The 1,153,433-nt window shown below is 41.7% G+C and overlaps 2 protein-coding genes, 1 non-coding gene and 2 pseudogenes across 4 annotated transcripts in view; 2 read left to right on the plus strand and 3 right to left on the minus strand.

The window, feature by feature from the left end:
- Window positions 1-50,788: 50,788 nt before the first annotated feature.
- On the minus strand, window positions 50,789-802,818 carry LOC126471615 (relaxin receptor 1). The gene is made up of 21 exons (XM_050099855.1): window positions 802,730-802,818; window positions 597,942-598,061; window positions 430,578-430,691; window positions 430,399-430,507; window positions 421,240-421,308; window positions 394,364-394,435; window positions 385,404-385,547; window positions 321,842-321,910; window positions 299,269-299,340; window positions 290,232-290,303; window positions 285,593-285,664; window positions 245,870-245,941; window positions 205,745-205,816; window positions 187,980-188,047; window positions 167,709-167,876; window positions 155,440-155,585; window positions 136,202-136,352; window positions 118,170-118,299; window positions 115,282-115,475; window positions 72,365-72,576; window positions 50,789-50,895 (listed from the first exon to the last, which is right to left on the minus strand). Exons 1-21 carry the CDS (start codon window positions 802,815-802,817, stop codon window positions 50,872-50,874), a joined length of 2,238 nt encoding a protein of 745 aa, XP_049955812.1. The 5' UTR covers window position 802,818; the 3' UTR covers window positions 50,789-50,871.
- On the plus strand, window positions 435,405-435,478 carry Trnas-cga (transfer RNA serine (anticodon CGA)). Its single transcript has one exon. It is a non-coding gene; the product is annotated as a tRNA-Ser (tRNA).
- LOC126471667 (5S ribosomal RNA) lies at window positions 590,369-590,485 on the plus strand (annotated as a pseudogene).
- Window positions 802,819-922,617: 119,799 nt separating the features above from the next.
- LOC126470877 (alpha-ketoglutarate-dependent dioxygenase alkB homolog 4-like) lies at window positions 922,618-941,673 on the minus strand (annotated as a pseudogene).
- A 159,490-nt stretch (window positions 941,674-1,101,163) lies between these two features.
- The window catches only part of LOC126470205 (protein BCL9 homolog), a gene marked incomplete in the record, with an annotated part of 91,772 nt that continues 39,502 nt past the window's right edge, over window positions 1,101,164-1,153,433 (minus strand). For both annotated transcript variants that reach the window (XM_050097875.1, XM_050097874.1), the window contains 4 exon segments: window positions 1,101,164-1,104,410; window positions 1,110,930-1,111,164; window positions 1,118,136-1,118,858; window positions 1,134,371-1,134,809. In XM_050097875.1, coding sequence (XP_049953832.1) covers window positions 1,102,727-1,104,410; window positions 1,110,930-1,111,164; window positions 1,118,136-1,118,858; window positions 1,134,371-1,134,809 — 3,081 coding nt within the window.

Genomic DNA, 1,153,433 nt, shown 5'->3' on the forward strand with positions numbered 1-1,153,433 from the left:
CACAAGAACGACAGAAGGTCAACAAACATTTAAATGGAAAAAAGGGGAGAAGAAAACCACAGAAACTCAAGAAACAGGTAGAAGAGATTAGAACGACAAAAAAGATTACCATGGCTGGCTGATCATGAGAAAAAAGGAGAAGCCAGCTACTCTGCAACACATTAAAACATCCACACTAAAAGCACTAAGATGGAGAACAAAGAGGGACAAAGGACATGCACTAAAATTTATATCAAATGATAAAACCCACACTCACGAATAAAACGTAAAACTAAATCAGCCGATGAGGCGTTGTCAGATAAAATAGCGGCAACGAGTCCGGTAACCGAAGATTTCGTCGTGGGGCAGTGTACCAGAATATGGGCCACTGTCAACAGGGCGCCGCATCGACACTGAGGCGGGTCTTCACGGCGCAGGAGGTAGCCGTGGGTCGCCTAAGCGTGGCCAATGCGGAGCCGGCAGAGAACCCACAGTCCCTGCGAGAGGCCCGCATGGAGGACTGCCACACATTCGTAGTCTCCTTAATGGCACGCAGTTTGTTGTTCGCGCTGAGGCTATGCCATTTCGTCCCACAAAGCCGCAAAACCTTGCGGCGTAGTACTGAACGCAGGTCAGTTGCAGAGAAGCCAATCTCCATAAGAGGTTTCCATGAAGCCTGTTTGGCCAGCCTGTCAGCAAGTTCGTTGCCTGGGATTCCGACGTGTCCTGGGGTCCACACAAACACCACTGAACGACCGGACCGTTCCAGGGCATAGATGGACTCCTGGATGGTCGCTACCAAAGGATGACGAGGGTAGCACTGGTCGATAGCTTGTGGGCTGCTCAAGGAGTCAGTACACAGAAGAAACGACTCCCCAGGGCATGAACGGATGTGCTCAAGAGCACGAGATACAGCCACCAGCTCTGCAATGAAAACACTGCAGCCATCAGGCAGCGGAGGGCATTGAGGTGCTGCCAGCACTTCTGCTCAAGCTGACTAAGGTGAGGAAGCCAAGTCAATTTCTAAAAATCGATACGTCTCCACTACAGTGAGGGGATAGTCAGTAAGGGAAATTTCTGGTTCCGGATGAACGATACGACGCCGACAAAAGAGCATAAAACACGACTTTGCGGCGGAAAACTGAAAGCTGTGGGCTAGAGCCCATGACTGCACCTTGTGGATGGCTCCCTGTAGGCGCCGCGCAGCAACACCAGTACTGGTGGAGCAGTACGAAATGCAGAAATCGTCTGAATACAGAGGGTGAGACACACGGCCCTACAACTGCTGCTAGACCGTTAATGGCTACTAGAAATAGAGATACAATCTATACAGAGCCCTGCAGGGCCCCATTCTCATAGATATGGGGGGGGGAAGACTATGGGAGGCACCAACTTTGACACGGAAGTACGAAGCGACAGAAAATTCTGGATAAAAATCGGGAGTGGGCCTCGGATACCCCACTTTTATGATGTGCTAAGGCTACGATGTCGCCAAGTGGTGTCATCCGCTTTTCTTAAATCAAAAAAGACGGCAACAAGGTGTTGGCGTCTGGAAAAGGCTGTTCGGATGGCAGACTCGAGGGACACAAGATTATCGGTGGTAGAGCGACCCAGGCGGAAGCCGCCCTGGCACGGAGCCAGTAGGCCACGTGACTCCAGGACCCAACAACCGCCGACACATCATACGTTCCAGCAGCTTACAAAGAAAGTTAGTGCGGCTGATAGGCCGATAGCTATCCAAGTCAAGCGGTTTTTTGCCGGGTTTGAGCACTGGTATGGTGGTGCTCTCCCGCCAGTGCGATGGAAAGACGCCACCGCACCATATCCGCTTGTAGTCAGATGAGAGACGTTTAATCATCTGACTGTGCATTCGATCGGGCCCAGGAGCTGTGTCGGTGCAATGTGCAAGGGCGCTAAGGAGTTCCAACTCCGTAAATGTGGCGTTATAGGGTTCACTGGGCGTGTAGTGAACGAGAGGACTTTCCATCCGCTGTTTGATAGTGGGGGTAGTTCTGCTCAGCAAAGTGCTCGGCAATCGCGTTAGCGTCGGTAGATAACATGAGATTTGTGTTAACACCAGGAACACCTGTTGGGGTATGGTACGCAAAAACTCGTTTGACCTTTGCCCACACTTGAGAAGGTGAAGTATGGCACCCAATGGTCGACACGTACCTCTCCCAACACTACTGTTCCGCCTATTGATAAGCTGGCAAACGCGGGCACAGAGCCATTTAAAGGCTATGAGGTGCTCCAAGGAAGGGTGCCGCTTATGCCGGTGTACAGTTCGCCGACGCTCCTTAATTGCCTCAGTGACTTCCGGCGACCACCGAGGGACTGTCTTCCGCTGGGGGCACCCTAAAGAACGAGGGATCGCGTTTTCCGCCGCAGAAACGATCGTTTTAGTTATCTTCTCAACCACCACATCGATGTTCCCTTGTAGGGGAGATTCAGCGGTGACAGCAGAGGTGAACGTTTCCCATTCCACCTTGTTTAAAGCCCATCTGGGCAGGCGTCCGTGGGCCTGACGCCAGTCCAGTGACAGGAACATCAGTAAGTGGTCGCTACCACGCAGGCCTTCATGTGCTCTCTAGTGGATAGATAGGAGAATGCCAGGACTGCAAAACCGAGAGATCAATGGCCGAATATGTGCCATGTGCCACACTGAAATGTGTGGCGGCCCCAGTATTTAAGAGGCAGAGGTCGAGTTGCGACAGTAAATTTTTGACATCTCTGCCTCGGCCAGTAAAAACTGTGCCATGCCAAAGGGGTTATGAGCGTTAAAATCTTCCAAAAGTAGGAAAGATTTAGGGAGTTGATCAATCAGTGTAGCCAATGCGTTCAGGAGTACTGCACCATCCGGAGTAAGATATCTGTCGCAGACAGTTATTTCCTGAGTCGTCCTTATCCTGACAGCCACAGATTCAAGAGGGGTTTGAAGGGGCACAGGTTCACTGCATACTGAGTTCAGGACATAGACGCAAACTCCACCTGACCCTCTATTACAGTTGCTACAGTTCCTGTAATATCCCTTACAGCCACGGAGGGCAGGGGTCCGTACTGCTGGGAACCAGGTTTCCTGGAGGCCAATGCAGAAAGCAGATGTAAAGCTTAGTAGTTGCAGTAGCTCAGCCAGAAGGTGGAAAAAACTGCCGCAGTTCCACTGGAGGATGACGTTATCCTGAGGCTGGGAAGGCATAAAGCGCGCAAGGAGACAGGTTATGCCTCAGGGTCACCTGCTGTCTCTGAGTATTTGTAGCCTTTTCTATGGTGGATGTGGCATCAGTGAGATCCAGGTCAGCAGGGGATGCTAAGATCTGCACTGCATCCTCAGATGCAGAATTGATAGGAAGTGATGGTGTTGGGGCCACCAGTGGGTCCTGTTTCTTAGCAGACTACTTCTTAGTTTGCTTGCTCTCTCAATTCTCTTTAGGGACTTGCTGGGAAGATTTCTCCGAAGCAGCTTCAGGCACAGAGGAAGACCGTGAAGCTCTTTGTCCAGCAGCTTTTGTCTCCTTGAGCCACTGGCGAGCGTCTACCGTGGCATTAGTAGAGACCTTGGAAGAGAGGGCCCCAAGGGATCCCTTCTGCACGAGAGGAGCCAGAGGAGGCTGTTGCTTCTCTGGCAGGGGGGAGGGGACCGATGTCCCCTGCGTTTGGGGGCACCTTGCTCCCGAAGTAGGTGCTATGGGAGCGATGAAGGAAGATTTGCCCCCTACCATCAAGGAGGCAGATGTATTCTGGTGGCTCGGAGGGCCCACTGTTCTTGGCACAGAGTGAGGAACCACTGGCACTGGGGATGGCGATGGTGATGTAGGTGCAGCATGTGTCGACATTAACCGAATGGGGTGTAATCTTTCGAATTTACATTTAGCCTCTGTGTAATTCAACCAGTCCAGGGTCTTGTACTCCATAATTTTCCACTCCTTTTGGAGTACTGGACAGTCTGGCGAGCAGGGGACTGGTGCTCTCCACAGCTGATCCAAGTGTTAGGTGGCTGACATGGAGTATCTGGGTGCAGTGGATGTCCGCAGTCTCGACATGTGGCGCTGGAAGTGCAGCAGGAAGACATGTGCCCGAACTTCCAGCACATAAAGCACTGCATAGGGGAATGGACACATGGTTAACGCCACAGCGGTAAACCATCACCTTGACTTTTTTAGGCAATGAATCACCCTCAAAGGCCAAGATGAAGGCACTGGTAGCAACCCTGTTGTCTTTGGGTCCCCTGTAAACGAGTCTAATGAAATGAACGCCCCGCCGCTCTAGATTGGCGCGGAGCTCGTCGTCAGACTGCAAGAGGAGGTCACGATGGAAAATAATCCCCTTGACCATGTTGAGGCTTGACAGAAACAGGAATATCACCCAGCTTGTCACAGGAGAGTAACGCTCGGGATTGGGCTGGGGATGCTGTCTGAATCAAAGCTGCACCGTTTCGCATCTTGGACAACGCTGTCACTTCTCCAAATTTCTCCTCAAGGTGTCCAACGAAGAATTGAGGCATCGTCGGAGTGAATATGGCTCTCTCCGTTCTGTAGCTTTACGTTCCTCCCATGGTGTAACGAGGGTGGGAAACGATTTAGGATCTTACCTGTCGGCATTGTATTCTATCTATCCCTTCTTAGAGACTACTAGTGCCGTACAGTCACCAGCAAGAGATGACTTAGACCGCTTCATTGCGTGTCATCCGCCCTGATGCCTCCCACTCCGATCAGGGGCTCCCCCCCACGGGCGCCACCCAGCCACAGCAAATGCCAACTGGCATGATGGCCGTTACCGAGAGTCCTGATGCCCCAGGAAGACAGGCATCTACTCCTTGGTATACGTGGGGAGTTTACAGCTCAGGCATCAGCAGTGCAATCACTGTGTTGTCAGGGGGCTACCACCAAATGGGTACATGACGGACCCACCACAACGGATTGGCTACTGTGCTGGATATTGGGTGCAGAGAAATCCAATATTGTCGTGGGGGCGATAGAGGACAGGAGACAACGGAAGAGGATGACATACCCCGGAAAGTGTCCTCGCCCAAATAGTTGAATCATAGGTGGAGATGCAAAGCCATGACAAGAGTTTCAGGAGATCGAATCTAAGGGCACTCGTGCACCATGTAAGGCGTCCTTCCCCATATGGCCTGCACTTCTGTAGAATTTTGAAAGTGGCAGGTCAAACCGTAAAATGGGACCTAAACTCATAGGGCCGAAAAGTGTGAGACTCCTTTTAGTCGCCTCTTACGACAAGCAGGAAAACCTCGGGCCTATTCTAACCCCCAGATCCGCAGGGGCCGAAAGATTTGTGACATAAACAATTTAGCAATTCCCGTTATCGTATTTTCTGACAGCTTATTTACTGATTTACAATTACTTGGCACCACAGAATGTTCCGTAACACTACTGACCACTGGAATGAGAACTTATACAAATAATTGAGTACATAATTTAAAAAACGAGACAGGTAGAATGATGCGTCAAGCACTTACCTCGGCCCACGCTAGTACTATTGATCAGGCAGCGCAACCCGTCACCTCAGAATCCAGCTGCTGCATGCAGGTAGTTACTCAGCGGAAATCAAATATAGGCACTGCCCGGATAATCGAGACAATTCTGCGCATGACATTAGTAACTGCTAGTAATAATCAAATAGTAAATGATCTGTAACCACTCAATCATGGAACTGAACACAATATGACTACGAGCGTAATTACACACCCACATGCCAACAAAGAGGCAGAAGCCAAGCCTTCCAGGGTTAACAGCAAAAAAAAAAAAAAAAAAAAGGGGGGGGGATCCTTATTACGGAACACACACCAAAATCTCAACAAGGAGGTTAGAAGACTGGCCCGCCTACAGCAACTCAGTTTCAAAAGAATGACCAATGGTGTAACGGTAGCAAGGACTGCCATGTGGGAGTGATAATCAACAAGACTTGAATAAATGGCTGGGGTTGGCAAACGAACTTCGATTACATTAGCAGGCAGCACTTTAAATACCAAGCAATGGGAACATATGCTTTTCTTCCAGAAATAACAAGTAAGCCAGTAAGCATCAAGCACATTCACAGTAATTAGTGATATAACTAACCAAAGTCCGCAAAGCTGTCATATACAGGAACGTAAAAACTCGAATGTCTTGATTACAAAAAATCGCAAATTTACTCTGGTGTAAAAAACAGTTGGTACAAACACGTGCAGGTCTCGTGAACTCGTACTCAGCATACTTACGATTGATGCTTAGGCAAGCACGAAGTCTGAGCTGGTATTTTTAGTTTTCTAGTAGCCGTGAAGGTGGGAAAGACGCTTAAGCAGATGGCGCCATACTGGGAACGACAATAGAAGAACATTTTCGAGCCTCATTCTGTCCACATATTCACTCAACACAAGTACGAGTAAGGTACCTCATCATAAGTTTTAAGACGACACACTTCCAGCTTAACCAAGGAATGGCAACCACGGAGGAATAGTTTCAGCCACCTCGGGTACTCTGAAGAAACCAGGATGAAATCTTATTCTCGGACAAGCGGAATACCGAAGTCCAGTCGACCGACAGAGAAAGCGCACGGCTCAAATCACAAGCCATACCTGAAGAGCCCTTCCTGCTCCGCCGCCTGTCGCCGTCCGGCTCCCTCCTCACACTGCCACTTGCTTACATCAAAACAGCACACCCTCCTCTAGAGGCAGAAATGGCACTCAACGTACCCAGGATCGGGGCTGTCACCAAACTCAACATAAGTAAGGTACCTCACCATAGTTCTAAGACTGCACGCTTCTATCTTAATCAAGGCGTCGCAACCAAGGACTTCCGCAGGAGTAATAGCTTCTGCCGCTTTGTGTCTTCCGGAGCCGCCAGAATGAAAACTTATTTTCGGATACGCTGCCCCAAGCGGAACACCGAAGTCCAGTTGTCATACAGAGAAATCACACTGCTCGAATCACAAAACGCTGTGCCTGAAGAGCCTTTCCTGCTTCGCCGCCTGCGCCGTCCGCCTCACAGCTTACACTGCCACTTTCTTACGTCAAAACGGCACGCCCTCCGCTAAGACGTACTGCGACCTATCGACACGGTACGGCCCTCTATTAACACTGACGGGGAGAAAGTGTTTCCATGGAAGAAAGCTGCAATCTGCATTGAAACACTACATAGGCGCTTCCACTCATATAGGGATAATATTACTTCAACATCACTGTACTGTGGATTTTTGAACACCACCACTCCACTGGATTTAACTCAGGATACGACAGCATTCCCATGCAGACGAAGACGCGTTTAAAGGCGCTCTTGTTTAAGCTGTAACTGACTATAAACAACATTATTTGTGATGACATGGTTGGCCCTTGGAAGTTCTCACTTGACGGGTTGAGCGACTTGACGATAGTTGTTAAGATGTATTTTAGAAACATTTTTAAAACTTGTGTGTGAAATTACGGTTGCGGTGTTCCACCTTACTGAGGCGCTCCGCAGGTACCTGATGTCTTTATCCAGCGTTCTGCTTTATGTCGCACATTGCTTATCAGGACTGGCTATCGCCGGCCGCTGTGGCCGAGCGGTTCTAGGCGCTTCAGTCCGGAACCGCGCTGCTGCTACGGTCGCAGGTTCGAATGCTGCCTTGGGCATGGATGTGTGTGATGTCCTTAGGTTAGTTAGGTTTATGTAGTTCTAAGTCTAGGGGACTGATGAGCTCAGCTGTTAAGTCCCATAGTGCTTGGAGCTATTTGAACCATTAGGACTCCGAGTGGTCTACGGCGCTGCAGTCATGGACTGTGAGGCTGGTCCTGGCGGAGGTTCGAGTCCTCCCTCGGGCATGGGTGTGTGTATTTGTCCTTAGGATAATTTAGGTTAAGTAGTGTGTAAGCTTAGGGACTGATGACCTTAGCAGTTAAGTCCGATAAGATTTCACACACATTTGAACATTTGAATATTTGAACCATTAGGACTGGCTATTGTTGGCTGGTGCTCAGTGCACGTGCGTTTGGTCTCAGCTAGAATTATGAAGTATACAGATGTGCACGTAATTGTATCAGGAATGTTTGAATATACACCATCCGCGGATGTACTTATACATGTCATATGAATTTTACTGCAATAAATCTCGCTTACGCGAATATTGGAACTAGGGGCAAACATGAGTAGGCTCTAATATACACTCTAAGACAAAAAACCGAAGCACCACGAAGGAGCTATGGGAATTGGTCACAAATTGACATTGATACAGGTATCGACGGAAAATGCAAGATTGTCAACTTTGGCGGCAGATAGATGAATGTGAGGCAAATTCAACACGCAGCTAGCGAGGGTAGTAAACAAGGGACATGTCGATATCAGGACTTAAACTGTTTGCGAATTTCATTCCGTGTACCCAGTTGGACAGTAACTACGCCTCGCAGACAGATGCATGAGCAGTATACGCAGATGTCCGGATTTGATAGAGGACATGTAGTTCGGCTCAAAGAAGCCAGTTGGAGTAATCGGCGAATCGCTCGACATTTGAATAAGAGCGATGCGAGTAACCCACGATGTTGGCAGGAATTGTTGAACCAGGGCCAAAAACAGCCAGCATCAAGAACGAAGCAGTCGATCAAGAGAGACGACAGAACGCGAGGACCGAGCAGTCTTCAGAGACGCGCTCAGAGCCTCAGATTAATCATTATCATCGATCCGACTGCAACTGGTGCTTCACAAGGACCGTTATTAGGCGGCTCTCAGAAAGGGGGCTTCTCTCACGGTGCCCCTTGCGCCGATTACCACTGACCTCTGTACACCAGCAAGCCCGTTTGCAGTAGTGCCGGGCATATTCGGCCTTGAATCTCATTGGGTGGAGTAGAATTGTCTTCATTCGTGAGTCCCGCTTCGAAATGAGCCCCAAACGATCAGCGAAGACGTCTCTGGAAAAGCCCCAGACAGCAGTGGGACACCAGTCTCACTGTCATGTACCATAACATCCGACAGCCACGAGTGACGTTCTGGGGTGCTATTTCATTTCATAGCAGGAGCGCTTTGGTTGTCATCTGTGGCACGTCTACAGCACAGTGACACGTCGACGATATTCTACGTTCCGTTTTGTTGCCCTTCATGGCAAGTCGTCCTGGGCTTACAATTCCGCAAGATAAAGCCCGCCCGCTCACGGCGAGAGTTTCTACTGCTTCTCTCCGTGTTTGTCAAACCCTACCTTGGCCAACAAGGTCGCCTGACTTCTCCACAATTGAGAAAGTTTGGAGTAACATGGGCAGGGCCCTCCAACCAGCTCGGGATTTTGACAATCTAAATTTGGCACAATATCCCTCAGGAGAACATCCAACTACTCTGTCAGTTAATGCCAAGCCGAATAACTTCATAAGTTATTTCTCTTCAATAAATCATCCAATTTTTATGAAATTACAATAATTTGTTTGTGTATATGCATCGCATCTACCGATTTTCGCCCCATTCAGATAATTCCTTCATGGTTCGTTTCCTTTTTTCTTAGTGTATATATAAACAGTAGACAGAAATTTACGTGGAAGTACTGTGTACAACGTAAAGTGGCTGTCAGACTACGATCCTCTATATAATGGGTGCAAGCGGCGTCTTGAGCTCGCGCTAACGGCGTATGAAAGGAGCGCCATACGACATCTTATTTGCAAAAAAATCACAAAATTTGTGTGTTCCAAGGAGAGGGCGATTACGCACACAGTACAGCGCCTGTGTGTTAGCAAATTCACATACCAGCGTTGTGTGAAAGGAATGTTGTACGGCGCCGTCGTAACTGGCATCGCGTAACTGGAATAATTAGCTGTATCAATAAAAAATGGATCGAAGGGTCTCTACCCAGCACAGCACAGAACGTAGATGATTCCTGCTGGACGAGATCAAATTTGTGGGCGGGGAATGGTTGGCGGGAGCTCGATTACCATTGGACGACCTCCCCTCCTCTCTTCCCCTCTCCATCCCTTGGGTGGCTTTGTCATGTGTCACCGCTGCACAACTGAATCAGCTGTAAAATGACAGCAAAGGTCACTCGCAGATTGGCTCGCGTGCCCATTGACCCTCTACTAACATGAGGACATGTAAGGCTAGGCGCAAATTTAGACGCGTATAGCACGTGTGACGTGACACGACACTACAGCGCGACACGCACGTGCCGCAGGAGTCGCGCGGGTCCAGCGCATATTCCGACGCGTACACACTTCACGCGCGCCGACTAGCGATGCTCTGCGCTGACAGAAACGAAGTGCGCGCAACCTGTCATCTTTCTCAAACGATTTTACAGAAACTATTCACTGAAAATATTTGATTTTTGCCTTACTTGTAGCGTTATATGTGAGCTTCGTGGCGAAGTGCCCATCTCGCTAATGGCCATTCTTATTGTGATGTACACGTTTTAATAAGACACTACGCAAAACTCAAAAAGTTTGCAACGAAAATTAGGGGTCGCTACGATTTTGTGTTTGGTGCGTATTACACCATATGTTGCTGCGTATGAAATTTAGCTAAAATGTTGAATTTTTTATTAGACTTGGGAGGAGGTCTCTATCTGCTTCCGATCTCGAGGAAATGGATCCCATGTAGCGCGCTAATTTCCGATCTCACGCCCACGAGATTTAAATGCTCGCAACATCTCTCATACCTCCGGAACCGTCGAGATATCGAAACGAAAGTTTGGCGAATGGTAGCACACGAGGAGGAGAGTGTTTTGCCAGTTCTTAAACACACGGAACTTTCTTAACTATGGCAATATATCAGTACTTATACTTCTCTTTTTATTTATTTCACTCCAGTGACTATAATTTTTTAAGAGTTATCGACAGCTAGCGAAACAAGAGTTTCCTAGTATGAAAATAAACATGAAATTTCTTCTTTTATGTTATTGCAAACAGACACTATCATATTTTTCATACGCTATTGGGCTCTGTGATTGCCAATTACGTGCTTAATGAGGCACTCCGTTTCGGAATTCTGTCTCAATAGCTGCTGTGAGATGAGCTTGGCAAATTACACTGTGACAAAGGAAGTTACAATTAAACCTGTCAACAAGAGAAATGCAGCCTTTACTCATAAATGGTGATGCTTCTTCGAATAAGAAAAGGTTAACAACACACACAAAAATAGATTGCCAATTCTGTTGCAGTTTTGGTGGAATCCCCGTAACCCATCGTATTTTTAACACTGAGCGACTGGAATGGAAACTTATGAAAGAATTTTATTCCTTCTCTTGATCTGAGCAGTATTAAAATAATGACGAGCGTTCCTTCATGTGGAGTGATAGGTACATGCCAGATACTGGTTACTCACCTACGGCTTGCCAAACTGACAATGTGTGATCGCGAATAAAATAGTTGTTATTGAGAAAAATAAACAATTGTTCTGTCGCACAACACAATGGTCAGTGCGTTGTCAGCAGTGGAGGATAATGCGCGCGACAGGAATGCAGAAGCTAGCCATGTGTGCCTTGTGAGCTGGAGTTTGAAAAACTTTGTCATGAAAGTAGATCTGCCTTTGTCAGCAGTACATTTCAACAAATTAAATGTATCTAATCATAACACTCTTTTAGGATATTCCTATTTTCGTAATAATACTGACCATTTTCTTCATTTGTTTAGCCTGTTTATTAATGCTGATAATGTGCATGGAACAATTGAAATGCTTTTTCTCATCACGGCGAACCATTTAAAACATTATTTGTGACCGCTTTTCGACTGTTTCTAGCTTACAGTGGAAATGTGATGTTCACATGCATGTAGTAGAGTGTGTCAAATGGCTCTGAGCACTATGGGACTTAACATCTGTGGTCATCAGTCCCCTAGAACTTAGAACTACGTAAACCTAACTAACCTAAGGACATCGCACACATCCATGCCCGAGGCAGGATTCGAACCTGCGACCGTAGCAGTCGCGCGGTTCCAGACTGAGCGCCTAGAACCGCTAGACCACCGCGGCCGGCCAGTAGTAGTAGAGTGTGTCGTATTACATTATTACATCTATATCCAAGTAATCACAGTGAGACTTCTATACTTCAGATCGGACGATTTTTACCAGGAGCCCAAAGGGATCACACCTGTGGAGATTATCCCTTCCAAATTTTTGTAACAGATCGTACAGATACGCCAGTATACTAGGGAACGAGAAGATAACCTTGTTTTACTTTCCTGTCTTGCTTCTTAATCATATGATTTTATAATATTCCTTGCTTCCTTATTCACTACCCTTTGTCCCTTCTTGCGATCTGAAAACATCGCGGAGGCATATGATACAATTCCAGCGGCCAATGGCTCATCAGTTACTGAAGTATGCATTTTTCTTGACAGAAGAAAAACAAAACAAAGCTATACAGATATAAATAACAGAGAAGTATAATGTGCTAACGAAGAAAGCTGGATATTTAAATTGGGGAAAACGAAACACTACCCAAAGGCAATAAAATGTAGTACACAGTAAGGCAAAATTTATCGTATGGGCAATACCACCACTGCGCATATGCGCCGTTCCGATGTGAGTATATGGCCGGGCTACTTTTCCCCTCCCCACCTCAAATTTCCCACAGTGGTAAAAATAATAGCGAGGCACGCGCGACGCGTGGCGCGAGAAACTGTGCCACAACCACAACGCCGCGCGACCTGACGCAGGCGGGTGTCGCGTCGCAGTGCGCGTTTTTGTAACTTCACAGGTTCAAATGGGACCGCGCAAATTGCGACATGACGCGACTGGGACGTGAAACGCGCCTGCGCCCGGTCGCGCGGCGTTGAGGTGGCACAGTTTTTCGCGCCGCGCGTCACGCGTGGCTCGCTAGCACCGTGGGAAATTTGAGGCGGGGAGCGGAAAAGTAGCCCGGCCATATGCTCACACCGGAACGGCGCATATGCGCAGTGGTGGTATTGCCCATACGATAAATATTGTCTTATTGCATACTAAATTTTATTGCCTTTGTGTAGTGTTTCGTTTTTCGCCATTTTAACGCTCCAGCTTTTTTCGTTAGTACGCTATACTGAAACGTCCCTTTAGAAAAATTAGTGAATTACTGTGCTGGTAAACCCCTTACGTTATTTGATTTTCAAACAGCTGAGCAAAACTGAACGTACTCAGACATTTCTCTCTTTACTTATTCTGATCATCACTAAACTGACACACAATAGTTTTAGCGCAACGCAATCTGATTTTTAATAATCCCTACAAAAGAATAGCCCTGACTAACAATAACCTATACCTTTCAAGAATCACTTACCTCACAAAAATCTTCGTTACTCGAACTACTGCAATACAGCGAGCGCCAATACTGCCAGCTAAATAAAAGATTCTAACTACTGAAGGCACTAACTACTGATAGGCATAGTTAGCAAATTAAAGATTTTGATAAAGAACAAACAATGTATTTACCTTAACAGTGTTCAAAAGTCATAATATATATCAGTTCATGACATCCAGTTCTACAAATTTACTGTCTCTGATGGACACACGTACAGATGGTCCGCTCTCAAAATTCCGCCATCTCTCTCCCCACATCCACCACTGCTGGCGGCTCACCTCCAACTGCGCAACGCTACGCGCTGTTCACATCCAGCTGCCCAACACAATAGCCAACAGCAGTGCAAACCAGCCACAGACTGCACACAGCACAGCCAGTGATTTTCATACAGAGCGCTACGTGGCGTTACCAATTAAAAAACCTATACAGCCCACTTACAGTACTTTTCTGTTATTTGTATCTGTATAGTTTTGTTTTGTTTGTTTTCCTTCTGTCAAGAAAAATGCATACTTCAGTAACTGGTGAGCCACTGGCCGCTGGAATTTTATCATATGCCTCCGCGATGTTTTCAGATCGCAAGGAAAGACAGAGGCTAGAGAATAAGGAAGCAAGGGATATTATAAAATCATGTGATTAAGAAGCAAGGCAAGAAAGTAAAACAAGGTTATCTTCTCGCTCCCTAGTATACTGGCGTATCTCTACAAAAATTTGGAGAGGGATAATCTCCACAGGTGTGACCTCTTTGTGCTCCTGATAAGAGGCGTCCAAGATCTGAAGCATAGAAGTCTCACTGTGATTACTTGGATATGGATGTTATAATGTAGTACGACACACTGTACTACATGCATGTGAATATCACATTTCCACTGCAAGCTATAAACAGTGGAAAACGTCTCACAAATAACAATGTTTTAATTGGTTCGCTGTGATGAGAAAAAGCATTTCAATTATTCCATGCACATCATCAGCGTTAATAAACTAATTATACAACAGGCCACACAAATGAAGAAAATGGTCGATATTAATACGAAAGTAGGAATATCCTAAAAGAGTGTCATGATTAGACGTATTTAATTTGTTGAAATGTACTGCTGACAAAGGCAGATCGACTTTCATGATAATGTTTTTCAAACTCCAGCTCACAAGGCACACATGGCTAGCTTCTGCATTCCTGTCGCGCTCATTATCCTCCACTACTGACAACGCACTGACCATTGTGTTGTGCGACAGAACAATTGTTTATTTTTCTTAATAACAACTATTTTATTCGCGATCACACATTGTCAGTTTGGCAAGCCGTAGGTGAGTAACCAGTATCTGGCATGTACCTATCACTCCACATGAAGGAACGCTCGTCATTATTTTAATACTGCTCAGATCAAGAGAAGGAATAAAATTCTTTCATAAGTTTCCATTCCAGTCGCTCAGTGTTAAAAATACGATGGGTTACGGGGATTCCACCAAAACTGCAACAGAATTGGCAATCTATTTTTGTGTGTGTTGTTAACCTTTTCTTATTCGAAGAAGCATCACCATTTATGAGTAAAGGCTGCATTTCTCTTGTTGACAGGTTTAATTGTAACTTCCTTTGTCACAGTGTAATTTGCCAAGCTCATCTCACAGCAGCTATTGAGACAGAATTCCGAAACGGAGTGCCTCATTAAGCACGTAATTGGCAATCACAGAGCCCAATAGCGTATGAAAAATATGATAGTGTCTGTTTGCAATAACATAAAAGAAGAAATTTCATGTTTATTTTCATACTAGGAAACTCTTGTTTCGCTAGCTGTCGATAACTCTTAAATTACAGTCACTGGAGTGAAATAAATGAAAAGGGAATTACAAGTACTGATATATCGCCATAGATAAGAAAGTTCCGTGTGTTTAAGAATTGGCAAAACACTCTCCTCCTTGTGTGCTACCATTCGCCAAACTTTCGTTTCGATGTCTCGAGGGGTTCAGTTGACATAAGAGATGTTGCGAGTATTTCATTCTCGCGGGCGTGACATCGGAAGTGAGCGCACTACACAGGATCCATTTTCTCGTGATCGGAGGCAGATAGTGACCTCCTCCCAAGTCTAATAAAAAATTCAACATTTTAGCTAAATTTCATACGCAACAACATATGGTGTAATACGCACCAAACGCAAAATCGTAGCGACCCCTAATTTTCGTTGCAAACTTTTTGAGGTTTGCGTAGTGTCTTACCAAAATGTGTACATCACAATAAGAATGGCCACTAGCGAGATGATAGGCACTTCGCCACGAAGCTGACATATAACGCTACAAGTAAGGCAAAAATCAAATATTTTCAGTGTATAGTTTCTGTAATACACTAAACAGATTCAGAAGGATATAGGTTGCAGTAGGTACTGGGAGATGAAGCAGCTTGCACAGGATAGAGTAGCATGGAGAGCTGCATCAAACCAGTCTCAGGACTGATGTAGTCGAATTAAGTCGGGTGATGCTGAGGGAATTAGATTAGGAAATGAGACACTTAAAGTAGTAAAGGAGTTTTGCTATTTGGGGAGCAAAATAACTGATGATGGTCGAAGTAGAGAGGATATAAAATGTAGACTGGCAATGATAAGGAAAGCGTTTCTTAAGAAGAGAAATTTGTTAACATCGAGTATTGATTTAAGTGTCAGGAAGTCGTTTCTCAAAGTATTTGTATGGAGTGTAGCCATGTATGGAAGTGAAACGTGGACGATAAATAGCTTAGACAAGAAGAGAAGAGAAGCTTTAGAAATGTGGTGCTACAGAAGAATGCTGAAGATTAGATGGGTTGATCACATAACTAATGAGGAGGTATTGAATAGAATTGGGGAGAAGAGGAGCTTGTGGCACAATTTGACTAGAAGAAGGGATGGTTGGTAGGTCATGTTCAGAGATATCGAGGTATCACCAACTTAGTATTGGAGGACAGCGTGGAAGGTAAAAATCGTAGAGGGAGTCCAAGAGATGAATACACTAAACTGGTTCAGAAGGATGTAGGTTGGAGTAGGTACTGGGAGATGAAGCAGCTTGCACAGGATAGAGTAGCATGGAGAGCTGCATCAAACCAGTCTCAGGACTGATGACCACAACAACAGTTTCTGTAAAATCATTTGAGAAAGATAACAGGTTGCCCGCGCTTCGGTTCTGTCAGCGCAGAGCGTCGCCAATCGGCGCGTACGAAATATGGTGTCTCTGAACCTGGCGTGGCTGCCCGCTTGATAGCTCTTCGGAGTGGTCTCAAATAAGCTACAACTGGCGTAGCTGCCGGTGACGCTCTTCTGAGCGGCTCGAACCAGCGCAAGCCGCTTAAAGGCCGGTTCCCACTAGGGCTGCCGCTCGTCAAAACCGCGCGTCAGCGGCGTGGTTGCCATGGAAACGGCGTCAGCGGCACGGCGCGGCGGGCTCTGCGTCGCGGTTTGCCCATGTCGAACCGCTTCCGCTGCCGCGTGACGCGCTCCAGGTGCGCGCCGCCAATCACAGAACGCGCTGAGCGTGACGTCAGGTACGGCACCCCGGGCCACACGAACTTCCGCCGAAGCGCTGGCGCGGACGCGGCAGCAGCTATGAAAAACATATCATCCGATTCCAAGGAAACTATTTGGTAGAAAAATTTGATTCTTGGGCATGTTATAGCCTGATATCTTCTCTCGATAAAGGACCGAATTTCTTTTCGTTATTCGTCGTAGTTACTTGCTGTATCGCATTTACGTAAACCTTTACACGAAATTTTAATGAGTGTGCAGAGGTGAAAACGCATTGCGTGGACTTTGCGTACAGTTCATTTTAGGTTATACATTATTGCATATGAAATTTAGTCAACATATCGAAATTGTTTTTAAAGCTGAGAGCAGATCGATAGCTATCACCGTTCTCGAGATATTGAATGATAAGTCGGCGGACGGGCTGTGCCGTGACCGACCGCGGCTCGCTCGCGTCGCGACCGATACTTCGTCCTGCTCGTCGTAAACCATGTGGTTGTATCAACCGCAAATTTCGTAAACGTTTCAAGAAATCGAAACATGTGTTTTTGCAAACGATAACTTGTGAAAAGTCATGTATTTCGTCGCATGATAAATATCCTAAATCTGTTTATCTACCGAGATATGAAAGTAACTACAGTTTTTCAGAAGGGATAGATGAATTTTTTTAAACGGCATCAATAGCATGTCGAATGAGAAGTTAAACCGAAAATAATTTGCTGGTATGTCATAAGATGTAATTTACTAAATATGTAGAGCTATTGATTATTTCCTTTCTTTTTTCTTTATCCAGTGTACTTTACTGATTCAAGACGCGTTTCGCCTTTTACTTTAAGGCATCTTCGGTGGAATCTAGAATTATTCAGTTTTGTTTTGATATGTGATACTTGCAGATTATAAAACAGTTCACATCTTTTTTTACGTGAATGACTGATTACTTTCAGTGAATCGAGTTTTTGGCGGACATATGCGTTTCGCCTCACCTGGCCACATGCTGGAGGTTGAACTAAAACTTAGATTATGGAACATAAGCACATTTTCATGTTCGCTCTTTTTTTCTTCTGTCACTAGCTGTAGACGTTTTACCGAAAACTCTGATTTGAAGTCGTAACTACAGTGTGTTCACCTCATGTCCATTCCTGTCTGGTTTGTTTATGTACATGTTGCCAATCTGCAGAATTATATGCTGAAAACTAATGTTTGTTTATTTTTGTCTCTTTATATCTGTATGTATGTGTGGCTAGCCAGTGATAATTATAGAAAGTTGAAAGTAAATCCAGTAATTGTCAGACAGTGGTTGAAAGATTTGGTGTTCAGCTGATTTCAGTTTTGGTTTAAATGTTTTGTGGAGGAGTGCATGGAAGAGTAAATTCACTGCTTACAGTAATAGATAAAATAGTACAATAGCATTTCAACAGATGATTATTATCAGAATACTATCACCCAACCCCTTTGTCCTCACTCTTTGACGCCCCATAATACGTCCTGTCAACTAACCCCTATTGTTGTCAAGGTTGTGCCGTAATTTCCTCTTCCTCCTCTATTTAATTCCGTACTTCTTCTTTAGTCACACGATCCTCGTATCTAATCTTCAGCATTCTTATTGATCACCACGTTTCGAAAGCGTCCATTGTCTTGACAGAACTGTTTATTGTCCACATTTCACTTACATACAAGGCTGCACTCCACACAAATACCTTTGTAAAATAGTATCCAACCATTAGAATTTATATTCGATGTGAACAAATTTTCTTTTTCAGAACGCTTTTTTTGCTATTGACAGTCTTCTGTCAGGTTTGCGTCTGCACCAGGAAATACCTTACAATTTAAAATCTGGTTTCGAAAACTCTGTTCCAAATTTATATTATTCTTTCATGATTCTTAAGCAAGGTGCTGGCGATGATTACATTATGCTCTGTGGAAAATTCTATCAGGTGGCTTCCACTTTCATTCCTTCCACCTAGCCTTTGTGTTCTTACTGTTTTCGTGTACCTGCTACCGTATCACATTTTAAATTTTTGTCTTGCTTAACTATCTGAATAATTTCTTTTATCGTACATTGTTTCAATGTGTTAGGGGATAGGGAACAATCATGAACGGTAGTCATGACATCTGTTTATGTTGAAATGAGAAAACATGAATAATGAAATATGTGAAAGAGTACATTGTACAGAAAATGAAAAATTGGTATGTCTTCACCCAACTTCGTCTTTCCTTCATGTAGGTGTAAGATATCGTTATTCAAACACACCGGTCGTTTCGGTGGGTCCCAGCCCGTACCTCAGTGGCTGTCCGTCATTGGCTACCGCTAGCGTCTGCCGCTTCCAGGTGGGAACGCCAATTCCGCGAGCCGCCGCGTCAACGCGGAAAACGCTTGCCGCTGCCGTTGCCGCACGCCGCGCTGCCGCGCTCTAGTGGGAACCGGCCTTAAAGGCCGGTTCCCACTAGAGCGCGGCAGCGCGTCGTGCGGCAACGGCAGCGGCAAGCGTTTTCCGCTTTGACGCGGCGGCTCGCGGAATTGGCGTTCCCACCTGGAAGCGGCAGACGCTAGCGGTAGCCAATGACGGACAGCTACTGAGGTACGGGTCAGGACCCACTGAAACTCCCGGTGCGTTTGAAAAACTATATCTTACACCTACATGGAGGAAAGACGAAGTTGGGTGAAGACATACCAATTTTTCATTTTCTGTACAATGTACTCTTTCACATATTCCATTATGCATGTTTTCTCATTTCACCATAAACAGATTTCATGACTACCATTCATCATTCTTCACTATCTAGCACATTGCTTAAGAATCATGAAAGAATAATACATATTTGGAACAAAGTTTTCGAAACCAGATTTTAAATTATAAGACATTTCCCAGTGCAGACGCAAACCTACAATACTTTATTAGTTACGAACTGCAGTTTACAACTAAAGAGACAGTAAACGGTAGCAAACTAAGGAAATGGAACTTGAATAAGTCAAGACCCACAGTTTTTCGATAATCTTAAAGTTACCGTAATGCAACGACTGACTGAAACAGAGGAAGGAATCCGCTAGAATACGAATGGATATCTTTGAGAGAAGAAGTGGTCAGTGGAGCAGAGTATGTGAACGGGAAGAAGGTACAGTAGAAATCGTTAGATAAAACGTGATATATTAAATTTGATACAAGGGAAAAATATAAAAATGCAGCAAATAAAGTAGGCCATAGGAAATAGAAATGTCTAAACATGACGTTGACAGAAAGCCCAAAATTGCAACGTGATTTTGCACTTGGAAAACATAACGGAATGAAAATGAGAAAGAACAAAGAAATCTTTGCTCAAAGGAGAAGCAACTGTCAAGAACTCATTTGGCAAGCCAGAACTAAGCAAATAAGAGAAGGCTAGATAGTGGAAGGAATATGTAGACAGGAGAGGGGGAGGGGTTGTACAAACTAACATAAGTACAATGTTAGATTCCTGTGAGATGTCTGAACACGCAAGGCAATACTGATCCTACCACTTAACTAAGTAGACACACTGAAGAACAGCGAAACTGTGTTTATAGCATTTGCATGTTTAGAGAAAGGTTTTGACAATCTTAATTAAAACATTCTTTGAAGCTCTGGAGACGTCATCGATAAAACACAGGGACACAAGATTATCTACAACTTGTACAGAAACCAAACTGCATTTCTAAGACTTCAATGACTTGAAAGGGAAGCAGTAATTGAGAAGGCAGAAGTAGAGAGGATATAAAATGAAGACTGTGAATAGCAAGAAGAGCGTTCTGAAAAAGAAAATTTGTTCACATGGAATATAAATTGTAATGATTGGGTACTATTTTACGAAGGTATTTGTGTGGAGTGCAGCCTTGTAAGTGAAACGTGGGCGATGAACAGTTCTCTCAAGAAGACAATGGACACTTTCAAAACGTGCTGATCAATAAGAATGCTGAAGATTAGATATGAGGATCGTATAACTAAAGAAGAGGTACTGAATTGAACAGAGTAGGAAGAGGAAATTACGGCACAACTTTGACTACAAGAGGGGTAAGTTGACAGGACATATTATGAGGTGTCAAAGAGTGAGGACAAAGGGGTTGGGTGATAGTTTCCGATAATAATCATCTGTTGAAATGGTATTCTACTGTTTTATCTATTAATGTAAGCAGTGAATTTACTCTTCCATGCACTCCTCCACAAAACATTTAAACCAAAACTGAAATCAGCTGAACAACATATCTTTCAACCACTGTCTGACAACTACTGCATTCACTTTCAACTTTCTATAACTATCACCGGCTAGCCACACACACATACAGATATAAGGAGAACAGAAATAAACAAACATTAGTTTTCAGCATATAATTCTTTAGGTTGGCAACATGCACATAAACAAACCATACAGGAAGGGACATGAGGTGAACACACTGTAGTTAAGACTTCAAATCAGTGTTTTCGGTAAAATGTCTACAGCTAGTGACAAGAAAAAAGAGCGAACATGAAAATGTGCTTATGTTCCATAATCTAAGTTTTAGTTCAACCTCCAGCATGTGACCAGGTGAGGGGAAACGTATATGTCCGCCAAAAACTCGATTCACTGTAAGTAATCAGTTATGCATTTAAAACAAAACTGAATCATTCTAGATTCCACCGAAAATGCCTTAAAGTAAAAGGCGAAACGCGTCTTGAACAAATAAAGTACACTCGATAAAGAAAAAAAACGTTTGTTACTTACCAAAGGAAATAATCAATAGCTGTAGATACTTAGCAAATTACATCTTATGACATACCAGCAAATTAGTTTCTGTTTAACTTCTCATTCCACACGCTATTAAATGCTGTTTAAAAAAAATCATCTATCCCTTCTGAAAAACTGTAGTTTCTTTCACATCTCGGTAGATAAACAGATTTTGGATATTTATCATGCGACGAAATACATGACTTTTTACAAGTTATCGTTTGCAAAAAAACGCTTTTAGATTTCTTGAACTGTTTACGAAATTTGCAGTTGATTCAACCACATGGTTTACAACGAGCAGGACGAAGTATCGGTCGCGTCGCGAGCGATCCGCGCGGTCACCGCACAGCCCGTCTGCCGACATATCATTCAATATCTCGAGAACGGTGATAGCTATCGTTCTGCTCTCAGCTTTAAAAGCAATTTCGATATGTTGACTAAATTTCATACGCAATAATGTATTACCTAAAATGAACTGTACGCAAAGTCCACGCAATGCGTTTTTACCTCTGCACACTCATTAAAATTTCGTGTAAAGGTTTACGTAAATGCGATACAGCAAGTAACCACCACGAATATCGAAAAGAAATTCGGCCCTTTATCGAGAGAAGATATCGGGCTGTAACATGCCCAAGAATCAAATTTTTCTACCGAATAGTTTCCTTGGAATCGGATGAAAAGTATTTCATAGCTGCCGCCGCGTCCGCGCCAGCGGTTCGGCGAAAGTTCTTGTGGCCGGGGGTTGCGTACCTGACGTCACGCTCAGCGCGTTCTGTGATTGGCGGCGCGCACCTGGGGCGCGTCACGCGGCAGCGGAAGCGGTTCGACATGGTCAAACCGCGACGCAGAGCCCGCCGCGCCGTGCCGCTGACGCCGTTTCCATGGCAACCACGCCGCTGACGCGCGGTTTTGACGCGCGGCAGCCCTAGTGGGAACCGGCCTTAACGCTTCCAGGCGCTAAGCGGCAACAGTTTCGGCTCAACTTCCCGCAACTCCGATTGCAAACCTCCCCAGCGGGACTCTCCCCTTCTTTGGTAGGGTAATCTCAGTGTCAGCGGTCCGTTCACGTCGGATAACCCCGCGCACTGTAGGCCGCTCTCTTCTATCCGCGCTCTCTTGCGCCGCGCATTGCACATCGCGCAGATAGGTCGTAGGGACTCCCCTCTTCCGTAGGGACACAATACACTGCACTTTCGCTGGAAAAAGCAATAACTGTCGTTGCGTAAAAAGAGCAAAATTGTCGTACATCCTTCTCTATCCGAATAAAATTCCTCCAAGCAGCAAAGATGTCTGATCTTTCCTGTGCTTCCCCACCATTAACCCGCACCAAAACTTCAGCTCAAGAGGCGGGAATGCCGGCTACCCCGCCAGCATTTCCGTCCCACTGTCCACCTTCCGAGAGGCAGTCGGCTTGAAGGACAAGCAGATTGTAGATCAGCAAGAGCTGATCGCACTGCTGATGGGCAGTGAACACACACAAACAGCAACACTCACACCACACACATAAGTGCCTGCTGAAAACTCGAAAGATATGCCCCCTCTTTCACCTTGGGGGCCCAGGCACCGACGGAATTGGAGCCAGAGACGACGGAGGACACAACTAACACAGAAGACGGATCGTGGCAGCAGGTCGGTCCGCGACGCAGACAGCTGCCAAACACGCAAGCAAGTGAGACCACTAACTCACGTGTGTGGTGTACGCGTCTCATTTTGCGCCTAGCTCCAACCTCCAAGCTGTATGGTGAGGCATGGACATCCAACACTTTGTCACCTCCCCGTGTTCTCAGTGTCCTTCAATGACTTTCCTTAGATGTTCGCCGGCCGGGGTGGCCGAGCGGTTCTAGGCGCTTCAGTCTGGAACCGTGGGACCGCTACGATCGCAGGTTCGAATCCTGCCTCGGGCATGGATGTGTGTGATGTCTTTAGGTTAGTTAGGTTTAAGTAGTTCTAAGTTCTAAGGGACTGTTGGACTCAGATGTTAAGTCCCATAGTGCTCAGAGCCATTTGAACCATAGATGTTCACGACGACAGCACGCGAAGAGCCCATCAGATTGTCGTTTCCGAGATGCTCGCTCCCAGGCACAGACCAGAAACAGCGTGCCCTTTGTCACGCTCGTTTGTCAGTGGATTTTCCCTTTTTCGGTCCATATCGTCGCTAGAACGATTCTCGTTTGTATACTTTCTATGCTGCTTTACATGTCTGCAGTTCGACAATGATGCATTCAGTCTGGCGGTGGGCAGTGACCATAATGGTTTCGCTCATCGGTGTACCTCTTACCCTACATACTTCCATTACTAGCGTAGAACCTAAAGTTACTACGACACTTTTATTTGTTCTTTTACCTTTTCATTTCATAATAACGCAGCCAAATACCCGCGAGAGAAATAGAGAAGGTAGCCGTACTTATTGTTCGGCCAGCTTATACTAATGACACAAGACAGAACTTTAGTCAGGATATTTGTCACTGGTACATGCACTTAATGTGGTGAACTAATTTAAATGTAGGAGTGTTAAAGCGTAACAAAAAACTACATGTCGCCATTTGAGAAGTTATTAGTCTCGTTATTGTTCATTATGCCAAATAAGAATGGTATTAAATTTCTATGTGACACGTTTTCCAAGTAGAAGTAGAATAAAGTCAAGCGACTTACAGTCTGTCAAGTTAATCAGTGGAAAAATTTATTTGACAACAAACTAAAATATTATAGACATACATCATATATAAACAAAAGAAAAATGCAATTACGATTAATAATACGTCCAGTCACGCTCAGCGTCGATAATTGCTTGGTATTTCCGAGATATGCTTTATCCCGTTTTCCGCGTATTCACTTGGAGGAGGCCTCCACATGCGTCGAATCTGCGTTGAGAGGTGCTTCAAAGTGGAATTATTTTTTCCTTAAATCTTATTTTTGATGTAAGACCATACACTTTCAATAGGAGTAGCATCAGGGGACTGTGAGGGCAAATCCAGTACCTGCACATCTTCTCCTTTTTCCAGTCGCTGCATAGCCTGCTGCGGTTCTTCGGAACATTGTCCCCCTTCAGTGTCCAATCTTCATTTTTGTCGATGAACCAACGTTTGGCAGTCGGTATCAAAAACAAATTTGTAACATTTCCTGTGCATTTAAATTTTCGATAAACACGTGCAAATCCCAGACAAGAATTCAAAGTAAGCTAATGCTTTATGGGCATTGCATGAAGGACAAAGGTTCCCTCTAGTAGTTTGTGAAAGAACTAAGGCGATGTCTTTTACTGTCTGTGTGTAATGCCGACCACGCTCTTACTGAAGACTAAGCGTCTAGGGCACAGAGAAAGTTTATGATGTCTGTTTTCGCTGGCTAGTGGCTAGCCGTAGAATTAATGTGCAGCGTAAATAAAGTTCACGCTTCTTGTCACCAGGTACACATTCAGTAGAGCTGCCAAACGGGACCAGTTTTTGCAGATACTCGGCTAGTTACGGGTATTTTACTAGAGTAATATTTTACCAGCCTCAGTAGACCTGACGTTTGCAAGCACTTTTATATTCATTTAAAATGCTTATGAATCTCGACAGATTGTCGGCCCAGCGGCCATATCACATGACATTCATTGCCAATGCAAACATTTCTGCAAAGAATATTTCGTAGTATACACACTGGCACTAATAAAAAACAAAAATATTTGTCGGTTAATGTGGGTGACAAATATTTTTCAGGAGATAATTCAGGTAGATGAGGAGAACTAGTTTTTGTCGCATTCATTGTACAGGGTGTTTCATGTACGGCATACGGTGTTGTTATGTGAATCCGTACCTCCGTAGCCAGGTTGGCATCACCACATGATGCTCCGGCCCGTTGCTCGGACCTTCGGGATGTGGTGTATCCGTTGCAAACGATAACAATCTAGTCCAGTTAGGAGAGGTGTTAGAAATAAGTCAAAGAAAATCGTTCTACCAGTTAGCACTTTAGAGTGGCGTGTCAGCAGTATCTTCTCACAGTGCTGTGCACTAACTCAAACTGAGACGGTTCAGAGCATCTGTAGTGCACTGACGGACCAATTCAGATACTGCTGCTCAGCATCAGTACTACACCTCTTCATCACAGTCTATTCATGATGAAGAGGCTGATCGTGAAATGCTCTTTGTTTCCGATTAAGCATTCCTGTATTCATGCGGTTACTTGAAATCGCAGAAGAATTGACGTTCGAATTCTTAACAGCTTCATCAGTTGTATCAAGAGCTTCCGTGTGATGTGGAAAAGGAATATGATGTGCGATTAGTGCAACATTAATTACTGAACCTATATTTTTCTATCAAAACATCTACTAAGCCGATTGTTTGCGTACACCTTATCTTTTAGTATTCCTCAAGAATCGTATGGATTTAAAGGTGAGGAACGGGACCAGAAAACTATGTTACTACCAAAACCTTCTCGTGATATTATCATAGACGAATCAGCAGCGTGTAATCTTACATTGTCCCACATGAAATAACTGCCTTTCGTTAGTTGTTAATTCTCTGGCAACGAGTTTCAGTATATTGTTCACATACCTGTCAGAAAAAAATGCAGAGTATGATTTTGGGATTCCCGACAGCACAGTCACCAGCGCCCTTGCTGGGTGGAAGCTTGCCAACATCGTGAGGGGCAATATCTTTCCCCAAAGTCCATGTTTACGATGTAATGAAGTCCAATTTCCAAATGTAAAAACCGCCTTTATGATGTGCTGAACTGTGGCACTTAAAATCAATGGATAAAAATGAGCTGCGCTGTCGAGCTATCCATTCAGAGCTCGTTGACGTTCTCTCTTCAGCACTTAATGAGGCCGGACGTTACCTACAGATTCATAAAACGTATTACACTGGTGTCAGCATCAGAGAGGTTGGTGGACAGGTTTACAGCCATGCATAGGTTGCCATAAGTCCACATATCAAAAACTTGTAGTTGAAACATGCAGGACCGAAACTGGTATGCAACAAGCTTCACATATTGATGCATCTTCCCGCTGGAGGAGGAGACCATATGTCAATTGACAGTGTCCTGTTCTCAGTCTGGCGAGCAACACTTTCTTCCATCAGTGCGGTTGGCATGAGGTTCGCCATGCCTCGGTGGTCGATTTGATTGACTGCAGTTTGTTGTTTTCCACTTCCAACCATCCATTTTTCCATTGACGTATGACTCTTCTGTGAAACAATAAGATGACGAAGTGCTGGGGGACAGCTCATCGAATTATAACGTCTCTGCACGCTTCTTTGGCTGCTTTGTGGGCTGTTTTGTTTTCCTGTATCTCGACGTGGCCTGGTGCCCACACTTCCATGGTCACTTGCACCAACTTAGTGTAAGTTCCTGAGAGACTATTTCTTTCGGCGACAGCCGGCCTCAGTTGTCTTCCTTCCATCTGCGAAGTATGTTGTCTAGGTGGATGGCAGCATACTGACGTCTGGTTGAGTGAAGTCATTCTTGGCCTCCCTGGATACTGCTGCTGCAGTACACTCCAAAGTGCGCCAGGCCGACTCGCTCCTTAGTGCTGCTTTGGGATCTAACGCTCTTAATGCCTGATGGCCATTACCTGCCCGCATATTTCTAGAGCGCGCAGTCACACAATTTGTGTTCTCGTGTGCCCACCCTGCCGCAGGCTCAACTATCATTCATCTGTCTTTTGATTTTCAAAAAATGGTTCAGGTGGCTCTAGGCACTATGGGACTTAACATCTGAGGTCATCAGTCCCCTATACTTAGAACTACTTTAACCTAACTAACCTAAGGATAACACACACATCAATTCCCGAGGCAGGATTCGAACCTGCGACCGTAGCAGCCGCGCGCGGTTCCGGACAGAAGCGCCTAGAACCTCTCGGCCACAACGACCGGCTCTTTTGATTTTCATAGATACAAAGCGTATCGGCCATTGTCAGTCAGGTAATGTATCAATCCAATCGACGGGTTAAGAAATCTGATTTTTGGTCTCTCCCTGATGTTAGAGAGAAATATTTGTGTTCTCCTGCCTGTGCCTGAAGTGTCCCATTCATTTTGCCACAGCTGTAACCCGAGTTCTTTCGTTATCTTTTTCGTACTGACCTCAATTCCAAGCATCCTTATTACTTACATTTGATTGCCCTTTTTTAGCCAGTAATGGGCTCTTCTTTTTCTAGTTTTCAAGTCCAGTGGGCATATTCCTAGAATCACCAACAAAGCATCATTCGGGGTAGTGCAGTAATCTTACTAGCACCCCCTGTTGAACCCTTCTCATTAATGAGACTGACTTTGCTGGCTGCAATTCACGAGCCCAAACGCTCGCACTGTATCCTACAAACGACGCTAATATAGATTGGTAGTGTGGTACGATTGTTTTCAAGAGAAGTCGAAATTGCCTCTTTTCAATGGTTATAATTTTATTGATCACGTTTGTACCTTTTATATTTGATTCCTCTATATGACGCGCAAAGTTATGACTTACATCCAAAAATACTCTTAGATATCTCGTAACTGCGCGTCTTTCTAATCGTTATATCATTTAATTTTATTTTAGAGTTTCCTGCTAGGTTCCCTTTCAGCAGGAGATACGTAGCCTTGTGAGGTGTTAGCGACAATTTAACACTTCACCACCAGCCCTCAGGTTCGTGTAGTGCCGCATTACATTTGTCTTATGCAATTCTTCTAGAGTCACCACTTACAATGAATAGCACGTCATGTGCAATTGCTTCCAGTCAGCTTGTGTTACCGCTGTTAAAGGCTCCAGTACTACATCTCAAAACTCTGGACCACACACTGATCCTTGCAGACAGCCTTTCGTTATTGCCTTCGTTATTTTATTTCGTGGGCATATCAAAGAAACATGTTTCTCGTGGCAATAATCTCTCAGACAGTTGCAAAGCGCTTCTGGACGCTCGAGCCCCTTAGGCGACCAAGGAAAGACGGCCACCATAGTTTATCGTAAGCGCCAGCAATATCGATCATCATCGCGAGGGCGTGCGTAGAATGAATATCTGTCGCTAGCGAAATCGCCTTATTAATTGTGTCACCAGTTGACTTGCCTCTTCTAAACCCATTCTGGTATGGCATTCTGTGATCTTGTAATCTTTTGCATAACAGTTTTTCAGATATCCTGCTGAGAACGTTCAAAAAACAAATTTGGGTATTATTGGATCCTTTATTAATTATCAGCGTCTCAGCATTCTTCCACGGTGCAGGGACCCTTTCTTGCAAGAGAAATTCCTTGAACACTACGCGCAAGTAATTATCTAATACACTAGTTGTTGTTGTTGTTGTGGTCTTCAGTCCTGAGACTGGTTTGATGCAGCTCTCCATGCTACTCTATCCTGTGCAAGCTTTTTCATCTCCCAGTACCTACTGCAACCTACATCCTTCTGAATCTGCTTAGTGTATTCATCTCGTGGTCTCCCTCTACGATTTTTACCCTCCACGCTGCCCTCCAATACTAAATTGGTGATCCCTTGATGCCTCAGAACATGCCCTACCAACCGATCCCTTCTTCTGGTCAAGTTGTGCCACAAACTTCTCTTCTCCCCAATCCTATTCAATACTTCCTCATTAGTTACATGATCTACCCATCTAATCTTCAGCATTCTTCTGTAGCACCACATTTCGAAAGCTTCTATTCTCTTCTTGTCTAAACTATTTATCGTCCATGTTTCACTTCCATACATGGATACACTCCATACGGATACTTTCAGAAATGACTTCCTGACACTTAAATCAATACTGGATGTTAACAAATTTCTCTTCTTCAGAAACGCTTTCCTTGCCATTGCCAGTCTACATTTTATATCCTCTCTACTTCGACCATCATTAGTTATTTTGCTCCCCAAATAGCAAAACTCCTTTACTACTTTAAGTGCCTCATTTCCTAATCTAATTCCCTCAGCATCACCCGACTTAATTAGACTACATTCCATTATCCTTGTTTTGCTTTTGTTGATGTTCATCTTATATCCTCCTTTCAAGACACTGTCCATTCCATTCAACTGCTCTTCCAAGTCCTTTGCTGTCTCTGACAGAATTACAATGTCATCGGCGAACCTCAAAGTTTTTATTTCTTCTCCATGAATTTTAATACCTACTCCGAATTTTTCTTTTGTTTCCTTTACTGCTTGCTCAATATACAGATTGAACAACATCGGGGAGAGGCTACAACCCTGTCTTACTCCCTTCCCAACCACTGCTTCCCTTTCATGTCCCTCGACTCTTATAACTGCCATCTGGTTTCTGTACAAATTGTAAATAGCCTTTCGCTCCCTGTATTTTACCCCTGCCACCTTTAGAATTTGAAAGAGAGTATTCCAGTCAACATTGTCAAAAGCTTTCTCTAAGTCTACAAATGCTAGAAACATAGGTTTGCCTTTCCTTAATCTTTCTTCTAAGATAAGTCGTAAGGTCAGTATTGCCTCACGTGTTCCAGTGTTTCTACGGAATCCAAACTGATCTTCCCCGAGGTTGGCTTCTACTAGTTTTTCCATTCGTCTGTAAAGAATTCGTGTTAGTATTTTGCAGCTGTGACTTATTAAGCTGATAGTTCGGTAATTTTCACATCTGTCAACACCTGCTTTCTTTGGGATTGGAATTATTATGTTCTTCTTGAAGTCTGAGGGTATTTCGCCTGTTTCATACATCTTGCTCACCAGATGGTAGAGTTTTGTCAGGACTGGCTCTCCCACGGCCGTCAGTAGTTCCAATGGAATATTGTCTACTCCGGGGGCCTTGTTTCGACTCAGGTCTTTCAGTGCTCTGTCAAACTCTTCACGCAGTATCGTATCTCCCATTTCATCTTCATCTACATCCTCTTCCATTTCCATAATATTGTCCTCAAGTACATCGCCCTTGTATAGACCCTCTATATACTCCTTCCACCTTTCTGCTTTCCCTTCTTTGCTTAGCACTGGGTTTCCATCTGAGCTCTTGATATTCATACAAGTCGTTCTCTTATCTCCAAAGGTCTCTTTAATTTTCCTGTAGGCGGTATCTATCTTACCCCTAGTGAGATAGGCCTCTACATCCTTACATTTGTCCTCTAGCCATCCCTGCTTAGCCATTTTGCACTTCCTGTCGATCTCATTTTTGAGACGTTTGTATTCCTTTTTGCCTGTTTCACTTACTGAATTTTTATATTTTCTCCTTTCATCAATTAAATTCAATATTTCTTCTGTTACCCAAGGATTTCTACTAGCCCTCGTCTTTTTACCTACTTGATCCTCTGCTGCCTTCACTACTTCATCCCTCAAAGCTACCCATTCTTCTTCTACTGTATTTATTTCCCCCATTCCTGTCAATTGCTCCCTTATGCTCTCCCTGAATCTCTGTACAACCTCTGGTTCTTTTAGTTTATCCAGGTCCCATCTCCTTAAATTCCCACCTTTTTGCAGTTTCTTCAGTTTTAATCTACAGGTCATAACCAATAGATTGTGGTCAGAGTCCACATCTGCCCCTGGAAATGTCTTACAATTTAAAACCTGGTTCCTAAATCTCTGTCTTACCATTACACTACTAATACACTACTGACCATTAAAATTGCTACACCACGAAGATGACGTGCTACAGACGCGAAATTTAACCGACAGAAAGAAGATGCTGTGATATGCAAATGATTAGCTTTTCAGAGCATTCACACAAGGTTGGCGCCGGTGGTGACACCTACAACGTGCTGACATGAGGAAAGTTTCCAACCCATTTCTCATACACAAACAGCAGTTGACCGGCGTTGCCTGATGAAACTTTGTTGTGGTGCCTCGTGTAAGGAGGAGAAATGCGTACCATCACGTTTCCGACTTTGATAAAGGTCGGATTGTAGCCTATCGCGATTGCGGTTTATCGTATCGCGACATTGCTGCTCGCGTTGGTCGAGATCCAATGACTGTTAGCAGAATATGGAATGGGTGGCTTCAGGAGGGTAATACGGAACGCCGTGCTGGATCCCAACGGCCTCATATCACTAGCAGTCGAGATGACAGGCATCTTATCCGCATGGCTGTAACGGATCGTGCAGCCACGTGTCGATCCCTGAGTCAACAGATGGGGACGTTTGCAAGACAACAACCATCTGCACGAACAGATCGACGACGTTTTCAATAGCATGGACTATCAGCTCGGAGACCATGGCTGCAGTTACCCTTGACGCTGCTTCACAAACAGGAGCGCCTGCGATGGTGTACTCAACGACGAACCTGGGTGCCCGAATGGCAAAACGTCATTTTTTAGGATGAATCCGGGTACTGTTTACAGCATCATGATGGTCGCATCCGTGTTTGGCGACATCGCGGTGAACGCACATTGAAAGCGAGTATTCGTCATCGCCATACTGGCGTATCACCCGGCGTGATGGCATGGGGTGCCATTGGTTACACGTCTCGGTCACCTCTTGTTCGCACTGACGGCACTTTGAACAGTGAACGTTACATTTCAAATGTGTTACGGCCCGTGGCTCTACCCTTCATTCGATCCCTGCGAAACCCTACATTTCAGCAGGATAATGCACGACCGCTTGTTTCAGGTCCTGTACGGGCCTTTCTGGATACAGAAAATGTTCGACTGCTACCCTGGCCAGCACATTCTCCAGATCTCTCACCAATTGAAAACGTCCGGTCAATGGTGGCCGAGCAACTGGCTCGTTACAATTACGCCAGTCACTACTCTTGATGAACTGTGGTATCGTGTTGAAGCTGCCATCTAAGCTCTGTTTGACTCAATGCCCAGGCGTATCAAGACCGTTATTACGGCCAGAGGTGGTTGTTATGGGTACTGATTTCTCAGGATCTATGCACCCAAATTGCGTGAAAATGTAATAACATGTCAGTTCTAGTATAATATATTTGTCCAATGAATACCCGTTTATCATCTGCGTTTCTTCTTGGTGTAGCAATTTTAATGGCCAGTAGTGTAGTTCGCATTAGGGCTTGTATTGCTTAGGCAGGGATTCATTCTCGTCCGAGAGATTTTTCTTTTTCAGTCGTAAAATTATTTGCCTAATTTCTTCTTGTACGAAGGGCTACACAAGTTTATTGCTTCCATAATCTTCCCATAACATTTTGCGTAATCTACTCTGATCTGTCTCGCCTTCTTCTCCGTCACAGGAAGTAGTGCTTGCTTTAGCAAAGCAACTGACTGACTTTTTCCAGCTTTTTTTTTGCCTTGCCATAATTTCTTTTGAGCTTGGGTGAGGCTGTTGGTTATCGAATTTTTTCGCAGACTATTTTATATAGAATACCCCAGGGATGGGTTTCTAAATTATCCTCCACGAATTGCTTACATCGTTCGAATTTTGTTTTCCGTAACTCTTCCTTGAAATGTTGTTTAATATACCTGTATGTATGTAACCTTCGGATATGTTATCCTTGGGTCATACTGCTCTGGTATAGAATCATGGGTCTCCTTGTTTCACATCCTAATTTCTGCAGTGCCTCAGTCCAGATTCAAATTAATTCTCTAGAATCACCTAGCCTTCATTGCTCTATGTGTGGTCACTGAAGGTGCTTGCGCCTTAATATCTACACCATCATCCCATTATAGACTTCCCGGACACTGAAACACTCTTCTTAGTTCTTCCCAGTTACCCTTCTTGATGTTGCGTTTGGGCTTTACGCGCAAGTTTTCTGTAGCATCTTGGGTTTCCCTTCTGGTGGTGGTATAGTGTATGGTATTACGATCACTCGACGTTATTCCACTCTCAACATTCCAGCCTTTCACACTGTGTGCTCCTGCCGTATTTGCTGAAGTAACGTCAGTATTTGACGTTGTTCCGACCCTCCCTTCATAGGTTGTCGGATTGCGAGGTGCATTCAATACTTCTAGATTGAGTTCAATAATGGCCCCTTCTAGTTGTCTTCGACGGTCAGGAGGCTATACCACAATACTGACTTCGCATTTGCATCTCAATTCTTCCTAGACGACTAATAATCTTTACTCTTAGGAGATATTCGTCGATATCATCACTAAATTGAAAATACATATGGACTAGGATAAAACCCTCCCTCCCAGTTAACATTTCCACACAGATTAAGTGTTCCGAACAATATTGTGATATTTTTTCACGGTTATGGTTTTGTTAAATACTGTCACTGCTGCCACAGGACGTTGCCTTTGGGTGTCTATAGGGGCAGTTATTGCCATACTGGGAACCTCTCGTGTTTTAGTATACGGTTCTTGGAGTCGCAATACATCTGACGGTAACTCTTCTGCAGCTCTTGTAGCCCTATGCACTACGCTGACACTCCTCTGACAGTACGATGGCCTATTTTTATCTCCATTAGGGATGACGGGTACATGATTGGCAAAAACGTAAGAAAACAGACTTCTAAAAACATAATCTGGAGTATAAGATTTCTTGCATCCTCTCAAACTTAAAATCACTTTGGGTTTCCGAAGGCGGCAATTTGTTCAATCCCTGGCTGTTTGTTGTGAAGTCTGATACATCCAGATACATGAGACAGTATGTATACCAAAAGGCTTGTTGGCTTGGTCGCATGTGACCTATTCTTGAGCAGCCGCTCAAATATTGGCCGGTCCGCCACATTGAATGGCAATAACAGAGGCAATGCTAATATTTTCAGGACGCGTCTAGCCATAAGGAGGCACCGCCGTATTCATATTGATAATTCACCAACTTCTGCACACAGACTCTGAACTGTCTGCTTCCATAGGCACCAGTTAGCATCCGAATACCTTCACGGTGGACAGCGTCCAACATCTTGAGGCCATAAACACGCTGCTTTAATTTAATAAAGATATGTAAATGCTCTACAAAACTGCAGGAGTCGGAACAGCCGCAGTCACGAAGTTGGCAAAGGATGTTGTATCTCAAAGTGATGTACACTTTTTCAAGGTCAAAAATCATACTGATAAATATGGTTTCGTAGTAAGAAACGCTCTGACGTCAGCAACAGAATTAAGTTGCCAAGGATGGAACGATATCATCTGAAACTGCACTGGAAGTGGCACAGATGATTCTGGCATCCTAGAAGCCATAAGCGGTGGTAGTTTACCATTTGCTCGAGAGTCTTAGCCATGCATATGGAAAGAGCTAGACTCTAGTAACTGTTAGGATTTGTACGATCCTTGCATGGTTTCCATAAAGGAATTAATATTGCCTCCTTCCAAGTGTTGGGATGCTGTCCATAAAACCAATCTGTTCAAGTGGCTCTGAGCACTATGGGACTTAACTTCTGAGGTCATCAGCCCCCTAGAACTTAGAACTACTTAAACCTAACTAACCTAAGGACGTCACACACATTCATGCCCGAGGCAGGATTCGAACCTGCGACCGTAGCGGTCCCGCTGTTCCAGACTGTAGCGCCTAGAGCCGCTCGGCCACACCGGCCGACAAAACCAATCTGACTGACACAAGATGGGAGTCTGTCATTGGTTTTAGAACACATATGATGCGGCATGGCATATGAATCTAATCCGGTCCTGGAACAGTGTTCCTTGTTGTGAACAGAGCTGATTCCAGTTTCCTCATGGAGAATGGATGGCTGTAAATTTCCTCTTTCCAGGAGAAGAAGCTGCACCTTCACCTCCCCAAAGTTCTGTGGAATACCTGGTTAACGCAGTGACCTTAAAAAAGTGTTCACCTATCACTTGAGCGATGTTTCTGTGTGAACCCACTAAGACACCACTCCTCAATTTGGCTGTAATAGGAGTTGTACTATCCTTGCCTGAAATCCTCCTTATTGATACCCAAACTTGTGTATTTGACGTGGACCAATTAATAGAATTCAGGAATTCTCTCCAGAAGTTTATCTTTCTTTCACTTATCACTCACTGTGCCTTCACTTTCACAGTCCCGAAGCTACTAAGATTTTTCTGCAGTTGGATGGCAGTAGTATAACTATGTACATTCTAACAAACTACAACTTTGAAATGAGTTTCGAGTTGGTCACACTATCATTAATCTTAACGACCCTAATCTCATGACATCATCTCACTTATCAGTCATGTCACAAATCAATCAAATCAAGGAATCAGTCAAATAAATTAAAAAATCCAAGTATCTCAATTGCACTTTCTAACCCTCTGCCCCCTTAGCCGGTGTGGCCGAGCGATTCTAGGCGCTTCAGTCTGGAACCGCGCGACCGCTACGGTCGCAGGTTCGAATCCTGCCTCGGCCATGGATGTGTGTGATGTCCTTAGGTTAGTTAGGTTTAAGTAGCTCTAAGTTCTAGGGGACTGATGACCTCAGATGTTAAGTCCCATAGTGCTGAGAACCATTTTGAACCTCTGCCCCCTTCCTTCCCCAGACCCATCCATTCTCTCTGCTTATCCCCAGCCAGTCACAGAGGAGTATTGAAAATGAAACAAACAATCAAAAAAATCGATGATGGTGGTACAAGTCCAACTATTGATCTAATGGAATTACATTTTCCCTGCGACATGTGGTTCTCAACACTACCTTAGATAAGGATAGAAGCTGAAGTGATGAATTAAAATTCTGTGAAATCAAAGATATTAATTATTTCCTAAACATATTTGTGTATCTCCGTATTTAATTAAATTATTATTGTTATTAGTGTTATTATTATTATTACTGTTACTATGTATAAAAATAGTATAAACTTACATTAATTCTGTGGCCGTCAAAGATGAGTGTGTGCATAAACACAAATCTGGCATAATATTAAAATGACTCCAGTATCAAAGATATGCATTAGATATATAAACACACACACATACACACGCAAACACACACACACATACTCATCTGTATTCCATTCATCAAATTCTGTACTCCCTACAAACATCACGAGAAGGCTGATACATTAATTGGCAAACCGAATTTTCAGAGAAGTGTCATTTTTAACGAAAATCTAGTAGACATTAAACTGAGCAGACTTAATGCAGTCTTCCATAAACCCACTACACTAGGAATGGCGATTTTGCGTATTACCAAGACGCTCCTTTTCGACATCCACTGGACCTACATGTTCCAGACATCACTACCTCAACCAAATTGGTCCTTCTGCGCTGAAGCTAGTGACGCTATGTTCCAGACATCACTACCTCAACCAAATTGGTCCTTCTGCGCTGAAGCTAGTGACGCTATGTTCCAGACATCACTACCTCAACCAAATTGGTCCTTCTGCGCTGAAGCTAGTGACGCTATGTTCCAGACATCACTACCTCAACCAAATTGGTCCTTCTGCGCTGAAGCTAGTGACGCTATGTTCCAGACATCACTACCTCAACCAAATTGGTCCTTCTGCGCTGAAGCTAGTGACGCTAACCACTTGGCTACAGAGGTAACCAGTTTTATTGTGTATGTAAAAACATGATAATGACAAATAAAACCCCCTCTGAATGCTTACTGAAGTAAGGCAACAACGTTATAATATATTACAAAAAGACGGAAAGGCCATAATGTTCGCTTTAATGATTGAACAAGATATTAAAGTTTTTCACTCTGTAACAGCGGGAAATGACATTGATACTTCTTGTTGCGCTTTAGACCAGACCTTACATAAAGTGTCAGGCCCTACTGGATTTCTTGAGGAGGTTTTACCTACATTAGTAGCTTGAGAATCTAATGTACAAGAAATAATAATTCTAGATAATACTGCACATCATCTCTGGGTTTACATTATGGATGCTCTCTAATATTAATTATCTGCTTCTTGTGTGGGAGCCTAGAGCATGAAGGAGACAAAACATTACATCACATATCGCGGTTTTCATCTTCTATATCTTTGCGAAATGGGTAGATTCCATTTGGGATAACTCCCTGCACAGGACCACTCTTTGTATCTTGCAGCAGCAGTAACAACAGCAGAAGAGGAAATGAACCCATGCTCCTTAACATGTTCACTTAATATATGCCTGTGAGTTACTGACGAAAAAAGTTAGAGAGCTCGATTATATATACTTTTTCACAAAAAATGTTGTGAGAGATGACATAATGCCATTTAACCGTTTTAAGCACCTGGCTCTCTGTCAGGAACGATATCCAGACAGGCGACAGCCACGTAATTGATATAACTTCCCTTTCAGAGCTTTGAGCAACTGTTAACTTACGTAATCATACCGTAAAAAATACAAGTGAGAACTGGATATGAGCTGCACCGTATTTTTATACCAAGATATACTTTACTTTTGCCATATGTATCCAAGTGTCTTCTATCTTTCTTTGCGTAACTGGCGGTATAGTCATACAGGTTTTGGATGTCCCCGTAATCTTTTGCAAATGGTTCAGAAATACTGCCCCATACATTGTGTTTCGCCATTGGAAACAACGAAATTAACAGGAGATGTTAAAATAGGAAGTGTGGAAGTAACAAGTTTCTAGTATACGGGGTGTTACAAAAAGGACGGCCAAACTTTCAGGAAACATTCCTCACACACAAATAAAGAAAAGATGTTATGTGGACATGTGTCCGGAAACGCTTAATTTCCATGTTAGAGCTCATTTTAGTTTCGTCAGTATGTACGGACGAGGCTTCATTCCAACGTGATCAAATTGTAAATTTTCACAATTAACATGTGTGGGCTGACGAGAATCCGCACGCAACTGTGCAATCACGTCATCAACACAGATTTTCTGTGAACGTTTGGGCAGGCATTGTTGGTGATGTCTTGATTGGGCCCCATGTTCTTCCACTTACGCTCAATGGAACACGTTATCGTGATTTCATACGCGATACTCTACCTGTGCTGCTAGAACATGTGCCTTTACAAGTACGACACATCATGTGGTTCATGCACGATGGAGCTCCTGCACATTTCAGTCGAAGTGTTCGTACGCTTCTCAACAACAGATTCGGTGACCGATGGATTGGTAGAGGCGGCACAATTCCATGGCCTCCACGCTCTCCTGACCTCAACCCTCTTGACTTTCATTTATGGGGGCATTTGAAAGGTCTTGTCTACGCAACCTCGGTACCAAATATAGAGACTCTTCGTGCTCGTATTGTGGACGGCTGTGATACAATACGCCATTCTCCAGGGCTGCATCAGCGCATCAGGGATTCCATGCAACGGAGGGTGGTTGCATGTATCCTCGCTAACGGAGGACATTTTGAACATTTCCTGTAACAGAGTGTTTGGAGTCACGCTGGTGCGGTCTGTTGCTGTGTGTTTACATTCCATGATTAATGTGATTTGAAGAGAAGTAATAAAATGAGCTCTAACATGGAAAGTAAGCGTTTCCGGACACATGTCCACATAACATATTTTCTTTCTTTGTGTGTGAGGAATGTTTCCTGAAAGTTTGGCCGTACCTTTTTGTAACACCCTGTATAACCTTTGAACCATTTACGGAAGATCAAGTACCATAAAAGGAATAAACATCCAAAACCGCTATGACTACACCGCTAAATAGATATTGGTCCAAACGTACTCTTTAACTCATGGCCAATTCTCACGTGTAATTTTTACAGTAATATTCCGTATGATAACAGTCGCCCAAAGCTCTGAGAAGGAACTTGTATCTATTATGTGGCTGTCGCCTGTCTGGATACCATTTCTGCCGGCCGAGGTGGCCGAACGGTTCTAGGCGCTACGGTCTGGAACCGCGCGACCGCTACGGTCGCAGGTTCGAACTGAGCATGGACGTGTGTGATGTCCTTAGGTTAGTTAGGTTTAAGTAGTTCTAGGGGACTAATGACCTCAGAAGTTAAGTCCCATAGCGCTCAGAGCCATCTGAACCATTTTGATACCATTTCTGATAAAGACGTAGTGTGGCTTGCATAAATCTATTTGGTCGGGACAGCTGAGTCATCATATATTGGTTTCTGGCTCGGATAGAAGTTGGTGACGTGCTGCCAGGCAACATTCTTTGGTGTTTCGAGACACGTTTTACAATACACATTGCAGTGACTACTCAGAACTGCCGATTTATCGGTAGTGTTAAATCGTCTGTTGTGAACAAAGTGACCATATCGTGTAGATTCACAAGCGCCTTTGTTCTCAACCAATTCTTCTTGGATGGGAATACACCAAGAGGGCCTGTCAGGTGTACTGTGACGCCTTCACGATATCGAGACCTCCTTGTACAGTATGTGAATCCAGCTTTGGAAAAGCGCAACTGTGTGGAAACCACTGGTTCCGTGCAAGATGTGGAACACTTAAAGTCGCTCACCCAGTGAAAGATCTACTTACTGCAACCTTCCAAGAACGTGTTACCCCCAGACGTTGTTCTGATACATAGCCTGCAAGATTACCAGCTCTGAATCCATGTGACTTTTCGCTCTGGGGATATCTAAAAGAACACGTTTACCAGGGACACATTTGCTCACTTTCTGGTCTTAAGACAAGTATACAGGAACATGTTGCCCACATTCCATTGGAACAGCTGAGAGCGACTGTCGATCACGGCGTTTTATGAATACAGCCTCTTGTCGGCGTCTCAGGTGCTCATATTGGACAAACTGTGTAAGCGGTGGTTTGTAATAAAATCAGAATTATACCTTTCTCACTTGTTTCACCTTTTCTACCCACGTCCTGTTCCTAATCCATCATATATGGAAAAAATTTATTTACATGTATCTTGCATTCACAATGCTATATTTGCGTCTGGTGGCCAAAATTGGCACTAATCTTTTTTCCAGCGTAAATCGGCCCCATATTGACGAATTAGAGTACTTACAAGTTTCGCTGCCATGCAATAATTACAGTCCACACTGGACCTCTGTGAGCAGTTACACTTTAATTGTAACAACTCTGTATACAATGCATATCTTTCATCTTGGAATCATTTTAATATTGTTCCAGAGATATGTTTGTGTACTCATTCTTTGATCGCCACAGAAGTGATGTAAGTTGCCACCATTTTTAGACATAATAATAATAACCTTACGTTGATTAAGTACAGAAGTATGTAAATACCTTTAGGAAATTATGAATATCTTGACTGTCACAAAATAATGCATATCTTTGACTCTCAAGTTGAGGCTACAAAATTTTTTACTGTACATGTGGCGCAATTTTCAAACATCATTTTAATACTGCACTCTGTTGGATTTCTTAATTTATCTCATTATTTCACTGATTCTTTCGTGCTTACTAAATGAACCTGTAAAGAAACATGCTGCTCTTTTTTGGATCTTCTCTATTTCCTCTGTGAAATCTATCTGGTACCGATCTAAGAATGACAAACAATATGCACGTACTGGCCGAGCGAGTGTTTTGTACGCTAGCTCCTTTGTGAGTGAACTACATTTCCTGAATTTCGGTCTGGTATTTCCCTTTCTTGCAATTAGTTTTACGTGGTCGTTTCACTTTAAATCGCTCCTTACGCATACACCTAGATATTTTATACAAGTAACTGCTTTCAGTGATTGTTCTGCAACTGTGTCTTTCTGTCGATGTATACGCAATAAGGTACATTTGCTTTTGCTGATGGTCAACTGCCACTTCCTGCACCAAGTGGCGATTCTGTACGGGTCTTCCTGCATTCCGCTACAATTTTCGAGCGTTGCAAGTTCTCTGTATACAACAGTACCATGGATATTGTGACATTATGGGCTAGGTCACTTATATATTGAAGAGCGAAAGAAACTGGTACACCTGCCTAATTCATGTAGGGCCGCCGCGAGCACGCAGAAGTGCAGAAACACGACGTGACATGTACTCAATTAATGTCTGAAGTAGTGCTGGAGGGAACTGACACCATGGATCCTGCAGGGTTTTCTATAAATCCGTAAGAGTACGAGGGGGCAGAGATCTCTGAACAGCACGTTGCAAGGCATCCCAGATATGCTCAATAATGTTCATGCCTGGGGACTCTGGTGGCCAGCGGAAGTTCCCCGACGAGCCGTAATGTCGCAACATAGAAAAACCTGTTTCCCAGAGACCGTTCGTTCTGCCTCATCCGTACTCAGACGTTGATGGTGTGTCCTTTGATATCGGTGTGACGTACTGGTGCTTGGTATTATGTATCCATTTACTTTGACAGCTGCTTAGTGACAATTTGCGTAAAACTGGCACACTGTTCTACGCGTCCCCAAAGTTTCGACTCATTCGACCCTGTTTTGCAACACTCATAAAGCTAAAAACTGTTATTAAAGATGTTAATGTCACGCTGTTAATGTCGTAATCTGAGAATAGTGCGACGCAATATACAGTACGGTGCAGAAAGTCAGAGTAGGTTCTGTTGTTTCATAGCATCAATTACTGTTAAAAACTCGTTTTCTCTAAGTACACCGAGTACGTTACTGCATTAAACTCTACCGTTTCCCCTCTTAAGTACACTATGGCTAGTACTGGGGGTAGGTCACTATGTCGTGGCAATTTGGCGAATTGAGGCACGCCGACGAACTCATTTTTTGATTGTCAGGTAAAGACCGAGAAGGTTAATGAGTTTTCTAAGGAAGCCTGCGATTATCACTTCAGCAATACGAAAGAGAAAAAGAAAACATTGCTGTTGATTTTAAGAGGATAAGTGCAGTATACCGCAGAAATCTGAGATGAGGTTAATTAACGTTTCCAGTTTACGTGACAGCGAGTCGAGAGAAAGTGAGAACGAGCAAACCGTTCTTTTTCTTCTCGAGTGACGGAATAAAAGTTGTTAACTGATCGCAGTTTGCTTACCTAGTTACAGTTCCCGCACTTTACACTTCAGAAAATCTCACGCATTAGTTCATAAAAATTGTAAGCGCACTGCCAGCCTCTTGGCCAGAAGAAAACAGCAAACTATCCCAAATGGATAAAAATGAAATTTCTCGTGCACCCCATAAGAAATGTGATATCGCCATTATCGTCCATTCAATATTTGAATGATCAAGGGGATAGTATTAGTTTCAGTTTCAGACTTCACATCGGGAAGTATACCGTTATGCGTCAGGTATCGTTATCCGAAGAAAAGTGCCGTAGTATACAGTCAGATCATGACAACATGTCAGTTTGCTGCAAAGACGGACAACTAACTCTTAATGCTGAGAATTTTAAAGTTGTGCCCTTTTAGAAACATAAAACTATAGGGCGTTTGGCTACATGACTGAAACGCATCACCTGGAATTAGTCACGTCATAAAAACTTCTGGGTGTCACGATTCTCTCTGTTATGCAGTAAAGTGATTACATAGTGTGGAAGAGCCAAAGGTAAGCATCAATTCAACCATAGGATACTGAAAAACTAAACTTTCTCTGAGATAAGACTTGGTACGAAACACGTGTGAAACCTGTACTGAAATACAGTGCTGGGTCTAAATTCAGAACACCAGGAAGATTATTTGTTGAGCATACACAGTATTGTAGGAAGAATACATGATTAAATTTGTAGTCAATTTGGGCGTGTACTGGGTGCCACCTCGGACAGAAATAGTGGCTGAAGCCCAGATGGGCATCGTGTGAGAATGAGCTTGGACGACACACGTCCATTCTGCTTCATCTGCGTGCCAGACTTCATAAATAACAGTGGATAGCGAGTGGCGACGTGCCAGTCCCTAAGCAAACCATGACAAGAAATTTTTAATTGGTGAGAGATCTGGAGAACGGCCTGGTCCGGACAACAGTCGAACAACCTCTGTATCGAAGTATGTCAGGACAGTACGAGCATCATGTCGAATTGCGTTATCTCGTTGAAAGATAACATCACGGAAACCTCGACGATAGAGCACGGCCACCGGCATTAACAAGTCATAAATGTAACACATGCTATCCAAAATTGCCGACTATGCGAACCAGAGGTGATCATGTTGTGTATCTAGTCATACACCATTCAGTCACGCATGGTGCTGCCCCCGTATGATGCTGACAAACGCAATCTGGCAACACTCGTTCTCCCTGCAGTCTGTACACATGCATACGTCATCGCGATGCTGTATGCAGAACTGGGCTCGTTTGAGAAGACAACGTGGTGCCACTCCTATGTCAGTATTGTCGTTGGGACCACCACTATTGGCGACCCTCTCTGCTTTCGCGTCAATAGAAGCCGCAACAATGGTCGCCGCGCTGACAGTACGTGGAACTTCAGACATCGTCTTACTGTCCACGTGAGTACTTGTCTTGCTTACTACAAATCTATTTCCTGACTCATGTTACATTACGTGGGTGTACGGTCTTCGCCTCTCAGAAGGTAGTCACGTGAGAATTTACTATCCTGCGTGGTAATGAGTTTGTCCCTCCTGGGCCCATCCATTCCATATTCGCATGACCGTAGTGGGATTTCGACCAACGCGAACAACAACATCGTGAAATGATAAAACGCACTCTCGGTAGGCCGGGATCCTGCCAGTGTCTAATTCTAGAGCGTGTTGGTAGACATTTCTAATACTTACACGATGCCAACATGCTCTTCTGTTGTTTCAGAATGAGAAACATGCTGCAAAGTATTCCCGTATAAAAACTATTAGGAGTATAAGTGCAGATATTGTGAGCATTGGTACTTAACATGTACCCACTTCATTGTATTATTTGTTTTTTCTCTGCGTCTAATTCTCTTCCCGCAAACACGTCACATAATTTACTACCTGATGTTTTCTGCGTGGTCGTAAGTGCACCACGAAGTGAACTACGCCTGTCTGTATAGACTAATCGTTTTGCATCCATGCGTCCGCACTTCAACACCTGATTTGCTGTCCAGGAGAAAATAAGACTTAATGGCTTCCTCTTGCAACATGTACTTCGAGATACTAACGAACCTAAAAAGATACTACTCCTAATAGCTGTAATCATCAGTCTGAAAATAATGTAAATAGTGATGTAATGTCGTGCAGTACATTTTCTTCAGTGAGCATTAAAAACATCTGCATTTTGTACCCCTAACACCCTGTATACAGAACGTGGATGACGTTGCTCCTACCTACAGCGTGTGGTTGCGCCGAAATGCTAATCATTAGTATATCCAAGCATGCAGTATACAACATGCTTCTTTGGCGATTGTTGCATGCTGCCTTCTACTTTTTACAATTTTAATAACTAACCAGTGCAGTTATCAGGTTTGACTAAGGACTAATACCGTGGGCGTACTAAGTACGAGTGATCACAAAGAGTTTATCTATGTCGAGAGTGTAACAGAAATGCTGAGGGAAATCAGTCGTCATTCGTTCAAAGGAAGTCTCATAATTTCTTATGAAAACCTGCTTAGAGAATCCAGGAACTGTTTCATAGTGTGGGATCTGTGAATATTTTTCAGCCACCTACATTTAGGGGTTGGACAAATACTCTACTGGCCATTGAAATTGCTACACCACGAAGATGACGTGCTACAGACGCGAAATTTAACAGACAGGAAGAAGATGCTATGATATGCAAATAATTAGCTTTCCAGAGCATTCACACAAGGTTGGCGCTGGTGGCGACACCTACAACGTGCTGACATGAGGAAAGTTTCCAGCCCATTTCTCATACAAAAAAGACAGTTTGCCGGCGTTGTCTGGTGAAACGTTGTTGTGATGCCTCGTGTAAGGAGGAGAAATGCGTACCATCACGTTTCCGACTTTTCTGCATTTATACTCCGCAAGCCACCCAACGGTGTGTGGCGGAGTGCACTTTACGTGCCACTGTCATTACCTCCCTTTCCTGTTCCAGTCGCGTATGGTTCGCGGGAAGAACGACTGTCTGAAAGCGTCCGTGCGCGCTCTAATCTCTCTAATTTTACATTCGTGATCTCCTCGGGAGGTATAAGTAGGGGGAAGCAATATATTCGATACCTCATCCAGAAACGCACCCTCTCGAAACCTGGCGAGCAAGCTACACCGCGATGCAGAGCGCCTCTCTTGCAGAGTCTGCCACTTGAGTTTGCTAAACATCTCCGTAACGCTATCACGATTACCAAATAACCCTGTGACGAAACGCGCCGCTCTTCTTTGGATCTTCTCTATCTCCTCCGTCAGACCGATCTGGTACGGATCCCACACTGATGAGCAATACTCAAGTATAGGTCGAACGAGTGTTTTGTAAGCCACCTCCTTTGTTGATGGACTACATTTTCTAAGCACTCTCCCAATGAATCTCAACCTGGTACCCGCCTTACCAACAATTAATTTTATATGATCATTCCACTTCAAATCGTTCCGCACGCATACTCCCAGATATTTTACAGAAGTAACTGCTACCAGTGTTTGTTCCGCTATCATATAATCATACAATAAAGGATCCTTCTTTCTATGTATTCGCAATACATTACATTTGTCTATGTTAAGGGTCAGTTGCCACTCCCTGCACCAAGTGCCTATCCGCTGCAGATCTTCCTGCATTTCGCTACAATTTTCTAATGCTGCAACTTCTCTGTATACTACAGCATCATCCGCGAAAAGCCGCATGGAACTTTGATAAAGGTCGGATTGTAGCCTATCGCGATTGCGGTTTATCGTATCGCAGTATTGCTGCTCGCGTTGGTCGAGATCCAATGACTGTTAGCAGAATATGGAATGGGTGGGTTCAGGAGGGTAATACGGAACGCCGTGCTGGATCCCAACGGCCTCGTATCACTAGCAGTCGAGATGACAGGCATCTTATCCACATGGCTGTAACGGATCGTGCAGCCACGTGCCGATCCCTGAGTCAAGAGATGGGGACGTTTGCAAGACAACAACCATCTGCACGAACAGTTCGACGACGTTTTCAATAGCATGGACTATCAGCTCGGAGACCATGATTGCAGTTACCCTTGACGCTGCTTCACAGACAGGAGAGCCTGCGATGGTGTACTCAACGACGAACCTGGGTGCCCGAATGGCAAAACGTCATTTTTTCGGATGAATCCGGGTTCTGTTTACAGCATCATGATGGTCGCATCCGTGATTGGCGACATCGCGGTGAACGTACATTGGAAGCGTGTATTCGTCATCGCAATACTGGCGTATCACCTGGCGTGATGGTATGGGGTGCCATTGGTTACACGTCTCGGTCACCTCTTGTTGGCATTGACGGCAGTTTGAACACTGGACGTTACATTTCAAATGTGTTACGACCCGTGGCTCTACCCTTCATTCGATCCCTGCGAAACCCTACATTTCAGCAGGATAATGCTCGACCGCATGTTGCAGGTCCTGTACGGGCCTTTCTGGATACAGAGAGTGTTGGACTGCTACCCTGGCGTGCACATTCTCCAGATCTCTCACCAATTGAAAACGTCTGGTCAATGGTGGCCGAGCAACTGGCTCGTCACAATACGCTAGTCACTACTCTTGATGAACTGTAGTATCCTGTTGAAGCTGCATGGGCAGTTGTATCTGTACACGCGATCCAAGCTCTATTTGACTCAATGCCCAGGCGTATAGGCCGTTGTTACGGCCAGAAGTGGTTATTCTGGGTACTGATTTCTCAGGATCTATGCACTTAAATTGTGTGACAATGTAATCACATGTCAATTGTAGTATAATATATTTGTCCAATGAATACCCGTTTATCATCTGAATTTCTTCTTGGTGTAGCAATTTTTAATGGCTAGTAGTGTATTATTATTGATGGATGTATATATTTGTTTGTTTGTTTGTGTGTGTGTGTGTGTGTGTGTGTGTGTGTGTGTGTGTATGTGTGTGAGATACTTATCAGTCCTACCTTTTTAAAAAAAAAAATGGTTCAAATGGCTCTGAGCGTTATGGGACTTAACATCTGAGGTCATCAGTCCCCTAGAACTTAGAACTACTTAAACCTAACTAACCTAAGGACATCACACACATCCATACCCGAGGCAGGAGCCAAACCTGCGACCGTAGCAGCAGCACGGTTCCGGACTGAAGCGCCTAGAGCCGCTCGGCCACAACAGCCGGCTCTTGGTCGCTGATGAACAACAGTCAGCCTGGATGCATGATCCAGCCGCTGTTGCGGAGACCCATATGCAGCAACGTTCGTTGAACAGTTGTTGAGAAGACATTGTTGGTATCCCCTTGGTTCTTCTGGGCTGCCATTCGCTCAACAGTTGCACGTCTCTTCGCCCGTACACATCCCGGCAGCTGTCGTTCACTCCTGTCAGTTATGGCACAGTTGGCTCGGCGCTTGTTTTAGATAGCGCCATTTTGCCATGCACAGTATACCTTAATATTGGCGGCATGCTAATAGTTCACAGACTTAGCGGTCTGGAATATGCTTCCACCTATGCGGACAACTTGAGAACTGTCGTTCAAATTATGAAATACTAACATGTTTAATCGAACAGGATAGCTTCTGGTAGGACATGGTCCTGTCAGCTCCGTCGTACGAAGACAGTTTATGTAGTAATGTTATATATTGTGTAACTAACTATAATTGCTCGTCAGTAAGGATTCAGAAATCAATATCAAGTTTCAGTCTACCGTTCATTAACGATCATATTTAAGATTGTGAGTTGGTGGTGTACTATTACAAATGTTTGAACTTCATGGCTACTAGCACAGAATGTGATGATGATTGCAGTTCTCAGTAATCAGTTGGTATCATTCGTGCGATAGCTTCCCTAGTCAAAGCTACCTGCTTGTTATTATCAGCCTCGCCGTCAAGAGTAATAAAGTCGACGCTGATAGGTAAGTAGAAATGAACTTCTTTTGTAGCGATTCAATAAGAAAGAACTTGACAGCTCTCATTCAAACACAACTTTCCCTGTACCACTAAATCATCCGAAAAGGGAGTATGGTGGGGATGAGAAGAAGTCTCTAAAAAACTGGAATCGTCAATCACGCTTCGAGCAAGAGAGAGTCTTAAAACTTAGTAGGTTAGAGAACAACGATACCCTTCAGATGTTACTACGACTCGTATTAACGAGACTAACTCATCTTAACAGAGACGCGATTTGTTTCCGCACAACAGAATTAACTTAATCCTCCTTCGAATTGATAACATGCCTACAAATCACATGTAACTTGTTAAACTGCTTGGTTAGATCATATCCATGGCGGTCTGAAGACTGGATTACAACAAAATCCATAGGGACGTAGTTAGGGTCCACGGAAGGGTATACTTTGAACCCTTTCAAACTGCTGCAAAATGCTATGTATTCACGCGGAACCCCTAGCGTGAAACTGCTACAAGTATACGCATTGAGGAGCATACTTGTCGCTACCGAACTCAGAAAAGTGTTAGAGGAGCCAAGAGTGGACGCAATGTGACTTCAACAGCCCTAAGTTCGATTGACATGTGTTCTTCCTGACACTATGGTGATAATGGGGAATCGTAATGCCATGTAGTGGCCGAGCGGTTCTAGGCGCTACAGTCTGGAACCGGGCGAACGCTACGGTCGCAGGTTCGAATCCTGCCTCGGGCATGGATGTTTGTGATGTCCTTAGGTTAGTTAGGTTTAAGTTGTTCCAAGTTCTAGGGGACTGATGACCTCAGAAGTTAAGTCCCATAGCGCTCAGAGCCATAACGCCATGGCGACATTCACAGTGAGCAACCTAAACGGACTCCTCTGAAAGTATCCGAATTCCGCGCTAAACACACAGTCAAAGTGCAAGTAGTAGGGGATTACTGTACGTGGATACTGTATTATCATCATTGTATGCTCAGTATTTGCTCGAAATACACGGTTATCTAGAGGAGATTAGTAAGTTGTTGACTATGGAATGGGACGCAGTGTACTAATAATGGCTGACATAAGCGCACGATCACTCTGGCACCGTGATCACAGTGTTAAATGGGAAGGATCTGTACAGCATATATGAGGAAAATTACTGTACATTTCTGGACAAGTACCTGTCTAAATGGTTTGTATGATAACAGATGTTACAAGGACTCACTTCCAGTGATCATAATGACATATACAGACAAAGAAAGCAGGTCACTTGTATAGCAGCGGCTAACGCGAGGCAGCTTAAACAATTACGGAAATTATCCTTGTGTTATCTAATGAAGCAGCACTCAATGACAGCCGGGTGACAGCGTCGGAAGTTGCAGATATAGGCCTGGCGGATCACGAGAATGAACGGAACATTCTTTGGCTGCTTCGACGCTTACGGTGGCCGACGCGCTGTGCTGACACAATCGAGGCGCTAACACTCCAGCTGCCATGGAATCTTTCTCAAATGATATTATAGGAACTATTCGACAAAATATTTGATTCTATTACATCTTGTAGCTTCATTCATCAGCTTCACTTTGTAGTACCTCTCGGTTCATTAATGATCGTAGTTATAGTGCTATTTCGCAGTTTAGTAATGCACTGGATGAAATTCGAAGAGATTTCAAAGACAAATACCAGTCGTAATGAGTTTATGTTTGGTGCATGTAGTCCAGTCAACGAAGGAAAATTATTGTAAAAAATCATGTAGCCGCAAATTTTTGTACGGTGGTAGGAGGGAGTGTAATGAACAACAAAAAATGTTCAAATGTGTGTGAATTCTAAGGAACCAAACTGTTTAGGTCATCGGTCCCTAACTTAAACTAACTTATACTAAGAACAACACATACACGCATGCCCGAGGGAGGACTCGAACCTCCGGCAGGAGGGACCGCGCTGCCCGTGACATGGAGCTACAACCTAAAAGTCCTGGCCAGTGGGTTGTTTGAAATCCGGCTCTCTCTCTTGTCAAAAAACAGAGGGACAGAGTCAATGCTACCTCACCTGCGAATTCGTACTATCGATAGCTCTGGCTTTCGTCACCTTTGGTGGCAATAGTGTTCGGTGTGTGTATTATCTTTCCTGCATCAGTCCGAGAACCGAGGTTTTAAATTTGCGTGTACGTCACCTGCCCGTTGCAGTTGCCTTGACAATGGCAGTGTGTTCTCCCGCCAAAATATCGGCGGTCGCTCAAAGTGTTTCCTGGCTGAATTCCCGGAATTTATTTGAAATATATTTTCCTTCCACACATTTCTCGCATTTAGGTCATGATAGTAAAATTTGAGTAATTTGGCATCCTGGAAACTATTCTGACTGTGCACCATTCGCAAAAGGAACAGAAAGGGGGAAACGATATTTGTATGATGGCTTATAGGGTACAGATCTAAATGTCTGTTGTTAGATAATTTGGCTTTTCCTGGAATAATGTTTTATAGTTTTTTTGTGTTTTTACATGTTCCTCACTGTGGCTATTTTTATTTGCATTATTCACATACTTATTTGGCTAATGTTATCGTGTTTATTTTGCTGCTTGGTGTGTCGAAATAGGCATCTGTATAAATCTGATGCCGTTAACCGAGTATACGTGTGCATGATGAACACTTTTGAGATAATGAAAAGGTTTCAGTTGCAGTTTTTCTCTCCTATGACAAGACTTGCAAAGCTATGGAATTTTAGGCAGCAACTCTGGGTGGTAAACTGAATAAGTTACACAAAATTATTGCACGATTCCTTTCCTTTATTCTTATTTTGCAGTAGTTTTCTTGAAGATGAGAACAAGACTGAACAGTATCCTTTGAGATCAATTTACCTTAATCTAGTTTACAGTTGTGTGACAGTGACACTCTACATCTAATTCTAACATGTCATAATTACGAATAAACAATTGCCACAAACTCGGTACTTAGAGTTACTGACAAGCAATATTTTTCTGTAACAGTTCTTACACAAGAATATAAAAATAAAGAAAAAATAAATTAATAGAAAAAGTAAAATAAAATAAGTTTTTAACTAGAAAGGTGTGTTCTCGATATGAATAATCTGCGCTACAGTGATGTAACGAAGCGAGTATGATGAGAAATGCTTCAAGCTCCCTGCTAAGGACTTCAGCATTTCGCCTCGTGCATGACCTGGAACATAAATAATCGATATTAATCGGTTAATACATAACGTGGAAATAATCGAAAAACAATTTTGCATACATTGTCTCTAGCATAGGTACACACTGTTAACCTTCACTAAACAATGGTCTTAAGACTTCAGACTCCCGTTTGACTAGAGCGAGGTTCAGTTCACCAACCAGCCGTCGTAATTTAGATTTCTTTGCCATTAACTACACAACTTCATGTAATTGAAAAGAATGCAAGTGGCTGAACTCCAGTTTATCACATCAGTAGTTCAGGTAACACTGTTATTGAAAACGTCACTGACGTACGTTAGTAGTGGATAATGCATGATGCAACTCACGTGATGAACACTGTCAGAGTTGAAAAATTTACAGCATAGACAGGCTGCCTACATGAATCCCACTCTCAGCAGTCTTGAAGACATTCAGCAGGGTTTGCTTTCGTCCGGTGGGACCAATGGAAGACTTATGATGAACCAAGGCAAAATGGATGGCTAATATTCTTATGGAATTTCTAAAACAATTGTTGGGAAATGCAATTAGACAGTCATTCAAGATAATGTGTAGAATCTATGGGACCAGAGACGTACCACTGGATCTTCAGAGGAACATGATCTACAGAATCCTGAAGAGAACAAGGGCAAGTAAATGCGAAAATTAGCACTCATTAAGCTTGACTGGTCATGTGTGTAAGTTACTGACAAGAATTAGGTACAAAAGAATGGAAAATATAATTTAGGATATGCTAGAAAGCAATTAGTTAGGCTTTACGAAAGATAAATGTATCAGGGAGGCAGTTACGCCTCATTCTGTAGGAGAGGTATCCGTGAAATAAAGGCATTTTTATAGGATTTTCTGACCTAGGAAAAGCATTCAGTCATATAAAGTAGTGAAAGGTGTTTGAAGTCGTCAGAAAAATAATTGTACCTTGTACGAAAAGATAGGTGGTGATATACAATATGTACCAAAAACAATAGGAAACAATGGAAGATAAACACAAAAGTCCTCAAATTAAAAAGGGTGTAGGGGAGGGACACAGTCTCTTCCCTCAGTTGTTCACCCTGTGTATAGAAAAAGCAGTTGAAGAAATAAAAAGTTTCAGAACTGGGATTAAAATCAACGAGAAAAGGATATCAATTATGAGATTAACTAGTAAGATCGTTATTCTTTGTGAAAAGCAGGAAGAATTACAGGAACTATTGAATTTGACGAACAGACAGTAGAGCACAGAATACTGACTGTGAGTAATATGAGAAAAGGCGACTGCATTAAGAAGTCGAAGAAGTGATATAAGCGATACATAACATCAAAAATGGGATTATTCCAAAAAAATTCAGACGTTGTTAATTAGCTGGAAGACAAAAGCTAAAACTGTCATCTGATGTAAAGCAAAGCCCCCAAAACGCTTCGCAATGGACATATTAATGTTTAGTGTCTGGTTATGTTGCCTTTATTTATTATAGTCATTCAGTATCTTTCATAAGTCATGGACTACCAAGGGTAGCCATAAAATTTTATTTATCATCTCGAGAAAATAAAGTTGTGTAATTAATTTTTTCTAGAATGAAATTTTCACTCTACAGCGGAGTGTGCGCTGACATGAAACTTCCTGGCAGATTAAAACTGTGTGCCGGACCGAGACTCGAACTCGGGACCTTTGCCTTTTGCAGGCAAGTACTCTACCAACTGAACTACCCAAGCACGACTCACGCCCCGTCCTCACAGATTTAAATCCTCCAGTACCTCGTCTCCTACCTTCCAAACTTCACAGAAGCTCTCCTGCGAACCTTGCAGAACTAGTACTCCTGGAAGGAAGGATATTGCGGAGACATGGCTTAGCCACAGCCTGGGGGACGTTTCCAGAATGAGACTTTCACTCTGCAGCTAGTTCTGCAAGGTTCGCAGGAGAGCTTCTGTGAAGTTTGGAAGGTAGGAGACGAGGTACTGGCGGATTTAAAGCTGTAAGGACGGGGCGCACATTAGAGGTAGTGGTGGTGTTCTCGATAAGATTGCATTTACCAGAATACAACTACTGCGGACCTGCAACGAAGCTGAAAAAGAGTCTAGCTCATGGCGGTAAGGGAATGAATATACTAGGCAACACCTGCAAGAAGCATGATATTGCTTACATTACAAATGAAGATCGTCTAGTTGCAGACTGAATATTAGCAGATAAAGCTAGGGAAACATGTTGAAGAGAGGGAATAGGCATAGGACAGTGTGTTGCAGAATTCCTAGTTGATTAAGCAATGTGTGCCAAATCTAGAATGGGTGCTGGGCTAACAGTGAATAATGCGCAGATGCAGAGAAGCAGCTACAGGAAGCTAAAAGGTATAATAGGGCAATGGAGGGTATAGCTATCAATAAAGTATTGAGTTTAAAACCATAGAAGAAAGGACATGGACTGTTTATAAAAAAATCGTTCTAACGATAATACTGGAGAGACCACTTACCAATACAGATTTGCTTAAACTTGTCAGAAAATTCAAATCCCAAAATTTTATAGGATGTTCATGAGGAGTACATTACCAGATAAGACGTAGAACGGCAAGGAATGTGGTAATGTCAATTTAGACGTTTTAGGAGGATATGGCACTCACCGGATTGCATGTGTTTTTAAAAAAGAAATACCTTCTACTACTTTGACTCGCACAGTGTTTTGAGACAACCTGAAGAATTGGGCCGATACTTAACCGACAAGAACCATGTGTTCCACAATTTTAGACGCTTCCAAGACTTCAGTTCATGTCTCTGTGGTCATTATTGTTTAATGTTTCTCTTGATGGATGCATAAAAGAAGACAGTATGCTCATTATTATTTAGATGTAACATCATACACTCATACTTTGAAAGAGACTCATTAATATTAAGAGTGAACCTCATTCCTACAATAGATCTAAGCAAGGAGGAGTGGAGTTCTGCATTAATCAGCCCGGAAACATGTGACAGCATACCTAACATCACTCATAAGTACAATAAACTTCATCCAGAAGACGGCAAATTTCTGATTATACGTCCTGGCTCATATGATTTTGGTGATTTGATTGAGTATATAAGACGTTTTGTACAAGACTTTGAGTTATATGCTCCCATTAATGTGCTTAAATCAGAAATAAATACAGTACACTAATGAATACACTTTATGGGCGAAGATTCTATAGCGTCACAATTAGGTTTCCTGAGGAGCCTAGTGTTGGATGATAATATTGATAAGATTTACGAGTCGAATCAACAACTGGACATTCAACCTGTTAGCATGTCCATGTTGAGTGTAATATCACAACGAATTTATATCTTAATGATACACTATTTCACACCATCTACGAATTTCTTCCTGCAGTGGGTGCAAGCTACAATTTTGGAAGTGGTCGACAGTCCAATATATCACTCAATGACTGTTCACATATTAGATCATCTTGAGTTATATATCATAGATCAGAATAGGTATCTAGTCGACTTTCGAAGTGAAGAAATTACAGTACATCTTAATCTAAAGTAGCATCATGGGAACAAAGTATAAATGCAGCACACACAGTCATCAGAATACTACTTTGCAGTGGAAGAAGAAGGCAACCATACGCGAGAATTACGAGTTTCTTAACTCGATAGGACTGAAACCTCGCAATCACATCACTCGATATAACAACTCCAGTTCAGTATGATGATCTACATCTACATCTACATTTATACTCCGCAAGCCACCCAACGGTGTGTGGTGGAGGGCACTTTACGTGACACTGTCATTACCTCCCTTTCCTGTTACAGTGGCGTATGGTTCGCGGGAAGAACTACTGCCGGAAAGCCTCCGTGCGCGCTCGAATCTCTCTAATTTTACATTCATGATCTCCTCGGGAGGTATAAGTAGGGGGAAGCAATATATTCGATACCTCATCCAGAAACGCACCCTCTCGAAACCTGGACAGCAAGCTACACCGCGATGCAGAGCGCCTCTCTTGCAGAGTCTGCAACTTGAGTTTGCTAAACATCTCCGTAATGCTATCACGCTTACCAAATAACCCTGTGACGAAACGCGCCGCTCTTCTTTGGATCTTCTCTATCTCCTCTGTCAACCCGACCTGGTAAGGATCCCACACTGATGAGCAATACTCAAGTATAGGTCGAACCTACATCTACATTTATACTCCGCAAGCCACCCAACGGTGTGTCGCGGAGGGCACTTTACGTGCCATTGTCATTACGTCCCTTTCCTGTTACAGTACCGTATGGTTCGCGTATTCCTCTGGAATATTTTCCCTACAAACCTTTTGCTACAACGTCCTCTAACTATAACAATGAGATAATAATTCTTATTCTGTGTCAAGATGAGTTATTACATCCAAGCTTGCTATATATGGCAGGGAGATTTGTGACCATGAAGAAGGTTCAAATGGCTCTGAGCACTATGGGATTAACATCTGAGGTCATCAGTCCCCTAGAACTTAGAACTACTTAAACCTAACTAAGTTAAGGCCATCACACACATCCATGCCCGAGGCAGGATTTGAACCTGCGACCGTAATAGTCGCGCGGTTTCGGACTGAAGCGCCTAGAACCGCTCGGCCACAGCCGCCGGCCATGAAGAAGGATTGAAGCGCTCTCTCATCAGCAACATTCAGCTTACACATAATGCAATTATGTTTCAAGAAATAACATGTGAAATAACATGTGTACTTAATGGTACTGAGCCCGACTGCACAAGAAATGTTAGAATCACATAGTTCCTCAAGCCATATAACTCCGCATGAACTTCGAACCTGCATGCATTAGAAAATGCAGAGTGGTTCATAGATGGGTCAATAGATGCTTCAGTTAGGGCTTGAATGCTGCTCAAAATGTTAATGGACTCCTTTGAAGATAATAAATGTGATTCTAGTTCGAAGTGCTATGGATAATAATTCATACGAAGGGCGTTCAATAACTAATGCAATAATTTTTTTTTCTGGAAGCAGGTTGGTTTTATTTGGGATAACAAAAAAAATGGTTCAAATGGCTCTGAGCACTATGGGACTCAACTGCTGAGGTCATTAGTCCCCTAGAACTTAGAACTAGTTAAACCTAACTAACCTAAGGACATCACAAACATCCATGCCCGAGGCAGGATTCGAACCTGCGACCGTAGCGGTCTTGCGGTTCCAGACTGCAGCGCCTTTAACCGCACGGCCACTTCGGCCGGCTTGGGATAACAATGCATCATATTATGCCCCATTCTTTTGGTTACAAAACTCTGTTTTTCAACATAAATTTTGTTCAATGCGATGGCCTTATACCGCCTTACTGGGAGAGCCTGCACTCCCACATGGTACCGCTCCACTCGTCGACGTCGGAGCCAACGCCTTGCTGCATCAATAACCTCCCCATCATAGATGTACTGCTTCCCGCAGAGTGCATCCTTCACTGGGATAAACAGATGGAAGTCAGAAGATGTGAAGTGTGGTCTGTAGGGTAGATGAGGACAAACAGTCGCCACGCCGAGTGGCCGCGCGGTTTAAGATGCCATGTCACGGATTGCGCTGCCTCTCTCGCCGGAGGTTCGAGTCCTCGCTCGGGCATGGGTGTGTGTGTTGTTCTTAGCACAAATTAGTTTAAGTAGTGTGTAAGTCTACGGACCGATGACCTCAGCAGTTTGGTCTCTTAGGAATTCACACACATTTGAACATTTTGAAAAACAGTCCAGTGAAGTTTGGTGACCTCCTCTCGGCTGTGCAGACCTGTGCGGGGCCTTGCGTTGTCATGGAGAAGGAGAAGTTCGTTTGCATTTTTATGGTCATGAACACAGTGAAGTCGTTTCTTCAGTTTCCTGTAATTACACAATACACTTCAGAGGTGATCAATGCGCCATGAGGGAGGACATCAAACAGAATAACCCCATTAGTGCCCCACAAACCCTTACCGGCTAAGGGTGTGGCTTTGAACTTTTTCTTCCGAGGAAGGGTGGTGCGTCGCCACTCCATGGATTGCCGTTTAGTTTACGGTTCAAAGTGATGATGATGATGTTTGGTTTGTGGGGCGCTCGACTGCGCGCTCATCAGTGCCCATAAAAAGTCCCAGTTTTTACATATTCCAATCGAGCCACTGTCACGAATGTCTATGATGATGCTGAAATTATGAGGAGAACACAAACAGCAGTCCCCGGGAAGACAAAATCTCCAACCAGGCCGGGAATCGAAACCGAGACCCCGTGATCCAAAGGCAGCAACGCTAGCCACTAGACCACGAGCTGCGGACTGAACGTGATGAACGTATGTTTCATAGCCTGTGACGATGTTCAGAAAAAAATTGTCACCATCAGGCTTGGAAGACGCAAGCGGTTTCGCACATATAGTCCTTTGTTGTTCTGTATGGTCTTCTGCTGAGCGGCGAGGGATCTAGCGGGCAAACACTTTTGACTACCCCAACTGGTGGGCTATTGTGTCTGTACTGCCAACAGAGACGTCCAATTATGGGGTGAGGTGGTTGATTGTGATCCGTCGATCTTCTCGAATGAGGGTGTCAGCATATTCCAACTTTGCAGGGATAACAGCTGTGAGCAGCCAGCCGTCACGTGGGAGACCGCACAGGTTTGCGTGACCTTGCTGTGATGATGACAGGCGTCTAGATCATCGGCTCACTGTGCTTTTATTCATTGCCAGTTCTCCGTAGACGTTCTTCAGGCGTCTATGAATATCTGCGATGTTCGGGTTTTCCGTCAAAATAAATTCAATGACAACTCTCGCTCTGGAAGGCAGCTCCGTTACAAACGCCATTTTGAAGTCTATGTACAGAACCGTCACCAATCGGAACTTCATGAAACTATAGGGGCTGAAGCTGGAATATTCTACGATTTCCAACAACAAATTCCGCATTTTTTCAACCGAAATCGACTGAGAAAAAATTGTGCTGTACTACTTATTTATTGGATACCCTTCGCATGTTCAAAGAGGGCCAGAAGAGCAGAGTAAAATTATGCTGCATAAATTGTTGCGTAAAGCTCTCCATTTGTCTGTATCAGACTAAGAGCGCCTGAAACCATTGCGTATGTTGTTTGCAGGTGTCCAGCTATCGTTAACTTTCGTTAATAGGAACTTAGCGAGTGCCCAATCATTCCAGAGACATTGAAATAGTCATGGACAATTGAGTCATGTGTTCAACTAGAAATGCTTCGATTTATTATTCTAGAGGTGCAAATAGACAGGAGGGGGAATCTGAAAAAAGGATTCGAGCGTAGCTGACAACTTTAAACTAACCAATTCTAAAGTGTACCAAAATTAAGAATATTCTCCATTTGCATGATATGTATGCAAGATTTTTCTCTTCTTACTATGAGGGTGGTGAATTCGGTTATATGCTCAGTCCTAAGAAGTTTAAAAAATTAGGACATGTAGTGATATCTGACTGTTCTAAATGAAACTGGTTTTCAAATTGAAACTGTTGGCATACATACTCGACTTGAATAATTGCAAAACTTCCCTCCAAACACAGCTGCATATGCGTTATTACTACATGATTGCCTCGTAAACTACTCACCTCTCACAGGAGTTGTAAAACGTGTAGTATAAATGCAGAGGTACTGCATGACATGCAGCATATCTCTCAATAACTTCTCACGCTGCAATTGTCCTCGTGGATATACATGGGTTTTGTGAAGAGTATAGACATTTTGTTTAATGATGTTGCATTCACTGCATTCTGCATCAAACGACAGGTATTAACAAAGTATGCCATAATTGTTGCTTCATCCAAACCATTTAGTATAGTACAGTGTGCTAACATGCGTAGAATCATGAGTGACTCACCATCACCACAGAAAGTGGCGGGATGCTGAGGGAGTTTCATATGAAATATGGTGACATCACTCTGAACATATGATCATAACGAAAGCATAATTTACGTCAAAGGTCCGGAAAAATGTTTGTGGCTGTGTGGCATCTTCAGGAGTGCATCAATACGGAATCTTGAAGAGTAAAGTGGCCCATCAATTCGGAGACTCAAGCAAATGTATGGTGAAAACAACAACAGCATACATATATGGGCTTCAGAAAATTCACAGTTACTCGTAAGTTCACGTCACTTAATATATGGTCCTATGTACGCTCCTCAATTGGAAAATGAACTCTCTTCCCTTCCATCTCTGATCGCTCTGGCTTATTAATAAATGATATCGTGGATTTATTCATTCGGCTCTCATGTGGTTAATATTTCAGGTCATAGACATCCACCGCTCTGGCGAACACTCATATGACACAAACCAGCAGTGCGTGGTGACTCAATTTGAAAGAGCCGCCGTGCAGCTTGTGCACACCAAGACCAATGTAGTGTCCTGGTGCTGGAGAAATGTCGCAGTCACAATTGCGTACACACTAGGCAATACGTATCAAGTCGAGACATGCATGCACGTGCCATCTATGAACAACGAGCGTTGATCAGTTCCTATACCACTTACGTGCAAGCATTGACTACTGCATCAGTATGAAGTGACAGTTTGACTTTGGCAGCGGTGATGCTTTGGTAAGTGCTGTCGTTTGTTGAACGTTGACGACTTGGTTCCAAGCACAACGTCACCACTTTTTGATGAACAGACCATGGTTTACTCATAGCTGATTTAGGAGAAGGTAGTTGTGATCTAGTTTCATAATATATGATTGGGATTTGCAATTCTTAACCCAAATTTTCAGGGGTCTTGTGCCGGCTGAGACGAATGAGATACGTAACTAGTATTACTTCTACTTCTTATACATTTTTTTACACTGCAATGTAATATTTGTGATTTGTGTTTGTTCTAGAAGTGGTTGATGGAGACATAGAAAGAGATGTAAATGCCGAATTGGAGCATAAAATACCGGAATATGCATGCAGTGTACCAAATGATGAAGGTGACAAGTGGATAAAACAGTGAACCACAACATAAGAATCAGAAATTATTATTATTAATGATGGCTGTATGTCTGTGTGTGTGTGTGTGTGTGTGTGTGTGTGTGTGTGTGTGAGAGAGAGAGAGAGAGAGAGAGAGAGAGAGAGAGAGAGAGAGAGAGAGAGAGAGAGATACTTATCAGTCCAACTTTTTTTGCAGGATTATTTATACCTTATGGGAGAGGGCTTACAAAACTGTGGTTAGACCCCCGTATGATGTGTTCATTATCACCACAGTTTCTGAAGTATCAAACTAGCTGCCACCACCCTAGCTGCCCACCCCGGACAATCAAATTGGCGACTGCTGCTTGTGACCCTGTCCGCTGAGCTTGGAGCATCAAACTGATGGTCGATGCTTATGACCCCATTGCTTACACCATCTGCAGTGGCCGCATCGCCCTGGCCTGTAGCACGATGGCAATGTTCTGGATCTAGCAGTAGCAGTACTGCAGCCTGCCTTGTTAAAGGACAGCAGGTAAATCAAGAAGCGGCACTGAACTACTCCTTAGGGGTTGGTGTTTTCAGGGATAGGATCTTGCAATCTGGCTCCGATAACACCAATGTGGTGTATCGAGAACAGCTATTCTCCTTCATGCCTGTCGAGCGGTGTTGGAAATGGAACACCCTGAGGTAGTCCACCAACAGGTGCATGGCAGTTCCGTATTGTGAGCTGGTGCATCTTCACAAGGAAAGAGGGCGACATGTCATTGCACTGTATTTAGAAAATGGATGCTCCCGAAGGGATAGTACGAAGTATTCCAATGCAGAGCAGAAAGCTTATATACAGACTATAGAGTCGCTGTTCCTAATTCTCTGATGTCCTAGAGGACATTATATAAAAGTTACTTGTCAGTAATACAATGGTTGCAAACGCTTCGTTTTCTACACAAAAGCTAATGCTCAGCACTCAGATTTTAGAGGCCATTGTTTCAGTTGTTATTCTTGCCATGAAAAGAATGAACTAGAGTTATTACGTTGGTGCATAAGTTCATAGCGTTTTTGTTTTGCATGTTGGCATTCCAGTTGCTATGGGTTTATTTATCGATTGTCATTTTTTCTTTGTAGTTCACTGTTACGATTTATGTTTACATACTGTCGTTTTATCACTTGGAGATAGTAAGTGTGGCTGTGGAGGCTAGGAAATTGAGAACCAAGCGAAGAATTCGGAACATTTCCGACTTATTCTTCTGTTTGATTTCAGTAGATGGGTGACAGCAACGGAGGCAGCCAGAAATATTTACTCCGTGTATGGGGATAATGCCATTGGACAGAACATGGAAAGATAATGGATTCCTCGTCTTAAGGAAGCTCGTTTTGAGATTAGTGAATCTCCACGTTCAGGAAGACCTTCGAAGTTTAATGAAGATCGTTTAAGCTAATTAATCCACAACGATACACGTCAGTGTACTCGAGAACTGTAAACTGTGATGAACTGTGATCATTCCATCATCGTGCGACATTTGCATGCAGTGGGGAAGGTTCAATAATCGGGCGTGTGAGTACCGTATGCTCTAAGTGAAAATCACAAAAATGAGCGGGTGGCCATATGTGCATCTCTGCTTGCTCGAGATCAATTGGCTCGTGAACAATACAGACCATTCCTATCCTGTATCGTTCCTGGTGAGGAGAAATGGTGTCTTTATGCTAACATAAGGAAAAGAAAGGACTGGCTGAACCCAAACATAGCAGCAACTCCCCATAAAAGACCTGCGCGTATCCATAAAAGATAATGTTAAGAATATGATGGAACAGCGACGGCGTAGTGAACTACGCATTGCTTCCCAAGGTGTAACCATCATTGCTGATACGTCTTGCAAATGCAGTCCAAGAATAACGACCAGGAAGATTCCATGAAGTGATGCTACTCCACAAAAACGCCCGCCCGCGTTCTACTAAACCCACAAAATACACTGTACGTGAGTCAGGTTGGGAAGTCATCCCGCATTCGCCTTACTCATCTGATCTTGCACCCTTTAGATTTTCACATTTTCCACACTCTATCGAAGAACCTTCAAGGAATTTCATTTCCGGCTGAAAATGCACTCCGGACAAGGCTCGACGAGTTCTTCGCCTCAAAACCACGTGCTTTCTATAGTTGCGGGATCGAAGAGTTACACCAACCTTTCATTAGCAGACTGTTGTAAATAGTGAAGGAAAAGGTATTATTGATGACTAAAGTCTTCTTTATGTGTATCTGTTGTGTTTATTAAACTTACGGAAAAACCCTACAAACTTATGCTCCAATCCAATAGTTTATTATGTGAGTCACAGAATATATTCTGTGGAATTTGTTTACTTACTTTACGATATAAAAATACGTAATATTGTTCGTCTATGAAACTGGGAAAACACAGGCTTCCTAGTTACAGAACTGACACTGAAAATTAAATTTGCTACCTCCAGTTTTTACCGAGCTTACTTTCCGCTTTCTCATTTCTGATTTCCACACACGTTTTCAATCAGAATTAAAGTAGATTGCGGTAGCTACGGATTTAAATAACGTTTATAAATATATCTGCAATTTTCATTATATTTAGTTATAAAAGTTTCGTAGAAAAAAAAAAGTTGGCAGCACACCTACCTGATGTACCGTTCCTATCAATCTCCAAATTTCACACTCGTTTTGCAATGCAGTTGTAGAATTTTGGAACACATATTATGTTCGAGTATAATGAATTTTCTGGAAACTAGAAATCTACTCTGTAGGAATCAGCGTGGGTTTCGAAAAAGACGATCGTGTCAAACCCAGCTCGCGCTATTCGTCCACGAGACTCAGAGGGCCATAGACACGGGTTCCCAGGTAGATGCCGTCTTTCTTGACTTCCGCAAGGCGTTCGATACAGTTCCCCACAGTCGTTTAATGAACAAAGTAAGAGCATATGGACTATCAGACCAATTGTGTAATTGGATTGAAGAGCTCCTAGATTACAGAACGCAGCACGTCATTCTCAACGGAGAGAAGTCTTCCGAAGTAAGAGTGATTTCAGGTGTGCCGCAGGGGAGTGTCGTAGGACCGTTGCTATTCACAATATACATAAATGACCTTGTGGATGACATCGGAAGTTCACTGAGGCTTTTTGCGGATGATGCTGTGGTATATCGAGAGGTTGTAACAATGGAAAATTGTACTGAAATGCAGGAGGATCTGCAGCGAATTGACGCATGGTGCAGGGAATGGCAATTGAATCTCAATGTAGACAAGTGTAATATGCTGCGAATACATAGAAAGAAAGATCCCTTATCATATAGCTACAATATAGCAGATCAGTAACTGGAAGCAGTTAATTCCATAAATTTTCTGGGAGTACGCATTAGGAGTGATTTAAAATGGAATGATCATATAAAGTTGATGGTCGTTAAAGCAGATGCCAGACTGAGATTCATTGGAAGAATCCTAAGGAAATGCAATCCGAAAACAAAGGAAATAGGTTACAGTACGCTTGTTCGCCCACTGCTGGAATACTGCTCAGCAGTGTGGGATCCGTATCAGATAGGGTTGATAGAAGAGACAGAGACGATCCAACGGAGAGCAGTGCGCTTCGTTACAGGATCATTTAGTAATCGCGAAAGCGTTACGGAGATGATAGATAAACTCCAGTGGAAGACTCTGCAGGAGAGACGCTCAGTAGCTCGGTACGGGCTTTTATTGAAGTTTCGAGAACATACGTTCACTGAGGAGTCAAGCAGTATATTGCTCCCTCCTACGTATATCTCGCGAAGAGACCATGAGAATAAAATCAGAGAGATTGGAGCCCACACAGAGGCATACCGACAATCCTTTTTTCTACGAACAGTACGAGACTGGAATAGAAGGAAGAACCGATAGAGGTACACAAGGTACCCTCCGCCACACACCGTCATGTGGCTTGCGGAGTATGGATGTAGATGTAGATGCAGTCTTGCTACCACTTTTATTAGACCATAAGGCTTCCTTCGTCGTAGTGCAAGTTCAAAAAGACACATTACTGGACTTTGTGTTGTTAAGAAAAATGTTTAATTTCATGCCTTTGTTATTTCAGAAAACTAGTATTAGATATTGTATACCTTGTATAATGTAATATTACAATCAACATTATTTGGAATGTAGTAAAACAAAAAAATTGTAATGTATGTGTCCTGTTTTCCACTGCGGTTTTGAAGTAACTAACACGTGAAGCCCATGGATCATGGATGAATGTACGAAGTATAATATACCGAAAAAGAATTCCAACACTTTGATGCTTCCATGGAGTAGAAGACTGGAAGAATAGTAATAAGTTGGTTTGGAAAGTAGTTACGAACCGAACCAACGTGCTGTTATTCTTTTCTTGGCTGCCGAAGGACAAAAACCGTTAGACATATATCGGAGAAAGAAGAACGCGTATGGGCATTATGTTGTGGAATGCTTCTGTTTCATGACAACGCACTATCCCATACCGTAAATACCGAAACACAGAAGTTACGAAAAGTCAAGGAGACGATACTCGAGCACCCCCCCCCCCCCCCTCCCTATAGTTCTGATCTCTCTCCATGTGACTGTCACGTCTTTGTTCCCTCAAGAAAGGCCTTGAAGGGTCGATGACTCCTATCGGACGAGAATATGCATCAGGTAGCTACAGCTTTCTTCACACAGTAGGACACGGTGTTTTACAAAACGGGTATCTTCAACCTGATGCGCCGCCGGGATAATTGCCTCAATCCTCACGGCGATTTCGCTTGATTGACATACCGATTCTGGGATGTACGATCTTCGAACGGAAACTTTTTGATCGCTCCTAATGTATATCGTACAATTATACACTCCTGGAAATGGAAAAAAGAACACATTGACACCGGTGTGTCAGACCCACCATACTTGCTCCGGACACTGCGAGAGGGCTGTACAAGCAATGATCACACGCACGGCACAGCGGACACACCAGGAACCGCGGTGTTGGCCGTCGAATGGCGCTAGCTGCGCAGCATTTGTGCACCGCCGCCGTCAGTGTCAGCCAGTTTGCCGTGGCATACGGAGCTCCATCGCAGTCTTTAACACTGGTAGCATGCCGCGACAGCGTGGACGTGAACCGTATGTGCAGTTGACGGACTTTGAGCGAGGGCGTATAGTGGGCATGCGGGAGGTCGGGTGGACGTACCGCCGAATTGCTCAACACGTGGGGCGTGAGGTCTCCACAGTACATCGATGTTGTCGCCAGTGGTCGGCGTAAGGTGCACGTGCCCGTCGACCTGGGACCGGACCGCAGCGACGCACGGATGCACGCCAAGACCGTAGGATCCTACGCAGTGCCGTAGGGGACCGCACCGCCACTTCCCAGCAAATTAGGGACACTGTTGCTCCTGGGGTATCGGCGAGGACCATTCGCAACCGTCTCCATGAAGCTGGGCTACGGTCCCGCACACCGTTAGGCCGTCTTCCGCTCACGCCCCAACATCGTGCAGCCCGCCTCCAGTGGTGTCGCGACAGGCGTGAATGGAGGGACGAATGGAGACGTGTCGTCTTCAGCGATGAGAGTCGCTTTTGCCTTGGTGCCAATGATGGTCGTATGCGTGTTTGGCGCCGTGCAGGTGAGCGCCACAATCAGGACTGCATACGACCGAGGCACACAGGGCCAACACCCGGCATCATGGTGTGGGGAGCGATCTCCTACACTGGCCGTACACCACTGGTGATCGTCGAGGGGACACTGAATAGTGCACGGTACATCCAAACCGTCATCGAACCCATCGTTCTACCATTCCTAGACCGGCAAGGGAACTTGCTGTTCCAACAGGACAATGCACGTCCGCATGTATCCCGTGCCACCCAACGTGCTTTAGAAGGTGTACGTCAACTACCCTGGCCAGCAAGATCTCCGGATCTGTCCCCCATTGAGCATGTTTGGGACTGGATGAAGCGTCGTCTCACGCGGTCTGCACGTCCAGCACGAACGCTGGTCCAACTGAGGCGCCAGGTGGAAATGGCATGGCAAGCCGTTCCACAGGACTACATCCAGCATCTCTACGATCGTCTCCATGGGAGAATAGCAGCCTGCATTGCTGCGAAAGGTGGATCTACACTGTACTAGTGCCGACATTGTGCATGCTCTGTTGCCTGTGTCTATGTGCCTGTGGTTCTGTCAGTGTGATCATGTGATGTATCTGACCCCAGGAATGTGTCAATAAAGTTTCCCCTTCCTGGGACAATGAATTCACGGTGTTCTTATTTCAATTTCCAGGAGTGTATAATTTTGCAGATGCATTCACTGATATATGTGAATACAGTCTGCAGACTGTGTTGGCAATAGAGTTAGTAGTAAAAAATAAATAAATTAAGGCATCCTTTCTAATTCTGAAGCTTTCTTGCATGAGAACCGAAAATTTAGCTAGCGGCAAATGTTCTTCCTTTCACGATTTTTCATAAAGGCTTGAAACTGTGCGTAAAATTTGCAAAGGGTAAATGGAACCCTAGTACACTGAGCTGAAAAAGGCTGTGGAATAATTCCTAACATCGTGTCGGACCTCCTTTTGCATGACGTAGAGCAGCAACTCGACGTGTCATGGATTCAAAAAATCGTTGGAAGTTCCCTGCAGAAATATAGAGCCATGCTGCGTCTATAGCCGTCCACAATAGCAAAAGTATTGCTGTTGCAGGATTTTCTGCACGAACTGACCTCTCGATTATGTTCCATAAATTTTCGATGGGATTCCTGTCAGGCTATCTGTGTGGCCAAATCATTCGCTCGAATTTTCCAGAACGTTCCTCCAACCAATCGCTAACAATTCTGGCCCGATGACATTGTTGTTTGAGAAAATGAAGTTCATGAATGCAAATTGTCTCCAGGTAGCCGAACATAACCAGTGAATGGTTGGTTCATTTGAACCAGAGGGCCTAGTCCATTCAATATAAGCCAGCCGAAGTGACCGTGCGGTTCTAGGCACTACAGTCTGGAGCCGAGCGACCGCTACGGACGCAGGTTCGAATCCTGCCTCGGGCATATATGTGTGTGATGTCATTAGGTTAGTTAGGTTTAATTAGTTCTAAGTTCTAGGCGACTGATGACCTCAGAAGCTAAGTCGCATAGTGCTCGGAGCCATTTTGAACCATTCCATACAAACACAGGCCACGCCATTATGGAGCCACCACCGGCTTACATAGTGCCTTGTTGACAGCTTGGGTCCATAGCTTCCTGGGGTCTGCACCATAGCCGAACCCCGCCATCAGCTCATACCAACTGAAATCTGGGCTCATCTGGCCACACCACGGTTTTCCAGTCGTCTATGGAACAACTGATACTGTCACGGGCCATGAGAGGGGCTGCAGGCGATGTAATGCTGTTAGCAAAGGCACTCACGTCGGTCATCTGCTACCATAGCACATGAACGCCAGATGTCTCCGCACTGTCCTGACGAATACGTTCTTCGTATGTCCCACATTGATTTCTGAGGTTAATTTACGCAGTGTCACTTCACGCAGTATAATTTCATGCTGTGTTGTTAGCACTGAACTCTACGCACAAGTTACTGCTCTAGGTCGTTAAGTGAAGGCCGTCGACCACTGCGTCGACCGTGGTGAGAGGTAATACCTGCTATTAGATTTTCCAGGCACACTCTTGACACTGTGGACTGAATATTGAAGTCGCTAACGATTTTCGAAATGGAGTATCTAATGCCTCTAGCCCCAACCACTATTACGCGTTAAAAGTCTGTTAATTGCTGTCGTGCGGCCATAATCACGTCGGAAACCTCTTCACATGAATCACCTGAGTTCAAATGACAGCTCCGACAATGAGTTCCTCTTCTATATCTTTTGAATGCGATGCTATCTGCATTTGTATCAGTGCATATCGCTATTACATAACTTTTGACACCTCAGTGTATTTTATCACCACCAGTAATGCTACATCAAGAAAATTACACAGTTTCTAATTGTAGTACTCTTGTTATTGTGTTCAACTTTTAGCAAAAGATTGTTCCATTGAATAAGTAGATTATGACAGCATTTTAAAATTTTAATTCGGTCAGTATTTATACGAAATATGGAAAATCCACTTTCCGTTGTCCCTGGAAGACGTTAGATAGGCAACCTGCAACTGGTACTTGCTTCCCGGTTCCGGTATAGTCTCTTAGTAATATAGATGGCACCAAGCGACATCTTACTTTTTTCGAAGTGATAATTAAAACTTTATGACTACCCATTACGATAAAGCAATAGTTCTCAAACTGTGGGGCGCGAATCACAGTGGGGCGCGGTATATTAAAAAAATACTTTCTTATTAACAAATAAGACAGGGTTGTAGCCTATCCCCGATATTATTCAATCTGTATATTGAGCAAGCAGTGAGGGAAACAAAAGAAAAATTTGGAGTAGGAATTAAAATCCATGGAGAAGAAATAAAAACTTTGAGGTTCGCCGATGACATTGTAATTCTGTCAGAGTCAGCAGAGGACCTGGAAGAGCAGCTGAACGGAATGGACAGTGTCTTGAAAGGAGGATATAAGATGAACATCAACAAAAGCAAAAGGAGGATAATGGAATGTAGTCGAATTAAATCGGGTCATGCTGAGGGATTTAGATTAGGAAATGACACGCTTAAAGTAGTAAATAAGTTTTGCTATTTGAGGAGCAAAATAACTGATGATGGACGAGTAGAGAGTGTAAGTAGGCTGTTTAGGTTTTTATAATGGTAACGCCACGTAGCGCTGTATATGAAAATCACTGACTGTGCTGTGTGAAGTCTGTGGCTGGTTTGCATTGTTGGAATATTTGCTATTTTAGTGTTGGGCAGTTGGATGTGAACAGCGCGTAGCGTTGCGCAGTTAGAGGTGAGCCGCCAGCAGTGGTGGATGTGGGGAGAGAGATGGCAGAATTTTGAGAGCGGACGATCTGAACGTGTGTCCATCAGAAAGAGTAAATTTGTAATATTGGATATCATGAACTGATATATATATATATATATATATATATGACTTTTGAACATTATTAAGGTAAAGACATCGTTTGTTCTCTATGAAAATCTTTCATTTGCTAACTATGCCTATCAGTAGTTAGTGCCTTTAGTAGTTAGAATCTTTTATTCAGCTGGCAGTATTGGCGCACGCTGTATTGCAGTACTCTGAGTAACGAAGATTTTTGTGAGGTAAGAATTCATGAAAGGTATAGGTTATTGTTAGTCAGGGCCATTCTTTTGTAGGGATTATTGAAAGTGAGATTGCGTTGCGCTAAAAATATTGTGTGTCAGTTTAGTGTTGATCAGAATAAGTAAAGAGAGAAATGTCTGAGTACGTTCAGTTCTGCTCAGCTGTTTGAAAATCAGTTTTCCAGCACTGTCATTTATAAAAATTTTCTAAGGGGATGTTTCAATGTAGACTGGTAATGGCAAGGAAAGCGTTTCTGAAGAAGAGAGATTTGTTAACATCGAGTATAGATTTCAGCGTCAGGAAGTCGTTTCTGAAAGTATTTTTATGGAGTGTAGCCATGTATGGAAGTGAAACGTGGACAATAAATAGTTTGGAGGGCAGCGTGGAGGGTAAAAATCGTAGAGGGAGACCAAGAGATGAATACACTAAACAGATTCAGAAGGATGTAGGTTGCAGTAGGTACTGGGAGATGACGAAGCTTGCACAGGATAGAGTAGCGTGGAGAGCTGCATCAAACCAGTCTCTGGACTGAAGACCACAACAACAACAACAACATTAACAAATAATTACGTTGATCCTCTCCTTCGAACAAAGAAGATCTGGATCGAATTTCGCCCAACGTCGGTGTTACGCAGACGCGGTCGACGAAAATGAAAAAGCGGTCATACTTTTAGCATTATTTGAAGTTATCGGTCGGGCTGGGCGACTTCGGCCGTCGGCAGAATCGTCCATTGTCGGCTGCACTGCGACTGTGTCCTTAACCATCACGAGGAGTGCAAGTTTTGTCTCGTGTATCTCTACGCCACCTTAGAGTCTCCTAGAGTTCGAGAGGACTTGATTGCAGTACGATACGGGTCTTAGTGAATGACAGACATGAAGACACCAGTGGTCCATCAGCTGGCGGAGGGGATGGAGATACTCCAAAGGCGAAAACGATACTGTATGATGAGAACGTTTTATTGCTGCCCTTCACGAAAACTACAATCAATCGTCAAGACCGTCCGCAGTACGTAATTTGTCTCACCACTTTAGCTGCTGATAGCATGAAGCATAATACGGTAAAGAAACATCTTGAAACCAAACATCGAAAATTAACGGGAAAACCAATAGAATTTTGGGAACTAAATGTTTTGTTATATTCCCAGAAGAACTTCGCTAAAACGTCGAATGTGATTTGTAGCCTGTTACCAGATTTCACATAGGATTGCTGAATGAAACAAATCACACACGATTGCAGAAACTCTAGCTTTACTAGCAGCGACTAATATAGTATCAACAATTTTTGGTGACTCATTTGCTCAGTAGTCGAAAAGTATTCCTATCTCTAATGTCACTGTGCGTAGAGGAATTTTTAGACATTTCTGACGATTTACTCGAGCTATTAATCGATGCACTGCATAACACCTGTTTTGCACTTCAAGTGGACGAAGCGACTGATATTCATAAAGATGTCCATTTGACTGCTTATGTTCGTTTCTTTGATGAGAATAACGTTCGAGACTAATTGCTTTACTGTGAACCGATACTGAAAACAGCCACAGCTCAAAAGCCTTTTCTTAATCAAAACTGGATATCATGGATAAGTGCATTGTATTATGCACAGATGGGGCTCGCTGAACTTCAGGAATTCGTGATGGATTGCAGGCGAAAGTTAAAGGTGTAGTTCCTGATGCAGTATGGATTCACTTCATGATACTTCGGGAGGCTCTGGCTGTTAAAGAACTTAGCCCACCCCTTTATGAAGTGCTGCAAACGGATATAGAAACAGTTACACTTATTAAAGCAAGATCTATAAATTCAAGGCTTTTTAAACTGCTATGGGAGGAGGTGACTGCTGAACACGCTCAGCTGCTCTTTCCTAGTAATTCTCGATGGATTTCACGGGGTAAAGCAGTGGAAAGAATGTCTGAATTAAGGAATGAGGTATTCTGTTTCTTAAAGGAGAAAAGTCACTAAAATAAGGAATGACGCATTCTGTTCCGTTAAGGAGAAAAGTCACTCTGTGGCAGAATGTTTCGGCAACGCAGATTACCTATTGAAAATGGCTTACCTCACTGATATTTTTGAGAAACTAAATATTATTAACACTTCACGTCAAAGTAATTAGGCAACTGTACCCTCTTGGAATGAAAGGCGCTCATAAACGGATTAGAGCTGCGGCAAAACCGTGTGGAAAGTGGCATGCTAGATATGTTCCCTACTCTAGTCTCACCGTTAGAGGTCACAGATAATACGATACTTTCAGTGGAGATGATAGCTGCAGTCGGCCCCTGTGGCCGAGCGGTTCTAGGCGCTTCAGTCCGGAACCGCGCTACTGCTACGGGCGCAGGTTCTAATACTGCCTCGGACATGGATGTGTGTGATGTCCTTAGGTTAGTTAGGTTTAAGTAGTTCTAAGTCTAGGGGACTGATTACGTCAGATGTTAAGTCCCATAGTGCTTAGAGCCATTTGAACCATGAAAGCTGCCTCCTTCATCATCTTGCAACACTAAAAGTTCATTTCGAATAGTATTTCAGCCACGAGTTCGACAAACTTAACTGAATTAAAAATCCATTCAAAAATGCTCCTGCACTATCACGTCTAAATATAAAAGAGCAAGAACAACTTATTGATCTCACTTGACATACTTCACTGAACAGTAGATTTAATGAAGTGTCTTTGTTGGAGTTTTGGATGCATATTAGCGAGGAATGTCAACTCTGAGCCAAAATACAATGATGATCCAGATTCAGTTCCAACGACATACTTGTGCGAGACTACATGTAAGCAAAGAACTTCGAGTGGTTGTTTCTGCTATTACACCGCGCCTTGAGAAATTTTCTTCTCATAACCAAGCTCATTCATCACATTGAACTTTTTAATTTAAATTTAGGGACCGGTTGGTAGGGCATGTTCTGAGACATCAAGGGATCACAAATTTGGCATTGGAGGGCAGCGTGGAGGGTAAAAATCGTAGAGGGAGACCAAGAGATGAATACACTAAGCAGATTCAGAAGGATGTAGGTTGCAGTAAGTACTGGGAGATGAAGAAGCTTGCACAGGATAGAGTAGCATGGAGAGCTGCATCAAACCAGTCTCAGGACCGAAGACCACAATAACAACAATTTAAATTTTTGACACTCTTATAATTCTCGTTTGCTGAAATGTAAACTGTGTTAGTTTCATAGTTTTGAATGAATCAAACTGTGATAAAGATAAATAATTTGTTTCGTATTTTCTTTATAATAATTCGTTTAGTTTTGGTTTCTGTTGGGAAAAATCCTTCTACATTGAGTTTGATAAAACAGAGCACAAGCAAAGAAAATATTTTAAAAATGACTACTTTTATTAATGAAAATTGTTAGGGGCCAGAAACTGTTTTTCTCCAAGACGGGCGGGGGGGAGGGGGGGGCAGAGGAGGAAAATCTGAGAACCACTGCGATAAACAAAATGACATCGTTATGCTTCTGCAACAATATTACAAAAGGGGAAGAAGTTGTGTGGCGCTTACTTTGACGAACGGCAGCGACGTGAGATGCGAGCACTGAGCGTACTGCTGGCGACTGAGTCCCTGGGGCTCGCGGCTGCGGCGGCGGCTGCGACGGTCACACAGCAGCCCACAGAGGCGCGCCCAGTAGCGCGGCGTCGTGAACGTGTACAGCGCCGGGTTCACCGCAGAGTTCACCGGCAGCACCAACACCACCAGCCACGCGTACACCTCACCTGCGCACCACCACAAATACTTTGTGCCTTTATACTGACACACGAACACCAGACCGCAACCGCAAGGCTAAACATGTCATACATCAGTATTGCAATTGCACTCTACCTGGAGATGCCCAACGGTTCCGATCGGCCGGCCGCTGTAGCCGAGCGATTCTAGGCACTTTAGCCCGGAGCCGCGCTGGTGCTACTGTCGCAGGTTCGAATTCTGCCTCGGGCATGGATGTGTGTGATGCCTTTAGGTTAGTTAGGTTTAAGTAGTTCAAAGTCTAGTGGACTGATGACCTCAGATGTTAAGTACCATAGTGCTCAGAGCCATTTGAACCATTTGTTGTCATCTTATAACCGATAGGCGACAGTGGATGCGTATATGGAGGGCCATGTAGTCAACACAGCACTCTCGAGGCCGTTGTCAGTTTTCCTGACTGGAGTTGCTACTTCTCAATCGGGTAGCTCCTCAGTTGGCCTCACAAGGGCTGAGTGCAACCCGCCTGCTAACAGCGCTCGGCAGACCCTGACGGTCGTCCATCCAACTGCTACCCAAGCCTGTCAGCACTTAACTTCGGTGATCTGATGGGAACCAGTGTTATCACTGTAGCAAAGCCGCTGGCCATATATCTATACTGCCTGACAAAAAGAGTGAAGCACCCAGAAGGGGAGGAGGAAATCAAACGTCTTGAGCTGAGAGAATATGTGAATTATTGCACTGACTACAAAATCGAGTCAGATTTACAAAGAACTTGGCAGTAAGTACTCAGTTGTCAGTCCGACACTACATCTGCTCTAGCCCGGATGGATGTACTGAATTGATTGGGATGTGTGTCATAAATCCTTTGTATAATCTTCTGGGGAAAGTTGACCCACAACTGCCGTAAATGGTATTTTATGTACTGGATACTGGGACAGGCATAAATTTGACGAATGAGCTGGGCTCACACACATTCTCTCAGTGGCATAGTTGGGGTTCCTTCTTACCATGGAAGTATCTCATCATCACACAGATAGTTTGGAGAGATACATGCCGTGTGTGGAGGATGAGCATTGCCCTGTTGAAAAATGACCCTATGATATTGTTACATGAGAGATAACGCATGAGGGCGCAGGACGTTCGTAACGTACCGTTGTACATTCAGAGTTCCCTCAGTCACTACCAGAGGAGACCTGAAGCCATAACTGATAATTTCCCACCCAATGATGCCAAGAGTAACACTTCTGCGCCTCTTTAAAATATTGGAAGAATGGGATCTCTTCGCAAGTCGCCGTCGTACTCGCAGACGAAGGCCGTATGGAGTAATACAAAATCAGTTCATCGCTGAATACAATGTAACGCCATTCATCATCAGTCTGTACAGCCTGCAAACGGCACCAGTTCGAATGCAGACGTTGGTATGGACAGCAGCTGTTATGCCACAGAATGTTTCTGAGAGTCAATTACTTGTTTTCGGATGACAGGTGCAAATGTGAGGAGTACAATGTCCTTGGTATATAATACAGCTTTCCTCCCTTGTGGAGGTCAGATGTGGTCGACCAGAACATTGACGATGTATATGCCTACCCTCACATTCCCACACAAGCCAACATTGGGCCACTGTCACATCCGAATGCCCCACATATCTGGATATTTCATGTTTTGACCAGTCCTCCAAATGGTGGCCCACAATGAGACCCCTTTCAAACTCTGTCAGGTACAGATAACGCTGTTTCAAACGAGTATGCGGCATCTCCGTGTCCTTCTCAGTGATTACTCAACATCTGGCGCTGATCAATCCCCTCATATACCCTAACAGGCCCGGTAACAACACTAAACACGGAAAACATGAATATGCTTTGGTGGAGGTCTGTTACAAATAACTGCAACTCCAATCATTTACATATGCGCCGATGGTGCTACTTTCAATGAATCCATATCTGTCTCAACCTGTTTCCGTGCGGTCAATGCGAACAGAACTGCATGCAATGAACGTATAGTGTCTAGCACCTCGGAAAATGCCACTGGTCGTCTTCAGTGGACCAAACAATACAGAAACTGGACAATATCTAATCGGAAGCGTGTAGTGTGTTCCAGCGAGTAGCGATTTTTATTTCTTCATTTATTTATTTTTCAAATGATACAGGGCGTCGAGTGCACAGTCGACTGAATGAGGCCTTTAACGTATAGCGCATTGAGGGTTGGACTCAGGCCAGAGGTGGCTGAGGGGTGTTTTTCATACCAACACTTGCAGCCACTCATTGAGGCTGCCATGAACATCAACCACTATATTTATTTCAGTATTCTCGATGACCAAGTGTAGGCCTTTTTCCACATCCTCATAAAGAGTGTGCTGTGGTAACTCCAGTCTTCCACGATGAAAGGAACTGTGTTCACAAGACTGCACGTATACATTCATGGTCTGACAGGAGTGAGGCAGCCCACAGAAGCTCAAGCAGACCGCTCAATCATCCGACTTCATCCCATAGAGAATTCCTGAGATTGTTTGGAACAGAGGCTGTAATGTAGCAAACTACAACCCGGAAATAAATTTTGAATTAAATAGTAATCCTAAAAAATATTTCTTGTATGCCACTCTGATTTCTACAGCAAATACAGCCCATATTGTTCACTCGCATGTGGTGCTACAGACACTTCCATTGCTCAAGATCTGCCAGATGAGTTACACCTACTAAAACATGTGTAAATATATCTACATCAGTACTCTGCATGTCACCTGACAGTGTGTGGTGGAGGGTACTTCTTGTACCACTAACTGATTCCCCCTTCCCTGTTCCATTCGCTAATGGCGCGTGGGAGGAATGATTGTCGGTAAGCCTCTGCATTAGCTCTCATTTCTCGAATTTTCTCGTTGTGATCATTTCGTGACGCATATGTGGGAAGAAGTAATATGTTGTCCGACTCTTCCCGGAAAGTATACTCTCGAAATTTCAATAATAAAACTCTCCGTGATGCACAACACTTCTCTTGTAGCGTCTGCCAGTGGAGTTTGTTAAGCATCTCTGTAACGTTCTGTAGAAGGTTGAAAATCCTATGTTGAAACGCACCACTCTTCGTTGGATCTTCTCTATCTCTTCTGTGTGTCCTACTTGGTAAGGGTCCCAGATTGATGAAAAATACACAAGCATAGGTCGAACAAGCGCCTCGTCACCCTTAATGGATGAATTGTATTTCCTTGAGATTCTTCCTATGAATCCCAGTCTGGCATTTGCCTTTCTTACTAAATGTTTTATGTAGCCATTCCATCTAAAATCTCTCCAGATTAATACTCTAGAAACTTTATGGTAGTTACTGTTACCGGCAGTTTGTCGCCGAGAGTGTGGTTGTACAATAGGGGATTTATCTTCCTATGTATGCGCAACACGCTACATTTGTTTACTCTCAGGGTCAACTGCCAGGTACTGCACCATATATAAATGCTCTGTTGGTCCTTCTGCAAATCGTTACTGCTTTCTGGCGTTGCTATCTTCTTATAGACAACAGTCTGTGAACATCCTGAAAGTGCTTCCGACAGATCCTGCTAGATCATTTATGTCCATTGTAAACAATAACGGTCCTATCACTCTTCCTTTGGGGTACTCTCGAAATTACCTTTGCATTTGTCGATTTTGTTCGGTAAAGAGCGACGTGTTGAGTTCTACCTGCAAGAAAGTCGTGAATCCAGTCGCAAATCTGGTCCGATACTCGGTAAGCTCGTATTTTTTTCTATAGTGAGCAACAATAGTCTTGTCATACTTTGACGTATGCCTCATTCACAATTCGCTTCTGGCAACGTCCTGTAGAATTACTGTCAAATAATCTGAAAGCACGTGTTTAGACTGTGAAGTGGAGTGTCAGGAATTCATACACCTTTATAGAAACAGTGTACGTGGAAAGGATTCACAACACTTACTTTCCTTTAAGTGCACCAGATTCTTCCACGAAACGCACAGATCGGGGCAGGCACCGGATCTTTGACTTCCACTCCGAGGAAACTGCTCTGCTAGTGCTTTCTCCTTTATGAAATTAGCAGCAGCGACCGGTCCCGACCCCGCAGTGCCAGATCCAGATTCCTGCGAACGTCGGCGCTGCTGTCGTGTGAGCCTCGATGACGACTTTCTTTCCACGAGCTGGTTTGACTTTCGGGATTCTGCGGAACAGTCGACATCTGGATGGCTCTCAGCAAGTAAACTTGCACCGACCGGAATCCAAACGGGAAACGGAGATTAAAAGAGGGTCAAAATTATCAGCACCTATTAATGTTACAAATGGGCTGACACGAGGACATTTTATTTAATTTATTCGTAGAAAATGGAAGAACGGCTGAGGGGGACGGGAAACATTGTTAATTATATCCAGGTGTTTTCTTTAAGGTTTTCTAATGACCAAGCCATTCTAGCACAAATTGAAACCAATCCTGACTTCATGATTCGATCATTATATTGGGAATATGACAAATGGACACTGCAGATGAGTCTAAGGAAAACCGAATATGTGGTAGTTAATAGTGACACATTAGTGAACAAACAGTTAGGAGACAGACAGAAAAATTTAAATGCCTAGGAGTATATGTTGACAAAAATGAATTGGATAATACAGAAGTAAAATTCAGAATAAAACAAAGCAGAAAAGTAATAGAGTGTATGGATTCTTTTTGGTGGGACAGAGCTATTTCTAACAATAAGTAAAGAATTGGTACACTAATGGTTGAACCTGTCATATGCTGTGGATCAGAACAAAGAAATTAAATGAAGGCCTCAAAAGAAGGGAATAGCTGTAGAATGGATTATTTACGAAGCAGCGTCCGAATATCAAGAATTGAGAAAAACCTAATGATGAAGTAAGATCTAGAATGAGGGCAAATGAGACAGCGATAGAAAGATTTGAAAGAAAATCATTAAAGTCATATTGGCATTTGTTGAGAATGCCAGATCATAAGTGGTCAAATAAAATTTTTGAATGAAATCACTTGGAAGACGTGAACGTAGCGCAGTACGACGTTCTTGGAATGACCACATCAAGGAAATAATGGATCATCGCGGTGTATGCAAGGACGACGCTCTTAATAGAGAGGCTCCACAGCAGATATCAGGAGTAAAGCAAAATAATTTGTATTAATTAATCACGTAGTAATATAATAATAATAATTGTTTACACCAATGTTTTCGTTTTGAACCTTTAAAACATTAATAGCTACGTTCGTTGTATGGGGGGGTAGCCGTGCAGATTTAATTACGATATCGATAAAATAAAGTTACGGTTTGTTTGTTTGCAGGTACATGTTTGCACTCGTGATGCACACTGAAATCCCGGCATCACATTGTCGTCGCAAGCCCAACTCCATTTTATCAATGGGCTGCACCATTTTGGGGCACCTGGAAGAGACAGGAGTTGGAAACCTAGTCTGTTTGTGAATTTAATCTGCTAAGTTACGTAAAAATTCGAAGAAGTTTTATTTTAGTGCATTCATTGACATATTTGTTTTATGTGCGCCACAGATACAACAAGATTATACAAAATATACCTCGTAACATCAGAGCGAATGCCCCATAAAGTTTAATGAAATGTGTACTGTCAGTTTTGCCATTGATCGATATTCGCCTAAAATGTACGTCCTTTCGTCCTGTATATGAAATATATTCACAGTTCCGAATACGAACAACCTTCAGTTTGTTCCCTCTTTACGAGAGCGGTCGCCTTAACAGCTTTGCCTATCCGTGCACGACTCATAGCAGGATCCAAACATCCAAATGTCACAGTTCGTGCTTAACAACACATTGTGTAATTCCCGTACAGGTGATGACATTTTAATTGAAAGTCGCTGCCTGGTATTTGCGGATAAATACGATATTGCAGTGCCTGTGTTGTTAAGAAGAACGATGCAATGTTTCTTTGGACATGCATTCTTCTTAGCAACACAAGCACTGCAATATCAGATCACCTTCTATTCCGTATAGTGTATCACTGTCCTTCTTCGTATTGGAGCCAGTGTGCTCAGCAGCAACTCTAAAGTAATCACAGCGTACAAAATAAAATTTATAAAATCATGTAACTTAATCATCGGATTTTTAAGTGACAGCTCACAGATTTCCTCCAGTCAAGAGCGCCAAAAAAAAAAAAAAAAAAAAAAAAAAAGGTCAGACAGTTGTATCTCGTAGATAACGAACGCTAGGCAAAGTGTAGGACGAAAGACATGGTTTTATGAATTGTGACAGTTCAGGTCCAGACGAAGAGTCAGGGTTTAAACTTAATGACACGTTTTAAATACAAGAAAGGTATGTGTTAGTATGATGCAACAAAAGTAATTCCATGGCGAGTATCATTATTCCGGTAGGAATACAGCGAATATAACGACGCGTGAAGCTGTTAGTGGTGGTTTGAGAGCACGGGTGGAGAATGCAGTTGATTTTTCAAAACTACTCTTAGCGTAGCAAGGTTCTGGGAAACAGGATTGCTGGTCAGAACATACGCCCCGAAAACAGTCCCGAACAAGCTCTAAAGGAATCAAATCTTGAGGTCGAGTTACGCACTTAATGCCCCAAATTGTTTCCTATTAGAAATATTCCTTCAAAAGATGAGCAACATGTTATCGAAAATTCTCTTCTAGTGGGATGTACAAATCATCGGCCTAAGGCCATGGGAGAGCAGCAGGCACAGTTGCTCGTATAATTGTGGAGGTTTTTGGCTCTAGCTAAAGATATAACACTCCACACACGGAAACTGCTTTGTCCGAAGGCGTCCCTTTCACGGTTACTTACAATGAACTGCGAGCCCGCACTCATATATGTAGTCACCTGACACGTGCAGTCGAGATAAGAGGAATGTACCGCCGGTGGTAAGTCTGTAGCGGGTTTTTATAGCTTTCATTGAAACACACTTGTGTGTCAGACACTAATTTATTACTTCACTATTGGCTTTAGCCATTAAAATACCACATGTGGTTATTTTCTTTATGTTATCCATTGCTACTGCTGTATATGTCTGCTTTGTCTGTGACTTCTTGAAACCAATTATTAAATCGATTACACAATCGTATGCAACAGATGCTGATTATGGTATCTACGATCTGAATATAGAATTAAAGTCGAGTTCCTTACGCGATAATCGGTTTAAGATCCACTCGTATTGTATAATACAAAGGGGCATAGGGGAGATAGTTTGAGAAACTGCGAGGTGAGCTAGACCTGACGAACACCTCTATAGCACACTGCACGCTGTTCAAATTCAAATGGCTCCGAGCACTATGGGACTTAACATCTGAGCTCATCAGTCCCCTAGAACTCAGAACTACTTAAACCTAACTAACCTAAGGACATGACACACATCCATGCCCAAGGCAGGATTCGAACCTGAGGCCGTGGCGGTCGCGCGGTTCCAGACGAAGTGCCTACAACCGCCCGGCCACAACGGCCGGCACTACACTATGTAATTTGTAGCGGTTTCTCCACAGTAGTTTAGCAGAACGCCAGAATGGATCTTTATTTCCATCTTAGAAACAAACCAAAAAAACTGTTAAATACAGAATCACCTATTACAAAGTATGTATGACTAGTAACCTCCCTCCCCATGAACCATGGACCTTGCCGTTGGTGGGGAGGCTTGCGTGCCTCAGCGATACAGATAACCGTCCCGTAGGTGCAACCACAACGGAGGGGTATCTGTTGAGAGGCCAGACAAACGTGTGGTTCCTGAAGAGGGGCAGCAGCTTTTTCAGTAGTTGCAAGGGCAACAGTCTGGATGATTGACTGATCTGGCCTTGTAACAATAACCAAAACGCCTTGCTGTGCTGGTACTGCGATCGGCTGAAAGCAAGGGGAAACTACGGCCGTAATTTTTCCCGAGGGCATGCAGCTTTAGACACTTAAAGTAGTAAAGGAGTTTTGCTATTTGGGGAGCAAAATAATTGATGATGGTCGAAGTAGAGAGGATATAAAATGTAGACTGGCAATGGCAAGGAAAGCGTTTCTGAAGAAGAGAAATTTGTTAACATCGAGTATAGATTTAAGTGTCAGGAAGTCATTTCAGAAAGTATTTGTATGGAGTGTAGCCATGTATGGAAGTGAAACATGTACGATAAATAGTTTGGACAAGAAGAGAATAGAAGCTTTCGAAATGTGGTGCTACAGAAGAATGCTGAAGATTAGATGGGTAGATCACATAACTAATGAGGAAGTATTGAATAGGATTGGGGAGAAGAGAAGTTTATGGCACAACTTGACCAGAAGAAGGGATCGGTTGGTAGGACATGTTCTGAGGCATCAAGGGCTCACCGATTTAGTATTGGAGGGCAGCGTGGAGGGTAAAAATCGTAGAGGGAGACCAAGAGATGAATACACTAAGCAGATTCAGAAGGATGTAGGTTGCAGTAGGTACTGGGAGATGAAGAAGCTTGCACAGGATAGAGTAGCATGGAGAGCTGCATCAAACCAGTCTCAGGACTGTAGACCACAACAACAACAACAACACGACTAGTAAACAGTCTATGTAATGACGTTCTAGGCTTTAGAGAAAGATGACAGTGTCACGCCTGCAATGGTATCCAGCCGCAGAAATAAGTCACTTATTCTGGTTAACTGCATTTTTTACGGTAATTTAAAAAGTTTGCCAGATAAGCACAGCATGTGTGTGGTTTATTTAGTGAGAGACGAAACTTTCCTTAGTACTGACTATGCAGTATGTTGGAAGATTACTACTATAAACAACTGATAGTAAGATCAAGAGCTGAACAAGAGCTGAACTAAATGTTACATCTGTAGAGGAATCCTGACATCATAATTGCAATTTCACGCCAACCAACTTGTTAACCTCGTTTTGGTCTCGTTATAGTTCGGCACACAGTTTGGTAGTTCCTGCCTTACTAAACTGCAGAACATTATTTTATTTTTTGTGGTGAAGAACGTGAGAGCATATTGTACTTTTTTAAAAAATTCAATTGGTTTCCATAACAATTGCCTTATTTTATTTATTAACTATGTTTCAAAAACAGCCACCAACCACTAATTTACAGACTTTTTTTTCAACGTACTTTACTTTTCCGTGCCATTACCGGTTTTGAACTTTCGTTCATCCTCAGATGGCTGCATTACAAGTTGAGATGCTAATCAGGCGTTGGGTATTTTGTTTGCATTGTTGTCCATTCGTTAAAATACATTGACTGATAAATATTCATGAAGGAAATTCTTTTATGAAGATTTAAATATTCATAAAGGAAATTTCTTTATGAATATTTATCATTTAATACCAGGGGTGTTCACTACATACGCCAGCACTTTTGTTTCTCGACCAGTTTCGATTGAAAAAATGTGGAATCTTTTGTGGAGCATCGTGGAATAGCCCCGCTTCAGCCCCTATAGTTTCATGAAGTTAAAATTGGTGACTGTGCTATACGTAGCCTACAAAATGGCATCTGTAACGGAGTGCGTTCCAACCAGAGAGCTGTCATATAGTTTCATTTGGCGGAAAACCAGAGCATCTCAGGCAGCCGCTTGCAGAGTGTCTACGGAGACTTAGCACTGAACAAAAGCAAGGTAATTCGTTGGGTGAGGCGTCTGTCATCACCGCTTGCCGACCGGCCGCACACGGCTGTGACTCCTGGAGTGTTGGAAAGTGCGGACACACCCATTCGAAATGATCGACGGATCACAATGAAATACCTAGCTGCACAGCTGGCCGTCTCTGTTGGTAGTGCTGACACACTCCTGTGTGGTGCTCAAAGGTGTGTGGCCTCTGAGTTCCTCGCCACCTAACAGAAGACTATAAAAAGCAACAGAGGGCCATCTGTGCGGGATTGTTTGCACGTTACGAGGCTGATCCTGACAAGTTTTCTCGAACATCGAAACAGACGATGCAACATGGGTTCATCACTTCGAGCCGGAACCGAAAGAATCCATGGAGTTGTGCAACACGACCGCTCCTCCGAAGAAAAAGTTGAAAGCCGGACTCTCAGCCGGTAAAGTCATGGCGGCGGTCGTCGACTTCTAGAGTTGTACCAAGTGGGCATACAGGCCCTCCCCGTAATTTGGCGAAAAGACGTCGCATTGAACAGAGATTATGTTGAAAAATACGGTTTTGTAGCCAAAAGAGTGGGGAATAATATTGTGTGTTGGAATCCTGAATAAAGCCAGCCTGCTTTCAGAAAAAAAGGTGTTGCATTACTTATTGACCGGTCCTCGTATAATTTTACGATAGGGAATTCCTTTACGAATATTTATCGTTTATATATTTTCATGATGGGGCATTACGGCAAACGAAACAACTAACGTCTGATTAGCAGTTTATATTGCAATATAGACATCTGACTATGAACAGAAGTTCGAAACTTGTAATGGCATGTAAAATTAATTGTGTTGAAAGGAAAGGTCTTTAAATTAGTGGTTGGTAACTCTATTTATAAGATAGTTTAAAATACAACCGTGGAAACCTCACATTGTCAATCACTGACAGAGTAGATCCAGTCTATTTATTGCTTTTTGTGAATTTTTTGGCCACGAGTAAGAAATGGGGAAGCTGCTAGGGGTTTAAGAGCTCTTCTTTGAAAACTAGGAACGGTGTTCATTCTCTGAAAATTATTTCGAGCAATTGGTTCATGTGCCCACGCCAAAAGTAGGGCCTAAACGGTTATGAAAACACACTTGACCTCTTCGCAACAAACAATACCTGGGACAATAACCTGCATTAAAACGGATACAGGAATTAGTGAACGTAGAGTTGTCGTAGCGAGACTGAACTCACAAATCCACCAAAAATAAACGAAAAATGTATCTATTAAAAAAATCAGATAAAAATTCTCTTGACGCCTTCCGGAGCGACAATCTCTACTCCTTCCAAATTAACGATGTAAGTGTAGACTAGATGTGGCTAGAATTCAATGAAATATGATCGGCAGTAATTGAGAAATTAACCCAGATAAACTAACAAAAGACGCAGCTAATCCCTCATGGTACGCGATCAGGTGAGACCACTGTTGCACAAACAACGAGAAAAGCCTGCCAAATTTAAACTAACGCAAAATTCCCAAGATTGGCAAACTTTTACAGAAACTTGAAATTTAGCGCAGACTTCAATGCGAGATACTTATAAAAGTTTCCACAACGAAACTTTGTCTCGAAACATGGCAGAAAATCAAAAGGATTCTGGTAGTATCTAAAGTATGCTGTCGGCAAGAGACAATCAATGCCTTCTCTGCGCGATAGCAATGGAAATACTGTCGACGACAGGGCTGCTAAAGCAGACTTACTAAACACAGCCTTCCAAATGCCTTCACCAAAGAAGACGAAGTCAATATTCCAGAATTTGAAGCAAGAATCGCTGCAAATAACAGTAACTTGCAACTAGATATCCTCGAAGTAGTGAAGCAACTTAAATCACGTAATAAAACCAAGTTTTCCGGTACAGACTGTGTGCCAATTAGGTTCTTTCAGAGTTCCTGATGCAATAACTCCTTACTTAACTGCTTTCTCGACGAAAGATCCATATGCAAAGAATGGAAAGTTGGCACAGGCGACACAAATATTCAAGAAAGGTAATAGGAGTAATCCACTAAATTACAGCCCCATACCATTAATGTCGATGTGGATTTGCAGCATGATTTTGGAACATATATTGTGTTTTAACATTATGAATTACCTTGAAGAGAGCGGTCTATTGACATATAGTCAATACCTATTTAGCCGGCCGGAGTGGTCGAGAGGTTCTAGGCGCTTCAGTCTGGAACCGTCCGACCGCTACGGTCGCAGGTTCGAATCCTGCCTCGGGCATGTACGTGTGTCATGTTCTTAGGTTAGTTAGGTTTAACTAGTTCTACGTTCTAGGGGACTGGTGACCTCAGAAGTTAAGTCCCATAGTGCTCAGAGCCATTTGAACCATTTGAATACCTATTTAGAAAATATCGTTCTTGTGAAGCACAACTAGCTCTTTACTCAGGGGAAGTGTTGAGTGCTATCGACAAGGGATTTGAAATTGATGCCGTATTTCTAGATTTCCAAAAGACTTTTGACACCGTACCTCACAAGCAGCTTGTAATCAAATTGTGTGCTTATGGAATACTGTCTGAGTTATGCGACTGGAGGCGTGATTTCGTGTCGGAGACGTCACAGTTCGAGATAACTGACGAAAAGTATCGAATAAAACAGAAGTGATTTCTTTCGTTTCCCAAGATACTGGTATAGGCTATCTACTGTTTCTTATTGAAATAAACGATTTAGGAGACAGTCTGAACAGTCGTCTTAGGTTGTTTGCAGATGATGCTGTCGTTCATCGTCTAGTAAAGTCATCAGAAGATCAAAACCAATTGCCAAACGATTTAGATAAGATATATGTTTGGTGTGAAAATTGTCAGTTGACTTTAAATAATGAAAAGTATGAAGTCATCCATGTGAGTGCTAAAAGGAATGCGTTAACCTTTGGTTACACGATAAACCAAATCAAATCTAAATGTCGTTAATTCAACTGAATACCTAGGAATCAGAAGTATGGAACAACTGAAATTGGAAAGAACACCTAGAGAATGTTGTAGTGAAGGTGAACCAAAAAGCGCGTTTTATTGGCAGAACAATTAGAAGATGCCACAGATCTTCTAAAGAGACCACCTCCACTACGCTTGTCCGTTCTCTTTCCGAGTACTGCTGTGTGGTGTAGGATCCTTACCAGATAGGACTAATGGAGTACACCAAAGAATTTCAAAGAAGGACAGCACGTACTGTATTATTGAGGAATAGGAGAGTCACAGACATAACACACGATTTGGAGTGGAAATCATTAAAAAAACGTTTCTCTTTGCAGTGGAATCACCAACTTTCTCCCAAAAATACGAAAATATTTTCTTGACGCCGACCTACATAAAGAGAAACAATCATAATAATAAAATGAAGGAAATAAGATTGCGACCCAAAAGAGATAAATGTACGTTTATTCCTCACATTGTTCAAGAGTGGAATAATGGGGAATTGGTGTGAAAGTTGTTCAATGAGTTCTCTGCCAGTCGCTTAAGAGTGATTTTCAGAGTAGCCATGTAGGTGTAGATGCAGATACATTCTAATTACTCGTATTAGAAAAACATGCAGGTCAAGATAAACCTGGCCCAAAAAGTGTAAGGTGGCAGAATAAATGGTCGGGTTCACACCTTATATGTGACCTTTACAAATCGCAATGAGAAGGTGAAGATGACACCTAACGTAAATCGACAGTTATGAGAACATTTGCCTATCAATGTGTAATGCTAAAAGGGATGACAATCAATTGACGGTAATTAACACACCATTCCTATACAATGCATGTCTTTGAGCAGAAGGTAGGACAGGGAACGCGAGTCGAGTCGTTTTTAGTTTTGAAAAGCCAGCTCCACAACAGCGTAGCGAAACTGCTCTGTGGGAGTTACGCCAGCAACCACTTAAAGGGGTGGCAGGAAAGAGGACAGCGACCCCAGGCCAGGTGATTCAAGCTGGAGGGCCGCCTGTAGCGAGGGCATCGGTACAATAGCAGAGAAGAAGCTTTAGAAAACTGCATTTCGAAAGTCCAATGGGATACGAACAAAAGCAAGTGACACATTAGCGTCCAGCGAGTGTGACACATGGAAAGGTCAATGTACCGGGTGATCAAAAAGTCAGTATAAATTTGAAAACTTAATAAACCACGGAATTATGTAGATAGAGAAGTAAAAATTGACACACATGCTTGGAATGACATGAGGTTTTATTAGAACAAAAAAAAACCACCCCATATTGCTAGACGCATGAAAGATCTCTTGCGCGCATCGTTTGGTAATGATCGTGTGCTCAGCCACCACTTTCGTCATGCTTGGCCTCCCAGGTCCCCGGACCTCAGTCCGTGCGATTATTGGCTTTGGGGTTACCTGAAGTCGCAAGTGTATCATGATCAACCGACATATCTAGGGATGCTGAAAGACAACATCTGACGCCAACGCCTCACCATAACTCTGGACGTGCTTTACAGTGCTATTCACAATATTATTTCTCGACTAAAGCTATTGTTGAGGAATAATGGTGGACGTATTGAGCATTTCCTGTAAAGAACATCATCTTTGCTTTGTCTTACTTTGTTATGCTACTTATTGCTATTCTGATCAGATGAAGCACCATATGTCGGACATTTTTTGAACATTTGTATTTCTTTGGTTCTAATAAAACCCCATGCCATTCCAAGCATGTGTGTCAATTTGTACCTCTCTACCTACATTATTCCGTGATTTATTCAGTTTTCAAATTTATACTGACTTTTTGATCACCCGGTACTATAGGTGTCTAGAACGGGCACAAAACGTCAGATTGGTGAAAACTTACTAGGAAGGAGAAAACTACTGAAATTTCGACGCAGTTTGATAGAGGGGGCGTTGCGATTGGTAGAGGGTGTTTCTGCAAAATAAGAGAAATGCTCCTATTGGTCGAAAAAAGCTGTGACGTGACAAAGGAACCCAAGTGGAGAGAGGCAGTTCAGCCGTGAGAGGACAAGAGAGAAATTTTGGTGAGGACTCTTCTCTGAACTGGCGTCAAGTGCACAACAGAGAGCTTTATGCTCCGTACAACGCAGAGAAGAAATTGGCGTGGACACTGCATTCACAGCGGCTGCACTCCAGCTAAAATTAACTGTAGCAATGTTTAGCTCCAACTGTGGAGAAACGAATCAGCCAAATTTGTTAATTGTTCCTGCAGAACTGAGAGGGCACTATAATATGCACACTGCTCCTCGGACTGAGTACATGTTTTCGCGCATAACGAGAAACAGAGGGAAAGTTCTTGCTGGAAAGTTCAGAAAAGGCCAGATTAGTTTTGTAGGAGTTTCAGTAGGAGAGACCAGGCTTGCAGACAGGAGCACGTCGCAGCTTAAGGTAAATACCGTGTGCAGAGGCGTAAACTTTGTTGGTTCACCAGCTTGCGTCCACTGTAAACTCGAGCGGCCTTGGGTAATCTTGGGCTCAAATTTGTCACTTGACTAACCATCCACCGTAGACTTGATTGTCATCCTAAATAATACCGAACTTTGAAACGGAATCAGACGATTTTCGTAGTACTGACCAATACAATCAAGTATGTGTAGGAGCAATTTTGTAAAGAAACGTCCAATTAAACTTTCATATTATTGTGCTCAGGATTAATTTAAAGAAACCTCCAATTAAACTTTCATAATATTGTGCTTAAGATTAATGTTCTTTCAGAGAGTTAATATTTAACATTGTTTTGTATAAACTCATTTCACTTTTTGATGTCGGCAAGATGCGTTATCTATTGCGCTGTTTTTATGTTGGCGAGTTGAAAACTGTGTGAAAAGCTGTAATTTGGTGAGAAATATTGCGACATTAACTCGTCATTTCACCTCACACAATTCTTCTCAGTTCAAAACAAAACCCCCGCGACCATACAAAAGTATTTCCAGCATTTTGTGGCAACTAAATCTAAACAACAGAGAGATCAGTAGAAAACTGTACGAAACGAGTGCGAACGTTAGAATGCGTTGTTAAAGATCACCTGCAGGGAACTTCTACAAAATCGTAACTCCCGGAATTAAAATGTCGTCTTGTCAGAACGTTGTTAAAGAGAACCTGCAGTCATATTTTCACAGATTTTCTGTTTTGCAGCACGAGTTACAACTGACAGATTAATCTGCACTTGTTCAGTTTTTCAAGTAAATGAATGGCTGGCTCTGAGCACTATGGGACTCAACTGCTGTGGTCATCAGTCCCCTAGAACTTAGAACTACTTAAACCTAACTAACCTAAGGACATCACACACATCCATGCCCGAGGCAGGATTCGAACCTGCGACCGTAGCAGTCGCACGGTTCCGGACTGCGCGCCTAGAACCGCGAGACCACCGCGGCCGGCAAGTAAATGAATGGAAATTCTGAAAGTAGTTCTATCGGGATATTTGGATCCACAGTTTTTTCATTTCTATGGAGGAGGCCATGATAAGGATATACAAACATATGTACGAAATCTGACAGAAAATGGGTCATCAGTACGTCGAACAACCTTTGTATCATGTAACGGTTAATATTTCGTGTCTTATTTCTGGAATAGTTTTATTTTCAGTACCGGTACCCTATGTGTGGGGACTTCAGTACTGGCTTTACAGGGCAAAATTATACAGAGAAGAAGGGAGTAAAACATTTCCTATCTTAACTGAATTTACTTTCAACTATGAGTTTCAGTACTTCAGTATTGACTTTTCAGGGCGGAATTATAGAATTATACAGAGAAGAAAAAAGTAGAATATCTCCTGTCTTAACTGAACTTATATTCAACTATCACTTTCCCAACAGGAATAAAGGCAAGCAGCAGCATAACATTAGATGGTACATTTACTCATGTCTAACCAGCAGATAAATTTAATCTGGACTCTGTCACTCATTATCAGACAATGAGACACCTATCTTACTATTGTGAGCTATTGGGAAAGAAATGGCGAGTACTCGGGTACATGAGAAATTTAGAGTAACACTGTAACAGTGAGTACCTTTTTCTATGCTTGAGGAACCATCAGTAACAGGATGTGTACAGTTAACACCATTTTGATGATAAATTCGATGTGCCCTCACGATTTTTATTGTATTGTATGAAAGCATTTTTTCACTTCGAGTTGAATTCGAGCAGTAACATACAGTCATTTCGGGTAATACAGAGTATCGATATTTCGCGTGAAAGAAATGGGAACTGTATCGATGGTTATAGTACGATAAAGAAATAATATTAGAGAGGCAAAAATTATGGTTTCTGGAAATAGGATACATAAACAATAGAATTAAATCAAAACAGTTTGATACATAGATTTTCAGTACGTCACCTCTTGCAGCTCTCAGGCATTGAAGAACATACATTTCCAATTGTTTGCAATTGTGACAATAGACAAAATCCGCAACTAATCAGTCAAAAAATAAACAGCAGCTTTGGCACCAAAAATTAAAAATGTGCAACTTGTAGTGAGGACAGACATAAACAGAAAAATAAAGAAGTTACTGACGTTATTGAGATATGCGGAAACTCACTTATAGTTTCTAGTATTCTGCGAATTAAGTGAATCAAAACATCTTATACAACGCCAGGTAAAAAGCTTTTTTCGAGGATTTTTTTTTCAATTGTGCAAATAAACTGAATATTAAGGGGTTGCACTTTGACTATACAGTATTTCACAGAACACTAGTAAAAACTCTATTCTTTAGTGAACAATGCTGTCGCGCTCAACTTGGTGATTCTATCTATATCCAGTCACTTAAATAACATTGAAAGACATTCGAACTGCGTAGATTCAATCCGATCACCTACACGTCACCTCTGTTTACAGGCATCCAGTGGAGACAATTAGTGTGATATTCCAATACGAATAATGGGGAAGTCAACATAAGTTCAATCCTACGTAAAATTGTTCTCTACGCCATTGCAGTGACTCTTTCGTCCAGTGTTCATTGTGTGGATACAACAACACTAAACAATTCGGCAAAAATGTGAACCTCAAGTCGACCCATAGAAGAGTATGTATGATACAGAGTAATAACCGCTACTAGTCACAAAAGAAGGTGACTTTATTTAATGCAGGATCGGTTTCGGGCTTATGCCCATCTTCAGGAGGTTTTACATTCAATTACATGTTCCAGTGCTCAGTGTTTGAGATCAGTGTTTAAATAAAAAACAAATAAAGTGATGACGACTAAATAGAGTGAATTGAAACAGTTGAACGTTGTTAAGCGCAATGTGTTGTAAAATATTATAGTACTTTCATACAACTGGAATATCCATGTCGTTTTCACATTACATTCATCATATTTTTCACAAAAATAACGACATTTCTACACATTAACTCTATATCATACTTCATGGTATATACTGGTACTGCATTTGATACAGCAGGTGTTCATAACTTCAGAAACACGTACATTCACAATATCTAATGTGTTTTCATAGCGGAACATATGTTATGGCCTACGACCATTGAAATCTAACATCTTTGGCGATAACCTCTGTTTTTCTATGTAAACACGTTAGATGTTGTGAGTGTATGTACTTCTGAAGTTGCTAACACCTACGGTATCAAAGGCATAACATGTTGTTGTTGTTGTGGTCTTCACTCCTGAGACTGGTTTGATGCAGCCCTCCATGCTACTCTATCCTGTGCAATCCTCTTCATCTCCCAGTACCTACTGCAACCTACATCCTTCTGAATCTGCTTAGTGTATTCATCTCTTGGTCTCCCTCTACGACTTTTACCCTCCACGCTGCCCTCCAATACTAAATTGGTGATCCCTTGATGCCTCAGAACATGTCCTACCAACCGATCCCTTCTTCTGGTCAAGTTGTGCCACAAACTTCTCTTCTCCCCAATCCTATTCAATACTTCCTCATTAGTTATGTGATCTACCCATCTAATCTTCAGCATTCTTCTGTAGCACCACATTTCGAAAGCTTCTATTCTCTTCTTGTCCAAACTATGTATCGTCCATGTTTCACTTCCATACATGGCTACACTCCATACAAATACTTTCAGAAATGACTTCCTGACACTTAAATCTATACTCGATGTTAACAAATTTCTCTTCTTCAGAAACGCTTTTCTTGCCATTGCCAGTCTACATTTTATATCCTCTCTACTTCGACCATCATCAGTTATTTTGCTCCCCAAATAGCAAAACTCCTTTACTACTTTAAGTGTCTCATTTCCTAATCTAATTCCCTCAGCATCACCCGACTTAATTCGACTACATTCCATTATCATCGTTTTGCTTTTGTTGATGTTCATCTTATTTCCTCCTTTCCAGACACTGTCCATTCCATTCAACTGATCTTCCAAGTCCTTTGCTGTCTCTGACAGAATGACAATGTCATCGGCGAACCTTAAGGTTTTTATCTCTTCTCCATGGATTTTACTACCTACTCCGAATTTTTCTTTTGTTTCCTTTACTGCTTGCTCAATATACAGATTGAATAACATCGGGGAGAGGCTACAACCCTGTCTTACTCCCTTCCCAACCACTGCTTCCCTTTCATGTCCCTCGACTCTTATAACTGCCTTCTGGTTTCTGTACAAATTGTAAGTAGCCTTTCGCTCCCTATATTTTACCCCTGCCACCTTCAGAATTTGAAAGAGAGTATTCCAGTCAACATTGTCAAAAGCTTTCTCTAAGTCTACAAATGCTAGAAACATAGGTTTGCCTTTCCTTAATCTTTCTTCTAAGATAAGTTGTAAGGTCAGTATTGCCTCACGTGTTCCAGTGTTTCTACGGAATCCAAACTGATCTTCCCCGAAGTCGGCTTCTACTAGTTTTTCCATTCCTCTGTAAAGAATTCGTGTTAGTATTTTGCAGCTGTGGCTTATTAAACTGATTGTTCCGTAATTTTCACATCTGTCGACACCTGCTTTCTTTGGGATTGGAATTATTATATTCTTCTTGAAGTCTGAGGGTATTTCGCCTGTCTCATACATCTTGATCACCAGATGGTAGAGTTTTGTCATGACTGGCTCTCCCAAGGCCGTCAGTAGTTCTAATGGAATGTTGTCTACTCCCGGGGCCTTGTTTCGACTCAGGTCTTTCAGTGCTCTGTCAAACTCTTCACGCAGTATCGTATCTCCCATTTCATCTTCATCTACATCCTCTTCCATTTCCATAATATTGTCCTCAAGTACATCGCCCTTGTGTAGACCCTCTATATACTCCTTCCACCTTTCTGCTTTCCCTTCTTTGCTTAGAACTGTGTTTCCATCTGAGCTCTTGATATTCATACACGTCATTCTCTTGTCTCCAAAGGTCTCTTTAATTTTCCTGTAGGCAGTATCTATCTTACCCCTAGTGAGATAAGCCTCTACATCCTTACATTTGTCCTCTAGCCATCCCTTCTTAGCCATTCTGCACTTCCTGTCGATCTCATTTTTGAGACGTTTGTATTCCTTTTTGCCTGTTTCATTTACTGCATTTTTATATTTTCTCCTTTCATCAATTAAATTCAATATTTCTTCTGTTACCCACGGATTTCTACTAGCCCTCGTCTTTTTACCTACGTGATCCTATGCTGCCATCGCTACTTCGTCCCTCAAAGCTACCCATTCTTCTTCATCTGTATTTCTTTCCCCCATTCCTGTCAGTTGTTCCCTTATGCTCTCCCTGAAACTCTGTACAATCTCTGGTTCTTTCAGTTTATCCAGGTCCCATCTCCTTAAATTCCCACCTTCTTGCAGTTTCTTCAGTTTTAATCTACAGGTCATAACTAATAGTTTGTGGTCAGAGTCCACATCTGCCCCTGGAAATGTCTTACAATTTAAAACCTGGTTCCTAAATCTCTGTCTTACCGTTATATTATCTATCTGATACCTTTTAGTATCTCCAGGGTTCTTCCATGTATACAACCTTCTTTCATGATTCTTAAACCAAGTGTTATCTATGATTATGTTGTGCTCTGTGCAAAATTCTACCAGGCGGCTTCCTCTTTCATTTCTTAGCCCCAATCCATATTCACCTACTACGTTTCCTTCTCTCCCTTTTCCTACACTCGAATTCCAGTCACCCATGACTATTAAATTTTCGTCTCCCTTCACTATCTGAATAATTTCTTTTATTTCATCATACATTTCTTCAATTTCTTCGTCATCTGCAGAGCTAGTTGGCATATAAACTTGTGCTACTGTAGTAGGTGTGGGCTTCGTTTCTATCTTGGCCACAATAATGCGTTCACTATGCTGTTTGTAGTAGCTTACCCGCATTCCTATTTTCCTATTCATTATTAAACCTACTCCTGCATTACCCCTATTTGATTTTGTGTTTATAACCCTGTAGTCACGTGCCAGAAGTCTTGTTCCTCCTGCCACCGAACTTCACTAATTCCCACTATATCTAACTTTAACCTATCCATTTCCCTTTTTAAATTTTCTGACCTACCTGCCCGATTAAGGGATCTGACATTCCACGCTCCGATCCGTAGAACGCCAGTTTTCTCTCTCCTGATAACGACATCCTCTTGAGTAGTCCCCGCCCGGAGATCCGAATAGGGGACTATTTTACCTCCGGAATATTTTACCCAAAACGACGCCATCATCATGTAACGATACAGTAAAGCTGCATGCCCTCGGGAAAAATTACGGCTGTAGTTTCCCCTTGCTTTCAGCCTTTCGCAGTACCAGCACAGCAAGGCCGTTTTGGTTATTGTTACAAGGCCAGATCAGTCAATCATCCAGACTGTTGCTCTTGCAACTACTGAAAAGGCTGCTGCCCCTCTTCAGGAACCACACGTTTGTCTGGCCTCTCAACAGATACCCCTCCGTTGTGGTTATCTGTATCGCTGAGGCACGCAAGCCTCCCCACCAACGGCAAGGTCCATGGTTCACGGGGGGAGGCATAACATGGAAGTACCAATATTTACCATGATTATAATATACAGTTGATGTGTAAAAAATCGAGATATTTTTTTATAAAATGTGATGAGTATAATGTGGAGGCGACATGGAAACTCCAGCTGAATGTAAGTACTACATTACTTTACAACACATGTCGCTTAGCAACTTTCAGTTGTTTCAGTTGGATCTATTTAGTCACCATAACATGTAATTGAATCTGAAACCACCATGCAGAGGGAACTGGTCGTGCTTAAATAAAACCACCTTCTGTGGCTGGTAGCGATTATTATTCTACATCCTGTAAAGGAACAGTCACAGAGTTCAGCTGCATCCATTATGGATAAAATTCACTTGAAGACTAAGTACACTTTACGTGAGTTTGGTGAGAAAAGTCTGAAATCTATTTGACTCATTCCATTTATTTTCACTTTTTTTATGAATGTTAACAGGCAAAGCCCTTGTATTGTTTCGTAGGTTACGCAATATTCTTCGACAGGGGCCAGAGAAACCCGTGGTCGGCGCGTGTCCGGTCAAAAGTCATACGAAAGACTCTCTAACTCTGGAATAAAAGAAGGCTACGTTGGTAAGAGCTTGCGTCAGACTTGTGGTGTAAGCCATGGTATTACTGCTAGTTGAAGAGACGAGGTCGACAGATGTTTCAAAATTAGCGGCCTGACCTCAACTATCAACAGCGGCAGGTACGGCGCGACCTGTGCACATCCTGCAGCTAAACTTGGAGCGCCGTTGCTTTCACTCGAAGTTTTTGTAGCAGCTAAAAAAAGTCTGTGGTGTGCATCTGTGTGATGGATACTATTAAACACCCACTGAAATTATCTGTTTTTTCTTACCGAGTCCACGCCTTTTTCTTTAATTACAAAATGCCCCTCCCCATTAGCAATGGGAAAGGTCTCGAATTGTGTTTTAATTTGTTATACGTATCTTGCAGAATTCTAGTGAAGTTTTTTATATGTCTTTTGTTCTGCAGTGCTGTCTGTTGATTCTGAATGTTTTCTGGTTGTTTGACCAAATGTCCATGTACGGGATGGTCAGAAACAGTCTGGAAGCTTGTAAGTGTGTTACAGGTAGGTTTTTCTGAGAGATATTGTTAAGAAAAAGTTCGATACGATGCTCCGTTTCCGAGTTAATTAGTATTGAAGTTAGCCATTCACTTCGTTGCTCGAGCAAATTCTAGAGGCGTGCTAGAATCGGTGTCGCGAAACCGTTTCCTGAAGTGGAACAGGAGAGCGTTACAAAAATTGGACATGGGAGGGTAGTAATGATGGAACCCGATCCGAAGTCTGAGAAATCCATGCGCTATCGTCTATGCTATGAGAACAACTGAAACTAATTGTATATGACGGTCATAGCTGGGCACAAGCCTTTAATCCGTTAATCGTTAATTAACAAAATTCACTTTTCAAATAACGGATTAAATTTTAATTTAATTAAAAAATTAACGGATTATTTAACTACCGTTAAATTTCTTCGAGTCCGTTAATCGTTTATTTTTGCACCTACCACTTACGACAAAAATGACGCCACGCTGCCCGCGGAAGTCATGTTCGGATCACGCAGGTGTGCGGCTACTCCGGGGTGCGCGCGATTGATGTAAGCAATCGAGTGTGAGCGAAAATAATTATATAGGCGTAGGCTGTTTATTGTTGTTTGTTTACTGAGTCTGCGTTAAAAACTATTTTCTGTTCGTGTATTGACTGCGGAGACTAAAATATGGAACTGGATTCTAGCTCGATAACTGATGAAAATCGGTGGCAACATATACGTCATTACGTTAATTTTATATACAAATCGGGAGAACAAATACTTATCGATTGTAAACTGTTCTTGCCCGGAAAACATCAACAATTGGGGCTCACACTTCAGCCTTAACAATATGTAGCAACACATAAGGAGAACACATAAATCACTGTCTGTACAGTTTGAAGAAACATTGAAGGCAGGTTCATTTCACTACCTTGAAGAGTTAACAATTAACTTTAACTTCTGATAAATCTCCTGTAAAGTAACGCCTTGACGCGCAACTAAGTTAAGTTATTTAGTAACGGGTTTATGATTAGCGAAGTTAACTTTTTGATTAACGTTGCTCAGCAATGCTGGCGGGCCACTTGAATTTGCGCGTGCAACGGCCTGTTTGGCTAACTTCAATGCTAAATAAATCGGTAATCGCACAACTTATCGAATTTTTTTTGAACAATTATTTCTCAGCGCAACCTGTCTTACAACACCCTTACAAGCTTTTCAGACTGTTTCTGAACACCCAGTATATCCTTTTCGTCCTCTGTGAAGAATTTGAAGGTTAGTACTAATATCTACTGTGTAGTGTTTATTTTCTGTTAGATTCCTATCGAATGCATAAACGTAGTTTTCGCTTTTATTGTTGTTCATAATTTATGGTTGGTTTTTGTCAGTTGAGATCAATGAAAAAGCTTGTTAGAGTGGCTGTACTTAGTTTTATTATGTCACATGATCTTATTTTGCGTATTATTTATTTTGTGTATCATGTTTGTTACTACTGTATTATCTGCTCAAAATCTAATTTTGAGATTTGTGCCTTGGAATACATAGCCCATTTTATCACGGTTTTTACATAGCTAAGACAGTAGAATTAATCTCATAATGACCTTCTTTGTAGCCTACTATTATTTCTTCCATCTAGATGGTTTTTGTTTCTTTCTTTATTCAGTCAACTATTTATAGTTTGTAGCCATGATTAATGATTGCAGTATTAATCATGTTTAATGCAGTTTTCATAGTCTTATTGGATGGTTTGAAGTCTACTGGCACAATCTGCCATTGAGTGAAAATGTATTTGTGTGCTAATGGCTGATATTAGGACTTACGTATTATGCGGTCGATTGTGGTTCATTTGTACGTCCAGGACGTATACGCTCTTGACTGTGCCATGTTCAATACTGAAGCCAATGGTTTTCGATGAAATCAATTACTTTCGCCATTTTCTTTTTTTTTTTCATTATAGAGGATGAGGCGATCGTCTAGGTGACACCGATAATAGATTACCTTACCCATTCATTTATTTTGTCAGAATCATTTATTCTCCAAATGTTCTGTCAAAGTGTTTCTTAGGCTTCTTGCAAGATAGGTCGCCACAGACAGGTTACCTTTCCGCATGTAATTTCCTCCTGGAAGTAGCTACGTGTAGGGACAAGTTCTGAAAGCATGATAGTCTCGTATTAACAAAGAGCAGATAGCTGCAACTTCGATGGAATCACTATGCCTTTCAGGAAATTTATAATCAAATGGCTCTGAGCACTATGGGACTTAACATCTATGGTCATCAGTCCCCTAGAACTTAGAACTACTTAAACCTAACTAACCTAAGGACATCACACAACACCCAGTCATCACGAGGCAGAGAGAAATTTATAAAAGCTGCGGATAAGCATACCATATATAAAAAAATACCGATTTCATCCACTAAGAAAAAAACAGCGATACCAAGAGTAAACGTAGTACAAAGTTATTTTCTTATCAGAGCAGTGATTCATAAAACCGCCACTTGCATACCAACGCTGCTTTTAATCGGTAACTCCTGTATTGAGAAGTTACACGGTCCAATTACATTAATGTGATTACCGCCTGTGATCGATGTCAACGTGCAATAACTACTCATAGACGGCAGGTGGTAGCACTAATAGTGAAGCGTATATAAAGCGTGTCGGAGAGGTGCGAAAACAGGTAGAGTGTTGTTGTTATGCGGAAACGGAGCGTTTTGTCTGACGCCCAAAAGGGCGTGATCATTGGCTTGCGGACCAAGGGCGGAAGCATTCCCGAAATAGCTAAGATTGTAAACTGTTCGCGTGCCGATGTGATTAAAGTATGCCGTACATGCCAAAACTGTGCTATTCAAAATCGGCGCCGAGGCAACTGTGGTGTACCACGGACCATAGATGATACGGGTGAACGACGGCACCGGAGACGTGTACGGGCGAACAGACCTGCAAGTGTTGAGCAAATGACCGCCCATATGAACCTAGAGGCTACTAACAGTGTCTCCTCAACGACCGTTCAGCGAACGTTGCTGTATATGGACCTCCGGAGCAGGCACCTGGTACATGCACCCATGCTGAGTTCTGTTTATCGGTGACGAAAGCTCGAATTTGCACGCCAATACCGCAACTGAGTGGTGACAGGTAAATCACGTTTATAGTCAATCGGCCAGACGTGTACGGCCCTGGAACAATCAGGATCCAGGCCACAGGAGGGAGCGTTATGGTCTGGGGAATGTTTTCGTGTCATTCCCTGGGTGAACGCGTCATTCTGGAAGGTACAATTGATCAACACAAGTATCTATCTATCCTTGAGTATCACGTCCACCCCTAAATGCAGTTTGTTTTTTCCTCGGCACGATAGCATGTACCGGTAGGACAACGCAACGTATCAAACATCTGGCAGTGTACGTGGGTCGTTCAAAGAGCATCAGGATGAGTTTACCGTACTCCCCTGGCCACGAAACTCCGGATTTAATCCCAATCGACCACCTTGATAGGGCTGTTTGCGCCATGAGAAACCTAGTGCAGCTGGTCATGACACTGGGGCCGGCATGGTTCCACCTCCCTGTCGGTAGCTTCCAGAGCCTCACAGACTCTCTCCCTGCACGTCCACCCTGCAAAAGGTGTTTATTCAGGTTTTTGACAGGTGGTAGAATTAATGTGACTGGACCGTGTAATTACTAGGTTGAGAGTGAGATGGAGTTACTGCTGTGGAGACGGGATACCTGGATCACTGCCAGGCTGAAGGCACGTAAAGTCTGGCATTTGTGAAAAGGTGATCATGTGATTACCACTCTATTATATAAAGCACCTGACAACAATTTGTAACTATTGTTTCAGTATCTGGAAACATCAGACAACTGGTGTGAAATGCTACGACGCGCGCCGACCGATATGTGCAGTCATGCCCTAAATTAATTGGACCGCTATCGACGGTCATTTACGATCTGCCTTTGTTGCAACCACTGGAAATGTTAACGGAGGTAGATGAGGAATTAACACCCGTTGACAACGAAGTCGTTGTAGATGAAGCACACCCTCGGATTGGAGAAGGAAGGCGGTGGAAATCTGATGTATCCTCTTCACTGGGAACGTCCAGACATTTGAGTCTTACGGAAACAACGGAAAACCTGAATTTGAATGGCTGGGCGTAAATCTGAACCGCCGCCATCCCGAATGAGGGTCAATTGTGTTACCATTTCGCCATCTCTCTTGCTCATAGTTTAAGATATGCAGAAGGCTCCGTGAAGGTGGTATGCACACGAAGCGCCCACTCGCCACTCGTAGAAAGAGGACGCACTTGCAATATAAATGCCAACGTGGGCAATAGCCTACAGTTCAATGAAGGTCTGTTGACCTCACGGGAGACGGAAGAGCTACCTTGCAAAGTGACACCAGCCCCATTTTGATTTCTAGATAAAACGAAACTAATTTTTGTTCACATTAGAGAAATTAGCGCCTTCGGTCGAGGCTGCGTCAGTGGGGTGGCACACTTTTACAGACAGCTCTCCACATAGTTGCTCAACGAATAGTGTCTGCACAGTCCTAAGGAGATGGCATCCTGCCTGCTGACAGACGTTCTTATGCTGGTACTATGGCTGGTAGTTCTATACAACGTGACGACAAAGGTCGACCACAGTAGTATCTGTACAACGATCTGTTACGCACATTTAGAGGCTAGTTGCATCTCCAGACCTGAATCTCGTAAAGAAGGTTTGGATTTGTCTCAGGAGGAATACTGATGCTCAGAGTTATTATTTGTAGACGCTTTCCATCCTGAGAACAGCTTTAATAGCAACTGGGTCAGTGGCACTCGACTTAGATGTAACCGGTCTTTCGGTCACCACCAGTACTTGTCTGGTAGAAAAAGAGAAAATTTGGGAGTATAGGTCCTGATCGTCAGATGGAAGAGAAAATGGTAGAGTGAAACCGTAGACCATCACATTAACTGAGTGTCCGTTACTGTTGTTTAGGAGTGTTGTGCAATACACTAGCAATTGGTCTCCCACGCTCCTTTACTTTCATTCCATACTAATCCATAACAATTCAAATACGACTCTAAATTGCACAACACTCTTAGCAGTCATCCACGTGATACAAATACATACTTGATACTTCATAACAAGTTAGAGAAAGGCAAACGCAAACCCGTTCCTCTACAACCTGTCGCAAGACGGCAATATGCTATTCTCGAATCACTTCCAACGCTCGTTGCTTGAGTATGTAATCGACTTTGAAGAGGAAAAAGAAGAAGTTTATGATTATAATTCTTTTTAAAAGAATTTTACCTTATTTTTTTGTAGTAAATTCCAGTGATTTATATTCAATGACGAGGTGCTATAATAGTAGCTCAGAGGAGAGTGAGGACTTGTGTAGTGTAGGACTTGTTAGCATTCTGGAAAGAGATTTGTAATTTACAAAAATATAACCACTACGACTACATATCATTCGGCTATTTTTTAGAAGAATGTCACTCATTCCTCAAATATTAAAATAATCAGCCAATAACAAGATGGTACAAACAAACACACATAATAAAACTTATAGCTTAATTTGGTAGACAATCCAATGTAAAAAATTGCAAGGAAGATGATAAAGCATTCAAACATCGATATTTTTAGCCGAATTCACAAAAGACTTGTTTGATGCAACTTTCCAAGCTAATCTGTTCTGTTCAAGCCTCTTCATCTCTGCATAGTTACTGCAACCTAGATTCGTTTGAGCTTGCTTACTGTAGTCAAGCCAGCTGTAGTCAAGCCTCCATCACCAAACTGATGTTTCCTTGATGCTTCAGGATGTGTCCTATCAAACTATTCCTTCTTTTAGCCAAGTTGTCCCATAAATTTCTTCACTACCCATTTTGATTCAGCACTTATGCATTAGTTACCCACTCTGTCGATATGATCTTCAGCATTCTTTTGCAGTACCACATTTCAAAAAAGTCTATTTTCTTCTAGTTTCAGTTGTTAAACCTCCGCGTTTCAATTACCTATAATTCTACACTCCAGACAAATAACTTCAGAAAAACACTTTGCAACACTTTAACCTGTATTCGATGATAACAAATTTTGAGAAATACCTTTTTTGCTGTTGTACTGAAATAGTTTTTTGATAAGTTCTGTTAATTTGATTAATGATATTATTGGCGAAGGAGTGACGGGGAACTGGCTCAGTCGACACAATCACAGAAGGAAAGATCAGATGTAGGTCTCGTCGCAAAAAGAATATTTACGTGAAGCGACTGGGAATCGAACTGTGGTGTGTAGATATGATGGTAATTTCTCCGCCTCTAAGAGTTGAGCGCTGCAGCTGCTACAGTACTGTATTCCAGTATGTCCTCACGGAGAAACGTTTGCTTTTCGATGCTGTGCGGGTGACGCATTCCGTACATAGCGCTATTCTGCCGTCGTATCAACCAGAAAGTTTAAGAACGCTGAGTGGACGAGCTACTCGTCACTCATGTTAAATGGGTGAAACTTTTTGAGATTGGGACAGTTTAGTTTACTTTTCATTCAAAACAGCTGAAAGATGTGCACCAAATGTGGCTATATTTCATATTGGTGTGTTGCATTTCCAAGGCTTTCTTCTAACTCACAATTCTTATAGATGTATGGGCAATGAAAAATAATTAGAGATCCTTCCCTAGAAGAGTGTAGCCCTGAAAACGGGTCAACTCATTTTGGGGGAAAACATCGCATGCAAATTCCGTGATCATAAATACATCAATTTTCTGGCTGTGTTCTTATGGTTGCACACGTTTAGATTTTTGTGACTTTGTACTAAGAGTACTTTATTAGGATAGCCACTAACAAGAGAAATGTATTATTTTTTCTAGCACGCTTCGGAATTTCTAAAATCACCGGAGGAAGTGGCAACCAAACGAATGTTCAAGTTTCTATATCGAATGTATTAGACTGGAAACAAAACATCAAACTTAAGGAATAACGCCATCCTCACAATTCCGAAGATAGCAAGGGCGGGTAAGTGCGAGAACTGTAGCACAATCAGCGTAACAGCTAATGCATTCAAGTTGCTGACAGTAATGATATGTAGAAGAATGGAAAAGAAAATCTAGAATCTGTTTGACGGCAATCAGTTTGGCTTTCAAAAAGGTAAAGACACCAAAGAGACAATGCTGATACCACGCTTGATGGTGGAAATAAGACGTGGAGAAATGAAGACACATTCATATGATTTTTCATCCTAGAAAAAGCTTTCGAAAATGTAAAATGTTGCTGTTCGGCGAAAAACAGGAGTAAACTAGAGAGAAAACGGGTAATATACAATATGTACAAGAACCAAGAGGAAACAATAAGAATGGAAGATCAAGAACGAAGTGATCGGATTAGAAAGGGTGTAAGATATGGATGAAGTCTTTCGCCTCTACTACTGAGTCTACACATTGAAGAAGCAATGGCGGAAATAAAAGATGACATTGCTATCCTAAGTGAAAGTGAGGACGAATTGCAGGACCAGCTGAATGCAATGAACAGTCAAATGAATACAGAATATGGACTGAGAGTAAACCGAAGAAAGACGAAACTCATGAGGAGAAGGAGAAGTGAGATTAACAAAAAATTTTGCGTCAAAATTTGTGACCATAAAATAGGCGTAGTGAATAGATAGTACCATCTTGGAATCAAGATAACACATGATGCATAGGCAAGAAGGACATAAAGAGCACAATATCACAGGCAAAGAGGGCATTCCTGGGCAAAAGATGTCACCTAGTATCAATCATCAGTCTTAATTTGAGGAAGAAATTTCTGGGAATGTACGTACGTTTGGAGAACGGTATTGTACGGAAGTGAATCGTGGACTGATGTAAAACCGGAAAAGAAGAGTGCTATTGAAGAATGTTGAAAATAAAGTGGACTGTAAAGACAAGAATAGAGAAGTTTCTCCGCAGTATCGGTGAAGAATAGAACATATACACTGACAAGAAGAAGGGACAGGATGATAGGAAATTTGTTAATACTTTAAGGAATAACTTCCATGGTACGTTAGTGAGCTGAAGAGTGTAAAAACTGTAGGGGAAGACAGAGATAGGATTACATCCAGCAAATAATTGAGGACGATGGGTGCAAGTGCTGCTCTGAGGTGAAGAGGTTAACACAACAAAAGAATTCAAAGATGGCTGCATTAAAGCAGCAATAAATAAATAAAAAATCAAATAAAATCAAATATACCTGAACTTTTCGATTCAGGGAATTATTATGTACTACGTGAACCAACAGCAAATACGCATCTCTATGGAGGATGTTAGTGACTTATGACACAAACACAGAAAGTGGCTAAGTGCTAGGTAAGTTTGATTTATACTGCAGAAAATACTGATGGGTGGAAAGAATTCATCATATTCAATACTATTCTCAGAAAGTTTCTTCGAAAGTGGAGGGGAGTAGCATATAAAATTTAAACGAAGCCAGTGCCTAGCTGTCAAATAAAAGCTGATGGAAGACATAAAAAAGGAAAATGAAGGTTTATACGTCTAGTCGAGTACGAAGTCATTAGAAACGGAGCACAAATTCGGAGAGTGAAGTGATGTGTGGGATATCGGCTGTATTATCTTCAAAGAAATTGTCTCGACCTTTGCTTTAATCAGTATAGGGAGACTAGGGAAACTTCAATGAGGATGACGGAACGTGAATTGAGTTTTGCCTTCCTGAATTCGAGTTTAGTGTCTTAACCACTCCGTCGAGTAGTTCAGTCAGAGTGAAATCAAGCATGGACAGCTATGCGAGACGCGTCAAAGAATTGGAGAACAAGATCTTACTTTCCATTATTGCTTGAAAGTCTATCACGACTTCTTGATGCTGGCAACAGTCTCCAGAATCCAGGGTCGCCTTCCCTAAGTCCTTTTGTCCAAAAATCTTCCAGTTACTGCACTATGTTCACTGGGGACACAAAAGAGGAAGACTCTCACCTGGCGTCTTGTCTACTGGGCAGGCATCCGGGTGGAACCTGGCCAAGCAGTCCACATGTGACCACCACACGTAACAAATCAGTCCAACCTGGCACAGAAGTACTTCATTTGGCTAAAGCCGTTGGAACATGTTCATGAAGACTCAACGGATGCTTGGTTTGGATGTGATGTGATTCATGGACATTGATGCCCTTTCTAATTTTCTGTTTGTTATAACATGTGGTCCAGCATAGCCAGAACCACCGTTCTATAACTGGAAAAGAATTTTTTAGTAGAAAGCGCTCTTTGTACCACAGCATCTGGCAATGAGCCACAGTTTTTCAGCACAGTATGAAACGTTCTGCCACAGAAATTAAATTAAGCGCCTGATGACCACTCCTATTCGTCCGACATCCCATTCATACGTCCAGTCATTTGTCCATACATTCGGAATACAGACGAAGAAAGCAAGGAAAATTGTATCCGAAGAAGGTACCTTTATGAAGCTTTGGATAGCTTACCGCTCAACTCTGGTGCAAAACCGCACTGTGCCGAGATAGGACGTCACCACCAGTCCTTACTGGGCTTGATTTTCTGACCCTTGTGAGTAGTAGTACCAGTCCAGTGGCCACTATTCCACGGAGGCACCCACTTCTTATTACACAAGTTTGGTGGCCCTCAGAGATTGATTTATGCCTCGGTCTTTGGAGAATGTAACCGACAGACATTTTTAGTTTTAGGCAACGGCAGACGGTTGACCCATCACTAGACGCAGTGTCTATCAGAAGTCTGAGAAGTCAGTGCTTAACAAACACATTTGACAAGGTAGCTCATCCATTCGTGCTCTCACAGCCACAGTTCCTAGCAGACGTTCTTGATGATTACTGGAACTGGATTGAAATGGAAGCATCACCACTGCCTACATCACTCTTGGTCTTAACACCAGCAGATCCTGTATACCAGCTGAACCTCACTGGCTCCAAGGCCATCCTGTCCCACCATATGTCGCAGAGCCAAACCTGCCTAGTAGCTACACGCAGTCTCCAGTTCACAGCATGCAGTACACGCTGGTGGAAATCCTAAGGGCAGGCAGGCCCCTCCTTCGCCCCGGCATAGCACCACTTACACCCTTGTGGTTTGGTTAGAATGCCAATGGATTTAACATCTCTTTCAGACATTAGAGTGAACGAAGAAGTAGATGTGGTTGGGAAGATACGGAGCCATAAACCATTATTACACAACTTAGGCTACAATCACTGGGAATTTAGCCAAAGCCGTAGCTTCAAATACGCTTTGGATGAAAGTTGACTCGTTCGCTCATCTGCGACTGTGGCTACAGCTTTTTATTTGTTTCCTGTTTGACAGTGCTCATAGTTAGCTAGACAACGATCTTCGCTTATGTACACGGGTCACCTTGAACCTGCTGGAGTCAAATTTTGAAATAAGGTTTGCGTCGCCATCGACAAAAAAGTTTCAGTTTAAAATTATGGCTAAGATGATGTCTTTACAGAGAGAGCGCAAGTTGCATAGGACAGACATGGTGAAGGGAAACGGTTGTGTACTCTTCAAAGAAACCGTCTCGATATTCACCTTAATTGATCTATGGGGAATGCGGAAATCCTAAATTTTAAGAGTCAGATAGGGATTTGTGCCCACTAGTACAAAATATATGTCCTGTAGCTTGGCCAGTGCGCCACCTCACTCGGTTATAACTGCAGAGCGTGGGGAGCTAATCGAATCGGCCTTACTAATAAGTAGGAAGTGCTGTTCTTATGAAGGCTCAGTTTTGCTGTCAGTTCGACAAACTTCTGTTACTGAAGAGTTTTCAGTATTATTTATAATGGAAAAACTGAAGCAAAAGTGGTAATTCGAACGTAGGGAGAAAATGGTGCCCCTTGGGAAGTAATGGAAAGGAAAGTCATGTGCAGTCTGTGTGTAAGCCAGGAGGACGCATTCAACATGATAAACAGACAATCCCAACAGCAGTTCAAAGCACAGGGAAAAACCAGTTACAGTTTGTGGCCCTCGTTCTCGCAAATGATGTCTGTTTCCTGTCGTTTGGAACCTTTTCGATGTGTCATTGAGAAGATTATAACAGCCAGTCTTGTTCGTGCTGTTTTAACCGACGCTCATGCTATGCAGCATTGTTCCCAGAACTCAGTGAATCTGAGTGTTTTAGCGAATGGCAGGCGTCAAACAGAAAAAAGGAGGAAAATAGTGATACAACGTCCGATCTATGACGATGTCATTCCAGACGAAGGCCGAGCCCTTCCTCTGGCTTGACGAGAATTTGTGATTTTTCTTTCAGAATACTAAACCAGCGACTTACCGATCACGACACGACACTCGGTTTGTACGAGGGACGTCGGCAGTTCTGTGACAACCTAGACAAATACTTCCTGGAGATCAATCATAAGGCTTAAAGCTGTAGAGTCCCTCTATAAACGTTTCAAGGATGCATTACACACCGGATGTTGAGCTGACTGTGTGCGAAATACATGAAAGGATATTTTTAGATTAGACGTCCCTACGTCTAATGAGGATAATAACTGAGGCACACAGTTCCAAAATATTTATGCCAGGCCACACGAAACGCTGACAACAGACGAGAAGTTTGAGTCATTAGTGATGAAATGCTGAGACAGTCACAAAAATAGTTAGCGTTTTGAACAAGATAGAGGTGCTCTGAAGATAACATAATACTTAGTATGGAATATTGGCTAAAACCAGAAATTGATATTAGTAAGATTTTCTGTGAAAAGACAGTCTTACAGATGGATATTTTTAGAGATAATTCTGCTGCTTAAGATGTCTGAGAAAGCATAACACATTTTGTTTTATAATTTTAGTTTCATCTTTTAAATTGTTTGCTGTATTCAAAAAGGTTCCTGAAATTTAAAGTCATTTACTTGTCCAAACATTTAATTTTGGATTTGATAGTTATCATTAACTGAGGGAGTATGGCTGAGCACAAAATATTTTGTTTTGTTGACATTTAATTACAAACCAGTTCCTCTGACTATTTCGGTTGATTTCTGTGTGAGAGTAATTTTATCTTCTATTGTCTCCTCAAACAAATGTCATTAGTGTAAGGAAATAAACTTTAGTTTTTAATCTTGAGTCCCTTTTTGTCTATTACTAGCTTGAAGCGAGCTGGTGATAGAGTCTCACTGTCAAACACCAGTTTGGGCACTAAGAGCCATCTGTAATGAAATTGTTAATTTTGGTCGCCAAAGTGGCACATCCTGTACATACTTTAGTTAAGATGGATAAATTAAAAATTGGTGAATGGCGCACAACTAAAAGCTTTCTGTGAAACTGTTACAAACGCTTTATCAAAAACACACTTAAAACAGACAGTTCGAAACTCTGCCCGTGATGAGAATCTACACTCCTGGAAATTGAAATAAGAACACCGTGAATTCATTGTCCCAGGAAGGGGAAACTTTATTGACACATTCCTGGGGTCAGATACATCACATGATCACACTGACAGAACCACAGGCACATAGACACAGGCAACAGAGCATGCACAATGTCGGCACTAGTACAGTGTATATCCACCTTTCGCAGCAATGCAGGCTGCTATTCTCCCATGGAGACGATCGTAGAGATGCTGGATGTAGTCCTGTGGAACGGCTTGCCATGCCATTTCCACCTGGCGCCTCAGTTGGACCAGCGTTCGTGCTGGACGTGCAGACCGCGTGAGACGACGCTTCATCCAGTCCCAAACATGCTCAATGGGGGACAGATCCGGATATCTTGATGGCCAGGGTAGTTGACTTACACCTTCTAGAGCACGTTGGGTGGCACGGGATACATGCGGACGTGCATTGTCCTATTGGAACAGCAAGTTCCCTTGCCGGTCTAGGAATGGTAGAACGATGGGTTCGATGACGGTTTGGATGTACCGATCACCAGTGGTGTACGGCCAGTGTAGGAGATCGCACCCCACACCATGATGCCGGGTGTTGGCCCTGTGTACCTCGGTCGTATGCAGTCCTGATTGTGGCGCTCACCTGCACGGCGCCAAACACGCATACGACCATCATTGGCACCAAGGCAGAAGCGACTCTCATCGCTGAAGACGACACGTCTCCATTCGTCCCTCCATTCACGCCTGTCGCGACACCACTGGAGGCGGGCTGCACGATGTTGGGGCGTGAGCGGAAGACGGCTTAACGGTGTGCGGGACCGTAGCCCAGCTTCATGGAGACGGTTGCGAATGGTCCTCGCCGATACCCCAGGAGCAACAGTGTCCCTAATTTGCTGGGAAGTGGCGGTGCGGTCCCCTACGGCACTGTGTAGGATCCTACGGTCTTGGCGTGCATCCGTGCGTCGCTGCGGTCCGGTCCCAGGTCGACGGGCACGTGCACCTTCCGCCGACCACTGGCGACAACATCGATGTACTGTGGAGACCTCACGCCCCACGTGTTGAGCAATTCGGCGGTACGTCCACCCGGCCTCCCGCATGCCCACTATACGCCCTCGCTCAAAGTCCGTCAACTGCACATACGGTTCACGTCCACGCTGTCGCGGCATGCTACCAGTGTTAAAGACTGCGATGGAGCTCCGTATGCCACGGCAAACTGGCTGACACTGACGGCGGCGGTGCACAAATGCTGCGCAGCTAGCGCCATTCGACGGCCAACACCGCGGTTCCTGGTGTGTCCGCTGTGCCGTGCGTGTGATCATTGCTTGCACAGCCCTCTCGCAGTGTCCGGAGCAAGTATGGTGGGTCTGACACACCGGTGTCAACGTGTTCTTTTTTCCATTTCCAGGAGTGTATTGCGTTTCTTAGCAGTTAATATTTAATCTTTCTATTCAGCATTACTATGTTAAATAAAAGTGAAAAATGGCTACACAGTGTGGAAAAAAACTACGGACTGTTCAAATGATTAATATCAATTCGTGCAGAAAACTTCCCCCTTGAAAATTTGTGAGCACATTTCCACAGGAAGTGAAATTTTCATTTATTCAATCCGTCAGCACCTATTTTGAAACAGCTCAGGCAGTAAAAATGCTGAATGATTCTGGGAGGCCATGAACGATATTATCAGAATATATGTTTGATACAGCGCCTCATGTGCATAGTTAGTTAACTTAGAGGAACCCAACAAACGTCGTGTTAGGACATGCCTCATGTTCTTTGCTTACACGCCACTCACTACTTCGAATACATATAATCTCGTCATGACTTCAACAAAAGACCAAACTGTTTGGTGTCTGGAAACAACCGGTCTTCATTGTTTTGCTATATCTACCTCATCAGTGCCTCCATTAATGGTCCTAATGCAAGGCTATCTTTGGGATAACTATCTTCTACACAACAAATAAATGAACTCGCAGTGACGTTAAACACTATTCAATACTATTGAGAAAGCATCGTAATTGACGGTTTGTTTCTCTTATTGTCTGTTTTATTATCTGCTTGTATCGACGCAGTACAAATACAGTCATTTTGAAGTTGCCCACTAGCCGATGCCAGTGACAGGCAACTTTGGATCTGAAGATGATCTAGCTCGGAAAGGACCAGTCACTTCGACAAAAAGTGTAATTTAAACTGTACTCAGCTTAGAAAATGATAAAACAATATCAGTTTTTCTTCTGCCAACACACTGCCGCCTTTCTGAAAAGAAGAGTTGGTGGACAAAAGGTGGGCCACCTATACATTACATTCATAGAGATGTATTCCAGCAAGTCAACGCAGATACACATGCTACTATAAGGAATTAAGTTTTTTTTACCCTTGCTGTATGCTCTGGATCCAGTGACGAAGTCATGATTAGCATATGTTGCATTAGTAGAAGGGCAAACTAGGTTCCGATGCATTTTGTTAGGGCAGGTTGTCCACATCAGGGGAAATATGCACTCAGGGGCAAATATGTTGTTCTCATTTGATTGACAGGTACTTAACCTATTGTTCTGCTAAAAGGATCCTTCCTTTTGATTGACAGGTCTTTAACCTGTTCCCCCTCCCCTCCAACTCGCCTCCCCCCGCAGGAAACCTACAACCCACCCCTTCCCCATCACTGCCACAAGTACACTTTCAGGTCTGAGTTATTGGAATAGCCCCTTTCACTCTTATCAATTTCATTGACTACCTAATTAAATTAATCAATTAACTAACCTATCTCCCTCTGGTAAGCCCCTCTCCATTCCCACCATGCCTCCCAGAAATTGGGGGTGAGGGGTGGAAGACTCAGTTGATCGGTCACTTGGAGGGAATTCGATTGCAGTGTATGGAATATTGTTTAATCAATTTAGACAATGTGTGGCATGTTAGGGGATTGAAGGCAATCTATAGAATATATGGAAACTGGTAGCTCTGTGATGGAGAGGAAGGATCTCGAAACAGGATGTTCTAGGGAACGTTGTTTATTTATAAGACATTCAGTTTTCAGGGGTTGGAAATCTCTTGCTCATCGTTCTTAGCTGTTTGGAAAGATGTAGGTCTTGTAAGAAACATGGGCAAACATGTTGCATAACCTAATTTTCGGCACTGCGCTCTGGGTGTCTTAACCAAATTTTCGGCCCGTTGTTGGCACTTAACCTATTGTTCTGTTAAGTGGTTTTCCATGTCACTCCCATTACCTTAAACTATTGTATGGCCTTTGATACCAAATTAAGTAATTAGTTAAGTACTCTCACCATTTTCTGGTACACTCTTCGAATTTCACATGCTTTTGAACGCCATTTCTGGCGCATTCTTCTTTGTCACGCATCCCTCTAAACTATTGTACTGCATTTTACATAAAAATTATGCAAATTAACATAGTGTTTTGCATTTAATGTGCTGCTCTGCTACATGTTATCCACTCACACAAACCCTCTCTTTAACAATTGTACTGCTAACACTACGTTGATAAACAAAATTTATGCAAATTAATTAAATCGATATTCTTCACATGTATGTGCTTTTTTTTAAATTTGCAGCATGCTTTTTGTTGGTGAAATCGATGGAATATAGTTTAAACAAAAGATTGCTAATAAAAAACACATCCTGCCACCCGATGCCCGACACCTAAGCCGCCAACTCCGCACATGCCCCAGGAGTTGGGGTGCACCATCAGCCCACGCGAAATGGCGACGTGGCATCAGCTGCCGAACCACGTGGAGGCGTCAGTTCAGGTCCTGCGAGCACGTGGCGGCGGCATCCCCTTCATACTTGACACCTGAGAAATTCCTTTCGAAACATGTATCTACCTAGGCACCATTTCTAGTGCAATGACACGTCCTTTCTACCTATGGTCCAGCGAGATGTTTGCATAGCAGATCACCCTCAGCGAACTGTTCCAAAATGTGCATGTGCTGAAGCCACGAGCCACCAATGGACAGACGAATACAGTTGCAAGAGCTATTGCTGTCATGCCGCTGTCGACGGCAGCCAGCAGGTGAAAATTGCATCAACAGTTACATTTCTTCGAGTGTTATACTGACGTCACATGTCTATGCAAATAAGAGCAAAGTCACCCTCTGGGCCATGCATATGTGTTTACCATTGCTGGGGCGATACCTCTCTAACTGTGGGTGCTGATGTCACAGGCCACCCTACATAAATCTGTTCCAATCGTTCCGAGAATAGCACAGGGGCTGCTTGGAGTGGCTGCACAGTTTGAGGCACCATATCAAGGATTGTGCCGCCCCTCCCGCCGGAGGTTCGAGTCCTCCCTCAGGCATGTGTGAGTGTGTTGTTCTTAGTGTAAGTTAGTTAAAGGTAGTTCAAGTAACGTGTAAGTGTAGGGACAGATGACTTCAGCGGTTTCGTCCCTTAGTAATTCACACACATTTGAATATTTGAGCATTTTGAATAGCGATCCTAATGGGACATGCGAGATGCATCTAGCCATGCACGCATGTTTAACTACCCAGTGTGGCTGATGCAACGCTGTGAAATGTTTGCGTGACCACCCACCATCTAAAAGTTTCTTAGTGTTGTACAGACGTCACATGGCTATGTAAATAAGAAACAAGTCGACCTCTCGAAAATTGTAAAGACTCACAGAAATAGTTAATGCTCGCTTTTGTAGGAGCTTTCATGATGTCTCAGCTTGTCTGCATGCAAATTCTTGTCCTAACAGAACCTGTTTACGAAAGTAGTGCAGGATAACGCCGAATGAATTCCTCCTGACGGTCCTAACATGGCACCCCATTCATCATGTGTCACCCTTCCTGGAAATCGTTAAGTCCTGGTTTCAACAAACATCTCCAAAATGCAAACGTTCTCACCACTACGTAGAGACTCCTATGTCCCAGCACAAAGTATATCTTGTGAATGAATTGAGCATTATCATTGGCTCCTACTGAATTTACCCGCCAAATTACTGATGCCGCCGGTGGGTAAGCACTGTCCACCTTCTTTTTATTTCTGTAGACAAGACTTTCAGTGGCAAAAAACTATTTTGTACAGATTGCCATATTGCACCGACAATTAAACCTTGCAAAGTGACCTACAGATCGTCAAAGAAGGAAACACTCTTACTCAATTACACTGCTCTGCCATTGAGGACGGAAACCTGACTATTAGGGCGTGAAACCGATCTCCAACTCGACAATATATCACTGTGTACCGTGTCGATGTAGTAAACATACAATACTTATCCTGCGCCATACAAAATCGGCCCTTTTGCATCACGCATATAGCTATCGACTGCCAGACACTTGTACATATACCACGAAGACAGACAGTATAAGCACATTCACCGTAGGTATACTCCTCACTGCTCTAGATATTTCCTGCGAGGTCAGGCAGTCATCCACTCCCAATGTGTGACCAGACCGCCCTCAGTGGACTGAAGTCACTCTCAGAACTGTTGTACAAAGTCGGGGTCGGTTCCCCTCGACACAAAGGCGTCACTGTTTCTGGCTCTGACCTATTTGCTTGCTTGTTTACCTTCTTCACCCATCTCCAGATTCTAGGATTACAAGAACACATGTATTTTCACATGGTTTGCCAGAATATTAGCCAGCCGGTGTGGCTGAGCAGTTCTAGGCGTTTCAGTCTGGAACTGTGCGACCGCTACTGTCGCAGGTTCGAATCCAGCCTCGGGCATGGATGTGTGTGATGTCCTTAGGTTAGTTAGGTTTAAGTAGTTCTAAGTTCTAGGGGACTGATAACCTCCGATTTTAAGTCCCATATTGTTCAGAGCCATTTGAACCAGAATATTATACTATTCACATGATACTTCTTGATATCAAGCACATAGCAATATCGCTTGCATAGCAGTATCGCTCACGCAACATAATTCCGAAGATATTGACAGGGAATTATTTCTCTATAAACCCTAAACTTTAGCGAGTTGTAGGGTTCTGTAAACCATAGAGTAACTAGAAACTTATCCCGTCTGCAAAGACCTATACGTGAAAACTCGAAAACAGTAGAGGAAACTGATATTTCCACTCGTGAATACCGATGTCGATGATATAACAGATTCTAAATCATCCTTATAATTTACAAAGTCAACTAAGGTGTTCAGCTGCTAGATGCACTCAACATGCACCACAATCTTCTTTCAATAGAATGAAGGCGGGAAATGTGAAGAAGCAGTCAATCGGACAATTTACATGGGAGGGAATAATGGCCCAGCGCAAACACATGTCGATATTGAATTTTCTCAAATTTCCACATGATCACGAAACCTGTCCAACACATACTAAGTATCAGTCCGCTATTTGGCCGTCTAGAGGACGACATGGTTAAGTCAACTACATTACTGCATGCCAACAGGCATATTCATTTGGACGGCGCCTGTCGTTAGCGGGAAACCTGAATCACTCCCGCCACAGGCTACCGCCAACGCCGCGACAATCATGTAAAGACAGGATCGTCCTACGAAATCGGCCACATACATATTTGATCGCTATACTTACAATTAAATGCTACGATCTCGGTCTCAGTTGAACGACATTCGACAACGAGCGAAGTATCGGAAATACACCATGCTGATGACGGCTGTAGCTCTGGAAATAGAAATATCTGTACCATTCTTATGACTTGACATACCCTTCCCTTTGCTGTCACAGTATTCCACGTCAAATCCATACCTTCCTTACGACTGGACATAATCATTTGCTTTGCACATGTCAGAACTCAAATACATACTTTACAAGCCTGATGCTCAAGGCGAACCTATCATGCATCCCCTACTACTAAGTATAATACTACTTGCTAGCGATACGAAATAATACTGACCGAAAATCAACGATGGATGGACATGTCTCATAAGTTTTTCCTGCGAGTGGAGCCACTGTGTCTTAGAAAGAGAGGCCTAATCTTCTTACAGACCGCCAGATGTTAGAAAACACGATCGCAACAACTTCTGTATGTTACTGTCACAAGCGGTCTTGGCTCTACAGGTGTATATAAGTATCAATGTTAAAAGCTGTACTAGCTTTATAAATCGAGGTATGGCATTACCTCCAAATGAAGTGGTTTTTACAGACAAATACCGCGACACTGAATATAGACGGTGATCGCCAGAATGTATATTATCAGACCAACAGTGCGGTTACATGTCGCCGACGGGGCAATCTCGTAATAAAATTACCGAATTCAGGAAGTGATTCGGCTAAGGAGCGACGATGACGGCGTCGACACACTCCTCTTCCATTGCCCGCTACGGCTGGGGCCTTTGGAAGCTAGTAAGGCTCATGGACTCATGGGGCTCATACATGCATCCTCTGTTGTATGTTGGTGTTTGTTTGGTTTGATTTTCGTGCCGATATTATGCTTCTTGCCTGAAATCGTACCTATCACCACCTTGCTCTTTGCTGAACTCCACTTTGGCCTGTTCTGTATCTACCGGACTGTTCATGAATTCTACCCGTTGCCTGCTTTATGTATCTAAAATTTCCTCCGTTTACAGTGTTCTCCTGACGTTCATTCAGCAAACAATACAGCTGAATTTCAGACTTTAAGAAATGGTGTTTGGAATGTATTCCTTAGGAAAACAAACTGTGAACACGTCATTCCTGACACATGTTTAGACCTCCAACTACTGATTCTGGGAAAGTAAATTTTATTGTTCGATATACTTAAACATTTTTTGGAATAACTATAGATTCATTGTGGACTAGTCTTAATTTATTTCTGATGTATGTTTCATGGTGAGTTAATTTTTCACAAACATCTGTATATCATTGTCACCTCGGCTCTACATGATTCCAGAAGAGAGTGAGTAAGGAATTGAGGCTATCATTCGAAAGGCAGCTTCTCGTGTAGGGCCTTCACATTTATGTCTTCGGGGTTTTTCATTATACTAAAGTGTAACAGTAGGAAAGTAAAATTGTGCTCGTTGAAGAATTACTTAGTAAAGTGGAACAATATTTTTACTTACTATTAAACAATAACAAATTTATTGACACCAAAGTTTTGTGTATGTGGTTGGCTGTGGCTTCATGCTAGCGCGGAATTACTTGGAATTCTGTGCATCAATTTGCTTGAAGTTTTTTTTTAAGACAGACGTAGTGAGTACTAACTGGGAATGTGGAAGCTGAACATGGCGAGGGCTCGGAAAGTGATGAGTGGCGCCCAGCAGGCGGCGTCAGTGAGCACAATGAAGAAGAAGCGAGCTGCAAACTCCAGCTCACCCTGCATCGAGACGGGCGTTGCATGGCGCGTTCGTACGATGCTTATGAACATGCCTGTGTAAAGCGCTGCCATCACCACCAACCTACAACATAACAAACTCAGTTCTCACGAATATGCTCGTGTAGAGCGCCGTCACAGCCATCTACAGCACAACATAACACAAACAATGGTCACAATCATGCTCATGTACAGTGCCACCTGTCTGGAACATAAAATGTACGATGCTTACGAACATGTTTGTGTACAGCATTGCCATCAACACTGGTCTGGAACACATTACACATGATGTTCACGACCATACCTGTGTACCGTGCCACAATCACCACCTGTCCAGAACATAACATACATATAATGCTCACGAACTTATCCATGTAGAGCACCATCTCTTCCCCTCACTTCCTCCCCCCCCCCCCACACCACAGTCTAGAACACAACACATACAATGCTCATGAACACTTCCATATAACCATTTATCTAGAATATAGCACAACAAACCTCGCAAACATGTCCATGTACAGTACCACTGTCAGATTCAGCCTGACTCACTACATTTTTATTGTATTACATCATTATAAATGAGGTTTTGTGTAGTACCACTAGTGCTAACCAGCAAGAAAAGATGCTTGTTTGTCAGGAACTTAAGTGTGTGCATCACTGCCATCATCACTTACCTAAAACATCACAAATACATGAACAACGCACAGTGACGGCATCACTACTAACCTACAATGTAACACACTAATCTGATGCTTGTTTAGTGACACATTCATCAGTCTGCAACTCCAGAAGTACAATGTTCTTGAACGTGCCAGCTTATCAAATCAACACCAATCTTTTACAACTTAATGGCGTATAGTTTCCTAAAATTATTGTGTCAACCATTATAAGAAAATTTTTTCTCTAAATTATGATTGTCAATACGTGTCTTAAGATTTCTATTACAAATGAAAACTGGTCTTCAGCAGATTACTGATGTGTATGACCCAACTGACAGATTAGTTAGGCATTCATACTTCCGTTGTAATTTGTGCTAGGCAGGGTTAACTGTTAGAGGGTTGCAGGAAGACATTCCAACAGGTAAAATCCCCACTTTCCATAAGCAGTATCTTTGGTAACAAACTGCGGAAATCTCAACTACAGAGAAGCAACTAACGTCCTCAACGTCACGATTTTGGCAGCACTTCTATTAAACGTCAGGCGAGGTTGACGGAAGTTCAGCAGAATGTATAGATTTATCGTCTTCATAATGCAAGAATGAAAAAGCTCTGCGAGACAGATAATTGGTGTACTTATTAATAACCCTCTACTTTTTCTGCCTATGCTTCCTGGTCTTCCGATATTTCACACATTCGTATCGGCTGCTTGTAAACCAACTTCTGGATTTGTGACACAGGCCACTGTACATCGTGGATGCAATTTTGACCTTTCTTTGTGATTCATAGAGATATTCTTACAGTTATAGCAGAAGAGGTAAAATGAGATGAAACAGTAGGTAGGATTCAACATGCTATTCTCGTAAGTAAAGATGGTAATGGTAATAATATACTTTAGGTGCAGTTGAAACACTATCAGTGCATTTATAGGCTACCAGTGCTGATCCATTTGGCGTTATTCATTAATAAACAAGTAACTGCTTCTGATGTTGGCTTAGTACTTAAGAGTGGTCAACAGCAGCAGCATCACACCTTAAAAGAATAAACATAGACATGTACGTCGTAGACATTTTGTGTTGATACTTCGACAACTAAATTTGTATTTGAATCTAATACAGCTCATCCCATACCTTGCTACGTCGGTTGACCTCTAACAAACAGTATCACTGACGCTCTCACGGGCAGCTAAACACGGAAACAGATGGAAACAGGAAATGTGATGACATGATTCGTAATTTGTGTACTATCGTCGGTAAAGTGCGACTGTGGTAAGAAAAACCAAAGTGCACTGGTGCTCCTGTGGATGTTCTGGTGCCACATGAGAGATTTATTAATCAGATTTTAAATTTATATGTAAACATATGGATTATTCTTGGTATATATATTATTTATTTCGTAATCTTGCTGTAGCTGTCGTAAGATAAATAAGTAATATAAACGAATCATCATTATATCTAACATTTTAAAATAATACTAACGGAATATCTTTGGATAATTCAAGAAGCAATTTAGTTCATTCATTACTTTCTCGGGTCAATGTATTTTGACGAAAATGAGAAAGATATTTTTTCCCTCGTGCGTTCTTTCGCTGTAGCGAACTATGGAACCCAAGTAATGAAACAGAACAACTCCGTTAACACCCATTGCTAGTGGGTGAGTAAGTACACATAAAACCGTAAGACAATAAAAATTAATAGCTGATTACAGGTATTACGTGCATTATGATATATAAAAAAAGAGAAAAAACAAACTGTCAGATATTTAATGAAAATAATACACTCGAAAATTTGTTATTGGAACGAAAACTCATCAAATAAGTAGCTAAAATCAAGATGTAACAGAAGAAGCAATGAAATATAATAGTAACTGAATACAGTAATAAACAATAAAAAGTATTAAACAATGTTGTAAGCTATGATTACAATTGACAATTATTGTAGGTGAAACTACTAATTGGGAATTTAAAAAATGCGAAATTGTAAGTGAACACAGACAGAAGTTAGGTAAGAAGTCCGAGTCCGCGCAGCATTTACCACAAGAAAGTTGATTTCACTGGAAGTATGTGTCAACCACAAAAATATAACTTAGTTGTGTTAGCAGTTAAGAATAGAAATGATGCTCACCCTGTCATGTTGATCCCAAATAATATAAATGCAGAATACTGCCAGCCAAGGAAGAATGGGTCGTCAATATGCAGAGGAAAGCACATGCTGTTTATGCCATAGTATCTTGTCGATCCGCGATAGTGTATTGCTGGAACAGTGAAAGAAACATCTTCAGCGCAGTGTGACTTGTCTACAGCAGGAATACATATCTGATACAGTTTTGTAAGTTGGCATGAGGCTATATAGAAGGAACGCAACAATTTATATTCGACTTAAAATATGGCAGTCATACTTCTCTCTCTTGAAATCTGTAGCATTCAGTTTATTCCAATATAGACTCTTTTGAAGTATGGAAATAACACACCCGTTCCTTGATTTTCTTCCCGGGATTTTTCCTTCCAAGATTCTTCTTAAAAGTGACTATAGCACCTTATGGAGACATTATACCGAATTACATGTGCAATAAATTTAGCTTTTCTTAATTGTATGATGCCAATAAATTTCCTCTTTTCATTATGTACTTTTAGAACCTAATCACTGGGTTTTGTTTCTGTTCAAAATGTTTTTCTAAGTCTTCTACAAAATCAAATCTCTGTTGCTACTCAAGTTTTTATTTACTGTTGCAAGATTTCAGCCTTCACAACCATGTTTTAAAACATTTAAAATAAATGTCTTGACAATTTATTTCCTATTTTCCAGAATAAGGTGGCTGTTTTCTTAGGAAATTACTTCCAGAAATAAGTATTTTGAAGAAATCAATGCAATTGAGGATTTGTATTGTGATAGATCTTGTCGCAGCATTGTTTTGCTTTATTTTCTGTACTTATTTCAAGTAGCGATATTTCTTTTTGGTTGTAAAAAATCACATACAAATTGCTAAACCAATCAGGTTATCGTAGGCGCTCTCAAATAAGATGTTAGTTTCATTTTGTTGCACGTTACGTTCTGGCTGTTCACTCTTCACGTGATGTTTAACTCTTAAACTGGCACCAGGTACAAGCAGGGATTTAGGCATGAAGAAGCTTCTGGAGCAGTTCTTAATACCTACCTCCTCAAATGTGGACTGGTAGCATAGACATAAGTTATGATAAGAGTCGTTACCACATTCTATGTGTTGCGGCGTAAAGTCAGTACTAGCACGCCAGTAGGGAACGACAGAGAAGAGAAGGCTGTGAGAAGAGGTCAGCCAATCGCATGCTGACCGACGGCCCTCCAGGACAAAACACGACAGTAGCGGCCCCTAGGTGAAGACGACATAAGCGCCGCGCCTGACTGGTGGCAGCCCACTTCGATAGCAGCTTCAACATTAGCCTCTTCGTTAGCCGACGCATCGTAGTCTGTTCATTAGCAATCTTTACGTAGCACAAGTAGAGATCAGTAGTCACTGCAGTTCAGTTGACAGACTTTTGTTAGAATCGGTCGCTAGGACCAGAAGTGTTACTTGTGTTTGTTTGTTCTGAAGTAGATTGATTATTCTGTATGTCGCCCTTTGCTTGCAACATATCTGTGTAATTGCATTTGTGGATGATCATGTGTAAAGGACTATGAGAATTCTCAGATCAAAGTTAAGTCTTTGTATTTGTCTTGTTGTAATAAAACTCATTAATACGAGTTGTTCAATTGTTTGTCTAGCGAACTAAGTATGCAGGATTCTTAGACACAACACTATGGTGGGTAATTTCCTAGAAATGTGTCCAGGAACAGTGTGGATCACCAGTTAACACGTACAAAGTATATGCATTCAGTACGCAAAAGTAAAAACAAGAAAAAATCATAATTGATATGGTTACTGCAATGTACACTATATAAACTAATACTAAATATTAAAATTTCTTAATAACGATTAATTCAGAAGTATATGACTGCGGAATAGGACAGCGGTAATGACTGAAGTTGTCGAAGGCACCATACTACTTCAGAGCTCGTACTTCTTCAACCAGATCAAGTTTCATGATGTGGTCAGTAACCAACCGTGACTTAGGTATACAATGTTAAACGTGTTGAATTATTGGAAGCTTGCATTTTACAATGATATCAAGTACTTTAATCCAAGCGTGTAGTCACCAGTCAGTAGAAGTAATACCACTACTCTACATCTTTTTAATACTGTAAACATAACTATGGCCCCCTGCAGAAAGACATCGAAGTCGACCTATATAGCGGAACTTTTGTTACGTGTGACACACAACTGCAGCGGCCGACCGAGAAGACAGCGCAGCGTTGGATTCACATTCAGGATGAGTGTCTTATCAAGCCTCGTCCTGCTGCTCTGATTTAGGCTTTCCGCTGTTTCCATAAATCTGTTCAGGTGAACACTGGAATGAACTCTTTGACAAGAATGAGTGACAATTCCTTCTCCAGAATTGCACTATCCGAGCTGTTATCCACGTTCCAATAACGTTACCGTGGATTGGATACATAAGTGGCAAGCAAATGAAAACGAGATATATGGAGAAATCAAGTAAACAGTTTACTATTTCAAAAGTAATTACCATAACTGTTAATACATTTCTCCGACTGAAAGACAAGTCGGTCAGCGCCTTCATGGAAAATGTTTGCGGTTGCCTATGGAACCGTGATTGTACCCAGGCGAACATCTCTTCGATCGAAGCAAAACGACGACCTGGAATGCGTATCTTCAGGGCTCCAAAAATACGTAAATCGCATTGAGAGGGATCAGGACTGCATGGGCGATGTGTAAGCGCTTCGCAGTGAAACGTCTGCAGCGTAGTCCATACAATCTTAGCAACATGTGAGCGCGCATTATCCTGCAACAGAATGATACCGTCAGTCAACGCGCTGCTAATTGAATTTCTGGAACACCTTGCCACAATTAACGCACAGCGATACGTGGACACTTTGCAAAAAATGGCGTCCGCCATTAAGTCCAAAAGCCGAGGAATGTTGACAGACGGCATAATTCTTTTGTAGGATAATGTCCGCCCACATGTTGCCAAGGTTCTTTCGCCTATACTGCAGACGTTTCACTGGAAGTTGTATGCATCCTCCATACAGTCCCGATCTCTCCGCAAACGATTTTCATATTTTGGTGCCCTGAAGAAAGACATTCATGGATGCCGGTTTGCTTCTGACGCTGAAGGGCACTCCTGGGTACAATCATGGTTCTGTAGGCAGCCGCAAGCGTTTTCAGTAATGCCAGACATTTTGAGGGAAGGAGAAAGCGAGCTTACGTAGTTTGTTAACGTGTAAAAAATCTTTTTCAACGAACTTTTAGTTGTCTACGACGCCTACATATATAAAAAATAAAATATGATGACTAGACTAGAATCAGTCGTCACTCCAAACATCATCAGACCAGGCTCGTATTAGACGCAACTAGAACCAAACTGGATATTCTAGTAATAAACATACCATTCAGTAACTTGCACTTGTATCAGAAGCAGTTTAAATGAGAAATATAGTGATAACAGCAACAACCAAATAAGAGGTAGGTTCAGCTGTAGCAACTAAAAATTTTTTACATTGAAACTGCCTCTGACACAAGTGCAAGTTATTACATGATGTGGTTATTGCTGGAATAACAAGTTTTTGTTCCACGTGCTTCTAATACGAGCATGCAGTGAGGTTAGTTGCCCAACTGAAACTAGTCTAATCATCATTTTTAGGCAATTAAAAGGTTCTTGAAAAAAGATTTTTCATACTTTAGCAAACATTTTTCCATGAAGGCGTTGTACTAACAGTTATGGCGATTACATTTGAAATAATAAACAGTTTACTAATCTTTTTTCCACCTATCTAGTTTTCATTTTACTGCCTCCTGTAAAAACTATGACCTTTCTTCTTTTATTCGGGAACAGGCGGTAATGCTTGTTTTTCCAGCTGATGTAGTTGCGGCAGAATGTAACACAGAGCTTAAATGTGTGCATCATTTGTAATCTGCTGCAATAGGTGATTCTGTGGCAGTGTTGACTACCGACAGTAACTGTTAGTTAGCAAGTGGCTGCCATGCTTAAGCTCTGCATTTCGATACGCGTATCGTGTAAGAGGCGGGTCCTCCATCTTTCAGTTTGTGATAAAACCCATAGTAATGTTCTGAAGCGGAAACATTCCATAGCAAGAATTTACCAGGAACGTCCAGAATTAAACAGTCAATTAAATCTTAAGTAAGTGCTTCAATGCGTGATTGTTTGCGAAATACACAGATCAAAAATAAGTTTTGCATCACCCCGGTCTGGAGGCAACCCCGCCAGGCTGAACCCCTTAGACACACTGTCCAGCGAGTGCAGCAAGGTGGAGGTTCCCTGCTGTTATGGTGTGGCATTGTGTGGGGCCGACGTAAACCGTGGTGGTCATGGAACGTTCCGAAAAGGTTGTACGATACGTGAATGCCATCCGCCGAGCGATAGTGCAACCATTGGCGAGGAATTCGTCTTCATGGACGACAATTCTCGCCCCCATCGTGCACATCTTGTGGATGACTTCCTTCAGGATAACGACATCGCTCGGCTAGGGTAGCCAGAATGTTCTCCAGACATGAACCCTATCGAACATGCCTGGAACAGACTGAAAAGGGCTGTTTATGGACGATGTGACCCATCAACCACTCAGAGGAATCGACACCGTATCGCCGTTGAGGAGAGGGATAATTTGTACCAACAGTGCCTTGGTGAACTTGTGGATAGTATGCCACGACGAATACAGCCATGCATCAGTGCAAGAGGATGTGCTACAGGGTACTAGAGGTACCGGTGTGTACAGCAATCCGAACCACCACCTCTGAAGGTCTCGCTGTATGGTGGAGCAACATGCAATGTGTGGTTTTCATAAGCAATAAAAAGGGCTGAAATGATGTTCATATTGATCTCTATTCCAATTTTCTGTACAGGTTTCGGCGCTCTCGGAACGGAGGTGATGCAAAACTTTTTTTGATGTGTGTAGTTCACTGTTTCTAATGACCTCGACGTCAACGCAAGATAAAAGCATACGGGTCTTTTATTCTATTATATGAAAAGTTGTCGCTGCCTAATCTAACCCAGGATATTGGGGCAGTTTGGTGATTGGGGTAAGAAGCCATTCACCAGAACCTCTCGTTACACTACCGACAAACCAAGACATAAAATCTTTATTTCTTCAGGCTCATCAAAAGAGAATAATTCCCGCTTCACCTTAGCCTTTTCCCACCTCTCCATGACTTCATTCAACCGTCTCTCTCTCTCTCTCTCTTTTTCTCTCTTTTCATTCTCCTTCGAGACGAAGTTTCATTTCAAATAACGAATTTACGCACCTAGTCACTCCATATTCCGCCAGCATCACTTTAACATTAAGCTAGATGCTGTTTATGAACAATTCCAGTTTTCTCAGATAACTACAGATATTCTCTTGGGCGCTAAATTTGAAAATTTGTCATTTTTACACTAGAAATCGACACATAAGCGTGATACGGACGTGTCTAACGTAATTCAGAAACAGCGAGACCGTTGTAAAAAAAAATGGTTCAAATGGCTCTGAGCACTATGGGACTTGACATCTCTGGTCATCAGTCCCCTAGAACTTAGAACTACTTAAACCTAACTAACCTAAGGACATCACACACATCCATGCCCGAGGCAGGATTCGAACCTGCGACCGTAGCAGTCGCGCGGTTCCGGACTGAGCGCCTAGAACCGTTAGACCACCGCGGCCGGCGAGACCGTTGTATGTTGATAGCTCTCCCGACAGGTATTTTGCAGACAACAGCAAATCGTAGTGGCTGAACAGCCGCGATAAACAGGGTCAATCAAAAAGTAAGCCGTAGACAGCAGCATGCAGATAAATATTCAAGCGTTGGTCTAGAAAGGGAAATTTAATAGCTTTTGGAGGAAATTATAGTGCCCGACGAACGAGAGCAGTGTATACCTACTCTAAAATCAAGGCATGGAAACCTGTGCGACTGTAACAACTTTGCTTAACGGTTAAATGCGATTTCGAAAGCTTTTATTCCCGAGACTTATATCTGTCATATTTTTGTTTCTTGAGCCGTTTGAAACAAAGTGATTGTTGAGAACTCTCTCCCATTGTTGAAATATTTATAAATGATGGTTTTCAACGAATCAAAACTTGGTGCTTTTGAAACTAAGTAGGACTCTGATCCCACAACTCGATACTAGCGCTCATGTCTTATAGTCTATGTTCATTCCGAGCATCTTCTGGAATGGTAAACACCTCTACGAATATTGGCAGAAAACTACAGTAATAACTCGGAAGCGAAACAAAATGTCATCGTCGTTCACGTAAAATTTTCGGTCTGTCTTGGAGTCTCCTATGCTTTGATATCCAGTATAATAATGACGATGAGTTCATGGCTCTCTCTATTCCCTTGTCGTGTGAATTTTGCACCTTTCGGATTTTCGTCTAAGTATGAAGAATTCACCTCTTATCTTTAAGGCATTCAAGTATTTAAGTAAAACGTTAACAGAAATGGGCACAGCAGCCATATCTGCCAACATACTAGTTTCAACGTGTTGCAATGTAGAAACATTACCATTATTGCCTCCTACTCTGTTAGCAAGAGAACCGTTGACATTATTGAGCTTGCTCAAATGCACAGATTAGGCCTCCTAATACCTAATCTTATGATTTTTTTAAATGATTACGCTCCCTCGTACCAGAATTACAGGTCGCAAAGAAACCCGAACCAGACTCTAAGCAGTTTCCTCGATCACCGACCACATGTCTGATACCATTTGCAGTTACACCGCTGCTAATTTCTTCCAGCTAACAAACAGAACTACTAAATCAGACTTGCAGGACATCGCAGTGGCACCGGTATAGGAGAGTTGTACACATTAGTCAGTCCCCTTAACAGCAGCGCTACAGAGTACATGACAGTCCGCCAAAGCGCCCTGGATTCCTTCCCGCGATGCTGCTTTTCAATGGAACAAGCGAGAGCAAAAGCATGACAGTTTGCGAGACTCAGTGAAGGCTTTATGGTCGCTCATACAGGCTGGACCCGGCCCACGCCAACTTTCATTTTTTCCGCACGTAGCCGACATTTCGTGGCCCACGAAGAGAAAGCAGATTGTCCAGCATCGCAGAAACAGGGAGGACCGGAAATTTTGGCAGAGACCGGAAATTTTGCCAGACTGGACGCTCAAGGTACGCAAGAAATCGAATTAATGTGTATTACTTCCCGATAAATCTCACGTCTCTTTACTCCAGAAATGGAGCTACTTTCATCCACTTTCAGCTTTCTAAAACTAATTTCTAGTTTTTTATGCTGATTTTACCGTACACCATGAATTTCAAGTATTCAATATTATTATGTTTCATTTTACTGAAAGAAGCAAAAGTAAATGAAAATAAAAGTGGAAGTCAATAATTATAAATCTATTACTTGTAGCGCGACGCAGGTTTCACAGAAAAAAACTAAAAATATGTAACTACTTTGAAAGATGGAAGAAATTTTTATCATTGTCAGGTTGTGCTTCGAGTGAGTGAGTAGTTTGTATAGTTGTGTAGTAAAGGTAGCGTAGTTAATGATTCTGCAGGGATTGCGAATATTCAACGTAAATATCTTCAGTCCCAAGAATGTCACTCTGACAAGGCGTTATACTCTGACCGACACTGAAAGGCGTTTCATTTCTTAGGCTTGTTACATGATGGTGAACAATTTCTTTATTAATGACAAATGACGCTAGCCGGCCGCAGTATACTTCAGGTGTAGGTGGTTTAAGATTAAATGTTCATCTTTCACTGCTTCATACAATGTGGCCATAGTTTCTAACAGTTCAGTACTCATGAAGTTCAACCCAGCACGGAAAAAGCTTACGCTAAGCGCGTATTACCGGCTGTTGCCACTGCGCATTCGAATTTATATGGCCACGATCTCATTCCATGTGCGGTCTATCCTTACTGCTATTACCGGAGAGATGTTATAATCTCGTATTGCACGTGGAAAATTGTAACAGAGTGGTATGTGTACGAAACGCTGCGTGTGTTGACACCTGTAATTACTCTTAACAGGAAGGGAAATCTCTAGTAAATTTTGTAGTTAACAGGTTTTCCCGTTGTAATAGCTATCGCGGTTTTGGCTCCTGTCCTAAAATATTGCTGTTAATACATGTAGCATAATAGACCTATAGATTAATTTAAAAGAGAGCCAGCAAGCTTCGTTTAAAGTTACTTGTTCACTTTCCAGTAAAATTTTACACCAGGCACAATAAAGCTCGTCTGATAAGTTTTTCTCAGGGACGGGATGAGCTAGTTGGTGTTCGTAAGTAGATGGAAATCGCTCTGACTCCTGTCAAGCAACTGGAAGCCACTGAAAATGGAAGAGTGGATGTGTCGAGAGGGCTGCCGAGACTCATGTACCAAACTTACCAAAGTACCTCGGACACTATCCTCTTCTGTGGATACTATCTGTTCTTATGAGACGTCCCCTTTGAACAATTATACATGACTGTGCTTAACCTGACACACAATATTTTTAGCGCAACGCAATCTGACTTTCAAAATTCCCTACAAAAGAATTGCCCTGACTAACGTTAAACTATACCTTTCACAAATCACTTACCTCACAAAAATCTTCGCTACTCAAGCCACTGCAATACAGCGAGTGCCACTATTGCCAGCTAAATAAAAGATTCAAACTACTGATGGCACTAACTACTGATAGGGATAGTTAGCAAATGAAAGATATTAATAGAGAACAAACAATGTATTTACCTTGATATCATCATATATAAATATAGCAGTTCATGACAAATTTCAAAACTCCGCCATCTCTCTCCCCACATCCACCACTGCTGGCGGCTCACCTCCAACTGCGCAACGCTACGCGCTGTTCACATCCAGCTGCCGCTGCCCAACACTACAATGGCGAGTATTACAACAGTACAAAGCAGCCACAGACTGCACACAGCACAGCCAGTGATTTTCATACAGAGGTGGCGTTACCAATAAAAAAACCTAAACAGCCTACTTACAATGTACCAAACTTACCAAAGTACCTCGGACACTATCCTCTCCTGTGGATACTATCTGTTCTGCAGCAAATACAGTATCTGTCACTAATCGTCATCTTGGCTGTGAGCGGCGAGCCAGTGGCAGGTCTAGGTGTCCTGTATAAAGGAGACAGGGACCAAGGAGAACTCAGGCTTTTACACCTATCCCGCTAACCAACAAGCTCGAGATGTTGCTTTCCTAGAAATCGAAACTGAGCCAGTGAAACTCACATGACTCGTTGGGAATAGTACTGTGACTCGTGTAAAAGGAGGCATACACAAAAGGGGGGTCTATCAGTCATCAGCAGTTCAAATGTACGGTGAATAATGCTACTCCTTGGGGAAATAATAGTAAGGGATTGGAAGAAACACCATGTACACGTGGTGTGTAAGCCTGAGCGCTGAAGAGGCTGTTCCGACAGCCGTTGAGGGCACAACGAGGAACCAAAAGCAGATTGTGGCGCACGTTACAACAAACGGTACGCACGAGGTTTTTTTTTTTTTTAGATTAGGCGTCTCTTCATCCCCTCCAGATAACAGTAATTATAGGAAATCCAAAAGTATCAATTTAAGAACGAAAGAAAAGCCCCACTAAAAGCGAGAGCATTAAAATCCTAGCGGTTAACAGCCGAAGCACTCGGAAAGAAGTCCCAGAATTTGAAGCCCTCTTAAAAGACAATGAAGCTCACATAACATCAGGTACAGAAAGCTGGTTAAAGCTGGACGTTGACAGTAGTGAGACTTTTTGGGAAAACTTAAGCGTATACTGAAAGAATATGGAGGCGATGCATTTGTCCCAGTAGCAAGAAACTCAAATTCACCGAGATAATAATTGAAACTGCATGCGACATTGTTGTCGAAAGACTCAGAATCAAGTGCGGGCATAAAATTATAATTGGATCTTTGTGTCGAGCGCCAGACCCATTTCCTGATGTAACCGAAAGCTTTAGAGTAAACCTTATTTCGATTGTATGAAATTTCTCTAACCATACTGTAATCATAGGAGGAGACTTTAACCATAACCAATCCATTTGGATGACTACAGTTCTATTAGTGTTGGGCGTGACCAGATATCCTGTGAAATATTATTAATGCCATCTCTGAAAGCTACTTTGAACATATAGTTTGACACATCACTCATGATGGAAATACATCGTATCTAATGGCAACAAATAGACTTCACCTCTTTGATGATGTCCACATCGAAACTAGTATCAGTCACGGCATACCACCTATAGCAACAATGAATACCAAAGTACAAAGGGCAACTTAATCAAGTAGAGTATATATGTTCAGTAAAATAGACGAATACGCAGCTGTGTTATATCTGAATGCGAAACTTCAAACTCTTAACTCAGGGCCACAGCATATAGAGAGAAACTATGGCTCAAGGTTAAAAGAATAGTTGACGATGTACTGGATAGATATGCACCCAGGAGGACAGTTCATGATAGAGGTCTCTCCATGGTATACAGTCATCGTAAAGAAACTTCAAACAATGGTTCAAATGGCTCTGAGCACTATGGGACTTAACTGCTGAGGTCATCAGTCCCCTAGAACTTAGAAGTACTTAAACCTAACTAACCTAAGGACATCACACACATCCATGCCCGAAGCAGGATTCAAACCTGCGACCGTAGCGGTCGCGCGGTTCCAGACTGAAGCGCGTAGAACCGCTCTGCCACTCCGGCCGGCAAACTTCTAAAGAAAGAGGGCTACGTATAAAACAAAGCATAGCACTATAGACAGAAACATACTGAATGAAACGCATTCGGCTGTCAAGGCACCACTGTGTGAAGCTCTCAATGAGTACCGTAGCAGAATACTGTCAAATGACCTTTCACAATACCCAAAGACATTCTGGTCGTATGTAAATGCTTTTAGCTGCACCAAAGTTAGTGTCCAGACACTCAACGATGAGACAAAGGTTGAAATTGTGGATATAAAACGAAAGCAAAAATGCTTAATTTAGTTTTCAAATTTTCCCTTACAAGGGGAGACTCAGTAGTATTGCCCCAATTTAACTCTCGCACCATTAGAAAGACGAGTCAAGTACACATTTCTGTCTAGATGGAATCATTATCATGTAATTGCAGTTGAATTAGCCCCTCAATTAACTTTAACCTATCCTAGACCGCTTGAACATAAAATTATGCCCAGTTGCCCGGTAGCTGGAAGAAACCACAGGTCAAACATGTATACTAAAAGGATAGCAGAGATGACCCACAGAGCTGTCGACCAATATCCCTGACATCCATTTGTGGTGGAATCTTAGAAAATGTTCTGAGCTCAGAAATAATCAGGTATCTCGAACAGAATGGCTTCCTCCATGCCAGGCAGCAGGATTTCGAAAACATTGATCATGTGAAACCTAGTTCGCACTTTTCTCATATGACATACTGAAAGCCATGGATCAAGGCAGTCAGATAAATGCAGTATTTCTCGATTTTAGAAAAGCTTTTGACTCAGTACCAAACCTACGCTTGTTATCAAAAGTACAATGTGTGGAGTATCAAGGGAAATTTGTGAGTGGATTGACGATTTTTTGATAGGGACGCAGCAAGTTGTGTTGGATTGAGAGTCATTGACAGATGTAGAGGTAACTAAGTGTGTACCTCAGAGAAGTGTGTTGCTATTCATGTTTCATATTAATGACCTTGCGGATAATATTAATAGCAACTAAAACATTTTGCAGATATTGCAATTATCTATAATGAAGTACAATCTGAAAGAATGTGCGCAAATATTCAGTCAGATCTTCGGAAGATTTCAAAGTGTTGCAAAGTGTGTAAGTTGCTTTCAAATTTTCATAAATGTTAAACTGTGCATTTCACAAAATAAAATACCGTAGTATCATATGACTATAGTATCAGTGAGTCATATTTGCCATCGGTAAACTCACACAAATACATGCGTGTAGGACCTTGCAGGGACATGAGATGAAACGATCACATGGGCTCATTTCTGGGTGAAGCAGGTAGCAGACTTCGATTTATTGATAGAATACCAGGAAAATGCAGTCAGTATATAAAGGAGATTGCTTACAAATCACTCGTGCGACCCATCCTAGAACATTGCTCTAATGTTTGGGATCCGTACCAGATAGAACTTACAGGGGATACTACACGTGTATAGAGAAGGGCAACACGAATAGTCACAGGTTTGTCTGATCCGCGGAGAGTTTCACAGAGATGCTGAAAGAACTGACCTGGCAGTCTCTTGAAGATAGGAGTTATTTATCCCGACAAAGCCTTCTTACAAACTTTAGGAACCAGCTTTGAATGATGACTCTAGGAATATACTACAATCTCCTTCATATCGCTCCCATAAGGATTGTGAGGATTTGATCAAACTAATTACAGCACGCACAGAGCCATTTAAACACACATTCTTCCCGCGTCCCATACGTGAATGAAACGGGAAAAAGACCAAGTAACTGATACAGTGGGACGTACCCTCTGCCATGCACTTCAAAGTGGTTTGCAGAGTATGGACCTAGATGTAATGAGTATATATGTTCTTCACATTTTAGTTTGACTACTGGTTAATGGAAGCCAATAGTCTTTACATGTGACTCCTAGTTTATGTTTCAAGTGAAGGCAGAGAAGCCGGAAACCGCCACCTTCCATCAAATGTTTATGAAAGGGACGCCTTAGGTCCAGGCAGTGTCCGTCTGCGGGAGTATTTTCGGTTGGGTACACCGAATCTACGTCTTTCGATGTGGAACTTTGATTGGTTGGTATGCTGAATTGGGGGAGGGAACCAGACAGCGAGGTCATCGGTACCATCGGAATAGGGAAGGGTGGGGAAGGAAGTCGGCCGTGCTCTTTCAAATGAACCATCCCGTCATTTGCCTGAAGCGATTTTACGGAAATCACGGATAGTATAAATGAGGAGCACCGGACGCAGGTAGCCGGTCGGTGTGGCCGTGCGGTTCTAGGCGCTTCAGTCTGGAACCGCGTGATCGCTACGGTCGCAGCTTCGAATCCTGCCTCGGGCATGGATGTGTGTGATGTCCTTAGGTTAGTTAGGTTTAAGTAGTTCTAAGTTCTAGGGGACTGATGACCACAGATGTTAAGTCCCATAGTGCTCAGAGCCATTTCAACTATTTTTTAACCGGACGCGGGTTTGAACAGTCGTCCTCCCGAATGCGAGTCCTGTATGCTAATCACTGCTCCACCTCGCTCCGTGGAACTTTGACTGCACAAATTTGTAGAGACGATACACTTCATGAATATGTGTTTCTGTAGGTCGGTGAAATAGATGAGGTCATTCTATAAGACTACAACACTCGGCGACGCAAGAGTTGGTTTGTGGAAAAATATCTTCCAAACGAAATAATTCAGCGAATGAAAAGGCCAATTCAATCTTCCACTGGAATGGTACGGGGAGGCGTGTTCCTGCTCTAATTCTGTCTCGTCAGCCGGCTGCGGTGGCCGAGCGGTTCTAGGCAATTTAGTCCGGAACCGCGTGATTGCTGCAGTCGCAGGTTCGAATCCGACCTCCGGGCATGGATGTGTCTGAGGTTAGTTAGGTTTAAGTAGTTCTAAGTTTTAGGGGACTGATGACCTCAGATGTTAAGTCCCATAATGCTCAGAGTCATTTTCTGTCTCGTCAGACGCCTGACACGCTGGGAGCAGCTTTTCAAGAATAACTACATCTGCTTGCTAAGGAGTTCATCGACGTCATTACTAACATTGTCAGGTTCCTCTGCGTGCTACGCTGGTGGTCAGGGTATTCAAATATCGTACTGACGTTCCTTGCATCATACCAAAGTAATACATCAATTTTGTGTATTTTAAATATTTCTTAAACTTGAATACAAATGCTACGGCTTGGGTAGTGTTTTGAAAATTTTATTCACGCCGTATCATCAACTCCACATTTTGGCTATGTTTTATTACATTCAACACACAGCTTTTGGAGTTATTATTTTCTTTTCCTTACGGACACCAGTGCACTGGGAAGAAATGGGAGGAACGTTTCCTGACCTTTTGCACGCAGTAAGCATTACCAACTGCAGTGCATGACAGCACATCGCGTCATTCATCGGCAGTGACGATGGAATACACATAACACCTGATCGACACAGGGCAGTGGAAAGGCGTGTTGGTGATGCATAGTGGAATATAATAAAACGTGAATAACATTAATGTGGAGTCGCCTCCTCACCTCCATCACTGTATGAAATTACAATGAAATACAGACGATTAGCACCTTACAGGCGTTGATAAATATAACGGGGACAATTGAAAATGTGTCCCCCTACCGGGACTCGAACCCAGGATCTCCTGCTTACATGGCGTCGAAGACACACAGGACAGCGTGACTGCAGGAACTTATCTCTGGCACGCTCCCCCTCTGACCCACATTTCCAGCTTATTGTCCACACACTACATTTGTAGTGCCCCTGCCAACTACACTCATTACTCGCGGCAGTCAATCTACGCATTCCCCTAAGAGTTCGAGCAACGCCAGTGCATCTGCACTGAAGAAGATCATTGGCCAGTAAGCCTTATCTATATGATGATGGTATCTGTTCCTTCGGACATGTCTGAAAGAACAGATACCATTTGTGATCTTGCAGATCTCGAAGAATGAAATTGCAATGAAATCCAGACCATTAGCTGCTTACAGGCGTTGGTAAATACACACATCAAAAAACGTTTTGTATCAGCTCGGTTCCGAGAGTTCCGGAGCCTTTACAGAAAACTGGAATATAGATAAACATGAACATCATTTCGGTCCTTTTTACTGCTCGTGAAAACCACACATTGCATGTTGTACCACCATACTGCGAGACCTTCAGAGGTGGTGGTCCAGATTGCTGTACACATCGATACCTCTAATACCCAGTAGTACGTCCTCTTGCATTGATGCGTGCCTGTATTCGTCATGGCATACTATCCACAAGTTCGCCAAGGCACTGTTGGTCCAGATTACCCCACTCCTCAAAGGCGATTCGGTGTGGATCCCTCAGAGTGGTTGGTGGGTCACATCCTCCATAAACAGCCATTTTCAGTCTGTTCCAGGCATGTTCGATAGGGTTCATGTCTGGAGAACATGCTGGCTACTCTAGTCTAGAGATGTCGTTCTCCTGAAGGAAGTCATTCGCAAGATGTGCACGATGGGGGCGCGAATTGTCGTTCATGAAGACGAATGCCTCGCTAATATGCTGCCGATATGGTTGCACTATCGGCCGGAGCATGGAATTCACATATTGTACAGCCGTTACGGCGCCTTCCATGACCACCAACGACGTACGTCGGCCCCACACAGTGCCACCCCAAAACAACAGGGAACCTCCACCTTGCTGCACTTGCTGGACAGTGTGTCTAAGACGTTCAGACTGACAGGGTTGCCTCCAAACACTTCTCCGACGATTGTCTGGTTGAAGGCATATGCGACACTCATCGGGGAAGAGAACGTGATGCCAATCCTGAGCAGTCCATTCGGCATGTTGTTGGGCCCATCTGTACCGCGCTGCATGGTGTCGTGGTTGCAAAGACAAACCTCGTCATGGACATCGGGAGTGAAGCTGCGCAGCATGGAGGCTATTGCGCACAGTTTGAGTCGTAACAGGCGTCCTGTGGCTGCACGAAAAGCATTTTTCAACATGGTGGCGTTGTTGTTAGGGTTCCTCCGAGTCATAATCCGTATTTACCGGTCATCCACTGCAGTAGTAGCCCTTGGGCGGCCTGAGCGAGGCATGTCATCGAGAGTTCCTGTCTCTCTGTATCTCCTCTATATCCGAACAACGTCGCTTTGGTTCACCCCGAGACCCTGGACACATCCCTTGTCGGGAGCCCTTCCTGACACAAAGTGACAATGCGGACGCGATCGAACCGCGGTATTGACCATCTAGGCATGGTTGAACTACAGACAACTATAGCCATGAACCCCATTCGTAGTGGAATGACTGGGACTGATCGACTGTCGGACCCCTTCCGTCTAATAGGCGTCGCTCATGCATGGTTGTTTACATCTTTGGGCTGGTTTACTGACGTCTCTGAACAGCCAAAGGGGTTGTGTCTGTGATGCAATATCCACAGTCAACGTCTATCTTCAGGATTTCTGGGAACCGGGGTGATGCAAAACTTCTTTTGATGCGTGTATCAACGGAGACATTTCAAAATTTGCGCGCCGACTGGAACTCGTACTCAAGATCTCCTGCTTACATGGCAGACGCTCTATCCGCCCGAGCCATCGAGGACACAGAGGATAGTGCGACTTCAGGGACTTATCCCTGGCACGCTCCCCATGTGACCCACATTTCCCACTTACTGTCCACACACTACATTTGTAGTGCCCCTGCCCACTATGCTCATTACTCGCGGCAATCAAACTACCTATTCCCTTAAGACTTTGAGCAATGTGAGTGCATCTGAACTGAAGAAAATCATTGGCCGGTAAGCCTTATCTGTATGAAGATGGTATCTGTTCTTTCGGACATGTCCGACAGAACAGATACCATCTTCATATAACCGTCGCTGTAGGTCCGTTGTTGGGTGCAATTTTATTCGTACATCAGTTTTCTCGCTCTTGAACCTAGCGACATACTGGTATAAAGTACAGCTGTTAATAGTAAATACCAACATAAAGTGAAGTAATGTTCCAACCCAATTCTCTGGGACACGTTTTTCTACGACTTCACCTCTTCAGCATCAAGACAGCTAATTTAAGAATCAAATTACATACTACGAATACATTATGTAATACACTGAGATGACAAAAGGTAATGGGATAGCGATATGCACACGTGCAAATGGCGATAGCGTCGCGCGCACAAGGTACAAAAGGATAGTGCATTGGTGGAGCTGTCATTTGTACTCAGCTGATTCATGTGAACAGGTTTCCGACGTGATTATGGCCACACGACGGGAATCAATAGACTCTGAACGCGGAATGGTGATTGGAGCTAGACGCATGAGACATTCCATTTCGGAAATCTTTAGGAAATTCAATATTCTGAGATCCACAGGGCCAAGAGTGTGCCGAGAATACCAAATTTCAGGCATTATCTCTCACCACGGACAACACAGTGGCCTATGGCCTTCACTTAAATACCGAGTGCAGCGACATACGCTTATAGAGTTGTCAGTGCTAACAGACAAGCAAGACTGCTTGAAATAACCGCAGAAATCAATGTGGAACGTACGGCGAACGTATCGGTTAGTGTAATGCGGCGAAATTTGGCACTAATGGCCTATGGCAGCAGAAACCGTATCGAATGCCTTTGATAACAGCACGACATCGCTTAGAGAAGCTCTTGTGGGCTCGTCACCGTATCGGTTGAACCCTATACGACTGGACAACCGTGGCTTGGTCAGATGAGTCCCGATTTAAGTTCGTAAGAAGTGATGGTAGGGTTCGAGTGTTACGCAAACCCCACAAAACCACGGACCCAAGATGCCTACGAGCCACTGTTTAAGTTGGTGGTGGCTCCATAATGTTGTGGGCTGCATTTACATGGAATGGACTGGGTCCTCGGTTATGTTCGGATACATGGAAATCATTTGCAGCCATTCATAGACTTCAAGTTCCCAACAACGATGGAATTTTTATGGATGACAATGCTCCACGTCACCGGCCCACTATTGTTTGCGATTGGTTTGAAGAACATTCTCGATAATTCGAGCGAATGATTTGGCAACTGAGATCACCCGACATAACTCCCGTTGAACATTTATGGGACATAATCGACAGGTCAGTTCGTGCACAAAATCATGCACTGGGAACACTTTCGCAATTGTCGACGGCCATAGATACAACATGGCTCAATATTTCTGCAGGGGACTTCCGGTGACTTGTTAAGTCCATGCCACGTCTAGCAGCTGCACTCCGCCGGGTAAAAGGAGATCCGAGACGGAATTAAGAGGTATCTCATGACTTGTCACTTCAGAGTATATTAAAACATGGATATTAGTCACGGCGGGCGCTAGTTATTATGCTTCCCGTATTAGAGAGGATTGATTTAAACAGAATTTTCGTAAGAATGAGATCGTTGTTGCTTCACTACTAAACCGTTGATTTTGTTCTGTCATAATCTTTTAGATCCAGGAAGTCAGGGGCGTTTATAACAGTGACTAGGCTGATTTTTTACTGTACCTGGAATGATAGCCAAACTGATCCCTGCGATCCAGATGAGGGCCAGCGTGGCAGCGGCGCTCCTCACGGCTAAGCTGGTGCTGTGAGACAGCGGCAGCGCGATCAGAATGAACCGCTCCAGCGACATGAACACCATTATCAGCACTGAAACCTGCAATAGAATTTGTGGTTTTCTTTCCCTGACAAATGAGTTTTAAGAACCCCCAGTATTCAAGTGAATGCATGATAACAAACGCTTGAAATTAATTATATGGAAATAGTACGGTACTTCTAAATTAATTAGGTTCTTGATACGATGGTTTTTCTGTTTTATGGGATTGTTGATAAGCTTCTTTTTATTGAAGGTGGGAGCTACTGATTTTATCTCAGTTGATGAACAATTTATGACATTTGCTTAGCGTCCGTGCATGTTTTAAGGAAAAGATGGAGGCATGGGACGTACACTTTATAAAATATCTCAGGGTTTCCTGAGCATTAAGTGATTTTGAAATTTTTTCAGAATATCTGTTAGCCGTTTTATGAAACTCAAGCAACTAGAAGTACTTAATAGAGTTATAGGACTGGTAGGTGTAGCAAAGTGGTAAGCTTCCTGACAGCTGCCGTTATGTGGCTTTATGGCGGTATACTCTTAAAATGGGTGTGAACAAAACGAAAAACAATTTTCTTATATCTGAAGAACGAAGAAAAGCCCCAATTTAATTCTGTTGCACTGAAAATGTGAATGAAATGGATATTAGTGACCAAGGCGTTGAGAAATAGATGAAATTGTTAAAATTGAATAAAGCTCCAGGGGTCGATGGAATCCCTGTCAGAGGCTATACCAGATTTGCTGTTCAGATAGTCACTTTTTTATCCACGATATACCGTAGATTTCTCTAACAAAAAGCGTACCCAGCGTTTGGGAGGGAGCATAGGTCACACCTGTCAACACGAAGGGCATAAGATGTAATGTACAAGAAGGCTAGTAGAAGTGATAAACAAAACACGACCGTCCATTATCCTTGACAGTCATTTGCTGTAAAAATCAGAGAACGTAGTGTGATCTAATTCTATTCAACTCGCTGCACTTTCTATAACTACGAGATCGATTACGATTAATTGACCTATTCCAAATCGATTACTTCTGATGAAAACTGCTTTGTTCGTCATAACCTAAATTCTGAATTTCTGGTTGGTTCTGATGTAACATAAAAAATGTTCAAATGTGTGTGAATTCCTAAGGGACCGAACTGCTGAGGTCATCGGTCCATAGACTTACACATTACTTAAACTAACTTAAACTGACTTATGGTTAGAACAACACTAACATTCATGCCCAAGGGAGGACTCGAACCTTCGGCGGGAGTGGCCGCGCAATCCGTGACATGACGTCTCTAACCGCGCGGCCACTCCGTGCGTGTGATGTAATATAACAAACACTTTCATCCACTACACAAAATTGCTTGAAATTGTCCGTCACTTTCTATATCAGTGTCTTTACTTTATTTAGTTATCAGCTTCCTTTCGTATTAGGTTTCTCTTTTCAAAATTATCTCCAGTTTTACTAATATGAATTGGAAGTCTGAACCACCTGTTATTTGCGGTAACATAATACGTTTTGTGGGGGATGGCTTCTATCAACTAATCCTGACGTCTGACATGAAAACACTGCTCGTCTTATGTTTGATACTTTATTAGAAATGCCTTTTGAAGCGATTGATGTACTTCATTCGAAACTGCAAGTGAAAATACCACCATTCTGACAACTAGTTCACTTAAAAGACCATGTTTTGATTACTATTAATTAATTAAAGCCGGCCGGAGTGGCCGTGCGGTTCTAGGCGCTACAGTCTGGAACCGAGCGACGCTACGGTCGCGGGTTCGAATCCTGCCTCGGGCATGGATGTGTGTGATGTCCTTAGGTTAGTTAGGTTTAATTAGTTCTAAGTTCTAGGCGACTGATGGCCTCAGAAGTTAAGTCGCATAGTACTCAGAGCCATTTGAACCAAATTAATTAAAGCATCGATAAAGACGTATCAATAACATTCGGAACTCTTCGTCTAAATGAAATGTAATTAAAGTTTTGTAATCCCTTGATCAAACAGAGTCGTTTGTATGTATCACGATAGCCTTCTGTTTGAAGTTTATTTTGGAATTTTTCTAGTCATTTTTGTTTTTGTATGTTTTTTAGCCTCTCCACCCTTTCAGCCTGTTTGAATAGGTATATTATGAACACAATTTGCGTATGATTTCAACCGACAATTTGTGAGGGATTGCCGATGTCATTTGGATGACCTGAACTGTTTGCATTATTAGCTATCAGCATACCTTAAATTTCCACCGTACTTAATTTGAATAATTAGGCAGGTGGTAATTCTGATGTAGGGCTTTTCTGACCCCATGAGAACGACGTCACTAGCCACTAGAATAAAAGCGGCTGGGAGGGAGTGGGCTGTCATTTCTGGCGCCAGTACTTTGGGAGGCTGTCGTGGTGAGAGTACTGACAGACGGTTAGCCAATGACAGATGGCAGATTTGCATACGTTTCCGAGTTGGAGCTTCAATGTTTCTGCCTAGTGTGAGGGTGGCGACACTCAATCACTGAGGCAGCAAGATACTTCTGTTGTTCAGTGGCCGGCCGGAGTGGCCGAGCGGTTCTAGGCGCTACAGTCTGGAACCGTGCGAGCGCTACGGTCGTTGGTTCGAATCCTGCCTCGGGCATGGATGTTTGTGCTGTCCTTAGGTTAGTTAGGTTTTAGTAGTTCTAAGTTCTAGGGGACTGATGACCTCAGCAGTTAAGTCCCATAGTGCTCAGAGCCATTTGAACCATTTTATTGTTCAGTGCATTTGTCTCGTGTTGTTTGTGTACTGAACAATAATAAACCAAGACAACAAACGATTACAAGGTAAGTATATCCAGAAGAGTATTGAACTTAGGAATCTGTGTTAATGGTGGGACTCGAATTAATGATAATTAAAATAATCAATACGTAGCTCTAAAATGAGATCCCTACAGTCCGGGGTAGATAGATTAATTTATATATTGAAGTGATATATAGCATTTAAAATTTACTACAGAAGAAGAAAGAGCTTACAGTACATAAGCATTACGAAGTGTGTCTACTCAGAATGTTTACATGTTGATATGTGAAAGATGTTGTCAACGTTCTTCATCCATGACATAGCAACATAAGTAATGTTTGTTGTGGTTTTTTTTTTTTTTTTGAAAGTGAAGTTTTTATTCAGTGTAAAACAAAGGAAGACATCACAATTTGTTCTATTGCCACAAACATCGACCCAAAGAGTAGTGGGGAGCAGGAAGAGCTTGGTGAACAAAGTAATACTGTTCATGCAGCACCAGAAAACTTCTCTGACTTTTTAATTCAGATTATGGCATCCCTCACTCAATTAAAGACTAATAATGAATGTTTGCCAAATACATTAAATGGGGTGAACAATAGTATGATCGGAAAGATTCGTGCTGTTAATGTTTACATTGATTCTTCAATGGGCCGGCCGGAGTGGCCGAGCGGTTCTAGGCGCTACAGTCTGGAACCGCGTGGCCGCTACGGTCGCAGGTTCGAATCCTGCATCGGGCGTGGATGTGTGTGATGTCCTTAGGTTAGTTAGGTTAAAGTAGTTCTAAGTTCTAGGGGACTGATGACCACAGCAGTTAAGTCCTATAGTGCTCAGAGCCATTTTTTTGATTCTTCAAATGCAGATCTGAGGGCAGATAAAGTTGACACACTAGCAACTAAAGTCCAACAGTTAGAGAACAGGACTGATGAGCAGGAAAATTGTTTAACCACATCATAGTATTTTAACATTTGAGGGTTTCTGCATTACTTCATAGCACGTTTGTCCTTATTGGAAATGAAATGAGCGTTTGGCGTCATTGGCCGGGAGGCCCCTCGCGGGGCAGGTCCGGCCGCCATATCGCAGGTCTTATTACATTCGGCGCCACATTGGGCGACCTGCACGCCGGATGGGGATGAAATGATGATGAACACAACACAACACCCAGTCCCTGAGCGGAGAAAATCTCCGACCCAGCCGGGAATCGAACCCGGGCCCAGAGGACGGCAATCCGTCACGCTGACCACTCAGCTACTGGGGCGGACTGTCCTTATTTGGAACGATACATCACCGATTCTGCGTATCAGGGATCCGAGAATTTGTTGGTAGGTTTGCTGAGGTATGTGGCATTAGATTCTGCGCAAAGGTTATATAATTCGCGTAAATAACGGGCCGCTGATTTGTGCAAGAGGTGATTTCGCCCGATAGCGACCCAGATGGGTTCCATCGGATTTACACCAGGTGAATTTGGCTGGCAAGACATCAACGCGAGTTCACGATAATGCTCATCAAAACGCTATATAGCATAGTTCTGGCTGCGAGACATGGACAGTTATACCGCTGAAAGATGACATCGCCGTCCGGGAAGACATCAAGCATGAAGGGATGCAGGTAGTTCGCAGCTGTCAGTATGTCTTAGATTACTACCACAGGTCCCATGCAAGCGTATGAGAATGTCTCCCATAGCATAATACTGCTCCCGCCAGCCTGCGTCCGTGGCGCTCTACACGTTTCGAGCCGCCGTTCACCTCGATGACGGCGTTTGTGGAGACGATCATCGACTTAGTGTAGCAAAAATGTGATTCACTCGAAGAAGCGATCCGTTTCCATTGATCGACGGGCGAATCACGATGGCCCTGTGCCCACTGCAATCGTAATTGACGATGTCGTTGGGTCAAAAGGTGATTACGTAGCGGTGGTCTGCTACGGAGCTCCATGTTCAACAATGTACGGTGAACGGTGTGCTCTGAAACACTTGTGCGTGCAACATCATTGCCCTCTTTCGGCAGAGATGCCATATGTCACACCTATCCTACTTTAATGAGCAGACAAACCTCCGAACCCCAGGTTCTGTGAAGAGTCGTGAACGTCCAACCAATTGGTGAACATTGAACCAGCTTCGCCGTTCGAGATACTCGTTTACAGGCTCTGCGTAATAACAATCTGCCCTTTGTCAAAGTTGCTTATCTCAGCGGATTTCCCCATTTGCAGCCCATACCTTCTCTAGGGTAATCACCCCACTGTATCAGCTCAGCTTACAGCCTTTTGTTACCGCGTCACATGCCCGCAACACCACCAGGCGGCATCCAACGCTGCAGTGGTCATAATGTTTTGGCTCATCAGTGCATGTTTTGTGTTTTGAGGAGGGAGGCTTGCTAGGGTAGTGCATAAAGTTGTGCAAAGTCACTGTGACAGGGTGGCGTAGTGGTTAGCACATCTGCCTAGTGAGTAGGAGACCCAGGTTCAGATCCCGGCTTTCGTACAAATTTTCATTCGTCGCTTCAGTCTCACTACGTAGTCTAGATCTTTCTTCAGAGCTGAATACGAGAAATCTGCTTCTTCGGCTTTGAATAAAGAGTCTGAAAGATGCTTCTAGGCCACAAATGTTGTCCATTCGCTTTATGTGACAATATAATTATCTTTTTTTTTTCAAAAAAAATCTCTCTAAATATACTTTGGACAAACTACTGCATTAAGATGTGTATATGGAGATATTGACTTCATTACATTATTACCAAGGTAAATTAAGAACAACTGTTTTGAACACTTCTACTGTACTCTCAAGTCTCCTTTCTAATTTTCTGGCTGTTATTCACAAAGTCCCTATATCTAGTCCATTTGATTAAGTTCATACATCCCATTACACTACTGGCAATTAAAGTTGTAACACCAGGAGTGATACGAAGTAACGAACTTTTACTTATTGTGGGTATTTTATATGTGTATAGAATACATGATTAAATTTGCACGTGACTGAGAGCAAACATGTTGCGAAATATAGTACACAGTGCTGCCATGTCTGGTAGAAATAACGGCTGTAACGCACCACGGCATTGAGTCAAACTGAGTTCGGACGAAAGATACGGATGCATAATGCCATGCTGCTTCATCTCTGTGCTAGAGGTCATAAATCGTACTGGCTGGCGACTAGGGGCGTGTCAGTCTCTCGGAAGCCCATGATTAGACGTTTGCAGGGGAGAGAGATTTGTAAAATGTGCTGACCAGGGGAAATGTCAAACACCCTCTACGTCTAGGTACGTCAGGACAGTCTGCTGCCAAAATTACCGGCGCAAACCAGAGGTCATCGGGTTGCGTATGCAGTGGTATACTCTTTGACATAAAACTGATAATACTCAAAGTCCGGCTGTCTTTACAATCTGGCCACACTGTAGGCGGCGCAGCTCATAGAGGAAGTCTTGTCCTCTGTTCGAGTTGCTATACTACTTCTACGTCTCTGGTGTAGAGGTGAAGAACATATCGTCTGAATGCAACGTCTCGCTGGCGAAACCGCCCGTTACCTAAATTTTTACAGCGCCTTTCGTCCGAATGCAGATGTCTTGGATGTAATGATAGCACAGCTAACATATATTTTACTTTCTGACGCATCGCTAATAACAGTTCAGTCCACTAACATTTTTGCGAAAGAAATCCCGGCAGACTACCTTTGAAAGCCGCATGCATCAGACCTTTCCAGAACCCACTTGCTGGCACCCAGCAGCTGCTGCTGAGCGGAGGAATTTAAAATGTTTTACTGTTGTTGAGAGATGCTGCACAAATAATGTCTATGATTTGCATTTCAAACTCGAGAGTAACGAGACAGACGACCCGTTTTTATATGACGAGTATTGTATTACACTAATGTGCAAGACATGAGTGTGGCTCAGTATTAATTTTATAGTTTTTTATCTAATCAGAATACCTCACTATGTTGTTTAATGTTATTATTAATGTTTTATATCTCGTTTCTTATCATCTTAGAAGCGATTATTCACGGAATTTTTTCTTCAGGAATTCGTATGTTTTCATCAAGCCACAGTAACTGTACTATAACGAATTTTATTGTCATCGTTTGATTTCTTACGTTAAATTTATGTGATAAACTGTGTGAAAACCTTGCAGTGCATGCACTATAGCAACGGAAGCACTCTGCATATTTTCAAATGGTTCAAATGGCTCTAAGCACTATGGGACTTAATATCTGAGGTCATCAGTCCCCTAGACTTAGAACTACTTAAACCTAACTAACCTAAGGACATCACATACATCCATGCCCGAGGCAGGATTCGAACCTGCGATTGTAGCAGCAGCGCGGTTCCGGACTGAAGCGCCTAGAACCGTTCATCCACAGCGGCCGGCTGCATATTTTCAGGTCCACGTATGGATTCATGGATATCTTATTGCCGATGGGAAGTGATATTTAAGGTACTGAATAAGATTTAAACCAACAAAATTGGCCATATTTGAAGCTACCCAAGTGGAAGAAAGTTGCTAACACCGGTGTAAGCAAACGTGTACAGGGGTGTCTAATTGCTATTATACAGATCTGTCACAGAGGAACTATATTCACTTCTAAATATTTTTCTGACATAAGGGTCCTAGTTGACGAACGAAACTCAAATTCGTGTCGTTGACGGTCGAGTCGAATTTGTTCAGAGACGTTTGTACAGTGAATAAGCTTACTACTCACAAAGCTGACATACATGATCATTAACACAGCTTCTTTAGTCAAGCTTGTGAGAAGACTTAACGTGTCGAGGTCTTGTTCAGATTTTGTTAAACATTTCTTCTAACAATTTGCAGCCGTTAAAAACGAATCGGAAAATAAGAAGCTAGAGTAGACTGGTCTGCAACGAGGTTGTAAATCATAACAAATGCCGCCCTTGCTTCACAAGACTTGTGTAGAACTACTTGTTTCTTTTTTTTTTTGTCTCTTTTTCCGAGAAGTGGGTTTGACCCAGCTCAGGATCTCCTTCTGAGTCTCGGAAGTGACTCGTTGACGCACTTTTTTTTTTTTTTTTGTTAAACTGAAACTGCAGCAACCAACAGCTTAAGGACAACACATGTAAATAAAAGTGTACTTCCTTTGTACATATAGAACAAAGAAAACAATCTTCGAAACAGCTTGCCAAAGATAGAAACGAGAAATAATAGTGGCAATATACCGTGATAGCGCATCTCTATCAGATAAGGACCACAACCGCTGACCATCTTAACCAACGTGCTGTTGGTAAACGTGAGATTTAGCATGTTAGCAAAATTTAGCCCATAACGGGTCAATTTGGAGGCGTCCAAATATGCAGGAAGCATGTACTACTGAAACGTCAGAAAGTCATCCCCCACAAAACACAAACAACAAAATGTACAAAATCAGCAATTAACCATATCACGGAATTTAATCTTTGGGCGGCCGAAGTGGCCGTGCGGTTCTAGGCGCTACAGTATGGAGCCGAATGACCACTACGGTAACGGGTTCGAATCCTGCCTCGGGCATGGATGTGTGTGATGTCCTTAGGTTAGTTACTTTTAATTAGTTCTAAGTTCTAGGCGACTGGTGACCTCAGAAGTTAAGTCGCATAGTGTTCAGAGCCATCTGAACCAATTAGTCTTCGACTTCGGAAAGCAGGAAACCGACCGCAGGATAATGTCGATGGCGTAAGCAGTGGCGGAAGTCCTGGTGGGAAAGCAAGTTGACTCCGTAGCCAGAGTCGGTTCGCAGATGACAACTGTATGTAAATCTATGCGAAAGCGTGTCCAAGGAACCATATTGACAACATGTAGCCGTGTCACTAAGTCCAATTCGATGCAGTCATTCATTAGCTAAGTTATTAACGACTCTGTACCAAGAGGATGCCACTTCCATCGTGTGAATCTTGAGACAGATGTTGGTCCATACAACTTTCCAAACACCCCGTCCCTACGAGCAAGCGAGAAGTGTGTCGTCACCACTTGCTGCCTCAAGATGTCGTTCCTTAGGTAGTTCACCGGAATATAAAATTCTCGAACTTGACCCAGTTCTAAATGAATGAGACTTACGTCAACAGGTGAAGCAAGACTCACTTGCTGTAAGAGAGAAGAGCCGTGATAGTATGCAGTTCACGTATAACCGTCAGCATCATGCGTCGGAAATGCAATGAAGACGCCTTGTGTGTGATATGTGAGAGAGACAAGCCTCCATCCGTGGGCGGCTTCGTCAAAGCTTCGTAACTTAGTTGAAATGTATGACCTTTTCCATATAAATCGGCCAGACAGTTGTCGCAACTTTTTCACTACTATTCTGGGAAGGGGAAAGAGCTGCGTGATATACAGGGTGGGTCACCAACTATTGCCACCAAGAATAACTCCGAAATTATGGTAGGAGCTGAAAAATTTGTGGGACAAAAGTTGCATGAGACAACGGGGCCCATAATATGACCTTGGTTTTTTGTTGCTAGGTGGGGTCACTTCGATGATATGAAGGTCAACTTTTTTTTAATGGGATGCTATAGTTTGGTACTTATTTTATGATAGCGGTTATCGAGACGAATCCAATGATGTGTAGCAGTAAGGTCTTTGAAGGTCAACGAAGGTCACAAAGATGGCATGAACGTCCAGTTACAGGTGTTCGAAGTGATGACCATTGGTATCAATGCAGTGCTGCAGTCTTCTTATTATGGACTGAGTGGTATTCCTTATCACTTCGGCACTTATCGAAGCACATGATCTGACAATTCTCTCTCGCATATCTTCAGGTGTAGTTGGAACTCTTTATAAACAATGTCTTTTACGAATCCCCACTAGAAAAAATCCAGAAGCGTCACGTCTGGCAAACGAGCCGGCCACGACACATATCCTCCACGTCAAATCCATTGATTTGGGAATTGTCTCTGCAATTTCTAACCATCAGCGAAAAATGTGCCGAACACCCATCGTGTTGATACCACATTCTGTTCCTTGATCCTAAAGGTATTTCTTCCAATAACAGACCTAATGTTTGTTGTAGGAATGTGGTGTACTTCCTACCATTAAGATTTCCTTCGATGAAATAGGAGCCTATAATTCTGTCCTCCAGAAACCCACACCACACATTCATCGACCACGGTTTTTGGTGTGCAACTTGCCTTGAGCCAACATGGATTTTCAGTTGCCCAGTAATGCATGTTATGCAAATTAACATTTCCACGCTTCGTGAATGTAGTCTCGTCAGTAAATAAAATCAAATTAATAACTGAGTCATCCCTCTGAACCTGAACTAGAGGCCATCGGCAGAATTCAATGGGATGCATACCATCCGTACCAGTTAATTCTTCGTGGAGACTGATATAGTAAGGGTGATATTTATGCCGATGCCAGATTCCCTTGCGATTTGACGCGAACTAACTCAAGGATCTCGAACCACACAGGAAATTTCCGTTTCCTTGTTAGTAACTTTCCTTTGCCGGATATGTTTCCGATGCGTTAAAGATCTAATTGTTTTCAATTTATCGTACACGTATTTAAATGTACGACGTGTAGGATGAATACGTTGAGGATATCTTTCAGCGTATAAGTCTCCAGCTCTCAGTGAATTTCGTGGGCATTCTCCGTAAATAAGAGGCAAATCGACTTGTTTTTCGAAGGAATACATCATTCACATTCGCTTGATTCGACGATACTAGTCTTACCGTTCCCATTAGTATTGTATTGCGAAACCGTCGAATTGTGTTTACATGTCAATGGTACGTTAGATGGATACACGATATTCAGCGAATATATACTGTTTGCACAATATACGAGAGAGAATTGACAGAGAACGTGCTTCTATAAGTGGCGAAGTGATAAGGAATACCACTCAATCCATGTAAGAAGATTGTAGCACTGCATTGATATCAATGGTCATCACTTCGAACACCTTCTGTAACTGGACATTCATGCCACCTTTTTGACCTACGTTGACCTTCAAACACCTTACTGTTACACATAATTGGATTCGTCTCGATAGCCGCTATCAGAAAATAAGCACCAAACTATAACATCCCATAAAAAAAAACAAAGTTGACTTTCATATCTCCGAGGCGACCCCACCTAGCAACAAAAAACCAACGTCATATTATGACCCCCGTTGTCCCTTGCAACATCTATCCCACCAACTTATCAGCCACTATCATACTTTCTGAGTTATGCTAGGTGCCATTAGTTAGTGACTCATCCTGTATAATACGCCTTACACAAAATATGGGTATCCAGTATCCGTACTTTCTTCAAAATGGTACGCGTGCTTGGTTCATGTTCCAGTATGGCACCCTGAATTTCAGATTTTCAATTCAAAGCCGCAATATTCAGTGGACAATGGCCAACGACACCACCAAAGGTGTATGTCAGTCCACAAAACATGGCCAAGAAAGGACAGCGTCCTCGAAGCAGCGTAGGTTCTGAAATTTTCATTTGTCTTCCTTTAAGCCCGCGCCTGAAGTACGACAAAAACTATCAGTTATGAGCTTTAGCAACTGTTCTTCCTCACTTCGACAAAGGAGGACCACGACGTCATCAGCATACGCCCTAACTGTGAGGTTCCCCCTGAGAGTTTTAAATCTGACAGCCGATCAGCAACTTGCCGCAACAGCGGTTCAAGAAACAGGGCAAAGACATAGCGAACTGCCCTGAGGCACTCCCCTACAGAGAACAACCGGCGACGCCAGCCGTCCACTGACCACCACTGACGCTGCAAAGTTAACAAGTTGCAAAGAGCGACGCATGAGCGAGCTGTAAAGCCAAAATCTCCAATAGGCCATCGAGATACGCGCAACTAACTCGACGAAATGTCTTAGAAAAACCTAAGAAGGCAATAGCACAACGAGTAGATGTAACAGCCACCACCGATACCACATTCCTATACTGTGCCACCAGAGTCATAATTTAACAGCTAGGGAGGCAGTATTGACGTTTACCAATCACATGACCAAGCAATAATGACAATATGATGTTCACAGCCCATACAATAGGTTTGGAGACAAAGATGAGTGGCGTCAGGGGACGAAAATCAGCCGCTGTTAGACAGTCATGATACTTCGGAAAGAGATCATCCTTTCCCACCTTGAAGTTCGCAGGCACAGCTCTCCCCTGCAAAATCTAGCTTAAAATCTAAATAAAAGTAGAAAATTATTATAAGAAGGGAAAAACGTCGCTCTGGCTGCAGCAAGATTTCTCATAAAGCCACGACCGGTTTCACGCCAATTTAGGCGTATACCCAAGTGATATAAATTTTACTACATTATTTTACGCTGCCCTGAAGCATCTCCCCGTCCTTCACCTCACTGGTAAGTTAAAACCCGCTAGAGGCGTTTGTCAGTTTGATAACATCTACATCCACATCCACATCTACATCTACATCTACATCCATACTCCGCAAGCGGAGGGTACCTTGAGTACCTCTATCGGTTCTCCCTTCTATTCCAGTCTCGTTTTGTTCGTGGAAAGAAGGATTGTCGGTATGCCTCTGTGTGGGCTCTAATCTCTCTGATTTCATCCTCATGGTCTCTTCGCGAGATATACGTAGGAGGGAGCAATATACTGCTTGACTCCTCGGTGAAGGTATGTTCTCGAAACTTCAACAAAAGCCCGTACCGAGCTACTGAGCGTCTCACCTGCAGAGTCTTCCACTGGAGTTTATCTATCATCTCCGTAACGCTTTCGCGATTACTAAATCTACATCTACATCCATACTCCGCAAGCCACCTGACGGTGTGCAGCACACCTGAAATCACTCTTACTTCGGAAGACTTCCCTCCATTGAGAATGACATGCTGCGTTCTAAGGGTGATGTCCCATTTTGTAACGAAGCGCGCTGCTCTCCGTTGGATCTTCTCTATCTTTTCTATCAACCCTATGTGGTACGGATCCCACACTGCTGAGCAGTATTCAAGCAGTGGGTGAACAAGCGTACTGTAACCTATTTCCTTTGTTTTCGAATTGCATTTCCTTAGGATTCTTCCAACGAATCTCAGTCTGGCATCTGCTTTACCGACGATTAACTTAATATGATCATTCCATTTTAAATCACTCTTAATGCGTACTCCCAGATAATTTATGGAATTAACTGCTTCCAGTTGCTGACCTGCTATATTGTAGCTAAATGATAAGGGATCTTTCTTTCCATGTATTCGCAGCACATTACACTTGTCTACATTGAGATTCAATTGCCATTCCCTGCACCATGCGTCAATTCGCTGCAGATCCTCCTGCATTTCAGTACAATTTTCCATTGTTACAACCTCTCGGTATACCACAGCATCATCCGCAAAAAGCCTCAGTGAACTTCTGACGTCATCCACAAGGTCATTTATGTATATTGTGAATAGCAACGGTCCTACGACACTCCCCTGCGGCACACCTGAAATCACTCTTACTTCGGAAGACTTCCCTCCATTGAGAATGACATGCTGCGTTCTAAGGGGGATGTCCCATATTGTCAGCTGGAGGCGATGAGGGCGCGGCCGTAAGGAACACTGAGTTCAGATCAGACATGCCCGAACCCTGGAGCGACTCCGTTAAGATCCACGCCAGAGGTCTCACTAAAACCCGAATACGCCACCCCCACAACCTCCACAGGATGACAGGTGGGCACTACGCAATCTGTTTCACCAAGAGAGAGACTTGACGCAGGAGGGACTCCACGTTGGAAATATGTGCATCCTGGGTACGACGTGGGTCATACTACAGCACCTGAACATCGGCACGGGGAGCAGACAGCGCAGAATCCGTCTTCGGCTTTAACTGGGAAAATTTCTCGCGGATAAACTCAAATTGGTCTGTGGACTGATATTAGAATTAGCACCTTCCGTCAATTTATATCGCTGTCCAACAGAATGTTTGAAAAAAAAATTCATTTCGGACTATTGAATCGTTGGTGACGGAATGTTCTGTTTAATGTACATTTAAACGGAACGTATACCACTGTAGTACTGAAGGCGGTAGTGCTGACTCGACCGTATTTAAGAAAGTAGAAATAGATTCACACACCACCGTATTTAAGCAACACATCCTTAAGATATTGGTCATTTGCCTCCGCCGACAAGTTGAAAACCTGCACAATGGTATATTTAACATCATAACTGGCAAGCAGAACAGTAACTGATCCCTATGGCTGAAAGAAACCTGACTGCTGTGTCTAAGTAAGAACCTGTCTACTTGTAGGATGATCACGAATTTTACAAAGAAGACATAAAGCTCAGAGTCAAAATATGCTGTGTGAACCTGATCTGAAATAACACCAAACGTTGCCAATAACCAGTCGTGAATATCGAGGGAACTTCGCTGCACATTACAGATGGACTTATCAAACATGAAACTTAGAGTACTTTTACGTGGAATCTTCCTGGTCGCTAGGGACACGAAAAAAAACGAGCGATTCTGCCACAAAAAAAAAAAAAAAAAAAAAAAAAAAAAAAATTGAAAAACAGCACTAAAGGATAAACAAGGTCGACTGTGAAGCAAGTACACTCACAAATGAACACACAGCACGACAAGAGCTAACTGCTGCACTCGAAGCGCTACAGCGGAACTAAGGAGTAAACACGTCTGACCTCTGTCGCTTCTCAAGCGGAAATGAGCTACGCTACTGGTCTCCCTCGTCGCTATATTGGTCGCTGAGCCTCATAAAGCAAAGTTAAAGATGAGAACAGTTGTTACTTGTGTGATACACGGTATTCCTGGCGTCCAAAAATTAAATTTTTTGTCTTAATCTCTCATCTTACAAAACGATTATGTACCACAAAACATCGAAGTGGAAAGGGAATCCCAAGTGAATTTAGCGCAACAGTTCAGGACCATATGCGGAGGTAAACGCACTGTCACAGGGTTGCAAAATATTTGCACCCATATTGGCAAGTCTTAGCTGTTACCGAGCGAAGTGGCTCAGTGGTTAGACACTAGACTCGCATTCGGGAGGACGACGGTTCAATCCCGCGTCCGGCCATCCTGATTTAGGTTTTCCGTGATTTCCCTAAATCACTCCAGGCAAATGCCGGGATGGTTCCTCCGAAAGGGCACGGCCGACTTCCTTCCCCACCCTTCCCTAATCCGATGAGACCGATGACCACGCTGTCTGGTCTCCTTCCCGAAAACAACCCCCCCCCCCCCCCTCTTAGCTGTTGTTCAGGCAGCTGTGTAACGAAATAATTGTCGTGTTCGTCCTACGCGGGCTCTCACAAGTGAAACTTTCCATCGCACTCCACTCACATTGAGAGGTAAGTTGATCCATTGGAGAGACCGTCAAAAACTGAACACAGATCAAGCATGAACACAGGAAGAAAGTGTACTGCCCTGTGGAAAAGAGAAGCAAAGCAGAAGCAGTGAACGGTCCCATAATATGAGTCGTGTGTAAGAATATATTACAGTCGTAAGTAAATGTGATCACTAGTGAGAGCAGCCGAGATGCCGCATAGCCTTATCACAGAAAAGAAAACAACAAATAAACGGTTGTGAACTATGTTACAACGAAGGTACTCAAGAGACAAAACTTCCAAAACGGAACGCAAGAGGCACAACATGTGGTACCTGTATAGAACAAATGGGAGGTACGTACGTTTGCAGGTCCCTTCGTTACACGTCGCTGTTGTAAACAGACATTACACCACGACACGTACACAAATTTGAATTCAGCGAACAGACACATCAATGACCGGACGGACAGTTCGTAATTTTTTGAGAAAGAAATTTTGGGTATTATGAAAATTTGAACCCGTATCTCGCACTTCGGAGTCTAACAACGTAACCATATGACTACGTCACGAAACTCGTGAACATCGCTCGATATTGTACATATTACAGTGGGACCGTTCACAGCTTCTCTTTTGCTTCTTTTTTCCACAGTTCAGTGCACCTTCTTCCTGTTTTCATGCTTGACCTGTGTTCAGTTTATGACGGACCTTCCAAAGGGCCAACTTACCACTAAATCCGAGGGAGGTGCGATGTAGAGTTTCCCTTGTCAGAAGCGAGGCGCGAGAGCGTTTGGTTTTTATGCAGTGTTATCTCCTGATATTTTATAACTCTCCTTTGTGGATGTCTATACAGTGTGGACAGAAACAGTCCGAAAACCTTGTAAGGATGTTGCAGGTGTCGCGAATGGGTCGCAGATGTGAGTAGAACCGCATAAGATTGCATAAGATGAACATGTAGGAAAACAACCTAACGTCAGCCAGGGCGCTGGGAAGCAGGGGAGGTTGCGTTTTTGTGGCAAGGGACACTGGAGCTACATGGTCAGCTACGACAGAACGTTTTGGAAGGACGATAGGACACGGCAGACGCGCGTGATCGCGGGGGATTGCATCAGACGAGCCTATATAAGCAGGGCCGCTGGTGCTGCTAGAGATTCCTTCTGCAGTTGACTCCGACGCTGGACCTGAGTTACTCTGCCCTCGGGACGGGACATAGTTTCTCGTGGCACTTAGCTGCACAGGGTACATGCAGGATTGCCCAACTTACATTCACTGTGTTGGTGCCTTTTATGGTTCGACAGTGGTCTTATCCTACCTCGTGTTTCATCTCAGTTATTTCATCAGAAGTATACGTCCTTTATCCCAACGAGTTCCCTTTTCTGCAAAGAATTTCCAGCTTGTTTCCAGCACCAGGACTTCGAGTTGGACGAGCTACCTCATTACTGGATTTAGCGTCTAGCTCCCATCTTGATCCGCTCGCAGGAAACTACAGACGCGACACAAGGAAGACTGTGCTAAGAGATAACTGTTGAGAAGACAAATCGATAACTTGCGCCGTTTCTGAGTTAGTTAGCATTACAGTTAGCCAATCAGGCCGTTGTGCACCGGAATTCAAACGGCCCGCCAGACATAATTAGTATCAGTTTTTCTCATAGCGTAGTTGACAATGCACGAGACTGCTCAGCCCTTGGTTCGGGTTCGATCCTTACTACCACCCCATGTCCAATTTTTGTATCGCTGTCTTTTTCGGTTTTAGCAAACGATAGAAAGAACGCGTCTGGCGACGCCGTGACTGACAGGCCGCCTAAATTTGCACGCAACAGCCTGATACGTAACTTCCATGCTAATTAACTTGGAAACGGCGCAATATATCGAATATTTTTCTTAACATTTGTTTCCCAGCTCAACCTATCCTCAACGTCCTCACAAGCTTTTCGGACTGTTTCCGACCGCGCTGTATTTAAGGCTTTCAGTCAGATTGAAACTAGAATTCCTCATATTCGAAGTTTTCGAGTGTGTGTCAGGGTGGGTGGAGGTGTTGGGGGGGGGGGGGGGGACTCTTAGAGCCGGTGTTGTATAATTTCGGCGCAGGGACAGCTAGGCTAATGATATTAGTTTCCGCTCATGCGTCATACGGCATCTGAAATACTGAGGAATATAATTTCCCATCATGATTAAAATTCCACGAAAATACAATTCCTTGATAGTTTCCAACGAATACTTATTTCAGTGGCATAAAAAGTAATTAGAAATCAACCTACTCCCAAACGTCACGAAACAGTAAGATATAAAACACTTAGCACCTCGAAATCGACTATGTAGTCTTGTGCCGCATACAAATAGAATTTCACAACTATCATGAGAATGCAGAAGTACGCTGGTGGTAATGGAAGTAATTAACTAATTATATGGTGCCACGCAGTAATCAGTTCAAGTCTTCTGTTCCCAGCTTGCCTAGAGTGCGGACGTGGCGTTCATTACTCCGCTTGCCTGAGAAAGAGTGAGCATCTCTGCGGTTCAGGACTTAGCAAATGGAACGATTGAGCTCGGAGATAGAAAGTTTTGGTTCAGCTATGTACTGAGCAAGATAGCTAGGAGTGAATAGACGAGCGCAGCCTTGCAGCACCATGAGGCTGGTCGACATCCTCACAACGACGCCACCCCGCCTCGCTGAATTCGGTGATATTGCACCCGCTCCGGCTAATTAATTTTAGGATCACGTCGGCAAAGTTTCCATGAGAGTTTCATGGGCCGTGTATTGTAGAATTCCGGAAAAATTGATGTTTTGTGCAGGCGCTAACCTTAATGGGTGGCCTGGGAGGAGCTGAATAGCAGAAGTTGAGAGGAAGGAAAAACCACGATCTTCTCAAAAAAAACAACATTCAAATGAAATTTCCTTATGAAGTCCGCTGCTAAATCTTTTCTTACATAGGGTGGTCAGAAACAATGTGACTATCTTGTAAGGGTGCTACAGGGAAGTTTGTGCTGAAAAATAATTGTTGAGGAAAAAATTCGATACGTTGCCCCGTTTCCGAGTTCATTAGCAATGGCCGTGCGGAGTGGCCGCGCGGTTTGAGGTATCATGTGACGGATTGCACGGCCTCTCCCGCCGGACGTTCGAGTCCTCCCTCGGGCATGGGTGTGTGTGTGTGTGTTGTTCTTAGCATAAGTTACATTAAGTAGTGTGTAAGTCTAGGGACCGATGACCTCAGCAGTTTGGTCCCTTAGAAATTCACACACATTTGAACATTTATTTTCATTAGCAATGAAGTTAGCCAATTAGGTTGTTGCGCATGCTAATTCAAGTGGCCCGATAGAGAAGGTGTCACCAAACGTGTTCTTCGTTTGGTTTGTTTAAACCGAACGAGACAGCGATACAAAAATTGGACATGGGACGGTAGTAAGGATCGAACCCGAATCTAAAGCTGAGCAGTCTCGTGCGCTATCATCTACGCTATGGGAAAAACTGACAGTAATTGAATCTGGTGGGCCGCATGAATTTGCTGGCGCAACGGCCTAATTGGCTAACTTCAATGCTAATTAACTCGGAAACGACACAACTTATCAATTTTTTTTTCTTAGCAGTTATTTCTTGGCACAGTCTACCCTGCAACACTATTAAAAGCTTTTCAGACTATTTCTGTCCACCCTTTGTACAGAACGTAGACACGTTACAACCCACATACTTCGTGCTGTTGCAATAAAATTGTAATCGTTTGCCTACCCAGTATAGCTTATGTTAGTTTGATGTTTATTATATGTCGCCTTGATAGCACTGAAATTTTAATGGCCAGCAGTTAAAAAAATGGCTTCAAGCACTATGGGACTTAATATCTGAGGTCATCAGTCCCCTAGACTTAGAACTACTTGAACCTAACTAACCTAAGGACATCACATACATCCATGCCCGAGGCAGGATTCGAACCTGCGACCGTAGCAGCAGCGCGGTTCCGGACTGAAGCGCTTAGAACCGCTCGGCCACAGTGGCCGGAATGGCCAGCAGTGTGTTTAATTTTACACATGCGATTTAATATAATTATTTTTTCTTTGCATTTAATTACTATTCACTCACTGTAATGGTATGTTCCATAATCGTGTAACAATGTTACATTTGTCCCACAGAATGAATAACAATTAAAATAATGCTCTACTTCTGTGGTCCAGGTAATTCCGTTGCCCATAACTGCAAAGGCGAGACAGAGATGAGTGAATGTAGCGTGAGTGCATACTTGACCTCTGAGGACGTCATGGCGAGCATGCCGGAGAGAGTGCAGAGCCAGGAGGTGGTCCAGGAGTGCGCAGCGCGGTGGTAGACGCCCCGCAGCTGCACGTCCTGGCACCCAATCACCGCCAGGTAGACCGACATCAGCATGTCAGAAGCTGCCGGCACACAAGCGACACACAGCTCAGTTAACTCTCAACTTTAACCAGCAATACTGCCACGTCTGTAAAATGTTTGCAAACTGGGCTGTTGTTGCAAATGGAGCAGTACCATGTTCTGTATGTCTCTCCGTGTCTATTGCCAAACTGTGGCTGTCCCCCATGAGAGATTCACTTCGTACACTCTCTGTTTTTGAGCGAAGCCTTCTTGAATTTCTGTTACTATTTCTTCTGGAAATCTACATACTGAAGTTGAGTTCGTAGACCTGTTTACCTTAGAGAGTAGCTTATCGCATTTTGGCTTCACTATTCCTCGTAGAGTCATAGATAAGAGCGATTACTGGCATTCTTTCAGCGCCAACATAACCGTCTAAAATATATCTCGCTGTACTTGCAGCAGTGGAATGAGTCTGAATGAGTGAATTCACGGTACATTAGCATGATCATCTGTGGCTTTAACAGTCGCTACTATTGAAAAAAAGTTAGAACTAAATAAAAACTCCATTTTCTTCACAGAGATTTTTTTCTGGTCCGCGATGGTAATATGTTTGGAAATAACTGTTCCGCAGATGCTCTTCACTTTTTTGGCCACAACTAGTTTCAAGGCCGAAGTCCCGTCAACGGCCGCTTCTTCCTCCTTTTTTTCTGTCCTTTATTCCATATCTACACGGGGTCACATTTTAGCTACGGGATTTGGCACTGTTAGTGGTAGAGGGTGGATGGATGCCCTTCCTGTCGCGCAACTACTACCCCCCCCCCCTCACCCAAATCCCCTCCTCGTCCTGTAATGCACTCGGCACGAAAGTTGTGTACCCCATCTGTCTGAATATAGTTTCACCCCATGTGAAGGCGTGCGGACGTTTTTTAAATACACACATCAAAAAAGTTTTGCATCACCTCGGTTCCGAGAGTTTCGGAACCTGTACAGAAAATTGGACTAGAGATCAACATAAACATCATTTCCGTCCTTTTTATTGCTCACGAAAACCAATCATTGCATGTTGTACCACCATACTGCGAGACCTTGAGAGGTGGTGGTCTAGATTGCTGTACGCACCGGTACCTATAATACCCAGTAGCACATCCCCTTGCATTGATGCATGCCTGTATTCGTCGTGGCTTACTATCTACAAGTTTGCAAAGGCACTGTTGATCCAGATTTTCCCCCTCCTCAACGGCGATTCGGCGTAGATCCCTCAGAGTGGTTGGTGGGTCACATCGTCCATAAACAGTCCTTTTCAATCTGTTCCAGGCATGTTCGATAGGGTTCATGTTTGAAGAACATGCTGGACACTCTAGTCGAGCAATGTGATTATCCTGAAGGAAGTCATACACAAGATTTGCAGGATGGGGGGTGCGAATTGTCGTCCCTGAAGACAAATGCCTCGCTAGTATGCTGCCGATATGATTGCATATCGATTGGAGGATGGCATTCACTTATCGTACAGCCGTTACGGCGCCTTCCATGATCACCAGCGGCGTACATCGGCCCCACATAATGCCACCCCAAAACAGCAGGGAACCTGAACCTTGCTGAACTCGCTGGACAGTGTGTCTCACGCGTTCAGCCTGACCGGGTTGCCTCCAAACACGTCTCCGACGATTTTACGGTTGAAGGCATAAGCGACACTCATCGGTGAAGAGAACATGTAGCCGGCCGTTGTGGCCTAGCGGTTCTTGGCGCCTCAGTCTGGAAACGCGCGACCGCTACGGTCGCAGGTTCGCATCCTGCCTCGGGCATGGATGTTTGTGCTGTCCTAAGGTTAGTTAGGTTTAAGTAGTTCTAAGTTCTAGGGGACTGATGACCTCAGATGATAAGTCCCATAGTGCTCAGAGTCATTTGAACCATTCGAGCCGTGTACCTCCTTCCTGGTGGAATGACTGGAACTGATCGGCTGTCGGGCCCCCTCCGTCTAATAGGTGCTGCCCATGCATGGTTGTTTACATCTTTGGGCGGGTTTGGTGACATCTCTGAACATTCAACGGGACTGTGTCTGTGATACAATATCCACAGGCAACGTCTATCTTCAGGAGTTCTGGGAACTGGGATGATGTAAAACTTTTTTTGATGTGTGTAAATGCGAACCGCTAATTGAGGAGGAACGTGGTTACTATCCCGATATTCACCTAGCCGGACGTGGAAAACTGCCCAAGAACCACATCCAGTCTGGCCGGTACACCCGTTATCGTCGTTAACCATGTGGGGCTAGCGCGCTTTCCCGAATTCCGGAAGTGGCGTGGTAACGCGCACTGCCATCCAGGCGGGCCCCATTATCAACTGCTCCTGTTTAAATAATACACAAAGAGTGAGTACCAGTTACCACAAGTCTATAAAGTATTGAAAAAATGTAAGCACCTTTCTACTTCCAATATTTAAATTAGATGTACAGTCGCCAATCACGTTTGACATTTATTTCGAATTTTTCGTTCTAACTTTCTCTTATAATACGACGGAATAATCAGCAACCAGCTGCATAAAATAAATTTATTTCCTTAATCGATATCAGACACTTAGTGCTCGTCTCCACAATTTCCCCAATTATCCTCTCCACCCCACCCCCAACCACCAGATTTAACTGCATTGTCTAGGTGTAGATAGGTAATTATATGAACCTATTAAGTTTCATAGGTAAAATATTGTCATTTGATAAGTTACAGTCCCTACTACAAATACTTCTTTGCAAATCCATTCAGTAAGTTGCAGTCAGTATGTTGCGATCTGTACGCTAGTTTCAATGATTTGCATTGTTGGCTATATTCAGATGGTCACTAATTTGCTATTTATTGCCAGTAAATTTTTAGTAGTATTTTACAGACTATAGCTTGACTATACGCTGTTGAATTTAGATGATGTTAGTTAGCTATATACAGTTACATTCAAACAGCTGCTCACCGCTACAATTAGTCCACCTTTTACTGTTGGTACACCTGTTACATTTAGTAGGTTTTTTAACATCTTTGCACAGATTTTTAGTAAGCTGATCATCTATAGTTCTAAGTAGTGAAGCATTTTCAGTTCTAAGTGGTTAGTCACTTCCATTGGCAGGTAGTTAACAATTTATTAGTGCAGATACTAAACCATCTACAACCCACATGTGATGATATATTTTTGCTGCATGTGGTTATCTATATGTAAACCATGACATATACCGGGTGATCAAAAAGTCAGTATAAATTTGAAAACTTAATAAACCATGGAATAATGTAGATAGAGAGGTAAAAACTGACACACATGCTTGGAATGACATGGGGTTTTATTAGAACCAAAAAAAAAAAAAAATTGCTAGACGCGTGAAAGTTCTCTTGCGAGCGTCGTTTGGTGATGATCGTGTGCTCAGCCGCCACTTTCGTCATGCTTGGTCTCCCAGCTCCCCAGACCTCAGTCTGTGCGATTATTGTCTTTGGGGTTACCTGAAGTCGCAAGTGTATCGTGATCGACCGACATCTCTAGGGATGCTGAAAGACAACATCCGACGCCAATGCCTCACCATAACTCCGGACATGCTCTACAGTGCTGTTCACAACATTATTCCTCGACTACAGCTGTTGTTGAGGAATGATGGTGGACATATTGAGCATTTCCTGTAAAGAACATCATCTTTGCTTTGTCTTACTTTGTTATGCTAATTATTGCTATTCTGATCAGATGAAGCGCCATCTGTCGGACATTTTGTGAACTTTTGTATTTTTTTGGTTCTAATAAAACCTCATGTCATTCCAAGCATATGTGTCAATTTGTACCTCTCTATCTACATTATTCCGTGATTTATTCAGTTTTCAAATTTATACTGACTTTTTGATCACCCGGTAGATATTCTATTCTTGAAGTTACAGATGCGCTACTCTATAGTCACAAGTAGTGTTTACGGTTAATAAGCGTTTTAATCATTCGCGGTCAGATAGTCAAACTTATTTTGCTTACTTCATACAACTTAGGTGACTGTCGCTAGTTATATTTATTTCTCGAAGCGTATTTAGGAAAATGTATTTTCTGAACTAGTTACTGCGGTATAACAGAAGTATACAATGATGCTCACGTTTCCATCACCTATAATTGTTTTTGACTGTTCGTTTCAGCTACTGACTGGGAATTATTTCTCCATTTACTTCAGCTACTGCTCCTCGCCCCTTGGTGCGTCTCGCGCGCTGTTTGCGCTGTCGTATTTCCTGCTACCACTCTGCTGAAAACCCTTGCACAAGTTCATCAATGTGTTCTAAAACTTATAGTACCATTCACTTGGCATAAAACTTGAAACTTGCGTATATTCCAGTATTGGCTATTTCACTCTAATATAATTGTGTCCACGCTTCTTGTCCGCTATAGTCACTTTCCTGCACTTAACATTAGCCAGTGATTGAGAATTGTCCCTCCACTTAACTCCAGTCATGGGTTCCAGCCCCATGATACGCTTCGCACTTTGCTTTTGCTGACAGATTCCCTGCTAGCTTGCTACTAACTATACAACAGCTGTTTGGAGATAAGTTCCCAAATTTCCTATCCATAACGCCACTTGTCGTTGGTCTTAACTTAATTATTTATCGTTAGTTTTTTATGTATTACTTATTACGTTGCTTATATGCACTTACATTTTTGTTTATACCTTACGACAACTATGGCTTGTAGCGTTTGTTTTTACTATATTATCGTACTTTTACCCCCACCCTGATACCAACCTCAAGATACGCATGTCATAAGCTCATTATCTCCAGTTCTAGAGTGATCTCTGCACTTGTTTAGCTTCTTCATATCATTTTATCACAGGCACAATGAACCACGTGTAAGCATTTACGACCTCTTGTTGTATTAATGGATTCATTATTGTATTATTTATCACTCTTGTATTTCTTTAGGACCACGGAAATATGCTGCATGCAGATTATTGTTGGCACTCGCAAATAATGCGATAGTTATAAGTATGCACCATTTTTATCTTTAAATTTTTAAAAAATTTCAAGTTTTACGTCGTTAATGTTAATATACTTACCTAACTTCTAGTTATTTGTGGTACATTTTTCTGTATAGCCTTGTGGAAACCACACTAAGGCCTGAAGCCAGTTAAGGAAATTAAATCTCTTTCATGCAGCTGGTTGATGATAATTTCGATATATACAACTACAGTTGCTGAAAATGGTCACAATACTAAATTTTCTTACAGAGATCAAGTATAATTCCTTGTGGTCTACGTGACAAATAAGATCTTCGCTTCAGAAGAGGTTGCTTGTTCACGTGAAACGTGAACTGCTGACAATGTTCTTTCTATGCACTCGCTGTATGTAGTCAATAGCGATCGAAGGAGAGGAATTACGTATGGACTGTTAGTGCCTACCGGAGGGCGTTGGTTCGAAGTATCAAGCTCTCGCTGGCACCAGCGCCACCCAGCTAGGAGGTTTCACCATCCTAACTTCTTTGTGGACTTCACTTCTGTAACATATCTTAGCTCCTTGCAAACCAACCACGGCACTCCCTCCGCGTAACGAATTAACTTCCTTTTTATTCACACAAATTTACGTCTTGTGACAAGTTTGTTGCTGTGACCATTACCCGCAGCAAGTATATAAATATCCGTTTTATAAATTGAAACGTCTTTTTATTGCTGCAATATATATTTTTTTATGTGCCAGACAGTTTTCAGGTTTCCCTTAAGGCATCTATGGTGGATTTTATATGGAATACATAGTTTTGTTTTTATGTGCGCTTCTTATGGAACAGAAAACAGATCACGTCATAACCTTTTCATTACTGGATGTGTCAAAATTTATAAGTAAAGTGAACGTGCTACCTTTGATTTAGGACCAGATGAGAGGAAAACTAGATTTTGGTCCAAAAAGCAAAACCGATAACTGAAAGTAATGTTTTTTAAATGTAAAAATTATAACGTGAACTTCTTTCAAACCTAAAACATAAAAACAAAACTGTATTATTCCAGATAAAATTTTTGACAAAACCAGGGATACATTGGGAAAAAATAGGAGGGGGCTTTTAACCCTGACCTTAAACGTATTGTGAAAATAACAAAATATTGTGGGACTTTGAAGGTATTTATAGGAAGGAGGTATTTTTTCCCATTTTATTTCCGGTTTTGTTAAAGAAAAGTGTCGTATGATATGATTATTTCTCTGTATTTTAATTTTAGAATTGGGTATTGTTCTCCCTTTATAAATTTTTGTCTGTATGCTAGTTGGTCTTTTTTAAGATTTCTCGCGACAATATAGTACGTTGATTAAATATTTTTAACCAATGTGTTGAAGTGTAGATTCATACCATATCTCTATTAATTTTCGGCTCTATGATAATTGGAATTTTAATTTCATTTTGTGATTGTGTAGACTTTCGGATGACATATTTTTTTAACCAATGTGTAACAGTTTAGTTGTATACCATGTTTCTTCATAAAAATTTTTGGTTAGATTGTAACATATGCATAAAATTTTAGATGTTTTGCATCTACATATTTTAACATCCTTTTTATTTTTCTTCACTCCAAACAATTATATTTCCTTCGTATTAATTTCATTTAATGCGTATTTTCGTCAGATATGGATTGACTGATTTTAATATCATGGATTACTCTGTTGCTTGTGTTTTACATGCTTACATTTTTTCACTTGATTGTAAAAGATTGTATATTCTCACATTCATCAATCCTGTTTATCTTTTACGTCATATTTCATGTTATTGGTGTTTTTATGTAATAACAAGTGTACAACTCTTAATACTTCAGTTTTTTTAATCTGATTATCACAGAAGTATTTAATCGCAACTCCTTTGGATTCGGTCAGGATTGTCATCTTTGACTTTGAATTTCTTTGACTCGTATTGCTGTACATCACATTTTGTCCTTGTGTCAATATGCCATCATATTTTAATCTTATCACAATTTATGATCTTCCTTCGCAGTTACGGTTTTCTGTGGTAACTTACGTTTAAGCATGTATGACATGTGATAGATTTGTGATAATTTTTGTGAGTATTTTGATCGATTTAACGGTGTTTCTTGTTTTTTCTTAAATCGCATTGTCACATTGTCCGCTTTTTTATACTGTACAGCTGCCGTTGATGATGGTTCAGAACCGAAACCGGTAGCAAAATAAAAAATAGCATTATTACAGACAGTGCTGTGTTATGCATTTTTTAAAATTTGTACAAGCTGTTGACGATCGCCTAAGCAAGATGTTTGGTTTCTTATCCCTAATACTTCAGAATTATGATACTCACCAGGATAGTTGAGGGTGTTAAAGCACTCACTCCTAGCACACGGGGAGTCCCGCCGGCGAATTAACGACGGGGGCCGGTATGCCGGCTGGACTGGACGTGGGTTTTAGGCGGTTTCCCACATTCTGCTTCGTAAATACAGAACTAGTACCAACGTTACAGATACACGCTACGTCAACATTTACAAAACGTAGTCACACTTGAACATAAGAGTTCACCTAGACACAAACAGATTACGTACACAGATTCCGTCGCAGGGGAAGTGGTGCCATCAGGCAGAGCATCCGGCCGCCAATTACCACTAGCACTGCCAAAGCCGATATAACATTGCGATCAGGTAGAGATATGGGAAAAGGCGATAAAGAAGACCTTCAGTGAGTGTACGATATTGCAGTGCTTGTGTTATCCAGAAATACGATGCAAAGTTCCGGCGACTGCAGCCGTTATGAAATACATTAAATGTATTCGTAGTTACGAATATAGACAACCATTAACTCTACAGTGAAATGGCAACGGTGAAAATTTGTGCCGGACCAAGACTCGAACCAAGATTTCCCGAGTATCGCGAGAGGTCGCCTTACCTTTTGACTATCCGAGACCGATTCACGGCCAGACCCAAACTTCCATATGTCATCTGCTATGTATCTAAATCCTGTACTCGTACATCCATTATGCATATTGCTGTACAGGAGAAACAGTTTACTTGAAAGTAGCTTTCCCAGTGTCAGCGAATAAATACGATACTGCAGTGCTTGTGTTATTCAGAAACTGACAACATTTGGAAGCTTGGGTCTGGCCGTGAGTTTGCTCGGGTAGCCTAATTGAAAGGGGACCTCTCGCAATAAGTGGGAAATCCGGGTTTGCGTCCCGCCTCGACATTAATTTTCGCTATCGTTTAGTATAGCTAGTGGTTGTCCATATTCGCAACTGTGAATACATTTAGTCTATTTCAGTGAATGTATTCCACTCAACATTGTTAAAGGCCTGTTGCGTAGATAGAGTAGTGCAATCGGGTGAAAGGAATTTTTTTTATTTCCTCTTCGGTTCAAGCTCGAGAAAATCACGTAGATGAAATTTCTGGTTTCTGCAGTACTACAGGAAGACCGAATTTATATTTATTTATGAGGTAAGAATGTGATAAAACCCCAGATACTAAAATGGAAATGGAGGTGTTCAAATTGTAGTAACCGGAACCGGAAAAGGTAGGAGTTAGAAGAAAGTGTTGTGTGTCATTTCCAATAGGAAGGAATGGATAGTTAACAGGAAATATCCGAAAATGTTAACCGATGTTTCAAAGAAAATGAGCTACGATTTAGTTGTGATGAGGCATACGTTTCAGTACTTCTGTCCACTAGCTATAAAAATAGCCTGCTCGAATACTTAAACACAAGAAGATTAATTGGAAAATCCGCAGTCTATAATTAATAAGGCGCCTTAATATAGCTTCATTGGCAGTACGCATGATTACTGCTATAGGTGATTTAAAAATGACGAAAATCATGCAAATACTTCTCGGGTTTGCCGCAAGATAACATAGTATAAGTCTCACAGTTCTTAGCCACAGCAACGCGCGGCATCACAGTCATTGCCCACGACGCGCGCACGGAAGCCCTCTGTTCGGCTCCCGGCAGGGAGCACTGTTGAGCTGTATTTTCGTCCAACAGTAAGAGCTTTCCCGTGTATGTTCAACATTTTCAGGTGGTTCCAGTAGTTATTTCTGCAAGACGCGTTTCATGACATTCCTGAGGCGGCGTCCAGATTTATCAGAGCCACTAGCAGGTATCACAGATGCACGGGAAAGCTCTTACTGGTGGACGAAAATAGAGCTCAACAAAGGGCTTCTGCGCGCGCGTCGTAGCCAATGTCTGTGATCCTTCGCGTTGCTGTGGCTAAAAACTGAAGTAAATCTCTGCAACGCTCCGCGACGAAGTATAAGAGCTCTTCCGTGAATGTGTGATTCTTCTCGTGGTCCCAATAAATTCGGATGCCGCCGCTTGAGTATTGTTAGCTGCGCTTTACAGCAGCAACTTTCATAACCAACTGAAGATCCCCAAAACTTGTTTTGAAGAAATCTTACCAGGCGGCAAACCCCAGAAATTTATTTGCAACAGATCCGCCAGGTACGCTTGAAAAGCACAAGAAGGAACTAGTTTCCGAATATTGCCATTCACTAATGAGTTATGGAATCATTTTTTGCGGAAACTCAGCCTACAAGTATTTTCAAAGTAGAGATGCATCCTATAATCATTGTAACTGGTTTTAGTTCTACAATACCCTAGAAAGTGTACTGGTATTTTGGCAACTACTGAAGAAAATAATAATGTCTTTTGTCACTGCTGTATTTCACTTTCTCGGAAAATAGAGAAAACATGCATAGTAATTCTAGGACAGAAAATAACATCTAGAAAGATATCAAGGCTTATCACTAGTGCTGAAAGGGGACAGTTACACGAATATGGTGTACATGTATCCAAGGATACGTAAGGTGATGCGGTTTAAGATTGAATTAAATCTTTCTACTCAGTTGAAGAGTATCTTCACAGAACTTATTGAACTCAATGTCCTACATTATTTTACATCTAACATTACCATTGTAAAACAGGATGTTTCCAAAGACATTCATGCGATTTCACAAGACTATACCTTCTCGTGTATGCAGATAGAAAATTGGGTTAAATTTTAACTTATACATAGGACTACGAAATTTTTATTTTCAAAAGAACCATCCGCTTTTACAAGGACCTATCTTATGCAAACATTCAAGTAAAACGTTGAGTTACCTTTTCAAATAACGTTTAGGATCAAAGTTTACGTTTACCTTTCAGAAGTGTACAGTGTGCCCTCCAGTGCATGCACGATTAGCATCTAGACGATAGCTTAAGGCTGCAGAGTCTCCCGGCAGTCAAATTGAATAGAATGTTGGTCTTACAGACGCGTCAACATCCGACGCCAATGCCTCACCGTAACTCCGGACATGCTTTACAATGCTGTTCACAACATTATTCCTCGACTACAGTTATTGTTGAGGAATGATGGTGGACATATTGAGCATTTCCTGTAAAGAACATGATCTTTGCTTTGTCTTACTTTGTTATGCTAATTATTGCTATCTAATCAGATGAAGCGCCATCTGTCGGACATTTTTTGAAAAAAATGGTTCAAATGGATCTGAGCACTATGGGACTTAACATCTCAGGTCATCAGTCCCCTAGAACTTAGAACTACTTAAACCTAACTAACCTAAGGACATCACACACATCCATGTCCGAGGCAGGATTCGAACCTGCGACCGTAGCGGTGGCGCGGTTCCAGACTGAAGCGCCTAGAACCGCTCGGCCACCAGCGGCCGGCCATATTTTGAAGGTTTGTACTTTTTTGGTTCTAATAAACCCCCTTGTCATTCCAAGCAAGTGTGTCAATTTGTACCTCTTTATCTACATTATTCCGTGGTTTATTCAGTTTTCAAATTTATACTGACTTTTTGATCACCCGGTACAAATCATTGTACGTGGCTATCCTGTACACTGTGTGTTCTAAACTGCCGTTGATGTCGCGATTTACTAAGACTTCCAAAAAAGGGAGTTCGCCATTCTCTTCCACTTTCATAGTAAATTTGGCACTAACAAATGGTTCAAATGGCTCTGAGCACTATGGAACTTAACATCTGAGGTCATCAGTCCCCTAGAACTTAGAACTACTTAAACCTAACTAACCTAAGGACATCACACACATCCATGCCCGAGGCAGGATTCGAACCTGTGACCGTAGCGGTCGCGCGGTTCCGGACTGAAGCGCCTAGAACCGCTCGGCCACACCTGGCACTAACATGCAAAGAGTTCAGACGATGGAGGAATTCCTGAAGTCTTTCACTCCCATGTGGCCACACCACACCACAAATGTGTCATCAATATATCTGAAAAAAGCATGTAGGCTTAGAGATTATTCATTATCGGGTTGACTTTCTCAACATAACGGAATCAGAAAGCGGCACTCTGATGAAGAGACTGCTTACACCACGCTTGTCCGCCCTATTCCGGAGTATTGCTGTGCGGTGTGGGATCCGCATCACGTGGGACTGAAGGATGACATCGAAAAAGTACAAAGAAGGGGAGCTCGTTTTGTATTATTACGAGATGGGGGAGATAGTGTCACAGACATGATACGTGAATTGGAGTGGCAATCACTTAAACAAAGGTGTTTTTCGTTGCGACGGGATCTTCTAATGAAATTTCAATCACCAGTTTTCTCCTCCGATTGCGAAAACATTCTGTTGGCACCCACCTACATAGGGAGAAATGATCATCACGATAAAATAAGAGAAATCAGGGCTCCCATAGAAAAATTTAAGTGCTCGTTTTTCCCGCGTACCTTTCGAGAGTGGAACGGCAGAGAGACAGCATGAAGGTGGTTCATTGAACTCTCTGCCAGGCGCTTCATTGTGAATAGCAGAGTAATCACGTAGATGTAGATGTAGAGGTAGAAGTGGGATACCACATCAAAGCTTACTGTATGGTCCTAGTCACGGAAGCGAAGTTCCAGCACCTGTTGAATGAAATGTACAGTGTTCTTGATGTGGTGTTTATGACGGCAAGATACACTGTCGAAGTATCGCTTACAGTAAGGTCCTAGTCACGAAAGCGACGTTCGCGCACTTGTTGAATGAAATGTAGTGTTCCTGATGTGGTGCTTATGACGTCAAGATACACTGTCCAAGTATCGTGTTATGAAACCAAGTACACCTACTGGACACCCGACAACAGTACAAACATTCAGAGACCTCAGTGAATTTGGCTCCAGCAGATACGAGGCCCTCATAAAGGTGAAGAGTGGACGTCCCTGATAGTGATGTCCACCAATAGATGTCCGGATCCTGTTGGTCGGTTAGTGTAGAACATTCAGCTGTGACTGACCTGCGAGGTTGCGGACGACGAGGCTGACGACGCGGTTGTCGGCGGCGCTGGCGGCGTGTCCGCGGCCCAGCAGCACCAGCGCGTTGCCCACCGCCGTGCAGCCCGCCGTCGCCCACAGAGAGGCGCGCAGCTCCGGCCGCGACAGCAGGTGCTCCGCCGAAGACACGCCTACAACACGGCCCCTCCTCTTGCTCTCACCAAGTATATCAAATCCCTATTTATATAGCTTGTATGAAAAACGTTCGAAAAGTTCACACCTTTATGACAAGAAAGACAGAAACTACAGTTTTGTACATTTACTACCCATTCACTATGCACTAACAGACAAATTATTAGTCACGCCATTAAATGAGCACACAGGTCACATGGGTAACTGTAAATAGTGTACGAACTGATACTAAGCGATCGTATAGCTCTCGATCGCTTACATACATTCATCAGCCAGAATATTCTGACAACCTGTCTAATAGCCGGTATGAGCACTTTTGGCGATAACAGCAGCGACGCGTCGTGGCGTGGAAGCAATGAGGCCTTGGTAGGTCGCTGGAGGCGGATGGCACCACATCTGCACACTGAACGCGTAAGTCACCTAATTACCTTAAATTCCAGGGAGAGGGCCCAGATGTGTTCGATCGGGTTGAGATCTGGTGAGTTGGGGAACCAGCACATAAATTGGAAGTCGCCACTCTGTTCCTCGAACCACACCGTCCCACTCCTGGCCCTATGACATGGCGCATTATCTTGGTGCCGTCGTGAAAAATGATTGTCATGAAGGGGTGTACGTGGTTTGCAACCGATGTACGATACTCCTTGGTCGTCATGGAGCGTTGCACGAGCTCTACTGGACCCATGGATGCCACGGTGAATTTTCCCTAGAGCATGACAGAGCCCCCGCCAGCTTGTCTCCGCCCTGCAGTAAGGTGCCAAGGAACTGTTCCCCTGGAAGATAACGGATTCGGGTCCTCTCATCGACATGATGAGGAAGGTATTGGGATTCGCCAGACCATGCAACGCTCTGCCTCTGCTCCAACATCCAGTGGCGACGGTCACGTGCCCATTTCATTCGGAGTTGCCGATGTCGTGGTGTTAACATTGGCACATTATAACAATAGCCTGTCCTTATACGTCACTCTTCCCTAACAGCCTAACCTCAAGTTCTGTCCCGGGAAAAGCCACGTATAACACTAACCTGCTCTGACACAAGCTAATGTTACCCTCTGAGAGGATTTATAATTTTGACCGGGCGTGTATGTCTAACGGATAAAGACATCGGACAGTAATTTTGAATATATTGCAATTAATATAAAAACTATACAGGCTTTAAACTTTGGGGTTTAATAAAAAAAGTAAATTTCGTATACGAATGTAAAATCGGACGGTCACCAGCCCAATTAGGCACATTAATTTGAAACTATATGTTTTAGAAAATTGAATACTAGTTGTTGAAGTGACTTTCATTAAGATTTCCTTTGGATAGCACACTGGATACAAACGAACACAGGGTAGTTTAAGATGTGGATAGCAGTAGTTACCAATAATGCACAAACCATTAATCATAGAAAGCAAAATCGTACCAAACTCACACTAATAAGAGCTACACTCTATATTGTTACTTGGATCATTACTGAAATGTTCCTGCAAGAAGTGCATAACTAAAATTGGCCAGGAGGGGCTTCCGACTTAACTGACATATAAATACTGCAATTAAAATAAATAATACCACAATTACACTGTTTATACTCCCATTTATAGAAATGTATCAGATTTCCTTAGTAGTAGTAATATTCCAATTAGCTTTCTAATATGAGAAGAATGTGGTTTTGACCCATAAACTGATATTGTATCACTAGTCAAACTCTATGATTATTTCAATAGCAGAATTCTCTTCAACTAAATTTAATTCTTTACTTCACTTGGAAGAGTGCATGGTTTTACTCTTTCCAAGGCAAATTATTCAACACTGATGCTCAATTAACTTCAAAAATTCGTTCATGATAGTAATCAAGCTAAATTAAGTTTCAAATGAGTATAGCTTATTTGCCTTTTTTCATCACCTGTTAAGCAGGTGTTTTAGTAGCATTTACACAGTCTGGCTCTGAATTTTTGCAAACCGATACTTTGCAATAAACTGAGATCACTTTAGCAACATTCTAACTAACTTCAACTCTTGCTAATCCTTACACATTTAACAAACATAAATAAACCACATTTGCAACTGGATACTCGGTTTTCTAAACACTTAGGAGGGGATCCTACATTGGTTCATGATCAGGATAAAAGTTAGGGTTCTAAACATAGGTTTATAGCACTTGGATTATTGTTAAAATCACTCACGCAAATCAACTGGTCCATACTCTGATACATATTTGTATGCATGGAGTTGGTGGAGCAGTGGCAAAGTAGTGGTGGCAAGCGACGTGGTGGCTAATTGTACTCACGGTTCTTGACGTTTGAATGCTCTATACAGTTTCTCCTTGGCGACGGGTTTTTAATGTGTTAGAGCCATTCTTTATTGCCGAGAGTACCATGCAACAGCCAAATCCACATCCGAGGCAAAATTCCTTGCAAAGCGGCTTCCAATTGCCTCCCTTGGCACAGTCGATGTGTACCGTGCAATGGCTAGCCACTGACTCCGTATCTTTCCCACCAAGTATCCGTTCAGTTTGACCACCAAAACCACCTTTTACATCGCGCCGAGTCACTTCCGTTGTGGAGGGACTTCCCTACGCCTTTGCATATTACAAACACAAATGCCCTAAGCATGAACCAGCACCCAATATACAAAGTTTTTCTTCTAAACATACACATATTATAAAATTTCATTATTTTAAACATCATTTAGCTTTTTCCCTATATACTTCACAATACTTTAAATTTACTGTCACAAATCAATGACCTTAACTAACAAAGAACACACACTCCATAATCGTAGATTGTCCACCCCGATAGGTGAGTAGTCAGCGCGGCCGTCTGTCACGCCAAGGGGCCCGGGTTCGATTCCCGGCTGGGTCGGAGATTTCTCTGCTCAGGGACTGGGTGTTGTGTTACCTGACACGTTCCACATCATTACGAAGTGTCGTATTCATGATCTATGGAACAAGTACTAATCTAATCTAATCTAGATACACAGTCACCTAATATAAACCTGCCACTAATCGATATAAGTGTTACAACGTGTATGGATCGTCGGCTGTGGAGGCCCATCGTTAGGAGTGTTCGGTGCACTGTGTGTTCAGATACACTTGTACTCTGCCCAGCATTGAAGTCTGATATTAGTTTCGCCACAGTTCACTGCCTACCGATATCTGTAATAAGGGGTGGCAACCCAACCCCACAACGTCTGGACGTGGTTTCACCTTGGTTTCGCCACGTCTGGAAGACACTCGCCACATCACTCGTCGGACACTCGACAGGTGCGGTTTACGAAATGCCCGTGCTGAGCCTCCGGGCCATCACAATCTGCTCTCGATCAAACTCAGCTAGATCGCCACATGAATGAAGCTGCCTGACTGTCATCCGCTTTACCCTTACAGCACAGCAGTATGTTGACGATATTCTACGCCTGGCTTTGTTGCTTTTCATGGCAAGCCATCCTGACCTCAAAATTCAGTAAGATGACGCCCGCCCGCAGACGGCGAGAGTTTCTACTGCCTGTGTTCGTTATTTCCAAACCCTTCCTTGGCCAGCAAGATCGCCGAATCTCTCCCCAACTGAGAAAGTTTAGAGGATTATGAGCAGGGCACGCCAATCATCTTGGAATTTTGACGATCTCACACACCAAATGGATAGAATTTGGCACGATATCCCTCAGGGGGAGATACAACAACCCTTTCAATAGATGCCAAGTCGAATAACTATGGATGTGTGTGATGTCCTTATGTTAGTTAGGTTTAAGTAGTTCTAAGTTCTAGAGGACTTATGACCCCAGAAGGTAAGTCCCATAGTGCTCAGAGCCATTTGAACCATTTCGAATAACTGCTAGCATAGCGGTCAGAAGAGGATCGACGCGTTACTGACTTGCTCAGTTTGTGCAGCTCATTCTCTTGAATAAATCATTCAATTTTTCCGAAACTGTAATAATTGTTTTGCCTGTACATGTGCATTACATCTACTGATTTACGTCCCATTCGGATAATTTCTTTGTGGTGCGTTGGTTTTTTTGTGTTAGTGTGTATAAATTACATTTTCAACATATAAACTGTGATAGGCAGTGCACTTTTTCATGTTACATCAGCAATCTGCGTTAACTCTATGGACGGATGCATTGCATTCCACGATTATACAAGCTGTGTCGTATACTATGAAGAAGTAAATGTGATAGTCTGCATGTTAATCTAATAGCAACTTACGCTTGTTAAGCTTGTTACATTCGTGTTCACAGTTACAGAAATGGAAATGCCGTGTGGCTAGCGCCTCCCGTCGGATTGACCGTTCGCCTGGTGCAAGTCTTTCGAGTTGACGCCCATGCGGCCACTTGCGTATCGATGGGGATGAAATGATGATAAGGACAACACAACACCCAGTCTCTGAGCGGAGAAAATCTCCGACCCAGCAAGGAATCGAACCAGGGCCGTTAGGTATAACATTCCGTCACGCTGAACACTCAGCTACCAGAGGCGGACAGTTACAGAAATAAATGCATAAAAGTAACGACTTACACACACACACATAGACGCTAGTGTGAAACAAGATATACAGCCACATTCCACATGTATCCTGCTTCTGTCATACAGTACTTTTCAAGGAACAGACAGTACAGATATATAAAATGTGTGCCTAACCGAATAGTCATAATATATTACATGACTTATTTATTTATTGTTTAGCATAAACACATGGACATGCATGTTACATTTGACATTTAAATTTCTCCAGCTGAGGAGGTAAGAAAACAAGTACATCAAGCTTTATGTGCATTAGCTATAAAATTGATGTAAAATATGCAGTAAAACGACAGCACGATGTGTGATGCAATAGAGGTGTAAAAGACCGGTAAAAACAGACTGTGAGAGGAGCTAATGAGAGGACCAGTAAGTTGTACATTAAGATGAGCAGTTAAATGAACATTAAAATCAACTATAAAAAGAACACTGAAATGAAAAATAAGATAAGTAATAAAAAGGAGAATGAACTGAACACGAAATTTACACGAATAAAGTCAATTGGGTTAAGGAACATGGGCAGCAAGTATAATCATTATATATTAATGTCTAAGCCATTCAGCCAGGAAACTGCATCATCTTTCAATTCGTATAGATCTGTTATTGATCCTGCGTAAGCTATGACGTTGCTGTCACAATATGGTCAGTTATCTGACGTACAGCAACCCAGTCACAGTGAGCACTTGAGGATTTGCCCCATTCGTACAGAAGGAGCTGTTATATTCCATGTGATGTTCGAATCCCGTTAAGAGTCTTCCACTGTGGGTGAGAAGTTCTAACTCAGTTGGTAACACGTGCCATTCCACAGACAAATAGTTCGTTCAACATCCCATACAACAAACAAAAATGGCAGTTGCGTAATGTATTACCAATTAAAATTGTACACAGTAACAGAGGATTATGCTGAATTAAAACTATGAAGTGTGCAGCTATTGTAAGTTTACTAAATGTTCTATGCTATATCATATGTAATTTGAACAATTTCGGTTAGGCATACATGTTATGTATCTGTACCGCCTTTACCTTAAAAGTTACTGTACGACAGAAGCAGTGCACATGTGGAAGACAGCTGTAGCTTGTTGCGCGCTAGCCCTCTGTGTGTATTTATGTCGTTACTCTGGTACCGAGCGCCGCGTATTTCGAATCCCCGCCAGACGACATGGAACTCGATGACCACTAGAAGTCCCTGCAGCAGTCGCGCCATAAGCCGTGGCTGCGCGCTCTCCTGGTCCTGAGTCTAACGTGAGGGCGCCACGGAGGAGCACGTGGTCCCAGCGGCCAATAGCGACATACCCTGTCGTGTATTTAGGCGGCTGCCTCTTACTCAGCGAGCCCCTCCCGGATGATGCCCTCTCTCCCTCCATTTATCCTTCCTATCAACTCTGATCCTCCCTCCCCCTCCTTTCCTCTGTCCTTTCCCTGGGCTCCCTCTTCCCCCCCCCCCTTCCGTCCTGTTTCCTCCCCACTACGGCTCTCCCTACCTCCCTTCTCCCCCCCAGTCCTTTTGTATTCCCCTCCTCTACCTACCCCCCTCCCTGTCGCGTCTGCCCCCTACCCCTCTTATGGGTCCTCATCCTCCATCAGCTCCTTTCCCGGTTCCCCCCCCCCCCCCCCCTTCGCTTTTACTCTCCTTTCCCCCCTTTTGTTTTCCCATCTCCTGTCCAGTTTCCCCCCACCTGCTCTCGACTGTGGTGTCACCTTTGCCGACTTTTTCGTGCTGTGTTCTAGTGCCTATTCAGTGTTGTGTTGCGAACAGAAACCATGCTGTCGCTGGGTGTGAATTTTATATACTTTGCGAACAGAATCCAGACTGTCGCCGTGTTTTTTTTTTTTTTTTTAACTGTCTATTGTTTTCCCTGTCTGCTCCGTATGTATTTTTATTCGCTTCATCATCCCTCTGTTGCTTGTTTAATTTCCCCATTTTCTTTTCACCTTGTTACTCACTAAGTCCCCGATTTTATCGCCTGTTTTTTATTATTATTTATTCTCCTGCTCTTTGTCAGAAAATCTGCAGGCTGCAGAGCGGCGTCCTAAGCTGCTGCCAGCCCGCCCCCCTTTGGGGGGAATTGAAATTCAATAAAGAAAAAAAAAAAAAAAAAAAAAAAAAAACTCAGCGAGGGAGTCTGGTATTCGCGTTCAGTCGGTTGATATCTCGCTTACAGACATCGTGTTCAATTTTCGTGTGCGAAATTTGTTGCGAATAGAGTTAATAGAAAAGAAATTATAAACCGCGCTTCTGAGTGTTACGGTGTCGTATCTCCTGAACTAAGTGTCGTACAATGATATAAGTTTGCTGGTGCATTCAGTGGTAAATGTTAACATTTTCTGAAAAATGTGTCCCGATTACATTTAGTAGTAAAGAAGTAATAAGTCGAAAGCCGTGCTTCATGCGGCAGTTTTACTGCATGAAAAGCGAAAAGTGGTAAGTTATAAACTTTTTTATTTTATCGTTTTGGGGGGTCGTCAGTGTAAAAAAATTGTTAAAGGTTTCAAATTGTCTATAAAGCTTGTTGCAGGCCACTAGGTGCTCTCATTCTCATATACTGGATGACTAAAGTAAGGGTGTTCGGGCGTCTTGCGCTACTCTGATTTTTCACATCCACTCTCACCAGTTTGACAGGTAGGTGATTCTTACCATAAAGCGATTCTTTCCAAACAGTAAGTGACTTGAGTACCAAGTTTGGTTGAAATCGATCGACTGGTTTAGGAGGAGATGTGGAACATACACACATACATATTTATGGACATTCGTTTTTCTCATATGTGTGGATCAGGCGGGATTCACAAAAGGTGGCATTGTAAATTACCACAAATCGCTCGTCTGTGCAGGTGCAAAACCTCCAGGATCACTACAGTATCAACAGTATCAACATTTGGGCAGGAACTCTCAGTGACAGACTGGTTAATTGGCGCTATGTATCACCTGTGCGATGAATTACTAGCGCCATTTGGGAACGTTAACCTTGCAGTGTTCTGGCGTAACCACAAGCGCCAGAACGACGAAGACGAACGGAAGACCAGAGAAGGCAGTGAGGAAACGTCGGCCAATGGTGCGCGCAATTGGACCGCGCCGCGCCAGGAGCGACATCTGAAAGAAGTGAATATATGCGCCGCTCCTGCCAGCCTCGGGGCTCAGATCGCCTCAGTATACTCACATTAATGGAACATATTTGCGGAGCGTGCACAGAACAATGAATTGTGATTCTTAACAGTTACTTGTCTGGACTTTGCCTATAGCGAGAACTACAGGGTTATTACAAATGATTGAAGCGATTTCACAGCTCTACAATAACTTTATTATTTGAGATATTTTCACAATGCTTTGCACACACATACAAAAGAAATTTAAGAAATGCCGAACATCATGATGGAAGTGCGGTGGAGCACCATCCTGTTGAAAGATGAAGTCGGCGCTGTCGGTCTCCAGTTGTGGCATGAGCCAATTTTCCAGCATGTCCAGATACACGTGTCCTGTAACGTTTTTTTCGCAGAAGAAAAAGGGGCCGTAAACTTCAACTTTTGTGAGATTGCACAAAACACGTTAACTTTTGGTGAATTGCGAATTTGCTGCAGGAATGCGTGAGGATTCTCTACCGCCCAGATTCGCACATTGTGTCTGTTCACTTCACCGTTAAGAAAAAATGTTGTTTCATCACTGGAAACAAGTTTCGCACTGAACGCATCCTCTTCCATGAGCTGTTGCAATCGCGCCGAAAATTCAAAGCGTTTGACTTTGTCATCGGGTGTCAGGGCTTGTAGCAATTGTAAACGGCAAGGCTTCTGCTTTAGCCTTTTCCGTAAGATTTTCCAAACCGTCGGCTGTTGTACGTTTAGCTCCCTGCTTGCTTTATTCGTCGACTTCCGCGGGCTACGCGTGAAACTTGCCCGCACGCGTTCAACCGTTTCTTCGCTCACTGCAGGCCGACCCGTTGATTTCCCCTTACAGAGGCATCCAGAAGCTTTAAACTGCGCATACCATCGCCGAATAGAGTTAGCAGTTGGTGGATCTTTGTTGAACTTCGTCCTGAAGTGTCGTTGCACTGTTATGACTGATGTGAGTGCATTTCAGGCACGACATACGCTTTCTCGGCTCCTGTCGCCATTTTGTCTCACTGCGCTCTCGAGCGCTCTAGCGGCAAAAACCTGAAGTGCGGCTTCAGCCGAACAAAACTTTATGAGTTTTTCTACGTATCTGTAGTGTGTCGTGACCATATGTCAATGAATGGAGCTACAGTGAATTTATGAAATCGCTTCAATCATTTGTAATAGCCCTGTATTACTGTTTGCACGTTATTTGTGACACCGATGTATCTCCAAAGTTAAGTATTGTCAGTTGTTTAATACAAATAAAACTACTACTGTTATTTGTTTGAATTTTTGTATAGCATTCCGGGAACGCTGCATTCCTTAGGCACTCTATTAGCGATGAGTAGTCAAGACCCCACATGCAGAAAGACATCGACTATTGTTTATGCACGACGGGACATCACCCCATTTCTTCGGATCGTGCGACAGCACTTCACCACAACGTTTCCTGGGCTATGGATTATTCGAGAAGGCCCAGTAGCATGGCGTCTCCGTTCACTGGATGTGAATCGATTGGATTTCAGGCTATGGGGATATTTAAAGGCACTGGTGTATGCCTAACGCAACGAAAATGAGCAGACATTATAGGAAGTGTGACCAGTGCATGTGACGCAATCCGAATGGAGCCAGGAGGATTTGAGAGACTGCGAGGTCTTAAGGTTGTGTCAGGATGCAGCACTCCCTGTAACGTCTACATCTATGTAACAGACAGGTGGGATTGAGGTAAGAGATTGACCCCTATCACAACAGGTATTGGTTTCCAGACTATCATTGTAGAAGCTTTTTTTCTTAAATTAAAAGGACGGTCAGCGTTGGCCGTAATATTGATGTTTTATTGATAGCAGAATCGATTTTCTATCACGTCGTGATCGTCTTCAGTGCTGTACAAATTAAACTCAGACGCTGGTATCAAGTTATCAATAACCAAAACTGAGAAGCGATCACAATATTGTGATAACTTGATACCAGCGTCTGAGTTTAATTTGTACAGTACTGAAGATGATCACTACGTGATAGAAAATCGATTCTGCTATCAATAAAATATCAATATTACGGCCAACGCTGACCTTTCTTTTAATTTAACATATATGGTCGTTGTGCACACAGCACTCCATGGAGTAGCTAATCAATAAGCTTTTTTTCTAGTTTTTACCAATACTACCTCCTGTAAGAACGTGTAACACTTTTTTTTAACACAATCTATACCCCGCTAACCACTGTTCAGTACATGGCGGAGGGTACTCCACTAAAATGCGGTGGTTCTATTCTCGCACTAAGCAAGGGAAAACTGACTGTCTGTATTCACCTCTACGCGCCCTAGTCTCTCTTATCTTTTCCCCACGACCTCAACGTGAGTTATACACTATCTGATCAGCAGCATCCGAACACCCCCACGTAAAGCGGAATTGACCACCCGTCATGGTATTGTGTTGTCAGTACAGAAGAAGAAACAGCACAATGGTTCGGTCAGCAGAGCTCAATGACTTCGACCGTGGGCTAGCCTCTGGATGTCACCTGAATAGCAGATCCGTCAGGAACATTGCAACTCTTTTAAAGCTGCACAAGTCGACTGTTGGTGATGTGATTGAGAAGTGGAAAGGCGGAAGAACAACTACAGCCAAACAAGAAAAGGCAGACCTCATGATGTACTGGTGGACAGGAACCGCCGAGCTTTGCGCAGGGAGTGCGATAAAATCAGCGCAAGGAAACTAGTGAGTGCCATAGTGCTACCAGAAGTCCAGCTGGCAGAATGACTGTACATATGAAGTTAAAAAGAATGGGATATAATTCTCCTCATAATCTACACATTTCAGTAATCTGTACTATACGATTTTTGAGGTGGTGTAAAGAGCAACATCACTGGACAATGGATGACTGGTAACGAATGATGTGGAGTGATGAATCACACTATACCCAGTGGTAATCCGATGGGATGGTTTGGGTTTGTCGAATGTGTTTAGAACTTTACCTATCATCATGTGTATTGCCAAGAGTGAAGTACAGAGAAGTTGGTGTTACAGTAGAGGGTGTTATTCGTGGAAAAGGTGTTGCCTCCTTGCCGCGTTTAAGAAAACGCTAAATATGGAGAAAAGAATACTATATACAGCATTGTCTACTGCGTACAGTCGAGGCATAGTTCGGAGACCATGTTTGTTCACATCGGCATAGTAATGCACTCTGTCATAGAGCAGCGTCTATGATGCAATAGTTTGTCCACAATAACATTCCTGAAATGGCTTGGCCTGCCCACAATCTCGATACGAACTTAACGTAACACATTTATTTGGAATGAGTTAGAACTTTGACCTCATTCCAGGCCGCAGAGTCCAACATCAGTGCCCTCTCTGGTTTCGGTTGTTGAAAAAAACAATAGGCCACCATTCCACCACAGACATTCAGACACCTCATTGACAGTCCCTTCGTCAAAACTCAAGCTATAATAAAGTAGATGGAGAAATAACCCCATATTAAAGTCCAATAATTTGTGTCCGGATATCTTTAATCGGACAGTGTGTGATGGTGGCAACAAAATTGCGGTATGGTCTTCTTCTATTATTGCTTTTCTGAATTTACCCAGAGTGGAATAACTTCGGCGTTCTTCCACAGATTCCAGTTTATGTTCTCCGAACTTCTCCATTAGATTTTCGCGTGGTCGCTCCCCTGTCATTGCGATACTCGCAGAATGTCTCTGAAATCTCTGCATCTACCATTTACATGGTAAGACAGCGTTTGTGAAAGAGCAGAATATGTTTCACACTTTTCCTGAGTTCGAGCTGAAGTTTTTGAAATCAACTTATTTCGCTCCTGAACGTGATAAATTTCAAACTCAGAACATACTGTAGGAACGTGCTACAAAATGGAGTCAGGGATATTTATATATAGTTCTGAGCAATTGTTCCTTAACCCATCTTATAAACGAGATGACGTACACTCTTTTCCAGTGATCTGTGGTGCACTTGAAAGTACACTACTGGCCATTAAAATTGCTGCACCAAGAAGAAATGCAGACGAAAACGGGTATTCATTGGACATATATATTATACTAGAACTGACATGTGATTACATTTTCAGATACAGCTGCCCATGCAGCTTCAACACGATACCACAGTTCATCAAGAGTAGTGACTGGCGTATTGGCCGTGCGGTTCTAGGCGCTGCAGTCTGGAACCGCGAGATCGCTACGGTCGCAGGTTCGAATCCTGCCTCGGGCATGGATGTTTGTGATGTCCTTAGGTTAGTTAGGTTTAAGTAGTTCTAAATTCTAGGGGACTAATGACCTCAGCAGTTGAGTCCCATAGTGCTCAGAGCCATTTTTTTTGACTGGCGTATTGTGACGAGCCAGTTGCTCGGCCACCATTGACCAGACGTTTTCAGTTGGTGAGAGATCTGGAGAATATTCTGGCCACGCCAGCAGTCGAACATTTTCTGTATCCAGAAAGGCCCTTACAGGACCTGCAACATGCGGTCGTGCATTATCCTTATGAAATGTAGGGTTTCGCAGGGATCGAATGAAGGGTAGACCCACGGATCATAACACATCTGAAATGTAACGTCCACTGTTCAAAGTGCCGTCAGTGCGAACAAGAGGTGACCGAGACGTGTAACCAATGGCACCCCATACCATCACGTTGGGTGATACGCCAGTATGGCGATGACGAATACACGCTTCCAATGTTCGTTCACCGCGATGTCGCCAAACACGGATGCGACCATCATATTGCTGTAAACAGAACCTGGATTCATCCGAAAAAATGACGTTTTGCCATGCGTGCACCCAGGTTCATCGTTGAGTACACCATCGCAGGCGCTCCTGTCTGTGATGCAGCGACAAGGGTAACCGCAGCCATGGTCTCCGAGCTGATAGTCCATGCTGCTGCAAACGTCGTCGAACTGTCCGTGCAGATGGTTGTTGTCTTGCAAACGTCCCCATCTGTTGACTCAGGGATCGAGAAGTGGCTGCACGATCCGTTACAGCCATGCGGATAAGATGCCTGTCATCTCGACTGCTAGTGATACGAGGCCGTTGGGATCCAGCACGGCGTTCAGTATTACCCTTCTGAACCCTCTGACTCCATATTCTGCTAACAGTCATTGGATCTCAATCAACGCGAGCAACAATGTCGCGATACGATAAACCACAATCGCGATAGGCTACAATCTGACCTTTATCAAAGTCGGAAACGTGATGGTACGCATTTCTCCTCCTTACACGAGGCATCACAACAACGTTTCACCAGGCAACGCCGGTCAACTGCTGTTTGTGTATGATAAATCGGTTGGAAACTTTCGTCATGTCAGCACGTTGTAGGTGTCACCACCGGCGCCAACCTTGTGTGAATGCTCTGAAAAGCTAATCATTTGCATGTCACAGCATCTTCTTCCTGTCGTTTAAATTTCGCGTCTGTAGCACGTCATCTTCGTGGTGTAGCAATTTTAATGGCCAGTAGTGTAGTACGTGCACTCAGTTGTCATAATTCTCTCTCTCGTTATAATGTTTGAATTAAGGGAATCATCGCATTTAAAACTTGTGACGAAAATTCACGTATGGCAGAAAGCTACGTCCGATGTGTGTTTTAATGGACGTGGATGATAACATAAAGAATTTATTGATAGACCAGGAAAATTTGTGTTAGCCACTGAGAACACTTCCTAACGAACTTATAAAAAAATTGGCTTCTCAAGGAAAAAAACTTCGAGTTGCTAAATATTTTGTTTAGGAATGTAAACCGATGCTTCACGTATCTATATTTGGAGAACAAAACAGCAAGTATGCCATTTATATGAAAGTGTGAATTGCACGTATGTAAATTTCGTATTTACATTATTGTGTCCTCGCCAATGGACGCAGCCGGATGTGGCGCACTGAGACAGTTTCCGACTGGCCCTATGTGCGGCCTTTTAAGTTCGCTACCAACCGAAAACGCATTCAGCAATGTATGCGCCGCCCCCTATGAGCGGCGGCCACAGGCAGCAACGCGGTTCACGTTCGGCGTTGGCGCATGACAGTTTTAGTACGGGGTTCCAGGGCTGCAGTTCGTAGCTGCAGTTCGTAGTGGAGATCAGCCTTCGAGTCTTAGTCTACGACTGGAGTCCCCTATAGCCTTCAGGTAGGGACAAGTGTTCGACAGTGATTGACAGTGCGTCTCCCAGGCCGAAAATAGCCTTATTGACACTGTATTCAGTAACATACGCCTTGACAGGCCACTAGTTAGTTGTATCTGCCCGCAACCACATCCAACGAGTTGCAATACAACTTAAATTAAGTACCGCAGCGCAATAAAGTGTTCCGCCCACTTCGGAGCACCTAAACCAAAAAATCATCACACATACGTTGTCAAGATGCTGCGTTATAACAGTCCACAACCCCACCCTTCCTACGGTAATCTCTTTTTTAATTAGGCAGCTTTCAGCTTTATTGGCACAAAAGATGGATATTGATAAGTTGTGGCTATCTCTGCTGCTACGTACGCGTGCGAGTCGACTGGGTTAAGCAGTAGTTAGTGCAAGCTATCTACCATACTAGCGAACTCAACACACAGAAGACCAAACAACCCATTCTATGCTCAGCTAGAATCCAACACAGTTATACATCTATAAAGTAGGTACATATTCATACTGCTATGTACAAATGCAGCTGAAACTTCATTATGAACGAAATAAAATTTTAATTAAATTCATATAATTAAAAATGACTCAAGAGCAAAGGAAACATTTCTCTGGGTGGCACCTATGTAACATTGGAAACACCGTCACAATGAGGCTACAATTCTGTGAGCTCGACTCCATTGACGATAGTTTTTTGAGGGTTGCTTCATTTGAATGATGTGGGAGGAAATGATGGAGTGAGTAAAGTTATTTTCAAATATATTAATTTATTTGGTCTCAGTTGCAATGATTTAAGTTCACGTAGTACTGATTCACAATTGCTTTCATCAAAAACGTAAATAGCAATAAGCTAACAATTTCTAGGTTTCTAAATGGTTCAAATGGCTCTGAGCACTATGGGACTCAACTGCTGAGGTCATTAGACCCCTAGAACTTAGAACTAGTTAAACCTAACTAACCTAAGGACATCACAAACATCCATGCCCGAGGCAGGATTCGAACCGGCGACCGTAGCGGTCTTGCGGTTCCAGACTGCAGCGCCTTTAACCGCACGGCCACTTCGGCCGGCTTTTCTAGGTTTCTCTGGATCACAAACGTGATAATATTCAAATAATACAAACTGCATCTGTGCCGAAGGTAATGTTCTCTGAAAGACTGTAGGTTGATATGCACATCACCTTCCAAAGTCTAGAGAACTTATAAAATGCGCGTATACCGGATAGCATAACCTCTGGATCCCGGTATATTAAAGAAATAACGATAAACTTCTAGCCACAAGTTGCGAAACAGACTTTCGAATTGTGAGCTACGCAGTGCAAATACAAACGCAAAAGATAAACGGGACACTTCCACGAAAATGGCCAAAGGCACGCCAAGCTACAGCCGTGCACCGAACAGCAACTCTCCAACGAACGAGACACAAGCCCAGGAATCGCTATGTTACTCGACAGTGACACATCAGGCGAAAGCTACTTTCGTTGTTAAGTTTTGTAAATCAGTGTATATATTTAACTGCTTAAGTAAATCAGCTTAGATATTGTGACGACACTGGTCTGTCACATGCCACTAATCGACAATATGTACACTGACGGAAAAAAGAATTGCAACACCAAGGAGTTGTGCGACATACACGAAAGCTGGTAGACGTGTTTCTGCGTCTGAAAGATGATGCCAGTTCAAGTTTCTCGCCAGTCGCATGAGAGTGGTGCTGGTAGCGCCAGTATGGGAATGCAAATCAAATTTGCGTTAAATACACGCTGTAACGGTCGTGAGCGTTAATTAACTTTGTGATTGGACATGTTTTTAGTCAAGAATGCCCTTAAGGAGAAAAAAAAACGTCATTACCAACACCTCACTGAGATTGCAGAAAGACTTGGCGGGAATGTAACCACTGTACATGACCGAAGGTAGCGATGGCAACGGGAATGTATGGTCGCAAGAAGACCGGGCTCCGAACAGCCACTTGGCACTACCGGCGCATCGTACTGCATCTGCAGCAGCAATTCGAGCAGCAGATAGCGTCACAGAGACACAACGATCCGTTACAAATCGGTTAGTTAAAGAACAACTCCAAGTTAGATGTCCTGCAGCATGGATTCCACTGATTCCAAACTACCGCTATTTGCGAATTCAGTGGTGTCAAGCGAGGGTTCGTTGGAAGGCTGCGTGGAGGTCTGTTGTGTTTTCTGATGAAAGCTGGTTCTTCCTTGGTGACAGTGATGGCCGTGTGTTGCTGAGAAGAAGACCAATCTGTGGGCGTGCTAGGCATAGTGGCCAACACCTGGAGTTAAGGTCGAGGGTATGATTTCGTATGACAGCAGGAGCAGTCTCATGGATAATCCACGCATCCTGCCTGAAAATTTGTACGTCAGTGTGGTGATTCGACCTGTTGTGCTCCCATTCATGACCAGCATTCCAGGGGGTGTTCTGCAACAGGATGACATACCGCTGTTGTTGCCCAGCATGCTACACAGTGTGTCGACATGTCGCCTTGGCCTGCTCGATCACCAGATCTGTCTCGTATCCTCACATATGAGACATCATTAGACGACAATTCCAGCGTCACCCACAACCAGCATTAATCGTCTCTGTATTGACCGACCAAGTGTAAAAGGCATGGAACTCCATCCCATAAATTGACATCCAACACCTGTAGAACACAATGCATGCATGGTTGCATTCAACAATCTGGCGGTTACGCCGCTTATTATTGTACTGGCATTTTACATTCGCATCGGTTTGTCTCGCGCTTACATTAACCAGTGATCTTGCAATGTTAACCACTTAAATATGTTACCTAGACAAATGTATTCCCGAAATTTCATTAATCTACGTTGATAATTTTGGTGTTAAGATTTATTTCTGTCAGCGTATAATCACTTTATGTTGTATTCTCACACACTTTCTGAATAGAAAAGCAGGACCTGTGTATTCTGGCATATTAGCTCGTGTTTTTCTCAGTTAGTGCAACGTGGCTTGGCGCTGCATCTGCAAGTCTTTAGCAGTAGGCTGACAATAGAGGAATTTCGAAGAGCTTCCCAACAAAAGTTTTCATGGGCAGCAGTCGCGCGAATAAGCCGCTCTGAGTGTCTCTTGAGACAGAGTGCTACAAAAGCGCGTTTTGAAACTGTGCTAGCCACGAGAGGTCCGAGATTCGAACAAAACCCGCAGGTGGTCCAGAAGATGGGAGCAGGAAAGCAGGGCCACCGCTATGTTCCCTTTAACAGCGTGGAAAGCGAGTTGCCAATCATAAGGCTACGTCCAATATTCTGCCAACTTCAGTATGTGTAACAGAGAATAAAACATATGCTGCATGGAAAAATTCTGAAGGCTTTCTCTGGACGCAGGAAGAGAGAGGGAGAATTTTGGTTGTCAGTGCGGCAAACCTTGCAATTTCCTTATTTCGTATGTAATTCTGAGAAGTATGAGGGAGACAGTGTGGCAGGAGTTCGCTTGAGTGTAGAGGTATAGAAAGAACTGCTACAGTATAATACAGAAGGTAACTGAAAGAAATTCTCAATGGGACGACCATAAATGACACTTTCATTCAAAGACAGTAATGACACTGAATTCACCGCGATTTATGATGGTCCACTGGACATTACAAATGGCGGGACATGGTTCTTAATACGTATATTGTGCGATCACCACGGACGGCAGTGCATGCTCTGCAATGTGCTCCAATGCTGGCCACAAGATTGGTAATGAGTTCTTGTGATTGGGCATTCTACCCCTCCACTAGCGGGGTTGACAACTGCAGGATGGTCATTGGAGCATGTGGACGTGCTGCAAATACGTCTCTCTAGCGCGTCCCACACGTGCTCGGCGGGATCTGAGCCGGGGAACGGTCAGGACATTCCATTCGCCGAATATCCTCTCATTCCAAGAACCCCTCCACATGCGCTGTTCGATGCGGCTGCGCATTGTCATCCATGGAAACGATGTCAGAGCAGAATGCACCGCTGAAAAGACGCACATTGTGACGGGAAGCAGTATCACATTAACGCTGACCGTGAATGTGCCGTGTTCAAAAAATTGGAGGTCACGTGTTTCCACCTCTCCCCATAAGAGGGTACGAGAATCACTACTCAGCGAAAATCTGCCCTCATCCTAGAAGAGCACGAGATTCCACTCCTATTTGGTACAGTCCGCATGTTCTTGACACCATCATAAACGGTGCCTTCGATCTGTGAGTGTCGACGGAACGCAGCGTACTGGTCGTCGGACAAAAAGAACACTCCCATGCAGTCGCCGTTCCACTGTGGAGCGTGACACTGTGTGCCTTGCAGTCCTGTTAAATGTGGTTGCAAGTACACCAGCTGTTTGCCGTGGGTCCCTTCTGACCTGTTGCACCATGTAGCTGTCATCTGCTGTTGTAGTTTCCCACGGTCGACCACCTTCATCGCTTCGGGCAACAGTGCCTGTGGGTCGCTGAGCTCTCCTCGCATGTGAAACAACTGTGTGACCAATACCAAACGCCTGGGTTACACTCGTCACACTTCGTCCTTCATTCAGTTTCCCAATGACTCTTGCCCGTCTGAAGTCAGATGTCGCCGTCAGGCCATTTTGTAATTCAGAAGACCACCACAGTGCACAGTTAGTGCTCGTTGATTGACATATCCTTTCTATTCCCGTTCATTCAACCGAATCGTGTTGTAGGGACAGCCCCATTTGACGCCTTAGTCACGCTAATCTCACACTATGTGACGTTCAGCTCTTTGTGCACGACCAGGAGATCTGGCAACGTGCATCCGCAATTTCTTTTATTTCCACCTAGTTGTTAACATGTTATGATAATTTATTTATTTCGTTCTTAAGGCCGGCAATAATGTTGACCCAGTACCTATGCAACCACGACGGATGGATGATTTGCTAACCAACAGTGAATGTAACAATAATTTCGTCTGGGTCAATGGCCTGGTGCAAGCCATTAAATTGTAGGTCACTTCAGTTTCTTACATGTCTCTAATCTACCTCAGGTATCTAAGCGGAGAAAGGGCACCTACAGTTTAAAGTTTAATCCCAATTGCATGTCGTTCCTGAAGACTCCTCACATCGTTGTAATGTGAAGGTTAGATTAAAGACAGACTGAAAATTTCCATTGTCTGACCAGGATTGGATACCACCACCTCTCGGTTTCCACTGGATCAACAGGCTCGACAACACTGACATTAGTACATCGAGTGAGTTCGCCTCCATTTCCATGCGCGTATAACGCATTTCTAGATAAACACTCAAAAACTAGCTTTTTGAAGCATAAAATAGTTGCATAACTAAGAAGAGATGTTAATAAATACAGCCTAAGCGGATAAATATCACCTTTACTGAAAAAATGTATGGCTGTGGTGCCCACTATGAAGGAGATTCTGCATGATATTAGTTTTATTCTTGTGCATCTCTTATGGGGCCATGTTTCTTGACTGCTTTATTTCCTGCTATTGTAAGTTTTCTCTTGAAACGCAGTCTCTAGCCCAGTCTGATTTAGTAAATGCTTATTTAATCCAGCTGTGTAAGCGATTAACTAGGATATCTTTGACGGCATTGCTTCTAAGTGGCTGTCTGGCAGATTCACGATGATAAATACAACAGCAGTACGACGAAAGATAAAAGTTGACAATACTAATATTAATAACTGAGTGAAGGTGAAATTTGTATCCATACTCCGGTTTATAACAGTTCGAGCTCTATTTGTGATAATGATTGAATTGGATGTTTTAATGCACTGTAAATGTTTGTCAGAGTTTACTGACAATCAAGAACTCTATTCTTAAGGGATCACGGTGATGTTACTTATGTTACACTGTTTAACAGGTTTCACAGATACAAACTAAAATTAGAATATTGTGGGTGACTGTAATATGCAAAACGAAAGGATCGTGCAGTTGAGAGTTTAGAAAATTAGCAGTAACTTAATGATTGCAGATGAATAAGTGTATCTATTTCCTAGTACAGGATATAACGTTATTTTGATTTTGGGTGCTCGACAGCAAGGTACACGCTACAGGACACGCAATAGCTAAACACAATACCTTTATGTCGTACACCTAGTGTTCTGTGTCACCAATGGACAACAGCTTTAACATGTGTTTCCATCAGTCCTCCTGACAGTTAAATTTTTGTGTCTTGTTGAGAATTATTATCACATTGTCTAAGGCGTTCACAGATAAAACGTTTTAATAATCTTACCTGATGCTGTGCACATAGCAATTTCATACTGGGACATTTATAACGATGTTTCCCTCGTATTTATGGACTATGAGCTGTGACATAGCCAGTAGCTTGCTTTGTAGTACCTCTACCAAAGAGATTCTCGTGGGTGTCTTACACTGAAGTCGGGCCAGTAGAATACCAGGTGTGGCGAAAAGCAAGTTACGTTCAGAATGCCAAACCTAAACACAAGCAAGGTTTCAACACTTACCGTCTGTACTCGGCTTGCATTTTGGGACAGTCGGAGCATATTTACAGTAATTGAACGTCTTGAAATACCTGAAACACAAGCAGAACAAACATTAAACTAATTATCACTTACATAAAATATATCTATATTTCTGAAATGCCTATCTAATGGATATATATATATATATATATATATATATATATATATATGTGTGTGTGTGTGTTTGTGTGTGTGTTATAATTCTCCAGATATAATTTTTGCTCGAAAAATTGTTTGAAAATTACAGCGTTGAAACAAAATATAGTAATGTGTGGCTTGGTACTGAAGAAGACAGAGAAGGCTGACTCCTCGGTGAATTTTTGTATCGAGGACACGATAAAAATTAATTTTTACTTTGTGACGGTACAAAAGCCGTATTGGCAGCACATAACTCTTGCGTTCCTTCGGTAAGGTAATGTTGGTGCGTCCACCGGACAGCAAAGATCTCGCACCAAAACACTGCCTCTCGTTTCCAAAGTTGAAGGAGTAGTTACGTTCAAATGTCTCTGCAGAAGAATCTGATGTTCGACAGGGAAAGTAACTAAAGATATGTTATAGACATACCTGTAGTTAACACAAAAATGTAGGGTTTGACAATTATTTAGTGTGCTTTATATCTTTACTTTCAGTATAATACTCGTACATCAATTAATCAGAAAAATAGTAAAAAATACGACATTTTAATTCATTTATAACGTGGTGCCGTCATAACTTAGATTTCAGGACAATGAAAAATCTGAGAAATAAAGCAATCTCATTGTAAGGCAATGGTAAGTGCTTTACTAAACCAAATACTTAAAATTAGAAAAAAATGAATCAGTTGCTTGTTGTGTCGCCACAGGTAATCGTCTCTAGTAAATAAGGTAATAATAGGTGAAAGAGATTATTTTTAAGATTCTCTACAATATCGGGGAGAAGTGTACCTTTGTCCACAGTCGCTGGGTAGATGAGAGCAGCTTGTATTCACTGCAATTATGTTTTAGTAGCTTATAAAAGGTAGGCCGAAATAGAACTCTCATTTGGTGCTCTCTTCTGCTTGGACTCCTGTAGCGCGTTATTCATAACGCAACAAAAACGCTTCCCTTGTTACAAAGTGGAAAAATCTGCATCCGACTTACAGCAGTAAAACTCTCAGAGAAGGATCATGTACATGCGTGTAAAGCTGACAGAATCATATTGGACTTTACAGTGCGATGACGTTGGAAATATCTTTCCACAATGTTCTCATTTCGAATCTGACTAAGCCATATGTGAGTTAAATGGAACATAGAAGTAACTATCTAAAGCGCACCCGCATGAGCTGTTGTAATAATGAGGGACAAGTCAGTTTGCAGCATATACACGTAACGAAAATTTGGTTGTGCGCACCTGTTTGCTGTTTACTCATAACTGAATATATTAGTGAAACATACATTACCGGAAAAAAATGCAACAGACTCAAGGACTGTGTTCAGTAGCACCAGGGTATAATATATGCATACTGAGGGGTTGTAATGTTAGTGAGTCATTTGTCACGGTCATCGGCGATCATACAGCACTCATGAGGCCTGTCTTCTGCAAACTCTGCTTTGACTCCTCAGGCAGTAACTGTATTGAGTATAGAGTTGAACAGCGTTTGCAACATTCATTCTAGGGTACGACCATGCCCTACCGACGAGTTAGATGTCTCCATCTGTGTTGTGCAGTTGTGGGTAGTGAGTTGGTTTTTATGTAGCAGCTTGAGCTTTTCCTCTCAGAAGCGCCACAGTCGGGTAATTTGCTCCTTTGCGGCGGTCTGTTTGCACTATTTCAGTTACTCTTCACTGTTTTGTTTGTATTCTTGAGCTTTTATTGGCTTTTTTACACAGTACGATATGGATAGGGGCGGTGCTTGGTGTGAATCGGCACAAAGAGAATTGGCCTTTGTCTGTAAACAGCTGCGTTGGCCACAGTCGACAGTCTTTTGGCTGCTGCTCAAAGCTATGGCCACAGCAGGGCGCCGGTGACAAGACCCGTGACATCGTTGGTGCTGTTGGAATCACCTGGTGACCTGACTGCCACTGCGGCCGATTTTGCTGCCCAGTCCAGACAACCGAAGAGGGCTGGTATGCTACTCATTGGGAGGTCCAACGTTAAATGGGTAATGGAGTCCCTCAGGGAAACAGCATGCAGGGCGGGATGGAATGTCAGTGTTCACACGGTATGTTTCCCGGGGGATATCGTCCTCAAGGTGGAGAAGGCTCTGTCAGTGGCTATCGAGCGCACTTAGTGCAACCGGCCGAGCGGTTCTAGGCGCTACAGTCTGGAACCGCGCGACCGCTACGGTCGCAGGTTCGAATCTTGCCTCGGGCATGGATGTGTGTGATGTCCTTAGGTTAGTTAGGTTTAAGTAGTTCTACGTTCTAGGGGACTGATGACCTCAGAAGTTAAGTCCCATAGTGCTGAGAGCCATTTGAACCATTTGAACTTAGGCAACCGGCTACAAATAGTGGCACATACCCGCACTAATGACACCTGTCGCATTGGTTCTGATGCTATCCTCGGCTCCTTTCGGCGGATGGTTGTTCTGGTGAAGGCAACTAGCATCGCACACGGGGTGCAGGCTAAGCTGACTGTTTGCAGCATCCCACTGTGGGTCGATCGAGGTCTTCTGGTTTGGAGCAGAGTGGAAGATGTAAACCAGAGGCTCAGACGACTCTGCTACGGTATCGGATGCCAATTTCTCGACCAGCGCCATCGGATGAAGAGTTGTAGGGTTCCCCTTAATAGGTCAGGCATTCATTACTCACAGGAAGAGGCTAACAGGGTAGTGAAGTACGTATGAGGCGCACATGAGGTTTTTTAGGTTGGAGAAATCCCCCCGCCCCTTGGGATCAGACACGAATTGTCTGCCAAAATCGAAGTTACACCAGCCACAATGACCTCAGAGAATGCTGGTCCTCACAGATCGGATACAGAAAAGATTACTATGATATTAGTAAACAGCAGGAGCATCCAAGGAGAGGTCCTAGAATTATTATCGCTTATTGAAGATAATGCTCAGACAGAACTAGGAACAGAAAGTTGGTTGAAATCAGAAGTGAACAGCAACATAATCCTAGGTTCAGATTGGAATTTTTATCGTAAGGATAGGTCAGTCAGCAATGGTGGCGGCGTCTTTTTTGCAGTAAAAATTTCGATAATATCTAGCGAGGTTATCACGGATTCCAAATGTGAATTTATCTGGATGAAGTTAAGCATCAAAGGTAATTGTAATGAGATGGCTTTATAGACAGTCAACTTATCATGCTGTTGTAATAGAGGGTGACTTCAGTTGTCAGGTATAGATTGATAGATTCGTACTACCAAAACTGGTGCCAGAGACAGGAATTCGTGCGATATTATTCTGAATGTATTGTCTGAAAATTTCTTCGAGCAGATATTTAGAGCACTAGCGACAAACAGACCTGAACTTATCGAGTCAATTAACGTACAGGAAGGTATCAGTGATCAAAAGGCTGAGATAGCAACTATGACCACGGGTTTTACAAGGGATGTTAATAAAGGTAGAAGAATATTTTGCTTAGCAAGATTGACAGGATACAAACTGCACAGTTTCTGAATAGTCAGCATCAAATATTCGGTGCTAAGGGCCAAGGTATGGTGCACAAATGGGAAAAATTGAAACACATCTTTCCACATGCCTTACACAAATATGTTCCGAGCTAGATCATAAAGGATAGGATAGACCCGCCGTGGATCAATAGCAGTGTTGTAAAACTGCTACGTAAACAAAAAGAGCTTCAGCACGGATTCGAGAAAAGTCAAAACCTAGATGACAAGCGGAAGTTGAACAGAGCGAAAATGAGCATAAGGAAAGCAATGAATGAAGTGTTCAGTCACTCTGAACGTAACATTTTGTCAACCGATCTGAGTAAAAACCCTAAGAGGTTTTGATCTTACGTAAAATCAGTGAGTTCGAAATCCTCTATTGATTCACTCAGTGGCCATACTGGCACCGAAACTGAATATAATGGAGAGAAGGTCGAAATACTCAATTCGGTATCCCGAAATTGTTTCACATACCTATAATATTCTTCAAACATTACGCGAAAGAACTTGCTCCCCTTTTAGCAGCGGTTTCTCATAGATCGCTGGAGGAAAGAAGGGTACCTAGCGACTGGAAAAAAGCGCAGGTGATTTCCGTTTTCAAGAAGGGACTTGGGATAGATGCATAAAATTATAGGCTTACATCGTTGACGTAAATCTGTTGTAGAATTATAGAATATGTTTTATGTTCAAGAAGTATGACGTCTTTGGAGAACGAAAATTTCCTCTATAAAAAAATCAACGAGGGTTCCCCAAACAGAGATCTTGCAAAATTCAGCTCGCTCTGTTCCTCCATGAGATCCACAGCGCTGTATACAGGGTGTTACAAAAAGGTACGGCCAAACTTTCAGGAAACATTCCTCACACACAAATAAAGAAAAGATGTTATGTGGACATGTGTCCGGAAACGCTTAATTTCCATGTTAGAGCTCATTTTAGTTTCGTCACCTACGCTTCCACCTACGCTCAATGGAGCACGTTATCATGATTTCATACGGGATCCTCTACCTGTGCTGCTAGAACATGTGCCTTTACAAGTACGACACAACATGTGGTTCATGCACGATGGAGCTCCTGCACATTTCAGTCGAAGTGTTCGTAAGCTTCTCAACAACAGATTCGGTGACCGATGGATTGGTAGAGGCGGACCAATTCCATGGCCTCCACGCACTCCTGACCTCAACCCTCTTGACTTTCATTTATGGGGGCATTTGAAAGCTCTTGTCTACGCAACCCCGGTACCAAATGTAGAGACTCTTCGTGCTCGTATTCTGGACGGCTGTGATACAATATGCCATTCTCCAGGGCTGCATCAGCGCATCAGGGATTCCATGCGACGGAGGGTGGATGCATGTATCCTCGCTAACGGAGGACATTTTGAACATTTCCTGTAACAAAGTGTTTGAAGTCACGCTGGTACGTTCTGTTGATGTGTGTTTCCATTCCATGATTAATGTGATTTGAAGAGAAGTAATAAAATGAGCTCTAACATGGAAAGTAAGCGTTTCCGGACACATGTCCACATAACATATTTTCTTTCTTTGTATGTGAGGAATGTTTCCTGAAAGTTTGGCCGTACCTTTTTGTAACACCCTGTATAACGGCGCTAAAGTTGATCCACTAATGCTCAACTGACGACAGATTATTGGAAACAGTATCTACCGTGAAATATCTAGGAGTAACTACCAGGAGTGGCCTTAAGTGGAATGACTACATAAAACAAAACGTAGGAAAAGTGAAGGACAGAGATTCGTAAGAAGTAGCTTAATGAAATGTAACTCATCCACGAAGAAAATGGACTACAAGGCGCTTGTTCGATCGATTCTTGAGTATTTTTCATCAATCTGGGATCCTTAAGAGGTAGGACTAATAGAAGAGATAGAGAAGATCCAACGAAGGTAGGCGCGTTTCGTCACGGGATATTTTAGTCGGCACGAAAATGTTACCGAGATGCTCAACAAACGCCAATGGCAGACGCCACAACAGAGATATTGTGCATCACGGAGAGGTTTACTATTGAAATTTCTAGAGAGCATTTTGCGAGAAGAGTCAGAAAATATTTTACTTCTTCCCACATATATCTCGCGAAATGACCAAGATAAGAAAATTCGATAAATTAGAGGCATTACAGAGGCTTTGTATTGTATTGTGTTGTATGGAACTGGGGACCTAGAAACTATGGAGAGGCTTCGTCCCCGCCGTGGCCCGCAGTGGTACACAACCCCACAACAGGCTACAGCAGTCCACTCACCCCACCGCCGACACACACCGAACGCAGGGTTAATATTGCGTTTCGGCCCCCAGTGGACCCCCCCCCCCCCCCCCCCCAAGGAACGTCTCACACCAGACGGATGTAATCCCAATGTGTGGGTGGTAGAGTAATTATGGTGTACACGTACTTGGAGAAAGTGTTTGCGCAGCAATCACCGACGTAGTGTAACTGAGACGGAATAATGGTAACCACCCCGCATGCGCCGAGGCAGATGGAAAACCGCCTTAAATACCATCCACAGACTGGCTAGCATACCGTACGGGGACCGGCACGCCTTCCCACCCGGAAAGCAGTGCCTTAGTCCGCACGGCTAACCGGGCGGGCTTTATAGAGGCTTACAATAATTTTTCCCAATCGCCATTTGTGAATGGAACAGGGCAAGGGGGATCAGCTAGCGGTAACATAAGTACCCTCTGGCACACACCGTTAGGTGGCTTGCGTAGTATGATGTAGATGTAGATGTACTCCTGTTGAACAGCAGTAGCTATTTGAACAGGGTCGCATTGTGGAGCTGCAGTAAGCTCGATGGCTCCACATGTTGGACACCCTGCATTGGTGGTGTGTCACTGATTTCAGCAGTGCTCTGTGGAACATTCACTCGCCTGTAGACCAGGATCTGGACGTCCGCATAGTACAGACGCATGTCAAGATATGTGCATTGTGCGAGCAGTGGTGGACGACCGAACGTCATCCAAGGGAGACATCTGGGCATATGTTGCACCTGCTGTGTTATCGTGGACCATTGTGATGCGTCTGCCTGCAGCAGGATTAAGATCACACATGCCCCTGGCCAGGCTACCACTACCATCTGGACACCGCCAAGATTGGCTACTCTGGTGTAGTGAAAGAGTTGACTGGAGAGTGGAATGGCGCTCTGTTGTCTTCGGTGATTTGAGTAGATTCTGACTCTATCTGAGTGCCGGGCGTACACGTGTATGGCGTGGACATGATGAGCTGCATATTCCAGACTGTATTCGCCTTGGACACAGAGGTCCCATCCCAGGATCCATAATGTGGGAGGTAATCGGTTACAACTCGCTGTAAAATTTGGTGTTTCTACTGGGTAAAGTAATCAGTGCATACTACATTGCACAGGCTGTTGTTCTAGTGGTACCCCCATTCTTCGACGGGAAGTTGACGTGCTTTTTCAGCAGGCCATTACACGTCCATATACGGCTGTTGCGACACATTGTGCTCTTCGCAATGTACAAATGCCGTGGCCAGCAAGATGACCAGCCATCTCACCAATTGAACATGTATGTGGCGTGATGACATGGTACTTACTCGTCCTCCAGAGCCTGCAACAACCATTGTCGAATTGCAACAAAAGGCGCAGGATGCTTGGTATAATGTATCGCAGGATGCCATTCTGATCCTTTTCTGATCGTATGCATGCGAGAATACACGCCTGCGTTGCCGCCACAGGGGGATACAGAGTGTATCGATTCGATTGTTTGGGCACCCTATACTGTGACTTGTGTGTTTCACTCTGTCTGAATTTGTTATCATATATTCCTAGTATTATGAACTACTTATCACTTCACTTGGCAATAAAATGCCGTTGTCCCTGAAGGTGTTTCATTTTTTACCGGCAATGTATTTATGTTCAGCAAGCAGTAGAGGTAAACAGCATAGCGTAGTTTCACCTACTTTTGAAACGGCATCGTTATGGAACTCCCAGTCTTCATATTTAGAACTACAACCGTCCCTTTTTGCGAGATTATTCACAGCCAGTCGTAAGAAGTGTCATATCACCTTACTTCTGTTTTCACGGGGCCCAGTTGCAGTTACAGTACATTTATAATAGGTAAAATATATTTACTTCAGTATATTGGTAGACAGAACAGTTAAAAAGCATTACCCGCGTTGCACACATCAATTTCTGAAATCCTCTTCAACTACTGTGAAAATGCACTGCTGACCATAAAACTGCAATACCATGAAGGCGGTAAGCTACAAACATCAATAAAATCTTCAGGGGTTCTTTGCCGCACAAGATACCAATTTGAAAGCTCACAATGCCATCTCACGCGGCGAGAAACCAGTGACGATTTTACTGCACTGACACGCCTCGAAAATCTTTAGAACAAACATAAAATTGGCATTAAGTGTGCTACAATTTTGGATACGCAAATGATTATCATTTCAGCACAACCATACACAGTAGTTCGGAGTTACTTTATCTACATTCTGGAAGTAAGGAAAGATTACACAGGGGGTTTCTCAGTGACACGTTGTACTTCAATGTTTTTTGTTTGTTACAAGAACGTTTATGTCTCATTGAATAAGGAGAAACGTCTACCACCAAGAGTCGGAATTCGACAGCAGCAGACTCGTGGGTTATTGAGACTGCCGTTTATCGTTCCACAATACTGCTGCTGGCATTGATCGGGATCCCACAACTGTCAAGCGAATATGAAATCGATGGTTTCAGAAGGGCCATACCCTATGCCGTTCAGGATCTCAACCATCCCACACAACTGGCGGGAAGAACTGATGTATTATTCACTCGGCCGTGCAGGATCTTACAGCCACCTCACATTCCTTGCGTCAGGCAACTGACTTGCTTGTAGCAAGACAAATATGCACACGGGTATTGCGGCGACGTTTGGAGCACCACGGACTGTCAGCAGAGCGGCCATTGTTGTGGCTTCCCTTCACACGGTAGTAGAGAGACGCTCTCCTACAGTAGTGCTCTAACGACAACACGACACAGGAATGTTAACACACTGTCATTCCAGGTGTGCCCACTTCCGCGTACAGGATCCTATTGGACGATTACGTGTGACGATGTTCCGAGGAGAACTAACGTTGCCGGGTAACACTCATCGTCGTCATACGGGCCCAGCTCTTGGTGTGGTATTGGTTTTATAACTCTAGCTTGCACAGTCGGTAATTTGGACAACAGGCTTCACATTTCTGACATAGTATGGCCTGTGAATGCGTCTTATCTTGAGACCTCCGTGACGTCATCTTTCAACAATTTATTACAAGGCTGCATGTTGGTTGTGTTACGCTGACTTACTTCGAGAGCGTCAGTGTTTGACTGTTTCTTTGGTCAACACGTTCTCCTGACCTTTCACGCGTTGCAAATCTCTCACCATGGGTTGCAGGACACTAGAACGTCACTACTTGGCATCCACTGCTATTGATGTATTCTATCACGCAGCTGAAGTGGCATGCATTAATTGTAGTCCAAACTCAATTCGGCTTGATGTCCAACCGGATAAGAGACATTGTTGCTGTGAGATGTGACAGCTCTGTCTACTAAACTGTGCAGCCTGAATACCCGCAAACCACCGACTTAACTAATCATGTATTCTTTCTATTATGCTCTAACGCACAATATTTCAAATTTCCTTATTTGTTAGTTTTTCTGCAATTTCAATTTATATCAGATTAGCAGCTCAGTCAACTCAAAATTCCCGTGCGGAACGAAATGGATTATGGGGAGTAAATACTTCTAGTGAGTTTTCAAGCTAACTTTGGAATAAGTTATAAATTTTGCATTATTTCACAAGTGATAAAGAACTTTTGCCACTGCATGGTTATTTTCTTTTACTTCCAATGTCAACCCTAAACAAAATTAATTGAAGGCAGTTTTGTGCCTAGTGTCGTAATTATATGTTACTAGCGAACTCGGCAATGGTTGAAATGGCTCTGAGTACTATGGGACTTAACATATGAGGTCATCAGTCCCCTTGACTTAGAACTATTTAAACCTAACTTACCTAAGGCCATCAGACACATCCATGCCCGAGGCAGGATTCGAACCTGCGAGCGTAGCAGCTGCGTGGTTACGGACTGAAGCGCCTAGAACCGAAACCCGGCAATGTCTCGCAATTACTAAATATGTATGGGAATTGGATGTACATCCTAATCACCTTCTCCCCCTCTCTCCGTCCATTAAGTCCTACCCCTCACTCTGTCGGTCTCCTCCTCCTCCTCCATAACTCTGTCCGTCTCCTTCTTCCTCCTGTCTATGTTCACTTCCTCCCAACCCTTCTCTTTGTGCACATCTTCTGCCCCCTTCTCTCCGACCTAGAGCCATAAGTCCTACCCCTCACTCTGTCGATCTCCTCCTCCTCCTCCATAACTCTGTCCATCTCCTTCTTCCTCCTGTCTATGTTCACTTCCTCCCAACCCTTCTCTTTGTGCACCTCTTCTGCCCCCTTTTCTCCGACCTAGAGCCTTGCTTATTGTGTTATCATTTATGACAGTATTCTGCATAGTTTTAATCTGCGACTGGGGAACATTACAAAGTTTCGAACGTAAGTATAACTTTTCTGTTTTCTGTTAAAACCGACTGGGAGGAAGAATCCAGAACAGCACATTCTTGTGTATGAATTTTTGTCTAAAGTTATGTAGAAGGAGAAAGAATACTTATGGGAGAAACAATGTGTCTAATGGTTTAAATGTCATGATATTGTACTTACAACTGACATCAAGAAAAAAAACGCAACCGCATATTTTCACAGCACATAATTTTTCTCTCACATTCGGTTTTAACAAAAAACCTGTACATTCTTGTTTAAAAATTTATATAACCTATGTCCGTCTGAATCTGCGAGTAGGCCTACATTAGAGTATTGTGTAAAAATTTCAAGTAAATCGTCAAGAACAAATTAATAACACCTATAAGGTGCTTCCGTCCTAATCTATGTCTAATTACAATTAAAAACTCTTAAGATGGTATCTTACTCTTTAACTCCTAAAAATTAAGCATATTTATGAAAACTACTGTACCCAAGTGATGATGAGACGTAAATATATTGATTTTCCTCGAAATTAGGAAGATCCCATTTGCAGACAACAGACTATACATTCTGGATGAAAATCATATTGCCGTCTGTCATCATAGTCTATGCGCCATGCTCAACGAATCAGAAAGGATTATGTGGAAGCAACTAATATTATCCACTTACTCCACATCGATATCACTGTCCCATGGGAGTTCCAAAGTCTCCATATGAGTCTTGCTGCTTGGCTGGGATGTAGAATCAGGGGAGTTGACGAACTTGTTGGAGAACATATTGAGTAATCGAGAATTGTGCACACAAGCATTACCCTGCAGGAACAGCACTTTCCATGACATCGCAGGAAGAGACACAGAATGGACTGGATAATGCTCAGGATGTATCCTGTGTTGTTTGGTGTCCCTTCAACGAGCGAAAGAGCCATATGGTCATGAACTCCCATAGTTGTCGCTGATTGGCACTGTGCTTCCAAAAGACAACGTCTCATATCACGGCAGAATCTACTTTTTTAACTAAATACAATTTAGTGTCATTCATCTCTATAGTTGCAATCGTTGCTTCTCCAATGGAGGCCAGTTGCATAGTGTTGAAGGGTATAAGCCTGGCGAGCGGCAGATTTCTTCGTACTGCCATCTACTACTTATGGTCCTGTTAGAAACTCGAGGAGTAGCATTGGTCCTAATTTGGATTGTGGTGGCCAGTAGATTAGAAACGACTACTCGTATGTTTCGGCGATTCAGAAATGAATCCATATACCTCTGGCGCCTGTAACCAGGATGAGAAGCCTGTGTATTTCCACTAGAATCTGTGTAGTAAAATTTGTACACTGCCAACGTATTGGGAAATACTTCATAAGTGCCATTCAGCCTCTCTCAGGCTCATAATACGACGTCACTGAAATTCACTTACTTGGATAAATTGTTCTCGTCGACGCCGTCTTGGAATATCTGCAATCTTTACTAATCCAACTTGATGTTCAGAACATAATTGTCTCTGAGCAGCCACAATACAGTAGCTACGGGTCGTCGTTTCTTATACCATCTACAGAATAGTCCTTTTAATAATAATATTTAATACCATCTGCCAGCATTCTTTGGAAATGCGGTGTTTCTACATCCCGTCTTTAGAAGTTTCAGTACACATTTTTGAATAACACTAGAATGTATTAGCAATCCGTCAAACTCTTACAGATACAGTATGAACAGGCGCTCTTGTTAATATTTGCATTCCATAGATGATGTTAAATATTAGAACATCGAAGTACGAACGTCATTATAAACATCGAGTTTGTCACAATTTCATTACGGCTGATAGTACGTTTACGGAGTTTCTAATAAAGCATGCCTAGCACAAAACAGGTAGAATTTTTATGTAACGTGGAAGTAATAATAAGTCTAAGACGCAGTTAAGGTTTCACACTAATTGTATCTTTATTCCATGACATTTATGTACGTACTGAAACTTTATTAAAAACATTTACAATTCGCAGTATCGATAAAAAGAAGATCAGAGCAGTATTGATTCAAGACTACTCTTATGTTGTATTCAGGCGATATTAATCTGTGTACCCACCTGTCTGAGTCTAGAGTTAATCTATGTCCAAGTGTGACGACGGTTCTCTAAATGTTTGCGTAGCGTGTTTCTGAGGCCAGACGTGGGTACCGGCCTGGTATTTACCTAGCTGGATGTGAGAAACCGCCTAAAAACCACGTCCAGGCAGCCATCGTTGTTAACCTGAGAGGCGGATTGGATTAGGGGCAGGTTCACCTCCTCGTATCCCGCAAGCGGCGCTTTAACACGATAGACAATAGGGTGGTTACTTGTCTTGTACTGACTTCTTGATAATATTGATGGCTCAATTATTTTAAGTTTATTACACGTCTACGGAGCAGACTTCATTTTGATAGTAATCGTATTGCCTGTAGAATGGTGAATAATTGCCTATTTATGCCAATACTCGAGTTGGGCGCTGTATTGTTGGCATACTGTTCATATAGTGTGCTTAAAGACGTACGAGTCTTCGACTTAACAGCCCTTTGGCACAATGGACGCTGAGCCACATTTTACTCAGAATCTCCTTGACTGTGAGTGTCTCATTTGATCGCAGCGTCAACTGATTTGCTTGTGGATGGTGGCAAGGACCACTACACTGGATGACAGAGTGGACACTTACTCACCAGTCAAGTTTCCTTTATTTTTTTAATTTTCATTTGCCGCCCAACTAGAGGAGTTTAATTCTCAGTGACGGATTACTTAGCGCTCAACCTGTGGACTGGATTACGGTTCCGTTGCTTTAGTTGGCAATGCTGCAATCTTCAGGCTATGCATGTTCAATGCGCAACTCCTGCCTCCCACGCCAATGTTCCCGTCGATACCAATCTTTGCTGTCACTCCGCTTTAAGCTCAACGAAGCGTAGCATATGGAACTTGCTGTCCAGTTCCAGGTACACACTCAGATTCTTCACCTTTCAGAATAACGACACATGTAGTCCGTTTCTTTTCAGCACACACGTTAGTTTAAATCTGAAAATTTATCTGAAATATGTTCAACTGTGACTGCATTTATATGCTGTAAGGATATAAAATATGCAATGGACTAACACTGAATGATGCGCGGTTCTAATAATGTGCAAAACAAACAAACAAAAAGCGAAGAGAAGTCGCAGTTTCCCAGTTTCCCTCTTACACATTCATTTGCGCTTCTTTCCATACCAGTGCTACCAATACTAATGACCATCCTACCATTATCTACGTGATTTATCTAGTGCACAAGAACTACCGAGCTGTAGTTTTGGTACATCGCAACTCTTGTCAAGAGGAAGAGATTAATGCTTATTTTCCGTTAGGCAGCAGGTCGGATGCTTAATTGTGGAGGCAAAGTGGTTAATGTATACGGCCAGACGTCGTTGACTTCGCCGCCCAGGTACTGCCATGCAGATAACATCAGGACGCAAAGTTTGTGACGTGTTTGTGGGAAGACTGTTAGACACAGAGAAAAAACAACCTAAACACTGATGTGTGTACAATTAAGGTATTGTACTGTATGGAACTGGGGACCTAGAGACGTCGGAGAGGCTTCGTCCCCGCCGTAGCCCTCAGTGGATCACAGCCCCATAACAGGCTACAGCAGTCCACTCACCCCACCGCCGCCCCACACCGAACGCAGGGTTATTGTGCGGTTCGGCCCCCAGTGCCCCCCCCCTCCCCCCCTTCCTACCGCAAGCGTTGGTGCAGAAATCGCCGACATACTGTAACTGAGGCAGAATAAGGGGAACCAGCTCGCATTCGCAAAGGCAGCTGGAGAACCGCCTTAAAAACCATCCACAGATTGACCGGCACACCTGACCTCGACACGCCTTCCCACCCGGAAAGCAGTGCGTTAGACCGCACGGCTAGCCGGGCAGGCACATATTAAGGTACCACATATAAAAATATCTCCACTCAAAGCCGTTACACCCTGTATATGTAGGTGATTTGGGTGTGTACAGCGTGCGTGATTTAGTTCTAACTTGGCTGGGAGTCGAGTCGAACTTATCTTGGAAGACAGATATGTATACGTCATTCTTTGCTGATTTAGCTGCATGCCAGAATTCATCAATAGTAGTGGTTGACAAGCAGTGACTTTCTAGTGTCCCAGCAACCCATGACCAGATGTTTGCAGTGCGTGTGACATTTGGAGAATATGCCGGCCAGGGCAACAGTCGAACATCCACAGTCTCGGGTTAGATCAGGATAGCACGGGGATCTTGCGTTAAATTGTTGAATGATAACGACACGGAGACGTCGAAGACAAGACACAACCACAGTTCATGCTTTGTGACAAATGTAACGCCTGGTGTTCAAATTACCTTCTATATGAACCAGAGGCGATCGTTTTGTGTACCCAGTACCACACCAGGTGCTAAGCCCCTATCAGACGAGGAATGCAATCTGGCAACGTTGGTTCTCCTCAGAGCACCTTCACACGTAATCGTCAATCACGATGCTGTATGCAGAAGTGGGACACACCTGGAATGACGACGTATTGCCAATCCTGTGTCAAGTGCTCTCATTGGGGGCATCACTGTAGGCGCATCTCCCTCTGCTGCCGCGTCAACGGATGCCACAACAATGGCCGCCGTGCTGACAGCCTGTGGTGCCCCAGACGTTGTTGCACTGTCGTTGTTGATACTACTTGAGCGTGATGAAAAGTAATGCCTCCAGATATTTTATGTCACAACCCTTGAAGTTTTCTTAAATAAAACAAACATCATTAGCATTCTACATCTTTATTTTTCATATCTACGTATTTGCAGCCCTCTGCTGCTAGAGGGCCGCGAATTTTAGCGTATAACATGGAGGTATGTAACGTAACTATGTCTGCGCGTGAGTTTCGAATTCGAAGAGTTCGTCCACACATGGAGCACCCTCTCCTTCAGCGTGGCAATGCCAGAACACACACGAGCGCTGCGACGTCTGCAACAGTTCGACGTCTCGGGTTCACCGTCTTTGGTCACCCTCCATTGAGTCCCACTTGGCCCCATCCGATTTTCATCTGTTTCCAAAACTTTAAGAACATTCTCGAGGAATTCACTTTAACAGTGATGAAGCGGTCCAAGCAGAGGTGAGGTTGTGGCTCTGCCAACAAAGTGAAACAATCTACAGTGACTGTATCGACAAACTAGTCTCTCGTTGGGAGAAATTTGTTCGTCGCCAGGGTGACTACGCTGATAAATAAATATGTAGACATAGGGGAATAAAGACGTTTATTTAAAAAGCTTTATGGGCTTTCACATGGAAAACTGATAGGCATTACCTTTCAGCGCGCCCTCTTAGTATTGCTACAAAAAAGCCCATTTCTCGTCTCAAGTTATGTGACGTGGCTGCATCATCCTGCACGGCCGAGCGAACAATGTCTGTCCTTTCGGTCGATAATCGTGTGGGACAGCTGAGATAATATGTGGCGTTCGTATGCCATTTCAGAAACCATCGATTCCATATCGGTATGATATGTAGTACATTTAATGCCTTACTTTACTTCTCCCTTCAGGAAACCAAGCATAGTATTTCAGCCCATTATTGGAATACGTCCATGGCTTCTTTCTTTTTCAGCCAAAAATCGTCGAGGTTGCTCTGTAAGGGCAGTTTGGACTGCCTAGGAGGTGTTTCATGTCTTGCTTAGTATCACAGTCGCATTTGTCGCCCTCCACGTTACAGTGAACTCATCTGATCGTGTTTGTTTCCATCAGGGACACCCATTGTTCATATTCGGTTCAAGATCCTTCATGTTTTCCAGGTTGTTGTGGAGCCAGGCTCGCACTCAGCGCCAAAGAGGGGATGTCGATCATCGATGTTTTGTCTGAGCCTCTCCGCGAATTAGTGAGATGCTCTTTAGGAGCTGGGACTCGCAAGACCAGCAGTTCATACATCCTGTTGCTATTGGACATGTTTCATTAAGGCTGCGTACCGGTCAGGCATATTCAGCTGTAGAGAAGCACAGTGCATGTTCGGTGGTTCTCAGGATAGTACGTTTTGCTCCGCATTTACTGTTTACGACTTTGCGTAAAATAGTATTTCTGGATGCCATATATGACGGATCTTTTCACAGTCGTGTCTATATTTCAGAGTTCTATCGAATGTCACATTCAAATGTATTGGTTTATCCGTGTGTTCCAATGTGGACTTGAGTCTTCGAAGGATTTGGCTTAAGGTAGTTATTTTGATAATATCCTGACAAGACTGAGTGCTTTCTCCAGCCTTTGCTCTACATCTTCGAAAGGTCGGCACTGTGCTGCATCTGCATATAGGATAGTATTATTTGGTACTGTCTGGCCTTTAGTCTATAGGTTAAAAATGGAGGGGGCCAAAACGCTGACTGTATCGTATGCAGAACTGAGGTCGACCAGTGTTAGCCCTGTCATCTTTTTATTTTCGTTCTCATGTTCTATATGTTCTGCCAGGTACAGAATTTGGCTGGTGCATGATTTGCCAGGTCTACAACCAAGCTGTTGAAGGATAAGTTTCAGATCGATAGAGTCTGCCATGCGATTCAAAATGAGTCTCTTTTACAATTTGTATAGGTGACAAAGAAGGGATACAGCTCGATAGTTCTTCGAAGAGTCTGGTTCCTTCCCAGGCTTCAGCAGCGCCACTAGCCCTACCTTTCTTCAAATCTTGGGGCTGTATAAGTTTCGCGGCAATGGTTGAAGAGCTGTGGGATCCACGTTTTGGCGCCTGGGCCAAAATGTTTGATCTGCTCCATACACATACTATCCACTCCAGCCGCTTTACCGCTTTTCATAGTATTGAGGCCCTGTTTGAGTTCTTTCATTGTGAAAGGCATTGAGAACGTATGGGTTTTCGGTTGTAGGACCCTGCTGATTTTTACTTTTTGATGTTTTGCATTGGACTTTCCACTCAAGGGGAGTTGATCGACCACCGGGATGGGTGTTACTTCAACAGGCTCTCTGGTGCCTTTTGGATCACCGTTGGGCTTCCAGACTATTTTGCTGTTGTGTGTCATGTTCATCCTTTGTAAGGTCTTGATCCATCTATTGTGCCTCCCTTCACTGAGCATTTCCATTAGTGCTGTACTACATATTATGGTTTCTTAATTAAAAGGGTATTTCTGACAGTTTATCACATTTAGAGAGCAGTTTCTTAGATATATATGAGAGGCGTGGGATGAATTACTGTCTGCATCCTCGTGGTATGTGTTGCCTCGAGATTATTTGTAGTATTTTTGCAAATACTTGGTAATTTTGGGATGTATGAGTAAGGTCCACACTTTACTTGTAAAGGAGCAGGGAAATTTCGGATCATGAAGGATAGAGAGAACACTTGTGTCTGTTTCGTTGTAGCCTCAGTTAATGCTGTGGCTATTGAACTATCTTACTATGGATTTGGTATTCTCGTTGTTAAAATATTTTGGTGGTGAGAAAGTGAATTTTTCTCTTGCAGGTTTGTACAAGGATGCGACTGTGAAATCTCCACTTTCGATTGTTAGTATTTCAAAACCAATTTGGAGGTTGTTTCATATCAGTTTCGTGGTTTTCAATTGTAATGGTCAGCAGTGTAGGTAACGATATTTCTGATGATACTAATAATGTGTAGTGGTGCAGATAGTACAATACAGTGAATGTAATTGAAGTAACACTGAAAACAGTACTTACACAAAATCTAATTTCTTCAGTAACGTGAACATCGTGGTGTCTATGTTCTCTATGTTGATGGCCCGAAGGTCTCTGAAACAAGGAGATTAATGAGAACACAGTTTTATTTTTTTCAGGAAGCTAGTGGCAGATGACACATTGCTGGTACGAAAGCAGTGTTGACGGCGTACAACCTGTTATGTGGATGGTTTGCTGTGTGAATAAGCATCAGCAGTTACAAGCATTTTGAACATTGAAAAATTCCATTTTCCTCGAACACAATCCCTTGGATGCAGCTGATTTTTTATCTTCAGTGATAATTTAAGTATAGGCCTATGTATACCGAAAATATATTTAGAAACACCTGACAAAAGATAACGGCGGCCTGTCATTAGAGATGCCCGTTATAAGTAACGGCTATCTGTCATGAGAGTTGTGAGACATCCAGTGCACAGTGTTTCTGAAGAAATTTCCAATTTCGCTTTTGTGATCCGTAGGTCGAGTTAACCTAAACCAAAACTGTTCATGAAGAGTTACATGTAATGATCACTTTTAAAGGATATTGGTTCTCATTAAATACGAACTGTTGTAAAAAAAGTTAGGTCACCAGCTCAACAGAAGGAAGAGCCTAAAATCATGCAACACGACATTCTGTTCCACGACATTTATTGACGGTGACAGTAAAATACGAGGAGTAACTCAGTGTGTTCAGCGACTCTGTATGTCGCGTGTCGCACCCTGCAATCTTTAGTTCCATTGCAGATCATGTGTACACAAGAAAATTGGCTTGTAATCCAGTCTTAGGTCGTCTGCAATAAAACGTTGTGAAACAGGTGGAAGTGACGATTGCTATTAACGACCAAAAACCTGCTTTCAAGCAAATAAAGCTTATTTCTGTCAGGTGCATCCTTCTTGATGTGGCTATATTCACAAGTGTTAATGTGTTATTCATATCTTGGAATAAGTTATGTACAGGGTAAATAAAAATATACCGACAAACTTAGAGGTGTTGTAGAGGGCAGAGAATAGGCACTAACACTATCTGATAAGAAGTATCTGGGCACACGTATGTAATGTTGAACTGACGACTAGATGTCACGAGAGGAGGACCCGCCAGTATAAAAGGTGGCGGCGAGTGCTGTGTCGCCAGTAGAGATGCAGTAACAGGAGAATGTCGGTCGGGAAAACTCAGTGACTTCGAACGTGGATTAGTCGTTGAGTATCGCCTGAGTAACATATCCATCAGTGATATTTCAATCCCATTAAAACTGCCCAAGTCTACCGTTTATGATGCGATTATGAAGTGAAAACACGAAGGAACAGCAACAGCTAAACCAAGACCAGAGAAACCTCATATACAGATGGACAGAGGCCGTCGAGCAATGTGGTGGCTGGTTATAAAATATTGCATGAAAACAGCGGAAAATATGACTAGTGAGTTCCAAAGTGCTGCAAGCAGTCCAACTACCACAGTGACTGTACGTTGGAAATTAAAAAGAATACGGTACAGTGTTCGAGCAGCTCTTCATAAGCCATACATTTGTGTAGTCAGTTAGTGGACGCTTGAGGTGGCGCAAAGAGCATTGCCACTAAACGGTGAATGACTTGAAACGATTGATTTGGAGTAATGGATCACAATTGCAACAGTTAAGTACAGAGGCCATGGTGTTATGGTACGGGGGTGTTTTTGTGGTTAGGGTGTGGTATGCTTATTGCGCTCAGGAAAATGTTGAATGGGGAAGGGTATAACACACTGCAGGGGATTGTGTACTGCGTACAGTAGCTAGCAGCTCGGATGCTATGGATGTTTGTATCAGCATAGCAATGTACCCTGTCATAAGACAGCATCTACGAGGCAGTGATCTGTGAACAATAACAGTCATGAAATGGACTGGCCTGCGCAGAGTCACAACCAGAATCCGATGGAACAAGACTGGGATGAGTTAGAACATTGACTTAGTTCCAGACCTCAGCGTCCAAAATCACTACCTTCTCTGGTTCCGGTCTTGAAGAACAATGGGCTGCTATTCTTTCACAGATATTCAGACATCTCACTGAAAGTATGACCAACAGAGTTCAAGGCGTCATAAAGACGAATGGCAGACACATCCCATATTAATGTCCATTATCATCTAGAAATGGATGGGGATGCACAAACACCCCCCCCCCCCCACCACCACACACACACACCGGATTGTCACATACGCTGATGATCTGTTCGTTTTTGTGTCAGCAAACCTAAGAAGAGAACTGGAAGCCAAAGCCAGTGGCATTCTACACAAGATGGGCAGATGGTGCCCGAAAAACACGTTCGCTGTGGTTCCCGGACAAGACAGTGTACACATTACTGCAAGAAGAACACCAGAGAGACTCGATTATAAAACTGCACAAGCTAATATTCACAGAAAACACGCAATTAGATACTAGGACATACAGACTGACGATCGATTGACATTTAACCAACACATAAAAAAGGTAGCTGATAAAGCAGAAAAAAACTTGTACATAATGTCACGCGCTTCAGCACAGTCACTTAAATACTTACACTACAAGAATGTGTCAGCGTGCCTTGTTTGAATCAATAACATGTTTTGCGGTGAGCACAGCGGTATACACACAGTGTCACAAAACGATCAGAAGTGTAGTTACGCGCGGTCAAAGAAGTGCTCTGTTGAGACTATCAGTGGCTTTCGGCAGCACGTCAGTGGTAGCACTATGCGTAGTGCTCAGAATATATCCGATGGCACTAGCTATTAGTGAACGAGCTATGACATTACTGGCTGAAGAGGGACAGGCCAGATAAGTAATAGAAATCACGAGGGAAGATGTAAGGCAAAAGCGTCAACTAAGACTGTGGCGAGCGAATGCGTGGCAGCGAGATTTGACAAGTTGTCATAAAGGCCCTTGAGTTTATTCCTTTTGCCTAACATCTGGGAGTGGTCGAAAATGCGCCACATAGACTCCAGTCGAGGCACTGTGCACTTTTAACAAGACACGGCCCTGTCCAATACATCTTTATCGAATGCACCTCTGGCAGCGAAGAGAGTATTACCGTCGGAAACGAAGAGCCCTGAGCATATATATTTACAGTGCACACAACATATGCGGACCTGATAATTTAATTTCACACATGAATTTATAGAGGGACCCATATAGATGGGAAGACCTGAACAGAGCCGCTGACGTTATATCACGCGTACTACACGGTCCAGTCACGTTAATATGACGGCCGCCAATGTTCGACGTCAACGTATAATAACCACTCACACATGGCAGGTGGCACCACTAGCACTGGATGATATAAAAAGCGTGTCTGGGGGAAGCAGAAAACAGTGCAGTCGTTGTCCTACCAAGGAAATCGAGCGGCTTATCTGATATCCAGAGGGGCATGGTCGTTGGCTTTCAGACCAAGGGTACAACCACTTCCGGAACGGCCAAGTTTGTTAACTGTATACCTTACACGGCAAATGGCGGTATCCAAAATCGGCGACGAGGCAGCTCAGGTGCACGTGGAGATGTGTAAGGGTCCGATCGGAGGTGCAACTGTTGAGCAACTGACCCCCCCCCCCCTCCTCCGTACACCGATTAACCAAAGGGCAACCAACAGAGTTTTGTCAATAACTGCTCAGTGAACGTTGCTGCTTATAGGTATCTGCAGCAGGCACCTGGTTCATGCACTCATGTTGACTGCTGTTCATCTGTGACGAAGGCAGGAATTTGTACGCCAATACTGCAGCGGGACGTCCACTGAACGGGGACAGGTGGCCTTTTCAGATGAACCATTTTTTATTCATCATTGGACCGATGGCCGCCGTCGTTTACGGCGTAAAATGTGTGAAAGCTAACAGCCTTCAAAAAGCGTCAGAGCGTTATGGTCTGAGAAATGTTTTCGTGGCATTCTCTAAATGATCTTCTCTTTCTGGATAACCACATGTATCCATCCTTGGGTATCATGACCATCCCTACATGCAGATCGGTTTCTGGTTTCCCTCGGCATGACGGCACCAAGCAGCAGGACAATGCAACATGTCACACAGCTCCCTGTGTATCAGTGTGGTTCGAAGAGCACCAGTTTGAGTTTACCATCAAACTCTCAGGATTTAAACCCACTCGAGAGTCTGTGGGACCGTCTCGATTGGGCTGTCGCACCATCATCAACTGAGAAACCTAGCGCAGCTGACCACGGCACTGCAGTAGCCATGGCTGCATATACCTTCCAGAACGTCACTTACTCCTTCCTGCACGTATCGCAGAGGTACGTCTACAGAAGGTGATTATTCAGGTTTTTGGCTTGTGGTTACATTAATGTGACTGGACAGTGTATATACCGAATACATAGAAAGAAGACTGTATGGACGAACTAGATGGACAATTTCCCGATATGAACTTGACCCATGGGAAGCATCAAGACAGAGCAGAAGGGAAACACTAGCTATGACAATGACAGTTTATAGCTCATGAGGGAAACATTGGATGCAAAATGGGGCACACTACACTGACATATTGGCGAGTAACACCTTCTAAATCAGGGGGCACCAAGAAATAACATTTGTAGACTATAACTAGCTATAACCATGCCGGTTTGTGCCATGAATAGGCACGTTAAACCTGTAAGAGCTGTTGTGTAGAAGCAATACCACTAGGTAACTAGATCGTATGTACATGGAATAGACCAGCCAAACACAGAGCGATACAAGGACTTACATTAAATTAGAATAGAATAGCATAGAAGACAGGTTAAAGGCACAAGGTCCATGTTCATTCAGAGATGCTTCTCTATAATCAGTTAATAATTCGGACTATAAAACAGTATGCCACACGGAGGCAAGTGTCTCGAAGTATGCCACCAGGGTCCTCGCATTTGGAATGGCACTGGTGAAGGGAACTCACATATTATCTTATGTCTTCTTCTTTTTTCCCTCCTAATCAAACAATCTTTAATTAAATTGTTATAAATTTTCAGTCTAAAGCTATTTTTAAGTTTTAGTGTAATTGTAAGATCACATGTTACTAGGATACAATAAAAATGTCTTTTGAATACTTGCAAAAAATGTAAAAAGCGATCCATTCCGTTACCTAGGTGATGGACCATCAGTAGACACAAACGTTAAACTAAAAAGTCAGCACATTCTTTACTTTCGACTCTTGAGGAAGAATGGGCTGCCATTCCTCTGCAGATACCTCATGGAAAGTGTCCACAGCACAGTTCAAGTCGTCATAAAGGCAAAGGGTGGACACACCTCATATTAATGTACATTAACAGGTTTCGGGATACTTCTGATGAGATAATATATGTCCAGAAATGTTACAGAGCGTCGAAGTTACGCCTGCCACTACACAGCGCCTTTTGCAGCAAAGATAAGTTCGTACGCTGAAAGACAGCAGGCGAAACTTCTCGCAACGGGTATGTAGGGCGTTACATTCCTTCTAACAAGCCCATGTCTGCTACAGCAACACTACCAAAATCGGCGGGATTGTCGCTGATACGCTTCGCGTTTACTGCCGAATGAATTGCCTAGCAACAGAGTTTTTCCGCTGTTACTTAGGCGCTCTGTAGCTTCTTTCCATGACGTTTGCGTAAATAGGGTCCAGTCTCCACTGTGTTACTCATTACTCCCTCAACAACCTCTGAAATTTTGTTGATGGGGTTCGGGTTCGCAGTATATATGAAACGCATCTTTACCAAGACACGGATAATACTGTGCAACTTCATGGACGAATATGGATTAGCCGGCCGCGGTGGTCTCGCGGTTCTAGGCGCGCAGTCCGGAACCGTGCGACTGCTACGGTCGCTGGTTCGAATCCTGCCTCGGGCATGGATGTGTGTGATGTCCTTAGGTTGGTTAGGTTTAAGTAGTTCTAAGTTCTAGAGGACTGATGACCACAGCAGTTGAGTCCCATAGTGCTCAGAGCCATTTGAATATGGATTAGAGGGAGAGTTCTGCGGAAATGTAGTTCACCTACCAATGAGACCACATGCACAACCTGATCCATTCTTGAGTATTGCTGAGTAGGAGGACAACAGGCGTTGTGGACCAGATTTGATTTTTGACCTTTGACCTTGACCTCCTTCACCCTTCCCCTCCATTTTCTCTCAGATCTCTGCCGCAGATCTTCGCCCTCTCCTCCCCTACCTCCCCCTCCTAAACTTCTCTTTTCCAAATCCTCCTCTGTTAATCCTTTCCAAGCCATGCTCATTTCCCTCCCTTCCCCTCCCCAAAGATATGACCCTTTCTTGAAAATGAACCAGTCGGAGAGCTTCTAAGTTAACACACATAAACTGTCGAGTCACTTTAGCCTGTTGAAAGCCTGAATAACAACCTTTTGCAGTGCAGATCACTGTGAGATGTGCAGGAACTGAGCAAGTGAGGTTCTGGAAGGTATTCACGGGGATGTGGAGTCATGCTGACTCCAGTGCTGTGACCACCTGCGCTAGGACTCTCAGCTGATGATCCATGGCGTGTAGAGCCCGATCGATGTGGTCCCACAGATTGTCGATTGTGTTTAAATATGGGAGAAAATATAAACTGCATGTGAAAGTGGATATGGTCCCCAAGGATAGATGCATTCTTGTCTTGATCCACTGTGCTTTCAAGAATGACGAGATCACTCAGGGAGTGCCCTCCAACCTGGACCCAGCAGACGATTGATGCAGGGTGTTTGCTTTCAGATGCTTCATGCTGTTCGATGGAGCATAAAACTTGATTCGTCTAAAAAGGCCACCTGTCGCTATTCAGTGGTACAGTTGCGTGACTGCTACGCAAATTCCAATCTTCATCGCTGTAGAACAGCAGTGAGCCTAGGTGCGTGAAGCAAGCTCCTCCTGCAGAGGCCCATATGCAGTAACGTTCGCTAACAGTCATTGAGGAGACACTGTTGGTAGCCCCTTGGTTTATTTGGATGGTCATTTGCTCAACAGTTGCAAGTCTCTTCGTCTGTACACATCTCTGCTGCCATCATTTACCTGTGTCATCTATAGCCCTTGGTGCACCACAGTTGCTTCAGTACCGATCTTGGTTAGTGCTATTTTGCCATGCACAGTATAGTTTAACCATGGTGGCACATGAACATTATATCAAACTTAGCCATTTCAGAAATTCTTCCACCTTTGGCTTGAAAGCCAATGATCACGCCCTGCTAGATTTCAGATAAACCATTCCGTGTCCACATCCCTCAACATGCATTATATACCCTCCACAACTAGTTCTGCCACCTGATGTCTGTGTGTGATGATTGCATGTTGACATCGAACATATGCAGTGATCACATTATTGTGACTGGACCATGTATTCACAAAATCAAAGTGCTGTATTTTACAGCTGTATCAGTTCATTGAATGATATTTCTCAACTCCGTCTTAAGCCACACCCTTTTGTTGGAAATAGGCCTAACTGAGAGTTTCTTAGGTGACACAAATATCAGCACTCCCAATAACAGCTCAGTATTTCTCTGCTATACAAACGGAGCAGCCTGTCACATTTCTCAATTCGTTTATGAGCTATGCCCCTTTGTTGGAAATAGGAGAATCTGAGAGCTTCTAAGGCAGTTGAGTTACACCTAGTTAGATCTCCCAGTCACAGATCAGTATTAAAACCGCCATAAAAATTAAACAGCCAATAAGACAGCCTCGAATGTCAAGAGACTCTAGTCAACTGCTTTACACTTACATTTTGAAGCTGAAGATACGTATGCAAAATTTCTCAATGACCCATGCACTAAAGACAGGTGTCTGTGCCAGGAATACCATCAGTGACTTACAACTAGTGGCTACCTTGCTTTTAATATCTACCTCACAGATTATTCAGGAACTTGAAACGTGCTAACATCTGCAGAGGTGCATTCAAGAATTGTTGACTCAGTTTCCAAACATATCATATTTCACCAAGTCGACTTAAATACTGAACGAAATGCATGCTGGAAAGGCAAAAGGCACATTGTGATTGTTTATTGGAAATACATATTTTCTATTGAAATTTAAGAATTCGGAGTTTTTGCTGCCGTTAGAATTCAATTTGAAATCGTGTTTGAATGCATTAGCTCATGATTTGTGGCAGTAGGAGATCTCATTAAGACATTGGCTCTCATGAGGATGGCGGTGGCCACAGCAGAGTCTCACATCTGACACCGCGGCCTGGCTCAGTCTGACCCAGTGGTGACACGTCCATCACCATCCATCTGGCCATCAACATGTCAGAGATGGTGACGATAGGTATTGCTTTGATTGCAAGACGATATGTCATGTACAGTGTCGTATTTAAGGAAAACTATGTTATTACTGAATCAAGTAGGTACGAAATTATTTTTGACAAACCCATATCTCTAGGGATAAATAGTCCTGAGCCAAGAAATGTTAAAATGTGCTAGACATAGACTGATAGCTTATCAAGAAACGACCTCAAATATTTACGATTTTATTAAAAGTAATGTACATATGTGATCTGAAACTTTGCATTACCCATATAATAACATTTATAAAAATCCCATACATAAATAAAAAGATAGTGGCTTCAATGAATGATAAAAATGGGCGGGGAAAAAATGGCTCTGAGCACTATGGGACTTAACATCTACGGTCATCAGTCCCCTAAAACTTAGAACTACTTAAACCTAACTAACCTAAGGACATCACACAACACCCAGACATCACGAGGCAGAGAAAAAAGGGCGGGGACATTGTTACAGAAATCATTGGAATGAGAGAAAAAATGTGCGCTATCGAAACCAAAACACGAGACATAATGCGTAGAGTGAAAGGCGTGAAATAAATATCTGCTAAGGAATTAAGCATTGACAAATACCGAGAATGTGTATTATATAATGTTGATTAAATTAATTATTCAGTACATAATTCGATGCAACTTGCATACACCTTCCACTAGAATGTAGTGTAAAATGGGATTATCGACAGAAAACGATGAAGGCTTCATATTCAATGATAATGTGAACACCATTGGATGGGGTCATTTTCGAGACGACACACATTGTGAGCAGTTGTGGGAGCAGCAGGAGGCGATTTAAAGTTAGTAAGGTAAGGGTAAATTTCCGTGTTCTGGTACTTCATGGGCCAAAAGGGGCATGCCACACATACTCTGCCAATGGCGTCTTTCGATGTGGTGTAGAGGGCAATGTGGGCAGCACACTGTTCTCCCATTCGTCGCCAGGTATCTTGACCTAGGAACGCTACTAATACATGTAGTAGCTCATCATCTGGCCTCACAAGGCTGAGTGCACTCTGTACCAGTCATCCCAAGGAAAAAGCCCTGGCAGTATCAGGAACCGAACCCAGGTCCTCCAGATGACAGTCAGCTTCGCTGACCACTCAGCTATGGAGGGGGACGATTTAAAATTGATTTAACAGTGAAATACTGGTTCTGAATCTAATAAACTAAGATTGCATCATGTATGTAGATATAGATTGGATGTGATGGTTATAGTAACTGAAGTTAGAAACTATGTGTTATAGAAGAATTGTCATAACGAAAATGTAACACTGGTTGTACATATATCATCGAAATATAGTTGTCCTATTTCCAGCAAATATGTACGGCCTAGGAAATAGTGAAAAATACGATTGTCTGTTTCGTTTTCACGCCAGTGAAATACTGAACTGCTACTGAGAGGGCTAAATATGTGTAACATAATTGGCTTGGAAGCTCGGTGATTAGTCTGTTTCCAAGAAATGAATGTGACTTATGAAAGTAAGGGGAGGAGTACGGCATGGGATAGGAAGGGGGAGGGTGAAAGTGGAGGGGAAAGGGGGTAGGTGGAGGATGAGATGAGGGCAATTGAAGGGCGAGGGGGTGAGATGTGGAGTGGAGTCACGTCAAGCTCAAGGTCAAATGTCAAATGATAAACTTGGTCTATAAATGCTGTTGTCGTCCTACACGATTAGTTGGGATTCCCTCGAGGTCAGATTAAAGAAATACGTCGAAGCAGTTCAGTGGTGTGGTGATAGAGCCATTAGTAGTCGGGACCATTACGAGAGAGTTGTGGGAATGCTTGTGAGACTAGATGAGAATCCTTGGAAGGAAAATGATAATACACTCCTGGAAATGGAAATAAGAACACATTGACACCGGTGTGTCAGACCCACCATACTTGCTCCGGACACTGCGAGAGGGCTGTACAAGCAATGATCACACGCACGGCACAGCGGACACACCAGGAACCGCGGTGTTGGCCGTCGAATGGCGCTAGCTGCGCAGCATTTGTGCACCGCCGCCGTCAGTGTCAGCCAGTTTGCCGTGGCATACGGAACTCCATCGCAGTCTTTAACACTGGTAGCATGCCGCGACAGCGTGGACGTGAACCGTATGTGCAGTTGACGGACTTTGAGCGAGGGCGTATAGTGGGCATGCGGGAGGCCGGGTGGACGTACCGCCGAATTGCTCAACACGTGGGGCGTGAGGTCTCCACAGTACATCGATGTTGTCGCCAGTGGTCGGCGGAAGGTGCACGTGCCCGTCGACCTGGGACCGGACCGCAGCGACGCACGGATGCACGCCAAGACCGTAGGATCCTACGCAGTGCCGTAGGGGACCGCACCGCCACTTCCCAGCAAATTAGGGACACTGTTGCTCCTGGGGTATCGGCGAGGACCATTCGCAACCGTCTCCATGAAGCTGGGCTACGGTCCCGCACACCGTTAGGCCGTCTTCCGCTCACGCCCCAACATCGTGCAGCCCGCCTCCAGTGGTGTCGCGACAGGCGTGAATGGAGGGACGAATGGAGACGTGTCGTCTTCAGCGATGAGAGTCGCTTCTGCCTTGGTGCCAATGATGGTCGTATGCGTGTTTGGCGCCGTGCAGGTGAGCGCCACAATCAGGACTGCATACAACCGAGGCACACAGGGCCAACACCCGGCATATGGTGTGGGGAGCGATCTCCTACACTGGCCATACACCACTGGTGATCGTCGAGGGGACACTGAATAGTGCACGGTACATCCAAACCGTCATCGAACCCATCGTTCTACCATTCCTAGACCGGCAAGGGAACTTGCTGTTCCAACAGGACAATGCACGTCCGCATGTATCCCGTGCCACCCAACGTGCTCTAGAAGGTGTAAGTCGACTACCATGGCCAGCAAGATCTCCGGATCTGTCCCCCATTGAGCATGTTTGGAACTGGATGAAGCGTCGTCTCACGCGGTCTGCACGTCCAGCACGAACGCTGGTCCAACTGAGGCGCCAGGTGGAAATGGCATGGCAAGCCGTTCCACAGGACTACATCCAGCATCTCTACGATCGTCTCCATGGGAGAATAGCAGCCTGCATTGCTGCGAAAGGTGGATATACACTGTACTAGTGCCGACATTGTGCATGCTCTGTTGCCTGTGTCTATGTGCCTGTGGTTCTGTCAGTGTGATCATGTGATGTATCTGACCCCAGGAATGTGTCAATAAAGTTTCCCCTTCCTGGGACAATGAATTCACGGTGTTCTTATTTCAATTTCCAGGAGTGTATTTTCACGAAACGATATCGGGGAAGTTTAGAGAAACGGCATTTGCGCCAGACTGCTGAATGATCCTACTGTCAACAATGTTCGTCTTATGTAAGGGTTGTAGGGCAGAATAAGAGAAATTTCGGTTTAGACAGAGACATCCAGGCAACCATTGTTCCCTCTCTCCATTTGATAATTTATCAGGAAAGAAATTGACTCTGCAATGTTTTGTGAAACAGGCCAAAAAATTAGTCGAACCCTGAAGACATCGGTCTAATAACCTGTAAATCCGCCTGTAGACAGTATAACGGCTTCAATTCAGCGAGGAGGAGATGCTGCAAGTTTCTGCAGGTATGCTACATCCAGCTGAAACCGTTCATTGATGATAAGATCACATAGATTTACCGCACTTTGGGAATGGTGATTGTTAGGACTCCCTCGCTGCCCCAAAGAGTCTCAGATATTTTCTGTGATATTAAGATCGGATGAATTTGTGCGCTATTCGAGGTACGATCGAATGCCTGAATGTTCATCAAGCAAGTAACGTATACCGGGTGATCAAAAAGTCAGTATAAATTTGAAAACTTAATAAACCACGGAATAATGTGGATAGAGAGGTAAAAATTGACACACATGCTTCGAATGACATGGGGTTTTATTAGAACCAAAATGCAGGATGGCGCTCCACCCCATATTGCTAGACGCGTGAAAGATCTCTTGCGTGCGTCGTTTGGTGATGATCGTGTGCTCAGCCGCCACTTTCGTCATGCTTGGCCTCCCAGGTCCCCAGACCTCAGTCCGTGCGATTATTGGCTTTGGGGTTACCTGAAGTCGCAAGTGTATCGTGATCGACCGACATCTCTAGGGATGCTGAAAGACAACATCCGACGCCAATGCCTCACCATAACTCTGGACATGCTTTACAGTGCTGTTCGCAACATTATTCCTCGACTACAGCTATTGTTGAGGAATGATGGTGGACATATTGAGCATTTCCTGTAAAGAACATCATCTTTGCTTTGTCTTACTTTGTTATGCTAATTATTGCTATCTGATCAGATGAAGCGCCATCTGTCGGACATTTTTTCAACTTTTGTATTTTTTTCGTTCTAATAAAACCCCATGCCATTCGAAGCATGTGTGTCAATTTGTACCTCTCTATCTACATTATTCCGTGATTTATTCAGTTTTCAAATTTATACTGACTTTTTGATCTCCCGGTGTATGCAGCCCTGTGAACACCGCTGTTATTATCTTGGAAGACAGGAGTGTCCACAGTATCCTCACAATGAATATGTAGAATGATTGGCAACACTTGGTATCAGAAAATGTGGAAATGTGGAAATAAAACATGGCGTTCAGAGCAATGGCATTGTCTATGTCTATGTCTTTCGCCAAAAGTCCATTACATTCTGTTTCATTAGCAACAGTCACTCGGAAACTACTTGAGATGAACCTGCATTTATTAACAACAGAAATTTCTGTCGGCTTTGAAACCAATTATCATTGATAAATTATTACACTCCTACCCATTTCCTGTTATTTAGAAATTCTTACGACCACTGTTCTTACGCCGTGTTACAAGGCTGCTAATGGTGCACTATTCCTTGTAGACACATTGGACAGCCCGCGGTGATAACGCGACAAATCGAATAGCTTCAGCCACATTGCGTTCATGGGCAAATCCAAACACGATAACTCTATTCTGCCAATCTGCTTCGAGTCCATACGATCCACATTATCAAGCTGACTGCATAAAACCGACTGGTACACTCACACGACTTCACTGCCAAGACTTACATCAGCAATGGAGAGTAATATGGCTGCCTGGTACCAGTTATACAATATCTGAAGCACACATAGCCAACCAGAATGCTTTTTAATGGGACGACTCATATTTTGTTCTGTGTGCTTCTGTAAATGTGGATTTAATAAAGCTTCGGTTGGTTTCTTATTCAATCCCTGTTCAACGGAACAAAGAGCTCCACCTCTATGTCTTCGAAGTCAACGAGACGTGGAAGCATAACGATCCTTTTTTTTACAACGGTAAGACGAGATGTTATAACACTATTTGTTTATGGTTCATCAAAATTTTTTGTAATTTTTTGCTTTTAAAATTTTCGCATATTGGTACTATACTTTCTGTATATGTAAAGTAAAGAGTGCTATACTGAACGTTAAAGTTCTTTACATTGTACGTGAGTAATGAATGTAAAATATTATGTAAATTGTTTATTACGTTAAATAATTTTCTGATGACTTTCGTATTTAAAAATATTTGTGTGTATAAACTGTTCATGTTGATGTAAATTTGACAACTGTTAGAAATGTCACACTTAGGAACAATGTAAGAAATAGATGTTATGTAAAAACCAGTGTGCTTTTATTCGAAACGAAAGTCTCTGGGGAGTGGAAAAGGTGGCAAGGGCGAATTGGCGCGCTACTTAGAGCAAGCGCGGGAAGTAAGTCACACAGTCTGTAGGCAGCAGTGATTGAGGCAACACCCTTGTGGAGCAGAAGGAGCTTTGCTTGCAAATTTGCACAAAATTGCCTCAGATGAAGACTGCAAACGGTTTACGGCATAGCTGCGAGTTCTTGGGCTTCTGCATCTAAAATTGAACGACACCAAGAAGAGAAACTGAGCCCATACAGTAAGATACTTGCAGGCCGTACTGTGCGTAGTGCAGCCGTCAAAACTGTTCGCCACACCCAAGCCTACAGCCACCAGATAAGATTTTTTTGTTATTTTACTTTTGCACAGTGTGAAACACTAATTTAAATAGTGTTTTATTAGTGAAAAATCGTTCTTGAACTTTAAAGAAACTGGTTCATCCTTTTATTTCATCCTAATCATTCACCTATATAGCATTCCTTCTTGGTGTTTGATTAATTTGAGTAGCATGTTTTACAGACTTATGAAGTGCCAAGTTAACATAAAGAGGACCCATTTAAATTGTTTTTGTGTTAATAATGAGATACATGTGTGAGGGACTAAATCCTGTAGTAATGAAAATTTTCGTTAGAGTAATAACACGTCCATGCTTTGGTACATTACAGAGAAATAAAGTCAAACTATTTTTGTTTCAAAAGTTTTCTTAACTGTTGCAGAGTGTTATAGTAAAAGTTTTCTTACGTAAAATTCAGTCAGAGTGAAGTAAAGTTACTAGAATCTGTTAACTGACTATACAGAGTTAGTTCAAAGAGTAACAGCTTTGAAAGTAAATTCCACTAAGAAAGAGGTTTTTTTGAAGTGAAATGTTCAGTATAAAAAAAATTGTGCTTTAGTGTCTAAGTATTTTAGTATTTAAGTTTATTGGCTGTGGAAAGTGCTTTTCTAAAGGTCCCCCGTGGCCAAATCTTTTTTTTTAGCTTCCTTGAAGTTATCTAATGGGCTTTTTCTCTATTAAAAACGTAATGTACAAGGGTTTAGTAGTCAAATAATTCCAGTGTCTGCACCAACAATGTTTACGTGGAGTAATACGAGGGCTATCCACAAAGTACATTACGTTTTGGAATTAAAAATAAATAAAGTATTGGAATTTTTTTTTATTTTATACAGATGAAAGCCACACTTAAATACTACTTTTCTACATACTGTAGTTGCCATTTAAATTAAGGCACTTATCGTAGCGATGGACGAGCTTGGAAATTCCTTCGTCGTAAAATTCGGCCGCCTGCGCCTTCAACCACGTGGTTAATCAGTAACCCGGTAGAAATACGATTTTTGTGGATTTCCTGGAAAGGGGCACTACAATAAACTCTCAAAGGTATTGCCAAACTCTGCACAACCTCAGAAGAGCAATACAAAACAAGCGCAGGGGAAAGTTGGGCTCAAAGATCTTGCTGATTCACGACAACGCCCGGGCCCACACGGCAAATGCCACTCGTGAAGTTCTCGAATCTTTTAAGTGGGAGTTGTTTCCTCATCCGCCGTACAATCCCGATCTGGCACCGAGTGACTTCCACTTATTCCCAGCAATGAAGAAGTGGTTGGCTATGCAGCGTTTTGATGACGACGCACAGCTTGAAGAAGAGGTAACCACGTGGTTGAAGGTGCAGGCGGCCGAATTTTACGACGAAGGAATTTCCAAGCTCGTCATCGCTACGATAAGTGCCTTAATTTAAATGGCAACTATGTAGAAAAGTAGTATTGAAGTGTGGCTTTCATCTGTATATAATAAAAAAAATTTCCAATACTTTATTTATTTTTAATTCCGAAACGTAATGTACTTTGTGGATAGCCCTCGTATTTATCTGAAAAAGCAACTTAAACAGTGGCAAGAAAGTAGGCAAAATTAATACTTCTGCTTTTCCAATACTTCACTGTTTCATTGTCTGGATAGGCTGGCGATCGTTAGTACATATTTTAAACCACTAAATGGACTTGGAACTGATTGTCCTAGCTTCAATATAATACTATTCATATTGCGTTTCCTTCTAACCGCTGGGTAAGATCTTAGGAGATGAAGTGACTAGTCTGCTTTACTTGTCCATTAGACACAACACGCTATCAAATCCTGTAAAATCTTATCTTTTACTATGAACAGGACTATCGTCCCAGAGCGTATTTTACTTGGAAACTAACGTAATATTTAGTAAGAGGATTATACGTGGCTACATAGAGACAGGGTTTTCTGTTATTTAGTTAAAAGCATACTAAATTACAATAGTGGTGGTATGGTTATAATGTCACCATCATACGCTCCGGAGCGGTTACTAAACGCTACTGGAGAGGCATTTTTAATTCATTTGCTCTCGATTACACATCACATCAAATAAGCATTTAACAACAAATTGCTAAACCCTTGTAAAATTTACGATTGCAATTGGTACCAATTCGTAGTTCCCGCTAATCTGATATTGTCCTATGTGGAATAAAACAAGACATTTTGCACTTATTTTGTATGTGGCAGACTACTGGAGATCTTATAATTGTAGTTAACTAGTGCATAAACTATAAATTATGACTTCCTTTGAATAAAATATTGAGTAAGAAAACTTATGATGGTTTGGCAGCAATGCAACATTTTCCTCAGCTTAGTGTTCTAAGGCTAAGGACAACTAGAGCAGAACTGACAAGATTTATTTGGTGAGAATCGTTCGTCTAAGGAAACAGTTTTGTGATATGTGCATTACGTTTTCAGTGAGGATCAGCCCAAAATGTTTCCAGATTGGATTAATAAAAAATAGAGAACAGTTAAGATGGTTGTTTCAATGCCTCAAGTGTTCTACATAGTCTCCCTTCACTTCAGTACAAAGCCCAGAACGTTCACAAAAGCAAATGAGAATGTTAAAAATGTTCTACTTTCTTATGTTGTTCATCTCGCGCTTCACATTGGCTTGAATGTCGCTTATGTCGTCAAAGCGTTGACGTTTCATGTCAGTTTCTGAACTCTGGAGATTTTTGGTAGTTTCGCGTTAATAGCACCAAGTCTCGTCACCCATAATGATTTTTTCAAGAAAAGAATCACCCGTGTTTTGCATTTCAGGGAAATCGTGATAGTCGTCCATGAGTCGCTGGTTTTGTTCCGGAGTCAAGATGTGTGGGACAAACTTTGCACAAATTTTCTCTTCTTCAAAACAATAAGGAGAATGTCTTAAGCACTTGATTTACAGTTGTTGCTCCATTCTGATTTCTGATGCAACAACGTTGATACACTACAGGTACACGTCCACTACTTAACACCGCCCATTCACAACTGACTGGTCGAACGCACATCATTCTGTGTTTGTGGCTGTTAGTTCTAGCTGCCATCCTAATTACATCGACGGTGCCGCTTATACACATTCCAGTCACATTAATATGACTACTATCAGTGTTCAACTCACAGACGGCATTGGCAGCACTGACAGTGGAAGGAGTCTGGCTCAAATGGTTCAAATGGCTCTGAGCGCTATGGGACTTAACTTCTGAGGTCATCAGTCCCCTAGAACTTAGAGCTACTGAAACCTAACTAACCTAAGGACATCACACACATCAATGCCCGAGGCAGGATTCGAACCCGCGACCGTAGTGGTCGCGCGGTTCCAGACTGAAGCGCCTAGAACCGCTCGGCCACACCGGGAGGGAGTCTAAAGCATGTCGCCGGGACGCGGAAAACAGTGCATTCGTTGTGGTAATGCGGAGACGGAGCGATTTATTTGACGTCCAAGAGTTCGTGATCATTGGATTTCGTCCCAAAGGTATAAGCATTTCCGAAACGGCTATGTTTGTAAACTGTTCGCGTCCTACTGAGGTTAAAATATACCCTTGATGATAAAACGGCGCTACCCCAAGCGCAAGCCAAGACAACAGTGGTGCAGCAAGGGCCATAGACGACAGGATGAACGACGGCTGCGGAGATGTGTACGGGTGAACACACGTGCAACCGTTGAGCAACTGACCCCCAGGTGAACTAAGGGGCTACCAACAGTGTTTCACCAATGACCGTTCACAGAACTCTTGCTGCGGACAGGTATCTGCAGCAGGCGCCTGGTTCACGGACCCATTCTGACTGTTGTTCATCGACAACGAAGGTTAGAGTTTGCAGGACAACACTGGAATTGGACGTCCACCGAGTGTCGACAGGTACACTTTTCACATAAATCACATTTTATGCTCAACAGTACAGATGGCCGTTGGCTTTTACAGAGTCAAACGTCTGAAAGCAAAGGTCAAACCGGAGCGTTATGGTGTGTGGAATATATTCGTGATATTTCCTGGGTGATCTCGTCACTCTGGAAGGCACAGTGGATCAACATAAGCAAGCATCTATCCTTGTGGACAATATCCACTCCTTCATGCAGTTTGTTTTTCCTCGCCACAATGGCACCTGCCAGCAGGACAATGCAACATGTCATACAGTATACGTGCGTGGTTCGAAGAGCACCGGGATGACTTTACAATACTCCCATGGCGACCAAACTACATGGATTTAAAACCAGTCGAGAACCTGTGGGACTATTTCTATTAGGCTGTTCACGACTTGGTTCCTCAACCAATAAACCTAGCGCATCTGACCACAGCACTAGAGTCGGTATACCTTCACATCGCTGTCGGTATCTTCCGGAACCTCACTGACTCTGTTCCTGTGCGTCTCACAGCGGTGCACGCTGCGAAAGGTTGTTGTTCTGGGTTCCGACAGGTGGTCACATTAATGTGACTGGACATTGTGTGTAACATCTCGGGATTTTTTGTCGGACGATGGAGTTCACTTCTAATGAATTTGATGACAACAGAACGTCAAACTATATCTTCCTATGTATTGGAATCGTGATATCTCTGAGTATGCTGTAAATACGCTGAAGATCCAAAAAAACTAGTACACCTACCTAATATCGTGTAGGGCCCTGATGTGTGCACATCGACCTAGCGGTTATCGATCCCGTCTGGCGTAAAGTTTGCCTATATAGCACGCGCCTGAGGCGAGGCACGGAAGAGAGAGAGTGAACACGGAGCCGCTAGGAGGCGTGATCGCGAATGCACTGTGTTTGGAAGCACGCTGGGCAGCAGTATGAGCTGACAACGCATGGAACTGAGACATGGTACTGGCGTTGGTGATTCTGACGTTCATTGGTTGACGGGACTCCCTGCCAGTCCTGAACGATTTCCTTAGTAGTGAAATGCCCGTGTTTTGATCGTTTATCAAGTGTGGTTAAATTTTTTTTTAATTTTTTTTACTGGACCAATTGTTTGCTTGAAGTTTTCCAGGCCATAGTTTAAATTGTCATTATTGTCTGGCCTGTATTCCCTGAAGCACGTATGAACATGTTTTTGAGGCTTATTGAATTAACACCATCTGTTTGTGTGTTTTAGAAGCTTGGCTTGTTAATTTGTGCTCTCTCCCGTGTGTACAACTACCTGGCTGAGGAGACGGGCAAGCTGGGCCTGTTGATTGTTGGAGAGTAATAGGGCTCGCACCATGAGCGGTAGTTCATGTGTAATGAAAGGAAAGCTGTGTAATCCTGCTTTAAGTATACGCCTCTAATTATAACCATTATCTCTTGATGCATTTGTAGTTGCGTGAGTGGTGACTTAATTTTAAAACCACGAGTTTGTTTAATGTTGTTTAATGATCCCATGTTGAACTATTGCAGAAGTTAACTCTAAAGTCATTTCCTTGCCAGCTTGAATTGGTTTTTGAGATTTATATATTTAATTAGAATAATGTTTTTATGACATACTTTGTCTTAAAATTTTATGCTCTGTGCCTTTTTTTAATAAATACCAAGGAATGAAACTTGCTCAGAGAGTTATATTGTAATAAAGTAAATCATGTTTGAGAATTGTGGCCTAGTCCTTTCATTAACTGAACCTTTCCTGCGCTAGCGTAAAGTTGCGCTACAGGCCCCCATGAGCTGAAGTGCCGCAAAACGACGTGACATGGACTAAACTAATGTCTGAAGTAGTGCTGGAGGGAATTGACACCATGGGGTCAAGGCTGCCCGTAACTCCGTAAGAGTACGAGGTGGTGATCTCTCCAGAACAGCAAGGCATCTCACATATGCTCAATAATTTTCATGTGTGGGGAATTTGGCGGCCAGCAGAAGTGTTAAACTCAGAAGGGTGTTCCTTGAGCCACTATGTAGCAATTCGGGACGTGCGGGATGTCCCATTGTCCTACTAGAATTGCCCATGTCCGTCGGAATGCACAATGTACATGACTGGATCCAGGTGATCAGATAGGATGCTTACGTACGTGTCAGCTGCCACAGACGTATCTAGACTTAACAGGGATCCCATATCATTCCAACTGCACACGTCCCCCCATCATTACAGAGCCTCCATCAGCTTGACCAATCCTCTGCTGACGTGCAGGGTCCATGGATTCATGATGTCTCCATACCCGTACACGTCCACACGCTCGATACAATTTGAAACGAAACTCGTCCGACAAGGCAATATGTTTCCATTTATCTACAGTCCAATGTCGGCGTTGACTGGCCCATGCAAGGGGTAGAGCTTTGTGGCGCGCAGTCATCAACGGTACACGAGTGGACCTTCGGCTCCGAAAGCTCATATCGATGATGTTTCGTTGAATGGTTCACATGATGACACTTGTTGATGGCCTAGCACTGAAATCTGCAGCAATTTGCGGAAGGGTTGCACTACTGTCACGTTGAACGATTCTCTTCAGTCGTCGTTGTTCCCGTTTTTGAAGGATCTTTTTCCGGCCGCAGCGATGTCGGAGATTTTACGTTTTACCGGATTCCTGTTATTCACGGTACACTCGTGAAATGGTCGTACGGCAAAGTCCCCACTTCATCGCTCCCTCGGAGATGCTGTGTCCCATCGCTCATGCGCCGACTATAACGTCACGTTCAAACCCACTTAAATTTTGATAACCTCCCATTTTAACAGCAGTAACCGATCTAACAACTGCGCCAGACACTTGTTGTCTTATATAGGCGGTGCCGACCGCAGCACCATATTCCGCCTGTTTCCATATCTCTGATTCGAATACGCATGCCTATGCCAATTTCTTTGGCGCTTTAGTGTAGCAACGTGTGGATATCCTTCTCACATACTATGGAATGTATTTCATTACCAAAATAGGGAATCTTTTGTTAGTTTCCTTTATTAGCGTCTTTAACATGCTAGTGCCAATTAATTTGTCTCTAATGATTGAGTCGTTTTGAAGGATCTCTCATCATGATATTGAAAATAACACAGAGGTCACACGTCGTGTCGCTACGATGCATCAAATATTTTAAGAGGCGTAAAATGTAAAAGCGTAGTTGAAAATTCGACGCATAGTACAGAGATGACAATGATATCAATGTACTTTCACTTTTTATGGTGGTCTATTGTGCACAATAATGTGAAGTGCCAGCTCTATACGTAAAATGTTTTTTACAGGTATTTTGAAACTTGTCATGTCCTGTGTTTCGTTCAAATGAATAAACTGGAACACCGAGCCGTAATAAGTACTTTGTCTTCGATACTTCATCGCCACAAACGGAAATTCATCAAAACTTTATAATGAGTCTGTTTTTTCTTCATTTTTATCAGTTTACGGACGAGTAGTTGTGTTCTAAGGTAACCGTGTTTCTCTTGAAATGGTGCACATGGAGGACGCCCAAATCTGTAACCAAAGATGAAAAAATATGAGACGAATGGATCTACCTCGGCTATTTACTGCTCATGTAATATTGCGTGAAGTGCGAAATGTTTCATGCGTCATGCTCATTTTCAGGCAAATTCAACTGAGGAGGAGCGCGTACATAACGCCACAGTTAGAGCCAGTGTCTGTAATTTCACGTATTGTCAAACAATACATCATAATACGAGTTGCACAAAGTAGCAAGTCACCTCTCCGTTGAGTGCGGGCCGGTTATTGTTTTAATCTAATGTCACTGAATCATTAAATTTTATTCTTCCAAGTGTTTAAGCAAAGTAGCAGCCATTTCATCTTCACCAAATGAGATGGGTACTGCAACTAGTTAAACGACCAGTTTCCTGCAACACTGTACTATTGACGATATGCACACATTCAGGCCTCGCCAGATCGCTTAGCTAGCGGAAGCCTGTGCTCTCGGATGCCCTGATTGTACACAATCGCCAATAGTACTATGTTACAGGAAACTGGGCGTTTCACTAATGATAGTGCGGATCTTGGTGAAGCGGAATTGCAGCTACTTTGCGTAAACGCTTTTATGTTTAGGTGCCAGTGACTCTATGACGTTAGAGTAAGCCAATAACTGAAGCACGCTCCATATAGATATGACTGGCTACATTTTATATATTGTACACTGAGGTGGCAGAAGTCATGAGATACCTCCTAATACCTTGTCCGACCTCCTTTTGCCCGGCGTAGTGCACCAGCTCGACGTTGCATGGACTCAACAAACCGATGGAAGTCCTCTGCAGAAATACTGAGCCATGCTGCCTCTGCAGCAGTACATAATAGCGAAAGTATTTCGGGTGCAGGATGTTGTCCACGAACTGGCCTCTCGATTATGCCCGATAAGTGTTCGATTAGATTCGTGTTGGGTGATCTGGGCTGCCAAATCTTTCGTTCGAATTGTCCAGAATATTCTTAAAACCAATCGCGAACAGTTGTGGCCCGATGACACAACATCACTGAATGGCTGCAAATGGTCTCCATATAGCCTAACATAACCATTTACAGTCAGTGATCGGTTCAGTTGGACCAGAGGGCTCAGTCTATTCCATGTAAATACAGCCCACGCCATTGTGGAGTCACCAACATCTTGCACAGTGCCTTGTAGACCACTTGGGTCCACAGCTTCGTGAGGTCTGCACCACACTCGAACTCTACCATCAGCTCTTACAAAATGTAATGGGGACTCATCTGACCAGGCCACGGTTTTCCAGTCGTCTAGTGTCCAACCGATATGGTCACGAGCACTGGCGCAGCGCTGCAGGTAATGTCGTGCTGTCGTCTGCTGCCATAATTGATTGACGCCAAATTTCACCAGAGTGTCCTACAGGATATGTTATTCGTACGTCCCACATTGATTTCTACGGTTATTTTACGTAGTGTTGCTTGTATGTTAGTACTGACAACACTACGCAAATGCCGCTGCTCTCTATCGTTAAGTGAAGACCGTCAGACACTGCGTTGTCCATGGTGAGAGGTAGTGCATGAAATTTGGAATTAACGGCACACTCTTAACACTATGTATCTCGGAATATTGCCCGCATCTCGTGGTCGTGCGGTAGCGTTCTCGCGTCCCACGCCCGGGTTCCCGGGTTCGATTCCCGGCGGGGTCAGGGTTTTCTCTGCCTCGTGATGGCTGGGTGTTGTGTGCTGTCCTTAGGTTAGTTAGGTTTAAGTAGTTCTAAGTTCTAGGGGACTGATGACCATAGATGTTAAGTCCCATAGTGCTCAGAGCCATTTTTCTCGGAATATTGATTCCCTAAAGATTTCCGAAATGGAATATTCCATGTGTCTAGCTCAAACTACCATTCCGCGTTCAAAGTATGTTAATTCCCATTGCATGGCAGAGTACAAATGACGGCTCTGCCAATGGACTGCCCTTTTATACCTTGTGTATGCGATACGACTGTCATCTGTATATGTGCACATCGCTGTCCTATAACTTTTGTCACCCTGGTGTACTATAATTGATGTATTGTTTGAAAATACATGGAAGTACACGAACCAGTTCTAACTATCACTTCACGTACGCGTTCTCTTCTCGGGAAATTGCTTTAAAAGATTCAAAATGGGCGTTACGCCAGAAACAAGTCAGACATGCTAGAATATTAAAGAAGAATAAAGCAACGGAAGTGGATTCTTTTTCTTATAGAGACACTTAACGACACATTTGTGACATCATTAATAGACCCTAAGTACACAGACGAAAATACTGAATACGTTTGCAATGACGTACTGTGTTACTTGCGACTGAAACTATACAAAACAGGTTACAAAACACCATTTGAATATCAGAAGAAAGGGTTTGCTATAACTCTAACAACCACGCCGGCCACTGTGGCCGAGTGGTTCTAGGCGCTTCAGTCCGGTACCGTGCTGCTGCTACAGTCGCAGGTTCGAATCCTGCCTCTGGCATGGATGTGTGTGATGTCCTTAGGTTAATTAGGCTTAAGTAGTTCTACGTCTAGGGGACTGATGACCTCAGATGTTAAGTCACATAGTGCTTAGACCCATTTGAACCATTTTATCTAACAACCTTCTTGTAGAATTAACTACTAGAAGGTTTGTGTGTAAGGTGGCAGAATAAATGAAGGTCAAATTCGCACCTTACATAAGAGTTTTATACATCGTAACGGGAAGGTGAATATGATACCTAACTTACTTTGGTGCTAAAGAGCTGATTTGCCTATAAGTATGTAATGAAAAAGGGATGAGACTCAATCGACGATATTAACACACAACTCCTATATAATGCATGTCAATGAGCAGAAGGTGAAACAAGCAGCGACAGGAAACATTTTGTGTGGAAGCAGGCATGGGCAGAATCAGAGGCCACACCACGGGAGGCACCACGATAACCTCTTAGGGAGCATCCCGCGGCGGGAGTCAGTGACCGGACAGGTGACGTATACTGGAGAGCAAGTAACGGGCCACCAAAAGTAGGATAGAAAGAAGCTTTAGAATGCTGCGTTTCAGAATTGGAAGTGGATACGAACAAAACCAGTGACGCAGTTGATCACGTGAACAGTGAGTGGTACACATGTGATGTGTGCATGTAACTTTTAGGTGTCTGGAGCAGGCACAAAACGTCTGATTGGCGGAAACGAACTAGGAAGGGGTAATGTGCTGAGATTTCAATGCAGTTTAATGGTAGGGCCCTTGCGATTGGCAGAGAGTTTCCACAAAACAAGAGGAACGCTCCTATTGGTCGAAAAAAGCCGTGACATGGAGAACGAAAGAACCCAGGTGGGGAGACAGTTTGGCTACGAGAAAGACAAGAGTGACATTTTCAGGGACTCTTCTCTGAACTGGCATCAAGTGCAGAATGGAGCGCATAATACTCTGTACGACGCAGAGGAGAAATTTGTGTGAACACTGCGTTCACAGCGGCTGACATTCAGCTAGATATTAGATGTAGCATCATTGAGCTCCAACTGTGGAGAAATGAACCAGCCACTTCATTAATTGTTCTTGCAAGGACTGAGAGGACATTTCAATATGCATGCTGCTCCATCCATGCGCGAGCATATCGCCATATTTCACGACTAGGGATGAGTACATTTTTTTTTATGGGAATTTCAGCGGACGAGAGCAGCCATGCCGACAGCAGTTTATTGCAGCTAAGGCAAATACTGCGAGCAGAGGCGTAAACTTGTTGGCTCACCAGCTTGCATCCACTGTAAACTCGAGCGACCTTGCGTAATATTTTGTTCAACTTGTCACAAAACTAGCCATCCTCTGTAGACTTGATTGTCATCCTTAATAGTATTGAACTTTGAACTAGAATCGGATCATTTATCGTAGTACTGGCCAACATCATGACATAGTCGTAAGAATAATTTTGTAAAGAAACTTCTAGTTAAAATTTACTATTGTTGCGTTTAGCATTATTTCACTTTCTGAGGACGAGATGCGTTCTTTGACAAATTCCATAACATTGTCACATCTACATCTACATCTACATGACTACTCTGCAATTCACATTTAAGTGCTTGGCAGAGGGTTCATCGAACCACAATCATACTATCTCTCTACCATTCTACTCCCGAACAGCGCGCGGGAAAAACGAACACCTAAACCTTTCTGTTCGAGCTCTGATTTCTCTTATTTTATTTTGATGATCATTCCTACCTATGTAGGTTGGGCTCAACAAAATATTTCCGCATTCGGGAGAGACAGTTGGTGACTGAAATTTCGTAAATTGTAAACTGTGTAAATGCGTGTAGTGCTGTGATAAGATTGCAACATTAAACCAAAATATTTGCAGCTTACACAGCTTGTTCTGTCCTCAAAACCTTACATGTGGAAACTGAGTGCAATATTTCTCAGATGCTGGCACTAAACAGACGCGATAAAGGATTTCTCAGCAACGTTTGGACCCCATTCAAAATAATCGGTTTTCTTTGGTGTCACGATTTCTTGCTGTGGATGGGACACCAATTCGACTCTTCACGCGAAAAATAAAACAGCAATTAAAGTGTTGTGGCGTAACAAGACAGCTACGCCACACTGAAGCAGCCGAACGGCACGCATAATCTCACTTAGGCTAGATAGAGGTCTGAAACAGGATACGTAATAAGTGGTAACAAGAAAAGTACGTAGCTGTTTTAATACTTAACTTTTAATCGTCCTTGTTGTATACATCGTTCTTGATGAGACATTTCATACGATAACTATCAAACTATGTAAGGCTAATGGCGCCTTGCTAGGTCGTAGCCATGGACTTAGCTGAAGGCTATTCTAACTGTCTCTCGGCAATTGAGAGAAAGGCTTCGTCAGTGTAGTCGCTAGCAATGTCGTCCGTACAACTGGGGCGAGTGCTATTCCGTATCTCGAGACCTGCCTTGTGGTGGCGCTCGGTCTGCGATCACACAGTGGCGACACGCGGGTCCGACATGTACTGAATGGACCGCGGCCGATTTAAGCTACCACCTAGCAAGTGTGGTGTCTGGCGGTGACACCACATAAAGCGGTCGGCAGACGCCAGTAGTGCTGCACAACCAAGACCAGTCGACTTTCATCTAGAATGAAAGTGTGTTCTTTTTATTATTTACCTTCGAAAGAATAAAAGATCAACAGATGAATCAGGGCAATGCACCTGCTCACAAAGATGACTTGACGTTGCCACAATGAGGAAATAAGAATTTTTTGCACCCTCTGACTTCCACTTGTTTCAACATTAAATAAATATATGTCAGTCAAACATTTATAATGAAATGAAGAGATTATATCAGCCAAATATGGATATTTCACAGACCTCACAGAATCTACGAACTGTAAAACCTTGGACAAAGTGAAATGCTGTAACAGCGAACAACACTAAAATCAGATACATTTTTCATCAAAAGAATCAAGTTGTTTCATTACCAGGTGGAGGACTATTGACTACTGTCTCGTGACGTGACATCAGGTAGCTGATGATGCTGTTTACATGTGACCCCCAGATATATCTGTGTTGCGACACATATTTCAGCGTCAAATAACAGTCCGGGGCTTAGCAACACAAGTTTCAAAGTGAAATGATCCCTAGTAACACGATTAGCAATCCTTTGCTGCCGGAATTGATGGGTTTTGCATACTGTAACACGTCCCTGGCTTCGATCAGGAACGTGATACAGTGAATCACGCTGCAGCGGGGAGGATTTTAAATTCATCATTGTTTGTTTGTGCTTCCACACTTAGCTAATGGAAATTCCCCACCTTCCAACTGTATGACGCAAGGGAACTTTCAGTACATGGTACGTAATAGAGTTAATGTTGTCTCTGCAGCTGAAAAAGACCTTCTTCTTTGCCTGTCGGTTAGTTTCTCCCTCATTCAAAATTGTGCATAGAAGTCCCTGGAAACGTATTTTGTCATAATTTTTATTGAACTTGGCACCGCAGCTACGACAAATTGTTTAAATTATTTCTTGACGCTTTCAGCCATCATTTGTTAATTATTTGTTTTATTGTTGTATAATTTCGGTCTTAGACCACTTTCATGTACCCAGATATGCAGAAGGAACAGGAATTCACTGCATTAACAATCGTTTAAGGTTTTACATACTAAAAATTAGAACACAGAATGCACGAAAATTCAACCATGCATTAACACTCGTTTAAGGTTTTACATACTAAAAAATCAGAACACAAAATGCACGAAAATTCAGCCATGGTACATTTTGACACATTGTTCTCTGCATATGCTATATCTGAATGGCGACTATTGCATTGTGCTTGTGAGTGCAAATTCCGTAGTTGTCATAAAACCAGTGTCACTAGCACATTTAATACGGTGCACGATACAAGTTTTAACTTACATGTATTTCCACGTACAATCGCAGTTGATTCACACGATGTGACTGCACGATGGTTAATGTGGATATGGCACTACGGAAAATGCTACTACAAAGAGCTTATACTAAACTACACAGAGGACGTTCGGAGATGATGTAGTCGACAAACAGAGAAGAGGCACATAGTTGTCACCAATAATCTATGTCTATCAAGTTCATCCATATAGAATTAGGATCATGGGATTGGTTAAATAAAATGGCCAAGGTATATAAATTATCAGTTAAGTAAAAAAATGGAATATATGATACTCTTGTAAGTATACAGGGTGTTCAGAAAGTCCCGTTACATATTTCTAGGATTTTAAGAGGGGAGTTATTAGATAATATTTCGAACTGAAATCCACGTCCGGAAACGTACCGTTTCCGTGCTACAATTATTTGAAAACATGTTGGTAACGCGACCGCTTTTACAAGTAATTGATCAGGCGTGACCCAGTACGTCACTTGTATTACAGTTTCACTCATTAATAACCAAATAAATTGCCCACCTACTCGTTGACGGGTTCTTTTCAACGTTATGTAGTACAGCATCTTGCAATTCGGGTGTGCGGTGTCTCCTTGGAGCACCACAGTCACGCTTCCTGAAGGTGAAGGTACCCTTTTCTCGAAGCTGTTGCGTAACTGTGGAGAAAAGGCTATGGGATGGAGTCAGACGTTGTGGAGATCAATCTTGATAAAGGTGACGAGCAGCTCTTCCATTACCGTGAGATCCGCCATTCAGGAGGATCACGTCGGTGTATTCTGCAAAAGTGTACTCAGCCATGTTGCTCCAACACTCACAAACACGTGAATGAGGCTCGAACCACATTAGAGAGGTAAGATAGAGGACAATGGCATCAGACAATCCGACTTAATCACCCCCACCATGATTGCCCATTTGCATACCTACTAGCAAACATGTGCTCAAATGGCTGTAGTAAGGAAATGGTACGTTTTCGGACATGGATTTCTCTTCAAAATGTTGTTTACTCACTCCCTTCTACAACTCCTAGAATTTTGTAATGGGAATTTCCGAACACCTTGTATGATAAGATAATACTACAACAGCTTATGGTTACGTGGCTATATAGTATTCGTCTATTTCTACCTTGTATGTCTGTCGTCGAACCTTACCTGACAATCTAAGCAAAGCCAACCGCTTTGCATCCCATCTATCTGACACCTTCACCTTCACAATCATTGATGATCTCCACCTTCATTACTTCATACTCCCTATGCACCAATATCTCTGGCCTCCCTCTTACTGTCATGCTCAAGTACCTAGACAACATACTGCAGACAGAGCACTATACATTGAACAAGTACTGCATAAAAAACGCAATACCACTCCTAATCAAAATTGCATTACCTGCAGATACCCGAGAGAATACTTCCTCTCCTTTCTAGAAATCCTAGCAACGCATTGCGGTGTAAACTTCCACAAAGGTTTCTATCCTAAACCATCGACATCGTCTCGAATTCTTTCTTCAGACCCAACTAACCTGCTAGTGCCACCTTCTCAGCCAACGTGGCTTCCGTCCCTTCTCTTCCGATGACCAACCCCCCGGCTGACCCATCTCCTAACTCACTACATTAACAACTGCAGATCTACCATCTTTGTGCCCATGATCTCGAAAGAGCTTATGAGCGTGTAGAGCGTCCCTGTCTACACTTCAAGGCCCAGAACTATGCATCGCCAATTAAGTATTTCCACACTTGCGTAGCTTTTCTGTCTAACCGGCTTTCCTGTGACACCATTGACAACAACAACATCCGTTGTCTTCCATGCTATTGCAAGTGTACCCCCAATGATCTGTCCCCTCTCCATTCCTGTATGTTCTAAACATAGCGAAGATGCCTAAGACATCTCCTCATGTACATCTCCTCCAGTATGCTGATGACATTGCCTTCCTTGCCCAGTATACTACTCATCTGATTCCTCAACGGTCCCTCCAAATCCATCTCAAGCAGTTCACATGCTGGTGCATCCAGTGACTCCCAAAGTAAATCCTTCTAAAACCCAGCAATAATTATGGCACGAAATGCCCACAGTTTCCGCGCCCATAACTTTTACCTTGTAATTCCTAATAACTAGCACACTGAAGTAACTCGTACTAACGCTTGATAGCCAACTAACATGGAGATGCCATCTCATAACCATTCAACAGAATGCCGAATAGGAGGATTGCACCCTTCCAATGTACTCCTCACCTTTAAATCCCTGATTCAACACACCCTCTGCTACGTAAACGAAGTATGGACTTCCCTTCCTCCGAAATTCTACCAAGTACTATAGAGCCTAAAGCTCCATACTCTGACTAGCCTCTCAAAACTGCTTATGCTCCCCTACACGAATATACAAAATTACTCTCCTCTGTATTGAACACCTACGAATATGTAACTTGACCTGTAAAACTGACACCAATTAATGTGCAGTTTCCTCCTGTTCTCCGATCCTAGTACTCTGCCGCGTCTATACCAACACATTCCACAGCACTACACCTTCATACCCAACACATCCTGTCCAACGAAACTTTGATCATTTTGTAACGGAAGAGCGTCACATTTAAATTTCAGTGGTGTGTTGCAATTGCCATTTATTTCAATGTTGATAGGGGGGAGAGATGTTATAAATTGTTCAAATAATTTACAGGAATGCAGCCGGATGACGTAGTCGACAACGACCTATATTTCGAAAGCAGCATATCCTGCCACTTTCAAGGCATAAGTGGCAGGAAATAAAGTGGCAGGGTGTGCTCCTGCCGAAATATCAGCAGGTGCTAACGACGTCAATTGGCTGCATTCCCATAAGTTATTTTAACATTGTGTCCGCCTGGAGATACTCAGGTCTCACATGTTTTAAATTGATTGCAAAAGTATATTCTGATTAGTAACTGCACACTTTATTTCATTGTTATACACTTTTCACTTTAAAACAATCATACATATGAAGTGCGGTCTCTTCCTGGAGAAGTAATAACTTACTATACAGAAAGTTTGGTACTCAGCTAACGAAACTGGGAAGCTACTCTGAAGTGCCATAGAATATGGTATAGACATGCGTTTCAAATACAGATATGTGTAAACAGACAAAATACAGCCGGCCGGTGTGGACGAGCGGTTCTAGGCGCTTCAGTCTGGAACCGCGCGACCACTACGGTCGCAGGTTCGAATCCTGCCTCGGGCATGGACGTGTGTGATGTCCTTAGGTTAGTTAGGTTTAAGTGGTTCTAAATTCTGGGGGACTGATGACCTCAGATGTTAAGTCCTATAGTGCTCAGAGCCATCTGAACAAAATACAGGCAGGCAGAATACGAGCAACGGCAACGCCTATATAAGACCACAAGTGTCTGGCACAGTTGTTAGATCGATAACTGCTGCTAAAATGGCAGCTTATCAAGATTTAAGTGAGTTTGAACATGGTGTTATAGTCGGCGCATGAGCGATGTGACACATGATCTCCAAGGTAGTGATGAAGTGAGGATTTTCCTGTACGACCATTTCACGAGTGTACCGTGAATAACAGAAATCCGGTAAAACATCAAATCTCCTACATCGCTGCGGTCGGAGAAAAATCCTGCAAGAACGGGAACAACGACGATTGAAGGGTATCGTTCAAAGTGACAGAAGGGCCACTCTTCCTTCAAATTGCTGCAGATTTCAATACTGGGCCATCAACAAGTGTCCTCGTGCGAACTATTCAACGAAAGCAGTTCACATAATATGCAAAATGCTGGTGATGTCTTAAACTGGGGAACAATCAGGAATGGGGTGCCGCAAGGTTCGGCCTTGCGTTCTCTGCTGTTCTTAATATATATTAATGACTTGCCATTCTATAGTCACGAAAATGCAAAGCTGGAACTTTTTGCCGATGATACAAGTATAGCTGTCACACCCAACAGACAAGAATTAACTGGTGAAATTGTAAACGATGTTTTTCAGAAAATCATTAAGTGGTTCTCTGCAAATGGGCTCTCATTAAACTTTGACAAAATACAGTATATACAGTTCCACACAGTAAATGGAATGACACCATTCATAAATATAGACTTCCATCAGAAATCGGTTACTAAGCTAGACTATTCAAAATTTGTAGATGTATGCATTGATGAGAGGTTGAACTGGAAAAAACACACTGAGGATCTGCTGAAACGTTTGAGTTCAGCTACTTATGCTATTAGGGTCATTGCAAATTTTGGCGATATACATCTGAGTAAATTAGCTTACCACGCCTATTTTCATTCTCTACTTTCGTATGGCATCATATTCTGGGGTAACTCATCATTGAGTGAAAGAGTGTTCATTGCACAAAAGCGTGTAATCAGAATAATTGCTGGAGCTCATCCAAGATCATCCTGCAGACACTTATTTAAAGAGCCTGGACCCTGCACGCCAGCAGGGGACTTTTCAAGCTAGTGGAGGCTCTGTAATGGGGCGTGTGCAGTTGGAATGATATGGGGCCCCTGATACGTCTAGATACGACTCTGACAGGTGACAAGTACATAAGCATAGTATCTGATCACGTGTATCCATTCATGTCCATTGTGCATCTTCACTGTAGCCTCACAATATATATAGTCACTTTTGAAATTTGTTATTAACAGTCCGAACGAATTCAAAAGTAATAGCAGTGTACATGGCTACAACACTAGGAGAAAGGATAATCTTCACTATTCAAGGTTAAATCTAACTATGGCTCAGAAGGGGGTAAATTATGCTGCCACAAAAGTCACTTACCAAATAGTATCAAAAGTCTGACAGATAGCCATATAGCATTTAAAAGGAAATTAAAAGAATTTCTTAATGGCAACTCCTTCTACTCTTTAGATGAATTTTTGGATATAGTAAGTGGGTAATTTCCCCAACCCCCACAAAAAAAAGAAAATTAAAAATATTAAGTGTCATGTAATATTTTGTGTAATATAATATCTCGTATAGACATCTTTTTATTAACCTGACGCGTTCCACATCATTACGAAGTGTCGTATTCATGATCTATGGAACAAGTACTAATCTAATATAATCTCATCTAAACATCATCGATATGGGCTTTCGGAGCCGAAGGCACACTCGTGTAGCCTTGACAACTGCACGAAGCAAAGCGTTACTCCTCGCCTTGGCCCGTCACCACCGACATTGGACTCTTGGTGACTGGAAACATACTGCCTGGTCAGACGAGTCTCATTTCAGATTGTACCGAGCGGATGAACGTGTACGGGTATGGGGCAACATTTTGAATCCATGGACCCTGCACGTCAGCAGGGGACTTTTCAAGCTAGTGGAGGCTCTGTAATGGGGCGTTTGCAGTTGGAATGATATTGGACCCCTGATACGTCTAGATACGACTCTGACAGGTGACAAGTACATAAGCATCGTATCTGATCACGTGTATCCATTCATGTCCATTGTGCATTCCGACGGACTTGGGCAATTCCAGCAGGACAATGCGACACTCCACACGTTCAAAATTTCTACAGAGTGGCTCCACGAGCACTCTTCGGAGTTCAATCACTTCCACTGACCACCATACTCCCCAGACATGATCAATATAGAGAGAGAACAATAAACACACATTTGACATATTCAGAAATCCAACAGCCACAGACATAATCATACATGCTTCATCCAACCACCCGCAAAATAAAAAATTAGCGGCCCTACGACACATGTTACACAGGCTAAATAACATCCCACTCCGCAAAGAAAATTATGAAAAAGAGTTACCAACAATACAACTCACAGCCACTAACAATGGTTAGAGCACCCGTGAAGTACAAAACTCAATCAAAATATTAAAACATAAGTAAAGAAAAATCAAAACAAGCAGCGAGCACAGAACCCCACAGACACTACAGCACACAAGGGAACACAAACCAATAACACTCATGACGTGGATAAAAAAAAAAAAAAAAAAAAATGGTACACTCTTACATACAAACACACAGCAACACACAAGATAGCAAACATACTAAGGAAACAGGGATTACAAATAGCTTACAGAACAAGAAACAGCCTCCAGTCACATTTACAAACAACAGAAAAACCAAATAAACACCAAGGAGCAGGTATATACCAGCTAGAGTGCCAAGAATGTAAATCAGTAATCTGGGGATGACAAGCAAGAATTTTAAAACTAGATATAAAGAACATATAAGAAGTTGGAAATATGAAAACAGTCACTCTACCTTCGCCGAACACGTGATAAAACATGGACTTGAACCATCCAACATGGAATGTGACATGACACTTATTAGAGTTAATAATCACAACAAAAAGCTCCTGACGTTGCAATAAAACTTTCACATACAAATAGCCATTGCAACAATGGGGAAGAAGGTACTCAATGACCAAATCCATATAAACAATAACTCCCTGATCATGTTACCCACCAAAACAATAGCAAACCGAAATGTAACCACGATAGACAATTAGTGTATCTCCTTCTCCTCTTCTCTCTCTCTCTCTCTCTCTCTCTCTTCCGTTCCCCCCCCCCCCCCCCCCAAACACACACACACACACACACACACACACACACACACACACAACAAATGAAAAACATCAAATACAACAGAAACAAAAGATAGACAAACCAAACACACAACAGCAGTTGGCAACACTACACACTGAAAACACAAATATGTTGATCTCCAAATGGAAGTGAAAGTGAAACATGCAATGTGACAAATGTGTAAGAACAACGCCAGAAATATTCCAGCTGGAGTACGAAGACCAATAAATACAGCTCCAGAAACACATACATGTGCTAACAGCGCTGGAAATCGTAAGTAACACCGAACGATACATTCACAATACGGAACTACAAAAGATGCTTCTAACATAAAAAGCAAGAGAAACACACGCAAATTGTAATATATCAGCATATTATATCTATCACATAATACGTTTATTGTATGTATTTCAGGCCACTGATGAAACTTCCCAAATAAATGAAGCGAAACGAGTATGGCAACAAACAAACTGCCTTCATTTAGTTGCGTAGACAGTACATACCTCCACGAACCTCACTTTTCTCTGATTAATTTACGTAGTTCCAGAAAAACACTTCAGCCCACGTGAAGTGCTACCATTTTAAAACGGAATAAGGAATTAATTAATCTTCTGTTGAAGGCCAGCTACATGTGATAGTCAGAAAATGTTCCAAGTGATCTCCAGTAATTGTGCTGTAATAAGTCGTCTTGTGTAAATCGTTCCGTGGATGCAAGATATTTCCATGCAAAATTGTGGGCTGCAAGAATTGCACCATCTTGCTTCAAGAATGAATCCAAAAGGTAAACAATACGGCTTGTTTCGTTCGTCTAAATAAAATAAGACTTGAAGATACTGTGGAAGCTAATTTGCACCAGATTCTGTACGCACTGCTTCTGACAAAACAAGCGTGCTACTAACGATGTATTTCGTAATTTTTAAGGTAACAAAAAGTGACAGACCTTTGTTAATAGAAAATTTGGTGATTGTGTTTTAGGATTAATACAGTAATAGTTAATTGTTTTTTTCTTATTTCAAATACCTAATATGTACTTTGTTTAAACCTTATCCTTAAATTATTATTTGATAAGTGGAAAAACAATTGCACTTAATGCTATCTTTGTGTAGTTCATTTACGTAAGACGGTGGAAACGTGCACCTTTGCTGGGTCGCACTGTGACAGTACCTAATTAAATTCATTTGCTTTGTTACTAAAAATTAAAATAAATTCAGCCTGTAAATAATAGCTGACTTCATTCTTGTTTGAAAACTTCTGGTAAGTGACTGTTGGAAAAAGAAGTCGCTAAATATCTTGTGAGTTTCGTTCTGGTACTAAAAGCTAAAAGTAATTTTTTTCAAAGATAAGTTCATAAACTGTTTCAAGTTTGAGGAACAGTATTATTCCCAAATTTCGTCCCTTCGGGATTGGTGACTGCTATTAGAAGGCAGAATTAATTGTTTCCAGAAGGCAAGATGAGTTGGTATTGACTCCTGGCACAACTGTAAATACTGGCACTTTGTTTTAGTGGGAAACCATTATACCATTATCAAAGCGATAATTAAAGGTTAGGAGCGATTTAAAGTGTTAGCTTTTGTTTCTGGATAGAACGACCTGTTTCTGGATAGAACGACCTCCTAGTTTTTCACTAAACGCTACGGAATAAGTACGATGGCCTAAATAATATTCAAACAAAATTCGACGTAGTTAACAGTTGTAATAGAGTCCAACTGAAGCTTAAATAGTTCTCAAAATATAAATTTTATTGCTCTTCGCGAGTTCGTACTTAGACGCTACGGAAGCCATTCAAGATTGTGGCAAGGTAACGCAGTTTTGCAGGCCACTTGTAAGTGCACTATAATTAGAAACCGAACAGAGGAGTGCACGGTTGTTATACTCGTAACTTCCTCTTATCCGATCATGAAATCCGCTCAGATATACAGGCATCCTACCACGTTTAGCAGGATACACCTCTCCTTCCTTTGTTAGGGTTCTTGTGCTCACCATTCCCCTCCACCCTCATCCTAAGCCTTGGTTCGGAACCTCTCTGTCAGCATCTTCCCAGATTCCTTAAACAAACATCCATGCACATAATACCTCTATTACACACCACCCAAAACCATACATTTCCCATAAATCCCTTACCCACGGCAGTCTACATAATCTCATCATTTCATATGTGTAAATATTTCAAACAATCAGCAAATCGACCTTTTATCTTTTAACCAACACAACTCACCATTTGTCTTTTACTTTTGTGAAAAATTTCAATTTTTAACCCTATCAAAAAATTTACTGTTTTAAAATTTATGAAATTGTTTGACTGTAGCCACACCCAGCGTGGTGGGGCAAGGGGGAAATAATAATAAAGGCAAAGTAAGGCGACTGTGCGTCCAGTGTTCGTGTAACATTTTACTGATTGTTAACGGATTTAATTCCTGTTTTTCCATTTATTAGCATACTCGAAATTGGGCTAAGACTAAAATTTTGTACCAGTGCAAAAAAAAAATTCAGCTGCAGCGACTATCAAATCATTTAAGGTATGTTGTCAGTTCACCTGTTCGATTCAGACTTGAAAATGCAATGGTACAATTTCATTATCGCTCAAGGTTTCTCATAAGCAACCTCAAGCAAACTAAATTCTATGAGAAGATCAGGAAAGATTTTCCTGGTGACGCACACATTTTGAATGAGTGGGGTTCATTAGGTCGTTGGTCATAGTCACCAAGGATAGCTTGAAAGCACTACTTATAAAGGAAGTAATATTTTTCGATTCTTCTATGTTTCTGCTTGAAACAATTTCAAGCACGATGCTGAACAGAAGACTGAGATTTGCCGGGCACTTCATGAGGATGCAGGGTAACACGTTGACGAAAAAGACATAAAACGCAAAATGCTTAGCAGCGATTAATTGGAAGAGAGATGTCATAGGATATTGGAAAACAACTGGAATAAGCGAAGACATCCGTACCCAGGATAAGTTCAGCTATGGAATATACTGGAAGGTCGTAGGTGGACTGATACCAGAATCAAAATTAAGATCACGGAAGCAGAGAGAATCAGGAGCAGCGACATAATGAATAACTATTGGGAAGAAAGAAAACGTAATGGACAATTCACTCGTAATCCTAAAGGGACGAAATAAACCAAATAAATGAAAACAAACATGAAAAATTCCTACAACTCCAGTTTTTTAGTTAGTCTAAATGCGTTACATAATACTGAATACAGCATTCTCCTCTAAACCAAGCCATTTTCCTTGAAAATGATATATAATCTGACAATTTCAATGAAATTTTAACACCGTGCGCTAATATTATACATTTCCCATAAAATAACTTTAATATTAGGCCCTTCTATAGTCTTCTGAGTTACATGTTTGAGTCAATTTTATGTCAACATATTGCGAAAATTTCATGTTGTGATTTTAGATTCGTTTCATGAAAACAATTGAATGGAAAAATTTTAAATTTGGCAAAGGTAAGTCTCTAAATGTTGTGAACATAAAACTAAAATAAAATATACATTGATGGAACAAAAGTCGCAGAACCAAGAAATAATTAATTTAAAGTAATGAAATTTCATGAGTACATTTGTCTAACCAATATATTTCAGTGATTAACATTACAAGTTCACAGTTTAATATAAGCGCGACATATGCCATTGCAAATGCGAAATACTGGTACATTAATAACCGGTGTATCTGCCAAAATGTTTAATATAAGCGCGCAAACGTGTGGTGTACAGGTGCAGGATGCCAGTTTGTGGGATAGAGTTCCACGCCTAGTGCACTTGATCAGTCAGTACGGGGATGGTTAATGCTGTTTGTGAATTATCTGGAGTTGTCGTCCGATGATGTCCCATATGTGCTCGATTGGAGACAGATCTGGTGATCGAGGAGGCCAAGACAACATGTCGACAAACTGTAGAGCACGTTGGGTTACAAAAGCGGTACGTGGGCTAGTGTTATCCTGTTGGACAACAACCTCGGAAATGCTATTCATGAATGGGAGCACAACAGGTCGAATCACTAATTGACGTACAAAGTAGTAGTCAGGGTGGGTGTGACAACCGCGAGTGTGCTCCTGCTGTCCTACGAAATCGCACCTCAGACCGTAACTACAGGTGTAGGGCCAGTGTGTTTAGCACGCAGACAGGTTGGTTTCAGGCCCTCGACTAGCCTCCTTCTAACCAACATACAGCCACCACTGTCACTGGGGCAGAACCAGCTTTCATCAGGAAATGCAACAGACCTCAACCTTGCCCTCAAATGAGCTCTCTCTTGACACCACAGGTCGCAAATGGCGATGGTTTGGGGTTAGTGGAATGCACGCTACAGGACGTCTGGCTCGGAGCTGTCCTTGGAGTAACCGATTTGTAACAATTCTTTGTGTCACTGTGGTGCCAACTGCTGCACGAATTGCTACTGCAGATGCAGTACGAAGCAGCAGAGCCATACGCTGAACACAATGGTCTTCCCTCTCGCTAATGTCACGCGGCCTGGCCGTCCTGAGCCCCGTATTCTTGCGGCCGTACATTCTCATGACCACCGCTGCCAGCAATCATGTACAGTGGCTACATTCTTGCTAAGTCTTTCTGCAATATCGCAGAAGAAACATCCAGCTTCTCGTAGCCCTATTGCACGACCTCGTTCAAACTCAGTGAGATGCTGATAATGACGTCTTTGTCACCTTAAAGACGGTCTGCTGACTTCAACTCACCACGTCCAATCTCAAAGTTAACTAACGTTCACCGCCATTACCTACATTAAAGCAACCTCATTTGCATATTCATAGTGGCGCTTCTAGCGCCACTCTTATGTAACTGGCGCGAAATTTAAATAGACATCATCTTTCAGATGTAGAAACAAGCCTACCAGGTTTCTTTTACGTCGCACTACTGCTTCTTGATGTAGCGATTTTTCTTCCGTCAATATATGTCTTGTCATACAAACCAAAATTATCAGGAAACACTGTGCAATATATTGAAGTAACACGCTTGCTTCTATAGTTGGGGATTTCCCTATTGATGTCAGACAAAATGGTTCAAATGGCTCTGAGCACTATGGGACTCAACTGCTGTGGTCATCAGTCCCCTAGAACTTAGAACTACTTAAACCTAACTAACCTAAGGACATCACACAACTCCATGCCCGAGGCAGGATTCGAACCTGCCACCGTAGCAGTCGCACGGTTCCGGACTGCGCGCCTAGAACCGCGAGACCACCGCGGCCGGCATCAGACAAAATATTGATATTTTGTTTCTGTACTTGGCTCCGGCAATAGGCTCTTTCTCGCACAAGGCTACCAACCCAATTTGCCCCTTTCAATACGGAGGTGACAAACATCTATTATCTACGAGTAGAAACAGTTCCATATTCTTCACTGGTTCTCTGCTTGTTTATTTAATACCTCGTAATAGTAGCAGAATAAGGCACTGCTCATGCACTTGAAGTGGTTCTGGGAAACCTTAATAAGTAGAAAGGCACAGGATAAAATATGCTAACATTTGCAGCTCTTTCACGAATGCTTCTCATGTCTTGCTTGAAAGCTGGACTTGTCACCAATCAACTCATAAAGATTATAATCATTTTCTTACACTATCAAAGTGATTCAGCGATGAGCGTAATGTTATATGTTAACCGACTGTATCTCATTTTTATGAAACACAGAGGAATCTGATCTTCCTTTGAATACCACTTGATGAGAATTATCGGTGGATATAAGTTTTTATTTACGTGGAGGGCCATGCGTGCATAAAGTTACTAAAATTTTTTAAGTAATGTTACAGTCGTAATACTCACAATGACTGAAGATTTGTCAAGTTTTGGAATAAATCTCCTGGTATGAAGGCAACTGGATTATTTCCAAGGGACCTGCGAATAGAAAAAAAAAAAAACAGGTTTACTTACATATAATCTGTGACAGTTCTTCAAAATGTGTGATACCTTAATTTAGCTTCCAGAACTACTGTCGTAGTTTTCAGCATAAGAGGCGCGAAACAATTAGTATATCCTTTCCGAATTAAAATAATTATTAGTCACTTATCGATATTTATTTTCTATTTCCGAAATTTTCACTCACAGAAAGCACAGAGCTATGCACTGCACTTCTCAGTCTTCCTTACAAGGGAACCTCCCCATCGCACCCCCCTCAGATTTAGTTATAAGTTGGCACGGTGGATAGGCCTTGATAAACTGAACATAGATCAATTGAGAAAACAGAAAGAAGTTGTGCGGAACTGTGGAAAAATAAGCAAAATATACAAACTGAGTAGTCCATGTGTAAGATATGCAACATCATGGACAACGTGAGCTCAGGAGCGTCGTGGTCCCGTGGTAGCGTGAGCAGCTGCTGAACGAGAGGTCCTTGGTTCAAGTCTTACCTCGAGTGAAAATTTTACTTTCTATATTTTTGCATAGTTATTATCTGTCCGTTCGTTCATTGACGTCTCTGTTCACTGTAATAAGTTTAGTGTCTGTGTTTTGCGACCGCATCGCAAAACCGTGCGATTAGTAGACGAAAGGACGTGCCTCTCCAATGGGAACCGAAAACATTTGATCGCAAGGTCATAGGTCAACCGATTCCTCCACAGGAAAACACATCTGATATATTCTATACGACACTGGTGACGGCATGTGTGTCACATGACAGGAATATGTTGTCGACCCACCTAACTTGTACACTTGGCGAATGGGTAAAAAGATTCTTCTACCTTGCCCGATTTAGGTTTTCTTGTGGATGTGATAATCATTCCCAAAAAAGTGATGAGTTTGTCACATAAACTGAAAATAAAAAAATTAAACTTCTCACTCGATGGAAGATTTGAACCAAGGACCTTTCGTTCCGCAGCTGTTCACGTAACCACGAGACCACGGCGCTTCTGCTTTTCCAGCCTCCTTGACATTGCATATCTTCCCATGAAGTACTCAGTTTGTATACTTTGCTTATTTTTTCACAGTTCCACACAACTTCTTCCTGTTTTCTCAATTGATCTGTCTTCAGTTTTTCAAGGCCTATCCACTGTGCCAACTTATAACTAAATCTGAGGGGGGTGCGATGGGGAGGTTCCCTTGTTAGAAGAGCATTAGGACGCTGAGCAGTCACAGAGAATTGGTGACACTTTTTGAAATACTTGCAAATTCAAACCCTAGCACAGTAGTACAGGAGAGAGTTGTTGGATTATAATTATCTGGACCACCTGCGAGCTACTCGTACATATAAATCCTTATTTAATTCCACAAAGTAGTCAGTTTTCAAATATCATACTTCTTATCCGTCGTTATCGATGTCTTACAAGAGTAATGGAGGCCCATTCACAAGACGTATTAGTAGTATGTTCGTTAGTCCAATATTCTGTGCAATTAATAGTAAAAAAAGTTTCTAAATGTGTGGATTGTTGGCTTCGAGGCCTCAGTCTTTAGACAAAAGCCATCAGTACCCTAAGCACACAAGATTAACGCTGGTATAGTGCCTGACAAATGTGCAGAAAACATGTAAAAGTTACCATTACCCTACCACCAGGAATAGCCAATATAATTGTATAATTTTGTTCCTCATTTTGTTGTATACAACCTACTTAACCCCTATTTTTAATGCATTTTCCTCTCTTCTGCCTGTCTGATCTAATTTTTCTTCCTTTAGCATCAACACATATCTGGTGCAGAGAACGTAGGCCAAGATAATTTCAGTTTTAGTACTTGCGATAGTTTGTAAGCCTTTTCTATCCCTCCACCCCAATTACAGTGACAAATATACTTTGAATGACGAAATTTCCTGGTGGTATTAGCAATGGGCAAATAAAATATTACAAATCGTCCTCTTTTTGTCTTGCATATTCCTGCGTAATATTGATGCTCTACTTGTAAAATACACTGTCTGATCAAACGTATCCGGACCCGTATTAGTGGACATTAATTTGGTTTGTGCCCACCTCCGCCTTTATGATGGTCTGAATTCTGCTGGAGACACTTTCAGTGTGATGCCTGAAAGTCTGTGGAGGACTGGGCAGACCATTTTCCCTCAAGAGACAGAGAACGTACTGGCGGTTGACGTTGGGGTATGAAGCGAAGTCGACGTTCTACCTCATCCCACATGTGTTCCACTGGGATCGGGTTCGAACTCTGGGCAGGCCGGACATTTCAGGAATATTACTGTCGACAAGACATTGCTTAATAAATGCTGCTTTATAAGAAGGTGCATTCTCATGTTGATACAACCAATTCTCGTCTACAAACTGTTACTCTACAATACGCCGTACAGAATGCTGTTAGAGGTGTTCATATCTTTCCACATCAATTGGCTTTAGGCTTTCGGCAAACTCAAACCCTTCCATTGGATCGTCACAAGATATAGCTTGATTCATCACCGCAAATCACTCATTTTCAGCAGTGCACTGCCCACTGGTGGGCTTCTTTACAACAACTCAAGGTCTGCATGCCATTGAGTACAGAAATGTGTAGCTTATGAGGCACTGCTCGACCATTGTAGCCCATTCTTTTTAACTCTCTATTCGTACTCATTGTGTTAGGTAGACTGCTGGTAGCGATCTGGAGCTTACAAGTGGTCCCTTCTGCTGATTTCCTGCGATTTTTTGCAACCTGTCTCCTCAATGCTCAATAGTTGTCAATGCTCAATAGTTGTCAGTATATGAGGTATTTTCCTTCTTGTTTTAGCGGTGGTTGTTCCTCGGCGTTTCTACTTCGTAGTCAAATCACAAACGGTCGAAGTGAGCAGCTTTAGTAGGGTCGAAATGTCCTTAATGGATATTTTACTCAGGTGACATCCAATGACTAGCCAGTGTTCCAAGTCATTGTACTCTCCCGACCGACCCATTCCGCAACTATTGCTTCTCCACGGACCATACAATACCCCTAGCCTCCTTTTATACTGCCATGTCCGCGTCTCAAGACGTCTAGTGGTGAATAGCGTATTACACACGAGTGTCCCGACGCTTTTAACATATAGTGTATGTCCACATGAGCTAATTGTCGCATTCGATACGGCAACAGCTGAGGAGAAACGCTGACGTCTACACGGGGGACGCATGGATACAGGTGTGTCGTCTACCAGAATACAGTACGGTCTTCACACATGTAGTGACAGTCTGCAAACGTTAACTATGGTTCAAAATCGCAGTGGATCACGTGATGTGTTACGCACTTCTTTAAGCTCCACGGTTTGCTCACTCTGGAGCTGTTACACTAAGGGGATTCATGCTAACAAGGGAACGGGCAGACTTGCCATGTCGAAACTTGCAGTGATTTCCTTGGCACTCATAGCCGCAGTTAAAATCCACATGCTAAATTTCAGCTGCAGAAACGGGGTGGAAATTACCTAAAAAATCACGAAAATTGGTAATTCCTTCTTTGTCTCTTGCAACAAGGACTCGGGTACAGCCGCGCGGGATTAGCTGAGCGGTCTATGGCGCTGCAGTCATGGACTGTGCGGCTGATGCCGGCAGAGGTATGAATCCTCCCTCGGGCGTGGGTGTGTGTGTTTGTCCTTAAGATAATTTAGGTTAAGTAGTGTGTAAGCTTAGGGACTGATGACCTTAGCAGTTAAGTCCCATAAGATTAAAAAAAAAAAAAAAAGTCGGGTACTTCTGGTTTTCGATAGCTGTTGTTACAGCGAGCCGTTTGTTCACGATCGGGGAAGCTTGTTTATCTTGTTATTATGAATTTTTGCCGTGTTCATGACCGAGGAGAAGAAGATGCTACGATACAAGTTCCCAGGTAGCAAAGAACAATTGCAAGTTTATTAAGCCTCAGGAACAGAATACAGAACATGCAGGCCTATTACAGTTCCGAGGTAACTCTAAGGAAGAGTTCTTATGGCCGACTAGGTGCTAGTATTTTATTTGTGAGGGCACGAATTGCCATATACTACGTCAGTGGCAGTAACGTTTGAAAACTGTAGAATGTTTGCCTATGCAGCACGCCAGTGCAGTGAGTCCCACTGGACCATGATACGTAGCAAAGATTGGTATAGTTTTTTGCCTACTGATACTGTGTCGTTATGCTAGATTACCACTTATTCTGTAGTATAAATCGAAATGGAGGTTACACAACGACCAGAAACGCGAGAAGCAATTTAAAGTGAAGCTGTTGAAGTTCTGAAGCGCCAGGTAGCCGCGTTGCTCCAGGATAATGGAGAACAAAACCGGGGTAATGCGTAGTTGCAGACTGAACTGGAAGCGTTACAAGTCGCGACTGGGCTGACGCAATCTTAGTAAGGGGATTCCACGAAGTTAGTGAACGTTCCTGTCCCATACATTGGTCCTATGGTGGCTAGTCTCATTTCGCCTTTTTCTGAGAAACATCCGAAGATGTATTAGCATATCTGGATGTTATGAGAAAGCAGATCGATTAGGGAATTGGTTTGATGCTACATCTCTGCCTACGGTTAACGGGTGACGCTAAAACATATGTCACATATCAGGTAACCCTTAGTACAACACAGACATCTGACCAACTGGCCGATGGGCTTAGACAACGCTATCATAAGCAAAATATTGCCAAATTTTTAAGGGAAAGCTCATGGGATTTACACAGAAGCACACTGAGTCTAGAGGTATTCTCTGATAGAATTCGTAAGGTGAAATCGCAGATGCAAAAGTTGACGCACAGTGCAGAGGCAGATAGAAACCTCTTGAAGGCAGTAGTGAATAGGGTCTAGGATTTATTCGTAAGCGATATTTCGGCGGATATGTGACGACGCGTGAGGATGGAAAATCCTTGTGATCTGCCGTCAGTTATCACGATTTACATATAGCTGGCAGAAAAAAATGTTCAAATGTGTGTGAAATCTTATGGGACTTAACTGCTAAGATCATCAGTCCCTAAGCTTACACACTACTTAACCTAAATTATCCTAAGGACAAACACAAACACCCATGCCCCAGGGAGGACTCGAACCTCAGCCGGGACCAGCCGCACAATCCATGACTGCAGATAGCTGGAAGAGATAGATATTGCGACTCAGAAACGGAGTGTTCGTTTGTATTCTCCTCTGACGTCAAAATGCATCAGATGTGGACAAGTAGGCCTCTGAAGAAGCAGTGGTGCCAGTCTCAATGTTTTGAGGGTCGTGATGTTGGGCGTAAGGCACGTGATGGCAGAAGTAGGAAGCAGGATAAACACAATCGAAGGAAGCGTTAGTCAAACGCAATCGGAACTATCTTAATCCTCAGAGTTCATTCCCAATAAAACGGTACACTGCAAGGACATGTGCTCTCTTGACACAATAAATAATGAGGAGCATAAATTCTTGGTGGTCACGAGTGCACTCTTGTCGATTGTTAGTAGGACAGAACGGAACGACTGAGTTGACGATTTCATGAATGGGATGGTTAGGGTATTAAAAGATACTACTGACCATGGGCGTACCCAGCGAGGGACAGGGGGGGGGGGGGGGGGAGCTGCCCCCCCCCTAGAAGATATTCGCAGTTTTTCACTAGTTTACTGTTTTATTTAATAAGAAATGCTGCATGTTTTCTCGGATTGTACAAGTGCATTCTTGTATTTAAAATGTTAATTAAAAGCAATTTTTCACTGGTTTACTGTTTTATTTATTAAGGAGTTCTGTATGTTGACTCCAGTCCTTGTTTCCTGAGACTAGTATGACCTGCCCCCCCCCCCCCCCCCCCCCCCCCCCCCCAGTTAAGTTCCTGGGTACGCCCTTGCTACTGGCGTTCTGCAGACGCTTGTGAGTTGGTTTGATGCAGTTCAGAAAAGTAGTATAATCGTATCCACTTCGCTGTTTTCTGAAAACGTGGAGTCTGAAGAAGTTGTAGTGCCGACCGAAGTACATGTGGGATGTACTCAAGTAATTAAGTGTGTCAGTAGTAACATGACTCTACACCACTGGGTGATAATGGTTGTTATTTTGAGGCCGTGGAGCCTGGGATGGTTGTATAGGAAACTTCATGTGCTACTGATTTTTTTGTCGTTCGGAGTGGTGGCTTTAAAATACACTGAAGAGCCAAAGAAAGTGGTACACCTGCCTAATATCGTGTAGGGCCCTCGCGAGCACGCAGAAGTGCCGCAACACCACGTGGCATGGTCTCGACTAATGTCTGAAGTAGTGCTGGATGGAATTGACACTATGAATCCTGCTGGGCTGTCCATAAATCCGTAAGAGTACGAAGGGGTGGAGATCTCTTCTGAACAGCACGTTGCAGGGCATCCCAGATATGCTCAATAATGTTCATGTCTGAGGAGTTCGGTGGCCAGCCGAAGTGTTTAAACTCAGAAGAGTGCTCCTGGAGGCACTCTGTAGCAATTCTGAACATGTGGGGTGTCGCACTGTCCTGCTAGAATCGCCTAACTCCGTCGGAATGCACAATACACATTAATGGATGCAGGTGATCAGATAGGATGCTTATGTACATGTCACATGTCAGAGTCGTATCTAGACGTATCAAGGGTCCCATATCATTCCAACTGCACACACCCCACTCTATTACAGAGCGTCCACTAGCTTGAACAGCTCCCTGCTGACATACATGGTCCATGGATTCATGAGGTTGTGTCCATATCAGTAAACGTCCATCCTCTCGATAGAATTTGAAACGAGACTCATCCGACCAGACAACATGTTTCCAGTCATCAACTGTCAATGTCGGTGTTGATATGCCCAGGCGGTGCGCAAAGCTTTGTGTCGTGCAGTCATCAAGGGTACACGAGTGGGTCTTAGGCTCCGAAAGACTATGTCGATGATGTTTTATTGAATGGTTCGCACGCTGACACTTGTTAATGGCCCAGCACTGAAATCTGCAACAATTAGCGGAAGTGTTGCATTTGTCACGTTCAACGATTCTCGTCAGTCGTTGTTGGACCCGTTGTTGTAGGATGTTTTTGGGGTGCAACGATGCCGGAGATTTGATGTTTGGTAAAACAGATTCCTGATATTCACGGCACACTCGGGAAATGGTCGTACGGGATGATCCCCATTTCATCGCTGCCTCGGAGATGCTGTGTCGCTCGTACGCCGACTATAACATCACGTTCAAACTCACTTTAATGTTGATAACCTGCCATTGTAGCATCAGTAACCGATCTATCAACTGCGCCAGACACTTGTTGTCTTATATAGGCGTTGCCGACCCCAACGTCGTATTCTGCCTGTTGACTTATCTCTGTATTTGAATACGCACGCTTATACCAGTTTCTTTGTCGCTACAGTGTAGATACTATGGAGGATTCAGAGGAAGTTACTGATGATATTAGTTGTGTTGCGGGTGTTGTGGGTATTGGGGACGTACAGATTCATTTTTTCCCGAAGGATGCAAATTCGGTGCCATTTCGGATGACGCCACCTTCTCCAAAGGAGGAAGGGAAGAAGAGAAAAGGGGGAAAGATGCTTGTAAAGCTAATATGCTAGCTGACAAGACTGAATCCTTTCAGAAATGTGTGGCTGAGATTCAGGGTGAATTTGATGATACTTGCAATGTTATGGGTTCTGAGAATAGAGAAAACGTCGCGTAAATGTTAGTAAAAGCTGTCAAATTCGTGGAGACATCGTTTCATCCAAAGGAGACAGCTAGGAGTGAGACAACGTCGCAAGAGTCTATTATCATGAAAGTAGAACCACTTATACTGCGTACGGCGTCATTAAGGTCACTGCATATGGTAAAGTGCCGAAGATCACAAAGAAGTTGGTTTTGAATAGGGAAGGTATAAGGAAGCATGGCACTGCTATGCGTAGTTGATCGGTAAGTAATTGTAAGATTAGAGAGGTAATTGAAGCTACCGACCAGTGTGCTGTATGTGATAGTACCGCAAGTAGTTTGTGGGTAAACATAATTGCAAGGATGTGTGTTTTGAGGAAACGCTAGGGAAAATTGTTTCAAATACTATGTTCCAGATGATGTACTGAAACAGCAGGTTAAAAAACCACTTGACAGGCAAAAAAGTAAAGCCACAAGGTAAGACGAAGATGGAGCTAAGAGACAGTGGAACCCTAATAAATGATACTTTTTGTGTGAGAGCCGGAACAGCCTTCCGCCTACCATCCCCAATTACGAGTACGACAATGATCGAGTCGATACATTCTTTGCTGTTTTGGCCAGAGAAGTCGTTAGAGATATTGCCAGTCCAAAAGCTAACATTTCTAACTCATATAGGAGTACCAACCAGCAGCAATAAAGAAGCGGCAGATTTCCTCAGAATAGATGTTACAACACATCTAAAAGTACCACGAAATGCAGAGTAACCAGATTCTGAACATAAGCTTTCCAGCTACCAGTACTGAAACAATTCTCCTCGCCATTTGTGAAATTTAAGTTTATTATAACGGAAGAACTGTACAACACCCAGGATTACCTGTGGATCAGTTACTTGTTGCCAGGTTTAGCGATGTGACAGGAAGTACAACGGAGTAATCAAGTCGTATAGCAAAGATAAACACTAGAAAGTAAAAGTAAAGCACTGATTTCGAATTAGTGTAACAGTTTAAGTGAATCATGATTTATGAAATTACATTCCAGTTTCAAACTGAGATATCCCATGAAGGTCGAATTAATTGAAAGTGTATACTAGTTACATGAAATGTATTCGCAGTTGCGATTACGGCTAATTATCAGTTGTATATGGGATGACGATAACGAAAATTTGGGCTGGACTGGGACTCGAATCCGGGTTTCTCGCATTACGCGAGCTGTCGCCTTAACCGGTTTGGCTATCCGTCCACGACTCACGGCGGGATCCGAACTTCCATATGTCGTCGCTCCTGCGTCACAAACTGTACTATTACACAAATTATGTACTTCCCGTACAGGGAAGGACCTTTTAATTGATAGTCGCTACCTGGTATCGACGAATAAATACGATATTGCAGTGCCTATGTCGTTAAGACGAATAATGCTATGTTTCTTGGAACGTGCATGCATGTCCGAACGAAAAGGCACCGCGGAGACTGCAGCCGTTATGAAATACATGAAATGTATTCGCAGTTGCGAATACCAACAATCAGCAGCTGTTTAAGGAAACGACGATAATGAAAATTTGTGTCTTCTTTACGCGGGCGGTCACCTTAACCGCTTTGGCTATCCGTGGAGGTTGTGACTCAGGAACGGCAACATATAGAAGTTGGGATCTAGCCGTCAGTCGTGCTGAGAATGTCAATATGGTTAAGGAAACCGCTCGCATAAAGCAGAAAATCCGGGGTCGGGTCCCGATCCGGTACACATTTTCATTGTCGTCATTACTTTATGCAGCTGACGGTTGTTTGTATTCGCAATTGCGAATACGTTTCATGTATTTCATAACGGCTGTAGAGGCCGCAAAGCTTGATCGTTCGGACATGCATTCATATAAGAAGGAACAGTCCATCGTTCATCTCAGCAAACGGGCACTGCAGTATCGTATTGTGTGTATTCTAGCTAGTAGAGTGCAAAAATTTGGGACAAATTTTATATAGAATGGGGGGGGGGGGGGGGCGGTCGCATGCTGCGCAGCAGAATAGTAATGAAGCAAGGGATAAAACATTGTTGAAACGGACTGGGACGACGCTATGTGGAGCATGTTCATCGAGTATGAAACGATGGTGTAACCAACTTCAACTCTTGCAAGAAACAAAGTACAAACGAGGAAGGAGCTCATTGCCCCAGACTGCGAGAGAGAACGTCAGGAACGCCAGATTCAGCACCTAGACAACAGTGTAGCTCAGACATAATATCTTCTGTAACTGGACTACATGTAGTAACTTCACCTAGGAACAACGCAATAACGCCTTTCAGGTTGCACACTTTACGTAAAGGAATACTATGAACCTAAGAGAATTTAACATTATAGCCAAGAGCACTGACAGGCTCGACAAACGGGGCACATTCAGTCATCTGTACAGGGGCATCACGCCAGCGACTACTACACTACTGGCCATTAAAACTGCCACACCACGAAGATGACGTGCTACAGACGCGAAATTTAACCGACGGGTAGAAGATGCTGTGATACGCAAATAATTAGCTTTTCAGAGCATTCACACAAGGTTGGCACCGGTGGCGACACCTACAACGTTCTGACATGAGGAAAGTTTCCAACTGATTTCTCATACACAACCAGCAGTTGACCGGCGTTGCCTGGTGAAACGTTGTAAGGAGGAGAAATGCGTACCATCACATTTCCGACTTTGATAAAGGTCGGATTGTAGCCTATCGCGATTGCGGTTTATCGTGTCGCGACATTGCTGCTCGCGTTGGTCGAGATCCAATTACTGTTAGCAGAATATGGAATCGATGGGTTCAGGAGGGTAATACGGAACGCCGTGCTGGATCCCAACGGCCTCGTATCACTAGCAGTCGAGATGACAGGCATCTTATCCGCATGGCTGTAACGGATCGTGCAGCCACTTCTCGATCCCTGAGTCAACAGATGGGGACATTTACAAGACAATAACCATCTGCACGAACAGTACGACGACGTTTGCAGCAGGATGGACTATCAGCTCGGAGACCGTGGCTGCGGTTACCCTTGACGCTGCATCACAGACAGGAGCGCCTGCGATGGTGTACTCAACGACTAACCTGGGTACACGAATGGCAAAATATAATTTTTTCGGATGAATCCAGGTTCTGTTTACAGCATCATGATGGTCGCATCCGTGTTTGGTGACATCGCGGTGAACGCACATTGGAAGCGTGTAATCGTCATTGCCATACTGGCGTATCACCCAGCGTGATGGTATGGGGTGCCATTGGTTACACGTCGTGGTCACCTCTTGTTCGCATTGACGGCATTTTGAACAGTGAACGTTACATTTCAGATGTGTTACCACCCGTGGCTCTACCTTTCATTCAGTTCCTGCGAAACCGTACATTTCAGCAGGATAATGCAGGACCGCATGTTGCAGGTCCTGTTCTGGTCATTCTGGATACAGAAAATGTTCGACTCCTGCCCTGGCCAGCACATTCTCCAGATCTCTCACCAAGTGAAAACGTCCTGTCAATGGTGGCCGAGCAACTGGCTCGTCACAATACGCCAGTCACTACTCTTGATGAACTGTGGTATCGTGTTGAAGCTGCATGGGCAGCTGTACCTGTACACGACATCCAAGCTCTGTTTGACTCAATGGGCAGGCGTATCAAGGCCGTTATTACAGCCAGAGGTGGTTGTTCTGGGTATTGATTTCTCAGGATCTATGCACCCAAATTGCATGAAAATGTAATCACATGTCAGTTCTAGTATAATATATTTGTCCAATGAATACCCGTTTATCATCTGCATTTCTTCTTGGTGTAGGAATTTTAATGGCCAGTAGTGTATAAAACCCTTGCCTTCATTTCAATCGCTCTCAGTCAAGACACTCTATCAGCATCACTATTACGGGTGGAAGACCAGCTCTCCTTATTGCAGGATGATCTGATGAATACAACGATGTGTTACCAGCCACCATCAGTTTGGAGTCTACGGCTACGAGATCGCAGCCGTCCGGCTGTGGAGGGAACTTCATCTCTGTGAGCTGCCTTCCTGGCGGTCACACCTACGACTGTCCGAAGATGAGGGCCGTACTTATCTGCCATGGACGTGGACGAAGAACAGATCTGCCTATCTGCGGGCCATTCAACTTGAGAGCAGGGCAACTGTGCCGCTCCTTCTGGACAGTAAAAATACTACCTTACCGACTCTATGCTGGGACCGTCTCTTGGACTGTCCTTCGTATCACTGTTGGATATTTCGCTACATGTCATAACCACAACTGACAACAGGGGCATGTAGAATTCTGGGGCTGAGCCTAAGCGCAGCTTCGCTCAACGAGAGCGCTGTCGCTCCTACAGACGTCCACAGCTACGCCAGGCTGCCGAGACGCGCCGGCCACCGTACCCTCCTACGACGTGGCCGCTGCACTGACCGCAGACAACGCCACGGGCCGCTCCAGCGGATTCATCGCCGGGCGCTGGCGCACTACTCTGTGTCTCCGAGCAACGTGGGCACAGCACGGCCGCTACTAGGCCGTACTGGAGGGAAGACAGAATGATTGTAAAATTCCAGGAAATAAATTACTGTTAAGCAATGCTGAGGATATTCAGACCAGTTGTCAATCGTGTGGTTATTGCTGTAACATGTTTTGGGACAACATTATCCTATTTTTAAGTGCTGAAAAGAAGAAAAAATATAAAACAATCCTCCTTATACCGACAGACATATAAGCATACAGACGTCCTGAGTTATAACCTACCTTTAAAAAATTCTTATGCCATTAGGCCTCGTCACAACTTAAAAACAAGATGCACATGTGCATTATTAAATGGTTCAAATGGCTCTGAGCACTATGGGACTTAACATCTGTGGTCATCAGTCCCCTAGAACTTAGAACTACTTAAACCTAACGAACCTAAGGACATCACACACATCCATGCCCGAGGCAGGATTCGAACGTGCGACGTAGCGGTCACGCGGTTCCAGACTGCAGCGCCTAGAACCGCACGGCCACACCGGGCGGCTGTGTGCATTATTAACTCAAACAATAAAACCTAAAGCATCACAAGCTGGTGTATCCACCGTTCTCGAGGTGCAGTTGCAAACTGTAACTTGTGACGAGGCCTAATGACATAAAAATTGTTTTTGGTAGGTTATAACTCCTGACGTCTGTAATCATTACATGATCTGCCGGTATAAGTAGGATTCTTTTTATCTGGTTTCTTTGTTGTTAGCGCTTGAAAATGGGATAATGTTGTTCCGAAACATGTTGTGGCAATAATCACACGACCGAGCGAGGTGGCGCAGTGGTTAGACACTGGACTCGCATTCGGGAGGACGACGGTTCAATCCCGCGTCCGGCCATCCTGGTTTAGGTTTTCCGTGATTTCCCTAAATCGCTCCAGGCAAATTCCGGTATGGTTCCTTTCAAAGGGCACGGCCGACTTCCTTCCCCGTCCTTCCCTAATCCGATGAGACCGATGACCTCGCTGTCTGGTCTCCTTCCCCAAAAACAACAACCAATAATCACACGATTCCAAACTTGGCTGAATATCCTTAATATTGCTTGAATAATAGTTGTATGACGGCTTCACATCAGTTAAATGACTGTTAATTGAATGACGTCTCATAAGCGCCTCGTTGCACCACCGGACCACACATCCGTTCGACTACTCTACACTTACATAGGAGGCCGCATCTGGCGGGCTCCTACAGCACGAATAATGCCAATAATCAGTGTGGATAGTTCATTGTCATCTGTGGAACGTGTTCGTCTTCAAGAATCAACCGGAAATTTTGAACCTAGTATGAAACTATCAATGCCCTACATAGACAATTATCTGGTAGTCCATCGAAGTCTGAAAAAATAGGAACTGAAAGGCTTATACTTTTCATGCACCACGCAACTCTTCCGTTTTGTGAGAACAATATCGGTCTCCATTTAGATTCTTGATAGGGTCATAAAAATATCATCACTGGGGAACAAACATTGTACCATGGGATTGGCCAGATCATACAAAATGGCTCATGGAATACCTTAATTTGACTAACCAAATCATCATGGAAGCGCGCCATGTTTCATTCTTGGGACGTAAACTCGCCCAGATGTTGGAAACGGTGTGAAAAAAGAGCAAATAACTTTCTTCCATTGCTCCATAGTCAAAGTTTTACAGTTCCGGCACCATGTTTCCCTACTACGGACATCTGCATCATTGATATGTGGTGTTGGAATTCCAACTCGCCCTCCAATTCTTAGCGTATGGAGCTCCCTTCATGTTGCTTTGGTGGAGACAGGGTTCACGAGTGGGACATTCTGTAATACAGTAACTTTTGCAGCTATCGTCCTCTTATTTCTCGTCACAATGCTCTTCAGTGACTGTGAATATCACAATTTCGTCCACGTCTTGACTTAGAGGATGACGTTTTTTCCGCTTTTTCTGTAGACGGTATAAATCTTTGATATGGTGCCTCTTGAGACACCAAACACTTTGATTGTCATGGTTATGGAAGCACTCACTGCAAGAGCACCAATAATTGGAGCCGTTGGAATTCACTTAGCTCCGACGTAATGTACTCACAACTAAACATAACACTTTTCTGACCGCGGCTGACACTTTCAGCGTATTGAGAACATTGCACAGGTGCCATTCGTCATCAAATACAACAGCGTGACTTGCAGGTTTGGCTAACATCTGCATTTATGTTCAAGCATCCGTTACTGACGGTGCTTCCATATTTTTGTTCAACCCCTATCTGACACATATCGTACTTGTTTTTCGGTAACTCCCAGTTCATGTCGGCACCTGAAATTTAGCATGTGGAGTGGCAAAAACATCGGGGCAGGTTTCGGCGTGACTAGTCTGACCATTCCTTTGTAAGCCTTCCATCTGTGTGGTAAGCACCCTATGTGTATAACAACGCGTCACTCTTTCTTTTATGTCTCATTTCTAACTTCAAAACGTTAGGTGATAAACCAGTCGTAATATTCAAGTGTCTCTCTACTCATTGTCGTAAGCAATTGTGCGATGAATTGTTCTCCTATGCCAGTTACGATATATGTCCCTGTCACCCAAACTCAATATACAGCCTGCGTCTAAATCCTTCCTCTGTTTATGTGCAGTAACTGATTACTTTTTATGTAAAGTCCGTAAAGATTTTTGTGATAGAATCCACCATTTGTCAGTCAGAACATTGTAATGTGGTTTCAGTCATCTGCAATAAGGAACCGCCGGCCGCGGTGGTCTTGCGGTTCTAGGCGCTGCAGTCCGGAACCGCGGGACTGATACGGTCGCAGGTTCGAATCCTGCCTCGGGTATGGATGTGTATGATGTCCTTAGGTTAGTTAGGTTTAAGTAGTTCTAAGTTCTAGGGGACTGATGACCGAAGATGTTAAGTCCCATAGTGCTCAGAGCCATTTGAACCATTTGAATATGGAACCGATTAGTCACTCTACCAACTACAAGTACTAACGCAGTCCAGATAAGCTAAGTCCTTGTGATACGATAAGGACAGGCTATCTGAAAGACCCTATTTTTTTTTATAGTTGGTGCCCAGCGTGGGTTGCATGTACAATATCCATATATGATAATATTTATTCGCTGTTTGTGAAAATAACTCTAGGTGCAGCTAATTCATCAAGCTTTTAGTCATACATAGATTTTTCCTTTAATCACAGATACTGAGTCGAATAAAAGTAATCAGGATTATTTATGGCCTTTAAATAGCTTTAATCCCCGCATTTGATATACAAGAACTACGGCATGATGTGGATAAGGGACTAATTACACACACAACAAGGGATAAGGTCACAATGAAACTTTGCTCTGCGCATCATGTCTGTTATGTGCAGAACCCAAATTTACAACTTGAAAACAAAGCAGAATTGTATGGAGGAAGAATCTGACCTGAATCAACCATTACGTAAACAAAACTCTTCATAAAAGGAATCTTTGCGTTACAGTTAAGCGAAAAATTTGTAGCACACTGATGAATGCAAATTATGGCGTGAAGTGAATTTTGTCTAGTGACTTCTGCAACAGCAAGTGTACAAAGGCAACGTGTTAAAAACGAGGGTGAAGTATACTGTTCTAAGCAAGTTCAGAACGTGTAGACCTTGCCTGTGTAATGGACTGAATAACAGGTGAAAATCTGAATAATGATTATTCGATAAATAATTTATCAGCAACCCAATATAAATCTAAAGCGCATGAAACAAAAGCAGGTTAGGAGCATAATACCCAAATGTGGTGCAAATGTCGCCGACATAACTTGAGTAGTTTACTTCCTTGTATATAACTAAAGGGATGAAAAATATTATGTTCAGTAACTGAAGTGTAGAGAAATGTAATTTTATACACGTAGGGTGGGTATCTTAAAGACATTCATAAATTTTGGTCACAGAGTTTCTGTTCTTCTTTCTGCATATGTATAACCCTTCAGTTTATTAGAAAATGGTAGAATAATAGCGTACATTGTCGAGTCTTACGACAGTGTTACAGAATTCCAGTTGTGCAATCTCATGAGATTTTTATCAGAATGCTGGAGTCATTGAGGTGATAAAGACAAACAGTCGATGAAATGAAGCATAACGCAATTGGTGAAAGCTCGCGAAGTCATTAGTTTATTAAGTTACCTTTCCTTAAAACTCTTTTCTGAACGTGTAATGTGATTACATTTACGTTGTAATGTCTGCACAATTGCAGTGCGCTTAGAAATTTACAGGTTTTTGTACAATTCCTCTTACAACCTCCTAAGAAGTGTAAGGAGGACAGGGCAAAAATGATACAAGTAGAAGCCCATGTTCGTGTAAACCATTTCCGTGCTACATAAACAAACAAGTAAAACGATGTATTCGTCTCTCATTTGTCTCTAAATACCCCGACGCCGACGGCACGTTAAACGCTAATCCTCCTTCTTTTTTTTTTCAAAAATGGTTCAAATGGCTCTAAGCACTATGGGACTTAACATCTGGGGTCATCAGTCCCCTAGACTTAGAACTACTTAAACCTAACTAACCTAAGGACATCACACACATCCATGCCCGAGGCAGGATTCGAACCTGCGGCCGTAGCAGCCGCGCGGTTCCGGAGTGAAGCGCCTAGAACCGCTCGGGCACAGCGGCCGGCTTTTCTTTTTCCCCTGATAGTCCGTAGTCTCTGGAACTACCATAACGGTTAATTGTTATCATCCTTTCACACTGCGCATGTGGGAGAGTAAAACATACTTTCTTTACCTTTTCTCTGCGTTCAGTAATCACCGTGAATTTACAAGTGTTATATGTGTATCTAATGAAATCATTATCCACTCATTGCTTTCTATCTGTCCTATGACTTTGTAAGAAAAATTCTTAACGGTCTACATGTTTTTTTTTTAATCTGGATTGTTTAATGTGGATATATTATTGTTCGGAAATAATGTACTTTGTTATAAAATTACAATGTAAACCGTAAAACCGCGAATTGTGTGTGTGTGTGTGTGTGTGTGTGTGTGTGTGTGTGTGTGTGTGTGTGTATGTGTGTATGTGTGTGTGTGTGTGTGAGAGAGAGAGAGAGAGAGAGAGAGAGAGAGAGAGAGAGAGAGGACGCAAACGTGCAGCAGGGCACGGGATGCGCCAGCCTCGTATTACGGAAGAGGGAAAACAGCTGTGTGGGAAATCAGAGCATCGTCTGTCTTCAAAGGAGGCCAGTAGGATTGTGCAAGACGCGAGCACACGCAACACCAATAAAGCGCCATAGGTGCTTCGGACTTTCTCTCGAGTGACTCCAACAGGGAACTTCCTGACATAGTCATAGGACTTACCTTTACGTTCACGTGAATATCTCAATAAGGGTGCTGAGCACTGACATTCGGACATCTTTGAATATAACCAGTGATAACGCCCCGACTTAGAAAATTCCGCACCCATCCTTTAGGACTAACAGTACTGCGAAGTCAGAAAAAATCAGGAAGATATTTAGTCTATCTTACAGAACTGTTTTTTGTACTGTCGCATACGATTACATGAGGGATTACATCAGCTTGCTATGGTCATTCTTTAGAAAATGAAAGCTAAAGCATGCAATTTTCTATACGTATATACATTGTATTTACTGGGGCAGGTGTTTCGAAAACTGATCTCACGCTCTGCTCTAATATCTGTTGCCTGGCCTTTATTGCACCTCTGAGTCAGTTTATACTCTGCTTTCTATCCACTTATTCAGTATCATACCGAAAGGATCAACATTCAATGCTTCCAGTAAAATCTGAGGAATTGTTTTCCACAGGAAGTTGGTGGTACATTGATTGTAAATGAGATGTTAAAACTGTTTGCCGGACCGGAACTTAAATATCTACCTATCGCAGACAGACCGAGACCAATTCCACTATCCAAGCACGCCAGGCATACAGAGTCGAATCTTCAACATGATACAGGCTTCTCCCCATTTGTTTCAAACGCGTCATATGTAATAGCACGCTGTACGCTCCGCAAAAGTACCATATGAGTACCAGTTTCAAACAACGATGATCGACATCTACATCTACATAAATACTCCGCAAGCCACCCTACGGTACCCTGTTCCACTAGTTGCCACTTCCTTTAGTGTTCCACTCGCAAAAAGAACGAGGGAGGAACGACTGTCTGTATGCCTCCTTACGAGCCCTAATTTATCGTATCTTATCTTCGTGGTCCCTACGCACAATGTATGTTGGCGGCAATAGAATCATTCAGCAGTCAGCTTCGAATAGCGGTTCTCTAATTTTTCTCAATAGTGCTTCTCGAAAGGAACGTCGCCTTCCCTCCAGAGATTCCCATTTAAGTTCCCGAAGCATTTCCGTAACACTGACTGTTGTTCGAACCTATCGGTAACAAATCTAGCAGCCCGCCTCTGAATTGCTTCGATGTCTTCCTTCAATCCGACCCTGTATTGATCCCAAACACTCGAGCTGTACTCAAGAATAGGACGCACCACTTTTTCTTAAAATTCTCACAATAAAGCGAAGTCGACCATTCACCTTTCCTACCACAGATCTCACTTCCTCGTAACACCGCACATCTCTTTGCAACATTATGCCCAGATATTTAAACTATTTGACTGTGTCAAGCAGGACACTTGTAATACTATATCCGAAAGTTACATATTTGATCTTCCTACTCATCCGTATTAACTTCCATTTTTCCACATTTAGGGCTAGCTACCACTCATCACATCAACTGGAAATTTTGTCTAAGTCGTCTTGTATCTTCCTATAGTCACTCAACTCGGATACCCTACTGAACACCACGGCATCATCGGCAAACAACCGCAGATTGCTGTCCACCATGTCAGCCAAATCATTTTACATCACCACGCTATCGAATAATGAACAAGCTGATAAAACTGAAAAATATCCGCCGATTAGTCTGGAAAAAAATACCTCTACACAAGTAGAGTACACAAGAACAAATCTCGAACTCAAAGAGGTACTGGACGCAGATAAGTTTGACACTAAAATCTCTAAATGTCTAGAGCTGCAGTATGAATGTAGAAAAATAATTGCTTTCATAGGTCTCGTTATATAGAAATCCTTTGAGAACGTGAGGTGAAATAAGATGCCCAAAATTACAAAGAATTTGGGATTAAGCACACAGAAGGAACGAAATGCGAGTATAGAAAGTAGAAAACAAAAACAGGTTCGCATTAAGAAAGATATGAGGTGCGATTGCTGTATATCGTAGTTGTTATACAACTCATTCATCGACAAATCAGTTAAGAGAGAGGAAGAAACTTTCAGAACAAGAATTAAACAGTAAATTAAAAGAGAAAACATTGTTAAGCACACAGAAGGAACGAAATGCGAGTATAGAAAGTAGAAAACAAAAACAGGTTCGCATTAAGAAAGATATGAGGTGCGATTGCTGTATATCGTAGTTGTTATACAACTCATTCATCGACAAATCAGTTAAGAGAGAGGAAGAAACTTTCAGAACAAGAATTAAACAGTAAATTAAAAGAGAAAACATTGTTAAGGTCTGCAGATTCTATTGTCCTTCTGTAAGGAAAACTTAGAAAAGCTGTTGAGTTAAATGGATAGCAGCATTAGGAGGAAAACATTCCTTTTAAGGAGATCGGTGAATGACTCATTATCAAGTTCTGTTTATTTTTGACTCTATCACTTTTTATGACAAAGTCATAACTGGTTTCGGCCCACAATAGTCATCTTCAGATGCTACAATAGGAAAAAATAAAAAAAAAGTTATATTAATTTCTTGAAACAAGTAAATATATCTTTACTAGGTCTATTCGTAAGTTAAGTAATGCAGAGTTAAAATACGTGTGGATCATACCTGTGGGCGGAATTTGGTGAGAAATTTTCATGTGATGTCAAACTGAACAGGATACTAAAAATTACGCTGTTGGTGTTTCGCAGCGGACTGTTCAATGTGTCTAAAAGCAGTGGTGTAACACGGCGTCGTAATTATTGTAATCGCTAAAAAGATTCTGACTGAGAGGGAACGCAGACGCGTTTCATGGCTTCTGAATCAAAATCGCTCCCATATCGGACAGAAGTTGCTGCAGGCAGTGACTGAAGTACTATCCCTCGCAAGGGGCCACTGCTCACATAGGCACATAAAGCTGCACGTCTTCTATGGGCTAGAAACCATCTAAAGTGACTGGCGGAACGTAATGTGGTTTGACGAATCACATTCTGCCTATATTCAAATCACGCAGGTCATCTAGTGAACCGAAGGCCAACTGCAGCATTTCATTCTGAATGTGTGCAAGGTCAGGTTCAAGCCGCTGTGGTGTTTTGGAAGTGTTTTTGTTATCACGGGCCCGCTCACTGAGGTAACCACTAACATTAGCCAGCATATTTATTTTAACATTCTGAACGATCTGGTGTCGGCTTCAGTCAACGAGTCAGCTATTTTTCAAGACAATAACGTCAAGTTCATCGGTAAGAAACAAAATGTGACTGGTTTTCTGAACACTCCCGCACCCTACTGCATATCGATTGGCTTCCGAACTCACCTGACTTGAAACCCATAGAAAATTTGTGAGACACGTTGGAACAGCAGGAAAAACATCGACATCAGGTGGAACTGCGCGATCAAATCCTCAGCGAGTGGCTTAACGTGAATGAGACGTACCTACACAGCCTTATGGACTCACTTATTAACCGAATCCAGGTGGTTATCAATTCCAGGGGCTCAATTACACATTATTAAAGTATGACTGTAATGATTTCCGCCGTCCGCTGTGACCGAGCTGTTCTAGGCGCTTCAGTCCGGAACCGCGCTGCTGCTCCGGTCGCAGGTTCGAATCCTGCTTGGGGCATGGTTGTGTGTGATGTCCTTGGGTTAGTTAGGTCTAAGTAGTTGTAAGTGTAGGGGACTGATGGCGTCAGATGTTAAGTCCCAGAGTGCTTAGAGCCATTTGAACCATTGAACAGAAGATCGCCGAAGTGAGATGGAATTAGTAACAGATTGGTGAAAGAGGAAAGCTTTTTTTGAACTGGATGCAGTGTGTTTGTTCACGTAGTAACGACAAAATCCGGAAAAATAATGTTTCTCTGAAGGCGTTTGGACGAAATTTCAGGCCAATTTGTTGTGCAACTAAATAACATTAATGTGACGTGCATCTCTGAGAAGATGTGGTGGATTTAAATGTACTTATTTGTTTTCGTGTTCAATACATACAGTACGAGATACATGCTATAATCAAACATCAACGTAATATACTAACACTCCTGAAAGGAGACGAAATGGAATTATAGTAGTGGCTAAATCTTGAAACACCGTAAGCAAAGCTCACCTTCTACGGGTGGGAGTGTGGAATGTTGGATTCCCTAATGGGGCAGGCGTGTTAGAAAATTTAAAAAGGGAAATGGATGGGTTCAAGTTCCATATAATGGGAATTAGTGAAGTTCGTTTGCAGGAGGAACAGGACCTGTTGTTAGGTTAATAAAAAAAATAAAAAATAAAAAAAAAAACAGAAAATCAAATAGGGGTAATACACGAGGAAGCCTAATAATCGATAAGGAAATGATAATCGTGTAAGTTACTATGAACGGCATACTGAACGCACTATCTTAGTCACGATAGATAGCTCCGCCAGTGCACTGCCCTTTTATACTTGTGCACGCGATACTGCCGCCATTTGTGTATGTGCTTATCAGTATCCCATGACTCGTGTCACCTCAGTGTATTCCGGTTCATGTCCGTGTAGGCGACGGCTTTTACGTTGTCTAATTGGGGCCACAGTGATGCAGGTGTTTCGAAGTAGCCGTTATCTACACCAAACAATGCGACGTCGTTACCATACTGAAGTCCAAATCCGAAAGCAAGGCCGGCCGGAGTGGCCGAGCGGTTCTAGGCGCTACAGTCTGGAACCGCGCTACGGTCGCAGGTTCGAATCCTGCCTCGGGCATGGATGTGTGTGATGTTCTTAGGTTAGTTAGGTTTAAGTAGTTCTAAGTTCTAGGGGACTGATGACCTTAGCAGTTAAGTCCCATAGTGCTCAGAGCCATTTGAACCGAAAGCAGGATCGTCAGTGAAGCACAGCACCTAGTAATGAAAGCATGTTGATTATGGAAACCAACGTACAGCCAGAACTGAACTGCCTCCTGAACGAAGACTGCTGCTGTTTATACAAACTTCGAACATTCCTGAATATTGAACCTGTACAAATATTAGAAATTTCTAGAATTTTCTAGGAATGGTAAATACTATAAGGGGCGATTTAAATGTTTCCGTTTGAAAGATGTACTATCCAGAATTGGTACCCCAATCAGGCAAATTCGCCTAGAGAGTTGAGGCAATCATCCTACCGAGACACGGGGTTGAAGATATCCGTTTGGTAAAACTCCTTGCCCTGCTACGTGAAGAAGTCCGTAACTGCCTGCTGCACATCCTCGTCCAATAGGAATAATCGGTCTTTCAAGGCCATTTTTAAGGAACCGAAGACGTGATAATCGCATCGGTAGAGATGAGGACTAGAGGGCGGTTGCTCGAGTGTCTCACACTTGAGTTGGCGCTACTTCCGTTTTACGAGATTTACGATATGGCAATGTGAGTTATCATGAAGCAGCAGCACCACTCGTCGGTGGTTTTTGAAAGATACACTGCCTCACAGAAATTCTTCATTCTCCGAGAGAACTCTGCCAGTGCCAGTTCGATAGCAAAAAATAAATAAATAAATAAGAAAAAACAGCACGTTGGTCCTCTTTGAACGCATTCGGTAATAACGTTGCCATAGTTCACATTTCCGCATTTACCGTACACACGTCGAAAAGTCACAAATGCCACACTAATCCATTATCTACCTGTCGGTGCTTGTAATCCCGCGTAGGAGTCGCACTACGATACATATACGCTGTAGCAACGCTCTCAAACAAAAACTTTTTAATCGGCCCTTATAAAAAACAAATATGTATTATTTATTGGATTGGAACTGGAGACCCGCAGCCCGCCAACCAACAACGCTTACCGCTGCACCACAGTGCACGCAGCGTAGCTCACGGCAATATAGTGCAACAATGGCGGTCTCGTTACATACTGACAACACTATAACATTATTTAACATCGATAACGAAACGAACGTACCACAAGCACAATGGCCAAAAGATCTGGTACCTGTGAAGCATCACGCTAATATCGTGAAACACTACCTCTAGCCATGAAATGGCCTGAATTCGGCGATGAGGAGAGTCCACAAGCTCCTTCAGGTGTGGTAGATCGAACGGAAGCCACTCATTGCTGATCAGATCCTATTGTGCTATCACACTGCGCAGATGTTGAGAATTACTCAAACCAGGAACGTATTCGTGCAGCTCTGTGAACATGAGTACTGTGATCTTGGAAGACGGGAGTATCCGCATTATTCTGATTAGAAAGAGACAGAAGAAAGCCCAACTCTTATCCACCTCCAAATTTTAAATAAACTTTTAGGTTAACGTTCAGGGTAACCTGAATGAACGGATCAAAGTCCTGGTATGGAAAACACCCTCAAACCGCCACTTACCATCTCTGCCAGTAACTACACGCTCCGCACACAGCGGGGCTGTTCAGGCCGAACAACATGTATAGTGTTATTTCATGTCCAGTTTCTGAGTTATTAGCCCCAGTAAAGACGTGCAGAACCTTTCTATAATTCTGTCACGTCCCTTCAGCCCATTTTATTGGGCTGATTCCATACGGCCTCGACATTTCACTACCATCAGTTATGTCAACGGTGGTGGGTCACAGGACTACCTGGTACCAGCTTTATACTATCTGTAACGTTATAAAACGATCAATATGCTCTTTTAAAGGGGTGTGTAATATTGCTTCCGGTAACTTACATTGTGTGAAATGGCCGTATCCACAGATACTCCCCAACCAGACCGCAACTGTACGCACACCCGCGTCCCGCGGGTGGCCTAGATTCAGGCGTCGTCCGCTATCGGCTCAGTCGTCTGCAAGTCAGGTACAGCCATCAAATAAAAATATGGAAACAACGCGGAAAATGCATACTTGAATATAAATACTTATGCCAGCCAAGCTTGCGGGTTGTGATAATGTATTTCATCACGAACAGAATGTGCAGTGTCCTCATCATGGTCAGAACAGTGTTCGTGTAGCTGTGAGTGCATTATGTCGGAGCTAAGTGAATTCGAATGTGGAAAAATTGCGGGTGTTTCCTTAATCAAGGTAGCTGAAGTGCGTGGTGTTTCAAAAGGTACCGTATTGAATTTTTATACCGCACACACGGAAAGCGGAAGAAACATCATCCGCTACGTCACAACGCGAACGAAACTGTGAGTTGAATGATCGTGACGGACGGTCATTGAAGACGATTTTGACAAAAAATAAGAGAACGACAGTTGCAAAAGTCAGAGCAGAACTGAATGTGGCACTCGCGAACCTTGGCAACACCAAAATAACAGGAAGACAGCTCCACAAACAAAGAATTGCAAGAAGAGCTGGAATTTGAAAACTACTAATCAGTGATAAAAATGGCCGTAACAGGAAAACCTAGTGCCGAAAGCATAAAACTTGGAATATGAAGCAATAGAAGGAAGTCATTTGGTCGGATGGATGTTGTTTCACACTGTTCCCAACTTTTGGTCGAGTTTACGTCCCAAGAGTGGAACATTGTGGAGGTTCGCTGATGATTTGGGCAGCCATATGGTGGTATTCCCTCAGCCCCATGGTTACTGTGCAAGGTAGTATTACTCCTTAGTATTATGTGAACATTTTGGCTGATTAGGTCCATCCTATGATAAAATGTTTGTTCCCAAATGGTGATACTGTGTTCCAAGACGACAGAGCCTCTATTAACACAGCTCGCATAGTCCATGACTGGTTTTTGTGAGCACGAGGATGAATTATTCTATCTCCCTTGACCACCACAGTCTCTAGATCTCAATATTATTGAGTCTTTGTGGTCTACTTTGAAGAGAGGGGAGCATGTGCATGATCGCTGCACACCTCCATCATTATTATCTGAAATTGCATGAAGAATTTATAAGATTCCCTTGAAAACCACACAGGTATTGTATTTATCCATTACTAAACGACTGGAAGCAGTTTTGAATACCAAGCGTTTTCATACACCTTATTAGGCAGAGTAATGCGTTGTGTTTTTGGTGTTTCCATATTTTTGACCGTCCCCTGTACTACGACAACAGTGCCAGTTTGCAAGTCAGCACCACAACGCTACTGTTATGGCCGGGACTTACGATGCCACCACTTCAGGTGTGCCAAAACAAGCGCTGTGTTGTTTGAGAGATACAGAACCGAGTGAGTGTGCCCGGACTTACCCCAGTTCACTACTAGTAGCGCCACGTCACTATAACGCGTCTGCGCTTACACAAGCGTGTTGCACCATAATTAAGAATGAAATTAAAAGTTAAAGTTGCTTTTTCAAACTTTGTCAACATATGTTTTAGCGTAATAGTGTTTAATTTGTCAAGTCTCAAACACAATACTTCCGTGACCCCATTAAGCTACCTTTAATAGTTTTCGAATAATTTACTGAAAACTAAATTTGGAACAAAAACGTCTTTATTTGCAACAGATTAAGTATCTGTTATATTAAAGCTAGGAAGTTTTGGTTACAGCAGATGATAAAACCTATTAAATAATACAGTTATAACAAGTTTTAGGACCTTGATGTTAATAACAACCAATACAAGGTCTCTTAAAGTCGCAGGTCAGGTTGTCATGTTCTACTGTCAGTTCCGTTCTAAAAATGCTAGAAGGCAAAGTTTTAATGCAGGCGAGCTAATACTTTTTCTGTGATTTTAACCAATTTACCTACATGCATAGAAAAATTACGAAGATTTTAAATTGATTCATAATAATTTTGTTAATTGTTGTGTGTCCGAGAAAGCGGCAGTTTGGAGACTGCTACCGTTGGCAGAGGGCGGATGACAGCAGGTGTTCCCTTATCCGTGTACTGCGCCACGTATATAAATACAGCCCGAGAGGCAAGACTAGGCTTCACTTCGCACCCAACTACTGTAAAATCCGCGTCAATCAAACGCTGGAGTGCGCACTGCCTCGGATGACGTCAGAGACAGGCTGTTACAAAACGCTTATTTTCAGTAATAATAGAAAGTTAACTCGAGAGGACTGTACATCGCCCTGGAGCTCTTAGATTTCGCAAAAGTAACTGTTAGTGTGCTACCCGTAATGTTAACAAATCTGCGTGGCTAGTGGTGACAATTATTTTCCACTTTTGTGGCGAGAATTTATTTTGATTGTCAGTTCTCAGGGCGAAAGACATTTTAGTAGGAACTTACCGTAGAGTTCGCCCCTGAACTGCTCATAGTGCTGTTTAGGATAGACAGATTTACTGTCAGTTTGAACATAATGTGTGTTACAATGTTGTGTGTGTGAAACTTTACCAAATATATGTATCAATTAGAATTCAAAATTTTCATTTATAATCATTGTACTGTCCCGATGAGCAAAAAGAGAATAGAAACAATTCTTTCAGTGAGCTTGATAAGGATGTGGACTTGCAGACTGGGAACTATGGTCAGTATGTTCTCCATCGCTTTCTGGCTGACGACAGAAACAGTTGCCCGGCTCTCGTAAAAGACGGCGAACAATATTTACAATAATTCCAATTTCCTCCTATGACTAATTATTATTAATATGATAATCAACCCGCCGCCCCACACAGGCACTAATCTCTCCAACAAGTGGCGTTCCAATCGATGGCAGGAGGTGCAACCAGCGCGGGACTATTTCTGTCCGCAAGTCATGTGCCTGAAAATAGTGAGTGCCATACACCTTCGCTCCGGCAGTACTTAGGCTGCTGCATGCCGCACGGTCTCCGAGAAGCCAGTCATCGTCGGGGTGTCGTGATACTGTCATCACTTTCTGACTCACATCAGACCTGTACAGTAACCTGCGGCGTTATTGCTTCCTATAATTTTTCCTAAATAAATAAGTTTCTTGCTAACAGCAAGCGTTATATATATGTAAGGGGCAGTCAAATGAAAACCTAACACATGCCATAACACTCACTCTGCGCGGCATGGGGCCCCCGGTTGTTTCTTTCCGATACTGTCACTGCTGTGGTAGGGGAAAGACATTGTGCTGCATCACAGTTGCAGGCGGCTGTTGGTCTATTGTGGTCGTCCATCTGTCGTAGTATCGAACGGCCAGCGCCTATGATTCGACTACCCTTCAAACAGATGTGTAGCAGGCTTGGCCTACATTCCTCGCCCGTACGCTGCACGGACTCCGGCGATCACATGGAAACAAGATCCTTGGGCGGGGAACCACAATCGAACGAAGGCTGCGGTTTAACGATTTGGTTGGGAAACACTGCTACATCCTCCGTACAGCCTGGATCTTTCACCGTGTGATTTTCATATGTTTTGTGACCTGAAGAAAGACATGAGCGGACGTGGGTTGCAGAGTGCAAGAGTTGGTGCGGTTTTGGATCCGTCAGCGGCAGACCGTGTTCGACCAACAGGAATTAATCGTCTCGCTTTCCAGTGGGATGAATGTCTTAGCGGGGTTGGCGATGACTTTTGAATGGGACCATTCCATGGATCCGTCGTGGCGTGTGTTCGGTTTTCATTTGACTGCCCCCATGCATCTAAAACACGAATGTATAAGTACCTCTGCGTGACTGAACGTTATTCAAAAGTATTATATTTTCCATATTGTGTTTTTTTATGATAGTGTTTTGACTGAAACAAGGCGTATGATAAAGTATAAAGTAAACGTTAGCTGATCGTGTTGCATTATGTCATTTCCACAAAAGTTTTTATTACAGTAAGTGGAAACATTTATACAGTAATATGTTATGGGTATTTTGATACGGGTAAATAGACTTGTGCTATACAGCTATTCCAGAAAATAACACTGCATCGCAGTTCATTAAACGTTGAATGTAGTAAGACATATGGATGCACACTGATGCGCCAAAGGAACTGGTATAGGCATGCGTATTCAAATACAGAGATATGTAAACAGGCAGAATACGGCGCTGCGGTCGGCAATGACTATATAAGACAACAATTGTCTGGCGCAGTTTTTAGATTGATTACTGCTGCTACAATGGCAGGTTATCAAGGTTTAAGTGAGCTTGAGCGTGTTAAAGTCGGCACACGAGCGATGGGACACAGTATCTCCGAGGTAATGATGAAGTGGGGACTGTGCGCCGTGAATATCAGGAATCCGGTAAAACATCAAATCTCTGACATCACTGCGACCGGAGAAAATCCTGCGAGAACGGGAACCACGACGACTGAAGAGAATCGTTGAATGTGACAAATGCAACTCTTCCGCAGATTGTTGCAGATTTCAGTGCTGGGCCATTAACAAGTGTGAGCGTGCGAACCATTCATAGAAACATCATCGATATCGGCTTTCGGAGCCGAAGGCCCACTCGTGTACCCTTCTTAACTGTACGAAACAAAGTTTTACGCCTCGCCTGGGGCCGTTAACACCGACGTTGGACTATTGATGACTGACTACATGTTTCCTGGTCGGACGAGTGTCGTTTCAAATTGTATTGCGCGGATGGACGTGTACGGGTGTGGAGACAACCTAACGAGTCCATGGACTCTGCTGTCAGCAGAGGACTGTTGAAGCTGGTGGAGGCTCTGTAATGGTGTAGGATGTGTGTGATTGGAATGATATGGGATCCCTGATACATCTTGATACGGCTCCGACAGGTGACACGTACGTAAGCATCCTATCTGATCACTTGCGTCCATTCATGTCCATTGTGCATTCCGACGGACTTGGGTAGTTTCAGCAGGAGAATGCGACTCTCCACACGTCCAGAATTGCTACAGAGTGGTTCCAGGAATCCTATTCTGAGTTTAAACACTACCACTGGCCACCAAACTCCTGACATGAACATTATTGAGCATATCTGGGATGCCTCCCAACGTACTGTTCAGAAGAGACCTCCACCCCCTCGTACTCTTACGGATTTATGGACAGCCCAGCAGGATTCATGGTGTCAGTTCCCTCTAGCACTACTTCAGACATTAATCGATTCCATGCCACGTCGTGTTGCGGCACTTCTGCGTGCTCGTGGGGGCCCTACACGATATTAGGCAGGTGTACCAGTTTCTTTAGCTCTTCAGTGTATATACTGCCACATACAGAATAAAAATGTTTGTGTTCATTTTTTTGGCCTTTTCACTCAATTTCGGTGTGAGACCTGTTAGTACTTTGAACTATTTCAGCTTTATTGATGATTTCAGTCAATGTGCTGCAGATCACAGCCACAGTGATTAAGGGTACACAGCCCCAAATGTATGTCCAGCGTTTGTCTTGTTTGTACCAAGTCCTCAGTATGTTAGTCAGTTTCATGCTCCTTGGATTGTTTGTATGATTAATCGTGATGATGTGGAAAGAGTCGTTTTCAATTCACATTACACATCCTTATATAAATTGATTGATTGATATTGTCTCACATTAATAAATCCAATGAAATCTGGGTGGACTTGGAGGCTATGTTATTTTGACAAGAGTAGACTCGCATTCGACATAACTGCTGTTGAAATCCCCGTCAAGCCATCCAGATTTAGCTTTCAGTGCTTTCTCTGGAAGGATTAACGCAAACGCCTGATTGGTTCCTTTTAAACAGATAGCGCGGGGACTGAGGCACTAATCTCTCATTCTTTAGGATCTTGGTTCCAATCCCCGTCCTAGAATCCAGATTCATCTTTTCCGTAGGTCGTCTAAGTAGCTTAAGGCGAATGCCGCGGTTGTACCTTTATACAGACAAGGTCCGTTTTCTCCCCCATCATTGTCTAGTCCGAGCCTTGTGTTGCATCTCACATGACCTTGTCGATGAGATGCTAAGCTCTAAAATTTCTTCATCCTTACTCGTAAGTCGAAGGGCGGGATTTGGATCCCGCTGGGGAATGGATATCAGACTAAAATGTGCCGTCGCCTTCCACCTCTTCTGTATAGTAGATTGTCATTAGTAGAAATTTGTTAGACTCTAATTTGGTGTGCGGTGTATCATCCAAATAGGTTTTGTTTTTACAAAAGGTACCCCACCTCTATAAATACCGCAAAAGCGGTTATGTAACTAAGTTGTCAAGAAACACATCGCAAAAAGAAACAAAACGCAAGTTGTGTACCAATTCGTATTGTGCAACTGCAAAGTAACATTTGATTGTATTTATTGTCACTTGTTCATAGTATATCGTTTAACCATATCAAGGAAGCCATGCGCTGTGACAATAACCTCAATGAGAATGTGAAAAGACAAAGATCTAATATCATGGTTAATGGATAGACCTCACATCACATTTAACTTTCGTGTTTTACCTGACACCTCTAACACGAAATTCTGCTGTACTGTCCATTTATAATAACGAACAGAAAAGTAGGTTAATTCACTGTTGAAAGTGAAATGCTAAAGGAACAGTTCGTAATTATCCAGTATGATCACAACTACTATGATAAATACCATACGCTTTGGTTGTCACCTTATTTGTACGCATATGTAATTCGAGTTAATAAAAGAAATCATGTAAAACTTCCTGGCAGATTAAAACAGTGTGCCGGACCGAGACCCTAACTCGGGACCTTTGCTTTTCGCGGGCAAGTATTCTACCATCTGACCTACCCAAGCATGACTCACGATATCTCCTCACAGCTTTAATTCCGCCAGTACCTCGTCTTCTGACTTCCTTGGAAGGTACCTCCTTGGAGACGGGGTACTGGCGGAATTAAAGCTGTGAGGACGGGTCGTGAGTCGTGCATGGGTAGCTAAATCGCCGGCACGGTAGCTCAGACTGTTCGGTCAGATGGTTAACTGCCCACTGTAATAGAAAAAACTGCGTGAACGGATCAACGATGTACTTGAACAGGTGTCATAGGACGTCCGCCCCGAACAAATGCAACGAACAATTACGAGAAAATGAGATCGGCAAAAAAAGGGAAAGGTCCCGAGCTCCAGTCTCGGTCCAGCACACAGTTTTAATCTGCCAGGAAGTTTCATATCATCGCACACTCCGCTGCAGAGTGAAAATTTCATTCAGGAATCATGTAGTTTGACTTCTTGTAACATATGAATTTTTAATAGAATATCGTTAAACTTAACTGTCAATTTTTTCGCGATTGAGTTTGTAATGGGGTAATCATGACTAGGACGCAGAAAAGGCATCGTTGTGCATCAGGTCAATGGCTGCTCTACAGTCACTCGTCTTCAAGTAACGTTCCGAAAAGTTTCTCGTGCCAGTTTCTTGAAATGCTTCATTCAACGCTTTAGAGACATCCGTGTAGGCGGAACCTTTTCTCTGGCTCACTAATGTCAGCACTTGGCTCGAAGAGCGGGATTTTCTCAGTATGTATCGGAAGACATGAAGCTTGGGCTTCTTAAGGAACCCGCGGCTCCGACTTGCGCACATTCCAAGACCATAGTTTATTCAATGAGTGCTGCTAACACACGAAGAGAAATTACCGCACAAACAGGTTCTGATGCACAAGAGACCAGAGAGAACCAGAGACATATCCACTGGATAGCTCTTTACGTGCTAAAAAACGTGCAGACTTGTAAGGGAATCGGCAAGAGGAGGAAGCCGACTATTCAGCGTCCGACATCTAGTGCCAGGGCTGCTGTAGCACTTAGGATGCAGACTCATGAACTACCATTGGTAAATTGTTCTTCATCGTGTGCAGCTAATAATACAATAGGATCATGAACACTAATTATATCTAGAGTTATTGCATTCATTTCTTAATTTGTCATTATTATGCAAGCTTCTTTTTAAAAATTATAACCAATTTGGAACAGGATACTCCCTCATCTTTAACTCTATTACATCCGCCAGTCTCATTACTATTTTTTTGTCTTTTCCCTAAACTATTTTCTATTCTTATAGATCTCGGAAATTATTAAATACAGTAATGTGGTTTTGAGTTTCGGGTCTGTGCAGTAAACACTTTTTAAAATAACAAAAATGATAACTTATAATAATAATAATAATAATAATAATAATAATAATAATAATCATTGATATTAATAACCGTATAAAATGGAATGTAGTAGCTCAAGCGAGCTGGTTATATACAAATACAGCAACGAATGTATAAATAAGGCTGATCTTATTACTTTCTATTGAGTAACACAGCAACTCAGTAGCTGCTGAGTAAAGGAAGGACGCTTGTTTCTCGGGTGTGTTAGACCTAAGTTTCACGAAGCAGCGTCACTCTATAAATATAGACCCTTCTATATATATTTTTAGTATTTTACTGCGTTGGTTACTTACATCAAATATTTGACATTTCAGTTATAAAAAAAGAGGGCAATATCTCAGGAAAATATTGACGTTTCCTGGTTTCCTAGTGAAAACCTACATGCGGTACAGAGTACTGAAATTGGAACCCCAATTACTGTGACCCCTTTAATCACCACACTTTATGTACGTAATTTATAGTCGTGAAGTTCCCTTAAAAAGCATTTCACTTGTCAATAGTAATGAACGGATGGGAAACGACGAGAGGTGATAGACATTTATCTGCCTCAACACTAAAGATGTGCTATAGTAAGAAAGGGTGTTTTCCAATATAAATGTGAGGTGAGGTAAAATGGTCACACTAAAGGTGATTGGATGTTCACCAAATCATATTTACTGGTAGAACCCTTCTGCTTACATATACTGAATCTACATACCATCAGACTAAATATTTACAATTAAAAATATGTTGTTGTTGTTGTTGTGGTCTTCAGTCTTCTGAATCTGCTTAGTGTATTCATCTCTTGATCTCCCTCTACGATTTTTACGCTCCACGCTGCCCTGCAAAACTAAATTGGTAATCCATTGATGCCTCAGGACATGTCCTACCAACTGATCCCTTCCACTAGTCAAGTTGTGACACAAACTCCCCTTCTCCCCAGTTCTATTCAATACCTCCTCATTAGTTATGTGATCTACCCATCTAATCTTCAGCATTCTTCTGTAGCACCACATTTCGAAAGCTTCTATTCTCTTCTTGTCCAAACTATTTGTCGTCAATGTTTCACTTCCATATATGGCTACACTCCATACAAATACTTTCAGAAACGACTTCCTGACACTTAAATCTATACTCGATGTTAACAAATTTCTCTTCTTCAGAAACGCTTTCCGTGTCATTGCCAGTCTACATTTTATATCCTCTTTACTTCGACATCCCCAGTTATTTTGCTCCCCAAATAGCAAAACTCCTTTACTACTTTAAGTGTCTCATTTCCTAATCTAATTCCCTCAGCATCACCCGACTTAATTCGACTACATTGTATTATCCTCGCTTCACTTTTGTTGATGTTCATCTTCTTTCCTCCTTTCAAGACACTGTCCATTCCGTTCAACTGCTCTTCCAAGTCCTTTGCTGTCTCTGACAGAATTACAATGTCATCGGCGAACCTCAAAGTTTTTATTACTTCTCCATGGATTTTAATACCTACTCCGAATTTTTCTTTTGTTTCCTTTACTGCTTGCTCAATATACAGATTGAATAAAATAACTGCCATCTGGTTTCTGTACAAATTGTAAATAGCCTTTCGCTCCTTCTGTTTTACCCCTGCCACCTTTAGAATTTGAAAGAGAGTATTCCAGTTAACATTGTCAAAGGCTTTCACTAAGTCTACAAACGCTAGAAACACAGGTTTGCCTTTCCTTAACCTTTCTTCTAAGGTAAGTCGCAGGGTCAGTATTGCCTCACGTGTTCCAATATTACTACGGAATCCAAACTGATCTTCCCCGAGGTCGGTTTCTACCAGTTTTTCCACTCTTATGTAAAGAATTCGCGTTAGTATTTAGCAGCTGTGGCTTATTAAACTGATAGTTCGGTAATTTTCAGATCTGTCAACACCTGCTTTCTTTGGGATTGAAATTATTATATTATTCTTGAAGTCTGAGGGTATTTCGCCCGTCTCATACATCTTGCTCACCAGATGGTAGAGTTTTGTCAGGACTCGCTTTCCCAAGGCCGTCAGTAGTTCTAATGGAATGTTGTCTTCTCCCGGGGCCTTGTTTCGACTCAGGTCTTTCAGTGCTCTGTAAAACTCTTCACGCAGTATCGTATCTCCCATTTCATCTTCATCTACATTCTCTTCCATTTCCATAATATTGTCCTCAAGTACATCGCCCTTTTAGAGACCCTCTATATACTCCTTCCAACTTTCTGCTTTCCCTTCTTTGCTTAGAACTGGGTTTCCATCCGAGCTCTTGATATTCATACAAGCGATCCTCTTTTCTCCACAGATCTCTTTAAATTTCCTGTAGGCAGTATCGATCTTACCTCTAGTGAGATAAGCCTCTTCATCCTTACATTTGTCCTCTAGCCATCCCTGCTTAGCCACTTCGCACTTCCTGTCGATCTCATTTTTGAGACGTTTGTATTCCTTTTTGCCTGCTTCATTTACTGCATTTTTATATTTTCTCCTTTAATCAATTAAATTTAATATTTCTTCTGTTACCCAAGGATTTCTACTAGCCCTCGTCTTTTTACCTACTTAATCCTCTGCTGCCTTCAATACTTCATCCCTCAAAGCTACCCATTCTTCTTTTACTGTGTTTCTTTCTCCAATTCCTGTCAATTGTTCCCTTATGCTCTTACTGAAACTCTGTACAGCCTCTGGTTTAGCCAGTTTATCCAGGTCCCATCTCCTTAAATTCCCACCTTTTTGCAGTTTCTTCAGTTTTAATCTACAGTTCACAACCAATAGATTGTGGTCAGAGTCCACATCTGCCCCCGGAAATGTCTTACAATTTAAAACCTGGTTCCTAAATCTCTGTATTACCATTATATAATCTATCTGATACCTTCTAGTATCTCCAGGGTTCTTCCATGTATACAATCTTCTTTCATGAGTCTTGAACCAAGTGTTAAAAAAATATATATGGCGAGTAACACCTGCACCACCCAGTGAAAAGTATCCAGACAACGCATTGTAAGCGGAAATGACCACGAGATGTCACGAGAGCCAGATCCACCAGCATAAAAGGAAAGGGGGGGTATTGTGTTGTCAGTAAAGAAGGAGCAACAGAAAAGAAGGTTCGGTCACGAGAGTTCATTGACTCGAACGTGGACTAGCCATTGAAAGTTACCTCCATAACAAATCCATCAGGAACTTCCCAACCCTTCTAAAGTCCCCAAGTAGACTATTAGTGATGTAGCTATGAAGTGAAAAAGCGAAGGAACAACCGCAGCTAAACCATGATCCGGCAGACCTTATCGATAGAAAGGGGCCGTAGAGCATTGCGGTGGGTAGTTGTACAAAATCATGTGAAATCAGAGGAAGAAATCCCTTGTGAACTCCATAGTACTACCAACAGTCAATATAGCACAATTACTGTGCTTAGGGAGTTAGAAAAAGGAGGTACAATGGTCAAACAGCTCCTCATAAGCCACACATTTCTGTAGTCAGTGCATATCGATGCATGATATAGTGTAAAGCGCAAAGACCCTGGACACTGTACGACTGGAAATGAGTGATTTGGAGTAATGACTCAAATTATAATCTGTGGCAATACGAAGGAAAAGTTTGGGATCGGCGAATGCCTGGAGAACGTTAGCTGCCATCACGTGTAGTGCCAACAATGAAATACGGAGGAGGTGGTGTTACGGTATGGCGATGCTTTTCGTTGTTAGGTTGTGGGATCGTTATTGCATTCAAGAATTCGCTAAATGCGGAAGAATATGAACACATCTTACAGCATTGTGTATGACGTACAGTAGAAGACTAGTTTGGGACGATGATTGTTTGTACCAGTTTGACAATGCACTCTGTCATGAAACAGTATCTGCGAGGTAGTAGTTTGGGGCCAACAACATTCCTTTGCTGGAGTATCTTGCCCAGATGCCAGACTTGAACCCAGTGGAGCACCTGTGGGATTTAGAACTTCGAGTTCGCTCCAGACCCCAGTGTCCAACATCACTATCATCTCAGGATTCGGCTCTTGAGGAAGAATGGGCAGCCATTCCTCTATAGACGTTCAGACATCTCACTCTCAGTGTCCCCAGCAGAGAGCAGGCCGACGTAGAGGCGAACGAAGGACACACTCCATATTAATGTCCACTAATAGGTGTTCGGTTTCTTTTGATTAGATAGTGTATATGCATTTTTGTGAAGCCTTACATAGTGGCCATTATTCCCAAGATAGCAGCGTAATGTATACAGTGTGGACCTACATACTCCGAAAATGGTGAAGTAACATCACAGGCCAGGCCTTCGTTTTAGTGAAAACAATTTTCTGTTCGTGGACTGAACTAACAACAGTTTCATCCACGTTACAAATATGATGTGTAAGATGAAAATGTTTACCTTACAGTGTTTTAATGATGTTAGTAAAGTTATTCAACAAACATAATCAAGGTTTTCTCGTTCTTGTTCGTTACTGAATGTGCTCCATAAGATGGCCACAATATTTTTACCACCTACTGCATCCCTATTTTTTCCTAGAATTCTTCTTTCCAGCTTATTGCGTAACATGAGAATGCATCTTATCATTCTTTACCACCTTAAGAGGAATTTCCGTAGCAATAGGATCCCTTGTTTGTTGCTCTCATTTCCAGACATATTTTCTAAACATCTTCGTTCCATAGAACCTGAAACAATACCAGACGACTGCAGAAGACTGTTTTGGATCGGATTTTTGTATTAGGTCAGTTATAACAGTCCATAGACGGTTTCAATAGCAGTTTCTGAAGGTGGCAGGGGTAAAATACAGGGAGCGAAAGGCTATTTAAAATTTGTATAGAAACCAGATGGCAGTTATAAGAGTCAAGGGGCACGAAAGGGAAGCAGTGGTTGGGAAGGGAGTGAGACAGGGTTGTAGCCTCTCCCCGATGTTATTCAATCAGTATATTGAACAAACAGTAAAGGAAACAAAAGATAAATTCGGAATAGGTATTAAAATCCATGGAGAAGAAATAAAAACTTTGAGGTTCGCCGATGACATTGTAATTCTGTCAGAGACAGCAAAGGACTTGGAAGAGCAGTTGAACGGAATGAACAGTGTCTTGAAAGGAGGATATAAGATGAACATCAACAAAAGCAAAACGAGGATAATGGAATGTAGTCGAATTAAGTTGGGTGATAGTCAGGGAATTAGATTAGGAAATGAGAAACTTGAAGTAGTAAAGGAGTTTTGCTATTTGGGGAGCAAAATAACTGATGATGGTCGAAGTAGAGAAGATATAAAATGTAGACTGGTAATGGCAAGGAAAGCGTTTCTGAAGAAGAGAAATTTGTTAACATCGCGTATAGATTCAAGCGTCAGGAAGTCGTTTCTGAAAGTATTTGTATGGAGTGTAACCATGTATAGAAGTGAAGCATGGACAATAAATAGTTTGGACAAGAAGAGAATAGAAGCTTTCGAAATGTGGTGCTACAGAAGAATGCTGAAGATTAGATGGGTAGATCACATAACTAATGAGGAGGTATTGAATAGAATTGGAGAGAAGAGGAGTTTGTGGCACAACTTGACAAGAAGAAGGGACTGGTTGGTAGGACATGTTCTGAGGCATCAAGAGATCACAAATGTAGCATTGGAGGGCAGCGTGGAGGGTAAAAATCGTAGAGGGTGACCAAGAGATGAATACACTAAGCAGATTCAGAAGGATGTAGGTTGCAGTAAGTACTGGGAGATGAAGAAGCTTGCACAGGATAAGGTAGCATGGAGAGCTGCATCAAACCAGTCTCAGGGCTGAAGACCACAACAACAACAAATAATTAACTGAAACCCATCACAAATGGACAAAATAATGGATGATAGCTTTGTATATAAAATTATTTAGAAATCAGTCTGTACTATTAAGGGTGGTATATTGACGTAAATATCTCTTATCGGAGAAAGTAGATTAAAAATGAACTGTTGGGAAAAATGGTCACCTAGGCCGCATTTCCCGACGAGTAGTGTGGCCACCTTTCCCGAATGGATGCCATGTCGCCATTTGTGATTCACAGATGAAACTGTCACACCGAAAGAAACAAAAAGGAACTGAATTTGCAAGCCAAAAGACCTTGTTTGAACACTGATATTGTAAGAAAGTAATACGTTTAACTGAGGTAACAAGAATAATATAAATGTCTCGTCTTACATGTTAGAACCAACCTGACCACATCCGGGTAGTCAGCAGCGCTGTTGAGGGCAAAAAATTGCAACAGACACTATTCCGCCCTTGACACGTTATCCTACCTTTCTCTACTAATCGTTATACAAGAAACCAGAAATTCCCTAATTTCAAAAATATGCTCCCCTGGAATATTTATATTATTTCTGGGTCAAGCATTGTTGATCACTTATCTCGTGTTAAATCTGTGAGCCGGAGCAGGACCGCGAATCGAAACTGGATCCTTGCCTTTCTTATGCAGTGCGCAGCCATTTGTGCTCTCTGTGCAAGCCTAGAAGCTTCACCACGTTACTGGTATCTCATCACACAAGTAGAAATTCCGAGTTCCGGCCCAGTACACAGCTTTAACTTCTGACAAATGTTCATAACAGCTTATGCTTCACCCTACAAAGTACAAGGTAGTTATAATTAAACTTTCGCTACGTTAATCAGTGTAGGCGGAAAACTACTTACCATACGGGTTCCCAACTTTATAGAAATGATGTTCAGACTGCGCACTGCAGGATTTGCGTTGTTAGTAATGCTAGTGTCATGACTTGCAATTAGAGGCTGGTACTGGTACGGTGACGTAGGATGGAACCACAAACTTCACTGGTTCAAAAATGGTTCAAATGGCTCTGAGCACTATGGGACTCAACTGCTGAGGTCATTAGTCCCCTAGAACTTAGAACTAGTTAAACCTAACTAACCTAAGGACATCACAAACATCCATGCCCGAGGCAGGATTCGAACCTGCAACCGTAGCTGTCTTGCGGTTCCAGACTGCAGCGCCTTTAACCGCACGGCCACTTCGGCCGGCAAACATCACTGGTCATCACAGTTGCAGACAGTCAACATATGTCTGGACTAGATGAGCAGCGCATTACTCGTAAAGCTTTTTTTATCAAAACAGCAGAAATAGTGCAGTTGCTCTTCGCGAGCATCGACGCATTAAAGTAATACGGAGAGTTTCTCTTTCCGCACAGGGGTTGAAGAATATGATTGGGAAGTTTGGATTAACTGGCCATTTGGGAATTGCTCCTGAGAGAGGCCGATGATCATTTTCACCAGAAATTGTTGAAGAAGTTACTACTTCAATGGCTGAGACTGGTGGATGAAATCAGTGATCTTCAAATAGTGTACGAGCTGTGTAACGACAGCTGGACATTCCATGTTCCACTGTTCGAAAAGCGCTGAGAACTTTTGTGAAATGGTATCTTTAGTGCGTTTCTAGGTTGTCGTGGATGCGCATTACCATCACACTGAGCAACGTTTGTAAGCTAGAACGTAAATGTAGCACAGAATTAACAAATGTTACCCTATCATGTGGAAATTAGAATGTGTTTCTTTTAATGATTTCTATGTTATTTCTCTTCTGCATATCTTACAAATGTTTTCACAAAGTTTCATTGTCCTACGGTCACTAGTCTTTCATGAGGCCTGTCAAGCAGCGAAAGGTTAATTGTTACAGCCCAGAAGGCCTTTTTTAACAATGTAACAAGCGAGAACTAAGGAATAATTGTAAGATACAATTTAATTTAAAAAATGTTTGGAGTTTCGTGCGCAATACTTACAATCTGCTGAGGGTCGCGAGTGGTAAGAACACTCTGTTCTGTAGCGTCGTGAGCTGGTTCTCTGATATATCTCTGAAAACAAACGAGAGCCATCTGTTAACACAAATACATCTGCGTCTTACGATGCCTTGCGCCATTATGATATGAATAGTAATGTAGTTTTTCAAACGCATAAAAATTAAATGCAAATAGTACGAATAATACAAATGAAACTTGATTGTTCTACTCGTTCACTCGCCAGGTCGTGTATTGCTACGCTGCCCAGTCACATTAGTGTGACCAACTGTCATAAGCCGGATTAACCACCTTTTACAGCGCGGACTGCTGCGAGACGTGCAAAAAGAGTCAGTGGGGTCCTGAAAGGTACCGACAGGGATGTGTAGCCATGTCGACTTCAATACCGTGGTCACCTGAGCTAGGTTTCTCGGTTGCGGGTCCACGACGCGAATAGCTCGATCGAGGTGGCCCCACAGACTCTCGATTGTCGGGGAGGCTGCTGTCCAGGCGAGTAGGGTAAACTCATTCTGGTGATCTTCGAACCACGCACGTACTCTGTGAACTGTGGGACACGTTGCATTGTCCTGATGGTAAATGCCATCGTGCCGAGGAAAAATGAACTGCATGTGGGGGTGGATGTGATAGACGCGTATTTGTGTTGATCCACTGTGCCGTCCAGAATGACGAGATCACCCAGGGAATGCAAAGGAAACATCCCTAGGCCATCCTCCAGCCTGGACGCTTCTGACAATTGTTGCAGGATGTCAGTTTTCAGACGTTTCACACCATACACGTCAATGGCCATCTATCCGATGGAGCATAAAACGTGATTCATCTGAAAAGGCCACCTGTCGCCACTCAGTGGACCCACATCAGCGGTATAGGCTTTCAAATTCCAGCCTTCGTTGCTGCATAACAGCAGTCAGCGTGGGTGCATAGAACCAGGCGCCTGCTGCGGAGCCCATACACAGAAACGTTCGCTGAACGGTCGTTGAGGAGACACTGTTCGTAGCCGCTTGGTTCATACGGCCAGTCAGCTGGTCAAGAATTGCACGTGTACTCGTCCATACACGTATCCGCATCTTCCTTCACCCATGTCATCCACGGCCTGCGGTGCACCAAAGTTGCATCGGCGCCGTTTTTGGATAGCGCTATTTTGCCATGAACGGCACGAGAATAGTTTACAAACTTACCAGTTTCGGAAATGCTTCCACCCTTGGCCCGAAATCCAATGATCATACCTTTCTAGATGACAGATAAATCGCTCCGTTTACGCATTACGATAACGATTGCACTGCTTCCCGCATCGTCCGATACGCTTTATACAGGGTGCATGTTAATATAACCGACAAATGACGAATTCCCGACAGAAAGCGGAGAAAAAAAGTCCTAGGAACGTGTGTCCGGAAATGGACGGTGTGCGTGCAACGACAGCAGATCGTCCCGGAAAACAGTATAGAGCTGCATCGCATCCACGACCCAACAGATGTTCAAAGTGGCCTCCATGGGATGCAACGTACGCGTTCACGCTCCGCATCATAGATTGCCGCACTCTTTCGCACGTTCCGGCATGTGTCTGAACAGCCTCATAGGCGTCGTGAACACGCTGTTGAAGCGTAAGCGCATTAGGAACTGGTTCAGCATACACAGTGCTTTTCAGATGACCCCAGAGATAAAAATCCAGATGGTTTAAGTCCGGTGATCTAGCAGGCGATGTTACACGGCCTCCGCGTCCTATCCAACGTCCGGGTAAGATAATGTTGATATGTCTCAACATTCTGTATATCCTGGTCCTCCAAATCTCGTGTACGCATAGTCCGCCGCCTCCCTGAACGTTCTGAAAGAACCCATGGTCACAAAGACGCCCAAAAAGGGCTTGAAATGTTGTGTGATGTGGTTAGTGTATGTGAGGATAACGTTTCGGTATAGTCGTGCTGCCTCTCGGCCGTTTCCGTCTGCTTGGCCATACACAAACAGCATCTCAGCTTGTTCCCGACATGAATACCGGACCATTCTGCTGCTTACAGTACGCTGCATCAGTAACACAGCCTACAACACACAAGGAACACACGGCACGTGGTCAGAGGAACATCCATTCGTCAGAACAATCTACCGTGGGAACGATGCATTTCTGGACACATGTTCATAGGACATTTTTTCCTCCATTTCCAGTCAGGAATGCGCCCCCGCAGTTTTTCGGTTTTATGAACGTTCACTTTGTATACCCTACACTACTTTTGCTGCCGCCGGCCGTCTGTGAGTGGTTATTGCACGTTGGAGCCGAACATAGGCGGTGGCCACATGGATGTGACAGGACCGCGTATTATCTTGGTTGCGAGGCCGCTACACGGGTAGAAATTATGCTCAAACTTGACACCAATCTCGCTAAGAAAATGTCCAACCACGTACTGAAATGAGAGGAGTAATGTGAACTGTCTGAGAGGATGATATTGGACGGAGATATACACAAAGAAGGAAGGTGACTGTTTCTTTGCTGCACCTACTGGTTGTAAATTTTCATGGGTGGCGTGCTACAACACGCGGATCAAACATACACTATCGGTCAAATGATTTCGATTAGCCACGAAAAAAGTTTGAAACTTTATTTCGATACACAGACACTTCGTACAAACTAAATGGACCAACAAAATAAGTATTTTCTCTCTTTATCATTTATACAATACATTACGGTTCACATTTTAGCATCTTCAAAGTATCCACCATTTGCCCTCAGAACAGCTGCACGATCTCTTGGCATTCTGGAGATCAGATTTTGAAGTGATTTTGCAGGTATTGCAGTCCATCACGTCTGTAAATTATTCCATAGATCTTCAACATTAGATGCCCTAAGTTTTCTGACCTCTCTGTGAAATTCATCCCATAACAGTTCAATGTCATTTAAGTCAGGTTACTGACTTGGCCAGATCATACTATTCAGTTCCCTACGTTTTCCTTTTCTGTTGACATACCCTCTGCACAATTTAGAAGCATGATTTGGACCTTGCAGAACAAACCTATGACTAATAGAGCAATAATTTCCTTGCGAGGTGGAACTGCATTGATGATGAGTAAGCCATGGTATCCTTCCTTCTTTTATGTTCCATTAATTCTCACTTTATCAACCGAAAAACATCCTCACACCATGACAGACCCTCTACTACACATCACCATTGGCGTCAGACACTACTCTTCATACGTTCTCAACGAAGTCGACGATCAAACATCGATGGCTTCTAAAAACTTCAAACTTAGATTCTTCCGCGAATAACACCTTGGACCATTGCTGCACACTCAGGTTCTTATGTTTCTTTGCGTAATAAAGGGTTTTTGTCCGCTATACAGCCGTTTGTTCAGGGAGATGGCGTTGCACTGTTGGGACAGAGATTGGAGCTGCTCACGTACTATTTACTTTCTCGCAGATTTCAGGTGCCGTACGAGCCCTCTGACGTTTACTTTGTACACGTTTGAACCGATCCTCCGTGTATGATGTTAATCGGGACCTCTAGACCACGACACTCTTTCACTGGCAGCAGTTTGCTTCAACCACTGCAACGTATACACCAATGCAGATTGCTCTAAGCAAACGTTTGTTGCTACTGGCTTACTAGAATAGCCTTCCTGATGCAGAGCTACAATTACTACACGTTTTTCAATTCCAGGCTCTTGCTTCCGTTGATTAAGGGTTATATGGTTGAACCTGATCAGGTACACAAACACACTGCTAGAAGCACACAATGTCTTGTTAACTAACACCAAATAATCGTATACAGATAGCCGACTTAATGAGGCCCATTCGAATGGAACCGTCTTAGGTAACGGCACGTCAATGCTGTGGACACTCATCAGTGCCCCTCTAAGTCAAGTTCACAACAGAGGCCCATCATTACATGTTTGTACTTGCTTTATTATCAGAATGGGAATATTATAGAATACCCAAAACGAAATCCATCTTTTAACCACAAATTCGTAGTTGCGATAGGTGATTGAAAATTTTGACCGGTAATATAAGTGAAGCAAAAAGGAGCTTATCAGCAATTCACAGCACATAAATGAGCGACTAATCAATCCTCTTCTATATCAAAGGTAAGGCGATCCGTGATCGGCGTGCTTCACTAGGACTGGACGTATGCTCTTGCCTTCCTCAGATCTTTGAACTACGATTCCTCCAGAATTATACGATGGCCTACGGTTTAATGTGGTTTCCTTACCATGCTGCAACTTGATATTTTTCCCACACACAAACCGTTTCCAGGAAGAAAAGAGAGTGACTGTGGTTTTAAATTTGGACATTTGCTGTTCTAGGCGGATACAATTTAGCCACCGAGCAAAACAATAAAGAAATAATGTTGCCGTCATACTGTTAATAAGATATCAATTTCATGCAGTAAATTTCACATGAGCGATTCGTACATTCCTTGACCCACACCCACACACACACACACACACACACACATACACACACACATACACACACACACACGCGCGCGCGCGCGCTCGAGCGCGACGGAGACGTTATATGTAATATACAGACAGGTTAAACAACTAGATACAACTGATATAGGAAAGAGAATGAGCGTCCATTTGCATCACTGAGACAGGAGCTTCTCCCAAACAATACAACAAGCAAATTTTATTTACTTACAAGTGTTCCAGATGTTTCTGGTTCCTAAACGCATTAACATCTATTGATCGGATGGCATTTCTTCTCAGGTTCCTAAAAAAAAAAAAAAATTCAATGTTAACATATTTCTCGTAAAAAGTTTAAGTACACTGAATTTAAAATGTTGAATACGAACCACTAACATTTCACTGACATCTGGTTTATGTGTACCATGCGCTATGAAATAATGCTCATGAACAAGTAATATGGTATCACTGTTCTACACCAAATTTTCTCCAGTGCAGATTCTCGCCGTTTTATTGCAGCTCACATTTCATTTCTAGCTATGTAAATTCGTTAGAAAGAATTCTATCTGCGCTCTTCCAGGGGAACATTTTTAAACATTATTTCCGCCATTTTGCAGCTTTTTATGGCACTGCAGAATACCGAGAAATGAATGTAGCTGCAATAACACCGTAATAGAAGAACAGTAAAGATGATTACATCTACATCAGCGCCTACGAGCCACCGTAGCATGTGGAGTGAAGTGCACACAGTGTACAAGCGTCTTCATATTCCATTCGTGAATTTGACTCCGTATAGCTGCATAGTTTCAGGACCGTAACAGTTTTATGCTCTATATGCACCACTGACTCTTTTTTTTTAAATTATAGGCGTTCTCTCACTTCGTATAACGATTTATGAATCTTCGAAGCTATTTATTTTGCGGCTAACCGAATGGCCCAGGTTCATTTTCCGGCCACGTCGGACATTTTCTCTGTTTGAGGACTGGGTGTTGTGTTGCCCTCGCGTTCGTATCGTCATAATTTACATTCCATTATTGAGAGGGCTGTATGGGCAGATCCCTAAAACCAGTAAATAAAAGGAAAAATAATTTACAAAACCCTTTACGTCACTACATATTGTTGATTCCACTGAATGTACATTGTTTATGCTCTAAAATTGAAGCACCTGTATCTGTTACGCATCTCAAAGCCTTTCAAAAGCTCGCTTTATAGCGAATAATCATAAATGCAAAATTCCATGGGAAATTTAACAAAAGCTATGTTTCTACATGTCCCATGGAAGAACCTCTGGTAATATTACTTGGAAATCGTAGGTGAAGATATAAACGACAATAATGTTTCAATCAGCTCTGGAGCGTGCATGGGCGAGGAAGCAATTAAGTTAAGTACCAGATCGATTCCCACCATTACAGACTTGATTGCCATTCTCCAACGGCATTGGCACTTGTTCCCGCGCGCCGACCACCTGTTACGTACTTTGTACGTGGCTCATTTCGTTCACTACTCAATAAGCACAGCCATTCCAGACAGATAGGACTTTTAAACGTCTGTGTTGGAGCAACAAAACCATGGCAGAAAATGAGTGGAGCTGTTCCAAAAGTTTTTAGTAATCAATCTTAGCCTGCGTTAACGGGGAAAACAATAGAGAATTCGACAATGACCGACCGCTCTCCTGGCGTGCTAATTTCAATCCCCAAGAATGAAATTTTTGGATTTTTAAGCATGCAGAATTTTATTTTCAAATATCACATGTTTAACTTTGGAGAATGGAGAGACTTTACAAAAAAGAAGAATTGTATTTAGTTTTTATTTTGTTTTCAAGAGAGAAGGTGTTTATTTTTCCGAGGAAACAGTCATTGAAAGCAAGAATTGCAAGCCTATGAACCTATGCTTATGATGCTAATGATTTGTCAATCAGAAGGATGGGCTGAAGGTGTAGAAGGAGGCCCATTAAAAAAATTGCGAAGTCAACTACAAGAGATAATTAGGAAATCCGGATTCGAATCCCGGTCTGGCAAAAATTTCCAGTAGTCTCTAAATATTCATTACCTAACAGATTTATCATACCTGAGCGGTTTGATATCATCTCATGTTTTTGTATCATCATCCCCATCGATTCATCATTTCATGTCAGTACATTTAATTCATCTGAAATAAGTAAGAACTGGTATGCTGTATTCCTTTTGACGCTGATTAGAAATGAATAATAATTACCGGCGTGTAGTTCCCTAGCTAGTAAATAAGTGGGTGATGTTAACCCCTCACTTCTGTTTAAAAGGCGAAATAAAACGTAGAACAGTGGGAGAATGCGTTAGACTGTAGCGATAGCTGAAATTTCCGAAACGATGGAAACTTATAAACCACTCGAAGAATGAACGAAAGAAAGTTAGTGGAGACGACAGTACACGAAATGTGAACTTACGAAAAAAAATACACGAAATTAAGCCTCATAAAATTAAATAGATATGGACCATAGTGTTCCAGAGATTAGCATTATCAATAGGAAAGTACGTTGGCCGTGTAACAGCACAGTGAATGATATCCGACACGAATATCATCACAGGTGAAACTGACATTTTAATAACGCACGTTTGAATGCAAAGTTTACCTAGAGGGTCGAGTTTGATGCCTTGAACCTTTGTTGGAAAGAGATAGTAATTTACTTAAATGACGATACTCTTTTCTATTAAGTATTATTCTAATGAGCTCAGAAGGACAATAATCTAACTTTTGTTGTGATGTCCAGCAAACTTAAAATCCATTTCGAGTGAGCCAGTGCACGACGAGGATGATGAAAGTACCTTCTGTACAAACTTACTGTTGTCGAATGAGCATTCTTCCATTCTCTGCAAGAAGAGTTTGTATACTGCCAGCAGAGGGAATGTGATCCGTACGCTACCATGAATTAGGAAAAATCATAGCATCAGTAACAATTACTGAAATCATAAAGGTATTTGCATGAGAGTTGAGTACGTTGTTACCACAGTGGTGTCTAATGATATACGTCTGCAAAAGGATCTTTCTTCCTATTGTGGCCTATAATACTTCAGATGCCTGTTCCATCTCGACATGAGTCCAGCCATAACTTGTAAGACGCGTCCCATCAACAACACAGTTTTCCAGACCCGTCATTTCTCTTACGGAGAATGGAATTCTACGAAATTAGAGGCCAGGCCATGTTATTACGTAACTGTGGCCAATGCATAACGAGGGCCATATATCAGAACCATGCTGAGAATTTTTGAACCAGCAGGCGTCGAGGAACTGGACTTTAACATATTTCAACACCGACGCACAGTAACTAACTCGCGAGCACACAGCAATGCAGGTCAAAAACACTATTTACGGCAAGGTACAGGCTCTGCGGTCAGCATACACTCTACAAACTACCGTTTGCCGAAGGTAATGTCGCCGGTCGCGGTGGCCGAGCGGTTCTAGGCACTTCAGTCCGGAACCACGCGGCTGCTACGGTCGCATGTTCGAATCCTGCCTCGGGCATGGATGTGTGTGATGTCCTTAGGTTAATTAGGTTTACGTTGTTCTAAGCCTAGGGGACTGATGACCTCAGATGTTAAGTCCCATAGTCCTTAGAGCCATTTGAACCATTTGAAGGTAATGTCAATGATAACTGGCGAAATGTAAAATTTCCAATTGTGAACGATAGTCTGGTACGAGTATACAAACTGGAAATTATTGCCTGTACGCGAGTCATCTTGCTGTTGCCATGTGTACGAGACAGTGTGGGTATGAAGGCGATAGAGAATGTCATCGACAACGCCATAGAAAACTTATGGGCGGAGACGGAGCAGTTGCATGACCTCATCTAAGCACCAGAGACGACCTTTGGAACAAGGTTCTAACTGCGTCCTGCACGCACATGTTTTCTATAGTCGAAGAGCACCGGAGGACATGTCAAGTGCCGAAAGAAACCTTTCTAAGGGATGAAACAGTCTTACGTAGCACCTTTGAAGTGTTAGTTTCGGATTCTACACATGAAACAAATTAACATAGGTCCTCAACAAAGTGACTTGTAACATGGGATCCGAATCAAACACAGTAGTCGTGCCGTCACGTTCCAGTATGTCCACTATTCCAGTGAACTACTGATCTATAACAGTATCTACTACAACTTGTCACTTCTGCGTCCTAGACTCCAATTCCACATGAGCTTCCTTTTCCATACCTCTAATCCAAGGAAACCGATGGCACAGGTTTTTTTCAGGGAGCATACTTTGTGCTGAGTAACAGTCACACACATGTTTTGTACTTGTAAGCAATAATGTAATCCTTTTAAGGTGATTGTTCGTTTTGTAAATTTACGGGTAGCCCAAAGTTTAGCTCCAGCCAATTTTTGTACTGTGAATGAATCTCTAAATGGATGAAATTGGTCTGGCATAATATCTAAACGGAAGTCTAAAATAACAGCGCAGATATGAGTGAGTGGTTCAAATCTTAAACCATATGATGAAGTAGTTTCGTGAAATGCATTAAAATCTCAACTCCACAGGCTTGGAGAGCAGTAGTGATCCTTATAACTAGTGCTACATGCATAGCATTGCATTGTCATTTAATGCAAAGGGAATGACTCACAGTCAAAACATTAACTTATTAATGGAGTCAGAAGAATATTAAAGAAGACATTTGCCTGCGAAAAGGACTGCTGAGCTTAACATGCATCTAGGGAAGGAGAAGAAGCGAAACAGTGTGTTGCACACTACACAATGAAAACAATTGCGGTAAAGCTTCTGTTGGTAAACCTCTTATAACGCTGAGAAACACAAAGCAGAATCTTCAGTGATGCAAGGAGCAGAAGAAAAGGACTACCGACGAGTGAAAATATGTAATGTGTTCTAAGAGGCTATTTCTACACTGTCTTGCACTTTAGAATTTTTTACGTATAGTGTACAATTCCGACTATACTCCTTCAATTTTAAAATGCCTTGGAAGTTTTGTCATATTTTGGATAGTCATATTACTGTTTGCCCCCACCCCAGGTACTACTGTCATACTACTGCTATAACTTGGAAGGTCCTTTAAAACATTTAAAATGACCGTATTCATTCAAAGCCACAAACTGTTCACAACAGGGAATGATACATTCCAAGATGATAACGTCCCCTGTCAACTTGCCAGAATTGTCAAAGTTGCCCTTGGCCTTCAGACTTTGAAACAGAACGTCCTTCCTGGCCTGCTAAAAGTCATTTGAGTATTATCCATCATCTGTGTCCTCAAATAAAGATAAATGAAATTGAACTGTTTCTTTACAAAGAAAATTGTAGAATCCTGTTGATCGTTACCCAGTATGTGAATACATCAATCTCTAGAAAGATTCAAGCTGTTTTAAATTTCAAAGGTGGCCCTACACTATTAGGTGGCGTTTGTATAGCTTGAACCATTTATACAGTACCAGTTACGTCGATACTGGAAAGCCTACACGACAGGTAATTTGCCAAGTGTCATTCCTAACATGTCACTTAGACTGCTACTTGCAGTTGGCTACCTGGAATTTCCTATTACTCCTGCCGTGAACGCTTTACTTTATTTGTAATCTGTTTAGAAAATCTGCGCAGCATTAATTGCGCTCTGCTTGAGTACAATAACCGTTGTCGGGTGAACCGGTTGAAAGTTTGATCGTTTGCTGTAAGCTCTCAGTGACTTGCATGCTGCTGCACTTGGCGAGGGTGAAAGCGGAAGAGACGCCTGGTCAGTAATTAGCAACTGCAGAACAGTAATCACGTGTCTCATTGTTACAACTGCCAGCGAGGCACATCCTAGCTACTGTGTAATAGCTACTGTGTAATATCCAAGGAACGTTTATGGAGGACATTCTACGTCGCCAGCAAGTATAAGATGTGAGCATTGCAGTATGGTATGCACTATAACTGAGGTGTGTTCTTTTCAGGATGCAGGATGATACGAGTAGAATATGTGTAGCGTCAAGACTGTGTCGAAGCTACTTTGGAGGAAGAAAATTACATTACATTCATAAGGCTATAGATTTCGTGGTCGTTGTCACTGAAGGTAAAATCTCTCGGGTTATTATGCAGCGAGTGTTTAGCCACCCACGAACACCTGAAGATTTCTGAAGAAGGTCGAAACGTCAAATATCGAACAGGAAGTTTGAAGAGGAATACAACGTCGCCTGATAACAAAGAAGATTTTATCTTCAAATAAGGTAATAGTTTATCTGCCCACGAAGTTTGAGTCATTAGATACGGAATAATATTTAGGAAGGACAACAATTTACGAGTAAAAAAAATTACGAGTAAATCGGGAAACCCAAACCCGTGTTTGAATCCAAGTCCTAGCCTAACCTTAACTCGTATTGATACATCTAGGGCAGTGGTTCCCAACCCGGGGGTAATTACCCCATAAGGGGTAAAATGAAATTTTCTGCCGGCCCGTGTGGCCGAGCGGTTCTAGGCGCTTCAATCTGGAACCGCGCGACTGCTACGGTCGCAGGTTCGAATCCTGCCTCGGGCATGGATGTGTGTGATGTCCTTAGGTTAGTTAGGTTTAAGTAGTTCTAAGTTCTAGGGGACTGATGACCTCAGATGTTAAGTCCCATAGTGCTCAGAGCCATTTGAACCATTTTTTTGAAATTTTCTAAGGGGTAAAAACAAAAGAATTCGATTGGTATTATGGGTACGAAATTAAATCATTTTTCAAATATCGTTATTACTATCGCTATTTCGTAGGAATGTAATAATTATTACTAAGTTACCAGTCATTAACTTTTCTTCAACCACGAGCATTAACCCGTGACGCAATTTGATTGAGGTTAAAGCTTATGAAACGAACGTATGAAGATCTTCTACTCACATAGTTCACTCTTTAGACACAATTATTTTACTTTGCACCATTCATCTATGAGACCAAAATTAAGACGTATAGATCAGATATGCTTCGACATCTCATTCGGTAGTTCCTGCAACGGACCACAAATTGGCAGCAGATAATCCATCTAATTGACGGCACAACGCCGCAGTAACTACGTAATGGTTAATAAATTGTTGTGGTCCTTCACAATGTTATTATTATTATTAGTAGTAGTAGTTGTCAGACACATAGCTTTGGCAGCTAAGGTCTTCCCCTTTCAACCAGTTTAGAAGTAAGGAGTCAAACAAAGGAGTGATTTACAAACAGTAAGGGGTGCCCACGTATTTTAATTCGGTTGCTTTTAAATTGTGGTGAAGAATGTGGGTGAAGTAAGAGTCGCTAGGGAGAGGAGTGGTGCAGAGGAAGCATATTTTGTAACAAGATTCTGTCTCCATTACAGTCAGTTATCTTTCTTCTCTAAAGAGAAGTTATAGGTAGCACTCGCGGTGCACTGCTAAGTGCTTCACCATTCAATAAAAGAGGTTGTTAGGAATAAGCAAAACCATTAGTTCATAATATAACAAAATACCTACAGAAATCATATTTCGTCATTCTGAAAATAGAAGTGTTCGAACAGGATTGCTTTTCATTCTCAAATTTAGTTAGACACTGATGTTGACGTTAGTGGTGGTTGACGGTATTAGTAATATCTCACTGCACTCAGGGGTAATGGCTTCAGGAAAGCTGGGAAACAGTGATATAAGGAAACCATAACATTGTGTGCCGAATGTTATGCAAAATAGCAAAAAGTGTTGGACACACAAATCAGCACGAATAAAACGCGAAAACACAATGGAAAACAAAGAATTTACTTATGTATTTAGAATATTTCTGCTATGTACGGGATGGATGTTGCATATCAGTATAGTGGCGATAAGAAGTGTAATTACCACCTAGCAGTAATGCAGCACGTGTAATAATGTGCGATGCTGTTAATCTGCAGTGGAATAAGCAACCGCAGTTGCTGTACTCAGCATTTTATTTGCATGTGCTTCTCAGCTTCTGTCTGGAAGGCTCTGAGAGATTCTCTATCGAGCCTAGTTTCTTGGGGCAGGTTATAACAATGTCGTTGTAATGTGAAGGAGACTTCACAGGGGGGGGGGGGGGGGGCAGATAAGAAAGCTAAGGAGTGGCTTTCCTTCCAGCTGGTATCCCTCTGCCTAGGACTGGTGAAGGGCGCAAAAATTACTTTCAAGTCCCCATCTTGGATGGGTGTTCGCTCACCCTGCTCTGCCATCTAGACATTGGTAACTGAAGTACTAATGCGCTGAACGGATGGTCTCGACTTATGCCTACAAAATGGTTATCTTCACGAGGATTGATAAAATACTAATACATACGGGAATTGTGAGTTAACTATTTTCACAGATTTTACACAAAATACTCAATAAAAAAATTCCTCAATGAATGTTAGATTATGGAATGCAGAATCAGAAGTGTCTAGGTTTGGCCCAAATTCACGTCTGTTATTTCCGTTAGTTGCCATCTGTCCTGTCAAGTGAACAACCATAAGAAGTTATGTGAATAGACACTACAGTATCACAGGTGGCAACTTTTAATAAAGTTGACAATAAAAATTTAGTGTATTTTTCATATTTTACGCGTAATTATCTTATCACATATGTAAACTGGAGATTACGAGATCAATTTTGAACTCTAAGAACGCAGAGTTTATCATACTCATAACTTTCAACACCCAGTTAGTTGTTCACGGTTGAAGAATACTGCATAAATTATTGAAATCTGTCATTTCATCTTCATTATTTTACAAATTTCGTTCTTAATCAATTTAACTGTGGTATTTAGTCAGAGAAAAAGAAAACGAAATGACAGAAATGTCCGTCCATTTATTACTTGCACGACGTAAATAAATCTTGCTGTGGTTGTTGAATAATGTATTACTTTCTCCACCAACGTATCAGACAAAAATTAGCTTAACAACGCCAGATGGTGTAGTGGATCTGATTTCAAATAAAAGTAAAGTCTTGCCGTATGCGGCTGGGCTTAGCCGTATACTGAAGGAAAGCAACGAGATCGTGCTTTTAAAGTCTAACAGCATCTAGCGTTGAACAAACAATTCCACACTGGTGATGAAAAACGGAGAAATGTATCTGTTGCGTACCTTTCTACGTCACGGTGTGAAACAGAATGGCAAGTTATTGGAGAGAACTGGAAGTCGGTTCTATTTAATCTGTTATTTCTGGCTGCACATAACCTTTTTGTGCAAAAAATTTATTAAAAGACAAAATTTACATTTAGATTATGCGTTTTCCACGTCAAGAATTTTTACAACTTCAGTCCTCCAATGATGATTTAGAATATTATGTAATGAAATAACGGGTCAACAATGCACATTCAGTCATTAGAAGGTGCGAGAAGACTGTTCTACTTACAATTGTGTAAGGCCTCTTAATGCGGCAAGCAGATCCTCCCCAATCAGCTCTATGTTATTCTCCTGCAGCATTCTGAAACGAAACAAAAAGTCGGTTGAGTATAAGCACAAAAAGAAGATTTACATTGATAATACATAATAAGAGAAGAAGTCTCTCACTATAGTAATATAGCAATAAGTGAAATATACGGTGTTTTGTCAATTCTGAAGTAGACGGAGATTGTGGGGGAGTGACATGGTAAATGTTGTACGGGCCACTCAACTATAATAACTAAGAAAACATTATATATAAAATGTTATATAAATTGAAATGTTGCGGTGCCCATCTGGATAGCCGAGCGCGTTAACGCGCCACTTCCAGGACTTGGTGAAGTTAGCCGCCCCAGATCGAATCTGCCTCGCGGCTTAGCGGCGGCAGCTGGTGAGCCGGCCGATCTGGATGTGGTTTTTAGGCGGTTTCCCATGTCCCGCCTGAGATACACGCTACACAAACACTTACAAAACGCTATCACACTTGAGCGTGATATTTACTCAAGACGCAGACAGATGGGTTATACCGATTCCGTACCGTGAGTGTTGGTGGCATCAGGAAGGGCACCCGGCCACGAGCTATCGCTAACGTTGCCAAGTCCCATCTAACAATGCCACCCAGTAGAGAATGGGAGAAGGCAACGAAGAAGAAGTTGAAATATTGTGATAGTGTGCAATCACTAACGATGTCCTTAGGTTAGTTAGGTTGAAGTAGTTCTAAGTTCTAGGGGACTGATGACCTTAGAAGTTAAGTCCCATAGTGCTCAGAGCCATTTTTTTTTTTTTTTTTTTTTTTTGCAATCACTAACGAGGTCTGTCAAAACGTAGAAGTACTTAATCTAAAATAATACTTTTATTAAACCGAGAGGTATTTAGTCCTTGACTATTTCAAAGTACTCCCCTCCTCTATTGACACACTTTTTCCAGCGGTGACTGCACAGCTTTCAGTTCCTGTGACGAATTGTCCTTAATATCATCACAGTTCTAGATGGCTTGTTGGTTAACCACAGTTTTTCAGTTCTGGAAACTAAACAATATTACATGGAACGAGATCTACGAAGTTGTGTGGCAGGAGGAGGACGGTCGTTTGATTTGTGAAATGAGAAAATTAAGGGAACCGACGTCGTGTCATGGTGAGGGAATCATGAGTTGTCCTTCCGTAATTGTTGTTTTTTTGCTCATTTTATACCACAATCGCTACAGAAGTCTTGTATAATAATGATGGTCGGCTGCTTGACCTTTAGGCAAAAATTCTAAATCCACGATACCAATACAGTTGAAGAAAAGATTAGCGTCCTTATTTGGAGCATGGTGGTTGTTTGCCTGCCCCCTGTAATAACTGGACCTCAGTCTCAATGTCGCATCCATATTTGCGACACTATACTCTTTTGATGATTTTTTTGCACCCATGTTCCCTCATCGTGTAGTTATCATTTCGCGGAAATCTTGTAGATGTTTACTATATATTCCTTCTGAACTTCTGTCACGAACGAGTGTCTAGCATTGCTCATCTCGATGGATGTTCGGTTATACGGTTAAAATTTCATGACACTAACAAACTGTGATTCATATTTCTTTTATAAGTTCTCTGACTCACGACGGTTTTCGCGCAACAAATCTATGATATTCTGAATGATATCGAAGAACACCCTGGTTATAGCAGCTGACTGAGAATCACTTCGGAATCGGGAAAATCATTCGTAAAATCATATTTGACCTAGAGCATTATCTCCGTATGTTCGGAACATAACGTTTCTGTGAATATTATTCCCATTTTGACGCAAAATTTCACATTGTACAGTTGCTCCTTTAAATCAAAATCACCACGAACACAGTAATAGTTTTTACTCACATGGTAATAGCTCTGAAAGTAGAAGAGACATCAACGGTGACAAAAAATGAATTTACTCGAAGGAGTGTGACGATCAAAGTGCTATACGTCACTAGGACACTTCGTCGCCATCTACATCTTCATGGATACTCTGAAAATCACATTCAAGTGCCTGTCAGAGTGTTAATCGAACCACGGCACCTTCACAATTCTCTATTGTTCCAATCTCGTATAGCGCACGAAAAGAACGAACACCTACATCTTTCCGTGCGAGTTCTGATTTCCCTTATTGTATCGTGGTGATGGTTTCTCCCTATGTGTGTCGGTGTCAACAAAATATTTTCGCATTCGTAGGAGAAGGTTGGTGATTGGAATTTCGTGAGAAGATTCTGTTGCAACGAAAAAGGCCATTGCTTTGATGATGTCTAGTCCAAACCCTGTACCATTTCAGTGACTCTCTCTCACATATTTCGCGATAATATAAAACGAGCAGCCCTTCTTTGAACTTTATCGATTTACTCCGTCAATCCTATCCGGTAAGGATCCCACGCCCCTCAACAGTATTCTAAAAGAGGACGGACAAGCGTAGTGAGGGCAATCCTAGTTAACATCTACCACGTACAAAAACGTACGGTTAGTTTTTAAACAAACTGTGTACTTTGAATCTCTATGATTTATTTATTTTTGCTCAGAATTTACGCTATCCATTCATCTCTAAAATTTCCTGTTTGCGGAGTAGATTCATAATTTGACTATAGAAACTTTTGAAATAAAATTTCTAGGTGTTTTACTCTATCATGCTTTGATATGGTTGTTACGATTTTATCTGTGTTTGGATACACTAGAAATAAGGGAACAAAATATAATTACTTGATCACATATTACTTCTGTCGCATCATCCATTTTAGGCGCATATTTTTTAAATTTAAATCGTGTTTCGTTATTATCCATACCTGTTATAAGAATTTAAAGATGAATTACATTGACTCTGTAAATGCTGATCTACTATTTTCTCAGCATTTTTGCTCCTGGAAACGTAGCTCATCCTTGTATTCTGCGTAATATTCTTATAGTTAACCGGTATTGTACTTCTTCTTAGAAATGATGCAATTCGAAGGGGTTCAATTAGGCAGTGTGACTGCCAATAAATTTAAGGCGTAATTGAGTTTAAATGTGTATATTAAGGCAACATTCCCATAGGCATTTTTGCGTGCTCTTAATGAAATCGCACTAGAAGACAACGCGTAGTCTTCCCAGGCGCCTGTAGATCAGACAGCGTTTGCCCGAGTGAAAGGGACAACGACCCCGGGTTTGGCTTAAAAGCAAATTCCACTACATTGTGTGGGAGCGCCCAGCCTATACATTCTTTACAAACATAGCACGCAGTTTCAGAGGTTTCCACAGGGAGACAGCAAACGCCAATGCTACAGATTTCCGGATTGGTCGCCTTAAACGAAACGTCAGTCTCCCGTTTTAGAAGAGCAATGCTGATTGGCAGACGATATTCCTGACGCCTTGAGCTGAAGGAGTAATGGAAGACACCGAAAGAGAGGACCGTGGAGAGGGGCCGTTCCGTTGTCGCTCTTGGAGCGAGAACACCTAACGAGAGCGTGTGCGCTCGAACGTGTACTCAAAGAGTGAGGAACAAGTCTCTCCTCAGTATTTCACTGGGAGAGCACCTCTGTTGAGAGCAAATCGGAGTGTGAATCTATATTGAGTCCTTGCGATTAAGCATTGTTCAGTGTGTTGGCCGCCGCACTTATTGTGCGGTGTGAACGGACAGAGTTATAGTTACATGCCTGCAAGCGAATTTTTGAGTGGCATCGCAGTGGACTGGTTATCTCACCGGTGTACCACGCCAATAGTTAGACTAGGGGCGAATGGGAGTCCTTGACTTCATCAAGGCGTAGGGAGAGTTTGATTGGCGAAGGTCAATCCAGATAGAACGAGAGTTATCTTATTTGTCGGCAGCGAGCGGCGCAGACAACAGTCATCGCAGCTTACGGTATTGTGCGCTACAACTCTTGAGAGCCCCATATTTCCTCCGCAACAGTTCACTTCACTGCATTTCACATGCGACAGCCTCGACCGTACCTAGCAACATTCTAAAGGATAATTATTGAAGTTGAGTAGGCGCGGCTCTCAACCATTCTGCCAAGTCACTAACAATCTTAAACTTTGTATAGAAGTTTCATTAGCGAATCCTATCCTTAAAAGGTAACTTCACATTCCGAAAAGAAGCCGGAAATAACTTGTTCAGTTCATAACTGAAAGTGCCATTGTGATTTCCCAGAATTTTTGCAAAATAAATAATAATTTTGGTTAGTTTCATGTTTTTCTTACACTAACTAGCACTACTCCAGTACCCAGGTATCCCACTAGTTATGTAAGAAATTTTGTGAATTTTTGTGTCATTTCCTTACAGCGGACGACTCCAGGAGATATTTATTGTAAAAGTTTTACAGGCATTTCTCTTTAGAACGTTAGGAGCGTCTGTCTGACTTCTGTAGTAGTGTGGGGGTGGAAATTGCATCTTGCAGGAACCACAGGGTAAAGGGTACATCTCAGATTAATCCGTTGCGCAGAATGACAGAATAGCACCCATACGCTCACAAATGCATAGACTAGTTCATGACGACACACTTGTAAAATCAGGCCACATATTAATATTTCCAAAAAGCTTCTGTCTTAATTTTCTTTACACAATAAAATTTACAGAACGTTTTAAATGAACAGTTGTTCAGTTCTGAAACACACTTCGCGTAACTTGGCCAATCTGTGGCCGGTTTTCCCAACTTCTCAAAACACGTGACGCAACAACATTAACACAAGACGAAGAACGCTTCGGAGTAGGAAAAGGAGCTGTTTTTCTACGCAGCAGAAGAATCATTACAAACTGTCAACTCCGAAAGTCTAAGATCTGTACTTTACTATAACAGATAGATGAACATTAAACTATCCTCATAACTTTCTACGGCAGTAGCCGGGAAATCAAATCAATTCATGTTCGCTTATACCTTTGCTAATTTCAAGCCAGCTCACAAAAATAAGACACAGGGAGTTGGAAAAAATTTTCTACAAGGGAAAAGATACATGACTGAATCAAAAACCGCAAGACGTATCGAGAAGATTACTGAAAATGCATTTAACTAAAGTGTTTTGGAGAGTGAGGAGATGGTTGATATTTCAATGGAAAGGTTGGTTGGTTGGTTTGGGGAAGGAGACCAGACAGCGTGGTCATCGGTCTCATCGGATTAGGGAAGGATGGGGAAGGAAGTCGGCCGTGCCCTTTCAGAGGAACCATCCCGGCATTTGCCTGGAGTGATTTAGGGAAATCACGGAAAACCTAAATCAGGATGGGCGGACGCGGGATTGAACCGTCGTCCTTCCGAATGCGAGTCCAGTGTCTAACCACTGCGCCACCTCGCTCGGTACAATGGAAAGGTATCACTTCACTGTGTACCTAGAAACACTACGTCGATTTTGATCCAATGAAGGTATATGTTACCTGGAGGATAGTACATTTGCTGATAATGGTTTCAAAGTCGTCCGCCATCACATAGCGTAGTGGCATAGCTACCTGAGCGTCATCTTTGTCTACCCTTTAATAGGGAATCATTACAGACAGAAGGCTCAGTGTGGTGCAGATTTGTCAATCAAGCAGGCAACCATGCCAAGGAGACAAACTCGTCATTCCTACTGCCAACAGAGTGAGTTTGAAAATTGTGGTCTTCCGAGTGGAGGGATGGTCCTTTCGGAGAACTACCACATAAGTTGGACGTGCTGCATCAGTTGTGCAACGATGCTGGCACCAGCGGTCACGTGAACATTGTCACGTCCATAGACAGGGCTCTGGACGTCCACTCAGCACAAACGGCAGCCAGAATCGTCGTATTGTAAGGGCAGCAATGGCTGATCACACAGCTGCCACAGCGCTCAGATGTGTCAACACGAACTGTTGCGAATCGGTTATTAGCAGTGGGACAATGTGCACACACACTTAAGCCCGTCTTCGGTTCACGTCATACCATCACGGTGACGTGCACAGTTCGATGGTGCCGTCACAGGATCACTCGGAAGATGGGATGCCGCCCCGTAGTCTTCAGCGATGGAAACAGATTCTGCCTACACGCAAGCGATAGTTGTTTGTGCTTACGGCGTAGACCTCGTGAGCGCTGTCTCGTAGAGCGAATTCGTACAACATACACCAGTCCAGTTCCACCACAGAGCTTACGGTCTGCGGTGCGATAAGCTACAACCTCGTACACCTTCGGTGTTTCTAGAGGGGACGCTAACCAGCGCACGTTACCTGCAGAAAGTTGTGAGATCCGTTCTTTTGTCAGTCTTGCAACACGAAAGTGTTGTGTTGTTCCAACAGGATAATGGTCGCCCACACAGTCTGTGAAACTCAACGTCGCCGGCCGGAATGGCCGAGCGGTTCTAGGCGCTACAGTCTGGAACCGCGCGACCCCTGCGGTCGCAGGTTCGAATCCCGCCTCGGGCATGGATGTGTGTGATGTCCTTAGGTTAGTTAGGTTTAAGTAGTTCTAAGTTCCTGGGGACTGATGACCTCAGAAGTTAAGTCCCATTGTGCTCAGAGCCATTTGAACCAGCCAAACTCAACGTCCTCTGCAAGATATGCAGCAACTTCGCTGGTCGGGCGCTGATGACTGCGCAGTTGAGCGCCCAACAAATCAAAAATCATCATCATCACTTTCCCTGGCCAGCACGATCTCCTGACCTGTCAACAATCGAGCACGTCTGGGATATGATGGGGTGAGAAGTGACTCGTGCGACTCGTCAACCGACAACTCTTAGAGAAATACGAAAACAGGTTGAGCAGGAGTAGCAGAGCGTACCCCTCGACAGTGTTCGTCATCTGTACAATCGACTGAGTCAGCACCTGCATTGCCGCCCATGGATGCTACACCACGTATTAGTATGGCTTTTTCAGCATTGGTCGATACCTGGTTCCTCAGAACCGCTTGTGCTATTGATCTACAAATGGAATCATTTCATGGACTGAATATGGAACGTTACAACAATAAATCTTGAGAGAATTGGAAACCTCAAAAATTGTGTACTAATTTTTTACAGCTGTGTAATTAAGCTTTATAGTAATGCTACAGCAGCAGCAAAGCAAGCAACGCTCTGCATTCTGGCCCTCATAGGCCAGTCGGCACCATTAGGCCTATAGCATCATCGGATGCCTTAGAGAGGGGCTTGGCCTGAGCACACCACTCTCTGGCCGATGTCGGCTTTCTTAACTTTGAAGCTGCTACTTATCATTCAGTTAGCTCCTCAATTAGCCTCACGATGCTGCATGTACCCTAGTCCAGTCCTCTCACCGAGAAAAAATCCCCGGGAATACCGAGTATCGAACCCAGTTCCGCCGCTTAGCAGCCAGCATAGCTGATCAGTGGGCTAGGAAACGCTCCAGGAGTAGCTTTGTAATATGTATATAATTACTCTAGGAAGAATGTTTAGAGGCTCTGAAACATCCACGCAATCATCGTTTAAGTTAATTTGAATTCATAGACGTATTTAGCAATGCGTGGACGCGTTCTGCTCAACAGGAATTGATATCCGCGAAAGCTGATAAAAGTCTCTGTATTGCTGTTAATGTGATCTTTTTCATTTTCCTAAAGCATTGAAAAATTTGTGAGAAAAAATTATCAGCACACTGGTGGCCTTATCGTAGTTTAAAACTGTAATTTTTTTTAGGTGTCTCCTTGTGAAATTGCCGCATTGTTCACGGTTGTACATTACCTGCATACGTGTCATCCACTAACATGCTAAACTGAATTAATGGAGCATTATTGTTAAAGAAATTTTCAGTCTTAATTCAACTAATAAAATTACCAAAGAGTAAAGGGAGAAATGTTTTCGTGCCTTGTCACGATATATTTCAAGTACAACTCTTGGCATTATCACTGGCCAATTATAATTTTAAATAAATAATTTTAATACCTATGCGTAACAGGTGATTACAAAATAGAATTTAATCTGGAACACACTGTGTAACCCTATCACCTTCAACAATATATCTCTTTCTCTGCTGTGTATATTTGCCTAAAGACCTGCAGATTAAAGGGAAATCAGAAATATACAAGTATCTATAGCCTATGATGTAGTATGTTATTTGAAGTGTATTACTCACCTAATGACCTGCAGGTTGAAGGATCATTAAAAACTTATAAATGTCTGTAACCCATTATACGGTAAGTCATTTGAAAGGTGGATTAAAGAAATAGGAGACATTGCAGGTTGTCAAAAATGACGTCTATCTCTGAAGTTCACGAGCCTGAATGTCCGTATTTGGACAATAAAAGATTTGCTGCAAAGCAGTTCTTGCGGCACTCAGAGCTTTGCTTGCTCTGTATCTAGGAATAAATTCGGATATAACAATCTCAATTACAGCAAGTGCCACGGCCCCCGCGTCACTTCGCTTGCTAACGACGGAAGAAACAAGAGCTGCAGGATGGGAGTCGCTAGACGCCTCATTCAGCCTTTACTTGCCAGATAATTTTTCACTAAATGAGCAGCCTTTTCATGGAGAAGGAATTTCTGAACAGTCGTTCAGTTGTGCTCCGATAAAGAAAAGGACGCGAAAACAGTGCCCAAGAAATAGAAATGAAACCGACTGTTTTGCTGCAGCAAGAATTACAAGTAACTTATATGAGTAACTTGATCATTTACATGGTTGAATATCTACGGTCGTGTATTATAGAACAGCAAACTGCATGTTATTCGGGTTCGGATTGTGAGGCTTGCTGATTATACGTGTACAGTTCAGTGATTTTAGAAAATTAAAAACGAAAAAGAATTAGAACTAATATTATCGTTTACAATTTACTGTTTTGTATGTGAATCGTATTTTAACAACAGACTCCCAAGTCCACCGTTGGACGTTCCTGGAAATTTTTCTATTGTTTCCTATTTCATCTTCAGGTAAAAGCGGTGATTCAGCACTTTTAACATAACCACTGCCAATTTCCTATCCGTATAATTATGTAGTCCTTACCCTACGAGCTAAACTTCCAATATTTCCACCCCATCGCTTCAGTCGAGTAACGCGTAAGTAATGTAGTGAGCTTTCATATGTGACATGTAGCATTTCTTACAAACACACTAAATAGGAGTTTAGAGTAAAAAACATGTATTTTGGATAATCCATTTTTTCGGTTAGCCGTGTTGTCAATGGTCTGCAGTAATCCAGGCGCTTGCTGCATATCACAATAATGTAATATTTTCTCGAGGCCGGCCGGGGTGGCCGAGCGGTTCTAGGCGCTACAGTCTGGAACCGAGCGGCCGCTACGGTCGCAGGTTCGAATCCTGCCTCGGGCATGGATGTGTGTGATGTCCTTAGGTTAGTTAGGTTTAAGTAGTTCTAAGTTCTAGGGGACTGATGACCTCAGAAGTTAAGTCCCATAGTGCTCAGAGCCATTTGAACCATTTTTCTCGAGAGTAAGGTAAAAAGCTTCCGACCTGCCACAGAAATTGCGTTGATAACAATGAAGTGTCTCTTTAATAGTTCCTCGTTATCCAGTACCCTAAATCAAGTGAAGGAGAAAGTAAATTATGATTCTGTTTCTTGATTTACAGTAGAAATGGTTTGCTGAATTCAGACGTCGCCCTACCTCCGTTGAAACTAATGCACACGAAGAATGTCCCTGAACTTTAACAACAAATGAAATCACAACGAAAATGCATAGTATAGTACCGAATAATCCACGGTGGGAAATATGTGAAATAGCTGATACTATAGTGTAATAAAGAAAAAAATACGGTACTTCTTGTATCATAATTCAACCATGAGAGTTCCTTGGTAAAACAGGTGCTGCACTAATTACGCTGAGCAATATCAAATACGAAAACAAATTTTTCAGTAACGTTTAGACTTATATTTCAAAAGAATTTATCTTATTTTGTTTGCTTTTATCTTATTATTGATGGAACGCCGGTCAACAGTTCACACTAGATCTTGTGGACCGACTCTCTTGGCTCTTTCGTCAGATCAATGTACTTATCCACAAAGGGACTTTACTTTAAAAATGAGTAAACCGAGAGATCTGAATCACGTACTGTTAGAACATTCACTTCCTTCAGCAGATTTGGGGCCCTGTAACGGTCATCTACATTTTAGCTAAAGAAAAGTCTGTGCGAAGTAGTTTTGGGTCCAAAAAATACGATATGGCAGCCGTAAATTAGCATTTCGTAAATATTTCACAATGCATTTGAAGGACTGATCCTACTTGCAGGATTAACGTAGCATAAATTTCTTTGACCTAAAATGGAAAAAAATATCAAATACAATTTTAAACCCACGTTCAGGAAAAAGCAGAACGCTTTGTACGACTAGAGATAGGACGTTCATATTTACATGACGTGTACATTAGTGTGTTCTGTAGAAATGATTAACATTTCAGTCACCTCGGTTCAGCATGTGTCCTGTTGCCTTGTAGGCCCAGCGTCCGCTGTGGGCCCTCGTAACTTGTCCCATGCGTGATGGCATCGAACGCGTGACAATGTGCGAATGGTGTCCTGTGGCATAGTCATCCATGCTGCATTCACTTGGTTCATCTGTGGTGGTTGGCACTGGGTCACAGCGAGGCTCCCGTTGTTTCACAATATTCCACACATTTTCGATTGGAGACAAGTCTGGTTCTCTGGCGGACCAGAGCAAGAAGCTGACATCATGTGACACCAAGAAGACACGTTTTCGTGTAGCAACATGTGGTTGTGCATTGTCTTGCTGAAAAATGGCGTCTGTTGTGTTGTGCAGAAAGGGTATGGCTACGGGTTGCAGGATGTCATTCAATTAGCCCACACTCATCGCAGTGCAGCATCCCACACCACAAGGCCTTGAGTTGGCGCTGTACGTCTTGTGCGAATGCAATCACTGTGATGCCGCTCGCCCTGTCTGCGGCGAAACAAAATGCGGGCATCATTTTTAAACAAAGAGAACCTGGATTCGTCTGAGAACATTACCTGATGCTATTCCCGTCTCCAGTGACGTCGTTCCATACACCGTTGCCGTCTAGCATGTTTCTGCACATTCGTCAAAGGTAGGCGGATAAGTGTACGACGCGCACGTAACCCTTGCCGTAATAAACGGCGACGGACTGTCTCCCCCGATAGCGTACAATGTGTTCAACTGTTCCACTGTTGCGCCAGAGCCAAGTAGGATGCAGGTCTTTTTTGCAATCTCATTCAAACGAGGAGTCGATCTTCTCCCGGGGTGGCATGGGTAGTGGGACCTGACGCATCTCGTCGTGTTCTACGGACTTCCCTGAACGATTCGGCAAACACCCGTCGCACTGCCGAAACACTTCGCCCCACACGTGCAGCAATTTACCCGATGGTTCCATCACATTCTCTCATATCAATAACGCGCCCTCTTTCAAGCTCACTCATTTGACGGTACGGTGCTCGTATGCGTTTGCGAGGCATCCTACACGTCTACTCAAGTCGCAGTGATCCATTACCTTCGGTTTATAGCGACAACAAGAGCCGCAAACACATTTTACCGGTAGGTGGTGTTGCACCACGATATCGATGTTGACCTCGAAGCTACGGCCGACATGGTTCAAATGCTAATCATTTCTGCAGGACATACTAATGTACATGTCCTGTGAATATGAACATCCTATCTCTAGTCGTTCAAGGTTTTGTGTTTTTTTTCTGAGAATGAGTGTATTTTATATCAAACATAGTCTTTGAGCTGCAAATCCGAGAGCTGCTGATTTTGCCTTTGTTTATGGCCTGCACCGACGTGATTATGAAGCGACAAATCACCAGAATTTCACATCACTACAACGGCTTGTGGATGCTCATACGTGTGTCAGGTGTTTGATTAAAACAGCAGTAGAAATGCGTTGTTCCCAATGGCAGGAGAGCATTACCTTGTGGAGTTTCATCTACGGATGAAAGAGAGTGTCAAAATGTTAGGACGTCACATGTCTGAAGCAGCGGAAATGTTCAATTAAAAGCAGTACTGTTTGCTGTGAACGGCGTAACGATCGATTTCGGCAACTCATGACAGTTGCCTGCAACGAATAGTAATAATCGGCCGGAACAGTCACCAGGCTATAAAGGTGAACGTAATTCGAGTGCAATAAAAGGCTAACGTACATCCGAGCGTGCATATCTTCCTCTCCACATGCGGTCCGCTTCCCACGTTGGTCAAATCTCCGAAAGAATTTTATTTTTATAGTCTAAGCCGCTTCTCGTCTATTTCCTTTTACAAAATAGTTCCTTAATTTATTTTTATAATCTTCAAACATTATCGAGATTTTTGTTTCCACGTTTGCGTTTCATTTAAATTTAAGAATGCGACAGGCTTTTTGCACAAAACCTTCTCGTTGTTAAATCATGATTACAATCTACCGCACTCGGTCATCTGATGTATGTCCCGCGTCGACTATTTCATACACTTCAGCGTCTTCATTTATACTCTGCAGGTCACTGTACTGTGCGTGCCTGTAGATGTATCGTGTACCACTGTAATTTTCCCCTTTTCTTGATCCATTCTGAAATGGTCCTTGGCGAGAAGAACTGTCAGCAAAGCTCTGAACGAGCTCGAATTTTCTGATTTTCTCGTCTTTGCAGTTTCGTGAGATGTAACCACAGTGTTGCCGATCTCTTCTTAGCACTAATGCTCTCATAATTCCAACAAAAACTTCCTCATGATGCACAATTTCTCTTATGTAGCTCCTGCCACTGGGTTTTAATAAGACTCGCTTTGACGCTCTCGCGTTTACAAAACTATACTGTGACGAATCTCGACGCTCTCATATTGATTATTTCTGTCACCTATATTCATCCTACTTTATATGGCTCACAGACAGATGTTCCATAATGAGGAATTTGTTTGAGTAGTCCTTTCGTAAAATATCACTTTCGTGGCTCTGGTTCATTTGATACAGGACATCTTACTGAACGGCACGACCTTCAGAAGTATTTGTTTGCCGCCGGCCGCGGTGGTCTAGCGGTTCAGGCGCACAGTCCGGGACCGCACGACTGCTACGGTCGCAGGTTCGAATCCTGCCTCGGGCATGGATGTGTGTGATGTCCTTAGGTTAGTTAGGTTTAAGTAGTTCTAAGTTCTAGGGGACTGATGACCACAGATGTTAAGTCCCATAGTGCTCAGAGCCAGCCATTTGTTTGCCTGACAGGTATTCGGACATATAGCCAAATCATCAGTGGCATACACTGTGCACTTCTGCCTCAAACGACACTTTGTGATGGTTAAAAATGGTGCGGATCTCTGCGATACACAGATCGTCTTGTATACATGTTGTTGTTGTGGTTGTGGTCTTCAGTCCAAGGACTAGTTTGATGCAGCTCTCCATGCTATTCTATCCTCCGCAACCGTCTTCATCTCCGAATAAGAACTACAGCTTACATCCTTCCGAATCTGCTTACTCTACTCACTTCTTGGTCTCCCTCTACAACTTTTACCCCCACACTTCCTTCCAGTACTAAAGTGGAGATCTCTAGACGTCTCAGAATATTACTTATCAACCGATCCTATCTTTTAGTCAGGTTGTGCAACAAATTTGGACATGTTATAATTGTAAAAATGCTAAACGGTCATACTTCCCGGGCGTTTCACTTCCTAAGATTTTTTCAGTGAAACTATGCCTGACACCAGCTTTCCCTAGAGCTATTTTTTGGGTTTTTGTTACCTATTTGGAAGCTCCCGATGCTTATTACTGTATTTTTTTCGGTTGTTACTATATACATTGATTAATCGTCAATCGTGGAATCAAACAATAACGGTTTATTGTCCATTTATCAGCAATACGTTACAGCGCTTTATGTAAGATCAGCTTCCATTTCCAGAAGCAAGTATCGATCTTGTGCAGCTCTACCAAATTTACGCTTCAGTTAATTGGCGTTGCCTCTTAACTGTACAGTATACACAACGCCATCATCCTCATCACAACAACCTTTGGCGAAAAGCCTCACGGAACTTACGGAGTTACCCACCAGGTCGTTTATACACTGACCCAAAGAATCACAACACCAAAAAATAATTAATGTAGAGTAATAAAATTTTTGGAATACATTTGTTTAGGTAACATGTTTAAGTGATTAACATTGCAAGACAACAGGTTAATATAAGTGCGAGATAAGGCATTGCAAATGTGAAACGCTGGTACATTAATAACCGGTGTAGCCATGACAATATTGAACGCATGCACTCAAACGTACATGCATTGTGTTGTACAAGTGAAGGTGACAGTTCGTGGGTTGAAGTCCCATGCCTGTTCCACATGGTCGGTTAATACAGGGATGGTTAATGCTTTCTAACCAGCACAGGGCCAACACTGACACGCAGGCAGAACAGAATTTTATCAGAAAATACAACAGACCTACACCCTGCCATCTAATGTGTTCTCGCTCAACAGCACTGAAATGGAATCGCAAATTGCTGTGGTTTGGGGTCAGTGGATACCACGCTTTGGAGAGCCTGAGTCGGAGCTGTCTTTGAAGTAATCGGTTTTTAACAGTTCATTGAATCACTGTGGTGCCGACTGCTGCTCAGATTGCTGCTGTAGGTGCAGTACGGTACGCCAGGGCCATACGCCGAACACGATGGTCTTCCCTCTCGGTAGTGCCACGTGGCCGTAAGGAGGCCGGTCTTCTTGCGACCGTACAGTCTCGTGACCACCGCTGCCAGTAGTCATGTACAGTGGCTACGTTCCTGCCAAGTTTTTCTGCAGTATCGCAGAAGGAACATCCAGCTTCTCGTAGCCCTGTTACACGACCTCGTACAAACTCAGTGAGGTGTTGATAATGGCGTATTTGTTGCCTTAAAGGCATTCTTGACTAACATCAACTCACTACGTCCAGTCTCAAACGTACATAACGCTCACGAATAGTGCAGCGTGTATTTAAAGCAAACATGATGTGCATCCTCACACTGGCGCTACTAGTGCTATTCTTATGCGACTGGTGCGAAATTTGAATAAACATCATCTTTTCAAAAAGATTTCAGGCTTGCGGCCGGTCGTCGTAAACTTCATTGTAAGATATTTTGGCTGGACGACTGCCAGCCATCTTCAGGTGAGCCGAACGAGGACTGACGAAGACGTTCTCCGCTCCGTCTTACATAATGCGCTGATGGTTCTGCCGCGCATTCGTTGCAGTCGCTGAGGCAGAAGGGCCACACCGCCCAGCGACAGCGCCGTCGCTGGTGGAACTGCAGTACTCAGCTGCCGTCGATATTGTCGCTGGCCGCAGCTATCGAAGTCTTCTGGCGTCTTCATCTCGAGCAAATTTCGGAGATGACGGGATTTCATGCGTTATTCAATTTGTAACCACTGTCACTGTTCTTTATATTTCCCGAAATGTGTATTTCAACGGATTCTCTGATAATGGAGGTCCAAAAAGATGTTGCTGTGGCCAAAATCGAAGTTTTGTCGTACTCCATTGAATGTCCGTTAGAAATACAATGTTCCGCAACTGCGGACTTACTGGGCTGCAGTAGGCGAGTACGGCGTTCATATTCTGAACAACGCTCTTCCACTGTATTCGTTGCCTGTCCTATATAGGCCATACCACATTGACACGGTATTTTGTAAATTCCCGCCTTCCGCAGTAACAAATCCTTCACCGATCTCAGCAGACCCGAAATCTTAGAAGGCGGACGAAAAACCACTTTCACATGAAAAGTATTACTAATCCTCGCTATCTTGAAGGAGATATTTCCAACGAAGGAAGAAAAGCTAGGGACTTGGCTGGAGCGTTCTCCTCTTTATCCACTTCCCGGTTCCTGGCTCTAGTTGAGAAGGCCCTGTTAATTTGCTGGTTCGAGTATCCATTGTCTCTGAACACCGTCCTTAAACGTGCAAGTTCCTTAGGCAAATTCTCTGCATCCGAAACCGTACATCTTTCAGATGTAGAAACACGCCTACTAACTTCTGTTTATGTCGTACAACTCTTTCCCGGTGTTGCAATTTTTTCCGTCAGTATAGATATAGTAGCAGTTTCTTGCAGCATGCCTGAAGTTACTTTCATATCTGACGATTTCATCCCATTAAAAAAGACGTGCTGGAAACTATCTGTTAGCACACTCTTTGATCAAAAGTGTCCCGATAGCTATTAGTGGACATTAAGTCTTTCAGACCCTCTGGTTACAGCCGGCCGGTGTGGCCGTGCGGTTAAAGGCGCTTCAGTCTGGAACCGCGTGACCGTTACGGTCGCAGGTTCGAATCCTGCCTCGGGCATGGATGTGTGTGATGTCCTTAGGTTAGTTAGGTTTAATTAGTTCTAAGTTCTAGGCGACTGATGACCTCAGAAGTTAAGTCGCATAGTGCTCAGAGCCATTTTTGAGCCCTCTGGTTACAATTGTGTACATCAATCTTTACTTTGTTTTACCAGTAACAAAAGTATTTTTTCCTAATAGATACTTGACGTACACATTTCCAAATGATGAACCTTTACATCACACGGAAGTGCTGCCAACTGTTGCGCATCACTATGAAAATATGAGTAAGTCCATGTAGCACTGCGTAACAGCTCGTGGCCATAAGAATACACGGATATCGTTGGTTCGGTATATTCCACTGTATAATTGCATATTATTGTTGTCATTTGGCTTGGTAATTATTGAATGATCATCTTGCTACTGGTCACCATACAGAATACTTCGTAATTAGTTATTTTAGTCCATAAAATGATTCCAAGTGTACAAAGTATGTTCTTAAAACAGGTGCATATTTCAGTATAAATCTTACATCTAAAATCACCTAAGAGCATTGCCACATAAAAAAATATTCCTTCCTCCAAATAAAATTCTGGTCTGACGTATGCCAAAGGTGTCGCACTGGGTTCAAGTAGAGACTCTGGGCACACCAGTCCATTTCAGAAATGTTATTGTCCACAAACTTTTGTCTCACTATTGCTGCTTTATGACGGGGTTCATTGTAATGCCGATATTATCAGTCATCATCTTAGAAGTATTCCTCTACAATACGCAGTACACAACAGTCAAAAATGCGTTCATATCTTTCCACAATTAGCGTTTTCTTGAACGCAATACAGAGATCACGCCCTTACGATGAAAAATATCCTTATACCGTCATTCCGTCTCGCTATTGGTACTGCAGGAGATGACAGGCATTGTTCTCCAGACAATCACCAAACCCAAATCCTTACATCGGATTGCCACATGTCATGGAGTGATTCATCACTCGAAATCACTTATTCCCAGTCATCCACAGTCTGTACACCACCTCACGCATCGATTAGCATTGACTACAGAAATGTGTGGCATACAAGTTCGACCACTGTATCCCACTCTTCTTATCTCCCTTATCTCCCTGTGCACAGTCATTGTGCTAGTTGGACTTCTGGTAGCACTTTAGAATTCGCGAGTGATTCGTTCCGCTGATTTCATGCGATTTTTTTATAACGACCCTCGACAATGCTCGACTATCTCTGTCCCGACGGTACATCAGGTCTGCTCTGACTTGGCTTAGCTGTGGCTGTTCGCTCGCGTTTCCACATCATCAGGAGTCGACTTGGGCAGCTTTGGAAGGATTCTAATTTAACTGGCATCTAATGGCTAGTACCTGTTCTGAGCCACTGGCCGACCCTTTTTGTTGTTACTGCTTTTCTACTGACGACACAATACTCCCAGCCTCCCTTTATTCTCATATTGGCCGGTCCACCCCACGTGGTATCTATGGTTATTTCTGCATTGTATAAGGGTATACATTTGCCGCTCGGGATAGCCGTGCGGTCTAGGGGTCTTGTCATGGTTCGCGCAGCTTCCCCGTCGGAAGTTCGAGTCCTACCTCGGGCATGGGTGTGTGTGTTGTACTTAGGATAAGTTAGATTAAGTAGTGCGTAAGCCCAGGGACCGATGCCCTAAGGAGATTGGTCCCATAGTCCTTACCGCAAATTTCCAATTTCCGCATACTTTTGATAAGACACTGGACACTGGACATTATCCATCTAATCCCAAAGCTAGTTCGACATTTATTACGCACGTATTTTGTTCACTAGTGACAGTACAGAACTGTAACGAATATCTACAGAAATTAAAGAAACACTGCATGAATTTGGGAGCAGCTATCTGTTGTTTTCTGCATCGTGTGAGCGACTGCTGTTAACAAAATACATGTTCAGACCTACAGAAGAGATGTTACGTCTCCAAACGATCATAATGCCTAGCAAAATACGTATTTCATAGCCTTGTAATAGAGTAACATGTGTGATAGGCTCAGCTGTACGCATCTGCAGCATCGTTGACAGAACCGACTGCGGACCTTTGGTGCAGAGCCGGGTGGAGGGTCTGAATCAGAGGCTCAGACGGTTTTGCGACCGTGTTGGCTGCAGATTCCTTGACTTGCGCCATAGGGTGATGGGGTTTCGGGCTCAGCTGAATAGGTCAGGAGTTCACTACACTCAGCTGGCGGCTACACGGGTAGCGGAGGCTGTGTGGCGTGGACTGGGTGGTTTTTTTAGGTTAGAAGGCCTCGGGAAAGTACGGGGTGGGCTGCAATCTCAAAGAGTGCATGGCAAATACAGGACGTGCTTGGATCAAGGAACAGTCGGAATTGTAGTTGTAAATTGTTGTAGTTGTGCTGGGAAAGTCCCTGAGCTTCAAACGCTAATAGAAAGTACAGAAGCTGAAATCGTTATAGATACAGAAAGCTGGCTAAAGCCTGAAATAAGTTCTGCAGAAATTTTTACGAAGTCTCAGACGGTGTTCAGGATAGATAGATTAGGCAGAATTGGTGGTGGAGTGTTTGTGTCTGTCAGTAGTGGTTTATCTTGTAGTGAAGTCGAAGTAGATACTCCGTGCGAATTGGTATGGGTGAAGGTTATACTTAGCAGCCGAACTAAGTTAATAATTGGCTCCTTCTACCGACCCCCAGACTCCGATGATATAGTTGCTGAACAGTTCAGAGAAAATTTGAGTCTCGTAACAAATAAATACCCAACTCATAAGGTTATAGTTCGTGGGAACTTCAACCTTCCCTCGAAATGTTGGCAAAAATAGTTGTTCAAAACCGGTGGTAGGCAGAAAACGTCTTACGAGATTGTCCTAAATGCTTTCTCCGAAAATTATTTCGAGCAGTTAGTCCACGAACCCACGCGAATTGTAAATAGTTGCGAAAACACACTTGACCTCTTAGCTACAAACAATCCAGAGCTAATAGAGAGCATCATGACTGATACAGGGATTAGTGATCACAAGATCGTTGTAGCTAGGCTCAATACCGTTTCTTCCAAATCCACAGGAAACAAAAGCAAAATAATTTTATTTAAAAAAGCGGATAAAGTGTCACTAGAAGCCTTCCTAAGAGACAATCTCCATTCCTTCCGAACTGACTATGCAAATGTAAACGAGATGTGGCTCAAATTCAAAGATATAGTATCAACAGCAATTGAGAGATTCATACGTCATAAATTGGTAACAGATGGAACTGATCCCCCATGGTACACAGAAAAGGTCCGAACGCTGTTGCAGAGGCAACGGAAAAAGCATGCGAAGTTCAAAAGAACGCGAAATCCCGAAGATTGGCTAAAATTTACAGACGCTCGAAATTTGGCACGGACTTCAATGCGAGATGCCTTTAATAGGTTCCACAACGAAACATTGTTTCGAAATTTGGTAGAAAATCCGAAGAAACTCTGGTCGTATGTAAAGTACACAAGCGGCAAGACGCAGTCAATACCTTCGCTGCGCAGTGCCGATGGTACTGTTACCGACGACTGTGCCGCTAAAGCGGAGTTATTGAACGCAGTTTTCCGAAATTCCTTCACCAGGGAAGACGATGGAATATTACAGAATTTGAAACACGAACAGCTGCTAGCATGAGTTTCTTAGAAGTAGATACCTTAGGGATTGCGAAGCAACTCAAATCGCTTGATACGGGCAAGTCTTCAGGTCCAGATTGTATACCGATTAGGTTCCTTTCAGATTACGCTGATACAATAGCTCCCTACTTAGCAATCATATACAACCGCTCGCTCACCGATAGATCTGTACCTACAAATTGGAAAATTGCGCAGGTCGCACCAGTGTTTAAGAAGGGTAGTAGCAGTAATCCATCGAACTGCAGACCTATATCATTGACGTCGGTTTGCAGTAGGGTTTTGGAGCATATACTGTATTCAAACATTATGAATCACCTCGAAGGGAACGATCTATTGATACGTAATCAGCATGGTTTCAGAAAACATCTTTCTTGTTTAACGCAGCTAGCTCATTATTCGCACGAAGTAATGGCCGCTATCGACAGGGGATCTCAAGTTGATTCCGTATTTCTAGATTTCCGGAATGCTTTTGACACCGTTCCTCACAAGCGACTTCTAATCAAGCTGCTTGTCTATGGGGTATCGTCTCAGTTGTGCGACTGGATTCGTGATTTCCTGTGAGGAAGGTCGCAGTTCGTAGTAATAGACGGCAAATCATCGAGTAAAACTGAAGTGATATCAGGTGTTCCCCAGGGAAGCGTCCTGGGACCTCTGCTGTTCCTGATCTATGTAAATGACCTGGGTGACAATCTGAGCAGTTCTCTTAGGTTGTTCGCAGATGATGCTGTAATTTACCGTCTAGTAAGGTCATCCGAAGACCAGTATCAGTTGCAAAGCGATTTAGAAAAGATTGCTGTGTCGTGTGGCAGGCGGCAGTTGACGCTAAATAACGAAAAGTGTGACGGGATCCATATGAGTTCCAAAAGAAATCCGTTGGAATTCGATTGCTCGATAAATAGTACAATTCTCAAGGCTGTCAATTCAACTAAATACCTGGGTGTTAAAATTACGAACAACTTCAGTTGGAAAGACCACATAGATAATATTGTGGGGAAGGCGAGCCAAAGGTTGTGTTTCATTGGCAGGACACTTAGAAGATGCAACAAGTCCACTAAAGAGACAGCTTACACTACACTCGTTCGTCCTCTGTTAGAATATTGCTGCGCGGTGTGGGATCCGTACCAGGTGGGATTGACGGAGGACATCGAAAGGGTGCAAAAAAGGGCAGCTCGTTTTGTATTATCACGTAATAGGGGAGAGAGTGTGGCAGATATGATACGCGAGTTGGGATGGAAGTCATTAAAGCAAAGACGTTTTTCGTCGCGGCGAGATCTATTTACGAAATTTCAGTCACCAACTTTCTCTTCCGAATGCGAAAATATTTTGTTGAGCCCAACCTACATAGGTAGGAATGATCATAAAAATAAAATAAGAGAAATCAGAGCTCGAACAGAAAGGTTTAGGTGTTCGTTTTTCCCGCGCGCTGTTCGGGAGTGGAATGGTAGGGAGATAGTATGATTGAGGTTCGATGAACCCTCTGCCAAGCACTTAAACGTGAATTGCAGAGTAATCATGTAGATGTAGATGTAGATGTAGATGCTCGAAAAGTCTCCTTGGAAAAAAGAAAAACAATAAAGCACTCTTTTCAGTCTCTCGGAACGCTTCGTTGTTTCAGCGACTAACGATAAACTGCTGCTAGAAATGGCGCACATTCTGTGATATGATGCACATAGAATCGTACAGGTGCCACTTCAATACTAAACCTCTTGAAGGTGAACTGGGACCAGAAAATTCTTGCGAAATGAATGTTAAGGTAATAACAGAAGGGGTGAGTGGCTGAAGATCAAACGTGTAGTGTTCGCTATTTACATACACACCTAGCCAGCCGCAGATAGGCGAACAATATACTGTAGAGGGACACGAAAGCCACACAGAGTGTGGCGGAAAAAAACTCTGTCTTCTCTATATGCTTCACGCTGATAATGCAGTGGGGATTACGGCACCATACCACGTGTGTGTGCTTTCTGGTTGTCTACCACTGGGCACTCTTGCTACATCTTCGATAACCCTATACCGACTAGAAAAATATAATTATACGAACAAGCCGACAGCTGTTTTTAATACACCTGGAAACGCATTCTTCTTATAAACATTGTGAAAATGTTAGGGACGTTATAATGGAATAATGTAACTTGCTTAAATAAGAACAAACATAATGAAAGAGAAAATTTCTAACATACCTGACAAAATGACGCAAGTGGATCAATTGTACTTTTTGTGGCCTATTTCGTTTTTGAAGCGGATAAGTAATTTTTTGCTTTATCTGATGGAGACCTCCGTTATCTCTGGTACAAATCATTCAACAAAATTAACGACCGGCCTGATCCAATATCCAAGACTAGGAGAGAACCTTTGCTTCCTATATTTGTTTTAATACCTTCTCTTATCAGAAAATATTGAAACTCTGTCTTCTAGCCAAACCATACTTTTCCATTCAAAGTGGCAAGCTTTCTCAAATTATTCCCTCTATCATCGATTTTGAATGTAGAAGTCGCTTGAAGCTTCACCTATTTAAAACACACACACACACACACACACACACACACACGCACACACACACACACACACACACTCTAGTTTGTAGTGTTAGAAACAAAGCTGATCAAAAATACCAACTTATCCTTTGGTATACGTCCATGTCATTTGTCTGACAAGATCTCTTAATTCTGATTTGGAATTCCTGTAAGAAGCATAATTTACGGAAAGAGTGATTTAATTTATTGCATACTATAGTAGCACACAATTTGTTCTTGGGAGACCCATATGTCAATTGTAACGTAATATTTTTTATATTTGTGTCACGTTAAAGAGTTACTAACATAAAAACAAATAATTACTTGTCTGCATTGAATGTATTGATTTTTGTACTCACAGAAGTTTCAGTCGAGGTAGCTCGGGAAATTTCTCACCTTCCAACGTGAGCGCATTCCTTGACAAGTCCCTGAAATCATAGACATTAGCTATTTAGTGCGAGTCAATAAAATGTAAGATAAATAGAAATAATGGCTTCAGTAAAAGTTGTAGGGCACTAAATTAAAAGTTCTATTACCGTAATTCATTTTCGAAAATAATACAAGTTTCTAACAGTGACATTCTGTATATGTTCTTTCCACCCAAAGGTACATTTATTTGTATGTAGTTGTATAGTTAAACATTCCTTTTTGCTCGAACATACCATTGTCAGCTACGTCTTTAGCTACGGAATTTTAGCGTATGTTGCATGGCTTGAGCAAGGAATGAACCTTGGCATCATTATAGGAACCCTAAGTAAGACAAGTAGTCTCGATTAGATCCAGGTATCCCTCGAAGATTAGTGGCGCATCGTAGGCTCTTCATGAACTCCATTAGCTAGATATAAACTAAACTCTGTACAAAAAGGCCTCGGAAGGCCCAACGGTACCTTCCGACCACCGTGTCATCCTCAGCCGATGGGCGTCACTGGATGTGGATACGGAGGGGTATGTGGTCAGCACACCGCTCTCCCGTTCCCTTTTATCTTCAAAATGGTTGATAAAGTGGAAACTTATAAAGTTTTTTGTGTTGAAGTGATATGGAAATTTAATTCGTTTTAGAAGGCAAAACAGAATAGACATACGGCAATGTTATAAATGTCCATCGAATTTAACATGCTATATGTACTCTACAAGTATTTTGATCGATTACAAATAGTATTTGCACTTTCTTAAATAATAAAAATTGAAAAACTGATTATAGAATCGTTCTATGATTTATTAATGTCTTTATCTGTTTACCTGAAATATTCGAGGTTATCCTCTAGTACATAGAGGAACTGGGCCTTAATATTCCACGATACCTGCATATTTACTGGGAAACCAAGCGTCTACCTAGCCCATCAAAGAAGAATACCAGATTAACATCAGAAAATGTGTCTGTGATCAGCTACTGACCAAAATAGTGTCAGCTTTGAACGACATTCGATTTTTAGACCCGGAAAGTATTCTCGGTTAAAGGAAGAGTCGCCTTTTTTGAACTTAATAAACGTCAATTACTTTGTAAATTTATACACTGGCGATTCTGTTTGTGACAATAATGCTCATCAGATTTTCGTATAAAGCGATCTAGAACAAAAGTTTCAGACGTCATTAGTAAAACCAATTCGTTTAAGCCACACGAAAATACTTTCTGTACAAATACATGTCGTAATATGGCATACCAAGAGTGCAATAAAAATTAAAATATCACTTTGTACAACAGTAGAACGTACCCCAGACGGAAATGAGTTCTATCTTCACCAGTAAGGTAGTAAGTTGCAGCTATGGTTCATACTGTATTTTGTGGGAAGCGAAGAGGGGGGGAGGGGGGATGGTGGGAGGAGGCTGATAGTTATGCAGCACACAATACTGCCGTTCATGTCTTACGGACTGATATCCTGGCAGCCTGTCTCACTTACTGGCCTGGACACGTAGGCAACCAAAGAATTGGTTTGATTTTTGATCCAATTGCATGCAATCAATTTGTTGTTAGTGATATATGTGCGGAATATGTAAAAAATCGAGTTTCATAAATTTCTATTTTGTTTACTTTATCTTCTCATGAACCATGCACCTTTCCGAGGTGGGATGGCTTGCATGCCTAAACGATGTAAACAGCAGTACTGTAGGTGCAACCATAACAGCAGAGAAATGAGACTAACCTGTGGTTCCTGAAGGAGGACAGAAGCCTTTCTAGGAGTTGCAGGGCCAATGGTCTGGATGATTGACTGATCTGGCCTTTTAACATTGGAAAACATTGTTATGCTGGTACTGCAAACGGCTAAAAACAAGGGGAAACTCCAGTCGCTATTTTTTCCTCGAGGACAGCTCTACTGTATGCCTCTAGGATGACGTCATTCTCTTGGCTAAGATGTACTGGAGGTACATTAGTCCACCGTTTGGATCTCCAAGCGGAGGAGACAACTTAGGAGGAAGTAGTCATCACGGAAAGCAAACCGGAATTATATGCGTCGGAACGCGGAAACTTAGCTGTCTTAATCTGGTGGACAGCTTGGAGAATTTAACCAAAAGTTAGATATAGTGGTAATTAGTGAAGTGTGGTGGCAAGAAGAACAAGGCTTGCGGTCATGTCAGCATAAAGTTATCAACAAAAAATCAAACATCGATAATGTTGGGGGTATGCTTAATAATCAGGAATAGAAATGCGATCAAGATTCTATGAACAGCATCATAGAACGCATTATCGTAGCCAAGATAGACACGACGCCAATACAGTAATACAAGTTTATATGCCAACTAGCTCCTCAGATGACACAGACATTGAAAGAATGTATAAGATAAATGAAATTATTTAGATAGTTAAGGGAGGCGAAAGTTTAACTGGGATGGCTGACTGTAATTCAGTAGTGGAAAAAGGAAAAGAAGGAAAAATAGTAGGAGAACACAGACTGCGGAGACGAATGAAAGAGGGACGTGCCCGGTGGAATTTTGCACGGAGCACTATTTAATCTTCACTAACACTAGGTTTATGAATCATAAAAGAAGGCTGTACACGTGGAAGAGACGTGGGGAAGACGGTTTCAGATTGGTTATGTGATGATAAGGCACGGATTTAGAAATGAGATTTTAAGCTGTGAGACGCTTCCAGGGACGAATGTCGACTCGGACCATAGTTTATTGGTTTCAAACCGCAGATTAAATCTAAAGAAATTGCAAAAAGGTAGGATTTTCAGAAGGCAGGATCCGGCTAAATTAAAAGAACTAGAGGTTGTTGAGGGTTTCACTAGCAGCATTACGCGACGTTAGACTGAAAATGGGGAAAGGGGTACAATAGAAGGCAAATGGGTAACTTTGAGAAATGAACTAACGAAAACAGGAGAGGATCGCGTAGGTAAAACAACCACGCGTAGTAGGAATCCTTGTATAATACAAGACATTATGAATTTAATTGACGAAAATACAAAATGTAAAAATGTAGCTAACGAAGCATGTGGAAAGGAATACAGACGTCAAAAACTTATTGACAGAAGTTGCAAAATCTCTAAAAGACAACAGTAAGGCTGTAGAAACAAGCATGAATTGGTGAAAGATAAAATTCACCTATAGGAATATTCAAGAGGCTTTTGGAGATAAAAGAAGCGACTGTATGAATATCAAGAGCTCAAACGGTAAGCTAGTACTAAGCGAAGAAGGGAAAACTGAAAGAGGGAAGGAATGTATAGAGGGTCTACATAGGTAAGCAAAATTGAGGACAATATTACAGAAAGAGAAGAGGATGTAAGTGAAAATGGCATGGGAGATATGATACTACGAGAAGAGTTTGAGAGAGCACTGGAAGACCTTAGTGGAAACAATGCCCTTGGAGTAAACGACATTTCCTCGGAGTTACTGCGACCACTGGCAGAGCCAGTTATGACAAATCTGTTCCACCTTGTGAGCAAGATATAGATACAGGGAAAATATCTTCAGACCTGAAGAAGAATTTAATATTCCAATTTCAAAGAAGCGAGCTGCTGACAGGTGGTAGTATTACCGAATCATCATTTTAATAGGTCGCGTTTGCAAAGTATTGACACGAACAGTGAAAAAGCTGCTAGAATCCACACGTGAGAAGATCCATCAACGACTTGCAACCGATATATTACAAATTATTTCACCATACGTGAGTCGGTGACAGTCGGTCCCTTGTTTTTCAGTCCATTATACACCTAGTGAAGAACTGTCTGCTGTGTAAACTAACCAACACAGTTGAAACAAATAGCAAACGTAGCCGCCGTTTGATATGACAAAAATGTCAATGAAATGGGGTACTTGCTCATAATAAGCAAGGATACCAGATCACACGACACGCACGACGGCAGTGCCGGTTGCCTGTTTCCCAGGCGATCACCTATTTAGCATCCACATAAGAAATTTGATATTTGAATTATGGTTCAGCACTACCCATTACGAAGCAAGCAAACTTTTTATTTTGTTTCCTGCTTGCCGCTTCCCTATATGTATAGGTTATATAGTTTAAACAGTTGCGGTGTATGAAGAGTACTCACTAAGAGGTATAATTTTGTGTTAAAAATTTAATATAGCAAGACAAGTACACTGACGCAAAATAAAGCACATCACCAAGAAGGAGTTTTGCGACATAAACGAAAGTTGGTAGGCGTGTTTCTACTTCTGAAAGACCATGTCTATTCACATTTTGCGCCAGTCGCATAGGAGTGCTCTTGTAGCGCCACTATGAGGATGCAAATCAGATTTGCTTTAAATACACCCTGCAACGGTTGTGGGCATTAGTTACCTTTGAGACTGGACGTGGTGAGTTGATGTTAGTCAAGAATGCCTTTAAGGCGAGAAAGGCGCCATTACCAAAACCTCACCGAGTTTGAACGAGGTCGTGTAATAGAACTACAAGAAGCTGGATGTTCCTTCTGTGGTATGGCACAAAGACCTGGCAGGAATGTAGCCACTGTACGTGACTGCTGGTAGCGGTTGTCACGAGAATGTACGGTCGTAGAAGACCAGGCTCCTAACGACCGCGTGGCAATACCGAGAGGGAAGCCGTCGTGTTCGGCGTATGGCTCTTGCGGATCCTACTACATATGCAGCAGCAATATGAGCGGCAGTTTGCACCACAGTGACACAACAGAGTGTTACAAGTAGGTTACTTCAAGGACAGCTCCGAGCCAGAAGCCCTGTAACCTTCATTCCACTAACCCCAAACCACCGCCGCTTGCGCCTTTAGTGGTGTCAAACGAGAGCTCATTGGAGATCAGGGTGGAGGTCTGTCGTGTTTTCTGATGGAAGTTGTTATTGCCTTGGTGCCAATAATGATGGCTGTGCGTTAGTTAGGAAGAGGTCAGGTCAGGGCCTGCAACCAACCTGTTTGCGTTGTGCTGCCGTTTATGAAGAGCATTACAGGGGATGTTTTACACAAGGATAGTGCTTGCCCACATACCACTGTTGCAACCCAGCATGCTCTACAGAATGTCGACATGTTTTTTTGGCCTGTTAGATCGCCGTATCTGTCTCCAATCAAGCACATGTAGGACATCATCGTACGACTAACTCCAGCGTCATTCATAAACAGATTTATCCGTCCCTATATTGACCCAGTAAGTGCTCCAGGCATGGAACTCCATTCCGCAAACTGATGTCGGCATCTTTACAACACAATGCATGCATCCTTGCATGTTTTCATTCAACATTCTGGCATTTATACCGGATATTAATGTACCAGCGTCCCCCTTTTACAGTGGCTTACCTTGCGTTTACATTAACCTGTGATCTTGCAGTGTTAATCACTTAAATATGTCATGTAGACAAATGTATTCCCTAAATTTCATTACATTAATTATTTTTTTGGTGCTGCGATTTTTTCCGTCAATGCATTATAGTTAGGTAATGTGTATATCTCTTGAGGCAACTCACGACGCATTCGTTACCAAGACTATATTCATGCAGTATTTGAGAATGAGTGCACTTAGCGACTTACAGAAAACTTTTAAGGAACTTTTTCTCGCTGAAACCTCCCACAAAACGATAAAACGGAAAATGTAGATCGGCAATCATCAAAGTTTTCATTTCTTCTCTCTGAAATTAATTTTCCTTTCCAAATTTCTCTTTAGTTTCCTTCACTGCGAGCTCATAGTTCAGACTGAATAACATCGCGGATAAACTATAGCTCTGCCTTACTCCCTTCTCAAGTACTGCTTCCCTTTCGTGTCCTTCGACACTAATAACTGCAGTCTAGTTTTTGTAAAATTATAGATAATCATCTGTTCGTTCCTTAGTCCTTAAGAATTTCAAAGACTGTAGGCCATTCAGTATTTTCAAACCATTCTCTAAATTTGCAAACGCCATGAAACAAGGTTTGCTTTCTTCGGTTTGTTCCGTAGGATATGTTTTAGGATCAGTATTGCCTTGTGTGTTCCTACATTTCTGTGTAATCCAAATGTATCTTCAACGCGGCGGCCTCTGTCTGCTTTACATTCTTCTGCAAACTGTTTATATCAGTATTTTGTAACCATGAGTTATTACACTGATAGTTCGTTAACATTCGCTTCTGTTGGAACTCGCATTTTTTGAAAATGGGGCTATTATATTCTTCTTGAAGTCTGAAGGTATTTCTTTCATGCCAGATGGAATCATTTTTGTATGACCTATTACCCCAGTGGCTTCATAATTCTGAGGGTATAACTTCTGCTCCAGGTTTCCTTTTTTCTTCCGGTTTGTCTGAAGTGAAATGTTTACAGTCAGCGTGTAATATGGGTTTTGGGTCTCATCTCACGGCTGTGATAGATGCATTTTTAATGCGAAAATCGTTTTAAAATAGGCCAGACTGTCCGCAGAGTCACAAATAAATAAAATCGCCTAATTACATCGCATTGTTGATCAATGAAGGTGTGTCTACATTGGAAAATGAAATGTCTTCAACCGTTGATTGATGAAAACACCGTTGCTGGGTAATAGCTACTTCGAAGCCGTCGCCGGAAATTGTGTGCAGCCGACGCTACCTCAAATGATTGAGCAGTTCTTCGAACAACAATAAGTGCTCAATCTGTTTTCCTTAGTGCTATAGTGTGTATTTCGTGCTCATTTGTTAACAGTAACACTACGAATCGGATAAGATATTTGGTGTGTGATACACCACAAACCAGATATTTCAACCTACATAGTCGGCAATACTGTAATTAGACATAATCCTGCAGCTGGCAGGGTAGCGTAATCACTAGAAGATCTATGAGCATATACTTCATGAGTTGTTAGCGAAGTCATGTTGGGTTTTTAATAGCTTTTAATTTTTTTTAAAAATCTTAAAATAATGTTAAACACTTATCATATCAGTGGAATACCTCAGGGTTGTTATTCCTTTTGGTTTTATTGTTATGCAGATGTTCACTTGAAGCTGTAGCTTTTAGTGCCATGAAACCGGCATTGAGCAAATACAGCTGAACCCAACATGATTACTCATAGCTGTAGTTTCCCTACCTACAAAGTTCTCTGATAGTGAAGTATATCCTCCGCTAACGAGAATATCGCTGGAATTGATTAGCACGAAACAGTGATTCAAAAAGCCATAAAAAGAAAGCCAGCTGTATGACTCCAGAGGCAGTACTAACAAGGAATTAGTACGATATGTCACCTCAAAACCTAATCGACTGATGTGTCACTGGCAGTACTGTGTAAAAGAATTTTGCAAGAAAAAGTTCAACTGCCGATGTGAAATGAAATGCTATTTTGCACACGATTTCTCGTGTGAAATTGTGTAATGTACTCTGACGCTACAAGGTTCTGAGCTCTTTTGACATTGTGCAGTACTGAACACACCGATTAAGTACAATTGCAATACATCGAGCGGTTCATAGATCAATACAGAGTATCTTTTTATCTATAGCATTGCTACCAAATTGATATGTAGTACACAAATGTTTAGAAGATTTTCAACTCATCAGCATTTATTTATTGAAATGATTACAGAAATTTGGAACACTGCTAAAATTTTGTAAATATAAAGTTACATGTGTGATGAACATAGTATTAAGGAAAACGTTTAACAATCATGTGAGTTGCAGACCAACTCACAGTATACACTAAACTGGACCAGAGATGGCAATGAATACGGCCAAATGTTTTCACCTTTTGAAGAATGATAAGCATCTTTGATCAGATTCCTAAAGAGAAGATTTCGATAACTTGATGAACTTTTAATTATGCTATGATTCATATTCTTATTGGAATTGTATTGAATTAAACTGTATTGTGTTTATATTGTGACTGAATATCTGATTTTGCGAAAATATTGAAGTTTTGTATTCTATATGCCCTCAATGGACCATACGATAGAAAGTGTCCTAAGGAGTGCCACTAAGTACTTACTAAGATGGCAGACTTTAAACTGGTATGATCTGTGCACACTAATTTTCTCTGTTACTGTTCTTTTAAATGACATTCGCTGTTGGAACAGTTGACGAACATGTGTCGTTGTTATGGACCAGAGTTCGGTACGTACAGATGAATAGCGGTCAAGTAGACGAAACATTAATATGTTGATTCAGGATACAGTACCAGGAAGAAATGACACTATCAAGCAACTACTTAGTCTGTGTGGGGTACAGAAAGACATACCACTTAGCGAGTAACCATCTAGGAAATTACACGAGAAGATATCATTATGCTGGTAACTCCGTTGAAAGCGAGCGATGGAATCCTAACAGTGGGGCGTAGTCCAAGGCTTACGCCTGCGAGTCGGCGTCCTCCGACAGTAGGATTCGTCATATCAGCGGAGGTCAGACCTGGTTGGAAGCTACTCCGAATGAGGAACCGCAGATCGGTCGGCACAGTTGCCTTGCGCATCTCTCGACGATTACTGACTTGCGAATGCAGTGCAACAGGCAGAGGTATACAGCGCACAATAGTTTCGGGCACGTGACTTGCGCAGTGAAATACACTCCTGGAAATGGAAAAAAGAACACATTGACACCGGTGTGTCAGACCCACCATACTTGCTCCGGACACTGCGAGAGGGCTGTACAAGCAATGATCACACGCACGGCACAGCGGACACACCAGGAACCGCGGTGTTGGCCGTCGAATGGCGCTAGCTGCGCAGCATTTGTGCACCGCCGCCGTCAGTGTCAGCCAGTTTGCCGTGGCATACGGAGCTCCATCGCAGTCTTTAACACTGGTAGCATGCCGCGACAGCGTGGACGTGAACCGTATGTGCAGTTGACGGACTTTGAGCGAGGGCGTATAGTGGGCATGCGGGAGGCCGGGTGGACGTACCGCCGAATTGTTCAACACGTGGGGCGTGAGGTCTCCACAGTACATCGATGTTGTCGCCAGTGGTCGGCGGAAGGTGCACGTGCCCGTCGACCTGGGACCGGACCGCAGCGACGCACGGATGCACGCCAAGACCGTAGGATCCTACGCAGTGCCATAGGGGACCGCACCGCCACTTCCCAGCAAATTAGGGACACTGTTGCTCCTGGGGTATCGGCGAGGACCATTCGCAACCGTCTCCATGATGCTGGGCTACGGTCCCGCACACCGTTAGGCCGTCTTCCGCTCACGCCCCAACATCGTGCAGCCCGCCTCCAGTGGTGTCGCGACAGGCGTGAATGGAGGGACGAATGGAGACGTGTCGTCTTCAGCGATGAGAGTCGCTTCTGCCTTGGTGCCAATGATGGTCGTATGCGTGTTTGGCGCCGTGCAGGTGAGCGCCACAATCAGGACTGCATACGATCGAGGCACACAGGGCCAACACCCGGCATCATGGTGTGGGGAGCGATCTCCTACACTGGCTGTACACCACTGGTGATCGTCGAGGGGACACTGAATAGTGCACGGTACATCCAAACCGTCATCGAACCCATCGTTCTACCATTCCTAGACCGGCAAGGGAACTTGCTGTTCCAACAGGACAATGCACGTCCGCATGTATCCCGTGCCACCCAACGTGCTCTAGAAGGTGTAAGTCAACTACCCTGGCCAGCAAGATCTCCGGATCTGTCCCTCATTGAGCATGTTTGGGACTGGATGAAGCGTCGTCTCACGCGGTCTGTACGTCCAGCACGAACGCTGGTCCAACTGAGGCGCCAGGTGGAAATGGCATGGCAAGCCGTTCCACAGGACTACATCCAGCATCTCTACGATCGTCTCCATGGGAGAATAGCAGCCTGCATTGCTGCGAAAGGTGGATATACACTGTACTAGTGCCGACATTGTGCATGCTCTGTTGCCTGTGTCTATGTGCCTGTGGTTCTGTCAGTGTGATCATGTGATGTATCTGACCCCAGGAATGTGTCAATAAAGTTTCCCCTTCCTGGGACAATGAATTCACGGTGTTCTTATTTCAATTTCCAGGAGTGTAGTTCGATGCTGGCTGCGCCTCCTGTCGTCGACTGGAACACCACCTGTCGGCGGCACTAGTGCCTGCTGTGTTGGCGTTCTGACTTCCTGGAGTTAAAAAGACGCGTTGTCAAACAGTTGTTGTGCTAGGCTGCTTCCCGGGAACTGTTGTGGTCGTAGACCCCCTTCAGACACCTGTGCAGGACGCGTGTGTATGTGAAGTTGCCATCCGTCGGAGACTAGGTGCAGATACACTTCGGTATATCTATCGTAAGATTTTCTGCACAGGACATTGACCGTCGACCACATTCTCTGGAGTATCCAATAGGTCCTTGAAGGCTACAATATTATGTAATGAAAAATGAACCTCATCATTGACATATGTAATATAACGCCTACAACAAAGAGAAAGGAACCGACAGTATCTGATTGCAAAGTTAATGCTGAATATTGAGCACGTCAAATCGTGCAGATATACTCATGTTCAGAAAAAATAGAAGTTCTTAAACAATTAGAGATAGGACGTTCGTATTCACAGGGCATGTACGAGGGTCACTCAGTAATTAAAGAGACAAACTGGTCTGGGGAAAAAACTATTAGCAGCGCAGGTTTGGTACTTCTATGGCTTTAAGTTGGCATCACTGGGATGAGCCCTGATCCGCTGATGTATCAACATTGTTTTGTTTATACCCTCGAAAATACATTTCAAGATGGCGAGTCCGCTTGAAACGTCCACATTAGTTGAACAACGTTCTGTTATTCGTTTTTTGCCTGCTGAAGGCGAGAAACCAGGGAGTATATACTGTAGAATGTCTAAAGTTGCTCGCTCGGCTAACTGTGATGTCTAATGCGCTACTTCCCGAGAGGGAAGGCGTGCCGGTCCCCGGCACGAATCCGACCGGCGGATCAGTGTCGAGGTCCTGCTTGCCGGCCAGCCTGTGGATGGTTTAAGGCGGTTTTCCATCTTCCTAGGCGAATGCGGGCTGGTTCCCCTTATTCTCCCTCAGTTGCAGTATGTCGGCGATTGCTGCGCAAACACTGTCTCCACATACGCGTACACCATAATTTACCCTACCACGCAAACATTGAGGTTACACTCGTCTGGTATGAGAAGTTCCAGGGAGCGGGGGGGGGGGGGGGGGGGGAGTGGTCCATTGGGGCGCCCAACCGCATAACCCTACACAATGTCTAAAATGCATGGTGAAGGTTGTATGAATCGTGCAAATTTTTACAAGTGATTAGAGCAGTTCAAAAATGGTCGCAACTCAGTGACTGACGTTCGCCATGTAACTGTGGAAATAATAGTTAATAAGCTTCAAGTTAGAACTGGTACCATTCATATCATTATCTGTAACAAGCTGAAGTACTCCAAGATGGGTCTCAAAGGAGTTGACGCGGCTACACAAGGAAACAAGTTTGAGAGAATGCTCAGAGCTAAAGGAACGTTATGAAAGAGACGGTGAGTACTTCCTCAGCAAAATTTTAGCTTTTGATGAAAAACTATTATGAGGTAGAATCAAAAAGACAAAGCATGGAGTGGAAGCACACCAACTCACCTGTCAAGAAAAAATTCAAAACCAAAGCATCAGCAGGAAAAGTCATGTTGACGGTATTTTGGGATGCTGAAGGTCCAGCTTTTTGTGATTATCTCGAATAGCTGCGTACAATGAACAGCCAATACTACTCACATTTGTTTTTAAATAAAGTGAAGCTAGCCACGAGAGAGAGCCGTCGTAGATCTCAAAGTAGAGGCGTCGTTCTCCAGCAAGGCAACGCACGTCGTCATATTGCTCAACCAACCCGTGAAACGATCGACAAAATGGGTTAGGAAGTACTGCCTCATTCCCCTTAGAGTCCTGATTTAGCACCTAGTGGTTTCCATTTGCTTGGTGCAGTGAAGAAGAGGTTCCAGGACAACGATGACGTGAAAAAGTTTCTGGGAAATTGGTTCAAACAGCAAGATAAAGAGTTCTTTTCAGCCGGAATAAAAAAGCTTGTAGCCTGTTGGAACAAGCACATAAATGTCCAAGGGGATAATGTTGAAAAGTGGAACAAGTGTTGTTTTGTAAAAATAAACGCCTTTTTCTCCAGACCAATTTGTCTCTTTAATTATTGAATGACCCTCGTACACCGCTAAATTGTCGGTCCGCAGGTTGGAGGTCAACAACGATATCGTGGCGCAGCCCCACCTACCGGTAAAATGTGCTTGCTGCTCTCGCTGTCGCTATAAACCGAAGATAATGGTTCAGTGTGACTCGAGCAGACGCGCAGGATGCCTCGCAGACCGTACTATCAAATCAGTGATTTTGAAAGAGAGCGCATTATTGGCACGAGAGAATGTGATGCATCTATTCGGAAAATTGCTACTAGTGTGGAACGAAGTGTTTCGGCAGTGCAACACTGTGTGCAGAATGGCTCACGAAAGGCCGTAGAACACAACGAGATGGGCAGTTTACCACCCACACCACCCGAGAAGATCGACACCTCATTGCAGGACAGATCGGCATCCTCCTCGCTCTGGTGCAACAGTGGAGCAGTGTAACACATCGTACACTATCAGGGGTAACAGTCCGTCGCCGTTTATTACGGCATGGGTTACGAGCCGGTAGTACACTTCTCCGCCTACCTTTGACGAATGTGCAGTAACATGCAAGACGGCAATTGTGTATAGAACGACGGGAACGGCGTTAGATAGAGTTTTCGGACGAATCCAGGTTCCGTTAATTTGAAAACGATGGCCGCATTTTGGTTAGTTACAGACAGGGGTACCGGCATCACAGTGACTGCATTCGCGCAAGACGATATTGAGTACAACCACAACACACAGTTGGTGCGTATCCAGGGCACTGTGACAAGTGCGACCTACGTGAATGACATCCTACGACACGCAGCCATACTATTTCTGCACAACACTCCAGACGCTATATTTCAGCAGGACAATGCAGACCACATGTTGCTGCACGAACACGTGCCTTCTTGGTGTCACAGGATGTCAGCATTTTGCCCTGGCCCGCCAGACTACCGGAATTGTCGTCAATGGAAAATGTGTGGGATGTTGTGAAATGATGGGTGCAGCGCTGTGACCCAATGCCAACCACCACAGATGAACTTTGGAACCTGGTGAATGCAGCATGGATGGCTGTAACACAGGACGTCATTCCTGCTTTATAAGCGTTGTTGACATGACGCATGGAAGAAGTTATAAGGGCTCAAGGTGGAAGACTGCCTACTAGGCAACAGGACACATGCAGACCCGAGGTGACTGAAATGTTTATCATTTCTGCAGAACATACTAATGTACGTGTCCTGTGAATATGAACGTTCTATCTCTAGTCGTTCAAGGTGTTCTTTTTTTCTGAACATTCGCGTATTTAGCGGTAATACTAAGAAGCAATTTGATAAGAGACGATCATGTACAATCGATACTTGGGAAAGTGAATGGATATACTAGGATGAATATACTAGAAGCTCTTTTGGAAAGTGCGGTGCATCTTTAAAGGAAATCGTGTAGTGTGTACAATTCTAGAATACTCTTCCAGTGTTTGGAGACCTTAGCAAGAAGGCGCGACTACAGACATCGAATGAATTCAGAGATGCACTGTTAGGATCGTAACAGGTCGGTATAGCTCATACGAAAATATAACAGAAATGCTCGCGGAACGGAAATCGGAATCTCATTCTTCAGCTTCTACCGGCGTGCTTGAAATCGAAATACACTACTGGCCATTAAAATTGCTACACCACGAAGATGACGTGATACAGACGCGAAATTTAACCGACAGGAATAAGATGCTATGATATGCAAATGATTAGCTTTTCAGAGCATTCACACAAGGCTGCCGCCGGTGGCGACACCTACAACGTCCTGACATGAGGAGTTTCCAACCGATTTCTCATACACAAACAGCAGTTGACCGGCGTTGCCTGGTGAAACGTTGTTGTGATGCCTCGTCTAAGGAGGAGAAATGCGTACCATCATGTTTACGACTTTGATAAAGGTCGGATTGTAGCCTATCGTGATTGCGGTTTATCGTGTCGCGACATTGCTGCTCGCGTTGGTCGAGATCCAATGACTGTTAGCAGAATATGGAATCGGTGGGTTCAGGAGGGTAATACTGAACGTCGTGCTGGATCCCAACGGCCTCGTATCACTAGCAGTCGAGATGACAGGCATCTTATCCGCATGGCTGTAACGGATCGTGCAGCCACGTCTCGACCCCTCAGTCAACAGATGGGGACGTTTGCAAGACAACAACCATCTGCACGAACAGTTCGACGACGTTTGCACCAGCTCGGAGACCACGGCTGCGGTTACCCTTGACGCTGCATCACAGACAGGAGCGCCTGCGATGGTGTACTCAACGACGAACTTGGGTGCACGAATGGCAAAACGACATTTTTAGGGATGAATCCAGGTTCTGTTTACAGTATCATGATGGTTGCATCCGTGTATGGCTACATGGCGGTGAACGCACATTGGAAGCATGTATTCGTCATCGCCATACTGGCGTATGACCTGGCGTGATGGTATGGGGTGCCATTGGTTACACGTCTCGGTCACCTCTTGTTCGCATTGACGGCACTTTGAACAGTGGACGTTACATTTCAGATGTGTTATGATCCGTGGCTCTACCCTTCATTTGATTCATGCGAAGCCCTACATTTCAGCAGGATAATGCACGACCGCATGTTGCAGGTCCTGTACGGGCGTTTCTGGATACAGAAAATGTTCGACTGCTGCCCTGGCCAGCACATTCTCCGCATCTCTGACCAACTGAAAACGTCTGGTCAATGGTGGCCGAGCAACTGGCTCGTCACAATACGCCAGTCACTACTGTTGATGAACTGTGGTATCGTGTTGAAGCCGCATGGGTAGCTGTACCTGTACACGCCATCTAAGCTCTGTTTAACTCAATGTCGAGGCGTATCAGGGCCGTTATTATGGCCAGAGGTGGTTGTTGTCGGTACTAATTTCTCAGGATCTATGCACCCAAATTGCGTGAAAATGTAATCACATGCCAGTTCTAGTATAATATATTTGTCCAATGAATACCCGTTTATCATCTGCATTTCTTCTTGGTGTAGCAATTTTAATGGCCAGAAGTGTAGTTCACGTGAGAACTGTCAGTGTCGAACAGGTACAATATTTCGGCAAACGACCATGTTGCCATCGTTAGCTGCATTCGGCAGTTCACCCGTTAACTAAATGGGAATCCCAGGAAGAAAAACGACGCAGTGCTTGTACAATCTTTTTGGGTAAGTTTAGAGAACTTGTACTCGTATATCTCGTGTAGCGATCAAAGAGCTTAGGTCACGTACAGAGCCATTCGCTCAATACACGAATGGAATAGGAAAGAATATTGATATTATTGATACGACGTACCGTCCGTCATGTACTAAATATTAACTTGCGGAGTATTTATGTAAATCTAGCATCTCCAAACGTCGTCGTTACTGCCACTTGACTCTTATATCACTCTGATACTTCGTTTTTTCCAGTTAACAGGTTTACATTCAGAACGGTCAAAACTAAATCGTCTCAACACTGTAATGTCACGTTTCGTATCATCTTCCTTCAATTAACACTCGTTATTTTTTTTCAAGATTGTAATCGTTCCATATTACAAAAATGGCTCTGAGCACTATGGGACTTAACTTCTGAGGTCATCAGTCCCCTAGAACTTAGAACTACTTAAACCTAACTAACCTAAGGACATCACACACATCCATGCCCGAGGCAGGATTCGAACCTGCGACCGTAGAGGTCGATCGGTTCCAGACTGTAGCGCCTAGAACCGCTCGGCCACTCCGGCCGGCCCACATTACAGAATGTGTAACAAAAGCGATAACGTTTACTATGCTGTTCGGAAACGCATAGTTTCAGCGTTGTGGGGCATCCAAGTTTGAGAATGGTCGCGTCAAACATTCATCGGATTGTGTTTAGTTTCACAATTAATTATGCAACCCATTAGCCATCACTGTAAAATGGATCCATGAAATGCGTCTGCAGGAAATTTCTTTTATTGAGCAGTATTTATATAACAAAAATCCGCTTCAGTTGCTAGTGTCAATTCCCTGTCGTGCCGTTCAGGCAGACGCTGTGGTTGCCCGTCTCACGCTCCCATGCGTTTGTCTAACGTGGGTGTGATCCCCACTGAGTAACAGGCCCGACCACCACACATTCATATTTTCATAATTATTTGGCGGTACATGAAGATGAAGCTTTAGGCTTCGAAACCGGTCGTCAAATAAATTAACAAAATTACTAGCATCTGAAGCGGATTTTTACTCAATAAATATGTTTCTCAGTTGCGGATGTTCCCCTTATAAAACATTTTGTTTATTGAGCAGTATGATAAACTGATCAGATTTCAAGACGGAAACCATCTCCGAAAACTCATGGTTTGGGACCTGTGAGATGTCGAAATGCGCCCAACCCCCTTACAATGATGGCTGATGGGTTGCAGAAGTAAATAGGATACAAACACAGTCAGAAGACACACAATCGCCACTGACGTATTCAACGGTGAATTTGATGAATACTCTGATTTGTTCACACGCTGAATTAACAATCACAATACAACAAGAGAATTAGTTCGTAAAGTGTCCATATCAAATCAAACTCCGTTAGAGTCCGAAACGGAATACGAGAGTTTAACTAGAATATTCAGAGCTCAAAACCCAAATCGCCGTCCACCATATCAAAACCCGCAAATGTAGAATTCAGAACATATCCAAGTCCATAGACAACCGTATGTTTTCACTATCGCTTCGTGCGATGTCACTAGCTCCTCAAAGATCCAAAGCAGGGGGGCAAAACTTGTACAGGGATTTCCGATGAAACAATCACGATTCTCCTTCAAACCACTTGGAGCGCATAAAGTTTTATCACGTCGTTTTTTGTTTTGTGAAAAACAAAAGATGATTTCGTCGCATGGTGTTCTGTGGACTCACATATAGTGCCTATTTACGAATACATCTGTGTACTGCATAATTTAATTGCGTATCTTGCTCGTATTCCACTTTATATTTATATGGATCCGTTTTTCGTAATTTCTTGCTTTTAATGGAGGAATCCTTGAAGCAGCTTTTAACAGAATTGGTATTAAACTTTGTTACATCTTCTCACGAAATGTGTATGTAGTACTGCTTTGAATGTTGTTGCTTCTTGCCAATGAGTGTGCTTCGTAATTTTAGTGTTAGTACAATTATTGTATCAGGGCTATTACTCAGCAAAAATATTCTACATCAAAATCCACATTTGTACATGGGATGGTCTGGTATAGTGTAAGCACACTTCCATAGTACTAAAATTTGTTTGTAGTACTCTTCAATAACATCTGAACACTTTTGCGTAACTAATGTTGCGTTTTTAGCATTTCTAGTTTTTCTAGGTATTCTAGGTATTTGATGTTACACAGCACTTTAAAGTGGGAACTGAGCTGGACTCCACTGAAGCTGCTACTTGTTGCCTTGAGTTTATCTGTAACTGAGAAATCTTGAGTTGTTTTGTTCTTCCGATATTTTTTCTCTATTACAAGACCAAAAATTGGCATCTCACATGACTGGATTTCTAACTAAAATGTGTTTGTTATTGGCATATTCGTAACGGTTATATTCTCATGCAACAAGTCAGTAACACGTTATCCTCTGTTGTAGTCACACAAAGCAGATCGCTCAATTAGAATGATATTCACACACATTGCTGTGGCAATATTCAGTGCAGGAGAAATCTTTTCCCACTGAATGGGTTAATGGCTTAGTATAGAGTGGCTTAATATAAATTTACAGCACTAGGTCTAATGATTTATAATTATATGAAGGTGGATTTGGCCTTTATCACTATTTTTAGCGATATTTGCTTAAACTAGTGCTGAATTTACACAGGTGCAGTTAGCAGTGCTACAAATTGCATTGTGTCGGTAGAGCTATTCAATGCAGTTGATTTACAGATCCGTTCTGTAAGAATTTACAGTAATTATAAATGCAGTGAAACTAGCTTGCAGCCGGCCGAAGTGGCCGTGCGGTTAAAGGCGCTGCAGTCTGAAACCGCAAGACCGCTACGGTCGCAGGTTCGAATCCTGCCTCGGGAATGGATGTTTGTGATGTCCTTAGGTTAGTTAGGTTCAACTAGTTCTAAGTTCTAGGGGACTAATGACCTCAGCAGTTGAGTCCCATAGTGCTCAAAGCCAAACTAGCTTGCACTATATCCAGCAGTAAAATTTATAGAAATATAGCAATATTAGGAATATTTTTTTTACTCTATTACGCAGCAGTTCACTATTTTTCTGAGAGGGAGGCGTATTATAGCACTGTTCTCGATTGCATCCACTCGCCTCCACCCGCATATTCGACATTTGCAGTGTATTTGCTCTGTTTTCTGCATGTCTGTGTATGTGAATGTGTCAAGGATGGCTCCCTATGGGGTGGATGGAGGGAGGGAGGGAAGAGGGCCTCGATTTTCGGCAGTTTTTGATTGTACATCGACGAGAATGCAAGTTCAACTACCGTCTGATCTGCAGTCTTTTAAGACGACGATTTTCCCGAGTACATGAGCTGCATTATGACCTGTTCAATACGAATGCTTGTTTTTCACGACAGTTTCGAAGTGTATTTAGAACTGTGATGCATTTTTCCATCAGCTGTGATAGCATATATTGGCTTCGATTACCTGCGCTATAGGGTGATCCTTAGTAGGCGTCTGTAGCGAAATCTGATGATAGATACTGTATGCTTGCAGGTAATTCACCTTTTAAAATCCTCTCTGTCCAACAACAGCATCTAGTCAGTTGAACGCATTTCCCACCAAAAAGAATAAAGTTTGAGTGTTTCTGTCGCTGGTTTCGTGCGAAGTTTTTTCCCAGCAGGACAACACCAGTTGTATGGTATCGTCAGTTTTTACACTGTATTGTGATTTTATGCCGTTCTTGTGTAGCGCTATGCATATAGTTGTGTAATTAGGCCTGATCTTTGTGATTAATTATGTAATTTCCGACCAAAATAAATAAAGCACACTAACCCAACCTTCCTCTCCCACATCTAGAAAGTTCCCATGTGTTAGGGTGCACTTGGGCTTTCCGAAAAGGAGCACCAGGGTTCGAGTCCCGGAAAGAGCACCGCCACTTTCAATTTCCTGTGAATTCCAAGCGCGTCTGGCGGTTTAATTGTGTTAGGGGGTGCTCTTGACATTTCCACCCGGGACCAGGGATTGAGTCTCGGAAAGGGTACTGCTGATTTTAGTTTCCCACAAAATCACAGTTGGGGGGGGGGGGGGGGATGTCAGCACAGCCCAGGGACAAAGAAATTCCTGCCAAAGTTCGAAATTCCCACCAAAATTCGAAATTCCCACCAATATGGTAGGTTGTGGGGAGGGGTGGGTGTGAGTGAGGGGGGAGGCGGAGGATGGAGCTGGGGAACACGTGCAGCTGGGAAAATATGTGACTTCATCCAGGGTGGTGGGGGTGGGCGTGGTTGAGGGCGGGGGTGGGGGTGATTAATTTATCAATTTAATTAATCTGCATATGAATTTAATATCAAAATTGCGCTGATGCTCCCTTCTCCCTACTACTATCGCATTCTATGTTCAGTGCCAAGAAAATGGGAGTACTGCTGTCTTTCTCTACTTCTGTATCGTGACATGGGACTTGTATTTCTTATATCTTTGGTGTTCTGTGACCCAAACTACTCTTGCATGGTCGATGTAGGTCCCTCTATAATATCCACTTGCCACAGTCGTGCACACCTCCTAGTGCAGACCGCGCAGTCTGTCAGCAACTGCTCTGGTTCAATACCGATGTATGAGTCGGAGTAACAAGTCCCTGTTCACAAACTTTGATGCTGTCTTTTTATACATACTGTGTACTTGGATTATATGAATATACGTACAAAAATTTAACCATCGATTCGTACATCAGATGACGATACTGGCCATCTTATGTCAATGGCTTCAGGTAGCATCATTGTACTTGTACTGGGTGGGTATAATTAAACTTTCTCTATTTGACACGTTATAACACGGAAACTAATTACCATACGAGTACCAAACTTATTAGTATTAATGTCCAGAGTATGGGGTGCATGATTTCCATGCATCACAGCTCCACCGTCCATTTCCAACTATAGCCACCAGATGCCACGATCAGTTATCGTGATTCATAGTCTCGCACACCTGACCAGTCGCAATGCAGTTGCTGATGTGTCATTATGAGCTTGGAGAAAAGGAACAGGACATTATCTGTGGAACTCTATAATCAAAACAATAGTAATGCTGCAGCTGCACTTCGAGAATATCGCCGGATGAAAGGATTATGGAAGGGTCCTCTTTCTCCACCTACTATGCAGAGTATGATGAAGAAGCTCGAATCAACTGGAAAACTGGGCGTCGCTCAAGGAAGAGGCTGACGACCGGTTGCACCACAGGTAGTTGGAAAAAAAATCGCTGTTGCTGTGGCAGACTATACTGCACGCAATTCCCAATCGTTAGGCAGTGCGCATGCTGTTTCACAACAGTTGAACATTCCGTGGTCCACTGTATGGAAGGTTCTTTGAACCGTTCTCAAATGGTATCCGTGCAAGATCCATATCGTGCAGCAGCTTGCACCACAGGACGCAAAATGACGTGTTGACTTCGCTCTCCACTTCCTCGCAAGAATTGAAGTCGATAAGGGCTGGTCTTGTATCATGCTATGGACAGATGAAGCTCTTCCCCAGGGGGATAACGGTTCTTTTGTGAGTTAGAGATTAGTGCCCATGGGGCCCCGAGCTATTGTAGTCCATTCTTCTTTCCCTGGCTGCATTTCTTTCACTCTGCCATCCCTCTCTATCGTCGTTCCTTCCCCGTTGTCCCCCCCCCTTCCCCTCCCTCGGGGTTCTGATTTATATCGACCTAGCTGTCCACCTGGTTCCCTGTATTGCTTGCAATCTTGTTCCTTCTGCTTGTTCTTTAATCCTTTTTCGGTATTTATGTCCACGCTTGAGGCTTGACCTCCACTTCTAAATTTTCTGTTTTTAGTGTGCCTTATTTGGGGGAGAACTCTCTCCCTAACATCTACAATGAGGATACCTCTCCCCCCTTCCTTCCCCTCTCCCTTCCCTCCTATAACCCCCTTCCACCCTGCTAGGTCACCAGCACATGTAGCCAGTCCGTGTGATGGGGCTGTTATGTACCCATCTGACTGAGCCCCTAACAACACAGGGACCACGCTAATGATAACTGAGTTGTTCCCTCTCCATGTACGCCAAGGAGTGGTTGCTTGTCTTCTTGGAGCATCAGAACTTCCAGTAACAGCCACTGTGCCAGGCGGCCCTTGCTGTGCCTGGGTGGGGCCCATGGGGAGAGCCCCTGATTGAAGTGGCGCATGAAGCGTATCAAGCTGCAAAAATCTGGCAGTTCTCAAACGGCTGTCTTTTCAAATGATGAAGGATCACTGAATGCTGCTTTGTATGACCCAGCAGCCTTCTCTTTCCTGGCTACTCCATGGGAGGAAGGCCAGCCTCGCTGTCTTGGGGTGAAACACTGGCCCCACTACCTCTTCTGTACTAGGACAGATAGGGACATATTCACTGCTACAAAGCCATTGTTTTTTATGGAGCATATCAAGGACAAGTTTGGTGAAGTGGAGTCATTCACTAAGATGCGGTCAATCTCCCTATTGATCAAAGCATCTTTTGATGGACAGTGTGCAACTCTTAATGATTCTGATCGTCTTGGCAATTTCCCAGTCTCTATTACGTCTCATCAATCTCTGAATATGGTCCAGGGAGTGATTTCTTTACAGAGACCTCATCCTGCAAACTGATGAGGAACTCCAGGCTAATCTTGGGTGATGCTGCATTCATTTTTTTCAACGTGTGGAGAGGGGTCGCAAAGACAACCGCACCTATACCAGAGCCCTCATTCTGGCTTTCGAGGGGAATACCCGCCCAGAGAAGGTCAAGGTTATGTGCTATAGATGTGAAGTGAAGCTGTACATCCCATCACCCATGAGGTACTTTCGGTGTTTGTGTTTTTGGCATATATCTTCCCGCTGTACGGCAGATCCTCTGTGTGGTGATGTGGACACCCACTCCATGAGGGAAGCCCCTTTTTTCCGCCACCTACGTGTGTCAATTGTCATGACTGCCATGACTGCAGTATTATCCAGCTTACAAGAGAGCAAAAGAAGGTCCAAGAGTATAAGTCACTGGATCACCAGTCTTATGCTGAGGCTCGCCAAAAGTGTGAGAGACTCCATCAGTGTCACTACCTTCTACTTTTCCCTCTGTTACTTCCTTTCCTCATCCTACCTCTTCCTTACCCCAGCCTCATCACCCTCTCCCCTCCTCCTCTGGTGCAGTTCCGTCTGGGAGCCACTCCCCCTTCCTGGCCAAAGAAGTGCTCCCCTTCTTCGGCACCTGCCAGTGATGGGGCTCCCCCCTCCCCCCTCTGGGCCCCTCTCTACAATGTCTCTCAGGCCGCAAGCCTCCTACCACAACTCGGCCATGAGACGCACCATCTGTGCACCCAAAGGTCGCCTGCACTCTTTCCGTTCCGGATCTTGCAGACATCTGTACTCCACCTGTGCCCTGCCCTCCTCCACCTCCGAAAGAGAAGAAGAAGAAACATAAATACCAAGACTAGCCTCCAGAGGTGCCATCTCCCCCATCTCCCCTCTACAACCTGAGTCTGACATCTGATTTATGAATGTCACCACAAACTTTTCGGTGACGACCACTGACCGAGTGATATGACCTTCTCTTGCCTTCTTTATGTGTAACCTGGACTCTCACCACACGATCATCTACTGGAATTGCGACGGATACTATCATCACCTACGGAAAATACAACGTCTTGTCTCCTTCTATTCTTGCTCTTCAAGAAATGCACTTCCGTGATGGCCACTCTCCAACATTTCGTGGTTATCGGTCTTTCTGTCAGAACCGTGCTGGCCCCAGGTTAGTATCTGATGGGGTCTGCACTTTGGTTCACTCCGATGTCATTAATGACTGGATATCCCTACATACCAACCTGGAAGCAATAGTGGTTAGAGTGAAAATGACTCCAGCAATCACTATTTGCAATGTCTACTTCCCTCCAGGTAGGCCACTTCCATATGTTGAACTGTCCACCTTAATGCAGCAACTCCCGCACCCGTTTCTCCTCCTTGGGGGCTTCAGTGTCTACCACCCACTGTGGGGAGTGCCACTTCAACGGATAGGGGTCTGCTAATTGTCCAACTTATTACAGACTTCGATTTGTGTCTCCTCAATGATGCTTCCGCTATCCACTTCAGTGCCACTCATGGCACTTTTACTGTTATAGATCTTACGATCTCCTCCCCTGCCCTCGTGGCTTTCCTACATTGGTCATTCGACCTTTGTGACAGTGGCCACTTTCCGGTGAGTCCATCATTCCCCTATTGTCACCAGGCAGACAGGCCCCCATTTTGGGCATTCTGCAGGGCCAACTGGTCTTTATAAAAGTCTGCTGTGCACTTCGACACCTCCCTCTCGAATTGCATTGATGCGGTCGTACAAGGCGTCTCTGCCACTATTCTTCATGCTGCTGGCACTGCTGTCCCCCTATCTGGAGGTCCCCCTCGTCGTCGATGGGCACTATGGTGGACCAAGGATATAGCATTCGCTGTTTAAGACCGCCGACGGGCGCTGCAACGATGTAAACGACATCCTTCACAGACCAGCCTCATCGCTTTTAAGCGTCTTCAGGCCAAGGCTCGTTACCTTACTAAGCAGAGTAAAAATGTATGCTGCGAGCTCTACGTTTCCTCCCTGGGAACGTATGTCTCTTCATAGCAGGTTTGGTCCAAGTTCCATGGCCTTCTGCGCCGCCAGCAACAGTTAACTGTCCACAGTCTTAACCTCCAATGTGCTCTGTGCAGAATACCTCATGATACACTTTGCGATGGCATTGGCGTCCACTTCCTATCCTGCTACCTTTCTCTGGCAGAAACACCGAGCTGAACAGACCCCCTCTGTTTCAGTCCTCATCATGTTGTGCCCTATAAAGAACTCTTCACTGAATGAGAATTCTTGCATGCTCTTCACTCACCATGACACACGGCCCCAGGCCTGGATTCCATTCACAACCAGATGATTCAACCCTTGGACATTCCCCATGGGCAACGTCTCCTCAGGGTCTTCAACCACATTTGGCTCAAGGGTGCAGTACAGTTATCCTCGTCCTCAAGCCTGGGAAAAACCCAACCTCTCTCGCCAGCTACTGCCCTATTAGCCTGACGAATGTACGTTGTAAACTGCTCGAGAGGATGGTTAGCTTCAGATTACGTTGACCATTCGAATCTCAGGGCCTTTTGTCCCTGTATCAGTGTTGTTTCCAAGCAGGACGACCTCCAACCGACCATTTACTCAGATTGGAAACAGCAATCCGACAGGCTTTTACTAACCGCTGGCACCTTGTTGCGGTCTTCTTTGACCTATATCAGGCATACGACATGGCTTGGCACCATCACATTTTAGTTAACCTCCATGAGTTGGCCTTCCGTGGCCTCCTTTGTTTTTTATCCGTGAGTTTTTATCTCACCGGCTCTTCGGCGTTCGAGTTGGCACCTCACTCAGCACCCCTCGGATTCAGGAAAGTGGTATCCCACAGGGTTCTGTACTAAGTATCACACTCTTCCTCATAGCCATGAGTGGGCTAGTAACCTCTGTTGGGCCTGTGGCTACTCCAGCATTGTACGTCGACGAATTTTGTATCTGTTGCAGCTCTCACACGGTAGCATCTGCTGAGCCCCAGCTCCAAGCCGGTATCTGAATGGCCTCTGCGTGAGCCATCTACATCTACATCTACATTGATACTCCGCAAGCCACCCAACGGTGTGTGGCGGAGGGCACTTTACGTGCCACTGTCATTACCTCCCTTTCCTGTTCCAATCGCGTATGGTTCGCGGGAAGAACGACTGTCTGAAAGCCTCCGTGCGCGCTCTAATCTCTCTAATTTTACATTCGTGATCTCCTCGGGAAGTATAAGTAGGGGGAAGCAATATATTCGATACCTCATCCAGAAACGCACCCTCTCGAAACCTGGCGAGCAAGCTACACCGCGATGCAGAGCGCCTCTCTTGCAGAGTCTGCCACTTGAGTTTATTAAACATCTCCGTAACGCTATCACGGTTACCAAATAACCCGGTGACGAAACGCGCCGCTCTTCTTTGGATCTTCTCTATCTCCTCCGTCAACCCGACCTGGTACGGATCCCACACTGATGAGCAATACTCAAGTATAGGTCGAACGAGTGTTTTGTAAGCCACCTCCTTTGTTGATGGACTACATTTTCTAAGCACTCTCCCAATGAATCTCAACCTGGTACCCGCCTTACCAACAATTAATTTTATATGATCATTCCACTTCAAATCGTTCCGTACGCATACTCCCAGATATTTTACAGAAGTAACTGCTACCAGTGTTTGTTCCGCTATCATATAATCATACAATAAAGGATCCTTCTTTCTATGTATTCGCAATACATTACATTTGTCTATGTTAAGGGTCAGTTGCCACTCCCTGCACCAAGTGCCTATCCGCTGCAGATCTTCCTGTATTTCGCTACAATTTTCTAATGCAGCAACTTCTCTGTATACTACAGCATCATCCGCGAAAAGCCGCATGGAACTTCCGACACTATCTACTAAGTCATTTATATATATTGTGAAAAGCAATGGTCCCATAACACTCCCCTGTGGCACGCCAGAGGTTACTTTAACGTCTGTAGACGTCTCTCCATTGATAACAACATGCTGTGTTCTGTTTGCTAAAAACTCTTCAATCCAGCCACACAGCTGGTGTGATATTCCGTAGGCTCTTACTTTGTTTATCAGGCGACAGTGCGGAACTGGCTTCCAGTTTTCTCCCTCCAAAACGCGGCTTATGCATTTTTGGCGCCGACCCACGGTACACTCCAATCCAGAACTTTATTTAAACGACCAGCATCTCGATGTTATAGCAAAGTCCCGTTTCTTGGGCCTCATTTTTGATAAAAAGCTGACTTGAATGCCCCATATTCGCCACTTAAGGACTACATGCATGAGGAAGCTTAATGCTCTCCACCTCCTGGCCCACACGTCTTGGGGTGCAGACTGTACCACTCTTCTCCATCTTTACCATACTCTGCTGTTGTCCAGACTAAATTATGGTCGTCAGGTTTATGACTCAGCATCTCCTTCAACTCTGTAACTGCTTGACCATGTTCACCACTGTGAGGAGCCTCTGGCTATTGGTTCCTTTTGCACTAGTCCCGTTGACAGTCTCCTCACAGAAGCGGGGATTCCCTCTCTACAAACAGGATGGAACCAATTCGTAGTTTCTTACACAATCGCCATTCGTCAATTCCCTGACCATTCCATGTACCCTGTCCTTTTTGCAAATGAGGGATATCTCCCTCCTGACAACCGCCCATGAGTGGGATTACTGGTTGGCATGTGTCTCACTTTCACTCAATGGAATGCACCCTGTGTATTTCCGCCCACACCCCACCCTCTGGATGGTGCCTAGACCATGGATTAGGACCATCCTATTCCAGGGTCCTAAGGTCTCTGTCACCCCTGTGGTTTTCCAGCGTCTTTTATGTTCCTTCCTTGCAGAGTTCCAGGGTGCTTCCATGTCTCCTACTGGCTTAGAGCGCCATTTATTGCCGGGATCATGTAGTGTGTTCACAGCAGGGCTTCTAGCCATTCCTAGAGCCCTCCATTTTGTTTCTCAGGCCTCCCCCCCCCCCCCACAGTGTTTTAATTTGTACCAACTCAATGAGCAGCCTGCGTGCTATCGACCGATGCTATTCTCGTCACCCTTTGGTCTCTGCTATGCATGACCTTCCCTCTGCCCTTGGCCATGCCGCCTGTTCAATTGTCTTTCTCTGGATCCCAAGTAATATGGACATCCCAAGGAATAAACTGGCTGACCGTTTGGCTAGAGAAGCAGATACTGACCTCTCCCCCCCCCCCCCATTTCCTTTCATGATTCCAGCTGTGGATATGCGGATCTACGTCAAATCTCTCTTTGCCCAAAAGTGGTATGACATCTGGTGCGCTACTGCTCACAGTAATAAACTCCGCACAATCAAGGAGTCTACTGGAGTTTGACCACCTTCCTTCTATTCCTCTCGGAAAGAGTCCACTGTTTCATGCAGTCTACGCATTGGTCATACCAGGCTCACTCATTGTTTCCTCCTATGTAACGAGCCACCCCCACAATGTGGTTTTGGAGCCAGACTGACGGAAACACACATATTGGTGGAATGTCCCATTCTTTTGACTCCTTGTGCTAAGTATAGCCTTCCAGATGCCTTAATTTTAATATTTCCTCCATGAAAGTGGTTTTTATTTCCAGATATAAGATTTTGCTTTACTGCTGGAGCAGGGCAGGGTGATTGTGGTTGGGACCTCTCTTCATGTGTTCTCAGTCTGGGACCCAATGACGACTCTCCCATGGAAACACAGCTCTTTTTCCCAGTTTTTAGATTTGGTCTCACCTTTTATGTCTTTTACTGTGTGTGTTTTAACTTTATTATTCTATAATTTGACTACCCTGACTGGATCCGCCCACCCTCTTTCTTCTGTGAGTAACTTCGGAATCTCAGGACTGATGACCCGGCCGTTTGGTCCCATAAACCCTCTCAATTAATCAATCAATCAGTCAGATGAAGCTCATTTTTGTCTGACAGGTGAGTTGAACACACAGAATTGCCGAGTGTGGGGATCTCCGCCTTCAGTCACTGTGATTGAAGTTCTTCTGTATGGTGAACGTGCCACTGTGTGGTGTGGATTCACGGCTACGTTCATCATTGGCCCATTCTTTTTTGAACACGTTGGCGCTCAAGGACAAAAGATGTGCAGTGTGACTGGTCAGCGTTACTGCGATATGCTTCGCCAGCATGCCATACCCGTCCTGCAGGAGAGAAACGCATTGAACTCAACAGTGTTCTTGCAAGATGGGGCCCCACCGCACATCGCTCATGAAGTTCACCTACTTCTCCGAAACACATTTGCAAACGATCGAATTATCAGCCGATCATTTCCAAACGCTTGGCCAGCACGATCACCTGATCTGACTCTCTGTGATTTCTGGTTGTGAGGCTACCTGAAGGGCAGGGTTTACCAGGGGAACATTCACACATGTGTTGATCTGAAACGGAGCATATCAAGAGAGGTAGCCAGCATACCTACGAACATGCTTCGTTCTGCTGTGTAGAATGCAATCCTGCGCTTTCAGATCCTTCTGAACACTGATGGAGCCCCTTTTGTATTAGTAATGGTACCGGTATGTAACTGTATGATGTACCATAGTAGCACGTTAAAAGTGTTTCAGTTGAATCGATTCTGCATTATTTCTCTTCCTCATGTCCTTGACATTAATGCTACCAAGTTTGGTACTCGTAGAGTAATTAGTTTCCGTGTTATAACGTGTTAAATAGGGAAAGTTTAATTCCAACCACCCGGTACATATCAATAAGAAGGAGACACCATTCACAGCGATTCCTATTACCTGCACTGCGAGATTAAATCTTATATACTATACCTTAGAAGTTCAAAATTCAGTCAAAACGTTTCTTCTCACACAATTATCATAAATTAAGAAAATGAAAGTAAAAATGCCTAATGTTCGCTTGTATTTCTATTTATTTATTTTTATTTATTTATTTATTGTTACGTGGGACCACATTAAGGAGAAGTCTCCATGGTCATGGAACGAGTCAATACATAAAATAATAACACGATAGTCGAAACAGATAAAATGAAATATAAGAAACATATTCAGGCGACAATTCGTAAGTTTAAATAAAGAAAATCAACAATGTAACACTGGAATTTGCTTAATTTTTCAGCTCTTCCAGGAGCTCCTCGACAGAATAGAAGGAGTGAGCCATGAAGAAACTCTTCAGTTTAGACTTAAAAGCGTTTGGGCTACTGCTGAGATTTTTGAGTTCTTGTGGTAGCTTATTGAAAATGGATGCAGCAGAATACTGCACTCCTTTCTGCTCAAGAGTCAAGGAAGTGCATTCCACATGCAGATCTGATTTCTGCCTTGTATTAACTGAGTGAAAGCTGATAACTCTTGGGAATAAGCTAATATTGCTAACAACAAACGACACTAAAGGAAATATATACTGTGAGGGCAATGTCAGAATTCCCAGACTATTGAATAGGGGTCGACAAGAGGTTCTCGAACTTAACACCACACATAGCTCGAACAGCCCGTTTTTGAGATAAAAATACCCGTTTTGAATAAGAAGAATTACCCCAAAAAATAATACCATATGACATAAGCGTATGAAAATATGCAAAGTAGACTACTTTTCGTGTTGAAGTATCACTTATTTCAGATACTGTTCTAATGGTAAATAAAGCAGCATTTAGTTTCTGAACAAGATCCTGTACATGGGCTTTCCACAACAGCTTACTATCTATCCGAACGCCTAGGAACTTGAACTGATCCGTCTCTCTTACAATATGCCCATTCTGTCTGATCAAAATATCGGTTCTTGTGGAATTGTGAACTAGAAACTGTAAAAACTGAGTCTTACTGTGATTTAGCATCAAATTATTTTCCACAAGCCACGAACTTATTTCATGAACTACATTATTTGATACTGTTTCAATATTACACATAGGTTCCTTCACTACCAAGCTGGTGTCATCAGCAAACAGAAATATTTTTTAATCGTTATGATTCATCTTCAGACGGTTTACATGCTTTCCTTACAACATGTGGTGCGTTTTTTACGGACTAATTATCCTAAAATATAAGTAATACATAATTATACATATCCTTAAAGAATCAGTTTTATTCCAATGACTACTTCATTTATGCAATTTTGTCATATGATGATATGGTTGGAAACCGTGGCTGTTATTTGAAGACAAATGTTGATGGTGTTGGGACAAACATTCCAAACCGGCATTTCACGTAAGTCACATCCAATGAAAAATCTGGAACGCAACCATCTGTGTGGCGTGCTTATAATTATGTATTACTTATATTTTAGGACAACTAGTCCGTAAAAAACGCACCACATGTTGTAAGGAAAGCATGTAAACCGTCTGAAGATGAATCATAACGATTCGAAGCCGGTAACGGTACCCTCTGAATAAAGGAACTGAAAGTAAATATGTGGCTGGTTGCTGTCCCAACACCATCAACATTTGACTACTTCATTGATGTTACAATAGTGTTACTTTCTGGATCATGCAAGCAACAGCAATGAAACAACCCCTAGCTAGCAATATTCAGGGGTATCCACTTCTTCATTACGTGTGTCACACCGGTGAACAACGTTTCTCAGAACAGAAACTTGAGTAACTTTCAGTGTGTATCGGCAGTTAAAAATTAGCCTGTGAATTTTTCTATGATGTTAACAACGAGTAAGAAAAAACTACGAGGTTTCGACTTGCCACGTCAGACAATTTGCTTTTAAAACGACTTTGATTTATTTCTTCTTACGAATCTAAAAATACAAAGACTTTGCTGACGTACTGGTCTGTCAACGTGTGTGTGTTTGTGTGTGTGTGTGTGTGTGTGAGAGAGAGAGAGAGAGAGAGAGAGAGAGAGAGAGAGAGAGGGAGAGAGGGCAGGGAGAGAGAGGTCGAGAGAGAAGAAAGAGAGAGAAAAGGCTGAGAGAGAGGGGTGGGAGGCAATAGATGGTCCGTGGTCGAGTCTTCCGGCCAAGGCCCGCCTATTCCACCAGCGGACATGGAGACTGTCGGCTGAGAGATACTATATTAGCTGCGGCAAGTTCCTTCGGGCTAGTCGGTAAGGGTTCACGCTGCCTTATGAGTCCGCCTGTGAGTGCGCAACTCCAGATATATCAACCATGTCCAGCAGTTGCACGTTTATAACCAGGCTGACCTTTTCTGGCAGGAATCGTTTCGCTCGCACTTTACCATAATCTCGTCATTGCTCTCGTTCCTTTAGAATTACGAAATGGAACTTCGCGTCGGCTGTACATTTGTTACCTCCCAGGTATCCGAAAGAATACCACACCAACGGTTATTAATGAATTTATGCTCATGTGGGATATCAAACAGGATTATTGATTGCATTGAACATTTTTTGGTGAGGATGGCGCAGCATGTTTTTTGGATGAAGTGTTGTCTACAGCCGGCCGGAGTGGCCGTGCGGTTCTAGGCGCTACAGTCTGGAGCCGAGCGACCGCTACGGTCGCAGGTTCGAATTCTGCCTCGGGAATGGATGTGTGTGATGCCCTTAGGTTAGTTATGTTTAATTAGTTCTAAGCTCTAGGCGACTGATGACCTCAGAAGTTAAGTCGTATAGTGCTCAGAGCCATTTGAACCATTTTGTTGTCTACAGTTGCAGAAGTAACTCCAGGCGTACCCCCTGCAAGTGTGTTGGAATCCTTGCTGTTCTTGCTGTATATTAATCTCCTGGAAGACAACACAGTAACCTTAGACTCTTTATCGATAAATCAGTTATCTCTAATGAAGGACTAGCAGATATAAACTGCACAAATGTTCAGTCAGATCTTGATAAGAGCTTAAAGTGGTGCAAAAATTGGCAACGTGCTTTAAATGCCCAGAAGTGTAAAACAGAGCGCCACACAAAACGAATAAACGTAGTATATCAGTAACTCACAACTGGAAGCAGTCAACTCACACAAATATCTGGGAGTAACAATGTGAAGATATGTGAAATGGAATTATCACATAGACTCAGTCGTAGGTAAAGCAGATGACAGACTTCGATCCATTGGTAAGATAAGTAGGAAAACAATAAGTCTCCAAAGGAGATTGTTTGAAAAACACACGTGGGGACCATCCTAGAATATCGCTCAAATGTATGGGATCCGTACCAAATAGAACTAACAGGGGATACTGCACGTATACAAAGAACTGCTACACGAATCGTCATAGCTCTGTTTGACTCACAGAAGAGCGTTACAGAAATTCCGGAAAACCTTAACTGGTATATGCTTGGAGAGGGAAAAAAAAGTCAGCTATCCCATGAAAGCCTATTTACGAAATTTCAGGAAACGGTATTTGTGGTGTCACCGCCAGACACCACACTTGCTAGGTGGTAGCTTTTAAATCGGCCGCGGTCCATTAGTATACGACGGACCCGCGTGTCGCCACTATCAGTGATTGCAGACCGAGCGCCGCCACACGGCAGGTCTAGAGAGACTGACTAGCACTCGCCCAGTTGTACAGCCGACGTTGCTAGACATGGTTCACTGAGAATTACGCTCTCAATTGCCGAGACGAGAGTTAGCATGGCCTTCAGCTAAGTCTATTGCTACGACCTAGCAAGGCGCCATTTATCCTTTGCTATGTATCTAATGAAGCATGTACATCAACAAGACCAATGTTCACCAATTGTGGATTAAAGTTAAGTATTCCAGCAGCTACGTACTTTTCTTTATAGCATTCATTACGTATCCTGTTTCAGACCTCACGCCAGCCTGCGTGAGTTTAAGCGCGTGCCTTTCGGTTACCCGTCACTGTGGATTGGCTGTCTTGCCAGTCCACAACATTTTTGATTTAAAAGCTACCACCTAGCAATTGTGGCGTCTGGCGGTGACACCACAGTATTAAATGAAGAATCTAGGAATGTTCAGTAGCATCCCGCATACAGCCCCAGTAGATTCCTCGAAGAAATGATTGGACTAATAGCGGCACGGGCAGAGCCACTGAAGCAATCATACTTTCAGCGCTTCATACACGAATGGAATAGGAAGAATCCCTAATACTTCATAGTGATTTGCAGGCTATAAAATTAGTGCAGACGTATATGTAAATAATTGAGCCACCACAAACTTTTTTTTTTCCTATAATTGGTGGGTAATATTTATCCGTCCGGATAGCCGTGCGTGTTGAAGCTCCGCAGAAGGAGAATAACAGGATGGTATCCAAGTCCCTCCTCAGTTACGTGATTCACAAACATTTAGAAAACTTCCGCTCCATTTCACATTAATAGCACTACACACAGACAGTTGGGGCGCATATATCCCGACCCGGAGGATAACGAGCTGCCGACAGGAATGGCACTCTGCCACCCCTTAAATTGACAAGCCAAATCCGTTCATGTCAACTCTGCTCCACTGCGGGACAAAGGCACAAGGAAAAAACAGAAGAAGACGAGGAATGGTTAAATATCTTTTCTATCCTTCTATGTGAGGGAAGAACACAGTTTATGATAACCCACACTTGCGGTGACGTAGAGAACGGCAGAACGAAACGGGCAGCTCCGAAGGCAAATGACAGGGGATTTGACGAGGTGACCGAATAACCAAAGCGAATCCAGAGCGTAGCTAAGTCGTCTTAAGAGTTACAACAAACAGGGAAGCAGTCTAAGTCACAAACCTATATCAGGCAAGGTCAAAACCAAGACCCTACTATGCAATGGCGCGTAACTAAAGGCTTCAAAGACATTTATTTATTTATTTCATTAATAGTACAGAGTAACCAGCCGCCTTGAAATGTAAGGTGGGTCGGATGCTTCTATATCTAACAGCAAAGACTTATTATTACAATCTTATTGGTATACAGTTGTTAATACTTTTTAAATAATATGGAAATGAAGTCCCATGCTTCTTCACAGAGCGTAGGGGACCGATGCGGGAGACTCGCACCCACGCACCGCCGTACTAGGCGAGGTCCTAATGGAGGTGGGTTGCCTTTACCTTCCTCCGACCGTAATGGGTATGAATGATGATGATGAAGACGACACAACACCCAGTCATCTCGGCCAGGTGAAAATCCCTGACCCCGCCAGGAATCGAACCCGGGAACCGGTGCTCGGGAAGCGAGAATGCTACCGCGAGACCACGAGCTGCGGACTTAAATAATAGAAAGAACATGATATATAAAAGTTTTTCTAAGGTTACAGAGAACTGAGTGCTTAGCAGTTGTTAAAGTGGTCCTATAAAATTTGTTTCTGCCTAGTTGAGAAGAATGTAATTTATATAATGCAAATGTCAAAGAAAAGAGAAAAATGTAATACAATAATGGTACAGTAATGGTGAAAATAAGTTGCAATGTATAGAGGGAAGTGATATACTATATTTGGATGTGTAATATAGTCTAAGTATCTTGTTGGCTGATAATAGCTTATTTCTACCCATTTCAGGTACGAAGGTCTTGGTAGAACCTCGAGCTATTCTCATCTGAACGGTTTGCATTTATGTATGTTCATTACGTTTGTGTGTATTGATATATTGATTGGAGTGTTGCATGTCAGGACACTACATGATATTCAGTAGTTGCTCGTTTATCTTGCTGTTGGTAGTTGTGGTATATTCTGTGTGATACCTTACATACATACGCGGTGGTATGATACAGATCAAATACTGATTGAGGATTTGATACACGGAATACATTAATTTTAGCGTTACGTGACCAATGCACTTATGGTTGTGAATTTATTACTAGAAATAGAATGCGGTTCCTTGGTGCCTGAGTGCAGTATTCCTTAAATAACGTATTAAATTACATTTTTAGTTTTATACATAGTTTACACAGAAAATACATTTGATAAATAAAATTCATCGATTGTAGCTTTACATAAAAAAGAGAATATACTTCTGTCTACACATAAGACGAATAATACATTACTGTTTATGTACAGCATACTTCAAAACGATGTTCAATGTGTCGTTGGGGAGGAGGAGCCTCGTAAAAAGAGTTCTTCGAGCCTTCTCCTCCCAAGCGACGTTACCTTATTACTACAGTCTTAGTGTGTGGTGTCGATGTTTGTTTGTTTTATGATTGTTACTGCCTTCTGTGTTGTTTGTGACTATGTTATGGCACGCAGTGTCGAGTGCTGTTGGTTAGGATCCTTTTCACGTGTTGATCCTTTCTGAATCATGTACACTTAGTGTGTTGGTTCCTACCTCGGTTTCGGAATCAGTGGTCGTGCTTGTGTCCTTGTATGTGGTTTGTTGTGTTGTTTGTGCTTGTGTACGCTTCCTTCCATATGGGGTTTGGCTCTTACATTCTTCATTCAGTGTGTTCGATACAATGTCGGCTACGCTATTTATTGTGTGTTCCAATCATCGGGATTACGTATCATTCTGGCGATGTCATTGTCTTTCTTTATAGATCTCACGTGTACTAGAGTGTTACATAGCAGTGTGACATGTTCTGGTGTCCCAGATTCTCCGCAAATGCATATTTCATTATTAGTTAGTCCCATACAGTTTAAGTGTACCGGGTATGGCCCATGGCCTGTCAGGAAATGGACCATCTTCCGGCTTCGGCTGACATCTTCCAGTTGTAATCTTTCGCGTACGCCAGGAAAGAAAGAGCATACTCGGTGACCCTTGTCGGATGTCGCCCACACCCTCTGCCATGTCTGAATCCGCCATTGTTTCATTTCTGTTTTGTTTGTAACTTAGGTTCCTGTAATTTCTTTGACTTTATCGGACCTGTCCGTCTTAAGCTAGTAAAGTGCAGCTCTATAACAAATTGTTACGTCCTTGGGGTAGGTCCCCATTACAACGCAAAGTGCCTCTAGTGATGTGGTGTCGTAGGTTCCGCTAATTATCAGGAGTACATTGCGTTGACCTTGACTTGCAATTATCTCGTTAGTCTGTATTTTCGGTCTGTGAGTCCAAACTCTTGCGGCGAAGCATGTGATGGATTCGAATATCGCAATGAGGTAGGCCCTTATCGCCTTAATAGGTAATTTTTACCGAGTTGTGTTGAGTCTTGCTAGTTTGGACTTATTTTTGGAGGCTTTGTCAATAGTCAGTTGATATAATCGTTAAAAGTCTGTTTTTCGTCAAGATGCAGTCCTAGATATCGTGTGGCTTGCTTCCTCTGTATGCTAGTGTTGTCTAATTTTAGAACTAGGTTCCTCTGTAGTGTCCCTCTGAGCAGCAAATATACAGTTTTGTTGGGCGCTATTTTATTTTCTTTACACAAATTGTTCATTTTCTCAAGCAGCTGCGTGCCTTTTATCTCTAGAACTGCTCTCGACTTGGCTGACACCACTACGAGCAGATCATCTGCGTAAGCCACCACACCTCTCATCCTGTCGTCACCGTCCAGGCTGTCCAGCAAGGACTCGATTGCGATATCGCAAAATATTAGTTCGCAAATCGAGCTCTTTGGACATCTCTTTGTTATTCTCTTGACAACCTTGCGTGTACTAGCCCTCCACTCTGCCTCTGCAGTAGTCGAAGAGGCTATTTTAGAGGGAAGCCTGTAGCCGCATTTCTCTTAACCTGGCGAAAAGGGACGTCCACTAATGGTTGTCAAAAGCCCTGGCTATGTCTATTAATATGGCAGACACGTATTTGTCGCTGATGCTATTTGTTACTGTCAGTGCTTGTTTGACGGCGTCTTCTATTGATCTACCGTCCCTGAGTCTAATTGATGGGTTCTGTGCGATTGTAAGCGGTCACACAGCAGCCTTTCCTGTACCTTGGCGAGAGTGTTTAAGAGGCACATCGGTGGGTACGTTTTGGGATCTGTTGGCTCCGATTTCGAGTAATTTTAATTTTATCCATTGTTTTTCAGTGTTTCGTCCGCGACTGTTTTACTTTCGTAAAATGAAGAAGAAACCGCCTTCAGTCACAAGTTGCGTTTATTTACTGCACTATGCATTTCGAGCCCTGGTGGCTCATCTTCAGGTGCTTTCTAGTGATTTACATCAGGTTTTTTAGTTGTTTGCCTGTTGATATTACATTTTTGTGTTACAACATGGTATATTACAGACATAAGTTTAACAGCGTTAATAATATGAAAATAACTTACAGTTTAACATTGTATGATGTCTGCTTCTGTTGTGCAGTTGGTATACACAATATACATCTTTAATTTTGCAGTACATACTGGGATATATACATAGTCACACACTTTTTCGCACATTGTAATAGCAGAACGTAAACATGCCAAAGATTCTCGTTCATACAGATGTTCTACTTCTAAATATAATCGATTTTCTTGTTTCACAGAAGATAATATGATATAGTATTATTAGTACACAGATATTATTAAAATAATTATTTGCACCATGTTGTAGGTTGTCAGCTGTTTGTACTATTATAGATTTGATTCCGCAGGAAAAAATAAACTTTTAAAGGTGTAGAAAAAATTGTGGCTGTTAAACTCTGTTTGTTCATTCAACAAATTTCGGAATATTTTTCTTTGTGTAGCATTATTTCTAACTGTTCTAGTAGATAAAGTTTTTTACTGTTGGGTTCTGTGTGAAGTACAGTTAGGCTGTTGTGGATGTCGTCAAGTGGTTAGCTATTGTAGATTTTTCAAAATGGTTTAGTCGAAAGGCGTCGGTGTGTTCTTTATACCGTGTGTGGAAGGTTCTTCCAGTTTTTCCTATATAAAATGCAGGGCAACTGATACATTGTAATTTATATATTCCACTGTGTTGTGTTATTGGCTTGTTTGTGTTCACTGTGTGAGGTAAGTGGTATCCAAGTTTTCTGTTTATGGAGAAAGATATTTTAATATTGGTTTTTTGGAATAAGTTAGCTATTTTTTGATACTGTGCCTAAGTATGGAATGCTTGTGAAGATTTGTTTTGTGTCGGTAGTTTTCTTTTCAGTGTTTTTGTGAGTGATGTTGGTCTGAATTTTTCTAGACAGTTTATCAATTGATTTTACAGAGTAACCATTATTTACTGAAACTGTTTTGATAGTATTTATTTCTTGTGTTAGTGCTTTGGGTTTTAAAGGTAATGTATGTGCCCTGTTCAGCATTGATCTAAATGTCGCATACTTAAGTGTGTTCGGGTGGTATGAAGATTCATGTATTGTGATGTCAGTTTAGGCTGGTTTTCGGTAAATGTACAAGTTATGTTCTTGTTGTTCATTCACAATTGTGAGGTCTAAGAAATTTATGGAGTAATTTTGTAGCGTAGCATGTTTTCCCTGCTTTATGGTTTCTGGTAGTGTGGACTTTCATGCGTTTTCACTGAACATTTCCCCTGATAGTGTCTCCTTGCTTTTGTTAACTGTTGAATGTACGTTTCTGGGGTGATTGCGTCTGCTGTTGTGCCGGTGCAGGATGTGTCTTTCTGTTCAGCTACCTTAATGTTTCGTTTTTCATAGTGATTGTGAGTGCAACTACCGTAGACAAAACGAAGTGGTGTAATATAGGGTCTACATTTGGTTGTATCACGTTCTAATTGTTGAGCGGATAGTGTGCAATTGTCTTTGTGTTTGCCTGTGGTGTTGCATTTCTTGTGAACTCTGTGACATCTTCATTCTCAGGATGTTCAAGGATGTTGTTACATTTCTTGGTACCATCTCGTAATATTTTGTTTTCCACTTCGTCACCTCGTAAAAGGAGACCAGCCTGGAAGATGGCCCAATCAAACATGTGATGTTTCAGGTGCCACTTCATATTCAATTGCACGCTGCATGCACGTGTCATCTATATAGTCGGTAACGCTGAAGTACCTAAATTGTATTGTCTCCCAGAACTGAGGCATTAGATTAGTACTAATATATGCATTTGGGGGTTGTAATAACCCCATGTGTTGCCGCTCTCCACCAGACTCTCATCCTAGTCGAGGGCGATATGTACCTTTGCCTGTTCGCGTTATTACTTACGTCTGTTCCTGTGTGTTCTAGGGAAGTGGATTTCTGACAGTTGTGGTAGTACTTCTTATTAATGTTCGTTGTCCAGCACATCGTACTCGGTGACAGCAAGACAAGTGAGAAGTGAGAGACTGACTATCAAGAGCCGAGCCACGTTATTTTGCAGTAAACAATCGTTCTGGGGCGGTGCCACTGGATGAGATTGCCGCGGCTGTTGCGCCTCGCGTGGGTGCAAGCTACGTATGTAGTCTGGAGCCCAAGTACCTCTGACGTATCCTCCCGATCGATACTCGCGCTACTCGAGGAATCCGAATCACCGTCGAATGCTAAAATATCCCTACATTGTACATCGAATTACCTACTCAGTATTAGTCCCCGTAATAACGTCGCTAAATTAAAGTTTTCTTGTGGGATGGTATTCGCCTTCAAGATAGACGAACCTAAAATTGGTGATGGAAGACATATTCATCGCCGGTATTTGGAAAGAGGGGAGAAAGTGTTAAAGACATTTCTGATCATTACATTATGACATACACTACTGGCCATTAAAATTGCTACACCAAGAAGAAATGCAGATGATAAATGGGTATTCATTGGACAAATATATTATACTATAATTGACATGTGATTACATTTTCACACAATTTGGATGCATAGATCCTGAGAAATCAGTATCCAGACCAACCATCTCTGGCCGTAATAACGTCCTTGATACTCCTGGGCATTGAGTCAAACATGACTTGGATGGCGTGTACAGGTACCGCTGCACATATAGCTTCAACACGATACCACAGTTCATCAACAGTAGTGACTGGCGTATTGTGACGAGCCAGTTGCTCGGCCACCATTGACCAGACGTTTTCAATTGGTGAAAGATCTGGAGGATGTGCTGGCCGGGGCACCAGTCGAACATTTTCTGTATCCAGAAAGGCCCGTACAGGACCTGCAACATGCGGTCGTGCATTATCCTGCTGAAATGTAGGGTTTCGCAGGGATCGAATGAAGGGTAGAGCCACGGGTCGTAACACATCTGAAACGTAACGTCCACTGTTCAAAGTGCCGTCAAAGCGAACAAGAGGTGACCGAGATGTGTAACCAATGGCACCCCGTACCATCAGACCGGGTGATATGGGCAGTATGGCAATGACGAATACAAGCTTCCAATGTGCGTTCACAGCGATGTCGCCAAACACGGATGCGACCATCATGATGCTATAAACAGAATCTGGATTAATCCGAGAAAATGACGTTTTGCCATTCGTGTACCCAGGTTCGTCGTTGAGTACACCATCGCAGGCGCTCCTGTCTATGATGCAGCGTCAAGGGTAACCGCAGCCATGGTCTCCGAGCTGATAGTCCATGCTGCTGAAAATGTCGTCGAACTGTTCGTGCACATGGTTGTTGTCTTGCAAACGTCCCCATCTGTTGACTCAGGGATCGAGACGTGTCTGCACGATCCGTTACAGCCATGCGGATAAGATGCCTGTCATCTCGACTGCTAGTGATACGAGGCCGTTGGGATCCTGCACGGCGTTCCGTATTACCCTCCTGAGCCCACCTATTCCATATTCTGCTAACAGTCATTAGATCTCGACCAACGTGAGCAGCAATGTCGCGATACGATGCTCCGCAATCGAGATAGGCTACAATCCGACCTTTATCAAAGTCGTAAACGTGATGGTACGCATTTCTCCTCCTTACACACGGCATCACAACAACGTTTCACCAGGAAACGCCGGTCAACTGTTGTTTGCGTATGAGAAATCGGTTGCAAACTTTCTTCATGTCAGCACGTTGTAGGTGTCGCCACCGGTGCCAACCTTGTGTGAATGCTCTGAAAAGCTAATCATTTGCATATCACAGCATCTTCTTCCTGTCGGTTAAATTTCGCATCTGTAGCACGTCATCTTCGTGGTGTAGCAATTTTAATGGCCAGTAGTGTAATATCACAGTGAAAGCAACGCCACATAGTACTGTATATACTGACAACTGCAACGGTAATACGTCCGTCGGATGTTAACATGATGTTCAGCGATCCCATTGGTACGGGACGAGAGGAGCAGATGATACACTGTCACTGGGTTTCACTGTCTATCTCTGTTCAGACATGACTAACTGAGAATGTAGCACTTAGATCCCACCTACTGCAAAAAAAGTAGGTCAGCAGACATGCCTGGAGCTGTACAAACATCCTTTGTCTCTGACATCATTGTGACAGTATTTCAGAACTCTCATTCTGACGACATAAGGTACAGCCTGTCTCATTATTGCAAGACAGCCAGCATGACAAAGTGTCATCTTGAATTTCCCATCAGCTTATACTGAAGATAATAAATACCCTACTCCCACATAAAACACACTAGCACAACTGGGCTCCGTTCTTAAATTTCTCGCCAGAATTTTGAATTTCCCGCCAAAATTGCAATTCCCGCAATTTTATACATAATGCAACTGGGCTTTCTCAGAAGGGGGAGGTTGGATGTAGAAGGTGCGGAAATCCTATTACACATTGATGACATCACCAGTGACACATTTTGGGCCGGAAATGGCATTACTATTGTAACGGTATAAAACTACTACACTGGACTTCCTGCACTCTGCAGCATTACAGCAAGATACTCCTCACTTCCAAGCTTTTGGGATGGCATCAATAAAATATGCACGCAGATTTCCACAAGGCCGCGAGCAACACATAACTTATTTATGTACTCATACAACATGCTTCTGGATTCTGATTCTCTGATACGTGCAATAATTCTATAATATTCTAAGGCCACTGTGAACTGCAAAGATAACAGAGGTAACTGACAAGACAATATTTCAAGGTATGCGAATGATTTTGTAACGGAAGTATTGATTTATCTTTCTTTGCTAGAAATCGCATCCTGGCCTCTCGCGCTGTTGAATGGAAGGTTCACTTCAATTAATGCTCATTACAGGCTTCTATGAAACCTGAAAGCAGAAGCAAATTATGACAGAAACACTGAAATTATTCTTACGAGGTATGTGTTGGTAAGCAAAAAAAAAAAAAAAAAAAAAGTAGATACTACCCCGTTCAAATTTGCTTTCCTGAGAACTAATGCCACAAAATACTTTTAACATCGCTACGGCCGCAGGTTCGAATCCTGCCTCGGGCATGGATGTGTGTGATGTCCTTAGGTTAGTTAGGTTTAACTAGTTCTAAGTTCTAGGGGACTGATGACCTCAGAAGTTAAGTCCCATAGTGGTCAGAGCCATTTGACCCATTTTTGAACTTTTAACATATTCTTCAAAACAGCGTAATACACCAGGAAACAGAGTTTTGATCGTTCCTCGGAGCTATATAATTGTCCAAGCTGTCACACATGAAGATACTATGCGTAAGAATAAAATACATAAAGAATTTTTTTTCAATAAGGTACGCGAACCGTGGCAGAACTAAAATGTTGCCAGCTGGACCATGTTTCCACGACACAAACATGCTGCACCCTCATTAGCGCCATATGTGCCACAAAGTGTCTCTTTGAAGACCTCAGCGAAGGCTCTGTGACACAGATGTTCGTTGGGCCTGTATGGTGTCGCCCAATTGTAATCACTCCCAAACAAGACCGAAATCAAATCTTAGCCGCAGAACTATGTGTAAATCGAAGGATGTCTTCAAGACTATTTGCCTGCAGAGCATTCAGTCGTCACAGGAATTTCAGTTTCATAGAAAATCCCCAGAGCACTTGCTTTGTATGACAGACGCGTAGATAACGGCAGTGAACTGACCTGCTTTATTATTTTTGAGTCTGCAACATCCATCTGGATCATAAATGTATGGAGGAACGTGATCTTTACATATGAGTTCTACACTGATGTGCCAAAGAAACTGATATAGGCATGAGTATACAAATACAGAGAAATGTAAACAGGCAGAATACGGCGGTGCGGTCGGCATCGCCTATGTACGACAAGTGTCTGGCGCAGTTTTTAGATCGATTACTGCTGCTACAATGGCAGGTTATCAAGATTTAAGTGAGTTTGAACGTGGTGTTATAGTCGGCGCACGAGAGATGGGACACACCATCTCCGAGGTAGCGATGAAGGGGGGATATTCCCATACGTCCATATCACGACTATACCACGAATATCAGGAATCCGGTAAATCGTCAAATCTCCGACATCGCTGAGGCCGGAAAAATATCCTGTAAGAACAGGACCAACGACGACCGAAGAGAATCGTTCAACACGACAGAAGTGCAACCATTCCACAAATTGCTGCAGATTTCAATGCTGGGCCATCAGTCAACTAATCCTTAAATGAGCCCAGTAGCATATCGCTTAGAAGGAAAAGTGCAGTTACTTCTGTTTCCGTTATCTCTTTCACAGTGGTGGTTGCCGCGCCCATCGACAGACTGTGCAGCGGTCGCTTGTGGCTGGCTGAAGTAGATTTCTCACAGTGCGGTTCGTAAGACACATTTAGGATATTGTTGTTATGTTTATTTATCTTTCGTGTGATAAATAATTTTTTTATCAAAAAGTAACGGTAGACTAATGATTTCGTTAGTGTTTGTACACTTTTTGTGCAAAACTAATCCCGATAACCTTAGTGGCAGTGAAAACACGGAACTATTCGCAAAAGATGTGAATACCTTAATGTATCAGATACGCTCAACTCTAGAATACCGCGCCGGCCGCGGTGGCCGAGCGGTTCTAGGCGCTACAGTCTGGAACCGCGCGACCGCTACGGTCGCAGGTTTGAAATCTGCCTCGGGCATGGATGTGTGTGATGTCCTTAAGTTAGTTAGGTTTAAGTAGTTCTAAGTTCTAGGGGACTGGTGACCTCAGAAGTTAAGTGCAATACTGCTCAGAGCCATTTGAACCATTTCTAGAATACCAAAATACCACTCTACAAAGATTCCCCTTCATACAAAATATTAAATGACTTTTACGAAACCATTTGCTAAAAAAACAACACATTTTCTCAAACGGAACACTAGAATTTCTGTCGCGCTGAAGAGTGTATTGGAAGTTTCTCAGTATTTATGGTTCAAAGGTTTTAAGTACATAATGGCAGGAAAAGTCAACCAAAACCCTCCGGAACGTTATTTTGGAATTTTGAGGTCTATAAGTCGTGACAACCACCCATCAACTGTATATTTTCTGCAATTAGATATGTTATAGCGCGTGTATGTCCCCGTTAAGATGACTGTATCTGCATCCATGAACTGTGAACGGAATTCAGATGTGTATATATGCTAAAGAAATGGTGATAGGAAACAAACGCATTAACATTCCTGCTGAGGACAAAATTAAGGATAAAATGGTGATAACGGATTGGGAGAACGATCTTCCTATGTCAAAAAGCTTAATAAACAGAGCGGGTGTGTGCTCAAACCCTTATGAATAAAAAGCCGTTTGACACAAAAGTTGGAACCTTCACAGCCATTAAGGACTTCGGCTCAATAAATGCCCTTTCTTATTTGACTTACCGTCCGAAAGCGCTATCAACAATCTTTTACAGGTTGAAGTAGTTCTTGAAAGGAAACTGTCTTCCACCTCGAATCTATGGGGTGATATATTTTATGAGTGTGTAGACAGCACTGAAGAAATTGTTTTAGAAACATGTGATTTAGGATGTTGTTGGAACATAAACTGAACCTTGCCTGTAAATTAATTTTCCATTACATGAAGTGCCGCATTTTCTTTCGTACGAAAGAAATCAGCAACGATCTCTTCTCAGCGAAGAGTGCGAAGTCATCACACAAGCTCTCCAAGGTTTCCGATAACTAACAGCTACAAATTATATGGATGAGTTATCTTTTATCTCCTATGTTTTAGTCTATATTATTGATCGGTATGTGCCTCTATATATGATTTTTTGCATGTTAAGCTATATTTCGATTTCTCTCAGGATATTTTATTTCCTTATTATACGTGACCCGATGTTTCATAATTGCCTTAAAGGACGTCGCTGCTGTATATTTCAATGCAGATCGCATAGTTCACTTACCTTATCTTAATTTTGTCAAATGCAGCCTAACGGCAGGCCCGCGGAAACTTGACGAGTGCCTATACATTTTCTTCTAGACGCTGTGCTAGTAGTGTCAAGAAGAAATACTGATTTAACACTGTGTCGCTCCAAGATTCCGCCGACATCATGGTAGGACTTCCAACAAACGGGACACGCGCTAGTGACTTATGCCCTTCTTTTTCTGTCCAAACGCACGCTTCATCTACTTGCTCTGTATTCACTAAATTGGAATGTCGTCTCGAGGTGGGTCAGTTCAGTAAGAAGGCTGTCTTGATCGGAGATGCATCGCGCCCTGTGAATAAGTGTGCGTAAGACGCCTTCATGCTGCGAATTGTGGTATATACTGGAGGAAGGCAGATACAGGTTAGTGTGTGTAGGTTTTCTGTTCATGCTGTGTCCCAAATTCCATTTTGTTTCCGTTCCACCAGGACATCAAAAACACGAAGGAGACATTTTGTTCCACTTCCCCGGTACACTTTTGGGAGTGCACCAAGTTGAGGTTATGGAGAAATTCACTTAAGCTGCTCCGTCAATGTAGTCAAAAGACAGACGTGTCATCCATGTGTTCGAGGATCATCAGCGCTATACCACCGAAGAGCAATATTCCAAAGGCGAAAAGAGCGGACATCCGTGAGTTACGCGACGGTCCTGAATTCACCGTTCTGACTGCTGACAAAGGGAACGGTACGGTATTGCTCCTACGTTCAGAATACAAACAAATGTTGTATGGACTTCTCGATGACGCAGCGTACAAGACGATAGAAGGAGATCCGACAAGTCGCCTTCAGAGAAAAATCACCGAACCTCTTCCCAGTACCCTTGATGCGAAAACTCTTAAGAAACTTCGACCACTGTTGCTGCACCACACCGCCACGAATGTATGGGCTACCAGAGGTCCACAAAGAGGATATTCCACTGCCCTCCTTAGTTAGCAGTATAGGAGCAGCAAGATACGGATACGCCAAACAACTGACTGCCTTCCTGAGTCCTTCCGGGAAAGTCGAAATCACACCCGCTATTCCATTAATTTCGTACAATATATACAAGAATTTTGCCTCAGTGATAGTGACATCCTGGCGAATTTCGACGTAGTGCACGTTTCACCAGGGTAACACAGAAGGACTCCATGGAACGTCATAAGAAAGAAATTCAACACCAACCTGACGATATTGTTCGAGTTCGTGTTCACTTCAACATACATTCTGTTCGAAATGGAAATTATTACGAACAGATAGATGATGTAGTCATGGGATATCACCTGTCGCTAACTGTGGTGAATTTTTTCATGAAGGAATTATAGGTGAAGGCCATTAAAAACAAACACAGCTAAACCCGATCTGTTTGTACCATAATGTGGATCACACTTTTGTCCTTTGGCCATGCGGATGGAGCAGCTTTGATTCTCTGATGAAACGGAAACCAGAGGGCATGCTGGGACACAGTGTCTACAGAAAACCTACACACTCTGAGCTGTATCTGTCACCGCGTAAAAGAAGAGGTTGTCTTGGGGAAATGATTTTAGGTTAGATTTCAAACCGATTTTGCTACCAGTCAAACATTTTATGGTTCTGGGTAAATGATCAAAAATTTTTATTGCCTAATATTGAATTCCTTTCTGAGCCGCTGACGGCTCTATTAATGAGTAAAAAAATGGTTCAAATGGCTCTGAGCACTATGGGACCTAACTTCTGAGGTCATCAGTCCCCTAGAACTTAGAACTAGTTAATCCTAACTAACCTAAGGACATCACACACATCCATGCCCGAGGCAGGATTCGAACCTGCGACCGTAGCGATCGCGCGGTTCCAGACTGTAGCGCCTAGAACCTCTCGGTCACCTCGGCCGGCAATAATGAGTAATAAATATAGTTTTTTTCCCTAATATAGAAGGTATGGATATCACTATTCTTCTCAAATTGTGATGGATTATTTAAAAAGAATTTTCTTAGTGGATACATGTACCGTGACGACGCATTTAAAATCCCCTACTACTTGGGGACGTACTTATATGACGACCGAGGGTGAAAACTACACATTATTCTAACTACTCGTTTTTGCACAACCAATACTTTCTTTCTAAGTGAGGGGGTTGCTCTAGAAAATTATTCCATAAGATATGGAAACATGCAAAATGTGTCAGAAGTCTGAGTTGTTTGTTTCCAAGTCTATGAATGCCGTATATTCCAGGGGTCTTGTTTCGACATGGGTCTTTCTGTGCTCTGTCAAATTCTTCTCGCAGTATCATATGTCTCGTCATCTTTACCTACTGCCTGTTCTGTTTCTATGACATTGTCCTCAATTTTGCTTCCCCTATACATAACCTCGGCATACATGAGTGTAATATTGTCATAAATAAAATAAGGACACCAACAAAATGTCTCATACAGGCTAGGTTAAGCCAAGATATTACCCATAAATTCAGTATATCTGTTAGAGTTACGTCTGCGTCATTTCATTATTCTAGGAGAAAGTATTCACGTGTCATATTCCTTTGTCCACGTGTAGTCACAGTTTCATCAACAGAATAACAGAGAGAATAAGCCGTAGAAAAGCACCACGAAGAATGGTGCAGGTATCCCTTCGCCTGCGAAATGGCCAGCTCTCGAGAAAGAAATTAAACACTTCGTGGCGTGGAGCTTACTTGCGCGCTGCACAAACATTTTCTTCAGCGATGCGTCGTACGTTAATATTACCAAGAGGAGACGCGTCTTATGTGTGTCATCACTCAGAACTAACCCTTAAGGGTGCCTAACGCAATTCGGAGAAGCCTGAGCTGCGAGATCTCGTGAAAGAAATTACACTCGTTCCAAGCTAACCTTCTACGTGGAGCTAGCTTCTGTGTTACACAGACATTGCAATACGTGACATGTCATGTGTTCATATTACCAAGTTCTACATCTGCACTGATCAGCCAGAACATAATGGCAACCTACCTAATAGCCGGCAACTTTGGCACGGGTAACAGCGGCGACGCGTCGTGGCATGGAAGTAATGAGGCCTTCGTAGGTAGCTGGAGAGAGTTGGAACCACGTCTGCTCGCACAAGTCACCTAATTCCTGTAAAATGGCTCTGAGCATTATGGGACTTAACATCTGAGATCATAAGTCCCCTAGAACTTAGAACTACTTAAACCTAACTAACCTAAGGACATCCATGCCCGAGGCAGGATTCGAACCTGCGACCGTAGCGATCACGCGGTTCCAGACTGAAGCGCCTAGAACCGCACGGTCACACCGGCCGGCCATTCCCGTAAATTCCGAGGAGGAAGCGATGAGCTCTGACACCACGTTCCATCACATCCCAGATGTGTGCGATCAGGTTCAGATCTGGTGAGTTGACGGGCCAGCACATCAATTGGAACTTGCCATTGTGTTCCTCGAACCACTCCATCACACTATTGGCCTTTGGCATGGCACATTATCTTGTTGAAAAATGACACTGCCGTCTGGAAACATGATCGTCATGAAGAAGTGTACTTGGTCAGCAACCAGTGTATGATACTCCTTGGCCGTCATGGTACCTTGCACGAGCTCCAATTGACCATTTTCCCCGCGTAATGCAGCAGTTCGACGTGGCTTGGACTCAACAGATCGTTGGAAGTCCTCTGCAGAAATACTGAGCCATGATGCCTCTATAGCCGTCCATAGCTGCGGAAGTGTTACTATTGCAGGATTCTGTGCAGGAACGTACCTCTCGGTTATGTCCCATAAATGTTCGATGGGGTTCATGTCGGGTGATTTGGGTGGCTAGATCATTCACTCGAATTGTCCAGAAAGTTCTTCAAACCAATAGCGAACAATTGTGGTCCGGTGAAATGGTGCATTGTTATCCATAAAACTTCCACCGTTGTTTGGGAACGTGAACAAGTAGCCAGACATAGCCATTTCTACTCAATGATCCATGCAAACACAGCCCACACCATCACGGCGCCACCACGAGCTTGCACAGTGCCTTGTTGACAATTTAGTCCATGGCTTCATGCGTTCGGCGTCCCACTCGAACCCTACCATCAGCTCTTACGAACTGAAATCAAGACTCATCTGACCAGGCCACGGTTTTCCAGTCGTCTGGGGTACAATCGATATGGTCAAGAATCTAGGAGAGGCGCTGTAGGCGATGTCATGCTGTTAACAAAGACACTAGCGCGTCGGTCGTCTGCTGCCATAGCCCATTAACACCAAATTTCACCGCACTGTCCTAACGGATACGTTCGTCGTATTTCCCACATTAATTTCTGAGATTCTTTGACGAAGTGTTGCTTGTCTGTTAGCACTGACAAATCTCTGCAAACGTCGCTGCTCTCGGTCGGTAAGTGAATACCGTCGGATACTGCCTAAAATTTGGCAATATAGGCATACTCTTGACACTGCAGACCTCGGAATATTGAATTTCCTAATGATTTCCGAAATCGAATGTTCCATGTCTAGCTCCAACTACCATCCTGCGTTCAAAGTTGGTTAATTCCCGTCGTGCCGCCATAATTACGTCGGAAACCTCTTCAGATGAATCACCTGAGTACACATGACAACTGCCTTAATGTATTGCCGTTTTATACCTTGTGTACGCGATACTACCGCCATATGTATATGTGAATATCGCTATCCCATGACTTTTCAGCCACCTCCTTGTAATGCAACCTTGTGGGAATCCCAAACACTTGATCACTGCTCAAGAATGGGTCACACTAGTGATTCTATACGTGGTCTCCTTTAAATGTGAAGAACACTTCTGTAAAATGCTCCCATTCCATTTCATATCGCCTTTATACACTCCTGGAAATTGAAATAAGAACACCGTGAATTCATTGTCCCAGGAAGGGGAAACTTTATTGACACATTCCTGGGGTCAGATACATCACATGATCACACTGACAGAACCACAGGCACATAGACACAGGCAACAGAGCATGCACAATGTCGGCACTAGTACAGTGTATATCCACCTTTCGCAGCAATGCAGGCTGCTATTCTCCCATGGAGACGATCGTAGAGATGCTGGATGTAGTCCTGTGGAACGGCTTGCCATGCCATTTCCACCTGGCGCCTCAGTTGGACCAGCGTTCGTGCTGGACGTGCAGACCGCGTGAGACGACGCTTCATCCAGTCCCAAACATGCTCAATGGGGGACAGATCCGGAGATCTTGCTGGCCAGGGTAGTTGACTTACACCTTCTAGAGCACGTTGGGTGGCACGGGATACATGCGGACGTGCATTGTCCTGTTGGAACAGCAAGTTCCCTTGCCGGTCTAGGAATGGTAGAACGATGGGTTCGATGACGGTTTGGATGTACCGTGCACTATTCAGTGTCCCCTCGACGATCACCAGTGGTGTACGGCCAGTGTAGGAGATCGCTCCCCACACCATGATGCCGGGTGTTGGCCCTGTGTGCCTCGGTCGTATGCAGTCCTGATTGTGGCGCTCACCTGCACGGCGCCAAACACGCATACGACCATCATTGGCACCAAGGCAGAAGCGACTCTCATCGCTGAAGACGACACGTCTCCATTCGTCCCTCCATTCACGCCTGTCGCGACACCACTGGAGGCGGGCTGCACGATGTTGGGGCGTGAGCGGAAGACGGCCTAACGGTGTGCGGGACCGTAGCCCAGCTTCATGGAGACGGTTGCGAATGGTCCTCGCCGATACCCCAGGAGCAACAGTGTCCCTAATTTGCTGGGAAGTGGCGGTGCGGTCCCCTACGGCACTGCGTAGGATCCTACGGTCTTGGCGTGCATCCGTGCGTCGCTGCGGTCCGGTCCCAGGTCGACGGGCACGTGCACCTTCCGCCGACCACTGGCGACAACATCGATGTACTGTGGAGACCTCACGCCCCACGTGTTGAGCAATTCGGCGGTACGTCCACCCGGCCTCCCGCATGCCCACTATACGCCCTCGCTCAAAGTCCGTCAACTGCACATACGGTTCACGTCCACGCTGTCGCGGCATGCTACCAGTGTTAAAGACTGCGATGGAGCTCCGTATGCCACGGCAAACTGGCTGACACTGACGGCGGCGGTGCACAAATGCTGCGCAGCTAGCGCCATTCGACGGCCAACACCGCGGTTCCTGGTGTGTCCGCTGTGCCGTGCGTGTGATCATTGCTTGTACAGCCCTCTCGCAGTGTCCGGAGCAAGTATGGTGGGTCTGACACACCGGTGTCAATGTGTTCTTTTTTCCATTTCCAGGAGTGTATTTGACAGATGTGACGGTGTCAGGCAGTACACTACTAACGCTGTATTCGAACATTACAGGATTGTTTCCCTACTCATCTGAATTAACTTATATTTCTCTAAATTTAGTGGAAGCAACTATTCATCACACAAAGTAGAAAATTTGTCTAATTTATCTTGCATCCTCCTACTGTCTCTCATCGACGACACCTTCCCGTACACCTCAGAATCATCAGCAACCAGCCACAAATTGCTGCTCATCCCGTCCGTCGATCTCTTATGTATGTAGAGAACAGGAGCGTCATATCACACTTCCCTGGGGCACTTATGGCAATGCCTATATCTATGCTGATTACGCGCTGTCGAGGACAACGTACTGGATTCGATTACTTAAGAAGTCTGCGAGCCATTCACATATCTCGGAACCTACCCGTATGCTCGTAGCTTTACTTTTTCTTCCAGTGGATTGTTTACAACAATTTTTAAGAGGGAATAAATATTCTGCGCAGCGACAGCGAAAACGTCCAACTCCTTAAACGGATGTATAGAAGGGGATCGTGAGTAAGCACCAAGTATTTTTCTTACGGCATATTTTTGAACAATGTAGACTGTCTATCTTAAAGAAGAGTTACCCTAGAACATCACGCCATATGACGTTTATGAATTGAAATACGCAAAATATATCAACTTACTGATTTGTCTCTCGCCAAGATTTTCGATGATTCTGTGTGCAAATGTTCAGTACTTGCGGATGTGCAGAACTGAATATGTTGTGTCTTTCTAAAATTCCATGTGAGACCATTTGCCGATAACCATTCAATCATGCTTTTAAAAACATTCTTCACCATTTCTCCTGTTGCTGTATGTATGCTTGACTTAATTTTAATATCTTATAAATTACAGAGTGCAGCAATCAGTCGTCCTTTTTAGATTTTATTACGCAAATCCAGATTTCGGCTAGTAGCTAGCCATTCTCAATGCACTATTTTCTATTGTCAGTGCATGTGAGTCCCTGTTGTTCCGGCATCAGTCACAGTTCTTTGAGTATTCATAAAACTGTGATTGGCGCCCGGACAACAGGGACTTACATGCATTGTCAATTCAGATTTCTTTAGAAAATCGGCATTTAAATCACCACAAAGTATTAATTGGTTGCTGCTGTTTGACAAACCCTTAGTAAGGAATCAAAATTCCTTACAGACAGTTCAGTATTTTCCATCTGGGATCTATATGCAGTTATAGTTAAAAGTGAACTATTTTTCAGTATTAAACCACAAACACACACATTGTAAGTAGGCTGTTTAGGTTTTTATGTTGGTAACGTCACGTAGCGCTCTGTATGAAAATCACTGGCAGTGCTGCGGGCAGTCTGTGGCTGGTTGGCATTGTTAGAATATTCGCTATTGTAGGACTGGGTAGTTGGATGTGAACAGCGCGTAGCGTTACGCAGTTGGAGGTGAGCCGCCAGCAGTGGTGGATGTGGGAAGAGAGATGGAAGAGTTTTGAGAGCGGACGATCTGGACGTGTGTCCGTCAGAAAAACGAAATTTGTAAGACTGGATGTCATGAACTGATATATATATTATGACTTTTGATCACTATTAAGGTAAATACATTGTTTGTTCTCTATCAAAATCTTTCATTTGCTAACTATGCCTGTCAGTAGTTAGTGCCTTCAGTAGTTAGAATCTTTCATTTAGCTGGCAGTATTGGCGCTCGTTGTATTGCAGTAGTTCGAGTAACGAAGATTTTTGTGAGGTAAGTGTTTCATGAAAGGTGTAGGTTATCGTCAGTCACGGCCATTCTTTTGTAGGGGTTATTGAAAGTCAGATTGCGTTGCGCTAAAAATATTGTGTGTCAGTTTAGTGATGATAAGAATAAGTAAAGAGAGAAATGTCTGAGCACGTTCAGTTTTGCTCAGCTGTTTGAAAATCAAATAACGTAAGGAGTTTACCAGCACAGCAATTAATAAATTTTTCTAAGGGGAGGTTTAAACTTTTATGTGTTGATCACTATAAAATCTACTTGTCGCAATGTTTTTGAACTTGGGTTCTGTGTTAATATATGTAACATCTCATCGCTTTGCTATATTATTTCTACATGGGTACAATGCTAGAATGTAATCTTTTGTATTTAACTTCTCTATCCCTGTGGTACTCACATAGACACAGAATGTCTATCTTTTCATAGCTCTCTATATTTTCTAAACAGATGAGGAGCTCTTCTACCTTATTACTCAACCGTGTAATATTGTGAGTAAATAAGCTAATCTTCATTTTCTGTGCATTCGTAACTACACTACTGGCCATTAAAATTGCTACACCAAGAAGAAATGTAGATAATAAACGGGTATTCATAGACAAATATATTATACTAGAACTGACATGTGATCACATTTTCTCCGGCCGGTGTGACCAAGCGGTTCTAGGCGCTTCAGTCTGGAACCACGCGACCGCTACGGTCGCAGGTTCGAATCCTGCCTCGGCCATGGATGTGTGTGATGTCCTTAGGATAGTTAGGTTTAAGTAGTTCTAAGTTCTAGGGGACTGATGACCTCAGATGTTAAGTTCGATAGTGCTCAGATCCATTTGAACCATTTTTTCTATTACATTTTCACGCAGTTTGGATGCATAGATCCTGAGAAATCAGTACCCAGAACAACCACCTCTGGCCGTAATAACAGCCTTGATAAGCCTGGGCATTGAGTCAAACAGAGCTTGGACGGCGTGTACAGGTACAGCTACCCATGCAGCTTTAACACGATACCATAGTTCATCAAGAGTAGTGACTGGCGTATTGTGACGAGCCAGTTTCTCGGCCACCATTGACCAGACGTTTTCAGTTGGTGAGAGATCTGGAGAATGTGCTGGCCAGGGTAGAAGTCGAACATTTTCTGTATCCAGAAACGCCCATACAGGACCTGCAACATGCGGTCGTGTATTATCCTGCTGAAATGTAGAGTTTCGCAGGGATCGAATGAAGGGTAGAGCCACGGGTCGCAACACATCTGAAATGTAACGTCCACTGTTCAAAGTGCCGTCAATGCGAACAAGAGGTGACCGAGACGTGTAACCAATGGCACGCCATACCATCACGCCGGGTGATACGGCAGTATGGCGATGACGAATACACGCTTCCAATGTGCGTTCACAGCGATGTCGCCAAACACGGATGCTACCATCATGATGCTGTAAACAGAACCTGGATTCATCCGAAAAAATGACGTTTTGCCATTCGTGAACGCAGGTTCGTCGTTGAGTACACCATCGCAGGCGCTCCTGTCTGTGATGCAGCGTCAAGGGTAACCGCAGCCACGGTCTCCTTGCTGATAGTCCATGCTGCTGCAAACGTCGTCGAACTGTTCGTGCAGATGAATGTTGTCTTGCAAACGTCCCCATCTGTTGACTCAGGGATCGAGATGTGGCTGCACGACCCGTTACAGCCGTGCGGATAAGATGCCTGTCATCTCGACTGCTAGTGATACGAGGCCGTTGGGATCCTGCACGTCGTTCCGTATTACCCTTCTGAATCCACCTATTCCATATTCTGCTAACAGTCACTGGATCTAGACCAACGCGAGCAGTATTGTCGCGATACGATAAAGCGCAATCGCGATAGGCTTCAATCCGAACTTTATCAAAGTCGGAAACGTGATGGTACGCATTTCTCCTCCTTAAACGAGGCATTACAACAACGTTTCACCGGGCAACGCCGGTCAACTGCTGTTTGTGTTTGAGATATCGGTTGGAAACTTTCATCAGGTCAGCAAGTTGTAGGTGTCGCCACCGGCGCCAACCTTGTGTGAATGCTCTGAAAAGCTAATCATTTGCATGTCACAGCATCTTCTTCGTGTCGGTTAAATTTCGAGTCTGTAGCACGTCATCTTCGTGGTGTAGCAATTTTAATGGCCAGTAGTGTATTTTGTGGGGCTCGTCTGTTAATTTAGCTACTTTCATAACAGAGTGCTTGTATCCTGATTCTAATCTCTCTGACAGCGGAAATCAGAGGGATCTCTCTTTGTGTGATGGTAGCGCCGCATACAATTTCTGCAAGAAGCTCAGCCAAACTTTCTTTCTCCTCTCTTATCCAGATATAGGCCGTGCCTAGTATATCCTCGTCTTCCAGTTGTAGCATCAGTCACTGCGCTCGTGTGCGATTTCATTTCATTTACTAGCAGCTTGCTTCACACTGTGTTCACATGGCCCACAGCTGTGTTAACCTCCAGAAATTTTATACTTATGCATGTAGTTGCTACTCATATTACGTGTAGGTCATCCTTAATGCTGTAATTTCTGTCTTTAGTCATGTTCTTCCCTGCTGCACTTAAGATGGTGACCTGATCCTCTTTGTCAAAATCTCCACACAAATTCCCTATGTCCCTTGTTATCCGGCTAACTCCAGCACTTGGCTTCACATTATTTGTGACATGGTACCCTGTTCCTAATTTTCCCTATACCATCTGGTAACAAGTCAAACGTATTAGGTATTGTAAGCATAAACGGAGATGAAGCTTCACTGTTGGTCCCCTTTCGCCCATTACTTTTATCCTCACCCAGTTCCTACATTCTTTTTACCCCTTCAGCATACCTAGTTCAAATTTCGAAAAATTTAATTGAGCCTGAAGAGCACAAATCTTTCTCTCCTATTCAGCGTTTCTCCTCTCTTTTTTGTAGAGCCTACCGTTCCATGGGAGAGCCTCATTTAATTCCCTGTTCAGGTCCCCACTGCAAATGAAATCGTCCCAGTGGAATTATAGTCCACAATCTACACGTACCACTGACTACCCTAAGGCAACATCCATACTTATCATGCATTGCAACACTGGTTAAAAAAATTAAAAACAGAATTAAATCACTTAACACACTTTGCACCACACGAATTTTGGCAAATTATGAGCAGCAAACTTTGATCTACGGGTTAATGATTCAGGTTTATGGTATAAAGTAGAAAGTTAATTTTCTCCGCTTAAAACTTAACACTCACTTAACTGTTAATTAACATATTCGCAATAAAATGTAGCTTTTAATCACTATTTATACGAGTATTATTTGATTTTACACATACTATCGGCAGGATACTGCCGACTGCCTGTGATGCGATTTTGCTTGATAATTTAAGGAAAAAGAAAACCTTATATCACGAAATCTTCAAATGTCCGGAGACAAGAAAGAACGAATTTACGTATAGAGTATTCTTCACACAATTACTTTAGCCTACTAAAACTAATTATTTTTAACTAGTAACACAAGTGTGGCTTCAGTCGGGCACCAGTGCTGCCAACCAGGCGACTGGTGAGCATTCATCAGACAACCTTTAACCACCACCTAGCCCAAAAATACCCGTATGTGCACTCCGTAAGTACTCTGCTACCTGAGTGGCTACTTTCTTTGCGTAGCGAATCCCAGACCTACCAAGGAGAGTCCTAGAACTTTCCACTCCCCAATGCAGCTGAAGTGTAATCTGCGAAAAGTCTATGATTTTGGTATAACTCTCTTCAGCAGCCAATGGTCGATATCAAAACATGCAATCAATATACGAACGACCATACCCAACTGAAAACCCTTTCTTTGGTTAACTTTCACATATGGAAATCTGATTTTGTTGTATTGTAGTATATGGAACTGGGGACCTAGAAAGTACGAAGAGGCTTTGTCCACACCATAGCCCTCTGTGGTACACAACCCCACAATAGGTTACAGCAGTCCACTCACCCCACCGTCGCCACACACCGAACCCAGGATTATTGTGCGGTTCGACCCCCAGTGGAGCCCCCCAGGAACGTCTCACACCAGACGAGTGTAACCCCAATGTTCGCGTGGTAGAGTAATTATGGTGTACGCGTACGTGGAGAAAGTGTTTGCGCAGCAATCGCTGACACAGTGTAACTGAGGCTGAATAAGGGGAACCAGCCCGCATTCGCCGAGGCAGATGGAAAACCTCCTTAAAAACCATCCACAGACTGGTCGGCACACTGGACCTCGGCCAACCAGGCAGGCTGATTCTATTGTAGCAAATCATACACTTTCAGCTACAATGTAAAATGGCTTGAAATTGCATGTCTCTTTTCAAACCAATAATTTCACATATATTTGCCTTATTAGTTACCGTCGTGTGATCCATACGAGGGTCATTCCGTAAGTCATAGAAACTACGGTTTATCGCGCGAACATGTGGCATCACCGTAATCGCAGTAAATACACTGACGGAAAAATATCGCAACAGCACAAAGTGACTGATCTAGAGTAACGAAATTTCGGGAATACATTTGTCTAGGTAACATATTTAAGTGATTAACATTGCAACATTACAGGTTAACATAAGTACGAGATAAGCCGTTCCAAGTACGAAATTCTGGCACATTAATAACCGGCGTAACCGCCAGAGTGTTGAATGCAAGCACGCAAACGAGCATGCACTGTGTTGTACAGGTGCCAGACGTCAGCTTGTGGTATTGTATTCCATGCCTTTTGCACTTGGTTGGCCAGTATATGGATGGTTAATGTTGTTTGTGGGTGACGCTCGAATTGTCATCCGATGATATCTCATATGTGCTTGATGGGAGAGAGATCTGGTGACCGAGCAGGCCAAGGCAACATGTCAACATTCTGTGGATGATGTTGTGTAACAATAGTGAGTGGCATGTGGGCGAGCGTTATCTTGTTGGAAAACACCCACTGGAACGCTGTTCATGAATGGAAGCATAACAAGTCGAATCACCAGATGAAGTACAAATTTGCAGTTAGTGTGCGTAGGATAACCACGAGAGTGCTCTTGCTTTCATACTAAATCGCACCCCAGACCATAGTTCCAGGCGTAGGTCCAGAATGCAGACAGCTTGGTTGCAGGCCCTAAACTGGCCTAGTTCTAACCAACACGCAGGTGTTATTGGAACCAATGCAGAACCAGTTTTCATCAGAAAACACAACAGACTTCAATCCTGCCCTCCAGTGAGCTCTCGCATGAGACCACTGAAATCGCAAATGACAGTTGTTAGAGGTCAGTGGAACCCACGCTGCAGGGCGTCTGTCTCAGAGCTGAACTTGAAGTAACAGATTTTTAACTTTCCTTTGTGTCACTTTGGTGCCAACTGCTCCTAAAATTGCTGCTGTAGCAGCAGTACGATGCGCCAGAGCCATAAGCCGAACACAGTGGTCTTCCCTCTCGGTAGTGCCACGTGGCCGTCCGGACACGGTCTTCTTGCAACCGCACATTCTCGTGGCCACTCTGCTAGCAATCATGTGGCTACATTCCTGCCAAGTCTTTCTACAATATCGCAGAAGAAACATTCAGCTTCTCGTAGCCCTATTAAACGACCTCTTCCAAACTTAGTGAGGTGTTGATAAGGGCGTTTTTGTTCCCTTAGAGGCATTCTTCACTAATATTAACTCATCACGTTAAATCTCAAAGATAATTAACGCACACGACTGTTACAGCGTTTATTTAAAGTAAATCTGATTTACATCCTCATATTGACGTTACTAACGCCACATTTACGTTGCTGGCGAAAAAATTGGATAGACATCTACTTTCAGATGTAGAAACACGCCTACCATCTTCCAATTCCTTATAGGTGTTGCGATTTTTTTCTGTCAATGCACATTCGAAAGGCCGGCCGTTGTGGCCGAGTGGTTCTAGGCGCTACAGTCTGGAACCGCGCGACCGCTACGGTCGCAGGTTCGAATCCGGCCTCGGGCATGGGTGTGTGTGATGTGCTTAGGTTAGTTAGGTTTAAGTAGTTCTAAGTTCTAGGGGACTGATGACCTCAGAAGTTAAGTCCCATAGTGCTCAGAGCCATTTGAACCATTTGAACCACATTCTAAAGCCCGCGGTCAACATCGCCGAAATCAAACGACAGACTGCGACCGAATGCGAGGATGGCTCGGTACGAGCGCCTGAAACATTAAATGTTAGCTTGGCTGTGTTACAAGATGGATCCTTCCGCACCCATGCTACTCACCAGACCTCATTCCGTGCGACTTCGACCTCATTCCACAGCTGAAGAAACCACTGCATGGGAGGCGCTTTGCAGACAGGACGGATATCCTCACGGCATTTCAGTGATTGGTGGCACACATTAATGGCAATGCCTATGGCATTCAGTGCCTTCCCCATCTATGACGACGCTGTGTGGGTGCACTACGGGTAGTTTGAAGGACAGTAGTTGATTTTGATTCATTTTGTTCGTTTTCTATTCGTGCACAATAAATTTACACAGAGTTCCAATGCGTGTGTTTCACTTCAACCTTTGCATGACCTCCCGTAATCGAAACCTATTTTGTGTTTGCACTCACATGCATTCATTTACACGCTGCCTTACCGGTTCAATGCACATCGTGGAATTTCCATGATGTCGCATTATCGCAAGACATACCGTAGTAGCCATGACTTATGGAATGATCCTCGTATTTTCCTTTGGTTTCCTTTTTATGGGTCAAATGGCTCTGAGCACTATGGGACTTAACTTCTGAGGCTATCAGTCCCCTAGAATTTAGAACTACTTAAACCTAACTAACCTAAGGACATCACACACATCCATGCCCGAGGCAGGATTCGAACCTGCGACCGTAGCGGTCGCGCGGTTCCAGACTGTAGCGCCTAGAACCGCTGGGCCACCCAGACCAGCTCCTTTTTATGCATTAGGCCTAATGACACTAATATTTATTGAAAATCAGAACCATCTTTTATCCGCTATGAGATGCTTCTTTTATGTGTATCTCCCATGAGCTAACCCCATGAAGCCTGGCAGGAAAGCACTGCCTGATATTTTCTTTTTACGCTGTTTAAAACCAAAGTTTTTAAACAACTGAGCTATCTCATTCAAGTAAGAGGCCGAAATATCTCCAATGAGACAGCATCTTTCTGATGTGTAGCTATATTTCAATTAATGCGAATTAATTAAAATATGCCGCGCGGTATTAGCCGAGTGGTCTGGGGTGCTGCAGTCATGGACTATGCGGCTGATCCCGGCGGAGGTTCGAGTCCTCCCTCGGGCATGGGTGTGTGTGTGTGTGTGTGTGTGTGTGTGTGTGTGTGTGTGTGTTTGTTAAGTTAAGTAGTGTGTAAGCTTAGGGACTGATGACCTTAGCAGTTAAGTACCATAAGATTTCACACACATTTGAACACAATTAAAATATAAGGAGGAATATATCGATTAACTGAAAAAAATTTATTCAGTTTTAGTACTCCACAAATCAAACGGTATCGTTAAGTATATATAAAAATAACATTTCATACTATTTTTATACTTACAATTTTATGGCAATTTTAATGTCTTTAACACTCCTATCGTTATGTCAACTTTGTTGAATAAACTCTCCTTCCGAACAAGTCTTGAAGATCCAACAATGCCGACCAACTGGCGTGTCATCGTTAGCCCAGGGACGCCACAAGTTGCGGATGTGGCGGTGCATGTGGTCGGCACGCCGTTCTCCTGGCCATTATCAGTTTTTGTGAGCGGAGCCGCTGCTTCTCAATCAAGTACCTCCTTACTTGGCCTCACATGAGCTGAGCGCACCGCGCTTGCTGGCAGTTCTTGGCAGATCATGACGGACACCTATGTAAGTGCTAACCACGCCCGACAGCCCTTAATTTCAGTGATCAGGCGAGAACCGGTGTTACTACTGTGGCAAGGCCATTACCCGATTTAATAAGCATGTTATAAATCTAATTTTCTTTCGTACAGAACTACCACACTGTTAGGGACTCGAGTCTCTATTACGATGATCCACGTAGAAACTTGGCCTTCAGCTTAAATTAAGAAGATATAAAACATCCTGGCTGATCCAAACTGTGTACCGGACAGAGATGCGAACGTTCTGGAAAATATAAATAAAGATGCATATCGTCACGAATCACGTCTCAGCTGATGCTGTCACAGTAACGCCAAGAGCCATGTGCCATGACCAGCTGGTTGATCTGAACGTCGGGGTATGTGCAGCAGTGGGCGTCGAGTTGGTATTGACGTATACCAAATTGTTAGGTAAGTATATCCCTTCGAGATTATTTTATAGCGTAATTAATAATTTCAACCATGTTAAATTTTCGACAACTGTGTTATGGTGTTTATCCCGCAAGTGGAAAACAGACACATATTAAACAAAGTTTTATTTTTCAAATTATTAATTGGCAGTATGATATCGAAATGTTCAAAAATGGCTCAAATGGCTCTGAGCACTATGGGACTAAACTGCTGAGGTAATTAGTCCCCTAGAACTTAGAACTAGTTAAACCTAACTAACCTAAGGACATCACAAACATCCATGCCCGAGGCAGGATTCGAACCTGCGACCGTAGCGGTCTTGCGGTTCCAGACTGCAGCGCCTTTAACCGCACGGCCACTTCGGCCGGCTCGAAATGTGCTCAGGAAGTCAAGGGTAGTTATCGACCTGCATCTTAAGATAAAACAAAAATAACAGAGGTCACAGAGAATATTATAGACACGAATGTTGTGGATTTGCTGATCCACATATTACGAGAGCGTGCTGAAAAGCAATGCCTCCGAAATTTTTTGCGAAAACTCTTAATAGATTTTTCAACTAAAAGAAACGTCATTAACTTTCTACCTCATTAGTCTTCCTATTTATGCATTTGCAGCCCTCTGTCGCAAAAGGTCGAACTGTAACGTGTAACATGGGGTTGTGTAACGTGTCTACGAGGGCTATTCGGGAAGCGAGGTCCGATCGGTCGCGGAGCGGAAATCACTGTGAGAATCAAAAATTTTTTATTTGCCACAGTTATATCTTCCAGCTACTTCTCATGCTCCGACGTAGACACTTGCAGTAGCGTTGTACCAAATTTCCAATACCCTCGTCATAGAAGGCAGACGCCTGTGCTTTCCACCAATTCTCTACGTTGGTCTGCAGCTCGTTGTCTGTGTCAGAATGTTGTCTTGATAGCCAGTAGCTCACGTGAGCAGAGATGAAACTGCTCACTGTGCGCTCAGAACTGAAAACAGTGACCTGAAGCGATCGACGGGCATACTAAAGACACTACCCAACGCATTTGTGCAAAGCTTCATCGGATTTTTCACTGTGATCTCCATTTCACGCCTTAATTTCCGGATAGCCCTCGTGTGTTGGTGCGTGAGAAACAGCCGCTGTAATCTAGTTTCAAATTTGAAGAGTTTGTCCACACATGGAGCACCCTCTCCTTCAGCATTTTGTTTTTAATGTTTTAAACATTCCTATCCTTATGTCAGCTCGGCTTAATGAACTCTCCGTCCGAACAGGGATTGAAGGCCCAACGGTACCGACCGACTGCCGTGATAGCCTCAGCCCAGAGACATCACAGGTATTGATGTGGAGGGCCGTGTGGTCATCACATCGCTCTCCTGAGCGCTGCGACATCTGCAACAATGCGACGCCTTGCGTACACTGTCGTCGATCATCCTGCATTCAATCCCGACTTGGTTCAATTCGATTTTCTTCTGTTTCCAAACCCTGAAGAACACCTTCGAGGACTTCACTTTGATAGTGATTGAGCGGAGTAAGAAGAGAAGAGGTTGTGCATTCGTCACTAATGTAAAACATTATACAGCGATGGTATCAACGAACTAGCCTCTCGTTGGGAGAAACGTGTTCGTCTTCAGGGTCACTATGTTGATAAATACACTGAGGTGACAAAAGTCATAGGATACCGATATGCACATACACAGAATGCGATAGTATTGCTTACACAAGGTATAAAAGGACAGCGTACTGTCGGAGCTGTCATTAGTTCTCCAGTAATTCACGTGAAAAGGTTTCCGAAGGGAATTAACAGACTTAGAACGTGGAATGGTAGCTGGAGCTAGACGTATGGGCTATCCATTTCGTAAATCATTGGGGAATTCAGTATTCCGAGATTCATGGTGACAAGAGAGTGCCCAGAATACTAGATTTAAGGCATTACCTCTCACCACGGACAACGCAGTAACCGATGGTCTCCACTTAACGACCGAAAGCAGTGGCGTTTGCGTAGAGTTTTCAGTGCGAACAGACAAGCATCACATCGTCGAATAACCGCAGAAATCAATGTGGGACGTACCACGAACGTATTCGTTAGGACAGTGTGGCGACTGGAAAACCGTGGCCCGGTCAGATGAGTCCGACGTCAGTTCGTAAGAGCTGATGGTAGGGTTCGAGTGGGGCGCAGACCCCAGACCACACGAAGCCATGGACGCAAGACGTTATCAAGGCACTGTGTAAGCTATTGGTAGCTTCATGGTGGTGTGGGCTGTGTTTGCGTAGATCATTGACTGGGAATGGTTATGTTCGGCTACTTGGAGTCAATTTGCAGCCGTTCATGGACTTCATGTTCCCAAACAACGATGGGAGCTTTATGGATGACAATGCACCAGGCCACAAATGTTCGCTATTGGTTTGAAGAACATTATGGACAGTTAGAGCGAATGATTTGGCCACTCGGATCACCCAACATGAATCCAATCGATTATTTATGGGACATAATCGAAAGGTCAGTTCGTGCACAAAATCCTGCACCGGCAACACTTTCTGTATTATGGATTGCTACAGTATGGCTCAAGATAGCAGGGGGCTTTCAACGATTGGTCTGCATGCCACGTCGAGTTGCTGCACTAGGACGGGTTAAAGGAGGTCTACTTCTAATATATAACACACTTCCCAACGCATTTGTGCAAAGCCTCATCGGATTTTTCATTGTGGTCTCCATTTCACGCCAGACCGGACCTTAATTTCCGGATATTAGAAGCCGTCTCATGACTTTTGTAACCTCATTTTAAATATGTAGGCAAGGTGAATAAAGACGTAGAATGTTAATAACGTTTGTTCCATTTAAAAAGCCTTAAGAGTTTTCACATAAAAAATTCGGAGGTATTACTTCGTACCTTCATGGAGGGTTGAACACTTGCCACATAAACGTTCTATAGATCTGAACGTGCATCCATTTATCTCTTACTAGCATAGAATATTAGCTGTAGATGGATTACTTACAACCAGACGAGGCTGCGCAGGCCGGTCAAGTATTGCAGGCGAACGTGGTGCAGGCGGTTGCCGTCCAGGAAGAGCCACAGTAGCGAGGACAGCCGCGACAGCTGCGGCACGCTGTCGCCCCGCAGCGCGTTGTCCGACAGGTACCTCAACAAACACGTCTTCCCTCTCATTCAGCTCGCGACAAATGGAACAAGTTAAAGAAGTAAGATGTGGCCAACTACTGCAGGAAAATCTAGGTTCAGAGTACCAGGTTACAAACTTTTTCAAGCCTAGTGCAGATCTGGGTCAGGTAACAGAGGATGTAGGTTCTTTATACAAGGATTCCACAAAGGAGGATGCCGTGGTTATAGTGGGTGGTCCGGGAAATAGCATTGACAGAGACTCTGAATATTCCATAGAGAGTGACCTGGTGAATATAGCATCAGCAACGAAGCATACGAGTGTGGGATTTGTGTCTGTGTTGAGACGCCATGATCGGCCTCATTTGAACTCTTTCGTCGGGAGGCTGAACTTGGAGTTGGAATGGCTGCTTAGGACGGATATAGGGTCCCATATTGGTTTGATTCCAGTAGATGCTATCGATAGGTGGGACTACACTAGGCATGGCCTTCACCTCAATAGGAAAGGGAAGGGAAAACTGTTTGTGTTGATTGCAGAAAACTTAAGGGGGGACACTGTCACAAGTGGTAAAATACCAGTGGTCACAGATGTCAGAGGGATGCTTAGTTAGTTAGGTTTAAGTAGTTCTAAGTTCTAGGGGACTGATGACCAAAGCAGTTAAGTCCCATAGTGCTCAGAGCCATTTGAACCATTTTGCAGACACACTCAGTTTGAGAAGACAGATGAACAGAAGTCAGATTTTAGCATACAGCCTCCATTTAAATAGTGTTTAACAGAGAGTGATCAGAAGCTGCCAGTTCATCTTCGCCAAAGCAGTTATAATCCCATTAGCATGCAGTATCAGTTACCTTTATTACACCAGAACATTCCGGGACTCAGAAATAAAGTTGATGAACTACTCATTTGTATTGATGAAATGAATTCATCTAACCAAATTGACATAATCTGCCTCTCTGAACATCAAGTGACGACTGGTATAGATATGTTAGACATTTCAGCATTTGAGCTAGCTTCCTACTCCTGCAGAGTATATATGAATGGAGGAGGAGTTGCCACATTTATTAAAAACTGCCATAAATTCAAGAACATTGACATTAATAAATTCTGTTTGGAGCAGCATCTAGAAGCATGTGCAACAGAAGTAGAGTTCCATAACAGATCCTATATAATAGTAACTATTTATCGAGCACCTGCAGGAAATTATAATCTACTCATAAATCACTTAGAAACTCTTTTGGGTTATTTGACAGGAAGAAACAAAGAAATTGTGATTGCTGGTGACTTTAATACAGATTTTTTATGCAATCTTCCAGTAAACATTTACTGCAGTTAGTAATGTTGTCTTTCAATGTAACTCACACTGTAAACTTTCTAACTAGGATCACTAAATCCTCAACGACAGCCATTGATAACATTTTTATAAACAAATCAAAGGAACAAAATCATATCATAAAACCTGTAATAAAAGGACTATGAGATCATGATATGCAGCTCCTCGTTTTAGATGTAAATTCTAAGCAGATTATGAAGACTGCTAAATCTGAGTACGGGAGAGTAGTCAATCAACCAAAAATTGAGTGTTTTAGGAAACTGCTCAAAGATATGAACTGGAAATATGTTTATAGTGCTCATGATATGAATGAAAAATATAACACATTCATGAAAAATGTCAGTACCATGTTTGAAAACTGTTTTCCTCTATAAGTTACTCAAATTAAACAGAAGTCTATAATAAAACCATGGATTACACAAGGAATAAAGATTTCCTGTAAGACAAAAAGGAAAATGTATCTGTCGATCAAGGATAGCTCCAATGCTGATGATTTAGCTAAATACAAGGAATACTGTAAAATATTAAAAAAAGTAATTCAGACATCTAAACAAATGCACTACGAGAAGAAGATAGCAATGTCAGGGAACAAAATAAAAACAATATGGGATATAGTGAAAGAGGAAACAGGTAGAACCAGAAAGGAACAGGAACAGATAGCATTAAGAGTAGATGACACATTAGTAACCGATGAGCATAGTGTGAGAAATCTATTTAACAAGTACTTTATATCCGTTACTGATAGAATGGGATTGTCAGGATCAGTAAATAATGCCCTTGAATATCTGAAACTAGCCTTTAGAAATAGCTTCAGGTACATGAATATGTCACTCAATTCACGAAAAGAAATAACTTCCATAATCAAATCTTTAAAAACAAAGCATTCTAGTTGTTACGATGAAATATCAACCAAGTTAATTAAGGCATGTTCTTGTGAGTTTAGTACAATTCTAAGTTACTTGTGTAACCAGTCAATTATAACTGGGACATTTCCTGACTGGCTAAAATATGCAGATGTTAAGCCTCTATTCAAGAAGGGGGATAAAGAGATACCATCAAACTACAGACTGATTTCACTTTTGCCAGCATTCTCAAAAATTTTAGAAAAAGTAATGTACAGGCAGCTTCTCAACCATCTGACCACAAATAACATATTATCAAGAACACAGTTTGGATTTCTGAAGGGTTCTGATATCGAGAAGGCTATTTACACCTACAGTGAAAATGTACTTAATTCATTAAATAACAAATTACAAGCAGCGGGTATTTTCTGTGATTTGTCAAAAGCATTTGATTGTGTGAACCACAACATCCTCTTAAATAAATTACAATTCTATGGTGTCACGGGCAGTGCTGCTAAATGTTTCAAGTCATACCTCGCTAACAGGAAACAAAGGGTGTCAGTGCAAGGGACTTGTGAATTAAGTCATCAGTCATCACCAGAATGGGAAGAAATTACATGTGGCGTCCCACAAGGATCCATCTTAGGGCCATTACTTTTTCTTGTGTACATTAATGATCTCTCATCAGTTACACTGCCAGAAGCAGAGTTCGTTTTGTTTGCAGATGACACAAGCATTGCTATAAATAGTACGTCGAGTGTAGTTCTAGAAAGATCTGCTAATGATATTTTCATGGATATTAATAAATGGTTTAAAGCCAACTCACTGACATTAAACTTCGAAAAGACTCACTATATGCAATTCAGAACCTGTAAGAGGTTTCCACCAGCATGTGTATAAAGTATGAAGAAGAGCAGATAGAAGAGGTTGACATTCTTAAATTCCTGGGATTACAACTTGATAATAAATTCAGTTGGGAGGAGCACACCGTAGAACTGCAGAAACGCCTTAACACACCTGTATTTGAAATTCGAGTGGTTGCAGACATAGACGACATAAAAATGAAAAAGCTTGCATACTTTGCCTACTTTCATTCCATAATGTCATATGGTATAATATTTTGGGGTAATTCTTCAAGTCAAACGAAAGTTTTCGGAATCCATAAGCGTGTAATACGTATTATTTGTGGAGTCAATTCACGGACGTCCTGTAGAAACCTCTTCAAAGAACTGGGTGTACTAACTATTGCCTCTCAGTATATTTACTCCTTAATGAAATTTGTCCTAAATAATATATCTTTTTTTCCTACAAACAGCTCAGTTCATACATACAATACCAGGAACAAAAATGATCTGCACAAGAACTTAAAAACACTTACTTTAGTTCAAAAAGGGGTCCACTACTCAGGAACACTCATCTTCAATAATTTGCCAGCAAACATAAAAAAATTTAGTTACAAATATAGATCAGTTTAAAAGGAGCCTAAAAGACTTGCTAGTGGCCAATTCCTTCTACTCCATTGACGAATTTTTTAATAGAAACAAATGACGTATTGTATATACTCATACTATTAGTATTGTTATTTCAGCTTAAAAAAATTGACATGTTCCACATCCACGAAGATCTCCTCCGCACGGATCTATGGAACGAAAAACTAATCTAATCTAATCTAAGTTGGAGGATCTAGGAGAGACAGCTACGCAGTATATTTTCATTGATCAGTGAAACACGTACCCTGCCATTCCAAGAAGTTTCGAGACTGGCTTAATAGGAAATAGAGAAAAGTAAAGATGGTGGTTTTAATTATTGAAGTGTTCTACGTAGTTTCCTCATACTTAAGTACAACACACAAAGCGTTCATACAACCATGTGCAACTGTCAGAAAAGACCTCCTTTGGGATATTATTCAACGCGCGCGTCACATTGACTCAACTGTCGGTCATGTCGTAAGAGCGTTGACTATTCATGTAAATTTCTGCACCTTGTCATTTTGTGGTAGGTTCGTATTGACATAAGTAAGTCTCATCACCCGTACTGAGCCAGGCGGTGCAGTGGTTAGCACAGTGGACTCGCATTCGGGAGCATGACAGTTCAAACCCACCTCTGGCCACCCATATTTAGGTTTTCCGTAATTTCCCTAAATCGCTCCGGGCAAATGCCGGGAGGCTCCTTTCGAAGGGCACGGCCGCTTTCTTTTCCCATTCTTGGCACGAACTGAGCTTGTGCTCCGTCTCTACTGACCTCGATGTAGAAGGGACGTTAAATCCAATCTTCCCTTCTTTTCTTTTATCATCACCCGTGATCACTTTTCCCAGAAAAGTATTGTCCACATTTTGCATTTGAATCAAGTCGTGGCAGGTCTCCACGCGTTTCGGCGTCAAGGTATCCGGGAGGAACTTCGTACACGCTTATATCTTCTTCAAAACTTTCTGGAGAATGTCTTGAACACTTGACTTAGACATACTGCTCCATTGCGATTGGTGACACAACAATGTAGTCACGCTACGGTCACTTGTCCACTACGTAGCACTGCTTGCTGACAACTGGCTGGTCGAATGCTTATCTGTTGTTCATGCAGCCACCGTAGTTAATGGTCTGACGTCGCTTATAGGCAAGCAATAAAATCAGTCTCGAAACTTTCCGGAAAGGCGATGTACAATCAGGACCCTTTTCCCAATAGGTGACATTCATGGCATGTCTTAAGGGACAATTGTAGTTGGATGATTTAAAGAAGGAAATGTTTGCGATTATTCATTAAATTTTCAGGATACAGAGCCACTCGATTTTCACAGAATGGGTGTATCAAAATGCCTCTAGTGCAAAAATGTGATGGTAAAATGTAAGTTTCGTAGGAAAACTGCAGTGGTGTGACAAGTGAACCGTTATGATGAAGCTGCTGCTACTTTGCCATACTATGTCACAGTGTGTCCCAGTACCTTTAGGACTGTGCGTATGAAAAATAAAAATCATCGATTATGCCACGAATTCACTGTATTTAATCACAATAGTATCCACCAGAATTAATACACAGCTAAAATCGCTTTAAAAGTGTTTTGAAGTAGTCATTGTAGTCCTTTTTTGGGACTGCATTTATTGCTGCAGTACAATTTTCTTGGTTGTCCTTAACTGCATCGTAACGGTGCCCTTTCACTGCAAACTTCAATTTGGGGAACAACCAAAAGTCGGCTGGGGCCAAATCCAGCGAATACAGAGGGTTATCCAGGCCTGTGAACCATTTGCTGGCCAAAAACTCACACATGATCTTTGCTTTGTGGGCTGCTGTGAGCTGTTGTGGACTGTTGTGGTCTACTGTGGAGGAGTAACGAGGTACCTGCCTCTTGGTACTAGGGTCAGATTTGACGAATTCTCGCCCACAAACACGAAACTTAACACAAAACTTGATGTTGCCTAACTACTCCACCGCCATTTTCATAGGGTTAGACAAGTACTGTTACATTCGCGGTAAGGGCGCCTGCTGCAGCCATGCTAGCACTTGCATCTTTTATGCGGCTGTCGTTGCAACTTCAAGGATCGTAACACAATTGTACACTAGATAGCATTGCAGTTTGGCATTTCACACAAGCAGTCCTAACAGAACTGGCACACACTGTGTATTTAAGAAGCACTGAACTAATCAAGGAGTTGAATGGTCTTCTAGAAAATTAAGTCTACGTAGTAGTGCAGTCCAATACCACGTGTCAGTTATTCAATAAGGACACGTACACAACAAAAACAATGGCACAAATGACTTGAAAATACAGGGTTCGACAAAAATATTGAAACACGAAAAACACAACACATTACCATGCAAAGTACAGTGTAGGAAAACCGTCGGAATTCAAAACAGATTCCAGTCGTACTGGAACGGATAAATACAATGATAAGTCAAAACAGTATGACCACTGCCCATCGCGGCGTTCAATGGCGCCTGGTGACGTTGCGGGCACGTGACGTGGTAACGAAAGATATAAGCAGAACAGACACAGATGGAGGGTCACCCTAACGAAGATATGGACTGCAAATGGGGAAATCCACTGAGATAAGCGACTTTCACAAAGGGAATATTATTATAACGTAGAGACTGTGAACGAGTATCTCGAAAACGGTCGAATGTTCACGTGCTACTGTCGTGAGCATCTACGGAAAGAGGTCAGTGACACTACCACTAGGCGCTAAATGTTTGTAAACCCACGAGTCTTCACAGAAAATGGGGCTCGGAAGCTTGTCTGCTCTGTAAAGAAGGACTGATGGTGATCTGTGGCATCTCTGCCGAAAGAGCACAATGCTGGTGCACGCACAAGTGTTTCAGACCACGACGTACATCATACGTTGTTGAACATAGATCTCCGCAGCAGACCAGCCCTAGTGCTCACATGTTGACCCAACGACATCGACAATTACGATTGCAGTGGGCACGGGACCATCGGAATTCGACCGTCAATCAATTTAAACGCGTCGGTTCTTCAGCTGAATCACATTTTTGCTACACTAAGTCGACGGTCGTCTCCATAAACTCCTTCATCGAGGTGAACGGTGGCTCGAAACGTCCAGCGCATCACCACCTGCATCCCTTGAAGCCTGATGTCTCCCCCGACGGCGATGTCATCTTCCAATAGTATAATTGTCGGAGCTAGAACCGTGCTACAGTGGTATCAGGAGCATTATGGTAAACTCACGTTGATGTTTTGGCAACCAAATTCTCCTGATGTAAATCCTGTGGAACCCATCTGGATCGCTATCGGTCGCATCACAGCGTACCCAAATCAGTGGCTCGTTATTTACGCAAATTACGTAACCTGTACATAGACTCTAATGCCACATATCTCCACAAACCTAGCAACGAACTGTCGGATCCCTTATATCCAGCATCAGTGGTGTATTTCGTTCCAAAGACGAACAAGCAAGCTATTAAGGAGAGGGCCATAACTTTTTGGCTCATCAGTGTGTAAATCCTACATCTACATCAATATACATATTTCATAACCTACCGCATGTTGAGTGGCGGAGGGTACCCTTTACCACTATTAGATATTTCCTTTCCGGTTCCACTCGCAAAGAGAGCAAGGGAAATATGACTATCTATATGCTTCCGTATGAGCCCTAATTTATTCGTGGTCCTTACGCGAACTGTATGTTGGCGGCAATAGAATCGTTCTGCAGTCAACTTCAGATGCTGGTTCTCTAAATTTTCTCAATAGTGTTCCTCGAGAAAAACATCCCCTTCCCTCCAGGGATTCCCATTTGAGTTTCCGAAGCGTCGCCGCAACACTTGCATGTTTTTCGAATCTACCGGTAACAAATCTACCAACCCGCCTTTTCATTGCTTCGACATCTTCCTTTAATCCGATCTGTTAGGGATACCAAACACTTAAGCAGTACTCAAGAATAGGTCGTACTAGCGTCGTATATGCGGTCTCCTTTACAGATGAACCACACTTTCCCAAAATTCTCCCAATAAACCGAAATCCACCACTCGCTTTCCCAACCGCGATCCTTGCAAGGTCTTCTATGGTTTCAAGAGAATCTTATTCCATTATTCCCGCAAAATAACGACTAGTTCAGGCAACGATGATGAAGATGGACAGCGATTACGCGTTATGGCCGTGGCGGCCGGGGCAGATGCACCATTTCATCTTCGCGCTCACAAAACCTGTCCCCGACGATGCGAGCTGTCGTCTTGAAATACAGCGTCACCATTGGACAGCAAACTCTCTACCATTAGATGGACCTAATCAGCCAAAATGGTCACATCATCCTTGACAGTGAAGCGAACTTGTAAAGTAACCATGAGGGTCTATGGAATACTGTGTTATGGCTACCCAAATCATCACTGAACCCCCGCCATGTTTCACTCTTGGGGCGTAAACTTTGCAAGAGGTTGGAAAGAGTGTGAAAGAAGATTCATCATGCCAAATGACATTCTTCCATTGCTCCATGGCCCATGTTTTACGACTTCGGCACAATGTCTTCCTGTTAAGGACATTTGCATCACTGATTGGTAGTTCTGGAATTCTATATCTCCCTACACTTCCCTGCTTGTGGAGTTCTCTTCATGTTGTTTTAGTGCTGACAGAATTCGGAAGTGCAGCATTCAGTTCTGCAGTGATTTTTGCAGCTGTCGTCCTCTTATTTTTACTTACAATTCACTTCAATGATCATCAGTCACGCTCACGCAAAACAATTTGGTCCGGGTTGTCACTTAGCTGAAGATGTTTTTCCGCTTTCCCTGTATGCGGTACAGATCTTCGATACGGTGCCTTCTGAAACACCAAGCACTTCGGCTACATTGGTTACTGAAGCACACAACATTCGAGCGCCAACAATTTGCTCACGTTCCAATTCAATGAGCTCCGACATGTCCACTCACAGTTACCCAGAACACTGTTGTGACCACAACTGACACTTACAACGTACTGAAGACACTGCACAGGTGCCGTTCGTGGTCAAATACAACAGCACAGCCTGCAGGCTTGGTTAGCATCGGCATTTATGTTCAAGTATGCATTTCTCACGGTGCTTCCATATTTTTGCCTACCCCGTGTATGTGCGGAATGTAGGCAATAAGAATAATAAGCACACATGAAAGTAAAATTGTAGCTTACATGTTAATATAAAACTACAAAAGCTTTTCAGATAAAGGACAACAGTTGTGGAAATGATATACTAACAATCTTTCCAGTTGTGTCTGCCCGTCGAAGAGTCCAGGTGGAAGAAACCCAAGACCATTGTCATCCAGGTTCCTGAAAAAAGAGTAAAAAATTGTATTGCTTCAAAATCACAAAAAATTAGCATTTTATGTTATACACTGGATGATGGGACAGAACGATTAAAAGGAGAAAACTGCCCTGTTCTTTCTGCACTGATTAACTCTCTAAAATAGATCAATTATAGCGATAAACTGGTGACTCTCCTTCACGGGCCCTGCACGCTAGTATCAGAGAAGCTATCTGAGCATATTAAATACTGTGTCCCAATTTTGAGCGGATGTCATTAAGGTTTTCTTTTTTCCTACAGATATAGCCTTACACGTAGAGCGTTACAGACGGAATGGCGTGCCAGACTTAGATCGAACCGACACTCTCGATTAACGAGAGTTGATTTGGTACAGTGGCTAGCCCGAGTGTTCCATACCCTAGTTTAGGAAAATACCGGACGTGTTACTAATCTCTCTCTCACATAACATAATACAAAAATCCCATTACATACTTAACAAGATTCACATGGTTCACGCATAGGCGGTGCAAGCGACGTTCCTCGATTAGGTTTACTGACGACTGTTGCAGCAACATAAATAATTGCCAAATCATTACCCAAACCGAATCTCTTAACCAGGGGAGATTTCTAGAATGAAAAAAAAATAATTTCAACTTTTTCAAAGGTAAGGTCCATATGTACAGGAGTTTCCCTATTCCAGTTGTTCATTTCTAGTTGATCACTCATCCATCGGGTTGCAAGGTTGGTTCGACCGTCTGTTAACGAGGTCAGATTCGCCCTCCCTAGCAGTCATTGTTCCTTTCACCACTGGTGAGCGCTGTTTGAATGAGTGTTACACCTCAGCACGGAAAGACAGAGCGTTGAGAGCTCACCCCTCTGGATATCAACGATCTGAATTTTTCCATTACAGCACTGCAGCTACTAAGAAAGGACTCGCGTACGGAGACTAGCATATCCTGACCAGGCATCCACGGTAAAATCGACCACCCTGTCAGGACCTGCCCACAGAGTAATAAGTTCCAGAAAACACCTCCCTGTGCTTTATGCCATGTTGTAACATACCATTTACGAAGATAGTGAGACAAAGGCTCGAAAGAAAAACCATCCGAGTCAGACTGTAGCAGAAGTAGGTATGTTATTTCCTTTTTAGTCTGACCAGGTAGATGGTAGATGGCCGCGCCAGGGGGACGTCTCTTGGCTGTTAGCAACACAAGAGGCGACGTCTGTTACCCGGAGGAATTTGACTTTGTTCCCTATGACATCGGGTTTTCTTCTGCGTATTTTAAGTTGGAAATAAATGTGCAAGAGTTCCTGAAAAAATACCACTGTTTCCTGACAAGTGCTAACAGCGTGAGCAGCGGATTACAAATGAGAACATCTGCACTGTAGAATTTCTGAGACTATTTGGCTCAAAGGCCTGATTTTTGAGGTACTTTCTGGAGTCACTAGAAGCTCTGAACATCGGACAGTCTTTCTACGTGTAGAAGGCAAGTTGCGGACCCTGTGTTTAAATGTTTTGGCTATATCTAATCGGGAGTTGGTGATCCACAGTGTCCGCCAAAATATTTCTTCGAGTACAGAACATTTACAAGAATTTCCCGTGTGCGAGAATGGAGTCCTGAGCCGTTTTTCCGATTTTTTAGGCAAGTGTGTGGCTTAGCGTGTGTTTAAGTGGTTGGTAAGAAAAGGCCTGTATTAGATGATGAAGTTGTTAGGTATCTGGAAATGTTGTTCAAAGAAAAAAAAATAGCTTGACAACCGTGAATTCAACCTAATATAATGTATTAATTTCCATGGAAACCTGAAGTGTTCTATGTGATCCTTGAAATTCGTAATTTCGAACAGTTATCCTGCTTTTCACTTGCGAGGATGCTCTCTTAACGTGTGTCCGGCGGTCTACGTTCTGCCATCTAGTAATCGAATCTTGAGTATTTTTTAAAACACTTCGATGATTGAAGGGTATATAACACTGAAACTGACGTAGCGATTATTTTAACCCTGGCTTAATGAGGCTGGCGAGTCTTATCAAGACTGTTTCAGGGACGTAGCAGTGCCGAGAAGTGGCTCATGTCTGCCAATAAACTTTTCTTTATGAATAAGCAACACAATACATTGCGCATTTGTCTCGCACCCTGAGCTTCGTAATAATGGATGGATTACGGGCGCGTTGCGAGTGGGTAAACTCGTGACGTCACGCCGTCTTTGAGAACGAGACGACAGATGTTTCAGTGTGGCTTTTAAATTGTGGAGGCTCTCCCAAGTTTCCATAAATGCTGTCCATGCAGATCGCCGCCATTGTTGCTACTATAATAAGGACATTTGACTTCGGGAAGTCGATTCCCGCCAACGATGGTGTAAGGTCTATTTGTGACTAATGTCTGCCACAGCTCGTTTATCACTTGCGGACGCAATGTATGCTGGAGAATATACGTTCTTATGCCATCAGTAACCCAGTAACAAATATTCTCAAACATTCTCACTCTTTCACATGGAAGAACACTAGACGCAGTCAGCTGGGGTACAAAAATTCCGGCAGGGGAGGGGGGCGAAGGGGGAGGGGGGGGGGGAAATTTGACGACAGGGAGGACACCTGGTCACCCTCTGTCACTATTATTATCAAATCCAGTTTATCATGTCGAACACGTGAAGATACGGAATAAGGCCAGGCAAAAGGAGATATACTAGTTTAACAAGACATACATATCTGATGATAATATAGATCGAAAACAGTCATAAAATAAAAACAATACTTTTTGCTATCAAAGACTGTTTTGAATTCCACAAATTTTATACACTGCATCACTTTGCCCTCCACTGTGCTTGTGTCACATTTCATTAAACGTACTTATGCTCACATAGTAAATCTACAATGACAATTATGCCCATGCACAAAAATTTTTGCCGCTTACCAAACAAATATAATAGTTCTTTTCTGTTACGTTGCCCGAACCACATAAATTCTTAATTGCAACACTAGTCTCGCGGCACTAACGTCCTTGACGGCAGAAAATCAAACAGGTGTCCTCAACTTGATTTAAGTAGCAGTGTGAATGTGGGCAGGAACATTAAGTTGGAATCAAAGAAATAGAAGGTAGTTATTCACTGGAAAAATACATTTTATCTCTCAGCTTGCCAAAAGATTTATTGTTCTAAGTTTTCGCTGTTGGAGCCAGTTACCACATTATTCTCGGTTGTAGACTACGGTGTACTGTAAAATCATGAACAAATGTACCGGCCATACCCTCAGCTGACCTTCGTTAGGGTATGTAATACTACTGGAACTATGAAACTAGAATTATAAATACACTGAATTTACCCCAGTACATATAATCCTTCGAGAGGAGGTTAATAAATTTTGTAGTCTGGTCATGTGACAGAAATGAAGAGGAAGGAAGCTGAGATACTGTAAGCCCTCTTGGTCTGCGTATGTAACGTGGAGTTCTTCAGCTCTCCAACATGAACAGCAAAGATGATTACAAGCTTCCAGTGTCTTGGCTGCCAATACTAGACGGCATACAAACCGACAGCGGTTGCGAGGCAGGCCCATTACGTGCAGTGGTAAACACTTCCGCGGCATACACGCAACAAGTAAACCATCACCCGTCAATCGGAATTTTGTAATTTCTTATATTTATAATACGTGAAGTTCAAAAGTCAAATATGTAATATTAATAGCCGAAGTAGTTCGATGCAACTCCTAAAAGTTCTCGAGAAAATCTACATTGACGATTTCTGATACAACTTACTTCACTAAAGATAAGGCTGCTTTTTTTTTCTTTTATCGCTATGGTCTTTCCTTTCGTTTTATTTTTTTTTTCATTAAATTCGAATTCTTACATTTCTTATGAAAAATGTCTATAATTACATATTGGAGTGCTTAAATTAAAAACCACATTACAAATTTATTAACAATTTTTATGAAATATTGATAGTTAAGAATATATATTTGCAATGAAAAGTGGAATTTTGAACCCAGCGTGTAATTAGAAGATGTTGTGCATTTTTCATAAAAAGAATGATTAAACATTTGTTAATCGGCTTATACTGGATATGTGCTGACATAGGAGCTTGAATCAAACGAAAGAATAAAATTAAATTAAAAATGTGACCAAAGTGGGATTCGAACAAGCGATCAGTTATTGCTGTGGTCTGCTCTATGGGAGGGAGGTGCTTTGGACTTAACTGTTTTAATGCGCGATGAAGATGCACCTCAAGCTGCTGGTGAAATCGCTCCGTTACTCCGTAATATATTTGGAGAAAACCGAGCCATAGACCGATCGTTCCCTACTGCGAGGCCAGCAAGATATCTAGATTTGAACCCGTGCAATTTCTGGCTGTGGGGTTACCTGAATGAGGGGTTGATCAGCAGGACACTAACAAACTTTGGAGGTTAAGATGAGCATACCGAGGGAAGTAGCAATCTCTAGCAGTAGAGCAATCTCTAGTGCGGTTCTATGCTGTCGTGGATGCAGATGGTCGTCACATTGAGCAACTTTTTAACCTGGATCGTAAGCACGCTACGTAATCAACAAGTGTTTGCCTCTCATTTGGAAATTAAATGTGTTTCTTTCAGTGATTTATTTGTCATTTATCTCCCGCATGTCCTTACAAATGTTTCCACAAAGATTCATTATCCTACGAACACACGTTTTTCCTGGGGCTCTCTTAACTAGCGAAAGAGAAATTATAACCACAGAATGCCGGCCGCTGTGGCCGAGCGATTCTAGGCACTTCAGTCTGGAATCGCGCTGCTGCTATGGTCGCAGGTTCGAATCCTGCCTCGGGCATGGATGTGTGTGATGTCCTTAGTTTAGTTAGGTTTAAGTAGTTCTCGGTCTAGGGGACTGATGACCTCCGATGTTAAGTCCCATAGTGGCTAGAGCCATTTGAACTATTTGAACCACAGAATAAATACACCAAAAAAGTATTGTATCACCCCGGTTCCCAGAACTCCCGAAGATAGACGTTGACTGTGGATATTGTATCACAGACACAGTCCCTTTGACTGTTCAGAAAATGGTTCAAATGGCTCTGAGCACTATGGGACTCAACTGCTGAGATCATTAGTCCCCTAGAACTTAGAACTAGTTAAACCTAACTAACCTAAGGACATCACAAACATCCATGCCCGAGGCAGGATTCGAACCTGCAACCGTAGCGGTCTTGCGGTTCCAGACTGCAGCGCCTTTAACCGCACGGCCACTTCGGCCGGCTAGACTGTTCAGAGATGTCACTAAACCCGCCCAAAGATGTAAACAACATTGCATGAGCTGCGCTTATTAGACGGAGGGGGTCCGACAGACAATCAGTTGCAGTCATTTCACAAGGAAAGAGGTACACGGCTCCGGTTGTCTGTAGTTCAACCATGCCTAGACGGTCAATACCGCGGTTCGATCGCGTCTGCATTGTTACTTTATGTCAGGATGGGCTCTAGACAAGGGAAGTGTCCAGGCGTCTCGGAGTGAACCAAAGCGATGTTGTTCGGACATGGAGGAGATACAGAGAGACAGGAACTGTCTATGACATGCCTCGCTCATGCCGCCCAAGGGTTACTACTGCAGTGGATGACTGCTACCTACGGATTATGGCTCGGAGGAACGCTGACAGCGACACTACCATGTTGAATGATGCTTTTCGTGCACCCGCAGGACGTGATGCGCAACTTCACTCCCGACGTCATTGGCGAGGTCCATCTTTACAACTACGACACCACGCAACTCGGTACAGATGGGCCCAACGACATGCGGAATGGACCGCTCAGGATTGGAATCACGTTCCCTTCACCGATGAGTGTCCCATTTGCCCTCAACCAGACAATCGTCGGAGACGTGTTTGGAAACAACCCGGTCAGGCTGAAAGCCTTAAACACATTGTCCAGCGAGTGCAGCAAGGTTTAGGTTCCCTGCTGTTTTGGTGTGGCATTATGTGGGGCTGACGTACGCGCTGGTAGTTATGGAAGGCGTCGTAACGGCTGTACGATACTTGAATGTCATGCTCCGAGCGATAGTGCAACCGTATCAGCAGCATATTGGCGAGGAATTCGTCTTGTAAGGTGGCTTTAATTTCGCACCTTACAAGCACACATCTACATACTTTGCCGTGATTTACAACGGGAAATAGGTATCATTGGATAGGTTGCACATCGTATATATGAATATTTAAAGAAGACTGACATTGTCACGTACACCTTGTAAATAATAATTAACGTTTATTGCATGAAAGGTGACGGAGTGTCTCTATCATCAAAACGACGTAATGACTGATTGCCTGTACTAGTAGAGGTTGGAACGCCAATGGAAATGAAACGGCAGGCGTAGCTCAAGCCCTGTGTGGAAAATCCCGCACAGGTGTGTTAGTCCTGCTTCACACAGGAAGTGCCAGGTCGGACGGTCTGGGCGCCTGAGCGCGGAAGCACAATACAGCGGCGGCTGGCCGTTATTGCAGCAGGAGCCGCAAGGATAACCGGATAATACTTCGGAAACTCTTTAAATATTGGAAGCAGCAGAGAGGAATGAGGAAGCGTTACCTCGGAAATCGCCGGCTGGGTTATTTCCGAGGGTTTTTACTCTGAAAAGCGAACCATTGTGTGAGTATAGGTATTTCCTCGCAACCTTTCCGCGCTGGAAGACAAAAAATTAAAATATGGTTGGTCAGTGTTCGGAATAATCTGTATAGAGGGAGAATATTCCGTGATTTCGAGAATATGATTCGCCTTCTGAGTTACGAAGGAGGGGAAAGGAGCTTTGCTGGTAAACCAGTGGTGGAGAGAAGAAGTCTTCCATTTTGAGCGCCCATGTTGGACAGTCGCTCAGTATCAGCTTTTGTTGGTACAGACGGACTTGCTGTCTTTGCTCTCAGGAGATTTTATAGTTAGGACGGTTAGGCACTGTACTGTTGCCCACTTATACGATTCTGAACTTCGTCTCCAGGTAGGGAGTCGCCATTGAGTACGCAGCGTTCAGTGATTGAGAGCACTTCCTCTGTCTATACTTATGTAGAGACGTTATCTGAATTCCGTCCTTGTGGCTGGAAATGCGTTTTTTGTCTGTAGAACACAGAGAGGAGAAGACAATATAAGATCATAGTAGTCAGAGGACCGGCATCTGCCATCCTCGTGTTTGAAAGAGTTTTTATTTTGTGGCTAGAATTCTTCCAGCGTCGCAGACGTGTACGAGAACCATCACTCCGACGCACCGGACGCAGTACGTACGGTGATATTACTAATTGCTTCGGCTTATTAGGGCTACAAAGCTAAACAGCTGTGATCATGTAAATTTTATTTCGACTGAGGTTGCGCACAACTGTAGATCATCTTTGAAAGTAGTGTCTTCTAGTGTTTGGTACACAGGTAATGTCAGCCATTTCGCGTTATTTTTATTAGATAGCGTAGTTATATAAAGGCGCAGATTAGGGGCAATTTATCAATCATATTAGTTAGGAAATCCATTTTTATCTCTTCATATTCATTGGACATTGATATATAAATATTTGAAATATATAAAGGGGTTTTTAGTCCACAATAAATGTATAAGCAGCAACAGCATTTATCATTTGTAGTTACTAGTTCCCTTAATTATTCATTTATGTTTATGTCGTAATTTATATGTTAAAGAGCAAGAAGGAGGAGATAATATCACGATTAAGAGATCCTAAAATCTGCTTCAGGGGGTAGTCAGAGAGGGCCAAATCTTCATTTTTGCGTTCAATATTTTCCGTTGCGCACATTCATTTTACACCCGCCTGGAGTAGCATTTTGGAGTCTTCATGGACGACAATTTGCGCACCTATCGTGCACATCTTTCCTTCAGGATAACGACATCACTCAACGAGAGTGGCCAGCATGTTCTACAGACATGAATCCTATCGAACATGCCTAGGATACGTTGAAAAGGGCTGTTTATGGACGACGTGACCCACCAACCACTCTGAGGGATCTACGCCGAATCGCCGTTGAGGAGTGGGACAATCTTGACCAACAGTGCCATGATGAACTTGTGGATAGTATGCCACGACGAATAAAGGCATGTATAAATGCAAGAGGTCGTGCTACTGGGTATTAGAAGTACCGGTGTGTACAGAAATCTCGTCCAGTACCTCTGAAGATCTCGCTGTATGGTGGTACAACATGCAATGTGTGGTTTTCATGAGCAATAGAAAGGGCGGAACTGGTGTTTATGTTGATCTCTATTCCAATTTTCCGGAACTCTCGGAACCGAGGTGATGGAAAACCTTTTTTTGATGATTGTATTTTCTACTTCATTCTGCGAATACGAAGTACCAGAACTCATCAACTTCACTTCCTAAGCTTTGTTTCCTCCATCCATTTTTTCTTCACGTTTCAGATCTCGAGCTAGGAACTCAGCGCGATGGTGCAATGTAAGATACTGGGCTCGCGGTGATGATACCGCCGAATTCTTTCCCCAATTCGAACTTGTGCTGCGCCTCTAATGATCCCTTTGTCGACGGGACGTTAAACTCTTAATCTTCCTTCCCTCGAGCCAAACAGCTCTACCATTTCTTGTGGTTCCTAGTTATCAAGCGGTTTAACTATAAAAAATGGACAGTATGTCATGTGTCCATTTTTCGTGCGCCACATAAAAAAGATATCAATGCTTCATCAAAAAACTGGTCTAACTGAAAACCAGAAATAACAAGACCTACATGCATAACTTTCAGACCAAGTTTATTTTTCACGTAAGTAACCTCTGAAAGACGTTCAATAAACGTTCAAGAATAAATCCAAAGCTTCTAGTCGAATTCAAGTATAACTGCATAGTTTATACATGAATTACATATATAATGGTTTGATATATTCTTTAATTTAACGTGTATGCACCTGGAAACTATGAAAAACTCTACCTTTGTAAGTAGTCTGTTTAGGTTTTCTTATTGGTAACGCCACGTAGCGCTCTGTATGAAAATCACTGGCTGTGCTGTGTGCAGTCTGTGGCTAGTTTGCATTGTTGTCTGCCATTGTAGTGTTGGGCAGCTGGATGTTAACAGCGCATAGCGTTCGGCAGTTGGAGGTGAGCCGCCAGCAGTGGTGGATGTGGGGAGAGAAATGGCGGAGTTTTGAAATTTGTAAGACTGGATGTCATGAACTGCTATATATATTATGACTATTAAGATCCAGTCAATAAGAAATTTATGATCTACTTCCAAGAAAACGAGGGCACATAAATAGACATTTCCCTTCACAGGAATTGCATAAATAATTTTTTTTACGATTTGGTAACTTATCTGCTAGTGTACGTTCTCGTGATGCATCACTCTAGTGTTAAGATGTGACATAGGTATTAAACATGGCCATTTTTACTGTAATATTTTTTCTGCTTGAGCTTTGTCATGTTTAGATATAAGTTATTGCATTTGCTGCTGCTTGCTTTGCCAATTTCCATTCTTTTTTTTTTGTCATTGCTGTTTGTGTTAATTGTTCTGTGCTGCTGCATTGCCTCGTCCCTTAGTTTAGCATCTGAGCACAGTAGATTTAAGTTAGCTTGAGAGGGGTAGACTATATAAGAGAATGAGTTGCGATGAATTGGAAGAAATGCATTGAGAAGTCATACGAAAAAAGTACAGAAAGCAGGTATAGATAGGACTTTTTGGAAATAATGAAGAACGAAGGGAGATCTCCGAGAAGTAAAGAAAGTTTTGTTTGCAAAATACTGCAGTAAAAGAAACCCTATCCTTTTCTTCTGTTATCCCACTATGTGTTTGTGTTCCCTTGTGTATTTGTGTTTTTCCTGTCGTTATGTGTTTAGCTGATGTTGTTGTGTTGTAGAATTTTTCTAATACTATGTTATTTACTTTGTAAAGATACTTAAACATTATTTATTCTGTTTTGTTTTAATGCTCATGTGTGATGTTGATGTTTCGAAAGTTACTCTGATTTTTTGTGTATTTACTTATGTCATAATTCCTGTAACACTGATGTATATGTTTATTTCTATTCTTTTGTAAAGCCCCTATTACTACAAATGTTATCTGTATTATTATGTTTTTAATAATGTATTTTGTACCGTTGTTATTGTATTCTTATGTTATAAAATTGTAATTGATACCAGTTCATCATATTATTAACTTGTAAGTTACATTTCACTGCACACGTTTCTGTTGGTCATAGTATATGGACAATATGTGAGAAGTTGGGACTGTTAGTGTTTACACGTGTGTTAATAATTCAGCAAGAGACTGGATAACAGCATTGCTGGTTCTAAGGACAATTCCAAAAACTTTGTGAGAGCACAAGTGGTGGTTATGGACTTGCTATATTATCCGCAAGACTCTTCAATGGTGATTGTGCACCTGCACACTCACAACAGATGGCTGCTGGCCATCTCTACAAGGACTACAGTGGGTCTGCATCTTTGATGACCCACCAATACCATTATTTCTGCAAGGACTACAGTGGGTCTACACCTTTGGTGACTCACCAGTACCATTATTTCTACAAGGACTGCAGTGGGTCTGCACCTCTGGTGGCCCACCAATACCGTAATCTCTACCAGGACTACAGTGCGTCTGCTCTGTGATGACCTACCTACCTATACTCTTCAAAATTTCGACTGACTCTGCTGTGGGTTTGCTCTGTTGTGGACCAATACCTGTCTGCATGTCAAGAGTCAGCACTGTCTTTCCGTTGGAAGGACAACACTACTTCTTCAAGATTGCATGGAAATCCACTACCTCCGTGTGCATTTTCTTTTACTGCTCAGACTATGAGAAAAAAAAACACTACAATTTTACTGTGATGGATGATCAGGACTGTCTTTATGGACAGTGAGAAAATTTTAGCTTTTGACCAACATTGTATCAATAAGTGTGTGCATTTGATTTCTTTGTTATTGTAATTGTGAAAAAAATTTTAACAAATATGTGTTGGCCAGTGCCCAAAAAAATTTGTAAAATTTTTTGTGGGAAGCATGGGGGCTATGTAAGTAGGCTGTTTAGGTTTTCTTATTGGTAACGCCACGTAGCGCTCTGTATGAAAATCACTGGCTGTGCTGTGTGCAGTCTGTGGCTAGTCTGCATTGTTGTCTGCCATTGTAGTGTTGGGCAGCTGGATGTTAACAGCGCATAGCGTTCGGCAGTTGGAGGTGAGCCGCCAGCAGTGGTGGATGTGGGGAGATAAATGGCGGAGTTCTGAAATTTGTAAGACTGGATGTCATGAACTGCTATGTGTATTATGATTTTTCAACACTATTAAGGTAAATACATTGTTTGTTCTCTATTAAAATCTTTCATTTGCTAACTATTCCTATCAGTAGTTAGTGCCTTCCGTAGTTTGAATCTTTTATTTAGCTGGCAGTAGTGGCGCTCGCTGTATTGCAGTAGTTCGAGTAACGAAGATTTTTGTGAGGTAAGTGATTAGTGAAAGGTATAGGTTAATGTTAGTCAGGGCCACTCATTTGTAGGGATTATTGAAAGTCAGATTGCGTTGCGCTAAAAATATTGTGTGTCAGTTTAAGGACAGTCATGTATAATTGTTCAAAGGGGACGTTTCACCTTTTTTTCTGACATTACGGAAGTCTCAGTTAATAAACCAAGCAAATATCTAAAAAATTATGGAAATGGTATAATGACACCAACTAGTGCAACAATTGGGATCATCACATAGAAGTCAGTTCAGATGTCGACTCATCAAACACTTTGATAATTAAGTACAGTAATCTCTGCATTCACATGGGTTTCAATAAGCACAAATATGTATAATCTTATAAAGCGTTTACCGACTACAGGTAATTCAAATCAGGAGGGCGAGGGCCCGTATGGGGTGGATTGATTTAGGTTTCTCCAAGCCTTGTTCTATATCGCTGGAGTTCTGTTACTTCGATTGAACTACTAGTTAAGCAAGCCAATGGCAATGCTAGTCTTGACTGAATTCCAGTATCAGATATTGTCTCTGCAGGTGTTTATGTACTTTTACGTTACCGCTGCATTTGTTTTATAGACTACATTTTCTTTAGTAATAAGATACTGAAATTTAATTTGTTTGTCTTATTAAGATTGTGTTTTAACTTTATCTTTATGTAATATAACTGTGCACAAGCTAACAATAAGTTTGAAATCCCTCAAAATAGTAATTTATAACTTAATAAAATTTTGAAAAAGCAGGTTCTCTTGTTTAAAGTAATGCACATGTGGAATCAATGCATTGTCTTACATCTTTGACCACAATTTTGCTCGGTCACAGAGTCGGTGCAGGGTATGGACCTATCTGCGCCGGCGATTCCAAGTGGTGTGTTGATTATTAGACTGGTGCCACTCACGTCACTGCGTAATCTGGCCCGTAAATGAAGTCACAGGCGTGCTGTGTGGCTATATGTGGTGTCCTCGGCGGGTTCTGCTTCAATCTATGGTATTATAGTGATGGCCACATAGTATTAGTCGCTACTGCGGTAACAGCCAACGAGTTTAAATTTCATAGAGTTGCTATACGTCCGCCATGTCTGAAGCAAATTGAATACCCGTCCGCCATTTTATCTGTAGACAAGGGCGTTGTCTGCTGTGTTACCCCCCCCCTCCCTCCCCCCCCCCCCTCCCCGTATTGACTTTGACTAACTTCAAATAACTCATGCTAGCTTTATTCCTTCTCAGAAAACAGCAAACAGACGTGATTTCTATCTACAGTGGCAGCAACAAGCAAAGTTGTAGTCGAAATACCCATAAACTTTTCGATGTAGACAAAACTACAGGACGACTAAAATATTTTCGCCCAGCTACGATAACTTTTTGTTTCTCGCAAAATGAATGTATATCAACGCAAAATGAGCAGGTACCACCTGAGGATAATGGAGTAAACTTCGAAATGTGTTGTGGTTACATGATAGAAACTGTATTTTTGTGTATATGAAAATATGTAAAAGCAGTATAATTATTTAGTTACAGACTTACTATGTGCTAATGATGACTCATTGAGAGTATTGTTGCCCAAATTGTAGAAAGTAGCGAGATTTCACCTTTTTTTGTAAATGTTGTGGAAAATTAAAGACAGTTGGTACTGCCTTGGACAAAGGGCGTCTCTGGACATTTGCGTCGTACACATATTTCTCTACAAAGTGATCTGAGCAGATGTAGCCCATAGCGGTAGCGCGGTTCCAGACTGTAGCGCCTAGAAACGCTCGGCCACCCAGGCCGGCTAAATGTAAGTGTAAATAGCTAACTAGCAGCAACAAAGCGCAACACTACATGGTCAAGCTACAGTGTGTAAAATACTAACGATTTATTGGCTGTAAGTAGCGAATTAGTGGCAAGTTGAGTATTGCCACTGTCTGCAAATTATTGAAACTAGCGCACTGATTGTAATCTACTGAATGCAATTTACTGAATATAACAACTTATTGAATAACAAAGAAATAGTTGTAGCAGCTACTGCAACCTGACAATGTTCTGCCTGTGAGAATTAACAGATTCATATAATTAACCACCTGCAACTAGGGAATCCAGTTATATATAAGAGACTGATTGCAAACCACTGCAGTCGCAATAGACCAATAATGGTTCAAATGGTTCAAATGACTCTGAGCACTATGGGACTCAACTTCTGAGGTCATTAGTCCCCTAGAACTTAGAACTAGTTAAACCTAACTAGCCTAATGACATCACACACATCCATGCCCGAGGCAGGATTCGAACCTGCGGCCGCAGCGGCCTCGCGGTTCCAGACTGCAGCGCCTAGAACCGCACGGCCACAGCGGCCGGCGACCAATAATGAGAAAGACATGGGGGGAAGAGTGAATTTGGGTGAATTTAGGGAGAATTGGTTCTAATGACATGGAAAGGGAAGACAGAGAGAAACTAAACAATATACGAAAAACTGTATGATAAAAACGTAACATATATGGCTGGGGGGGAGGACGTCGGATGGGGGGGGGGGGGGGTAGGTGTGACAAGGTGGTGAACTACGTGGCAAGGAGTTAGTGGGATGGTGGAGGTTGGAGGGAAAGGAGGAGGTAGAAGTGATTAATAGGAACAAGTGAGGAAAATTGGTTTGTAACAGCTGGATTCTTACTATGGATAAGATGTAACTGTGAAGGTAATTAGCTGCTATCTGATTATATAGACTTCCAGCAAACTATTGAGGCTATTTTTTTGTTATTTTATTGTAATTTTAATCCCACCCTGAGACCAGCTTAAAGTTCCGCATGTGATTGGCTGATTGGCTTCAGTACTGGCATGATGTCTGCACTTGTTCTTTGGTTTTCTTATACGATGTTTGTACAGGCACTATGAACCACATGTAAGCATTTACGAGCTATTTTTGCTTTAAGGGATTCATTATTGTAATACATATTGTTCGTGTATTTTCTAGGACTATAGCAATATGCTGCATACATCACGCTTTTGACACTCACAAATAATGCGATAATTATAAGTACATACCATTTTTTGTCTTTAAATTGTTAAACTTTTCGTTCCTAAAATTTAATATTCTTACCTGACTTCTACTTGTTTGTGGCATATTTTTCTGTACAGCCGTCTGAACAAGGGCACTAGGTGCCTGGAATCGGTAAAGGAATAACATTTCCTTTGTGCAATTGTCTGCTGAGTATTTCAAAAAACAAAAATGCGGTTGCTGATGAGGAATAATATAAAAAATTCCCCTGTATGTTAGATCACTACGGCTCCGGAGACAGACCTCATTTTGGGGGATATGTGCTGAATGACTGAGACACAGAACTTTCGACAGCACTGCCTCTCTCTCTGTCTCTATCTCTCTGTTTCTTTCTTTCTGTGGTGTCACCGCCAGACACCACACTTGCTAGGTGGTAGCTTTAAATCGGCCGCGGTCCATTAGTACATGTCGGACCCGCGTGTCGCCACTGTCAGTGATCGCAGACCGAGCGCCACCACACGGCAGGTCTCGAGAGACGGACTAGCACTCGCCCCAGTTGTACGGACGACGTAGCTAGCGATGCACACTAACGAAGCCTCGCTCATTTGCAGAGCAGATAGTTAGAATAGCCTTCAGCTAAGTCAATGGCTACGACCTAGCAAGGCGCCATTAGTAGTTTATTGCCTGAATCTACAGAGTCTCACTTGTAACGTCAATAGCGATGTACAACAAGGATGGATTAAAGTTAAGAATTCCAGCAGCTACGTACTTTTCTTTATAGCATTTATTACGTATCCTGTTTCAGACCTCACGCCATCCTTCGTGTGTTTATAGCGTGCATTGCGGTCCCCTCAAATCACACTGTGTCGGCACTTCTGTCGACACATCACTTTCTTTCTCTGGTACAATATGCGTCGTCCAACCTACCGGGCTAGATTAATAAGACAGTTACCGCCTTTTCGGAAGGCACGTGTTTGAAATCCCTGTCCAGCGATACAGACTTAAAATGAAAGGCATTCGGAAGTCCGTGGCTAGCCTAACGAGTTCAAACATTGCACATTTGGATGTCACATTACTACCTGCCTTGTTTTCTTCCTATAGTTACGTTTAGCTCCGCTATCAGATCTTCGTCTCTACTGAAATATCCATTTGAATAAACTAAAAACTCCGCCCGAACAGACCATGAAGCCCCAAAGGTACCGACCGGCCGTCGTGTCATCCTCAGCCCACAGGCGTTACTGGATGCAGATATGGAGGGGCATGTGGCCTGCACACCTCTCTCCGGGCCGTATGTCAATTTACGAGACCGGAGCCGCTGCTTCTCGATCAAGTAGCTTTTCATTTTGCCTCACAAAGGCTGAGTGCACCCCGCTTGCCAACAGCGCTCGGCAGACCGGATGGTCACCCATCCAAGTGCTAGCCCAACCCGACAGCGCTTAACGTCGGTCATCTGATGGGAACAGGCGTTACCACTGCGACAAGGCCATTGGCTAGCTATCTGAATGCAGACATCAAAATATACTTTTTTCTTTCATTCTTTGCCGGCCAGTGTGGCTGAGCGGTTCTAGGCGCTTCTGTCTGGAACCGCGCGACCGCCACGGTCGCAGGTTCGAATCCTGCCTCGGGCATGGATGTGTGTGATGTCCTTAGGTTAGTTAGATTTAAGTAGTTCAAGTTCTAGGGGACTGATGACCTCAGATGTTAAGTCCCATAGAGCTCAGAGCCATTTGTACAATTTTTTCATTCTTAGCAACTTAATGATCTCCATCATTCGGATAAATTTTAAATTCAGTTTGCAGAAAATGCCAGCATTTTTTTTTTTCATTGTGTTGTCATTTACTGTCAGTGACATTACTAGCCAGTCAATCCTCATTTAATACTGTAGGTATGACAACGTTGTGATCACTTGTTAGAATGCGTGTAACATACCACCATATCATGACTGGAGTTTTCATTGGCGAAGAGAGAAAAGGACGTTGGTTAAAGTCCGAGCTATCGCTCACATCGCAGTCACTAGAGCGACAGAGAGAACACTAGTTTATCCCTACGGTTAAAGAACTGGCCATAGTTTCGTTAAAAGAAAGGTACCAGAATTTACCTGAAATCATTAAAAGACATGACAGGAACAAGACTGGGGTAGCTGAATTAGAGCTTGAACCCTCCTCCTGCCGAGTATGAGTCCAGCGCTTTACCACTTTATCACCTCTCTCTTTGACTGTGATGAGTAGGACTGTGTATGTCAGGATTTTAATCTTTGCAGGCCATCCATTCAGCGTAATTAACACTTACATTAGTAGCAATCTGCTGAACTGGTTACCATGCTCTGTAATGATAGCTGATGTTAATATTGCGTGTCACACGATTTCCGATAGAGCGTTCAAATGGTTCAAAAGGCTCTGAGCACTATGGGACTTAACATCTGAGGTCATCAGTCCCCTAGAACTTAGAACTAGTTAAACCTAACTAACCTAAGCACATCACACACATCTATGCCCGAGGCAGGGTTCGAACCAGCGACCGTAGAAGTCGCGCGTTTCCGGACTGAAGCGCCTAGAACCGCTCGGTCACCGCGGCCGGCGTTAGAGCGTTGCTAAATCTTCTAAATCAAAATATCACAATTTAAACGCGAAGCCCACCAATTTTCGGCGCTTTCCACGCTGATTTTACTCTTTGCAACCCGTCAGCACGATGAAGAAAGCGTGAAAAGCATTTGAAAATGACACACTCTTGATCATATTCACCAGTGAACTAGAAATGGAATTACTTATAGGCCAGCTGACGCTAGCCAATGCAGACTGTCTAGAGATCTCAAATGAGACTATAGGCAGGACTGTCGGAGGGGTCCTTCGAGGGGTCACAGAATGAGCTCGGTCACGGCAAGGACACTGTATAGCTCCGAGGAACCACCTGCAGTGAATAGCAAGTGCTAATCACTCTTAAACACTCACTAGACGAGTTGAAGGCAGATTCCACTAAGGAAGCTAGTCATTACGAAGCCAGATGATAGTGAGAGCCAGAGTTACGCCTTGAACGACTGTTGTGATTTCAATAATGGGCCTCTCTCGAATCCACCAATAACGTAATATTTAATTTTTAATTGTCTGATATGGAGGCGCACTTCTAGTCGACTATCACATTCTGAATATCCAAAGTTCCTGAGCCTGTTACCGCAGTATAGATGTAAGCCCGACTGAAGAAACTCTAAATAGCAGCTTGCTGTTCAGCCTCGTAATATGATGTCATCAACAAGTCACAATCCAGTATTCAGTCACGTAATGTAACATCAGTTTTCCTACAATCCGTGTGATCAAGGTGCGGTGAAAAAATTCAAATGCAAGGCGAATCTCTCCTTGTAATACCGTAACCGCTTCACTTGTCGGCAGTCACACAGGTGTAGAACTCTAGTTACACTACGGTCACAACACTGAGTTTTAATCTCCATGTTATTTCACCATGTAGCATCCTATATTGTTTTCTGGAGGCGGCTGTGATTGACATTAACCGTATCGACTTAATGTGCACCATAGTTTCAGTGTTTAGAGTCCTTGTCAATGAGCTATTGCACACTCCATGAAAAGAGGAAAAAGGGTGCAGACATTCTGTATGTAAACAGACAGTAATATAGAATTTCAGTTTCGAGGGAAAATAGTTTGAACGATTCCGAACAAAATTTGTCAAATGAAGTACGGTGACATCACATGGCTGCTTGAGGAAACATTGTGACTACCACAGACCGACCTACACACCAAATACAGTTCGAAGCAATATTGATATACACTATCACGTGGAGACAGTTTACGATGAATGGTGCACATGTGAGTTGTCCCACGAACATTGGCAGGGTGTTGCTAATTTTCTCAGAACAGCGACATGAAACTTGTAACGTTATTGAGGCAACCAGGGAGACTTTACAATTTATACAACACCGATGTAAATGACTATATGGTGGAACAAGTGTGCTTATTTGAGATGTTAACTCTGTAGGAGATCGTACAGAGCTTTGTTCACTCCCACGAAAACACGCAGTTGCTCACAGAGTGAGGAGTCACATCTTGGCACACTACAAAGAGGAGGAGAAAATCGTCTCCAGTGCTGCACTAAAGTTTGTGAAACTCACGGGTATATTAATGCAACAGATTAATAACGTGTCAATACCCAAAGTATAGGAATGCCAGAACTGTTGACTTTCCCTGATTTTGAGAAATGAGTATGAGGTGAAGCCATGGATGGATCATCTCGTAGCAATAACCTGTATGATGCGATCAAGTGGCGCATGATACTGGACTACTGAAGTGTGGATACACCGAAAATTATTTTGGCTGTGCACCTGTTGACCTTGTCAAGTATGCACACTGTTCCATTTCGCTGTTTTAATCACTTCATTGAAACGCCGCATTTGCTCTTCGGTTACAAAGAAATATGATTCTATAAGTACTCCATGTTTTCAAGAAATTTTTATATACTTGCTAAATACTGCCTCTTTCATGACTTTTGTCGTAATAGTCTGTTACACGGTATTATTTTTAGAGACTTGTGGATGCTTAGTCTTCACATTAGTTAAATTTCACACATCAGTAACATATAAATGCAGAGTTTTACAGAAAAATTATGTTGGTGGATTGTAGAAGGCACACATCTCCGTATCTTAAAATCGTTTTTGTTCGGTTTTAGCTTGTGTACATCTCTTGTTAGACTTCCATGTCTTTAACAGAAATATTGATGTTCTATGGGTGATCGAGTGGGCAACTGACCAATATTTTTATTATGAACACTGCAGTTCCTTTGAAGGTTAGCTGCAAACATACTTCTGAGCTTATTTATTCATTGAAACGCCGGACAGTGCTCATGTATCAAAGATGAACTGCACCTGCATAATGGGACATGCGTCACAGATCAAACACTGGCTTAACGACCCATGCGTCACACGTAAACCGACGCGCCATGACAGCCTGTATATGCAACGAAGATGAAATACAGCGACCGGGTAGAGTTAGCGCCGCATATTAACAAACATAGCGCCACATAGGCGGAAAACTGCAAGTCTCGCAAGGATTGTGGGTCGTCCGAGTTGCCTCTCAGACGTCGGGATATCAAATGCCAGACATTCACAATTCAAACTTTTCACAGTGCAAGAGAAGCCCATACTGTATTCATTGGAATATCTAAACGCAAATCCTCATCTCGGCTGATTGAGGTGTTTGTTAATTGTATTTACATTGTTACTTTGACTATAGAATCCCAAAAAGTTGAAGTTATGGCCAAAATCTGTCCGCTCTCATATTCCATGGAATGACACATAAGCGATCAGTGATAGATCCTGTTGAATGAATCTAAAGTGGCTGATCGTTACAGTTTCAGAATCCATTGACATCGCCTACGTCTACATGATTACTTTGCACTTCACAGTTAAGTGCCTGGCAGAGGGTTTATCGAACCTCCTTCAAGCTATTTCTCTACCGTTCCACTCTCGAACAACTTGCTGGAAAACGAGCACTTAAATCCCTTCAAGCGAGATCTGATTTCTCTTACTTTATTATGATCATCACTTCTACCTATGCAGATGGGTGCCAACAGTATATTTTCCCATTCGGAAGAGAAAGTTGATGGTTGAAATTTCATGAGAAGAGCCTGCCACAACGAGAAACGCCTTTATTTTAACGATTGCACCGTAATTCGCGTATCATATCCGTGGATCTCTCTCCCCTGTTTTGCTATAATGCAGAACGAGCTGCCCTTCTTTGAACATTTTTCATGTCCACCCCCAATACTGTCGGATGCAGATGCCACTCCGCGCAGAAATAATCCAGAAGAGGACGGACACTGTAGGCAGCCTCTGTAGTAATCCTGTTGCATGCGGTCTGCCAATAAGCCGCAATCTATGGTTCGCTTTCCCCACAGCATAATCTATGTTTTTATTTAAGCTATTCCTAATTCTAATTCCTAAGTATTTAAAGAAATTCACGGCCTATAGATTGTTGTCATCCACAGTCCGAAATCGTCAGATTCCTTTTACACTGAAGCGGCAAAGAAACTGGTATAGGCATGCGTATTCATTTACAGAGATATGTAAACATGCAGAATACGGCGCTGTGGTTGACAACGCCAATATAAGGCAACAAGAGTCTGGCGCAGTTGTTAGATCGGTTACTGCTGTTACAATGGGAAGTTATCAACATTTAAGTGAGTTTGAACATGGTGTTATAGTCGGCGCACAAGCGATGGGACACAGCATCTCCGAGGTAGCGGCAAAGTGGGGATATTCCCGTACGATCATTTCACGAATGTACCATGAATAACAGGAATTCTGTAAAACATCAAATCTCCGACATCGCTACTGCCGCACGGCACCAACGATGACTGAAGGGAATCGTTCAGCGTAACAGGAGTGCAACTATTCCATAAATTGCTGCAGATTTCAGTGCTGGATCATCAACAAGTTTCAGCGTGAGAACCATTCAATGAAACATCATCGATATGGGCTTTCGGAGCCGAGGGCCCACTCGTTTACCCTTCATGACTGCACCACACATAGCTTTACGCCTCGCCTGGGCCCGTCAACGCCGATATTGTACTGCTGATGACTGGAAACATGTTGCCTGGTCGGACGAGTCTCGTTTCAAATTGTGTCCAGCGAATGGACGTATACTGGTATGGAGACAACCTCATGAATCCATGGAACCTGCATGTCAGCAGGGGAATTTTCAAGCTGGTGGAGGCTCTGTAATGGTGTGGTGCGTGTGCAGTTGGAGTGATATGGGACCCCTAATACGTCTAGATACGACTGTGACAGGTGACACCTACGTAAGCATCCTATCTGATCCCCTGCATCCATTCATGTCCATTGTACATTCCGACGGTCTTGGTAAATTCCATCAAGACACCCCCACACGTCCGGAATTGCTACAGACTGGCTCCACGAACACTCTTCTCAGTTTAAACACTTCCGCTGTCCTCCAGACTCCCCAGACATGAACATTATTGTGCATATCTGGGATTCCTTGCAACGTGCTGTTCAGAAGAGATCGCCACCCTTCCGTACTCTTACGGGTTTACGGAGAGCCCTGTAGGATTCATGGTGTCAATTCCGTCCAACACTACTTCAGTCATTAGTCGAGTCCATGCCAAGTCGTGTTGATGCACTTCTGCGTGCTTGCGGGGGCCGTACAGGATGTTAGGCAGGTGTACCACTTTCTTTGGGTCTTCAGTGTATTACTTATGTGGATGACTTCTCACTTTTTATTGTTTAGAATCAATTACCACTTTTCGCAACATACAGATGTCCTGTTTAAATCATTTTGCAATTGTTTTTGATCATCTGATGACTTTATGAGACAGTAAATGGGAGCATCATCTACAAACAGTCTAAGAGATCTACTCAGAATGTCTCCTAAATTGTTTATATGCATCAGTATCAGCAGAGGGCGTATGAGACCTTCTTCGGGAATACCAGATATCACTTCTGTTTATCTCTATGACTTTAAGTCAATTACTACAAACTGTGGTCTTTCTGAAATGAACTCACGAATCCAGTTACACAATTGACACGATACTCCGTAGCCACATAATTTAATTAGAAGTCGTTGGTGAGGAACGGTGGCAAATGCCTTTCGGAAATCTAAAAATATGGAATCACTTTTACATGCCCTGTAGACAGAACTCATTACTTCGTGAGAATAAAAAGCTAGTTGTGTCTCACAAGAACGATATTTTCTTAATCCCTGTTGGCTATTTGTCAATAAATCGTTTTCTTTCAGGTAATTCATAAAGTTTTAACACAGCACATGTTCCAAAATCCTACTACATATCGACGTTAGTGATATGTGTCTGTATTTCAGCAGATCATGGTTATTTCCTTTCTTCATTATTGGTGCGACCTGTGCTGCTTTCCAGTCTTTAGGTTCTAAAGGTACTGAAGCCGCGTTCTTAATTGAAGCGTATAGCAGATTCGATGGTTTTGGTGTCTCAATTCTACTCGTTATCCTCATATTCCGTTGTCTTCTTAATTTACTTTTCACTCAACGCTTCTACTACTCTGGTGTCGCCGGCCGAAGTGGCCGTGCGGTTAAAGGCGCTGCAGTCTGGAACCGCAAGACCGCTACGGTCGCAGGTTCGAATCCTGCCGCGGGCATGGATGTTTGTGATGTCCTTAGGTTAGTTAGGTTTAACTAGTTCTAAGTTCTAGGGGACTAATGACCTCAGCAGTTGAGTCCCATAGTGCTCAGAGCCATTTGAACCAATACTATGGTGTCCCTCAAGAAAATTCAACTCTTCGTAGGCGCATTCCAATGTTTTGTGCCTCTTTATAACAGTATTTGACATTCACTGAACATTTTTCGGACAAAACTTTTCTATTGTGTTGAATTAATGCGTGGAACATTTTGTTCAGTGGTAATCTTGGTAGTAGATGTTTCTCCCTGTACTCCACTGTTTCAGGTTACATCTCTTATCGCGAAGAGCGTTGAATACCTCAGCTCAACTATTGTCGTATAACTTATCACGCAACTGCAGATTCGCTAGTTTCAAGAGTGCTGTAGCAGTGGACATGTCCCAGTGCCTTTCTACTGATGTTTTCCGGTGTGCTTCGGGAGACAAGGGGCAGCTCCTCTTTGGTCAAGTCAGAGGCGCGTACGGTGTTGAGAGAAAAATTTCTGGTTCATGCAAAAACAACAAATAAAAATTGTTTGCAAGATTTTGTATTTCTCGCGAGCTGATACTAACTGCAGAATCCAAGGTACGATAATCACTACTTACGCTTTCTTATTATGCTACTCTGTGGTGGACGTGTATACAATGTATGACACCGTACACCAAAAATTAAAAAAGGTTTTCTTCTTAAATTTTATGATCGGTTTCGATATCATCAGCTGTGTCTTTCTTGCTGAAATAGTATATCTCCTTTTTTTGGTATCGTCCTATATCTTCATGGGATCGGCATGATAATCAGCATTTGGCAATGTTTGTGGCAGATGGTGACCATATGCTTTTTCTGTCACCAACAAACCCTTCTCTGCCTCCCCACCCCTCCCTCACCTCCTCACCCCCACCGCCACCCTTCGCAGGGCGGAATTTTATACCCCAACTGTCAGCGTCTAGTGTTGCCCTATTGAAATTATGTGAATGTTTCGAAGTGCTTGTGAATCGTGTAACTGCAGCGAGACATGGGTACCTGCCTGGTATTCACCTAGTTGGATGTGGAAAACCGCCTGGCCGGTACACCAGCTCTTTCGTTAATCCGTCGGGCGTATTTGGTCAGGGGCACGCGGGTGGTCGCGAATACTGGAAGCGGCGTGCTAACCTGGTTGGCCTTGCTAAACTACTATATAAAACAGTTTCCTTCTGTTTCATGTACTGGTTCTGTAAGACAGAAGTACGTTTCTACTGTTGTGTAATTAATGTGAATATAACCTTAACAGAGGGGAAAGAGTCAGGAAAGTGTCTCTAGTATTCAGTCATTAAGCGTATCTTAATTATTCGCCATAATCCTTGGCTTCATTCACCACAACCTGATCCTTCACCTCGAATATACTCCTCTGCTCTCTAAATCCTTAGCACAGTTTGTGACTACTGAAACTTGGAGAACATTCATAACTCCCTTAAATCTTTGGACTTTTTCGTCCTACTGCTGCGGAAGATAATACACTACTGGCCATTAAAATTGCTACACCAAGAAGAAATGCAGGTGATAAACGGGTATTCATTGGACAAATGTATTATACTAGAACTGACATGTGATTACATTTTCACGCAATTTGGGTGCATAGAACCTTAGAAATCAGTACCCAGAACAACCACCACTGGTCGTAATAACGGCCTTGATACGCCCAGGCATTGAGTCAAACAGAGCTTGGATGGCGTGTATAGGTACAGCTGCCCATGCAGCTTCAACACGATACCACAGTTCATCAAGAGTAGTGACTGGCGTATTGTGACGAGCCAGTTGCTCGGCCACCGTTGACCAGACGTTTTGAATTGGTGAGAGATCTGGAGAATGTGCTGGCCAGGGCAGCAGTCGAACATTTTCTGTATCCACAAAGGCCCGTACAGGACCTGCAACATGCGTCGTGCATTATCCTGCTGAAATGTAGGGTTTCGCAGGGATCGAATGAAGGGTAGAGGCTGGCCGGGGTGGCCGAGCGGTTCTAGGCGCTACAGTCGTGAACCGCGCGACCGCTACGGTCGCAGTTTCGAATCCTGCCTCGGGCATGGATGTGTGCGATGTCCTTAGTTTAGTTAGGTTTAAGTAGTTCTAAGTTCTAAGGGACTGATGACCTCAGAAGTTAAGTCCCATAGTGCTCAGAGCCATTTGAACCATTTTTGAGGGGTAGAGCCACGGGTCGTAACACATCTGAAATTTAACGTCCACTGTTCAAAGTGCCGTCAATGCGAACAAGAGGTGACCGAGACGTGTAACCAATGGCACCCCATACCATCATGCCGGATGATACGCCAGTATGGCGATGACGAATACACGCTTCCAATGTACGTTCACCGCGATGTCGCCAATCACGGATGCGACCATCATGATGCTGTAAACAGAACATGGATTCGGCCGAAAAAATGACGTTTTGGCATTCGTGCATCCAGATTCGTCTTTGAGTACACCATCGCAGGCGCTCCTGTCTGTGATGCAGCGTCAAGGGTAACCGCAGCCATGGTCTCCGAGCTCATAGTCCATGCTGCTGCAAACGTCGTCGAACTGTTCGTGCAGATGGTTCTTGTCTTGCAAACGTCCCCGTCTGTTGACTCAGGGATCGAGACGTGGCTGCACGTTCCGTTACAGCCATGCGGATAAGATGCCTGTCATCTCGACTGCTAGTGATACGAGGCCGTTGGGATCCAACACGGCGTTACGTATTACACTCCTGAACCCACCGATTCCATATTCTGCTAACAGTCATTGGATCTCGACCAACGCGAGCAGCAGTGTCGCGATGCGATAAACCGCAATCGCGATAGGCTATAATCCGACCTTTATCAAAGTCGGAAACGTGATGGTACGCATTTCTTCTCCTTATTCGAGGTATCACAACAACGTTTCACCAGGCAACGCCGGTCAACTGCTGTTAGTGTGTGAGAAATCGGTTGGAAACTTTCCTCATGTCAGCACGTTGTAGGTGTTGCCACCGGCGCCTACCTTGTATGAATGCTCTGAAAAGTTAATCATTTGCATATCACAGCATCTTCTTCCTGTCGATTAAATTTCGCGTCTGTAGCACGTCATCTTCGTGGTGTAGCAATTTTAATGGCCAGTAGTGTATTTGAAATTGGTAACGTCTGATAAACTCATCCTAAAATATGCTATTCTGTGGCCAGTTGTCTCGAAATGTGACTCTACAAAAGTAAGGTTGTAAACAGGAATGACGTTTCAGCGCCACGTAGGGCACTTTAATGTTTCCCACGTAAAAACTGACGAAGTTGAATCGAAACTTCTCGGAGTCGTCAGTTTGGCCCAACAAGAAAGAGACAGATATTTTTACATTGTCGATGACTTTACCAGAATGTTTTTATAAGGTTCAGTAAAAAAGAAACGAGCTGGAGGCTGTAAAATGAAAGCTAGTGAAGGGATCGAAATCCAATTGCATACAAAAGAAGGTGTGTTCCCTATAAGAGGACGGAGGCGCCAAAGTCGCCGCTGGAGGTACATGGGCCCACATCCATGCGACGCCAGAGCAAGCACGTTCAAGCGACGATTATCAACTGCACTCAGTCGTGCTGAAAACAGTGAAATACAGGCTTTAAAAGAAGGGCAAAAGTGTGTAGTGCAACTCCTGACAGCAGAACAGGAAACAAAAATTCATCAAAAAATAGCACAAGTGCAGAGGGAACACTGCATGTCCATTGCAAGTGTCAAAGCATGTCACTGGCGATTAAAGGGCGGCCGGACGTCGACGCCATTGCCCAATGCTCTCATTATTGAAGGCCGGCAAGTTGCTGAGACAACCATTCCCTGAGAGATAGCTTGAGCTTCGTAATCGCAATGGATATGCAATGCTCTCCGAATACTAGCGCCATTCTTCGATGAATTCCTTTTCCCCGCATACTATCAGCCGTAACGAAACTCACTGTAGTCCTTTGATCATCTTGTGAAGCCTCCATTGCTCGGTATTCAGCACTGCTGTGTGCAGTGGACGATCGGCACGTGCTCTGTAGTCCCTCTAGCAGCGAGTTTGCCGTCTCAGCGCTCTTATAAGAACCACATCATCTTCAGTAGGTAGTGGCATTACGATCTCTTCAACGGCTTTCATTTTACAGCCTGCAGTCGTTTCTTTTTGAATGCCCCTCATGCATAAAGAAATTCACGTCTGTGTTACAAGTCACTGTGAATTAAATTAGTCAGAGTTCCATACAAACAGATTTTTTTCCCAAAGTTAATGCGTCTGATGACCAAGTAAAGTAGATTTACTAAGTTTATGACTGATGCACAGAGTGGTGCACTAAAATTACGTACAGGTTGTAATAAGTTGCTACACATAGAGGATCCATATAGCTACTTACAGGACGTTTAATGAATAATTACTGAAGGCGTCAGCAGCGATCACTTGGATTGAATTGTTGTTCAGCACCCTGAAACCACAAGGAAACGTTCGGTAAATAAAAAAAGTCGTAATATGCATAAATATTGAGGTATATACAAATATAGATGATATTCTACCGTCTAGATGATTACTCTGCAATTCACACTTAAGCGCCTGGCAGATCGAATCACTTCCACACTATTTTTTTTCTGTTCCACTCTCGAACACTTAAATCTTCCTGTGAGAGCTCTGATTTCTCTTATTTTATTACGACGATCATTTCTTCTATGTGCCTATCTATTTGGACATCACCAGAATATTTTCGCATTCGGAGGAAAGAGCTCGTGATTGAAATTTCGTGAAAAGATATCGCTGCTACGAAAAACGCCTATGTTTAAATGATTTCCACTCCAACTCGAATATGATATCCGTAACCTATTAGGCGATAGTACAAACGAGCTGCCACTGTTTGAACTTTTTCGATTTCCTCCGTCAAAAATTTAAGATGGCTGGTCAGACTGTCTGCAAAATGATTCATAAGGGGTGTCCCAGGAGGGATGGGCAATATACAGTGATACGACAGGAATGCTCAGCTGAAGCAAAAACTTTACATGGACATACTCCCTCTCGATTCTCATTTGATTTCGGAAGCACCTCCGTAACGGTATTCAACAATAGTTCGCAGTAGTGTCCCATGCGCTGCCTCCTTTACAGATGAACCACAATTCCTAAAATTCTCCCAATAAGCTGGAATCGACCATTCCCCTTCCCTACTACAACCCTTGCATGCTCATTCCGTCTCATAATGCTTTGTAACGTTACGCCTAGATATTTAATCGACTTGACTGTGTCGAGCAGCATACTACTAATGCTGTATTCTAGCATTATGGGTTTGATCTGCATTAACTTACATTCCTCCTCATTCTTTGTCATTCGTCACACCAAATAAAAATTTTGTCATCTTGTATCATGTGTCTTATCCAGCCAACCTTTTTTATTTTTTTTTTCCTAGCCCAACCTACCTCGTTGCTTTCATTGTCGTTGCTCGTGATGTTTTTCTGCTGAGTTCAAAAATGGTTCAAATGGCTCTGCGCACTATGGGACTTAACATCTGTGGTCATCAGTCCCCTAGAACTTAGAACTACTTAAACATAACTACCTAAGGACATCACACACATCCATGCCCGAGGCAGGATTCGAACCTGCGACCGTAGCGGTCACGCGGTTCCAGACAGAAGCGCCTAGAACCGCGCGGCCACACCGGCCGGCTCTGCTGAGTTAGTGCGAGGGACTGAGTGTTTGTCAGACAGAAGCATCGGTTAAGAGTGTTTATATACGTGATGGCTAAAATGCCACACATCTACACTAATCAAGAATATACACATATGCTTCTGCTGCTGTCGAAGAATACCGCCATTGCTTTCCGAAGCGTAGAATTCCTGATCATAGAGTGTTTACCAGAGTTTTCAGCACATTGCGTGAAACAGGTGTTCTTCCAAGTTCCCATATTTCTACTGAACGAGTAGTTCAAAGACATGTGCAGAAAGGGCAACACGCTGTTGAAACGGTGAAGCGTTGTCGTACTATCAACACACGGCCGATCTCTGCACGTATGAATGTCCCACGAAGACGTGTACGGCAAACCTTACATTGCAAAACCCATGTTACAATGTTTAATAACTGTTGGACATGTATAAACCAGACAATGAATGGAACAGTACCGAAAATAAATAACAATCTGCGTTAAATGTCTTCTATCGTGGACGTATGTTCATATTGAGTTTTTCTTTCTTTCTTCTTTTGCTTCAAATAATTGTTTTTGTCATAGTCATGAATATTGACCATACGTCCTGGGATACCCTACGCTGATAAGCAAAAACATTACGACCTCTGCCAGGTGGCGTTGCGGGCATATGATGCGCTAACAGAAGTGCACTATGTGATCAATACTATCCGGACACTCCCAAAAACATACGTTTTTTTATATTAGGTGCATTGTGCTGCCACCTACTGGCAGGTACACCATATCAACGACCTCAGTAGCCTTTAGACATTGTGAGAAAGCAGAATGGGGCGTTCCGCGGAACTCACGGACTTAAAACGAACATGGGCAGGTGATTGGTTGTCATTTATGTAATACGTCTGTAGGCGAGACTTCCACACTCCTAAATATCCCTAGGTCCACTGTTTCCGATGTGATAGTGAAGTGGAAACGTGAAAGGACACGTACGGCACAAAAGCGTACAGGCCGACCTCATCTGTTGACTGAAAGAGATCGCCGACAGTTGAAGAGGGTCGTAATGTGTAATAGGCAGACATCTATCTAGACCATCACACAGCAATTCCAAACTGCATCAGGATCCACTGCAAGTACTATGACTGTTAGGCGGGAGATGAGAAAACTTGAATTTCATGGTCGAGCGGCTGCTCATAAGTCACACATCACGCCGGTAAATGCCAAACGACGCCTTGCTTGGTGTAAGGAGCGTAAACATTGGACGATTGAACAGCGGAAAAATGTTGTGTGGAGTGACGAATCTCGGTACACGATGTGGTGATCCGATGGCAGGGTGTGGGTATAGCGAATGCCCGGTGAATGTCATTTGCCAGAGTGTGTAGTGCCGACAGTAAAATTCGGAGGCGGTGGTGTTATGTTGTGGTCGTGTTTTTCATGGAGGGGGCTTGCACCCCTTGTTGTTTTGCGTGGCACTATCACAGCACAGGCCTACATTGATGTTTTAAGCACCTTCTTGCTTCCCACTGTTGAAGAGCAATTCGGGGATAGCGATCGCATCTTTCAACACGATCCTGCACCTGTTCATAATGCACGGCCTGTGGCGGAGTGGTTACACGACAATAACATCCCTGTAATGGACTGGGCTGCAAAGATTCCTGACCTGAATCCTATAGTACACCTTTGGGATGTTTTGGAAAGCCGACTTCGTGCAAGGCCTCACCGATCGACATCGATGCTTCTCCTCAGTGCAGCACTCCGTGAAGCATGGGCTGCCACTCCCCAAGAAACTTTCCAACATCGCCGGCCGGTGTGGCCGTGCGGTTCTAGGCGCTTCAGTCTGGAACCGCGTGACCGCTACGGTCGCAGGTTCGAATCCTGCCTCGGGCATGGATGTGTGTGGTGTCCTTAGGTAGTTATGTTTAAGTAGCTCTAAGTTCTATGGGACTGATGACCACAGATGTTAAGTCCCATAGTGCTCAGAGCCATTTGAACCATTTTTTTTCCAACATCTGATTGAACGTATGCCTGCGAGAGTGGCACCTGTCATCAAGGCTAAGGATGGGCCAACACCATACTGAATCCAGCATTACCGATGGAGGGAGCCACGATCTTGTAAGTCATTTTCAGCCACGTGTCCGGATACTTTTGATCACATAGTGTAGGAAAGCGTAGCAGACACGGACGGGGGATCACCCTATTGAAGATATGGTCTGCAAACGGAGAAATCCATTGAGGTAAGTGACTCTGACAAAGTGCAGATTATTATAACGCAGAGCCTGTCAACGAGTACCTCGAAAAAGGCGATGTTGGTCAAATGTTAACGTGCTACTGTCTTAAGCAATTACGGAAAGAAGGACAAGGAGAGTGAAACTACCCTTGGCTCTAAATGGTTGGATTCTTCACAATACATGGGTTCCGGGGGCTTGTCTGTGTCTCGGAGCGCACCGCTAATAGTACATTGTTGAACATGGAGCTCCGCAGCAGATCACCCCTACGTGTTTACATGTTGACCCAACGATGCCGTCAATTACGATTGCAGCGGTCACGAGACCATCGGGATTTGACCGTCGATCAATGGAGACCTGTCGGCTCTTCGGGTGCGTCACATTTTTGCTACACTAGCTCGCTGGCCGTCTCCACAAATGGCATCATCCTGGTGAACAGCGGCTTGAAATGTGCAGCACGCCACGACGCGGGCTAGTGGGAGCAGCATTATGCTGTGGGAGACATTCTCCTGCGCTTTCACGCGACCTGTTGTAGTAATCGAAGACACACTGACAACTGCGAACCACCTGCATCCCTTCGTGCCTGATGTCATCTTTCAGTATTATAATTTTCGTGTCTCGGAGCCATAATTGTGCTACAGTGGTTTGAGCAGCTTTATAGTGAACTCGCGTTGATGTCTCGGCGAGCAGATTTGCTTGATGTAAATCCTATGGAACGCGTCTGTGTCGCCATCGGGCTCCATCAACGCGCACGCAAATCAGCGGCCCGTTATGTACGTTGATTACACGACCTGCCACATACCTCCACAAACCTCTCAACAAACTGTCAGATACTTGATGCGCATAATGAGTGATGTATTTCGTTCCAAAGACGGACAAACAAGCTATTATGCAGGTGGTCATAATGTTTTGGCTTATCAGTATATACAGATTAGGAACAACGGAGGGCTTGTAACACTTCCTTAGGGAAAGCCACTTCTGTTTCAGTCGATGATTTTCTGTGAATTACTACAACCTACGATTATTATGACAGGAAATCACGAATCCAGTAGCACATCTCGGGTGAGAGTATAAAGCATAGTAGCTTAGTTGTAAGATGATACTTTAAAGATGTAGTCCAGGACGATATCGAACAATCAACGGATTAGGGAAGGAATTAGATAGTCTTCAAATGGATGACCCCGCAGTTGCCTTAAGCGGTTTAGGGAAACATCGACATCCTAAATATGAATAGTGAGGCTGGAATTTGCGCCGCTTTGCTCACGAATACAAGTCCAGTGCCCTATGTACTGCGCCCCCTCTTTATTTCGCTTAGTTGTATGTGGAATTATGTAAAATTCGAAACTAACATGACGCTAAGATCAACCATAAGTTTCTCCATGCAGAGATCAAAACTATATCATGACAAGGTCAACTAAATATTAAACATTACACTCATTAATGATCTATATTTGCTAAAGTTCTTTATGACTGTGATCAGTTACTGTATGGACAATCTGGCTTCTAACTTAGTAGCTTAATACTCGCAGTCCCAGGAAGGGGAGGGGTGGGGGTACTTTATGCCTATCTTTTCAAAACATTTATATCTAGCCATGCAACTTAGGTATTAAAATTTTGAAAAAAAAAATTGTTACTGATTTTATGGGTCTGAGCACTATGGGACTTAACATCTATGGTCATCAGTCCCCTAGAACTTAGAACTACTTAAACCTAACTAACCTAAGGACAGCACACAACACCCAGTCATCACGAGGCAGAGCAAATCGCTGATCCCGCCGGGAATCGAACCCGGGAACCCGGGCGCGGGAAGCGAGAACGCTACCGCACGACCACGAGCTGCGGACTACTGATTTTAATGATATCTTCTGTCATATTCCGGAATTGTTTTAAGTTTTTCAGTAAAACTTGACCCAAAAATTTAGGTGTTCGTAGTGGATGTGACTTTTCACAACAAATTTCATATTCATCTTTTCACTTTCATGTTCCTTTTACGCAACAATATATCTTTAAAAAGTATGTTGTAAATACAGGTCAACGACAATAAAGGACACATGTAATTTTTTTAAAATTTTTGTGGCGGTCACAAAGTGTCGCGACTTGGTCATGGAAAATGTGTTCGTATTGCGAAGATTGTTTTAAAATAAATTTTTTAGGTTCATCAGTACCTATTCAAAAAGTGTGTTGTTGACAAAAGTTGACAGTTAACGGAATAAATCATGAAGTTAGCAGTATCTCAGATAGTGATACTCAACGGCTGAAATATATAATGTTTGATAAATTTAACAAGAAGCAGGGAACCATATGAATAATAAATGTTAAAGGAATTGAGTAATTCCAATAGTCCAAAAGTCGTACGGGCTGGAAGCCATACAGAGTACTCATTGCGTAATATACGGTAGTTACACGCTACTTTGAGAACAATTGTCCTAAGAAGAGTAACCTGTATCAGTAGATTAGATAATCCCAATTCCTGGGTTGTAAAGGGAATCAGAATATCGTGGAACACTAAGAGGTAACTTTACATTAAGGAGTAAGAGTTTAATCAAATAATAATTAGTGTCATATGTATATAAGCAAAATCGTGTGAACAGTGAAATGACACTATTACCAAATCAACAAGTGCCTCTGTTAACAAGATAAGACCTGTTTGAAACATATTACAAAATGAGCCTGAAAAGATAAATAAGGTAAATAAGTAAATTATTCTAAAAGTAAATAATGAGCAACTACGCAAATTGCAGACGCGTTTACATTTTCTTCTGCAAGTGGCATGTAATGTATGTTCGCACAGTTACTTAGTAGTTATTCTAGAGATTTTGAAAAGAACTACAGCTACAGCCTACGCAGCCGAAAAACAAATACTTTCATGTTTATGATGTGAACAGTAGCACGGTAATCAATTATTGCCTCAATTACTTAAGCTATAAATCTCTTTAAAGTGGTATTTTTCAAGACAGGCTTCAACATGCTTTTGTCAAGTCACTTCATGAAAAACAAAGTAAACTGTAACTAAAAAAACTACAGGCTTATAGCTTTGTTGTCACTATTTCCATTTAAATGCGAGAAGGTCAAACAACGCTTAGGACAGCAATATATTATCAGTGGTAAACATTTGGAATTTCGACAATGACTCTCAACTGAACAGGTTGTATTCCCTATTGTAGAAAGTATATTGCGCCACTAAATCAGAACTTTTTGGCACATGTGGTATTTTATGATGTAGCTAACACCTTCAAAGTAAACAAAGGTGATTTATTTCTTAATCATACCTGCATGGTAGAATTAGAGTGTATAACTTCTCTGTCCATTACACAACAATAAGACCTTTGAATTCGAGGCAATCAGACGTTATGTAGCACATGGTTCAATTTGAAACCTGTTGTTGTTACTAACATACGTTAATCACCTTCTACGTCCTGTATCATAAGAGGTAAATCTTACCCTTACCTTTCTGCAATATGACTTTTTGCAGAGGATAGACGTATAGAGGTAGTGAAATATTTAAGACCAGTAGTAGATGGTTCAAGACAAATGGGTTAATTTTGAATTTTCACGAGACTCAATATATACAGCTCAGTGCATTTATTAAGTGTAAAAAACCTATGATTACAATACATTAAAACAGTTAAATACCCAAAAAGAAAGTGTTTAGTTTATGGGGCAGCAAATAAACCATAACCTGAATTGGAAAAGTTACACGATAATATTAAGGAATTTATTTACATCAGGTATATTTAGAGTATACATGACTACAGTTATAGCTGATAACAGTGACGAAATGAACCGACCCCGCATATTTAAATTAACTGAAGTATATAAACTACTTGAGAAAAAAATCGACTTACAGGGATCAAATTTTCATAGCGCATATGCAAGTCATAAGAATTACTACGTAGGGACTTCAGAATGTATGTTACACATATCGTCCCACACTAAAACTATTGCGCAAAAAGAGAGCATTGTCAGAAGGGATCACATGTTCTGACTTTCCTGAAAACACAGTATTTTACGAAACGAATAACAGGTCCATTAAAGTTTGGGAGTGAAATGGCGCGTGCAACATCAAATACGTAAATAAACACGTTTTTTCCACAAATAACCATATACCTTTGTATAATTTCCACCACTGTAAATACAAGGTGGTGAATGTCCACATCCCTATAGTTACAGTTTGGAGGTGTGTCTGCTAATGTCGTACGGCAGTTATTGTGATTATCCCGCGTTGCCGGCCGGGGTGGCCGAGCGGTTCTAGGCGCTACAGTCCGGAACCACGCGACCGCTACGGTCGCAGGTTCGAATCCTGCCTCGGGCAAGGATGTGTGTGATGTCCTTAGATTAGTTAGGTTTAAGTAGTTCTAAGTTCTAGGGGACTGATGATCTCAGAAGTTAAGTCCCATAGTGTTTAGAGCCATTTGAACCATTTGGATTTGACGATGATGATTTACTATTCCAACACAATAACGCTGGGATTCACAAGTCTTCCAAGACAAAGTCGTGATTTCGAGATAAAGGAATTCCACTTCTGAGATGGCCATCGAGTGGCCTGGATTTAAATCCCTTGGAGAATTTATGGGGCATCCTAGCACAACGTGTTTATCACAAAGGGTGTCAGTCTGAGGCTGGACCGAGCTGGATCTCACTCTCGGAAGAAAAAATCACCGCCCTTATACAATCAATACTTAAGAGGATTTCGCAGATATTAAGAGCAATGGAGGTTCGACTAAATACTAGGTCATAGTTGCGATCTGTTCACTGTATACATTTGGTTATTCTGACAATAATTCATAAAAGCCTTTATATCAGTTTTCACCCCTAAGATTGTCTTGTTTCCCTAAATTTCTTAAGTACCAGTACTAATGGTAACATGAGGATATACGAGGGCTAGACGGAAAGTAAGGAACGATCGGTTGCGAAATGGAAACCAAAGTGAAAATCCGATGAAGTTTTGCACATGTGTATTGGGCAGTGTCTCTAGTATGCCCGACGACCGCGTTACGTCGTTCTTTTTAGTTCTGAGCACACAGGGAGGACATAAGGATACCTAGAACAATAGTGTCTCCCGCCAAGTACGAGGGCTTGGTGAGGAATTTCGCCTGAAGCTATACAGACAACATTACATAACTGTCGTGAATTTTCTTCTTCAAGGCAATTCTCAGCCGCATTCTGCAGGGGCAATGAAGATGCTCCGGCATCGTTTTCGATTGGAAATGTTTGATTACCCTCAATACAGCCCGTAATTGTATATCTCTGAGTTTCATCTCTGCTCATCTCTGCTGGCCATGAAGACAACATTTTGGCACAGACGACGAGCTGTAGGCCAGCGTCGAGTATTGGCGGAAAGCACTGGTGGGTACCTGGTTTAACGAAGGTGTTGGAAAGTTGGTACAACGCTACGTCAAACGTCTAAGTCGGATCGGCGACTATGGAGATAAGTAGCCGGCAGTTGTAGCTACCTGTTGCAAATAAAACAGTTTTGATTTTAGATGTGATTTCCATTTCGCGACCTATCGTTCCTTACTGTCCGAATAGCCCTCGTATATATGCATCTGTGTGTGTGTGTGTACTGGTATTTACTTTCATTATCACAGAAAAGCATGAATAAGTGTAAACTGTGGCATGAAGAACTGTAAACTGTGTGTAATAAAATCACATGGACTAGGTAGAAGAGGGTACTCACATGTGTGTGAGATCTGGTGACAAGCCGGTGGGCACGGCGGCCAGCCCGACGCCAGCGCAGCGCAGCGCTGAGCCGAGGCACCAGCAGGCGGCCCGTGCGCCTGTCACCGCTGCAACACACCACACATCCAGCTCTCGCTCCGCATACGCCGCAGGCGTGCGCGCTCTGCATACGCTTACCGCAAGATTCCTCCTTTTCCTCTTCCTCGTCCTCGCCTTCCGCCGCCAGAACAACCGCAGCACCACTCGCGTTGCCCACCATCTCGTTCACGAACGAGTAGCCGTTCAAATCAGCTGCGAAACACAACATTACCTTTAGCATTAATTTTCGTAACGTTTCGCACACAAAATATTTGACATTCGAGGACCAAGTGAAAAGGAATATACAAAACCTGGGCATAGTATCCATACACCCCCATATAATGCTGGTTTCACCACCAGATGTCACTAGAGGCGGACCTGCCAGTATAAAAGAAAGCGTTGAGTGTTGTGTTAGTAGAGGGATAGTAACAGCACAGCACTCGCTCGAGTTAGCTCAGTGACTTCGAACATCGACTAGTCATTAGGCATCTCTTCAGTAACAAACCAATCAAGGACAGTGCATCACTTCTAAGGCTCCCCAAGTCAATTGCTGGTGATGCGGCCGCAAGTGTAAAGGTGAAGGAACAACGACAACTAAACCAAGAGTAGATGGACAGGGGCCGTCGAGCATTGCAGGTGGTGAGTGTACAAAATCGAATGAAATCAACGGAAGGAATCACTCGGTGGTTGCAAAGTGCTGCCAGTAGTCCATATAGCACAATGGCTTCGCGTAGGGAAGCAAAATGAACGAGATACAGTGGTCGAGTGAGTATCTCTTAATAAGCGTCTCGTTCCCATAGCCAGTGTTAACTGACACCTCAGGTGGTGTAAAGAGCGGTGGCGCCGGACAATAGGTGACTGGAAATGAGTGATTTGGAGTGGAGAAGCACGCTATACTCTGTGGCAATCCGATGGAATGGTCTGGGTTTAGTGAATACCTGTAGAACGTTACCTGTCACCATGTTTAGTGCCAGCAGTGAAGCACGAAGGAGGGGGTGTTACGGTATGAAGGTGCTTTTCAAGGTTAGACTGTGGGCCCCTATTACGCAGAAGATAACGCTGAATGCGCAAGGATATGAACACGTTTTACAGAACTGTGTACTCGGTACACTACAGGAACAAATCAGAGACGATTATTGTATCAGCGTGACAACATACCCTGCCGTAAAGCAGAATACGTGAGGCAATGATGTGTGGACAATAACATTCCTGAAGTGTATTTGACCTGCCCAGAGACTCGGTCTGAACCCAATGGAACAGCTTTCGGATGAGTCAGAACGTCGACTTCACTCCAGACCGCAGGGTTCAACAGCACTACTGGTTTCGGCTCCTGAGGAAGAATGAGCGGCCATTTGTTCACTGACATTCAGACACCCAGCAGAGTTCAAGCCGACATAAAGGCGACGGGGGGACAAACCCCATATAAATGTCCACTAATAGGTGTCCAGATACTTTTGATGAGATAGTGTGTATTGTTCATGGCAGAGAAACGTGCAGTTCTGAACTATCAGACACATATTCCAGGAGCGAGCTACGGATGTATCTTAATCTTCAGGGAGGAAAAGAACGTGAAGCTCGTTAACGGCTAACAGCACAACTTCGCTGTACAGCCATCGTCAGAGGAACCAGTGTAAAGAAACCTAGAATGAAGTCAGAACTTGGCTAAAATGTATAGTGTTCCCAGGACGTACCGTGATTATTTGACTCTTGGGTTCCTGATGAGTACCAACAGTTTCGACCTGGTGTGTCCTCCAGAGGGGAAATGGAAGACAGAATGTCACGTTAGTGGGATCTGCAGTGCCGGAAAATAGAGAAGATCTCAGTCCAGTGGATGCCGCTCTACGTGCCAAAACACGCAAAACAGTGTGAAGATCAACCAGACAGAAGCAGGCCACAATATCCGAGTCCGACGCCGAGTATCGGGAATTCTGCAGCGCTCCGTATACGGAGTCTCAGACTGCGATTGGTGGAGTGCCTTTATCAAGAGCAAATAAAACAAAAACAGAATTACGACCAATTACGTTCTATGTCTAGTACTATCTTACTAACTTGATTACTTTTTTTAGTCTTTTTTCATAAGTTTTAACTTTACCTTGTAGTTTAAGAATAACTTGCTTTTCTCAATCTCATTCTCTCCTTTCTTATATCTTCCCTCCTTCTCTATGTTATTTTGCTTTCATAAAGTCTTCTTCTGCCTTTTCATTAAGTAGGAAATGTAGTGTTGGATTTTGGAGCTGTATGGATTAATATTTGTTAAAGAAGCAAACAATATTGTGGATTGTAGCAATACTAACGCCTGTGAAAAACAGCGTGCAGTTGCTTCTAGGGTGCAAGTCACATGTAAAAACAGCAACAAATCAATAAATAAAAAATGCAGTCTGAGATAGAATCGGCGTTGGAGGAAGGAGGAGGGTCTGGGTATAACGTCCTGGAGACGACGAGTTCATTAGAGGTGTGACACAACCAACGATTAACGAAGAAAAGTGGCCTTCTCAAATAATGGTTCAGATGACTATGAGCACTATGGAACTTAACTTCTGAGGTCATCAGTCCCCTAGAACGTAGAACTACTTAAACCTAACTAACCTAAGGACATCACACACATCCATGCCCGAGCAGGATTCGAACCTACTACCGTAGCGGTCACGCGGTTCCAGACTGTAGCGCCTAAAACCGCTCGGCCACTCCGGCCGGCTGGCCTTCTCAGTTTCCAAGAAAACGCCCGGGAATTTGCCTTATGCCATTTAGCGCAACCAAAATAAACATAAATCTGGACGGTCGGACGTAGATTTGGACAACCGTCCACGAGAATACGACACCAATATCTTACCAGTGCGCTACCTGGCTCGGTGAGATAATGTTGACATAAATCAAACTTTTTTTTGTTACATTAGCAGATGTGGTGCTATAACGTAAGTTAACTGTCAGCTTATTCGGTGGAATATCTGTGTTTGTACGACTTTCTAAAGTAGGTGAGTTATATGCTTATTTTGAAAGAATTTATAAAAATGCCAAGCCGTTATAAAATTATTTGTGTTGGACTGTAAATCTAACGAAAAATGCGGCTATTAAATCCAAACGTGGTCTTATTTCCCTTGAAGAGGACTGACAAAATTGCAACCACAGATGAAAACAAATAGAACGTGCAGAGTATGATACTGGACGGTGGGTGATTAAAGGTGTATGAAATAGCTAGAGTAAAAAAAAAAAAATCAGAAGAAAGAGTACGGCTCAATTTTACACGAAGAATTAAATACGGGACATCTTTGCGTAATACGGGTTACAATGAAATCAAGTTTCAATAATGCTTACATCATTTAAAACATAATCTAACTAATTTTTTGTGCCGTATTGTTAGTGAGCCGTGGGTCGGCCACATCATGCTGGAAACTATAAATTAGCCGAAGTAATGGTTAGAAGCCGCTGGCCCTGAAGCATATCGATTTCATGTACACACATGTGTCAATGTCGACCCCCACCCAGCCCCACTCCTCCCTCCATCACGCCACACCAGAGCAAAAGTTGTGTTTGCACTGCTCTCTAAACGGGTGCGATCACGTTCAGTGGGGTTGCTGACTTACCATGTCCTTATAGAAGGGGAGACTCGTCCGGGGTGTCAGCAGTGTCAAACGTTGTCAAGAACGTTGTCCTGTTGCTCTCCGCACTGCAAACTGTCGTTTTCAACAGCGAAACGCCTATGTAGCGGCGGAGGGGTGGCCACATTGACGCCCTTTATAGCACTCCCTGAGGCCTTTCCATGTCGATTCTGAGCTGCGGTGTGTCTGAAATATTTTCTTCGGCCCCCAATAAGTTAACCGCATTATTTCAACGCTAGACTTTGCTGTTGTGACTTCCATTGCAGAGGCGTCAAAAGAAGGGATGAAATGTGGGTAACAGGGGGTGTGACGACCAACGCATTGTGTGACACGTTCACGATGGTATTGAAAAGAATTGTGGTGAAATGTGGTGCCAATGTGATTTCGTTAAGCCCACCTTAAGCCTCACATTGTCTTGTGAGCTCTGGCCTTTATTTCGCATGTGCGACAACATGCTGTTTGAAGTTTCGTCAAGCCGGAGATCGCCTTTGCCGGGCGCCACGCTTTGGCACCGTTACAGAGGAAGATTGTAGTCACCTTTGAGCCAAATTTCAAACTTCTAAGTCGCACTGGAAGACAATTACCGAGGTTTTAAAAATATCCCTTTGCTTCTGTTGCAACGTGCAGTACATTATTCTTCATATCATATGCTGCCTGAGCAATGGTCGTAATGCTGTTGCCTACACAATTATACCAGACAAAATGCGGTTCAAAAAAGAAAAAAGATGATAAACACTCTATATCTCAGCTTTTCGATTACATTGCGCGGCGTTTACCATTAGACCACGAACACATAGAGTACGCGTAAAGTTCAAATGGAAAGGGACACTTTCTGTAGAAACTTTCGCTTCTTAGACTCTTGCCAGTTCGTGCAGATAGCAATTATGTTATTTTTATTTCAGTGATTATTAAATGCAGTTGACGATACGCACTGGGTAACCGAGGCAGCTGGTGAATGGCGATGCTGTAGAACAAGGAAGAGAATGTACTAAAGAGTCTGTGTGTATCGCCACGGGGTCAGAATTCTCATCCGTTATGACACATTCTTCTTTCCAGAATGAGAGTTTCACTCTGCAGCGGAGTTTGCGCTGATATGAAACTTCCTGGCAGATTAAAACTGTGTGCACCGACCGAGACTCGAACTCGGGACCTTTGCCTTTCGCGGGCAAGTGCTCTGCCATCTGAGCTACCGAAGCACGACTCACGCCCGGTCCTCACAGCCTCAGAAGTGCTACTTCTGCAAGGTTCGCAGGAGAGCTTCTGTAAAGTTTGGAAGGTAGGAGACGAGATACTGGCAGAAGTGAGGCTGTGAGGACCGGCCGTGAGTCGTGCTTCGGTAGCTCAGATGGTAGAGCACTTGCCCGCGAAAGGCAAAGGTCCCGAGTTCGAGTCTCGGTCGGTGCACACAGTTTTAATCTGCAAAGAAGTTTCACATTCTTCTTTACCGGCAAAATCATTAGGCAGCTACAGTTGTAGTTCGGCGTCTCTGTTGGATTGATTCTACTTTACTAAGCATAACGTCTAGTTTCCATTCGCACTTCGGGCAACCATTTTTAACAACCACGAACAGACTCTTTTCACCTGTTGTGACGAAAGTGAAGAACGTAGGTTTTCACTCTGTCGCCAAATCCACGTTAAATAGAATACCCTTACGCTGTCGATTGGAGGAGAGTCGATTTAGGTTGCACCATACCAGCTGCAGATGGCGTGGCGTGTAGAAACTATGTCACCAGTAATCACGTCTGAACTAGAAACTTTATTTTATTTAATAAACCAACTGTAATGAAAAGTTTTCACCTTTACGTTTACGTCTTATTGTATTTGCACTTGAGACGTTGATAATATTAGTTCTGGACTAGGATTCCAAATCTGATCTCCCTTTGGCGGAATCTGACCCCTTCATCATACAATCCCATCATTGCGTTGTTTCCCCAAGATTCCTAACTTCGCAAGCTCTCCACAAAAGATGTATGTCTGGGTTAGAATCCCGAAGCAGTTCAAAACTTTTCATCACGTCATTTAAAATTCAGGTATGCTGAAAAATTATTTTGATTTTTATTGTCTCTTCGAGTGTTGCCTGCAATGATGATAGGTGCCGGTTTCGTCGCACAGTCAGACACACAACTTTTCATCACATCATTTCACGTTCAAATATGCCACTCATACTTACTGGTGAAAAAGAACTCGATAGTTAAAGTCTCTTCGAGTGTGGTCAGCAACGACGGTATATGTCAGCACAGAATTATTGTCAGGTTATTTCTGGTTTATACATGCGCACATCTAATTACTGGTGAAAGAAACCGGTATTTAATGTCTATTCGTGGCTAGAAAACAACAGGGATAGGTGACAGGTTCAGATCCCAGTAAGGGAAAATATTTTATCTCTTCATTTCAGTTTCAAACATCTCCTTACTAGTGAAAAAAAGTTGATACCAAACGCTGGATAGTGCTTCGTTAAAAATTCACTTAGTTGTTGGATTCAAATCCCTGTCCAACACGGTAATTAACTTCATGTCATTTCAAGCTTAAATTTAACGCACTTTGCTACCTGTGAATGGAACCATATTTAAAATCTCTCGTGGTTACATAGCACGTCAGTGGTTGATGATAGAAGTCTCAGTCCAAGGAAAAAATTTCGTTACGTAATTTCAAGTAGAGACTTTCTAACTGATACTGGCCAAAAATAAGATACTTCCCACCTTTTTATGCCTACTTAATCATGACGATCGATGATATGTTCGACAATCGGTCAAGCAGAAAAACTTTGCTTACTTAGAATTGGCTATTTCTTGTGGATTTGAACCGACTCCAGCATAAGTCGTATAAAGTTCAAAAATGTGCACAACTAGGTGCTCAATGATACGTTAGATGTTTAATGCCTTGTGCAATAAATAAGAGGAATAGTGAAACATGGACTGTGGCGGAACCGTAAAATAAGAGAATCGAAGCGTTTGGGATGTGGTGGTATGGAAGAAAGTTGGAAATTAGGTAGACTGACAAGATAAGAACGAAGAGATTCCCTGCAGAACAGGCAAGGAGCGAAACATCTGGAAAACACTGGCAAAAAGGAGGGGAAGGTTGATAGCACATGTGTGAAGACATCAAGAGATAGCTTCCATGGCACTAGAGGGAACTGTAGAGGAAGATAGAAATTTGAATATATTTAATTGAGGATGCAGGATGCAAATGCTACTCTGAGATGGGGAGGTTAGCACAAGAGTGGAATTCGTGGCGGACTGCAGCAGACCAGCCAGAAGAATTATGACTCCAAAATTTTTTTTTCAACGTCATTTCCTTAGATAACAAGTTGACGCTAAATTTTCCTAACATATTTTTTTTTACCTTTAAATGAATTCTAAGAAGCACAAGCTGTAACGAATTAGTGTCAGTGTGTAGCACGGTTGCGTGTTATTGTAGGTATTGACAGTTATGAAAATCTGCGATAACTTCTAACATTCTCCGTGGTTTCTGTTTGTTTTAAGTCGTGTCTCCCTACCACTTTCGCGCAACGACGCTCTGAGCGTGTTTTTTAGGGAATTGACTAGTTTGAACCTGGGACCTGTTGCAGGTAAGGAGACGCCAGACCACACATGACATGTAGAGTTCAGTGAGACTAGCGACGATATAACCAAATACCTAATGATTTCAGCGTCAGCTCCACTACACCCCCTATAAAAGAATCTTAATACTAACTAAATTTAGTGTAAGGGGTTCAAGGTTTTCCTATTTTTAGTTAGCTGGTAAAATAACGTCGAAAAAGCAGTTAAGTTTACCTTTGGAAATTTTATTCTACTCACAAAACATTGTTTATAAATTGCACTATTGATAAAAGGAAATGTTTTGATACAGGATGATAAAAACCAACTGCGTTCAACAAAAATGTGAATGAATATTCCCTGAATGGGTTTCCAAGTTCTGCAATGGATCGAAGGATGACCTGTGCCATATCACATCTATAATCTAGGTTTAAATTAAGTTTCACAAAAGAGAAAACTCTCAAAATGGTCTACAGTGACGCTCAATTATCTTTAATTACTTATCTAACTTGTCGTAAATTACAATGGCTGATGTGGCTTCTCAATAATCATATAACACAAAAATCATCGCGTTTCAGATTTTAACTTACGTAGCAAATGTGAATACCATGAGCTTCAATTGACGATCGACACTAGTATTACGTAAAAAGGGGATCTAACAGATGAGACTTCTGCAGTTCTGAGTGAAGCCTTATGCGCTCAAAAATGCGGCATCGCGTGCGTTCATTACCTTGTCGGTGTTCGTCAGGGGGCGGCGGCCGGCGCAGCTCCATCCAGCTCGCCGTCTCCGAAGCAACTCCTTTCTAACTTCTCCTTACTACAATTTACCGAAGTTGGTTTAAAAAAAACTATCTGGCTGTGTTTTCATCTGACCAATGAGGGCCTCAATGTTAACCTTAAGCTCCGCCTACAAAAATTCTGTCTATCCAATGAGAAACGTTATATTTTTCGTGGTGGGGCAATGTTTTTAAAGTTTGCAACTTAAGAGAGACGCGAAAAAGTCTCACGCTAAAACTTGCAGCTGGTGTGGCCCTTTTAGTGTTATCGTAAGTTCTATGCTGTTCTTCTGGAGGGTTCTATCTTTTAACGTGGGCTGGGGGGTGGTCCTGTCGGTTACTTTTCGTGGTGGGGCAATGTTTTTAACGTTTGCACGTAACAGAGATGCGAAAAAGTCTCACGCTAAAACTTGCAGCTGGTGTGGCCCTTTTAGTGTTATCGTAAGATCTTGCTGTTCTTCTGGAGGGCTCTATCTTTTAACGTGGGCTGGGGGGTGGTCCTGTCGGTTACTTTTCGTGGTGGGGCAATGTTTTTAACGTTTGCACGTAACAGAGACGCGAAAAAGTCTCACGCTAAAACTTGCGGCTGGTGTGGCCCTTTTAGTGTTATCGTAAGATTTATACTGTTCTTCTGGAGGGCTCTAGCTTTTAACATGGTCCTGTCGGTTAGCTGGTGACGTGGGTGTCCGTCCCTTATCGTAGGGCCTTCTAGCTTAACATGGTTCTGCTCTCGGCTTCTGTTCTCGTTTCTCCCCTCGGAACTGCGTCTGTCTCACGGTGGGAAGGTATGACATGCATTTAGGCATTCTTGTGTTAGTCTGTGGTATTCCATTTGCTCACTCGTTACTCGTATTACTTTGGTTAATTTAATGTCACGATTTATTCGGAGCTATGTGACATACTACTGGATTTGCTTATCATGTCAGGGTTTTCATGGAAGGTGTTGATTTGCCTGATACCTTACAAACTCTCTGCCTTTAAATCATAACGCTACGATAAAAATTATCACAGGTGTTAAATTTCTGACACCTACATAACATAAACTCGAAATAATACTAAGACAGTTTCTTTGTTTGGCAGTTGATTACAGAAAATTGTTATAGTGATTACGATAGATATCTGTGAAAACCGACAGTTTTAGTCTACATCTACATCAACATTCCTCAAGCTATCTGACGGTGTGTGGCGGAGGGTACTTTTTGTACCACAAACTGATCCCACCTTCCCTGTTCCACTCCCGAATGGTGTGTCGAAAGAATGATTGTCGGTAAGCGTCTGTATTAGCTCTAATTACTAGAATTTTCTCGCTGTGATCATTTCGCGGGACGTATGTAGAGAAAGCAATATGTTGTCCGACTCGTCCCGGAAAGTACTCTCTCGAAATTTCAAGAGTAAACCTCGTCGTAACGTACAACGGCTCTCTTATAGCGTCTGCCACTAGAGTTTGTTGCGCATTTCTGTTCCTCCCACGCACCGATTAAATGGTCCTGGAAAGAAATGCTCCACACTTCGTTGAATTTTCTCCTACACATCTGTCAGTCCTAGCCGGTATTGATTCCAGACTAATGAACAATACTTAATAATCGGTCGCACAAGCACCTTGCGAGCCACTTCCTTCGTGGATGAGTTATATCACCTTAATATTCTTGTCATAACTCTGTCTGGCACCTTTTTTTCCTACTACTTGTTTTATGTAGTCATTATACTTAAGATCGGTCCGAATATACACTCCTAGATGTTTTACGATAGTTATTGTTTCCAGAAACTTGTTATCATTAGCTTAGTTACACAGTACGGGATTTCTTTTCTTATGTATTGGCAATATGTTATATTTATTTGCCTTCAAGCCCAAATGCTAGTCCCTGCAGCATTTCTCAACCCTCCGTAGGTCCTCCTGTATACCGTTACTGTCTTATGGCGTTGCTACCTTCTGATAAACAACAGCATCATCTACGAGCATCTTTAAAGAGTTCTTTTAAAAACGAGATATTGAGTTCTAGTTGCAAGGAAGTCTTTTACCCAGTCGTAAATATGGTTCTATACTCGGTAAGTTCGAATTTTTTTCTCTAAATGCATTTCAGGACAGTGTCAAACGCAATGGCATCAATCTCAGCACCAACGTCTTCAGTGATGTGGATCTCATGGAAGAACAGAGCGAGCTGAGTTTCGCAGAATCTCTGTTTGCGGAATCCGTGTTGATTTTTATGCAGTAGATTTTTGCTCTCCAAAAAAGTTACAATACGTGAGTATAAAACATGTTCCATAATTGTACATAGATTGTAGCCAAGGTTATAGATCTATAATTATATTCGTCTGTCCTACGACCCTTCCTGAAAACGGAAATGACGTGCGTTTCATTCCAGTCGCTAGGTACCCTTCCGTTGCTCCAGCGACGTACAATAACCTGCTGTTAGAAGAGGAGCAAGTTGTTTCGCATAATTTTTATAGAATCTTAAACGTATTTCGTCTGGTCCTTGTGCCTTTCCACTACAAAGCGAATGTCGTTGTTTTTCTATCCCGCGATCAGTTATCTCAATATCTGCAATTTCGAAGTGCTTACGATGACTCAGAGGAGGGTCCGTATTACGATCTTTTGTGGTGGAACAGTTTCAGAAGACCGAATTCAGAATTTCGGCATTCTCTCTGTCATTTTCTTTTTAAGTGCCACGGCAGTCACTTAGTGGCTGAATACATGATATCGAACGGCTTTCGGATTCTAAGTAAGACCAAAGCCTCTTAGCGCTTCTACTCATATCAGTTGACAAAATTTCACATTCGAAGTCTTTGAACGCTCCTCTCATTGCTCTCCTTACGCTAATTTTACTTCATGCAGCCTTCGTGGCAAAAAATAAAAATACCTACAGCTGTCCTTACGATTTTATTTTATTTTGTAAACGGCCGTCGTCCAGAGACGTCCTGCTAAAAGGATGGACATAAAAAAAGCTTCATGCAGCCTTTGTTTGTCAGCTAGGTTTTGACTTGTCTTGTATCCGTTATGTAGCAAATTTCTAACATAGATATTAAACCACGCTATGCCTTTTCCATCTCTCAAGACATAGGTTGGAACATATTTGTTTGATACATATTGAATGATGCTATTGATTTTTTCCATTTGTGCTGCACATCTTCATCCTCAGCCTAAATATTTGATGTTGAACACTTAGATGATCTGCAATTTGTATCCTACTACTTTTGTTAAGTAAAGATATTTTCCTACCTTTCTTAAAATCCTTTGTAATAGCCGTAGTCATAGATGCTATCACAGCCTTATGACCGCTGATACACTCCTCTACATTAACTAATTCTAGAAGTTTAGGTCTGTTTGTCACTAGCAGGTCTAAGCAGTTACCTGCCCGAGTTGGTTCTCTAACTATGTGCGTGAAGTAATTTTCGGACAAGACATTCAGAATGATGTTACAGCAGTCCACATCTCTGGCACCCGTTTTGATAGTCTGACTCCAAAATCTCTATTTGGCAAGTTAAAATCACCCCCTATTGCACAGCATGATCAGGAAGCCTATTCAGAAATTCTGCAAGTTCTCTCTGAAGCACTACAGCCACTGACGCAAGTACTCTATATCAACGCCCAATTCCCATTTTTGACCCACCATTGATACTTAATTGCTCCCAGATTAACTCATATTCCGAATCTATGATTACCACGTTAGATAGTATCGAAGTCTTTACCGCAATAAATACGTCGCAACCATTAGCGACTACTCTATCCGAACGATAAATATTCCAATCTTAATTTTGGATTTCGCTATTATTCACTTCCCGTTTCAACCATCTTTGTGTTCCTAATACCATCTCGTCTTTATAACCTTCAACAAGCGATACTACTTCTGGGGCCTTACCATGGACGCTCCTACAGTTTACTAGTATCATATTCACCTTTTTCCACGGGGAGGAGCGTTCTCTGAGTATAGTATGGCTGATGTATCTTCTGAATGGCAGGCTATTCATCACTAATCCGAAGGGTAGGAGGGTGGGCAGGGGGAGGGGTATGGTCCCTCTAACGTAAAAGAACAATTTCATGTACTGTTTATTCTTCCGTTAAGCCGTATTATATTCTCAGAATTTCCGCTTGGCGTACATAATCAACAGAAGCACCACGCTTGGTCGTTGAATGATTTGGCGTTAAGTGTATTTTCACACTACCTGCCTCTGATCGTTTGAAATTGCGTAGAACTGGGAGTCGAAAGCAGTAATTCTTCAAATACAATGATGGCTATCACCCGTTGTAGAGATTTTGGATAACTTCCAACTGCTAACATAGTATTGCTCATAACAGAACAGAAAAGAAATGTTGATGTTTTGTAGAGAAGAAAATATATGTAACCTCCTCAAACACTTGTATATCTCCTCATTTCAAGGAGTAATAAAACAACAGTAATTAAGAGGAAAGAATAACAGTGTTGCTCAGCACACCAGAGTCATACGTCGTATCCTGCAGTCCAAAAGCTGTATAATCACCAAGAGCATCGTTATGGCAGCATTTCGATAACATTAAGACCGCGATTAAGTGTGGAGCATCAGTTGAGGTCCCCTTAGCTTATAGTCTAAGCAAGTAGGACAATAGTGTGGAGATTAGTAAGACCTGAAAGCGGCCTTCTGTAAGTTTTCCTAAAGTGGCTCACGCAGCTACCGCACTGCGCCTACAAACTCTCCACACATATTGCACCCAGAAGCCATCGTCTTACAGTTTTGCCTACAGAAGACTTTCAGACCACGATACACATCGCAGTTGTTGAGAGGCTTCCGATCTTAAGGGGCGTATCTTAAAAATAGACATAGCCATATTCCCTATTTACTGCCAAGCGTGCCGGTGAACATGTAGTACCGTTTGATGCTTCGTCTTAATGCTAAATTATTCATCAATTGGAAATTACGAAATATTTCGCCATAACTGTGTGGCAGCTTATTGATTGGAGTGGGGTGCAATCCCGAAAACATTTATGTCATTTCATGCCCCCGGGAAACTTCCAAATGTAACTGAGATAATGAAAAAGTGCGTGCGTCAACGCCTAAACATTGCATCATCAAACATTGGCAACGTTCACAACTTCTTCCACTTACTACGTTTTACCAAAATAAATGAAGAATCACACAATCGTACCATTCAGTGGAGAGACGCCCCTTTTTTGGAATCAACAAGATCTATAGTGACCGATAAAAGTTTGGTGGGATCATGGTGTATCGAGACATCATGCTGAACAGGCTCACGGAACATAATAATGTCATTGCTGGTCGGAGAACAATGTTAATGCCCACATGTATACATATTATGTTTTTCAACCACGCGTGACTTTTCCAAAGTGATAATGCATTTCTCTTAGGTGACTGGCCAGTAAGATCTCCTGACTTCTATACTATATAACATTTTGCTACGTACTGGGGAAACGGACTGAAACCATAATTAAAGTGATTTATATTTTACAACATAATCACAATTATATTTTCAGATAACTGATTTCGCCCGTTTCAATCGGACATTCTCAGGTCTATGTTCTAGACAAGAGGACTAGGCGTTGGCAGTTGTAGCAATCACGGTCGAATACAGATGATAAAAATGTTGTACTTTATAAAAGAACTGCAACCCGTCAGATGGCATCAAGGACACTTCAAGACGTCCGCAAAGTTCTATTTCAGTAATGGAAGCAACTATCAATACATCTCTGAAACTACTTCATACAGAGCGTTCCATGCTACTCCCATCCGTCTCTTACAATTAGGGACAGCCATATACCCTACTTACTGTATTCCTCTAATGGAATAGATTTTTCCAATTGCATTTCGTACATATTTAGTTTCAGAAATGTCCTGTAACTATACTCTGGACACTTTAGTACGCCAAAAGTCTTCTAATTAAGCTTTGTGTCGTGGAGTAATCATTGCAGCATCCCCATAAGGAAATATTTTCTAACGTACTGAGTATGCTTTAGTTTTGGACGACAATATATACACAATAGTTTGCATGAGGAGGGGCCAGGTAGGAAACGACGAACGCTACGAATTGTGCATCGACAGTCTGGAGATCATACTGTTAGACATTGTTTTCTTGGAACAGTAACATACATGTCTCATAGAAAAGTGCGAACGTGATTATAATGATATCACAAAATACTAGTACCTATGGTGTGACAAAATATGAAGAAATTGCCCGGGATGTGACGCACCTAAACGACTATCGAATTCTAAGTAATCACAGGTTTGCAAAATATAGAGTAAAAATAGATATAAAAAGAATAGAAAGAAAGACTCATTGGGCTGAGAGTCAGAAATGTACACTCTTCGAATTTTGGAGGTCTACCAGGCTAAATTAAGTAATAAGCTTAGATTTAAAAAAAAATGTATATCGCACACACATGAACGAACGGGACAATTATGTAACAAAGTTACCGTGGGTCGATAGCATCAGCAGATGACAGAAACCCAGAGCGGCCAACTGCATTCAAGTTTTGAAATTATGTGACGACACATCCCTATGTGAGAGACCGATAAAACGAAAATTTATCGCAATCAGTAGCGAGTCAGAATGTGAGTCGAACCTTCATAGAAGTTACAACGCCCTTTTAACTTGTGCTCTGCAGACGTGGGACGATATGTTGGGTTTCTCCGAGACATTCGTTCGAAGACGGCACAGTAGTCTGGAATATTTTAATAAGCGTAAAAGTACTTACCAAAACAGCAGAAGACTTTGAGGGTACGAAGGAATCAAAAGAAAAGCAAATCTCATATGGAAAGAGACAGCCGTTAAAGAGAGAGTGAGAGTTGGACGCGAATGATAATAGCAACATGACAGAATATGTTGAATTAAACAAAAATTACAGTAGTTTTTCGACAGGATGTGTGAAGGTACAATGAAAACTTTGGGAGAGAAACAACTGGTAATAATAAAAGTCCGGAGGATTCAAAACAGAAACTTATACTGGATAGCCACCACATTTCTTTAGTGAAGATAGGACATAGAACATCAACTAAAATTGTACTGTTAACTGGGTGGGAGGGAAATAGTGTGTAATACAAAGGCTATCTTTTATATTACTATAGACAGGGAAGTTTCACATAGAAACATACAACTGGAAATAGGTTGCGTCCATGTTTCAAGGAAAATAAAACCATTTCGTACGAGCATTTCCTGTTACCTTGAGCGTTTAGACAATACGATCACAACAAGTCACTAAGTACTCTCTGTTCACAAACCACCTACTCTGCACGATCGTCACTTGGCACTGAATCGCTAACGAAGTAATTCACATGGTTGGACACCTGGACATCCGGAATTGACCCCTTTAGACTTTTTCGTAGAGCGAAATGGTGATTCTTGCTTACGAAACCGCTGTACAGTCAAAAGAAGACCATGTTAAACAGATTGTGGTGCAGAGGGATTTACTCATTGTAGACCGAGTATTTTTGGCCTAGTGCATGAGAACTTACTGCACGAGCAAAAGTTGTGTAACGAAGATGGTCTCAATTTTTTCAAATAGGTTCAAATGGCTCTGAGCACTATGGGACTCAACTGCTGAGGTCATTAGTCCCCTAGAACTTAGAACTAGTTAAACCTAACTAACCTAAGGACATCACAAACATCCATGCCCGAGGCAGGATTCGAACCTGCGACCGTAGCGGTCTTGCGGTTCCAGACTGCAGCGCCTTTAACCGCACGGCCACTTCGGCCGGCTTTTCAAATAGGCTTTCTATTAATTTACGTAAGAAACAGCAAAATTCACGCTAGAGCTAGAAGCGAAATACTATTTTGTTTTATTTATGTTGGCGAAATTGACTGTTTCTGTGAAACGTTATCAACTAAGTAGCATACTACAACGTAAATGAAATGTTATTACAAGAACCATATGTGAATGAGGAATGCTAAATTGACGACCTGACTGCGCCACCTACAGTCGTGCCATTGTCTTTCCCCTTTACTTCGTTAAAGGTTTAGACGACCAGTTGAGACGCGGCTTCCTTGCCTATGATGAGGTTCTAGGAGGAAGTCGATTGACGGCCCCCAGCGCAGCATGTAAACATTTAGCAGCTCTGGGTTTTGAACCAATGCCTGTATACGTCTACCTAGCGACGGGACTGTTGATTTTGTGGATACGTAGCGTGCCGGAAAACCGTGAGCACTGTTGTATATGAGGCGTGCCCATGTTGGGGCGACGCGCATTACGACCCGTGGGGTGACCGCCCGGTAATGCTATCGTAAACAGCGACACACACGCGACGAAAACCTGTTTGCAAACAGAGACTATCACACACTGCCTACTTTTTAGTCCTCTGTGCAACCTGTGCAGTTTGCGGCTAGTTAGGCTGGACCACTGAACAGCGCATCATAAATAATTTCTTTACCATTCTGTACTTTCTTAACGTTCGCATCTCTGTAGATAAAAACGGAACCCTTATAGGTTCGCTTTGTTATCTGTCTGACTGTCCATTTGTTAAGACTCCTGTTACTCAGGAACGGGTTGAGTTATCAAGTTCATATTTATGTCAAATACTAAGGTCCGTTGTTGATGTAATAACTTTAACCTTCTAACAAAATGTAATCAACAGAAATGACCATTTATACTACATATTTTGATACTCTCAAACTCACTACATCTACACGACTGCTCTGTAATTCACAATTAAGTGCCTGATAGACGAGTCATCGAACCACCTTCAAGCTATTTCTTTATCGTTCCACTCTTGAACAGTGCGGGAAAAAACCAACACTTAAATCTATCCGAGTAAGCTCTGATTTCTCTTATTTTTATTATGATGGTACTTTCTCCGTATGTAGGTGAGCCCCAACAACACGTTTTTGCGTTCGAAGGAAAAAGTTGGTGATTGAAATTTCATGAGAAGATCCTGCCGCAACGAAGAACGGCATTGTTTTTATTATTCGCGTATCGTATCCGTGGCACTCTCTCCCATATTTCGCGACAATACTAAACGAGCCACCCTTCTTGGAACTTTCAGTCCTATGTGGTAAAGCTCCAATACCGCGCAGCAACACTCTTGCTGAGATGGGACAGCGTAGCGTCGGCAGTCTCCTTAGTGGACCTGTCGCATCTTCTAAGTGTCCTGCCAATAAATCGCAGTCTTTGGTTCCATCTCCTCACAATATTATTTATGTATTCTGTTCAATTTACGTTATTCGAAACTGTAATCCCTAAGTGTTTAATTTAATTCATAGACTTTAAATGTTTGTGATTTATCCTGTAACCGAAATTTAAAGATGCCTTGTAAAAAAGGCGAAACGCGTCTGGGTGCATAAATAAAAATAAAAATATCGGTGTGCGGCATGCAAAAAAGGCATTTTCTTTGAAACAAATGCAATTTAACGGGTTCCTTTTATTAATCATGTAGATAACTTCGCATTTTTCATTCTTTAGAGTCAATTGGCACTTTTCACACTTTACAGATATCTTGATTAAATCATTTTGCAATTGGTTTTCATCATCTGATTCTACTAGACGATAAATTACAGCATCATCTACAAATATCCAAGATGACGGCTAAGAATGTCTCCTAAATCGTTTATATAGATGAGGTACAGAAGAGGGTCGTAATACTTCCTTGGGGAACGCCAGATATCACGTCAGTTTTGTTCGATGACTTTCCGTCAATTACTGCAAACTGTGACCTTCATAATAGGAAATCAAAAATCCAGTTGCACAACAGAAGCGATAGTTCGTAGGCCTGCAATGATTAGAAGTCGCTTGTGGGGAACGGTTTCAGAAGCCTTGAAAAATCTAAAACTTTGCAACTAATTTGAGGTCCCCTATCATTATCTCTCATTACTTTGTGTGAATTAAGAAGTAGCTGCGTTTCAAAAGAACGATATATTCTGAAAGCGTGTTGGTTATTTGTCAATAAATCGTTTTCTTCGAGGTAATTCATAATTTTCGAACACAATATATGTTAAAAATCCTACTGCAAATCGACATCAATGATATGAGTTTGTAGTTCAGTGGATTACTCTTGTTTCCTTTCTTGGGTATGGGTGTGACCTGCGCAACTTTTCAGTCCTTGGGTATGAATCTTTCGTCGAGCGAGCAGTTGTATATGACTGCAAAGTATCGAGCTATTGCATCAATATACTCTGAAAGGAAACTAACTGGTATACAATTGGGACCGGAGGCCGTGCCTTTACTATGTGATTGAAGCTCTTTTGCTTCATTTTATTTTATTTTAGTTTATTTTTATTTTATTTTATTTTTATTTTTAACTTTTTGAGTCTACAGTCTTGTGACTGGTTTGATGTTGCCCGCCACAAATTCCTCTCCTGTGCAAACCTCTTCATCTCAGAGTAGCACTTGTAATCCTGGATGTATTCGAATCTCTGCCCCCTACAGCTCGTTCTAGTACTATGGAAGTTGTTCCCTGGTGTCTTAACAAATTTCCTATCATCCAGTCTCTTCTCCTTGTCAGTGTTTTCCACTTATTCCTTTCCTCTCCGATTTTGCGGAGAATCTCCTTATTTCTTACCTTATCAGTCCACCTAATTTTAAACATTCGTCTGCAGCACCACATCCCAAATGCTTCGATTTCCTTCTGTTTCTGTTTTCCCACAGTCCATGTTTCACTACCAGATAATACTGTGCTCCAAACGTACATTCTCAGAAATTTCTTCTTCACATTAATGCCTACGTTTGATACTAACAGACTTCTCTTGGTCAGGAATGCCTTTTCTCCCAGTGCTAGTCTGCTTTTGACGTCCTCCTTGCTTCGTACGTCATTGGTTATTTTGCTGCCTAGGTAGCAGAATTGCTTAACTTCATGTTTTCGTAACCATCAACCCTGATGTTAACTTTCTCGCTGTTCTAATTTCTGCTACTACTTATTACTTTCGTCTTTCTTCGATTTATTCTCAATCCATATTCTGCACCCTCTAGACTGTTCACTCCATTCAGCAGATCATGTAATTATTCTTCAGTTTCACTCAGGATAGCAATGTCATCAGCGAATCGTATCATTGATATCCTTTCACCTTCAATTTTAATTCCGCTCTTGAACCTTTCTTTTATTTCCATTATTGCTTCTTCGATGTACAGATTGAAAAGTAAGGGTGAAAGACTACATCCCCGTCTTACACCCGTTTTAATCCGAGCACTTCGTTCTTGGTCGTCCACTTGTATTATTCCCTCTTGGCCCTCGTACATGTTGCATATTACCCGTCTCTACCTATAGCTTGCCCCTATTTTTCTCAGAATTTCGAACTTGTTACACCATTTTACATGGTCGAATGCTTTTTGCCGGTCGACAAATCCCATGAATATGTTTTGATTTTTCTTTAGTCTTCTTCCATCAAGTGGCTCTGAGCACTATGCGACTTAACTTCTGAGGTCATCAGTCGCCTAGAACTTAGAACTAATTAAACCTAACTAACCTAAGGACATCACACACATCCATGCCCGAGGCAGGATTCGAACCTGCGACCGTAGCGATCGCTCGGCTCCAGACTGTAGCGCCCAGAACCGCACGGCCACTCCGGCCGGCTCTTCTTCCATCACCAGCCGCAACGTCAAACTTGCATTTCTTGTGCCTTTACATTTTCTAAAGCCAAACTGATCTAACATGTCCTCAATTTTCTTTTTCATTCTTCTGTATATTATTTTTGTCAGTAACTTGGATGCATTCGCTGTTAAGCTGATTGTGCGATAATTTTCGCACTTGTCAGCTCTTGCAGTCTTCGGAATTGTGTGGATGATATTTTTCGGAAAGTCAGATAGTATGTCGCCAGACTCATACATTGTACACACCAACGTGAATAGTCGTTTTGTTGCCACTTCCTCCAATGATTTTAGAAATTTTGATGGAATGTTATTTCTCCCTTCTGCCTTATTTGCTCTTAAGTCCTTCAAAGCTCTCTTAAATTTTGATTCTAATACTGGATCCACTATCTCCTCTAAATCGACTCCTGTTTCTTTTTCTATCACATCAGACAAGTCTTCCCCTTCATCGAAGCCTTCAATGTATTCTTTCCACCTATCTGCTCTCTCCTCTGAATTTAACAGCGGAATTCCCGTTGCACTCTTAATGTTACCACTATTGCTTTTAATTTCACCGAAGGTTGTTTTGACTTTCCTACATGCTGAGTTCATACTTCCGACTATCATTTATTTTTCGATTTCTTCACATTTTTCATGTAGCCATTTCGTCTTAGATTCCCTGTACTTCCTATATATTTCATTTCTCAGCGACTTGTATTTCTGTTTTCCTGAACTTCTCTGAATATTTTTGTACTTCCTTCTTTCATATATCAAGTGAAGTATTTCCTCTGTTACCCAAGGTTTCTTCGCAGTTACCTTCTTTGTACATATGTATTTATTTCCATCATCTGTGATTGCCCTTTTTAGAGATGGCCACTCCTCTTCAACTGAACTGTCTACTGAGATATTCTATACCATTGTGTCTATAGCCTGAGAGGATTTAAAGCTAATCTCTTCATTCCTTAGTACTTCTGCATCCCACATATTTGGGCATTGATTCTTGGTAACTAGAGTCTTAAACTTCAACCTACTCTTCATCACAATTACATTGTGATCTGAGTCTGTACCTGCTCCAGAATACGCATTACAACCCAGTATCTGATTTCGTAATCTCTGTCTGACCATGAAGTAATCTAACTGAAAACTTCTCGTATCACCCTCTTCCAGGTATACCTCTTCCTCTGGTGATTCTTGAACAGAGTATTTACTACTATTAGCTGAAGTTTTTAACAGAACTCAATTTGTGTTTCTCCTCTCTCATTCCTTGTCCAAGCCCATATTATCCTATGGCCTTTTCTTCTACTCCTTCCCCTACAATGCGTCCGCCTGCTTAGCTGGGTGGTAACGTGCTTGCCTCTCATAAACTGGGCCCGGGTTCTATTCCCGGCCGGGTTGGAGATTTTCTCCGCTCGTGGAGTGGGTGCTGTGTTGTCCTCCTCATCGCCCACAAGTCGCCCAATGTGGCGCCGACTGAAATAAGGCCTGCAGCTGGCGGTCGAACCAGAATGGGACCTCCCGGCCAACAATGCCATACGACCATTTCATTTTATTCCCTACAATGCGTTCCAATCCCCCACGACTATTAGATTTTCATCTCCCTTTACGTACTGTATTACCGTTTCAGTGCCGGCCGAAGTGGCCGAGCGGTTCTAGGCGCTACAATCTGGAACCGCGCAGTGGCTACGGTCGCAGGTTCGAATCCTGCCTCGGGCATGGATGTGTGTGATCTCCTTAGGCTAGTTAGGTTTAAGTAGTTCTAAGTTCTAGGGGACTGATGACCTTAGAAGTTAAGTCCCATAGTGCTCAGAGCCATTTACCGTTCCAGTATCCCCATATACTTACTCTATCTCTTCATCTTCAGCTTGCGACGTCGCAAGTATCTGTGGACTATAGTTGTCGGTGTCGGTTTGCTGTCAAGTCTAATAAGAACAACCCTATCACTGAACTGTTCACAGTAACACACTCTCTGCCCTACCTTGCTATTCATAGCGAATCCTACTCCCGTGATACCATTTTCTGCTCTGCTGATATTACCCTATACTTATCTGACCGGAAGTCCTTGTCTTCTATCCATTTCACTTCACTCACCCCTCCTATTCCTAGACTGAGAATTTGCATTTCCCTTTTCAGATTTGGTAGCTTCCCTACCACGTTCAAGCTTCTGACAATCCACTCTCCGACTAGTATAACGTTATCCTTTCGTTGATTATTCAATCTTTTTCTCATGGTCTCCTCCCCTTTGGCAATCCCCTACCGGAGATCCGAATGGGGCACTGTTCCGGAATCTTTTGCCAATGGAGAGATCATCACGACACTTTTTTTTTTTTCAAATTACAGGCCACATGTCCTTTGGATACACGTTATGTGTCTTTAATGCAGTGGTTTCCATTGCCTACTGCATTCACTTGTCGTTGGTCATTGCTGATTCTTCTGCCTTTTAGGGGCGTATTCCCACCCTCAGGACAAGAGAGTTTCATGAAGTTCTGTCCACTGCACCGCCCTTCTTGACAAGGCCGTTGGCAGAATGAGTGTGACTTGTTATGCAGGAAGTCTTCGGCCACCAATGTTGATTATTAATCAAAATTTAAGTGGTGGCGGGTTTCGAACCCTGGACCGAGAACGTTTTGATAGCTGATCAAATACGCTACCCCCAGGTGTATGGTTATAAGTTACTAATGTAGGCAGTAGTTTTTGATTCGAATTCCGGACTATTTACTTGGTCTTCTTTGGTGAAAGAATATCGGAAATCGTGTTTAGCAAATCTACTCTAGTCGTACTGCCATCAGTAACATTAATGTTGCTATCGCGCGCTGAAGGTAACCATTGTGTCTTTCCGATGGTTTGCTTTACATACGACCTGAATCTCTTTGGATTTTCTGCATGACAGAGTTTCACTGTGGAAACTATTAAAAGTATCTCGCTGAAGGTAACCATTGTGTCTTTCCGATGGTTTGCTTTACATACGACCTGAATCTCTTTGGATTTTCTGCATGACAGAGTTTCACTGTGGAAACTATTAAAAGTATCTCGCATTGAAGTCCGCTCAAAGTGGAAACGGCGTTTGCGCAACCAATCTCCGACACAGTGTAACTGAGGCGGAATAAGGGGAAACAGCCCGCCGCCGAGGTAGATGGAAAGTCGCCTTCAAAACCATCAACAGGCTGGCCAGCACACCGGACCTCGACGCTAATCCGCCGGGCGGATTCGTGCCTGGGCTCGGCACGCCTTCCCGTTTGGGAAGCAGCGCATGAGACCGCGCTGCTAGCCGGGCGGGCCATCTTAACTAACAGGAACTACCTACTTTAATTTCACTGCACAGTTAACTACTTATGACTGCAATAGACACTCCACCACCAACTGTATTTAAGCTATTGCTTTTGTACACCATTATGTTCTCCGTAGAAATTTCATATGATCTTATCTCTAGCTTTAGCCAGCTTCAATACCTAAAACGATTCGAGCTTCAGTGCTTTCTATTAACCTTTGGAGCTTTGTTTCTTTCCCAACACAGCGAAAATTTAAAATTATTATACCGATTGTTGATTGGTCTACCCTCGTCCTGTGTTTGCTCTGCACCCTTTTATACTGACACCCTCGTTGTAATTTCCCGAGGCCCTCTAACCTAAAAAGCGGCCCAGTTCCCTCCCCACTTCCCCCTCTACCCGTGTAGCCGCTTCCTGTATGTGGCAGACCCTGACCTATTAAGCGAAACCCGAAAATCCACCACTCTATTGCGCAAGTCGAGGAGTCTGGAGCCTACACGGTCGCACAACCACCCGAGCCTCTGATTCAGACGCGCCGCTCGGCCCTGTATCCAAGGTCCACAGTCGGTCCTATCGACGATGATACAGATGGTGAGCTCCACCTTCACGTCGCAAGCAAGACTGTCAGTCTTTACCGCTTCAGCTAGCCGGCCGAAACGAGAAAGAATCTCTTCCGATCCAAAGCGACACACATATTAAGTACCAACACGAGGCACCACCTGCTGTTGGCCACACGCTGTGGTCTTCATATCATCCGGCAGTGCCATTTCCATGTCTGGGATGACTGGCCCAGTATGCACACCGAGTGCACATTGGACTTCCTCCCCCTCTTGACAGTCATATCCCTAAGGAGGTCCACTATGCCCCTCACGTTGGAGTTCCTAACTACCAGTAATCCCGTCGTGGTTGCGCTAGTGCAGCGATCGGGAAACACTTTGGATACGCTGGACGTCTCTTGGATCTCCATGTTTGGCCCCTTATAGTAGTGCCCATTAGCAACAGTCTCAAGCTGTGTGACCGAATCCAGCACTGTCTGGAGCTGTAAGCGAAGAGTCACCAACTCAACTCACGTCTCAACACAGCAGTCACAATCCCTATCCATACTAAAGACGTTGGAAATATGTTCTAAACATTATTTAAAACGCATAATTTTGACTGGTAAGTACATAAACACGCAAGCAACGTATGAGTGTAAATTAAAGAGCACACAGGATATTCCAAATAAGTCGCTTCTTGTTAGAATCTCTGTGAACTCTCAAGTGAGACAGTGTGCATTGATGCGATGATGCAGGGACGGAAGCTACCATTCAACTGAAGGATCTAACAGTTATATCAGGCTCTTCGAAACCGTTTTGGGCCAGGGTAGCTTGGAGCTTTCCCATCGTCCGTACTATGCTTTCGGATGTTCGCAGTCAAGTCTCCTTCTTTCCTGATTTTTGATGAAAATATAAATTTACAAGTCCTCATTCACCAAATACGCAGTGATGCTTCTATAAAACTGACGTAGATCTACACCCTGCAAGAATGTCATTTTGCTACCACGTAACTACTTTTCCTTTAACAACAAACTCAATAGTCAGAATGCTGGCCTAGCAATGGGAAGTAGTTTAGTTGGTCTGTTAGCTGACATCTACATTAATAATCTAAAAACCAAATTTTTCAAAAGCAAAAAAATTTAAAATGACAGGATCATTTATTATAAACGTTATATTGATGACATCTTGATACTGTACGATGGGACAGCTACTGAAATAGAAAGCTTAGCTGAGAAACTTAATAATATAAATCCCAAAATATAATTTATAGCTGAACACCAAACTCAAGAAGGAAGCAATACTCTGGACCTAAACATAACCTGTCATAACAACAAACATAAATTTCAAATTTATAGAAAATCTACCACATTATATGTCATTACAAATAACACACTATGCCACACAAATCAACACAAGTTAACTTTTTTTAGATCAGTATTCAACTGTGTACACAAAATTCATGCTGAACCTGATGTAAAAACTAAATAATTAAACATTTTAAAAACAACAGCCCACAGCAATGCTTATGACCTACCCATAGTTGACAAATTAGATGAAAAGAGAAAAAACAAACAAACAGCATCAACAACACAATCCTCAACAGCAGTTGAAACTAAATATATCTCCTTGTCATTCCTCATTAACGTCTCATACCAACTTGCAAAACTGTTTATACCACACAGAGTCAAAATAAGTTCCGACACAACCAAAAAAATACAAAAGAAAATAGTTCGTAACACCAAAATGGCCAAACCAACTTTCCATAAATCTGGAATATATAAATTAACCTGGGACAGCTGCTCCTGTTACTACATAGGGCAGCGGGACGAAACTTTGAAATTCGATAAAAGGAAGACACAGGTGCACTATGTTTAAAAAAATGCAAGCAAATGTAGTTTCACAGCCCATCTAGCACTAAACAGTCATTCAGTTACAAACATCGAAACACATTTCAGACAAAGGGATAAAAAAAGGATCTCCTAGAACGATTAGAAATTTTTGCTCATAAGAACAAGTCTCCCCACAATACATTAAATGACCAAACAGATTTAGCACATAGCTCCTTCTTAGAAATTTCAAAGAATCATGACACCTAAGAAACTAAACAACTCAAAAAAAAAACTAGCCTCCTTCCCTCTCTCTCTGTCTCTCTCTCTCTCCCATATTTGCACTGTTACTCAACACTCTGTTTCTCCTTCGTGTACACAAAGATACACACAAACACACACACACACACACACACACACACACACACAATTTACTCCTCCCACATATCACCCAGCTTAACAGTTCATCATTTAAGTAAAAAACAAGAGCAAAGCTGTGATGTTTATTGTTAATTTCATAAGTTACGACCAATGTTATTTCAACAAAAGAGAAATGAAATGTAAACCGAAATTGCAATGCTAGAATTGTAGTTGTCATTATCTTCCAAATTGATAGTTTAATAGATTTTATAAATAGCACATGTCAATTTTGCCATATTACGACATCATATTTTACAGTAGAGAAATAGATTCGTATTTACTGACGCCAGGGTGTATTACAAGAGCTAAAGAAAAAGAATCTCTGTCCTAACACCAACACTTTGACGTTACTTTAGCTATACTCTTTTATTTATTTACGTTTGTAAGGCACGTGGAACGTGTTACCTGTAGCTAAGCGTGTAAAGCGCAGTACATTTAACGTCACTGCTCTGAAAAACATTCAGTATATTTTCCAGTATCATGTGTACACTAACATCCAACCAACGAATAATATCAACACAATCTATCTCATAATGTGAATAATTCTCACCACACTCACTGCATACATGTATCGTTTATACATCTTGCCACAGCTGCATGACCCCCACACTGCTGCATACAATTAATATATGTTCCATCTGATAATGAATCGCTAGGAAGTTCGAAACCGATAGTGGAATAATTAAAAAATAATTGAAGAAAAAAACAAAGACGACTGTTTACAGAAATTTCAATAAACCCACAAGGATTTTGCGCTTCAGGGGACGATCCATGTTTGAGAAAAGGCAATGCGTTCATATGTATAAAGGGGATAACCATGAACCCAGCTCATGAATGGGTAATATAAACAGGTCATTGGCCAGCAAGGTTCTTGTAGCATATTTAGAAGGTAGAAAATGTTTGCTGTGAATTTGGCACATGTCGTTGATTTTCGGAATATTACACTAGGGCTATTTGGAAAGTAAAGAACGATCGGTCGCGAAATGCAAACCACACTGAAAAACAAAACTGTATCACTTGCAGCAGTTAGCTACAGTAGTGGATCAGAGCCAATATAAGGACGCTTTTGACATCAAATTGATATCAAATTAATGGACTCATTAATTAAAATGGTCAATTAATGGCCCCCCCTCCTCCAACCTCAGGGAATGTGAGGTAACGGGCGAGTCGTCGCGCCCTGAAAATATTCTCAGTTGGCGTGGCCGGCTGGACGCTCGTCAAAAATGGGGCAGCAAACAAGTGGTGGCAAACGTTAGCGTGACGAGAGGGGTAGCCCCAGCGCATGTTCCAGCCGCGTGGCTGGGAATTGCGCTGTGACGAGGACGGTGCTTTGTGACAATGAAGGAGACACGTCGGGAGTGCCAAAGATGGCGGACTTTGTGAAACCTGAATGGCAGACTTTTCACAGTTCGTATAGAAATTAATAGTAGCCAGATGAATCATGATACTTCAAAAAGAAACAAGCACATTACCATTAATTGCACGACGATTCTGATGGTGCAATCAGATTTTCAATATCTTTATTAGTTTAAAGTTTATTATCTGACGGTAAATTATACGAGGGCTATCCACAAAGTACATTACGTTTTCGTTTGTGTCCGTTAGGGGCGGGGCTAGCGCGGCCATCTTGGTGTCATGGCATTCCGCCGCTCAGTCGGCATTCTGCCGTGCTAGTGAGAGGTTCGTGCTGTACTCCGTTGAGTTACTGTGACAGTTTGAAATGTCAGCGTTACTTGAAAATGCCACAAAGTGCATGCTGTAATAAGGTTTCTGACTGCAAAAAGCTGTACACCGATAGAAATCTATCGGCAGCTTTGTGAAGTGTATGGGGACAACATAATCACTGAAGTTGGAGTGCATCAATGGGTCATAAAATTTAAAAATGGCCGAACTAACGTTCACGACGAAGAGCGAAGTTGAAGACCCAGCATAGTGACTGCCGAACTTGTCGAAAAAGTCGATGCCGCGGTCCGTGAAAACCGTAATTTCACAATAACGGAACTCCCTGAGTTTTCCACAAATTTCACGAAGTTTGTTGCACGAAATCATTACCGAAAAGCTTGGTTACCACAAGTTTTGTGCAAGATGGATACCAAAAATCTTGACAGAGATTCACAAAAATCAGCGAATGGCTGCAGTGTTAACGTTTTTGGACGCTTACGAGAAAGATGGCAACTCATTACTCGATCGCATCGTTACTGGTGACGAAACATGGGTTAAGCATGTGAACTGGGAGACAAAATTGCAGTCAATGCAGTGGGGGCACACAAATGCCCCCCAAAACCCAAGAAATGCATGCAGACAATGTCGGCAAGGAAGGTGATGGCGACTGTCTTTTGGGACAGAAAAGGTGTGATTTTTGTGGATTTCCTGGAAAGAGGCACTACAATAAACTCTCAAAGGTATTGCGAAACTCTGCACAACCTCAGAAGAGCAATACAAAACAAGCGCAGGGGAAAGTTGGGCTCAAAGATCTTGCTGATTCATGACAACGCCCGGGCCCACACGGAAAATGCCACTCGTGAAGTTCTCGAATCTTTTAAGTGGGAGTTGTTTCCTCATCCGCCGTACAGTCCCGACCTGGCACTGAGTGACTTCCACTTATTCGCAGCAATGAAGAAGTGGTTGGCTATGCAGCGTTTTGATGACAACGCACAGCTTCAAGAGTAGGTAACCACGTGGTAGAAGGCGCAGGCGGCCGAATTTTACGACGAAGGAATTTCCAAGCTCGTCCATCGCTACGATAAGTGCCTTAATTTAAATGGCAACTATGTAGAAAAGTAGTATTTAAGTGTGGCTTTCATCTGTATATAATTAAAAAATTTTCCAATACTTCATTTATTTTTAATTCCAAAACGTAATGTACTTTGTGGATAGCCCTCGTACAAGTAACACCCAGCAACGAATTTCGAAAATCTATACGGTTCTTCCGATTTCGGCGATCTAGGTGTCTTTAGAAAGCTGTTAGTGTAAATCTAAATTGGTATGAATTACAGGCATGTAACTTAAATAGTACATGAGTTATTGGAGGTCAAAGTGGTCGATTACTATCGATCGCGTTAAGCCATAAGTACTCCACAGTTACACGAATAAACGGTAGCAGCATGCTTATAAATATATTTATTCATCTATATCTTTGTATATATCCGACATATACTATTCATGAAGAAATTGCTTAAATATTGACTGTGCTTTAGAAACCAGAGACATTAGGCTCCTGGCCTACCTTTTGCTTCTTTTCGTTTGATATGTGTTTATTTAATTGTTTATGTATTTAATAATATATGTTAGAGCGTGTTTATGGTCAAGCCATAGGAATATTTATTTAATTTCTAGTATTTAAATGTAAACCCAGTATTTCGAATATGTTTTGTTATGTTTGTGACTGTGTGTTGGTTTGAAGACAAGGCGCGAGCGCTCTAGCCAATCACAGCGCTCGTGAATGGGGAGACTGGATGGGAGCATCTTTTCCAGAGAGGACACGAGGGGTTCGGAACGGTGCGGTGCGAGGGTCAGTCGCACAGGACACGGGAGTGTGTGCTGGACGCGGGCAGCACAGCGCGACAGTCGCGGAAAAGACTTGGAGTGGAGCAGTTTGTGCGTGGTCGCGGCAGATAGAAATACTTTGGAGTGCCGACTTGTGCACTTGTGGGATTTCCGTGGCTTCTACAGTGACGACGTAGTGTGCGTTTAGAAATGAATATCTCACGAGCTTTGTTGTTGTTCAGAACTAATTACGTGCAGTAAGAATCTATTGCTTCTTTGTTATGTTTTATTTAATTGCTGGACCATCGACACCAATAAGTGTTTTGCAGAAATATACCACCTTCTCAAAAGTACTTCTACTGCCGTACATACCATTTAAAGTCCTTAAGATAGTACCTGCAGATTTTATTTAATTGCAATCTTTCATTTAAAAATTTCTGTATTAAACCGCAATTGACTTCGACCATTCGATTCATGTGTGTATTCATATTGTATACTGTAGACTCAGCAGTATTTGGCTTGTAGTGCGGCTACTATGTATCCCAGCCCCTAGACAAGTCGGAGGGTGCTTAGTAATTTGAAAGCCCGCAGGGAAATACTTAGCCCTCCCCCTCGTCCTGGGAAATCTCCAGCCCTCATCCCTCCTGCCCCTCCACTCTCCTCCGATCCTCCCCTTCCTTCTCCTCACCCACCTGGGAATTGGCGGGATACGCCCAGTCTGTGCTGAGCTGCTGGTGTGGAAGGACATGTGGTGGGTGTTTTCTTTATTTGGGCAATTACAGTGATATCCTGTTGGAAGGATTTTCCAATACCACCCGAAATCAGCAGGAAAAGCCCAGTTACTCATGAGCCTCAGTGTTGTGCACAATGTGTTCAACTGATGAGATGTTGGTGTCAGACAGAGAGGACCTTAATAACTGTATTACCTGTAAGCATGAACCTATGTACTGTGTCCATAGTATTGTATATGGAGATTGGGAAGAAATGATAATGGAAGAGCATAAGATGAATACTTTTCGGCAGACAGTAGTGATGCAGCGGCATGGCTTGAAGATGCATTCTGCAACTCATACAACTGGTTGCTTGTGCTGGAACTGCCTACCATTTTCAAAAAGTCTAGTCTCTCTGCTTCTTACACAGTGCAAGAACTGACCCGCCCACTTCTGCAGCCCCAGACTGACTGACAAAGTTCACAACACCACAATCAGAAGACAGGAAATGCGATCTGGTAACACCATATACAGTCATGTGGTCGTGACATCAGTATTATAAGGCAAGTGGGGCAGCTCACCTGTCTCAGTTGCAGTCAGTCAGTAAAAGGAAGAACGATGGATAACAATCCTAATTTCATCACTCTTGTAAAATATGTATGAAGCATAAGGTTTATGTGAGAAGTTTTCCTGACGTATAATTCGTTCATCATATTGTACAAGGGCAGTTATACTGAGTGACGTCATTGTAGGGTTTATGGCCTACTAATTTAAGAAACTCGTAATTCGCACATTTTTTCACCTTGTGGTTTTGTTGCGAAGTGCCGTGCTGTTGGTTGTGTGTCCTGGTTTCATACCATATGCCCATCCGGTCTTTGATGTAGTGGTACAATGGTTTTCTCACCACAAAAGGCAACAAGTTGATTATTCTGGTCCACAATACATAGCTGCAGATAGTCTTGTGTCCGAACTGTTATTGAAAAGTATAGAGGTTTAGCAGAAGTTTCAACAATTTTATACACTGATCCAATTGAGGGGAAGAAGCCGTAAATTGTATGATCAATCTATTGTTGAGGTAGGAGTTTGTTGCAGTGCTACACTCAACACAGATTGTACTGACGAGCAGTATGTCCACAGTCTGTTCAGACTCTTAAAATTTATTAGGATCTTTCAAGACTTGGCTCTTTATCAAACCAATAGTCGTCCTACTGAATCTTTCAGGTTGAAGTTAATTGTTTCATTCGTATTATTTATTTCAGATTTAAGTGTGAAAGTAGGCTGTTTAGGTTTTTACATTGGTAACACCACTTAGCGCTCTGTATGAAAATCACTGGCTGTGCTGTGTGCAGTCTGAGGCTGGTCAGCATTGTTGCAATAGTCGCTATTGTAGTGTTGGGCAGTTGGCTGTTAACAGCACGTAGCGTTGCGCAGTTGGAGGTGAGCCGCCAGCAGTGGTGGATGTGGAAAGAGAAATGGCGGAATTTTGAGAGCGGATGATCTGGATGTGTGTGTCCATCAGAAAGAATAAATTTGTAATATTGGATATCATGGACTGATATATATATATTATGACTTTTGAACCGTATTAAGGTAAATACATTGTTTGTTCTCTATCAAAATCTTTCTTTTGCTAACTATGCCTATTAATAGTTAGTGCCTTCAGTAGTTTGAATCTTTTATTTTGCTGGCAGTAGTGGCGCTCGCTGTATTGCAGTAATTCGAGTAACGAATATTTTTGTGTGGTAAGTGATTTGTGAAAGGTATAGTTTAATGTTAGTCAGGGACATTCTTTTGTAGGGATTATTGAAAGTCAGATTGCGTTGCGCTAAAAAATATTGTGTGTCAGTTTAAGTACAGTCGTGTATAATTTTTCTAAGGGGACGTTTCATATGGCGACCCTGCCAGGATACCTCACTGGAATCTTCTGATTTTTTCTTGTAGTTTGTGTAATTAGTGTAGCTATTGTTTATTGCTAGCATGTAATTGTAGAGAGAATCTTCTTTGTAGTTGTAGTTTTTCATTGTTGTACAGTAAAACAGTTGTGGCATGCATGTAGATTTGCACCAAGTATTTCGCAGCTGTGCTTGCAATTAACTAGATCTTATTTTCAGTGCTATGCTGATGTTTCTTCTTATTTTGCTCTTCAAATTGTGATTTTCTGTGTTATCATGTGAAATATTGTGACAATAATGGGGTGTAAAACGTAATACTATGCTCCAAATTAAACTAAGAAATGACAGTGAAGACGAAAGCAGTGTGTTAGCGCCACCGTGTAATTAATTAACTAATGTTCAAACTAGTAATTTGGTAACTGTGCATAGGGAAACGGAGCGGGCTGCAAATAATGGTGTAGACAGTGAAACAATTAGTGAATAGGGAAGCATTATCGATCGATCGGTCGGCAACATCTCGCCTCAGGAATCCGAAATGACAGGACACAATCCTTCAAATACTGTAGATTCAGGTTTTGCATCCTCACCATTTTCTCAAATAAGCCAAGACACATTTTCTACTTTTCAAAATGCGAATATTGCCGGTTCAAATGCACTGCCGAATAGCACTGAGGAACATGTTTCAGACACCAGTGCATTGTTATTACAGTTAATGCAACAAATGGGACAAAGGCTGCAAAAGTTGACACAACGCTTGAACAAAATCAGAAACAAACGGGACAAAATCTCCAAAAGTTAGACACGATGGAACAAAATCAGAGACAAACACAACAACAGCTTCAAAAGTTAGACTCATTGGAACAAACGCTTGAACAAACACGTGAAGGTTTAATTGCTGAGTTACTTAAAGTCGAATCGAAATGTCAAAAAGTCTGTAATGACGTAAAAACACAAATTTGTGAGCATTTTCAACCTATTTTTTCACGTCATGAAAATGCATTACAGAATCACGAAGCAATGCTAAAAGAACTGCAAACTATTGTTCATGAAAATCACGACACCTTGCAAGCTAAAATTGACTCAGTTGCATCCACCGATTTGGTTACGCAACTTGCAAAAACTCAGGAAAACTTAAAGGACACAGTAGATGCGATTTCAACACAAATGGACACTCTGAAACTTGGTTCAGAAAAACACACTGAGGAAATCAGTTCACTATAGGAGAAAGTAGCCGAACTTTCGGATCAGTTCACTAACTTATCTACCAAGGTAGATGATGATCTGAATGACACAAGACCTGTAGCCTTCACTGACACAGAAGAGTATGAACAAATTAGAAAATTCGAACAAAATCAAAATCAAATCAATACGCAACACCAAAGAGAAATCCGGGAAGTACGAGATCAGTTAACACAGGTAATACAAGAATTACATATCTCAGAGGACACTCGCGCTCCAATACGGGAATAGGGACATAGAAATACGGAACAGCCACAAAATAATAACACGAGGCACTTCGGAAATTATGAAAGAAATTGGCAAGGTACACCGAATTTTGAGATGGAACCGTCGAAACGAAGTAACAATGACCGATATGCGACTTGCCGACATGATGATTTTGACTATAAGCTGTTTATTACTACACGTTAATTCAAACCATTTAAGAATTCTGGCAACGACATTCATCCACAAGAGTGGCTTCATCAATTCTCTCAATGTTTTCCTCCCATCTGGTCATTGGAGCACAGGTTAGAATTTATGTGTGGCTACTTAGAGAATGAACCAGCTGTAAGAATGTGATCGATCATTCACGATTGTCACAGTGAAGGAGAATTTTATCATGCCTTCCTCTCAGCATATTAGTCTCAAGCTACATAAGACCGAGTACAACACAGCATCATAATGATGAAACATTTCGAACAATCTGAATTTTCCCGTCTTGTCAAATATTTCGAAGAAATGTTACATAAGAATCAGTATCTTTCAAACCCATACAGCCCCTCAGAACTCATCCGCATTTGCTTAATCAAATTTGCCTGAACATTTACGACACATTATTTTGACAGGATATTCCAAAGACGACATTGAAGCTTTTCAGGGACTGTTACAAGAATTAGAAATTGACACTGACAATCGCGGGACGCGAAAACAGGAACACAACAAATACAGGTCACATCCGTTACAATTCCGCGATGAAAGAAATAATAACTGGACACGACAAAGCTACTCTTACAACGTAAAACGTGCCCAAAACAGACACCACCCGTTTGACAACCGTTGGCAGAGTAGTAATAATTACAGGGAAAGATCACATCTCTGCAGTAATGACTATCACAGAGACAATCAGAGAAACAGACAATATGGGAACCAAAATAATTATTATCAAGGGAGACAGAACAATTTCAGACGCAACAGTTCACCACGCAGTTACGATTCCAGGAGAAATTTTCCACCACATGACCGACTAGAAAGAAACTATGGAAACTACCGACATAACAACAGACCTGAATTTCATCGGAACTGGCGGGAGTCAAACAGGGCAGGGCTCTCTCGACAAGGTAAATTTGTAGAAGTTAGGTCTCCTAATCCCAATAATGACGCACTCCAACAAAGAGACAGACAATGACCAGCACCGCAGGCAGCCACGTGCGCCAGCTGGGCTTGAGAAAAATAACATAAGATAACCTCGAGAAAAATTCTAGTCTTATTTACCGATGTATACCGCATGATAATTGCGTTCAAGTTGAAACTCTTAGTACTAGGAAGAGTAAAGTTTTACACTACATTTCACATGTAAAACCATTAATTGATAGGCAATCTACTTTTTAACTTAGTCTTTGCTATAAAATTTTTCACTTCACGTTACTAGTACTCTGTCACACTTAGAAACTGTTATCATGCAAAAATGTTCTAAAGTTAACTATCCAGTCAACAACCTAGGGAACTTATTTAGACAAGTAATTGTAAATGCATTGTTATAGCGAACAGACGACACAGTGTTACTGTGTGTGTACATTCTTGATTGTTAGTTGCACGATTATGTAACAACTATAAGGCTTACATACTTAGAACATATATAGATACTGCTAATGAGATTTTAATGCAACATATTGGTTTACTTGAAAATACATTCTGTATTTGAAGTACTTTCTGTGGGATTAAAGATGACTTAGCATTTGGTTTCTTTGACAGCTACACGATTATATCACGACGCTACTAATGTGTGACACAATTTACATTGTTGCTTTTGCAGTGTATCTGTTTTTCTGAAATCTTCTGGAAAGTAAAACATGTTTTAGTAGTAACTTTTGTGGTATAGCTACAATGTGACAGCCTTTTTCGTAGCACAACAATACGTTACAGTATAGTACTTTCTTGATCACGGTAACGTACGTAATAACTACGATATCTATACGCATAGCATTTCACTTTTGTTTATCATGAGGTAAGTACATTGACTTCTGCAGAACTTAGCTTTCGGAGGACGATAACTACGACACTTCCACAGAATTATCTTATAGCAAGACGCACATTTAGCGCTGAAGGAAACGTATTTGTTATTTTTAAAGATTTTTGAATTACAATGATACAAAGGTTTTCTGTGATACATTTCATTTCATTGCTGTAATCTGTAACACCTGAGGTTATAATTACATTAATCCTCAGGGGGGTACACGCTTACTTTGTGTACCATGTGTTTGGCAAGCACAAGGAGCCCTAGCTAATATGGTATTTGCTTATACAGCTTTACACATCGGTACCATATTTCTGTAAGACAGAATTACACAGCTATCTGATCATTTAACAGAGAGAGAAACATTTTTTTTTACTACATCAGTGACAGGTGTTTTCGTAATTACACAGTTGGATAACTTCACACTTATGAAATTGAATTTTGTCTGTACATTGTGAACTGTTCATATTTTTTTCGGAACCATTGTGATACTATGAGAGCTTTGAATGACGTATTTGGTATGGGATCATGATTTTTAAAGTACATTTGAGGTAGATAACACTATTGAAATGAGCAGAGAATTTTTTTTAAGTTTTTAAATTATTGCAGAAAGCTACGACGTTTTTAAGATTTGACTGAGGTGTTACGATGTTATTATTACGATGACGATGTGTATTATGCTGTTGAGGTATGTTTATGATCAATAAGCTGGGGCTATATGAGGAATTTTATTATGCTACATATTTATTATGTTGAAATTTTGAAGAAGTGTGGACGAATATGTATATGTTTAATAAAGTAAGGAGTAATGAATAGTGGTTAGGGACTCTGATATGTGAAAAAATGATGTTGGAAACCAAGAATCGTACTTTAATAGTTATGAAATGTGTGTACACGCGTGAATGTATCACAATGCCGCCGAAAATTTTTTGGGCACTGTTATATTTATAGGATTTTGTTTCTACACATTTGTAACGCAAATATTTCGACCTGTGAAATTTTATATGTATCAAATTGCCACTGTAGCGGAAACTAATGTCGTAAATATTTCGGTAAGGAAGGTAGGTCACCTTGACGTAATGCACTGTAAGCACCCAGCTGCGCAACAGTCGCCTGGAAAAAAACCATTAGGTGGAGAAAAAAGGAGACCATTAACCTCGCTATTGACATTCCTTTGTAGAAAGCATCGCAGATACGATACGCTCATTACTTGGAAACGTATCATACTTTGTGCTACTTACTGAAATCTTTATGAATTGATGGGAAATATTCTTACATCTGCACACCTGATTATGACAAGTGTCTTTCTACGAGAATTGAGAGAATTTCTACTAACTTATGAAATGCCACATGACTACTGAATGATATTTTTATGCTTTGTACATAGTTGCTTATTTCATTTGATACCTGGTTTCCAGCTGAGTTGCAGCATTGGTTATATAAAATAAAATAAAATCCATTTGCTAATGTGAACACTTTCTGTGAACAGATCTATTAAATAATAATTTTATGATCCACATTCTTCAAAAAGGGAGCACTTGGAAAGGAAAGACCAATAAGAAGGGACTAATAACAGTAGCTGCATACATAATTTTCTTTTCAGCTACTCGGTAATTTTTTGGGAAGAATAACTTGTTGTGGTGCACCACTTTAATTACGTAGACATTAAGATATGATTAGACGTTTCCCTTACCTGCATTGTTGTCTTCAGTGTAATATTTTTTCTGCTTGAGCTTTGCCATGTTTAGATATAAGTTATTGCATTTGCTGCTGCTGTTTTCCAGGCATAGTGTTACTGAATTTCACTTTGTATTACTCTGTTGAGCCAGTTTTACTACTGATTTATTTTTCTTGTTGCTACACATTGGCTCATATTCGTTGTAATGTTGCATTTGCTTTGCTAATTTAGATATATTGCTGCTTGCTTTTCCAATTTCCATTTTTTTGTCATTGCTGTTTGTGTTAATTGAATTGTGCTGCTGCATTGCGTCGTCCCTTAGTTTAGCATCTGAGCTCAGTAGATTTATGTTAGCTTAAGATGGGGTAGGCTATATAAGAGAACGAGTTGTGATGAATTGGAAGAAATGCATTGAAAAGCTATAAGAAAATGGTTTGGCCAAAAAAGTATTTTGAAAGAGGATATGAACAAAAAAGTAGGGTTTAGGGACAACAGGTTTAGGTAGGATTTTCCTGGAAATAAGTGATGAGGTAAGATAATGGAAAATAAATAATGAGGTAAGAAATATGTGAACATATAAATACAGAAAGCATGTTTGGATAGGATTTTTTTTGGTGGAAACAAATGTTGAAATAAGACGAAAGATCTATGGAATGAAGTTTTGGGTTGGACTGCAGTACCAAATGTTATACTGAAAACGAACCGTGTCCTTTCCTTTTGTATTATTCCGCTAGATGTTTGTGTACCCTTGTGTATATGTGTTTTCCTGTCTTTATGTGTTTAGCTAATAAGATTTATGTTGTAGAATTTTTCTAGTACTAAGCTACATTCACTATTATGAGAAATACTGGTATCCTCAAACATAATTTGCATTTATAATATGTTATTTACTTTGTAAAGATGTTTAAACATTATTTATTCCGTTCTGTTTCAATGCTCATATGTGAAATTAATGTTTCGAAAACTATTCTCATTATTTTATATATTTACTTATGTCATAATTCCTGTAACACTGATGTATATGTTTATTTCTATTCTTTTTGTAAAGCCTGTGTAACTACAAATGTTATCTGTACTGTTATGTTCTTTAATAATTTACTTTGTACCTTTGTAACTGTATTCTTATGTTGTAACTTTATAATTGTATAGACATCAGTTCTTCAAATTAAGTATCATTTCACTGCACACGTTTCTGTTGGTCATAATATATGCACAGTATGTGAGAAGCTGGGACTGTTAGTGCTTGCACGTGTGTTAATAATTCAGCAAGGGACTGATTAACAGCATTTCTGGTTCTAAGAACAATTCCAAAAACTTTGTGAGTGCACAAGTGGTGGTTTATGGACTTGCTATATTGTCTTCAAGACTCTTCGATGGTGATTGTGCACCTTCACAGTAGCATCAGATGGCTGCTGGCCGTCTCTACAAGGACTACAGTGGGTCTGAATGTTTGATGGCCCACCAAAACCATTATTTCTACAAGGACTGCAGTCGGTCTGCACCTTTGGTGGCCCACCAATATCATAATCTCTACCAGGACTACAGTGGGTCTGTTCTGTGATGACCTACCTACCAATATTCTTCAAAACTTCGACTGACTCTGCTGTGGGTTTGCTCTGTTGTGGCCCATTACCTGTCTGCATGTCAAGAGTCATCACTGTCTTTCCGCTGGACGGACAACACTACTTCTTCAAGACAGCATGGAACTCCACTACTTCCGTGTGCATTTTCTTTTACTGCTCAATCTTTGAGAAAAAAAACACTGCAATGTTACTGTGATGAATGATCAGGACTGTCTTTATGGGCTGTGAGAAAATTTTAGCTTTTGACCAACATTGTATCGATAAGTGTGTGCATTTGATTTCTTTGTTATTGTATTTAAGAAAAATTTTAACAAATATATATTGGCCAGTGCGCAAAACAATTTGCAAAATTTGTTGTGGGGAGCATGGGGGCTATGAAAGTAGGCTGTTTAGGTTTTTATATTGGTAACGCCACGTAGCGCTCTGTATGAAAATCACTGGCTGTGCTGTGTGCAGTCTGAGGCTGGTCGGCATTGTTGCAATAGTCGCTATTGTAGTGTTGGGCAGTTGGCTGTTAACAGCACGTAGCGTTGCGCAGTTGGAGGTGAGCCGCCAGCAGTGGTGGATGTGGGGAGAGAAATGGCGGAATTTTGAGAGCGGACGATCTGGACGTGTGTCCATCAGAAAGAATAAATTTGTAATATTGGATATCATGGACTGATATATATATTATGACTTTTGAACAGTATTAAGGTAAATACATTGTTTGTTCTCTATCAAAATCTTTCTTTTGCTAACTATGCCTATTAATAGTTAGTGCCTTCAGTAGTTTGAATCTTTTATTTTGCTGGCAGTAGTGGCGCTCGCTGTATTGCAGTAGTTCGAGTAACAAAGATTTTTGTGTGGTAAGTGATTTGTGAAAGGTATTGTTTAATGTTAGTCAGGGCCATTCTTTTATAGGGATTATTGAAAGTCAGATTGCGTGGCGCTAAAAAATATTGTGTGTCAGTTACGCACAGTCATGTATAATTTTTCTAAGGGGACGTTTCAAGTGTATTGATGTTTACACATAGCTCAATCCTTTTTCATACTGTTTTAAAACATCGTTTAATCCGTCAGTACCGCATGCACCAGGTTCTGTTTTCACAATTTCCTTCCTACCATTAATTTCCAGGTGCAATTCATTGCCAGCCTCTGTAATATTTGGGATACTGTTGTATGTCTATAGCCCAATCAGCGCAATACTCCAATCTCCAGTGCTTAAATCACTCGGTGGGAAGTAATTCACACGTAATACTGATAAGCGTTCTTTTAAAGTCAGAGTAAACGACACTGCATCTGAACCTCAACTGGTGAATGGATGCTTAACGCACCTTCTCATATATCCTTGTTTGCAAACGCCAGGAGGAACATTATGTGCAGATGACCACACAGGTATGTATTAAAGTCTTGGTAGCGCTGAAACATGTCTTCTGCAGATGTACTATCGTTGTAATTCTTCCAGAAGCTGCAGGTTAGCAAATAAGTGGAAATGGTAGACGTTATTTGTATTTTTGTTTAGCATACCCCACTACTTTAGTTCCAGGTCCTCCAGCAACACCTAAATTCACAATTCCACATTCTCAGGATTTCCACATAGTCTTCGGTAGCGTATCCCACATAAACACACCGCGGAATCTTGGAATGTTGAATTTTTTTCTAACAAACCTAAGCAGACCTATATTCGTAAGCGCTCTGTCTGGTAGGAGGGCTAAGGGCTTTTTAATTTTTTATTTTATTTTTTATGAAGAGACCTACTTCTTTCTTGTATGGTTTCAAGTACAGTTCTTCTCTTATGGCGGCTGCTTCCATATGTGAAATTGTCTTCGTGCTTCCTCTAGTTGGTGCTGGAAGTTCTGTGCGTTCTTGTCTGTCCTCGCAATAGTCGCAGCACCACATGCCAATGAACCCACCGCAGAGAGACCTTCAAGGCCTGGGTTGAGGAAGAGAAGGAATCCACTCGATGTCTTGAGTTTTGGCAAAACCCTTGGTGCTCTAACCAGTCTTCTCACTCCTTTCTGCTTCATAGCGCTTTAGCTGCGTACATAGCTACCAGGATACAGTTTATTAAGAAACCCCAGCTCCATCGTCGTCGTCTTCTTCATCGTCATTATCTTCTTCTTCAGCGCACGATGTGCGCGTTCACAGCGTGATTGAAATTCACCCGTAAACGCAACTTACTTTTCCCACGCACGATTTTATCAACTGCAAATGCTGCAACGCGTTGACCTATACCAGTGTCCCTTCTCGAATGTACTGCCTTAGCTTTACCAACTAAAATTTGGTCTGTAGCGTGACGTCCTGGGAGATCTTTATTTGCAGTGTTCGCAGTGTCGTGTTCCATACCCACCTCGTCAAGCAAATTAAACCCTTTATCACGGTGTGCCAACTGTTTCTGAAGCTTTGTTCCAGATCGACAGTAATTATGTCTGGGAATGTGTAATTCGGCCGTAGTATGTTGAGAACCTACATCTACATAGGTACTCCGGAAGCCACCTTACGGTGCGTGACGGAGGATGCCCTATATCAATACTTGTCATTTACTTTCCTCCTGTTCCACTAGCAAATAAAGCGAGGGAAAAAAGTCTGTCTCTATACCTCCGTATAAGCACTAATTTCTCGAATCTTATCTTCATTGTGCCAACACGCATTGCATGTTGGCGGCAGTAGACTCCTTCGGCAGTCAGCTTCAATTGCTGGTTCTCTAAATTTTCTCAATAGTGCTTCGCGAAAAGGAAGTCACCTTCCCTCCACAGACTCAGATTTGAGTTCCCAAAGCACCTCCGTAACTCTTACGTGTTATTCGAACCTACTTGTAACAAATCTAACATCCTGCCTCTGAATTGCTTCGATGTCTTCCTTAAAACCGACCTGGTACCGATCTACATCTACATCTACATCCATACTCCGCAAGCCACCTGACGGTGTGTGGCGGTGGGTACCCTGCGTACCTTTATCGGTTCTCCCTTCTATTCCAGTCTCGTATTGTTCGTGGAAAGAAGGATTGTCGGTATGCTTCTGTGTGGGCTCTAATCTCTCTGATTTTATCCTCTTGGTCTCGTCGCGAGATATACTTAGGAGGGGGCAATATACTGCTTGACTCTTGGGTGAAGGTATGTTCTCGAAACAGCACACTCGAGCGGTACTCAAGAATAGGTTGCACCAGCGACCTATATGCGGTCTCCTTTATAGGTGAATCACTCTTTCCGAAAGTTCTCCCAATAAACCGAAGTCGAACAGTCGCCTTCGCTACCACAGTTCTCAAATTCTCATTCCATCTCATAAAGCTTTGCAACGTCAAGCCAAGATTTTAAACTATTTGGGTGTGTCAAGGAGGACACTAGTAATACTGTATCCAAACATTACAGGTTTGTTCGTTATACTCATCCGCATTAACTTACATTTGTGCACATTTAGAGCTATCTGCCATTCATTTCACCAACTATAAATTTTGCACAAGTCATCTTTCATCTTCCTACAGCCACTCAACTAAGACACCTTACCGTACACCACAGCATCATCGGCGGATTACTGCCCACCCTGTTCGCCAAATGATTTATGTGTATAGAGAACAACACTTCCCTGGGGCACTCCTGACGATATCCTTGTCTCTGATGAGCATTCGCCATCTAGGGCAACATACTGGGTTCAAAAACTTAAGAAGTCTTCGAGCCATTCACATATTTGTGAACGTATTCGATATGTTTGTACCTTCTTTAACAGCCGACAATGGTGCACCGTGTCAAATGCTTCCAGGAAATATAGAAATATGGAATCTGCCTATTGCCCTTCATCCATAGTTCACAGTATATCATGTGAGAAAAGAGCAAGCTGAGTTCCGCACAAGCGATGCTTTCCAAAACCATGCTGATTCGTGAACATACGCTTCTCAGTTTCAAGAAAGTTTATTATATATTCTATCTGACAATATGTTCATGGCTTCTGTAGTAAACTGAAGTTAGGTATATTGGTCTGTAATTTTGGGGGTCTATTCTTTTAACCCTTTCTATACCGGGTCGTCGGAAATTCCAGTTACAAACGTCTAGGACATGTAGAGGGCAGTGAGTACATAACATTTTGAATAGGAACCCATGTCCGAAAACGTATCGTTTCCGTTCTACGACAGTTTCAATGCAGATGATTATCTCATCAACACACACGTGAGGAATGTACTTACGCGTGACCCAGTACAAGTGTTGCAATCCATTTGAAAAGCAGTTGGACCACCACGGTCTATCCATCTTTCACCATACCGTCCGTTGAGATGTCTCCGGACAGCCAGTGAAAAGTAAGGATGAGCTCCATCACGCTGAAACCACATTTCCTGACGAACATTCAATGGCACAGCTTCCAAGAACGGGTCCATTACGTGTCGTACCAAGATTAAGTATGCGGGACCCGGAGCTTGGATGGAAGAAGGTATAGTCCACTCACATGACCGTCCAGAATACCTGCCCACACATTAATTCCAAACCTGTCTTGAAATCCCTGAACATGCGTGGCATGAGGGTTTTCGTCCGCCCAGACATGACTATTTCGAGAATTCAGAACACAATCCGTTGTGAACCTCATTCATCTGTGAAGAGAACTCGATGTGGTGTAAGACGTGCTATTTCTATTGTCTATTGTCAGACCACAATTTATGAAAGAAGTTTATATTTTATTAATAGGATTAAGTAAGAATAATTAATATTTGTCATGTTGGAAATAATTGTGGTAGCAGGGAATGTCTGCACCAAAGTATTGTTGGCAAGAGAGACCGCAAATTGATATAATTTGTAATGGTAGCAGGGATTGTCTACACCTAGAAGCATTGTTGGCAGGAGAGACCGCACTTTAGCGTTCGTAGGAAGTCAGTAGTAAGCGAGATGTGAAGTGAGTTGGTAGCAGGTCTGAAGAGAGAGGTTGAGAGGAGCAATGTGCCTGCCACCCACCAGCTATGATTTACAAGAGATTATACACGGATGTAAAGAGACATCAGCTAACTATTATCGTAAGAGGAACTAATATTATTGAATTATTTTCATTGCGAAACTCAAGACTACTGAAGGTATTGTAAGTAGGCTGTTTATGTTTTCTTATTGGCAACGTTACGTAGCGCTCTGTATGACAATCACTGGCTGTGCTGTGTGCAGTCTGTGGCCAGTTTTCATTGTTGTCTGCCATTGCAGTGTTGGGCAGCTGGATGTTAACAGCGCGTAGCGTTGCGCAGTTGGAGGTGATCCGCCAGCAGTGGTGGATGTGGGGAAAGAAATAACGGAGTTTTGAAATTTGTAAGACTGGATGTCATGAACTGCTATATATATTATGACTTTTGATGATATTAAGGTAAATACATTGTTTTTTCTCTATTAAAATCTTTCATTTGCTAACTATCCCTATCAGTAGTTAGTGCCTTCCGTAGTTTGAATCTTTTATTTAGCTGGCAGTTGTGGCGCTCGCTGTATTGCAGTAGTTGGAGTAACCAAGATTTTTGTGAGGTAAGCGATTTGTGAAACGTATAGGTTAATGTTAGTCAGGGCCATTTTTTTTGTAGGGATTTTTGAAAGTCAGATTGCGTTGCGCTAAAAATATTGTGTGTCAGTTTAAGTACAGTCGTGTATAGTTTTTCTAAGGGGACGTTTCATATGTCAACCCTTAGCCGAGGATACCTCACTGGAATCTTCTGATTTTTTCTTGTAGTTTGTGTAATTAGTGTAGTTTTTGTTTATTGCTAGCGCGTAATTGTAGAGAGAATCTCCTTTGTAGTTGCAGTCTTTCATTGTTGTACAGTAAAACAGTTGTGGCATGCATGTAGATTTGCACCAAGTACTTCGCAGCTGCGCTTGCAATTAACGAGATATTATTTTCAGTGCTATGTTAATGTGTTTTCTTATTTTTGCTCTTCAAATTGTGCTTTTCTGTGTTATCGTATGAAATATTGTGACAATAATGGCGTGTGAAAAACGTAATACTAGGCTCCAAAGTAAACTGAGAAACGACAGTGAAGACGAAAGCAGTGCGTTAGCGCCGCCGAGTAATGAATTAACTAATGTTTAAAGTAGTTGGTTGGTTGGGTGTTTTGGGGAAGGAGACCAGACAGCGTGGTCATCGGTCTCATCGGATTAGGGAAGGATGCGGAAGGAAGTCGGCCGTGCCCTTTCAGAGGAACCATCCCGGCATTTGCCTGGAGTGATTAAGGGAAATCACGGAAAACCTAAATCAGGATGGCCGGACGCGGGATTGAACCGTCGTCCTCCCAAATGCGAGTCCAGTGTCTAACCACTGCGCCACCTCGCTCGGTTCCAAAGTAGTAATTTGGTAATTGTGCATAGGGAAATGGTGCGGGCTGCAAATAATGGTGTAGGCAGTGGAACAATTAGTGAACAGGGAAGCATTATCGATCGATCGGTCGGCAACAGCTCGCCCCAGGAATCCGAAATGACAGGACACAATCTTGCAAATACTGCAGATTCAGATTTTGGGTCCTCACCGTTTCCTCAAATAAGTCAAGACACATTTTCTGCTTGTCAAAATGTGAATGTTGCCGGTGCAAATGCACTGCCGAAAAGCATAGAGGAACAGATTCCAGACACTAATACATTATTATTGCAATTAACGCAACAAATGAAACAAAATCAGAGACAAACACAGCAACAGTTAGACACAATGGAACAAAATCAGAGACAAACAAAGCTAAAGCTTCAAAAGTTAGACACAATGGAACAAAATCTTCGGAAGTTAGACACCACGCTTGAACAAACACGTGAAGATTTAACTACTGAGTTATATAACATTGAATCGAAATGTCAAAAGGTCTGTAATGACGTAAAAACACAAATTCGTGAGCATTTTCAACCTATTTTTTCGCGGCATAAAAATGCATTACAGAATCACGAAGCAGCCATAAAAGAACTGCAAACTATTGTTCATGAAAATCATGAGACCTTGCAAGTTAAAATTGACTCAGTTGCATCTACCGATTCGGCTACGCAACTTGCAAAAACTCAGGAAAACTTAAAGGACACAGTAGATACTCTGAAAATTGGTTCAGAAAGACACATGGAGGAAATTAGTTCATTATCAGAGAAAGTAGTTGAACTTTCGGATCAGCTAAATAATTTATCTACGAAGGTAGATGATAATCTGAATGACACAAAACCGGTAGTCTTTAACGACACAGAAGAGTGCGAACGAATTAGGAAATTCAAACAAAATCAGAATCAGATTAATACGCAACACCAAAGAGATATCCGGGAAGTACAAGATCAGTTGACACAGGTAACACAGGAATTACGTATTTTAGAGGCCACTCGTGCTCAAATACGGGAAGAGGGACATAGAAATACGGAACAGCCACAAAATAATAACACAACGCATTTCGGAAATAATGAAAGAAATTGGCAAGGTGCACCGAATTTTGAAATGGAACCGTCGAAAGGACGTAACAAGGACCGATATGCTGAAAGGTCTCTGTTTGATTCCTTTCATGTTAATTTCTGAAATATGTTGCCATTTACGGCATAAATTCCTCTTCTAAATTTACTGTGGCGTTTCTGACTATCTGGGAGCAGACTGAGTAGTGGAACGTGTTACTTTTACACATAAACAAGAACGATCTGTCACACTACTACACTTTAAAACACAGTTTATATGTAATTCATGTCACACAGTCTCATACGGAACCTACATCAGCTTTCTTTTATATACTGTATGTGATAAGATACTGCCATCCCCCTTCCCTTCTGTGTGAGAGGATGAATGAGCAAATGTATTTCTAGTTGCATGCTTGAGGGTAGCAGACAAGCCTGTCTGCTAGAGAACAGTAGGACCAACATCGGAACAGGTAGCTACGCTTTCTAAAAGCAGAGAGGTTTCTATCCTTACTATGGTCCTGTCCATCTCTTGTCATGTTGGTATAGGAAGCTGCCCCTCTGGCCACTTCCGTTTGTATTTGTGAGGCACCCTCAGAAAGGGACCAGGGAAATCGGTCTGCGGCGAGCGTCTGAAGTGGTAAGATCTCCGGCTAAGCGCGTGTCTGCTAAGTCCGTAGGACAATGGATTTCTTAAGTTCAGCCTAACTGAAAATTTAATCACCTTTATTTCAGGTTTAGCTCTAAAATATCTAATGTTATCTTAAATTGCAGCGCAGTGTAATTCTCGTGTGAAGTTCAGAATATATTCCGGTAGTTGCTTTGTCACTACTTTGTGAGTAAAGTGGAACCATGTGTTGATCAGTAACTCTAACTAAGTTCATCAATCTTAAGTGCGAATGTGCGTGAGATTATAACGTCTCGTCTTGACAGTATTTTTCAATATAGCAACGTTTCTTTATGTTCAACCCACGCGGGGTGTACTTTGTGAGACCACTATCACGTGCTTATATAATTGCTTGACCCATCAGGTTAATACACTCCCGGAAATTGAAATAAGAACACCGTGAATTCATTGTCCCAGGAAGGGGAAACTTTATTGACACATTCCTGGGGTCAGATACATCACATGATCACACTGACAGAACCACAGGCACGTAGACACAGGCATCAGAGCATGCACAATGTCGGCACTAGTACAGTGTATATCCACCTTTCGCAGCAATGCAGGCTGCTATTCTCCCATGGAGAAGATCGTAGAGATGCTGGATGTAGTCCTGTGGAATGGCTTGCCATGCCATTTCCACCTGGTGCCTCAGTTGGACCAGCGTTCGTGCTGGACGTGCAGACCGCGTGAGACGACGCTTCATCCAGTCCCAAACATGCTCAATGGGGGACAGATCCGGAGATCTTGCTGGCCAGGGTAGTTGACTTACACCTTCTAGAGCACGTTGGGTGGCACGGGATACATGCGGACGTGCATTGTCCTGTTGGAACAGCAAGTTCCCTTGCCGGTCTAGGAATGGTAGAACGATGGGTTCGATGACAGTTTGGATGTACCGTGCACTATTCAGTGTCCCCTCGACGATCCCTCGACGATTACCAGTGGTGTACGGCCAGTGTAGGAGATCGCTCCCCACACCATGATGCCGGGTGTTGGCCCTGTGTGCCTCGGTCGTATGCAGTCCTCATTGTGGCGCTCACCTGCATGGCGCCAAACACGCATACGACCATCATTGGCACCAAGGCAGAAACGACTCTCATCGCTGAAGACGACACGTCTCCATTCGTCCCTCCATTCACGCCTGTCGCGACACCACTGGAGGCGGGCTGCACGATGTTGGGGCGTGAGCGGAAGACGGCCTAACGGTGTGCGGGACCGCAGCCCAGCGTCATGGAGACGGTTGCGAATGGTCCTCGCCGATACCCCAGGAGCAACAGTGTCCCTAATTTGCTGGGAATTGGCGGTGCGGTCCCCTATGGCACTGCGTAGGATCCTACGGTCTTGGCTTGCATCCGTGCGTCGCTGCGGTCCGGTCCCAGGTCGACGGGCACGTGCACCTTCCGCCGACCACTGGCGACAACATCGATGTACTGTGGAGACCTCACGCCCCACGTGTTGAGCAATTCGGTGGCCTCCCGCATGCCCACTATACGCCCTCGCTCAAAGTCCGTCAACTGCACATACGGTTCACGTCCACGCTGTCGCGGCATGCTACCAGTGTTAAAGACTGCGATGGAGCTCCGTATGCCACGGCAAACTGGCTGACACTGACGGCGGCGGTGTACAAGTGCTGCGCAGCTAGCGCCATTCGACGGCCAACACCGCGGTTCCTGGTGTGTCCGCTGTACTGTGCGTATGATCATTGCTTGTACAGCCCTCTCGCAGTGTCCGGAGCAAGTATGGTGGGTCTTTTTTCCATTTCCAGGAGTGTAGTAAGACGATAGTAACCAGCTCGAGGTTTTTCTTTTGTAAATTGCTTTTCGATCTAATTTATTTTAATTATCAAAATTATTGTGGAGTTACACTCTTTGTGTAAACCAAGTTGACCACGTGAAGCATGTGGTGTAATCATCAAAGTAGCCCTCAGCTATTCTTTTCGGGAAGATTTCACAAAGAGTTAATATGAATTTAGTACACCAGTGTGTGGTAATTACATGACGGACAGGATTGTGCTACGAATATAACTTCTTTGGGTGAAAATTGAATCGGTTGGTAGTGGTTAACTTTCTCTTGCATATGTTTCAACGTTCTTTGTGTGTTGTTTTATGAATGCAGTGTTGTATGCAGTCTCCCAATCTTGGCTCCATATTTGATGTGTTCCGTAAGATTGCAATCTCACATTTTCACAGTCCTAAATAAGGCACCAGTTTAGTTAGGAATCAAGTTTAATATGCTGAAATTTCAATGATCAATGTTAAAATAAATTTCCAAATATAAATTGATTTATTTACTTTTATTTAAATTATCTTTTATATATATATATCACCGGTTGTCATATGACTATTAAAAGATTATAATTAATGTTAGTCTGGTTGGGAATTTGGTAAGCTAGACTGGATACCTGGTGAAACAGTTGGTCAGTAATGCAAGGTTAACTTCCCCAGACAGCTCACAGCTTTTAACCTGCTTTTATTGTCTATCAGCACCTCTTACACCAGAAATTAAAGCAACAACGTAACAATGCGACTCACCGACATGATGATTTTGACTATAAGCTGTTTATTACTACAAGTAAATTTAAAACATTTAAGAATTCCGGCAACGACATTAATCCACAAGCGTGGCTCCATAAATTGTCTCATTGTTTTCCTCCAAACTGGTCATTAGAGCACAGATTAGAATTTATGTGTGGCTATTTAGAGAATGAACCAGCTGTAAGAATGCGATCGGTCATTCACGATTGCCACAGTGAAGGACAATTTTATCATGCCTTCCTCTCAGCATATTCGTCTCAAGCTACCCAAGACCGAGTAAAACATAGCATCATAATGATGAAACATTTCAAACAATGTGAATTTTCCAGTCTTGTGAAATATTTTGAAGGCATGTTGCACAAGAATCAGTACCTGTCAAACCCATACAGCCCCTCAGAACTCATCCGCATTTGCATAATCAAACTACCTGAACATTTACGACATATTATTTTGGCAGGACGTTGCAAAGATGGCATTGAAGCTTTTCAGGGACTGTTACAAGAACTGGAAATTGACACTGACAATCGCGGAACGCGAAAACAGGAGCACAACAATTACAGGTCACATCTGTCACAATTCCGCGACGACAGAAATAATACATGACAAGGCTATTCTTACGTCGTAAATCGTGACCAAAACAGACACCACCCGTTTGATAACCGTTGGCAGAGTAGTAATAATTACAGGGTAAGATCACCTCTCCACGGGAATGACTATCACAGAGACAATCAGAGAAACAGACAATATGGGAACCAAAATAATTATTATCAAGGGAGACAGGATAACTTTAGATGCAACGGTCCAGTGCGCAGTTACGATTCAGAGAGAAATTCTCCACCACGTGACCGACAAGAAAGAAACTATGGAATCTACCGACATGATGACAGACGATATGATCGTAACGACAGACCTGAATTGCATCAGAACTGGCGGGATTTAAGCAGGGCGGGGCCATCTCGACAAGGTGAATTTGTAGAAGTTAAGTCTCCAAATCCCAATAACGACGTGCGCCAACAAAGAGACAATACGCAATGACTCATACCGCTGGCAGCCACAAAATGTACTTCTGAAACTGACGACGCAGCTGCTGTGGCTAGTAATTACGTAAAAATGGAAGACATTAGGGACATATTACTCCAGGAACACGACGTAAAACATAACAACATTGCTTATCCTGTGATTCACATTACAGTAAATGACTTAAGATTTACGGCAGTACTTGACTCTAGCAGTCCCAGTTCAGTAATTAGTGAAACAGCCTTTAGCAAATGCAACAAATCGAACGATTGCCCCACACTTCCGTTACGTAAGATTAAATTACAAGGTGCAATCTTTGCAAAAAGTGTAGATGTACGCCAACAAACCAACTTAGAATTCTTTTGCCAAAGCCACAGCTTCTCTATGAACTTTCTTATTGTTCCATTATTGTCGACGGAAATTATACTGGGAGTAGACTTTTTGAATGAATAGAAAGCAATCTTAAACTTTCACGATGCTGAAATAAGTTTAGAGAACGAAGGTAAGTCAATAGCTTTGAAATTTGAATATTGGCTCTCAAACCATGACGAAGAAATTAATCGGCTTCACCTCCTGTTAGACAACAATTCGGAATTTTCTACGGAACTTGACACTGAATTGTAATGACAGTGATAGGCAAGACCTTTTTGAGATTTTACAAGCACATTCCACAGTTTTTACTCACAAAACAGGAACAATCAAGGGATTTAAATACCAATTTCGTGTTCGTGAGCATACTAAATTTTGTGTTAGACCATACGTAATTCCAGCACATTATAGGGACCGTGTTAGAACAGAAATACAATCTATGCTTGACGAGGGCATTATTGAGCCTGCAGTAAGCTCATACAACAATCCATTACATGTTGTTGAGAAGAAAAATGGATCGATCAGGCTTGTCTTAGATTCGAGACAAATCAACACTATCATTTTTCCTGAAACATACAGGCCACAAACGTTGGAAGAGCTTCTTCAAAATTTCAATGGTGTAAAAGTGTTGTCTTCCATTGATCTCAGATCCAGCTTTTATCAGATCGAACTTCATCCAGAATGTAGAAAATACACAGCTTTCCTTTGTTTCGGCGTTTGTTATCAGTTTGGGAAACTTCCTTTTGGTTTGAACATTTCTTTGGCAGCATTCATTCGCGGGCTAAATTCCATATTACCTGAGTCCTTAAAACGTCACATCACCTTATATGTGGACGATATTCTGATAGCAGAAGCTTCATGGGAACAACACAATCGCATCCTCAACAGCGTGTTACATATTTTTGCAGAATCTGGAATTACAGTTAACTTGGAAAAGTCTGAATTCGGTAGGACAAAGGTGAAGTTTTTGGGACATATTATTTCTTCTGAAGGCATTCAGCCGGATCCTAAAAAGTTAGAAGCAATCAGAGCCATTCCAGTCCCATCCACAAAAAAAACAAGCCCGCAGTTTTCTAGGTCTCGTAAATTTTTACCGTCGTTTACTGAATATGCAAATTCTAATTACACCAAAACTTTGTTCTCTCACTGAAAAAAATACTATTTGGAACTGGGACGAACGAGCACAGTTGGAATTCAATTCTTTGAAAGAATCGCTACTTAACGCGCCAATACTAGCTCATCCAGATCTGTCACAAGGTTTCTGGCTTAGCACGGATTCTTCTAAAGTCGGTCTTGGTGCCCATTTATTTCAAGAAGCCGCAGAAAATGACACTACTGTTCAGAAAACCATTGGTTTTGCTAGCCGAGTGCTAACAAAATCTGAAAAAAATTATTCCGTTACTGAATTAGAAGCTTTAGCTATCGTTTGGGCATTTAATAAATTCCGTTTCTTTCTTTCTCGTAAGCACGTAAAAGTATACAGTGATCATCGTGCATTACAATTTCTTATGTCTTCAAAATTAAATCATGACAGGTTAAAACGTTGGGCATTGTTTCTGCAAGAATTCCACTTCACAATAGTCTACATTCCCGGCAAGGAGAACATTGTTGCGGACGCACTGTCACGCGCACCGGCTGGGCTTGAGAAAAGTAACACAGAAGGCAATCTCGAGAAAAATTTCAGTATTTTTTACATTCAGAAAGTCGCCTTTGAAAACTTCATCACCACATCTTTAAAGGACATTGCTCATGAACAAGATAAAGATCCAATTTGGAAAGACATCAAAAGTAAATGGCATGAAAAGACACACTCTCAGATTCGGCATTATTACCTGGTTAGAAACAACAAACTCTTCAAACGCTGCACTGTTGATGACAAGCTATGGGTACTTTGCATTCCAGACGATTTTGTTAATAAGCTCATTTGTTACATTCATTTCAGCTACGCACATTTTGGTCCACGAAAATGTTATCATATTCTTCGAACGACTTGTTATTTTAACAATATGGAAAAGAGAATTCGAAGAGTCTTGTCTATTTGTAAACTTTGTCAAAAGGCGAAACCATCTACTATCTCACATCGTGCTCCGTTGTTTCCTATTATTCCTTCTAAATTAAAAGAATTTTCTGCTGTTGACCTCTTGGGACCCCTTGTCAGAACATCGAATGGATTTTCGTACTTTCTAGTCGCTGTTGAACTTACTTCAAAATTAGTTTCTTTCACACCGTTACATAAAGCCACTGGACGGTCTGTATCCAACGCTTTTGTTAAAAATTTCTTACTTGAAGTTGGCCACGTTGCTAAAGTCATTTCAGATAACGGACCTCAATTCAGATCTGCCGTTTGGTCACGCATGCTTCGGAATCATAAAACCAAACCTGTTTTTATTTCATTGTACTTACCACATTGTAACCCATCTGAACGGATAATGAATGAAATCAATAAGCTTTGCAGACTTTATTGTCACAGAAAACATCAGCATTGGGACAGATATTTTCACTAATTTCAAAATGTGCTAAATGAAATGCCTCATGATTCCACTGCTTTACCACCTACTCTTGTACTGAAGAATGAAGAACCACCGAACAGAATCAGAGAGCTTGTACCTTTCCCGAATACACGTAAACTTCGACACAAAAACATAATTGATTTGGCTCTTAAAAATATAAAATCTGCAGCAGACAAAAGGAGAAAACTACACGGTAAAGCAAATGCAAAGAAATTATATATTGGTCAGAAAGTTCTCATTAAAGCTCATTCATTGTCACATAAGGAGAAACACTTGAGTCACAAATTCTTTCTAGTTTACAATGGACCTTACAGAATCCGACGTATACCACATGATAATTGCGTTGAAGTTGAAACTCTGCGGACTAGGAAGAGTAAAGGTTTACACCACATTTCACATGTAAAACCGTTTATTGAAAGATAATCTGCTTTTTAACTTGGTCTTTGCCATAAAACTTTTCACTTCACGCTACTAGTACAATTTGTCACACTGAGAAACTGTTAACATGCAACAATGTTTTAAAGTTAACTATCCAGTCAAGAACCTAGGAAACTTAGACAAGTAATTACGAATGCATTGTTATAGTGAACAGACAACACAGTGTTGTTATTTGCACATTCTTCCTTGTTAGTTGCACGATTACATAACGAATATACGGCTTACATACTTAGAACATATACTGTTAATGAGATTTTAATGCAACATTTTGGTTTAGTTGAAAAGACATTCTTTATTTGATGTACTTTCTGTGAGATTAAAGATGACTTAGTATTTGGTTTCTTTGACAGCTACACGATTATATCACGACGCTACTAATGAGTGACAATTTACAATGTTGCTTTTGCAGTGTTTCTGTTTTATATCTGCACAGTTTTTCTGTATTATTCTGGAAAGTAAAACACGTTTTAGTAGTAACTTTTGTGGTATAGCTACAATGAGACAGCCTTTTCTGTAGCACAACAATACGTTACAGCACAATACTTTGTTCATCACGGCAATAAGTGTAAGATGTAAGATATCTATACGCAAAGCATTTCACTTTTGTTTATCATGAGGTAAGTACATTGACTTCCACAGAACTTTGCTTACGGACGACGATAATTACGACACTTGGCACATTTTTTACCCTTAAGCAATGACAGAGATTATGTTACAACAAGACGCACAATTTAGCGCTACAGGACACGCATTTGAGTGATTAATTTTGTACTTAAAACATTTATATTAAAGATTTTTGAATTACAATGATAAAAAGGTTTTCCGTGATACATTTAATTCCATTGCTGTAATCTGTAACACCTGAGGGTATAATTACATTAATCCTCAGGGGGGTACAAGCTTACTTTGTGTACCATGTGTTTGGCAAGCACAAGGAGCCCTATCTAATATGGTATTTGCTTATACAACTTTACACATCGGTACCATATTTCTCTAACACACAAATTACACAGCTACCTGATCACTTAACTGAGAGATAAATTTTTTTTTTTTTACTACATCAGTGACACATGTTTACGCAATTACACAGTTGCGTAACTTCACACTTACAAAATGGTATTTTGTCTGTATGTTATGAACTGTTCATATTTTTTTGGAACCATTGTGATATTATGAGAGCTTTGAATGATATATTTGGTATGGGATCACGATTTTTAAAGTACGATTGAGGTAGATGACACTATTGAAATGAGCAGAGAATTTTTTTAGGTTTTGACATTATTGCTGAAAGCTACGACGTTTTTGAGATTTGGCTGAGTTTTTATGATGTTATTATTACGATGACAATGTGTATTATGCTGTTGAGGTATGTTTATAATCAATAAGATGATGCTACCATAAATGAGGAATTTGATTATGCTACGTATTTATTTTGATAAAATATTGAAGAAGGGTCGACGAATATGTATTTGTATAATAAGGTAAGGAATAATGAGTAGTGGTTAGGGACTCTGCTTTGTGGAAAAGGATGTTGGAAACCAAGAATTGTACTTTAAGAATTATGAAATGTGTACATATGCGTGAATGTATTACAATGCTGTCGAAAATTTTTTGGACACTGTTATATTTATAGGATTTTGTTTCTACACTTTTCTAGTGTAATTTCTCGACTTGTGAAATTTTATTTGTATATGAGACTGTCACTGTAGTGCAAATTGGTGTCGTAAATATTTCGGTATGAAAGTTAAGTGACCACCTGCACGTAATGCGTCATGGGCACCCAGCTGCGTGACAATCACCTGGAAAAAAGCCATTTGTGTGTGCCTTTCAGAGGCACAGGTGAAAAAAAGGGGGCCATTATCCTCTATATTGACATTCCTTTGTAGAAAGCATAGCAAATACGGCACGCTCAAACTTGAGAACATATGATAACACTGTGGAGCTCTTAATTTATTATATTTACTGAAATGTCTAATGAAATGACGAGAAATATTTCATGTCTATACACCTGATTATGACTACTGTCTTTCTAGTTGAGAGATTTTTTTTTACTACCTTATGAAATGCCATATGGCTACTGAATGATGTTTCATGCCTTCCTTTGTACATATTTGCTCATTTTCTTTAATATCTACAGGGCTATTACAAATGATTGAAGCGATTTCATAAATTCACTGTAGCTCCATTCATTGACATATGGTCACGACACACTACAGATACGTAGAAAAACTCATAAAGTTTTGTTCGGCTGAAGCCGCATTTCAGGTTTCTGCTGCCAGAGCGCTCGAGAGCGCAGTGAAACAAAATGGCGACAGGAGCCGAGAAAGCGTATGTCGTGCTTGAAATTCACTCACATGAGTCAGTCCTAACAGTGCAACGACACTTCAGGACGAAGTTCAACAAAGATCCACCAACTGCTAACTCCATTTGGCGATGGTATGCGCAGTTTAAAGCTTCTGGATGCCTCTGTAAGGGGAAATCAACGGGTCGGCCTGCAGTGAGCGATGAAATGGTTGAACGCGTGCGGGCAAGTTTCACGCGTAGCCTGCAGGGAGCTAAATGTACCACAGCCGACGGTTTGAAAAATCTTATGGAAAAGGCTAAAGCAGAAGCCTTACCATTTACAATTGATACAAGCCCTGACACCCGATGACAATGTCAAACGCTTTGAATTTTCGGCGCGGTTGCAGCAGCTCATGGAAGAGGATGCGTTCAGTGCGAAACTTGTTTTCAGTGATGAAGCAACATTTTTTCTTAATGGTGAAGTGAACAGACACAATGTGCGAATCTGGGCGGTAGAGAATCCTCACGCATTCGTGCAGCAAATTCGCAATTCACCAAAAGGTAACATCTTTTGTGCAATCTCACGGTTTAAAGTTTACGGCCCCTTTTTCTTCTGCGAAAAAAACGTTACAGGACACATGTATCTGGACATGCTAGAAAATTGGCTCGTGCCACAACTGGAGACCGACAGCACCGACTTCATCTTTCAACAGGATGGTGCTCCACCGCACTTCCATCATGCTGTTCGGCATTTCTTAAACAGGAGATTGGAAAACCGATCGATCGGTCGTGGTGGAGATCATGATCAGCAATTCATGTCATGGTCTCCACGCTCTCCTGACTTAGCCCCATGCGATTTCTTTCTGTGGGGTTATGTGAAAGATTCAGTGTTTAAACCTCCTCTACCAAGAAACATGCCAGAACTGCGAGCTCGCATCAACGATGCTTTCGACCTCATTGATGGGGACATGCTGCGCCGAGTGTGGGATTATCGGCTTGATGTCTGCCGAATCACTAAAGGGGCATATATCGAACATCTGTGAATGCCTAAAATAACTTTTTGAGTTTTTGTATGTGTGTGAAAGGCATTGTGAAAATATATCAAATAATAAAGTTATTGTAGAGCTGTGAAATCGCTTCAATCATTTGTAATAACCCTGTAGTTTCTAGCTGGACTGCAGCATTGGTTATTATAAAATTTAGTAGATGTACTAATATCACTATTTTCTGTCTACAGACCCAGTAAGAATACGTTTCTCATATACTTTCTTAGAAAAGAGAGCACAAATAGACATTTCCCTTCACAGGAATTGCATAAATGATTTTTTAATGACTTGATAACTTTCTTGCAGAGTAAGTTTTTGTGATGCATCGCTCTAGAGTTTAGATGTGACATAGGTATTAGACATGGCCATTTTTAGTGTAATATTTTTTCTGCTTGAGCTATGTCATGTTTAGATACAAGTTATTGCATTTTCTGCTGCTGTTTGCCAGGCATAGAGCTACTAAACTTCACTTTACATTACTCTGTTAAGCCAGTTTTACTACGAATTTATTTTTGTTGTTTGCTGCGCATTGCCTTATATTAGTTGTAATATTGCATTTGCTTTGCTAATTTATGCTGCTTGCTTTGCCATTTGTATTTTTTGGTCATTGCTGTTTGTGTTAATTGTTTTGTGCTGCTGCATTGCCTCGTCCCTTAGTTTAGCATCTGAGCTCAGTAGATTTAAGTTAACTTAAGATGGGGTAGACCATATAAGAGAACAAGTTGTGATGAATGGAAAGAAATGCACTGAGAAGCTATAAGAAAATTGTTTGGCCAAAAAAGTATTTTGAAAGAGGATATGAACCAAAAAAGTAGGGTTTAGGGACAACAGGTTTGGGTAGGATTTTCTTGGAAATAAATGATGAGGTAAGATAATGTAAAATAAATAATGAGGTAAGAAATATGTGAACCTATAAATACAGAAAGCATGGTTGGATAGAATTTTTTTGGTGGAAACAATTGTTGAAATAAGAGGAACGGTATATGGAATGAAGTTTTGGGATGGACTGCAGTACCAAATGTCACACTGAAAACAAACCCTGTCCTGCATTTTTGTGTTATTACACTATGTGAATTTGTGTTTTTCCTGTCTTTGTGTGTTTAGCTGATATGAGTTATGTTGTAGAATTTTTCTGATAATATGTAATTTTCTTTGTAAAGATATTTAGACATTATTTATTCTGTTTTGTTTTAATGCTCATGTGTGAAGTTGATGTTTCAAAAGTTATTCTGATCTTTATGTATGTACTTATGTCATAATTCCTGTAACACTGATGTATCTGTTTATTTCTATTCTTTTGTAAAGCCTGTACTACTACAGAGTTATCTGTATTGTTATTTCTTTAATGATGTATTTTGTACCTTTGTAATTGTATTCTTATGTTATAAAATTGTAATTGACACCAGTTCATCATATTATTAACTTTTAAGTTCCATTTCGCCGCACAAGTTTCTGTTGGTCATAGTATATGGACAATATGTGAGAAGTAGGGACTGTTAGTGTTTGCACGTGTGTTAATAATGCAGCAAGGGACTGGATAAGAGCATTGCTGGTTCTAAGGACAATTCCAAAAACTTTGTGAATGCACAAGTGATGGTTATGGACTTGCCATAATATCTGCAAGACTCTTCAATGGTGATTGTGCACCTGCACAGTCACAACAGATGGCTGCTGGCCATCTCTACAAGGACTACAGTGGGTCTGCATCTTTGATGACCCACCAATACCATTATTTCTACAAGGACTACAGTGGGTCTACACCTTTGCTGACTCACCAGTACCATTATTTCTACAAGGACTGCAGTGGGTCTGCACCTCTGGTGGCCCACCAATACAGTAATCTCTACCAGGACTACAGTGGGTCTGCTCTGTGATGACCTACCTACCAATATTCTTCAAAGCTTCGACTGACTCTGCGGTTTGTTTGCTCTGTTGTGGCCCATTACCTGTCTGCATGTCAAGAGTCAGCACTGTCTTTCCGTTGGAAGGACAACACTACTTCTTCAAGACTGCATGGAAATCCACTACTTCCGTGTGCATTTTCTTTTACTGCTCAGACTTTGAGAAAACACTGCAATTTTACTGTGGTGAACGATCAGGACTGTCTTTTTATGGACTGTGAGAAAATTTTAGCTTTTGACCAATATTGTATCAATAAGTGTGTGCATTTGATTTCTTTGTTATTGTAATTATGAAAAATTTTTTCAAATCTGTATTGGCCACTGCCCAAAACAATTTGTAAAATTTTTTGTGGGGAGCATGGGGGCTATGTAAGTAGGCTGTTTAAGTTTTCTTATTGGCAACGTTACGTAGCGCTCTGTATGAAAATCACTGGCTGTGCTGTGTGCAGTCTGTGGCCAGTTTGCATTGTCTGCCATTGCAGTGTTGGGCAGCTGGATGTTAACAGTGCGTAGCGTTGCGCAGTTGGAGGTGAGCCGCCAGCAGTGGTGGATGTGGGGAAAGAAATAGCGGAGTTTTGAAATTTGTAAGACTGGATGTCATGAACTGCTATATATATTATGACTTTTGATGATATTAAGGTAAATACATTGTTTGTTCTCTATTAAAATCTTTCATTTGCTAACTATCCCTATCAGTAGTTAGTGCCTTCCGTAGTTTGAATCTTTTATTTAGCTGGCAGTTGTGGCGCTCGCTGTATTGCAGTAGTTCGAGTAACCAAGATTTTTGTGAGGTAAGCGATTTGTGAAACGTATAGGTTAATGTTAGTCAGGGCCATTTTTTTGTAGTGATTTTTGAAAGTCAGATTGCGTTGCGCTAAAAATATTGTGTGTCAGTTTAAGCACAGTCGTGTATAGTTTTTCTAAGGGGACGTTTCATATGTCGACCCTTAGCCGAGGATACCTCACTGGAATCTTCTGATTTTTTCTTGTAGTTTGTGTAATTAGTGTAGTTTTTGTTTATTGCTAGCGCGTAATTGTGGAGAGAATCTCCTTTGTAGTTGCAGTCTTTCATTGTTGTACAGTAAAACAGTTGTGGCATGCATGTAGATTTGCACCAAGTACTTCGCAGCTGCGCTTGCAATTAACGAGATATTATTTTCAGTGCTATGTTAATGTGTTTTCTTATTTTTTCTCTTCAAATTGTGCTTTTCTGTGTTATCGTATGAAATATTGTGACAATAATGGCGTGTGAAAAACGTAATACTAGGCTCCAAAGTAAACTGAGAAACGACAGTGAAGACGAAAGCAATGTGTTAGCGCCGCCAGGTAATGAATTAACTAATGTTCAAAGTAGTTGGTTGGTTGGGTGTTTTGGGGAAGGAGACCAGACAGCGTGGTCATCGGTCTCATCGGATTAGGGAAGGATGAGGAAGGAAGTTGGCCGTGCCCTTTCAGAGGAACCATCCCGGCATTTGCCTGGAGTGATTAAGGGAAATCACGGAAAACCTAAATCAGGATGGGCGGACGCGGGATTGAACCGTCGTCCTCCCAAATGCGAGTCCAGTGTCTAACCACTGCGCCACCTCGCTCGGTTCCAAAGTAGTAATTTGGTAATTGTGCATAGGGAAATGGTGCGGGCTGCAAATAATGGTGTAGGCAGTGGAACAATTAGTGAACAGGGAAGCATTATCGATCGATCGGTCGGCAACAGCTCGCCCCAGGAATCCGAAATGACAGGACACAATCTTGCAAATACTGCAGATTCAGGTTTTGGGTCCTCACCGTTTCCTCAAATAAGTCAAGACACATTTTCTGCTTGTCAAAATGTGAATGTTGCCGGTGCAAATGCACTGCCGAAAAGCATAGCGGAACAGATTCCAGACACTAATACATTATTATTGCAATTAACGCAACAAATGAAACAAAATCAGAGACAAACACAGCAACAGTTAGACACAATGGAACAAAATCAGAGACAAACACAGCAAAAGCTTCAAAAGTTAGACACAATGGAACAAAATCTTCGGAAGTTAGACACCACGCTTGAACAAACACGTGAAGATTTAACTACTGAGTTATATAACATTGAATCGAAATGTCAAAAGGTCTGTAATGACGTAAAAACACAAATTTGTGAGCATTTTCAACCTATTTTTTCGCGACATAAAAATGCATTACAGAATCATGAAGCAGCCATAAAAGAACTGCAAACTATTGTTCATGAAAATCATGAGACCTTGCAAGTTAAAATTGACTCAGTTGCATCTACCGATTCGGTTACGCAACTTGCAAAAACTCAGGAAAACTTAAAGGACACAGTAGATACTCTGAAAATTAGTTCAGAAAGACACATGGAGGAAATTATTTCATTATCAGAGAAAGTAGTTGAACTTTTTGATCAGCTAAATAATTTATCTACGAAGGTAGATGATAATCTGAATGACACAAAACAGGTAGTCTTTAATGACACAGAAGAGTGCGAACAAATTAGGAAATTCAAAAAAAATCAGAATCAAATTAATATGCAACACCAAAGAGAAATCCGGGAAGTACAAGATCAGTTGACACAGGTAACACAGGAATTACATATTTTAGAAGCCACTCGTGCTCCAATACGGGAAGAGGGACATAGAAATACGGAACAACCACAAAATAATAACACAGCGCATTTGGGAAATAATGAAAGAAATTGCCAAGGTGCACCGAATTTTGAAATGGAACCGCCGAAACGACGTAACAAGGACCGATATGCGACTCGCCGACATGATGATTTTGACTATAAGCTGTCTACTACTACACGTAAATTTAAAACATTTATGAATTCCGGCAACGACAGTCTTCCACGAGCGTGGCTCCATAAATTCTCTCATTGTTTTCCTCCAAACTGGTCATTAAAGCACAGATTAGAATTTATGTGTGGCTATTTAAAGAATGAACCAGCTGTAAGAATGCGATCGGTCATTCACGATTGCCACAGTGAAGGAGAATTTTATCATGCCTTCCTCTCAACATATTGGTCTCAAGCTACACAAGACCGAGTAAAACATAGCATCATAATGATGAAACATTTCGAACAATCTGAATTTTCCAGTCTTGTGAAATATTTTGAAGACATGTTGCACAAGAATCAGTACCTGTCAAACCCATACAGCCCCTCAGAACTCATCCGCATTTGCTTAATCAAACTACCTGAACATTTACGACATATTATTTTGGCAGGACGTTGCAAAGATGACATTGAAGCTTTTCAGGGACTGTTACAAGAACTGGAAATTGACACTGACAATCGCGGAACGCGAAAACAGGAGCACAACAATTACAGGTCACATCTGTCACAATTCCGCGATGACAGAAATAATACATGACAAGGCTATTCTTACGTCGTAAATCGTGACCAAAACAGACACCACCCGTTTGACAACCATTGGCAGAGTAGTAAAAATTACAGGGAAAGATCACCTCTCCACGGGAATGACTATCACAGAGACAATCAGAGAAACAGACAATATGGGAACCAAAATAATTATTATCAAGGGAGACAGGATAACTTTAGATGCAACGGTCCAGTGCGCAGTTACGATTCAGAGAGAAATTCTCCACCACGTGACCGACAAGAAAGAAACTATGGAATCTACCGACATGACGACAGACGATATGATCGTAACGACAGACCTGAATTGCATCAGAACTGGCGCGATTTAAACAGGGCGGGGCCCTCTCGACAAGGTGAATTTGTAGAAGTTAGGTCTCCAAATCCCAATAACGACGCGCGCCAACAAAGAGACAATAGGCAATGACTCATACTGCTGGCACCCACAAAACGTACTTCTGAAACAGACGACGCAGCTGCCGTGGCTAGTAATTACGTAAAAATGGAAGACATTAGGGACATATTACTCCAGGAACACGATGTAAAACATAACAACTTTGTATATCCTGTGATTCACATTACAGTAAATGACGTAAAATTTATGGCAGTACTTGACTCTAGCAGTCCCAGTTCAGTAATTAGTGAAACAGCCTTTAGCAAATGCAACAAATCGAACGATTGCCCCACACTTCCGTTACGTAAGATTAAATTACAAGGTGCAATCTTTGCAAAAAGTGTAGATGTACGCCAACAAACCAACTTAGAATTCTTTTGCCAAAGCCACAGCTTCTCTATGAACTTTCTTATTGTTCCATTATTGTCGACGGAAATTATACTGGGAGTAGACTTTTTGAATGAATAGAAAGCAATCTTAAACTTTCACGATGCTGAAATAAGTTTAGAGAACGAAGGTAAGTCAATAGCTTTGAAATTTGAATATTGGCTCTCAAACCATGACGAAGAAATTAATCGGCTTCACCTCCTGTTAGACAACAATTCGGAATTTTCTACGGAACTTGACACTAACAATCACTCTCCAAGTACTGAAGGGGATGATATCGATGGCTCATTTGATACTAATGAGTTGATTCAGAATAAAATTCAAACAATTGAGAATTGTAATGACAGTGATAGGCAAGACCTTTTTGAGATTTTACAAGCACATTCCACAGTTTTTACTCACAAAACAGGAACAATCAAGGGATTTAAATACCAATTTCGTGTTCGTGAGCATACTAAATTTTGTGTTAGACCATACGTAATTCCAGCACATTATAGGGACCGTGTTAGAACAGAAATACAATCTATGCTTGACGAGGGCATTATTGAGCCTGCAGTAAGCTCATGCAACAATCCATTACATGTTGTTGAGAAGAAAAATGGATCGATCAGGCTTGTTTTACATTCGAGATAAATCAACACTATCATTATTCCTGAAACAGACAGGCTGCAAACGTTGGAAGAGCTTCTTCAAAATTTTAATGGTGTAAAAGTGTTGTCTTCCATTGATCTCACATCCAGCTTTTATCAGATCGAACTTCATCCAGAATGTAGAAAATACACAGCTTTCCTTTGTTTCGGCGTTTGTTATCAGTTTCGGAAACTTCCTTTTGGTTTGAACATTTCTTTGGCAGCATTCATTCGCAGGCTAAATTCCATATTACCTGAGTTCTTAAAACGTCACATCACCTTATATGTGGACGATATTCTGATAGCAGAAGCTTCATGGGAACAACACAATCGCATCCTCAACAGCGTGTTACATATTTTTGCAGAATCTGGAATTACAGTTAACTTGGAAAAGTCTGAATTCGGTAGGACAAAGGTGAAGTTTTTGGGACATATTATTTCTTCTGAAGGCATTCAGCCGGATCCTGAAAAGTTAGAAGCAATCAGAGCCATTCCAGTTCCATCCACAAAAAAACAAGTCCGCAGTTTTCTAGGTCTCGTAAATTTTTACCGTCGTTTTCTGAATATGCAAATTCTAATTACACCAAAACTTTGTTCTCTCACTGGAAAAAATACTATTTGGAACTGGGACGAACAAGCACAGTTGGAATCAAATTCTTTGAAAGAATCGCTACTTAATGCGCCAATACTAGCTCATCCAGGTCTGTCACAAGGTTTCTGCCTTAGCACGGATTCTTCTAAAGTCGGTCTTGGTGCCCATTTATTTCAAGAAGCCGCAGAAAATGACACTACTGTTCAGAAAACCATTGGTTTTGCTAGCCGAGTGCTAACAAAATCTGAAAAAAATTATTCCGTTACTGTATTAGAAGCTTTAGCTATCGTTTGGGCATTTAATAAATTCCGTTTCTTTCTTTCTCGTAAGCACGTAAAAGTATACAGTGATCATCGTGCATTACAATTTCTTATGTCTTCAAAATTAAATCATGACAGGTTAAAACGTTGGGCATTGTTTCTGCAAGAATTCCACTTCACAGTAGTCTACATTCCCGGCAAGGAGAACATTGTTGCGGACGCACTGTCACGCGCACCGGCTGGGCTTGAGAAAAGTAACACAGAAGGCAACCTCGAGAAAAATTTCAGTATTTTTTACATTCAGAAAGTCGCCTTTGAAAACTTCATCACCACATCTTTAAAGGACATTGCTCATGAACAAGATAAAGATCCAATTTGGAAAGACATCAAAAGTAAATGGCATGAAAAGACACACTCTCAGATTCAGCATTATTACCTGGTTAGAAACAACATACTCTTCAAACGCTGCACTGTTGATGACAAGCTATGGGTGCTTTGTATTCCGGACGATTTTGTTAATAAGCTCATTTGTTACATTCATTTCAGCTACGCGCATTTTGGTCCACGAAAATGTTATCATATTCTTCGAACGACTTGTTATTTTAACAATATGGAAAAGAGAATTCGAAGAGTCTTGTCTATTTGTAAACTTTGTCAAAAGGCGAAACCATCTACTATCTCACATCGTGCTCCGTTGTTTCCTATTATTCCTTCTAAATTAAAAGAATTTTCTGCTGTTGACCTCTTGGGACCCCTTGTCAGAACATCGAATGGATTTTCATACGTTCTAGTCGCTGTTGGACTTACTTCAAAATTTGTTTCTTTCACACCGTTACGTAAAGCCATTGGACGGTCTGTATCCAACGCTTTTGTTAAAAATTTCTTACTTGAAGTTGGCCACGTTGCTAAAGTCATTTCAGATAACAGACCTCAATTCAGATCTGCTGTTTGGTCATGCATGCTTTGGAATCATAAAATCAAACCTGTTTTTATTTCATTGTACTTACGAAATTGTAACCCGTCTGAACGAATTATGAATGAAATCAATAAGCTTTGCAGACTTTATTGTCACAGAAAGCATCAGCATTGGGACAGATATTTACACTAATTTCAAAATGTGCTGAATGAAATGCTTCATGATTCCACTGCTTTACCACTTACTCTTGTACTGAAGAATGAAGAACCACCGAACAGAATCAGAGAGCTTGTACCTTTCCCGAATACACGTAAACTTCGACACAAAAACATAATTGATTTGGCTCTTAAAAATATAAAATCTGCAGCAGACAAAAGGAGAAAACTACACGGTAAAGCAAATGCAAAGAAATTATATATTGGTCAGAAAGTTCTCATTAAAGCTCATTCATTGTCACATAAGAAGAAACACTTGAGTCACAAATTCTTTCTAGTTTACAATGGACCTTACAGAATCCGACGTATACCACATGATAATTGCGTTGAAGTTGAAACTCTGCGGACTAGGAAGAGTAAAGGTTTACACCACATTTCACATGTAAAACCGTTTATTGAAAGATAATCTGCTTTTTAACTTGGTCTTTGCCATAAAACTTTTCACTTCACGCTACTAGTACAATTTGTCACACTGAGAAACTGTTAACATGCAACAATGTTTTAAAGTTAACTATCCAGTCAAGAACCTAGGGAACTTAGACAAGTAATTACGAATGCATTGTTATAGTGAACAGACAACACAGTGTTGTTATTTGCACATTCTTCCTTGTTAGTTGCACGATTACATAACGAATATACGGCTTACATACTTAGAACATATACTGTTAATGAGATTTTAATGCAACATTTTGGTTTAGTTGAAAAGACATTCTTTATTTGAAGTACTTTCTGTGAGATTAAAGATGACTTAGTATTTGGTTTCTTTGACAGCTACACGATTATATCACGACGCTACTAATGAGTGACAATTTACAATGTTGCTTTTGCAGTGTTTCTGTTTTATATCTGCACAGTTTTTCTGTATTATTCTGGAAAGTAAAACACGTTTTAGTAGTAACTTTTGTGGTATAGCTACAATGAGACAGCCTTTTCTGTAGCACAACAATACGTTACAGCACAGTACTTTGTTCATCACGGCAATAAGTGTAAGAAGTAAGATATCTATACGCAAAGCATTTCACTTTTGTTTATCATGAGGTAAGTACATTGACTTCCACAGAACTTTGCTTACGGACGACGATAATTACGACACTTGGCACATTTTTTACCCTTAAGCAATGACAGAGATTATGTTACAACAAGACGCACAATTTAGCGCTACAGGACACGCATTTGAGTGATTAATTTTGTACTTAAAACATTTATATTAAAGATTTTTGAATTACAATGATAAAAAGGTTTTCCGTGATACATTTAATTCCATTGCTGTAATCTGTAACACCTGAGGGTATAATTACATTAATCCTCAGGGGGGTACAAGCTTACTTTGTGTACCATGTGTTTGGCAAGCACAAGGAGCCCTATCTAATATGGTATTTGCTTATACAACTTTACACATCGGTACCATATTTCTCTAACACACAAATTACACAGCTACCTGATCACTTAACTGAGAGATAATTTTTTTTTTTTACTACATCAGTGACACATGTTTACGCAATTACACAGTTGCGTAACTTCACACTTACAAAATGGTATTTTGTCTGTACGTTATGAACTGTTCATATTTTTTTGGAACCATTGTGATATTATGAGAGCTTTGAATGATATATTTGGTATGGGATCACGATTTTTAAAGCACGATTGAGGTAGATGACACTATTGAAATGAGCAGAGAATTTTTTTAGGTTTTGACATTATAGCTGAAAGCTACGACGTTTTTGAGATTTGGCTGAGTTTTTATGATGTTATTATTACGATGACAATGTGTATTATGCTGTTGAGGTATGTTTATAATCAATAAGATGATGCTACCGTAAATGAGGAATTTGATTATGCTACGTATTTATTTTGATAAAATATTGAAGAAGGGTCGACGAATATGTATTTGTATAATAAGGTAAGGAATAATGAGTAGTGGTTAGGGACTCTGCTTTGTGGAAAAGGATGTTGGAAACCAAGAATCGTACTTTAAGAATTATGAAATGTGTACATATGCGTGAATGTATTACAATGCTGTCGAAAATTTTTTGGACACTGTTATATTTATAGGATTTTGTTTCTACACTTTTCTAGTGTAATTTCTCGACCTGTGAAATTTTATTTGTATATGAGACTGTCACTGAAGTGCAAATTGGTGTCGTAAATATTTCGGTAAGAAAGTTAAGTGACCACCTGCACGTAATGCATCATGGGCACCCAGCTGCGTGACAATCGCCTGGAGAAAAGCCATTTGTGTGTGCCTTTCAGAGGCACAGGTGAAAAAAAGGGGGCCATTATCCTCGACATTGACATTCCTTTGTAGAAAGCATAGCAAATACGGCACGCTCAAACTTGAGAACATATGATAACACTGTGGAGCTCTTAATTTATTATATTTACTGAAATGTCTAATGAAATGACGAGAAATATTTTATGTCTATACACCTGATTATGACTACTGTCTTTCTAGTTGAGAGATTTTTTTACTACCTTATGAAATGCCATATGGCTAATGAATGATGTTTCATGCCTTCCTTTGTACATATTTGCTCATTTTCTTTAATATCTAGTTTGTAGCTGGATTGCAGCATTGGTTATTATAAAATTTAGTTGATGTACTAATATCACTATTTTCTGTCTACAGACCCAGTAAAGAATACGTTTCTCATATACTTTCTTAGAACAGAGAGCACAAATAGACATTTCCCTTCACAGGAATTGCATAAATAATTTTTTAATGACTTGATAACTTTCTTGCAGAGTAAGTTTTTGTGATGCATCACTCTAGTGTTTAGATGTGACATAGGTATTAGACATGACCATTTTTAGTGTAATATTTTTTCTGCTTGAGCTATGTCATGTTTAGATACAAGTTATTGCATTTTCTGCTGCTGTTTGCCAGGCATAGTGCTACTAAACTTCACTTTACATTACTCTGTTAAGCCAATTTTACCACGAATTTATTTTTCTTGTTTGCTGCGCATTGCCTTATATTAGTTGTAATATTGCATTTGCTTTGCTAATTTATGCTGCTTGCTTTACCATTTGTATTTTTTGGTCATTGCTGTTTGTGTTAATTGTTTTGTGCTGCTGCATTGCCTCGTCCCTTAGTTTGGTATCTGAGCTCAGTAGATTTAAGTTAACTTAAGATGGGGTAGGCCATATAAGAGAACAAGTTGTGATGAATGGAAAGAAATGCATTGAGAAGCTATAAGAAAATCGTTTGGCCAAAAAAGTATTTTGGAAGAGGATATGAACCAAAAAAGTAGGGTTTAGGGACAACAGGTTTGGGTAGGATTTTCTTGGAAATAAATGATGAGGTAAGATAATGGAAAATAAATAATGAGGTAAAAATATGTGAACATATAAATACAGAAAGCATGGTTGGATAGAATTTTTTTGGTGGAAACAAATGTTGAAATAAGAGGAACGGTATATGGAATGAAGTTTTGGGATGGACTGCAGTTCCAAATGTCACACTGAAAATAAACCCTGTCCTGTATTTTTGTGTTATTACACTATGTGAATTCGTGTTTTTCCTGTCTTTATGTGTTTAGCTGTTTTGAGTTATGTTGTAGAATTTTTCTGATAATATGTTATTTTCTTTGTAAAGATGTTTAGACATTATTTATTCTGTTTTGTTTTAATGCTCATGTGTGAAGTTGATGTTTCAAAAGTTATTCTGATCTTTATGTATGTACTTATGTCATAATTCCTGTAACACTGATGTATCTGTTTATTTCTATTCTTTTGTAAGGCCTGTACTACTACAGAGTTATCTGTATTGTTATTTTCTTTAATGATGTATTTTGTACCTTTGTAATTGTATTCTTATGTTATAAAATTGTAATTGACACCAGTTCATCATATTATTAACTTTTAAGTTCCATTTCACCGCACAAGTTTCTGTCGGTCATAGTATATTGACAATATGTGAGAAGTAGGGACTGTTAGTGTTTGCACGTGTGTTAATAATGCAGCAAGGGACTGGATAAGAGCATTGCTGGTTCTAAGGACAATTCCAAAAACTTTGTGAATGCACAAGTGATGGTTATGGACTTGCCATAATATCTGCAAGACTCTTCAATGGTGATTGTGCACCTGCACAGTCACAACAGATGGCTGCTGGCCATCTCTACAAGGACTACAGTGGGTCTGCATCTTTGATGACCCACCAATACCATTATTTCTACAAGGACTACAGTGGGTCTACACCTTTGCTGACTCACCAGTACCATTATTTCTACAAGGACTGCAGTGGGTCTGCACCTCTGGTGGCCCACCAATACAGTAATCTCTACCAGGACTACAGTGGGTCTGCTCTGTGATGACCTACCTACCAATATTCTTCAAAACTTCGACTGACTCTGCGGTTTGTTTGCTCTGTTGTGGCCCATTACCTGTCTGCATGTCAAGAGTCAGCACTGTCTTTCCGTTGGAAGGACAACACTACTTCTTCAAGACTGCATGGAAATCCACTACTTCCGTGTGCATTTTCTTTTACTGCTCAGACTTTGAGAAAACACTGCAATTTTACTGTGGTGAACGATCAGGACTGTCTTTTTATGGACTGTGAGAAAATTTTAGCTTTTGACCAATATTGTATCGATAAGTGTGTGCATTTGATTTCTTTGTTATTGTAATTATGAAAATTTTTTTCAAATCTGTATTGGCCACTGCCCAAAACAATTTGTAAATTTTTTTGTGGGGAGCATGGGGGCTATGTAAGTAGACTGTTTATGTTTTCTTATTGGCAACGTTACGTAGCGCTCTGTATGAAAATCACTGGCTGTGCTGTGTGCAGTCTGTGGCCAGTTTGCATTGTTGTCTGCCATTGTAGTGTTGGGCAGCTGGATGTTAACAGCGCGTAGCGTTGCGCAGTTGGAGGTGAACCGCCAGCAGTGGTGGATGTGAGGAAAGAAATAGCGGAGTTTTGAAATTTGTAAGACTGGATGTCATGAACTGCTGTATATATTATGACTTTTGATGATATTAAGGTAAATAAATTGTTTGTTCTCTATTAAAATCTTTCATTAGCTAACTATCCCTATCAGTAGTTAGTGCCTTCCGTAATTTGAATCTTTTATTTAGCTGGCAGTAGTGGCGCTCGCTATATTGCAGTAGTTCGAGTAACCAAGATTTTTGTGAGGTAAGCGATTTGTGAAACGTATAGGTTAATGTTAGTCAGGGCCATATTTTTTAGGGATTTTTGAAAGTCAGATTGCGTTGCTCTAAAAATATTGTGTGTCAGTTTAAGCACAGTCTTGTATAATTGTTCTAAGGGGACGTTTCAGTATGTTTGCGCAATGCTAGTTGTAAGATTATTGTAAAAAATAAGTCCCATTTGAACGTTTGTAAAATCATTTCATTACCAACAATAAATACTTGAAGCGTTTTCAGAATATAATTAATATTTGCCAGCAATGTTGCATTACTGATTATAATCCATCCCAAAAACCATCAACGTAAAAGTCTGCAAAAATTTTATTGTTGTCAAGAAAAAGTTTAACTATGAATTACGTAACTTCAGTCAAATTAATTAAAGAATAACGTCAGCTTTGCTATTAAAGAATAACGTCAGCTTTGGTAATAAATACAGCCACGTATTACGACCGCCCACCAGCAGCTAACAGAGTATAGTAAAACAGAGTAAGTATATTCATGTCGCAATTCGATGTAGCAGTCAGATGGCGATCCAGTAACAGTGAAAAAGGTAAGGAACAGTTTTGGTTTATTGGAGGTAACGACTGAGGGCCACGACGACGACACATTGTATGTTTCGTCGAAATAATCATAAAATCACTTTTAATAAGCAGCAATTAAATTTGTATGCGAATATTGAGAAAGAGAATAAATTTCAAAGGGAAGATTTCATTTGTTATTATTAAGCAAGAGATAGAAATCTAAAAGGGAAGGTTTCATAGCATATTGTAGAAGGGAAGGTTGCGTAAAAAAAAAAAAAAAAAAAAAAAAAAAAAGAGAGATATAGACGAAGACAGGAAGGTTTCACTTGGCGACATCAAATCAGTAAGACTCTTTAGTGAATCTACTGTAAAAATGAATATACTGACTCTGACAATTGTATGAATAAGCTAGTGTTAAGTGGCGCAACGCTTATACTGTTTGCTCTACCGATTCTGCGTTGAAAAGTGTTTGTTCAGTGTTGAATCCGCTTTAAACAGTGATATATTTTGTTGCGTGTGCTAATTATAGACAACGTCCCGCAGAATAATTATCCGTTCTCAAAGTGATAAAAGTGTAGAAAATACTGACGAGAAATTCTTTTCAGGAATAGACAGAAATAATACGTGTGAAAAACTCGATAGTGAAACGTTAGTTGAGCAGACATTCGAGAGTAGTAATAACATGGAATCTTTTGACGAACAATAAACTTCAGAAATTCCAACTGATAATGAGACATTAGTGTAAAATAATTTGTTTTGAAATACAACAGACGCTACACAGCCACAAATTACGCGTAGCAGACCTAATAGTTTCAGTAACGAAACCACTATAATGCAGTCAAACAGTGTGACTCCATTACGTGCCGAAACAGATTCAAACGGTACACAGCTACACAATCTGCGTAGCAGATACCACAGTTTTATTGACAAAAATTCCGAAACCACGGAAGAGGTGATACGATCACAATCGTCTGAGGATGTTCAAATGAACACAGATGTACAACCTTTAACAACGAATACAAATATACACAGAAGTCAATTCGAAACGGATCCAATAATGGTATTTTTGCTACAAATGAGACAAGACATGAATCAAAACTTTAATAGAAGTGCACGAGAATCAGCAGACCTAACAAACGAAATCAAAGTACTCGCTGAAAAATCAAACCAAGAATTACACGCGAAGGTTCAAGAAATAACAGATAAACAAGAAGCATTCGCGGTTAGCATACGAGAAACACTAACAGAGAGCTTTTCTAAACAAATCACTCACATTGATGAACGTTTTAACAATCACACAGAAAACTGTTTGATACGTCACCACAAACTGGTGCGATCGCAGGATAAAGAACGAAAATAACTATTACAAACAGTTAATAAACAGCGATAGGACGACAAAGAAACTGTTTGATCAGGGAAAAACTTACGTGGACAATCACATACACTCGATTTCGGAAGAAATCGAAACGGTTAAGTAGACAAATATTCAAATACAAGAGAGGCTCACGGAAATACAATCACACACAACTGGGGCGAAAATTTCTACAGACACTGAAATCCAGAATATTAGGGACAAATTAGCAGAAGACGTTCTGACACTAACTGACGAAATGAAACACATAGAAATCAATCAAGACTCAGAAAATTTGAAAGCAGATTTTAAGAAAGTAACCAAAAGTAATCGTAAATTACGAAACGAATTGACAGAAAAGATCAATGAACTCACTACAAGAATAGACCTGTTAGATACTACCAATGACAGTAAATCAGATGACACTCCACCAGTCTCAGTTCAACAGATTTCTAATAGTAAAGATACGCAAATTACAAATGTGCAACAAACAATCGCAGACCTAGAATCACGTAATAATTTGTTACATCCGAAAATCAAATCTTTACAGCAAAGGATAGCTGACACACGAGAAACAACTGCAAACAATCAATTCCAACAGAACACACTCCATTACGACATGCCTCAGATACACAATACATATAATGTTGGTAGACTTCAGAGAGTAAGAGATCTTAACCAGGCAGAAAGACACATAAATTCATATTCACAACATTACGAAAATAATTACACACAAAGACATGACGGTTTCGACCACAAGCATTTCCTTTCAGTGAGAAAGTTTAAAACATTAAAAACGACAGGACGCAAATACATCCACTGGACTGGATCCAACAATTCAATGCGGCACTCCCACCGTCTTGGCCAGTTCAACATAAACTAGAATTTATTATTAGTTTTCTTGAAGGGGAACCAGCGAGAAGAATGCGATCAATTGCTAGACAGTGTTTTTCAGTAGAAGCGTTCCAGGAAGCATTTCTAGCAGCATATTGGTCAGATACCACACAAAGTAGCATTACAGATCTGCTAATTAGTCTACCAAATTTCGAGAATTCTACTTTCCCAACAATCACACAATTTTTTGAGCATATGGTTGAACAAAACCAATACCTCAATGAGCCATACAGTCAATCCGCATTAATACAGCTGTGTATTTCAAAACTCCCCAGAGCATTAAAAGTGTCATTATTAACAGGCCATCAAAAGGACAGTGTGTATGTATCCAGAGACATCCTGCAATTGCTAGAGGTACACCAGGCAGATTATGCGTTTGTTAATAAAAACTTTTCACGACGTAACGCAAACCAGACAAACAATGCTAATTTTAAGTAAACACGATTAGGCAATAACAATCATAATAAACGCTTTCGCAGCGAAAATGAAAACTTTAATCCAGAATACACACAGGGATTTAATGAACAGCTGTATAACAACAATGTACATTACAGTTCAATACAGCAATAAAGTCATCCAAATAACATGACACATATACGACAGGAAATGCTGAACTGGTCAAACTTTCACATGACTTATCGCCTAAAAAATGCGTCAGGTGCAATCAATTACACGGGTCAGCCGCAAAATACACAAAACGAACAAAGACAGCCTTTTCACAGAAACACTCGTGCCTCGCCGTATAAGCACAGTTATAACGACAGAAGGAGAGAAAACGAACACCGACCGCAAAGGACATTCTACAGTGATAATTTTCATAGAAATTCAAACAGTGCTCAACAACCAAGTTATCGTATGAATGTACCAAACACGAGATTTCATCCGCCACCTACCGCTAATAATCGAAACGGTAGAACAGTACAGCTCATAGAAAAAACACAATACTCCCCAACAGAAAATGAAATGTCAGAACATTTATGACTAGAGAATGCCTGTGATGAATCTCTAGATGACGACATTATGAATAAGGACAGAGAAAAGATAACGACAGAGAATACCATTACATTCGACGACATGCGAGACACATTGTTACACGAAAAACCGATCATGCAGAAAACTATATGCCACCCAGTAATCCAGATAAATTTTAAGTCACAAAATATTTTAGCAATAATTGATTCAGGCCCACCAATGTGCGTAATTATCGAAAACACATTTAACAGATGCAACAGCAATAATGATTACCCAGTATTCCCATTACACAAAACTAAAATTAAGGGAGCATTTCCAGGAAAAAGCATTGAAGTCAAAAGACAGACACAATTAACGTTTGCTTTTGCAGGGCAAACTTTCCACAGCAATTGTTGGATAGTTCCACATTTAACAACTGATATAATATTAGGAATGAATTTTTTCGTACAGTACGACGCTAAGATTGACTTTAAATCGTCCTACCTAACATTACAGAAGGAAGACAGTGAAGTGGCTGTGAGATTTCAAAACACAGTATCCTCAGAAGAACAAAATATACACAGGATCGAGATTATTGCAGATTCTAAAGATAACGATTGTTATCTCACACTATATACGATTACACATAACGACATGGCAGAGGAATAGGAGTATAATGTATCAGAGACAATTACACGCAAGGTTGGAGACAGTATCGCAAAAGACGACACAGAACGCACAGAATTAGAAAATATTCTTGTGCAACATAAAACAGCTTTAACAATGTCCCAGGAACGATGACAGGATTTATGTACGAATTTCAGGTGAAACCACACGAGACTTTCAAAGCAAAACACTATCCAATCCCGCATATAAACACAGAAGCAGTTAAGAAAGAGTTACGAGCAATGATTGATCAGGGTATAATTGAACCAGCAGCAACCCAATATATAAATCCATTACACATCGTTGAAAAGGATAGATCACTCCGTTTAGTTTTAGATTCACGTGAGGTTAATAAAATAATCATTACAGAAACTGACCGACCACAGACGTTAGAAGAGTTACTGCAGAAGTTTCATGGCACCTCGGTCTCAAATCAGGATTTTGGCAAATCCAGTGGCATCCAAATTGCCGAAAGTATACGGCATTCCTTTGCTTTGGTGAATGTTACCAATTTTGTAAACTTCCGTTTGGACTAACGATTTCGTCTGCATCTTTTATACGAGGCATGAATACAATTCTCCCACAGGATCTTAAAAACAAAATTACTACATATGTAGATGACATTCTAATCGCAGCAGAAAACTGGGAACAGCACAACCACACCCTTCAACAATTACTGAAAACTTTCGAGCAGAACGGTGTAACTATAAACCTCCGTAAATCTGAGTTTGGAAAAGCCTCAATAAAATTTCTAGGTCATATAATTTCTCAAACAGGTATTGCACCAGACTCCGAAACGGACTTTTGAGTGCATTCACAGACAGTTTCCAGTGCTTTGACCATGGTATCCAATTCCTTTTTCTTTCCCCTTCCTTGATATGGTACTAATAGATACCAATTTTACCAGAAAAAAATTATAATGAAACATAAACTATGTTCTAATTTTTTGCCATCAATTACTATTAGAGATATAAATAACTTTTACTACCCGATGTACACGTCCAACTTACTGATTCATATTATTTGTATATTTTGATTTATACTCTTTTGAATATTCTCTTTGTTAGACTTAGGAAAACAAATTCTTATGACAGTATATGTATGTGCTATGTTGAAGAAAATATTTTATCATTAACTTACTTATTACTACACATATTTCTATTATCAAATTTTCTCCTTACGTCAAGTCCAAATGACTTAACGACATAGGAAAATTTTAAGGAAACCCAGTGGAGGGCTATGTAAGACGTGTATATTTCTATTGTCTATTGTCAGACCACAATTTATGAAACATGTCTATATTTTATTAATATAATTAAGTAGGAATAATTAATATTTGTCATGTTGGAAATAATAGTGGTAGCATGAAACGTCTGCACCAAAGTATTGTTGGCAAGAGAGACCGCAAATTAATATAATTTTAAAAAGGGCGGGAGAGACCACGTATGGATACATTTTAAGAAAAGAGTTGGAAAGACAACGCATTGATACATTTTGTAATGGTAGCAGGGATTGGCTGCACCAGAAAGCATTGTTGGCAGGAGAGACCGCGCTTTAGCGTTCGTAGGAAGTCAATAGTAAGCGAGATGTGAAGCGAGTTGGTAGCAGGTCTGAAGCGAGAGGTTGAGAGGAGCAATGTGCCTGCCTTCAACCAGCTATGATTTACAAGAGATTATAAACGGATGTACAGAGACATCAGCTAACTATTATCATCAGAGGAACTAATATTATTTAATTATTTTCTTTGCGAAACTCAAGATTACTGAAGGTATGTTTGCGCAATGCTAGTTGTAAGATTATTGTAAAAAGTAAGTCTCATTTGAACGTTTGTAAAATCATTTCATTACCAACAGTAAATATTTGAAGCGTTTTCAGAATATAATTAATTTTTGCCAGCAATGTTGCATTACTGATTATAATCCATCCCAAAAACCATCAACGTAAAACTCTACAAAAATTTTATTGTTGTCAAGAAAAAGTTTAACTATGAATTACGTAACTTCAGTCAAATTAATTAAAGAATAACGTCAGCTTTGCTATTAAAGAATAACGTCAGCTTTGTTATTAAAGAATAACGTCAGCTTTGGTAATAAATACAGCTACTTATTATGACAGCCCACCGGCAGCTAATAGAGTATAGTAAAACAGAGTAAGTATATTCATGTCGCAGTTCGATGTAGCAGTCAGATGGCGATCCAGTAACAGTAAAAAAGGTAAGGAACAGTTTTGGGTTATTGGAGGTGACGACTGAGGGCCACGACGACGAAACATTCTATGTTTCGTCGAAATAATCACAAAATCACTTTTAATACGCAGCAATTAAATTTGTATGCGAATATTGAGAAAGAGAATAAATTTCGAAGGGAAGATTTCATTTGTTATTATTAAGCAAGAGATAGAAATCCAAAGGGAAGGTTTCATAGCATATTGTAGAAGGGAAGGTTGCGTAAAAAAAAAGGAGATATAGAGGAGACGGGAAGGTTTCAGCGGAAACAGGGGCGCGTTGATGCAATGGTGCAGGAACCATGTGCAGAAGGCGACGCGTTGTGGAAAGTCTGCTGGACCCATAGCGTGTACCATTGCACGCGCAGTTGTTCACGAGCTCATTGACGGGCTATCCTTCATGTTACTCAGTACACCTTCTTCAAATTCGGGAGTGCGGCGACGCCGTGGAGCACCACAGTCCGGCCTCCTAACGGTGAAGGTACCCGTTTCTTGTAGCCGTTGTGTAACTTGGGCAAACAGTTTGTGCGATGGAGTGTGACGGTGTGGAAAACGTTCGTGATACAGCTGACTAGCATCTCTTCCGTTACGTCCAGCTTCGCCATACACAAGAAGCATGTCTGTGTATTCTGCAAACGTGTACTACACTATGTTTCCTCTATCGGTGATGCACAGGTATTGACTCGGTCTCACAGCAAAGCGGACAATAAGTGACATCTGGGGATCGTTTGGCGTAGTAGACGTCATCGTGTCTACCCTGTTGCATACCAGGACAGGGAACTCTGAGATGTTTCTCTTGCCCTAAGTAGACGTTGACGAGGTACACATCTGAATTGAAACTGTCGTAGAACGGAAACGATACGATTCCGGACATAGGTTCCTATTCAAAATGTTCAGTACTCATTACCCTCTACATCTCCTAGAAGTTTGTAACGGGAATTTCATACCACCCTGTATACTGGAGTCATCTGCAATTTTTCCAGTCGCTTGGAGCTTGACGCTGGGCGAGAGATCCACGACAAACGCAGGATACGTAAGGGGCCAATGCTGTAGAGTACTCTTTGTAAAACAGAACTGGGATTACATCCGGATCTGGTGATTTATTTGCTTTCAAGTCTTTCAGTGGTTTCTCTATACCATGGATACTTATTACTACATCGTCCATACGGGAGTCTGTTCAATGGCCAAATGATGGTACGTTTGTATAGTTCTCCTGTGTGAAGGACATCTTTAACGTGGAATTTAAAACTTGAGCTTTCGTTTTGTAATCCTCAACTGCCGCACCAGACCGGTCACCAAGGGACTGAATTCAAGCCTTAGACCGCCAACCCCTCTAATGTGTCTGCTATCACGTGTGTTATATTACTGTGGTGGTTGTGGCCTGTGCACCCTATTATATAGCAAATCGTTGGCGTCAATCCAACTTTTATGTGTTTCAGAAAAACCAAACCATTTAAAAGCTCTATTCACTTGACGTCATATGACCATCTCTATGTGAAACACTCATTGCTCTGAGCTCTTCTCCATTTCCTCTGTGTAAAAGCGTCCTTCAATTTCAGTACCACTGCTATCCTTTAAAATGTAGTCTCTGGGATTTGTTCTCATTACTTTAGAAACTGTAAATATCTCGATCTACCAGTTTGGTAGGTATGACTTCTCAAATACTGTGTGTTTTTAAATAAATACTAAATGACCCACATTAAAGTTCTGTTTGTGTGGATCCACCATTTTAATACGATTGTAAATTGCGTCTAGGGGTCTATTATCACAAACATCGATTGGTCTCATTTGTGTTGTGCGATGTTTGGTTTGATCATATTGCCGGATTATTTGTGAGAGGATATCTATCCATTTGTAAGAACCATAAAGATTAAAGCCCACTGCATTTGAGCTTTCACTGTTCTGTTCAGTGTTTCCACGGTACTTGCCTTGAGATGCGCGAATGTCGAGTATTGGTTATTCCGTACCACTCCATCACAGTCTTTAAATGTCTGTTGTAAAACTCCCCACTGTTGAGACTGAAAATTCGCATTTTTTCACAAACACAACTTTTATGTGTGTAAGTTTACGAGGTTGATGACTGGACAACAAAGTAAAGGTAACAATAACGATGCCAGTAAAAGTCTCCTAATTTAGGCAAAAAAAAGTTCACTTTTAATTTTCCATAAAGGTTTGTGGTAACACACACACTAGTAAAACTCCAGTTCAGAGTCGAAGATGTAATCTTCATCGGTCCAAGTCCACGAGGTCGGCATCCGAAGTGAACTGAACTTCGGAGCTGGTTCTAGTCTCTAAATAGCTGTCTCCAGCCAAGCAGGTTTTGGCGCAGTGATACTTTCTGCAGGACGTGACTCGAGCTCCCCCTGCAAGAAGTAGTGCTCGGAATGTCTGTTTCCATTATCTTGTATGTAAATAGCCGGTGTTTACCATGGTGCTTTTGGTACGTCTTGGACATAGGCAACCCCGTCCTGTGTGGTGTAATATGGGTTGCCGGCTCTCTGGGGCTATCTTGCCTCCGGCATAACACCCATTGTGATCGGTTTGAAGGTTTTCAGGGCATCGATTCATTCCCGTCTGCAGCAATCACTCAAACACTTGTCCAGCATATCCCTCCATTTTTTGTTTTTACCGGTAATGACCAGAGAAGTTTAGAATATATATCAGTAACCATAAATACATATCTGAAATCATTATTCACACATTAATATTCATTCATATGTACAAGATCCACTTGGCATAAGTCATCAAAACCTTTCATGTCTGTGAGGGTATGTTTTGTGTAATAGTTTGTGTGTAGTTCTTGACCTATCCTCCGCATGCTAACTCGATCATACCTCTCTCTCTGATCATGGAAATTACTGAAACAATCTCATTCGGACGAGCCGTATTACGAGTGGCAGCTGATGCCATGAGCAGTTGCAGACGATCTGTTAGCTCATCGGGATTGTCATAATATGCATACTGCAGGAACCGATTGTTCACTCTTTCATGCTGAATGTCTGTACCGTCACCTCTGTTACGTTCAGTATCTAATATAAGTTTTATAATGGATTTGTATTTCGAACTGCTTTGGATTTTTAGTCTACCGTCAACTTTCTTACGTACATCTGTCCAATGTAATATTTCACCATACATTTTCAGATCTTTTGATGAATAATTTACGATAATTAAAGATTTTAGGAAAATAAGGTTAAAGAGACCTGGTGCTTTCTAAAATTCTCTATCACCGATCTGTATTGTGTTACCTGTTAAATTTAGAGGCTTCATGCCCAGCATGTATGGTTTTACCATGCTGCCGCCGTATGTTCTGACTATTGCAGCATAGTTACTATGGTCAATGAAATCACCAATGGCACAGTCGTCATTGAGTAATTATGCTGAGAGATGCCTGAGAGATTCAGCAACTGGCTTAAAGGTTTCTCTTAGTGTTTGCTCCTGTTCCAAATGCACGGAAGGCTGTTCGAGAGACTTTGGGCTTAGTCGCCATCTTGTTATATACTAATCGGCGTTTTGTGCAGGGTACATCTTATATACATCCTTGCCCATCTTCTTTTCAATTACATCAGTCTTTAAAGTCAAGTCGTTTACTTTCTTTTCAGTTACATTAGGCCTGTCATTTAATGCGTTGGTCGATCTAGAAAAGCCCAATAATACATCCCTAGTTCCCTATGTACATCCCCAACTTTACATTCAAAAGTCTGAATTTTTGCATCCATGTACAAGCAAATGTTCCCTCTATATACACCCCTCCCATCATGCCGAGTGCCTGGCCTGCGTGTTAATTTGTCCATGATGTAATGTATACTGATACACTCACCTCTCTTAGCAGTTTCTTCTACACCTACCATCATTCAGTTTTCTGTTTAATCAGTAACAAGAAATGCTTACTGTGCGTGATTCCAGCAATATCCACATATTTTTACAAATTCATTAAATGAAATATCAGTTCCTATACATGCTTAGCAAGATTTGCTTTGAATTCAAATTGTCTTGTTTGGAGGTTATAGTGAAGTTTTAATTATCCCTCACGAATTGCTTTGGGATTCTGGAATATGTCTATCTCAAATAAAATATGTCAACACCCTTCTGGCGACCAAATAGAAATATTTTCAAATTTGATGGTGTTTTTCCACACCAATATCATCCAATATGTACATGGTGTTTGGCTTTACTTTCTCTGGTAGAGGGATATCAGTGATTTTACTGAATGTCAGGTATATCACATCATCGACATCCTGCAATATCACCTGTAGCAATTGGTATTTGGGCTGGTACAGCGCTCTTGAAAATATACATACATGCTCAAAGTGGACTGCATCTGGGTGTGTTGACAGTAAAGTGCGAAAATTTGCTTGCTGCAGTTGGATGGATCCACAGTTATTGCTCTCATATCATCAAGAAGGAGTATCGCATTCTTCTTCTTCTGGTCTTCTATGCCATCACATGACCAGTCGCTTACAACACAATCCTTGTGACAAGGGTGCGTCATCCACCATGCCATGATACCAAGTACATCAGGTATTGATGTGTAATGAGCTTTCATAGAAAAAAGAACACTTGTAATTATTATATGTGTAACTGCTGTAGCGAAATCAGTAACTAGTACCTTACTGACTGAGCTATAATAGCTAAACATCAGTCCATTACAATGAAAGGGTTATGAAGTATGAAAAACAAAATATTTATGGCAATATAGTATTATTTCTTTATTTACACATCAGCAATGATACAAAGATTACAACGCATCATAAAAATTCACTGGTTGATTTTTCACAATAGCACAGTATTTCCTGAATAAGTGTGTCCTTCATGCTCTAAATTCTGCCTGTATTTCCCTCAAACTGATAGGAGCATCACAAAACTTGTGTATTCCATCCATTAAATTAGCATGGCTGGACCCCATGCCTTTTGGGGCAATAGTAGCTGACTTTGGCACTGGGTTGATACATTAACGGAAGCACTATTCTAAATAATTCACGTATATACTACATACACAAAGATAGTTCATGATGTTATTGTATAGAAGTTGAATACATGGTATCCAGCGGTGCAGTATCTCTGACACAAGAGACAACACCATACTTAATCCAAATAGGTTCGTAACAGCAGAGTGCTGTAAATAGATGCATAGACCCCCAGATTTCACCCTGAGTGCTGCGTCACCGTACATTCATGTGAGTAAACCACACTTAGCAGCCTTCATCACATTCTCAAAGTTCATCACTACGTGCCAGTAACCATCTGCTTCTACACCTACATTCAGACACTTTGACCCACTAGCAGTTAAATTATATGTAGAAGTGAATAGTAGTAGCACACTGCGAGCAGCTGGTATCTTCTCATTCCCTACATCAACACTCTGTCCTTGCAGTATCGCTCGAATGTTCCATCTATTGAACATAGATGGTGCCGATGTTGAAGTCCAATACTGAGCTGCACCATACTATTTGGGACTCCTGGTGCACTTCTGCGAGTTGTGGGTAGGTGTATTCGTCCTCTGCTGTTGGGTGTCTTAATCACACAAATAGACGAGTGGCACAGACAATAGCAGATCTTTTTCCTGCTCCAACATGCTGACCAGTTCCACAACAGGTTCCCAGATGCTGGAGGTCGCCGTAGCTGCTGCATGTCTTGACAAGCTGTGCTGTTGTGATGGTGCAGGTCTCAACAAGCAGGAGAGCACCACCGCTACAGGTTGCAACATGCCTCAGGTCACCGCCACTGCCAAACACAGAAGAAGAAGAGGAATTGTTACATGCGATAATAATAATAACAACTGTTCTGCTGGGAGGTGCTAGACGATCTCGGCTGCTGTTGATGATGCTCCATGGTTCTTCCTTCCACTGACTGGCTGCAACTGAGACTGATGATATGCTGCACCCGCCTTATGCCCCTATCTTCTGATCATGTGATCGGATGCAGTGTTTCCAGATAGTGTTTCCTGCCCTCTGGTGGTGATATTGTGAACTATATCAGTCGATCTGGGGCTGCGGAAGAAGTGTCACTTCTTGCACTGTGGAAGACACAGATCGACAGACTTTTCAAAAGGATAGGCATTTCCAGCACAAGCAACCATCTGCATGTGTTGCGAAATGCATCTTCAAGCCATCCCAATGCGTCACCACTATCTGCCGAAAAGAATTCATCTTAGGTTCCTCCATTATCACTTCTTTCGAATCCCCATGTAGGATGCTATGGATGTAGTAATCAGCTGCATGCTTTGAGGTACTATAGTTATTAAGATTCTCTCTGTCTGAGACTAACATCACATCAGTTCAACACATTATGCACTCCACTGAGGCTGATGAGCGACTGATGTCCCCCCCCCCCCAATTTCAAGTGTTATTAGAAAATTCTTCCAACAGAATAACATCAGTAATTTCCCAAAAAAGGAATAAATCACCCTATGTCCTTCCACATCGGCAGCTCAGTATAGACTGAGCGTTTCCTGCCAATTTCTAGGGGAAAGGGTAGGGGAGGGAATGGGAGCAGTTGAGACAAATGAGGGCTGGGAATTTCCCAGGAGGAGGGGGGAGGCCTTGGTATTTTCCTGTGGATGGGTGATTCATTGATCAATTTAATTAATTAGTCAATTTGATACAAAAAGTGTCCTTGTATTGGCTCTGCTCCACTACTAGCTAAACCTTCCAGCTACTTCTCTACATTGTCCCTGCTCCGAATTAGAGATCTGTCGTAGCGTTGTACCAACTTTGCAATATCCTCTTCAAAAAAGGCAGCCTCTTATGCTTTCCGACGAGTTTCTGCGCTTTGCCGCAGCTCATTGTCTGTGCCAGAATATTGTATTCATAGCCAGCTGTTCATTTGAAAAGAGATAAAAATCAGAGGGAGGCAAATTCTGGCTGTATGGCGAATGATCAAGCACCTCTCATAGAAAAAACTGCAGAAACGTCCTCATTGCCCCTGTAATGCGCGGCCGAGAGCTGTCGTGAACAAGGAATTACATGACAAATACGTTCTACATCTGCATCTACATTTATACTCCGCAAGCCACCCAACGGTGTGTGGCGGAGGGCACTTTACGTGCCGCTGTCATTACCTCCCCTTTCTGTTCCAGTCGCGTATGGTTCGCGGGAAGAACGACTGCCGGAAAGCCTCCGTGCGCTCTCGAATCTCTCTAATTTTACATTCATGATCTCCTCGGGAGGTATAAGTAGGGGGAAGCAATATATTCGATACCTCATCCAGAAAAGCACGCTCTCGAAACTTGGACAGCAAGCTACACCGCGATGAAGAGCGCCTCTCTTGCAGAGTCTGCCACTTGAATTTGCTAAACATCTCCGTAACGCTATCACGCTTACCAAATAACCTTGTGACGAAACGCGCCGCTCTTCTATGGCTCTTCTCTATATCCTCCGTCAACCCGACCTGGTACGGATCTCACACTGATGAGCAATACTCAAGTATAGGTCGAACGAGTGTTTTGTAAACCACCTCCTTTGTTAATGGACTACATTTTCTAAGGATTCTCCCAATGAATCTCAACCTGGTACCCGCCTTACCAACAATTAATTTTATATGATCATTCCACTTCCAATCGTTCCGCACGCATACTCCCAGATATTTTACAGAAGTAACTGCTACCAGTGTTTGTTCTGCTATCATATAATCATACAATAAAGGATCCTTCTTTCTATGTAATCGCAATACATTACATTTGTCTATGTTAAGGGTCAGTTGCCACTCCCTGCACCAAGTGCCTATCCGCTGCAGATCTTCCTGCATTTCGCTACAATTTTCTAATGCTGCAACTTCTCTGTATACTACAGCATCATCCGCGAAAAGCCGCATGGAACTTCCGACACTATCTACTAGGTCATTTATATATATAGTGAAAAGCAATGGTCCCATAACACTCCCCTGTGGCACGCCAAAGGTTACTTTAACGTCTGTAGACGTCTCTCGATTGAGAACAACATGCTGTGTTCTGTTTGCTAAAAACTCTTCAATCCAGCCACACAGCTGGTCTGATATTCCGTAGGCGCTTACTTTGTTTATCAGGCGACAGTGCGGAACTGTATCGAACGCCTTCCGGAAGTCAAGGAAAATGGCATCTACCTGGGAGCCTGTATCTAATATTTTCTGGGTCTCATGAACAAATAAAGCGAGTTGGGTCTCACACGATCGCTGTTTCTGGAATCCATGTTGATTCCTACAGAGTAGATTCTGGGTTTCCAGAAACGACATGATACGCGAGCAAAAAACATGTTCTAAAATTCTACAACAGATCAATGTCAGAGCTATAGACCTATAGTTTTGCGCATCTGCTCGACGACTTTCTTGAAAACTGGAACTACCTGTGCTCTTTTCCAATCATTTGGAACCTTCTTCTGTTCCTCTAGAGACTTGCGGTACTTGGCTGTTAGAAGGGGGGCATGTTCTTTCGCGTACTCTGTATAGAATCGAATTGGTATCCCGTCAGGTCCAGTGGACTTTCCTCTGTTGAGTGATTCCAGTTGCTTTCCTATTCCTTGGACACTTATTTCGATGTCAGCCATTTTTTCGTTCGTGCGAGGATTTAGAGGAGGAACTGCAGTGCGGTCTTCCTGTGTGAAACAGTTTTGGAGAAAGGTGTTTAGTATTTCAGCTTTACGCGTGTCATCCTCTGTTTCAATGCCATCATCATCCCGGAGTGTCTGGACATGCTGTTTCGAGCCACTTACTGATTTAACATAAGACCAGAACTTCCTAGGATTTTCTGTCAAGTCGGTACATAGAATTTTACTTTCGAATTCACTGAACGCTTCACGCATAGCCTTCCTTACGCTAACTTTGACATCGTTATCTTCTGTTTGTCTGAGAGGTTTTGGCTGCGTTTAAACTTGCAGTGAAGCTCTCTTTGCTTTCGCAGTAGTTTCCTAACTTTGTTGTTGAACCACGGTGGGTTTTTCCCGTCCCTCACAGTTTCTCTCGGCACGTACCGGTCTAAAACTCATTTTACGATTGCCTTGAACTTTTTCCATAAACACTCAACATTGTCAGTGTCGGAACAGAAATTTTCGTTTTGATCTGGTAGGTAGTCTGAAATCTGCCTTCTATTACTCTTGCTAAACAGATAAACCTTTCTCCCTTTTTTTATATTCCTATTTACTTCCATATTCAGGGATGCTGCAACGGCCTTATGATCACTGATTCCCTGTTCTGCGCTTACAGAGTCAAAAAGTTCGGGTCTGTTTGTTATCAGTAGGTCCAAGATGTTATCTCCACGAGTCGGTTCTCTGTTTAATTGCTCGAGGTAATTTTCGGATAGTGCACTCAGTATGTCACTCGATGCTCGGGTAAATTGAAATCTCCACCTAAGACTATAATATGCTGAGAAATTTTATGTGAAATGTATTCCAGATTTTCTCTCAGTTGTTCTGCCACTAATGCTGCTGAATCGGGAGGTCGGTAAAAGGAGCCAATTATTACCCTAGCTCGGTTGTTGAGTGTAACCTCCACCCATAATAATTCACAGGAACTACCCACTTCTACTTCACTACAGGATAAACTACTACTAACAGCGACAAACACGCCACCACCGGTTGCATGCAATCTATCCTTTCTAAACACCGTCTGTGCCTTTGTAAAAATTTCGGCAGAATTTATCTCTGGCTTCAGCCAGCTTTCCATACCTATAACGATGTCAGCTTCGATGCTTTCTATCAGCGCTTGAAGTTCCGGTACTTTACCAATGGAGCTTCGACAGTTTACAATTACAATACCGATCGCTGCTTGGTCCCCGCATGTCCTGACTTTGCCCCGCATCTTTTGAGGCTGTTGCCCTTTCTGTACTTGCCCGAGGTCATCTAACCTAAAAAAACCGCCAAGTCCACGCCACACAACCCCTGCTACCCGTGTAGCCACCTGCTGCGTGTAGTGGACTCCTGACCTATCCAGCGGAACCCGAAACCCCACCACCCTATGGCGCAAGTCGAGAAATCTGCAGCTCACACGGTCGCAGAACCGTCTCAGCCTCTGATTCAGACCCTCCACTCGGCTCTGTACCAAAGGTCCGCAGTCAATCCTGTCTACGATGCTGCAGATGGTGAGCTCCGCTTTCATCCCGCTAGCGAGACTGGCAGTCTTCACCAAATCAGATAGCCACCGGAAGCCAGAGAGGATTTCCTCAGATCCATAGCGACACACATCATTGGTGCCGACATGAGCAACCACCTGCACATGGGTGCACCCTGTACCCTTCATGGCATCCGGAAGGACCCTTTCCACATCTGGAATGACTCCCCCCGGAATGCACACGTAGTGCACATTGGTTTTCTTCCCCTCTCTTGCTGCCACATCCCTAAGGGGCCCCATTACGCGCCTGACGTTGGAGCTCCCAACTACCAGTAAGCACACCCCTGCAACCGCCCGGATCTTGCAGACTAAGGGGCAACCTCTGGAACAGGACAAGCAGCCACGTCCGGCCGAAGATCAGTATCAGCGGGAGACAGAGCCTGAAACCGGTTCGTCAGACAAACTGGAGAGGCCTTCCGTTCAGCCCTGCAGGCGAAATCTCTCGGAAGGCACCCATATTTGGCGGGAGACACTATTTTCTAGACATGTTTCCGCGCTCATTGTGTGCTCAGAATTGACGCTATTTATGGGCACACTAGAGACACTGCCCAACACATCTGTGCAAAGCTTCATCGGGTTTTCGTTATGGTTTTCATTTCGAGACTGATTGTTCCTTACTTTCCGAATGGCCCTCGTTTTTTCGCTATTTGTGAAGGTTGTCATTCATATTCCTGAGTTTTGTTAGCTCTTGCGAAAGAATTTCTTAATTACGAGGGGAATTCAACGAGTAAGGCAACAATTTTTTTCTGTAAGCTGGTTGGTGTTACTCAGGTTTCCAATATAACATTTTATTCCCCACTATTTTGGCTACAAAATCCCATATTTCAATATAATCTCCATTCAATGCTACGGCTTTACGTAACCTTACTGGGAGCGCCTGAATGTCTGCATGGTACCAGTCTACTGGTTCACGTCCGAGCCCACGTCTTATTGCATCCCCATCATCCACGTACTGCTTCCCGCGGAGTGCGTCCTCACTGGCCAAACAGATGGAAGTCGGAAGATGCGAGATCCTGACTGTGCGCGGAGACTTGTGTGAGACCTTGCGTTGTTATGGAGAAGGAGGTGTTCGTTTGCTTTTCTGTGGCAACGAACATGCTGACGTCGTTTCTTCAGTTTCCTGAGGGTAGCACAATACACTTCAGAGCTGATCGTTGCACCGTGAAGGGGGACATCAAACGGAGCAACCCTTTCAGAGTCCCAGAAGCCCTTCGCCGTAGCTTTAGCAACTGAGGACGAGGATTTGAATTTCTCTTCGTAGGAGAGGTGGTGTGGCACCACTCCATGGATTGCCGTTTTGCTTCCGGTTTGAAGTGGTGAACCCATGTTCCATCACCTGTGACGATGTTCGACAAAAAATTTTTGCTTTCAACCTCGTAACGAGCAAGTAGTTCCGCACAAATGGTTCTTCGTTGGGCTTTATGGTCTTCTGTTAGACAGGGAGGAACCGAGCGGGCTCACACCTTTGGGTACTCCAACCGGTGGACGAGTATATCAGCACTACCAACAGCGACGCTCAGCTGTGCAGGGTGGTGTCTGATCGTGAACCGTAGGTCACCTCGAATGAGAATGTCCGCAAGTTCAAATATCGTAGGAGTCGCAGCTATGTGCGGCCGGTCGCCATGTGGAAAATCGGACAGGTTTGCGCGACCTTGTTCCGATGTTAACAGACGCCTCGCCCAACGACTCACCGTGCTTTTGTTCACTGCCAGGTCTCCGTAGACATTCTGCAAGCACCTATTAATATCTGAGACGCTCTGGTTTACCGCCAAAAGAAGCTCTCTGTTTGGAACGCACCTCCGTTACAGACGCCATTTAGAAGACTACGTTTGGCGCCGTCACCACTCAGAAATTCATGAAACTACAGAAGCTGAAGCGGGAATATTCCACGATGTCCTACAACATGTTCTGCATTTTTTTCAGCCTAAATTGGCAGAGAAAAAACTGTGATGCCTTACTTTTGAACGCCCCTCACAGGTTTGTTTAAATTTGACACCGTTTGATGCAGTATTTTGTTATATGTTATGTGATGATGTGTTTTGTTATTGTAATCAAATTTTGGAAATTTCGTAAGTACTACTGCTATATTTTCAGTCAGTCTTTTCTAACATGTTATTCTGATACGATATCCCTAATTTAAAGTAATCAGTTTGCTAGACACAGGTTAGCATCTGTAAGGTTTTATTATTTATATTTTAAGAATTTAGGTTTCTGAAACCTTACTGACTTTATATGGGGTAAATGTTGAGTTTTAGGGAAACGACTAAAACTGCTTTTGATGTGCCACTTGCGCTAAAGTAATTGAGACTGAAAAACACTCAAGATGATATGTAAAATTTTCGAACGGGATTATATTTAAAGAACCGAGCGAGGTGATGAAGTGAATAGCACACTGGACTCGTATTCAGGGGACGACGGTTGAAACTCGTGTCCGGCCATCCTGATTTAGGTTTTGCGTGATTTCCTTTAATCGCTCCAGGAAAATGCTGGAATGGTTCCTTTCAAAGGGCACGGCTGATTTTCTTCCTCAGCGCTCCCTAATCCGAGCTTGTGCTCTATCTCTAACAACCTCGTTCTCGACGGGACGTTAAACACTAGTCTCTTCCTCCTTCTCCTCTAACTCTAAAGAAAAATTAAATAATTTTCTTATGAATTTAAAAGTAAATGTCTGAAGCTTGTTTGTATACCTGCCCCTTTTCCCAGTTAGCCATTGCAAATGGAGCCAATTGCAGGTAATGCCACAAATAAAATAAATGTTTCTTTTTTTTCACCCTACTTTCATGTTGCAAAGTTTCGTCTGTGACAGAGCGCTATCTCTGGAACTTGTAATCTGTAAGCTGATGAGACGATTTTAGATAAAACTTTAAATTACGATATTTTTTCCGTGTTCCGATTTTGATGAAATAGTCCCTATACGTTCTCCCAAGTTACGCTCATGTTACCTGTGAAAACCTCGTGAAAATTAATCAAGTACTTTTACATATTAGCATGTTTAAAGAAAAAGACTTGTTTTAAGTATAATTGCAGGAGTAGGAATAATATGATAATGTGTTTATCGATGTTAACACTAATGATGTATACATATCCTGTAAACTGACTCGCTCTACATCATTTGGATAAAAGAATCGTTCAAATCATGTATGGAACATGTAACTAACTAAATAACTGACGTGACGGCTTCACATAAAACATTTAAATCTGGATATCTTTTCCTTCCGTGATCAGATTTTAATTAAGTAAACCCTCTACGCTGGCCCTAGCTAAGCTGAAGCTAACCGAGGAAATCGTACGAAAATTCGTATAGTAATTTTGGAAATTGTCTTGTTGAAACAGGCAGACACGACGGTTTTAGAGTTGTATTGTTGGTGTAGATATAGGGCACGCAGGACTAACGGGAGCATCGAGCGTATACGAAGTTGAGTGATGCTATAACACAGAACTTTTAACTGGCGAGGACTGTAACGGAAAATCGTAACTGGCAGGAACTCGAAGAAAGACACCGTACGCCTTAGGAAAATGTGGTTATTAAACGTCGAGAACCATCTTTCACGGCAGAAAATACGAATAATCTTCAGACCCCAAGATATCGATCTCGTGTAGGTCTTGCCGATAAAATTAGTCAAATGGCAGCTGGAACATAGGCGCACAGGCGGTCGTTCTTCGCACGCCAGTGGAGTGGGAAAAAACGTTCATATACGTTTCAGTAAAAAATACCTTCGAGCAGGCACCTCTCCGCATATATGTAGAATACAAGCTGGCTGCATTAGTAACGACGTTCGCCGGCCGGAGTGGCCGAGCGGTTCTAGGCGCTACAGTCTGGAACCGCGCGACCGCTACGGTTTCAGGTTCGAATCCTGCGTCGGGCATGGATGTGTGTGATCTCCTTAGGTTAGTTAGGTTTAAGTAGTTCTAAGTTCTAGGGGACTGATGACCTTAGAAGTTAAGTCCCATAGTGCTCAGAGACAGTAACGACGTTCAAAGAGCTTACTGAAATACCGAATGGCATGTTTTTTTCCCAGTTATCACTACAAACATGAAGCAGAACTGAGGCGTATATTGTCAGTGCTGTTTGCAGGTTGATGATGCTAATTTAAGTGATCTTTTCAAACAAGAAAAATAAGTAGCATACTAGTGTACACTGAAGCAAAAACTAGGTAGGCTATTACGGATACATGGTTTTTAGTGTATTTCACCACCATCATCTAAGATAATTTTTTATCATTTAAGACTACTTAGGTTTCTGAAATCGGATTTTCACCACACACTGACTTAGCGAGGCATTTGTTACGCAAAGAGATATCAGGAAAACCAGCGAGAAATATCATTGAAGCAACCAAGCAGATTAGCTGTTGGTGAGCAATTTCTGGTGCGTAAACATGAAGTTTGGTATGGTGAAATCATTATAGTGACATATCCTCAAATTTCCAGACCGTAGTAATTAAGTACGCTTGGTATGCTGAAAACAGGATGGTTCAAATGGTTCAAATGGCTCTGAGCACTATGGGATTAAACTTCTGTGGTCATCAGTCCTCTAGAACTTAGAACTACTTAAACCTAACTAACCTAAGTACATCACACACATCCATGCCCGAGGCAGGATTCGAACCTGCGACCGTAGCAGTCGCGCGGTTCAGGACTGAGCGCCTTAACCGCGAGACCACCGCGGCCGGCGAAAACAGGATGCCCAAATTCATATGATAATCAGCAAAGTCGGAGGTTTACAATTTTAGCTGATTTTTTGGATACATCATTCATTTTACTAAGAACCCGCACAACTACATGTGACAACAGGAGTCGTGAGACGTGGAGAAAGCAAGCGCTATTACGGGCCGCTGCCGTCAGCACCAGAAAACAAAAGCGCAGATACAAAGGGGGAGCAGCCACCAGCAGCATACCAACTCGGGTATAAAGGGCGCTGCATTGCTAACAATATCCCTCTTATCCCGCAGCCCTATTCATTGCGAGTAAACTCGTGAGTTACGAGAGACTTCTTTATATTCTGCAACTCTCTTGGAGATTCGTATATCATAAATCTCACGCTAGCTGGAATTACGTTGTTCGATCCAAAGCCCTTTCGTGTGAAAAGAGAGTGGCTGGACTGTGCAGTCTCTATCTTGGGATAACATCCTAAATGCTGTGGCGTTGCCCCGGGCAACCACAGGTAGCTCATACAAATCGCACGGAAAAAGCACAGAAAAAGCAATAAATATGTCACATAAGTAGAGCAGAAAAGCGCGTACAGGCACGGAGGACATATGGCTGAAGTCACTATGCCATAGCCTCAGCAGGAGAAGCAACAAAAACTCTGACAGCACACATCTGTGTGTAGTTCTGTAGGTGCTCCCTCATCATACAGACCAAGTACAGGGTCAGTCGTCAGAGCTTTTCGCATGACATCGAAAGAATCTTGTTGAACACCACCCCAGATAAATTTAGCATTGGCTTTTAACAACTCTTGGAGTGGCCTGGCTTTGATACTAAAGTCTTTGATAAAACGACGGTAATAAGAACATAATCCGAGGAAGCTTCTCACATCTCTAATACTTTTAGGAATAGAAAATTCCGTTACAGGTCTTACCTTTTATGGGTCTGGCCTCGCACCTTCGTTTGACACAAGATGTTTAAGTATTTTCATTTCTTTTGCTCCAGAGAGACACTTTCTTGGGTTAAGTTTCAGTCTGCCTTGTTGGAGACCCTTACGAACGGCCCTCAGTCTTTTTGCGTGTTCATCAAATGTCTCTGAGAACACTATAATGTCATCTAAATAACAAAGACACATCGTCGACTTCAGGTGACTTAGAAGATTATCCATCATCCGCTCAAAAGTTGCTGGTGCATTACACAAACCAAACGGCATTATCTTAAACTCACACAGGCCCTCAGAGGTGATGAATGCAGTTTGGTCAGGATCAGTCTTATCTACTTCGATTTGCCAGTATCCCAAGTACATGTCCATGGTTGAGAAAAACTTAGCCCCCTTCAGACAATCTAGTGTATTGTCAATTCGTGGAAGGGGGTAAACGTCCTTTTTAGTTACCTTATTAAGCTTCCTGTAATCAACACCCAAGCGCCAACTGCCATTCTTCTTCCTGACGAGAAGCTCTGGTGACGACCATGGGCTCTGTGAAGGCTGAATGATGTCGTTCTTCATCATTTTCTCTACCTCGTCGCGAATTATTCGACGTTCCGTTGCTGACACATGGTATGCTCTCTGACTTATTGGTTGATGGCTTCCAGTGTTAATCTGGTGATTTACCATCGATTTGTCTAATTTGCTCTTCACCTGTGGACTGAAGCATTCAGAGATCTCTTGATGAAGGGCAACTAGCTTCTTCTGTTGTTACTTAGTGAGATCTGGTGATAGTCGAGCTATAAGATCTTGTCTCGTAGTGGTAGCGCCAATTTTGCCCCCAGACTCGGCATGGGAGGTTTCTATGATGCTCAGCTGTTCAGCAATTAACGGCTCAGCGTTTGCTACGCACATGCGTCTTGGAAGGATCTGCGGTTCTTGGCGACAGTTAACTATCCACAATTCACCGAATCCGTTCTTAAACGAGATGACAGAGGCTGGGATGACCAAGTTATTCTTCGGTGGTATGCTTCCCTTACATTTCACTACAAGATCCCATGGCTAGATGCATGGCATGACACATGACAGTTACCTTTCTAGCGCTGACTTCAGGAATGATCACTTCATCCAGCACACATAGTCTCCGCACACTCGGATGCGCATCTTCCTGTCCACAGTATCTCATCTCGTCTAGCATAATCTTCGAGCGACCACAATCTGTAATTGCATGAGAAGCTTTCAAACAGTCCCATCCGAGAATGACGTCATGACTACACTCTTGTAAGACGATGAATTCTAGGGGCTGTGTATGGCCACTTATACCCACAAGAATTACACATCTTCCTGTAGATGCTCCAGAATCCACAAGAGCTTGGGCTGGTCGGCCATCCATGAGGATATCGACGTAGTTTCCTATCATTTTTGTAGTGATCGACGGCGGAGGATTTTTCTCTTCGGCGGCCTCACCTCCAAGGAAGGTCGCACCCCTTAGTTTTCCAGGTTGTGGCGGCTAGGTGATCGACTGGAGCTTCTAAACGGCGATGGAGGCCTTGATCGGCGTGTTGGGGAACGTCCTCTCCAGCAGCTAGCTTGCGGCGATGGTGACCTACGTCGTCCTGCACCCACATCTTCTTGTTCATCTTCGTCGTCCCGGAGTTGGCGTCGGCTAAGATTGGTCTGCTGTCTTCTGTCGCGGGCGTCATCAAATATCCGCCTCCTTTCTCGACAATAGTGCACCACATGTCCCGGTCGTCAGCAGTGGAAACATACTGGTTGGTTATCCTGGGTCCTCCAGACGTCAGTCTTCCTAGGTGCCCAAACAGGTTCCTCATGCGGCATTGTAGGAACGTAACTTCACCTGGGTCTCGACTTATTCACCATTTTGAAGGGAAATGAAGGACGAGAGATTGGGTTCAATATCTGTTCCACTTCCTCCCTTATGACCTCTTGAAGCGTCTCGGTTTTTTGCTCGCCGTGCAATTCAAGTGCCTTCTGAAGTTCCTCTCTCACTATTTGACGAAGAACACTTGTGAAATCAGTTCCTTCCTCCATCACAGACATCGATATGACGTTGGAAGCCGTTCAAACTTCTTGCGTGTAATTCTTTTTTGATGCATTGTCTCGATATACTGGCACCATTTTATGAAGTGGTCTGCTGTCATAACCTCCTTCAGAAGTAGGGCTTGATATATGTCCTTAGCAACACCCTTAATGAGATGTGCAACCTTATCTTCCTCCTTCATTCTAGGACCCACTATTTTACACAGCTCGAAGACGTCTTGAATGTAGGATGCTGTCGTTTCTCCTGGACGCTGTGCCCTGCACTTTAATTTATCTTCAGCCTTGCACTTCTGTCGTTGTGTGTCGCCGAAATACTTGCGCAGTTCCGCGTGGAATACTTCCCAGCTAGTGAACTTCTCCTCGTTGTTCTCATACCATTGCTTGGCAGTGCCATCCAAGTAGAGAAATACGTTAGCCAAACAGACGGTGTCATCCCATTTGTTAAATTTGGCTATACCCTCATATATCTTCAGCCACTTGTTTGGATCTTGGCCATCGTCACCAGAGAACCCGTAAGGATGTCTCATGTGGTGGTACACAGTTGCTATCATCGTAACGTCCTCTTCTTCTTCTTCTCTCTCCGATAGATTGCGATCTGCTGAATATGTCCCAAACTCGGGTTTCTTGCCACGTAAACGACGGCTCTGTCGTGGCCTGATGGGAGCCACTATGTCGTCGATAATCACTAGTGCCTATCACTAGTGCCAATATCCGGCGCCTCCACCAGAATAATGTCACGTAGAAGAAGGTGTAATTAGATGAATGACGAACACTAACTTCACTTATCGAAGGTTTATTCAGCACTTGCACATACAAGAGCGCTGAGCGAACAGACTCCGTCAGAACACATACAGTATATATACAGTTACAGAATATCCCAGTACAATGATTCTTGACATTTGTGGATACTTCTGGAATGTACTCGAACCGAACATAGAAACTAAAATTTTACAGTTCAGGTGAGTTTTGAACTCACGATCCTCCATGCATCAGTCTAGTATCCTAACCACTACATCGCGGTGACTGTGCTGCTCCCTTTTTTCTACGACAATATCGACACTTGACACAAAAAAGGCCAAAGCTGAAATTTGAATTATCCGCCACGTTACGCAGGAGCCAATCGTATAACGGCGTATACAGATCAACGCCGAGTCATTCGTAGCGTTGCAGACTTAGTAAAGGAGCTTCATGTCGTGACGTGGAGTTAAGAAGTTGCAACGTAATACGTTCGTTACTCAGTGGTACAGCAGACTGTCTAGTAGGCAACTACCTGGCGACTGGGTTCTTCTCCATATATCATCCCGTCCAAAGGCTTTTAACTTCAGTTACTTTCTGCAGTCTACAAGGAAGGGAATTTGTGAGGTGAGTAATGAAGCTCTCATTTTCTGCCATCTTCTCTCAGGCAGCTAGTGTGGTGATTCACCAAGGTACCCACGGGTTTTGGCAGGGGATCAGGCCAGTTTTCTCGCATGGCCATTTTCGTCTTTGCTATGCGTTGTCAGTAGGACTTAGGTCTGGTGCAGAAGGCGGTCAATCGAGAAGAGAAATCTCATTATGTTCTGCAAGCCACTCCTGCACCATAGATGACATGTGTATATGGTACTGCTTCTGCTGGAGGTAGTTTACTCCCTCGGGGTATAATCGTCGCGCCAATGGTACCACAATATTGCCCATAATATGGGTGGTCTGGGCGGCATCAATACAACCATCTACGCTGTGAAGCATTGCAAGTCCAGGTGGAAACATCAAGCCCAAATCAGTCCTAAGCAAAGAAGGGCAAGCAGAAAGGTGGAAGGAGTGTATAGCAGGTCTATACAAGTGCGATGTACTTGAGGCCAGGATTATCAAAATGGAAGAGGAAGTTGATGGGGGAACTACTGAACTACTGGTAGCCTTGGGAGAACCAGTCACGACAAAACTCTTCCATCTGGTGAGTAAGATGTATGAGACAGGCAAAATACACTCATACTTCAAGAAGGATATAATAATCTCAAACCCAAAGGAAAGACAGGTATGAAAATTACCGAACTATCAGTTTAATAAGTCACTGCTGCAAAATACTGACAGGAATTCTTTAGAGACGAGTGAAAAAACTGGTAGAAGACAACCTCGGGGAAGATCAGTTTGGATACCGTTGAAATGTTGGAGACAATACGACTAATCTTAGAGCATAGGTTAAGGAAAGGCAAACCTATGTTTCTAGCATTTATAGACTTAGAGAAAGCTGTTGACAATGTTGACTGAAATACTCTCTTTCAAATTCTGAAGGTGGCAGGGGTAAAATACAGGGAGCGAAAGGCTATTTACAATTTGTACAGAAACCAGATGGCAGTTATAACAGTCGAGGGGCATGAAAGGGAAGCAGTGGTTGGGAAGAGAGTGAGATAGGGTTGTAGCCTATCCCCGATGTTATTCACTCTGTATACTGAACAAACAGTAAAGGAAACAAAAGACAAATTTCGAGTAGGAATTAAAATCTTTTGTGGCAACCTGTACTTGATGTTTGTGGAATCTGCTCATATATCGTTTCAGTTAGCTTTCATTTTTACTTTGGGTTATGATTATTGAGGACCGCTTTTGGACCTAAATCTTACACTGTTAGCACTTTCCTACTTTTTTATAGCGTACAATTACCTAATTTTCAATCTATGTCTCCAGAAATTAAAATCTACGCATACCAGAGACAACATAGTTCCTGTTTCTAGTGCGTATTGTATTGTTTCGTTTATTAGGTCTGTATTTAATGTAGTTTCTTGTACAGTTTCCTAATTCATTTAGCAAAAATGAACAGATATATTTCCGCTACTGTGTTAGGAAGAGACAGTGTAGAAATAACAGTAACTAGTCAGTAATTAACTATGACATGGACATAACTATCCAGCTTCGGTGAGTTACTAAATTTCTTTTACATTTTTGCAACTCGTTGCTTGTAGAATGGATATGAACTGCGACGCATGTTGGTGCTACGGCTAAATCAGAGGAGTAAGTCACTACATTGTTGTTATTTTTTACAGTGGGGTAATGTTGGTTAATTCTTACAAGTATGTCTTGTGATCTTCAGTCAGAAGACTTGTTATATGCAGCTCTCCACGCTAGTCTATCCTGTGCACTTATGAGGTTCATAATTGTACTACAGCCACGTTTCTCAAAATGTCAGCTTTTGACAAGATAGCTTTATCCTGCGTAAGTCTTTTCGTCTCCACATAGCCCCTAGCCTACACCCACTGGAACCTGATTACTATAGTCAAGGCTTGGTTTCTCTCTACAATTTTTATCTGTTGCACTTCCCTCCACCACCAAGCTCAAGTTTCATGACGTGTCAGGATCCTATCAACAGATGCTGATTCAGTATCTCTCTGTTAGTTCTATGACTTATCCATCTAATTTTTAAAATTCTCCTGTAGCATTATGTTCCAAAGGCTTCTATTCTCTTCTTGCCTGAATCTATCGTCCACGTTTCACTTTTGTACAATGCTACACCCCAGACAAATACCTTAAAGAAAATCTGCCTAACACTCAAATTTTTATTCGTTGTTAACAGATCCTCTTTTTCAGAAGAGCATTTCTTGGTATTGTCAGGTTACATTTTATAGCTGCGTGACAAATTTCTTCTAGTTTTACTGTCTCATTTTATACTCTAGTTCAGGGGCGGCCAAGATTTTGGCTCACAGGCGCCAGAGCCCTCAACGTCGTTCCACATTTGCCCCACCGCAGCGCCACGCTGTCTGAGCGCGAGGAGGGGAACAGGCGAAAATTGCGAACGCGCCACATTTAAATGACAATGCAGCCGCACTGCATAGAGCTTGGTTTTATATTTCACATTTGTCAACAATATAGATCACAAACAAAATAAATTTTCAATATTATTTAATTATTTTGGTGCGCTGAAGATTTAGTATAACTTTAATCTGATACTGTCAGCATAAGGACGGACGCAGATAATTTCACAGAGGCTCGCACTTTAAGGTGTCACATAATCCAGACTTATTTATTTTCATAATCGAAAAAATGTCTTTCACATAAAAATGTCGATCGAAATACTGTAGCTCTTACGTAATCCCATAATGGGGACTTGGAAGTTCTACCTGAGGAAAGCAATGTAGACATCCTGGACAGTTTTAATGTAAAATGATTTGTCATTATAACCACAATTACACTGCAGGTCAGTCAGTTACATCAACACATGTACTACACATGCATAGGATTGCTTTCAACTAAAACGACAAACGGTATCGACAACAGCTCGAAAACAGATGTAAGATTTACAGTCTCCTCAAAACCTTTACAAAACTATTCTTGTAATTCCTTCAAGGCTACAATGAATGCATCAAACCTCGCCTTTCTTTAAGGCCAGTGAGCTTAGAAAAATATATTGTCTTCGTCAGAATGTGTCCCTTCTACAAGGCGATTTACTTTTTGAATGAATCCCCATCACATTCGAAAGAAGGTACTTTGCAGCATCTTACTGTGGACAGTGTGCAGCCAGGTCCACTTAAAATGCGAAGTCAACAGTATATTTCGGATGTTATAATTTTCGTTCCTACACTCCTTTTTTCCATCATAAATTCAACAATAACGAGTTTTAAATCGAAAAATCGTTCTCGGCGTGCCCCTTGACTTAACCATCGTACTTTGCAGTAATGTATGAAGTCTCCACACTCTTAATTCAGGTCCATTGAAAACTGCTGCAACTGACAATGGAATAATGCGTGCGACTTCAGAAACTTTACTATTTGTGCCACCAGTTTCTTCACGTGCTACTTGCTTGCAAATTTAGGACAAAGTGTTTCTTGATGTACAGAACAATGAATATCGTCCGTCAATCGTTGTACTGTTTTGGTCTTTCATTGTCAACTAAATCTTTAAATTCTTACTGCATGGCATTTTAATGTCGTTCCATTGCAAATATGCGGTACCTGTCGCTTACGTGAAATGAGAATTCTCATCCCTCTCGTCTGCCATTCCCATTCATTTTAAAGGATTCGGTAAATCGCTAGACTGCCTCTTTTTGTGTTAACAGCCACTGGACCTGTGAACGTCCTTCATACCACGAACAAGTAACGAGGAGTAAACAGCGCTGACGTCACGATTCTGCAGAACTCAGAGAGTTGTGCCGGCTGGAAATGCCACACTGAAATGCTGAATGAAATACTGTATCACGCTGTTCCGAGCACTTCCCAGAAGGATTGAGCAAAGTGGAGCGACAGGCCGGGCCTGGGCCAGCACGCCGTGGCCGGCCCTGCTCTAACTCCTTCAGCGTCGCCTGATATAATTCGAATACATTCCATTACTCACGTTTTATATCTGTTGGAATTCAGATAATATCTCCATTTCAAAACAATTCTTCAAATTCCTTTCCCATCTGTGACAGAATTAGAATTTGATCGGAAAACTTCGAGCCGGCCGGTATGGCCGCGCGGTTCTAGGCGCTTCAGTCTGGAACGGCGTGACCGCTACGGTCGCAGGTTCGAATCCTGCCTCGGGCATGGATGTGTGTGATGTCCTTAGGTTAGTTAGGTTTAAGTAGTTCTAAGTTCTAGGGGACTGATGACCACAGATGTTAAGTCCCATAGTTCTCAGAGCCATTTGAACCAATTTGAAAACTTCGAAACTTTTTATTTCATCTTCTTGAACTGTAATTCCGTTTCTACATTTATCCTTCATTTCCTTTACTGCTTGCTTAGTGTGATTATTGAATAACATGGAAGACAGGCTAGAATTCTGTCTTACTTCCTTCTTGACCACTAGTTCCCTTTCATGCCCTTCGACTCTTATAACTAGAGTCTGGTATCTGTAATAGTTGTAGATAACCTTTCACTCCCTGTATGTTAACCCTGCTACATTCAGTATTCCAAATAGTGTATTCTAGTCAACATTGTCAGTCTTTCTTTAAATCTAAAAATGCTATAAATGCAGGTTCACCTTTGTTCTGTCTATCTTCTAAGGTCATAGGCTACGTATTACATCGCATGTTCCTGCATTTCTGTGAAACTCGAACCGATCTTCCCTGAGGTCGGCTTCTACCAGTTCTTCCAATCTTCTGGGAATAATTTACGTTATCGTTCGGTAATTTACACACTTGTCAGCATCTGCTCTCTTTTCAACTCAAACTATTACATTGCTCTTGAACTCTGACGGTATTTCGATTGTGTTAGATATCTCGCATACCAGGTGGAATAATTTTGTCATGGTTGGTTCTCCCAAGGATCTCAATAATTCTGAGGCAATGTCTCCTCTCGAAGTGCCTTGTTTTGGCTTTGGTCTTTCAGTGCTCTGGCAAATTCTTCTCACAGTACCATGACCCCATGTCATATTCATCTAGCTGCTCTTATCTTTCCACAATATTGTCTTAAAGTTTGTCTCCCATGTATAACCTTCTACATGTTCCTTCCAGCTTTCGGCTTAATACTGACTAGTTATTTGACCTCTTAATATTCAACAGCTTATTCCGTTATCATCAAAATTTTCTTTAATTTTCATGTAGGTGACATATATCTTTCCCATAGTCTTGCGCGTTTCTAAAGCTTTACTTTTCTGTTCTAGCCATTCCCGTTTTGGCAGTTTGCACATTCAGTCAGTTTCGTTTTTAGACGTCTGATTAACTTTTGCCTACTTCATTAGCTACGTTTTTATATGTTCTCGTTTCATCACCTAAATTCAATATTTCGTGTGTTATCCAAGGATTTCTACTGGTCCTTGTCGTTTTGCCTATTTGATCCTATACTGCCTTTATTATTTCATCTTTCAAAAATACCCATTGGTCTTCTGTTGCACTCCTTTCCACCGTTTCAGTCAGTTGTAGCCTAACGCTCGCTTTGAAATTCTCAACAATCAGTAATTCCTTAAATGTATCCAGGACCCATCATCTTGTTCTGCAGTTTCTTTAGTTTTAATCTGCAATTGATTACCAATAAATTTGCCCTATAATTGTTTAGCAGTTTAAAATTCGGTTTTGAAACATCTGTCTTAAGAATATATAATGCATCCGCAATCTTTCTGTCTCTCTAGGTCTCTTCCACTTTTTTCGTGATTTCATGATTCTTAAACCAAGTGTTAGCAGTGATTAAATTGTGCACTGTGCAAAGCTCTTAACTGGCTGCTCTCCCTGTCGTTCATTTCCCCCAGTCCATTTGTCCTCCTACTTTTCTTTTTCTTCTCTTTTCTGCTATTGAAGTGCAGTCCCTCATCAAAATTAAATTTCCACCTCTCTTAACTATACGAATAATTTTATCTCGTCATATATTCTTTCAAACGCTTCGTCTGCAGAGCAAGTAAGCAATTTAACGTATACTACTATGGTAGGTGACGCCTTTGTGTCGATCTTCGGCTAGGATAATGCGTTCGCTGTGTTGTTCTTAGGAGCTTACCCGCATTCCTGTTTTCAGATTCATTATTAGACCTACTCCTCCTTAAAACATATTGCGCTCTGCTTTGACAACTAGTAATCACCTGACCGGATGTTCCGTTATTTCTGCCAATGCACTTCACTAATTCGCACCACACCGAACTACAATCTATCTGTAAATTTCCTACCTACCCACCCGATTGAGAGAACCAACATTCCACGCTCCAACTTGTAGAACATTTGATTTGTTTTCTTTGATTATAAACACTTTCCTGAGTGGTCTCACTTGGGGAATCCGAACGTGAGACAATTTTACCGTATGAATGTTTCACCCGAGAGGTTACCATCATCATTAAATTATACTACGGAATTCCATGTCCTCGGGGATTACGACAGCTGCAGTTTACCGTAGGCTTCAGCCAGTACCAGTATGGCAAAGTCTTTTTGCTAAATCAGTCAGTCATCCGTGCAGCTACTGAAAAGACTGCTGCCCTTCTTCAGGAATCATATGTTAATCTACCCTCTCTACTGATACCCATCAGATGTGCATGCAAGCTGCCTCAACTCGGTAAGTTTCATTGCTCATGGAGAAACTTACAAGTATATACACATCAAATATGAATCCTTGATACCAATGCAAACTTACATTCACACGTGTACTCCAGCGATTACATCACGTGTTGTTTATAAAAATTTGTGGGGTAGAAGTTGCATACAAAAAGAACAAGAATAACCGTAGACTCTCGCAGGAGCGTTTCGTTATTGCATCCTATTTTGTAATATGTATTCACAAACTATGTACGTATATATCAATATTGCGTGTTTCCAAGTAGGAAAAATGTTAAAAAAGAATCAGTGTAAGCCACTGGAGGTAGATGACATGTACAAATTCGGTGTGCCGATATTAAGACACTGTTAATTAGTTCGTTACTGACTGTCACCTACTCTTCATTTCGTGTACCAGTTACGAGTTTTATCAGGCGGTGTATGTTTCCGATCGACAACGCTGTGTTTTTGGTGCATCCAGGACCCTTATTTTGCACCGCCTGAAGGATTTAAGTTGGCAGTCATTAACTAGCTCTCCTGAGGAGATACCAAATTTTATTACAGACGGTATCTAAGTTCGTTTAATTTTAATTCCCTGCCTGGAAGGAACAGGCGAAAAGTTACTCACTATTCCTCTTGATTTTCCATGCAGGTCGTCTTTAAATGTTAATCTTTAGCCAGTGATCACTCGTAAGTATTTCACAACTTCATTGCGCTTAATCCCGTGACCGTTAAATAGTCTGATCCCTAATATTGGCCTATACATTGTTAAATGCATCATTCTTGTATTTTGTGGGTCTAAAACCACCCTGTTCCGTTCACACCATTTCTTTAGCCTTCAGAGGGCGCGCGCGCTTCCCTCCGGCTTAGAAAGCCCGACACGGTTCACCTCTTTTGCAGTTCCGTGGCCGAGGTCTTCTGTGCCACGGGGACCACCAGCCTCCTACACCACTCCGCTAGATTGGCAGCTCTGAGAGAGGCAGCGCGCTGGTAGACACACTGAACTCGTGCTCGAAAGGGGTGGGCTTCCAACTCTGTCCGCTACCTAGATTAAGATTTCCCGTGGGTTCCCTAAATCGCTTGAAGCGAATGCTTCAAGGTATTCTTTCAAAAGGACAAGAGACATTTTCTCACTCATCCGTGTTCCCTTCGAGATTGTGCTCCATTTCTAAGGACGTCATCGTCGACATGATGTTCAAGCGTAATCTTCCTTTCTTCTAATTTTAGGTTAGTAGCAAATTATACGAGCTCGTACGTGACACCAATCAGCCCACAGAAACTGAATCCAAACTCTGAGACCTACATCATTAGTCTATCACACTGAGAAAGAAATCACACTACACGGTCTTTAAAACTGAAATTTTACAGAACATCTTGGAATTATTTAGAAATAATATGACTACTATTTAGTCACAAATCACACGCAAGCAGATTAGTCTTCTGGCACGGCGGTAATGCCGTCGTTTTCCTTTCCGTCCTTGCAAACACATTGTCCTGCAGCTGGCGTCGGGATTAGTTAGTTTCAACACCTGATGCATTTGCAACTGTCTCTAACGACAGAATCCAGGATTTATGGCACGGCTGTTATCGTAAATAAGGCTCATGTACGCACTTCATACTCCTCTGTGAAGAGACCATTTCAGGGAAACCTCCAAACTGAAGACTTCGAAACATTTTCGATCCTCTGTGGGAAGTTCTCCTTAGAAGGGAACTTCATTGTCGGGAACATAACGTGGACAATGACAGTCGTCAGAGACAGTCGGTAACATGCAGCGTATTCAGAACATCTGCGGTATGTCCTCATTGTCAGCGTCATATATCTTTCTCACATTGCCTTAGTAACCTCCAGGAACGATTTGCACTAAAATAATTCTCCAGTTACGTATCAGCTCTGATTCATCAAGAGGCCGTCGGAGAACGCGCGCTGGATCTCCTGATCCAGCATCACGGAAAGCTAACCGGCGTTTCGCTGATTCCTAGCTCAATGTGTGTATGAACTGTCCTTCAGTTTGTATGTTGTCGGTGTCTGCCGAGTCATCACAACTCCGTACCTGTTTTATAGTTAATCCTATAAGCATGTTACTTATCTACAGTATATTACATTTAACAGTACGTTATAATGAAATCTCGAGATGTTGGGCTACTTGCTAAAACTACCAGCCATCTCAGCTCAATGCAGATTAAACATACCAACAGTAGACAGTAATGTGTGTATGTAAAACTAAATTACAGTTACCAGTTACATATGTTACTGTAGTTGGTACACGCGTCCGCCACCACGGGATGAAATTTAGGCAAGGGCGTCGGGGAGGGGGGGGGGGGTGGTTAATAGCGTTTAGTTTACACTGAGAAGCAGTGAGGGAGAGGCGTTTCAACCTTACCAAATCAACAAATGTAGAAGCAGACTACTGGCGAAACCTGAAAATCACCGTTCATACTGGAACTAACTGCCACTAGCCTGGCATAGATTGCGATGCATCATGTAGTGCATGCTTATCACTTGTGAAATGTTTCCAGGAAAGTTCTGTAGTAGTCGCCACGCAGTGCAACGCGTTAGGGAGGATACAATACCCCTAATTTTCCTGTTGTTAGAAATGGCACATAAACGAGTTGAAGATTAATTAAATGTTCATGACGTACAACTGAAGACAGCTACTATTGTCGATATGGGCGTTATCGTTTAAGAAGACGGCGGTTCAATCCCGCGTCCGGCCATCCTGATTTAGGTTTTCCGTGATTTCCCTAAATCACTCCAGGCAAATGCCGGGATGGTTCCTTTCCAAGGGCACGGCCGACTTCCTTCCCCGTCCTTCCCTAATCCGATGAGACCGATGACCTCGCTGTCTGGTCTCCTTCCCCAAAAAACCAACCAACCAACCGTTTAAGAAGACAACGTTATTGTTAGGAAATAGAATCTATATCCTACGCATTTTTATCACCTAACCTGGTGATATATTGTCAACTAGCCTTCGTCGTTAGAAAATAACAATAACTTCATCGGAATGCCATGAAACTGTGACACACACACACACACACACACACACACACACACACACACCATAAAACCGTACCCACATATAATAGTAAACGCAGACACAATGGCGTACAGTCAAAAGGATAACACAGATCCGACAAACACAGACTGCGTGAATCTCAACTCGCTCTATTCGTTCAATCGATAGAGATCTCATCCACCAAATGCAAAGATCCCATGTTCGAGTTCCGATCCGCCACTTTCAAAAGAGTACTTGCCTGACACGCGCAATTTACTTCGTTCATATCTGAAGCATCCTCAGTAGCGACTTTAAGTGGATCTGTTTTCAGATCCTTTCTACAATGGGACTGCATTTAGTTATACTATGCAGTCCAGTTGTATGGACATTTGAGAGCTTAATTCCAACATCCCGTTTTCACTGGCAGTGATCGCTGCGATGCGTCTTTCTGTCATATTTTTTTGTTGTGGTGGCTTCATGCAGTTCAGATTTCGTTTTATACTACAAAAGAACGTTATGCACTAATTAGATATCACTTGCCTCAAAGCAAATTCAGCTTCGTGACCATTACATTTCTTAAAAAGAGAGCAATATTTTTATCTATAGTTTGTACGTGTCGGATGAACTTTGTAACACAGTATAGAGGAGAGTGTAGCACCTGGAAACACATGATGTTTTTTCGCCAGTACTCCATTCTAGTGACTGATTGTAGAATCACATGAAGGAATACGCACTACAGACAGCCATAAGCAGTTTCCGTCATTTCCTACAGTTTTGTTCTTACTAGACATGAGATTGTGATTAGAGCAGCATTTATAAATACTTCGAGTTCTACACATTCAAGTGATGTGTAATATATCAAACTTTACTGGCGTGGTAATTGATGGTATTAATATCGGAATATATCGTCATCTTGACTCAAGACCGCCAAAATATTGTGTCAACATGACGTTATGTTCTGGCTGGAGACCCGATATGAATATATCAAAGCTACTTTGAATATATTGTTAATTCCTCAATTACAGAACTTTATGGCAAGTAATATCCTGTAATTATACACACATCAAAAAATGTTTTGCATCACCTCAATTCCGAGAGTTCCGGAACCTGTACAGAAAAGTGGAATAGAGATCAACATAAACATCATTTCCGCCCTTTTAATTGCTCATGAAAACCACACATTGCATGTTGTAACACCATACAGCGAGACCTTTAGAGGTGGTGGTCCAGATTGCTATACACACCGGTACCCCTAATGAGGTACCTCAATAGCACGTCCTCTTGCACTGATTCATGCCTGTATTCGTCGTGGCATATTATCCATAAGTTCATCAAGCCACCGTTGGTCCCGATTGTTCCACTCCTCAACCACGATTCGGCGTAGATCCCTTAGAATCGTTGGTGGGTCACGTCGTCTATAAACAGCCCTTTTCAATCTATCCCAGGCATGTTCGATAGGGTTCATGTCTGGAGAACATACTGGCCACTCTAGTCGAGCGATGTCGTTATCCTGAAGGAAGTCTTTCACAAAATGAGCGCGATGGGGGCGCGAATTGTCGTTCGTGAAGACGAATGCCTCGCCAATATGCTGCCGATATGGTTGCACTATCGGTCGGAGGATGGCATTCACGTATCGTGCAGCCGTTACGGCGCCTTCCATCACCACCGCCAGGGGCGTACGTCGGCCCCACGTAATGCCTTCCAAAAACAGCAGGGAACCTCCACCGTGCTGCACTAGCTGGACAGTGTGTCTAAGGCGTTCAGCTTGACCGGGTTGCCCCCAAACACGTCTCCGATGATTGTCTGGTTGAGGGCATTTGCGACACGCATCATTGAAGAGAACATGCTAATCCTGAGCGGTCCATCCGGCATGTTGTTGGGCCCGTGTGTACCGCGCTGCATAATGTCGTGGTTGCAAAGATAGACCTCACCATGGACGTCGGGAGCGAAGTTGCGCATCATGCAGCCTATTGCGCACAGTTTGAGTAATAACACGACGTCCTGTGGGTGCATGAAAAGCATTATTCATCATGGTGGCGTTGCTGTCAGGGTTCCTTCGAGCCATAATCCGTAGGTAGTGGTCATCCCTCGGGCGGCCTGAGCGAGGCATGTCATCTACAATTTCTGTCCCTCTGTATCTCCTTCATGTCAGAACAACATCGCTTTCATTCACTCTGAGACGCCTGGACACTTCCCTCGTTGAAAGCCCTTCCTGGCTCAAAGTAACAATGCGGACGCGATTGAATCGCAAAATTGACTGTCTAGGAATGGTTGAGCTACAGACAACACGAGCCGTGAACCTCCTTCCTGGTGGAATGACTGGAACTCATCGGCTGGCGGACTCCCTCCGTCTAATAGGCGCTGCTCATGCATGGTTGTTTAAATCTTTGGGAGAGTTTAGTGACATCTCTGAATAGTCAAAAGGACTGTGTCTGGGATGCAATATCCACAGTCAACGTCTATCTTCAGGAGTTCTGGGAACTGGGGTGATGCAAAACTTTTTTTGATGTGTGTATTTTTAAAGCTAGTTATACAACGTGTGGACGGTAAACCTACACATACTGGTGGTGCACCATCTGAAACCTCGAAACAGGACAACATCTTTTTCCATGGAATATGACGTATTTGCATTTTAACTGAGTTTCATTAATGTCTTAACAATTTAATCGGTCTTTAAAACGAACATTTCTGTTAGTTTCCAATAGCTTTAATTTCCAAACGTGGTTAACATGAGATTGATTTTTGACAATACCTCTGCTTAATTTGATTCCACTTACTGATTCTTGGTGTGTATTACGGTAATAATGTAACAGATAGACGACTAAATAAAGTACTGAAAAGTTTTTCTTTATTGCACCTTTCAATTTCAAGAGAATATTTGTTCACAGATACATGATACTTTGCACCTTGTAATATGTTTTTACTTTTGGAAAAACCTTAATTTTCCAGAGTAATTTTTGTAATGTCAGGAAATGCTACGGCACATAAATAGTGAATTCCATCATTCAGAAATGAAGTAAGAAATATATTAATCTGCTATCACAGAGCTGGCTAGAGGCGAAAGTATGTGTCCCGAGGTACAACACTCTCCCCTACTAAAGGAAGTTCACTATTCCTTTTCTTATATGGGGTGATAGGTGTATAAGTGCAGTTATTTTTGTTGCTGGCTGAAGACAATGTACTGAGCAACATTACGTCAGTATTTACTTCATTTACAGTTTAATAATTATTACTACTAGGAGCAAAATGTTTTTAGGTTGGTAATGGAAATGAGCGTTTGGTGTCATTGGCCGGGAGGCCCCTTACGGGGCAGGTCCGGCCGCCTTGAAAATTCCCGACCCAGCCGGGAATCGAACCCGGGCCCCTTAGGACAGCAGTCCGTCACGCTGTTTAAGTGGGTTAGTTCATCCAAGTACATGTGGCAACAGCAAGCCATTAATGCTTATCTTCCCCTGGGCAGCAGATAAGCTTTTGCAGTGTAGACGCATGGACGCAAAACGGTCAGGCTATACCGATGGGCACAGTCCCCTTAGTGATGCAGTTATGGCCGGGCAGAAACATCAGGTAGCAAATTATGTAACGTATTTGCAGGAACGCTATTAGACACACACAAAAAACAGCTAGCGCGTTGAAGTGGCTATATATTAATATAGCCATATCATAATATCTGCACTTATACCACCATACATATAGATTATTATCTCAAAGATAAGATTTGAGCGAAAATAGTGATTGTATTTCTATCAAACGTTTCATGGCTGTCTCCCCTGATTAGCTACGGTATACATTAATTTCTAAGTCTCGGATTGGTTCTATTACACTGCATTTTGGTAAAACGGAGTGTGTTACAGTCATAATCTATGCTTTGTAAAAGGTATAAAAAAGTGATAAGGAAAACACGGCAGATGCCGCAACCTGATTTCACAGAAATTGCACGCAGTGGAAGAGCGGTCAAAATAAGCGAATACTGTCTCGGCTTATTCGTAGGTATTCGACGGCTTCTGAGAAAACGACCGTCAAAGTTTACAAGGTACTTCATGTGCCACTGAGAAAATAAAAAGTCCAACGGAAGCGGCGGCAGAGGCTTGCGTCGCGGCTTCACAGTTTTGCGCCCCGTATTTGAAACCAGATTATTATTTTTATTTTTGTTTTTCGTTTATCTGTCTATGTCCATAAAAGATAGCTACACGAATGTTTCCCAATGTATACAGAAATAAGCTCGTCCTTATTCGTCTGGTATTAGTACGTCTGGTGAACGAATTAAAAAAAAAAAAAAAAACAATAAATGAATGCAAAAAGTATTTGTAATTGTTTTCGATGTATTTTCTATAGTGTGTATTGATTCGTAATCAATTGCAAGCGCCAGTTTTCGGGAAAGTTATCCGTTATGCGTGGTTTTTTTACATTTAATTATTTTTATAGGTATTTTTCTACAATTTCAGTTGCGGGCGTACTTCATTCTCGTAAAACGTACTGCTAAGCCGAGGCACTTAAGACTTTAGCGGTTGTCAGTGTGACAAGTGCCAGTTTGGAAGGCCACAGGGGCTGCAGGTCAGCTACATGCTACATTCCCGTTAACTTCCCAGCAACAGCGAATAACCGTGCTCGCGCATCCCAATGCAAAGTCCATCCCCTCTTTTGCTTTCGTTAGAGAAAGAGGGCTGCGAAGCTGATAAAAGCAGCTGATAATCGTGTAGCGGCTACGATTCTTTAGCTCTTCTAAAGAGGCGTGTGTTATTCTTTCGCGCTCTGAAGTGCTGATAGTGTTCATATATAAATCACAGTACATATTTTAGTGTTTCATAGAAATTTAATACGTCTTATTATTTGTTCGTTACAGATTTAGTGAACAGGTATATTTCAATCATATTAAATTAGTTTCTGTGTAAGTGTGAAGTTGGGTTGCTGAAGCCACATGGACGAATTAGCGGGTTCCTATGAAGATATAAACATGTCAGATTGTAAATCTGTGCTGGAAAGTCTGTGGACACTTCCATTTGGTGGAAGCAGTTTTGAGTGAAAATGTGACGCGATCAAACAGGGACAACCTACATCAAACAATGCCTTGGTATTAAATACGCGTAGATATATAGTTAAGCTGCCCAGTTAAGCTCACCTCATTGACCACAAGGTTCGCGTAAGGCCTTTCGGAATTATTTCAATCTCCAGAAATCTACCCAAGTGCAAAGGTAGCAAAAGGGCAAGAGCGTTACCAGTTGTGTATGTAACCCAAGATGACGGAGTACTTGATATCAAATGTTCAGAAGCATAACGAAGAAGTGAAGAAAAACAGACATATTGTGAGCTGTTGAACTGATGTTTTGTAGCAGCACAAGAACTTCAATTTGAGGACACGATGAAACAAAAAACAGTAATAAACGGAGCAATCATGATGAATTGTTACATTTAATGGCACAGTAAGATTAATGTTCGTCAAATCACTTGCCGACGTCAACTGTTTTTCAAGTTATCTCAAGTGACATACAGAATGACTTCATCGATTCTAGTGCTGAAGTACAGAAATTCTGAACGAACTAAAAGAAACGTTATTTGTTGCGATTATTATGGATGAAATGATAAATATTTCAAACAAGACCCAACTTTTTTGCGATATGTGTCATTCACTGGTGCAGCTGGGGAGAGATTTTTGTGATTTGTTTATGTCAGTGATATCCGAAATGTTGCTAGCTTAACGGATCATCCGTTTGGCTTCATAAGTGAATTTGACTGTTGTACAAAACTTGTAGCTCAGAAATGTGATGGCTGTGCCGTCATTGCTGGGCAACATAATGAGTTACAAAAACATGTGAGTGACAAATATCCTTCAGCTCTCTTCCTACATTGCTAAGCTTATAAATTGAATTTATTACTGAACAGTCTGTTGAACATATACGGGAGTGTGAAATAGTGCAAAATATTTCTTTCAGGCAATTTCTGGTTTTGCATCAACCGACATTTTCCTTCAATATCCAGCACCAGATGGTTATATAACAGCAGATTAATCGAGCTAGTGGTGAACTATAAGACTGAACTCTAAGAGCTTTTCAAGTCAATGAAAGATGATTCTAAGGAGTTGGATGACAACACACTAGCATGTGCCAAAGGCGTTTACATGACACTTGACCAATTTAGTTTCAATTTCTTGCTTAACGTGTTTCCGTATTACTTCCCAAGTCAGCAGATCTTTTCAAAATACTGCAAAACTATTTGATGTCGACTATTGATTGAAGGAAGTTGGCTAGTTTAAGACTGAGTCACAGGAACGTCCCTTTAAATGTGGAAAAGTATGATCTAAAACCGAGCCAGAAGAAAGCAATAGCTACTCTCCAAGAAAGAAGCAATGGAATAGCATGACTGACGGAGAAACATCTTACCGTACTTTGTTTTGTGTAACTGCTGATACTGTCTCAGGTCAGTTAACTGACAAGTATGCTGACTTGGATAATTTGGAATTTCTTTCACTTATAAATTACCAGCATGAACAGTATAGCCAATATACAGATAATTTCCCTGAGGCTGCATTTAATTCCTTGAAGGTTTCCTATCGTGGACATTTTAGTATCCCTCGACTATGGGTGTGATATATTCTTTAGACGAACTCCGGAACCTGCTGGTATTTAGACAAAGTCTCCTGTGTTCTCAGTGGAGCAGTACCTGAGGCATCAGAACTAATGAAATTAAGTTTAAACATTCCTGCAACTAGTTCTTCAGACAGAAATGTCATTTTGATTTAAGACGATCAAAACTTATCTTCGAGATACACAGTCACAAACTAGGCTTTCTCACCTTTCTCTGTTGTTCGTTGAAAGACGATTTGTCAAGTCCGTGAAACAACAAGAGCCACTCTAAGATTTAGTAATTGAAGCTTTCGACAAGAAGGATCGTAGAATTTACCTCAAATATAATTAAAATAGTGAGTACCGGAACTTTTAATATCATCCTTATTCGTGTAGAAACTGTAATAGGTATTACCCGAGTATCCTGTACCGCTCAGTAGCCATAATCTTCACGAGGTTGGACCTTGTCCTGTAGTAGATGGCATAAGACAGTATTCAGTGTAATACTAGCGCGTGATGTGACGCAATAATGGATAATTGTAAACAATAACATAATAATAATAATGTCAATAATAACAATAATTACAACAGTAGTACTGTTACTTAGATAATCGTAAACAATTACATAATAATAATAATAATAATAACAATAATTACAACAACAATAATGTTGTTTTTAAAAGGGATTAAAGTTATTAATACCTCATGCCTCATTACCATTTTGAATCTATAACAGATGGTATTGCCTCGTAAGTCACTCAGTAATTTGAATTTTATAGCCATCACGACTGAAGCCACTTGCGGCTGTCATGAATCCACGCAACAGCGCTCAAATGCTAACGACGTCGGCATTCACGATCGAATATCCAGCAGCCACAAGCACTTGCGCATAATAACCAGGCGATGCCTCTCAGAGATCTCTGATTGCCACACAACGAATCAGCATTCGCCGTCCCAGGTTTATCACCGGCGGTAAATTTGCTCGCTTCTCTGTACACTACTTGCAGAGGGCAAAGGGAGGTAGCTGTTATTTGTAAGTACCTGTCCTACATTCATACTGAAACTCCCATTCCGTGTTGCTTCTTTACATTCCCATGACAGTTAAATGTTAAGCAATCGGCTATATTACGAATGAGAATTGAAATATTCTTTCGTTTTACCTTTATCTGCTGTAAATTCGTTAATCTTGCATGCAGCTCAGTCTTCCCTATTCTTTGTCGCTAGACCGAGTACCTTATACAGGGGAGCCAAGTGCTGGCGCGTGACATTCGTTGCTACTAACTCAGAATTACTTTACATCAGCGGAAATTGAGTGTTTATTTCTTAAAGTAATGTAAATAATGTCTTAGCACAAATTTTTGTAAACAATTCCGTCTAGATATGTTAAAAATTCTGCATAAAATTTTGTACGCAATATTTATTACGAAGTGCTGTGTGTAGAGGTATTACTATATTAAAATCAAATAAGTGGAAGAGAGTGACCATGGGAGTATGACAGTTGCAGATGGAGGGCAGGGAAGTTAGGTGCTACATTGTCTTTCTTGTTGGCTATGCTGAACGCTGAGTGTATCAAAATGTGGATTTTACTGACAGTTAGTGATAACGTGTATAAAAATTGAGTATAGACTGTGTGATTTGAAGTGCTAAACGTTTATTATTATTTTGCTAAATACTGCTCATCGTAATGGCTCTGCTGAAAGAACCATAGAGGAAAGAGGGCAGTGCTTTTTGAGTGGAGTTTGTCAATTAATAACGTCGGGTGTATCTTATTTACTAAGCGAAACTTTTTTAAAGTCATACTATACTTAACGGAATTGTGTTTTGTGGTTTAATAAACGATCGACCTCCTACGCTTAGACATCGGACGTTGCGAGCAAAATGTGCTGAAAAGCAGCAGTTGTGGGCAAAGTGAAAGTATTGACTTCTCCTGGGTATTACTACATAGGAAGATGTGCTGAAAACTTGTGTCTCCGTATCTTCTGTGTAAAAACTCTCGAAGCATTTTAAATAAAACAAATTTATTCACATTCTACACCGTTGTTCTTCATGTCTACATATTTATTTCTCATCTTAGTCACCATAGATATGAACATATTTCTCGCAACGAGAGACTAGTTTGTTGAAACCGTCACTGTAGAAGGTTTAACTTTGTTGACGGAGCCACAACCTCACCTCTGCTTGCACCACTTCATCAATATCAAAGTCAGGTACTCGAAGGTGTTCTTCAGCCTTTGGAAACAGATGAAAATCTATGGGCCCAAGTCGAGAATGTATGCGGGATGATCGAAGATAGTAAACCCGACGTTTCGGATTGTTGCAGGTGTCGCAGAGCTCGTGTGTGGACTGGCATTGTCATGCTGAAGGAGATGGTGCCACATGTATTCGAATTCGAAATTTCTCACGCACCGATATAGTTCCGTTACACACCGCCATGTTACACGCTACAATTCGGAACCCTCTTACGGCAAAGGGTTGTAACTTGCGACTGCGAAGTGGGAAAGTCGACAGAATAATATGCAGGGCATGTAATATCTCGTTACCGATACTGAGAATAAAATAAAAATTCGTATATTGCTACATTTTTATTTACATTTCAGAAAATTTGTTTGACTAAAGTCCGTCTGCCTCTTAAGAGTACCAATAATAAATTTTGGCATACACTCAAATAAAATCGGGGAAGGTGCCTCGCCATCTTCGCAAAATAAGCGAGTGAGGCAAAGAGATACAGCAGCCGCGCCGTCCCGCTCAATACGAAGAGGAGCGCTATGCTCCGTACATCTTCGTAACGGAATACAACTAATAAAAAGCACTCCGTCTTCAGGCTACGAGTGGCCTACCGGGACCATCCGACCGCCGTGTCATCCGCAGTGGATGATGCGGATAGGAGGGGCGTGGGGTCAGCACACCGCTCTCCCGGAAGACAACTAATAACATTTGCAAAAATTGACATAATGTTCTGCAGGAAATCCACGATCACCGGTTGTATAACAATAGTTTACTTCCTGTCTTGATTGCATTACTATTTTTTAAAAATAACCAGTTTCGGTTCAACATGACCCATCTTCAGATCTGTAGACAACAGTAAAATAGCTAATCAACAAATACTCTGCGAAATACATGATCATACTATACCATCACCAAACATCAAATGTACCACAACGTACCTGATTATATCGGTTACAAATATGTCCCGTCCAACTAACAGCAAAATTTACATGCTAAATTACTGGAAAAAATACTGGTTCGATATAATCCACGTCATTAATATAGCCAACAAGGCTACTGCCAACATGTGGTGTCTGGTACATTTCTCACATTGGAATAAAACACACACACACACACACACACACTGAATTAGTAACATCATTTGTTTGTTGATTGTTTGTTTTTTTTTTTTTTTAAGAACACTGCTCCTGGAGAGATTTAATTAAAATTTTGGATTGTAAGGATTAAAAAACATTATAAAAACGTTATAAATATGTGCTTGCTTCCCCATGTGATCACAGTTTTGATGTCGTGTCGCGAGCTGATCAGTCGCCTGATGACCGCCGCCGTGAGCCGAGGGCCGCGCAGTCGGGCCCCTTCCACTGATGTCAGGCACAGCACACTATCTTGTTACAACTGTCCCACACCATATTCACTGCCGAAGTCGTTGCAATTAGGGACACCTTTCAATATGCGGCAAATCAGTTAAGCGATATACTTATTACCACGGATTCGAGGAGTGCACTTGAAAATCTGGAAAAACAGAAATGGGGTCCCAACACTAACCGTCATGTACTCGATGTAATTAAGTTACGCTACCAGTGTGAAAGTCAACATAAACGCGTCCAGTTACTATGGATCAAGGGAGATACTGGTACCTCATGTAATGAGATGGCGGAACGCCTGGCGGAACAAATTGTGACCTTACTACACCTACCTCCCACATACAGATTTTTTGTTGGCGTATAGAAAAGGGTTCATCAAGAATGATCACATACGTGAGAGATCTCAAAATAGTCCAAAGGTGCTGTGTCCTCTCCCTTGTGTGCCGACTACAACGCCGCGTTCAAACTCACTTAAATCTTGATAACCTGCCTTTGTAGTAACAGTAGCTGATCTACCAATAGCGCCAGACACTTATCTTCTATAGGCGCTGCCGTCCGCAGCGCCGTATTCTGCCTTTTTACATTCTCTGTTTTTGAATACGCATGCCTATACCAGTTTCTCTGGCGCTTCATTATATGTAGTAGTAATACTTCATAATCGGAGGTGTATCGTCAGTTGTATCTGGCATTCAAGTCACAGAATGTGCTTAATGAAAATAATAACGAGGACCATAAAGTATTTAAATAGGTCACAGTTTTGTGTGTTGTGCATTTAGTATCCGTTCTTTATGTTCTGATTCTGGTTTCATATTAAGTACAAACTTTACATCTGTCAAAATATGCTATTCTCATTAGCCTACATGCGGCAATTTTGTGAGTTAACATTAATAATAAGTATAATCTTAAATATTAATTAATATTTCATAACATAAACTGGATACACTACTTTTTCATAGGAAGTATGGGGTGTTGAGACTCGGTTAAATATCAGTTCAGAGCTATGGGAGCTTGTTTATAAGTTAGATTTTCATAAACATCTATTTTTCTCAAAATTTTTTTTCTCTGAATTGGGCCCTTATGGTCTTCAGTTCCTGAACAACTTACTTATTTGTTTAAGAATATTAGAAACTTGTTCATCATTTAGACGACACATGCCTATATCGCGTGTCTGTATCATTTGTTACTGAACTTATAAATAATTATAGAGTGAAATATTGATAACTGTGTCAATAATAATTTTATACATGTGGTAATGATTCTAGTGAACCCGTTTGAATATCGTAAATCAGATATTGTCTTTAGATTTTTCGTAGCATATATGTCAGCAGTTTTGGTATTTTTAGTGAATTTATTAGATGTCAGTTTTAACATAGTCAATTCCAAGGCCATTTTGCCTCGTCCCCTCAAGCACACAGCGGTGCACTATCTCCCTACCATTCGTGATTTCCAAGTAGCTGAGTCGCTGTAACCTACCAGGTCCCAATGTCCCAAGTTCGAGACCCGGTCCTGTAAACCGTTTTAATCTGCCAGTAACTTTCACAATAGCGCACACTCCGCTGCAGATTGAAAATTCGTTATGGAAACTATCCCTCAGACTGTGGCTAGCGAGGGAAAGAGCTCAGATATAGCCAACCGATTCGGTTCATATTTGGAAGGCTGCTTCGGTACGACCTATAATAAAAGACTCTAATATATTTTGCCTCGATAATCATCAATTTATGAGTAAGCCACCCCTAAAGTTAATTATGGGCAGTCAACTCAAAATTGACGGGGTCGGCAGATAATTGAAAACTGAGCATATTTCATCTGTGTGCATATCGCACGTCTAGCTTATCTACACGAGTAGTTAAGAAGTTTTTTTAAATTTTTTTACAAGTTGTCACTCTTAGAATGCTTCCTTTCACTATCATTTTTATATAATGAATATTGTTAACCTTTCATTTCCGATTTAACAGTTATCAGCTGTATGCTATTACGTAGTTAACTGTAGCCTTGATATCCAGCAATCAAAGCATTTGGAGCGCCTCTCTGAGCCTGTTCATTTGAAGAGTTGTTATGTATCGTATTCAAGTATGTATAGTTGTAAATAGACTTTAATTTGGTTTATAATTTAGGCTCCTACTATTATACTACCCTTTTCCTTTCTTTTTTAATCAGATCTTTTAAGGATTACTTGGTAATAAGTCGAAACTAGCAATTATACCATTTGTGTGACCTGATTCTGAAATATATAACAATAAAAGAGTAGAATATGACTGTGCATGATCAAAACTTCGCTATGTGTACCGTCGTCGACAGAAACAGTGTCATTTATTAAAAAACATTGCTGAAACAGTGTTTACGTAGAATTTATAAACTGAGAAGAGAATTACCATCGCAATTGCTCGTAGGATCGGAGGCAGTCTTTTATCTTTATTTTCAGTGGACATGTAATATCAGTTCATTATTTGTGTCACCAGTGTTTTAATGCTGTTTGGCGGTAAACCATAACATAATTTAATTAAAAGTTAAACAGTTGCCCCAAGCCATTAATATCTGATGCAAATAACTCTCTATAAACATTCAGTTAAAAGAAATATTCATTTCCAGTAAATTATGAAAAGACGGTAGACCAGATCTATTATTTGCTTCCCATGTGACTATATTTTTCATTGTCTATCATGACTTGTGGGTGTCTGTGTATGTTGCATATTCTCTTTTGAGACGAACGGTGACTCACAGCGCCTTATTACTGTCCAGAAGTTCAATGCTGTGGAAACAAATGTGAGGACGAAACTGGGGGAACTGTCCTACCGTATCGTTAACGAATGTAATTTTTTTTATGACGGGCGGAAATGCTGCGTTCTAAATCGTCATTACTCAAAACGAATTGTTTGACGTTCGGTTCCGTATTGAATATTTTCTGGGCTGAATGGAAACTTAACCGATGTGAAATCACATCTCCGTTCACAGAAGATACAGTAGCTGACATATAACCTCATAAGGTGGAGCCGCGCTGGAACGGCATATGGTGCCACATGGTTACACAAATCGTGAGAAATTGAGCTAACTGAATCAACTTGTGTTTTTATTGACTGATTTAGTAAAAGATGGAAGGATTATCCTCTGACCTATGTGCCAAATCTCTTGTTTTCGATCATTAATTATTACTGTATTAATATTCAGATTTTGTTGATAATAAAATGAGAGAACCTCTTAAAAAATGTTCAGATATGTGTGAAATGTTATGGGACTTAACTGCTAAGGTCATCAGTCCCTAAGCTTACGCACTACTTAACCTAAATTATCCTAAGGACAAACACACACACCCATGCCCGAGGGAGGACTCGAACCTCCGCCGGTACCAGCCGCACGGTCCATGACTGCAGCGCCTTGGACCGCTCGGCTAATCCCGCGCGGCAGAGAGAACCTCTTACTATTACGCTATCATTACGTCTCAAAACACCATTTTATTGTCAACTTTTAGTAGATATTCGAATAACAAGAAAGAGCCGAATCATTTCGTGTGTTATCGGCTTCGTACCAAATGCCTGGCTAGCGAAGTTTGCACCAAACAGGGCAGTTGCTAGTTATGCACCAAACAGTTCGGGTATTAAGTCGGAGGGAGTACAGTTCAATTGCTAATTTAGATGGAACACAGTGGACGTCTATCATCGCTAATTTGCGAACAATGAAGAGTGTTATTGACTTTAGGAAAGTGCAACTTGGCTTGTGATACGAAAATAACATGTTTTTACTCTGTTTGAAAGAGAGGAATAACTATTTTTTGATGATAAGTAACTTTGTGTGTGATTTCTGAACGCGTATGCGTTATTACACAACATTCTTCTTCAGTTTCGTATTTTATCCGAATAAATTTCCATAACAAGAAACACCTGGAATCCGTATAAACTAAAGAACTTATTATTACAATGAGACAGAGGCTTAGCCTGTTTCATTGTTGTTCCATGAAAGCACCTCAACAAAAGCAGCGGACTGAAGATCTACTTGCTATTTCTGCGCTGGGACGCATCACCACTTGAAGATGCCAGGTCGGTCGACTTATTAGAAATTCTAAGTTTTGCTCTGACGCGGTAAGATGCAACTTCGCCCCGTACACGTCCCGTTCCTCCGGTTCAAATGGAGACAGTTACGTGCCATTTAAGCTAACGCAGAGAAGGGAATCGTACTGATGAATCATATATTCGTTGCGATCGAGAACGCCTTAATGTATTATAGGATTCATGGTGTAGAAAACCTGTCAGAAAAAGATATTTTTCTTAATGCTTCGAAAGCGCGTGAGTTAATAAACTGTGTATAAAACTTAAGAATGAAAGTAACTTTCACGTGATGTGTCTCTGACAAGTATGTTAGCTCTATGAAACTTGGACCACCCATTGAAAGAGCTACTACAGTACAGTAGAGAAGGCAACTGGAAGAAATACGGAAGAGAAGAACAGAAATGATACTTCTATTCAGATACGATAATTGCACTGAAGTCTCCTCGATTTATGATGGTCCCTTGGCATTACGAAAAGCAGGCCCTGCTTCTTAATAGGGTGTGTGATCACCACGGACAACAGTGCATGTTCTGTAATGTGTTCCCTTGCTGGCCACAAGGTTGGTAAGGAGCTCTTGTGGTGTGACGTTCCATTCCTCCACCATCGCGGTTAAAAACTACTAGTCGGTCGTTGTGCTGCAAATACGTCTTCCCACCATACGTCACACCTGCTAGAAGGGATTTAAGTCGGGGGAACGGAGAGACCAGTCCATTCGCCGAACGTTTTCTTGTTACAAGAGCTCCTTGTAGTATAATGTCACAATAACGTTGACTGGTGAGTGTACCGTGTTCAAAGATCTGGAGGTCAGTAAGTCACGCAATATTATGGCTCTCCAAATCTTAATACGTGGACCACCAAATGATCTTGTTCCTGGCTACATTACGTGTTCACGCATCTCTTCGTGTGAGCGTACGTCCAGAAGTGTTGAACATAATCCTTTAGTGATCCAGGTACTATAGTGCGTAGAGGTATGATGTTGCGTGGGCTTACTGACCAGCCGCGCGGGAATAGCCGCGCGGCAATAGCCGCGCGGTCCAAGGCGCTGCAGTCATGGACTGTGCGGCTGGTCCCGGCGGAGGTTCGAGTCCTCCCTCGGGCATGGGTGTGTATGTTTGTCCTTAGGATAATTTAGGTTAAGCAGTGTGTAAGCTTAGGGACTGATGACCTTAGCAGTTAAGTCCCATAAGATTTCAACCACATTTGAACACATTTTCATACTGACCAACAAATCTTTGAACACCGTACACTCACCGGTCAAAGCCATTGTGATACTGTACTCCTTCCCCATCTGCATCTTTTCAGCGTTGCGTTGGGCCCTGGCATCATTTTTATGGATGGCAATGCGCGACCGTATCAAACAGCACAGGTGGAGAAGCTCTACGGTCGTGAGTATATTCCGAAAATGGACTGACCTGCCCCGTTCCTCCTCCTTCCTCCCTTCAGTAATGTGTGGGATGCGTCGGGGAGACGTATTTACGTACGTGTACATGCACCAAAGACCATCCAAAATTTGTCAACCGCGCTAGCGGAGGATTGGAAAGCCCTGCCACAAGAATTCCTTACGAAGCTGGTGGCCAGCACGGAAAAACATTGCAGAACATGCACTGCTGTCCATGGTGATCACAAACCATATTAACAACCATGACCCCCCTATTGTAATTTCCAGGGGTTCGTCAAAAATCGCGATGTTTTCAGTGCAATTATTGTCATTGAATAAAAGTGCCATTTCTCTTCATCTCATTGCCTTCTGTACTGTACTATACTATACTGTAGCAGTTCATTCTGCGTATGGTCCACGTATCATCGAGTTGTGATGCTTGACAGTGGTACACAGTACGAAAGTTACTTTCTTCCATAAGTTTTGCACATCAGTACACTTACATAATACATTTTAACAAGAACAAAGTAAATGCTTGTACAAAACGCACAATGAGATATTTTCCAGACTGCGTTAAGTTACTAAAAAATGAATGACACATACACCAAACAATAATACCGTCTTTAAAAATTGCCTTTCGGACTCCGTGCAGGACCTTGAAAAAATCCAGTTTATGAGATTGGGCCATATGTTGGAAGACAGGAAAGGATATAAACGTAATGAAATATACAAACAACCCTGTCGAGGGAACATTCGCAACTGAGCATTATACCAGAGGTTGAAAATACCGCTGCAGTTGTAAGGTTCTTTTATTTAGAACACGACCGCTTTCGGGCTCTTATACGCCCATCTTCAGGTGTCGTGACTTGCTGCTGTGACTCCAAGCGCCGCAGTGGACCAGTACAAGACGCGCGACACCTGAAGATGGACGTATAAGAGCCCGAAACCGGTCTTGTTCTAAATAAAAGAAGCTTACAACTGTAACGGTATTGTCAACGTCTGGTAATGAAATATACTATGGAGCAACTGAAACACAAGAAAGAACAGGGTTGTGGCAGTAACAAATAGTTGCTCCCTTGTTATTACATCCTGTGCTGGGTGTCAGAAGTAAATTTCTAGATCGTTAGGATTCTGGGTATCCAAAGGGAATGTTCCACAAAATTTCGGGCATGCATCCGCATAAATTTCACTTCTTCTTCTTCTTCTTCTTCTTCTTCTTCTTCTGATATTTCGGCTGTATACTGTCCAGCCATCTTCAGAGTGAGCCGAGGTGACTGATGCGTCAGATTTCTTTTCTCCTTTCTTGTAATTTCAACTCCTCATCCTGGGCAGGGTGGCAGCAGTATAGGCGCTGCTCTTCAGCCTACATATGTTACAGTGGTACAGGAGGACATTTAAAACAATAAAAAGGAGAAACATGGTTGAACACAGATATAAACAAGAGGGAACATAATGAGAGGAAGTATATAACAAAAGGTGTGACTGTAAAATGGAGATAGAAGTAAAAAATATTTTACACAAAAAATACACACCGTGAAAATTAAAACTCAGAGCCAGACACAAGTCCAAGTATGTCAGAGGCATAAAAAGTCTCATAACGATTAAAACAGCCATGTGATGGGCGGCGCAGCACTAAAAAACCACAGACGGCAAAACTATATAAAAGTCGAGCATATGATGAAAAACCACACCACACGACGACACTTTAAAACTGCACAGAACAGAACGCTGACGCAGCACACTCGACAATGAATAAAAACTGGGAGAATCTACCTGGGTTGGGGATACGAGAGACTAGGGAATAGGTGAGAGGGGCGGTGATAGAAGGGGGTAGAGAAGGGGATGCGGGATGGGGTGGGTGACACACCGAAGGGGCCAGGAAGGGAAAGGACGGGAGAGGAAAACAGCCAGGGAGGGAGTGCAGAGACTCAGGGGGGAGGAGAAAAAACTGGAAGGAGGGGATGGGAAAGGGGGGCCTGGGAAGGGGGTGAAAACAAGGCCCGGCAATAGTTGGTAAGAAGGGTAGACATCATGGCGAAGTTCATTGTCCGGGAAGGGGAAGTACTGGAAATTGTCCTGATGAAGGATATGGAGGGTGTGGAGGTGGAGAGAGGGTGGTATATAATTATAGAGGTGCGGCAATAGGTGGGGGGTGGAGAGGAAGGGGGAAACCGTGGGGTGGGGGTGAGGGTTCAAGCCTGCAGACAGTGTAAAGGCTTGAGATATGTTGTTGGAAAAGGAGGTGGGGGGGGGGGAGGTTGTACAAGATCCATGTGTGCGACAGAAGGGGGATATGGAAGGCAAGGTGCAGCACATGGCGTTCATGGATTTGGATGGGCTTATAAAAGTGGGGGGGGGGGGGGGCAGAGATCAATGCTTGCATAACAAAGGATAGGACGGATTAGGGATTTGTAGGTGTGGAGGATGGTGGAAGGATGCAATCCCTGTGTCCAGCTGGACAGGAGTTTCAGGAGGCAGAGGCGGGTTTGGGCTTTCTGCTGGATGGTCAGGAGATGAGGGGTCCATGAAAGTTGATGGTCGAGGGTGAGCCCAAGGTATCTCAGGGTTGGGGTGATCTGGATGGGACGACCATAAATGGTGAGGTAGAAATCATGGAAACGGAAGGAGCAGGTGGTGCAGCCTATGATGATTGCCTGGGTCTTGGAGGGGTTGATACGAAGGGACCACTGGTTGCACCAAGTGATGAATTGGTCAACGTGGCTTTTGAGGGTTCGTTGGGATCGTTGAAGGGTAGGATAGACAGCCATGAAGGCGGTGTCATCAGCATATTGAAGGAGGTGTACAGGCGGGGATGGCTTGGGCATATCAATGGTGTACAGGAAATAGAAGAGAGGGGAGAGGTTGAAGCCTTGGAGGACGCCAGCAGTGGGATAAAAGATGCGGGAGTTGGTATTGTGGAGGGTGACATAGGAAGGACGGCGTGAGAGGAAGGAAGCGATCAGACGGACAAAACTGATACGCAGGGCGAAGGTTTGGAGTTAAAGAGGACACCTGGATGCCATACACGAACGTAAGCATTTTGGAAGTCGAGAGAAGCAAAAATGGCGGAGCGACGGAGAGAGGGTGGATGAGGTTAAAGAGTTGGTGTTCGGCGGAGAAGGAGGGTCGGAAGCCACACTGGGTGAGGGGAAGGAGGTGGTGTTGATTAAGGTGGTGGTGAATACGACGGGAGAGGACGCCGCTTGGGTTCTGAGGCCATCCTTGGTTCCTTCCGGCGGCTGGCTGATTTGGTGAAGACAACCAGCATCACACGCGGAGTGCAAGCTGAGCTTAATATCTGCAGCATAGTGCCCAGAGTCGATCGCGGTCCTCTGGTTTGGAGCCGTGTGGAGGGTCTAAACCAGAGGCTCAGACGACTCTGCGACTATAATGGTTGCAAATTCATCGACCTCCGTTATTGGGTGGAGAAATGTAGGGCCCCCCTAGACAGGTCAGGCGTGCACTACACACCGGAAGCAGCTACTAGGGTAGCAGAGTACGTGTGGCGTGCACACGGGGGTTTTTTAGGTTAGAGGGACCCCCCCTTGGGCGAAACGATAAAATACCTGACGGCTTACCAGAGAGGACATTATCATCGTTGATAAAGAACGTCCGTCCTCAGAGACCAAAAACAGGAAAAGTTAACGTAATATTGGTAAACTGCAGGAGTATCCAGGGCAAGGTTCCTGAATTAGTATCTCTTATTGAAGGAAATAGTGCGCATATAGTATTAGGAACGGAAAGTTGGTTAAAATCGGAAGTGAACAGTAACGAAATCCTAGACACAGAATGGAATATATACCGCAAGGATAGGATAAACGCCAATGGTGGAGGAGTATTTATAGCAGTAAAGAATTCAATAATATCCAGTGAAGTTATTAGCGAATGCGAATGTGAAATAATCTGGGTTAAGTTAAGTATCAAAGGTGGGTCAGATATGATAGTCGGATGCTTCTATAGACCACCTGCATCAGCAACCGTAGTAGTTGAGCGCCTCAGAGAGAACCTGCAGAACGTCGTGAAGAAGTTTCGTGATCATACTATTGTAATAGGGGGAGACTTCAATCTACCAGGTATAGAATGGGATAGTCACACAATCAGAACTGGAGCCAGGGACAGAGACTCTTGTGACATTATCCTGACTGCCTTGTCCGAGAATTACTTCGAGCAGATAGTTAGAGAACCAACTCGTGAAGCTAACGTTTTAGACCTCATAGCAACAAATAGACCGGAACTTTTCGACTCCGTGAATGTAGAAGAGGGTATCAGTGATCATAAGTCAGTGGTTGCATCAATGACTACAAGTGTAATAAGAAATGCCAAGAAAGGAAGGAAAATATATTTGCTTAACAAGAGTGATAGGGCACAAATCGCAGAATATCTGAGTGACCACCATCAAACGTTCATTTCTGAGGAAGAGGATGTGGAACAAAAATGGAAAAAATTCAGAAACATCGTCCAGTACGCCTTAGATAAGTTCGTACCGACTAAGGTCCAAAGCGAGGGGAAAGATCCACCGTGGTATAACAATCATGTACGAAAGGTACTACGGAAACAAAGAAAGCTTCATCATAGGTTTAAGAGTAGTCGAATCATAGCTGATAAGGAAAAGCTGAACGAAGCGAAAAAGAGCGTAAAGAGAGCAATGAGAGAAGCATTCAACGAATTCGAACATAAAACATTGGCAAACAATCTAAACAAGAACCCTAAAAAGTTTTGGTCATATGTAAAATCGGTAAGCGGATCTAAATCCCCTATTCAGTCACTCGTTGACCACGATGGCACCGAAACAGAGGACGACCGAAGAAAGGCAGAAATACTGAATTCAGTGTTCCGAAACTGTTTCACTGCGGAAAATCGTAACACGGTCCCTGACTTCAGCCGTCGCACGGACGCCAAAATGGAAAATATTGAAATAAACGATATCGGAATTGAAAAAACAACTGCTATCACTTAGTAGCGGAAAAGCATCCGGACCAGACGAGATACCCTTAAGATTCTACAGTGATTATGCTAAAGAACTTGCCCCCTTTCTATCAGCAATTTATCGTAGATCGCTGGAAGAACGTAAAGTACCTAGCGACTGGAAGAAAGCGCAGATCGTTCCCATTTTCAAGAAGGGTCATAAATCAGATGCGAATAATTATAGGCCTATTTCGCTTACGTCAATCTGTTGTAGAATAATGGAACATGTTTTGTGTTCTCGTATTATGACGTTCTTAGATAATACAAATCTCCTTCATCATAACCAACATGGATTCCGCAAACAGAGATCATGTGAAACTCAGCTCGCCCTATTTGCCCAAGAAATTCACAGTGCCGTAGACACTGGCGAGCAGATTGATGCCGTATTCCTGGACTTCAGGAAGGCATTTGATACGGTTCCGCACTTACGTTTAGTGAAAAAAATACGAGCTTACGGAATATCGGACCAGGTTTGTGATTGGATTCAGGATTTCCTAGAAGAAAGAACACAACATGTCATTCTTAACGGTTCAAAATCTGCAGATATAGAGGTAATTTCGGGAGTACCGCAGGGAAGCGTGATAGGACCTTTATTGTTTACAATATACATAAATGACTTAGTTGACAACATCGGTAGCTCCGTGAGGCTATTTGCAGATGACACGGTTGTCTACAAGAAAGTAGCAACATCAGAAGACTCGTACGTACTCCAGGAGGACCTGCAGAGGATTAATGCATGGTGCGACAGCTGGCAGCTTTCCCTAAACGTAGATAAATGTAATATAATGCGCATACATAGGGGCAGAAATCCATTCCAGTACGATTATGCCATAGGTGGTAAATCATTGGAAGCGGTAACGACCGTAAAATACTTAGGAGTTACTATCCGGAGCGATCTGAAGTGGAATGATCACATAAAACAAATAGTGGGAAAAGCAGGCGCCAGGTTGAGATTCATAGGAAGAATTCTAAGAAAATGTGACTCATCGACGAAAGAAGTAGCTTACAAAACGCTTGTTCGTCCGATTCTTGAGTATTGCTCATCAGTATGGGACCCTTACCAGGTTGGATTAATAGAAGAGATAGACATGATCCAGCGAAAAGCAGCGCGATTCGTCATGGGGACATTTAGTCAGCGCGAGAGCGTTACGGAGATGCTGAACAAGCTCCAGTGGCGGACACTTCAAGAAAGGCGTTACGCAATACGGAGAGGTTTATTATCGAAATTACGAGAGAGCACATTCCGGGAAGAGATGGGCAACATATTACTACCGCCCACATATATCTCGCGTAATGATCACAACGAAAAGATCCGAGAAATTAGAGCAAATACGGAGACTTACAAGCAGTCGTTCTTCCCACGCACAATTCGTGAATGGAACAGGGAAGGGGGGATCAGATAGTGGTACAATAAGTACCCTCCGCCACACACCGTAAGGTGGCTCGCGGAGTATAGATGTAGATTCGAAGAGCTGACGCGTCAGCAATTGCTCCGTCCTTTTAAAGCCATGACTGCGCCACAGATACATAGGGCGCCAGAGAAGTTGATCGGCTGCAAAGAGGTACAACATATGCATGAAATTAGATCTATGGCTGCATGGTCGATCCACACGGTGTCATCGATGTATCACTGCGAGCTGCACCGTTGTGACGTCTTTGTTAGTTTATTAGAGAAAGTTCCGGATTTCTATTAATTAAATTCTTCGCCAACGGAACGGCTCAAATGGCTCTGAGCACTATGGGACTTAACAGCTATGGTCATCAGTCCCCTAGAACTTAGAACTACTTAAACCTAACCAACCTAAGGACATCACACAACTCCCAGTCATCACGAGACAGAGAAAATCCCTGACCCCGCCGGGAATCGAACCCGGGAACCCGGGCGCGGGAAGCGAGAACGCTACCACACTCGTCAACCGAATTTCAGTTGCTTCTTTCACTACTGAGTCTCAGAAAGATGACGTCGATGCTAAAATTTCGACGTTATCGTAAACCATAGAGTGCCCAATGTCAATACAGTGTCCTGCCATCGCTGATTTATTAGGTTGTAAGAGCCGGGTGTACCTGTGATGCTCTGTGCATCTCTCATGGACTGTACGTGCCGTCTGTCCGATGTATGAACGGCCACACTCACAAGGGGACTCGTAAAACCAAGGCTTCCGAAGCACCAAATCATGTTTAACGGAACCCTGTGCTGCTGTCTCTGGCGCACAGATGCTTCAGTCTCGAAGGGTGCTGGTTGGACATAGGAAGACCGCAGATACAGGAACCATCAATGTAACAATTGTAAATTGTCGTGGCTGTGTTGGGAAAGTACCAGAGCTCCAATTGCTAATAGAAAGCACTGATGTTCAAGTCGCTATAGATACTGAAAGCTGGCTAAAGCAGGAGATAAGTTCAACCGAAATTTTTGCGAAGGATCTAACGGTTTTCAGAAAGAATAGGCTAAGTACGGATGGCGGTGACGTATTTTTTGCTGTTGGAAGTAGGTTATTTTGTAGTGAAACTGAAGTAGATAGTTCCTGTGAATTAGTATGGGGAGAGGTCATTCTTGGTAACGGAAATAAAATAACAACTTGATCCTTTTACCGGCCTCCCAACGCAGATTATACAACTGCTGAAAGGTTCAAAGAAAACTTCAGTCTAATTTCAAACAAATATGTGACTCATACAATTATAGTTGATGCTGACTTTAAATTACCCTGTTTATATTGGCGAAAATACATGTTTCAACGAGGAGGTACGCATAAAACATCATCCGAAATCGTGCTAAACGCATTCTCTGGTAATTATTCCGAGCAACTAGTTTAAGAGCCCACTTGAATAGTAAACAGTTGTGAAAACAAACTTGACCTCTTAGCAACAAATAACAAATAATCCTGAGCTAAAAACGAGCATCCAAACGGATGCAGGAATTACTAAACACAGCATTGTCGTAGCAAGACTGAATATAATAACTCCCAAATACACAAAAAACGAAAAATATACATACTTGAAAAATCAAATAGAAATTCACTTGATGCCTTCCTGAGAGACAATCTCCACTCCTTCCTAATCACCAATGTAAGTATAGATCAGATGTGGCTTGAATTCAAAGAAATAGTACTTACAGAAAGTGAGAGATTTACACAAAGTAAATTAACAAACGGCGGAGCTGATCCCCTGGTACGCAAAACAGGTCTGAACACTGTTGCCGAAACAACGAAAAAAGCATTCCAAATTGAAACGCACGCAAAATCTCTAGATTGGCTATCTTTTATAGAAGTTCTAAATTTGGAGCGGACGTCACTGCGAGATGCTTACAATAGTTTCCACAACGAAGCTTTGTCTCGAAGCCTGGCAGAAAATCCAAAGAGATTCTGGTCGTATGTAAAGTATGCTAGCGGCAAGACACAGTCAGTGCCACGTCTGGGATATAGCAATGGAAATACTATCGACGACAGTACTGCGAAAGCAGAATTACTAAACACAGCCTTTCGAAATTCCTTCACCAATGAAGATGAAGTAGATATTCCAAAATTCGAATCAGTAACAGCTGCCAACATGAGTAATTTAGAAGTTGATGTCAGAGTAGTGAAGCAACTTAAACCACTTAATAAAATCGAGTATTCTTGTCTAGACTATATACCATTTAGGTTCCTTTCAGAATATGCTGATACAATATGTTCATACTTAAAATCATATATAACAGCTCCCTCGACGAAAGATCCGTACCCAAACATTACAAAATTGCATAGGTCACACTAATATTCAAGAAAGGTAGTAGGAGTAATCCATTAAATTACAGGCCATATCATTAATTGGAACATATACTTTGTTCGAACATCATGAATTACCTCGAAGAGAACGGTCTGTTGACAAATAGTCAACACGGATTTAGATAACATTGTTCCTGTGAAACACAACTTGCTGTTTATACACAAGAACTGCTGTATGCTATTGAAAAGAGATTTCAAATGATTCCATATTTCTAGATTTCCGGAAGGCTTTTGACACTGTACCACACAAGCGGCTTGTAGTGAAATTGCCTCCTTACGGAATACCGTCTCTGTTATGTGACTGGATTCGTGATTTCCTGTCAGAGAGGTCACAGTTCGTAGTAACTAACGAAACGTTATCGACTAAAACAGAAGTGATTTGTGGTGTTCTCCAAGGTAGTGTTATAGGCCCTCTGCTGTTCCTTATCTATATAAACGATTTAGGATATAAACTGAGCAGCCGTCTTAGGTTGTTAGCAGCTCATGCTGTCGTTTATGGTCTAGTAAAGTCATCAGAAGATCAAAACAAATTGCAGAACGATTTAGAAAAGATATCTGAACGGTGCGAAAATTGGCAATTGACCCTAAATGATAAAAATTATGTGGTCATCCACATGGGTGCTAAAAGGTATCAGTTAAACTTCGGTTACACGATAAATCACTCAAATCTAAAGGCCGTAAATTCAACTAAATATCTACGAATGACAATTACGAACGATTTAAGTTGGAAAGAACGCTTAGAAAAATGTTGTGGGGAAGGCAAACCGAAGACTGAATTTTTATTCGTAGAACACTTAGAAAAGGTGACAGATCTACTGAAGCGACTGGCTACACTACGTTAATCCTTTTGGAGTACTGCAGTGCGGTCTGAGATCCTTACCAGATAGGATTAATGGAGTACATCGATAAAGTTCAAAGAAAAGCAGCACGTTTCGTATTATCACAAAACAGGGGCGAGAGTGTCACTGCGCAGCGGTAATATGAAGATGCACATCCACAGGGAACATTCGAAATAAAAGAAGGAGTTTGAAAAACATTGCTAGATGTTGTCTTCTGGGTAGAAAAACTCACCATTAACTAGTCAGTGTGGACGTGGAAGTTGTTTTGGATCGTAAGAAAGTCGGAGATCACTTAGGACAGACAGGAGGGAATGTACGTCACGCTTAGCTGAAAGCCAGAGCCCGAAAGATTTTCTATATGTAACGCGACACTTAAGCAGAGACTTGCAGCCAAAATGTCATGATTCTTCTGCCACGCTCTTTCTTGACTGGTATAGTGGCGTGCTTGTCAATCAGCGTGTTTTACGAGAACAAACAGCTTCTGCAAATGTAAATACATAAAAGTGCAACCAGTCACTTTTTTTAATAGTTATTTATTATTCCATGAACCTGTTTTCGAACCTTTTCAGGTTCATCTTGAGGTGGTTTTCTGAAAGTTGCGTCACTATTTCTAGCATAATGCAGGGTGCTGGCTTGCGACAGTATGGGCGGGTTTTTATCGTTAGTGTCCACCTGTCTGGTTCCATTTTGATAGCTACTTGGTACATCAGTTCACAAACTTTTACAGAATCTATATTCATTTACACTGTGACAGCGAAACTTTTCCATCCTTAAACAACAAAAACGTTAGCCTAGCGTGAACTTAGCTATTGGCTTCGTTGATCTGCCTGCCAATATTTCTTTTTCTCTTTAGCGGGAGTCAGAAAATAAAACCTAGAACCAATGCATTACGTGTTCTGACTGCCTATGAAGATTTCCATTTGAAAGTCAATACAACAACTCTTTTGTCAGAAATTGTTTTGGATTTATTTGTGATACCAATTAATTTTTTTATTAGGTCTAGATGCAGGTATAGTTTGAAAGAAGAGTGGCTGTCAACTGAAAATTAAAACATAACAAAAATATACACTGCAGTTGGTGAAATGTTACTTATAGTAGAAGTATAATTATTGTTATTGTAGTTCAACAAACACACAGACATCCTGATATCTAAGGCAGAGATACTTAAAAATGGCTCGAGTGAAGCAGTGTGTCTTCTTATGACGGGAGGAATACAGGCAGCGATATTGCATGAAGGCATGAAGAAGTAATAGTAACACGATGGACGTAAAGATCTTGCAGAATACATCTTCATGGAGGGTACCACAGTCAAATATTTACTGAATTAATGCAGAATTTTTTTTTCACTTGAGCCGTTATTTATGCTTTTTCACCACTGTTTCCGCCTCATAAAGATGTTGTCTAGTGAATATCCGCACAGAAAATCATATTTATGTTACTGGTACAAAATAATAACACAGTGGAGTGAAGGTAGATTACTGGAAAAGTAGTTACCTTTTAAATTTGAGCAATATCTAAATTGGCAGCCTCTTCACAATCTGTGACTCAGTTAGTATAGGTTTACAAACTGTGATAGGTGTTTCGACAGTTTTCACATTTATTTTGTGCCGATAAAGTTCGAGATACGCAAAGATATTATGCTGACCAAAGAATAAAAGTGCAGATGTCTAATAATCTCATTTTACATGTAAATAGAGGAAATTATAAAATAAAGTAGGATAAAAATTATTAAAGGTGATACAAAACAGGGAGTTAAAAACTTAAATTTCCCTTAGTATGTACGGAAGATGAATAATTTTATTCGTTATGTGAAATTATGTATTTACAGATAAAGAAGTAGAGAATGCATGTTAAGGAACCTCAAAGTCCCAACATTGCGTACAAAACCATAAATACATAAATACCTATTGTGAACAGTATTGATAGTGCCTCATATATTTTGTGCAAAAATCTTATTTAATTACCCAGGAAGTTCTATACAAATTAGAAACAATAAGCAATACAAATAAACAGGAATCAACCAAATCAAAAATTCTAATATTTAAAATAAACTATAGACATAGTTGAAAGTAACGTACCCAAGCACAAGATAGTATGTTCAGGCGAAGTCTGTGAGCTCATTCAATTACTGCAAGTTACTCTTTCCTATAACTACTCTAGATTCTTCGTTTCACATATCAAAATGAAATTACTAACAACCAGACGCTTTAGCAATGGGAACTGCACAGCAGGAATCTTGGCTGACATATTCATCAATAACATGGAAGAAAACTTTTTGAGAAATTGAAGTAGAGAGCAGAAAAAGTTATTTACTATAACCGCTACGTCGATAACATATTATTTTTGTTAAATGGTACAGAAAACGACAATGCATGCATAAGCACACATAATAAGATGAAATTCACAGCTGAGTTACAAGTAAATAACTGTATTGACATTTGAGATATAAGAATAACAAAAGAGGATTCGATGCATAGGGTCGGAAATTTTTGGAAATCAACAGCTACAGACACATTAATCAATAATAAATCATACCACCCAGCAATCCACAAAAATGCATACTTCACACAGTGTTACAGAGAATAGTAAATTTTCAGCTTGATGAAAGTGAAACTAACAAAAAAATAACAAATCTTTAATGAATGACTTTGATCAAAAATGATTAAATAAATGTGCTAGTAAAAGGTGAAATTTGGTTGGAAGTCAACAACCAGTGGCATTACTCTGGAAAGAGAAATAACTAAATAAAAGAAAAAAATTTTATTTCTTCCATGTTATGGTAATATTTCAAACGAAATAGACAGAATTTTCAAAATAGGAAAATCAAAACCGGATTTCGCACGGAAAATCAAATTTAAAATACGCTGACAGAAAAAATCGCTGCATTAAAAAGAAATTAACGTAGAGTAATTAGATTTGGGGTATATGCCTGTCTAGGTAATATATTCAAGTTATTAACATCACAAGATCGCAAGTTAATATAACTGCGAGACACGCCATCGCAAATGTGAAATGGTGATACATTAATAATCCGTGTAACCGCCAGAATGTTGAATGCAAGCATGAAAACCTACATGCATTGTGTTGTACAGGCGCCGGATGTCAGTTTGTGAGGTAGAGTTCCATGCTTCTTGCACGTGGTATGTCAATACAAGGACATTTAATGGTGTTTGTAGATGACATTGGAGTTGTCGTAGGATAATGTCCCATACGTGCTCTATTGGAGAGAGAACTGGTGATCGAGCAGGTCAACGCATGTTCTGTAGAGCATGTTACAACAGCTTTATGTGGATGAGTGTTACCCTGTTGGAAAACACACCTGGAATGCTGTTAGTGAATAGCAGCACACCAGATCGAATCAACAGACTGACGCACAAATTTCCAGTTAGGGTGCATGGGATAACCACGAGAGTGCTCCTGCCTTCATATGAAATCACACCCCAGACCATAACTCCAGGCGTAGGCCTAGTATGTCTAGCACACAAACACGTTGGTTGCAGGCCCACAATTGGCCTCCTTCTAACCAGCACACGACCATCACTGGCACCGAGACAGAATCAACTTTCATCAGAGAACACAACAGACCCCCACCCTGCCTTCCAGTAAGCTCTCGCTTGACACCATTGGAGTCGGAAAAGGGCGGTGGTTTGTAGTCATCTGAATGCACGATACCGGGTGTGTGGCTCGGAGCTACCCTTGAATAAGTACTGCTCAAATTGCTGTTGCAGATGCAATACGATGCGCCAGAGCCATACGTCGAACACGACCTTCCCTCTCGGTAGTGTCATGCGGCCGTCAGGAGCCCGCTCTACTTGCGACCGTGCATTCTCGTAACCACCGCTGCCGACAATCATATACAGTGGCTACATTCCTGCCATGTCTTTTTGCAGTAGCGCTGAAGGAACAGCCAGCTTCTCGTAGCCCTATTATACGACCTCGCTCAAACTCAGTGAGGTTTTGATAATGGTGTCTTTGTCGCCTTAAAGGCATTCTTTACCAGCATCAATTCATCACGTCCAGTCTCAAAGGCAACTATGCTCACAACCGACATAGCGTGTATATAAAACAAACCTGATTTGCATCTTCATAGTGGCGCTTCTCGCGCCACTCTTCAGTGAATGACCCAATATTTGAATAGACATTTTTAAAAGAAACTTCCGCCATTTTACTGTTAACTGTTCATTTATTTTACGCAGTCACGATTTTGGCTTTATTGTCTTTGTAACCATCCTCAAGTGCGTATTGAAAAGTTAAAATATGTCTGTCCTGTCTGCGTAATAACATGGTCGAGAAAACGTATTTCTGGTCTTATACACCAGTTGTCGTATTACAGGACACGAGTACATATCGAAGATACATAAATAGCTGACATTGTATTAAACAGCTGCTATATTCCTGCATTCGTCACTTCTTATCAATTGAATCTACATACTAAGGGAAATTGAGATTTTCGAACCACTATAGGATATTGGATAGGTCAGGAGTCCACTACACGCAGCAGGCGGCTACATGGGTGGCTGGGGTTGTGTGGCGTGGACTGGGTGGTTTTTCAGGTTAGATGGCCTCGGGCAAGTACAGAAAGGGCAACAGCCTCAAAGGGTGCGGGGCAAAGTCAGGACATGCGGGGACCAAGCAGCAATCGATATTGTAATTGTAATCTGTCGAAGCTGCATTGGTAAAGTACCGGAGCTTCAAGCGCTGATAGAAAGCACCGAAGCTGAAATTGTTATAGGTATGGAAAGTTGGCTGAAGCCAGAGATAAATTCTGCCGAAATTTTTACAAAGGCACAGACGGTGTTTAGAAAGGATAGATTGCATGCAACCGGTGGTGGCTTGTTTGTCGCTGTTAGTAGTAGTTTATCCTGTAGTGAAATAGAAGTGGATAGTTCCTGTGAATTATTATGGGTGGAGGTTACACTCAACAACCGAGCTACGTTAATAATTGGCTCCTTTTACCGACCTCCCAACTCAGCAGCATTAGTAGCAGAATAACTGAGAGAAAATCTGGAATACATTTCACATAAACTTTCTCAGCATGTTATAGTCTTAGGTGGAGATTACAATTTACCAGATATAGACTGGGACACTCAGATGTTTAGGACGGGTGGTAGGGACAGAGCGCCGAGTGACATTATACTGAGTGCACTATCCGAAAATTACCTCGAGCAATTAAACAGAGAACCGACTCGTGGAGATAACATGTTGGACCTACTGATAACAAACAGACCCGAACTTTTTCACTCTGTAAGCGCAGAACAGGGAATCAGTAATCATAAGGCCGTTGCAGCATCCCTGAATATGGAAGTAAATAGGAATATAAAAAAAGGGAGGAAGATTTATCTGTTTAGGAAGAGTATTAGAAGGCACATTTCAGACTACCTAACAGATCAAAACGAAAATTTCTGTTCCGACACTGACAATGTTGAGTGTTTACGGAAAAAGTTCAAGGCAATCGTAAAATGCGTTTTAGACAGGTACGTGCCGAGTAAAACTGTGAGGGACGGGAAAAACCCACCGTGGTTCAACAACGAAGTTAGGAAACTAATGCGAAAGCAAAGAGAGCTTTACTGCAAGTTTAAACGCAGCCAAAACCTCTCAGACAAACAGAAGCTAAACGATGTAGAAGTTAGCGCAAGGAGGACTATGCGTGAAGCGTTCAGTGAATTCGAAAGTAAAATTCTATGTACGGCCTTGACAGAAAATCCTAGGAAGTTCTGGTCTTATGCTAAATCAGTAAGTGGCTCGAAACAGCATATCCAGACACTCTGGGATGATGATGGCATTGAAGCCAGAGGATGACACGCGAATGGTGAAATACTAAACACCTTTTTCCAAAGCTGTTTCACAGAGGAAGACCGCACTGCAGTTCCTTCTCTAAATCCGCGCACAAACGAAAAAAAGGCTGACATCGAAATAAGTGTCCAAAGAATAGAAAAGCATCTGAAATCACTCAACAGAGGAAAGTCCACTGGACCTGATGGGATACCAATTCGATTCTACACAGAGTACGCGAAAGAACTTGCCCCCTTCTAACAGCCGTGTACCGCAAGTACCTAGAGGAACGGAAGGTTCCAAATGATTGGAATAGAGCACAGGTAGTCCAAGTCTTCAAGAAGGGTCGTCGAGCAGATGCGCAACACTATTGACCTATATCTCTGACATCGATCTGTTGTAGAATTTTAGAACATATTTTTTACTCGCGTATCATGTCATTTCTGGAAACCCAGAATCTACTCTGTAGGAATCAACACGGATTCCGGAAACAGCGATCGTGTGAGACCCAACTCACTTTATTTGTTCATGATACCCAGAAAATATTAAATACAGGCTCCCAGGTAGATGCCATTTTCCTTGACTTTCGGAAGGCGTTCGATATAGTTCCGCACTGTCGCCTACGGAATATCAGACCAGCTGTGTGGTTGGATTGAAGAGTTTTTAGCAAACGGAACACAGCGTATTGTTCTCAATGGAGAGACGTCTACAGACGTTAAAGTAACCGCTGACGTGCCACAGGGGAGTTTTATGGGACCACTGCTTTTCACTATATATATAAATGACCTAGTAGATAGCGTCGGAAGTTCCATGGGGCTTTTCGCGGGTGATGCTGTAGTATACAGAGAAGTTGCAGCATTAGAAAATTGCATCGAAATGCAGGAAGATCTGCAGCGGACAGGCACTTGGTGCAGGGAGTAGCAACTGGCCCTTAACATAGACAAATGTAATGTATTGCGAATACATAGAAAGAAGGATCCTTTATTGTATGATTATATGATAGCGGAACAAACACTGGTAGCAGTTACTTCTGTAAAATATCTGGGAGTATGCGTGCGGAACGATTTGAAGTGGAATGATCATATAAAATTAATTGTTGGTAAGGCGGGTACCAGGTTGAGATTCATTGGGAGAGTCCTTAGAAAATGTAGCCCATCAACAAAGGAGGTGGCTTACGAAACACTCGTTCGACCTATACTTGAGTATTGCTCATCAGTGTGGGATCCGTACCAGGAGGGGTTGACAGAGGAGGTAGAGAATATCCAAAAAAGAGCGGCGCGTTTTGTCACAGGGTTATTTGGTAAGCGTGATAGCGGTACGGAGATATTTAGCAAACTCAAGTGGCAGACTTTGCAAGAGAGGCGCTCTGCATCGCGGTGTAGCTTGCTGTCCAGGTTTCGAGAGCGTGCGTTTCTGGATGAGGTATCGAATATATTGCTTCCCCCTACTTATACCTCCCAAGGAGATCACGAATGTAAAATTAGAGAGCTTCGAGCGCGCACGGAGGCTTTCCGGCAGTCGTTCTTCCTGCGAACCATACGCGACTGGAACAGGAAAGGGAGATAATGACAGTGGCACGAAAAGTGCCCTCCGCCATACACCGTTGGGTGGCTTGCGGAGTATAAATGTAGATGTAGATGTATTTCATAACACCTTTAAATATTTTTTGTCTTATTTTATTAGTTCCTATCTTTAGGCATACAGCAAGATTACTAAATAGCCACACTTTTATTCTTTGGTCGATTATATATCTGTGCACGTTTCTCGCCTTATAAGCAGAAAATAAATTTCAAAAATATCAAAACACTTAGAACAGTCCGTAAACCAATATGAATTGAGACACAGATTGCGAAGACGCTGCCAGTTTAGACACTAGGCAAATTTAAAATTTATTTACTTTTTTCAGTATTTTGCATTCACACCGTTGTGTTGTTATTTCGTATTGGTAACGTAAGTACCCTCTCTTGTACAGACATTCACTAGACAACGGCTTCATAAGCTGAAACCGATGGTGCATATAAATAAATAACAGCCTAATTGAAGAAAAATTCCGCATTCATTCTTGCAGAGTAGCCTGGAGGTGCGTGTCCTGTGGAACCAATATGAAGGATACTCCTTACCTTCAGGGCAACGTTTTGCAGCTGCTAGAGAATTTTAAACTAAGTGCATTGAGACAAGAAACTAATGATCCTTGCCTTCAGGGAAACGTTATGCAGCTGGTAGAGAAACGAAAACCAAGTGCTTTGAGACAAGAAACTAATGGTCGGAAAACATTAAGTGTTTTGACGTTAATAACTTACACTTTGCAGCGACGTATTAAGACCATAAAAACTGTTCTATGTGATGACTGCCAGTCTTTTAAAATTGACGGATGTTTATTGACTAACTTTCTCTTACACTACGCTTTCTGCGAAATATTCTACACTATTGGTAATTAAAATTGCTACACCACGAAGATGACATTCTACAGACGCGAAATTTAACCGACAGGAAGAAGATGCTGTGATATGCAAATGATTAGGTTTTCAGAGCATTCAAACAAGGTTGGAGCCGGTGGCGACACCTACAACGTGCTGACATGAGGAAAGTTTCCAACCGATTTCTCATACACAAACAGCAGTTGACCGGCGTTGCCTGGTGAAACGTTGTTGTGATGCTTCGTGTGAGGAGGAGAAATGCGCACCATCACGTTTACGACTTTGATAAAGGTCGGATTGTAGCCTATCGCGACTGCGATTTATCGTATCGCGACATTGCTGCTCACGTTGGTCGAGATCCAATGACTGTCAGCAGAATATGGAATCGGTGGGTTCAGGAGTGTAATACGGAACGCCATGCTGGATCCCAACGGCCTCGTATCACTAGCAGTCGAGATGACAGGCATCTTATCCGCATGGCTGTATCGGATCGTGCAGCCATGTCTCGATCCCTGAATCAACAGATGGGGACGTTTGCAAGACAACAGTTATCTACACGAACAGTTCGACGACGTTTGCAGCAGCATGGACTATCAGCTCGGATACCATGGCTGCGGTTACCCCTGACGCTGCATCACAGACAGGAGAGCCTGCGATGGTGTACTCAACGACGAACATGGGTGCACGAATGGCAAAACGTCATTTTTTCGGATGAATCCAGGTTCTGTTTACAACATCATGATGGTCGCATCCGTGTTTGGCGACATCGCTGCGAACGCACATTGGAAGCGTGTATACGTCATCGCCATACTGGCGTATCACCCGGCGTTATGGTATGGGGTGCCATTGGTTACACGTCTCGGTCACCTTTTGATCGCATTGACGGCACTTTGAACAGTGGACGTTACATTTCAGATGTGTTACGACCCGTGGCTCTACCCTTCATTCGATCCCTGCGAAAGCCTACATTTCAGCAGAATAATGCACTACCACATGTTGCAGGGCCTGTACGGGCCTTTCTGGATACAGAAAATGTTCGACTTCTGCCCTGGCCAGCACATTCTCCACATCTCTCACCAATTCAAAACGTCTGGTCAACGGTGGCCGAGCAACTGGCTCGTCACAATACGCCAGTCACTACTCTTGATGAACTGTGGTATCGTGTTGAAGCTGCATGGGCAGCTGTACCTATACACGCCATCCAAGCTCTGTTTGACTCAATGCCCAGGCGTATGAAGGCCGTTATTACGGCCAGAGGTGGTTGATCTGGGTACTTATTTCTCAGGATCTATGCACCCAAACTGCGTGAAAATGTAATCACATGTGAGTTCTAGTATAATATATTTATCCAATGAATACCCGTTATCATCTTCATTTCTTCTTGGTGTAGCAATTTTGAATGGCCAGTACTGTATTTTTAAATTTTTAGAAAAGTTTTCAGTGTTCCATCTGAAAATGGTCGATGGCTGAAAATGTAATAGTAGACTTATAAATAAATAATTTTAACAGTCGAAAGATTATTTTTGCTGATTGCAACCTCCAGCTTTTCAGGACAGTAGAAGATGTTGAGTTTGCTTTATTTAAGAAAAACCGAGATTTTTGCAAACTCTGAGTTACTAGAAATGAATGAACACACAACGTATCCAAATACACAGTGTCAGGAATGTTCACTAACATTTCTGAAAATTACAGCAGAGAAAATGATACATGTGACTGAAATAAACTTCATGCTTCATATTTGGTCCATGATAATTTGCAAATGATTCGCATTATATAGCTGAACATGTTAATCTCTAGCTCCTTACTGCTGTCACGGTATACTGAAATCAAAGGAATTGCAAGTCTTAGACTCAATCGTCCAAAAAGAATTTTATCTGGGCGCCGATTGCTTCTTTGTTGAACCCTGTCAACTAGTATTCTACGTCGTCTCAGATTTCGAGAGTTCAGTATGATGATACGAATCTCCCACGTGCTACAATCAGTCCTTTAAAACGTAATGTTATGGAACAGATGAGGACTGGATGTGTTCCTGGAGATTTCCTCTACATGCGGTTTGTGTGGAAATCTAAGCATCATCCGTGTACTCGGGAGGACTCAGCTATACTCGGTTTGTGATGGGTCATGTACGCTGTCTGATCAAAAGTAGCTCGAGGCGGGGAGAATTGTGTTGTCAGTAGAGAAGCAGTACCAACAGACTGGATCGGTCATGAGGGTACAGTGACCTCGATCGATGACCACTCACTCACCGGTTGTCACCTGAGTAACAAATACATCATGGACGTGTCAACCGTTCTAAAGCGCCCACGTTAGCTGTTGTTGACGTGACTGTGAAGTGGGAATGCGGTGGAACAACCACAGATAAACGAAGACCAGTCAGACGTTATGAACTGACGGACAGCTACCATCGACCATTGCGAACGATGGTTAGAAAAAATCGCATGAAATCCGCGAAAAGAATCACTCGTTAGTTCCAAAGTGCTACCAGCGGTCCAGCTAGCACAATGATTGCGCGAAGGGAATTACATAAAGTGATGTGTAATTAATCGAGCAACGCCTCAGAAGCCACACATTTCTACATATCAAAAAAAGTTTTGCATCACCTCGGTTCGGAGAGTTCCGGAACCTGTACAGAAAATTGGAATAGAGATCAACGTGAACATCATTTCCGCCCTTTTTATTGCTCATGAAAACCGCACATTGCATGTTATACCACCATACAGTGAGACCTTCAGAGGTGGTGGTCCAGATTGTTGTACACACTAGTACCTCTAATACCTAGTAGCACGTCCTCTTGCGTTGATTCATGCCTGTATTCGTCGTGGCATACTATCCACAAGTTCATCAAGGCACTGTTGTTCCAGATTGTCCCACTCCTCAACGGCGATTCGGCGTAGATCCCTCAGAGTGGTTGGTGGGTCAAGTCGTCGATAAACAGCCCTTTTCAATCTATCCCAGGCATGTGCGATAGGATTCATGTCCGGAGAACATACTGGCCACTGTTGTCGAGCGATGTCGTTATCCTGAAGGAAGTCCATCACGAGATGTACACGATGGGGGCACAAATTGGCGTCCATGAAGACGAATGCCTCGCCAATATGCTGCCGATATGGTTGCACTATCTGTCAGAAGATGGCATTCAAGTATCGTACAGCCGTTTCGGCGCCTTCCATGACCACCAACGGCGTACGTCGGTCCCACATAGTGCGACCCCAACCTCCACCTTGCTGCACTCGCTGGACGGTGTGTCTAAGGCGTTCAGCCTGACCGGGTTGCCTCCAAACACGTCTCTGAGGATTGTCTGGTTGAAGACATATGCGACACTCATCGGTGAAGAGAATGTGATGCCAATCCTGAACGGTCCATTGGCCATGCTGTTGGGCCCATGTGTACCACGCCGCATGGTGTCGTGGTTGCAAAGATGGACCTTGCCATGGACGTCGGGAGTGAAGTTGCGCATCATGCAGCCTATTGCGCACAGTTTGAGTCGTAACACGATGTTCTGTGGCTGCATGAAAAGCATTATTCAACGTGGTGGCGTTGCTGTCAGGGTTAAAATGGCTCTGAGCACTATGGGATTTAACATCTGAGGTCATCAGTCGCCTAGAACTTAGAACTACTTGAACCTAACTAACCCAAGGACATCACACACATCCATGCCCAAGGCAGGATTCGAACCTGCGGCCGAAGGGGTCGCGCGGTTCCAGACTTTAGCGCCCAGAACCGCTCTGCCACGACGGCCGGCTGTCATGGTTCCTCCGAGCAATAATCCGTAGGTAGCCGTCATCCACCGCTCTTGGGCGGCCTGAGCGAGGCGTGTCATCGACTGTTCCTGTCTCTCTCTGTCCGAACAAGATCGCTTTGTTTCCCTCCGTGACGCCTGGACACTTTCCTTGTTGAGAGCCCTTCCTGACACAAAGTAACAATGCGGACGCGATCGAACCGTGGTGTTGACCGTCTAGGCATGACTGAACTGCAGACAACATGAGCCGTACCTCCTTCCTGGTGGAATGACTGGAACTGATGGGCTATCGGACCCCCTCCATGTAATAGGCTCTGCTCATGCATGGTTGCTTACTTCTTTGGGCGGGTTTAGTGACATCTCTGAACAGTCAAAAGGACTGTGTCTGTGATACAATATCCACAGTCAACGTCTATTTTCAAGCGTTCTGGGAACCGGGGCGATGCAAACCTTTTTATGATGTATGTATAATCAATGCGAGGAGATCCTTGAAAGGTATAAAAAGTGACAGTGGGTGATTGGAAACAAATGATTTGGAGTGATGAATCATGCCATTCCCTTTTACAAGCCGATGAAAGGGTTGGGGTTTGGTTGTTTCGTGGTTAGGGTTTGGCCTCCTCATTGAACTTAAGAATACGCTAAATGCAGAAGGATATTAACACATTTCACATCACTGTGTGCTGCTTACAGTAGAGGAACAATTCGGAAACGACAGTTGTTTATATCAGCATGGCAATGCAGCCTGTCATAAAGCAACATCTGTGAGACAATGATTTGTGGACAATCATATTCCTTAAGTGGACTAGCTTCCCCAGAGACCCGACCCGAACAAAACTATACCCCTTTGGAATGAGTTACAACGTCGACTTCGCTCCAGACCCAGTGTTCGACATCACTAACTTCTATAGTTTCCAATCTTGAGGAGGAAGAGACGGTTGCCATTCCTGCAAAGACATTCACGCCTCAGTGACAGTGTCCCCAGCAGAGTTGTGAGGCGATGGGTCTACGCACCCGATATTAATATCCACTCATAAGTGTCCAGATACTTTTTATCAGTTAGTGCAATACGAGTTGCACGCGGTCTGTGATTGGCATGTCGGCTGTGAAGAGTGTAGTAACCATCTCCTTCGTCCGCCCCAGTAGCTGAGTGGTCAGCGTGACGGATTGCCGTCCTCTGGGCCCGGGTTCGATTCCCGGCTGGGTCGGAGATTTTCTCCGCTCAGGGACTGGGTGTTGTGTTGTGTTCATCATCATTTCATCCCCATCCGGCGTGCAGGTCGCCCAATGTGGCGCCGAATGTAATAAGACCTGCGATATGGCGGCCGGACCTGCCCCGCGAGGGGCCTCTCGGCCAATGACGCCAAACGCTCATTTCCATACCATCTCCTTCTACTCTACTGACGATTTGTAACTTTCGAGTTCTATACGTAAGTGCCACAGTATAATTATCAGATGTGAACATCATTTATGTATGTACTATGTCTCATGGATGCAACAGCGCTCCTTAGCCCACTATCGTCACAGGTGATATCCAGCAGTGCGCATTCCTGCTGGCATTCGCGGTACCAGACGTTTACTACCTTCTGCAACAACTTAACCCAAAAGTGGAACCCCACCCTCTGCTCTAAGACATGTTGAAGTCTAATTTGTTAGGATCATTTAACTCCCAGGTACATGTGGTGGCAGCCCGCCGAAAGTTTTTCAGCTGCCAGAAATATAACATATCGTCTTACTATCACTAGGTCGCCTGCCTCCAGGGTTTATCGAGTGACTGACGTTTCCCGTGTTGTAATCCTCAGTGTCATCAATCATATACAGCTTTCTTTGTCCAGGACATGAGTTTCGTGCATGATTCCAACGAAGGTCAATACTTGGCTATAAAAGCTCAAACATTACGTTATGCATATTAGCATGTCCTTCTTTTGGTGCCTATTACGACTCGTATTCTTCTGTAAGGAAAAGTTAATTATAATTTTTTTTCACTTGTTATTCATTATATACGTTCAGTCCACTATGTAAATGTAGAATGGACATTAAATATAGGCACATCAATTCTTGTGTACAAAATATACTCTTTATAACATATTTTTGATATATTCTGTATCTATGATAATACACTTCAGCTAATAACACTAACTTGCCGTGAAACAAGCTAATGTTACCCACTGAGAGGATTTCGAATTTTGACCGCGCGTATGTCTAATGGACAAAGGTATCGGACTATAATTTTGAATATGGTGAAATTGACAGAAAAACTAAACGTACCTTAATCCTGGGAGTTAATGAAAGTGGTAAAATCATAAGCGAATGAAAAAAAATGAACGGTCGCCAGCCCAATTAGGAACATTAATTTGGAAATGTATGTTTAAGAAAATTGAATATTGGTTTCTGAAGTTACTTTCGTTAATATTTCCCTTTGAATATCACACAGGATACAAACTGACACAGTGCACTCTGCACTGTGTGTAGCAGCAGTTACCAATAACGCACACACCAGTAACTACAGAAAGCAAATTTGTACCAAGCTCATATTAATGACAGTTACACTCAAGATCTTTACTTAATCAATTTTCTTTCTAATAAGTGGAGAACATGAAGGGGACCCATAAACTAGTATAGTTTCACTAGTCAACGCTCTCTGATTATTACAGTAGAAAAGACTAATTCATTCACTTCGCTTGGAATAGTTCATAGTTAACTCTGTAAGACAATAAAATACAACACAGGGCTTAATTAACTTCAAAAATAAGGAACCATTCATGATAGAAATGAAAACCACACTATTTTTAAAATGAGATTAACTCATTTGCCTTTTTATCACCTGTGAAGCAGGTATTTTAGACGATAATATATACATAATCTTGCACTGTATTCCTACAAAACTATACTTTGTAATAAATTAAGGATACTTTAGCAAAATCCTATCCAACTTAACTTTTGTGGTTTTAATTTAAACTTTTACTACTCCTTTCACATTAGGTAAAAAATCAATTTAAAGAATTGTTCTAATAGCACTTAGGTGAGGACCCTGCATAGGTTCGTGATCAGGATAGAAAAATATGGTTCTGGACACAAAATTGTTTTTGTGATTATTATTAAAAAAAATGGCTCTGAGCACTATGGGACTCAACTGCTGAGGTCATTAGTCCCCTAGAACTTAGAACTAGTTAAACCTAACTAACCTAAGGACATCACAAACATCCATGCCCGAGGCAGGATTCGAACCTGCGACCGTAGCGGTCTTGCGGTTCCAGACTGCAGCGCCTTTAACCGCACGGCCACTTCGGCCGGCGTGATTATTATTAAAACCACACACAAATTAACTGGTCCATGCTCATATACATTACTGAGTGTATGAAGTTAGTGAAGTAGTGGCGAAGATTGGTGGCAAGCGACATGGCGGCTGACTGTACACACCTATCTTGATGTTCGAATGCTCTATAAATCTCTTCTTGGCGTCGGATTTTCACCATGTTAGAGCCATTCCTTTTTGCCGAGAATACCAAATAATAGCCAGGTCCACATCCGAGGTAAATCCTTTACAAAGAAGCTTCTATTTGCCTCTCTTGGCACCGTCAAAGTATACCGTGCTACAGCTAGCCACATACTGCGTACCGTTCACACCAAGGAGCCGCTCAGTTCGACTGCCAAAACCACCTTTTACATCGCGCCGTGCCATTTCCGTTGCGGCGGGACTTCCCTACGTCTTTTATCTATTACCAATACATGTGCCCTAAGCATGAATCAGCTTTCAATAAACATTTTCTTTTTATGAACATACACATATTATAACAATTTATCATTTTAACAAATCATTTTGCTTTTCTCATATGTACATTACAAAACTCTAATTTTCCTGTCACAAATCAAGGATTTTAAATAACAAAGAATACACAATCCATAATTGAAAATACACAGTTACATAATATAAACCTACTTCTAATCGATATAAGTGTTACAAGCCGTCATATACCTACCTCTATGAACATTTGTTTTCACGACCAGACACACCATATTAATAGTGCGGATGAAACCGTTATAATTACTAGATTAAAAAAGGTTGTGCACATATCCAGTCAGGTGCTGATAATTTTTCAAAGTAGTGCCACGACTGACAGCTTGTCTTCGTATTTATTCAAAAAAAAAAGCATTTCACAAAACGGAAAATATGTAGTATCCTATGATTACAATATCAGTGAGTCACAATTCGAAACAGACAAATCGTACAAACACCTGGATGTAACAACAATGTTTGGAGACATGAAATGAGTGACCACGTAGGTTCTCTTGTAGGTATAACAGTGGCAGACATTAGTTCCGCTGTGTCGAGCCCTTGCACCTACTCAGCCACCAACCGAAAATACAGACAGGGCACGCGGGTGTTGACCACACAGGGAACAGCTCTTTAGATCACAGTCAAGGGATGGCTGCTGTCTGCTCAGCCATCAGGTGACAATCCAAGCACTGCCAGATGCCAGTGCTCATGTGGACCTCCTCTTCTGCACGAAACATGTGACCAAAAGTAGTACCTGCAGTATCCTGGTGCCTGGGCCGTATTTAGACTGGCCCCTGGGCTACGCTAAGGGTATTCACTCAGAATGAATTTTCTGGACAACGACACAATTGCAAAAGCATTCCCACCGTCAAGATCTCCCTCTAGAGCCGCCGCTACGTCGACGGCACCGTCCACGTTGACGTTCGCCTCCAGGAGCTGTCAATTATGCACCTACATCAATCATGGCCACTAAAGCAAAGAGATTTGCACTCCAACACCATGACAGGCAGTTGGACTTCATAATACTTGTCTTCGTTGCTCACCCGAAATACGGCAATTGTGTTCCTTCAGGAATTTAACTTTTGCTCATCCTCTCGGGACTTTAATTTTTTTACTTCCCTTCTGGACTTTGATTGTGGACTCTAATTGTGGCCTGCATAGCCTATGGACATTGAATTTTGGAGCATTCAATTTACTGCGACATCTTCAGGCATTGAGTGTACAAATATTACTGCTGTTCTTTCAATATTCAGGAAGTGACTTGTTTTCAATTACTGTGGTGCCAACTAACTCCCCTCGGAGAAGGCTGTTTACGTTTACTGTAATAAACTTCATATTAATTTTATAACCAGATATATTTGCTGCACTATCTTTGGCGGACGTATCAGTTGGCAAAAAGGTATATTTTTCGTGTCATTGTCTCAGGTGTGTGCTCCTGACCCACAGAGATAATGTTTCGGCGTGTCTTCTTGCTCTTTCAAACACACTTATTGTCATGTTGCTTTCAGCATGACAGAACCAGTGGTTATCTCTGCCCAGGTGTTGTTACTGCTCCAGCAGATGCAGTGTAATCATGAATTACTGATCGAGCAGCTGGTGGCATTCTCCATATAACCTTCTGAGATCTCCAAGCGCCTCTCCCGGATCGCCTCCACGGTCAAAAGCATTTTGACAGCACCCGCACTGTTCCAGCAGTGCCCGCATCTCGTGGCCGTGCGGTAGCGTTCTCGCTTCCCACGCCCGGGTTCCCGGGTTCGATTCCCGGCGGGGTCAGGGATTTTCTCTGCCTCGTGATGGCTGGGTGTTGTGTGCTGTCCTTAGGTTAGTTAGGTTTAAGTAGTTCTAAGTTCTAGGGGACTTATGACCACAGCAGTTGAGTCCCATAGTGCTCAGAGCCATTTTTTTTTGTTCCAGCAGTTTGACATGAAAATTGAGCCATGGGTGAACTATGTCACATGCATGGATCAGTTCTTCTTAGCCCATCGTGCTTTTTTCTGGCGTACGCAGGCCTAGACGTATACCACTTCCTGCAACAACTTAACCCAGAAGTGGAACCCCTTCCCTTCCCTATGACGCGTTGAAGTTTATTTTGTTGAAATACCTTGATTCCCTGGTACAAGTGGCAGCTCGCCACAAGTTTTTCAGCTGCCAAAAACTTAACAGACAGTCCTACAGTGACTGAATCTGCTGCCTCCAGGGTTTATCTCATGACTGCCGTTTCCAGTGTCGTAATCCTCAGCGTCATCAATCGTATGCAGTTTCCTTGGTCCAGGATGTGATTCTTGTGCATGATCCCAATAAAGGTCTATGCATGTATCTCCTTAAATTGAAGGACCCTTCCTTTTTGATACGTCTCCCCATTATCAGAGCGTTTGAACAGTCTCTCAGATTGTCAACCATCCTGCAGGACCAACCACAAGTGTTCTTCACCCGAACAACGTGCCGCCATCAGCTCCGGTCGCAACCCTAACTGGCTCAGATTCACACAGTGCAGGCAAAGATTCAGCGGCCAGACTCCGTCTTCAACAGCACCAATTCCCCTGCAGCCAGTGTTTTATTAGTCACAAGAGACGTCAGTGCGGTTAGCAGCAAAGTAGGTGCACCTCTTGTGGGAAATCCGGAAGTGCACCAAGCTGCACTCAAAACATATGTTGAATGTGCACAAATGGGCCCCACTTATGTGGGGCTGGCCGACAGGGCAGACCTGTTCCCTGACGTATCCTGCATCCAATCTGTCCTTTTTCACTCACTTCAATCTGTATCGATCATGGTATCCATCAACAACTTGCCAGTTGAGGTGTAGATAGACATATGGTCCACTGTGACCACCATAGATTGGCAATCTTATTGTTGCAATTGTTGCATGGGGTCCACTCCCCTAAAACCTTTTGACACTCCACTGCATTGTTACAGAAATGACATCAATTAAGTCGATGGCCAGTTTATAGTCCCCAAGTACAGTACTATTAGACCACCCTTACAGCCATGATTTTGGTCGTCGACGCTTCTGGTGCCATCTGCCTCTTGGGCCTGGATCTGTTCAACGTTCTTGGCTGAGAACTTCACAACCCCGCCACCACCAGCAAGCCACTACGCACCAACCCCTACCTAAAGGACCTCTTTTCCAAGTTTAGCTGAGTATTCATGCAATCCTCTTCAGGTGTCATGATTTATAGGCACATGTTGCTCTTCTCTGAGCAGCGATACCAAAGTTCTTCAAAGCCAGAAATGTTACCTTCACTCTCAGAGACAAACCTCGGCTAGACCTTCAGTAGTCGCAGCCAGGATATTCTCACTCCCTTTCACAACAGCCCACTGCCCCCCATAGGCATCATAGAAAATCCAAACGGCACATTGCGCATTTGTGGGGCTTCAAGACATTGGATGTCAAGCTCATGAAGCGTTACACCACTGAGGACCCACCTGGTGCAGCACAGTTGAACACAAAACCACAAGCAGTTGCAACATCCAGAGGCCCACGTCTAATGATATCACTGTAACTAGCTCTCTGCCTTCATTGATGTGCTTCTGCCTCAGAAGGACAACAGTCGCACCAGTGTCATGATACTGGTGGCCCTCCAGCAGCATGTCTTGCCTCTCTTGCACATCAGGCAGTTGGGAGTTGTGCTCACAATACGCCTGGTCCACGAATATGTCTATTGGTAGGACATGGATGTGGTGATCATCCACATTTTAACCTCTTGCCCCTTGACAGAGCAAGCAGACCACCCCTCCACGTCGTTTTTTTCCTTGGCCTGACCTCCTCAACGCCCATACTGGACACCACAGGCTTATCTCAGCTCCATCCTGTGGCTGGCCCCCTGGAGGAGCTTTTAGCTGCTCCACACGCCACACTAGTGCGAACGCCAGTGGAGGTGGATCCGAGTCCTCCCAGCTGCCATGGCTGCTACCCTAGAATACAGCCCCTTCCAGGGATGTCGACATATGCTATGACCCCTCCTTCCCTCTGTGTGAGGGGATGGTGTCAAATGTTGTGTCAATGTCTTGTGCCTACTTAGCCAGCAACCTACAACACAGACAGGCTAAGTGGGCATGGACTATGCAGGGGACAACTCTTCAGTCGATTGACAAGTGATGGCTACAGTACCCTCAGCCACCAAGCGCCTACCCAAGGGCTGCCAGGGGTCACTGGCCCCATGGACCATCTCTCACCCATGGTCCACATGACCGAAAGTAGTATCTACAGTATTCTGGCACGTGGCAGAACTTAGGCTGGTGCCTGAGCTATGTACAGGGAGTTCGTCCCAAGTAAGCTTCCTAGGCCAACCACTCTCACTCTCCAGCCGCCGCTACGACGGCATCGCTCTGCACGTTGACCTGCGACTCCAGGAGCTGCCAACTACTGACCTACACCATTTGTGACCTCTACATTGAAGAAACGTGGACTTCGACGCTGTTACCAGCAACTGGAATGTGTACTATTTGTCTTGTTTTCCCTGGCAATACACTGGACCTAAACTATTGTGCATCCATTCAGGACCATAGCTTTTGCTTGTCTTCTCGGGACTCTTTTTGATGTCCCTTATGGGCTTTGATTGTGGCCCACTTCATGTATGAACGTTGGATTTTGAAGCTTTCAGTTTACTGTGAGATTTTCAGGTCCTCAGTCTACAGATATTATCGTTGTTCTTCCAGTATTCAAAAAGTGACTTGTTCTTAATTATTGTGTTCCAGACTAACTCCCATCGGAGGAGGTTGTTTATGTGTGTTAGCAACAAACTTACTAATCATATAATAGCTGGGTATTTGTCCTGCGGCGCCTTCGGCGGACATATCATGTTTAATGCAAGATACTGGGAAAATGCAGTCAGTCTACAAAGGGAACTGCTTACAGAATATTTATCAGACCAATCCCAGAATATTGCTAACGTATGTTGGATCCATATGAAATAGGACTAAAAGGACATATTGAATGCATACAAACAAGAGCACCACGAATGTTCATAGGTTTTTTTGAGTCACAGACGCATTTAAACAGTGATTTTTCCAGCGCTCCAGAAGCTAGTTGAATAGGAAGAAACTCTAAGATATGGTAAAATAGAAGCACTATCTGCCACGCACTGCACTGTGGTTTGTAGATTATGGATGTACATGTAGATGTCGATTGTAGATCTGAAATGTAACTGAAGGAAGCTATACGAGGGCAAATCAAAAGTTTTTGGGCTGACATGCAGGTTACGATGATATGTATGAAATTTTGTTTTCGTACGTTAGTAAAAGTTGTAAAATAACGTAATTCAACTGAGTACTTTATCTGTGGAATGGTTTTGTGTAAACAATTTATTAAATTTTCGTATTTTGTTTGTTTTGTTAAAACATTCACTCATAACAGGTCTAGTTCTGTTCTATTTATCGTTAAAGGAAATTCACCTAAATTGATACAAAGAAAACCGGTTTCACAGCTAATCTGGGAACTTTTGTTTTTGCACTCGTACAAAATGCGGAAACTGTTGCCCACGGATACCTTCCCACAATGTACAACCAGTCATGCATTAAGATAACTATGCTGTAGCACAATTACCTTAGTTAATTTTTGTGCTTCCACTAGTTCTGATAAAGGCCTCATGTTTCCTGTGTCGGCTCTTTACTCGTTGGTACACTGTGCAATATGCCTTGAGAGATCTGAATGAACTGAAAAGGGTGAGGTACCTTCAATTTCCAGTGCTGGTATCGTTGAGATGATTAGTAGAAAAGATAGTGGAATAAACTACCTAATAAACGTAATCTATTAGTTTATATATTCTAACTATTTATTACATGTTAATTAAATTGTGCAAGATTATACAGTGTTGGTTTAAGGGCAGTCAAATGAAAATGAGACAGATGGAAGAAAGTAAGTAAATTTATTATTAATTCTAAAGTAAACGCCAAAACTGTTAATACACTTGTCCCATTATGAGGCAAGACGGTCAACGCTTTCGGGGAAAAAATGTTTGCTGTTGCCTGTCGGTGTACCCATGGGTGCACCTCGTCGACCGAAGCAAATCGACGGGCACGGCCTCAGTACTACAAATATATTAAAATCGCATGGAGAAAAATCAGGCCTGTACCAAGGGTGCCTAAGGGCTTCCCAGCGAAACTTCTGCAGCGTACTCGAAACAAGCTTGGCAACATGTGGGCGGGCATTACCCTGCTACAGGATGATACGATCCATCACATCCATCAATATTCTTGCGTGTTTAGACTCGAAGGCGTGCTTCAAAGTTTTCAGTGTCACAAGACTTGTACATATCGGCAGGACCAAAACAATTGCCTCGATCAGCACTAATATTGCTACATGTGTTAATCACACATGCAAAGGGAGCCAATACCACCCAGTGGGCATTGCATCAGCAGTTTTTTCGAAGTAAGCATACGGATGCGATCAGTTAAACTGTGGTCCATTTACGAACTCAGGGTGCAGAATTTCGTGAGTTTAGCTGAAGTTAAACTAACTAAAATACGCGTCTCAGGAGTGATGTCTCGGTAAGAACAAAAACGGAACCTATAAGAACTCTCACTTCACAAGGCGGCGGTTTCCCTGTGAAGAGTTGAAGCCACATCTCAAGTCTGCATCTGTCCTCTCCCCAATAGGGTACTCGAAATTTTCACATCTGCCTCCGCCCACTGTCATCACTGGAATGCTTCCCGGCTGCTTCCCTCCTTTCCTGACATGATTCTTCATGCACCTCGTTTCTCAGCACCACCTGGCTCTGCATACGAAGAAGCACAGTTACTTTTAGCCAGTCACGTTCTATCAGCAACTTAACCGCCAGTCAGGTAAGTGGCTGTTTGAAGGCCTATCCCATCTATGTGGAATTATGGGGTCTGGCCAGACAGAAGCTGATTTTCAGCCATCCCCTCCTAGTAAACTCAAATCGAAAATTACCACATTAGACTAGAGTGAACAAAACACTATGTGCGAATAAGACAGAATGTTTGCCGAACCAACTTCCTAGCGCCAGCTTCGCTGAGAATTTTAGAACCTTTTAGAAAATATCTCGTTATTATGCTTGCGTCGGAAGGTATAAATAACTCTTCCCCTTCCTCTGTTTGACCGGCGATAATTCCGAACGTCTACTGAGGAGAGTTATTCATTCTGCCACGCCTCTACAAGCACCAACGGACCACGTCGTGGCTGGCATGTCGCCACAACGACGCCAGCTAGGCAGTCAGCCGCTAAAGGATATCTTTTTCCAACTCACTTTAAACTTCCTAAAAAGAGCGCGCACCAGCTAGACAGTCAGCCACTAAAGGATTTCTTTTTCCAACTCGCTTCAGACTTCCTAGACAGGACTCTCTGTTATTGTCAGAGAGACGTCGCTTAAAGCGCCACAGCCAGAGCTGCTTACGTAAAGTTTTTTGTAGCTATGACCAAGTCATCTTTGACGAATAGATCCTCCCTACACCGAAGGCTCACCGCACGTTTCTTAACTCCTGGTTGATACCAAGACCTGAAATTACATTACGGTTTAAGAATTTAATCTCTTTTACCGGGTGATCAGAACTGCCATGCCCCTGGCTGTACTATAAGATGCAACTACCTTGTAATTGGAAGGTTGGATAACGGAGTTACTATTTATTGACCTTCTGCAGATGTTTTTGCAATAGGTTAATGCCTTGCTCACCCCCATCCTATTAGAAGGTGGGGACGAAAGTTAAGTAATAAGTGGAGATACACAATGATTTTAATAAAATGATCCAGCCAGCAATTGGCAGGGATCGTTTCAGCAGTACAACAGATAGAATAGTGTTTTGAAACGTTGAGAATTCCACATAACCGAGGGAGATATAGTAGCGATGAAGACATTATACTCGCATTCAGGAAGAAAATGGTTCACTGACCCATCTGGCAATCGTAAATAAAGTTTTTGAACACATCGGCATTCTACTTATCTTTTCTAATTAAATAATTGCGTTCGGAGCTCGCAAAAAAAATCGAGCAAGCACTGTTATTGTAATTTTAACGGCCAAGTGTACAAAATGGCTCTGAGTACTATGAGACTAAACATCTATGGTCATCAGTCCCCTAGAACTTAGAACTACTTAAACCTAACTAACCTAAGGACAGCACACAACACCCAGTCATCACGAGGCAGAGAAAATCCCTGACCTCGCCGGGAATCGAACCCGGGAACCCGGGCGTGGGAAGCGAGAACGCTACCGCACGACCACGAGCTGCGGACAAGTGTACAGGAAGCTTAACAATTCCGATTAGAGGCTTCTAAGAAATTTAGAGTGAACGTAACAGAGAAAGTTCTGGAAAGAACCCATGTATGGAAACATACCATTTCGATATAAAATAAGTTTGAAGATGGGATCACTTTTATATCTTCCGCTTCATTGTACGCACGCAAATTGAGACGAGGGAACCATCTTCATTCCCTGTTATAATTGTGACATCACATACCATTTTCGTCCAGCTACAACGACACCACGAGGAACAGGTACATTCACAACCTGGAGGACTGACTGGTACTCCACAGAGGCCCGACACTCTCTTCTTCGAAGATGATGTCCTTTGCCATGCAGAATGAAGAATGGAGGGAATATTGGGGTTTAACGTGCAGTCGACATCAAAGTGATTAGAGACGGAGCAAAATCTAGGATTGTTTCAAGGATGGAGAAAGAAATCGGCCGTGTCCTTTCAAAGGAACGATTCCATCATCTGTCTGGAGCGATTTAGGAAAATCACGGGTGATTTAAATTAGGAAGGCGGAGAACAGATTTGAATGCGAGACTAGTATGCTAACTACTGCGCCACCTCGATCAGCCACGCAGAAGAACGTTCGATCACATGTACTCGAAACATCGCCGATGTCATGGGCTCCTGTAACACCCACACGTCAGAGCTCATTGACTCTCCTGTGTACGGACCGGTAAGTGGAAGATTTGAAAGTAATTCGATCTTCAAATTTAAACTGCCTCACAAAAATAGTTAAGCACACAGAAAGGGGAAGAAATTAAGTGAAACTTCACAAACTGAGAATGTAAGTGATGCTATTTCAGTGATTACAAGAAGGAATCAAGTAAACAAATAACGTAGCTGTGTGAGTCCACTTACCAGTATGACCGTGCAACCCCTCTAGTCTGGATGCTTGCATTGATTCGATTGGGAAGGGTGTCATAAGGCCGTTGTATCCCCTCCCGAGGCAAGCTGGCCCAAAACTGTGGTCCTTCATACCCTGGGTAATGGCACTGAAATGGATTTGAGGTCCGACCTGATCCCACTATGTTCCATCAGATTAGATCTGGGGATCCTTTTGGCCACAGAAGTACGTTATTACCGCACAAACAAAATATAGATACAAAATATAGATACACGTACGATATGTGAAAGAGCACTGTCATGTTTCAGAATGGCACTAGACTACTGTCGCATGAGAAATAACACATGAAGAAATACGATGTCTGGCGCCAGAGTTCCCTCAGCCATTACCAGATGTGACCTAAAGTCATACCTTGTGGCTGCCCACGTCATTACTCGAGAAGTAACACCGTTGTGCCTCTCCAAAAAAACTGGGAGTAGGCGCCTCTCCAGAGGTTGCCGATATACTCGCCAACGACGCCCTTTCGAGGTACTGCAGAATCACGATTCATCGTCGTACACCATTCATCAGCAGTTCATGTTTCCTGGTTGCAGCACCACTCCAAACCCAGTCGTTTGCGTTTCAGTGTTAACAGAAGCCTGCACATAGGATGGTAGTTCCCTAGTTCGGCTGCTGCCAATCTCCGACCAAGGTTGTGGAATGACACAAATGTTACAGGCAGTCCGTTACTTGTTCCTGGATGTCAGGCACAGATATGAAGGGATTATGGTGTGACTGGTGCCCAATACAATGATCCTCCCTAGGGGTGGCAAGTCGTGGTAGACCGAAACCTTGAATAGCAGAATGGTTGCCCTCACGATACTACGCGGTCCGACATCTAGTCACTGTCACATTTGAATGCCCCATAAAACTGGATATTACACGATTCGACTAGATGGCCAAATGGAGACCAACAATGAGGTCCCTTTCAGTCTCTCAAAGGTGCTGATAGTGCTGTCACACATGGGTATGCGGTAGCTTCATGTGCTTCCCTGTGATCACTCAACATCTGATACTGTACACGTCCCTTATACACTTCTCCAGGACTTGTAACAACGTTAAACACAAACGACACTGCACTGAGGTGTCGAAAGTCGTGGGATAGCGACATGCAGTATCGCGTACACAAGGTATAAAAGGGCAGTGCATAGTAGCAGCTATCATTTGCACTCACGTGATTCATTTGAAAAGTTGTCCGACGTGATAATGGCCCCACTACGGAATCTGACAGACTTGAAACGCGGAACGGTAGTTGGAGCTAGACGCATGGGACACTCTATTTCGGAAATCGTTATGTAACTCAGTATTCCGCGCTTCAAAGTGTCAAGAGTGTGCCGATAATACCAAATTTCAGGCATAACCTCTCACTGCACACAACGCAGTGGCAGGACGGCCTTCACTTAACGACCGAGAGCAGCAGTTTTGCGTAGAACTACCAGTGCTGACAGCTAAGCAGCACTGCGCGAACTAACCGCAGAAATAAGTGTAGCAGCAGGCGACCGACGCGAGTGCCTTTGCTAACAGTAAGACGTAGTCTGCAGCGCCTCACCTGGGCTCATGACCATAATGGTTGAACCCCAGACGACTGGAAAACCTTGGTGTGGCCAGATGAATCACGATTTTGTTTGGTAGGGCTCGAGCTTGGCGCAGACCCCAGGAAGCTATGGACCCATCTAAACAACGCACTGTGCAAGCTAGTAGTGACTCCGTAATGGTATGGGCTGTGATTACATGGAATGGACTGAGCCCTCTGTTCCAGCTGAACCCACTATTGACTGGTAATGGTTATGTTCGGCTACTTGGAGACTATTTGCAGCCATTCATCGACTTCTTCTTCCTAAACAACGATAGAATTTTTATAGATGACAACACGCCATGTCAGCGGACCACAATTGTTCCCGATTGGTTTGAAGATCATTCTGGACAATTCAAGCCTATGATTTGGCCATTCATCGACCATTTATAGTTCATAATCGACAGGTCAGTTCCTGAACAAAATCCTTCACCGGCAACACTTTCTCAATTATGGACGGCTATAGAGGCAGCATAGGTCAATATTTCTGTAGGGACTTCCAACGACTTGTTGATTCCATGCCACGTCGAGCTGCTGCATTACACCGGGCAAAAGGAGGTTTTATCACCCTAGTTTAATGCTCTCTGGTAGTCGCTCTACCCGTCACAGAGAATTGCGAGTATAATCATTTACTAACCCACCGATGGTGTGTATGTGTATGAAGTTGCATTGACATTCGACTATGTCTTCTCGATGTTTCACGTTTTATAAAGGTTTTTTACATTAAAATGTTAAAGTTTCGGACATTGGTTCCATATCAAAACTTTATCTACTAAGTCCCCTCTTCAGCCTTTAGAAGCCTGTATTAGGAATAGCGGGGTAGTCTGATACAGTCTTGAAGTTGAAAGGTCTCTGTTGGATTCCTTTCATGTTAATTTCTTAAATATGTTGTCATTTACGGCATAAATTCCTCTTCTAAATTTACTGTGGTGTTTCTGACTATCTGGGAGGAGACTAAGCAGTGGAACGTGTTACTTTTACACCTAAACAAGAACGATCTGTCACACTACTACACTTTAAAACACAGTTTATATGTAATTCATGTCACACAGTCTCATAAGGAACCTACATCCGCTTTCTTTTATATACTGTATATGATAAGATACTGTCATCCCCCTTCCCTTCTGTGTGAAAGAATGAATGAGCAAATGTATTTCTAGTTGCATGCTTGATGGTAGCAGACAAGCCTGTCTGCTAGAGAACAGTAGGACCAACGTCGGAACAGGTAGCTACGCTTTCTTGAAGCAAAGAGGTTTCTATTCTTGGTATGGTCCTGTCCGTCCCTTGTCATGTTGGTATAGGAAGCTGCCTCTCTGGTCACTTCCGTTTATATTTGTGAGGCACCCCTCAGGAGGGACCCACGGCAGTCTTTCCCCGTCGAGCGCCTGAAGTGGTACGATCTCCGACTAGGCGCGTGTCTGCTAAGTCCGTAGGACAATGGATTTTTTAAGTTCAGCCTAACTGGAAATTTAATCACCTTTATTTCAGATTTAGTTCTAAAAGATCTAATGTTATCCTAAATTGCAACGCAGTGTAATTCGAGTGTGAAGTTCAGAATATCTTCCAGTAGTTGCTTTGTCACTACTTTGTGAGTAAAGTGGAACCACGTGTTGTTCAGTAACTCTAAGTAAGATCATCAATCTTAAATGCGAATGTGCGTGAGATTATAACGTCTCGTCTTGACAATATTTTTCAATATAGCAACTTTTCTTTATGTTCAACCCACATGGGGTGTACTTTCTGAGACCAGTACCACGTGGTTATACAATTGTTTGACCCATCAGGTTAATAGTAAGACGATAGTAATCAGTTCGAGGTTTTTCTTTAGTAAATTGCGTTTCGATGTAATTTATTTTAATTATCAAAATTATTGTGGAGTTACACTCTTTGGGTAAACCAAGTTGACCACGTGAAGCATGTGGTGTAAGCATCAAAGTAGCCCTCAGCTATTCTTTTCGGGAAGATTTCACAGAGAGTTAGTATGAATTTAGTATACCAGTGTGTGGTAATTTCATGATGGACAGGATTGCGCTAAAACGTAACTTCTTTGGGTGAAAATTAAATCGGTTGGTTGTGGTTAATTTCCTCTCGCATATGTTTCAACGTTCTTTGTGTGTTATTTTATGAATACAGTGTTGTATGCAGTCTCCCAATCTTGGCTCCATATTTGATGTGTTCCGTAAGATTACAAACTCACATTTTCACAATCCTAAATAAGGCACCAGTTTAGTTATGAATCAAGTTTAATACGCTGAAATTTTAACCGCACAATGATCAATGTTAAAATAAATGTCCAAATATAAACTGATTTATTTCTTTTTATTTAAATTGTCTTTATATATATATATATATATATCACCGGTTATTGTAAGATGAGTATTAAAGATTATAATTAATGTTAGTCTGGTTGGGAATTTGGTAAGCTAGACTGGATACCTGGTGAAACAGTTGCTCAGTAATACAAGGTTAACTTCCCCAGATAGCTCACAACTTTTAACCCGCTTTTATTGTCTTGAATATCAGCACCGCTTTCAGAACAAATTAAAGCAACAACATTACAAAGTTTTCTCAGTAGTGAAACAAGTATGTTTTGGGAAAGTAGTGACTGAGAATATCTGGGTAAAGTTTTGTCATCGTTTCTTTGGATTACCGGAACACGGCTTCATATAAAAGATGACTAACAGAAAATTAAAGAAACAAATCATTTCCAGTAAGTTTGAGATGGTACCCAGGTACAACACAGAGAGTGATTCTCAGCTTCAGTTTTTAAAGTAATTTCTTCCACTCTTCAAGATACCTTACATGCCATGCAGACTTACTAAATAAATAGCTAGAAAGCTATCTTCTTTGTATTTCTTTGTTCTGGATATACGCCATGACAGTGTGTTGTTAGTAGTTGTAACTATAGGAGTTGTATGTTTATTTTCAGTTGTAATTAATTTTATCATTGGTGTATTTGTTGGAAGGGGCAACGGCCTTGCCGCAGTGGATACACCGGTTCCCGTGAGATCACCGAAGTTAAGCGCTGTCGGGCGTGACCGGCACTTGGATGGGTGACCATCCAGCTGCCATGCGCTGTTGCCGTTTTTCGGGGTGCACTCAGCCTCGTGATGCCAATTGAGGAGCTACTCGACCGAATAGTAGCGGCTCTGGTCAAGAAAACCATCATAACGACCGGGAAAGCGGTGTGCTGACCACACGCCCCTCCTATCCGCATCCTCAACTGAGGATGACGCGGCAGTCTGATGGTCCCGATGGGCCACTTGTGGCCTGAAGACGGAGTGCTTTATTTGTTGGAAGACTGATACCTTGCACTAACTTTTTTGCGTATTTTATCTGCTTATTACAACCGAATTATTTCGGTAAGTAACTGGGTATGACTATGTCCAAGAGCACTTACGTAATTCCGATTCTTCTCATACTTTTTATCGTAGGTTCAAAATTAACAAAATTATTATTTCCATATTTTGGCTACTTGTGTTTATTTTTGAGATTTATGTTTTGTTCTGAGAGCATTTCATCGATTTCAGAAGGGGATAGTTTTCTCACTATTCCATAGAGCTTCTGACGTTCATTTTCTGAGTACATGTTGATGTCAGGGAATTTTTAAATATATGTAGCAGCATTTTGAGTGATTATTACGCAAACATGAAACAAATCATTATTGTATTGGTGACAGTCCTTAATAAAATATTTTCTCTCTCGTAATAAGGAAAAGATGGAATAATTGTGAAAAATAAATACAATCCAAGGCGAAGAGTTGAAAACATTGAGGTTTTCCAATGATATTTAATTGTATCATAGACAGTAAATAAGTTTGATCAGTTGAATGGGATCGATAGTGTCTAAAAGGTAGATTACCAAATGAATGTCAATAAAAGTATAACAAGGGTAATTGATACAGCCAAATGCTGACTGAATTAAAAAAGGCAATGACACACTAAAAGTAATACATGAATTTTGTTATTTTGGCATTAAAATAAAAGATAGTTACCAGAGTAAAAAAATATAAAATGCAGAATAAAAGTATTTCAGATAAAGATTAATTTTTTAACATGAGATACAAATGCAATTGTAACAAAATATTTTGTAAATGTATTTGTATGGAATGTAGCCCTCTATAGAAGTCAAATATGGAAGATAAGCAGGTCAGACAAAGTAAAATTGAAATTTTGAGATATGGTGCCACAGAAGAATGCTGGACCTTAGATGGGCGAGATTAAATAATTGATGAGGAGTTAGTGAATCTAATGGGAGGGAAAGAAATTTATGGCACAACTTGACTAAAAGAAGAGATTAGTTGATATAATAATCCTGAGGAGTCAAGGAATTCTCAAATCCTTGGTTAGAAATGTAGGGCCGTAACAATGGGAGAGGGAGACCACATTCCTGCCCACATATAATCATGTTTTATAATACTGCAGTCGAAGGTTCACGCTGATATACATTAGCCAGAAATCAAGATCTGTAAACCTACACATCCTGAAAAGTGACAGGTGATCATAAAGCATGGGAACGGTGGTGTGAGTAGAAGCTGGAGCGTATAGAGAGAGTATGGTGATTCACTTGCTAGACTTGCCACCTTCAATCAAAATATACGCAAAAATTAGTTAAAGATCCCAGTTAACACTGTAAATCGTAGACAGACTGAATCAACTAGTCACCAGTGTGCCCTGAGCAGGAATCATGGGAGAGCTAGGCTAGCTAACTAGGCAGTTTGTAAGTATGTTTCCCACTAGCAAAATTTTCATTATATGAGTAGATGTTATGTATTACTGAAATTAAGTGAAAGTCAACAGCAACCTAGGGAACCAATTGTATCCCAGTTTTCGATGAGTATTCCGGCTAGTAGTACATGAGCGAAGTGTATGGCTTTTACTGGCGCGTAAAAATGAACTACTGATTGAAACTGTCTCACAAATATCTATGTACGAACCCACACTGTCATCAATATCGCTAAGTGATAATTTGAATCCGTGATCTATAACAGAAACATTTAAATTAGATTGGCTCTAAGACTCATCTTTCTCATTTTTAGTATTTAGAGAGTAGAATGAGGTGACATAATCTTATTTTGAGACTTTTTTTGTAGTGGCATTGAGATTTTCCCACTCTCCATTCAATTATTTACTGTTCATTGCTCTCATGTTAGGATCTGCAGCTTGAGGAGGAGAGAGGCAATGGGAACACCGAGACAAATTTAGAAGAGGTGATGTAAGCAAACCTCGCATTGTTAGCCTAGGGAAGATTGTTAGACCTCTCAATCATTAATTGTTCAACGTAGTCCTCCAGAGCAACAATTCACAAAGAACAACTTGCACTGTTAGCGTGTCCAACACAGTAATGTGTCAAGGCACGAACAGTTTCATGTCTCATCCTAATTATATAATTAGGACTTGGTAAGAACCGATACACTTAGCATCCCTATGGAGAAACAGCTATTAAATAGCATGTAATTGACATAACTGAAATATTTTGAACAGTGAATATTATATCTGAACTTTGAAAACAGCCATTAAACAATGAATACATTGTATGGTACAAATTATTTTAATCAGTGACTATCACGTGTGAACTTGTTAACTGCGATAGGATTTGGGCAACTGCTATAGTAGACACTGTTTTGAATATTTAATATAATATGTGGCAAAGTTTACCACACAAAACATTGAATGCTCGGAGAGAACTTTGATTTTGAACAGTTATAGTGGATTATGCCTCGCAAACAGTGACTTTAAAAATTCCTATAGGATAATAGAGATTATGAGTGCAAGTTAAATGTGAACAATGAACTTTGGAAAAGAACTTTAGTTTTGGACTGTTCCTGTGGAACATCTTTTATTAATAGTAACTGTATAAATTGCTATGAACGATGCTATTTTGCAAGTGAAGTGGTATCTATAGTGAACTCAAGTGCTATACTGCATGAACATTTTATGAAATGATATATTAGCACTGTGAACAGTGGACATGTTCAGGCAATAGTTATGGGACAGTGAGGATTATTGCTAGCTGTGTGTGGATCGTAACTGTCAAGCTGTCAGTGTGATGAAAGCATGTAAATTATAACTGGACAAGTGAAGGAGGTTTTCGCATTGGACAGTGTGGAAGTGACTACAGATGTGATTAGGGCAGAGGCATGTTATTGGCAACTTACCCTCGCGAACGTGGTTTCAAACTCAACAGCGGGATGCATACGATGGACAGCGTGAGTGGTCATGACTCCAGCAGTTGCAGAGGTGCACTATCGGTCACTGGCTGATCTGCATGTGTAGCTTCAACTTCATGTCTGCATAGAGGCAGCGCCAGACTTTGCAGTGATTAATGTAAGTTGTACTTACAATATTATCAAGGAAAAATATTTTTTGTTGCAATTTTAGTGACATTCTCCTTACTATATTAGGACTCATAATTTTTGATATTTGTGAGTTACTGTTATTGTAGAGAAATCAAGATGAGTTCTGTTAAGAAAAATATGGGTGATGAGATTATCACACTCAAGGACATGTTGATAATAAGAGGAGCAATATTAATCAGTTAATTAGCAGTGAGAATGATAAATTATTTCATTGAGCTAACATCAAAATGTAGAATATCACGAGCTTGTTGGGACCAATAAGCGATACGATATTATTCAAAACTGGGATTTAAATTGTGGTTTAGTTATGATTCACTTTTTCATCTTAGGACTTGTGATTTACTTGATTAGTGGATTATAGTAATAGTATCTAAGGAAGATAAGTAATGTCAATGATATTATGTGCAATGAGCTACGAATGCAGAGAAATATTGTCAGTATGGATAGTGACCTTAATGTGTTGGTTAACAATAAATGTGATAAGACGCTTTACGTTAATAAATCTCAGAGATTGAAGGATGATGTCAAACTTAGGGCGATGGATAACAGAAAGTATACAATGGCTTGAGTAAAACAGTGTTAGTAGTTAATAAGAACAAATGTAATGCTAGTGAACTGGTCGAATATAAATAATTATTACCTGAAATAACACGAATTGAGAAGGATGTACCAAGTGCAATTAAGAAAGTGTATAAACAACTTGGGCACATTTGCCAAATACAGTTAAGGAGACTACTAACTACTTGTGTGAGATTTATCAGGTAAAACTGGACAAACTAAAGATAAGATTGAAAAAAATAACACTGTACCTATTGAGCAACTTGATCATCTGGTCCAATATTTTGATAAAACACATAAGGAAATTAAAACTCAATTAGTCGAATGAACTCTGAATTGATGGACTGGGAAAATTCGTAATTACTTGGAATGCAAGTACTGAAAATAATGAAATGAACAAGTGTTTAAAAATATTGAAAAGGAAACATTAGGAGGGATTATTTGTAAGAAAAGTAAAGTACAGGAATATGATGATGAAATGAGAAGAGTGAGGGTCAGAATTGTGAATTAAAGTTAGCCATAGATGATGTACACTGAAGTATGGGAATAAAGTTGAATAAAGGAGAAACAGAGGTTAAACATATGGAAGAAGTCATTTTAGTAGTAGGCAGAGTAATATTAATGCTGAAGTGACGAAGTATGAAGTTAATTGTTGCATAAATGGTAGTGGTAACAGAACAATTCCAAGTGTACATAACTCAGACGAAGAAAATGTAAATAAATCGATGTGTGAGTAAAATAATATTGATTATGAGGTAGCAAACCAGAATAATGATTTCAAGATTTGAATAACGAAGTGTAACTTTATTGGGTTAAATAAAAGTATTGATGATGTAATTAATCATCTACTATCTCAGATATCAAGCTATGATGAAATAGAAGCATCTGAGAAAGTGTAAAAAATATTTTCTGTAAGCTGTGTGATTCATGAGGACTATACTTAAAATTTGAGGTTAAAGAGCATAGCCCTTTCGAACTATGGCTTCTGGTCATGACATAGTGACACAGAAAGCCGTAGGTAATAACATTAAGTACAGGTTAAGATTATTAGATGTATACATATTAGTATTTCAGTGTATTGATAATGGTCTGTCGCGTTGGCCACGAATATTGTATACTTATGTTATTTATATGCGTAGCTTACAGAAGAAACAAAACAGAGTGCAGTCACAGAGAGATATGTTGATTCAGCTGAGCGTTTAATGACACCTATGTACGTGTGGCGCAGTTGTTAATAACTTGTACCGGCTGACACTATGGACTGACAGCCACCAGTTGTGCGGCCAAGAACGCAGCAGTGGCCTGGACGAAGCATCGCCAGCTAGCATTTGTCATAGTGACATAAAAAGTCAGGTCTCGTTTGTAAATGAACCAAGCAACTATTAACTCACTGAATAAGCACGTAAAATGTGTGCTTTATATTAAAGCCAGTTTGTTTATATTAACAAATATTAATGTGGAAAACATTATGGTAATTTCATTTTTCAAGAAGATTACATTATTCTACTTATCTAATGTGGGTCTTGTCGAATGTATGTTACATACATTATAGTGTTGGACAGGAATGGAGAAGGGATGCTACATACACCTGAACGCCAAGATCAGCCGGTGGATCGATAGCTAATGCCACAATTGCAACAACAAACATAAGCTTATGGACAAATGAAGTAACTGCGTCGTGAGTGCAACAAATGAAATTTGTTATATATTGCGTGTAGAGATCAGATAATTATTAACATTTAAGTATATTGTAACTGTAAAATGAAATAGAAGACCTGGATCATTAATACAGGTTATAATATACAGTAGTTATGATTGTTATCCGACAATAAGGACGTGCACCTTAGGAAAAAAAGTAAAAATGAAATTTGAAATATTAATAGACGAAAATATTAGGGGAAACGGTACCGTAGCTGTGTGGATAAGCCCCAGTAGTGCTGGAGTTTTCCTTATTTTTTTAAGTTTTCCACTTTTTGTTGAAAACAAAAAATCATAAAAAACATGTTGGTTGTGAGACATGTGGTGTTTATGCCAAATTTCAGGCCATGTTCTATCATGTTTTGTTATACGGCATACGAAGGCTCACGCCGCTACATGCTAGCCAGCCGCCAAAGGTCGGTAGACCAACCCAACCCACAAAGTGACAGATGGTCATGAAGCTTGAGAATGGTGTTGTGAGTAGAAGCCGTATCTTTCTGTAGCGTATAGCAAAAGGACGGTGATTCATCTAATTGGTTTGGCGCCAAGCGCATAACTTCTGTTCACAGCTTAAATGTTTATAGCCACCTATACATGTACTGACAACATTTAGCCACATTGACAACCCTCTATTTATAATTTCAATCAATATAAAGTTACGCACAAAGAATTATTAAAGATTTCATTTAATGCTGTAAATCATAGATGGGCTGAACCGACCAATCACAAGTAACTATATTTCACACCAGCAAGATATTCCTGATGCGGATTGAAATTAAGTCTCATTCAGATTAAGGTATACTCTAACGCAGCCTCGGAAGACGTTTGTACCCCAGTTTTGGACTAGTGCTCCGACAGTCAATACGTGTGTCTTGTGTGTGGTTCGCAGTGGCGCGTAATAGCGAACTATTGTTCGAAACAGCCCCGGACACGTTTACGTACGATCTCATACTGTCATCAATACCGTGTGGAAGTATTTTTGTGACTTTACATGGTGTTCGATAAACTATTATTAAAATCTGCGATTTTTGATGCAGACAGTGATATTAGATTAGATCTAAGACTTAGTTTCCTGATTCTTGAGGTTGAGAGAACTAAAGCCGGTGGCATCCTTTTATTTCGAGACTTCCATAGCAGTAACGTGGAAATACTGCAACTTGCCATTCTGTTACTCACTGCTGATCCCTCACGTGTTACGATCTGCAGACGGAGGAGAAGAAAGCCAATGGAGACATCGAGACAACTTTAGAAGGCAAGAGCTAAGTAAACCTCTCCTTTTTGGGCCGTGGAAAATTGCTAGGCCTCATAATTATCAACTGGTCAACGTAGATATCCAGATACAACAATTCGCTAAGAATCTCAATCCAAGCAAAAATCAGTTCTTCTGGGCGACTTCTGCTGCTCCATAGATGAATTTCTATTTTAAAAAGCAATAGGTTATAAAAAAGAACCCTAGTTTTAAGCGTAGTTGAAAAATACATCCATTAATGTTAAATTTAGGCCAGTGTGTCATTTAGGAACTTGTTAATGGTCGACATGTGGCCATCGACTGAAACTAATCGTGCTAACATATCTTGTAAACTAACTCGTTCCTCATCACTTCGGTAAAAATAAATTGCTGAAATCATATATGGAACATGCAACTAACTAGAGTGGAAAGGTGAAGCAAACTAGTAAAACTAGTATGTAACTAAAATGCAAAGTCGTAACATAATTCTCAAAACGAATATAAAACCAGAATGAAACCTTTAGAGTTGGAACTTCTGACTGGGTAATTGCCAAATACCATCCCCCTGTGACACAACGTTTCAGACACTTTGTAAGTTGTATCTTGCCTACACCGCAGTTCCATATGTCCTTTGCATTATTTTTTTTTAAATTTTTAGATAGTTACGTTCTAGAAGGAACGAAGTGTAAGAGAGTTACCACAAGCGTAGACGTCTTCATCGCTGGCATCTGGGCAGTCTGCGTGTCCGTTACACATGTAATGCTGCGGGATGCACAGCGAGGAGTTGCTGCAGGCGAAGCTGGCCCGGGAGCAGCTGCCTGAAACGATAGCACCACTGCTTAGTCGTCAGTCCTAGGCATGAGGTCAGCTGCGGCTCTGCTACGTCGGTCGTCCAAGAATTGTGCGCTCTGATGCAAACTGTCGCGGAGATTCCGGTGCCGTAAAGATAAGAGCGTGCTCCTTCGCTGCAACAAGAGAACGCGGGTTCATCGCCCAGTCCGAGTCGAGGTCATTTGGTACGAAGTACTGGCACTGCTGGACAAGAAATGGGAACGGAGTGCGAACCCTCAGGAAGTCATCTGTAGTCCTGCTACGCAGCTATCACAGTATCTGCCAGGAGGATTTAGGGAAACAGTGCTAAACTGGAATTAGGACGGTCGGGCAATGCTTCGGTTCCCCTACCCCCTCTCTTGCGAACACAATTCCATGATCTTAACCGTTGCACAAGCTCCCTCCAGCCTCCAGTCAACACTGTTGGCTTCGACAGCGATAAGAGGGAATTCTAGGGATATCAATTAGGGATGAAAATAAACAGCGGAGTTCCTGTTTAGTCAGCTCCTTTGTGGCAATCTGCCTACTGCAGATGAGCCACAAAATTGTAAACAAACGTATGTGACGACATTAACAGGATTAATTTAGAACGTGTCTCTTAAGAAACCGCCAGATTTATGAACATGTTGCTAATCAACGGGAAGGGCAGTGAGTAGAAATAGACTGCAAGAATCCAACTTCGGCTTATAGAAGAATTGTTTTATCGGCGTCACATTGTTACAGTCGTAAACATTAAATAGTCAATACGCTTAATTGATGTTAAAAATACATAGAAAAATCATAGCACACATAGACACAATAAACAGACACTTCTTTAAACTGAATCCTTACTAACTACTTCATTAATCCATTTCTATGAAAAACGCCCTTCTACATGAAAACGATGATAGGAATATGAAATGAACAAACGAAATCGATAATGGAGCAGTCGATTATCTTATACACTGAGGTGACAAAAGTAATTGGATGCCTCCTAATATCATGTCGGCCCTTCTTCTGACCGGCGCAGAGCACCAGCTCGATGTGTCACGAACTCAACAAGTCGCTAGAAGTCCCCTACAGAAATACGGAGTCATGCTGCCATTGTAGTTGTCCATAATGTCGAAAGCGTTGCCGGTGCAGGATGCTGTGCACGAACTGACCTCTCTATTATGTCCTATAAATGTTCTATAGAATTCATATTGGGCGAGCTGGGTGGCCAAGTCAATCGCTCGGTTTGTCGATAACGTTCTTCAAACATGTCGCGAACGGCTGGGGCCCAGTGACATGATATCGTTGTTTTCGAAAATGAAGTCCATAAATGGTTGCAAATGGTCTCCAAGTAGCCGAACTTAAACACTTCCATTCAATGATCGGTTCAATTGGACCAGAGGACCCAGTCCATTCCACATAAACACAGCCCACACCATCATGGAGCCACCACTAGCTTGCACAGTGCCGTGTAGGGTCGATAGTTCCATGAGGTCTGAGCCATACTCGAACGCTACCATCAGCTCTTACAAACTGAAATCGGGACTCATCTGACCACGACACGGTTTGCCAGTCATCTAGGGTCCATCCAATAGGATCACGAGCCTAGGAGAGGCGCTGGAGGCGATGTCGTGATATTAGCAAAGCCACTCGTGTCGGTCGTCTGCTGCCATAGTCTATTAACGCCAAATTTCGCTGCATTGTCCTAGCGGATGCGTTCATCGTGCGTCCCACATTAATTTCTGCGGTTATTTCACGCAGTATTCCTTGTCTGTATGCACTCATAATTCTACGCAAAAGCTGCTTATCTCGGTCGTTAAGTAAAGGCTGTCCGCCACTGCGTTGTCCGAGGTGAGAGGTAATTCCTGAAATTTGGTATTCTCGCTACACTCTTGACACTGTGGATCACGGAATACTGAATTCCCTAACCTACGTGTTTACGCGCGCCACTAGTCCTTCTACCTCATACTCTGGACGTGTGTACGCGTAGACACGTTCAGAGTACCAGGTAGAAGGACTGGTGGCTAGCGTAAACACGTTCAGAGCACACAGGGACAGGTACGAAGGCGCACGGCGTTAACACGTGCAGAGCAATTAAAGGCTTAAAAATTCATAGTAAGAGAACTGACACGCACGGTCTTGGCGACCCCATGTATGAAGTCTTGCAGTTGCAGTTACGTGGGAGAATTTACTATATTGTCATCCCTCAACTTCCCCCTGACTTCTCACGTCAGTGCTTCCGAATCGATAGGAAACGGATACTCCGAGGCCATAATGAATTTCGTGTTGGTTCTGTGAGTTTTTACTATCTGACGAACCAATACAGTATCAGCTGAAGCTCAAATGTTGAACGCTGTATTTCGTTAGCTTGAAGTTTATTAAATGTTTAGTATGGGACATGAACCCGTTAAAAAGTTTTTCATTGTAAACTGTAATTCTATTGCGTACTGTATCGTCATGCTGTATTGCATTCTTGTAAAGCAGATGTGTGGCTCAGTATCAGACTGCAAACCCAAAGGTCCAGAACTGAATGTTCGATAGCTTCTAGGACTTTCTTCTGCTTCTTATAGACTCTTTCACCTCTAGCTCTGGTTCGCCAAATTCCAAGCTGAACCGTGGTTCGGCGGTCCACGTTAAATTTCACTGATTCGGCAAGTCAGTTCAAATGCTAGAAGAAGGTAAGAGCATGTAGTCAAGCCAATATCAGGGTTGAAGACAGCTCATTTACATAGAGAAGGTGACTAAGAAGCATTGAGAGCTTAATCTGGCAACTCGCTTAATATTTATTACTCTCAAAAAACCAACTGATGTTGTTAAACGCTCTAAGTACTTACGGTATTTCCGAAAAGCTGAATTAAAATAATGTAACATTTTATGTTGAAGTGTACTAAGCAGGATGACGTAGTGGTTAAGATGTTGAACTTGTTTTCAGGAAGAACAGCGTTCAGATTCCTGACTGGCATTGCGATTTATCTCTCGTATACGAGCTTTACGAGCACCTCGTTCAGGTCCAGGAGGCTCAGGGGATAACGATGCGCCGCCGACACGCGGATGCGGTATGGAGGACCTTATGGTCAGCACACCGCTCTCCCGGTCTTTTGCCGACTTTCCAGACCGTAGAGCCGCTACATCTCATTTAATTATCTCCTCAGTTGGCATCACAAGGCTGAGTGCACCCCTTCCCACCAAGGAAAATTTCTTGATAGTATCGGGAATAGAACCAGGTTCTCCGTATGGGAGCCAGATACGCTGACCACTCAACTACGGAAATGGATTTACATCTCGTGTGGTTTCCATTCATCGCTTTAAGGAATATCAGAACAATTACTTCTCAAGGTGCGATGGCCGATTTCCTTCCCCATCATTTATCCAGTTGGCTAAGCTCTGCGTCCCTGATGATAATGGCGTCGACGAAACGTTGAACTCGAGCCCTCATATTTCACTTAGAATAATTATTTTATTACTTAAATAATTTCATATCACTTTTTAAGGTTTCACGTATCCTGTAACTGTGAGAGATTCAATATTGTTGCAACACTGACAGGAACAAAAGCAGTATCGTTACCGCGGCCCAACTGTTGTATCGTCCGCAGATGCCTTAGCTTTTTTTGCCTTCCATTCAATACGACGACCTTGTCTGACGCACGTAGATATGCTTACTGCAGTTTTATAACGTCTAATCCATTTCAAAATACCTGCTAGTCTGTTAGCTGCGTGAAGCTGCGGTCAGGCGAGACAGTCATAACTAGAGACCGGATTCTATGCATTTGCATATTTGGAACCTTTTCACCGGTTATTGCATATTTTAACTAAGAACTAGTGACGATAAATATTTTGGCTCTATGTTTACAATATTTTAAAAATTTAGACAGGCGGTCTCTAGCTCGATCTAGTTTTGATGTCTCACAGATTGACCGCGACCTCAACTGCGTGCAATCGCTAACCGAGAGTCCACTGTCTAGCGCTATCATCACAGAAGAGGAAATAGACACACAGCATGCCCCTGCGCCCCCCCCCCCCCCACGGTTCAAAATGGTTCAAATGGCTATGAGCACTATGGGACTCAACTGCTGAGGTCATTAGTCCCCTAGAACTTAGAACTAGTTAAACCTAACTAACCTAAGGACATCACAAACATCCATGCCCGAGGCAGGATTCGAACCTGCGACCGTAGCAGTCTTGCGGTTTCAGACTGCAGCGCCTGTAACCGCACGGCCACTTCGGCCCCCCCCCCCCCCCCCCCCTGGTTAATCCCCTCCGTTGTCATACCGTACGCGTCGGCAAAAATTAAACTACGCAAGCTTTTATTCGCACGTCCGTTGTTTCAGTTTAGCTTTGTATTTATTTGTACACAGCTGAACGTGTTTACGACGTGCAGTGTGTAATGTGTGTGCCCCATGCCGCCCGTAAAAAGAAACGTCGTTTCATGGATAGCTGACCAACCTGGAACATTTACGCTTGACGGAATTATTTTATATTGTCGAGTTTGCGAGAAAAACGTTTCGTGCCAAAAAAAAAAGTTTCAAATAGACCAGCATGTCAAGACAAGTCTTGATATCGCAGGAATGCAGAAGAACGGACCACGATAACTTCTGACAACAGCAAGTTGCAGTAGCAGGGATTTGTCCAAAGGTAACCAAAAAAGTCGGTTTAACGTGGATCTATGTGAAGCATTCATTGCAAGCAATATTCCTCTTCAAGAACTTACTAACCCTATCCTCAAAGGATTCCTTCGTAAATATTGCTTACATCAAAATATACCAGATGAATCAACATTGCGTAAATATTACATACCGACAATTTACGTAAATGTTGTGGAAGACATACGCAACGAACTCAAGGACAGCATTATCTGGTTTTCAGTTGACGAAACTACAGACACTTGTGGCCGTTACATTGCAAATTTAACTGATGGTGCTTTAAAAGAAGAGCCTTCTTCTTCCTATTTAGCGGCCTGCAAAGAACTTGAAAAAGTAAATCATACTACGATCGCCAGATTTGTGAATGACAGTATTAGAAAAATATTTCCAGAATCTTCTGCAGATGAAAGGGTGTTTGTGTTTATTTCAGATGCTGCTCCCTATACGATCAAAGCAGGAAAAGTCCTGCGAGTATTTTATCCCAATTTGATTCAAGTGACGTGCTTTGCTCATGGAGTACATCGCTTTGCTGAAGAAGTACGTTCCACGTTTGTGAATGTAAATAAACTAATTTCATCCACAAAGAAAGTGTTTCTAAAGTCTCCTGCTCGCATCAAGACCTACAAAGAAAAACTTACGAATGTGCGTTTACGTTCCGACCCAGTGGTAACTCATTGAGTACGTGGGTCGAAGCTGTGTTGTTTTACAATGAACATTTCGTGGCCATTAGAGGAGTAGTAAACGACTACGGTAGTGCAGACGCTTTGGCAGTTTGCCAGTGCAAGGAAGCTTTTAACGATTCCGGTATTAATAAAGACATTGCTGTGATTAGCACTCTTTTTTCCCATATACCTGCAAGTATTAAAAAGCTTGGAACTCAAGATTTAGCGTTGAATGTATATATTTAGTTAATTAATAAATTTATTCTAGTGAACTCCTCATTGCAGGAGATATTCACAAGAAAACATAAAGAAAATTCTGAAAACATTTTAAACAATAACACTGGCTCTGAACCCTTGAGCCAAATTGATAGTTTTATTAATGGGACGGGTGAACTTTTACCAAAACAATAAGTGCCAACATAGCACCCAAATTCAAACACTGCCCAATTAGCTCAGTTGATGTAGAATGGTCATTTTCTGCTTATAAAAATGTTTTGAGTGATCGAAGACACAATCTTACTACCGAAAATTTGGAACAGTTCTTGGTCGTTTGTGTTTACAATAGTAGGAAAATGTAAAATAAATTATAAATGATGCTTTGTTTCAATAGTATTAATTAAAAGTTAATGCTGTTCAAAAAATTCGTGACTGTATGTTGCTTTTTAAATAAAATATTACGGAGTTTTTGAGAGTGTTCCTCTGCGTGCGATATATCTCGAAGTTGGTCCTGTACACGTCGATTGTTTCGCTGCGACTCACTCGCATGGCATCCCCTTTTTACCGGCAACAATAACAAAGAAGGAATAATTCTTGAAACACTGTATGCGTCTCCATTTTGCAAATTTTCAGAAAGTAATCCTAGAAAGGCCCCTTTCTAACTCCTAGCAGAAAGTATTCACGAAAATATATCAGGGATCTAAATGTACCGATTTTTCGCGTGGCCGGCGCTCTTCCTCGTAATTGATATGCACAGGTTCGACCTGGAGATGTAATGCACGCAGTAACTACCATGTTTTTTTATTATTTGGTCTTGCGTATTTCGACACTTTTCATACATTTTTAAGAATTTGCATGCATATTTGTGTGGATATTTTCAGGTTTTTAGGATGTCTAAAATCCGGTCTCTAGTCCTAAAGAACAATTGCAAGTATGATCGATGTAACATGCAAATAACTAAACTCATCTAAACTGTCTATTATTTCATAAACCACCGCTTGAGACTGGGTTGTTTGATCTCCTAAAGAGAAAAACCTTAAATCCGGAAACTATAATTTCTCAGAAGCCACCAATTAAATTTGAGATGTGTATCGTATTATACCGAATTCACCTATTTGAAATCTGCAATGCTATGAGAAAAAAAAATCGTTATTATACTTGTCTAAGGGGCAATCATATGAAAACGAGACAGATGGAAAAATAGAAAAAAATTGTTCATTATTTTAAAAATAATCGCCAAAACTGTTAATTTATTTATCCCAATATGAGGCATGGAAAAATGTTTGCGGCTGCCCACGGAACCACGACTGTACCCAGGCGTCCACCTCTTCGTCCGAAGCAACTCGGTGGCCGCCAGTGTCTTTCTTCAGGACTCCAAAAGTATCGAAATTGCATTCGGAGGGACCAGGACTGTATGGAGGGTGAGTAAAGGCTTCCCAATGAAACTTCTGCCGCTTAATGCTTAGTCGGAACAATCTTCCTAACATATGGACCGCCATTATCCTGAAACAGAATCACGCCATCCGTCAACATTACTGGCCGTTTTGAATGGGGAGCGTGATTCAATTTTTGCAGTGTGTCCACTTGGACACACGTCCCCCATGCAGTCCCGATCTCTCTGCATCCAATTCCCATATTTTTGTAGCCCTGAAGAAAGACATTCGTGGCCGTCGAAGAACTGCGCACCTGGGGACAATCATGGTTGCGTAGGCAACCGCAAACAGTTATTCTTGCGGATATTGACCGTCTTGTCTCACAGTGGGATTAATATATTAGCAAGCTATGGCTATTTCTTTTGAAATAATAGACAGTTTACTTGTTTTTTACCATCCGTTTAGTTTGCGTATGACTGCTCCTTATATTCAAAAAGATGACGCACGTCTCTCTGTATTGATGTTTCTATGACACAAAACTACGCGTTGTTTAGTCAGAATTTTGTTGTGAATGATGTCAGTGAATCTAGAATAACGATATCTTCAACGATTTAGAAATATAGAAGATCATATGACTCAGTCTGTATACAACGGTCGAGAGACAATTCAAATGACATGTACTTGTTGTAACAGTGGAACATGTCCAACTTGTCTTGTTAGGTATTGGTAGCAGCATTGGAGGGAATCTGCTGCATCTGCCTCCAACATGCCTCGTGTTTACTGAAGTGCTCGACAGTTGTCCTTTCTGACATCGGAGCCGGCCGGAGTGGCCGAGCGGTTCTAAGCGCTTCAGTCTGGAACCGCGCGACCGCTACGGTCGCAGGTTCGAATCTTGCCTCGGGCATGGACGTATGATGTCCTTAGGTTAGTTAGGTTTAAGTAGTTCTAAGTTCTAGGGGACTGATGACCTCAGAAGTTAAGTCCCATAGTGCTCAGTCATTTGAACCTTTTTTTTTTTTTTTTTTTTTTTTTTTTTTTTTTTTTTTTTTTTTTTTTTTTGTCATCGGACAACAGAAAGTGCTCGGACAGTACGTGTGTCGTCATTCTGCTTTTGCTGCTTTCGCATTAATCAGTGATAATTCGTCTTATCGTTTGTCGCTCTCTTCTAACAAATGTTAATCGAGGCCCAGCATGTCACTGTCAAAGCGAGAAAAGAACAAGAAATAGTCGTCGAATGCCGTATTATTAACATGGCGCAGAATACAAATTCGTTTACTATCAAATTATATGAGAAATTATTGTTTGTATTGTTCGATGACATTATTGTAGCCGTTCTGATGAAATACAATGTATATGGTCTCTATAACGATATTGAGTACTCAATAAAATATTTTCAACTTACAGTTAAGTAAATAGGAGATTTTGATCAAATGAATTTGAATATCTCATCACAACGCTATTGATTCACTTAAATGAAAATTATATTGAAAACGAAGGCTGCAAGTATTTCGTTTGTTAGCCAAGGAATTAAATGAGTCCTGATTGATCGTTGCAACCAAAGTAAAAAGTCCGGAGACAGCCATTCGGCACGTACAGTAAATTGAGTATACTGGTTGTCGCACGAGAAGCCAAGTACCCTATAAGCCACATTATATTCTGTGTTTCTTGTTAAAATAGGGTTCAAAAATGGTTCAAATGGCTCTGAGCACTATGGGACTTAACATCTGTGGTCATCAGTCCCCTAGAACTTAGAACTCCTTAAACCTAACTAATCTAAGGACGTCACACACATCCATGCCCGAGGCAGGATTCGAACCTGCGACCGTAGCAGTCGCGCGGTTCCGGACTGAGCGCCTGAACCGCTAGACCACCGCGGCCGGCGTTAAAATAGGGGGTAGACTGATATTCTGCTGCTACAGTTTATTAAAAGAGTAGTTGTTGAGTTTCAGATATTAGAGAAATGGTGGAATCGATACGTGTACCAGTAAAAATATTCTTGAATTGCTGTGTGGTTTACAGAAATTGAAATATTTACAACTTTGCCCGTTATAAAAAAAGGTAACATTTAATGTAAACGATATACTTTATGGAAGCAATTTAGCTTTTTGTCACCCACAGGCCTAAGTATTTCTAAGTTCACGTTTGTAAGTGGTATAGGTGGAAACCTGCCCATCTCAAATGTGTTATTTGAATGGAAACCAGACAATCTGATTAGGCACTATGCTTACCGACATCAGACAGACGTCTGTCATGAAGGACAGAAATTGTCTGACGCGTGAAGATCGTGTGTGGAGGCGGTCAGTAGGCCTACTGACGCACGTCTTAGGCTTGCAGTCATACGCGTTGAGCCAGAAGGTGATTCAATCGCCTTTTGAGCCGGAATCATGTGTGGATGTCTGATGTCTCTCATAGATAACAAGGGTAATTTGAAGGCTTTGCAATATCAACACAGGAATCTCCTACCTCTTTTCCTCCCCTGTAATCAATATTTCAGCGACGCGTTTGTCTTTCAAGATGAAGATCCATGAGCGCTACCCTCAGCCGGCAAGGAATCAACCGAATGGAGTAGTGTGCAGGATCTGCTGGCATGAACCTTTCTGAGTCTCCTTCGGGTTAGCTGAAACTTGCAGCGCTTCGTCGCAGGAATCCCATTCACACAAATGATGACGCCAGGAGAACCGAGGCCTCAGCTGCAACCTCTCAGCCAACTTGAGGACAACATGCCAAGCGCATTAGGGCGTGAATCCACTAGCAACTAACCTTTCGCAAGTCACTTTCAGAAGATATTTCCGCAGGTTCTTTGACGTGGAAACACCCCAGCAAGCCGGCTTCCACAAGTTTCCTTAACTTCCAGAAGTTGTTTCCGCAAGTTAGAGTGAACAGTTTTTGAAGCACAAGTAATTTACGTTGTATACCATATTTTGCGAGTGCAAAAAAGTCTCATTTAGATCATACGCGTTTCGCTTTATTTTATAGCATCTTAAGTTGTCACTGTAACAATGCAACTATTCTGTTTGCCAAGATCGTAAACAGTTCTCATTTTTACATCACAAGTATTAAACAATTTTAAATTATCATTATTATCCACGAGTTTTTGTAACCTTCTTCATTCCTAATGTTCTTCCACACATAGGTACTCCATTTTTAGAACATCGCACACCGACACTAGATATACTTTCGTTTTCATGTTCTGTACCGAGCGAGGTAGCGCACTGGTCAGCACACGAGACTCGCATTCGGGAGGACGACGATTCAAACCTGCGTCCGGCCATCCTGATTTAGGTTTCCCGTGTTTTCCCTAAATCGCTGAAGGCAAATTCCGGGATAGTTCCTTTGAAAGAGAACGGCCGATTTCCTTCTCCACCCTTCCCTAATCCAAACTTGTGCTCCGCATCTAATTACCTCGTTGTCGACGGAACGTTAAACACTTCCTCTTCCATGTTTTGTGCATCCAGTGTCAGGAAAGTGCAATGCTCTAAAAGCCGAGCGTGTGGAAGAATAATACGAATGAAGTTGGAATCAAAAAGTCATGAGTAATACGAGAGGCATTCAATAAGTAATGCAACTCATTTTTTCTCGCCCAGTTTCGGTTGAAAAATGCGGAATTTGTTGCCGGGCACCGTGGAATATTCCCGCTTCAGCCCCTATAGTTTCATGAAGTTCCGATAGCTGGCGGTGCTATACGTAGCAGTCGAAATAATCTTTATAACGGAGGTGCGTTCCAAGCAGAGAGCTGTCACTGAGTTTCATTTAGAGGAAAAGCAGAGTATCGCAGATATTCATAGGCGCTGGCAGAATATCTACGGAGACCTGGCAGTGAACAAAAGCACGGTGGGTCTTTGGGCGAGATGTCTGTCATCATCGCAACAAGGTCCCACAAATCTTTCCGATTTCCCGCGCGCCGGCCGGCCGTAAACAGTTGGGCAGTTGTGACTCCTGCAATGTTGGAACGTGCGGATAGTCTCAGTCGAGGTGATCAACGAATCTCAAACACTTCGTTGCAAAACTGGAAGTCTCCGTTGGTAATGCCGACGCACTCGTCCACCTATAAGGGTAGTCAAAGATGTCTGCTCTCTGGGTTCCTCGCCGTCTAACAGAAGTCCGTAAAGAGCAACTAAGAACCATCTGTGCGGAATTGTACCGAGGCTGATCGTGACTCTTTTTTTGCAGAAAACACCGTCACAGGGGATGAAACATATGTTTATCACATCGAACCGGAAATAAACCTGCAATCCATGGAATGGCATCACACCACCACTCCTCCGAAGAAAAAGCTCAAAGCCGAACCCTCAGCCGGAAAAATTATGGCGACGGTCTTCTGGAACTCTATTTTTGTCCTCCCTCATGGTAGAACGATCAACTCTGAAGTTTACTGTGTTACCCACAGGATACTGACGAAACGACTTCATCTTGTTCGTCGCCAAAAAAAATGCAAACGAACTTTTCCTTCTCCTTGACAGTGCAAGACCTCTCATAAGTCCGTGCACCCAAGAAGAGCTCACAGAACTTCATTGCACTGTTCATTCTCATACACCTAACAACCTGGATTTCGCGCCTGCCGACTTTCATCTGTTTGGCCTAAAGAAGGATGCAGAAGGAAACAGTGCGTGGATGATTGGGGGGGGGGGGGGGAGGAGAGGGGGAGGGTTATTGATGCAGCAAGACGTTGGCTTCGACGTCGATCAGTAGAGTTGAATTGTCCGGCTATAAAGACACTCTAAGTAAAGCTGCCGCAAGGCCGTTGCGTTGAACGAAAACTGTGTTGAAAACTAAGGTTTTGTAGCCAAAAGAGTGGGGAATAATACCACATATATTGGAATCCTGAATAAAACCAATCTGCTTTCAGAAAAAATTGTGTTCCATTTCTTATTGAACGCCCCTCATAATTGTAATTTAATGTTATTTAATAGTACTAATATAAATGAAAACTGTTTACGATCTTGACGTACAGATTTGTAAGGAAAATCACATTGTTATAGTGAGCATTGAATATGCTTTGAAATTAAGCAAAACGCGTATGGTCTAAATAAGACTTTTATTGCAGTCGCAAAATACGGTATATAATTGATATTACTTGCGTAACTACGAATTCAAAAAAGCAGGCGTGGAAACAGAAATGTTTATTGAAGTTTGCTACAATTACTTGCTCAACTTACCAGTTGCTGGAAGTTTGTGCCAAACTTGATGAAGTTTTGTGTAAAGAATATGAGACTCCCCGTGCCTAAATGTGTGTGGACCAGTGCAAAAACTAATCTGTTAATTCAGAAAATGAATTACTTAGCCGGCCGGGGTGACCGAGCGGTTGAATTACGTTCCTGTACCTCGGGTAACAAAACTCGTCGGTTTTAAAAAAAAAACGATTACGAAGGAGGACGCACTTGAAAATATTGCAGCAGATTTTGAAACAACAGACGCGGAAATACGAAACAAAATAATCACAGTTTTCTGATGTAGCGTTGTTAGGAGGTTAATAAAGCCAAAAAATTGTAAAAGTGAACCTTATACAGATGATTTGTACAGAAGTAAATGGGAATATTCTCATTCCATGGAATTTATATTTCGGTCACATTTGATGTTTCGGCTAGATAAAGTAACGCGTGCCAGCTATAGTCCACAGGTTGCTATCCTCGTGTTCCTGCTAGTTCTTCGACAGAAAGGTGGTGTGGTTTTTCTGAAGGACAATGCACGATCACATACGGCTGCTGAGACGAAACGTGCCAGCAAGCTCATCAGATCTCTCGGCAACTGAACGCTAATGGGACATGGTGAGCCGGGAACTTGCTCGTTGTCTGGTGCCTGCAAGAAAGTTGCCGAACTGCAACAAGAGGTGCAATATGCTTGGAAAAATTTGCCAAGTTTTCCACGCGGCGCCTTTATGATCGTTTGAATGCAAGAAATCGCGCCTGAGTTGCCTCGAGAGGATCTTACACTGTGTATTGATGCGACTGTTTGGCTACATTTACTGTTACATGCGTGTTTGATTTGATCAGTATTTGTTACCATACACTCCTACAATGATGTCTTATCACGTTTCAATAAGATGACCTTGTCCTTGAGAGTGTTGCATTTATTTTTTCCGTTAGTGCATATGTTTATGGGTTCCAGTGTACATTTGTTTCGACTAGTGTCCCTCTGCGCCCTTCTTCTTGAGTTTGTAAATGGTGAGAATCAAATGTGCCAAGCAGCGCATAATGGGAATTGTTACTCTTCTCTGTTATGATAAATTTTTGGAGACCACAATTCATCTTGTCAGATGCCCTTGATTTTTAGGGTTTAGAAGAAATGGTGTTCATAACACTCGGAAACATGTGGATATAAGTTCAAAATATTATTCGGGCACATTTATTGCTTTACAGAGCCAATAATTAAACACCCGATTTTGCATTCGTTGACCTGTAAAAGGGTAGCATTTCATAACATAATTTTTTAGTGCAAATGAATAATTAGCAAGAATGACGTATGGTGTCTGTCCTGAGCTCTAAAGTTCAAAGTATTATGCTAAGGACATTCTGACAGTTTACAATTATTAAAAACTTAACCATCAGTTATTCTACCATCAGTGCCTACATCTAAGTATACAACTGTACATTCAACCCCAATCAGTGTTAATAGCACAATACTATGGGTGCCTTTATAATTGAATCTTTTAGTCTGTATGACTATACGTTTTATATCAATAATACAAATACGATTTGGAACATCCCAGCAATTTTCAAAACCGTTAGCGATTTGTAACTATTCTTGTTTCGTTGAGCCTGCCTAAAACTGTAGGAAACAACAACTATACCCGAAGTTTGTCTCTTGGAAGATACATACTACATTATATTTGTTTTGGGTTGTTGAAAGCGCAAGGAAGAGAGAGAAGTGTGAGACAAATTCTTTTCTTGATAAGACATTCACAGATTCATAAGACGCTAGAACTCCTATAAAACAAAAGAAAATCAACGAAACAAATACGAAGCTATTATACAGAGTGCAACTGTGGCTATGAAGAGTCTGTTGGTGGACATCAAGTGTTTGGGAATTATGGGGTGTCTGAGCTACTTTTACTGTCGCAACCATCAAGTAAGAAAAAAGTTAAAACGGATTGTATAACAAGTAATTCTGAAAGTTTCAGCAGAAGATGAAAATGTAACATGTTGCAATGCTTCGTTGGTGTCAGTTGATACAAATTTCACGTGCGCGCCGTTCTATGATGATTTTTCTGATACTGCCGATATGTATCATCCGCAAGGGAACTCTTTTGTAAATTTTCTGATACAGCGAATTATGTGAATGAGCTTATAGAATATTTAAACGCTAATGTTCAAGTATTCAATTTCCAAACAATCATATAAAGCAGTACAGGAGATAGCAGTCGGGAACGATACGAGATGTAGTGCACTCCGGGACTCGGAAGAGACACATGATCTAGTGGAAAACAGTTCCTAAAAAGAATACGGCTAAATATGTACAAAAGTAGTTACGGACAATAACTATAACCATTTCCTTTATTTGATATTTAAGTGTTTTATCCTCTTATCTGTGACTAAAAGTCGACGAGTAACTAAAAGGCGACCTCTTGGTGATATAGCTTACCGCATTTTTGTATCCTTCTTTCGAATACTTGAGTCTACAGTCAACAAGAGATGTTCAAAACCTGCATACGAAATTCACAGGAAGTACTTAATCTAAGCGAACTCCTGTTTGCAAAAACTCATTTCGCTAGTCAGAAATTACTTTCTTTGGATACAGACAGCTTCATCTACTGGGTGAAGAACTGCGATCCATAGAAAGTAATTAGGTACCACGGCGGTGAATTCGACACATCCTCATGCACACCAATGATCCTTATGGTATTTTTTTGCAGAATAAGAATGGTATCGCTCTAATGAAAGACGAGGCGAATGGAATGCTGATGGCGGAGCTTGTCAGCCTGCGAGCAAAAATGTATGCATATCACACGCTGGGAGGTGCCACCCAGAGGTAGGCTAAGGGTGTGCATCATGGTGTGTCAAGGGCCCTCATAGTTGAGGATTGCTCGGGATGCCTATACAGTGGTGTTCATGGCGCTCTACCACAACCATGGCGCATAGTGAAGCAAACTAGTATTCAATCACAAGGGCATGATGTGTGCACTGTGCTGCAGTGGAAATTTGGCCTGTCGCCTCATGGCGATAAGTGGGCCAGTTGTGATAACGGGACTGACACTCTCCCATACTCACACTATTCACTCCTCCATGACATGAGTGGAGAGACCTATAGGGAGTGAATCAGTGTGTATAATATGAATGAATGTGTATGGAATAGTATGACCTGCTCATCATACTGTTAACAGTAGTAGTAGATTGCACACAGTGTATGCTATAGTGTAAATAGTTTTTTCATGCATATCACACCATGTAAAATATTTTTTTTTCATGCATGCCGTGTGCGTCACACTTTGACTCCACACCATGTGTGCCATGTATATAGTTTTGGTGTGCTTGTGTAGAAAAAAATGATAAAACGATAATAAAAAATCATAAAAAATTCGTTTAAAAGAAATATGAATTGCAGTGTATTTTATTTTCAAATGTGTCTGACAGCATGTCATATAAAAATGTGTACCAAGCACAAATGTAATAGTCTAGTTTTTAACTTTTACCTGCTACTAGCCAACCTAGTCCGATTAGTTTTTTGGTATTTCTTTATCCCAGTAAAATGCCACTTGTCGATATTTCGGATACATCCACTGCTATTATTGCAGTATTTTCAATGCATACATAGTCCATTGTAAAAAAAAATTGTCAAGTTGTTCAAAATTCCTTACACTTTAGTCTATAGCTATTATTTGTAATAGTAATAGCTGAAGGGCAAAAAAGTGCCGCTACTTGATTGTTCAACCACATTGTAAAATACGAAAGTTTCTGTTTTCTAAGCGAACCAAATTGTAACTGTTTCGCAAAGTATCAAAAACGCATCTCTTTCTTAAAAAGGAACTAAACTGCATCACATGAAACAAATTCTATCTGTGAATTTTATCTCAGGAATCAGTGTGTAGAAGGAATAAATTTGTATCACTAAACACTGACATGCATCTGTATCTGTGTCTATAAGAACCGAATTGTATCTCAAGAACAAAACTGTATCTCATGAATCAAATTGTATTTGTAAGAACTGAATATACGAAAAAATTCGTTACTATAATTATGTCTTTCTTGTTGTTATTTACAGAAAACCTATTCCATCTGTATACATAAAAGATGTATAGGAGGCAATTGACATTAGTTTTGAACGTGAGTCCTATTAAGGAGGTGAAGTTTAAGTTGCAGAATAGCGAAATATATTTCATGGTTGCATGGGACTCTATGCCTGTCGTGCTGCACGTGTTTGGTTGTGGGTGCAGGTGGCACGCGACCGTGTTCGCTTCGAAAGTCATATAACACACATATCTAAAATTACATCTCTTGTGATTGAGGAGAACCACAGATGTGGTACCTGGGTAAATGTACATACTGACGGAATGGGAAAAAAATGAAGTACACAGAAATTATGGGGTAGAAATTCATTTATTTCTCATCCAACTTAAAAGTAATTTTACATTTTCATACGCAGACCCAACACTATTTTGACACGTCTTCTTCTTCTTGAGTCGACAGAGAAAAGGTCACCTGTAAAATTCCAAGTCTTGAATATCAGAAAACTTGAAGATGCGATGCATTCATATGACCTTCCCCTCCCCTTTGATGTACATGAGGGTATCTGTGTGGTCAAATAATCGAAGTGATGACACCATATCTTTATAGTGTATACCAGGTTCCTCCCAGTGAATTCCATGGTAGAAATGTGTTCGCCACTTGGCACTCCTCCATGTTTTACAACACTTCACATCCGTGAAAGACCTCAGTGACGTAATGCAAGCTGAGAATGTCTCTGTTATACCAGAATCTTCTGTGTACGCTACTAATGAAACATCTTTAAATATGAACTGTCCTTGCTCTTCATCACGGAAACCCTGAACGTCCGTACTGGTGTTCCCACCTTGAGATGTCATTGTGAAATGCTTCAGGTATGGCACAGCTTTTGTTCATTTATATAGCTCGTTACATAACACCGGTGAGCGGGCAATAGTTAATCACACAGTCATGTAGAGCTAGATCATACACTGCGGTGTGTTCAGGAAAATTTGTCGAAGAGTCAAATTTAATTCTCACATCTATAGGCTCTGATTTAACTATCTCCTTCTATTTTGAGCAATCTATTACGATGATTGGTTCCAGCTCCTTGAATTTCCATGGGCTAGTAAGAAGCATGGAACTGTGCATACATGTCAAATGCTAGACTGCATACTTTTTCATCCCACTGGAGATGTGAATTATCATACAGGTAGAATTTAAATGTCAGGTAGACTCTGCCATTATTTAACTTACAGTTATCATATTTGACGGAATCGTTTGTTTTATTCCCTCTTCTGTTAGTCTGCAACGCAAGTATGATGAATCTAGACGTGTACGATTGAGCAGAGGTCTTAATAGACCATGTCTGTCTACTTGCAGTCGATAGAACTGGGTATTTAAAACGCTCCCATGAACGGAAACATAGCGATGGAAATACACCTGCATTCAGAACTTTTAAAAGCTTTAAAGGCCGCTCATCCAATACAGTATGTGTGGCATTCTCCAAATTATTTTATTGACAGTGATCTTGATCTCCTCTTGTGCTCTTTGAATTTATGAATTGTTATCCGTTGCCCACCATACCAAAATGAGTTCCTGTTTGACTTTTAAAATAAGTTGTTGCGTGTCTTCAATGTATGCCATAACCAGTTTTAGAGGTATAAATGCAGTAAATCTGATGTACTGTACAGCTGTTCTACCCACTGGCTCTTCTGTGAACCATCCAGCATCGTCTAAATCGTTCAAGCAATCGTTCTCAACTCTGTTAAGTTCATAGTGTATCTCATGAAACAGGAAAGCTAAAACATTACGTGTAAGGTTCAAATGGTTCAAATGGCTCTGAGCACTATGGGACTCAACATCTTAGGTCATAAGTCCCCTAGAACTTAGAACTACTTAAACCTAACTAACCTAAGGACATCACACACACCCATGCCCAAGGCAGGATTCGAACCTGCGACCGTAGCAGTCCCGCGGTTCCGGACTGCAGCGCCAGAACCGCTAGACCACCGCGGCCGGCTTACGTGTAAGGTTCGATTCCACTGTAGCAGTACTGTCTCTTTTCGTAACTGATCCATCAAAATGTATGAAGCTCCTGTATGGTAGGATTAAAGCGTCTTGGTGTTGGATGACAATCCTAAGTTCATCATTGTTGTTAAATTTGGTTGAAGCATAAGGTTCATGCAAGAAGTATTCCTCACGTATAATACGCTCATCATATTCTACTGCTTTAGTTATATCGAACGACGTCATTGTGAAGTTTCAGACTTACTGATTTAGGAAACTCGTAGTTCACACATGTTATCACCTTGCGGTTCAGTTGTGAAGTGTCACGCTGTGCGCTGTTCAAATGGCTATAAGCACTATGGGGCTTAACATCTGAGGTCATCAGTCCTCTAGACCTAGAACTACTTAAACCTAACTAACCTAAGGACATCACACACATCCATGCCCGAGGCAGGATTCGAACCTGCAACCGTAGCAGCAGCGCGGTTCTGGATTGAAGCGCCTACAACCGCTTGGTCACAGTGGTCGGAGCTGTGAGCTGTGCACGTCGGTTTTATATCTGATCCCTATCGTTGCTTTCTGACCACTGGTACACCTCAAGTCTCAGTCTGTTGAACGTCGCCGCTGTCGCTTCTAGTCTTCCAGCAAAGTGGTGTCTTTGTTCTCACTGATAGGTAGGGGGTAGGTCCATTGTAAGTCCCGACTGGTTGAAGGTCATTGTTGGTCTCTGCCCATTCGCAGTCAGTGGTTGTTCCGCTTCAGATGTACCAGTAGTTCTACAATGATTTTCTCACCACGAAAGTCGACAAGTTGATTATCCCGGTCCACAATACACAGCTCCAAATAGTGCCACGTCTGGACTGTTACTGGGAGGTATACAGTGTTGGTAGAGGTCTCAGTAATTTTATATCCAGTTTCAACTGATGGGAAGAATCCCTAAATTGTATTCATCAATCTATTGTTGAGATAGGATTTTGTTGCAATGTTACACTCGACACGGATTGTACTGGCAGGAAGTATATATACTGACTGATCAGATCTGTAAAATTTATTAGGATTCTTCTTCAAAACCTGTCCTTTTATGAATTCAAGCAGTCGTCTTACTGAACCCTTCGGGTTGAAGTCAGTCATTGCACTGACTGTCTTTATTTCACATTTAAGTGTATTGATGATTGCGCATAGCAAAATCGCTTTTCCTAGCCGCTTTAAAATTTCGTTTCAATCATCTACATCGTACGCACCATATTCTGTTTCCACAATTTGTTGTCGACCATTAATTTTCAGATGAAATTTATGGTTATTCTCTGTGATATTCAGAATGCTGTTTTACGACACCAGTCCAATTAATGCAATACTCCACTCTTCACTGCTTAAATCTGTAGGGGGGGGGGGGGGGCGGGGGGGGGGAGTAATTTGCGAGTGACGCAGACGATCGTTCGTTTAAAGTCAAAGTATACAACACTGTATCTGAACCACAACTGACGAGTGGATGCTTAATGCACCTATTTATACATCCTTCTTCGTAAACGTTAGGATTAACATCACGTATACATGTCCTCACAGGTAAGTAATAAAGTCCTGATAGCTAAGAAAATTGTAGAACACACGTCTTCTGTTGGTGAAGTATCTTTGTAACTCTTCTGGTGGTTGCAGGTCTCAAAATTAGTCGAAATTGTAGACATTATTTGTATTTTTCGTAACGTGCGGTACCCAGTGCGTTACAGGTCCTCTAGCAACATGTAAATTGACAATTTCACATTCTCTGGATTTCCACATAGTCCTCGGTAAAGTGTCTAGCATAAACACTCCACGGAATATTGGAATGCTGAATTTATCCCAACAAACTCGAACAGATCCGTACTTGTAAGCCGTATATTCGGTAGGATGGGTAACGGGCTTTTTTCCCTTATTTATGAAGAGACCTAGTCCTTTCTTGAATGGTTTCCATTGCTCCTGCTTCCATCCCGCAGTTATGTCTCCTTGCCTCATGTAGCTGCTTCTGTTAGTTCTGAACGTTCTTGACTGTTCAGGCAATAGCCACAGCACCACCAGCCAGTGAACCCATCGCTGAAGGACCTGCAAGAGCGATTTTTGGGTGCTGCCAGAACCCAGGGTGCTTTAACCGATCCTTTATAGTCCAGGGCGATTTTAGCTTCATACATCGCTGTCAGGATACAGTTTTTGAAACCCCCTTTTTCTTCATCATTGTCTTCTTCAGTGCACGATGTGCAGCGCTCATAGCTTGCTTGAGAGTCATACTCAGGCCCAACTTAATTTTACGATGCATGGTTTTATCAACTAAAAATGCCGCAGTTTGCTGGCCTATACCAATATCCTTTCACATACGTATTGCCTAGAGTTTATCAGCTAAACTTCGATCTTCAACGTGACGTCATGGGAGATCTTTATGTTTTGCGTATACAATGTCGTGGTCCAAACACGCCTCATCAAGCACGTTAATCACCTCATCACCATAAGCTAAACGTTTTTGAAGCTATGTGCCAGGTCCATGGTAATTATACTCCAGAACGTGCTATTCAACTCCAATTTTGTAGATAATACGACCGCCACCCATAATGTGTTTCCCATAATGAGTCTTTCGCTACTGTGATGGTTGTGCTCTGTGCACTCCGTTATATAGCAAATCGTCAGCGTCAGTCCAGTTGTTTTGATTTGCGGGAAACTCAAGCCTCGATGTCTTATGACTCTCTCTATGAGAAACATGTGTGGTTCTGAGCTCTTCTGCATTCCCCCTGTCTGAAAGCACCCTGAAATTTCAGTGCCACTGCTATCTTTTAAGATGTAAGTTCTGGGGTTTGTTCTCTGCACTTTGGAAACTGTGACTATTTCACTTGACCAGTTTCAGAGATATAACTTCTCAAATGCTGTCTTGTGTTTTGAGATACATTCGAAATGACCCACATTAAATTTCTGTTTATGTGAATGTAGCATTTAAATAGGATAGTACACTGTATCCATGAGTCCATTATCATGAGCATCGATTTGTCTCATTTTTATTATGATATGTTTGGTTTGATTAAACTGTGCAATTATTTCTGAAAGGATATCTGCCCATTTGTATGGGCCGCCAAGATAAAAACGCACCCATATTTGACCTTTTATTGTTCTTTTCAGACATTCACGACACTCTCATTTAGGTGAATGTGGAGTAGCGGTGTATTCAATACTGCTGCATCACAGTCTTGAAATACCTATTGTAGAACACCCCACCATGACCAGTTTGAAGGCTGTGCGGACATCGATTCGTCCCTGTCTTCAGCAAACGCTTAAATACCCATGCAAGATCCCTCCCTGGTTTTGTTTTAACAGGTAACGCCCACGCGAATTTAGAGTATGTATCAATTACCATTAAAATATATTTGAATCCATTATTGGCATGTGGATATTCCCTCATATCTACGAAATCAGCCTGCCATAACTCCTCTAAACCTTTAATCATAACATGTCCGTGAGGATACTTTTTACGTGCTGGTTTGTGCATTTCTCGAACTACTGTCTCCTTTTTTATTCGATTATACCTCTCTCTCTAAGCTCAGCAATTACTGAAACAATTTCGTTCGAATGAGCAGTGTTTCCGGTAGCAGCTGATGCCATGAGCAGTCGTAGTCGATCTATTAGCTCATTGGGATCATTGTAGTATAAGTACTGCGGGAGTCGATTGCTGAGTATTTTATGCATGATGTCAATACCATCACCAGTGCTATATCGAGCATTTAATATAGGTCTAATAATGTGTTCCACACTGTGGCAGTTTCCTGCTTTCCTATGTACACCAATCATTTGCAGTAGTTCGCCATACATCTCCAGATATTTGGGTGAATAATTTACAGTTTTTACGAAATTTAGGAAAATGATGTTCATTAGACAAGTTGTTCTTTGAAATCTCTATTGTTTTTCTCTTTTAAACTTATAGGTTGCATGCCTAACTTTATGGTTTTTCACCACTGACACTAAATATTTAGTCTATCGTATTATCACTGTGGTGGTTAATGAAAACATCAACTTCATCGTCGATGTGTAATTTCGATGACAGTTCATTGAAAGATTCTGTAACTGGTTTTAAGGTTTCTCTCAGTGTATGCTCTCCATCCGATTGCCTTAGTCTTAGCAGTCGTAACTTCTCTCAAACTGCCTTCCATTCAAAGATGACCTTCTGTTTAGTCGACATCTTGTTATATACTAGTTGGACTACTTCATAGTTTTCACCTTATATACACTTCACCCAGTTCTATTAACGGTAACAAAGTTAAGTCATGTACTTTCTCTTCAGTTCCATCTACCTTCACAGTTACGTAGTTTACGTTCTTTTCAAGTGGAATAACCCTAGCATTTAAGTTGTTGATCAGCCTCAGAAGGGTCTGGCATACGTCTCTATGTCCTTAACTTTATGGTCCAGAGGATAAAATTTTTCATCTACTTATAGACGAATTCTCTGTCTATTTATACCCGTCCTCTAGCGTGGAGTCCCCGACAAGCGCGCCAACTTGTTCGTTGTGCGATACGTACTGATTCCTTGCTGTATACATAGAAACCGCTGGAAGTTACGTCTATGCCTACCATCATTCAGTTTCCATGTTTTGTCAATAACAAGAAACCTGTACTGTGAGCGATTCTAGCAATCTCCACATATCTTTTCAAATTCATTGAATGACATACCAGTTCCTACATGCACTTGGTAAATGTGCTTTAAATTTAAATTGTGTTGTTTAAATGATATAATGAGGTTTAAATAATGCCTCACCAACTGCTTTTGGTTTCTGGAATATATATAACTCAAATAAAGTACGTCAACAGCCATTTGATGACCAAAACAGAAATATCGTAGAATTTGATCTTGGTTTTCCACAGTAACATCATCAAATCTGAACACAGTATTTGGTTTCACCTCTTCTGGTAGAGGGCATTCACTGCTCTGACTAGATATCATGTATGTTACAGCATCTAAACCTTGTACTATCTTTTTCAGCAACTGGTACTTGATCTGAAACATTGTTTTTGAAAATACACATACATGCTCAAAGTGGACTCCATCCAGGTGTGTTAACAGCGATATGAGAACATTCGTCTCCCACAGCTGTTTGGACCTATATGATCGCTTGCATATTATCAGGGAGGAGTATCCCATCCTTCTTCTTCTTCTGCTTTTCTTCTTCTTATTGTCTTCTTCCACACAGGATCAGTCGCTTACAACAAAGTTCTGAGGCTTTACCCACGCTGCCATGATACTGATTACATCAGGTATTGGCATGCAATGTGTCTTTATAGCAAAAACACTTGTAATAATATAGGTAGCCATCTTACCAACTGAGCTACAATGGCTACCTTATAATGAGAAGGTTATGAAGCAAGAAAAACAAAATGTTTTGATAGTATATTTTATTTACACTTCAGTAATCGTACATAGTATGCAGTACATGAGCAAAATCCCCTGGTTCCTTCTTCACACCAGTACAGATTTTAGCAAACAACGTTATCTTGTATGCACAGTATTCAGCGTGTATTTTCCTCAAACTGGTGGGTATTCCTTTAGCTTCTTCTTTTGGTCTCATGTTGATATAAAGTTCTAAATTGTCTGCATGCACACTATGCATATGGAGATACTTCACGATTTCTTTATATGCTCTTTGAATATAAGATAATCATTTGTTCAGTCTTTCCAACACAATGGATAGCGCCATCCATAGATTGAACAAGTTAGTAATGGTAGATTGCCACAAATAAATGGACCGACCACCCGATCTTAGCATAAGTGCAGTGCCGTTGTACAGTGATGTTATATATAGCATCAGGCCGGCACAGCAAATCCCTGGGGGAGAGCGGGATGGTTCATATTCTGTGGTCATCTGTTGGTTGATGAAGGGTTCTGCATTACACAGTTCGTCCCATGCCGAATCCATAAACCTCACTTTAACACCTCTCGGTGCATTTTCAATCTCTAGCACAAGACGACAGTCACTAATCACTGATGCTTGTTTACCAATATTTAAGCGCTTTAATGCGCTGATTGTTACGTTATAACTTGAACTGAATAGCATTAGAGTACTGGGAGCAATTGGCAGTGTCTCATCCGCCATATCTACACTCCGTAAGGAGGTTTAACGTCTGCGTATCAGGATTCGACGGTGAAAGTATTGAGACGTATCGAGACTGTGATTTCACGATATTGTTGCTCGCTTTTGTCGGGGTCCCGCGACTGCCGTTCGAATGTGGAAGCGTTTATTTCAGGACAGCCATACTTAACCTGATGCAGGATCTCAGTTGCCCCACATCATTAGCGCATGTGAGGACAGTCATATTGTTCCCTTGGTGGTGCAGGATCGTATATCTACGTCACGTGCCTCGAGTCGGAAAATGGACTTGTTTGCAGCAAGACAAGTATCCTCACAAATAGTGAGGATCGATCCATACGGGCAATGAAGGTCTTATCCTCAAGGGCAGTGTAACTACGTCTCGAGAATTACGGACTGTCACCACGGCGACCATTTTTGCAGTTCCCGTTACGTCAGTAGTGAGAGGGCGGTCCGACAGGGTGTGCCCAGAGGCAACACTGGACACACGACTGCCACTGCTTTGGCTTTTCAAACGACTCTCAGTTCTATATCAGCACCACTATGGATGTACCCAATCTTGGATGATCCGAGGAGAGCAAATGTTGCCAGATTACATTTATCATCGTCATACGGCCACAGCATCAGGAGTGGTGGTATGGGATTCCATACGATAACACGATCGCCTCTGATTCACATAGCCGGTGAATTTGCGTTGTAAGTCCGGTCGCTGTGGCCTATCTTTGAGCTCTCCAGGTGATTTTCGTTCAAGAAGATACCACAGGAATGTATGTTCTCTATGGTATCCTGATACTAGAGTTTTTCGACTGCTGCCTGGCCAGCATGTCCTCTATATTTTTCATTCGATACTAGTTTGCAGAGACTGGCACTCCATCACTCGCCCACCACTAGCGTTAATGAAATCTGGCTTAGAGTTATAGCAGCACGGAATTTCGTACTCGTGCCTGTCATCCAGACTCAGTGCAACTTGATGCTCAGTCGGGTTAGAGCCATAGTTTCTGTCAGAAATGGCAGTTTTATGTTCTGTATACAGAATTCCGTATACTCTCATATCATCTACCAATATAATCATGTATTATTCTTATTTTTCTGTATACACATATTACTCAGAATTTAGTCATTTGGTATCCTTCCTGGTGTTGAAGTCTTAATGAGCAGCAGTGTATTTAGTCAGGCTTGTTTTCGTGATAGAAATATCAGTGGTTTCTTATCTGTTTCCTTCTTTGCTTCATTATGTGGTAATCACTTCACTACTTTTATCTACTGTATCTTCTTTCGATCTATAAACGTTGGGCAGTCCCTAATCCAGACTGCACGACTGCTAGAATAATTGGTCCAAAATTATGGCAAAGAACATATTACTGTTTCTTGCACAGCATTGTATTTTCAGCAAACTACTTGGCCATTACACGATGTGCTGGTATGTTCATAATGTTGAAATCGAAAGCACTTCATCGGATTTTCTGTACGTGGACTTACCTCGACGTTTGACAAATCCAGTAAATTTACGCATTCTCTGTCACCACTGATGAGATTGAACTTGATATAAATGTGGCTGGTTTCTGCGACTCATTCACTCTCTTCGTGTGTCACATTTCTGTAACGAGTTCTTTACGTTCCCATAGATCGATCGCTGTCGAAGATGCACCCAGAGATAGATAGAGCAAAGGGGCACCCGTTCTCCTCCGACACCCTACAAGAAACACAAACAAAACTCGCTTCCGACTGTCACAAGTCTACAGTAGTCATTGTCTGGCCAGGTTAATAATACACACACTACAATAGTATGGTGTTTTGTATACGACGGAAGTTCTGAGTCGTGTGTTTTTTGTCCTTCACAGATGTCAGTAGGTATCAGATTTGTTTTTCGTGGAGGTCTGTAGACTGACTTAATATTATGCCTCTTGAGAAGCCGGCTTATCTTTCCCGTAACCGCGCCACAGAACGGAAGGTTTACGACCGTCTTGCTATTTTTCTCGGCTGTGTGTTTCTTTTTAGTCCTTTCCGAGAAGGCGTGAGAGCTGAATGTTCTTCTCTACTGAAAAGAAGGAACTTGAGCAGCGCGCCATGTCTGGCATATAAAAACAGTAATTTACTCTCTCATTGTTAACTGATACTTAAAAATGTTTCTGGGAAATGACTACAAGCCGTGTCACTCTGCAGAGGCCGGTCATTGTTTTATCCTGGACTGTGAGCTTTCATTAACTTACGAACCGGGGAGCAGCACAGTGAGGTTTTATTGCTCCGTCAAACAACACCAGGCCGTAATCTCGGGCTCTTCTGGCGAGTAGCTTGTTCTACAAAGTGGCGTAGTAGTTAAAACAAGTCGTTGCCACAATGAATGACACGCTATAACGAATGCAATGAATGTTTGTGGTTCTATAATTACATAAAGGCAGAAGTTTCCTTTAGAGGGACTTTACGGACAGGACATACCGTTTGCTCTGTCAGCTTCTGTTCGCTGTAGCGTGGAACTGAGTGTTTCATAGTTACCAAACCAGACCATGAATTTTAGTGTATTTCACGAATTTCAGATAGTCATAGACTCCATTCCGCTGTGGAACATTTAGTGGATCACATTTTTTATGAAGAAGCATGCAGGAGCGAGAACCTTTCTTTTGACAAACCAAATAACGTTGTCAGAATTTTCACCGAGCCCGCCAAAGCAAATACGAAACCAATCCAACCTCGTGGCCAGCAAGGAGCACGTTCCGAGCATGCGTTACTGTCCGTGGTGATCACACACCCTGTTAACAATCACGTATCACTTTTTGTAATTTTCAGGTGACCATCGTAAATCGCGGTGACTTCATTTAACTATTTTCTTTGAATAAATGTGCCTTTTCTGTTCATCTCATTGCGTATTTCCTTTAGTTACCGTCTGTACTTTACTGTAGTAGGTCTTTCTGTGTATGGTCCAAGTTACATCGAGCTGTGTTACTTGGCAGTGACGCATCTTGCGAAGGTTACTTTCGTCCTTAAGTTTTGCACACAGGTGTACTTTGAATGGCACAATGTGGTGCTCTACTGTAGGATGATGAGAAGCAGCTCATCCATCTATATATATATAGGGCTGTTATCTGTAGCCGGAATGATATTGTCTAACATATTGGTATAGAATGAATCGGGGGAGGGGGCGCGTGAAGATGTCTGCTGTTGTTCGAAAAGTGTGGGTGTGTTAAAATTTAAACGGTAAAATAATCGCAGATATATTTAAAAGCAGTAATACTGATTTATGAACTTTTCAATAGCTCTGACGACATATTTATCACATACTCTGTGTCTTTAACTGTGTGTGCGTCCAGTTACGTCCCGATTTCTGCCCTGTATACATTTCAACTTGCATCTCACGCCGATACTTATGAAAGATGACATATTTTCTTTTGGATACTATGGACACTATTAAGATCTTTTTTGTATATTTATTTGTTTGGTGACGTTGCCTAAAAATTGCGGAGAAGCATCCTAATGGGACCAACACTCTTGGTGGATTTGGTAACTGAGGACCGAATTCTCTTAATGTATCCTTATGCGCAGAAATTGCATTTGACGCAAGTGTAGCAGTTAAATTAGCGACCTCTACCACATCTGAAAAGGTTGTACGGATACCAATTTTGGAAACACCAGAAAAAAGGAGGAGAAAACTGCGTAAGTGTTCACAGACCGGGAAATCCTACAGAGTTTGAAAGCAGCGTGACAGAAAAGCATTGACAGCAAAAAAAGTCTTTCCAACACCAAACGAGGTGGATATTAAAATGTACTGCTAAAGACGATGACTATTCTTTCAAACACCGAACGAGGCGGAAATCTAAAATCTACTGCTAAAGACAATGACTATGTTGTGTGTAAAAGGAACTACTACAATAAAAGGGACCATAAGTGGACTGGATTCATTGCATTCACTGTAAGAAGTGGTTTCGTAAAACATGCACAGATGAAGTAGATATGTGTAACGACTCTGCTGTAAAACAATAAATATCAACCGGAGAACGGGCGGTAATTGCAATACAAACTTTTATTTCGTATTTCTTGACAGTAAAATATGTAGTAAAATTGGTGATGGTATCAAATTTATTTTGCCATCCTACACCGATCATCGGAGTCAGGCGCCTAGTAGTTCAAACTGTAAAAATACTTACTATGGCCCATGAAAATTATAATTTTATCAGATACATCGATTTTTGTTTGAAGAAGCATTGCTTAACACGCGTGATATATTTCATTCCGGAAATCTCAATATTCTCGACATAATTTCATGTAGAAGCAAAATCGCGACGTACTATATGTAGACCTTGTGTAACCATAAACCGCACATCTATAAATATCCGCAGTTCATATAAATTTTATATACAACTGCAAGCCGTCCTTGCTTTAATCGTAAATATATGTTTGCTTGATGCTAAATGTTATTATTTTTACATAAAGAAAAGTATTATCTTCTCAATAACCTTCAAAATTGTGAACTACACCCTTCATTTCTATATATGAATTAGTGAATTTGCTCAAGGCACTTTTGTTGCCTTTGTCAGTGGTCACTTTCAGAACTCAAATTAATGATCAAATTAACTAGTTGAATAACACTGAACCTTAAATTGCTGGTGTACCCATGTGCCACCACAATAAAATAAAAACCATGAATAGTAGAGAGAGTATGAATGAGAACAGTAGCGTATTTAAGTTTACAAAATAATGATAAATTTTATTAATCCTTTTGTAACCCCAACTAGCTAATGAAACTTACACAAAAATGACAAACAAATCAGAAAAGGAATAGTGTTTGATTGTCAAAGCATACATTGGGGTGAAAGCTATACAAATTCTCCCTTTAATTAATCCCTTTAACAGCGCAAACTGACTTTGTTTACATGAGTCCACTGTGATGCCCAACTATATTCAAATGGAATAAACCACAAACTATGGCTCACCTGAGAACAGGGAGCTGTGAATATCGTTAAACAACCCTTTCACTTTTGTTCAGGCTGCAGCAGAAAACAGCGCACTGTGGACAAGGAGCGGTGCGCTGCGGCAGTTGTAATATTTTGGCTCGTTCACGAAAATTTGCAAACTACGCGGTCTGGCGTGCTGATTATCAGAACGCGGGAAAATTCCCTATCAGAACCTTGGAATCTCGGCAGATCTCTCTGTGAGGTGCACCCGTTCGCTGGTCTGACCAAAACAATTTTAATCACAGGTACGACAGTGCGTGCTGGAATTGTCAAACGTCAGATGGCCGACTCAGGACGATTAAGTTCACCCTCTTGACACACGATATGTCCGAGATGATAAGCAGTTCCACTGTCGGTACAGCTGGAAACTGCCACTGGCTCTTAGTCCACCACAAGATGCAAACCAGAAGTCTGGCGCACTAGGGAAAGAGCTGAAGTTCTCCATCAGGGGAAGACCAGAAGACGAAGAACACCAAGAATCACAACCACATTCCACCCACCCTCGGTATTGGAGCCGAATTAGCAAAATTAAACCACCCCCTCATTGCACAAACCAATCGAATTATACCCTACTCATTAAATCTCCCCTCTTGACTGTTCTGTCTGCCTGGTAGCCAACACAGACACAGCGCTGGGGTTCCCACGCTAGGGAGCAAGCCTCTACTTTGCGTATCCTGAGAAGACCCAAGCAGCGACTCCAAATCTCTCTTGCACGAAAAAAGGAGACTTTAGACAAGCGTCGTTCTCATGTTTTGGCAAAAAACATGTACCTAGATGGGACCACAGTCCCTCATTCACTGAGTGATCTTATTTTTTTCGGGACGACCATTTCCAATTTCAGAAAGAAGGTGCCCATGAAATGTATGTTTTTGCCTCTCACTAAAAGAGCCTAGCGACTTCTTGGCGTCAGGGGAGCTCACAGTCCTACCTCCACTAGACACATACACCATCTGCTCTGTATGTATCTCCCAGCTTCTAACATGAGAATGCACTGAGTTCTATGACTTTCCCACCATTTGCACAAAGGCTCGGTTTACAGCAATATCTCTTAAATGGCTTCCTTCAACCACTTTCCGCCATCTGGGCGCTTTCGCGATGGACTGCCGCCTGGCCGAGGTAAAATGTTTTGCTAACTGGCGCCCTTCTGTCCGACCCTAAGTGGAAGGAAGAGAGGGCATCGGCCAGAAGTCCCTGTGCACGTAAATTTCTCCCAGCGCTGCTTCTCAGAATTACTCACACAGCCAGATCGCCTCACTCAGCATTTATGGTCCCCAGTTCATTTCTGCCTGTTCACAATGGCCTCCAACAAGACTCCTCGGGTTCAAGTTCTCTACAGGTTACATCTGCAGTTATAAGAACATTCTCCCCGCACTTTTCCTATGTAAAAAGGTCATAAATCACACATACCAAATGTAGTACTGGGGAACACCGAGATCATGATCTAAAATATGAACGTAAATCTGACTGACAGCGTTGATAAAGAGAGAGAGTGACGTGCCACCTCTCACAACTGACTAAGGCCCTTTATGCTGAGTGCCTTCAAAACTACGGGCAACACGTCGTTTAGGATCAGCAAACACGTCATCTTTTAGTCTAAATTAATGTGGAGAACACTCATCGCACTTTTCTAGCTGCGAACAGTGTATCTCATTTGGAGCACAGACAGGTTAAAAAAACTGTTAGTGACAACACCCACTCCACAAAACGAACATTAGATAGGCCACCAAAACAGATTGCTTAAAACCAAAAATCTGTCCATATTCATCACAAGAAAAATTTGAAAACGTTTTCATAGCATCGAAACAGCGTGACAGATTGCAGTGTGTACCCCCCTCCATATAAAAAAAGACTTGTAAAGCTCTACCGCAAGTCTCAAGATAGTGAGAAAACTCAAAACCTGATTGTTATTTGTAGAAACATCAGTTTCTCTGCAGGTCACTTTACTACAAACAGCAAACTGGCTTGATGAGTGCTGTATAATCACAAAACACAATGAATTTTAGCAAATGAGTTCATTCTTATAGGGACTTCACAGTGATCATGAGTGTGCCCAGAATCTAAGCTGGGGAAAGTGGGGAGGGGAGGGGGTTCTTGATTACTCACGTAAGTTTTACGGTGTACGACAAGAAATAGTTTTCATATTTCACGACAAATGGCTCTGGTTATAGACATTAGTTAGTGGTCAGTAACTGGATTTCTTCAAAATTATTTGATACGTCAGTGCAGGATGCTGCAGGATGCGAGTTTCTTGCAGGGTACGGGAGAGCTACAGCTGCCCCTTTCCCCTGTCCCTCTCTGCGTAAGCCCTCAACAGCGATCAATATATGGGAACGTAAAGAAGTCGTTACAAAAACGTGGCATACGAAGAGGGTGAATGATGAGTCGGAGAAACCGACCACATTTATATTTAGTTCCATCTGATCAGTGGTGACGACTACAGGTTAGTGCAGACTGAAACCTACCCATCGCGGGACTGAAGTAGGCACAGTGGAGATGCATGGAAACTAACGTATTATACGCAAATGGATAAAGAACGATCTATAAAGATAGACAGACATCGTTACGGAACGCAATGTATTCACGCTAGCTGGGATGTCAGTTCATTTGATCCAGCACTAAACTGATACTGCCGGCCGCGGTGGTCTAGCGGTTCAGGCGCTCAGTCCGGAACCGCGCGACTGCTACGGTCGCAGTTTCGAATCCTGCCTCGGGCATGGATGTGTGTGATGCCCTTAGGTTAGTTAGGTTTAAGTAGTTCTAAGTTCTAGGGGACTGATGACCACAGATGTTAAGTCCCATAGTGCTCAGAACCATTTGAACCATTTTTTTAAACTGATACTAAGAAGCCGAATGTAGTATCACAATCAAGAAACTAGCAACTATGGGGTTTATTAATGGCCGAAGAAATACTCAGAACGATTGTTCTTGAAAAAGAGTGAATCATCAATTCTTCACACTGCTGAGAAGTGAAAGAACAGGGAAAGTGTCGTTCGAATATTTCAAAACGTCGCTATTTACTTTCTCAATATGATACAAATACATAAAACAATATTTAGAAGGCAATTCATAGGTCCTCTTTAACTTAAGCATTGTGTTTCGCTTTCCTTCTAAATACCAAGAAATTAAAAAACAACAGAATGTTTCTCTTTCAATGGAATTAAATTTTTCGCTCAAAACAAGGGGAGGGAGGGAGAGGGAGAGGGAGAGGGAGGGAGGGAGGGAGAGAGAGAGAGAGAGAGAGAGGTGGCGCAGTGGTTAGTGCACTGGACTCACATTCCGGAAGACTACGTTTCAAGTCCACGTCCTGTCATCCAGATTTAGGCTGTCTGTGATTTCCCTAAATCGCTCCAGGCAAATGGGATTGTCCCTTTGAAAGGACGCGGCTGATTTCCTTCCCCATCCTTGAAATAATCTGAGTTTATCCTCCGTCTCTTATGACCTCATTTTCGACAAGACTTTTTACTCTAATCCTCCTTCACTCTTTTCCACTTGAAAGAGATTTTCAATGAATATGTATCATTTATTTATCTTCTTACTAGATGAGTACCCGGCTTTGCCTGGGAATGTATTTATCACAGTCTTCTATTCGTCCAGCTCCTCTCCCTCCCACATTCTGTCTATCTCCTCTTCCACCTCCTTTCTGTCCACCTGCTCTATCCCCCTGTCCATCTCCTCCTGCCCCTCTCTCTGTCTCTCTCTTCCCCTTCCTCTCTCTGTCCATCTCCTCCTCTTCCCTCTCTCTTTTTATCTCCTCCTCCCCCTCTCTCTGTGCATCTCCTCCTCCTCCCTCGCTGTCTGTCTATCACCACCTCACCACTTCTGTCTCTCTCAACATTATCACCTCCACCTCAATTGTGGGCTCGTGATTCTCACTCCCGCAGTTTTTTGTTCCATATTATAACTAATATGTGTTTAGGATGAGCTTTTTACACATGACATTGCCCACGTAAACACATTGTAAATATATTTCACATATATTTTACATATTTTACACGTATTTGTACCAGATATCACATGAAACTGTAGCGAATTTCGCGTTGCAATTTCATTTCCACGCAACCCAATGTTTATGACATCGTGTCTTCTGAACTGTATGCTGCACAATGATATAATTATACAGATACATCCAGTGGTATATGTGACTACTGCCTGCGAAATGTGTTGTGGATAGAGTTACTAGAAAATGAGTAATAAATTAAAACGTCATACATGATGCAGCAGTTTTTCACGTATTTCAGTATTTCACGTCATCTCTCTTAAACTATGCGTGAAAGAAACTGGTATTGGCATGCGGATTCAAATTCAGAGATACGTAAACAGGCAGAGTACGGCGCTGCGGTCGCTAACGCCTATATAAGACAACGAGTGTCTGACGCAGTTGCTAAGTTGGTTACAGCTGCTACAATGGTAGGTTATCAAGATGTAAGTGACTTTGAACATGGTGTTACAATCAGCGCACGTAAGATAGGACACAGAATCTGCGAAGTAGCCATGAAGTAGGGATTTTCCCGTACGACCATTTCACGAGTGTACCGTGAATATCAGGAATCCGGCAAAACATTAAATCTCCGACTTCTCTGCGGTCGGAAAAAGATCTTGCAAAAACGGGACAAAAGATGACTGAAAACAATAGTCCAACTTGACAGAAGTGCATCCTTCCGCAAATTGCTGCAGATTTCAATGCTGGGCCTTCAACAAGTGCGAACCATTCAACGAAACATCATCGATATGGGTTTTCGGAGCCGAAGGCCCTGGCATGTACCCCTGATAACTCGTTGTCCAGAAGAGTCTGAAGGCACAGGATTGCATTCTGCACAACAGAATGAAGCATGTCCGTAGGTATGCTGCCTTCCTCTCTTGATATGCTGCGCTTCGGATCAGCACATTTGTGAATGTACCCCTGGTAAACCCTCTCCTTCAGGTAGCCCCACAATCAGAAATCACAGAGAGTGAGATCAGGTGAGCGTGCTGGCCAAGCATCTCGAAACGATCGGCTGATAATTCGATCGTTTCCAAATGTGTTTCGGAGAAGCAGCTGAACTTCACGAGCGATGTGCGGTGGGGCCGCATCTTGTATGAAAACTGTTGAGTTCAATGCGTCTCTCTCTCCTGTAGGACGCGTATGACATGCCGGCAAAGCGTATCACAGTACCGCTGGCCAGTCACACTGCACGTCTTTGGTTCCTGACAGCCAACCTGTTCAAAAAAGAATGGGCCAATGATGAACGTAGCCGTGAAGCCACACCATATGGTAACACGTCCACCATGCACAGGAACTTCATGCACAGTGACAGGAGGTGAAGATCTCCACACTCTTCAATTCTGTGTATTCACCTCACCCGTCAGAGAAAAATGGGCTTTTTCTGTCCGTAGGATGGTCCAGGGCCAGACCTCGTCAACTTCAGTCCTTGCGAGAAAGTGAAGAACGAAGTCAACACGTCGTTGTGCATCCTGTGGTGCAAGCTGCTGTGCGATAAGGATATGGTATGAATACCATTTAAGAATGATTCGAAGCACCTTCCGTACAGTCGACCACGGGATGCTCAACTGTCGTGACACAGCATGCGCATTACCTGACGATCGGGAATCGCGCGTAGCGTTGTCTGCCATAGCAACAGCGATTTCATCAACCACCTGTGGTGCAACCGGTCGTCGGCCTCTTGTCGGAACGACGCCCAGTTCTGCAGCTGATACGAACTTCTTCAGCATGCTCCGCACAGCAGGTGGAGAAAGAGGATCCTTCCGTAATCCTTTCAGCCGGTGGTGTTCTCGAAGTGCAGCTGCAGCATTACTGTTGTTTTGATAACAGAGCTTCACCAATAATGCCCTGCTCATTTTGTCCAAGCTCATGTTGACACGTCAACAAGTGCACTGCGACTGATCAGGTGTGTGAGACTATGCATCACGATAACTGATCACGTCACCTGGTGGCCATAGTTGAAACTGGACTGTGTGCTGCGATGCACCCCATACTCTGGACATTAATGATACCAAGTTTGGTACTCGTACAGTAATTAGTTTCCGTGTTGTAACGTGTTAAATAGGGAAAGTTTAATTATAACCAGCCAGTACATTTACATCCAATTTTATATGTATGGATTTATGCACAATGCAGGATTTCTCTATGCCCAAGTACTTTAAAAACTGAATCAGTTTTTGATTTAAGATACTTGGCCTCTATTGTAGAATAATACGTACATAAAAGATATCGAAGTTGTCATATAATCTTCGCAATGTGCCACGAAAGCAAAGCACAGTACGAAATAAATATTAAAAACACACAAAAGCTGAAAATCCCCTATCACAATGTGAGGGAGCGCGGAGAGGTCAGCTTAACTTCCGATATTGAAATACGATGTCCGTTTTCCCACCTACGTCAGTGTCCAAACTTTCTTTCAGAAAAACTTGACGTTGATGTTCTGTATGAATGCCTCCATTCGGAAGACATTGTGCAAGGTTATGAAGTTGTATTCCGTCACGTCCAGTCTCAATCGACTTTAACACGGTTGTAAAAGGACACTGACACCAAGCATACGGCATTTATGTCACGCTGTCCTCTTACAACCACGACACGACGTCTTACGTAGCAGCAACACCTCCTTCCAGGCCGCCTACTGCAAATCTTGCAACGACTAAACTGCCCGGGCTTCAAATTCAGCGCTAGGAAGAGACAGTTTCTGGTGGTCAGAGGCAACTCAATTTCTTAACGTTTCAGGCAGCCCGGTCCCATGGAATTACATAGCGCAGTATCATAGTGTTTTACTAAACAACAGGGCCATGTGACGTTAGCATATCTGATACGTGCGTACCTCAGCATGCTGTACAGCCCATCCTCATTTTTGGAGCAGCAGCTCGACGCCATTACTCACAAGGCGATGCAAAGCCCCGTGCTTCATTTTGTCACGGACGTTTATGGTTTGCTCGGTGCGACGCGTATACAGACACTAGATAAAGATCCGAGAAAGTTTTCCTCCGCACGGACACAGATCCAAGAGATATCAGAGCGACCACTTTACACTGACATCCTGTACTCTTTAAAATAAAACACGACTGTCGTAACAACACAAATAACTAGAACCTAGTCAGCGTCCGCACAAAATATCCAAAGCCGCTAGGCAGCCTCGGCAAAGAAGGAAGATAACAGAAAATAAAAAGAAACTGACGAGAACCACCGAATGATGAACCACAAAACGACATAGTGATCTTCGAAATCCCAAACGATCTGGTGACAGTAGACCTATTCTCTCTCTCTCTCTCTCTCTCTCTCTCTCTCTCTCTCTCTCTCTCTCTGAATATCAGTAAAAACGTATGACAGTCGGTAGTTTGTACTCCACAGTGACCAGGAAGTAACCGGCTAAATGTTCGTTGTGACTGAACCACTCCTGTCGCTGTAAGCTGAAGAAGATTGATTAAAATCTGTATTTAAAACCGTAGGTATTTCCTCATTTCTTAAGTTCTTTATAGAAGTCATGAACCGTAGAGTATCATATTCAGGGAATGAATGTTGGGGTGCAGATACAGGAATCCTGAATCGCCGTCCTCGGCAAGATTGTAATTCCGTCGTGTTGATGACAGTGATGAGTGCTCGTACAGTGTGGTATTGTGTTTGTGTTGCTGTGGAAGAATGGCAGGGAGAGGGTGAAACTTGGTGTTGGCACACAGCCTACTCCTCTCTAATAGCACATACAGGGCCGCCGAGCTGAACGATGTCATCTGACCGATGGATCCCCATCAACTGCGTTACGTACACTGAGGAGGGTTTGGATACTGGCTCGAAGGCTGGTGATCAGGAACTGTACGCCGCCATCTCTGCTCACCTTGTCGACTAAATGCTGGCAGTGGAAATTTTCCACCGCCAGGGTTCAAACAGGCTTACCTCCGAGTCGAGCGCTACGTCACAAACGTGCGTTAGTGACGTCAGTAACAGAAGTCATTATCACAACAAAAATTACTTAACATTAAGTTAAATTGCCGTTTTCAAATCTGAATGAATTAGCGTTCAAAAATAAATGTTTTTTTAAGAGAAAAGCGAAGGATGATTAACGTTATCTACCCGTCAATTACGAAGTCACTAGAGACAGAGTATAAGTTTGAAAAGGACAGAGATAGGGCTAATCCTTCTCATATGCTTGTCATAGCCTTAAGCGATTTAGGGAAACGTTAATCTCGGCGCTCGGGCGGGGATATGAACGTCGCTCCTGTCGAATGCGAGCCCGGTGACTTAATGCCTTAATCGCTGCTCTGTCTCTTTCAGCACAGGTTCCAATTATCATTGCAGTGGGTTTTATTTGCGTTTTTGTAGGTTTTACCGGCTCATTTAGAGGAACATCAACGTATTATCATACACTACTTCTCCTACGTCTTTATATAACACACACACAAAACTGTTACGTTAACGTTCAGTACATCTACATCTACATCTACATCTACATCTACATACATACTCCGCAATGCACCATACGGTGCGTGGCGGAGGGTACCTCGTAGCACAACTAGTATCTTCTCTTCCTGTTCCACTCTCAAACAGAACGAGGGAAAAATGACTGCCTTTATGCCCCTGTACGAGCTCTAATCTCTCTTATCTTATCTTTGTGGTCTTTCGGCCAAATGTAAGTTGGCGGCAGTAAAATTGTACTGCAGTCAGCCTCAGATGCTGGTTCTCTAAATTTCCTCAGTAGCGATTCACGAAAAGAACGCCTCCTTTCCTCTAGAGACTCCCACCCGAGTTCCTGAAGCATTTCCGTAACACTCGCATGATGATCAAACCTACCAGTAACAAATCTAGCAGCCCACCTCTGAATTGCTTCTATGTCCTCCCTCAATCCGACCTGATAGGGATCCCAAACGCTCGAGCAGTACTCAAGAATAGGTCGTATTAGTGTTTTATAAGCGGTCTCCTTTACAGATGAACCACATCTTCCCAAAATTCTACCAATGAATCGAAGACGAATATCCACCTTACCCACAACTGCCATTACATGCTTCTCCCACTTCATATCAATCTGCAATGTTACGCCCAAATATTTAATCGAAGTGACTGTGTCAAGCGCTGCACTACTAATGGAGTATTCAAACATTACGGGAGTCTTTTTCCTATTCATCTGCATTAATTTACATCATCAGCACACAGCCGCACATTGCTATCCACCCTATCCAAAAGATCATTTATGTAGATAGAAAACAACAGCAGGCCTACCACACTTACACAGTACTTCACAAACCAGTCACAAACATTATTTTGTCCCCTTATTGATGTTTCAGGATTAGAAGTGCGCAGGCCTAAGAGGTTTCAGATGTCCTAGTCATTTATAAGACGTGCAAAAGCTAAAATCGCAAATAAAACGAGGAATTCGAAAATTCAGCAGTATGTACATTATTTTGTTAATCTTTCTGCTGTCGTTTCCATCATTTATTCCCAAAGTGCGAATAAGCCAATTTGATTTTATTTGCACTTCAGAGTATCTTCTTTGGTACTTGTAGTATCCTCGTCGCCATTGTAGTCTTGTTCTGTAAGGAAGCAAGGAAGAGGATGTTGTTATGGTTGGGCAGTATCCTCATTCTACAACAGAAATGCCCATGTAGATTAACACGGTTCTTCATTTATATGAACAGATAGCTACTACTTGAATACAGTCCATATGTTGTGGTACAAGCTCTTTAGTAATAGCCCTCTTTCAGACAACATCGGTAATCCTGCTATTACAAACTTTAGTCCCATTGCTGTTAAGCCCAAGTCCCGCTATGTACTGACATAGCCTGTTGTTAACTACTTCCACGCTGTGATTGAACTGACACCCACCAAACTGGACTGTGAGTTAGCGAGTCAGTGAGGCCCTCCGGTCAGCGGCGGCGGCGGCCTAAATACATGCTGTCGACAGGGCGTTGGCGGATTGTTGCTTGTCGGTGTGTCTCTGGCCTCTCTCGTGATAGGCGCACTTGATCCAGCGCATACTATCGACCTTCGTGCTACAACTTTGCCGACCGGTGGGCTGGCGACAGCTTATGTCAGGGCAGTACTAACATGGCTTTGAATTGAAGTCTCAGTCATTTGAAAGAATTTTAATATCGTTATTTCTTTCCATGCCTACAATTTTTTGTTTGTGATGGTACACATCTAATAGTATTGAAGTAACTGATATTCACATTTAGGATTTCTGTCTGTAACACGTATTCTGTCGTATCGTTAACGCTTGATCTTAACCAAAGATGGGACAGACAGTTGCATAACTTCAGAATCTCATACTCTCTCTCTCTCTCTCTCTCTTTCTTTCACATAACCAAGTTAGTGTACAACTTAGGACTACTGAACAGATGAAGTCCGAACATTATCTAACAATAATAGTTTCTGAACAGCAATTCATTCTTGCTATCTATGGAGGAACTATAGTGGCTAGTCGTTAGCTTTTGCATTATTCTTCAGGTGGGCGTCAGATCAAAACCTGGCCCAGCCATTTAGACATACTCCTCCCACAATTTCCTTTGAAAAGGGACAACTGAGATCAATCCCCATCCTTTCCCAATTCCAGTTTGTAAACCGCCTCAAACGATTGCGTCGTCGACGAGACGTTAAACCTCAATCTTCCTCACCTCCATTCATATTGCCATAGCGGGCCCGTATGAACATGTTACCCGGGGTTGGTGAGACTGGCGTCAGATATACAGGGTATTTCTAATTTTCAGTGGGACCTCAAAAGAAGACCTCTAAATGTGTAATTTAAATTTAGGCGCGTCCTCTGGGATACGGAAAAAAACGATGAAAGAGAATATCTTCAGAACTGGTGCCGAAAGAAATACATTTCAGTAATTTTCAGTTAATTCCATATTCTCTTTTAATATTTAGATTGAGCAGATTACCGATAGGAGAATTCTCTTTCTTTCTCTGCCTGTTTTTTCCTAAGACTATCACGTTATTTTGTGAACTAGACAGTTTAAGAACTACTTACAAATACTCATGCAGAAGAACAGTGCGTAAAACACAAAAAGTGTTGGTTGATGACTAGTTTATAGCAACATGGCCTCATGAATCGTCTTTAATTTTTTTTTCGAAAATACTTTTTTCCGAATGAAGAACGTCCAAGGAAGCAATATCTAGTACTACCCACCACTCACATGATGTATGGCTGTGTCGTTGTTTGTCGGGCAAAAATACGGTTATTTATTATTTCATCATTTTTCGGTAGTCCATCCAGGATATTATTAACTCATGTACCGATATTTCGGCTGACAACCTTCCAGCCATTCTCAAGGTGAGTAACCTGCAAGAATTTTAACGCACTTTACCCTATGGAGTGAACACGCATATGTCGACCTGCCAGGAAAACTGCAAGAAATAAAGCGGGTGTCTATGCGTCCAGCTAAAATTGTTAAACGACTAATTACAAGTAAAAGTAGAAATCTGCGAACTCTTACGGCATATTTTTTTGTGTGTTTAGCCTTGTGATTGGAATTCTGAGGAGCTTCGGCCGTTCACTTATGTAATAAAATGAAACGCCTACAGCCATCCTTACGACGTCATCTTTTACTCGGCTACTAGTTTCGGTGCTTCAGTGCACCATCAAAATGGCTCTGAGCACTATGGGACTTAACATCTAAGGTAATCAGTCCCCTAGAACTTAGAACTACTTAAACCTGACTAACCTAAGGACATCACACACATCCATGCCCGAGGCAGGATTCGAACCTGCGACCGTAGCGGTCGCGTGGTTCCAGACTGAAGCGCCTAAACCCGCTCGGCCACACCGGCCGGCAGTGCACCATCTTCCGGCCTTAGGTGACGATGACGGGATTAACACCATCCGCATACACGATTCAACAGTAGTTAACATCTATAACTGGATTTCGCAGATTACCTGTTGCAGCGACTTTGTGAACCATCACTTATCAACTCAATAGTTGATGGTTGGAGGGACATAAGCGTCAGCTAAGGTCTGAACATGGCGCACTGAAGCACCGAAACCTATACCCGTACAATAAATGCCATCGTAAGGACGGCTGTAGGCGCCGCATTTTATTACGTACAGTATAATTTGTACGACTTGACAAGGATGCGGTTTTCGTAACAAAGTTCGCAGTCTGTGGCGTTGAGTTAGTGTAGGAGGATCCTCGTAATACATTTCAGTACCTCACAGCTAAAGTACTGAAATGACAAAACTGCATCCTACCCCACCTGTTTCACATTTTAGGGCCACCAGCAGATTTCATGCCTCGACGGAAAAAGCGTTCACTGCTCTTGGCAGCCTTACGGAGGAAGCCGGCCGGAGTGGCCGTGCGTTTCTAGGCGCTACATTCTGGAACCGAGCGACCGCTATGGTCGCAGGTTCGAATCCTGCCTCGGGCATGGATGTGTGTGATGTCCTTAGGTTAGTTAGGTTTAAGTAGTTCTAAGTTCTAGGCGACTGATGACCTCAGAAGTTAAGTCGCATAGTGCTCAGAGCCATTTGAACCATCTGAAGGAGGAATTCCGACATAAATTGCTAACAAAAGAGCTAAATTCCGGCATTTTTCTTTTTACAGGCAGTATATATATATATATATATATATATATATATACTCCTGGAAATTGAAAAAAGAACACATTGACACCGGTGTGTCAGACCCACCATACTTGCTCCGGACACTGCGAGAGGGCTGTACAAGCAATGATCACACGCACGGCACAGCGGACACACCAGGAACCGCGGTGTTGGCCGTCGAATGGCGCTAGCTGCGCAGCATTTGTGCACCGCCGCCGTCAGTGTCAGCCAGTTTGCCGTGGCATACGGAGCTCCATCGCAGTCTTTAACACTGGTAGCATGCCGCGACAGCGTGGACGTGAACCGTATGTGCAGTTGACGGACTTTGAGCGATGGCGTATAGTGGGCATGCGGGAGGCCGGGTGGACGTACCGCCGAATTGCTCAACACGTGGGGCGTGAGGTCTCCACAGTACATCGATGTTGTCGCCAGTGGTCGGCGGAAGGTGCACGTGCCCGTCGACCTGGGACCGGACCGCAGCGACGCACGGATGCACGCCAAGACCGTAGGATCCTACGCAGTGCCGTAGGGGACCGCACCGCCACTTCCCAGCAAATTAGGGACACTGTTGCTCCTGGGGTATCGGCGAGGACCATTTGCAACCGTCTCCATGAAGCTGGGCTACGGTCCCGCACACCGTTAGGCCGTCTTCCGCTCACGCCCCAACATCGTGCAGCCCGCCTCCAGTGGTGTCGCGACAGGCGTGAATGGAGGGACGAATGGAGACGTGTCGTCTTCAGCGATGAGAGTCGCTTCTGCCTTGGTGCCAATGATGGTCGTATGCGTGTTTGGCGCCGTGCAGGTGAGCGCCACAATCTGGACTGCATACGATTGAGGCACACAGGGCCAATACCCGGCATCATGGTGTGGGGAGCGATCTCCTACACTGGCCGTACACCACTGGTGATCGTCGAGGGGACACTGAATAGTGCACGGTACATCCAAACCGTCATCGAACCCATCGTTCTACCATTCCTAGACCGGCAAGGGAACTTGCTGTTCCAACAGGACAATGCACGTCCGCATGTATCCCGTGCCACCCAATGTGCTCTAGAAGGTGTAAGTCAACTACCCTGGCCAGCAAGATCTCCGGATCTGTCCCCCATTGAGCATGTTTGGGACTGGATGAAGCATCGTCTCACGCGGTCTGCACGTCCAGCACGAACGCTGGTCCAACTGAGGCGCCAGGTGGAAATGGCATGGCAAGCCGTTCCATAGGACTACATCCAGCATCTCTACGATCGTCTCCATGGGAGAATAGCAGCCTGCATTGCTGCGAAAGGTGGATATACACTGTACTAGTGCCGACATTGTGCATGCTCTGTTGCCTGTGTCTATGTGCCTGTGGTTCTGTCAGTGTGATCATGTGATGTATCTGACCCCAGGAATGTGTCAATAAAGTTTCCCCTTCCTGGGACAATGAATTCACGGTGTTCTTATTTCAATTTCCAGGAGTGTATATATATACATAATACATTTCAGTACCTCACAGCTAAAGTACTGAAATGACAAAACTGCATCCTACCCCGCCTGTTTCACATTTTAGGGCCACCAGCAGATTTCATGCCTCGGCAGAAAAAGCGTTCACTGCTCTTGGCATATATATATATATATATATATATATATATATATATATATATATATATATATATATATAAAATTGAAATAAATTTAATGCTGACGAAACTAGCAAAACAAGTTCAATATGACAGAGAGGAAAACTTCAGCCAGTCTGTTCACTTAACGTAGTCCGGAGTAACAAAGATGTCTCAAAAGCTGCAGCTGCAGGCTGCGCACTGCCACATACTAAAGCCACAAGAAAACCAAATAATCGCACAAGTAGTAAACGCCAGCCTTACAAGTCTGTTAGAAACAAACGGCGGCCTGTGTAGACAGAACCGCAGTATGTTTAGTTTTGCTTTTGTAAACAAACGCGGCAACAGTGAGCAGGTCTCGTCTTGCACTGCAGAAAGCCTCAAGTCATGTGCAGCGCAACTAGATACTGACGCACGAAGCGCAATTAATCCGCAAATGCTCTGCATGGCCATCGAAACACACTTTGGAACAGGTATTCCTTACCTCGCTTACACCTTTTGCTAAACACATGGGATTCCATCAATTTTATAAGTGCTACAGGATGAATTATAAGAATCTTTCCAAAAATGTCAATAAACGATATCTTCAAATATTGGTTAATAAAACTAACTGTACGCGTACATTTTGCCATTCATCGGGCACATCAGCATATTCAGAAAAAACAATAACACTGGAAGTTAATTTCACATTTAATACGTATGAATGTAAAAAAATCGGTAATCAACAAGATCTACATCTCTGTCACAAGTCCTCACGCCACCTTATGGTGTGTGACGGAGGATACTTCGTGTATCACTCTAGGTTACCCCGGTTCCTGTTGCAGTCGCGGCTGGACCGTTAGAAGAATCATTTTTGGTATGCCGGCGTGTGAGTTCGAATCTTTCTAATTTTACCTTCACGGTGTTTTTGCGAGATGCACGTAGGAGGAAACAATATGTTGGATGATTCTTCTAGGAACTCCCGCTCTCGGAACTTTAACAGTATACCACATTGTGATGCACAATACCTTTCTTGTAGAGTGTGCCACCGTACTTGGTGCTTACTAAATAAACCTGTAATGAGACGCGATACTCTTATTAGAGCCTTCTCTATTTCTCCTATCAAACCTATTTGGTACGTATCCCAGGTGGACGAGCAATACTCAAGTATTGATAAAACGAGGGTATTGTTAGTCATTTTCTTCGTGGGAGGACTACGCTTCTTGAGGAATCTTGCAATGAATCTGAGTCAAGCATCTGCCTTGTCTGCGACTAGTTTAATTAGTTTACGCAGACGTTCCACTTTCAATCGATCGGTACACTTAAATGGTTCAAATGGCTCTGAGCACTATGGGACTCAACTTCTGAGGTCATTAGTCCCCTAGAACTTAGAACTAGTTAAACCTAACTAACCTAAGGACATCAAAAACATCCATGCCAGAGGCAGGATTCGAACCTGCGACCGTAGCGGTCTTGCGGTTCCAGACTGCAGCGCCTTTAACCGCACGGCCACTTCGGCCGAGGGGTACACTTATGGCGATTATTTTTGAAGTAATAAACAGTTTATTTACTTTCTTTCCATCTGTCTTGTTTTTATTAAAAATGAAACTCCTCCAGCTGTACTTAATATTTCATATTTATTTGGCTAGTGACACTAGTTACTGGCCGCCATCCATGTGGGGCACGTATTGGCCGCACAGTGGACTTCTAGTACTCAGCCACACACAATTGATTTCATCAAAGTGTACGCCATGTTGATGCAACGTCGAAACTAGTAGCCAAATAAGTATGAAATTTAAGTACAGCTAGAGGAGTTTCATTTTTAATAAAAACAAGACAGATGGAAAGAAAGTAAGTAAACAGTTTATTACTTCAGAAATAATCGCCATAACTATTAATACTTGTACATTTATTCCACTGAGAGACAAGACGGTCACTGCCTTCGTGGAAAAAATGTTTGCGAACCATGATTGTACTCAGGCGTGCGCCTCTTCGTCCGAAGCAAATCGACGTCATGAATGTCTTTCTTCAAGGCTCCAAAAATACGAAAATCAAATGGGAAAAAATCGGGACAGTATCCATAAGATTGTTTCGAGAACTCTGTAGAAGTTTCGCTGGGAAATCCTTACACATCCTCCATACAATCTCGATCCCTCCCCACGCGATTTCCTCAGTTTTGGAGTCCTGAAGAAAGACATTTGTGGCGTCTATTTCTTTACGACCAAGAGGTGGACAAGTGGGTACTATCGTGGTTCCGCAGGCAACCGTAAACATTTTTCCATGAAGGCACCGACCGTCTTGTCCCACGATGGGATAAATACAATAGCAGTTATGATTATTACTACTGAAATAATGAGTAGTTTACTTACTTTTTTCCGTCTGTCTCCTTTTCATTTGACTGTCCCTCGTATTTTCTTTCTTTTCTTCAAATCTACATCGTCGTTGGAGCAAATGACAACTAAACCGCGCCAGAACAGGCCATGAAGGTCCAACGGTACCGACCGGCCACCGTGTCATCCTCAGCCCACAGGCGTCACTGGATACGGATATGGAGCGCAAATGGCTCTGAGCACTATGGGACATAACATCTGTGGTTATCAGTCCCCTAGAACTTAGAACTACTTAAATCTAACTAACCTAAGGACATCACACACATCCATGCCCGAGGCAGGATTCGAACCTGCGACCGTAGTAGTCGCGCGGCTCCGGACTGAGCGCCTAGAACCGCTAGACCACCGCGGCCGGCCGGATATGGAGCGGCATGTGGTCAGCACACCACTCTCCCGGCCGTATGTCAGGACCAAATGAAGCAACCACGAAATCTCAGATTAAAACAGCCTAAGCACAGATGAATCAGTCAGGAAACTAGCTGAATTCAGGTTAAGAACGACTAAACGGGAAGAGAGAACCAACTGCATCAGTAAACAGCGTTAATTATATTGAAAGTGAACTCCTCTGTGTTCCCTACACCTCTGGTTCACTGCGACACGCAGTATTTCCAATAGAAATCAGGAATTAAGTGCTGGAACACGGCAGTGTGTTAAAGAGTATGGGGAAGATGCAGCGATCCTCAAGAATTCTCTCGTCTGATTATCACCCGAAAATCTCTGATCACGGACCACAAGAAGACAGAGTGTTGAGTCCTATACATGGCATGGTGTGATGAGATATAAGTTACCTCTAAGAGTTAAACTACGATTCATCCATACTAATGACCTAATTTTTATTTCACTTGCTTACTTGAAACACTTTAGTTCATCGTTCTAGAGCAGCCATTATACTTACAAATCTTCAGTAAATCCACAAGGTTCTGTGGCCACCTAGTCTCAAGCCATCTGAGGTAGATAGTCATATTTTAGGTTATTAACTTATTATTACACTGTTGCATGTTTGTAACCGAAGGAGGCTAGACTCTTATGTGGGACGAGCGAATTTCAAACCCGCATTCAGCTTTTCCCATTTTCGTATACTGTGATTAACCTAAATGACTTCATGTGAGTGGTCAGATGGCTCCTTCGAAAACGTGCTGATCAATTTCTTCCCCGGTAGAGGTACTTATCTACTCCTAATTACCTCGATATCGATTGATCGTTAAATTCAAATTAAATCGAGTCAGTTGAACCCATTTTATGAATTCTAGTCATACTAGATGTCTAAGCACACTTACAGTGTTAATTTCACGTTATATTTTATTTGTTCTCAGGAAAATGAAGCCTCTAGAAAAGGGACAAGTCGATTTGTTTGTTTATTTACCGATGCAAATTCCCATTCTACCCCACAAATATCTGTGAATGGAAGGCTGCAAGATTGTTTCTTCCTCCTGAACGTCTAGAGTTAGTAATGCTGTGGGTTAGCGTTACTAACTTAAACTTGTAGTTGCGAATCACAGAGCGCAGGAAGTATGGGTCACTGACAGGGACATAGACTAGACCGGAACGACACGAAGGAGCAGTTGGTAGGTTGGTTTCTAACGGTAAATTGTCCCCACCACCTGAGGGAGAGGCACGGTCCGAGCAGCAATGCCAGTGGTCACTTTCCGGCTGGGTATCTGTGCGTATAGGTCGCTTTATGAGCAGTCCACTCATGATATGGACAAAGATAGTTGACCTACGTAAATTAATTCGAGGGTGCGATTCATTATTTTATTTTAATTTCGGTAAATATGGAAGTGATCGTGATGCCTTTTTCATTGCCTTTTTTGCTTAGGACGAGCTTGGTTCTATTTTTTAATAGTTTACGTACTAAGTCCTGAGTAGTATTTTTCCTGATGTCTTAACATAGTTGTAATTGTCTGGCAGTGTAGTCCTTGTATGTTAGTTCACCACATGTCCCAAACTTTACTGCTACTGTTGAACAGAGTGGTTCAAATGATGGATCGGGAAGTAACGAGCCTAGTGAATACCTATGTGTGTCAGAATTTCTATCCTTATTGTATTTTTGCATTTTCTAAAGATAGTGCAGCCTCAGTCCGACAGCTCACCACGTGTCCCAAACCTTGCTGCTACTGCTAAAAGGGCAATTCACATTGAAGAATGCATGGTTCTGAACTTACTAAATACTTGCTTGTGCAGGAAATTCAGTTTCGTTGCGGAATTAGATCTTTTCATAACTTTCAAATAATCGCCGTGGACAGTTGCTCCAGGCCTGATGCACATCCCTGCCATTATTGTTTACTCCCAAATCACAACAATGACAGCAAATTGTAGATGTGAACGTGGTTTGTTTTTCTTTTTCTCTTGTATACAAGTGCATTGATCCTGATCCCATCCATTGTGTTGCTCTATATATATATATATATATATATATATATATATATCGAGAAGTGGTGCTGGCTTTGCTTACGATTGTACCTGTGTTGCCCACATTTCCTTCTCCGAGTGTCTATTAAAGGACCATTTAAGTTATGTCTTGCCACTGAACGCATCTAAATGTCAAGTAGTCTACCCTCATTGATGTCATAAATGTCCTATGATATGCAGAGATGTTTTTTTTTTATTGTATATCAAAAACTGCTGCTTGTAGGGAATAATTTTTCGTGATTAATGAACCTTGTATCTCATTTAAACATACTCTCCTCTGCACAATTTCACTTCCAGTTCACTCTTATATAAATATCCGAAAGTAATAATATGAATGACATCAATGCGTGTACTTTTAAAAGAGGATGTCAAGTTGAATGATTGACTCAGTAAACTTTACGTCAACGTATCACAGATGACATCACTTTCTTTTTTCCCTCATGCCTGCGACAATACATAACACTCATCTTCGCTGTCAGTCGCGCAAGACCATAATTACTTCATCCATTAGGCCTGTTCAGTAGTTTGAACTTTCTTAACGAGATAGGCACGAAGGTTAATGAGTGTGACCAGAGTAAGAAAAATATATATGTTAAGACAATCAACTATGGAAGAGACGGTGAAAATAAACAACTCCCAGTCCAAGCACAACACCCCACCTTCAAAACCTCATGTTTCATTTCATGTTTTGTCTTAAATGACTTAAGTGGAAGTGAGCAGCCACTTCAGCATTTGTCCAAAGCCACTCATTCAGCGATAAACTTCCTGAAATTCAAATATTATATTAACACGTGTCTTCCACTTAATCCAAAATCTTGAAACAGTCGTCTCCCAGCTCATGTCGCCAACAGGATCTTTGTCCGTGAAGGGTGCGCATTTTCTGCAGCTTTCCATACATCACATCCAGCTCACTGGATTCGCTTTCTTATCACGATAAGTGTATGCAGTTTTAGGTTATCATAAATTACACATCTTTTCCAGTTATCTTTTCTATCCTCTAATCCTGACGAGTCCATCCGTTATCTTCTCTTTTCTTTAAAAGACTTGAAGTTTGTTTCCACTTAACTTCTAAGTAGAAAGGTGTAAAGTGCCGTTGGACCAATGATGCTGTTGTAGATCTTTATCTTTAGTCGGTACTATAGGACTTTTATAAGGTATGCGTAACAGAAAAGGAGACCTTCGTGTGGCGTGTTGTATGTAATCCCAGTTGCACAAGTAGAGTTAACGGCTTCACAGGAACTTCATCATTCTGGCGAGTCGTTTCCGCAGTTTGTTGTACGATTAATTCCCACAGATCAACACAAAGAGCATTTAATCAATTTATTAGTGCAGAATTGGAACATGCTTCATAAATTTATCGCAAGGTGATGTAGATGCACGGAGAGCAGTGTTTCGCACGGTGTACTCAATTCAAGTGGCGCCACAGTTATGAGGCCGCAAGTGTGGACCAGGCGACCCTTGAGCTGCTTTAAAAATTTCGATGGTAGTTCCTAGATCATCTTTCTTACAGTCCTGATACATCCCAATGTGACTCACATGTCTTCGGTCCCTTAAAAAGTATCTGAAACTTCAGAGGTTCACCTGTGCAGGACACCATAGAGATTTAAATCCATCAGCAACCCAGAAGTTTCTACACTGAAGCCATCCACTCATTTCCTACGCATTAGGATCAGTACATCAGTTATGTATAGTTGTACTGTTCCATACGAACTGTAATTATAATATTGTTATTAAAATTTCTTTTCACATAACTGTAGTCTCTTTTTCATTTGGATAAAACTTATATTTTCAGTATATTTCCCATACCAGAAAACAGCGGTTACCTGATTTATCTTCTCCCTTAAATCAATGTCTAATTCACTGCGCACCGGAACTTAAATTAGTCCACTCATTTTAATCTTATTACTCCACCTGCTGAAACTGAGACTTAACTGCTAAGGTCATCAGTCCCTAAGCTTACACACTACGTAACCTAAATTATCCTAAGGACAAACACACACACCCATGCCCGAGGGAGGAGTCGAACCTCCGCCGGGACCAGCCACACAGTCCATGACTGCAGCGCCCCAGACCGCTCGGCTAATCCCGCGCAGCGGGAATGTATCTATTTGTATCCTATAGTAATGGTATATTCCATCTTAATCTCACTGATTTGTAAGCCTACTTTTGTAGGCTATTGCACAACTCCTGCTAACATTCTATTCAGCTGGTCTGTCTTCACACATCACCACAATGTCATATTTGTTGGCTCACCGTGTCATTTATACACTATTCCACTGTCATTTATCTCACTGCCTGGTGACACATTCCGGCACTTGACAAAATAAGAGTTAAGACAGTGTATCACATTTCTGGAGTCTGAGTTACATTTTAAATATCTCAGATAACTGTCCTTCATACAGCACTGCTATCACCGTCCTTCCCACGTACATTCTCGTTAGGTTAATCAAATACTAGGGTGTATTTCGCTCGTTCGAGATACTACACGGACCAGTCACATTAACGTGGCCACCTATCAAAAGCCTGAAACATCGCGTTTTGCAGTGTAACGGTGCAGAAAGAGAGTCAGTGAGGCTCTGGAAGGCACTGACAGGGGTGTGGAGCCATTCCTATCCCAGTGCCCTGGCTAGCTGCACTAGGTTTCTGAGTTGAGAATCCATGGAGCGAACAGCCCGATCGAGGTGATCCCACAAACTCTCGGTTAGGTTAAAATCCAGGGCATTTGGTTCGCAGAGGAGTACGGAAACTCATCACGGCGCTCTTCGAACGTCGCTTGTACATTGCGACTGTATGACACATTGCATTGTCCTGCTGGTATACGTCACCGGGCCTGGGAAAATAAAACTACACGTAGGGATGGATGGACATGGTTCTCAAGGATGGAAGCATACTTGTGTTGATCCATTGCGCCTTCTAGATTGACGAAATGGCCCCGGTGTTAGATTACCTATGAATTGTCACCCATGGAGAGTGAAATGAGACCTAAGGACGACAGTAGATTTTTTAAAATTATCTTCTTTATTCCGGGCCTCGGCTGTAGTACATCAGGAACGGCTTGGTAGAGTCGTCCATTTGCCTCTCATGCAAAACAATGGACGTAAGGCATAGCTGACAGCGCAAAGAGCGGGGCCGAGCACGGTGTCACTCGAACGCCGCTGTCAGCGAAGTCTCCGGCTGCGACCGTGATAACAGTGTGGTAGCGCAGCTGACGTTATAACAGAGGCGGTGATGATCTCCGTCCAGCGGGTAGGTACACTTTTGCTCCGGCAACGGCTGCTTTCGTGACTCAGGGCAGGCTACCCCAGCCCGTGGTCGAATAGAGGACCCCATACTGCATTCCAGATTGGGTTATTTTGGGGGAAGAGACCATACTGCGAGATCATCAGTCTCATCGGATTAGGGAAGGACGGGGAAGGAAGCCGGCCGTGCCCTTCCAAAGGAACCATCCCGGCATTTGCCTGGAGCGATTTAGGGAAATCGCGGAAAACCTAAATCAGGATGGCCGGACGCGGGATTGAATCGTCGTCCTCCCGAATGCGAGTCAAGTGTGCTAACCACTGCGCCACCTCGCTCGGTTGCATTCCAGAATGTCGATCCAGGTGTTAAAGTCTCGTGGTGTAGGCTGTGACACTGACATGAGAATATTTTAGTACGTGAATGGATGAGTACTTATACACTCCAGACTATGTTCGTTTAGGGCTTATGGCACATACTCTAAACACATCCTTGGTGGCAAATGAGGAAAGGCTGCCATCCTTCCGCTAACATATTGCAGCGTCAGCTGTTGCTATACTGCGCCCAACTGGCTCTGCTTTGCAACGACTGTCAGCCGTGTTTGCTACGCAGTGCATAACGTACGTGCTGCTTGTGGCTGGCTCTGTTGCAACTCACTTCTGTTCTGGGGTACTTTCTGACCAAATACGGTCGATATACACAGGGAATGCCACAAAAACATTCCCCAGACCCTAATTCTATGAGCATAAAACGTGTTTCATCTAAGAAGGCCACTTCTCGCTACTCAGTAGACGTCCAGTTGCAAATTCTACGTTCGTATGCAGCAACGTTCGTTATACGGTCGTTGAGCAGACATTGTTGGAAGCACTTTGTTTCATCTTGGCGGTCAGCTGCTCAACAGCTGCCCGTCTGTTGGCCCACACATCTCCGCAGCTGTCGTTCAGCCCTGTCATCTATGACCGGTGGTGCACCATAGTGCCTCGGCGCTTGCTTTGGATAGCGCCATTTTGCCATACACAATCTATTTTAACCACGGCAGCATGTGAACAGTTTAAAATCTTAGTCTTTTGAGAAATGCTTCCATCTTTGGTCTGAAAGTCAATGATCATGTCCTTTTGGATGTCAGACAAATCGCTCTGTATCCTCACTATAACAACGACTGCACTGTTTTCTGCCCGCCCCCGATACGCTTTGTATACCCTCCACTGCTAGTACTGACATCTGCCGTCTGTGAGTTGCTATTATACGTTGACGTCGAACATAGGCGGTGGTCACATTAATGTAATTAGAATGTGTATGTAATCTGTCACGATGCGTGTTGTTCTATGCCAGTTCAAAGTCGATCAGAAGGTTTCAAGTATTCGTTTTGCGGCAATCTTCCTCCATTCCACATATTTATCTAAAAGCGCACTGATAAGCCAAAAATACGACCACTCTCCATTGCGACATTTACTGCCACCTAATGGAGCTGTACGCACATGACGCGGTAAATAAAGTATGTAAGCAAAGCAAAGACGAATGGGGAATCTACCCACAACATCATCTACCAGGAACAATTGCCGCCTTCCAGTGAAGAACTAAAGTTCCAGAAAATCGTTATCGAAAACTATGGCAAGAAAACAGAGGCCCCCGGCACCACAAGTATGTGCATCGACTCCGCCGGCCGAAGTGGCCGTGCGGTTAAAGGCGCTGCAGTCTGGAACCGCAAGACCGCTACGGTTGCAGGTTCGAATCCTGCCTCGGGCATGGATGTTTGTGATGTCCTTAGGTTAGTTAGGTTTAACTAGTTCTAAGTTCTATGGGACTAATGACCTCAGCAGTTGAGTCCCATAGTGCTCAGAGCCATTTGAACCATTTGCATCGACTCCAATGGGACTTAAGGAAAACTTTCAGTGAAACACTGAAGCATGGAAGGTCAAGATGTCCAGCTTCCTACTACAAACAGGAGATTAATGGTCACTGGTGAATAAGTTACGGAACGAAAGGACACGAAAACAGCCACTGCTCACACAACAAGGTCTGTCACGGACCCTCTGTGCGAAGCACAGTCCTTCGTGACAACATTCGAGGAAGAATCATCACTCATGCAGCAACCGCTGGACATTTTGTACAAGGTCTACGAATACATCACCAACCAAATGGCCGAGCGTATTTACAACGAGAAAACGTTAGCACCTCAACTTCTCTCTAAACCATCAGAAGTGAACTCGAAAAGCTGAACAAATGCCATGGCTCCAGGACCTGATAAAATATCAAACGCGCGCCTTAAGAGTCCCCCCAAAAAGCTCTTGGTACTACTAACTCGCATGAACAATGCCTGTTCCTAATCCAGTACTTTCCAGTCAAGTGGAAATGAACCAAGGAGATTCCTATATCACAGAGCGACAGAGATCTCAGGGAAGATGCAAACCACCGTCCTGTAAGTCTTCTTAGCAGCCTCAGCAAGATATTCAAGCGGGTAATCAAGAACAGCACCTCCCTCCCGTCCCACTCTATCTATCTATCTATCTTTCTTTCTTTCCTCTCTCTCTCTCTCTCTCTCTCTCTCTCTCTCTCTCTGCCAGCCGCTGTGGCCGAGCGGTTCCAGGCGCTTCAGTCCGGAACCGCGCTGCTGCTACAGTCGCAGGTTCGAATCCTGCCCCGGGCATGGATGTGTGTGATGTCCTTAGGTTAGTTAGGTTTACGTGGTTCTAAGTCTGAGGACTGATGACCTCAGATGTTAAGTCCCATAGTGCTTAGAGCCATTTGAACCATTTTTTTGATTATTTGAACCATCTCTCTCTCTCTCTCTCTCTCTCTCTCCCTCTCTCTCTCTCTCTCTCTCTCTCTCTCAGACACACACACACACACACACACATACACACACACACACACACACACACACACACACACACACACACACACACACACACACACACTAGACGAAGCGATACACCCAGACAATTTTGTTTCCTACCAAAGGTCTCTCCAGAGCTCCAACTGCTGCGACGAACTGCGCATATCACGAAGAACTATAATCGTACAAAGTAACAACTGCCGTTGTTCTGAAATTTGCTGTCTATGTGATAAAATTTGGAATGAGCACCTGTTCCAGAAGGTTCAGAAGTCCATACGTATACCGAACTGTTCTTCAAAACCCCAAATGTCGCTTACCCGAGGGATCAGTTTTGTCCCCTATTTTATTCACAATCTATATCAACGACAGCCCCAGCACTCCATATGCGCAAATCGCTTAGTTCGCGGATGATGCGGTGGCTTTCATGAACGAATGGAGACACGCGACTGACACTCGTCATCTTCAGCGCCAGGTAGCCCTTACTAGCGAAAGGTGCTGGAAGAATAAAATCGAATTGAGCGCAGAGAAGGCAACTGCTTCCTGTTTCAGCAAAAAACTCCTGTGTACTTCAGCAAGAATAGGTCTGTATTACGTCAAACATTACGACTACAAAATAGGAACATCTCATGGAACCCTGATATCCGTTTCCTGTGCGGAAATCTAGACCAACATTTGTTCTTTCACAAACGTGTGGAAGAACTGCGAACAAAACCGCTCGCGATGGCAAAGAAACTCATCGCCCTTTATCTGAGTAGTGAGATAAACTTAGACTGTACAAGAACACGGTACTATCAAAGATACACTATGGCAGCACTATCTGGAGCTTAATGAGAAACACCTGTCTCGTGCAAATGAAGATGGTCCTAAATAAATATATCAGATGGATTTTGAGAGGGAAAAGATACTCGAGAATCAGACATTTATGACGACTCCCACGTTGGTATGTTACAGACAGCAATTCAGAAGCGATCAACGTGGTAAGGTCGACCTTCTCCGCGAGGCCGTCAAACAGCCGGAGCACACAGGCACAACGAATCCACGTCGCTGGCACCGACTCAAAGTTCCTAAGACGTTGCTCCACGTGGTATAAAAGAAATAATTTTAGAACAGTATTACCGGAGGTCAGCTTATGGGCCCACATGACTCTAAAATCCCTGCTCCAAAGTGAAATAAAGTAAACATAACACTCATTTCTTACACGCAATGATGAAGTTTAAGTTCCCTGGAGGCGATAGGAGTTCAAACACACTCGGAAAAAAGGGAAATTATTCTAGTGACGATACGAACTGCAATAAGTGACTCTGATAAAGGGCAAATTGTAATGAACTGGTGCCTGGAAACGGTGGAGTTTGTTGGCTGTTTGTATGCTATTATCGCGAGCATCTATGAAATGGGTTTGAAAGACAGTAAAATCACTAGTAGGCGGTAAGGTGACGGGCGTCCACGCATCATATCATAACGTGGAGGCTGTAGGCTAGCCTGCTCTGTGAGGTAGGATAGGCGGCGATCGCTGGTAAGTCTGATTGAGTACAACGCTGATGCAGGCACAAACGTTTCAGAGTGCATCGTTCTGCGCACATTGTTGTACATGGGGCTCCGCAGCAGGCGATCTCTAAGACCTAAAATCTCACCTGGTGCGGGCGGGCATTATCTTGTTGAAATCTAAGTCTATCATGGCTTGCCATGAAGGGCAACAAAACGATGCGTAGAATACCGTCGACGGATTGCTGTGCTGCAAGGATACAGCGGATGACAAGAAATTGCATCCTAGACCACTACTCCTGGTTGTCGGGCTACATGACAAGTCAGTCCGGAGCGTCTCTAGACCCGTCTTCAGCCTGGAATCTCGTTGACTGGAGTAGAATTGTCTTCAGTGATGAGTCCCACTTCGAACTGAGAACCGACGAAGACCGAAAATCCTTGATACTATGTTACACATAATATTAAGGAGGAATATAGCTCGATAGTTCTGGCATGTCTCTTTATCTGAACTTGGCACATGAGGACTACTTTGAATCGTCTAACACTTTTAAAATTCTTCAGCTCTTTCCTTTAAGCAATTCAGCCACAATTTCGTCTTCGCAGTGCTCCAGATTCGTATTCGGGAGGAACAGGCTTCCAGGCCATGTCCATTCCAGCGATTAAGATGTTACCTAACTACCTCAGCCGAATGTCATAGCCTTAGAAATGTAACTGCTTCAACTACTTTTATCCAGGGGCAATAAATTGCGTGAAAAAGATGAAAAAACAGAATATTAATTACGGCTTGCATTTTATTACAGAGAAACTGAATGGGGATAAATTTCAATATGGGTTATAATCTGCTGCTCCTTTTCTTGTGTGTTTCTCCCTTATCGTCACCGGGTCGGCATGGTTATTTATGGATTTGGCATTGTGAATCATAAGAAGTGGCAGGATGCCCTTCCTGTCGCCACCCTGTTACCTCCCGGCACAGAATACGTGTACCGCAGCTGTCTGCGAGTAGTGTTATTCATGTGAAACTGAGCGCAAGTTTTCTAAATGTTTGCGAATAGTGTAACTGAGGCGGGACTTGGTTACCAGCCCAGTATTCACTTAGTGGGATCTGGGAAACCGCCTAAAAACTACATCCAGGTTGGCCGGCAGACATACCCTCGTCGTTAATCCGGCGGGCGGATTCTGTTTGGGGCCAGCGCAGCTCCCAGTGTGGGAAGCAGAGCTTTAACACGCACGGCTGTCCAGGCGGTTTTAAAGAGGGCTTTATTACTAACAAGAAATTGGAAAATTTTATATGTATATAATTCAGAAAGGGACGATCATGTGCGGCACAGATCTGGTGCTTAAAGACAATATTACAAATGAGGAAATGCAGAAACAAAGTAATTACATTCATCGACTTCAGGATGCATACGATTCAGTGGACCGTGAAACCCTGTTTAAAATCATGGAAGAATTTCGGATCGTCCGAAAGAAAAGAAAAATCACAGAACAGACACTTACAGGAACAACATCCAAAGTGAAATTCATGGGCGTAGTATCAGAACCCTTCGAAATAAAAATTGGAGTCCGACAGGGGGACGGACTATTCTCGATGCTTTTCAGCATTGTTCTAGAAAATTCTAGAAATGATCATCAGGGAATGGGAATCTCATGTAAAGAGCATCCAAATTGGTATCAAAAAAGAGAACCAAATTAAAGTCAAGTGCCTTGCTTTCGCTGACGATATTGCAATTATCATCAGTAACAGAACAGAAGCGTTTCACGCAATGGAAAAACTACATGAAATTTCGCAGAAAACCGGACTACAGATATCTTATGAAAAAACCAAATATATGGAAAGATAAATCCTCTTTAATCACAAAATATGGTAAAATTGCACAAGTCTGCCATTTTAAATACCTCGAAGAAACTATACAGTCCTCAGTATTAAATCTAATCGTCAATGAACAAAGAATCACCAAGCTCTGGAGGCCTACAAGCTAACATGGACGCATTACAACAAGAAGTGCATTCCGACAGACGCAAAATTAAGGCACTCCCAGAAGCAATCTACGCAGATGAAACAATGGTGATTGATGGTCATTCAAAAATTAGAGAAATACAAAAGCAGGAAATAAAAATTCTTAGGAAGATTTTCGGGGCAATTGACAAAAGCGGCATTTGGATGAAGAGACCACAAAACGAGCTCTATGTAAAGACCAACACAGTAACAGACGAAATCAGAAAACGCCGAGCCAAATTTTATACACATGTCTACAGGATGGACCACTCCAGAACGACAAGGAAACTTTTCAATATTATAACAAAGAGTAAATGCGACACAGAATGGCTGAGAGAAGTCCAGCAGATCAACATAAAAAATCTCGAATACCGCACAGAGTGCCGGAATAAAAACGCAAATGTAAGGTTTGAGGAAAGAACATCGCGTCAGCCTGGTAAAAAATGAACAGAAGAACGCTAGAAGGAGCATTCTGAGAGGATGAAGAGTTTTTGGGAAGCAAAGTAGAAAAGCATCCGGAGATGAAATTATGAATTCAAGTTCAATCGCTCTCCTAAAGGGGAATAATAATAATATAAATTGGAAACAGCCCTAATGATATCGAAGGATTATATGGAAAAATTTGCGGTTCTGCAAGAATGTACTCACATTCTGGCACGGGGTAAAATATCTCTTCAAAAAGATACAGAAACTGATAACAGACAGCAAGTACCAGTACAAGAAATTAACACAAGATTTAAATGAAAAACATATGTCAAAAACGAAAGAACGGTTATTTAGAAAGAAAGTTTGTAAGTGATATGAAGAATGATAGGAGCTGTACATTAATAAAATTTGCCAAGAATAACATGCTGGTCCTTAACATACTCTTTCGGAATAAAACAAACAGAAGATGGACTTTGTAAGGAAGGAAGAAGTAAGTTTAGATTTTAAGGTCCCGTCAGTGACAAGGTTATTAGAGATAGAGCTGAAGCTCAAAAATGGAGAAACGTATCAGCCGTGTCCTTTCGAAAGGAACGATGCCAGTATTTGCCTTAAGCGATATGCAATTTATGAAATACACCTAAAATCAGTATCTGAATGGCGCGAGCCCATTTGAACACCGATCGCCCCAAATGATCTTGCAAGAAGTAAACGTACTGTATACGAAATTAAATATATTTTATTTGACAAGTAGGAAAGTTTACTGGATGTAGTGATTCTTAACTTCCTTATAATTACAAGTTTCTTCGTAAAAATTGACAAAAAGCAAGAAACAAATTGCTAGGAAAGGTAACCAGAAATGTTAATCCTATTTTCACTATTTGTCTACTGCGATCCATCAATTTGCAGACAGATGTTTCTGATCAAATGCTCCATAATCCTGCAGTTACTTCCTTCTTCAGCGTGTGTTTTGAACGCCAAATGCTCACCATATCAAAGACACACACCAGTATCTGGGCATACATCACTCGCTAGCATTTCGTCTCTGAATACGTCAACAGTTTCAAAACCACCAGGAACGTGTTTTGACTTTGCTTCACTACACCGTTCGTTCCTATGTATTTGCGTCGTTTTTCTGTCAGTTTGCAGATTGCGCTAATGAGCTCGAATTTGAGCATTTTAAACGCAAACCCACTACCCTTAGTCTGCAGCTCACTGTCTCGCGGTCGCGTTCTGGCTTCTAGAGCACGAGGTCTCAGGTTCGATTCCCGCTGGAGTCAGTGATTTTCACCTGCCTCGAGATGACTGGGTGTTTGTGTTGTCCTCATCATTTCATCATTGTTCCTTAATGTGACGAGAGTGGACTGAGCAAAGGTTGGGAATTTGTACGGGCGCTGATAATCTCGCAGTTGAGCGCCCCACAAACCAAACATCATCATTATCACTACCCGTATTTAATGTCACATAGTATTCTTCGAATCTGTATTTTAGCCTTGTCTTTTAATCTGAGCACCGATCAGATGCTGTTTTGGACATATGTTCTATTTTATTCATCATCTTCTTTTGTCCTGTAATCGAAGTAGACGTCTGGATGTCTTGAAGTCTTGAGAAAATCTAATGAAATTCTTGAAAACTCCAAGATTTGATTTGACAGTCTTTGAATGTACGTAACACCGACAAGTAGGAGCAATATCTTGCTCTCTGAAGTTCTGTGTTAGTGAAACGGTACAATTATTAGTCGTTAGCAAAGAGAAACGATTCGCAACAGGTTTCATTCCTACAACTGAAATAGATTTTATGGCTGTGTAGGAACAGAGCGTGAAAATCTTGTATACTTGGTGCTCCGCAGCTTGTAAGCACTTGTTAAAAGACATGGACTCATGGTGTTAACAAGAGGTCTTCTAACAAAACAGTGCTTGTTACGTTGTTTTCTTCTGACTGCTCCAGCTGCAGAAACACATTTGTTTTGCAGGAGAGCACCACGTGGCATTTTCATATAGCACTACACTGGAATAGTCTACACAAACGTATTTTTACTTTAAATAACAAAGGTATTGCACGTTTTCAAAAAACTGCCATAATTTTTTTTAATATCTGAAATCGTTTACAATAGAGAAAATTGAAAAATGAAGGCCTATAAAGACATGACACAGAAATACCGTACATATAAACATGCTACGTAGCGAGCACTAGTTAACAGAGCCAGTAATATACCAATGGATAACTATGTAAAGCATGAATAACTGAACACGAGCAAACAAACAGCGGCAGCAGATGGATACGGTGAAACTATTAGTGACAAAAACATACAGAAAGGAAAAAACAATAACAGACAACAGATACACAGAAACAAAAATGAATTCCACTTCTTGCATACCACTCAAAAGTAAACGCTGGTACAACACAGCAAATATTTTCAACCCACACATCATTAACATAGGTTTCACAACTTATAACAAACTGCAACACATACATAAGACACAACATGAAACACAGCACAGGCTAAACACGTAGACCGATAAACACACACAATCAGGCAATTACAAAATTTTGTGTAGTTCTTTCATAATACTGCTTACGCTAAACTGAGAGAGACTACCAAAAAAGGTAGAATGAATTCATTAATGCTTCCCACATAAATGATTAGGCTGAATTAGAAATAGCCACCCACATTAACGACACTGGCCATGCATTCGAAGATATCGTGAATGGTCGATCATATATAAACATAAAATGGGTAAGGGACAACTAATGGACCTGCATACAGAACTAGAAAGTTTCGTCCATGGAACACTACAAAATAACTGGTAGCTACATGATAGGTAACAATATACATTTCTTCAAAAATATTTCCGGTGTGGAATATTCGTTTTATTAATATAAAGAGTTAACGGAAAGTATTTGTCTTAACATTTCTTAAAAACTAAGAAATGCCAAATAATAATAATATTTAATATGTGCCACGAGATATACAGGGTGTTACAAAAAGGTACGGCCAAACTTTCAGGAAACATTCCTCACACACAAAGAAAAAAAATATGTTATGTGGACATGTGTCCGGAAACGCTTACTTTCCATGTTAGAGCTCATTTTATTACTTCTCTTCAAATCACATTAATCATGGAATGGAAACACACAGCTACAGAGCGTACCAGCGTGACTTCAAACACTTTGTTACAGGAAATGTTCGAAATGTCCTCCGTTAGCGAGGATACATGCATCCACCCTCCGTCGCATGAAATCCCTGATGCGCTTATGCAGCCCTGGAGAATGGCGTATTGTATCACAGCCGTCCACAATACGAGCACGAAGAGTCTCTACATTTGGTACCGGGGTTGCGTAGACAAGAGCTTTCAAATGCCCCCATAAATGAAAGTCAAGAGGGTTGAAGTCAGGAGAGCGTGGAGGCCATGGAATTGGTCCGCCTCTACCAATCCATCGGTCACCGAATCTGTTGTTGAGAAGCGTACGAACACTTCGACTGAAATGTGCAGGAGCTCCTTCGTGCATGAACCACATGTTGTGTTGTACTTGTAAAGGCACATGTTCTAGCAGCACAGGTATAGTATCCCGTATGAAATCATGATAACGTGCTCCATTGAGCGTAGGTGGAAGAACATGGGGCATCACCAACAATGCCTGCCCAAACGTTCACAGAAAATCTGTGTTGATGACGTGATTGCACAATTGCGTGCGGATTCTCGTCAGCCCACACATGTTGATTGTTAAAATTTACAATTTGATCACGTTGGAATGAAGCTTCATCCGTAAAGAGAACATTTACACTGAAATGAAGATTGACACATTGTTGGATGAACCATTTGCAGAAGTGTACCCGTGGAGGCCAATCAGCTGCTGATAGTGCCTGCACACGCTGTACATGGTACGGAAACAACTGGTTCTCCCGTAGCACTCTCCATCCAGTGACGTGGTCAACGTTACCTTGTACAGCAGCAACTTCTCTGACGCTGACATTAGGGTTATCGTCAACTGCACGAAGAATTGCCTCGTCCATTGCAGGTGTCCTCGTCGTTCTAGGTCTTCCCCAGTCGCGAGTCATAGGCTGGAATGTTCCGTGCTCCCTAAGACGCCGATCAGTTGCTTCGAACGTCTTCCTGTCGGGACACCTTCGTTCTGGAAATCTGTCTCGATACAAACGTACCGCGCCATGGCTATTGCCCCGTGCTAATCCATACATTAAATGGGCATCTGCCAACTCCGCATTTGTAAACATTGCACTGACTGCAAAACCACGTTCGCGATGAACACTAACCTGTTGATGCTACATACTTGATGCTAGTACTGTGGAGCAATGAGTCGCATGTCAACACAAGCACCGAAGTCAACATTACCTTCCTTCAATTGGGCCAACTGGCGGTGAATCGAGGAAGTACAGTAAATACTGACGAAACTCAAATGGGCTCTAACATGGAAATTAAGCGTTTCCGGACACATGTCCACATAACATCTTTTCTTTATTTGTGTGTGAGGAATGTTTCCTGAAAGTTTGGCAGCACCTTTTTGTAACACCCTGCATACGCTCATATCAGAATAAATCAATTTTATTGTTTTTACTATCTTAGCAAGTGAAATATGTTTATCTTAGTAGTTAGGAGTCTCTGAACTGCAAAAATCTGAATGCCAGAGTATTAAATGGTTCAAATGGCTCTGAGCACTATGGGACTTAACTTCTGAGGTCATCAACCCTATAACTTAGAACTACTTAAACCTAACTAACCTAAGGACATCACACACATCCATGCCCGTGGCAGGATTCGAACCTGCGACCATAGCGGTCGCGCGGTTCCAGACTGTAGCGCCTAGAACCGCTCGGCCACCCCGGCCGGCGCCAGAGTGTTAAGCCATGACTTGTAATTAGTGGGCTCAGTGTACCAGGGAAATTAATTTCTAGTAATAATGTAAGCCCAGATATCAGCGAAATGATTTAAACCCACACACGGTAAGGCAAAAAAAAAAAAAAAAAAAAAAAAAAAAACGACGCACTACGAAGGAATTATGAGAATAGGACGGAAATTGGTATATGTGATGTACGACGTGTACAGACAAACAAATGATTACAATTTCAAAAAAAATTGAAAGTTTTAGTCAAGAGAACGAACTTCAAAAACTGAGCAAGTCAGTAACGCGTTGGTCCACCTCTGGCCCTTGCCCAAGCACTTACTCGGCTTGGTATTGATTGATAGAGTCCTCCTGAGGAATATCGTGCCAAATTCTGTCCAATCGACACCTTAGAGCGCCAAAATCCCGAGTTGATTGGGGGGCCCTGCCCGTATCGCTCCATACGTTCTGGATTGGCGAGACATCCATTGACCTTGGTGGACAAGATCCGGTTGGCAAGAACGAAAACAGGCAGCACCGTGTGCAGCCGGCCGTTATCTTGCTGAAATGTAAGTCTAGCGTGGCTTGCCATGAAGAGCAACAAAACGCGGTGTAAAATATCATCGTCATATCGCTGTGCTGTAAGGGTGCCACGGATGACGACCAAAGGAATACTGCTGTGAAAAGAAATGGCACCCCGGACCACCACTCCTTGTTGTCGGGCAGTATGGCGGGCGACACTCAGGGTGAGAACCCACCACTGTCCAGAGCGTGTCCAGACACGTGTTCAGCTTTGACTCTCTGGGTCTGAAGTAGAACTGCTTTCATTGATGAGAGCCGCTTTGAACTGAGCACCGATGATTCGCGGAGAGGTGTCTGGAGACGCTCCAGAGAGCAGTGAGGTACAACCCTATCTATTGCCATACGGCCCAATAACCAGGCGTGCCATTTTATTCCATAACAGAACCCCTTTGGCTGTTATTCGCGCTCCCTTACAGCCGAACGGTATGTCGTCGCTATTGTACTCCCCGTTTTGTTGCCCTTTTCGTTGAAGCGAGAGCTTCAACTGCTTGTCTTCATGTTTACATTGCATTTTGCTGCCGCCTACTGCCACGTACTCCATATCATCGACCTCAGTACTCATTAGAGATCGTGAGAGAGCAGAATGGGGCGCTCCGCAGAACTCATGGACTCCGAACGTGGTCTGGTGATTGGGTGTCACTTATGTCATACATCTATACCCGAGATTTCCACACACCTGAACATGCCTAGGTTCACTGTTTCCGATATCATAGTGAAGTGGAAACGTGAAGGGATACGTACAGCACAAAAGCGTACAGGCCGACTTCGTCTGTTGACTGACAGATACCGCCGACAGTTGAAAAGGGTTGTAATGTGTAATAGGCAGACATCTATCAACACCATCGCAAAGGAATTCCAAACTGCATCAGGATCCACTGCAAGTACTGTGACAGTTAGGCGGGAGGTGAGAAAACTTGTATTTCATGGTCTAGTGGCTGCTCATAAGCCACACATCACGCTGGTAAATGCCAAACGACGCCTTGCATGGCGTAAGGAGCGTAAACTTTGGACGATTGAACAGTGGAAAAACTTTGTGTGGAGTGACGAATCACGGTACACAATGGTGCGATCCGATGGCATGGTGTGGGTATGGCGAATGCCCGTGAACGTCATCTCTAAGCGTGTGTAGTGCCAACAGTAACATTCAGAGGCGTTGGTGTTACGGTGTGGTCGTGTTTTTCATGGCGGGGGCTTGCACCCCTTGTTGTTTTGTGTGGAATTATTACAGCACAGGCCTACATTAATGTTTTAAGCACCTTCTTGCTTACTACTATTGAAGAGCAGTTCGTGGACGGCGATTGCATCCTTCAACACGATCGAGCACCTGTTCATGATGGACGGCCTGTGGCGGAGTGGCTACATGACAATAACATCCCTGTAATGGCCTGACCTGCACAGAGTCCTGACCTGAATCCTATAGAACACCTTTGGGATGTTTTGGAACTGCGACTTCGTCCCAAGCCTCACCGACCGACCTCGATACCTCTCCTCAGTGCAACACTCGGTGAAGAATGGGCTGCCATTCCCCAAGAAACCTTCCAGCACCTGATTGCACATATGCCTGCAAGAGTGAAAGCTGTCATCAAGGCTAAGGGTAGGCCAACACCATATCGAATTCCAGATAATCTGAAACTTACGTGTCAGCACTCCAACCATCAACTGCGAATCCAGTAATGCTGGCAACTGATGGGTTATGCATGAGGATCGTATCAGCCTGTACCTCATCAAAACAGCCTGAAGATGACGCAATGAAGCGTTGAAACTGGTAGCGACAAAACAAAATAAAATCATAAGGACGGCTGTAGGTGTTTTTATTTTTTGTCACAAAATACACTGAGGTGACAGAAATCATGGGATAGCGATATGCACATACATAGATAGCGGTAGTATCGCGTACACAAGGTACAAAATGTCAGTCTACTGGAGGAGCGGCCTTCACGTAACAGCCGAGAGCAGCGGCGTTTGCATAGAATTGTCAGTGCTATCAGACAAGCAACACTGAGTGAAATAACCGCAGAAATCAATGTGGGATGTACTATGAATGTATTCGTTAGGACAGTGCGGTGAAATTTGGCGCTAATGGGGTATGGCAACAGAAGACTAACGCGAATGCCTTTGCTAACAGCGCGACGTCGCCTGCAGCGCCTCTCCGAGGCTTGTGACCACACCGGTTGTACCCTAGACGACTGGAAAACCATGGCTTTGTCAGATGGGTTCCGATTTCAGTTGGTAAGAGCTGATGGTAGGGACCGAGTGTGGCGCAGTCACCACGATGGACCCGTTGTCATTAAGGTACTGTGCAAGCTGGTAGTGGCTTCCACAATGGTGTGGGCTGTGTCTACGTGGAATGGACTGCGTCCTCTGATCCAACTGAACCGCTCATTGACTGGTAACGGTTTTGTTCGGCTACTTGAAGACCATTCATGGACGTCATGTTCCCAAACTACGATGGAATTTTTATGGATGACTATGTACTTTGCCATCAGACCACAGTTTCTTGCGATCGGTTTGAAGAACATTCTGGACAGTTCGAGGGAATCATTTGGCCAGCCAGATCGCACGACCTGGATCCCAACGAACATTTATGGGACGTAATAGATAGGTAAGTCGTGCACAAAATCCTCCATCAGCAACACTTTCTCAATCATGGGCGGCTATAGAAGCAGCGTGGCTCATTATTTTTACAGGGCACCTCCAACGACTTGCTGAGTCCATGTCTCGTCGACTTACTGCACTACGCCGCGCAAAAGGAGTTCCGACACAATATTATGACGTATTCCATGACTTTTGTCATCTCACGGTATTTACAAGATTGACACGGAAGTGACCCTTCCAGTGTTATGAGAAGCACAGTTAGTGGAAAATTTGTTCAGAACTGTTTGCTAACAATAGAGGTGTTTTGACAAAATTGCAACATAGTCTGTAATGCAAAACTTAGTACCAAACTGGTGCGAAAATGGCTCTGTAGTGATTTTCATTAAGAACGGACAATTCCGCGTCAGTTTCATTGTAAATATTTTTCGGGCCAGTTTTATTTTGTTCACTCTTGTATAGTGATGAGTCGTGGCTGTTACCTCGACCATCCATCTTGACTTCAATGTTCAATGATGTACCAAAATCGTGCTATGGAATAATTAATAATTATTTTATGTGAAAGCCACGGTGAGGCGAAACAAGAGCTCTATCATTGTAAGAGGTAGACAGGCGAGCGAATATGCCGGGGCGTAACCCAGTTCAGTGCCACGTCATCATAACGCGCCTGTGCTTGAAATACAAAGGACTGCATCATAATTTAAGAGTGAAATTAAAAATTAAAATAACTTTACCAATCTTCGTCAATGTATGCGCAAGTATTAATGTTATCATTGATCAGTCTCAGAATGGTCAAATGAATGTGTTAGGCAAATTATACGAGCTTAAGAAAAAAATGAGTGGCTCTGAATAATAAAACTAGAAAGCTAAAAACTGGTCAGAATACTCAAAGGTTACAAGTCTCAGCCTGATTAGATAAATATTTTGGTTAAAATCGGCATTTTTACAAAAAATTGAAGCCGCTACAGATTAGACACAGAACGCCGCAGTTTTATCTAAAATCATAAAATATATGACACCAGTAAGCTACCTCTGTTAGTTTTCAAGTTATTTACTAAAAACCAAATTTGGAACGAAAACGTCTTTATTCGTGATAGATTAAGTATCATTTGTATTTGTAATAGGAAGCTATAATTACAGCACTGTATCACTTTCATGATGAAATACAGTTGTACCAAATTTCAAGACTGCCCTGTAAATAACAATGCTTACAAGAAATCTTAAAGAGGCAGTTCAGAGGTCACATTCTACTGTCGGTTCCGTACTATAAATTCTAGACGGAAAAGTTTAAATGCAGTCGAGCAATAACTTTTTAAGTAAAGTAAATCAAACTAAACTATATTTACATAAAAGTTAAGAAGACTGTAAACTGTTAAACGACGGAGCTAATAATTAATACGCATCCGAAAATGGCGGTCCGCTGAGCCCCTGTACCATGTAAATACAGCCTGAGGGATAGTTGTACGACACACTTCGCACTGGGATGTCAAACTGTAAATGTCAGTGAAACGCCCGCGTGCATTGTGCTTCGGATGACGTCAGAGCTGGACAGAAGTGAATGCGTTTTCGGTAAAAGTGAGAAAGGAACTCGCAAGGACTGTATACCGTCCTGGATCGCTTAGATTTCACGGAAGTAGCTGTCCGTGTGCCGCCCGTAACGTTGACAAAACCACGAGGTAAATGACGAGATCATTTCCACACTTTCAAGGTGAGCAAATAACTTTTGGTGATCAGAAGTCACGGCTATAGACCACTTTACTTGTAACTTCTTGTAGAGGTCGCCTCTGAGCTGTTAACAGTGCTGTTTCCGACAGGGATATCAGTTACACTACTAAGACTTATATTTTGTGCGTGTGAAATTTTGCAGAATATGTCAATCAGTTAAAACTCAAAACCTTTATTTATAGTCATAGTTCCTGATCGGGCTGAGTAGATAGCAAGTAGGAACATTTTCTTTCAGTGGGCATAAAGAGTAACGTGAACTTGCAGACTGGAACTTATGGTCAGTATGTTCCCCATTGCTTTCTGGATGACCGCAAAAATAGTTTTCAGGCTCTCGTAGACGACCAAGGTAGGTGGAAAGCACACACAGACAATTTAATAGTCCTTTTATAATGACATAATGAAGTAACGACCATTTAATTAATACCAGATATCTATTCTCGTTGGCACGTTGAAGAACGTCTTAATTTTTTATTTACTCAACACATTTAGTCTTCAACTGTCTCCTGTAACACCGCATTACAAAGGCATCCAGTCATTTCATTTTGTCCTCTCCATTGTCCAAGTTTCACAACCACACGGTGTTGAGATCCAAACACAGATTTCATTAACATTTCTCTTATATGAAGAGGTATATTGTTGGATTTTAGAGGCTGTTTATTCTTATTACAAAGCGCCTTATAACTATGCAATCCTGAAAGCTTCCTTCTTTTTCTCTTCTATTTTCAAGATATCAAAATTCGTACGTCTCTTCAAGTACCTCATGTTCCAGTTCAACATTTAGCCTTCTACTATGTCCACCTGTCGTGCACAACAGTTTTTCTTTTTTGTGTACATACGTGTTTCAGTCATTCCCTAACACTCTTTACACTGCATTAAACGCTAGTTCCCCTTCCTATTTACTTTCTGTAATTACTACTATGTCTTCAGGGAACTGTATCATGTCGATATTCTATCAATGACAATTGAATTTCTTTTTAGTATTAGCGGTCGTTTCCAGGTGCAAGATACTTATAAGAATATCATGGTATGTATGAGAGCTGAACATGTTTTTTAGTTAATATTCAGCAGCTGATTTCGTTCTACAGTGGACCATCTTCAGGTAATATAAAACACGAACAACATAGACTGATATTGTTTACTGAATAATAAACTTAAAAAAAGTGCAGTTCTTATGCATACATTGAAATTCCTCATTTATTTAATTTCAACTAGCATTTCATCAGTACTGGGGTTTTATCACCATAAATTCCAGAATTTGCAAAATTTTTGAGGTGTGAAAATAGATTTCCGTACAGAGCGAAGTAGCACAGTGCTAAGTCACTGAACTTGTATTTGGGAGAACGGCGGGCAAATCTTATCCGTTCAGCTTGATTTATATTTTCCGTGATTTCTTTAAATGGCTTAATTGGAATCCTGGGATAGTTTCTTCGAAAGGACACAAGCGATTTTCTTCCTTACTTTTCCTCAGTCTGAGTTTGTACTCCGTCTCTAATGACCTCGCCATCTACAGGGCGTTAAATCATAATCATTCTGCTTTTTGATTTCCGAACTCTAGTCAATCTAATATCTTCTGTAGTTCCCCGACACATTCCATACATATTTTCATCTTAAGAAGTGTATTCGCATTGAGTAACCTGTGCTGAGCACGGAAATCTGTTAATCTTTTTCTCCAAATATTTCGCTTGCCGAGACCGAACTGTCTCGTTATATTCTGTTCCCCACCTTCATTGACGACTCCATTATGATAAAATTCTTATCCTCTTTGACCACATTATAGATTCATAAATATTATCTGATACTTATTCATCTTCACTATCATTTGAATCTGTAGGTGCAATTATACTTGTCTAATAATAAAATCAGATGGACATCCGTTCAATTTCACCATCAATGTTCTTTCTGTTTTCTGCATATAGCCCTTTACTGTGTAGCCAATTTTCCTATTCATTATTATTTCTACTTCAGTATAAATAATCCTATTACTATCCCCACTCCAAGAATCCCCTTACTCAGGCGCTGAATCTCCTGATTTCTAAAATATTTATCTGGGTGCTTTTATTTCTAACTTTACATTTTATAATTTATTATACTGCGTTAGTGTTCTACAGATTCACATGCCCTCTCTAACTACCACCTCTTTTTGTGCGAGAGCTCCTTCCATGTAGTGCTTGCCCAGATATCCGAGTGGGGGATTACCCGGCTGTAAATCATCACGACATTCTTAGCAGAGAACTACCTGTACTAGGAAAAGTTATTGTAGTGATTTCCCATTGCTGTCCACATAAAAATACTGCACCAGCTGAAGTGTTCTCTGGCCGAGCGGTTCTAGGCGCTACAATCTGGAACTGCGAGACCGCTACGGTCGCAGGTTCGAATCCTGCCTCGGGCATGGATGTGTGTGATGTCCTTAGGTTAGTTAGGTTTAAGTAGTTCTAAGTTCTAGGGGACTGATCACCACAGGAGTTAATTCCCATAGTGCTCAGAGCCATTTGAACCATTTTGAAGTGTTCCCCACCACAGCCACGGTAACTTCACAATTGCCGACGAAATCTCCTTAATTTTTCGCGAACTGTGGCTAGTGGAGAAACTATTACTTTCCTCCGGGATGGAGCTTCTCATTGTGCCAACCTAGCAGAGAGGGTTTCTGCTTACTCTACCGAGTCTCGTTAGTCCCTTAGTGCTGCCGTCTTCACCGTAGCTTTGACAAGAGGCCCTTACAAGGTACAAACAGCAGAATCAGATGAACTATGGTTTTTTTAAGGAGACGTCATTCCGCTAGCAATGCTAGCAATGCATGTCCAAACGAACTTTGCATCGTAATCAGAATAACGCAGGCACTGCAATATCATATTTATTTGCCGATATCCGGCAAGCGACTTTCAAGTACAACATCTGACCTGTACGGAAATGTACATATGGATGTACGAGTACAGGTTGTAGACGCATGGTTGACGACATTTGGAAGTTTGGGTCTGGTGGTGGGTCGTGCACGGATAGCCAAATGGTAAGGCAACCGCTAGCGGTAAGTCCTGGTCCGGCACAGATTTTCATTGTCGTCACAGCTGATGTTAATCCTTATTCGCAATTACGAATTCATTTGATGCGATATAGGAATGGATCATCTTCCGCGTCACGCCGCATTAAGTGCTGGAGAGACAACCCCATTCGCTTGGCTTTATTCTCGTGTGGGAGTCGCCGCAGTACCCAGCAAGTTTATGTCTTCCGGTAGCGCAACGTGCCTTGCATGATATCCACTACATTGTCAATGGAGGTGCTGAGTGCAGGTGCAATCTGATTCTCATGAATGCGATGGTCGGGTTGAATCAAATGTTCGATAGGGCACACGTTGTGATCTGAGGTGCGAGTGCTTGGCCACCCTATCTTTTGCTCGTCTCGTGTATCTATTCTACATTTTTCGTACGTTAGAGTCGCTCCGTAAACATCGGCTAGTTGGCAATGAATTCAGGCTGGGAATTTTTCTTCAAATCTCAAAGTATTTTTCGATTCGCACTAATTGCAGGCAGGAATTTTTCTTCAAAGCCAAAAATATTTTTCAGTTTCCTGTTCAATAGCCGACCATATATCCGTTATAGCCTCCACTCTGAAGCAGTATCGAAGAGTAACAGTATAGCTACCTTCACCAATCAGTGGCATTTTAAAGCTCTGATCGTCCATTCTATAAAAATATAATGTAATACGCATGGGGTATGTATGCAACCGTTAGGGTTCTTTTTGCCTCACTTATTGGACCACCCTCGCACTTAACTTCAACTGTTATTCTGTTATACCAGAAACATCCACAAAAGTAACTCAAATATAGCATTCATCAGTTCGAATGCTGGTCTGAATCATTTCCACAAGTTTACTCTCTATGGTCCTTAACAGATGCCATCTCTCCAAAATGCGAAGATTTACAGTTTAATCTCGAATGCGAACCACAACGCTGCATAGTGTGTTTCACTTACTAAAATCACTGCATAGGTGAAAATCTCGTTAAGTGCCATAGAAATTCTTAGACTCGACTGCAGATCGAATTTATAACTTTTGGTAGCACAGTCTGACGCTTTCCCACTGTGCCACCTAGCGACATACTCCAACTCTATAGGAAGTTTTAGACCTACTGCAATGCTGTTTTTTCTCGAAAAGGATACTACCGAACTTTATCTGGTGAAATGCATTTTAGGGAAACCCATGAGGGAGAAAACGAACCCCACTTCACGTTTTCAACTAGGGACGTGGTACAAAATTAGTACCGCTGGGCAAAGGTCTGAAACCTGATCATTTCTATTTGGAAACTGTGTTTCTTGCAGAGTCTATGATACGATTAAAACACTCTTCCAGACATCGTGCCATGCCACCCAAGCGCAATTGATGGCTATATCCTATGTGGTTGGTATTTTTTGTAGATTACTTGATGACTACAGAGTCGAAATTTGCCAATAGCAGATAAAATGGAAATTGTACAGCCCATAACAAACAGTGTTTTCTTTTGAAAAGTATATTGTTGCTGAGGACCCATGTGTAAACAAATTTATCAAATTACATGGTATTTGCCTCTGACATTCTCCGACGCACACTGGCAAAGACTAGTAACAAAGTTGTTAATATCTGGCAAATATTTCCATAGGTCAGGCCATAACTTAAATCGAATCCTTCCCGGTCGGTGGATCGCTAGTAGATGGTTGCCGTCACCAGATTTAGCTCCCGTTGATTATTTCTTCTGAGGACACATCAAAGACATTGTATGTCAACAGCAACCTACAAAGAAAGATGATATGAAAGACTGAGTTCGCGTCAGGGAGGTTGGTTCGCGTAGCTTGACCCCGCTATTAACTGCGGTGATACCTCTGGGTACTCAAAGTACTCAGGCTTTAACTAAAACAGTCTTACATAAAACAAGCTGGTAGGTATTTTAATATCCAATACTGTAAGATAAAAGAGAAAAATGTTTTTTCCTAGTAAATTTGTAAGTGGTAAAATCACAAAGTTTGTGCAAAGTTGAAGATATAAGAAAAACTTTCCTCCCGGTGCAGAATAATCGTACGAAATTACTTTTTCCTTCCTTAACAAATCGCCAGCTCCAGAAAAATGTTTTAGTAATAACAAACTGACGCAAAAGTTAAAATATATTTAGACAAATGGACAGTATTCAGAGCTCTGTTTTGTACCATGTTCCCACTGGAAATTCCGAGTTGAGTACGTTTTCTTCGGTTTCCAGCACCTTCCCGACAACGCACGGTTCGTTATTCAGTTAACCTTTATCGATTATCCTAAATTGCATTCTTACGAAAAAGACAGAGCATACAGTTTTAGAGAAAACTGAACGGGTAATGGGCCCTACGTGGCGTACGTATTACATTTCAGTAACACAGTTTACCTTGTATACCACAAATCTCTGAGTATATTTAATACGTGAGTCTCAAACGTTTCCCCGAAGGGTACCATACAAAAATAAAGTATATTTATTCACCTTCAAAGTCACTTCTTGAGAACAGTATCCATATATAAAGCTGCTTGAAACTATGAGCGAACGCATCTACTGAAATTTATCGAGCATTGGACGTCCACCGAAGTGTGATGCAAGTAGATTTACGCTCTAATCACGGCAACTGCCTACACAGCTCCGAATCTAATTCGTAGCATATGATACAATGTCAGTACCGTAAGTACTGACACACCCAAAAGCTAATTGTATGTACGAGTTCCATACGTGATTGAATTCTCAGACTGTAATATCTTAGGCTCCTATCGTAAATAGATTTTTTTTCATGATACAAAATATATGCTTTCGGTACCAACGTACAGTCCTCCATTAAAATTCTCAGTCGCCTGACACTAAACACGCTAAATACGTTTTCATATGTATGGTGCAGACTCTGGCATTTGCCCTGAAAGTAAATAAACGTAACATATTGGGCATACATAGGAAAAGAAATCCACTACTTTACAGCTACACTTTACAGCTACAGCTACAGCTACAGCTGGAGACAGCGAGCCGGCCGACGTGGCCGAGCGGTTCTAGGCACTTCAGTCTGGAACAGCGCGACCGCTACGGTCGCAGGCTCGAATCCTGCCTCCGGCATGGATGTGTGTGATGTCCTTAGGTTTGTTAGGTTTAAGTAGTTCTAAGTTCTAGGGGACTGATGACCTCAGATGTTAAGTCCCATTGTGCTCAGAGCCATTTAAACCATTTGAGCCATTTGAGATAAAAATGGTTTATATGGTTCTGAACACAATGGGACTTAACATCTGAGGTCATCAGTCCCCTAGAACTTAGAACTACTTAAACCTAACCAACCTAAGGAGATCACACACATCCATGCTCAAGTCGGGATTCGAACCCGCGACCGTAACAGTCGCGCCGTTTCGGACTGAAGCGCCTAGAACCGCTCGACCACAGCAGCCGGCCATTGGGGACAGCGTCTTCCGTAAAATATCTATGCGTAACTATCCAGAGCGGCCTTAAGTGGAATGACCATATAAAACAGATAGTGAGAAAAGCAGACACCAGACTCAGATTCATCCGAAGAATCTTAAGAAAATGTAACTCACCCACGAAAGAAGTGGCTTTTAAGGCGCTTGTTGGCCCGATTCTTGAGTATTGTTCATCTATCTGGAATCCCTATCAGGTAGGACTGATAGGGGAGATAGAGAAGATCCAACAAAGAGCGGCGTATTTCGTCACGGGATCATTTAGCTGATGAGAGAGCGTTATGGAGATGCTAAACAAACTCCACTGGTAGATGATACAAGAGATACGTTGTGCATCACGAAGAGATTTACGATTGAAATTTCGGGAGAGCACTTTTCTGGAGGAATTAGACAACATATTACTTCCTCACACATACATCTCGCGTATTGAATACGAGGAGAAAATTCGATAAATTAGAGCCAATACAGAAGCTTACCGACAGTCATTCTTCCCACGCATTATTCGCGAATGGAACAAGATTGGAGAGATAAGATAGTGGTACCGAAAGGTCCCTCCGCCACACACCATTAGGTGGCTTGCGGAGTATGATGTAGATGTATGGATATCAGTGAAAGAAACCCAATTACGTTTTCCGATGTCTGCTTTGTATTCAAGTTAAATTATCCTTCCAGCGACTGTAAAACGAAACAATGCAATAATCGCAATAGTATAATGGGTTTGTGCGAGATTGCTTCGTTAAGCACCTGAAATGCGACAAATGGTATATGACTCACTACGCGACTTTGATTACACCGCACACCTGAGTATGTATACTACTGCAGACGATGCACGATGCGAAAGTGCCTCACTATGCATTAGATTGCAGTCAAATAAGTAATTCAAGTAATCTAATCAAACTATAATTTATAGTACAGTACATCTAAATGGAACTACTTTAAATCAACAGCCATTTTTTCACACGTTATCGAAAATTTTACTTAAATTTGAATTTTTTGATAAAATTTAGTTAGTTCTGATGGAATGGAGGCTGTCTCTTGGTAAGGCGTCAAGAGAATTTTTATCTGCCTTTTTAAATAGATGTATTATGCATTTATTTTTGGTAGGTGTGGATTGTGGTCACTAATTTCCGTATCCACCATAATATTCCCTATTTTCTTGGGATTACTTGTTGCTAAGAGGTCGAGAATGTTTTCGCATCCAATTATACTACGAGTGGGCTCCTGATGTTTTCCCGTCCATTTACGCTTGGAGTGAGTTCCTGAACTAATTTTTCAAAATAATTTTCTGAGAACGCATTCAGAACGATTTCGGACGAAATTTTGTACCTATATATGACTTTATCACGTATTTTCGCTAACATATCGAGGGTAGATTGAAGTTACCACCAATTATTACTGTATGAGTGGAGGTACATATTTGAAATTAATCTCAAGTTTTCTTTGAACTGTTCAGCAAATATATCATGTGAGTCGGAGGGTCGATAAAGGGAAACAATTATTCATTTACTGCGGATGTCAAGTATAACTTCTACCCATACTATTCATAGGAGCTATCTATTTCAATTTCACTGCAAGATAAACTACTTCTGACAGCAATAAACACTCCACCACAAACTGTATTTAATCTATCCGTCCTGAACGCGATTAGGTCCTTTGTAAAAATTTCGGCTGATCTTATTTCCGGCTTCAGTCGTCTTTCAGTATCTATAGCGATTTGTGCTATTAGCGCCTGGAGTTCTGTTTCTTTCCCAACTGAGCTACGACAATTTACTACTATAGCACCTATGGTTCCTGGGTCAACCCTTGTCCTGTTTTTAATCTTCACCCTTTGGGACTGTAATCCTTTTAATTCTTTTCTCAGACCGTCCAACTTAAAAAATCACCCATTCCACTCCACACAGCCCCAGCTACGCGTGTAGCTACCTCCTGAGTGTAGTGAACCTGTGACCTATTAATTGCGCCAGATAACCCACATACTGTGGCGCAAGTTAAGGAAGCTGTAGCCTACACGGTCACAGAACCGTCTGAGCCTCTGATTCAGACCCTGCACTCACCCATGTAATAAAGGTCTGCAATCAGTCTCGCCGACGAAGCTCTGCCTTCCCGCAAGCAAGACTGGCAGTCTTTAGCTATCCACTTAGCCGATGAAAACCAGATGGAATCTCTTCCGATCCAAAGCGGCACATATCATTAGTACATTACAGGTACCCAAAAAAAGTAAAGCATAGTTTGCTGAGACCTGTCGGAACAGTCCAAGGTATTGCAGAAGGGAAAGGAAAAATTGTCCACCATAAAATTACGTATTGTCGGAGTTAGGTTGGTTCAAATGGCTCTGAGCACTATGGGACTTAACTGCTCAGGTCATCAGTTCCGTAGAACTTAGAACTACTTAAACCTAACTAACCTAAGGACATCACACGCATCCATGCCCGAGGCAGGATTCGAACCTGCGACCGTAGCTATCAGGGTTAGGAGAAATTATTTTACGTATCATTCTGAGAGTGTCCCCACTGGAGCCATAAAGTTAGGCCATTATATTATGAGAAACATTAATATTCCTCAAGCGGATTTTCTGTTTCACTGCAGCCTAGAAAGTTAAGCAGTGGGGCTGGCAAACCATTAATCAGAAAGAACGCTTCGGCTGCTGGAAGAGGTCGGTTGTGCGACGAATGGCAGATGCACCTCTGTGGCATAATAAGCTTTGTTTTTACTCATGTTGAGTTAGCAACGTCTAATAAAGAACAGTGAATTTGTGTGGCGTTGATAAAGCATATTTTAACATAAAAGTTTTCTGAGTATTGTACCGCGTCAGAATGTAAATAACTATACTATACGGCCACAGTAATGGGCATATTTTGATCTGTAACAATCTACCCAGACTTAGAAGATGACAGATAATCAGCAAAGCACATGCTGTGCGATAGCCATTACTTCAATACATGTCGATAAGCTGAACGATGTGTCCCATCTAGTTGCTTACTTCCTCAGTGTTGTGAGCATATTGGCGCCGATGACCTATTGCTGGTGACGATGGGTTTTGGTAATTTTTGTTTGTCTTGGAGGATATTGTGTTTTAATTGTCTTCCGACCCTATACTATCATGGCGTTGCGGTCCTATGTCCCGTTTGGCAGAGAGCATAAATCATACGCTGCACAGTAGACAAATACTGCTTAGAAGTGTAAATTCATATCTTAGTAATTGTTTCATTCGGGCCAGAAATGTCGTGTTATTCGTAAATAACTACGTTCGTGTAAGTTCCGTGAATTGTGATAAATGCACGTGTAACTTTGTACAACTGATGTACACCTACCAAACTGAAGGATACTGGACCTCAAGAAGATTGATTTTGAATTCATTGACGTATCACCTCCCCCAGGGTGTTGTTGTCTTAGAGTAATTCATCATCAGAGTTCATATGATGGAGTACAGGGTGCCAGTAATTGCACTACAGGTGAAGGCAAGGAAGTTGAACAGGTCGAGGATGTGCGATGGACTTGGAAGACGCAGTACTAACGGGTAGGTCTGCATTGGAAACTGACAAGGGTACCATCAGACCTGCTAATCACCGATTTTGACGAGTCTTAGGTATGTTGTAGAGAGACCTGTCCCGAGTACCTGCTTAGCGGCTTTGCAGGTGACGGCACCCAGTTTCCGAAAAATCGAGGTTCAAGTTCTTTGTGCACCTCCTATACCCGTAAAGTTAGAGGGCGTGCAGTATAATGTGGCCGGTAGATGCGCAGTCGGCAGGGTAATAAGGGTGAGGATAGTGGTAGTGTTGTGGGTTGTGGACAAGCGGTGAGCGCTCTGTAGGTAAAATGACGAGCGCTAGATGTGAAGTGCCGCTGTAAACTGAAGCCTAAGCTCATATTTTTTGGAAATAGTAAGTGGAGCCTCTCCACGCCCACACTTGCATGAGGACCATACAAAAAGCGCTACTATTACCACTATCACCTCTGCTTTGGTTAGTATCTAAAACCGCTAAAAATGTAACAAAAGCAGCCATTTATTTTCAGCTGACTTGTTAAAAATTCGTAGCTTTTAGAGAAGTGTCATGAGCGGTGAATTTGGAGTAAAACCTACATTTCTCTTGTAGCCATGTTAACATTTGTTTCTTTTGCCAAAGCAAAGCACAGTTTACACAATGTCACCTCGCTAACATGTCGTGCAGACGTTGTTGCGAGAGAATTCTGAAACAGTAGTTTATTAAGTGAGGAACTGAGGACAACTAAGGTCAATAGCTTATGAAAAAGCACATCTTCGACACTAAAATAAACGTGTATTGTTGTTCCAAAACCCATAGCATTTTTCGTTTCACCAGCTGTCGATGGCGCTTAAAAATTTCATTCTTTCATCGGAAAAGTGTGTAGTTAGTGGAATAACATGGTAGATAATGGAGTTCCGCATAATAACCATATGACAAAATACTCTGCCCTTTGCGTTCTATCATTTATCAGAACCTCATTTCGATATCTCAAATTGTTTATGTGATATGAGGAATGTTATGGATATTTAATTCGGGGTTTGACGCTGGCACCCGCGATCGCAAATGAGTGCACTACGTAATTTTCTCAAGAATGGTAACAGATAAGAGACCTCCAGCCATGTCTAAAGAAAAATTCAATATTAGCTAACTTTCATATTATGTAATATGCACCAAGCGCAAAGTTTTGGTGACCCCTATTGTTCTGTCGTTGCAACTACAAAAATGCGCAATTTTTTTCACCAGAGGCGTTTCGCTTTATTGAGGTAAAACATCGTCGGTCGTGATTTTCGGTTGATTTCTCGTATACATAGGGAAATGCCGTCTGCTAACACATCACTGTTTTTCTGAGTTAGCCACTGATAATTTTGGTCTAATTTTGGGTTGGGTTGTTTTTGGGGAAGGAGACCAGACAGCGAGGTCATCGGCCCCATCGGATTAGGGAAGGACGGGGAAGGAAGTCGGCCGTGCCCTTTGAAAGGAACCATCCCGGCATTTGCCTGGAGCGATTTAGGGAAATCACGGAAAACCTAAATCAGGATGGCCGGACGCGGGATTGAACCGTCGTCCTCCCGAATGCGAGTCCAGTGTGCTAGCCACTGCACCACCCCGCTCGGTCTATGCACAGTAGAATTCGATATTTATCAAAGATAAACATTGAAAAGCAAACTATATCTCCGACACATAAATCGATACTGTAACACCAATGTATAATTATAACAAAACAAAAGTACATAATAATTGAAAAACAACATTTAAAATCTTATAGCGCAAGTAAAGAAATTATAATTCAACCAAATATTACACATTTATATTTATGTGTATAGATATATGTATTGATAGTAGCTTGATTACATTTAGGTACAGCTTGAAAATGAGCCATGCCTGAAATCGGCAGCAATGCAGCTATAAAAGAGCAACTCTCGTGGACTACCATTACAACGCACTTTTTTAGTTAGAATTGAGACCATATTTAAGATTTTTTTGCCGTTAGCTAAAAGAAAAAATAGTTGCTGGATAGGATTCCCAGGTTCTGGTACAGTACAAAAAATTTCATCCCATACTTTCAAACTGAAACTTGCTTTTTGGAATGTCATTTATTGTAATAAATTTAAGGTGACAAGCGTTAAAGACTGTATCATCTACAATAATGTGTTTCTTGGTATTTGCATTACCGTGGTATAAATTTGCATCTGGATTTATAGCCATACAGGGCAGTTTGTATAGTACCGTAAAGAGATTAGAGGACCTGAATAGAAGTAACGCAATGTGGGTATCACACAAATCAGGCGAAACGCAATTAAGTTCATTTGGATACTTTTGAGGATGATAATACGTGCACGTTACTCTGCTACGATCAGTAATCATGGTGCTGGCAACGCGTGCGCCGTTTAATCGGCACCGTCATCAGGAAGAAATGTAGCGTCATACGCTGCTTATAGACACCTATAACTCATCTATTGATCAGCGTAACCTGATACAGTTGTTTCATGAAATTGTATGTTTTACAGCATTTGCTTATGGCTACAGTGTTACCCAGTTTGTGCTTTGTTGTACAAGTCCCGCGTGCGTTTTAACATTCGCAACTACACGTCCTGGCGTCCCATCGGATTAGGGAAGGACGGGGAAGGAAGTCGGCCGTGCCCTTTGAAAGGAACCATCCCGGCATTTGCCTGGAGCGATTTAGGGAAATCACGGAAAACCTAAATCAGGATGGCCGGACGCGGGATTGAACCGTCGTCCTCCCGAATGCGAGTCCAGTGTCTACGTCTAATTTTTAGATGTTCTGCAGCACTATGCATTTCTTGTGGTTTTCACAACACACTTTTGTTTTTGTACTTCAGGTATGTGTTGTGGTTTATGTTTTGTAGTGTTGCCAATACCCTCGAGAATTATAAAGCAACTACGGACACTATGGCCACACAAATGAAGAATTTAACGTCGCCAAATTTTTTATCCCTAACCTTTTCCAGTTTAGTGCAGTGCCTTATTCAAATGCAAATATTACATTAATTATGACAATTAACGAAATGATGGGCCCGTCATCAGGAAGCTGACATAGGAAGTTATAAGGAACATAGGAACTTATAAGGAACGCAAAAATAATTTTTTTTACGGAATAGTTTCTGTAAAAATCTTTTGAGAAAGATTGCAGGGTGTGCGGCTCGATTCTGCCAGCTTAGGGCATCGCTAACCAGCTGGAAGTGGACAATTTTGGCCTCCCCTTCCGAACAAACGAATGAATTTGTCCAGGCCTTCGGACGAAAATTGGTCACTGTGCACCGGCCACCGTATTGTGCGCGGACTCTACGGCTGGTTCGCGCAGGCCAGCATAGCACAGCAGCCAGCTTAATGGCTGCTATGCTGAAGGTACAGGTTAAGTTCCCGCCAGTGTTGATTTTTCACCATTATCACACAGAATAATGTCATTAAATTGTGTCATGCAAAATTATACGAAAGTAGCTATTTTCGCAGTAGTAATTTCATTAATAAATCAAATGCGTATTCCACTTGTTACAGAATAGATTACAGAATCGTCTTACTCGTTATCACTTGCATCGCTTGCTATGCTAGAACAGAATTTCGGATGATATTTGTCGCAGAAGGAACCGAAAAAATTTCGTAGAGCACCACGTGTATATAAGGAAAGCTACTGGCTTGTAGGCACAAGGATTTTTCTGAAGCGATACCGGCAAACATAGTTCGATTAACTTCAGTAAGGTTGTTCTCTCTTCGATCAACTTCGATGTGATTCTCGCGTATTTGGTCATTACTGTGAAATCAGGTACACTAAACTGATGCAAAATTAAAGAATTTTTTTAATGGAATCTAGCATCGAAGTGTTTCAAATATTAATTTTTAACAAGTCAGAAGATTTTGATATTTTTCGTAAAAATTAACTTCACAGCGTTGGTGAAGTGGAGCTAAAAAGGAGTAATTCTGGTGTAAGTGTCTGATCAGCCTGCACTGTCCACAAATCAATAAAGTACAGAAATTTTTGTCGCCCCACGTACAGAAGAATGACACATTTTAAAAAGTCTTCTTGGAGCGCTTTCGTTAAGTCCCCCAATTTCGTGCATGTCATCATTACACTTTTTAATTTATGAGTCAACTCTTCAACTCTTTTTTGAACAATACGACCAAATCTGCCGGATGGTTCTTAGAGTAAAAAAACCGCAAAGGCATATCTTTCCTGATACAGTTGTAGGTAATGTGCTCTAATGGAATAATTAGTTTTGTTCGCATTTTTTTTCTGTAAAGAGACGGTTATCACCCCTTGTACCACAGGGGTCTATTCCACGTCGATTGGTACTGGCAGCCGGTTTGATCGGTATCAATTACATAATCAAGATCAAAATTAGAAATGAGTTCTTTCGTCAGGATCTTGAATGATATATACGTTTTAACGTTATTCTGTACGACGAAATTGAAAAAAAAGTACACTGGCAGCATCTGAACCAGTACTGCCAATATGGTAGCCGTTAACCTCAGTCGCTAAGTTACTCTTGCTTGGGCGAAGTAATACTAGCGTTACGGGTACAGAGGTACGTACAAAATATCAACATCGGCTTTCTCAGAAAATAGGTTCAAAAAATGGTTCAAATGGCTCTGAGCACTATGGGACTTAACTGCTGTGGTCATCAGTCCCCGTAGCGGTCGCGCGGTTCCAGACTGTAGCGACTAGAACCGCTCGGTCACTTCGGCCGGCCAGAAAATAGGGACCGCCGCATGAAAAGCCGCTATACAGGTAGACAGGACAGGCCCTCTACAACATACCTAATACCCATCAAATGCCGCGCGGGATTAGCCGAGCGGTCTTAAGCGCTGGAGTCATGGACTGTGCGGCTGGTCCCGGCGGAGGCTCGAGTCCTCCCTCGGGCATGGGTGTGTGTGTTTGTCCTTACGATAATTTAGGTTAAGTAGTGTGTAAGCTTTGGGACTGATGACCTTAGCAGTTAAGTCCCATTAGATCTCACACACATTTGAACAACTCATCAAATGCGATTAACAGGTCTGATGATCCCCTTGTGAGTCACGCACCCCTGTTAGGTGTGCCTAGTGCTGGCAGTTTATTCCATAGTAAATTGTTGGTTAGGATAAACCGATCTGTTTTCTTCCAATTATCATCTAAATCCAATTAACTTCAAACACGAGAAGAATTAACTGGTATTCCAAACATTTAAAAAAAGGACGAAGGGTATAGTGATAATATTTGGCGGTTTGGCACTGATCCCCTAGAGCAACAAATTCTCACGAGTTAATATTAAAACTTCTCTGTGGATTCGTTTCATAAGACGCTTGTCTCACTGGATTCTGTGCATTGTATACTGTCCACCACCTGATTGCGGTTTGCTTTATTAACTTTCCCAGAAAGACTGAGCAATCAAACTAAAGCTGATGAAATGATATTATGTTTGATTTTTTTTGTGTTCCATAGGAAATCATGACCTGTATTTATTACGTTTTTCCCTTCACACTATCCTATGTGTGCGTGAATGTGACTGAATGAGTATTTTATGAGTGTTTCCACTGAGAGTTTTCATTGATCACCAGGCCCTACAATTTTTAATGAGCGCGAAAATTGGACAGGGAAGACTAGCCAGGTGGCCCCTTTTGCTGCAAGAGTATCAGTTCGCTATAGAATACATTCAGGGAGAAATGAATGTGATTGCGGACGCTCTGTTACGTGTTCCGATAGGGCTCAAACAAACAGAGGAAGGTGATTTAGGGGAGAATAATTTTAGTATCATGTACATCAAGGGAGTTGCATTTGAAAACTATATCAATGCCTCGCTGAGTGACATTAGTCACGAGTAGGATAAGAATGAATTGTTGTGTGACATTAAAACGAAATGGCATGATAGGAACGAATGCCGCACTGCGGCAGCATTACCTGGTGCGGAATGGTATTCTGTTTAAGAGGCGAGGAGTCAACGACGCCCAATGGCTATTATATAGCTATTCCTGACGAACTGGTGAACAAACTGCTATGGTATGTGCACTTGAGCTACGGTTAATTTGGTGCACGGAAGTACTTTGAAAAGCTGCGGGAGACCTGCTGCATCAATAACTTGCTGAAGCGAATTCACCGTGTCATTTGAGTTTGTAGGCCCTGTCAGCGAGCAAAACCGCCCACTGTATCATATGCCGCACCACTACATCCTACCTTTCCTAGCAGGCTCAGGGAACTCGCAGCTGTCGACCTCTTAGCGCCTATCATTCGTTCTCAGAGAGGCAATGCGTATGTGTTAGTGGCGGTCGAACTCACCTCCAAATTCGTGTGCCTGACACCATTGCGACGAGCCACGGGAAGAACGGTAGCGGCAGCCTTTGCTAACCACTTCCTAAAAGAAGTTGGTCCCGTGAAGCGCGTCATTCAGAGAACGGACCGCAGTTTGGATCAAGACTTTGGAAACGTTTGTTAAGGAGAAGGAAAATTAAGCCATTATTTATATCCTTATTTCACGCAGCCTCCAATACTAATGAGCGAACTATTAAGGAAATAAACAAATTGTGTCGTTTATATTGTAGTCGCAATCTTCGGTCGTGGGATACGCACCGAAGTACCTTCCAAGACCTTCTAAATGAGTTGCCCAATGCCTCGTCTAAGCTGCCATCACCGAGTAAGATTTAAGAGACTGTGCCTAGGCCAACAGAACCGTGGTTACGGCACAGAGCTGTGGTAAACCTCGCACTGGAGAACATTAAAAAGGCGGCTAATGCCAGCATATAAAAGGAGAACTAGAGAAATAAAATTCACACTGGGGCAGAAAGTGCTCATGAGGGCCCACAAGTTGTCGAATAAGCGGACAGATGTGTGCAAAAAGTTTTTCAATCTGTTCAATGGGCCTTACCTAGTGACGCGTATTCCACATCCAAATGTTGTGGAAATAGAAGGACAGCGCACCCGAAAATGAAAGGGGTTGCACCACATATCAAATGTGAAACCGTTTATGGAATAGTGGTATTCGAGAATGAGTTATTGTCACTTAATGAAGAGGTATTTTCTTTGAGGAGACGTAATAATGGATTTATGTTAAACAGTCTACCATTAGGATATTCGTATTTCAGTTGTGTTGTGTCAAGCAATGATGTATACGGAGGTATTGTGTACCAAATGTAACTGTATCTATATTTTGTTGTTTTGATTTGAAGTATATGTTCAAGGTAGCTCTCCAGCAAGCAGGTTGTGTGGCAGCAAATAATACTGCATGTACTAAGAAAAGAAGACAGGAGACTGCTGATCATGGTGACATGAAGTATCGAATTTAAACTTATTTTTTGCTAGTATGCTAATCAGCAGTTAATCGTAAATTAGTAAATGAATGAAATAGCTTTAGTGTAAAGAAAACATTAATGAGTTTAATATAATTGTATGTTGCAATAAGAATGATTTTTTAGAGATGAGGTTTTGTGTATGTAATCTTATCAGTGAAATAATGTATGACATTTATGATGTTCAAGGGAGTGCTAGTCAATGATTTCAGTCGATATCATGAACTACTGTTACCAACTCCAGAGAGAGAGAGACACCACACCACAAACCTAGATAGTGGTGATATTCTGTATCGAAAATATAGTGCAAACGCCTTAAATTAGCGGACGAGTTCCGTTGTGATAACAAGTAGATTTTCTATTTTATTCTATGTGGGATGTAGTTAAAAGTAGCTGACAGGTGTTGGAATGTCGCTAACCGATTTTCCTTGTGCTGTCTTTATTCCTACTCGAAAAAATGTGATCGCAATCCCTTTTCAAGGAGCTCGACTAATCTTTCTGGTATCATAATTTAAACTGATTTAAGTAATAGTTACCTTTAAAAGTGTAACTGAAGGAGTAAATCCACAAGATTCTCAGATAACAGTTATAATTTTCTTTATTATTCACGGATTATTGATTTCTTTTGAATGTTTTATATTTATTGAATTAGCCAAATAAGTTTTCTTTGACGTGTAAGTATAATGCTCCTATATAATTTACATTGAGTAATTTACTTTGTTTCTTGTGATGTAGTAGTGCTTAAACAGATCGGTGCATCAAACACTAGACAATTTTGCATAGTGATTACTGAGTACCTGTTTAAGAAAATTGTTCTAATATTAAATTTTTATACTTGTTCTAAAATGTTTTTTCTAAAATTTCTTGTCTTTGGTGCAAGTAAGCATTAAAGATTTAGCCAGTTAGAGTTCTATCTCATTCTATTTTATTTTCGATAAATTGCCAATTATGGGTCAAATTTTTAGTCCAATATTAATTAGATAAATGCCCTTTTTTATGAAATCTTAATGGACCAGTTAAGTTTTATCCTTTTAACCATGTTTTTTAAGAAACAATGCGAGATGGTGCAGTTTGAAATGGAAATCGTTTACCTTATGTTCAATTTGTCAGTGCAGAATTGTTTGGGTGGAGCACACTGATGAACTGCGCGGCCAGTTAACGGTGGAAGTCTGTGGACGGGAGACAGCGGTGCACGGAAAACATTTTCGCTCGAGCGAGCTGACGAGACACCGGCGCAGCATAAGGAAGGGTGGGCAGCTACCCCTACCTTCCCCTCCCTCACCACGCACAGGCCGATGGGTCTGCCAGACGCGGTCTCTATGTCCGCGACAGCTGCTAACAGGACCAACCAACCGGGTCGGAGGCCGCACGGAAACAACAGATGAGTGGCGCCGATGAAACTGGAGATAGAGAAGGTCTGGCCAGTTGTCAAGCAAAAATCACGTGGGCATCTGAACTGACTACATTTCTAACCTGGTGTGTCTGAGAAACTGACAGTTGCACGGGCACGCTGCGTTATTGAAGGACGGAGAAAATGTGAAATGGTCGATGTCCTCTGCTGCCTAGGATGGTGCGCAGAAGAGCCTATTCGCGCCATGCTTGATCGAGGACATCCTAACAACCACGAATAGTCGCTCAGCCACAATAACGAGCGTGAAAAGAAGAGCTGGATGCGCAGTTTCACGTGGCATTGTGGGACGCTGCTGAGGTGCCATCCCACCACGATGTCACCTGACATAGATTGCGAGGAGTTGCTGCTAGACAATTCTGGTGGCACTACATATTGGTCGATGCTCTGTGCTGCAGAGGGTGGCACACAGAAGAGCCAGTCAGTGTCGCTCTCGCGCCAGAGTATCCACATGACCAAAACAGCATCGAGTCACGAGGGTGGAAGAAAAGATTTAGGCTACTTTTTCTGGAATGGGCTGTTCCACGTCGCTGGGACGGCAGTAACCACAAGAAATTTGTTTGTCATTCTGAGTACTGACGACGATATAATCGTCGCAAGTGCAAGTTGCGTCGACAAATTGCCTCATGACGTTTCTCAGAGATTACAGTAGCTGGGCGAGTTCATGTAGCGTTGAGAGGAATCATTTTGTTGTTCACATGTTTCTTAGTGGCATTTTATGTCTGATGATTTGATCCATACTAGTTTTTTTGTGACATGTAAGAACCTTGTTTTCACGACTCTACTACGTTTATTACTATGATTTTCGTATGCTGTGTAACATTATGTCTATGTATTGTGTATGTTTATTAATATGATTTTCTATATGCTATGTAACACTATATATTCTTATGATGTTGTGCATTATCATTCTGTTGTAGTACTTTGCAAACAAATGAATGTCCCTTTTGCTGGCCAAATGAGGTCCATTTTTTTAAATTCAGTAAATTAGTACCACAAGTAACTTTCACTAGAAATTTTAAATTTCATTAATTAAATATTATTACTGATGAAATGTTTTATTGTGTATACTATTTTGGATCATACCAACACGTCATTTCTGTTGTGGTATTTTCTATATGACTGTTGTTCCATTACCGACCAAATGAGGTCAATATTAAATTCTTTAAATTAGTACCACACGTAAACTCATACTATAATGGTTTTAGTATAGCTTGTATTTTCCTTGAGTTTTGCAATTACTGGTTGCCTGAATTTATACGTTTTTTTCTGTGAAATTGGCAAGGTGAAAAGCCTGTTGGGTAACGTCATAGCATGGCAGTAACGTTCCCTGCACATTAGGGGGGTTCGGCCGGCCGTTGTGATCGAGCGGTTCTAGGTGCTTCAGTCCGGAACCACGCGGCTGCTACGATCGAAGGAATCCTGCCTCGGACATGTGTGTGTGATGTCCTTCCTTAGGTTAGTTAGGTTTAAGTAGTTCTAAGTCTAGGGGACTGATGACCTCAGATGTTAAGTTCCATAGTGCTCAGAGCCATTTCAACCATTCGGATAAACCTCTTTCCAAGCTATTGCATGAGCATAATGGTGATAGGTATCTCTCTGAACTATTTCTGTCGTGGGTATGTAGATGGAATGATTGAATTATTGTGTTCCACTTCCCTTTTGCGTGTTTTTTTCCTTTTTTAATTGCGCTATTCTACCATTTTTGGCGAACTATTCAGTTAATTTTTTTATTCACGCATCAGTCTTGTGTATTCATAGGATGTGCATCAAATTCAGTCATGAAAAGATAAATTCTGCGTCCTTTATCTTTCTCATTGATGCCACTTTTCAAATTAATATTCTATTCCCTGATTTTTTTAAAGTTAATCTGCTTGGTTGTGATGAACAAAAATGGGAAAAAAATCAAAGTGAACGGTGTACTGTCTCCAAATTAAGAAATTCACATTTAATTAAACAAGCTCATTGATGTACGACATACTATGCTGTTCATCTTGTTAGTTTCTTCGAAAAAATTGCATTCTTATAATTAAATTCTTAATTTAATTACACTGATAATTTACAGTTTGGTATTTTCTTAATTGTTAGGAAAGACATGGGCTGGTGGCGACCCTGTAATTTTTAAAGTTATAATTGTCCTTGTGAGGTGCCTCAACCAGAAATTGCGCACAGGGGTAACATCTCCATTATTCTTGGTACGTGACGTATGTCGAGCTTTTACTAGAATTCGTTTACAGTTCTCCATACATAATTTACAATATTTAGAGTAACACCGTTTAATGATAACTCTCAGTTTTTTCGCCGTGATTGATTGATGGTTGTATGAAAGCCAAATAAACTTGGATGGAGATATAACACTTCACAGTCAGGTCGGAGACAAGGTAGTTAGAACGAGTGACAACACTGCTCGAAGCCCCTGAAGAATTATGTCGGTTGTCAAACTATCGTGCAAAAAAATGGAACCAATAACTCGAACGAAAGTGCGAAAGCACTTCTTTCATATTTATTGCGCTATAGAGACAGACTGTGTTTCTTTATTGTTTCGGGCGTCTATGTTCACGAATTCTATCGGCCAGAAGTTCTGTCATAATGATTTAGAGCTCTCTAAAGGTCTCCTGCGATATTCTATTCCAAGCAGCTTGTATTTCCGAATGCACTACCTGAAGATTTATAGGCAGCCTTTAAGTCCTGCTGGCTTGCTCAGTAGCAAACACTTCACGAATACGCAATTGAGGATACTTCTGACAATGAAGGTGATTATGGCAGCTAACCAGATAATATGTGGAGATGGCTAAGTGACGAGGATACGCGTCGTCCTGTTGAAATAGATTTCTGCCTTGGGCGTTCAAATAGGAGTGAGTTTATGTCAGCTGCTCATTGGTCGCGCACCTGATGAAATACCATTCACATTAACATTAAATATCATTCACATTTTAGCGCATACTCGTTCCTCCCATACACGGACAGGTTCTGCGCCATCCCCACCACGAAAGTAGCGAGAATTATCACTAAAGGTGACCAGCCGTCATTTTGCGTAGCCCAATGGCTGCCGTTCAAAGTACCATTGGGGATCTGCGGTGGCGCTGTTGTTTTAACGACGCAGTGGCGTGCTGTTAGAGCTTTTTGTCTCGCAGTAATCAGCAGACACTGCTAGCACTGGCACGTTGCGGTTGGAGCTGTTAACGCTTGCCAAACAATCCGGCGGTCTTCTGGTCTGGTGGTTTGTAGCGGTCATTCAGACACTGACTGTTTTGTATGTGAGCCATATTTTATCCTTAGCGGGCGACTGTAACATCTGCACGACCGGTGTTGAGTGCATTACAGTTAAATGCCCACCCATTTTTGAGCAGCATTTCGGTGCAATTTCTCTCGAACGCTTTTACTCGTCGAATTGCTGTTTAACTCTGCTCCATTGCTTGCTATATTTTGAAATTATGCTACCGACATAATAATAAATGATACAATAGAAAGTAGGCTAAAAATCTTAAAATAAGCGATAAACCCAGTGATGAGCACTGTTTATCGGACGCTAAGTCCATAGCTTAGATTATAAATTTAATCTTTCAGGTCTGATAATTTGGAATTTACCGACAAAGTTTGTATCATTCCGAATAGTTTCTTCGGGCTGCAACCACATTCATGAGCAGCTGAATCACATTCCTACTTAGTAGTGCATAGCACTCCGTGGCACTCTGCGCCAACGCGTCATGGTACAACTCCAACGAAATCCCAAAGCGTCAGGAGGTTGTCCTGATGAAACTTCCTGGCATATTAAAACTGTGTGCCAGACCGAGAATCGAACTCGGGACCTATGCCTTTCGCGGGCAAGTGCTCTACCAACTGAGCTATCCAAGCACGACTCACGCCCCGTCCTCACAGCTTTACTTTTGCCAGTACCTCGTCTCCTGGTAGAGCACTTGCCCGCGAAAAGCAAAGGTCCCGAGTTCGAGTCTCGGTCTGGCACACGGTTTTAATATGCCAGAAAGTTTCATATCAGCGCACACTCCGCTGCAAAGTGAAAATCGCATTCTGGAGCTGTCCTGATCCGTGAACACTTCATTGCCACACACAAATAATGGGGTTTGGTTCCAAGGCGCACATATCTCACTCAATTGCGTCCAATGGCGCTGAATATTTATTTACTTATTGTTTATTTAGCCTGACCCTCTCTCTTATATCTAACCAGGAACAACACATACCAAAGGTATTACAAAAACGTTCACAGATATAATAATAACAATAATAATAATAACAATAATAATAATTGACACTAATAATAATAATAATAATAACAATAATAATAATAAAAAATAATATTAAAGAAAATAATAGCTGACACTAATCATAATAATGATAATAGTAAAGCGCATTAAGAATGGTATAGATTAGTATAGTATATTTGAATATATGTTTAGCATTATAGAAGTGGAAGGGGTACAGAAAAATGAGAAGACTGAAATGACAGCGACAGTGGCTCTTGGGAAAGAACAGAATTTAAATAAAAAACTCTGTCAACATGGAGGAGGGAAGCGTCGTAGGGGAGAGGGTATTGACGAGAGTGAGATGCAGACTAGTATATGGGGGAGATGGCTATTGTAATAGAAGGAATTTAATTTCCCTGATTTTTTTAGGAAGATTGTTCAAAGTCGGGTTCCTGATACAGAAAATTATTATAGAACAAGGACGTGTTATGTGATGGTATGGAGAAGATTTTGCTTTGTTGAGATCGAGTATTACCGCTGCGCTGTACAGATGGCAGTGTAAAAGCTGAAGTGAAATAAGAAGGAGTGTAATGATTGAGGAGACGACAGAGCAGACGTAGAGTATGATAGTCTCTACGTTCATCGTCAGGCAGCCATGATAATAGTTCGTAGGCAGGAGTGATATGGTCGAAGCAGCATACGTCAGAAATGCGTCGCATATAAGTATTCACCGGCAGTTCTAGACCGCGTGAACTTTCGTACAAAAGTTCTTGGAGAACAGAATTACCACAGAAAAGTACAAGGAGTATTAGTGACTCTATACGCTTCTGTTTATGTTCGAAAGGAAATAATTTTTATATTTCTGTTGTAAATAAAATGACGCCGACACCTTTTTACAGGTGGCAGTTGTGTTTTCAGTTCAGTCTAAGTGATGGCCCCGAATCAACCCCAAGTTCTTTGCAGAAGCGAAAAAGGTTAATTCTGTCCCGTTTAGGATTAAGCATGGAATATTTTAAGTTTTGTGAGGGATGCCTTCAATAAACTAATCTTTGAATGCCCTATATGAGAATAGCCTACTACTCACCTTAATTTTGACAGCTTTTTAAAGCCTTTAGAATCAGGAGATGTATCTCAGTCGAAGCTCAGGGTTAAAACAGCGTAATGGTTTCATTTAAAGGACGATGTTTTCATTACTGGTAATTAATTGAAACATCGATAAAGATACATCGATAACTTTTGCAAAACAGAAAGCAAACTAAATCCAGTCGCAAATCGTGATTTTTACTTCAATATACAATGCGTTTCGAGCCATGGCGGCTCAGATCAAGTACTTGATTAGTTTACATCATTTTTTTAAATTTATGTTACAGTTGGTTCTGTGAAAAGAACATAAGTATATTACAAGGTGGCACATTGTGACTACATTTTTAGAAAACTAAGAAAAATACGGAAAATTACTTACTTTTTCCAGCAGTGGTTGTGTAGTTTTTAAGCATAGTATGAGTAGATATATTTACATACATATACACACTTTTCGTGTCACAGCACATTTGTAAACAGAATTTGAATATGTCAACGAATAATCAAATATAAATATGTCACATTTCTGCCTATGCACAAGTGTTGCTATTTCTAAGATGAGACACGATACTGCATTATTATTTATACATGGATGTAATTTACGAAAGAATTTCTGCAAGATAGCAGATGTGACTTTACGTTGTAAAGCGGTTGCAGCTATTAAACATTTCTTTCTTTAGTAAAAATAAATTTCTGAAATTGCTGAAGAAACTTTTTAAACTCTGTTCCTTCGATCAACATATTTTCAAAAAATATTTCTGTGCGTAACAGTATTTCTAACTGTTGTAGCAAATAAAGTTGCCTAACATCGTCTTGTGTGTGGAGTAGACTTGGGCGGTTTTGGATGTCATTTAGTGCGGGTCTGTTCATGTACATGTGATTAGCTACTGATAATTATCAAAGAGGTTGAGCGTGGAGGCATCAGTGTGTTCTTTGTTGCATGTACGGAAGGTTCCTCCTGTTTTGCCTACATGGAACGGAGGGAAACTGTTACACTGTATATTTCACTGTATTCTGTTATGGGGGTGTTTATTTTCACTGTGTGCAGAAAGGTATAAATATACTGAAATTTTTAAATAAGTTAGCCACTTTTTGAGATGCTTGTCAAGATTTGTACTATGTCAGTTGCTTTTCCAGTGGTGTTTCTAAAAATTGATGTTGGCGTGTATTTTGTTGGAAATTTTATCAATTGTTTTTGCCAAGTACCCGCTATTCATTGCAATTGCTTTGATGGTATCCAGTTCCTATGTTGATACTTTAAGTTTTAAAGGTACTGTGTGTGCCCTATTCAAGACGGACCTACCTGCAGGATACTTACGTGTGTTTGGATGGTAGGATTATTTCTGTGTGGTGATATCAGTGTAAGTTGATTTCCTGTAAATGTAAAAACTGTGTTCCTCCTGTTCAGTAATAATTGTGCGCTCTAAGAAATTTTAGGAATGATTTATTAATTCTCTGTCGCAAACTTTATTTTATCCTGGAGTGAACTTCATCAAGTTCATCTTTTGTGTCACCGAATGAAGAACAGAGTGTTATCAACATATCTCTTCAAAAAAAGTTTTTTGAAGCAAGTTTATTACAATACAGGTGACGCTGAGGGATTTAGATTAGGAAACGGAACACTTAAAGCAGTTTGTGAGTTTTGTTATTTGGGCAGCAGAACAACTGATGATGGCCGAAGTAGAGGGGGTATAAAATGCAGACTGGCGATATCAAGAAAAGAGTTACTGAAGAAAAGAGAACTGTTAATATCGAATATAGATTTAAGTGTTAGGAAGTCGTTTCTGAAAGTATTTGTATGGAATGTAGCCGCGTATGGAAGTGAAACATGGATGATAAACAGTTTAGACAAGTAGAATGTAGAAATTCTTCAACTGTGGTGCTACAGAAGAATGCTGAAGGTTAGGTGGGCAGATCACGTAACTAATGAGGAGGTACAGAATAGAACTGAGGAGTAGAGAAATTTGTGGCACAACCTGACGAGAAGTAGGGATCAGCTGATAGGACAATTCTGAGACATCAACAGATCACCTGTTTAGTATTGGAGGGAAGTGGAGGGGGGTTAAATTTGTAGAGGGAAATTGAGAGCTGAATACAGCAAGCAGATTCAGAAGGACGCAATTTGCGCTAGTTTATCGGAGATGAAGAGGTTTGCAAAGGATAGAGTAGCAAACAGAGCTGCATCAAATCGGTCTTTGGGCAGAAGACCACAACATATTAGATTTATTAACCTGTACACCAGCGGACCCCCCCATGAACCATGGACCCTGCCGTTGGTGGGGAGGCTTGCGTGCCTCAGCGATACAGATAGCCGTACCGTAGGTGCAACCACAACGGAGGGGTATCTGTTGAGAGGCCAGACAAACGTGTGGTTCCTGAAGAGGGGCAGCAGCCTTTTCAGTAGTTGCAAGGGCAACAGTCTGGATGATTGACTGATCTGGCCTTGTAACAATAACCAAAACGGCCTTGCTGTGCTGGTACTGCGAACGGCTGAAAGCAAGGGGAAACTACAGCCGTAATTTTTCCCGAGGACATGCAGCTTTACTGTATGATTACATGATGATGGCGTCCTCTTGGGTAAAATATTCCGGAGGTAAAATAGTCCCCCATTCGGATCTCCGGGCGGGGACTACTCAAGAGGATGTCGTTATCAGGAGAAAGAAAACTGGCGTTCTACGGATCGGAGCGTGGAATGTCAGATCCCTTAATCGGGCAGGTAGGTTAGAAAATTTAAAAAGGGAAATGGATAGGTTGAAGTTAGATATAGTGGGAATTAGTGAAGTTCGGTGGCAGGAGGAACAAGACTTTTGGTCAGGTGACTACAGGGTTATAAACACAAAATCAGATAGGGGTAATGCAGGAGTAGGTTTAATAATGAATAGGAAATTAGGAATGCGGGTAAGCTACTACAAACAGCATAGTGAACGCATTATTGTGGCCAAGATAGATACGAAGCCCACACCTACTACAGGAGTACAAGTTTATATGCCAACTAGCTCTGCAGATGACGAAGAAATTGAAGAATTGTATGATGAAATAAAAGAAATCATTCAGATTGTGAAGGGAGACGAAAATTTAATAGTCATGGGTGACTGGAATTCGAGTGTAGGAAAAGGGAGAGAAGGAAACATAGTAGGTGAATATGGATTGGGGGACGGAAATGAAAGAGGAAGCCGCCTGGTAGAATTTTGCACAGAGCACAACATAATCATAACTAACATTTGGTTTAAGAATCATGAAAGAAGGTTGTATACATGGAAGAACCCTGGAGATACTAAAAGGTATCAGATAGATTATATAATGGTAAGACAGAGATTTAGGAACCAGGTTTTAAATTGTAAGACATTTCCAGGGGCAGATGTGGACTCTGACCACAATCTATTTGTTATGACCTGTAGATTAAAACTGAAGCAACTGCAAAAAGGTGGGAATTTAAGGAGATGGGACCTGGATAAACTAAAAGAACCAGAGGTTGTACAGAGATTCAGGGAGAGCATAAGGGAGCAATTGACAGGAATGGGGGAAATAAATACAGTAGAAGAAGAATGGGTAGTTCTGAGGGATGAAGTAGTGAAGGCAGCAGAGGATCAAGTAGGTAAAAAGACGAGGGCTAGTAGAAATCCTTGGGTAACAGAAGAAATATTGAATTTAATTGATGAAAGGAGAAAATATAAAAATGCCGTAAATGAAGCAGGCAAAAAGGAATACAAACGTCTCAAAAATGAGATCGACAGGAAGTGCAAAATGGCTAAGCAGGGATGGCTAGAGGACAAATGTAAGGATGTAGAGGCTTATCTCACTAGGGGTAAGATAGATACTGCCTACAGGAAAATTAAAGAGACCTTTGGAGAGAAGAGAACCACTTGTATGAATATCAAGAACTCAGATGGAAACCCAGTTCTAAGCAAAGAAGGAAAAGCAGAAAGGTGGAAGGAGTATATAGAGGGTCTATACAAGGGCGATGTACTTGAGGACAATATTATGGAAATGGAAGAGGATGTAGATGAAGATGAAATGGGAGATACGATACTGCGTGAAGAGTTTGACAGAGCACTGAAAGACCTGAGTCGAAACAAGGCCCCCGGAGTAGACAATATTCCATTGGAACTACTGACGGCCGTGGGAGAGCCAGTCCTGACAAAACTCTACCATCTGGTGAGCAAGATGTATGAAACAGGCGAAATACCCTCAGACTTCAAGAAGAATATAATAATTCCAATCCCAAAGAAAGCAGGTGTTGACAGATGTGAAAATTACCGAACTATCATCTTAATAAGTCACAGCTGCAAAATACTAACACGAATTCTTTACAGACGAATGGAAAAACTAGTAGAAGCCAACCTCGGGGAAGATCAGTTTAGATTCCGTAGAAACACTGGAACACGTGAGGCAATACTGACCTTACGACTTATCTTAGAAGAAAGATTAAGGAAAGGCAAACCTACGTTTCTAGCATTTGTAGACTTAGAGAAGGCTTTTAACAATGTTGACTGGAATACTCTCTTTCAAATTCTGAAGGTGGCAGGGGTAAAATACAGGGAGCGAAAGGCTATTTACAATTTGTACAGAAACCAGATGGCAGTCATAAGAGTCGAGGGACATGAAAGGGAAGCAGTGGTTGGGAAGGGAGTAAGACAGGGTTGTAGCCTCTCCCCGATGTTGTTCTATCTGTATATTGAGCAAGCAGTAAAGGAAACAAAAGAAAAATTCGGAGTAGGTATCAAAATCCATGGAGAAGAAATAAAAACTTTGAGGTTCGCCGATGACATTGTAATTCTGTCAGAGACAGTAAAGGACTTGGAAGAGCAGTTGAATGGAATGGACAGTGTCTTGAAAGGAGGATATAAGATGAACATCAACAAAAGCAAAACAAGGATAATGGAATGTAGTCTAATTAAGACGGGTGATGTTGAGGGAATTAGATTAGGAAATGAGGCACTTAAAGTAGTAAAGGAGTTTTGCTATTTGGGGAGCAAAATAACTGATGATGGTCGAAGTAGAGAGGATATAAAATGTAGGCTGGCAATGGCAAGGAAAGCGTTTCTGAAGAAGAGAAATTTGTTAACATCCAGTATTGATTTAAGTGTCAGAAAGTCATTTCTGAAAGTATTCGTATGGAGTGTAGCCATGTATGGAAGTGAAACATGGACGATAAATAGTTTGGACAAGAAGAGAATAGAAGCTTTCGAAATGTGGTGCTACAGAAGAATGCTGAAGATTAGATGGGTAGATCACATAACTAATGAGGAAGTATTGAATAGGATTGGGGAGAAGAGAAGTTTGTGGCACAACTTGACCAGAAGAAGGGATCGGTTGGTAGGACATGTTCTGAGGCATCAAGGGATCACCAATTTAGTATTGGAGGGCAGCGTGGAGGGTAAAAATCGTAGAGGGAGACCAAGAGATGAATACACTAAGCAGATTCAGAAGGATGTAGGTTGCAGTAGGTACTGGGAGATGAAAAAGCTTGCACAGGATAGAGTAGCATGGAGAGCTGCATCAAACCAGTCTCAGGACTGAAGACCACAAGAACAACTACACCAGCGGATCATCTGCAAATATAACCATGTATTCTTCCTACTATACTGTAAGTAAAATTTCGTTATTTACTGTACTTCCTGATGTACTTCCACTGTCCGGCTGTGTTGATCTAGCTACATACTCCGCAAATCATACACATCAAAAAAAGTTTTGCATCACCTTGGTTCCGAGAGTGCCGGAACCTGTACAGAAAATTGCAATAGAGATCAACATAAACATCGTTTCCACCCTTTTTATTGCTCATGAAAATCAAAAAAAAAATGGCTCTGAGCACTATGGGACTTAACATCTATGGTCATCAGTCCCCTAGAACTTAGAACTACTTAAACCTAACTAACCTAAGGACATCACACAACACCCAGCCATCACGAGGCAGAGAAAATCCCTGACCCTGCCGGGAATCGAACCCGGGAACCCGGGCGTGGGAAGCGAGAACGCTACCGCACGACCACGAGATGCGGGCTGAAAATCACACATTGCATGTTGTACCACCATACAGCGAGACCTTCATAGGTGGTGGTCCAAATTGCTGTACGCACCGGTATCTCTAATACCCAGTATCACGTCCTCTTGGACTGATGCATGCCTGTATTCGTCGTGGCATACTATCACAAGTTCATCAAGGCTCTGTTGGTCCAGATTGTCTCACTCCTCAACGGCGATTCGGCGTAGATCCCTCAATGTGGTTGGTGGGTCACGTCGTCCATAAACAGCCTTTATCAATCTATCCCAGGCATGTTCGATAGGGTTCATGTCTGGAGAGCATGCTGGCCACTAGTCGAGCGATGTCGTTGTCCTGAAGGAATTCATTCACAAGATGTGCACGATGCGGGCGCGCATTGCCGTCCATGAAGACGAATGCCTCGCCAATATGCTACCGATTTGGTTGCACTGTCGGTCGGAGGATGGCATTAACGTGTCGTACAACGCCTTCCATGACCACCAGCGGTGTACGTCGGCCCCACATAATGCCACCCCAAAACAGTAGGGAACCTCCACCGTGCTGCACTTGCTGGACAGTGTGTCTAAGGCGTGCAGCCTGACCGGGTTACCTCCAAACACGTCTCTGACGATTGTCCAGTTGAAGGCATATGCGACATTCATCGGTGAAGAGAACGTGATACCAATCATCAGCGGTCCATTTCCCATGTTGTTGGGCCCATCTGTACCGCTCTGCATGGTGTCGTGGTTGCAAAGACGGACCTAGGCGTGGACGTCAGGAGTGAAGCTGTGCATCATGCAGCCTATTGTACACAGTTTGTCATAACATGACGTCCTGTGGCTGCACGAAAATCATTATTCCACATCGTGGCGTTGAGGTCAGGGTTCCTCCGATCCATAATTCGTAGGTAGTGGTCATCCACTGCTGTAGTAGCCCTTGGGCAGCCTGAGCGAAGCATGTCATCGACAGTTACTGTCTCTCTGTATCTCCTACATGTTCGAACAACATCGCTTTGGTTCACTCCGAGACGCCTGGACACTTCGCTTGTTGTGAGCCCTTCCTGGCACAGAGTAACTATGCAGACGCGATCGAACTGCTGTATTGACTGTCCAGGCATGGCTGAACTACAGACAACACAAGCCGTGTACCTCCTCCATGGTGGAATGACTGGAACTGGTCTGTCGTCGGACCTCCTCCGTCTAATAGGCGCTGCTCATGCATGATTGTTTACATCTTTGGGCGGGTTTAGTGACATCTCTGAACAGGCAAAAGGACTGTGTCTGTGATACAATATCCACAGTCAACGTCTGTCTTCAGGAGCTCTGGGAACTGGGGTGATGCAAAACTTTTTTTGATGTGTGTATTATAGACTGCATGGCAGAACGTCATTTACTTTGCTTCCAGTCCTATACCATCTACTCGCTGTAATAGCTTTACCTATTGGGTGCCTTGTATGTTACTATTTAAATACGTTATATTTCAGGTTTACTTGAATAATTGCAATTAATTTTTCTGTTTCTTAGGCAGTCAGGATTGGCATCTGGTTGCCATCGAGAAAGTCACACCAACTCGTATTAAAAGTACCTAAATAGAAACTTACCGACAATCATTCTTCCCACGCACTATTCGCGAGTGGAACAGTGTTGGAGGGCTCAGATAGTGATACCGAAAGTACCCTCTGCCACACTCCATGAAGTGGCTTGCGGAGTATGATTTAGATGTTGAAAATATGGCCTGGATCATAAGATACTGCCTGTGGGTGCATTGCCTGAGGACATGAGTTGTAGGGGTTATCGGAATTGTGTTCGGTGATGTGGCATTAGTGGTTGGTATGATGTCCTCGTACAGTTGGCGTGAGAGGTTGTGTTGTCTAGAGTACGATGCGCCTCCAGATATTCGTAAGTAGAATCCCGCGGCAGCTGCCCAAGGCTGGTTGATACTACAACTGTCAGGCACTGCATTTGCTACATGTGAGAGCTTATGACTTACGCGTGAAAAGGAATCTCATCAGTCTTTGCTAAGACAGTAAATTAAGCTTGCCGCTGTACAGCAGCGCGTCTTAAATCAGAGTTCAGCGCTTACCTTACGCCTGAAGAGCGTATTTGAGCATGTGCAACTGGGATTCACTTGTGACTCGGCGTGACTGTAGTGACAGTTTTGCAAGTAAGTCACACAGTTTCGATAAGTCTTCCGATAGCCAAGCTACTTTTGGGTTACATCAAAATATGTCTAAGAAGAGCTGCAATAAGATGCTTCTGGTCCAGGTGCAGACTTCACCCCTATGGAAATCTGGGTCGCTATTGGACACTGTAAAACGAAAGTTGTTCTTCAAAGGTCGTTTATCTCCTCTTTCCATAACCTTTCTTTGTGATTTCCTCTCATATCGCAGGTAACCAACATGGACAAAGGTTGCCGCAGAATCACTAAATGGCCATAAAGACGCACAGAGTTTTCTGACAGTGTCTCCTAAACCATCGACGGATTCTGTCGAGTCTGTTAAGTAAGTCCGACATTTGTTGCTGGGGCTGTTTATGGTCTCCCATGGGGATCACCTGCTACAGCCGGGGGTCCTACCCATTAGAAACTGAATAGGGAAAATGGAATTGCACCCAAACCACAGTCCCGAAGAAGCGAATTCTTTACGTGCGTTTATGAGAATGTCACTCTCCATCAACGGATGATAATTATGATTTGGCGGTGGGTTACCGTGTCCTGAAGATAGACGTGTTGCATTAGGCCCTTCGATTTTGGTGTGATCATGAAGCTGTATGTTCAGCGATCGACAAATATTTATGTCTAATAGAAATACTGGTCGCTGAATGAGATACACTTTGTAATCAAAAGTATCCGAACACCTGGCTGAAAACGACTTACAAGTTCGTGGCGCCCTCCATCGGTAATGCTGGAATTCAAAATGGTGTTGGCCCACTCTTAGCCTTGATGACATCTTCCACTCTCACAGGCATACGTTCGATCAGGTGCTGGAAGGTTTCTTGGGGAGTGGCATCCTATTCTTCACGGAGTGCTACACTGAGGAGAGGTATCGATGCCAGTCTGTGAGGCCTGGCACGTAGTCGGCGTTCCAAAACATCCCAAAGGTGTTCTATAGGATTCAGGTCAGGACTCTAATTGCTCTTCAACTTTGGGAAGCTAGAAGGTGCTTAAAGCATCAATGTAGGCCTGTGCTGTGATAGTGCTATTCAAAATAAGGGGTGCAAGCCCCCCCCCCCCCCATGAAAAACACGACCACACCATAACACCACCGCCTCCGAATTTTACTGTTGGCGCTACACACGGTGGCAGATGACGTTCACCGGGCATTTGCGATACCCACATCCTGCCATCAAATCGTCGCATTGTGTACCGTTTTTCATTTTTTCACTCCACACAATATTTTTCCACTGTTCAATAGTCCGATGTTTACTCTCCTTACACCAAGCGAGGCGTCGTTTGGCATTTACCGGCGTGATGGGTGGCTTGTGAGCAGCCGCTCGACCATGAAATCCAAGTTTTCTCACCTCCCGCCTAACTGCAAAGTACTAGTAGTGGATCCTGGTGCAGTTTGAAATTACTGTGTGATGGTCTGGATAGATGTCTGCCTATTACACATTACGACCCTCTTCAACTGTCGGCGGTCTCTGTCAGTCAACAGACGAGGTCGGTCTGTACGCTTTTGTGCTGTACGTGCACCCTCACGTTTCCACTTCACTATCACATGGGAAACAGTGGACTTAGGGATGATTAGTAGTGTTCCATGGAACACCCCATTGTGCTTTCTCACGTTGTCCAATGACTACTGAGGTCGCTGATATGGATTACCTGGTTGTAGGTGGCAGCACAATCCACCTAATAAGAAAAACGTATGTTTTTAGGTTACCACATTATGGGGAAGGGAAAGATTATTGACATAAGCTTCCTTGAATTGAAGCTCCCACTGCGAAACATTCGATAGATATACTTTTCTTCCATCGATTCCCAAGTACTTTTTTTAAGCATCTCTGTTACTGACCTGTTACAGTCTCAATAACACGTATTGAAATTCATTCGACGTACTTCCTCAGGTCGATTAGATAATGGTCCCAAATGCTGAAGCAGTAATGTTGAATAGTTCGCAATATCGTCTTGTATGCAGTTTACTTAATAAATCATCTTCGTTTTGTACGATTTAGTCATCCATTAATCGTTCCAGTTATTGATCACAATCGTTCAAAAAAAAAAAATGGTTCAAATGGCTCTGAGCACTATGGGACTCAACTGCTGTGGTCACAAGTCCCCTAGAACTACTTAAACCTAACTAACCTAAGGACAGCACGCAACACCCAGCCATCACGAGGCAGAGAAAATCCCTGACCCCGCCGGGAATCGAACCCGGGAACCCGGGAAGCGAGAACGCTACCGCACGACCACGAGATGCGGGCCACAATCGTTCATTGCGCTTCATAAACAGCTGTGTTACCTCAGAGTGTATACAGGAAGTGACAGACTTTAGACTTTTACAAGTAATACTGTAAACAGATAAAGTATTTTTCTTCCATCTACGTATATCATCTTTTATTTTTCCATATTTAAGTGGAGACACCAATCTGTACACTATGTAGAAGAACTGTCTACATCGTTCTATAACTCCTTACAATTACTGAACGTCGATGGTTTCCTGTCATCAAAGACACCGTCAGCAAGCAATTCTAGTGTGGCGCTGCACGTTACAAAATAAGAATACACCACCCTCAGCAACAACCACAGACTTAGGAAATAGTAAATAATGTTTCCTTCAGCTTACTGGCTGGGCTACAGAAAGTCGAAAATAAGCCACATCACGCACACAACATGATGCTCCCAGCACTGTCTGGCACGTTGTAGATGACCAACGACTACATCCATACCACCTCCAACGCTCCATACTACCTCCAAGCCCTAGCAAATATGGTTTTCAAACGGCTGTAGCATGGAAATGGTACGTCTCTGGATATGGTTCCCTGTTCAAAATATTATATACTAACTCCCCTCTACAAGTCCTAGAAGTTTATAGCGGTAATTTTCGTACACCTTGTAGAAAGTACTGGTGAACTTGTATCTTAGAAGAAAGCAGCTTAAGAAACAGTGTGAAGCAAGCCCTCAAGGGCGTCTTTTATTCATTGCTTTCATTTTAATAAACACTAGTTTCAGCCTATAGTGACTTCAGTGAACAAGTATGTGGCAGTATTTGGCTGGTACTTGTCTGAATCTTGGTTTCATACTTCTGTTACTGTTGGCCATGCGTTGTGTTAAGAAGAATTTTTCCGGTCATGTACTAAAATTTCGTAATTTCTTGTATGAGAGCAAACCTATTTTGCACATACATTTTTCTGCAGAGCTTGTATTTTTCCTCGATAACGTGAGTATGCAGAGAAGGCGGACAAATGAGCTATCCTTCGTGCACGGGTCTCGTAAGCCTGCGCCAGCTATTCAGAGTTCGGTAAACGAAGGTAATTGATGGTGTGTCTGAAACGTATTTGACGGTGAATGTGTGACCAGTTATGAGCCATCTGCAGTGAGGAGGGTGATTGTGATTTAACGGCTCGTCGACAGCGAGAGCACTAGGTACGCAGCACTAAATCACATGCAGAGAGACATGCTAAGGCATCAGCTGTGCTTTCACCGGAAAATCGACTTTTGCATTCAGCTGAAGAGACGTTTGAAAAACTGTGTAAAACTTCATTCAGAATGGTCTGATGGGCATTTGTTTCTTCCCAAACGTGGACACTGCCTAATATATATATATATATATATATATATATATATATATGTGTGTGTGTGTGTGTGTGTGTGTGTGTATGTGTGCGTGTGTGTTTTTGAACGTACACTAAATTCACCAAGTGGTACATCGTCATGATGTACCCTTTATATTTACAATAAAAGTGCCATTGTGAAATCAAATAGAAGGAAATCGATCGTAAAATTTTCTTAAGGAACTATGCTGGTGTCCGCCTGAAGTAATTTGCTGAAATAACAGAAAACCTAAAACAGGATGTCTAGACAGAGATCGGCTAAATATGATTCATAAGCCAGATCTGGTCGACACATATTTTCACCTGCTCCGTCTATTCAACAATATTTTATGCCTAAAATTTTGGGGAATAAGAACACTCCAATTTCACATATGTTTAATAAGGAAAAAGAAGGGCTGCAAAGTATACTAGAATACTGCGTAATTTAATATACTTCTTACAGTTTAGTAGGCAACCAGCATCCAATACACCGAGCGAGGTAACGCAGCGGTTAGCACACTCGTTTGAACCACTTGCGCTAATCATTTATAACACAAATGAGATGGTAGCTATCCACCTCATAATGGTTCTTCCTCTGTTTCTAATTTTGGATAACTGCGCTATGACTCCATAGGATAATGGGGTGGGAGGGGAACAGGAGGGACACCCTCATGGCAGATACGATAAAAAGTGAAATAATATGTCGTACGCATTCTATGTAACAATATAACATCTGGTTATGTATGTGGTCAGAACCTGGTATCGTGTCACGGTATTGCGCCAAGGCACTCACGAGTTACCATTCGTTATATTCGTCACTGTATGTCACGTATAGTTGGCAATCGAAGGATGCATGAACACTCTCTGCTCGTATTTTATGAAGGTGGAAGACGGGAGGGTAACTTTCAAGCAATGCTCAGGCCAAGTGTGTTGCTAGTTGTTTAGCAACAATGCTGGAGTCATATTAAATGTCACCACCCTGATAGATGCCGAGGATACTGCAGTACGACCGGCGCTTACAAATACCGCATGCTTTGTCCCGTCCTTGACAGGAGGATATCTGGTTACATACATTTATCAAAACTGCTTGTGTTTTTTAATTGGAGAACTGGCCCGAACTCAGTCTTTCGAAGGTGATAAGTGCACCAGTCGATGGATGTTGTTTACGTTGCAGGAGCGCTGTCTACAGCTTGTAATGGCCACTGCTATTTCATGGTTACATCTCAGTACAGGTCTCCTGGGGAGAGAGGTGTTGTTGCTTCTGCGGCTTGTAATATCGCAGTAGTAGTATTTCGGCTGCTAAGGGCAGATAAGTATTTAAAGAAATGGTGAAGCTATGCTAACCAGAATTCTTAAAATTCCAGCGCGAAGGCAGTTCTAATATGTGACGTCGCGGCACAGAAAGAACGGCTAGAAAATGGTCAGTGTCGCTTAAATAATCATGCGCCTTCCAGTAACACAGGAGAAAGCTGGCGATACAGAGCTACAGATGAACAGTCGAGAAGGTACAGGGCTAAAATCAGTGGAAGACTTGCAGTTTAGAAAACAAAGATTAAAATTTAAAATACGCTTCTTCTAGTAGACTGCCTCATTGAGAGATTTTGGAACTGCTCCACAAAGGCTTGTCGGCAACAAACTACCCCAAGCTCGAGGGGTATGGAGGTACTTGAAGTTAGTGATCATCCTGTGCTTGACTTTCCCCTTTTGTAGGTCTATTAATATTACTGAGCGTAAAATCCATATCTGCCATATGTACAGAATCAGTGACCTTTGTCTTTCTCTTTGGTTTCTTTCCTTCCTTTTTCTTCTCTTCCTTACAGCATTTATTTCAAGTTAGGAAATGTCTGGATAATTTTTGGAGCTTGGAACGATGGTAGTTTGTGAGGTGGGTTTGAGTGTGGGTGGTTGCCCTCCCTAATAAGGGATCTGTAAGGGAGGGTACTGCTCTGTTTGGAGAAGGAAGGCTGTGGTACTCAGGGTAGATGAAGAAGAGGTAGTAGAGGAATGAGGCCTTCTTTTTCATGAAGGGGCATACTTGGGAGGCCATCGGTACCTAGTGTTGATGGAGGGCGGCAGGGGAGGGGGCAGGGGGACGGGTTGGATAGTGGACACACGTTTTGGCCGGAGATGGCACACTTGTTGCTACTTGTGCGAAATGTTTCGTCATTTGGACTACAAGTAAGTTTTCGTACTTGTTTCCAGCTTCAACGTTAATCGGTCAAAGGTTTTGTACTCTTTTATTTCGCGTTTATTTTTAAAGACCTGGCAATTCGTTACATGGGGAATGACCTTCCCACAATTAATACAAAGTGGTGATTATACGCATTGAGTATTCTCGTGTGACACTCAATCACAAACTTCACAGTTTGTGTCGATCGTACAGCGTGATGACATGTGACCAAACACAACGCATTTTAAACATTGCATAGGAAGCAGTACATAAGATTTTATGTCACAGCCATAGACCAACATTTTCACCTTTTCCGCGAAAGAGTCACATTCGAAGGCCATGGTTCAAATGGCTCTGAGCACTATGGGACTTAACTTCTGAGGTCATGAGTTCCCCAGAACTTAGAACTACTTAAACCTAACTAACCTAAGGACATCACCCACATCCATGCCCGGGGCAGGATTCGAACCTGCGACCGTAGCGGCCGCGCGGTTCCAGACTGTAGCGCCTAGAACCGCTCGGCCACTCCGGCCGGCGAAGGCCATGGTGCATGCTCCCGTATCAGTCATGTTATCTTTGGATTCTTTCTAAGTTTCCCCATAAATCACCTATTTATAGTGTAAGGTCACGATGAAACATCGTCATTTCCGTCATATTGAGGCTCATATAAGATTTAATTGGGACTGGGGTAGCATAAAGTTCGTTACATGAGAGTAGCGCCCGCTATTGTGCGGGTGATGACTGATTAATATAGCCACAGGATCACCCGAGGTGATTAACCGTTGCACGGAGTCTTTATCCTGTTAGCTATGACGAACACGTACTCCTGGGCATCGGAAACTCACCGCTCACGCACAAACAAACTCGTGCGGGTAAGCGATATTCCGACCTCCTAATCACAAAGGGTTAGCTACCATTCTGGATTTTTGGCACTTGTGCCTATAACATACTGACACATCAGATGTATACGCTGGGATCGCATTCGTGGTAGGGCGCGTACCACACTAGATAACTTTCCCAGCACAGTGCGGAGTATAGAGAAAAAACATGGGTAAAGGAGGGCTAAACCTGTTAACTGGGACTCCGCTTGATCATTCGAAAATGATGAAAGATGTAGGCTAAGGATGGAAGAATGACCAAAATCGGAGCCCATGGGCAGGTGTGGTCCGTATCAAACAAGCCGCCATTGGTTATCGGTTGGGGGAAGGATAGTCAGAGAGAGGGCGAGAGGGAGGGGTTGAGGCATGAGGTAGAAAGAAATGTCTCAATGGCTCCGTGCTCACGAAAGAGTAGCAGATCCCTGGTCGGTGAGATTAGGGAATACCAGCCAATAGCTATATATAAAAACAGCAAGGTACAGCATCCTACGTTTATGTAAAGATGCTTATTAAATAATGTGAATTGAGATTTAAAACGTTAGGCAGCAATCTGTTATAAACTACATAAAATCATCATTAAGAATTAGCAATTAAACTGTAAATCATTCATATTCTTGCACTGTCACTACAGAGTTCACACACTTCGTTTTTATTTTAGGCCCAACCATGGAATATTATTACAGTTAAACCAATTTCGGCACTCTTCATCTTCTACAATAGGAAAAATGTGACTGCACCTGTATTAAAGTCTTATAATAATTACATAAAAAAATACCAGTCCCTGTTGTTAGTGCACAGAACAAAAATAAAAACTGATAATAAAGTTTAACAGATTCTAAAACAAACTATACAGATTGCTTATCGACTTGCGCGGAGGAAGTGCTATGAGTCTTCTCTCTCTGCTTGCACGTCAAGGTCTGTCGGTAAGTGAACGCTTGCACTGTTTCCAGTCGCAGAAACGTAGACTGCTGCCCATCTCTTCGCGTAAGGCGTTGTCCAGTGCAACCATTGTTCTGAAATTCGCTCTACTCTTTTAATCCTAGGCTACTAAATCCTCGTAAAATTTATCACTGCAGCTAGTACCAACTCGCAGTTCCCGCCAGCTGGATATTGTAAGTATAGGGTCTAAAACAGGACATATTGTACTTATTCTGTATATGACGTACCACTGGAGACCTTGTAACTGTAATGAACTAGTGCATAAACTATAAATAATAACTCCCTTTGAATAAAAATTGTAGTAGTAAAATTTTAGATGATTTAGTAACAGTGTACAAAGTTTCAATATTTTTAAAAGACCTATCCACGACCGGAATATTAAGCAAGCAACCGCACGCATCTGACCCAATGAGTCAGAGAGTTTTTTATCAACGCTCACTCTTCTCTAGATCACGGATTTTTAGGTCGTAAAAAAGTGTGTTTTAGGCACCTAAAATAAGCTCCTTCAGTAGTTCATTTAGGCTATATAAAACCTAAAATAGCCTCTAATAAAAATGATGCGGAGAAAATAAAAATAAATCAAAATACACAGTGAAACTTCCTGGCAGATTAAAACTGTGTGCCCGACCGAGACTCGAACTCGGGACCTTTGCCTTTCGCGGGCAAGTGCTCTACCAACTGAGCTACCGAAGCATGGCTCACGCCCGCTACTCACAGCCTTACTTCTGACAGTACCTCGTCTCCTACCTTCCAAACTTTACAGAAGCTCTCCTGCGAACCTAGCAGAACTAGCACTCCTGAAAGGAAGGATATTGCGGAGACATGGCTTAGCCACAGCCTGGGGGATGTTTCCAGAATGAGATTTTCACTCTGCAGCGGAGTGTGCGCTGATATGTAAAGTTTGGAAGGTAGGAGACGAGGTACTGGCAGAAGTACAGCTGTGAGTACCGAGCGTGAGTCGTGCTTGGGTAGCTCAGTTGGTAGAGCACTTGCCCGCGAAAGGCAAAGGTCCCGAGTTCGAGTCTCGGTCGGGCACACAGTTTTAATCTGCCAGGAAGTTTCATATCAGCGCACACTCCGCTGCAGAGTGAAAATCTCATTTTGGAAAATACACAGTGTTGACAGTATGAACATCTTATTAGTCATTAAAACACGGAGAATGAATATTTACACAGTTACAGAGCACAGCAACCTACAACATTAATGTTGAACGTAACTCCAAACATTTTTGAGATCCTGCAAGATAAAGATCTCCGTAAAAAAGATGTGGTAATGGTTTAAATAATACATTCGTAGTTTCACATATTCTGACCATAGTTGGCTTCACAGTAAATAACCAAAATCTTTTCTACGTTTTCTAGTGAAAAACTGTGGCGCTTGTCAGTCAGAATCAATTTATACACTGAAAAAGAACGTTCTACATCAACAGATGTGACAGGGGCGTACTTCATTTTCGGCACATGTTGGACAGGAACGCTGCAGTCAGAAGTGCTGGATTTTCCACTAAGTATGTCGGCAGCTGCACACAACTCCTTCAGACCAGTGTTCTGCAAAACCGTTTGCATTTTTGCCCGTACTTTTTCTCCTGCTTCACCTGGCGCTTCATTAATTTTCATTTTGACTTCTTCAAGCAAAGAAATATTGTCGTAAATTGATCTCCCTGGGCCTTCTAATTGTGAAATTATTCTTGCCATAAATGTGTAGTGGGCCCTAATGTAAGATAAGTCCCATTTTAAAGAAGAATCTTTGAGTAACTCCATTGCTGCAGTTACGGATACAGCATCCTCTGGTATATTTTCAACCACCTTCTGGACAGCTGAGAGATGCGTACTATAGTATTCTGCTGCTATCAGCCACGTGCCCCAGCGGGTGACAACAGGCTCTGGCGGCAATGGGACATCTGGAAGCTGTTCTTTGAATGCCTGTGTTCTTGATGGTGCCTTAAAAAAAATTTTCTTCACCATAGATATTACTTTATTTACTTTAGGAAATTGTAGCCTTACTTGCTGTGCTATGCGGTTGATCCCATGCACTACACAAGTAACGTGCAGCATCAATGGGAAGAATACTTTTAATAGTTGAAACACTGCTATCATATATGCAGCAGCATAAGTGACGGCCAGAAGCACCTTATTCTCATTCACTCCGTTTGGGTATAGCACCTTAAGCCCATTGTTCACAAACTGTGCTATTGTTTGTTGGTTAGTTTCTGCAAGCTGTTTTGAGTATATCAAATGAGCCCTGGATGGAGCATCTGGATCTAGCTTGCCAATAATCAGGTTTGCAATGTAACGGCCAAGACTGTCAGTAGTTTCATCCACAGAAATCCATATACAAGATTCTCCAACATCTTCTCGGATTCTGTGCAGTGCAGCATTGTAAGCTGAATCCACATAATTCTTACATAAAGTTGACTCTGCAGGAATAGACTGATGGCAGTACTTCTCAAAAAACCTTTGAAAATAGGGTTTTCTAGTTTCCGAAAGGGGATGTTTGCTGCCACAAGTTCATGACACAAATCACTGCAGAACTTGTTTTTTTCGGAGGATTCACTGTAGTTTGATAGGACTGCCTGTAGACAGCAGCGAGAAAATGCACGAAGGGCAGTAATTTAGCTATAGAGGGCGTCTACGATTAACATTGTGATGTTTTAATCCGTGCTCAGCTTAAGGCCTATGAAACCGTTTCTTTGCGAAAATAAACAGCTGGCCAGAATCCTACGAACGAAATATTTTCAAATATAACATTTAGTACTCCCACGTTCGATTCTAATGTGTAACTCAAATCTTTGACCGGTTCCCATTCGCTCACCGAAGTTAAGCATTGTCGCGCTCGGCGCGTACTTGGATGGATGACCATTCAACCGTACCGAGTGCTGTTGGTAGTAACGTAAGCAAAGGAATTGTAAACAGTCTCTAACGACCTTCGCCTTCGACGAGACGTAAAGCCCTAAATTTACTTCCTATTTCTAATCTTTGAAAACACAAGAACTCTATGTCAGATTAACGAAAGAGGTACTTTTTAGGATTTTGATGCCGAAATAGGCTAAATTAGGCGTCAACGTCGAAATACGCAATTTTAGGTCCTATAGAACTAATGGTATTCAGTTTAGTTAGTCATGAAACCCATAAGTACCAACTTATATGCAAACTGGAGCTTAGGGAAAAAAATAGGTTTTAACCTAAAGATCCGTGATCTATTTTTTACACATGAATAATAAAACACCTATAAAGAGTATTTGGTATTAACAGGGATAGCTATATAAAAAAAGAAAAACAGACCGAAGTGTCAGGCAAATACGAAGCACGAGCCATATCAACTAGCCACCTTGCTGCACACTGGGCAGAAAATATTTTTTTCCATCTGTCGTATAGTGTGGAAAAACTTGGAGCCACTGTCTTATATGATGAAATAGGCACTTTTTAGGATATTAAAGCCGAAATAGGCAAAAATAGGCACTATCGTTGAAATAAGCTTTTTTAGGTCCTATAGAATTAACGCTATTAAGTGTAAATAGTCATGAAGCGCTTAAGAACAAATTCTTATGCAAATAGGAACTCAGGCACAAAATAGGTTTTTACCTAAAATCCGCGGTCTACTCATCACCATATACGCACTGTTATAAAAACTTCGATACTCCACACGAGGCAAACGTTCAAAATATCTGTACATAGTCTCCCCATTTATAAATAGTCAGTTCACCGTCCCATTCAACAAAGTTAGGGTGTTCAGCGTTCTTTCTATACCCTGGGGGTATAGTCAACAATATAGACCCTACCACGCTTCATTGTCGTGAATGATGCACTGAATTCTGCTTCCTAGAATGCCTGGCCTTTCCTAAGCAACAGTGTTAACCCATATCGAAGGCTTTCCAAAACTCAGAAAACCCAGCATTAGCCGGCGACCCGATATTTATTGGCTTCTGGCATCGTGGACGAGAAGCCAGGGCAAGGTACGCAAGATCGGTGCTTGTGAAATGCGTGTTGACTGTTACATAGGAGTTATTGCCATAACTCAAAAAGAAATAATGCCTGAGTACAACATATACTCCATAATTTGACAAACTTATATCAATAAAATGTGCAACGAATCTGTCCTCTGATACCCGCTAAGAACTGAATGGTCTGTACCTTCTTCCTAACATGAGGGATTCGTTGATGCTCCAGAGATTTGCGGTAAACGAGGGGCCAGTCTGTGCGTGTAATCGACAAAGTGGATGGTTGGGGTTTGAGGGATTAAACAGCGTGGTCATCAGTCCATCGATCAAGAAGTAATTTATGTGGAGTTAGTGACGTCAGCTAGCAATTTGATAGAATTACGAAAATAGGTAGCAGTGGTAAAATCGAAGCCCTGAAAACAATATTGATGAGAGAGCTGAGAAAAAAGTTGTAGAGAAGTAAAGTATATGAGCCGGGTCGATACTTAGGTTAGCATAGACGAGGGCCTCCCAAGGCTCGTCTGTGGAGAGAGGAACTCCACTCGCAACTTACCCCCCACCATACCGACTAAGGGCGAGGACAGTTACAGAGTAAAGAACACCTTCTACCTGAGAGGTTCGTAATAGTAAAAGTAAGGAGGCTAACACTGAATCTACATCGTGGTAATTGATCCATTGGGCGGTGACACGAAAGTGACAGCATCGCCGGGAAGCGGACGCTGTCACAAATATCGCAGTGCAACGACCATTGAAGTGAAACCACGAGATTGGGGAAAGAGATCTTAGGGTTGATGCCGAAAATATTCCATGGACGGCACTGAATTGAGTGGGAATGCCGTTGCTGAGAAGTCACAAATCAAGAAAGGAGGTACTTCCCTACAGGTAATGGTACTCATTGAAATTCCCAAGTAGGTGAAAAGTGGAGGGGGAGAGTTATTTGGATGAGGTGGTCGTCTCAAGTTTGCTCTCCATTGCTTCCAGAGCTGTAAGGGGAATCCACTCACTGACGACATCTGTGAGAACCAATGTACAGACCCCTCCAGATGATATTTATCGGAGCCAGTATGATTCCGGCGAAATGCAGGGTATCCTTGAAGAGTTGGACAACAGTCGTCAGTGAAATGTCTTTCTGGGACAGCAACAGAGATCGCGGAGCCAGAGGAAATTTGTTGTTGCATTTCTAAAAAAATGGTTCAAATGGCTCTGAGCACTATGGGACTTAACTTCTATGGTCATCAGTCCCCTAGAACTTAGAACTACTTAAACCTAACTAACCTAAGGACATCACACAACACCCAGTCATCACGAGGCAGAGAAAACCCCTGACCCCGCCGGTAATCGAACCCGGGCGCGGGAAGCGAGAACGCTACCGCACGATCACGAGCTGCGGACTGTTGCATTTCTAGCAAGTGATAATAATATCTACGGTAATTCCATTGAATTATCAAGTAAAGGATGTCCTGGTTAGGCGTGAAGGGGCCAGGAGGACAGGTCACGCCGCGAGATCACTGTCTGTCACCAGTGGGGGTGGAACACAATAAACAAACATGGGTTCAGAGTCTGGTTCCGTGAAGGAATATGGCGCCTCTGGGGTCACCAGAGTAGCCTTCTTCTGCGATTTCTACTTTTTCTGTATCACTGCTTTTGGTGATTCACAATCTTATGAGCATTTATCCGTTATAGACGTAGGAACTTTAGAGGAATGGGCTGCCTTGGGAACCGCGGTCTGTGTTTCCTTCACCCACTGACTTGTGTCAACTTGCTGGTCCGTAAATTTCTAGAGAGCCCTGTCACCAGTAGACGCCGGAGGAGGAATATCACTGAAGCAGCATTAAAAGATCGTATTTATCCGAGATCCAAAATATGAAAGACAAACCGAGGTCTTCAGTTTCTATATTTTACGTTCCTTAATTACGGTAGAACGCTTCGGAAATTGGGATAGTGGTCGTTTCTTCAACTGACATAGACATGTGGTAGCGCACATGATGAATTTTTGTGAAGTTCTCAAGCGACAGTCCACAAATTGGGTCGTATGTATTGTACAGCTGGTGACAGAATTCGCGAGACCCCTTCCCTCATCGTTATACTGAACTGCACACCTTTGCTGTCTGTCAGGACAGCATAATATACAAGAAGACGAAGTGCTACCGGCATGCCGGCCGGTGTGGCCGTGCTGTTGTAGGCGCTTCAGTCTGGAACCGCGTGACCGCTACGGTCGCAGGTTGGAATCCTGCCTCGGGCATGGATGTCTGTGATGTCCTTAGGTTAGTTAGGTTCAAGTAGTTCTAAGTTCTAGGGGACTGTTGACCTCAGTAGTTAAGTCCCATAGTGTTCGGAGCCATTTGAACCATTTTTTGCTACCGGCATATTGTCTACAGGTGTGAAGTCGAAAAACTATCCAAACATTGTTATCTTGTTTTAGATAATGTGGGAGACATTACTGCCACAGGTCGCTGTCTGCTGAAAGGAGGGTGAAAATTAGTGGACCCTTACTTTAAGTACCAATACTCAATAGTTTTCGTGAATATGAGAGCCAAAATTTTGACACTATATCATCGATTAGCTCATAGCATTAAACCAAGAGCGTCTGTATTATAATAGCTGAGAGCATCGTTTCGAATTTTTGAGGTTCGTGTTCAAATCCAATCTCTCTCTCTCTCTCTCTCTCTCTCTCTCTCTCTCTCTCTCGCTCTCTCTCTCTCTCTCTCTCTTTCTCTCTTTATCCGGAGAAGTATCTGAGATCAGTGACGTCAATATTTTTTGTGAAATCGAGAAATAGCAATAGAGTTATTGAGAAAAAACATAAGCATTTCAAATCTTATCAAAAACAGGTTTTGCCATCTAATATCTTATACAACCTTACACAAAAACTTACGAAGTCTAGTATTTCAATTTTTTGCCTTTTTATTTATACTTCAAGAGAACCAGTGCGTACCCTAGGGTGATATATAGCATAAAAACATTCAAAGCGTAGAAATTCAGAGCACCACGAGTGACGTACAAAGGCATATATGCCACGATCACATATTTTAGTGTGCTTATCATCAGGAAAAGCAACCTTGTTAACGTTGCTAAATACCTCGCGATCTAGAGACAATTTCGCGGCAAACCAATCATATCAAATCATTTTCTCGGCATCTGGAGCCTACAATTTATTACGGATCCAGGCGTGTATTTTATTCTTCTGTGAAAGAGCTACTAGCTGGTTGATTGATAATCAATAAAGAAATCCTAAGACAGCTCCTTCCCCATAAATTTTGTCGCTACCTTGATTTTGTACCATGAAGATCTAAAGGTGAAAAACTTGTTGGCCTGCCTACTGGTTAATGCCTACTTTTTCTACTTCTGTTAGTTCTATTGACTTGAATGACTGAATCGTTTGTTATTTAGATTTTCTTATGTATCTACCATTGTATTGTATTGTATTGTATTGTATTTAACTAGGAACCTAGAAACGATGGAGAGGCTTCGTACCCGCCGTAGCCCTCAGTGGTACACAACCCCACTGGACCCCCCTCTCCCCCTCGGAAACGTCTAACACCAGACGAGTGTAACCCCAACGTTTGTGTGATAGGGTAATTATGGTGTACGCGTACGTGGAGACAGCGTTGGCGCAGCAATCGCCGGCATAGTCTAACTGGGGCGTAATAAGGGGAACCAGCCCACAATCGCCGAGGCAGATGGAAAACCGCCTTAAAATCCATCCACAGACTGACCAGCACTGCGAACCTCGACACTAATCCGCCGATCGGATTCGTGCCAGGGACCGGCACGCCTTCCCACCTGGAAAATGTATCTACCCTACTGCTATATTTGCATACTTTCGTGGTAGTCTTGCAACGCTTCAACTGTGACTGTGGACTGAACATAGACACAGACCGTTTCGAAGCCGGAAGTGCGTATTATCGTTGTAATGCGTTTTGGCTAACCTGTTTGAATAAAAAAAATTACTTTTTCGAAACGTTATTATGATAACTTGGAGTTCATTTTTATTAGTACAGAGCATACTAAATATCGTTTTTTCGTTTATCTATTGAATACAGCAGATAAACATAAGAGATATATTAATCAGCAACAATATATTCTTCTTCCATATTGTCTAAAAAGTAATACAATGCTTGGACAGTTTTTCGAATTCACGTCTTTAGACAATATGTTGGTAGCACTTCGTCCGCTTGCATGTTATGCTGCATTAACAGCATTCAGCATAACATGACGGGGTGGGGGGGTGTTGGGATGATCTCGCGAATTCGGTCACCGAGTGTGCACATAGACGACATTTGCTCGAATATTACATATAAAAGCCGGCCTGAGTGGCCGAGCGGTTCTAGGCGCTACAGTCTGGAACCGCGCGGCCGCAACGGTCGCAGGTTCGAATCCTGCCTCGGGCATGGATGTGTGTGATGTCCTTAGGTTAGTTAGGTTTAAGTAGTTCTAAGTTCTAGGGGACTGATGACCTCAGAAGTTAAGTCCCATAGTGCTCAGAGCCATTACATATAAAGCACCACATCGAGGATGGGAAATACGGCTTCACATCACAGCAGTAAATCGCGACTTTGACCTTGTGTGGACGCGAATCCCACTCAGAAGCGAGGGTTAATGTTCCAGCGTCATCTTTGTTGTCTGGCGGGCACGACGCACGGGACGCATCAGATGGGTCCCATGCTTCTCGTAGTTTTCGAGTAGTTCTTCATCCGTCTGTAGCGTTAAGTCCCGATGAAAAAATATTCTCTGTACGATGATTAGTCGTTTATGGGGAGATACGGAAACAAGCACGTCACCAAAATTTTACCGGGAAAGTAACGTCCGTGACTGTGTAGGATTCGCCATTTTCATCAAGATAGAACCATTTCGTAATTTAGTAAGGGAAAATAATTCTCCAAATATATTTTCAACGTTCTCCATATAGGACTTTGGCTTAATGTAAAGAAAAGGCCCTCCATCTGTCAGAGCACAAACGCGGAACTGAGAGGAGTAAGCTTCTGCAAACAGCTTGGGTTTGCTCCGCCCCCTCCCCCCCCCCCCAACCCCCCGCCCACCAGGCGTAGCCAAGGAAGGGAAGTTCCTATGGATCTAACGATCCGCACAAGAGTTCTTCGGACTGAAGAGAATGCCGGAGTCTCGCGGCCACTGGCTGATAGTTCAGGTCTGCCGACGGTGCCAGATACCCGCCGTGATGCCACCTACTCAAAGAGAGAGCTGTCTCCACAGGCGCCTCCCAGTCGAGAAATGGCCATCTGCTCATCAGAAAGCAGTCTCTAATATGCTTTAATCAGTTAGCGGATAATTTTTATTATTATACGGCGACATTAACTAAAAATGATTAATTGTAGATCAGAATACTAGTTTCTGTCTTATGAAGATCCTCCTTCGAGCGTTACTTGTACACGATATAGTAGATCAAGATATATGTGCGGCTCGTGTCGCTCGGTAGAAAAAAAGACCACAGGATCTGATGGATAACCTCATAGATTCTCTATCGATTATAGCCCCCAGGGGGCTCGCAGCTCTTTTGTGAGTAAGCGGCGAGTATGGGACCCCAAGCCACTGCACTATCTACACTGTAGAGAGCATGAGGTTCCGTGTGAGCAAAGCCACGTCTTTGCTGATAAACACGAGAGACTGATAAACATGAATGTATCGGAGCACGAACGCTGTGTACGATTGCGGGAGCACAACAAATAGGCAACAGATAACAGTTATTAGAGAGAATTCACAGGCATTAGACAGGCATTTTTCCCTCGCTCAATACTAGAATGGAGTAGGCCAAAAATCGCTAATACTGCTACGAAGCACCCGCCACAAAGCACCGTATACTGTCTTGGGTGTATACAGTGTGATCAGAAACAGTTCGAAAAGTTTGTAAGGGTGTTGCATGGTATATTGTGCTGAGAAATAATTGTTAAGAAAAAAATTCAATATGCTGCACCGAATCCGAGTTAACTGCGATTGAATTTAGCCAGTCAGGCCGTTGCTCGCGCTTGAGAGGCGGTGGCGCCGAGCTTTTTCTTCGTTTGGTTTCCCCAAACCGAACAAGGGAGCGATACAAAACTGATTGGACATGGGACGATAGTAAGGATTGAAAAAGCAGAGTAGTCTCGTGTGCTAACACATACTCTATGAGAACAAATCACAGTATTTATATCTGGCGGGCCGCTTGAATTTGCGCGCACATCGCCCTGATTGGCTAGCTTCAATGCTAATTAACTCTAAAACGGCGCAACGTATCTAATTTTTTTCTTAATTATTTCTCAACAGAATCTACATTGCAACATCCTTACCAGTTTACAGGCTGCTTCTGACACCCATCTTATGTAGATGAACAGAATCTGAGCTACTGTCGCTTTAGAAGAGGTCGTCCGAGAATGGGAAAAGGAAGTAGCCGAAAAATCGTTACTGAATAAAGTTCAGACTGGAGGTAAGAATAACGGTGTTAGTTAACTGCCTTGCATACGTCTATGATCTAGAAATCCTGTCATGAACACAGACCTGCAAAAGAGAAAATTACATGAGACTACAGTGTAACTAGGCCTTGTTTTCTCGAGGAAAATGTGATTACAGGCACCAGTGTTTGCATTCCTATCGGCAGTAAGGCGTCGTCTCCTCCTTTTGAGTTTGATGATAGTCCGTTCGTAGAAAATAACTAAAGCGAGTTACCTGCCGTCTGATATCCATTTGCTGACATCGCAGCTACTGTTCTTCAAAGGAATTAACTTTTCTGAATGAGATTTTCACTCTGCAGCGGAGTGTGCGCTGATATGAAACTTCCTGGCAGATTAAAACTGTGTGCCCGACCGAGACTCGAACTCGGGACCTTTGCCTTTCGCGGGCAAGTGCTCTACCAACTGAGCTACCGAAGCACGACTCACGTCCGGTACTCACAGCTTTACTTCTGCCAGTACCTCGTCTCCCACCTTCCAAACTTTACAGAAGCTCTCCTGCGAACCTTGCAGAACTAGCACTCCTAAAAGAAAGGATATTTCGGAGACATGGCTTAGCCACAGTTGGTAGAGCACTTGCCCGCGAAAGGCAAAGGTCCCGAGTTCGAGTCTCGGTCGGGCACACAGTTTTAATCTGCCAGGAAGTTTCGAATTAACTTTTGTTTCAGTGACCAGAAAAGTAAATTCACTCACATCTGCATTATGGTGTCTAAGAGTCTTAATTCGCCTTAACTATATAACTTCTCCTTGTATTAATACCTAATTCTGTACTGAAACTGTTTATTACTGTCCAACAGAAACTTACACTGATGGAATAAACACAAAACTACGAAATTGCAGTACCTGAGGTGTGAAGAAGTACGATACAAAGTTCCTTCGGACATGCATGCTTATCCAAAGGAACAGGCATTGCGGCTACTACAGCTGCTATGAAATACATGAAATGTATTCGCAGTAGCTAATATGAACCTCCTCCAGCTGCATAATGGAATGTCGACATGTAAATTTGTGCTGGATCGGGACATGAACCCAGTTTTTCCGCTTTACGTGAGAGGTCGCCTTAATCGCTTTTCTTTCCTTTGCTTTATTTTTTTTTATAAGTTAGTGGACTCACATGATCCCAACAATAGTGAACATAACAAAATTAAAATACAAAAATACAAAATGAAACCTAATAGACTGCGTTGTATTTTATTAGTAAACAATATAAAGAAGTATACAACCAGACTGAGGACACACTTCTGGTAGTATAACATTAGAACGACGACCACTTTATCACATCATCAGAAGATCTGCCCGGTAACAACTCTTCACATCAGGGATTCGAGTGCGTCTTCTCGGAATACAGTATTGTTCAATGGTCCATTGCAAGACGCAGATCTGTGTCCACCAGAATCAACTTCTCTTACCTGGTACTGCTAAACTGTGTGGCGATCCTTGAATGCAATGTTTAAGTTCAAACGGTTCAAATGGCTCTGAGCACTATGGGACTTAACATCTGAAGTCATCAGTCCCCTACAACTTAGAACTACTTAAACCTAAATAACCTAAGGAAATCACACACATCTATGCCCGAGGCAGGATTCGAACCTGCGACCGTAGCGGTCGTGCGGTTCCAGACTGAAGCGCCTAGAACCGCTCGGCCACACCGGTCGGCACTGTTTAGGTAATTACCATAAGTCCGACGGTATCTGGAATAGTACTGCAACTGATACTTCGAAAGTTTGGGTACTGTAGGTCTCAACCAGGCGACGGAACATTCCGGACTCGATCGTGTGGAGCGGCACTCGAAGATAGAAGGCAAGCGTCTTCCGAACTAGAAACCACATGTCCGTGGAATGTCCACGTTTTAGGCGATTTTCATCCATGTCGGTGACATGATATCTCATGCACGTTGGGGAGTCAGCTAGAGTAATGTCGTACAGTCTACGTCTTGTCCGTAACTTTTCGTTGACTACGAGGTACAAGATGGTGAGGATCTCCGTCATGAAATATTTTTGGTGAATCGCTAGTTTCACCGCAAGCAACGCTAGTTCTGTGTGGCGAATTCCAGTCACATTCCGTGGTTGATTCGTCATCAGCAGGTCGTGCACATCATCCGTCATAGGTGCTCTGTTATAGGAGAAATTCGTGTGCACATACCCAGAATCGAGGAAGAATATTTTCACGTGGGAGAGCGCGGGCGCGATGTGCTGGATGCAAGAGGAGGCCATTACTGATGAAGTAGTCAAAGGCCGCCTGGATCCGCTGTGCAATCAGTGGAGTCATCATTAGGATCTGCGCTAAGTGAAGTGTCTGGGACGCCATGTGGGCGTTAATTAAGGAGAATCTTTGGACCACATCTAAAGCCCGGAGGAGGTGGCCTCGGAAACCCGTGTGTAGAGCTTGCAAAAGTCGTTTATACACTCCCGGAAATTGAAATAAGAACACCGTGAATTCATTGTCCCAGGAAGGGGAAACTTTATTGACACATTCCTGGGGTCAGATACATCACATGATCACACTGACAGAACCACAGGCACATAGACACAGGCAACAGAGCATGCACAATGTCGGCACTAGTACAGTGTATATCCACCTTTCGCAGCAATGCAGGCTGCTATTCTCCAATGGAGACGATCGTAGAGATGCTGGATGTAGTCCTGTGGAACGGCTTGCCATGCCATTTCCACCTGGCGCACTATTCAGTGTCCCCTCGACGATCACCAGTGGTGTACGGCCAGTGTAGGAGATCGCTCCCCACACCATGATGCCGGGTGTTGGCCCTGTGTGCCTCGGTCGTACGCAGTCCTGATTGTGGCGCTCACCTGCACGGCGCCAAACACGCATACGGCCATCATTGGCACCAAGGCAGAAGCGACTCTCATCGCTGAAGACGACACGTCTCCATTCGTCCCTCCATTCACGCCTGTCGCGACACCACTGGAGGCGGGCTGCACGATGTTGGGGCGTGAGCGGAAGACGGCCTAACGGTGTGCGGGACCGTAGCCCAGCCTCATGGAGACGGTTGCGAATGGTCCTCGCCGATACCCCAGGAGCAACAGTGTCCCTAATTTGCTGGGAAGTGGTGGTGCGGTCCCCTACGGCACTGCGTAGGATCCTACGGTCTTGGCGTGCATCCGTGCGTCGCTGCGGTCCGGTCCCAGGTCGACGGGCACGTGCACCTTCCGCCGACCACTGGCGACTACATCGATGTACTGTGGAGACCTCACGCCCCACGTGTTGAGCAATTCGGCGGTACGTCCACCCGGCCTCCCGCATGCCCACTATAAGCCCTCGCTCAAAGTCCGTCAACTGCACATACGGTTCACGTCCACGCTGTCGCGGCATGCTACCAGTGTTAAAGACTGCGATGGAGCTCCGTATGCCACGGCAAACTGGCTGACACTGACGGCGGCGGTGCACAAATGCTGCGCAGCTAGCGCCATTCGACGGCCAACGCCGCGGTTCCTGGTGTGTCCGCTGTGCCGTGCGTGCGATCATTGCTTGTACAGCCCTCTCGCAGTGTCCGGAGCAAGTATGGTGGGTCTGACACACCGGTGTCAATGTGTTCTTTTTTCCATTTCCAGGAGTGTATTTCAGTGCCATCGTACGGTGGACATCTCTCATAAATACGATTCCCAAACAACGAAGTGCATTCACGGTCTGCAGTGGGGCCACACAACCCTCCTGGTGACCTCTGCCGATTTCCATGGCGTGTTTTGACCACGTTGCTGTCTACTACATCCCCATAATGCTCGATCCATCCTAGTGCCATCCGCATCTCCTCTTCAGAAGGGACGAAAAAGACTAGATCATCTGCATAAGCATGGCACTGAAAATTGTGTTCTCTCAGCGTAATCCCCATAAGATGTTATTTCAGCCCACACGGAAGTGGTTCTGTCACTACAGCATAGAGAATCACTGAGAGGGGATAGCCCTGTCGCATCGGTCATAAGATGGGTTTGTGTCCTTCTACCCTGCTATTAATCATCACCCTCGACGAGGCACCATGCAGAGTGCAAATGATCATGCTAGAAAAGGTGGCAGGGACGGTCATACAAACTATCATGGCAGGAAAGAAAAGCTCCACTGTGTCAAAAGTGCTATCAAAGTCCACGTATACCAAGCCACTGTGCATCCTACAGGATGACACAAGGGCAATCACATCTCGATAGTCGCTACGGGCTATTTTGATATTACTGCCGCCGCCCCCCCCCCCTACCCCAAAAAATAGTTTTTTCGTTTGAAATAACTTGGCAAAATACACGCTTAATACGTATTGCCAAGATTCTGGTGAATATCTTGAAATTACAGTTGAGGAGGGTGATCGGGCAGTAATATGCAATGTGTGTGCCTCCAGCTGGTTTGGGCACCAGAATAACGAGACCTTCCATGAAAGCCAGTGGAAGAGGGACAGTAGTTCTTGGTACATCACCTTCCACCATGAGGCCATCGAATCGCTAAAGATCGGATAGAATTCCAATGAAGACCGTCTGGACCCAGTGGTTTATTAATTGCCCTCTTGTCAATGGCGTCTGCAACATAATCGCTCATGATCTCCCCCAAAAGGGATGCTGATGCCATATCATCAAGTGTGCCATCGATGGCTGGTAGACTGCTGCGAAGGTCGCATCATTGCCATGCGCCTCCTGATATATTCAGTCACAGCAGTTGATGACTGCATGTGTGATGTCTGCCAGGATCGTCACTCTTCCGCCATCTGGGAGATTCAGAGCGTGTACCAATGTTCGTCGTCTTTCTTGCCGTTCAGAGATAACGTGTGGACAAAGGGCAGTTCTTTCCCAGTCCTGTACTGGCGTATCACTTGCACCATAACACCTTCAAGTAACAAGTAAGGTTGAGAATCTTCACTTTGGCGTGATGGATCTCTGTCTGGCGATCAGGGGATAGTGGGAGCCCTGTAAGTTCTCGGAGAATTGCATAATAGATTTCCTTCGTTAGTCAGTGCCAGAGCGATCTTCCCCAACCATAACTAACCAGCACATCTGTAAAGCCAGTATGTTGTATTTGAGCCACCATCAAAGCCACAATGGATACGGCAGCAATCGACGTTCACATGAGGCCCATGTACTCGCCATGAGTTGTCTACATTCCTGATACCATAGGAGTGTCACATTCAGCTTCCATATTCACCGATTTCTCCACACTGTCTGTCTCCGGAAGTTGACTATGCAGATGTGTGCATTACGGTTCAAGAAAGCCATGGGCCAGCAGTCCGCTACTAGAGTCGCCGTCGCAAGGCCGCAGGAGATGTAGATGCGATCGAGTCTCCTGGCGGAATGACTGGTCACATAAGTAACGGCAGGGCGATCACCAAGAAATACCCCCGTTGTATCAACAAGTTGCAGGTGTTGTACCAAGAGACACAGTTTGGGACGTGGAGTGTAGTTTGGATGTTGTTGGTCTTTCTTAGACAGCACGCTATTAATGTCTCCACCAATAACAACGTGGTCATGGTGGCCCAAGAAGAGAGGCGTAATTTCTTCCGCATAAAATCGCGACCAGACTCGTCTTTTTACCTGTCCCAGAAAGAGTATAGACATTAATAACTCGTGTCCCCTGCATGTCGAACGCCTGTCCCAGTGTCAACAGCAAGTATATCACATTGGTTACCTCTACTCCATCTCACAAAAAAGCTGCCATTCCACTGTCTCTTATAGCAACAAGAGTGGTGTAAGTAGTAAACCTGTAGATGTCTGCTAAGGTCTCCAGTCGAACTTCCTGCAGTAGAGCAACATCCATGACAACACCCCTGAGCACATCGTGCAGTAGTTGAAGTTTGATACAAGTGACAATGACGTTCAGATTGATGGAGGCAATCTTGTAGGTTAGCAGTTTGTCTGCAGGCAGTGCGGAGTTCATAACAAAAAGGGGAGGAGGTGTAATTGCGTCAGCAGATCAACCACACTGAGCCGTCCCTTCACAGACAAAATGTTCTACCATTCCTGGCTCGCCGAGGCAACAGTCGGCTATGCATCCTCGGCCGGATATTTGGGAACAACATCATTCGCCCATGCCATCAGGTGAGTGGTAAAGTCTTCACACGCCTCTCCAATGGGACGTGGTGGCTTGGGGATACCTCGCATTACACAGGGCGTCGTTTGTCACATTGGCCAACAATCTGTGGTTACACGTCCAGCAAGAGAGAATAGGCAGCCAGCGTGGTGGAAGCACAAGCATCACAATCTGACATACACGCGTCCATTGGATGTTCATCATGGTGGTGAGAGACTACATCGGCTCGCGACTGTGTTGTGGGTGCGCCGGTGGAGGTCATCTTTCACTTCTTATGCCTGATTAGGCACCACTCTATCCGAGAGTGCTTCTCAGTGACAGATGACAGGAGTGAATCCCGACGTCCAGCCACAAAGACGGTCGTGGGTACAACCATCACATCAACTTCCTTACCACCATAGGGGTTCTGTTCACCTCCTTCTAGAGCTGGCGGAGCAGTAGAGGGATAGTGTTAGGCTTCGGCTGCCCCTCCTCGTCCTGTCTCGACATTGCCGGTTGTGAAATACTCTGCAGGTGATCAGGACCATGCATTTGACTAGGATCCCTCCAGAGTGCTGCTACGGAAGTGAGAGGTAAAGACGTCACGATGGTGGAAGACATCAAATTCGTAGATCGGAGCTGGGCAATCTGTCGCTGCAGGCACTCTGAGCAAATGCGGCCCTCTTTTGTGCACATGAGCAGGTCTTTGGCTGCCCATCATACGTGATGATCACTCTGCATCCTCCAATTTAAAAGTAGGATGGTACATGCCCACTGAGTTCAATGCATAACTGTTGCAATACATTCAATACAGAGTAGGTGGTGAATGGTACCTGCTTCTCCACGACATTGCTGTGAATCATTCCATAAGGTCTGAATGCAGCCATCACATCGTGCATCAGCACTTTAAATGGGAGTTCGAATATGCAGATCATCCTGAATCCGAGACATGCACGATTCACAGTCACCACAATGTTGCGATCCAAATTTCGGAACTTGAGCCCATCCTTCATCTTCTCTGCAATCACTTCGCATGCAGCATCAGTTACTAATTTGATGTAAGCCACCCTGCTGAAAACTGAGATATTGATTCCAACAAGATCAGTACAGGGGATCTTCACATCGCCTCGAAGAAACCATGTCGAACGCCTGTCCCAGTGTCAACAGCAAGTATATCACATTGGTTACCTCTACTCCATCTCACAAAAAAGCTTCCATTCCACTGCCTCTTATAGCAACAAGAGTGATGCAAGCATTTCGGAACATGCATATTCATTGGAGAAGATGAATTTCAGAGACGTTTCCCGATATGAACCGACCATTTACTCCAAAAGACACTAACTCACATAAAAGCCGCTGAAGCACACCTCTAAAGCACACACCGCAGTGAGGATGTAAACAGTTCCGTCTGCACTGCTTTGCTGTCGAAGGTAGACTGCCGCTTCGGCTATATGAGCACGATTCGCAACCAGGCCCAGACTTCCATATCTCGTCGTCCATATGTCATAACTGTACTCAAACATCCCATTAATTTTATTCTCATACAGGTAAAACCTTTTTCTTTATTTGTAAGCTGCAAGCGTGCTATTGACCGACAAATACTAAATTGCAGAGCCTGTGTTGTGAAGAAGTACAGTGCAATGTTCCTCCAGACTTGCAAGCAGTTTCGTATTTATCGGCTGATACCAGGACTGCGATTTTCAAATTAAAAAGAGTCTCATCTGTACGGGAATAAATCAGTGGAATGTATGAGTACAGGTATGACACATGGACGACGACAGAGAGAAGTTTGGTTCTGGTCATGAGTCGCGGTCAGACAGCTGAAGCATTTAAGGCTACCACTCGAGTAAAGCGGGAAATTTGGGCTCGGATCCTGGTCCGACAAGAATTTTCGTTGTCATCATTCCATTACACAGCTGGAGGTGGTTCATATTCGCAACTGCGACTACATTTCATGTCAAATTACATAAAGGTGGTCTCCAAATTTCTTTCAAGAATACAAAATACATAACCAACATCTGAACAGCGTCTAATCACCTAACAACAAAGTATGGCGAAACAGGAGTTGACAGTTTCAGATACAGTCGTGAAATAGTAGAGATGAAAACTAGTGAAAAAGAAGCCAACAACACTAGGAGAGAGGAGATGGTTGTTGCACTTTCGTTGGACACATGTCCTATACAAGGCAAGAGCAATCTCAATAAAAGCTGAACGCAGGATCTGTAGCACAGTGATCAAAACCGAAGGTCTGTACTGAAGTGAATGCGACAGAACGGCAGGAAAGGCTGGACTGAGAGAAGCCGAGATGTTTCAGCGCAATATCCTTGGCAAAATAATGGGTTCTAGGGTAACAGACAGATAGCAGAGACTTCGAGGAAAAAGTGCGCTACACAGAGATAATGAACAGCTGATGGGGTCAATAAAGAAAACCACAAGTGGAGTCCTGTGGCCATCTATTCAGGATGAATACAACCTGACTAACAAAGCTGTTTCTTAATGTACTGGACAACAGACCTAAAGTCTCTGAGAAATGGTTCAAGCAAGTACGGGAGTACCTCAAGAGCACTGAAATAAATTAAAAGGACAGCGGTAACCGATCAAAGTATAGACCACTGATCAAAAATCTTAAGGGCTTCCACGATGATCAAAAGGAGAACTGTGACTGGACAGAAGAGAGACGACAGGCAGCCAGAGAAAGAATGCAATGCTTTTGGGCTGCAAAAAAGGACTCCGTAAATTCCTTTTATGTTCTATAATGGCCGTAAACGAGAGAAAAAACTATACTGAAACCAGATCTGCAGATTCGGACAAAACTTTCCCCATATTTTTCCTACCAGCCCCTAGCACATATTGGAATTGAAAGGTTATGAAAGTTCCTCAGTTGCAGGCAATGAATCCGAAATTAACTGCAGGTTAGTTCAATATACGTTTGCTAGATATAAACTGAATAGTTCTGATAAAATTCTATTTGCCAGGCGGTATGTCACACAGGCAATACACAAGCGTCCAAAGTTACTGAAAACTGAAATGCAGTTAACTGAAAACATCCTCACAATTTCATATCCATATTTCACTCAGATTTTCAATCACTAAATTCTTGAAATGCGATGAAGATCTTTCCGCTATACGAGATGTTATTATTACAGTCATCGGAGGTGAGCAACACCTCTCACATACCGATTGTTCCAAGCGTGGACTATACCATTGAGACGGCTAACCGGACTGATCCACTGTGGCTTCTAACACTGAGTGTCCGCCTCTCTGCAACGATTCTAGAACAATGGGTGTATCTAGAGGAGGATGGCGTAGAAACTAAGAATGTCCTCTCTGAAGCTTGGTGTGACCCATGCTAGTGGCTACGAAATAGGTCATTCTAAATTCAGTTATAACTTTCCCGTTTAGGAGTTTACTAAACTGATATTTTATTTTTGAGAGAGGTTTATTTTCCAGTGAAGCTGGAAAATTACCACCCCACTAATACAATAAAACTAACTAATAAAAACTGAAAACAGTGCAGAGTATAGCCTGTCACCACCAATGCATTACTTTCGAAAGTCACTGTGACCTAAAATATTGTGGTTACAAGCGTTAAATTTGGTGCAGTTTTATGAGTTTCTAAGTTGAAATTGGTGCCGAAATTTCTGGACTGTATACCATTTCCAAAGGTTAGTCAATCTACCGCACTTCTATATTTTACAGAATATCAAATTTTTCTCAATAATTTGGAAAATAATAGAAATATTTTAGAAGGCCTTTATGACGTTGTCAGAGTTAAAATACACATCTTCTGAAAAATTCAAATTTGTAGTTATCGTTTGCAGCAGCCTTAAAATTTACGAAAAAATCTGGAATAATGATAACAAATAATAATAACAATTATGTCAAACTTGGAATTATATACTTTCACAAAGATGTGTCTTCAGTTTTCTAAAATTTTACATAGCTCACAAATACAGTATTTTTTGGTGATGCTTCACTGAGCATTAATTACTAGCAAGCGAAAATCACACGCCTAGCGCGGGCTGCTACATGCAGTAAGATAAAGTCCCGTACCGGCTGCAATCGTGATTCACTGGCACCTCTGATGGGGATAGGAAGGAGTACCCGCTTCCCCTAAATCATAACAGGTCTTAGAAACGTGGTGAATTTCTAGCTAAATTTGTAGACAGTGTCTATTAGACAGTGTTCATCATTAAAGAGTTGAAATGCAGAACCGCTCGGCCACAGCGGCCGACATCTGATACACATTATTATACTGATACTTCCACCTCAGGAGTAAGTTTGTCCGGGACACTGTCTATAGGTAATCTGATACAGAGTCAAAACGACCGTAAACCATAAGTCAACAAAAAGAACAGTGAAACAGAAGCATAAAAACAGACAGCTTACATGTGGCTCCCTTGTGACAGGACCATTTCACTCTTCAGATACCATCGCTTCAAGAAAGTGGAAGACGAGCCTTATATGCAAATTTATATGCATAAAAACTGAACTGAGACTCCGCAGGTGTAATAAGGGAAGAAAAAAAGATCAAAGAAAAAGAGAACTGCCCACGTGGCGAACACATCCTGGACGAGCAGATGCCACATAACACACATAGACAATAATACTACTATACTTGTGTGTATTGAAACTTTAGGTGAGAAAGTGTCTCCCATTTCGTGTATGGATAATATTTTCTAGATCAGTAATTGTACGTGTAGAATACCTCAATGGAGCCGAATATAGTGATTAGTGGCATTAAGCAGGAGAATATATTAAACTGGGAGAATTATCAAACAGGAAATCTAAGTATTACAGAATTTATGCAAACTGAGAGTAACAGGTACGAAAGCGCAGGAAATGTAACCACACCCCAAACGGTACGACAAGAAAACGTAGAAGCAAAGCAATATGGCAGCGAAATCAAATATGCAGAATCGGCAACGACAGCGTTAAGAAATACTCCAAATTTAATAAATACACTATGTGATCCAAAGCATGTGGTCACCTGGCTGAAAATGACTTACAAATTCGTGGCGCAATCCATCGTAATGCTGGAATTCAGTATGTGTTGGCCCACCCTTAGCCTTGATGACAGCTTACACTCTCGGAGACGTACGTTCAGGTGCTGGAAGGTTTATTGGGGAATGGCAGCCTATTCTTCACGGAGTGCTGCGCCGAGGAGAGGTATCGATGATGGTCGGTAAGGCCTGGTGCGAAGTCGGCGTTCCAAAACATCCAAAAGGTGTTCTGTAGGATTCAGGTCAGGACTCTGTGCAGGCCAAGGATGTTATTGTCGTGTAACCACTCCGTCATAGGCCGTGCATTATGAACAGGTGCTCGATCGTGTTGAAAGATACAATAGCCATCCCCGAATTGCTCTTCAACAGTGGGAAACAAGAAGGATCTTAAAACATCAATGTAGGCCTGTGCTGTGACAGTGCCACGCAAAACAACAAGGCGTGCAAGCCCCCTCCATGAAAAACACGACCACACCATAACAACACCGCCTCCGAATTTTACTGTTGACACTACACACGCTGCCAGACGACGTTCACCTGGCATTCGGCATACCCACACCCTGCCATCGGATCGCCTCGTTGTGCACCGTGATTCGTCACTCCACACAACGTTTTTTCACTGTTCAATCGTCCAAGGCCTGGCCGTAGCGAACGAGCGGTTCTAGGCGCTACAGTCTGGAACCGCGCGACCGCTACGGTCGCAGGTTCGAATCCTGCCTCGGGCATGGATGTGTGTGATGTCGTCCTTAGGTTAGTTAGATTTAAGTAGTTCTAAGTTCTAGGGGACTGATGACCTCGGCAGTTAAGTCCCATAGAGCTCAGAGCCAATCATCCAATGTTTACGCTCCTTACACCAAGCGAGGCGTCGTTTGGCATTTACCGGTGTGATGTGTGGCTTATGAGCAGCCGCTCAACCATTAAATCCACGTTTTCTCACCTTCCGCGTAACTGTCATAGTACTTGATACCGATGCAGTTTGGAATTCCTGTGTGATGGTCTGGATAGATGTCTGACTATTACACATTATGACCCTCTTCAACTGTCGGCGGTCTGTCAGTAAACAGACGAGCTCAGCCTACAAGCTTTTGTGCTGTACGTGTCCCTTCTCTTTTCCATTTCACTACCACATCGAAACAGCGGACCTAGGGATGTTTATAAGTGTGGAAATCTCGCGTACAGACGTATGACACAAGTGTCACCCAATCACTACTGAGGCCGCTGATATGGACTATATGGCAGCAGATGGCAGCACAATGCACCTAATATGAAAAATGTGTTTTTGGGGGTCTCCGAATACTTTTGATCGCATAGTGTATCATAGCAGAACTTATATAAAAGATGCCAAATGAATTCGGAAAGGACGCGAATGAATTCAGAGATAATTCAAAGGAAACCTAAGAAAAAATTGACGAGCAAAGAGAAACATCGAAGAATGAAGAGAAGCTATGAAAACTTAATTTCAAGCAGTAAGTGATAATGTGAAAAAGCAAAGGTGTGTTATGAGGAGTTGTTCATGACGTGGAAAACCGAAATTGGTGTGGAGGAGGCAGAAGAGATTAATTTGGAGATAATGAATGATACTGAAAATCATAACGAGAACACAGATACTCCGCCAGAAGTAAAGGGAGTACATAAAAATAGTGTGAACCTATAATTTCAGCCGGCCGAAGTGGCCGTGCGGTTAAAGGCGCTGCAGTCTGACCGCTACGGTCGCAGGTTCGAATCCTGCCTCGGGCATGGATGTTTGTGATGTCCTTAGGTTAGTTAGGTTTAAATAGTTCTAAGTTCTAGGGGGCTAATGACCTCAGCAGTTGAGTCCCATAGTGCTCAGAGCCATTTTTGAACCTATAATTGAAAAACAGTGTTGCACAATTCGAGAAGCGGGGGAAAGAAAGCAGATTGTTTTTGGTAAGAAGTGGAGATGATAACAGTGATAAAGTGCGAAAAGAAAAACATGACTAGAAAACAAAAAGAAATATTGGCGACTTAGCTGGGACCCTCAAAAAGTCAAAAGAGATCTACTCCTAAAATTCCAAATTTATCGACATATTTAAGGAGACGTACGAGGTGGCAGATAATCCGCATCCTAATTACTTTTACATATTATACCAAAAGTCGAAGAAAAATTTGGGAGTATGAGTACTGTTGACATGAAACCTTATAAAATGAGAAGTAGTTAGAATAAAACTATGTCTGCCGTAACAGTACAAAATGATGAAAATTAAGAGTGAGAGCCCGGAAACATAAAGTAAGTCTTGGACTGTGTGATCTTGTGAACATATGGAAGAACAACATTTTGCACAAAAGCGACGATCAGCTGAAAAAAGTGAAACAGGCATTGGCGACTAAGTGACTGTATATATACAACAGCAAGGAAGTGTTTTATTTTTGCCGGCCGCGGTGCCCGAGCGGTTCTAGGCGCTTCAGTCCGGAACCGCGCGACTGCTACGGTCGCAGATTCGAATCCTGCTTCGGGCATGGATGTGTGTGATGGCCTTAGGCTAGTTAGGTTTAAGTAGTTCTAAGTTCTGTGGGACTGTTGACCTCAGATGTTAAGTCAGTTAGTGCTCAGAGCCATTTGAACCATTTTGTTTTATTTTTATTGTTTGTATACTGGCTGTCTTTATTTTATGAACAGTATGATGTGTGAAGTGGTTTGTTGTATATTTTGAACAGTTTTCTTATTATAATGTTTCATTTGCACAAAGTAATTAAATACAGCAACGTCCGAGTGTACATAGTTAACGTTTACGTAACAGCTCAGCGAAGCATTTACGCCGCCTGGCATGTAGCATAGCAGTATTGTCAGCCATGTATCGTGTTCAACTGGTTGTTTGTTTCATGTTACGAGCCGGAGAACGGGCTGGTGCGGTAGCACAGCAGCTCGAGTAGCAACCGACACTGGCAGACACATGGAGGTTGCATTACATCACAGACTTGAAGCCGATGTCCGTCGTCTTAACTAGCCCAAGACGTTAAGTTCACCAGATTCATACCCCAATAGTTCGCCGCGGTGACAATTCCCCGTGAGGTCGCTCTGACTGTGTCGTATTACTAGAGCAAATACGCATTCAAGGACAGAAAAACGTTAGAAATTGCCTACCTGAAACTGTGTTATTTATGTAATCTCCATAATTTTTAGTATTTAAAACAGTTGTTGCGCGCACACGACATAAATAATGAAGCAGAAGCACTCCTAAACAGTAGTTTACTAATGTTTTGGGCCACTTAAAATGGCGGCAGGCACTGCCCACTTTGGCTTCAAAACAACGTACAGCGTAAGTCTGTAATGCAAACCCCCTTCTCTTTATACCTCCGTAGGCAGAGCGGCTGCAAGTAGTCGGTAGAGTGGGGAGTTTCAGAGACGCTTTCAGCGACCGCCGCATGACAACCTCCCCACCGGAACACTGAGCTCAGCAGCCAGACAGCTCACGTAGACGTCGCCTATGACACATGTGGCATCCTACGGAGGCAGTGCAGAAGAAAGCGGCTGGCTGCGCGTTATAACTTTCTAGCGAGCGCGTGTGCAGTACCCGGTTAAGTTATTTCATGTTCCTGTGTATTTTATTTTTTTCTTACTTGAAACGTGAGCGACAAGAGCGTGAAGCGAGGTGATTTCTTTACTTACTTCCAGTAAGCTGTATGGCAATAGGCAGCAACTTACTATGATTCAATAAAATTTTAAAACCGTCAAAGTCATACAGAAGTTTGTTTTTATTTAAATGTTCACAGGTCCAGGACCTTTGTAGTCCATTATGTGGATGTTTTGATAATGAGCTGTAAAGGTCAGAAACTGGTCACCATTCAAATAAATACAAACTACTGTGCAACTTTGGCGGTTTCGAAATTTTATGGAAGTGATTTCTGTTACAAAAAACCGTTCTCTTCGTTTTGTTGCTGTTTCTGCCACCTTTCTCCAGTGCACAAAATCCACACTACATAGAAGCTTTTTCTTAAATAAATGAACTGAAGCCTAAGCCAATTTTAGCAAAACCACATTAGTATTTGAAGAACAAAAGCACATTTTTTGTTTCAACTATTTAGTGTGAAGATGATTTCTTTACGCTTACACTACCGTTTTTCTTCTTAAATCGAGAATTTGAGAATATACACTGAAGCGCCAAAGAAACTGGTATAGGCAAGCGTATTCAAATACAGAGATATGTAAACAGGCAGAATATGGCGCTGCGGTCAGCAACGCCAATATAAGACAACAAGAGTCTGGCGCAGTTGTTAGATCGGTTACTACTGCTACAATGGAAGGTTATCAAGATTTAAATAAGTTAAAACATGGTGTTATAGTCGGCGCACGAGAGGTGGGACACAGAATTTCCGAGGTAGCGATGAAGTGGGGATTTTCCCGTACGACGATTTCACGAGTGTAGCGTGAAAATGTCTTGAAAGGAGGATATAAGATGAACATCAACAATAGCAAAACGAGGATAATGGAATGTAGTCGAATTAAATCGGGTGATGCAGAGGGAATTACATTAGGAAATGAGACACTTAAAGTAGTAAAGGAGTTTTGCTATTCGGGGAGCAAAATAACTGATGTTGGTCGAAGTAGAGAGGATAGGAAATGTAGACTGGCAATGGCAAGGAAAGCGTTTCGGAAGAAGTGAAATTTGTTAACATCGGGTATAGATTTAAGTGTCAGGAAGACGTTTCTGAAAGTATTTGTATGGAGTGTACCCATGTATGGAAATGAAACGTGGACGATAAATAGTTTAGACAAGAAGGGAATAGAAGCTTTCGAAATGTGCTGCTACAGAAGAATGCTGGAGATGAGATGGTAGATCACATAACTAATGAGGAGGTATTGAATATAACAGGGGAGAAGGGGAATTTGTGGCACAACTTGACCGGAAGAAGTGATCGGTTGGTAGGACATGTTCTGAGGCATCAAGGGATCACCAATTTAGTATTTGAGGGCATCGTGGAGGATAAAAATCGTAGAGGGAGACCAACAGATGAATCAATAAGCAGATTCAGAAGGATGTAAGTTGCAGTAGGTACTGGGAGATGAAGAAGCTTGCACAGGATAGAGTAGCATGGAGAGCTGCATCAAACCAGTCTCTGGACTGAAGACCACAACAACAACACCGTGAAAATCAGGAATCCGGTAAAACATCAAATCTTCGACATCGCTGCCGCCGGAAAAAGATTCTGCAAGATAGGGGCCAACAACGACTGAACAGAATCGTTCAGCGTGACAGAAGTGCAGCCCTTCCGTCAATTTCTGGAGACTTCAACGCTGGCCCAACAACAAGTGTCAGTGTGCGAACCATTCAACTAAAAATCATCGATACGAGTTTTCGGAGCCGAGGACCCACTCTTGTACCCTTGATGACTGCACCACACAAAAATTTACTCCTCCGTCAACACCGACACTGGACTGCCTATGACTGGAAACATGTTGCCTGTTGGGCGAGTCTCGTTTCAAATTGTATGGAGCGGATGGACGTGTACGGGTTTGGAGACAACCTCATGAATTCATGGACGCTGCATGTCATCAGGGGACTGTTCAAGCTGTTGGGGCTCGTAATGATGTGGGGCATGGGCAGCTGGAGTGATACTGGACCCCTGATACGTCTAGATACGATTGTGACCGGTGACACGTATGTAATCATCCTGTATGATCACCTGCATTCATTTATATCTATTGTGTATTCCGACGGACTTGGGCAATTCCAGCAGGACAATGCGACACCCCACACGTTCAGAACTGCTACAGAGTGGCTCCAGGAACACTCTTCTGAGTTCAAACACTTCTGCTGGTCACCAAACTCACCAGGAGTGAACATTATTAAGCATACCTGGGATGCCTTGCAACGTGCTGTTCAGAAAAGATCTCCATCCCCTCGTACTCTTACGGATTTGTGGACAGTCCTGCAGGATTCATGGTGTCAATTCCCTCCAGCACTTCTTGGGACATTAGTCGAGTCCATGCCACGTCATGTTGCGGCACTTCTGTGTGCTCGCGGGGGCCCTACACGATATTAGGCAGGTGATCCAGTTTCTTTGGCTCTTCAGTGTATGATAAGATTTGATTTTCGTTCATAATTTTGTGATGCACGATATTTATGGGAATCTTAAATTCATTCTGTATAATTGAAAAATACTAGTATTTTTTATATAATTTAAATTTCTAAAGTTATGATCGACAGAGATTTTAAAATGGAGAAGTAACAGTTTTTGGAATATCATTTGAAAGTGAATTTTGTGCTTTTTATAATAATAGGGGGAGAGTATCGGCCGACTTGCAGAACCGGCCACCACTGTGAATTCTCTTTCCGCCTGCAAATGACAGAAGTGAACAGTAAGCAGAAGCAAGCTTGTGTATCTATGCGCACTGGAGTCGTGTATCTTCTTCCTCTCTTCAGTGCTTTGTCGGCTCCGAGTGCTTGCTGGTGATGCTGTAGCTCTTAGCTCACGCAATTTAAGTATGTGGTAGCCGTTTTCGAGGTAAATGAATAATTTCGTTGCCATCTTTTGGTTATCTGTGTTATGTAAGGAATGGCATTTGACAAATGTTTCATGATAATTTCTGCAAAAGAATACAGTACACTAGATCCTACGGTGTGTGTGTCGTGCAGTACCGGACACCCAATTGTCTTTCAGTAATGGCCAGAAGTAATTTCTATTTTTAAATTATATTTTCTTCTTCTTTTTCTTTTCACATTTTAATTGAAGAAAATGAGAAAAAGTAAGAGGAAAATAGAATTAAAAGAGCATGATAATGGCTGTGAGCAAGGTTATGTGTAACTAAATGACCGCAAGGGAGGCTGCAGAAGCGTTTTCAGCAATTAGAAAAGAAAAAGATTGCCACCAAAGAGAAGAGACTAAAACCACAAGAAATAAAGTCTGAAAGAGAGCAGAAGAAAGCTGAACTTAAATCGGGTGTTCAAAAATTAAAATATACATGCAAAGCGTGGCCATGGAAAGCCACTTACAAAGCAGCGAAGAAGAGTGTAATTTACTGGAAGTAACGGTTCAACAGAAGAGACTGAAAACAGTACTATATGTTTGGAGTCATTTGTGTACCAAGTGTAGGGCTGGGCAGCTATTGGATGTATGGATCAGGAGAATACTTTTGAGCTGAAATAGTAACAACTGCTTATGTGTTCTATTATCATTCGATAAGTATCAGTGAAGTGTACTATTAACAGCCGATATTATCACAGAAAAGACAACGTCCGATACCTTAAGACACTTTCTACAAGCCTTGTAATTGTAGCTCTTTTACTTTCTATGGAATTAAGTACTGTAAATAAAAAATACAAATTATTACAGTCTGCTAATCATAGAACATGTCTCGAGGTAAGAGAATAGCAAATTAATATTCCGATTAACCAGCACAGTTACACAGCAAGATCAAGAAACTTAAGCTGGCCGATACTGCACGACTCTCCACTACTACATGTCACCTGCGTATATGCTCTCGTATCAGTGTTTTTGTTGTGATGAGTCATGGTTGGTAAGTGAGACAGTAATTTACAAATGCCCGTGTACGTAGTGATGTAGATATTTATGTGTGTATGTGTAAATGTGTGTATTGCCGATATACAGGCACATAATGAATGTGTTTCTACAATCTTGCAGTATGTCAAATCTGAATTCATGCATTATATTTTCTAATTACATTTTAAAGAAACGACCCAGTTCATACATTCGCACAGAATTAGAGTTTTTAGTGGGTTTCTCTGGATCACCTAGTAATGGAGTTAGGTTTTGGTACCAAAGCAACACATACCAACACTCTCTTCCTTCCATTACAGCACATTAGAGTGAGTTCATTTTTCATCCGTTCTGCCGAAGATGACTTATCTGTGATTAACACAATGAATTAATGGATCTTAGTGAAATTCAGCTCATTAAAAGACTCACGTTCTACATGGAAAGGCCCGATGTCTTTCTGTTTGTCGTACAGCCTTTAAACGACGCTGCTGTTTTGAGTCTTCAAGCGTCTCGGAAGCTATAAGACACGTGTGACGCTCAGCGCCTAAAAGGTGACTTGCTTGTGACTGTTTCATTGTCTCTGTAGCTGTTCAGGCCTCCTGACGCTCTGCATGTACTCACTTTGAGCTTTGCGCTAAGTCGGCGGTTCTCAGGCTTCTCGTCGGATATTATTATTCAATCTCCACAGTATTTCGCCGTAAAAACTATCCAGATGGCTTAGCAACTCTTTTTAAAATTTCAGAAATGGCATATATGAGTGAACATTGGATTCGCACCGTCACGGAATAAACACCAAGAGTTGCCGACGTCAGCACAACTATCGTCTGTATCCCCCTCATATTTTCCCTATTAGGGCTCTTTTTTTACTTTATGAAGTAGCCTAAGTTCTTCCTCGCGGTTCAAGCTCTCTCCATATCAAACTTCATCAAAATCGATTCATCAGTTTGGTCGTGAATAACATATATTCGAATTTATAATATTAATATGGATTCATTACTTTTGAATACATTATGGGAGTGAACAGTGATCAATGTGTTACAAATATTTGCTATCGAAAACAGTCTTGATCACAATTTATTTATCACGGTGACCGGTTTCGACCACTACTGTGATCATCTTCAGACCAATGAGTCACTAGTGATTCTCCAGCAGAAGGAGGTTCTTACTCATTGGTCTGAAGATTATCACAGTAGTGGTCGAAACCGGTTACCGTAATAAATAAATTGTGAGCGAGACTGTTTTTGATAGTAAATAGTATGGATTCGTTATGAAAATTTCATAAAAACTGTTTTAAAACTTTTACTTGCATGGATGGATGTGTTACAGAGCAATGTTGTGTGTTGTTCATAACAGATTCTCAATGCATGACTGAAAGAAGAGGGTAGCAGAGTTGTTTTCTCATTTTTATGGAGAATTTCCAGATTTTTGACTTCAGTTTCAGTTACGAACTTTCCATGGTTTCCACACAGATTTTTCTTTTATTTATTTTATCAAAAGTTTTATTTCAAGCAGTTTCGGAAAATTTTGAGTGAGGGGATGTAATGGCACAGATATCGATATTTCAACTACATATCGAATCGTAACCTTACACATCTCTACTGAAGCAAAGACCACAGGTGACATGGGGATGTAACGTCAGCTAAGGAATGAGGTGAGCTAATGGTCAATGAAAAAGGTGCGCATTAGGAAGTCTGCTTACTGAGCTCATGGCGTGAAAAGCACTGTTCTGTGCCTGCAAACTGTGGCGCGAATAGTATCGTGAATTTATTCTAATTAATTTATTCTAATCCATATTGTGCTACTCAAATTTGTATATTTTTTATAACGGTGGCAAATCAGGATTTAAAAGAAAAAGCTTATAGCTAACTCACAGTGCGTGTGTCGCTGAAGCTAAGTGAGTTTCTATATCGGTGTAGAGAGCATTTTTACTGACTGGAGATATAATAATCTCTGTATTACTTATAAACTGTTTAATTCCAGGAGCCATATTCATCATAGAGTATTTAGTGATAAAAGTATGTTCAAGAGAGATCTCAATTCGAGAGAACACGTGTCACATAGACATATGGTCAGGAACGTTGTTATAGTGATACGTGTACCTCAGCAGTAAGTTTGTCCAGTAACAGTAACCAATTGAGTGATTGGATTGAAAAGTTCCTAGATAACAGAATGCAGCATGTCATTCTCAATGGAGAGAAGTCTTCCGAAGTAAGAGTGATTTCAGGTGTGCCGCAGAGGAGTGTCGCAGGACCGTTGCTATTGACAATATATATAAATGACCTTTTGGATAACATCGCAAGATCAATGAGAATCTTTGCGGTTGATCCTGTAGTATATCGAGAGGTTGTAACAATGGAAAATTGTACTGAAATGCAGGAGGATCTGCAGCGAATTGACGCATGGTGCAGGGAATGGCAATTGAATCTCAGTGTAGACAAGTGTAATGTGCTGCGAATACATAGAAAGAAAGATCCTTTATCATTTAGCTACAATATAGCAGGTCAGCAACTGGAAGCAATTAATTACATAAATTATCTGGCAGTAGGCATTAGGAGTGATTTAAAATGGATTGACCATATAAAATTAATCGTCCGTAAAGCATATGCCAGACTGAGTTTCATTGGAAGAATCCTAAGGAAATGCAGTCCGAAAACAAAAGAAGTAGGTTACAGTACACTTGTTCGCCCACTGCTTCAATACTGCTCACCGGTGTGGGATCCGTACCAAATAGGGTTGATGGAAAAGATAGGGAAGATCCAACGCAGAGCAGCGCGCTTCGTTACAGGATCATTTAGTAATCGCGAAAGCGTTACGGAGATGTTAGATAAACTCCAGTGGAAGACTCTGTAAGAGAGACGCTCAGTAGCTCGGTACGTGCTTTTGTTGAAGTTTCGAGAACATACCTTCACCGAGGAGTCAAGCAGTGCATTGCTCCCTGCTACTTATATCTCGCGAAGAGACCATGAGGATAAAATCAGCGAGATTAGAGCCCACACAGAGGCATACCGACAATCTTTCTTTCCACGAACAATACGAGACTGGAATAGAAGGGAGAACCGATAGAGGTACTCAAGGTACCCTCCGCCACATACCGTCAGGTGGCTTACGGAGTATGGATGTAGATGTAACACAGTCTATAATCCGACGCTGAGTCATAATGAGAGCAGACCACAAGTCAAGCAATAGAACAGTGAAACAGAAGCGTCGAAACGGCTGGACATCTTACTGAATGAGCGAGATAACTTCTCAAAATATTTGATGAATCACGTAAGGCCTATTACGATATAATAAGTTTCCTCCAAGAAGCGAAAAACGCTAATAATTGTAGTAAGCAAAATGGCTCTGAGCACTATGCGACTTAACTTCTGAGTTCATCAGTCGCCTAGAACTTAGAACTAATTAAACCTAACTAACCTAAGGACATCACACACATCCATGCCCGAGGCAGGATTCGAACCTGCTACCGTAGCGGTCGCTCGGCTCCAGACTGTAGCGCCTAGAACCGCACGGCCACTTCGGCCGGCCTGTAGTAAGCTAACTAAGGCAGAAAGCGTCAGCATGAATCATATTCAATCCAGTCTGGTTAGACAGATATGAGAACTGAGAGGGGAAAGCGAAAGATTAAATCGCAAGAATTCTAAACAGAATCCGAGAGCGCTGAAAGCCAGTGTTGAACTGCATACATATCCTCACTCGTTTCTGTCGCAGTTCCACAAAAGCTTAAATTGACTGCAACAGCCAAGATATCGAAGTCACCGAGAGAAAGGATGCCAAAGAGGCTAAGGTGAAGTTCGCCGATGCAATAAGCTCAACGAAAGACAAGATGAAGGTCAAATCGATCATGATGGCCAACATCGTCGTCATAGCGAGAACGTAGAATGAGTATGACTGCAAAATCTTCCAGAGAAGCTAATCAGGTACATAACATTTAATTTGAACCACCGAAGTAGAAGTCGTCTCTGATAACTATCTGCAATGTACTCAAGGCGGACAACAAGAAACTTCAAATAACTTACGGGAATCCAGTCCGGTAACGTCTTCAACAACCGCCGATATTTCGACCGGTGAGCAATCTGACATTTTCATGCAAGCAAGTAAGCGCAATGCAAGCGAATTTAAAACCTCATTTTGCAGAGGAATTCCGCAAAGATAACATACATACACAATGTAAACACTAACGCCCCCACAAGAACCAAGGGAGACCGATGGCAGAAGTTATCGACAGTGAAAATTGATAAACAACGTGAGTTAGCATTAACTGTGCTCCTCTGTGTTTTGAGAAGGCAGATAGCAGGATTCCACATAGAATTTTAGGAAAAACCTTCATCTATCTCTATTTACAATTTTACTTGCTAATTTCAACTGCTTCCTTAATAGTACTAGCCCAATAGCTGGAAGTGCATACCAGAATCTCCGTGTTATTATATTTAGTAAGATGACCGATGCCAAGCAGCCGATTTGTTCGGCTGTGGTAATTGTGTGTGACTCTTACGCTCAGTACACCGTTCCTCCACGGTCCCGATAGTCTAAGCAATATATGACATACGACAGCTGCAAGCGATACGATAGACATCCGATTTACGCAAAGCAGGATCATTCTTTACGGAACCTGAAGGGACCCTATTCTTAGATGGTGGTAGGAAAACGCATTTCACATTATAGTTCCGCAAAATACGACGAGTGTTGTTGGAAATGCTCGCTGCATAAAGCAGAAAGGCCGAAAACCTTGGTGCCAACTCGGTATTATCATCACCCACCGACTGTACGGTTGGTCGACAGAGCAACGCACGTCTGATCTGTCTTTCACTGTATACATTCTGACAAAAGACTACCTCAAGATTGGTTAACTCAGCCTACAAACTCTCGGGGTCTGAAATGGCACGGGCGCTGTGAACAAAGGTACGAAGTATCCCTTTACGCTGAGCCGGATGATTACAACTACCAGCCTGTAGATACATGTAAGTGTGATTAGGCTTCCTACAAACAGCATGTCTCAATGTTCCATCAGACCTCCTCCCAACCGACACATCAAGGTTGGGAAGCCAGTTATACCGTTACACCTACATCGTGAAACGAATATTCGGGTGGACTGAATTTAGGTGTTCTAATAAGTCGTTCTTCTCACTGTTGTGAAGTCAAATAACGAAAGTATCATCTAAATATCTGAAAAAACACGCAGGTTTCAAAACCGCCGATTCAAAGACAAGTTCCTCGAAGTGTTCCATAAACAAATTTGTAATAATAGGTGACAACGAACAGCTGTCGCTGAACATTGTCGTGGCCGCGGTCAGCCTACAGAATTTAACAACACGGAGATTCTGGCGTGCACTTCCAGCTATTGAGATAGTGTTAATAATGAAGCAGTTGAAATTAAACTAGCAAGTAATCTTATAAATAGAGATGAAAGTTTTTCCTTAAATTCTGGATGGAATCCTGCTCTTTCCCTTGTCAAAAAGCGGAGGAACATAGTTAATGCTACCGCACCCATTGCTTAGTAATTTTCGCTATCGGTAACTTCTGGCATGTCGGTCATCATTGACTGTGTGGTGACTCTAGTGTTTACAGTGTGTGTGTGTGTGTGTGTGTGTGTGTGTGTGTGTGTGTGTGTGTGTTGTGTGTGTCTATGTGTGTGTATTATCTTTCCCGAATTGCTCTGCAAACCGAGGCTTAAATTCCCTTGCATACCGCTTACCTGTTGTGTTTTTGCCTTGAAAATGACGGGGTGGTCACTTGTTGAAATATCGATGGTTGCCGACGACGTCACCAGCTGCATTTCCGTAAGTTATCTGAACATTGTAAACGCCGAAAGAAACTCAGATCTCAAAATAGGAAACTTATCGAAGATGTTCAGCTGGCAGGATGGAACGGCTGGTTTGCTTTCCTCTTTGGATTCTCAAAGAAAGTTGTGGTTCGCTTCGTTCTCGGTACTTCAGCCGCTGAATTATTTATCTTATCACTGGAATCCACTGAGGACGCACACGTAGATTGCTTGTTCAGTTAAGTATAAGAGTTATAAATTACCAAAATCGGGAATATATATATAAAACGAAGATCAAGAAAATCAAGCTAAACTGAATCAAAGAATATCTAATAGACTAATCAGTTGTGCCATTAGGTTATTGTGTTTTGGGTTCATATGAGAAGTAAGTCCAAAAAAGTATATTTCTAACTACAGAAACTTCCGTTCCACAAGCGACTTTCATACGCAGTGGATCCATAATGGGAAGTTTTATAGGAAACAATTAGTGGTGGTGGTTGTTGGGATGTTTAAGGGGACCAAACAGCGAAGGTCATCAGTCCCCCAAAACAATTAGTAACCGCTCTCCTACAGCGGTACCTAAAGCTCAGGTTGAATATAACGGTCGTAAAGAATACGGAATGACCCTGAGAGGCGGTCTTTACCAAATTTTCTGCATGGATCAAATCAAATGTTTAACACTTAAACTCTCATTTATATAGGCTGACTCTTACACAGAAGATAATAGCAACTAGCCACATTTTATAATGCTATTCATTTATTTAAATAGTGCTGTTATCGGTTTCGAACCGAGAGGTTCATCGTCAGACGGCTAGTTCACGTTTTACATAAGCTTTCGCCTTTTGTTTCCCCAACTGACGAAGCAGTCTGCACTGGAACATAATGGCCCGAATTTTTCATCGTAAGTAACCGAAACATCTTCCCTTTAATAATTCGTTCACATCACTTAAAATAATTGTGAGGCACAATAACAGTTAAAAAGACAATGTCTCACATATTGTTTTGGTTGTAGGGCACTAACTCCCAAGGGAAATTTCGTCAGTTGGAGAAACAGAAGGCGAAAGCCAATGTAAAACGTGAACTAGCCGTCTGAAGATGAAGCTGTCAGTTGGAAACCGGTAACGTCGCTATTTAAATAAATAAATAGCGTTGTAAGTAGTGGCAGGTTGCTGTTATCTTCTGTGTATGAGTCAACCTATATTTTGTACACAGCCTCGGGTTCAAAATGTCAGTTTTTGACAAAATAGCACTCATTTATATTCTGTGTTTCATCTCTTTTTACGTCCGTAAGGTAGGAAATCATCTGGCAGGCATAAATTAACATTTGCGTTAATAGGGACTAGTACGTTTGTTCATCTACATTATCCTAAATGCCACTGTTAAATTACCGAAATATTCTGTATTTCAGTGACGCAAAGCCTAAGCCACGTGAATCAGCTGGATCCTCAAACTTGCGAGATGGGCGAATAAAGTACTTCGAGGAACAAGGCAGATTTCCTCAATAAATTAATTTGAAATTCACATGCAGTTCAGTTCCTTGGACTTTAACAATGTCTGCATGATGAAGGTATTCTCAGTTCCCGTGCTTATCACAAAAACCACGGGGCATACAACTGGACGGACAGTTCCTTCCGAATACGAGTACTGTGTATTAACGAATGCGACCACCTTAATCAATGGCCGCCCTTAAGCCGCTTTAAAGCTGCTTGCTTTCGCTGCTCCGTGTACCATAGTTGTGTTCAGTGCAAAATGAAGATATGAAACAAGATGACACTTCACAGGTAGTTTTCCACTCATGACTTGATAAACAAACAGAAAGAATATGTTTGAATCTTGTAAATTTATGTTCATGAGCAAATCAATTAGAGACAGGGTCAAGAGGAATGGCATTCACTTTCTTATCGTATACATCATGGTTAATGGCAGCATACATTTCTGCATATGCTGTATTTCTGCTCGGAATGAACACACTCTGCATTAAAATTTATGAAAAATACTGGTGATGCATTGTGGTATCTGTTCCACAAGTCACCGATGACATTTTGGAGCCATTTAATCCGTGCACACTCAGCCGAAGGCCACAATTTACGAAGAGCGGTCGGAGTTCTGTCCAAATCGAAGACATTTAGTAGGCTTGCGTCCCAGATGTGCCCAATAGGACTAATGTCAAGTGACCTTGGGGGTCACACAGCACCCTAAAGTTCCTGGAGAGTTGGTAAATCCTTCTGACACAGTTCGACGGCGACAAATAATGCATTACCGTTCTAGAGGTTCACGTCGCCTGTATGGTTCTAGAGGCGAACAAACAGAGGCACACGTTCCGACACTGAGTCGATGTATAGTCCAGCATGGACACATTCCATACCCCACATCAATAACATATCTTAGCGGTGTACACTGACAATAAGAATGCATTGCCTCGGGTGTTCTTAGACGTACCGACGCCCTGCCATCGCCGTGCAGCAACGTGTACCGTGACTCATAATTCCAGATGACCTTTCGTCATGCTCCGAGTCTGTAATATTTGTGTTTCTGTGCCTATGCTGTGCTCTGTGACATATGGTGTGATTTCAGTACCCTATAGCGAGAAATTGATACTCGATGAATGCTCACCAGTTGTCCTGTATGGAATTGAAGACTGACTTGTAGTGTCGGTTGTCTTACCCTTTATTGGATTCCTTGACGGTTTATGACGTTTTCCCCTCTGATTTTGAGTCTGGTGTTGAGCAAATCACAGGGTCCGGATGGAATCGCAGTTCGGTTTTTCAGAGAGTACACTTCCGAACTGGCGTCTTACTTAGCTTGCATTTATCGTGAATCTCTCGCCCCGCGTGAAGTTCCAAGCGACTGGAAAAAGCACAGGTGGCCCCTGCACGTAAGAAGAGTAAGAAGGACCCTCAAAATTGTACTTCAAGATCCTTGACATTTTTAGTAGAATTATTAGGCACATTCTGGGTCGCAATTAATAAATTTCCTTGAGACAGAAAAGCTTCCGTCCAGAAATAATCACTCACTTGGAAAATATCTCTCATGTGAAACTCGCCCTTCCCTTTCCTCGAGCAATTTCCCGCGAACCTTAGATGAAGAGCAACAGACAAATTCCATATTCCTACATGTCCGGAAAGCGTTTGACACACTGGCCGCTGCAGACTGTCCGAGCGTAAGCACAGGTCCTCAATTATGTTAGGGACTCAAGACTTCTTAAGTAACAGAACACAGTACGGTTTCCTGGACGGCGAGTGTTCATCAGACACAAGAGTATCGAGAGAAATGGCTCAGAGAACTGTCATAGGACCGCTGTTGTTGTCTATACACGTAAAATAATCTGACAGGGTGAGCAGCAATCTGCAACTCTTTGCTGATGACGCTGTAGTGCACGAGAAAGTATCGTTGTCTGCAGCAGGACACAGGATGGCCAAAAATTTCTGTTTGATGTGATGAATGGCAGCCTCTTATAAATGAAAAAATGTGAGTTAATGCAGATTAGGAACAAAAACAGTCTTTTTATGTTCGAATACAGTATTAGTGGTGTGCTGCTTGTCGGGTCGGATAAATACCTAGGCGTAACGTTGCAAAGCGATATGAAATGGCATGAACGCGTAAGGTCTGCAGTAAGGATGGCTAATAGTCGACTTCGATTGATTGGGAGAATTCTAGGACAGTATGGCTCGTCTATACAGAGACCGTGTATGAACACTTGTGCGACCCAGTCTTGAATACTGATTGAGTGTCAGGGGTTCACCAGTTTGGATGAAAAGAATACATCCAAATAATTCAGAGGCGTGCTGCTAGATTTATTACTAGTAAGTTCGATCAACGCTCGAGTATTACAGAAATGCAACTTGAACTTAAATGGATATCCCCGAAAGGAAGACGATGTAATTTTAGCGAAATACCGTTTCAAAATCTACAATTTGCACGAAAATGTTATGAGAAGAAGCGGCCGTTCGATTCATTCTTCAACCCAAAATAACCCAACTGCTCAGTAAGAAAGTGAGCAACATTTCTACTGAAATTATGGAAGAAGACGGGTATGTGTCATGGCAGTTGATATTTCAAGTTGCATGCATTGTCAGCTGCGCCACAGAACTTCCCCATTAGATTACAGTTCTCTCTGTGTGGAGTTTCCTATTTTCTATTCAACGGCAGCCCAAAAATATAACATGTAACTGCCTACTCATATAAGGCATCATTCCCCTGTGATTTGGTCGTAGGAATGCTTTTGCCATAAAGAGCATCAACGCACCACACAAGTATTTCAAGCTCAGAGAGCTTGTCTCCTAGGGTAATCTCAGATGTAGGATTCGAATTTGTTGAGATTGGAGTCATCTGAGAATACAACTTGAACACTGCCGCATTCGATACGTGTCGTTCTGCGAAAATGAATTGTGAGGCACTGGGATCACCTTCGAAATGCGCCACAGGAACTTGTAAGCACTCGAAATCAGCAAATACGACAAATGGACAGCGGTACTGGTGATAGTTGTTCTTTACATTAAGAGCTTTTCATCCTCAACAGTAGCAGTAAATCTAGATGTCTGGGATGATGACCAGCTATTTTGGAAAAGTAGAGGGGTCCCACTACTTTATGCTTTACATCTCATGGCCTGCTTTTTCTTTCACCTACAACCAAATTGTAAACGTTAGATGAATAATTGGGGCTCTTCCTTTCGAATTTTGGTAATTCATGAAATCTGAGAGTGAATGAGATGCCTTCAAAGTTATAATGACAACAGGCATTAGATGTCTTGTATGTACATGTACCATATGCATGTTTCAGGTAATTTCCATCACAAGTCATAAGCGACCACGTAAAGCAATATTCATCCTCCTGTTTGGTATTCTGGACATTAATACACGCTGTTTGAGCAGAAATATCTTTCGGGAGAGGGATGAAACTGAACCCCCCCCCTTAATTAACTGGCTCAAAAACATGAGAGTACACATTAAAGTGAAATACACAGCTGAGCACCATACAAGACACTCTTTCCTGCACAATCGAAAAATGGCTCAGTATGACGCTCTCAGAACATTTTTCCTTGAGAGCCCTGTTGTCTCTTACTTTATCGTGATGATCATTTCTTCCTATGTACGTGGGTGCCAACAGAATGTTTTCGCAGTCGGAGGAGAAAACTGGTGATTGAAATTTAATGAGACGACCCCGTCGCAACAAAAAACGCCTTTTTTTTAATGATTTCCACTCCAGTTCACGTATCATGTCTGTGGCACTATCTCCCCTACTTGGCGATAATACAAAACGAGTTGCCCATCTTTGAACGTTTTCTATGTCATCCGTCAGTCCCATCTGATGCGGATCCCACACCACATAGCAACGCAATACTCCCGGATAGGACGGACAAGCGTGGTGTAAGCAGTCTATTTAAAAGACCTGTTGCACCTTGTAAGTGCCCTGCCACACAGTCTTTGGTTTTCTCTACACATAACATAATCTACGAGTATGTGATCGTTCCAATTTAGGTTATTTGTAATTGTAGTCCCGAAGTATTTAATTGAACGTACAGCATTCAGATTTGTGTGACTTATCGCATAATCGAATGTAGCGGATTTCTTTTAGTAACTTCACATTTTTCTTTATTCAAGATCAGTTGCCACTTTTCGCACCATACAGATATGTAAATCACTTTACAATTCGTTTTGGTCATCTGATGATTTTACAAGACGGTAAATTACAGAATCATCTGCAAACAATCTAACAGGGCTAGTCAGATTGTCTCCTATGCCGTTAATATAGATCAGGAACAATAGAGCGCCTATAACACTTCCTTGGCGAACGCTGGATATTACTTTTGTTTTACTCGATGACTTTCCGTCTATTACTACGAACTGTGGTCCTTCTGACAGGAAATCACGAATCCAGTACCACAACTGAGGCGATATTCCATAGGCACACAGTTTGGTTAGAAGACGCTTGTGAGGAACGGTGTCGAAAGCCTCTGGAAATCTAAAAATATGGAATAAAAAAAATGGCTCTGAGGTCATCAGTCCCCTAGAACTTAGAAGTACTTAAACCTAACTAACCTAAGGACATCACACACATCCATGCCCGAGGCAGGATTCGAACCTGCGACCGTAGCGGTCGCGCGGTTCCAGACTGTAGCGCCTAGAACCGCTCGACCACTCCGGCCGGCAAATATGGAATCAATTTGACATCCCCTGTCGATAGCACTCATTACTTCATGAGTATAAGAAGATGTTTTCTTAATCCGTGCTGACTGTGTGTCAATAAATCGTTTTCTTTGAGGTAATTCGTAATGTTCGAACACAGTATATTTTGCAAAACCCTACTGCAAATCGACGTTAGTGATACGGGCCTGTAATTCAGCGAATTACTCCTGTTTCCCTGTTTGGGTATTGGTGTCTTTTGGTACGGATCTTTCTATGAGCTAGTGGTTGTAAATATGGAGCTATTGTATCAGCATACTCTGAAAGGAATCTGACTAGTATACAATCTGGACCGGAAGCCTTGCCTTTATTAAGTGATTTAATCGGCTTTGCTGGACCGAGGATATCTGCTTCTATGTTTCTCATCTTGGCAGTTGTTCTTGATTGGATTTCAGGAATATTTATTTCGTCTTCTTTGGTGAAGGAGTTTCGGAAAACCGTGTTTAATTACTCTGCTTTAGCGGCACTCTCATAAGTGACATCACCGTTGTTATCGCGCAGTGAAGGTATTGATTGCGTCTTGCCACTGGTATGCTTTATGTATGACCAGAATCTCTTTGAGTTTTCTGCCAGGTTCCGAGACATGAGTTTCGTTGTGGAAATTACTAAAAAGCCGACCAGTGTGGCCGAGCGGTTCTTGGCGCTTCAGTCTGGAACCGCGCGACCGCTACGGTCGCAGGATCGTATCCTGCCTCGGGCATGGATGTGTGTGATGTCCTTAAGTTAGTTAGGTTTAAGCAGTTCTAAGTTCTAGGGGACTGATGACTTCGGATGTTAAGTCTCATAGCGCTCACAGCCATTTGAACCCATTTAGTCAAATTACTAAAAACATCTCGCATTGAAGCACGCGCTATATTTCGAACTTCTACAAAACTTTGCCAATCATGGGGATTTTGCGTTCTTTTAAATTTGGCATGCTTTTTTCGTTGCTTCTGGAACAGCGTTCTGACCCGTTTTGTGTACCATGGGGGATCAGTACCATCATTTATTAATTTATGTGGTATATATCTCTCAATTGCCGTTAATACTATCTCTTGGAAAGCATTCCACGTCTTTTCTACGCTTACATGATCAGATCGGATGGAGTGGAGCATTTTTATCAGTATTTTTTAAATAGATGTACTAACCGGTATGTGTATCTGTTTGAAGGCTGTGGGTGTTACGGTATTCAGCCTAGCAGCAACTGCCTTGTGTTCGCTAATCTCTGTAATCGTCATGATACCCCCTATTTGTCCAGCATTATTTGTTGCTAAGAGGTCAAGTATGCTTTCGAAACCATTTACGCTTCGAGTGGGCTCATGAAGTAATTGTTCAAAATAATTTTCTGAGAAATCATTCAGAACAGTTTCGGATGACGTTTTATGCCTGCCGCCGGCTTTAGACGTATAATTGCTCCAGCATATCGAGGGTATACCGAAGTCACCACCGACTACAACTGTATGAATGGAGTACCTATTTGAAATGAGACTCAAGTTTTCTTTGAACTGTTCAGCAACTATATCTTCCAGGGTGGTGGTGGGGGGGAGGGGGGGGGCAAGGGGGGAGGGTGAGGGATGTGTCGGTAAAACGATCCAATTCATAGTTTAGTCCGATTGTCAAGTCAGTAAGGAAAAACCTTGCAATAAATACATTTTCTATCAACATCCTTACCTGAGTTTTTTACGTAAAATTCGGAAAAATAACAAAATACATTTTGCGATGTATGTTTTTCGCTTCTTCTGAAAGTTTTACTTTCTGTGACATTATGCGTTTTGGAATGTTGATCCTCTCTATTTGCGCTCCGTCGTCTTGAAAAAAAAAATGGTTCAAATGGCTCTGAGCACGATGGGACTTAACTTCTGAGGTCATCAGTCCCCTAGAACTTAGAACTACTTAAACCTAACTAACCTAAGGACATCACACACATCCATGCCCGAGACAGGATTCGAACCTGCGACCGTAGCGGTCGCGCGGTTCCAAACTGTAGCGCCTAGAACCGCTCGGCCACCCCGGCCGGCCCTTGAAAAAAAATATAGCTTTTTCAGTACGTTCTCGAGTTACGCACAGTGGTTAATGAGCGAGCGAGCAAGCTAGCTTCGCCAGGAACATCCCTACCAATAAACCAAAGGAACCAGCAATTAACAAATGACGCCAAGGTAAACTTTCTAAACACCCTTTATAAGAACCCCTGGAAACAGATGTGTTTGCTCCCAATTGCTTTGTTTTATTCAATTACCCGATTCGGTCATTATGATCATCGTTAGATTCATGAAAAAAAGGACGCGCATACTTATGAGTAAGAGCATTATGATAGGTTACAGCAGCATAAGTAGTAGGTTAATTCACGTGACTTCAGATGCAATTGACAAATAACACACCTGTGCCGGCCGCGGTGGTCTCGCGGTTCTAGGCGCGCAGTCTGGAACTGTCCGACTGCTACGGTCGCAGGTTCGAATCCTGCCTCGGGCATGGATGTGTGTGATGTCCTTAGGTTAGTTAGGTTTAAGTAGTTCTAAGTTCTAGGGGACTGATGACCACAGCTGCTAAGCCCCATAGTGCTCAGAGCCATTTTTTGAACACACTTGTCTCATGAAGCTTAGTGAAAGAGGCTGATGAAAATTTTACCTGGAAGTGGCATCGTCGCGAGATATAACAACATTACAATATTAGGACAGTGATAAACACGCATGATCCGTAAGATCCCGCATGGGACAAAACATGATGAGTTAAAAATCTAATTCAAATACAGCTGGAGCATAAAATTTGGACCGCAGTAAGGTATTACGTAAAACTACAAATGCCATCTCTCAAGTGTGTACTACATGCACAGCACTTTATGAAATGACTTGAAAGCAGCGTAGCGGGACAGCAAATAAACCACAAGTAGAACGAGATAACGAAAACAGAGCCAAGAAGACGCAAATCTAGAAAAGAAAGGACGTGCAAACTTGTGAGTAGTATGTGTGCGTCATGGGGCCAGGTACTGAAGTCAGAATGATAGGTTCAGAAAACCAGGCTATGTAAGGACTGCGACAGCCTGTCAAACAGTGAAAAATAGGAGTTCGTGTGAGTACTAAATATAAGGAGACAGATATACTATTTGTGAGATGATTCTGAAGTCGTATGAAACAACGGTACTATTTATACCCTTGTAACCTATTGTAATGCTCTTATTCATAAGTATGTACGTCCTTTCTTTATATGAATGTGATGATGATTGTAATGATCGAAACCGGTAATTGCATCCAATAAAGAAATTCGTGATCAAAGAATGCTTTAGTTTCTATGAATTATTAAACAATGGATCGCTGCAACCTTCACCTCTCACCACCCTGTGCAAGATCAGGTTCTTCAGTGTCCAGACTACCGCTGTAAAACAGTTCAGTGTCAGGTAGCCACCACAGCGGCGGTTTTTGCACAAGCGAAAGGCAAAGTTTCGCGGATAGGAGGTGGAAGTAACCTTATGACGAAGGGTGACGGAAGTAGGCTAATTAAACGACTAACTTGTGTGATAGCGAACGGGTGGTGAGAAAGAGAGAGACGAGAGGGGGAGGGGGTCTTCAGGGAATCGGTGGCTGCCTGTAATTAGATATCTATTTCAGTACTCTTCTGCAAAGGTTTCTTTTAGGTCAGCCGGAAACGCAGCTGTGCCGAAGGAAATTGTGTAACTTCCGGCGAACAAAATGACAAACAAAAATAATGTACTCAGCGATTGCTAAAGCCATAGTATTTCCCATCCCGATAGGCGACGAAATGCCGGCTGGATCTAAACCTGCGCTTACGCGGAATCGCAGACAATTTTACAACGAATAAAAATGTACAACTACAGTTGAACATGTGCTTTATTTTCGTCAAGAATGCTATGCCTGCACAATCAGATACTAAATTGAATCTTGGTGATTGATTTTGTTTGAACTTATTATAAATTTTAAATACGCTGCCTGGAAACTAATGGCGAATTAGTTACGTGGCCGTAGACAACGTGCTGAACAATTTTGAACCTCTCGACGTTAATTTTTGTTGCTGCAAGTGAGTAAACGGGAAACTCGCGAGTCGGTTCTTTCAAAACAGGAAACTAAAAATCAACTAACGAGAAAGAATCATCCATGAGGCAACTGCGGACATCCAGCTTTTACTTAAACAGTTCGTAAGATTTTTATCGGCTACCGATAAAGAGCAACGCGTGTTTCAGGATACAGTACAGGCGGCATGAGATGGAATGGTTGCGCGATCTAGAGTAGTGGCCATGTTTAGGATTCTGCAGCAACAGCAGAGGATCAGCGTACTGAAGGACTTTCTCGGTGAGTCCAAATTAGAATCATCAGTAAGACACAGCAGTAGAGGTGGTTGACCCAGAAGACTGCGCGGACAGGAGAAATGATATCTGCTTCAGAAAGTCTTTTATCCCCATCGACAGATATTGAAATTTTGTAAACCACGTTAACCTGTTCCGGACGCAGGTGGCGCAGTGCTTAGCACGCTGGAGTCGCATTCGGGAGGACGACGTTTCAATACCGCTTCCGGCCATCCTGATTTAGGTTTTCCGTAATTCACTGCAAACAAATGCCTGGATGGTTCGTTTGAAAGGGAACGGCCCATTTCCCTCCCCGTCCTTGACACTCTCCGAGCTCGTGCTACATCTCTAATGACCTCGATATCTACCCATCTTCCTTCCTTCCTTCCTTCCTTCCTCACGCCGGAGCTCTGGCCGTAGGCTTGCGCTGACGTGAGCCTCTCAATTCACATTACACTGACTAAGAAGGAAGAAGCCGATCGTGACCACATTTTAATATAACTTAATCAGTCACAAACATGGTACGTTGCGTAAATTACAACTTTTTGTCGTAATAACTGAAACGGGTTTTTCGAAATTTTCTTGGAAAATTCCGCACAATTGGAAAGTCAAATGAGGGCGTGTTGTAAATCGTTGTCTTCCGCACAGTTAAATGTTATTTCTATAGTCCGTTTATAAAACAAACGTTAATTTGCCGTACTGTAAAACTATTTCAAAAAGCAATATTTGTTAATGTCATAAGTTTTCCACCGATTTTATACCGAACATTGTTTATGCACATACAATGCAAAAAGAAGAAAACTGTAATGTTGATATTGTCCTTTAACATTTAACCATAAAGTAATTCTTATTACGTATATTCCTATGTAGACCCGCTGACGTCCACCAGGGCGCAGACTTTTATACGCAAAATAGTTACTACAGAAAATATTGGCAGATATGTCCTCAAATATCCGCATTCCCACTTACCGATAATGATAGGTTTTTTATAAGGGGTTCAAATGGTTCAAATTGCTCTGAGCATTATGGGACTTAACATCTTAGGTCATCAGTCCCCTAGAACTTAGAACTACTTAAACCTAACTAACCTAAGGACATCACACACATCCATGCCCGAGGCAGGATTCGAACCTGCGACCGTAGCAGTCCCGCGGTTCCGGACTGCAGCGCCTAGAACCGCAATGCCACCGCGGCCGGCTTTATAAGGGGCAGTCAAATGGAAACGAGTCAGAGGGAAAATGCAAGTAAGCCAAATAATTTGTACCTGAAACTAAAGTTAACGGTTGAAAAACTTGAACAACTTTACCGTAATCGTTTAATATGTATGTATTAAAAAATCGAACTTAAGCAATAATTAGCAATACATACAGAATCGGCATGTATGTATCAATCTATCTGTGAAAATTCGTGCCGTTCTTACCAGTATAAGAAGCCCATTTTCAGCTCCTCATTCGTAGAGTACTGAAGCACTCACGTGGATGAGTCCGAAATTAGAAGAGAGATCGATATTTTAAAGCTGGTTGCAAGGAGTACCGGCTGTATACCAGGTATCGTAGCCAAACTGTTCCCCATAATTAAAGATCAGTAACCAACTAAAAGTACAAACAGCACTTTAGGGGAAAAAAGCAGATAAAGTAAAAGGTAAACTCTACTTCTGGAAAAAAATCGGACGAATTCCGATGTACTCGTAATTAGTGTAGTAACAAAACATAACGAAGTATATGAAATGATTGCATTTACAAATAAATAGGTCAGTCGATTCTGGGATACCTGGTATGGAAGAACCAAAACCACAACACGTTACTGTGCCCAATATGATGCAGGAAAGCTGTTGTCATACAAAGCAGCTTCCAGTCACCTCGAAAAGGATGAATACAGATCGTACATGTTTTTCGAGGTAGTCTCATACCATATTCCTACAAAATAATAGCAAGATCAGGTAACGATGACGAAGGTGTATAGCGATCACACATCTTTCTCTCGGAAGTAGACCACAGCGGCTCAATAATACACACTGACGGAAAAAATCGCAACAGCAAGAAGGAGTTGTGAGACGTAAACAGAAGTTGATAGACGTGTTCGTAAATGTGAAAGACAATCTTTATTCAGATTTAGTGGCTGTTCCGAAAGAGTGGCGCTAGCAGCAAATCAAGTTTGTTTTAAAGGCACGCTGTGACGGTCGTGAGCATTAGTTGCTTCGAGATTGGACGTGGTGTGTTGATGTTAGTCAAGAAAGCCTTTAAGGCGGCAAAGACGCCATTATCAACACCTCCCTGAGTTTGAACAAGATCACGTAATAGGGCTGCGAGAAGCTGGGTGTTCCTTCTGCGGTACTGCAGAAAGACTTGGCAGGGATGTAGCCACTGTACATGATGGCCAGAAGTGATGGTCGCAAGAAGACCGGGCTCCGGACGGCCACGTGGCATCACTGAGAGCGACTACCGCCGTGTTCGGCGTGGAGCTCTGACGCATCGTACTGCATCTGCAGCAGCAGTTTGAGCAGCAGCTGCTACCACTAGAAACTGTTACAAATCGGTTACTTCAAGGACAGCTCCGAGCCAGACAGCCTGTAGTGTGTATTCCATTGACTCCAAACCACCGACATTTGTGACTTCAGTGGTGTCAACCGAGAGCTCATTGGAGGGCAGGGTGGAGGTCTGTTGTATTTTCTGATGAAAACTAATTCTGCCCGTGACGACCGTGTGTTGTTTAGGAGGAGGTCAATTGAGGACCAGCACCCAACTTGCCTGCGGTCTATACACACTGGACCTATTCCTGGAGCTATGGCCCAGGATGCGATTTCGTATGACAGCAGAAACGCTCTCGTGATTATCCCACGCACACTGACTGCAACACTATGCGTCAGTTTGATGATTCGACCTGTTGTGCTGCCATTCACGATCAGCGTTCCAGGGAGGGGTGTTTCTCAACACGATAACGCTCGTCCAAATACGGCTGTACATCAAATGAATTCGCAATTGCTAATAAGGACAACCATCAGCTGTAGAATGGAATGACGACAATGAAAATTTCTGCTGGACCGAGACTCGAAACCGGGTTTCCCGATTATTGCGAGCGGTCGCCTTACCATTTGGCTATCCGTGCAGGAGTCACGGCAATACCCAAACTTCCATATGCCGCCAGCCATGCGCCTGCATGCGTGTCCAAAGGAACTCTGTATCGTAATCAGAATGACAAAGCCTCTGCAATATCGTAGGCTCTACAGTGTACCGATATGTTACCTTGGTCTGCTCGATCACCAGATCTGTCTCAAATCGAGCACATGTGGGACGTCATCGGACAACAATTCCATCATCATCCGCAACTACACTACTGGCCATTAACATTGCTACACCACGAAGATGACGTGCTACAGATGCGAAATTTAACCTACAGGAAGAAGATTCTGTGATACGCAAATGATTAGCTTTTCAGAGCATTAACACAAGGCTGGCGCTAGTGGTGACACCTACAACGTGTTGACATGAGGAAAATCTCAAACCGATTTCTCATACACAAACAGCAGTTGACCGGCGTTGCCTGGTGAAACGTTGTTGTGATGCCTCGTGTAAGGAGGAGAAATGCGCATCATCACATTTCTGACTTTGATAAAGGTCGGATTGTAGCCTATCGCGATTGCGCTTTATCGTATCGCGACACTGCTGCTCGCGTTGGTCAAGATCCAATGACTGTTAGCAGAATATGGAATGGGTGGATTCATCAGGGTAATACGGAACGCCGTGCTGGATCCCAACGGCCTCGTATCACTAGTAGTCGAGATGACAGGCATCTTATCCGCATGGCTGTAACGGATCGTGCAGCCACGTCTCGATCCCTGAATCAACAGATGGGGACGTTTGCATGACAACAACAATCTGCACGAACAGTTCGACTACGTTTGCAGCAGCATGGACTATCAGCTCGGAGACCATGGCAGCGGCTACCCTTGACGCTGCATCACATACAGGAGCGCCAGCGATGGTGTACTCAACGACGAACCTGGGTGCACGCATGGCGAAACGTCATTTTTTCGGATGAATCCAGGTTCTGATTATAGCATCATGATGGTCGCATCCATGTTTGGTGGCATCGCGGTGAACGCACATTGGAAGCGTGTATTCGTCATCGCCATACTGGCGTACCACCCGGCGTGATGGTATGGGGTGCCATTGGTTACACGTCTCGGTCACCTCTTGTTCGCATTGACGACACTTTGAACAGTGAACGTTACATTTCAGATGTGTTACGACCCGTGGCTCTACCCTTCGTTCGATCCCTGCGAAACCTTACATTTCAGCAGGATAATGCACGACCGCATGTTGCAGGTCCTGTACGGGCCTTTCTGGATACAGAAAATGTTCGACTGCTGCCCTGGCCAGCACATTCTCCAGATCTCTCACCAATTAAAAACGTCTGGTCAATGTTGGCCGAGCAACTGCCTCGCAACAATACGCCAGTAACTACTCTTGATGAACTGTGGTATCGTGTTGAAGCTGCATTGGCAGCTGTACCTGTACACGCCATCCAAGCTCTGTTTTACTCAATGCCCAGGCGTATCAAGGCCGTTATTACGGCCAGAGGTGGTTGTTCTGGGTGCTGATTTCTCATGATCTATGCACCCAAATTGCGTGAAAATGTAATAAAATGTCAGTTCTAGTAACCGAGTGAGGTGGCGCAGTGGTTAGACACTGGACTCGCATTCGGGAAGACGGCGGTTCAATCTCGCGTCCGGCCATCCTGATTTAGGTTTTCCGTGATTTCCCTAAATCGCTCCAGGCAAATGCCGGGATGGTTTCTTTCAAAGGGCACGGTCGACTTCCTTCCCCATCCTTCCCTAATCCGATGAGACGGATGACCTCGCTGTCTGGTCTCCTTCCCCAAAAACAACAACAACAACAACAACAAGTTCTAGTATAATATATTTGCCCAATGAATACCCGTTTATCATCTGAATTTCTTCTTGGTGTATCAATTTTAATGGCCAGTAGTGTAGTACTAACCGTCCCTGTACTGGCAGGCCAACTGCAACAGATATGGAACTCCATGCCACTAACTGACATTTGGCAACTGTGCAACACAATGCATGCACGTTTGCACGCCTGCATTCAACATTCTGGCGGTTATTAATGTACCATTATTTCACATTTGCAGTGTCTTATGTTGCGTTCACGTTAACCTGTTAATCATTTAAATATGTTATCTGGACAAATATATTCCTGAAATTTCATTACTCTACATTAATTATTTTTTGGTGTTGCGTTTTTTTTTTCGTTAGTGTACACAGAGGCTTGGTGACTGTAGTGACCAGAGGAGATTCGATAATTAATCGTCCTTATCACATAACCAGTGCTGGACGATGCGAGCTGTGAGGAAAACTGCCCTATCGTCTTGGAACGCATAATCATCATTGGGGAAGAAACACTGTAGCATCGGCTGGACCTGATCAGCCAAAATGGTCACATAATCCTTGCAGTAATGCGACCTTAAAAAGTAACCATGGGGCCCATGGAATACCATGATATGGCTCCCCAAATCATCACCGATCCGCTCTCATGTTTCATTTGTGAGACGGAAACTCGGGCAGAAGCTACAAACAGGTTAAAGCAAAAGTCGTCCTACCAAATGACTTTTTTACATTGCTCCATATTTCATGCTTTATGGCTACAGTACCACCTTTCCCTGTTATAGATATTTTTCGTCACTGATGAGTTGTTTTAGAATTCCAGCTCGCCCCCCGTTCCCTGCTTATGGAGCCACCTTCGTATTTTTTGGTGCTCACAGGGTTCGCGAGTGCGACATTAAGTTCTGCAGTCACTTTTTCGACTGTCATCCTGTTGTTTTTCGTCACAATCTTCTTCTTCATTTACGTCTACATAGGCATTCGGCAAGCAACCATATGGTGCGTGGTGGAGAATACTCTGTACCACTACTTGTCATTTCCTTTCCTCTTCCACTCGCAAATAGAACGAAGGAAAAACGACTGTCTGCATGCCTCTGTGAGAGCCGTAATTTCTCGTATCTTATCTTCGTGGTCCTTACGCGCAATGTATGTTGGCCGCAATAGAATCGTTCAGCAGTCAGCTTCAAATTCTGGCCTTCCCTCCACGGATTCCCATTTGAGTTCCCGAAGCATCTCCGTAATACTTACGTACTGTTCGACCCTACCGCTAACAAATCTAGCAGCCCGCCTCTGAATTACTATGATATCCTTCTTCAATCCGACCGGGTACGGATCCCAAATATTCGAACAGTACTCCAGAACAAGTAGCATCAGCGTCCTATAACCGGTCTCCTTTACAGGTGAACCACCCTTTTCTAAAATTCTCCCAGTAAACCGAAGTCGACCATTCGCCTTCCCTACCACAGTTCTCACACACTCGTTCCACCTCATATCGCTTTGCAACGTTACGCACAGATATTTAAACGACTTCACTGTGCCGGCCGCGGTGGTCTAGCGGTTCTAGGCGCTCAGTCCGGAACCGCGGGACTGTTACGGTCGCAGGTTCGAATCCTTCCTCGGGCATGGATGTGTGTGCTGTCCTTAGGTTAGTTAGGTTTAATTAGTTCTAAGTTCTGGGCGACTGATGACCTCAGAAGTTAAGTCGCATAGTGCTCAGAGCCATTTGAACCGACTTCACTGTGTCAAGCATGACACTAGTAATACTGTATCCGAAAATTAAAGCTTTGATCTTCCTACTCATTCTCATTAACTTACATTTCTCCACATTTAGGTCTAGCTGCCATTAATCAAATCAACTGGACGTTTTGGCTAACTCGTATCTTCCTTTGTCAGTCAACTTCGACACCTTACCGTACACCACGGCATCGTCAGCAAACAACCGCGGATTGCTGCCCACACTGTCAGCCAAGCACTACTGACGACACCCTCGTCTCCGATGAGCAATCGCCGTCGAGGACAACATACTGGGTTCTATTATTTAAGAAATCTTCGAACCATTCACATATCTGTGAACTTACTCCATATGCTCGTACCTTCGTTAACAGTCTGCAGTGGGTCACCGTGTCAAATGCTTTCCGGAAATCTAGAAACATGGAATCTGCCTGTTGCCCTTCATCCATAATTCTCAGTATACCAAGTGAGGAAAGGGCAAGCTGAGTTTCGCTCGAACGATGCTTTCTAAAGCCATGCTCATTCGGGCATATAAGCTTCTCTCTGTCTCAAGAAAGTTTAATATATTCCAGATGAGAATATGTTCAAGGCTAGTGCAGCAGACAGAAGTTAGGGATATTGGTCTGTAATTTTGCGGGTTTGTTCTTTTACCTCTCCTATATACTAGAGTCACCTGCGCTTTTTTTTCAGTCGCTTGGGACTTTGCACTGGGCGATAGATTCATGATAAATGCAAGCTAGGTATGCGGTCAATGCCGCAGAGTACTGTTTGTAAAATTGAACTGACCGTCTGTCACGATTACTCTGCACACATTTTCAACCGCGTTGTGACTTAGCGAATGATATTTTTACACTTTCCCTGTAAGCGGTACGAATGTTCGATCGGTTCCTCTGTCACGATTACTCTGCACACATTTTCAACCGCGTTGTGACTTAGCGAATGATATTTTTACACTTTCCCTGTAAGCGGTACGAATGTTCGATCGGTTCCTTTTGAAACACCAAATATTTGGACTACTCTGGTAACGGAAGCACCCATCTTACTAGCCAAGTTCGAGTTCACTTAGCTCCAACATAATGCACTGACATACACAGAACACTGTTGTGACCACGACTGACACTTGCAACGTATTGAGGATGTTGCACAGGTACCGTTCATGGTCAAATACAACAGTGCGATCTGCAGGTTTGGCTAGCATCTACGCTTATGTTCAAGCATCCACTTCTCGCGGTGTTTCATACTTTTATCCAGTGCGTCCATATCCGTATTAGTACGCTGTGTAGCATCCACAAGTGGCGACGCAAACACTAAATCTCGCATGTAGTCGATAGTACAGGCGGCGAATACTGTCTTGGGATACATCATTCCACATCTGAGCGACCTCTTCGTGAATCTATGAAGAATTGTGCTTGAATGAGTCGCATGAGTCACTTGGCATCCCATTATGTCCCACAGGTGGGCTAATGGTAGCAAGTGCGATACGCACGCTGGCTAGGGGTACTGGTCCATGTCTTGTAGAGCACGTCGAGTTTCACCCTCTTGTTACAAGTACGTCAAACGAAATGGTCGAACAACATTCTGTAAATACATAACTCTGGTCAGCGTTCCTCCCACAAACAACAAACGTGGCCGAGAGTTGTCGATTATCGCACCACAGACTTAGAGACCTTGAGGAACGCTCCATTCGAAGAAGCGTCACTAGGTCTACGCCGTGCGAGCAAATGATCGTACAGGCAGAATCTGCTTTCATCGCTGCAGATCACGGAGCGCCAACATCCTCCAGGTGATCCTCTGACGGCACAAGTCGTGCCGTGCACATCGATGCGGCGGCGTGAATGGTAAGTGGACTTGTCGTGTACGTGACCGCTGTCAAAATGCAATAAATATAGTAACCAGTTTTCAACAGTTCGTTTTCTACACTTAAGGTGTACCGTTTGCTGATATCTGTGCTGTATGTGTACCATCTTCCACTGCCTTCCTTACAATATGGCGATCTTGGCTGGCGTCTGTATACGTGCGGCGTCCAGAAACACATCTGCTATGAGAGTGTTCACGTGTCAAATGTTACCAGCGTCGCGAGGAACTGACGTGGCTTATTCACTTTTAGGTCCATTTTCTGAAAAGGCCGTCTCAGCACTCAAAAGGCCACAATCTCGCCTCTGACTGGCTCAGTTGGCTCTGAGAAGTACTAGTGCGTCTCCGTGGCGTCGCGGCTCCTTGATCTAGTCGTTTTCATTACGACTAGTCTTATGTCCGTGTTTCATTTTCAAGGGTAGAAACAGAAAGCATTCTGGTAGCTATGCAACTACGCCATTTGCGAACTGACGTCGTCGCTGACACCATTATTAGGACATGAACTATCCTCTTGATGGGCTGTCGTCGGTTCAAGGCGACCTCTTGTTTCCAGGTGCTCTAAATCTTTTTCCGCCAGTGTGCGTAGAGATGACATATAAAGGAGGAGTCTCTGGACTACTGTTAGATGATTAATGAAAGGCATATTTATGCGCATCATCAGCTTCCGTATAACCTTTTATAAAATATGCTACTAGTTCTGGTCGATATGGACCATCTACTGGCACTGGTCAAAAATTCGTTGCATCATTTTCCTTTCTGGTATGTTAAACGTAGTAGTGTTACTACTGGCTTAAATAGACAAACTTCAGTATTTATATCACATGTCAAACACTTCTGATAACTGATACATATGAAATCTTGCCGAGAAAGCGACGTATAAACTTCTTGTGAGACTTGTCCGAATAACTCTTATCACGTTCACATAGCTACCAAATCGAAAATTTCTCAAGTGCATTGATGAAAAACGTATTCCGCTTGTCTGTGGGCTATTATTTTGTATATTTAGTGCTCTACGTCAGTTACAGCAGGGTCAATGACCACTAAGGCAATTATGTTTAATACGTCACAAATCAAAATGCTATAACAAATTTTAGACTAGTGCCAGGATATTGTGCTTATACAACGGAACTAGTCCGCAGCTCGTGGTCGTGCGGTAGCGTTCTCGCTTCCCACGCCCAGGTTCCCGGGTCCGATTCCCGGCGGGGTCAGGGATTTTCTCTGCCTCGTGATGACTGGGTGTTGTGTGATGTCCTTAGGTTAGTTAGGTTTAAGTAGTTCTACGTTCTAGGGGACTGATGACCATAGATGTGAAGTCCCATAGTGCTCAGAGCCATTTGAACCATTTAGTAGTACATTTAATAAATTTATAGAGCAGCTGATGGTGTGCATTAATGTGTTTTTCATTAACATATTACAGCTGTGAAGCATAACCTTGTAACAAGAATATAGGTTCTTCAGTAAAAAAAAAGTGAAGATAGATTTTCTTAATAATAATAATAATAATAATAATAATAATATGGCCCCTTACAACGTTAAACGTAATGTTAACATTTCTAAGTCCTAAATTGTGCCTTCAGGAGTATACAAAATGAATTGTAATTATCATCCGTAAACCGATAGAACACTGTAGGATAACAGTCGGTCGTGATGCCACAATAATGTGTTGATTGTCGGTTTTGACTCTCACAGAGAGTCATCTTCAGACTAATAAGATCTCTGCAAGCCGGCCGTAGTGGCCGAGCGGTACTAGGCGCTTCAGTCTGGAACCGTGAGGCCGCTACGGTTGCAGGTTCGAATCCTGCCTTGGACATGGATGTGTGTGTCGTCCTTAGATTAGTTAGGTTTAAGTAATTCTAAGTTCTAGGGGACTGATGACCTCAGATGTTAAGTCCCATAGTACTCAGAGCCATTTGAATGATTTGATTTGATCTCTGCAAAATGGAGTCCTTTCCAAAGCTTAAAATTAATACTCTAATGCTTCACATAGGTCTACGTACAAATACTTATGTCATATTTTTTAAAAAAAGTGTTTAGGGTAGATGGGCAGGATTTACAGAACACGTTTTACGAGGTGCATTCAAGTTCTAAGGCCTCCGATTTTTTTTCTCCGGACTGGAAAGAGATAGAAACATGCGCATTGTTTTAAAATGAGGCTGCGTTCATTGTCAATACGTCCCAGAGATGGCAGCACTGTACGGCAAATGGAATTTTACCGCCAGCGGCGAGAATGAGAACTGTTTTAAATACTTAAAATGGCGACGTTTTCCTTACTTGAACAGCGTGCAATCTTTCGTTTTCTGAATTTGCGTGGTGTGAAACCAATTGAAATTCATCGACAGTTGAAGGAGACATGTGGTGATGGAGTTATGGATGTGTCGAAAGTGCGTTTGTGGGTGCGACAGTTTAATGAAGGCAGAACATCGTGTGACAACAAACCGAAACAACCTCGGGCTCGCACAAGCCGGTCTGACGATATGATCGAGAAAGTGGAGAGAATTGTTTTGGGGGATCGCCGAATGACTGTTGAACAGATCGCCTCCAGAGTTGGCATTTCTGTGGGGTCTGTGCACACAATCCTGCATGACGACCTGAAAATGCGAAAAGTGTCATCCAGGTGGGTGCCACAAATGCTGACGGACGACCACATGGCTGCCCGTGTGGCATGTTGCCAAGCAATGTTGACGCGCAACGACAGCATGAATGGGACTTTCTTTTCGTCGGTTGTGACAATGGATGAGACGTGGATGCCATTTTTCAGTCCAGAAACAAAGCGCCAGTCAGCTCAATGGAAGCACACAGATTCACCGCCAGCAAAAAAATTTCGGGTAACCGCCAGTGCTGAAAAAATGGTGTCCATGTTCTGGGACAGCGAGGGCGTAATCCTTACCCATTGTGTTCCAAAGGGCATTACGGTAACAGGTGCATCCTACGAACATGTTTTGAAGAACAAATTCCTTCCTGCACTGCAACAAAAACGTCCGGGAAGGGCTGCGCGTGTGCTGTTTCACCAAGACAACGCACCCGCACATCGAGCTAACGTTACGCAACAGTTTCTTCGTGATAACAACTTTGAAGTGATTCCTCATGCTCCCTACTCGCCTGACCTGGCTCCTAGTGACTTTTCGCTTTTTCCAACAATGAAAGACACTATCCGTGGTCGCACATTCACTAGCCGTGCTGCTATTGCCTCAGCGATTTTCCAGTGGTCAAAACAGACTCCTAAAGAAGCCTTCGCCGCTGCCATGGAATCATGGCGTCAGCGTTATGAAAAATGTGTACGTCTGCAGGGCGATTACGTCGAGAAGTAACGCCAGTTTCATCGATTTCGGGTGAGTAGTTAATTAGAAAAAAAATCGGAGGCCTTAGAACTTGAATGCACCTCGTATTGAACGTACGGGGCTTGGGAGTAAAAAGACGACAATTGATTATGTTGCTCTTATTTGTGTCCACAAGCCTGCAGTATTTTTGAAAGGACAACATTTGATGAACATTTGAAAACTACTAAGCATTCAGCAGAGCCTGTTGATAATGACTTAAGCATGTTGCATAAAATTTCGACAAGAGCAGTTTTTGAGTGGACGAATTACGAAAACCCAGTCGCAAGATGCTAGAACCTCACAAGCTACTAAATCAACAGAGTGAATACAAACACTGTGCTTACTTTAGAAACTTCGGTGACCAGCCACGCAAAAGCAGACGTCGTCGCCGCTCCAGCTCCCGACCCCATCGAAACCGTGTCATGTTCGAAACTGCGCGTGAGCGACGCCGCCTCCTACTAGCTACTGCCGCAAGCACGCCTGACAACGCCATCTTGGTGGTCATCGCAGAACTGTTTATGATGTTTGTAGACAAAAGATTATTTAAGCAACAGAAAACTAATGAATTAATTTTTAAAACTGTTTTATAGTTGTATTATGATTACTTAACGTGTACAAGTATAAAATAAGTGCCGGCCTCTGTGGCCGAGCGGTTCTAGGCGCTTCAGTCCTGAACCGCGCTGCTGCTACGGTCGCAGGTTCGAATCCTGCCTCGGGCATGGCTGTGTGTGATGTCATTAGGTTAGTTACGTTTAAATAGTTCTAAGTCTCGGGGACTGATGACCTCAGATGTTAAGTCCCATAGTGCTTAGAGCCATTTGGACCATTTTGAACAAAATAAGTAGGAAATATAAGCTAAGCAATGACTGACTATGAATCATGCACTCCCTGTATCGCGAACGGGGATGAAAGTGAGCAACCAGCCTAACACTTACTGAAGCGTGTGTCGATAAGCACTGATTATTATTACCCGGTTTGGGCACGAGCTAGATAAAATATCGTTAGTCCAGCGCATAGTTTCACGCCGATATGGTTCACAACTACGCACGGAAGGCACCAGTCTTCGCACAGTACTTTACGAGCTGCCTGTTCCGTAGTCGTGAATTTAAATTTGTGTCTCTTACAGAAATAAACAGTCTGCCTCCACAGGTGTGTGGTCGATGAGGCTGACTACCATATGGGAAATCGGGTTTGATTCCCGGTACTGCCAAGGACTTTTCTTTGATGGAACGACTGGTACAGGGTGTACTCAGTCTCGTGAGGGAAACTGAAGAACTACCAGATAGATTAGAAGCGGTTCGAAGATCAAGAAACCCGAAAACAAACGGGAGTACGGTGTGCTGAACTCATGTATCTCCACACCGCATCCGATGACCCCATTGTCAGTGGATGATATGGCGGTCAGTTGGGCCCAATTGTTCCGTTGGAAACCACCTTTTACCTTACACAAATAAACAGATACGTGTTTAATATGAAATAGTTCTCTGGAGTGAGGAGTATAATTGCACACTTCACAATGACGCTATCTGAAGTAGCAAGTATTGGAACTATAAAATAAATTTCTGTAACAAGTATTTCTCCTTGGACTATGAAATGAGTTGATGAGATGCAAGTGTTGGCTGTACTTGTGAATCAGTGACTGGCAGCCGAGAATGGTCCAAGCTGCATGTGTAATCTCGCTGTGGCTCTCAAAACTGATAGCATCTTGCCTACGGTCTGGTCGAAGTGTATTCGCTCGCTGCCTGAGAGATTCAGCAGACAGCAGACCCCGAGAAACGCTCGATACTTCGCCGCACGGAAGCTTTATCCGGTCACTGCTCGAGAAACAGATTAATCATCGTGTTTCCTGGCACCGTGAATAAATGGCTGACTCTGAGCACTATGGGACTTAACATCTATGGTCATCAGTCCCCTAGAACTTAGAGCTACTTAAACCTAACTAACCTAAGGACATCACATAACACCCAGTCATCACGAGGCAGAGAAAATCCCTGACCCCGCCGGGAATAGAACTCGGGAACCCGGGCGCGGGAAGCGCGAACGCTACCGAACGACCACGAGCTGTGGACCGTGAATAAATGTCCTCGAACTGATTATTACATCAAACTAATTTGAGACAGCACAAAACATTTCACTGTATAAAAAAGATTTTACGCACTGCTGGCCTTTGAAATTGCGACACCTGGAATAAAAGCAAATAACGAAATTTTACTTATTGTGCATTTACAGTATAGTAGAAATAACACATTATTAAATTTATAAATGATTTGGGGGTAAACAGAGTGAGAAATTTGGTACAGGGAGTTTCCAGCTGTAGCAGCAACAACAGCACTAACGCTCCTAGACATCAAGTCGAACCGAGCTTGGATGAGACATAGCGATACGCCAATCCAGGCTGCTTCACGTTCATCAATGGTAGTGACATGCCAATGGTGGCGTCCTAATCTCTCGGTAGTCCATGACCAGATGTTTTCCGTGGGTAACAGACAGGAGAATGTGCTGGCCAGTACAGCAGTAGTGTCGAGGTAGGTCACAGATCGGAAATTCATCTCAAGTGTAAGGTGGGTTAATAGCGTCACACTGTCATCGAACTGCACCATAATTCTGCCCAGCGCCATCGTAGACGTGTAACACACTAGGAAGGTCGTCACATCCCTCTTACCCACATTTCATCCGTTTGACGCCTCTGAGGTGGTCAAAACCGAGGCGTCCAGCGCTGGAATCGCGGTTTTCTTATGGGAGGCCAAGGAAAACTATTAAGACGCACCACCGCTAAGAACTGATACGAAAACTCCTTATAGGGTGGTGTAACGGACGTCAATGGAACCACCGCTTTCCTTGGTGAGCTGATTCCCACACATTTCGCCGTCGACAACGACTGTTCGCAATGTGATGAGCAACAGGACGACATTCTTGACAACATTTAACATTGCTGACACCCCTGGGTGACTCAACCCTTCTCTAAGGACATCGTTGGCTTGCAACCAAATTGAACTGAACGTGCTTGCAGCCCTTTTGAGTGCAGTGTGAGCGCAATTTTTCCTCTAGTCCACGGGGTGGTATCACTACGGATCGTTCAAAATAATTCGACGAAATTCGAACGTGATCAGAAGCAGCAAAGATTGCTTATGCGCTTACAGCTCTCTTTTTTTCACCCTCCTTTGGGCTGATCATTGCGAAATTGATACATGCGCGAATAAAATGGCAAAGGATCCTCTAAGGCCGCCCAGTCTGGCAACACCACCTGTGTCAACAGCTCGCCTTTGTTCATATCTTCAAAAATGTATTGTCTCTGTACAGGTACATTTTTAAAGCGCTCAACAATGGTAAGTTGGTGGGTGGCAACGTTGGTGGTGCCGAACTGGGGGGTGTTAGAAGCGTGTTTTGCCATTTTATTCGCACATGTGGCATTGTCGCAACCAACAAGTGATTACATCACAGGAGGGCAACGAAGCGTGCGTGTGTTGTCAGCAGTGTCAAAGGTTCTCAAGAACTTCGTCCTGTTGCTCATCGCACTGCCGACTGTCGTTTTCGACAGTTAAATGTGTTGTAACAGACGTCCCAAGGAAAGGAATGGATCCATTGACGGCCTTTATGCCACCCCTTAAGGCCTTTTCTTGACAATGTTTTCCTCAGCCACCCGTAAGAAAATCGTGATTTCAACCCTGGGCGTCATGGCTCTGTCTTCTATCGCAGAGGCGTCAAAAGAAGGAGTAAAATGTGGTCAAGAGGGGTTGCAATGATGTTCCCATCGTGTGACACGTCCACCGCGGTGTTGGGCAGAATTTTGATGAAATCTAGTGCTAATGTGACATCATTAACGCACCTTACAGCCCACATTAACTTCTGGACTTTGGTCCTTTTTCACATGTATCGGCATCTTGCTTTTTGAAGCGTCACCGGCCCCGAGGGTGACGTCGCAAGGCGCCACGCGTTTGCGCTGTTACAGAGGAAGTATGTAGGTATGTTTGAGACAAATTTCAAATTGCTACATCGTAATAGGAGACAATTACTTCGTTTCGAGTAACTAATCCTTTAATTGTGTTGCGCAGTGTATATTCCAAATCGCCTCAGCAATATATGAGTAAATTTCTAGCATAAATATTTGAAAATTTAATGGATATTTAACACATTCTAGTGTTTAGGTTCTAACATTGCCTGACAAATCACTATCGCTTTCGATTTTTATTTTCGAGGCTAATGGTTGTTATAAGCAAGTTCTTATGAAATCGTGCTTTCGTATGGGACATCATTATGGAATAGACAGCTTTTATGTACGACAAACATATAGGAAAATTCCGAGACAATGCTAATATACTTATTCTTTTCAGACAAGACGAACGTAATTTCAGGTTCATATTCAGCGATCATGTTAATCGATATATGACTTTAATACAGTCCTCGAAATGTATAAACTGGCACTGAGTAAGAACCCATATAATTTTCTGGTTGTAAGCAAGCATGATGATTTAAATAACAGGCGATATCGTATTGATTTCAATCACTACATTTCTGTTTGAGATCAATCACTACACATGAGCAGTGGTATAAACTGAGACGTTTGCTTGTAACTGCTTCATTTGTGATTGAGGAGTGCAGTTGTTAACATGTCTCTCAATTCGACTGCGTGAGAGATTAGTCTTAAAAGTCAGGTGCTGAAATCTCGATGAAATATTCGCAAGAAACTCGCCTTGCTGCAAAAAATGCAAGCTGAAGCTGACTCTGTACTTTGAAGAGCATTAGACCTGTTTGTCGCTCGCTAGAGCTATTCTGACAGGAGAGTACGACATACCTAGACGAAAGAGATGGTTCTGAAGAAAACAGCGTGTTATTGAAAGAAGAAGATGAAGAAGAAGAAGATGATGATGATGATCATTACGGTGATGGAGATAAAGCAGAGACATGAAAGGAAGTTATTTCGGCAGCATGGGGTACACTGTCAACATTTTTTAGTAAATCAACAGACAGAACACATGATGCTGTATACGGTATCAGATTTGAACCAACAACAAAAGTGTGAATATTGGTAATTCGCAAGTAGGCTGTCAAAGGAGATGGTTCAGTAATTTACAATGTGAGATACCCAGAAACTAGAATGTTATATAATCAACTAATTAAATTAGACCTCCTAAAACGAGGCACACAGCTCGAGATCTTCAAAATTACGTTAAATTATCGGGACTCGCAATGCGCATAAGCAAAGCCATCTCCCTCACAAATCATTAAATTCAAATCTAGGCTATAAATAAACTCAAATCGTTAAGCCTGCATTAAGAAAAATTGATGCATGAACAGTGACAGATGATGAAATACAAATCAATTAAGAAAGGGAACGAAAATGTACTTGAACTTAGCGATTGGAAATATTCTCCATTTAGTAGCAAGTACTTATCGATTTTATTTACTAGAATACTGTGTAGAAATGAAGTGTTGAAGCGATTAGTATTATTGCTAGCTTCGAAAGCAGTCGGCCATAATTCACACGATAACGTCTATTTGCGAAGAATTGATTATCGCCTGAAAATTTATGACGTGACGAAAATACTAGAGTGAAAGACTTAATTAAGAAGCAGTCTACATAATTATTGCTTTCGATCCAAAAGCACGTACAGGATTATGGGCTTCTGCAGAAGAATTAGAAATATTAGTCAGTACTACTTCGAGAGTGTGGACTCAGGCAACCAAAGCACACTGCAGATGACAGCCTGCAATATACAAAGACGTACGTAATCATATCTGTCGCACGGATGCTGGCGCGCATACCGTTGCTTCTGAGACACAAACCGCTACATTTAAGCATTATCTGCACAGTAACAGGAATTCTCTCTCCATAAAACAAAGAGATATTGATGTATTAAAACTGGTTTGCTACGAATATTCTTTTTTTAAATTCAGAGCATCTCCTCTGCTTCTATAGAGGCATGCAGTCATGAGAAGAAGATAAGTTTGATTAGCATTAGCAAAACTGGAGGAGAAAGATTCAACTCATTTTTCTTGTGTCGCAGATAAAAATTTCTCAGCTTGTTTAAGTTGGTTGGTTGGTTCAGGTAAGGGAACAAAACAGTGAGGTCATCGGTAAAAATGTATTATAGAAGGAATGGGAAGGAAGTCGGCTGTGCCCTTTGAAAGGAACTATCCCAGCATTTGCCTGAAGCGATTTAGGGGAATCACGGAAAACTTAAATCTGGATGGCCGGACAAAGTTTTGAATCCTCGTCTTCCCGAATGCGAATTCAGTGTACTAACCACTGCGCCACCTCGTTCGGTACTTGTTTAGGTTTTATATGTTTCCTCAAACTTGGTTTTTGTGAGGAAGTGGCCTTTTTCCGGGAAGGTGATTGCCAAATCTTGTATTCAGCACATGAGAAGAAATTCCTGCTGACTGAGCAGGGAAGTTGGGGTATAAAAGCAAAAGACTCGCCAAGAAGTTTTTCAGTTGATGCTGAAACGTTGGAGAGTCAACATTACAGTTGCTGTCTTCGCAAAAATACACTGCTGGGGAAAAATCGCAACACCAAAAAATAATTACTGTAAGGTAATGAAATTTCGGGAATACTTTTGTCTGGGTAACATATTTAAGCGATTAACAATGCAAGATCACAGGTTAATGTAAGCGCAAGGTAAGCCACTGCAAATGTGAAATGCTGGTACATTAATAACCGGCGTAACCGCCAGAATGTTGAAAGAAAGCATGCAAACGTGCATGCATTGCAAGTACAGGTGACGGAGGTCAGTTTGTGGGATGGAGTTACGTGCCTGTTTCACTTGGTTGGTCAATACTGGGACGGTTAGTACTGGTTGTGGATGACGCTCGAGTTGTCGTCCGACTATGTCTCATAGGTACTCGACTGGAGGTATATCTGGTGAACGAGCAGGCCAAGGCAACATACCGACACTCTGTAGATCACGTTAGGTTACAATAGCCGTATATGGGCGAGCTCTATCGCGTTGGAAAACACCCTCTGGAATGCTGTTCGTGAATGGCAGCATAACAGGTGGAATCACCAGACTGACGTACAATTTTACAGTTAGTGTGCGTGGGATCATCACGAGAGTGCTTCTGCTGTCATGCGAAATCGCACCCTGACCATAGCTCCAGGAATAGGTCCAGTGTGTATAGCCCGCAGGCAAGTTGGGTGCTGGTCCTCGACTGGCCTCCTCCTAACCATCACACAGTCGTCACGGGCACCGAGGCAGAATTAGTTTTCATCAGAAAATACAACAGACCTCCACCCTGCGCTCCAATGAGCTCTCGATTGACGCCACTCAACTCACAAATGTAGGTGGTTTAAGGTCAGTAGAATACGCGCTACAGGGCGTCTGGCTCGGAGCTGTTCTTGAAGTACCTGACAGTTCGTTGTGTCTCTGTGGTGCTAACTGCAGCTCAAATTGCTGCTGCAGATGCAGTATACGTCGAACACAACGGTCCTCCTCTTGGTAACGTTACGTGGTCATAAGGAGGCCGATCATTTACCAACGGTACATTCTCGTGACCACAGCTGCCACGAGTCATGTACAGTGGCTGCATTGTTGCCAAGTCTTTCTACGAGACTGCAGAAGGAACATCCAGCTTTTCGTAGTCCTATTACATGACCTCGTTCAAACTGAGTGAGGTACTGAACATGGTGTCTTCGTCGACTTAAAGGCATTCTTGAGTAACATCAACTTACTACGTCCTATCTCAAAGGTAAATAACATTCACGACCGTTACAGCGTGTATTTAAAGCAAACCTGATTGGCATCCTCATAGTGGCGGTACTAGTTCCACTCTTATGCGACTAGCTCGAAATTTTAATAGATATCGGATGTAGAAACACGCCTACCAACTTCGTTTATGTCGCGCAGCTTCTTCTTGGTGTTGCAACTTTTTTTTCCGTCAGTGCATTTAAGTACAACAGGCACTGCTACTAATAAGAAATAAGCATATATTTTTTGCTTATCAATTACTTGCTGTAATGTATGTAGGAGTGATTCCTTGTTGCAGGACTTGGAGTGCAGGAGTCTGGAATACAATACAGATGGTAAGCCTGTCATCGTTGAAGAAAGAGCGGCACCATTCGACATTGAGCGCAAAATGTGTCACCACCAAATTTGAGACAACGATATTGGTTCATCCGAAAGACCGCAAGATGTATCTAGTATCAAGTTCTCGACCACCAGTCCTACCGAACTCCATTTCCTCAACAGCGGTACCTGTGCATAATCCACTAAGGTGACGAAAGTCATGGTATAGCGTTATATACATATACAACTGGCTGTAGTATCACGTACACAAGGTATGAAAGAGCAGTGCATTGGCGGAGCTGTCATTTATAGTCAAGTAATTCATATAAAAATGATTACGACGTGATTATGGCAGCACGACTGGAATTAAAAGACTGTGCGCGGAATGGTAGTTGGAGTTAGATTCGTGGGACGATCCATTTAGGAAATCGTTAGCCAATTCAATGTGCCTAGATCCACAGTGTCAAGAGAGTAAGAGAATAACAATTTTCAGGCATTAGCTCTCACCGCGGACAACGCAGTGGCCAACGGCCTTCACATAACGACCGAGAGCAGCAGCGTTTGCGTAGAGTTGTCAGTGCTAATACACTAGCAATACTGCACTTAATAACGGCAGAAATCTATGTACGACAGACGTATCCGTTGGCACCGTGTGGCGACATTTGGTTCAAAATGGTTCAGATGGCTCTAAGCACTATAGGACTTCCATCTGAGGTCATAAGTCCCCTAGACTTAGAACTACTTAAACCTAACTAACATAAGGACATCACACACATCCATGCCCGAGGCAGAATTCGAACCTGCGACCGTAGCAGCAGCGCGGTTCCGGACTGAAGCGCCTAGAACCGTTTCGGACACAAGCCCGGCCTACATTTGGTGTGAGTGGGCTATGGTACACACGACCGGTGCGATCGTGTTTGTTAACAGCACGAAAACGCTTACAGCGCATTTCCTGGGATCGTGACCATATAGTTTGGACGCAGACGACTGTAAAGCCGTGGCCTGGTTAGATAAGTCCCTGTTTTAGTTCGTGAGAGCTGATGATAGGATTTTAGTATGGCACAGACACCACGATTCATGGACCCAAGTTGTCAAAAAGACACTGTGGTGGCTCCATAATGATGTGGTCTGTGTTTACTTGGAATGGACAGGGTCTTCTGGTACATCTAAAGCGATCACGGAATCGAAATGGTTATATTCGGCTACCTGGAAACTATTTGCTTTCACAGACTTCATTTTTCCAGATAACGATGTCACCGGGCCACAGTTTTCACGATAGATTTGTAGAACATTCTGCACAGCTCTAATGAAAGATTTTGCTACCCAGATCTCCCGACGTGAATCCACTCAAAGGCTAATGGGACATAATCGAAAGGCCAGTTCATGCACAAAATCCTGCACCCAACACTTTCGCAATCATGGGCGGCTCTAGAGGAAGCATGGCTCATTATTTTTGCAGCAGACTTCCAACGACTTGTTGTGTCCCTGGCACGTCGAGTTGCTGCACTACGCCGAGCAAAAGCAGGTTCGACACTCATCAGGAGGTATTCCATGACTTGCGTCACCTCAGTGTATATTGTGGAAGAGACACTAACATAGCCATAGTCGTTTTTGAAAATATTGTTACGTAACTGTTTTATATACGAACATGCCACTTCCTCTCAGAAAGTATCATGCAGTCGAAGAACGAAAGATCTTACACTACTGGCCATTAAAATTGCTACACCACGAAGATGACGTGCTAAAGACACGAAAATTAGCCGACAGGAAGAAGATGCTGTGATATGCAAATGATTAGCTTTTCACAGCATTCATACAAGGTTGGCGCCGGTGGCGACACCTACAACGTGCTGACATGAGGAAAGTTTTCAACCGATTTCTCATACACAAACAGCAGTTGACCGGCGTTGCCTGGTGAAACGTTGTTGTGATGCCTCGTGTAAGGAGGAGAAATACGTACCATCACGTTTCCGACTTTGATAAAGGTCGGGTTGTAGCCTATCGCGATTGCGGTTTACCGTATCGCGACATTGCTGCTCACGTTGGTCGAGATCCAATGACTGTTAGCAGAATATGAAATCGGTGGATTCATGAGGGTAATACGGAACGCCGTGCTGGATCCCAACGGCCTCGTATCACTAGCAGTCGAGATGACAGGCATCTTATCCGCATGGCTGTAACGGATCGCGCAGCCACGTCTCAATCCCTGAGTCAACAGGGAATGCTTGCAAGACAACAACCATCTGCAGGAACAGTCTACATTTTATATCCTCTCTACTTTGATCATCATCAGTTATTTTGATCCCCAAATAGCAAAACTCATTTACTACTTTAAGCGTCTCATTTCCTAATCTAATACCCTCAGCATCACCCGATTTATTTCGACTACATTCCATTATCCTCGTTTTGCTTCTGTTGATGTTCATCTTATATCCTCCTTTCAAGACACTGTTCATTCCGTTCAGCTGCTCTTCCAGGTCCTTCGCTGTCTCTGACAGAATTACAATGTCATCGGCGAACCTCATTGTTTTTATTACTTCTCCATAGGTTTTAATTCCTACTCCGAATTTTTCTTTTGTTTCCTTTACTGCTTGCTCAAAATAACGTTTGCAGCAGCATGGACTGTCAGATCGGAGACCATGGCTGCGGTTACCCTTGACGCTGCATCACAGACAGGGGCGCCTGCAATGGTGTACTCAACGACGAACCTGGGTGCACCAATGGCAAAACGTCATTTTTTCGGATATATCCAGGTTCTGTTTACAGCATCATGATGGTCGCATCCGTGTTTGGCGACATCGCGGTGAACGCACATTGGAAGCGTGTATTCGTCATCGCCATACTAGCGTATCACCCGGCGTGATCGTATGGTGTGCCATTGGTTACACGTCTCGGTCACCTCTTGTTCGCATAGACGGTACTTTGAACAGTGGTTGTTACATTTCAGATGTGTTACGACCAGTGGCTCTACCCTTCAATCGATCTCTGCGAAACCCTACATTTCAGCAGGATAATGCACGACCGCATGTTGCAGGTCCTGTACGGGCCTTTCTGGATACAGAAAATGTTCGACTGCTGCCCTGGCCAACACATTCTCCAGATCTCTCACCAATTGAAAACGTCTGGTCAATGGTGGCTGAGCAACTGCCTCGCCACAATACGCCAGTCACTACTCTTGATGAACTGTGGTATCGTGTTGAAGCTGCATTGGCAGCAGTACCTGTACACGCCATCCAAGCTCTGTTTTACTCAATGCCCAGGCGTATCAGGGCCGTTATTATGGCCAGAGGTGGTTGTTCTGGGTACTGATTTCTCAGGATCTATGCACCCAAATTGCGTGAAAATGTAATCACATGTCAGTTCTAGTATAATATATTTGTCCAATGAATATCCGTTCATCATCTGCATTTCTTCTTGGTGTAGATTTTTTAATGGCAAGGAGTGTAATATTAGATCTCTACAAGAAGATTGTTGTGACTCTGTTTTATTCGCAAAGGTATTTAGTTCTCACATGCAAAGTCGTTGGTGATGTAAAAGCTTTTACAAAGGTGAACAAGAGAATAACATAATCTCTTCCGAGAGAGTGCTTTACCGAGACCTACAATATACTGATTTTGAAGTAAACGATATGAGTGTATTTACTACAGAGAACTTATTCTGCTCCAGTATAAGAAGATGGTCGATTGCTGCATTAAAGATATATTATTCAGAATGTATGTAGTTACTCGCCAAAATGCTGTTCAGTGGCGTTTCGATTTCATTAGGGCAGTTGTAGCAGCAAAAACGTGCTTTACTAATGGAGTTATTTCAAATATCGACTCAGATTTCAAGAAACTACTATTTGTAATAGATGATGCTGTAAAAACTGTGGAACATGATGAAGAAGGTGCTTTACATTCATGTATTTCCACTGTATGTGATAGTCAAAGTTCTCTATGGAAACATATATATGTAATATTTATTTTTCGATGTGTGTGTGTGAGAGAGAGAGAGAGAGAGTGAGAGAGAGAGAGAGACAGGAAGTTACTACAGGTCACATGTTACTAAGGAGTATTTGACATATGTAGATTAAAACTGAAGAAACTGCAAATAGATGGAAATTTAAGGAGATAGGATCTGGATAAACTGACAGAACCAGAGGTAGTAGAGAGTTTCAGGGAGAGCATTAGGGATCGATTGACAGGAATGGGGGAAAGAAATACATTAGAAGTAGAATGGGTAGCTTTGGGGGATGAAATAGTGAAGGCAGCAGAGGATCAAGTAGGTAAAAAGACGAGGGCTAGTAGAAATCCTTGGGTAACAGAAGATATATTGAATTTAATTGAGGAAAGGACAAAATATAAAAATGCAGTAAATCAAGCAGGCAAAAAGGAATACAAACGTCTCAAAAATGAGATCGACAGGAAGTGCAAAATGGCTAAGCAGGTATGGCTCGAGTACAAATGTAAGGATGTAGAGGCATATCTCACTAGGGGTAAGATAGATACCGCCTACAGGAAAATTAAAGAGACTTTTGGAGAGAGCCACTTGTATGAATATCAAGAGCTCAGATGGGAACCCAGTTCTAAGCACAGAAGAGAAAACAGAAAGGTGGAAGGAGTATATAGAGGGTCTGTACAAGGGTGATGAACTATCAGTTTAATAAGCCACGGCTGCAAAATACTAGCACGAATTCTTTATAGACGAATGGAAAAACTGGTAGAAACCGACCTCGGGAAAAATCAGTTTCGAGTCCGTAGAAATGTAGGAACACGCGAGGCAATATTGACTCTACGACTTATCTTAGAAAACAGATTAAAGAAAGGAAAACCTACGTTTCTAGCATTTGTAGACTTAGAGAAAGCTTTTGACAATGTTGACTGGAATACTCTGTTTCAAATTCTGAAGGTGGCAGGGGCAAAATACAGGTAGCGAAAGGCTACTTACAATTTGTACAGAAACCAGATGGCAGTTATAAGAGTCTAGGGGCATGAAAGGGAAGCAGTGGTTGGGAAGGGAGTGAGACGGGTTTGTAGCCTATCCACGATGTTATTTAATCTGTATATTGAGCAAGCAGTAAAGGAAACAAAAGAAAAATTCGGAGTAGGAATTAAAATCTATGGAGAAGCAATAAAGCAATGAGGTTCGCCGATGACATTGTAATTCTGTCAAAGACAGCGAAGAACCTGGAAGAGCAGCTGAACGGAATGGACAGTGTCTTGAAAGGAGGATATAAGATGAACATCAACAGAAGCAAAACGAGGATAATGGAATGTAGTCGAAATAAATCGGATGATGCTGAGGGTAATAGATTAGGAAATGAGACGCTTAAAGTAGTAAATGAGTTTTGCTATTTGGGGATCAAAATAACTGATGATGATCAAAGTAGAGAGGATATAAAATGTAGACTGGCAATAGCAAGGAAAGCGTTTCTGAAGAAGAGAAATTTATTAACATCGAGTATAGATTTAAGGGTCAGGAAGTCGTTTCTGAAAGTATGTGCATGGAGTGTAGCCATGTGTGGAAGTGAAATGTGAACGATAAATAGTTTGGACAAGAAGAGAATAGAAGTTTTCTAAATGTGGTGCTACTGAAGATTGCTGAAGATTAGGTGGGTAGATCACATTGCTAATGAAGAGGTATTGAATAGAATTAGCGAGAAGAGAAATTTGTGGCATACCTTGACTAGAGCAAAGGGTCGGTTGGTAGGACATGTTCTGAGGCATCAAGCGATCACCAATTTAGTATTGGAGAGCAGCGTGGAGGCTAAAATCGTAGAGGGAGACCAAGAGATGAATACACTAAGCAGATTCAGAAGGATGTAGCTTGCAGTAGGTACTGGATGAAGAAGCTTGCACAGGATAGAGTAGCATGGAGGGCTGCATCAAACCAGTCTCTGGACTGAAGAACACAACAGCAACATTTGACATATGAAATACATAGATGTATGTGTAGTTATGTGTGATTTATGTACGAATCTAGGCGTGTATTAGAGTGAGAGAGAGAAATCGAAAATGATTACTTTCCATGAGAGAAATCACAGGTGTGAACAATATTTTCGACACCTAAAATACAGAGAGTAAAGATTAGTTTGAGAAAGGCTTTTAAGATGTACAGTGTAGAATTTGACGTAAGAAAAACAAAGAGATCATATGTCTGTAAGGAGCACAGAATCTGACATACAGACACGATATTTTACGCATGTAATATACATCTTTGACCTTGGAGTAATTTTTAATATTGAGTCAGAGGTACGTATGTGTACATAATCCTCTTTGACTTTCACAGAAAATGTTGTAACTTCACATCATTTTTACTAACGATAATAATAACATCACACCAGAGGTATGTGAATATCTTTCAGAATTAATATCTTTCAAGGGAAATAATGCATACCTTTGACTTTCAAGTGGAGGTTACGTCATTTCTTTTTTTTTTCTTTTTTTTTTTTTTTACTATACAGGGTGGTCCATTGATAGTGACCGGGCCAAATACCTCACGAAATAAGCATCAAATGAAAAACTACAATGAACAAAACTCGTCTAGCTTGAAGGGGGAGCCGCGCGGGATTAGTCGAGCGGTCTCAGCGCTGCAGTCGTGGACTGTGCGGCTGGTCCCGGCGGAGGTTCGAGTCCTCCCTCGGGCATGGGTGTGTGCGTTTGTCCTAAGGATAATTTAGGTTAAGTAGTGTGTAATCTTAGGGACTGATGACCTTAGCAAGTAAGTCCCATAAGATTTCACACACATTTGAACAATTTTTGAAGGGGGAAACGAGATGGCGCTATGGTTGGCCCGCTAGGTGGCGTTTCCATTAGTCAAACGGATATCAACTGCATTTTTTAAATGGGAACCCCCATGGATGGAAAGAAGAGAGGGGAGGGGCTGTATAGCACCCAGTTTGTCTATATCCATCACCTTGGATTTTTAATGCTGTACAATTGGTAACTGAAAGTAAGGAGGGGGAGGGGGGGGAGAGGGAGAGGGAATGGGCGAGACTTGATGTGTACATCAGAAAAATTGTAATTTGACACTATTTTTATATTTACATTATACACTCTGATTGGTAGGAGGTAGGGAAGGGGGGACGTGGGATATAAAACTCAACTGGTTTGTTTCAGTCATCTAGGATTCTTAATACTGCGCTATGATTGGCTGAGGATAAAGAAGAGGAGTTCTGAAGGGGGGTAATGGGGAAAGGGGGAGAGGGTTTTCAATTTTTTGTTAACGCAATTAGGTCATTTCAGCCATCTTGGTTTTTTCATTTTCTCGTTTATTTTCAGTACTGTGCTATGATTGGCTGGAGATAATCATGGGGAGGGGAAAGGGGCCCCACTAATAAGATGATGACATCACTGATAAGGATGATGACCATATGAGTTCAAAGTCAACGATGACGTCATGTGTGATGACCTTGAAGGTCAATAACTGCATTCAGATTCCAGATGTGCCAAAAGGCCAAAGTGGTGTGACTCTAAGGATTCTAACTGTTCAGAATAGTTCATACGTACACTACTGATAACATTAAATTAAAAAGAAGAATGAAACAAAATGAAGTAATGAAACGATAAGCAAAACTCCAAATTTCTAGATTTACACTCTGATTTGTTTTTACAATACGATTAATTTCCATGTTTCCCTAATGACTGTGGGATTAATATTTAAGAGACAAGTGTAAGCATTGCACTGGTTGCTTAGCCTGCTACGTTACGTTGCCTAAGATGATAACAGAGATCAGTAAAAGAAAATTATTTTAATAGACATTTAAAAAATATCTGTTGAGCAATACATTCTATGTGCTGAAGGACTCAGAGCAGGGATTTGGTCAAAATAAATAAGACAGATTGAATAACAATAAATAACCACTGTCTTTTCACAACAAACGTTCCGACTATTTTTTTTCCAAACTTACACCAAAGCTCTGCAGCGCATATCGCCAACATCTTATCCCCATGCTAACAAAAAAATTGTTCAAATGGATCTGAGCACTATGGGACTTAACGTCTGAGGTCATCAGTCCCCTAGAACTTAGAACTACTTAAAGCTAACTAACCTAAGAACATCACACACATCCATGCCCGAAGCAGGATTCGAACCTGCGACCATAGTGGTCGCGCGGTTCCAGACTGTAGCGCCTAGGACCGCTCGGCCACACCGGCCGGCCCCATGCTAAGTACTGTGAGGATAGACTAAGAAAATTAGTTTGCAAGTAAGTAACATAGAATGCTCTAAAAACAAAAGTATGTCTTTTATATTATTTTTACCACACAATTTTAAATGCAGACAAATCTTACGTTACTATTTACATTTTTTATTTTTGTAATACAAATATGTAACCGACATCCCAATGTAACAAGAAGCTTATAGGCTGCATATTGTGAACATGTTATAAATATTATCAACAGCTGTCATTCTTAAAAAAACATTTAAACAAATACATATTCGCGAGAAAAATCTGTTGCACAATATAAAATCTGAAGTCACACTAGCACACCATCTGTCAAGTCGTCGAAATAAATACTCCACAAACGAATTCACGGTATCCAGATACTGATGGCTCCAGTATGCAAGTATCGATATATCAGATTGTCTGTACATGGATTGCTTAGGGCTCTGTAGATAGTATAATTGAGATGCCGAATCTGGTTGTTTCAGTAAAATAACTTCTCAAAACGTACAGCAGCTTGACGATTTTCCTTTGTAAAAAAATTTCCTTGAATGTTTTCGATTTCACGTGGCGTTATCCCCGCTATACTCATTGTACATATAGCTACGTACAGCGGTGTCTCTAATCTGCAGTATTAATTGGTTCTTTTTTTTAACAGTTTAGTCGGTTCTATGATACTGTCTTTTTTTTAGCTACTACGAACTGAACTGTTTTCGTGTGTAACCATATGGATTGTTATAGACATAAGTCGGCAATCAACCAAACAACCTCATCCACGTACTGCTAAGCTACGAATCAGATAGTTTCGGAATTACCCTCTTGCTTTTGTATGTTTCTTCTAAACAAAGAGTTTTTCTCGCTTTTTACTGCTACTGTCTAAGAGGAACAACCTTAACACTATGCTTTTTCTGGCAGACGCATTGAATAGCAATTCTTCTTTCAGATCATGCAACTGTGTCTACTTACGAGACCGCTAGAATGTGCCTTAGAGTTAGTCTCGTCGTTGAGTTAACGTATTTTGAATAGTTGAATGTTGTGGATATAGGACTTTAAACTCGTCAGTACTCCATTCTATCACGTTTCAAAGGGGTCTTTCTTTATAAGGTAAACGGGTAACCTTAAAGTATTCACGTGCTGCATTACACGGTCGGCGCCTCTTCTTCCACTGACGGTCGGTATCTCATTCCACTACTACAGCAGCGGTTAGCACAAGCTACTGTTACCACTTAGTTGATTAAAAATGTAATAATTACCGAGGTAACAGTAAATTACTCGCCTTCTTTCATTCGGCAGATGTATCCAAATTGGTCACCATGTTTTACATGTTTGCTTCAATAGCATGGAAACATTACGAGGACAAGGGTGGAAGTCCTCGGCCTGTCAGTCAAAGACTGTATTTTTTGGGTTGGAAATACTCTTATTTTACGGTGTAGTCTCGTTTAAGGCCAATGAACGTTATCCGAATCTTTTACACACTTTATTCCATCTCTAAAGTGAGATTCATCCGTATCTGTGAAACAGCTATCTACGGCTACTATAAACTCTTCATTGTGTTCGGAAGGTCGTCCTGTCAAATTTCTTTATGTGTGAGACTAAGTAGTCAGTGCAAAGTTTGATGAGTAAGGTGGATTTACAATTTTTGCTTCAAATGCTTAAGTTTTGCCTTAGCCAATGTACATTAGTTGGCAGGTACATTTTCCTGATGAAAGATCATTGCTTTCGTTTCTGTAATTCCGGTTTCTTCTCACATACTGCTTCATCAGCTTGTCCAGGAGACAAATCGTTACGAGTAGGCCTACTCTGAAACAGCGCTAGGTGTCTTTCCATACATCTTTTCTTGAATCAGTGTGGCCTTGAGCTGAGTGGTTTGGTTATTTTTTGGTGAGTATATTTCCTGGTCGTGTTTCCGTGAGTTTATGATTTTGTGATGGATGACCTGAAAGAGCAGCATGACTGTACAATTTTTTGCTTTAAACTCATAAAAGTGCAGTAGAAACGCAAAAAATGCTGAAGTAAACTCCTGGACATAACACTTTATGTCGGAAACAGATTTATGACTGATATAAGCGTTTCAAAAATGGGTGGGCGTCGACTGACGATGACAACCGTCCGGAACGGCCGCGATCGGACATCGCCCCAGGAAAGGTTCAGAAAGTCTTGGTTCTAACTCTGAAGGATAGTTGGCAAACTACCTGAGACCTCTACATCGCACTGGTAGTACGTTATAGTAGCTATGGCCATATTCTATCAGAAAAATTGAACTTGATAATGGTCAGGCGAAATTTAGGCCACTTCTGCTTCATGACGACCAGAAGCAACATCGCGTGGAAGCCTGCAGGGAACTTAAGCAACTGTTTCAGAATGATACAGACTTTCGTTCAGTGGTTGAGACGGGTGCCGAAAGTTGGGTTTATGGCTGTTACCCTGAAAATAAGCAGCAACTCTTGCAAGAGTTTTTCTTCACTTCTGCCTAAAAATCTCAAGTCAAGAGTAACATTAAGTCCTTGTCAACATGTTTTTTTTTTGTTCTTTCGTATTGCAGAAAGTATCATTACATCGTGACAAATGTAGACGGTATGTGTGTGGTGTCTTGTTTTGAAACAAGGTTTTTTACATTGATTCACGGTATTTGTTGTTGACAATAGAAATTCCCAATTTACTCTTCACCCTCAAGTTAGCATTTAGTATTGTTCTGTTATCTTTCGTATTTGTTTTTCCGGTAGTGTTAGTTGTACGACAAAAGTGATACACAGCAATATGGACAAGTTAACTGACGGAGAGTTGGCCGATATGCACCTCGTGTCTGGGTTCACTGTATGCTATGGAGGGAGACACAATGACGCTGTGTTGGCTGTTACCGCAGTGACGATAACCACACCACAGTACCTTTGCATCATATGAGGCTTGTTCCATTACTGAGTGTTTAGTGTTTTAAGTTTTGAAAGTATTTTAAAATACATAGAGTGAGCTAAAAACCGAATAAATCATCATTACATTAATAATCGTCAATGAAAAGTACAATATTGTGAATGTTCTATAGTACTTATTTATTTTGTTAACCGTTTCCGACTTATAAGGTCATCCTCAGACTTCAACTGAATGTCGTCGCTAAAGAGGGTACAATATTTAAGAAAAACATAGGTAAGTATGTTACACATCGGGAGTAAGGTACGAATACAGAGTAAATGTCATCTCTGATAGTGCAGTAGTAATACAGTTAAAAATGTTAAATTTAAACAGCAAATAAATATGAAGGAAACAAACAAGAAATATATCAAACACTAGACGCGAAAAAACAGCGACTATGAAATAAAATCAGTATGTGACAACAATACTGAAGAATAGCTTGAAAAGGTATTACACATGGAAGGTGATACAGAATCAGAGCAAACGATAGAAATGACATTGTAAAAACGTAAATATTAAGTACACAGATAATCACAATAAAATAAAAACATAAATTTGAGATAAATGAAGGAATAGAATGGAACAGGCAACGGAAAAACTTTGAGGTTTGGGTGCAGTTTGGGCGAGGAAGTATTGAGTAGTGTTTTGTCGTTTAATAGCAAATCATAACTATGAATCACATGTTTATTGATTTCCAGGACTTCCAACATATCACGTTTTTTGGCCTTTTTTTGCAAATTGGAGTACGTGGACTGAGGCTGGTAGCTGTTGGTTGTTTGGTTGGTTGTTTTGGGGAAGGAGACCAGACAGCGAGGTCATCGGTCTCATCGGATTAGGGAAGGACGGGGAAGGAAATCGGCCGTGCCCTTTGAAAGGAACCATCCCGGCATTTGCCTGGAGCGATTTAGGGAAATCACGGAAAACCCAAATCAGGATGGCCGGACGCGGGATTGAACCGTCGTCCTCCCGAATGCAAGTCCAGTGTCTAACCACTGCGCCACCTCGCTCGGTGCTGGTAGCTGTGGCTCTCACTTAGTACATGTGCAAAAAATGTTGAGTCATAATTCTGCAACCCCAGCTGCGTTCATGTTCCGGGAACCTAGCTGCTATGTCTCTGCCCGATTGACTCATATGAAACTTACCACAATCAAGACAAGTAATTTTATATAACCAGCTGTTGGCCAGTAATTGTGTCTATCTACATTATTGAAAATGCACTGAAGTGTGGTGTTCCTCACATAGTAGTAAATCCTGTAGTTGCAGGCTTCCACTGTTTCAGCTACGGGCTGAAGCTCGTACTGTGCCCGTAGTTGCAGTTTTTCTTTAAATTTTGACACAATATATTTGCGTACAGATGACAGTGGTTAGGTCTTGGAAGTTCGTGGATTTGTTACCAATCTCCTTTGCGATTTGAATGTTATTATGTTGACTGTGTAAATTACGAAAAGTTTGAGTTGTCTTGTAGTGCCTGTCCACATACACAGTACATCATTTACATATTGCACTCAAAGGTTCCTTCTTCAAGAAACATTGCTGAATACTGTGTATGATTATTTGACCTAAAAGTGGACTCAGATGGGACCTCATAACTAAGTCATTTAACTGTTTATACACAGTCCCTTAGAACTGGAAATAGCTGTGCTAAGCGTGTTTGATAACACGTTCTGCTACTGGTATGTTGGAAAATATAGGTATTTTATTTTACTTATAAGGTCCACAGAGTTTGAAATAGTACGTATGTGTTGGTTTGATTTTTTTTCTTATTTTTAATTGAAATTCCAAGGTTAGTTGCGAGCTAGTAAGATAGAGCTGTGTAGGAGGATACTGCTGGACGGGTGGTTACACCTTACTTAAATGTAGTTTTGGAAACCCACGAAACATAGGTTGGACTCGGTTCATATCACTTAATAATTTCGCTCCAAAATCAGAAAATATACTTTTGGAAGAATTAGGTTACATATTTTAACTCATGTTGGAAGTATACGGGAAATAGTAAAGCATTCACTTTCTCAAGTAATTACGCTTGTTCAAAAGCACAGTTGTGTTGCCTTTATTTGATTTTGTAGCAATGATATCTTGCTGATGTTATTTCTTTTTAAAGATACTGAAGGTGTGGAACTCTAGATACTGTTTGTGGAGTGTTACAGTCGAACGTTGTGTCTATTTTTAATACATGAACAACTAAATGTTTCAAATAACGTTTTTAGCTAAAGTGTATTTAGTATATACCCTCATGACATCTAGAAGTTTTCCTGATAGAGGATGGAAAGGAACGTTTTTAAAGCCTTTCTCAAATACATTTTGTTAATTTCTCCAAAGAACTAAGTGACATACTATTTTTATTTTATTGATATTGTTAATTTATTTAAGTTTTTTTACAGGCTTTGTTGTTTCAAGTTAAGCATTAACATATTTCTGATTTGTTCCCTTTATGTTTATTTACTGTTTGACTTTAACATTTTAGTTGCATTACCACAGCACTGCCAAAGATGACATTTAAGGTATTTGTACCTCGCTCTCGATGTGTAACTTTTTTTTGACGTTGTTCTTGGATATTGTACCCTCTTTGACCACAAAAGTCGGTTAATGTGTGATGATGGTCCTGCAAGCCAAAAACTGGTTGATTAAATAAATTAATACTGTAGAACAAATGCAACATTTTGCTTTTTGTTTACAGCTAGTGACCCATCCCAGCTTCGAAAGGGAAGCACTAAGTATCTGTGACCGAACACCTTCTATTCCATTTCTTATAATGCAGCCTGAAATTAGCCTTAACATATAGAGAGAAAAACATGGCGAATGACTTTAACTGATAATGTGTATAGCTGATTCTGAGGAGTTCTGCTATTCAAGGTAGATGGCAATGACCTTGCTGTTACAGCAGCGTGTAACTTTAACTCATCACGGTTCAGGCAATTTCCACGAAATATTTACTAACAAACACACAAACCTTTCTATTAGTCTATCTATTAGTGCAGAGCATATCAAAATTTCTGCAGTAGTTACTGAGTTTAGCCCAAAGATAAGAAAGGAATCGCAGAGGGGGGTTTTAACTTATATATGTATAGAATAAAAGATTGACGACCACCGTAGCTGAATGGTTCCCACACGATTGAGCCCGGAATGCTCCTTCTCCCTGTTGGGACATTCTGTTCCCAATCAAAGACACGCGCGATGAACTGGATCGAAGCACTTCCTGTGTACTCGCCATTTGTGGATCGTCTTAAAGATGTGATTGAATTCTGGACTTTCCTACAGAAACGACATGATGAATTGCAGTGCTCTTCCAGATATCATCAGATTTTTGTTAATTACTTAAGCAGTGTATTCAAGTATCCCCCCACCCCCCCGCAGCTCGGCTGTAGCGGGTAAGTGAAGTTTATTCTGATGGACACTGATTCGCATCTAGTAATGGATCTTTGAACAAGAATGTACTCTGAGAAGACATACCCAAGTCCCTGCTGTAAAGAGTTGGGACCAGACAGTGCTTATTTACTGATGTGCTAGTGGTCGTCGTTGTTGCACTACCGGAAGTGTGTCATCAGTTTTCTTGTATTCTGTTTTACACTGCTTTCTAATAAAATACAATGCTGTCCTGCAGGTTTCTTTTGTATTGTAATTATATGGTTTCGGGGGAAAATGGGTAGCTTCACTGCTTTCGCTGCGGAAGGACCCGGGTTCGATTCCCAGTACCTCCTCAGACTTTTTCTGAAATAGGGAGGTCGGGTATGGGGTTCAGTCACCCCTTGTGTAGCCAAATGGGGAGTTCTTAGAGTCAAGAAGCAGCGGCATTACCAGGATTCATATACTAGCAATAACGGATGGAAGGATTGGCGACAAAGTGATCACATGTCCCCATGACACACGACCACGGACGGCTGCTCGTACTGCCTTTTAGGTAGCAGTCTGACAGACGGAACAGGGTAAGGCCTTATCCATGACGGATGCTTACTTAGAACAGAACATAGATTATGAGGTTGTCCTACCAAGAAGTGACGGAAGAATCGGTTAACATGATAAAATGTACCACCACAGCACAATATCCTTCTCTTAAAGTAGACTATTGAAACAAAAACCAAAGTCAACACAACACATTTTGTTCCACAAACATTGCTTGCAACGCAAAATTACGCCTAAGTACATCATAAAGTCAAGAGGAACGGGCGCACATTTGTTACTCGTACTTTGCACAGAATTACAGCGTAGCACGCTGTTTCTCGATCTCTTCCGCTCTACAGTTACGACCATGAGGGAACAAGCGAGAGGGCCGACCGGCATAGCCTTTATAACTGTAATCGCATCTCTGGGACGCGTTGCAAACTTTACGTTCGCGCACGTGTCTCGTGTGCCACACTGTGAGTTCGCTGGGCGCTACACCGCATTTGCGTGCTCTACTGTAGCACATGCAACATTTTTTCCGAAGGGAAGACTGATCCTGCATCAGCGCAGTGTGGGACGTATCAGCATCTCATCACGCCTGGGAACAAATAGCTGTCACTATAAACAAGAAGCCTATACAGGATGTAATGTGTACAAGTGCACGTATTTTTATATGTGGTTCCTTAATATGCACACACATTAGTGTGTTGGTCGTTTTTCTCTGCATCGAACAGTCTTCCCACAAACTTTACGACCTGATGTTTTCTACTTGGCTATAATGCACCACTAAGTAAAGCCGCACTAAATGGACTACGCCTGTCAGTACAGACTGACCGTTTGCGTCCACGCGTCCACATTTCAACACCTGACCTGCCGGCCAAGGGAAAATAAGCATTAATGGTTTGCTCTTGCCATATGCACTTGGAGGCACTACCCAACCTAAAACCATACGACTTGTGATACCTATACAGTAGAACCTTGCTAATCTGTTTCCTACGGGACCGGGACCGTAGTCGGAAGGCAAAAAAGGGAGGATTATCAGAAGAACACTAATTGAGCTGTAACATCACAGTACAGTACTACTTATATTTTCAGCTACAAATACTGCCTGAAATATTGTTCCATGTTAAAACAATAACAAACCGAGAAGGAAACGTTGACATACTAAAATTCTTACACGGAAGTGTAGTGTACCGTAATGCCTGTACTGTAAAATACATCTGTATCGTACAGTAAGATATTGTTACTGTGAATGAAAGTTTAACATGTGTGCATATCTTATTACAGTACTGCATTGTCACACGCTTGATTTGCACTTGACCGTTTAAAACATGAAAAATCACACGGCAAAAAATGTTCTGTTCTTAAGCAGGACGTAAAAAGATTCTTTTGCTTAACAGGCGACAACTTTGATTTTGCCGCCATGTTCCGTCATTTCCTAATCCATAAAATGTCTATTATGGTAGACGTAGAGCTTTGTTCGATGTACTAAAGGACTTTAATGTTTTTCGTTGTCGTCATCATCTTTCTCGTTCTCATCAGTCGTTCAAGTTACAGTGTCAGTGATTTGGTCGTCAGTTAAACCTGCTTCCGTTTTGCAGTCAACGTACGCTGTACTGATACAGTCACGTCGCTGGGCTTAACTGCGGTTATAAAGACAGTTTAGTTGGTGCTATAAATCACTTGTACAGACTTTAATATGAAAAACTATACTGAAACTAATTTTTAAAACAAATGCGTGCACAATAACGCTTACTGATGGAATGAGAAACAAATTACTTCATACTAAAACTGATCGAACTATCGCACCTAGCAACGGACAACTGCCTGCTGATCCATATCGCAGACGATAAGTCATCGACGCGTACGTAAACATCGACGTGTAAGTAAAAAAAACACCAGAAATCGGATGGTCAGACTAAACGGTGAGTCGGACCATCCGAGGTCGGATTAGCGAGGTTCTACTGTAATTATTAAGACACAAAGAAGTTAAAAGACATTAGCTGCCAGTGGGCAGTGATTTATATCAAATGGGTAAGTTGAAAATTTATGCTGTTGAGGGATTCAAATTGATGATGATTAGGGCAACACAACACCCAATCCCTTAGCGTAGAAAATCTCCGACCCAGCCGAGAACCGAACCCGGGCCCCTAGCATGAGATTCTGTAGCTCTGGCCACTCAGCTACTTTTTTTTATATCATTTTGTTCGTTTTAGTTCGTTGCATCTGCTCGGGGCGGACATCACAAGACACCCGTTTCAGTTCGTCGTTTATCCATTAACTTAGTTTTGTTATTACAGAGGGCTGCTAACCCTCTCACCGGTTACTGGGGCGGACCATCTACACTTATACTCGTTACACCCTGTTTATTAGTCACAATTAACATGTAACAGATAAGCGGTGTCATACTACTTCTCGCAGTCCTTATTTTCTACATAAAAGTAACTTCGGGCAAACCTCGAAGTAGTGTTGTACTTGTGTATACCTTACGATGTACACTATGTGATCAAAAGTATCCGGACACTTGGCTGAAAATGACTTACAAGCTCGTGGCACCCTCCATCGGTAATGCTGGGATTCAATATGGTGTTGGCCCACCCTTAGCCTTGATGACAGCTCCCACTCTCGCAGGCATACGTTCAATCAGGTGCTGGAAGCTTTCTTGGGAAATGGCAGCCCATTCTTCATGGATTGCTGCACTGAGGAAAGGTATCGATGTCGGTCGGTGAGGCGTGGGACGAAATCGCCGTTCCAAAACATCCCAAAGGTGTTCTGTAGGATTCAGGTCAGGAATCTGTGCAGGCCAGTCCATTACAGGGATGTTATTGTCGTGTAACCATACCACCACAGGCCGTGCATTATGAACAGGTGCTCAATCGTGTTGAAAGATGCAGTCGCCATCCCCGAATTGCTCTTCAACAGTGGGAAGCAAGTAGGTGCTTCCAGGATCGATTATGGTTGAGTACGTTAAACAGAACAGGATGCCAAAGCGGAAATCCCCGAGCATAAGGAGGAGGGATGCCATACGGGCGAATAAGTTTAAAGAACTATTGAGGTCTCTTTCGAGCGACACGAAAATTGAGACAGTCGACAAAGGTGTTCAAACTGAGCTCCCAACGATGGACAAAGGCATTCAGACTGAGTCCACCCTCATGGTCACAACGCCCTCCTCTCATAGCCGGGGGATGAGACCGTTTAATGACCAGCAGCGGCAAGGACATCCTGTGGTAGTGGCAATCCCTAAAGATGAAATCAATCAAAAAGAGCAGAAAACAGTCCAAGAAAGTACAGTAACGAGTTCACAAGATACCCCTGTAGTAAGGCTACCACAAGTGGACCCGATCAGAGTATATCCTAACATTGAATATATAATGCAATTGGCGAGGTTGGAGCAGCCGGCTATCCTGACCACTGCCTTACGACATGTGGTTCGTGTGGGACACGAAAACGGCAGGAATGTCACCTTCTCGGTAATGAAGGCTGTAGACAGAATACAGCTAAAGTCAGTGAATCTCCCCACCGACTTCGGAGCCCTGCGCGACCTACTAAAGAAAGTTTTTGAAAGACGAGGCGAGAAATTCGACCTCAATGACATCTACGAACAATCTGTGTTGGCAAATGGACGAATTACGTTTGACTGGAGTAAGACGTGGCCTAACGATCACATACATACCTACTTTCCTTAATGAGCAAAATTACCATTGGCCAACTTAACACTCACAACAGCAGACTAGTGATGCAGGAGCTGCGTGAGGAGGTGGAGGAGAGGAGGCTGGATGTGCTCTGCCTGAGGGAGCCGTACTCCCAAGCTGGAAAAATAGCATTTGCAGCCGCGACCTGGCAGGTTGTCAGCCGATGGGAAGACCCGATAGCGGCGATGATAATCACAAACAAAGCCCTGAGACCTACGGTACTCTCACAATACACGACTAGTCACTGCAGTGTCGTGGAGTTGCAATCTCCCGTCGGAGTAATAACACTAATTAACATGTATTTTCAATACGGTGACAACATCGAAAGACATCTTGATCACCAGACCACAGTAACCACGGCATTGCACGGACGAAAAATGACAATTACTGCTGACATCAATGCAAAATCCCCCCTATGGTACAGCGGTACAAGGGACACAAACGGGGAAAAAGTTGAAGAATTCATAATGGCCTCGCAACTAGTGGTGGCAAACAAGCCCGGCAACCCTCCTACCTACGCTGCTGAAGGAGGACCAGGCACAAACAATGATGTGAACTTAGTAATACCAAACGCAGTTAACATCAACCAACAATGGAAGGTTGAAGGAAATTCCACTACTAGCGACCACAATCTCATAACTTTCATCCTAGGTGATAGATAATGCTGCTGGGCCATGGGGTAGGAGGTGCAATTAAATTATAAAAGAGCTGACTGGGAACGCCTAGCGAGGGAGTGCGACATTCCTGCCTTGTCAAAGGGTGACACACATCGGGACAAAGACATAAACGAGAGAGCTGAGGAAATGGTGAGTGCAATAACTAGAGCGGTGAAAGCAGCCGCACCAACTAGGAGGAAGGCCATGGCGGCCTCTCCGTCACCATGGTCGGCCGAACACGAGGACATGCGCCGGTCTGTCAGAAGGTTGAGGAGACACTACCAACGCAGTGTCGTCTGGCTGGAGCGGCAAAGGTGGCTACTGCAGTATCAGCAGGCCAAGCCAAGGTTCCAAAAGGAACTAAAAGCCGCAAGGACAAGAAGCTGGGAGAGCTCTGTTCAGAATCAATTAGCCTTAGACCCCTGGGGCACACCATATAAATTAGTTAGAGAAAAGATCCGCTCTCCTATGGAATTGTCAACAGTCAGGCATGGAGACAGGATGACGGAATCCTGGCAGCAGACTGCCGAGGTCCTCCTCCAGTCCCTGGTGCCTGAAGATAGCGCGGATGGGGAATCTGAAGGACAGCGGCAGCTACGACATGATGACCTCGAAGAATACAACAATAACACGGCAGTCTACCCTTTCTCAGAAGAGGATGTGGCTGCCCACATAATATCACTAAAGAGGGGTAAAGCTCCCGGGCCACACGGCATTGTGGCGGAGGTGGTGCAATTCTTATCTCCCCAGCTAATTGCACCTCTCACTCACCTGTATAACGAATGTCTCAGACAACGGAAGTTGCCGAAGATCTGGAAGGCAGCGAATGTTGAGATCATCAGAAAAGGACCTGATAAAGACCCAACAGAAACAAAATCATATAGACCTATATTTTTGCTGGACATACTTGGGAAGATATTAGAAAAACTACTGGCTGACAGACTGGCTGCACACCGAGAGCTGTGTGGGATGAGCAGCAGGCAGTTCGGCTTCAGGCCTGGGCGGTCGGCATCTGATACAATCGCCCTGGCGGCTGAGGTCTGTGGCTCTGCCCTGTATAAGTACGTAGTTGGCATCATGGTATACATCAGTGGTGCCTTCGACAACCTGTGGTGGCCTTCGCTCTTCTCCTGCTTGCAGGAGAAAGAGTGTCCATGGCCGGTATATGGCTGTCTGAGGAGCTATTGCGAGGATCGGGAGGTCTGGCTATCATCCCCTAGTGGGAGAGTTGGAAAATCAATAACATAGGTTCCGTATTAGGACCCCTGTTTTGGGACATCCACATGGAGCCGCTACTGGATACCTTACAACAAAGTGAAGAAGTGCTAGAGGTGATAGCCTACGCAGATGACCTCCTTCTGTTGGTTTGCGGCCGTAGTCGCGAGGACATAGAGCCCAAAATAGAAAGGGTCGTGAATAAATTGCAACCGTGGTGCCAAAACACCAAAATGAAAGTATCACCAAGTAAGCCAACATGCCTATTACTAAAAGGACAGCTAATTAGAAACCCAACTGTAAGAATTGAGCGCTCACCGGTTCTTCGACGACGTGAGACACGGTACCTGGGAATCATCATTGACGAAAGGTGTAACTTCAGGAAACACATTGACACCGTAACCCAGAAAGCCCTCTAAACACTAAACAATCTCATCTCCATCGGACATAAAAGATTTCATCTTCCCCCTCACTTCATAAAACTATATCACAACAGTATCCTAACATCAATAGTGGGTTATGATTCGGGAGTCTGGGCACACAGGCCCACGAGGTTTGTGCCCGCCATGACAGTGAGAAGGGTTCAGAGAAACATGATACTCAGATCTGTGGGGGCCTACAGAACATCCCCGGGGGGGGGGGGGGGGGGGGGGGGGAGGGGATATTAGTCATAATGGGGCTCTGCCCCCTGGACATCAAAATTCGAGAACAGGCTGCGTGGTTCTGGGCTAAAAAAGGGAACACCGAGGACATAGAAGATATATTAGGCATTGGGATTGAGGATAAGGGTGAGATAAGGCGGAGAGGCGAGCAATTGAGGCAAGAATTACAGGAAGCAGAAGAAACAGGTCGCAGAACATTTGAACTTCTTCCTAACGTCAGGGAACGACTGGGCATGAAATACTTTGAACCGAGGATTGATCCATTTTCTCACTGGTCATGGGCCATACCCGATATATTTATGTCGGTTCGGGAAAAGGGCCACACCCGCATGTGAATGTGGTGTATCAGAGGGTACTCTCGATCATGTGGTCTACGAGTGCCCCCTTTTCAATGATGTAGCATCCACATTACGTGACCAATTACCTGACCATGACACATACCACTTACTTAGACAAGAAGACACTTTTCAAACTCTTAGCCAATTGGCGGATGAGGTATCACGAAAAGTGTTAAAAGAATACCTGAGGGACATAAATTAACAATTTGAGACACACCAAACACTGAATCTAGCGCCCTATTCCCGTACCGCCTGTGCGTGGACAGGCTGACTTTCCTCATAGTCTGGAATCCGCCGCGTACAGGACTAAGGGAAGTGGGGTACGACACCCCCGATACAGGACAAAGCACCGGACTTGACTTAGATTAGAATTAGTTAGTAGGACTTAGATTAGGGAATTAGTTATTTAGGAACCTGTAGCTAATAACATCCTTGGCCTGCCCAGTGTCAGGGCACGCTCATCGGGATCAGCTCGATGAGCAAGGCTCTAAACAGTAGGTTTATGAACTACTGACACACCTGTGACGCTGCAGGCAGTAGAGTTTAGTTAAGCGTAGGTCATATAAAGTTAACATTAATAATAATAAATAAATTCGTTGCCCATTGTTATCTAGTTATAGCTGTAGCTCACTAATAAATTAAATTTGTATCTAGCTGCAATTAATGTTGGATAAAAGTACGATCCACTAATCTTTTAAGGAAGGGGGTTAAGACTGTATAATTATTATAAATTTGTAATAAAGATTTTAAAAAAAGAAGGTGCTTAAAACATCAATGCAGGCCTGTGCTGTGATAGTGCCACGCAAAACAACAAGGGGTGCAAGCCCCCTCCATGGAAAACATGACCACACCATAACACGACCGCCCCCGAATTTTACTGTTAGCACTACACACGCTGGCAGATGACATTCACCAGGTAGGCATTCACCATACCCACACCTCGCCATCGGATCGCCACATTGTGTACCGTGATTCGTCACTCCACACAACGTTTTCCCACTGTTCAAGCGTCCAATGTTTACGCTCCTTACACCAAGCGAGGCGTCGTTTGGCATTTACCGGCGTTATGTGTGGCTTATGAGCAGCCGCTCGACCATGAAATTCAAGTTTTCTCACCTCCTGCCTAGCTATCATAGTACTTGCAGTGGATCCTGATGCAGTTTGGAGTTCCTGTTTGATGGCCTGATAGATGTCTGCCTATTATACATTACGACCCTCTTCAACTGTCGGCCTGCAAGCGTTTGTGATGTACGTGATCCTTCACGTTTCCACTTCACTATCACATCGGAAACAGTGGACCTAGGGATTTTGAGGAGTGTGGAAATCTCGCGTACAGACGTATGACAGAAGTGACACCCAATCACCTGACCACGTTCGAAGTCCGTGAGTTACGCGGAGCGCCCCATTCTGCTCTCTCACGATCTGTAATGACTACTGAGGTCGCTGATATGGAGTACCTGGCAGTAGGTGGCAGCAAAATGCACCTAATACGAAAAATGTATGTATCTGGGAGTGTCAAGATACCTTTGATCACATGGTGTAGTTAGCACGGGGCACCACAAATATATCCAGAATGAGAATATACACTGAGCCAAAATATTGTAACCATCTGCTTAATAATATTTTGGTCCACATGCCGTGCAACAGTGATTCTGTCCTAGATAGGGTTTCTGAGGAAGGTGGCGCAAATCATGCAGTTCCCATCAATTAATGGCCACTTGTTAGAGGGCGTGGAGCTGACACCCAATCACGTCGCAATGTGCGCTGTCGGGTTCTGATCAGACGAATTTGCGGGCCAAGACATCAAAGTGGGTTCACTATCATCTACTCAAATCACTGTAGCACAATTGTGGCCTTCACACGGACATTTAAATGCCGAAAGTTGTGATAGACTTCCCGGAAGACATCTGGCATGAAGGGATGCAGGTAGTTTGCAATAGTGTTCAGGTAGTCCACAGCTGTTACAGCGTCTTAGATTATTACCACAGGTCCCATGGAAACCCTGCTGAATATCCACCGAATCATAATACTACTCCCACCGGTATGTTCAACAATGTGCGTTGAACAGTGTAGTCCACAACACATGTGTCTGCATCAGCATTGTTCTCCATCATCAGATCTGACACAGATCGCCACCTATTTTTCTTTATTGGGCGGGCAGTTCTCTGAGCTCCATGTTGCGTGTTGAGGTACAGATGTCCAACAGCTTGTCGCCTATTCCTGGCTTCACCGTCTTTCAATCAGTCACGACAGTAGCACGTGAACAGCCGACCACTTTCGCCGTTTCCGAGATGCTCGTTCCCAGGCGTCGGCCCTTGGTCAAATCCATAATGTCATTTGATTTCCCCATTTATAGTGCAAAACGTCACTACTATGATTCCCTATTCGTCCGCTTCCGTCCTTTCCTCATCAAGTGCCCGAAACGCTACCAGGGGACATTTAATCTCGCGTTGGTCAGTGGACATAATGAGATGGCTCATCAATGTACGTCCAGCGGACAATGTAGTAAATTTCCTGACGTAAGCAACTTTTTTTAACGTTTTTAGCTGCCGAGTAAAGTCACCTACATTGTTTTTTTAATGAAACTATATGCGTTTTCTGTGGCACTGGAAAGACCCTTGGAACTTGACCAAATACTATCAAATAACAAAACCGCAAACAACTGTCCCGCCGTCATGAGAAGAGGCACCACTAATGTTTACCCAACTGAACCAAATGCAGAATTTAATAAGAAGATGGTCCAATAACAAGCAGCAAATTAACAACCAGATCTTTCTCCTGAGGCAGAAACGATGGGATGGTGCCCAGACTGAGAGAAGCACATTTGGCTGTCTCCTAAACATAAAACAGTAAGGTACATGAAGCTCTCAAGAAGCATGAAATGCTTCTTTATGGGTCATGGCTTTTACAGCATCTACTGGCTTCCAATAGAGCGACGAAGTACCTCTGAATGTGCCTCTGGTGACGAAGGCAATCCGTAACATAAGAATGTCTAAGATTGTCCGCTGTATTGACGCTGATGCTGATCGGCAGCAACTGAATCGCCGCAAAAGAATATAGGGTTGTGCTCTACCAAAACTAGAGGTCGCCGGTTTTAGTACACTACGTCAGTGACGTAGTAAATGGTAGGGTTACTACCTCTGGTAGCATTGGTAGGGAAAGTAACATAAATGAATGTATGAGAGATAAACTTGCAGCCGACGAGCTCTCTTTGCTTGTTTTTCTTTGTTTCTTTTCCACATTATTATATCATTTAGTGTTAGTCCATTACGTTTTTTTTATCCTTACAAAATATAAACTGCATTTTATAAGTAATAGAAGTTAGTTGACAGCGTAACTTCTGCGCTTTTATGTAAGCAAAGCAATTATTTTTGATGCAAGTACAATTTACATACTCTAACATAAAAAGCTATATAATTACTGTTATATTGTACTCAATAAAACGTTCTTCATCGTGACCAAAGGCAGTAGTTTCCTGTTATTACTGATAAGTGCGAAAGCTGTTCACGAATAACAGGAACATGTTATAACCTCGACGATGTACTTAAACGATGTTCGATATGTTCTTGTTTTGCTGCACTTTTTATTTCACCTTTTTTGAGGAATTGCGTTTTCTAGCGCTACATAATAAATCCGAATTCATTTTTTTAATTTTTACTACAACATCCCTCTGTTTCAGGTTACAAATCAACAGTTTTCGCCGGCCGGGGTGGCCGAGCGGTTTTAGACGCTACATTCTGGAACCGCGTGACTGCTACGGACGCAGGTTCGAATCCTGCCTCGGGCATGGACGTGTATGATCTCCTTAGGTTAGTTAGGTTTAAGTAGTTCTAAGTTCTAGGGGACTGATGACCTCTCAGAAGTTAAGTTCCATAGTGCTCAGAGCCATTTGAACAGTTTTCGAATAAAACCTGAATTAAACATTGACAATTACAATTTAGCTATAAATACTGTTTATTTTTGAGTAACAGATAGGAGGATAGCTATGTACGAGGGTTGGAACTTAAATAGTGGCAAATATTTATTCACAACCGATACAAAAGAGTTACATGCTTGCACCTGTTACTGTACTTCAAAGTAGCCACTAGCGTTGTGTAGAACCCGTTGCCAGCGATGTGGAAGGCGTAGTATACCGAGAGCAGAGCCTGTTCCGTTGGTGGTGCAAATGGAGCAGTCTAAAGTTATGGTGATTCTCGTGTACGACTGTGATGGTGTTATCCTAACGCATTACGTTCCTCCACGGCAGACCGTCAATGCACAGAATTACTGTTCGTTTTTGGAGCGTCACGTGCGACCAGCTTTGCGAAAGAAGCGGCGATACTTTCTGCGCAACCCACCCATCATTTTGCACGGCAATGCGCGGGTGCATACAGCGTAAGCTGTGACTGCTCGTTCGGTCGATGAGACTGAGAAGCACAGTACCGTCCACCATACTCCCCGGACGTAGGTCCTTGTGACTTTAATTTGGTTCCGAAGATGAAGTAATCACTTCGTGGCATTCGCTTCAGAACTGTTCCAGAGATTCGACAGGCAGTAGACTGCTCCATTCGCACCATCAACAGAACAGGCTCTGCTAACGGTATATTACGCCTTCCACATCGCTGGCAACGGGTTCTACACAACGCTGGCGACTACTTTGAAGGACAATAACAGGTGCAAACATCTAACTCTTTTGTGTCGGTTGTGAATAAATAGTTGCCACTATTTAAGTTCAAACTCTTGTAGAACAAAAATATTCCGTAGGTTATGATGCCCTTCATACACCCTGATTCAGTTTCTAGACGGTTCATCGTTTCCGGTTTCTAGGGTAGTAACAGGACACTGATCTCATACGCATACAAACTGATTGAAATAAGGTAACGCCCGATAGGTATGCAACACACCTCATGTACAGGTAACGTGGTTACAATCTTAACTGACCGAGGCTACTAGGAAAACTACCGTAGTCTACGCATACTTATGATAGTCCACGGTAGCCTACTGTAGTTTTACGACTCTACAAGAACCCCCGCAGCTCAACTCTGGGGTGCGTTTCCAGTTGCCACTTAATTTCAGTCGCACACTCTGATGCACCTGTTATCTGTACAGTAGCAGAACTGTCCCTGCAGAAAATCCGGAACATGCACACTCTTTTGAAAATGTGTCACTCTTGTTAGCGTGAGGCAATGTGTGTAACTTACTTTCTGAAGTCACTACGCAAATACTAATATGAAATACAGAAATATGTGAAACAAGTGTCCATACTGGATCTATCATGATAAGCTCGACCACATGATATTTCAAAAGAACGTAACGCCAAGACAATGGGGACTTTAAAGAGCGTATACAGAAATTATATGACAAAATAACGAAGCATAATTTCGACCGTATGATACCTCCAGAATGTTGACACATCACATTCAGAACCGGCATAAAGAGTAAGATTACTAAGAGTTACAATAAACAGAAGCGTCACTAGCAAATTAATAGCAGATAACCTCCAAAAATTATTCGACGTTAATATGAGAGTAAACTAAAAACTACGACAGGCGCATAGAAGTTAGCAAATCACTGGAAGCTCTCGTGTGAACTTTTACATTTTTTTTTTAATATTTATTTTCACTCAGTTTACATTAGCTGTTCCCTAGTTGCTTGCATCAGATTACATAAACACATCCTTACGTAAATTACCTTGACATTATGTTTAGAAATATATGATCTTGATTCTTTCTATGAAATAATAATAATAATAATAATAATAATAATAATAGCACAAAAATATAGCAACGAAAAAGTGAAAAACGCGTAGTTAAAAATATAAAAAATACAGTAACTTCAAACCATCTAATTATGCCTGAAATATAACGTACTTAGAAGCTGGCATGAGTTTCCAATTAATTCTAAACTAAAGCTCTACTACTCGCGGATTTGTGCCGACCCAGTAAATTCGAGTCGCAGACTACTGCCTGTATGAGATTTCACTTCCTAAATGAAGCGTGATAGCTTTTTGGGAATCGATACAACTAGATTCGCTGTATCCTATGTGGTTTACCCGCATTTAAATTGTAGGTGAAACATATTATTCTTATACTAAGACTGAGTCGCATATAAATACAGTTACAAGTAATAACACAAGATACAAAAGAAAAATGGAAACAGTTGTTAAATGTACAGACTGAATCACGTAGAAATACTTCTCCTTTTTTCCTTTCCCGGTTTCTACGTGGCAGGCATTGTTATACGGGTTTTGGCAATGTTAGAGTGGCGTTATGGTCGCAAGTTCGAATCCTGCCTCGGGCATGGCTGTGTTATGATGTCCTTAGGTTAGTTAGGTTTACGTAGTTCTACGTTCTAGGGGACTGATGACCACAGCAGTGAAGTCCCATAGTGAACAGAGCCATTTGAACCATTTTTGGCAATGTTAGTGACAGTTGGTGGCCATATGACCTTCCTGACGCCTGCGTCTAGAGTAAATATCATGTTGAAGTGAGAGAACGTTTCTCCAAATATTTACGTAGCGTGTATCTGAGGAAGGGCATGGATGTGGGAAACCGTCTAAAAAGGCCCACCAGCCCTCATCGATAATCTGCGTAGAGCGTTCGATTCGAGCCTGGCTCGGCTCCCCGGATCCCGCAAACTGTCCTTTAACGCACTCGGCTATCCTAGCAGGTGATTACTTAAACCTTCCAACTCTTTTATATCGTGAATGGTTCAAATGGCTCTGAGCAATATGGGACCCAACTTCTGAGGTCATCAGTCCCCTAGAACTTAGAACTACTTAAACCTAACCAACCTAAGGACATCACACACATCCATGCCCGAGGCAGGACTCGAACCCGCGACCGTAGCGGTCGCGCGGTTCCAGACTGTAGCGCCTAGAACCGCTCGGCCACCCCTATCGTGAATGGTCCGAGATATGGTAACGGGGTTTTCGGCAAATGGTGATAGACTGAGTGGCATGTAATTTTGTTGCACGCGTAATACTTTCTAGTCTTCTATCAACCGAAATATGGAAAAGAATGTGTTTTCTTAATGAGACGATATAATTTCTAGAGCTCTTGAAAAACGCGAGTGTAGTTACATAACGCTCGTTAATGTTGGCGTTCAATCTTTTCGCAAAAGCATCCGAGAAATGTGCTATAACCGAAAGACTTAGCTGCCGGATACGGGTACTGCGGTGGAAACTCCGGCAAGTGTGGCTCTCATGCCACGTTCCGTTGTCATATGCAGCATAAGATAGGCGTACGCTACTAAGACAAAAGTTATTTACGCTTGACCTACTTTATACGATATAGATACAGTGTAAGTTATGAATGCTGTAAATGGAACAATGTGCTAACTTCTAGTGTATCAAAAGGTGCTTAGGTAAACTATTTCAAATACTTCTACATCCTTACACCATCCGTCCAAAAAATTCCGAGACTGATTTTATTCCTGGCGTATAACAGACGTAAGCGCAGAAGCTACGGTGCAGCTTGAATTAACAACTGTAAACAATCGATGCACCGTCGACCAGTCAGTTGTGATCATGCAGTGTACAACGGTGGACGTGCGGCCGTTGTGTTAAAAGTCGCAATGGAGCACGGACTGAAAATCTCTAAATCAAATGTTCAATGCATTCTCCACAATGTTTTCAAGAAGAGAAAAAATTGTGTGAAGTTTGTGCCTCATGCCTTGACTCCTCAACAAAGCAGCGACTAGTGTACCCTTGACGCAGCTTTATTGAAACGCAAAACACGCACAGTTATTTTCTGGAAAAAATCATTTCAGGTGACAAGACTATGTGTTATCAAAACGAACCTACCACAAAGTGCTGAATGGGTCACTGATGCTTAGTGGAGGCTGAAGAAAGTGCAAATGTGAAGCGCGAGTTAAATAACTTCCCAACGAAGGACTTTTCTGACTGTTTCGCAGGGTTTATGAACTATCTGTGCCTTGCACTCAAGCGGGGAAAGCTCGTGCATAATATCTGAAGCTCTAAAACCACCATTTTAGCTTTCCTCTGTTTTTGTACGGCAACTCAAAATACAGCCAAAGAGTATCCAGACGTTGCCCTCACCATGGACACTCTAACGAGGTATGGAGCAATACTTCCTTCACCTTGACCAAGGACAGAACAATAACTAAATACCCACTAACACACCTATACACACATGGATCCACGCACGCACACACACACACACACACACACACACACACATACACACACACACACACAGGCACTCGGCTCACGTACATACACACACGTACACGCATTAGACTTAAGCTAGCTATATAACAGAGAAAATGTAATCAACGCTGTAGGTGCCCCAGCACTGCTCCATCCCCAATGTGGCGGCGACCTAAGGTTCACAACCGCTTTTTGTAATAGTTTGTAGCGTTATTCGTAACTCCATTTTTAGATTGTAATAACTTGTTCTCACCTAATCGTACCATTACCTACTTTTTGTGTAATAATCACTGTGACAGCAACTTAAATTGTACCCTTGTACCACATTTGAGACTAGTAACTCTCAGCCAAGCACAGGTCCACTAATAATAGCAATAATTCTCTCTACATGTCTACTTCCTCTTTTATTTATACATTAAATTTTCTCTACATTTATTCCTACTGATTATTTTTCTATTTTAATTTTATTTTATACTAAAACTTTTGAATTTAAACACGTAATATCACGAACATACTAAGTCCTTACATACAGCCGGCCGCGGTGGCCGTGCGGTTCTAGGCGCTGCAGTCCGCAACCGCGAGACTGCTATGGTCGCAGGTTCGAATTCTGCCTCGGGCATGGATGTGTGTGATGTCCTTAGGTTAGTTAGGTTTAAGTAGTTCTAAGTTCTGATGACCTAAGATGTTAAGTTCCATAGTGCTCAGAGCCATTTGAACCACTTGAACCTTACATACAGAAACTGCAAACAGGACGCAAACGCCTAAAAGATATGAACCAGTTAAAATTTTCTCATACAATGGAATTCCTTCTCTTTATGAATATATATTTGTGTTATTCCTTTTTTATTAATATTTAAAAAACGGCCAATTGCACTTTTGTAATATATAGGTAATAAATGAAAAAAATAAATTATACTCGTATAACATGTGGCTAAAAATGGTGGATTGCAAACCTTTCAGCATCTCGCTTTACACAGTCAGAAAGGAGAACGAAGAGCGTAAAAGAAGGAAAAATATCCACCGTGCAGCCTGTTTTTCAAACTGTCCGAAAGAGACTTATTGTATTGTTCTACGTAGAATAAAAGTCCGTCCTCTATTGAAGTGGATAGAGAAAATGAAAATATAAAATTCCTATTATATATTAATTTAAAAACGGAACATTTTAATTGTGTAATTTTCTAATTATTTCATTTTCCATCGGAATAAGTGGGACAGAAATGCACATAACATCATCTGATTTTATGCGGACGTGTTAAACATAAGATGATATTTAACTGCGTAAGCTAAACGTTGTATCTAAAGGAAGCTCCTCAGACAATAGTCAGATTTCAAAAAAGTTGTCCTGAAGGTAGTTGAAAATTGATAAACACCGGCAAACTTTTATGTATGCAACTAAAAAGTACAATATAAAGTTCTGTGTGATACGAACGCGAAATGTTCTATAAATGAATCACGTGAATACGGCACTTGAAAGAGCTTTAACAGTTACAAGTGTGTAGTAAATTGTAACACGTAAAGGGCCGAAGTAGTATCGTATTTCTTGTTAAGGTACGCTTTAGGTGAAATCTGAGCTGAGTTATATGGGGACTTAATCGGAAAGTTTACATTTCAAACATATTTTTTCGAACTCATTCGTATTCATACTGAATTCATATTTCATGCTGAAGCCAGTGGAGGGGTTCGTAATTATATCGAGAGCGGACCCATGTTTGTGGATCGTTTTTTGTACTATTATGGTATACTTTCACCTCTGTTAGTATTACTAATCATTACTGTACAGAAATGTTGCACTTGGGAGCCCCTGGCGCCCCAAGCTGCAGATTGTGTCACTTGAGCCTCCGACTGACCCTGGGTACAGGGTTTTCTCCAACACCTTGTAAAGAGGAAGGGAGGAAAGGAGGAAGGAAGATCAGGGTTCAGCGTCCCGTCGACATCCAGGTCATTACAGACGGCTATGTAGAGAGGGTACATTGTGAAACGGATCGTGCCCCTAGTATCCTTCTGTTGTGAAATTTCTTTTTTTATTTCTTTGCAGCCTGTTATCTATATGAAAGAACAGACCGAATGTTGGACACGAATTGGCATGGCAAATAATAACTAAAAAAAGTCTACATACCGGGTGATCAAAAAGTCAGTATAAATTTGAAAACTGAATAAATCACGGAATAATGTAGATAGAGAGGTACAAATTGACACACATGCTTGGAATGACATCGGGTTTTATTAGAACCAAAAACAATACAAAAGTTTAAAAATGTCCGACAGATGGCGCTTCATCTGATCAGAATAGCAATAATTAGCATAACAAAGTCAGACAAAGCAAAGATGATGTTCTTTACAGGAAATGCTCAATATGTCCACCATCATTCCTCAACAATAGCTGTAGTCGAGGAATAATGTTGTGAATAGCACTGTAAAGCATGTCCGGAGTTATGGTGAGGCATTGGCGTCGGATACTGTCTTTCAGCATCCCTTGAGCTGTCGGTCGATCACGATACATTTGCGACTTCAGGTAACCCCAAAGCCAATAATCGCACAAACTGAGGTCTGGGGACCTGGGAGGCCAAGCATGACGAAAGTGGCGGCTGAGCACACGATCATCACCAAACGACGCGCGCAAGACATCTTTCACGCGTCTAGCAATATGGCGTGATTCTAACAAAACCCCATGTCATTTCAAGCATGTGTGTCAATTTCTACCTCTTTATCTACATTATTCCGTGGTTTATTAAGTTTTCAAATTTATACTGACTTTTTGATCCCCCGGTACTATCATTTGGCCACCTGACGCACAGATATCTGTTCATCCCGAAACCAGAATGTACACGCTTGCAGTCTATTATACTATTCTGGCCTGCACTACTACACAGCACTACACTACACAGCACTCCTGTTGCGAATGCAGGGTGAGAAGAGAGGAAGAAGGCTACCTTGCGCGAGGATCCAGAGCAGCGTGGCAAGCAGCAGCGCGCAGGCTGCGGCCGCCGCCCCGCACAGCGCGCCTCGGCCGCAGCGCATACCGGCTCCAGTGGACGCACGCCCTGCCCTGTGCTCTGCGCTCCGTGCTCCGTGCGCTGCCGAGCGCCAAGCCGGACTGCCCATCGCCGCCGCCGCCGCCCCCACTCCGGTATCGCGCGGTTGCGCAGCGCGACGCTTCGCCCACTCACGCTGCAAACCACCTTTCGTGAAACACAATGTTGTTTACCGCCGGCCTCACTCAGGAAACTCTATCGCTAGCATAGTCAGGAGCCTCCGTGGCTGATAGCGTCTCTTATTTCCTAACGTCAGTGCATCAGTTGTGTACCAGCGGAACAATGCTCCTATCAGAGCACTAAAAAAGTGATTATGCTGATGTTTCTTTAAAAGACTCTGACTGGAAACGGGGTATCAGCTGCCTCATTCTGCCTCCCTCAGCACCTTCAAAAAATTCCCCGAAATTTTTGCCATGCAAACATATTCTCGCTTTTTTAAACATGCAACTCACCTCAAACTTCCACAAGCTTCCCCCACCGTAACTCACTGCCGCTAGACCCACTGCCGTTTCTCACTCACTCATACTCATTATATCTTTGTGTCTCTCTGTCATAGCCCGCATCTCGTGGTCGTGCGGTAGCGTTCTCGCTTCCCACGCCCGGGTTCCCGGGTTCGATTCCCGGCGGGGTCAGGGATTTTCCCTGCCTCGTGATGGCTGGGTGTTGTGTGCTGTCCTTAGGTTAGTTAGGTTTAAGTAGTTCTAAGTTCTAGGGGACTGATGACCATAGATGTTAAGTCCCATAGTGCTCAGAGCCATTTGAGCTCTCTGTCATAGTCTCCTGTGTCACAGTCACAGTCCCCTTCGTTCTGTCCTACTACAGTCTCCTCTCACTGCCACTGTCCCCCCTCTTGCTCACTCTCACTGCTAAAAACGGTTCAAATGGATCTGAGCACTATGGGACTTTACATCTGAGGTCATCAGTCCCCTATAACTTAGAACTACTTAAACCTAACTAACCTAAGCAGATCACACACATCCATGCCCGAGGCAGGATTCGAACCTGCGACCGTAGCGGTCGCGCGGTTCCAGACTGAAGAGGCCAGCCGTTGTAGCCGAGCGGTTCTACGCGCTTCAGTCTGGAACCGCGCGACCGCTACGGTCGCAGGTTCGAATCCTGCCTCGGGCATGGATGTGTGTGATGTCCTTAGGTTAGTTAGGTTTAAGTAGTTCTAAGTTCTAGGGGACTGATGACCTCAGATGTTAAGTCCCATAGTGCACAGAGCCATTTGAACCAGACTGGAAACCCTAGGACCGCTCGGTCACAGCGGCCGGCCTCTCACTGCTAATATCTAATTCCTTCCATCCTACAGCTGCTGTCTCTTCTCATTGACTTTATCTCTCTCTTCCTCATTGTTACCCCCATAAACTCTATCTCTCATAAATGGCTTTCACTCACCTCCACTTCCTCTTTCTCTTTACTCCTCCGCCCCCTGGCACTGTCTCCTTCCCTTTTTTCCTAACGCTGCTCTGTCACTGTCAACTATGTTCCACTGCCACTCTGTCCCTCCCTTTCTCTCACACTACCATTGTCTCCTTTGCTCTTTCTATAACACAGTCAGTCTAGTGTCTTCCTGTATTTATCACTTTTCTGTCTCTTTACCACTGCCACTGTCTTCTTCTCTTTCAGCAAAGAAAAGAGCAAATGTGTTCGCATGCCAAAACTTTTGCAAAAAAATTTTAAAGCTAGAATGAGGCAGCAGGTAACCCACTTTTCAGTCAGGGTCTTTTAAATTAAATAGTCAAGAACATGTTCGCATTTTCGTGCTCCGATAGAAGCATTTTTCCTCCCATTCTCTTCTTTTCCCTGCTGCAGCAGGACATGTCGTTCATATAAAATAAACTTCATGGGTTAGTAAAATTTTGATAGCTTAATTACGTGAAATTAAAATAACACAAAACTAATTTTACACCTCAGACCGAATTTTAAGAATATTTTGCATGTGCTTCAGTACTACAACATGGAGTTCAGAGATAATGAAGACACTATGCAGCATATTTCTCCGTGTTACTTCATTTAGAACTACTTTTTCATCTCACACTGGATGTTATGTGCGTATTTTACTTGTAGAGTAACTTTGAACCTCTGCCTTGTACCACAGTCAATTCTCCCCTTTCTTGTTCTACTCTCAAATTGTTCAAGGCAAAAACGATTGTTGGTAAGTCTCCATGCTAGCTGAACTCACTCTAATTTTACCTACATGATTTTTTCATCTGATATACACAGGAAGAAGAAATGTGTTGGTTGGAGTAGTAGGACAAAGTTCGTTGTGCCCCACTCTCTATATTTGCCAAATTTATTCAAAATGGCAGATCCAAGATGGCAGCGATAGATATGGCAACGTCGCAATGACGTCATGGCGAGAAATTCAAGTTTTGGTTGGAAGATAGGTCAATTGGGCTAACATAACCCCCTCCCCTTCCCTGGAAAATGACAGTATGTTCAAATTCCAGCAGGACAATGCAACATGCCACAACTACCTCCACTAACCTAAGAAAATGGTGGGAAAATAGATCACTTGGGCTACCTCCACTAACCTAAGTCATGTGACTGCCACCTCTTCTTAGGAATTGGTGGGAAAAGATCACAGGCTGTGCTGGATAAGATGGATGTAAGACTTTATTTGAAAAGTCTTTATTCAAACAATTTGAGGCAGTAGCTGCATCCAGTGTGTCCACCATGAGGTCCGAGTCCAACTGATGTAGTACACAGTACTGCCAACAGAGGGTGCTGTCATCCAATGGCGGTCTGGGAGGGGAAAATGGCAGAAAAATGACTCAGCCCGTGCTAGGTTGCTCGATAGGAGAAGGAGTGTACTTTATTTATTTCGGAGCAATTGATTTAGGGGTGGATTTGACGTAGTATATTCATTACACTGATACAAAACACTGGCTCTGACATGATTGGGGTCACACTACATAGCCTACAGACCTGAAAAATACTCGTAAATCACCTAAATAATGCCATACACTGATGTACAGACACACAAACGAGTCGTAAATTACCGAAATAAAGCAGTACACAGCATACAGACCTGCAAACTACTCATAAATTACCGAAATAATGCAGTACACTGATGTACAGACACACAAACAATTCGAAAATTGTCAAAATAATGCGTGTATAACACTCTGAAAACAAACTCACTAATTCTAAACTGTCCAAATAATGTAGTACATAGCCTACAGACCTGCAAACTACTCGTAAATCACCTAAATATTGCATGTAAAACGCTCTGCAAACATGCACACAATGCTTACACAGTCGAAAACCATACAGTGCACAAACACTCATTGCATGTAAAAAAACGCTTTTGAACTATCATCAACTGTGACATATCAGCGAACTGTTCCAATGTGTGCACGCACTGACGCTGCGAGCCACTGCCAGACGGACAGATACAGGGGCATGAGCTATTGCTCTCAGGCCGCTGCTGACGACAGCCAGCAGGTGAAAGCCGCGTCTGCTTTTGGGTGTACAGTTAGAGTTCTTCGAGTGTTATACTGTCATCACATGTCTATTTAAATAAGAGCCAAGTCACCCTCTGTGCTGCACACGCATGTTTACCATTGCTGGCACGATACCTCTCTACCTGTGTGTACTGATGTCACAGGTTGCGCCATAGAAATCTGTTCTACCGCATCCCAGAATAGCACAGGGTGCATTGTTCCTAGCAATCCTAATGGGACATGCGAGCTGCGTCTAGCTGTGCACTCATGTTTGCCTGCCCAGCGTGGCTGACACATAGCTGCAAAATGTTCGGGTAGTGACTCACCATTGCAGGCGCACCTAAAGGTTCTCAGGGTTATACGGACGTCACATGGCTATGTAAATAAGAGCCAAGTCGACCTCTCGAAATAGTTAACGATCACTTTTGTAAGAGCTTTCGTGATTACTCAACTTGTCTGCATGAAAATTCTAGTCCTAACAGGACCTGTTAACAAAAATATCCCAGAATAACACTAAGTGTTTTCTCCCCCGCGACCCTAAGAGGACACCTCGTCCATTACTTGTCAGTCAATTCTAGGAAATAGTAACATGCTGCAGAAATAGTTAACCATTGCTTTTGTTGTAGCTTTCGTGACATCTCAGCTTGTCTGGATGGAAATTCTTGTCCTAACAGGACCTGTTCACGAAAATAGCCAGAATAACACTGACTGCTTTCCCCTTGCTACCCTAATGGGACAGCCCGTCCATTACTTTTCAGCCTCTTCTTGAAAATATTAAAGTGCTACAGAAATAGTTAACCATCGCTTTTGTTGTAGCTTTCGTGACGTCTCAGCTTGTCTGGATGGAAATTCCTGTCATAACAGGACCTGTTAACGAAAATAGCCCAGAATAACACCGATTCCATTCTTCCTGATGGTCCTAATGAGGCATCACGTGTTACTCTTCCCGGAAATCATAATATCCTGCATTCAACATACGTCTCAGAAACGGTAAACTTCTCACTACTAAAAGCCTTCATTATGTATGTGTATGCTTGTGAAAACACCATTAATCATTAAAGCATTCTTGTTACCTGGAAAGAGAGATAGATGATGGTTGTACCAAGCCCTTCCAGAAATAGTGATGTTCCATAAAAGTTTCTCATTGGCTGAACATTCAAATGAAGCTCTCTCGTTGGTCGCCTCAGTCTATATACACTCCTGGAAATTGAAATAAGAACACCATGAATTCATTGTCCCAGGAAGGGGAAACTTTATAGACACATTCCTGGGGTCAGATACATCACATGATCACACTGACAGAACCACAGGCACATAGACACAGGCAACAGAGCATGCACAATGTCGGCACTAGTACAGTGTATATCCACCTTTCGCAGCAATGCAGGCTGCTATTCTCCCATGGAGACGATCGTAGAGATGCTGGATGTAGTCCTGTGGAACGGCTTGCCATGCCATTTCCACCTGGCGCCTCAGTTGGACCAGCGTTCGTGCTGGACGTGCAGACCGCGTGAGACGACGCTTCATCCAGTCCCAAACATGCTCAATGGGGGACAGATCCGGAGATCTTGCTGGCCAGGGTAGTTGACTTACACCTTCTAGAGCACGTTGGGTGGCACGGGATACATGCGGACGTGCATTGTCCTGTTGGAACAGCAAGTTCCCTTGCCGGTCTAGGAATGGTAGAACGATGGGTTCGATGACGGTTTGGATGTACCGTGCACTATTCAGTGTCCCCTCGACGACCACCAGTGGTGTACGGCTAGTGTAGGAGATCGCTCCCCACACCATGATGCCGGGTGTTGGCCCTGTGTGCCTCGGTCGTATGCAGTCCTGATTGTGGCGCTCACCTGCACGGCGCCAAACACGCATACGACCATCATTGACACCAAGGCAGAAGCGACTCTCATCGCTGAAGACGACACGTCTCCATTCGTCCCTCCATTCACGCCTGTCGCGACACCACTGGAGGCGGGCTGCACGATGTTGGGACGTGAGCGGAAGACGGCCTAACGGTGTGCGGGACCGTAGCCCAGCTTCATGGAGACGGTTGCGAATGGTCCTCGCCGATACCCCAGGAGCAACAGTGTCCCTAATTTGCTGGGAAGTGGCGGTGCGGTCCCCTACGGCACTGCGTAGGATCCTACGGTCTTGGCGTGCATCCGTGCGTCGCTGCGGTCCGGTCCCAGGTCGACGGGCACGTGCACCTTCCGCCGACCACTGGCGACAACATCGATGTACTGTGGTGACCTCACGCCCCACGTGTTGAGCAATTCGGCGGTACGTCCACCCGGCCTCCCGCATGCCCACTATACGCCCTCGCTCAAAGTCCGTCAACTGCACATACGGTTCACGTCCACGCTGTCGCGGCATGCTACCAGTGTTAAAGACTGCGATGGAGCTCCGTATGCCACGGCAAACTGGCTGACACTGACGGCGGCGGTGCACAAATGCTGCGCAGCTAGCGCCATTCGACGGCAAATACCGCGGTTCCCGGTGTGTCCGCTGTGCCGTGCGTGTGATCATTGCTTGTACAGCCCTCTCGCAGTGTCCGGAGCAAGTATGGTGGGTCTGACACACCGGTGTCAATGTGTTCTTTTTTCCATTTCCAGGAGTGTATAAACCGACAACCAACCTCCATCGTCCTCAGTCCACTGCCGTCCGCCTTATTGGGCGTTCCATCGTTTCTGGGTGTACTTCTTGTTTTCTCTCTGCAAGATGAAGAGAGGTAGCTACAGCAATGCTTCAGAGTGTAGCGGCAAGAGGTCTAGAGGTCTGGAGACAGGATTACCATGGGAGTAAATAATTTCTATTTTCGGTGTGAATTTTAGTGAGTGTATGTTAAATTCACCTTATTAATTCCGTCTTCTTGTTATAGTACTACTTCAGGATTTTGTCATGGAGTGTGAAGAGAGACAGGAGCGGACTGGACCGCTGCTGACTCTGGGAGTCCAGTCTCCTGTGTTGAGTTCATAGCTAGAATTGCCATATGGGTATAATTTCCATTGTAATTTGTTCTTGTATAGTAGAGATTTAAAATTTTGTTACATCATACTTTTCTTTTTTCCCTCTAACTCACTTGATGCAAATGCAAACTGAGCTGGAGGCAAAGCTGGGGGCTGAAGAGAATTATCCACTGCAGCAGCAGCAACACTATGTGGAACAGCCTCCAGCTGTGGATAACCAACAACAACACTCACGTAAGTATAGAAAATGATATCCAATTGTGATCTTTCTGTGTAACTCGACATTGAAAATAAATAAAAATATGTCTCATCCTGTTACAGGAGCAGCTCTAGAGGAGTTCGATTTGTTGGACAGGCAATGCAGGAACAGCCTCCAGCAAATAATGAGATGCCTGAGCAGCATACATATAAGTTTAAAAAAAAAGATTACATTTGTACATTCCTCTAGTAGTAGTGGTAGAAGTAGTAGTAGTAGTAATAGTAGTAGTGGTATTACTATAAGAAGCTTTTTCTGTAACAAATCGGCTTATATATCTTGTTAGTTGTTGTTGTTGTTGTTGTAAGCGGGAAAGACCAATTGACAGATTCTGACGAGGATGATGACATACCTGAACGGGTCAGACAAAGGCGCTCTGCTCTGGCGCTATTAGATAATGACTTTTTTGAGTGTGCGGTGGAGCCACCCGATGAAGTGTTAATGTCCTGGAGCCAGAGTGAAAGAAATAATTACTCACTCTGCTTATAATCTTGCGATCGTTAGAATTCTTTCTTTCACCATGCCAGCAATGGCAAGCAATGTACTTAACTATTATTTATTTTCTCTCTTCTTCTACAGCGGTCGCGTCTCCGCAGCCTCAACATAGTGTGGCGCGCATACCGGTGGCCGCTAAACCGTCTTCCTCACCAAAGCGGCGCCTGGTAAGGCACGCATCGCCTATAAGGGCAGTGCTCCTCGCTGTGTGGGAAGCCGCCGCCGCCCTGGCACCGCCGCTCTGGCGTCCGTGGGCCGAGCAACGAACCACTACCCCCTACGTTACCGGGTCGCATCTACAGCAGCATAGGGAACCATCGCTGTAGCCTGGCTGTTCCCATCACTGTGACCCGTTAGCACCGCAACATCCTTCTCCGTCATCATCATCATCATCATCGTATGAGCTTCGTCAGAATAGGCGTAAACGCAAGATATGTGTGCCTCAGCGCATACCGACTTGCCCTCCCCAACACCATCATCAACAGGGTCGATTCAAAATAGTATTAATAGTAATATAGAAGATCCTGTGGGTAGTGGCAGTTCTCTCCCCCGTCCTTTTAGTGAAGGACATCAGGTCAGTGATACCATAACTGCAGTTAGAATACTCGGTGATTGCAGACGCTTTTGAGGAGAGAATCTCGTTCACCAGGATCGAGAACAAAGCACGAAGGTAACACACGACCATGTTAGTTTTCTAATGGTACGCCTTCCTGTCGTGGAAACAGTAGTCAATGATCTGCGGTATACCTCCATTAAATGCAGTGTGGTGCTCAGCATAGAATTATCGTAATCCACCCCCCCCCCCCAAGTTGATTCTGGTGCTGAAGAGACAACTCTTCAGTATCTTCCAGGGGAAAATGAAGTGATAATGTGGAACACGTCAATCGCCGAGTGGTTTCGTAAATCCACGTTGAGTGCTATACTGGCTCGGTTTTCCGGGGTGGAAGTCAGAGAGTGAGCTAAAGCACTCAGCCGAATACTACACCTGGACATCCACATGTCTATGATCCGGTAAATCGAGGGTCAAGCTATATCAAGCTCCCTAAGGATATAGCTAAGAAGAGGGCATGTATTAATGTCGAAAATAGAAACGATCAAGCTTGTTTTGCATCGTCAGTCCTGGCTTGCGAGAGAAATTACGATCGAAGGGATCATCCTGAACATCTCAGTACATACCATGTAGGTAATAATACTCGTGGGTTTTATAACTTTAATGGTACCGACTTCCCCATCAAGATCAAGGACATACCCAATTTTGAGGCGCATAATACCGGAATATCGGTTCATATTTATGGCCTGGAGAAGAAAAGCAAGTCAGATGAGTAAGACAAGCATACTATCATCGGTCCCCTCCATTTCTCAAAATTTGCCGGTGATCGTGAGTTGCATGTAAACATGCAGCTCTTCTCTGAAGATGATAACTATGTTTGGACCAAATACATGTCCCGACTCCTTTCCACCCACCATCAGCTAATCATTGTGTAAAACATATTTGCTTAATGATATTTTACTATAAAAATACAGCAACCAGCCACTTTTTAAAAAGTGGCTGGTTGCTGTATTTTTATAGTGAAATATCAGTATCCACGGCAACGGAGCTCAACAGTCCAAATAAAATGGACAAATTGTTATATTTGCTTAATGTTCATGAATTATTTCTCCTCAGACAAGTTATTTGCGGCCCATCTAGTAGACTGTGCTTCCGATGACTTGGTACGTGCCACCAGGAGTGCTGCCCGTTTGCAGTGTATGCCGACTTCGAATGCCTCCTCCCTCCTTTGACCAGCGGTGAAGGTGACCCTACGGCCTCACACACCACCTTTACAGAAAAACATGAACCATATGCGGCAGCATACCAAATTATATCGTCCTATGATTTAAGTCTTAAGTGCTACAAATCCTATGTCAGGGGTAATCCTGCGGTTTGTCTGCTCACTGAGCTCAAAAAATGTTCGTTGGGGATTGATAAGCTTTACCGCAACAACGTTCCCATGACCAAATCTAAGGAAAATGAAGATTTATGTAATAACGCGATTGAGTGTCATATTTGTGGGCTGCCGTTAGACAGAAAAGTGGAAACTCCTCGTAGGGACCACTGTCATCTTACGGGGAAGTTCCGTGGAGCAGCTCACAATGCGTACAGTCTGAAGTACCAGCTACCAAGACACATACCCGTTTTCTGCCACAATTTAAGCAGGTATAACGCTCACTTTCTAGTTGAGCACATGGCTAATTTCGGTTGGCAGCAAAATCAGGTCAGTGTCCTACCTGAAAGGGTTGAAAAATACATTTCATTCTCCAAACAAATGATGCCAAGAATTAAGATCCGATTCCTTGATAAGCTACGTTTTATGCAGGCGCCACTCCATAAACTCGTTGAAACTGTACCTGGGAGGACATGCATATCAGTCGAGCTGCATTTCCCAACAAGGAAAAGTTTCAACTTGTGACTAGGAAGGGGGTTTTTCCATATGAGTATGTGGATAGTATGGCGAAACTCAACGAAACCAGGCTACCAGACATAATTGCATTCTCCAGCAACCTTACAGGTGATGCCATAATGGATGCAGAGTATGAGCATGCCATGAATGTCTGGTGGGAATTCAATATTTCAACTTAAGGAGAGCACGCACAGTTTTACATAGGCACAGACATGCACTTGCTTACAGACGTTTTCGAGAAATTCCGGAGTCTATGCATGGCCACATATTCTCTGGATCCCACCTTTTATTACACGGCACCTGGGTTGTCTTGGGACGCAATGCTCAAGAAAATGAAGTGCAGCATTGAATTATTGAGCGATGTTGACATGCTTCTTTTCTTTGGGACTTTGCCAATGTGTCCATAGGCACGCGAAGGCAAATAATCTGCTGATGGGTGAAACATCAAAAATGTGTTCAAATGTGTGTGAATTCCTAAGGGACCAAACTGCTGAGGTCATCGGTCCCTAGACTTACACACTACTTATATTAACTTAACGCTAAGGACAACACTCACACTCATGCCCGAGGGAGGACTCGAACCTCCGGCGGTGGGTCGGGGGGGGGGGGGGGGGGGGGAGGGAAGAGGGGGAAGGGGGGGCGCAAGATTAGTTACACGGCTCCTCTAACCGCGCGGCCCTTCAGCGCATCCCTTGATTCGAGTTACGTAATGTGCCTAGACGTAAATAACTTATCCTGGCATGCCACGCAGCAATCACTGCCGGTTGGTGAGTTTCGATGGGTGGTCGAAGACGAATGCAGGGGATTAGGTGGAAAAATCGTGGGGGGTATGGCAGCTGATTCTGATGAAGGGTATGTCATGGAGGCAGAGCTCACATACGGTATTAATTGGCATGATGCACGCGCCGATTTGCCATTGTGTCCAGAGCAACTAGTTCAGTGAGGCATCTCCACGCCAAAACTGATGACAACGCAGGGGGATAAGTGGAGATACGTTATTCATTATCGTAATCTCCAGCTGTGTCTCAGCTTCGGTATGAAGCTGGTTAGAATCACCTGGGCTATCTCCTTCAAGCAGTCCCTCTGGTTGAAGAAGTATATTGATTTGAATACGAGACAGAGAGCTTCCATACATATGACTTTGAGAAAGATTTTTGTAAATTAATGAATAATTCAATTTTAGGTAAAACAATGAAGAATTTGAGGGAACGACCTGAAATTTTGATTGAAACCGAATGGGATGGGTGTTATGGCGTAATAAAATGCACTGCCAGACCAAATTTTAAGCGGGTCACCATATTCAATAAGAACTTTGTTGCTGTGGAGATGGCGAAGACTGCAGTAGAGTTTACGAAACCTATTTATGTGGGGACGTGCATACTAGACCTGTCCAAACACCACATGTACCACTTTCATTATGAGTTCGCTAAAACTCATTTCGCAGAAGCTAAATTACTTTATATGGATACAGAGAGCTTCATCTATTGGGTGAAGAACTGTGATCCATACGAAGTAATGAGGAGCCACAGTAATGTATTCGGCACATCCTCATACACAGCCAACAATCCTTATGGTATTATTCCACAGAACAAGAAGGTTATCGGTCTGATGAAGGACGAGACGAATGGATTGCCAAATGTGGAGTTTGTAGGTCTACGCTCAAAAATGTATGCATATCGCATATTGGAATGTGCCACCCAGAGGCGTTGTATGGCATCGAGAGCCCTCTCTATTGAAGACTACTCAGAGTGCCTGTACAGCGGTATAGTGCTACACCGCAGCAGCCGCATATGGTACGGCAGACCAGTACCTATTCGATCAAGAGGACATGAGGTGTACACTATGCTGCAGTTGATTGAGTGAGAGTGAGAGAGAATGAGAGAGAGGGGGAGAGAGAGTGTGTTTGTGTCTGCAGAGTAGTAGTATAAACCTTTTATCATAGTGTAAGTAATTTTGTGTGTGTGTGTGTATCATGTGAATACTTTTGTGTGCTACATGCATGTGTATAATACATACATAGAGAGAATGTGTGGGAAAGAAAGGATACATATATATTGTGTATGAACAAATAAATCAATATATAAATATTATTTTTCTATTTTTGTTTTTAAATATTTTTTGTTGATGCTTCGTTTTATATATATATATATATATATATATATATATATATATATATATGTATGAAAGAAAAATTTAAAAAGAAGCATCAACAAAAAATATTTAAAAACAAAAATAGAAAATAATATTTATATATTGATTTATTTGTTCATACACAATGTATGTTGCCTGCCAATATATACACTACTGGCCATTAAAATTGCTACACCAAGAAGAAATGCAGATGATAAACGGGTATTCATTGGACAAATATATTATACTAGAACTGACATGTGATTACATTTTCACGCAATTTGGGTGGATAGATCCTGAGAAATCAGTACCTAGGACAACCACCTCTGGCCATAATAACGGCCTTGATATGCATGGACATTGAGTCAAACAGAGCTTGTATGGCGTGTACAGATACAGCTGCCCATGCAGCTTCTACACGATAACACAGTTCATCGAGAGTAGTGACTGGCGTATTGTGATGAGCCAGTTGATCAGCCACCACCGACCAGACGTTCCAATTGGTGAGAGATCTGGCGTATTGTGATGAGCCAGTTGATCAGCCACCACCGACCAGACGTTCCAATTGGTGAGAGATCTGGAGAATGTGCTGGCCAGGGTAGCAGTCGAACATTTTCTGTATCTAGAAAGGCCCGTACAGAACCTGCAACATGCGGTCGTGCATTATCCTGCTGAAATGTAGGGTTTCGCAGGGATCAAATGAAGGGTAGAGCCACGGGCCGTAACACATCTTAAACGTAGCGTCCACTGTTCAAAGTGCCATCAATGCGAACAAGAGGTGACCGAGACGTGTAACCAATGGCACCCCATATCATCACGCCGGGTGATACGCCAGTATGGCGATGACGAATACATGCTTCCAATGTGCGTTCACCATGGTGTCGCCAAACACGGATGCGACCACCATGATACTGTAAACAGAACCTGGATTCATCCGAAAAAACGACGTTTTGCCATTCGTGCACCCAGGTTCGTCACTGAGTACACCATCGCAGGCGCTTCTGTCTGTGATGCAGCGTAAAGGATAACTGGAGCTATTGTCTCCGAGCTGATAGTCCATGCTGCTGCAAACGTCGTCGAACTGTTCGTGCAGATGGTTGTTGTCTTGCAAACGTCCCCATCTGTTGACTCAGGGATCGAGACGTGGCTGCACGATCCGTTACAGCCATGTGGATAAGATGCCTGTCACCTCGACTGCTAGTGATACGAGGCCGTTAGGATCCCGCACAGCGTTCCTTATTACCCTCCTGAACCCACCCGTTCCATATTCTGCTAACAGTCACTGGATCTCCACCAACGCGAGTAGCAATGTCGCGATACGATAAACCGCAATCGCGATAGGCTACAATCCGACCTTTATCAAAGTCGGAAATGTGATGGTACACATTTCTCCTCCTTACACGAGGCATCACAACAGCGTTTCACTAGGCAATGCCGGTCAACTGCTGTTTGTGTATGAGAAATCGGTTGGAAACATTCCTTATGTCAGCACGTTGTAGATGTTGCTGATGTAGCTCTGAAAAGCTAATAATTTGCATATCACAGCATCTTCTTCCTGTCTGTTAAATTTGGCGTCTGTATCACGTCATCTTCGTGGTGTAGCAATTTTAATGGCCAGTAGTGTGTATACACTCCATGTGTGTCTTGTAAGTAGAATAGCTTTTAAATTTTTCACCTGCCATTAGCCATCCAAGTCAGAACATTTTTTAAGTGTACATATATCTAGATAGCTCACAGTCCATCAGAATTTTTATTGGCAGCCAAGGTTGCTACAGGTGCGGACGCGGTAAAGATCGGCATGTTGGCGCTCGACCCTGCGGGCTTGGGGACGTGTCAAGAGCTGCTGCTGAATGAAGGCGAGGAAGCATTACCTATGGACCAAAATGCAAAAGCAACCAATAATCATAATAATAATGCCAACCACAAAGAAAGATATGGTATGAAACACTTACTTTTACACTTCTTCCTCGTTCTGCAGGCTGTGCTGGATTGCGACTGCTGCTGAGGCTTCATGGTTCTTCTGGTGGTGCTGGCTTACTGAGCAAGACTGAGGTCCCAGACCTGCTGAGCCTGCCCTATATCCCCTCCAATGACGTTACCAGATACCGCCATCCTACTGGCTGAACTCTAACATGTGACTGTATTAAGGGTTCGTATTGGTCCCTGCCATTTTTACCCCAGACCGCCATCTTGGATTATGTCACAGGAGGAATGACAGCGCCCTCTGGTGGCAGTACTGTGTACCATGTCAGTTGGGCTCCAGACCTCATGGTAAACGCTCTGGATGGAGCTACTGCCTCAAATTGTTTAAATAAATAATGTTTAAATAAAGACTTACGCCCATCCTATCCAGCACAGGCTGAGTCCTTTTCCCAACAATTCCTAGGAAGAGGTGGCGGTCGGATCACTCAGGTTTGTGCAGGTAGCCAAAGTGACCTATTTTCCTGCCATTTTCTTAGGCTAGTGGAGGTAGCTGTGGTGTGTTGTATTGTCCTGCTGGAATTTGAACTTCCCGCCATTCTGGGGGAGGGTAGCGAAAAGGGGAGGGGAGGAGGTTAGGTTAGTGGAGGTAGTCCAATTGATCTGTCTTCCCGCCAAAATTTGAACTTCCCACAATGACGTCATTGCGACGTTCGTATATCTATCGCTGCCATCTTGTATACACTATCTTGAATAAATTTGGCAACCATGGAGAGTGGGCAGAAAGAACTTTGTCCTACTACTGGTTGGGTCTTCTAGGGAAGTAAGCCAACGGAATTTCAGTAGTAAATCACATCATGCTGCATAACACCTCCCTTCTAGCATCTGCCAAATGGAGAACAAACTCGGAATATTTCAAGCATAGGAAAGGAAATCGACCATGTCGTTTCAAAGGAATTATTCCGGAATATACTTGGAGCGATTTAATGAAATCAGGGAAAAACTAAATCTGGCTGGCTGGACGCTCATTTGAACCGTCGTCGTCCCAAATGCGTTACTTCGTTCGATCTCTTCCACTGGAGATGGCTAGTTATCTTACTGACGCTTACTACATTTACCTATAACTAAACACGTTGCTCTTCTTTGGATCTTTGTCTCCTTTATCAGTATCATTTGGTATGGATCACAGACTGATGGGCAATATTTAAGTTTGGGTCAAAAGAGAGTTTTATAAGTTATCTCCTTCGAGGGGTGGACTACACTTTCTGAGAGCTCTTCCACTGAATATCAGCCTGATATCTGTTTTCCTGTAACTCGGTTTATATGGTCGTTCCATTTTAAATAGCTCCGTACGCACATCTAAAATATTTTTTGGGTGTGAACGCTTCCAATAGCTGTTTTTCAATCGTGTAATCATACAATGACGGATATTTCCACCTGTTTAACGCAATGTGTTAATTTGTTTGTATCGACTTCACTGTATACGACTACGCTGCATACTAGATACCTAGAGCAATGATTGAGTGCTCTCCCAGTCTGGACGACCAGCGCTCAAAACCCTCTTCATCTATCAAGACTTGGATTTTCTTAAATCCCGCGAAGACTTCTATGAAAAACAAAGTCTCAAGAGGAGAGCATACATCAAACGGCTCATCGATTTTCCTCATCTTTGGCACGGTGGCACATACACTACCTGACAAAAAATATCCGGACACATCCATGTGATACGGAATTCGTCATTAGATGTCACGAGAGGCTAATCTGTCAGTTTAAAAGGGGGCGGGAAAAATTTTGTTGTCAGCAGAGAAGCAGTAACATCGGAATGAGTCAGTCAGGAGAGCAAAGTGACTTCAAACAGGGACTAACCACGTGATATCACGTGAGTAACAATATGGGACATTTCAACCCATCTAAAACTGCCTAGATCAACTGCTGGTGATGTGGCTGTGAAGTGGAAACGCGAAGGAACAACCTACCATTGCGGAGGGTAGTTGTACAAAATAGCATAAATTCAACGAAAGGAATCACTTGTGAGTTACAAAGTGCTATCATTGTGTTTTGGTAGGGATTTAAGCAGAATGTGGTAGAGTGGTCGAGCAGCTCCTCATAAGCCATACATATCTGTAGTCCATGCTAAACGACGCTTGATGTGGCATCAGGAGCGACGCCACTGGACAGTGGATGACTGGATACGAGTGATCTGGAGTACTGAATTATGATATTCCCTGTGGCAATCCGATGGAAGTGTTTGGGTTTGGCGAATGCCTACAGAGCGTTACCTGCCAGCATCTGTAGTACCAACAGTGAAGTACGGAGGAGTGGTGTTACTGTATGGGGTTGTTTTTCGTAGTTAGGATGTGGTCGCCTTATTGTGCTAAGGAAACGCCAAATACGGAAGGATATTAACAGATTTACAGCATTGTGTGCTGCGTATAGTATAGGGAAAGCTCAGAGACGATGATTATTTGTATAAGCATAACGATACACCCTGTCATAAATCAATATCTTTGATACAGTGGTTTGTGGAGAATAACAATCCTGAAATAGACTGGCCTGCCTAGAGTCCCTACCTGAAGCCAATGGAACGAATTTGGGGTGAGTAAGAACGTCAACTTCGCTCCAGATCCCAGCATCCAGTATAATTACCTTCTCTGGTTTCGGATCTTGAGACAGAAGAGCCTACCATTCCTCCACAGACATTCAGTCAACTCATTGAAAATGTCACAAGCTCAGTTCACACTGTCATAAGAGGAAAGGGTGTACACACCCAATATTCATGTCCTCTATTAGGTATCCAGATACTTTTGATCACATAGTGTACTTACGCGTAACAAATGTTGCGAGGAGGCGTTGCGGTTCTCAAGCGTCTTCGAGAAACCTAGTTTCGAAGTTGTAGGATGCTATATGTGGTCAGCTCATCTGCCTAGTAAGCAGCAGACCCGGGTTCGAATCCTGGCCCGGCATAAATTTTCAACTTGTCCGATTGATATAAATGGATGCCCACTGGTAGTTAATGTCTTTAATTCCTCTGTGTTTTATGGATCCTGTTGAATATCACACGAAAGCGCCCCCAATCGACCAGTGGCGTTGACAGAATCGGTTTAGGAGGCAGATTAGGATTCTACTCGTACTGGGTCCAAGTCTTTTTTTTCTACTCCTCCATAAAGCACTTGCGTCAACATAACGAATCATGATTCTTCGAGAAGTAATTATAATAATGATAACTATAGTAGTACATTGATGGTGACGAATAAATGTCTTACAAAGATGAATCGTGATGAAATAAACATAAATTTATCGAAACATACTTATGCGTATGGTGGTGCAGTCATGCCAGACAATACCTGCGTCAAATAATGTGCATACATTGTGTTTGTGTTGCTTTCATAGCAGCTATGTCCTCTGTACGTGGAATGGTTGGGAGCTGACTCCTTTCCAACCTACGGCGTTGCAGACCACTTGATGCCGATGCCAGACTTGAGTCGTTAGTCAACAGTTCATGGTCGCCGAAGACGGATGTTCGTTGTTGTACATTGAGAAAATACATTTATTATATACGAAGCCAGTACCAAATCCTTCACCAGTGATTGAAGAATCATTATAATAGTGCTTAGCTGAACACTAGGGAAAAAGCAAGTTATGTGGCTCACTCAGTATGGGTAAAATGCGTGTTCCACCGCCTTAGCCGGTTGCGTTAACGCCACTGCTCGACTTCTGGCACTCTCATATCATATTCAATAGGCTCGTAAATCTTTGAACTTCGGTTTCTCAGAAACGCATGAGAAACTCATCGTTCTAGAGCATCATTTGTTTCATCTAATCATTTACGACAATCCAGTAAAAGATGAGTAAAATTGGTGACTCGTTGAGTGTATGCTTCTCTTGTGGATTCTTCCTCCAATCCGAGCTTGAGCTCGTCTCTAATGACTTCGCCGTCGACAGAACCTCTAACCCTACACTTCCTTACCGATTTCCTGACCAAGGACAAGGAAATTCAGTCTCACAATTCGAAACTGCACGCCTCCGATGCAACTCCCCTTCCCTTTCCAAACTCTGCTAACAAAAATTTACTGCACCGTCTGGATTGTGAGATAACAGTACTGCACCTGAAATTGTTTTAAGTAGGTGTAAGTCTCCAAAAGTTTAAAATCTAAGCGTTGCACTATGTTGTAGCGTTCTGTCGTAAAGTTTGGCCTGTGAGAGGATTTAACAGACTGAACACGTTGGTATGAGTATGCTGAGAAATTCCAATAAGGGAAGTGATGTTATCTCAGCGTCATTTACCTGTGAGCGCTCAGTATAGCTGTAAGGAGCTAGCGCGGTGAAGTGACTGTCATATAGGAACGGCTTAGGAACAGATCCCTGAGCATATGTGAATGGAAGCAGGAAGGTACTGACTTGGGGCTGAAAGTGCGTAGCGGCGCAAGTTTGCTGGCGCGGGTTTAAAAGTATACCTACCTTCAGCGCGGACTGCGTGTCATATAATTCTATTTAACTCACCGTACCTTCCATAAATCCGCGATAGATTGTGACCAATCGGTCAATTTGTAATCTATTGCTGCAACTGAAAATTGTTAGCTTCGTCATAATATTAATTCTAAGTAAGAAAAGTTGGTTCTGATGTAACGTAACGTACAATTACGGCCACAACACAAAACTGACAGAAATTATCCGTCGCTTTTTATGTCAGTCTTTAGATTTAGTTTATCACCTTTCGGTAAAAATGCAGCTATGGTGTATCTGTATCTTCCATTGCGTGCCGCAGTTACTAACTGCGCGATGCATGATGAGAAGCGATCACGATGGACCGTCGTATTTTTGTGTTGACATCCATTAGCTTCGCCAGCTCACAATAAAATTGTCACATTCCGACGTAACCTCAGCCTCCGGGTTCGTTACAAGTCAATATGCCATCAAAAATAGTATTCCTCCCGCTCTCCATATCGAATATGAATGCAGTCAGCCACTTCCCATCATACATGACGCAGTTACCAAATACACACAGTATACCGTAACTGCACCTGAGCCAGATTTCTACATGTGGTTAAGGTTTTTGTGTTAGTTTTTTTTATAAACTATTCCCAGCTTCATTAACATGTTTCTTGGGGGATGGCTTCGCTCAAATAATCCTACAACGCTTGCTATGAAAACTGTGCTCATTTTAATTTCGATACGTTTTTAGAAAATTCGTTTGAAGCAATTGACGTATTTCAGTCGAAGCAGCAGGTCAAAATACCTTGCTTCTGACAACTATTTTCACTTAAAAGACAATGTATTAATTCCTGTGAATTAATTCAGACATAGATAAAGACATATCAACAATTTTCATAATCCCTTGCCTAGACAAAATCCAATTACAGTTTTGTAATCCTCTAATCAAACGGAATCTTTTGATGTAGATCATGATACACGATCCAGTCACATTAATGTGACCACCTCCTATGTTCAACGTAAACGTGCAACAACCACAACAGATTGCAGGTAATGCTGCGCGGGGTAGCCGAACGGTCTCAGGCACCTTGTCACGGCCAGCGCGGCTGTTCCCGTCGGAGGTTCGATTCCTCACTCGGGCATGGGTATGTCTGTTGTCCTTATCATAAGTTAGTTTAAGTTAGATTAAGTAGTGCGTAAGCTTAGGGACCGATCAACTCAGCAGTTTGGTCCCGTAAGACCTTACCACTACCACGGCAGGTGGTAGCAGTAGACGCGGAGGGTATATGAAGGTGTGGGGGGACGCAGAAAACAGTGCATTCGTCAACTTTTATAGTACTGTTATCCTCAGTTGCGTATTATGTTACGGTATGTTGATAATTTTCACTTTGGGACAGTGTAGTCTATCAACATACCGTAAAAGCTCAGTCGTTGTCGTATTGCGGAAACAGAGCGATTTATCTGACTTACAAAAGGAATGATCATTAGCTTTTCGGCCAAGGGTGGAAGCATTTCCTAACCGGTTAAGTCTGTAAAATGTTCGCGTGCCGCCGTGGTTAAAGTATACCGTGCATGGTAAAATGGTCTATCCAAAACCAGCGCCAGGGCAACTGTGGTGCACCACGGACTATAGACGTCAGTGATTAACGACGACTGCGGGGACGTGTACAGACGAATAGACGTGTACCTGCTGAGCAACTGACCGACCATATGAACCAAGAGGTCTCCAACAGTGTCTCCTCAACGACCGTTCAGCCAACATTGCTACGTCTGGGCCTCCGCAGCAGGCGCCTGGATTGGGCACCCATGCTGACTGCTGTTCATCGGCGACGAAGCCTTGAATTTGCACTCCAGGACTTCAACTGTACGTCCACTGAATGGCGAAAGGTCGCCTTTTCAGATGAATCACGTTCTGTGTTCCATCGAACTGAAATTAATCATCCTGCAACAATCGCCAGGAGTGTCCAGGCCGGAGGAGGGAGGGTTATGGTCTGGGGAATTTTTTCGTGGCATTACTTGGGTGATCTCATCACTCTGGAAGTCACAGGGATCAACACAAGTATGCATCTATCCTTGGGGAGCTCGTCCACCACTACATGCAGTTTATTTTTCCTCAGCATGATAGCGTCTACCAGTAGGACAATGCAACGTGTCACACAGCTCGCAGTATACGTGCGTAGTTCGAAGACCACCAGGATGAGTTTATCGTACTCACCTGACAACCAAATTCCTCGGATTTAAATAGAAACGGAAATATGTGGGACCACCTAGATCGGGCTGTTCTCACGGTCACATTGATGTGACTGGACTGTGTAATAGTCTGTTGTATTCTTATTTTCGCATTTTTCTAGAAATTTTGATTTTGGATTTGCTTTCCATTCCTGTCAGTTCCATTCGATCAAAACATTATAAGCAAATTTTCCATGCAACCAGAACCGGCAGTTTGTGATGCATTCCCATCGTCATTTTGATGCATAAAACTGTATGTACTATTACCTATCAACATAGCTTAAATTTACACAATACTTCATTTGAATCATTACATACGCTGTGATTCTAACGTAAGGGTTGTCTGACGCCATGGAAATGGCGCCAACAGCATTTAGAACAAAAACTTGGTTGGTTGGTTGTTTTGGGGAAGGAGACCAGACAGCGTGGTCATCGGTCTCATCGGATTAGGGAAGGATGGGGAAGGAAGTCGGCCGTGCCCTTTCAGGGGAACTATCCCGGCATTTGCCTGGAGTGATTTAGGGAAATCACGGGAAACCTAAATCAGGATGGCCGGACGCGGGATTGAACCGTCGTCCTCCCGAATGCGAGTCCAGTGTCTAACCACTGCGCCACCTCGCTCGGTTAGAACAAAAGCAGCAGCCCCAGGTGAAGAGGGATCGTTTAGTCAGCAAAACATGCGCGAGAGGATGTCGTGTTCAGGCGACATGCGTACGTATAATTACAAGATGGCGCCGCATGGTTTTTGCCAAACTCCTAGCTTTCGCCTAGGATGAAGTTGGCAACACTGACGCTCTGAGAGAGCAAGATACATCAGTCGTTCAGTGCATCGATCTGTTGTTGTTTACACGTGGATCAGAGATAAACGCTTGTTTTGCATTTATGAAATATGAGAGTAGTTCAGATATTCATATGGAGCCGTAGACATGCACTCTGAACAGTACAAGAGAGAAAGTTAAGAATAATCACCGGAGTTGTGGATCTGAGATTCTATATTAGTAATCGGGGCTCGAATCAAAATAAACAATTGGGTGAAATTTTAGATTCCAGGGAAATGGAAATTGTGATCAAATACACTGAACAACATATGAAAATACACCACAGCACAAAAAATTTGGTGCTTCATTACCTTTATCCCACATCCATTACGTAAAAGTAAAACCAGCGCAAAATCATTGTTTATATGTTTAGCTGTAATTCTAAGTTAACGAAATGGTACAGACGGAATAAAGAATCAATGGTACTTTAAATTGTACTTTAGTAGTACGTTATAGCCACAATTTCTTGTAGTTTAATTTACTAGATGTGAAAAGAACTATTTTAGCGATGCTGCAGTCTATTCAATAAGAAATAATTTATTATTTGTAAATTGTATCACATCAAGTTAACGTGCGTTTTAGTTCAAAATGGCTCTGAGCACTATAGGACTTAACATCTGAGGTCATCAGTCCCCTAGAACTTAGAACTACTTAAACCTAACTAACCTAAGGACATCACACACATCCATGCCCGAGGCAGGATTCGAACCTGCGACCGTAGCGGTCGCGCGGTTCCTGACTGACGCGCCTAGAACCGCACGGCCACACTGGCCAGCTGCGTTTTAGTGTTCTACTTGTAAGATGTCATTTACGCAAATCGGTCAACATGCGCGAAATAGTAAATTTTATACAGTGTTAGAAAACGTCACTGGGGGCAGTGTGGCTGGAAGGGAGGCAGAAAAATCGACAGCCAATAGATTGCTGTAGCAGCGAGGAACACACAGGATGATGGGAATGTTGGACGAGACGTCCTGGAAGACAGTGAAGTGAACGGGTCGTGTTGGGAGGTGGCTGTGCGCTGATAAGATCGCCGTTGAGCGCCCATAAACTTCAAACACACACACACTCACGAGATGGTTGAGTGAAGATGTTGTATGATGACAGTATAAACAAGTTGTTATTCTTAGCTTCTGGATATACAGCCTCATATTGAAAATAATTTTCCGAGAGGAGTCAGTGTCAGACTTAGATGTTAACGTGAAGCATTTTACGTCGTGAAGTTTTCGTCAAATGTCGGAATAAAAGAAGTAATAGGTGTAGGAAATGAACTTTGTTCCTCAGATTAGTAAAGCACTGTGTGCATTGGGTGCCAACTTCTGTAGTTATTTAACAGCTTCAGCCGCAATAAGACTTGCCTTTTTCTTCAACAAACATTTTGATTTTACACTGTAAACTACAGTGTCATCTAATTTAGTCAATGAATAAACTCCACTTATTTACATTACTTTTATTCTGCGGTTAATAAGTCCTCCAAATAAATTTGGTAAACATTAACTTAAAGAATGAACTGCTTTGCTCTGGTTCGTGATCGGCCCGTAAGTAGTAATTTTTCTAAGAAAATACTTTATTTCAAATCCGATCTTAAGACCAAGCACCACTCTCAGGCTGTCAAATGAATTTATAATTTGGGTGTTTAAAAGGTCGCAGCATCCGAATAGCAATTTCCTGACTGAGTGCTACTGCACAATTACAAGTTAGCGACGCCAATTAGGGAAGCGCGTACACTTTATTATATGTAAATTTATGCCCAATCAAAACACTGTCGTGAAGTATAGTACCGGTATTCGCTTGAACGTATTTAAAGAAGCCACTGGGGAACGTAATTTGAAGTAGCCGTCTCTGATTCAAATTTTCTCTTCAAAAATTTCAAGTCCTATGCTATACCACTGTGTCATGTCACTCAGTAACTCTGTTTCAGGTCTCGCTGAAACAACGAGGTGTCCCACATGTCACGTACATATCTGTACTAGTTTTGTGTGAAATTCGTATATAAATTTGCAGTTTACGTTAGCCAACACACGAATAGCATTTCGATTTCGTTGGATTTCTATTAATGTTTTAATCACAAATTTTTAGTTGGCTTGTTTTTGCCAGTTTTTGTCCTTCATTCTATAGGACACATACTTGTATCCAAGCATTAGGTGAGAAACTTGTAGATAACAAAGTGGTAGCTCAGAAAAGCCGTAACAATTAACGCAATAATGAATGGTGGATGAAGTTGGGAGTTGATAAGTAATGGATTTTTATGTAAACGCAGTTCTTTTATTAAATTATTTACTTTTTCATATAGAGTCCGATCCCATTTTCTGTTGCTGCGTTTTTCATTCTTAAGACTGATGCAGCTCTCCACGCTCGTCTATACTGTGCAAGCCTCTTCTTATCTACATCACTACTGAAAGCGTCATCCATTTGCACTGTTTAATGTAGTCAAACCTAGGTCTCCCTACACAACTGTCTCCTCCCCCTCCCCCCCGACCCCTTTCCACGCCCCCCCCCCCCCCCCACACACACACACACACATCCTTCTCTCCTTTACCAAATTTACGATTCCTTGATGACTCAGGGTGTGTCATATCAACAGATCCCTTGTTTTAGTTAAGTTGCTGCTGTGCTAAGTTGCATCATAAATTTCTTTTCTCCCCAATTTGATTATACCTCTTAGTTAGCTACCCGATCCACTCATCCAATCTTCAGCATTCTTCTGCAGCACCGCATTTTAGAAACTTCCATCCTCTTCTTCACTGAGCTGTTTAACGTCCTCGTTCATTTTATTCCATTTACTCCATAGGACTACAATACACAAAGGGCCAGAGCCTCCAGTGTAACATTCCTCCATAAGTTTCTTTTCTCAGCTACCTGTCTCCATCTTTGGATATCCATTCGCCCAAAATCATCTCACTCACTTTGCCATACCTTGTCGTTATTCGGCTGCACGCAGTTCTATGTATGGCCTCTGGTAATCGCAGGATTGTAATTTTTTTGAGGTTGATTGTTATCCCAGTGCCGAACCCCAACACTGAGGATCAGATAATTTCTCATTGTGATTCTTTTCACTTAGCCTCTGAAGAACCAATATCAGACACTGAATTGTAGAAGTTGCTAGCTTTGGTAAATCCCAGAATTATTAGCTCTCTGGAAGCCTTCATATCTGGCGAGCTATATCCTGCCTGCCACCCATGGAGCCATGGAGGCAACTCCCTCCCCCCCCCCCCCCACCCTCTTTTACGAGCCCTCCAATTAGCCGTTCCTATTTTGGGAGCCAGACCCCTGGAATACTCACTGACAACAACTGTCAGATTCCCATAATCTTTTTTGGGGTAGAAGTATGTGACGTGACAAGCTACCCCGAGCGGCGGTGAGACAGAAGCGTCCGGCCATGAGCAAGCATTGTGCTCTCCGGAGTAGAGAGAGCGTGGCACGACCCCTGAAAGCCGTCAGTGCACAGCTGATGCGTCCTGCTCCGGCCAGGTACAAGCGAGATGCAGCCATGTGGTAACGTCAAATTTTGGCGGAACCGTCAAACATCGGGCCACTGCCACGTCAAAATGCCCCATAAATCTGGAAACTGCATTATTCGACTAGCCTGCGGAGGTCTGTTTAAACTCTATCAGATGCTGATAGCCCCTTGTATGCTCTACCAGGCCTGGTATCAACGCTAAACACGAACAACACGAATGCCCTTCTACCTGTCACAATTGCAACTCTAACCATTTACATACCCTCCAACTGTGTGTATGTTTATGAAATTACATTGTTATTCGTTGATGTCTTTTGAATGGTTGACTTCTTTGTCAGGCCGCACAAACAGTATGCAAACAGCGTAAGGACAAGTGAGGGAGAGCTGCCGAAATAGTTGGACGTGCTGTATTTTGCACTAAAATTTTGCAATGGGACTTTGCCTAAACAACGTTGGTAGCTGTGCCATGCCAATTCCGACTGTCATTGACGAACAACGATGCCGTAAGTAATGAACGTCACTACGTCACAAGAAAACTGACGGAAAGAAATCACAACACCAAAAAATAATGTAGAGTAATGAAATTTCGGGAATACATTTGTCTAGGTAACATATTTAAGTGTATAACATTCATCGGTCAATACAGGGATGGTTAATATTGGTTGTGGATGGAGCTGGAGTCGTCGTCCGATGATGTCTCATACGTGCTCTATTGGAGACATATCTGGCGATCGGGCAGGCGAAGGCAACATGTCGACACTCTTTAGAGCATGTTGGATTTAACAGCAGTATGTGGGCGATCGGCGTCCTGTTGGAAGACACCCCCTGCAATGCTGTTCGTGAATGGCAGCACAGCAGGTCGAATCACCAAGCTGACGTCTGCAGTAATGGTGCGTGGGATAACAACAATAGTACTACTGCTGTCATACAAAACCACACCACAGACTATAGCTCCAGGAGTATGTCTAGTGTGTCTAGCACGCAGACAGGTTGGATGCACGTCCTCAACCGGGCTCCTTCTAATCAACACACGGCCATCACTGGCACCGAGGCAGAACCAGCTTTCATCAGAAAACGCAACAGACTTCCACCCTGCCCTCCAATGAGCTCTCGCTTGACACCACTGAAGTCGCAAATGGCGGTGGTTTGGAGTCAGTGGAATGCACGCTACAGGGCGTCTGGCTCGGAGCTGTCCCTGGAGTAATCGGTTTGTAACAGTTCGTTGTGTCATTATGGTACCAACTACTGCTCAAACTGCTGCTTAAGATACAGTACGATGCGCCTGAGCCATACGCCGAACACAGTGGTCTTCCCTCTCGGTAATCCTACGTGGCCGTACCGACCCCGGTCATTTTCCAACCGTATATTCTCGTGACTACCGCTGTCAGCAATCAAGTACAGTGGCTGCATTCCTGCCAAGTCATTCTGCAATATCGCAGACGGAACATCCAGCTTTTCGTATTTTTATTACACGACCTCGTTCAAACTCAGTGAGGTGTTGATAATGGTGTTTTTGTCGCGTTAAAGATATTCTTGACTAAAACCAACTCATCACGGCCAATTTCAAAGGTAACTAACGCTCACGACCGTTACAGCGTGTATTTAAAGCAAACCTGATGTGCATCCTCATAGTGGCGCTATTTGCGCCTCTCTTATGCGATGGGCGCGAAATTGGAATAGACATCGTCTTTCGTATGTAGAATCACGTCTACCAACCTTCGTTTTTGTCGCACAATTCCTTCTTGGTGTTGCGATTTTTTTTCCATCGGTGTATCTTACCGACGGTGCGGAAGTGACACCTGTGGTTACGAGTGCGAAGCGTGCTTATAAGGTACGCGAAGCTCGCCTACGTCATCCGGTTCCAGCGAAGCATCACCTGGTCACTACTTTGCAGAGATGACGTAGCCACTCCGTACCATGCAGCTGTTTGACCTCCCCCCTTCCCAGGTCTGACCGCCTCTGCGGAACGTAGAGGTATACTGCAGCAGCAATATCTAATTGACACACCAATTAGAGCTTTCATAAGTCAACGTAGTGCATGTCCACTGCATCCATGTCTCTGTGCAGTAGTGTGGGCCGGAGGAGACAGTGGAAAGTTGATACTGTCGAGGACTTCTTCGGAGACATATATCAATTTATCCACGACGAGGTAATTAAAAATCCAAAGGAAAATGTGTATCTGTTCAGTGCATTAAAACAGAAACTTTCTCATGTGTTCACTAAATGCTGTTCCGTGTCAAACACGAATGTGGAAAAAACATTACAACCTACTATCGAAATTAAGAGAGGCTTCATACAGAATTCCAGTACGCCGTATTAATCCCCTCTGTATTGGCTACAGCACTCTGTCTTTCATCATGACTTGTGTACTATGCAACTTTCTTACGCCACATTACTCGGAGGGTCCTGTATGGCCACATGGTACCACTCTACTGGTTGACGTCGAAGCCAAAGGCCTTGCTGCATCAACAACCTCTCCACCATCCACGTACTGCTTCCCGTGGAGTGCATCCTTCATTGGGCCAGACGGATACAAGTCGGATGGTACGAGATTCGGGCTGTAGGGTGGATGAGGAAGAACAGTCCAATAAAGTTTTGTGGGCTCTTCTCGGATGCGCAGACTAGTGTGCGGCTTTGCGTTGTCATGGAAAAGGAGAAATTCGTTTGCATTTTTGTGGTGACGAACACGCTGAAGTCGTTCCTCTTTAACTTCCTGAGAATAGCACAGTACACTTCAGAGTTGGTCGTTGCAGCATGGGGGAGGACATCGAATAGAATAACCCCTTCAGAGTGCCAGAAGACCGTCGTCATTACTTTACCGACAGAGGGTGCAGCTTTCAATTTTATTCTTCGGAAGAGAGGTAGAGTGGCGCCACTCCATGGATTGCCGTTTTGTTTCTGGTTCGAACTTATGAACCCATGATTCATCGCCTGTGACTATGTTCGACAAATAATTGCAATGATCAGCCTCGTAGCGCTCAAGCAATTCCTCACCGGTAGTCCTTCTGTTAGGCGGTGAGGAACACACTTTTGAGTACCCCAACTGGTAGACGAATATGTCAGCATTACCAACAGAGATGTCCAGTTGAGCAGCGAGATGTTTGACAGTGATCTGTCGATCAATGAGGGTGTCCGCAAGTTCCAACATTGCTGAAGTAACATCTGTGTGTGGCTGGCGGACACGCGAGGGATTGGACAGATTTGTGAGACCTTGTTGCGATGACTATAGACGCCTCGCCTAAAGACTCACCGCACTTTTGTTAACCGCTATGTCTCCGCAGACATTCTGCAAGCGCCTGCGAACATCAGTGATGCTCCGGTTTTATCACCAAAACAAACTCAATGGCAGCTCTCCACCTCCATCATAGACGCCATTTTGAGGACAACATGTAGCGCGGCTACCTATCGGAATTTCACGAAACTATAGGAGCCGAAGCGGGTATATTCCACGAATTTCCACAACAAATTCCGCAATTTCCACGCTAAATTCGCCGAAAAGAAAAGTGTTGCATTACTTACTGAACGCCCCTCGTAGTTGCTGTTATGAGTTGGCATGCTTGCATGCAGAAACTACGCAGCCTCGTCACAGTGACAAATAGGGTTTGGCAACATCTATAGCAAAAATATGTGACAACACACAATAACATCAATTTGGAATTATTTATTAATAGAAATTTTAGATTAATTAAGTTTAGTATCAAGGAGTTGCGCGGCACTAGTTCAGTGTTCACTTGCACTGACCCGTTTTGGCTGGCCTAGTCCTGAATCCAGTGGACGATATCTACAGTCTTGTAGAATGTCCGATTGGTTCTTCTTAGCGGTGCCTATAGACACGGTCCTCATGCATTCTGGATGCACTGGTCATACTGTGCGATACTAACTGGTGGAGTCCTGTGTCCAATTATATCCGGATTTGGTGGAGGGATGTCCACTTGGGAACTATTTCAGTGAAGTATGGGGAATTCATAAGGTAGTCCTTGTCTCGTGCGCCCTCTGTTGGAAGCTAGCCTTAACTCAGTTGTACCTGAGTACTAGGCAGCTCTGCGTTCGTCTATGTTTATGGCTGTGTTCCATATCTTTCGGAGGACGGCACTTTCGATATGGATCATGTACACTGATAAGCCAAAACATTATGACCACTGCCCACCGCGACGTTGGATGCCTCCTGTTGGCATTGCGAGCACGTGATGAGGTAACAAAAGTATGTAAGTGGGACAGACACTGACGGGGGATCTAGCGAAGATGTAGGCTGAAAATGGGGAAATCCATTGAAATAAGCGACTTTGACATAGGGCAGATTATTATTGTACAGAGCCTGTGAACGAGTATTTCGAAAAAGGCGAAGCTGGACAACTGTTCACGTGCTACTGTCGTGAGCATCTACGGAGAGAGTTAGGACAGTGAAATTACCACTAGGCGCTAAATGGTTGGACATCCACGTCTCTTCACTGAACGTGGGGTTCGATGACTTGTCTGCTGTGTAAAATAGGATAGATGGTGATCTGTGACATCTCTGCTGAAAGAGCACAATGCTGGTAAACCGCTCGTCGTACATTGTTTAACATCGAGCTCGGCAGCAGACCACCCCTACCTATTCACATGTTGACCCAACAACTTTGTTAATTACGATTGCAGTGGGCACTGGACAATCGGGATTCGACAGTCGATCAATAGAAACATGTCAGCTCTTTGGCTGGATAACATGTTTGGTGCACTAAGTCGCTGGCCGTCTCCACAAACGCCGTCATCGAGGTGAACGACGGCTCGAAACGTGCAGCGCGCCACGGACGCAGGCTGGTGGGAGCAGTATTGTGCTAAAGGAGACATTCTCCCGCGCTTGCATGGGACCTGTGATAGTAATTTCAGACACGCTGACAGCTACGAACCGTCTGCATCCCTTCATGCTTGATGTCTTCACCGACGGCGATGTCATATTTAGCAGTATAACTGTCCGTGTCTCGGAGCCACAACCGTGCTACCGTGGTTTGAGAAACATTATAGTGAACTCACGTTGAAGTCTCGACGACCAAATTCGCCTGATGTAAATCCTTTGAAACCTATCTAGATCGCTATCGAGCGCCATCACTGCGTACGTAAATCAGTGGCCCGTTATTTATGCAAATTACATGACTTATGTGTAGACATGTAATGCCACATACTTCTACTAACCTGCCAACAAATTTTCAGAGTCCCGATACGCAGGATTAGTGATGTATTTCGTTCCAAAGACGGACGACGAGCTATTAAGCAGGTGGTCTTAATGTTTTGGCTCATCAGTGTATCTGACCAAACAGAAAATGAGAAACGCAGAAACCTGACACTTAATAAGCCAGACATAAAAAGCAAAAAACGCTAACATTTGTAAAATCAGTCTCGAGATAAGTAAATAATAAGTCAAAGTAACAGCCAACATAGACGCTAAATTATTATCAAAATATAACTGTTGCCAATTAATCAAAGAATTGACAAAAAATGGTTCAAATGGCTCTGAGCACTATGGGACTTAACATCTGAGGTCATCAGTCCCCTAGAACTTAGAACTACTTAAACCTAACTAACCTAAGGACATCACACACATCCATGGCCGAGGCAGGATTCGAACCTGCGACCGTAGCAGTCGCGCGGTTCCAAACTGAAGCGCCTAGAACCAGGGTCGGCAAAGAATTGACAGATATCAGTTGCAAATAATGTTTTAATTGTGGTAACTGCAAACAGAGTGCATGCGAGTTGGAGAAAAATCATCTGAAATACCGAATATGATGTGTGAGTCACCTAAAGTGAGGTCACATAAAACAGTGCATCAAAGAACGTATGGGATGAAGATTTCGCGGAATCCATCGTTGAGTACAAGCAGTGGAGAGAACTTATGGAAGAGATCTAATTGAGCTTTAGGACTAGCCCAGGAGACAAACACGCAGTACTTCATGTTCTGCAAATAACGGTGATTGTGTCAAATATGATAGTTTAGAAACAGGAATTATACTTCGACTTTAGGGCTCTTAATGTCAAAGGTTATCTTGTAGTTACACGGTTCTACATATATTAAGAACTGAGACACACTGCTCGAATTCTGGGGAAGTAAGACAGAAAAATGCATTTTACGTCATAACATGTGCTATCATTGTGCACATGAAAGCAAGGACTGCTGCGCCTATCGGATGCTAGCAGAACTGAGACAGCGACAATGATAAGTGCTACATAGCAACAGGTACAAATTGTGGAACACGCTGTTCTACACGCAAAACTATCCCTGTAGCAGTTAACATACAGATTGCTTTGTACGAAATATCATTATTAGTGCCGTGCGTGGCTATAAGAATTGATATTGCCACTGACTGCGATAACATGGTTTTCTTAGGTAATGGAAGCTGTGCCGTAAGGCAGATTTAGCATTTGCGTCTGCAGTATTGCGAATTTATGTCATGCTCATATGTTACGGCTGCCCTTACTTTCTTTAAGTATCGTACAGGGTGGTCCGGTAGATGCGCTGAGAAATGACTGCCGGCCAGGGTGGCCGAACGGTTCTAGGCGCTGCAGTCTGGAACCGCGTGACCGCTACGGTCGCAGGTTCGAATCCTGCCACGGGCATGGGTGTGTGTGATGTCCCTAGGTTAGTTAGGTTTAAGTAGTTCTAAGTTCTAAGGGACTGATGACCTCTGAAGTTAAGTCCCATAGTGCTCAGAGCCATTTGAACCTTTTTTTTTTTTTTTTTGAGAAATAACTGTTAAGAGAAAAGTACGATACTCTGCGTCGTTTCCGATTTAATTAGGATTGAAGTTAGCCAATCAAGTCACTGTGCACACAAATCCGTTGCAAATGTGAACTTCGTTTGGTTGGCTGAAACCAAACAAAAAAACACAGGAAACCACTGGACGGTATCGCGTTTGATCCTTGCTACAATCCAATGTCCAATTTTTGTATCGTTCTCTTGTTTAGTCTGAGCGAAGCAAACAAAGAACACGTTTGGTAACACCATCTCTCGCAGGCTGCTTGAATTTGCGCGTCCAATGACCTGATTGGCTACTTTCTATGTTAAGTAAATTGGAAATGGCGCAACGTATCGAATTTTTATTCTTAAAAATTTTTACTCAGCGCTAGCTACCCTGCAACGCCCTTACAAGCTTTTCAGACTGTTTCTGACCACCCTGTATATCTCATGTGAGTATTGAATACATGTACTAGCATAACAGGAAGACATATGACTAACTTTGTAGGTGATGTGGTGTATACATGGTACGAACGTGAGTGCACAAAGCTGCTCCCACCACCAGCAGTACCGACTTTAATCCGGATGGGCATCGAGTCGAACTGAGATGCGACGGCGCTTAAATCGCGGCCGGCCGTTCGGCGGCTATCGGAATCACGTGATCCTTCCTGAACCGACCTTGGAAGAGGTGACTCACCATTTTACATCAGCCATGTCTTCAATACCGGTGGTTGCTCCGGCTGCGTCCATAGCCGACGCTGATGTCGAAAGTGACACATCAGTCCACTCTCCGGTTGTTCCTACGGCGGCCTTCTGCCTGACCGTCGTCACACTCTCATTGCGAACACGGAAGAACGATTGCGTAAACAACGCTCCCATAAACAACGCAAAAGGAGGCGCCGTACGAAGTCGGAAAAGTATTCTTCTCCCTGTCCAGATGATACACTACCTATTGAGCAGATCAACGCTTCATCGTCTGAGATCGTGGACGACGGTGTCGTCAGTGATCTATCTCCTGAAAGAAATGATATGGGCTTCGGAACTAGACATTGCACTGTTACAGGAGGTGCATTTAGCAGCGCTACCACAAATAGCAGGATGTGGCTTCCATGCCTCTCATGGCGATCACCTTGGCCGTGGTGTGGCAGTGTATATACGAGGAGGCATACTGATTGACAACATCATGTACCTCCCGTTTGCCAGGGCCATGACGTTTACGATTCACTCCACGCGCGTCATTAATGCCTATGCGCCTTCTGGTCATTGTGAAAGCGCACAACTTTATACGGAGGAGATTGTCCCACTGTTCATAGGCTGACATGGAAATCTTCTCTTTGGAGAGGACTTTAACTGTGTATTCGGCGGAAAGCAATTTCCGATTTTACGCCGTGCCAGGAGCTCCGTCTCATTGTTTGCGATCCATCCCTACGGGATACCTGGGAGGTACTGGGTGCAGACGACTCAGAATTCACGATTCACACGAGCCATTCAGCAAGTCGGTTAGACGGTATTTATGTCTCCCGTGCGCTGGTTGATGCGGTGCTAGATGGAGAGCGCTGCCCTTGGTGTTCTCTGACCACTGCTCCTTTCCTGCGAGGAGGTTTGGAGGAGTGGGGCACCGTGGAAACTCATCACTCAGCATCTTCAGGATCCTTATTGTCGCCAACGTATCACTGAGACGTGGATAATGTGCGAACGGCGTCTCCGATCACCACCCATCATTGGTGGAATGGTGGCTGGAACGTGCCAAACCTATGCTCCGTCGCACATTCGTCACTTACGGTGGGGAGATGGCTGCTTGGCACAGGCAGAATACAGACTTCTACTTCTGTGACCTCCGAGACCTTGATGGCCTGTCACCTTCCCCTGAAGAGTAAACTTAATGCAGCGTGATTAAGGAGAAGTTACTAGCTATAATTTGCCGGAAACTACAGGTGGCTGTGGTGCGTGCTGCAGACATGACGTGGTGGGTGGGAGAAATCTTCCATGCATCATATTATGCACTATCTCAGACACTGCATACAAAACTTAGTCGCCGAACTCGTAGATCACCGTGCACAGCGGGTCAGCTGCCAAGTGGACATAGTCGACAGCTTTGTAGAACATTATCGCCGAGACTACCGTGCCGATGAGGTCGTCCTGGACTTCGATCCTATAGCCGTGGACGCTCCACGAGTTCTCTCGCTTGAGGAGGGGGTTACGTTAATGGAACCTTTCACCTCCGTGGAGGTCACTACCGCTGTCCTCAAGGGCGCGCTATACATGTCATCAGGCATTGACGGACTCCCTACTGAATGTTATCGTACGTTTTGTGGTCTCATGTCTACACGATTGACGGAAATGTAAAATGAACTGATCACGTCTGCAGCAGCCATTCCGCAAGCATTCATCGAGGGCATCATTATTCCCGTTCATAAAGCGACACCTGGAGTTACTGCAGGCCCTACCGCCCTATCACCTTATTAAATACTGATGATAAGATTCTTGCGCGGCTTTATATCCTGTCTTAGAATGGAATGGCTTCCCTGACTGGTTCATCAGCGTCCTTCGGTGGCTCTAGCAGCGCGTGTTCGTTGATCGAGGCCAATGGGAGTGTGGCGGGTACGTTACCAACTCAACGGTCGGTCCGCCAAGGCTGCCCCCTATCCATGTGCCTTTACGCAGTGGCAATGGAGCCTGCTGACGGCATTCGCAGGTGACCTCCTGCAGTTGGTTCGTTCTCGGGAGGAGACGCTCGACACCATTATGGCTCATGGAAGAGCAGCTGGAAATGTTATGATTGTGCGCGAGCTACCCCCGGAAGATCTTGCGCCCCCGTCCTGTGCCCAGTGTCTTCTCCATCTTGGGATCACTTCTCCATCTTGGGATCACCTTTACGTAGTCAACTCGCCGTACAGTCACGGTCAGCTTCGGTGAAGTTTTGAGAATAACCCGTATAATGATCAGTCAGACTCTCTACGCCGCCTTGATTCTTTGCAGCGTGTTGCCTACCTGAATGCCTATGTGGCATCCAGAATGATTCGCATTACTCAGGTTCTACCGATGCCGATTACGACAGGACGTAGTATTAAATGGGCATTCGAATATTTTCTGACGGCTGGGTCCATCCTCAAAGTACGCTGTGACATACTTCAACACCCCCTGTGTACAGGGGCCTTGTCTCACCAACGTACACTATCACGCGGCGGCACTTTACATGGCCACGGTGTATAAATGACGGTCCAGTGTTGCGGCCTCCATTACTCACTATTCACTTGTGGTCCTTTTTCCAGTGTCCCTATACCCGCCGGGCCCGGTTGCTAGTGTCATACCCACGTTTGCAAACATCGTGGCGTTCATTGTGCTTTTCAGTTATGCTCGCACCGAACTCCCAGGAACGCGCGGCCGCCGGAAAAGGATTTCTATGTCCTTTGCCTGGTTAATGTCACCCGTAATGTCGTAGAATGCAAGTTCCCATTGTTTCGGTGGACTGTGAAATGGCGACACGTTCATCAAAGTATTTTTCCGACTCAGTTCAACTTGGTATTATGCGACCTGTGGGAAGTTTCCAACTGACCGGCAAATCTATGCCATAGGAATGGCGGACTCTCCCCTCTCCGCCGTCTGTCGTGGTGACGACGATGATCATCATCGATTCAACTGTGCAGCCGTTGTGGATGTCTGATTGTTGGGGCGAAAAATGGTCGCCTGTTTTGTACGAGTATCGCAGATGGAGAGTCCTTTCTTTTACCAGCGGTGGAATATTTTCCTGCAACAAAGTCTCGGGCGATTCTCTGGATAAAAAAAATGGTTCAAATGGCTCTGAACGTTATGGGACTTAACATCTATGGTCATCATTCCCCTAGAACTTAGAACTACTTAAACCTAATTAACCTAAGGACATCACACAACACCCAGTCATCTCGAGGCAGAGAGATTCCCTAACCCCGCCGGGAATCTAACCCGGGAACCCGGGCGCGCGAAGCGAGAACGCTACCGCACGACCACGAGCTGCGGACTCTCTGGATAAAAGGTTGGACCTTAGCATATCTATATGGAGATGATCATCACTCGCCCCTTGATTTTTGGCAGTACTTGCAGACTGCACATGCGGAAGCTGCGCGCTGTTCCCGTCATCCAGCGTATTTTACCAATTATCTTAACAGTGTTTTTACCACTCCCCCATTAAGTTGGCGTGTTCCGGTGTGGCAGGCACCCGACCAATTTGGAACGAAACACGACGCGCCTCCACATTGCACTCGGTGCTCCTGCCATCCTTTATCACCTTGCGGGGTCTCGAGGGTTGCAGATGGCTGGACTAGTTTCCATTTGCCTTTCAACTGTCTATATGTGCGAAATAAATGAATAAATCAATAACTATGTAAAATAAAAATGAGCAGTGTGAGGGTGCAGCACAGCGGTGGAAGGGGTGGGGCATCATAGCCAGGCCTCGGGTTTCGACCTCTGGCCACCTTGTTACCTCCAACCTGTAACTGACTGTGACCCTAATACAAAAAAATAAAAAACAATACAAAAACCTAAAATATTAAAAAACAGTTAAAAAGACTGACGTTTTCTTTGTTTCAAAGTATTGAGAAATTGTAACTTTGTCACTTGAAATACCCCCCCGGATAGAAAGAAAATTTTTTAAATTAAAAAATAAGAAAATGGAAAGGTGATTGCTCGCGATAAGCCGTAAATCCGGGTTCGAGTCCCGTTCCGGCACAAATTTTCACTCTCGCCCTTCCATTATGCGGCTGTCAGTTGTCCATATTCGCAACTGGGAATATATTTCTTGCATTTCAAAACGACTGTAGTCGTCACAGTGCATGTCCGAAGGAACTTTGCATCGTAATTCGGAATAACACCGGCACTGGAATATCGTATCGTATATACCACTGTAAATGGTGTTCATTTATCTTTCTTCAACTTCTGTGGGTTTATACTAATTTCATTTTATTTTGTAGGACATATGTAGCGTTAAGCATTTTCGTTTGCTGAAAACAATTTTTCTGTTGTTGACTGTCACGCTGTATTTTTTATTGTCCTACCTTGTACATTAAATGGCCTGCAAAAACGACTCAGTTGGGCTCATCTTAATGAAAGCGTAATAAATGAATAAACATACTCAGCACCTATCAGACCACACTGATGAAAGGGCAATACACTGTCTGAGGAAAAATATTCGGACACTTATTAACAACAAACAAACAACTCCTCCCAAACAGGCCACGAAGGTCCCAAAGGTACCGACCGGCCTCTGTGTCATCCTCAGCCCACAGGCGTCAGTGGATGCGGATATGGAGGGGCATGTGGTCAGCACACCGCTCTCCCGGCCGTATGTCAGTTTCCGAGACCAGAGCCGCTACTTCTCAATCAAGTAGCTCCTCAGTTTGCCTCATAAGGGCTGAGTGCACCCCGCTTGCCAACAGCGCTCGGCAGACCGGATCGTCACCCATCCAAGTGCTAGCCCAGCCCGACAGCGCGTAACTGCGGTGATCTGACGGGAACTGGAGTTACCACTGCGGCAAGGCCGTTGGTTCGGCCACTTATTAGTGATCATTAATGTGAGGTGTTTCCTCCCTCTGGCTTTATAACCGCTTTAACTGTACTGGTGTTACTTTCAGTGAGGTTTATGAACGTCTGTGGAGGGACAGTATCCCATTCTTCCTCAAGATCCGAAACTAGAGAAGGTAAAGATGTTGCACGATGTGGTCTGGAGCGAAGTTCGCACTCAAACTCAACCCAAAGGCGCCCCATTGGATTCTGGTCGGGACTCTGGGCTGGCCAGTCCATTTCAGATGCAGCTTTATGACAAGGTGCAATGTCATGCCGATACAAAGAATCATCGTCTGAGAATGGTTCCTCTACAGTACACCGTACAAAATGTTGTAAAATGTGCTCATATCCTTAGATCCTTCCTAACCAGGAAAATCACCACAGTACCGTAACACTAACTATTCTCTACTTCACTGTTGGCACTATACATGGTGAATGTAGGGTATCAAATGCCAGTTCTGGTCAAAATCGAAGATATCAGTAGGAGCTATCTTTTCAAGAATCGAAATCTCTTTCCTTGGATTCCCTCCCACCTACCTCTCTCCAACCCCCCCCCCCTCCCCACACCCCTCACCACCCGCGGCCAGTGGCGTTACGTGTGTTGTTTGACGCCATCGTCCTGTCTGTTAGGCGCTGTGGGGCTCCAGGGCAGTGGATTAGCTATGGTTGCTACTTCACGATTCCACTTTGCAATCAATCACCAAAAGTCGATTTGGACACCTTTAGAAGAGTTGAACTGTCGCTGATGGATCTGTTACTCAGGTGACATTCAATTACTAGTCCATGTTCGAAGCCCTTGAGCTCTCCCGACCCATCCATTCTGCTGTTACTGCATCTCTAGTGACAACACAATACTCTTCGCCTCATTTTATACTGGCGAGTCTACCTCTCGTGACATATAATGGTCAATTCTCCATTACATAGGGCTATCCAGATACTTTCGATCAGATAGTGTATTGTCTACAGCTGGCAGGTGCCCATACTACATCATTCTTTTCGGACTGCCTCCTCCAGTTGTCCCTGACCATTACCACTCATGAAACATGGTATGGGCCCGTACATTGGATGGCGGCCCCTGTAGCGTCTCTCATCTCACTCCCCTTTCTCCGAATGGCCGTCACATATGTGTGTTACCAACAACATTGCATGTCCAAGTAATCTGCGCCACAACTGACAATATCCTCGATCAGCAGCCTGTCCTAAAGGCCACCCCCGAACTACGCCCTCTGCCATTCAAACATGCCGGCTCCATGCGAGAAGCCTAAGCACCCCATCAACGCCCGGTATAACCTTGAACCTTGAGAGTTCGTCGGCCTCATCTTCTGACGTCTTCTGTGAATCATACGAATGATTTATCATAGCAGGTGCATGTCCGGGTTAAAAGTTCTTTGGACTCACATACGCCATAATGGTTTTTGTTCATGTATGCAACGTAAGACCCCCTCCTCCCCCCTCCCTCCCGCCGCCCCATGAACCATGCACCTTGCCGTCGGCGGGGTGGCATGCGTGCCTCAGCGGTACAGATAGCTGTACCATAGGTACAGCCACAACGGAGAGGTATCTATTGAGAGGTCAGAAAGACGTGTGGTTCCTGAAGAGGGACAGCAATCTTTTCAATAGTTGCACGAGCAACAGTTTGAATGATTGACTGGTCTGGCCTTGTAACATCAACCAACAATGGTGCTGCGAACGGCTGAAGGCAAGGGGAAACTACAGCTGAAATTTTTCCCGAGCACGTGCAGTCCTGCTGTATGGTTCAATGATGATGGCATCACCGGCCAAGCGGTTCTAGGCGCTTCAGTCTGGAACCGCGCGACCGCTACGGTCGCAGGTTCGAATCCTGCCTCGGGCATAGATGTGTGTGATGTTCTTAGGTTCAAATGGTTCAAATGGCTGTGAGCACTATGGGACTCAACATCTTAGGTCATAAGTCCCCTAGAACTTAGAACTACTTAAACCTAACTAACCTACGGACATCACACACATCCATGCCCGAGGCAGGATTCGAACCTGCGACCGTAGCAGTCCCGCGGTTCATGACTGCAGCGCTGGAACCGCACGGCCACCGCGGCCGGCGATGTACTTAGGTTAGTTAGGTTTAAGTAGTTCTAAGTTCTAGGGGACTGATGACCTCAGATGTTAAGTCCCATAGTGCTCAGGGCCATTTGAACCATTTGATGATGGCAGCCTCTTGAGCGAAATATTCCGGAGGTAAAGTATTTCCCCATTTGGATCTCCGGGCGGGGACTACTCAGGAGGATGTCTTCATCTGGAGAAACGAAACTGGCATTCTACTAATAGGACCGTGGAATCTAAATCCCTTAATCGGGCAGATAGATAGGTTGAAGTTACATGTACTATGAATTAGTGAAGTTCGGTGGCAGGAGGAACAGGACTTCTGGTCAGGTGAATACAGGGTTATAAATACAAAGTCAAATAGGGGAAATGCAGGAGTGGGTTTAATAATGAATACGAAAATAGGAATGCGGGCAAGTTACTATGAACAGCATAGGTGAACGCATTAACATACCAAAGATAGACGCGAAGCCCACGCCTACCACAACAGTACAAGTTTATATGCCAACTAGCTCCGCAGATGATGAAGAGATTGACGAAACGTATGATGAGATAAAAGAAATGATTCAGCTAGTTAAAGGAGGCGAAAATTTAATTGCGATGGGGGATTGAAAGTGGATAGTAGATGGACTAGGTGAAAGGAATGAAACAGGAAGCTGGCTAGTAGAATTTTGCACAGAGCATAATTTAGTCATCGCTAACAGTTGATTTAAGAATCATAAGAGGAGGCTGTATACAAGGAAGGGACATGGAGATACCGGAAGTATTCAGATTCATTAGGTAATGGTAGGACTGAGATTTAGAAAATAGATTTTAAATTGTAAGACATTAGCTGGGGCAGACGTCGACTACGACCACAATTTATTGGTTTTGAACTGTAATTTAAAACTGAAGAAGTTGCAAAATGGTAAGAAAACAAGGAGATGGGGCCCGGGTAAGTTGAAAGGACCAGAGCTTGTTGAGAGTTTTAGAGGGAGCGTTAGGTAACGGTTAAATATAACGGGCGAAAGGAATACAGTAGAAGACGAATGGGTAGCTTTAAGAGAAGAAATAGTGAAGGCAGCAGGGGATCAAATAGTTAAAAAGACAAGGCCTAATGGATATCCTTGGATAACAGTAGAGATATTGAATTTAACTGACGAAAGTAGAAAATTCAAAAATGCAATAAATGAAGCAGGCGAAATGGGAACAGAAACGTTTAAAGCATGAGATTGACATGAAGTGCAGAACTGTTTAGCAGGAATGGCTAGAGGACAAATGTAAGGAAACCAAAGAAAAATTTGGAGTAGGAATTAAAGTTCAGGGAGAAGAAATAAAAACTTCAAGGTTTGCCGATGATATTGTAATACTGTAGGAGACAGCAAAGGACTGGGAAGAACAGTTGAACGGAATGGGCAGAGTGTTGAAAGGAGGATATAAGATGCAAATAAACAAAATCAAAACAAAGATAATGGAATGTAGTCAAATTAAATCAGGTGATGCTAAAGAAATGAGACTAGGAAACGAGACACATAAAGTAATAGATGAGGTTTGCTATTTGGGCATCAAAATAAGTAATGATGGCCGAAGTAGAGAGGATACAAAATGTAGACTGACAATGACAAGAAAATCAATTCTGAAGAAGAGAAATATGTTAACATCGAATATAGATTTGAGTTTCAGGAAGCCTTTTCTGAAGGTATTTGTCTGTAGTGTAGCATGCATGGAAGTGAAACACAGACGATAAACTGTTTATACAACAAGAGAATAGAAGCTTTCGAAATGTGGTGCTACAGAAGAATATTGAAGATTATATGGATCGATCACATTACTAATGTGTAAGTACTGAACAGAATTATGGAGACAAGAAATTTGCGACACAATTTGACCAAAAGATGGGATTGGTTGGTAGGATATATTCTGAGACACCAAGGGATCACCAATGTAGTATTGTAGGGAAGTGGACGGTTGGAGCAAAAATCGTAGAGGGAGACCTGAGATGAATATAGGAAGCAGATTCAGAAAAATGTAGGTTGTAGTAGTTATTCGGAGACGAAGAGGCTTGCACAGGATAGAGCAGCACGGAGAGCTGCATCAAATCAGTCTTCGGACTGAACACCACAGTCACATGCAACGTAAGACGAGAATAATAGCGAGCACACTTGGAACAGTGTGGTTTATTGCAGTCAAGAACATGCGAAACAATACAATGCCCGCACTGGTTTCGATTGGACAGCCAGGAGCCTCGCTTACCCAATAGATTGTTGATATATCATGGCAATGTCATAGGCCAAAATTCCCCGCGTGAGATAATAAAAAGGCGTGTTTCACGCGGTTACATATATTTCGTGCGTGAGCGTTATGGAGCTGAGCATCAAACTCTACTGCTGAACGTTATAATAGAAACGTTTAGAATCACGTAGAAGTTTCTTCTAAATTTCACAGAGTGTACGTTCCGAAAAGAGTCAGGTAACGTATTAGTTTCTCCCACATACATCGCATGAAAAGACCACAACGAGAAAATCATAGAAATTAGAGCCCATACAGAACTTCCTTACCTCTTCCATTCTATCTCTACACACACACACACACACACACACACACACACACACACACACACACATACACAAGAGCGCGCGCACACACACAACAACAGAGAGTTGATAATCCTCTCACAGGGAGCGTTGTGTGGTGTGAGAAACCGAAATGTGTCTTGGACATTGTCATGCAGGAACATCACATGCCCCATAATTTATACAAATGCCTGAAATGTTGAAGCTGTGTCATGCATTGTTCAGTGCGCCCACAACAAACACCAGAGCGTATCGCCAATTTTTTGCTATGGAATCCTTCTCTATGGCGCTCGGAGATGGTACGTACTTCACTGTCTGATGCAGAATGTTAGAAATCAGGTGTGGATCCAAAGGAGCCAAGGAGGGGGGGGGGGGGGGGGGGTGGACAGTGTAATGACCCCCATAAACACTTTTTAATAAAAGTGTTTAAAACTTTACATATTTAAATTTCTGAGTTTCTCTGCTACCTCTCGGAGAATAAAGTAGCATTAGAACTAACAACCTCGAAAATGCAAGGAGTTCTAGAAAATTACAGGCTGCTTTTCAGTTTCTTCATTACGTGGGTGAGCTTGTGGCTCGATCGTCTATGGAAACATTCCAACCAGGTAAAGGTGACCATTCTATAGGCTGTCTGTGCCTGCTATCGAGAACAAATCCGATACGGTTCCAGAGTGCACAACTAGGATAAGGAAGGAGCCACAGGAAGTTGAATAAGTTGATACAGAAATGGAAAGAAGCCCTGCCCCACTAAGAAAAATATTATACTAATACCTACTTACAGAATATAATCGCAAATGACTAAAATAAACAGCGTTCCTCTCATTTACTCGATGGCAGAGTCATATAGTGGTGAATGCACATGCTGATTTTACATTGTGCAGATTATGATGTCGTCAAAATTGTGACAGTCTGTTCATATTATAGTTATTAGACCAATTACATGACATATGTACTTCTCAAATTTCTGGATCAATGCTTTCCAAATACCACACGCCTCTGAAATGAAATACCTTGAAAGTTACGTTAAAGCGATGTTCGCACTAACATAAACAAATTAATATTATTTATTTCAAATATTTTATTTTTATTATTTGTATAGTCATATATATCTGTAGCATCTTATACGTGATGTTGACGGCTAGGTATATTTGGGAGGGGAGAGAGACTATAACAATCTGTAGCTCTTCCAGAACCGAACTCCAAATCCACGAGTGTTAGATACCGCTCTCATAGTCAACGCCTCGGTTACAAACATTTCTCTCTGCTCCCAAATCCAAATGCAACGAAGTCAAGTTCATCAAGAGTAGAACGCTGAATGTTAGCCAATAACGAGAATAAGAAAGCCCAGGTACAGTGCAGTAAGTACAATGGCGTGATTGATAGTAGCTCATGCAACGGACTGCCCAAGACTGAGTCACAGCTAACTGCTGGTCCACTGCTGCGAGCAGCTCAGCCCGCGTCACATACCGTGCAGAGACCTGGTGACCGGACTTTGGTGAGAATATTAAACAAACTATCTTGATTGATGCAGCGGCAGTATCACCTCCTACGACTGAAGTTTTTTTGCGTTTATTCCATCCGTTGAATTCTTCATCACAAATAGGAGGTGGACTCTATGTTGATGATATGTGGGAGGTAGCCTGGCGATCAGTAAGTGTGTTGGTAGATCAGTTTGAGGCATATGGCTCCTGGTGTTTCTAGCTGACACTCTGTGTATAAAACCGGTTCTTACTTCTACTGCGATCCCTGTTGTTCTGCTGTGATGCTCGAGGTGAGCAAATGTAAGCCACTGCCGTTGCAAACCAGGACGATGACCACGCATAGTACATCTTCCCTGCACAATGAACAGCGACACACTTGACGTCCAACGTGTTGGGCACTATTTCGGAAGTGCATTCCAACATCTCACATTCCTGCAACACGAATTCGCAGAAGTTCAATTAACTGCACCAACTGTGCTGGTCAACGCCGACCTAACATCTACAATGTTTATTTCTTCTTTCTTCTTAAGCGTTTCTGTCTTACGAAGGTATGAGGTGGACACTCTCCATTGCGTCCTTTTTCTAGCTTCTCCCTCCATCTGCTTATATGTTCATTCATTCCTAATGTCATTTATCATTCCAGTTCTCTTCCAACCTCTTCCTCTCATTCCTTCCACTTTTCCCTATATAAGTCTTCGTTGCAGACAATTTCTACACACTTTATGTCCCAGCTAAGATTTTCTTCTTCTTTCTGATCACTTCCAATATTCTTCTTCCCTCCTCTATTTTCTTTCTTACTTCCTCATTTTTAAGCCTGCAAGTCCACTTCACCTTAAGCATTCTTCTACACAGGCACATTTCGAAACTTTCTAAATATTTTTTCCTTCTTTTTAACTGTACATGATTCACTGCTGTATAACAATACACTCGAAACAGAACGTTTATCAGATCTTTTCATCAGTTGTATTGGAATTTTTCTAGTTGTTAATAACTGCTTCACATTTTCAAATGTTCTCTTTCTCATAAATAGCTTCCTGTTTATTTCTTCCGTAAAGTTTCCGTTCCTTATCATTAAACTTCCGAAGTACAGAAAGGATTTTGCTTGTTCTACCTTTTTCTCCGTCTAAGAACATGTTAAACGGCGCTTATTCTCATCACTTTTGTTTACTAACCCTGTCAAAATAATAAACCAGATTCTGTCTATAGAGCCGGCCGGCGTGGCCGAGCGGTTGTAGGCGCTTCAGTCTGGAACCGCGCGACCGCTAAGGTCGCAGGTTCGAATCCTGCCTCGGGCATGGATGTGTGTGATATCCTTAGTTTAGTTAGGTTTAAGTAGTGGTGGTGGTGGTGGTTAGTGTTTAACGTCCCGTCGACAACGAGGTCATTAGAGACGGAGCGCAAGCTCGGGTTAGGGAAGGATTGGGAAGGAAATCGGCCGTGCCCTTTCAAAGAAACCATCCCGGCATTTGCCTGAAACGATTTAGGGAAATCACGGAAAACCTAAATCAGGATGGCCGGAGACGGGATTGAACCGTCGTCCTCCCGAATGCGAGTCCAGTGTGCTAAGTTTAAGTAGTTCTAAGTTCTAGGGGACTGATGACCTCCGCTGTTAAGTCCCATAGTGCTCAGAGCCATTTGAACCGTTTCTGTCTATAGAGAAGGGTAATTGAAGTATTTATCTTCTTTTATTTTAGACACACTCACATAACATGATAATAATTATAACCAGTCTTCGTCTTCAGCTTCTGCAATCGGAAAAAAATCTACATTAAGAATTTAAACTCTAAAACTTTTGAAAGTTATATTTGTAATTAACGTAAAGTAAAAACTCAAAATTCATCCCAAAAGTCGTAGGCGGTGTTTGGTGAGAGAAACGTACTAAATCTAAGAACAAACACCAGGGGAGAGCCTTACAGTGGATACATTTTTGAAAACATTCTTTAGATTCTATTCTACTATGGTTACTCTGATTTTACGATGATGTGTTCAGCTGTAACAGTCGCTACGCTCTACATGGTTTCCTATGTTCCAGCTGATGTTGGCAGAGAGCTGCACTGTACCGTCTGGCCGTGTCGTCACTTCCACGCAGTTTTCCAGATAACATAAACACCTCGTAGCTGGAAGAAAAGTGTCATCAGTCTGCAGCGCAATGCTGTTGTGTACTGTGTTAGTCATGTCATCTCTTCTGAGCATATGGTGAATGATGCAAATACCGCACAACCAGAAGTAGAGCGTCATCAGTAGTTGGCAACATATGTAAATAACTATAGCATTCCTACTTTGATTTTTGTCCCAAACAAAGTTTTGTCAGTTCCGTTTATAATCATCGGAAAGTAAATCTCAAAATACATACAGGTCATAAATGTCAAACTTGGTGAGCCAAGTTTTGTCATACTAAATCTAAGACGAAACACCAGACAACCAAGCAAACTTACATGGGTTGGACAAAAAATTGAGAACACTGCGAGGAACCCATGCTTTATCGTAAATACAGACGCTACCTAAGCCGGCAAGTTTCGTTGTTATATCGAACACGAAAGGCGCCTATGCAATGTCCTCAACTCGTTCCAAGTGTCAGTCGTGGTCGCAACAGTATTTCGTATAGTTGTGAGTGCGTCATGTTGGAGCTAAGTAAGTTCGAACGTGGGCAGAATGTTGACGCTCGTATGGTTGGTGCTACCGTAACCAAGATAGTCGAATTGCTTGGTGGTTCAAGAGGCACCGTATCGAAAATTTTTACCGCATACAGATAAAGCGGAAGAACATCATCCACTAAGTCACAACGCGGTCGAAAGTGTGTGTTGAGTAATCGTGACAGACGGTAGTTGAAGAAGACTATGACGAAGAATAAGAGGACGACGGCTTCAAAAGTCAGTGCAGAACTGGACTATGGAGCAATGGCAGAAAGCCATTTGGTCGCATGAGCCTAGTGTTTCAAAGTTCTGGCCAACTTTACGTCACAGGAGTGAAACATAGCAGGGGTAGGGTGATGATTTGGGCAATGATATCCTTGTATTCCACAGGTCTCATTGTTACTATGCGAAGTCGCATTACTGCAATGGCTTATGTGAGCATTTTGACGGATCAGGCTCAAACTGTGGTACAATGCTTGTTTCCCAATGATGATGCTATGTCCGAAATTAATAGAGTTCCCATTCACACAATTCTCATCGTCAAAGACTGGTTTTATGAGCACAAGGATGAATTATTGTATTTTCCCTAGTCACCATAGTCACCAGATTTCAATGTCAGCCGTGCGGGATAGCCGTGCGGTCAAGGGCGCCTTGCCACGGTTCCCGCGGCTCCCCCGTAGGAGGTTTCAGTCCTCCCTGGGACATGGGTGTGTGTGTTGTCGTTAATGTACGTTAGTTTAAGTTAGATTAAGTAGTGTGTAAGCCTAGGGATCGATGACCTTAACAGTTTAGTCCCATAGGAACTAACCACAAATTTCCAAATTTATCAATGTCGTTGAGTTTTTATGGTCTGTTTTCGAAAGATAAGTGCGTGATCGCTATCAATCTCCATCATCGTTACCAGTATTTGCCACAATCTTCCAGGAACAACGGTATAAATTTTCATAAAAACTATACAGGACTTGCATTTACTCATCCCAAAACTACTGGATCTGTTTTCAATGCCAACGGTTTTCCTACACCGATTGGGCATGGTAATGTATTGTGCTTGTGATGTTTCTATATCTTCATCTGCCGGCTGCATATCTGGACGAGAATGGAAAGCCCACGTGATGACTGGGTGTTGTGTGCTGTCCTTCGGTTAGTTAGGTTAAGTAGTTCTAAGTTCTAGGGAACTGATGACCATAGATGTTAAGTCCCATAGTGCTCAGAGCCATTTTTTTGGAAAGCCCAGTTCGGTGCAGGAAGAACTGGTAGACAACACGAAAACCTTTAAAAAAAAAAAAAAAGGAAGGCAGCAGCCATAAATGGCATACAAAAGGAACATTTAAAGTTTGACGGTTTGTCGATACATTTGATTCTTGATTGTGAAACATGTGCTGGGAAAGAACAAGTAGAACCTAAAGCATGGCAATAGATGGAAGTAATCTCAATGTCCAAAAAGAGAAATACCTATAGTAGTAGGACAAAGTTCATATTTCCCCACTCTGCATTGTTGCCAAATTTATTCAAGATGGCAGATAAAAGATGGTGGCGATAGATAAGACTATGTTGCAATGACGTCATGGTGAGAAGTTCAAATTTTTGTGGGAAAATAGGTCAATTGGGTCACTCCCCTAACCGAAACCCTCCCCTCCCCCTACCCTTCCCCCCAGAAAATGGTGGGAAGTTTAAATTTTGGTGGAAAAAGGTCACTTGGGCTACTTCCACTAAGCTTAGAAAATGGCGGGAAAATTTGGGAGGAAAAATAGGTCACTTGGGCTACATCCACTAACCTAAGTCATCCGACCGCCACTTCTTCCTTGGAATTGGTGGGAAAAGGATTCAGCCTGTGCTGGGCTGCTGGATAGGACGGACATAAGTCTGTGTTTTGCATGCTGTTTTTATTTAAACAGTTTGAGTTGTCATAGGCAGTAGCTCCATCCAGTGTGTTCATCATGAGGTCCGCAGTCCTACTGAGCTAGTACACAGTACTGCGACCATAGGGTGCTATCAACCCATGGTAGTCTGTGGAAAAATGGCGGGAAATGGACTCAGCCTGTGTCCAGCTGCTGGAGAGAGGAAGGAGTGTACTTCATTATCTTGTAGCAATTTATTTAGGTATGGATTTCATATAGCTCATTTATTACACTGACACAAAATACTTGAGGTCACAGTAAATAGCCTACAGACTTGCAAACAACTCGTATATCAACTGAAATAATGCAGTACACTGATGTAAATTGTCAAAATAATTCATGTACAACGATCTGCAAACACCATCACTAATTGTAAGCTGTTGAATTCATGCACTGCACAGCCCACAGACCTGCAAACTTCCATAAATCACCGAAATAATGCAGTACACTGATGTACCAACACGCAAAAAACTCGTAAATTTTTAAACTAATGCACGTAAAAGACTTTGCAAACACGCTTGCTAATCGTCAACTGTCGAAATGGTGCATTGCACAGCCAGAACACCTGCAAAGTACTCGTAAATTACCAAAATAATGCAGTACACTGATGTACATCAGTGTACTGCATTATTTCGGTGATATGCGAGTACTTTGCAGGTCTGTCGGCTATTTACTGTGACCTCAAGCACGCCAGGGTGAGTGTTTTGTATCAGTGCAATAAATAAACTATGTGAAATCAATCCCTAAATAAATTGCTCCAAGATAATTAAAGTACACACCTTCCTCTCTTCAGCAGCCGGACACAGGCTGAGTCCTTTTCCTGCCATTTTTCCACAGACCGCCATGGGATGATAGCGCCCTCTGGTGGCAGTACTGTGTACTAGCTAAGTTGGACTCACACTGGATGGTAAACACACTGGTTGGTGAACACACTGGATGGAGCTACTGCCTAGGACAACTTAAACTGTTTAAATACACACTGCATGCAAAATACAGACTTACGTCAATCCTATCCAGCAGTCTAGCACAGGCTGAGCCTTTTTCCCGCACATTCCAAGGAAGAGGTGGCGGTTGGATACTTAGGTTAGCCCAAGTGACCTATTTTTCAGCCAAAATCTACACTCCTGGAAATTGAAATAAGAACACCGTGAATTCATTGTCCCAAGAAGGGGAAACTTTATTGACACATTCCTGGGGTCAGATACATCACATGATCACACTGACAGAACCACAGGCACATAGACACAGGCAACAGAGCATGCACAATGTCGGCACTAGTATAGTGTATATCCACCTTTCGCAGCAATGCAGGCTGCTATTCTCCCATGGAGACGATCGTAGAGATGCTGGATGTAGTCCTGTGGGACGGCTTGCCATGCCATTTCCACCTGGCGCCTCAGTTGGACCAGCGTTCGTGCTGGACGTGCAGACCGCGTGAGACGACGCTTCATTCAGTCCCAAACATGCTCAATGGGGGACAGATCCGGAGATCTTGCTGGACAGGGTAGTTGACTTACACCTTCTAGAGCACATTGGGTGGCACGGGATACATGCGGACGTGCATTGTCCTGTTGGAACAGCAAGTTCCCTTGCCAGTCTAGGAATGGTAGAACGATGGGTTCGATGACGGTTTGGATGTACCGTGCACTATTCAGTGTCCCCTCGACGATCACCAGTGGTGTACGGCCAGTGTAGGAGATCGCTCCCCACACCATGATGCCGGGTGTTGGCCCTGTGTGCCTCGGTCGTATGCAGTCCTGATTGTGGCGCTCACCTCCACGGCGCCAAACACGCATACGACCATCATTGGCACCAAGGCAGAAGCGACTCTCATCGCTGAAGACGACACGTCTCCATTCGTCCCTCCATTCACGCCTGTCGCGACACCACTGGAGGCGGGCTGCACGATGTTGGGGCGTGAGCGGAAGACGGCCTAACGATGTGCGGGACCGTAGCCCAGCTTCATGGAGACGGTTGCGAATGGTCCTCGCCGATACCCCAGGAGCAACAGTGTCCCTAATTTGCTGGGAAGTGGCGGTGCGGTCCCCTACGGCACTGCGTAGGATCCTACGGTCTTGGCGTGCATCCGTGCGTCGCTGCGGTCCGGTCCCAGGTCGACGGGCACGTGCACCTTCCGCCGACCACTGGCGACAACATCGATGTACTGTGGAAACCCCACGCCCCACGTGTTGAGCAATTCGGCGGTACGTCCACCCGGCCTCCCGCATGCCCACTATATGCCCTCGCTCAAAGTCCGTCAACTGCACATACGGTTCACGTCCACGCTGTCGCGGCATGCTACCAGTGTTAAAGACTGCGATGGAGCTCCGTATGCCACGGCAAACTGGCTGACACTGACGGCGGCGGTGCACAAATGCTGCGCAGCTAGCGCCATTCGACGGCCAACACCGCGGTTCCTGGTGTGTCCGCTGTGCCGTGCGTGTGATCATTGCTTGTACAGCCCTCTCGCAGTGTCCGGAGCAAGTATGGTGGGTCTGACACACCGGTGTCAATGTGTTCTTTTTTCCATTTCCAGGAGTGTACATCTACATCTACATCTATACTCCGCGAGCCACCTTACGGTGTGTGGCGGAGGGTACTTATTGTACCACTATCTGATCCCCCCTTCCCTGTTCCATTCACGAATTGTGCGTGGGAAGAACGACTGCTTGTAAGTCTCCGTATTTGCTCTAATTTCTCGGATCTTTTCGTTGTGATCATTACGCGAGATATATGTGGGCGGTAGTAATATGTTGCCCATCTCTTCCCGGAATGTGCTCTCTCGTAATTTCGATAATAAACCTCTCCGTATTGCGTAACGCCTTTCTTGAAGTGTCCGCCACTGGAGCTTGTTCAGCATCTCCGTAACGCTCTCGCGCTGACTAAATGTCCCCATGACGAATCGCGCTGCTTTTCGCTGGATCATGTCTATCTCTTCTATTAATCCAACCTGGTAAGGGTCCCATACTGATGAGCAATACTCAAGAATCGGACGAACAAGCGTTTTGTAAGCTACTTCTTTCGTCGATGAGTCACATTTTCTTAGAATTCTTCCTATGAATCTCAACCTGGCGCCTGCTTTTCCCACTATTTGTTTTATGTGATCATTCCACTTCAGATCGCTCCGGATAGTAACTCCTAAGTATTTTACGGTCGTTACCGCTTCCAATGATTTACCACCTATGGCCTAATCGTACTGGAATGGATTTCTGCCCCTATGTATGCGCATTATATTACATTTATCTACGTTTAGGGAAAGCTGCCAGCTGTCGCACCATGCATTAATCCTCTGCAGGTCCTCCTGGAGTACGTACGAGTCTTCTGATGTTGCTACTTTCTTGTAGACAACCGTGTCATCTGCAAATAGCCTCACGGAGCTACCGATGTTGTCAACTAAGTCATTTATGTATATTGTAAACAATAAAGGTCCTATCACGCTTCCCTGCGGTACTCCCGAAATTACCTCTACATCTGCAGATTTTGAACCTTTAAGAATGACATGTTGTGTTCTTTCTTCTAGGAAATCCTGAATCCAATCACAAACCTGGTCCGATATTCCGTAAGCTCGTATTTTTTTCACTAAACGTAAGTGCGGAACCGTATCAAATGCCTTCCTGAAGTCCAGGAGTACGGCATCAATCTGCTCGCCAGTGTCTACGGCACTGTGAATTTCTTGCGCAAATAGGGCGAGCTGAGTTTCACATGATCTCTGTTTGCGGAATCCATGTTGGTTATGATGAAGGAGATTTGTATTATCTAAGAACGTCATAATACGAGAACACAAAACATGTTCCATTATTCTACAACAGATTGACGTAAGCGAAATAGGCCTATAATTATTCGCATCTGATTTATGACCCTTCTTGAAAATGGGAACGACCTGCGCTTTCTTCCAGTCGCTAGGTACTTTACGTTCTTCCAGCGATCTACGATAAATTGCTGATAGAAAGGGGGCAAGTTCTTTAGCATAATCACTGTAGAATCTTAAGGGTATCTCGTCTGGTCCGGATGCTTTTCCGCTACTAAGTGATAGCAGTTGTTTTTCAATTCCGATATCGTTTATTTCAATATTTCCCATTTTGGCGTCCGTGCGACAGCTGAAGTCAGGGACCGTGTTACGATTTTCCGCAGTGAAACAGTTTCGGAACACTGAATTCAGTATTTCTGCCTTTCTTCGGTCGTCCTCTGTTTCGGTGCCATCGTGGTCAACGAGTGACTGAATAGGGGATTTAGATCCGCTTACCGATTTTACATATGACCAAAACTTTTTAGGGTTCTTGTTTAGATTGTTTGCCAATGTTTTATGTTCGAATTCGTTGAATGCTTCTCTCATTGCTCTCTTTACGCTCTTTTTCGCTTCGTTCAGCTTTTCCTTATCAGCTATGATTCGACTACTCTTAAACCTATGATGAAGCTTTCTTTGTTTCCGTAGTACCTTTCGTACATGATTGTTATACCACGGTGGATCTTTCCCCTCGCTTTGGACCTTAGTCGGTACGAACTTATCTAAGGCGTACTGGACGATGTTTCTGAATTTTTTCCATTTTTGTTCCACATCCTCTTCCTCAGAAATGAACGTTTGATGGTGGTCACTCAGATATTCTGCGATTTGTGCCCTATCACTCTTGTTAAGCAAATATATTTTCCTTCCTTTCTTGGCATTTCTTATTACACTTGTAGTCATTGATGCAACCACTGACTTATGATCACTGATACCCTCTTCTACATTCACGGAGTCGAAAAGTTCCGGTCTATTTGTTGCTATGAGGTCTAAAACGTTAGCTTCACGAGTTGGTTCTCTAACTATCTGCTCGAAGTAATTCTCGGACAAGGCAGTCAGGATAATGTCACAAGAGTCTCTGTCCCTGGCTCCAGTTCTGATTGTGTGACTATCCCATTCTATACCTGGTAGATTGAAGTCTCCCCCTATTACAATAGTATGATCACGAAACTTCTTCACGACGTTCTGCAGGTTCTCTCTGAGGCGCTCAACTACTACGGTTGCTGATGCAGGTGGTCTATAGAAGCATCCGACTATCATATCTGACCCACCTTTGATACTTAACTTAACCCAGATTATTTCACATTCGCATTCGCTAATAACTTCACTGGATATTATTGAATTCTTTACTGCTATAAATACTCCTCCACCATTGGCGTTTATCCTATCCTTGCGGTATATATTCCATTCTGTGTCTAGGATTTCGTTACTGTTCACTTCCGGTTTTAACCAACTTTCCGTTCCTAATACTATATGCGCACTATTTCCTTCAATAAGAGATACTAATTCAGGAACCTTGCCCTGGATACTCCTGCAGTTTACCGCCATTTTCTTAGGTTACTGGAGGTAGCCCAAGTGACGTTTTTTTCACCAAAATTTGAGCTTCCTGCCATTTTCTGTGGAGGAGAGGGGGAGGGTATGGAAGGGAAGGGGGTTAGGTTAATTAAAGTAGTCCAGTTGACCTATTTTACTGTCAAAATATGAACTTCCCGCCATGATGTTATTGCGACATTGCGATATCTGCCATCTTGAATAAATCTGGCAACAATGCAGAGTGGGGTCATACGAACTTTGTCCTACTACTAGCTATAACTGTGCATAATTCAGAGAAGTATCAGCCATTGGATATTAAATACAAAATTTTACGTTAATATTTTGGATCATAGACTGAAAAGCATATATGAGTGTCTTGTAAGTGAAGACCACCTGGGCTTTAAAAAGAGACGATCTATGGGAGATGCAGTATAAGTGCTTAAAAAGTTTAAAAGCCAAGATAATTTAACAGAGAAACCTAGAAACCTCTTTAGTTCTATAAAAGCTTTCGATAATGGTAATAGAGAACTCCTATGGAGAATAATGAAAAAGAGGTTATCCATTACATTTGAGAGGTGCTCTGACAATGAGACGCCTGTGCAAATATGCATGTTTTATCCTAGATTTAAATGGTAAATTCACACAGCATTTATTCACAAAGAAAGAGATCATACAAGGGCATAGGGCAACGCTAACATTTCTTCTTTTCCCTGGCGCTCTGACTAGTACCGGGTCGCTCTTTCTGGATTTGGCAAAATTGAATTTAATATATAACTATGTGTTCGGATGCTCTTCTTGGTGCCACCCACAATCGTCGAGGGAACTTCACGGAGGGATGTTCTGTGCTCCATCTAACTGTCAATCGTATAAACTACGTGCCATGTGTTACTGTATTTTAACTGTTTGTGTATTATAGGCTTGTCGGTGTCCCAGCCACCAGTCGCTTATCCATACTAACCCTATTTAACAAATATCTCTAATATGCGATACAAGAACGAAAAGACCTGTTCGAAGTAGATACTCTAATAGATAGAGACACTATTTTATCCTGTCTCATCTATTTTGACGATGGCACACTTTTAACTGAAAGAAAGGACCTACAAAAAAAATGTATTTGTTGGGTAGAATATGTAACTAATATAACAGAAAAATATCAAAGGCAAAATGAAAAACCGTGGATTTTAAGGGCAAATTCCCCAAAAGATCAATGTTTGTGGTTGACAATTAAGTATTAGCATACTTTAAATACATGACATTACATACAAATATGATACAAATACAGAAACAAATCTAGCAAAATTCTCAAATACATGTGAAACAATCAATAGGGGCATGAAAAACAAGACACGGAAAGATAAATGATGAAAATTTTGTAATACTGATTCTGTTCATACTTTCTTGTATGCAACTGAGTCATGGCACACATACAGGCAAGAAGAGAATAGAATTGTGGCAATGGAAATGAGATTTCTGAAACTAGTGAAAGAATGTAGTTGGTTAGACAGGATTATGAGTGATGATATTGGGAATGAACTGAACACCAATAAACCAGGAAAAAAATAAAATGATCATATTAACAAGATCAGTAGCCACTGATTACCTCTCTAAATCACAGACACGAGCCTAAATCGAGGTAGACCGAGAAAATATGTGTATATCAATAGTCAAATCCATAATACGTGAAATATAGACGAAGAAAAAGAATCCTTCTAGTATTTTTCAATATGTTTTAATGCTTTGCATTGATTGACTTTTTTCGGTTGTTGATGGAATATTTCATACATTATGTATGAAAACACAACACGATTAGTGTAATATTCTACCCACTAGAAGAAACACCATACAAGTTGGAAATTTAGAAGAGGAGATTCTTCTTTTGCAGACCACCTGCTTAAAGAATTGCATAGTTACAAGGTGCAACATAAAGTTTTACATCAGATCCATAAAGGAAGGAAGATAAACTACCTAGAAGTAATGAAGATTAAGAAACGTATGTACATCTACCAAGCTTAGTACGAAATAACCAGACACAGTTCCCTTACTCGCTTCTTCTAACTCATAATCTCACCCAGCCCAAGTTGTAAATTACCCATCTTACCCATATTTCTCATTTTTCTTTTATTCCAGTTTCTAAAATTCCTGTTGTCCTGTTAAAAAATTTACGACACATAATCACAGCTGCTTCACTTACCTGCTTACTCTCACTAGTAATTTAATTGTAATTTAGGATCTTTTAAGACAAGATTATTTTGTTCAGCCACTCCCTTGGAACATGTCACCGAAGTCTATTGTTCAATTTATTTTCTTATAAGAACATAAATTGTTGTAATTTGTTATATAGTTAATTATTTAGTGTGTCACATATTTTATATCAGTGAAATAAACTTACATCGTGTTTCTACTGAAATAACTCCTCTCTTTTTGTTCCTAAATCTAACATTAACCATTTTCGACTTTGGAAACGGAGATACTCTATACAAGTATCGGTTTAAAATCTTTGATTCTAAAAAGAATTCACTGCACCACATATATATCTTTGTACATGATAATTGCGCAACTTGTGAAAGAACTAATACATATTATAGAATTTTATACCAGTGTCGTGTGTGTTTTCATTCATAATTTAAATGCTTTCTTGACTACTGAAATAGAATGTAAGGATAATCTTAAAAAGACATATTTCGTTGTAATTATTTTGTACAATCTTAATGGACTATCATGTTTCTTACATTGATATATTACAAACGACTAATTATAAATTATTTTGATGTAATCGCAAAACCACATATAAATGCGAGCATAGTGGAATACAATCTGAAGAAAGTTTTCAGAGCCTGTTTCGTTTTTACTCTTGCACATATATTTAAGTATATTCCTTAGTTATTAGATATAGTATGTCAATGTTTTGTTTACCAAATGCTACCTATGACACACAGGTATGTACCACATGTATTTGGATTTTTACTTTGCGTTAATTACTAACAGAAATTATGAAATTTTAAGTTCGTAATCTAAATTTTCTCTTTTCCTATTATAGAATCTGACGATCTTCAGTGCATAGCCGCAGCCACCTATAATTGTTACAGTATGCAATAGTAGCGAAACTAAACGAAAGCGCATAACAAGAAACCAGTCTCTCAGCAAGTTCAATAAAGTCGTGTGGTTCCGTACTGCTATTTGAGTTATGCCCTCTATAATAGCCTCATACAAAAATAATGTAGCAACTTCACGTCTGTTTTCACTCGCTTATATAGCGCGTGAACAAATAATGAGAAAAGCATTGTCAGAGGCTAGATGTGATTTGCGTTAAAAGACATGGCATTTGCTTTAATAGCGTGGAAATCCCAGAATAGTTAGTTTTCAACGACAGATACCGTTTAAGTTTATTGGAGTAGTGCAGCCCTCATTGTGACTGTTGTTAAGTAAGTGTGCACATTGTGTCTCCTCATTCGGTTCACATTATTCTCTATTTGCACTGTTTAGTATATCTGTTTAAATAACAAAGAGCAGTAACTCGAACAACGATTCAGATACGTATCTTGTTACATATGTAAATATTCTGGCAATAAATTATCTTATTAGTTAAATATGTCTCCGTTCTTCGGCGGAAACCGCGCTGCGCTACTGGCAGTAGTTTCGAAATTATGTACGTTTTCATTTTACTTTTTTCTGTTACATTTGGATGATCCTGTATATAAGATACTCGTATAGCGATACATTACCTACGACAGTAGAGGATGTGCGATGTTATACACGTCATGACTTTGAGGCTAAATATACAGGACAATTACCCGAAGCTTTCACCCTTATTATTTCGTGATCCCTTCAAGATATCGACATGATGTTTTCAAAATGGTTCAAATGGCTCTGAGCACTATGGGACTCAACTGCTGAGGTCATTAGTCCCCTAGAACTTAGAACTAGTTAAACCTAACTAACCTAAGGACATCACAAACATCCATGCCCGAGGCAGGATTCGAACCTGCGACCGCAGCAGTCTTGCGGTTCCAGACTGCAGCGCCTTTAACCGCACGGCCACTTCGGCCGGCTCATGATGTTTTCCCAAATGACAGTACACAGCGGGTCCCCTACGTCTAATGTTTTGTTTTATGTTCAATCTACTAAACTCTTGTGTGAACCGATATACTGTATTAACTATAGTTGTTTTTAGTAGAACTCTATCCTTTTTAATGACAGCTCTTGAAAAGACGAATTCAGTTCCAGGGGGTGGACAAAAATATGGAAATTCCAAAAACACAACACATTACCATGCCTGATACGGTGTTGGAAAATCGTTGGCATTCAAAACGGCGTCCTGTGTTCTCGGACTGGATGAATACAGGTCCTGTATCGTTTTCAAGGAAAGCTTATACTGTCTTTCCTGCAAACTAATGGTAAGTTCAGATACTGGTGCTAGAGATGGATAGTGTACACGCACCGTTCTCTCCAAAGTGGACAACAAAGGCTCAATAATATTGAGATCTGGTGAGTGCGGTGACCAGGAGAGATGCGACAATTCATCCTCGTTCTCACAAAACCTGTCCTGGACGAAGGGACATGTGTGAACAGAGGCCCATCATCTTGGAACACAGCATCACCATTGTAGAACAAACATTGAACCACTGGATGGACTTGGTTAGCCAGAGAGGTCACATAATCCTTGGTAGTAATGCGACCTTGCAAAATTAACCATGGGGCCGATGCAATACCACGATATGGCAACCATTATCATCATCAAACCCCCGCCATATTTCACTCTGACGTCAGTTGGGACAGAAGTAATAAATAGGGTGGAACAGAACTCATCCATCCAAATGACTTTGCTCCATTGCTCCTTAGTTTGCGTTTTATGGTTTCGGCACCACGTTGTCCTATCAAGGGCATTTGCACCACTGGTGAGTGGTTTTGCCATTCCAGCTCACGTATCAGTTCCTTGCTTCTGGAGCTCTTATAGGATTCATGAGTGCGACATTCAGTTCTACAGTGACTTTTCCGAAGTCTGTTACGGCGTAAAGTCAAGCGCCGGCACACCAGTCGGAAACGAGAGCCTCTGAGGTCTGAAGAAGACGTCAGCCAATTGCACGCTGACCAACATCACTACAGATCGACAACGCGACGGCAGCGACCTCTATCCGAAGAGAACAGAAGTGCCTCGCCGACTGGTCGCGGCCCACTTCTACAGCAGCATCAAGATTAGGCACTTCAAGACCAGCGACTTAGAAATTGTATGTACTGAAGAGATTTCTTGTTTGCATGTCACCCTTTGCTTGTGACACTTCTGTGTTATTGTAAAAATTAAGTATTGGCATTGTTCCTTTCGTAGTAAAACTCAGTAATACAATTTTCTTGAATTGTTGTCTAGCGATCCGAGAAAACAGGTTTCCTAAAAAATGGTTCAAATGGCTCTGAGCACTATGGGACTTAACTTCTGAGGTCATCAATCCCCTAGAACTTAGAACTATTTAAACCTAACTAACCTAAAGACATCACACACGTCCATGCCCAAGGCAGGATTCGAACCTGCGACCGTAGCGGTCCCTTGTTTCCAGACTGTAGCGCCTAGAACCGCTTGTCCACTCCGGGCGGCGCAGGTTTCCTAGACACCCCATATTCGACGACTAGACAGGAGTCAACAAAGTCATTCTCTTTTTTTCGTCACAATCTTCTTCAATGACCGTCTGCCATGATCACTTATCACATACTTTTGTCTACATTGTGACATAGCAGATAATGTTTTTCTGCTTTTCCTGTACGCAGACTAAATCTTCGATGCGGTGTCTCTTGAAAGAAAAACATTTCGGTTACCTTCGTGACGGAAATACCCACTCTATCAGCACCAAAAATTTGCTCACATTTGAATTCACTTAGCTCTGATATAATTCACTCACATCTGTACAGAACACTGTTGAGATCACGACTGACTCTTGCACTGTATTGAGGACATTGCATTGTTGTTGTTCTTTGTGAAATACAACAGTGTAACTTGCAGGCTTGGCTAACAGCGTTTCTTGATAGTTTCCATTTTTTGTTCAACCTCTGTATATAACACTCGTTAATGTTAGCACTGAAACTTGTCGACATAGTATCCTACAAATGAACTAAAAGTGAGAGGCAAGGCGGCCAGAATCGTCTTTTTGTTTTTTTATAAACACTTATATATATATATATATATATATATATATATATATATATATATATATATATATATAACTTTCCATCCAATTGTCAAATCATTGTAGTAAAATACATTTTACCATAGATGCCTCAAATCATTTCATTTACCACCATTGAATAGGCCGTCTTTAACCTATTGGAGGTCCTGCGCACATAAGGATAATGGGGCCCTTATGACCTTGACAGAGCACTATTTTGTTAGAGTAGACCAAAAAAAGTAGATAAGCGAGGTTCTAGATATGTTTTTATCTATTTACATTAAATGAATAGATAGTATAATAAAATCCACAAAAGTAACTCTTGTAGCATTCACAGGTTAGTGCTTAAAAATCTATGTTGATTGAAGAGGTACCCTTCTAGTTTTGAGAGGGGCAAAAACGTTAATCACTTCTTTCAAAATATATAATTTTGAGCATATCACATTCTATGGATAACAGCGATAAACTGGTTAATTTCTATTGAAGCATTGTACTTCTTAATTCATTTTTTATTCTTTTCAATTTTGAGAAGGGGGGTTCCGCACTGCAGTTAGTTACCATCATGCTTAAAAAGATTCTCAATGCGATTTCTACATTTGGAAATCTGTCTTCAATTTTGTTTTCTTTCAAAAGGTGATATATTTCCAATATACTATTAGTTCCCTTATTTTTACTATAAACGATTTTCAAGTATTTTGTTAAATGCAAACATTCCGTTTCCAGCTCTTGCTAGTTAACGACTTCATAATAAATTTCATAAAATTCTTTGCATCTTTGTCTCAGCTCTTCGGAATTCAGAGTTTTCAAGCAAAACATAAACCAAAACGTTGACTAATGTTCTCATACTAACTTAATCGTTATTTTACATGAACGCTCAGTGTATCAGTTATGAGAAGAAAGATTTTTACTTTGGATTTCTCTTTTCCATTCAGTTAGACTGACGGTGCAGAGCCATCAAGAAACCTCTGGCGTGAGCTTCTACGTTTTGTTCTTTGAGATAGCTTCTTGTAATCAGGTTCCTGGTTTCTTTCTTTGATGGACCATTCGAAGTCGTCAAATTTATCCCTGAGGTTAATGATAAAATCATCAAGTGAAGCGAACAAATTAGTTGCAACGTGAAGTGTTAATGTTTCTTTCTGAAGATAATTACTTGTTTTGTCTGTTCTTTCCAATATAGAGCTCCAAATTTCCATTACTATAATAGAGTCTAGCTTTCCCATTTTTCTGGAGGGACTAAGGGCCTCGTCTCTAGTTTCTCTTCCCTGTTCTGTATGTTCTGCGATGGACATCAAAGTTCCTATTATTTGTTTATGACCTTCATGCAAGGCGCTACTGCATTAGCTGGGGCTGACCATCTGGTTTGTGAAAAACTTTTAACAAATTTTTTTGAACCTAAATGCTCTGTCAATATATTTCATAGGTTGGTAGAGCTCAACATAAAGTTGTACACTTTCTGAACCATTTCAAAAAACTTTGTTGCCTCTGGTACACACCCAACAACTTGGACACCTACCAAGTCTAGTGAATGTTCCTCACATGGTACAAAGATGGCAAATTCACATTTCTCCTTGATTATTACTTGTAGACCAGTTTACTTCCCCGACTTATTTGAAGCCTTGTCGTAGCTTTGTCGTCTACAATTTTTTATGGGAATATCATGATTCTCTACAAATTTAAGATGATTTCCGTTAAATACTCAGATTTATGGTCTTTAATAGGCATAAATTTCAGGAACCTTTCAACAGGAACATGGTTTCAACGTATCGAATTATAAAAGTTAGCTGGTCAACATGAGACAGATGGAGCGTACTGTCAACGCTAATGGAAAAATACTTTGCTAATTACACATGAGTTACAATTTTTAAGACCTGTTTTCCCATTACGTCAACAAATTCATTGCAGAATTCGCTGATAAATAAGAATTGTTAGCTTTCCAAGGATTGGCAAATTTTTGTAAGTGATCTGCAAGAAATGGATCGAATTCACTCAATAACTCCACATATCCCAAATAATTTCCATTGTTGGCAAATCCTAGAATTTCATTGTCACCGCGAAATGGAAGCCCTCTCGATGTCAAAAATTTTAGAACAGCTACAATCCGTTTAAGTTCATTTCTCCAGTAATCCACTTCTTTTTTATGTTGAGATAATAAGCCCATATCTAGTCTACCAACCGCTTTACTTCCTGCCAGATAAGTCATGATAGATTTCCTATGTGTTGGGGTATTTTGATGTGTTAAAATTATGTCATTAATGTGCTTCGAATCATTACATCCACTCAGGGAGCATAGATTTACATCAGAAGCGTTAAATAAGCAGCATGAAAAACCAAATACAGAGTTTTTGGAAGACGAGTACAACAACCATTTTCTTTCGACACTTTCATTTTTATTTAATTTGCGAATAAATAATGGTTTATTGAAATACCCAGTTACTGATTTATTACCATCTTTTTAGGTTCTGCATGTCTCGGAAAAGCGGGTGGTAGTTACACCGCAAGAGATTACTTCGCCAGGCCAAATTTGTAGAGGGCTACAAACTGCAATAAGGGCTGGTTGCTATGGAAATGACCAAGGTTTCAGTGCAGTTCACGAAACCTTTCTATTACAGTATGCGTTTTCTGGATTTCTCCAAATTCCATATCTACTGATTCCACTATCAGTTCGCGAAGACGAACTTCGCCGATCCTAAGTTACTTTATATGGATGCAGACGGATTGTAGAGTGTAGGGCTCAAATCTAAAATGTATGCATACAGCAATGATGCAAGTGCCACCGAGAGACGGGCAAGGGAAGTGCTTTGTGCAGCCTTGATAGCTCTCCAGAGCAAGGATTACAAGATGTATTTGCTCGAGGGCGTTGGCACCGCCCCACGTACGGTGCAGCAGGTAGTCCTCTGATCACAATGCCAGGGTGTACATATTGCACTGCAGCCGAAAGTTGAGCAGTCACATCATGATGACAAATGGTTTACCTGTGGGGACGGGATTGGGACCTTCCCATATTCACACTACGCGTTGAGCGATTGAGTGAGTGGCTATGTATTTATTTATTTGTAATTAGCGGAATGTTCGGAAGAACTGCTTGTCATAGTTGTGCAGTATGTATACCTGATTACAAACTATATTTTGTGTACTATGTACAAAACTGCACACTATATGTGCATGTAAATATTGTATGTAGACTGAAGCGCCAAATAAACTGGTATAGGCATGAGATTCAAGCACAGAGATATGTAAACAGGCAAAATACGGCGCTGCGGTCGGCAACGCCAATATAAGATAACAGGTATCTGGCGCAGTTGTTAGATCGGTTACTGCTGCTACAATGGCAGGTTATCAAGATTTAAGTGAGTCTGAACGTGGTGTTATAGCCGGCGCACAAGCGATGTGACACAGCATCTCCGAGGTAGCGATGAAGTGGGGATTTTCCCGTTCGACCATTTCACGAGTGTACCACGATATCAGGAATCCGGTAAAACATCAAACCTCCGACATCGCGGCGGCTGAAAAAGATCCTGCAAGAATGAACCAACTACGACTGAAGAGAATAGTTCAATGCGACAGAAGTGCAACCCTTCCGCAAACTGCTGCAGTTTTCAATGCTGGGCCATCAACAAGAGTCTGCGTGCGAACCACTCAACGAAACATAATCGATATGGGCTTTCGAAGCCTAAGGCCCATTCGTGTACCCTTGATGACTACATGGCACAAAGCTTTACGCCTTGCCTGAGCCCCTCAACTCCGACATTGGACTGTTGATGACTGGAAATGTTGCCTGGTCTGACGAGTATTTTTTCAAATTGTATCTAGCGGATGGACATGTACGGGTATGGAGACAACCTCACGAATTCATGGACCCTGCGTGTCAGCAGGGGATTGTTCAAGCTGGTGGAGGCTCTGTAATGGTGTGGGGCGTGTGCAGTTGCAGTGATATGGGACCCCTGGTACGTCTAGATACGACTCTGACAAGTGTACGTAAGCAATCTGTCTCATCACCTGCATCCATTCATATCCATTGTGCATTCCGACAGACTTGGGGAATTCCAGCAGGACAATGCGACACCCCACACATCCAGAATTGCTACAGAGTGGCTATAGGAACACTCTTCTGATTTTAAACACTTCCGCTGGCCACCAGACGCCCCAGACATGGACTTTATTGAGCATATCTGGGATGCTATGCAACGAAATGTTCAGAAGAGATCTCCACCCTGTCGTACTCTTACAGATTTATGGGCAGCCCTGCAGGATTCATGGTGTCAATTCCCTCCAGCACTACTCCACACTTAGTCGAGTCCATGCCACGTCGTGTTGTGGCACTTTTGAGTGTTAGTGGCAGCTCTACACTATATTAGGCAAGTGTGCCAGTTGCTTTGGCTCTTCAGTGTATTTATATGTGTATGTGTGTATGTGATTTTTCTTCACCTTCTGGTGTAAATCTTCATTTCCCATACATATTGTATGCAGAAAAATAATCAGAAAGATATGATTAAAATGTAAATATTGTATATGTAGGATGATCAGAAGAAAAATTGCGAACATTGTATAAAAGAGTAACAAGTGTAACCCAAAAAAATGGGTTACTTAGTCTCTCTCTCCATCCGATCAGGCCTCAGAAGGCCCAATGGTACTGATTGACTGCCGTGTCATCCTCAGTTGACAGGCGTTACTGGATGTGGATATGGAGGGCATGTGGTGAGCACGCCACTCTCCTGGCTGTTGTCAGTTTTCTTGACTGGAGCCGCTATCTCTCAATCAAGTAGGAAACTTGGTATTTAAGTTGTTCTTCTCTCTGCTAATTTTAGTGTAAATAGATGTACCTGATAATAAAGTGCATAATTCATTAGGAAACAAAGTTGTAATAAATGGCTTTACTGTTTACTGTAAATAAACCAATGTATATAAGTCATCGAAGAAGTAGTTCTTAAACATTGTATTTAGAAATAAAAACACAAAAACAGATAATAAACAACAAGAAAATTATTGTAAACACCTGTGTTTCAAAAGAAATTGTTAGTAATTTAATTTCTTATACCATTGTTATTATTTCCAAACCCTGCCACTATAGAATTATTGTTAACAGTAATTTATTAATAACAAACATGAACATCTCCCCATGATGTGCAGACCTCGAATGAAGAGGGCTGTGCAACTGAAGTAATTGTAAAGGATGATAAGGAGGAGGGGTATTTCGAATTTTATTGGTCCACGTGGAGGAGAGAGGTTTCCCGCCATTTTAATGTACTTTCATTGGTCTAGGGATTCCCCGCAAACTTTACATCATATGACCGGTATCCACTTACGTAATAACCTTTAATATATTTCGCACATTTGTGTGGGTAGTGTTGAGGCTCCCATAGGCGACCTTGAATGTAATTCACACTTTTGCCAAAGTGCAGGACAGGGGTTCTCCTGAGTGACCTTGACCAATTATCGGTTATGCTCCAGTGAAGGAGGAGGGGAGTGGAGGGTTTCGTTGAATATAACTACCACAAATGTATAACCTGACACAGGAAGTCCTTATCAGTGACCCTGACACGACAGTTAGCCGCGCGGAGTGGCCGCACAGTTTGAGGTGTCGTGTCACGGACTACGCGGCCTCTCCCGCCGGAGGTTCGAGTCCTCCCTGGGACATTGGTGTGTGTGTGTGTTTTGTTCTTAGCATAAGATAGTTTACGCTACCTTAAGTATTGTGTAAGTTTAGGGGCCGATGACCTCAGCAGTTTGGTCCCTTAGTAATTCACATACATTTGAACATCTGAACGTCTCCCGCGCGGGATTAGCCGAGGTGTCTCAGGAGCTGCAGTCATGGGCTGTGCGGCTGGTCCCGGCGGAGGTTCGAGTCCTCCCTCGGGCATGGATGTGTGTGTTTGTCCTTAGGATAATTTAGGTTAAGTAGTGTGTAAGCTTAGGGATTGATGACCTTAGCAGTAAGTCCCATAAGATTTCACACACTTTTTTTTGACAGTTATCTGGGCTCATTCCCACAGTGATAATCTACTACTTTCCAGGTACAGTGTTATCTTATCACCGGAAGAGTGAGTTGCCTATCCCCATTGGCCCTGGACTCATACATGCACTGCTATCCTACTTACTTACTAACGTTAAGTGAACAACTTTTGTGGAAACAAGTAAACAGTTGAAAGGCTTGATACATCGACGAAGTCTGGCGCGAGAGCGGCACTTGGCGGTGTTTACACCGCAATAGCCAATTCTGACCGCCTTGCCTTCTAATTTTAGCTCATTTCCCGGATATTTTTCATAGAAGTTTCAACGCCAACATTAACAAGCGCTATACAGCTTCTCCAGAGCTTTCGAATGCCGTTAAAAATATGAATTGTGCCATTAAAACACTATAATTACTTCAATAACTCGGTTGATACAAGAGTTATGAGCATTAAAGATGCAGCAAAATTACGTTGCCCCCTGTGTACTATTATTTTCTAAAAACCTGGTTTCGATTTCTGTAGCGGTTCACAAAATAAAATGGATGCAAGTTTTAGGTTATTCAGTCTTAAGCTTGTGTGGATCACAAGGCATTTTCTTTGGATAAATACATAATCGAAGTTTTTCATAGGCATTTCAACTCTGTTTCAAACTTATTCTTACAATGATCGTAGTGTTCTTCTCATTTTACAGCTAGTTGCCATGCATCAAGGTAGAGGAGAGTTTAACGTTCCGATTGTTGGTTGGTTGATGCTGCGGCGGGGACCAAACAGTGGGGTCACCGGTCCCTTCGGATTAGGGAAGGATGGGAAAGGAAGTCGGCCGTGCCCTTTCAAAGGAACCATCGCGGCATTTGCCTGAAGCGATTTATGGAAATCATGGAAAACCTAAATCAGGATAACCGGAAGCGGGTTTGAATCGTCGTACTCTCGAATGCAAGTCCAATGGGCTAACCACTGCGTCACCTCGCTCGATTTAACGTTCCGACGGCGACTTGGTGATTACGGGGCACAGGTTCGGAATTTGGAAAGGTAGGTAAGGAAATCAGAAGCGTGCTTTGCAGAGGAACCGCCCGGCATTTGCTTTAAACAATGTAGGAAAACCACGGTAAATCTTCAAATGGTTCAAATGGCTCTGAGCCCTATGGGACTCAACTGCTGTGGTCATCAGTCCCCTAGAACTTAGAACTACTTAAACCTAACTAACTTAAGGACATCACACACACCCATGCCCGAGGCAGGATTCGAACCTACGACCGTAGCAGCAGCGCGGCTCCGGACTGGAGCGCCTAGAACCGCACGGTCACCGCGACCGGCCACGGTAAATCTAAACCTATGTAGCCATAAAGGGATTCGAACACTGGCTTCTCTTACCGCTGTGCTACATCGATCGCTTTACCTACGTTGCACAATGTTTGTGGGCATTTATGCACATATTACTTCGTTAAAGTACCCCGCCGCGTTTTTCTATGTGTATGTGAAGGAGTTATTGCAGGGATTTTTATATGGTTTTCACTAATAGACAGACTGGTTCGCAAGGAAGGTTTGTGTATTCAATTTATAATTATAGTAACTATGAGTCTGTAACATGTTTACTGTTACCCGTTCCATATTTAATAAGCTTTTGATGTGACAATTATGGTAACTGTGAGCTGGTCTCCTACAGGGAAGGCAGTATGTGGTGGGAAAAGCAATAAAGCAAACAGCTGCCTCAATGCCAGAGAGCACCGAGGACTGAACAGAAGCAGTACATCTATATTGTATACACAGGGTCCTCTCACATTAATGTGACAACCTGTCAAAAGTCTGAATAACCACATTTTGCTGCACGAACGTGCAGGGCGAGAGTCAGTGAGGTTCTAGAAGGCACCGACAGGGATGCCGTAGAGTCGTGCCGACTCCAATGCTGGGGCCATGTGCGTTAGGCTTGTCGGTTGAGGATCCAAGGTGATAACAGCCCGATCGACGTGGTCCCACAGATTCTCAACTGAGTTTAAACCCGGGGAGCTTGGTGGCCACGGGAGTACAGTGAACTCATCCTGGTGCTCTTCGAACCACGCACATACACTGCGAGCTGCGTGACACATTACATTGTCCTGCTGGTAGATGGCTTGGTGCCGAGGAGAAAACAAACTGCATGTGGGGGTAGACGTGATCCCCACGGATACATGCATACTTGTGTTGATCAATTATCCCTTCCATAATGAGAAGATCAGCCAGGGAATGCCACAAAAACATTCCCCAGACCATAATGTTTCCTCTTCCGTCCCACATGCGGTAACGTTCGCTGAACGACGCTTGAGGACACACTGTTGGTAGCTCCTAGGTTCATCTGAGTGGCCAACTGCTCAACATCTGCAGGTCTATCTACCTGTACACATCTCTGCAATCGTCGTTCACCCCCTGTCATCAACCACAATTGCGTCGGTACCGGCTTTAGATACCGCCTTTTTGCGATGCACGGTATACTTTAACCACGGCGGCACGTGAGAAAGCCAATGATCATGCTTTCTTTGCACTTCAGATAAATTGCTCCGTTTCCACATGGTACACGACTGCACAGTTTTTCGTGTCCCATCGCGACTAACTTTATACGTCCTCCTCTGCTAGTGCTGTCATCTGCCGTCTGTGAGTGGTTATTGCACATTGACGTCGAACGTAGACGGTGGTCACATTAATGTAACTAAACCATGTATGTTGTAAACTAAAGACTCCTGCTGTATTTTTCTGGATGCGTATGAATGGTAATCTCAGGAACTACTGTAGGGATTTTGATACGATTTTCACTAATAGACAGAGAGATTCACGAAATATATTTGTGTATACAGTTTATTACCGCTACACCAGACAAGACGTCCGGCTGTAAATACTTAGTGCTACCCGCGCGAGTCTGGTACACGTCTCTAGGAAATTCCAGATAGAAACTTAGTGATTTCATGAGTGAAATTCACTCGAAACGCGACGTTATTTAATGTTAATGTAATAAATTGTTCTTACTAACAATAACAATAATCAAAAATTCCATTCTTTCAATGAACCGAATATATGTGAATTCAGTCGGCATGATAACGTGTCTCTTACATTGACACTATGAACAGTGCAATGCGAACTCTTTGTCAGCGAAATAATTCGGAACTTTTGCATGGAGGCGAAATATCGAGGAAAGAATCTCCTGCTTGACCTCCGTCCTGAAGAAATATCGCGAATACAGTTCCCGGGCGTGAAATCCTGTGGCCTGTGGCAATTGCGTCAGACGGCGGGCAAAGCCTTGGGCCCAGCGGGCAGCTACGGCCGGCCGTCTTATGGGTCGCGTCACAGGGCCGCTCCTAGCTTACAAATGCCGAGCTTTCGACCGACGCCACACACTCGATACTTCCCAACGAGCGAATGCCACTCGTTTACAATGCGTAACATCTCACCGTAAAGCATTGCAATACTTAGTGAAACGCTGCTGTTAAATGTAAAATCTCTCGTCTAGTCCGAGATATATTTCGGAATCTTAATCTGTAAACAGTCTGCCTAAAAGCAACAATTTAGATTCGCACTGAATGAAAAACCGTACTTTCGTAATTATTTGGACTAGAAAACATGAAGAAAAATATCATCTTTGTACATGTTTCCACCGTCTCAGTGAAGTATTTGAATCAAGATATTTCCAAGTCTCGGCTTTAAATTTCCTCATTCATAAGCCCGATTGGATAATTTCGATTTTAAATTCTTCCTCAAGTAAAACACTACACATATTATTAATGGGTAATCCCTAAGCTTACCCACTACTTAATGTAACTTAAACGAACTTACGGTAAGGACCATTCACACACCCATGCCCAAGGGAGGACTCGAACCTCCGACGGGGGTAGCCGCGCGGAGTGTGACAAGACGCCTGAGACCGCTTTGCTACCCCGCGCGGCAATGCGTAATAACAAAGCATTCTGTACAGAAGGCAGTCCACGTAAGACCTGTGGCTAACCAATCAACATCTACAACTGACCATAACACACCTCATCAATATTAACAACAGGAAACAGTATCCACGTATGAGTCCACATACTAAATGAAGCACACTATGCTATTTTTCTGCATGTCTAGAAGACAGAATATGCTTAAATCTTTGTATGGGCCAACAGCTGTCTGTTCTGTTTCGTGTAGATATTGATGAAGCGAGTTTTGGCCATCTGCAGGCTTCTGAGTGGTTCACAGTGTGCCTTCCATGGTTTGGCTAGTGTACAGAAAAGTAGCATACACTGCTGGAAAAAATATAACACCCACAACGATTGTGTTCAGTGGCACCAGAGCATAATATGAGAGGATGTAGTATTAGTGATTCATTTTACACGGTCATCATCGATCAGCTGGTGCTCTGGGGGTCTCTCTGTGAACTCCTTGCTTTGACGTCGTAGGAAGTAACTCTGCTGAGTGTAGAGTTGAACAATATGTTTAGCATTCATTCTAGGGTTCAATCGTGCCCCGCAAACGAATACGTAGTCCTGTTGAACAACTTCAGCCATTTGAACAGAGTCTCATTGTTGGCCTGAGGGAATCGAGATGGAGGTATGACGCATTGCTGCATCCGTTGGGCACAATGTATCTGTCATGTGTAGCTGCTTTCAACAATTGTCTGTGGAACATTCACACACCAGCAGACCAGGTTCCGGACGTCCATGTAGTAGAGACGTACATTGAGATCGATACACTGTGACAGTAGCAGTGGCCGACCTAAAGTCATCCAGGGGAGAAATCTGGGCACGTATTGCATCGGATGTGTCACCAAAGATCATTGGGAACCACCTGTTTGCAGCAAGACTAAAATCACGTCTGCCTCTGGCCAGGCCACCACTGGTACCACCACATTGCCAATCATGGTTACTGCGGAGTGTCGTGAAAGAGTTGACTGCAGAGTGGAATGGCACTCAGTTGTTTTCAGTAATGACAGTAGGATTTGCCTGTGTGCGAGTGACGACGTTACACGTATATGGTGCACACTGTAATGGTCGCCTGGTCGTAGATATAGCTAATTGCTATAATCGCACTATTTCACTCCCATTTACGGAGCTTGGTAGCACTTGATGTTAGGTTGGCGCCATTAAAATGCATTGTGTTGTGGTAATCACTGCTACTTGCTGGATCGCTGCTGTCTCTCGATGCTGATGCTGGCTCTAAATCTGGTTGTCTAGGATTAAAAACATGAGGTCCCGTGTTTTTTATATGCTTTTGATGATAAAGAACGAGCGAAACCAACAAATATATAAACCTCAAATATTTATTACTCTGGTGGCCATCTTAATTCCACTGTCCACCAAAGACCATGACACAAGACAAAGTAGTATTTCCGTTACATGTTCTTTGCATTGTTTATCCACCTCAAACAATAACACACAAACACACACTACCAAAGTGACATTCCGACTGCTTCCCGACCGTTCTTCCTGCTTGTATTTATAACATTGTCAAAGAACTACTAAAAAGAGATATAGTTTACAAGTCACATGTACATCTGTTGTCATAATTTGTGCAGAAAAGTTATTAATTTGCATCGAGTGACATAATTTAACATGTTATTAAAATGACAGACAGATTTGTAAACTTGACAGAATAATTCTTTGTTAAAAAAAGGCCGTTTTTTAGAAGTTTGTCAATTGACTTCTCTAATTTGCATAAATAAGTAATTAACATGAATTATTAAGAATTACATTGGTTTTCGTCTAAAATAGGATTGATTACGTGAATACTGAGTGAAAACGCTCCTAGTGAACAAATAGGTTTCACTGGGTGATTTTTATTTAAGGAGATCCAAAATACCTAAGTTGGCTACTATTTTTCGTACTTCATACTAATTATTTAAGATAAACTTAGTGTTTTTACATGATGACATTTGCTGTATCAGTGATCAAGTGATATTAACTTTTGTGTGGGTCAGTTATTCAGTATAATTTAATGGGTTGACTGTTTATGGAGACATGTTGTGCAATCATTGTTAACATACACAATAACTCTTCTATAATCATAAATACTCGTTAAACTGGTTGAATTTGGAGGGTATCACATACTTCATTAAAGTAAAGCAGTTAATATGTTCCGTTACAACACCTTATGAGCGGCCTATTCCGAAGTGCATTCACCTACAGCACACAGGTCCTACCCCCGGTCCCACGTGTGGGGGCCCATCAGTTACAACTCCCGGACACATTTGGTGTTTCTGCTAGGTAAAGTAACTAATGCCCGCTGCATTGCACAGGTTCTTATCCCCGTGTTTCTACCATTTCTTCGACAGGAAGGTGATGTGCTTTTTCAGCTGGACAATGCATGTCCACATACGGCCGCTACGATACAACGTGCTCTTCATGGTGTACAACAATTGCCCTGGCCAGCAGGATTAATAGATCTCTCGCCTATTGAAAACGTATGGGACGTGGTGGAGCGAGAATTTACTCGTTCTCCAGAGCCTGCAAGAACCATTGCCGAAATGCAACAAAATCTGCAGAGTGCTTGGGACAGTCTATCGCAGGATGCCATTCGACACCATTGCAATCGCTTGCATGCGAGGATACACGCCTGCGTTGCCGTCAGAGTTCGATAACACTGTGTGTTTCATTTGGTTTGAATTTGTTATCACATACTCCTACAATGGTGAACTACCTTTCATATCACTTGCCAATAAAATGGCCCTGTCCTTGAGGATGCTACCGGCCGGAGTGGCCGAGTGGTTCTAGGCGATACAGTCTGGAACCGCGCGACCGCTACGATCGCAGGTTCGAATCCTGCCTCGGGCATGAATGTGTGTGATGTCCTTAGGTTAGTTAGGTTTAAGTAGTTCTGAGTTCTAGGGGACTGATGACCTCAGAAGTTAAGTCCCATAGTGCTCAGAGCCATTTGAACAATTTTTTTGAGGATGCTGCATTTTTTTTTCTGCTAGTGCATAATCCGCTAATGCTACGTGTGATGTCCACTTATGAATGGCAAAAGATCAAAACTGATCAATCGCACATATAAATAACGAAATTTTCAGTCCATAGCAGAAGAGAGAGTAGTGGGAGAGAGAATGTGAGGAAGAGAGAGAGAGATTAATGTTAATCCTATTTAGTGATTAAAATTGTTCCCTCGAATTTACATCTCAAAGGACATAGATTAATTTGATCTGTATGCAAATAATGAAACCTAAGTTTGTTTTAGAGCATTTGAACGACAGTTACAAATATGCACTCATACAATGTAACTCTACTACCGTTTACACATTAAATTACACAGACGTTAAACAAGACTAATTAGCGGTGTTAACGCACGAATCAAACCAACAGGCATGTAGAAGAAGTAGGTAATCCATATTAGCATTAGCAGAAATATACTTTATTACGTTTGTTAAATAACTAATCTAGAAGATAAATCTTTCTTCTGATTTACAGTATTTTCTACTTCTCTTATTGGGAACGAACTAAGAATTTTACATCATGTAAAAGAGATGAAAATCTACACTCAGGTTGCCGATGTACGAGACGAAATCAAGTCATTCCAGCCCGCAGATCATATCAGAGCCTAGTTTACACTCTTTCCCGTACGCTATCGCGCTGTTAGTTTAGATATACGAGCTAGCTGATTCGTACTTCTAGTATTTATGCCTAAATTCAAAATTTATGAGTCTCAACCGGACTGTTATGCTTCATTATTGAAAACTTGCGCCCGAAGTGATTGGTATAATGGTTAACACATTGGACAAGCATATCATTAAAAGTGTGACGAACACCACATCGTCTCTTTTTCTGTCTAGTCCAGTCCTTTTACTATGCTTCTATTTCGCTAGAGGTTGTACACGATACACTTCAGACGCCAGCACATAAATGCACACATCACTATCAACTTTCACTGCAGCTGCTTCAAATATATTTTCACGTTATAATGGCGTTATCTTACATACGGTACATAAGTATTTACAAAATAAATCCCATGTGGAGGTATTTCGGACAAAAACAGAAGAATTCGAACGTATTGGGTACATTTGTTCAGAGAACAAGCGAAAGAAACAGTTTCCTTTGTTCTATAACCACAGCTTAATTCCAGCATTGTTGATATGTATTGCAGTTCTAGGGAAATGAGCTAGTGAGTTGAAGAATTGATTCGCACATTGGGCAAGAATTTAGGAGATCTCTAATGACCATTAATGTACCTTCCTTTTCTTTGAGTCTTTAACACAACATAAACCATTATATTTCCGTTTTGTAGTGTCCTTTGACTCCCACAAAATGTATGCTCTGAATACCATGCGCGAAAACCACGCAATAATTTCGGTCGTGGTCTTGAATGTAGATGGTATCTGGGAATAATTCCATTATAGACATCTCATTCGTTTTGCGATGGACGCTGACTGCCAAAAATATAGTGATCACCCATTCGCATAGATATCACTGTTTAAACTTATTCTATTTTTCGAAGTCGAAATCTCTGCCAACAGATTGTTACTTGCAGCGACAATACAGCAATTACATAGCGAGTCTTCTTGGAACGCAGGAAGTAATGTAAAACCTACCGAAAACAAAACGTGTATTTTCAGGGATAAAATTCAGGGAAGTGCGTTTACAATTGAGGGCCAGAGGAAAGTACACTTAACATGGATTGGTTACACTAAGTCTTAGACAATCCCCAGACATTCATTTTGTTACTGAAGAGTGCTAACTAATGGAAATTTCTGGCGCCTTCTCTCTCTTTATATCTGGAGGAGTAGCTCGTAAGCCCATGAAGCACGTTTTCTCTTTCATCATATGATCCGTGGCCACGGGGCGTGACGGAATAACGCACTTACGTCACCGCCAGGTTTGCGCGCCATTTCACCCATTCCGCCCCAGTGGATCCTCTTTAAGAAAGCCGCGGCCTCCACACTTTAAACTGCCAGATGTGCTCCGCGCATCAAAACACCCTCCCTGCCTTAAGGCGTGTACGCTCGCTAAGTGCAGTTTTTGCACAGTCTGCACTGAGATTTACTAAGTTGTTGAGATACAGCTAGGCGCCAGCCACAACACTGCAGAAATTGTCTGCCTGATTGAATGGAAGCGTCTGAAAGGCATTAGAACCCGTGCTCTTGCCTCGCGCTACCGACATTCTTACTAGCACATCTACGCAGACAGTTAGCACTGAAGGACAGACGAAAAGCCTAAAAATGTCCTGGAATGTTAGTGTTTTCGAGTTACGATCCCCCACACTGTTTATACCTGTCAGAAAATTTCGTTACAACGGAAAATCTGCTGCATTCTGCAAAATTTTTCTTTCCATTCTCCCACGCGATCACTTACCTACAAGTTAAAATAGTTAAAAACTTCTGCAGCCACATCGTGTTTTACAGACAATGTACAAACTCAAATGTACTAGAGACAAGTTAACTCACAACCCAGAACTGCATTACCTCTGTTCTTCAGCTCAGAAGCCTAGATACGAAGCTGCGAGTATGGAACGCTACACTTCTGTCTTGAGGCATGAGAGGTGTACTTTTTTCTCACTTTTCCATAATACTGTAGCCTTTGACGTGTTTTGCTTTGCCACAAACAACCTTGAGAGACTGTTTCACGTGTTCGCTCTGGGCTTCTGGTCAGTCGGAAATAACTAAACTTCAGTGTTCGGGTAGAGTAATCACTGCTGACATGAATGTGTATTTTCCACGCATGTTGACGGTTTATCACACGAGCAGCACTAAAGATTCGTTTAAGAAGTAAGTATATCTCAACAAAGATGAACTGTTTCTGAGACTTCAGAGAGCTGAAATGATGGCTTCTAAAGTAACGATCTTGTTCTGTGCGCGCTCCCGTAACGGCCTGATATACTTCTTCTTCTTCCACTTCTTCTTCTGCCATGTCTGTTCCCGTTTCTCTACGGGTTTTGCATTGTTATGTGGGTTATGGCAATATTAGTGACAATAGGTGGCCGGATGACCTGCCTGACGCCACCACTCCCCCTCCCAGGGTGGAATCGACGTAACCGCTTAGTGTGCGTCTAGAGTAAATTTCATGTTCAAGTGCCAGAACGTTCTGTTTGCTTAGCGTGTAACTGAGGCGGGACGCGTGTACCATCCCGATGTTTACTTAGTGATATGTGGGAAACCGCCTAAAAACTCATACAGACTTGTCGACTTATCGGCTCTCTTCGTTAATCCGCCCGGTGGATACAGTTACGGCCTGATATATTGTTGTCAGAAGTTTGTTTCACAGCGCCTCTGAACATATTTTATGTGCATTATCTTTACTTAACACATTTCATCAAGTTCTTGAGAGACTGATCAACAATCGTACACTAAAATTTTTACTCTAAAAGGTTGCTGATTATAACAGGGAGCCGGCCGCTGTGGTCGAGCGGTTGCAGGTGCTTCAACCTGTTACGGTCGCAAGTTCGAATCCTGCCTCGGGCATGGATGTCTGTGATGTCCTTAGGTTAGTTAGGTTTAAGTAGTTCTAAGTCTAGGTGACTGATGACCTCAAATATTAAGTCCCATTGTGCTTAGAGCCATTTTTTAGAACAGGGAAACTGAGTCTCCCACTTGAACAAATCTGTTAAGGAAGCAGGTTCAACTTTTAACACCACACCCATCACTTCCTGTTATGACAGTAACACTCAGGCAACACTGAATATTTCATAAGCATGCGAACTACAGGCCCATCAACTATAAAGCCACTGATAAAGTACTACTGCGGTTGTACACCGTCCAGTCACATTAATGTGACTAACACTTATGTTAGAGGTCAACGTGCAATAACTGTTCACAGACAGCAGCTGCCAGCACCAGCAGTGGAGAGTGCAGTCGCTGTCATAACGCGCAAACGACACGATTTATCTGGTGTCCAAATGGGCATGATCATAGGCTTTCGAGCCAAGGATAGAAGCGTTTCCGAAACCTCTAAGTTTGTAAACTATTAGCGTATCACTGTGGTTAAAGTATGCCGTGGATGGTAAAATGGCGCTACCTCCAGGTAACTGTGGTACACCACCGGCCATAGATGACAAGGGTAAACGATAGTTGCTCGACGAACGTTCAGCGAACGTTGTTGCGTATTGCCCTCCCCAGCAGGCGCCTGGTCCGAGCACCCATGCTGACTGCTGTTCATCGGCGATGAAGGCCGGAGTTTGCACTTCAGTACCGCAGTTAGACAGCCACAGAGTGTTTTAGGTGGTATTTTCAGATAAATCTTGTTTTATACTCCATTGGCATTAAACGTCTGAAAGTAAACACTCTGCAACAATCGTCGGAAGGGACCAGGCCGGAGGGGAGAGCGTTATGGTTTGGGGAATGCTTTCGTGGCATTCACAAGGTGATCTCGTCATTCTGGTAGGTACAATGGATCAACGCAAGCATGCATCTATCCTTGGGGATCATGTCAACCCCTACATGCAGTTTGTTTTGTCCTCCACACGATGGTATCTACCAGAAAGAGAATGCAACGTGTCACACAGACCGCAGTGTACGTGTGTGGTTCGGAGAACACCAGGATGAGTTTACAGTGCTCCCTTGGCGACCAGATTCCCCTGATTGAAACCCAGTCGAGAATGTGTGGGACCACCTCGGTCGGGCTGTTCGCGCCGTGGATCCTCAACTGAGAAACATACCGAAGTTGGCCACTTCACTGGAGTCGGCCTGGCTCCACATCCCTGACGGTACCTTCTAGAACCTCACTGACTCTCTTCCTGCACGACTCGCTGCAAGAGTTGGTTATTCAGGCTTTTTACAGGCGCTCACATTAATGTAATTGGGCAGTGTAATACCTGATTCGTCAATAGCTCGAACCTATATTGTATTGAACTGGGGACCTAGAAACGATGGAGAGGCTTCGTCCTTGCCGTAGCCCTCAGTGGTTCGTGGTTCACAACCCCACAATAAGCTACAGCACCCCACCACCGCCCCACACCTAACACAGGGTTATTGTGAGGTTCGGCCCCCACCAGTGGACCCCCCCCCCCCCTTCCCTGGAACGTCTCATGCCAAAAGAGTGTATCCCCAATGTTTGCGTAGTAGTGTAATTATGGTGTACGCGTACGTGGAGACAGTGTTTGGACAGCAAACGCCGACATAGTGTAACTGAGGCGGAAGAAGAGGATCCAGCCCGCATTTGCCGAGGCAGATGGAAAACCGCCTTAAAACCATCCACAGGCTAGCCGGCACACCGGACCTCGACACTAATCCGCCGGATGGATTCGTACCGGAGACCGGCACGCCTTCCCGCTCTGGAAGCAGTGCGTTAGACCGCACGGTTAGCCGGGCGTGCAGTGCGAACCTAACGTTGTGACGAGAGAGGTGGCGCAAGGGTTAAAACGCTGGGTTCGCATACGAGAGGACCACAGTAATCACATCAGAAAAAGGCAGAATGGTTTCTTTGAGAAGGACACGGCCTACGTCATTCTCCATCTTCCAGAATCCGAGTTTGTGCTCCATCACTAACAAAGTCTGGGCTCGCATTCGGGAGAACGACGGTTCAATCCCGCGTCCGGCCATCCCGATTTAGGTTTTCCGTGATTTCCCTAAATCGCTCGAGGCAAATGCCTGGATGGTTCCTTTGAAAGGGCACGGCCGACTTCCTTCCCCGTCCTTCCCTAACCCCATGAGACCGATGACCTCGCAGTTTGGTCTCTTCCCCAAAAACAACCCAACCCAACCCAACAAAGTCGTCATTGACAGGCCACTAAACTACGGTCTCTCCGTCTTTCTTTCATGCGAGGGAGTAATTACTACCACACTGACCTAGAGTTCGAATACAGTGAATCAAACTTTATACATTAGTTAGTTTGTTTCATGTTCTACGGATCAACTGCACAATAAATCGTAATGGTTTGGAACGAGTCAAATTAAATCCATATTGCAAATTAATTTGTAAATACGGCTACGAGCTGAACATTTATAAGTTTTGTTAATTAAATGTACGTATGTGAGTCAGTAGTTCCTATCCAACACATTTTGCACACTACAATAATAGAAATTCTTCTACGGAATAGAAGGATTTGCCAAGGAGAAACTTTTTTAGTATGTTTTCAAATTTTACTTTACTTTCCGTCAGACATTTTATATCACTAGGTAAATTATTAAAAATTTTAGTTGCGGCATTGTCCACGCACTTCCGTGCTGAAGACAATATGGACACTTAAGAATTTTGAAGTTTCCGCCCTTTTAATTATTTCCTCCCTATATATTACACTTATGATTGGCACAGTATCCCCAGATGTGCAGAACTGAATATGTTGTGTCTTTTTAAAATTTAAGATGAAGCCATCAGCATAAAACCAGTCACCGATACTTTTAAGAACATTGTTTACCATACCTACTGTTGCTTTACGCATACTTGGAGTGATTTAAATACTAGTCTCATCTGCAAAAAGAACTAATTCCGTTTGTTGTATGTTAGACGGAAGATCGTTTACATATATGAGGACCAGTAGCGAACCTAAGATTGAGCCTTGGGGAACCGCATACGTGAGTTCTACCAGAAATCTTCAGTTTATCTATGCAAATAATTAGATTCAAACAGCCAAATGCTTTAGATTAGTCGCAGAAAATAACAAGAGGGGCTATACTGTTATTAAATGCTAGTAAACTTTGGTGAGTGAACATGTAAATGTCATGGTTAGTAGAGCAACTCTTCTTAAATCCAAACTGTGATTTTCAGAGGATCATATTGTTCCTCTTGAGAGATACTGTTCTACTAGGACGTACTGCAAAGTGAAGCCACCGATTTTTTATGTCAAAACTCTTAAAGCTTTTTAGATAAAACAAACGTTATTAACATTCTACGTCTTCATTCTTCATCTCTACGTATTTGCAGCCGTTTGCCGCTAGAGGGCTATGAACTGCAACGTGTAAAACGATGATGTGCAACGTAACTATGTCGGTGCGTGAGAAACAATGGACTGTAGTAGAATTTGGAATTATAAGAGTCTGTCAACACATGAAGCAAACTCTCCTTCATCATGACAATTGCCAGCCCCCACACGAGCGCTGCGACATGTACAACAATTCGACGCCTTGGGTTCACTGCCATCAACATCTACATCTGCATTTACATGGATACTTTGCAAGTTCCCCAATGTCTCTTTATTATTCCACACTCGAACATGTCGCAGAAAAAAACGAACAGCTACTTTACGGTATATCTTTCCGTGGGAGCTCTGGATTCCCTTACTCAATTACTATGATCGTTTCTCTCTATACAGATTGGCGCCAGCAAAATATTTATGCATTCGGAGGAGAAAGTTAGTGATTGAAATTTCTTGAGAAATTTATCGTCGCAACGAGAAACGCCTTTGTTTTACTGATGTCCACCTTTAATCCTTTATCATGTCCGTGTCACTCTCTCCTCCACTTCTCGATAATATAAAACGTGCTGCCCCACTTTTAACTTTCTCAATGTACTCAATTAATTCTATCTGGCAAGGATCGCACATCGCCCAGCATGACTCCAGAAGAGGACCGAGCGAGGTGGCACAGTGGTTAGCACACTGGACTCGCATTCGGGAGGACGACGGTTCAATCCCGCGTCCGGTCATCCTGATTTAGGTTTTCCGTGATTTCCTTAAATCGCTTCAGGCAAATGCCGGGATGGTTCCTTAGAAAGGGCGCGGCCGATTTCCTTCCCCGTCCTTCCCTAATCCGAGCTTGTGCTCCGTCTCTAATGACCTCGTTGTCGACGGGACGTTAAACAGTAATCTCCTCCTCCAGAAGAGGACGAACAAGCGTAGTGTAAACCGCCTCTTTGGTAGAACTGTTGCATTTTCTAAGTGTTCTGCCAATAAGCCGCAGTTCTATGTGTTCTTTCTTATTTAAGTTGATGGTAATTGTGATTCCTAGCTATTTAGCTGAATTTACGGCCTTTAAATTTGATTGACCTCACACTTTTCGTTAGTTATGTCCGCAGCTCGTGGTCCTGCGGTAGCGTTCTCGCTTCCCGCGCCCGGGTTCCGGGGTTCGATTCCCGGCGGGGTCAGAGATTTTCTCTGCCTCGTGATGACTGAGTTTTGTGTGTTGTCCTTAGGTTAGTTAGGTTCAAGTAGTTCTAAGTTCTAGGGGACTGATGACCATAGATGTTAAGTCCTATAGTGCTCAGAGCCATTGGAACCATTTTTTTCGTTATTTAGGGTCATTATAAATTTTGCACCATATGTATATATTTCCTAAATCGTTTTGCAATTTCTTTTGGGCTTCTAATGACTTTAGTAGACGATAAACGACAGCATTATCTGCATACAAACTAAGATGGTTGCTCAGATTGTCTCCCAAATTGTTTATTTAAATAATGAACATCATAGGGCCTATAACACTACTTTGAGGAACACCAGAAATCATTTCTGTTTTCAGAATGAGATTTTCACTCTGCAGCGGAGTGTGCGCTGATATTAAACTTCCTGGCAGATTAAAACTGTGTGCCGGACCGAGACTCGAACTCGGGACCTCTGCCTTTCGTGGGCAAGTGCTCTACCATCTGAGCTACCCAAGCACGACTCACGCCCCGTCCTCACAGCTTTACTTCCACCAGTACCTCGTCTCCTACCTTCCAAACTTTCCAGAAGCTCTCCTGCGAACCTTGAAGAACTGGCACTCCTGAAAGAAAGGATATTGCGGAGACATGGCTTAGCCACAGCCTGGAGGATGTTTCCAGAATGAGATTTCCACTCTGCAGCGGAGTGTGAGCTGATATGAAACTTCCTGGCAGATTAATACGTGTGCCGGACCGACACTCGAACTCTCGACCTTTGCCTTTCGCGGGCAAGTGCTCTACCATCTGAGCTACTCAAGCACGACTCACGCCCCGTCCTCACAGTTTACTTCCTCCAGGTCCCGAGTTCGAGTCTCGGTCCGGCACCCTCGATATGCTGAAAAATTATACGTTTAAAGCCAGCAGCAGACATAAAACGTCATCCGAAAATGTACTGAATGCTTTCTCAGAAAATTATTTTGAACAATTAGTTCATGAGTCCACTTGAAGCGTAAATGGTTGCGAAAGCATACTTCGCCTCTAACCAACAAATAATCCTGGACAAATAGGGAGTATCGTGATGAGTACAGGGATTAGCGACGAGAAGGCAGTAGTAGTAGGGCAAACTGGGCGGCACCCAGCACCCCCTGTAAAAGAAAGCCTGTCTACGTAGTGCGTGACGTCACAAGATGGCTACACACATAGTCCCTTCTTCAACAGTTCCACGGAACAGTGCTTGTGAATAGTCGTTCGGCGAGTTTCCCGTCAGTTTACTATTATAGTGAATGGTGTTCCTGCGTTAGTGTACGTGATTTGGTTGTTTAGTTTCTGTGCACTAAACTGGTGATCTGTTTTTCTTGCCTGTGAAAATTTCGTTGCCTGCAAAATGCCGTATCGTTGTTGTGTGCCGAATTGTAGAGGAAATTACGACGGTGGACCAAAAGTAACCGTGTTTAAATTTTCGGAGGATGAAGCAACGAGGAAGAAATGGTTGTCAAGTATTCGCAGAGATAACTTCACTCCTTCTTCAAGTACAAGAGTAAGTATTTGTTTTGTTTATTTCTTAAAAGAGGTTAAGTGTGCTAACAAAGAATAGGCACTTATGCAGTAAGGAAGGTCAGCGACATTTTGACTAATATATCAATCTTAACTGAATAAGTGCCGAAGAAAATAGCGTTTCGTTTTCTTGCCCTGGCAATTCTACAGTTTAGCTGGTATAGGTTATATGAATTCTGTATTCTGCAAGTTCAACCAGTATAGCCTAAGCACAGTCATACTTACGTAGTTAAATATCTCAGTATATCTTTATACTTACTGTTTATGCTGCCTGTTGTTAGGAATAAAAGTCGGTTTATAATTAAGCACGTGCACTTAAGATACAGAGGACTTTCGATGTATTCTGCTTCTGTATTTAGTGTTTCTTTTTGCTGTAAAAGTCTTTAGGAAGTTGCCTGTTCAAAAACAAGTAATGTGGTGTATCCAGAAATTGAAAATGAAGCAAAAACAGTGTCTCAGCCGCTTGTTTTTAATAAATTATTGGTGGGAATTTGAAGTCATTGCAAGGAATGTTACTATTAGGGAATATAGTAGGCTTTAGACTTAACAGTGAACCACAGACAGGAAAAATGAATGAGTACATCAATGGATTAATAGGCCATCACAAAATGCAAAGGGAGAAACTGTGAAAACATGTAAATAATAAAAAATACTTGTGGATTTTACAAATTCTTACTTTCTGGGTCTGGAATTTCAGATACATGCCAGTGGCCTACACGGCTGTCTTATAGATACACAGCTAAAGTACTTGAAAGCAATTGTGTGGTCATGTTTAGCCTAATAGGTAGCACATAAGTGGCAATGTATTAGTTCATCATACTGTCAGTTTTTATGTAAGTTATGAACTGATATCAAAAGCAAAACAGTGTCTATCTGATAAAAAGCACTACCTTTAAGTATTTCATAGTTCTAAAGGTTACACAGTGTGACAATTACTTTGTATTATTCTGTTACTGTGTCACAGTTGCTTCTGTGGATTACACCTGTGTGAGTTTGGTGTCATCATGCTTTCTTGTGTCCGAGGTGTGTGTGTGGGGTGGGGGTGTGGGGGGGGGGGGGGAATAGAGCAAGACATTAAGCAAAAATCCCACCCCTCTTGTGAATATATGAGCTTCAAGGCTAAATTATAAAAAAAATTATCACTGTTATTGAATTATGCTACAAACATTAGTCAATGTTTGTAATTTTTGATGGGGCAAGTACTTTCTTCATTTCACCATCTCTTTAAGAGCTTGTTGCCATGACATTTAACTGCATGTGTTTTGATATTGTAGTGTTATTGTTTTATAGAGTTACTATGCCATGGCCACATTTATCACTTGAGTATTCTTCTGCATTTTAGTTGGGAGTCTATTTGTATTTTAGAACCAGAAACTAACTTTATATTCATAAATTGTTTTCACACTATTAATATTGTCATCACATTCAGTTGTAAGCACCTTTTTCATTTTTTATTCATTTTTAATTACAGGTATGTCATGTTCACTTCTACAAGGATGATGTTATTTGGGAAACACAAATTGTGGATGAAAGGACTGGTCAGGTATTAAGAGCCCCCCTTCTCAAACCACGTTTGAGACCAGATGCAGTTCCATCACTACTCCCAAACTGTCCTTCCTACCTTTCAAAGGAAGAAAGTAGACGTGAAGGGCAAGAGGAGAAAAAGCAAAGGCTTGAAAATGAGCAGTTAGCTGCAGCGTTACAATATAGTTTAGCATCACAGAAGGACTATGAAAACACTTTCAGCTTCAGTTCTTTAGAAAAGTTGATGTTGCGTACAAAGGAAGTGGATTTGCCCAACGAGTGGAGTGTGATCGAAAAACACAGTGATTTTGTTTGTTTTTTAAAGATAATAAGAAATCCAGCACCATTAATCACACATTCTGTCGTTATAGATAGTAATTTAAATGTTTCATTGTTTAAGAAAGATGTACAAATTAAGACATTAGGAAAAAGATCTTTTCCTGTAATTGTAACCAATATCCATGAAATTGTCAGTGTACTGCAGGAGTTTTCAGACACAGATTGTGGGCACTCAGAAACTTCTATAGATAGTATTGTAGAGATAGTGAAAGACAGTCTAGGAGTGCTGAAAGACAGTTTACAGGAGAGTGAAAAGGAGATGGTAGATTTTATATATGAACAAGTTAGTCTCATAAATGTAAAGAAATTTAATCATAGGTTTAGTTCTACATTTATGATACTGTGTTGTTTGCTATTTTCAATTTCATCTCATGCTTACAATTTTTTACGTAGCAGCTCATTAATGAAAATGCCACATCCTAGCACTCTGCATAGGATCTGCAGCAAATTTAATGTGAATCCATCTCACGAAAGGCTTGGGGGAAGTAATTTCCTGTCCTATGCAAGACAGAAATTTCAATACTTGAACAGCGATGATGTCAATGTTGTTTTGAGCGTAGATGAAATTCATCTAAATTCTTATTTGGAATATAAAGGAGGTAGTGTTTTGGGCATGTCATATAACTCGGAATGTGCTGCAAATTCAGCATTTGTATTTATGTTGCAGAGTGTCAAGTCTTTGTACAGGGATGTTGTTCACATTTTACCGGTGAAAACCATTTCATCTAATGCATTATACGATGTGCTACTGGCCATAATAAATGGCCTTGAACTAATAGGCTATAGGGTTTTTTGTGTGATAACTGACAACAACAAAATCAATAGCAAAACCATGTCAATGTTTTCTCTGGATAAAGCTGTTAATATAGTTTTTAAACATCCATCTGATCCTAATCGCCCACTTTTCTTTTTAATTGATGCCATACACATTGTTGAATGCATAAGAAATGTATGACTGAACCAAAAAAATGATGGTAAAGATATGTTTTATCCTCAGTTTCCAGTTAGAAAAGAAGTGGAAGAAAATAAGTTTTCTGTAGATTCTTTTAAAACACTGAAACAGATTTATGACATAGATTCCAGTTCTTTAGTAAAATATTGTAACACATTGTCTCTCAAATCACTTTGCCCTACATTGTTAGAAAAACAGAGCATGAAACTAGTGCTGCAGATATTCAATCGACATGTGTCAGAGGGCCTTGAGGTAGCTAGTGATAAATTTGATTTGAGACATGCAGCATCAACAGCAGAATACATTCGAATAATAACAAAATGGTTTGATGTCATGAATGTGAAATCAGTGTTTAAAGGGAAACACAAACAGAATCCTTATATGGATCCGTTGACAACTGATAGCGTTTCTATGCAATTTTTGCTAGATTTTCTAGACTGGCTTGATGTGTGGAAAGCAAACGGTTTGTCAAGTGGGTTTCTCACAAAAGAAACATTTTTTGCTATTCAGCATACAACATATGCCGTTGTAGAGATTGCTCGATACTGTACTGAAGAGCTTGGTATGAGCTATTTACTGACAGCCAAGCTACAAACAGATGTGCTTGAGCGGCGTTTTGGAAAGTATAGACAGCTTGCAGGTTCCCAATACAATGTTTCAGTGACACAAGTCTATGAAGCAGGAAAGAAGCTTCGAATTCAAAGTGTAATGCCTTTAGTTTTATGTTCTCCTTCCTATGGCAATATCACAGTAGGGGCCATAAAAAATTTTATGTTTTCTGAAGTTGAAGAAACAGACACATTAGACATAGAAGTCAGTGTAACTCAAGACGATGTTCTTTCAGTGAAAGATATTGCAACGTCTTTAACTTTCATTGCAGGCTACTGTGCTCATGCAGTGATTAAGAATCTGAAATGTGAGAGTTGCCTTAATGAAATTGTGATTGAAAAGGAGTTGCCAATAAACGAACATTTTAGTTTGATACAGAGACTTGATCATGGAAAGAAGCTTCGAATTCAAAGTGTAATGCCTTTAGTTTTATGTTCTCCTTCCTATGGCAATATCACAGTAGGGGCCATAAAAAATTTTATGTTTTCTGAAGTTGAAGAAACAGACACATTAGACATAGAAGTCAGTGTAACTCAAGACGATGTTCTTTCAGTGAAAGATATTGCAACGTCTTTAACTTTCATTGCAGGCTACTGTGCTCATGCAGTGATTAAGAAGCTGAAATGTGAGAGTTGCCTTAATGAAATTGTGATTGAAAAGGAGTTGCCAATAAACGAACATTTTAGTTTGATACAGAGACTTGATCATGGAGGACTAAAATACCCATCAGACACTATTTTAAATATGATTGTCTACACTTATATTGTCATCAGCAAACTTCTCAAAGAACATGAAAGAGATTTTCTTGCCTGTACGAATCAACGTGCTATTGCCTGTGCAGTAGCACTTGCTACTCTTCACGAAAATGACTTTTTATTATTTGATGGGGTATGCTGCAATGGACATTCATCCCAGGCAATAATGAAAAGTGTTGTTTGGGTTGGTGTCAATATATTTTTAAACAACTACTGTAAAAAGGTTAATGGAAAAAAAATTTCAAAAAACACTCAGCGAAAACTGCAAACTCTTTCAACATAATTTTGAAATCTTTATCTTAGATTCTTTTTAAATCATTAATACAAAACCTGTCATCAGTAATACTGCCACATCAACAAATGCCTCTTAAGCTGAACTAGTCAGGTTAATCTGAAACTAGTCAAACTTACCAAATTGCAACTTATGGCTGAGAGTTTGTATAAATATTTTAATATACAGCTGCTAACAGCTATCAACACTAATAGCCTAACGTGAAATTTTTATCAAAGAAATTAACCTTTAATATCAAGAACCTTACACTAATTCTTTCTCAGTTGAAGTTGGTTGGTGAATGATACATACAGGAGGGAGGGGAGGGGGTGTGGCAGGCAGAGAGAACCAATAGTAATCTTTTTATAGTATGTGAAACCTAAAAATCAATTCGCTTGCTTTTCCGAGTATGACTTAAACCACTTCTTTGCTGCATGCCTTATTCATAGTATTTCTAATTTGTGTAATAAAGTTATGTGGCCCAACATGGCACATGCCTTTGACAAAGACAAGACAATGCCATTTTGATCACCTTCCTTTATTATTTTGAGAAAAACTTACACAAACTGTGCTTTAGCAGACTCCACTTTTTTTGCAAACAACGTTAGTTTGTTTCGGTGATAAATGGAAGACAAGAGCAAAGTTGCTCTGTAGTTCTCTACATTCTCTGCAACACTTTTCTTTGTATACTGAAGTTATCACTTTAGCTTGTGATACATGTGAGAAATCTGCCAATTTGTAATGATTCATTAATTGTTACTGTTGAAAAAGCTACTATAGTATTTATGCATTCTTTAGGTAGACAAACTTCGATTTCACGTAGTGTTTGTGGTGTTCCTCTGTCCTCTACTACTGTCACTGTTATGAGTGCAGATGTGCATGCTGTGACAATTGCCTCTCTTTTTCTGAGTTTACTACTTTCTCTGCAGCTGTTATAACTGTTATTCTCTCAACATTTTCTTATGTAGATCATGTTTGCACATATTTTATTACCAATACAAATGGAGAAGCTGGTAGGGGAGGGCTTTGCAGTACTTTCATGGTCTTCTTTGTGTATAATGATTGGCAGGTCTCCTCATCTAATAGTAATGTTATTGTGGAACAGCTCTCACTTCTGTTACAAGCACTATTGAGTGCCACTAATGCTCAGGTTAACTAATTACTGAGCTCTTTAAATAGATGCTTGCTCTGTGCCATAAAGTGCCTTCTTGTTAGCTCATCTTTGCTGAGGAGGAAAATATCTGAGGTGGACTCTCAGGTATGCCCTTCTGTTGGCTTTTTGAATATATTTGTTTATAACGGAATATTAAAAAAGCTTAAGCCTGTCTCAATTGCTTTTCACTCACCTAATCTAATTAATGTAACCAGATCATATTCCAACACTACTTGACACATTTTTGCCACATAACATACACTTACAGTTGGTAATTACTTGCAATTTACAGGGTGACCTAATATAATGTCTATATGCATCGCCATTTTTCTACTACAGTGCTTTCATATGCATTCTTCCTACACAAAACTTTATGGTGCAGTGTTTTATTTGCATTCTTTTAGTGTCCCACTTACTTAAAGACCTTCCATTACTACCCTGGAGATTATAAAATAGCAATTTAATAATTAATGTTGTGCAAAATTTATCATTATTATTCCTAAAATTATGAAACTTAAGTCTCAAGAATGTGGTTATTGTTAGTGTTTGGCCTTGGTGCCCATAAGTCTTAATTATTTTGTCCCTACATAGTATTCATGCTGTACATCTATAGTTTTCTATTGTGAACCACTATAATCTAAAATTTTTCTCATTCCATGTGTTAGTGATTATTGACAAGAGTGTATGGAAGATGAACAAAAGAAATAAATAAATTCATTCATACACAGAATTTTTTTACTTAATTTGCATTCATTCATATCAGCATGGTCAGTAGATGAAACTTGTTTTCCACTTCTAAACAATTACCAGTATATATATTTTGGAATGATGATCTGTTAAAGTATTGCAACTAAATAGAGCTGAACCACCACCCCCACCCCTTTCCCCAAACTTATGGAAGGATGAAGTATCTAAGCCACTGGTGAGTGCAGCCCAAATGTGATGCCAAATGAAGGTAAGTGTTCATTTTTCACAATTATTTCATCACAGGTCACATCACGTCATAAAACTTCTCAACAGATGAAATGAAAGTTTACTTCGCAGTTGAAATTTATTTATGTGCAATTCATGCAAACTGTTTGTTTCAAAGTATTTACTTCTTAGTACAGAAACATTCTTTCTTCAAAGGTATTCAGTTTAGAGTAGCGAAATTCTAACCTGGTAATCTGTATTTCGAGACTTCATGTAATTTCAATACATAATGGAAATTTAGTTAACTTACTGAGAAAAGAGAATTCATTGAAATTTGTATTGGCATACCAAAACTTTATGGCAATACCATTACATACTCATCTTAGGTCAGTGAGATTTTCTTAATGGAAAGAAAGTTTCTTAGGGAAAGGTGCACAAACTGAGAAGAGATATTATATCATTCATTAGAACTGCATTTCACTTAAAAAATATTAACAGGAGAAATTTCTTTAAATTTACAAAAAAGCATGAATACAAGGTCGCTGAAATGGTGGACTAAAACATATGTAGAACATATCTTTCAGGGCAGTGTTAGTTTTTGAAACGACTCATAAAATTGCTTATTATCAGTGCCTCTCTATATGGGGTGTTATAATTCGAACACTATTTGCCCAATTTTCGTGTTTCTTTTTTTAATTCACAGGTATATCATCCAATCAGGTTTTAAAATGGATTTTGCTACATAAGGAATAAACAGTGGCAATAACAGTGTCCGTAAAATGTTAGCTGCAAGTGTGCTACTTTGCAAAGTGCCGTCCACATTATTAGACCTGCGTCAAAGTGATGCAATATTTAACTTAAAAAACAGAACAAAAACCCTAATAGAAAGTCCACGAGAGCATACGAGAATCTTTCGCGGGTGGCTTTCAATCAAAATTTTTGTCATTAAAAATCGTCTTACACAGGAACTGCAAAACGGAAGAATGGTGAATGGTGGTCAGCCATAAAAGATAAATGTATACCGTTGCAGACGTTTAGATTGGCCTTTTCGAGATTTACAATTTATACTACAGCACTTACAGTTTAGGAATGGTATTGGAAAAGAGTACTCTGGTGGCAATCACTTGCACTTTGTGTAGCTGACGATCTTTGAACGGCTAACCAGACTGCCATCAAACAAGTCGTGACAATCCCCATTAAAGCAACTTTAAAATAAACTACAATGAAATTGGTCCATTCATTTGGGAGTTTTGATGCCTCAGATAATGAAAGTTATTACAGCCACTTTTTATGTCGGGGCTAAAAGGTATGCAGAAATAAGTTACAGACAAAAGAACTGGGTCATTTGAGAAAGGAAATCTTGTAATTCATGAGAGAGGTATGTCAGATTTCTTTACGAATTTTCCTCGTGCGGTTCTCGTAACAGTCTATTGCTGTGGCCATACGCGAGCACCGGCACCAGACTACGTGCGTGACGTCACTGAGCGGGCGCACAGGCTTTCCTCTATAGGGGGTGCTGTGTCACCCCACTCTCCATTGTTGCCAAATTTATACAAGATGGCGGATCTAGGAGGGTGGCGATAGATATGCAACGTTGCAATGACATCATGGTGGGAAGCTCAAATTTTGGCTCAAAATAGGTCAATTGGGCTACCTACTCTAACCTAAACCCTCCCCTCCCCTACCCCTCCCCCAGAAAATGCCCAGAAGTTCACATTTTGGGCCGGCCGAAGTGGCCGTGCGGTTAAAGGCGCTGCAGTCTGGAACCAAAAGACCTCTACGGTCGCAGGTTCGAATCCTGCCTCAGGCATGGATGTTTGTGATGTCCTTAGGTTAGTTAGGTTTAACTAGTTCTAAGTTCTAGGGGACTAATGACCTCAGCAGTTGAGTCCCATAGTGCTCAGAGCCATTTGAACCATTTTTCACATTTTGGCAGGAAAAAAGGGCACTTGGGCTACCTCCACTAACATAAGAAAATGATAGGAAAATAGGTCACTTGAGCTACCTCCACTAATGTAAGTCATCCGACCGCCACCTCTTCCTTGGAATTGGCGGGAAAAGGACTCGGCCTGTGCTGGGCTGCTGGATAGGATGGACGTAAGTCTTAATTTTGCATGCAGTGTTTATTTAAACAATTTGAGGCAGTAGCTCCATCCAGTGTGTTCACCATGAGATCTGGAGTCCAACTGACCTAGTTCACAGTACCGCCACCAGAGGGCACTGTCACCCTTCCATGATGTAATCCAAGATGGCAGTCTGTGGGGGAAAATGGCGGCTGCCGGAGAGAGGAAATAATGTACTTTATTTATTTTGGAACAATTTATTTAGGGATGGATTCCACGTAGTTAATTTATTACAATGATACAAAACACTTGGCCTGACATGCTTGGGGTCACGCTACATAGCCTACTGACCTACAAACTACTTGTAAAGTATCGAAATAAAGCTGTACACTGACGTACAGACATGCAAAAAACTCTTAAAATACGGAAATAATGCAGTATTCTTATAATTTACAAAGTCAACTAAGGTATTTCTCATGTCTAGAGAACCAGCAAACGTATCGTCCACCTGACTTTCATCTGCTAGATGCACACACCACAATCGTTGTTCTCTCAACTAAATAAAGGCGCGAAATGTGCAGAAGCGTTCAGTTGGACAATTTACATGGGAGGGAATAATTGTCCAGCGCGCACACATGTCCATATTGAATCTTCTTAAATTTACATGTGATCACGAAAATTGTCCAACACATACTATGTATTAGTTTGCTATTCAGCCGTCTAGAGGACGACGCGGTTAAGTCAGCTACATTCCTTTATCGCAACAGGCCTCTCCATTCTTATGGTACAGATATTTATATTTCCAGAACCACACCCATCATCAGTGTGTATTTCTGATACTTCACTCATTGTCGAATGTTGTCCAATTAAGACAGCGATCATAATACCTTATTGTAAGTACAGTGATAAAATATATATGTAGCTGGTTTCCTAAGATGATTGTGTCTATGCATGACTGGCGTGCAGCGCCAGTGACCTTTGGCGGGAATGATTCACATTTCTGGCTAATGGTAGGATTGGTACAAATAGAGAGGCCTGTTGGGATGTGGGAATGTAGCTGACTTAACCATGTCATCCTCTAGACGGCTGAATAGCGAACTAATACTCAGTATGTATTGGACAGCTTTCATGATCACATGTAAATTTGAGAAGATTCAATATGGACGTGTGTTTGCACTGGACCATTATTCCCTCCCATGTAATTGTCTGATTGTCTGCTTTTACACATTTTGCGTCTTTATTTAGCTGAGAAAACATTGGTTGTGGTGTGCACATCTAGCAGGTGAAAGAAAGGTGGAAGACATGTTTGCTGGTTCTCTAGACATGAGAAATACCTTAGTTGACTTTGGAAATTAGAAGAATGATTTGGAATCTGTTACATCAACGGCATCGGTATTCGCGATTGTAAATATCAGTTTCCTCTATTTTTTTTCTTTCGAGTTCTCACATAAAGGTCTTTGCAGACGGGATAAGTTCCTAGTTACCCAGTGGTTTACAGCACACTCCATCTCATTAAAGTTTTGGGTTTCTAGAGAAATAATTTCTAGTCTATATCTTCGGAATTATACTGTGTGACCGATACTACTGCTATACAAGCGATATTGCTGTGTGCTTAATATCGAGAAGTATCACATAAACGGTGTGATGTCCTGGCAAACCATGTGAAAATACATATGTTCTTGTAATCTTGGAGCCTGGAGAAGATGTAGAAAGCAAGCATGCATACAGGTCAGGGCCAGAAACGGTTATGCCTTTGTGCCGAGGGGAAATGAGCCCCTCTTTGTACAACAATTTGGAGAGTGCCTTCAGTCTGCTGAGGGCACACTGGTCACGCATCAGGAGTGGATGACTTGCGACCGCCCGAACTAGTGGGAAACATCTAGTGCTGCAAGGAGTGTATACGGTGCTGTCTGTCTTCGCGGCATATGTACGAGTGTCTGCCGGTCGATAGATATATGTATGATGCAAAAGGATCGATTTTGTATGGTGCAGGATACGATTTGTATGTTTACTTCATCGACATGCTACAAAGTGATATATTGCTGGATTAAAAATCGGTTTCACACTCTAATATTGAAGCTTCTGTTCTCAGTGGCAGAGCAGTGTAATTGAGTCCTACGGTGCATGTGCTTATGCTGTCTGTCTTCACGATATATGTACAAGTGTCTGGTGGTCGATAGCTATATGAATGATGCAAAAGGGACGATTTTGCATGGCACAGGATACAAATTGTATTTTTAATACAATACTTTTGCATGGTTAAACCGTCAGTGCAACATGGCGATCTGTAGAAAATAATTTTGCCACTCAAAGTCTCATTGGCAGAAAGGAAAAGGCAGACAGTGCTTCCACACCAACAGCATCAGTAATTTTGTGGGTAAATTCAGTAAGAGCCAATCATAATGCTCCATTAATTCACAAGACATCCTTTGTGCTGGGGCACAGGAGCCTCTATGTAGCGGTGAGGACGTTTGCATTTCGGAGATGTTTGTCGAAAGCAGGACTTAGCAGTATCCAGGAAGCGTAGCATATGATGGATGGGGCTCCACATTAGGAACCTCAGGAGGAATGCATTCGTCGTTATTGAGCCGCTATTCAGACCTCTCTCACTTGACATAGGACTTGCAGGTAGACATCAGTCACATTAAACACGTTCGTGTCCGGAGGCATGTCACATGTTCCATTAGGATCACTAGGAACAATGCACCCAGTGCTATTCTGGGAAGCATTGCAACAGATTTCTATAGCACTACCTGTGACGTCAGTATAGCATTGAGAACATTTTAGCTGCATCTGCAAGGGTGAGTCACTTGGCAATTAGGTCTCTGCTGCAGTTAGAGAGGCATTGTGCGAGCAATGGTAAACATGTGCGTATCCAGAGGGTAACTTGGCTTTTATTTACATAGACATGTAACATCAGTATAACACTCGAAGAATTCTGTATACCCGGAAACAGACGTAACATTCACCTACTGGATGTATGAGGTAGCGGCCTGAGAGCAGTAGCTCAGGCCCCTGCATTCGTTTGTCCGGCACTGGCTCATGTCGGTATCGGAGCGTGTGTGTGTTGAAACAGTTCACGGATGATGATAGTTGGAAAGCGTTTTTTACATGCCCTGAGTGTTTGTGCACTGCATTGTTTCTGGCGGTTTAAGCTTTGTGACCTTGTTTGCTGAGCCTTTTACAGGCATAATTTTTTGACAATTTACGAGTTGTTTGCACGTATGTTGCATTATTTATCTGTAAGCTGAGCTATGGTTCAAATGGCTCTGAGCACTATGGGACTTAACTTCTGAGGTCATCAGTCCCCTAGAACTTAGAACTACTTAAATCTAACTAACCTAAGGACATCACACACATCCATGCTCGAGGCTGGATTCAAACCTGGGACCATAGCGGTCGCGCGGTTCCAGACTGTAGTGCGTAGAACCCGCTCGACCACTCAGGCTAGCGCTGTGCTATGCATTGTTTCAGTAATTTACGATTAGTTTTCAGGTCTGTGTGCTGAGTGCTGCATTATTTGGATAGTTAACGAGTACTGAGCTCGTCTGCAGAGCATTTTACATGCAATATTTTGACAATTTTCGAGTTTTTTTCGTGTCTTCACATCATTGCACTGTATTATTTCGGTTATTTACGAGTAGTTTGCAGGTCTGTGGGCTGCACAAAGCATTATTTCAACAGTTTACAATACGTGAGCCTGTCTGTAGAGCGTTTTACATGCATTATTTTTGTTATCTACGAGTAGTTTGCAGCTCTGTACAGTGTTCAATGCATTACTTCGAAAGTTTACAATTAGTGAGCGTGTTCGCAGAGCGTTATACATGTATTTACATTACATTAGATTACATCAGTTCACTGCATTATTTCGGTGATTTACGAGTAGTTTGCAGGTCTGTAGGCTATTTACTGTGACCTCAAACACGCCAGGGCAGGTGTTTTGTATGAGTGCAATAAATAAACTACGTGAAATCCATCCCTAAATAAATTGCTCCAAAATAAATAAGTACACTCCTTCCTCTCTCCAGCAGCTGGACACAGGCTGAGTCCTTTTCCTGCCATAATTTCACAGACCGCCATGGAATGATGGCGCCCTCTAGTGGCAGTAGTACTTAGTACTAGCTCAGTTGAACTGTGGACCTCATGGTGAACACACTGGATGGAGATACTGCCTATGACAACTCAAACTGTTTAAATAAACACTGCATACAAAATACAGACATATGTCCATCCTATCCAGCAGCCCAGCACAGGCTGAGTCCTTTTCCCGCACATTCCAAGAAAGAGTTGGCGGTCGAATGGCTTAGGTTAGTGGATGTAGCCCAAGTGACCTATTTTCCCGCCATTTTCTAAGGTTAGTAGAGATAGCCCAAGTGACCTTTTTCCACCAAAATTTGAACTTCCCATCATTTTCTGGGGAGGGAGGAGAGAGGGGAGGGGAGGAATTAGGTTAGTGGAGTCGCCCAATTGACCTATTTTCCCCCATAAACTTGAACTTACTGCCATGACGTCATTGTGACGTTGCCTTATCTATCGCCGCCATCTTCGATCCGTCATCTTGAATAAATCTGGCAACAATGCAGAGTGTGGCCATACGAACTTTGTCTTACTCCTATAGCTATTTCTCTTTTTGGACAATGAGATTACTTTCATCTGTATGCTGTGTATTGCATTATTTTGGTAATTTACAAGTTGTTTGCATGTCTCTACCTCAGTGTACTGCATAATTTCGGTAATTTACAAGTAGCTTTCAGGTCTGTATGCTGTGTACTGCATTATTTCGGTAATTTAGGAGTTGTTTGCATGTCTGTACTTCAGTGTACTGCATTATTTCGGTCATTTTCGAGTAGTTTGCAGTTCTGTAGGCTATGTAGCGTGACCCCAAGCACGTCAGGGCAATTGTTTTGTATCACTGTAATAAATGAACTATGTGAAATCCATCCCTAAATAAATTGTTCCAAAATAAATAAAGTACACTCCCTCCCTCCAGCAACCCAGCACAGGATGAGTCCTTTTCCCGCAATTCCTCCCCCCCCCCCCCCCCCCCCCACAGAGTGCCGCCTTGGATTATGTCACGGTAGGGATGACAGCACCCTCTAGTGGTGGTGCTGTGCACTAGGGCAGTTGGACTCTTGACCCCATGGTGAACACACTGGATGGAGGTACTGCCTCAAATAGTTTAAATAAACACTGCATGCCAAATAAAGCCTTATGTCCACCCTACCAGCAAACCAGCGCAGGCTGAGTCCTTTTCCTGTCAATTCCAAGGAAGAGGTAGCGGTCAGATGACTTAGCTAAGTGGAGGTAGCCCAAGTGACCTATTTTCCTGCCATTTTCATAGGTTAGTGGAGGTAGCCCAAGTGCCCTTTTTCCCTGCCAAAATTTGAACTTCCCACTATTTTCTGGGTGTGGGGAGGAGGGAGGGAATGGAAAGGGGGTTAGAGGAGGTAGCTCAACTGATCTATTTTGCGGCTAAGATTTTAACTTCACGCCATGACGTCATTTGGACGTTGCCATATCTATCGCCGCCATCTTGAGTAAATTTGGCAACAATGGAGAGTGGGGGGGACGTGCAGTTTGCCCTACTAATGGCAGTTGCTGCTACTCTGATTATCGTAACACCTACAACCATCAAAAAAGAATACATAGTTTGTCTACTTGAAAAAGCTTGTAAAAACGCTCTTAATGCCTTTTTAAATGACAATCTTCACTCCTTCCGATCTGATCGTGTAAGCATAGAACTGATGTGGAATGAGTTCAAAGAGATGGTATTGATGGGAATTGAGAGATATATACCACATAAATTAATAAGTGATGGTACTCATTGCCTACGGTACACAAAACGGGTCACATTGCTGTTGCAGAAGCAACGAGAAAAGCATGCCAAATTTAAAAGAACGCAAAATCACCATGATTGGCAAAGTTTAGCAGAGGTTAGAAATCTAGCGCGTACTTCAATACGAGATGCTTTTAATAATCTTCACAACAAAACACTGTCTCGGAATCTGACAGAAAACCCAAAGAGATACTGGTCATTCATAAAGCACACAAGTGGAAAGATGCAATCAATACCTTCCCTGCGCGAAAGCCGGCCGCAGTGGCCGTGTGGTTCTGGCGCTGCAGTCCGGAACCGCGGGACCGCTACGGTCGCAGGTTCGAATCCTGCCTCGGGCATGGGTGTGTGTGATGTCCTTAGGTTAGTTAGGTTAAAGTAGTTCTAAGTTCTAGGGGACTTATGACCTAAGATGTTGAGTCCCATAGTGCTCAGAGCCATTTGAACCAGCCCTGCGCGAAAACAACGTTGAAGTCACTGATGACAGTGTCACTAATGCAGAGTTATTAAACACGGTTTTCCGAAACTTCTTCACCAAAGAAGACGAAGTGAATATTCCCGAATTCTCATCAAGAACAACTGCCAAGATGAGAAACATAGAAGTGGATATCCTCGATGTAGCAAAGCAGCTTAAATCATTTAATAAAGTCAAGGCCTCCTGTCCAGATTGTATACCAGTCAGATTCCTTTCAGAGTATAGTACCATATTTACGAGTAGTAATTATATACAACCGCTCGCTCACAGAAAGATCTGTACCGAAAGATTGGAAAATTGCTCAAGTCACACCAATACCCTAAAAGCGAAGTAGGAGTAGTCCGCTGAATTACAGGCCCATATCACTAACGTCGATCAGCTGTAGGGTTTTGGAACATGTACTATGTTCGAATATTACGAGGTACCTCGAAGAAAACGATTTATTGACACATAGTCACACTGATTCAGAAAATATCGTTCTTCTGAAACACAACTACCTCTTAACTACCTCTTTATACTCATGAAGTAATGAGTGCTATCGACAGGGCATGTCGAATTGATTCCATATTTTTAGATTTCCAGATGGCTTTCGACACCGTTCCTCACAAGCGTCTCCTAACAAAACTGCGTGCCTATGGAATATCGCCTCAGTTGTGCGACTGGATACGTGACTTCCTGTCTGAAAGGTCACAGTTAATACTAACAGACGGTAAGTCATCGAGTAAAACAGAAGCAATATCTGGCGTTCCCCAAGGTAGTGCTATAGGCTCTCTATTGTTCCTGATCTACACTCATGCTAATAAATTAAGTATAATTGCAGAATATGGTGCCACATAACATGGCACTACACAAAAGTGGCGCTAAAAGCATAGGGAACACACACGACACAGATCTGTAAGTCCACAGTGTTGGTGATAACTTGAGGAAACCGCCCTGAAACACATGTGCTACAAAACGCCACTGTTTCCTGCGCATGTACCCCGACATCAAAAATGGTTCAAGCGGCTCTGAGCACATGGGACTTAACTTCTGAGGTCAACAGTCCCCTAGAACTTAGAGCTACTTAAACCTAACTAACCTAAGGACATCACACACATCCATGCCCGAGGCAGGATTCGAACCTGCGACCGTGGTGGTCGCGCGGTTCCAGACTGTAGCGCCTAGAACCACTCGGCCACTCCGGCCGGCCACCCCGACATCAATATGGGATATGATCACCATGCACACGTACACAGGCCGCACAACGGGTTGACATACTCTGAATCAGGTGGTCGAGCAGCTGCTGGGGTATAGCCTCCCATTCTTGCACCAGTGCCTGTCGGAACTCCTGAAGTGTCCTAGGGGTTTGAAGACGTGAAGTGATACGTCGACCGAGTGCATCTCAGACGTGCTCGATGGGTTTAGGTGTGGAGAACAGGCAGGGCACTCCATTTGCCTGATATCTTATGTTTCAACGTACTCCTCCATGATAGCAGCTCGGTGGTTCCGTGCGTTATCATCCATCTGGAGGAAGGTGGAACCCACTGCACCCCTGAAAAGGCGTACATTCTGGTGCAAAATGATGTCCCGATGCACCTGACCTGTAACAGTTCCTCCGTCAGAGACATGCGGGGGTGTACGTGCACCAATCATAATCCCACCACACACTATCAAACCACGACCACCATACAGGTCCCTTTCAAGGGTGTTAAGGGGTTTGTATCCGGTTCCTGGTTCAGGCCAGATGAAAACCCGGTGAGAATCACTGTTCAGACTATACATGGACTCGTCCGTGAACATAACCTGGGACCACTGTTCGAATGACCATGTACTGTGTTCTTGATACAAGGCTTTACGGGCTCTCCTGTTCTGTTCTGTTGGTTGGTTGGTTTTGGGGGAAGGAGACCAGACAGCGAGGTCATCGGTCTCATCGGATTAGGGAAGGATGGGGAAGGAAGTCGGCCGTGCCCTTTGAAAGGAACCATCCCGGCATTTGCCTGGAGCGATTTAGGGAAATCACGGAAAACCTAAATCAGGATGGCCGGACGCGGGATTGAACCGTCGTCCTCCCGAATGCGAGTCCACTGTCTAACCACTGCGCTACCTCGCTCGGTCGGCTCTCCTGTGACCAGGGGTCAGTGGAATGCACCTTTCAGGTCTCCGGGCGAATAAACCATGTCTGTTCAGTCGTCTGTAGACTGTCTGTCTGGAGACAACTGTTCCAGTGGCTGTGGTAAGGTCCCGAGCTAGACTACCTGCAGTACTTCGGGCACTGATGGTGAGATATCGGTCTTCTTGTGCTGTTGTACACTGTGGACGACCCGCACTGTAGCGCCTGGACACGTTTGCTGTCTGCTGGAATCGTTTCCATAATCTTGAGATCACACTTTGTGGCATACGGTGGGCACGTGCTACGACCTGCTGTGTTTGACCAGCCTCCAGTCGCCCTAGTATTCTACCCCTCATAATATCATCAATACGTGTTCTTTGAGCCATTTTCAACACACAGTCACCATTAGCACGTCTGAAAACCTGTGCACACTTACTCGTTGCACCGTACTCTGACATGCACCAACACACTTCTGTGTATGTGGACTGCTGCCAACGCCACTGTGCGTCGACCGCAGGTCAAATGCGCATGGTCATACCCGGAGGTGATATAGACCCTCAAACCACCCACCAGAGCGTTGTTTCACCATGTATCAGCATTATCCTTAATTTATGAGCATGAGTGTATGTTAACGACATAGGAGACAATCTGAGTAGCCGTCTTAGATTGTTTGCAGATGATGCTGTCATTTACAGTCCTGTAAGTCATCAGATGACCAAAACGAATTGCAAAATGATTTAGATAAGATATCTGTATGGTGCAAAAAGTGGCAAATGACCCTGAATAAAGAAAAGTGTGAAGTTATTTACGTGAGTACTAAAAGAAATCAGCTAAATTTCGATTACGCGATAAGTCACACAAATCTGATAGCTGTACATTCAGCTAAATACTTCGGGATTACAATTACAAATAACCTAAATTGGAACGATTACATAGATAATGTTGTGGGTAGAGCAAACCAAAGACTACCATTGATGGACAGAACACTTAGAATGTGCAACAGGTCTACGAAAGAGACTGCTTACATCACGCTTGTCCGCCCTATTCTGGAGTATTGCTGTGCAGTGTGGGACCCCTATCAAGTGCGACTGACGGATGACATTGAAAAAGTTCAGACAAGGGCAGCTCGTTTTGTATTATAGCGAAATGGGGGAGATAGTGCCACAGACATGATACGTGAATTGGAGCGGAAGCCATTAAAACAAAAGTGTTTTCGTTCCGACGGGATCTTCTCATGAAATTTCAATCACCAGTTTTCTCCTCAGTCTGTGATCACATTCTGTTGGGACCTACCTACATAGGGATAAGGTAAGATAAGGTAACATAAGATAAGAGAAATCAGGGCTCGCACAGAAAAATTTAAGTGCTCGCTTTTCCTGCGTGCCGTTAGAGAGTGGAATGCTAGAGAGATAGCTTGAAGGGGGTTCACTAAACCTTTGCCAGGCACTTTACTGCGAATAGCAGAGTAATCATGTGGATGTAGATGTACTACTGTGGTAGGCGTGGGCTTCGTGTCTGTCTTGGCTACGTTTATGAGTTCACTATGCTGTTCATAATAGCTTACCCGCATTCCTATTTTCTTATTCATTATTAAACCCACTTCTGCATTAAACCCATTTGACTTTGTATTTATAACCCTGTATTCACCACCTGCCCATAAGTCCTGTTCCACCTGCCACCGAACTTCACTAATTCCGAATGCATCTAACTTCAACCTACCTACTTACGCGATTAATGGCTCTAAGATTACACGCTCCGAGCCGTAGAAGGCCAGTTTTGTTTCTCGTGATGACGACATCCTCCTGAGTAGCCCTCGCCGGAGATCAGAATGAGTGACTATATTACCTGCAGAACATTTTACCCAAGAGGACGCCGTCATCATTTAACCATACAGTAGAGCTGCATGGCCTAGGGAAACATTGCGGATGTTGCTCAGCCGTTCGCAGTGTCAGCACAGCAAGGCCGTGTTGGTTGATGTTACAAGGCCAGATCAGTCAGTCATCCAGATATTTGCCCCTAAAACTACTGAAAAGTCTGCTGCCTCTCTTCAGGAACCACATGTTTGTCTCGCCTCTCAACAGATGGCCCTCCCTTGCGGTTGTACCTACGGCACGGCTACCTGTATCGCTGAGGCACGCAAGCCGACGGCCAGGTCCATGGTTCATGGGGAAGGGGCAAAATACATCACCTTTTCAAAAAATTTGGAATTGATTTCAGCAGTGAAACAGGTATTGATATCTTTCCTATCACCTTTCTTAAAGAGGGGTTTGACTACGGCATATTTCAGTCTCTCTGGTACCCAGAACTTCTGCATTCTGTCCCTCACTATTTGTCTCCTTTCCTCTTTCTAGCCACTGTTCTGTTTTCATCTTCATTGAATATATTACTAAGGTCTCTACACACTGTTTCGCTTGAGGTGTCAGCTCGTGTATAATATGTATGCATAACTGAACAGAGTTGTATTTTAGTTACCTTAAATAAAAAGAACATTAAAGGCAATATTAAATATACTTACGATTACTCCAAAGGGCAATTATACTGAGACATCTAAATCTACATGAATACTCCGCAAATCACATTTAAGTGCCTGGCAGAGGGTTTATTGAACCACCTTCACAATTCTCTATTATCCAAATCTTGTACATCGCAGGGAAAGAACTAACACCTATATATTTCCGTACGAGCTCTGATTTCCCTAATTTTATCGTGGTGATCGTTTCTCCCTATGTAGGTCGGTGTCAACAAAATATTTTCGCATTCGGAGGAGAAAGTTGGTGATTGGAATTTCTTGAGAAGATTCCATCGGAACGAAGAACGCCTTTCTTTTAATGCTGTCCAGCCCAAATCCTGTATAATTTCAGTGACGCTCTCTCCCATATTTCGCAATAATACAAAACGTGCTGACCTTCTTGGTACTTTTTCGATGTATTCCATCAGTCCTATCTGTAAGGATCCCACACCGCGCAGCAGTGTTCTAAAAGAGGACGGACAAGCGTAGTGTAGGCAGTCTCCTTAGTAGATCTGTTACATTTTCTAAGTGTCATGCCAATAAAACACAGTCTTTGGTTAGCCTTCCCCACAACATTTTCTATGTGTTCCTTCCAATTTAAGTTGTTCGAAATTCTAAATCCTAGATATTTAGTTGAATTTACGGCCCTTAGAGCTGACTGATTTGTCGTGTAACCGGAATTTAACGAATTCCTTTTAGCACTCATGTGAATGACCTCACACTTTTCGTTATTTAGGGTCAGCTGCCAATTTTCGCACCATTCAGATATCTTTTCTAAATCGTTTTGCAAGTTGTTTTGATCTTCTGATGACTTTATTAGTCGATAAACGACAGCATCATCCGCAAAATAAATACTGTCTCCCAAGTCGTTTATATAGATAACGAACATCAAAGGGCCTATAACACTACCTTGGGGAACGCCAGAAATCACTTCTGTTTTACTCGATCATTTTCCGTCAGTTACTACGAACTGTGAGCTCTCTGACAGGAAATCACAAACCCAGTCACATAACTGAGGCGATATTCCATAAGCACCCAATTTCACTACAAGCCGCTTGTGTGGTACAGTGTCAAAAGCCTTTCGGAAATCCAGAAATTTGAAATCGATCTGAAATCCCTCGTCAATAGCACTCAACACTTCGTGCAAATAAAGAGCTAGTTGTGTTTCACAAGAACGATGTTGTCTAAACCCATGTTGACTGTGTGTCAATCGACCTTTTTCTTCTAGGTAATTCATAATGTTCGAACACAATACAGGATGATTCAAAAAGAATACCACAACTTTAGGAATTTAAAACTCAGCAACGACAAAAGGCAGAGCTAAGCACTATCTGTTGGCGAATTAAGGGAGCTATAAAGTTTCATTTAGTTGTACATTTGTTCGCTTGAGGCGCTGTTGACTAGGCGTCAGCGTCAGTTGATGCTAAGATGGCGACCGCTCAACAGAAAGCTTTTTGTGTTATTGAGTACGGCAGAAGTGAACCGACGACAGTTGTTCAGCGTGCATTTTGAACGAAGTATGGTGTTAAACCTCCTGATAGGTGGTGTATTAAACGTTGGTGTAAACAGTTTACAGAGAATGGGTGTTTGTGCAAAGGGAAAAGTTCTGGACGGCCGAGAACGAGTGATGAAAATGTAGCACGCATCCAGCAAGCATTTGTTCGCAGCCCAGGAAAATCGACTCGCAGAGCTAGCAGAGAGCTGCAAATTCCACAACCAACTGTATGGAGAGTCCTACGAAAAAGGTTAGTTATGAAACCTTATCGTCTGAAATTGGTTCAAGCACTGTCTGCAGCTGATAAGATTAAAAGAATCGATTTCTGTGATTTTATCCTTGCTCAAATGGAAACAGATGAATCTTTCGTTTCAAAGATTGTGTTTAGTGATGAAGCAACTTTCCACACTAACGGGAAAGTCAACCGTCACAATGTCTGTATATGGGGCACTGAGAATCCGCGGGAAACAACTCAGTATGAACGTGACTCGCCTAAGGTGAACGTTTTCTGTGCCATTTCAGCCAATAAAGTTTTTGGTCCCTTTTTCTTCGAAGGTGCTACTGTAACTGGACTACAGTATCTGGAGATGTTAGAGAATTGGCTGTTCCCTCAGCTCGAACAAGAAGCACCACATTGGCACTTATCTGTCCGTAACTACCTGAACGTCAACTACCCGAGGCGATGGATCGGCCGCCAGGCAGCCCGTGACAGAGCACTACATCACTGGCCTCCAAGAAGCCCTGATCTTACCCCCTGCGATTTTTTCTTATGGGGGTATGTTAAGAATAAGGTGTTTCGGCCACCTCTCCCAGCCACCATTGATGATTTGAAACGAGAAATAACAGCAGCTATCCAAACTGTTACGCCTGATATGCTACAGAGAGTGTGGAACGAGTTGGAGTATCGGGTTGATATTGCTCGAGTGTCTGGAGGGGCCCATATTGAACATCTCTGAACTTGTTTTTGAGTGAAAAAAACCTTTTTAAATACTCTTTGTAATGATGTATAACAGAAGGTTATATTATGTTTCTTTCATTAAATACACATTTTTAAAGTTGTGATATTCTTTTTGAATCACACTGTATATCTACGTTAATGGTATGGGCCTATAATGTAGTGGATTACTCTTACTACTTTTCTTGAATATTGGTGTGACCTGTGCAACTTTCCAGTCTTTGGGTACGGGTCTTTCGTCGAGCGAACGGTTGTATATGATTGTTAAATATGGAGCTAATGCATCAGCATACTCTGAAAAGAACCTAATTAGTATACAGTCTGGACCAGAACACTTGCTTGCTTTTTTTAAGTGATTTAAGTTGCTTTACTACTCCGAGGATATTTACTTCCACGTTACTCATGTTGGCAGCTGTTCTCGATTCGAATTCTGGAATATTTACTTCGTCTCCTTTTGTGAAGGCATTTCGGAAGGCTGTGTTTAGTAACACTGCTTTGGTAGCACTGTCTTCGATAGTATCTCCATTGCTATCGCGCAGAGAAGGGATGATTGTTTCTTGCGGCTAACATACTTCACATACGACCAGAATCTCTTTGGATTTTCTGCCAGGTTTCGAGACAAAGTTTCGTTGTGGAAACTGTTATAAGAATCTCGCACTGAAGTCCGCGCTTACTTTCGAGCTTCTGTAAAAAATTGCCAATCGTGGGGATTTTGCGTCTATTTAAATTTGGCAGATCCGTCAGATCCATCTCGTATATTTTGAGCTCTTTTACGTCATTCCTGTACTGTGTTGCCACATACTACCTGTATGCAAAGATACTAAACGCTTAGCAAGGAAGCGAATCGTTTTGTTTTCAGTTTTTACATTGACATTTGTGTGCCTGTGCCTTCCTTATACACTTTCCCTGTAACACAATGTGAGTAATTGAGATGCGTATATGTGAATTTCGTAAGTGCAGCCGATAGCCGTAGTCTGCTACCGTAGTTTTGCCAACTACTAGCATAGGTGGATAGGCAGACAAGTCTAACTGTGCCGTCAGGTAGGTGTCTGGTGAGGTGAACTCCGTTAAGGTGTCGGGCAGGTACAGTGGTTCCCCATCCACGACTGAAAAGCGAAAGTAGCTGCAGTACACCCGACACACTGTCACCGAATCTTGGTAAGATCAGATGTGTCCTTCAGACATTGTGGATTTAGATATTTGAATGTACTTGGCGTGTGATATTTGTACTTAATTCCCTTTATTTCAGAATTTTGGATATTAGGAAGAAATCACGTTAATTATTGTAGAGACGGTTTCGTGCCTGTATTTACTTTTAGTTTGTTTTTGGTAGTAAGTACTGTTGTGTGTGAGTTATTTAGAATTCATGTTCTGTACAGCACAAAGGAACGTTGCTCTCGCTTACATCTAGTAAACTGGAATTGATTTCGATGTGTAAAGTAAATCTGTGAAGAATAATTTTGCAAAACGTGGAACTGAATTTGCTCACGTTTCATGATTAATTAGGAGTTGGAGGTTTAAAGCTTCTTTCAGCCACACCTGCACATGATCTGTGGTAGGAATCAAGACTATTCTTTCACTGATCTTCAGTAAATACATGCACCTTAAGCAGTTATGTATTACATGCATAGATTTATTAATTTAAATAGATTTCGCAGAATAGGTGGGTTTCTTATTTGTATATATTACTGGTATGTTCAGCCACATATTACCCAGAGTCTGCCAAAAGTCACTCCTTGTTAAGCACTGAATAGATCTAATCTTGAGGAATGGAATGAGTAGGTAACATGTGAATTACTTTTCATGATTTCTGTAATGTGTAATTCAACGTAATTTTTGCAGTATGATTCATGCTCAGGGTTGAGCCATTGCTTCTCTGCTGAGTGTACAGTGGGTTTTGCAGTGGTTATTAGCTGTGGAGAGTTACCTTCATTGTTATTTCTTTTTGACTAATGAACGGGCATGTGGCTACATAACTATCTATCCTAAACCTCAAGTTTCTTTTGTGTTTTGAAAAAAGCATATTTGTACCATCAGCTGTGCAATTGTACATTTATTCTCCACTGGTTTCAGTTATAACCGCCATCTTCACAGGAGAAAAACAGTATACATCAATGGATCAAAAATGCATTTTCGTCAAATACGACACAACAAAACGTAGAACATACGTAACTGCCATAAGAGTCTGTCCGAACATAATCCATATAAATGTTCTTTACATTAGCAAACAGTTTGCAGAAATTGCACAAACATGATGCAGACACGTGCAGCTAGTACTCATGACACGGAAGTCGCTCTCACGGATCAAGTTTCTAAATAGTTAGCCGACAGCGAGCAGCACAAAAGCTTGTAATGAACATTTAAGACGCAAGCCTTACAAGCGGGAGAGCAACCATAATTGGGTTGGACGAAATTAAAATTGTGGCAAGTATTTCTTTCTCATCTGTGGATCGTTCAGCAGTGAAACTTATAGCCCCCTTCCCCAGGAAAACATCAGAGGACTAACTGTGTTCACAAATGGTGTATTAGACACGGCCAAGTTAAGTAACCGATAAGATGAAACATGCTTGCGGATGATCAAATTACGTACCACAGGCGACGCTTAAGACCTATGTCATCAGTTCCCAGTAAGGCAGCCACATTTAAAGGGGTTAGTCAGAGACATAGAAAGCAAAACGGTGCACTGTTTTTAGAAAAAAAACCTCAGTTGCTTAATAAAGAAAGTGTAAGAAATCGTAGAATCATTTTCAGGTAGGCTTCACAAAGTAAGATGCACTAGGTAGGACACAACAACGCCTATCAGGGACCTGCCAGAGCAGTTACGGTACTGGAATAAACCCATTAAGCCAATGTAACAGGCCTATACACCACTGACCACTCGTAATAAACAAGACCGATTCGTTCATTACAAATGACTTCTCACAGTAAAGCCTCTTTTCAGTTCGATATAACTGTCCTCACCAGCTACCCAAGAGGGAGTTGATCGACGGCGTCTATGTCGTTCACATTCGATTGTCTGATTAGTGTATTGCTGCCTCTTGTGTAAGATTGTTCCAATATTGTTACACTGTGCCAGCCTTACTCTCGCTCTCTAGCATAATGATAGTACTCACATAAACATGGGTACCTGAAGCCAGAGTCCAGGACGGAAGCTGTCATTGATGTGTAGTCCATGGGTCCACCAACACCGTTCTAGATCAGGCCCTGAGCTGTTCTGATACTTCGGCATCGTAAGGACCAGAGAGCCTGCATAGCCGGCAGGCCAGGATCAGCGTTCGTCACATGAGACTTCGGAGCACCCAATACAGTAGTCCATCTGATGCAACAATGGAAACAGTGACCAGAGAGGGACAGACCACTCTCAGGATGGTGGGTGAATCAATCACATGTGCACCACAGTCACGCCTGCTTCACAGTGGATCTGCCACACGGGAAGCACCTATGATAATGACAGTGGCATGTAAAGTGCCCTCCGCCAAACGCCGTTGGGTGGCTTGCGGAGTATAAATGTAGATGTAGATGTAGATGAAGATGTGGGCAGCCCGCCAGACCAGGAGTCACCGGCCTGTGCTCCAGCCAACTCAGCGGCCTCCGGAAGCCTTGAGTCTGCAACGGATGACAGTAGATTCCACTACAGCCTATGTAGCAATCGGCTGTCACTGAGACCACAGCTATCACATGTTTATTGAACAATAAATTGAGTAATAAGTAATCTTAGTTTATTAGTGTCAAACGATACCCCGCTGGTTCTCAGGTCACATATTCTGATAAAACAGTAGGCACTGTGCGATAATACTAATACGTATTGTTTTTTCCATGCGATAGGGTCCGCAGCTACGATGAATTTTTTGAAAGATTTCTTGAATCCCTCAGTTGCCATTCTCTTTATTTCCTGTACAATTATACAATTTCGGCCTTAGGTCATTTTCAAGTATCTAAAACGGAAGTATCATACATTGAATACATTAGTGATACTTGTGATTTTGATGTATGAACAAGTCATATCTGTAGATATACTAGGCACATTATGACTTACTTTATGGATGATTTTTTAGCAGCAGATTGCTCCTATGACATCGTGTTATACTCATAAAAACATTCGAGGTGTTCACGCTATTTAAGGAGCACATTATTTTCGAGCATTTGTTGCAAAGCTCTTATATATAACGTACTTAACACTAAGAATATTATAATTATTTTACAGAAATTTGCTACTTAACCTGCATATGCTTTTGTTCTCAGTTATATTTAATTATCGTTCATCATTGGTGTAAATATGACTGTGTAATTTCTTTAAAATAACTTGTAGATACTTGTATACACGTATTGCCTGTAGGAAATTAACTATTTTGAGCCGGTTGGCTGTGCTATTTCTCCATTGAAAACAGTAGTAGTTTCCAGCCCAGGAATGGGCGACTCCTACATATTAAATAAGGACTACTATAATTATGTTAATGTATAGCATATTTAAATGGATTATGCTCAGACAGAGCCTTATGATAGTTAGGTATGTTCTACATTTGGTAGTGTCGTATTTGACGAAAATTTATTTTTGGTCCATTGATGTATTCTGTTTTTCTATTGTGAAGATGGCTGTTATAACTGAAACCGGTAGGGAATAAATACACAATTTTACAGCTGTTGGCGCAAATTTGTTTTCTCATAATGCTTAACGGAAAGACAGTAAGAAAAGTTTTATTCCTTTTGTGTGTCTGTCCATGCCTTGCCCAACCCCAAGGCACTAATTGGTAATATGTATTGCCCGTAGGAGATTAACTGCTCTGTATGGTGCATTGGTAAATTCATTTCACTTATTGAGAGTGGGAGCCATGAATTTAAGTCGCGTTGCAGAGTGTATTTTCTCGTGTGTGTTTCAGCCAGATCATCTGTGCTTTGGAAATAAAACATTCAGATGGAATATTTAAAAGAGAACCAGATATTATGTGTTATGATCCTATACAGTCCTTAATGTATTGACAAAGTAATGAGATAGCGTGTCATGGATAAAAGTAGATGTCGTATTCTGATTTTCCTGTTGCATGGTTCGAGTAAGAGCAAATTTTCCGTTGAGTGTTATGAGAAATTTCGTCAATGTCAAATCAGGATAGCTTCTATGTCGCCTCCCGTTTTCGTACATAATGCAGAAATCTTTTACGTAGCTCATAAAGCCAGAATTTAGCTTTTTCTTTCCTGTCACCATCAAAAATTATATATTTTTGTAAGCTTTAACCTGTTTCATATTGCGAGCCCTGTCGAGGATATATGTTTTTGTTACCGTAGTTGACTTGCAATATAAATGATCAACATGTTGCCATATTTTTCACTTAGAAAGTGTATTGTAGTTATAAACATACTCTTCCACATCACGGCGAGAAGTTGCAATTATGATCGATGGAATATGCAAGTAGCAAACACGAACGGGAAAGCAACAGCACAAGAAAGTGCCTGGAGAGACTTTAGAGGTGTGTTGTGTCCTCTAAGAAGCCGACTCTTCCTTATACGAGTATCACTGAACACAGTACGTACAACGTTTCAGACGTGACAGGACAATTGGGGCATAGGAATAAAATCTCCTTATTCCTTTGAAATTTTCTGTTCCTAACTCGACATATTGTCTTACAGAACCATGTCATAGTTAATTACTTATCAAAGATAAATCCAAGATTGCCACCGCGTACATAAATGTGATTAGAAAGTCATGTACGGCAATTTTGGTTATTACATCAGTTCTGCTTACGCTCGTGTGTTTATGTAAAATAGCATCAGTAATGTCACGACAGTGAGTGTTAAAATTAAATACTACCATGAGGCTTTGATTCTCTTACATGGGAATGAAACGCGTAACTAAAGACTCTGAACTGCGACTAGCAGTTTAAGTTCCAAATGAGTGAAGACACACTGAAAAAGACAGTACCGCTACATAGCCCACACAGCGATGGAGCAACAAACAACTGTGTCGCAGGAATATCTTAGAGGTACTCGAATCACTAGCTTATTCTTAAATTAACAGCAGTGTTCTCCATCTTCCCGTTCATTTACAGAGATAAAATGTTCGTTATGTTAATCGGGCAAAAGTATTACTCGTTAGTTTCCAATAAATCAAATTACAGGCTCTTTTCCGCTAACATACTTCATCATTTTATAATGCTTAATCGAAGTTAATAACTGCAGTCATAAAAATCTATTATTCATGGCTATTATTACTAACTTCTAGACGAAAACAGCAGATTTCCATAATTGTTTTCGGATGATGATCAAACTTTGTTAATTAAAATTAGTATTTCTCAGAAATAATTGATTCTATTGCATATTTATGACATTTCTCGGTTTATTTGGGAAAGACCTGGAATTCAACAGAGACTGGCATTGCGATTTTTCCTAGGAAGTGCAATATAGCAACTGTTGCGCGACAGTTTCGCAGTAACACAGTGTCGATATATTCACCTGTAAAGTGCGTAATACATGATTTTCTAACAGGAAAGAGAGGAAGATATAGGATAACTTCCAGTCGACTACGATGTCGGTATAGACTAAACACAAATTCAATTAGTATACGGATACGGACGGATATCGGCCGTTGCGTTCTCAAAGGAAATATCTTGGCATTTGCCTAATCACGGTGAAGTAGAGCCTACTTGTTTTTATTACGGAAAATTGATAAAGTATCTCCCTGAACAATTACTGGGAAAGCGAGAATAAATACCCTTTATTACTATGAACTTCTCTTCCTACATTTAATAATGGAAATTGGACTTCAGGTATATCCTTTACGTAAAGTGAATATATCGCGATGTTAGGAATTATTGTTCTGAGACCATATATATATTTTAGTGCTACGAAAAATTATCTCTTGTATGGATATTAAATATTTTTCTTTCTGGCTAGGAATAAACTGAAAATTCTTTTAATTCTGATGTATTAATTCGTCAGGCTCAACCCAAAGTTAATGCTAGTTTCTGCTAGTGTTTTCAACAATCAAAGATAACCGTATTGTGTTAACTGGAACTCGGACTTCGTAAATAACTTTAAAATGTAGGTTGTTCAGAATGCAGAGCTCGAGAGATGAAAAAAAACTAATTTTAGGCTACATTTGGAATTAAATTAAAATACCACACGAGTTTCTACCCTTAGAAAGCAATGGCCAGGTTTACGTAAACTTTAAGGAGACGAAAAGGTTTCCGTTTCAAAGCAAGAACAAATTTTTAAAATTCAACACTGAGAATTATTATATAACAGTGATTCAGTTTACACAAATAGGCAGCAAACCTCAGTTCATCGAATGGCATACAGAGGCACGAGCGCAATACAAGTCAAGAGCTAAACAACAAGATCAAAAAGACGAGCGATCATAAAAGATAACATGGCGTCTTTCCTTTGTATAGTAGTTCAAGGAGTCTTCATAAGTCTCCGAGAAATCTAATGTGTCAATACACGACTTGCGATAAATATTATTTGTTAAGCGTATATCTCTGTAATTACTTTTACCACTAGTCAGAGGCGTCACAACGGCATATTTCCAAGCTTTTTATATTTTTATTTTCTATAAATATTTATTCTGAACCACTGTGTGGAAGCTATGGTGAACCGTGACTTCCCCTTTTTAAATCATGTTCTGTTTGTGCAGAATATCTAAGCGTAAATAAATTGTATTATTTGTTTGGTGACATGGACTTAAGCAGGCCGGTGTGGCCGAGCGGTTCTAGGCGCTTCAGTCTGTAACCGCGCGACTGCTACGTCGCAGGTTCGAATCCTGCCTCGGGCATGGATGTGTGTGATGTCCTTACGTTAGTTAGGTTTAAGTAGTTCTAAGTTCTAGGGGACTGATGACCTCAGATGTTAAGTCCCATAGTGCTCAGAGCCATTTGAACCATTTGACATACACTGACTACTTAAGTTAGCTGAATATAATTTTGTTTACATACGTTTGCACTGGTTTGGTTACATAGATTTACAGCAAAGATCATAATATTTGATTGGGAACTAGCTAATATGCTTAAAATAACAGTTTACAGAGAGTAAATAGGAGTTAGTCTGTTTATATTACCGTTTAATGTCGTATGTGTTCTGAATAACTTAACAGTTTTGTGTTACTGGTTCCTCAAAGCTCAACGGCGAAACTGTTCTGCGTAAGCGATGTGCAATAGCGAGCTAATTAGGATACGGAAATGAACATGACAGTGATTTTTAACTACAGCACTATGCTGTTCGCTACTGTCCGTAAAGCGCCCGTAAAAAGGAACGTTTGAGTTTTAACCTCTAAATAAGTTTCGAAAAATCAATCCCAAATGTGAGTCCGTGATTTGTACTCTTTATACCAATTTCCATCTAGATCGCACCTTTGATTTATTTATTCTAGTTACTAAACTATCTCGCCATTCAGTCATCACTGAACACTGTAAATGCAATTCAGATGCATAGAATGAGAAGCGTTTCAGCCCCACCACCTGGTTCACGCTAACGAGAAGTTGGCAACCTCTTATAGAGGACATGACGCTACGCACTTTCAGATTTCACCCACAGCCTCCGGTGAAGGTTAGGACTTTGAAAGTAATGCTGAAAAAACACAATTTGATAACCATAGATTAAAGATACCTAGTGTTTCTTCAGAAGCCATTTAAAAACATTAAGTTTTCATAGCAAAATCAACGAACGTTTCTCAGACCGCAACGTTCTGTTTCCGCAGATACTGCGACAATAAAATCAAATTAATGCACAGAGACATATAGCTAATCATTCTTCCCAAGCTCCATTAGTAAATAGTACTGTAACAAATAATAGATCACATAATAAAAATTACCCGTTTCGAGCCCTTTTTGGTAGTGATTCACGCAGTGTAAGTATAGATGCACAGAGATGGAGAAGCAAACTGGCAGTGGCTCATTCAAATAAATCATGCGGCATTTGCTTGAAATGAATTTACGAAACCATGGAAAACATATATACAGAAGGCCGAAAGAGAATCTATACTCCACACTCCCCATGGTGTTAATCATTGCGTCAAGTCTCTCAGCCCCTCAACGAGGAAGCGACATGTCAATGGGGAGTTTCTAGGGATGGAGCCAGTTATTCTTCATTCTGCTTCTACAAGAAAAATTTTGCTGTTACCTGTCATACCATCCAGTACCACATAAAAAAATTTCGGGCAATGATTGGCAGATTATTCAAATACTGAACTGCTTCAGAAGTTTAATATTTGAACTGTTTTCAAGACCACTAACATTCTCTGCCATGTACTTGTCCACAATATTAAAATTACCGACAACAAATTTGAACCCGCAGGTATATATAAAATCTGCTGTATTTGTTGCAAAACTTTTATATCGTCCAAAAAGGCGAAAACTTCACGAACAGGTACAAAGTACATACAGGAAGAAAAGGAGCAGAAGGCTAATCCATCTTCACTTCCACCTAGTTACAAAAGGACACTGCGTTACTGACATTGACAATAACCTTATGATTTTGCACAAAATGGGGAAGGGTACTAGAATGAACTCCCTGGAAGAGGTAGAAATTTATAGCTATATGCACCACAGTGAAGATAACATTCTTAAAGAACAGAAAAACTTTAAGTAAACATTTTTGTTCCTCATGTGTCCTATGGGTTGAAATGTAAATGAATCTACTGCTGTCACTTACCATGACACATTAAATGTGCCTCAATTACTTCAACAACATACCATGCTGTTTATTAGTGGAGCCCAACATTATTGCTCCTGGGTGTCAGGTGATTCGGTCGGATCGCGTGTTTACCTCTGCGCCTGAAGCCTGCCAGACTGTGCTTTGCTGTACTAACGAATAGACAACTGCTCGTGAAGCTGTTGGGACTACCACAGTGTGCGCGACAATCGAAACAATACATGCTATTTTTGTTTACTGTAATGTCACCTCGTGTTTCCGATAACGGCCATGTGAGTCCAAGTGCAAGACTATCGTGGTTGCGTAGTATCTCAGGCTTCATGACATGTAAACATGGTGTTTGTGTGCGAAGATGCACTTGCTGTTTACGCTTGTTCGCCGTTGCTAACTATCCAAACTTGATTCTTCTTTCGTCTTATGTTCTCGGAGAATTGTGTGCTGTCTTTTGTCTTTATATACTGTCACTTTTTACGTATCTGTCTCTTATGTATCTATGTTAACTTTTAAATGTCATGTACTTCTATATTTTGTTTTACATTGAAAGCATTGAACTTACGTCCTTATCATTATTTGCTTTCCCCTGTCCACCTTCCCTGCCCTCTACATGCCCTTCCTGTAATCTTCCACTCCCCTATTAATGTGCAGACATTTCACATGTCTCTGCAGTCTACCTTAAATCGTAGACTAGTTTCTACACAACACTATTTATTTTATTGTGCTTTTTTGATGATGTTTGTAGACTAGCTGTTACACAACATTATTTATTTTCTATGGTTGTTTTCGACCATGATTGTTCTTGTTCTCTTTGTCATATAACTTATTCCATTGTTCTTTGTTCATCAATATTGTTTAGCCTCTGAAAAATTGCTTTGATGGCCAAAACTGGTCGTGGAATTTATAAGAAAAAGAAAAATTGCTACTGGTGCGTTTATTCGGTTGCAAACTAACGTAAGTATTAATTTTGACAAACTTAATCCGATGTTATATATCATTTTCGAACAGGTAGTTTCGTCGTGGACTTGACGCAGAATGATGGAATAAAGGAAGTTCTTGGGACATTCTGGAAAAGCTTGGGAGTAAACCTGATAAATAATTATTGAAAGTTGAGTTATTTTTCTTCACATATAACAAGAAGCGTAAAGAATAAACTAAAGGCATTGGCGTAAAATGAGTAATATGTGTGCATCTTTGGACGAGAGTTTACTTTACGTTTTGAGTTCTTGTTATCACTGCGAAAATTGAAACATATGATTAATGATAAAGTATCATGCCCTGATCGTCTCATAATGCTCGGAAAACACTTGGATTTTCTGCGAGCACAGCTAGCTGGCGAAAGTTGTAGCAGTTTCACATAGCAAACTCTGCTTGAGACAAGACATTCTAAAGAGCAGGGACGCCAGGACGTGTAGTTGCGAATGTTATAACGCACGCGGGACTTGTACAACAAAGCACAAATTGGGTAACACTGTAGCCATAAGCAAATGCTGTAAAACATACAATTTCATGAAACAACTGTATCAGGTTACGCTGATCAGTAGATGAGTTATAGGTGTCTATAAGCAGCGTATGACGCTACATTTCTTCCTGATGACGGTGCCGATTAATCGGCGCACGCGTTACCAGCACCATGATTAATGATCGTAGCAGAGTAATGTGCACGTATTATCATCCTCAAAAGTATCCAAATGAACTGAATTGCGTTTCGCCTGATTTGTGTGATACCCGCATTGCGTAACTTCTATTCAGGTCCTCTAATCTCTTTACGGTACTATACAAACTGCCCTGTATGGCTATAAATCCAGATGCAAATTTATACCACGGTAATGCAAATACCAAGAAACACATTATTGTAGATGATACAGCCTTTAACGCTTGTCACCTTAAATTTATTACAATAAATGACATTCCAAAAAGCAAGTTTCAGTTTGAAAGTATGGGATGAAATTTTTTGTACTGTACCAGAACCTGGGAATCCTATCCAGCAACTATTTTTTCTTTTAGCTAACGGCAAAAAAATCTTAAATATGGTCTCAATTCTAACTAAAAAAATGCGTTGTAATGATAGTCCACGAGAGTTCCTCTTTTATAGATGCATTGCTGCCGATTTCAGGCATGGCTCATTTTCAAGCTGTACCTAAATGTAATCAAGCTACTATCAATACATATATCTATACATATAAATATAAATGTGTAATATTTGGTTGAATTATAATTTCTTTACTTGCGCTATAAGATTTTAAATGTTGTTTTTCAATTATTATGTACTTTTGTTTTGTTATAATTATACATTGGTGTTACAGTATCGATTTATGTGTCGGAGATATAGTTTGCTTTTCAGTGTTTATCTTTGATAAATATCGAATTCTACAGTGCATAGACCGAGCGAGGTGGCGCAGTGGCGCAGTGGCTAGCACACTGGACTCGCATTCGGGAGGACGACGGTTCAATCCCGCCTCCGGCTATCCTGATTTAGGTTTTCCGTGATTTCCCTAAATCGCTCCAGGCAAATGCCGGGATGGTTCCTTTGAAAGGGCACGGCCGGCTCCCTTCCCCGTCCTTCCCTAATCCGATGAGACCGATGACCTCGCTGTCTGGTCTCCTCCCCCAAACAATCCAGTCCAATCCAATCTACTGTGCATAAATTTTAGTATCCTCTTCAGATATGAATTATCGGTCAACGAAAAAAGTTTTGCCAAAGTTCTCAATAAATTTTTTATTTTCGAGTTGTGTTTGTTCATTTAGCATGTTATTTGTATTCTTTGCCAAATGTGTAGAAATTTCTATTTCATCCAAAATACTCATGTAGGTTACTTTTTTGTTCTATGAAGAACGGAAACGTTAGTACTTACGTCTACAGTAGAGTCTCGAAGATACATGTTAAATGTGGAGGGATGGTTTTCACTTTCGTTTATATGATCTTCATATTTGAAATGCACGTACGATATAAATCGACTATCATCAAAGAAAAAATTTAAAAGGAAACCATATCTATGACACATAGATCGATATTGTAGCAACTATGCAAAAGTATAACTAAACAAAAGTATATCATACTTGATAAATAGCGTATACGATTTTAAAGCGTAAGCTCGAAACCAGTACCAATAAATAAAAAGATATATAAAAAACAGCTCTGGTGGAGTTTCATCATAGTGCACTTCATACAATTTGTAGCTGCAGAATAGCATACAAGACAAATATACAAGTAACAAAGTACGCGCAATGTTTAAATTTGAAATAACGTCACGTCAAGTCTGTGTTACATGGCGATTCGAACCTAGCACGTAATCAGATTGTTGCCTAAGCACAATCAGTTGTTAGATATTAATTTTTTTTCACTAGTAGTGAGATGATCAGAAACAAAGTGACGAGACGTAAGAGTTTTGCCTTACTGGGATTCGAACCTACCACCTATTACCGTCGATTTATAGGCACATATAAACGTTAAATATCGGGCTATTTCGCCAATTGTGAGATGTGCTCATGCCTGAACTGGAAATAACGTTACGAAAAGTTCTGTACTGACTGTAAATCGAAACCCACACATACCATTGTTCTTGACTACGCACTAAGAGACCTTAAATATGGAATTCTTTTTTTCCCAGTAGCTAGGAGTGTCATGTCTGAACCTGAAATGTTGTGTATCTTATTGAATGTCGAAACAGGCACGCCTACACCTAGCCCCTCCAGGGACATCATGTTTGATATGGATATGGAACCATGGTACAACACTACCTCGATCAACTGCAGTTGCCAGAGGTGAACAGGGTCTCGTCGTGCTTTTTAAAATGGTTGCCTGAAGTGTGAATCAGACTCTGACCTTATACACACGAAAGCAGAATCATTCCGGCACACTGCCGAACTACAAATATGGCTGGCTCATGATTTTGTCGTAGCGAAGGATGCTCCCCATTTGATGAGAATTCTGACTCCCTAGAAGTGGATTACAGTCTGTTCAAAAAATTCATTTCCTTGTTCTGCCGCATCAACTCTCATCGGATGCCTCGAATAACCAGTGCATACTTTCGACTTGATTTTGTAATCACTGAAAAAAATCACATCTACACGAACTGACAATGCGATAGGATGCGGAAATTTCTACAGGAAATACTGATTTCCGCTTGGGCTGCTGTGGTTCTGTATGTATTAGTGGTTAGTGGCAAACGTGGTACAGTGTAAAGGTGAAGCCAAAATATGGAGAGCATTCATCTCTTTACTTTGTAATCCGCAGTTGATCTGATATAATTGTGGAGACAAAAGCGTCGTGACCATTTCTCATACAGCCTATGACGTGAAGATTGATGCGTAAGTTCATGGAGATTTTGTTCCGTGTATTGTCACAGAGGCTGCAGTTTGTATATTTATCAACCGACATTGTTTTTATTTGAGGTTCTAGAATAGTCACTCGGATGACTTATTGAATGTTGCACTTTTAAAAGTTATGAGGACCATTGTTTAAGCTTTAGAAAACCGAGCGTGAAACGGAAAAAATGTCTAGCATTTCTTAAATTTTGCTCTCTTTGGGATTAATAGAGAGTTGCACTCAGCGAAGGCAGTTGGAAGCATTTCTGTCATGTATGGGGTAAGTGCATCGAAGAAATCACGTCGTAAAATGGTTTCCACATCTTAAGTAGGATCGTTCTGACGTGAATTATTCACCATATTCATTAAGGCCAAGAGACTATGATGAAGGACCATTTTACTGTTTATCTCTACGATCCACTCGATTATTGGCAAACGTAATTAACTGCGACCGTTTAACCTTCGTGACACACATGCATTCAGTGGGCAAGATCCCAGCGACGACGAGGTGATTAAAGACGAAGCAGAGGATAAGATTGAGTTGAATGGTGAAGGAAATCCATTGTGCCTCTTTAAAGGAAAGATCCCAGGATTTTCCTTAATCGATTTAAGGAATTAACGGAAACTGAAATCATGATGGGCAGTCGGGGATTTGAACAATCGTGTGTTAACTTCATAAAAATAAAGTAATGTTTGGCCCTAACAAAAAAATATCTGAAGCAGAGATCAGTGTGAATCCACAAAATGTAATTTTATGTATCTAATGGCCCTGAGAAGGTGTTTTGTGTTACGAACTGAATCCTAGGGGTGTGTCCACCGCAGCTGGCATTGTTGCTGAGGTGCTTTGCGGTTGTCATACAAGAAAACTGACGAAGGAAACTGCGTCACCTGTTGGTACTGTACGAGAATGCCCTTCTGCTGATTACACTAAATAACTTATCCAGGAGAATGGCGGGAAAGTAATCCCTATTGAACTTATTCTTTTAATTTTGCGCCATCAAACGTTTACTTTTCTTGCTCCTTATCCAGCAACCACCAGGCAAATTTCTTTATAGGCGAAAATGCACTTTAACTTGTATTGAAGACATATTAACCTCTGGCGTAAAAACCAAAAACTGCCTGAGCATCAAGAGAGTGTGGTGGTTAATGGGAGAAAATATACTGTTCATGATTAATTTCTCTCTTATGTCATTTTGTAACATACAATGAAGCGAGAAGTGTTATAAAAATAAGCACTATTCTAATACAAATTTACCGTGACAAGCTTACGATAAAAGGCTACCTTAATAAACAAAACATATACAAGCCTTCCCAACACTTCACACCGTAGTAAGACATCATGCCCTTTTGACCTCGATATAGTATGTGTGTAAGTAAAGTCCTGTGTCATACCCAAGAAGAATTTTGGAACTACCACGAAATATGTAAATCTGGTAGTGACAGCAGGCCTATAAAGAACCCCAGTTAAATTCCTCAGTTCCAAACACAAAGCAACCAAGCTTTATATTCGCTAATGACGCAAAATGATTTTGCTATAAGCAGAAAAAGTTTTAACAAGTGTACAATGCCACAATTTCTCAAATTTTTCGTCTTTGGATCTAAGGAGAAGTAATTCAAGGGCGCGAGCAGCCATAAGATGGAGAAGTTAAGTTTTTCATACTGATTTTCAGTCTTGATGCTTGTAGCTCGGTAAGAAAAGAGAGAAAAATGTGATAAACAGTGTAGGATTAGATTAGATTAGATTAGTTTTTCGTTCCATAGATCGGTACTGAGGAGATCCTCGTGGATGTGGAACATGTCAATTTTTGTTAAGCTGAAATAACAATACTAATAGTGTGAATATATACATCATTTGTTCCTATTAAAAAATTCATCAATGGAGTAGAAGGAGTTGCCACTAGTAAGTCTTTCAGGCTCCTTTTAAACTGATCTTTATTTGTAACTAAATTTTGTATGTTTGCTGGCAAATTATTGAAGATGAGCGTTCCTGAGTAGTGGACCCCTTTTTGAACTAAAGTAAGTGCTTTTAAGTCCTTGTGCAGATCATTTTTGTTCCTGGTATTGTATGTATGAACTGAGCTGTTTGTTGGAAAAAGAGATTTATTATTTAGGACAAATTTCATTAAGGAGTAAATATACTGAGAGGCAGTAGTTAGTATACCCAGTTCTTTGAACAGGCCCCTCAGGACGTCCGTGAATTTACTCTGCTTTTTTTTTTTTTTTTAACAGGATCAATAAATTTAATTTATCACGTATACACAACACATTCTAATATTTTTTTAGAATAAATGATGTAAAAATATGCTAGATGTCAATCGTAAGATACTCTGACAACATTTTATGTGCAGTGTAAATGGTAAGAACACACAGTTTTTCGTAATGCAGTAAAATGAGAAAGTATATACTTGCTCTTAATTAAGCTGTTAAATCGTACATATACAGACTTCTTCCAATGGTTAATGTTGTGCATCTGCAGGAAAGTTACCTGTGTATAAATTTTCTCTCTTCTTGGAGGTAAAATGTAAGAGCTTCTGTGCCCATGATCATGATTCCTGTGACATTATCCTATGGTCCCAGAAATTGTTGGAGCATTCAAAATTTCGCTCCCCTTCTCTTCATGTTGCCCACCTTTAAGATATGGTGCAGTGAACTCCCGATAAGCAATACACACCCTTCTTTCTGAAATGTCTTCACGTAAAACACAGTGTTCCCAACCATACAGTGCTGGACCATAAATCACCAAGAGAGATCGCCTTGGCATGGGTACACGAACTACACAATCTTCTTGTTTACAACAGTCTAGAGGACCAAGGACAACTGGACGACACTCAAATGCGCAGCACAAATTATATCGCTTAATATCACCTCTGTATTTTGTAAATGTCAACATACTGTCTGACAGAAGATTAACAGTAACAATACGCTCACCCCATATCCAGCAGTCATGAATATGAGGATCAGCTGATGCACCACGTATTGGATCATATTCCAAGGAGCACTGTTCAATTGTTTTATACAGTGATCATAATGGTACAGTCTCAAAATGCTCTTGCACAAACTTTGTGAATTCTGGGAAACCATTAAACTCACTCAACTGCAGACGCTTCTTCTTAAAATTGCACTTTGGTCCAAAATCCTGCTTTCTACGGCCACTCTGAGATAAATCCCATGGCATTTCATCAATGCCATTAATTAAGATTGCTTCTTCTTCTGGTGTCAAGAAATCAAGCTGTGTATATATTCCTGGGAATTCATTAGCATCTCCTTCAGTGAGACAGGAACCAAGAGTTATTGCGAACCATAAAGCGGCCGCGTTTCCTCGTAGTTAGTTAGCCAGTGCTACTGCCAGTACACATTAATTTCCATAGTGATTGAAGCATATATAATTTGTAACGTAAAATATGTGATTTGCTGTAGATTCAACATGGAACGACCTTCCTAGAATCAAATCATAATTCTGATAACCCAGTATTATACCTAACCAGTGAGAATCATTCAAATTATTTATTGGAAATGACAAAAAGATATCAAGTGAATATAGTAGGGTAGTTCTGAACCACTCCAGGAGTTCATCGACAGTCACATACTACCTACCTAAAGCTTCCTACAATGTTGCCAAATGTCCATTAGACTAGCGACAGAAAAAAAACATTTGCTCAGCACATATATTTCTTCAGCTGGCTAGCAATTGGGAAGCTCATACTTTGAAGATGGAATGGTGCCTTCTGCCACCATTTTGGCTGGGAGTTGTGATGTTACAAAATAAAAGTGATGTTGTTATTCAATGGAAAGTTGGAAATTGAGATTTAGCTTACTGTTTTATCAACCACAATTGGCGCAAGAATCGTGGATTGACCATTGTCATAAAATATTGCATTATGAGATGTGAATAGTTTTTACTTGCAGTTTCGCGTGGCTTGAGGCAGTCACAACTAGCGTGCTATTGATTAAGAAATCGCATTATCGTCTTTCTAATTACTTCATGACCGTAGATACGATCATACCCGGTTGTGAAGTTATTGTTATGACAAAACAATTTCCTAAGGGACCAGAAAGTTCTTAAGGGCGCAAAAACAACTGTAACATCACACAAAAGGGAAATTCAATATTAAAGCTGATGCAAAAAGACGATAAAACAGTTTTCTTTTTATCAATGTAAACGCACATTGGACTGCTGATCTCCGTGTCTGTAATCTTATGAAAATGCATAATTAAAATGAAAATAATACTGAGGAGATGGTAGGAATGAGCACTGCTAAATGATTCAGTATTCCCAGAACAAATATTTATTATAAACTAAAACATATATCGTACCTTAAGCTTAGTACTACAATGACGGTAGATTTTTATGTCCGTATCATATCCACTGAGCGCTCTTTTATATAGCCATTGTCTTCTTTGAGTCTCTCGTGCGTCGTCACGGTAAGTTATAACAGTTCTTTACACTTCACTCAAACTTAGACATAACACGTTTTTATACATTTAGTAAAAATTAGATCAGACTGCCACAAATCTGCGTCCGTCTTACTTGAGAAAAACAGTACAAGTCTTTTTAGCGCTCAAGGCTTCATTTGTTCTCCAGCGAACAAAATAGTGAAGGATCGCATATCTATCTGTATTTTTCTGTTTGCCGCCCAAAGACGACGAATTACATTATTTAGAAAATTCCACCGTCGCCATACATTAATCATTATTTACAAACAAGTATCTGCCTTCTGGCTGAAAGTATTAACTACTCGTATTTGCTGTTTTAATGTAGTCAAAAATAGCGAATATCACATTGCCTCCCATGAGGAGAGAGGGAATGCCGAAGGATTACCTCGATCCTCATGTCCTCATGAGATATTCGTGATTTTTGGTGTGACATTTACATAATGTTACTGGCGTACTATGTATTTAAATTGAAATTACATTTATAAACATATATCAGATATTTACCATTTTTCAAAATAAAGTTTTTCATTCTTTGTTCATTAGTCACTTCATTCCATAATACCAAGATTAACATTTATGTGCATATTTAAGTTTGGTCCATATTTGCTTATAACAATAAGTGAACGTTCATTTCTCTCTTCAGGGGATAGAATTCAGAAATTACTTTCTCTTGAGCTTAACAACTAATACATGAGTACAGTGAGTGCTTATTTTCACTAAACTAGAGTGGACAATGTTCGAGCATCTGTTGACTCATTGTGGTTCAATTACAGTTTAATAACGTAGCACTACACTTCGTGATGCTTTCACTTTCTGTGTTAGCTGTCTACGGCGTTCATCATGCAGTACATCTGTCCTTTCCACTGTGGTGCCAGGAATTCAAGTGGCTTCCCGGGTTTTTATTTACAATATGAAACAGAAGAAGTGGAAAATTATTAGTATAACTTACAACCTATTGGGTACATTTGTTAAGGATCGGGACTGGTCTGGAGTTTAGGGTCTTCCTATAGTGCACATTCATTTTCTTTGTCCATCAAGAGACAGGATTATAATTCATTTTAGCAGTGTTCAGGAGTGCCGGTATTAATGGCTTTAAGGTCTGAGTAATCTAACAATCTACTTCTCACTCATCTTAACTTCAACTCAAGAAAATCGCTTAATTTACATATGAAGATGTAGTCACACAAGTGTACAAATGTCTTTCCTCCAGTATGTACGATGGAAGTCATAGCGGTTAGCAGTTTAAAGTTTGGATTGTTTCGTCACCCACACGTCAGCCACTCACAGCAGCTGCACAGTGTTGCGTGAGCTCCAACACTCAGTATCCGTTCGCGCTCAGGCTGTAACAGAGCTGCTGGTCGTTGAGTGCTCCTTTTTTTTTGTGCACTTCGTATCACAAGAGTGCATCGATACAAACACCTCGCGCGCGTTTTCCATCGGAGGAGCCAGACACTGAAGCTGCCTCCATACTTCTCTGTCAACTGCCTCCCATGAGGCTCACAGGTAAGTGACGACGAATGTTTTAGCTGTCGCTGCACTTAGAACAACACTGAACTTTGCGTTGCACCTGTTGTCGTAGCCTTGACTTCTTTTTACACTTGCAGTACAACACTACCACCAATATACAGTGAACAGTTATTTTTATGATGCACGTCGCACTTTAGTGTGCATCTTCACACAGCATTCGTGCTTAGTTCCTTCACCGATGGAGTTCATTTACAAAACAATTAATTTTGCAGGTTTCCTCCATTGGTACAGAAAGACTTATATTCTACTATTTACAAAAGATCACTTACGAGCTAATATTTACAATTAATGGTCACTCCTTTTGTTAAGTCCAGTGAACAACTGCTTTATGAATGGACTCTTTATATCTCAAGGTTTACTTTCACTAGTGAACCTAAAAATATTCTTTCAAACTTTCTTTTAAGGGCTCATCTCCTCATTATGAAAACTACAGGTTTCGCAACACTCGTTGCATTTATTCTTTAGTGCACCCAAGATCATTTTCTACTGCCACGCAGCATATCTACTACTTAACGAGTACGCATTTAACGCTGAATCTTTTTTTTTTGTGCTTGCCAAATTTGTTTTTATATTTGAGGGCAGACTGGATAACAATAGGTCTCCCTCTTCGCTTCATGTACTCAGCAATCGTTCTCTGTTAATAAAAAAATATGGTAACGCGTGTCTACTATTTTTCGCATGAATGGAATTACCGACAGTTCACTGGGTTTACGCAATCGGTCCATAACAAACATTACCAAAGCTAGCGAAGTTCATCATGCTACGTGTCTCATTTCTCATAAGCACTGCTTTGCCTCGAAGCACACGTGCGTTTTACAAGTCGACCCTTGGTCTGGGTTAATGAACCAGGATCAAAAGGAACGGGCACAAGGAAAATGGATTTCATAAGAGGAGTGTCTTAGGAGACATTTTTGCAATAAAATCTGCATGTAAATCAAATTATCATAATAAACATAGGCACATATATAAATTTCAACCTCTTTCATTACAGCATGCTTTGCTACTTCTACGTCTTACTCTGGTTATAGTCAGTATTAAGTTTAAATATCACTGAATTGCTTGTTCTTTAGATTAGCCTTCAATTAGGGTATTGAATGGTCGCTAGATTACACTACAAATCTTCTGAAGATCTTTACTTGGACTTATTTATGATACAGGGGGCTTGCTGTGTGGTTATTTAGTACCTTGATTCTACTGAAATCAATTCATCAGCTAACATTCCTCATATATTCTTTACATTGGGCTCAGATCACAGGGAAGTAGTTTACTTTCATAGCAATTAATGGCCTCGTGGAGTACTTACGCTACATTATTGATGCTTCATGGTTTTCCTCTATTTGTACTGTATTTCACCTAACTTAGTTTACTACAGCTTATTGTCTCCTTTCGTGAACACATGTGGGTTACCACTTGTTTTTCCATTTAACAGCACGCTTTAACTGAATTTTAAGCTATTTCTTCTACTCCTGTCCACTGTCTGGACTGTTTGAACATGTACCTTTTTTTTTTTTTAAGCAGGTAATTTGGGCTTTTACAACAGAACTTCAAGTACTTACATTACTAAAAATAAATCTATAAATCTTCTTGTACCTTGAGAGAAGTGCTTATTTACGCATCCTCCTCCATTTCTCACCTTCACATATTTATATAGCTCCAGGCAATCGCCTCGCAAGCACATTTTTTTTTTATACTAACTTAAAGCTAAATTGAAATTCTATCTGCAACCTTAATTTCCTGCTTCAGCTTGTTGAAGAAATATCAGTTCATGTCCATCACTATAAACAATTTTTCCATACATAGCATTTAATACTTAAAGTTTACATGTAGTAGCCGTTACCATGAAGTCCGTGCGCTGTTCAACACAATACTTATCATTAACAGTTCACACAAGGAAATTTCCAGTACGCAAGAGGCAGGAAACCGAAACAAATTCTATCTGCAGTTGAGGCTGTGTCTGTAAACTAACTCTCTGTTTCAATGGACCAATCGCTCCCGATATGGAGCAGCCCTGAATCGGCAATGATAAAACTTTTGAAACAGAAGACACCTGTCTGAAGAGACATGATGACATCACATTGATGTTTGCTCCTGTATCAACAATGGCTGTGACAGGAATGTTGGCAATAGAAATCTTAATCGAAGCCTGGACCTGTTCATCATAAATGTCATTAATGTCTTGAGCTTCTAGGTCAGGTGCAAGGTCATCTCGTAAGTCGGTCTCATGGTCGTACCGTATCGCATTAACATACTCAGAATCAGAGTATTCGTTAGTACCCCCACTCAAAATCCGCAGCGACCTCTTGGAGGCTGAAAGGCGCTGCCTCTAATTTTCCGCAGGATGTTTAATCTGTTTGTCATTCATAGCCTTAAGTGTTTGTTCCGTTTCATATTGGTGCTGGTTATGGTGGTACAAATGCCGGTGTAAAGGGGTAAAATCCACTGGGTGCATTCACTTGTGAATAAAATACTTGAGACGGCGGCTGTCGCCCGATCTTTTGGTTGCCGGCAGAACCATTTCCTTGTGAAGGAAAGTTCGCATTTGGTACCGTTTGAAAATTGTTCCGCGGTCCTCTGTTCTGTGAAAAGTTGTTCTGATGTGCTGGGTGGCCTCCGCCTTGCCCATGCCACTTGCTATTTTTCGACCTATAACTTTGATTGTACACTGGCCCATTTGAAAAATTACCAATCGTTTGTGGAGAATTTCCATACTGCTCAGGCGCAGAATTAAAGGGTGGGTTTCGGTAATGATGTTGTACCTGGTGGTTGTAAATTGGGTGGTATCTCTGCTGATTACTGTAATTGGTTTTCTGCTTCCATTTAAAGTTATTGCCGTTTGCGTTTTCATAACGGCTGGCAGGTTGGCAACAGCGGTCGCAGTAGCTCGCTCTCTCCTTCGGCGCATTGTTGTCCGCGTGCGATGCATTCTGCTGGCTGCCAGGGAAGAATTTGCCGCTGCCAACCTTGGAGCGCACATCCTCGCTAATTAAATCTAAGGAATCCAACACAGAAAGGAATACATCCGTGTCTTCTTCGGACACATTTACTAGTTTCTCTCTAATAGACACAGGGAGTTTGCTTTTGAGAATCATAATTACGTCCTTGGAAGAAATCGGAGAATCCCAGAACTTAATTTTTGCTAGATACTTCTCGAAGTATCGCCGGAGACTTCCATGCTTCTCATTGAAAATCTCCGCACCATACACCTCCTTCCTTAATCTCTGCTGTACCCCATTACTCCACTATTTTGCCAAGAACATTTTCTCAAACTCTTCATAATTCCTACACATGTCTACCATTTCCGTTCCCCATAATGCTGCATCACCACAAATAAAGCCAGTGACGAACTGAATACGCTGTCCGTCTGTCCAGCTCCTGGGAAATATGCCGGAAAAATTCTTTAGGAACACGATGGGGTGTATTTCTCGCTTCTGCGGATGAAAAACAGGAAAAGTGCGATGCTTAATCACACTTTCCTCTTGCATTAAACTCACGATTGTGGGCGGATCATTTATTTTCCCTACTCGGGACTCAACAGGACTGTTGTTTTGCATGTAATCAGGCGGTGAACAATAAGGAGTTGACTGACATTCGTCACCGTCTAAAGAGTTGTTCCCTATAGTTTGCGTACGCGTGTGCGGATTTTCTACCCAGTTTCTCAGCCTTCTGACTTCGTCCACTACTTGCTGCTTCCACTCGGGAAGATCCCGTGTAAGTGTCCTCCGAATCTGTCCCAATTCAGAAACCACTGTGTCTCCAGACTTACCAGGAGCAGCTAAGATTTCATAAGTTACATCCTTGACAGTCTCCCTAGGCTCCTCCCTGACCTTCTTTTCGATAAAAATATCTTTACCCTTTATCCATTCCGCGTAGTGTTCCGACAATGCCTCCGCGTGTGCTTTCACGGTGCTCTTAACCTGTTCTTCAATATTGATTGAGTCTATCTGCCTCGACAGATCCTCCACTACACCTTCAATGTCAGATACTGCATTTCTAACTGAGTTTATTTCTTTGGTAGCTGCCTCAATTTTTGTGTTTAATGTTCCAGATACTTCAGCTATTTCACTTTTCACCTGTTTCTGCATTTTCTGAATTTGATCACTGATCTTAGTTTGCACCTCACCCAAATGGGTATTTAATTCAGCCGTAATTTCTTTATGCAGATCTGTTTTGATTGTGCCTAGCTGTGTTTTTAATGATTCGCTTACAGCATCTAATCGGACGTTAACAGCCTCAATTTGTGTTTTTACTGATTCGCTTACAGCATCTAATCGGGCGTTAACAGTCTCATTTTGTGTTTTTATAGTCTCATTTTGTGTTTTTACTGCATCTAATCGGGCGTTAACAGTCTCATTTTGTGTTTTTATAGTCTCATTTACTGCGTTAAACTGCTGTTTCAGCATTTCCATTAACGCACCGAGGTCATTTGTAGCTGCAGCGGGAAGAATTTGGACTTTAGGGTCACTTTCCCCTGTTACAGACATGGCTAGTCCAGTTTCCAGTCTTCACTCCCGTCTCCTGTTGTCACCTGTCTCTGTTTACTATCTGCCATTTTCGTCAGTAAATCACGTGCTACGTAAGGCTTTCGTCGTTTGTCAGTGACGTGGTGAGTCCGTTAAGAGCACCGCTCACGCCTGAGCAACAAATGAAATTCCAGCTGGCGAGAAGACAAGATGGAACCTAAACGTTTCAGACAAATGAATGAAGATGCTCTTCACTGCAAATTGCACACACTATCCACCATGTTGAAAATGTAATACAGCTATACTAACAATGGGGAGAAATAATTTCTATTATCAGACTACGAATAATTTTACTTTGAAAGATAAAATAGAGCAGATTTTCTATAGCGGGAAGGAGATAGAAAGGATGTGGATCGACTTGGAAAAGCAACGTTGCTACTGAAGCACTACACTGCGTATGCAAAATTCTGACTTACTTTTTGATGGCTTGGTTTGCACTAGGTTGTCTCAGCAAATTCGCGTCTCTTTTCTTTTCCTTTCTCTCGATAATTAAACTGCGTTATCGACCAGCGTATTTTCTGTCTTACTCACAGAGAGATGATGTGTACATGAAACGACAGAACATTTATTAACACAAGCACATAGAAAATTTTCCAAGAATTTGAACTAATTTTTGGTCACGTCCCTGTTCGGGCGCCAAGTGTGATGTTACAAAATAAAAGTGATGTTGTTATTCAATGGAAAGTTGGAAATTAAGATTTAGCTTACTGTTTTATCAACCACAATTGGCGCAAGAATCGTGGATTGACCATTGTCATAAAATATTGCATTATGAGATGTGAATAGTTTTTACTTGCAGTTTCGCGTGGCTTGAGGCAGTCACAACTAGCGTGCTATTGATTAAGAAATCGCATTATCGTCTTTCTAATTACTTCATGACCGTAGATACGATCATACCCGGTTGTGAAGTTATTGTTAAGACAAAACAATTTCCTAAGGGACCAGAAAGTTCTTAAGGGCGCAAAAACAACTGTAACATCACACAAAAGGGAAATTCAATATTAAAGCTGATGCAAAAAGACGATAAAACAGTTTTCTTTTTATCAATGTAAACGCACATTGGACTGCTGATCTCCGTGTCTGTAATCTTATGAAAATGCATAATTAAAATGAAAATAATACTGAGGAGATGATAGGAATGAGCACTGCTAAATGATTCAGTATTCCCAGAACAAATATTTATTATAAACTAAAACATATATCGTACCTTAAGCTTAGTACTACAATGACGGTAGATTTTTATGTCCGTATCATGTCCACTGAGCGCTCTTTTATATAGCCATTGTCTTCTTTGAGTCTCTCGTGCGTCGTCACGGTAAGTTATAACAGTTCTTTACACTTCACTCAAACTTAGACATAACACGTTTTTATACATTTAGTAAAAATTAGATCAGACTGCCACAAATCTGCGTCCGTCTTACTTGAGAAAAACAGTACAAGTCTTTTTAGCGCTCAAGGCTTCATTTGTTCTCCAGCGAACAAAATAGTGAAGGATCGCATATCTATCTGTATTTTTCTGTTTGCCGCCCAAAGACAACGAATTACATTATTTAGAAAATTCCACCGTCGCCATGCGACGCCTCATTATACACTCCTGGAAATGGAAAAAACAACACATTGACACCGGTGTGTCAGACCCACCATACTTGCTCCGGACACTGCGAGAGGGCTGTACAAGCAATGATCACACGCACGGCACAGCGGACACACCAGGAACTGCGGTGTTGGCCGTCGAATGGCGCTAGCTGCGCAGCATTTGTGCACCGCCGCCGTCAGTGTCAGCCAGTTTGCCGTGGCATACGGAGCTCCATCGCAGTCTTTAACACTGGTAGCATGCCGCGACAGCGTGGACGTGAACCGTATGTGCAGTTGACGGGCTTTGAGCGAGGGCGTATAGTGGGCATGCGGGAGGCCGGGTGGACGTACCGCCGAATTGCTCTTTATTGACACATTCCCTCTCGCAGTGTCCGGAGCAAGTATGGTGGGTCTGACACACCGGTGTCAATGTGTTGTTTTTTCCATTTCCAGGAGTGTATGTTATATTTCACCAAATCGAGATAGAGGCACATGTGGGCTAATGACAGTGACTATGTCAACTGATCATCATTGCCCCACCCAACAGTACCGAAATAGTTACATTGGAAAACGGTTGCACTGGAAATTGGTATAATATGGGCTAACTTGTTACTGTTTTTCCTGTGACATGGACAAGCAACTTGTTATAGTTCCTCTTAAACATGGAGGGTGTGCAGTTACAGTTTTGCTGTAATATGAAACAACTTGTTATATTATCACTTAGAACTATCTATTAATACCTTCAGCTGCTGAGGGGCGTTGATATATATAAATGGGGACAGGTGAAACTGTGTGCACCGACCGGGACTCGAACCCGGGATCTCCTGATTACATGGCAGACACTCTATCCATCTGAGCCACCAAGGGCATAGAGGATAGTGCGACTGCAGGGACCATCTCGCGCACGCCTCCCGCGAGACCCACATTCTCACCTTATATGTCCACACACTACATTCGTAGTGTCCCTATCCAACACACTCATTACTCGTGGAAGACATTCTTACCAAGTCCCGTAAGAGTTCGGCTAATACGTATGCATCCGCACAGAAAAAGAAGGTCATGGCCGGTATTGCCAGAACTATATACTTACATGGATATGGTGTCTGTTCTTTCGGACATGTCCGAAAGGATAGACACCATTGATGTCCGAAAGAACAGACACCATTGATGACCTGCAGCCGTCTAGAACAAAATTAGAATTATATATTAACACTTTACCGTCCGCACGTCTCGTACAAATTTATTCGGGTGACGCGAGCAGCGCTAATTCGGATTACTTGGCTTGCCACCGACCGCTTGTCACCTTTCCGTTGATGAGAATTTTCAAACACATTGACTTTTACGCTCTTTAATTTTTCCGGAAATCCTTTATTTTGCCGTATCGTTCCTCAAACTCGAATTTTCTTTTAAAGTAACTTCTCTGCAAGTTCTTCACTGTTATAATAATTATCCATGTAGAGGTCACGCCACTTTCCATAAGAAGGTGTCAGTAGTTCCATCACTGTTTTTGCTAAAGGCTGTCCAGCGCCCGAATATATCTTGAATGAGAAAATGTATTCCGTACTCGAATCACACAGCATCCGAATGAGTATGCCACATTTCTAAATTTTCGACGGAATGTAAACTTTAAAATTTAACCGTCCATGCCACGGTATCATTCCTTCATCAATTGAGATGTTTTGACGTAGATTAAATATTTCTTTAAACTTTTTGAAAAGCAATGAATTTCGAATGGCATTTTGAAAAGCCTGTCGGCTTTATCCGGTTTATTGTTGTTGTCATAAAAATGTAAAAATGATAAAATTTGTCTGAAACAGTTGCGGGATATCGTTTTGCTAAATATCGATGTGTCTATCAACGGATTCGTTGACCAATAACCATCGATCCTTGCTTTTTTTCAATTCCTATAAGGATAGCAAGCCCAAACAATTTTCTAAGTTCGAGTCCCGTAACGTCGACAAATTTGGCATTTTTATCCACTTTCCTTCTATTGCAATTTAGACTGTGGTACTTGTTGGTTTCGTTGCTAATACACTCCTGGAAATGGAAAAAAGAACACATTGACACCGGTGTGTCAGACCCACCATACTTGCTCTGGACACTGCGAGAGGGCTGTACAAGCAATGATCACACGTACGGCACAGCGGACACACCAGGAACCGCGGTGTTGGCCGTCGAATGGCGCTAGCTGCGCAGCATTTGTGCACCGCCGCCGTCAGTGTCAGCCAGTTTGCCGTGGCATACGGAGCTCCATCGCAGTCTTTAACACTGGTAGCATGCCGCGACAGCGTGGACGTGAACCGTATGTTCAGTTGACGGACTTTGAGCGAGGGCGTATAGTGGGCATGCGGGAGGCCGGGTGGACGTACCGCCGAATTGCTCAACACGTGGGGCGTGAGGTCTCCACAGTACATCGATGTTGTCGCCAGTGGTCGGCGGAAGGTGCACGTGCCCGTCGACATGGGACCGGACCGCAGCGACGCACGGATGCACGCCAAGACCGTAGGATCCTACGCAGTGCCGTAGGGGACCGCACCGCCACTTCCCAGCAAATTAGGGACACTGTTGCTCCTGGGGTATCGGCGAGGACCATTCGCAACCGTCTCCATGAAGCTGGGCTACGGTCCCGCACACCGTTAGGCCGTCTTCCGCTCACGCCCCAACATCGTGCAGCCCGCCTCCAGTGGTGTCGCGACAGGCGTGAATGGAGGGACGAATGGAGACGTGTCGTCTTCAGCGATGAGAGTCGCTTCTGCCTTGGTGCCAATGATGGTCGTATGCATGTTTGGCGCCGTGCAGGTGAGCGCCACAATCAGGACTGCATACGACCGAGGCACACAGGGCCAACACCCGGCATCATGGTGTGGGGAGCGATCTCCTACACTGGCCGTACACCACTGGTGATCGTCGAGGGGACACTGAATAGTGCACGGTACATCCAAACCGTCATCGAACCCATCGTTCTACCATTCCTAGACCGACAAGGGAACTTGCTGTTCCAACATGACAATGCACGTCCGCATGTATCCCGTGCCACCCAACGTGCTCTAGAAGGTGTAAGTCAACTACCCTGGCCAGCAAGATCTCCAGATCTGTCCCCCATTAAGCATGTTTGGGACTGGATGAAGCGTCGTCTCACGCGGTCTGCACGTCCAGCACGAACGCTGGTCCAACTGAGGCGCCAGGTGGAAATGGCATGGCAAGCCGTTCCACAGGACTACATCCAGCATCTCTACGATCGTCTCCACGGGAGAATAGCAGCCTGCATTGCTGCGAAAGGTGGATATACACTGTACTAGTGCCGACATTGTGCATGCTCTGTTGCCTGTGTCTATGTGCCTGTGGTTCTGTCAGTGTGATCATGTGATGTATCTGACTCCAGGAATGTGTCAATAAAGTTTCCCCTTCCTGGGACAATGAATTCACGGTGTTCTTATTTCAATTTCCAGGAGTGTATATCCAAATATACCGTTCCCAATATATAATTCTACGATATCCTCGACGCTCTGTGTATCTTTGGGAAATATGTTTGGACCCGGAGATCCCTCAGATTCATTATTCGTCCTCGGTAAATCAAAGTCAGACCACTGTGCACTGTCTTCTTCGTCTGAATCATCCGAATCAGTTTGGCAACCTAAGCGTTCGCCAAATTCTTCTTGGACGTATTTCAATATCTTCCCACGATTCTGCTTCACTTTCATTTTTTTTGATATCCAATGTCTTCTTCCCAATCGGCCAAGTCGTCCGGAACGTCAGACAAGAAGTCCACTCATTCATCGTAAATAATCGTATTGTCTATTTCGTCTGCCATGGTGAAAGTGAACAAGTACTTATAAAAATAAAAAACTTGTTGACGTGTGTAACTTATTGTTACCTAAGCAAAACACCATCAGAATGCAAAAGATACTGAAGTACTGTAGCCGGCCACTGCGTGATACTATGCACACGACACCACTGTGGTGTCGCCGGACGGCAGAATGTTAATACCTTCAGCTGCTGACGGGAGTTGATACATATCAACGGGGACAGGTGAAAATGTGAAGGAATTAATACATAATTCTAGTTTCGTTCTAGACGGCTGCAGGTCATCAATGGTGTAAGTATACAGTTTCACTGTAAGATACGGTAACTTTTTACAGTTTTACTGTAACATTGAAGACAACATCATTAGCTGACATCCTCAGCAGCTGACACGACAAGAAGCTGGCACCGCGCGGTAACTGACACTCCTAGTAACTGACACCTTCAGTAGCTGACACCCATTCCATATTTCCACTAGCAGATACTGATGTTACCGTACAGTTTTAAAATCCAGTCGATGACTCCAGTTGTTAATTTATGGCACGTACACTGTCAAGTTATGTGCGGTTATGATTGCCTGTTTGTTTGTGTCAACCATTACTGCCTTACCTGCTTAGCATTAAGAGCAGAAGATGAGAAACATTTTGAACTGCAAGATGAAGTTTATATCCTATCACAGTGTCACCATGATGTTTGGTTGACTTTCATATCAGATGTAGAGACGAGATTTTGACGGATTCAGTTGTGGGAATAACGTTGTTTACTTTGATAATTATCGGCCAAAAAAGCACTTTTAGCTGTAAGTAACATCAGCAGTAGTGCTCATGCGGGTCTTGCTATGTTATAGAACCATTTCGTATGTATTTTAATTAACTGAATGTGTGGTATTAAAGCATGGTACGAATGTTTTACGCTAAACTACAATTTATTTAAGTAGTGTCGGTAAGTGAACTGTGTGTGTTATAATAAGCAATACAGACAGTTCGGATACATAAATAGTTCATTGGAACGTCCATTGTGCTATCAATGCGTGGTACAAAAATCGAACTGTTGTCATCAACAAGTAAAGCTTAACCAATTAATTTTACCAGTACTGCCGATACACAAGCCACATGTATTTTTTTTAATATTATAGAACAATTAATGTACAATAGTAGCGCCACGTGTGTTTTGTGTTCGATATCTTACATAATTTTAGAAATAACACAATTTTACTTTGGAGAAAAGCGTGAATTTTCGTTCATGAATAGAGATCTGTAAATTATACTTGTGTATTCCGATAACCAAGCTGTGAGTGTGTGTGTGTGTGTGTGTGTGTGTGTGTGTGTGTGTGTGTGTGTGTGTGTGAGTGTGTGTGTGTGTGTGTGTGTGTGTGTGTGAGTGTGTGTGTCTTTACTTGAAATTATTACTTATTATGATAAATAACGTTATTTTGATGGCAAATAACGTATTTTCGAGGTACAAATTTTTCATATCTCTCTTGTTCCAACATTATCTTTAAATATGTTTCATTTCTGCTTTGTTCTACCATCTACTTTGGTCATGTTGTAAAGTTCGTAAACATTTGATATTATGAAGTCCTTTCCGGCATTGTGAAGACATGCAGTTTAAGTGTTAAATCACAATAAAAATATCATCAAAGTCCCTTCTTCCTTCTCTGGTGTCGTCCAAAGAGTGACGTCCCAGGTTACAGTTTGTACCTCACAACGGCACCACAAGCTAAAACAGTCACTGCCAGACATAGCAACGAACGAGAGACTTTGGCATAGACACATTCTATAGAGTTTCCATGTGCCGTCACCGCTGGAAGATTACTTCCATCAGAGTCCATCTCAGCCCTCTCTGTAATCATCATCTATGACGACAGCATCATCCTAGCTCAGATCTGTCTGTGACCTAATAGAACTATTAGTCACAACTCAGTATCAAAATTTATAGTCAATTGTACACTGAGATGTGACTATCATTCTGTATAGGATCAAGTGGTAACAGTTATAGTGTTCACTGACAGTAACAAGTACATAGCGACATCCCTGTAGATACAGATGGTTTCCAAGTTAGGTATTTTAGATTGTTCAAATTTTAATAAAATGACCTAATATTTTGTGTTTGTTGTGCTATTCAGTCGACCTCTTCCAGAAGTAAATCTATGCTTGCTATGCCACACTGCACCTTCCATACTAAAATAGTGTCTAGTCAGTTCGTTCATCTTTTGGTTATGTTGTGTATCTTTGTGTGTGGTTTCACACTGCGTAGTTTGATTAGCCCTTTTTTTCTTTTTTTAAAAATTCAATACCTGACTACGGGAATAACAGTCTATATACACTTTAGAGATACTTGGGCCCTTAGTTCTGATTGGTAAATATTGCAGCCGACCTCCAAACTTGTTGCCGGCCGGGGTGGCCGAGCGGTTCTAGGCGCTACAGTTTGGAGCCACACGACCGCTACGGTCGCAGGTTCGAATCCTGCCTCGGGCATGGATGTGTGTGATGTCCTTAGGTTAGTTAGGTTTAAGTAGTTCTAAGTTCTAGGGGACTGATGATCTCAGAAGTTAAGTCCCATAGTGCTCAGAGCCATTTGAACCTCCAAACTTGTTTTTCACACAACCTCATGTACGTGTAGTTCAAATACTAAAGAAAAGCAGTACCGGATTGTTGTTATTATCAGTTACATTTTTCTAGTGTAGAACATGACACATTATCTTCTTCCTCCCGAAATTGGTGTTTCAAAAACTTCAACATTACTAAAAGACCCGAAAAACTTCATATGATAACTATTCGTTGTCGACTCACCAATGACATAGCATCAGAATGAAACGTCAGCAACATTTAAATATTTTATATGTGGTGATACCACTGTGGCACTTGACAATCATCATAGAAAATTTACATGTGTGAACATTTGATTTGAGGGTCCACTGCGCCTTACACCAAGTGTAGGCCAAAAATTAAATTAATTACATTCTTCCACTGCCTCGCAGTAGCTCAGAGACCCTGTTTGTTTGTGTGCCTGTCTGCTCAGCATAGTATTTTCTGTAACATATCTTTTCTGCAGATGTAGGCTTGGTCAGATTGGTTTTGTTGCACTACTTTATTGAGGCATGCTACATTTCAGCCACGTGTGTTTTATAACATGGTTTTGTTGCACCGCTTTATTGAGGCATGCTACATTTCATCCATGTGTGTTTTATAAGAATCTATGTATGAAAATAGCACTGGAGAATTTAATTTGTCAGTTCACAATCATGTTTCAGGCACCAGTTTGACGGATACTTGTGTATATGCAAAATAACATTGTGACGCTTGATGTAAGCATTGCATTTTTTACGTTGCTGACGTATTTTTGCAGATACTTTAGGTGTGGGAAGAACGTTGTGACACTTGGCAAGCAACACAGAACTATTCAGATGTGGAAAGTATTAATTTTGGCGTCTGTTGTGTCCTATACCAAGCGTGGTACACAGATTGAACTTTGTACAATCACTATTGCTGCTCCATATCATAACATTGTGTGTGTGTGTGTGTGTGTGTGTGTGTGTGTGTGTGTGTGTGTGTGTGTGTGTGTGTGTGTGTTATTTTGACATATTTTCGATGTAGAAATACTGCAAGTTACAATCTTGAAGTTAGTTTTTCGATAAATATTTTTGAACGTGGCGCAAAAATATCACTTCGTTTAGTTGCTTTCGAGCACAGGCAAGATGGCTGCTCAGGAGATACACTGTGATTGGTTGTTTCATTTTAGTGACTGCTAAAATACTATTCTGCGATTGGTTGTTTCCTTTTAATGCCTGCCATGGTTTCAAGATATGAGGTGTGGATGCTTGGACTGTGAATGACATCACAGACATAAAGAAAACATGGCTTGTGACTTCATGTGTAGGGCACTGAACAGCGCCACATGACCTCACAAATGTAAACAATGTGGGTCAACTTTTCCGTAGCTGTAATACTAACACCTATATATCATTACCAGCCATTTAACTATCACGAGAAACTCTTAGCAATTATATATCGTGTACCTACATCGCTATTGAACTAATAAGTAATGATTACAGTTTAACATAAGTCAAACACAAGAGTTACATTCTTCTCACACATGCACATTCTCTTGTATAATATTATCTTAACACTTATTGTTAAAACTTATGTTTGATTGTGTATAACTACTGCAGTTGAATCTAAACTTATAATCGTACAAGAAACTTCGTAGCTCCTTCTAGAGAAACGGACGCAGTTTCGCGATATCGGAAACTGACGTAATACCTTAGCGAGTCAAGAAGACACTGAAGGCCGACTGTGTAAATATCGCTGACTGGAGATCAATTTTGACGTTAGTTCATAAACTGAACTGTGTTCACGACTCCGCACTGTTGTATAACACAAAACTTGGACCCACCAAAGGAAGTACAGTGTTTATCTAAGAAAGCGTGGTTTCAGCAGATTCGTACTCCCTCACCACTAGTTCTAACAGCTGCGCATTACTTTTTTTTATTCAAGCTTAAATGATTTATCACTTAATTTAGAGATTGAGCTCGCCCTTTATCGTCCTCAGCAGACACACCGGAATAATCAGATATCTGCAAAATTAACGATAGGAAACAATATACCGTAATTCACATCATGTAAGTTTCTTGCACACAGAATGCTGCCTACCATAGTGGCCCAGAACGCTCGGAAGACGGAAGGAGTGATGTGTTTTCAAGACGTAGCCTTATTATAATTATCTTTACGGACAGTACAGCAGAGAAAGTAGTATCAAATTAAAAAAAATCCAAGAATTAACCTGAGTTCGTTCGCGCGAGAGATTAAATCGCAAGCTCTGAGCTACCGAAACACGGGTACAAAATACGCTAGATAAATAACAGCTTGCTAAACAACTTAAGTAGAAGTACTTATTTCTCCTCTGTTCATCAGCGCTCATGCAGACGACATAGCAGTTTACTCACGTGTTCGATAGTTCAAAAATTAATAAGCGTTTCATAGTTGCTAAGTCCCTTAACCTAACCTTGTACACATTCCGAGCTTCAACAATATAGGAATAGCGTAGTTACATATTCACATGTCAATAATAGTTATTTCAATTAGTATTTGCGCAAAACAAAAGCGTTATAATGTCACTACATTATAAACCGACAATTACATTTGAACCTGACTTTGAATTTTAGCCAGTCAAAGTTTATCCTACTTCACCGCGATATAATCTGGAACTGACGTTTATAGGCCTACAATGCAGATTTTCGGGTTAAGCTTGATTCGAGATAATTTTCTATATTAATCTAAGGTGAAATGCTTTATACAATCGGCCGTTGACGTTATTACTAAGGGTAGAACTTTTACATTCAGGTAATGGTAGATAAATATTCAGTATTTTTGTCACCGAAAAGTCTTATTGAAAAGGCTTAAACTATAATTTCGTTAAACAGGCAGACGTTATCGTTATAACAGTAGAGATTCACAGTTTTATACATAAAACGTAAGCTATTTCCCTGCAAACTTCTTTTGCAAATGGCTGGACTGTCTAATATATGGGAAATCTTTGCAAAAATACAGTTATTACTACACCTAATTGTACAACAAATAACAACACAAAGCCCTAAACTGTCTACTGTAGACAATGTACATAAATATTTATATGGAAAATATTAACATAAAAACAATTTTGCTCCACCATTAGTATGCTGAGTCGAAAAAGTTCATTTCGTTGAGCGACAAAATTACGACTAACTTTATTAAGTATGATCATCTCTAAGATAATCAAAGGCTATATTGAAGAGTTCTGTTACCATACCAAGATGACTTTTAGACTGAAGTTGCTAAAGGTAACAGAAAGTGCCTAGTTAAAGTCACCGAGAGTATTAAGTTCCCCCATGTATACAAAAAATAAATTATTGCTTGAAACATATGAAGGCGTCGATAGAAACGCCTCCATGTCTATTGCATGGCTAGGAACAGTACATTTTTAACGTTAGCACATCTCAATTTTTTTTTTTTTTTTTTGTTGAGAAAATCAAGTCGTCACACCTCGTTTCTTACTTTCCACTACAATTTACTAACTGCAATGTGAAATTAGTCAACGTGAATTTGTATTTAGCACATTAAAAACACGGGATCTGAGAAGTCGGCAACAGAACCCCCCTCCCGTACACACGTAAATTCAAAAATTTGAAAAACAGTTGTAGACTTGGCCCGAAAGAATGGAATTGTTATGGAAAAGAGGAAATACGAGACATTCTCCATGGATCGTTACTGGCGTCATTTTCGTTTATATCCGACAAGAATTTACGTCTCCCGGTTCGTTGCCGCCTGATGCTGCCTTGTTATCGGTGATGTATGAAGTCATTCTGTCTCTTTTCTGGCTCTAGCGTCCGATATGACAGTTTTACTGCCTGCCACCTTCCAAACTTTTTTCGGATGTCTACAAAATTCTGAAGCAGTGTGTCCATATCCTTATAATGTGAGCTGTCTGTATAACAGCTACATTGAAATTCGGATAGGACACAGTATCAGGTCTGACAAATTAATGAATTTACCAGCCCGTAGCGCTGCAAACGATACTACATCTACATCAACATCCACATCTATATTACGCAAGCCACCTTAGAGTGTGTGGTGGAGGGTACTTATTCACCATAATCACTTCCCACTTTTCCTGTTCCCGTCGCGAATTGTCGCAGGAAGGGAAATAGTTGGTAAATCTCTGTGTGAGATCGAATCTCTCTAATTTTATTTTCATGGCTTTGGTCTGTTCGCCAGGAAACAATATATTGGTTGACTCTTCTAGGAACTTACGCTCTCAGAACTTCAACAATAAAATGCATTGTAATGCAAAATGCCTTACTTGGAGCGTCTGTCACTAGAGTTGGTTGATCATCTCCGTAACACATTCGCACTTGCTAAATGAACCTGTGACGAAATGTGGTGCTCTTCTTTGCATCTTCTGTGTTTCTGTATCCCGTCTGGTACGGATCCCAGATTGACAAGCAGTATTCCAGTATTAGTCGAACGAGGGTTTTGTAAGCGTCTCTATAAGATTTCCTGGCTTATGGGTTCAAAATAAAAAAAGGAAGGAAGCTTAGACATCAAACTGGCTAGCATTCACCATAATCGATGTAAAGAAATCACAGAAAACCTAAATCTCAAGTATGGGACGCCGTCAGTCCAGTGCTTTTACCTATGATCCAGCACACTCGATTTGGCGCTTCTGTGTCTCACAGTACTGATCTGTAATGAATGCGAGAAATTTGCAGTGCAGACGACAGGAGCCTTTTATTGACAAGTCATACCTTCTATGATACTGCAGTCCACCATGGAAATTAATAGCTTAATTAGGCACCTGTCGCATACACTTGGCCTAACCACCAGTAACTTATTTCTTTACTCTAAGTTACAACAGCTTTTCAAAGGAAGAAATTTTGATAGTATTCAGGGTAGTAACAAGCCGGCAATCACGAAGACCAATCCAGGAAAGGGTCCAAAACAATTTTCCAGAAAGAAATAAGTGCTGTCAACGGTGTAGAGTTTCCAAAAGGGCATACTTTGAAGGTAACCACGCCGCATTTAACAGGTATGAAGCATATTTTTAGGAGTAACTGACAAATTTAATGTTAGGTTCATATTTGCCGTGTTATTAGAAGATGCGTGAAGTGGGAGATTTAAAAGTAGTTTTATCATTAAACTTATATTACGTACAAAGGGTACAGTTCTGAAAATGGATTCCTTATTAAAAATTTATCTGCTAAGTCCCCTTTACAAGTCTACAAACCTGTAATAGAAATTGTGAAATACCCTGTATACAGGATGTCCCAAGACTTGAGGATCTAAACCATACAGACGGTAGAGAATCCTGAACTATGTGGTTTGAGGACAGGAATCAATGGTCGGAAATCAATATTTCAGATGGTGCGAGGTCTTAAATGAGAAATGAGTCAGGGTCACATGTTTGTAAATTGCTTCTCTCTAGTAACAAGCAACTGCCTAACGCATCATCGATGGAGAAGCTACCTTTCTAGACAAGACATTAGTCTGTGATGTGTCCTCCGTAGACTTTACTTCTGTTTAGAGATGTTGACTAGTTGTTGAAGATGTAACATTTATCTTTACAGTAACTAGCAGACATGCATATAATGGCTGGTGTAGCAGGACGTAGTGCTCGGAAAGTTGCACTAACGGTATAGCGAGAAGTTTTAGTACAGGTCTCATCTTAATTGAATGAAATTCAGCACCATGGAAGGAAACGTACGAGAAACTGGGTTCTCCAAGCAACAAAGAGCTGGTGAAAGTACTCGATAATAATTTGAGGAATTGGTGTTGGATCGCAAGGAAGACGATTCATCAATAAGTGCTAGTCAAAAAACCCATGACATGCACACTTTGAAGAATTCAATGTGGAAAATACTGGTGCGGTAGCAATTATAAGCCTACAGTACACAACACGAGCATGCAATGGAATTCATTATGGCCAACACATCATCAAGCGCAGTGCTGCAGTGTCGAAATTCTGACAGCTTGTAGTGTTCACGGATGATGAGTCCTCTCTCAACCATGATGGTGTTTTCAACTCTCACAATAGACATGTCTGAAGTGATGAAAATCTATACGACATGCACGTCCCACATCACCAGTAACATTTCTCTATCAACGAGTGTGTTGTACAACATTGTACCTCACTGCTGTCACTGTTTGAATGGTACGCGCCATATAGTGACCATTCGAGACTAATTGCCACAGTTACTAGAGACTGTATATCTTATTCGCGAGAGTAAACGGTCTGAGTGCGATATCGTGCTATCTCCTTTCAGTATTAATGTCTGTGAGCACCTGACCAACAGATCTTCCTCAGAGCTGAACTAGAAATGAAAGCCACTTCTCGTGGTCGTATGCGATCTGAATGTCACACTCTCTATTGTTGATTCTTCTCCTGTGGTATTTTATTTGTCAGCTGAGAATTCCACTGCTTACAGAAATGCTACCTCCAATTATGAAATGCAGTACATCGTACTCACCAACTCTTAATTTTATACATGGTGCCTCAAACTTTTGATTTCAAAATTATACATATCCTTGGGAGTCCTACATTGAATGCCTGCAGACGTGGAATCAGTGACCAACAATGAGTATTTCAGATGGTACAGCGTCTTGAATAAGCAATGCATGTCAAGTACATGTTTGTACCTGTTTATGATTCGGCTTCTACGTCAATGGCACTAGTTTGAAAAACAGAACATTATCTTCTGTGATTTGCCCATGATTGCTTTTTTTCCTGCTGGGTTACCTAAAGTCAGGGGATGAAGGCTAAATAGAAACTGGAGAAGAACTAGCTGGTAGAGTTCAAGCTGCCTGTCTCATTAAGCACAAGTAGAGCTCAAGGGGAAATGGTAAGTTACAAGTTAGTGAATTATTACGGCCTGTGAGAAAATGTCCTATCATTTGAATCAATTTCTAAAGTTAATCATAATTACACTCCTGGAAATTGAAATAAGAACCCCGTGAATTCATTGTCCCAGGAAGGGGAAACTTTATTGACACATTCCTGGGGTCAGATACATCACATGATCACACTGACAGAACCACAGGCACATAGACACAGGCAACAGAGCATGCACAATGTCGGCACTAGTACAGTGTATATCCACCTTTCGCAGCAATGCAGGCTGCTATTCTCCCATGGAGACGATCGTAGAGATGCTGGATGTAGTCCTGTGGAACGGCTTGCCATGCCATTTCCACCTGGCGCCTCAGTGCGACCAGCGTTTGTGCTGGACGTGCAGACCGCGTGAGACGACGCTTCATCCAGTCCCAAACATGCTCAATGGGGGACAGATCCGGAGATCTTGCTGGCCAGGGTAGTTGACTTACACCTTCTAGAGCACGTTGGGTGGCACGGGATACATGCGGACGTGCATTGTCCTGTTGGAACAGCAAGTTCCCTTGCCGGTCTAGGAATGGTAGAACGATGGGTTCGATGACAGTTTGGATGTACCGTACACTATTCAGTGTCCCCTCGACGATCACCAGTGGTGTACGGCCAGTGTAGGAGATCGCTCCCCACACCATGATGCCGGGTGTTGGCCCTGTGTGCCTCGGTCGTATGCAGTCCTGATTGTGGCGCTCACCTGCACGGCGCCAAACACGCATACGACCATCATTGGCACCAAGGCAGAAGCGACTCTCATCGCTGAAGACGACACGTCTCCATTCGTCCCTCCATTCACGCCTGTCGCGACACCACTGGAGGCGGGCTGCACGATGTTGGGGCGTGAGCGGAAGACGGCCTAACGGTGTGCGGGACCATAGCCCAGCTTCATGGAGACGGTTGCGAATGGTCCTCGCCGATACCCCAGGAGCAACAGTGTCCCTAATTTGCTGGGAAGTGGCGGTGCGGTCCCCTATGGCACTGCGTAGGATCCTACGGTCTTGGCGTGCATCCGTGCGTCGCTGCGGTCTGGTCCCAGGTCGACGGGCACGTGCACCTTCCGCCGACCACTGGCGACAACATCGATGTACTGTGGAGACCTCACGCCCCACGTGTTGAGCAATTCGGCGGTACGTCCACCCGGCCTCCCGCATGCCCACTATACACCCTCGCTCAAAGTCCGTCAACTGCACATACGGTTCACGTCCACGCTGTCGCGGCATGCTACCAGTGTTAAAGACTGCGATGGAGCTCCGTATGCCACGGCAAACTGGCTGACACTGACGGCGGCGGTGCACAAATGCTGCGCAGCTAGCGCCATTCGACGGCCAACACCGCGGTTCCTGGTGTGTCCGCTGTGCCGTGCGTGTGATCATTGCTTGTACAGCCCTCTCGCAGTGTTCGGAGCAAGTATGGTGGGTCTGACACACCGGTGTCAATGTGTTCTTTTTTCCATTTCCAGCAGTGTAGTTTAATACACTATGTATAAAACAATTCCATGGTTTATTGTATGTTTTATGGTGGTATGTAGCATTCTTCTGAACCACAAACATTTACATTGACGTGACAAAAGTCACCGGCTAGTGGTATTCATATATACAGATCGCGGTAGCATCGCGTACACAATGGATAAAAAGGCAGTGCATTGTCGGAGCTGTTATTTATACTCAAGTGATTCACATGAAAAAGTTTCCAACATGATTATGGGCGCACGACGGGAACTAACAGACTTTGAAAGCGGAATGGTAGTTGGAGCGAGACTCATGGGACATTCCACTTCGGAAATCGTTACGGAATCCAATATTCCGTGATCCATATTATCGAGAGTGTGCCAAGAATACAAAATTTTAGTCATTACCTCTCACCGCGGATAACGCAGTGGCCGACGGCCTTCACATAACGACCGAGAGCAGCGGCGTTTGCGTAGAGTTGTCAGTGCTAACACACAAGCAACACTGCACGAAATAACCTCAGAAATCAGCGTGGGACGTACGGCGAATGTATCCGTTCGGTAAACGAGGCGAAATTTGACGTTAATAGGCCATGGCAGCAGAGGCTGAATCGTGTGCCTTTGCTAACAGCACGACATTGCCTGCAACGCCCCTCCTGGGTCCGTGACTATATGGATTGGACCTTAGGCTACTGGAAAACCGTGACTTGGCCAGATGAGTCCCGATTTCAGTTGGTAAGAGCTGATAGTAGGGATCTAATGTGGTACAGGCCCCACGAAGCCATGTACCCAAGTTGTCGACAAGACATTGTGTAAGCTGGTGGTGGCCCCGTAATGCTGTGGGCTGTGCTTAGGTGGAATGGACTAAGTCCTCTTATCCTACTGAACGCAACATTGACTGGAAATGGTTATGTTTGGCTACTTGGAGACCATTTGCAGCCATTTATGGACTTCACGTTCCCAAACAACGATGGAATTTTTATGGATGACAATGCGCCATGTCAACAGGTCGCAGCTGTTCACGATTAGTTTGAAGAACATTCTGCACAATTCTACAGACCAACATAAACCCCATCGAACATTTATGGGACATAATCGAGAGGTCAATTCATGCACAAAATCCTGCACCGGCAACAGTTTCGTAATTATGGACGGCTACAGAGACAGCACGGCTCAGTATTTCTGTAACGGGACTTCCAATGACTTGTTGAGTCTATACCACATCTAGTTGCTGCACTACCCCGGGAAAAAGGAGATCCGACACAACATTAGGAGATATCCCAGGACTTTTGTCATCTCAGTGTATAACATCTCACAGTAATATTTTCATCGATCTGCAGCCACCAGTTAACAATGGTAACATCTGAAAAGAATGCACACCTACTCCCCAAAACACCCAGCATTTTTCCAAGGTACATAGGTTTGGAACATGGCCCACTCAGTTTTTTCGCGGCTGCTGAGGATTTCCTTAGATATGATAGCAACACTGAGAGTTTTTTATTGATAGCAGCAACTCAAGATAGACAATATGTCAATTGCCTGTATCGCTTATACTTCCAGGGATAGTTGTCTGAAGGAACTAGCATAAGGCCTTATTTTCTGAGGGGATCTTATGATCATGGGAAATTATAAACTTACAAACTACTCGATAGCATACACTAAGTGCTTAACTGGTCTGGTACGCTAGCCCAACTAAGTGTAATTTACAGTGGTCTACACATATTTAGGTTTGTGATGTTTCTGACTCATTTACCGCCCACATTACAATTTAATTAATGAAAATAAATAATGTAAATATCGAAAATCTGAAATGTTAAGTTGATTTTGATTTTTTAATATTCTCTTTGTGTAAATCTGACTTCGTTCACAGTTTGTGTTTGTCTTATGCTCAAGAATGAATGAAATGACTCAGTGAAAGTAAGAAAGTAAGCAGCTTGGGCTGCCACACTCAGCCTAGTGGGTAACACAGTTCTGAGAAGTGGTAAAGGTGGCTTGGGCCATTGAAGCGACAATCCATCAGCTGGTACAGTAAGGTCGCCTGTAATACTGCATAGTGAATGACAGATCGATGTTTATATCATTTTATCTTTCTCTTTTATAAATTATGTAACTGTGTAATTGTCTTAGGAACATTGTAATGTAAAATATGTCTATTATATGTATGTAATATTTCCTGTTAGGAAAACTCCCTGGAATGCTGTTCGTGAATGGCACCAACCAATAATAACAATATGAAATAATAACCGGTCTTGGTTGCAACACTGCATTTGATGAATAAATTAAATAAAAGAATCACATTTTGCCACTAAGATTGTTTATTCTTTCATATCTAATATTTATGTTGATTAATGATGTTACATGCAACCAAACTGTATGAGAGCTATGGAATATGGCTGCCAAATACCATGACATGAACTGCCTTTAAATCAACAGAACACTCTGCGAACAGCCACAAGACATGTGACCAGTAAACATGCTGCCGATATGTTGTAAGTTATAAATCAAAACTATGTTGTTATTGAAAATGTATATCAAAATGCAATCTTACTAACTGTAAATAAAAACTTTTTGTGTTGCAAGGAACCAAAACAGTTTATAATTACATAAACTGATAGAAAAATAATCACAACGTCAAAAAATAATTAATGCAGAGTAATGAAATTTTGGGAATACGTTTGTGTAGGTAATATATTTAAGTGATTAAAATTGCAAGATCACTGGTTAATATAAGCCTGAGACAAGTCATTTCAAATCTGAAATGTTGGTACATTAATAAACGGTGTAATCGCCAGAATTTTGAATGCAAGCTTGCAGATGTGCATGAATAGTGTAGCACAGATGCCAGATGTCAGTTTGCGTAATGGAGTTACATGGCTTTTTCACTTTGTCAGTCACAACAAGGATGGTTAGTGCTGGTATAGATGACACTGGATTTGTTGTCTGATGATGTCCTATATGTGCTAGATTGGAGGCAGATTTGGTGATCTAGCAGGCCAAGGCAACCTGTCTACGATCTGTAGAGCATGTTTGGTTACAACAGTGGTATGTGTGCGAGCAGTATCCTGTTGAGAAACACACCTTGGAATACTACTCATGAATGGCAGCAGAACACATCGAATCACAAGATTAATGTACATATTTGGGGTCAGGGTGAGTGGGATAACCACGAGAGTGCTCCTGCTGTCATACTAAATCGCATCCCAGATCATAACTCCAGGTGTAGGTACAGTGTTCTAGCTTGCAAAAAACTGGCTCTGAGCGCTATGGGACTTAACATCTTGGTCATCAGTCCCCTAGAACTTAGAACTACTTAAACCTAACTAATCTAAGGACATCACACACATCCATGCCCGAGGCAGGATTCGAACCTGCGACTGTAGCGGTCACGCGGTTCCAGACTGAAGCACCTAGAACCACACGGCCACACCGGCCGGCTGCAGATGGATTGATTGCAGTCCTTCAACTTCTCTCCTTCTAATCAGCACACAGCCATCACTGGCACCAAGACAGAACCAGCTTTCATCAAAAAACGCAACAGACCTCCGCCCTGCCATCCAATAAGTTCTCGCTTGACAGCATTGAAGTCAGAAGTGGCGGTGGTTTGGGGTCAGTGGAATACAAGCTACAGGAACTGTCCTTGAAGTAACCGACTTGTAACAGTTTGTTGTGTGACTGTGATAGCAACTGGTGCTCAAGTTTCTGCTGCACATGTAGTATTATGCACCCAAGCCATACGCCAAGCACAGTGGTCTGCCCTCTCGGTAGTGCCACGTGACCATTTGGAGCCCAGTCTTCTTGCGACCGTACGTTCTTGTGACCACCACTGCCAGCAGTCATGTCCAGTGACTGCATTCCTGCCAAGTCTTTCTGCAATATCATATAAGGAACATCCAGCTTCGCGTAGTCATGTTACTTGACCTCATTCAAACTCTGCGAGGTGTTTACAATGGCGACTTTGCCACCTTAAAAGCATTCTTGTCTAATGTCGGCTCATCCTGTCTAATCTCAGAGATAACTAATGCTCACGACTATTGTAGTGTGTGTTTAAAGCAAACATGATTTGCATCATCATAGTGTCACTGCTAGTGCCACATTTATGCGACTGGTAAGTAATTTGAATAAATATCATTTAGCAGATGTAGAAACACGCCTCTCAACTTTCTTTTTTCTCGCACAACTCCTTGTTGGCGTTGCGTTTTATTTTTCGTCAGTGTATTTTTGTATTCGTAATTTCAACAGCAGGGGCAGCACCTTAACTATTGAGAATAAAATAGTAGGGATATAAAATGTGACAGTGCAAGTAATGCAATAGTAGGGTTGGAGGTAGTTTTGTTTCTCCTACTTTAGAATTTTCTAAATTTTTCTGAAAATTCGAAAATCTTAAAAAAATTCTGTTTAGGATATATGTGGTATTTCTGCCACATTTTTCATCCACATGACAATTTTATTTTTCTTATACATATTATCAGTAGAAAACAATATTCTGTAATAGCAAGGTAGGGAGAGAGTAACCTGCATTTGAGTTGTGCAACAGATGGTTTCAGTGTGTGGCAACACGTATGTTAGTGATGACTGTATCATACTGGAGTACCATGTAGACAGCTGGGAATCACATACTGAGATCGAGTGAAACAGTACATTGTTGTTAGTGCATATTTATTATTTGTATACTGGTATGCTCCTCCAGCTGCACCATCAATATTAGTTGCACTGATAGAAGGTTAATAATAATTTCATAAAGTCATTAACTAAGTAAAGATGTAAATGAGAAAAATATTTTAATTTAGACGTTATTGGTGGAAGACGGTGGACAAGTCAGGAGTGCACACTGATTAAGCAGGGTCCTAACTGGTACTGAACCTCACAACGAATTTTCTACCAGGTACAATGAGGCAATACACATCAGGACACTCAAATGGGATATGATGCCGATATTTATTCATCACAATTCACAGTGCCTTGGAAAACGTTTGTCTGTAGCAGTTCACTAGAAGTTTTATATCAGGTATGAAATGCAACACACACTTTGGACCATATACTGTAACGAGATGCCCAAATTTATTTCTAATATTGAACAGCACCTTGGTGAACAATCATGTGAAGTTCTGGGTATCTTGTAATACAGCGAATCATTAAACTGTGTTTTGTTACGGTGGTCTGAAGACAGTCAGCTTCCAAGGAATTTGATTTAAATAATGAACATGATCAGACTCTGACTTGTATTCCATGATCACCATTAAACGTTCATGAATAAAAATCAAGAGTCATTCTATGTTTTGATATATTTATTTCGTAACACTGGATTTTTTCCCACATAACCATTTCAGTTTAGCACAGTTTCTTATTTACACATCGAATCCTGCGCCTATATAGAGAAGAGGTCATTCAGGATGAGACTCCATAAGATGCAAGGTAAGCAAACCTAGTTAGTGATGCCAGGAAAGTGAAAAGTCATACCCTCATTAACTGTACTATTGATAAAATGATTCAGATGGCTCTGAGCACTATGGGACTTAACATCTGAGGTCGTCAGTCCCCTAGAACGTAGAACTACTTAAACCTAACTAACCTAAGGACATCACACCCATCCATGCCTGAGGTAGGAGTCGAACCTGCGACCATAGCAGTTGCGCAGTTCAAGACTGAAGCACCTAGAACCACTCAGCTGCACTGGCCAGCCATTCTATTGATAGAATCTAGTATTTCTCCAAGTTGATTAGGGAATCTTATGAAACTCCATATATCTGATAAAGAGACAGATATAATAATAACCCACAGTCATCATTCTTCCATTTTAAACAACATTTGGCAGCCTGAAGAGAAAATTACTAGTGGACTGTGCTTAATCGGTGAGGCAGGAAGTTTTAATGGACAGTGAACAGTGTGAGTAGATGATATTTTCTGGCACCACCCTACTTTTTATCATAGATTTTAACTATTTATGATAAGTAGGGTGGCTACCAAATACCATCCACTGCAACAAAAAATAATTCAACTAATTCCCATCAAAATATTACAAAACAATTTCAAGCAAGTTCACAAATGAAAATGAATATAAAATGATTTGAAAATCAAAAACATTTTAAATTTTAACTGAATATGAAAAAGATTGAAAAGCAGTGAATTATAAATTTTTAACTGAAATAGAAAGCTCATCCATGAGAAAAATTTTTAAAATAAGATTCTAAAAATGTAAGCCACATGAAAATATAAACTCTAGAAATATTAACTCTAAAAATGTAAACCTAATAAAAAATTTTATACTCTTTTCATTTTTTAAATCTAATAATTTCTTATTTTTCGTTTTTACATAAATCTAATAAATTTTTATCTTATTAATTAGCTCCCCAAATGTAGCATTTAGATATTCACAACCTATATAAACTCATTTTCTTTAATTTTTAAAATCTAATAATTTTTTTCTTAAAAATTGGAACAAATTAAATACAACTAATGTGTGGGATGATTTTAAATTCGACTAAAACATTTTTGTTGAGAGAAGTAATAAATCAAGAGAGATAAAGGGTGAATGTAATATTTGCAATTATTATTTTAAACCATCTTTAATTATAGAACAGTTGAAAATCCAAAAGATAATGACATTATTGATTTTTTGAAGATATCCATAACAAGAATTCTATAGTTACACGAATGCATATTCATATATTTTGGAAGAGATTGAAAAAAACAAATTCTCTATTTTGTATGATTCTAAAAAAATAGTGAATTATCATTATGAGGGAACATATACAAATAATTTGAGAGAAATAAAAAAGCAGTCTCTCTCTTATCTATGACTGGAGAATGCAGAGTGGAGAACCACTAATTTTTGAATTTATCAACTATATTGAAATATTATGTTTATATACTATTTTTAAATGTTTATTAGTCAATAATAATAGAAAAAATCTTAAAATTAGTAATTCTCAAATACAATTATCTGCTGAACATAATAGGTTATATTCTCTTTTCCTCAAAAAAATTTATTTAAGGTAAAGTATCACTAGGAATTTTATCATCAAAACTAGCCCTTAACTTCATAGTAGTTTTTTATGTTGCTAAAACATTTTTCTTTGAGTTATATTTTTTATAACATAAACAGAATTGTTTGTAACAAAGTTGTATGGGTTTATATCAATATAGTTTGTGCATTATGTAGGGGAAGTGTCTCTGATTACTAATCAAAACGCCCTCAGTCCCAGTTTCGAAACCACCATAGCTTAAATTTTTATTAGTAAGTGTCATTGGTGGCCAAAGACTTCCAGCAGAACAAGTCACCCTCATTCTGCCAACAGTCTTGTCAAAGAGGGCAGAGGAGCAAGCAGAGGTTCAGGGCACTGTCTCGTCCTAGGGGTGGGAAACTGTCGCTAAAGCAGAACAATCAGCAATGATCAACAGCATGAGGATGCAGAAAGCAATGGAAACCACTGCATTAAAGATATATATGGCCTGTAATTGGAAAAGTGGCCTGTAATTGGCAAAAGATTCCGGAATAGTCCCCTATTTGGATATCTGGGAGGGATTGACATGGGGGAGGTGACTGTGAGAAAAAGATTTAATAACCAATGGAAAGATAACGTTCTATGGATCAGAGTCACACAATTCTGAAGACTACAAGAGCTGACAGGTGCTAAAATTATCGCACAATCAGCTTAACAACTCATGCCTCCAAGTTGCTAACAAGAATAATACACAGAAGAGTGGAAAAGATAATTGAGGATGTGTTAGATGACGATGAGTTTGGCTTTAGGAAAGGTAAAGGCACCAGAAAGGCAATTCTGATATTGTGATTGATAATGAAAGCAAGACTTAAGAAAATCAAGACACGTTCATAGGATTTGTCATCCTGGAAACACTCTCGACAATCTAAAATGGTGCAAGATGTTCGGAATTCTGAGAAAAAATGGGGTAAGCTATAGGGAGAGACAGGTAATATACAATGTGTACAAGAGCCAAGAGGGACTAATAAGAGTGGATAGCCAAGAACGAAGTGCTAAGATTAAAAAGAGTGTAAGACAAGGATGTAGTCTTTCACCCCTGCTGTTCAGTTTGTACATCTAAGAAGCAAAGCTGGAAATAAGAGAAAGGTTCTGAATTGGAATTAGTATTCAAGGCGAAAGGAGATCAGTGATACAATTCACTGACGCCATTGCTGTTCTGAGTGAAAGTGAAGAAGATTTACATGATCTGCTGAATGGAATGAACCGTCTAATGAGCACAGAATATGGACTGACAGCAAATTGAAGAAAGATGAAAGTAATGAGAAGTAGCAGAAATGGGAACAGCGATAAATTTAATATCACGAATAATGGTCACAAAGTAGATGCAATTAAGGAATTCTGCTACCTAGGCAGCAAAATAACCAGTGACGGATGGAGCAAGGAGGACACCACAAGCAGACTAGCACTACCAAAAAGGTCATTCCTGGCCAAGAGAAGTCTATTAGTACCAAACGTAGGCCCTGATGTGAGGAAACAATTTCTGAGAATGTACATTTGGAGCACAGCATTGTAGTGAAACATGGGCTGTGGGAAAACCAGAGCAGAAGATAATCAAAGCATTTGAGATGTGGTGTTACAGACGAATGTTGAAGTGGACTGATACGGTAAGGAATTAGCAGGTTCTGCACAGAATCGGAGAGGAAAGGAATATGTGGGAAACACTGACAAGTAGAATAGATAGGACACCTGTTAAGACACCAGTGAATGGCCTCCATGGTACTAGAAGGAACTGAACAGTGCAAAACTGTAGAGGAAGACAGAGAGATTGGAATACTTACATCAGATAGTTGAGGATGTACATTGCAAGTGCTGCACTCAGATGAAGAGGTTAGAACATTAGAGGAATTCGAGGTGGGCCACATCAAACCAGTCAGAAGACTTATGACCCAAAAAAATCAGTATCTCCTTTCAGTTGTGTTATTTCTTGAAAATTGAGAAATGAGTCTTAGCCTTTCAAAAAGTAATTTGGTGGGTCAAAATTCCACCTCCCTTGAGGGAAATTTTCATTCCTCTCAATTTTTTAAAATAATAATATGTAATTTAACATTATCAAATAATGAAGAATCAACCAAACCATTATTTTTTCAATTTGCTACAAAAACAACAAAAACGAAAGAAGGCATATCAAACTCTCCTCGATTATAATAATTTGTTGTATTTAATTGAAAATTATTTTTACAGCTCAACCCAGCAGTTTCTATAGTTTGTGATTCATAGAAAGATATTCGTACTTTGGGGTTTTTTAATCATTCTTGTTCTAATTCAAGTTCGTATTAAGGTGCCTAGCAAACAATAGAAACTCAAATTCTATATTTTCAACAATAATTTTACCATCGTTAGGTAATGTATCTTTTACTTCAATAGCACCTTCATTATAATCAGCCCATTCCAGTATAGAATCTTCAGCACTGGAAAACCATATAAAAATTATAGTGCAATCTACTTCTACATTACTTATTTACAATCTTTAAAAAACCTTCTAATATTCTAAAAGATAAAGAACTTCAATTTCAATTTCTTATTTTACCATTATTAAGTATATGTCCCACCATATAAATTTTATCAGAAAGAGAGGAAGGTAAACTTAATAAAACTGATGAAGAAATAAAATAATCTTCTGCTCATGTTAAAATATTATATCCTTTTTTTTTATTCTTAGAAAGTCATGTAACTTTACTGTATAGTTGTGAATTAATTTTTTTATTAGATTTTCATCTCACATAGGGTAACAATAACCATCAGCATCAATAATTTTTAAACTCTAGAGCATGATTTGCATTAATCCAGAGATTACCAATATTTACATTAATTTCAATATCTTTATTAGGAATATTTCAATTACTTCTACTTTCCTCATTCATGGAAAAAGAATAAATTTCATAGTTCTGTATTCCTGATTTACAAAGATTAAATCATTTTTTAATTTATTTTTAAGTTAACTATTACATCAGCACTATTAAGATCTATCTAAATATTATTTTCATCGATAATATTTATTTCGAAATCCTAAATTCTTATATCATTAATTGGAAAAACTTAATTATAATTTAGTTCATGATTTATGGGAAACCAAATTCTAAATTAGGTACAAAAGAAGGAATAATATTAGTTTCTTGATATAAATATTTCACTTTCTCTACAAAAAAACAGTTAGCTAAATTAAATGTTTAGTAATTCAAATGGAATAAATTTTGGCAAAGTATTAGCAATAGATCTTTCCAGCTTCAATAATTTGATTATCAAGCCTAAAACCTCACCAATAATATTCAGCTGGCCGGAGTGGCCAAGCAGTTCTAGGAGCTACAGTCTGGAGCTGCGCGACCGCTACAGTCGCCGGTTCGAATCCTGCCTCGGGCATGGATGTGTGTGATGTCCTTAGGTTAGTTCGGTTTAAGTAGTTCTAAGTTCTAGGGGACTGATGACCTCATAAATTAAGTCTCATAGTGCTGAGAGCCATTTTGAATAATATTCATTCTATCCATATGTCATTTAACAGACACCCAAACTTTTTAAATTGCCCAGTACGAATTTTATAGTTTCTGTATCACAATACAATTGATTTTTGAGATAACACTAGGTGTTAAAAAAGATGTATAAAAACCAACTACTGCAACATTTTTATATCTCTCCTAGGATAAATAACCTTCTTTTAAGAACTCATGAATTTCCTTTTTATTGAAATACCGGCAGCTCAAGTAATATTAGTAATAATTTATTTAATATTAGTAAATGTTATTTAATCAAATGAGAACAAACTGTGAACCAAAAATAAGAATTTTAGAGAATAATTTAAAAAATAAACATGGCAACCTCTTGCCTAATGCTGTATAAAGTTCTATGATATGACCAAGCAAATGTTGCAAAACAACATTAATGACTGACAATAACATTTTAGCTCCAAAGTCGTTATACTGGGTAAAATTAATTATTTATATATGTATTCTAACAGTTTAGATAAACCAAAATATCACGAATTTATCAAAATGTATAAAAAGAAATTCAACTTCGTTCTTATTCCTTTTATTGATCATAATGATGATATTATATCATTAGATGAACATGAAGACAATTGAGTTGTTTTATTTGCTGATTTTATTCTTGAAAATCACGATATACATAAAGAATATTTTACTACAGGTAGACATAAAGCAATAGACTGTTTTTACTTAGCCCAAACATTTTCAAAAGTACCAAATTAATTGGTCAGAGGTTATCGAATTTTTAAAATTTTATTGGATAGGATGATACAACTTTAAATCAAGCACACCATTTGTTTTTTGGTGGTAATTTTGAATCTGCTCATTTTAAAGAAATGTGCAGTAAATCTTGGCATAGTGATACATATGGATTAATGGGAATAGATATGACAAGAAAAATTAAATAATGTAATAATAGAAATAAAATAAAAGTTTTTTAAACAATATAAAACATAAAACAATAAAACATGAAAGAAAACAAGGATAAAAAATTATATTTATAAATTAAAATAATACTGTCTTTTATCTTTATTAAAAGCGTGCAAAATATAACCCTGAAGTGCTTACAAAAGCTAAATGAAATAGAAAGATAAAGGAAGAATAAAACGATATGTAAATAACATAAACAACATCAAGCTGTTATAAATGCAACAGAGAAACTTAAAGTGGAATTTAAAGTTTAGGTGATCATGTATTAAAAACTAGATAAAACAAATAAGAGAAACATAAATGATTCCTAATAATCATAATAAATATTTAATAGAATTTAATGATGCATCACCAGTTAAACAATATTAATACCAGTTAAGTGCATCAGACATACAAAATACATTAAATAAATATGAAGAAGATGCTGAAACTAGAAAAAAGTTAAAAGATGGAGAACAAGCAAATGTAAAAAAATAAATGTAAGTAAGAGAATGTTAGAATATATCAATCATATTTAAATAAAGTTTTTGGATTAAGACCTGTTATCACATTTAAATTTGTTGTTAAATTACAAGTAAAATACGATGGATAAAAATTAACACATGGTGCGAGGACATGTGTTGGTACTGATGGTTTAATGAATTTTTAATTATCAAATTATGTAGATATTTTGTACCATTCAGGAGTATTATATTGTGAAAAGATTACAAATGAAACAACCAAGTAGAGATAATAAAGATGATAATTTGATAAAGGAAATTGTTGATGTCTGAAACAAAAGTTATCAGCAAATTTAGACTAAAGTATAGACTATAAAATAGGGGAAGGATTAATAAAAATATACAGAAAAACTAGTTAAATACACTTGGATGAACATTACAGATTTAATCAATACATAGTATTTTTGGTGGCAATGAATTAGCTGGAATTAAAAAACTTTAAATAGGAAAAGTCAAAATAACAAAAACGTTAATAAATAAATTTAACAATTTTATTATGAATAATTCAAAAGGTGAGTATTATTTAACTTGAACAATTTTCCTCAGAAAAATATGGTAAGGAAATGTTAAAAACTTTAATTAATAAATTACATTTTGAAATGCATCTTCCTGATTATCATTATTGTGCCCCAGAAACAAAAATAGAGGAACTATTGTGAAGAGATAAACAAGGAACGAATAAGATACACAAAGCTTGTAAAAAGACGATGTTTTTATAGAGATAATAAAGAATGAGAAAAAAGAGCTGAACCAGGTAAAGACCTTAAAAAACGCAAAAGAAGGGATGTATTCTGGAGATTGAACATTAGGGGAAAATTCAGCAGCAACAGCAGTAAGAGAAATAATGTTTACTAATGGAAAATTAGCTATGAGCCACAATGAAAATGGATGGGGTTTATAACTTCCAAAAATAATATGATTTTATAATTTTTGAATATATTGAATTTTTAACCAAAATTCATTTTATTAAGTCTTTATAAAATGTTAATCTATACAAATGAATAGTTTTAGTAATGAATACTCTTTGCTGTTGAACAGTTATGGCCGAGTGCACCAACTCCGGTCAAAAAGCATGATAACCAAGGTCCCGCGATCATGGTTAAAAGTAAATCGCGTTTAAAATGTTTCTGCAGTTCACCAACGTTAATCGCTGGTCAGCAAACCGTCGTCAGCCAACTGTGCATTTGACCGCGGTTAACTCTCTACATTGCAATGGAACGTGCCCTGGCAATGCAAAGATGTTAGTCAACAAGAAATTGCACAGATAATCGCTGGTGCCACGTTCTATCTTCGCTGTTTTTTCCGTCGACAAGCAGAAGTGTGTTTACGTACCTCGGTACCTATTTCTGATCTGTTGGTTTCTTTTTTGGAGAATAATGGAGAATAAAAGAAGAACACCGAATTTCTCGAAGTACGAGATAGATGTACTTCTTGAACTGGTGGGTGCAAATGCATCCGTTCTTGAAAATAAAAAAACCGACGGCTGCAGCTTAAAAGAAAAACAGGCAATGTGGTCCCATGTGGAGGCGCAATTTAATTCTACTCCTGGTAAGTTTACTCATAAATAAATAACTTTTCTAGGTTCATCGTAAGCGTAGGATATGGGACACACTGGCTTTTAGTTTGAAATTTAAAATTGTTATTGGCGTACCACTGAAATACGTGATAGGACTATGCATATTTACGGTTGAAATTGTTTTGTTAGTTTTAAATTTAAAATCCAATGCCGTGCTACTGTTAACTAAATATTATGTGACTAACGGAAGCTTTTATGTTGAAAATTGTGAACATACGTTTCTCACTTAGCCCTGTGCCGTATTCTTCATATATGCCTATACCACTTTCTTTTTAATGAACTGATATGTAAACAAAAGCCATATACAGATCTTAGATGTTTATTGCAGTTATAAGTTAAGAGCCTCAGAATGCAAAATGGACTTATGAATGCAAATAATATAAGAATTAATTTATGGTACTACAAACTACATTTATTTAATTTCAGGTGTGACAAAAAGATCCTGTGACAGGCTGAAAACCTGTTATGAAAATATGAAAAGAAGACTTCGAAAAGACCTTGCAGAAGAAATGGTGGAAGTGTATAAAACAGATGGGGGGAAGCCTACCCAAAAAACCACGATCCATGATCGGGCTAAACTATTAGAAATTGTTGGTTCCTCAATGAAACCGTTAACAAATGCATATGATTCCGATGCACAGTTCAGCATGATTGTGGATGTTGTCAACATGGAGAGCAGTGAAGTGCAGTGCAGTGAGAATATGCCACCTGCTTCAGTTGTCGAGTTAGCAGAGTGCACACAACCTAGCACTTCCCACTCACCTGTCGTATTATTAAGTAAAGAGACACCAAATAATGTTCTGGCGGATGTCACCCAGTTGCAATCTGTTTCACAGTCTCCTGATCAACCGAATAAAAACATTTGCACGCCAAAAAATACATGGAATCGTCGCAGGATGCCTGCAAAACCAAGGCCATCAGGTTCGGGAACAGTGATTGACAATGTGTGCAAGAAGAGAGTGGAACTACTGGAGGCCCAATTACTCATGATGAAGGCAGAGCACCAAAAGGAGCTGAGGATAAAAAATTTAAAGATTCTGGCCCTGAAAGAAAAACTGAAGTACTGGAAGAAGAAAAATGCCAGTGACACGTGACCTTTTTTTCCTGTGACAGTGAATTTTTTGTGCTATGTTGTATTTTGTCTAATGTATTAAAGTTGTCTCTCAGTTCAAATTGTTTCTCTGTGTTTGTCCTGTTAGTGATACTGCTTCTATCCTAGTTGGTGTCTAATATCTGCTTACAGCTTATTTGGTCTGGACTAAGTTTCATCCAATCATTTAAAATTAGAATTACTTCATATATAAAAACAGATTAGCAACACTGCAGTTTACACAAGTAAGATACATGTCAGTTGCAGGCCTGCAGCTATAGCGTCAGGTGCCAATTTCTACTTAAATGACTTAACAATGAGGTAGACTGTTAATGAAACAAAATAATAGTAATAAAGCATCCTTGTTACTCTAACTTTGGAATGAACATATGTGCTGTAACAGTTATATACATGAGGCCCAATGTTATCATGTTTTGCATTGTTTGTACCAGAATATGAGGAAAAGTGCTCCAAATCATAATTTTGTGTGTGCCATTTTCCGTGCAATACTCTGCACCAGGTAATGTTTATAATGGGAACCTATATCTTTTATGACAATACAATTTGAAGTGAGGCATGTTGAGAAATACATTGCTGTGATGGGTTCTCTTTTCTGCAAAAGTAAGCATAGCATATGTGGCTTTCCTAACCACACCACTTGGTAATGTGTGTGGTGGAAACCTGTAACATTTATCATAACAGAATTTGTAGAGAGGCATTATTGAATAATGCATTGCTAATATGGACAGTAGTGAGATTAGTATTGTGTGGCTTCTCTAGCAATACTCTGCACCTGTTAATGTTCACAATGTCAGCCCATAACTTTTACCACAGCAAAATTTGTAGCAAGATATTTTCAGAAATGCATTCCTATGATGGGTCACTGGTTTCTGCTATAGTAGTCATAGCATGTGTGGCTTTCTTAGCAATATTCTGCACCTGCTAATGTTTGTGATGGCAACCCATAACTTCTGCCACAACTGTATTTGTAGTGAGGCATTTTTCTGTGGCATTATGCAATGACAAGGAATTCCCTTCTCTACAGGCGAGCATTAAATATGTGAAAAAACTTTATCAATATCAGTGACAGAGTGAGGGAGGGAGTTTCCCTCAGCAATAACTTAAAGTATGACACTTCGTACTGTCAACCCACAGCATTACAGTTCTGCTTTCATATCTTCCGGAGTAGCACACTCCTTAACTAATTATTGCTCTTGCACTGATCCCCAAAGTATTAGACATTGCTGACAACATTCCATTGCCTTGTGTAGCAATGAGAACTTGTTATTGGTGGCAATTTCTAAACACAAATTTGTCTTCAATTTCATGTTTTTTTTAATGCCATACAGTTGTGCATAATATTGTGTAAAGTGCTGCTACACGCATGACTGACTAGAATTAACAGCGTAATTCAATTCTTTGCACAACCTTATAGCCACACACACTTATGTTTGAAGAAAATCGTATTGTAAACTTTTTGTGCTGTGTTGTATTCTATCTAATGTATTAAAGTTGTCTCACAGTTCAAATTGTTTCTCTGTGTTTGTCCTGTTAGTGATACTGTTACTATCCTAGTTGTTGTCTGTCTAATATCTGCTTACAGCTTATATGGTCTGGACTAAGTTTCATCCAATCACTTAAAATTAGAATTACTTCATATATAAAAACAGATTAGCAACACTGCAGTTTACACAAGTAAGATACATGTCAGTTGCAGGCCTGCAGCTATAGCGTCAGGTGCCAATTTCTACTTAAATGACTTAACAATGAGGTAGACTGTTAATGAAACAAAATAATAGTAATAAAGCATCCTTGTTACTCTAACTTTGGAATGAACATATGTGCTGTAACAGTTATATACATGAGGCCCAATGTTATCATGTTTTGCATTGTTTGTACCAGAATATGAGGAAAAGTGCTCCAAATCATAATTTTGTGTGTGCCATTTTCCGTGCAATACTCTGCACCAGGTAATGTTTATAATGGGAACCTATATCTTTTATGACAATACAATTTGAAGTGAGGCATGTTGAGAAATACATTGCTGTGATGGGTTCCCTTTTCTGCAAAAGTAAGCATAGCATATGTGGCTTTCCTAGCCACACCACTTGGTAATGTGTGTGGTGGAAACCTGTAACATTTATCATAACAGTATTTGTAGAGAGGCATTATTGAATAATACATTGCTAATATGGACAGTAGTGAGATTAGAATTGTGTGGCTTCTCTAGCAATATTCTGCACCTGCTAATGTTTATGATGGCAACCCAGAACTTCTGCCACAACTGTATTTGTAGTGAGGCATTTTTCTGTGGCACTATGCAATGACAAGGAATTCCCTTCTCTACAGGTTAGCATTAAATATGTGAAAAAACTGCATCAATATCAGTGACAGGGTGAGGGAGGGAGTTTTCAGTAATAACTTAAAGTATGACACTTTGTACTGTCAACTCACAGCATTACAGTTCTGCTTTCATATCTTCCGAAGTAGCACACTCCTTAACTAATTATTGATCTTGCACTAATCCCCAAAGTATTAGACATTACTGACAACATTCCATTGCCTTTTGTAGCAATGAGAACTTGTTTTTGGTGGCAATTTCTAAACACAAATTTGTCTTCAATTTCATGTATTTTTTTTAATGCCATACAGTTGTGCATAATATTGTGTAAAGTGCTGCTACACACATGACTGACTAGAATTAACAACGTAATTCAATTCTTTGCACAACCTTATGGCCACACACACTTATGTTTAAGAAAATCATATTGTAAATAAAGAGTAGTGATTAATATGGAAACAATTTAACAAATAAACAATCCCAATCTGACACTTTATGTTATTACACAAATGATTATTTTGTGCCCATGTGTGTACTGCATATTCACAATTTTAAGCTTATCTAGGTGATAAGACTGCATTACTAATGAGGAGAAGTGCAGTAAAATAATCTCCAAACTGTAAGGTTCTAATAATAAAGAATGTGCTCTTTTAATATTGCAAAACTGTTGGACATTCACATATTTGTTGTTACAGTAGAAAATTTAAGAGATGTTTAGGATCTATAGTGAACATAATACAGAAATATAATGGATATTTTATTCCACTCGCTTTTACTCTCACACTCACTAAATGTAATGGAGTCATTTGTTCTCACATTTAAGTACATACCCAGAAACTGAACATGTATATAAATAACAGAGTACTGCATTGCTTTCACAACCAATGTGATGCAAGAAATATATCTTTAATAATGAATTAGCAACAGTTCCACACTAAAAAAATATCTCAGAAAAGCAGCAGCTGGGTAATTTTCTGTAGGCAGCACATCCTGTCCCTGGCACAACAAAACCTCAAATTTCGCATCACACACCCAGTTCAGTGAGTACTTTTATGTTCACTAGACAGCAGAAACAAAATAGATTACATGCTGAAATAATCTGAAAAATTGAAAATACGGCGAAATCCCACAACTATAATCATAATTTTTCATTACGAACAATGTCTGAATTTATGTTAGATTATCGGAAATGTTCATTAATTATAGTACGGCGAACTGCTCTTCCAGGTAATGTATCATCACGATACATCTGCTGTCCAGGTAGCACTTCTTCGTTGTCTTCAATGTTGGGGCCTCTCTCATCACGTAACTGATTTAAAAGTCGAGAAATTTCAGGATCTTCTGGTGGTTCATCACTGCTTGTACTCCTCGCAATATTATGCAAGACAGCTGTACCCACAATGATTGACATTGCTTCCTGTGGATTACATCTTATTCCTACAGATAATATGGGAAATCTTCTCTTCCACATGCCGTATTTTCTCTCAACAGTATTTCTAGTTTTAATATGAGACCTGTTATACCGATGCTCTGCTTCATTTTGCGGATTTAGAAGTGGAGTTAACAAGTAGGATTTACATGCATAACCACTATCTCCCAATAAGTGACCTTGTGGTATTTCTCCGTTTTCAAATTGAGCTCTGTGAGCGCAGTTGAGAAATATGGTACTGTCGTGCACAGAGCCCGGCCATCGAGCGACAATATCTCTTATTAAGAAGTTGTGATCACTAATGGTTTGACAGTTAAAGGAAAAATATGATTTCCTATTCCGGAAAAGTTCAGCATTATGTCCTTCAGGAGACTGAATTTTTATATGGGTACAATCCAAGGTACCAAGAACGCCAGGAAATCGGTCCAATTGACTAAAACCATACATCACAGAGCGCACTTCTTCTCTTGTTGGAAATTTTATAAAGCGAGGAGACAGTGATGCTATGATGTCTGATACATCACTGATGATTCGTTGTGCTGTTGTACGATGTATATTACTGTTGTCCCCAATAAGAATGTTGAATGCACCTGTTGCATATCCCCTTAAAGTAATCAAAAGTCTGTTTATCGGAGAAACAGGGTTATTCCGATCAGTAGGAAATTCTAACCTATCATTAATTTGATTTAATAACCACCACACTGTTTCTTTCGACAGACGAAATCTCTCTTCAAACTTCCTGTCACCATAATCTTCAAAAGGGTTTCCCCTTTCCACAATCACTCCAACACGATTTCGGTCACGATTTAAATGGTCAAGGTATAACAAATCTTCCTCAATGCCATCCATAACATCAAAACGCGCCGCCATCTTAATAGCGTATGCTTCTAAAACCGTGGTTAGGTCGAGAAAACCGGGAAAGAGCCCCGGTTAAATATAACCGCGGTCGATTCCCTCGTTTAACTTTGATCGATGTTGGTGCACCAGAATACTGCGCTGAACAGGATTATATATCGACTTAACCGCGGTTAACTGTTAATCGAGATTGGTGCACTCGGCCATTAGTCTAATTGTACAGCAACTAAAATCAAATTAGATAATGCAAAGTAAACAAGATTATTAATTTTAACGAATGCTCAAAAAAGAAAGAGAAAAAGAAAGAAAAAAGGAATTGGTGGAAATTTACATGCATTACTGGGTACAAATGTTGCGAAAAAATTGAACATTTAACAAAAAAGAAATGTGAAGTTGAATTTCTCACTTTATTATGGCTGCACAACCATTTTAGCTGTTGTTGGTACATTCCCTGGTAGAACAGCAGTTGTAACTAATGCAGTCAAAAGCAAGGAAAAACCCAATAAGAATGAGAAGAACCAAAAGAGATAATTATGCAGTAGAGAAGAAAGACAATCGAGCAAAGATATTGGGAACAAAAAAATTCCAACTGGCCAGTGTGAGGTGGAGGTTACACCATTAAGTTAAGTAATGGTTTAGACTTTGTACATATGTACTGTTTGTGTTTCCCTTTTTTTCGTGTATATATGTGTTCTTTTAATCATTGACAAAGGTCTACTTAGGCACTTGTGGGTTTTATTGTTCTGAAGAAGATGTAAGTATCTACGACGAAACCTAGGTTAACAATAGGTGCTTTTTTTGCAATCAAGGCGGGATTCTAGTTTTTTAATATACAGGGTGTTACAAAAAGGTACAGCCAAACTTTCAGGAAACCTTCCTCACACACAAATAAAGAAAAGCTGTTATGTGGACATGTGTCCGGAAATGCTTAACTTCCATGTCAGAGCTCATTTTAGTTTCTTCAGTGTGTACTGTATGTCCTCGATTCTGATGATCAAATTGTAAATTTTCACAATCAACATGTGTAGGCTGACGAGAATCCGCATGCAATTGTGCAATCACGTCATCAACACAGATTTTCTGTGAACGTTTGGGCAGGCATTGTTGGTGATGTCTTGATTGAGCCCCATGTTCTTCCACCTACGCTCAATGGAGCATGTTATCATGATTTCATATGGTATACTCTACCTGTGCTGCTAGAACATGTGCCTTTACAATGGAGCTCCTGCACATTTCAGTCGAAGTGTTCGTACGCTTCTCAACAACAGATTTGGTGACTGATGGATTGGTAGAGGCGGATCAATTCCATGGCCTCCACGCGCTCCTGACCTCAACCCTTTTGACTTTAATTTATGGGGGCATTTGTAAGTTCTTGTCTACGCAAGCCTGGTACCAAATGTAGAGACTCTTCATGCCCGTATTGTGGATGGCTGTGATACAATACGCCATTCTCCAGGGCTGCATCAGCACATCAGGGATTCAATGCGACGGAGGGTGGATGCATGTATCCTCAGCAACGGAGGACATTTTGAACATTTCCTGTAATAAAGTGTTTGAAGTCACGCTGGTACATTCTGTTGCTGTGTGTTTCCATTCCATGATTAATGTGATTTGGAGAGAAGTAATAAAATGAGCTCTAACATGGAAAGTAAGCATTTCCGGACACTTGTCCATATAACATATTTTCTTTCTTTGTGTGCGAGAAATGTTTCCTGAAAGTTTGGCCATACCTCTTTGTAACACCCTGTATTAACCGACGATTGCTGACGCACTGCGATTTTGAAGGTTCTTATATTTTTTGAACTTTTCTATTTTTTGGTTCTAATAAAACTCCATGTTATTCCAAGCATGTGTGTCAATTTGTACCTCTTTATCTACATCATTCCATGATTTATTTACTTTTCAAATTTATACTGATTTTTTGATTACCCAGTATATGATGAAAAATATTTTAATTTACTTTTCTGACAGGAAATGAAGAACCTAATTTTTAGTATATTGTTGTTATTGGTAAAAATTAACACAACGATTTATTAATTAATGATTTTGGTATTTCGCTATGAGTGTTCGATGATCGTTACAAAATAACTACTGCTAAAAAAACAAAAAATTTACCATAAATCTAATTTTTTTATAATTAAGATTGTATTCAAACTGTTTCAGTGAAAATAATTTAATATGGTGAAATTTAGTCTATTACAAATAAATAACCCTAGTCTTCAGAAGATCGTTCTTTGAGATACTCACACCTGCTTTCCGAAATTTAAGCAATTTAATGACACACATCATCCAAATAGAACAGTAACAAGAAACAGAAGACAAAGAATTAAACTTATTGGTACATTATTTAACATCAAACAAATTTCATTAGTTAAAATTATTTTGGAGGTGCTGTGACACAAACTAATAGTATTCATGAAAAATTTTAAACGAAGAAATGTTATTTATTTTGGAATAGATGGTATATGGCAAACAGATTTAGTGGAAATTGATTCTTGGCACTTGAAAGGTATCTCAAAAACTTAATAAAGGATGCAATAATTTATTAACTATTATTGATGTTGTTTCAGAATTTTGTTGGCCTATCATAGTGAAATATAAAACTGGTAAAGATATTTCAGAATCATTTGAAAAAAATTTAAAACTATACTACCAAAGAAATTTAGAAACAAATAATTTAAAGAATTTTATAACAAAGATTTTCAAGGACTGTTAAAAAGAATAATTAATCAAAACATATCTTTTTCACAATTATTTAATACATCATTAAAAGATAAAAATTCGAAAAATGTTTCCTCTAGAAGGTAATTACATATAGTTTAGTTAAAATGCTAGATATTGTATATCAGCACAAAACATTCAACAATTAAAATGAAGCCATTACAAGTTGACTAACAAAATTATAAATAGTTATCACTATATACAATAAACAAATCAAAATATAAAACTGGTGAAAAAATTTGGAAATTTGGGGTATTATATATTCTGTCGAATTACATACAAATCAAAAGAGATAAAAAGAAATTATTATTCACAACAACTGCAAAAACTAATTTTTTCTTAGACATATATATACATTATAAAATTTCAGTAATATCTTCTGCTTTAAATCAAGTATTATATATATATATATATATATATATATAGAGAGAGAGAGAGAGAGAGAGAGAGAGGGAGAGAAGAAAATATAAATATTCAAATTGAAGAAATGGTTATAGAAAAGTAAGATGATTTTATACATACTATGTTGCTTATATTTCTCACTGTTCTTCAAATGTTTCCATTATTCATTAATTTATACAAATCATTTTCAAAATCCTTTTGTCTTCATTTCTGTATTTAAATCTATATACTTCATGAATTGTTGTTAATTTCATCCCTAGAGGTAAATTTGTATAAGATTTCTATAATGAACAATTATTATCTAAAATAGTTGAGAATTTTTTTTAGTTCATGATACAATTTTATATTCGGTATTAAGAGCAAGCTCTTTAAGCTCATATTGTAAACTTTTTGGGTACTTTAAATCTGCTTCAAAGATATAACAAATGTTACAATTGTTTGAAAATTGAATTATTTTTTTAGAATCAAAGGAATTTGGTTCAATCTATGTTTGAACCATATAAACTATTTGTATCTAAATATATTTACAAATGTTATACCATAGTTTTTTCATGATGTTTCAATAATTTATTATTTGCTTCTAAATCATATAAAATCATCTAATAATTTGAGTGGTAAACTGTCATTATAACATTAAATCTAAAATAAAGCTGTAGTAGTAAAATAGCGAGAAGAATCTAAATCATAAGATTTTATACAAGTTTTTCTAAAATGTTAAAAACGTCAGCTAATAATGAAACATGTGTTTTCAAATATAAATCATGATAAGCGCTATTCTTTTAAATTAATGTAGTATGTTTGTAATTGCTTAATTTAATTTAATATAAAATTCACCTTGTGATGGAAGTTCCTCTTCACCAAATTTTCCTTTCTTCCTATTTAATCATAAGGATAAACTCTGTTTTAGTTGTTAAATTTTTAAGATCTTCTGGGGACATTTTTTTAACATTTTTCATTTATTTCTTTTTTCCAGTTGAAGAAAGTTTATCAACGTTTGGAGCCATAAACTAAAATATATCAATAAATCTCATTTTTTGTTATTTTACTAAAATTAATGTTTGTATTATCATTACTTGTTATTAAATCCATTTCTGTTTCATCATAACCAAGTTCCTTTAGAAATAAATGGGAAGTATAGCTAGGCATGTTATTTAAATAAACTGGAAAAAACTCTGATCTTTTAGCTTCAAAATTAAAATTATTACATAAATGAACTTATTTTTTTGTTAAATGATTGTAATGAGAAACCTTTTTCTTTTTGCATAATCTTTTCTACACATAGCACAAATTTTAGATTTATTATATGTTGAATGTTTTTTAGTACTTATAGGTTTCATTTCTTCTTCTGGAGAATAAATTCTTCCTGTTTCTCCAACTTCTGTCTTTGCACATTCTGTAAATTTTTATGGCAATTTGGTAGACTATAAATATAGAATTTTTGTAGTTACCATTTCTACATAAAACATAATAACAAAAATTGCTTTGTTCATATTTTTGATATCTGATAGCATGTTCAATTTTTTAAGCTTAATTTGGTTTAATGTATTTGAACATTCTTGAGTTCCCATAAAGCTTTTCACTTTACTCCATAGAAACCATAATAATATCACCTGGTGTTAATTCAGTATATTTTTTAATCTCATGTATTCCCCTTTTTCTGGTAGTTTTGTTTGTAGTAATATATTCATTAAAAACGTTTTGAGATATTTGAGTGATTTTTCTTCATTAAATAAATGTAGTCAACACAAATCAAAAAGAAATTTTTCATTATTACTTTTATGAATTTCTCTTCAAGTATAGATAAATGTTTTATCCAACTTTAGTGTGAATTATTTTCTTCTTTGAAATATATTAAATTACTATATTTTCTATTTTAGATTTTGTTATTTGTAATCTGTGCACTTGATAATTTTCATCAAAAACTAAACATTAATAGATATGTTAGACTCCATTTTTGAAATATCATCAACTGAAGCAGGAAATGAAATATTTGGTATTTTTTTCTTCAGGTGCTCTGTCATTTTTTTTATGATTACTTGTTCAATCAGGATTGTTACATTCCTGTCTGTATACTGGATTTAATGCTGAATGTGTGACCCAAGATAACTTTTTATTCGTTATTTTTTACATTTATAGTAGCTTGCCTGGTTCTTACTTTTTCCTAATTATGAGAGGTGCGAACAGTGTCGGATACTGAGTGCTGGCTGTGAAGGAAATGGAGATTGCACTTAGCCAGCACCTGACAGAGTATTAGACGCCTTGTGGGTCTCTAATTGACCAACTGGTCTAATTGTGCACTATCCACATGTGTTCATTTCTAAAAGGATTTGAGAATTCATCACCTAAAGCATGAGATGATAGAAAGAAAATTGGATGTCTCATTACAAAGTTGGAAGGCGAAGCATTGTCATGGGGAATGAGAATGTGTTGTTTTTGTAGAACATATGATGCATTTTTAAGTGCTTTCCTTACAAAATATTGGCCAAACACTATGCAACATAGTGTACACAATGAAATTTTCATTGGGGAGAAATTTTATTGACAGTGGATGTCAGAGCTACAAAGGATTCTTTCAAAATTGTTTGGAGAGGAACTTATATTTAGATGAGCTTCTCAATAAAAGAGATAGAGAACAAAAAAACAAATATATTTAGTTATGGTAAATATGGTCCCTAATGATAGTTTGTGATGCTAGGTTTGATTATCACAGAAAGTAATTTAACATAGTAATTACAGTAGTGATACTCACATTAACTGCTTGAATACATGACCATTGGCCTGTATGCAGGCAATATGGCAACAGACCATAGATTCTTGTGTCTGTTCAAAGATTCCTGGCATGTTAATAATGGTACTAGCAGATATGGCAGATCTAGTGTCGATGTCTTCTTCTGTTCTTACAACAGTTTCATACACCAGCTGCTTCTGGCCAGGCCACATGGCCACCATTGATTCTTGAAAGTGGCCCTCCAATAATTCTGCACAGAAATGCTGATAGAAGTACTCATTCACCTTTCTCTAACATTCAGAGGTACAACACTCACAAGCTATAGCAACACAAGTTCCACAAAGATGCAATATCTCCATCCATTGAGGTGGAATGGAAGAAGATATGGTCAAATCGAACTCTCACCATTGTTGTCACAAGGCAGTGATGTTCAAAAATGGTTCAAATGGCTCTGAGCACTATGGGATATAAGATCCAAGGTCATCAGTACCCTTGAACTTAGAACTACTTAAACCTAACTATCCTAAGGACATCACACACATCCAAGCCCAAGGCAGGATTAGAACCTGCGACCTTAGCGGTCGCTCGGTTCCAGACTGAAGCGCCTAGAACCACTCGGCCACACCAGCTGGCCACCAGTGATGTGCATGAATGAATAAGTAGCCCCATGGAGTGGCCACATGGTTTGAAGCGCCTCTCTCAGGCATTCGGACATGGGTGTGTATGTTACAACCACACAGGGTGAAAAGTATTTAAACCGACAAACTCTGGGAGGCTGTAGGGGACATAAAAAAATAGTTTTCTCTAATGTCATTTTTTCCTATGGGGATTATTTAAACCAGTGGAGGCCATATTACGCTCTTCAGTTGTTATAGGCCATATTACGATCTTCAGTTGTTAGAAGGCGTATTACGCTCTTCAGTTGTAGGCAAGTGCTGTCCACCAGTGTAGTAGTGGATTGTCTCTGTTTACTAATAGAGCAATGCACCTGGAGTGAGTACACTGATATGGTTGGTGCGTACTACGTAGTGCACCACAATGGACGAGCTGCACACAGGTTTACCAGCAACAATATCCTAATCGCCGTATCCCGCATCATACGACCTTTACTGCAGCATACCAAAATCTGTGTGAGACTGGATCATTTAGCAGATTACCTAGACAGGGACGCCATCACACTTTAAGAACGCTGCCTCTAACAACTGAAGAGCTTAATACAGCCCCCACTGGTTTAAATAATCCCCATAGGAAAAATAAAATTAGGGAAAAACATTTGTTTTGATGACCCCTACAGCCTCCCAGAGTTTGTTGGTTTAAGTACTTTTCACCCTGTATACCTAAGTGATTTTTGGAATCCACACAAAACCTAAATCTGTATGGCAAAACACAGATTTGAACTGCCATCATCCTGAATATGAGTTTGAGCATTTAGTGGTCCACAAAGAAATCTATCTGTGTAATATCCTATGACAGCTCGCCATGGAATAGGGTTTCCACAAGCAACCCATAGTTGCCCAAATTGTACCCTTAACAGCATTAAAACTGACTGGCCGAAATGATGGCCAGAGTTAAGGTTCGGTTCAGCACTGACATGTACAGAACATCCAAATTCGTAACAGCGAATTATTTATAATACTCGATTGTTGTTTAGCAGGACACTAGTAGATTTTGTCTGTAAGGACGTGGAGCTGTTGGAGGAATGTGCAAAGGTCTATTAATTCGGATTAAATTGAAACTCATAAAAATATAGACTGCATGACAATAAAAAGTGATGCATCCTTAAGACATGGTCATATGCCAATGTAGTTTCGTGGACGTAAATAACATAAGTAGGTACGTAAATGATTAGAGGTTTAATTCTCTTTAGCAGCCACAAGACTCCTTACATGTTCTTCTTATTTAGTGCTGTTATCAGGCCTGGTATGGTGTATGAGAGGTGCAAACAGTGTCGGATACTGAGTACTGGCTGTGAAGGAAATGGAGATTGCACTTAGCCAGCACCTGAGAGAGTATTAGACGCATTGTGGGTCTCTAATTGACCAACTGGTCTAATCGTGCACTATCCACATGTGTTCAGATGTGGCAATCGCCCAGTGTTGGACTACATAGGAATATGAGGGTAAGTGCACTCCTCGTTATGGTCCACACAACCACATCTAACCGTGACAAAGGATGATCGCCGATTTGTTTACCAAACACGTTGTAGTCCCTTCACATCTGCACTTGTAGTGTGGGAACAAGTAATGGACTGCCTGCATCATTCTGTATCATAATGCATCCCTGGTCAGAAACAAGCAGCTGCTTGATTAGGGAATTACCGTCCCATGTGTAGGCTGCCATTAACACTATAACATAAACAGCTGCACTTAGAGTGATGTCATGACACACAAGCATGGATTGCTCGTGAATGACGTCACATTGTTTTTAGTAATGAAATGCGGTTCTTCATTACCACAGATGAGCATCGTCGTCGAGTATGGTGGCGGCCTGGGAAGAGGTCCCATTCTTGCAGTGTTTTGGAGAGGCACAGCAGAGTTAGCCCTAGCGCCATACTTTGGGTAACAATCAAGCATGATCACAGGTCAAGGTTGGAAGTGACTGAGAAAACTCTGACTGCTAAACGGTTCCTCACTGACATCCCACTGTAGCCAGCAAAATCTGTCTCTGATAGAAAGTGTGTTTGATCAACTCGGACGTCATCTCCAACCCAGTGCCAATATCTAAAATATCATGGACCACGTACAACAGTTGTAGGCCAGCTAGCCTCAGGAGAGGAAGCAACGGCTTCATGACACCATTGCTAGTAGATCCAGTGCATGTCTCCATGTCAGACTGGGTGCGACGTTATACTGACAACCACTGGAGTTCCTTTACGTTCCAAAAACAAAAATGGTTCAGATGGCTCTAAGTACTATGGGACTTAATATCTGAGGTCATCAGCCCCTATACTTAGAACTACTTAAACCTAACTGACCTAAGGACACTACACACATCCATGCCTGAAGTAGGATTCGAACCTGCATCTGTAGCAGCAGTGCGGTTCTGAACTGAAGCGCCTATAACCTCTCGGTCACAGCGGCCGGCCTTTACATTCGCTCCTTTTCTCGTGGGTGATGCACTTTTTTTGTCAGGCGGTGTATTTAGTTTTGACTTGCAGATCTGAAGAAATGCACATTTCAGTCACTAAAATCGTTTTAACTCATAAACAACCATCATTGTGATTAGCAAAAAAGGAAGCTCTTGATCCTCCACTCTTTTGATAAAACTGTCACTCATCTAATTTTCGTTTTTGTGTAACTAAGAGAAATTTATTTCCCAATTAAAAATACAACAATATTCTCAGAGAAAAATCATCTCTGTGCAGAATCTGAAATGCATTCATTCTTTTGTAAAATAAGCATCCCTCTGTATTCTCATCACTTCCTAAGATAGTGCCCAAAGTGCACTAGTTGGAAACTCTAACAGGTGTTCTTGGTCAGTACCAGCACCTAATGGCAAGTAATTTTTATTATTAACAATGCAATCCTGCAGCGCAGAGTCTGATCATCGTGCCTATACAGTTCGCTGCCCATATGGTAAATAGTTTTCCGTCTAAACTCGCTCAATTGGCGAAAATTTAGTTATAACCACCATGTTCCTTACTGACTGATTTATATTCTTTCAGAACTCAGTATATTTCCGTGACTGTTGTGAGTAGAACGAATTTGTAGGTTCTAGTTCACTAGCACAATATTTTATTTTTACAACATATTAAAATAACTTAACCGGTTTACAGATGTTAACTAAACACCTAATTTTTACAATAACTCCACTAATTATAATAACCAATTGATTTAAAACTTAATTATTTAAATTACGCATGATTGCAAGTAAATTAATTAAAATTATTAGCTTAAAAAGTAAGTTATTTTTGAAAAATTTACACTGTGAGCATAAGTAAATTAATTTAAATGTAACTGATGACCTCAGAATTTAAGTCCCATAGTGCTCACTGGCAATTAAGCAGTATTAGGTACAAAAAGTAAGTTATTTTTAATAAATTGACACTGTGAATGTAAGTAAATTAATTAAAAAGTATTCGTTAACAAAAGTAAATTCTTTTTAAAATATCACATTGTGAACATTAGTAAATAATTAAATGGATTAGTTAACAAAACTACATTATTTTAGAAATTTTAGATTGTGAACTCTATATTATGAAATACATTAATTCTATTTATAAATTTCTATATTCCATTACATACATATTTCATTTTTCATTTTTTTAATTATTTCAAAATCATAATCAACGATTTAGAATATCTATTTGCTAATGTAACTTTAAAATCATTATTGAGTTCTAGATAAAGTTGTTCTTCATATCGAGAATATAAATATTCACAGTTTGTAATATTATGTAAAACATTTAACTCTAGCTCATTTACTTTTTAATTTCTTTATAAGTACTTACATTCTTGAGCTTTTTGATTAAAGTAGTTACCATTTATATAGAAAATTTTTCATTAATTTCACAAAAAGAAATTTGTAGTTTGTATTCAACATATTTTTAAAAACTGAAATTTTGAACTTATAGCTAAATGATGCATTGAAAATTATTATTTTTCATTTTTTATAAATCTAATAAAAATTATATCTTATAAATGGAAAACCTAAATGAAATGCCAACTAAACTAAAAGAAACTTATGATCTAATGAAGCAATCTGAAAATGAGATTAATTGTCCTGTTTGTTTACATAATGAAAATAATAATCAATTTGTTATAACAAATTGCAATCATATTTTTCATAAAGAATGCATTGAAAAATGGTTAAAGGAAAATGAAAATTGTACACATTGTAGAACTACTATTATAAATAAAGAACCAGAAATAATTGAAATAATTGCTATTTATGCTATCTTTGATGCTCAAGATGAAGCAGCAGATTTTGGTGAACCAGCGTATAAGTATGATTCTGATTAATTAATTATTTAAAATGTAAAAATTATTAAAATTATAAAAATTTACTTTTTTCCAAATAAAATAATTTTTTATATATGAATGGAACAAGTTCAACAAGAATCTACAGTGAAATCTAAATTATGTAAATGTTGTAATACACAGAAATCAACTGATAATTTTACTTCACAAAAAAATACAAAAGATGGTTATAGAATTATATGTAGACCATGTATAAATATGTATGTACAAAATTACAATAATAATCGAATTCCCTGTGAATGCAGAAAAAATGTTACTAAATATTATTTTAAGGAACATGTATGACGAAAACCAAGTGAAAAACATTAAAAAATATTATAAATAATAAGTAATGAAGAAACATCTACATCTACAAAGAAATGTATCAGCTGTTAAGAGATAAATGATTTAAATTGTTTATATATTGTTCCTTCACATGAAGATAAACATAAAAAAATGTAAGAAGTGTACTTTAGAATATATTAAGTATAAGAAAGTTTTAACTTTATGATTTATTATTTATTAAATTATAATCCCTTAGTATTAATTAAATAAATTATTAAAACTAATAGATTGTTAAACTAGATAGTATACTACTTTATTGTTAAACAACATAGTAAACTATTAGATTGTTAAACTAATTCTTTTAATTAGCCTAATTCTTTGAATACCAATTGATTGTTAAAATAATAGAGAATATAGTAGATTGTTAAAGAAATAGTAAACTAATTCGTTTAAAAAATTAATTAGTTACAAACAAATTGATTGTTGAACTAAATAGCAACCTAATTTACTAATTGATTAATTATCTCATCGATCTCTTAAGAAATTATAATTTTGATAAAAATTATTTTTTTTAACCTATTGAAGTTTTTGGAATAGATAAAAGAGCAAAATGGAAATTTTGTCAGAATTATATGCCTGGAGTAAGTGAAAATCATACAAATATAGTTAAAAGCTCTACACCTGAAGTAAGTGATAATAATACAAATATTCCTAGACATTATACACCTGGCATAAGTGATAATTTTTGGAAACAGTTAACAAATATTGTCAGAAATTATATATCTGAAGTGAAAATCATTAGAAAAAGTTACCATATTATACAAGTAATGACGTTTTTCTAACTAAAGAAGATGAATCATTAAAAAATAATCCCGTTTTCTACATATATATTGGTAAAATTGAAACCTAGATATAGAAATACAATTAAAAAATCACATAATTGAAAAAATATTAAAAACAGATAACAAACTATAAATTTTGAATGTAGTATAGGTATATTTGATCCTTATCATTTCTTAACTGCAGTAAAAACAAAAAAATTTTAAAATGATAAAGACTATTTTAAAGGACATAATTGTTTATTTATAAATTTTAAATTATTATGTGAATGTAAACTACAAACAAATGAAATAAAAAAGTTTCAAGAATTTGGAATACAAACACGAAACCCTTGTATTTTGACAGATAAAAATTTTATTATAAAGTTTCAACAAGGAACAAGAGATATTTTAGAAAAAATATCTAACTTAAAAGCACAAGGATCAGGATGGACATTTAATAGAATTACTGGTTTACAACTACCAATTAATTAATAAATTCCAATAAAAGAATCATTTTTCATTGATTTTAACAGATAATAAAAAAAATAAAAAAACATGAGTTAATGAGAAAAATAATGATCAAATGAGTTTTCTGTGTTCTGTAAGATCAGCTTTGTGTCCTGTTGATAAAAACGCTGAAACAATAAACAAATGTAAAGATGTTGGTCTTCATCTTGTTATAAAATGGAAAATTTAGAATATCTTCTATTAGTTGACCATATTCCAAAAAAAAAATATAATTAATATTTGTATTAATGGTTATACATTTGATGATGAAGAATATCAAATGTACCCATTAAAAATTTTTTAAATGTAAAAAAGTAAGAACATGTAAATCTACATTATATTAATAAAGATAATAATTCACACTATTGTTACATAAGAAATTTATCTAGAATTGTATCAAGTCAAATCAATAAATATGAATATGTAAAATTTATTTTTGATTTATCTTTACTGCATTTCAATAGTAAAGAAGAATTAGACAATCATACACCAAATTGTTTAACTAAAAACCATTAAAACTTGAAATGCCAAGTGTAGGAAAATTTGTATATTTTAAAAAATTATCAATATAAACGAAAGGTTCCTTTTGTAATTTGTGTTAATTTTGACTGTTTAGATTTACGTATGAACAATTGTAAAACAAATCCTGAAAAACCATATACAATGAAATACCAAAAACATGAACCAAGTAGATTTGGTTATTACATAAAATACATATATGGAAATGATAAACATCCTGTTGTTTATAGAGGAACTAATTGTCATAAACAATTTATTGACCGTATAAAACAAGAAGTTGGAGAAATTCGAAAAATTTTTTCTTAAATTGAAGAAATGAAACATTTAAAGAAAATAAAATTCATCATAACTGTAAAGTTTTTACACTGTGTAAATGTTATTTTACATTGTCTCACTAAACCAAAACTTGTTCCAGGTACTAATAAAAGTAATTTAATAACTACCTTAGATAAAATACATAATTATGTAGTACATTACAGATCTCTTAAACAAAATTTATCTCTAGGAACGCAACTTATGAAAGTATATAAAGTTTAAAAATTTAAACACACTAATTGGTTAACAGTGAAGAACTAAACCAACAAATAATTTTGAAAAGTTTTCTATAAATTAATGATCAGTTCTGTATTTGGAAAATAATGGAAAATATAAGAAATAGACAAGATACTAAATCAGTTTTCAATGTTAAAATATGTAATGAACTTGTAGCTAAAACAAACTTTAAATGTATAAGTATATTTAATGAAAACTTGTTGCTATTCATATGTATAAAACTGAGATAATATTTGATAAAACTATTTATGGTGGATTACGTATACTTGATTAATCTAAATAATTAATGTATGATTTTCACTATAGAATTATGAAACCGAAATGTGTAAAAAAATTTAATTATGTTATCAAGATACAGATAGTTCTATTTACAATTTTAAAACTGAAGTTTTCTATGGAGATATAAAATCACTAATTATTATTTTGAATCAACTAATTATGCAAAAGGTAATATATATAATATTTCACAACTAAACAAAAAAGTTTTTGGTAAAAAGATAGATGAATGAAATAGAAAATTAATTGAAGAATTTTGCGGTTTAAGAGCACACATGAACGGTTATAAAATTGGTAACAACATAAAAAAACTAAAGGAATTAAGAAATGTGTTGGTAAGAAACAAGTTTAGAATGTTATAAGGATTGTTTGTTTTACAATATAGAACAATACAGAAAATTTATTAATTTAAAAAGAGAAAAACATGAAATATATAGAATTCAAGTACACAAATTAGCACTAAGTTCGCATGATAACAAACGATATGTTTGGAAAATAAATTAGATACATTACCATCTGATCGTTATAAGTTATTAAAAAATTAATAAAATCACTTCTATATCAAAGTAATAAATTATTTCTATATAAAATTAATAAAATTTTTATATATAAAATATTTGTATATAATTGGAAACTTCTTACAAAAATCAAATTCAGACAAAAATTTGGTATCTAAAAACTACAAACATGAAACAAAATAAACACTCAAACTGAAAAAAAGATGATAGAATTAAAATGAAAGATGAAAATATTGAAGTAAAAGATGAAAGAATTAAAGTAAAAGATGAAAGAATTAATGTAAGAGATGAAATAGTTATATCAAAAGATATTCAAATTCAAATTTTCTGATATAAATATTTTATACTTATTTAAAAAAGAATTGATTGATTGTCAAACTAAATAGTAAATTAATTATTTTTAAAAACCAATTGATTGTTAAACTAAAAAGTCAACAAATTCTTTTAAAAACTTTCCATTAAAAAACTAATTGATTGTTAAAATAAATAGTAAACTAATTCTATATCTTTATTTATCAAGCTGTTGTGTAAATTATCAAACCTAACCATTTAACATAAAGACTTGATTTCCTTGCTTTCGTGAATTTCCATTCATAACTTTTAATTTATATGTTATTGGATTAGAATAAAAACATCTTCAGTTTCAAATATTTCTGTTGAACGATTAGCTGTATGTAGTTTTTCAAAACGAGCTTTTGGTTTACTAATTCTAACTTTTTCACCTCTAATAAATTTAGCATTTTCATTCATTACAATGTTACTTATTTTTAATTTTTTTCTCTTAAATCTGTTGGTTCCATTTTCATTGTAGAATGTTTGTGTTATTGTATGCATCAATTAGATTTTTAACTAAATATAACCATTTATCATTTCCTTGTAAACCAAATTTCTGCCACATTTTTTTCAATTAGTTTTCTATTAAATCGTTCAACAACAGTTGCTTTTAATTCTCACATAGGTGAATAATGATTAATGTCACATGCCTTCATGAACTCATGAAAATCTTTGTTATAAGATTCATTACCATTATCTGTTTGTATATTATTTGTCTTTCAAACTAATAAAACTTTCTGAAAAACGTCAACTATATTTTTACCCTTTTTTTCTGTAATATGAACAGCAAATACAAATTTTGAAAATCATCAATTATTGTTAAAAAATATACTTTACCTTTCTTTAATTTTGAAATTCCTTTTAAATTACCAGAATCCATTTCAACTAGATCAGCTTAACATAAATCATCTACACCAGAAGAAACAATATTTCTTGTTTTATAATTATTTCTAGTTCGTTTATGCAGTACATTAATTATATTATTTAAACTATCATCATCTATAAAAATTTTAATAAAATTTACTCTTTTTAGATTTACAAAAAGTACAAATAACTTCAATTCTTTGCCTTCCATTTTTAGTCATTATTCAATGTGGATTATGTGTTCAAGTAAATTTTTTACACTTTAAACTTTAAATATGATAGTAATATGAAGTATGGTTTTCCATCTACATATAAAAAATTTAATAACTTTAAAATTAGTCTAATGATGTCAATACTTCTAGATCTTCACCTACATTTTTATGTGACCTTTTTTTAATTTGTTATTACAATGATTACTTTCTAGTGTATCAATTTTAACTAATGCAATAGGGAGACTATTTTTCATATTGTTTAATTCATTATTATAATGTTGCATAATACCATCCATAATAAAATTTCTTTGCTTCAAAGCTGGAAGAAACATGTTACAATTTTCTTTATTAACATAAGAACTTAACTGTGTTAAAATGCTTGTGTATTCTGGATTTCTAACCAACTTTGATAGTTTTTTACCAAAATAATGTTTGTTAACAACATATTTTGTATCAGTGCGATACTTTATATTAACAAGTTTTCTACTTTTAAAACCAATATTACCTTTAGTTACTTTAAAAATAACATTAAATTTTTTGTAATTTTTAAATCCATTAGTTATCTTTGAATCTATTGATGACTGTAGTTGTTTAATTCCTTTTTCAATTCTTTTCAATTTTTTCTAAATTTAATGCAGGTGTATTAAGTATTTCTTTAGTTTGTTTAGTTAGATGTATCTTATTTCCATAAATGTCCATTTATTAAATTTAAGATATCATTAAAATTCCAGTCCTCATAAAACAATTTTGAAGCAAACAAACATAAATGACCACATATTACTGCATTAACATTTTGTATTCCTTCTGTATTGTAGTATAGTTCCTTTTTTCCTAATTAGTTAACTAGTTGTTTTGGTATTTTACTTCCAAATGAATCAAAAAGAATTTTTATCATTATTTTTATAATAACAAATTCAATGAGTACCAGGACTGCAGACATATCTAAATTTATTATTCCACATTCAATTTTTAATGGTTTATTTACCAATTCAACAATCATGTGCACAACACGAAAGTTTTTAATTTTGAATTGTGTAGAAAGTTTTTCTGTATAAAAATTACTTAACTCATTAGGATATTTATCTATTACTTTATGAAATTTAATAGTTTTCTTTGTTCTATTACCAGAAAATTTTTCCATTTCTAAGTTAGGTCTCTTTTGTTTTTCTAATTCTTTATAATTTTTCATTTTGCTTAAAACTGCATTTGCAATTGCTGCAGGTCCTGCAACTGATGGACCAATTGCTCCTAATATGCTAATGCAGATAATAACAATGGTAGAAATTCACAATTATGTTGTGTTAATCGTTTACCATCTTACTTTTTTGTTAAACATTTAATAATTTTTTTAACAACAGGACCACCAAATGTGATAAGTAAATTTCCACCAGTTTTTTCATCTTTCTCACGTTTTTGTGGTTCAGTTAAATATTAATTATTTTTTAACAAAAGGAATAAGTAATGTGATAAGTAAATTTCTACCAGTTTTTTTATTTTTCTTACGTTTTTGTGGTTCAGTAAAAATGGTTCAATCGCATTTAATTGTTCATTGTACAACATTAATTAAATTGATTTTGTTTTACTTTCACCACTACATAGCAGGGTATAATCAATTGTGAGGTTATTCATTTATATAGTTAAAAGATTCAGAAAGATTTTTTATGTAGTTCAAAATTTATAAAGATTTTTTATTTAGTTTAAAAAAGTATAAGCATTTTTTTGTTTAAAAATGTATAAAAAATTTTATATAGTAAAAAATTGGAAAAAAATTTTATATTCATCAACAATTTCTTTATTAAATATTTAAATTTATTACCTCTACTTATTCTTATTTTATTTTGATTATTGAATTTAATAATATATCTGTATAATTTGAAAAATCTTCACCATTAAACTTTTCATTTTTTGTTTTTTTACCAATTGTTAATTTATCACTCCTGAAGTGTACAAGTAAATTACAAATATGTTTAAACATAGCAACAGGCTTCTAAGCAAATACTTTAACTTCACAATGATATATCTACCTTACCATTCTTTCACTAACATTTATCTTTCTAGTTCCATTTATCTTTTTACTTTCACTTTCTTCATGGTATTTATTTAATAAATCTTCAATTTCTGTTTCACTTATGTATACTCATATTTTATGGAAATATCATCAGACCAATCTATTAATCGTTTAATTGGTGTTAAATTTCCAAAATCTTCTACATGGTAACTATATGGGATTATTTGATATTCAACTTCCCTTTTTCTTCAGTTGCTTTTAAATAATTATCATGTAAACCTTCGTTACCTTGTTTTACTTTTTCAATAGCATCAATAACAGTTTGATTTTCATATTCATATTTCTCATATTCTGTTCTTGGTTGCTTTTTCCAAACCATTATTTGTTCTTTTAAATGTTCATTTTTTTCTATTTTCTTTAACTCATTTAACAACCTTTTCATCATACTTTGCAAACTTTTAACAATAAATAAAAGACATTAATAATATTTATATTTGTGATTAGGTTCATGTTTATGTTTATGTTCATACTTTTGTTTATGTTTATATTTATGCATATATTTATGTTTATGATTCTATTTATGTTTATGCTTATGCTTATGTTTAATGTTATTTTTTTGTTTGATGTTGAAGTTGATGTTAATGTTTAATGTTTTTGTATTGTGTTTATGTTGTTAAGAGATGTTGTATTTTATTTCTAAACTTGGTTTTCTAGACATATCTATTGTTAAATAACCAAATTCATCATTCCCACATTTACTACACAATTGTTTAAAATTACCGAACATTATATGTCCACCAACAAATTCATGGTAAATACGATTTAAATTTGCATCAAGTTGTCTAAAAATATTTAAAAAATTTATATTATCTCTAAGTGTTTTGGTATTTTCGAATAAGATTGAGCTAAATGAAGGAAATATATGCCTCTGTGTCTACCTCCAGTAAACTAATTTCTATCAAAATTCTGATGTTCTTGGATAAAATCATCACACATATCTAATAGAATAATTTCGAATTTGTTTTTAATAAAAATAACAATTTGTTTATTAATTTCATTTTCAATTTTTTACATTGTTCTTTAATTCTTGATATTTTGCTTGTTCTAAACTTTTTGAATAAACATACAAATGTTTAATTTTTTCCAATTTAACTATACTGGAGCTAAAATATAATTATCAACCATCAATGGTGTTTTTCAACAACCACGTGGTCCAATATTGTACATCTTATAGAATTTGGTAATAGCTTGACATGTTTGTTTTTTAACTTATTTTCTGGAATTCTTATTTGTGGTTCCCAATCTGTTTTGTTCATTTATTAATATTTGTTTCCATTTATTAATAAACTGTTCATTTATTAGTAATTTTTTACATTTAAAAATAATTTTTCATTTTTTAATATTTTTTTCATTTATTAACAATTTTTTTGGTAGTAAATGAGTACATTGTTTCAACTTATTGACACATCATCTGTACTTAGAGAACGATTAACTGTTCCAGTTCGTTATAATTATACTAATGTTTCAGTAATTGGTTTTGATTGAACTTTTTAATACCAACTATTACAACAAAAAATAATAAATTTTATTGTGATGGAGAAACAATAGAAATTGCTGTAGGTCAATATAGTTTTAAAAAATTTTACTATTTGAAAAAACGCAGTACACGTTAAAGCAGATGAAATTTTAAATAGAATTAATATAGAATGTAATGTAAAATTGAATATGGAGATATAAGATAGTATTGAAAATTTACTTGGTTTTAATAATCAAGTTGTTCAAGCTAATGAAAACGTCGTAGCAAAAGATGTTCCTAACATAATTCCTTTTGAATTACAATATTAATTTTCGTATTGCTGATGGAATGTATGTAAAACATAATGACCATTTACATAAAGAAACCAATAGTATTGCTTCATTTAAACATAATGCAGTGTTTGGTGGACCAATAATGTAAGAACCAAATTATCCTGTAACCTTTCCTATTTTTAATACAATTCAAAATTTAGAAGTTCCTGTAACTGATGAAAATGATAAATGTAATTGACTTTAATGGTGCTGCTGTAAGACTTATTTCAGAAATATATTAATAAATTTTTTCCTTATTAAAAAAGTAATTGCTAACACAATCATAAATGAAATTGAAACTTATCAGTTCTGTTCATTTCCTGTTAATGAAAAAACTAAAAATAATTTAAATGTTCCTAAGAAAGATACAGATATTGAAATAAATATTTTTGATTGTTGGCTTCATCCAAATAATGCACAATTATACATCAATTTTAGTATTGTTGGAAATGATGGTACAGATTATCCAACTTATGATGAAAAAACAAACAAGAAATTACTTGATAATTATGTAACTAAATTCTTTGACTTTTTAACAATATAGAAGGAGATAATATATTATCTAGAATTCAACATCCTTTTATTTCTTCATCAGTTTTACTACATCTAACTTAATCTGTTACTGACAAAATATGTTTAGAAGGACATATTCTTAAAACAGGAAAAATAAATAGTAAAAAAAATTAAGAACTATACCTATTGTCAATGTTTGGTGGTTTTTTTAAGGATTATAAAGAAATTATGATTGAAGGCCATTGAACTGTACTTTTTACACGCAGTCCATCTTCTGGAGATGCAATTTTACATTGGTTTCATAAAAATGATGCTGGTGTTGAAATAAAAGATACACTTTCTTTAGAAGGTAAAATTATTAAAGAATCTATTGAAATACGTGTACCTGTTGTTAAATATGAACAAAATTACAAACTTGAACAGTTTGAAATTATTTTTAAAAATCTTAAAACCCCTATTTCTTTTTATGAATTTCAAACAGAAAAAGTTACTGGATTATCTGGTAAAAACAATTTTGAACTAGATATAACAAATTACTCTAATTCTACAGAATTTCATATGCCATGTTTTGTTTAGGTTGTATATCAAACAAATCGTAAAAATAATCAAAATTTAAATCAACATTATTTCATCATATTAAACTAGAGTATATATATGTAAAAAATTGTAAAAATGAAGTTTATCCTCAAGAAATGTGAAATATTATTCCACCAAATAATTTCCTAAAAACATATGATGCATTTCTTGATTTGAAAAGAATTACTTTACTAAAATCAGATATTGATATTATTCCATTTAGTTTTATAACTAATCATCCAATTTATGTAATCTGTATGACACATAGATGGAATATTATAACCACACAAAAAAATATGCAACTTTTTACAACTTCTAATGATAAAATTCAGGATATACACTTGTGATGTAATTACATGCGGTAAAACGGATCTTACATATGATGCACAACACAGATTACTAACTGAAAATTTTTATTATTAATATCTGCTTCTAGATAAATTAATGAAAAACATAAAAAACTATAATAGTGTAATATCATGCTTATATACATTTCTGAAACATTTTAAGACAGATAGAACAAATAAAGAACTGAAAATTTTAAAATAATTTACTTTTGTTAACTAATACATTTTAATTAATTTACTTACCTTCACAGTGTAAATTTTTTACAAATAACTTACTTTTTCAATTAATACATTTTAATCAAAATTAATTACATTCACAATGTAAAATTTTTAAAAATAATTTACTTTTGTTAACTAATACATATTATTATCTTACAACCATGTTGTAAATTAAATAATTAATTAAAAATCTGTTGATTATTATAATTAGTTGAGTTACTGTAAAAATTAGGTATTTAGTTAACATTTAAAAATCGGTTGAGTTATTTTAATATATTGTAAAAATAAAATATTGAGCTTGTGAGGGAGAACCTACAAAATCATTCTACTGTTGTGTGCAAGTTTGTTTTCTTTAGTCAAAGTAAAACATCTCATTCTTATATTTGGTAACTGAGTTTCAGATTATCGCCATTGAATATTTTTTTATTATTCAGTTAATGGCCTACACATTTTCACTTTTGTTGTAAGATGGATACCATAGAATCAATGAAACACGTGACAGGGGCTGTAATGTTGAACCACTGCCAGTGAAAAGTGTGACAATGTGTGTGCTACCACAGGACATCAGTAAAAATAGTTTAAAGTTGGACCATCTATGAGAAGTCGGAAAACCTGAGGAAAATAAATACAGATATTACAGTGAATCTTCATAGGCACTTGGTAACCAATCACAGCGATTATAAAGACAAGTCAGTCGAACCAGGCGAAAAGCAGAAAATTTAGATTAAAATTCTAATGTAATATGCAATTTTAGAAAATCAAAAAAGGTCGCACCGAGATATCACATGCGTTAGCGTTGCTCATTCACCTTAATCCACAATCGAATGTCTTATTATTTCTGGTTATTTGATTACAGCAGATAAAATGTTACACGAAAATTCCGCTAAAGTGATCATAACAATTTCGAATTCTGACACAAGTGTAGAGCATAGAAATCATGTTATGACACAAGATATTATTGATGAATAGTAGAAAATATTAAAATGGAGAAGAGGTTTATAATTCAGATCGATGAATCAGTGAGTGTGTTTCATGATGCTGAGCTACTTACATATGTTCAGTGTTTTGACATTAAAAAAGATGGTATTGCTGATGAAATTTTAGGATGTAAACAATTGCCAGAACTCACAAATGGAGTGGATATTTTGAAAATTCTTTATTATTATATAAGATTAAAATTAAATTTGTCATGGGACTGGTAAGTAAATTTTCGACTGATGCTGCTGCTTCATTGGCAGACAATAAAAGCAGTTTTATTGCTTGTATTCGCGAAATTAACCCCAAAACTATCAGGCAACGTTGCATTATACACAGAGAAAGTTTAATAGTGAAAACATTGCTCCTCATTTACACTAAACATTGAGCATTGCGATAAAAGTAAATTTAATAAATCCATGTGAACTGAACTCCTATCTTTTCAAACAGTGTGTGGGGAGATGGGAGCTATGAACACTGAGTTATTTCTGTACATGGAGATTCACTTGTTTTGGTGGAGACACATGCTGACTCATCTTTTTGGACTAAAAAGTTAGATAACATGTCTCCTTACTAAATTCAAATCCAATGTGATGAAGCATTTTGAAGATGAAGAGTGGATTTGCCAGTTAGCATATTTGACAGATAAAATCAACAACTTTAACCACCTCACTCTTAAACTCCAAGATTTTGACAGAAATATTTTGACAGTCACGAGAAACCAAATGGGTTTTAAAAGAAAGGTTTGCTTTGGATTGACTGTTTTATCAAAGGGAATGTGGCAAAATATTTCAAAGAGGACAAGTGGATTTGCCAGTTAGCTTATTTGACAGATATACTCAACAAATTTAACGAACTCAATCTTCAACTCTAACATTTTGCCAGAAATATTTTCAAAGTATGTCAAACAGTAAAGGGGTTTTACTACAAAGTTTTATCTTGCATTGATTCCATTAGTACAGGGAATATTGCAGCTTTTCTAGTTGTGTTGGAACATAGTAGTCAAAATGAAGTTGGTATTATAGACAATGGGCTTTTGGAAATAATGAAATTTTAGGTATGGTTATGTGCAATTTGATAAAGGGTGACTCTAAGGCTGGGACTAGGCCCAAGGTCTAGAGGTACAGGCTGGAATGTAAAACTGTTTTTGTGGGTATGCGGAGAAGGAAGGTTTAATACTACTGGTATAAACTGATGCTGAAAATTACATCAGTCACCAAGTTTGACAATCAGAAACAAGTAAAATTTACTTGTGACAAACTCAACAGCTACATCACTCAAGTTCTTGCAAATTTCATGGTGATGTCTGCGCCACAGTATAAAGGCATGCAACAAAAGTGATGCCACAATGAGATGCGTGATGCCTGATGGAGCAGTGGTGACAGGTGCTGCTGTTTCCACTTGCTACTGTCAAAAACCGAGTGCCATATATTTTCAATATTATATTAGTTGGGATTATTCATATTTACATTGATGTTGTCATTCATGTTATGGCATTAGAACTGAGACAAAAATCCAAAAAGAAGGAAAGAAAGTTTAAGTATTGGATTTTGAAGTGGATTTTATGCATAAATATCACAGTGGCGTCAAACAAACATATAATGTACGTAGCTTGGTAAACAAAACGTGAGTTGCTTTGGAATAACAACTGCCAGTTTCTAGTACTTGTTGATCTTTGACTCAAGCTCTATAAAAAAATCCAAAACTCGCATTAGACATACAGTCATGGCTTGAGTGACACTAGAAGCGACATCCCTGTATTCGTCATTTGCAGATTTTCCGTGTTCTCTCGATTGTTTATACTTGTTCTCAACAGTACAATTTCAGAATTCTTGTGTGATGCGATGGATACTATTTATGATGGCCCGAAGACTCATATAAAAACTATTATTTTAACTCTGATATCTCACATCAGTTACATAAGACGAAATATTTAAGTTATCCTACACCAAATTTCAGAGCAATGCTTCATGCAAAGGCACTAAAAGGCAAAGTAAAATAGTTGGTGACTTCCTTTATTGAAACCTACTGAACATGAAATCATCCTGCCAACAGAAACCTTGTTACTTCCTTTCTTAAATCCATTGGGCAATTATTTTAGAGCATAGAAGTTGTTATATACTTTCATCTCTTAAATTAATAGTTATGTGCTCATAACTGCAATGGGAAAACAACATACATTTTCACTGCAGAAAGTAACTATTGTTTGCTCATAACTGCAATGTCAAAACCTTCAGCTGCCCACAATCTTAAATGTAGAAAGTTCATATTATGTTAATCTTAAAATTCCATGCTGTCGAAGTTCAGGGCACTTACAGTTGAGAAAAAAACACACATCATGATGTCAGAGTTGCTTCTAACATAGTGAAATTATATGCTGCATCTTTTGTTGTCATTATAGCCTGTGCATTTACCACATGGCATAAGCTGATCATCTGCTAATATTGGCTTAAGCACAATAATAGCAATATTCTACTAAACTTTCACAATTGCCACACTTGTATTTCACAGAAAATGCAGGAATATTTTTCAAAATATGCATAAAATATACCAATAATTTTTAAGTGGGCAATGATTTATTTTATTGACAGTTATTCGGTTGCTACATAATTTTCAGGAGTTAATCTTTTTGGGCGCCAGTTGGACTTGCAGATGCTCCAGTCTTATAAGATTGTAACAGTTCACTGATGTAGGCACTGCGAATGTTTCTTGGTTTAGTTTTTACAATACATAAATCACTATAGTGGACCGTTTTCTACATGCCATCTATATTTACAAACAATTAATTATATTTACCTTTGTAGCACACGTTTTTACGTTTCCCTAAACAAGGTCGCTCCTTGTAAAGTTCAGTAAATTGCAGAAATTTTTCCTAACAACTGCTTTAGAGATATTTTAAAGTACTGCAACACACATGCACGATTAAGTTACCAACACGAAAATCAAAACATTGCGATCATGTTTCATAATTTTGCCCCGAGATGACAGACGAAAGATGGAAAGTGGAGTCACAAAGTTGAAGTGACTTAAACTTTTGTAGCAAGGCTTAAAGTATCAGCACTCAGGTGATGCCACAGGAATCTGGGTGTTTCCACATGCAACCTCAATGATGCTACTCGACGGCGGCCTAATGGCTTCACCATTGTTGCATGTGGAAACCCAAATGAACATACACAGTCATGACACTCACTGCTGTCAAAGTTGTTCTCATCTAGCAGTTGGAACAACAATAGCACCAAGAAAACCGCCCTAAGATAAATGTTTGTTTTTGAATTATTTTGTGGTTACTTAAGGAAGTAGTTACATTTATGGGTTCTGGGTATTAGCAGATTTTCAAGAGATATTAAAGATCATGTAATAAATTTAAAAACCAACCAAGTATCATTTATTTAGAGACATCAGCAAAAGTTCATTTATGAAGAAATGTGCAGCTTAGACCACTAAAAACAAGAAAATATTAATACACATTCATGTATGAGAAGCATATATTTCTGTTGTCTGCTCTTATTACATAGGCAGATTTGTGATTTGCAACAAAAGTGCACAGTGTCTAATAATTTACATGCACATTCCTACACTTCTCTTACCTTTCTAATAGTGGGCCTCCTCATTCTTCTGTTAGCAGTATATTTATGACATTTCTGGCGAAAAGGGCAATTTTTTTAAGAAAATTCTTAATTTAAAACTAAGATTTTATTTTTTGTTTATCCCACAATCAAACAGTGGGGGATTTAAAACAAGTAATGCAGTTCTATTAAGAACAACTAGTTAAGAAGATTATTATCAAAATTCAATAAATCAATTGTTAACTGAAATGGAAGAAATGCAAAGAAAAAGACCTGATTGGTGTTTATTTTATATAAAATATTTAGAATTAAGTGTTAACAGACACCATCCAATTTCTAGTTCTTCTTACATCGATTTACCAAAATAAATTAAAGATAAAAAGCTGAAATTGCTGTTAAAAAGGTTTTCTTTATTCAATAAAATTTATATCAAGTAGAACAAGATGTAGAAATTGTTAGTAAATATAAAAATATTGGATTAGAATTAGATGAAATTTTTGAAAAAAGAAAAGTATATTTCCTGTTCAGTAGACAGTTATTCCAAAATTTGAAAACTAGTCAAATATTTCAATTAATGTTTATGCTTATGATCAAAAAATTTATTGGTGATCCTGTTGATCCATGCTAAAAAAAACGAGAAAACAAGTTAATGTTCTTTTAATTTGCGAGGAAAATAATTCTCATTATTATTGGATAAAAATGTATCTACATTAATTAGTTTACAAACAAGTGAACATGATGGAAAAATGAATCCTTCTGACAGTGTTTAAGATATTTCTATTCACAAGAAAAATTTAAAATCATGAAACAATTGTAAAGAATATAAAAAAGTAAAAGTAGATATGCCTACAGAAGATAAAATATTAAATTTAAAAAGTATAATAATTCATTACGAGTACCTTTTGCAACTTATGCATATTCTGAATGTCTTTTAACATATGTTGTCAACCAAATCCCGGAAAAGCTTATATTAATAAAAAAAGTTTTACAAATCTACTTATTATGTTAAACATTCTAACAGTAATTATAAAAAAATGCAGTTATGTATACTGGTAATGATGCAACAAAAATTTCGTTGAAATATTAAAACAAGAATCTAGAGAAATTCCTCAAATATGTGACTGAAGTGTACCAATGATAAAGACAAATGAAGACAATGTAAATTTTAAATATTCAAAATCTTGTTTTATTTGTGAAAAAGAATTTACTGTCGGTTAAAAAAGAATTGGACATAATCGTCATTTAATAGGAAAAATCGAGGTAGTGCTCACAAAGATTGTAATCTTAATTATCGAAACCCTAAATTTATTCCAGTTTATATTCAGAATTTTACAAATTACGATGTTCATTTGTTTAATAAAGAATTAGAAATAGATTAAGATGATACTGACGCTGCCAGCCGCGGTGTTCTTGCGGTTCTAGGCGCTTAGTCCGGAACCGCGCGACTGCTACGGTCGCAGGTTCGAATCCTGCCTCGGGCAAGGATGTATGTGATGTCCTTAGGTTAGTTAGGTTTAAGTAGTTTTAAGTTTTAGGGGACTGATGACCACAGATGTTAAGTCCCATAGTGCTCAGAGCCATTTTTTGATACTAATGCTGTTCCAAATAATGATCAAAATATATTCCACTCTGTGAAAAGATTGAAGATGGATTAACATTAAGATTAGTGCATAAATTTAAGTTTTTGGTTACAAGTATCAATAAATTATTTCTAATCTGACACTTTAGAGAAACTTCAAAATATTTTAAAGGAGAACAATTAGATTTAATGATTAAAAAAATAGCTTATCCTTATGAGTATATTAATTTTGAAGAAAAATTGAAGTGAACAAAAATTCATATTAACGAATATTTTTATTCTATACTTAATAAATCAAACATTTCTGATGTAGATATGATCATGCAAATTAGAAAAAAATTAAATATTAAAAATTTAGACGAATATACAACATTATATAATAAATCTGATGTTTTAATTTTAGAAGATATTTTCGAAAATATTAGAGATACGTGAATGAAATCTTATAAACTCGATCAAACTTACTATTTTACAGCTCCTGGTTTGTCTTTGGATTCTATGTTAAAAATGGCAAAAGTTGATTTAAATTTATTTTACGATTATGATATGATTTCATTTCTTGAAAAAGGAATTCGAGATGGAATTTCTCAAAGATTTAAAAGATATGCTAAATAAAGCAATAAATATGGGAAAAATTTTGAGCCAGAAGTAAATCGAGTTACATTGCATATGTAGATACAAATAATTTATATGGTAAGGCAAGGTCTCAGTTTCTACCATTTAAAGATTTCAGATGGTTAGAACCAAAAAGTTTTAATTCTAAAAAGAATTTAAAATACCAGATGATAGTAAATATGGTTATATTTTAGGAGTTGTTTTACAATATCCAAACAAATTACATGATTTACACAAAGATTTACCATTAGCACCAGAAGGAAGAAACAACTTATTTACTACATTCAATAATAAACAAAGATACGTTTTACATTACAAATATCTTAAACACTGTCTGAAACTTGGATCACAATTTTAAAAAATTCATGGAATCTTATGATTTGAACAGATTGTTGGAAAAAATACATTGATTTTAATACAAAAATCAGAAGAAATGCAGTTAAATAATTTGAAAAAGATTTCTGTAAGTTAATGAGTAATTCAGTATTTGTAACAAAGATGCAAAATATTAGAAATACACAAAATATTAAAATAATAACAGATCTAGAAAACATACCAAATATGTTTGAAATCCAAATTAGGAACATACTACTCCATTTTCAGAAAAACTAGTTGCAGTTCATATGAAAATATCAGAATTCAATAAAATAGTTTTTACTGAAATGAGTATTCTAGATATTTTTAGAATAAAAATGTATGATTTTCATTAAAGTTATGAAACCAAAATATGGTGAAAATTTTGATTTATATTATATGGATATGGATTCTTTTATTTAAGATCTAAGAACTGAAGATTTTTATAAAGCTATGAAGTCGATGATAAACGAATTTGACAAAAGTGATTATTCAAAAGATAATACTTATGAAATTCCACAAGTAAACAAGAAAGTTTTGGGAAAATGAAAGATGAAAAATATGTGTAAAAATTATATTAGGGCATGTTTGTTTAAGAGCAAAACTTAATACTTATAAAGTTGGTGATAGAGAAAAGAAAAATTTAAAGAAGTTAACAAATCTGTTGTAAAAAGTGGTATTTGTTAGATAATTTAAAAAAGTTGTTTCCATAACAAAATAAAACAATACAGAAAAAGGAATTTAATTACATCATTTAAAAATACATTGTATACAGTTCAATGTAATATAATTGTTTTAGATTCTGACAATGCTAAACGTATTGTATTACAAGTTGAATTTAATACTTTTCCATATGGACATTATAAAACAATGACAAATGATAATTAATAAAACAAATTAAACGAGAAGAACCAAAACGAATTATAAAATAAAAACATTGTTCGATGTTTGATCAGATTTTAATAATTTCTTCATGATATGGTAATTTCAAATAAATTTTACAGATAAATTTTCCACAAAATATTCAACTTTTTGTTAATAACTTTCGTTATCTTTCTGATAATTGAAAGCTTCTTTCTTTATTTTTCTGTAATAGAATGTATGAATTTATATTTTTTAATATATTTTTTCTTTGTACATAGAAAGTGAAAATAAAATGATTTGTCCTTTTGTCGAAACAAGAGAAAGAAATTCATAAGGAAATACAAATTACAAATAAGAATATCCTTTTAAAAATGGGTTGTATTGGGTATATATAAAAAGAAGCAAAAAAAGGAAAAATAAATATGAACATATAAAAGAGCTTATTGGTAACTGGAATAAAAAATATTTACTTATAAGAATTGTAAAAAAGAAATTAGTTATTCATCAAAATATATTGATAACTTTACCTACAATTAATCAAAACAAGAGAAGAAATGTTGTGCCAAAACAGTCTCACTTGTTTGGCATGTGTTTCAATTGTTGCAATTTTAGAAAGGCCTATTTCGTTTTATCTAGCAACAGTGACAAAATAGATGTAATCAAATTGAGAAACCACACCAGTCTTGGGTACTATTTGTATTAACAGCTTTTTCAGTGTTAGACAACGACATTTTGATTTCTCATGTAGCAAAACGTTTGACGAACGTTGATAAGGTTATAGATTCCATCATAGAAATCTAATTGCTATCATTGATGCTACAATTGCTTCAACTGAAAGGTGTTTTCGTCGTTAAAAGGCGCAAAAACATATTGAGGAACAGTACCACCCAGGCTCGCTTATCAGCTCCTGCTTGTACCTCAACAGGAAAACCAGTGCTGTGGATAACTGACAGCCGAGGCACATTGTATGACGCTATCATCGAAAGTTCGTCGAGTAAACTTGTTTTACACATAACAATGCTCAAACAGGCGCTATAACAGTTTGTTTGTAAATAAAAAATGGTTGAAATGGTGCTGAGCACTACAGGACTTAAGATTTGAGGTCATCAGTCCCCTAGAACTTAGAGCTACTGAAACTTAGCTAACCTACGGACATCACACTCATCCATGCCTGAGGCAGGATTCGAACCTACCACCATAGCGGTCGCGTGGTTCCAGACTGAAGAGCCTAGAACCACTCGGTCACATCGACCGGCTGTAAATAAAAGTGAATATTATTATTATTATTATTATTATTACCAGTAGAAGTAGTAGTAACGTTAGTGGTCTTTAGGAACACTAGGTACGTGTACATTAAAATGGAAGGAAAAGAGATTTTCCAAATCGTTTCCTGGCCTCCCCAGAATTTAGGACCCTGCTTTCTAATACACCAGTATTTTTGTAAATGTAGCTGCTTCTGCTTCAAATGCGAAATTGTCAAAGATTCTTACCGTTTGTTGCTTGAGAAAAAAAAATAAAACTTTACATTGTCGAGTAGATATGTCTTTCTGCAAACGTTCACCTCTTCTGCTGTTGACTGGCCATTTTTTGCTCTTAGAAGAAAACGACATTCTTCAGTAAATATCTGCATGTTAGAAGGGAATCGTAAATGATCTGTTCTGTAATGCACACTTTCATATCTCCTAGAGTCAATAGGAAACTAAAAACAAAGACAAATATGGTATCATGTTTAGTTATTGCCAGTTCTTATGGACCACATACGCTCCCTCTTTGTAAAAACTATGTTACAAATCAATATAAATTATATTATTAGCATTCACCTGCCATCAATTCGGAAGTATAACTTACCATTCGCTTACCGTCTCAGTGAATAACAGAAAATGAGCAGGAGTGTAGTGACCGATCAGTAAAACATATGACCACTTCTTCAATAACTTGTCTGTCCATCTTTGGAACGAAAACATCACTGATTCTGCGTATCAGGGATCCGACAGTTTATTGGTAGGTTTGTGGAGGTATGTGGCATTAGATGTCTATGCACAGGCCATGTACATCTAAATCTACATACATACTCCGCAATCTACCATACGGTGCGTGGCGGAGGGTACCCCGTACCACAACTAGCATCTTCTCTCCCTGTTCCACTCCCAAACAGAACGAGGGAAAAGTGACTGCCTATATGCCTCTGTACAAGCCCTAATCTCTCTTATCTTATCTTTGTGGTCTTTCAGCGAAATATAAGTTGCCGGCAGTAAAATTGTACTGCAGTCAGCCACAGATGCCGGTTCTCTAAATTTCATCAGTAGCGATTCACGAAAAGAACGCTTCCTTTCCTCTAGAGACTCCCACCCGAGTTCCTGAAGCATTTCCGTAACACTCGTATGATGATCAAACCTACCAGTAACAAATCTAGCAGCCCGCCTCTGAACTGCTTCTATGTCCTCCCTCAATCCGACCTGATAGCGGTACTCCAGAATAGGTCGTATTAGTGTTTTATAAGCGGTCTCCTTTACAGATGAACCACATCTTCCCAAAATTCTACCAATGAACCGAAGACGACTATCCGCCTTCCCCACAACTGCCATTACATGCTTGTCCCACTTCATATCGCTCTGCAATGTTACACCCAAATATTTAATCGACGTGACTGTGTCAAACGCTACACTATTAATGGAGTATTCAAACATTACAGGATTCTTTTTCGTATTCAGCTGCATTAATTTACATTTATCTATATTTAGAGTTAACTGCCATTCTATACACCAATCACAAATCCTGTCCAAGTCATCTTGTATCCCCCTACAGTCACTCAACGATGACACCTTCCCATACACCACAGCATCATCAGCAAACAGCCGCACATTGTTACTCACCCTATCCAAAAGATCATTTATGTAGATAGAAAACAACAGCGGACCTACCGTACTTCCCTGGGGCACTTCAGATGATACCCTCACCTCTGATGAACACTCACCATCAAGGACGACGTACTGGGTTCTATTACTTAAGAAGTCTTCGAGCCACTCACAAACTTGGGAACCAGTTCCATATGCTCGTACTTTAGTTAGGAGTCTGCAGTGGGGCACCGAGTCAAATGTTTCCGGAAGTCAAGGAATATGGCATCCGTCTGATACCCCTCATCCATGGTTCGCAAGATATCATGTGAAAAAAGGGCGAGTCGCGTTTTGCAGGAGCGATACTTCCTAAAGCTGTGCTGATGCATGGACAGCAACTTCTCTGTCCCAAGGAAATTCATTATATTCGAACTGAGAATATGTTCGAGAATCCTGCAACCAACCGATGTTAGGATATTGGTCTGTAATTTTGAGGATCCGTCTTTCTACCCTTCTTATACACAGGCGTCACCTGCGCTTTTTTCCAGTCGCTCGGGACTTTACGTTGGGCAAGAGATTTGCGATAAATGCAAGCTAAGTAAGGAGCCAGTGCAGTAGAGTGCTCTCTGTAAAACCGAATTGGAATCCCATCAGGACCTGGCGATTTATTTATTTTCAACTCATTTAGCTGCTTCACAACCCCTGGGATGTCTATCACTATGTCCTCCATACGGGAATCTGTACGAGATTCAAACGGCCGTATGTTTTTACGATCCTCCTGCGTGAAAGATTTCTCAAATGCTAAATTTAAAATTTCAGCTTTCGTTTTGCTGTCTTCCGTTGCCAGGCCAGACTGATCAGTGAGTAACTAGATGGAGGCCTTCGACCTGCTTACCGATTTCCTTGGACTTAAAGCAAGATCTTTTGCTAAGGTATGACGGTGGTAGTGGTTGAATGCTTCGCACATCGCTCTTTTTACAGCAACACGAATCTCTATTAACTTTTGCCTGTCCTCATCCTCCCGATTTTTCTTGTACCGCGAGTGCAACTGCCTTTGCTTCGTGGGCATTCTCTGAAACGTGCTTGTAAACCACGGTGGGTCTTTTCTGTCCGTAACCCACTTTTTTGGCACATACTTGTCCAATGCGTGATTTACAATGTGTTTAAAATTTGCCCATAATTCTTCCACGTCCATCGTACCGGAAGTAAATGAAGTCGATTCATTTGCTAAGTGGAATGCTAACAACTGCTTATCTGCTCTTTCTAGTAATAATACTCTCCTAGCCTTCTTGACCGACTTTTTAACTTTCGTAACCATAGTCGTAATGACAACATCATGATCACTAATCCCTGTCACAACACTGACACCGTCGATGAGGTCTGGTCAGTTCGTGGCTAATAGATCTAAAATATTTCCATTACGCGTTGGCTGTCGATTTAGCTGCTCAAGACAGTTTTCGGATAATGTGCTCAAAAGTAATTCACACGACGGCTTGTCTGTACCACCTGTAGTGAATCCATAGACATCCCAGTCTATACTAGGTAGGTTGAAGTCGCCTCCGACTAATATAGCATGATCCAGGTACTTCTGCGATACAGAATGTAGACTCCCTTTGAATGATTCTAGAACTGTCACGGTGGAACCTGGTGGCTGGTAATAACACCCCACAATTAACTTTATTTCCCCTAGCCCTGTTAAACGTGTCCAGATAACTTCACAGTCACACTCTACTTCGACCTCAGTAGACACAATATTTTTGTCAACTGCAATGAAGACACCACCTCCTATGGTGTCTAATCTGTCTTTCCAATACACGTTCCAACCCTCACTAAATATTTCAGAACTTCCTATCTCAGGGTTCAGTTCGGTCTCAGTCCCGAGAATAATTTGCGCGCCACGCACTTCCTGGAGGGCAGTAAATTCAGGAACTTTATTCTGAACAATCTGAAAATTTACTACTAATATTTTGATAGCTGAAGTGTCTTTACAGTGAGCGCGTCCTGATTTCCCTGCCTGCACGTCGACTGGTGAATGTTCATCAGGACACTTCGCACTACTGCCTAGCCTAAAAAACCCCCATGTGCACGCCACAAGTACTCTGCTACCCGAGTAGCCGCTTCCTTTGTGTAGTGCACCCCTCACCTATCTAGGGGCGTCCTACAATTCCCCACCCAATAGCGCAAGTCTAGAAATCTGCAGCCAAGACCGTCAAAGAGTCGACGAAGCCTCTTTTTGAGACCCTCCACTCGGCTCTAAACCAAAGGACTCCGATCCACTCTGAGAACGATGCTGCAAATAGAGAGCTCTGCTTGCACACCGCTTGCGATGCCAGCGGTCTTCACCAAATCCGCCAGCCGTCTGTATGAACTGAGGATAGCCTCAGAAGCCAAGCGACAGGCATCATTGGTGTCGACGTGAGCAACTACTTGCAGACGACTGCACCCCGTACACTCGACAGCCGCAGGCAAGGCCGCCTCCACATCTTGGATGAGGCCCCCCGGCAAACAAACCGAGTGCACGTTGGATTTCTTTCCAGCCCTGTACACTATTTCCCTAAGGGACTCCATCACCCACCTAACGTTGGAGCTCCCAATAACCAGCAAGCCTTTGCCCCAGTGTGCCTGCTCGGATCCTGCTGAAGGAACGGCCACCTGCCCACTGACAGGACGAACGGGCGAGGCCAGCCGGACAGCCTCCACATTGACCCTCCGCCTCGAGCGACGCGAACGCGTTGCAGTCCGCCACTCACCCTGAGGTGAGGGCGGCCCCAACGCGCCGGGTACACTAGAAGGTGCCTCGGTGGCTGAGTCAGCGGACGCAGCAAGCGACACCTGGGTTGTATCAAGCGACGTGCCAGACCCCCCGCTGTCACTGCACTTCGAGGCAGCAGCCTGAAGGCGGCTGATCGTGACCAACAGCACGCTCAGCTGCTCGCGAACCGCGGCCAGTTCCTCCTGCGCCCGCACACAGCACGCACACACCCTATCCATCCTACTGCTAATATCTAACGACTCCGCGAATTTATACTGTACGGCTATCAAGAAGCAATATTACTCCTCTCAAATACAAGAATACGCAAGGATTTTATTTAATTAAATATGCAAGCCCACAAACACTGGGAAAGAAATTAAGAATCAAACTACAAAACAAATATGAAAGCTAAATATGACTGCTGCTGCACTGATACTTCGGCAGCGGCTGCTCAAGGCTCGTGTAAATAACGCGCCACTGATTTTCGTACGCGATGATGGCGTCCGGTAGCGACACAAATAGGTTGCATAGGATTTACATCAGACAAATTTGATCGCCGTGACATTAACGGGAGTTCACTATAGTGCTCCTCAAACCATTGTAGGACGGTTCTGGCTCCGAGACACGGACAGTTATACTGCTGAAAGATGACATCGCCGTCCGGGAAGACATCAAGCTTGAATGGATGCACGTGGTTCGCAGCTGTCAGCATGTCTTCGATTACTAACACTGGTTCCACGCAAGCGCAGGAGAATGTCGCCCATAGCATAATGCTGCTCCCGCCAGCCTGCGTCCGTGGTGTGCTGGCGTTTCGAACCGCCGTTCATCTCAATGATGACCATCGGCCTCGTGTAGCAAAAATATGACACCCGAAGCGTTGACATTGATTGACGGTCGGATCCCGATGGTCCCGTGTCCATTGCAATCGTAACTGACGATGTCATTGGATCAATATGTGAACATGTAGGGGTGGTCTGCTGCGGAACTCCATGTACAACAATGTACAATGTACAGCTTCCTCCAAAACACTTGTGCGTGCACCAGCATTGTGCTCTTTTGGCAGATACGCCACAGATCACTACCTATCTTACTTTACTAAGCAGACAAGCCTCCGAACCTAACATTCTATGAAGAGTCGTGGACGTCCAACCATTTAACGCCTAGTAGCAGTTTCACTATCCTTTTACCTCTTTCCGTAGATGCTCATGACAGTAGCACATGAACATTCGAACAGCTTCGCTCTTTTCGAGATACTCGTTCACAGGCTTTGTCAAAGTCGCTTATCTCAATGGATTTCCCTATTTTTAGCCCATATCATCGCTAAGGTGAGCCACCGTCCGTGTCTGCTCCGCTTACATCCTTTTGCTGCCGCGTCATATGTCCGCAACCCCACCAGACGGCATCCAACGTTGCAGTGGGCAGCGGTCGTAACGTTTTAGCTTACCAGTAAATGGCTAGTCCGTTCCTGTGCCTTATTACAAGTGTTGCGCGCGTTCGCTGTGTAACTGCAAATCCTAGAAACTCCAAGTGGCCCATACTTCCCGCCGGCCCATACGAACCGCCGTTTCTCTATATGAGTTTCTAGGTGCGTAAAGCACCTAAATAGCAGTGAATTTTATCATTATATTAAACTGATTAGACTGATTTACTAGTTGATTTAAACAAATTTAATCTATTTTTAGGTTTAATTCCTTTTACTTCAAATTGTTGCCACTTTCATATTATTGCGTCTCTTATCAAATAAATGTCTTTGAAGTGTTTCGTTGCAAACAGCCATCAACCTGCAAAACCCAGGCAATAATAATAGGAAAAACAACCTGAATATTCCCTCCCAGAGGCCTTTGTCCGCAAATTAACAACTCTCCAAACCCACTACATCTATATACTGACTCTGTAAACGACTGTGAAATGCACAGCAGGCGATGCACATGTTCAAGTGTCTTCATTATTCCAATAGTGACTGTTGCCAGTCTAGTATTACTTTGAAAGTGTATCACGATCTGACTTTTTTTTTTTGCAGCTTTTTTCAGATAGTAGCTACTTCATCATAGATAACGGTATCATCTGCAAAACAGATGAGATTACTATAATACTTTCTCTCAGGTCAGTAATATACAATCTGAATACCAAGGGTCCCAGCTCACTTCCCTGAGGCACACCTGATGTCACTTCCACTTCCGTCAATGATTCTCCATTCAAGACGACACGTTGCATCCTCTCTATCAAGAAAGTTTCAACCCAGTTATAAATTTTGTTTGCTAGGTAGTTTGGCACCCAATGTGGAATTTTAACTTGTTATTCCCACCGACCCACCCGAACCCAGCATCAAATAATTTTTTCGGGTTGCATATTCTAGATAGCAATGATAAAATAACAAGATTATAACGTTAACTATTTTGTAAACAGGTTTTATGAGTGTAAACAAATACGTAAAACGCATTTTTGTAAATAACACTGTTTAACAGTGTGCCTAGGGCCTCCCGTGGGGTAGACTGTTCGCCTGATGCAAGTCTTTCACGTTTGCGCCACTTCGTTGAATTGCATGTCGATGGGGATGAAATGATGATGATAAAGACAACACAACACCCAGTCCCTAAGTGGAGAAAATCTTCGACCCAACCGGGAATCGAACCCAGGCAGTTAGATATGACAGTCTGTCGCGCTGACCACTCAGCTACGAGGGGCGCACAATACGTTGTTAATGAAGCAGTAAAAAAACCTAAGGCCTTCTTGGTGATAGGTGACTTTAAGATGTAGCTAAGGATCTTTTCCTTGTAACTTTCTCTGCTGTAAATTTTGAAATTGCATCATCTAATTCGATATCTCTAGGTACAGTCTTAGACATAAAAGTTGACCGCCGGCCGGCCGCCACAGAGACTAAGTACGAGTCGTTCACTTAAGCTGTCCAATAAAATCGACCGCCCCTGACACGCTAAGTCCGGCCATCTGCACAATCTGGCAACACTGTAAGATGCGGAAGTGTCAGAAGGAAGTGTTGTCTTCTTCCAAGATGTTGTCGTGTGGTATGAGCCTGTGGTCTAGCGGTAATTGTCGTATATTCGAAACTTATAGTCACGTATTCGCGCTCTACCGAGTCTCCTTTTTTCTTCTTTTTCCACATTCCAGCCCTCGTCTAAAGTTATGAGTCTGATTCTACCTTCCAGTAACCACAAATTCTTCCAGAAACAATTCCGCAGGACAGCTCATGGGTGCGTACCCGCCTGTAACCACAAATTCTTCCAGAAACAATTCCGCAGGACAGCTCGTGGTTGCGTATTGATCAGAACAGCTTACGCTCGAGCGTTTCGTCGCGCTGCAGCGACTACCGGCCACCACCCAGACGCCACCCGCCTCCAGAAATCGGGCGCCGCCCAGGTGAACGCGGCGTGACGCTGTCAGTGTATCAACTACCATATCGAATTTGAATTTCTAGTTATCATCTTGCAGTTAAGTATTGGATTTTCCATACTTGAAAATCAAGAACTATAGTTAAGCGTTGTAAAATTGGGTCGCAAGTGGAAAAAGGTGTAACATCCGCAACACAGTATTTACTTTTGGTGTAATAGAGGAGTGAATGCAGAGGAGGCAGCTCGAAAGATTTGAACTGTGTGTTGAGCGAGTGCTTTTAGGAAAAATACGCCAGAAAAATATATTCTTGTTACGACAAGGATCGTTCTGGCATGAATGATTTTCCACATTAAGGAAGTCTCAACTACTGATATAACTGATGGATTACCATTTAACCATCATATGACATTTGCATTCAACAGGCAAGGTTCAGAAGTCAGGTGTAGGAGTACTGCATGCATTAATTCATAACAACAAAAATCAATGAAGTGACTATTATTGCAGTTTTGCTTGAACGCCATCAGGTCACTCATTGAGCATTCCTATGCAATACTGTTACTGGTGACGAGTTATGACGCCTTTATCATTAACTTCCTAATAAGAAATGAAGATTTAAACTCGAGCAGAGAGTAGTGTGAACGTAATATTTTCCATCTGAGAGCTCCAAAAGTGTATTTTGCACTACGAATTCTTCCCAAAGGGTTGTCCATCACAGCTGAAATTTGTTGCCAATAACTGAGACACCTTTCGGTCGCAGTGTAAGAAAATCGACCGACAAAACTGCATCATGTGTGCTACTGCATGATAACGCTCTCTGTCGATTTGAGAAACAAAACTATCCAGGAGATTGATAAGGAAGTCATCTCTCAGGTGCCTGTATTGATAGGGAAGTCATCTCTCAGGCACTTGTCCCTCTGATCGTATACTCATAAACTTTTACCTTTCCCCCTCTTGATCGATCAACCGTCAAGGCAATTCATTTCTGGACGAAAATGCTCTTCAAACTACACTCGCTTAATGACATCATCAGAACGAGTAGGTTTCTACAGGCGTAGAATTTGTAAACTACTTTAGTGTTGTCAGATTGTTTTAGATATTGTGAAAGAATATGCCGTTGCTGATTAATTTCTCTTTGTTGATTACTGTTGTGTTCAATAAAACTTACTATAGAAACATCAGGACGGCAGTCTACCTTAATAAAGCATTAAGTGTCTGTAAGACGATTGTGCCTATTTTAACACGAATTAGTAGGATATTACCGAATTTTGATTTTGAAAAGATCTGTATTTATTTCATGTCTTGTATCATACTCAAGTATTATGAAAATGTGGCAATTCATAAATAAAATTATGTATTCACAACAACAACAAATATGTTGGCAGACAACAAAAGTGGTATTATGAATATTGCAGTACCATAGGGTTTTCGCTCTGACACTAAGGGGTACTGAAAGTAAGAAGACGAATTTTGCTCGAGAATTGTCTTACGATACCCTTATTGAGTTTCTATCTGCCTGCTTGTAGCTCCGCTACAAAAGAATTAAAAATCTGGCTTTCTGCGAGTTTCGATAGGGCGAACAAATGCAGCTTGCACCTAGGAGGCAAGCACATTACCGCGGAGCTCACTGGCCCACTAGCGGCTACGACAGATAAATCAAAATATGAACAGAAGAGAGTAGTAGTATTTCCCGTGGGGAACGACTTTCATGGACTCAAAAGCTAACTTATATCCTTATATCACATCTCAAGAATAAATCACTAACATTATTCGATTGAAATGACACGACAATATCATGTGAATTTAGCAGGATAGTTCTGTGCCATTCAGGAAGTAGCTCGTCAGGCACAGAGTTGCCAAACGTATTCTGTTTTGTTGCCAAGTTACAGTTATACTTCCAGGAAGGATACCAGCTGATGTGTTCTGTGAGTGACCTCGGAAGTGACTATAGCTTCGTCTCAAAGTTGTCGGTGGCAAGGGCTGGAATATCCTCATTGTATGTCAATGACTCATATTCGCATTTCTGTAACTAAGTTTAGGGGCTAGAGTGTAATTGTTGTAATACATCGATGCACTGAGTGCAAACGAAACGTCATAAATTCATAACTCCGACAATTATTAATGTTTTCTATTTTAATCGGGCCGAAACCTTGAAAGCATATTCACCACACGCGATTCAGTATTTTGGAGCTTCTACAGTGGTTGAGTTGGCAACGTATCATTGCTAAACAATATTGTTATTGAGATCACTGTCATTGGCGCACCGGCCAGAAGAAGGTATGACATGGCTTCTTGTTGTCTGTCTTTCTGACAGATATTCTGCTGTTGCTCGAAACGTTAGGACTTAACGGTGAATTCGAATATTCCATATGGCGAAAATCTGATGTATCTATTCTTCCAGCTCTAACATCCATAAAATAGTCCCAATAAGCGGCAGAAAAGCGCCTGTGAATCAACAATTAATAATGCAGTCATAATTAGTGGAATCTGACAAACTCTGTCTGTCATCTGATAATTGGGAAAAACTACATTTTTCATCTGCACAGCACCACAATATGAGCTCAAGGGTTTCGTAAGATTCCTATACTTAATTTCGTTGTGATCGTTTTCAATGACAGAAGAGGAGGAGCAAAACCATCTGACCTGAAATATACTTTTTCTGCGCGATTTGAATCTTTGGCTATAGTTGCAGTATCAGATCCAGTGAGGTATCAAGAATGTGAGCATTCACTCATTGCAGTGGTATAGGCCAGGGCAGAAAGAAACAGGTTTCCGACAAAGTAAACAAATGAGAGACACTGTAATTAATGCATAAAATAACAATCTCGCACACGTAAAATTTCCAAATCGCTGTCACTTATTAAACGTGAATAGCTCAGAAAATTTCAACTATATCAAGTGAAAAGAGTAGGTTAATGCAGCTGCAGTCCGTCACTATCACCAAGTTGCCAAATATTTTCCGAATAGCACTTAAGATAGAAATGTGTGTGCATGTGTGTGTGTGTGTGTGTGTGTGTGTGTGTGTGTGTGTGTGTGTGTGTGTGTGTGGTGTCTGTTCATTCGAGCATATCCGAAAGAACAGACACTAAAAATAGAAACAGACAGCCTTGTTAAGCAATTACATATTGAAGGACAGATGTCAAGGCTGTCACAGGGCGTTAAAATATAGCTTTGACGGCACATTTAAATTTGTACTTGACCAGGCTCGAACCCGGATTCGTGATGTCTTTTCTTTCGGACATGTCCAAAAGAACAGACACCACACATGTATGCTTATATAGGGTGTTTCAGGAGGAGTAGTAGATATTTTAACATGTGGTAGTATATACAAACTGCATAAGAAATTCCATATAAATGTGTCCACAGTTTACTGAGTACGAGATACAGCTGTTAGTATATAACCCTAACAAATTCAAAGCAAATTTAAATGAGGACGTTCAGAGTTGATTTTCAAAAATTCCCCCACTAACTTCAATGCACTTTTGACTTCTCTTGATCACATCATGTGTAACTCTTCTGAGGTCATCTTTGCGTTCTTTTATGAGGGCTACACTATTCATAATCCGTACGATCAAATCGGCTCTTGGGTTTACTTTTTCTTTCTAGACTTCGCCTTTCAACCATCCCCACAGGCAAAAGTCCAAAGCGATAAGGTCTGGGGACCTTGGTGGCCAAGAAAAAAGCCCATATCTACTGACCCATCTTCTGGGAAATGTTAGGTTCGGATGATGTATCACCTGACGACTAGATTGTGCAGGAGCCCCATCATGCTGGATGAACATACGCATTCTTGTAGACAAAGGAACCTCTTCCAATAATGCTTCAAGTTCATTTTCAAGGAAGTGTAGGCAACGAGGTCCTGTAAGGACCAACAACCGAAACGAAAATGCATTGAACCTAGCTGTTTGTACTCAATAAATATTGTACATATGTCATATGACTTTTTCTGCAGTTTGTCTCTACTACCACTTCCTACAATATTTACTATTCATCTTGAAACATCCTGCATAATTATTCAGGTCACGATGGACCATGGAAAGTTTTCAGTGCTAGACACACGTCATCCTCCGAACCCTCGCAGGAATACAGTGTTACTGCGAGCGAGTGGAATAAATGACGGGAGAGGGAGGGGAAAGGGGGGGGGGATGGGAGCTACTGCTTATGTGGTATGCGGCAAAGATGGGAATTTGCGTCTGACGAGGAGCTTGTGTAGATAGGTCCTGCAGGCAGATTGGCTGTTGCGTCCCGATAGTGCAATGGTCAGCATCTCGCATTGAAGTCCGTGCCAAATTTCGTGCGTCTGTAAATTTTAGCCAATCTTCGGGATTTCGCGGGATTTGAACATATGTACTGCAACAATGCTGCACGCATAAATTCCTTTGATGGAGTAACAGGTAGCAACTGTCTAAGAAAATGTGAGGAATATGTCCACTAACAGCAATGTAACGTAAATATAACCTATATTTATGTGATTCAAATATTGAATCGAACAATACACATCCATTTCAGTGGTCGGAAGATACACCTTATCGGATTTGCTGATGACATAATAATAATCCCATGTGAGGTTGTTTGATCCTCCATCGGGCGCCTCCCCAGATGGCGTTTAGGGGAAAAGAGTACTACCGAGGAAATCAAATACTTGGGGTGGTCCAAATACACTCCTGGAAATGGAAAAAAGAAAACATTGACACCGGTGTGTCAGACCCACCATACTTGCTCCGGACACTGCGAGAGGGCTGTACAAGCAATGATCACATGCACGGCACAGCGGACACACCAGGAACCGCGGTGTTGGCCGTCGAATGGCGCTAGCTGCGCAGCATTTGTGCACCGCCGCCGTCAGTGTCAGCCAGTTTGCCGTGGCATACGGAGCTCCATCGCAGTCTTTAACACTGGTAGCATGCCGCGACAGCGTGGACGTGAACCATATGTGCAGTTGACGGACTTTGAGCGAGGGCGTATAGTGGGCATGCGGGAGGCCGGGTGGACGTACCGCCGAATTGCTCAACACGTGGGGCGTGAGGTCTCCACAGTACATCGATGTTGTCGCCAGTGGTCGGCGGAAGGTGCACGTGCCCGTCGACCTGGGACCGGACCGCAGCGACGCACGGATGCACGCCAAGACCGTAGGTCTGCACGTCCAGCACGAACGCTGGTCCAACTGAGGCGCCAGGTGGAAATGGCATGGCAAGCCGTTCCACAGGACTACATCCAGCATCTCTACGATCGTCTCCATGGGAGAATAGCAGCCTGTATTGCTGTGAAAGGTGGATATACACTGTACTAGTGCCGACATTGTGCATGCTCTGTTGCCTGTGTCTATGTGCCTGTGGTTCTGTCAATGTGATCATGTGATGTATCTGACCCCAGGAATGTGTCAATAAAGTTTCCCCTTCCTGGGACAATGAATTCACGGTGTTCTTATTTCAATTTCCAGGAGTGTACTAACACAATCCTCAACGGCTATTCAACCCGTTGAACCCAGAATCCAGACACATCAGAGTGTAAATCAGCGGTACTCTGGTCAGCATCTATTAATTCAGTGAGCTCGGCTGAAAATATTTGGTTCCAAGGTCTTCAATAACCTCTGGTCCTATGTGGTCCTGATATCACCGAGGCCAAACCAATGAAACACAAGAAAGCATGAATTGTGCAAGGAAATTGAACTTTTCGCTGGGTGGTACACAACCCACCAATCGATAGATGCCAACTGGACTTTCGCATTCTAGGGAGTCCAGACTAGCACAGCAGAGAATATCGGAGATCTCTGGTAAACTTCCCTACAAGTAGAAGACATTCATTGGAACAATAAATATCAATACATCGACCCAAACAGGAAAATTACATAATCTCACATAACAAATCGACCGACAAATATTCTCATCCTTGCTCTCCAAGAAGGATGACTGACAATGAAACCTTGTATTACAGACACTATCGCATATTCAAGAGCAAAACATAACGAAAGGTAGCGAAAGGCGTACCAGTCTTCGGCATAGTATTTCTCGTACACAGATCTATCATCACCTCTGTCAAAGAAATCACACCCATCAACAATCGACTTATGACTGAGCATTCAGAGCGCCAGTAAAAATTATACACTCATCAATGCGCATGCTCCCACCAACATCGAAAACAAGAAAAACCCCGAAAATGTAGAAAAATTCTGGATCACACTCGGAAAAACCGTGAGCAAAATTCAACAAGATGACGTGAAAACCCTAATCGGAGACTTCAACGCTCAATTTGGGACGAAAAAACCTATAGAAAAACCATCGCTAAAAATTCAGCACACCATAACACTAACAACAACGGCACACGTCTGATTGACATTTGCCAACAATTCAATCTCAAAATGATATCTACCCACTTTAGGAAAAAACCGCTATCCAACATCTTGGTGAATACCAGATCGACCATGTTGCCATCTCCTGTGCCCGCTACATAATCATCCACGATATGTAAGTCCGATGAGGCGTGAACATTAACTCAGACCACCACCTCATACGAGTTAAGGCGAAATTCTCTCCGAAAAGAGTTCACCTTAAAAATCTCTGCATCCAAAAATTCGAAACGTCCAGAATTCAAGAAACTCATATCACAGAATAATGGGAAAAAGAACCGACGAACAACTGGACTGACTTCTGCAGTAAAATTATCAGAAAAGCACAGATGGTGGGACTCCAACTACGATCAAGCCATCATCAATCGCCGACTCGCCTTCCGAAAATACAACAGCAACAAATCGAGAGGAGCCCTACAACACTTCCTTGACATCCGCAAACAGACAAACAGTACCATCAGAAAAACCAAATGCAACTACATCACCGAACAGCTGAAATCAATTGAGGACAACTTGAGAAACTACAACAGCAGACATTTCTATAGAACTTCCGCAAAAAAATTCAAGGTTACTCACCATAAAATTTGACCTTCAAGAAATAAAATGGAATACTCGCCCTCACCAACCAAGAAAACTGTGAAGAATTGGCATACTACTTTTCCGATCTCCTTAACTGCCCTGAACCACCCGAACGATTCCCACACACGTCCCCAAGATACACAAAACCCGATGGCGATACACCGACACAAGAAAAAATCCAGCAACACATAAAAAAACTCGAGAACGGAAAGTCGTCAGGAGAAAACGGAATCATCGCAGAACTACTGAAAAGTCGTGGACCACGATCAATACAAGAAATCACACAAATCATTCAGGAAATCTGGCTAAGTGAAAAACTCTCTGACGACTGGAAATGTGCACTGATACACCCACTCCACAAAAAAGGAGACAAATCTGATGTGAATAACTACAGAGATATTTCCCTCCTTTCAGTCCCTTACAAAATCATCGTCGCGTGCCTGTTACAACGCGCACAAGAACAAATCGAACCCCTAATTGATAAATGACCACATAGATTTGGCACCGAACAAATTTTCAACCTGAAATCCATACCGAAAATACGATCCATAAGAAATCTCCCAACCATCTGCACATTTGTTGACTTCAGGAAAGCCTACGACTCCATCGGCCGACAATCCCTTTTTAATATACTCGACGAAAGCAATGTCGACCCTAAAACACGATGACGCATCCAACAAACCCTAGAGACACAACTTCCAAAGTCTAATTCAACGGAGAAATCTCACAACCCTTCTCCATCAAGACTGTTGTCCGGCAGGGCGATGGCCTCTCCCCATTACTCTTCAACATCGTCCTAGACAAAGTCATCAAAGAATGGGAAAAAGAAACGAGAAACTGGAACATCTGGAGACACATCAGGCTAGGAAGACAACAGCATAACATCAACGTCACATGCCTAGCCTTTGCTGACGATCTTGCGAGCCTTTCCGCAGATGAACAAACAGCAGTTCAACAGATCAAAGTCCTCAAATAATGTGCCGAGAAAGTTGGACTACAAATTTCTTTCTCAAGAACCGAATTCATGACCACAAACACATCAAAACACAAAATTTGATCACAAAATACGGCCCAATAAACAAGCTCGAGTGCTTTAAATACTTAGGTGCCACAGGCACAGAAAGATTAGCACAAAAAACACGCGATCTCAAAATGCGGAAAGAATATGGAAAAATTGCGGACATCTACAACAACAAACGCATGAACATCAAAACCAAAATTCGACACTACACGACTGTTATTAAACCTGAAATACTCTACACCACTGATACCATAAACCTTATTTACAAGGTGACCTCGAGAATATCAAGAAAGCTGAAAGAAAAATCATCCGAAAAATCCTTGGGCCCAAACTCACAGATGAAGGATATCGTCTAAAATCAAACACAGTAATATAAAAAAACTGCAGCATCGAAACCGATTTCCGCAAACGATGACTGAAACTCTATGGTCACATCACCAGACTAGATGACAGGCTACTAACAAAGAAAATGTTAATGTATCAGCTACGAGTCTGAATGAAACAAGCCCAAATTGATCTCAAAAATGCCAACATCACAACCATAGACATCCACGAACGAAAAGTCTTCAGACATAAAAACCACCGCTGAGAAACTGTATCAGAAGATATACCCAACATACCTCGTAGAGAATGGACAGAAGAACATCGCACTGAACATAGCAAGATGATGAAAGAATTCTGGAAGAACAAGAAAAATCGCACAACAGATCATAATTTGCTTTATGTGATCCGCTATGGGCCTAAACAATGTGAATAGTAGTAATAATAATAATAATTGTACTAGTAGTAGTAGCAGTAGAAAATTCAGAAAATAAAGATGACCATGCAGGTGTCATCCAACGCACTATGAAAGAGAAGATTCAAAGTAACATCTAATTAAGCAGACCACAAAATGGACGGCAATGAGGAAAAATACTAATGAGATCAACGCAGACGGAAAAGCATTGAGTACTAAATGTTAATCACGTCGAACTCTTCAGCTACGTCGAATGTGGTCTTCAGTTAACGATAACAGATGCTTAGTACAAGTGAATAGAAGAATTGTAATAACAAAGCAAGTATTTATAACCAATACATTTCAACAATTAAACGCATCAAAGAAGTAATATATAAATGCAATGCAAAATCAACTGTACGGGATTTACATCTCTATAACTCTGGGGAATCAAGCAGAGAACTTTCTGAAAGCAACAATAGTTTACATGCAAGGGGCAGAGACTAGGACAATATGGATGGAAACAATGAAAAATCTGAAAGCACGACCAGACGCAAATAAAGGCTAATGGAGAAAATAAACAGAAGGAAGATGCAAATCATTTGATACATCTTTATATACATCATCATTATGATCACTGTATTTATCGGACTAGGGGCTACGAGCGCGAAGAGGAATCTCTACTTTCAGAACATCATGACCTGAACAAAATGCAACAACAATATTGGGAACATCAAGAGACCACCAAACGACGGAATATAACGGTTTCTTCGATAAATTGTACTCCATAGGAAAAGAGTGGATCAGTATTTGCGAACTATGAAACAGCGTTCGTGCTACTTGCTGTTCGTACCTGCAGGAAATAAATGTCTCCTTGAGGATACATCAGCTCAGCGCTTGGCTTCATTATATGTTCTAAGATGTTAACATGCGCCTCTCCGTTGAGGTTCCCCTAATATGCCATCGGGGCCCTGCTGCCCGAGTCAAGATGTAGCCCCAAACGCCAACAGAAAAGCGCCCACTTCTCTCTCTTTCCACAAGATACGTTGGACTGAAACGCTCGCCCCGTGGCCGGTACACCTACAAAATCCAAAGCGTTTATCTGTTATTAAAAACGCTTACGAATTCAACACAACCACGTGTGTAACAAAGGCGAAACCAAAAATTTTAAGAACAAAACAAGAAAAGTATTCTACAACAACTATTTTGCATTACAATATCGTCAAGTCACTTCTATCGAAAACAATTTCATTTACGATAGTATACAGGGTGGTCCTTTGATCGTGACCAGGCCAAATATCTCACGAAATAAGCGTCAAACGAAAAAACTACAAAGACGAAACTTGTCTAGCTTGAAGGGGGAAACCAGATGGCGCTATTGTTGGCCCGCTAGATGGCGCTGCCGTAGGTCAAGCGGATATCAACTGCGTTTTTTTTAAATAGGAACCCCCATTTTTTATTACATATTCGTGTAGTGCGTAAAGAAATATGAATGTTTTAGTTGCACCACTTTTTTTCCCTTTGTGATAGATGGCGCTGTAATACAGTCACAAACATATGGCTCACAATTTTAGACCAACAGTTGGTAACAGGTAGGTTTTTTAAATTAAAATACAGAACGTAGGTATGTTTGAACATTTTATTTCGGTTGTTCCAATGTGATACATGTACATTTGTGAACTTATCATTTCTGAGAACGCATGCTGTTACAGCGTGATTACCTGTAAATACCACATTAATGCTGTTGTGTCTAGACAAGACAGCCTAGACACAATGAGAGGAAGCCGAAAGGCACGCGCTTAAACTCACGCAGGCTGGCGTGAGGTCTGAAACAGGATACGTAATGAATGCTATAAAGAAAAGTACGTAGCTTCTGGAATACTTAACTTTAATCCATAATTGTATAACATCGCTCTTGATGATACATGCTTCATATAATAAATATCAATTGAATACGGCGCCTTGCTAGGTCGTAGCAATTGACTTAGCTGAAGGCTATGCTAACTATCTTCTCGGCAAATGAGAGAGTCTTCGTCAGTGTAGCATCGCTAGCAAAGTCGGCTGTACAACTGGGGCGAGTGCTAGTACGTCTCTCTAGACCTGCCGTGTGGTGGCGCTCGGTCTGCGATCACTGACAGTGGCGACACGTGGGTCCGACGTATACTACCGGACCGCGGCCGATTTAAAAGCTACCACCTAGCAAGTGTGGTGTCTGGCGGTGACACCACATTCCTCCCCCGCAAATCGGCGTACGGTTGTGTTATAAGGCTTCCGCCCGCCGTGGGGAGGACCCCATGTTGACGTATGCGACGAGGTGGGGAGCCTAACAAAAGGCGAGGCTCTGCCACCCGCACCCGGCCATTCGGTCCGAGGGGAACTAGGAAACGCCTGAAAACCTAGTCCACGGTGCACGCCAACATGCGGTCTATGCGCCCTAAGATAGTCAGGAGGGGCCGACGGGTCGACCTCCATCGAGTCGGAGCACCCGACGGGCGAAGACGACATCTGGTCCGGAGCGGGCAAGAGTTCCATGCCGGAGGACAACTGGTCACGGGAAGCGATCGGCGGCGTGTGACCCAGGGAGGTGCCCGGCGGTTGCAGCGACGCGTCCACTGCGGGCGTCGCCGGCGGCGGCTGCGGCGGCGGCGCGACACCATGGGGCAAAATGGAAGGCAGCGTCGGTAACACCTGGGGATGAGGCGAGCCAGTAGATGGGTACCCAGGGCGCTGACCGGACGGCACCGTCCCTGAAAGCAGACGGGGAGCGGCAGAACCCGTGCGACGACAGAGGCGCAGCTGATTGAGATGCCGACGCACCTCACCAGAGGCCCCCAAAACCAGATACATAGCGCGGCCGAGGCAGCGAAGAATGCGTCCTGCGAGCCAACGCTGTGAACCTGGATAGTTGCGATAGTATACAACGTCGCCTGGAGCAAAGGCAGGCGTCTGCCGTGGCACAGGAACCTGATGCGGCGGATGCAGCAAAGACATCAAGGTTCGATGAGGACGACCGTGGAGCAACTCAGCCGGCGAGCGAACATCTCGGGGCTGAGAGCGATACGAAGACAAAAAGAGCAACAACGCGTCCTCCCGAGAATGCGACTCTTTCAACTTCAACATCTGCGACTTGAAAGTCCGGACCAATCGTTCAGCGGCACCGTTTGACTGAGGCGAAAACGGCGCGGATGTCAGATGTTGAATACCATTGGCCTTGCAGAATGACTGAAATTCTGCGGACATGAATTGTGGGCCATTGTCGGAAACAATAGTCTGGAGCGAGGACTGGGTCAGCAGCTGTGGCTGTAGCTACACGACGAAAATCAATCGGAAAGGATTCGACCACGTCATCGGTTTCCGCATCAATGAACATGCAAGCAAGTTCGGAAGAATCGAATGCTCTATCCTCAGCAACAGGCAAACGGGACAACGCATCGGCGTTTCCGTGCTTAGCAGTGGACCGATACAAGATATCGTAGCGGTACTGCGAGAGGAAAATTGACCAGCGAATGATTTTCTGCGCTGTACGTGGAGGAACACGCTTGTTCGGATGAAAAAGCGAAGTCAAAGGTTTGTGGTCTGTAATGATAGTAAAGTGACGACCATACAAGAAATCGTGAAACTTTGTAACACCAAACACGAGAGCCAAAGCTTCTTTCTCGATCTGTGAATAATGTCTTTGCGCTGACGAGAGCAATTTGGACGCAAAGGCAATAGGGCGATCATGCGATCCATCTTTGTGCGCAAGCACAGCACAGCACAGCAATTTGGACGCAAAGGCAATAGGGCGATCATGCGATCCATCTTTGTGCGCAAGCACAGCACCGATCCCGAAATCCGATGCATCTACCATCAACAAAAGGGGTTTCTGGGGATCGAATGGCGTAAGACAAGTATTTGAAAGCAACGCCGATTTCAACTGGCGAAAGGCGCGTTCGCATTCCGTCGTCCAGACGAACGGAACACCTTTACGGCGTAAGCGATGAAGTGGAGTTGAAATGGAAGAAGCGCGCGGCACAAATTTTTTATAATAATTAATTTTTCCCAGCACACTCTGGAGCTGCTTCAAATTCTGCGGCGAAGGCAAGTCTTGTATGGCACGGAGGTGCTCTGGACTAGGATGTATGCCTTGGGCATTGATTACATGTCCCAGATATGGTAAATCACGAGCAAAAAACACACATTTGTCCTTCCGCAAGCGAAGACCATTTTGTCGCAAGACCTGAAATAAGGTTCTGAGATTGGCTAAATGTTCTTCTTCCATCTTTCCGGAGATCACAGTATCGTCCAGATAGTTTGCTGCAGTAGGGACCGACGCACAAACAGTTTGCAGATATTGCTGAAACAATGCAGGGGTGGATGCACACACGAATGGCAGTCTTTTGAATCGATACAAACCAAGATGCGTGTTAACCACCAAGACGCGCTGAGATTCGTTGTCCACAGGTATTTGCAAGTACGCATCTGCCAGGTCCAACTTCGAAAAATATTTACCCGGGCACAGTTTGTCAAAAAGATCTTCCGGGCGGTGTAAAGGATAAGTGGCAATCACTAGTTGTGGATTCACCGTTGCCCTGAAGTCCACACAAAGTCTCAATTTACTGGAAGGTTTTGTCAAATTACTAAGGGTGATGCCCAGAGAGAAGCCTGCACACTTTCAATCACACCTTGCGGTTCCAAATCGTGTAAAGTCCTTGCGACCTCATCACGCAATGCGTGGGGAACATTGCGCGCTCTGAAAAATTTCGGTTGCGCGTTTGCTTTCAGTTCCAAATGTGCTTTATAGTTCTTAGTGCAACCAAGGCCCGGTGGAAAAATGTCTGCAAATTCGTCACATAGACGAGAAACACTGTCTGAAGGCACAGTCTGGTTCACTGATAGGACCTGATTTACTATAGACAAGTTAAACAACTGAAATAAATCTAAACCAAACAAGTTCACTGCAGAAGAAGAACGAAGTACGTAAAAAGACAAGTTTTGTTTGTCCCTTGTATGTTGCAAGAAGGCTGCACTGTCCTAACACAGGGATATGCTGTCCGGAATAACTATTTAACTTAACATTTGCGGCACGCAACGGAGGTGTGCCTAGTTGTTTGTACGTGTCTCTATTGATCAATGAAACTGCAGCTCCGGTATGGAGCTGGAATGGTATGACGTGGCCATGAATGTCCAAATCTACAAAAAGTTTATTGTCCTGCTGACGACAAGAGCGACTGTCTCGTGCAATTTGAACAGACACTGGTACAGAATCACTTGCTAATTGACGTGATTTCAGGCGACATCGATGCACACTTTGTGTGGGACACACACAGTCACTGTTAGAGAGAGTGGCACTGGGCGGAGTGGAATTAACTACATGAATGTCCATGGGCGAAGGTTCACGAGCCTGAGTATTCTTGGTTCGATTCCGGCGCAAAGCAAAGGGCCTGGAATGGTTGTGAGTGTCCGATCTGAGCTTTTTCTGGCAAACACTCTGAACATGTCCTTTTTTATTACAGAAAAAGCAAATAGCGTGGTGTGAGGGGCAATTCTCACGCGAATGTCTAGTAGCACACCGCGGGCATGATTTTAGCACTGCATTTGCTTGCTGCCGCGGGACACGTGGTTGATAGCTGGGCGGCAGCTGCGCGGACGAGCGCGAGGGCTGTTTACAGTTCCGTGCAGCTCGCCCGGCGGGCCGGTTAATGTGACACACAGCTGGCGAAGTTGCAAATGATTCCTGAGCAAAGTCAAGTGTGTCTTACCTATCCAATATGTCTATCACTTGTTCAAGGGAGGGATTGAGTAGTTTCAAAATTTGCTCCCGTATACGAACATCAGAAACGTTCTGTGCAATTGCATCACGCACCATAGTATCGGAATAAGGGAGGCCACAGTCACACTCAAAAGCACAATCCCTAGTAAGGGCTTGCAAAGTTGCAACCCACTCCCGATTAGTTTGACCGGCCGTACGTTTCGTACGAAAGAACTTATAGCTTTTTGCAACTACATTGACTGATTCCTTGAAATATGCATCTAATGCAGAAAAAATTTCTTCGTAGGACAGAGTTGCTACGTTGCGGCGGGGAAACAATTTCACTATCACATGGTACGTCTGGACGCCGACACATGATAATAAGTGAAGCTGCCGCTCGTTACCTTGAATTCTGTAGGCGGCGAGATGGAATCCAAATTGGCGGGACCACTCCGTCCAGCTCTCCATTGCCGCATCAAATTGACGAAAAGGTGGTGCAAATGCGTGTTGTGGCTGCAGTAGCGGTGGAGCGGCGGCGGCCGCATCATTTTGCATTGCACGTTGACCCTGTACGAGCTGTCCAAGGGCATCCAATAACGCCTGCGTCTGCTGATTCTGCAAGCGATAAAATTCGGACAGTACATCTGGAGAGTGTGGCGAAGCCATGACACATGTAAATTAAGCAAGTAGAAAGAACAAGACCCTTTTTTTTCACTCGTCGCCAACAATGTTGTGTTTAGACAAGACAGCCTAGACACAATGAGAGGAAGCCGAAAGGCACGCGCTTAAACTCACGCAGGCTGGCGTGAGGTCTGAAACAGGATACGTAATGAATGCTATAAAGAAAAGTACGTAGCTTCTGGAATACTTAACTTTAATCCATAATTGTATAACATCGCTCTTGATGATACATGCTTCATATAATAAATATCAATTGAATACGGCGCCTTGCTAGGTCGTAGCAATTGACTTAGCTGAAGGCTATGCTAACTATCTTCTCGGCAAATGAGAGAGTCTTCGTCAGTGTAGCATCGCTAGCAAAGTCGGCTGTACAACTGGGGCGAGTGCTAGTACGTCTCTCTAGACCTGCCGTGTGGTGGCGCTCGGTCTGCGATCACTGACAGTGGCGACATCACAAATGCAATAAATGCTCAAAATTATGTCCGTCAACCTCAATGCATTTGGCAATACGTGTAACGACATTCCTCTCAACAGCGAGTAGTTAGCCTTCCGTAATGTTCGCACATGCATTGACAATGCGCTGACGCATGTTGTCAGGCGTTGTCGGTGGATCACGATAGCAAATATCCTTTAACTTTCCCCACAGAAAGAAATCCGGGGACGTCAGATCTGGTGAACGTGCGGGCCATGGTATGGTGCTTCGACGACCAATCCACTTCTCATGAAATATGCTATTCAATATCGCTTCAACCGCATGTGAGCTATGTGCCGGACATCCATCATGTTGGAAGTACATCGCCATTCTGTCATGCAGTGAAACATCTTGTAGCAACATCGGTAGAACATTACGTAGGAAATCAGCATACACTGCACCATTTAGATTGCCATCGATAAAATGGGGGCCATTTATCCTTCCTCCCATAATGCCGCACCATACATTAACCGCCAAGGTCGCTGATGTTCCACTTGTCGCAGCCATCGTGGATTTTCCGTTGCCCAATAGTGCATATTATGCCGGTTTCCGTTACCGCTGTTGGTGAATGACGCTTCGTCGCTAAATAGAACGCGTGCAAAAAATCTGTCATCGTCCCGTAATTTCTCTTGTGCCCAGTGGCAGAACTGTACACGACGTTGAAAGTCATCGCCATACAATTCCTGGTACATAGAAATATGGTACGGGTGCAATCGATGTTGATGTAGCACTCTCAACATCGACGTTTTTGAGATTCCCGATTCTCGCGCAATTTGTCTGCTACTGATGTGTGGATTAGCCACGACAGCAGCTAAAACACCTACTTGGGCATCATCATTTGTTGCAGGTCGTGGTTGACGTTTCACATGTGGCTGAGCACTTACTGTTTCCTTAAATAACGTAACTATCCGGCGAACGGTCCGGACACTTGGACGATGTCGTCCAGGATACCGAGCAGCATACATAGCACACGCCCGTTGGGCATTTTGATCACAGTAGCCATACATCAACACGATATCGACCTTTTCCGTAATTGGTAAAGGGTCCATTTTAACACGGGTAAAGTATCACGAAGCAAATACCGTCTGCACTGGCCCAATGTTACGTGATACCACGTACTTATACGTTTGTGACTATTACAGCGCCATCTATCACAAAGTGAAAAAAAGTGGTGCAGCTAAAACATTCATATTTCTTTACGTACTACAGGAATATGTAATAAAAATGGGGGTTCCTATTTAAAAAAACGCAGTTGATATCCGTTTGGCCTACCATAGTGCCATGTGGTTTCCCCCTTCAAGCTAGACAAGTTTCGTTCTTTGTAGGTTTTTCGTTTGATGCTCATTTCGTGAGATATTTGGCCTGGTCACTATTAATGGACCACCCTGTATACAATAAATCTATTAATATCTCACCCGAATCGGAGCATTGCTAAAGGAAAAAAATATTTTTCATCAGAAAATATGACTCTGCTCCAAGTCAAAATCGAGATACTCTTCTGCAAAGCCATACGGTCGATCTTCTGATAATCCGTCAAGCGTTGATTTATAGCAGCTCTTCGGCTCAAAAGTACATGATCTTTCAGGTTCCTTCTCACAGTTCTTGCACTACCCGGAAACTGAGAAACCTCTCTCAGTTGACGGCAACTGAGGAGTGGATTGGTGTGTACGAGTATATTGTCGAATAGACATTGGTCGTCCCTCTCACTGGACACATTGGGTCATCCACTCCCACTTTCCGTCCGATGTGGCCTGTTTCGACATAGCTTTCCCACCAGCGCCTAGTCGTCCTCTTCGGTACTCCGCACCTCTCACCAGATTCAGACGAACAGTAACTTCCGTCCTCAATCAGTGCGACAACGCGAACTCTTGTCTCTTGATTCCACTGAGCGTGCATTATGACTGCTGCTTTTGTGATGTAAAGCACAATTTATATACCATGTGTGTGTGTGTGTGTGTGTGTGTGTGTGTGTGTGTGTGTGTGTGAAAGAGAGAGAGAGAGAGAATGTTGGAAGAGAGGGGAGGGGAGTTAGAGGCGCTCAAAGGCGAGGCTATCAGTGCCTCACTTAAACTGAAGAGAATTTATTGTTACAATGACGAACACAAATGTATTAAATAAAAGTTTCTGAGAAGCATATAAGTCATTTCCTCTTCTCATATAATAGCTTTTGCTTTAGTATGAAGCGAAAAAAGAACAGTTTAGGGTTCTGAAGCATAATACGACACCAGATTCTTGTCGTAGGCCCTATCGGAAACGCAAAAAGCAGGGAGCTCTCCATTCTTTTGTCCAACGGTCTGTATCCTTTCATGCATTACTACCGCTCGCAGATTCTTATTTAAGGGCTTGCGGGCATCAAGTTCTTCAGCAGAATGAGCATTATGTTATTGTGCTAATTATTGTATGGACGAGTGCCCCTAGAGCAGTGAAGATATTTGCACATGTCTGTATTCAGCAATGTCTGCCGGCTGCCGCAACACTTTACAGAATTCATGCGGCAGGCAACACAACTATGAGTGCACTTCAGACTTCATTCAATAAGTCGTCAAGAGACGGACGGAAACGTCAAATTAAATTGGTGATAGTGACAGACTGCAGCTGCATTAACCTACTCTTTTCACTTGATGCAGTTGCAATTTTTCTAACTATTCATATTTAATAAGTGACAGCGATTTGGAAATTTTACATTTGCGAGATGGTTACTTTATGCGTTAATTACAGTGTCTCTCATCGTTTACTTTATGAGAAAACTGCTTATATCTACCCTAGCCTATACTACAGCAATGAGTGAATGCTCACATTCTTGGAACCTCACTGGATCTGATACTGCAACTGTAGCCAAAGATTCTAATCCCGCTGGAAAAGTATATTTCAAGTCAGATGGTTTTGCTTCTCCTCATCTGTCATTGAAAACGATCACAACGAAATTAAGTATAGGAATCCTACGAAACCCTTGAGCTCATATTGTGCTGCTGTGCAGATGAAAAAAGTAGTTTTTCCCAATTATCAGATGACAGACAGAGTTTGTCAGATTCTACTAATTATGACTGCATTATTAATTGTTGATTCACAGGCGCTTTTCTGCCTCTTATTGTAACTATTTTTTGGATGTTAGGGCTGGAAGAATAGATACATCAGATTTTCGCCATATGGAATATTCGAATTCACCGTTAAGTCCTAACGCTTCGAGCAACAGCAGAATATCCGTCAAAAAAGCTGACAACAAGAAGCCATGTCATGCCTTTCTTCTGGCCGGTGCGCCAATGACAGTGATCTCAATGACAATATTGTATAGCAAAGATACGTTGCCAACTCAACCACTGTAGAAGCTCCAAAATACTGAATCGCGTGTGGTGAATACGCTTTCAAGGTTTCGGCCCGATTAACATAGAAAAACATAAATAACTGTCGCAGTTATGAATTTATGGCGTTTCGTTTGCACTCAGTGCATCGATGTATTACAAGCAATTACACTCTGTCCCCTAAACCTAGTTACAGAAATGCGAATATGAGTCATTGACATATAATGAGAATATTCCGGCCCATGCCACCCACAACTTTGAGACGAAGCTATAGTCACTTCCGCCGGCCGGTGTGGCAGTGCGGTTCTAGGCGCTTCAGTCTGGAACCGCGCGACCGCTACGGCCGCAGGTTCGAATCCTGCCTCGGGCATGGATGTGTGTGATGTCCTTAGGTTAGTTAGGTTTAAGTAGTTCTAAGTTCTAGGGGACTGATGATCTCAGATGTTAGGTCCCATAGTGCTCAGAGCCATTTTTTTTTTTTATAGTCGCTTCCGAGGTCACTCACAGAACACATCAGCTGGTATCCTTCCTGGAAGTATAACTGTAACTTGGCAACAAAACAGAATATGTTTGGCAACTCTGTTACTGACAAGTTACTTCCTTGTTGGCACAGCACTATCCTGCTAAAGTCACATGATATTATCGTGTCATTTCAATTGAATAATGTGATTTTCCCTTGAGATGTGATATACCGATATCAGTTAGCTTTTGAGTCCATGAAAGTCGTTCCACACGGGAAATACAACTGCTCTCGTCTCTTTATATTTCGATTTATCTGTCGTAGCGGCTAGTGGGCCAATGAGCCCCGCGGTAATGTGCTTGCCTCCCAGGTGCAAGCTGCATTTGTTCGCCCTATCGAAACTCGCAGAAAGCCAGATTTTTAATTCTGTTGCAGCGGAGCTACAAACAGGCAGATAGAAACTCAATAAGGGTATCGTAAGACAATGCTCGAGCGAAATTTGTCTTCTTACTTTCAGTACCCCTTAGTGTCAGAGCGAAAACCCTATGGTACTGCAAAATTCGTAATACCACTTTTGTTTTCTGTCAACATATTTCGTGTTCTTGTGAATACTTAATTTATTCTATGAATTGCCACATTTTCATAATACTTGAGTATGATACAGGACATGAAGTAAATACAGACCTTTTCGAAGTCAAAAGTCGGTAATATCCTGCCAATTCGTGTTAAAATAGGCACAATCGTCTTATAGATACTTAATGCTTTATTAAGATAGACTGCCGTCCTGGTGTTTCTATAGTAAGTTGAATTTAATTTGTATTAGTACAGTGAATATTTTCCGTTACTTTATTGAACACAACAGTAATCATCAAAGAGAAATTAATCAGCAATAGGATATTCTATCACAATATCTTAAACAATCCGACAACACTAAAGTAGTTTACAAATTCTACGCCTGTAGAGGAGGAAGAGGAGGAGATTAGTGTTTAACGTCCCGTCGACAACGAGATCATTAGAGACGGAGCGCAAGCTCGGGTGAGGGAAGGATGGAGAAGGAAATCGGCCGTGCCCTTTCAAAGGAACCATCCCGGCATTTGCCTGAAACGATTTAGGGAAATCACAGAAAACCTAAATCAGGATGGCCGGAAACGGGATTGAATCGTCGTCCTCCCGAATACGAGTCCAGTGTGCTAACCACTGCGCCACCTCGCTCGGTCTACGCCTGTAGAAACATACTGGTTCTAATGATGTCATTAAGTCAGTGTAGTTTGAAGAGCGTTTTCGTCTAGAAATGAATTACCTTGAAGGTTCATCGATCAAGAGCGGGAAAGGTAAAAGTTTATGAGTATTCGACCAAAGGGACAAGTGCCTGAGAGATGACTTCCCTATCAATACAGGCACCTGAGAGATGACTTCCTTATCAATCTCCTGGATAGTTTTGTTTCTCAAATCAACAGAGAACGTTATCATGCAGTAGCACACATGTAGTTTTGTCGGTTGATTTTCTTACACTGCGACCGAAAGGTGTCTCAGTTGTTGGCAACAAATTCCAGCTGTGTTGGACAACCCTTGCGGAAGAATTCGTAGTGCAAAACACACTTTTGGAGCTATCAGATGGAAAATATTATGTTCACACTACTCTTTGCTCGAATTTACATCTTCATTTCTTCTTAGGAAGTTAACGATAAAGGCATCATAACTCGTCACCAGTAACAATATTGCATAGGAATGCTCAAAGAGTGACCTGATGACGTTCAAGCAAAACTGCAATAATAGTCACTTCGTTGATTTTTGTTGTTATGAATTAGTGCAAGCAGTACTCCTGCACCAAACTTCTGTACCTTGTCTGTTGAATTCAAATGTCGTATGACGATTAAATGGTAATCCATCAGTTATATCAGTAGTTGAGACTTCCTTAATGTGGAAAATCATTCACGCCAGAACGATCTTTGTTGAAATAAGAATATATTTTTCTGGCGTATTTTTCCCAAAAGCACTCGTTCCACACACAGTTCAAATCTTTCGAGCTGCCTGCTCGACATTCACCCCTGTATTAAGCCAAAAGTAATTACTGTTTTCAGATGTTACTCCTTTTTTCCACTTGCGACCCAATTTTGTAACGCTTAACCATAGTTCATGATTTTCAAGCATGGAAAATATAATACTTAACTGCAAGACGATAACTAGAACTTCAAATTCGAAAATGGCAGTTGATACATACACTGACGGCGTCGCGCCGCGTTCGCCAAGGCGAAGCCCGATTTCAGGAGGCGGGCGGCGTCTGGCCGGTGGCCGGTAGTCGCTGCAGCGCGACGAAACGCTCGAGCGTAAGCTGTTATGATCTCTATGCAACCACGAACTGTTCTGCGGAATCGTTTCTGGAAGAATTTGTTATTACTGGTAGGTAGAATCAGACTCACAACTTTAGACGAGGACTAGAATGTGGTAAAAGAAGAAAAAAAAAGAGAGATATGATTGGACACGAACACGCGACTGTATTTTAGAATGCACGACGATGATCACTTTTTGTGTTTTTTTATCTTTGTCATAATTTTGTTCGGCATCGTCCGTATGGTTTGGTCTTGGTCTGGGGGGGGGGGGGGGGCGTCACATGATACCTGTTCAAGTTGACCGTTGATTCCTTCACTCGGTAATTTTATTACAGAGGCCAATCGGCCCTCTGACCAAACACGCTTCTTTTTTTTATCTCATTTTGTTCGCTTTTGTCCGTTGCATCTGCTCGAATCGGACGTCGTAATACATCCGCTTAAATTCGTTTTTGATCGATTAACTCAGTTTTTTTTATTACGGAGGGCAACTAACCCTCTGACCGAACAGGCTGAGCTACCTTGCCGCCATGCTGAGCTACCGTGCCGGCGCCACAACCACGGGCTCATACCACTCGGAAGTAGACAACACTTCCTCTTCACACTTTCGCATTTTACAGTGTTGCCAGATTGTGCACATGGCCGGACTTACAGTTGTCAGGGGCGGTCGGTTTTATTGACCACATAAAATGAACGACTCGGACTTCGTTTTTGTGGCAGCCGGCCGGCGGTCAGTTTTTACGTCTAAGACTGTACACTATTTTCGATTGACGTAATTGTCAAATTAGAGATTGGACCGAAGATAGTTCTTAATTAGTTTGAGTTTTGAAAAGTTTCTCTCACGTGATGCTACTATAGTCAACCACGAAGTGTAAGATTCTGAAGATGTCCAATTTTTGACTACTTGCGAAAATCATCTTAGGCGTGGAGTTACTGCAAGAGTACTATATTCAGAAATCTCATCGTAATTGTCAACTTAATTGTTTACAATCGTGGTAAGTTCCGCTTCTGGTGTTTTAATCAGACTACTGTGCTCTAAAACACCGAAATGATATGATACACGTTCCAAAGTTTGGCAATGCATACCGATTTCATGTTGAAACCTATCGAAGCACTCCAAGAACAACCTTCTCTGCTCCTCGTCCAAAGTCACCGTCTCTAAGATAATTAGTATCACTGTCTTGAGGACTGAGTGAGATTAATTTTTGTTTACAAGCTATTTTATCGGTAAAATGCTCCTATGGATGCAATAGTGTCAGGCTGAGTCAACAAGGTCTCTAGTAGCCCGCGGAAACCCATAAGTCTCAGAAATGAAACGACGAAAAAAAATTTTTTTTTCAACTCGTGCCACAGAAAGTTTTGTCACCACCATAAAGCTGGTACCCTGGTGTGGAAACAGGCAGCACTTTCACATGCTCTGGAAGAGCCACCGGTCACATTATCCTCCACGTGCATCTATCTCGTATAATGAGTGGCGGAGCGAAAGACGGCCGTCCTCTATACCAGAAAGGAAAATCACTCGTGGACGGGGGTGACAAATCAGCTTGTCACTGAAATTTGAGTAGAGTCCTCAGCTGCCCACTTTCTGTTATCCTGCAGTACTTTGATCTCCAGACACAGTTTCCTCAAGCAAAATATACAGCCATTTGTGTGTCTGCAAATTTCCAAAATTTGCCATTCCCATGGGAGCACTATACGAAGTTCAACAAAATTTCCAGAATTTATGACAAATCTGAACATGGGAGTGGGAGCGAAACTCGTTTCCTATTTCCATACAGAAGTATCTCATTGGTTGATACATCTTTAACTTTATGGTGGGGATAGTGAACGAACCTCCATATCCCACAAGGCAGAAGCACTTAGACCCTTTCTGGAGTTGGCTAGAAAAATTGTACTGGGTGCCTTTCTGAGATCTGAAGGAAGGCTGTCAAAATTTAAAGAGCATTCTAGTACGGGATTCTACTTAGCATTCTACTTGGCACTCCATGCTCGTACCGTTTTTCTTGACTCCAGAGTTCTGTCAAGTCTTTGAAGTTTCGTTTTGAACTTATGCGCATGTGTGACCAGTAATCAAGAAGGTGACGAGATCCGCGATTCGCAATCGCGTCACATCGGCTCAGCCCAGCAACAGTTAACAGTGGCTGCAGTTTGGCACACTGGACTTGTTTGCAGCCACCTCGATGGCAGTCACAATAAGAACGCATTTGCCATGTGCACTCCCAACTGCAATATAGTGAGGGCAGATAAATTCATTCCTGGTTTCTGTTTTTTAGTCTTCATAGCTTGATATACGCACTTCTTGCACTAGTATGCATGTTTCTCTGTAGTCTAATTCTTGCCTTAAACGGGATCTTTTTCTGTAAGCAGTCGTTTGTTTCATTATTGAGCTAATTCATTGAAAGTCGCCCTTCTGGCGATGATTCTTTCTGATTCTTCCTTTCATTATTGATCTGTTGTGTGCTGTGTTCATATTCATACTGTTCTTTTGCGTGATTATATAGTTTTCCAATCAATATTGAACGTGTAATTCGTGTTCTTTATGTGTCTGGACACCATCTCAACCGCAGTTGTCAAGCATCATTCTGGTGACGAGCCTAATAACCACTCATTTCATTATCATTGCTCTATTTTATGTAAATTCATTCCCAAATTCCAGAATGAGATTTTCACTCTGCAGCGGAGTGTGCGCTGATATGAAACTTCCTGGCAGATTAAAACTGTGTGCCCGACCGAGACTCGAACTCGGGACCTTTGCCTTTCGCGGGCAAGTGCTCTACCAACTGAGCTACCGAAGCACGACTCACGCCCGGTACTCACAGCTTTACTTCTGCCAGTACCTCGTCTCCTACCTTCCAAACTTTACAGAAGCTCTCCTGCGAACCTTGCAAATTGTTTTATAACTTCGATGTTTGTGTGTACTGAGTAATTTTGCACATCGTTTAAATACATATTATGTTACCAGAGCAAACTATGATTCAGCAACCATTAAAGTAAATTATTCAATTTAAATGCTCAGGTCCTCCAACCATAAGCAACAGACGAGGCCCCTGACAAGTTCAGAAACATATCAAATAATGTTTCCGATGTGCATGGCAGTTGATTTTTCACACAGCCTACTAGCTTCATGGTGGTAATTTATCATGCTATATGATCTGGGGTGATAGATTCAGCATCAGTCTAATCTGCATACCCATGGAGCACCTAATGCGCAATAGGTCATGTTCGGAGTACACCTGGCTTCTGGTACAAATAGGCTACCCTGCCAGTTCTTTTCTTCATGAGAGGTTGGGGATACAAACTTGTTTTCTTCTTGTGGCGAGTCAGATATAATTTTTTCCCACTTTAAACTGGCTACCCTGCCAGTTCTTTTCGTTATGAGAGGTTGGGGAAGCGAATTTGCTTTCTTCTTGTGACGAGTCAGATGTAATATATTTCCTCGCCTTAAATTTCTACCCTGCCAGTCCATTTTATTACAAGAGGCAGGGGATGTGAATTTTGTTTGTTCTTGTAATGAGTCAAATAAGTAATTGTCTGAATCAGATTCACAACTGAGTTACAAACAATAGGAGGCAACCATTAATGAATATGTTTAAATTTTTTGAGGATATATTTTATGTTGCCTCATAGTGCAGTGCTTTTCGTAATTGTGTAAATTTTTGTAACGGCTTGTGGTATGGGGACGCTACACCTAAACATAAAAATTTGAAAACGTTAAAAACATGTGTTTTGACAGAGCACAGGGAAAACTGTGCGACTGTGAAACTGTTGCATTCATTTGTTGTAGTTTATGTGCCAACTTATGACTAAATCTGAGGGGGGTGCGATGGGGAGGTTCCCTTATTAGCATAAATTAAAGCATAAATTAAAGTTATTTTCAGACAATTATTATCTGTCCGTCCGTCCGTCCGATGCGAGGAAACTGCGCCGTAGTATGGGGACGCTACACCTAAACATAAAAATTTGAAAACGTTAAAAACATGTGTTTTGACAGAGCACAGGGAAAACTGTGCGACTGTGAAACTGTTGCATTCATTTGTTGTAGTTTATGTGACAAACTCTTATGTTTTCATCACTTTTTGGGTGTGATTATCACATCCACAAGAAAACCTAAATCGGGCAAGGTAGAAGAATCTTTTTACCAATTCGCCAGGTGTACAAGTTAGGTGGGTCAACAATATATTCCTGTTATGTGACACACATGGGGTCACCAGTGTCGTATAGAATGTATCAGAAGTGTTTTCCTGTGGAGGAACCGGTGGACCTATGACCTTGCGATCAAATGTTTTCGGTTCCCATTGGAGAGGCACGTCCTTTCGTCTACTAATCGCACAGTTTTGCGGTGAGGTCGCAAAACACAGACACTAAACTTATTACGATGAACAGAGACGTCAATGAACGAACGGACAGATCATAACTTTGCGAAAATAAAAAAGCAAACTTTTCACTCGAGGGAAGATTTGAACCAAGGACCTCTCGTTCCGCAGCTGCTCACCCTAACCACGGGACGACGGCGCTCCTGGGCTAATAGAATCCTTGATGTTGCCTATCTTGCTCATTGACTACTCAGTTTGTACATTTTGCTTATTTTTTTCATAGTTCCACACAACTTCTTCCTGTTTTCTCGATTGATCTGTGTTCAGTTTTTCAAGGCCTATCCACTGTGCCAACTTATGACTAAATCTGAGGGGGGTGCGATGGGGAGGTTCCCTTATTAGCATAAATTAAAGTTAGTTTAAGTAGTGTGTAAGTCTAGGGACCGATGACCTCAGCGGTTTGGTCCCTTAGGAATTCACGCACATTTGAACATAAGCAGCTACAGAGGCGATCCAGAAACAGTTAAATCAGAATACAAAAATCATAAAGGAACACTAAAATCATATAGGAGCATCATAAAGGAACAGCGCCTCCCCCCCCCCCTCCCCCGCCCTACTTACGGGACTGCCCGCATTGCCACCCGCGCCAGTCAGCCCGCACCCTATTCGTTCGTTTCTTTCGTCAGTCGACTCTACTGAATCGAGTTACTGAGTAGTTGTACTTTCCTACGTAGCTCGCGCGTCCGTGTCATCGTATTTTATACGTTTCTGTCTAGAACATACATAGCTAACACATACCTACGAGAAAAGTTGCGGCCATTCTAGTGATCTCGAAACGTTATTCTGTCTGGCATTTGTTCGAGAAAAGTCGCGGATATCCACTGTTTTCTTGCACAGAGAACCTTCGATATGTAGAGTTATAAATACGGACTATTCGCCGAATAGGAAGCTAGTTCACATTCAGAAGCTGAAATATTAAGCCGGTCGGTGTGGCCGTGCGGTTCTAGGCGCTTCAGTCTGGTTCGAATCCTGCCTCGGGCATGGATGTGTGTGATGTCCTTAGGTTACTTAGGCTTAAGTAGTTCTAAGTTCTAGGGGACTGATGACCACAGATTTTAAGTCCCATAGTGCTCAGAGCCATTTGAATCATTTTTTTTAAATATTAAGATTGAAGCTTTTCTAAATAAAAAGTCCTAGTTGTGGCAAGTGCAAATGTGAAGATTAGTGAAGAGTGAGAGTGATCAGTTGATTCTGAAGTATTACTAATAGTACCTCACAGTAATTTCTCATTAAAAATACTGTTACGAGATTCGTAACAATATTTATACTAATAACGTAACAATAGTCGCTGCGTGTATCTCTGGTAATACTGACTTTCGAGAAGATTTCTAAAAACGCATTATTTCTGTATAGGCCCTCTATCGAATGCTCCAGAAAGGAACGGAGCCGACAATAAAAATTCCACACACATAAATTGTCAGATGACATCATTGGAAACTCGCCCTTATACAGGGTTATTATAAATGATTGAAGCGATTTCACAGCTCTACACTAACATTATTATTTGAGATATTTTCACAATGCTTTGCACACACATACAAAAACTCAAAAAGTTTTTTTAGGCATTCACAAATGTTAGATATGTGCCCCTTTAGTGATTCGGCAGACATCAAGCCGATAATCAGGTTCCTCCCACACTCGGCGCAGCATGTCCCCATCAATGAGTTCGAAAGCGTCGTTGATGCGAGCTCGCAGTTCTGGCACGTTTCTTGGTAGAGGAGGTTTAAACACTGAATTTTTCACATAACCCCACAGAAAGAAATCGCATGGGGTTAAGTTGGCAGAGCGTGGAGGCCATGACATGAATTGCTGATCATGATCTCCACCACGACCGATACATCGGTTTTCCAATCTCCTGTTTAAGAAATGCCGAACATCACGATGGAAGTCCGGTGGAGCACCATCCTGTTGAAAGATGAAGTCGGCGCTGTCGGTCTCCAGTTGTGGCATGAGCCAATTTTCCAGCATGTCCAGATACACGTGTCCTGTAACGTTTTTTTCGCAGAAGAAAAAGGGGCCATAAACTTTAAACCGTGAGATTGCACAAAACACGTGAACTTTTGGTGAATTGCGAATTTGCTGCACGAATGTGTGAGGATTCTCTACCACCCAGATTCGCACATTGTGTCTGTTCACTTCACCATTAAGAAAAAATGTTGCTTCATCACTGAAAACAAGTTTCGCACTGAACGCATCCTCTTCCATGAGCTGTTGCAACCGCGCCGAAAATTCAAAGCGTTTGACTTTGTCATTGGGTGTCAGCGCTTGTAGCAATTGTAAACGGTAAGGCTTCTGCTTTAGCCTTTTCCGTAAGATTTTCCAAACCGTCGGCTGTGGTAGATTTAGCTCCCTGCTTGCTTTATTCGTCGACTTCCGCGGGCTATGCGTGAAACTTGCCCGCACGCGTTCAACCGTTTCTTCGCTCACTGCAGGCCGACCCGTTGATTTCCCCTTACAGAGGCATCCACAAGGTTTAAACTGCGCATACCATCGCCGAATGGAGTTGGCAGTTGGTGGATCTTTGTTGAACTTCGTCCTGAAGTGTCGTTGCACTGTTACGACTGACTGATGTGAGTGCATTTCAAGCACGACATACGCTTTCTCGGCTCCTGTCGCCATTTTGTCTCACTGCGCTCTCGAGCGCTCTGGCGGCAGAAACCTGAAGTGCGGCTTCAGCCGAACAAAACTTTATGAGTTTTTCTACGTATCTGTAGTGTGTCGTGACCATATGTCAATGAATGGAGCTACAGTGAATTTATGAAATCGCTTCAATCATTTGTAATAGCCCTGTATTATACTTCGTAAGGTACATATTGGCTTGTCGCTTTCACAGTTGGTATTTGTGTCACATCTACAGGATGTAAATTTTACGTTGACAAACCACAATAACTCGAAAAATAAACTTCACACAAAAAAATGTGTAGAATCCAAAGTGCTGAAATTAGCCCGTCACCCCAGCCCCCTGGAGGTGGGGCGGGAGGCAACTTTAAAATTTCAAATGAGCACCCCATTTTTTATTGGAGAATCAGATTCTACATAAAAACTACGTACATTTTGTCTTCAACATTTGTTTTGATTCTTGGTAGTTGGTGCTGTAATTCAAGAAAATCCATTTTCTCATTTTTGTGTGGAAAATGGTTCCGGATAAATAAAAAATTCTTATTTACTTCGTAGGATGTTTGGTTAGTTAGTTAGCTAGTCAGATGATTTGTTCGATAATTAATAATTGTGTGGCCTCATAACCACGAAACAAACAAAACTTATCCGAATCTGTGGAAAAAATAAATATTTGGGTCAATATCTGTAAAACTTAGTCCTCTCTCTCAAACCCCATCCTATGGGGAGAGAGGGAGAGTTTTAGTTTTAGCGAGTCAAAATTTACGAAGTAAATAAGTAGTTTTTAATTATCCGCAGCCATTTTCCACGCAAAAATGAGAACATGACTTTTCTTGAATTACAGCGCCAACAGCCAAGAACCAAAACAAAAGTTTAAGACAAAATGTACATAGTTTTTTATATAGAATCTGATTCTGCAATACAAAATTGGGGTTCCCATTTGAAATTTTAAAGTTGCCTCCTGCCCCACCCCAAGTGGGCTGGGGTGGCGGGTTATTTTAGCACCAGCAGATGTCCCCCTCGAAAATACGCAAATTTCGATTCTACACAGTTTTTCGTGTGAAGCTTATTTTTCGGGTTATTCTGGTTTGTCAACTTAAAATTTACACGCTGTACAAGGGAAGCAGAGTCGCTGCCATGTAGTCAGTTTGAAAGCTACAATCCTCACGATAACTTGGAAGTGATAAAGAGTGAACAACTGCGATTATTGGCTGTTGCCACGGCTTTAGTCAGTGTTGTGCTTAGTGATATTAGAAATACGCAGAGTGTGACCGTGTGTATTGTAGTGCTAAGTGTACTAATGTGGCATTTTTCAGTGTGAATAAACTGTTTATTCGAGAATAATTGGCATCTAATTTATCTACGTCATAACAGTATAATAAAATGGATCGTTATGCAATAAGAAAAAGAAAAGTAGACACATCTGAAGATTCCAGTCACCATTCATCCGTAAAAACATCACCAGATATACAGGCAGAGCTCAGCACTTCGTCGAAACTTACACAACAAAGTTCATCACTTGATTCCTTTAATCCCACAGATATTGGCAATTATCTGGATATATTAGCGTTAGGAAATATGGGTATATGATCTAAAACACAAGCTTCTCACAGATCCAAGGAAACCTGAAAAAGGTTATATCTTTCCTACTTCCGAGCACAACAAAAGTGGACGGGTTGAATGCAGACAAGTGCACGATAATCACTTTGAACAGTATCCCTAGCTGGTGTTCTCACAAGTTAAAAAAAGGACTTCATTGCACTAACTGTTCAATTTTTGTGAATAATAAAATGGTTGGAGGAAAGAAATCCATTATCGCCAAGAACCTTGTGACTGAACCACTAACAAAGTTTACCAAACTTACTGGTAAAGAGTGACTTTGAGACCCGCTCTCAGCTCAAGTACCATGTTGAAGCGTCAACAGATGCAAAATTATTTCTGGCGACACGAGACAACCACGAACTTGAGGTCATAAATCAATAGTCACGACAGAGAATGGAAAGCACTAGGGAAAACAGAGACCATCTTGTACCTATAATAAAAACAATCATATTTCACAGAAAGCAAATATTCCTCTGTGGAGGCGTAGAGATGATGGGAGTCTACATCTACATCTAAATCTACATATATACTCCGATAGCCACCAAGCAGTGTGTGGCGGAGGGCGCAATTTGCGCCAAAGTCATATTTCCCCCTGTGTTACACTCGAGGGTCGCGCGAGGGAAAAACGACTGCCTGAACGCCTCAGTACAAGCTCTAATTTCCCTTATCTTTGAATGGTGATCATTGTGCGATTTGAAAGTTGGAGGTAATAATGTATGCTCTACATCCTCGGTGAAGATTAGATTTCGGAATTTAGTGAGCAGCCCCTTCCGTTTAGCGCGCCGTCTATCTGCAAGTGTGTCCTACTTCAAATTTTCTATGAGATTTGTAACGCTCTCGCGATGGCTAAATGTACCAGTCACGAATCTTGCCACTCTTCTTTGGACTTCCTCAATCTCTTGAATCAGACCGAACTGGTAAGGGACCCATACAGACGAACAATACTCTAAGACTGGACGAACTAACGTATGGTAAGTTATTTCCTTTGTTGAAGGACTGCATCGCTTCAGGATTCTACCAATAAACCGCAATCTAGAGTTTGCCTTACCCGTTACTTGTGTAACCTGATCATTCCTTTTGAGATCATTATGAATAGTCACACCCAGATAACTGACGGATGTTACCGCTTCCAAAGACTGGCCATTTATTTTGTACTCGTACATTAATCGAGATTTTCGCCTTGTTATATGCAGTAGGTTACACTGACTAATATTGAGAGATAACTGCCAGTCATTACACCACTCATTTATTTTCTGCAAATCCTCATTGATTTGTTCACATCTATCGTATAATACTACTTTCCTGTAGACAACAGCATCATCGGCAAACAGCTTAATGCCGCTGTCAATACCATCAACCAGATCGTTTATGTAAATCGTAAAAAGCAGCGGACCTAATACTCTGCCCTGAGGCACACCTGAAGTTATGCTTGTTTCTGTTGAAGTCACCCCGATCAGGACGACATACTGCTCCCTGTCTGTTAGAAAACTTTCTATCCAACCGCATATGTCATCGGATAGACCGCAAGCGCGCACTTTTTAGAGCAAGCGACAGTGCGGAACTGAGTCGAACGCCTTTCGAAAGTCGAGAAATATGACATCAACCTGGGAGCCGGTATCTAGAACCTGTTGTATATCATGCACAAAGAGGGCCAGCTGTGTCTGGCATAACCTTTGTTTCCTAAAACCATGCTGGTTTCGTCAGATGAGCTTCTCAGAGTCTAGAAAGATCATTATGTCTGATCACAAAATATGTTCCATGATTCTACTACAAATCGATGTCAGTGAAATTGAACGGTAATTATGTGCATCCGATTTTCTACCCTTTTTATAGATTGTTATAACCTTCTTCTAGTCCCGTGGAACTTTCTGCTGTTCCAATGATCTCTGATAGATGATGGATAAGAATGGTGCTATATTTGTAGCATAGTCAACATATAATCTTACAGGCATACCGTCTGGACCAGGTGCCTTCCTGCCATCTAAGGATCTTAGCTGTTTTACAATCCCAGATACACTAAACATTATGTCAGCCATCCTTGCGTTTGCTTGATAATTGAAAGGGGGAATGGTGCTGCAGTCCTCTACCTCTACTGTAAACGAGTTTTTGAAAGCTAGGTTTGGAATTTCGATCTTCTGTTTATCATCATCAGTTACATTACCCTTACTGTCAACAAGAGAAGGTATTGAATTATTTGTAGCGTTCATAGATTCCACGTACGACCAAAATTTTTTTGGGTTATTTTCAGAATCTGCAGATAAAATATTGCTTTCATATTCGTTAAAAGAATCTCTCATTGTCCTTCTGACAGCTGCTTTCATGTCGCATAATTTCTGTTTGTCAGCAGGGCAGTGACTACATTTAAAACGACTGTGCAAAATTCTCTGCTTTCTCAGCAACTTCCTAATACATTTGTTGTACCAAGGTGGATCCTTTCCCTCCCCTGTATATTTGCTAGGCACATACTTCTCTAACACATGGTGGACAATACCCTTAAATTCCGAACAAAGATGCTCAATATCTTTGTGTCCCGTGGTAAATGCTTGGAGCTGACGATGAAGATATTCATTAATGACACTTTTATTTGCTTTCCCAAACAAGAAACCTCTACGCTGTTTCTTTGGTTTTTTTTTGCAACTTCCACTGACATAGAAGCCACAACGACATTATGGTCGCTAATACCTTCTTCTAGATTATCTTGCTCAAAAAGGTCAGGTCTGTTTGTCGCCAAGATATCTATATGTTCCCATCTTTAGTTGGTTTTCTAACCAATTGCTCAAGGCTGTATGTTGAGAGCGCTCTTAGAATAACTTCACACGAATCTTTGTTTCTGCCCCAGTGATAAACGTGTAATTTTCCTAGTCAGTGGGTGCCAGATTAAAGTCTCCACCTATAACTAATGGATAATATGTATATTTATTTCCTACGTACTCAAGACTTTCCCTGAAACGTTTTGCGACGTTTGTTGCGGATCCTGGTGGTCTATAAAAACATAATACAATGGTCAATCTTTGTCTGATTGACAGCTTTATCCAGACTATTTCACAGTCCGACCCAGTATCGATCTCAACCGCGTTTAAATAGCTGTTAACTGCAATGAACACACCACCTCCCATAGCATCAGTCCTATCCTTCCTAAACACTGTCCAATCCGAGTTCAAAATTTCACTGCTTTTTGCGTCTGGTTTCAACCAGCTTTCGATACCTAATACAATATTGGCATTGCTACTGTTTATTTGAGAGAGTAACTCGGGGACCTTGCTACAGACACTTCGACAATTTACTAACATGAGATTAAGCATATTTAAATCCTTTGGAATGAACACCCATAAAGTGAATGCACTTAAATGAGCAATATCTCAGAAACAAACTAGACATACTACAAATATTCATAGAGGAACATTTGCCACATGTACTAGTAATAACGGAACATGGGCTAAAAGGCAGTGAAATAATATATTGTAGATTAGAAGGTTACATACTAGCAAACAGTTATTGTAGGCAAAACCATAAAGGTGGTGGTGTGGCAGTTTATGTTAATAAGGATATAGAAGCAAAAAAAATTCCTTTCTTGAACGCCACACCAAATGACAGGTATTGTACTCCATAGTAATGACCTTAAGTTACCAAAGCATAAAGTGATTGGAATATATAAGCCACCAAATGCTGATGTAATGCGGTTTATGGATAAACTGAGTAGTGTTGTTGTTCAGGCCAGTTCTAATGACCTTACTATATGAGGTGACTTTAATATAGATGCAAACTCAAATAGTATAGTAAACTTGAAACTCAGTGATGTACTGACATCATACAATCTTGTAAATATAGTGAACTCTGACACCAGAGTGACAGACACATGTTCCACTAAAATAGATTATGCTATAATCAACAATGATGTTATAGATAAGGTAAATTACAGTAACTTAGATTTTCTTTATTCTGACCACTTCTGTCAGGTGATAGAATACATAAATTCAGTTGTACCTAAACTAACAAAAATTGTGCTGAAATGAATGCTGAATACCTCAAATATCAATGCTCTTAAAGACAAACTAGCGAATGAGAAATGGGATCCTGTGTACCAGGTAAAAAGGTCGGATGAGAAATGGAATGAATTCTACTCAGCCCTACAGCATCATTATGAATATAGTTGCCCAGTCAGAGAAATCCAGAAGGTAGTTAAATACTGTCAAAATGGAAGTAATCCTAGACTAAAACTCCCACCAAATCTGATTAGGCTCAGACAGCAAGTACATGATTGAAACCAGCTTTATAAAGCTACTACTATGAAGGTTTTCAAGGACAAATACAATAGGGCCAAGCAAACTTTTAAAACTGAAATTGTTGACCTAAGGAAGCAGACTAACAGCAAAACAATAGAACAGTCTGAGAACATAAGCAAAGCATCTTGGAAGCTGATTGACAAATACTGAAAAGGTCCCAACAAGATGAACATGAAACCACTCAGCATAAGACATGATGGTAATATTATAAAAAACCCTGATACTATATGTAATATTTTTAATAACTACAACATTTCTGGCGAACAGTCAACCCATATTATAGATTCACAGGTAGAGACCTAATGCCATCTCACCCAGTGTACCGAATTTGAATTTGTGGAAGTGGATGAGCAGGAGGTTCGCTAAAGAAAAACGTTCATCTGGATGGGATGGCTTATCCAGTGCTATTACTAAAGCGTGCTTAAAAGAAATCTCTAAACCTCTTACTCACCTGATTAATTGCAGCATTAGAGAAAACATGCAACCAACTGTTCTAAAAATGAGAGTAGTGAAACCAGTGTGTAAAAAGGGAAGTAAGGAAGATGTCTCCAACTATAGACCAATATCATTAATTCCCACTTTTGGTAAGATATTCGAAAGCATTAACCTTTCTCAGCTAAGTGCCTCTTTCACAAAACATAAACTGCTAGTAGATTCGCAGCATGTATTCAGAAAAGAGCTAAGTACAACCACAGCAGTTACACAGTTGCTCCATGAAGTTTACTGTCTGTTGGACCAGAAGATGCAGACTGCAGGTATATTTTTGGACCTAACAAGAGCATCTGATATGGCAAACCAAAGGGTACTTCTTAAAAAGCTAAAATCTTATAGTATTGGGGATGAAGCCATCAACCTTCTAACCACATACCTGCTGAATTGTCATACAAACTGGATAATAAAATCATGAACTCCCAGTCCACCAGTAAACCTGTATTACAAGGCGTACCACAGGGTTCAATCCTTGGACCCTTTCTCTTCCTTATATATATTAACGACATCACACAAACTCCCATATTGTAAGCTATGCAGATGACATGTGAATCTTATTCTATGGGAGTGAATATAATGAGCTAGAATCTCTTGCTACTAGTGGTGTAGCAGAAGTAACAAAATACGTCAATGATCAGGGACTCAAGGTAAATGTCACCAAATCTCAACTATTGACATTTAAAACAGGCACTTCTGGTTCAAATGGTTCAAATGGCTCTGAGCACTATGGGACTTAACATCTCAGGTCATCAGTCCCATCAGGCATTTCTCACCACAACAATATGAATAGTGTATGTAATATCTCTGCAACAGAAAATGGTAACTGTAAGTTCCTGGGTGTCTATGTTGATGAAAATTTGCGGTGGACATACCACATTAATTTCGTATGCGGAAAAGTCAGTACTGTCATATATCTCCTCAGCCAACTTGCAAAGATAGTTCCTAGCCAAGCACTGAAATTAGTATATTCTGGAACACTCTACCCCTTTCTCAATCACGGAACTGAACTATGGGGCTGTGCAGCTGATGTTCATTTAAAAAGAATACTACTACTACAGAAAAGAGCAATAAGACATATACATGGGATGGAACATAGAGATTCATGTCGTGAAGTGTTTGTGCAGCACAAATATCTGACAATATATTCTCTGTACATCTTCAAAATAGTTGTATATTTTATAAGTCAACCAACAGAAGCTATCAAGGGCAGTGATGTACATGATCACAACAAGTGTAAGTATTTCCATAACAGAACAACATTAAAAATGACTGATAGAAGTGCATATATCAGTGGTACTATTTGGTATAACGAGCTACCAAACGCTCTAAGAACGCACACGGGAAATGTTTTTAAAACAAAATTAAAGTCTTTTCCAACGGAAAAATGTTTATATTCTTTCAACGAATTTTAAGATAGTGATTGTAACATGAGGCATTAGCATATCAGTTGTAATGTGATAAATGTAAAAAATAGACGTAAGAAGCAACAGCTACAGAAAATAGTGTATTTTATAAGTGTAAATATATCCATAGTATTAAGTCTGACGATTGCAAAAGCAATCATTACGACGGTTCCACGTAAAGAAAACGTAAATAAATAAATAAACCTCTTTAGGCGAACTAACAATTTTTAAAGTTGGCACACCCCCATCAGTGTCATGAACTGGGGAGGAACCTAATTAAAAAAAAAACATGTGCATGCCATAAGCACTGTGCCACCCATTTAGCTGCTTCCTGTGTGTAGTGCACCCCTGATCTATTGAGGGGCGTCCTACAACCTAGCACCCCATAGCGTAGGTCGAGGAATCCACAACCATTTTCGTCACAGAGTCGACGTAGCCTCTGGTTTACATTCTCCACTCGACTCCAAACCAGATGACCCCGGTCCACCCTGGGTACGATGCAGCAGATCGTCAGCTTGGTTTCCATTCCTCGGGAGACGGAGGCCGCCTTCGCCAATTTGGCCAGCCGTCGAAAGGACCCAAGGATCTCCTCGGAACCCCGATGACAGGCATCGTTGGTGCCGACATGTGCAACAATCTGCAGCTGGCTGCACCCCGCACGCTCGATAGCCGCCGGAAGAGCCTCTACCACATCCCAGACACGGCTGCCCGGTATGCACACCGAGTGAATGTTGGAATTCTTCCCCGCCCTAGCCGCTATGTTCCTGATTGGCTCCATGACCCGCCTAACATTGGAGCTCCCAAAAACTAACAAAATTAGAAAACGAAAATGATCGTGAAAGTATAGAGAGAAACGAGGAAAACTTTAGAGCACTTCTAAGATTTAGAATTGACGCTGGAGAGTTGCAACTAAAACATCACCTTGAGACCGCTAATGCAAACGCCACATACATAAGTAAAACAATGTGTAACGTACTTATTTCATGCAGCGAAACAGTGATGTTATCGAGAATACTGGAGGAAATCAAATATTCTCGTTATTACAGCATAATCTTCGATGAGACTACTGACATAGCGCACATCGCCCAACTGAGTTTAGCTGCAAGATATGTTGATGGTGACGCGATGGCAAAAGCAAATTTAGATTCGGCGCTCAAGGTGTACGACGGCATGAGAGCTAATGCTGATAGCCACTTTGCTCGTATTGTTGAAGAGGCAAAGGCAGTTATGGGCGAATTAGACGTGGAGATGAGTGTTCCTCGTCTTACAGGCAGACAAAGACACAGAGAAAACTGCGATCATAATGATGATGCCATGACATATTGGAAAAGAACTGTTTCTGTTCCAGCACTGGACCATATTACGACTGACATGAGAGAACGTTTTGCTGAATAAAATATTTATCATTTAAATGTCAACATACTTTTGCCCTCACAACTACTGAAACATGACGGTAATGATCTGGCACATAAATTGAATCAGTGCTTAACTGAACTACCGATCTTTGAAGAAGAATCACTCTTTGTGATCAAAAAGAGTCTAGTGGAAGAGATTCTTCAATACAAGCAAACGGGCACAAAGCGCCCTTAATGATAGTGGTTCTGTCATGAAATCGTTGTCTGTTTGTCCTAGATCTGACTATCCTACTTTGAACATGCTGTACAAAATATTTTTTTTGTCTGCCTGCATCTTTTGCTACAGTAGAAAGAAGTTTTTCAACATTGTGGTGTACAAAGACATGGTTGAGGTGGACAATGAAGGAGGATCGACTTGGCTTAGCTCTGTTGAACGCCACCCTGACATTGACTGTGCTATTGACGATGTAATTAACCAATTTTCCAGGAAGAATAGCAGCATCGAATTCATCATTTAAGGAAGAGAAATACAATTGTAACTTTCTTATATCATAAGATGGTATTGTCTTGTATAGCCGGCCGGTATGGCGGAGCGGTTCTCGGCTCTTCAGTCTGGAACCGCGCGACCGCTCCGGCCGCAGGTTCGAATCCTGCCTAGGGCATGGATGTGTGTGACGTCGTTAGGTTAGTTAGGTTTAAGTAGTTCCAAGTTCTAGGGGACTGATGACCTCAGATGTTAAGTCCCGTAGTGCTCAGAGCCATTTGAACCATTTTTTATTGTCCTGTATGCGTGTATAATCAGTTTCAATAAAACTTTCTTAAACCTTGCATGTGACTTGCTTATATTTTATAAGATAAAAATAAAGGTAGCTCAAGATATCTTTAACATCCTCTCCTTGAGGTTTTTCTGTATCCGCCACTGACTGATAGGTCATGAAAGTCACAAAAAAAATGCAGAAACAGGGCCTGACACTACGTTTCTACACCAATTTCCGATACAGCAGAAGTACGAGGACAGTTTTAAGTTCAAGGAAACACAATAAACATGAACAGGATCCACAAGCAGCAGAAGGAAATAATTATAAAGGAAATCGGACATCTGTGACTGAAAGTATCGCAAACATTAGGGCGGAGAATGGTGCCAGCACAATCGAGGACAGCAACCCATAGGTTCTTCACGTCACGGTAATTATTGACCAAAATTGATCACTTATTAGTAACAGGAGTGTGCCATCACGAACAGTGACTGGCGCATGTTATGAACCGCATCCAGCGTTCAAAGACGCCAGCCACAAGGTTGGCGGAAGGGGAAGCTTTCAACTTTAAATCCTTCTTGAAATTCGCAGATTTCAGGTTTTGTAGGAAAATAAATCAGTCCTCTATCCCAAAGCTTGGGCGGAGTAGTTTGATTATTCAGCTGGACCATCATGGCCTGTTCGCTTGCAACTAGACTTTGTGTGTAGCTTTCTCAAAGGCGAAGCTGTGACAAGGATGCGGACAGTGGCACAAATTTGCCAATCTTACCAAGAATTTCGAAAGTAGTTCCTCACAACATATTGGTCGCTGGAAGCTCATGGACATAATGGTAATTAGATCGTGTTGGAAAGAAATTTTGCAAACTTGGGCATATGCAATCCCATTAAATTTTTCGTGTCAAAAGAAGCACTTCCTTGACAGTCCGTTTGCACGAGCAGATTTAATCTGGTTCTGCTGCAGCAGGTTGCTAGTAGGACGTTGTGGAGACAACAAAGAAACATTGAAGAACCTCTTTCAAGGACTTGAATACATTAACAGTAAAAGCAGGAGTAACAGCCATGATCACAGCATCCAACAACACATGGCAAGACCGCACCATTACTATAATGAATCTATGGATGACAGATTTTGCTCACAGGTGAAACAGCCATACCATTGTAATGACAGTGACAAGGGAAACTGTCAGAAAAGTCATGGTAACAATAATAATTACAGCCAAAGTGACGAAAGAGTAGAGGATCACTATCATGAGTGGCAAGTTGCCAGATTGTGAAAGTGAGACCTCCTGATCCTATGACACAATCCACCACAAAATGGTACAAACCAACAACGATTAGAATCGTCCGAGGGTATGGAGCTGAAAGACAAACCTGTGGTAGAAAATAGTAGTGATGACCACAAGGAAGTGGAAGAGATAGTGTAGATTCTATTGTTGTGTGAATCCAGGAAACAAATAAGTTTTATAGGTGAAATAATTTGTGGTATTCATGTGTACTCTGTTTTGTGATGTGTTTTCCTCTTCAGAATTTTGAAATGTGCATTTTGTTCAACATATGGGTAATATTTCTGTTTTCTTGTAATGATATTCCTGTAGTTTGTATATATACCTAACATCTTGATAAAGATGAATGCTGGAGGGAAGAAATTGACTTTTTTTTTCACTAAGTCCTCCGTGCTGCACAGTCTAGTGAATGAATAAGCTGAAATTTTTTGTTAAAGAGGTAGGAGGCATTTGAGACACGGCACATGTGTGCCCATTTTTGGATATTGGAGAATGAGGGAGGAAGTATTTTGGGGTCAGTATGTGCATTACATACAAAGATATTTCAAATGTTGCAGCATGACAAAGTTTTGCCCTGCACAGTAAGGTGACAGTAGAAAGAAAATACAACATGGTTCTGTCAAGCTAGATTAGCAGGAGTGAATAAAGTCAACTGGAGCATTAAGTATGGGAAGAAGGTTGCAGTTTAATCACAGTCATAGATGATGTGTGATGAAGCTTTTTTTAGGTGTCCATGTCGGAGCAGGCATTGACCACCACCAGGTATTAGCATTGATTTCTGCCCATGCCAGAGTATGCCTGGACAATTGAGATATTTGCGAGGGTGATGTTTATGTGCTGCACACACCAGAGTATACTGGGACTGCCAGGAATTTTTAAGAAGGTTAGGGACCCATTACAGTGTTTGGTGTTCATTCTGCAGCTGTCGGATTCTGCTGTGTGGGAGAAATACTGAGAGTCCATTACTACTATCTGCAACAGGCATGAGGGACAATTCCTAATCATAAGGTACGATAATGGTAGGATAATAATATTGCTGACAACAAAATTAAGCATTTTTGTTAAAATGTTAGATGCAGTTATGTTTTATAAGTTCGCTATAGATCATTATGAAGTCATACATTATTCCAGATAATCCTAGGCAATAGTAAGAAAGACCTCATCAAAGCTATGATGTCAGTCTGGTGGTATTTGAGCATGCATTACTCAAGAGACAAGGCAGCAGCAGCAACTATATGACAATGGAGATGGGTATGGAGCTAGTAAAGGACTTATTTTTCTTTCGAGAATTTATCTATCTTTTCGATGTTTTTGAGAGGAGTTTGATGTTTGTGCTAATCATTTGTTTCACTTGTAATTATAGGTGTCACAAATCTACTTCAGTTTTGTTCCTGTCACAGATATTATCCATAAGCACATTTGCACATGATTAAATTTTGTTCCAGAAGCAGAACAGAACATGAATACATCTAATTGATGGACAAGGTTGCTAATGACAACTGTAGTAGGAGAAGGAAGGTTTAAATATTTGATTTTGGCTGGCTAATTTAGTGCAATAGATGAGTGGAAATCCACATAGTGACAAGTTTGAGATACAGCAAGGGAGTAATGTCTAAGAGTTTTCTTTCTTTTGTGATTGTATCATGAGCACTTCTGTAAATCACGAATATTTATTTTAAGTAGTAGACATTCTTGACACCTGCATGCTCCAAGTACAGTGCAACTAACTTAGATTTAAGGGCGTGAACAATGGGCTACTATTACCAAACAGAACTAATTAAACAAATCCTACACTACACAACGAACCATGTGGGTGGCTGAGAAGATGAGAACGATGTTGTTCCAAGATATTGTTTCCTTTTTGTTCCTTTCATTTCTCTATATGTGTTTTGGTTAAGATGTTAAGTTGTTTTGCTCATAGTTTTATGTTTGTAAATATTCTCATGTTATTTTAGACTCAGAGTCTTGTGTAAGGAAATTTATGTCAGCTCCATCAACAATGACACCCAAAAGTGGAACCAAACATTTTGTTTCATCATCAAATTGATTTCCTGGTAAATTCAACTACTGTTTAACTATTATTTTCTGTAGAAGTAAAGATTGTTCACAGAGACTGTAAAGTTTATTTTTGGTTAATTTGTTTTTCTTGTGAAATAAATAGTATGATAAAGTAATTGAAAAAGTCATTTTGTTTCAGTTTCTTGTTTGTGAAGTCCATTGGTAGGACGATTTTCATAAAGTATGTATGTTATGCTTTGTGAGACGTTGGTGGCATGATGGTTAATTAGTTTGTGTGAATGTGTACATATAGAAGAAGGTGGCATTAAAACTAGTACTCAGGAATGATAGTGGTATCAAGATATGAAGCGAGGCATCTAGCTTAGCAATTGAGGGACCAGCATATCCCCAGCAGGATGCTGACTGCCCACTTTCACAGAGACAGCTGGCATCTTCTGGCCCTGGCCCATGTAGAAAGCCCAGCAGGGCATGATTTTCACAGTGGGCACCTATAGACAACAAAACGAAAATGACCTGTTTGGCACTGGTGCACATCGCCAACAGGGGTGAATTAATACCTGTCAAGATCTTGTTAAGCTGATGGTGAGAAATTTAAACTGCAGCCATTCACTACTACTGACAGTTTCACAACAGGTGTCAAATGCCAAGATCAAAGGGTCAGCTGAGGGTGGCATGCCACACCACATAAGAATCCTTTTCTGCAGTCGGAGATGCATGTTCAATTTTACTCATCGCGCATAACATTGAAGTATGTAAAATGTTAGATTGTTTGTTCTTGCAAGAGAACTCTTCCTTGATGTCTGGTTGACCACACGCTAAACCAGTAACTCACTATATGTTGTCATCTACCGAGATCTCACAGCAATGATGACACACACTAATGGACAATCACGCACTTGGTTGACAGTTGACAGCCTGATATCAAACCTGCTACTTCTGCTCCATGTTACACTGTTACCATATCATACAACTGTCCTCATACCCAAACAGCCACACTCATATCTGCCACAGAAAATGAGATATCAGGGTGTTCCTGTTGCCAATGCCAGACGTTTTCCGTCAAGTGTTCTCAATCATTCACACAATCCCACATACTGTGACTAGGACATTCAACGCAATGTTAAAAAGTGAGTAAAATGTGTGTGTGTGTGTGTGTGTGTGTGTGTGTGTGTGTGTGTGTGTGTGTGTGTGTGGTCCTAGTTTAGTCAATAAATTGTGTGCCTATCTTCAGGCGCAGCTAAGTAGGTTTTTTTGTGCTGTTCCACAGTCTGTTTTTCAAAGTAATCCATGTGTTATATTTTGGTTCTCACTGAGAGGCATTACAAGCTCTTGCTTCCTTAATTTGTTTTTGTGCTTTTCCACAATCTGGGTTCAAAGCAATCGTGATGTATTTTGGACCTCACTGCAAGGCTTTACAAGTTTTTATTCTTTTCTCTTGTTTTCATGCTGTTCTATGGTATGTTTTTCAAAGCATTCATGTACTAAATCTTGGAACTGTCTTTGAGACATTACAAGTTTTTTTCTCTTTCAAACTGTTTTCCTGCTGTTCCATGAATGGTTTTCGAAGCAACCATATGCTATATTATTTTGCCTGTAAGTTGTAGCATTCTTGTGTTAACATTCATTATTTTTACATTTGTGTTTTGTTGTTGTTGTTGTTGCACTTAGCTAACATTTTAATGCAGATACACAAAAGTATGTAATACTTTTATTGATAGTTTTTTTTTTTCACAGGGTTTCAAATATGTCTACACACACGTTTGCATACAGCAAAACATATACCTTCGTGTATTGCTTTTATTCCATCACACATTTATATTAGACGTGCACACAAGAATGTGTTATGTACAGTGACACATGTCACATCAAGTATTCATGCTTGATAATTGTAAATATGTGGAGATTCATATGACTCATGATTTTTGTATGTTATTTTAGTTTTTTCGTGCTCTGTAAATTTATTTTGTTTTCAACATGCACACTAATAGTCGAGTGCACATAATATTCAGTGTGTTCATATTTTGTCACACACAGCATACATAAGTACTTATGACCACCTTTTCAGTCAGTGATATTGTTGATAGGATATTGGATATTTGTCTACATTTGAATGGGAAATTTGGAGGAGACAAAACAGATGCTCTCTCTATGTCCTTTCCTTTTTCTTACTGTGTTTTAAGCTTTTAATACTTCTTTTTACTTCTCATTTATTGTCAGTTTGTGAGAAATTGTTTGGGAAAGGTCTCACCATGTTTTTCATGGAAACCTCACCTGGAATAATTTTGGATTGGAGGAAGGTAGGATCTGAGGTGGCAGCCTATTTTTTAATATACATGGGTGTGTCAAGAGTAAACATGTATGGTAGTGGTACCACTTCCACAGTTTTAAATACTGATTTAAATTACTGACTAGCTGTGGTACCTGTAATAATCTTCACGACTCTTTTTTTTCGATTCTGATATCTGCAGAGCTGCTGGTGAATTTCACCAGAATTTGAGTCTGTATTTTAAATATGCATTGAAGTATGCAGAATTGGCAGACATTAGTGCCCATATACTTATGCATCCTTTCAGAGACCTTAAGAGATAGTAGCCTCTACTCAGCTTGATATTAATGTGCTCAAATTTTTGTCCATTTTAGGTCACTTTGATTCCAAATGCCAAGAAATTTTGTTATCCATTTATTCACAATGGGCTGTTGCTTGATGGTGATATATGGATAAAGCAAGGTAATTTTTTGACAGTTATGGAAGTTGATAGTTATTGTTTTCTTATATCTGTTCTAAGCTGATTCATTGTTAACAAATGAAGTTGATTTTTAACAAAGTTTACTTCATCAATGCAATGAAAAGATTGACTGCTGTTTCCTGTACAGATGAAAAGTTAAGTTGCAGACATGCACAGCTAAAAGACACTTACGCATTATCTTTTGGCCACAGCTTTTGTCTCACGTACACATGACTGCCATCAACGGCAGTTGGGACCTGATGGCAGTTGTGTGTGTGAAGTGTGCTTGCTTGTGTGAATGAATGTGTTGAAATTTACTTTAGGATGGATATCTTTATTTTCTGCTGCTTTTACTGATATTGTTGTGTCATCAGCAAACACAGTTATTTTGTGTGATTCGACATGCACATCCAGATCGTTGATGTACATCAGGAAAATGAGAGGTACCATTACTGACTCTTGAGGTACCCCATAATTACCCGAACATTCCTCTCACAGGTATTGTGAGGCTACTTACCCTATTTAATCTACATGTTTAATGCACACTTTTGTTTGCAGTCATTGAGAAATGAACAACTCCATTCATTTGCTGATCTCCTAATGCCATAGTACTCAAGTTTGTTTAGAAGAGTTCTGTGGTTTATTGTGCCAAAAGCATTAGTTAAGGTTCTAGCAAAAATGTTTCTCAGTACAAAATTCAACTACAATAAAATTCCTCTCAAAAGGTTCCATTTATTTTTTCTCCCGGACTGACAGTTTTCACGTTGCAAGGAATGGAATAATTACAGATTTTTAAAACTAATGTATCAATGGTATAAAATTACTGTTTATTATTAAATGAACTGGTTTGAGAACAAATATTAAATGTGTGTAGCATGTCTAAGTGCAATGGGATCATATTAAGGAATCAATTATGTTCTGAGGGTGTAACAGGATAGAAGATGGAGGAAGGTGGATGGTAGAAGCCTGAGGGAAGGTAGGTCACAGAGTTGTGGTCTTGCTCTTCTCTCCATCATACGTCTTCAACAGTGGGCAGCTATTCCTCACTCTATCTAACCCACCATGTCACAAGAAGAAACTACAGGGTGATTCACAAAGTTATACTGACCCTCCATAGTGCACTTTATGAGTCACTGTTGCCACAGTGTGCACACATGTCCAGAGGTTTGTATTTTCCACAAAGTGTGTTAACACTCAATGGAATTTATATATGAATTACTAATAATACTAACACAAGAAATGTATTTCAACAGAACCTATGTAAACCTCTGAAAAATGTTCTACACTGCTAAAAGATGGCTGCTAGTGTTGATACGCATAGTGTTCATGCGAAAAAAAGTGAAAATTACACCGATAAAAACAGTGTGTGCACGAATTGTAGTGATGAAAACAGAAAGTTAAATGATCGTGTATGTAGTCTACAACTAACCATTAATACTCTGATGAGCGAACTAAAAAAACTTACGTCCAGAAAGTGTGAACCTACATCGAACTTGCCTCACAGTAACCACGTGATTCCAGGCAAAGTGAAAAACAAAGTGCCTCATTCTCAACAACGCTTATTGTACAATCCTAATATCGCGTTTACAAGCAGGTTCAATGTGCAATCAACTGTGAAAGATAAGAAACATTGTGCGTGTGATAAAACTAACTTCCGAGCTGAATATGAAACTACAATTACGCGTAGTGATACATCCAAAAGAATGCCTAACAACTCAACTACTGTTATGAAAGGAAATGAAACTGAAAGACCTGAACACTTGCGTGACCTAAATATCAAGTATTTGTCCAGCGCTGATACTAAATTGTTTGGCCATAACACCGGTGGGCCTTCTAAACATGCAGAGAAACCTAAACGAAGAAAAGTAGTTGTAATGGCAGACAGTCATGGACGTGGACGTGCTCGCCTTCTGAACGGTCAGTCCAGTGTACAAACAATCGCTTACATAAAGCCTGGTGCTTCTATGTTGGAATTTTGCAATCATGTACGATCCACAGACGTTGCTGACTTATCCTCTGAAGACTTTGTTGTGCTAATTGGTGGGTAAAATGACGTATATAAAATCGAAACACACAAAGCAAAACAAGAACTAAAAAGGTGCTTAGGACAGTTGACACACACAAATGTTTTAGTCCTGAACATCCCACATCGGCATGATGTGTTCATGCGCAAATAAAGAAATAATCAATGCCAACCAACAAATTTCATTACTTTGCAAACATTTCATAAATGTAGAACTCGTAAATGTTAACAGTATTGGGTGTAGATTCCACACGTTGCATGGATTGCACATTAACAACATGGGGAAAAAACTGCTCGTCGGAAAAATTGAAGATATTATCATCAAGAGGCATCAAACACTCAAAAGTAAAATCATCCTGGATTGGCCCCCCAAATATTCGAAGGAAACAACGCCAGCAAGACCTCACTCACCAACATCAACAACAACAGAAGGAACAAGGTCCCTCCAATATTCAGGCACAGCAACAACAATGAATGCAGTAACAGCTCTACCAATTGCAGACCCAGCTCTAACACCAGCAGCAATATTATCAACAGTAGGATCAGCAGCTGAACAACTACCAGGGGAGCCAGACACAGAAGAAAATTCTGCTGCAGATGATAATAGAAGATTAGGTGCAGTCGGGAAAAGAAAAGCAGTACTTCCAGCATACCTGAATGATTTTTTATTGACAAGGTAAAGGTAAGTTATCAATTAAATATGCCAAAGTCTAACAATATGGCAAAGCCTAACAAATCCTTTAATTTCATGCTGATTCATCAAAATGTCCAATCATTGCTACACAAATTAAGTGAAGTTGAAATTTTATCTACTGATGAGCTAAAAAACGCTTCTGTAATGTGTATAACTGAACAGTGGCTGCCTAAAGATGCAATGTCAGTCACAAAACTTGCATACTTCAATCTTTCATCATCATTTTCTAGAATTACATCCAGTTATGGAGGGACATGTATATTTGTTAAAAGTGGCATTGATTATTGTAACATAAAACCCATTGAATTGTTAGCTGAAGATAAAGTTTTTGAAGTATCTGCAGCTGAACTCTTTGCATTAAAATTAATAATCATTTGTGTATATAGGAGCCCTGATGGGAACTTAAATGATTTCTGTCATCAACTAGAAGCAGCTTTAAATACTATAAAAAACTTCAACAAAACAGTGATCATATGTGGAGATTTTAATATTGATTTTCAAGAAATCTCAAAAGACCAGCAAAGTTTGATGACCCTACTGGAAACATATAACATAAAAGCCACCATAGACTCTCCTACAATAGTTACACCAACAACTAGCTCAACAAGTGATCGGATATTAATAAACACAAATGTAAATCACAATTTCTGCGCCATAAATCTTAATACTGGCTTCAGTGATCACTATGCACAGTTTATTGCTTTGCACACCCCAAGTGAAACAACTGAGAAAGAGGAACTTGTAAAAGAAGCAAGGAAATTCACTAACATACAAATAAACCTTTTTGTACAGACACTAAGTGAAGAAACTTGGTATGAAGTGTATACTTGTGAAAATACTAACAAAAAGTTTGAAAAATTCATGGAAATCTTCCTGTCATACTTTGAAGCAGCATTTCCATTAAAAAAACAAAAAGGTCAACCTAACTTCAAAAAGAACAAATGGATTACAACAGGTATTAGAATCTCTTGTGCAGAGAAAAGAAGATTACACGGTATAGCAAAGACACAGAACATGCCTCATGAATTTCATTTGTACCTGAATAATTATGAGAGGATCCTCAAAAATGTTGTAAGGAAAACTAAAACAATGGCAAATGACAAATACATTGAAAATTCATAAAACAAATCTAAAGCTATATGGGAAGTTATAAAAAATCAAACAACAAGTGAAACTAAACAATATAAAAATATGAACTTACATTATGAAGGACAAATGATTTCTTGCCCAACAGAAATTGCAGGGACCTTCAACAAATATTTTGCAAACATAAGTGAACATTTGGTGAGTGGACTGGAAGAACACAACAAAATATCACCTCCATCATGCAATAGTATGAGAAATGTGTCTACATCTTTGTTCCTTTCACCCACAAATACTGAAGATATTTTATCAGTTATAAAAACCTTGAAAACAGGGTACTCATGTGGAATTGATGGAATACCAGATGCAATTATTAAAAAATGCTGTCTTGCCTTAGCTGAACCCTTGACACACTTGTGCAACAGCTCACTGGCACCAGGAACCACTGTTCACAAAAGGAAATCCATTATGTGTTTCAAATTATAGACCAATAGCCCTACTGCCTGTATTTTCAAAAATTTTAGAAAAAGCTTTTATAAGAGATTGTCTGATTTCCTAAATAAAAATAAAATTCTCTCTCCTTCACAGCATGGCTTCAGGAAAGGCTATTCAACTGAAAGTGCAATATTTGAATTTCTTAATGAAATCTGTACTAAACTGGATGCAAGTGAGTTTGCGACAGGCATGTGTCTTGATTTATCTAAAGCTTTTGACGTCATTGACCATAATTCCCCACTGCAGAAGCTTGACCAATTAGGAATTATAGGTATATACAATGAGTGGCTCAAGACATACCTATGTGGTCGCAAACAGGTGGTTGAAGTGCAATATACTGACCATAACCAAATTAGCTACTACTATTCAGGATATGAAAATGTGAAATATGGTGTCCCTCAAGGATCAGTATTAGGAGCCATTCAGTTTCTCCTCTATGTCAATGATCTTATGTACAGCAAGTATTGCCAAACTATCCTCCAATTTGCAGACAATACAAGCTTCCTTATTAGTGGTAAAAAAGAAGAAAAACTTAAAGACTCCTATGAACAGTGTAGAACAGTGGTTCAGCTACAACAAGCTAATTATAAACAAAGAAAAGACAGTAGCACTGAACTTCTATAATGTAAAAGGAAGACACCACCCAAACATAGAAATAGAACTTAGGGCCAGAGTTCTTGAAAGTGTTGACAGCACTAAATTTCTGGGACTCTGGCTCCAGAACAACACAAAATGGGAGGTACACATTGAATATTTGCAAAGATAACTAAGCAAAACCTGTTACATGATACGGATCTTAAAAACTTGTTGCAGCAAAGCCAGCCTGTTAAATGTATACTACTCCCATGTGCATTCTGTAATTAAATATGGCATAATCTTCTGGGGCAATACAACAACAAATATTAAACTTTTCAGGATGCAAAAGAGAATACTAAGAATTATTGAAGGGGTAAACAATACGAAATCATGCAGACCCATATTCAAAAAACTGTCCGTTCTTCCTCTTCCTTGCATTTTTATCTACAAAACATCAGTTTTCATCAAACAATATATCAATAGACACCCAGATATCTTATTTAAAAAAATGAAGATATACATGCACACAATACATGGCAAAAATCTGACCTTCATATGAAACAGGTGAGAACATCATTGTGCCAAAAAGGCACACTACATACTGGGATAAAGATTTTCAATAATCTACCCAGCCATATTAAATCAATAGGTAAACTCTGTAGTTTTAAGGCTGAAGTAAAGGCATGTTTAACACATCATTGCTTTTACAGTCTGAGAGAGTATATAAAAGCCAAAGGACAAAAATAAAGATGCATTATTAATATTCTACTTTGTATGTTGCCTGTAATGTTTGTTGTATGTATGAATCTAAATTACTTCAATATCTATTCCTTAGGATTGCAATACAAACTGTGTTTTATCTTGTAAATACCTAACCATGTCCAATATCCTTGTATATATTCTATACATATAGGATTTGAAGGACTAAATAAATAAAGAGGTAATAGAGATACTTCACCAAAACGTTCAGTTACTATACAATAAAGTTGAAGATTGAAATATACTAATAATGCATGAAAATACTTCTGTAATGTGTCTTGATGAGAGCTTCATAAAATCTGTCTCCCTCTGGTCTCTCTCTCTGGTTGATAACTGTTGTAGACCTGTAAGTCAGTATAAGAGAGTAGCTATATTCACCTAAGATGGTATAGATAATACAAATATAGCTAATATTACCCTGCAGAGTCGCAAAAAAGACTCCAAGATGGCAGTTCTGAAATTAAATTTGAGAATAGCCATGTGGTCCATTCACCATTAGGAAAGTCTGAGGTATTTATGGAAAAAATAGAATCGTTCTTAAATAAAGTAAGTGCAACAATATATGATGTTATAGTTTGTGGTGACTTTACCATAGGTTTTCTCTGTAAATGTAAACAGCCACTCTACTCAGTCTTATTAAATCTATCTTACTGTCATAGTAAACTTTGCAATGAGAATAACATCAACCGTCAATCAAATCCTGATTGATAAAGCAAACTTGTCTATAAAAGTATTCACCACTGGATCCAGCGAACATAAGCTTTAATAATGACCATCACCACTGAAGGAAAACGGGCAAACAACAATATACTAAAGATCAAATGTAGGATCTTCAGCCAGGAACACATAAACCACTTTAATTCATAATTGCAAAGTGAACATTGGTCTTCTCTCTATCAAACACAAAGTCTGTATACAAAATTCTTCATGTTTCTAACAAACCTGATACAGCAATTTTATACAGCCTTCCCTCTAAAATGCTAAATATCAAAAGTAATGCAAGGTGCAGTGGCTGGATTATTAAAGGAACATGAACCTTTTGCCAGAAAAATAAGGAATTGCACCAAATCTGCAAGGAAAATAATGCCACAGCAGATATGCATACTCACTACAAAACATACACAAAAATTATATAAAAGGTCACAAAACAGGCAAAAATAATGTGCAATGACAGACATTTAAAAAATTCTCCAAATAAAGTAAACGATATGTAGACCATCATAAACAAGAAAATGGGAAAAAATAAGAAAACCAGTGAGGTCATTATCTGGTTGCATGGCAGTGAAAAGGTTACAGAGCAAAGTGATTTGTAAATATATTCAACAGCTACTTCAATGGAATAGCTGAAAATTTAATACAAACTAATACAGGGTTATTACTAATGATTGAAGCGATTTCACAGCTCTACAATAACTTTATTATTTGAGATATTTTCTCAATGCTTTGCACACACATACAAAAACTCAAAAAGTTTTTTTAGGCCTTCACAAATGTTCGATATGTGCCCCTTTAGTGATTCGGCAGACATCAAGCCGATAATCAAGTTCCTCCCACACTCGGCGCAGCATGTCGCCATCAATGAGTTCGAAAGTGTCGTTGATGCGAGCTCGCAGTTCTGGCACTTTTCTTGGTAGAGGAGGTTTAAACACTGAATCTTTCACATAACCCCACAGAAAGAAATCGCATGGGGTTAAGTCAGCAGAGCGTGGAGACCATGACATGAATTGCTGATCATGATCTCCACCACGACCGATCCATCGGTTTTCCTATCTCCTGTTTAAGAAATGACGAACATCATGATGGAAGTGCGGTGGAGCACCATCCTGTTGAAAGATGAAGTCGGCGCTGTCGGTCTCCAGTTGTGGCATGAGCCAATTTTCCAGCATGTCCAGATACACGTGTCCTGTAACGTTTTTTTCGCAGAAGAAAAAGGGGCCATAAACTTTAAACCGTGAGATTGCACAAAACACGTAAACGTTTGGTGAATTGCGAATTTGCTGCACGAATGCGTGAGGATTCTCTACCGCCCAGATTCGCACATTGTGTCTGTTCACTTCACCATTAAGAAAAAATGTTGCTTCATCACTGAAAACAAGTTTCACACTGAACGCATCCTCTTCCATGAGCTGTTGCAACCGCGCCGAAAATTCAAAGCGTTGGACTTTGTCATCAGGTGTCAGGGCTTGTAGCAATTGTAAACGGTAAGGCTTCTGCTTTAGCCTTTTCCATAAGACTTTCCAAACCGTCGGCTGTGGTACGTTTAGCTCCCTGCTTGCTTTATTCGGCGACTTCCGCGGGCTACGCGTGAAACTTGCCCGCACGCACTCAACCGTTTCTTCGCTCACTGCAGGCCGACCCGTTGATTTCCCCTTACAGATGAATCCAGAAGCTTTAAACTGCGCATACCATCGCCGAATGGAGTTAGCAGTTGGTGGATCTTTGTTGAACTTCGTCCTGAAGTGTCGTTGCACTGTTATGACTGACTGATGTGAGTGCATTTCAAGCACGACATACGCTTTCTCGTCTCCTGTCGCCATTTTGTCTCACTGCGCTCTCGAGCACTCTGGCGGCAGAAACCTGTAGTGCGGCTTCAGCCGAACAAAACTTTATGAGTTTTTCTACGTATCTGTAGTGTGTCGTGACCATATGTCAATGAATGGAGCTACAGTGAATTTATGAAATCGCTTCAATCATTTGTAATAGCCCTGTATTGTGGGAAATCAGCAGCTGGTGGAAAACAAGATCAACAGCTGTTACTCATCTAAAAACAACATTCTCAGTAGGAATTGATGGTATACCCAGTAGACAGCTCTGCCTCCAAAATATATTTGACCGCTAACACATACATGTAACTGCTCATTAGAGACATGCATTAAGTTATTCCATATTTAGGGCAAATGACAGAGATATAGTGATAAACTATCGCCCCGTTACAATAACAACCTGTTTTTGGAAAAATAAAGTACATTTACTTAATAAAGATGAGAAACAAAATGGGAGTATTAGCCAGTTTTCAACATAGTTTCAGAAAGTAGGACATCAACTGAGTCAGCAATCTAAGAAAACATAACCACTGATTTAAACATCACTGATGAGAAACTGTAAACAGCAGGTATATTTTTAGACTTAACTAAAGCTTTTGGCACAATAAACCACAGAACTCTTCTAAACAAACTTGAGTACTATGGCATTAGGAGATTAGCAAATGAATGGAGTTGTTCATTTCTCGGTGACTGCAAACAAAAGTGTGCATTAAACATGTAAATTAAAAAGGGTAAATAGTCTCAGAATACCTGTCAGAAGAATGTTTGGGTATTTATGGGGCACCTCAAGAGTCAGTAATGGGACCCCTCATATTCCTGATGTACATCAACGATCTGGATGTGCATGTCGAATCACATAAAATAACTGTGTTTGCTGATGACACAACAATATCATTAAAAGTAGCAGAAAATGAAGATATCTATCCTAAAGTAAATTTCAACACATTCACTCACACAAGCAAGCACACTTCCCACACATATGACCGCCATCAGGTCCAAGCTGCCGTTGATGGCAGCCATGTGTATGTGAGACAAAAGCTGTGGCCAAAAGGTAATGTGTTACTGTCTTTTAGCTGTGCATGTCTGCAACTTAACGTTTCATCTGTACAGGAAACAGCAGTAAATTTTTTCCTTACATTGATGAAGTAAACTTCGTTAAAAATCAACTTCATTGGTTAACAATGAATCAGCTTAGAACAGATATAAGAAAACAATAACTTTCAACTTCCATAACTGTCAAAACAATACCTTGCTTTATCCAGATATCATCATTAAGCAACAGCCCATTTTGAATAACTAGATAACAAAATTTCTTGGCATTTGGAATCAAAGTGACCTAAAATGGGACAAACATTTGAGCACATTAATATCAAGCTGAGTATAGGCCACTATCTCTTAAGGTCTCTGAAAGGATGCATAAGTATACGGGCACTAATGTCTGCCAATTCTGCATACTTTAATGCATATTTAAAATACAGACTCAAATTCTGGTGAAATTCACCAGCAGCTCTGCAGATATCAGAATCGAAAAAAAAAAACAGTCGTGAAGATTATTACAGGTACCACAGCTAGACAGTAATTTGAATCAGTATTTAAACTGTGGAAGTGGTACCACTACCATGCATGTTTACTCTTGACACACCCATGTATATTAAAAAATAGGCTGCCACCTCAGATCACACCATCCTCCAATCCAAAATTGTTCCAGGTGAGGTTTCCATGAAAAACATGGTGAGACCTTTCCCAAACAATTTCTCACAAACTGACAATAAATGAGAAGTAAAAAGAAGCATTAAAAGCTTAAAACACAGTAAGAAAAAGGAAAGGACATAGAGAGAGCATCTGTTTTGTCTCCTCCAAATTTCCAATTCAAATGTAGACAAATATCTAATATCCTATCAACAATATCACTGACTGAAAAGGTGGTCATAAGTACTTATGTATGCTGTGTATGACAAAATATGAACACACTGAATATTATGTGCACTCGACTATTAGTGTGCATGTTGAAAAACAAATAGATTTAGAGAGCACGAAAAAACTAAAATAACATACAAAAATCATGAGTTATTTGAATCTCCGCATATTTACAATTATCAAGCACGAATACTTGATGTGACATGTGTCACTGTACTTAACACATTCTTGTGCGCACATCTAATATAAATGTATGATGGAATAAAAGCAATACACAAAGGTATATGTGTTGCTGTATGCAAACATGTGTGTGTAGAAATATTTGAAACCCTGTGAAAAAAAAACTATCAATAAAAGTATTACATACTTTTGTGTATCTGCATTAAAATGTTAGCTAAGTGCAACAACAACAACAACAAAACACAGAACATAACAAATGTAAAAATAATGAATGTTAACACAAGAATGCTACAACTTACAGGCAAAATAATATACCATATGATTCCAGAATGAGATTTTCACTCTGCAGCGGAGTGTGCGCTGATATGAAACTTCCTGGCAGATTAAAACTGTGTGCCCGACCGAGACTCGAACTCGGGACCCGAGGTCCCGAGTTCGAGTCTCGGTCGGGCGCACAGTTTTAATCTGCCAGGAAGTTTCATACCATATGACGCTTCGAAAACCATTCATGGAACAGCAGAAAAACAGTTTAAAAGAGATAAAAAAAACTTGTAATGTCTCAAAGACAGTTCCAAGATTTAGTACATGAATGCTTTGAAAAACATATCATAGAACAGCATGAAAACAAGAGAAAAGAATAAGAACTTGCAAAGCCTTGCAGTGAGGTCCAAAATACATCACGATTGCTTTGAACCCAGATTGTGGGAAAGCACAAAAACAAATTAAGGAAACAAAAGCTTGTAATGCCTCTCAGTGAGAACCAAAATATAACACATGGATTACTTTGAAAAACAGACTGTGGAACAGCACAAAAAAACCTACTTAGCTGCGCCTGAAGATAGGCACACAATTTATTGACTAAACTAGGACCACACACACACACACACACACACACACACACACACACACAAACACACACACACACACACACATTTTACTTACTTTTTGACATTGCGTTGAATGTCCTAGTCACAGTATGTGGGATTGTGTGAACGATTGAGGACACTTGACGGAAAACATCTGGCATTGTCAACAGGAACACCCTGATATCTCATCTTCTGTGGCAGATATGAGTGTGGCTGCTTGGGTATGAGGACAGTTGTATGATATGGTAACAGTGTAACATGGAGCAGAAGTAGCAGGTTTGATATCAGGCTGTCAACTGTCAACCAAGTGCGTGATTGTCCATTAGTGTGTGTCATCATTGCTGTGAGATCTTGGTAGGAGATGACAACATATAGTGAGTTACTGGTTTAGCGTGTGGTCAACCAGACATCAAGGAAGAGTTCTCTTGCAAGAACAAACAATCTAACATTTTACATACTTCAATGTTACGCGTGATGAGTAAAACTGATTCTTATGTAATGTGGCATGCCACCCTCAGCTGACCCTTTAATCTTGACATTTGACACCTGTGTGAAAATGTCAGTAGTAGTGAATGGCTACAGTTTAAATTTCTCACCAACAGCTTAACAAGTCCTTGACAGGTTTTAATTCAGCCCTGTTGGCGATGTGCACCAGTGCCAAACAGGTCATTTTCGTTTTGTTGTCTATAGGTGCCCACTGTGAAAATCATGCCCTGCTGGGCTTTCTACATGGGCCAGGGCCAGAAGATGCAAGCTGTTGCTGTGAAAGTGGGCAGTCAGCATCCTGCTGGGGATACGCTGGTTCTCCAATTGCTAAGCTAGGTGCCTCACTTCATATCTTGATACCACTATCATTCCTGAGTACTAGTTTTAATGCCACCTTCTTCTATCTGTACACATTCACACAAACTAATTAACCATCATGCCACCAACGTCTCACAAAGCATAACATACATACTTTATGAAAATCGTCCTACCAATGGACTTCACAAACAAGAAACTGAAACAAAATGACTTTTTCAATTACTTTATCATACTATTTATTTCACAAGAAAAACAAATTAACCAAAAATAAACTTCACAGTCTCTGTGAATAATCTTCACTTTTACAGAAAATATTAGTTAAACAGTAGTTGAATTTTCCAGGAAATCAATTTGATGATGAAACAAAATGTTTTGCACCACTTTTGGGTGTCATTGTTGATGGAGCTGACATAAATTTCCTTACACAAGACTCTGAGTCTAAAATAACATGAGAATATTTACAAACATAAAACTATGAGCAAAACAACTTAACATCTTAACCAAAACACATATAGAGAAATGAAAGGAACAAAAAGGAAACAATATCTTGGAACAACATCGTTCTCATCTTCTCAGCCACCCACATGGTTCGTTGTGTAGTGTAGGATTTGTTTAATTAGTTCTGTTTGGTAATAGTAGCCCTTGTTCACGCCCTTACATCTAAGTTAGTTGCACTGTACTTGGATTATGCAGGTGTCAAGAATGTCTACTACTTAAAATAAATATTTGTGATTTACAGAAGTGCTCATGATACAATCACAAAAGAAAGAAACTCTTAGACATTACTCCCTTGCTGTATCTCAAACTTGTCACCATGTGGATTTCCACTCATCTATTGCACTAAATTAGCCAGCCAAAATCAAATATTTAAACCTTCCTTCTCCTACTACAGTTGTCATTAGCAACCTTGTCCATCAATTAGGTATATTCATGTTCTGTTCTGCTTCTGGAACAAAATTTAATCATGTGCAAATGTGCTTATGGATAATATCTGTGACAGTAACAAAACTGAAGTAGATTTGTGACACCTATAATTACAAGTGAAACAAATGATTAGCACAAACATCAAACTCCTCTCAAAAACATCGAAAAGATAGATAAATTCTCGAAAGAAAAATAAGTCCTTTACTAGCTCCATACCCATCTCCATTGTCATATAGTTGCTGCTGCTGCCTTGTCTCTTGAGTAATGCATGCTCAAATACCACCAGACTGACATCATAGCTTTGTTGAGGTCTTTCTTACTATTGCCTAGGGTTATCAGGAATAATGTATGACGGCATAATGATCTATAGCGAACATATAAAACATAACTGCAACTAACATTTTAACAAAAATGCTTAATTTTGTTGTCAGCAATATTATTATCCTACTATTATCGTACCTTATGGCTAGGAATTGTCCCTCATACCTGTTGCAGATAGTGGTAATGGACTCTCAGTATTTCTCCCACACAGCAGAATCCGACAGCTGCAGAATGAACTCCAAACACTGTAATGGGTCCCTAACCTTCTTAAAAATTCCTGGCAGTCCCAATATACTCTGGTGTGTGCAGCACATAAACATCACTCGCAAATATCCCAATTGTCCAGGCATACTCTGGCATGGGCAGAAATCAATGCTAATACCTGGTGGTGGTCAATGCCTGCTCCGACATGGACACCTAAAAAAAGCTTCATCACACATCATCTATGACTGTGATTAAACTGCAACCTTCTTCCCATACTTAATGCTCCAGTTGACTTTATTCACTCCTGCTAATCTAGCTTGACAGAACCATGTTGTATTTTCTTTCTACTGTCACCTTACTGTGAAGGACAAAAATTATGTCATGCTGCAACATTTGAAATATCTTTGAATGTAATCCACATACTGACCCCAAAATATTTCCTCCCTCATTCTCCAATATCCGAAAATGGGCACACATGTGCCGTGTCTCAAATGCCTCCTACCTCTTTAACAAAAAATTTCAGCTTATTCATTCACTAGACTGTGTAGCACGGAGAGCTTAGTAAAAAAAAAAGTCAATTTCTTCCGTCCAGCATTCATCTTTATCAACATGTTATGTATATAAACAAACTAGAAGAATACCACTATAAGAAAACAGAAATATTACCCAAATGTTCAACAAAATGCACATTTCAGGAGACTGAGGAGAAAAACACATCAAAAAAGAGATTACACATGAATCCCACAAATTATTTCACCTAAAAAACTTTTTTTTCTAGATACACACTTACTATATTCTATATTAAAACAATGGACTCTACACTAACTCCTCCATCTCCTTATGGTCATCACTGCTATTTTCTACCACAAGTTCGTTTGTCAGCTCCATACCCTCAGTTGATTCTAATCATTGTACCATTTTGTGGCCGATTGTGTCATAGGTCATGTGGTCTCGCTTCCGCATTCTGGCAACTTGTCACTCATGATAGTGATCCTCTACTCTTTTGTCCCTTTGGCTGTAATTATTATTGTTACCATGACTGTTCTGACAGTCTCCCTTGTCACTGTCATTACAATGGTATGGCAGTCTCACCTGTGAGCAAAATCTGTTATCCATAAATTCATTATAGTTACGGTGCAGTCTTGTCATGTGTTGTTGTGTGCTGTGATTAGGGTTGTTATTCCTGCTTTCACTTATAATGTATTCAAGCCCTTGTAACAGAATCTTCTACGTTTCTTTGTTGTCTCCACAACGTTTTACTAGTGTCTGATGTTAACAGTGCAGCAGCCAGCTGCAGCACAACTGGATTAAATCTGCTAGTGCAAAAGGACTGTCAAGAAACTGCTTCTTTTGACATATTTTCTCAAAAAAATTAATCGGACTGCACATGCTCAAGTTTGCAAAATTTCTTTCCAACATGATCTCATTTCCACTACGTCCATAAGCCTCCTGTGACCAATACATCATGAGGAGCTACTCTCGAAATTGTTTGTAAGATTGGTAGTTTTGTGCCACTGTCCTCATCCTTGTCACAGCTTCACCTTTGAGAAAACTACACACAAAGTCTAGTTGCAAGCGAACAGGCCATGATGGTGCAACTGAATAATGAAACAACTTCGCCCAAGCTTTGGGACAGAGGATTGATTTATTTCCTACAAAGCCTGAAATCTGCAAAGGATTTAAATTTGAAAGCTTCCCTCTTCCACCAACCTTGTGGCTGGCCTCATTGAATGCTGGATGTAGCTCATAGCATATGCTACTCACTGTTCAGGTCCTGTTTCTACATTTTTTGTCACTTCATGACCTATCAGTCAGTGGTAGATACAGAAATACCTCCAGGAGGAGATGTTAAAAATATCTTGAGCTACCTTTTCTTTAATCTAATAAAAAATAAGCAAGTGACATGCAAAGTTTAAGGAAGTTTTATTTAAACTGATTATACACATATACATATTATGATATAAAAAAGTTACAGTTGTAGTTCTCTTCCTTAAATGACGACTTCTATGCACCTATTCTTCCTGACAAATTGGTTAATTACGTCGTCAATGGCATAACCAATGTCTGGGTGAGTGTTCAACAGAGCTAAGCCATTAAGTCCATCCTCCTTCACTGCCCACCTCAGATGTGTCTTTGTACACCGCTATGTTGAAAAACTTCTTTCTACTGTAGCAACAGATGCAGATAGACAAGCAAATATTTTGTACAGCGTGTTCAAAGTAGGATAGTCAGATCTAAGACAAACAGACAATGCTTGCATGACAGAATCATGATCATTAGGGGCATTTATGCCCGTCTGCTTGTGTTGAAGAATCTCTTCCACTAGTCTCTTTTTAATCACAAAGAGTAATTCTTCTTCAAAGAACGGTAGTTCAGTTAAGCACTGATTCAATTTGTGTGCCAGTTCATTACCGTCATGTTTCAGTAGTTGTGAAGGCAAAAGTATGTTGACTTTTAAATGATAAATATTTTGTTCAGCAAAACATTCTCTAATGTCAGTCGCAATATGGTCCAGTGTTGGAATAAAAACAGTACTTTTCCAATATGTCATGGCATCATCATTATGTTCACAGTTTTCTCTGTGTCTCTGTCTGCCTGTAAGACGAGGAACACTCATCTCCACTTCTAATTCGCCCGTAACTGCCTTCGCCTCTTCAACAATACGAGCAAAGTGGCTATCAGCATTAGCTCTCATGGCACCGTACACGTTGAGTGCCAAATCTAAATTTGCTTTTGCCATCGCAACGTCAAAGCTAGGATCTTGTAAGGATTTTGCTGACTGGATATGGTATTCTCATAATGTCACTCAGTGTAAACAATGAGATAATAAACTTGCAATTAGAGAGAGCTCGAAGGAGAATATTGGCTTTGGCCACCGTTGTTCTATCCCTCCAACACTGTATTTCTTTAAGAAGTTTGCAAACTTTTCCGAGATCAGCTGCGAATTGAATAACAGCATCATGTTTCTCAACCCATCTCGTTTGACAATGTGACTGCAGCGAGTGTTTCAGGTGAGTCTTCAACGTTGCGAACCATTTGCTCAACGCTGTAAAGAACGATACTACTTCTTCAATAGTACCAAGTGAGTTTCTCACAATTGTAACTTTGCAACTGCGAGGGACAGCAAAGTTGAGCTGATGACTTCAACATGGTGCTGCTTGCGTGTTGATAGCTTTCTTTTTTATTGTAACCACAGCTCCTTTCAATTCTGACATATTAACTGAGCAACCATCACAGCCTATAACGACACAGTTCCCCAGTGACAGCGAAAGGCTTTCCATTCTTCTTAGAATCGTAGTACCTAATACTTCACCAGTAACGCAACACTCTTCATCTTGACTCTCTTGAGGTTCATCATCAATATTTCGACTACAATCATTGTCTTTATGGATTGTAATGAAAACCAAAAATCTTTAGTGTAATTTGACGTCACCATCAACATGTCTTGTAGCTAAACTCAGTTGGGCAATGTGCGCCATGTCCGTAGTATCATCAAAGATTATGATTTAATAACGAGAATCTTTGATTTCCTCCAGTATTCTTGATAACATCACTGTTTTGCAGCATGTAATAAGTTCGTTACACATCGTTTTAGTCATATATGTGGCTTTCGCTTTAGTGGTCTCAAGGTGATTTAGTTGCAAGTCTCCAGTGTCAATTCTAAATCTCAGAAGAGCTCTAAAGTTTCCCTTGTTTCGCACTATACTTTCATGATCATTTTCATTATAGACTCTTTATGCCCCCACAGAGGAATATTTTGCTTTCCATGAAATATGATTGTTTTTATTATAGGTACAAGATGGTCTCTGTTTTCCCTACTGCTTTTCATTCTTTGTCGTGACAATTGATTTATGACCTCAAGTTCACAGTTGTCTCACATTGCCAAAAATAATATTGCATCTGTTGAAACTTCAACGTGGTACTTGAGCTGAGAGTGGGTCTCAAGGTCACTCTTTACCAGTAAGGTTGGTAAACTGTTGAGTGGTTAAGTCACAAGTTTCTTGGCAACAATGGATTTCTTTCCTTCAACCATTTTATTATTCACAAAAATTCGACAGTTAATCAAAAATTTTATTCACCATAGATTGTTTTACATTGGTATTGGCTTCATCATATGGGATGTACTAGTACATACAGAATAATAAAATAAACAAGTGTCAGTACATTATAGAATAGATTTCAAGCATGGCGGTGTATCAAATTACACCAGGGTAGCTTATAAAAGTTAATGCAATAATCTATACTATAATCGAATATAATATACTATTGTATTGTTTATTGTATACACTATGTAATTACACATGATTAACCACAGCACACAATAATATGTTTAACTACAGACAACTTTTAAATGCTAATATCCTCCTCAAGCATCTTAAAGAATTCTTTTATGCCATAGAATGGATTATCTGACAGCCAGCTGTACCACTTAGTTTAAAAAAAAATTATATCTATAGACTGAAGATGAATTGGCAGTTTATTGAACATTTTCAGTGGGTTAACTTTGTGGGAATTTCCTGTTCTTGCTAATCTGTGGCACGGTATGTCTAAATTACCCTTAGCCCTGGTGTCGTGTTCATGTATTTCCCCTCTGGCAATAAATTCTGAAATATTATTTTTAATATAGAGTACAGACACATAGATGTATAAATTTGTAATTGTGAGTATTCTGAGTCTGGAAAAAAGAGGACGACAGTGCTCCTGATGATCTCTGTTACATATTATGCATAAGACTTTTTTTGTAATTTCAAGATGATCTTGATGGGAGGAGTGTGCCCTCATATAATCAGGTCGTATGAAATATGTGACTGGAGTAGCCCAAAGTATGTCGCCCTAAGGTACTCTGAGCTCACTACCTCCCTTAGTTTCAAGATAAGGTATGCCACCCGAAATATTTTTCCACATACGTGATTGACATGTTCCTCCCAATAGAGTTTAGAGTCAATGTGAATACCTAAGAGTTTTACCAACTTATTGCCTACTTCATTTGATGTACCCATTAAAAGTTGTTGGGCTTTATCAGGATTGCAAACGAGCTTATTGGCTGCAAACCAGTCCAGGGCCTTATCAAGTGTTTCTTTTGTTAGTTTATTCAGATCCGAAATGTTCTGATGTGGGGTAAGTAGTGTTGTATCGTCTGCATATCACACGACAGGGTAGGTTAATGGAATGAAGTCCCTTTTTAACTTGTTAGAACACCAACTATGGATATTATTCAAAGTGATTCTCGTGCACTTGCCTGTGTTCAGCCTGTCCCCTTTTGTTGTGCTTGGAAGTAGGAAAGATATAACCTTTTTTCAGGTTTCCTTGGAGCTATGAAAAGCTTGTGTTTTATCTCATCACCAATATTATCTACATCTACATACATACTCTGCAATCCACCATATGGTGCGTGGCGGAAGGTACCTCGTACCACAACAAGCATCTTCTCTCCCTGTTCCACTCCCAAACAGAACGAGGGAAAAATGACTGCCTATATGCCTCTGTACGAGCCCTAATCTCTCTTATCTTATCTTTGCGGTCTTTCCGCGAAATATAAGTTGGCGGCAGTAAAATTGTACTGCAGTCAGCCTCAAATGCTGGTTCTCTAAATTTCCTCAGTAGCGATTCACAAAAAGAATGCCTCCTCTCCTCCAGAGAGTCCCACCCGAGTTCCTGAAGTATTTCTGTAACACTTGTATGATGATCAAACCTACCAGTAACAAATCTAGCAGCCTGCCTCTGAATTGCTTCTATGTCCTCCCTCAATCCGACCTGATAGGGATCCCAAACGCTCGAGCAATACTCAAGAATAGGTCGTATTAATGTTTTATAAGCAGTCTCCTTTACAGATGAACCACATCTTCTCAAAATTCTACCAATGAACCAAAGACGACTAACCGCCTTCCCCACAACTGCCATTACATGCTTGTCCCACTTCATATCGCTCTGCAATCTTACGCCCAAATATTTAATCGACGTGACTCTGTCAAGTGCTACACTACTAACGGAATATTCAAACATTACGGGATTCTTTTTCCTATTCATCTGCATTAATTTACATTTATCTATATTTAGAGTTAGCTGCCATTCTTTACACCAAACACAAATCCTGTCCAAGTCATCTTGTATCCTCCTACAGCCACTCAACGACGACACCTTCCCGTACACCACACTAATATGTCCAAATAATTGCCAATATCCATGGGATTAAAGGAATCAAATGACGAACTTTGTTGTGGAAGTTTCGACAATGTGCTGGGCTCTGCCTGTATATCTGGTGGTGTTTTTATGGCTGAATGGTAACAATTTATTTTATTATATTGTTATGACATAGATAAATTAGATGCCAATTATTCTCGAATAAACATTTTATTCATACTGAAAAATGCAACATTAGTACTCTGCGTATTTCTAATATCACTAAGCACAACACTGACTGAAGTCCGTGGCAAAAGCCAATAATCGCAGTTGTTCACTTTTTTATCATTTCCAAATTATTGAGACAACTGTGGCTATCAAACTGACTACCTGGCAGGGACTGTGCTTTCCTTATACATGGGGCACAAATATCTACTGTGAAAGCGACAAGCCAATATGTACCTTATGACGTATAATATAAGGGAAAGTTTCCAATGACGACGTCATTAGCAATTTATGTGTGTGGAACTTTTATTGTCGGTTCTGTTCCTTTCTAGTGCATTCGATAGAGGGCCTATATAGTAACAATGTGTTTTTCGGAATCTTCTCAAAAGTCAGTATTACCGGACATACATACAGCAACTATTGTTACGTTATTAGTATAAATATTGTTACAAATCTCGTAACAATATTTTTAATGAGAAATTACTGTGAAGTACTATAATTAATACGTCAGAATCAACTGATCACTCTCACTCTTCACTAATCTTCACATTTGCACTTGCTACAACTAGGACTTTTTACTTATTCATTCTTCAGTCTTAGTATTTCAGCTTCTGAATGTGAACTAGCTTCCTATTTGGCGAATAGCCCATATTTATAATGCTACATATCGAAGGTTCTGTGTACAAGAAAACAGTAGAATATTCGGGACTTTTCTCGAACAAATGCCAGACAGAATAACGTTTTGAGGTCACTAGAATGGCCGTTACGTTTTTCGTAGTTATGTGTTAACTGTATACAGCTATTTACAGAAATGTATAAAATATGATGACATGGATGCACAAGCTACATAGGAAAGTACAACTACTCAATAACTCGATTCAGTCGAGTCGACTGACGAAGCAAATGAACGAATAGCGTGCGGACTGACTGGCGGAGGCGTGGGTGGCAATGCAGGTGATCCCGCTAGGGAAGGGGGGGGGGGGGCACCGTTCCTTTATGATGTTTCTATATATTTTTAGTGTTCCTTTATGATTTCAGTATTCGGATTTAGTTGCTTCTGGATCGCCTCTGTAGCTGCTTATGTTCAAATATGTGTGAATTCCTAAGTTACCAAACTGCTGAAGTCATCGGTCCCTAGACTTATACACTACTTAAACTAACTTTAACTTATACAAGGAGCAACACACACACACCCATGCCCAAGGAAGGACTCAAACATCAGACAGAAGGGGCCGCGCAATCCATGACAGGACGCCTCAAACAACGCGGCCGGTCACTCCGTGTGTTTGTAGCTGCTTATAAACTCGCCGCAATCTTCTTAGTATGTGTCTCCATAGTCTCCTTATGCACCCTATCTTATTCCTCGTTTGATAGAGTTGGAATACCTCTCACCATCATCAGAGCAGCTGGCAGAGGTTGCCCAAAGCCTTCATTGGTCCTCAACCACCAGCCCCGGGTGGAGCATCAGACTATCGCCACCCCGAGCATCACCCTTGATGTTCCATTTGAAACTGCCCAAACAGATCCTATGGCAGAGGTCTCCATCATCTGTTATCCCTTGACTCAACAACTCTGGCCAAGACCCAGGCATTTTGGGTCCTGCATGCCTTTTAAAGCTGGAAGGGATTTCGTACCCTCGCCAGACACAGGCATGTCAGATGAGGAATTGTTCACGATCAAGAGTCTGCGTGATGTGTAACTGCACTGTGAGCAGCTTGAGTGCAACATAGAGTGGGCAGTGCCTTTGGAATTGTAACTTTCCTGGTTCGGCCATGCCAAGTTTGGTATTAGTCGCTTGCTAGCATCAGCCTTTCTTCTCTTTTACTTGGCTTCAACTTGGTGGCTTTTCGTGTGTGAACTCTTCAAACTGTCAAGCTTTCTTACTTCCATGTTTGTCCCTGGCCATGTTCCCAGACTCTCTGCTTGCAGATTGGGTTGTCACTTAGTGTTTGTTCAATGGCGCCACACGTCATTGTTCCCCACACACATTTTCGAGTGTTTACGGAACACTACTGTTTCACTTCGTGAGACATAATGCCAACTGTTCCAAATAATCCCAGACATTTTATATGGGATTAAGGTCTATTAAATTAGTGGGGCAGTTGAGAAGTTAGTGATGGCAAAACCATGAACCTTTATATGCAGCTCTGTGAACACTAAACACTGTAGTTGTTGTCTTGAAAGATGGGAGCACAACAGACTCTTCATGAAGAAGTAGAAAATAAATATCCTGATTGATGTTTGTGGTAATCTGAATGAGTGGGCCAAAACCATCATATGAAATCATCACAGAACCAGTTCTGTCCTGAACTACATCCTCCACACACTGTGGATTAAATTTGTTGTTGGGCTATTGACAAACTCCATCAATTGCATCATTCAAATATAGGGACAATTGTGACTGATCGGACCATATTACATGCCTCTAGTCTGCCACTGTCCATTTTGTGTTGTGTGGACTATTGAAGATTTAAATGTTGCTGTGAGCAATGGCCTTTTGTAAGATGCGTAATTGCAATCAAAGGAATAGCCAAAAGTCCCATACAGTCACACCTACAAGACAGATATCAGGTCACACAAGTCACACACAAAGTGGGCAACATTATTATGTAACACAGCTCCAGTCCAGCTATAATAAAGTATGGTGTGCTCCAAGGGTCAGTTCTGGGTCCTTTATTGTTCACACTATATGTTAATGATCTGCCCACAGAACATAAGAGCAAGATATTTCACTATGCGGATGACACAACCGTTGTTAACTGGGGAACCAACGATAATGATTTGGCCCAAAATTGTTCTGGGGTCTTATTTGGATTGAAGAATTACTTTCAAAACAATCACTTAAGCTGAAACATTGACAAAACAAATCTACTGGAGTTTCAAATACACCACAAACAAGATGAAATTCAATGGGGTGCTGTGTCCAATGATGGTTCAGAAATAAAATTGAAAGATAATACTTCGTTCCTTGGTGTAATGTTAGATCAGTATCTCTCTTGGGAGCATCATATTGATTTTGTAGGCCAAAAACTAAGCAAATCAATTTATGCAATGTGGACAATGTCATAATTTCTTAAATATGAGAAAATAAGTATAATCTACTATGCTTTAGTGTATCCATACCGCACATATGGAATTGAAGTATGGGGATGTGCTGCTGCCAAACACGTAAATAGGGTATTCATCCTTCAAAAAAAAGCAGTTAGGATCATGTGTAGCTTCAGATATAATGAGTCCTGCAAAGCAATTTTCAAAATTAAGAAACTACTAACACTCCTATCACTAAATATTTATAAAACTGTTCAGCTGATGCTAAAATACAAGCAGTACAATCATCTAAATAGAGATGTACGCATGTAGAATACTAGGAGGGATGATGATTATCACCTGGAAAGAAATAATACAAAGAGGGCAGACAAGAGCCCCTATAACATGGGAATCAAATTTTATAACAAACTACCAAAAAAATTAAAAATCTTAAGAAAAGCTACTTTGAAATTGCCTTGAAGGAGTTCCTCAGTGATAAGTGTTTTTATAGTATTAAAGAATTCCTCTCAGAGAAGTAGAATACTTTCATTTGTATAAATAGTATTTACATTACCAAAAAAAGAAGAAACATAATTTTTATCTGTAGGCCGATTGTATATAATTGTTTCCCACAATGTTATAAGGGGAAGTGATCAATATGTAAACTAACCAAAACAAATCCTTGTATTTGTCCATGGAGATTAAATAAATAAAAATAAATAAATAAATAAGTATGCATTTCAAGCAAGTCCCTTCAAAATGTTTACTTGAAAACTATTTGAGATGTATCCACATTCACTGACAGGTGCCTTAGTTGATATAAGGCAAGCCAGACTTTGTCATCCTGGCCTCTGTCGTCTCATTTAAGAATTGATTCGGTGAACTGTGGATGGTTGACTGTCGCTGAGAACCGCAGATCCTTCCAAGATGCATGTGCATAGCAAACACTGAGTTGTTAATTGAAGAACAGCTGAGCATCATAGAAACCTCCCATGCTGAGTCTGTGGGTGAAATTAGCGCTACCACTATGAGACAAGATCTTCTAGCTCGACCATCACCAGATCTCACTAAGGAACAACAGAAGAAGCTACTTGTCATTCTTCAAGAGTTCTCTGAATGCTTCAATCGACAGGTAAAGAGCAAATTAGACAAATCAACGGTGAAGCACCGGATTAACACTGGAGACCATCAGCCAATAAGTCAGAGAGCATACCATATGTCAGCAACGGAATGTCGAATAATTTGTGACGAGGTAGAGAAAATGATGAAGAATGACATCATTCAGCCTTTGCAGAGCCCATGGTCTTCACCAGTGGTCATTGTCAGGAAGAAGGATGGCAGTTGGCGCTTTTGTGTTGATTACAGGAAGCTTAATAAGATAACTAAAAAGGACGTTTACCCTCTCCCATGAATTGACGATACACAAGATTGTCTGAAGGGGGCTAAGTTTTTCTCAACTATGGACATGTACTTGGGATACTGGCAAATCGAAGTAGATGAGGCTGATCATGAGAAAACGGCATCCATCACCCCTGAGGGCCTGTATGTGTTTAAGGTAATGCCGTTTGGTTTGTGTAATGCACCAGTAACTTTTGAACGGATGATGGATAATCTTCTAAGGCACGTGAAGTGGACAATGTGTCTTTGTTATTTAGATGACATTATAGTGTTCTCAGAGACATTTGATGAACTTATAAAAAGACTGAGGACCGTTCTTAAGTGTCTCCAACAAGGTGAACTGAAACTTAATCCAAGAAAGTGTCTATTTGGAGCAAAAGAAATCAAAATTCTTGGATACCTTGTGTCAAACGAAGGTGTGCAGCCACACCCAGAAAAGATGAGGTCTGTAACGGAATTTCCTATTCCTAAAAGTATTAGAGATGTGAAAAGCTTCCTCAGATTATGTTCTTATTACCGTCGTTATATCAAAGACTTTTGTATCAAAGCCAGGCCACTCCAAGAGTTATTAAAATATGATGCTAAATTTATCTGGGGTGGTGCTCAACAAGATTCTTTCGATGTGCTGCGAAAAGCTCTGACAACTGACCCTGTATTTGGTCTGTATTATGAGAGAGCACCTACAGAACTACACACAGATGCCAGCGGGTATGGGATTGGTGCTGCTCTGGTGTAAATTTTGGATGGAAAAGAGATTATACCTATGCTTCTGGGACACTTACAAAAGCTGAGAGAAACTGCTCAATTGCAGAAAGAGAATGTCTTGGTGTGATCTGGGCCATGTGCAAATTTCAACAGTATCTCTATGGAAGGCCATTCACAGTTTTTACAGACCATCACTCACTTTGTTGGTTGACCGGTCTTAAGGATCCAACAGGACAACTCACCAGGTGGAAACTACGTCTTCAAGAGTATGACATTACCATAGTGCACAAAAGTGGAAGAAAACACCAAGATGCTGACTGTCTTTTAAGAAACCCTGTGCAAGACCATCAAGACTTTCACATAGTGACAGTCTCGCTGCACTCCAGGATCTCCCTGATGAGCAGAAGAAGGATGCCAAGATATCTCAAATTATGCTTGCTTAAATCAGCCAGAGGATGTGAACAGACAATATAAGATAGTTAATGGATTACTTTGGAAGAAAAACTTTGATCCCTTTGGAAAGAGGTGGCTACCAGTGATTCGTAAACACATGCGCCTAGATGTTCTACAGAAATTCCATGGCACACCTGAGGGCAGACATTTAGGATTTATTAAGATATATGATAGAACCTGCAAGAGATTTTTCTGGCCATGTTAATTTAGCAGTGTCTGTCACTATGTGTCGCACTGTCGAGAGTGCCAGAGGAGAAAGGCAGTTCCTCAGACACCACCTGGCCGACTCATACCAATTCCACCAGCCAAAACGCCTTTCCAGTGTGTTGGGATTGACCTCCTTGGATGATTTCCAACGTCTGCCAGTGGCAATAGATGGATTACTGTTTGCACTGGTCATCTGACATGCTATGCCATTACAAAAGCCATGAAAACAGCCAAAGCATCTGAGGTAGCCAAATTCATTGTGGAAGACATTGTATTAAAACACGGTGCCACAGAGTTGTTAATTACGGATCAAGCGAAAGTTTTTCAATCACATCTTTAAACAGAGATAAATCGTCAGTGCGACATTACTCATCACACGATGACTGCCTACCATCCGCAAACTAACGGGCTTTCTGAATGCCTTAAAAAGACCATGGCTGACATGCTATCAATGTTCATCAATGTTGAGTAGAGCAAATGGGATGAGGTGCTACCTCTCGTGACATTTGGCTACAACACCGCCAAACAAGACACCACAGGATTTACGCCATTTTTCCTGCTGCATGGGCGTGAGGCGACTATGATGATGGACACTGTGTTTCGGTTACATCCTGATGATGTGGACGACAACTACATCGGTCAGGTGTTAACCAGAGCTGAGGAAGCTCGGCAGTTATCTCAACTCCGGACACTGCAAGCTCAAGAAAACAATCGCAGAAGGTATGACACGAGCCACTGCCCTGTTATGAAACTTCCTGGCAGATTAAAACTGTGTGCCGGACCGAGACTTGAACTTGGGAACTTTGCCTTTCGTGGGCAAGTGCTCTACCAACTGAGCTACCCAAGCACAACTCATGCTCCATCCTCACAGCTTTACATCTGCCAGTACCTCGTCTCCTACCTTCCAAAATTTACAGAAGCTCTCCTGCGAACAGGTTCGAGCCTCGGTCCGGCACACAGTTTTAATCTGCCAGGAAGTTTCATATCAGCGCACACTCTGCTGCAAAGTGAAAATCTCACACTGCCCTGTTGTCTACCAGCCTGGTGACCTTGTCTGGATCTTCACTCCTGTTCGGAAGATTGGTCTCTCTGAGAAGCTCCTCAGGTGCTACTTTGGACCTTATTAGGCTGTAAGACAGTTGTCTGATGTTACTTATGAAACTTAAGATTTCAACCCCGACACAAGACAAAGGAAAATCAGATACAGTCCACATCCTTCAAATGAAGTCCTTAATGATCCTGCAAACCTGGGTAAATTCAAAGCTCCAGCGACAGGCTACAAAAAGAAGAAAGGTGACGAAGAGTGTAGCGGCAAAAGAAGTTCTAAGAAGATCACTGCCAGGGTGAGAATCAGTCATCAGGAGTCAGAGAATGCAGGACTGATGATGCGTTCCCAGACTACGAGGACGTAACACCGAGACTCTGTTCTCTTAAGGAGGGAGCAATAGTCGCAGAAGAAACTGAGTAGCACTGTGATGTAGTGGTTACAATACTAAACTGTTGCATGGAGGGTCATGAGCTCAAAACTCACCTGAACTGTACAATTTTAATTTATATTCTGTTTGAGTACATTCTAGAAGTATCCATAAATGTCAAGAGTCATTCTATAGGAATGTTCTGTAGCTGTATATATACTGCATGTGTTCTGGTAGGAGGCAGTTCACTCTGTGCTCTTCTGTCTGCAAGTGCAGAATAAACCTTCGTTAAGTGAAGTTAGTGTTCATCATTCATCTAATTACACATTCTTCTATGTCACAATATACTTGATCGAGAAGTAGCGGCTCCAGTCATGAAAGTTGACAACAGCCGGGAGAGCGGTTTGCTGAACCACATGCCTATCCATATCCACATCCAGTGATGCCTACTGGCTAAGGATGACACGGCAGTCAGTCAGTGCCACTGGACCTTACAAGGCCATTTCAGACAGAATATATCTGATTTTAGAGGATGATACCAAAATGGAAATCTTTAAGGGATTCTTTTTGAAGGGAATTGAAGAAAGGCCAGTGGTATTATCAGGTGAGGCAGTTGCTGTGTGCAGTAGCAAGTGGTGTTACTTCAATTCCTTAATGTTTTTCAAATACATTATGACACACAGAAAGGCTGGAACAAATGTGTCATTTGAATGACCACACACACAATTGTCGAACAATGACACTGAGGTTTCAGAAACAGATTCCAGTGGGAGTGTATTGCTAGACAATGACCTTGACTGTGTTGTTACTGAGGAGTTGCTGCCCTGCAGGGAGGACCATTTTCCCCTAGATAGCAAAAACACTCCCTCCAACACCACCGCCACCAGCACTGGCACGACCAGCAAAGGAAAGGAAATTAGGCAGCTCTAGCTTTGAGAAGGAGCTTCCTGATGTAGAGAGTGGAAAAATTAAAGCACTGGAATTAGAATGTGAGTGTGAGGACAGTTGAGATTTTAGTATCTCTAGTGACTTATTTGGACTAGATAGAACCAATAGAAAAATTAGATGCCATGGGGGAGGTAATTACTGTTTTTAAAAGCACAATTTTAGAAAACAACAATGTGGAAAGGAGGAAAGTTGTAGCACTGTACATGAGCAGGATGGTAGAAAATGATTGGTCTGGAAGAAAGATTAATTGAAAGACTTTACTTGGCATTAGATTGATTTCTGATGAATAATGTTCCCAAAAACAAAATATAAGCAAAACTTGTTGGTTATTCAATGTATTATCTTAGAATTTAATCTGTCTCGTATATTGGGATATGTGTGTATACACATCAAGATAAAGTACTTTGAGATGAAGTATACAGATAAAACTTAGAACATACAAGATGTGATAAAATTGTGGTTGACTCACTTTGCCATCTCTTCAAAAGGTTTTGTGATTGGTGAGGAAATTTGGGTACTACTAATGACACAGTAGCTGTCAGGTATTAGACTGTTTTATCATGTGGTTAAACCCATATGCATAAGATATTTCAGATTTTGAAGCAGAAGTAAGAGAACACTTTGTGTTCACTTACTCTGTGGAAATGTGTTACATGGTGCATTACCTACCATTCTCAAATATTTCAGCTGACAAATATTTCCAGAACCAATTCCATTTCAAGTATGAATTGCAGGGGTGTTTGTGAATAAAAGCTCTTTCATAATATATATTATAATTTATAACATAAATCAAATTGTATATTATAAATTACAGTATAAATCAAATAATGTTTCAAAGTACATTTTTGTTTTCTTTTGGCTTTTTTCTTAAGAATTAAAAGGACTATCACAATTTTATTCACTTAATAATGTTAGCATACATATATGTTCATGAGTCAATCATATGAAAAACTTTCAGGTACATCTAAATTCACATTGCCTCTCCCTGAGAATTTAACTTTACTGAAACACTTACATTTGTATCCACTCTTGACCCCATTCCTGATTGCAATAAACATTGGGTTGATACCTTCTTGATTAGTAGCAATATTATGTAAACTAGTAGCAGTTTTTACAATTGCCACTGCATTGTCAACGTAAGTTTCAATATCTTTTGACAAAATTCTTCATTTTGATTAAAGACTGAAAAATGAGCATTCCATAACTCTTCTGGTTTTTGAAAGTCTCTCATTGAAGAATGTCTTTTCAGCATTTAAATTTCATTTTGAGCATGATCTCATTACATAGACCCATCATGGGAACAAACACATGTGGCATTTTCACATCAAAATATAGCATGAATGAATCCTCAGGCAAAATTAGTCGATTGGATTCAATTTTTTTGATGAAAAGCATAATTATTAAATACTGCAGTATCACACTCTCTTCCATATGCTCCAACATCAATAATTGCAAATGTATATTTTGCATCTTTACTGATATCAGGAATACAGAAAAATAATTTTTATAACTGAATCACTGACTTCCAGAATAATTGGGTTGCAAATTCTTATGTATCTCCCATCAATACTGGCAATGGAGTTTGGAAACTGACATTTGTTCTCAAAGGCATCTGCAGTATTGGAAAGGTATTTTTAGTTGGTTGTGACATACATTATGGCTGGAATATTACCACACAGCTCTTGACTCTTCCTTTACAATATTTCCCACTGTTGTTTTTCCAACTCTAAATGGAAGTGAGAGCTGGTGAAATGGCACACCTATAGCATAATACCTGAAGGAATGGGACAGAAAATGTATTTACACAGCTTTTGATTTGTAGAAGTGGTATGTTGTGAATTGGACCAGGTAGTCTATAATAATTGCTTTCAGCTCCAGGCACACATGTTTACTATTCAGACTAGCAAAAAAATGTTTGGTCCTCCGTGGTGTAAATTTATCAAATACATAATCATTTTACCATCAACTGCATGAGAAAATTTGTAACTGTTGCAGAATTTATGTTATACAAACTACTCTAGCACAAATTTGAAACAAATAAATTGTAAAGGAAATGTGAAACAAAATTCTAATGATATATACATCGATCAGCCAGAACAAAATGACCACTGACCAACTATCAATACAAAACCATCCAGGTGATAGCAACATCACCTGGCGAGGAATGGCTGTTAGTCAGACACATGCATGGTGCATGTAGTATCAGTGAGTGTGTTGTCTATGTGTAGAATGGGGAAGGTGCATGATCTATCTGAGTTTGACCAAGGGCAGATTGTGAGGCTCAGCACGAGCATTTTGGAAACACACAGAGCATCAAACACTCCTAATGATGGACCTCCTCAGTCAATGACCCATGCATGTGCCAATATTTACATCATGACATCAGCAACTACAACAGAAATGAGCATGTCATCATTGGCATTGGACATTGGTGCAGTGGCAGAGCATTGCATGGTCTGATGAATCCCAATATCTTCTTCCTCGTGTTGATGGGGGCACAATCCATTGTCTTCCAAGGGAATAGCTCCTTGACACCTTTACTGTGGGACAGAAAAACTCCATCTTGCTCTGTGGAACATTCACGTGGGCATCCGTGGGTCCAGAGGAGCTTGTGCAAGGCACCATGACATCCAAGGAGTATCATACACTGGTTGCAGACCATGTACACCTGTTTATGACTATCATGTTTCTCAATGGCAGTAGCATTTTTCAACAAGGTAATGCACCATGTCACAAGGACAGGAGTGTGATGGAGTTGTTTGAGGAACACAGTGATGAGCTACAACTGATGCGCTGGCCCCCCAACTTGACAAATGTGAACCTGATCAAACACATCTGGGATGCGACTGAATGTGGCATCAAGAGCTCACTGATCCCTCCTCCCCCTCCCCAGAATATATGGGAATCAAGTGATGTGTGTGTGCAGATGTGGTGCCAACTCCCTCCAGCACCATACCAAGGCCTCATTGCTTCCATGCCATGATGCGTCACCCTGTTATCCATGCCAAAGGTGGAAATACCAGCTATTAGGTAGGTGGCTGATCATTGTATGTCATGCTATGCTTTGAAAGCACATGCCAGTATGTGATACAAAATTTATAAGTTGAGAAAAAGCTTATCTCAATGCAATGATCAGTCTTTCTTCCACACTTATTGTCTGCTGAAAGTTCATTGTCATCTAAGTGATAGTCCTCTTTAAACCACTGATGAGGTAATCAAATGCATCTATGATATTTTGTTGAAATTGTACATCTTCTGAGTGAATATAATGAAGAGCTGAAACATCATTTAGAATATTCCTCAGTGTTTATGAAAGTAAAAAATCTAATACAGAATGACTTAACTACTTCTGCTTCAAACACACTCATGAATAAAATAAGAGAGGATATAAGTGAATCATTTTTTGAGTCAGTTATTCTGTATGATGTAACTGATGTATATAATTTCTTGAAGATCTCCTCTGTACCTGACTATGTCGGAGGGGTCAAGTCGTTGGAAGATTTTTAAAATTCATGAACATGCTGTTCATTTGAACGGATTCCAATTAAAAAACAGTGATAAAAACATTATTTGCTGCAATGTTCATTCAGTGTTTTGCTCATCAAGTGAATTCATTGCTATCGCAAGTTGTGTTAGAGATCAAAAACTTTGTTTAGAATGCTTTTTGTACTTCTTTTCTGAGTCAACCAAAAGAACATCAGCTCTAGATCAGGAAGTAAAGAAACGACTGCCTAAAGTATATGCCATGTAGTGTTCTGCATCTCATGTAGTGAAAACCATATATTGCAATCACCTGGTTTCACGTTTCAATTAGATAACAAATACTGATAAGTGGGACAAAGAAACCTCTACTGCTGCTCACAGATTTGATACAATGATGCAAGTTGTCAGTTTGTTTCACTCTACATACTTTTGCAGATATTTTCCCTCTCAACGGTGCCTCATTTAATACAAGAGAAGCCAAAGCATACTGCTTTCGCTAATGAGCAACAAAAATCGATGAATTCTAAGGAGTGTTGAAAACCAAACATTACAGATTTGAAAGAATGTTGCAAAGAGCCATACATGACTAACATATGGATAAACCACTGTCTAAATGTCCTAGGCATGAGATTAAAGTCAATTTGGAAACAAGGTAAGGTCCTACTGTAAAGTTTTGGACACAGTGACAGGACATTTATAAAATAGATTCAGTAATTAGTACTTCATTATTGTTGAAACTTTTAAATGTAGATAATGTTGATAAACATAAACAGTGTTACATGGAATATTCAAAATTACTAGAAGATTGCTATGGGTAATTTTTTTTCCTTGGTTAATATCACAGCTGGTCATGCACCACAAAAGTGTTGGTGATTTGTAGAAACTTTATTCTCAAATAGACTCAACAGTGTCAGGTTTGAAATTGTTAGTCATTCTCAAGGTGTGACACTCATCTTTGGTCTCTACCAGTTAGGATCTTTTTATGACGATTGTTACTATGTTTTGTTACATGTCTGCAAGTGGTACATTATTCCTTGTAGATATATGAGGTAGTCTGTGTTGATACATCAAGAAATAGGTCAAGTTCATTCATGATGTTGTGATGGTGGGCACACCAAAGCACATTAGGTCTTCTCTGCCATTCTGTCAAGTTTCTATGCCAACCAATCTTCCTGTGCTCATTCATACAACTGATTGTCATATACACATCATTTCACTGCCATCACTTACATCAGTGGTGGAGCATCACATAACTGCCTGGTAGCAGTTCAATACTATATACAGCATTCAAAGGGGAAATGTGTGCACTTTTGATTGTGTGACTAATATTTTTTCTGATGAGTTTATTTGATAGAACTGAGGAATTGTAACCTGTGCATCTTGCACACTGCCATCATGCCGCATAGTAGATTCTAAAACTTTATCATAACAGCAATGTAAATCCTTCAGTGACTTATTTCGCCCTGTATTAAAGACTGCACATCAGCTTTGGAAAATAGTGGAATATACAAAATCACTTGTAATTGTGACAAATTCTACATAGGCCAGTCTGGCGGGACAGTATCCACACACTTAAAGGAATACTATAGAAGTAGCGAACTTAGAACAGGAGTCACTACTTTTGCAGACTATCTGCTTAAAGAAGGTCTCAGTTGTGAGGTGTGACATAAGTCTTACATAATGTCCACAAAGGGAAGAAGATGAACTACCTTGAACTAGCGGAAAGTAATACATGTGTATCTACTTGTTCAAGTTTTCTACTGAATGAACATACACAATTCCCTTATTCACCAATTTTAACTGCAGATACTGCTGATAATGTCATTCAGTGGACTTTGTAAATTATCCCTCCTGTTCCCATGCCCCATATTTACTTTATTTTGCAGTTTTGTATGTCCTCTTAAAATTTTATGACGTATAATCACAGTTGTTTGCTTACCTGTTTGGTCTCACTTGTAATATTTTAGCTGTTTGTAACAATGGACCTGTTAAGGACTACGTTATCTTATTCAGTCAACCTCTTGGAACATGTCACCAAAGTTTTCTCTATTTCCCCTGTATGTCCATCTTTTCAGAGACAGTTGTGGGACTCGGCTGTTCAATACAGAATGACAAATCAAACCATTTTCAGCTGTCTAATTCCCAAACTGTTATTTTATTGGACTACACCATCTTCAGGCCCCCTGACCAACATGTAGGAAGATTCCAACCATGGTTCTGGTCAACATAGATTGGTATCTGTAGATTTCTCTTCAAAAGAAATAAAATGTTCCTTTCATTTGTTACTTCCTACAATTTATTTCTTTCGAAGATAAATCTACAGATACAAGTCTTCGAAAGCTGGCTCCTATGTTGACTGGAACTGTGGTTGGAACCTTCCTATATGTCGGTCACGGAGCCTGAAGATGGTGTAATAAATCACCAAAACTGGTAGCCCAGTAAAATAACTATTTGGAAATTAGATGGCTGAAAGGTAATTGATTTGATGTTCTATTACTCTATTTTGTTCAACTTCTTTTTCTTCTCAGAACAATTGTTGTAATTCCTCATATAGTCCATTATTTAATACGGCATATATTTTATCTAAGCTAAATAGTTTTATATCACATTTTACTGAAACAATTCTTTGTATTCTAGTCTTAAATTGGACATTAACAATAACTATCATCTGTGATATCCAGCTACGGTACTCTGTAGACATACATAGCTTAAAATCTTTATTTTGCAAAAATTTCACAGCCATGTATATTTATCTTTGTACCTGACAATGGTGTAACAGTCAAAAACCAGTTTGTATGATAATAAATATTGCAGAATATTACAGCAGTATCATGTGTCTTTTCATTCCTAATGAAAAAAATATTCTACCAAGAACCAACAGAACAGTAAATTAATGCAATTTACTGACATACATTTACAATCACACACACTGACTTCACAGTTCATATATTGTATTTTTTACTATTTAACATTGCAATGGATTGATTTATTAAACTACTGTGAACCATAATGCTATGGTTTCTGATAGTGTGCTGCTTTTCTACAGTTCATTCTTATGTGGCACTACTAATAATTGTAGCTGAGCACACCCATCATAGATTGTTAGAAACACTAAATTTGTCTGTTATAATTACAAAATCATTTCTTGCAGCAGATTGCACTGATAGGGCTTCAATAATTGCATACTCAATATTGAGTATTATGTAGTCAACAGTTGCACATGTATACTTTTGAGTAAGGTTTTCTTCCAAAGCTTTGTCTATGGTGCTGCAATATCATACTAGTCTGTGGAGTTACTCACTCCATCTTCGACAGCTGACCATTCATCCAACTGCACAGATGGGAAATTCTACTTTGTACAACTCATTCAATTAGAGGCTTATTCAATTAGAGGAAATTTCATTATTTGTAACTAAATGGTTTTCAGTGTTAGACTTTTCTCAGTGCTTATGATTCATATCACGCAAGTAGTAGTTAACAATTCACCAGATACAATATTAGTGGTACTGATTTGTTGAAAGGGACATAAATGAGACAAAGAACTTTGCTAGTTTTGTGGCAATTCACCACATTTTAGAGAGAGAGAGTGAACTCGTAGCAGCGAGGAGAGCTCCGCCTACCATCCTAAGGGAGCCATGGGTCTGATGATGGTTTTGTAGAAAGAACCGAAACCGGTTACCTGTATCATCAAAACATACATGACGTGATCAAGACTGAACTTTAGTCAAAATATATCAACATTTTTATTTAGTATGTGCAGTCTTCCATAATTGTGAAATTCCAGAGTCAGTCTCCAAGTTAGATCTAACTGTTCCCTCAGGTACCATATTTTTTGTGTAGAAAACTGAATCAAGTATCTGCGGACGAGTACATTTGTCTCTAAATTCATTACATTTTATGGACTACAGCTCTTTTCCTCCCTTCTTGCTAAACCGTACAAATGACTTCAGAACATAACATGTGAACTTATAAGAGATGTGCAGTTAACTGCTGGCTACCTGGACATTGTCCAGTCTGCGTGTTGTCGTAGTCTTCGGTCTGAAGACTGGTTTCATGCAATTCTCCATGCTACTCTATCCTGTGCAAGCCTCATCCTTTCTGAATAACTGCTGTAACACACATACATTTAAACCTGCTTACTGTATCCATCTATTGGTCTCCCTGTACCATTTTTACCTCTCCCCAACCCACTTGCCTCCAGTACAAAAGTGATGATTCCTTGATGTCTCAAAATGTGTCCAATCATCTGATCCTTTCTTTTGGTCAAGTTGTGCCACAAATTTCTTTTCTCCCCAATTCTATTCAGTACTTCCTCATTTTTTTATTTGATGTACCCATCTAATCTTCAGCATTCTTCTGAAGGACCGCATTCCAAAGGCTTCTATTCTCCTTGTCTGAATTGCTTATCATTCACATTTCACTTCTGTACAAGGCTACACTCCAGTCACATACCTTCAGAAAAGACTTCCTAACACTTAAATCTGTATTCACTGTTAATGAATTTATTTTCTTCAGAAGTGCTTTTCTTAACATTGCCACTCTACATTTTATATCCACTCTAGTTCAGCTATCATCAGTTATTCCACTGGCCCAAATAGTAAAAATCATCTACCATTTTTAATGTCTCGTTTCCTCATCTAATTCACCCTGCTCTGCCTATTTAATTTGACTACATTTTAATACCCTTGTTTAGCTTTTGTTGATGTTCATTTTATAGCCTCCTTTCAGTACACTGTCCACTCCAGTCAACTGCTCTTCTACGTCCTTTGCTGTCTCTGACAGGTGCGATGTCATTGGCAAAGTTCGAAGTTTTTATTTCTTCTCCCTGAACTATAACATCTTTTCCAAATTTTTCTGTAGCTTGTTCAGTGTAGATATGGATTAACAAGGGTGATAACATAATTCTGTCTCTCACTCTTCCCAGTTACTGCCACCCTTCATGTCCTTTGACTTTTATAACTGTCGTCTGGTCTCTTTAAAAGAAGTAAATAACCTTTCTTCCTTGTACTTTATCCCTAACAATGTGTGTATTCCAGTCTACACTGTCAAATGCTTTCTCGAAGTCTACAAAGGCTATAAATATACATTTGCCTTTCTTCAACTTATTTTATAAGGTAAGTCATAGTCAATTTTTGTACGTCTCCAGAGGCCAAACTGATCTTCCCTAAGATCAGCTTCTACTAGATGTTTCTTCTTCCATAAGTAATTCTTCTCATTATTTTTGTAACCATGACTTATTAAACTGACAGTTCAGTGTAATATTTACATTCTTCTATAAGTCTGAGTGTATTTCACCTGTCTCATACAACTTTCGCACCAGGTGGAATAGTTTTGTCATGGTTGGCTCTCCCAGGAAATTGATAGTTTTGAGGGAATGTTGTCTGCTCCAGAGACAGTGCTTTGACTTAGGTCTTTCACTGCTGCATCTACTTGTCCTCATACTCATATTTCCCATCTAATCTTCATACAGTTTCACTTACTTTTCCAAAATATTGTCTTCAAGTATGTTCCCCCTGCACAGTACTTCTTTAAATTTATTCACTCTTTCATCTTTCCCTTCTTTGCTTAATACTGGCTTACATCTGAGATTGATATCCTTAAACCTCATTCTCTTTCCTCCAAAGGCCTCTTTAATTTAACTATGGGCAGTATCTATCTTTCCTCTGGTTATACATGGTTCTGCAGCCTTGCATTTGCTCTCCAGGCATTTCTATTTAGAAATTTTGCACTTTACATCAATCTAATTTTTTTAGGCACCTTTATTCCCTTTTGTCTGTTTAATATTTTTTCTTTCATCAATTAGTTTCAATGTGGCCCACAATTTCCAAGGATTTCTACTAGGCCTTCTCTTTTTACCTCTTTGATCCAGTATATACACACATGTATAACTTGCTGGCACAGACAGGCTGTAGAGTTTGACTGAGGGCCATTGTCAGTTGAATAACAATCTTTATGAGGATCCACATATGTATTCTCTATCACAAATAGCTATGTTACACAGGGCAGTACAGATGCCATACACATCCAGCAAAAGTGTTTATGACAGTGTGATATTTCTTGTGATGAAGGGAGAAATCTAAACGAAATATGATAAAAAGGACAGACAAAGGAAAACATTGTGACATTTTCTGTCCTAAGGTCTCATGTTCCAGGCACTGGCACTCTGTTCTCATCTCCCCGATCTTTGCCATTTGCCATGCTGATTTCTATGTCTGAGTATGATACTTATAATGTGTCATACATTAGTCTATTTACAGTTAATTTCTCTTGTTGAAAGTGAACTGAAGTGCTGTACAAGCAAGAATTAAGATACATGCATTGAAGTACCACTTCCGTTCCAGCTGAAATGTGCACAATATTACTATCACTGTTAATAGAATGCTAAAAAGAAATATGCCTCCAAACATACTTTTTCATTCCCTTTTCTTTCTTGTTAATAGCTGTAGGTGAGTGTGTGTTGACATTAAATTGTTTACAAACTCTGGATGTGCTCAACAGTAAAAAATATATTAGAAAATCACTTGCCTCCTGAGATTCAGCCATTTGTTAATGTTGACAGTGGTCTACAGCAGGTACAAGGGATATGAAGTTTTAATTATCACCTCAGTAAAAATGTTACATTACTATTTTTTTAAACAGTGGAAAGTCCAAGATGGAACAACAATAATATGGAAAAGATTCATTGCAACTTACCACAGAGGAGGCATTGAGTAGAACGCATGAAAAGACTGCTAAACATTTAAGCTTTTGGACAAAAAAAGTCCTTCTTATGAAATAGAAAATGTGTATGGTTTTCTATTTGTCCAAAAGCTTGGCATTTAGCAGTCTTTTTGTTGTGCCTGTCTGTGACTCGGTGCCTCCTCTATGCAGTGAGTTGCAAACTGTCCTTTTCATATTGTTGTTAATCCATCTCCCACTTCCCTTTCTTTGTTACAATTCTCTAATGCATTACATTAGTCAATGTCAGTCCTTTCCTTTCCCTTCTTTCCTGTGTTTTACTGCCTCCTTCACATTGTGAATGTGTGCATGTTTCTATTTCTACATCTACATTTATACTCCGCAAGCCACCCAACGGTGTGTGGCGGAGGGCACTTTACGTGCCACTGTCATTACCACCCTTTCCTGTTCCAGTCGCGTATGGTTCGCGGGAAGAACGACTGTCTGAAAGCCTCCGTGCATGCTCTAATCTCTCTAATTTTACATTCGTGATCTCCTTGGGAGGTATAAGTGGGGGAAGCAATATATTCGATACCTCATCCAGAAACGCACCCTCTCGAAACCTGGCGAGCAAGCTACACCGCGATGCAGAGCGCCTCTCTTGCAGAGTCTGCCACTTGAGTTTGTTAAACATCTCCATAACGCTATCACGGTTACCAAATAACCCTGTGACGAAACACGCCGCTCTTCTTTGGATCTTCTCTATCTCCTCCGTCAACCTGATCTGGTACGGATCCCACACTGATGAGCAATACTCAAGTATAGGTCGAACGAGTGTTTTGTAAGCCACCTCCTTTGTTGATGGACTACATTTTCTAAGGACTCTCCCAATGAATCTCAACCTGGTACCCGCCTTACCAATAATTAATTTTATATGATCATTCCACTTCAAATCGTTCCGCACGCATACTCCCAGATATTTTACAGAAGTAACTGCTACCAGTGATTGTTCCGCTATCATATAATCATACAATAAAGGATCCTTCTTTCTATGTATTCACAATACATTACATTTGTCTATGTTAAGGGTCAGTTGCCACTCCCTGCACCAAGTGCCTATCCGCTGCAGATCTTGCTGCATTTCGCTACAATTTTCAAATGCTGCAACTTCTCTGTATACTACAGCATCATCCGCGAAAAGCCGCATGGAACTTCCGACACTATCTACTAGTGTCATTTATATATATTGTGAAAAGCAATGGTCCCATAACACTCCCCTGTGGCACGCCAGAGGTTACTTTAACGTCTGTAGACGCCTCTCCATTGATAACAACATGCTGTGTTCTGTTTGCTAAAAACTCTTCAATCCAGCCACACAGCTGGTCTGATATTCCGTAGGCTCTTACTTTGTTTATCAGGCGACAGTGCGGAACTGTATCGAACACCTTCTGGAAGTCAAGAAAAATAGCATCTACCTGGGAGCCTGTACCTAATATTTTCTGGGTCTCACGAACAAATAAAGCGAGTTGGGTCTCACACGATCGCTGTTTCCGGACTCCATGTTGATTCCTACATAGTAGATTCTGGGTTTCCAAAAACAACATGATACTCGAGCAAAAAACATGTTCTAAAATTCTACAACAGATCGACGTCAGAGATATAGGTCTATAGTTTTGCGCATCTGCTCGACGACCCTTCTTGAAGACTGGGACTACCTGTGCTCTTTTCCAATCATTTGGAACCTTCCGTTCCTCTAGAGACTTGCGGTACACGGCTCCTAGAAGGGGGGCAAGTTCTTTCGCGTACTCTGTGTAGAATCGAACTGGTATCCCATCAGGTCCAGTGGACTTTCCTCTGTTGAGTGATTCCAGTTGCTTTTCTATTCCTTGGACACTTATTTCGATGTCAGCCATTTTTTCGTTTGTGCGAGGATTTAGAGAAGGAACTGCAGTGCGGTCTTCCTCAGTGAAACAGCTTTGGAAAAAGGTGTTTAGTATTTCAGCTTTACGCGTGTCATCCTCTGTTTCAATGCCATCATATCCCGGAGTGTCTGGATATGCTGTTTCGAGCCACTTACTGATTTAGCATAAGACCAGAACTTCCTAGGATTTTCTGTCAAGTCGGTACATAGAATTTTACTTTCGAATTCACTGAACGCTTCACGCATAGCCCTCCTTACGCTAACTTTGACATCGTTTAGCTTCTGTTTGTCTGAGAGGTTTTGGCTGCGTTTAAACTTGGAGTGAAGCTCTCTTTGCTTTCGCAGTAGTTTCCTAACTTTGTTGTCGTACCATGGTGGGTTTTTCCCGTCCCTCACAGTTTTACTCGGCACGTACCTGTCTGAAACGCATTTTATGATTGCCTTGAACTTTTTCCATAAACACTCAACATTGTCAGTGTCGGAACAGAAATTTTCGTTTTGATCTGTTAGGTAGTCTGAAATCTGCCTTCTATTACTCTTGCTAAACAGATAAACCTTCCTCCCTTTTTTTATATTCCTATTAACTTCCATATTCAGGGATGCTGCAAAGGCCTTATGATCACTGCTTCCCTGTTCTGCACATACAGAGTCGAAAAGTTCGGGTCTGTTTGTTATCAGTAGGTCCAAGATGTTATCTGCACGAGTCGGTTCTCTGTTTCAGAAGATTGACATTTTTGTCCGAAAGCTTAAATGTTTAGCAGTCTTTTCATTGTGTATGTCTGCAGCTCAGTGCCTCCTCTATGTGGTGAGTAACAATCTGTCCTTTTCACATTGTTGTTATTACTATTTTGTTCATTTGCCTGTAGGTGCACGGCTCCAGTCCTGGCACACATTGAAATCCGTGCGTCACAGTACTGTAGCATGCCACTAGAGGAGCCAAAATAAAGTAGTGCAGAATGTTGATTAAGTAAAGTATCATGTGGTAATACATTTTTGGTACCAGCAGAAATTTAGCAACTGTGTCAGGCTAGTTCTTTAGTAGTTTGGACTCGGCTGACACAGCTGCAACAGTTGTGGTGCTGCAAAATACAAATCACTGCACAACACTCCAGTTTATAATGGGCTGCACCATTCTGTTTAGGCTTCTCTTGCTGTGTGCTACAGTACTGTGGCAGGGGACTTACTATCTGTACCAAGAGCGCAGACATGTACCCGCAAACAAACAAAAAGTTAATTACAAAATTTTATAAGTATCTCTTGTGTCTGCAAGTCAGATATACACATGGTCCAGTCACATTAATGTGACTACCACCTACGTTTCGCATCAGTGTGAAACAACCCCATACATATGGCAGCACTAGCAGTGGAGGTTATATAAAGTGCATCAGGAGCATGTGGAAAACAATGCAGTTATTGTTGTAATGTGGAAATGGAGAAACTATCTGACATCCAAAAGGGCAAGATCATTGGCTTTCAGGCCAAGGGTGGAAGCATTTCCAAAACGCCTATGTTGATAAACTATTTGAATGCTCCCGTGGTTGAACTATATCGTGCGTGGCACAATGGAGCTATCCAAAACCGGTGCGAGGCAACTGTGGTGCACCATAGGCCATAGATGACATGGGTGAATGACAGATTTCGAGATATACAAGGACAAACAGAGATGCAACTGTTGAGCAACTGACCACCCAGATGACCCAAAGGGCTACCAACAGTGTCTCCTCAGTGACCATTCAGCAAACATTGCTATGTATGGGCCTCCGCAGCAGGTACCTGGTTGATGCACCCATACTGACTGCTGTTTGTCAGCGATGGTGACAGGAATTTGCAAGCCAATAACACAACAGGACAATTCACTGAGTGGCAACAGGAGGCCTTTTCAGATGAATCACGTTTTATGCTCCATCAAACAGATGGTCATTAGCATGCACAGCGTGAAACATTTGAAAGGAAACAGAAGAGGGAGTGTTATGGTCTGGGGAATGTTTTTGTGGAATTCCCTGGGGTGATCTCGTCATTCTGAAAGGCACAGTGGATCAACACTAGTATGCATATATCTTTGGGGACCATGTCCATTCCTACATGCTGTTTGTTTTTCCTCGGTATGATGGCATTTACCAACAAGACAAACCAACCTGTCACACGGATCAGAGTGTACATGTGTGGTTTGAAGACCACCAGGATGAGTTTACCATACTACCCTGGCCAAACTCACCGAATTTAAACTCGATCGAGAATCTGTGGGACCACCTCAATTGGGCTTCTTGCGCCATGGAATCTTAAATGAGAAACGTAGCGCAGTTGGCCACAGAACTGGATTCGACATGGCTCCACATCCCTGTCAGTACCTTCCACAACCTCACTGACACTCTTTCCACACATCTCACAGTGGTCTCTGCTGCAAAAATTGCATTATTCAGGCTTGTTATAGGTGCTCACATTAATGTGTCTCAACAGTGTCAAACAAAAAGAACAAGGCAAAAACCAACATTAAAAATTTCATGGCATTTTTAAAATGACAATTAAATGTCACACAATTTGTAGAATTCAAAATCCACTAATGGTGAGTGTCTTGAGCATATCCAGGTAAGAATATCACCGATCAAACCTCATAAAGATTGAAAAATTTAACTTAAAATTTCAATATGTATTTAACACTCAAAAAGAAAACTGGGACAGATAGCAACAGCAATGAATTAGGTGATAAAACAGTTATATTCATTACATATACACAATTCATTTCACTTCAAATACACTCATCTCATTTTGCAATATTTATTTAGTATTTACATACATAGTCAAGTATTTCTGTTTTCATTTGTACACTATTAAAATAGCTGTATTAAAAATAATCTCAATTGTATTCTGAAAATTTGTACATAAAATTTTTTTCCAATGCTTTGCACTGTCATTTTTGAACAACAAATCTAAACATCATAATATTGAAAGCGCAACATCAAAATCAGTTCACAAATTTTAAGTACTTAAGCAGTACAAATTACTGCTTTGTTTCAAACATTACTTCAAATATAACACTTTGTTTTCATCAAAGAAATCAAACCACAGTTGAATAAGGAAGAGAGAGGAGTTCATCATGTGCCCTATATTGTTTGAACAATTACTTACATGAAGTGTAAATGGGTGTTTCGACAGTATAGCTATATTACAAAGCTTTCTCAAGTTTTAAGTCTTGTAGTGTTGATGATGAAACTGCCAACAAAAAATTGCACCTTTTTAGCAAATATTAGTGGCATGAGTCATCTTAAAAAACCTGGGACAGTTTTGTTACATTACTCTCACAAATCTACCAAGATGACACCAAGATGTGGTATGTTCCCTTGTTCCTTCTTGTCTGACTAGATAAAATTTAAGTATTACAACATACAGCACCAGAGTTGCAGTAAAATGAAATAAGGAATAAAAGGAGCACATCTCAAATGGCAACACAGAGGTAGAGAACAGTCAGTATGTGCAGTTGTAACAGAAATAACATCCACATATCACAAATATACTGAATTTTTTTACATTTTTTGCAATTTATAATTATTGCTTATGTCATTTAATGTATATTAATGAGCAGCATTCATATTCCACCATCAAGTTGTCTCTAAGCATTTCAGAGCCACATAAAAAAGAAATAATATAAAAATAAATTGTGTTAGTATTTCTTATGAACTTGCATAACACTGTACATATATGACAAAACATTGTTCCTACTGTGCATATTTCAAGCAGAAATTCCTATACATGAGTAACAAGATAAATGAAGTTAATATTGGTAATAACAGCGCCCTACCAACGAAGAATATATGTGCAATGAATCAAATATTTGCAAAATGGAAGTTTTGTTTCTCATGTTCCTCATTTTGTGCAATGATAGCAATTTTGTCACAATGTATAAATAATCTTGAAGATCAAATTTAACATCTATTACACTCTTACTGAAACATGGTTCTCTACAGCAAGCTTGAATCACAAGTTTACTTTTGTAGAAGGCTGACAAAAATATATGTTGGTAGGTAAACTTGGGTCATGAGGTTCTCTATCAAGAACCTAGAGAAAATACCAGGAATCTAAGTATCAGTATTAACAGAATACCTGTAAGGGAAACAACCCTGGCTCCGTAAAAGAACCATTACAAATTTTCGAGTAATAACTTGGCGTAAGTTCATATGTTAAAAGCTTAACCAATTTTGTCAAACTGATTATCAAAGAACTAATTTTGAACACAAGGCATGCTGCCATAATTTTACATCACAGAGCATTTATCTTGAAATTCTAGGAATAACATTACATAAATATCAAAACAAAAAGTAGACAATACACTGAGGTTCTCCTCAAGTTTACACAATATATTTTTAGGCAATGTGTGCATGAAATAGAAATGTTAGTTAAGTATGTTCTGAATATACCTTACATTAAAGGGACCGAGACTATGCACTGGAGAATGGATTATGCATATAAAAATGCCAACGTCAGGTAATGTAACAATGACTGCTGAGAAAATGTAGACAATGAGAAAAATAGTTCAAAGTACACACTATTACAGGAGAGGAGAATGGATGAAGGGTGGAAAGGGAGAGGAAGGACGGAAGAGAAAATAGCATCCACAGCAAGGAAGCTGGGCAGGAGAGCAGGATGTTGTAACAGAGGCAGTGTCGGAGTGTATGAGGAATGGTGAGATGGAGATCAGGGGAGAGGGGGGGGGGGGGGGGGGGTGAAGAAGTGGAGAGGGAGAAGCAATCAGAGGGAGGGATAAAGTTACAGAGAAGGAAGGATTGAGAGGGAGAAGTGGAGAAGAAAGGGATACAGGAAGAGAGTAGAAGGGATAGTGGAAGAGGAAGTGAATGTTACAGAAGAAGAGAGGGAGGGTGAAAAAGAGGAGAGATGAAATGGGGTGGGACAACAAACATGTCTATTATGGAGAATTTACAAGTCTGAAATTCAGTAACAAGAAAATTTAATTTCTTGAATGATATGAAATTAATGTACATCCACATATTTATGTATGCAGGGAAACATTCTCATGTTATCGACTTAGTTTCTGTACATAAAATTCAAAATGCAATATGTATATAGGAATGCCACACAGTCGGCAATAAAAAAATAATTTTTTTCAATGTAACATATGAAAACACTTGTTCTAGATCCCATGTAGTGCACTATAATAAACTCCAGTTGTTGGGCCTATATGTATAAACCCGTCAAATTTCCCATAAATTTGGACAATTTGTAACGGTGATGATAACATGAAAAATCCAATAGGGAACTCTGTACATTGTAGAGCAGAGTACAAATATTTTTACTAGCTAGACCTGTATTTATATATGTTGTAATCTGTCTATGATCAATTCCATTAATGCCAGTATATGAACCTATTCACATTATCTATCAACATGAGATTATCACTAACAAGCTTCCTCATCCGAATAGCTGTAATGGAATACATGACACTGCCATCGAGTGGAGACAAAGCTTCTACAGATCACATTTGTAGATTCTTCCCACTTTGCACTGATAGGCAAATATTTGCCTTATATCAAAAAGTTGGTACACTAGAGAGTTTGAACTATTTCATAAATATCATGTTTTGTCCAACAGTAGAGTTCACAATTGTGTTAATGACAATGAGCTGGAGGCCAGCTGGTCTGTGGAAAAACACAGACAAAACTATGCTAGTCAGGAAACAAAGTAAGTTTAATCATTTTAACTCATAGTGCAGTTAAAACAATGCACGGCAATAGAATGTAGTACTCAGCATCGCTTGCTCACTCAGATTTACTAAAAACTGGTATTAGTTGGCAAACATCCATTATAAAATTTCAAATAGCTACAAAATGGTGATTTCATCTCTCTTTGAAGCTTCATAATGGATGCTTGCAATCCAAAAACCAGACATTAATCAATTTTAATGCGTAACTGAGAGTGAGTAGTGCAAACTATATTCTGATCGCTTGTTGTTGCTCTTTACCACCAATACAAAAAACAACTCAGCTTGGAAACTAACAATTCCAAACATTACATCAAAGAACTTCAGTTGATACACACAGATATTTGTTGAATATTGTATTATTTTTTATGTCCAGCCTTTCACTGTCAATCAACAGGTACAACTGCTCATACAGTATGTTTTGAGTCATACGACTTTCTCCAGTGCAGCTAAATACTCTACAAAACTCATTTTCTGGTAATTAAATTTTAATTAACTTGTAAGTAAGAAATCTGACCTACACAATAACAGAAATCTGTTTCAGAATTGCACACTGAAAACTTTTATGTACAGGGGAAGAGGAAATGTCCACTTACACAATAATGGTGCTGGATTCCCTGCCTACCTACAACAACAGCTTCTGTAGGCCCTATGGTCATACAAAGTTATGCAGATGTAATCCAAGACACTCATAGAGCCCACAAAATTTTTGGGGCAAACCACAACAGCGTATCAGCAGGTCCATAAAAGTGGAACCTTTTAAATAAATTCAAAGAATTGTGTAACTTTTGGGATTACAATTAACAATATGTTCCTAATATACACACATTTCACATCAGTGACCAAAGTTGGACAAGCGAAAGGACAGGAATTATTTTTCTGATTGATCAACATAATTAATGTAATTGTGGCAGAATAATGTTTGTATTTTACTTTATTTTTCTTTTTTGAAGAATTTCTTTGCTACAAAACAGATTCAAATTCACACTTCTTGTCTCTTTCAATGTTCATAACGATACCACAGCGCTCTAACCAATCAGCAAACCATCATGCTCCCAGGTCCTAAGCACCTTCATGTAACTGATAACCAGCTGGATCATACCAGTATCAGTTCTCATAAAAGAGTTCATCTCAAAGATAAACTAAAATTGTTACAATCTGAATGGAAAAATTAATGTAATTATTATAAATAGTAACAGTCTCAAAATTAAATCCTGCTTTTTACGCTGAATTAATCCTACCATAAAATTTTCCACTTCATATGTTTTCTTAGGGTACAATTATTAGGCTGTGATTGACTACTTTATTTCCCCTCCCCTGCAGATCTAGTCACAGTTCAAGAATTTAGAGAGAAAGAGCATCACTTTTCTTTTTACCTCTCACAAACTTCAGCATTATTCATAATATAATCCACAACACTACACAAAAACCACTAATAATTATTATTTCTTCTACACACCCTCAACGTCATTAGATAAAATCGACAAACAGGGAGGATATACAATGGAAAGAAAGATATTTTCCCACTGCAATTTCAACAGTATTTTACGGCTCTGGTATTTCACATATTGGTTTTTAATGCGTGGTACCAAACAGGAAAAATTAGAAAATGTGAAAGCCGAAGTTTGCTATATATTCTTCATGGTTACTATTCATGATACAATACACCATCTAGAATATGTATAACACATTTTGTTTTCTTCTATGTTAGACATTTCATTAAAGATGATGATGTCACTGTTGTTTTGTATAACAAGAATTTGGACAAAAATTTCCTCTTATCTTATGCAAAATGGCATGCTGTTGGGAAACGTTACATGTCATTTGTCTTTAAGTTTAACATAAATAAAGACTACAAAAGAACAGAAATGTTTAATCACCACCTAAAGGACTAACTGTTATGTCACTGTTCATCTATCAGCTTCAGTTCCTGATGTTGACAATTTTCATTTTCCTCGTCACTGAATCCACATGAATTATGAATGAATGAGGAACATATCGTAGTGCATTGTTCCAAAGCCTATTCCTTTGTACATGGAATCCATCAAAAATTTGACAGACACAAAAAGTTACACCAAAAGCCATAAATATCCTCTCCCATGTATGAGTTACATATTTCAAATTACATGATACCAATTTTTCTCAAATATAGCCAAAAGATAGCAATTTAATATCGTAATCCAACATGCAATGCGAATACTGTCCAGAAACACAAAACTGCCACATAATATTCAGAGGGTACATTAATCAGCTTTCATATTCCTGAGACAACAGTCTCAACTGAAAGCAGATTTTGTTGCATAAGTTTTCACTTATAAAGACAAAAGGTACAAAAAGTCATTATTAAATACAGAAAATCCTTATCAAACTGAACTACATTAACTGTTATGGTACGAATTGTGGCACTGAGGCTCAACACGGCTGTATTTGTATTCCAAATGTGCATCACAAATGAAATTGAAAACAAGTAACTGACAACACTGTTACATTAATTTTCCTGTGTCTAAGGTCATTTTCTCAGTATATTAGGTTTTATGGAACAAAATATTAAGGACATAATAAGCCTAGTAAATTCCAGAACATTCTCCTCGTGTAATTAATTAACCCTTGCTGTTAAAAGAATAAGTCAAAAATACCAATTAAAATTTCAAGGAATTTTTAATGACTGATGATTCTTGAAACTTTCAGCATAAAATCATATTTTCTCAAGTGAAATCACAGAATGATGTGATCACTGAGTGCATGGAAGTAAAACTATCCAGAGCTTTATGTACAATTATAAAAATCAACTTTCCTTTTGTATGAATCCAGTACAACATTGAATCCAAACACATTTCATCATATCACTTTCAAAAAAGATAAAGACAACCAAAAGCAAGCAAGCCATTTGGATGGGTTGTTTCAAAGCACATTTAATAATTCTTTTGTCATGTGTGTGCGAACGACTTCAGTATCTTTACCACACTCGTTTTTCTTTTTTGTTCATAAATGAAGGGGACAAATACCCAACATCTTACTGACAGTGAGATTACTACAACCTGAATAAATGATCATATCCAGTTAGAAATGAAAAGAAATGGATAATCCTCCACAAGAAATTCTTCACTCACTTCACAAAATTCTTTGAAAATTTAAATCAAAATGGCTGATCTGTAAAACACTGTTCCACCCCACTCATTATTAGCTGTCTAACCATGTTCTTTAAGTGCTACACATATGTTTGTTTAATGTAAACTGCCTATCCATTAATTATTTACTCAACAATGTTGTTTTGAAGTTACAAATTTTACAGAAGACTGAATTGTGTGTGTGTGTTTTATAAAATTATTGAAGCACCATAAAAGTAACCACAGGGAAAGTGGAAAGCTTCACCAAAGATCTGGAAAATTATTAAAAAGCACATAGTTTGTTCATGCAGGTGCATGAAGTCTGTCTCAAACATTTCCTAGCCATAGTTCTAAAAATAACACCTAGTAAATTAATTGCCTTTTTTTTTTACAAATAAAATAACTGCTCTTTAAAAATAGTTCCTACATCACTTGTGAAGACATGCACCGAGAGTATAAGCTTGATTTCACAATGAAACAGCTGTTTACGATTTATAAGAAAATGTTCAAAACACTAGTGACACATAGGAAAAGGGAAAGTAACAAATCATGTTATGAGCAAATTTCTTACTTAAGAGGGACAAACATTCGATGAAGGCATTTTTTCACTTAGTAAAAGAAGAAACTGCTTCTTAGCGACTGACTATTGTGTTCTTTGAGTGAAAAAGAAACCGTGTTGTGAGAATAAGAAAAATCTGGAAAGAATTGTGGAGCATCTCTAAATCTTCAAGATCAAATTAGGATATTTATTCGGGTTCCCACAGGTCAAGCATAACTGATCCTTAATGTCAATATATAAATATCTAAAATCAAAAATAGAAAGTATGGCCAAATAACTACCACCGTTAAACAGATGTTTATTTTACTGGTCACTTAACACTCTTTACAGAAGTTAGCAGAAAATTCCTCTACAATAACGAACTAGTGAATCATAAAATCATCCTCACTTCCGCGAATTAGGTATTCCCCCCCCCCCCCCCCCCTTCTTCTTCAGTGTTTTACTGACAGTCATACCCAACAACATCCTCGTAAACATAAGGTTGCACGTATATAAAAAAAAACCACTTTTCATAGTGTGTTAAAGTGAATAACATTACTATCCAAAAATAATACACATGGAAATGGCCAATTAGATAAAGTTTTATTATATACAAAAAATTTTGATAAGCAATTTCTGTAATTTGTTTGATTTTCTGGGTTAGTTGCACATTTAAAACAAATTTTCACCTGGTTAAAAAAAAAGAGAGAGAGACAGTTGAAACACACTAACTCAACCCATTACGTAAAGTTGTGCAGCAAAAATAAAGGAGAGAGAAGAACTGGTAATTACTGCAGCAGCTATCTTTGTTATGAAATATTGATATTCTGCATTGAAACTGCGTCACATGTTTTCTGTGTTGACAAGAGAATCATTATTGCCAGAATTTTCTTAACCACAGAAGAAATTAACAAAATGAGCTGGGTAGGAAATAAGTCACCTCAGGAGATTTTAAAGTAAAAAAAGATGTAGAAGAAACTTGAGCAACATCTACTGTACCAAAATAATCATCTCAAGTAAGTTTACATCAAACTTACAGTGTTCATAAAAAAAACTTACACGAACTTTCAAATAGGCCACTGTGTTGGAATATTGTTACTCAGATCATATGATATTAAAGTGGTGGCAAAGATGTTATAACAGTGGCCATGTTCACATTCCCTTGAAGATAAGACAATGTATAGTGAAATTTTTGTTAGAAGAGAAAGAACAAGAACAAAGGAACTTCTACCTGTTGAAGAACCACTTAAGAAATATAGGGCAGAAAGAAATACAGGAAATGAGGAGGAGGTATGAATGTAACAAATAACAGCTCGACAAATGGAACTAAATTACTGAAAACAGATGTGCTTAGTGATTAACTGCAAGAACCAACAAACACAATTCAAGCAGTGCACAAGGAATAGAAACAAGGTGAGATAACTACTTTGTTTATTGTATTAGAAACTGAAACACGTTGATTTTTCAAGACTAACTGGTACATTTACTGCTAGACCTGTCCATATTCTCTAACGATGTACTCTCATGGACAAAATACAATGTCTCATTCTTATCATTCAGAAAGAGCTGTAGCAATACATTACACTTTCTATGCATGTGTGAATTTTATAAGATGGAAATGGCTGAAGATGTGAACATGCAATGGAAATAATAACATAGGTGACAACAGCATCATGAGAGATGAGAGGAAATTTATGGAGTATACTCAAAGGAAATGTTTGATAATTTCCACAACTTATGAATGACACAGGAGAGAGACACAAATAGAAAATAATTGGAGTAAATGAACACAAAATGAAATCATACATAAACACAAAATAGGACCAGCTTGAATAACAATAAAAAGGAATCTCACACAAAACAGAAATAACATGGCATCTGGGCAACCAAAAAGGAGATCAGAGGGCAAAATCTGATCACAGATAACAAAGAGGTAGTGACAGGATGAAACACAAAAACATGTACTGTTATAATGAAGAAAGGTAGGCAGACAGGAAGGAAAATGGACAAAAAGTGAAGAAGAGAACAACATCAAAACCTAGAGGCAGATGGGAGCATGAATGTGGATGGGTAAACGGCTGAACAATTGAACATAGAGAATAAATCACGTCAAACTGACTGAGAAGAGGCTAGATAGGAGAAGAGCCCTGAAACAAATTATATGAATGCTATAGTGTTGAAAAGAATAATGAAAGACGAAAGGGGCTGATGATACTAATGTAAAAGTTATGGTCATGGAGCCTATAAGATACAAGTAGGACCTGCAAGACAATTTCCAATAGTTTATATTCTGTGGCTGGCAGCATATGTGACAATTCGGAAGATTCAAAGTAGCAAGTGCTGAAGCCTTCTCATGTCATATTGGACAGGCTATCAATATTGCCCAATAATTCTCTACTAACTGCTCATCTGCATATCATCCACATCACCAATCATCCACAATCAAGTTCTTGACCCCCCTTTTCTTCTCTCTACCTTCTTTTCTTCATTTTATTTCTGAAGCTATAGTCACTCTCTTGTTGCAATTAACTGTCTCATTATTCACTTTTTCCATTTTTTGTCCATCATTGTAATTTTTTATACATTTTGTTCAACTATTTATTTTCTTTGCAAATTCTCATTTTTTAAAATAATAATATCTGGAACTGTACTGTTATTTCTTTACTATCCCCCATCTTCCCAAATTTCATTCATCACCTAAGTTTTTGCATGAAATTTGCCTTGTAATGGGTACTCCATGACTAAACAGTTAAATTCCTAACCACTGAATTTTCACATATTATTATATCTGTTACCTGACAACCAATATTTTATCAAGGTCTCCAACCAGTGACCCAGTCTTTGAGTTTTCTCTATTTGGAGTCTGTCCTGTTATTTTGTTACTTACTGCTCCCCCTCCCCCCCCCCCCTCTCTCTCTCTCTCTCTCTCTCTCTCTCTCTCTCTGTCACTCTCAGCATAATTCTAGTTCCTCACAAGGGTCAAGCGGAACTGCTGAACTGAAATAACCACGTTCAATTGTGCTGTAGCCCATTATAGTCTACTTGGAGAATATTGTGCACTCTCAACATGCAGTTTTTGCGACTTGATATAGTCAATATTTAAAGATTTTTTATTTATATTGTGGTAACAAACTATTTTTAACATAATTAAAATTTGAACAATATATGAAAAGGATTGCTACCAATTCCATATTTTTTAATGGGAACAGAGCAGATAGTAGCTGCAACGAAACTGTTAGCCTATGTACGCTTAAAAGTATCAAAATAAATGTGTGAAATTAAACTGTTACCAAAATAAATGAGAAAAATGTCTAAAAAACCAAATACAAATTCTATATTCAAATCTATAAATATTCTGCCATGTTTCGACTATACGTTGTACAACTTGGCTGAAATTTTCTTCATCCTGTCCACCAACAATGTCCACTTGAATTAAAAGTCACTATTTCATCCAGAAGAGACTTTTTGTAACATTCATAATTTTTGTTCAGATGAGGCAAAGTGAAAGTACAATGGACAGAAGTCTAAATTAATATTGTCAAATAGACTATAATGATAGTCACAAGTATAAGAATCTTTTTACATTATACATCCAAGTAACTGGTTCCTTCATGACACAATTTATACATATATACAAAAACCACATATCATCCATGTCACATAGCCACTAACATTCCCTGAGAAGTGAGAAGCGATAAATGCCTTTCAAAAGCCAGCTGCACTTATGAAAGTATGTCATAAATGGTTTGTTACCATATTACAAACATTCAAAGTCATCAGTCTTCATTACTAAAAAGAAAGATACAACAGCTAAATCATACTTTTGATGTAACAGTCACAGCTTAGGACGCAAATGGGAGCCATAAAATTAAAAACAAAATGGAAGACACTCAATCACAAATGATTTTTTCCCCCATTTTAAGTACAATGAGTGGTGCAATTCCTTCAGTGTCTCTTTTTCTTTCCCACGAAGTTTCAGTCCCCAAACTTCGTAGTTACCACAACCGTTCTCTGTGGCAATAATCTCTATAGTGAACTACACTGTGCAACTCACTAAACTGCTACCACAGTTCAAATAGGAAGGAACACAAAAAGATATGTAGGGGAGTGCAAAAACACTATTAAAAGACTGGGTGGAATATGAATGACAAACTGCATGTACTGGTATACAAATCTGGTATTTACAAGACACAAAAACATTAACTCTTGATTTATGGAACAACACGGAAATCATTTAATTTACACATGAAGTTCATGTGTTTGAAGATAAATGTATGAAATACAATTGATATGACAGTTTTCTAGATACGTATCTAGTGTTTCACAAAACTGCTAAGTAAAACAAACCAGTTGTTTTCAAATACATTCTCAAACTTTAAACAAAAATAAAGAGATTTTCACCATCTTTTTTCAAAGAGAACTGCAAATGTCTAAGCTCAACACGGTTAGTGATTTTGCCCTCTGTAAATAAACAAAGATACAACTGTGACGTACTGTAAATCAGTACGAATATTCTGTAAAACACCAGACAAAATTTACGGACAGACATCATGTTCTAATTTCTACAATGTTTAAATTAATATGATAAGTTGTTTAACATGGCAATTAAACAGAATATTAATATCACTTTTACAGACCAATGGGATCCATATTGCTTTCGTTGATCACTGTTCCAGGTTGAAACAGTGGGATTATCTTTCTTACACCACACACGCATATTCACAACGGATGTGCTGGTATTTTTACCATTCAAATACACAATCCAAAATGGCAACACACTGTGAACTACTCCACACAATCCAAACGCTCATTTTGGAACAAAAAATGATTGATTTGGACCAAGAGTCTGATTGCTCATCTGACTTCTAGTGTTGGTAGCATACAACTGTTGCTGAAAATTATGGAACTGTTGGGCATAATTAGGATCAGCTGTTGTAGGACCCATGAATGGAGAATTCTTGAAATTGTTTGCTTGTCCCATTGAAGGTGGTAATGGCTGACTTGCATCTGGTGCACCACCTAACCCCATAGGTGAGGACTTTGGTCCAGGAACAAATACCTGTGAGCCAGGGCCCGGACCCGGCACAAATGGATGTTCACCACCGGGACAAGGCCCAACTCCCAGCATTCCACCACTCATCCTCATCATTCCACTTGGACGCAGGCCTCCACGCAGTGGGACTGCTCCCATTCCTGGCCCTCCATGGCCCACAACCATTCCACCTGACATTGGTAGATTCACACCAACAACAGGACTACTGGGACCGACTACTGGGCCACCTACATTTCCACAGCCAGGGCCAGAATGGGGCACATTGCCCATTCGCACTCCATTACCATTTGGTTGACCAGTTCCAGGAAAATACTGCAGGTTATGGACAGGAACACTGCCATCTAAGCTGGATAGAGGATTGGCAAATCGCTGCAGGAAGTCAAGACTCGGTGGTCCTCTCGGCCCTGGGGCTCCTGTCTGTGGCTTTGCTGGTAAGTACTGTATCGTATTAGGGGTACTTGCTTTTACCTGAACATTTGTGTGACCATACGTTCCTGGAGCTGGGGGTCTTCCAGGAGCACGTTGTGGGCAGGGATTTCCCATGTAAGGAGAAGGTCCCCTTGGTGGACCTAACCCCAACATGTTGCCAGACTTGGGAGAACCAACAGTTCCAGGATGCTGCACACTGCACGGAACTGCTCCTCCTTGCCCTGAAACACCACTGGGGCTATATGAGTGTGGTGGCACACCTTGCACTTGGAGACTCACAAAACCCCCACCAGGTCCACCATCCTGGCAAGGTCCCACATCTCCAGGATGGGCCGGTGACTGCTGAAAACCCATCACACCCGGTCCGCCTACCATTACAGGATTCTGTGGATTTGGTGAGTTTGACACACTGCTCGTCAACTGCTGACTCATTTGCGCCATTGACGTGATAGGGTCAAAGTGAGCCATCTTACCATCACAAGAAACACTGCCACTCACATTTGGATTCAGAGGCACATTTTCTGATCGCAGACATGGGAAGTTGCCTCCAGTTGTTGGTGAAATGTCAACAGGTGGTCCTCCACCAGATGGCGAAACATCTAAAAAGTGAGATGTCACTTTTACACCACCCACACCCGGCTGTGCCTGTTGTGGTACAAATCCTGGTACCTGGCTACACATTGATGGAGAACTTCCTGGTGGTCCATTGGGATTCTGAAACCTTAGCGCACCCATTCCATCATTCAATGGACTGGAGCTAAGGAAATGTGCTCCATCCTCAGGCCGCGGTGCTTTCACAGGTCCATCCATTCCTGGTGTTCGACGTGGAGCCTTGTTATCAGATCCTGGCGTGTGTGGACTTGGTAAAGGAAATCTAGTATCACCAGAACCACTTGGATACCTTAACTCCACAGACGTTGGTGTAAGAGGAGTGGCAGGCCCAGACATACGAGTGTTCATATCTGAGGACGAGCCTTGTAAGTTTCCATCCAAATTTGGTGGAGGTAAGCTGCCAAAATAAAATAAAAAAACACAGGTAATTAATGAAAATAGAGAACAATAGGAGATACACATACTAAAAACTAAACAATTGTGTCCCACATACTGAAAACGAAGTGCAATAACAGAAATAATTTGTATTTTTCTTAATGTGGGAAAAGGATTTAGGTAAGCAATTCTGAGTAAAATCCCGTACACCCTATTCATATATTACATGTCAATGGTTTGGTACATTTATACTCTGCAGTCTATTCAGAATAAATTTCAGTTTATTCTAATACATAATCTATTAAATTACGATTTTCTGCTACATCGATAATACGTCTAAAGTGTGCAACTCTGACATGCTTACATGACACTATAACACAATGAACCACTTGTGAAGACTAATGGTAACTCTCATCCAAGTGGTAGCGAGTTATAAAAACCAAGCTGAGAAACATCCGCAGTTTGGTGAGTTACAATGTATCTCTCATTTTTTAAAATCAAATTCCAATTTCAACGAAGCTATTCTTGCTATTAAAATAGTAACTAGTCTCACTGCACGAGATTTTGCTCTTACAATCACTATTCTTTGGTCTGATCATCCAGTATCATATTTTTCAACTTTTGCAATTTCTTTAATACTTTAATGAATACTATAGTCCTCCTTACATAGAGCAGATGATGAAGTATCTATTCCGCATTACATTACTGCTTCCTCCCTAGTTTTATTTCTCCTGAAGTTACTTCACTTCTACAAAAATGTTAAATTTCTGATGTTCGTAGCTGCAGAGTGAAGCAAAAAAGGGGCAAACAGCTTCCTGATGCTTAGTAACTATAAATTCTTGTTCAGATAAAAAGCTTTAACACTACTGTGTTTACAAACATTTGATCCCTTAGTGAGTCATGTCACACATCAGAAGTGTGACAACCTATGAAGAGAATTGGAAAGTTTAAGAAAACAGCCTGACACACAATATTTATCAGCCACATAATATTCCATTTTTAAGTTGCATGGTGGCCTCCCTGGTAATCACTGATTTATACTGTGATTAAATTTCTAAACTCCATAAGGTATTTTGCAGTAACTCAAAATTTAATTTCAGCAGTGATGGACATGTCAACAAAATGTAGTGTAGTTAGTACTTTTCCACATTTATGAGCAGATTGCTTCATTATGGTGGAAAAATGAATTTTGGTGATTAAACAAGCACACTTTTGAGAGCACGAAAGGATTAATACTTAGCGTAGAGGTGACAAGAACACTAAATATACTGGGTTGCACTTCCAAATTAGGACAACAGCTCTTATGGTTTCAGATCAATGTACGTCAGTGTCCACAGCTGTAGGCTCTTGTTTTAAGCATGGGATGATAATATTTAACAGTATTAATGCTGACATGAAAAAGGAGTCTGCTATGTGCATCTGGAAAGACAGGTCTTAGCTGTGGTAAGATATTCTGAGGGAAATCGGGAAATCAGTTGCTTCATAATTTACTGGAAACTATTCAGCTTTTCGTGGCAGCAGAATAGGAGGAATTTCAGTTTCTCCCAGTGTATAAAATGTTCAAACAACATTCAGGAAGCAGCCAGTTGGTATCTTGTGATTTTTAAAAAAAATTTCATTCATCAAAAAAATTAAAAACCTGTAATCATAGACTGCTGAAAGTTTTTCAAATTAAATCGTCATCAGTTCAAAGATCTCTTGAGAAATTACGTTATCGATCTGACAACACTTCACTCTGCGCACAGTTGGTTGATAATAGTGCAATGCCTGTCTGATTTGTCTTTCACTAGAACCATTCTGCTGAACGGTTACTTCAAGGTGGGCTAACTCAACTGACAAACTTTTAGGGACTGAGATGACATGTGTCCTTATCAATCATGGTACGAAGTATCTCTTCGCCCTCAGTGAGATGGTGACAACTATCAGCGTGAAGATACAAAACAGTGAGACTTGGCTTCCCACAAATGGCAAGCCCCAGCAAACCATCAAACTCCTTTTTGACCAACGCATCACAAAGTCCTATTAACAAAGAAAACTCAGTCGCAAATTTTTGCACAGTGGTAGGAGTGTGTGTCATGAACAACATACTAAAAATCCTAACTGGTGAGATGTGATAATTTGGGTGAGGGGCATTAAAAGATCAATTTTTTGTGTGTTTCTCAAATAACTTGAGAACAGACTTCTAGCAGAATTTTTTCCAAATTTTTTCCAGTACAAAATTAAACTACATTAAAGTTTCTACAAGAACGATCATATTTATTTTTTCTCTAGAATTAACAGTCTCTGTGTTGCAGGGGATGAGAAAGTTACAGATTATTAAAATAATTGTTCTACCAGTAAAAACTTAATGTTTTTCTTTAAATGAAGTGGGTTAAAAACAAATATTAAATTCATGAACTTCTCTTCTCCATAAGTCTGCAAACAAAGATGTGCACATGATTTCCTACTCTATCTACACCAATATATCACAACTGAAACAACTACAGGATGTTTCACAAAGTTATATGGACCCACCATAGCATGCCTTATGAATCACTGGTGACACAGTGTGCAGACGTGCCTGGGAAGCGTGTGTAGATGGGCAGTCGGTCAAATTTCAGTAGACATGGGAGTGGCAATCAGCCTAATAACCTTTGATATGTACACACTCTGCCGGAGTTGCAATAGTTGCTCCATCAGGGTGTGTCTTATAGTATACAGCGCATTCCTTTGCGGGGATGGGGCTGTTTTCCATCTCCTTGTGAAATGACAACTTACCTTTTTAATGGTCAATTCACCATGGGCGCAAAATATCTTTGGATTTGACGCTTTTCCTCTTTTTGGCCCCCTAGATGGTTGGTGAAGTGCATTTAGTGTCTCAATCTGTCCCTTTTCATCATTGGGACTCCTTACTGCAGTCTCACAGCCCATTATTTGAGAAAACCTTGGGCTGGTGAGAAAATTTTGAGGCATGTTTCTTTTAAGCTGTCGCAGTACCAAAATCTGTCGCCCCTGTGCCATTCCCTTGCCATGCGTGACAAGGTAAAGGCTGAGTTGCAGCATTGGCAGGATCAAGGCATCATTGCTCTTATTTTATTGAGTCAGTGGGCCACCAGTTTAGTGGTACTTCAGAAGCCCAATGGTGCCACATGCTCTTGTGGTGATTTTAAACAGATGGTCAAAGTGTGATGTGTCGCAAATTCGTATCCCATTCCTCGGCAGACAGAGTTGCTGGCAAAGCTGCTGGGAGGACGAGGGTGGGGAGCAGTATTTTCCTGCCACTGAAATGTGGGATGATTACCTGCAGTAGCCCCCGAACATGGTTTCTTGGACATCCCTCGTCAATAACACCCCCTTTGGGCTTTACCAGTTTAAAGCTTTCCTTTTGGGATCTCGTCTGCACCAGGAATTTACAAACACTATTTGGAACAGCTGATTCAGAATATTCCCTATTGCATCAAGTACCTTGATGACATCTGAGTCACAGCCCTACTCGAGAGGAGAATTTAGGAAACCTTCTGTCAGTTTTCCAAAACCTCCTGGAGAATGGCCTTCATTGCAAACTGGTAAAATGCAGCATTTTCTCCCTGAAGATGCATTTTTCGGGTCATGTGCTTCGTAAAGATGGTCTTGTCCCCAAGGATGACCACATCAAGGCCAATGTCAACATAAAAGCACCCAAAAACCTGAAAGACATTCAGTCTTTTTTTGGGTAAAATTTCATTCCTGAGGCTGTACACATCTGCCAGCCTCTTAACCAGCTTTCTGGTCTGCAGAATGTCAAAGGTCTTTTCAGTCTCTCAGGCAGTGCTTGTGGTGCTGCCTGCTTGGCTTGCTTTATGCTTGGTAAACCTTTCACCCTGGCCTGTGTTGCATCCCAGTACAGCACTAGTGCCGTCCTGTCCCATTTAAACATTGATGGCATTGAACAGCCCTTCACTTATGCATCAAAGATGCGGCACAGAGTAATGATTAGCAGGTGGAAAAGGTACCACTAGCTATTATTTTCGGGGTTAAAAAGTTCCATGTCTTACTGTATAGCACAGGTTTCCTCCTCATAATCAACCAAAAGCCACTTGTTTCCTTACTTGGCCCTCATTTCAAGTTGCACACCAGTTGCAGCAGTGGGTCCTCTTTCTCAGTAACTACTGTTATGACATTGGTCACTGCTCCACCATCCAGTATGCCAATGCTGATGTGCTTTTGTAGTTACCGGTGGGGCGTGATCTGGAGTTCAATCAGCAGGAGACTCTCGTAATGGTGTTGAATGATGTCTTGCCGCAAACCTTGTTGGACTTCCTGCTGACAGCAGGCAAAGTCACAACTGCCATGGTCACTGAGCCACTTTTCTGGAATATTGTTTCGAAAGTCCAGCAGGGTTGGCTGGAGCCCATCTCTTCGGGTGCAGATCAAGTGTAGTGTACATTCTTTCTCCTTCGTGATCAACTTAACATTGTCCAGGAGGGTTCTCATTCTTGCCACAGAGGAGCAATTCGGTCATGTGGCCATTCTCACAGAATTGTGTCCTCGTAAACTCCAGTTGCCGCACTATGACTCATATGAAGGCATCAGTGCAACGTCACATCTACTGGCTGGCGATCGAGCATGACATGGAACATCCAGTGTGTTCCTGCAAGGCTTCTGCACAGAACTAGGCGACCCCAAAGCACCAGTTCTTTATCCTTGGCCAATCCTGGAGCACCCTTGGGACAGTGTGCATGTCAACTACACTGGCCCCTTTTGGGCAGCATGTGGTTGTTGGTGGTCAGTGCATTGTTCCAGTTTCCTGTATGTTGCCAAGCTCTCCTCCGTGTTGTCAACTGCCACAGTTTGCAGGTTGCCAATAATTTTTGTCTTTGTGGCTTTCCCCAAAACCCAGATATCTGACAATGATCAGCAATTGGGGTCACCGCAGTTTTAGCGCCTTTGCATCCACAACGGTATCCAGCATCTGGCTACCGCTCTGTTTCATCTGCCTTCAAATTCGGAGTTGGAGAGTTTCATGTATACATTTAAGACCCAAAAGAACTAGTCTGTGTCCGACCCTTCCCGTGATGGGTGCGGTTTGGCAAAACATTTGAACAGGCACCATCCCCGGGTCTCCTGGATTTGCTTCACCATGAGTTGCATGCTATAGACTACCAAGGATGGCTGTTTTTTTCTTCCTGGGTCTTCTATTTTGGCCAGCTACTTTGGCCAGTGGCATGAGTGACTGCAGGATGTCATAGTGGGCCACGAAGCTCAACAGTAGTTTGTGGTGGATGTTGGCAGGGAGCAGCTGGCCCGCCAAGCACATCAGCTACACTCGCGCCCTCTTGGGACATCACTGCTACAATCTGCTAGACTGCCAGGCAGTAGTTTGGGTCACGATGTTGTTCCAGATGAGGGCTTCCATTTGCAGTGGGGTGCTTCCCTGTTGCAGCCCCTTCCACACACCTGCTGCCCTCCTATGACCTGCAGCAGCAGCCCCCAGTAGAACCCCACCACCTGCTCCTGTCACTGTGGAGCCCATAGATTTTGAGGTCCACCCCCCTCCCTCCTCCTCTGCCATCTCCCTCCCCCCACCCCTTTTCATTTATGGAGGTGCCATCCTCTCCACTGTGACTGTCACTGCCGCAGAATCTGTGCCCTTCCGCCCTTCCAGCAGAGCCAGTGGTGCTGGTGTGATAGTGCGGAAACCTGGTGACATGTAGTATGAGCCGACTCGCTGGCAGAGGTGTTTACCTGCAGGAGGCACTAGGTCAGGCAGGTCAGTGCTTGCTCAAAGTTTGACCACCTACCATATTGTCATGTCTTGTGCCAAGTGCTGTCTGCACCATGCCCGAGGTGAGTTCTTCCCATGCTCGGCTCTATGTGGGTTCGGACACTCTGCTTACTGTAGATCAACTCTCATGGCGAGTTTGTTTCCCTCTCAAGGGGTGCACATACTAAGGATACCTTCCTAAAAATTACCATCATCAGGCCGAGCAGATAAAAGGAATGATTAAAACATTGGTGGGCCTTGCTAAAATAATTTGTGAGCCACAGTACTTGGAGGAAAAGCTCTATCATTTATGAATTACTTTTGGATGAAATGGTTGCTGTGGCAAAAAATAAATCGGGCTCAATATCCTCAAAGATCTGAAGCTTCTAGTGGAAAAGAGCCACCGAAAAGGAAAGTTTTCCTATAATTCGTTAAAACAGTCAGTCACATATTGTATCAGATTCCATGTTTAAACTGCCAAAAATGTGTGTGAATATTAGAAGATTGCAAAGGACTGACACTTGCTGCTTACTATAGCAGAAATATGCTAAATCGCTTTCACGTGCAGTGAAACGTACATAGGAAATTTCAAAAGAAGCACCTCACTTAAAGAAAACAGAAGTAATTGTCGTCTGGGAAACACAGATGAATCAGCAGTGACAGATCAGGGGCTCGCTCTCTCTCTCTCTCTCTCTCTCTCTCTCTCTCTCTCTCTCTCTCACACACACACACACACACACACACACACACACACAGTGTCCAAACAGCACTTTTTCAATATACACGTAAAATTAGCTATAACAATATTTTAACACTTACGAAGGAGAACTGATGTTGCTTTCCTTCAAGCTTGTGTTTGGTTGCTTCTGAATAGTTAACTCTTGCCCTTCAAAAGTATTGAGGTACTGTATCTGCTGTGGGGATGGTACCGGCATAAGATTTGGCTCCTTAGATGGCACTGAAATAAGGCTTGAATCCTTAGGAGGTTGAGTTGGAATTTGCTGCTGCTTCTGCTGGGCAAGTGTTTGAAGTGTTCTGCAGAACATAGTGTCAACTGCAACATACAGACACGAGATGTCACTGAAAGATTTAATTAGCACTAAATGTAAACAGTTATAAAGAACATTATTTTTAGTGCCCCCCACCCCCACAAAAAAAAAAGCTTCACAGGATCAGTGGCTGGCAAACTGGGCTCTCACCCTCAAGTTTTAAGAACAGTTTTCTATTCCTCCGTAAAAATTGTCTCTCAATACATACAGCAAGAGGCTCCTACTAATCCCTACGCACTAGCAACACTAAGCTCAGATTCATCAGCCATAGAATTTTCTGAACACTGCATGAATGTGCATTATCAACTGGAGCTTTTCACAGCAGTGGATAATTTCACATTAAATACATGTACTTCTGATAAGAAATATGTTGGCTGTTTTCCTTATTAATACTTTGAACTCCATAAAAATGCCTGTTTTTCGAAATGAGTAGAGAATGAAGAAGTTACTATAGGGGAAAAGAAAGGAAAATAAACACAATATACAAGATAACGTAGGTGAAGCAACTATCAGAGCTACAAGCTGACAAGCACATGTGAAGCATATTCTTCTGTCAGTGGGAACCTAGATCATAGCAAAATCTTTACATAGAAGTTAGTTGATGGATTCCATACCAGGACAATAATTTACCACAGAATACAGACTGATCCACCATTTAGGCACAAATTCAATCTGCAGTGCATTCAGAAAGATGTAATAAATCTGAAGATAAAATCATCTAGGTCATTACGCCTCATCATGTTCCTCTTCAAATTTCTTTCTTTCAACTGACATTTCGACCCCTCTGCTAGGATGATCTTCAGGATGTTCTGGTGGTCCCAGTTAGGTGATTATGAAAAAGAAATTTAAAGTGGAACATAATGTGGCCTACCAACCTAGAAGGTTTTACCTTCAGTGACAACAGCTGTGCAAGTCTGCAGACTTACATGTAATAAATCGGTTTGCCAGACAGCTTCGGGCATAATTAGAGAGTGTAAAGGCAACAGAATATTTAATGTTTCATAAACCGACACAATCAGAGACATCTGTGATGTACCTGGTGAACACACATGATAAAGTGTACTTGCTACAAAAACCTACATGTTGGGAGCAGACAATCACTCAATATATAGGAACTGCTTAAGATATGCAGGAGGTTCAAGAAAATTTTGAATCTGCACAATAGTTGGTAGTATAGAATAGTAAGATAGTAAAGAGTGTTTTGGTTCTCAATGGTATTCACTTCATGTGCCTAATAGGTTCTCAAAAGTGAAGTACTTGTGAACCTACATTGTCTAAGGCAAAAGGTAATACTGTCTAACACTGAAAATCAGTTGGGTTGTAGATAAAGCTCATATGAGCAAATTAGTTTTAGATAAAGATAGAATGAATACTGTGAACAAAAATGAATGTACGTAGATATGCAAATTTAACACAGAAAATGTGCTCCATTCCTTTCACACGAGATTGTAAGCAATGGATTTTACACTGAATATGTTTGCAGTGTGAGAACACTGACATAACTGTTTGCCCTATACATATTAATTTCGCATTCATGGCCAGTTATGGGGATACATTACGTTCACATTGCATTTATAATGTTTATTAGCCACACAGACACCAGGGAGTTACATCAACAATACAGCAATTGTAGCTCATTTAAAGAGCAGCACCTAGCTGCAAGTGCTGATTAGTGTGGTAAGAACAAGACTCGGTCTGAAGCTCATCATCAGCAGTTGACCAAACTTTTTTACTGTTACTGAATCATAAGAATGTGGTACGTTAATGCACAAGGAACTTCAACAAGAAGTAAACATCTGTACAGCACAATGAGTCAATGTGTGTTGCTCACAGTCAGAAATGTAATGTTCTTCACAACTTTCGAACAGTAGGAATTTCTTGAACATTTATATGAGCTTTTCAATCCTCATCCAGTTCTTGGGATTGGAAACTGCCTATTACATGCGAATTTCTCAAGCACTGAGAAAGATCTGATCTGTTTCCAGACTGTTTTGTTTGAAAAGTAGTTAGAAAAGAAGAGTCCTGGACACCCGATGCCAAGACTGAGGGCGAAATTTTGGAAAATCCTTAGCCCAATAACAATGTTAATTGGGAACAAAGAAAATTTCTTATCAAAAAGTTTCAAACAATAAAGTAAAATCTCTTAAAATCCTTATCAATAATCCAAGTAAATTTGTTATATTAAATATCAAAACCTGTAGTCAAAAAGTGTCCAAATCACCCACTGGGTCTCTTGAAATTAGCACCATGTCTAGATGTGTCAAAATTGTTGAAAGAAATGCATGACAGAATGCACTTTTAATGGTAAAAGGGAATAACTGAATAGAATAACATATGTTTTGTAAATAATTTTAGTCTACCTAGTTGTTAACATATTTAAAATTTACAGTGCCTATGATAACATGCAGAGTACAATATAGTTTGAAGAAACCACTTTAGTGGCTTTAATACATTCACAATTTACAGCATGTTGGAAATATTTACCATTAGCTGCGCAAAAGTTGGCCATCTGCAATTATAGATCAAGATAAAAGACCTGTACAACACTGGTGTGTATGAGATGCAACAAGCCAATTTTCTCATTTGCATACGGAACAGACATAATAGGAAATATTACTCCAAAAATTAGGCAAACCTGGTCCTGTTACTATTCTGAAGCTGTTCCAAGAAGATATGTATACTTTTCTCCAAACGGAATACATAGCTATATCAACAGTTATACTGCAGAGTAAATAAATACAGAACATAGCATTTGTAGCTGAACAGTCAATGTCCACACATTTCATGTACAGGGTACCTGGTCCAACATGAGGTTAGGTAGCTTATGGTGTCCCTGTGCAACAATGGATAAAGCAACAACGAGGTGATGAAGAATCCAGCTAATGAGTGGGAACTGGACTTAGGCATAAAAAAACATAATTACAAATGGCCTTTACTTTTATTAGTAGTACATAAAACAGACACAAACATATAAAATTGAGTGCATACATTCTACTGCTAATATCAACCCCTTACTCCTTGAGACAGACACACCAATTCAGCTGTTTCACTATAATTGCTTAGACTAACTGCAGATTATAAACTCAGGCTGATTAAGTGTTCGTGAGCCTTCAGGCTCAAAATTTTTATAGATTCAAGTGTGGGTTCTTAGCAAGAACACAAATATCTCAGAAATGTTTGTCTGATATTTGAGGTGATGGTCATGAGAGGAAGTTAACACATTGGTGTACTGAGATGTTAGCTGGTCCAACTGATCAGTTGCTTACATTCACCACTCTGGCAACATTGCAGTGTATACGCATTCTTCTGATACAGTATGGGCAACTAGCTTTTGGTACTGAGCTTAGCAGCATCATGTTTTTCCCTAACAGCTGCTGCATGCCAGCCAATGGAGGAGGGTGCTTGAGCAGGTAAAATGAACTACTTGCACTGTAAAATAGATGCTCACATTTGTGAAACATAACAGTGAATTTCTTGTCTGTAATTGGTGCTGCCATTTTGCTTTGGTTAACTTGAAATATAGTTGGTAATTTATTTTGTTTTTGGATTTTTGGTATTTATTCACTTCTATTTCATTTGAAATGACATGCAGTGTGATGAGCAGCTAAATGAGTGAAGTGAAACAGAGGAAGAAAGTGTGCTACACAGCAAAGTCAACAAATCTGTGGGCTCAGTGAAGGAACACTTTGAGAAAAAGAAGGAAATGGGCAAACCATCATTTCCTGTTGCTCTGGTTATAAAGAGAGCTAGAATGGCCTGGAAAATAAGCAAAACCATTGTTTTAGATATAGAGAAAGGACAGAACAATACAGACTGAGATGAAACTGGCACAACAAAGTTTCGGTCACCAGAAAAAAAGTGGCCGAGGAATAAGCAAGGGATAGCTTGGGATGGTTTTCAGGAAGACATTATTTGTAATTATTCTGTTACAGAACCAATGATAACTATGTCAGAAATCATAGTAATGTGGAAGAAAGGATGGTTATACACTACCTGGACCAGAGTATCCGAACACCTCTATGTAAGGCAGAATTGATCACTATATGTCAGTATAAAAGGAGGCAGAGAGTATTGTGTTGCCACTAGAGTAGCAGTAACAGCAGAATTGGTCAGTCGAGCGAGGTTACTGACTTCGAATGTGGACTAGTCATTGGATGTCACCTGAGTAACAAATCCATCAGGAACATTTCACCCCTTGTAAAGCTGACCTAGTCAACTGCTGGTGACGTGACTGTCAAATTGAAATGCAAAGGAAAAACCACTGCTAAATCAAGGCCATGCACACCAATGCACTGATGGAACAGGGGTCATTGAGGGCTGTGTGGGGGGGTGGTCATAAAATATCAGGGGAAGGCATCACTTGTGAGTTCTGAAGTGCTACCAGCAATGCAGCTAGCACAATGACTGAGCACTGAGAGTTAAAAATAATGGGATACAGTTGTAGAGTAGCTCCTCACAAGCCATACATCTCTGTAGGCGATGGGAAACGAGTGATTTGGAGTGATGAATCACACTATACCCTCTGGTTACCTGGTAGAAGGGTTTGGGTTCGGCGAATAACTGGAGAGTGTTACCTGCCATCGTATGTAGTGTAATCAGTGATGTATGGCTGTGGCGGTGTTACAGTTTGGGGGCATTTTCATGGTTAGGATGTGGTCTCCTAAATGCACTTGAGTAAATGCTAGATGTGGAAGGATATGGACAGATTTTACAGCATTGCATATCGTGTATCATACAGGAACACTATGGAGACGATGACTTTATCAGCATGACAATGCACCCTGTCATAAAGCAACATCTGTGAAGTAATGGTTTGTGGACAATAACACTTCTGAAATATGCTGGCCTACCTAGAATCGTTACCTAAACCCACAGGGACTTCTTTTGGGCGAGTTAGAACGTCAGCTGTAGAGATGGGCAAAGTCGTTCATCCTTGGGAACTAGTTCACTGGTGATAACTCTTTTTTGGGAATCGTTCATTTTAACTTGTTCACCGTTCATTGTGCTTGGTATATGGTTCTCATGAAAAATTGAAAATTAGTAGCATGGGTGACTGAAGATGGAAGGTGCCAAGAGGGGGTACTTGCCTCCCCCCTGGAGTACAGAGTTTTTATTCACAACACACACTTGTAATTTTCGTGATTCTGCAAAAATCTCATTTAGCCAACTGCAGCGTTATGTGGCTAATCACAGTGAAATAATATAAGGTGGCGCACGAAAAACCGGTCCCGAGTACAGATTGCTCACCAATTATGCACAATTTGTTGACTGCTACGAGCAGAATAGATAAACATGTAATAATTAGGCAGTGAAGCAATAACATATAAGCTAATGCAAACAACTTCGAAACAACAGATGACGATTGGTAAGTGAGAATGAGCAGTCTAGTACTCAGGGCCGATTTTTCGTGCTCCACCCTGTACCACTGAAATAATATTGTAAGAGTTATCATATTCTCTTCACAAAATGTGACACCATACACTTGATTATGAATCGCGGGCTTCATTCGGATGTTAGTCGGTCTGCCTTCCGTAACAATAAACATACTCTTTTATCTTGGATAAAAAAAAGACGGAAAATGGCCACTCATGTATGCCGTGCTGACGTCCTTTGCATGTGTAATAACAAAAAATCTTGCCTTTTCACAATTATTTCTTCTGCTGCTTATCAAAATAGTGAAGTAAGCTGATACGCTGTTTTGTTACATAAAAAGACGTATGCATTACATGCCACGTAATTTTTACGTAATTTACATAATTATAAAATACATTTTAATTACCGGTCATGGACGCTGAATAGAATACGAAAAGAAGCAGAAGTTCAGAGTTCAAAAAATGTTTGAAACATATCTAGAATTGGTGTGCAAAGAAAACGAAATGAACAACAACAATTCAATATTGAACTAACTATGAGCAGTCGGCAGTGGAACTGTGATGAGTGGCCACACGAAGAAGGATAAGTCCGGCCGAGCGAGACCAAGACTGAGCCAGACGGGAACAGGACCAAGGCTGGAACGAGACCGGCCGATGTGCCGTTGCAGGAACGAGACTGACTGTTTCCTGTTCCAGGGAACTATAAGTAGAAAGCAGAGACCGAGACAGACGGGAACGGGACTGAGGTTGGAACGAGACTGGCCGACATGCCGTTGCGGGAACGAGACCGACCGTCTCCCATTCCTGGGAACTATAAGTAGAAAGTCGTGACCAAAGTGAACTATGAAAGACCGTTCCTTAGAATTCATCTTTGTGAACCATTCTTTTGGACCCGTTAGTGCAGTGCAGTGCCCAACATCAGTACCTTCTCTGGTTTCAGTTTTTGAAGAAGAATCGGCTGCCATTCCAACACAGACATTCAGCCACCTCATTGGAAGTGTCCCGTGCAGAGTTTACACCGTCATAAAGGTGAAGGGTAGACACATCCAATATTAATGTTCACTAGATATCCCGATACTTGTGATCAGAGAGCGCAAATCACTGTCTTATAAACACTAAGGTCTTTACAATAGGACACCAATTCAGTCTGAGAGAGATTTGGGAAGACATTATGCTTGCCCATGTTTAAAGGTCTATCACAGCATCTGCCTAACACAACTGTCATGTCTCAACCACAGGGCTAAATAACATAGTTTGGTTATGTGGAAATATGAGAAAAAGTTAACAACACAAAGAGAAGAGCTTGGCATTAATGTGTCATTTTCCACACACACTAAGAATCTAGGCTTTGAAGGACAACAGATTGAGAATATGTAAGTTTCCTATTGTTTTGTTGCATCATGCAGATTCTAATGTAAATCACTTAATATATAGCTCTCAAGGAATTGCACTGACTATTCACTTACTTTGGTCAAAAATATATTATAGTATAGCATTTGAAAACATTATCACCATGGGCAATAAACAATACTTGATCTACAAGCACACTATTTAAATTACAGATGTTATGAGTGTAAACATATTTACAAACAAGATATACAAACCAGGTTGCTGCTGTCCTGTAAAATCAGTGCCTTCTTTTCGAACTGCTGTCGGTGACAGATGAGTGGACAGTGGTGTCCCAGGATTGCTCGGATTAAGTGGACGACTTGGACCTGGCGAATCAAGAGGAGTGTTGTGAAGACCTGTTGGACTAGGTCCTGCTCCAGGAAGACGAGCTGATCCAGTACTGAACTGCTGCCGACTGTTCGAATCAGAAGGAGAGTTTATACCTGATGAGGCACGTGGCGATGGCAAAGACAAGTTTGATGTAGGGTTATTTGGTGAACCGGGGGTTGGAGAAGACAGGGCTGTTGGGACACTTGCAGACCTAGTCGTCGGATGATATGGTGGAGGTGGCCCCTGAGACCTCAACAGCGCAGGGCCCGAAGCTGCCCTAGCTGCACCTCCTGGGCTGCCAACACCTGTCATCACAGGCTTCTTCTTTCTCTCTTCATAAAACTGCTGCTGTAATTTATGCCATTCCAATTGTGCAGCAGCAGATGTCGGTGTAACGTGATTTGTAGCACCCATGTTCTTCTGTGGCATAAGCACCAAGTTTTGCATTGCTACACTGTCTGCTGGCTGTCCTAACATGGATCCATCTGGCATTAGAGATTGATGCTCCCCAGGGAACAGCATTTCGTGCATCTTACGCAAGGTAGCTAGCTGCTCCTCCCTATGCTGCCTTTGCTGTGGGGTCAAATTTTCATCAGGAACTTTAACACCTGAAAAATTAAATACAAATAACATTACTATATATATATAGCTCTGCTACAAGGAGCACAAACAGGCAAACAAAATAAGTCCAAGCAAGTTGCAATAAAGACTACAGATGTTGTTTGGTATGTTACACCACCTCATTTTCATTGAAGTGCTGATCATCAGAATATCTACTGTGTTGTTGAAATTTTCTTCACGTTAACTACATTGTTCAACTATGAAACTCTAACTTGAATATTATCTATCAACATTAGGTTCATTGCTAAAGCCACCATCTACATCATTAACTACATATAGTCACTCACTGTGAAGAATATTGAGAATATGGAATCAAAATACACTCCTGGAAATGGAAAAAAGAACACATTGACACCGGAGTGTCAGACCCACCATACTTGCTCCGGACACTGCAAGAGGGCTGTACAAGCAATGATCACACGCACGGCACAGCGGACACACCAGGAACCGCGGTGTTGGCCGTCGAATGGCGCTAGCTGCGCAGCATTTGTGCACCGCCGCCGTCAGTGTCAGCCAGTTTGCCGTGGCATACGGAGCTCCATCGCAGTCTTTAACACTGGTAGCATGCCGCGACAGCGTGGACGTGAACCGTATGTGCAGTTGACGGACTTTGAGCGAGGGCGTATAGTGGGCATGCGGGAGGCCGGGTGGACATACCGCCGAATTGCTCAACACGTGGGGCGTGAGGTCTCCAAAGTACATCGATGTTGTCGCCAGTGGTCGGCGGAAGGTGCACGTGCCCGTCGACCTGGGACCGGACCGCAGCGACGCACGGATGCACGCCAAGACCGTAGGATCCTACGCAGTGCCGTAGGGGACCGCACCGCCACTTCCCAGCAAATTAGGGACACTGTTGCTCCTGGGGTATCGGCGAGGACCATTCGCAACCGTCTCCATGAAGCTGGGCTACGGTCCCGCACACCGTTAGGCCGTCTTCCGCTCACGCCCCAACATGGTGCAGCCCGCCTCCAGTGGTGTCGCGACAGGCGTGAATGGAGGGACGAATGGAGACGTGTCGTCTTCAGCGATGAGAGTCGCTTCTGCCTTGGTGCCAATGATGGTCGTATGCGTGTTTGGCGCCGTGCAGGTGAGCGTCACAATCAGGACTGCATACGACCGAGGCACACAGGGCCAACACCCGGCATCATGGTGTGGGGAGCGATCTCCTACACTGGCCGTACACCAATGGTGATCGTCGAGGGGACACTGAATAGTGCACGGTACATCCAAACCGTCATCGAACCCATCGTTCTACCATTCCTAGACCAGCAAGGGAACTTGCTGTTCCTACAGGACAATGCACGTCTGCATGTATCCCGTGCCACCCAACGTGCTCTAGAAGGTGTAAGTCAACTACCCTGGCCAGCAAGATCTCCGGATCTGTCCCCCATTGAGCATGTTTGGGACTGGATGAAGTGTCGTCTCACGCGGTCTGCACGTCCAGCACGAACGCTGGTCCAACTGAGGCGCCAGGTGGAAATGGCATGGCAAGCCGTTCCACAGGACTACATCCAGCATCTCTACGATCGTCTCCATGGGAGAATAGCAGCCTGCATTGCTGCGAAAGGTGGATATACACTGTACTAGTGCCGACATTGTGCATGCTCTGTTGCCTGTGTCTATGTGCCTGTGGTTCTGTCAGTGTGATCATGTGATGTATCTGACCCCAGGAATGTGTCAATAAAGTTTCCCCTTCCTGGGACAATGAATTCACGGTGTTCTTATTTCAATTTCCAGGAGTGTATAACCTGACACTGTTTTAATAAGAATGACACAACACACAACCGAGGACTTCCGCACTGTGTAACAACAGTTACAGAAACGTACATGACACACGACAGTGGAAGACAAAAAAAATTTTTTATTCTTCATTGAGGTTCAATCATTTATGATTATTTTTTCTTTTTAGTTGCTTAACTCACATGAATAAAATTATTGTGACAGTTTTCAAAGCTATTTGTTGGAGGTAATACGCCTATTCAATTTTCCATAACCTTAGTCTCTTGGCATATTACAAGAGTATAGTCCTAACAGTTAACAGTGGGACTACAAAGAGTAAACATCACCAAACGACTTACCAACTAGCACTGAGAAATGGGCATCATGTCAGAAGCACCAACATTAGTAAGACAGAATGAATTAGCTAAAGGAATTTTTGCAGTAAAAGGGAATGTCTTAAAATGCAGCCCCTCACCCTAGTCTCCGAACAATGCTTTTCAAAAGATAATTTAAATGCAAAATTTTCTTACACTCATGGAAGAGACATTTGAATACTCTGTTCTGATGCTGCCATATAATACTTTTTTACCTATCTGATGTAAATTACTTAATCCACTACAACCAATAGCAGCAAATATAGTCACAGCTTCTAAAACCAAGGCAGGAGCGTATGTTATAATCCATCACAACTTCATCTGGTACTCGCCACTCAATTTCTTCAATATTCTTTTGGCTACTATAAGTCTGAAGTTTACTGATTGCCCCCCCCTTGACTATGGACAGCAATATAGGTGAATCAACTGTTTTCAAATCTTCAAAACAAAAAAGCCTAACAATTATCTCTCGGCAGTTTAGCAATAGGAAAATAGTCAGTGTGCTGCAACATTTAAGAGGACTGTCCTCAAGTTTCTATACCTTTTTGCCAAGCACAATACTTAAGTCCCTAATACATCTTTTTCACCTTGTGATGCACTTTAGCTAATGCTATACAGGGTGTTACAAAAAGGTACGGCCAAACTTTCAGGAAACATTCCTCACACACAAAGAAAGAAAACATGTTATGTGGACATGTGTCCGGAAACGCTTACTTTCCATGTTAGAGCTCATTTTATTACTTCTCTTCAAATCACATTAATCATGGAATGGAAACATACAGCAACAGAACATACCAGCGTGACTTCAAACAATTTGTTACAGGAAATGTTCAAAATGTCCTCTGTTAGCGAGGATACATGCATCCACCCTCCGTCGCATGGAATCCCTGATGCGCTGATGCAGCCCTGGTAATGGTGTATTGTATCACAGCCATCCACAATACGAGCATGAAGAGTCTCTACATTTGGTACCGGGGTTGCGTAGACAAGAGCTTTCAAATGCCCCCATAAATGAAAGTCAAGAGGGTTGAGGTCAGGAGAGCGTGGAGGCCATGGAATTGGTCCACCTCTACCAATCCATCGATCACCGAATCTGTTGTTGAGAAGCGTACGAATACTTCGACTGAAATGTGCAGGAGCTCCATCGTGCATGAACCACATGTTGTGTCGTACTTGTAAAGGCACATGTTCTAGCAGCACAGGTAGAGTATCCCGTATGAAATCATGATAACGTGCTCCATTGCGCGTAGGTGGAAGAACATGGGGCCCAATCAAGACATCATCAACAATGCCTGCCCAAACGTTCACAGAAAATCTGTGTTGATGACGTGATTGCACAATTGCGTGCGGATTCTCGTCAGCCCACACATGTTGACTGTGAAAATTTACAATTTGATCATGTTGGAATGAAACTAAAATGAGCTCTAACATGGAAATTAAGTGTTTCCGGACACATGTCCACATAACAGCTTTTCTTTATTTGTGTGTGAGGAAAGTTTCCTGAAAGTTTGGCCGTACCTTTTTGTAACACCCCGTATATTCCCCAGTTTTGTCATTACTCTGAAGGACACAATTATCACGTCTTAAGCCCATTTTACACGAGCAACTTTATAGTCAAAAATCAACTACTCGAACTGCATGCACCTTTTGTACCTGTGTGTCAATTGGCAGCCAACCATATATCGTGTGTGTCTATGGTGTCAATGATCTATAGAATGTGTGGAGTTCTAAATTTTCTAGTATGCTGCTCACTGCACATGCACAGAAACAGGGCAGTGTGGTGTTGTCTGCTAACACTGGAAGTGAATCTATAGTGGTTGAGATCACTTGTATCATAGAAACAGATTTTGTGCTCTCATGTCTTCTTAATTTTTATTGTGCTGTTTTCTTTGTTTTCATGACACACTGAAAATGTTGTATGAGGTCCTCCTATTTTTCCTACTAGTGTTTTCCTACATGAGATGAAATGTCTGAAAGCAAAATGGTGTTTACGTTTTACAGGGAAAAGCCTACACTATTCAACAATAGATAAAAATGTTTTAATGAAAATTATTTTGACAGTGGAAAAGTCAGAATTATTTGACAAGAAAAATTATTTTTGATGTTATTTTACACTTAGCAAGAATTAAGATACAAAGGATAAGGTGAAATGGCACTACTTACAGTGTTCTAGATATTGTTTTATACGTTTACAAGTAAGTATTTCCTCGAACAAACAAATAAGTATCTTTTGAAATGTTTGGACGAGATTTTTCCTATTCTTCCAGTTCTCTGGAGCATACAGAATTTCGCACACAACCTCTGACAGGAACATTCACAATGAATTTTCCTTTGCTCATTAATAAAGTTTATTATCATTGCTTGTTCCAACATTTTGTTACTATATTTCTATTTCTTTATAAAACGATAGTCCTTCAAAAATTCGCTGCAGCTGTACAGATGCCAAACTGCACAGCAGTCAAGTCTCACAACATACACAACTTTGGCACTGACGTGTAAACAAAATGAGCACTTGAGACAGACGAAACTTGCTACAGGAATGAAACACCAGTGCCACTGCAGTAGACTCACTTGCCTCGAGTAGTCAGTTGGTACAAGAAAGTAAATTGTGCAGAAGGGGTTATTTTTAGCACACAAATTTATTGTATATATGACATACTGAAAGACTGATGCTAACAGAATACCATGTCGTGTGATATTTGCATTGTCACTGATCCGTAGATTTTCCAACATCTTTAAATAACCATCTTCATCACAGTCACCAACATTATCTTCAGTAGTCATGTCTGCCTCTTCCTCTTCCTCTGACACCACTGAAGTCATGGCTGTGTCAGCGAATTCTTAAATGCTTTCATAAAACTACTTCTGCTACCAGTTACTGCAGCAGTAACTCTTTTTGCATTTGAACTGAGTTCTCTACAAATTTCATCCAGCATAGTGGCTATACAATTGTAGCTATTAGATACAGAAAGTCTCCAACACGCTACCATTTTTGATTGTCTGTTAAGTTTTATTTCTGAAATTTAATCCTGGTGAAAGTAATTTTTCTTTTTCTCATAAGTGTATTTGATTAATTACATTTATACCATAATCATAAATGTTTAAACTGTTCAATACTTCAACAAAATCTGAGTTTTAAACAGAACTGAGCACGATAATGGACAGATGAGTTAACAAGATCACTCTCAAGTTTATCTTGTAAAAGATTCTTACACAATACACCATTATCTGTGGCTGTGACAGTTTTAAGTTTTCTTTGTCTTAGTTTAACTTGCTAAGTGTAAGCATGATATTCTTCAACAGCTTGCTCCCATGTTTTTATTTTACATGACTCAAAAATTTCGGAGTAGAATTAACATTTGCATTAACTTCAACAACCTTAGTCGAGCAACTCACATACACGGCCACAATACATTTTTCCTTCAAACATATAGCGTGAAGTCTGAAAAAAACATACTGTCAGGTAGGGCCTATGATGATGGTGTATCTTTTTTGAGTGCCTTCATTTCAGCCACTTGATGTTAGCATTTTAGGAGATAGATTTAAAATCTGTTGATGTCCACTATTACAAATGACAGAATCCTTACTTTGTCCACACTTTTTTTAGTGCTATGAACATGAGACAACTACAGAATTACATCAAGACCAACATCCAATAGCGTTAGGAATATTTGTAGAACTGAGGAAGGTATTGCAGATTAGTGCCCTTCAGCTGCATTTTTATCTTCGTCTTGTAGCCTAACTGCTAAGGTCATTTGGCTAAGAAGCATTTTTATGTTACATTTGTTACACTATAAAGCTGTTGTGAATACAAAGGTTGATTTGAACTGTGTAATGCTTCGCTGGACCTGGTCCTATTGGAGGGTAAGGCCCATGCCTTCCCATGATCTTTAAACTGACTTATCCAGCCAGTATAGAATAATATGGACTCAAAATCACTAGGTAGTTTTCTAATTAACAAATCACTGCTAGATGTGAAAGGGGCAATAAATGAAACACAAAATCCTACAATCAGAGGTGCATCGAACCCCAGATCTTTAGATTTGTTGAATGGTACTTGCCTACTGAGCTACTGAGTTACACTCCTGTTCAAAGCATTAACAAAAACAAATTCTTTTTCAAACAGGAACCACACTGAGACACAGGAACAAACACTGATTATATTTAAGAGAGCACTGATCAAGAAATACACAAGCTGTGGTGGTATTGTATGCTACTTGTTAGTAGAGTGACAAATAATAAACGGCAAATAATTATTTGTATTTGCGGAGACAATAAGTCCTTTATCAATGAATAATTTATTCGTGAATAAAACTTTTGAATTATCAATTTATTTGAATAATTTTCTACATTGTCATTTGAATAACTTGCATTATTGGTCATGCGTCCATAAAATGATTAAAATCTCATAAACAATAGTCATCTGTCTCACTAAGCATTCAGGATGCTATAGAAAGTCTGAAAGAAGCCTGAGAGAAACTGTATATAATACCTTTGGTATTGTTAACATTTAAAACCTTATTTCCCAGCCTCTTTGAATTTTGAACATTACTAGGTTTACAGATGAAGTCACTCTAAAAATGAATACATAAGGCATGGCGGGATAAATAACGAAATTATGCAGATTCTAATATTCAAATGTAGGAGAAGTTAAAGGAGGGAGGAGGATTGTTTTTGAAATCTTGTTGATCTTCATGCCATTAGTGTTTTAAAGCATATTGTATTTACGTGATTTCAAAAATGTCAAATGCCCTATGAAATTCAAAAATATAAGTATCTACAGCACAGTATTTTCAGTTGCTGATGATTCTGCCTGGTACGAATTCAATGTCACATTTGTAAGTATCAGAAAGGTACAAACCATTTTCAGAGGGTTGGGAAGAGGTTGGAAAGGATGAGCATTGCTGTCAACTAGTGACTGCTAGTGGTGATTAAACTTTTGGAGAAGTGATTAAACCATTATAATGATTACATACATGATGAACATCAATGAAGAGACAATAAGACAAATTTAACATGAAAACTTGAACATGGCTAAAGTATGATAGTAAAAATGGTCAAATGGTCACTCCATAACAAAAAGAGACAACTGGAGAAACTTATGCTCTGACATAATGAAATAACTAATAAAAGAGTCATACTTATTGCAAAATGAGATGATATAATGAAACATGGATTCTACAGTATGATCCAAAACACACAAAAAAATGCTCTGAAAGAGCCTCACACTGCCAAAATGAAACTCATGGCAATCCTAATCATTTGACATCTGCAGTGAATCATCTTACATAATGTTGTAAAATGTATCAATGACAACATACAAAACTTATCTAACAGGCTGCACAAGTTTATCTCAAACTGGTTGCAAAGAAGTTACTCAACAACATGACTAGTCAGCTACAGGTTTTGAAGGCCAACTGAATTCAGTATAGTTGGGATATCGCACCGTAAATTTCAGCAAGCATAAACTGTTATATTGAAAGTTCTCTTGTTTTTGCTGCAGAACTAATATACAATTATAAGCAATTCGAATCTTATCTTGTCATTTTTGCATAAAAATCACATTAACTAGGACATATAACAAAAAACTTTTGGAAAAGGAAGCAAAAAATTAACTATAAAAATGATAAAGAAGTCCAATATATTCATACCAGCCATTATAAATAGCAAAGCTGCTACTGAAGTACAGGTGCACTACAGAAATGTCATATAGGGGTGCATGATCCTATTATCACTAAATATTATTGCCAATCTACTAAAAACATATGGACATACAACTTAAGATCTCAGGACAAAGATAATGCTAATTAAAAGGTTCTTACTTTTTTGAACATCATTTTCACCGGCATACACGATATTTAAAACTAAGGAAATGCATACATAACTGATTTAAAACTAATACTTTTATGGCAACATCTCTGACCACAACATACTTTTAAATTATCATTCCAGTTTGTCAGTTAATAGCACATGTTTAAACAATAGTGACATCTATTTACCATTTACTCATCATTTACAAAAGATTGCAATTTTCCAAGTGTTTCAGTTCCAGTTTAAGACAGTCAAACTTTATTGTGTTCAATAAGGAAACACTACCTGAGCTCTATTCAATTGTTGATTTCAGTCAAAACACATCATTTCATGGAATAAAGATCTTCCATGCACACAGGTTTTTCAATCTGGTTTTGCTTTACTGAATGCAGGATTGTGTGAAAAACTTGCACATTTCATTACATTTTTAAGTTTTCAACTAATGGTCGAGGTAATACTGGCACAAGCTGCAGTGCATGCAATATGGCACAGTGATTCTCATCACTGGCTGGTGTGAGGATTGCCAGTTCAAACCCAACCACCAGCAACTGTGTTATTTAGTATTTATCATGTCTGGAAGGTTTTTAAAATATCTCACATTTGTAAATTCTGGGGTATTCAATGTTTATATAAGCACATGCTTCCTCTGTGCAGGAGTCCAGTTCTGTTCTGGCTGTATGCTGGTGTTTGTAATAAATGTGCTTTCAGATCTGGACTTCAGAGTCGTTACAATGTGACATTGGTTAGTGGGAATGCCGGCTACTTCAAAACTTTTACAACACTATTGTTCCAACTACGCAATGTGAAAGACATACACTATGTGATCAAAAGTATCTGGACACCTGGCTGTAAATGACTTACAGTTCATGGTGCCCTCCACCAGTGATGCTGGAATTCAGTGTGGTGTTGGCCCAACCTTAGCCCTGATGACAGCTTCCACTCTCGCAGGCGTATGTTAATCAGGTGCTGGAAGGTTTCTTGGGGAATGGCAGCCCATTCTTCAGGGAGTGCTACACTGAGGAGAGGTATCGATGTCGGTCAGTGAAGCCAGGCACGAAGTCGGTGTTTCAGAACATCCCAAAGGTGTTCTATAGGTTTCAGGTCAGGACTCTGTGTAGGCCAGTCCATTACAGGGATGTTAGTGTCGTGTAACCACTCCGCCACAGGCCGTGCATTATGAACAGCTGATCAATCGTGTTGAAAGATGCAATCGCCATCCCTGAATTGCTCTTCAATGGTGGGAAGCAAAAATGTGCTTAAAACATCAATGTAGGCCTGTGATGTGATAGTGCCATGCAAAACAACAAGGGGTGCAAGCCTGCTCCATGAAAAACATGACCACACCATTACACCACTGCCTCGGAATTTTGCCATTGGCACTGGCAGATGACATTCACAGGCATTCGCCATACCCACACCCTGCCATCAGATCGCCACATTGTGTACCGTGATTCGTCACTCCACACAACGTTTTCCCACTGTTCAATCATCCAATGTTAATGCTCCTTACACCAAGCGAGGCGTCGTTTGGCATTTACTGGAGTGATGTTTGACTTATGAGCAGCCGCTCGACCAAGAAATCCAAGTTTTCTCACCTCCCACCTAACTGTCATAGTACTTGCAGTGGATCCTGGTGCAGTTTGGAATTCCTGTGTGATGGTCTGGATAGATATCTGAGTATTACACATTATGACCCCCTTCAACTGTCAGAAGTCTCCTGTCAGTCAGCAGATGAGGTCGGTCTGTACGTTTTTGTGCTGTACATGTCCCTTCATGTTTCCACTTAATTATCACATGGGAAACAGTAGACCTAGGGGTATTTAGGAGTGTCTAAATCTTGCATACAGATGTGTGACCCAACTGCCACCCAATCACCTGACCACGTTCGAAGTCTGTGAGTACAGCGGAGCACCCCATTCTGCTCTCTCACAAATGTCTAATGACTACTGAGGTCACTGATATTGAGTAACTGGCAGTAGGTGGCAGCGCAATGAACATAATATGAAAAATCTATGTTTCTTGGGGTGTTCAGATACTTTTGATCACATAGTGCAGCTTACACATACAGAAACTGGAATACAAGCAGTACATTGTTCCCACAGTCTGTATATTCAGAAGACCAATGGATTGCAAGCCAGCAGTAAATCAAGTGCACACAGGCATCAAAATGGCTCTGAGCACTATGGGACTCAACTGCTGAGGTCATTAGTCCCCTAGAACTTAGAACTAGTTAAACCTAACTAACCTAAGGACATCACAAACATCCATGCCCGAAGCAGGATTCGAACCTGCGGCCGTAGCGGTCTTGCAGTTCCAGACTGCAGCGCCTTTAACCGCACGGCCACTTCGGCCGGCCCACACAGGCATCCATCATCAGTGTTCTCCTGAGATGCTGTGCTGAAAGGATTCAACTGAGACACCAAATACAACAGGTGGGAGGACATGACGTGTTTAACAAATGTGTAATTCAACAGCACAGCATAGCAGTGGTTTGAGCACAATGAAGAGAAGCTTAATTGCTGAAACTGAGTCCAAGCTGAGCTGAAGAGAACGTTTGGCGACAATCAGCAACACGTACACTTGGCACAAGAACTACTGAAGAGCACTTCATGGGAAAATAAATGTAGAATGTTTTGGCCCTATGGCAAACTGTGAAACCAAATATGACAGAAATTGGCAAAGTCTAACAATTAATGAAAGGAAATGCAGAGGACACGTACCAAGTTCTCCTGGTAAATTATTTCACAACTGAGGAATTCATCAAGTGGTGGCAGTGCATCAAGGAAATGAAACAGAAAAGAATTGGACAAAAGAAGTATGACTGGGTCCTGTAGGTGGTCTCTATGGTAGTTGTGCAAGATCACTATGACCTCACCCCCCTCACACGCCGAGTAGTGAGAAACGAAATACAGCATTTTATGGCAACCAGAACTACCGAATCGAGTAAGAAAGAGATAGCAGCCATTAACGTCAACCTGACCCACTAAGTGAATGTTGAAGAAGTGGCGTATAGATCCTTAGCACCAACCTCTGCCACCAGCCAGGAAGAATGAACGCAGCCAACTCAGACTTATGCTGCAACCATTCAATGACAACCCAGCACCCGACCACAGCAGGTAAAACTACCTCCAATGCCAAGTGTAACATCCTGTAGAAGAACAGACATTTGGAGGACAGAGGACAACACACTGGTATGTTTCCACTGTGGACATACACACACTACTGCATAGAAAGAAGGCAAATTTTTGACGATTGCCATGCTGTCAGATGTCAACCGTCATAATAATTCTATTCATGACAGTCAACTGCAGATTATTATACACGATCTGTGGGATGAAACTCATTGACGTACCCTGGATGAGGTCACTCTCCGACTGTAGCTGTTCAATGTCATCGTAAAGATGTACCACCCAATCACTTAGCTGCCACCTTCAGAAGACTAACCGATACAACCATCTATGGAGGTAAGGCTGCCACAGATGCAACTCCCTCCATGTACGACTGTCACCAAGATTTGAGGAAATCTCACTGATGTCACCATGTAAGGCAACACTGTCTGGGCAGTAATTGACCCAGAGGCTTTCCAGTCTGATATGTTGGATGCTCATCATAGCTAGCTGACGAAGACAATGTTCCTTGATATGACACCACTTGCGCAAAGTGTCACAAGCGGGAAATACATTCAGCTGAAAGGAACATGTATTGTACAAATAACTATCAATGACAGAACACAACCCTTAAAATTTGGTGTTTTAGCAGAATGTAGCCATAATGTTATTAACGGATGGAACTTCTGGCGATCATCATACACTGTCATAGACTGTGGAAGATCAGAGCTCCACACTGACGAAGCTATTCCAACAAGCACACATGACAAATAATTGCTGGTGGTCACGTTTGAACTGGTGACCCACAGCACGTCAGGAAATGAACCACTTAAAAGCTTTTTGCTCACAATCCTGATCCATTAATTTTGCATTGCACTGTAATTGTTTTGACTTCTACCAGCCACAGTCTGTTTTGTTTTACTTTAATACCTTTTGACATGTTATGAGCGTGCACCGCTCATCATCAGGTATTTTATTGCACGCATGTGAAAACTGAAATAATCTATAGCTAACTTGTGTTTTCAAATGCATCCAATTGAATGCCTGATGATGATGCTCAAAAATTATTGCAATTTATTAAATTAAAACAAAATAAATAATGTTACAGACAGCAATAGAAAAAAAAACTTTTATTCACAAGTCACAGCATTTAAAATTAGCCATTATGGCTACTGTTAATTTTCGTTATATTTAAGAACTTCTTCACAGAAATATGAAGCCTCAAACAATAAATAGAATTTTCACAAAATTATAATTAGTGTCTCCTCACAAGATTGTAGAATTCATTGATTTCATTATAGTTGTAATCATAACTGCTAACAATTCAGAATCTCATTCACTGAGGTGATAAACGAGCTAGAGACCAGTTTAAAAATGGAAATAAATCAGACGTCTGCATACTACTTTAGATTTTATCCCACATTTCAGCTATTTGTACACATCCTCTCTGTAAGTTAATAAAAGGAAATATAATGAAAATGAACTGCAGTCTTTTAAAAAAAAATTTAATTAAAACTTGGTCTCACAACTGTTATGTTCAACACAACAGCATTATATGTAGTTCCTTCAGGATTGGCTTATTTACTTGGATGCACTTGTGGACTTACACGCAGCACTTCATGCTTCTGAGCAAGTTGTATTTTCCAGAGTGAATACATGCACTCTGTTTCATGACACAAATTTGTCTACTGCTAACATGCAGAACCAGAGGAAAAATGGTCAGCTTTTTTCCATTCCTGATGCTGCAATAATGGGTCAATCACAAAATATTTCATCTAATGAGTACCTTAATATGACCACGAATTGTTCAATAAAATAAAGAGTGTACACTTTACTCTTACACTGTTCTTCAAAATAAGAGCCTGGTATTAAGATACAAGTTGCAATATAAAGAAATATATGTTGCATCAATATAAAGACATATATATGTTACAGAACTCTGTATCAGGTATATACATTCTTGTTACATCAATAAAAGTGGAACTGGTGGCCTAGTGGAAAAGTGCATGCCTGGAAACTTAGAAGCACAGAAATTTTTGTCTATCTTTAACCTAGCTTTCACATCTCAATGACGTGAAGACACATCAGGAAAGACACAAGATTAAGATTCCAAGTTAAACTGTAGGTCTCCTTTTCTCAGTAGGATTACCAAGATAGGTTAGGGCCACCCAAGTCACTGGAGTAGCATCTAATTGAAAGACTTGCACCACACCATCGAGTTACATGAAAATTCTTTTCTTTATGCCAATAAACGTGATCATGGGCTACCCTCATCGCAAAATGTAGAATATGAAATGTCTAAACATACTTTAAAATATGTGCCCACTAATCCACCAAAGTTACTACTCAGTTGACAAGTGACATTTCATTTCTGTAATCCAATTCATGATAGAAAAATATTCACTATGAGGACTCAACTTCTGAACACATGCATAAAAACCTGTTTTACCACACTACTTTAATATAAAAATTGCTCATCACTAACAAAAAGTATCACATAAACAGCCTAATAGACGTGTCCTTATTGGCGGTGTGTCAGAACATTGATTGTATTAACAGAGTTGGAATCTACTCCAGTTCACCTCCCACTTTCAGCCAAATGCTTAGCACAATGTACTCTCCTTACATACAATTAAATTTAATGTTTCAACACTGTTAAAATTTTGTTCCTTTGTGGGTCCACAGCCTACAACAGACCATGTTTTCATTTGTTTAAAAATTGTGGTCTACTCGATTCCCTCATGGAAACATTGTTGTTATAAATATTACGTTCTCTGCCTCATTTCCAATGTCTTCCATCTTTTATTATTGTCATTGTTATTCAAATGAGTGGCATGTCTAGAGGTGCCTTTAATTGGGCCTTATTTTACAATGATATTTCACCACAATAGTTTTACTGTCAACACTGCTGAAATAGATGGCAATTTCGCAGTATGGCTGGCAATATTGAAGACTTTGCAATCTGTTGCAGGTAGTTGCCGACATACTGCCAGCGTTGTCCACCAAGAACAGAGAATATCTCATACTGTCCTTGTCTGTAAACACTTCCCTCTCACTCTCACCTTTGTTTCACACTTATCTCACCGAGAGCGCCACTGTCACGGGTCAGAGCGAAAAAAACATCAATTCTCTTTTGTTCGAAAGTTTCCGTTGTTTCTTGTTGTGAGTTTTTTATGTATGCACTGGGGAAGAGGACAAACAAGAGAATTATGAACTTTATATAAATGCGATTCAGCTACGACCAGAGTTATGGGACATTGAAATTAATGTATACAAAGATCAAACTCTCGAAAAAAGAGAACAGTTGGCAACCTGTTGCTGCTGAACTCAGAACCGCACTTGATAAAGCACACAAAAACTTTCAAATCCTTCAAACCTATGCCAAATGTGAGGTAAAAATACTGGACAAGAAGAGGGGAATCACAGGTGGTTCTTCATCCACAAGGTTTGCATTTCATATTACCTCAAGATGTAACTGAAGCAGGAATTGATCATGTAAATAGTGATATGCGCTGGTGAATAAAAATAAAATGAAATTTGTGTTCTTACTTCAAACTTCCATAAATGAACTCTTTCAGTCATACCAAACCACTGCAAACTTCTGGCACCACGAGGATTATTGACGAATACTGAACTTTAAACAGGTATATAAATTTCCATATGAATCATCAATGGCAAAAAACTGAAGGTATAAACTCTAGTCTCGACTCTCGGTCCGACACACCGTTTTAATCTGCCAGGAAGTTTCAAACTCTATCATATTTGTATCGGTTTTAGCAATTCTCTGACAGATTGCTTGTACAGGATATTCAAAACAGTGTTTTAATAGTCTGGTAAAATTCTGGAACAGGCATGTATCCAGCATCAGTTCACTAGTCCAATTTTATGAAGCATTCTGTTTATTTAAAAAGAATGTGTCCACAAATCCTAATTTCTCTTGTTCTTTCTAACTTCATTCCTTTTGTAGTGTGAAGATAGGAGAGTCGCACTTACTTCCTAAAGCTCATGCTCGTCAATTTTGTTGCAATAGTGTGGCCCGTTCTAAACACGTCTGGTCCAGAAATTTACTGCTGTGAACATTAATGGGCAAAAGTGGCTGGTAATGTTGCAGTACATGTGGCTGCAATTTGAGTGGCCACATCGTCGCTGGACAAAATTGTCAGAATATATTGTTAGCAATATGCACATCAATGTACCTTAATAATTTAAGAGTAGATTCAGCAAGGTTCACATGCCAAGCATGACTTCTATTTAGTTTTTACAGCATTCACTGCTCTTAAACATTGTGTTTGGACAGTTTTCTCAGCCATTTTTAAAATTTTATACTAACATATTATTAAACTTTCTTGGATATCCAGTACACCAATGACAACTTAGTACCTTTTTAGTAACACGAAAGACCTTTAAAGCAAATTATAAATAATAACTCTATACGAGGTAGCCTACATTTCGCTATGTACTTGATTTTGTGCCACAAAGTTACAATACCTGTCAGAGACGGTTGCTGTACATCACTTGGGCTGTGATGCATCATAGGATTTGCAGTTGGTGATCCTCCCATAAGACACGGTGTATCCTTTACTGGTCCGCTGCTGGGGCAAGGAGGGATCATTACATTATTGCCATTGTTACTCGCTACAGAAGTACTACAGCTACTAGGGGCAGCATTGGTAATGTTTGTATTTGTGCTGCTTGTTGCAGTATTGTTGTTGCTTGTGCAGATGCCACTCGTACTGACAATTGGTGTACTGCTATTAGTGGGAGTAACACTGTTGTTGTTGCTTGTGGCATTACTGTTGTTAGCATTGTTGTTGTTGCTGGCCCCATTATTGCCACTGCTGCCACTGTTGGCACCACCCATTCCAGAGCCACTGGTAACACTGCTGTTGCCAACAGTACTACTCACAGTATTGCCAGCACATGTACTCTGTAAAAGACATAACAATTTATTTCACTAACATTACTTCAACAAATCACTCATATTCAGCTTAGAAATCAATATTTGTTCCGATTCTATTTTATTTATCTTTTGTTTGTTCTTCAAGACATTCATAAGAATGGAAATTAGCACAGTTATATTGCACTGTGTAAAAGAACTAAAGTGTATAATAATTAGGCTTGATGGGGTACAAATGTTAATAGCCAGTATCAATGCAAAAGGACCTTTGCTATAACAATTGAAACAAGGGATTGAACATCATACAGAAATACAAATATTCCTTACACTTTTCTGCAATAACTTACATAAGCAACAGATCCACTGAGTCAAAGGCACATACATCTCACTTGATGGAATCACGGATTTGCTTAATTGGACTGAGGTCATGGGACCTGAGTGGGGCACACAAGCACCACCATGCCCATGGAACATTCCTCAAACAATTTTGACACTTTTCAGGACAGAGAGGGTGGTGCATTGTCTTGATCAAGGTACAGATAGACTACAAGAGCTGTACTCGAATAAAATGATGCAAATGATCCAACAGTAGGTCCCTCTGTCATTCCACGGTAGGACACGATGGTCGATATACAGGGTGTTACAAAAAGGTACAGCCAAACTTTCAGGAAACATTCCTCACACACAAATAAAGAAAAGACGTTATGTGGACATGTGTCCGGAAACGCTTAATTTCCATGTTAGAGCTCATTTTAGTTTCATCAGTATGTACTGTACTTCCTCGATTCACCGCCAGTTGGCCCAATTGAAGGAAGGTAATGTTGACTTCGGTGCTTGTGCTGACATGCGACTCATTTCCCTACAGTACTAGCATCAAGCACATCAGGCATTGTTGATGATGTCTTGATTGGGCCCCACGTTCTTCCACCTACGCTCAATGGAGCACGTTATCATGATTTCATACGGGATACTCTACCTGTGCTGCTAGAACATGTGCCTTTACAAGTACGACACAACATGTGGTTCATGCACGATGGAGCTCCTGCACATTTCAGTCGAAGTGTTCGTACGCTTCCCAATAACAGATTCGATGACCGATGGATTGGTAGAGGCGGATCAATTCCATGGACTCCACGCTCTCCTGACCTCAACCCTCTTGACTTTCAATTATGGGGGCATTTGAAAGCTCTTGTCTAAGCAACCCCGGTACCAAATGTAGAGACTCTTCGTGCTCGTATTGTGGACGGCTGTGATACAATACACCATTCTCCAGGGTTGCATCAGCGCATCAGGGATTCCATGCGACGGAGGGTGGATGCATGTATCCTCGCTAAAGGAGGACATTTTGAACATTTCCTGTAACAAAGTGTTTGACGTCACGCTTGTACGTTCTGTTGCTGTGTGTTTCCATTCCATGATTAATGTGATTTGAAGAGAAGTAATAAAATGAGCTCTAACATGGAAAGTCAGCGTTTCCGGACACATGTCAACATAACACATTTTCTTTCTTTGTGTGTGAGGAATGTTTCCTGAAAGTTTGGCCGTATCTTTTTGTAACACCCTGTATAAGGGGCCTCTTTCACCCCCTGTAAATATCCCCCATATGAGACACCCACAAAGCCCCTCCTTGAATGGTGTCCTGTTGCTAACCAGGATGCATAGCCTTGAATGGTTTTTTATGTAATCATACTCCATTACCTGCATGTACCAACATGCACCCTCAGTCTAGCAACTTCTTCCCATATTTCGTGTTTTCAATGGCACTGTTCCCACACTCATATTATCTGTAGTATGAGCATTCTTGTAGAATGTAAATACTTTTGGATTGAAGAAGACAACTCACTGAAAAGCAGAAGTGTTGAGTTGTCGATAGGCACACGCCAAAGAAAGAAAACTTCCTTTGATGAGCTAGAGTAACTAACTAACTAACTAACCAACCAACTCACACACAACTATGCACCTAAATGGTCCCAGCTGAAATAACAGTGGCAATGCTATTTTTCAGCATGGGGACTGGTTGTGGTGGAGGCAATGTCAGGCGGAGCAGGTAGAGGGACAGGGAGGCACGAGGCAGGAAGAAGGACTAGGGGTGGGTGGCTAGCACTTCAGAGGCACACCAGCTTGCCGGCTAGGAATGCAGGAGGGAGGGGTGGTGTGTATATGGACCGGCACGATTGTAGTGGCTGGTGGGATGCAGTACACGTTGAAGGTGACATGGGGACGTGAACTGGGAGGGGGTGAAAGGGCAGAGGTAGGGCAAAATGTTGGGTGGGTGACACAAGGATAATGGGTTATCTGAGAGTGAGGTCAGGATGATTATGTAGTAGAGGGCATGTTGTAAGAATAACTTCCACCTTCGAATATTAGAGATGTTGGCAGTGGAGGGAAGGATCAGATGGCTCAGGTCGTGTAGCAGCCAATGAAACTGAGCATGTTATGCCACCAAGAGGTCCACTTTGTTCTTGACAACAGTTTGGCGGTAGCCATTCATCCTGGTTGACACATGGCTGGCAGTTATGCCAGCATAAAAAGCTGTGCAGTGTTTGCAGCAGAGTTGATGTATAACATGGCTGCTTTCGCAGGTGGCCCGGCCTCTGACAGGGTATGATAAGCCTGTGACAGTACTGGAGTAGGAGGTATTGGGTTGGTGGATTGAGCAGGTCTTGCACCTTGGTCTACCACAGGGATAATATCTCTGTTTCAAGGGGTTGGGAGTACAAGTGGAATAGGAAGGGATTGGGATGCTGTATAGGATGGGTGGACGACGGAACATCACTTTAGGAGGGGTGGGAAGGATCTTGGGTTGGATGTTCATCATTTCAAGATCGGATGAGAGATAATCAAAGCACTGGCAAAGGATGTGGTTCAGTTGTTGCTGTCCAGGGTGATACTGGGTGACAAGGGGGCACTCTTTCGTAGCTGATTCATGGGGATGGTGGGAGAACTGGGGGTGTGTTAGGATATGACACAGGAAGTCTGTTTGTGGACTAAGTTTGGAGGGCATTACCTGTCTGTGAAGAACTTTGCGAGGCCCTCAGCATACTGGGCAAGGGAGTTCTCGTCTCTACAGATACATTGTCCAGAGATGGCTAAGTTCTATGGGAATGTGGGAGCAATTTTTAGGTGTGGAAGGGATGGCAGTTGTTGAACTGCAGGTACCGGTGGTAGTTAGTGGGTTCAATGTGGACAGAGGTGTGGATGGAGAGGTAAAGGTCAATGTCCAGGAAGGTGGTGTGTTACGTAGAGGAGGATCCGGTGATCCAGGTGGTAGAAAAGGTGTTGAGTTTGTGAAAGAAGATGGATAGCATGTCTTGGTCCTGAGTCCACATCATGAAGATATCATCAATGAACCTGAACCAAACTGTATGTTGGGGAGTTTTGGTAGGCTAGGAAGGTTTCCTCTAGGTGGACCATAAACAGGTTGACATAAGAGGGCACCATGCAGGTATCCATGACTTACCATGGATTTGTTTGCACACTTTCCCTTCAGAGGAAAAGCAGTTGTGGATCAGGATATGTGGTAAGGTGTATAAGGAATGATATGGTGAGTTTGGAGTCTGAAGGACATTGGGAAAGGTAGTGTTCGATACCGGTGAGGCCATGCGCATGAGGGATATTGGTGTGTATGGAGGTTAGTGGTGAGGTCATGGGCATGAGGGGTGTTGGTGTATATGAAGGTCAGTGGCAAGGCCATGGGCATGAGGAATGTCAGTGTATATGGAGATATCAACACTGATGAGCAGGAATCCTGGAGGTAAAGGGGTGGGGATGGTGGAAACTCAGTGAAGGAAGTGCTTAGTATCTTTGTTGTGAGAGGCTAAATTTTGGGCAATTGATTGGAGGTGTTGGTCAACGAGAGTGGAAATTCAGCTATGATGGGGCATCCAGTGTTGTTGGGGTGAGGAGGGAGATGGACTCAGGTGAGAGGTTCTGGGGAGGGTCTACAGATTTCTGCAGGGATTGAAGGTTATGTTTGACGCTTGAGATGGGATCACTCTGGCAGAGCTTGTGGGTGGAGTCGTCAAACACTTGGCAGAGGCCTTCTGTCAGGTAGTCGCTGTGAGTCATCACAACAGTGGTGGAGCCCTTGTCCGTAGGAAGGATGATTAGATCTGGATCTGTTTTCGAGTTGTTTATGGGTGTCGTTTCTTCTGCCAAAAGGTTAGTACTCTTAGGATCTGAGGAAGTATGGGGAGGCGAAGTTGGAGGTAAGGAATTCCTGGAAGCTGACCAGGGTTAGTTAGGCAGGAGAGGAACAATCATGATTGGCTGGTGGTATGAATTGGGAGAGGCAAGGTTCCATGTTGGCATGAGGCTGGCTTCAGTTGGAGGGATTGTGGCAAAGAAGAGTTTCTAATGCAGGGTTTGGGAGAAAGGGAGAGTAGGTCTTTGGTAAGTCCAACATGGTTAAAACTGGGTGTAGGACTGAAGGTTCTGTGGGACTGTTGTTTTCAGTGGAGATGTCAACAATAATGTTTTTGGTTTGCTTGTTTTCTGGGTGTTGTGGTTATTGGGAGGGAGATTTGGAAGATGTGGTACAATGATGAGGTCAAGCTAGGCAGGGTCTGGATGCTATGTGGGGTTGATGAGGGATTCATTGTATGTAGGATGGGTGCTGATGGACAGTGATGTCCCAAGGTGGGAATAGAATGTCGACAGGCTGGACAGTTTATGGAGGTGGTGTATAGAATGCAACCCCAGGTGTTGGAGTGCAAAGATTTCCATTTCAGAGATTTTAATACATAGAGAGAATTGCACAGTGACACTACCTTGTAGAGGAAATAGAGGTGGTTCTAGAACGCATGTGCCATGTAGACGTATTTTGCAGTACCTGATTCCTGAGGGATAGGGACTGATGGAAACTGAAAAGGTGAAGGTTGTGGTGAAAGAAGGTGTAGGACACAGAGAAGGGGTTCTTTATGGTTAGGCCATTGGAGTGAGGGGGAGTGGGGACTGAAAGGTTGAGACAGCATTTAAAGAACACGATGTGGGACTGGGTTTTAGTTAGGGAAAGGGATACATATCTGAACTGGTGCAGAGAGATTGAACATAATACAGCCTAGCCATCCTTGGATGACGTATCTGCAGGGATGATAATTCCCTTGCCCCACATATAAATGCTTCACAAAGGCCTTCACACAGAGGCAATACCCTCTAAACCTAGTCCACAAACAGATTTCCCTTGCCATATCCTAACACATCCCAAGTCCCCCAACCATACTCATGAAACAGCTACAAAAAAACTTCCCCCTCATTACACATCACCACCCTGGACAGGAACAACTGAACCACACCCTTTGACACAGCTTTCACTATCTCTCATTCTGCCATGAAACTCCTACTAAAATGATGTTCCATCACCCACCAAACCTACACAGCATCCTAGTCCATTTCTTTGCCTCTTCCACTCCCAATCCCTTGAACAGAGATAATATCCCCGTGGCAGACAGAGGTGCAAGACCAGCCCAATCCATCCACCCAGCACCTCCTACTCCAGTTCTGCCACAGGTTTATCCTAACCCATCAGAGGCCAGGCCACCTGTGAAAGCAACTCTGTTGCAAACACTGCACAGTTTTTTGTGTTGGTATGACTACCACCCAGCTGTCCACCAGGATGAATGGGCACCACCCAATTGTTGTCAAGAACAAAGTTGACCACCCAGTGGCACAACACTCAGCTGAGCACAAAATGCTAAATTTCATAGGCTGCTACAAAACCTGAGCTACCTGGATCCTTCCCTCCACCATCAGCTTCTCTGAACTACACAGGTGAAAATCTATGGTGACTGACCCTGCACCCTCCATCCAACAGTCTGCCCTTCCTTTATCCTGTAAAACACTCCCAATTCCCATCCCCATATTGCCCATGTGCCACTTCCCACTGGCCACTACAGTCGTGCCGGACCATACACCTGTCACACATCCCTCCTGCCTTCCTAGCTGGCAAACCCTCGGCCTCTCTCTGAGCCACTAGCTGCCTGCCCCTAGTCCTTCTCCCGCCTCCCTCTACCCACCACATCTGACACTGCCTCCACAACAATCAGTCCATCTGCCAAAAAATAGCAGAGGCACTGTTAGTTCAGTTACCAAGATGTAGGGGCATAGGTGCGTGTATGCATGTGTATGATTGTGTACTTTAGTCTATCTCATCAAAGGATAACTACAAAGTCTAGCAAGTTTTCTTTCTTTTGTGTGTGCCTATCGACAACTCAACTCTTCTGCTTTTCAGTGAATGGTCTCCTTTAAATCAAAAGTATTTTCATGTTAGCATCTGTAACACGCAATGAGTAAAGTACACATGTGGAGCAGTTGTATCTGTACCCCAGTGCAAGGAGGCAGATCTAAAAAGCATCTGCGTTCAGTGGTTGTTATTGCCCACCACTGTACTGATAAATGTTTTGTCTCTCTAATTTTTTCTTTCCGCTACTGTGGCTCATCTACCATTGTCCATGACCCCTTCCCCCAGAATCAGGGCCCACACAGTACGTTCTTCAAACAGCACCATGTGAAAAGTCTAGTGGGTCAATAACCTAAGAGATATTGAGTGCTATGCATTATCATGTACCCCCTATATGGACACAATAAAATGCACTGCACATTGCATGCATTGGCCACCCTACACTTCACTTTCATACTGACACACAAGACTAAGTCTGATCACATTCCAATCACTTGACACAACAAACTACACTAGACTATCACTAAGCTGACCAGCTGTCACACATATGGGTACTGGACTAGCAAAAGAGCCAGATTATTGAGAGTGACTGAAATTTAGTTTAAAAACATTGGAACTATACTTTTTTAAATCCATCGCTACATTAATTTTCACAGAAAACTTAGTCTGTGAGTGTGTACATATACTGTAGTATCACAGTATTATGAAACATGTCTCAAGATTTTAGTTCTTGCACTGATGATAAGTGACAGAAGTACACTTTATCATGCAACTGCTTTATAAGCATTATATTGGTACTGAATATATCTGGCTTTGCTGTAATGAACTCCACGAAGATGTCTGCTGCTTCAACATCAGCACTGAAAGAAATCTCCATGCTCTCTCCTCCTATGTCCTATTCTTCATCACTGCTTTCCTGCATGCTTTTGATTATTTCTTCATCTAGCTCACAATTTTCCCCTTTTAGCCACTTAGCATCATCATCATTAATTTTTCCTCCTCCTGGAAGCTTGTTGAATATGTCAGTGTATAAAGTGTCAGCATTTGATGATTTTGAATTGACCGGCTCATTGCTATTGCTCAACATAGTTTCCAACTCTGTATCAACGGATGTTCAAGCTGTTCTCCAGCTCTCCATTATGTTAGCATTCTCCAGTGTTAGCCTCTGTTTCTGCTGTTTGGAAAACAAAATGACTTAAGCTGATTGCATCCAGCACCTTCAGCATAGCATTGGTAGAGTCTTTTCACATTCATTCTGCAAGTGCATAACCTGATTCCAAAATTCCCTGGTCAGTGGGTTAGTGTTCTGTGTTTCCTTTTATAAGCAATGATACTGAACTGTACACTGGGTGAAAGAAAGAGTGCATGTATACCATTGGACTATAGACTCACATCAGAAGGATGACTGACAGCAATGTCAGTTACAAGGATAGCTCTCAGTGCAAGCTTTTTCTTTCAGCACTTTTTCTCACAGCTGGCACAAATGTTTCGTAGAACCACTGACAGAATATTTCTCTTTCCATCCATGCTTTCTTCTGAGCATAATATTGCAACAGTAGTTTATCTCTGTCACTGTGTTGAAAGCAATGTGAATGTTAGATTTTGACAATCACCATGAACAGTAGTTCATGACTTGCATTTCCATTACAACATGCCATTAACGTTGTGCACCATTTCTGTTATTTGTACAAATTCCTTCTTGTTCCTGGCAACTAATGTTTCTGAACGAAACACTTCGTAAAAGATGCTAGTTTCATTGGCATTGTACATAGCATCAGTAGTAAAATCTTCTCCCTATATTATATTATCTTCTGTATCTTCTCCACAGACTCTCTGTATCTTCCTTGTTAGCCAAGTGACTTTTTCCAGTGCATTGTACATAGTATCAGTAGCAAAATCTCCTACCTATATTATCTTCTATATCTTCTTCACAAACTCTTTGTATCTTTCTTTTTAGACAAGCGACTTTTTCCGGTGACTGTCAGCAGCAACATGCCTTGCCATTTGCTCCAGTTTGATAGCAAACCCTTGCCTGCAGCAAACAAGTTACTGGCACCAAGTTGTGTGTTAAATACAACTGCTGTTTCCTTTATTATTGGATCACTGACTGGAATTCCTTTGCTGTGTTAATTTATGGACCATCTGCATAGAGTAATGTCCAGTTCTTCATTCTCACTCTACAGCATAACCTTCCGTTTTCCCAACATACTCTCCATTTGAGTCATGTACTGTCGAATAATGTGTTGTTTCTTTTTTATGTCGTAAATGGCTCTAAGCACTATGGGACTTAACATCTGAGGCCATCAGTCCCCTAGACTTAGAACTACTTAAATCTAACTAACCTAAGGACATCACACACATCCATGCCCGAGGCAGGATTCAAATCTGCGACTGTAGCAGCAGCGCGCTTCCTGACTGAAGCGTCTGGAACTGCTCGGCCACAGCGGCCGGCGTTATGTCATGAATAGTTAAACATCTGACACTGTACTCAGCAGTAATGGTCATTTATGTTAGAGTGACTGGAGGCCCAATGTGGGCTAGATTAATGAAAAGCCGGTCTACTGAAGACTGGATTAGCAAGAGTTTAGCATATTCTATTTGCCACAAAGACAGAACAACTCTTTTTCCAGCACTGCAGTTTTTTCTAAACCAGTTGCTTATTAATGTAATATGCAATCCACTGAAATGTCTGTCTCTCTGGAACTAGTATATTATATGCTCTGTTAATTGCTCTAGCAGTACGCATCCTAGTATAATACCTTACACAGATACATCAAAATATGTTCATCCCACACAAATGACAGATGATAATACAGCACCTAATTCACCTGTTGAGAGTCAAGTAAAGTGACATCACTTGTAAACTGCTTTACTTACAAGACGAATACAACTCCACAATGATTCACTGAGTCCAGGATCATTCACCAGTACTCACTGAAGACAAAAATCAAGGCAATTAATGGCAAAGGCTACCTCAGTTGAGATGCTTAAATGTGATATTTGCTTGGAATTCATTTGTCTTAGTAAAACAGAGGCTCTAAAAAATCCAGTCTCCGGAGTAGATGAATTCAGATCTCGGATGTACATTGTACCCTGGAGTGTAAGGTGTATATGCTGATCTCCACCTCTCCGATGTTTTCATTACACGTCCAGTTCAATAACCCACTGGATCCCAGTAGTTCCTCCACATCACCCCTCCAATACTTAAGTCAGGATGTGTAGTGGTTAAGACACTGCACTCACATCGAGTGCTTTATTTCTTATGACATCAAGTTTGATGAGACATTATTCTTGTAAAACAATAAATGGGTAGCCAATATCGCAGGAATTCTTTTTATTCCATGACTACCGGTTTCAGCGAAACTAAAGCCACCATCATCGGATCTTAGGACACATACAGGTCATAACATCAAGGCAAACAATGGTGACATTAATAGTTGCCTATAACACGCAGGCCTTACAAAATTGTCTTGAGTAGCACATAGGCATCCAAGAGAGATGACATCGTAAATGTTAAGTGTCTCCATCACATGCAAGCACACGCTAGGTACCTCTCTTGGACGCCTATGTGCTACTCGAGACAATTTTGTAAGGCCTGCGTGTTATAGGCGTCTATTAATATCACCATTGTTTGCCTTGATGTTTTAACCTGTATGTGTCCTAAGATCCGATGATGGCGGCTTTAGTGGCTTTAGTTTCACCGAAACCTGTAATCATGGAATAAAAAGAATCCCTGTGATCTTGGCTACCATTTATTGTTTTACAAGCACCTAGATCGCTCCCACATGAGCACAATGTGCTTCCTACAAAAAAGACGTTATTCTCTTACTTTCTTTTCTTCCCTCCCATATATCAGTGCCACCTGTCACATCTAGTTATAAGCTCTCCAATACGCTGACAGTCTTATCAAAGCCTCTGCAGACGGACTTGGCTCCAAAACACATCCCCACACTCCCACCGCAATGGACCCCACTCCCGATTATTAAACAATACCAGCAGTCTATATGGTATTAGAACAAAAAAGCTATTACAAGAACATTCAACATCAAATTGTAGTTCCCAACAGGTTTGAACTCTCAGTTAAGGGCTATTAGGCACAATGCTATCAACTTAAACAGTAGTTTCACAATCTATATCATATATGTACCTCCCTGCTTAATGAAGTCAGATGCTCTGTATCACACTGACCCGTAAACACACATCAATCAAGGATGCAACCTTCCCGGCCCCAATGTCTGCAAGTCTTAAATATCTCTCATCTCTTATCGAGCAAGATGATGCAATGGTAAGACAATGGATCTGCACTAGGAAGAAAAGCAGTTGAACTCATCATCCAGTTATTTACATTTAGGTTTTCTGTGGTTTCCCAAAATCGTTTACAGCAAGACTAGAACTGTTCCCTTCGAAAGAGGCAGTTGATTTCTTTCCTCATTCTGAGTTTATACTTAGTCTCACAAGCCCTCTTTGTCAACAGGATGTTAATCCCTACTCTTTCTTCCTTCAAACCCCACTTCCTCTTCTTCCATATGTATGAATTTCTGAAGAAACACTCAGAAACAGAAATGAGTCCCTATTAGGGCATGCCTCAGCACAGTTATTTGACAGAATAGAGGAACACATGTATGAGGTGTGGCAGAGAGACAGAGATCAAACTGATGCCATTGCAGTGTATTCTCATTTACTGCATAAATTTCATCATATATTCAACTTTGTCTGTGGACACCACAGAAACAGCACTCAACATAGAGGAACCTACTTAGAATGTTGGTTGTACAAGGATATTTTTGTATCTTGAATAAGGCTGTCAGGTGGTGAAGAGGCGTATGGTATACAGTTCCTGAACAGAGTATTGTTGTCAACATCCTGTATTAGATGCGAAGTGAGGAAATTTTCCACTTAGCAGATCCTTTGGTAGCTTTTGCAATGAGCACACTAAATGCTGATAACAATAGTAAGTTCTATCATTTCTCTTCCTTTAATTTATACCATTATTCATGACAATGAAATACAATAGTGCACTTCACACGCATCCACTAGAGTGAACAACACTACACATTAACATTTTTGTCACTTTATCATCCACAGATTGAGGTAAGGTAGTGGTAAACAGTCTTCACCCGAACCTTACCAATAGCGGTGAGGGTTCTCCTACAATGTAATCACAGGGAAGTCATGGAGTATGTGATTATTAAGTGATAATATTTTCCCTTTATTTGGCTGTAAATACAAAGCAAAATCTCTACATCTCACACAATCAGCTGATTTTGGCCCCTCTGGTCATTTACAAGTCATCAATATGTGCAGTGTAATGTTCAGGTTACACAATGTCACTATAACTGGTTTTGCATTGATCCATCAAGCTACAAAATAGTAATGAGTACCACAATGCTACTGTATTTAATTGTTTATTTTTAAGCGCAATAATAATGTGAATGTTTTGTAATATATTTGTGCAGTAAAACACAACTATAACAGTAGTGGCAGCATGGAGGAGTCAACACTACCCTGGAACCAATGAGAAAGGATAACTGAATTCACAAACCATCAATCATTACTGTTACAATACCACTGTAATGAGTTAAATCATTCTTCACTCAATTTTCTATATACTGTTTTGAGTATACACAAAGAAAGGACACATTTTGTCAGGTCTGTGCCAAAGTACACAAACATGCCTAGAGATGAAGCCTACTGCTTTTGCTACACAAGTAGCTTGCTTCTGTAAAAGCTATGTAATGGAAGTGAAACAGATCATTATTATCAGCTACAAAGTATTTCAATGAGTCTAGGAGTGTAACTACTTTTACGAAAGGATAACATGATAGATAGTAGTGCCCCCTCAAATGGATAAAAGTTATTTTATTTGATAGCTTAAGTGATGGACACAAGTCAAATTTATTTCTTATTCTTTTCAAACTAAATGTCAGTGTTGGTAATATCAAGATAAGAATTTATCCAGATGGCTATTGTAATTAAACTGACAGACAAAAAATCACTACACCAAGGAGTTGTGCAACATAAACGAAAATTGGTAGGCATGTTTCATTGTCTGAAAGATGACGTCTATTCAAATTTCGCAACAGTCGCACAGGAGGATGCAAATCAGGTTTGCTTTAAATACATACTGTAACAGTTGTGAGCATTAGTTACTTCTGAGACAGGATGTGGTGAATTGATGTTAGTCAAGCATGCCTTTAAGGTGACAAAGATGCCATTATCAACACTTCTCTGAGTTCGAACGAGGTTGTGTAATAGGGCTACAAGAAGCCGAATGTTCCTTCTGCGACATTGCAGAATGACTCAGCAGAATGTAGCCACTGTACACGATTGCTGGCAGTGCTGGTCACGAAAACGTACGTTCATAAGAAGACTGGGTTCCAAACGACCACGTGGCACTACCTAGAGGGAAGACCATCGAGCTGCGTATGGCTCTGGTGCATTGTACCACATCTGCAGCAGTTGGCACCACAGTGACACAACGAACTGTTACAAATCGGTTACTTCCAGGACAGCTCCAAACCAGACGCCCTAAAGCATGCATTCCACTGACCCCAAACCACAGCCATTTGCATTTTCAGTGGTGTTAAACAAAAGCTCATTTGACGATGGGGTGGAGGTGTGTTGTATTTTCTGTTAAAAGCTAGTTCAGACTCTGTGCCAGTGATGATCGTGCACTGGTTAGAAGGAGGCCAGTTGTGGGCCTGCAACAAATCTGTCTGCATGCTAGACACCCTGGATCTACACCTGAAGTTTATGATCTGGGGTGCGACTTCATTCGACAGCAAGAGCATTCTCGCGGTTGTCCCATGCACCCTGACTGCAAATCTGTACGTCAACCTGGTTATTCAACCTGTTGTGCTGCCATTCATGAAAAACACTTGCCCAGAGACCGCTGTTGTAACCCAACATGCTCTACAGACTGTTGACATGTTGCTTTGCCTGCTCGATCGCCAGATTTGTTTCCGGTCGAGCACATACGGGATACATTGGACGACAACTCCAGCATCATCCATCATCAGCATTAGTCGAGCCTGTATTGACTGACCAAGAGCAACAGGCTTGGAACCGTATCCCACAAATTAAGCCCGCTTGCATTCAACATTCTGGTGGTCACACTGATTATTAATGTACCAGCATTTCACATTTGCAATGGTTTACCTGGCACTTAGATTGACATGTGGTCTTGCAATGTTGCAGCATTCCACATCTGCTATGGTTTACCTCGCACTTACATTACACTGTGGTCTTGCTATGTTGATCTTTTACATACATTACCTATGCAAATGTATTACTGAAATTTTATTACTCTACATTAATTAGTTTTTGGTGTTGCAGTTTTTTTCTGTCTGTGTGTGAGATGACTAAATGTCCAGAGAGAGATGAAGTTGCAGCTTTGATCATTTAGTAGTGTCGTCTAAATGGTGAAACTATTTTAACAACCACAGGCTGTCAGTTTTATTCCTTTAATGCACTGTGCACATGCATTACATTACTGACCAGTCTCAGCCTACGTCCATTTTCAAAGGTATGATATTGATGATGTGTGTGTGTCACATTTTAAAAACTTGTTTTGTGTTAATGTTAAACAAGTTTTTAATGCCAATATCATGCATCTGAAAAAGGCCTTCGGCCAAAACTGACCAGTAATGGAATTTAAATCCATGGTGCATTAAAGGAATAAAACTGACAGCAATCGGTGGTTATAAGGGTTCCATCATTTAGACGATACACGGAGGTTGTGGACCCGTATATGAAGAAATTAATTTAGTAGTGCCATTTCCTAGTGCGTGAGATTTTTATTAACTTGACACAAAAATGAACATTTGTTCAAAATGACATTGTAGCTCAAAGACTGCTAATTATTTCTGGCAAAGAATAAAAATAACAATGAATGTCGGTAATAACATAGTAAAAGGCCTGAACAATAATTTACTGTTTCTTGCATTATTCAAAGAGTTTTGCTGAAAAAGAAAAGGGAACCAAATTTTGACCATTTTCAAACCAAAACTCTGCACACACAGAATAATTATTTCACACTACACAACCAGAACCAGGGTAACGTAAAACCAGAAAATAATGCTGTTTAGTGTGACAAACTTTATACTTGTGCATACAGCGTACCTGGTCATCGAGTAAATCAGCAGGGTGATTTCTGTCTGTACATTTTGTTTCAATATTGGAACAGTTGTTGAATTAATGACAATACTGAACTAGTGTTGAGTTTTAGAGCAATAAAATTAACAGGCATATAACTCTGTAATGCACGTAAAGTCCAAATTATGTATGCATCAGCAAACAAGTTTTTACAGATAACACAGTAATTTATACATAAAGTCCAAAGTGCGTATTGCACATTTATCAGCTACCCATACATATTCTGACATGTAAAAAACGAACTGAAACAGGTTATAAATTACTAATAATTCTTTAAAGGTTAAAAATTGCAATACAGTAATGAAATGCTAAGAAGGCAACATGATGCACCAGGCCATGTGTGGCAAAATTAGTGTCACAAATCCAAACAAGTGAGTAGAAGAAGAGGGAATAATTTGAGAAGATGAATTTAGTACAATATTCCAAAGGAAATGCAGGAAATAAAGTATATAAGACTGCATGCAAAGTTGGGAAGAAACATAATGAATGGCATACAGGATAAACATGAGAAGCACAAATGTGGTAGGACACGATGAGACCAACTGACAAGTAAACCTATCTAAGTGATATACTTCGATTTTGATTTAAAAAAAAATCGTTCAAATGGCTCTGAGCACTATGGGACTTAACTTCTGAGATCATCAGTCCCCTAGAACTTAGAACTACTTAAACCTAACTAACCTAAGGACATCACACATATCCATGCCCGAGGCAGGATTCGAACCTGCGACCGTAGCGGCCGCGCAGTTCCTGACTGCAGCGCCTAGAACCGCTCAGCCACCCCAGCCAGCCAATTTTGATCAGCTCTGAATATGTTGTAGTGTAGAGCAAAATAAGGTACACTTTTTTTTTTTTTTTTTTTTTTATATGTGCCCATATGACTGTTAAGAGGTGAAACACCACATTGGAGGGAAAAAAAGTTTAATATTTTTGAGAGAATGCTGTTGAAATGGTAACAGATATACAAAAATTTCAAATACAAGTTTTATTGCTTTTAATGTTTGTCACAACAGTGCACACAGATTTGTCAAAAAAAAGTCTTTTTTTCCATATCCCCTTTCCGCACCTCAAGTATTTTGTTTTTCATCTCGACACTTGACTAACAGCAAAACGTGTAGGATTGTTAGTATCCAGTTCGATCATATACGATGAAGTGATATTCCAAAGATACATTTGTCAGAAATAGGCTAGAAATATATCCATATCATTGTATGTACGCCCGATATGTATTGTCTTCAATGCCAGTTCTCAAGTTGGGTTATTTAATAAGTCTTTCCACATAAATATATTCTAAACGTGTGTGTGTTTTTGTCAACTATGGACATCGGATCAGTTGTGGACCCATTTGGGAAATTTTATAGCAGTTATAGTTGACGCAGATTTGGTGCACAATAGAGAATATAAATCAACATGGAAAGATCCCAAATCAATGTTCCATCTCATATAACAGAACAGAACTGTAGTAATAAAGACAAACTGTGCAGATAACAAGAACCACGGGAAACTCTCAGCTCCATAGGAAAGCACCTCCATGTTGTTACAGGCACTTGTCTCCCTTATTCACGAGCATGGAAATCATCCCACCATGTTAAGCTGTCAGTGGGAGAATGAAATGGCACAAAAAGAGGATGGAATAAAGTTAACTGTTCCATCTGTCACAATATGTCACAGTACATATTATTTCAACAAAACAGCCACAAGATGAAAGAATTACAGGATTCACAAAAATTCACCTTACATTACAAGAATTATCTCCCCTGAAATATTCTATTTACATGTTTTGAATTCTTGTGAGGCACTTTTAACAAAAAAAAATACAATACTTAAACTGTAAATAAAATGAGGCAAAATGACCAACATCATTGATAAGAACCAACTTACGTCACAACTCCGAGAGAGAACATAATTGAGTGACCTCTTAAAATTCTTGTGAAAAGAGAAGCTCACAAAAGTGCATTACTTCTAATGACTTATGAAATAGAAAAGAAAACTTTCAGTAGAGTTGCTAAAAAAATTAATTTTGAGTGTAAATGAAAACACAGGCAAAAAGCTTTGTGCTTAATTCCCTGTTGATGAGGATAGGACAAGTATATTAGCTGTCAGTTTTGAAGAAATCATCCTAGCATTTACTAAAGCTATTTAATGGAAAACAACGAAAAACTAAACCTGTAATTTGGATGGCCAGACAGTGATATGAAACTCGCTCCTTTCAAATCCTTTAATCTTCATAGGCAACAGAAGTAGCACGTCTTAACAAAAATTACCTTGCAATATTACAGTGGAGGTCAAACGTACCAGTCATCCGGCAATGATGACTACTACACGGGTATTCCCAAAAGTAAGGTCTCCTATTTTTTTTTTTTGTAAGTACATAGACCTATTTATTTCTACAACAGTTTACATCAGTTTACAGCATGAACATTTAGCTATTTTTTGACATAATCGCCATTTCTGTCGACGCATTTCTGTAGACGTTGTGGTAGTTTTTGTATGCCCATGTCATACCAGCTTGCCGCCATGCTGTTCAGAAAGTTATGAACGTCTTCTTTCACCTCCTCATTGGAGCTGAATCGCTGGGACCACAATTAACACTGACAGGTACTGTGAGACTCTGTAAAAAACTCAAACGGGCAATTCAGAACTGGAGAAGAGGAATGTTGAGCAAGGGCGTACACATTCTCCATGACAACATTCGCCCACACATCGCTCGGCAAACCGTTGCTCTCCCACAACAGTTTCAGTGGAACATAATCACCCACCAACCCTACAGTCCTGACTTGGCACCCATTGACTAACATTTTTCCAGAAAGTGATTCAGCTCCAAAGAGGTAAAAGAAGAGGTTCATAACTTTCTGAACAGCATGGCAGTGAGCTGGTATGACATGGGCATACAATAACTGCCACAGCATCTACAAAAACGCATCGGCAGAAATGGTGATTATGTCAAAAAATAGCTAAATGTTCAAGCTGTAAACTGATGCAAACCATTGTAGAAATAAACAGATCTATGTACTTATAAAAAAATAGGATACCTTACTTTTGGGATTACACTTGTATATTCATACAAGTGCTTGGAGAACAGGCTATCTGCATCAAGCCAACTGTATGCAACATTAGATTGCATCCAGTTAACCTATACTATGCAGATAAACAGATGCCCTACCAACTGTACTGTGTTACAACAAACTTCCTATCCATGGATAAATACATGCAAACCAGCATATTTATGCCATAAACACATTTTCTGTCAGAAAGATTCAATGGAGAAATAAGAGTGTGTATGAAAAGGGCATGATCGTGTGGTGTCTCAAGTTCTAGAATTATGTTAGAGAGATTTCACTAAAGTAATATCCACCCACATCTTTTACGTTAAAAAAAAAAAGTCAGGAAAGTAATACGACCAATAATCAGTTTGGCCTATTAAGTTAACTGATATAGACTGTCAAAGACTAAAGAATACTTTCTGATACAACTGTCTGATACCTTTGTTAACTGAATAAACATTCACTTTACACCAGAGTGAGTAGAAATTTGAAACTTCCTGGCAGATTAAAATTTTGTGCCAGACCAACACTCGAACCTTTTTTGTGCATAATCTCTACCGACGGAGATATCCAAGTGTGGATAGCTCAGGTGGTAGAGCGTTTGCCCCCAAAAGGCGAAGGTTCTGGGTTCAAGCCACAGTACAGCAGCCAGTTTTAATGAGCCAGAAAGGTTTGGCTTCGTTAACTACTGCAAAATGGATCAGTGGCAGAATACTCCACCAAGAGACAATAGATCTCTGTTTCTCATCATCTTTTCAGGAGACATTGATCACAAGATGAAATGCAGACATTGCTTAAAGAGGTGCCAACAACACCATCATTACCCTTTGAAACAATAGAAGATTTTAAAGAGAACTGAAGGAAGAAGTAGAAAAATTAAGGTTCAATATCCCATCAATGATAAGGTAATTACACCTCTTCAGTTTGGCAAAGTAAATAAGTGTATCTTTTCCAAAAGGAATCAATATGGTAAATACTGTCACACAATTACCTTAGGTGATTTAAGGATGCCAAAGAAAATCTGAATCTAGATTGCTGGTCATGTATTTGAACCTCAGTCCTAAATGTGTGTCCCTGGAGAACTGAGACACAATATATGATGTAGCATTCAAATGGGAGTGAGCAGATCCAGAGAATACCCAGTAAAAGGCATTAGCCAGAGGCCAGAGCAAGTAGTAATAATAATGAAATTTGGTGAAGGAGATGTGATGGATTGGGGCTCTTTTTCCTAATTTGGGCTCTGACCTTTAGTTTTGATTTAAAAAAAAAAGCTAGATT

This window comes from Schistocerca serialis, chromosome 3, assembly GCF_023864345.2.
Source record: "Schistocerca serialis cubense isolate TAMUIC-IGC-003099 chromosome 3, iqSchSeri2.2, whole genome shotgun sequence".
Lineage (NCBI taxonomy): Eukaryota > Metazoa > Arthropoda > Insecta > Orthoptera > Acrididae > Schistocerca > Schistocerca serialis.

Bases quoted from the DNA above. Each gene is read 5' to 3' on its own strand.
- LOC126471615 (XM_050099855.1), bottom strand. From the start codon at position 802,817: ATGCGCTGCGGCCGAGGCGCGCTGTGCGGGGCGGCGGCCGCAGCCTGC. The intron at 385,548-394,363 runs GTTAGTATATCA...GTGTTTGTTGAG, and splicing joins CAGACACAACTGGAAAGATT to GTACCTGTCGGACAACGCGC. The intron at 321,911-385,403 runs GTAAGTAATCCA...CTATGATTTCAG, and splicing joins CTGCGCAGCCTCGTCTGGTT to GGACTTGTCAAGGAATGCGC.